The sequence below is a fragment of the Cheilinus undulatus genome, linkage group 22, assembly GCF_018320785.1.
Source record: "Cheilinus undulatus linkage group 22, ASM1832078v1, whole genome shotgun sequence".
Taxonomy (NCBI): domain Eukaryota; kingdom Metazoa; phylum Chordata; class Actinopteri; order Labriformes; family Labridae; genus Cheilinus; species Cheilinus undulatus.
Genome location: NC_054886.1, coordinates 17,964,297 through 18,965,239, shown reverse-complemented (window position 1 = coordinate 18,965,239; position 1,000,943 = coordinate 17,964,297). Strand labels below are relative to the sequence as shown.

General features: G+C 39.4%; 8 protein-coding genes and 1 long non-coding RNA gene across 49 annotated transcripts; 3 read left to right on the top strand and 6 right to left on the bottom strand.

The window, feature by feature from the left end:
• Positions 1 to 103,876: 103,876 nt before the first annotated feature.
• Positions 103,877 to 329,679, top strand: LOC121504518 (receptor-type tyrosine-protein phosphatase delta-like). Of its 33 annotated transcripts, none has more exons than XM_041779338.1 (38): positions 103,877 to 103,916; positions 191,551 to 191,736; positions 226,534 to 226,682; positions 230,255 to 230,396; positions 254,295 to 254,483; positions 255,562 to 255,570; positions 256,248 to 256,265; positions 259,553 to 259,663; positions 260,432 to 260,443; positions 264,452 to 264,721; positions 266,585 to 267,166; positions 267,407 to 267,552; positions 270,974 to 271,118; positions 272,675 to 272,980; positions 273,862 to 274,055; positions 275,764 to 275,790; positions 276,290 to 276,407; positions 277,801 to 278,388; positions 278,806 to 278,906; positions 279,021 to 279,277; positions 282,561 to 282,654; positions 285,324 to 285,533; positions 287,959 to 288,119; positions 289,708 to 289,719; positions 291,837 to 291,949; positions 294,969 to 295,010; positions 295,566 to 295,663; positions 300,897 to 301,020; positions 305,598 to 305,773; positions 311,005 to 311,124; positions 311,206 to 311,360; positions 319,058 to 319,343; positions 321,423 to 321,601; positions 321,844 to 321,970; positions 322,214 to 322,339; positions 324,127 to 324,281; positions 324,476 to 324,611; positions 326,625 to 329,679. In XM_041779338.1, the coding sequence occupies exons 2-38, from the start codon at positions 191,634 to 191,636 to the stop codon at positions 326,691 to 326,693; spliced, it is 5,850 nt and encodes a 1,949-aa protein (XP_041635272.1). In that variant the 5' UTR covers positions 103,877 to 103,916; positions 191,551 to 191,633; the 3' UTR covers positions 326,694 to 329,679. The 33 variants fall into 33 exon arrangements, with proteins under 33 accessions (XP_041635272.1, XP_041635274.1, XP_041635271.1 ...); XM_041779340.1 differs by lacking the exon at positions 103,877 to 103,916 and adding an exon at positions 139,252 to 139,744 and having other exon boundaries at positions 278,809 to 278,906; XM_041779337.1 differs by lacking the exon at positions 103,877 to 103,916 and adding an exon at positions 139,252 to 139,744.
• On the bottom strand, positions 311,282 to 539,769 carry LOC121504523. Its single transcript, XR_005991473.1, has 4 exons — positions 539,663 to 539,769; positions 495,248 to 495,362; positions 407,626 to 407,717; positions 311,282 to 311,354 (listed from the first exon to the last, which is right to left on the bottom strand). It is a non-coding gene; the product is annotated as an uncharacterized LOC121504523 (long non-coding RNA).
• Positions 539,770 to 545,002: 5,233 nt separating this feature from the next.
• On the bottom strand, positions 545,003 to 597,684 carry LOC121504468 (inactive ubiquitin carboxyl-terminal hydrolase 53-like). The gene is made up of 17 exons (XM_041779265.1): positions 597,239 to 597,684; positions 582,714 to 583,329; positions 579,435 to 579,527; positions 577,279 to 577,413; positions 576,146 to 576,256; positions 572,936 to 573,018; positions 572,585 to 572,672; positions 572,199 to 572,345; positions 570,121 to 570,270; positions 565,946 to 566,114; positions 564,100 to 564,243; positions 562,958 to 563,104; positions 558,966 to 559,749; positions 558,099 to 558,166; positions 550,026 to 550,092; positions 546,655 to 547,388; positions 545,003 to 546,150 (listed from the first exon to the last, which is right to left on the bottom strand). The coding sequence occupies exons 2-17, from the start codon at positions 582,855 to 582,857 to the stop codon at positions 546,074 to 546,076; spliced, it is 3,141 nt and encodes a 1,046-aa protein (XP_041635199.1). The 5' UTR covers positions 582,858 to 583,329; positions 597,239 to 597,684; the 3' UTR covers positions 545,003 to 546,073.
• A 13,106-nt stretch (positions 597,685 to 610,790) lies between these two features.
• LOC121504940 (myozenin-2-like) lies at positions 610,791 to 623,898 on the bottom strand. 2 transcript variants are annotated; one of them, XM_041780057.1, is made up of 6 exons: positions 622,386 to 623,898; positions 621,564 to 621,653; positions 620,676 to 620,842; positions 616,645 to 616,768; positions 613,647 to 613,830; positions 610,791 to 611,335 (listed from the first exon to the last, which is right to left on the bottom strand). In XM_041780057.1, the coding sequence occupies exons 2-6, from the start codon at positions 621,643 to 621,645 to the stop codon at positions 611,110 to 611,112; spliced, it is 783 nt and encodes a 260-aa protein (XP_041635991.1). In that variant the 5' UTR covers positions 621,646 to 621,653; positions 622,386 to 623,898; the 3' UTR covers positions 610,791 to 611,109. The 2 variants fall into 2 exon arrangements, with proteins under 2 accessions (XP_041635991.1, XP_041635992.1); XM_041780058.1 differs by lacking the exon at positions 622,386 to 623,898 and having other exon boundaries at positions 621,564 to 622,379.
• Positions 623,899 to 627,613: 3,715 nt separating this feature from the next.
• On the bottom strand, positions 627,614 to 656,092 carry LOC121504154 (synaptopodin-2). 2 transcript variants are annotated; one of them, XM_041778793.1, is made up of 5 exons: positions 655,888 to 656,092; positions 643,579 to 643,730; positions 640,537 to 641,318; positions 634,217 to 637,173; positions 627,614 to 629,248 (listed from the first exon to the last, which is right to left on the bottom strand). In XM_041778793.1, the coding sequence occupies exons 1-5, from the start codon at positions 655,993 to 655,995 to the stop codon at positions 628,652 to 628,654; spliced, it is 4,596 nt and encodes a 1,531-aa protein (XP_041634727.1). In that variant the 5' UTR covers positions 655,996 to 656,092; the 3' UTR covers positions 627,614 to 628,651. The 2 variants fall into 2 exon arrangements, with proteins under 2 accessions (XP_041634727.1, XP_041634726.1); XM_041778792.1 differs by lacking the exon at positions 627,614 to 629,248 and having other exon boundaries at positions 632,263 to 637,173; positions 655,888 to 656,088.
• A 1,550-nt stretch (positions 656,093 to 657,642) lies between these two features.
• sec24d (SEC24 homolog D, COPII coat complex component) lies at positions 657,643 to 678,959 on the top strand. 2 transcript variants are annotated; one of them, XM_041780047.1, is made up of 23 exons: positions 657,643 to 657,752; positions 658,745 to 658,950; positions 659,639 to 659,723; positions 659,928 to 660,055; positions 660,189 to 660,491; positions 660,995 to 661,116; positions 661,294 to 661,405; positions 661,668 to 661,795; positions 664,948 to 665,086; positions 665,224 to 665,339; positions 666,096 to 666,220; positions 668,671 to 668,862; positions 669,166 to 669,259; positions 669,965 to 670,081; positions 670,167 to 670,337; positions 672,058 to 672,154; positions 672,277 to 672,422; positions 672,504 to 672,642; positions 673,071 to 673,189; positions 673,296 to 673,475; positions 675,236 to 675,427; positions 675,794 to 675,883; positions 677,182 to 678,959. In XM_041780047.1, the coding sequence occupies exons 2-23, from the start codon at positions 658,800 to 658,802 to the stop codon at positions 677,320 to 677,322; spliced, it is 3,087 nt and encodes a 1,028-aa protein (XP_041635981.1). In that variant the 5' UTR covers positions 657,643 to 657,752; positions 658,745 to 658,799; the 3' UTR covers positions 677,323 to 678,959. The 2 variants fall into 2 exon arrangements, with proteins under 2 accessions (XP_041635981.1, XP_041635980.1); XM_041780046.1 differs by having other exon boundaries at positions 659,621 to 659,723.
• Positions 678,960 to 681,902: 2,943 nt separating this feature from the next.
• kcnip4a (potassium voltage-gated channel interacting protein 4a) lies at positions 681,903 to 899,051 on the bottom strand. Of its 5 annotated transcripts, XM_041778724.1 has the most exons (10): positions 898,894 to 898,998; positions 873,414 to 873,589; positions 872,462 to 872,613; positions 697,884 to 698,008; positions 687,079 to 687,148; positions 686,502 to 686,572; positions 685,920 to 686,027; positions 683,182 to 683,286; positions 683,030 to 683,092; positions 681,903 to 682,930 (listed from the first exon to the last, which is right to left on the bottom strand). In XM_041778724.1, the coding sequence occupies exons 3-10, from the start codon at positions 872,598 to 872,600 to the stop codon at positions 682,883 to 682,885; spliced, it is 729 nt and encodes a 242-aa protein (XP_041634658.1). In that variant the 5' UTR covers positions 872,601 to 872,613; positions 873,414 to 873,589; positions 898,894 to 898,998; the 3' UTR covers positions 681,903 to 682,882. The 5 variants fall into 5 exon arrangements, with proteins under 5 accessions (XP_041634658.1, XP_041634661.1, XP_041634660.1 ...); XM_041778727.1 differs by lacking the exons at positions 872,462 to 872,613; positions 873,414 to 873,589 and having other exon boundaries at positions 898,894 to 899,051; XM_041778726.1 differs by lacking the exons at positions 872,462 to 872,613; positions 873,414 to 873,589; positions 898,894 to 898,998 and adding an exon at positions 832,438 to 833,037.
• A 17,406-nt stretch (positions 899,052 to 916,457) lies between these two features.
• On the bottom strand, positions 916,458 to 961,470 carry adgra3 (adhesion G protein-coupled receptor A3). 2 transcript variants are annotated; one of them, XM_041779885.1, is made up of 19 exons: positions 960,498 to 961,470; positions 948,510 to 948,581; positions 937,389 to 937,460; positions 932,655 to 932,726; positions 931,172 to 931,243; positions 930,319 to 930,479; positions 927,461 to 927,674; positions 927,221 to 927,385; positions 926,610 to 926,811; positions 926,371 to 926,520; positions 925,707 to 925,865; positions 923,144 to 923,311; positions 922,748 to 922,955; positions 922,389 to 922,597; positions 922,030 to 922,154; positions 920,826 to 920,949; positions 920,122 to 920,267; positions 918,752 to 918,847; positions 916,458 to 918,182 (listed from the first exon to the last, which is right to left on the bottom strand). In XM_041779885.1, the coding sequence occupies exons 1-19, from the start codon at positions 960,692 to 960,694 to the stop codon at positions 916,742 to 916,744; spliced, it is 4,053 nt and encodes a 1,350-aa protein (XP_041635819.1). In that variant the 5' UTR covers positions 960,695 to 961,470; the 3' UTR covers positions 916,458 to 916,741. The 2 variants fall into 2 exon arrangements, with proteins under 2 accessions (XP_041635819.1, XP_041635820.1); XM_041779886.1 differs by lacking the exon at positions 960,498 to 961,470 and adding an exon at positions 957,978 to 958,062.
• Positions 961,471 to 963,162: 1,692 nt separating this feature from the next.
• gba3 (glucosidase, beta, acid 3) lies at positions 963,163 to 969,192 on the top strand. The gene is made up of 5 exons (XM_041779862.1): positions 963,163 to 963,339; positions 964,663 to 964,887; positions 966,710 to 967,512; positions 968,004 to 968,127; positions 968,884 to 969,192. The coding sequence occupies exons 1-5, from the start codon at positions 963,285 to 963,287 to the stop codon at positions 969,078 to 969,080; spliced, it is 1,404 nt and encodes a 467-aa protein (XP_041635796.1). The 5' UTR covers positions 963,163 to 963,284; the 3' UTR covers positions 969,081 to 969,192.
• The last annotated feature ends 31,751 nt before the right edge of the window (positions 969,193 to 1,000,943 follow it).

Here is a 1,000,943-nt window from a genome sequence, read left to right as displayed (position 1 = left end):
TCATTAAAAACACACCTTTTCATGCCCACACTAAGTCTCTTTTTGATTTTATAACCTAATGCAGTAAGAATGATGACATCAAAAGAACTGATTTCTTCCATGACCTATTTTCTCAGCAATGACATGAAATGGGGTTGGGGTGACTAACAAAGACATTATGCTCAGCCATGTTAGTTCACTTGACTGAGAGGACATAAAAATATGTAATCAAGATTTTAACTTTCCTCATTAGCAAAGTTGCTCATTTTCACATCTATTATAAAGAAGACTTACAAGAAAGACACTTCAACAATGATAATATGGTTGCATCATCAGACAATGTGGTTGTCCCATCAGACGTTCTGTTTGTGCTATTTGAAACTCTTGTTGTGACACCTGACTTTCTGATTGCCTCAACTGACATTCTGGTTGCACCACTCAACATTCTGGTTGCACCAACTGACATTTTGGTTGTGACACCTGACATTATAGTTGTGGCACTTGACATTCTGGTTTACTCTACTGGCATTCTCCTTGCCCCACCTGATATTCTTGCTGTGCCGCCTGACATTTTGATTACCCCACCTGACATTCCGGTTGCACCACCTGACATTCTGATTGACCCACTTGACATCCTGGTTGCACCACCTGATATTCTGATTGCCTCAACTGACATTTCAGTTGTGCCACCTGACATTCTGATTGCCCCACCTGACATTTTGGTTGTGCCACCTGACATTCTGATTTTCCCACCAGACATTCTAGTTGTGGCACCTGACATTCTGATTGTCCCATCTGACATTCTGGTTGTGCCACCTGATATCCTGGTTGCCCACCTGACATTCTGGTTGCATCACCTGACATTTTGGTTGCACCACCTGACATTCTGGTTGCACCACCTGACATTCTGGTTGTGCCACCTGACATGATAGTTGTGGCACTTGACATTCTGGTTGACCCAACTAGCATTATGATTGGCCCACCTGACATTCTGGTTGGGCCACCTGACATTCTGATTGCCCCACCTGACATTCTGGTTGCGCCAACTGGCATTCTGCCACATCTGAGATTCTGGTTGCATTACCTGACATTCTGTTTTTCCCACCAGACATTGTAGTTGTGCCACCTGACATTCTGATTCTCCCACCTGACAGTCTGGTTGTGCCACCTGACATTCTGATTGTCCCACCTGACATTCTGATTGCTCCACCTGACATTCTGATTGTGCCATTAAACATTTTGGTTGTGCCACCTGACATCCAAGTTGTGCCACCTGATTTTTGGTTGCACCATCTGAAAATCTGGTTGCGCCAGCTGACATCCTAGTTGTGCCTCCTAAAATTCTGCTCGAACAATCTTGACAATCATCTTGTGCTGTTAGTTATTCTGGCTGCACCACTTGACATTCTTGTTCCTCCACCTGATATCCTGGTTGCCAACCTGACATTCTGGTTGCGCCATCTTACATTCTGGTTGCACCACCTGCAACTAATTCCAAATAAAAAAGGCAAATACATGTTGTTACTTTTTTTTTTGTCTTTAAGTGGACACCTGTATTTTTAAGATTAAATCAAGAGTTTACGGTTAAATTATTTTTTTCCAGCCTTAAAATAGTTGTACCACTTGAAATGCAAGGTTTATCTACCCACCTGTGACTGAAAAGAAATGCTTTTACTAAAAAAAGGATCTACAAGCCATTTCACTTGGGTATGAGTGTTAGCTGGAATGAAATGGATGATAAATTATGCTACAACCATTTTTTACCTCTTTATTTCACAATACAAAAAAACCTATGATTACAGTTGTGCCACCCTGACATTTAAGAATTTGCATATTCCAGGACAAAAGTTTATTGATGATCTTTCTAAGTTAATTTAGATAAATTTTAATGGCATTTGTTTGTTTCACAGGTTTCAACCACAAAATTGTGGCAGAGCATTCTAATTTCAATTTCTAACAATTAAAATGCCGATTCTGTTCATTTATCCAGTCGGTCAATATTTTAGGCTGAGGTCAAAAGTGATGAGAGTTGTGAGCTGTGTCAGCTGAATGAACTTGGACTGAAACATCTGTTGCTTTCATATTTAAAGGAAGAAAACCATGAACCTTAGACTATGAAACCCATAGTTTCTGGCCCACAAATGATTTTGAAGCTGCACAGAGCCAACAGAAAGAACGTCAGCTACAATTACTGTTTTTATTCTTTATTCAGAGCTCAGATTGACAGAGATAAGATAAAAATTGGCCTAGAACCCAAATGATTCTTTTAATAATGAGCTTCAAAACAAAATCTGCCTCTTTTAACTTTAAAAAGTAAAGGATTTAATCCCTCAACTTTAATTTTGTGTTAGCAAGAGATGACTGTGAAATCATTATAGTCTGAAATTCAAAGAGAAAATATCACCAAAGAAGAAAATCATCCCATCTAAAAGAACTAATTACCCAAGTTAATAAGTGGCTCCATGTTTTATGAAGACTTTACATTATCTGTTCATTTATCGTGGCATTTTAAAATGGCACTTCATTTAATTGCTTACATCTTCATAAGAGTGCCATCATTAGCATGAGTGCATTACATCATAAATTGTTTCTTTCTCTTGTTTCTATTAAGACTCCTCCGCTTTAAAGAAGATGCTTATTTAAATTTTATTAAAAGGATGGAGGGAGATGCATTAGTTATGATGTAACACTAAGAATCTGATATTAGTTTAAACCCAGATGAATGCAGGATTGATGAAAATGTAGACAGGATCCGATTCAGTCCTTGAAATGTGCTGCAAACTGTAAAAGCAGCCACTGGTGCTGGAGAGGAACACATCATTTCTAGCAGGCAGAATGAGTTCAAGCAACAAATTTAAAGAATTGTTTCCCAGATTTTAACTCCTGTTTGAAACACTAAAAAACTCTTCTCAGGGGAGAAAATCCCTGCCCCGGGCCTTTGCGATGACTTAGCTGAGAAAATACATTCAGTAGGGTATAAATATTGCACAGCAAGTACATGGAGGGCTTTTTGGCCGATGAATTATTGCGAAGTCCGGTGGCTTTATGCCAGCCTCGGAGTATATCTCGCTCTGCTTCGCCCGACCATAAGCTGTGGCTGGGGAATTGCGGTTATAGGCACTACACAAATAACAACCGACGATACCAGGAATCCATCACACTCATCCCACGTGTTGTGTGCTTACACTTGAGTGCACTTGACAACAGCTGGTTTGCACTGCATGGGCATCAGTGTTGCCTGCAAGGCCTGAGTGAGGGCAAAAGAGCACACAAGCAGTGATGCCAAAATTTAGAGAGCACTGAAACACATGAGGTGTGGTGCATTTCCTGTATTTCAGGGCTAAAAAAAAGGACACTTTACCCACATGTTTTCTCCCATGATGCTTTAGATGGTTAAAGCCAAGCCAAATCCTATTCCAATCTGATTAAATGACAATGAGTCTGTAGCGTCAGTCGAACAAGGTTGTGAAATTAGTTCAATTTCTTTTTTTTCTGCTAAATCACTTTTCATTTGCACCAGATAATAATGCGACTCAGCGGAGCATGAAGTTAATGGTTAATTCATCTGATAGAAACAGCACAATGAGAAGAAAAGACGATCAAAATAAGTATCTAAATGGGAAAAGGACTTTTGCTTGACACCGCATTGTGGAAGCAGAGAAAATGTCAGGCAGGTTGTGTCTTTATGGTGATTAGTGAAAAAAAAGAGAGAGAAAACATAATCCCCAGACTGCTGACATATTTCTTTTGAAAGCGCACCCCTGTCTGAAAACGGCAGATATGAGCTGCAAAATGGATCAAATCTGCTTCATGTCAGATAGCAGCGAAGGGTTTTCCCTGGTTGAATATCTACAAAACTGCAAACACACAGGATTAGAGATTGAAGTAGTGGCCAAAGTCGACGAGGAAGACATAAAAGGAAAGTATTTAAAAGAAAAAACTGATGATAACCTCCTAATTACTCTTTTAAATACTCCTCTTACACAGTTTGCTCTGCAGGGTTGCTCAGGGATATGCATTTTTAGTGTACCAATCTAAAACCCTACTATAAAAGTGCTAATTCTCTATTGTGATTATGAGGAAACAAGCATAGAAAATTAATTTCATTTCCTCTCTTAAGGAGGAGAAATTCTGCAGCAGAGCCAAGCCAGAGTGTGTTTAATAAAATGCAGGATTTAACTCTAGGCACTTTGGATGAGGTATTTAACTATGGTGCATATTTTATGACTGCTCAGCATCAGCTAGTTACTTATTTGACAGGTAATGGTGCTTTTTAAAAAAGGTGTTACAAGATCCACTCTAATGCAAATTAAAGTGCATGTGCATGCAGCTTATAGGAAGAGAAGCATTAATGGAGCAAAAAGAGCCTTACACATGTGTGTGATTAATTGCATAATTTATCATTTATAAAAAAGCAATCATTATGATCCACTAACTGCATACTTAAACTGATTACAATCCCCTACAAGAGGAACTTAATGCACGTCCTCTTAAGTATCCGACGTTTATCAGTTAAATTTGAACACTTCTGGCTTATCTCAGTTGAATGGTGGTGTTGCCACTCTTTTACCAGTGTCTTACAACCACAAGATGGTGCTGTGCATCACCATTTGGCCTCAAAGCCAAGAGTCCAAGGCAGTGACTTATCCCTCTATTTATTTAAGCTTTAGGCATCAAAATGGGTCCTATACAGTGGTGGGTTTAGCAATTTTAGGGTCCTAGGGAACACATGCATGGGGCCTTCCACATCCATTGTTCTTCCCCCCTTTAAATTTCTTATTTATCAAAAAAAGTCCTATTCATAACCTGGTGTTCAACCAACCAAAGATAATCTTTAGCAATGTTTTTGACAGAAAATGTCCAGGAGGATTTAAAAATGTCTGATTAAACAGATATCAGGTAATCAAATGACATCAGAGCTGTGTACTACTAAATTTGCAGCGTTAGTTTTCACAAATTTATATAAATTGAATATAGAGTATATAATTAAATACAATATAAAATAAATTATATATTCATGAAAAAGTTTAATGTATTTGTTGTATTTCTACAAATGTAAAATACACTTTATTTTACATATTTATATTTATTTTTTTTCAAAGGAATAAACTTTTTTGTTCCGTCATCACACTGCATACGTATGTATAAAAATATAAAAAATTGAAATTATTAATACAAAATTACTCTTTTTTTTCAAAGGAATTAATATTTTTGTTCCGCCATTGTATTGTATATGTACGGTATGCATAAAAAAAATCAAGCATTAGTATGATTTATTTTTACAAAATTACAGAGAAAAAAATATTTTTGTCCCATTTTTTTTCTTCAAGCAAGATATATTTATTTGTTAATATATTGATATAATTTTGTATTATGAAATATTTATTAATATACAATTTATATAATGTATACATATACATATATTGTACAAATTTAAAATTAAGTTTCTTTTACAATTTTATAAAAATTGGGGGGCTTTTTTTGTTTTTGTTTTTGTTTTGTTTTTTTTTTCGGAAGAGAAAAAAACTAATTTTGTCCCATTTTGGATTGTTTTTCTTTTTTGGTCATGTTTTGGCCCAATATGTTTATTTATATGATGTTTATTATAAGATAATTGGTTAAAAAACAGTTACACCCAATAACTTTTTTATGTTTTTTAAATGAAAGAGTTAAAACAGAAATCATAGTTCACACAAATATTTTACATTTTATTTCCATTTTATGTTTGAAAGCTTTCATGCCACTATAACATGACCAAGTTGACCTCTTTTTTCCTTTATGAGTGTGTAAACCCCTTATACTTTTAAACTGTCAGAAGAGTGGATGGTGCAGGACAAAGGGTCAGGTTAAATATAAGTTCAGGGGGCCACTGCTAGTTGGGGCCCGGGGCAATTACCTACCTCTGCCTGATGGTAAAGTCCAACCTCAGGCCTTTAGCTTTATTTGTTATCAACATTTTAATTCAGCTTTAATTACATTCTGCTGCTGAACATGCTAAACACACACAGGCGAAACTTACATAAGCCCAGACAGGAAGCTATAGACCTGCTTCAAAGAAAAGATGTCAGAGTTTGTGGCTGCTGCCCACAAAGGAGCACCTTCTGAGCAGCTGGAGGTCTGCTGCTTTGCTTAAAGGGCACCTTGGCAGTGCTCAGGAAGTGAGCTCAGCTACCAGACCAGTTTCCAGACATAGTCTAATCAGGATTTTTTTTTTTTTTTTTTTTTTTTTTTTTGCCAAACAACAAGTCAAAAACCAAAGTCCTTAATGACAGAGCCACTGCTGCCTAAATAACTACCAAGTACTCTTTGTATCTTACATCAATTGACTATTGTCTTTTTATGTTGAAAAAAATGTTTTCTTCCTCTTCTTATTCTTATTCTTCTACATATTTCTTATTATCATAACTAGCAGAATTAATGTTATTATCATCATTATTTCTTTTTTTTCCAATTATTTGTTCTATTCTATTATTTTTTTAAATTATTCTATTATTATTATCATTATTATTAATATTATTATTATTTTTATTATTATAATAATATTAAGAATATCGTTATAATCACTGTTAATATTATTTTTAAAATTATTTTTCATGTTATTATCTTTAATTATTTTCTTTTTTTTTAACATTATTATATTTCTAATATTTTTAATCATCATTGATATATATGTATTTTAATCAATACAATTATATGAATTTCTTATCATTTACTATTATTACTATCATTATTATTATTATTATTGATTATTGTTATAATTATTAGTAATTACTATATAATATTATAATAATTTTCAGTCTTATGATTTTATTAATTTTTCATCATCATCGTTATAATTATTTATTATCTATTATCTATATTATTATTATTATTATTATTATTATTATTACTATCATTATAATAATAACTATAATTATTATTATAACTATCATCATTATTATAACTATCATTATAATAATATTGTATCTTGATAAGATAAAATTATAAGATTGATGTTGGTATATAAAGCATCTGTGAATGTGCAGGCCCATAGTGATAGGCTGAGGATCTCCGAAATGACAGTAATTGCGTGTTTGGTATTTGCTGGATCAATCATCTAAACTGATCAAACCCAAATCAACAACAATAAGGACATTTCGAAAAGTGAAAGTCTGTTTAGCAATTCAGGTTGTTAAATTAGCCACAACACTGTAATTAACAATAATAATAGGAATAGATGTTTGGCTGATAACTCATGGTAGTTGGATTTAAGTGGATCCACAGCAGCAGAACCCTCTTACTGAGAAAAACAAATATCTTTAGAATGAATAATGCTATTATTATTATTTGATAGTAAAACTAAAAAAAAAAGATGGGAATATCACAGTTATTCCTCCATAATTTCAATGCTGGACATGAATTAAATGGGAGTGGGGACATGACAAGGAAAAAGATGTCCACATGCATGTACTGCATGAAACTGGAGTCATGATAAATAGTTTGTATTGAAATTAAAGTAAAATCCAGTAGATGGCAGTCTGTCAATGCAGAATCTTTCCTCCCACATCCTCCTCACACACACTTTGTGTGAGTAGGTGTGCCTCTCGTCATCATGAGAGGTCTCTTACTTGTAATGTCGACCCTGCGCGGTATGACGGCTGAAGGGATAGTGTGGTATAAATTAACTCTTTCTCCTGCAGTAACGAAGCAGACGAGATGCTTGGATGGTGGAAACCAAATTAAAGGATGCTGGAGATTAATGTCTTCATCAGAGAGTCACTGCTCACCTCTGCGGCGTTTTTCCTTCCTTCCTTCCTTTCCCCCCCTTCCATCTCTCACACTTGTACAAAGCCGAATGGCGTCACCACCAACCACACACACCCTGCGTTACACACACACACCTCCTCGCCATCTGTCTGTGCAGCGGCCCGTGTCTCTGGCACTGGGAGCAGTTGGGAGCAAAGAGAGTGAAAGAGAAAGTGTCTCTTGGCATTGTGGTCCTGAATCCCGCTTCCTGTCTTCTCCTTCCTGCTGGGTTGTTGTCTATCAAAACGCTCTCACGACATCACCCCACCCGCCGACGGGCCCTCCCTGCTATCGTAACACCTATCCTTGATGCCACTGCGAGGCAAATCAAATCCTCCGGAAAGCGATGGAGGTTATTTCGTCTGTGTTTTTCCTCTGATTTCACTTCAGAGTTACGAGAGCTCATTTCAGCTTAGTTCATTAACTCCAGGCTGCACATTTCCCTTTAATGTTAAAGCCTGCAACACAACACCAGGAAAAATAAACATGCTTGATTAGCTTATGTATTAGCTGTTTCAAATTAATACCCCAGATGGCTGAATTACTCTCTCTATTTTTGAGAGGCAGAAATATAAAGTAAAAGAACCTTGGAGGGACAAATTCTATTTGTGTTCTTGCTTTGCTGCTATTATTAACCATCGTGAAGCCATATAAAGCTGCATGAATTCCTCTGTACTGATTCTATTTCCCAGCATGAGTTTATTGTACCTACAAAACGAAAGACATGTGAGCCGAAGAATCACAGAATCTGCACACAATAAAATGAGGAAAAAATCCAAAGAAATATCGAACTGATCCTCCGTCATCAAGTCTGTTTTCTGTGCAAGACTTCCTTCTCTTCTTGGTGAATTTTCATAACCTTGCAGCTTTGCAGAGAGCTTTGTAGGCAGCTTAAGTAATTTGAACAAAAATGTATCCCCCCTCTTTGCAGTCTCCTCCGTTTAGACGGCGAGCAAAAGTGCCTTCATACCAGCGCTATATCCAAGCCCAGTGATAAGAAATGGCAGCTATCAGCAGGCAGTTTGGAAGCTGCATATATCTGTTATTGTGTGTATGTATAAAAATTGATTTATGTGCCCTATCACTAAGCAGGCGCAATATGCGCATGAATATGGGCTAATATAATATTATGAGATGAGTAAGGGGTTATGGGTAGGGCCAGGTGCTGCCTCAAGGTGAAAAAACTGTGATCAAAGTCTAGAGACTAAGAACATCATTACTCGGTGATATAGACTGCATTTTAAATTTGAAGCCTGTTTAGTCACTGCAGTGGAGTCTCATTCAATCTCCTTTTTTTCTTGCATCTGAAATGTTTTTATGGATCCTTTTTGTCCTTTTTAATCAAAAACATCACATTTTAGCATAGAAAAATTATAAATCACAACATAGATTATCATGAAATATTAAGGGACTGTAATAAAATTCTCAGTTCTGGTAAAAGTGGAGATTTAAACATTTTCAGACGGCCCCTGATATCCAGTGGAGAAACAAGTGTGAATGTTAAAAGTTAAAAAAATATTAGAAGTTTTTAAAAATGTTAATGCTTTGGATAAGTGAACCTAGTATGTCATTGTAAACTTAAATGATGTTATTAATGGTTAACGCTAATTTGTGATAGCATATTTAGCATATTCCACCTTTGGTAAAGTTTCATTAAATATAGAGCTAGAAAAATATAACTACATTTTCAATTAGGGGCTGTCAAACAATTAGTTTTTTTTTAAGATTGTGATTAATCTCTACACTCTGATAGCAAGCTGAAACTGCCCCCTTTTTTGTTAAAACTGATTATGTCAAAGTTTTTAAGCAGTGGAAAGTTAAAGTGCACTTTGAAGACTTTCCTACATTAAAAAATAAAACTGTTAAAATTCAATTAAAAACAACATATTTGGTATTTTTCATAAAGCTACTCATTCTTCATCAGCCTGAATTTTTCCTTATTTCTCTCACATCATTTAATCTTAATATTAATGCCTCTCAAGGTAGTCCAGTTTAAGAGACAACAAGTGGTTAGGACTGAACACTGAACCAGGAAGTACTCCTCCATCATGTTCAGTTTACCATCCTCTGTATGTTACAGGTGGGACTTCCCTTAGTGAGTTGGTAACTTCACTCATGCTGCAGACGAGACTAATACCCAAAGGTGTCCTGTGAAGACTTTGCAGATAAATGGATGATTCTCAAAAAATTTAAGAACAATGACAAAACACTTGGAATGATTGGGTACTGTTTGTTATAACCAAAACTTTTCAGTCAACTCGGGAAAATAATACTGAATTAGCTTTGGGGATTTTAAGTTCCCACAACTCATTTTTGTCACTTTTTGAAATTTCACTATCTTGCATTTAAAACTGTTTTGTTATTTTTTTTTTCTAAGTGTAACTGACTTCATGTTTGGGGAGATCTGCTTTTATTTTGAAATGAAACAAGAAACTTTGGTTCAGTCATTAACTTACCAAGGAAAGACAGCAATAAAACAGTAAAGTGTTTTACGACAAAAGGTGTAATTGACTTTTAACATGTCCACTAAGCTGTCTTGAGGGGTTTTTTTTTCCCTCAATGAGACATTAAGGAGCAGAGGTGTACTGATTTTACACCACTTTTGTCACAAGGAGGCGTTAGCCAAAGTGTGCTACAACAAAGCTTGCTATTAATGCCATTTCAAAATGAATGCACTAATGATGGACCTTAATTGGACTGCAATTAAAGCATAAGTGCTGACAGTTCTTTTTCAAATAAGTTCCCAAAATAAGGGAAAAAGTTGACAAATCCTTTACAGTTGACCTTTCATATACAAATACAAATACAAAACCTGGTAATTCCTGCTATTAATAAGTGCCCCAAGATGTCATGTGGGAGGAAATGATACTATTCATTGCAAATGCTAATTTATAATAGGATATTTAACCCTCCAACTTCAGAGTTTACACGAGAAGATCAGAGAAGACCAAAAACAGAAATCTTTAATTTATGAATTAAAGTTTCAGCTTTCAACAGGATGGATAAGCCACAACTGGACAACACTTTTCAGATGACCCCTATAGTCACTGGAAATACACAAATATGATGGAATTAAAATCACATTTGCAGTAGCTGCTATGAAATAGTGTGCTGGACCCAACATGTCATGGGGAAATAGAATTATATTTTGTAGTTGTGACAGTCATTTATCAAAACATAGCCCTCAAACTTCTGGTTCAAGATGACTGCTGGCAAAGAACTTTTTTTACAACACATATATGTACACTTTTATTACAAAGGAAGGCTTTGAAAATGCTGCAAAGTAGGGAGTGTGTTAAAATGTGGGTTCTCAGCAGGGGCAGTGAACGGCAATCAAACAATAATTTTCAGATGGCTCTGGAAAACTGGAAACTCTATTGTACATTAAAAATTAAATGATATTTTAAAAAGCAGTGATCCCCACAGTGAGTATGTTGAACTGAAAAATGCCATAAAAAATACTGAGATGTATAGTTTATCGACCAGACTCATTTGGGTTAGCATATTTAGCCATTTTGCTAAGTCTATAATATCAGAGAGGGTTTTTTAAAAATCTATTTTTCGTCAAACATAAGTACACTAAAATTTTTCAGTTCAGTAAGGACCACTTTGTCAAGAAACACACCTGGTTTACAGCTGCTAATATTTCTTTATCAACGGTTGTTAATTAGCACTTACGCTGTTAGCAGCACATGTTCCTACTCTTCGTACAACAATACGGAAAGCCTAAGGCAGGGAGAGAAGCAGCATAAACCCCCAGAGCAGAGCAGAGCAGGGATCTGTGATAACAGAATGACAATGATTAAGTCAGAAGCATAATGAAGGAGGAGCTGGGGTGGAGGAGGGTTGAAAGCGCAGCTTGTAGAGAGTGCGATAGAGCGTAGCCAGGCAAGAGCAGTTTAGATAAGGCAGTGAGAGTGATTAGCCAAAAGCATATTTAGAGAAAATCAGCTGATGAGGGCGTACATGAGATCAGCTGGTCTCAATTATAGCAGCCTGCCTGATGACAATGCTTGATTTTTGGTTGGAGTGGTGAATTTGGTAGGATGGTCCACATCTACATGTTACAGTTAACTTGAACTATATTAGAGCTTTTTAAAAAACCTCTGGAAAAGTCCTCATTAAATACCTTAGATCCAAATAAACAGGTAAATTTGCATCCTGAATTATGGGATGTTTTGTGCAACTTAAAGCTTATTTTAAGACTTCTGAGTTCTTTCCTGTATTTTTTATTTGCAGTCATGTAAACAAATCAGAGATCTGAAAAGCTCCTCTGAATCTCAGCCTCTCCCCCTATTAGCTGCAGTCGGGTGAAATAGGCTTGGCGGTAGCAAACAGCCCCCATGTTTACCCGCAGAGCTGCTGCCATGTCCAGACTTGTAAATCAGGCCCATTGAGGTAGCATAATGCTGATGATTATGACAGCCAGTCGCATGGGAGTGATAGAGGGAGCGTTGAGTTATGGGCTCGGGGAAAGATGCCCAGAACTGAAGAGTCTCACAAATGGAGGAGCACTTTCACCGAAACACACAAGTCCCCAGATGGGGACTAATGCTGCAGTTGGCGGCTGTGCCACCCAAATGAGCGCACATTAGCTGCTCAGAACACACAGGATAGTGAAGTATGTTTGTTTTTTTCTCCATTTATTTCACTGTTCACTTGCTTCACTCTATTACCACTAGATTAGTTTCAAACAGACTGAGTAAAAAGAAGACAGTGGAAGTATTTGGAGAGTGTTTTGTATTGCAGCTGACATGCAATGCATCACTTAACTAGATGACTCCAGGATGGAGAACGCATTCCCATCCACTCTATTACTAAATAATGTACTGTTTGCATTCTGCCTTATTCAGTCTACTCCCCCGTGCCGTCCAGCGATCACTCATTGGCATTGATCGTCAGCCATGATAATATAATCAGGCGTAAAGCCCGACAAGGCTGGCCGCTCCGATAGATCAGAGCTGCTGACAGTGGAGCTATGCACAGGTCATAAACCCTCACCTTCCCTGTTTGACCCCACATCAATTTGGCTCTTTCCAATATGAATGCAAATAACAATGCATTTTTGGTGACATGTTTACGGTTATCTCTGTATCCCGCCCGCTCCGCCTGCTGCCCCTAAAATGTGCTGATGTTACCGCACTAATGGGATTGAAAAAGGTAACCTATTGCTCACAAGTGGTCAGCTCGCCCAATCCCCTCCCCTGCCGACGCCGAAAAAACATCAACACAAGCGTGCGCGCATGCCCTTCCTCTCTCACACAAACACCTACATGTCCTCCACCCCAGTCACTTGTGTATGCATTGAGCTGATAAGTACTGCGGTTCATTTTCCCCATGGCAAAGCACAGTAAAAAACTGGGGAGTAATAATTGCTTTGGGGGAGGGGGCGGGGGTGAGACGAGGATGGCTAAATATGCTTGATTGCCTCCTAAGCTTCGGTGCTGTGTAATGAAATATGGCTGCTGCAGACAGGGGCTCCTGCGCGATAGCTTTCTTGTCACTCCTTTTTTTTTTCTTTTTTCTAACTTTTTTTTCCCCCTCAACCCTTCGCTCTTCTGTTCTGGCGTTTTCCACCATTGCCTTTGTCACAGAAAGGAGTCCATCAAAGCGTTTATTGCCATTGAACACTTATCTGAGCTATAATGTAATAATTACGGGGGGCCAAATCCGGCCTAATTGAGTATTCCTCGCCACATCAAAACGGCTGGCACCCTAATATTCCTCTGTTCTACAATTTAATTTGTGGATTCATTAGCATGAACAGGGTGTATGGGGGAAACAAGATAGCACAGAAGCTTACAAAAACACACATTTGGGTTGTTTTGCTTCACTGTCATTTCCATGTTAGTGCCCTAAAACTCCAAATTACGTCCCTGCTAATGTACGTGAAGACTTTTTAATATGACTAAATATCTAGTCGGCTTGTTTCAGCTTTTGCATACAGACCAGCCACTACATTCACACAGAAAATTGCCTCCGAATTACCACAAATGAGAAGTATTGGGCCGAAAGACTACTGTAATCACGACATTCATAATCATCATTGCTAATCATCTCATTCAGCTGCCATAAAGCCCTACAATAACGTTTTTAAAAGATAATGAGTCAAATTAAAGCTCAGCCAGTGTAGCAAAAAAAATGTTTATCCCCAACTCATTTTTGTTGTAACCACCCAAAGCACATTTCTCCCTGTTGCTTAAATAAGTAGCTAATCATTTACAAGAATATGAGTCCACAGGCTTGTATGGGCACAGCAGCATCTGCTAATGCATTTAGCAAGAAAACAGCCCGAGAAAATCTTCCCTGCACATTAAATGCAGGAGCTTTTTTTTTCTTTTTCTTTTCCTTTCCCCCTCTTTTGCTTCCAGAATAACTCACAAGCCTAATTTGTTGTGCTACTTAAAGGGAAAATGTAATTACACTTGTTTTCATTATAATTCACAAAGCCAATCGATAACTGTGGTTAAGTCATTCTCTGCTGCACTTGCAATTTGCAGCTCCTCTGACTGAAATTTGGATGCTAAACAAGTATTCTGTGTATTTATATTAAACTCAATATTTTGAGTAATGACTAATCTGCTTTATGTTAAGCAACATTTCCTTGCTATTTCTGCAGAAATGACTGTTGACTTAAATGTGGATTGTGTAATTTTCTTACTTGTGGAAAACATCATAGTGATGCACTATGTACTGACTCAGTTGACTAGTTATGTTCAGAACTGAAGGGTTTTAAAGGGATATTTCGTAGGTGTAAAGTTGGGTTAAAAGGTTGGCAACAGTAGTGGCATTATCCTCTGGATAATCCAATGTGAGTTGTCCCTTTAAGCATGACGAGATGGGGGCGGGCCTGCCCACGGAATTGGCCCCTGAAAAACCAATGCTTATGTGTTTGATCAGTAGCATTGGTGCAAGCGACCTGGCTAGCAGTGCTGAAAAGTATGTCAAACAGTTATTGGTGTCTGACATAAAAATTGCATGCCATGCCACTTTTTAACTGCTTTTCATCACTGTTTCTGCCAATTTTGCCACATTTGACTAATTTTTGCCTCTTTTAACCATTTTTTGCCACTTGTAACCAGTTTTGCTACATTTCACCCATTTTACTGCTTTAGATGTGCATTTTGCCCACAAACCAGTGTTTCCATTTCTCCCTCATTTCATCGACTTTTTGCCCATTTTTAACCACTTTTCACCAATTTCTGCCCAGTTTTTACCCCTTTCTGCTCCCATTACTACTTTTTTCCATTTTTTGCCACTTGTAATTCATTTTTTTGCTACTTTTGAACCACTTTTCATTATTTTAGCCACTTACTTTTTGCCACTTGTAAACAATTTCTACATTTTAACTACTTTTCACTGCTTGAGCTGTCCATTTTTGCCACTTTTTGCCCCTGTGAAGCAGTGTTTTAACCAATATTTGCCACTTTTATTTTATGTGGTTTCTTTGAGCCCATTTTTGCCACTTTTTACTTATTTTCATCACTCCTTAACCACTTTTCACAACTCTTTTCGGCCATAATTTGCCACTTGTAGCCCATTTTTGCCAGCTTTCACTTCTGTGTTTGTCTTTATATTTTTCATTTGTCAGTTCATTTGTAAAGAACAATACATAGGCATTGATGCCTTTAATTACAGTGCAATATATGTAATGTATACTTTTAGCCATTGTTAATTTGCATTCTTTAAATATGTTTCCCTTAAAGTTGTTTATTTCCATCTATTTTATTCTCTGGCGTACTTTCCAAATTGTTTTCTAAATGTTCACATTACCAAACATTACCAAAAAAGAAAAGGGGTTTACATTTTGAAAAAGGCTATAGAGTTCCTTGCCAGAGATTAGTGCTGATGGCATATGGGCAGCTGCTCTACTCACCAAGCTAAACCAACACCCTCAGATGAAAACAAAGCTGTGCTCGTCATTGTCATTTCTTCCTCAATGACCAATCAGAATCAAACAATGGTCAAGACCCTCACAGCTTTTTCACTGTGCAGCCCATTCATATTACCACGATACCAAATATACACTTTCATTTAAGAATTCCTTGGTGGTTTTAACAACTGTAGAGAAATTTCTGGAGGGTTTCCATACACATACAGCTATTAATCCTTGCCCTGTTCCTCTCTGTCTTTCTCATTTATGCAGTTCTCTTTCCTGAGACATCAACCACAGGATGAGGCCTGCGGCAGGTAAGAGACTGAAAAGAATCACTGATGAGCTGAGGACAGGAAAGATCTGACCTCTGCGTGGCACGTCAGGGGGGCTCACATGCTGTGTTTTGCAAATTTTCTTAAATCCATTAGAAATGGGTTGAAGCTACTTATGTGTCCAAAATCCATCTTTGTTTTAAAGAGGGGCGCCCTATTTCAAGGGTAGAGAATATGTCAAGTGCTATCGAATCAAGAGCTAAGCCAGCTCAATCCCTCCCATCTCCTGACCTGCAGCAGGGCAGGCGGGGGTGCGGGAGGGAAACAGACTATATCTGGCAACCTAAACCTTTTTAAAGTGACTGAGAGAGTGGGGGAGACTGACTGGCACTGATGGGACCAGACTAGAAGTGTGTGATGCCGTGCTATAGAGCGCCCGGGCCTCACAAGCCTGATTGATAGAGTGTGATGAGACTGTCACTGAGCAAGGAGAGCGGCAGTGAGATAGGAGAGATGGAGGGAGGGGAAGTGGGCTGACCAGCCGAGAGAGATAGAGAGAAATAAATTTGAGAACATGTGAAGGATGAAGTGGGGGAATGGAGTGGCCGGATGGAATGTGTTTTCGGACACATGAAGGATGGGGAGGTGGGAGGGGCAGGGGGCGATGCTGGAGAGGTAAGCTGGCAGGCTGAACGCTCCACTTATATGCAAGTTAGATCAGGGAGAGGCACATATAGTGAGCAGGAAAACAGCATTCTGAGAGAGTAAGAGTGGGCTGTATCAAAGCTGTAAATCCAGAAACATATAGGTCATTATGATCAAGATTTCCTCAGTTAATCTGAATTGCAACAAGTAAAAACATTTCAGTTAGATCTGGTAAGGAGGCATGAAGATGTGTCTTTTAAATCTGCTTATGTTCAAAAATATTCATAAGAAATTCTGATGTTGGTGGTCACTGTAGATGCAGAGAGCCCTGTATGACACTCTTTTCTTAGTCCCACTCCTACTGGATTTCTGACCATTGCAGCCCACTCCTGCAGCGAGTGCCATCCACTCCCACTTTTACCCACAACAGGCGTGCTAAACCCCACCCACATCCCGCACAGATTCTGATAGTCCATGTTAAATATTCAGAATAACAGACTCTGATAACCTAAGAAAACAACCATATCCTTGTCATCAGAAACGATGCCACACACATGGATAAAAAAGCAGCCTCAAACTGATTTAACTCCTGTTATGGCTTTGTTAATCATTTATTTTAAAGTCATGCAGAGGTGGAACTGTTTCCTGATCTCTGGAATGTTTGTGCATCATAAAAACTGCACCTCACTTCCATCAGCTCCTGCAGACAGTAGGCTTATGCCGTGTTGTTACCATCCTCATTATTAGATTGCATGGAAAGCCCCCCTCTACCCAAATAACTGCATAATGGCTCAGCATCTTAGTGCATCAGTGCGTATGTCTGGTCACAGGCCAACAACACAAAAAGGGGAGTATTAAAGATGTGCTTTTTGACTTGTTTACAAGGTTTTAGTGCACACATTTTTTGTGGAGCTTTACACAGTATCACACAGCCTACGTGTCGTGTAATGCTGGCTGCGTGGAGACAGACCCATATTCAAGCATGGTTACACAACACCAGCAACTAGCTAATAAAATAGCAGTTAAACTGTGATTTCTTAGGGAATAATTCTAACAGCAACATGTGACACATCTCCTGAATTATCTTGTTTAGTACGAGCATGGAGAAGTGCTTTAAAGGGAGCTGACTTTAATTGGGGATCGTGAAGCATGTGTATCACCTTGTCCAAATTTGTTTCCTTGTGGGCGTGTTTTAACAAAGTCTAGTTGTTTTCATGCTCTGTCACTTACTCTTACAAGTTTGTAGCAATTAGAATGCATTCGACTTGGATGTAATGTCACTGTAAGCTCTGACATCCGACTTCTGAGGTAAATGGAACACAATAGAAGACCCCGAATGATAACTTGGCGCAACATTTAAAAGATTTGTACAAATTTGTTCTTCTTTTTTAATGGCACCTGTTTCAAACCAGTACACCCCAGAAGTCTTCTGAGAAGATTCAAGGACAATTGGAGTAATGGTGTGGCGTGCAAATCAACACAGACAGACAGACAGGCATGTCACCAATTACAGGAGTAAGATCTACTCATAGATTTCTTTCCTATTGGCTTTTTTTTTTTTGCCTTTATTTTATAGAGTAGGACAGTGGATAGAGTCAGAAATAGGGACAAGAGAGTAGGGGAGAGATGTGGAAAAGGAAACAAGGTTGGGCTTTTATAAATATACAGAGTTGTACATGTTAAAAATTATGTTTGCAGATCAATTCAGCCCAACCATGCATACAAAGTGACATGTTTACTGCATGTAGCCCATGTGAATCTCATAAATATATTACAGGCTAGTTTATCAGACGATCAGCCCTGGCTCTGGACTCAATATTAGATCTTGTGGACACATGGCATCCTGGCAGTGAATGGAATACAAGCTGAACTAAAGCCCTGTTCTGGGAATTCCACAGTTAGTGATTTCAGACTCAATAAAGGCACCATGTTTTACTTTTATCCTTGCCTGAGGAAAGAAGGCTGACTCACCAGAACGGCAAAGTTATTATTAGCGTCTCACATGTGTGGAGAAAAGGCTCTGTGCATGTGCATCTGAGTGTGTGAAAGACAGAGACAGACAGAGAAAGGGGATGGGAAGTGTGTGCCGGAGCAGCATGAGGAGCTCTTATCTGCCGCCTGCCAAGCCCTGACCAGGGCCCTGACTCCTCCACCTCACCCCCACCCCCACCCTCCCCTCCATCTCTAGCGGGGGCTTCCCACTAGTCTGCTTTAGGCAAGGCGGCCAGGTGAAATGAGCAATTCCCATTCAGGGACAGCAGCGGCGCGCAGACTGGCCCTGTGAAATGGCTGCTCACTTTGGCAGATCAATGCACTCTCTTTTCCTCGTGCGCTGCCACTGAGCGATAGCCAGGAAGAAAAAGACGGGGAAAAATGAGTATGGCCAGAGAGAAGGATGAGGCTGTTTTGTACGTGTGTTTGTTTGTGTATGTGTGTGGAGAGTGTGTGTAAGCAGGGCCATTTAATGATATTTGCCATGGCTGCTCTGAGTGAGTGCTGTCGGAGGAAAATGGGAAACGCTTTGCATAAACTCAAAAGACATGCAATATTGCAGCTGCCTCTTTGGAAAGTAAAAAAATGGCGTTCCAAGCTCCACAGGATATGAGAATATACAGCCACTGAACTGGAATTTTTTCCAATATGAGTGATATTAGTGACATCATGTCAGAATACTTAGCTGCACCAAAATGAATGATTTATCTCTATGGGGATGAATTTTGACTTTTTGGGGCGTAGATGTAGGTTAAACACAGATTTAGGGGTAAATCAGTGAAATAAATTTCAATTAAGTAAGCTAATTTTCTAAAAGATGATAATGATTTAAAGGTACACATTTAAAACACTTATTAAATATGTCTTAATATTTCAGTGAGAAATGACTTTCTGGGAAAACGAAGTCAAACTCCACTCAGGTTTGTTGTTCTCAGCTCTGTGTTCACACTGAGTGAGCAGTGCTTCCTTCAACTTTTTATTGTTTCACCTAGAGGCTCAGACATGTTTACTGGACAAATACTCAAAGGTCGCAATCCATTCCCTTCTCCTCTCTCTTTCTCCACCTTTCAGAAAATCTGTGCTGAAACAAGCCATTCTCAGATTTTTCCCTCATGATATCATGTAGGGAGTTAGCACCGCCCCCAGGTTCGGTTGGCCCTCCCTGGAAGAAATTTTGACCTCCTCTCCTGATCCTCCTCTCAGCTGCCAGCTGAAAGGAGGATCAAGAGAGCAACATCCATTAAGCCACATCTGTTTTCTGAGAGGAGCGGAGTCAGACAGCTCATTAACATTTAAAGCCACAGACACAGAAACAGCTCGTTCTGAGCAGGGCTGAAACAGTTTTTAGACATGCAAAAATTCTATACTGGAGTGTTTTTTCAGCAACAAACTTCTCAGGCATGTTTTGGGAACCTCTGAGACCAGTATTAACTTGTCTTAAAGGGGTAAAATATGTGACCTTTAACTTGGTCTAAAACAGTGGTTCGCAGGATCAAAACATGAGACATAGAACTGTTGTGGGGTCGTAACTGTGTGCCTCAAAAAAAAAAATGTGGTAAAAGTCTACATAGTACTACAGTTATATGTGAATGTTACCCATATACAATGCCTATCAAAAGTATTTAACCCGTTGGATGTTTTTAGAGTGTTCTTTTGCCTTCATGGTCTAATGGTAGCCAGGAATACTGATTAATCACTGCACTCTGGTGACCCCCGTTTCACTAATTGTGAGACTGCTAGCACCAATTGGCTGGACCTCTGTTGTATTAGGTCAGTCATTTTAAAAGGGTAAATATTTAAGCAGTCACTAGTTTTACAGTACATTTTTTTCTTATTGACATTACTTTTTTCCAAATTTTTTACAGTATGTCATTAAATTATTCCTGACATCCAAATGCCTTTTAATTAAATCAATCAGTGATCAATAAGTGATAAATCAATAACATACAAAATGTTTTATATTAGAAGTTTTGGGCCAGAAAAAAAATTATTTTATTTCATGTTTTTCCCCACTTTCCTAATCCTTTTGTATCTGATCACCCCAAACATCCCAGGGAGGTAAAGTATCCTATCTGAAAACTCTGCTCTAGGTACCTTTATGTTTACAGACAAAAGGTTGTTATAACTGAGGAGTGTGTGAAGGAAGGCTAACCCTAACGATGATGTCATCTTGTTAATGCTCCCTACTGTAAGAGACATTTTTGTATTATATCCATGTTGTATAATGGTTATTCTTTTTTCTGGCTTTTTAATATAATTGTGCTTTGGTGGAAGTTTTTCATCTCATTAAAATCCCTCACATAGAAAATATAAAGCATCTAACAGGAGTATACTTTTTCCACTGTGACCACATCCTGCACTGGCAGGGAGCCTGTATCCAGTTTGGCTACAGATGACTTCAACAATGCACTTTGTTGATTGGTTATTGGTTACGTCATTCATTTATGCTAGTACAAGTGCCGAGTGATTCATGTTGAAATCTATGATTTAAATGTCAAAACTCAACTATAAATCTGCCGTTTGCATGACTAACACACAGTATTCAGGTCATGTTAGTAAAGACACTGGAACTGGAAATGCTAAATATGCAACAGAGCTGCATCAAGTGTTTGGCTTTTAGATCGACTGACACTGCTCAGTCTCCATAGATCAGAATTGTTCTGCATATTTTCACCTCTAATACAGTGAAGATAATGCTCTAGTTTCAGAGAAAGCTATTCTGATTATAATATCTATTCCACCTTACAAATCCTTTTCAAAGTCTCAAACTTTGGTTAGTTGTCTATTAAGAAAGAAAAACATTGGAAATATCCAATTAAATGAGAATTGATTTCACTATGCAACATGTTTTTGTTAAAAAATATAAACTAGTGAAATCAATATCTTTTTGCAACTTTGAATTATAAAAATACTCTAAAACAAAATGACAAACCCCGTCCAGCTTCTTACGCAGGATCTTGGTATATCGCAATTCTGAGGCTCAACCAAGATTCTAAAGTTAAGAAAATTTATTTTTGCATTTATGTCAAAGATACTGGAGAAAATATTGATTAAGCAATAAACTTATGATCTGAAATGCATTTGTCAATGACATTTAAGATTTCATTCATTTCAATTTGCAGCTAAAAAAGCCACCTTCTTTTTGACTCTGTGCTGATGATGATGTTCTTTTGCAAGAATTCGGTCTCTTCTTTTAAACAAACTTTTACAAGAATTCCATACTAATCAATCCTATCCTCCTCACACTTACTTTCTCTCTGAAATATCTCAATCTAGGCTTTCACTGGTGAAGACAATTTCATTAAAATATGCCTACTTTACATTTGCTTGAGGTTCAGCTTGTTGAGTTTTGTAGTCTAAAGAGTTCCCCTAAGCATCGCAAACAGCTGTGTTGGTGGATTAAATTTTACAAGAAAATGAAATCACCTTCCTCGCTCTCGTAAATCATGAAGGAGTGATGGCCTTCAAGCAATCCAGACCACTTCAGATTCATTAAAGCGTGCTTGTCAAGTCCAAGTGGACTTCAATTGAAAGATTTTAAAGAAAATCACAGCTTTAATATATGAGCGATGAATTAAGGATCCAGTTTGAACAAGGAAGAAGAGAAGAACTTGACCTGAAGCTCAGTTTTATTCCATTGTTAATAAAAGAACAAGTCTTTTACAGGCATTTTATAATTGCTGCTGGATTCTTAATCATTTGGGAGTGCATGTACTCCAATGAACTTAATTTTTACAGTCTTAGGACTAAGTTTTACAAGCTCATGAAATATTTCTTTTCAAATGGAAAGCTAACTGAGTCATAGAGAGAGCAGAATCAAGTCTGAAGCCTCCGCTGCTTTTCAGAGGAAAATGAGAGTCTATGCTTTGCATACATCTGTACTTTGCACTCAGTGGCCACTTTGTTAGGTATGCCTGTCCATTGCTTGTTGTGTATTTAAGTTACAGATAAATCCATCTCTTTGTTGTACAGATAGTCCATCATTTCCAGACTCCTCGCTGCAGGTCTCTCAGCATCAATTGAGTCAGAGTTAAAAATATAGTCAGACCTGTGGAGACATAACAGCGATGAAGTGCACTTGATTACATGGTAGAAAGTATGGACAAAAGAATAAAAAACACAGGATAAGAAAGGTGCAACGAAGATGGACTCTTCTTTTATCCTCCAAGTTAGAAAGTCCAGTCTCTGTGCAGCCTTTGCAAAGGAAGGTGTAGGGAGTTTGAATATTGGTCATCAACTGTCAAGGCAGTAATGAACAGTGTTTACAAGTAATACCATACGCTGCCACATTTCAGTGTGTGAAATGTCAAAGTGTCCATTTTCCCCCCAAGCTAGTCAGAAGCAACACTGTCAAGACTCGGGCTGTAAACAATGGGAAAAAGAGAGGCAAGACGTCTACAAGGAGCTTTCTCCATTTCACCCATTACAGTCAGAGCAGGAGAATGTCAAAGCCGAGAAAAATAGAGATGCTTGCAAAGTGTAGAAAAAGTGGATTCCAAGTGGATTCCATTTGGCAGAGCTGTAATGATAGCTGTTAAACCAAAGTGAGGAAAGACAAGCTGGGGAGGCCAAGAGGCAGAAAGACAGGGAGAGGATATGGGGAAGACGGCAGAGAGACACCTGCTGTTGCATCACCTGCTGTAATAATAGTGTTGACATTCAAATAGAAAGCTCTGACAATAGGAGCAGGCTGAGGCAGCATCCAGTATGCAAATAAAAGGAACACATCAGGAAATATTAGCTGGCGTCAGGACTTTTCAGAGCACACATTGAAAACCACTTGACCCTTTGGCATCCCACAAGTGCTTATGTATAATACGCGCGCAAGCGGGCGCAGTTGACACATTAAATGAGCTGATTTACCACTCGGGTCTATTCATTTCATACTAACTGCACATCTAAAGCTATGAATAGAACTGTGCTCACGTTGTATGTTTGGCTCAGAGTGTGCTAAAGTTAATTATTTCTCAGCCTTCCAATGCAATTAGTTAAACCTGTGCTGGAGTGTATAGGGTTTGTTTATCTTGATTGGCATTCCAATTCCACTCACACCTCCACTCCTACATTCTCCCTGTCACGCTATCTCCGATGCCCAGGTTAAACATAATTCAAAAACGGAAAGGATCATTAGTCGGCAAATTCATTCTCGACTCCCTCTTTCATGCGCCCCACATGGCCCCAAAGGGCCTATCAATCAAATCCCGATTCAGCTGATATCACTTTCACTGTTGCACATATCTTATTCTCTTTTAAGCACTCAGCAGTCTTTTGTATCAATGGAAACCCACGGTGATAGGAGCAGAAACTTTTCATGTTTGAACTCAGTGGGGTTTGAAGGACTGCAGACCTCAGCAGAAACTCACCCATGCACAGGTCAATACCTATTATAGTAAAAGCAGTAGTCATTGTGGTGCTCCTGCATTACCAGATCGAGATGTGGTTGCTTTCAAAAGGCTTGACCCTTTTTTCAGTGACGGTTTAACCAGACGGTGATCGTTCGTCTCATTAGATTTGTTTTTGCTGTGTTACAGAGGGGAAAAAATAATTAAAGAAGGGAGCACTGCACCTCACTAAAATCAGAATAAACAGATTTTTTTCATCCAAAGCCTTTATTGTGGGTTTGCTATCACTGCTCTCTGAAAGACCAGTGCATAAAGGAGAGGTAGGTTAATTCAATTTCAATTCAATTCAGTTGGTTCTATTGGCATGGAAAACATAATCAGCTTCATTGGTAAAGCAATGTACAGATTCATTATAATAACAATAGCAGAAAAAAATATTATAATTGATATGAAAAAACTTAATTAAATTTTCATTATGGCTAAAGATGTAGAAATTATTATTTATTTTTTTTAGATATGCAGAAAATCAATTTCTCCTTTAAGAAGGACTCGCTGGTTGTACCGAACAAGAAGCAAAGCTATACAGCGTAAAAGATGGGTACAGTTTCTTAGCACGTTTGTAGCAAAAAAAGGGCCGCTAAACAATGCTGGCTCCAGCGTGTGAACTATTTCGAACTTTTGAAGTATGTTATTTTTTACCAAGAAAGCCTCTGGGTTTTTGTCACTTTTTGCAATGCAGGCTTTGGTTTGTGCTCTTGCATTTCAAAATAGTAACAATAAACAGGCTTTATGGGTAAAAAATGAAACGCTTAACAAGTTTCTGATATGTCTGATAGTGCATAGGTACAACTGAACAGTCACAGAGTAACTCTGATAACCAGGGATGTTCTAATACCATTTTTCCTTCCCCATACGATTCTGATACCAAGGTGCTGAATATCGGCCGATACCAAGGACTGATCTGGGACCAGTGTGAAACTTCTGGACTGACTGTGCAGACTAGCAAATTATTTTAGACCTAATTTGACTCAGAACATGGCTCAACAAATAGATTCATATTGTACAGCATCTCTGTGACCCTTAAGTTTTTTTTCTGCTAAATATTGAGTTTACTGATAAATATTAAAATAAAAATAATACAGGCTCTCTCCCTCTCTCTCCCCATTATGCTCTATTCGGGCAGCATGACCGATTATGTGACAGCCTGCAACTGGCTGACAGACCCTCACAAAGGGTTAACAACATGACAGTTAGCATTTGAATTAGCATTGGAGGTGATAAATGATCGTGATTCAATTAAAATTAATTAAAAGACATTCAATATCATGTTATCTGGTGTGGATTTAATCATTAAAGTCCCCAAAAGTCACACAAGTTCCAGGCTCACTAAAATTGCTGTTGCAAGGGATTCAAAGGCATCAGTAGCGCCAATAGGATGACACAATAGCATCAAGAGGAAAAACGAGTGAGAGGCAATGATTTGTGATTCAAAAGTTATTTAACTTTTGATAAACTGTGTCACTTCTTGTTGTGTATGACAGTGTGGGTCTGGAAGGCATTTTAACAACCACATTCAGAGAAAGCTGTCATGCAGCCACCATTCTTTTTTGGAGTGGGGGTCCTTTGGTTCTTCTTGGTGCTCAAAAAATTTTTGCCCGAGCATGCAGTGCTTTCAGGCAGCAAAGAAGAATTGATTCCCCGTTTGTAGCGCTAACATTTAACATGGCTAAATGAAGCAAAATATAAAGCTAAACCAAACTAAATAAACTGGTGTACTCACCGATATATCTGCATAATAAGCCATACTGGACATATTTCCGATACTGGTATCGGAATCGGAACAACCCTACTGGTGACCACTCAACAGTCACTCAAATGACCACTTTATTGTCAAAGGGTGTCAAAAATTGTAACTTCTATTAAACAAGAACCTTAGCCCTTCCTAATGTAATATCATGCACTGTCTCTTACTGCTTGACTGTATTAAAGTACTGTTAGCTCACTGTGGTAGTTTGTGCATTTTTGCACCAACTAATTTAGCTAGCCTACTATTTACTAATTTAATCTATTGACTGTACTCAAATACGGCAAGTAATTAATCTATTCAGTGTAACTCAAATACTATAAGAAGGCTCCCCTCATATGCACATATCACTACTCAACTGTCTTAATATTATCTTAGCTACCTCGTGTAAATCTGCCCACCTCCTTGCATGTTTATACTCTGATCATGTTATGACTTGGCCGATAAAGCTGATTCTAATTCAGAAAGTAACATTTTCGCTCACTCGACATTGTCAAATTGAATGACATCTGATGGCATTTCATGCACACTAAAGCAGTTAAAGCCAAGTCTTCCTGGTAAGGATTATATGAGGACAAAAACTGAACGCTATTTGTTAAACTCAGATTTTTTTGTAGAAAGGTGGTAAAAATGGTAATTTTTTTTTGGCTCCACCAACAATTTGTGTTATCTTTTATAACCATAATGACAATCTTTTGTGTGAGTTGCCTGTAACCATACTTATTCTGGGAATAATTAATGATTAAAAATTCAGTGCACGAGGCAGAAAACACTAGGCTGAGATGCCCAACACCAGAAGTCTGTCTGCCGATATGGTTGGTACATTAATTTTGTTATTACAAAGGAGTCGCAATTATAGCCATTGCGCTTGTCACTGGTTATATCTTTGTCACACATGGAGGGAAATTATTAAAAAGAACAAGACTGAAGAATTTGAATATCTGAATGTATTCAAGAAAGAGGAGACACGCTCTGATTTATACAAGGGAGCAAGAGGAGTGCAGACAAGCTTGAGCGACTTTAAAGTTTTCTATGGGAAATGAGATTTTGGAATATGACAGAGCTTCTAATATCCTCGCGCACAGCTTCCCAGCATGTATGCTAATGCCCTGTCCTGACTGCTAATACACAACAGGGAAAGTGGGCTAAGTAAAATGGAGGAGGAAGCTGTGAAATATAATTCTGAATGGCTATAACGACTACAGTATCGGGCGTCTTGGATCCCTACTTCTTCATTCGGATGTTCTCATTTGTATCCACACCTGTGTCATTCACAGCCTTACGTCTTAACCTAATTTCATGGTCTGCAGGTTTGGATGGATGGCTCTGCTGCAACTCGTACACTGAGGGGAGGAGAGAGAGAGAGCCGTGGCTGTGCGCGACTGTGTGTGCTCACACAATAACACAATTGTGGAAGAGCGGACGAGGGAGAGAAAAGAGAGAGGGAGAGGATGCAGCGCTACAATAGCATAGAGAATTGTAGTCAGTGCCAGATATTAACCTTTTAACCTTGTACTTTTCTGTTAGAAAAACTACATTAAGCTCCTCTGGATAGCTGACAGTGAATTGGGGTTTTACAGTCTTTCACTGAGCCTGGCTGAGTGATCAGAGGTGAACCCATTTTGCAGTAATGCGCTTCAATTACAGTAAAAGTCTGCTTAAAACGCACAAGTTTAAGCAGGATGACATACTGCGGAATTAGGTGAAGGCAAATGTTATTAGTAATCATGATCTGAATGAGTGGAAAACACTGCAGGAAAATATGTAATACCCAGTGCGCTTCAAATAGCAGACAACTGTTGATTAAATAAGGGACATTTGTCCCTTATAATCCCACTAAAAATCATTCTAAGAGCGTTGTACAGCTGACTGCCTTAAAACCTTTTGTTGTCAATGTGATTTCTCAGTGTTGTCTAAAGCAACATGTCAGCAATGCCCTTTCAGTTTGCCAGACTATCTTCTGGTGCAACGGCTTATTTAGCCAAACCAGACATGACACCAATTATACTGGAGGGAAATCGATTCAAGCACAGCACTCTGCAAGGACCCAGCAATAAAATGATCAAAGTGACTGGATGTTTTGTTTGTGCGACGGGCAGCGAAATTAGTTTGTGCTTTAAACTTGTGTTTTTAACCCAGTCAAAGTCTGCACTTCTTCAACCTTAACAGTGTTCTCCAGCAAGACAGAAATACATTCTTAAAAAATAAGCAAGAAAAGCACAAAGAGGAGTGGATGAGAGTATTTTGGTGTCAACAATTTATTTGCAACAAAAGAACTTTAAAGACTTCTTGCATCGTTTGAATTTTTCTTTCAGACTGAAGTCGTGAGATATTTGTTTTAAATAGAGCAAACAAGATAATTGCTTTTTCACTATTTTTTGATAACATCGGTGACATTTCATTTAAAGAAACTGTGCCTCAAAATGCCAATTCATGTTCTGCATCTCAGCTGTGTATTTCATTTGAAATGCTCTTTGAGAAAACATTGTAAAAGTTGTGACATTTTATCTGAATAAATGAGTGTTTAAACCTAATAGAAAAATCTAATAATACAAATCACTGCTATATTAAATACTTTTACAAATCAGACAAGTGTTTTATAAAGCCCCTTATATCACGGTGATTATCTATACCTATTATTAATTTTGTAAGTCGTCAATCATCGTCAATATAATTAGACTTTTTCAGCAATGGAAAATTACAAGACAAATCTTTAATGTCAAATTGAAAACAGATTTTCAAGTCCAGCTACAAATTCTGTATTGGATTGAGGTCTGGGCTTTGATACGGCCACTCCAAAAACATTCACCTTGTCTTTAAACCTTTTCTGTGTAGCTTTTGCTGTATGCTCAAAGTCACTGTCTTGCTAGGAAATAAATCTTCTCCCAAGCTGGATTTCTCTTGCAGACAGTATAAGATTGCCCTCCAGGATTTTCCAATATTCTGCCGCATTCATTTTACCCTCTACGTTTACAAGCCTTCCAGGGCCAGCTGCTGAGAAGCATCCCAAACAGCATGATGCTGCCACTGTGCTTCACAGTGGGGATGGTGTGTTTGTGTTGATGTGTCTGCCAAATATAATGTCTTGTCTGATGACCAGAAAGCACCATATTGGTCTCATCAGACTAAAGAACTTTCTTCCACTTGACCGTGGAGTCGCCTCCAAGCCTTTTAGCCAGTGTTAATTTTGGCAGCTATCCTTAATATAGTCTTAGTTTTGGTCTTTAGATGAAATGCATTTTAGTTTTTCATATTTTAGTCATTTATATCCTTTTTAGTTTTAGTCTAGTTTTAGTTGACGAAAACTCAAAAAATTTTAGGCTAGTTTTAGTCCATAAAAAGTCCTCACGTTTTAGTCTTTACTTTGGTCCAAACACTGATTTTCTTGCCTAAATCTGGTACCAAGTCATGGTAATGTGTTCTATGCACCCTGCCAAACCTGGGGTCACTGCTTTCTACAGCTGAGAAGCAGAATAGCTACAGCTACATTGTTTTTTGACAGATTTTCCCACAGTGGAGATATATCACAGATTTTGAGCATCTGACGAAAACTAATTTACATTTTAGTCTAGTTTTAGTCATCTTGACAAAAACTAAACTCAGTTTTTGTCAGTTATAGTCATCACAGATCCATTTTTGTTAGTCTTAGTCTAGTTTTTGCCATGGAAAAAAGGCTGTCGACCAACCTTTTTAGTCATAGTTTTAGTTGACGAAAATTAACACTGCTTTTAGCCAATTCCAGTTGAGATTAAATATGGGTTTTCTCTGAGTTGCTTGGAGTGTTCTTTTGTCTTCATGGTGTGATGGTAGTCAAGAATACTGATGAACCAGTGACTGGAAACGCTGAACTGAAAGTCACCACTTTACCGTGTCATAGGTTGAACCAAAACACTAATTTTATTTGCAGTATTTTTACAGGTTTAAACTCAAGTTCTACAACTAAATTGATTTGTTGCCAGCTATTTTGACAGGAATGTCGACATGGATGATGCATATACGTGTAAACATGGAGTATACCTGGCCTAAGATGAGCTGCACCTGTTCTCTATATTGAAAACATTATTTTCTTTTTGCATGTATGGTGAATGTGGTTGGGAACCAGCTTTGGGCATCCATACTTCCTGTCAATCAAACCTTTCTCTGGAATAGTATCAGAAAAACAATGGTTACTATGTTTTTATTGTCTGTTTCCTCCCCCTCACTGATACCATCCCTTTTTTCAGTCAAGGTTTTTATTGTTCATAAAGAAAATTGCTGCACAGTTTGCACTGAGCTTATTTAATTACTACAGTCTCTCACTTGTGCTCTGATGGTACAGTAGTCCCTGAAATACAGAGTATTGTCAAAGATATTAAAATCATAATGAATATGCTAATTATCCGTTTTATATTCATAATCCTACAATGGTCTTATATTGTAATGACATAGCACCATTTATGAAAGCTATAATAAGAGCATGTGATTATTGATATTATAATACTGAGTGTGTCATACAGTAGTCCTTTGTGCTGAGTGAGCTTTAGACCTGAGTATTATTCTAATTTGTAAACCATAGCTTTAACTCATCAGTGATCATATTTGAAGTGGTGGAGTTCAGTTCATGTTTTTCAGCTCTGTGTGCCACTTGTTGTCAACATTCATCCCTTTTCTAGACAGACGTTGGTTTAAGACAGACTGCTCACATGTCAGAACCACACAGATCATTTTGCTGAATCTATGCTGCGACTTTCAGGCTCTGCAGACCATAAAACCTGTATGATTGAGGCCTCAGAACTACCTCATTATAGCATGCCACTGACTCCTTCTTTGGCATGATCACACAAGGTGAGAACATTAACATGACATAAAAAACCATACAAAACCACAACAAGCCATACTAAACCAAACCATGCCATACTGAACCAAACCATGCCATACTAAATCAAACCATACCATACTAAACCAACCAAACCATACCATACCATACTAAACCAACCAAACCATACCATACCATACTAAACCAAACCATGCCATACTAAACCAAACAAACCATACCATACCATACTAAACCAAACCATAACATAACATAACATAACATAACATAACATAACATAACATAACAAGTTATAATATGAAACAAAATGATACAATACAGTATGATTAGATAAGATGTGATACTGTGCAAAACAGCACAGTGAAATATAGCCAATGCCATGCAATTCAATATAATGAGTTAAAATATGACCGATACTACAAGATACAATGGGGTAAGATGTCATAGCATAGAATAAGATTTGATAAAACAAGATAAGATGTGATGCTTTACAATATGATATGATGAGATTTGATACTATTTAGCACAATAAAATACTGCCTTAAATGATGTGATGCAATATGATACACAACAATACAATACAAAATGACACAATACTATACATGGCTGATAATAAATGAACCATACCATATCATGTCATGATAAAGCGATGTTTGAAAATTGATAACTATAAGATTATCAAATAATCCAAATGTGTGATAAACTGAAGGCATTAAATTTCAGTTTTCATTATCTTCATGAATGGGTGTGATTGTGAGTCACCTGAGGTCTGGGCTTTGACTCTGCCACTCCAGAACATCCACCTTGTTGTCTTTAAACCATTTTCTGTGTAGCTTTCATTGCATGCTGTGGGTCATTGCTGGAAAATAAATCTTCTTCCAAGCTGTAGTTCTTTTGCAGAATAAATAAGGATTTCCTAAAGGATTTTTCTATATTTTGCCGCATTTATTTTACCCTCTACCTTTGCAAGTCTCAGGGCCAGCTGTCAAGAATCACCCCCACAACATGATGCTGCCATCACAAAGCTTCACAGTGGAGATGATGTGTTTGTGGTATGTGATATGCAGTGTTTGGTGTTCATCAAAGAGTCACTTTTTTTTTTTTTTAATTGACATTACTTTGTAAATTATATCCATTCACATGCAGAGAGTGGATGATTTAGAGTGGATTGCTAATTGGCCTGCAGGAAATTCAGCAGGTTAAGATAATGACTTTACAATACAGGATAATGTGTTGTGGGAAGTTGTACACAACAGTATGGCACCCACTTGGCTAATCCGTGTGATTTTTTAGGAATTTAGCCTCTAATGTCTGCACTTTGTCTCCTTTCTTAACAAGAGGTGTCTGATACGAGAGTGGGGTAAGAGACCCAACTCTCTCCGGTACAATTACAGAAGTGCACAGCAGTCACTTAGTCTGCTAATACACAGTGTGATATTAATTACTGTTTGTAAACAATGCACTTTGCAGAGATTATTGCATGCACTCGGTGTCCTCCATTTGTGTTCGGTAATTCTCACAAGTGATTAAGTGGTGAAGCTAGGACAGCTGTTCAAGATGAGTTCATCGGCATGTTTAATTAATTGCACTTGAGATAATTATTCAATCATTACTTTGATTAATTTTTAGCGTCCCAGATAATGCATCAAACGTCTGCTTGATGTCAATACTTTTGAAAGCGCATGTAGAACAAGGCTTTGCAGTTTTAGGTGCTAGATTTGGTACGTAATACTGCTTTGTGGGGAAATTAATGCTAATTGCAGCTAACCATGGTAGGGTTTATTGTTATTGCCTAATGGTTGATTAGAGCAATGCTAAATCAAGGTTATTCCAACACCTGTAGGAATCACACTTTTGAATGCTTTCTAAAAACAAGAGCACTCTATCACTGCTCACTTCAACGTTTTGAGTCGATTCAGTCTGTATTATGTTTTAAACATGCTTATTCTTCAGCCCCTCAGATACGCAGAGTAGTGGCAACATCCGACTGAAGGAAAGCCAGGCAAATCGTTTGTGAGAGATCTTGTCAAACAGATTAATTCCCACCCTGGGCCTCGGGGTTCTGGACCGTTTTTCTGTCATGCTGCTTTGCCAGGCTCCCTCTTGATAATACCCCAAAGATAAAATTAATTGTGCAGGGAGATGTGGGATGGGGAGTATCTAAAAGGACCTTGAGCAACACATGAAGCTCTCTCTCTCTCTCTCCTTTTTGCTCTCTCCCTCTCTGCTCCTCTGCATGTGAAAACACAGAAACAATCAAACCGTCAGAAGCATGACACATTGCACAGACGATCACTAACTTGGTTAGGAAGTTGCTGGAAGTGAGAAGTTCTGAGAGATATGAAGGGACAGAATCAACCCTCATGAAACGTCCTTGTTTGAGGATGTCTTCAGTCAAATTACTGTCAAAAGGCGATCCCTCACTTCATCAGCAGTTTATAAAAGTGTCTTATTTGGGAGCATGCTTGCTTCTTTAACCCTGACAAACAGACTGTGAAGGTGTAATGATTGTATCAGCTTCCAAAAATAGCATCAAGCCTCTACAACAGTGGTATCAACTCTTTTAACTTTAACATATTGGTGCTAAATTGCCTGTTGTAATCATCAGCCTTGTTTAAATCACTCTGACAAATCAAGTTGTCATACTGGTAGTACATTTAAATTGGGGTTGCAACTTCTTATCATCTCAGCAACATTATATTCAATCAAATACTTTAATGACTCAAGGTTAATTGGAAAATATATCCACTCTCACTTGTCTCCCTGCATGGTCTCTCAGTTTGTGAGGACTGCCTGATCCATGTGCCATGTTCCTTTCATTTCTTGAAGATGAATTCTTCTTTTTTGTATCCATCCCCTGACCTACACTTTTCAATAACCTTTTCTCTGAGTTGCTTTGAGTGTTCTTTTGTCTTCATGGTGTAATGGTAGCAAGTAATACTGATTAACTTTATGCTAAAATCACTTGAGACACATTCACTGCACTCAGCTGATCCTCATTTCACTAATTTTGAGACTATTTGCACCAGTAAGGCTGGACGTCTGTTGAATTAGGTCAGTCACTTTTTTGCCTTGATAAAATCAAAATAGATGAGTTTTGAAAATTCCACCCTGTAATGTGTTTGCCAATAAAGATATGAGCAAAGAACAAATTTGAACCAGGCTGTAAAAGTCTATATTTCTGTCTTGAAAGTGTGCATTTTAATATGGGTGTTAATGGGACATCAGGGGTTTTTGCAGGCAGCCTCTAGTGGACACTTAAGGAACTGCAGTTTTGCTACTTTAGAATGTATTCAGAGTTTCATCACCTAAAGTTGCTGCCTGGTTAAGCATCTTTCTCAATAATTGACTGGTAGATCAGTGTTGCAGTTCAACATTATCACCCTGTTATTTCAACAAGCATTCCTGAATGCCACATGATTGTGTCCTTCTGCTGAAGACTTGCTGTCTTCTTTTTTGGAGGTTTTGCTTAATTTTACGAAAGACATAATAAGCATGGTTTATTGTTTTTAGCTGGACTTTGATTGTGAACTTTGAAGTCTTTTAACTGTGTCTCAGGCTGGCTACTATCATCTGTTATTTCTACATATTCTATTAATGTGGTTCAGTCACCTGTTCAGTCCCAAACCCAAACTTGTTAGGGGGTGCAACAGTAATTATCTTCCATAGTAAACAAAGACATATCGTTTGAATTGTGCTTTAAAGATAAAATCTGCAACAAAGATGTTTATGAACATAGTGAGAAGTATTATAATCTGAAACCTAAGTAGTGTACTTTGTCAAAGTGGTTCCCAACCGTTTTCCTTTGGGCGCAATCCATTTTAATAGCTTTTATTGACTAAATCTCAACATACTAGGCCTACATAGACTTCTTCTTGACATAAGATTCATTTATTAGCTACCGATTATTACAACAATGAATTAGGGCTGTGCTAGAAAAGAAATGATAAAGAGGGTCTGTTCATATCAAGGAAAAAAATTGAAATTCTCAAGTTTAAACAGTTATTATTTACAAGAATTTTTGTTTTTATTATTTCACTTAAAAGTCATAAATTTATGTGAACCAAAGCGTTGAATTTTTTTTATAATACAATGTTGAAATGTCAACAATTCAACCATTGCTTTTACTTTGATTTCTTGTAAATTTTGACTTTGCACTGTCGCAGAGTTTAAATTGAAAAAACATTTTTGAGTCTTTAGGGTCAAAATTTTTGACTTTTTAAACTAAAGAAAATATTTTTCCTCATAAGTTAACTTTTTAAACTCTTAAATTCTGAGTGTGTTTTCTTGTAACCGTATGACTTTATAATCTCAAAAGTTTGTTTTTTCCCTTCAATTTTTTTTTTTTTTTTTTTTTTTTTTTTTTGCTAAACAGTAATTGAATCCTCTTTGGGGTTTTTTCATTTTAGTGCCCCTTTTATGCTGTCATACATTATGTTTCCATCCATCCATTTTCTATACCGCATATCCCGTTGAGGGTCGCAGGGGGGCTGGAGCCTATTCCAGCTGTCACTTGGTGAGAAGTGGGGTACACCCTGGACTGGTCGCCAGTCAATCACAGGGCTACATAATGTTTCTAATCGATCACGTCAGGCCAAAACCTTGTAACACCATTTTTTTATTACATTTAATTTTTTTTATAAATCAGTGTCCTTTATGTATGTCAGTGAGTTTTAACCAGTTTTAAAGCAATACAAATTGTCAAAAAGATGCTTACAATGACCATTCAGTGTTTAATTAATTCCCTATCAAAATAGTGATTTTGGAGTTACAAGGTTTTTGCCTGATGTCAGCGGTATGTACATCTAAATTTGACAAGATCAGAGCAGACAGGGCCCCATGCCCCCACCGAGATCTTTGGCATCCCCTGTGTGGTCCCCAGACCCCAGATTGGGAACCACTGCTTTATCAGTATGTATTTAATATTTTTGTCAAACAACAGTCTGTGCTGGAGGTGTGGATGGCCTGGTGGTTTGAGGCGCACCCCATGTGCAAGGGCGGCCCAGGTTCGAGTCAGGTCTGTGGCACCATTTCCAGCATGTCTCTCCCCCGCTCTCTTGTCCCTCTTCCAATTCTGGCATAAAAAGCCCTGAAATATATCTTTAAAGGAAAAAAAGCCTGTGCTTCCAATAGCAGTGAGCATTTTCATCCTTGTTACCAGCATAGTTTGAAGCATACTGGAAATCCTGCCCTTTAGCTTCACTAAACATTGTAGCAATCACATGCAGTCACACTTTAAGCAAAGTAGACCTTTCCCACAACCTCCTGTCACCACATACAGCTCAGAACACACGCTAATCCCTGCTGTGACAGTGTGCTAGCACATAAAGTCTCTGTCTTTCATCACCTCTGGTCCTCAAAAGCCAACTAAAGATTAATTTAGCCAAGAAATATTCCATAGAGAGCTGAGCAGAAGCAGGTATGTGGCTGTGTTTTTCAGTAGCCTTTTGGCATCAGGGTCGCCCCTCTTTAGCAGAAGGTGTAAATAAGCCTGCTGCTAGACACTGTGACGCTGAAACAAAAGTGTTGTCATAGTCAAAACACATCAGCGACTGCGTCAGAGGTGGTTTGTACTACTACTAGAGCTTAAATCGGGGATTTGTCGTCTACTGTCTTTTTCTGCTGTGACAAATGGAGACTAGAGCGACTTGGCTGTTGTCGTTATTTTTACATTCTTTTTGTAGCACATACTGAGACGCCGGCGCTGTCAACATTCATAGTGCGGTATGAATAAGAGATGAGATCATTGGGATTGTTTGTCACTGCAGAATGCACATTTTTGTGTGAGGATTTTCAGTGTAGTCCAAGAATATGTCTGTGATTACGGCAAAAGAGGACTTTCTGTTTGCCAATTCCACTGCTAGAAGAATTTTATTTTCATGAGTCTCCCACATAAACTCCTTCCCTGCACATGCACACTTAAAGACTCAGAGGCATCCAACAGCTTTGAGCTCAAGTAGTCGCCGCTGTCACAGTGTGACATCATCAACTGTGCTGGCAGTGTCCCAGTGGTGTCCTCCTTTGAGCCAGAGATATCCTTCAAACGGAGCTCATCCTGTGACACCGTCGTGTCACTCAGGGGCCCAGACAGGCAGCGCAACAAGGATGACAGCCCGGGAATGAGAGCTCAAGTGCAGGTAGAAACTATTGACAGGACCCCAGGGAGCAATTATGAGTGGAGCCCAAGGGCTTGCTCAGAAGGAACCTACGGCTTGTTTAAGTCTATCAAAAACACAGCTAGGGATAACACGCCCTCCCCTTGTTAGTCACAAAAGTGCGTTTGAAGCTCAACTGGTGACAGATTAATCATATAAACTCCACGGGGTTGTCAAACTTAAGAGTTTAGCTTGAAAGTAAATTAAACTCTGGCTTTTCTGTCTGTAAAATCTTGTCATCTATGGTACAGCAAATGCGGTGTTGTGATTAACAAGCTGACCTTTTTGCGAGCTTTTCCCCCTCCTCAGCATTTGTATTCTCAAGCCTGTAAAAATCCAACAGGAATAAATTCAGCAGCTTGACACTCAGGACATCACTCTCCATAAAATACCTGCAAATGATCAAGGCAGACCGATAATGGCTTGGGAGAGGACTCGGCTTGCTGCCCTGTGACAGACATTTCCAATTAAAAAGGGTAAATAACTTGAGAATCATCTATTTCATCCTGTCCCGACATTTATCAGTGCATCGGGCTTTAAATCTGCTCACCCCTGAAATGGTAATATCACAGATTTGGATTTCCCAGGCAAAGAAAAATGTCATATAGTTCCAAAATCCTCACACTACTATTAAAATCTCCCTGCCCTGTCTGTATTAGAGCTTTCATGTGGCAACCCAAGCGTGGGAGGAAGCTGGTGATATCAGTACGCCAACAAGATATGAACAGAAGCTGGGACTGAGTTTGTAAGGCTGTTTGGATTTCACTTTGTACTTAAAGGGGTGCTGTGGGCTTTACACTCTCTGGTTGTATGAGGTGCTCATCTATAGCCAGTTGATTGTCCAAACGGGGTGCCATGTGGCAAGTCCAGGGAATCTACACAACCACCTAGTATTGTGACTGAAGATACTTTTAAAGGTGTTAAAAAGGCTACAGGCCTTGAGATTTCTTTGTTGTAACAATAAATCTTACATAATTAGAAAGCCTGTGTATTTCCCTTTTAAATGGTGCCACATCTGTAAGGAAGATGCATTTGTGGGATGAGCAGCAGAGCTGAGTATGTGGGTTGCGCCCATGAAAAATCTGCCAGATTTTCTCTGCCAATGCCAAACAGCTTATTCTGCTGTTGCTGCTGACCTTTGTTTTGAGCTTCTGTTACACCCAGGTGCTGATTATCAGCTTAAGCCTGGATCGATGGCATACCATTCCTCAACCAGCATTTGTCTCAAGTCAGCCAATGTGGTCAGTTGGTCACTCTGGCACGAACAGCACACCCAAGCTGATCCCACAAGTGTTCAGTGGGGTTGAGGTCAGGACTGCTGGCAGGCCATTCCATCCTCTGCACTCTCAAATTCTGGAGGCAGTCTCTGATAAATCCCGGTCTGTGGGGGCGAACGTTGTCATCTTGGAGGAAAGAGTTCAGTCCCAAACTGTGGAGATGTGAGATGGCCACTGGTTGCAGAATCTCATCTTGATATCTCTCTGCACTGAGATTGCCTGCAATGATGATGAGCCTTGTTTTTCCAGTGAGGGAGATGCCGCCCCGTATTATTACACTGCCCCCACCCAAAGAGATAGTTACTCTATTGGTGCAGCAATAAGCATAATTTTCTCTGCATCATCTTCACACTTTGACCTTATGATCCAGCTGCCATAGAAGGATTTTGGACTCATTGTTCCTCCAGACATTCAGGTTCCAGTGCATGTGTTGCCAACACCAGCACAAATAGGCCTGATGATGTAGGTCAGTCATGCCAGGCCTATGAGACCAGGGATTGGCTATGTGCAGTGTGTTTTGGGTTGTGTGGGCATATTGTCCTGCAAACTTTAACTGCAAATCTGTAGAATACAGCCTACGATTCCTAAGTGCTGACAGGGTGAGGAAATGGTCTTTCTGGGGCCAAAAAACAAGAGTTGATAGCAATGGCAGAATAAGCGGTTTGGCATTTGCAGAGAAGATTTTGCAAATTTTTCATTGGCACAACCCACGTACTCAGCTCTGTGATGGTTAAGTGTCTTACCGAAGGACACATCAACATGTGACAGAAGGAGCTGGGGGTTTAAGCCACAGTAGTAGAGAACTATGAACTCTAAAAACCACATTTGGACATTAGCTTACCCTTTTATTGTACATTTACTTATACTGTTGCTGTTTTTCATCTTTCGCAATAATTACCTGAAAGAATTTATGACACTTTCCAATTTTCAATAAAGTTATAATCAATTACAATTTGGAGGCAAATGCCTTGGCCAAATGGGAAGTAGGTATCTGCTGGCCCCCTTCAATATCCTTGGAACCCAAAGCAACTTTTTGCTATTTTTTGGTCTGCCTGTATGTTTTATGCTAAAATGCCTGTAGAATCTCAACCCTTTAAGCACAATCAAGTTATAGATGAATATATATTTTCAGAACAGCCTGGACTATCACAATCGATATGCTGCAAGTATGTCAGATGAATGTATCCTAAAGTTATATTACCACAAAGACCAAGTAAAAGAACAAAATGGAAATTGGATCTCATAGAATGTTAAGCAAATCACATCCAGTCCCAACAATGACCAAGCCTTTTCACATCTGCATTTAATTCCTACAGGTCTTGTTGATCAGGAGAACAATTTCATATCTTGTCTCTTGTTGATCTTGGCCCTGATTGGTCTTTTACTGCAAAAAAAACGATAGAAGAAGAATTGGAGGTCAGTGATTGGCGGAAGGCTAACAGGAGGTTGTCGTCCTTTGCTTCTGGTAAAGTCTTTCCTCATGAAAAACCTAAAAATAGTCACATTATCATGTATTTAGCATTGTGGATTTGTATTACAAAACTCAGAATACAAACTGTGCACTGCACCTGGATTAAAAATGTTATGGAAAGGATTTAAATGTGAAGATCGGCAAAAAGACAAGCTTCAGATCATGATTTTCTCCATAGAGATCTGTCTTATGTTTCTTGAGATGTTTTTTTAAAAAATGCATTTGCTTCCCCTTGGGATTGGCTGGAATCCACTTCGTTCATATGGTTGATAACCCAAGCTGTAATTTTAAGCATGTATATAATGTGGACAGTATTTTTATGGAATGTTTTGGGTTTAAGTGCTTTCTGAAAAAGCAGTGCTCTCTACATATATCTGAGTATGTAGTAGTTTTCCCATAAATTCTTGATTTTTTCACGTTTCTGATGTAAAAGTAAAAACCTAACTGTAACCACAATTTAAAAAAAAAACCCGTTTGGAGGATGTATTGAAGGCACTTCAGGCAACTTCCAGAGAAGCCAGAATTGGCTAGCTGAGACATGACCTAAATCTGGCATAGCTGATGGCACAAACAAATGCCATAGATGTGATTAATGGGCCGCCTTTGGCAAAAAGTGCTAATAACTTTTGCTGATTTTGAGCCAAAACAGCCTCCTGTCTTTATTCTCAAAACCCAGCCAAACTTGACTCTGGTTTCACAATATAGCTGAACTGCATACAGATGAGTTGGCTGGCTACCTAAGCTACTGTAAACTCATCCTTAAATTGCCCTTTTTGATTAACTTCAGCCAACATTAACAGAAAGCTGCATCATGATAGTGGGGATCATCCATTTGGACGAAAAAAGTCTTGCTTTTTTGTAAATAAAGTGACACTAGTCATTAATGTGATGAATGGCCATACAATTCCCCAGGACCTCAGCATCAAGCCACCCCTCCTCCAACCCCTTCAGGCCTCTTGTGGGCCATTCTGGGTGAAAGCCGAACATTTAAAACATGTGCCTGGAAGTGCTGAGGCAAGCAGGTCCGGCGGCCAAATGGTCGCTTTTTTTTTTCAGCTGTTGAAGCACCCAAGGACCCATCACACTGTTAACATCAAATCATTAAATTCAGCCCTTACTCAGTCACCCAGAGTGACAGAGAGAGGGATGGGAAGACAAAGAGAGGGTAAAAAAACCCCAGCCATGTTCAGATGTGAAGACTTAAGTCGGCCTTGTTACGAGGATGGGAAAAGTGAATGAAAACTGACTTGTCTGTCTGGTCTGAGTCTCTTCCTTAAGAGTAAAAATGCAAATCTTTGAGAGCAACTTTAGTTCATAAGGTAGGGGATCAATAAAATATGATTTGACCTATATGTCACTGTCAAAGCACAGGACTTGAGATTATTCTGCTGTATTAAAAATCAAATGCATCTTCAGTGGAGTCTGAAAGTCTATTATAGCATCAAGCCTGTATGAATACACTCTCCAAAGTAAGCTGGAAATGTAATGTCGAATATTGTAGAATATCTTCATCAAATTTGGTTGTTCTGCAAGGCAATAGTTTTCAAAAATGCCCCGAAATGAGACAAAAGGGGGAAAGGATTAAAAGAGTGCTACTTTACTGCTTAGGTAATTTAAAGTTTGAGCACCATATTTTAATTTAACATTGGAGACATTGAACTCCAATTAGTGCATCAAAGGAAGCATGCAACAGAGGACTTTTGTCTCTCTGTTTTGCTGCAAAGCCTGTATCAAACACCACCACACATCTTCAATCATGGCTAGATAACAAAGGAGATTTTTTTTTTTTTTTAACCCTCACAGTGTTGTTGTTTTAACACATTACATACTTTTAACTTTCTGTTTGTTGACATTTTGCAGTGTACTTTTCATTCATAATGAAGATTGCCACCTTGTTTTAAACACCTGAAGCAAAATCAGGTAAATTCTGGCAAGGATGGAGCAGAGAGACAAATGCAGGAATAGGAAACACCATGTGATGTTTTTCAGCTCACAGTAAACCACCCTTTCCCACAGGTGGAAAGTGGCTAACTCAGTGTGTAACTTCATTCATGGTGCAGGAGTGTCTAACATCAAAAACAGTAATCCGCCAGAACCATGGGCAATGGAATCCCAGTAGTGATCACTGTGTACTGTACAAAAGGCATCTAAGAACACGAACCGAGACCAGGAATCAGTCCCACAACCAATGTGCTGACGACAGCACAGGGGCACCTGCTCTACCAATTAGACCTGCCCACAGATTTGGCTGAGCCCCAGACAAACCCAGAGAACGTGCCCTCCCTATTTGTGATTTATTGATAGTATCAGTGCATGTGTGATTGATCAGTAGCATTGATGCTAACATCCTAGCTAACAGTTACCTCATTTCGGAAGTGAAATGTGTGTCAAACTACAATGGGTTCTGATAATGGAAAATTATATTTGTGCTACTTTTTAGCCCCTTTCAACCACTATTCATCAATGTGGAACAGTTGAACAGTTTCCCACCCATTTTGCCACTTTGGACCAATTTTGGCCTCTTTTTGAATCCTTTTTAAACCCTTTCCTACACACTTATCGCCTTTTTTTTTTAAACCGCTGTTGACTTAAGCCACTATAAACCTCTTTCAAAACTCTTTATTAAACTCACCATTTTTGCTTTTTTTTAAATTTCTTATTGCATTTTAGTATTAATCATGTTCATTTTTTGCCACTTTAAACCCTTTACTCTGCTGATTTTGCCCCATTTAACCCATTTTGCCACTATCTACCTATTTTTGGCTCTGTTAACATATCTTTTGCACTTAAAATCGATGTTGGGCATTTTTTTACTCATTTTTGCTGCTTTTTGATACCGTTTCACCACCTTTCTGCCCATTTCTGTCACTTTTAAACCCTTTTCACCACTTTTACTGCCTGTTTTTGCCAATGATGACCAATTCACACTACTCTTTACACCTTTTGATATCCCTTACAATTCTTGCCAATTTTAACTGCATTTCACTATTTGTCATGCCCATTTTTGTCACTTTATACCCCTTGGTTTTTGGCACATTTAACCCATTTGCCACTTTCTGTCTATTTTTGCCTCTTTTAGCCTGTTTTTGCCACTTTTCAATCACATCTGCCAACATTTCTGCCCATTTCTGTCATTTTTAACTCATTTTAATTGTTTTAGAAAAAGGGGTTACATACTACGGTATAAATAAGTTAAACATATTTTTTCTATGATAAGAGTTGTTATGATACATGTAAAAAATAAAATACAGTTACTACGGGAGGAATTTCAAAATAAAAGCAGAGCTGAAAGATGATGCATCGATCAATTTTGTGACTTTCTCTTGATTTTAGTGGCTTTTTGATTAACCGATTATTTGACCAATCACCATCAGTAATGCCCAGGCAGCCTGTACAGCTGCGAGTTTTCAGTGTTGACAAGGCTGACAGTAAAAGATGATCTGCTGTCATTCATTTCCACAGCACATTCCTGCATAAACTGCACAGATGCAGACTCGTTGTTCTAATGGAATAAGGTGGACATAATTAGAAGGCAATGAGTGCTGGTTAGGTTTTACTCCATGTTGTTTTTCCAAGTGGATGGAGGTTTAAAATGTTTCATGATGTTTTTCTTTTTTGGGGTGAGAGCAGCCTTCATGATGTTTTTCAGGGAAGGCTCACTCTCCCATAGTTTGAAAACCCGTGCTTTAAGACAGGATTTGAAAAGGAGAAATGTGTGTGTTTGTTTCAAAGAAGGCAAACTATGCAGAGCAGATGGCGTTCTTCTTTTAGATGTTTAGCTTCTCTGGGTAAAGGTAACCTTGATGAACATAAGTGTGTTATGAGTTCAGACATTGTGTTATTTCCTGTCATTTCAAGCAATTAAAGTCTTCAGCTGTTCTCTCAGTATCACATTTGGTGCTTGAGGAGGACTTGAGCACTGAGTATATGCCAGTCTTTTGTAAGAAAATGTTTAATGGTCTTTGATACATGTTAGTCAGTGTAGCAATTCCCAGATGGTCATTTGTTTCCATGACAGGAGAGGCATACTTTCAGTTCTTTTAAGCATGCCTTAAGTCTGTACTTTTCTATAGTGCAAAATGTTCCCATTCACTTGGCTCTGGATGTACAAATATGGGCTATCTCATTAAACACTGAGTGTTCTACCTTAGGCATTGCTATATAAGTACATATCAGGTGCATTTATTTCCTTCAGCAGCTTTTACAGTTAAATCTTTAACAACCTGGCAACTTTAAGGGCTCTTACTGAGATGGTCTACCATTGGTTGGCTGGACTTGGTTTCTGTGGAAACCAATGAAAGACAAAAAGTAGTGATGTGAGGATATTTCTGCACTGGTCGCAGGCTTAACAGCATGAAGCAACTGGTGGAAATGTTCAGCAAGCTCACTGATGAAAAATATAATTTTCATGTCAAGGCCAAGTGGAAGAGAAGCAGTGATAGGTGGAGGACATCATGTTTAAAGCAGCAATTGTTTGAGACTCAAAGAAACAGTTTCAGCCTTATAAAAATGTAAGAAATTACTTCATATCACTTCACCTCATCTGCATTCAGACCTTGCTTCCACTGGCAATTGATTTCTAAATCAATCCCCAAACACACAAAGAGCAATTTATTCTTTCAAAGATTATTTGCAGCACCTGTGTATTTGTGCGCCTTTCTATTTAGGTGAGCTCTTGAATGGTATAACCTACAAACACTGATTGACTGAAAGATTATGTGAAATTCACCTGCACTGCAAGCAGCGTCTGCTGCCTATAAATTAGCGACTCCAGTGAAACATAGAGTCAATTCCAAGCCTACATTCTGCTGTGAGTCATCCATTCAATTTCCTATTAAGATTCCTCTGCTAATCTTGAGCAGCAGGTGATGGTTTACAATGGAGAATGTGAATGGCCACCTCTTTCCCATTCATGCATGTGTGCAAAACATCAGATGGAAAAAAAAGTTGGTGCACCAGTCAAATGTTTACCTCTGAGGCCCAACTGTTGGCAAGCACCCGTGCACACGACATGAATAGAGGCGACAACAAATGTGTCTCTCCCTTATGGTGGGTCATACTACAAGGCAGGCCAGCGTTTTCAGGGAGTTTATAAAAGGGCTAAAATCATAAACTGAATTTCAACACAGTGGCATCTGAAGCTTTTGCCTCCAGGGCCTGATTTCCTGGTTCTCTGGTGTTTTAACAATGAGCCTGTACTTGACAGTCCAGCTGAGGAAGTCGTGTTTAAATGGACCTCGAATTCAGCTTGTTTTTGTGCAACAGAGTCTAAAGCACTGCAGAGGATTTGGTTCAAACTCATGGATGTGAGGCTAATGAAATCCTGATGGGCCAATCCTTTTGTATCAAAAATCAACCGAACTATAGACTGCACACTGAAGTCATGTCAGACTTTTTTGAATAGTTTTAAAGCTACGACTTGTTAAATTACTCATGGATTTGTGTTTAAATAACACCCTTTATCAAAATTAACAAAATATCATTAAGCAGGGTATTATTGCTGGAATTTGAGAAAGGCATCAGGTCCTAAAAACTAGAATTAAACAAGCATTAGGCTAAACTATTGATCTAAAGCACTGGTTCTTAACTGGGACACAGTGTTCTAAAAGTAGAGACATAAAAGTTTCAAAAGCTCACAGAGAAAAGGCAGCAGACATGGATTAAAAACCTCTGTCAGATTGCATTAATATATGGTCCGGTTGGTTCAGTATAGTTAGCCATGGTTTGTCATGGCAAACCCTGATGTTGCTCGTGTTTCCACTGCCAATGTCCATCCAGCCTCACACATTGAGATAAGAAATCTATCTCTTTGAAGACATCCACATCGTTGGGCTCAGCTCAGTGATAAAAGCCAGTATTTTGGCTTCCAAACAGCTATTCATTTGATATCAGTTTGGCTTTTAAAATGTGTATTCAATAAACACAAAAAAAGGAAGCCAGTAAACACATTCTCAAATGCGAGCCAGCTCCTGTGGTTCCCATGAATGTGCTTATTCATGTACAACAGGTTGATTTGGTAGATAGACCTTTACAATGAAAAGCAGATTTATCACAAAACGAGGGTGAAAAGATGTTAAAGTGGAGCAGCTAGACTCCTCAAGAATGTTGTCTCCCTTCATCTGCCTAGAGTGTGTGGTAGGATATCTGCTGGATAGCAATAGCCTCCACCTGGTAAATCAGTTGACCCTTTGGACAAATAAGATTATATATGAATAGAAACGTTGTATTGTATCATATTTTATCTTACTGTATCCTACTGTCCTACCGAATCGCATCTTATTGTATTGTAGTGTATTGTACCGTAGCTTATTGTATCATTCCATTCCATGTTGTATTGCATCATATTGTATTATAATTTTCTGTGCCGTATCATATAAAACCAAATTGTATTGTATTGTATTGTACCATTCTGTATCATATCTTGTCGTACCGTATCGCATCATATATACCATACTGTTTTGCATTGTTTTGTACCATACTGTACCATACCATATCAAACTGTATCGGATCATATCATACCATTCTGTGTTGTATCTTGTCATATTGCTCCGTATTGTAATGCCTTGCATGGCAGCGCGTTGCAGCATATCATACTGTATCGTCTCATATTGTATCATAACATTTTGTGTAGCATCATCTACTTTTGTGTCATCTTGTATAATAGTCTCAAGAGTTACCCTAGACTCCCACCCCAACACAAAGGAAGCTATTGTTTGCTTGTATTCCAATTTTTCCAGGAATTCGAAATCTGTGATATTAATAGTGATACATGCTTGTTATATGTTTTTCTAACTTGTCTCCGCACAAAATACCATCTAACAAGCTTTACATGATGATGAGACAGTGCACTGTGCTTGGATAAAAATCATGAGATAGTTCACTGTCTCATCATCACTCTTAGTGGTCAGAAACTCAATAAAACACCTTTAAGTGTAAAAAATTCTGTAGTATTGAAAGCATTTACTTCATATTATTTGTTTCTTTCAACCCAAAGAGTCCAAGACGGACCAAACTATCCTCAACTTTTGATAATCTTACCAGTTCTATTTTGATGTCAGCTGTATGAAATGAGACACACACCTGCATTTGAGCTGGTACCAAACCGCCACTGCAGACGGGATGATCCTCTTAGTGCCTCAGCAGTCTAGGACACTATTCCCTCAACTTACTTTTGCCAATTTGCTCCTGGGAGCCCCAGAGTCCTTGTCTTCATTAAGGGAGTTCCTCATTGATCAATCACTGTCAGAGGAGCTTCTCTGTAATTGCGCTGTGGCATAATCATGACTGACGTCTCCAACTCCTCTCCCCAACCCCCCCTCTGCTTTGTCACAGGTCTCAGGAGAGAGGATGTTCCATGACTTTCACACCTTCGACCTCAAGGTAGGCCTCACTAAGGACTCTCCTTTTCCCTTAGTGGTACTGTGTATCTGTAGAGCTGTGAGGTTTTCATGGATGTTTTAACTCAAATAAGAGTACTGGTAGAGACAAAGCGGACAGGTAAGTTTAGATGGGTGACATGAGAGGAATTTCTCAGAATTTAACCATTGCAAAATGGTTTTGTAAGCATTTCAAGTTCCAGTTTCAGGGTGGCAGTGCAGGGCTTGAGCTCTTAATATTCATCCATCACACACCATTTCCATTTTGCACTGATTGATGTTGCTGTAGGACTTGCACTCTGTTTGTCACATTCGGTGAAAAGGCCTTTACATCTGTCAAATGTACTGCAGTGAATGCTAGACAAAACATATGTCATAACTGCAACAAATGAACAACCCCTGATATCTTTACCAAGGCACTTACTATTCCATAAATGTACCACAGCTTCTATACTGAGCCGAGTCTTTCTAATATGAGCATTGCTTAAATTAATGGTTGAATTTCTGCTGTAGTTTTGTTGTTAAATTCTGACAGTAGATTTAAAAAAAGAATCTGAACACAATGAACTATGCACCACATACTCTGATCTCATTTGATGTGCTCTATAATTCAACACTTTTCCCTCTCATAAGAACATGCACGAATGAGGGTGTAATCCTCTGGATACAAATGTGCATTAAAGGCTTGTGGTGTACAGTACTTAAAAAATTTACATGCATGTGTTTTTGCCTTAACATGACATCCTTTTAGATGTTTGGAAATACATAATGAATATGCAACAAACACATGATATGTTAAATATTCTCATGCTCAACCTTACTATAAAACTTGGTATGGGAATTACTCTTGTCAAAGTCGTCATTAACAAGAAACTAACAACATAACTAAAGCTAGAATGGCTAAGACAGTGTTAAATGAAAAAAAAAAAAACAAGCAGAGCTGTACAACAAAATGATACCTAGGTAAAATTTCAAAGTGTGTTGAAAGTGTGTTTTCTTTTGTGGATGGCTGTGCCCGTTAAGTATTTGCATTGAAGACATGCTTTTGAAGGGCATGAAATGACACATGTCGAAAAGAGACAGCATGTTAATCCTTCAGGACTATCATTAACTCAAAAAATAACGAGCATGTTGCACTTTTGATATGCGGCAGTACTTGTTGTCAACACAAGGTGGCAGTATGATAAAGCAAGGTGCTAATATGTAGATGTGATCTTGGCAGGACTCATATAAAAGTCAAAAAAATTGGAGATTTTGAGTTAGAGGTGTTACTAGCTCTGAAGCAAATAATACGCTTATAGGAGTTATGGCAACTTCCTGTGAAACTGGCGAGATATCGAAATAACCACCATCGCCAGTGAGGTGCCCGTTAATGAAACATGTAAGTGTTGTGGACAGTTATTATGGACTTCAATTGAAAAATCTGAGCTTGATAGGTTCAGCACAGTATGAAGAATAAACAAATGACCCAAATGAGTCACTTCCTGTTGGCTGTAGGGGGCGCCATGATGAGATGTTTACATGTGGGTGTGTTCAGTGTGAAAGCTTTGCCAGAAACTGTAGAAGAACACAGAATGATGTATGCAAGCATTAGAACACTTTAAAGTCATTTGGCACCATCTAAAATCCCTTATTTTGAAATGAAGATGAAGCTGGTGGACTTCCTGTTAGGATTCGGGCATGGGTCCAAGAGGCTTTTTTGTAGGTCTGATGATGATCCATATGTGGACAAAAAATCATAAGTCAAGGATGACTGGTTTGTGGGGGGGCTGAATGTTTGGAGTTGTTTTATTGGAAAAATTAAGGAATTTTAGAGGATATTTACAGTTGGCAAAAGGGGGCGCTGTGACACAGCAATAATACTGATGCATGCATGTATTCAGGATAAATGTGTGATGATCCCTGTGAAGTTTTGTTATGACTGATGTAAGCACTGCAGAGTTAAATGATTTAAAATAGTTGTCACACTGGAAAAAATACAAAAATAGTTATCTCATGTTCTTTTATATATATATATCTAGATAGCAGGAGTGCACACGGACTGTCTGATAACTTAACTACTATTAAATCTGTTATTAAATATTGACTTGTTAAAAGAGGTTTCTTCCTCAGCTTCTTGAATAATTTCCCTAATTGTAAGGCTGAAAAGCAACAGATGGTCACTATGAACAAGCAATAACACCCAGTGGATTGAAAAAAAACAACCTGTTATTCATGGCCCATATTTTAGCCACAAAATGTTCAGTAGAGTAACATTAATATATTCCTCCTAACTTTCCACAATTGCATCACACAGTCAAAATGATGACAACTGAGTTTGCCATCAGCTCTATAATCTCTGCTGTCACACCAACACGCACACACATCTTTGGGAACAAATTGGAAAAGATGCAGAGTGATGTAAAAAGAAGATGGGGCTGATTTAACGGACTGAAATCGATATCTCTGCCATGATATTAGACCCACTGGGGTGCAAAAGTTTGGAAAGTTGATGTGATTTTGTCAAATGTTTTTTGGGGTATCTTATTTGTGCGACTTAAAAAGGTTTAATGTCGGTTTGATGGCAGAGATTAGTCTCAGTTTTCTCATGATCGTACATTAGGACAAGGTTATTCAAGCTTACAAAAAGTGAACTGACTTTCTGCTACGTGTTAAATCTGCTCTGAGCACTGTAATGTGTCCTAATATTTAATGATTTGGATTTTAAATTAAAGTCAGAAACTCATACAGGATTTCACGACTGTACTTACACAACCAGATCTGTCATCTCAAAGAGAGGGCATAGACACAATGCAAACCCCCCCCTCCTCCCTCCCTAATATGCTAATGCTTTATCCCGTGCCGTATTTCATGCAAATGCCTTTCATCGCATATTTTCAAATGTCATTTAGAAGACAGCTGTAGCACAAGCATCCATAATGTTTTGACTAGAGGGGAAAATTGCAACATGGATCTCAGTCATTGTGGATTTTGCAGAAGTCAGGATTGCTGAACTTTGTCTCCTACAAAACATGATTATTTTATGAAAGTTTAGGACCATGTTTCTGATTAATGCTGCAGAGGGAATACATAACAGACTTAAAATAAACTCAGAACTAACTAGAGCAGATTTTTGTTGATTTTAGACTCTAAATAAGTGCATTTCTTTACATTGAATGCAGCTAAAGATAAACTAAAGTGTAACATTCCAGTCTATGAAAATGAAGGCGCCTTGGCATTTGCTATTCCTGCTCTGTCATTGTCTATAATACTGTTCCCGACCATGAACTCGGAGGAAAGTTTTAAATTTAAAATGTAATCAGCACAATCACCACAAGCAATCAGTTCCTCTTCATTCCACCTGATCGAGCCCCCTGCTAAAACACGAGCTTGTTAAATAGAGCATCTTATCAGGCCTGGATTAAGTTTTGACTTTGATTAACATCTGTAGTCGTAGTTTAGAATGTCAAAGTTCAAGTTTGGGGAAAATCTGGTTTTAAAAAATATCCAAGAGCACCCAGTGTCAAGTAAGACTTGCGGATGAAATGAAATACAGCATCACTGTACGAGAGGCTTTTACTTTCTTTGTGTTTAACTTTTTGCATCTAACAACTGCTGTCATTCCAAACTGAAGAAAAATCCCTTTAAGCAGATGTTACCTTGATTGTCAAAGTTTGATGAATGAAATCAACAAAGCAGTTAAGCATTTTAAAAAATCTTTCACTTTTGTTTCCCAGGGTTAGAGGAGAAAATTGAAAAAACTGTCAAGCTGTGTAGTAAAAATGAAGCAGGAACCAACAAACAGTTTAATATGATTTCTCTTAGTAACAAAAATCAACTATTCAACTATTCAACGTAAACAATAGTCATTTCGCAGTGTTTGTCTTTTAAGGGATGTTAATGTACAATTAATCACAATTTAGTGGTGTATTTGTGCATATAAGGTGGGGCTATTTACCACAGCGAGCCTTCTTCTTTCTAAGCTGCATTTGAGTACAATAAGCAGTAAAAGACAGTGCAGAATATTTTACAATAAGTAGGGCTAATGCTTGTTAAATTAAATGTCTGTCTTCTGCCAACTAATCTATTAATTGTTCTTAAATACTGTGACAAAGCTCACTGTAATAAAATACCTTATATGCACATTTGCACTAATTAATCTCGTACTAAAATACTATAGAAAAGCTCAATGTTCACTGTGGTAAAATGCAACACCTCATATGCACATTTGCAATAATTAATCGATTTCCTGTAACTCAAACACTGTAGTAAAGGTCACTGTGGTAAAATGCAACACCTCATATGCACATTTGCACTTATGAATCTGTTGATTATCATTTAAATACTGGTAGAAAGCTCATTGCGGTAAAATCGCTCATCTCATATGCACATTTGCACTAATTAATTTATTTACTGTCACTCAAACACTGAAAAGCTCACTGAGGTAAAATGCCTCTCCTCATATAGACATTTGCACTAATTCATCTATTTACTGTTGCTAAAAATACTGATGGAAAGCTCACTGTGGTAAAATGCCTCTCCTCATATAGACATTTGCACTAATTCATGTATTTACTGTAGCTAAAAATACTGATAGAAAGCTCACTGCGGTAAAATACAACACCTCATATGCACATTTGCCCTAATTAATCAATTTACTGCCACTCAAATACTGATAGAAAGCTCACTGTGGTAAAATGCCTCATCTCGTATGCACATTTTCACCAATTAATTCATATTACACCATGGAGATCTGCCCAGATCCTTCATATTTCATACTTTCGATCATGTCTATTTAGCATTCTTGTACTCTTTGCATATCTTGAAACCATACTATCATTGTACATGGACTTCATTATACCTGTAAAAATAGCATGTACATATTTAAATCTTAATATCTTATATATTTATATATATTATTTATTTTTGTATTTATTGGTTAATTCCTGTACATTGAGAGCAAAGCTAAGTGTCAGTTTCTTGTGAATGAATAGTTGGCCTGTAAATGTAATTCTAATTCTGACATATTTGTTTCATACACACAGTGCTTTCTCTCTCTTTTGCTGGTGGTAAATTTTTGTTTAAAATAAAGAAGATCAGATGGAAAAAAAATGGATTTAGACTACTTTTAGTTACCACTGATCATCAAAATAATAAATGAAGTAACATTTAAAAATGTGGTATCAGTACCAGGATTTGAGCTTTCATGAAAAATGTGATTAAATGTGATTAAAATGGAATAGAAAACAGACCAAGAAAATAAATGTGCAACCTTGTGACGATGAATTTGTCTTGTATTGGAGACTTTTTAATACTTTTTAAGACCCCTTTGACACCCTATATAAACTCTTCATTTCTCTTTAATTCAATGTGACTAAAGAAGCATTGATCACATTATAGATCACATTGTATGCTTAACTGTGCTTATATCACATGTTTTTAAAAAGAGATAATGTTTTGTAAATGATGCATTAGGTATAAACTACTACTTAGCTAATTCTAAGACAATACTTTTACACATCGTTGCCAAACAAAGGTTATCCCATTATATTGTCATTTTGTGCACCCATAAGCATTCCAGCTGAGTAGGGGTTTTTGCAACATAAGAAGCAAATATGTCATGACATTATTCTATCCTTTCTTTGGACCTAAGATTGTAGGAAGTTTTTGGTACCACACCATAAACTTGTCTGCATTGTTTGTCCACACAGACATGAATTTAATAGTCTATTTTACATCTGCTGCAGGAGTTCAGCCACTCCCTGATAGCACTGTTTAATAAATGAATTGCAAAGTGCTAACAATTGTTTTTCCTATTTTTCCGGGTAATTGTTTTTAGATAAAAAGTGCTGATACAGCGTGGCAGGGCAATCAGCTTTAAGAAAAAAAAGCCTGCTGATTTGAATGATTTGCACAACTCAAAGCACTGTATTTGCAGTTATTCAGGGTTTATAATGAAACCCACAACGAGGAGTAACGCTGACCGACCAGCTTTGAACACTTTATGAATTTCAATGTCACTACAGCCGAGTTCATTTGGGGAAAGAAGGCAAAGCAAGCACACAGAGGCCACATCCAGACATAATAAAGTGTCTCTGTGTTCACGGAGGCGTGGAGAGGTGAGAACACCTCCCCAGTACATCCTCAGACACATCTGTGGCCATGCACCTCAAATGATGTTTCTTTTTGAGAGGAAATAGGTCAGCTGTGAATACCTGGCTCCTTCCATCTCAAAAACACTTTAACACAATTAATTACGAGTGTAAATATGTGGATTTTTTGGAACGTAGGGACTCTTTTTCTAAGCTTTTAAGAATTTATTTTTTGAGTGAGTCTAAAATTTTCAAGCAGATTTCATTAGGATCTGTAAAGGTGCAATAATGTCGACTTGGCCCTCATTTAGGCACCAAATCAATCAGGCTGCATTGCTGTGATCGCTTAATTAAATACTTGGCTGTGTAATGACTTTGCTTGAAAGAGAATTAAATGTCTAAATGCTGCAGAATCCGCGTCGGGCTGAACAGAAATCAATGGGACATAGTGCTGGAATCCAAGGTGTTTTCCGACTTGTTTAGGGTGAGCGTTTTCTATTGATGCCATCCCTCAGTCAGTAAGTCAAAAGCTCATTCCTCTCGGTCCAAAGCATCGATCGGAGGCATACAAATGGTCTGCTTACTTTGTGCTTTCAGGAGAGGTCCAAGAAGGTGTTTTACAGAGCTTTACAGGTCAGCAGAGTATGTAAAACTGGGTTTAAAGAAGTCAAACTACTCACAACATCTTAGCTCTAGAAGACTTTCAAAGCAATAATACAAAAAAGACCGCTGTGGCTGATTTGGAAAATTAACCTCACAGAAACACAAAAAACCACAGCATTTAACTCAAGTTTCAGTGAAGGCAGTGACATCATTTCAATTTGCTCAACTTAGTTGTACCAACTTTTTAAGACACAGGAAGTTTGGCAATTTTGGCCCACAGCATTGGCTCTCAAAAACAACATTAATCAAGAAACAGACTGCGCAAGCATACTAAGCTTTACATTTTAACATTTGTAAGGTCAAGCATTAATTAATGAACAGTCTAGCAGAGCTGCTAGCAAAGGCTGTGGACCCAGAACTGCATTGCCAATTGACCACACATCCTCTATCCTTTCTTGCATCTATTTTTCTTTTACATTTGAGGTTACAGAGTAAACTAAGGCTCTAAGCTGCACTTCAAGGCCCTCGTATCCTGGCGCATGTTGCCAAATCAGATGTCTCATAAGAGAGTTATGACAACTTCCTGTGAAATTGGCGAGATGTCAAAATGCACATCATCACCAGTAAGGCGTCCAACAATAAGACTTGTCAGTCTTGTGGACAATTATTGAGGACTTCAGCTGATATTCTAGGCTTGATAGGTTCAACATAGTAAGAGGAATAAACAAATGACCCTTTTGTGTTGCTTCCTGTTGCCAGTAGGCGGTGCTATAATGAGATGTTTGCATGTCAGCGTGTCCAGTGTGATACTGTTGTCTTGCCAGAGAATGCTGAAGCACATAGAATAAAGTATACAAAAGTTACAACAGGTTAAAGTCATTTAGAACCATCTAAAATGCCTTATTTTGAAACCGAGGTGACACTGGTTGACTTCCTGTTGGGATTTGGGCATGGGTCCAAGAGGCTTTTTTGTAGGTGTCATGATGACCTAGATGCAGACCAAAAATCATAAGCGTAGGTTGAATGGTGTGCGGGGGCTGAACGTTTAAAGGGAAAATCTAAAAAATCAGAAAAGGAAATGCTAATTTGGCAGAAGGGGGCACTGTGATAAAGTAATGATATTGATGCATGATGTATTCAGGACTAATGTGTGATTTTTCTTGAGAAATTTGGAGGTGGTGGACATAAGCACAGAAAAGTTATATGGCATATTTGTGAATTTTCACTGCAAAAAATGTGCAAAAAGTAGTCAAAGTTTAGGCCCACATTATTGCCCCACCCCATGGTGAAACGTAACAAATAGCGCAGCTTTAGATCTCCAGTTTGTCTAGAATGAGCAAAAGAAATTCTGGAGTCAACTGGAGAAAATCCCTTGGAGGAGTTTGAAAAGTGTGCAACCTGTCAGTTGTTTAGAATGCAAGAATTTGGCCTTTAACTGTCTGTAGGCCCTAATACCTTGTAGATTCATAACAGCTGCAAAGGATGGCTGAAATTTCTCTAAATAGCTTTCAGAGTCCAAAATCATCAGTCTTTAAGCATTTTAGAGCATTTCACCATGAAAGCCTAAAGGAAAACATTAAAATACAGCACACACAGATATAGTTCTTGAAAGGAGTGCAGCCAACTAATCTCACAAACATTTGATTGAACCGAAGGACCTTTAGAAAAAAAACTCCAGAGCTGGGAAGGGCGTACAACTCCTAAAATGACAACCGATTATCAAACTGCCTCTGGCTCGAGACACTGTAATCCCCCAGATGTTTGCAGACTATGAAATATGAGAGTCTGAATTAGATCTCTCAAACAATGTCAGCTTGTCTGCATCCCGTAAACCCCCAGCATTTAAGTCACAAAATTAAGTTGACCCCGTCGGAAAGCTTAAGGACATGTAACAAAGCCGGCGGCCGTCTTTTTACTTCATCTGCTTTCGTCTCATCTCCTCTGTGTAATAAGTTCCCCACTCCAGCAAGACCACTGGGGCTAATAAGGGTTTTATCTGCTTTTGATATAAGATATTAACACCTCATCAAAGTTAAGCCAGCGGTGGGCTCTCGTCCTCCCTCCAAATTTACATTAGCCAAACAATGTCTCCAAAGGAAATCTTATCAAATTCAAATTAAGGGCGAGTTGAATAGCCAGAAGGACACTGCTACCCATCACTCAAAGAACATGTAATTTGGTTCTGCTGCGCAGAAATCTTTGTAAATCACTGAGATCATAGTTTTTGTGCAGCAATGCTGGGAATACTTTATAATCCTGAGTGAAAACAGAGCACATTTGTAGCATGTAAATGATGAATGTTTGGCTGCTGGGTATGAAAAAGAGGTCTGAGTGACACAATCAGGATTTGCTGTTTTGGAAATGCTAAAAATAGCAGGTTTAGTCTGCCTGTCTGTGTGGTTTTTACCTGAGGGAAAGCACTTTTGTAGAAGGCGTTTTGTTTTTATCAGATGCTAAATGCAGGTTGAAACCCTGCTGTTAGATAAACTTAGATAAATGCACATCAAACATATTAAACAATAATATTTCAGAATTTTTTATTACAAGATGACAATTCATAGTGTTCCTGGCTCAAAAAAAGAACACGCTGATGTTGTTTTAAGTGTCTCGCTTATTTTAGAAGTCGTCTTCCTTTGAGAAAATTCTCAAGGTAAATCCTGTATCTGCAGCAAGAGTGCAAAGGTTTCAGACTTCTTATCATCCCTCGTGGCATCCTTTGTCAGGTTGCATGAAAAAAAAATGAAATATTAACTGGAAAATATAGCTCCGAGAGATAGAAAATAAATTACTTCAGTGTGGCAGGGAAAAGAAGATTGTGAGATTTATCAAGTCAAGATGGAAATGCCTGCTTAGTCTGCGCCCCTGCCTTGAAAAATTAAAGAGAAATCAAACGCCTCAGAGTACACAGCGATTGTGATGTAAAGGCGTATGTGTGGGTGTATGCGTGTGCTGGTTTTCTCAGTTATTTATTGTTGAAATGTTATTTCTTAATATCAGTTATTTCATCTCTGGTGACGTGTGTAAAAATGACCACTGAGACATAGCTTTGCATGTTTCAATTCTGCAAAAATACTCTCAACAATTAGCCAGAGCTTTACTCCCCACTCTTTTAACACTCAACACATTTTCCACGAAACAGCTTGACTGGCAAAATCTATAATTGTACAGATAAGTGAACATGTTAGCTAGATAAAGGTTAAACTATCTGGGATATGTTCTCCATCCATCTAAAGCCAATTTTACACATTCAGCTCCAGCAATAGTGGGCAGGGGAAGCCAGGAGAGGAGGAGGAGGGAAAAAAAAACTGGCAAGTCAATATTGATTGATCTAGAGCCTTAGCAATTACCTCCATGTGCAGAAGACCATGTTAAGGTCAGTATTATCTTAGCTCATTTTATGGGTCAGCGCTCTGGCTTTAGCAGAAATAAATTAATGGGGTAAACACTTTAAGCTCACCTTGATGAAATTTACAGCAAGTGTTCAAGCTTTGCATAGGTGGAAGGTGCAGAGCAGGAGAGTGACCCTTGGTATTTGGCTGAACCTTCATCAACTTAGGTGGTAAAATGCACTCGATAAATCACCCCTGGAATGAGCAGTGAGAGCACAGTTACATACTGTAAATGCAACATGCCTTAAACAATGATGCTGCTTTTAGACTCAAAAATGACCGCAATTATTAGGAAATTATCCCTTTGAAATGATAAAGTTGTGTGTTTTTGCTTCCAGCATCTGCCAAATGCAATAACTCTTTCTACAAATACTGCAATGCAGCAAAGCCTACTGGGTATTCCTACAACCATTAATAGATTTTGTATGTAACCATGCACTGTTTGCAGCACTGTGCCCAAAGCTGCTATCATCACTTGAAACTAGGCTAACAGCATTAAAGCCACTGGAAACTCAAATCCACAATAGCCTTCTAACTATAAAACACAATGTCTTATGTTCATATTAGTTAGCATCCAGAAAGCATTAGAAAAGGTTAAATCTATAAACTTAATGATATCATTAAGACTAATAAAAGGAAGATACTCTTACTATTACTTTGAAAACACAAATTCACCACATTGAGTACATTTATAGTGCCAAAATAAGTATTTACCCCCATGGATGTTTTACCATTTTATTAATTTTATCAATCATGGTCAAAATGATTTGGCTTTAAAAACAATACAAAACCTCTTTAATGTGTGTATATAGGTCTCAATCATGCTTACACATCTGGACACTCTCACTTTCACTTCTCACTCACATTTTTCTTTGCAAAACTGCTCAAGCTCTGTCAGGTTGCACAGGGTATCAGGCGTGAACAGCCTTTTTCAAGTCCAGCCACAAATTTTCTATTGGATTGAGGTCTGAGCTTTGACTCGGCCACTCCAGAACAGTCGCCTTGTTGTCTTTAAACCATTTCTTTGTAGCTTTTTGTCATATGCTTCGGGTCAGTGTCTTGCTTGTAAATAAACCTTTCAAGCTTTCTTTCGGATTGAAAAACATTGTCCTCCAGGATGTCCCTACATTTTGCCACAGTCATTTAACCCTCTACATTTGCAAGCCATCAAGGGCTGGCTGCTGAGAAGCATCCCTACAGAATGATGCTGCCACCACTGTGTTAAACAGTGGGGATGGTGTGTTTGTGGTGGCCAAAAAGGACAATTTTGGTCTCATCAGATCCAAGAACTTTCTTCCACTTGACCATGGAGTCTCCCACATGCTTTTCAGTATTTTAGTTGAGATTATATATGAGCTGAGGAGCAGATTAGCACCTGCCATATTCCTTCTCTTTCTTGATGATGGATTAAACCTAACTCCAGGGATGTTCAGTGCCTTTGGAATTGTTTTGTATCCATCCTCTGACTTATACTTTTCAATAACCTTTTCTCTGAGTTGATTGGAGTGTTCCTTTGTCTTCATGGTGTAATTGTAGCCAGGAACACTGATTAACCATTTTCACTTTGACATGAAAGATGTTTTTTGGTGGGTTTTTTTTGTTTGTTTTATCAAAAAAGCCAACATGGACTTCATAGCAACAGCCAATTTGAACTTGGATGTCTGATCGATCTGAAAGTTTCTGTTCTCTTAGACTGTTGTAAATGTCTTATTATTCTGTCAGCTACAGAACCAGGTACAAGTCCTCTTGATTTCAAGCAAAATTCTCAGAGGCTTTTAGAAAGGAACTGATAAGAATCCTCTACGTAAGCATTTGTATGTTTCTTCAGTGGCATAATGGTAATTGGACTTCAGTTTGGGGAGAGCTTTTTCTATCAGTCAACCACAACCTTCCCTCAGCTTTCATCGTATCGGCATGTATCTGTGGCCTTCAGGGCCAACTCACGAACAGCTCTGTTATGTTCTTAAACCCAAAATAAATTCAATTTCCAATGCAGTGATCTCCTTAATGAAAAGTCAATGCCCCTTTACTCACTGGCAAGCTCCCAGGGAGACAGTCAGACAGAAGATGAATTTATCAGCAGGCCGGACACAGCGCCCTGGGGGACGCCACCCCCTCTGATCAAACAGAATGCTACAGAGTGTGTCCAACCACAGCTTCATTCTTACCAAGCGTGTGCTCTTAATGTGAGCCGATGGAGGAGGGATGTCGGTATTGATCAAAAGAAGGTGCTATTTATACTCTCGAATATCCAGTCATCACAAAAGCACTTCACCTGTAGGAAACCTGTTTCTCATTCCTTGTAGAAGAACATCTATTACTTAAATGCATGCAAATGTGAATTATGTATGCAGCTTGTGTTTTTTAGTATAATTTTAGTACAAGTTGTGCATTGTTGGGCTGCATCCATGTGAACAGTTCAGAGGTTTTTGATTATTAATAACACCACATCTTGTCAGCAGCTAACCCTGTGATAAGGAAGACATGAGGTTGTTGTCACGGCACATGGTTAACTGTAGTAAAGATAAGCTTTAATCCCCAGTAGGCTCGATGTAATGCATAGCAAAAGTGATGGGGGGGCACAGAACATACATCAGCAACACGATGGAATTGCAGTGTGTTGGAATTACACACGGCAGAGACAAGAACATGCAATAGCTTGCTTATAACGCAGATATAATTCATGCTCATCGCATTCATTATTCCATAAGTGTGGCTCCTGTGTAGCTTTCTCTCACATGACCCACAACAGGAAATCATGTGTGATTTAACATGCATGAAGATTCATTCTACCCGTGGCTATGCGCTCATGAATAAAACACTGAAATATGGATAATTATTGACCTTATATGTTTAACCGTGCACCTTCACCTTGCAGAAAATCTGTGTGTGTGAGCATCCCACATGGCTATGCATTGTCAATGAGACTTTGAAATGTATGACAAATAGAATAAGGGAATTTGTTATTATCAAAGGGTTAGGCATCAAATGGTTACATTTCAGTATTTAAAAAGAAAAAAGGTGGCAATATAACATGGCAGCAGCTGCATATACTCTTAATTGGTACTCAGCATGTTTGTACTTTGCATATCTAATTAGCTGGGTGAGAGGCAAAATGTGATTCACACTATCCAATTATATTTGGAGCAAATCAATTTACATTAATTTGTGTGTTGATATGTTTATACTTAATTAGCGTGCATTGATACTATTTACAAAACTTCAGTTTCTTAAGTCTCCTTGGAGATGGAAAATGGAATAAAAAAAGAGAAATATTGAGCTCAGGTATGGAATATGCTTTGTTGTAGATGTAGTGCTACATTTGGGGATGATTTTAACTTTGGTTTTATTTTCTCAAGATTGTATTGCACTACAGTAAACATCATATGTGATTTATAAAATAATTTTATTATGCCACTGGACCTGGAAGGCCACTGGCTGCTCAAAAAGAAATTCCCCTTTTAAAGTGACTGACCTAATTCAACAGAAGTCTGGCCAATTGGTGCTAGACATCTCACAATTACTAAAACGAGGATCACCTGAGTGCAGTGAATGTGTCTCAGTTGATTTTAGTTTAAAGACACCTGTATCTGGAAGGTCCAGCCACTGGTTAATCAGTGTTCCTGGCTACCAATACACCATAAAGACAAAAGAACACTTGAAGTAACTCAGAGAAAAGGTTTTGAAAAGTATAAGTAAGGAATGGATACAACAAGAATTCCAAGGCACTGGACATCCATCAGAGTTCAGTTAAATCCATAAGTCTGCTTATCTACTAATATGAGTCATGACTAAAGGCATGCTGGAGACTCCATGGTCAAGTGGGAGAAAGTTCTTTGGTCTGGTGAGACCGAAATGGTTCTTTATGGCCATCAGAAAAGACACCAAACACTGCACGTCAACACAAACACATGGTGGTGGCAGCATCATGCTCAGGGGATGCTTCTCAACAACCATCCCTAGAAGGCTTAAAAAGGTAAAGGGTCAAATGAATGAGAAAAAATATAGGAAAATCCTTGAGTATAAGCAGACAGTAAAGAGTACACAGAAATGGTTTAAAGACAACAAGGTGAATGTTCTGGAGTGGCTGGGTCACAGCCCAGACCTCAATCCAGTAGAGAATTTGGGGCTGGGCTTGAAGAGAGCTGTTCACAGCTGGTCCCAGTGCAACCTGACGGAGCTTGAGCAGTTTTGCAAAACAGAATGGAGTAAATTTAATTGACATTACTTTTTTAAAATCAATCAAATGTAAAACATCTTAGGGGGTGAAGACTTCTAATAGACACTGTAAATAAATCATTACTTAAGAAAACATTACCACAACGCAACACTAAATCTTTTAGCCTGTGAAGGTAATTTTCACTTCCTGTTTGCATCAAGCTATACCAAGATAAACATCCTGGCCAGTATGAGAGATACTTGGATTTTCTTTGAGAAACAGCCAGTGACTTTCAATTTGTAGTTTTCTTTCATGTGCAGATCCCTAATATTAAATAGCACCTGTCCTTTCCATAGTTCACAACTTTGTAGTTTAATTATTAGCACTCTCTCTGTCTGTATGTAAACTTACTTCTAAGTGTATAATTATTTGACATTGTACCAAATAACTATGCAATTTAAGTTAACTTACAATACATAATGTTTGTGCAAATCTGTATTTTTTCATTCTATATAAAATGGATTATTTGGTTTTGGTTTTTTTCCATTGCAAATTTGTCATGATTACACACAAATAAGACTGGTTCACAGTTGCTGTGAATGTGCAAAATATCTGTTGAAAAGCTCAAGGCAACGATCAGATACAGTAGGAAAAGCTATCTTGAAGCTGTTCTATTAAGGACTAAATTATATGCATAGGTAAACTAATTAAAAGAGATCTTTAAGAGTCCTTCTGCGGGTGTTATATTCTTTTAACAATCTACAGATGTTTGCAACATGTGCAGCGTTCTGTATATATGGCTGCAACAAGTCTGCTGACTTCCGAATCCATAAACTACATGCAACTTCTTATATTTGACTTTCATATTATTATGTGGTGAAATTATCTTTACATCCCCATGAGAAAAATCCATACAACCCACCGAGAAAAGCGTCTAATTTATTGGATCCTTCACAGATAGAGGATCCATGTGCATCCCAGTCCCCACAGTGTGAGTCTCTCTCTAATGTGGCTGTACTGCCCATAAACAGACAGTGAGTGATTAGCGCTGCTCTGCCATTGACATCATTTGCATTTTAATAGACCATAATTACAACTCGGGGAAAATAAATTGCAGTTTGAAGAATGTTTGAATTACTCCGACTCTCCGGCTCCTCTGCTCGCAAGATAGCAGCCAGCATATGCAGGAGCTGCCTGGATGTTTAATATCAGGTTAGGAAATGTACAGAGAAGCGGGATTGCAAACAGGAAGCAGCCTGTGCTGTTTAAATGCCGTTCTAAGCAGTAATCAAAGTGTGTGATATTGCATGATTTCTGTAATTTTACTGATAGCTGCAGAAAAAGAAACAAAAAGAGGAGTGCTCTAAGAAAGATTTAACAGTACAAACTGATATTTTGGCATCAAATAGCCACAGAATGTCCCTCTAATCATTAGATCACCATGCTGCCCTGTTGCAGATGCTTGCTTTCTCATTAATACTTGTGATAATTGCAGTTTGGTTCATTTAATATCCCCCCAGTCAGTCTTATCACCGCACCTCACCTGCTGAGATGTGACACCTTCCCAGGATTTGCAGAGGGGACGTCTAACCCCGGTAGCTAAAGCCCATGTGACCCTGTAAGCAAGAGTGACAACACAATAATACTCCCTGCGCCTAATCTTTCATTGGTGGATTATCAGATTAGAGGCCCCAGTTGTTTATGGGCTCTGTGACTATCGAAAAAGTTGATCTGTCAAGTTTATCTTACACTTGTCGTATCAAGGCAGCGTCGGACCATACAGTTGGCTGCGGATGGAAGATAAGGGCGACATGGCTGAATGAAACCTCCGGAAAATGAGAAACAAGGCTTTTCTTTTTACGCCGACGATACACTTTATCTAGTTAAAGAAATAGAGCCCACCAAAAGCATTACAAGGCTTTTGGAGTCACTCGATGTCTTTGACCTGTTTGGCGGGACTGGGCTGCCCTTTTTTTATTTTCTGAGTAGATATCAGGAACCAGTCACCAGTTTAAGACTCATGTCAGTGGTGTGGAATCACAAGTCTCAAAGAGGATATAATCCATCCTTTGTGGCATTAGAAAGACTTGAACCCCAGTACAGGTTTCCTAAGAGTCTATTGTTTTGGTGGGGATTGAGGTTGTGGTTCACTAATTCAGGCTCACTGGGTCCTTTCCATTTTGAAGAATTGACTCTGAAGGTCATGGCCTTTTCAGACCTGACTGTCAGGAGATATCTGTGAGTTACAGTCTGTGATGAGATCACTATCTTGATACATCTGCTCTTATTGGATTTGCAAGCCAAGGTATGAGTGTTTTGACATCCCCTCTTGGTAGGATGGGTAGCTAAACTTTCGAGCGCCAAACAGACAGCCTTATTATTAGAACATTAATGATAGAATAATATTTAGATTGTTTCAAGACTGAAAAATGTCTGTAATTCACAATATTACAGCAAGTATATGTTCTGCTTTTTATTGCCCTTTCAGTCAAATATACTTTGAATCCAGTCCCCAAATTCTTGAAAGATGAACTGTGGATGCATAAACAATTCTAAAATCCAAAATACAGGAAATGTTTGGCACTTAATCTACCAATATATTCTGCCAATATATTTATAGTGAATGTGTCTCGAATGATTGTGGTATAAAGACCACTGGTGAATCAGTATTCCTGGCTACCATTACACCATGAGGACAAAGAACTCTCAACCGTTGCCCAGGTCCTTCACTAGTCAAAGCTTTATGAGAGAGCAGCAAAGAGAACAACACTGTTGAAGGAATCTCAGGTTAACTTTTGACTGGGGTTCACCAAAAGGCATGTGGGAGACTCCATGGTCACACAAATGAGACCAAAATGGTACTTTTTTGCCATCAGACAAGACGCTATGTATGCTGCACATCACCACAAACACACCATCCCCACTGTGAAGCATGGTGGTGGCAGCATTATGCTTTGGGGATGCTATTCAGCAGTTTTTCAGTCTGCAAGAAAACTTGGGAGAAGGTTTATTTTCCAGCAAGACAATGACCCAAAGCATACAGCAAAAGCCACATAGAAATGATTTCAGAACAACAAGGTGAATGTTCTGGAGTGGCCAATTCAAAGCCCAGATTTCAATCCAGAAGAGAATTTGTGGTTGGACTTGAAAGGGGGCTGTTCGTGCTTGATCTCTGTGCTACCTGGCAGATTTTGAGCAGTTTTGCAAAGAAGAATGGAGTAAATTGCAGTGTCCAGATGTGCAAGCCTGATTGAGACCTATCCACACAGACTCAGTGCTGTGATTGCAGCCAATACTGCTATTTTTTTGTCAACAAAGCCAAATTATATTGACCATGATTGATTTATAAAATCATAAAAGGGGGTAAGTACCTTTATAGGCACTGTAAATCTACCTGCATGCTACAATCAGAGGATGGCAGGCCCTTCAGCTCTGTGTCTCAGCTCATTAGAGACCTTGCAGGCTAAGTTTAAGTCAAAATCCACTATATATGAGCTACATGTAAACATTAAACAATTGCCTCACTAATGGTGAAAACTGTCAACTGCTGCAAAACCTGTTACACACTGCTTTAGTTCATAAAAGGATGACATTATAGTAGATTAGAGTGAACACTTGCTTTTTGTAACAAACAGTAAAATGATATTCTGCTTTAAAGTCCTGTTAAGGATGATGGGAAATGAAGGACACTCCCCAAAACACAACCAGCAAAGGGAGAGCCAGGGATCTTCCTGTTTATGCGATTAGTGCACTACATCAAGGCTAATTAATCCACATTTTGTGTCTCGACAAATCACTCACCGGGTTTCCGTATGATCATGCCCAGATTTCTTGGCAGTGAAAGCAATTACTTAACAAAAGACTTTTTGTCAGAATTGAGTGATTTTCGGGTGTTTTGGCACAAGTTGAACACATCGATAGTTGGACTGCTTGAACTCCTGAGGAGAAAAACATTATAGGCAGTGCTTCTTGATAAACCCTCTTTGAACGTCAAGCTCAATTCTTTTTTCTTTATCAGGCCAGTCACCAGCACAAGCAGAGAGCTAGGTGTCTTTCTCTTATCTTTAATTTGTGAAAAACAAACTGGGGTCAGCTATGCAACTGGATTGACTGAGTAATATCACCCTTAAGTCTATTGGGTGTTGATTAAAGACATAATTGAGGTGTCTGCAATAAAAAAGAAGAGGTGAGAGCACTTGCACACCCTTGCTAGTTGATGTGGTTTAAAGTGAAAATACTGACCCTGTCCTGTCGCCATTGTGCACACAGTCTGAGTCTGGTAACTTTCTTCTTTGGTTAATGTTGATGTCAGGTGTATCAAGGAGCCACATGTTGTGTTTAGGATGGCTCTGCATTTTCTGTTTGTCACTGCCTATTGATGGGGTCCTGAGTTTATGCTGTGCTTGCAATACCTGACAAGAAAGGGGCACATTTAAGGGTATTACATTCAATACTGCTGAGAGCCTTATCATATAGAACAAGGAATCCATGCACTGTTGAAGAAAACTCAACTAGAGTTCCCCAAAAGGCACAAGACTCCATGGTTAAGATGAAGAAAGTTACTTGTCCTGATGAAACCAAAGTGGTGTCATCATTCCCTCTGTGAAGCATGGTGGTGGCAGCATCATGCTGTGGGGATGCTTCCCAACAGCCTGCCCTGGAAAGCTTGTAAATGTAGAGGGTAAAATGAACGTGGTAAAATATAGGAAAACCCTGGATGACAATCTTATTCAGTCTGCAAGATAACTACAGCTTAAGAGATCTGAGAATGGCTAGAATGCTAGTTGAGCCAGTACTAAAATTAAGCACCAAGACTCTGTCAACCACTGAGTGGTCAGAGAATATCACCATTATAGGAGTCGCAAGTGAGACTGGGTCTTTAGGTCTTATTAAATGTACTTTGTGACCTCATGAACATTTTCTAAGTAATCGTAATGTCTCTGGAAACCAAGAATGTGCATTTTAATTCTTTGTTCATTAAATACAAATAGAAAGGAAAATATGTTGGCTTTCACGTTATGGTTGAAGTTTAGGTCTCCAAATTGGCTGCAGTGTACTGAAGTTTGGGAAAGGCTACTGTAATGGAAAATATAGCACCTGGCTGGGTCTCAAAGCGAGTACAGCTGAGCAAAGTCAAGCCGGTACCACATTTGAAAAGCACCATTACATTAGCCGACATCTCAAAGCATTGCTATGCCTTGTACAGCCTCATAGAGCCATTGGCATGGCTGTAGACTCTTAGGTCTCTGTATTTGTAAGTCAGGCTGTAAACCATTGATAACGTTGGCAGCAGAAGCATTGACACATTTTCTAGCTTTTAGAAAGAAAACAGTGGAATTTACAAGCAGAGCAGGCTTATAAGCTGAATCCTGTCACCTCACCCTGCCAACTATATTCCACATTCAGCATATTCAGAGGAGCACATTCATCAAGCAGTAGCTTAACTGTTTGGGGATGCATGCCATTACAGTTGTGATTCATCTAAAGCCCTTTTGAGTGTTGGGGCACTGGGTTGTGCCAAACAGCCTGAGTTTGAATGTGTAAGCTATAGCCTTATATTTTAGAATAGTAACAGCAGAACAGCATCCTAAAGGGATAATCATAATTTTCCCCATGCCCCATTCCCATCTTATTTATGGCACAGCACACTGGATTGTCACTTCCAGCCAGTGTGATTATTCACCTGGCGAGCATATTATTCTAGCAAATACCACAGCTATAAAAATTTTTCATATTTCATTCCAGGTGGTTTGATGAGAACGCGCTGAATCCCATTTTCCAAAATATTGGGTATTCTGTGCGACAAGAATATGGCTTTCCTGATTACATTATGCCTCTGAGCTGTGTTTAGCCAAATGTGCATGACTTGCAAGTGTAATGTACAATAGGCTGCTGCCAGTGTGTCACATTAAGAGGAAAAAGATGGAAAGAAGGGAGAAAGGAGAGGGACCATTTCATCAGACTATTTACATGTAGATGAAATCCTCGGTGTTGAATGTCCGTCAGTGGAAATTAAAACTCAGTTAAGGTCATATCCCTCTGGCTGTAAAGGAGTGACTGCAGACCCTTGAAATACTCAAATGTCTGAGATACTTGCAGCATCGATGTCTTACATGTTGAGTTACATTGTTGTTGCGCCTGTGCACTATATGTTTGTCAATGGTATTTGCTAATGTGTTAATGCATTGGTTGATTGATTGATTGATTTTTTTAAAGGGGTTAACAGTGTTTACCATAGAATGATGCTGTACATTGGCAGTAGAGATGGCCATCCAACCCCACTCAACAAATTTGAGAAAAAAAGGTCAGTTTTATACTTTGCCTTGCGGCATCTTCTCATATCATTCAGTATTAACCCACAGTGTATCTATTGTATTGTGGCATGCCACATTTTGATTGATTTCAAATGTAAAACGAAGTTACCCTTAATGATTTCAAGGACTCAGTGAAAAGACTTGAACCCAAATTTAAATGCAATTGCTTTAGCTGTAATATTGATCTTATTAGTTAATGTGTACTGTATGAGTTTGAGTGTCTTTGCTCTAAAAACTTTGTTGCTGCCATTCTTGGTCATTCTTGGAAAAGAGATATCTGATCTCAGTGGGACTAGACTGGCTAAATAAAGGTTAAATTAAAAGGAAAATATGTAGGATATGGTTTGTTGTGCATGTCCTGGTATGGTATAGTGGTGTGGTATGGTATGGTATGGTATAGTGGTATGGTATGGTAAGGTAGCATGGTATGGTATGATATGGCATGGTTTGGTATGGTATGGTATGATATGATGTGGTATGGTATGGTATGGTATAGTATGGTATAGTTGTATGGTATATTATGGTATAGTGATATGGTATAGTATGATATAATATGGTTTAGTATGGTGTAGTGGTATTGTATGGTATGGTATGGTATGGTATAGTTGTATGGTAAGGTTTAGTATGATATGGTATGGCATGGTATGGTATGGTATGGTATGGTATGGTATGGTATTGTATTGTGTAGTGGTATGGTATGGTATGGTTTAGTATGATATGGTATGGCATGGTATGGTATGTTATGTTATGGTATGGTATGGTATGGTATGGTATGGTATGGTATAGTGGTATGGTATGGTTTAGTAAAGTGGTATGGTACGGTATGGTAAGGTATGGTATGGTATGGTATGGTATGGTATAGTATGGTATGGTGGTATGGTATGGTATGGTATGGCGTAGTGGTATGGTGTGGTATGGTATAGTATAGTATAGTGGTATGGTATGGTTTAGTATGGTATGGTATGATATGGTATGGTATGGTTTAGTAAAGTGGTATGGTATGGTATGGTTTAGTATGGTATGATATGATATGGTATGGTATTGTATAGTGGTATGGTATGGTATGGTATGGTATGGTAGGGCATAGTTGTAGGGTATGGTATAGTATGGTATAGTGGTATGGTATGGTATGGTATGGTAGGGCGTAGTTGTAGGGTATGGTATAGTATGGTATAGTGGTATGGTATGGTATGGTATGGTATGGTATAGTGGTATGGTATGGTATGGTATGGTATGGTAGGGCGTAGTTGTAGGGTATGGTATAGTATGGTATAGTGGTATGGTATGGTATGGTATGGTATGGTATAGTGGTATGGTATGGTATGGTATGGTAGGGCGTAGTTGTAGGGTATGGTATAGTATGGTATAGTGGTATGGTATGGTATGGTATAGTGGTATGGTATGGTATGGTATGGTAGGGCGTAGTTGTATGGTATGGTATAGTATGGTATAGTGGTATGGTATGGTATGGTATGGTAGGGCGTAGTTGTATGGTATGGTATCGTATGGTATAGTGGTATGGTATGGTTTAGTTTAGTATGGTATGGTATGATATGGTATGGTATGGTATGGTATACTATGGTATACTATGGTATAGTGGTATGGTATGGTTTAGTATGGTATGGTATGGTAAGGTATGGTATGGTATGGCGTAGTTGTATGGTAAAAAAAAAAAAAAAAAAACATGCCTTGAATGCATCAAGAATTTTTTCTTCTGCATATTTCTGTATTTAATAATGTTCTGGGGGCCACATGGGAAGATGTGGGGGGCCTGATGTGGCCCTCGGGCCACCAGTTGATGATCACTGTACTATGGTATGGTATGAGATGGTATTGTCTTATATTGCACTTTATCATAACAGAACCCTTAGACAACAGTTTTAATTGCATTATTTTTCCTTACTACCTTTAGATCTTTCTGTTGAAAGGCCAAGACTATTAAGTATTCCAGAGCAAAATCATACCTTGAACTAAAAGAGAGCGACCTGAGCCACAGCTTGAGGCAGTCTGTAACACAGATGTCCACCTTATGGAGTGGACTCAACTCATTTGTTGCACTTTGCAGTTATTTATTTCTTTCCTAGGTCTGATATAGGGAAACATCTGTCACCTTTGCCTAAGCGAGTGCTTGCAGGATCCATGGACTATGTTTTGGGATAAAATGCCTCCATATTGTTTGGCTCTGCTGTACCGAGCTCAGGTGCAGAATCCTGTTAGGCATTTGGATCGCCCTACTGTCGCATTAGAGGCAGGCAGGACCCAAACACCTGGAGACCTCATGTGTGCCACCAGAATCAGCAACCACTGCCAAATTAACACTTGGTTGCCTTTCATTTTCAGTGTCAAACCTTTGATTGTGTATTTTTGGGGTAAATGTACATCAAAATGAATAGATTTAACAAATAACCCCTATGATTTTTTTTTATTTTTAGTAATAAGGAGCTTTAAAGTCTTAAGGGCTTGAGCTATACATTTTCAGATTATAAATGGTACCACATGCATAAAATATAATATGTTCAAATGTTTCTATATAAATTTAGAAAAGGACATGATTTTTTTTATTACCTCTCATTATTTTGCACTGAAATGGCAGTTTTATATAAGCTCTGTTGCTCATGTACCCCTTTTCCATAGTCTTTTTTCCTAATGGCAGTGTGCCCACCCCTAAAGCAAATTAATTAAATGGGCATCGTGCCACAACGTGTGGAACAAAATCTGAAGCTGGTGTCTGAAGTATTTGAAGTGTCACCCAAGATAAAGGATGTCGGAAGGGTTTTAATTCTCAGAGCCCGGCCCCAAATAGCAGCAGTAGCCATCTGTATTCTCGTTTTTGCAGCACTCACTAAATCAACAGACTCGACACAAGCCCGAGGATGCCTCGGCACAATCATGCATGACAACATCAAAGCTTTTCTTTATTGCCTCTCCTCTTAATTTTCCCCCTCCTCAGCCTCTCTTAGCTGCTATCTGGAGCTAAAAGCAGTGGTACCACTGCAAATATTATCTTTGGGATGGGTGCAAACACTGAAAATCCCCTCTGTGTCTAGTCAGTGGTTTGCCTCGAAGATGATAGCAGTCTTCAGGAATGATTTTTATCCACTCTCAGGTGGAAATGTAGTCTGATAGGTGGCCGTGGAAAAGTCTCACCATCATATAAAACAAATCCATTGTTCTGCATTTTCTTGTAATTTCCTGTTTGTTCCAACCTCAACATATTGACAACCATAAATCTTTAAAATGTCGAATGAGCCAGAACCCCATATTTCCATGAGGCGAATGTTTCAATGATAAGCTGGATCTGTCATTGGGGAGCCACTCAACACCCACAAACAGATTGAGCAGGCACCCAAGATGGATCTGTCGACACTTCATTTTGCATATCTCTATTTAATGATATTATATTTCATTTCCCGAGCAAAGAAAACACCATTACCCAAAGCAGTGAGTCGGAACGAGCCATTCTGCGACAGATTCCAGGCCTCCTTGGTGGTACAGTAATTGAATTACAATCGGCATACGACACAAAGTTTGGAAATGATTGTATTTGTTACCATTTGTTCCTCCTGTGTTACATACCAAGCCAAACTTTGCGGACATTGAGTCAAAGATGTTTAAGATGGCTAATAAAACTTTGCAACATGATTCCAACTATCAGCATCAGAAAAATACGGGTGGCCAGCTAGAATAGAGGTCAGTGGGAATAGTCCTCTGTCAGCATTTAAATTGATTTCTGACAATAACTTCACCTCGACTCGTATTGATAAGCACCGAAAATCCATTTCACTGGTAACTGTTGTTAAGTGCTTTAAAAGCCAATTGGGTTTTCAAAAGTGTGCCTCGATGTTTTGACCACAGATTGAAAAGCAGTTATCATTTCAATGGGAGTGATCTACTCATAGGGAAAAGGACAAAGAGGTCAGCAGAAGTAGAGTAAGTGCTCCCTCCGGCACAAACACAAGGCCATTCAAAAAGGCCCCACAGAGAGCCAAGGGGAAATTGATTTCGGCTTTATCCCTGGTCAAATGCACGACTGTGCTGGCGGGTGACCCAATGGTGGACCTGTCCACTCAAATTAGGAAAGTGTTTGGAAGATATAGCCACATGTGAATGGCCAATCACACTCTGTGAATATTGTGCCATAATAACATTATTTCACACATCAAAACATCTAGAGGTCATCTGGTGCTCTTGTTTGGTGAGGGATGATCTTTTTGTTGAGAGCAGCCTCCACATCTACTTTGCAGTAAGTGCACTGTATGGTTTCCACCGGCAAGGCTGGAGAGTAACACTGTAAAATCTTTTTGGGGCACTGTCATTGGCACAAATTACATAAAGACATAAAAGCTTTTGCTACTGGCTGGGTGTATTCTGACAAAAGAGGGATTGGCACATATTCTTCTCCATTGATAATGGAAAGAGAGTGCTTTCAGCCACACTGAGAGAAATTGAAAAGCCCCCCCCCGTACACAGAGCACCCATCATCCCCCAGGAAAAGAAATGAGGGGGTGAATGTAGGGGCGTTGAAGAACTGCATGCAAGCGGTCTGATAGTTTTAAAACAAGCTTGACTGAGTGGAAATGTATCACAAGTAGAGTATTTAGTAATTGCCAAAGAAGACTTGTCAAATTGAATGGCCTCTAAATGGTTTTGATCAAACTAGCAGCACATCTTTTACTTCCATCCCTGTAACAATATAAATTCAGCTTTTGAACACACAAAAAATGTCATTACATGTTTTAAATAAAAAAATGTGTTGAAACAGAATGAATTTAGGAGACTATTAAGCCACTTCAGTCGTTTGTTTGAAAGAGAAAAGATTTAGTTTGGTGGCTTGAAGGTACAATACGGATTACATAGTCTGAAATCATTTTTACAAACCTTGAAACAAATTAACAAACAAAAACATTGATACATGTCATCAGACAAACATTAATACATGCTTACAAATGCTAAAACCAATTTTCAAAAAGTCCAATATAAAAATTACAATCTAAAACACTTCTTAGAAACTTGAAACAGATTTACACAGTCTGATAAAAAACTAAAACACTTTTACAAAAGCTGAAAAATTTGCAAAGTCTGATCGGGAATTGCAAAGTCTGGTACACTTTTACCAAATCTGAAACAAATTTACAGAAATTTAGAAACAAAATGCTAATTCCCAAACACTTTTATCAAACTTGAAACAAATCTCAAAAGTCTGAAACAAAGTCCCAACGTCTGAAAAACATTTGCAAAACTTTAAAAACTTTTTTCAAAATCTGATCTAAAATTGCAATGTCTGAAACACTTTAAGAAACTGAAAAAAATTACAAATTTTGACACGAAATTGCAAGTCTAAAACACTTCAATCAAACTTGAAACAAATTTACAAAGTCTGATACAAAGTCACAGCAACTGAAACACACTAACAACACTTAAAACAATTGTTTTTGAAGTCTGATATAAAATTGCAATGTTTGAAACACTTTTGCGAAACCCAAAACTAATTTACAAATTTTGAAACAAAATTGCAAAGTCTGGAACCCTTTAACAAAACTTGAAACACTTTTTTCAAAGTCCGATATAAAATTGCAAAATCTGAAAAAAATTAAAAATTTTGTTTAAAAAAAAAAAAAGAAAAATATGAAAAACCTTTACAAAACCTGAAACTAATTTACAGTCTTATGCAAAAATTACAAAGTCTGAAAAACTTTCATAAAACTTGAAACTTGAAGAGTCTGAAACACATAAAAAAAACCCCGAAACTAATTTACAAAGCCTGATACAAATCGTGAAACGAATTCACAAAGTCCGATACAAACTTACAAAGTTTGGTACAAAATTGCAAAACCAAAAGCAAATTTACAGTCTTATACAAAAATGACAAAGTCTGAAACTCTTTACAAAACTTGAAACAAATTTACAAATTCCCATACAAAATTACAAAGTCCGTAACACTTTACAAGTGTTTTGGTTAAAAGTGTTTCAGACTATAATTTTGTATTGGACTTCAGAAATGTGTTTCAAGTTTTGTTAAAATGTTTCACACTTTGTAATATCTTTATTGTATTTTTTGTAATTTTTTGTGTAAAAACTACAATTGTTTCATTATTTGTAAAAGGGATTTTATTATGTTAATTAATTTTATGAAATGTAAATTGTTTTGGTTAATGTAAATTTGTTTCAAACTTTGCAAAAGTGTTTCAGCCATTGCGATTTAGTATTGCACTTCTAGGCCACGGTAATTTAGATCTTAACTGACAGGTGTGAGAATCAACATTGTTTTCATATAGACCAAATCTTCCCATCTAACAAGATAAAAAGGTGTATTATCAGGAGCTTAAAGTCCTAGCTTTACAAGTGTGACAGGAAATTAAAATCTCTTTCTCCTTCCTTGTTTCTCAAATGTTTCTCAAATTGGCCAGTCTAAATAAATGTATCAAATGGACGACCTTGTTTGGAGAATTAGTTTTGATTTTAATCTAAGTGAACTCAAGTGCTCCAGTGCACCAGATTACCACAACTGAATGAAAAAACAGAATTCTGTCTTCAACAGAAACTTTTTTTAATGGCACACAAGATTGCATCATGCAGTATTTTTGTAGCAAAAGTGCACAGACTACTACTTAAAAGGTTGTTCTTTTATTCATTGCTTGTTCAGTATGTCCTTGCTGAAAACAAACCTAATAACATAATGGAACATTAAATGGTTTAAACTCAGTTTTAGCCTAAGTGGTAATCAGTCTGATAGTTTGAAGGTTGGCGAACCCAATTTGCACATTTTTTAATTGTAGCACCGTAAAGCTATTTTTCCATCTAAAAAGTGGTCTGCATCCAATATATTGGTTCAACCAGTTTCCCAGAATCAAACATTGAGGCATGCATTATCATGACTGCAATAGCAGCAGCCTCCATCAGCCATTGAACAATGCATAGTTTGTTCTGTAGAAAAATAACGTTTTATATACAGTGCGTAAAGTGGAAGATAGCCCTCAGTTTGACTTTATTTTGCAAGCTTTGAGCATTACAAAGTTAGAGCACATCAACAAAAAGGTCTATTCTATAGAGTAAGGCTGCCTATAAGGTAAAGATAAAGAGGAGAGCCCAGACATACTGGGGGTCCATGAGGTCAGCAAAATGATGGCCCATTGTGAAGTTAAGATGTGATTATCATATTTTAATTTTTACCCAAATGCTAAACTCTTATCAAATCAACAAATATTTTTTTTATTCATTTATGCTGTAGTATATAGCCTTCTGCAAAATGTAAACCCCTTTTCTCTAAACAGAATCAAAAAGGGTTAAAAATGGGCAGAAAAGTTGGTGAAAATAGATTTAAAAAGTAGCAAAAATCAATCAAAAGAGGCAAAGATGGGTTAACAGAGGTTTAAAAAAGGCTGAAAGTGGAAAAAATGGCTTTTAAATGGCAAAAAAATGGGCAAAAATGTGGTGAAATAGTATTAAATAGTGGAAAAGGTGGGTCAAAAGAGGCAAACTAGGCAGAAATCTGCACAAATTGGATTAAAGTGGCAATAACAGGCAGGAAAAGTGGTCAAAGGAGTTACAAGTGGCAAAAATGGATTAAAAGTTGCAAAAAGGGCATAAAATGGCTAGTTACAGTTCAAATGGGCAAAAATGGGTATAAAAAGTGGTGGAAAAGGGTTAATAGTAACAAAAATGGGTTAACAGAAGCAATGATAGGGAGGTGGTGGCACCTGGGGTTTAAATGTACAAAAACTGGTGGGGAGAAGCGGTGAAAAGGGGTTAAAGAGATGGAAAGGAATTTAAAGTGGTAAAAATTGGAAGAGAAGGTTGTGAAGCGGCAAAAACGGGTTAATGGCACCAAAATGTATTTGTAGTGGCAAAAAGGGTTAACAGAGGCAAAAACAAATAGGTAGAATGTGGCAAAAATGGGTATGGAGGAGCAACAAAGAGAAGAAACCCCCATAGAATTGTTGAAAATTGGCACCAAGACTGGCACCAATGCTACTGACCCAACACACATGCACTGATATTATCAATAGATCACAGCAGGGGCGGGCCCATTCGCTGGGGTTGTCATGGGGCCCAGTAATATCTGTGGTCAGGCCTTCTGGGGGGGCTATTAATGCTGACTCTGGTAGTTTTGTGCTCATCTGTATTTTAAGTTGACTGCATTTGAGATTGGTTTGGATAAATTTGCAAACTAGGACTGCATGATATATATTTTTTTCTTTCCATTATGAGCCAAGTGGAAATCGAAAAGAGGTGACGTAGATAGTCTGGTAGTTGTTAAAAATGTCAGACTTCATTCAAAATGTTCAGGGTTCATGATGGGCCTCCTTGAGTGTATAGGGCCGAAGGCTGATGTATAATATATGCAACTGAAATGTTCACATCTGCCAAAACTAATATCAAACTTTTTTGCTAATAACACCATGCATCCCTGTTGTAAACTATTCATTTTCTATTCATCTGTTAAAAATGGTTTCCTGGTCAAACTAGCATAAATCAAGGCCAAGCCAGGATGTGAACCAGTTAACCTCTATACACTTGTGAATGAGTCAACCTCAGAGTAAAGCAATGCATACAGATATACTGCACACTGAGAATACACACTATGCATCCTAAAGTCACAGGTAGGAGCTCTAACTCAGTGGATAGCCTCACTCATGGTGCAAAAGTGTCTCACATCAAAAATAATACCAATCTACCTGAAACATGGGCAAAAGAACCCCAGCAAGGATCACTGTACAACAGACAACATCCAAACACAACTAAGCACTCTGCCCAAGGGCATGATGGGAAACTCTGCCACATGTATGTACTCAAAAAAGAAGTATATTAAAAAAAACTACCTATTTACAGTAATCTGAGTAAATGTCATTAGTTACTTTCCACCCCTGGTGATAACCACTGCTTTATGCCATGATACAGCCGGTCATTTAAAGCCATCTGATAATGGTAGACAGAATATTAAGTTATCACAATATTTACCTGAACGTGCTAAAACGATAATACATTTGAAATAAGCATTGCTAATTGTCTAATCGGTGTTTAAATCTCTATATTATCAGAGGCACAACAGTTACACTTCCAGTGTCATCCGTCATGTTATGTAAGAATGTCAGAGACTCACAGTCTTGAGTGAGCTAATATAATCTGTGTGATAGTTTCACCCTTTAAAAGGCCTTTTGTGAAACATTCATGCCCCATGGGAGCTCTGCACTCATGTCGGCATTCTGTATGCATACATGATTTATGTATGGTGTGTTTGCTTTGGCGCCTGATGTAAATCTGCTCCAGTACGGAGCTTATTTCAGCCAAAAAAAGAAAAGAAACAGGCAATGTCTTTTTTCACTAACAGCCACCATGTTTATTCACAATACTACAGTATATGAGGCAGGACAGGAGGCACTGGTACGGAAAAGAGGGCTGTACCAACCATGGCCATGTTGCTTCAACACCACGGACCTCTGGGCTTCTCTCGATGCCAAGCTGTAGTCACCCATGGAGCCGTGTGCTTATTTTCTCTGCCCTCTTCTTGACCATATGGAGCAGAAGGGTCATAGGGACACAGTGTATCACAGATTCGTCTCTGTGTGTGAGCGCGTGTGTGTACATGTGTGTTTAAATGTATTGCCTGTTTGCAAAATGAGCCAAATCTGCTCACTAGTGACTGTGGATTTGGCAGCAGGGTGCATTGATTCTGTCAGCATTTGCATTTCCCTGCCAGCCAAGAGTACTTTTATTAGCTCTACCAATATAGATGCAGCACACATCATAGTCTTTTCACATTTGGTTGTGTTGGACCTTACACAATGGCTGTGTTGTTTTCTCAGGATATGCAGGGATTCCTTTCCTACCACAAATGTAAAAACCACACCTTGCCAGGCTGTTTTGGTTCAAGCGAATGATGGCTTTTCCAGGCTACAAGTACAAGAAAAACCTCAGGTGATAAATGTAAACGCCAAAGGTCAAGCACTCTTTATAGGTGTGAGATGATGAAGTGTCTCCGACTCCATTGCCAGCTGATCCAGGGTCAGCTTGTCAGAGCTGACACGCTGACATAGTAGCAACCTCTCATTTAATCACCATATTAATTCAGCCATCACAAAGCCCTAATGACACAGCCGCTGGCCGATTAATCTCCGAATTTGATTTAGCGAGTGTCCATTCATCATAACTGACTGTTTCAGTATGCAATCAATATGGCCCCTTTTAGCACCTCGGACACCTAGACCTCAAGAGGTACACAGTCGTGGTGTGAAGAGCGTTGTGATAAAGTAAATGCTTGCCCAGGCCAAAGGGGAGAGGCATCAATCATGTAGCAGTGCATACATCAGCAGCACCTTTTCCCTCAGGTTCTCTTGAACCGCATTGGACAAAAGCAAAGGCAACGGATCGTAACCTCAACATCAACGTCAACAGTGAGCCAAGGGAGTCTACACTTTCTAAACTCTTTTTAGATACCAAATGTTTAAAACCAATACAGTTAATGACACATAGATGATATGATAATGATATATAGACAATTAAATGATAAAAAATAGTATGAAGGCTTGAAAAAAAATTACAAAAGAACCTCTAATGTCAAAATAAAAAAAGATTTCTACAAAGAAATGTCAAAAAATGAACAAACTGCCCTCCAGGATTTTCTTATATTTTACCCTCCACCTTTACAAGTCCTGCTGAGAAGCATCCCCACATCATGATGCTGCCACCATCATGCTTCACAGTGGACATGGTGTGATTGTGGTGATGTGCAGTGTTGAGTTTTCTTCAACAGCGGCTTTCTCTTTGCCATTCCCCCATAAATCTTTGACTTTCTCTGAACTGTTTAGAGTGTTCCTTTGTCTTCATGGTGTAATGGTGGCCAGGAATAGTGATTAGCCATTGACTGGACCTTCCAGACACAGGTGTCCTTGTACTACAGTCACTTGAGGCATATTCACTGTAGTCATGTAATCCAAATTTCATTAATTGTGAGACCACCAAGAGAGTGGGTGAATATTTATGCTGTCACGTATTACTACTTTGTAAATATCTGTTTTCACTTTGACGTTGAAAAGTTTTTTGTTTTTCTTTTTTGTTACAAAAATCCAAATTATATTGACCATGACTGATTTATAAAATCTGTGAAAGACTAAAATAAGGTAAGGGATTATCCCTGCACCTTACCAAAAAGTGATTTTTATCATGGGTGAACTGTGATAGAAACATTGCCCGATTTGCTCTCAATTAAATTATATTATTTGCCCTTTCTTTTTAGTTTGTCCAGCAAGGTTGCATTCACAGTAAACTGCATTGTAAGATAGCTTCCACCAGGACTGATTTATTTTTCTTTATTTAATTAATTTTTTTTTTTTTTTTGGACACTTGTTAATGTATCCTTGCAAACAATGAAAGTGCAGTACTTGCAGAGAAGACAGAGCTACACCACATGAGGCTTAATTTTGAAACTCTGTCTTTCATCCGTTTGGCAGACAGAGCAGGTCTGGCTGCAATTAATGTTATCAGAGCTTGTTTGAAAATCGGCACAGCTTCTTCAGCTGGCTAAACTTGTTTGAAGGTGCTATTTTGAGGTTATCTTCTCTCATTTATCGACATTTGTCCAAAGGTTTTTAGTGATAATTAAATGATAAGGTCTTTTTGCTTCCAAATCACAAACATCTGGTAGCTGAAACCAGGAAATTCAGTGTGACTTCAGTCAGGCTCAGACTCAAAACAATCACGTTTTTATTTCCAGTGCAAAAACAAAGAAGTCACTGACAAAATGCAATTTTGTTATTTTAAAATATTCTAACTTCTCTGTGTCTCTTAAAGTTGGTTAAAGTCTTTTTTAGATAAATTACCAACCAAACTGCATTCAGCAAAGGAATATTGCTGATGTTTAAGTTGCCTTCTTCTTATCCTGTAGACAGACATGATCAGAATCAGAATCAGCTTTATTGGTCTAGTTTGCTACGCAAGAAGGAATTTGACCCTCTTTACTTTTGCTCTTAGTGTACAATAATTACCTCCGCCAAATAGGTTATGTGATCAGGTGGGTTTGTTTGTTTGTTTGTTTGTTTGTTTGTTTGTTTGTGAGCAACATAACTCAAAAAGTCATGGATGGATTTTCATGAAATTTTCAGGAAATATCAGAAATGGCAAAGGTGATAAGGATCACTGTCTGGATCCAGGAATTTTCTAAAGGATTCTGTACCACTGGGAGATAGGGCTAATGGCGGTGGTCTGCGCTGTTACCACTTTACGCCAGGAGATGGCGGACATGAGTAACTTATTCAAAGTTTTGGAGTTCATAGAGTTGGAAAGAAGCACGCCCGCTCGAGGAGACGAGTCGGAGCATAACAGAGAGAAAGACAGCGAATTGTAGCGAGAATACTCAATGCTGGGAGGAACAGAGGAATATTCACCCTCTGCCATGACTTCCACACATAGTGAAGCCAATGCTTTGCCTCACTGTGTCTCCACCCCACCAAGGAGGGAGTAATCGGCGAATTAGATTTTGGGAGTGATCCGGATTACCGTCTGGATCCAGGAATGTTTTTAAAGGATTCTTCACTATTGGGAGATAAAGCTAATGGCGAAGGTCTGCGCTCTCTGAGTGCTTTTCTAGTTAAACATTAAATACAAATAATAAAAAAGTAAAAAGAATTAAGATTTAAATATGTACAAGCTCTTTTAGGTATTATCTTATTGGTATTATTAGTATGGTAAGTAGATGAATTAGTGCAAATATGCATATGAAGGGAGGCATTTTACCACAAAGAGCCTTCTTATAGCATTTGAGTTACAGTAAAAAGATTCATGGTTGGCAGCATTTGAGAAAAGTAAATGGATAACATTAGTAATTAGTACAGTAGGTGGATTAACTTGTGCAAATATGCATACTGTATGTTGTGAAGCATTTTACCGCAGTGATTTAAGTTAGAGTAAATGGATTAGTGAGTGCAAATATGCATGTGAGGTGTGGTTTTTTACCACAGAGAGCCTTCATACAGCATTTTAGATACAGTAATGCAGTAAGACAGTGCATGATATTTTACATTAATAAGGGCTTAGCTGCTTGTTAAATGAAAGTTCTATTTTCTGACTCTCTGTGACTGTAAGAGCACAAACTCAGACCCTGCTGGAGTTTTTTCAGCATCACGTGCTACTAGAGTGGCTTTGTGTTAAAAATCTGTATTGAACTTTCTTAAGCAGACACAAGTGAAAGAAACATGTTTACAAACCACTAATTTGTGCTTATTCCTAGTACCATTTCATAGTTGTAAAACAGAATTCCTACACCACGTTTACTCATGTATCATCGTGTATTATTGTTAATAGTCCTGTATTTGAATAAGCTGCGTTGCTTGTGCACCTTGTCAGTATCCCTGCATGCTCGCGCTTGGACAACCCCCCCATACATACACACGCCATCAAGCCGCAGGGCGAAAGCAGCTCTGCTCACTCAAGGGGAAAGTGAACAGCTGTGCCTGTGACAGCTGGAGCAGTCATGACATCCCTTCACCAAATATCAGGGATGGCTTAGGACGCAATGGCGTATCAGCCCGAGAGGGGTCCATTTACAACCTGGATGAGACACGCCGAGGTTTTAGTCTGCAACCAGGCTCGGGTTTTTCCTCCTCGCATTTGCAGTGATAATGTGAGAAGTAATGAGTTTCTCCTTGGTCCTCGGCGCATATAATAGTCCCCCATTTGCTTCAAAACAAGCCCAATGGAGCAAATTAGGAAATATTAGGCCTATGAAAAATGAGCTGAATGCTAATGTTTATTTTAGGAGGTCCAGTTTAAGCCATCAGATTGTCACCTGATTCCATTTTCACTGCATACATTTTCTAACCTATGGAGTCGTTCACTCAAGAAAAGTATAAACATCTGCCATTCAATACAAAGATACATTTAGACTTTTTAGCTAACAGCAGTGGCATGTCAATCATTTAGCCGTACCCTGAAGACACATCAAGAATGCAAATTGTTATTGCACATAAACACTTTTTATAATCATCCCTGAGTTTAGAGTTTTTGTTTGAAACATAAAAAAATGATGGATGTCTAAAAGTGAGTTAAAACCAGTCGTAACTGTGAAGGCAGCATTTGAAAAAAAAAATCAGTGTGCTATGCAAATGAGCATAATCACCTTCAGCCCCTTTAGCACCAGACCGATTTTAATTACACCTTAATTTCATGTATAAATACCCCCTATTCAGATGAGCTGCTGCAGTAAGCCCCTGCAGAATAGACTGAGTGGGAGGACTGTATAGGTGCGGATAATTACAACTCATGGTTATGGACTCCTGATTATACGAGGTGCCGGCCAACATACTGTCTCCAAATATCAGTGAATGAACTTCACCAGGGGTGATAGATTAAAGTCTATCACAGCTGTGACAGAGGTGGCCTGTAAAAGTGAGCAGTGCTTCATACATGGCCGGGACATTTTCTTTATCTGCACGGTGCAGCTTGGACATTCTGATGTTAAAGCCAGATAACAAAGTCAGCAGGTTTGACATGCTATAAAACCAAGAGTATATAAGTCTAGGTTATAGAAAGGTAGAGTTAGGTTGAATTTTACAGAGAAGAAAGATGACAGAGATGAATTTCCGCTGTAAGATGGTTCAAAAACTGTACAGCAATCTGAACACAGGGGTCTGGATTTGCAGCGTTTGTAGTCCAAGCTTTATGGACCAATTACATTTCAGCAGGATTTGGTGTATGCAAAAAAATAGTCCATCTGGTCAAGGCCACCAATAAGGGGATATAAAGGGGAGAGCTTTCTGGGGTCCAGCTGAATGGGGCCCATAGAGTTCAGGAAAATTACAGTCCACTTTAAAGTTAATCTGTGATAACTATATTTTATATTTAACCTGAATAATAACCACTCTTATCAAAGAAACAAAAAAATTGTTTTATGTATTTATGCTGTTATATTTTAAAAGGTTAACCCATTCACTTAAAATAGAAAACCTCTTTATAAGAGGGAGCTGAAACAACTTTATGGGAACATAGTTAAGTAATTACCAAATAAAGGTGAAAATTGGCCAAAATGGGTTAAAAGTTGAAAAAATCTGCAGAAATGAGTGGTGGGACATGGTTAACAAGTGGCAAAAATGGTTTAAACATTGCAAAACATGGAGCAAATTTGGGTTAAGAAGGAAAAATGGGCTGTAAAAGTGATGATAAGCAGTTAAAAAGTAGCAAAATTTTGCCAAAAGTGTCAAACATGGGTTTTTTGTGGAAAAGAGTGGCAAAATAGGTGGAAACAGTGATGATACATAAAAAAGTGCGAGAAAAGTGGTTAAAAAGTGGGAAAAATGGTTTAAAAGTTGCAAATATGGGTTAAGAAAGACAAAAGTTGAGCTAAATGGGCTGTGTAAATGGTGAAAAGCAGTTAAAAAGTGGAAAAAATTTGTCTGAAAGTGTCAAATGGGTTTAACATCAACAAAATTGTGGCAGGAATAAATGATTTGAACATCTTTCAAGAAATGTAGGTACTGTAGTTCTTTTTTTTTTTTTTTTTTTGCTGCAATCATAAATAAACCATATTTTTAAAGGTTGTTTGGCATCTTATGAACTTTTGCCTCACCCCTCTTGATCTCTCTTTGCGCAGTAATTGCACATGCCATTCACCCCATCAAACTCAGTGTCCAGACCCGGTTTGTGAGTAAGCACAGTGAGATTGATGGTATAGAAACACATGGAGACAAACACGGCAGCAGAAACAAAGTCAGACACAGAAAAGTAGACACAGTAATACAAGACGACAGTGAAAAAAGAACTTTTCTTTAAAAAGGGCTGAGTGTTATATGGTCATTGTCCACAAAAACAGTTTAAAACACTATACCTCTTATGTTTCAGTACCTTCAGGATCATTTATTCTGGATGTCAAGCATCAGTAGTCAAAGCATGCATCTGTAGAGAAATCATAACTCAAATCCAGCCTAAAGACAAAGAAAATAAGCAAAGGCCCACTTTGTCATGGTGGGGTACTGAGTGTACATTAATGAATTTTTTTATTTTTTTACTTTAGCATCAGGCTGCAACACAACAAAATATAAAAAGTGACATGGGTTTGAATACTTTCTTAATACACTGTATATGCAATCGGCTCCAAAAGTGAGGCCGATTCCTTTATTTTTGCTGTAGACTGAAAACATTTGACATCAAAAGATGAATATGAGACAAGAGATCATATATTTCAGCTTTAATTTCCAGGTATTTACAGCTGGATCTGATGCACAACTTAGAAGATAGTATTACTTGTAATGGAACACCATTTTCTTTAGTCTTGAGATTCACTCCTCTGTACAGTAGACGGTGAAACCTTCACTCCTGCCCTCTGGAAGTTGTCGCAATGTCAGTAACAGTTGTGTTAGGGTCTTTCTTCACAGCTCTCACAATGTTTCTGTCGGGAACTGCTGCTGTTTTCCTTGGTCTACCTGTTCCAGGTCTGTTACGGAGTACCCCAGTGGTTTCTTTCTTCTTCAGGACTTTCCAAATGGTTGTACTGGCTATGACCAATGTTTGTGCAATGGCTCTGATTGAATTTCCATCTTCTCTCAGCTTCACAATTGCTTGTTGTGTTACACCTTTAAGTATAAATGCAGTCTGCACAGGCAAACCCTAATCTAATCTCAAACTAAGGGTTAGGGTTAGACATTTAGCGCTATTTACTGTTTGAAAAATCAATGTAATAGGAAACGGCTGTCAATCACATGTTCCAATACTTTTGCTCACATGGAAAATGGGTGGGTTATAACAAAAGATCCGGCTGTAAATTCCTTGGGATAAGATTGGTTCTTGTTTACTGTAATGTGTCTACAGAAAGCTTCTAGACTTTAATTACGTTGGCAACAGCAACAGCTTTCCCCACACAACCACAAGTTTGCTTTTCCCTTTTGATGTAATCCATTGAAATATCAAAAAATGAATTTAAAGCTATGTTAAATTTGATGTACTTTACTCTGCAGCTCAAAGAACATATACAGATCTACCTGGGGAATTAAACCAGACTAACATATAGGAAAGCTGCAGCCAATCTTCAGCAACTATAAAAGTTGAGTGTCTATAAATAGAGCTTTTCTTTCCTCCTGCAGGGACTTAAGATTGAGCATTGTTGAAAACACCGGAGGAGCATATGCTGAGGCACAGCTTGCTGCAGCCTCAGATGTTTCTTAACAGTTGATTTCCTCAAGTTGCATTTTCTCTTTTTTTCCCACCGTGTTATTGTGCTAATTATTTTTCGGCACGTTCCACATGGGTGGGCCGCGGACCGCGACAAACTCAACCGAGCTGTGTGTTTTTTTTTGTTTTTTTTTCTTTTATAGCCCCAGAAGCACCCGACACGAGGAGGAGTGCTGAATACAGGCCCAGCTGTGTGGCACATTGGATCTACAACACTATTGACTGCTTTGAAATGCTTATAACAAGCTGATGGAGCATTTTCTTGGCTCTCTGCTTTTGCAGACAAATAAGATCTGAACGGAGCAAATTTCCAGTGGAGGTGGCATTCAGGTGGATTCATATATGTAAGAAAATCAAATCATTGTTTAGATTGGGGTGATTTGTATTCGAGTGTGTGCACCACCTCCTGCCATGCTGGAAGGCTCTGAAAATATGAACCTCCATTACTACTGTGATTCCCCCTCTTATTGGCGTAGACAACAGCATGCGCTGAAACAAGGCAGTGCAGTCGAAAAGAAGTGTGTCATTGCATTACTTCTCACACAGGATTTTCTGTCTATTTTCTTCACATCTCCGAGAAACCTCGCAAACATGTAGGGGAGCCTTTATTGTCTGCCATCGTGTGAAATTGGCTGAAACCGGAACTGTTTTCAAACTCCTGCGGTTTGACCTGACTGTGAAAATCTTCAGCGTACCAGATATGATCTGAAATGGCAGCATAGAAAGTCAGACTGAATCTGTCACTGTCTGTCATGTTTCTGATCAGTTTTTGCTCTGACAAGCAAGACGATAAAGAAAAAAAATCATCCCTATGGGTGTTTTTTTTTTATTATCTGGTAAGGCGAAAAAAAGAGCTAATGCATATTTCACGTTCTTTTAGGAGGAAAGGGAAAAAAAAAAGTGCTGGCTGTTCTATAATTTCAGGCTTGCCTACTGAGGTCAGGGGTTCCATGCTTGAATGCTCTCATTTGCATCTTTGACTCGCTCAGGCCCAGCGAGGAAGAATGAGCTGTTGCAACTCCTGTGATGTGCAAAAAAGTGAGAATGTACAACAGCATTCAGTGAACTACGTGCGCTTCACTGAACTCAGCGTGAAACTATTTCACCACAGCAGGGTCTGCCTTCTCTCATAGAAACTATACAAATATACAGAAAAATGGGGCCACGCTTTCACGGGACCACGAGTGATGGACAAAGTCATGCAAAATGTGCTGCCTAATTCTATTTACATTCACTTTGTCTGCACATGCTCCCTATTCCCTGCTTATTTTTGCTGCTTATTTAAATATCTTTGCATGGCAGGTTTCTGTTTCTGGTCTGCAGTTTTCCATCCTCCCAATTATCATGCAGGATCATAACAACACTTGTAACCAACGGCGTTTGCAGTGACCTGGCTATATGACCCTCTGTTTGTCATTTCCCAAGCTGCTCCGCTCCCGTTCCACGCCGGCAAGGTGAAATCTGCATCCATTCCTCATATTATTTACATATGAACTAATGATTCCCCTGTGGGCTCAATGTGGCCTTCCAAATACTCTGTGTGGTGCAACCGTGGGTGATGTATGTATGGCACTGGTGGGCAAAAGAAGCCGGTGACTAACCCAGTATGATACATGGTTTCACAGCCTAATTGCAGCTCCCAGCTGAATAGGCCATAAGCCAGCAGAGACCTACTGACCTTGGTGGAAGTAAAAAAGAGGCCCCATGCCTTTTCATGACCCATTTTGTCACTGAAAAATCTTTGCTAGACAAGAACCTGTACACACGAGGGCGTTACTTTTTGGCTTTTCTACAACTTACTAATGTTTCTTGCTACAAGAATTTTAGTAATGGTGAAGAGTGTTCTTTGCAGTTCAAGTAACTTGCTTGAAATGTCTGGAGAATTGGCTGTGAGATTTTCACAAATTTTCATTAGAAATGTTAGTTAATATGCTTGGATTGATATTGGGGATTTGTCCGGGAATAAGAAAGTATTTTTCTTGGAAAATAGGGATGTGTAAGGAGAGTTTCGTGACACATTTTCACAATATTTTTCTAAACTTATTTTAATTTTCATTCGAATTTGGGACATTTGTTGGGATGTTGGTTGGAATTTGTTTGGAAAGTTTAAGCACTTTCAAGGGTCCCTTACATTTTAAGAGAATTTTCATGGACTTTTCAAGGACTTTGTTTTTATGTTTAAGGAATTAATTTGCAATTTTTTAGGCAGTTTCATGTAAATTTAAGAAATTTAATTTTAATTTTGAGGGGAAATTACACTGATTTCTTTAGTATTTTCACAGAAATTGGGAAATTTGTCATTTTGTGAGGATCTGCTTTTAAAATTTTTCAAAATTTGCATGCAATTTTTACAAATAAATAAAAAAATAATTGGATTGAGTAGGCTTTACGGAAAAGTTTCACAGAAACATTTGGGAAATAATTGAAGGATTTTTGGTACGATTTATCAGAAGTATTATTATAAGAGAATTATTACATTTTGGGGGGAATTTTTTCTTTGGGAGGCTAAGTTTTTGAGAATTCTTATGGAAATTTCAGGTAATGTGTTTGGATGCTAATTTTTTATGACATTTTTCAGGAGTTTTCATGCAGTTTTTCCAAAAATGTTATTGGAATGAGTAGGCTTTATTGTTTTTTGTTTGTTTGTTTGTTTGTTTGTTTTTCTGTTGTTTGTTTGGGTGGTTGGTTGGTTGGTTGGTTGTTTTGTACATTGACATTTAGGGAATAATTGAAGAAATTTTGGGGTACTTTTATGGTATACTTAAAAAATCTGGTGACGTATTTTCACAGAAATTTAAGGTAATTTATTTGAAATGTTAGGGGAATTTATGTGGATTTGGGAATGCAAAATGTGCAAGATAAACAGAACTTTAAAGATTTTTAAGTGGAAATTTTGTTGCTTGGGCTTAACAAGTCCTTTTGGTCCATCTGTAAAGATGTGTGGCATCAGTATGGTTAAAACTACTTCCTGTTCAAAGCTTATCAGGTCCTACTGATCCCAAATAAGAGGGACAAACTAAAAATGCATTCCAAACACAGGCTGAGGTCTCAGGAGGTTAAAGAACTCTGAAAGGTGGGAAACGTTCTCGTCTAGGAGAGTGAAAGAGAAGTTAACGTCTGTTGCATGCCCTCGGGAGAGTACAGTGAAGTTTTACAGTAACTCGAGTTTTACTCACATCTTTATGTAGCAGTATTTTCCAACAAAAATGGGAACTGAGCAGCATCACAGCCCGCTCCTCCTGCAGCACAGACCTCTGCACCAACTGTTCCAGTAACTTTATAAATACAGGAACGGTGTGTCGTGTTCAACTTTATCAGACACACCTGGAGCTAATCTGCTCCAGTGGTGGGATGCCACACGAAGATATTGATGGAAAAAACTAACATGCCATCTTTCAAAGAGGCAGATGCTGCCCTCTTTGTTCCCCATCACCCGTCTTCCTACCCCGTCGAAGCTAACAGCTGTTCTTTTGCTGTGCTCTCAAACAGCCAAGTAAAGGCAGGAAACAGATAATTGAAAATGTCTATCTCATTAATTATCGCTGTGGAAGTTGAAGCAGCAGCTTTCACTGGAAAATAAATGGCTCATTTTGCACATTTCCGACCTGAGTGCGTACAAAGCAAAATCCTTATTCATGGGAAAGCTATTTCTTCTCTTTTAAACCAAAACTAAAAGAGTTTCCAATATGTATAAAACAGCAAGAGGTCAAATGACAATATCTTGGATGAAAAGTGACATAAAATAATTCATCCCTAAAATGTAAAACAGTAGATTTAATACGGTTAAGTGCATCCACTAAAAAAAACCCACCAATCTACATAATGGAAAAAAAACTCAAAGAGGGTAAGATTTTGAACATTTCTGAGATCAAATCCTGCATTTTATTTGGCCTTCCTGTGCAGATTTGAACCACTCGTCATGATCCATTTCAAGAGGTGCCAGCCAGTGTTGTACCTGTAACACATACTACAACTGCTAATTGATTTTTACAAGGCAGCTTAGGCTCTAATTGCTGATTTGCCTGGGGAGATTCTTGATCCCAGTGGCTTAGCAGCTTCTTTTTTGCGGTATGCTGTTGGAGGAGATTTTCATTCATGGGAGCGCAGACAGGACAGGGATTGAATGAATGCATCAGGAAACAGGTTGTGTACTGCATTTAGAGTAACGGCAGACATGAGCACTTTGACATGCTGCATTTTATCACACCTGCTTATATTCATATCCTGTTTGAAATGTATGTTTCTAGCAAATACTGGTCACATTTATGATGCTGATGATGACCTGCAACAGCAGGAGAGCAGGACATGATGCCAGTGTTGTGAGTAAATGCTACAGTGTTCAAGGATAAGTTTGTAGACAGACACTTTTGGGGTCATGGAAGGATGAAATTATTTACATGTTGAATGCGGTTTATCACAGTATTTTTATAAATATGACACCATGTTCCTAGTATGTGAACCATTGGGTATGTAAAGATTACATTATCAAAATGATCTTGGAGATAGAGCGCAACTTACTTTCCAGTCCCGCTCACAGAAATGGCTGACAAACCCAGAGAATGGGCCCTGTCCAGGTGTGATTTACTGATGATGTCACAGTTACTTTATTTTTGGGCTAGAAAGTGTCAAACTATTATTGGACTGATGTTGAAGTTATTTATTTGTGCCGCTTTTAACCTCTTTATACCATGTTTTTAGCCCATTTTTGCTGCTTTTATTTGCCACTTTTCACAAATTTTGCACACCTTGTACCCAAATTACCTCGTTTTACCAATTTTTGCCAAATGATAACCCTTTTTCATCACTTTTCCCCACCCATTTTTGCCACTTAAAACTCATTTTTGCCACTTTTTAACATCTTTTCACCACTTTCTCCGCCATTTCTGCCACTTTTGACCCATTTTTGCCTCTGTTAACCAAGTTTTGCCACGTATTTTTTGCCTACATTTACTGATTTTCCTTTTTTTAACCTAAGAACTGCCAATGAATTTTTTTTTTCTATTTTAAGCAATTTTTGCCCCTTTTCATCCCATTTCACCACATTTTCTGCCCATTTTGCTTCTGTTAACCCATTTTTTTGCCACTATAAACCATCTCTTTACCACTTCTTATGCAAATTTGGATCAAATTCACCCGTTTTTTCACTACATTGTGCCACTATTACCCCCTTTCTGTTGTTATCGCCACTTTTGACCTTTCTTTGCCACTGTTAACCCTTTTTCCACTTTGAACCAATCTTTGCCATTTTGTATCCAATTTCACCACATTTATGCCCATTTTGCCTAACTTCTGCCACTTTCTGCCTTCTGTTGCCTTTATTAACCCTTGAAACTATAAACCCCCTTTTCACCACCTTTTATGTGAATTTTGACCCAATTCACTCTATTTTACACTTATATTTGTCACTATTCATCCCTTTTCAGCACTTTTTGTGTTGTTTTTACCAATTTTAACCTTTGTTTTTGCCTCTTTAACCCATTTTCTGCCTGATTTTAGCATTTTACAGTGATTTTTGTGACTTTCCATCTATTTTTTTTATCTTTTTTTTTTTTACCTATTTTTATTCTGTTTTAAGAAAAGGGGTTTACATTTTGGAGAAGGCTATACGGCATACATAAACAGATTTTTTGTTGCCTTAAGTTAAGCCATAGCTTAACTTTACAATGGATTATGATTTTTGCGGACCTCCTTGGTCCCCCCCATTCGGCTGGGCTCTGGGAAGCTCTCCAATTTATCCCCTCTTATGGGCGGCCTTGATTCTTTCACTTTCAAAGTTATTTTCCAATGATGCAATATTCCACATATATCTACATTTTTTTCATGTACATATCAGATTTTGTATGAAGCTTAAATACCAAATGTCGACAAACGGCCCTAGTGGTTATAAGGAAACACAGCAACAGCGTCTATGAGTGATAAAAGCAACAAAAAGAGTCATTCACATTCCCATTATTCCAACAACCACCAAGCTCATATCATTTATATCAATAGTGATGAATTATTCACACTTCTGTAGAGGCAAAGGACATTAAAGCCATCTGTAGCTGCATAGACAATGAATAAAATCCTGATTTTGTCAACCGATACATTTGCCATTTTCCCTTTTCTGCTCCGATGGACTTTGGAGAAAGGTTCACGATTGTCAGCGTTACTGGAATGTAAAGCTTATTCCAGTTTGAAATGAGAACTGGTAATGGTGCTAAAGTCAATGTCCTGCTCAGTCTGTGGAGAAACTGCAGCCTTTACATGGTCCTTACATTCAGGAGGAAAATAAGATTCAAGTATTTGAAGTTTTAATCACACAGTTTGTGAATTCCTTGACCAGGGGGCTCTCTGTTGAAACAGTGACTAATGCAAACCAGGATTGGGTACTTCCTTGTTTTCAGTTACCAAATCTGGCAGATGAACTCCTGTATCCTGTGGAATTGCACAAATTTATTTGCAGCTTTTTATGAGCAAAAAACAGATGTGTATTTTTATAAAGCTTTCATACTTTTTGATTGTGTGGATCATTCCATTTGTGGAGATTGCATCATTTCAAAATGTGGTATCAGCATGTATGAAAGTATTATTTTTTTCTTTTATTTAGCTGGTATTGCCACACAGATGAAAAAAAACAAACTTACTCTATGATAGTGAAATTACATCTACAATGTTAGTTGTCATCTTCATGTGCATTTTATCTCAACTTCCATTCATGCTTTGATGCACAACATCAGTGGAGGCTCAAGATGAATAGAGACATCAAGGTAATTTCCCAGCAAATTAAATTATCAGTGTCATCTTTTTCAGTTGGCTATGGTGACTAAACTTAGAGGAAATTGTGTCTTCTTTCACAAGATGGTAAGACAACAAAGCCACATCTCTGTGACAGAATATAAATGCTGCTTTACAACCTATTTGACTCTCTGAGGACAATATTTAACTGGAGGGAATTATTTACCTATTTTCCTTGAAACTGATGGTTTGACTGGCAAAATAATGCATGTTTCAAAATACAAAAATATTAATGTAATATTTACAATATTATAAATATAATATAAGCATTAATACTTCTGTTCTTGAAAGTCATAAGCAAGGCTTTCTTATACAAAGACATGTATACAGTATTCTCATAAATTGCTTTAAAATATATTGATCTTAAACTGTAAAACTTAAAGATCCATATAAGTATATAACCAAATATGCTTTCTACATTTCACTGTCACTCTGTTGAATACACTCTGGCGACCACTCAACATTCACTGAGTCACTCTGATGACCACTCAACAGTCACAGAGTTGTTATGATTGCCACTCAACAGTCCCAGAGTCACTATGAAGACCACTCAACAGTCCCAGAGTCACTCTGATGACCACTCAATAGTCACAGAGTCACTCTGATGACCACTCAACAGTCACAGAGTCACTCTGATGACCACTCAATAGTCACAGAGTCACTCTGATGACAGCTCAACAGTCACAGAGTCACTCTGGCGACCACTCAACATTCACTGAGTCCCTCTGATGACCACTCAACAGTCACACAGTCACTCTTATGACCACTCAACATTCACAGAGTCCCTCTGATGACTACTCAACAGTCATAGAGTAACTCTGATGGCCACTCAGCAGTCACAGTGTCACTCTGATGGCCACTCAACAGTCAGAGTTACTCTGATGACCACTCAACAGTCACAGAGTTACTATGATGACCACTCAACAGTCACAGAGTCACTCTGATGACCACTCAACAGTCACAGAGTCACTCTGATGACCACTCAACAGTCACAGAGTCCCTCTGATGACCACTCAACAGTCACAGAGTCACTTTGATGACCACTCAACAGTCAGAGTTACTCTGATGACCACTCAACAGTCACAGAGTCACTATGATGACCACTCAACAGTCACAGAGTCACTCTGGTGACCACTCAACAGTCACAGAGTCATTATGATTGCCACTCAACAGTCACAGAGTCACTATGATGACCACTTAACAGTCACAGAGTTACTCTGATGACCACTCAATAGTCACAGAGTCACTATGATGACCACTCAACAGTTACAGAGTCACTATGATTGCCACTCAACAGTCACAGAGTCACTATGATGACCACTTAACAGTCACAGAGTTACTCTGATGACCACTTAATAGTCACAGAGTCAATATGATGACCACTCAACAGTTACAGAGTCGCTATGATTGCCACTCAACAGTCACAGAGTCCCTCTGATGACCACTCAACAGTCACAGAGTCACTATGATGACCACTTAACAGTCACAGAGTTACTCTGATGACCACTTTACAGTCACAGAGTCACTCTGATGACCACTCAACGGTCACAGAGTTGTTATAATTACCACTCAACAGTCACAGAGTCACTATGATTACCACTCAACAGTCACAGAGTCCCTCTGATGACCACTCAGCTGTCACAGAGTCACTCTGATTGCCACTGGTGACCATTAATACAAAATACATTAAAGGGCAACTGAAGGCAGAACCGTCATTGAAAGACATATTCAGACTTCCGTGATAAAAATACAATGCATCATATTTGTTCATTTTAAATGTTTAGTTGTGTATTGACTTGAGTTATAAATGAGTTCTTCATCCAGTTGGATTTGCCCTTTGGCAATCAGGATCTCCTGCCAGAGGCCAGGGCAAATTTTTAACTTTTTAAGCTTTTTAGGTTATTTACTGTTGGTATTTAATGTTCAATTCCTGTACACTGAGAGCAAAGCTAATCAGAGCCAAATTCCTTGTAGCGTAAGCATATTTTGCCAATAAGGCTGATTCTGATTCCAAATATGTTTCATACATTTTAGGATCAGAAACCATGAACTCACTTTTTAAACACAAAGTTATTATCATTAAATTTCTGTGTTGCAGCTTGTTTATGATTAGCTTACACATTCTCCGTTGCTTCAGTTTCAATTCAAAATCTGCTCCTCAAACTCTGTAGAACCAAACAGTATGGGAATATGGGCGCAGTAATCTGACAGAATATATGCAGTTTCATAAGGTTAGCCAGGCAGAAAATAGATTGGGGGAGTAGTTGTGATTTGGGGGAGTTAGGATGGGAGTGGTGGGGGGTTACAGAGAAATAATGTGTCACTCACAGACTGCTGCTGCCTCTGCAGCCACGACTGAGGCATGACCCACAGCTTCTTTCATGTGATAAACCCTGAACAGTTGCACCTTTCACCTGCTGAAAGAAAGCTACAAGAAAAGTAGACTATATGGTAAAGGAAGATCAATTTTTCTCATCATTCATTTTGTCTGTAGTGCCTTGGTGTGAGTGCAGTCTTTCTGTACATGTCTTGACAGAAGTGCAAGGTAATTATTGAAACATATGGATGGCTGTGCCCTCTCTAACCCTCTCACTAATGATGCTTGGCTATTACAGAAGGGCATCCGAAGGACACTCCTACTATTAACTGATATATCCCACAAGAGAGCCATGACTTATCCTACACTTGTTGGCTACAGAGAAACTGGAAGAGCTTTAGGGAGGAAAATCTGACACACATGACCTTATAAATGTTTTCAAAACTGAAACTATGACCTGTATGCTCAAACTACAAACATGTTTTTGTGAAATAAGGATGTCCGAATTTCAGGGTTGTCCAATAACTATGACTAGAGGTGTGAAAAATGCATTTAGAGTCTACCAGACATGTAGAGGGTGATCTTTCTTACAGGCTAGTTAGAGCTACGAGACAAAATAAGGTGGGCATGCACAGCTCTGGTAGTAACAAGAGCTTGGCAGGAAGTTGCTGTCGTAATTTATGACCAGTGGAGCTTGTTGGTGAATAAAACTCATAGCCAGTCAGGAAGAAGTGCAAAAACATCTTCACCAATGAAGGTTTTTCACTCTCTTTTGAACATAGAAACACTCTTTATTTCTCATTAAAATACTGCTAGTACACATCTGAGCTAATTGCTACACCAGCGGTAGCCATTGGACCCCATGGGATCACCGGCGATACCAAGCGGCAGCACAGGTGTTGTTTCCAATACCTCAGGAACCATTAGACGGATTTCTGTGGAATAAATTGTGGTCGGAAGTGGACAGATTTTGGAATTTATATCCCTTACAGAACATTTTTAATCCAGGCACAAGGCGCAGTGTTTATTTATAGCATTTATACTGCAAATCCCCATAACTAAATCCATGATAAAATGACTATTTACTACATATGATAAAGAAGTTTGCAGTCTTGTTAGCTGTCCCCAATTTTGACACTGGAAGTAAAAGCCAACAATTTCCTTTTAGCCTGTAAGCCAGTCATGATGCTCCACTTTCTTCTATGGTGACAGAGACAAATCCGGGAAAGACAAAGATAAATAAAGAGTCAAGATAGTAATCTGCCTGGTGGAAAGTAAAAAAAAATAGCCAAAATAATGAAAAGAGGACATTTGGGCCCTGTCCATAACAATCCCGAAGTCATGTTAAATCAGGTAGGTAGAACAGCTTCCTGTCATGGAAGCTTTCAGTGCTGTTCTTTGCTCTTCATTTGCTCTCGTTTTACAGCACCATCAACTAATCTAGCTACTGCCTCGTTCTCCTAAAATGGCACTGATTGGTTAGATCCGTTCTCAGACCTGGCACAATTGTTTCAGCCTTGTAAGATGGATTTGCTTGATAATAGACATGGAGTCAGGCCAATACATCTGCTTTGCAAGGTTATACAAAAGGGCCCAAAAAAAAAAAAAAAAAAATTCTTTTTATTTTTGTGTTTAAATTGTTCAATTATTTAACCACACCAAATATATATAGGCTAACCATTCAAATCATGGTGAAACTTTGGATGTATCTAAACTACAAGCTAGCTATTAGCTTGCTGGCAAGCTAGTTCAAAGTGTTGTTAAACTGCTATTAATCCCAGGTAGGCTAGTTCAGTATTCTAAGATACTGTGAAATACCAGTAAAAGTAATTCTCATTCAAGTAAGGAAATATGTGCATTGCAATTAGTGCAAAAGGGGGTAATAACATTAGCTAGTGCTAGCACTAAACTTTGATGAAACAAGGTTAGTTTTATCTGTGCTAAATATTTGCATGTTAGCATAGTCACCTTTAGAGTGTTAGCATGTTGATGTTAGCATTTAGCTCAGGGCACAGCTGAGTATTAGATATGTTAGCATAACTCTTTGCCTCGTTAAAATGTAGGAGAATTTATTGCAACAAATGGGGTTCCTAAGAGCCAAAACATTCAGACTTTAAAACAGGACTTGAACTAAAAGAAGTAAAAAAAAAAAAAAAAGAGAGAACATAAGTGGAAAATATAAAGAAATGCTGGTTTTGTCATCTTATGGAAGTTTTATGTCATAGAAGTGGGGTGAAAGGGCTCGAAAGTAAAGAAGTGTTGGCCAGTTTTGGTAAAACTGCCATTAAACTACAGCTACATCTGAGCTAATCGCTACACTGGTGGCAGCCATTGCACATAATGGCTACAAGTACAGCTAAAGCCTGCTTATAATTATCACAAACTCTCAGTGAGAGAAGTTTTCAGTTTGGTTCCTCGCCTTTGTTTTCATATACAATTGTGGGTCAATTCTGATAAAACTGACCCTACATTATAGCTGCATCCAAGGTAAATACTTTTTACTACCAGCTAAACTCTGCCCGTAGCTACTGCCTCACTGATTGGTTAGGTAAGTTTTCAGACATGGCACAGTAGTATCAGACTGGGGCTTTGCAAGATGGATTTGCCTGATGACACACGTTGAATCTGGCCAATTCATCAGCTTTGCAAGATTCAATGCAAGCCAAAGAAACTATCGACTGAAATGGTGTGGACTTTTTACAACACAAAAATATTAAAATATGGCCATCCATGTTTGTGTTAAATGGTACACAAAGTACATCAAATTTCTCTAATATGCTGACGACTAACTGTTATATTCACTGCCTATAGATGGCAGTAAAGTAAAGCAACCATTGATGGGCGAGGACATTTCTAAGAAAGGTTGCTCTCAGTGACTGATGGGACTGAGCTTGCACATAAAATTACAACAAATGCTTAATCTTTGCAACATCAAAGCCTTTCCAATGGCAGCAGATTCAATTTAACTCCAGACGACCCACTTCAACTCCATTAACTTTCTTTGCTGAATGGGATCAGGAGAAGATGCTTTCCCATAATGCCAGCTCGCTTAGGGGCAATTTTTTCAGCCTTGGAAGCTGCAGCCCTCTCTGATGTTAATGGACCCAACAGTTACCCTCCCTTCTCCATGCAAAAACATGCTTACATCCCCCAGGTACATTGCAGTGTGACCCAGCCAGCTGGAGCTTTTGTTCCTGTGGTCTTGTGGCTATGGGCAAAAAATTGATGCGAGTACACAATGGACTAAAAGCCTTGGCGGACAGCTAGAGTCCCCTAACACAATAGCTGTAGCCGGTCCAGAAGCAGCAGTTGGAAATAGCTTCACTCCTTTAGACATATGCAGCACTTACACAATTTAGCTGATATAGCTTTCTGCTAAAATTGCCTCAGTAACAGCAGCAGCCAAGTGGAAGACTGTTGAATATTTGCATAAGACCATTTTAACATTTAAAGTGGGTATGAAAAAGATAAATGGCAAGTTGAGAGGCTAAAACTTGAAGGAAGTTTATTGCCTTGACACAACCTGATGAGAAAATGTGCCGCTGATTTTTATCTTAAAGTATTGTAGATAAAGAGCACCAGAAGTCCGACTTGAAGGCCAGCACTTACATCTTTAGAGTCACTCTTGAGAAATTTTCATCCTCTACCACCCAGAGTTAGACCCAAACAAATTTAGCTCCAACTGTTTTGCCAGCTCTACTCCTTATGTCTTGATTTCATTTAATTATTTCCCACTTGATCTCTTCAGCGTAATCTTTGCTTTGACATCACACGATGGATCCACTTAAAGGGTTCAGTCAGGACCACTTTGACAAGAAACACATGATTTGCAGATATGAATATTTTTGTATTAGCAGTTATTAATCTGCCCTTATTGCTGTTATATATGTTTAGCATAAAGCAGGAATAGCACATGTTCCTGCTCTTCTTATGCCTACAAGTTAGGCAGAGAGAAGGAAGCAGCGAAACCCAGAGCAGATCAAGTATCAATGACAACAGAAAAGCATTGATTAAGGCAGCTTGTAGGGAGAGCAGCTGAGTGTAACCAGGCAAGAGCAGCTTAAATAGAGAGTGGTAAGCCAATAGCGTGCTTAGGGCAAACAGCTGGCCCTCACCTGATGAAGGCCCCCTTTAGATCAGCTGATCTCAGCTATGACAGTACTTGACTCTGTGGCCTGCCTGAACAAATGTTTGTAGTTGTTTTTTAGTGGTCTGTACCACTGCATCTTTCTTGCAGTAAAGATAGCATTTTGACAATTTTGGTGCTCTTTTATCCCTCACTGAAGTGACTGTTTCAGTGTTGTAGTGGTTCCCACCTTTTTTTCCTTAAGGCCCCCCTACTGGTATCTAAGGAAAACAAAATCAATACATCATTTTTAATTTTTTTTGTTGACAAAATCCCAACATTACAGGCCTAAATACACTTGTTCTTAAAAAAATATCCATTTATAAATGATCCAGTATTAAGACAGTGTATTAGGGCCATGGTAGAAAAACAAATTAAAAAGAATATGTTTATTTTCAAGAAAAAAATTGAAATTCTCAAGTTTAAAAAGTTGTTAATTAACAAGCAAAAAATAAGTTTTTTTCTTTAAAGTAGTAAATGTATGTGAGACAGTTTTTGGGATAATAAAGTTGAAAAGTAAAAAATCCAACCACTTTTTTTCAGGGCATTTTTGTCTTTGTTTTTGTAAATTTAGATTTTACACTGCTGTAGATTTAACATTTAGAAAAATTGAAATTTTTGTGACTCTAATGCCAAAATTTAAACTGATATATTTTAGTTTTTTCTTCATAAATTAAAAGCTAGTTAAACTATGAAATTTTGAGGTTAGTCTCTTGTAAATATACAACTTCATACTCTTACCCTAACCTATAAAATCCTATATATATATTTATATATTATATATATTTTTTATTTCTATTTTTATTTTTTCATTCATCAGTGCTTTTAGTCACCTTTTATATATTTCAGTGAGTTTTAACCAGTTCAAAGCAATACAGAGTGTCAAAAAGATGCTGACTACGACAATTCAGTGTTAAATTAATTAAAAAAAAAAAAAAAAAAAACCTTGTTGTCATTCCCTGAAAATGGGAGATTTTGGAGATGCAAGGTTCTGGCCCACAGTCAGTGATATGTTCATCTATGTTTGAAAACTTTAGAGCACACAGTACTCCGGGGCCCCCCTTAGATCTTCGATGCCCCACCTAGGGGACCCCAGACCCCAGGTTGGAAACCGCAGATCTATTGCACTGTTTTTCCCACATGCCTGGGAGTGATCTTGCGGCTCACTAGGTAGCCTGGTCCATCTGGCATCATCAGAATATCCAGATTGCCAGAGCGAGCCTTCTCTGGACCACCTCCGCACATTTTCCAACTGGCACATAGTGGGCAGCTTTGATTGGTCCATAACACCACAGCAGTTCTAACATGCATTTCTCCCTGTTGCTAATTGAGACAGGAGAAAGGCTTCAGCCATTCAATTCTCTCCCTAAACGACTATTGGACGCTGGAGACCAGATGGTCTGTCAGTGGATGTCACTGGTGGCCAGTTGTTACGTTTGACAATGTGGGCTGATCTGGCAAGTATCAGTACAATTTTTCTGCCTTCAAGAAGGAGCAACTGGGAAAACAGCACTTGGATTGATTTCATCCCTCATTCGGTGCACAGCAAATATTTTTGACAAAGACATATGGTGGAGAGAAGTGCACAGCAGCAGGCTGGCCAGCCTCGAGCCTGAGCTGTTTTCACTTGATTGTTTCAGGCAACATGCACATTTAGACAAGCAATGTATGCAATGTTCGCATGCAGGCACACACTGCCTCTGTTCAGACACAGAGGCGGGTGATAAATCTCTGCAGAGCCACAGCTATGCATCCCTCGAGTCTCCCTGTTTTTTTCAAAGCGTTATAGTGTTTACAATTATAAAACAACGCATTGCAACATGCGGGTGTCATTGAATCATGTTCAGCAGCCGACATAAGTCAAACTATTGTCTCCAAACCACAACTCTGCATGCCAGATGTTGGCTGCTACATGCCTCCTGAGTCCACCTCAGTCAGCCTGTCTTCTGCTGAGCCAATCTGTGAGAAATAGAGTCTTTCACCTTCAGTCTATTTGGAATTGGGGGAACCAACCTGACGTTCAAAGTTGCTTGCTGAAGCAGAGTCCCTGTCTGGGCTTTGGCAGCTGGACTGATAGCCAGCCCTGTGGAATGGCAGCTGTTGAAGGGCTTTTTAAATTGCACCCAGGTTGATGGGTGGCTGTCAGGAGGGCAATGGACGGAGAATTTCGAAAGGGGGAGAGAAAAAAAAAAATCTCAAGGAAGTGCAGTGGAGGGGATTTGGGGGTGGGGGGAGCAGGGAGGACAGTGACCCTGACGCCAAGGTGTACAGGAAAAGAAATATCCTGAGGAAATTTAAGTATATAAAGTGAGTCCGGAGGGGGGGCGGGCTTTGTGTAGACGTGGAATAAATCGAGGGCTCAGGGCTGTCAACACCAGGGTTGTTCAAGAAGGCAGCACATCATCACTGTTCATCAGGTTTGATATTCCTAGCCTATGTTTACATACAGCAGGATAATATCACTTTCTTTGCCGGCTTGATCGCCTGTCACAGATACAAATGGAAATGTCGACAGCACTTTCATTCTCTTTTTTGTTCCTGCCTTTGTGCCAATTCAGTCTCACCAGTCCACTAATCACAATGCTGAGACGAGTTTCTGCTGCTTTTTGAATAAAACCGTTGTGAATGGGAATGCACAATTGTATTTCAAATTAAACAAAATGGAGATACTGCGATTTGCCATTTGCAGAGCAGTGGAACACTGTGGGTGTCAAATAATGGGACCATTTCAGCCTCCTGGGCTAATCTCGCCTTGCTGTGGTTGTGCTGTGCAACAGATGGTGTTTTAAGAAGGTCATCATGTCTATTTCCCTCCTTGTTACACATTGCATTTCCATTATTTGGGGATGTTTGAGGTATAATCTCAAACCTGTCCAGGTGATGGCAAACTGTAGCTGAATGAATACAGTGCTTGTTAAAGAGATGTGTAAGAATGAGGAGAAAATTAATTTAATAAACTGTCAAATTAGTGGTATTTAATGTAAAACCTTTCAGGAGGATGACAATGTCTATATTCTAATATCTTTGAAACATCCTGGGGCGCTAATAAATATGGCTGTCTATCTATTTTAAAGAATTCGCTCCTTATTGTCTGGAGCTATTCGAAGTTTCATGATCATTTTGAGTTGGTTTAGTTCCATCTCTACTCTGTCTCACAGTCTGATAATCTATCAATCAAACCAGTCAGTCCTATCTCCTCCTTCTGTTTCTATCTCCATCCAGCTGGTTCTGCTAGAAGAAGACTGTCTGCATTCATGGCCCATTATAAACCATAAATGTATGGAAGGTGCTGCGACCTCCGACAGGTGGCTCTCTGACTGCCTGCAGATTGCTAGAGTGGACCTATTAATCATTTGCTGCATTCCTGACTGGGCAGGAAAGCTTTTTAATGGATCAGACAATGGTGCCACCAGTTTCCTAACTATGTTCAGTTTAATTTGCTTTAGCTTGAATTATTTTTGCATTTCACTGCAAGATATAGCTGATGTTTAGCAATGTCTGAGACAGAAAGATAATAACCAAGGAGTCCATTTTTATTCCAGAAGACTATGAAGTTCCCTTATTCTCAGTGTATCCCCCATTAATCCTCTCTTTATACCCCTCTTATTCCCACTTATCCTCAAATTCTTGCTTTATCCCCCTTTATACCACTCGTATTACCCCCCAATTCCACTCTTTTTCCCTCTTTGTTCCCCTTATCCCCTTCATATTTCCCCCTTATTCTCCTGCTTATTCCCCTCTTCTTCACCTCTTAATCCCTCTTTATTCCCCTTGGTTCCCTTCATATTCCTTCCCTTATTCCATTCATACTTTCGCCATTTTTCTGCTGTCATTCCTTTTCTGTCCCCTATTTTCTCCCCCTTATTCCACTCTTACTCCATCTTTACTCCCCTCTTTAACCCTTCCTATTTCATATTTATTCCCCCTTATTCCTTTCAAATTGTCTTAAGCTTATTCCGTCCTTTTTGTCCCTGGTATGCCTTTCTTATTCCCCTTTTATTCCTTCATACCCTTCATTTTCTCCCAATTACTACACTCTTATTCCCCCCTTATTCCAGTGTTATTCTCATTTTATTCCCCCTTATTTCTTTCACATTCTCCCCCTTTTTCGTTCTTATTTTTTTCTTATACCCCTCTTATTCTCCCTTTACTTCAATCTTATTCCTTATTCCCCTTTAATTCCAATTGATCCACTCTCATTCCACCTTTATCCTTTATTCTCCCCCACCCCCTTGTAATCCTACACAATCTACTCTATATTCTCTACATTCTACATATACAACCTACATTCCCCCCTTAATCCACTCTTATTTCTTTCGTCTTCCCCCTTATTCCCCTTTTAATCCACTCTATTCCTCCCTTATTCCACTCTTAACCCCCCCTTACTCTACTCTTATTCCTTTCTATTTCCCCCTTATTTCTCCTTAATCCATTCTCGTTCCCCCCTTATTCCACTCTTATTCCTTCTTCTCCCCCCTCATCCCCTTTTAATCCAATTTGATCCTCTCTTATCCCCCCTTATTTTACTCTTATTCCTCCCTTATTCCATTCTTAATCCCCCCTTTTTCAAATAAGAGTCCTTTAGTCCACTCTTATTCCTTTCTATTTCCACCTATCCTCCTTAATTCTACCTTAATCCACTCTCACCCTCCCATTCAACTCTCATTCCTCCCTTATTTTACTCTTAATCCCCCTTTTTCAACTCTTATTCCTCCCTTATTCAACTTTTGTTTCCCCCTTTTTCAGCTCTTAGCCCCTCCTTATTTCACTTTTATTCCTTTCTTCTTCCCACTTATCCCCCTTTAATTCCATTTAATCCACTCATATTCTCCCCCTTTTTCGCACTCTTATTCCTGTTTTTCCCCTTCACTCCCCTTTCACTTTCCCCTTTGTTTCATGTTTATTCCCTCCTTATACCTGTCTTATTCCCAAAATGTTCCACTCATTTTCCCTTTCCATCATATACCCCTTTTAGTCTCCTTTATTCCCAATTATTCCCTTCATATTCTCAACCTTATTCCCTCCTTATTCTGTCCCCTATTCTACTCTTATTCCCTCTTTTAATTCCACCTTTATTCACTGGATATCTCCTCCTAATTCCCCTCTTGTTCTCTCTATATCCCTACTTTTTCTCTCATTTTCCCCTTATTTACCTTTCGTTCTCTGCTTATTTACCCTTGATTTCCCTTTCCCCCCATTTCTTCCCAGATCACTGCCAAAAAAGAAAATAAAAATGGTCCAAAGACTGTTTCTTGATTATAAAGTTTAAAAGGGTTGTCATGTTCAAGCATGTGTATGCTTTTATCACCTTCAGTTAAGCAGACACAGTCACCATAAAGGCGTTCCCAGAACAGCTTTGGTGAAATGACAGCATACTGTACATCAAACTGAGGCCATTTAGTCCCAGTAACTCCAGAATATAGCTTGCATATAAACTAGGAATAAATTCCCCTTCAGCGTTTTGACAGCAGCTATTCAGATACTTAGCCCCTCATACTCTGCAGTCATATTCCTCTGCCAGAATCAATTGCGCTGGCAACCATTGCTGAGCACTGAATTTTATCTCCCAGCTGGAGCAAAAATAGGGGAAGGGAACACAGCATGGAGATATGCTGTTTATCAGTCACACCACTAATTCTCTCTCGGTTTCCCCCCCTTTGAAAGTGAACTTGGTTTTAATCAACAAGACCTTGAGCGCCTTATACACACAATCAGCAGTGATGTGCTCCCCTTTTCTCTCTTTTTTCTGGTCAATCTCTGACCTTTTGAGTGCCGCCCACATTTTAATTAGTACGACACCAAAAAGCTGCTCGCTGCCCCCCCACTAACTCGCATTTTCCCTTTGTTCTCTCGGCTCTTTTTTTTGCCCCCAAATGAAATCCATGGGAGATACACCACATTCAAGCAGTGATTTAATGTCAGTGGTGGAGGAGCAGTTTATTGTAACGGGATGGAAAATTACAAGGGCTTAAGTGTCAGACACATATGCCTGCCAAATGTAATCAGTGGATAATAAATGTTTGCCCTTTCCTCTAAAAAGGAAAGCAGTACTGAAAGTGTGCTCAGCTTACAACAGCAGGTTGCTAACAAAATCCCGTGCTGTCTTCAAGCATGCCTCTTTACTTTCTTATCATTACAGCTATTATGTTCTCTAACATGTTCATTTCTCTTTGTCCTGCAGCTCTTGAACTGTTGGGAAGGTTGCTTGAGTGCTGAAAGGTAAGCCAACCCTTTTTGAAATGGACGACAAAGTCCCATCACAGACCGTTGAAGCTGAGTTTCTATGTGTGCACAGTCTCTGCACAGTTGCAGTAAAAACACAGCCTCAGAGGACGGAGAGTGAAGGCCCTCTTGCTCCTTTTTCTCCCCACTGTTTAATTAGCACAGTCTCGGAGACCGGGGTGCCGCTTTAGCAATCACGAATCCTGCGCAGCCAATAAGAACTTGTGTTCAACCGCGTCTGACAGAGATAAATGGCATGCCGCAACATTTCAGCCTCGCCCATCATCTCTGTTAGCCATGCAATAGTGCATTGTGGGAAGATGAGAAGAGTCCCACAAATCTAAGTGGGCATGTGGGTCATTTGATAACAACAGAAATCCATGTGGGTGTTGTCAGAGTGACTGTGTGCTGCTAAGTTGCTAAATGAGCCAAGTTTGCTTCTTCTGTGTTTCTTCCATATGCATGGTTGTAAGTTTGGACATTATGCGCCATTCTTCAAGTGCTTTAAGCCAGATGCCACATCTGGTCCATGTACTAGCTAACAAGGTCCAGAACAATCATGTAATGTGTGCACAGAAATAGAATTTCATCCATTTCAGGAGCCTGAATCACACTGCAAGATTGCAGAACATCGCCTACACTCCAAAAATAAATAACTATTTTTAGACATTTCACTCATTTAATAGCCACTGGTCAAATTCCCAGTACAACACAACATGACTATGAATCACCTGCAAAATCAGTGCTTGGTTCAGAAAAACTGAAGTCATTGAGCTGAGAACCCTCTCTTTTTAAATATTTAAGTTTTATTAGAACTGCACCTGGATTAATGGAGGTTGCATTTAACCACATAGCAAAGCTCAAATCTCAGCAAGTATATCTGTTCAGTACTGGTTGAAAATGTCTTATCTTACCACATTCTCTCTAAGTACGTTCTACGTATGAAACCTTGAATAAGACGTGCTGAATTTGTTTGTACATTGATTTAATAAATCATTCATAGCCAAAATAATTGGGCTTTTTTGACAAGAGAGTTTACAAGAAACACTTTATCGTCAAACATATTTCTACAAATTAATGTCAATTTATTTAAAAATGTAATGTAAAAAAAATGATATATCAAAGTCACCCCCTTCAAGTTCCCACATTCATTTTACCTTCTACTTTTACAAGCCTTCCAGGGCTTCCAAAAAGCATCCCCACAGCATGATGCTGTCACCACAGTGGGGATGGTGTTTTTCTGGTGGTGCCCACCAAACATAGTGTCCTGTCTGATGGCCAAAAAGCACCATTCTGGTCTCATCAGACCAAAAAGCTTTCTTTCACTTGACCCTTGAGTTTCCTATGTGCCACTTTCTCTAGGTTAGTTGGATTTTCTTTTGCCTTCATGGTGTAATGGTAGCTATGAATACTGATTGACCAGTGACCGGAACTTCCAGGCACAGTTGTCTTTCTACTAAAATCACTTGAGTCAGATTCACTGCACTCATTTCACAAATTGGGAGACTTATAGCACCAATTGGTTGGATCTGTGTTGAATTTGGTCAGTCACTTTAAAGGGGGTGAATATTTATGCAGTCATTTATTTTTACCATGCTTTTTATTAGTTCCATGACATCACTCTGGGAAATTTTGACATTGCACAGGTTATTTTTTTTTTTTTTTTGTGTCAAAAAAGCCTAATTATGTTGACCATGATTAATTTATAAAATCGATAAACGGGTAAAACATTCAAGTATTTGACTTGATTATGGTCTATAGAATCACTCCTGTCAGGTGTGATGAAGAACTTTGTAAAAATTCTGATATTGTTTTGGAGCCTATTGATCTGATTTTTGACGGCAGTGAAGTCCAAAAAAACTAGACTTTTAACTGAGCACAATCTGCTGCCTTTAGGATGTCTGAAGACTTCTACCAAAGCAATTTCAGTGGATTGTATTTTATGAAAGCCTGACTTAAATGTGCATATCCAAAATGTTATTTTTATTTGTTAGTGAGTTAGCTACTTAGATTCTTTTTCCAGGATTTTGCTTTCCCGCAGTTCATGCTAATGTCTGCTGGTAATTTGCCCTTTAACTGAGGGGTCTGTTTCATCAAACCAGTGCTCTATAAGATAAATTTGCCTTGCTTACACCACAGTTTTCTTCACATGTAAAATTATGGCCTAATGAGGGAGAAAATCTGGTAAAAAGTGACGCCACCAGTCGGTTCTAAGCAAAAGTTAAGTGGGGGCAAATTTAAACCACATGAAGTTGCACAGATCTGGGGTACAGAAGTGTGGTTAAATGAAAAAGAACGAACAATTTACTTTTTTCTGAATCAAATTGACACATTTGTCATCAGTGTTTGGAAATCACCCATCAGACTGTGCAGTTATTCCCATTGTAGCAAAGAATATCATTATAAAACTCTTACATCCATTAAAAAAGAAGGGTGTCATCAGCGTAAAAAGATTTCTCCATTATAGTGTGACACCTTTTCATGACCAACATGAGCTTCGCTTATGAGGTGGTTTTAGCTGTAATTGCCGCGGCCTTTTCCCCTGTCTCCTATTTCAGCGGATCATAGTGGAGGAACAGTTTGTAGCAGTGGGGGCATAATTAGTGATAGGCCTTGGACATGTCATACTCTGTTAGTCAGCCTCGCTTTAATTCCTTTGTCTCCTCTCTGCTCGTAGCATTTATTCAGGCTGTGTGTATGAAATAGTGTGTCTCTTTTCTTCGACGATACTGTGTGTCTGTGTGCGCTAAACATGTCCAGTAAAATTACATGTGACTTCATAATATTATGGTTATATATGGGGGGCGGGGGTGGGATTAACATCAGGATGTACCTTTTTAGCTTATGCGAAATACCTTTGATTTCCTATCCTGGACAGAAAACAAATCATCACTTTTGTCTTCTTGTCTAGAAGGCCCTCAATATTCAGCTTGTGATGCTCATTTTGGCTGCAATTAGAGGAAACCCTTTCAGGCTTTCCATTTTCTTTTTTTAAGTAGCTCCCTGTAGCAACAAAATGCATAAAAAAGGTTTTGTATGATGCCAAAAGGTAGACTGGTGATTACTGTAAAAGGCTGCTTTTTGGCTTGATGAATGTGTGTCCATGTTTGTGTGTGTATGTGTATACAGAGGGGTGTCTCAACCCAGGCTGCTGATGTGAGGGTGGATGAAAGCGGCTTTGAGGCTACAGTACACGGTGAGGAAGAAAAAGCTCTTCCTCAACCGCCACCTTCCTTTTGCTTTTCTCCAATTTCCCCCTCTTCGGCTCCTTCATCTCGCTCTCTCTCTCTCTTGTTCTCCAGCCACTATCTCTCCTCTTCACCGCCTCTCCTCCACCCCTCTGTTGTTTCCCTATCCAATTTTCCCCATACATCCAGCCCACTCTTTCTCCGGAGCCCTTTTCCCCTGCCGGAGCTGTCTTCATGCCTGCACTCATCTGTGTCAGCCTCTCTCCGTCCTCCCTGTTTTACTTTTATCCCTTCACTCCTGACCCCTCTCTCTCTTTTTCCCCCATGTGAGGCTGAAAGGAGTGAAGGACAAACCCGGCAGCATGATGATTAGACGGAGAAACACTCCCAGAATTCAGGGATTACAGCCATGCATTAAAAAAAGTCTGCGTCCAGCATATTATTGGTGTTCCAATCAAATTTTCTGCCTGAAAAATTCACTTTAAGTTTGTGCCGCATTGTGGCTTCAAACCACGACTGATTTCAAGATGTTCATGTTAAAATGTAGAGCATGGGGTTCAGGTGCGTGCCCAGAGCCATTTTTAGGGAATATTCCTTCAGCCATAGCACATGGCACCTCTGCAGATAGCAACCCATGTGCGTCTGTTCTTTTATCACGCCATATTAGCTTTAAAGAGAAGCAAAGAAAAGAAAATCTGCTGTGTGTTTAGGAGGGAACCTTGAGATTGTTGTTAAATCAGATAACGCCATAATTTAAAAGTTCTCCTCGATTGGATTGCACCTTAGACGACCTCCTGAACCAACAAACTCTACTGAGTTATCCATGATGAAGAGGCTGGAGTCATTATTTTGGAAACAGCACGACGGGGACAAAACAATGGAGTACATTTTTGCATAAGTGTGCAGTTTTTATTATTATTCTTGAGGCCAAAGTTGGAATATTTGGAGCAAATTTCTCAGAGTATGTTTCTAACAACAGAAACTCAAAGATAAAAATTGGGTAGAACTTTATTTTATTTTGGTAAAATGAATAATTATATACTAATTTCTTAAAAAATAAGGTGGTAATTGCCTAGTAATAAGTTAGCTAGTAACAACATGGAAATATGGTAGTAGACATGAAGTACTCACCAAATGATAATGAATTCAGTCTCTAGTAAGTAGGTGGTATTTTACCCAAACCCTAAAATTGCTTTAAAATTATTCAGTTAAGACGCACTTTAATGAAGTGGGACAAAATAAAAAGATAACCTGGAAATTTTAAAGCAACTTGTTAAAGAAAACCATCTTATTTAACAGAAATTCCTTGGTAAAACACTACCTGATTACCAGGGATTTGCTACAACAATACAAGGGTTACGCCCGTTTCAGACTGGGAGTGTGTTTTGCTGCTTGCGTGTGTCGCGCGTGTCAGTGCCAGCTCCTGCCAGTGCGGCTTTCACACAGGGCGCGAGTTTGCTGCGTGTCAGCCGCATTTTCCTGCTCTCAAAACCCTGTCCTTCTTCACGAGTTTCACCTGAATAAACCCCTTCTACATGCTTATTGATTTAGCGTATTGAGGAAGTTTGTCTGGAACTATTCAAAATAAAAGCATTCTGTACAAGTGAACGGAGTTTCTCTACAGAAATACTAAACTGGGCTTTTACTTTGAAAAGCACAAACCAGAAAAGCACTCATATGGTGTTCATCTTTCCTGTGACATATTCTACCAGTGTGGAGACAGAAAGTTTCACTAATAGTAGATCTTTAGAGAACAACTTTATCAAACAGGCACATTTAAGCTTGTGGCCTTCGTCAGGATTATCGAGAAACACATTGTAAACATATTCTATGTGCATATTTGCCACAACGATGTAAATATGGCTCTCCATTTATCATTTTCCTGTCTAATATGGTCACCAGCCGCACGTGGTGCGCGGAAAAAATAGGCGAGACTTCGAATCTCTGAACTCTCTGCGCCTGAGCAATGCGTATCAGCCACACGAGCTGCGATGCTCATGCTGGCTCTTGCCACATGAGCGTGTGGTCAAGACCACATAAAAGTCACAATATTACAGGGGTAAGGGTTAGATGGTTAAGTTTAGGGTAAAAAAAAACACCTAATTACTAGACTAGAATGGCCGTCTGAGGCGGCAGACCCACGCCTAAGAAGCGCCACCGAGGAACTTTCGCTCCCATTGATTACTATGGTGTTCAAAATTTCGAAGTCCAAGAAAAACTGAACAGGTGCACGGATCATCACCAAAATCTAATCAATTCTTCCCTGTCACCATCCCAATATTCCCTGAAAGTTTGGTGAAGATCCGACTTTCTGTTCTTGAGTTATCTTGTACACATACAAACAAAGAAACAAACAAACGAACAAAGATATAGAACCCTTTACATAACCCCCTGCCGATTTCATTGGCATGGGTAATAATAGCCAAACTATAATGTTTGTTAGGGTTAGTGGGTTGGTGTCAGGGTGAAATACCAACTAATTACCAAATAATAGCCATAATATAAGGTGGGTTAGGGTTAGAGGGTTAGGGTTGGGTTAAAAACCAGCTTATTACCTAACAATTGCCACAATATTACATGGGTGAGGGTTAAAACCCACCTAATTATCAGAGAATAGCCACGGTAGGGTGAGGGGGTACTGTTAGGGTAAAATAACAACCCTATTTCCAGAATATAGCCATTATATTACATGGGCTAGGATCAGGGTAAAATCCCACCTATTTACCAGATTATAGCCACAATATTATGCAGGTTATAGTTAGGGGGTTATTGTTATGTAAGATAACCACCTAATTACCAAATTACAGCCACAAATGATATAGGTTAGGTTTAGGATGAGGGTTAGAGTGTTAGGGTTGGGGTAAAAAAAAAATCACATAATCACCTGATAATAACCACAATACATGGGTTTGTTATGGATGAGAGGGGTAGGTTAAAATACCACGTAATAACCAGATAATAGCCACTATATTAAGTGGTGTAGTGTTAGGATTAGAGGGTTAGGGTCAGGGTTAAAACAACTAATCAATAGATAATAGCAACAATATGAAGTGGGTTAGGGTTAGGAGGTTAGGGTACACAAAATAATATCACGGGGTTTAAGGTTTGGGGTTAGTGTAAACAAATACACCTAATAACCAGATAACAGCCGCAATTTTATGTGGGTTAAGGTGAAAGGGGTTAGGTTAAAAAAAGACATGTAATAATCAGATTAAAGCCACAACATTAGGGGGGTTAGTTTAAGGGTTAGAGGGTAAGGGTTAGGGTAAAAAAAACACTAAATTACCAGAGAATAGCCACAAAATTACAGGGGTTAGGCTTTTTGTTGGAGGGTTAGGGTAAGAAGGCTAGGTTAGGGTAAAAGCACAGCGCTGCTATCAGAGCACTGACAGGGTGTGCGATCTGGAGAGATTAGGGTAAAATACACCAAATTACCAGATATTAGCAACAATATTAAATGGGTTACAGTAAGGGGGTAGTGTTTGGTAAAATACTACCTAATTATCAGATAATAACCACGACTGAACATGAGTTAGGGTTAGAGGGTTTTGATTAGAGAAAAAAAAAACATTTACCAGATAATAGCCACCATATTACGTTGATGAGGGGTAAGGGGTTATGGACGGGATAAAAAAAATCTAGACAGTTACCACAACATTACTTGATGATTAATACATTGGTACTAAGTAAACACTTCCTTAATATTACCAACTTATTATGTCAACATGTTACTAGATAATTACCACTTATAGCTATAAAAGTACCAGATAGTTATGGCCTACTAAAAGTATTTTTTTAATTTTGACTGTGGACCTTTTTTGTCTGCATTACCCCCTTTTTAGCAAACTTTGACCCATTCATACTTGAAATGCACATTTAAGTCCATTTGTTTTACAGAGCTTTCTTGCAGTTGCACATCTTAAATGGGACTTATTTCCTGAGAATTGAGGCTTATTTAGGGCTGCTTCAAAGTCTCAAATATGGCCGGCAGAGATAAAGGTACAGCTAGTAAAAACATACTCTTGGAGGAAGAATTTCGAAGTTACAAGGACATGTTAAATCCAATATTAGAGGAGAAACAGCAGGCAAAGTGTGCTTTTTATGGGTTACTATGGTCTCCAATAAACTCTTTTCGGTCCTTTATGACAAATTTGTGAACAACTAAAAGGCCATGTTTTCTTCTTTTGAGACAGTTTGGGTTTGGGTGAGTGAAAAGGCTTTTAAAGCTGAGAAGGTGCAGTATCATTTTTTTTCTACAGAAGACCAATGCTAGGTTTTTTAGTGGTGCAGCAGTGGATCCATGAGCTGTAAGGATCCTCTCTTTAAGGTTTCGAACACATGTGATCCACAGATCACTGGAAAAGACAAACAAGTCTAATTTTCAATAATATTAGGTGGCACTGGTGCAAACTTTGACACAGATAAGGTTGGTAATTTGCTGATAGTTTAATATGTATGACTGACTTTAATAAACTGGTGCTTCTGCTTTATTCACTCTGACCTGGTCTGCATTTAGCATACAGGGATCAGCTGGTGGCTGTGTGTGACTCTGACCAGCATTAACCACAGTTTAAGGTAGCTGTAATCCCTATGTTACAGCTACACTTCAGTCAAAACATAGTTGAAAATTCATCTCAAGTACAGTATAATATACATCTACTTTCTGAACGTGCACTTTTAAAAATACCTGATTTGGATCTAGAAATCAATCAGTAATTATCCAATAATTCTTTCTTCTTCAGACCTGAATCTTATCCTGCACTGACCATTAGGCCTCCATCAATCCCATGTGCTTATGCTAGCTCATACCTTTGGCATTATGAGCCTGATTGTAATTCTCTTTCTACTATTTGAAGAGCCTGGGCCGCTTGTTTGCTATTGATTTTATTTACAAGGCATCTATATTTTACTCTGTGCAAATCAGAGCAATTGTTTCCAAGTGCATGCATGAATCAATGCTTTCCCTTGAGAACCGTGCCGGCGACTGCGAGCAGGTCAATACCTCCAATTTATGTTTTAATTACGATGATCTACTAAGTGTTGGGAGCTCGGCCCTGCTCTCGCAACCAGAATCAACAAGAGTGGCAGCATGCTTTGTATTGTATGAAGAACTTTGCTGTCTTCAAAAGGAGACCGTAAGCATGAGTCCTAGTTTGGCAGGGTTTTTTTTACAGCATATTTAGGGCCCCAGCACCAACCTTGGAGCAAGGACCCTATTGAAACTGTAGAAATTCTTCTTTTTTATTATTCCAGCAAATAAATTGCTAATTTGGCATGCTTCAAAACTCACCAAATTTCACAGATTCTTCTGAAAATGTATCTTTTCTAGTACTTTTCTGCATGCCTATTACAAATTGCCTCCAGATGCCCTTTTTCAGGGCACCTGCAATACAGTTTAAGGTACATGCATGAAAATTGGTACACGTATCATTTTGAGACAAACAAAAAAATAATATACTATTGTTTACAAATCTGTACGGGAAGTGAGATCATAAAGGGTCAAGGTCAAGTTTTGCCAATTTGTTAACATTTTACAGGTTGCATGTTTTAACAAGCAAGTTCAAGGGGTTTCATCTGAGGAATTTCAAATTTCTTTTGCTAATTCTGAACAAGTTTGAGCTCTAAAGCTATCAAACGCTAAAGTTTTCACCATAATCTGGCCCCAGTATTTGAAATATGATTTTTTTTTCCCTCCTGCATCACTTTAAAAAGTCAGCCCCTGTACACCATACAATCTTAGCACATGTTGTTTGGTCTGCATGTGGGTCATCATAAGACCTATAAAAAAGCCTTCTGGATCCATACCAAAATCCCAGGAGGTACACCAGCTTCACCTTAGTTTCAAAATAAGTTTTTTATGGTGCTAAATGACTTCAACCTATAAAAAACTTTTTCTGGCAAGACTAGGGTATGACACTGAACAAGCCTACATAGAAACATCTCATCAAAGTGCCCCCTACTGGCAACAGGAAGTGGAAAAAAATGGGCCAATTGTTTATTCATCTATCTGTGCTGAAGCTATCAAGCTCAGCTTTTGAACTTCACACCACTGCTGATGGTGAGCATTTCAGTATCTCGCCAATTTCACAGGAAGTTGGTGCAACTCTCATACGAAACGTTTGATTTGCTTCAAATCTCACATGTATGGTCAAGGTCTGCCCCTCTATATATTCAAACATTAATTTCATGCTTTTGCTGTAGAGCCATCTACTGTAAAAGCCAGTAATTCCTCTAACATAAAAGTCTTATCTTCTTTGAGGTTTATATGATCAAAAATAACAGTGTTGGCATGATCACTTCTACATGTTACCATCTTGCTTTGTCATACTGCCACCTACAGCCAGTGCTACCTCATATACAAAGTGCAATATGGTAATTATTTTTGATTTAATGACAGTCTTTGGAGGATTTACATCAGGGTTGCCAAACTCAAGGCCCAAGGGCCAAATCCGGCCCGTGGTACAGTTACATCCAGCCCACCAGATCATATCATATTTTTATTATTATATAACTGGCCCACTGGTTTGAGGTCTGCAGATTTCCTCCAGTTTAAAAATGTAAACTGATCTAAAATATCCGTATTAAGCCATAAAAATTAGATGAGTAAAAAGTTTGTGCTAGGAATGTGGTATCTGTTTTCATTTCATATTCTTAATTTTGTGCCTCACAGTTATGACGCAAAGTCATGGTTTTGACTTTTATTTTATATGTTGACCTTTTCAATTCACAGTGTAGACTTTTTTAAGTAATATTTTGAACTTTTAAACTCATGATTCTGAATTTTTTCTCACGTTTCATCTTTTTAGCTCCTTACGTTGACTTTTATCTTATAATTTTAATTTTTTTTTTTCCAAAGATTTATTTTTGGGCTTTTTCGTGCCCTCATTAGAAAGAGGACAGTGGATAGAGCTGGAAACAGGGAAGAGAGTGGGGAGAGACATGCAGGAAATAGTACCATGGGTCGGATTCTAACCCGGGTCGCCTGCGTACATGGTGTGCGCCTTAACCACTCAACTACTGGTGCGCCCCATAATAATTTTAAATTTTAAGTAATTTTTGACCTTTAGATTTTAAAAATGTAAATGTTTTTCTCATACGTTGACGTTTTAAACTGATGATTTTGAATTTATCTTATATTTTGACTCTTAAGAATCATGATTTCAACTTTCTGTCTCATATATTTGCCTTTTAAAAACATTATTTTGACTTTAACTGCCATGTTTTGAACCTTTTGAGCTAATAAGTTTGAATTTTTATCTCAGATTTTGAGCCTTTAAGCTTTTCTTCTTGACCTTTTTCAATTTCAAAATCATTCATCATCAGTGCCAAAGTTTTTTTTTCCCCCATAATCCATTGCTGGTGAAAATGAGGTTGACAATTTATGGTTAAATGTGGACCCTGCTTGGCCCTCACGTTGGACCCAAATTCAGAATTCAGCCCCTGCTGTGATTGAGTTTGACATCCCTGATCTACATGGTCTCTCTGCTGTTCTGCAGCATACTACTACATGTTGTAGCTTTTCTTCAGTTTTGTTTGCAGCCCTAGTTTGCAAATATTTTTGTCCTTACACTGAAAAGACGTGTAGTTTGGGTAATTTGTAGAAACATATTGAATGATTTGCTGCTATTTTCCCATAAAGATCATTCTGTTGACTTTCAAAAGCCACTAAAACAGCACCTTGCAGTTCATTTTGTGATTTGCAATCAATTGCAGTTCAGAGTATAAAAACAACTGCTTGTCTCTGACAGCTTTGTTTGGCAGTGTGGCTCCAGACTGGGTTTTATACCCCCTCCATGTTTGTTCTGTGCTGTTTTTGTTTGGCAGAGCCGTATATCATTTGATCGCTTGCCATTAGAGGTGATTGCTTAACTCAGTACGCCATATAAGTGGCTTCTGGCAGGCCTGAAAGCCATAAATTTTATTGACTCCTGTAATTAGAACAGATCAATAAAAGGCAGTTTCTTTCACTGCTTCCAAAGCACTGCACTGGTTGGTTCATTTTGAGGCCCTGCTTCCTCTTCTATCACTCAATATTGTATATATTGAAAGCTGGAAAGTGTGTTTTATGGTGTATTTTACAAACATACACATAGCAGCAAGCAACTTTAACAGTGTCAGTCTAAAACTGTGAAGAAAACGACGCTATTTTCTGCAAAAAGAGCCCAGAGGGGTTCCATTCTGCTTTCCAAGACATTCTCTTGTGATGATTTGTCGCTGTTGTCTTGTCTTACGCCATTTGCAGATGCTCCACCAGTAATACCTATTATAATACAGTAGAAAAACGGCCCCATAGTGTGTTGCTGTCAAGCCTCTTAAGTTGATAGCTGTGTCTTTGCACACTGCGGGAAGAATCCCTTTCTGTCAAACAACAGCTGGTGAAGACAAGATGATGCGGAGGGCCACGGAAGAGTGAGCCATCAAACCTCCGTCTCTGACAGGATTTTGGCAAGCCACGTTTTATAAGAGTCTGCCTCACTCTGCCCTGCTTTTATGGTGCATGAATTGATGATAATTGTTCAGTGTTGGAGCTGAAATGGTAGAGGTATCCCCTGTGCATTAACAGTTAAAAAAGGGGGGATTTGGAGGGAGGGGTGGATCAAGGAATAGCCAGAAATGAGCATGAATGGAATGAATCACAGTTCCCCTGGGATTATGATTCATTAGCTGGAAAATGTTCAGTGCAGAAGGCATTGGTAGCACCGTGCCAATACAGCAAATATAATTCATAATGGCTAGGAAAAGAAAGGTTACCCTGTGACGCATGTTTGTTGTTGACATGGGTACAAAGAAGAGCTGAAAAGTGATGAATCCTCATGCTGCTCTATTGAATCAGGTGCAAAGGGCAAATGAAAAATTCCTTTCTGGGACTCTTTTTTGTTTCTTGTTTCACTCAAGCTGTGTAAAATGTTGCTAATGCTGCTAAGATTTGATCATGCTTCTCAAAAGATTTCTGTGAAACCAAATCAAAGCCCAACAACCTTATCCTCAGCTACATCAGGGCCTAATTCTAAACCAAACCAAGCTCCCATTTTCTTTCCTCTTATCCCCTCTGAAAAGCTCAGTGATTAAAAGTAGACTTAAAGTCGACTGTAGCTGGCCCCCCACCTCATTGAACCCCTTTCCCAGATGGGAGCTGTTTGAATCCCCAAAGCTTCGGCCAGTTTATCAGCATCTGGGGATCAGAAAAGTCTCCCTGCCTCTCCACGTCAAACAGCGAGCCCAATGTGCTCCAGGGCCTTTCGGTGTAATCTCTTCGGCTGTCGACAGATCTAGCGAGGGGTCAGCTGTGATAACAGGATCACTCAGGTGGAGACGGGAGACCGCTAGAGAAAGGGACAGAAGCTAAAAAAGAAAGAAATGTTGGTGAGTGCAAGGTGAGCTGGTAGTTCAGATGAGAAGGAATCTGGAGAACATCTCAGCATGGAGCATGGAGTTATATGCCCACGCTTGAACACATCTGCATGCCAAAGTAAACTCACCTACTTTTTTATAGTAGCTGCAAGGGCTGTATTAGCAAGTAAATCACAAACAATTTTACTACAGATTACTTGTCCAAGGCAGGTATTGCAAACCACAGGAATCTCAACCTATTCTGGGGCACAACCAAACCTCTAAGCACTCTCAAAGATGAAATATTTCCTCATGAAAAATGATATCTAAAAACAGATCTCCAGGTAAATAATCTATTTACATTCATATTACAATCAACAAGTTGGAAATGATAAATACATAAAATATCTGGGTCTTTTCTTTTGCAGATGACACATTGTGGCTCGTGTATGGAGAATGAACATTGTTGACTGCCAGAAAATATGCTATATTTACTGCTATATAGTTCAAATTAATTTGTTTACATTGCCCCTTTTTCTTCCTGTCGCCCACACCAACATGGATGAGGAACAAGGGAAGAGGGAGATGATAAGGCACCAGGAGTTTCAGACAAAATTCCCCCTTGCTTTTGAATACTATTTCAGACAAATGAAATACAGTACATATAAAAACTATCACCCCCTTGAATGTTTAACCACTTTTTTGATCTTAAAACTCAATCATGGTCAATGTAATTTAGCTTTTTTGACCAACAAAATTACAAAAAAAAAAAAAAAAAAACCTTTAATTTCAAAGTGAAAATGGATTTCTTCAACTCCAACCACAAATTCTCCATTAGATTGGATCTGGGCTTGCCTTGGCCCCTCCAAAACATTCAACCTCTTTGTCTTTAAAGCATTTCTGTGTAGTTACGGTTTTATGCTACAGGTCATTGTCTTACTGGAAAAAAAATCTTCTCCCAAGCCATAGTTCTCTTGCAAACTGAATAAGATTGTCCTCCAGGGTTTTCTTATATTTTGCCACATTCAATTTACCCTCCACCTTTGCAAGCCTGCAGGGCCAGCTGCAGAGAAACATCCCCACAGTATGACGCTGCCACCAATGTGATGGTTTCTACCAAAGGAAGCCCCTTTGTGATGGCCAAAAAACATTATTTTGGGCTCATCAGACCAAAAAACTTTCTTCCACTTGGGCAGTAAGTCTCCCACATGCCTTGTGGTGAACTCTCGTCGAGAGCTTTGACTGGTAAAGAACCAAGGCAACAGTCATTGTATTCATTTTTCTTCCATCTCAGCTGCTGAAGCTTGTAACTCCTTCAGAGTAGTCATACATGTCTTGGTGGCTTTTTTGAGGATGGTCTGATCTAGGCAGATTTACACATGTGCCATATTCTTTCCATTTCTTGATGATGGATTGATCTGAACTCCAGGGGTTGTTCAGTGCCTTGGAAATTTCTGACTTATTCTTTTTAATAACTTTCTCTCTGAGTTGCTTGGAGTGTTCTTTTGTCTTACTGGTGTAATGGTAGCCATGAATACTGATTAACCAGTATAAAAACACAGGTATCTTTCTACTACAATCACACATTCACTGCACTGAAGTGATCCCCATTTCACTAAGTGTGAGACTACAAGCACCAATCAGCTGGAAATATGTTGAATTAGGTCAGTCACTTTTAAAGGGGCTAAGTATTTATTTATCTTACATATTTTTTATTTGACATTGCTTTATAGAACCTAAATGTACCAAAAAGTTCTGCTAAAAGAAATATAATTATTTTCCAACTATTACAGTGGAAATGATGGAAAAATTCAATACTGGGTTACAAACTGAGCCCTATTTGACATGGCTGGATGCCTGACGGAGCAGTGAGGCGCCCTGACAATGCTACTTTGGCCTGTCTCGCCTGCTCTGCCTCTTGCTGCATCCACTAGCACTCTGACCTGGCATCTTATTAAAACTGCCATCAGCCATAAGGAAGGGGAAAAACCGAGCAGCAGTGGACATAAATAGTGGAAATAAATGGAGAAAGTGAAAGGTCATAGAAAAGTGACAAGCTACAGTATCAATTTTCCGCTTGGGCATCCAGTTGACACACATAAGCCATTACTTACACCCTTTCAAACATGCTAGAATATAAGTTTTACAAACATATTTTGTATGCAAACAGACACGCCAACATTCATAGACTCTCTCTCTCCCCCTTTTTTCTGACTCTCTCTCTCTCTCTCTGACACACACACATGCTGAGAGGCAGCATGGTAGGCAGTGACACAAAGCTAATGCCTTGTCACACAGGCTGTCAGCAGATTAGCCAGTGGATTACACCCCAGCCATTAGATGTGCACAGAGCGAAAGGCCACAAACATGGCAGAGAGAGAGAGAGAGAGAGAGACAGAGGGAAAGAGGAGAGGAGAGAGCGGGGCTGGCAGTGATTGGGCATACTCTGCATAGGCGATGAGAAAAAAAGTTTAAAGAGATGAAAGGGAAAAGTAGATGGCTGGCTGGTTAAGTAGTGCAAAAGAAGAAGTCAAAGTGACACGGAGGAGATGTTGGAAGGGGGATCGGGTCAAGAAAATTTGCAGCCAGAGGAGAGGTAGCAAGATAATCAGACAGACAAGACAGAGAAGGTAATAACAACGGTAAAGGCAGTGACACGAAGAAAAACAGAAAATGTAAGGGAAAGAGAAAGAGAGGGGGAGAGGAGAAGTTCTACAGGGTGAAGGTGAAAAGACAAAGCAAATAGATAGGAGGAGTGTAGGTGATAAGAGACACACAATGGGGAGAAGAAGGGGAAAGTGGATGCTAGTGAAAACAAAAATAGAAGGAAAGAGCATTAGAGTGAAGGTTAGAGAATACTCTGCAGTATATGACGCACACACATAAGCAAAATGCATGGTGAGAAGTGGAGGATGTAGAGCGGTGAAGAGAAAACACAGAACATATTTGTAAGGCGTAAGTCATGATTGCCAGAATTAGAAATGTTCCTATTAGCTTTTTTTCTGAAATTTCTTCCTATGACAGCTGTAGAGCTTAACAGTTTATTTCTGAAAGTAAAAAAATAGAGTTTGTCTTCTACAAGGCAACCACATTTTAAGAAAAATGTGGTATATTCCACACAATAACTTTATTTATCTCCGCAGGGAAATTCAATTGTCTGTAGTCTCTCTCATCTAGTAGGGTAGGATCTAACGACAAAAAAACACAAGCCACACTGCTAGAGCATCACACCGATGTCTCTGGTCATAGTGGTCACATGCCACTGCAATTAGCCACAAAGAAGAAAATATTGCAGGGTTTCCGCTACATGTAATTGATCGTGGTGGACCGCCATGCCAAAATAAAAGCCGCCATGCCTTCAGAATTATGATCTCTTTTTTCAGATGTTAAAAATGTAAATTATATTTTATGAATGGATCCATATAAACATGTAGTCTATATCTGCACACATTTACAAACCATAATAAGAGTTTGAAAATGTAATCATGAAATGTGACACTGCTCTGTAACTTGATTTTGAAAAACGGAACACCGGCGTCTCAACTTCCTGTCTGCCGCCACACACAGACGGCTGATAGACTTTAAATTCGTTTAGTTTAGTATTTCCCTGATTATAATCCGATAATTAGCAGTAAACCTGTGTAGATATATTCATCATCAACCGTGTTTCATAATGGAGATGAGACGCTAGCCATCTAAAAATAGCTTGTTGTCACTTAGGATTAGGCAAAGCCCTCCCCCACATTTTTCAAAAAATCCAGGAGGAAACCCTGTATTGCATTATAAACATTAACAATAATATAATAAAGATCTTTCATTTTACTCTCTACCTTTACAAGCCTCCCTATGCCGGTTTCCAAGAAGCATCCCCACAGCATGATACTGCCTCCACCATGCTTCACAGTGGGGATGGCGTGTTTGTGATGGCGTCAACGAACATAGCCCCTTGTCTGATGGCCAAAAAGCACAATTTTGTCTCATCAGACCAAAGAACTTTCTTCCACTTGGTCATGGAGTCTCCCACATGCCTTTTAGCAAACTGTGGTTGAGATTTAATTGAGTTCTCTTCACCTGTGGCTTTCTTTTTGCTAAAGCTTTGATTAGTGAGGAACCGGTGCAACAGTTGTATGCAGAGGCGTGTGAAGATGCCCTGATCAAGGCAGATTTACACATGTGCCATATTCATTCTATTTCTTGATGATGGATTGATCTGGACTCCAGGTGATGTTCAGTGCCTTGGAATATTTTTTGCATCCGTCCCCTGAGTTATACTTTTCAATAACCTTTTCTCAGAGTTGCTTGGGTTGTTCTTTTGTCTTCATGGTGTAATGGTAGCAAGGAATACTGATTCACCAGTGATTAACCTGTCACTAATTGTGAGACTACATCACCAGTTGGCTGGATCTGTGTTGGATTATGTCTGCCCCTTTAAAAGGGGGTAAATATTCATGCAGTCGCTTATTTGACATCACGTATTTTAAATTCATATTACCTTCTAGAAATCTGTTTTCACTTTGACATTAAATAAAGCTCAGTGTTAGTTCATACAGGACACACCCAGCCATGATCAGCTGACGGCCAGCTGATCCCAGTTATGGCAACCCAGCTTCCACAGCCAATCACAGCCTTCTCTTAACACAGTAGTGTATTTTAATATGATGTACTTCTCACTCATCCCTGCTTGGGTTCATACTTTTGCACCGCACTGCTGCTTCTGCTGGCAAGGCTTAGCCCCCTCCACCCCAGCCTCCTCCTTTATAGCATAAAGCTTGTTGCCCCCTCGTACTCAGACTCATTCTACTATGGATTCATCCTTCTCCGCCGAGTAAAACTGTATGTCCATTTTGCAATAAAATGGAAAAATGTGTGACCAAAGTGTTTTTTTGTCAAAAAATTAAATCATATTGAACATGATTGATTTATAAAATCAATTAAAGTCTAAACATCCAGGGTGGTGAATACTTATTTGTTTCCAAAGTCTACCACAATTCCATACCAGCAATTTGCAAACTCCATTTACCTACCACTTGTTAAGTTTCTTTCATCCAATTTGACAGAATGCTCGAGATTAGCTCATTACAATTTCAGTTGCTAATAGTCCCTGGGCCTTACTGAGAGAAGTCACAAAAACAAACTGAACTTTTCAGAGATGCTGCTTTCCCTTTAACATTATTATCTACAGATGGCAGCGCTTTTGGCAGCCGTGTTGGAAAAACTTTCGTAACACTTGTCAGTTTAACTTTTACCACAGCACTGTTGTATCACCATCTGCTGGGAAGAAAGCAGGCAGTACTTGCATTGGGAGACAATAATTATGCGTTTCTCAATCAGTGTCTGGTTTCTATGAAGGAAATGTCAGGTCCTCTCAGTTGGCGTTTCATTTTATCATAATATCCTTCAGTGCCACTACCTTCGACACCTCCAGCCCCGGCTACAGAACCACTTTCCAGATGTAATGGCGCGTAATTGTCTGCTGGAAGGAGCTTCATTCAAGCTGGTATTTGTGCAAGAATGGAAGGGGGGAGATGTCAAGCTAACAGGGGCTAATGGGAAATTCTCATATCCTTTCAGAGTGGCAGTGGTGTTGAGAAAAGCCACAAGAAGTATGTTGGACTGTGTTCACACACAGCATGCATGCATTGTATACCTCGGAGAACACAGCAATATATTCACTGATTATTCTTGAGGTGGGAAGGGGCTTCGTGTGTACTGTACGCCAGCATTATTTGTGTTCATGCATGCATACATGAGCGTATATCTGTGCATGTGTTTGACAGCCAGGCTGATGTCATTCAGGACGCTTTAGCTGGTTGAGTGATTTGAATGTGCTGCAGAATGAGCTGAGTCTCAGAAGTGCAGGAGGGAGATTGTTAGGGAGGAGGAGGAGGAGGGGGCAACTAAATGTGTGAATCCCCACGGGAGATTTTAGACTGTTTATTATGATAAGCCCCCACACGTGCACGTCCACACATGTAAAGAAAAGGAGGGTATAGATGAAGATGTTGCGCCAGAAAAAAAGATTGAATTTGCACAGTGATAGGCTTGTAGTTCACAACCTATAAAAGCTGATTCCACACTAGCCTATCCATAGCCATCTCATGTGGGAGCCATTCCACCTTTTAAACCCCGTCTCACTTAGAGCGAGGCCCAGATGTAAGTCAAGGGGCTGCTTTGGATTAGCCAGAGAGGAAAACTCATTTCCTTTGCCTTTTTACGAGCATTTAATTTGAAACAATTAAGATATTACGGTGCCGCGGATTCACTACACGGAGTGACAGCTGGGAGCAATCCCATAAACCCCTGAGCCAGTGAATGAGGCACCTTGCTACTCTCTTTCCTCCTCCTCCTCCTCCTCCTCCTCCTCCTTCTCCGTCTCTTTCTCACTGTTTCCATTCAAGCTTTTAGCTTACGGCTCTGCTGAGGTGAGCGCGCTACCTTAGCCTCAGCTGAGCTCTCGCTGCGATCGCCAATTACTTTAGCAGCTCATAAATGCACCAGTTGGCTGATGATAGAATGGCCTAATTTCCCAAGACTAAAAGGGAGGAAGTGAGCGCAGAGAATGTTTACCTTCTGGATGGCTTTTATTGTGTTATTGGATTTACTGCACAAGTTGCATGACTCATCTGTGAGGGAGATGCAAACTAGAGGGCAGCAAATGCTTAGCAAGGATGTAAACACTTGCTCTGTGCATGCTTTTTGCAGAAACTTCTGGATTTGATGCCATGCAGGTGTGTTTACCCCTGGCGTAGCACATGTTGACGACCTGTTTGTCCTTTACTCTAAAAGCTTTGTCACTCTCCGGCTCCAAATTCAAGCGAGCTTTGTCAGCACTCGGCCATCAATTCCTCGCCCTCCTCCTCCTACCTTCAACGCTGGCATAGGAGGGCATCGGAGGTGTGAAATTGATGAGGGTGCGCTTGTGAAAATGTCAGCGGGACATCACTGGCCAGAAAAAGAGAAAGAGAAAGAGAGAGAGAGTGGGAGAGAGTATATTTTGGGGTGGAGGGGGTGTCAAATGCTCCTTTTCATGAACACTGAACTGTAAAATGGAGGACCTGGCCAAACAATGGCCATGATCAATCGGCTATGGTGAGAGGCTTCTCGAAAATGCCCGATGCCAGCTCGCATGAGCTGAAAGAGGGAGGAAAAAGATAAAGAGGAGAGAGAGAGAGGGAGTTACAGAAAGAGACATGGACAGGGATGAGTTGTGTGTCAGTATCAGTTTGGGGAAGGAGAGTCAGGGAGGTAGAGTGCAGGATGAGAATAGGGGTAGATGATAGATGATAGGAGAAAAATCAGGATAAGATGATGGTAGACGGCTTTTAGAGGAGGGCAGATTTAAATAAATGAAAGACAATCACACAATTACAGGAAGAACAGAGGAATGCAGGAGAACATTTGTAACTCTTCCAACATTGTGTTTCCTTCCATCTACTTTGTCCATGTCTAGGACTATAAAACCAATGAGCATGCAACAGTAGCATATTATCAAGGTACACTGCCATTAAACATGAAGTAAATTTAAGTTAAACGTAGAAAACATCATTTTTTTCTGTAATGGATTGAGGTCTGGGCTTTGACTTGGCCACTCCATAACATTCACCTTGTTGACATTTTACCCTCTACCTTTATAAGCCTTCCAGGGTTGGCTGCTGAGAAGCATCCCCACAGTATGATGCTGCCACCACTGTGCTCCACATTGGGGATGGTGTTGTGGTGGTGTCCCCCAAACATGGGACTTGTAAGATGGCCAAAAACACCCATTTTGGTCTCATCAGACCAAAGAACTTTCTTCCATTTGACCATGGAGTCTCCCGTATCCCTTTTGGTGAACTGTAGTCCAGATTTAATGAGTTTTCTTCAACAGTGGCTTTCTCTCTTTTGATGATGGATTGAACTGAACTCCAGGGGATGTCCAGTGCCTTGGACATTTTTTGTTTTCATCTTCTGACTAGCGTTATTCCTTAACTTTTTCCCTGATTTGCTTGTAGTGTTCCTTTGTCTTCAAGGTGTAATGGTAGCCAGGAATACTGACCATAATTGAATTATAAAATCACTAAATTGTTAGAACATCTAAGGGGCTGAATACTTTTTATAGCCTATTTCTAAACCTGTTTCAATGTACATTTGCAGCTCTGTGGATATGAGAAAAACAGTCCAAAGTGAAATTAGGATTAGATTCATTTCTAAGTAAAGGTGAAGATTAAAGGAACTTGTTTGTGTAATTTGGTATACAAAAATTAACAAATAAGTAAAACAGAAAGGAAGTTAACAGTGCTGCTTAAATGGAAAAATGGAGCCTGTATAACCATTTAGAATATTAAAAGTTTAATTAAAATATGTGCCATCCACCAGTCTACAACTCAACCTGCAGAATTATGTTATCCATGTATTTTTTGTGATGCATGGATGGATAACTAAAGGCATCTTATTGCAAGTAGTTGCTTAATAAATTACAAAAAAATAATGCCTTACTATGCTTATGATGCATCGTTTTATCTGTTGAATCACTATCAAAGTGCAAGTGTATAACATATTTTTCTCCCGTGAAGCAAATAAGGCACATGTTCTTGCTCCCTCAATGTTTTGCATTTGAATGGAAATTGCACATAATATAACTCCAAAGCAGGGTGACTAATGCATCTATCAGTATCCATGGTGATGGATGTTCCCCTTATACGTAGGAGAGTGGAGGGAGCGTCTTACAGTTTCTCTGCTCATGTGTACCCACCCTGGTAAATAGTGTAGCTCTCTACAGCTATCATTTCATGCAGATTGAAATTCAAGTGGTAGTAAGGTTAGGATCAGTGCCTGCCAGAGTTCTAAAATTGACTCCGCCTCCTATATGATCACAGTCTGATGCCTATTTGTAACATGCTTATTAGAAATAGTTTGCACATGCAGGTACAAATCCGTGCTATTCCGTAGGACAGATGTCCAGAGTGTGGTTCCACAGAGAGATCCAGTGAGGCAGGGGTTGACTCAATCTGTGTGAACCTGTTTTTCTACCCCCGTCTCTGTCTTTGTCTCTGAGCGCAGGCTGCTGCACATCACGGCTGCTCACACCATCCCAGCTGATCTCTTAATGGACCTAATTGCTTTTCAGCTCATTGCACCCCATGCCAACACTAAGCTAAATCAAACCGAGGTCTTGTCCACGAGCCTCATCACCAATCTGAATGGGCTTGACATCATAATAAGGTGATATTGACAACTCATGACTCAGCACTTTCAGAAGAGATGAGTAAGCGTGCGCCTCTTGTCAAGCTCGCCCCGTGACAGGCAGAGCTGCCGGGGTCACGGAGGAGTTCAAGTTGCCCTCCTTAGGAGTGCAGCCCCATTGTGTTCATATTGACAATATGCTTGTGACACTGACAGTGGTGGGCAATATATTATGCAATGTTGCACACAGAAATATGGATTTTAAACACAAAGAGAAATGCTGCAGGTGTTTGAGGACTACGTGCAGTCTGCAGTGAAGTTGTTGAGACATCACGTTGTAGGCAGCCACAGCAAATATAGTTAATGTCTACCTGTTGGTTGCTGCACCAATAAAAGCTAATGTATAACTACAGGAGTCACTGCAGGTTAAGCTGGTCTGGTCCAACACTGCAGTGTTATAATTCCTTTAAAGCATGAAAAACATTTTCAAAAACCAGCATCTAATGCTAAACAACATGGTCTATCAAAAAAAAATCAAATCAGGTTTGTTTAAGTGAGAATGTTGATTTCTGTATTTAAAGCAGTTTATATTGTGTATTCTTTATGTATGGTTGGAAAAATAAACTATATAAATGCGGATAGTTGCTTACTAAATGACTTACCAGAAAAAGACATAACTTAAATGCACAATAAGTAAATTCAGCCACCAGGGGGCTCTCACTCAAAACAATAACAAAAGATAGCAAATAGAGATGCATGGATCAGCCTTGCCCACCTCCACTGCTAATATCTAGTTTTTAATGAGGACTCTGTTAAACAAAACAGACCTCCCTTTAGGGTATTTTCTAAACAGTAAACCAACATTTTTTGTTTCAGTGATGAATCTCGAAAGATACTGGAGAAAAGCTGTTAAAAGTACGCTCGCTGCAAGCTGCTGGCAAAGCATCCTCACAGCATTGAAAAGGGCAGCCACTTTTTTGCAGTGGGCCTGGCCTCTACTCAACCTGGAAATGCCTACATTGCCTACAACCTGAATGGAGGGATCATCTTTATGTTCTGCTGCTATGTCACAGGTATTCCTTATACCTCAGTTTCCAAGCTATGTGAAGTTGTCTCTCTCTCATTTATGAGGCGCCTTTATTGTTAAGTTGTCACTAAAAACACTTTACCGATGCTTAGCACTGGAGGCTCCTATTGTGACAGACTTGATAGGAAAACACTGTGTCCATCAGCAGATACTTCACCGATCTTTAGTGTGACAGACAGGGGAGATTGAATTGTTGCTGCTTTGAGAGAGACAAAGCCACAGCTTGCTCCCTTTAATCATCCAGGACTAAAGACAAATGAGATATGGATTGAAAAAACACCTTCAGCAGGTAAGATGTTTGTTCCTGCTGTATCTGGTGCAAGTGAAAAATAGACTAGCACTGCAGCAATTAGCCTTCAAGGATTGCTCACTAGCATTAACCAGGACGTCTACTTTTTTTGCAGTGGGCATGGTCTCTACTCAACCTGCAAATGCCTAACATTGATGAGCTTGGACAATTGAACAGCAGGGAATTATTGTGGCCTCTCACAAGTAAGCAGCACAAAACACAACTGAGATACAGAAGCAGAATGGCAGCTTCACTAGCAGTGACCTCCTACATTATGTAGCAGTCTATGACTGAACATCCTACAGTTCAAGGCAAACCAAAAACAAGTCATGTCCATCACACAGTCTTTGTTTTTACAGTGCCAAAACAACATACAACATCCTGTTACAACTATAAGTAAGATTTATTTGGCTTTGAAAACTGTTGCAAAAAAATCTAAGAGCTCAACTACACATAAATTTAGCATAGGAGTAATCAAAATTATTTTGAAAGCTAATTTTTGGGTCTTTTTGCCTTTATTGTCTTTAACGTAACCCTTGTATCTCCTTTTCTGAGCTAAGTGGCGCTAACAGACATGAGGGATTGAACTGTTTATGCTTTGAGAGAGACAACGCCACAGCTTGCTTTTAATCATCCAGACCTAAAGACAAGTGAAATATGGATTTAAAAAAAACCATTGGCAGTTAGTATGTTTGCTGCTGCTGCATCTGGCTCAAGTGAAAAATAGACAAGCACTCCAGCATTTAGCCTGAACCCTGATCTTATGGTGAACTTGCTAGAATGCAGCTGCCTGGCTCTGTGCCAGAGCAGACAGACAGAAGCTAAGAATTTACTGTTTTCTGGCACAAATCTCTCTGTTATGATACTTTTAGTCCACTGTGGCCACCTCACAATGAATGAAAGCACAGCATGGCTGTCAACTTTCAATGAAGGCAGTGACATCAGCTAACAACAGACTATATTGAGATAACTGCTCCATGATTTTATGTTATTGTAGCATTAGGGGGGCCTTATATTTGCCCTGCCCTGATTAAATGAAGCAAGGAAAGAGGTGAACAACTTTCTAGCAGTCTGGTTCTGATTTTAGAAGTTATAATTCATGATTGTGATGTTGTATTATTATAAATAGTAAGACAACTAGCTTATTCTTAAAGCTAGAAAGTGTCTTGGAACATCCTGTTCAGTTTTAGTGCTGCAATGATATGAAAGTATTGTGTTATAATATTAAAAAAATACTTGATCTGATGTTATTGAGTTACATAAGGAAAATCAGTTCATGCGCTTCCAGTTGAGAGGCAGCAGTGCCGCGCATTAAAGCAGCCATACAGATGTCATCACTGATAGTCTGTTTGCTTTAAAGAACATAAAGAGGCATCAGTGTTAAATTTAGATGGTTTCATAACCCATGAAGAAGAAACATTGGAATCAAATCTGATTGAGGTACACAAACATGCCCCTGATGACGCAGATCACAGTAATAAACTTTGAATAAATGATAGCTTAAGCTGCTTCTCCTCATGTTTTAACTTATCTTGACATTACTATTTGATATTACAGCGAATCCAGCTTTACAACTCTATTTCCATCCCAAAATGAGATCTCAAACACCAGGTTTGCACTTGTTGTCATTACACAACCGTCCAGGTAGCTCTCTTGGGGCGTCATTTGGAAACATAAATGGGGTTAATTTAATAATCTGGCTGGGGGATGCGTCGAAGAGTGTTGTGCCTTTGGGGGGAACATGTCATACTGCTGTCATCGTTTCCAAGTTATGTAGGTCACTAAGTGAATTATGGATGTTATCTGTGATTGTGTAAGAGCGCTGTATACAGCTGTCTGGCACTGAAGCAATAATTTAACCACTTCAAGCCTATCATGCGCATAATTACGGTGATCATTCTTGCTCTCAGGCTTACAATAATACATTCATTTCCCCTCCATCATAAGATCTTGTGTTTACTTTGTGATGAACTTTGTAACTCTTAAATCCTCGGATTACCACTTTATGTTAATTGCTCATGAAAGCATGACTTAGCCATCCATCATGTGTGACAGAGTCTAAGGAGGAGAGAGGTATTAGATGTCTCAGCCAAGGACTACAGTTTGGTGTTGGTTTACATTTTTCGTGCCTCCAAGATGTGTGCAATATCACCTTGGCATTTGTCGCTCTCACCCCCACCGTTCTTTCCTTCTCTTGACTGCTTGGGCAGCGGCCATAAACAAGTCAATCTCAACACGTTGGATTAGATTTATCCGCTTAAGATAGATTGTTATCCCAAGGAGCGTGAGTCTCGCTTGATGGGGAAATTAATTTTACGATGGCTGGTTTACTTGATCAGGGTTGCGGGGGGAAGGTGGGGACTGTAAATGTATCAACTGTGGGGCGGGAGAGCAGGAAAACAACAATCCTTGTTTTTGATTCAGATAAGTTGTGTCTCCTCTCTGCAGTATTTGTCTTTGGGTCGCCGAAACTAGAGTAATGACTCGACTGACAGTCATTTGTAAAGCGACGGCAGCTTGTCAAGGGTGAAAAGGCCTGCAGCTCCAGCTAGAGCATGATTGACAGTGAGAGATATTGTGTTTTCACATTTGTTTGTCTGACATAAAATGAGAAACTGACAGATTTGTATGCAGAAATATAAATATTCTCTCTGAGTGGAAGTACAGTGCAACTTATCTGGATTTGAAAAGCTGTCTGTGGAGAAGAAAATCCTTTAAAATAGCTGTCAGTTGTCCGAAATCTAAAATGTTAAACTGATGCACTGTTATTGGATTGAATTACAATGGCACTGACCTCAGTCCATTGTGCAACTGAACCCAGTCTGAGCCTATCTCTTAGTGTAAATTCATCCGACAAGCATCACTTAAATGCTTCTCTAGCCACAAAAGCAACCTCTTTTTTGCAATTTAAAGAACAAGCTGATTGATTTTCAACCCTGTCTGTGAACCAGACGGTTTAAAGCTGATACACAACACAAAAGTAAGCAGTACTTTTATCCCCATCTGAGTCCAACACCTAATTCTACAAGGAGAAATTCTTCCAACCCTTTGAATGCTTTTTATTTATACAGTTACTTTAACAGTTCACAAGGTCATCTCTAAAGAAAAGTGTTCAGAAGTAGAAGGGATCCACCAACAACACAAAAAGAGGCTGTCAAAGAGTCAGCTAGTGATAAAATAAACATTTTACATTATTTTTATATATAAGGGGCAGATAGCCGAAACAGACGCCAAAGGAAAAGTGAAGTTGAACATGGACACAGCAGCACTTTGGCCTGAACACTTGCCAAAGAAAAGTAAAGTTGGTATGCATTTTTGATATCTCCCTCTTATTTTGGATCAGTAGGACCTGAAAGATAAATTAAGTCAATATTGTATCTCAACAACAAGTAGTTTGAAAACAAAACTGATGTCCCCATATGAGGACATTGGGTCAATTTTATGGTGTAGGTACCAGATCTATCTAGAGTCTGTTCCTTCTGATGCTGAGCACATTATGATTGGCTGTGATGACTTTATTAGAGACTGGAAGCTTATGAAGTGAACCCTGGGACTTGGGAGGTTAAAACCTGTCAACATGCTTATATTGTTTACAAGGTAAGTTAAGTATACCCAGGGCATAACAAACCCTGAAATAATAATTGGAGATATTCGGCACCACAAAGCTGGTCTTGATCTTAACTGATAACTCAGGCCTCCTGCATAAAAGTGGGCGTTTAGCACGTCATTTGATGCTCCCTCTGCTTAAAAATGACAACCACCAGCTGTCTGCTTCAGTCAGATTAAATAATGAGAGACAATGATGAATAGGCCTACGCAAAATTAATTGTGCAAAATCACCACTGCTGCTAAAGAGGACACAGGCACTGCAAGGAAATACTGTGTTAACTGTTTCTATGTATCAATAGTTAGTTTTACCATTTGATGAACAGTTAGCATTTCATGTTACTTTCTTACAACACACAGTACAACTGCTACTCTTTAAAAGTAGGTATTAGTTTGCAATCTGAATATCCACATAGGGTCATGAAGTGGGGGGCAGTCATTGAGAATGAATGGGGCTCTAAATGGATCTCAACACTGCAATCATCATCAGAAAATTTTTATATGCATTGAATACGATCCCTACACTTTATAAGATTTACCTGGCAAAGAGGCAATCAATATCAAAAAGGACTCAGCCCTGCAGACCTCCTAGAGTCTAGCCTCGTCTACCCAGAGTCTTGTACTGAGCTAAGAGGGTAGCTGAGCCCCTTTAATACCAAAAAAATCCTTGTTTTGTCATAAACATGCTTTAAATTTAAACGATGATACTATCAACTGAATAAACCTTGAGCTGTTCATGAACAGGCCTGTGCTATAAATCAGCTCTTTTATGTTAGCGGTGAAGCTAGCTCCTGTTAAGTGCCAAAGGTTTCCAGAGCCTTTAAATGGTCCCTCAGTCTGGACCAGTAATCTACACAGTCATGGGGAAGACTGCTGGCTTGACTGTTGTCCAGAAGACAGTCATTGACACCCTCCACAAGGAGGGTAAGCCACAGAAGGTCATTGCTAAAGAATCTGGCTGTTCAGTGCGCGTTATTCAAGCACATTAACAGAAAGTTGAATGGAAGGACAAAGTTGGTAGGAAAAGATGCACAGGTAACAGGGATAACTGCAGCCTTGAGAGGATTGTTAAGCAAACCCCATTTAAGAATTTGGGACAACTTCACAAGGAGTGGACTGAGTCAGTTCTTTAACAGCCACCACATTCAGACATATCAGGGAACTTGGTTACAACTGTCTTATTTCTCGTGTCAAGCCACTCCAGAACCAGAGACAATATCAGAAGTGAGGAAAAAGAACTGGAAAATTGCTCAGCGCTCCAAATTCCTGTTTTCAGATGAAAGTAAATTTGGCATTTAATTTGGAAATTAAGGTACCAGAGTCTGGAGGAGGATCAGAGAGGCACAGAGTCATTCAGTTGGGATGCCATGTCATCTGCTGGTGCTGATCCACTATGTTTTCTGAAATCTGAAGTCAATGCAGCTGTTTACAAGGACATTTTAAAGCACTTCCTGCTTCCTTCTGCTGACCAGCTTTATGGAGTTGCTGATTTCATTTTCCAGCAGGACTTGGCACCTGCCCACACAGCCAAAAGTACCAAAAGCTAGTCTTCTGACCATGATATATCTGTGCTTGATTGGCCAGCAAACTTGCCTGACCTGAACCCCATAGAGAAACTATGGGGTATTGTCAAGAGGAAGTTGAGAAACCCAAAAACGCAGACGAGCTGAAGGCTGCTATCAAAGCAACCTGGGCGTGATCACTCCTCAGCAGTGCCACAGACTGATCACCTCCATGCCACACCACATTCATGCAAAGGGAGCCTGGACCGAGTCTTGACTGCATATAAATTAACATACTTTTCAGAATGCCAATATGTCTGTATTAAAATATTTTTTATTGGTATTTTTAGATACAGAATTGCTGTTTTTTATTAACTGTAAGCCATAATCATCAACATTAAAAGAAATAAAAAACTTTAAATTTAACCTAACCATCAGAAATATTTGTGGTCAGTGGGCCTCCTCTACCCCAGCCTCCTCCTTTATAGCATAACATTTTTTGCACCATCATATTAAGATTCGTGCCACTATGTATTAATTGATTTTGAATTAATTTTATTGTATTCAGTATGCATTGTCATAAATGTATCGATCCATATGGAGATTTCTAGCTATGCACCCTCTGGAAAGTCGAAGCTTGACTAACCCAGGGAGCATCTTTTGACCGGACACTTCTCCACCAAGTGCAACTGTATATCCTTTTTGCAATAACATGGTTAACTGGATGATGAGTATTTATGACTGAAATAAGAATTTAAGCAGCCAAGCTGCTTTAAGCTGGACTGCTGGTTAAAACTCCTATTATGGATGATTTAAATAAAATCTCTGCATTCCTAAATGCATTGCAAAAAACACCATATTAAATGTTATTTGTTGGAGTCAACATCAGTCCCTATGGGCTTACTGTGTAGGCAGGTGCACATAGAAACACATACATCAAAAGATTTACTTACATTATTCATCCAGAGCAAATGCATGTAACCTTTAGCATCCTTAGCTGCATTTGCATTGCATTTACATAGTAAATGTCAATCACTGCTACACTTCGCATGACCCCACACACGTATGAATGTAAACATGCCCGAGGCGGTATATCAACTGTTGGATCACATAATGGTAATGTGTTGTCATTGTCCTAGAACAAAGGAAGCATTTACCATGTGAAACAGCCCTCCCACTGTCAGGAATATTAATAGAGATACTGAGTTTCTGGTTTACTCCATCTTGGATCCTTCCTGTTGAAGGACAGTTAGTTTATGGACTACGATGTCCCACTAGGACAAAGTTCAGCCATGATAGGACAGCATGGCAGACTCTTGATAAATCTTATCCTTGCCTGCATTTATCAACAAGTGCTTCTTTGCTGCTACTAATGCTGGTGCCAAGAATACGAAAGCACAAGGTTAGCTGCAGAGAAGGCTTTAATCTCACGAGTGTCATTCAATTATTTTTAAAAATCATAAAAACAGGCAAGGGATTTTTAGGAATCCCTGAGCTAATTAACCAAAATATTCATTATTTTGATTTTCTGGGAATGTCATATCTTTGTCACATGCAAAACAGCACTCCAACCTTCAGCCCATACTGATAAACAAGAAAAATGTTACACAAATAATCACTGAAAGTCAGATAATCAGACATCTGTGATTTACAGTACATTCTGCCTCTAGACACAACCAGCCATAACTCCCACAATGCTTTCTGTTGCCAGCAGTCAAGGGCAACAGTTCACTACACAGTAATTTCATCAAGTTTCTCTATTGTTCATTGTCACAAAAACCCACACTTTTTTTGGTCTATAAATCTCCATGCGGAGGCTGTATCAAATTCTGCCCTTAGAAAATGTATCAGGGTGTAATTTGCGGGCATAAATCAGCATCAGTGTTACTCAATCAGAAACATGACATGTCTGAGTGCAGGTAAGAAAACAGATCTGCTGACTGCAACAGTCTGTCTCTCTGTCTCTCAGATGTACTATTGTTGGATGCTAGATGTTTATGACTGCGGGGCAAGGTAGTTTATCAGAAAGAAGGTTTGGGTTGCTGCCACAAAAGCAACTTTTCTCAAAACACAATTGGTCATAGTCATGTGTCTCCGGAGGCCATTGCTGTTATTTTTCTGTAGCTCTACATCAGAGGAGTGTGCACTTGACGGTGTTATCACAAGCAATATTATCCCTTTGAGCATTGTTTCACCAACATCCCCATGCAGCACCATAGATGGGACTTTCTTGGAATCATTACCAGATATGTTTGATCATTAAACAAGGTTATGGATGTTATTGCTCAACTTGGAGCTCAAACAGGCTGACCTTGACACCATGCAAAGTAAGGACATTATTTTCCTTGTACACAAGGAAATTTGTTTGGTTAAACAAACACTATTGCAAAGTAGATATCATACTATAAGATATGGTCATTTACATTTCTATCCCACAGGATAAGAAACAATACAATATAATATAATACAATATGATACAACTCATTCTAATGTGACACGATTCCATTCATTATGCTTTGATACAATACGAATCAATACTATAGGATATGATAAGATACCATACGATACAATACAATAAAAATCAGTGCTATACAATACAATACAAAAAGATACAACACAAACAGTACTATACTATACTATATAATACAATAACATACCACACAATAAATATGAGACAATACAATACTTCATGGTATGATGTAACACTATATGATATGATACTATATAATAAGACACAATAATATATGATACGATACAAAACAATATGATCTAATAACATTGGATACAGGGCTACACAATACTAAAAATATGATAGTTTACTTTAAGATACTATCGAATATAATACTATACGGCAGTGGCGGCCCGTGGGCCATATCAGGCTCCCTACAGCTTCCCATCTGCCCCCCTGAAGATTATTAAATTCAGAAAATACTCAGAGGAAAATACATTTTGTGTATTTAAGTATCTTGTTTTTTCTTTAAACTCCTACAGCCATTAAAACAGTCACAAAAACAATTGTGTTTGAAACAGTTTTATTGGGAATGAATTAATATTTGATCCATTATTGTAGAAATCCACCTGCCAGCTGATAATAAGCAAATATCATGAATCACAATGCACTATATTAGTGTCAAACTAAGTTACGGATAACTAACCTGAAAACCTTCAATACTAAGCATTTTGGAAAGGGCAAAGGCTTTGAAAAAACTCAAAGTGTGACTGGATGGACGCTCTGTCTGTCACATCTTTACAGGGCAATCAGAGCAACAAAACATGTGACGTAGCCGCGAACATGGTGTGCATGCACAGATACCGAAGAATAGCGCAAACCATGGCGACTGTACACATCAGTACACGACTTTTGTCGTTTTTGAAAAGAAAACAACCCACTGCTGTTCTTTGTTCTTCTTTTAACAAAGAAATGTTCTGTTCTGATAAAACTGGCGCTTTAGCAGCATCCACGCTAAGCTCCTCCGCCATAATTGCACTGGCCTCTTGTTGCTGCTTGCTTACGTCACGACTCTGCCGCGCCCGAAAGTACTGCACCTCGTCGCTGATGGGTCCTGTCACTTTCTAACCGGGCCCAAACGGTTGAGATGGGAGCTTTGCAAGATGGATTTGCCAGTGAGAAACAAGGAAATGGAAACAACTGCTTTGCAAGGTTAATGGACAACTTGACCACCCTAGAAATATGTGACCAAAATATCTCATTTGCCCCCCTTGTACCTGGCTGCAGAATAGGTGATTAGGACTGATCTCACTGATAAGGCAAAAATGTATGTACAGTTAAAGAATATCAAACTCTCTAGACAAATGTGCTAATTGGAACAAAATCTTTATTTATCTTTGTAATTTTCAAAGTCCGGCCCCTAAAATGTCCATCAACAAAATTGCTGGCCATTGTATGAATGTAAATAATGACCTCTACTATACGACATGATACTATATGATGTGATACTATACTATCTGATACTATACAATACAATACAATACAATGCAAAATGGTTTGATAGGACACAATACAATATGTTACAATGCTATACGATACAATAAGATACAGTACTGTACGATATGATGTGGCACTATACAGTCAATGAAGAGGAAATATTAGGGATTTGACAAACATTATTGCACTTGATGGTACTTTTGATGTAGTTTTTGAGCTTTGCAGTATTATCGACAGAGGGCTTTGACCTGCTTCTAACGAAGAACATTTTAAGGCAACGTATACTTAAAAATCCAGAAATGTGAAATGTGGCTTTTAATAGTCATTTAATGAAAACAACTAAGATACATTAGATTGGTAGCATTAGCGCTAGCCCCCTGGCTAACTTTCACCTCCTGGTCCTGGTCTGATAGCTTTTGCTGCTGACTGAAAAAGTTTGATGGAGGTCCCGGCATAGAACCACATCCAGACATTAATGGCCTTACCATTAAGTTCAACACCCCCACTTACAACTTTATGAAACAAAACAAAAAAATGTCTGATATCATTCGAAGAAGAAGGGGTTTATATTTTGAAATGGGCAACAATAAAATATGTGCTTTTGTTCCGAAATAAAAAACTGAGTATTGAGCTTGAAAATAAAAATTCGTATAATTACCCAAACAGCCTTTTAAACACCGGTGGCAGAGGATGCCATGTAAAGTGGCCATCAGTATGAACTAATCCCACTCATACACATTCACACATTAATTTAATCAATTGTTTTCATTTTGTTTTGAATTAATAATTAACTTTTTCTTCCATTTGTTGTACATTTATACAATTTCACTTGTTAGATATCACTCGACATATTCAGTTGCAATAACGTGAACCAAAAAACGAGCTGGATAATGATCTACATAGTTGCTTCCATATTAAAATTGTCTATTTTTATACCACTTCTTATGCCTTTTAAAAATGAATCTTTTTAACCATACTAAATGATGATTTTATATTGAAAACTGTCATTTAGTGTGCTTTTACTGTCCTCCCATATAATGGAACTACTAGCTCAAAGCTCAGCCACACACACTTTAAATGTTTATTAAACTTGATTATTTTTGCCTGTATTATAAAAACTAATTTACTTGATTTTACTCAATTCCATATATTTTCAAACTTCATTCATAAAAAAAAACTAATTGAAATCAGTGTGATTTTAGAGAGAATTCAAATGAAACACATAAAACAAATGAGGCTGGGTTTCAGAAAGGTTTGGCCAGTAGGTGGCAGCAGAAACACCAAGCACACTCGGTGTATGTTGCAGTTATTGCAGCCATCAGTCTTTAAGAGAGCACATATCTTACATGTTTACTTATTATGACAGTGCTAGTGTGTAGTATTCACTTAGTTACCCAGCTTCCCCTGATGATAGAGCAAAACATGTTGATGACTGGACTCAGACTGAGCTGTTGTCTGCCACATATCACTCTGCTACACCAACAGGGGCATCTGTTATGCCTCACATGTGCATAACAACATATTTAAACTGGTGAAGACAGTGCTGCAAGAACACTGTCTGTTGCAGAAATTTTACTGGTGATGGTTTAGCAATACCGCTTAGACATGGCAACTGTGGATCAGTGGCTAGTTGGTTGTCACATAATGATGAGGTCGCAGGTTCAGTCCCCAGCTGGCACAGTTAAATATCCGTGTGTCCTTCAGTGGAACACTTCACCCCTGCATAAAATGATATGTTAACATGTACTGGTGGGATTAGCTAATACTGATGTCAAGTTCTCTATTTGGATTGATGGGTTTGTTGGGTTGCAGATGGCTTAATGGTTCAAGTCTGGCTTGTGGCTCCTTTCCTGCATGTTCCTCCCTTGCTCTTCAGAGTTGCACTTTACCATCATGCAATGGTAGGCAATTGCCTGGGGCCCTAAGATGACAACAGCCCCCATGAACTCATAATTAACCTTTTCCCCTGCTGTATTCTGGCCATTTAAAATTTGAAGGAATTCACTCATTAAAAGCTTGATATATTATCAATTATACTTTGTTGTGTTATATTGGCATAAAGGCCATCTGTAAATGATAAATTATAAATAAAATGGGAATACGTGTGGGATTTATGCTTAAAATTTAAAAAAAGATTATATGAACAACTCCAAAAACAAGTTATTTGGTGTAACTGTTATTTTACCAGATATTTAATCATTAAAATGATTAAATATGAATGTTAATAAATCGATTTGGTCACTTTGGTCATAACCAAAAAAGTATTCAAAATAGAAGAAAGGTTTTTCTTAAAGTAAATTGTCATTTTTAAAAATCGAAATAAACATAAAACTGTAGTATTTTATTATGTAATTTGATTACCAATTTTCCATTTAGAGTCTCTGAATGGAAATTTTGAAATCCACCCGGACATTTCTATTCAGAACAAAGGTTTTTAAACTGTCATTTTTTGTTGATTTTACATTAAGGTACAAGCACATTACTCTCTGATAAACAAAAATTTAAAAGGGGGGAAAACAAAAGATGTGAAGGGCCCCCTGCCAATATGCACCTCAGGCCCCAAAATTGCTAGCTCTGCCACTGCTGCTCTTACATCCCTGTTCCTGACTATATCCGCTGTCCTTCACTCTAAATAAAGGCATGAATAATAATTATAATAATAATAATAATATAAACTAGATTTGATTTAAAAAAATAAAAATAAATAGGTTTGATCTTTGATGCTTTTTACCTTGTTACATAAACCCAATTTAAGTGAATTCTATGAACTATATTTGGTTAAATTCTTATAGTCTAGCATGTATGTTTTCTTTTCTTGTTTGTTTTTTCAATTTCATTACATTTAAGGGATGTATTGGTTTAAGTTGAATGGAAATTTGCCATGTAATTGAAACACGTAAAATGGACAAAAGCTGCCAGATTACATGTTTTGAGTGCACGTGCACTCCTATTGTTAGGAAAAGTGGAAATAATTACAAAGTCAGACACAAACACTGACCCACGCACACCCACGCCCCCTCTCTGAAACACAAATATCCCCCTAAAATAGCCACATCCAAGTGCAAATTCCTGCAGAGGACTTGTGGGGGGAAAGTTGATCCAGGAGAGTTGGGAAAGTGGGACCTCACCGAGTGACGTCACCCCTCCTACACCTCTCTCTCTTTCTCTCTCTCTCTCTCTCTCTCTCTCTATCTCAGTCTCCAGTTTTTCTCAGCCTGAGGTTTCAGTCCGTGCTCGGGTCTCGGCTAAGAGAGAGAAAGAGACAGACAGACAGACAGACAGAGGACTGACAGACAGAGTGGGAGAAGGAAGAGAGAGAGAAAGAGAGATAGAGAGAGAGAAAGAGAGAGAGCGCGAGGGGGCTGTGTGTCCCAGCCACACGGCACTCTTCAAACACAACCACAGTCTCGCCACGTTCAATTCAATGAAGATCTAACGAACACAACACAGACTGCCTAAAACCAGTGAATACATCACACGCGCGGCACGTGCGTGTTTTATCGTCTTATAAACCCCGAGTATCGATAATGCGTTGGTGACGGACAACTCGAGGGAAGAAAACGAAAGGGGGGAAACCAGAAGAGGAACCTGGATTTCTTTCCTCCACGTTATTTTATTTGGACTTGGCTGTCACAAGTGGATGTAAAAAAAAAACTCCCTCAGACAGAATCGAAGGAGAAACCGAGTTTCAAACTGTCCGCAAAATGGTGATAAGGTAAGAAGAGTGTTTGACGAGTGCGTGAGTTTGGAGGTTGTGACACTGGGGACTGAAGTCGCTGCCGCAGTGATTTCAGGTGTGCGTAGAGCCTCGTGAAGTTGGTTGAAACACATTAGCTTGTGAGAAGTGACGGCTATTTGGACTGGTTAATGTGGATATGCTACGTGTAAGCTAGCTTGTTTGTGCGTATAACCGTGTTAATTGTTTGGCGCAGAGTTTATTATGGGCGCGCGCGGCCGTTGACACATACGGCAGCGCTTTCAGAGCCAAATCATCATCATATGAAAAAAACCGCTTTGAATACAAACCTGCGCATTTAATACACGATAAAAGCAGGTGAAATATTCTTTAAGACGGCCAGTTTGTGTGGAACGTGTTTAATTTTCAGGAAATGAGCGCAAAGCTCCACATTATGAAGGTAATATTTGCCTCAAGTTTGCGTTTTGCTTAAGCTATAGTGTCAGTAACGTGTTGTTTTCGCCCCTTTTCAAACTGTATCAGCCTTGTTGCCTGTTAGAGAGTTGTTGAAGTCTTTCCAGCGAGCAAATTGTGCAGATTTTTTTTCAAAGTGAATTCCTTATAACTCTCCAGAGATCCCTCATATCGTCTGTCTTATTTTTAGGACTCAGTTTATTTTGGCAGTGCCTTTTAAGAGCTCACATGTTTTAAAAAAAAAACAGCAGCACAAATATTGGTAAGGACAGGCAGTCACGCATACAGTTCTGTCAGTCAGGTGAAAGTGAACCTTTATTTCCAGTAGAGACACACCACCTGTGCTCAGTGTGCCAGTTGGGCCACTAGGGGACTCATTTCTCTCTCCAGTCACTTAGAAGAATGCAGCAGAGAGGGCTACAAGTCATGGAGAAGGGATTTTTAGGTACTCCACTTGCACTTTCATTGAAAAAAAAAACAAAACAACTCAAGTAAGAAGAGAAAACTGTTGTCCTAAGATGCAGAGGTGTCCAGACGTACTGGAAATATCAGAGAGCTTGTGCAAAATGAAAGAACTGATAACCATCAGTGTTTACATTCAAAGCCTTTAAAAGGCTGTATCACATTTGCACTGAAATATTTTGCACCCTGATTTGTAAATGTTTCTGATTTGTCGCCTGGCAGGTGTGATCCAAGGGCCTGCAAACTGGTGTGCATGCATGTTTGCTCAAGCAATTCCCAGTTTGCATCCAGTAAGCACTCCAGGAGAGCACACCCCAGCATCTCCTGTGTTTTACAGTTCCCCGGCTCTAACAATTAGCACTCGCCCAATTTTGACACGGCGCAATTAACGCTGTCACCACACGTTCGATTTCCAATTTTGCTGTTGCGACGGCAAAAGAGGAGACAAAATGCACTAAAGGTGGCGCTGGCTCTAAGTGCTGCCATCCAAAAGTCGCTGAAGGGAGGAAAGTGTCTCGGTCATGGAAAAGCGGCACTGACGCGGCCATTTTCTTCCCATCCTTCATTCCGTGGCTTTTTTTTTTTTGTTTAAATCCTTCAAAATAATAGAGGGCTTTTGTGAAGTATCAATGTAAATTTGGAAAAAGGTATTTCAGTATAAAGGAAATGAAAGCAGCCTTTCTGTGTATGTGCGTGTGTGAAGGATACAAACAGTCCATGGCATGCAAGCCATTAAACTGAAAAATGATATAAGCGGTTGGAAAGTGCCTATGAGGGAGTTGGGCCATTTTATGAGTGCTTGCCGATGTACCTTTTTCTCCTGCTTTCTGTGCCTGGAGCACATTCTGAAATCACATCCCACATTTTTGACAGTGTCTAGGAGGGACAGGAGAGTATTTTTAAGAGTGAATGTTCGGGAAAAGTCGGCTATGTCTTTCAGATGTCCTTTGTGTTTGTTTTATTTCTCCAGTGTGTACAGGGGGAGTCAGCAGCTACTACATATGGAGGTTAAATGTTAAGCTTGTATGTATAAGCTTATTGGCAGCAGTTTATTTGACAAAGGACTACGGTAGCGGAATGAAGTCCTTCATTTCTACTTGTTTTACAAATACCTCACACTCTCATTGTTTTAGCACAGTTCTATTACTGTGGTTTACTTTCAACAGTGGACAAAAAGAGAGAGAGAGAGAGAAGTTTTGTGTGTGCTGTTGTGTGAGCTCCACTTCAGGAATTTCAAGGCCAGGGCCCCTATTACAAGTGTGGAATGAGAAATCAACACTTACATTACAAAAATGGATACGTAAACATGGAGGGCCACAATTATCAGGCGCCGTCGAGTTGGAACTGGAGGAGATGGAGTGCCAATAGGTCTGTTAGCAATCACACACCCCCCCCTCACTGCCTGGCCTCTGTAATCCAGTGGGTGTATTCTAGTTTATTTTGTGCCAGGAACGGCCCTTAACGACTACCCGCTGACTGGCAGGGAGGCCGACTGGCTAGCTGGCAGGGTGGGTGTTCGGTGGAAGTCGACTGGCAGAGGTCAAATCGAGGAGAAAAAGGCAACAGGAGAGTGGAGTGCATGTATGTTGATGTATGTGCATTCATGAAGTGTAGTTTCCTCCACCGGAGCGTGCGCTTGTGCGTCAGGGGCCTCCAGCCGACTACAGACCCGCTTCACGCAGGCCCGCCTTGATGCATTGTGACAAATGAGAAAGCAGTTTGATTTCGCACAACACTGAGCCGCACTCCAGCATAATGAAGTGATCATGACTTTACCCTTGGTTCACTTTGGCCCCGGTCCCGCTGTGTTTTTCCCCTCTATTCAATCGCTTCACTCACTTATTTACTTGGCAAGCATTTCCTCCTGTAACCTCTAGTACTGCATAACTAGCGTCAAGGGTGGGTTGCTTGATAAAAACCACCGCTACGGGGCATTGGTTTTACACATAGGGGAACTCGAGCAGTTTTTATTGATATTCAAGTTGCCACTGGGTTGGAATAATAAGGAGCCTATTTTCACGCCCAGGCAAAATCACCTCTACTGTCCATCACCCTGTCAGGGTGGAAAGCTGAGGCGTAAATATTATTTGGCAGTGGAGGGAGCTGGAGCTGTTGCTGTCTCATATTCCTCCCTCTTTTCCTCTAATCAAAGCCTACCTCATTCTCCCGTTATTTCACTTTTTAAATACGTGTCCTCAAACACAAAAAAGCTCACTTTCAACATGTTTCATCTAAGCGTAGGGTACAACGTTGAACATTTTGCCCTGAGGCTCTGCCTTAAGGCGGTACATACAGGGGGAGTACCGATGTGTCAGAAACACGAAGGGTTTTTTTTTTTTTTCACTCGCAGCTGTCCTTTGCTTGCAGATTAGGTTTCAGCAGATATGATGGATGCCAAACGCCTGTAGCCAGTTGTGAAGACAGTGAAGGGGGGGTAGTGTGTTGGTATGGATTTGGATCGGGGTCAGTGGCACTGGCAGAAGATTGGAATTCTGCCCTTGACCTCCATTTTTGGATCATCCCCCATCAAGTATCTAACAGCCTGTCACTTTGAAAGAGTCAGGGAGAATATTTCTGCTCTCAGATATTGCAGGAATGAAAGAGATTGGATATTAAAAGGTAGCTCAGTGATATTTTTAAAGACTTCATTCTGACTTTGTTGCAACCCAAAACATTATTTCTCTTTATGCCCGTCCTTTTGTCTCATTTTCTCTTATCTTAATTTTTTTTTTTTCTTTTTGGAAAGGCTGAGAGCAGAATCCACTGAGGTTCATTTGAATAACCAGCGGAATGAGGAAATAAAAGCTGGAGGAAGAAATAGAGGTGGCGGTCGGCTCTTTGCATTCATGTCACACAGCTTTATCAAATTATGCCACAATGGCAGCCACACAAGTGATGGAATTTCAATTAAAGTATGACAGTTTTTAGAATTTGTTTCTGCTCAGTAAAGAGATCGTGGGAAGGAGGGAAGGGGGGGGCAGCAGAAGATGCATTTTCTAGTCTATATTCTCTTATACCCCGCACCCCTCCCATCCTCCATCAAAAGGGAATGACTTAGCTGAAACCACTTTTTGTTCAGAGGCACTCTGTGGTTTAAGCCTGGAGCCTGGCGACAAAAAAGGGGTGTTATGATAAAGGTCTTTGCGAAAGAGAAGTCAAAAATGGAGCCCTTAGTTTGATAGGCTCTTTCCAAGAACAATTACGCTTCCTGCTGTGCCAAATAGAAGGTTACAAGAGATAAGTGCAAGGGAGGGGCGCTCTGCTCAGACTGGTGGTGAGCTCGTAAACTGGAAAAGAGCAATGTATATATGACCCTCAGGGACTGTAAATTGTTTTGGGACCTGAATTTGTATCACATGCATTGTGCACAAACCAAATATAAGCAGACACGCACAGGAATGTGGAAAATCTGGACAAAAAACGTGTGCTGCAGCAGAAAATGAACCTAAAATAACTCCTACCGTTTATCTTAAATGAGGTTTAAGAACAAAAGGTGATTGAGATTTGTATTTCTGCATTTCCCAGACTCCCACAGGAATTGGCAAAGAGGAGAAAATTCCATTACAAAGTGCAGTGACATTGCCACATAGCAATTTCACGAATGAGGAATGCATTTAATAGTGGATGGATTTTTCATAATTTGGAAGTGTTTCCCCAATTTGTGCCGTAATTCTTCAAGTGACACATGTTGTAATGGGATCCAGCGCGTCCAATCCACTCACTGCGTCTGGCTCACACATGTCCACAAGGAGATTTTCGAACTTGTTCGGATATCTCTTAATCAAAGGAAGAATCCTACAGAAAAAAAGGCAATGAATTTGGACTGATTAACTTCAGTCTTTTGTAAATGTGTGGCTTTTTGCAGTCCAAATTTACATTCCTGCGTCACGGCAAGGTTAGGAGTCAACGTTTAAATTCCGTGTAACCCCGGTATTCTCCCTCTACTCAATCTGCAATTATAGCTAGCTGCTTTGAAGAAGCCAGGCGGAACTAAAATGACTTTTCATGTCCGGTATAATGACTGCCATTTGGAAGCGGGCATGGAGAGAGCGGGTGAGAGAGATACAGCAACAGACGAGAGGGTGAAAAAAGATAGAGGGAGGGGCAGGAGGAGGGGGAGAGAAGGGACAATCAGTGGATGAAAATGGCTTAGGTCACCTCTGGTTCTGACCAGACAGGTCAAACCAACCACCGTCTTTACAGATGAATCTACCATATTGTAGTCTTTTTCTTCCCTTCACTGAAAGTTTCACCCTTTTTCTCCCTCTCTATCCATCTTCCCTCACCATTGCTGTCCATTCATTTACCATCAACGGAAGCTTAGCAGCTTTAAGGCGGATTACAAGATGAATTGTACAGAGCAAGACACCGTATATTCTCTTTAGGGTGGGCTGCTGCTGCCAAAGGCCAGAGCTGACTGCCGTCACCTGGGCTAGCAGCTGGCTATCTTTTACACTTCACTCGCTAATGAGGCCAGACAGTTGGGGCTGAAGTTATAGCACAGGCTGGAAGCTGTGTTGGTAATCTATTATTTAGACTCTCATGGGGGGGCCGGTCTCAAGAATTTCATGCATGCATTTTGCAAAGCAAATGGTAGCCCAGGGGGAATACAGAGCTCTGTGTGGGAAAAAATGAGCAAGTATTTGACGTTAATGTGAGCACAGTCTTCTCTTGTCCTGCCTATTTCAAACCTGCCAAGACCTGAAAGTAAACTTTTGTATTTTGTCACTTTCTCCATCAGGAGGAATCTGCTAATACAGATGTGCTCAGCGACTCTAGCAGTGCTGACAACTCCATCCGACACACGAGTCCTCTTTGTCTTTTTCATTCACTGTTTCGTCTTTCCTCTCCCGTCCTTTCTTTATTTTGCTCCTCATTGGGATATTTTATGGATGCCAGATGAAGGTTGTGCTTGTGTCTTCAAACAGTCGACGCAGAAGAACGGGTTTATCTTTCCCTTCCCTTTTCATGTATATTTTAGGACCGATTTCAGAGGGGTTTCGAAGAGTTGCATCACTCTGTTATAGATAACACTGTGCAGACGGGACTTGTTTATATTTAGTCAGGCAGAAAACTATGGCGCGCATGACCCCACTGAGGCATTAATAGAAATATACCAGTATTAAAACTTCCTTAAATACCAGGGGTTAAATGGCAGTTGTTTCAACTCTAATTTCCCTAGAGTCCTAGCCAATAAAGATGGCCGTCCAAATATTAAAAAAGGCCTGAAAATGCATCAACTAAGTCCATGAGGCATCAGCTTCCACTTATATACACACACCCCTATGTTTCCATTTGGTAATTAACTATATTTGGACCTGTGTAAATGCAAATCTACTGGGAGATGAGATGGCAACAGTTAAACATAGAAAGGCAGTTATAGCCTGAGCAGTTAAGCAGACTTGGGTTACTCTTAAATGAAGTTCACGCAGAAAGGCTCAGGATACCACAAATAGCTCTGAGTTACACATGGCATAAATAAGCTGCACATACCCAACGCGATGAGGTCACTGAGTTACTAACGCTGACCACACCATGCAAGATCCATATCTTCTAAATTGAATGTTGGTATTTGGTAAAATTGTCCATGTTATGCAGAGGGTTGGAGACATAGGCGTTCACATTTCAAAGCCTCATTGGTAGGAAGAACCACTCTGAACTATAATAGCACACACCTTATGCATGGTGCAAACTTCAGACACTATCAGAAACCATCCATGAAATTCCCATGATCTACAGGATAAGGTAAACAAGGATTTCCATGACCTCTTAATGCAAAGAATTTGTACTGAGTTTCTCATGTCAGGTGTAAAACAGAGTAACTTGAGCTGCCATGCTTAATCCTCTACCTACCCCTGCCTTATTCTTGCAAGCGTTTGCCCGTCAATCCACCCTAAAGAAACATTCCAGGAGAGTTTTAGTGTCGCTGTAACTGGACACCATTAAGCATGCCTTGTGTTAGGGTTTGACAGTGAGAAAGGGAGAGTTTGTACGTGGGAATTGGAAAGCTTGGGTTGGGTCTTTTTTCCAATCAGATGTAGGGAAAACACACCTGAAAGAAGGGCTCTAACAAGCAAAAGCTCACGAGATGGTAATATATAATAATAATAATAATAATAATAATAATTATAACTTTATTTGAATAAAAAATTTTAAAAACAAGAGCTCTCAAAGTAGCCCTGTGATTGACAGGCGATCAGTCCTGATTGTATCAGCAGACCACGACCCCAGACGGGATAAGCAGTGTAGAAAATGAATGGATGGCTGGTTTACAAAGTACTTTGACAAGTGAAGAACTAAACTGAAGAACAAAGCAATAGAACCCCCCAAAAGACAAAGACAACAGGACAATGATATGAACAACATCAGCAGGGCCCAGGCAGTCAGAGAACCTAGTCAAAAACCTGATTAAGGTAGCCCAACAGTAACTGAAAATGCTCCTACACCTTTATTTTTAAATCTTGACTTTGGAGGAACCAGAAGGCCCCCACCCAAGGATCTGACTTACTCATAGGGGGTTGATAACTCTGTTATATAGCTTTAAGCTGAACCCATTTGTGCTTTAAAGGCAAATCAATTCTAAAACTAAAAGGAAGCCAGTGTAGGGAAACTAAAATTGGGGTGATGCCATGTCATCTGTTAAAACCAGTGAGAAGCCTAGCTACTGGATAAGCTGGAGGCGAGAGCGGGATTTATGGTTTGAACTGGAAAAGGAGGGAATTAACGTAGCCCAATCTGGAGAAGATGAAAGCGTTAATAAGTTTTTCGAGGTCCTGTGGGTCAGCATTGTTTATATTTTGAAGATTGTACATCATTGATGGAAACAAGATTTAACAATGGTTTTTATGTGCGGTTCAAATGAGAGATTATTGTCAAACAGGACACCTACATTTTTGGCAGAATACAAACAAAGGCAAATACAACAGAACAATAATATGATCAACATCAGCAGGAAGCAGAAAGTCAAAAAAACTGAGAGAAAAACCTGATCAAGATAGTAGCCCAACAGTGACTGTTTCTGCACTCCTTAGCTTCTCAGGTGTTCAAAAGTCAAGAGGCCCTGATGGCCCTCAGGTCCCCCACCTGAGGATCTAAGGTTTAGGGATGAATCATAGGTGGATGATAACGCTGAGCCAGTCCCTAATGTGTATTACAGTAGCCCAATCTGGAGAAGATGAAGGCATAAATGAATTTTTCAAGGTCCTGATGAGTCAGTATTGTTTTTTTTTAGATATTGTATAATTGATGGAAACAAGATTGTACAGCTGCTTTTATGTGTGGATCAAATGAGAGATTATTATCAAACAGGACGCCTAGATTTTTAGCAGAACCCAAACAAAAGACAATGGCAGCAGAACAATGACATCCACAACATCAGCAGGAGCCAGACAGTTAAGAACCTAGACAAAAATCTGATCAAGATAGCCCAAAAGCGACTGTTTCTGCATGCCTTATCTCCTCAGGTAGGTTGTTCCAAAGTCAAGGCACCCTGATGGACAATGCTCTGCCACCTTTGGTTTTAAGTCTCGATTTTGGAATGATAAGTAGCCCCCTGCCCAAGGATCTAAGGTTGCGGTCTGGCTCATAGGGGCTCGATACCCATATGTGCTTTAAAAGCAATGAGTAATATCTTAAAATCAGTTCTAAAACTATCAGGAAGTCAATGTAGGGAAGTTTAGAGAGGAATTTATGGTTTAAAACAGAGAGGAGTGATTTATAGTAGTTCAATCTGCAAAAGATGAAGGCATGAATGCGTTTTTCGAGGTTCTGTTGCGTCAGTATTGTTTATATTAGCTATACTTTATTGATGGAAATATGATTTTGCAACCATTTTTCAGACATCTACATTTCCATCAGTGGGTTTAATATTTGCTGAGGTGGCTATTAATTAAAGGGGAGTAGTGGGATTAAACAATATAATTTCTGATTTGATGGGCTGGTATTACTTGGACTTGTTTTTGAATATAACAGGCATGACTCAACAGTTTAATGTGGTGGATTTAGAGTTGAGATACATGAAATATGTGAAATGGCTCACTGACTCTAATAGTCATTCATATTTGGTGCCTTGCCTCAGGTCTTGGCTGAAAACAGGTGTCCATTTCAGCAATTAAAGCACCACTTATAAAATAGCTAATGTGCATTTAAAAAATAAATGTGGATGGATTGCAAATTGGCTGTTGATTCTGAACCCTCAAGCCTTTATTACTGAACATGTAATTTTCTCTTTCACAGCTGATTTTTGACAGTCTTTATGGTTCTGTGGTAGCCATGAAAACCAATTACAATGCAATCCCTTCCTTCTGCTCTCTCTCCTGTCTTCCCACCCTCTGCCGTTATTTGGAACCCTTCCCGAACTGTCTATTGTGATAAGCTCAACACAAAGCTGTGAGGAGGATGTCCTGCGCTAGCTGCTAGCCATATTGTTGTCTTGCCTCTCTGCCTGGACTGCCAGCCTGCATAACACTGCACCAGGGAATTAACCTCTGCTGCTGTTTCTTTCATATTGAATAAATTTTTAGCGACGGCCACTCCAGCAGAGCCGCGGGGGGAAAAGTACTGTAGATGTTGCCAAATTACTGACAGCTTCTCTCAAGCCCCAAACTGCATAAATACACAACCAAACAGCTCAGGCTCCCTTTGCTTGTTTCTGCTTCAACCTTTACCAACACAAAAGGGCATGACATTTTTTAAAGACAAGCTAGTTGACGTGAGAGTGGGATGTTAAATAAAGAAGTTCACTGAATGGGATATTACTACACTGTCACAGTTTGTGACCTTTCCCATTTGTTCAGACAAGCAAGAGTCGCTCCCTGTCAAAAATGGCCCGTGCCGTTTGTAAGCGATTCCTCCCTTCCTGTTCCTTTTTATTTTTTTTTTTATATCTGCCATCTGCGGTGACTGCATGACGCCACAGCTTCTGTGTCATCAGTGACAACGTTCTCACACACACACAGGGATGAGACAAGAGAGATCGGAGAAGGAAGAAAGGGGGAGACAGTGAGAAAAGAGAGCTCACTTCATCCTTTAATTGTGCCGCTGAATGTCCCGGTGGACTTCATTACCCAGGCATCCTAAGAAATCTCAGTTGTTTGCTCTTGGAAACATGTAAGAAAAATGTTTGTAGTTTTTTTTATGTCTCTAAAGCAGCATGAGGAGCTTCGGTTGGGCTAGTCATCATCCTCGAGAACAGATCGAGGCATGTTTGAAGGAGTCAGGGAAGGCAAGGATATCTGCTGTTAGAAACTTTTGATGATTATATGTTGAGCTAATGCATCTGATGCGTGCTCTCAGCAAATCCTTAATGCTCATATCTTTTACTGTCACAACATATTAAGTCTAAATGCTTAAAGGTATGCTTACATTCACAGTGGTGATTCTGTCTAACTAAAACTTTGAGCAAGTGAACAAAACTTATACCAACTAAATTTGACCCTATATTTTAGCATGCAATAGACACATAATAACAGAGTAGCAGGTTCACTTGTGCTGCTTTGGGACTGTAAGAATAAGCCAATTTTACTACAATGTGACACTAATTCAAAAAGATCCTTCATCCTTTTTTGCCCATAAAGAGTGTAATTTAATTCCAGATTTCCTGGAAAGCACCATTAGTCATGTCATAAACTGCCATGTTTTTGAAAATAACCCCCTTTCTACTACAATTTAAAGAAAATATTAGTGACACATTCAGCTTCTGTAGACCTTACCGGAGGATTGGAGGTAATTTTTGACTTCATTAAATCTGAGGCTAAAAATCTACAGCATCTCTGCATAAAAACACAGCAGGCGAGGTGATTATCTTTGGAAATTAGCTCACTCATTTAGAGCTGTGTGGATGCAGATGCCTCCGTTCAATGGAAGCCTATTATTCCAAACGACTCTCATTAAGCCGTAGTGAAATAAGGCAAGCTGTGGAAGCGGTGAAATAAAATCTTTAGACTGGCTGTGCAGAACTCGGCGGCGTTGCGCTACGCTGTCTTCATTAAGAGCTCTGACGTCAGGAGTGAAACGCACAAAATGACTCGTGTAAAAAGAAAAATTGTATGCAGCTGATTTCCACCTCTTATGCCCTATAGGAGGTTACTTGATGTTTGTGCTCGGAGCGGAGGGAGACGGCAGTACAGTCTGAGCTTAATGAGTGAGTTTATCTAACACCGAGGAACATGAGTCACAGCTGATCTTTAATTTCTTTACTTTAAATGAAGACTTTAAGATCAGCTGCGCAGTTTAATAACATTCACAGCAAGCATGTTTCCTGATGAGTCAAGCTGTATGTGCTTATGACACTAAAGAATCCCTTTAGCATTCACTCCCTTGGATGTTTTACACCTTTATTGATTTTATAAGTTAAAATCATCATGGTCAATATAATTTGGCTTTTTGACCAAATACAAAAAACTTTCTTAATTGTCAAACTGATAAAAGATTTTGCTAAAAAGTAATGTCAAAAAACAAAAATATGCAAGGTGAAATAAGTGATTGCATAAGTGTTCACCCTTTTAAAGTGACTGGCCTAATTCAACAGAGCACCAGCTAATTAGTGCTAGCAGTCTCACAATGAGTGAAATGAAGAACACCTGAGTGTAGTGAATGTGTCTCAAGTGATTGTAGTATGAAGACACCAGTGTCTGGAAGGTCGAGTTGGTAAAAGTGAGTATTCCTGGCTACCATTACACCATGAAGACAAAAGAACACTCCAAGAGAAAAGGTTACTAAAAAGTATAAGTCAGGGGACAGGATTCCAAGGCATTGATCACCCCTGGAGTTCAGTTAAGTCGGCACATGTGTAAATCTGCCTAGATTAGGCTGTCCTCACAGAGTGACCGTGCAACAAGGAGACTAGTAAGAGGCCACTGCAACACTTATGACTACTCTAAAGGAGTAACAAGCTTTAGCAACTTCACACTGCATACAACTGTTGCCCTGGTTCTTCACCAGTCAAAGCTTTATGGGAGAGTGCTAAAGAGAAAGCCACTGTTGAAGAAAACCCAGAAAACATCTGGACTAGGGTTTACCAAAAGGACTTTGGGAGACTGCATGGTCAAATGGAAGAAATTTATTTGGTATGATGAGACCAAAATGGTGCTTTTAGCCAGCACATCACCACAAACGCACCATCCCCACTTTGAAGCACAGTGGTGGCAGCATCATGCTGTTGGGATGAATCTCAGCAGCCGGCCCTGGAAGGCCTGTTAAGGTAAAGGGGATGATAAATGCAGCAAAATATAGGGACTTGCAAAGTTGCAAAGAGCTTGAGCAGTTTTGCAAAGAGAAATGACCTATCCACTCAGACTAAGTGCTGTGATTGCAGCCAAAGGTTTATTTATTATATCTGACTTGAAGGGGGTGAATATTTGACCATGACTGTTCGATAAAATCAATAAAAGGGCAAAACATTTAAGAGGGTGGATACTTTTTATGTACTCAGGCATTGTATATCCTTACAGTCTCCCACATTGCAATATTGCAGTATCTTCAAGCTTGTACCATTTGCAGTCTCCCTTCAGTAAACACTCACCACTACTCAAGCCTTTGTCAGGTAGGCAATGTCACAAATAGCAAACGCTCTGCAGTATCTTGGTTAAGTGCAACTGTAGTTACATAACAGCACAGATCACAGCAGAAGGAGCCATCAACCTTCTCTCCCTCCCGATAATCACATTTAAATAGTCTGTCAGTAACCATTTGAGTGCATGAATGGTGTTCTGGTCTTTAGCCTGAGAATTCAGACATTTTTATGAGTTTCCAAGCCTATATGAGAAAGCTACTGCATTGTTAAGATCACAGTTTGCTCTGATTACAATAATTTGTATGAGCTTTGAATCTGCAGTAGCTCATATATTTGCATGGACTAAGCCATATATAAACAAGCACAGAGAGCAATCCTGCCAGTTTGCTATTCTGATCATTCCAGGACAATACTGGCTTAATTACTGGCATTGATATTGGCTCCCACATGTCAACCTTGGTCTACTCCCCTTTGTCGGTGTTTCATTAAGTTAGTCCCGCGACACCTCCAGAGGCCTGAACAGTGGTCTCTACCTCCCCTATGACATGGCCCGCACAGTCCAAACAACACCTCCACCTTCAGCACACCCAGGCTCAGGACACGCAAGCTCCTGGTAGTGACATTGCTGATACATGACTCATGGACGGTACCACTAAAAGACAACTGTTCCATGAAAAGAACTGCAAAGACAAAAAGATAGGAAGACAAAGTGAAGTGTGAAAGAGAGCGTTGCACGACTGTAAAATGACTGTATTAACCAATGCTATGTGAAAAAAAGCACCATGGGGCCATAAAGCATCTGGACTTGTTTTTTTCCAAGTATCCATTTTGGCTATTTAACGCCAGGGGAGCTCAGTTAGAAGGGCGAAAAAGGAGGGGAGATTAGATGGACTCTTGTCAAACTACTGATGGGACTCCCGCTTCCCTGTGGTCTCAACAACACAGCGGGTGGCCCTCATTTGCATGTCCCATGAGCTGCCTCTCCTGATTTATTTATTACCATGGCTGCAGGTGGAAATCAGACGATTGTTGAAGAACCCTTAAGTTAAACAAGGGTCTACGACATGTGCCTGCACATAGACAAATGCATAAGCCGTCTGTTTTTAGAGCGCTACACAGTTTATTACTGCTCTATGATAACCTCAGTCCATAGATTCATGTACCACTTGGCCAGGGCCCTAAACATCAGCAGGCTGTACCAAGTGATGGAATGTACACATTAAAATTCGATCTCCTGCATCAGTACATCCAGTTCTGGTCAGGACAGCAACTATAAATTGCCGGCCATTATTTTCGATTAACCACACTGACACCGTGGCCCATGACATTTCTTCCCATTTTTAGCCCCTGTCACAGAGGCGCCATATTTTCCAGCGCTGTTTCATTTAGATTGTCCTGAAGCATGATAACGTAGGAGCAGGAAACCTCAGGACACAAGCCACCAGGCGGTCTTATTAATGGCAGAGCCGCGATAATGGCAGCCGTCCACACCCTCAGTTGGTATCTTGATCTTCAGGCACATACTTTCCTGGGCCTGAAGAGCAGAGGCTTCATAGCTGGTGCAAAGGGGCAAAGACTTGACAGTTTATCATTGATATGCTGGGAAAGTTTAATTCCCTGCATCCAGAGTACAGCAAGCATGATTTGACCACTGGGGATTCAAAGCTTGACATGTAAAGAAATAGCTTTCCTTGCCGAGGAATGCAATTTGAACTCCTTTGGAATCGATGTGAACACTCCTTACATGGAACTAACTGTGGTAAAGGTTTTACTTTGGGGAAGAAACTGAAAAAATAAGTCAAAAGAAAACAGCTAGTATGGAATCAGATATGTTCAGCTGTTATACAACATCAGGGAAAACAGATGCACAACACAAGAGGAGCTGCACTTTTATCAATTGCTAATTCGTTAAAAGAATGGCTGTTGTCCCAAGCCAAGAAGCCACAGCCAAAATTCCATTGCTATCAGTGTTATAATCACATCATTATTCTTATTTTGAGACTGTTGAGTTTGTCTTAATCCACAACATGTCCAACTTTTGATTCCAAAAATAATTTTAAAGGACAGCTGGTATTTTAAAAAATGTATGAGGCATTGGGCATTACCTCACTGGTTCCCAATCCTTTTTTCCTTAGGGCTCCCCTACTTGTTTCTAAGAAATACTGAGCCACCCCAAGACCCGATTTGAAAAATAGCATCAGTTGTAATTGTTTTCATTGGCAGAACAAAATGGCTTGCATGTGCTTGTTCTTGACAAAAGAGCTATTAAAAGAAAAGAGATATTCCAATAATATTTTTTTCCCCCAAATCCTATACGTGGGAATCGGCCAATACAGAGTACTGATCTGATACCTGTAAACTTTCTGGAAGGCACTATATGCTCCAAGTTGGATTAAAATGGTTAAAAAGATGTTTAATATCGGATTTACCAGTCATAGATAACATCAATGAGACAGCACAACGGCATTGGTGTGTAGTACAAAGACAGTATCATAAAGATGCTGACTATGACCATTCGGTGTTAAATTTATTGAAAGATAGACCTTTTTTCATTCCCTGATAAGAAGTGATTTTGGAGATAACAAGGTTTCAGCCCAACGCCAGCGATCTGTATATAAGGGCCCTGTAACCCCCCCGAGATCTTCAGTGCCCCACCTAGGGGTCCCCATACCCCAGGTTGGTAACCACTGCATTACCTCATTTGGAAAACACTGAGTCCAAGGAGAAAAAGAGTAAACTGAATCAGTGACTGCTAAGCTCTTGCTCTGACAGAAACAAATTGTTGTCTGTGCAGGAAAGTCCTTCTCTTAGTTCTTAATGAGTTTATTGGTAATCAATACTCCTTTCTCGTCCACTGGCATGTGACACTGAGGCCGTGACCCAAGAGGGACCCCATAGACGGTGCAGTTGAACGGGTGAGTGTGGCTAGGTGGATGCTTGATCATGCTTAGGCAGACAGGAATGTCCCAGTTTCACTATGGGTGAGAGGAAATTAAAGACTCTTAATCCTTGAACTTAGCTGGTTTCTGTAGCCTTCGCCTGGTGACTGGGATGCATAATGTTTGGCTTTAATAAGGCAAGTGGCTTTCTTATTTTGCTCCCTCTGCTAAATGATTTGGCTTGTGACCAATTCTCTTTGAAAGGAGACCCCCCCCTCCCAAAGAGCTGGGTTTGCTTCCCTGTCAAATACTGCACAAAATGCTACTTTGCCTGTCACTCAAAACTTCTAAGCTATTCTGTTAGCATCCTGCTGATTCCAGCACTTTTTCAGACATGTTTTTTTCAGGGAAGATGGGGCCTGGGCTCCCAGTGGGGGTCAGAAGAGTTGACCTTACCCTGGTGGGACTCTCAGTCTGCATGCAATGATTTTATTCAGGCCCACTCAGTAGAACAGCGGGGTGTGACCCGGTTTGATGTGGCGCTGCCAACACTGATTCCATTGAGAAACCGGGGGCCTTTTAGAGGCGCTGATCAAGGGTGCCGGATGTTTTTGGTTCACACTGCTGCGCCTCTATATCTGAAAGTCAGATCAGTGTGATGAAATTGGGTTTGTTTGTCTTTGCAGAGAACATGTGATTGAATGGAGCTGGCAGGGTGCAAAAGAGCTTTACCACCCCTTAAAAAGATCCCGCTTCATACCAAATAGTGTACATTATGCATATCATTCAGGATAGGCACCTTTTTGTTATCATTGGGACTGAAAAGAGCAGAACAAAGGAGGGGGAGTGAAGGATATCTGGCAAATGAAAAACAATTGGGCCAGGTGCCAGACTCAAGTCAAGCATGTGAGCTCAATAAAGCACACGGTATCGATTTGCCAGTTATTCATTATTTGTTTTGGATGTTGGAGAAAGTCTTTGGAAAAAGATTTTGGTGTGCAGTTCAGACTCTGAAATAAATGGTTTGACAGATTATCAATGACCACAGAATATCATAGTAAATGGCCTGGTATTGATTTATTTCCCATGCCCCCCTTTTCTTCTCGTCAGCTGTTGTCCTTAAAGCAAGACCAAGCACTCTCCTGAGTATTGGATTTTTCTCCCCACCCTGCTTTCAAATGTGTAAATGAGGATTTATTTTGTCCTGGTGCTTGAGTGACGCTGATAGGAGAGCATGGATCGGATGAGATAAATGGAGCTGGAGAAAGGATATACATCACATCGTGCTTAATATCTCCCATGACAACAAACAGCCTTGCTGGTGGTAATACGCAAGACCCTCAAAATGCAAAAACGGCAGCTTTGTTTACTGCATTCAAAATAAATGGCCGAGGCCCCGCTGTCACTCACAGATGGCACTTCCTTTGAGAAGAAAAAACTGCCGAGCCAGTGACTCGTAATAATGCGTTGGCATGGCGGCAGCCATTTTGCACAACCTCCGGAGGCGCTGATCGTCACAGAGAGGCGTTGGCATTGTGTTGGCAGTGGCCCGACCGCAGGCACGGTGTAGTAACTGATAGCCAAGCTGGAGCTTGTCAGGCCTGACTCTTATCACTTTTGACATCTGTCCACGCCATCTCTCTTCCCTCATCTGTAGCTGGCCCCAGAACACTGACCTTGGGATCTTTTTCTGTGTAACTCAACGGCCCAAAACCTCCCTCTCCCTCCTCCTATGTCCTCATTTGGCACCGCTTCAGTATGTGTGCTGTTTCGAGGCTATCATTTAGCCTTTTAGACCTTGCTTTGTGGTCAGACATGACTTGCAGACCGATGTTTAAGCAGTGACAAGCCCTCAGCCTCATTTGGATTCATGCCTCTACTCAGTAGAGTAGATGGAGTCCATGTGTAAAGAGTAATTCTATCATGCCTAGTCAGACATGGCACGTTTATTAAGGATTGCTTTTTAATATGTCTCACAAATCCTCAAAGACATGTTTTGCAAATACTAAAATGAGGAATGAAATCAGAAGAGAAATCTGTTTTTTTCTTTTGATTAGCATGTAAGATGGTGGTGCCAACCTGGGGTCTGGGGAGCCCTAGGTGGTCCACCGAAAATCTCAGGGTGGGCATGGGGCCCTGTCTGCTCTGGCATCATCAAACTTATATGTAAATATCACTGGTCAAAATCACCACTATTCAGGGAATGGGAAAAAGCTGTATTTTCAATTAATTTAATAGTGAATGGTCATCACATCATTGTGACACTTTTTTTGCTTTAAAATTGGTTAAAACTCATTGATATATGTAAAGGGTGACATAAAGCACTGAATTAAAAAAAAAAAAAAGGAAAAAAACAAGATAAATGGTGATACAAGGTTTTGGCCCAATGCCAGCAATATGTTCTTTTAACAAAATCATAATGTATGAAAGCCTTTAAGGGCCACTAAAAGATTTAAGAAATTAAGCATGATCTGTTAACTGACCAAAATGATCAACATTTTTGGGGATTATAAAGTGGTATATTTACAAGAAAACAAATCAGAATTTCAGGGTTTAAAAAGTCATTAACCCCTTAAAGCCTGTTGTGTCATATTTGAGGCATACTTTAATGATACCTCTATCTAATCATGATCATAAATTACTAAAAAAAAAATAATAAAAATGCCCTCAAGTGGATTATCAGTTACCAAAAACACTTAGAAATGAGATACAAAATATATATATATATGTTAAATTTCATGGAATTTTTTTTTTTTTTTTTTTTTGGGGGGGGGGGGTTCAGTAGAAAGGGAAATAAACACTTCAGTTCCAAAAAATTAGAATTTTCTGGCTGTAATTTGTGTTTTCAGGCTTTAATGGGTTAATATATGAGGAAAAAACTGGAAACTTCTTAGTTTGCAAAGTCTAAAATTTTGACATTTGAGACTGAGAAATTTAAATTTTTCAAAATGATGAATCTACAACACTGTCAAGTCAAATTTACAAGAAACCAGACTGAAAACATTGGTTGGATTTTTGATATTTCTGCCTTGTAATCTGAAATAATTTAAGTTTTGTTTCACATACATTTAGTTACACCTTTTGAAGTAAAAATTATAAATCTCAAATTAACAACTTTTAAAATTTGAGATTTTCCGCCACTATTTCTTTGAGTGGTGTAATGGTATCCAGGAATACCAATTAATTAGTGACTGGACCTTTCAGACACAGGTGTCTTTATGCTACATACTGATAGCATTGAGCCGTCCCAGTGATGTTATCTATGCCTAGTAAATTTTAAGTTTTTAACGTCTTTTTATCAATTTTAATCCATGTTTGATCATTTCTTGTTGCTAGCTTGAATGCTAACCTCTTTATTTTTTTTCCCTATGGGAGGGAGTGTCACCTAATGGCTGTTTTGTTATCATGTCATGCTGTCTGAATAGAGCATAATGGAGAGAAACAGAGACAGACTGTGGTGCAGCCCTTGCGTCGTTGTTATTTGAATATTTAGCAGTCAAACTCACAATTATTAGAGAGGCTGTACATTACCATTGTATTTCTATGTTCGGAGTTCACTGTAGGGATAGAATAATTTGCTTGTCCAGAAAGTTTACTCTGGTATTGGTCAGTAGGAATCAGCATCAGGAAGGAAAAATGGCACTAGAACATCTCTAGTTTATCAATTAAAACTGCTTTGTAATCTTTCCAAGAGGGTCCTGGTAGGGCTTAGTTTTTCTTTAGATACGAGTGGGGGGCCCTATGGAAAAAAAAGCTGAGAACCACTGATGTAAGCCGTGGTTTATCTTTAACCTGGTTTCAGCCTGCATATGGTACGAGTTGTTTTATGTTGCTGTTTACTGTGTTTGTGCCAACGAGACAAAAGTGAACCAGAGAAAATAAGACAATCTGCCACCCACAGCCCAGCGCTGACAGGCTGGCAGGAAATGCCTGACACGATGTGTTGTGAGGGAGCACTGCTGCTACTATGCTGCTGCCAGTGTGCTGTGTTGCTGTTCGACAGCTTAAAGAAAGGGTCAGTGCGGCAAACACATCCAGACACATACAGCATGTCCATATGGCTGCCTGTCACGCTTGACAAGAAAAATGTGTTGATCAGTTTTTATATGAAACACATAGACGATGTTTGAGTGAGTCAGGGAGGTCCTGGGATTCTGTTTTTACAAAGCAGTTGACATATTAGGAAAGCTACTTGACTCCCACACTGCTTGCAATCTTAGATCATGTTAAAACTTTTGAGGCACCACTTTAATCAAACTCCACAAATCAGTTGTGTTTACAGCAGGGCATTTCATTTTCCGGTGTTGCCTTGCACATCTTTTTTGCATTTTGCTACTGTGACTCATCTGCAGCCCTCACCCCTTGCCTCCCTTATGAGGTAATTAAGCCCCTGGTTGTTTGTTTAGCTGTCTGCATGTGTGTCCTGTATAAAACACAGGGGTGGGGGGGGGCATTTGTTCTTCCTACCATAAACCCATTGAAACAGCAGGACGTGAGTGGTGAGGAGGGGTCGACTGTGTCTGGGTGTGTGTTTGTGCTCTAATTAGGCAGGCAGGAGTGTATTAGCCTCACTGGGCAACAGCCAGCTGGGAGCATCTGGAGTCGTCTTTCATACTCACCAACTTCCCCGCTACACAAACACAAAATTAGAAAAGATATCTATGGAACAGAAGTGTGATAAGAGAGCGTAGGTCAGGCATGACGGGTCATATGCACGGCTATTTAAGTCTGCTGCATTTTAAGCCTCCCTCTCATCACAGCCCCTCCACCAGTGTCCCCGCCTGGAGTCCTGGTGCCCCTTACACGTCTCTCTCAAGGCTGGAATACCAATAGCAGAGAGGGGAGGACCTCAGCTATTCCCAAAAATTCTGCTCTCCAAGAGCGGCCTCAAAGGACCAAAAGAATTTAGTTTCAAAGCAGGGTCAATATCTAAAATAATCCTCAGGGCCTATTGCAATCACTCTGATCTCTCTGTTTGTTTGTATAAATCTGGGAAATGGATATTTTGGCTGCCTTTTTATGGTCAGTATTTGATTATTTGATTCTTTAAAACCACTTCTTCTATCTGCCAAAGTCTTAAAGCAATAAACTGTGGAGATTGATTTTGTAGATATCAGTGACATACGTCAGCTTCTCCAGCTTTTTCTTAAGTCCAACTAAAGGTCCTGCAGAGGTTTCACTCACAACTAGGACAGGGCGACATAGAAAGTTTTGATATCCATCCATTTTCTTACACTTGTTTGGAGCACCCCAGACATCCCTTCCCCCAGCAACATTTTCCAGCTCTTCCTAGGGGATTCCGATGTATATTCCTTCCATCTAGTCCCGGGTCTACCCCAAGGTCACCTTCCATTTGGATGCACCTGAAAGACCTCCACATGGAGGCAACCAGGAGGTATCCTGATCAGATGCCCAAACCACCTCTTTTGAGACAAAGGAGCATTGGCTCTTTCAAGATCCTCCAGCTAGTCCTGGGTCTACCCCGGGGTCTCCTTCCATTTGGACGCACCTGAAAGACCTCCACATGGAGGCAAACAGGAGGCATCCTGATCAGATGCCCAAACCACCTCAACTGGCTCCTTTTGAGACAAAGGAAAAGCAGCTGTTCTTAGAGATACCTCTGGATGTTTGAGCTCTATCTCTAAAGCTGAGCCCAGACACCCTCCTGACGAATCTCATGTCGGGTGCTTGAACCCGCAGTCTTATTCTTTCAGTCGTTACCCAGAGCTCATAACCATAGGTGAGGGTTAGAATGAAGATTGGCCAATAATTGAGAGTTTTGCCTTCTTGCTTAGCTTCCTCTTCACCATGATGGTACAGTACAACGTCTGCAATTCCACCGATATTGCATCAATCTGCCTGTTGATCTCGTTGTCCATTCTTCTTATACTTCTGAACAAGACCCTGAGATACTTGAACTCCTTCAAGTTTTGGTATATAATTATATGTTACAAATGAGAGACAGTTAGGGCTGCCACCTCTCAGTTGGTTGGTCCGTTGGTTGATTGATGAGCCCTTGTCCAACCAAGAGCTCACTGGTTAAACTATCGCAGAAAGAGAGAGACACTTACACCACAATTTTGCTTTAAAGAACTTAGAAACACATCAACACAAATGTGCAGGAAATGAGTCAAACACTCCTATCCAGGAATGACCAAATTAAACTGAATGCTGTCTTTGCAAACTGTCAGATTTACTGTAGCTGCTACTGGAATTGATGAAGTATGAAGCTTTAGCTAGTTCAGGTTCAAAGCTGGCCCACTGATCTTTATGTATATAATCTGTTTTTTGGACTAAAAAAATGTCTGGATTTAGATTGTCTGATTTCTAAATATGATCGGGAGAGCTTCTAACACTGAGCTTTGTCACTTCTGTTATTGTTTGTAGTCTGACAAATGCCCTCAGATTTTAATGCATTATGTTTGATTGCTGCTGAAGCACTTTGCCCTTCAGGGGTCAGCAGATCAATTCATTTGCCTCTCATTATAATGCACGTTAACCTCAGTGTCTGTACAGACAGAATCAAAGAGAGAGTGATGTCTTGTAGTCCCTAGAAGTTTCTCTTCTACGTCCCAAACCGTGGACTTACTTTTAGTTCACCTCAGTCAACAAACCTACAGGTTTTATGTTTGGAAACTACAAATCACAGGCTTGAGCAAGTGGGTCCTGTCAACTCTATTATTCCAAATAAGACAAAAATATGCTTGATAGTAATCATGCTGTGATCATCAGTTCATGTAGTTAATCTTTAGACTGCAGGGAGGTGCGTGTGGTTGGTTCCAAGTCAGTTGTTGTTTTAGCACAACATAATGCTGGTTTCTGGCCAAAACCTTGTATCTCCATTTTTCCGTTTTTTTCTATTTCATAAATCACTGCTATTGGTCTATACCACTTCTGCACCATGAATGAAGCTATCCAACGAGTTAGTGACTTTCTACCCGTGGCAAGGGATCTTTTAAGTACAGGTTGGAATGCTGATTTTGTTTCTTTGCTCCATGCTAGGAGACCCCTGATTTTGCTACAATTTGCTTGGGTAAGGCCAAAACCTCATTCTCCTTTTTTTTTTTTTCCATAATTAATTATTAAACACAATAAAATAAATCAGTGCTATTGGTCACCCTTTACATCTGTCAGTGGGTTTAACAGATTTTAAATCACTAAAAAGTGTTAAAATGATGCTGACTAACACTGTTCAGAGTTAAGTTAATTGAAAAATGCAACGTCTTTTCAATCTGTGGAATGTGGTGATTTTGGAGGTACAAGGTTTTGACCTAATGCCAGCAATAATGAGGCCAGAAATCATTGTGCTGCAGAAAGGTTACATTTAAATACATCTAGAGTCAAATATCTGGGGCCATTTGCAGATCGGTGGATGTAGTTTCAGTTGATCGTAATTTACCACATTAGCCACAGATATTGATAACCTATTTCCAATGTTTTGGCTAAAACTATCATATTCCTTATTCTGTTTTTATATGAGGAGCATGTACACGTTGACATTGGGCAGCTGGCTGTTACTAAAAGTTCCTGAATTTGATTTAAAAGTAAGTTTGCTTTGGTTATTACATCTCCTTGTACATTGTGTGTTGCAGCTCAGCCTAAAAAATATCCAGATACAGTTTTTGATCCATACCCAACCCGACTCTCAGCTATACGAGCTACATCACATCCTTTATATCAGCTGAATATATAACAAGAAATATGACTGTCACACAGTTTTTGCAGGGAAGAAAACAAACAAAAAAATAGCAGAACAAATGAGTTGGCACCCTCAGTATTTCTCCTGTACAGAAAGCTCAGTGAGCCAGCTGAAATACTGTTTCTCTGCACTATCGATTAGCTGGTTAGGCCATGAAAAGCCAGGGACAAGACAGCAACTGAGCTCCCTTCCTCTAGCTTACCGCTGCATGCTAGTAAATCTATTCTCTCACTTTTCTCTCTGTTATGCTCTCCCCTTTTATGCGCTTTTTCCCAATTTAGCCCAAATCCTCTCGGTGTACTCTATTTGTCGCCCTCTTTCCCGTGCTATTCTTGTGTGTGTGTTTTACTATTCCACTCATAGGAGGGAAAAAAAGCCCCAGCGATGCGGCTTGCAGAGTTAGATCACAGGAACCCAGCTGTTCACAGTCAAGGGCCGCTTCTTTTATTAGCCGTCACTAGGCCGACCTGTAAGAGCAGCGAGAGGGGAGAAAGAGTGGGTGGCAGGAGGAGGAGGCGGAGGAGGAGGAGGAGGAGTGCGAGGGCAGCAGGGGGCACAGATTTCCCAGCTGTTAGTCCACAAGCTCTGCCCCCCTGTCAGAGATTAGGTAGATCAGCGGGAATGTACACAGAGGCAAGACAAGACAGCTGACAGAAAGGAGATTGAGATGGAAGGGTGATCTCTGCTGCAGACAGACGGACGAAATCTTAAAGTTTTCTGTACGCTGTAAAGTTTCGCACACTTCCCCACAGGAATGTACCGTAGGATAAAGCACAAGCCATGCCTTAATACTCTTACAAATCCCCTTCTTTTATTTTTCCCTACCATCTCACAAACCCATGCCGCCTTGCAGTCTGTGGAGGACTGTTTTATTAGTTAGCCCCTTGTCTAGAGAGACACAAAGGACCTGAGTATAATATTATATCTCTGGCTATATAACCAGACCTCCATTGTGCCGCTTTTACGATATTATTTTCATTAAGACTGCAGGAACGGGTTTTCATCTTTGTTGTGCCTGCCTGTCTTTCTGCGGCAATTCGAGCCACAATGAAAATGAAAGCACTCAAAAGAAGTGGCAGCGATGAGAGAGGCACAGAGTGCTCCCATTTTGTATGATTAAATTCAGTGTGACAAGTAAGCATGCTGTGTTTTGGCAAAACATGTTGCTCAGGGATCCCAGAAACTTTCAGGAAAAATTGAGGTGATTAGAAGGCTTTAGATTTGAAAAAGGGTCTTCAGAATGTTTTTTTTTTCTTTCTGAAAATGCTCAAGATGTCTGTATTGTATTTGCATATTTATGAGAAATGGGTGTCACAGTGATTAAGTTAACTGGGAGCCAGTTCTGCAGAGTGTGGATAATGAAATCATATAAAAATGTGAAAGTCTGAGACATTTTCTTTGGAAATATTGCTCTCAACCTTGTGGTACAATTTAGCTCAGAGTTAGCTTTGGCTCTGCCGAAACATATTTGATGATTTGTGTCGTTTCAGAGCTGTTTGAAGACAGTAAATATGCCTGTGATGAAATAAATTAAGAAAGTCGTAGGCAATCGCTCCTACACAGCAAAAACTGGAGTGTTGAAATCTCAGTCTGAAATATTTCAGAGTTGATTTAATCCCAAAGTTTATTCAGTGCTTGTCCAACTTCTGAAAGAGTCAACTGATCTAAGCTCTGTCTAATCTGGGAGGTGTAGTTTTCCCATCATGCCCTTGTGCAGAGTGTTTGGATGAGTTTTAGACAGACTGTTTTGAGTTTAGGTCATTGGTCGTCAACCCTAGGCGGTGCGTCTAAAAGATCTCAGGGGGGTGCTCTGCCGTTGGCAAACTTCTACATATCACTGATGTTGGGCCAAAACCTTGTATCTCTGAAATCACCACTTTTCAGGGAATGAAAAAGGCTGTATGAATTTTTGACTGATTAGTCATTATTAGAGACTTTCTGACACTTTTTATTTCTTTAGAATTGGTTCAAACCCATCAACATATGCAAAAGATGACTAATAGCACAGCTTTATGAAAAAAATTAAATCATGAAAAATTGAGATACAAGATTTTGGCCCAAGGCAAGCAATGTATATTCATTCTACATCAGGATTAGAATTATAGTGTATGACCCTATTTAAGGGCCAAAAAAGATTAAAACAAATAAAGAGGATCTGTACATTTTTTAACAAAAATAATCACAATTCTTTCTGATTATAAAGTTGTATATATACAAGAAAATAAACTTGGAATTTAGAAGTTTTATCAGTTAAAAATTGTGAGAAAAAACTTGAAATTTGAAATAGTTTAAAAAGTCTGAAATGTTGACATCAAAGACTCAAAATTTTCAAGGATTCAGAATGGTAAATCTACAACAGTGTAAAGTCAAAGTTTACAAGAAACCGGACTGAAAACAACGGTTGGATTTTTGACTTTTGGTCTTTATAATCTCAAAAGTTTTGTTCACATACATCTGTGACTTTTATCTAGGAAACTAAGCAGTGCACAGCAGTGCTTCCTCTCTTACTGCCTTATAAAAGCGAAGAAACAAATATTAAAGATGTTGAAGAGTGTGATGGCTCCTACTTCTAAGATTTGGCTAGATGACTTGACTAACACGCTCCACTTGGAGAGGATAAGATACACTTTAAAGGATAAACTCCTACAATTCAATAAGATATGGAATCCTCTAGTATCATAACTTGCCCCTAAGCAGTAATAAATGTGAAAAATATAAAAAATTTTGACATTATGATATAACTGAGAGTAAAGGGTGGTCCAGGGTCAGGTTTTTTTTTTGGGGGGGGGGGTGTGTCCTGGTTCCATATACTGCACTATTGTATATGTAATGTAAGTGTACATATACTTTAAGAAAAACAAAATGACACATAAATGTGCAAAGCAACTGTATTTGATATGTGACTTTTAAAGTAAAAAATGTTTACGTTTTCTCATAAATTTAAAACATTTTAAACTTGGGAATTTCACACTTTTTCTTTTTTCTTGAAAAGAAAAAAACATTTCTTTGATACGAGCAGAGGGGGGGCTGAAGGAAAAAGGTTTCAAACCATGGGTTTAGGTCATGTGTTTGGATATTAACTTTACTACAGTGATCACTGATGGGATTCCTTTGCTCATGTTTTAAGTGGATTATTGTTGTTTTTGATGTTAGCCACTTCTGCAGCATGAGTGAAGACATCCACTGAGTTTGTCACTTTTGGGAAAAGATAGTTCATTGAAGGATGGAATGCTGATTTTCTTTATTTGCTCCGTGTCAAAAGACACCTGATTTGGCCACAGTGTGCTGGGGTTAGGCCAAAAAACCTCATATCTCAATTTTTTTTTCTAATAAAAATCAGTGCTATTGGTCACTCTTTCCATCTGTTCATGTTTTTTTTTTCTTTTTACAAATATAAACCAATATAAAAGGCCAAATATATGCTGCTTATAACCACTGAGTGTTAAATCAGTTGTAAAAAATAAAGTGACATTTATTCCCTTGAAAATTATTTTGTAAATCTGAGCCTTCATCACAACAGCAGCGATCTGCTGAATACAATTTTGAAAAAGTGTTAACTTCAACACAGTGGGAGTTAAATCAACACTGATGATTTTGCTGTGTTGTCTGTTTTATTCTAAAATATCAAATTTAAATTTGTCCCACAAAAAGCACGCAAAGAGAAAAGCCGATCCAATTCCGGCAAAGCTATTTTCCGTCCCAGACATGCATGTTTCCTTTAATAAACATGGTAACAATGTGGACTTCATTACCAAGTGCTTGAGACCAACGTAGCTCAGTAGCCCCAGACAGGTAATTAGAGTTCACACTGAGACCTGCCTCTAAAATACAGTCATTATCCCAGGCAAAAATACAACCTTTCCAGGTCACATCACTTTGTTTGCAGCAGTAAAACAAGTTTATTTCTGCATTGGGCCACCATTATAGTAGCCCCAATCCGCACGCAAGGATTTTATAGAGCACCGAGTGATTGGGGGCGTCTGAGAGATTCAATAAAAAAGCTGCAACACAATTGGCTCTAAAAGGAAAGTGTGAGCGTGACAATTTTGGGGTGGAATTTGTGTGCCATTATGGTTTAATTTTGTAGACCTGTGTATTCAATGCAAAGATTTCATCACCTAAATTTAACAACTGACTCCTGAGTGACGCTCCAAACGAAGGCACAGAAAGTTTACAACCCCCTTAAGAGCTAATCAGCCATCCAGCAATGAAACACTAGAGTTATATTGGCCCTTCAGTACACTGGTTGTTGGACTCTGAGGTCTTGGCAGGAATAAAACTCATCCTGTTGCTTTCTTAGTGATTACTTAAAGCAGACAGGAGAGTGGGAATGGAAGGCAATAATCTGAGAAGAGAGAAATTAGGTCCAAAGTATATTTGGCAACTGGAGGCTGAACTGTGGACACAGGTTTCTCACAACAATGAGGAAATGTCCCTTGAAAAAAAAAATTGCCCTTGGACTGTGAGATCAGCCGTGAATTTTCAATCAGCTCCACTTTTCCTCCTGCGAGACTTCTGAATCAGCAAAACATCTTGTGAATATGATGTCTAACCAGTTTTCAGGGACACGGATTGCGGAACTCCAAGGGGTTGGATCTTTTTTTCTGTTGAAAATGCACGATTAAGATAAATATGCTTGTTATGCCATTGTTTTGTTAGGCTTAATATAAGTGAATGTAATGCAGAGCAGTTTGGAGGAGAGTCAGAATGTTTGGAAGGAAGTTGGAGCGATGAAAGCCTAATGGATCAGGTTTCTAATAATGACACATTTGAGTAAACATATGTATTGTAAAATAAGTGACTGCATAAATATTCGTCCCCTCCAAGACAGTTTTTAGATGCACATTTGGCTGCAATCACAGCACTGAGTCTGTGTTGACAGGTCTCAATCAGGCTTACACATCTGCAGTTTTTCTCCATTCTTCTTTGCAAAACTGCTCAAGCTCTGCACACATATCAGGTATGAACAGCCCTTCTCAAGCCCAGCCTCAAATTCTTTAAACCATTTCTGTGTAGCTTTCGCTGTATGCTTCTGGTCATTGTCTTGCTGGAAAATGAATCTTCCCCCGAGCCATAGTTCTCTTGCAGACCGACTAAGATTGTCCTCCAGGTTTTTCCAATATTTTGCTACATTCATTTTACCGTCTATCTTTACAAGCTTTTCAGGGTCGGCTGTCGAGAAACATCCCAACAGCATGATGCTGCCACCACCATGCTTCACTGTGGTGATGGTGCATTTGTGGTGATGTGCAGTTTTTGGCATCCTCCTAACGTAGCGAAAAAGCACCATTTTGGTCTCATCAGACAAAAGAACTGGCTTCCACTTGACCAAGGAGTCTTCAGCATGCCTTTTGGTGAACTGTAGTCCAGGTTTAATCTGAGTTTACTTCAACAGTGTCTCTCTTTCCACTCTCCCCATACATTTTTTGACTTTAACTTTTCAATAACATTTTCTCTGAGTTGCTTGGAGTGTTTCTTTGTCTTCATGGTGTAATGGTAGCCAGGAATTAGATCCTCATTTCACAAATTGTGAGACTACCAGCACCAACTGGCTGGACCTCTGTTGATTTAGGTCAGTCACTTTACAGGGGGAGAATATTTATGCAATCTCTGACTTTGCCCTTTATATTTTTTTGGGCCAAAAAGCCAGATTATATCCACCATGACTGGTTTGTAAATTCAATAAAAGGGTAAAACACCCACTTTTTATAGGCGCTGTATATCCAGACAAAGAACATAGTGTTACTTTAGCACTGGGTGACTCTTTTCTGACTCATTTGAAGCATTTAAATTTCCAAGCTTTTCGGACCTTTTAGACCAAATCCAATGAAGTGCTCCCCCTCGTTTTTCCCAAGAGCCCCCACTTGAATAAGAATATGTGGGAGGATCCTGCTCAAACTCTGACTTTGAGCATGCGGAAACCCGGGCTGTACTTTCAAAGGCTATGCACTTCATCAAACACACCAGTGAGGGAGTAGGGGAAAGGGAGGATGACCCCACTCCCATATACACAACTCTACTGCCACCATCGCCCAATTTATCACACGTAATTTCCTCAGCTCTTGACTTCTGACCCCTCTCTTGGGCTGTGTTTGTATTGAGGGCAACGTGCCACTGTCTGAACTGTCTGTCTAAAAGCCTCCCTAGAGGGACGCGGCGGTGTTTGCAGGAGAAATATGCTGCTTAAGCTACTGATGGTTGAATCCACCCTTGTGCCCAGCATGTGTCTCCGTCTGTATGTGTATGTCTATCATTGTCTCCTCAGCCCTCTAGTGTTTTATGCATGCTGCTCATTAGCTAGACAATGGCCACTTAGGAAGAAATGCCATTCAGGGCAATATGTCAGCGATCCCATGGGATGAAAGAAGGGAGGGTGGTGGCAGATAGTGCCAGACAAAGGAGAAAAGAGGGCAAAATATACAGAGATTGACCTGGACAGTTTGAGAACAAAAAAGACAATGTGTTTAACAAAGAAGGAGAGATTTTATAATCTCGGTAGTGCAACAATCCCTGACTAAATAATCAGCAAGACCTAAATCTGACTGAACAACCTGCCTTATCTAAGAGTGACATTACAATCTAGCCCAATGAGTCAGAATGCCCTGACCTCTTGTGCTTGTGAGACCCAGTGCAACAAGGCAATGCATGCACCAGCCGCACCACTGCAGCCCTCGCTGAGGCACGAGCTCCATCCAGCGTACGCAGCCTCCCCTCCCCTTACATCACCGCGTCTGGAGGCGGAAGGTGGGGAGGGGTGCAAGATTAATGATGGTGCTAACCGCGTATTTATCATCCGGCTGGAGAGTAATGCGACACCTTTCTAATCTGAATATATTTCATTGGGCTGTTATGGCACTCAGCCCTGGGCCCCTTGCATTTATGTGTGTGGAGCTGCAACTCCGTGCGTGACTGGAAGTGTATTTGAATGATAATCATATCTGCATAAGTTTGTGCCTGAGCATGCGTGAGCTTGTAAAAGCAAGAGCGTGCCGTGATACCAACCAGCCGCTGCACTATCTAACCTGGCAAGATGGCCCCCTTGGTAATTAGATAAAGATGAAGTTCCACCTTTCAGCATGTTGGGGCCGTGCACTCAAGAGATCCTCTGCTCTGATTCTACTCTGAAGCAAAAACCCTTCTTCCATCCTCCTCTCCATCTCTTAGTCTCATTCTCTGGCTACTTCTTTTTGGCACTCAGCAGAAATCAAGATGGATGGCTCCCCCAACAGAGATTGGAAGATAGGGAATGCACATGGCCAAGATGGGGCCCTGATAGGGTCTGCAGTGGACCGCCTGTTAGATTGGTTCCACTGTCACTAGAGCTGCCAGTACTATTGAGGAACTTTGATGTAGAAACTATCTTGTTTGGACGAAATTGCACCCGTGGGTGTTTTTAGATGGGGAGCTAACAAGCTGATTTGGTTGTTCGTCCAAGCCTGGGCATGCACAAGACCACACAAGTGATGGATAATACGATCATTTTTATCGTTCTTAGATTACGTCATATTCACTGAATATGTTAAGCCATTAATGTGGTAGAATTCCTAAACATGGCAGCCCATGATAGTTTGAAATTACATTTCCTCAATCTATTCCTATGTATTGTCTGCTAAATCAGGGTCAAAACATGGTCATGCATATCTGTATGAGAAAAAGATAAACATAACTTGGTGTTTGGTGTGTTTGAAAAAGGATTTGTAAAATTCACTGGCACGAAACAGAAAAATCCAAGCCCCGTCAATAATTAAATGTCTAAGCCCGTAACTAATTACAATCAGTCACAAGGTAAAGCCTAATCCTTAAGACAGTCTTTGTACTTGTATGAATCTCCGTCTGAGTATCATGCAGATAGGCTTATATTCTAGTCAACAATCACAACAGTTGCGAGACCATCTAAATTTTATGCTGGAACGGGAGCAACACACGTGCTCACTTTTCTCACACAAAGAGGTTTTCTCTTGGAGATTATGCATCTTGCTTTCTTGTGTACCCTTTGCCAATCTGCTGTTTCTGTGAATGTATTCCAGACTCTGAAGATTATTGTGCGCCTCATCCTTCAAGTTCATTGTAAGGCGAGAAGAGAGAGAGAGGGAGTTAGATGATGATTCTTCAAGAGGTATATCTGCCCACTAACAAATTTATCCAACTACTCTGACTTTACTTCAAAACATAAACTTTATTTGTTCCCAGGGGGGTGATTGAAGGCCCTTAGAGCAGCTGCATTACAACAAGCAAAGAGAAGTCTGAAAAAAATCACAATTGCTAATATAAAAAATACATAAAGAAAAGAGATTTTTTTTGACAATATAAACAGTATGTAGGTGTATATACAGTATAGTTTTAGTGCAAAGAGAAAGATTTCAGCTGGAAGTTAATAGAAAACAGGGTAAAATGAAACGGAACAATACTGAGCAAACAAAGTGGTTGTAGTGCAATAAAATCAAATATAAAAAAATAAAAATCAATGAAACAATAGAGATGTATATGAAGAAGAAAAGGTGTATTAGTGCAAAAAAGGACAACATTTCAGCAGTGACTGTTGTGTGCAGGGATGGGTACCTTTCATATATGAGCTGGTACAGTACCGAATCCCAGTGTCTGTGAACCGGTACCAGTACACAACGGTACCCATTTTCGATACTTCAGTGTGTGAATAATATGCAAAAAAAAATGTTATATAACCTCAAAACTTCTGAATTTTAGATATTTATTTCTCAATATCAGAACACTATTAAATATATCAAAACATTTGTTTGATTTAACGTGAATCAGTAGTCGGGAGTTCTGACGGAATTCGGTCGGTGCCTATAAAAGTACCAAATTCGGTACCCATCCCTAATTGCGTGGTCTTTAGAGTGACTCTGTGACTGTTGATTGGTCTTTAGGGTGACCCTTTGATAATTGAGTGGCCATCATAGTAACTCAGTGACTGTTTGGTCATCAGGGTAACTCTGTGACTGTCGATTGGTCTTTAAAGTGACTCTGTGACTGTTGATTGGTCTTAAGAGTGACTCTGTGACTATTGAGTGGCCATCATAGTAACTCTGTGATTGTTGATTGGTGTTTAGAGTGACTCTGACTGTTGATTGGTCTTTAGCGTGACTCTGAGACTGTTGAGTGGCCATCATAGTAACTCTTTGATTGTTGATTGGTCATTAAAGTGACTCTGTGACTGCTGATTGGTCTTTAGTGTGACTCTATGACTGTTGAGTGGTCATCAGAGTAACTCTGTGATTGTTGATTGGTCATTAAAGTGACTCTATGACTGTTGAGTGGCCATCATCGTAACTCTGTGATTGTTTATTGGTATTTAGAGTGGCTCTGTGACTGCTCAGTGGCCATCAGAGTAACTCTGTGATTGTTGATTGGTCTTTAAAGTGACTCTGTGACTGTTGAGTGGCCATCAGAGTAACTCTGTGATTGTTTATTGGTATTTAGAGTGGCTCTGTGACTGCTCAGTAGCCATCAGAGTAACTCTGTGATTGTTGATTGGCCTTTAAAGTGACTCTGTGACTGCTGATTGGTTTTTAGAGTGACACTGTGACTGTTGATTGGTCTTTAGAGTGACTCTGTGACTGTTGAGTGGCCATCATAGTAACTCTGTGATTGTTGATTGGTCTTTAAAGTGACTCTGACTGTTGATTGGTCTATAAAGTGACTCTGTGACTGTTGATTGGTCTTTACAGTGACTCTGTGACTGTTGAGTGGCCAATATTGTAACCCAGTGACTGTTTTGTCATCAGGGTAACTCTGTGACAGTTGAGTGGCCTTTAGAGTAACTTAGTGACTGTTGATTGGTCATCAGAGTAACTCTGTGAATGTTGATTGGTCTTTAGAGTGACTGGGACTGTTGATTGGTCATCAGGGTAAAGCTGTGACAGTTGAGTCACTGTAAAACCACCCAGTGATTAAGTCAAGGATAAAGTCAAGGGTTGATGTGAAGATGTCATGGCAGTTGAATCTATATTTTTGATCAATTACTTTTTTTGGGGTTACATGGTTGCCCTCCACTTGGCCATGCCTTCAGCTCAGGCCATCAAAAGTTTCCTCTTTAACACAAGTCAGTTGTTGTCATCTTTTTTTTTTATGAAACATTACAAGTGACACCTAAAGGAAGAATTATTTCTCATTGTCTTTGTGGAAGTACAAAATTAAAAAAAACAGAACCCAACATTACTCTAACAATTTGTTATCATAGCCAGCGTAGGGTTAGATTTCTCACCTGTCATGAGATCCACACTCATTTCCTTGCTCATGCAGGAACCTTTTCACCCTCCATCATGTCAAAGAAGAATAATAGGTTTGGTGCAGCAGCACTGACTGACTCATGATGTTTCAGTGTCATTATAGCCCTGAGCATCCCTGGCCAGACTTCAGCACCACTCCCCACCATCGTGCCCATATGATTCCCCAGAGGGAGGGACAGTTTATCTGTAGCAGTTAGCAGCTGGTGTCTGCCCCAAAGTCTCCAATAGCCTGCAGCTAGTATTTGCCACTTTAGATGCTAGTCATTTAGCAAACAAGTCAATCATGCGCAAGGCAACTGCCAGCAACTTGCCAGCGTCCCCAGTGATCCCAGATATAGAGATGAGAGGGCAGAGAGGAGTCACAGGCTGCTGGGTCGTAGAAATCAGGTCAAATTGGTCATAAGCAAACTATTTGGGTCTAGCATTATGCTCTAATGACTGCCGCTGCCAGAATTGTTTGTAATGAGAAAACATTAGAGGGCGGTGGAGTCGTCCAAAGTCCATTTCTGCTCATTGATTTTAGCCCTAAATAGACCAGTGTAGTGGATTTCATAACTAAGTTTATAATTAGGACTTGAACTGAGAATCCTCTTCTGATGTCCAAGCACTGAATTATATCAATAAACAAGGCCAGAGTCAGTTATACAACCATGTTGTGGATTTGCAAAGATGTCTTTGGCAACCTAGACGTGTAAAATATTGAGAAGGCATTAAACGGCGTTTTCACTGCTCTCCACTGTTGGTACAGTTTTTCTCAGCGGCTTTGAAGATCTCAAAACTGCGCAAATAAGATCTCTTTTTGAAGTAAATTAAATTTCTTTGCCTTTTCAGACTATCTAAGCTCCACATCAGGAATTCAGTGTCAGTGGTAAGCATCAAAATGAATAACTGCATTATCATAGCTTCTGTAAGGCAGATAAGGAGATGCATATTCTCTTATATCTGGAAAAAACACCGCCTTAGATGTGGGGCTGACACTGCGGCATCAATGAAAGCAGTAGTGTGATGGCTGACAATGTTACGGTAGCAGTGTTAACTCACATTTTGTCTTTGGTCGTTGTGTTAGTGGAAACCAGACGGTAATGGGTGTATGCAAATTCCCCTACTACTGGATTCAATTAGCTTCACATAGATGGAAAGTGCTTTAGCTTTGTAGTGTTTCTCTTTTATCATGTGTAGCAGAGCCAAGTCCTCTAAAATGTTCCCCTGTAGTTTGTAAATTAACTTGTCTGGAAATGACAGTTTTGCCTAAAAATAGCTGTTCGAACAACTGAATTACATTAGAATATTAATGTAACATTTCTTCAACGAAGGTTTATGACAAGTCATTTAAAGATTAATTAAAGATATAGAGCTTCTATAAAAAGTAGTCACCCCCTTGGGTGTCTTACCCTTTCATTTATTTTAAAAAATCAATCATAGTCTTTATAATTTGTGTTTTTTTAATATGCAAGGTGAAATAACTGATTGCATAAATATTCCCCAACAGAGGTCCAGCCAATTGGTGCTAGTAGTCTCACAATTAGTGAAATTGGAATCACCTGAGTGCAGGGAATGTGTCCCTAGTAATTGTAGTATAAAGACACCTGTGCCTGGTATTCCTGGCCACCATTACACCGTGAAGACAAAACAACACTCCAGGCAACTCAGAGAAAATTTTATGGAAAAGTACAAGTCAGGGGATGGATATAAAAATATTTCCAAGGCACTGAAAATCCCCTGGAGTTCAATTTAAATCCATCGTCAAGAAATGGAAGGAATCTGGCAACTGCTGCCCAGGTTCTTCACCAGTCAAAGCTTTATGGGAAAGTGGCAAAAAGCCACTGTTGAAGAAACAAAAGGGTAAAACATCCAAGGAGGTAAATACTTCCTCTACGCACTGTAATTTGCATTCAAATATGAAACAGTTTTATCTTTTTTGTGTTTGTTTAAGGGCTAAGGAATGATAAAATCAAATCAAATTCAGCTGATAGAATAAGGACCAATATTTAGGACTACTATCTCATAAGATTATATAGGTTCAACATCTAATGGAACATGCTAATGTCATGGCTTCTTAGAAAAGTTAATCAATTTCATGATGTGAATTTCTATTAGCCATGTGCCAAACAGTCTGAAGTGCAATGTAAACCAAAAGGAGCATGCAACATGCATGCTAACAAGGTAACCCTTGAATTCAAGGTTACACATGCATACATGCATGCATGCACAGGCAAATATGTGTCTCTCCCTGTAGTGCCCTCCTTGGCAAAATCTCAGTGCCAGTCTCTTAATGAAATGCTCAATTAGGATCTTTAAATAGGTAATTATGCAGTGCCTAATCCCTTAGCTCCTGGGCCCTATCTCATTTAGATGACACTTGGGCAGGCGGGATGGGAGGGGCAGGCACCGGGGCCTTAGTTTCTGTCATCAAAGCCCCTCTGTGGTGGCGCAGGCGGCCCTGCTAATGATAAGGCACATCCAGGCAGTCAGTCAACAGCGACTCCCAGTGAGGGCCACTGACAGCATGGGAGATGGCAATGTCAGGCTTGACAGTGTCTTAATCATGTTTGTGAGTGTTCGGGGGTGGCTTGTGTTGGGTTTGTGGAAGGGTGGGGGGGCTTGTATGAAGGTTTTTGAGAGGCAGAGCGAGAGCAGCCGGGATGTGTGATGTGGATTTGTTTTTTTTTCCTGGCGATTTCCTACTTAATTTTATAAGATAGAAAGACAAAGAGGAAAAGAAAATCACTTCCAAATGTCAGACTGTGTATTTTGCTTGATGCCAGGCATAGACAGAGCGGTTTTGATTTCCTGTACTGACATTTGTTTGAAGGTGGCATTTGATTTGAATTTCAATCTCCAAACTGTGGCTGGAGAAAAGGACCTTTTCATTCATTTCCAGCAGCATAATAAAATGTCTTGTTCCAGCGCTACAATATACCATCACTGACGGAGGAAACTGCTCTTGTTTGGTTGCTAACGCGCCAATGGCAGGCATTTGTCTTAGTGAAACGACAAAGGGGGGAATTGTTGCTTTTGCCTTAGGGTGAACTATTGCTTTCCCTCGACAGAGTTGCACAAGCAGCCTGCACTGCCTTTCATGTGAACAATAGCTTAGCTTGGCTGAAACACCTTTCAAGGACGTCCAAGAACTAAAAAAAAGTTTAACTTTGCAAATCTATTAATCAGCAGTGCCCACATCAAAGCGCTCCGTAGACTCAAGTAAGAAGACTTGAAGCACTAAAATATTGAAACAGCTTTTTAAAGCACAGCTGGTATGTCCTTTGACAGTCTTATCAGAATAAAGATGTGAAAGCAGAAACAACACAATTTCACCTCGATCCCTGGATTCAGCAAAAACATCTCATATCTGTGATAATATTTTTTGTCCCATTGCCCTCCCTGATGTATTTTCATGCAAAAGCGATGATAAGCAGCGGGTCCTAATACAGCCTCTCTGTTCTTGCAGTTGTTGACTCAGGCTTTCTTATCAACCACAAGTCAAGACAAAAACACAAAGCCTAAGAAGAGACTGTAAAGCAGGAATCACTGTCAGGTTGATCCTGTACTCCATTTTGACTAAATCTGCAACTTTAGAGTCAGACAGGAGAGTCTGCAAAATCTTACCTGAACACTAAAGCCTCTAAATTTTGTTGAACATGACTTATTCCTAAGTCAGACACAGACAACAGTCAGACAAGCATGGGTCTTCAGTTAAAACTCATCAAGTCTGCTTCAACAGTTTCCCCTCAAGCAGAAATGTGAAACATCGTCATTGTGATAAGATGCAGCACCAGATATTTCTAAGGAGCTTGTAGTTAAAATCATGTCTGTTGGCAGGCAACAGCTGACTCTAAAAATGTAAGAAAGTTCAATTTAATGACACTGAGAAAGAGCTTGGAGGGTTTCCAATTATAAAACAACAATCACGTCAATAAAACTAAAATACTCAGACTGCAGATGTCTTTAAAAAGGCTTACAAAAATAAAGGCTCTTTTGCTTGTTAACTAATTTTCATAACAGTTTTATGATAGAGAAAATCACCTATTTTTAATTTTATCAGCTGTAATGTTCACTGTTTAGTGTCAGATATCATCTCTATCTCGCCCTTTAAGATTTTCTCCATGGTTGGTGCAGTGGTTCCCAACCTTTTTTTCCTTAGGCCCCCCTACTTGTATCTGAGAAGAAATAAGCTATACCAGAGACCCACTTGGAAAAGGTAGACATCAGTTTTAACTGTTTTGACAAAATCCCAAAACAATAGGCCTACATATACCTGTTCCTGACAAAGGATCTATTAATAGACTATCTATTATTACGATGTTGTAAAAAGCTGTTAATTTACAAGTATAAAAAGGATTTTTGAACTCATAAATGTATTTAAATTAAAATTTTGGATTTTTATATAAATTATGAAGTCAAAGAGTCAAAAATCCAACCACTTCCTTGTTTGTTCATTTATTAGGTATTGATATCATGTATGTGCACTTGATGTATTTATGTGTTCTATTTTGTCTATTTTCTTTATAAAACTATTATTTTTCTTTTCATTAAACTCCAAATACAAACCACAACACTCAAACTACACAGGTAGTCTGTATAGCTGTCTAAACTATGTGTACCTTTGATATATTTTAAGTTTTTTTTTTTGTTTTTATTCTTTTTTTTTTGTATTGTTACATTGTTTTTCATTATGATTGTTATATATACAGTGCTTAACAAATTTATTAGACCACCTGTCATATTTGTCTCAGAGACCATCCAGCATCATGAAGTGCTTTAATGCGAACTCTTTCATTTTCAGTGAGCTCTCCATGTTTTACCATTTTGAACAGGAATGAGGAATTTCAAACTGAATTCACATTTTTATACCCAAATTTAAGCCGGCTCACTGGGCTTCTCTGAGAAGTCAGAAATGAATCAAGCATGACATTCAACCACTAAAACTCATTTTTCTGTTCAGGAATGCAAGTAAATAACTATAATTTGACATTTTAATCAAGAAATATTAATGTGTTTTACTATTTTTTTCAGTTTTTTTGTAAATCGGTAAATTTGAAAATTCGTGGATAACAATAATAATTATATTTTAGCATTAAAAGTATCATTTCAGTTAAAGAGCTTCTACATATTGGTGTATTAACCATTGCAGAAACATAAAAAATGATTCTGGTAATTACCAATGGCGTTAATTTAGGGCAGCTGTGGCATAAACCTTACTTTGGGTGGTGGTCTAATAAATTTTTTAAGCACTGTATATATCTAACAATCAGAATAATTATGCAATCATGTTCTTTCTCTGCCAGAAAGGAAAGTAAAGAATAAAAAATTCCAACCGCTGTTTTTTTAATCTGTAATGTCAAGTTTAAGACTTTTTAATGAAGTAATTTCACGTTTTTTCCACATCAATTAACAGCTTTTTAAACTCTGAAATCCTGAGATATTTTTTTTTTCTTTATAATCTTAAACATTTGGGGGTTTTTTTTACCCCCCAAACTTTTGTGATTTTTTTTTTTTTGCTCAAAAATGAACAGATCCTCTTTATTTTTCCAAATCTTTTTAGTGGCGCTTATACACCATCATACATCATGTTTCTACTCATCATTTACAAAGAATATATACATCATATTTCATCAGTGCCATTAGTTTCCCTCTACATATGTCAGTGGGTTGTCGCTAGAGGTCCCCGGATACTGGTTTTTCAAGGCCGATAAATGGATAGCGGTTATTAGCACTGCATGTGGCCAATAAGCAGTATTTTGGAATAAACATTGGTAATGACAAAATGAACTTAAAGTAAAACTGCATAATAAAACAAGAAGGAAAATAAACAAATTCACACTAATCCTGTTAACATCAGAAACGGTGCAGAGCAACACTGTAGCAGCAGAAAACAGGAAGTGATGCCGTACACTCTCTGTGTCAGTGCCACCCAGGACTCATTGCTGATTGGCTGGTAGTTGTGTGACATCAGGCCAGTCTACAAAGCTGTGGGCGGGACATAGACAAAACCAGAGGGGAAGACACACCTGGCAGTGAAGCCAATGTAGCCCCCCTTTCAATGAATTGATTTTGGCTGATTATGGATAAATAAAAGCTGATACCGATAAACGACTAAAAGCCAAATATTAGCCTTAATAATTATCCAGGCCAAAAATTGTCTACCTCTAGTTTTAACCAATTTCAAAACAATGAAAACGTTCATCAAATGTTATATCAGCTGAAAGATACAGCTTTTTTTTTTTTTCATTACTGGAAATGTGGTGATTTTGGAGTTACGAGGGTTAGGGTTGGCTGACACAAACGATATACATCTAAGTTTGATATCATAGAAGACAGGACCCAGCTCCCCACTGAGATCTTAGGCAATCCCCTTAGGGGTCTTTGGACCCCAGATTGAGAACCACTGTGTTAGTGAATGACTGTCAGGATCATTGGATTAGCTCTTTGTTCATTTATTTTCCATGTCATCAGATCAGATCAGATTGAGATGACATGATGGCTCAAAGATGTATTTGTCTGGCATGGACACTTGACATTACCCCCTTAAAAGATCACAAGTGCGTATTATACAAGCCTGGACATTATTGACGAAAAAGTCAGCAAGCTCTGACAATAGTCAGACATGAAATTGAAACTAATTTTTATCTCAATTCAGACATGAGGGTGAGTTAAACCAGACACAGACTGAAAATTCTTGCTCTCAACAGTAAATTTTACACTAATATGTGACACAAATTCACACTGAACTCACATAGGGAAGTTTCACGCTTACATCAGTGGATGTATAAATAGACATGATCCTTATTTTTAATATTTTTACCACTAAATTGATCAGACTTAAAGATCAGCTGCCTGTGAAGCACATGGGCAAAACCTCTCTAGGAATTACTCACAGATTGATGCTGAGGCAGTATGATGAGTTCACTTATTAAAACATCCGCCATATCACCTCAGGTAAAAGACGGAGTACAGTTTGTTCAGCTAATTGAAGGGAAATTTAGCCGCCATAGCCTCAGTTCACCACCATAATGTGGCGTTACATCTTAGCTCAGGCTATATGGAGGAAAATTAGCATTTAGATAATGGGAGACACTTGGCATTTTAATTATTTTGCTGCCCTGTGAGTGCGGCATGTATGCCCCGAGCGCCTCCTTACATCCTTCATGTACGACTAAGTAGTGCATTTACATACCAAATGGCTTGGCTTGTGTACAAAAGGTGCTGAAATGTCACAGACGTACCTTCAATTGTTTCCAAAACATAAAGAGGCATGTTGTTGCTGACTTATGGTATATGTATTAGGGGAGCAACACAATTCCCTGTTCTGTGTTTGTGGGTTTTTCTCAATAGAGCTCTGTTCCGATGCTAACGAGCGGCGCTGGAATGCAGTTTTTGTCTCTTTCGAGGGCTTTCCATAAAAGCGACACGAGCACAGACCGGGAACAACCCTCTCTGCCTCTCGGAAGTGAGATTATTCCTCCTCCTCCCACAGACCAACGCTATGTTGGGGGGTAGATGTCAAAGTGCCAGGAGCATGTGGTGCAAAGGGTTATGAATGCCTGTGGATATTTATTTGTGCATATGAATGCCACTTGTGACTGCATGTGGAGGTGTTGTGTGTGTTTTTAGATGTGCACCTGACAGAGAGCTGGTACCTTGGAGTTTACATGTTTACATGATTGCCTCAAGGCTGGTCTCACATCTACTATCCTGCCTAATTTTTCTCTCTACCCTTCATACGCTGCCACTCTTAGGCGTACAAGCACAGACGGAGCGTGAGAAAAGCTGGCAGTGAGACACATTCCCTTGCTTCCCTCCCTCTCTCCACCCTACAGCGCTCTCTCCCTCCCTCCTTCCTCGCCTCCTTCCTTCCTCTCCCCTCCTCTCTGCCTCGTTGCTCCCCTTATCCATTATATTTCCACCCCTCTGCTCCGCCCTTCTCACACTCCCCCTTCTTCTTCTTCTTTTTTTTCCTGGTTCATAATATGTAACATGATTTGGCCCTCCCTTGTTCATGCGGCATAAATTTAATCCCAGCCATTCCAGGTTGGATGCTGCGTCTACCATTTTTCTCATTTTCACCCCTCTGCTCCTGAAACAATAGGCTCCTCAAGATCCAGCATGTTTGCATAATAATACAAAGGCTTTCACTCCACTAAATGCTGATGTGCAAGGTCAAGCACGACATGAGTGGTCATGGCTTAGCATGGGGGGACGGAACTGGTTACCTGGCTGACAGTGAGGGAAAGGGGTAAACGATCTGACATTTTTATCTCAAAGAGTAAAATGAAGAAAGCATGGACAGAGAGCAAGACGAGGATGATTAAGGAGAAGAAAGCAGGAACAGAGAGCAAGACGAGGATGATTAAGGAGAAGAAAGCAGGAACAGAGAGCAAGCCGAGGATGGTGGAAGAGAAGAAAGCAGGAACAGAGAGCAAGACAAGGATGATTAAGGAGAAGAAAGCAGGGACAGAGAGCAAGCCGAGGATGGTGGAGGAGAAGAAAGCAGGTACAATGAGCTAGATGAGGATAATGGAGGAGAAGAAACTAGGAACAGCGAGCAAGACAAGGATATAAAGGAGAAGAAAGCAGGGACAGAACGCAAGACGTGGATGATGGGGGAAAAGAAAGCAGGGACAGAGCAAGATGGGATGATGGAGGATAGAAAAGCAGGGACAGAGAGCAAGAAGATGGGGATGTTGGAGGATAGGAAAGCAGGGAAAAAGAAGGTTTTTCTCAGGGTTGTGAAGAGGAGGAGGGGACAGAAGACGGAGTTAAAAAAAAAAAAAAAAGTCATTGCAATGCAGATGAATTTCTTCCAGCTAACCCAGGATTATGGCCAAAGAAGCTCACCGATAAAGAGAGACAATTGTTGGCTGACTTGTCCATGAAGAACATCAGTGTAAGGTGCATACTTTAAATTGTGAAGAAATACATACATAGTAATGTAAGCATTTCCCTTATGAGGGGGTTAGAAAGCTAGAATGGTATATATTGTCTCATACATGGGGAATGGACTAATAAACACATACATTAATGTGATAGTATTGATACAAGTAAATTTAATTTAACCATAGTAAAAATACTGCTCATTAATATGGGTTAATTATCCTTGAAAATATTTTAAAATGCATATATACTCGAAAATGTCTTAACATTTTTTGCTTGGCTGGCAGGCTAAGGGGAGGCCTGTGTAATTTTCTTTCTGGGGCTCAAATCCCTCGCTACAGCCCTGTGAGTGGCACACGCCCACGCTGTGGAAGGAAGGCCTACCAAAACGCAGGCATTTATTTGAAAGTTTACCCAAAGGTTTTATCTGCCTTCCATTGAAAAGGCAGTAGTTACATCCATGAGTGTGTTTACAAGTGTCATCAAGGTTAAAGGAGGTGACCCAAACATGCTCACAAAGATGAAATATGTTGCTTTTTACTTTTTTTGCCCCTATAAACTCCTCAGTGTCCCCAAAGCTTACCCAGTGGCTCCGTAACCTTGTGTGTCTGTGTGTGCGCTGTGTTGGTATGCTTTCAGAGAGCAGCACAACAAGGCGCAGGGATAATCAGTCACTAGACTGCAGGTCAGGGTCTCGCACTGTAGGGACCATCCATCTGAACCTAGCAGCTGCTGGGAAAAACGTGGCAGGAGGAATGAGACGGGGAGAAAAGGATAGGTGAGGGGTGAAAACAGAGAGAGAGAGAGAGAGAGAGAGAGAGAGAGAGAGAGAAAGTGGCGAGGCAGACCATGCAGGTAGAGAGAAAAGTCAAGGAGAGGCTGTTGAGAACAAAAAGAGAGAGAATGAGTGGGAGGCAGGGGGAGTGTTTGTGAGCCAATGCTACGTGGTCATTTGAGTTCCTAAAGTGTATGCTCAAGGTCGCTTTGGGTGGGCTGAATTCTCATGAGGACACAACCTTGCTCTTTGCACTCAAACAAGGTAACAGTTTACAAATTCCAACAGGCTCGCCATCCTCGCCTTGACCTGTTTTTCCCATACAATGTTATTTTTTACTGACATTTCTCCCCTGTAAAGATGTTTGATCGCTGTTTCGTGCAACAAAGCATGGAACATGTTTGAAATATCCAGTAAAACTTTATTGACTGACATAACACTGTAATAATCATGACATTATCCCTGCCATTCACATAATGAAGGCTTTATGAACATTTGTGAACGTTCTCTAAGTGTTACTCAGTCAATTATGCCACCTTTTATGCAAAGCCTACATTGTTTGAGAAGTCTTTGTCATGACAACTTGACATAATCTACATGTTATTATTATCAGGTTCCTTATCTTATGTCATTTAAAATAAATACAAGCAATTAATCATTCTATATTATAACCTACATTCAGTCAGGAACACTCTCATCATACATTTATCCATTTTATTTGCAAATACAGTTTTACTTGGCAGCAAAGGTTCAGCTTAAAAGATGCTCCCTGGGTTAGTTTTTCTGAGAGTGCACAGCTAGAAACCCCCATACAGATTGATACATGTGTATTAAAAACAATGAAATTATTTTAGATATAATTAATACATCGTCGCATGAATATGAGGGTGCAACAAGCTTTGAGCTATAAAGGAGAAGGCTGGGGTGGAGGAGGTGAAGCTATGCCAGCAGCAGCAGCAGCATGGTGCATCAGCATTAATGTGATCAGGGATTAGTGAGAAGTACGTCATATTTAAATACACAACTGTGTTGAGAGAATCAGCTGTGATTGGCTGTGGGAGCTGGAAGGCGATAACTGGTATCAGCTGATTGCAGCTGGGTGTACGATCTGTGAACTATTGCCAAGCTTCATTAATATAAGATAGAATAAACTAAGGAAGGATTTAAAAAAAAATCAAATTGCAATTATTTTTAGCTTTTATTGCATATTTGATATCAAGTGCACTATTGAGAGGGATTATCATTTCTATGTTATTCTTGTTTTTTTTTTTAAAGAAAAACATGTAAAAAACGAAAATTACGATTTTTATAAAAAATTCAGTGTTTGCATAATGTGCATAAAATTTCTGCTGCTGCAGAAATGAATGTATGTTTCAAGTTAAAGAAATATTACTACTTCTGTGATTTGTCAATTGCAGCAGGCCATATTGCAATTTAATCTAATCTGAGATTACCTACCCAGCCCTAGTCATTATATTTATCTCACAAATCTTAATAACTAGTCCAAAGTGTCTCACTTTAATTGAGGTCAAGGAATTTGTTCATTACACTGATATAAAACCATTTGACTTAGTCATAACACTTAAAAACATCTTAATCAATAGCCCAAAGTGTCTCACTCAAGGTCAAGGAAATCATTCCGTTCTCTTTTATAATGGTACAATTAGAGCCAATCTCAAAACCAGTCACATATGTCAGGTTAATATAATGTTTACAGATAAAGCCAAATAGATGATCAGGTCTGCAATGACGTATTAACTAGGGGGTTGACCGATAATTAGTCTGGACAATTATCAGTGCCAATATTTGGCATTTTGCTCAGCATTGGTATCGGCGTTTTATCCACTGATCATGTTAATATTAAATAAAAACGTCTGCTACTTTGGCTCAGCTCTCCTTCACACTGTCTCACCTAATGTGTCGCCAACAACACTATCTGATTGGGCTAGACCACACATGAGTGTCAGCCAATCATCACAGCAGCCCAAGGTGTAATATGAGTAGTCTGGAGCGCTAAGCGATTATTTCTGAAGATAAAAATATGACAAACCTCAATACTGATGTTCTATAAACACCACAATCCCCCGCGCAGTTCCTGCAATGACAAATCCGTCCAGTTTCACAGTGAAACCACAGAAAATGCCAGAATAGCGAACTTTGTTTCAGTGCTACGTCAGCCTCCAGTGTAAGTCAGTGGGGTTTGAAACGATTTACTGAGCAACAGGTGATGTTGTTGGAAATTTTAAGAGGCTCCTGACTGTAAATCCAACATCTGTTTGAGATCACATTTTTCATGCTATTTAACATCAAATTAGCCAACAATAGCATTTAATGTTAAGTCTCTTATAATGTAATGTAAACCTCTTATGCTGGTTCATCATGTACCCAGATGACTAAACTATTATAGACTAGCTTTTTTCTCTTCATAAACATTAACGGTAAGAAAATGTCCTGAAGCTGTTTTTAAAGAGATGAGGGAAACTGCACCTAAATTGATTTAATTTTAGGTAGCTACTTGAACAGTTGACCTCTTATTTAATCATGAAGTTGTCATGACAGAGTTCTCAAACAATGTTAACTTTGCATTAAAGATGACATAATTGGCCAAATATCACTTAATTGCAGCATTCATAAAGTCTCATTATGGGTATGACAGGTGTCGTCATAATTATGACAGTCTTAAGCATACACCTTTAAATAGACCAAATATATCCCCTCATTAATGATGGTGTTCAAGAGCGAGGTGACTAAATGTTATGTTAGACGATCCATGCTGTGACATTTCAATGTTCAGATCAATCTGCAGACAAAAAAAATGTCTGGCTTTGAAATCGCCTGGCACTAATTTGCAATGGACGCACAACAGAGATGGATGTGTGATAGCTTCTTGTCCTACAGGCGCAGCAGGTGCTTTTAAAGCAATTATTAGACAGACAAATGTCATCAGAGCCAATTAGCTTCCTGCTGGGCTTTTCATGTTGGGCGATCCATTCATAAGAAAACAAGATGTATCCGTCAGTTAGAGCATCGGGAGCATTTGCTTGTCAAAAATTAGTCAGGCTTGCAGGCGGGAGCTGTAAAATCCCTGACTTTCTCAGCCAGAAAGTCGACCGTACCACCCGAAGGATGTTTTATGACCGTGGGAGGCTTGTTGGAGGGAGGTCAGGGGAGGCAAAAAGGAAGGAGGGGGGAAAAGGAAAATAAATAAGTATTGCAAATAAACTCCTCTGATGTGCGGTTGTCAGGGTCTTTCATGTGGAGGCTGCACTTGAGGGCATAGCTTAGCTTAGCTTGAAGGATGTTATTACACATGCCGGCTGATCGGGAGCGATGTGTGAGAAACGGCCTTGTCACTCGCTTTTAAATCACACCATCGCGGGCAGAAGAAAGTGGTAGTAGAAGGGGAAAAAAATTCAGAGAGAAGAGACAAAAAAGCAAAGGGAGGAGAAAAGAAAAGGACTTTACATGAGCGACTTTAAGCAGCAAAGAGAGACTGACAGACTTTACACCGCAGCATCAAAGAAAAAAGGAGTGAAAAAGATGAAAGATAGCTGCTGCTAGCATGTGAAACACATTGTGACTTCACCCAAACTTAACCCCTCTGAGGAGGAAGTAGGGATTGGAGAAGGAAGAGGTTGCGTGCTTTGCCTTTGATGAGCTTATTTTATAAATCTGGTCATATGATGTTTAAAACACCCCCAGGGGTGCAGTGAGTGGGTGCCTGTCACAGGCAGCCATGTTTGAAAGTTACCAAATCTGTTGAACAAAGGGGAAGTGGTGGCGCACAGCAAACCATGCAAGTTTTGAATTTTCTTTGACCTAAAGGACTGTGATTCAAACAACACTGAGTCCTTAAGAAATTAAACTGGACCCTCCTGAGAAAAAGGCCAAAACACAAAACAGATAAGAGAAGCAAGGGGAAAAACAGAAACTGCACATATTATTTATGTTCTCTCATGTTGTTGAACATTATCTTCAATTAATTTTTAATTCGTTACATGGATGCTTTTCATTATTTATAATGTACTATCATTCATAATAACCTACTTTTTAACAACCAATAATGTGCTATCTTTGTTTTTAAATATAAGCAAAAAAAAAATCTTTTTTTTTCTCCTAATACTTTATGATCCAGTAGCTAGTTGTGTATTTTCCCTGCAGCTATTAAAACAAAACAAATAAAAATGGTTCAGATCAATAATTAAAAGTAGGATATTACAAAGATATGTTAATGAGAATCAGCATCAGGTTTATTGCCCATTATGTTTAAATATGCAAGGAACTCATCTTGATCTTATGGGGGTTTGTGTTAAATATAAAAGCAAATATCTCCACTTTTAAGAGTAAAATAACAATATCAGAGATTAGTAAAGAATTTAAATTAAATTTGCTGTAGCTGTAGAGAATGTGAAAGTGTGCATGGAGTTAGAAGTGTGTTTCAGAAGTTGGACTGACTGCATTTGTAAAGCAGATCCTGACTCTTGGAACCACAGATTTCTACAAAGTAATGCCAATTAAATAAAAATATGTGATGTTAATTGAGTGGCAGCATTATTTGGTGCTAGTCGTCTCACAGTAAGTGAGATGGGGATCACCTGAGTGCAGTGAATGTGTCTCAAATGATTGTAGCATAAAGACACCTGTTCGGAAGGTCCAATCACTGGTTAATCTGTATTCCTGGGTTCCATAACACCAAAAAGACAAAAAGAACACTCCAAGTAATTTAGAGAAAAGGTTATTAAAAAAGTAAAAGTTGGGGGATGGATACAAAAACATTTCCAAGGCACTGAACATCCCCCAGATTTCAGTCTATAAGGTCCAGTCACTGGTTCATCATTATTCCTGGCTACTATTGCACCTTGAAGACAAAAGAACACCCAAAGCATCTCAAAGAAAAGGTTATTGAAAAGTAAAAGTCAGGGGATGAATACAAAAAATTCCAATGTACTGAACATCCCCCAGATTTCAGTTCAATCCATTATCAAGAAATGGAAAGAATACGGCATGTGTAAATCTGCCTAGATCAGGCCGTCCTCACAAACTGAGTGACCGTGTACGAAGGAGACTGAGAGAGGCCACCAAGACACCTATGACTCCTCTGGAGGAGTTCACCAAAAGGCATGTGGGAGACTCCAGGGTAAAGCGCAAGAAAGTTCTTTTGTCTGATGAGACCAAAATGGGGCATCAGACAAGACACTATGTTTGGTGCTCACCAAACACTGCACATCACCACAAACACACCATTGCCACTGTGAAGCACGGTGGTGGCAGCATCATGCTGTGGGGATGCTTCTCGGCAGGACAATCTTATTCAGTGTACATGAGAACGACGGCTTGGGAGAAGTTTTATTTTCCAGCAATACAATGACACAAAGCATACAACAAAAGCTACAACGAAATGGTTTAAAGACAACGAGGTGAATGTTCCGGAGTCAAAGCCCAACAGAGAATTTGTGACTGGCTCTACTAAATACTGACTTGAAGGGGAAGAATATTTATGCAGTCACTTATTTTATACTACATATTTGTTTAATTGACTTTACTTTGTTAAAATCTGGGAATTTTTCTTTTGGTCAAAAAACCTAAATAATCCTGACTATCATTATGATGCTTTGATTACTCTCAAGTCCACACAACAATGATGTATTACATTGTTTCCATGCAAAATGGGACTTCAAAAGTTCTCATCTCAAGAGCAAAAGGAGAAGATTTAATCTGCTGCAGTGTTTTATACAGGCCCCAAAGAGAGAGGGATCACAGTTCCCTCCTATGTCCCTGCATATCACTGTAGTTCGAAACTGTTTGTGCACAGAGTAATTACTGCTTACTTTTTAACTCTGTTAGTCTGGAGGGAAATAAAAAGTCCTGCCTCATAAAGCCAAACAAAGCCTTATTTGTTAAGACTGGCTGGGCATGATACTCAAACTTTTTTTTTGTAAACACAATGCAGTATGGATGACAACCTCAGTACTTTGGTGGTGCTTTTTTCTTGCATGTGTTGGGCTAATTACAGAGGCTTTGGTCTTAATAGATTTGGTGGCATTTTTGTGGCTGCTTTGGTGTGTTAGGATAACACACCATGACTGCATTAGTTCCTTAAAGTTCAATTGAGTTTGTGCATGAGGCATAAAAAACACGCCTTTTAGAGCATTGCAGTGCAAACCTGCACTGATTTGTGAAAAACGGCGCCATCAGTGGCAGCTAGCTTTCATTTCCAGCTGTTTTGGTGTTTGGTGTATATTTTATTAACGTGGAAATGTAGAACTGGTGCGAATCTGAGCCTTCTGCTTTGGGGTGTTCATAACTTTCTTTGGCTGCATCCTCTCTCCTAAGATGCTTATTGCAGCGTGGCTGAAATGTAAGATAAATGCGAGTGATTCTTTTGTTTTTTCCGCCTTTAATAATATTGCTCGTCTAAATAGAGCACGCATGGAGGCTCGGATGAGAAAAGAGACCAGCCATTATGGAGAATATAAACATCCCACCCTCCTTCTCTTTCACATTTCTGATAAGGATCATGAGGAAGGAGAGAGAGTAGACAGCTCAACAGCCCCCTTTCTTTTTTCTCGCCACACACTCCCCCCCACCCCACCCCTTTTCTAATTAACATTGTGCATGTTGTCAGGCTTTGTTTAATAATGCATGATTGCTATCAGCAGCAAAATCCTTTGAATGAAGCACCACTGAATGGAAACACAATAATACCACCAGGGGCTCAGGAAGAAAGACAAGATTGTTTTTTCTCTAGTTCTATTGTAACAAATGTTCAATGGGAGGCATCGGAGCCACCAAATGTGTGAGAGTGAAGGTGCAGGGTGCAACACAAAAACAGCCATGTTGGGGATAAAATGGGCACAGGTGGTGACGCCATTCATGAAGGATTATTTGAACTCACGCACGTGCTCACATTAGTAATTAAAAATCCAGGAGAAGCATTTTAAACTGCACATGCATTGTCTGCTTCCCTCTGTAAAGTCTTGCAGGTAACCTTTTAACACACGAGGAAAGAGTGCAGCGAGTTTACTTGTAAGAATGAACAAAGCTTTCATTTTCTGTTTAAATCAAGGTGTCTGTGGGCGTGCTTTCTTACTCACAGCCCTTTGGTTGTCTCACTGTTGGTTACACAACATACAGATGGTTTTGTTTGCTTCTATCAGCGTGCGTGTAAGGAAACGGCATGTAGAGCGTGAATGGCTGCTGAGTATCATTTTTGCGGCCCTCCTAATGTTGTGTCATTATGGAAATTCACACATTAATTAACTCAGAGGCTATCACTTTGATTTGCTGAGGGCATATGGGTAAAGCAATAACCTGATGAGACAAGCTGGTACTTGCATCATGTATGGATCAGCTTCATCCCATCATGCTCTGCTCAGTCCACTTGATTCGAATCTAATCAACAGCAAACACTACTCATGTGAGAATTCTGTCTAGTGTGCTCAAATGCATGGATATGCATACGCATTTGTGTTTGTGTGTCGGCAAGCGGGGGATGAGATTGCCTCAAATTGATTCCCTTCGCCACACGTCCCCCGCTCTTGCACTTGCTGCTAGCCCTGCGGCTCTCCGAGACAGGTAGTCGTGTCTATCTCCCCCCAACACAAATCGAGTGTGACAGGTGCGCTATCTTCCCGTCTTTTCTGCCATTTACAGCCCACAGAAATGAAAGAGGGGAGAGCTGGAAGCGAGAAAGAGGATGATTGGTAACAGGGAAATGAGGCACTTTGTCATCATCCAGAATGCTGATTGGGCTTAGGGTGTTTTTTTTCTTCCTCTGATAGTGGGTGGTGGTCAAAAACACAGATAAAACAATATTTCTAGCATCAGCATTTGTGTGCACAGTTGTACTCCCAAAAATCCTAATAAATCAAGTGGTGAGATGTTAAACAGCGCAGCCACCAGCTGCAACAACAGCATCCTGCTGCAGACGAGCTAGCATGCTAACCGGCAATGCAGCGTGTCATCAAAGCTCACACACTTGGATTAGCCGGGAGCTGTGTTGCAAGCTGAAGACTACCGCAGAGCATCCATCACTGAGGATCAAGCTCTGGCTTAAGCAAATGGATGACAAGGGGATAGAGCGGGTGTGCAGCTAATACAGGCTCACTGTATCACATTGATTTTCACAGCCATGTAGTGAGTGGCCCCTTCGATAAAGAGGCCTGAAACATGAATGGCAACACTCGGCCACTCTGTCTTATGGATTTTCGTTTGTTGTTTGAGCTAAGCTAAGCTACTCCATCACTTTGTGTAGGCACTTAGGGCTATTAAGGCATCTAATATGGATTAAATGTGGTGGAAGACACATGATTATGAGCTTCAGATGAAGGCGTAGATCATAATACAGCTAAAACACTGCATTATTGCTCTCATGAAAGTCTCACTGGTCAAATTTACTTAAACAGCCAAATGAGAAAATTATGAAAAGGCTTCCAGCATTTATGAATATTTCCTGTGTTTCCTTTTTGTGTTAGGCAACAGAGGAAGTTTAATGTGAAACAGATATCAACACTGATCTAAGCAGGACATAAAATGTACTCTTATTATGCAGCGTATTTAATTGGTGCTCGCCACCAAAGCTGTGAAGACAAAATCTTATTAGTCCGCCCTTTCATCTGTGTGGTTTCTCCCTCACTCTCTATCTCTCTCCCTCTCGTGCACGCGTGCACACGCATTGTGTGAAGTGACTATTCCATTTAGAGAACTGTCAGAACATACCCTGTGAGCACATCAGCCTCTTCCTATCCTCTGTCAGCTCCAGCCGAGGCTGTGTGGGGGTATGTCAGAAATGTGCAGGGATAGATAAAACCCGTGGAGCCAAACAGCTTTGTTTCATTCACTCCCTCTCTCTCTTTTCTCTCTCCTTTTTCCTCCCTCCTTACTCCCTCTCCCCTCTTCCTTTCCCCTTCTTTTTTGCCTTGCATAGGCTGTGAATACCCTGCATCTGAGAAATCAGACCAGACTGACTCACAGGGCTCTGTGAGCCAGCGCCACCGAGGCTGCCAAAGCATGCTGGTGCCAAGCTGTCCCACCATGCACAGAGCCAGACCCACGCTGCTGCTGCCGCTGCTGCTCGTCCTGGGTCTGTTCCTCCACCTCGCCGACGCTCAAAGTAAGTGGACCGCTGGCTTTAACGTGGGCCTCAAGCGTGCTGACCTGCTGGGTGGGGGGCGGGGTGACAGGGATGGGATGGTTTTGTTTGTTTCAATGATGTCACATACATGTCATACAAACACACTAAAAAGACATATGTCATGACATATATAAAAGTTCAGATAACACATTAACGTATGAACTTTGAAACCTCTGCTCATATACTGTGATGCCAATCACTGCCAGTCTGAGATAGTAGTCTATAATATAATATAATATAATATGATATAATACATTTTTAATTGAGGTTCATCTCAGGATTTCTGTAGTTAATCTCGAGTAATCCCACTATTTTGCATTTAAATTGCCCTTGTGTCATTTTTGATTTTTCTACTGTGATAGAAATAGAAAATAAGAGAACAGAAAAAAGGTAAAAGTTTGATAAAACAAGGTTAGGATGACTTTTAACTTGTCCACTGATCTGTCTTTAAGTTTTTAAAGTGAAATGAGACACTATGGAGCACTGGGGTGCTTACTTTAAATCACTATGGCTGCAGGGAGTTGCTTTGTGGCCTAACCAAAGTTTGCTGGAAGGAACAATAAAGCATGTGATTAAACATGATTAAAGAAATGAGGTCACTAATTGTAGATTGTAGTTAAATAATGTGATTAACTGTGAATGTCCCAAACTTCATGATATAATATAATATAATATAATATAATATAATATATTATATTATATTATATTATATTATATGACGCGTTAATGCGGATTAATTCATCATCATGATTAATCTGATTAAAAGTTGTAACGCAATTAACCCATCTACAGCGCAGAATGACTCAAAATCCCTGAAACATCTGTGGCAACGCATTTCGGGCAGTTTGTCCAATTAGGGTTACCACTGAGCATACCGGCGCGCATGCACAAATGTGCTGTTGATCCGGTAGTGAACAACCAACTCAATATGGAAGATGCTAAACAGCATGTTGGCCCTCTCGATGGGAAATCTGAGTACTTAAAAAAACAAGATGGAACAGTCGACCGACATAAAGTCTTATGCACATTCTGCAGGAAGGAGTTTTCTTTGCACCAAAGAACTTCAGCTTAAACTACCATGTTAACACGAAGCATACATTTGTCGGAGATTGAGTCTGTTTGCTTATGCAAAATAAATAAATTTTAATATAGATTAAAAATGAATGATATTTAATCATGATGAATCGAAATTAATGAACAGCAACCCTGTGATTAATCTGGTTGAAAATTGTAATTGTTTGACAGCACTAATGATATTACATTTTATTTAATTATATTAAGCCTGTTAAAATGAAGACATTAATGCTCATGATTAATATAGAAAGCTTAACACGTTAAAATGATAATAATAAGGTAATTTAATCATATGACTAAGTTTGACCACAACTTCCTCCCATAGTCATGTGCGCGGATGTTTACGTCCCTGGGGTGAAAAGGTTAAAGGAGGGTCAGACACAGCCAACAGTGATGAGTGGGGAGACAGACCCCTGCCTCACGGCAAATTTCGATTTAAAAAGCTGCCGAATGGAAGTCTGGATAAAGCAAAAGTTGTGTGTACATACTGCGATGATGAACTGTATTTACACTGAAGCACAAAGAATCTGAAGTACCACCTCCGGGCAAAACACATCTTTGCTAATGTTAGCAAAGACGCTAACAACAACACGGAATCAAGCTATGATAGCTAATTTTGCTAATGCTAGCAAAGACGCTAACAACAATACAGGATCAAGCCATAACACGAAGCTACACCGGCGCAGTCCAGCAGACCTGGGTTTGTCCCCAAAGTGACAACATCTAAGCTAACTAATGCGATCGCTAATGGGTCGCCAGAGACTGCAGACCATCGACATAGTTGACGACAAGGGGCTTCAAGACATCATCTGGGTCGCCTCGGATGACCTGTACCAAAGAGCACCTACAAGAACTACTGTCACAAGAATCCATGAACTGTATGACAGCTATAAAGGCAACTAAAGTGGAGCAGCTGGCCCGAGCTACATTTATTACACTGATGAGAGATCACTGGTCATCAGTCAGCAAACACAGCTACCTCGGGGTAACAGCACACCTGATCATTCACTTGTGTTTGTCATCTGGGCTCGTTTGCAGTTTATAACTAAAAAAGCACTCCGAGAGCGCAGACCTCCGCCATTAGCCCTATCTCCCAATAGTAAAGAATCATTCGTCCTGGATCCCAGACAGTGATTCAGATCAGTCCTAAAATCTAATCAGTTCTTCCTTATGCCATTTGTGACATTTCCTGAAAATTTCATCAAAATCCGTCCATTACTTTTTGAGTTATGTTGCTAACAAACAAACTAACAAACTAACTAACTAACAAACCCTGCCGATCACATTACCTCCTTGGCGAAGGTAAATATTATTGCTCAGTGAATTAAGACACTGTGATTTACAAACCACAAATAAGTTTAAAAATCTAGTTTGTTTAGTATTTCTTCATTTAATAACCACACTTGTACTATTTTATCTCAACCAAAAATGCAAGTAAATAGTAGCATTTTAAATGTGAATTTATAGATAATTGTAATAATGGTAATAATATTAATAATAATAAAAATTACATTTTATGTAAAAAACACTCTCAAAGTGCTGTACGTAAAGTTACAATAATGAAAATAAACACTTGATGTTAAGAACATTAACAATCTAAAAATTACTAAAACTAAAGAAATACTGTGATTAATCATGATTAATCAGAGCATAGTGATGTGAATAACTTGATTTTTTTTTTCAATTGACAGCACTAAATATAATATAATCTAATATAAAATAATATAATATAATAAAATATAACAAAGCATCATGATTCATAATATAAAGTATTGAATAATGTAATATGAAAATATATAACATAATATGATATAAAATAAATTCATATACTATAGTAGAATGTTTTAGAGTTTAGTTTAAATAAATGAATATTAAATATTAAATAAAATATTAAAATATTAAATAAAATATTGAAATATTTTATAAAATATTAAATAAAAATGGAATTTGCCCTTGTGGGACTAAGAAAGGAATATCTTACCTAAAATACAATATAATAATTATATATTTTATAGTAAAATATAATACAATATATTTTCTCAAAATCGAATATAAATTAGCATAATAAAATAAAATATTATAGAAGAGACAATAGTAAAATAAAATACAATATAACAAAAAAGTTCAATAAAATATAATTTAGTATAAAATGATATGGTAAAATATGATATGATATAGTATAAAATACTATGATAATATGATACAATTTAACATAATATATTAGAATGGGAAAAAAAAGGTAAGACAATTTGAATTAGATACAATTATTTCATTTGATGAAATATTGAACATAATGGCCACATTGCAAAAAAATAAAAAAATAAAATCAAATAACCAATGATTTATCACTGATGGTAAAAGAAAGTCTCGATACAAAGTCCATCTTAACTTTTAATCTGTTGTGTTCATAGGATGGTTGACCTTCCTGTTGCAGAATTTCTTATGTGCATAGAATTCTATACCAAAGAAAGTTTCACACTGCTCAGCAACAGGGCGGATGTTTTCTTCTGCCCACTTTAAATCTGATGTAAACGTGCTTTTGCTAAATCACGTACTGAAAGTACTGAAATCAGGTTTGGGCCAGCATTACCAGTATGAACCCCTCCAATCTCACATGTAAACCAAAAGAGAAAGCATATTTTTCTTTTTTTTTAAATGGTCCTGATTTTCAAATAAGATATATTCAGTTTATGAATAGATAATCATGATTAATCTTCCATTTGGTGTATTTTGAATTTCCACTGTTGTTTTTGACTTCCGGTTTGGATGAAAACTGCTTTAGTGTTGAAAGAATATCAGGAACCTTGGGCAGATCTATGATCTATGACTTGAGCTCTACCATGGAAAAAGGGACTTAATATGGATTGAACAGGAAATAATAAGTCAACAGTAAAAAAAATGCGTGTTGTGATTTTTTTCTTTTTAGATATCTTTTAAAATTATATTTAAATTGACTCAATGGCTTCTCACAAGCACCATAAGAACGATTTGTAACTTCTCCATTACTCATACACCCACATCTTATTTCGCCATACTATCAAAATATGTTCCAGTCCGTATTTTCCTTTTTTTCTCTGCTGCAAAAACTGTCATGTGAACCAGAAAGGCTCAGGCCTCAGCCAAGAATCTCATGATGAGAAGTCATTGGAATTGAGTTACTTGACATCAGACACCTGCTCACTGATGTGTGACAACAGTTTTCAAACCTCATTGAGCTCTGGTCCTGCACCGCAGCATCCCCTCTCTCTTTTTTTACACTAAGATCCATGAATCATTAGCTCCTGGAGTCACAGAGGGATGAATAAAAGTTTTATTGCACCCTTCGCACCGACTGAAATCCCCTCAGTTCGCCTGAATATCTCTGAATGAAGGGATCGCTCACCCAAGGTCATACACGACGGAGCCACGCAAAGTGAAATTGATGGCTGAGATTTTCAACTTTGTGCTTGAGAAATGTTCCCTGCAATCTGTTCAAATGTGTTTTATTTTTGTTCGCTGCCTCGTGCCACATATGTCTCACAGTGGGGGAGGAGGCAAATGGAGAAATGTATTCTCCGTTTACACGCAGTTTTATGTGCAGCTCAAGGATTTATTGACACAATTTAATTATGGGACCTTCCCAAAATGGCATTAATAGTTGTTAAATGTTAGCATCAAGGGGGCTTTTAGTAGTTATCTTTTCATCTTCTACAGTCTCGTGTGAATTTGCATTTGATTAGAAGAAAAACACAACTGCTGCAATCTTCCCTCGACATCCAAACTTCCACTTTCTCGCGTGTCCAGACATTCCTCAGCCGTATTTAAGCACAAATGTAGCCATCAGCGGCCCCCTGATCTTGACGCCTCTGAGTGCCCCACCCCACCCCCGGTTAATTTCCTCCCTTTAGCCGTCTGGCTGAGAGCAGCTGCTACCTCGCACACTACTCAGACAGCTGTGCTGGGTCATCATTTCAAAGCCAAAACAAACTTATCATGAGGTAGCCACAGTGGCTGGCTGTTAATGATTCAGGAGGGGGGCGTGGGAGTCTGAGAGGTCAGCAGAGAAAGTGGGGCCCCAGGATTTCACCATTCTGTTCCTGCACGTGTTTATCCTCACCAACCCTCCATTGTTCGTCTTTCTATTCTTCCTTTAGCCAATTTTTTTTGCCTGCATCTTTGTCATTACTCCACTTATTCCTTTTGCTGTTGGAAGAGCTGCAAAAGCTCTTTTCAACACCTGAGAAGCACCTAACTTTGCTCACGCTTTTTCACAGAAAACATCCACTTGATTTTCCCCAGACTAACCCCCAGGAGCTGCGTATTCGAAAAAGAAAGCTGCCCTCTGTTGGTGCTCTGATCCATTTGGGTGTGAGCTAGCCTCCGGCTGTGGATATGGGTGGAGGATATGAGACACGTGAGAGCAGAAAATGGCTGAGTCGGCCTGCTCAACAGATGGCGCGATCCTCTGAGCCAGTCCCGGCACACAGTGGACGCTAGAGCCCCCTCTCAAGAAAAATGCCAGTCAGACCCGCTATGAACACGCATCACAAGTTAAAGTGTTAAAAAGCAGTGTTGAAGAATTGTTCTCCCTGCAGCTGTTTCAGCTGAGTTTTCATCTTACATCATTGCGTAGCGATATTTCTCTATTTTGTTTGTCGGATTGTTATTGTGTTGTCTTTGGCCTCCTCCCTCCCTCCCTCTCATTTTCTCCTTCACCCCGTCCCCCTCGCTCTTCAAATGCGGCCCCAATTAATTTGTGTGGCAAATTGGGCTTGGCGATGGCTTGAAAGAAGGGCATAATTGTCCCCGGTGAGCCAAGGGGACAGAGAGTGAGAGAGGAAGAGAAAGGACGCAACAAACAATTCCTCTGTCAGAAATGCAAAAATGCAAAAGGGAACCATCAAAAGATGAGAGGAGAGCCGCAAGCTTTCACAGCTCCACCTGGGCAGTAAGGAAAACTATCATGTGGGCTTCTGCGCTAAATAACTTTGGTGTTCATTAACTTGATGGATGTTTCATGAGTCAGACGCTGATACGGGCCGAGTCTTAGAATTGAGATAGTTTCTCAAAGTGGGTAACTGAAAAGTCTACCCCAGGCTTCCTTTAAAGAGTAACTAAACCCTCAGACCATATTTTCCAGATAGAACATATGTACAGTGCCTGTAAAAGTACTGTTTTAATGATTTTATACTAGTAAATTCAAAAAATTATACAAAAAATTTCTAAAATGTCAAAGCAAAAACACATTTCTACAAAGTAGTGTCAATTAATTAAAAAGATGTAAGGTAAAAAAAGTGAAAAGATTTGAATTTATTCAAGGATAACCCCTTGAAATGCAGCATCTCATTTTTGAGGGGGTCCCAAAAACACAAATACAACATAAATAACATAAACAGAATTACAGAACTATCAAACAATACATATTACAAACAAAAACAAAACCATCAAAATAAATGGCTCACTTACCCAATCCCACCCACTTCCTTAACCTTCAGACATACCACATGATTAGAAACAACTGCATAAGTATTCACCCCCTTTAAAATGACCAAGAGGTCCAGCCAATCATTGCTAAAAGTCTCACAGTTAGTAAAATTTGGATCATCTGAGTTTAATTAATGCCTCTTAAATGATATTAGTATAAAGAAACCTGTGTCTGGAAGGTCCAATCACTGATTAATCAGTATTCCAGGCTATCATTACACCATGACATCAAAGGAACACTCCAAGCAACTCAAAGACAAGGTTATTGAAAAGTTAAAGTCAGTGGATAGATACAAAATATTTCCAAGGCACTGAGCATCTCCCAGAGTTCAGTTAAATCCTTTATCAAGAAATGGAAGAAATATGGCACAATCTGCTTAGATCAGGCCGTCCTCACAAACTGAGTGACCGTGCAAGAAGGAGACTAGTGAGAGAGGCCACCAAGACATCTATGACTACTCTGAAGGAGTTACATATCCACACAGACTCAGTGCAAAGGTGCATCTACTAAATACTGACTTGGAAGGCGATTAATATTGATGCACTTGCTTATTTTACATTAGATATTTGGATTTAATTGACATTACTTGGCAAAATGAGCTGTTTAGTTGTGGCAGGGAAGATTTGTCATATTTTACTCAACTCTGCTGCTCATCCCACAAATGCATGTTCCTCACAAATTTTGAAATTTGAAAGGGGAATAGACAGACTTTATTGCGAATAAGCATTGTTAAAACAACGAAATAATCCATCAGAAACAAATTTTCTTACTTTTTGTGCTGAATTTAGTTTGAATAACAAGCTGATAAAGAGTATGTTGAACTATATGTGTTTGAAAAATCAGCTAACAAATAGTCATGCACTTCCCAGCCAGCATCAACCCATGGTGAGTCGGACCATGTCAAACTCTAAGCCTTAATAGTGTTTTAATTGATTCCTCCCATTGATGCTGGATGGCGTGGTGAGTCCCACTGAGGCCCGCATGCTTCTCTTTAACACGTCAGATGAATATCGACAGCCTCCTCCCGCCTCCCTCAACATTAAGATGTTAACACCCAAACCTCATTTCTCTCCCTTATGTGTGTTTACACAGAAGCACGCTTGCACACTTGCACGCATACACTCGCGCACAACATCCACGGGCATCAAGTGCAATCCTTTCTGAGCCAGCAATCAAAAGGTGAACCACATGGGACGAAGAGAGCAAATCGTCTATTGATGCGGCACTTCTTTTGAGGCGCTGCAGTGGGGAAACAAGATGAGGTATTATGACAGCGGCTCACATTTAAGGCAACATAAAATGCCCTTGTTTTAGTGTTTGTTAGATAAACAGAGGAGAGAAGTTTTCTCTGTTTTATAGAGTTAAAATTGGACTTTTGTGCCAGTTTGCATGCAAGGAACCCGCTTCCCATATGCTCACAAAGATGCACATTTATGATCAGATAGCGCTCTATGTGGAGTAATTTGCCTAGCAGTGCTGCAGTTCCTATCTGCCATGGTTATGGCCAGATATAAAAATATATACAACAATGATTTGCGGTTATGTTTGTTAAAACATAAAGAAATCAGAAAGATGCATGTTTAGATGCTTTTCTGTTCTTGCTGCAGAAATACAAACATCATCTTAGGTGCATAAGGATGAATGGAGAAGCCTCTAATGCATGCATATGTGCACGTAAGCTTGCGCACAACCCCCCCAGACAGGATCACCTTGTAGCAAGTCCGAAAGCTAATGATACTTTATTCCCCAGATGACATGAGGCTGTAATATGTGTGTTTTATGCATGCCCAGCCTAATATGAATTATTGTAAAATAGTGTTGTATTTGCATATGAGCTTCCGGGCTGTGCTGAAATTAGCATTTTTACAACAGCTCAAATTAAATCCCTCTGCTTAATTTGCCTGCATGCTAATTTGATTTAAATTGAGTCTATTCCGTCCCCTTTTACGCACACGGTGCGAGCATAGAAGCCACACGCACACTAATTTAAGCACGTATGAATGCACAGTATGTACTCTTAAGAGCTGCAGCCATCATCCGGCACACAACGAGCTCGACAGATGCAGCTAGTGCACTAGGTAGAGCCTAATTTCAACAAGTCCAGGACCTTGTTCTTCTTCTGCCAGTCATCACTCAAGTGGCCACATGTCTTACAAGAACATCTTTACAAACAGCATCTACAATAGAAGAGAGGGAGCATCGTGTTCACACTTCAAATAAAATGTTGTGAAATCACCTTCTCAGAGAGTGGCAGCACTTAATTACTATCTCGTTGTTTGGATGAAGACCTCGTGACGAGACTGGGAATCTGAGATAAAACAATGTTATCAGCGCAATGCAAGATGCTTCTCGCTCGCAGGTTGAACTAAAGAGTAAGAAGTCATTATCATTTTCTTTGGCTGAGAATGCCTGTACCGACTCCTTGTCAACAATGTGCTTTGCAATTATGTTTAAAGGTTGTATCAGGCTCTGTTATTAACTCCATGAATGCCGATTTCTCCAGCCCAAGTGTATTATTTAAGGCCATTAGCCTCATCTATGGATTGCAGTTTTTGCCTTGCACTTAGTCGTCAGAATCACACAAAAGCCGAGCAATTTTCGCCACTCCTGACCCTCCCACTCTTAAGAAAAAACAGATTATAGCACACAATATGGAGATGTTGCACTGAGCCCAGATGCAGGTAATTAAAGCCTAGCCCCAAGGCACTAATGCTATATCTAAGTGCACTTATGTCGCCAAGACACATTGACTTGAAAATGGTGGTGCAATTTAAGTGTGCTGTACCATTCATGTCTCTGAGTGGGAATATTGACAGAACAAAAGCACCATAATCAGAGTGGTAAATTCATTGGAGTGGCAATCAACAAACTCCCAGAAAGGCTTTCTTCAAATCCAAATATTTGAAAACCTCTGCAGGAAATGATCATGGCTTTTCATGCCGTGTGGAACTGTATGGATTTCAGTCAACCCGGCACCTCCTTATCTGTCCTTTGAGCATTTAAGGTGCCAGGGAAAAACAATAGGAGAGCATGTTAACGCAGTGCACCAGACTATTCTCTGTTTGAAACACTCACACAAAGGGTACCTTGTAGCATGCTTTTGAAGCCGGGATCAGCTGGTGAGCTGAGCACAATGCCAGCTGTTTTGCATCTGCTCGGCTTACACTTGGCATGATCGCGGCCTTACTGGCATATGTACTAAATCTGATCACCCTTCATACGCCTTGCCAGTGAACTGTATAACAATGCAGGTGTTTCATGACATTGCCCCAGTGACAGTGCAATTAATAGATTGATGCTCTCTCTGCAGTAATGGGATTACTGGACCAGTCAAGTCTGAATTACATCAGCCTTCGCTGTGCAAAAGATGTTTTACCACAGTGGCAGAACAATGCAGGGCTGGAGATGTGCAGCAATCTAAGATGAGAAAGTCAGACTCAGAGATAGCAGATTTCTGTTGAGAGAAATTAAATTTGTGCACCAAACATGTTATGGAGCATGTCCAATACTTTAAAGATCAAACAGAGCAATAAGTGGTGGATGATATGACTGCTTTTTATAGATGGATGTAGGTGGCTGTTTTATCTACCTACTCTGGATTGAATCATTAAAATCTTTCTGCATTAACACACCCATATTGGGTGTGTTAATGCAGATGTTTTTTTTTTCCTTTAAACACCTGAAAGAAATGGTGTCATCTTGCTTAAGTGGACTAGATCAGTGAATCCAAACCTTTTCTCTGTAGGGCCCATATCTACTCTTATGATAGCGTATTAGTGCCTAAGAGGATCTGTTCATTTTGAGAAAAAACTTATAATTTCTTAAGTGTAAAAAGTCCTAAACCTACTCACTGGGACTGATGAAGAATGAACAAGTTTAGATTTTAGCCCAGAATCATCACATTATCAAAATCATTTGGAATTATAAGAGACCTTCTGTTAACTGTGGTTACTATCCAACCACAATTCTCAGTTTAGTTCCCTCTACATTTTTGACTGTACACTGTCATAAATTTATGACTTTACGTCCATGACATTTTTTAGCTTCTAATATATAGGAAAATATAGGATTTTTAGGCTAAAAAAAAATTTTTTTTTCTTCTCATTAATTTACAACTTGAATTGAGTTGAATTGACTTGAGTTCATAATGCAAAAATGTATGACTTTTTAAACTAAAAATCAGCATTTTTTTTCATAAAATTACGATTCTATAAACTTGATTTTTTTTAATTTGTAGAGTCAAAATGTATGACTTTTTAAACTAAAATAATTTTGATTTTTGCCTTATAAATTTACAACTTTTCAAGCTTAGAAACTTGAATTTCTTGTTAAAATAAACAACTTCACAATCTCAAAAGATTTAATTCATCTACTTTCATATCTCAAATATTAACAGCTCTTTATTTCATTTGTCTTTTTTGGCCTTAATAGGCTGTTTGGTATTTTCGTTTCTAATCAAGATTTTTTTTTTAAATATATGCACATTTAGTTTTGACATCAGAGCAGATAGCCCCCCACCCCTCCTAGATCTTTGGCACTCCCCATAGGGAACAAACATCAGACAAAATGCTATGTTTGACAGACACCTTACACTACAGTACACATCACCACAAACACACCATCCCCTCTGTGAAGCACAGTGGTGGCAGCATCATGCTGTGGGGATGCTTCTCGGCAGTCAACAGTGGATGGCTCGTAAAGGTGGAGAGCAAAATGCTGAGGCAAAATATGGACAAATCCTGGAGAACAATCTTATTTAGTCTGCAAGAGAACTACAGCTTGGTAGATTTATTTTCCAGCAAGACAATGAGCCACAAAAAACATACACAGAAATTACTCTGGAGTTGCTGAGTCAAAGCCCAGATGTGAGGATATGATGAGGATCAGACCAGGTGTGAATGGCAGCACTGAAAGCTGTGTGAGGGCCAGGTATGCTCACCCAGATAGGCTCATGAATACAGACACTATAATATAAGCTACACTTGCCGTCTTTTTGCCTCTACGACTACATTTACTGAGATTAACAAGGAGAGTAGCATCATGATGTTTTTCTTTACTAACAGTGTGATCATGTTCATAATATAACAGAATTAGTAGGTTAGTAGGTTACCGCTGCAGCCAGTGGTACCAGACATCAGTAATCCATGGTTGAGATTTTAAAGTATACCTCTAAGGCTTTTACACTGTAAGAATCCAAAAACCAATCTGCATTTGGTACCAATCTGCAAAGAGCAAACAGGATCACTTAAAACAATAGGGGGGCAGGAGATAGTTTAATAGTAGGAAGCACCTGCATGATGCCAGCATTAGTCATTCTGTTAAATATGCTCTTTAAAATAATGTTGCCAGTGAATGCATCACTATATTTGAGAGAGAGCAAAAACACGACCCTCCTGGGTAAGTGTGAAGAGCTACGTATTACACTGTTGTCTATTTTTATAACAGCCTCAATCAGCCTCAGAATTGGAGCGTTTTAGTACATGTGTGTGAGAGCATGTAAGCCCGTGTGGGTAACACCTGGCCCTAGGCTGCAGCTTTGGTCTCACTCCAGGGGTCCTGAGATTGCGACACATCGCACTGATCTCGGCGCAGCACATTTGTGTGCCTGTGGGGTATGTTGGGATTCTGCGGTGGGGTTAATGGTCTAAACCATTCATCTCCGCGGAGTGCCTCAGGGCAGTCTCTCAGTCCCTGGCAAGAGAGCTTACAACCCCACCTTCTTACCTACAGCGCTCTCCAACGCTTGACGCCGATTGGGAATCTTTACGCCCTAAGCTCCTCTTGTCAAAGTTGATTTACATTCAGCCGAGTGATGGAGTGAGTGCTCAAAGTCCGTCTTTGGAGAGCCTAATACTCTCTCTCGCACACTAGATCTGTCACTGTTTCCTGTCCCTCCGCCCTCTCGCTTTGTTTGTTTGCCTGCTCACTCATTAACTCGCTCTCTTGCGCACTTCTTCACACACGCTGACTTCTCTGCAACCACTAAGTGAGTCATGCCGTTTGAGAAGCTGAGATTTATAGTGACACACAGCTTTAGTGCGGTTTATTAGTTATGGCAAATGAGAGTGAAAGCTTCCATTGAGAGGCCGAAATGCTCTCACGCCACAAGGCTTTTTGAGTTGAAACAGAGCCAAGCCGTTGTTTCTAATGGTGCAGCACTCTAAGTGGAATATGTAGTCTCACACACAATTACCAAAGAGTCCCTGGACATTTACGAGGTGTTTATATGGCATCCATCATAACATCCATGAACAGCCTGTTTCCTCTTTGCTTTAATACTCCCTTGGTGCCGTTTTCATGTCATTCATCATCCTCTCATCATCTAATTAATTACCACAATCCCCTCCATCACTTGAGTCGTGGTGATAGATATGTTGAGTAAGGTAGGGTGACAAAGGAATCCAGAGGTCTCTATGATTTTTCAGTGCTGTCAAACATATTTCATCACAAACTTTCTGCCCTCTCCAGTTCAATCTCCCTCTATCCTTACACAGTCATCCTTTAATCCACTCATCTCCCCACTTTTATCTCTCCCTCAGACTGATAGTTAGCACAAGAGAGAGCATGAGGAGGGGATGTGATGGAAGCAGGGTGCAGACTCGATGATGTCAGGATTTATGCCTACATGGATTTCTTTAAGTACACCTTCCAAATAAGATTTTCCTAACCTCCTCCTCCTTCTTCAGAAGAAGGGGGAAAAAATAACGCATGATCAGAGAGTCTGGAAGAGATTCCCATTCCCTTAACCACATCTCTTTCCTGCCACTGCCTGGGTAAGACTTCACACCGTATGATCTGTTGCCTCTCATTACACGGTGCGATCTAATTGGCTGTGCCTTTCCCCTGTTGTGATCGTTCGAGGAGAGATGTCCACGGAAGGATAAGCCTTGTTTGTGACTTTTTAGCCCAATGTGGGAGGACACTGAGAAGAATTTAGCAGGTAGCGAGTTTGGTTTGGATACACGTTGGAAGTGTCTGACTGAAACTACAAACAAAAATGATTCTGCCGCCATTATTCCTGGGAAAGTGAATCATCTCAAACACTTAAAAATAACCACAATAATTACACAAGAGGTTTCTGCCTGCAGTTTTACTGCAAAACACAATATGTGCTTTGGTACAAGAACATCTATTTTAATGTCCAAACTCCCACACGATCGTTGACTTCTATGTTTCCATGCTGTAGGAAATCTAAATTCATTTATATGCTTAGAATAGCAGCTTTCCAACATACGCATAATCAAATCTGAGCAGTATACCTGTACAAATATAGTGTTGTGTTCTCATCCCTCTGACTGGATCCCTAATGGAACCAAGAGATGGAATATATGGTGTATCGGTAATAATATGCTTTCATTCTCCATTACTGCCAAAGAGCACCTCTGATCAGATGGTCGGGAAAATCTTTTTGGATGCACGCTAAAAATAACCATATGCTTGGATATCTGCCTCAGCAATGTAATGTACAGTGCCTATAAAGTAATTCACCCCCTTAGATGTTTCACCCTTTGATTTTATAAATCAATCAGGTGTTTTTGATGAAAAATGACCAAAAAACCCCCTCTTTCATGTCAAAGTGAAAACAGATCTCTATATAGTAATGCTAATTGAATAAACATATGGGATTTAAAATAAGTGACTGCTATTGTGTTGCTGGAAAATAAATCTTCTCCCAAGTTGTAAATCCCTTGAAGTTTGTCCTCCAGGATTTTCCTATATATTGCTGCAGTCATGTACCTTTAAGAGCCTTCAAGGGCCAGCTGCTGAGAATCACCCCCACAGCATGATGCTGCCACCACCATGCTTCACAGCTGGGATGGTGTCAGTGTGATGATATGCACTTGTCTGATGGGCAAAAAGCACCATTTTTGTCTCATCCGGCCAAAGAAGTTTCTTCTACTTGACCATGGAGTCTCCCACATGCCTTTTGGTGAACTCAAGTCAAGATTTAAGGAGTTTTCTTCAACAGTGGCTTTTCTTTGCCACTCTCCCATAAAGCTTTGACTGGTTGTTGTATGCAGAGTCTCTCCCATCTCAGCTGCTTATGCTTGTAACTCCTTCAGAGTAGTCACAGGTGTCATAGTGGTCTCTCTAACTAGTCTCCTTCTTGCATGGTCACTCAGTTTGTGAGGATGGCCTGATCTAGGCAGATTTACACATGTGCAAAATTCCTTCCATCTCTTGACGATCAAATAAACTGAACTCCAGGGGATGTTCTGTGCCTTGTTTTTTTTTTTTTTTTGTATTTATCTCTTGACTTATTCTTTTCAATAATCTTTTCTCTGAGTTGTTTGAAGTGTTCTTTTGTCTTCATGGTGCAATGGTAGCCATGAATACCAATTAACCAGTGACTGGACCTTCCAGACTCAGGTGACTCAGGTATATACTACAATAATTGCACTCTGGTGATCTCCGTTTCATTACTTTGTAGAAATCTGTTTTCACTTTGACATTCAAGAGTTTTGTAAAATTTATTTATAAAATCAATGAAAAGAGGGGAGAATATGTTATTTTTAGGCCCTCTATATAAATGTCAGGTTTGTTTCTGAAGGAAAGAGTCATGATTTCTTAAAAAACCTCAGGAATTCAAAGAAGTGAACACAAATAGGTAACAGGAGGGGTTAGATTCAGCAACTATCAGCGTGCAATCTCCCAAAAACGAGTAATCTCAAAGTACTGTGGGACACAGAGATTAGGAGAAGGTAGAAAAGAGAGCGAAACATGGAAGAGAAAGAGCTTAGATAGAGATTAACTCGAAGAATGGATGGACTGACTTTCAAAGGCTTTGGAGCCCAATGAGGTGATAAAGAGGAAGTTAAGGAAAAGCTCATTTAGGTCACGGAGGTTTCTTTTATGTTTCTTTAATGCTTAGTCACATCTCTTTTTTGCAAAGCTGCAATATAATTTAAAAAAAAGCCATCCTGGAGCTTACAACTTAAATCCTAAAGATAAGATTATGTGCTTGACACCTCATGAAATTATTTCCATCATTTTCTGTTTGAAGGATCTAAAATGTGTTACTGCAAGTCAACGGTAAACAGATTAAAGATGTTTCAAGTAAAAAAAACGACAGAAGTAGTCATTTTATGCCACTAGAAGCCTGTTTCTATCAAAGCAGGGCATCAAGAGTTGGAGTTTTTATTGGTGAGAACACAGTTTAGCTCTTTGGTTTCTATTATTATTATAGAAAATTGAGACTGAGACATCGTGTGGCGAAAATGAAAGAATAATGCAGGTTTATGATGCAGACTAAAATGCAATCTTATGTTAAAATCATAATCCATCGCGACAGACAGTGAAGCAATAAGCAGTGAAAATAACCCAACTTAGCAGTAATCAATTGGTTGCATAGGGACTAAAGCGATTCAGTGCTGGAGATGGCAGTCACAATAACAGCAAACAAAAAGCAAAACAGAGGCATGAGAGGGTATTCTTATCTGGAGATGACTGCTATCTGGTGGAAGACAGCCACTTTTGTTTAGCCATGCCTCATTGTGTGGCATCTTTGAAATCCACGAGGGCCTGTTACACAGCATTCATTTAGTTTCATCACTCGCACAAAGGCTTGACTGACGTTATTTGAGATAGTTTGTTTCAGGTACAATGAGAGTAATTATTTTGGCTGCATCAGGAACAGAGAGTGCACCGGCAGAAAGTAAGCAATATTATCAGCAATGATGGAATATTACGGCAAATTGTTAATAAAAGCGACACAAATAAGAGCCCTATTTTATCAGCTATCACTGCTGCATCATGCTGCTGCTTTTAGAGGTTGGAGAATACAAAATCAGGAGTATCAGATTGTAATGAACACATAGCTCCTCTTTAGGGTTGCTTGTGGCATCAGTATTAGAGCGAGATAAAAATATTTGGTTCATTTAAAGCAAAATGGTCAAACTTAGATGTACATATTGCACCCCCCTCAGTGACAAAATCCCAACATAATAGGCCTACATACACTTGTTCTCAAACAAAAGATACATTTATAAACTACTCACTATTATAGCAGTGTATAAGGGCTGCTCTAGAAGAGGAAATAACAAGGAGGACCTGTTAAATTTCAAGAAAAAAACCTTGGAATTCTTAATTCTAAGAAGTTGTTTATTACGGGAAAGTACTTTTTTTTTATTTTAAAAGTCATCAATGTTTGTGAACCAAAACTCAGAATTTCTGAGGCTATAAAGTCAAAAATCCCACCACTGTTTTCAGTTTGGCTTCTTGAAAATGTTAATCTTACATTGCTTTAGATTGATCATTTTGAAAACTGTTGAATCTCTAATGTCAAAATCTAAGACTTTTTGAACTAAGAAATGCCATTTTTTTTCTCATATATTAACAACTTTTCAAAGTGAAGTTCTGAAATTGTTTTCTTGTAAATATACAGCTTTACAACTGCAAGTATTTTAATTTTTTTCCTGGAAAAAAGGTTTATATTTTTTGCCTACAAATGATTAGATCTTATTTATGTTTTAAATCTTTTTCAGTGGCGCTTGTACACCATTATACATTATGTTTATAATCATGACTTAACAGAATATATTGCTGCCGTCAGGCTAAAGCCCTGTACCAACATTTTTCATGATTTTATTTTATTTTTTCATAAATCAGTGCTATTAGTCACCCTTCATATATGTCAGTGGGCTTTAATCAATTTAAAGCAATAAAACATGTCAAAATGATGCTGACTCAGTGTTACATTCTCTGAAAGATAGAAGAAGAAGCTTTTGTTTTGTTTTGTTTTTTTAAGAAGCCTTTTTTTATTCCTCTCAAAGTGGTGATTTTGGAGATATGAGGTTTTATATTATCCTGCCCAGAAACATTCCCTCAGCATGATGCTGCCACCAATGTACTTTACAGTTGGGATAGTCTGTTTGAAGTCACCAAACATAGCATCAGGCCAAAGAACCTTCTTCCACTTGACAATGGAGTCTCCCACACACTTTTTGGTGATCTCTAGCCAAGATTTAATGAGTTTTCTTCAACAGTGGCTTTCTCTTTGCCTCTCTGTAACTCCTTCAGAGTAGTTATAGGTGTCTTGTGGCTTCGGACACTCAGTGTGTGACGATGCCATATTCTTTCCACGTCTTGGTGATGGGTTTAACTAACCCTCTGGGGGATGATGTTCAGTGTCTTGGAAATTTTTTATTATCTATCCTTGACTTATCATTTTCAGTAACCTTTTCTCTGAGTTGCTTGGAGTGTTCTTTTGTCTTTGTGGTGCAATGGTAGCCATGAGTACTGATTAACCAGTGACTGAACCTTCCAGACACAGGTCTTTATCTACAACCATGGCCTGACACCAGCAATATGTGCATCTTAGTTTGACGACAGCAGAGCAGACAGGGCCTCACGTCCCCACGAGACCTTCGTCTCTCCCCCCAGTGTTCTGCGGACCCCAGGTTGGGAACCACTGTTAAAAAATTTTTTGTCATGTAGTCCAGCTGGCCACAAACATTGCTCAAACTTTTCAACCAGCAAGAGCACTCCTGTGTCCTCAGAGAGTCTTAGAACAACTGCAGTAGAGGGCAAGATTTTCAGCTCAGGGTGTTGAGGCTTTATTTTTCCTCCTTAGTGTATTCAGGTACAGTAGAGGCGGTATATCACTGAGAGAGGGAGCTGATAGCCGTTGGTTATGTGAGCGAAGAAGCAGGTTCCTGTTTACTGCAGTTCTGCTCTTGTTTCAAGCTGTATCCCTTTTATCCCTACACAGAGCTTTCTAGAAGTCTGACCCATGCACCCGGTCACTGCTCTACAGCTGTACAAGATCTGGAAATATTGATTGGGTGATAATTAAATTGTCCATCCCAGCCTGATATGGATTAATAATTGCCCACTAATGCCCTTCTGACATTTTGCAGTATCGACTCGATACTGTTTGCAGCAGAGCGCCGATAATTATGACGCTTGGCATTCTTCATTTTGTCCCTAATGAGACCAATCAGAGTTGGCTCGACTTTTGCCTAAGAATTACAAAGGAGTGAAAGGGAGTTAGAAGGCGGGATGGATTTTCTCTTCAGAGCTATTATTCAATGTTTTGGCCCCTTACCATGAAGATATATCCTTGTATAGGCGCATTTTTTCTCTGAATTCCTAATTTTTTGATGCATAAATAGCAGGCTGTTATAGTATGTTGGTCTAGATCAAGTAAAGAGGACATCTTTGGACAAAAAAACAGCACCATGACTATAAATACAGAGATGAGAAGGTGGTATGGGCATGGTGCCACATCACCGCTTCGACTTCCTCACTGCCATCTGTGAGTGTTCCTCCTCTGGCATTCTCACACAGGCCTTTTGTGCCTTTTCCCCCCTTTGTCCCTGTTTTCTAGGTTTAATTAGGTTATTTACTTGAGCCTCACCTCCCAGTGTTTCATTACAGTGGGCATTGCAGATAGGGCTTCACACAGGGCAGGGGCAGATAAAAAGTTAGGACAAAAGATGATAAATGTCGCAAGCAGGGACCGGAATGCAATCTGGCCGCCGCGATGCAGAGATGCTCTAATGGCTTCCCAGCGAGGAAAAAGTGGGGGGAGGGAGCTCAGTCAAGATGGCAATGTGATAAATGGTGCCGGGATTGGCTGTAAGGACTGTGGGCAAGACGAAGAAAAAGAAAAGAGTTGTGGATGGAGAGGGGAAAAAACAAAGATGACCAACAAATGAAATCTAATTAATCTAGAATTGGTTCTCCCATCATGACAAATTCAGCGCAGAAGAAGTAGAGGAAGGGAAATTGTTTTAGGGGGCATGTTTAGCCAGACCACCACTTTTCTCTCAGGTTGAAAAGGCAAAGGGACGTATGGGTTGTGACAATGCCCCTGCACCTGTGGAATGATTAATGATGGGGAACACACCATACACGCTGCAGGCTGAAAATATGCCCCAAAAACACCAAGGAGAGCTCTGCCATACACATAACTCATCTGCTGTTTACTGTACGCTACACAAATTTAGATTCAAAAGTTCCCTAAGAAGCTGTTCACATAAACTCCTAGAAAATTCCAAGCAGCCTGACATGGTTCAAAGATGTTTAACAATGCTAAATTGACATTTTAAGAGTATAAACTTGAGACAGCAAAACATACCAGAAAACATTAGCGTTATTTTGATTATAGAAGCAACAATATTTAAGTTTTTCACTGTAAAATAGCAATTAAAGTCAGTCTAACAGTGCACAAACGTCCAGGAAGAATGGTGTTCATCCCATTTCCAGAGTGCAAGAGTCACCTGCTTTAGGCACTATGTAACTCTGGCAGCAGGCCTTCAGAGTAGTCGTGGGTGTTGAGGTGGCCTCAGACACTCAGCCTGGCAGATTGGGCTATCTTCCTTCCATGTCTTGATGATGCGTTTAACTGAACCCCAGGGGATGTTCAGTGCTTTGGAATTTTTTGTATCCATACCCTGATTTACATTTTTCAAAAAAACTTTCCATTGAGTTTCTTGGAGTGTTCTTTTGTCTTCATGGTGTAATGGTAGCCACAAATACTGATTAAGCAGTTCCAGACACAGATGTCTTCATACTACAGTCATTCCAGAATCATTTACTGCACTCAGGTGATCCCCTTTTTAAAAAGCCTGAGACGTCTAGCATTAATTGGCTGTACTTTTGCTGAATTATCAGTCACTTTAAAGTGGGTGAAAATGCATGCAGTCACTTATTGTACCCTAACTATTTTTGTTTAACATTACCTTGTAGAAATCTGTTTTCAGTTTGTCATTAAAGAGGTTAGTTTGTGATTTTTTTTGTCAAAAAAGCCAAATTACATTGACTGTGATTGATTTATAAAATCAATAACAGGGTAAAACATTCTCTTGAAGCCATAAAAATGCAATATATCCCAGGATATAAATGCTTCTAAGTGACATAGAGTCAATGCTCAAGCTTACTCTTTAACCTTTAATCCATGTGAGAAAAAGGATGAGGTCATAATTTACTGACTGAAGTACCTTGTGGCAGTTTGTGACAATGTCATTGGTGTTTTTACTCTCTCTTCTTCACAGTTTTATGACTCAACATTAAACGCTAATAGCCTCAGCCATTACTCATAGCTGTTGCTTTTGAAATAACATAGATTACAGTGAAACAGCAGTTTATGTAGACAGGTTTTTATACTTAAAATGGAAGATTTCTGTCCCAGCAGCTCACTGATTTATCATCAGAATGATACCCTTCCTTCACAAATACCCAAGCTCACTGAATGCATGACATAGATCGTCAGTAAAGTATGTCTATTCAAATGCTAGTGTACAGAAACTTAACACACAAAACCAGCACACATTCACTCACTGAGTGGACTAGAGCCCATTATTGCTGGCAAACATTTGCACATGAGGCCAGCGCCTTTGTGTGCCCTCTCGCTCTGTAAACTGAGGCTGGCTTTGGCAAAGGGTGAAAGGACTAAGAAGAGAGGGCAGCAAACTCCATCAGACCAAAGGCCTCATCTCCGGTCCCCAACAGTCATGTACCCAAAGGAGTCTCCTCATCTTTAGAAATCTGCCCCTCTGAGGAAAATGCAGCATAATATTCTATTAAATCTAACACTGAAACACAGTTGGAAGAATGTCCCACACATTAAGTCAAAGAATTTTATTAACAACAGATGTTTTCATGAAGCTGTCAGCTGTCCTAATGTCTTATAAACTAAATAGACGTCATCTTTTTGACATGCCTTGACTCATTTCTAGCCTTCCAAACACCCCATTTTTATCACTTCTAATGTGGCACAAATATATTCAGAATTAAATGACTTAATTTTGCCAAACTCCCTTAAAAAAGCAGGATTTTTAACAGAAATTGGGTCAAATCTTTTCAGGTGTGGCATTGCTACTGTTTGTACCTTTTCCATGGTTAGTAATTTCACCTAAGTATGAAAAAAAACCTTTAAAAAGTGGCTGAAAAGAGTGTGTCTAGTAACACCTACACTCTGTAAACAGACTGCAACATGCGCACACAAAGTCGTCCTCTTTACACTTCTAATCATCTCTGGATGAATCATCCCCACATCCACGCACATCAAGAAAAAAAGCCTCTCTAAAGTGATCTGAAGCCCTTAATTTCACTGGATTATTTTAATTATGTCCCTCGAGGCTTGTTGTTTTTTTGCTCCTTGGGTGACATTGCACTGTTTGCTTGTGAGCGAAAACCCCCATCCGCTGGTCTGACCCTGATACCACCCGCCCTCATTTGTTTCCCATCTGTAGCTCTTCAAAGACACTCACACAAAAAGACACACCAAGCTGAACTGTTTTCTTCAGGGGTTCATAATTAACAATTCAAAGACCTTCACTTAGATTTACTGCATATGGTTTAGTTGGAGACGTATTAATAGCAGTAGCAGACAACAACAGCCCACAAAAACACCCATGTCATGTAAGCATAGGCAGTTTTTACCATCAGGCAATGATCTGGGGCCCCGAGATATAGTCATTGTAGGGCATTTGACAATCTATGTCTTAAATTACTGTCACTGATTACAGCGTGTGTTTTGATTGCAGTAAGAGGCCAGTATCAAGATGGATTTTGAATAATCAAAACAATGACTCCATATCAAGCAAAATATAGCGAGGAAGATCCATTGACATGATGTAACAGTGAATTGTCAGATTTAATTTGTGGTAAAATGGCACAGAGACATAAAAATTATGATTTGTGGCAGAAAACAGGTGAAATATTTTGACTGCTTCAAGCTAAACCTTGCCTACAGACATGTTAAAATACTCTGAAATTTGGGTGTCAGTGATAAATTTCAGTTGTTAATACTGTAAATAAAACTATAAATTAAGATAAGTAATTAAGGGGAACCACCCTAAAGACAGGGAACAACAAGCAAATAAATCCCTGGTGTTGGGCTTTAATGCTAGATTATGGCTATTATTAAAATATGAATCACTATTAGTATTATTGTTGTTAATATAAATTATGAAATTATTTATCCAGATTAATAATTAATAACCAAAAAATTCCCCCCTGATGTTGGGGCTTTTAGGCTAGATTAATGTGTTGTTGTTGTTTTTGTTATTATTATTATTATTATTTTTGAAAATATAAATGAATAAAACTTTTTCAAGGTTGGTCATTTATAGGTCACTCTGAGGTTGGGACTTCAACGCTAGATTTTGGTTATTATTAAAATATTGATTATTATTTGTATTGTTGTTGTAAATATAGATAAATAAATCAAATTATTTGCCTAGTTTAATAATTAATGGGCCATCACCCAGACGATAGGGAACAACAACCAAAAAGGAGCAAAAATTGTCCCAGAATTAAAATTCAAATAATAATGCTATTATAGTTAAATAGATATCAGTATTTAATGAATACTGAATGCACATTAAACACTTCCCACAGCTAGTTCTGCCCAGATCAAAGCCTCTAACATGTGATCACAGTGTTTGATTAGAGTCTGATGTATACTAATGTTCCTTCCACGGTTCCAGCAAGTTAAAAATCTTGTGATTCAGCTTTAGGATGAGAGCAGGGCTCGTATCATCCTTCAGGGGCGGGAGAAGAATTTTTGTCCTTTTCCTGCTCCTGTTAGAGGAGAGTGACATGCTGCAAAGCATACTGGGAAGATGAGTCTTTCAGTTTTTTAGGACTTTTTGTTTGAACAGTTTACTCCAAAACTTGAAAAACTAGGTTCAAGGCTGCCATGACTGAGTCCTTGTTTTGTTATATCCACCACATGGCTGATTCCCAACGCTGGTGTGGTCAGTTTGAGTTAGATGATGAGTTTTTTTCTACCAGAATTAAAGATTCTTCAGATATTCACTTGCTTTGATTGCTTTAAGTTAAATGAGGAAGGGCCTCATATTGTTTGCCACTATGTAACTAAAACAGGCCTGCATAAAAGACAAGCTAACTGATGGGTAATCTAATATTCTGATCAATTTCATATATTCTGTGGCATTTCTAAGACTAGAATCTAAGAGGTTAAAGATAGAAAACATCCACCATGCAAGAACCTCAGCTAAAGCACTACTTCAGTCATCAGAAACATACCATTCCTACATGAACAGCATTGAAAACCAGCAGCTTAAAGGTACAGCAACCAGTGCAATAATGTCCTCAGAGTTAATCTCTTCCTCCACTCCATGCCAGTTCACATAATGTTTTTATACTGCTGTAGTCTGACAGATAACACTCAATGAAGGCTACAAAGAGAAAAATGTGCTTTTTACCCCAAAGACGTTTCAATTACTTCCATTTTTCTTCCTCTGTTTTATTATATATTCTTCCCTATTATATATTCTTCCTGCTGCGTAAAATTAGTGGCCTGTGAAAGGTCACTTTGCTCCTTGAGCGACTATCTGTGGTACCTTCCCTGCATATTCTTTGCCCCAGAGATAGTCGAGCCTACAGCTAGTTGGGAAGAAGTAACATTTTTACCATTACAAACATGAGTAAAATCTACCCTGAACCTTAGACTTTAATAACTAGGAAAATCAACATGGGAAAATCCAAGGCATATTTCTTCTGCGGTTTAGGTATGACCTGTTTTGCTGAACTTTGGAACATTTGCAAGGATATCTGAGCCGCTGAAAGGAAGCCAGTTGTCATCTTTCAGCATTGCCGGAGCATGAGCTGAGAAAACAGTGCGGGGAATGTGTCACCTCTTGTGGCCTGCGAACTGGCATCCATCGGAAATGGCTTGGCACTATTTCTCCATAAAATTAGAGCGTGTTTGAAAGACACAATGTCGAATCCCTGGAATGATTTGCTACATAATCCATCTCTGCTTCGTATGGTGGCAAATTTGAGGCAAGCTTTTCCGCTCCGTGGTTGAGGGCAGAGACAATTATGTGAAGTTTATGCTATAAAGAAATAGGGCAGGCCTAAGCATAGTGTAATTCAGCCTTGAATGGAGACATGCAAATATGTTGCTTATTTGATTTTCTGTTCCTCTTTCACATCTTTATTCTTTGATTTATGCTACATGTATCAGAAGGCTGTAGCTTTGCAGATTTTCATCTTCGCATGCCGTCTTGGTGATATTCACTTATCAATCGCACAAAAAAATGTACATCACACATGGGGAAGTAGCCTGAAATCATACAGAATCATGTCCCCTTATTATCTCCACATGTTGTTACATTGGCAGTAAGCCGACATGGCCTGAGAGCGTTTATCACTTTTGCCATTTTTAACATCTTTTCAAGTCACTGCAGCCCCTCGCCTGATAACTATTGGTCCATTTTGCTGCTGCACTGCCATTTAATGAATCGTTCCATTGCCTGCTGGATAACAGAATGAACGAATGGCTTTCTGTGTTAGTGGCTGCCGCTGCCTATCCTATCAGATAATTAACTTTTTGCAAATAGACTGCGCTGACTACCAAACAGAGTAAGCCTGCACAATTAGAATTACTTATCTATGTTCTCTCTTTTTTTCCCAGACGTCGGAGGAAAAACAAACAAGACAAACAAATCCAAATTTCATACTTCTTGCTCCTAGTTGAATTGTCACACATGAGTCAGCTCAAGATTTCTCACATTAATGAACATGTAATGAATGAGGGGGAGAGAAAATGAGGTCTTATTGAAATTAAAGCCTCTATTATTTTAGCACAACCTCAGCCCAGATGTTCACAATTTCCATCAGGAGGGTCTTGTGTTTTCCACTTCACTCCCTCCTCCCTTTCCCTCCTCTCTCCAGCGGTCGGTCTCAAGTCAACAGTGTCGCAATTTAATATTTATATGTTTCCTTCTGTTTGGTATCCACCGCAAAGGGAGGTGGGCTTTCATGTGTCTGATTTGCCACGGCAGCGATTCAGTTCCAGCTTTTAAAGCGTCGGGGGCCATTTTGAACAAAGCCATCTGTTTGAGTGGGCCGTTTTATTAAGTGACAAACTGGATCCCTCTACCTCGCTAATGTGTCCCGTGGGAGATAGCTGTAGCTTGTGTTTGCATGAGAGACAAACACAGGAGAAGAGAGAGAGAGGAGTGCAAGATTCCCCTCTGCAAACACTGTAATACACCACCAGTGGAGACTACATCACTGATGTAGCTGTCACTGCAGAAAGGTTTTAGCCTTTATGAATCTACAATGATAATTGAAAAACGGGCCTTTCAGTTTCCATCTTATCCCATTAAACACTGACGAAGAAGCTTCCATAAATAACCCTTTATATTTATTTAATGGAACCAGCCAGAAAGTTCTATTGTCTCACACACACTACTCAGATTCATTAATGCCCCATTTGAAATGTTGCTTCTATTCTGCAGGAATACTCAAACACCCTAAGGAGCGCGTGTCTGTGCATCGGTGCACATGTGCATGATAGGTTTTGTCAGGGAATCCGTCATTGCATTGAATGTGGGACAGCAGCATTAGCCATTCCTTTTGAAGCTGCTGAGTGAGCCCCTAACTCCTGTAGAACCACAGCTCAGCCTTTTGCAGAGAAGTGCCACTGAGCCTGAGCTGGAATATGATTTTTGCAACCTAAGTCACTGGAATAAATATTTGAAAAGGATAATACAGTTCCTGTGGAAATTATTCACCCATTGGATGTTCTGCTCTTTTAATAATTGTATAAATCAGGGGTGTCCAAACTTTTTCCACAGACGGCCACATACAGAGATATATCAGGATGGTGGGGCCACTTTCATATTCCTCGCCATGAGGATTTTAAAGTTAGTAAGACTAATCCAATGTAAGTTAATACATGCTTAGTGATTGAGTATGCCTAAATGGCTAGTTAATGGCTGACAGGGCAAATAGACAGTCATTTCAGGGTTTTGGGGAACCAATCAGATTTGGCTCTGCCCCTGAAAATTTATAGATGCTGCTATTTGCTGTGATAATCCATCAGGATGTTATTAATCAAGATATCTTCTTGTCAAAATGTTTGTTTACAGATTTAACATGGTAGCACTTGTGCTGAAAACAAGAAGTACACTACAGTTAAGCCCACGCTTCATGTTTTAATGTGGGCCACGTTTCATTTTATCTCTTGAATTTGCTTCGGGCCAATCAAAAATCGGGCCGCATTTGGACCCCGCACCATAGTTTGGACACCCCTGGTATAAATCAATCATGGTGAATAAAGTTGAATACTGACATCTGTGTCTGGAAGCTCCAGTCACTGGTTTATCAGTATTCCTTGCTACCATTACACCATGAAGACAAAAGAACACTCTAAGCAACTCAGAGAAAAGTTTTTTTTTGTTGTTGTTGCCAAAAAAGCCAAATTATATTGACCACAATTGATTCATAAAATCAATAGAGTTAAACAGCTAAGTGGGTGAAGACTTTTTAAAGGCACTACACATTGGTGAGTAGTATGTTAAAGTGCATGCTGTAGTTTTCATGCCTTTGAAGCTGTGTTGTGTGTTCACTTATTCACGGGAGACTCTCAGAGACCCTGACCTGATCCCAAAATCAACCTCCAGCGATGGTATCCACATGCAGCTACAATATTAACGTGTCATTAAGCTGCATTCTCGTATATTCTATTGAATTAGTTTTACATAATGACTCTTATGAATTTTGCTTAGAGAGCACATTTGAGCTGTTGGGAAGGGGGCGGGGGCAGTGTAGGAGAAGCCTTGTATTATGAACTTCATTATGTGTGACAAGCAGCACAATATTGATGGAAGAGTGAGTCCCCATCATTGCACCGCATTAAAACCTCTGCAGTGAATTAATGTACTATTCCTGATCCAGTAATTAACAATCATTCGGAGGCCATATCCCTTTTCAAGTAATCACTAATTGCAATAAGAATTTCAGTTTCCATTTAAGGCCAGATTACCGATGAGCATGCAATGCAAATCAGGCAACAGTTCTAATTAAGCTCCGATGCCTTTTTCCTTTCTCGCTGCCTAGCCCCCTTTGTGAGCACACACAATGCGGAGTTTGTTTTCTCAGCATTACAAAAGACAAATTTTTTATCATAATGCTGCAGATAGAGAGCTGTGTAGTGCCCAAAGAAAATGGTTTATGCTTGTGTTTGTTCCATTGATTGTGGTTTATCTTCTCTTTTTTCCAACATATTTTCTTTTGCATTGTTTATCTCTGTGTTTATGCGTCTGCATTGCTGCATTCTGTTTTCTCTGGCATGAGGGGCTGAGGTTTTCTGAACACTGTATAGGCTATAAATTAATCCATAGAGAGGGTGTTGCTTTTTAAGTCATAGAAGTATTCACAATGACCAACAAATCCAACCTCTTTTCATCTTTCCTCATTTAAATAAAATTATAATGGATTACCAAGTGCTTAGAACATACATAGAGTCAAATGTCATCAGCATATATACTAAACGCTTCACTTTGACCCTCTTCAAACATTTGTGCGACTTATCAATATCTCAGAAGTGAAATGCCGTGGCTCAAAGATGTCGAATGAGGTTAATGGCATCTTTAAACGCTCCTTTCTTCCAACTCTTACGTCCAAATGGAGCAGGGTATTTGCAGACTGCCACCCAATGTGTTAGGATTAATTATCGCCCTCCACAACCCCGCCTCACCCTGCAAGTTAAAGATTCAGAGAGGAAATGGCCCCTTTCATGCAAATGAAATTGAATATGTCAGTCAGTATAATTGTGAAAACCGAGCCGTCTTGGACTGGTGTCTGTGCTGAAAGTGGGTTTATTAATGTTCGTCTCTCCACTCTTTGATTGGTGCTATTTAATGGCCTGGCAGATCAAACTTTACTTTATGCAGGAATCCTGATGATTTGAAATGTTTTAGCCTCTGTGAATGAAGCTCAGACTCTGATCCATTTAAATGCAATGTTTGGCTGAGTTAAGCCAATCGCAAACAAACTTGTAATGAATGCGATCTGCAAGATGCTCTGAACTCTAAGATCTGCTGAGTTCAACACAACCACAGAAAAAACACTAAACCATCTGCCACAGTTTTCAGTTACACAGTCCATTCAACTTATAGCCTGGTCTTTAACTTTTACTCAGTATATATACTCCCTGCAAGTGTGGATCATCCCCTATGAAACCCATACAGGCCCCATCTCTAGAGATCCAAGATACCACCTACTTAAAGTAAACGGGCGTTTGCAGGGATCTCGAGATGGGGCCTATATAAGTCTGATATGGGCTGATCCACACTTGCAGTTCACATGGGTTATCACAGGTGGGACCACCATGGACTCCATGGACAAACCCACATGGGACCCATATTGCAGCCTGCATATAACCCATATGGGGCCCACATGGACAAGCTGGCTGGGGACCAAAACAGGATATTTAAAGCATGCAAGGTCAATTGAGCAAAACTGAGATAAATATCTCATCCCTTGGTTTTGACAGACTTAAATTTGATGTTAGGATCTGTTAATTTTTTTTTTTTCATGTTAACACCTCATTATTCTGTTGTGCATCTAAGAAAATTAAAATCTAATGAAAAAGTTCATTTTTTCCTGTGATGTAATTCAGGAAGTGTAGACTTGTTTTGTTTTAATGTTGATAGTTACAGCTTACAACTCAGAAAATCAAGAATCCACTATCTTAAAGGGATATTTCAGTGTTTTTGAAGTTGAGGCTTTGTCTCCTGGTTACATATTCTTGCATTGCAAAACAGTGGCAAAAACACAGAGGCTTTCTGGGCAAAAAATAAAATGCTTCAAAAATTTATGCCAACATTGTTTTGTAGCCCATTTTTACCAAAAACTTGTTAAATTCTGTGAAGAAACTGTGCCCATCTGTAACGCTTTATAGCCTAGCTTCCTAGCTGGTACAACCGGTAAGTCCTACTTAAAGGAGCAATGCTCACTGAAATCACTGAGGCTAATGCCACTACTGCTGCTACCTCATACGATTCAACTTCAGAAACACTGAAATATCCCTTTAAGATAATAGAATACCACAAAAGACCAGTCCAAAAAATAATTCATAATGCTGAAATTATGCTTATTCATGCATTTTGCAATTGGTTAGAGCTCCTTTTGCACAAATTACTCCATCTTTTTGACGGGGCATGGAGGTGATCAGTCTGCGGCACTGCTGAAGGTTGCTCAGACAGCAGCCTCCAGCTCGTCTGTATCATGGAGTCTGGTGTCTCTTAGCCTCCTTTTTGACAATACTCCAGAGATTTTCAATTGGGTTCAGGTCAAGCAAGTTGGCTGGCCAATCAAACACAGTAATACCGTGGTCAGCAAACCAGGTAGTTGTGGCTACACTGTGGGCAGGTGCCAAGTCCTGCTAGAAAAGAAAATCTCTATAAAGCTTCTCAAGCGCTCTTGATCCCCTAGTAGATGGCTAAAGGCATTGACTCTGAGCTTGATAAAGCACAGTGGACCAACACCAGCAGATGACATGGCACCTCAAACCATTAATGACTCTGAAAACTGAAAACACTGGACTTCAAGCATCTTAGATTTTGTGGAGTCTTGAGTTCTCAAATCTCCTTTGTGTGACATCCCTGTTGCTTGTACCCCTTTTCTTACAACACTTTCTCCCTAGTTAACTTTCCTTGGAAATGCTTTGATACAGCATCTGAGAACAACCTGCCCTTTCAGCAGTGACCTTCTGTGGCTTACTCTCTTTGTGAAGGGTGACAGTGATTGTCTTCTGGGCAAACATAAAGCCAGCAGTCTTCTCCATGGTTGCAGCTGTGTGTGCTGAATCAGAATAAAGGAATGAAAGCCCAGTAAACCTTTGCAAATTGGATTTTTCCACATATTCGAATATTCAGAACTGTTAGCTGTAATAATCAAGTTTCACTTTTGTGCCCCACAAGTCTCACAGTGCGGTGATTTTAGTGCAAGATCAGACTGACAAACTCACAAAGGACTAAATATGAAGGACTATTGAAGATAAGAGGCATCATTTTATGCAGAAAAATGGTACCACCCACGTCTAACCATTTAATATAAATTTTAGAGTCATGAAAGAGTGTGCCCCCTCAGCCCTGTGGACATGAATGTTCCTAGAGCACTAAAGGCTTTCAGTCAGCCATCAAATTATTAGCATGTTGGTGATCCATGAAAAACAGAGCAAGGCAATGCTATGCACAGCATCTTCCCTTCCAGTGGCAGGGGTTACATAATGACCTGGAGGAAAAGCAGGCACCGGCCCATGTCTCGAACCTTTCAGCTCGTGGCAGGCTTTACACTTCTCATTTGTTTGCCGGCGACAGCTTAGCACTGGATTACCAGGTGCCTAGCCAAGGTATTAATTCATGTAGATCAGGGTTAACTCTTAAAGGAGGCACCAGCATGTAGCAGAGGGCATTAACTGGATATGATGAGGATGTTTTAAATAGCTTAGAGGCAAAGTAATGCCCAATGTCCATTCATTGAGGCAAGCAAATGGCCGCTACAGCTTTCCATTTTCTTGTGCTTTTCCACATCATTGAAAAATCCAGAAAAGCTTTCTCTTCAGTGCAATATTTGTTCATAGACCGTGCCTTTCTGGTTGCTGTCAAGTTGCTCGTCATGGCATTGTTCAGAGAAAACCGAGGTTTCAATCAGCCTTTGTCTGCCTGAACTCATATGAGGACTCGACCAAAATGGATGTTTGTCAGCGGCAGACCTAACATGGGGGTATGATGGCGATATCAGCGGCCATGTCTGTGAAAACACCATTACCTCCATGTCACGCCTCAATCACTCCCCATTGTGCGATGCCTTTCCCCCAGCCCTCCTTCCTCCCCTAACCTCCAGCGCTGATCTCCCCGTACATGTCCTCGCAGTCTATCACAGCCGGCGTGGGGAGACGCACCGAGCCATAATGGATGGCCCCGGGATGAAAACAGCCCAAATAGCATATCAATTACCCATCAGCACCCTCTTGGCTGGATGCCAGCGAGCGCCACGCCCCGGCCAAGCCAATGAGATAAGGTGCAAATGCAGATATGATGTTTCGTACAAATTGCACAGTGTCAACTCTGCTGTCTGATCTGTCAGACGCCGCATGAGAGAGCTGTTCTGCCAATGTGTGTGTGCACTTACGAGGTATATCAGGTAGTGTCCCAGGCTCATTTGCCCAGCGGAATCCCAGCTGCTTGCCTGTTTTGATTGCTGACCACACATCTTATGTCACCTCTCCACAAATCCTGCAGGTTAATTCCTCTCTCACACAGGCACACGAACAAGCCCGATCACACATTCTCACACACGCGCCGATGAGGTGATTCAGATGGTTGGTGTTACCGCAGCTGTGTGGCCTCTAATGGCCTGCTGAAGTGATTGATAAAAGGCAAACAGTTGCTCCGCAGGGGGACAGATGGAGCTACACCTCCCACTGAAGCTGGCACTCGAGCTTTAGAGGAAATCGCTGAGGGGGTCTGGCTTAGCGCTGTGACATCATTGCTATTGAAATTAGCCTTGATCATCATGATAAAGCTGGAATGGAAATCTAACAATCAGAACCTCATCAGGGAGAAACAGGTCCCTTTGATTATTTTTCACTTTTATGTGTTTTTTTCCTGGTTGTAACAGAAACGTGAGCAGGAACTGATTGTCATTACAGGAGAGTACAGGTGTAAGAATTTGCTGGATAAAATAGAGGAGTCAAAAATCCAACTACACTGCTTCTCTGATGTCAAAATCAGAGCCAGAGAAAAAGCCATTGTCCGGTGTTGCAAAACCACCACGCTAGCTGGGAACATCCATGCCATGCCATGTCCACACAAAGCAACCAATGTTCCACTCTGCTATTCTCTCACCTCAGCTCCCCTGCATTTTTAGCATTTTTTATCCTCAGTGCCTTTACACTTGACTTGTCATGCTGAATTGAGGGACCAATTAGCAGCAACAGAATGCTCACATCGCCAATCAGAGCATTGCAGGGACCTTATCAGGTGCGTGTCTCATTTGCGTGGGGCACAAACGCTGTTCCAATTGGTGGGTTTTTGGGGGAGATTGGTGTTGTCTGCTGTTGAACTGGTAGACGAGCCTCTGCTTCTCTGGTGTGCTTGGAAAAAACATTGAACAGCAAAGGGATTTGTGATTTAGAGAATGTGATGAAGGATGTAGCTGCTTGTTTGGATGGATTACTTCCAAGGTAGAACTCATTAACAATCACCCTGATCACAGAATACAGACACCTGTAAATCCAAGGATATTTAGCACCGTCAAAATGTACAATTACAGTACAGTTACTTAAAGATATAGATTGACGTGACTGTCAGTGATCCTTTTATTGTTGTATTGCTTTTTTAAGATATATGCAGACTTCACTTATTTGCCAGGGGTGTGAGTCTTTTAATATCTCATTATCCAGCTCGATTTTGACTCTTGAGGTCACAGTTTGATTTGGAATCGATTTTTAACTCAAACAGATTCCTGGTTCACAATGCATTTCATATTTGTTACAAAGGGGGGTTTTATTCAGAACCTGCTCAAGTTTGCTTTGCACTAAGAAGTTGCAGATTATTTTATATTCACATTTTTTTAAGTTAACATAGCTTTTAAAACTTTTTGCATTTTATGGCTGATTGCAGCCAGAAGTGGAACAAGTACACAACTGCTGTACTCAAGTAAAAGTTAAAAGTATTTTTCTTATAGTTTAATTTACGTACTGAGTAGAGCAGTTTTGCAGTGACAATCTGATGTTTCCTTATTGGCAAAAATAACCAGAGAATAGATCTCCAACCAGGTTGTTTAGGTAAAGTCACACCTCTGTAGCAATGTTACTCAACCCTACTCATCCAAAGAGCCAAATTGTTCAAAAATGCCTTTGCAAGAGCCACAGTCTAAATGGTGAAGGTGGCAAAAATGTGTTAAAGTGGCAATGTAAATAACTGAAAGGTGGCAAAAATGGTCAAAAAGTGGCAAAAAATGTGTGGGGGGGCTAACTAGGCATACAATGGAGAAAACTGGGAAAAAATGTGGTGCAAAGTCACAAAAAAAAAGAGTTGCAGGTGGTCAAAAAGTGGCAAAAAAGTTGTAAAAAGGTGGGGAAATTGGCATTTAATGGCAAAAGCCAGCTTATATGGGTGAAAAATTGCAAAGAAGCAGGATAAAAGTGGCTAAAACTGATTAAAAAATGGCAAAAATGGTCAAAAAGAGGCCACAAAAAGTGGTAAAAATGGGCTAAAAAAAGCAGAACTGGATTGAAAGTGGCAAAAAAATGTTGAAAGGGACAAAAAAATTGTAAATAAGGAAAGTGGAAATGTACAGAGAAAAATAAAGGTTGACAATTTAGTTTGACCATTAAAGCAGACTGTAAAACTGTGGGAAACAAACTGATTTATGTGGCTCGCTATGGTTAGTTTCCGAGGTCAAAGTTTTCCTTTTTAAGGTTTTCTGGGGAATAATATTTCAAATCAAGACATAAAAGACTCACAAATCATCACAAAAGAGCCATATGTGGCTCAAGAGCCACACATTGAGTATCACTGCTCTATAATGATAGAAATACCTTTCGAATTGACTGTTTACCCACATTTCATAAAGTTAAACTTCACTTTTAAAGTGTTCAATATTTTACAATATGACAAAGTTGCAGTAACACTAGAAAATCTGATATTGTGCTCTAACACCTTCTTTATAATTTGTCTCGTACATTTTGGTTTACATTTTGGATGAGCTTGTTCATTGCGGGGGTTCTTCTCTCAAACAATGTTGTTTAACTTTTTGAAGAACTTGGGGTACCTCGAACACTGATGTGGACTTATGCAGGAGTGGCACTAAGTTTGGGTGCACATATGAGCCAACAGCATATATTTATATGTTCTACAACATTGCTCTTGCAATCCTCCTCCACCCCAGCTCCTCCTTCATTCTGCTTCTGACTTAATCAATGTCACTCTGTTGTCACTGATGCCTAGTCTGCTCTGGGTTTTTGCTGCTTCTCCCCTGCTCTATGCTTTTCTTATCCGCTGATCAATAACTTTCAATAAAGAAACATTTATAACCACAAATCACATTTGTTTCTTGACAAAGTGGTCCTGACTAACTTACATATGGAATAATTCTGATAAAGCTTCCTCACACCAACTTGATAGTCCCACACAAAGTGCCCCTCTATTCAAAACTGCCCACCCTTACTTTAAAGTCTTGGTCATTCATCCTTCAGAGATTTCAGTTTTTCCATACAACCAGCTAAAATGCTTTGTCCAAACAAGACCTCTGTCCTCTAAGTGATCCCGACCTCTGATCATCTGTTTCCTCTTTCACAATAAAGTCATTACAATCTTTTGTCTTGGCCTCCATAGATAATCCTCTTACCAGCCACATGCTAAAATCTGCAGCATAGTTACTCTGTACTAGAGATTAATAGCACTGACTGCAATGCCTAGCATGCTAACTGTCTTTATTGTTCTTTTCTTCTCTCTTTGCAGCACCACCAAAGTTTTTAAGAACCCCCAATGACCAAACAGGCGTGCAAGGAGGGGTGGCATCCTTTATCTGCCAAGCTACCGGAGATCCACGGCCGAAGATTGTATGGAACAAGAAGGGGAAGAAAGTCAGCAACCAGAGATTTGAGGTATTAGGTCTATTGTTCTGATGTAAAATGCTCGACAAAATTGGAATGCTTCAGCACTGCTTCTGGCTCCGCTCGCACATAATCCATCGCGCCTAGCCCCGCTCGCCTGCTTTTTTGCCCTGACTTGCCACCACGCATTAGCAGGCTCTAATAATCATGCTGGCCAGGCTTTTGAACATGCTTGAGTTTTAATGAGCGAGTTTACAAAAGATCTGGGGACAGATTTGTAATTCGATAAAAGACAAGAAAAAAGCAATTGGATAGAAGAGAAAACAACTTGTGGTGTGACCCAGATACCTACATTAGCATCATGCCACATTTGCCAGCTTATGCAAAGTGAAAGAGGAAGCAGCGCTTTCACTTCAAAATATCCTTTTGCTTTGTGGCATCTTTATCTAAATGCATGTCCTCCCCTCCTTTTTTGGCTGCAGCTTTGATTTCTGGTCAGCTTTAATCTGCACTTGGGCTCAATACCCATGAGAAATAACACATCATTGCAGAACACTGATAAGATTTCTATTAATTTCTGTGTCAGTCCTCAGGACTATCATGGTGCCACTTTCCCCCCCTGCTCCTCAAGCCTGCTTCTGCTCAGCAGCAATGGCTTAACAGAGCTCGGAGACCTCTCCCCGCTTCTTCTTTGGGTCTCATAACAACAGAAATCTAATCTTATCAGAGTTCATCGCGTTTGCATTGCACGTCGTGCTGAATGCTAACACACTCATTCCCTCATTGCCTCACAGGGTTTGCCGGCTGCAGCCATTTCACGCCCATTCAATCATGTGCCGCTGCCTCATCTTCTAACAAACACCCATTTCCTTTTAGTAGTCTCACAACTTCCTTTCTAAATCGCTTCTTAAATTTGACTGAGAAAGGGGGATGTTTTTGCCATCACCTGCTGTCAGCTTGAATACCAACACTGCTCTATCGCTTGGCAAATAAAATGTCTATTGAAGTGAACTGATAACTAACACATGCACAGAAATATTGTGAATTTTAAAAATGTTTGTAGGCCTCTGTGTGTGTTTGTGCGTGTGTGAGCGATGTGCGAGAGTGTGAAAAAGAGGTCTCAGGCCTATCTTTATTGCAATCTACCTCAATGCTAAAAAGAGATTGAGTTATGACACAGGGCTTTCTAAAATCAGTGAGTATACGATTTGTAGCATGCCAAAAAAACAGCTGAATAAGCTACAACAAACACCTGTTTGTGAGCATTTTTATGTGTCGTCCGTCCAATACAGTCGGTCCTGTCTTTTGTACCACTATCTCACCTCATGGTACAACTGTCCGTAACCGTTTATCAAGCCACTTTTAACTGTTTGTGCTTGTTTCTGTCCCATTGACACAATCAAGTGTGATGCATTTCTTTAAGGAGAGAGAGTTAACTTTAAGAGTGGGACACATTCGGATTTAAAATCTACTAAAACAGGATACCTGAGCATAATATTCTAAAAAGTAAACTCCCCCATTCTTAAAGTTAGTCAGCCACATTATCTTATAAATCAAGGCACCTACATTAAAAGAAGAGAGCACGTCTGAGCACATACATAGATAAAGAATTCAGTACTAGGGCTGAACGATATATCATAATTCTATTGCGATGGCTAACAACAACAGAACAGATCTCCAGCCAAGTTCATTAGGTAAAGCCACACCTCTATAAAGTTAAATTAACTTTAGAAGTGTTAAGTATTTTACAGTTTGACAGAGCTGCAGTAACTCTTGATGGTCTCCTCTAGCAAGAACAAATCAGTCAGCCTCATAGTAAGGAATCCAAACTGCGCTAAGCATCCTTAAGAAGCATCCAAAGTCACAGGAGGCAGCTCTAACTCAGGTGACTTTACTCACGGTGCAAGTGAGTCTCACATCAAAAACAACAATAATTCACCAGAAATGGAGCAAAGAACCACCACAGGGATTACTGGACAACAGGCATCATCTAAACGCTTATAAATACCCAAGGGCATGATGGAAACTCCGCCCAAACATCTCCCCAAATTTGAAACCACAGTGGGAAGAGCTTAGATCAGCTGACTCTACAGAGTTGAACTAAAGCTGGTGGATCAAAGGACTCCAACACTCCCCACCAACACCAAGACTGTATTTTAGGGATATAAAATAGATTTAAAAGACTGAATCATAACTTTTTAACTCAAGCTTTACTCACTTTAGACCACCGCGTTGAAAATCTTTGTCAGGATTTTTTCTTTCCATCAAAAGTAATGATAGTGGTATTGATAAGGAGTATCAATAATTATTTAAAAAAAGTAACAATCTCCATCCCCTACAGAAGATTGACTGTGTAAGCATTCATTTAACTATCCGTTGCACTCATGGCAGCTAAACCTAACTTTGAATGTCTTTAGAAATGGTTGATGACATTTAGGAAACAGTGGTGAGTTTGAAGTCAGGTCATATCATGAAAACCTCTAAAAAGTATTCATCTTTTTTGACAAAAAAAAAAAAACTCTGTAGTGTCAAAGTGAAAACAGATTCTTCAAAGTAATTTCAATTAAATAATGATAAGTAATGCACAATAAGTAAATGTTTGAAAATAAATCTCCCACGCAGTAGTTCTCCTGCAGACTGAACAAGATTCAGCTGTCGAGAAGCATCCCAACAGTATGATGCTGCCACCACTGTGCTTTACCGTGGGGATGATGTTTTTGGTGATGTGCTGTGTTTGTGGCCCGCCAAACATAGTGTCTTGTCTGATGGCCAGAAAGCACCATTTTCACCACAGGCAGATTTAAACATGTGCTATATTCCTTCCATTTGTTGACAATAGATTTAAGGAACTGTTCAGTGCCTTTGAAATGTTTTCATACCATCCCCTGGCTTATACTTTTTAATAATCTTTTCTCTGAGTTGCTTGGGATGGTCCTTTTTCTTCATGGTGTAATGGTAGCCAGGAATACTAATCATTTGAGACACATTTGCTGCACTCAAGTGACCCCATTTCACAGAGACTGGACCTCTAGTGAATTAGGTCAGTCACTTTATTTTTTAATTTAATTGATATTACTTTATAGAAATCTGGTTTCACTTTGACATTGAGGAGTTTTTTTTTTCTAATTATACTGATCATGTAAAAGGCTAAAACATTCAGGGAGGTGAATGTTTAATAGGCACTGCAAAGATACAATAGGAAAATAATATAACTTTTTAAATGCAAGTTTGATAAATTAAATATCTGGTTTTTATTTTAAGTCGCAATGTATATAGCAGAGAGAAAAACTATCCCAGTGTCTTGTTTTTTCCTATATCGTTCAGCCCTATTCACACATTCCTTCAACCAAGAGGCTTAAAAATGTACACCTATAAATGCTCAATATAATCATATGCATTATAATATTGTAAAGATCCTGAATTAACTTCATGTATGAGCATAATGAGCACATTAGGGTTCAGTTTGAGGAAGGCACTAGCTTTTTGTCTCTGTCATAGGAAGCACATTTTGTCACCATCAGTGTTGTTAGCCAAATGTCTTCAAAGTCTTGTTGTCTGCTGAAGGTCCCTCACCCATTGTGAACAAAAAAATCTCCTTTAACATATCCTGTCTCTCGCACCTGCAGGTGATAGAGTTCGACGATGGTTCTGGTTCAGTGCTAAGAATTCAGCCTTTGCGCACGCCCCGAGATGAAGCCATATATGAGTGTGTCGCCTCCAACAGTGTTGGAGAGACAAGCGCTACCACCAGACTCACTGTTTTACGTGGTAGGTCCCAAGAAGACAATAAACACACACCACTAACATGCCCCTTTTTCTCCCAGCTAACTCAGGTAAGCATGCATTTCCTTGTTTAATGTCTGTCCTGTCCTCTTTTCTGTTTTCTCGCTGTCTCAAACCCAATTAGAGACCCTGGTTACACTCACGTTGTGTATTCTAACTTGATAAGATTTAGTCCATTAGCCATTTAGCCAAGTAAGTTTCTAAGTGACTTAAGTCATTTGCATACAGATTCCTGACACAATAATTAAGATGCCAGTTAAATTATGCAAATAGCCATCCACTCCTAGCCCGCGGTGGTTTAATGGAAAAGCTCAGCAATAATTTTCAAATCAGTCATTTTTCATTGCAGCTCTTCAGCTTTGATATTCGTTTGACCGTGCAGAAAATAAAGCAGTGCATTCCCATGGGATTAGCGAGCTTATTTTGTTTGTTGTGGCGTTCCTGATGCCAGTATCTTTCAGTGACCAGTGGCTGTTAAAAGGCGACGCTCCTCTACACAAACACCAGTGTAACAAACGAGGCGGGAAAGGTCAGCCGCTTTGTTTACTTCCACTGAGCTAAGAGAATAAAAGTCAAATATCAAGTTGGTCGACAGTGCCGCTTTTATAATAAGGACTGAGCAAAAATTTTATCTTGATTACACAAAACATTCCATTCAAAGGGAAATATGCGGTGTCCCCGTGCTCAAAAGGCTGCGTAATATCTCTCTAAAACATGACTTGTTTGGCTGTGAATGGAGAAAATGGCTTTAGAAAAGAGCCCTGGGCAAGCCTGAATGAGGTGTGCTCCATTATGTGCCACAATTACACAACATGGCAAATGAGTTCCTATTGAGCGGGGTGCTTCCATCCTATAGAAAAAAAAAAGCTGGCTGTGCGAGTCTCTGAAGCCCCCACCTTTCCTGCGTCTTATCTCACCAATGAGCCAACAAAAGGCCCTTTGCGCTGTCTCCAGGGGCCGATTCAAAGAGAAAGGTGGCACGTTCACATGCAGCTCTCCCCTGTTTACTCTGAAGCATGCGTGCGTGTGCTCTCACAAGTAATATTGTGCGCATTTCCTGTTCACTCCCGCTCTGCCTCTATCTTCCCTTTACACACACACCAACAGATAGCTGAGGGACGGGTATAGACGCAGCTCTTCCCAGCTCGGCGGCCTAGCATTAGCATGTTTATTACCATTTCCATTTTGCTCTTCTGCTCGCTCTCGTTTCCCATCAATGTACTGAAGGTGAGCAGAGGCCTATCGCGGATCAACTAAACAGGAAAGGGCTTTTTTCTTACTCAGCTTTGGTGCAAATAAAAAGGTATGCTCCTTGTCTCTGCTATCCCCAGATATACATAAACACAAATATTGGGATTGTGAAGGATTTGGATAATATTCTACATGCTTTATAAATCTAGAACAAAAAGTAAGGACATTTGTGTTTTGTAGATCATTTCTTTGTCGTAACAATGCTTCTTGGCAGTAAATCTTACATTATTGGAAAGCCTGTTTATTACCCTTTTTAATGGTGCCACACTTGCAAGGAACATGCAATTGAGGGATGAGCAGCAGGGCTGAATAGGTGGATTGCCAAACAGCTTATTCTGCAATTGACTCTTGTTTGGTGGATTCGATGATTGAAGTTTGAAGAAAAAAGACATATTGGCAATTTATCGTTGTATTACTTTAGCAAACAGGAGCCTCAGTAGAACCATTAACAGCCAGAACAGCCTGGCATCTCCTCCTCTTGCTGGTCACCAGCCTGGTCAAACCCTGCTGTGGGATGGCATCCCATTCTTTAACCAGTATTTGCACAAGTCAACCAATGTGGTTGTGTTGGTCACTCTGGCACGAACAGCGTGCCCAAGCTGATCCCACAAGTGTTCAATAGGGTTGAGTTCAGGACTGCTGGCAGGCCATTCCATCCTCTCCACTCCCAAATTCTGGAGGTAGTCTCTGATAAACCCTGCTCTGTGGGGGTGAACGTTGTCATCTTGGAGGCTAGAGTTTGGTCCCAGACTGTGGACATATGGGATTGCCACTGGTTTCAGAATCTCATGTAGATATCTCTCTGCACTGAGATGCCTTCAATCATGACAAGCCTCGGGTTTCCTGTGAGGGAGATGCCACCCCACACAATCCCACTGCCTCCAACAAAGACGTTACTCTATCGGTGCAGCAATCAGCATAGTGTTCTCTGCATCATCTCCACACTTTGACCTCACTATCCAACTACTGTAGGCAGAATCCGGACTCTTCATTGTTCAGGTTCCGGTGCACGTGTTGCTGACGCCGGCGCAAACAGGCCTGACTGTGAAGGGGAGTTTTGGGAGACCTCCTGGAAGCCCTATGAGACCTGAGACTGGATATATGCAGTCTATTCTGGATTGTCGAGGTAGAGAGCCATTGGCCATATGATCCTGCAAACCTTGACTGCAACTCTGTAGAAGACAGCAGGCAGTTCCTAAGTGTTGACAGAGAAAGGAAATGGTCTTCTTGGGGTGTCGTCTTCTTGGGAAGCCCACTTGGCAGCCTGTCTCTGACATCCCCCGTTATATGGAACTTGGCCTTCAGTTTGGAGATGGTACTAGGGCTCACTCCAAATAATGCAGCAACTTTGTTTTGTGGAACACCAGCTTGAGGTTATCCTATCAAACATGCCCTATCTACATCAGTCAAACCTGGCACGCTAGGTGCCAAACAGGTACCTGATTGTCAGCACCTGGGGGTACCAGAAGCTCAAACAAGAGTCAATAGCAAAAGCAGAATAACCTGTTTGGCGTTGGCAGAGAAGATTTGGAAAAGTTTTCATGGGCACAACCCACATACTCAGCTCTGCTGCTCATCCCACAAATGCATGTTCCTTATAAATGTGGCACCATTTAAAAGGGAAATAAACAGGCTCTCCATCGGTATATGATTTATTGCCAAGATGTTCCGACAAAGAAATACTCTACCAAACATAAATTTCCTTACTCTTATGTGGTAAGTTTAAATCAACAAATGATGAGCATTTTAAAACATTTTGATCCTCTAAATTTCACCTTGGGCAGATTTTAACTATGGGAAGTTTTGGTTTATCTCGCTGGCAGTGAAGCTTTTAAAAAAGAAAATCATAAATCAAAGCAGTTACAGCTGTCAAAACCTGACACACAAAGAAATGGAAGCAGGATAAAATACAAGCAATAGCTATCAAAAAAATCAAAGATTCCTACTCTAGTTTGCTGATTAATCAGAGTCTCATTAACAGTTTCAATTTGCAGTTGTAGAAGTGCAAAACAAACAACTATTCCTTCAGTGTACAAGAGCAAACATATGGCCTACTTTGCCTCACAGGAAGCTTGTAGTAAGCTTACTCTGCAGCATACTGTACGGGTAGTTTTAAGGTAAAACAAGGTGAGCTCAAGGATGTTTTATGTATTATTTAGGAGACCAAAAAGCTTCCTCCCACCACAACTACTTTGTACAGTACAATAAATACAGCACTGCAGGTTTTCATCATTCTGCATGACATCAACTGCAGTTTGAAAAATGCAGCTGCACATTTCTTACGTCCGGCCTGCCTCGGCGACCTGCAAAAAATGATTACTGCCCTCCTTTGGGTCCTTCAGTGGAGAAATACTTTCCTGGCGTGTTAAGCAGAATTGGTGAGATAAATAAATAAGCAAACAAAGATAAGTGATACCAAGCCAGGCCTAATACATATAAAGTGACTGTTCATTTAGTTCATTTGGGGTCCAATGGTGTGTGGAAACGACTGCAAAGCATCTGTTGTGGGAAGCTCGCCACAGGGGGTGATGGCTGATTTCATGAAGGAAAAACACATTGTTGTAATTGCCATGCTATAAGGACAGGGGGATTCGAGGTGACAAATTTAAACTACTGGAGGATATTAGTATTCAGATAGGCCTTTAACTTGATGGGAAGCGCCATTAGTAATGAACTTCCAGGCTTAGAGAAGCCATTTGCATGAAAGGCGAACCCTGAAACGTAATGATGTTCCCAGTCAAATCTGCTCGGCCATGGCGTGAGGTGCTGGATTTTCCTTTTTCCCTGCGCGCTCTGTTTTGATTAACTAGGAGATGACCCAGCTCATATGCGACTCGTGTCTTTGAATTAAGGTCGTCTTGATTTGCTTTGTAATTGAGAATGACAGGGAGGGATTGAAAATAAGGAAGCAGCAGATTTTGGGTGTCACGGCTGGATATAATTTCAGCCAAGTGGTTTTTGATCTCATTTATTAATCTTCTCTTGCAAAATATTATGTGAACTACTGCAGAGCCTGTACTAACGTGCACTTTTAACTATAAGTAAACAAAATAAATTGAGAAAAATGTACCTCACAGGGTCCAGACTCAGGGCTAGCAGCAGTTCCAGCAGAATGATGTGTGGATTTGAGTGCCGCAGTTCATGATTCAGGCATGATTAAGGATTTATATTGCATCCTCATACTCCCATTATGCTGTCAACAGCCATTTCCTGTAGCCCCGCACACAAGTGTGCAAACTTATGCAGCTGTGCACAACTTGACAGTGGGAGCGGAAAATGGGAAGCCGTTCTCCTGTGACGGAAAAACAGAATGCATCATTTCCATTTGTATGGAATGGTGCAATGGCACAGCCGAAAGCCGTATAGCTGAGACGGATCTTTCCACATACAATGAAAGGGCTGCTACATGATCAGTGACTATTCATAGACAATGCAGGCACTCAGCTGTCATTGTTAGGAGAAAAATGTTCTCTTGAGACAAACTGCTCTAATTAATGCTCTTAGCAAAGGTAACTGATGCCATTCAGAACAAACTGTGGTGCATTTGCAAAAACCTTCAAATTCCAGTAGTGGGCGATAAAAATTGCACCTTAATGCTCACTTATTACCATCATTTGTCCTCTGTCCACAATTTAGTCAATGCATAATGCCTTCATTCTTACAAAGTACACAGAAAGAGATGAACAAAAGCTGGTCAGCATGCTCAAATTGCTTAGCAAGATAAATGCTGTGTCAGCGGTCTCAGACTGTCGGAGCAAGGGAGGCAGCGGGGGATGAAGCAAGTGACCGTTGTAAAATTACTGTGCTTGTGATCAGTGGCTCGAAAAGAGAGGGAAAAGTAGGGGGGCAGAAGCTACTGTACAATTCTCTAGTTTACTGGCAGGGGGCTCTATAAGATGGCAGGAGCTGGGATGCCACACTGAACACACAATTTTGTTGGAAAAATACATTTTTAGTCTAGAAAATGTGCTGGGGAAACATGCTGACTCACTGTTACTGTATTCAAAGAGAAGCTAATCCTCACTGTTTGGAGAAATTTTCCTCTCCAGGTTTTTAGTCCTAAGTATTCATTCATCTATATTTGCTGCTTAATTTCCAGGTGTGTTTTATCATGCTGGAACAAGAGTGCAACCAACATCACATGGGTAAAGCGATTTTCCTGCCCATTAGATGTTTTATAGGCAGTTATTGCTTGGGATTCGGCCAAGATCAATTCAGTCAGGTAGACTCTTACAGGTTTAAACATTTATTGCCAAATGGATATACAATTTAGCTTGGATAGAGAAAGCTCTTCTAAAAAGATGCTCCCTGGGTTAGTCTAGGGAGCGCATGGCTTGAAACCTCCATATGGATAAATACATTAATGACAATGCATACTGAATACAATAAAATTAGATCAAAAGCATACATAATAGCATGAATATCAATACGAGGGTGCCACAAGCGTTATGCTATAAAGGAGGAGGCTGGGGTGGCTGTGGGAGCTGGGAGGCGATAATTTGGATCAGCTGGCCATCAGCTGACAATGGCTGGGCGTATGACTACCGTGTCCTGCATGAACTAATGCTGAGCTACATTTAGAGTACAACTCCCCCTTCAGTTTCAACCTCTACTCTTGCATATGCAAAAAAATAAAGTGAAGGGTGACAAGATATTCATGCTTGCAATTAAGAAGATGAAGTTGGCAATCCTCACAAATATTGATCTAGATTTAATCTCCTGAGACCTGAGCTTTCATCTGTTGTGCATTTTTGATATCTCCTACTTATTTGGGATTAGTAGGACCTTATAAGTATAATAACTAAACATTGTATCTGAGCAAGAAGTATTTTTTAAGTGATGTCCTCATATGAGGACAGTGGGTCTACTTTACTACATTACACAGTAAAGACACCATTGTGTAACACAGAATATGCAACTCAGCCAATTTGGTGTAATGGCTGTTGGAAATATCCTGGAAGGAAAAAAAAACATTCCCTAATTTTTTGCCTGCATATTGATGTACACTTTTTAAGGCACACAATTCTTCATTTTATTCCACTTAGAGTCCATGTAAAGTGATTTTTTAAAAATCTGTATTTTAGGGCTTTTTTTTAATATGTAACAGGCTACAATGTTATGAACCACCAGGCAAAATTTTAGTCATTTATGAAATTAAGCTTCACAATCTTGAAAAATTAAGCAGTAGTTCTGCTCTCAGATGGTGTGGTCATCACGATGCTGCTAACAGTTATGAGGGATTGAACTGTTGCTGTTTTGAGAGAGACAAAGCCACAGGCTGCTTATTTAAATTATCCAAGATTAAGGACAAGTGAAATATGGGTTACAACATACCCTCAGCAGGTAAGATGTTTGTTCCTGCTGCATATGGTTCAACTGAAAACGAAACAAGCACTACAGCAATTAGCCTGCCCCTGGCCTTATGGGATTTTGGCTAGAGGGTGGCTGGGGATTAAATTTACTGTTGTCTGTCAAGAAATCTCTCCATTTCGATACTTTTAATGACCCGTAGGCCACCAAACTGTAGGTTTGTTCCTTATTCTTACGACAGTGAAAAGTCCTAATGTCCTTACACGAGTACGTGCTGTTTCGCGGTGTTGTAGCCTATTACTGCTGATAAAACTTGTCAAGTTGTCACACCACATCAAACTGCATACTTTACCAAGCATAAACAAACAAGTTTCGATCATAACAGTGTGTTTTGTGTGCAGTGAGTTTTTGCACCTTGACCAGTTTTGTGTGGATAGTAGCTGTTTACCATTTTGGTCAGAATTGAGGTCATCTTGAATGGACATTGATAATTGTAATGTGCATTTATGACCTCATAATGGCAGACAAAGTGTCCATGTTTGAGGCTAAGTTGTCTAAATGCTGAAAAAAATAAGAGCAATGGTGCAGGAAACCCAAAATGTAATGTCCTCATATGAGGATGCTGCGACATAGGAGGATAAAAAAGAAACATGCCTACAAGCCTTAAATCTTTCTGTTTAGGTAATTATAGCACCCATTTGGTATCTAGGTACACAGGATGATTTAAGGGAAACCCGCTGCCAACAAGATGGATGTTTGACTTTATAGTCTACATAGTGTGTAAGAAAACATCTGCCTCAGCCACAAATGCGCTTGGATGGCACACTGAACATGATGAATAGCTCTGCACATGTTGCTCTGTGTTTTTTTTTAAATAAAAGTAAGCACAGCCTCCTGATATAATAAATATGGATTGCTGCAAATAGGAATTAGATGCTAACATTTCAAATATTCTCTAAAATCATTCATTGCACTCTTGAAATGCACATTTTTATAAGGGAATATTTCACTGGGTAAACATGACAGAGCACAAGGTCAGACAACCAGGAGTGTCTACCATGAGCCAGGTAGTCGAGGGGGTGCTAATGTTAGCCGCTTTGATCCTAGCTGCATTCAAGAGTCATTTTCTGCTAGATTAATTGGCCACTGCAGGGTCATCCTTAATGCATCTAATGATCTTGAGAAACTTTTTTTATTAGCTGTGCAGGGCTGTCACTAATTACAGCTGAACAACTTTGTAGTGGGGTAAAAGTGATGTTGAAAGGGTTGATTTGGGGGTTAGTCTGCACATGATTGCAGTCAGTACAGCAAAAAGGACAGTCAGTGTTTTATGACTTAAAATGCACATGATAGTGTTTTACGCCCTCAACTTTGCCTGGAAGGAAGTGGCTGCCTTGAAGGCACATCCTGCACTCCAACCACCCTCCAATCAGGTGAAATCATGAGCTTAACCTCTTATCCAATCAGGCGAGCGAGCTAGCTGCTACCTCAGACAACTATGCTCGCTAGCTTATATACTAGACATGAGTTTGTTAATATTAGCTAAAACAAACAAGCAAACAAAAGCACTTCAGTTGAGGCTCCTTAGCAAATTAAGAGAAGCTATTTAATTCGGCAGGAATCTAGATGCCTTTTTGGATGCTAAGTAAGTTATTATATAGAGCCTAGCTGACTTCAAGGCAGCTAAATACATGGTAGGGGCATGTTAATGTCTTCCTAGCTGCTTGTACAGGCTACCTGCCAGGCAGCCGTTTTGATTGTAGATACGTAACTTTAAGTCAACATATCATAGTTAGCGCTTTCCTTCTTTGCTGCTTATACTGGTTACCTGCTGGGCATTCTTGGCCCTTTCAGCGATCCACAACCAGCTGGCTGCCTGGCAGGTAGCTAGTACACATAGGCAGCCTAGGAGCAAGAGCTTACTATACCTAGCTGCCTGCTTTTACCCAGAGCCAATGGGTTGCCTGGCAGATAGCAGCTTGGAAGACATTATTGTGTCCTTACCATGTCTTTAGCTGCCTTGAAGTCAGCTAGGCTCTACTTAAGAAGTTACTAAGCATCCTAGAAGGCATCCAGATGCTTACCAAAATAATAAGCTTCTTCTTTAATCTATGAAATTATCCAGATTTGACTTTAGGTAGCTAATATTAAACCTTTGCCAAATATTAAAGCTAGCAAGCTAGCTAGCACAGTTGTCTGGGGAAGCAGCTAGCTCTCTCACCTGATACGATGGTAACGTGTGATTTGATTAGAGATTAAGCTTATGACTTCACCTGATTGGAAGTCGTCTGGAGGGTGGAATGTGTTTTCTATGCATCCGCTACCTTCCAGGCGAAGTTGAAGGCACAAAACACCATTGAGCACATTGCATGTTTCTTTAGCTTTAATCCCAGCTCTCAAACTGAAAACATTATATAATATATTTCATGATAAAATAATGCTACCCACTTACATCTGTCACAGCAATCGTCTTCCACATGGGAAGAATGCCTTTATGCCAACTTCAAATAGCCTGGTATAACCCCAGTTTTCCATTAGGGGTCCTCTCTGCAGGATGTTAGTAAGCATGAATAATCTCCAGACTCCCCTCTCCTGTAGCAAGCTTTTAGCTGTATCAATAATTTAAACGTTTTTTTCCTTTCTCAGGAGGAAGTGAACTTGTAGGCAGTTATACCTCAAGTCTCCCTGAGTACTCGTCTGGGTCTGATGATACCAGTTTGGTCTGTGACCCATAAACATGTCTGGCAGTGTCAAGCAGAAAACGCGAAAAAGGGATTAAAGTTCAGAGGATTTTGTGGGTGTGTTCTGACAACTGATGGGATGTTTGCTTGCGAGAAAAGTAAAACACACCAACCCTCACATGCATCAAAATTTAACATGCTTTTATCTTTTTGCCGCTTCACAGTCCAAGCTCATTTTCAAAGTTGATCAAACTGACCCACCTGCTTAGGAGTGTATTGTACATGAAGGTTAATGAAGCGGCGTCATGTCTCACAGTTTTGCCTTCTGTCCGTTCAGAAGGACTCACCTGGTTGCTGATTCTCTCCCGAGTCCCTGCTGGCTCCAGCTTCTGGTCTGTATAGGCCTTCCCTGAAAAGACAAAGTGGGCAGCTGAATAGTTCTGTTTTATTTTATGATAAATGTTGACTCACAGACATATTCTTTATTAAACTTTGAAAGATCAAGCAGCATATAGTCGTCCCAAGTGGGCGGTAAGAGGGTAAATATACAATGAAGAAGCCTGAAACATAAAAAGAGAACAGATGTCTAGCAGTATATGCTTCAAAGTGACAGGAGTGTCTGTGAGAATGGAGGCGTCTCTGAGGAGAAGGTACTGTGCGGTTGTTTATATATTCCCTGCCACTTCCTCTTTATTTATGAATGCTTAATGCACTCAAGAGGATCAAATAAGGGTTGATGGACTGTTAAGAAAAAATCTAAAATAAGAAGAGAAGCTTCCTCAGGTGCATTTCAGGGAGTTGATAGAGAATGAGCATCATCCATTTTTGCTTTGTGTTTGGCAAATAGCTCAAAGCTTTGTCAAATAGTTTTCTCCCTTCTCTTCTGAATATTACTTATAATATCTGAAAAGCACGCTGATGGCAGATAAGAAGACAAGAGCAAAAGTTTTTTTTTTTTCTTTCCAAACTCTAAATAAATGGGACGCTGTTTTGTGAAGAAAATGGAATCATTGCTCAAGGTAACAACCAGCAAATGGAATATGCAAAGTGAAATCCTGAAGAGGGCGGGAAGGGGACAGAAGGCAAGGAAGGCGGGAGACAGACAAAGACGGATTGAGCTACTTTTAAAGTCTGGCTGCACCGAGGCAGAAGAAGTCAGTGAGTAAGGTAAAAGTAAAAGACAATGAAAGACATGATTGTAGGTAGAGGAGGTCTTAAAATCCCGCTGTCTGTCTCTCCACCTTCCCCCTAGGTGATCTTTACTCAGAACAGTACATCTGGCTCAGCTGATGTGTGGTCTGTAAAGCAAGAAGAGCGGGGGGGGGGGCATCTGAGCGTAAATGGAGCTTTGTGCCTGGCTTCCTGCCTGCCTCGCTGCTTGCCCAGCCAGGCCTGTAGAGAAAGGCCCCCTCTCCGCCCTTCCTGCTTCATCTCTCCTTTTCATCTCCCTCTTTACCCATCCATTTTAGCACTACCCCTAAGGGGCATCCGACACTAACACTCACTCTCTGCTGCTTTCATTCTCTTTCCTCCCACTCCCTTTGCTTATGTTGTAAATGGAGGAATATCACAGCTAATCCGTCATGTTTATGAATGACACGGGGCCTAGGGAGAGTTGGGGCGCCTAGCCAGAAGTGGCGTACATCTCTGTTGCATGCCCTCTGCTTGGCTGATCCAATCTGCCCCAGCAGCGGTGGCCATAAAAAATGTCTATGGGGGATGGCAGGCTTGGGGGAACATGAGGCAGGGTCATTTCAAAAGCATAACTCCAGCCATTTTCTGGCCTGGATCCTGATGCCCCACCATTTTCTTTCAAATTCCACCTGAATTCCAACCAAAAGCAACAACTGCTTCAGGGCAGGAGCTTCCTACACTTCCAATGCAGGGGGCGGAAGATTGTCTTATTTATGCTAGAAAGAATAGCCATGAGGGAAGAATGGCTTTGGGTCACATTGATTCATAACTACAGAAATTTCTGGCTTGGATCTAGAACATTTTCTGCCACATCCCAACCATGGTAGCCATGCTTCTCAGCTGAGCCCCCTATTCTTCCAGTACACTTCCAGTGAGGTGGATTGACTCATTAATGGCCAGAAAGATTTTCTACATGTGATAGGAGACTTGGACGAATTGAGGTGAAGTCATTTTTTGGCTCATATTCTAATGTCCCACCATTACTTTAACAAAGCTGACCTCAATTCCTACCAAAACTAGAAAAAGCTTGTTTTTTTGAGCTCCCACACTACTGCCTGGAGCACACTGGCCTATTAATGCCCATAAATTTGTCTCAAGGGATGGCAGGCTTAGGGGGGACATTAGCTGGGGTCATTTTAAAGCATTACTCCAGGGATTTTTGGCTTTATTACCAATTGTAATATGAAATTCTAACCTATCTCCAGCTAAATCTAACTATGAAAGTCCCTACACTCTAAGAGGGGCATACTGGCACATTAATGTCTGTAAAAATAGCCTATAAAGGGTGGGAGACCTGGGGGATAATTGGGTGTGTGCAATCTTAGAGTCATTTCTTGCTTTATTCCCATGGCTCCATTTCTTAAAATCTGATTTCCAACAAACTTCCCACTAAGTTTAACAAGTGCTTCTCACGAAGCTCCCTACACTACCAAAACAAAGTTTATTTCGTTAGTGACCAGGAAGAATATCCATGAGGCTTGGGCCTGGGCTTCTTTAATTCGTATGTCTAGCCATTTATGGTTTTAATTCCCAAATGCTCTGCTTTTTTAAAATATTCTAGCACAGTTCCAATCAAAACCAACAAATGCTTGTACTGTATGTGGAGCTTCCTTAAAGGGGCAAATGACAGTTCAAACATTATTAATCATAGTGCCACAACATTTCAAGGTAGTGATGAGGTCGATATCCACTTCATTCGTGAAATAAAAATAGTTTATTTGCAATCCTGGGCAACAACACTACATTACCCACAATTCTTGAGTTTCCCAGTGATGACTCTGATTGGCTCTTTGTACCGTAATCAACAAAACTTGAGCACTCTGTCCTGTTTAGAATGTAAAGACAAGGCTGGGAGTGAGGCTGTCCCTTATCAGCCACAACACCATCAGTCCATGCCGTTTTTTTTAAATCTGATTACTAGCCATAGTGTCATAACATTTCAAGATAATTCAAGGTAGAGTTATGAGCTACCGCTGTGTTAGAGGTTGATATATGATCATGTAGACTGCATTCATTTTAAGGAAAACATAGTTGCAATCTTGGGCAACAACACCACATTACCCACAATCTTAGAGCTCCTCCTCCCCTCTGCCAGCTGTCGCTTATCAGCCACAACATCATTCAGTCCATGCTGCTCTTTAGATTTGAATATTAGCTAGAGTGTTACAATTAATTAAGATGATTCTTAGTTTATTTGCAATCTTGGGTAACAACACTACATCCTCGAGTGTAACAGTGATGTTTCTGATTGGCTGATTGCACCATTACCCACAAAACTTGTGTATTCTGTCCCATTTAGAATGTACAGAAAATGCTGGAATTATACATAGTGCCTTTTAGATCTGATAATTAGCCATAGTTTAATGTAGTTTATGTGCAATCTTGGGCAACATCACTACATTGCCTACAATCCTAGACTGTCACAGCAACAAATCTTGATTGGTGGAGCAGCAGATTTCTGCTGTTGGCTGAGACAAGTGAAGTAAATGGTAAATAGATAGTTTCAACACATACTTTGTGATAAAATGTCCAGATTTAGACCCTTACTGATCAACAGTACTAGTAAATCCCCTTTCATACAGGCCCTTGGCTGAATAAAGAGGCCTGAAGGTTTCGTTACTCTTTAAGAGAATGAAAAATGTTTGAAAAAGTTTCCATGATAGCATTATGTCTGTTAAGGTTTTTACAACTAGTTTCCCAATGTCATTTAGAATGAGTTACGGCTTGAATTGTTCATCTGTGAAGGTTTTCTTGAGGAAAAAAGGCCTGATGATTAATAGATTGACTGCACAATGGTTTCCTCATAATCTCAGGCATTAGGCGAGGGGCTTTTAATGACAAATAAGCAGCATTCAATTAATTATAGAATCTCAAAGGGGATTTATGGAAGAAACAATCAGTGCAGGGCAAAGGGGGGGCGGATGCTATTTTTCACCGAGACAGGGTGCCGTGAACCTCGGGTTAAGGAAGCTTTGTGCGCCTTCACCTTCCTCCTCCTATATTTTGTTCCAGCGTTCATCATCACAGGAGATTTAAGCCACACACCGGGTTATATTTCACAAGCTATTTCCTATTTCACTGCTTAAGGCAACATGGGTGAAATAAAATTTTAGTCGACACAAGACGGTCTCTTGGTGTCTGCCCTTGGGTTTTAGCAATTTTCTCAAAGAGACTGTATTTGTTCGGGAAATTACTGAACTACCTTTTAGCGGCACCAAGCTTGAGAAATGTAATGCCACTTTGTGTTGAAGTGGGGCTGCTCCTCTTAAAACTCTATTACAGAAAATTGGAATTAGCTTTTTGAGCCAACTGTGGCACATTCAAGTAATATTCATTAGTGTGCTCTGTACCTGTAGGATCAACTAATGAACTCAAGCAAAGCATATTTTAGTCAGACCAGCTGCGCTCTTACTGATGATTTCTTTAGCACAGAGGTAGACCATTTACAGTGCACTATATATAATATTACAGGGAACATTTGCAAAAATATGTCACCAGTGGTCTGGTTTTCTGAAAGCTTATGCGTGGGTAGATGTCATTTTAATTTAACAGGTAAATGACTGAAGATGACAACCATTTTTCTCGTTATTTTTCACCTTAAATAAACCACACGTATAGGTATAAAATGGTTTAGAAATTACCAATTTTCTTACACCCGAACTAAAGGGACCACAGACAGAATCCTAGAACCATCTCTGTTATTATGAAGATGAAAACATGCATTTGTAGCCTCAGTGGAGATAAATGGGTCACAGGCTTTTATAGAAAACATGAACTCTCCAGCACTCCACTACAGTATGTACAACAGGATTAGTTCTGACCTGTAAGTCCTGCACAGACGCATTTGTAAACCTAAACTGGAAAGCAGTCATGCCTTGCCACTTAACATTTTCTCATCACTTTGTTGAAGGCTTTGGAACATAAAGCTGTGGCCCTGGGGCATAAAATTGGAACGTGCTCTCACATTTGAGCTTTCTAGTCAGGGCAATCATTAGAAAAACCACATCAATCCAGATACATGCCATCTTCAAAACAGTTTAAAGGTTGACTCAGAGTTCAGCAGCTTGTGAACCTTCAAAAAAATCAGCTCAGGAAGGTGAATTTACAAACTGCCCCCTTAAACACACTTCTCTGTGCCTTATAAGAAGGAAGTGCTGAGCATTTATTTTCCCATTATTGGATTAGTTAAGCAATACCTACCTTGCGCAGGTGCCAGGAGGCTTATTTGAGAAATCTGTCTGGAAAGAAGCTCAAGGGGAAAACCTAATCTTATTTAGACTGGACAACATATGTGCCAAACAGCAGTGGGATGTATCAATGAGATAAATACAGGCTTTGGATTCTCTAAGGGCATTTGGGGAAAAATTAGACATCTTAACTCATTTTTCCTTCCTTTTTGCTCAGCAATGTTGCACATGGGCTTTTATGGCCTGCATACTCATCTGACTCATTGCTTTTTAAGTGAAAGCCTATGAAAAGAATTCATCTCCTTGGATGTTTTACTCTTTCATTGATTTCATAAATCAATCATGGTCAATATAATTTGACTTTCTGACCAAAAGAACATCAAGACACTGCAATTTACCAAATTCTTCTCTGGAAAACTGCTCAAGCTCTGTTAGGTTGTCGGTTATGAAGAGCCCTTCTCAAGTCCAGCCACATTTCTGTGCAGCTTTCTCTGTATACTTTGGGTCACCGTCCCCCCCACAGCGTAATGCTGCCATCACCGTAGGGATGGTGTCTTTGTGGTGTTGTGTTCGGTGTCCACCAAACATAGCGTCCAGTCTGATGGCCAAAAAACACCATTTTGGTCTCATCAGACCAAAGACATTTCTTGCACTTGACCATGTAGTCTCCCACATCCCTTTTGGCCACATCTAGTAGAGAGTTGAAGGTTTTCATCAACAGTAGCTTTCTCAAACTAAAGGAAAATCCGGCCCTGGATATTACTTTATTTTGCTGCATTCATTTTACCCTCTACCTTTACAAATCTTCCAGGGACTGCCACCAAGAAGCATCCCCACAGTATGATGCTGCCACCACTGTGCTTCACAGTGGGGATGGTGTGTTTGTGGGGATGTGTTCAGTGTTCACCAAACATGACATCTTGTCTGATGGCCAAAAAACCACCATTTTAGTCTCATCAGACCAAAGAACTTTCTTTCACTTGACCATGGAATCTCCCACATGAATTTTCGCGAACTCTAGTCAAGATGTAATGGGTGTTCTTCAACAATGGTTTCCTCTTCACCATTCTCCCATAAATCTTTGATTGGTGAAAGAAAAACTTGTTTTATGCAGAGTCTCTCCCTCTCAGCTGCTGAAGCTTGTAACTCCTTCAGAGTAGTCATGGGTGTCTTGGTGAACTCTCTTTAGTCTCCTTCTTGTATGGTCACTTAGTTTCTGAGGACGGCCTGATCTAGGAAGATTTACATGTGTGCCATATTCTTTCCATTTCTTGATGATGGAACTAACCAAAGTCTGAGGAATGTCCAGTAGCTTGGAAATGTTTTTGTATCCATCCCCTGACTTATACTTTTAATAACCATTTCACTGAGTTGCTTGGAGTGTTCTTTTGTCTTCCAGTGACTTGACCATTTCAATAATTGTGAGGCTACCAGCACCAAGTGGGTGAATATTTAGGCAATCTCTTATGTTACATTATTTTTATTTATTAATTGGCATTACTTTGTAGAAATCTGTTTTCACTTTGAAATGAAAGTTTTTTGGTAGATTTTTTTGTCTAAAAAGGCTAATTATATTCACCTGATTTATTTTTTAATCAATAGAAGGATAAAACTTCCAAGGGGGTGACTACTTTCTTTAGGCACTCTACATCTACTACTCATGAAGGATATTTAACACCCTATATATGAAGGGAAGTGGATTTACTTGCATCTTTGGTATTTCAGGTATTTTACCGTAGGCACTGCTGAAAACAATGTCCAGGCATGTGTAATACCAATGACTGAGAAGTTTATAGTAGGTTAAAAGTATGAAGAATCTTACTGACTTCACCATACAAGACACTAAAAATACTGAAATAGAGTACTGAGGCTTGGAAATGAGTGTTGAGTCAAGTTTTCCCTCAGTAAAGTTTATGGGCAGAATGATGGATGGAGTGTTGGGTAGAGCGACTTTTTCTGATTCCAGGTTTGCAGTAGTTGAACCAAGCTGCAGGTAGCTGATAAAGCATTGAGTGAGCTCAGATTTAGAACCTGCCAATCACGTAGCGTTAGATTGTTAGAGTACACCTTTTAACCGCGGCGTAAAGTGTACATTGTAAGTGGAGCAAAGGAAATCAACAACCATGTGGGTGAAAAGTGGCAAAACATCAGAGAGAGGGAACGAGGGAAAATAGAGCAGATGCCGTCATAGAATTGGCACAAAATGGAATTGCTGTCTGCCTTTGTTAATCAAGAGCTCTTACGTTTGGTTGAGTAATTTTGTTTGTGTGAAAACAAAAGCATAATTAACAGTTCCCTCTCCCATGCCAAAGGAAAGGAAAATATAATTGAATACGTCAGTTGAACATGAGCCCAACAGAACATTTTGTTGAAGAGGATTCAGGTCGTCCCAGAATGGACGTATTAACAAGGATTTTAATAATTTTTACAGATTTGAAAACATTATAATGGGCAATGTTTTGCTGTTAATGTGTTCTTAATCGCCAACTTTATTCAAGCCTCAACATCCCCATCTCTTCTTCAACAGACCCTCAATTATCACTATTTTTAAAGATTATTTATATGATGTTACCACACTTATTGAAGTCTTTTACATGAAATATTTTGGTGTGAAATTATTTGCCATTCACTAACCTTTCTCTAGCTTAAAAAGAGACTAATTTCATCTAGGTCAGCAAACTGTGAAACCTGCCAAATCCTAAGTGCTGTCCTTGTGAGTGCTGTATGATTAGCATGATTAGCACCCTAACCCTGTTCAAATCTGCTATCTTCGTTCTCTCTTCTCTCTGATTCTTGAGCGTGGAAAGAGCTTTAATCAGCATCCCTCAACTTTAAATTATATGCTTTAGTGTGGTGGTAAAAAATGGCTCCGGCTCAGGCTGCTGAGAAAAATAAGCACTGCTGTCACACTCCATGGGCAATGTTTTGTGGCTCATCTTTTGTGTTGGCTGAAATCTTATCAGGGAGGGGTAGTAAGGATCAGATTGATTCCCTTAAACTGGACAAAAATAATCTTTTAGACCAGGGGGAAAAGAAGTGTAAAATCCAAGAGTGTCATACTTGAGGACATCCGCCCTAAATTCCCACAGTTCCATAATCCTGCATCTTTCCGAGTCATGATTCCCAAACAACAATACGTCTCGACACACACTATTCTCTGCCATGCTGCCACAGCAAGTGACCTGTGACAGCCTCTTTGAGGAGATTGTATCCACTCAAATACGTTCAACAAATATATCTCATTATGGCCAGCAGGGATTTTCCCTGAAGAATAACCTCAACCACCGGGTGAAAAGTCTTGTTCCGCTTGAGGAGAAAAGGGTAGGACCGAATCCAATCCTAGTGCAGCAACCAAGGAACAAAAGCCATAGTGTGACTGGAAAGGTTTATGTTTTTATGTTTTAAGGCCAGCAACAAAGGCTTATTTTCTTCACTAATTCCTTTGTACTTACCGAGTGACTCTGGAGACAAGCGTGGTTTAAATGGTATAAAACATATCCACGTTGCACTGTAGGATTTAATAATCAGATTCACCATTAGTTTTTGGCACATTTTGTTTGGTTTGGGTTAATGGATAACCTTTTCTTTGAGTTGTTTGGATTGTTCTTTTGTCTTCATGGTGTAATGATTGCCAGGAATACCAATTAACCAGACTGGCCATTACAGACACAGTTGTAAAGCATCCAAGGGGGTGAATACCTTAAATAGGCAATGTACGTATTTGGCAAACACTTTTGACTTTTTTTAGCCTGTAAGTTTCTCACAGGAGCCTTAAATGATTCAGCTTTTGTAAACTCTGTTTCCCTCAGAGGAGAAAGGAACGTGGGTTTAATTTGGCGCATACTGGGACCAAAAGAGTCTCACAGCTGTGAACATTTGGCCTTGGTGTAACTGTCTGGATCTAATGAATTCCACTACATGGATGTAACTGCATTAGTCTTGTGTTAACCTTGTAAACACCGCCCCAGACTGCACATACACACACAAGTGTCTCGGTGACGAAAAAAACTGAGCAAACATGTAAACAGGGACAGAGCATGTTTGAATGGTACCTTTATCTGTTTAGAAGGCTCCATTAGGCTAATTAAATTAGAGCTAAATAGGGAGGATATTACAAAGTTTGTCACTCAAGTCATTACACCACAGCAGTTAGAAGTTTACAGTAAACAGAGGGAGTGAGTGTGTGTGGGGGAAGCTGGATTTATGCTGCACTCACGCTACATTTTAGAAACCGAATTGGCCGCTGTTGTCATACAAGGCAAATGTGATTTCACTCGCTTGTATTTTGTATGAGTGATCAATAGATATAATCTGCTAATGGCTTGAGTTTATGTCCAGTGGCCTTATGTCTTCAGCAAAAATCTGCACACTGAGGTACTTTTGGAGCCAATGTCCTCTTTATACTCCTCCCATACTTGGCAGCGCACGCTCATATGGCCTGATAGCCTGGCAGTGGCTAATGTGTGCAAATTGTCATTGGGAGTCTTTTTATATCAAGCACCAGTGCTCAGCACTTCTCTAGAAGGTGACTTCAGCATTTCTCTGCCTTCCATCTCATTTAGTGTGTAGATCCATTGTTGAATATACAGTATGGGTCTGTAAAGCAGAAAACGCCCTTGTCTTAGGCTGTCCTTGAGATTGCAGTTCTTGGAGAGGTAGATTAAGGAAGCAGGAAAATCTGCAAAACCTCTTTTTTGCATATAATTTCACCTTTCGGCTTTGACGTTCATTCTTGTGCAGGTTAGCTCGCTGCTGTACATTCAAGTCTTACAGCTGCGAGCCCAAAAATAAATGTTCTAAAAGTGCACAAACTTTTCCAATTTCCACTCCATCAGGATGCAGCTCAGAGTTACTGGAGTGGTAATGAAGCAGCCCCTTGCTAATAACTTATATTGAAAAAGCAACCTCTTGACTGTTAGAGGAACTGCACAAGGGGAAAAAGTCCCTGCTTGTTGATTAATTCTTTCATTCATTACTTTTAACAACTTGTCAGCAGCTCAACTTTTGCACAAAACATACAACAAACTTGTCAAGGTTCAAATTAAACAATGATTAATCACATTTTCTTATGTGTCTTGGCCTTGAAAGGAAAACAGCACAAGCTGTTAATCACAGCACAAAGTGTTCACCTTCTCCTCCTTTATTTGTTAGCACAATAGTAATTCTCCCTGTGAAGCAAATGAGCTGAGAGTTGCAAAGAACATCAAGGTGTTTCTGTGAATAAATCTGGTATTTCAATCTAAAGTTTAGTGGGAGAAACTTTTAAGATACCGTACAGTTGATGTCATGGCTTCGTGGCTATTTTTCTACGAGCACGAGTGCACAAAGCAGCTGTAAAATACATTTCTGGGCTAAGCAAGAATGCATTCAACAGGCCAGAAACCTTTGTAACAGATCATTAATTTTAAATGCACTGCCTGGAGTCATATCAGCTGCCTGCAATAGGGACAGCATCATGTAACACTCGCCTCCTATAGGAGACAGAAGATGGCTTTGAGAAAGTGCCCTTTTGACCCAGTCATCAAGTTGGCACAAAATCAGACATGAATATTTGTTTGGATGCTGACTCTGAAAGCTATCATTTTGACCATTTATCATTTAAAGTAAAAGTTGTTGCCCACCCTATTCTTTTCTCCTTAGAGCAGAGTAACTGGTGACATGCAGACTGCAGCATGAGAACGACTCTGACTCCTCCGACAGCTAAATTATGATCTCCTGAGCACTTTGTTTTAGAATACAATGCAATTTCACAGGAGTTGCTTTTTAGTTCGCATGGATTGTCACATCCAATTACAATATTCAACACGCATGCATGCTCCGAGGCTCGCTTCTGGCTATTGTGTTTGATCAGGTATACTTTTGGCTCACTGTAGAATCGACTAATTGTGTGTTCGACCTTGAAAAGGCTGAAGGGAACTTGGACAGTAGCTACCATGTGCAATTAAATTTTTGTTCCCCTCCTCCCCATCTTTCTCCATTTGAATGGGCACTTTCAGAAGTGTGGTTATTCAAACTAGACTATTTTTTTCTCTTGATTGTAGAACAAAAGATGTTTTATGAGCAAAGACAGTGATTTTACTTTTTGTTCTTGGTCTTCATTCAGATTCTCCCTCTTCAAATTTACTTTCTTTAAAGCTGTGTGGTCTTTAAAGGTACAGTGTGTAATACTTAGCCTCGTAGCATCAGCCGAATAAACTTGGTAGGCCGACCTAAACTTAACCGACATGGCAGATAGACTGTTTCATATCTCCATTGCATGAATATATTTTTCATTTATCTGGGAAAGCTCTCATAGAGAGTGTTTGGGAAAGGCATGACTGTTCAGAGAATTCTTGGAAGGTCATTGGAGGAGCATTCTTTCTGTCACATTCATGACGGGCCCCACTCGTGAAGATCGCAAACCCATGCCAAAGCAGGTCAACAGAGGAGCTGAAACATCTTTTCTATCATGAAAAGTTTTTAATCTTTATTTCATACAGAAACATGGTCCGGTTCTGATAAAACTGCTGCTATACTAGAGTTAATTCAAGAGAGGAAGGGTGTCATTGTTGCTGCATTGAGAGAGACAAAGCCACGGCCTGCTTTGTTTAATCATCCAGGACTAAAAACAATTTAAATAAAACACATCTTCATCAGGTAAAATGTTTGTTCCTGCTGCGCCTGGTTCAAGTGAAAAATGGACAAGCACTCTAGCAATTAGCCTGCCCCCTGACCTTATGGTGGACTATAACCAGTGTGGCTGCAGTGGGACAAAAGTTATATTACTTTTTTCTGGCACAAATATATCTGTTATGATTCTTTTAATGACCCATAGACCACCATTGCTGGTAGATTCTGCAAATTTGCCTCACACTGAACATAAACACAGCATTACAGGCTGTTATTTTTCAATGAAGGCAATGATATCAGCTAACAGTTGACTGTATTCAGATAAACTGCTCAATGATTTTATATTGTTGTAGCATTAGAGAGGCTGGATAATTCAGTCCAGTTTATGCCAGTCTCATTGAAACTGAAACTGGATACACTACACTTCACTCATTCAAAATGTAAAGCAGTGATAAACAGCCACAAAAGTATTTAGTCTACAAGTAATGTAAGTAAAAATCAGGGAATTAAAAACTATTTTACTAAGAAATTTTCAGCCTCACTGTGTCACTATGATGTAAACTACTATTAGGTGGGAAGCCAGTGAGTGCCTGAGGTCAATCAATGAAGTGGTCATTGGTTTAATGAGCACCACAATCTTGTGCAAACAACCAGCAAACACGGTTCCACATAGCCACAAACTTTTAACAAGGGCAAAGCTGGAGCATCTCTCATTACCTTAATGGATACTGAAAGCAGCACAGATAACATACGGTATATGTGGCACCATGTCAAGGACTTCTGTAACCCATATTAGGATGCATGGGCCAAGAGTTCCCGCATAACTGCCAAGAAAATGACCACAGTCCAATGTATGCTTTATATAGGATTGGAATTCATTAAACCCATTTAAGAAGCACTGCAGGGTGCCTGGCTGTTTAGAAGCCTGTACCTTTCCATCACTGTCTAAACACATGTCAGTTCAGGCAGGGACACGGAGTTTCAACGGGAAAGTTTTGCAGTTCAGTCTGAAGTCACTCATTTGTAATACAGCCTCTTTCTGAGAAGATTTATCCATCGAGGTGCTTTCTCATGCCAGATACCCAAAAGCATTGTTGGAAGGCAGCCATGATTGTCGTTTGGCTGGGCGCGGGCTATGGCATCTCAAAGCTGTTTCCAGACTGATGTCTCCTCATGAAAATTTAATGAAGAAAGTGTTTCCAAAAAGGTGCCGTTTACGAGAGCAACGCAAGACACTAATTAGCCATATCACAGCGGGGAAAGGAAAAACTTGAGGTGCACATAAACCTCATTGGCATTCAGAGAAAGCAGGTCTTGTTTTGCAGATTAACACTTAGCTAACATTGCGGAGAGGCAGACGTTTTTGCATGTGTGCTTGGAATATTCCACTCTGTACTCTCTTCAAGATCATCTTTAGCTGTGAGCCAAAAATACTTCCTGTTCAGAGCGGTGAGCTTCAGACAAAGCTGCTCAAGGCTTTGAGTTTCTTTGTTTTGCTAAAAAGATCGTGTTTGGAGTATGGAGCAAAGTGAGTTATCGTCTCCAACATCTCAGCATGATGTAGCCCGCCCTTGTTCTGTCGGTAAGTTGAGACAAGGCAGGGAAAAAGAAAGCTCATCTAATACAGCAAAGGCTCCTGCCATCATCAAAGAACTTCAAAGCTTCACCTCACCTGAATACAAGTGTAGCCAGTGGAGCTGTTGTTTCTTCTATCCTTTATTAGAGTTTAAATACAGGTACATCTCAAATATTTGACTATAGTGGAACAATTCTTCATTCCATGATTCAAGTGGAATGGGTAGAAAAAAAGGTGTATTAGTCGATAAAAGTGACACAAATGACCGTTGAGCAGTCGTCAGAGTAACTCTAAATCTAAAACCAGTATCTCACATAGTTAAAATTAAACGTTTTACTGATTAAAACGTTCTTTTTTATATACAGAAATGTCAAATTTCTTAAAAGTTTTTTTCTTTTATGCATGAAATACTTGGTTCAGGCTCTTTTTGCACAAATTTTTACATCAATGAGGAAGCTGTGAAGCAGGCAATCAGCCTATGGCACTGCTGAGGTAGTATTAATCTGCAAAGAGGAACTATGGCTGTGGAGATAGCTGCTAATTTTAGCCATGCGCTACGCAGCATATCGAGCTCACATCATACTTGCTGACACAATGACCCTGTGATGAATTTGACTGTTTTCTAAGCACTCTATCCCCTTTAAACAAGTCAGTTAAACACAGTTTAAATAGGCATTTAGCCTAGTAGGGAAGTAAACGCATGGGAACGTCCTCAGCAATGATGTTTATTTCTTAACTGCCCTTTTATTTACCTAGCAAAAATTAAAAGTGAAAAATTAGTGTCATCCCCATGTCCGTTCGTGTTCATATTTTGTCCTTGTCAACTCCAAATGTGTGTTGTGGGCTACTGAGAATAAATACAGCAGCAGAATACAACTACTTTGTTACTTTGTGCTCTTCTTGCTACACTACATTCATGACTCAGATCTCTCTAGCGTTAGCTTTGTCCTTCACCTCTTCCCTTGCTCTCTAGTCTTATGGCTTTAATTTCCACTGGCTCTACCTCTTCATTTGGAGGAGGATCAGTGACTTCCCGACTCTGACCTCTGCTACGATGTCTCTCATCTTCTTCCAGAGGACCAGCTGCCCCCTGGTTTCCCCACCATAGACATGGGCCCACAGTTAAAAGTGGTGGAGCGAACTCGCACCGCCACCATGCTCTGTGCCGCCAGTGGCAACCCCGACCCCGACATCTCGTGGTTCAAAGACTTCCTCCCCGTCAACACCACCAACAACAATGGGCGCATTAAACAGCTCAGATCAGGTAGGTTTCCTGTGCTGAAAACTTAATTACCAAACAGGGAGGCTTCTTTCTTGTTACCCTCTATCTGATCTGCTCCCCCCTGTTCTGTTCTTTCATCCTCTTCTTCCTCCCATAATTTAACTTCTCATTTGGCTTTTCATTTTGTAGGTAATGGCATTGTTTCTACTATTTCCTGTCCTCTACTCTCTGTACGCCCCAGTGTGTGCTGTCTGTATATGTGCCCCCCCCTCCTTTTTGTCTTCCAGTGTTGTCTTGGGCTGTTGGGATTGTTTCCCCTTCTGTTTGCTGGCTTCTGCCCTAACTTCTGCCTTCATTGCTCACTGCTGTGACTATTAACAACGGATTATTTTGCTGTTTTGAGTTGATTTCCTTTCCACTGCATTGGTGCAGTATTTTTTTATCCATTCTCCTCATTTCTTATGTATTTTTTTTAATTTAACAATTAATATTCAACATTTGGCTTCATTCAGAATCTGCTAAGTGCACATGATTTTAAACCAAGAAAACAAGAAGATAAATTAAACACCGCCCTTGTGCATTTATTGAAATTTCAAACTTCCTCTGACTAAAAATGTTGCTTTCATATGTGTGCAACAAGTCAATGATAAACTGTGTATAATGAGCCACAGTAGTGCGTAAATCTCCATAAGGCTTCTCCTTACCCTTAATTCTTTGAATTTACAGCCCCTGCTTTAATGTGTAAATGCCAGCTTTGTTTTGATTTGCACCCTAATATACCATTCACCTAGCTTTGATTTCAATAGAGATTATCCTGTAACTTAAAACAAAGGCTTGCCGCTTCTTTTGGGCTAACGGCAACACATTAGCATAACTTGTAAATTTTAAGTCTTCTATGTTTGACCATCTGTCTTCACAGATTTCACAGCTGTCCTTTCGTCTTGTTAACTGACATGTTTTCAACACAACTGTGTAGAACTAACCCTTATTTCTTAATGTGCGACTTTGATTCACGTAGAGTTATTAAAGCTTTAACGAAACCTTGTCAACTAAACTTCCATAAAGAATATAATCGTATTCTTATGCTGTCTTTCTTCTCTCTATATTTTTAAATCTACAGAATCCTTTGGTAAGTGCTTAGCTCTAAAGCACACATCACCCCCCACTAATTTTCCATGTTTCCAACAACTATTAAAATGCATGGCATGCATTTTACTAACAGATAGTCTAGTTTCAGGGCTACACACCTCAAGGCGTACAAGATTCAGTATCTTTAGATTATAATCACCAAACTTTAGCTTATTTTGTCATTTACTGACCTTAGCAATGACCTGTCCTCACATGCTACTCACTCACTGACCTGCCACTTACTCACTTATTTAATCTTTTAACACCAGCACATTAGGTATGGGACATTTCAAGGAATTCTAGGCTCAGATGAAGCAAAGGGATCTCAGATTTTTTTTTAAATATGTCTGCTCTTAATCTCACACACAAAGTCCTCCAAGTCTTACCACTCTCTTCAGAAGCCATTGCCACTTCAAAAAAATGGCACCTCCCCCTGTGGTACAAGTTCTTCTCTCTGACCTATGATTTTTCTATGATGAATCCTGTCTTTCTCTGCCACTAGACTACAGAAAAGTTCTTATTCTCTTTCTCTATATCTCCTTTCTCTTTCCTCTAGTACCTTTATTTACCTACCCTGTTAAATCTAATTTGATTCTTCTTCCAAAGCCCCCAGCCTCTATCTACTCGTACTAATGCTTCTTCTTTCTAATCTTATTTGCATTCATATTATCCACCCAGGTGGTACACCAATAAGAGGTAAGAGTGCTGAACTGACGTTCACAGAATGAAAATAATACAAATTCATTCTTGCTGTCAACCCATCCATTCAGTCGAATCACCCCCATCTTTGTCCTGTTTACCAAGACCAAATCCCATTTCGTTCATATGGACTTTCCTTCTTATTTGTCCTGTTTTGTTGACTAAATTTGTATTCCATCTTTTTTGTCTATGCTTTATTTACTCCTTTGTATTCTGGTTTCAAGAGCCTGTTTAGCTCAGTTGTGATATGCTTGCCCTGGCTCAAATAAGCATATCCAATGACAATTATTTTTTCAAACTCTATTTTTTCCGTTCATTTTTGTTTTCTTTTTTGACCATAGCGAATCATGTGTCCCTCTTTTTGTCCAACTAAAACAACCAAGCATTTTTTTCCCCTTAGCTGTTCTTGTTCAGCACTAAAAATACGCACAGATGCTCTGGAATCACGCAGGCATGCTGAAGACAACATTGCCTCTCCTCTGCTTTTTTCTCCCAAAGAATTCTTTCTATCTTTGCAAACTATTTTTTTTTCCATTTCCTCTATTTGCTTTCCTCTCCTGTACCTCTACAAAAAAGCCCAAACAACCACTTTTTTGATAAAGTTTCTACGGTGCTTTTTTTTCTCTTTCACCTATTTTTCTTACTTTTCTTGGGTTTGGAGACTATTTTACTTTTTGACTTTTTTTCTTCAGGGTTTGGGGAAGGCAAACTGTAGAGTCTGGCGAGGACCTGATTGGCTCATTTTTGCCGTGTGACGGGGAGCTGGAGAGTTGTTGATGCATAAAAGCCATTTTTCCCTTGGTCATGTGACACCACACTGCTGATCCCATTGGTGGATTTTTATGGGTGTCTTTTGTAGCTTTCACAAGCTAAAGCAGTGGTTGGTTACTTTCTTGTCGGCTTGAGCCGATATTTTGAATTTTGTCTTCTAATACAAATGCATTTTATTTTTCAGCTAAGGGTTGTCAGAAGGTTGTAAGTTGTGCCGACATACATTTCTTGCCAAGATTTGCATGTCAACATTTTGTTACAGAGGGTTATATGTTGCTTTTGCCTTACATAGGACTCTAATTAACATTTTTTCCGCATATACGAGCAGCATTTTTCAATTTTTTTGTACCAGCTGCATTTTTTGAAAGCGACTTCACCCAAAAGAAGTCCCAAATTATTCTATTAGATGAATGTTACACTTGATCTGTGATTGAATATGCTAAAATTCATACCTAAATTTCTTTCTTTCAATTGTCCTCCCTTGTTATGCTGCTTTCTTATACTGTAAACCTCTTTTGTTTGATCCATGTTTCCCTGAAGCAGTATCACTCATCCCCATATTGACCAGTCCAGTGACATGTTGTATATTGAAGGGCTTGCCCCGTTCTCTAAAGTGAAATATGACATTTTTACATTGGCACTAGGATGAGTGTCTTTTAGAGTCTATACATTTTAAAGTTATCAGCATTTTTCTCTAACAAATCCACCAACAAGGTAAATGTATAATAGACTGAAGATAACCTAGGGTTTTTTCTTTTCTTTTCTTTGGATTTAGTTGACAAATTGCCATTTTATTTTGCTTTGTGTTACTTAAGATCTGGTAAATGTGTTTTACATGAATACCATTTGCAGCTACCCCTCACCTTTACTAACAACAGTCTCAAATTAAAAACAGAGAGTGGATCAGACTGTGGTAAAAAAGGGGGGAATAACATTTAAAGATAATTTATCATTATGGATACAGTAATGTAGTGTCTGATTAATGCAGTTTGGAGAATATTGTCAAACTGTCCAACTGCTAAAACCTACACTGCCTATGAAATGTATCCACCCCCTTGGATGTTTACCCTTTTATTGATTTTATAAATCAGTCATGGTCAATATAATTTGGCCTTGTTGACAGAAAAAATTCGCCCCAAAAAACTATTCAATGCAGTGTTAATTTTGGCAGACATTTTTAATTTTAGTCTTAGTCTTTAGATGAAATGTCTTTCAGTTTTAATCCCATCTTATTCATTTCTACCCTTTTTAGTTATAGTCTAGTTTCAGTAGATGAAAACTCAAGACATTTTAGTCTAGTTTTAGTCCATAAAAAGTCCTCACATTTTAGTCTTTACTTTATGTCCAGGCATTTATTCTCTTGTCTAAATCTGGTACAAAGTCTGGTAGTGTGTTCTCTGCACTCTGTCAAACCTAGGGTCCCTGCTTTCTACTCCTGAGAGGCAGAATAGCTATAGATGCATTGTTTTTTTGACAGATTTACCACTAGTAGAGAAATATCATGGATCTAGAATGTTCGACGAAAACTACATCACATTTTAGTCTAGTTTTAGTCATTTTGACAAAGACTAAACTTACTTTTTGTCAGTTTTAGTCATCACAGATCCTTTTTTGTTAGTCTTAGTCTAGTTTTTGTCATGGAAAAAAGGCCGTTGACGAATAGTTTCAGTCATAGTTTTAGCTGACATTATTAACACTGCTTTAATGCCAAAGTGAAAATAGATTTCTACAAAGTAGCTTGGCATTTGTTTTACTCTGTGCCTTTATGAGCCTCCAGAGCCGGCTGCCAAGAAGCATCCCCACAACATGGTGCTGCCATCACCGTGCTTCACAGAGGGATGGTGTGTTTATGGTGGTGGCTGCCAAGCAAAGCATCTTGTCTCATGGCCAAAAAGCACAGTGCCTTTAAAATTTTTTATATCCATCCCCTGATATATAATTTCAATAACCTTTTCTCTGAGTAGCTTGGGGTGTTCTTTTACCTTCATGGTGTAATGGTAGCCATGAATACAGATTAACCAGTGACTGGACCTTCCAGACACAGGAGTCTTTTTTCATAACTTGAGACACATTCACTGCACTCAGGTGATCCCCATTTCACTAATTGTGAAACTATTAGCACCAGATAGCTGGACCTCTGTTGAATAAGGTCAATCACTTTAAAGAGGCTGAATATTTATGCAATCACTTAATTCACCTGAAATATTTTTATTTAATTGACATTACTTTGTGGAAATTTGTTTTCTGTTTAACATTAAAGAGGTTTGATGCTAAGAAAACAGATTGATTCTGATTGATTTATAACATCAGTAAAAGGGGTCAAACATCCAAGAGAGTGAATACTTTTTAAAGGCATTGTAAAGGAGAAAGGCAAACTAGAAGTAAAGGCTGTTCATTGACCCGCATTGAGGATGAAAAAGTTCTTTTGCTCATTTTTTTATGGCTTGTTAGCGCAGAAACAACCTCTTTTTAACCAAGCACATTCCACTGCCCCGTTTGCTATTCCCCACCAGGAGCCCTCCAGATAGAGCAGAGCGAAGAGTCCGACCAGGGGAAGTATGAGTGCGTGGCGACCAACAACGATGGAACCCGCTACTCTGCTCCAGCAAATCTTTATGTCAGAGGTAGGAAATGCATGTCTCTTACACCTGCTTGCTACAGCCAAACATAATATTAACTTTAATACTTAAAATTCATGAGAAATCTTTAAATCAGCCAGTACAGTCTGGGGCCAACAGCTGTTAGGCCATTGTAAGTATGGTTTGTTTTTGATTTGTTTTTGCACTTGACTTACCTGCACTGATTTGAACCTACAGTAGCTGCTCTTTTATGTGTCCTTCCTGATGATGATCCTAAGCCTAACACCTATGACTAGACTGCCTGCTGTTTTTAGTTACTAAGTGTCTTTGAAACCAGAGGGTGGACAAACCTTGCATAACAGTCCCAATTCTTTCCCCAGCACAGAACGGCACCTTTCTGACCTCCACAATAGTCAACACTGGAAGGACAACTTTGATCTCAACATATTTTTTAGAGCCAGATAAGACATGCCAAAGTAGTATAAAATGCATTGCAGACACATTCTATTACCATATGATTACCTTTATTTTCAAGCATTACATTGAAAAAAATAGATTTTTAAAAATATGGTAATAAGAGATTACAAGCTTACGTGGCAGAATTTAAGTTGAAAGTTCTTTCTTATTCACCATCTTTGAGATCAGACCGGGTATAATTTGGGTGTTGGGCAGGGCTTCCTGCATCTTTGAGACCGAAGGTCCTTCGACTGTTTAAACAGACCTAAAACATGGCTCTTTTACTCTCTGTGTTTTCCTTGTTTTTCTCCTTTCCTAATTTATTTTGTTCTGCACCAATTTCCCCACATCCCTCAGAGCTGCGAGAAGGTTGGTGGGATTTTTACTTTTTGAACACAACACAAAACAGAAGTTCATTCATATTCAAACCTTTTTTTTTCTCGCTTCTTTGAACGACTGATTTCATTTTGATATTTGTGGCGCATTAAATGTTCACGTTAAGAATGGCTGTGGTCCTTATCAGAGTGCTTGACTGTCCAACAGGTGGTGCATGTTTGCATCTTTGAGGTGGGGCGGTGGGAGGGAATATTTGCATTTGACTGGGGCTTTATTTGCATGGTGCTTGTCATTGCTTTCCACATGCTAATCTTGTCAGTGCTTGTTTGCTTGTTTCTCTGCATCGATATGATCAGAAACTTCATGATTCAGAATTTACATTAAAGCAGTGTGACGAACACCAGAAGAAAAAACTGCCCTTGCTTTCTATGGTCCCCAGACTAATTTGCTAAAGAAGCCGTTCTCTATGGACTCTATGCTTCTCCCTCTCTCCACACAGCCATTTAAGCATCACTTCACTCAAATTTTCCCAGTGGTCCTCCCTCCAATTGAAGTTTTTCAGAGATAGAAAATAAATGTTGAAGCAAAATCCATCCTTTGTTGTAATTGGCACTAAAGTCAAAGCACAAAGCTGTAAAAACAACCTCGCCCTCAGAGATTCTACACTTCCTCTGATGCGGATGTTTCAGCGCAGGAAGTTATAAAAGAATGATGCATTTAGAGCGTTATCCACGAGACTTGACAAATGTAATGATATTCAAATGAGCAGGATAATATTATTTCTTTGGGGAGCATGATCCAATTGGATATTAATTAAATATTGAGCGAGAGAAACGCTGTATTTAATAATGCAAGCAGTTCCCCTCATTTGGCTCTCTGGAGAGCTGCAGTCTGCCCGACTGAGCCAACGTTGTGAATTAGGAGCAGGAAGCACGTGCGTATGTTGCACACAAATGCAGCAAAAACCTGCACAAAGCTTAGAGTCACAGGAACACTGAAGTGGCAGATTAGCATGAAATAAAGTGACATAGTCCTGCATAGTCTTTAAGGTAACCAGAGGATAATACTGAGTCAATTTTTGATTTTCATGAGCAGCAACATTGACTAAACTTTACCCTTGGATGCCTGCTGCACTAAGTTATCCACCCTGAGTTAAACTTATATCTTATTGCACACAAATCTTCATCAATAACACCTAAAGTATATTGGCTGATCATATATTCTTTATGTTGCTTCCCCCTTATTTTTCCCAGAACCTGTACCTTATGCCAGCCCTTCCATTAACACTTCGTGATACCACAGCTTCTTTCCCAACTCTCTTGCTACTTATTTTTTTCATGCAGCTTCCTCCCACACACATGGTTGTCTCACAAAGCTATGTCTCTTTTTACATGCATGGTGGATTCCTGCAAAGCATTTAATGTTATAGACTGAAGGTCACTTGAAAGTGTAACTTTTTTTAGAAAACGTAACAGATATCGTTTGTTTTGTGAGGTTTTTAAGGGTATCTATGTACAGGGGTTGTCAAATGATATGAACTTTTTCACACAGATTCATTCCTATAATTGATCCCACCTGGCAGTTAAACTCCCCTGTGAAGTATATCAAAAGTACTGTGGTGTGTCTAAAAGAAGCGTGATTGGTAGAAATCTTATTTCTTTACTGGTGTAGGTGAGTGTTCTTTAAAAAACTTTGAATTTCACAGCTCTTTAAGTGTATGGGGGTCGAATTGACGCACAAAGCAACGTTTTTTTGACCCCTACATTTATATAGTTCACCCTTGAGTCCAATTGTAGTTTTGAGCCAAATTTGGCCAAAATCCCTCAATGCAGTTTTACAATCTCGTACTGAAAAGAGAGGTCACATTGCCCTTGTACCTGAAAATCAATTCCATTCATGCTAGTGTCAAAGTGGATTTTTGTTCCAATTTTAAAAGAAATTCCTTAAAAGCTTTCTTGCGATATTGCATTCACAAGCAAGAGATAAACATGAGGCCAAATCACCTTGACCCTACAATCAAAAATCTAATCAGTTTACCCTTGACTCAAAGTTGAAATTTTTGCTAAGTTTGAAGAAACTCCCTTACATGTAATTCCCACTTCTCACACACTGGAGGCACGTCTATAGCGCTGTGCAATCCAACCCAGTCCTGATCTGTTTGAGACGAGAGGGCAGAGTTCACTGGGTAACAGCAAGCTCACGCAGGAATTGTATTTCAGCTAGAAATGGGCAGGATTGGGTAATACCATATCATAGGGTATTCAGAATAGCCACATTATTGCTTTAATTACCATCATGATGACTGTGCTGAATAATGAGCGCACTTTTAGAATAAATGCCTTAAGAGTATGTGTCCATTTCCACCAGCAGCACCAGCGCCTTTGTGTTAAGATGTTATAAAAGCGATCACAGAACTCTGCTGATGATGTCAGGCTAATGTGGCAAACGACCGTGGCACAGCTGGCACAGGGCTGGCACCATGGTACAGTCTTCTCTAGTCTAACTGTTAAAGCCAAACTGTTAAAGGTGCACCAGTGGCTATAATGTAATCCAAGACAACATGAGTTTGAAACACTTAAATTCTTCTTTTTGGGTGTAGATCAGTGATAAGAAATCATTAAGAAAGATGAAAGTTGAAGAAAAGATGATGAAAGTTTATTAATAATCCAATGCGCTGCAGCAGCAACGCTTGACACAACTAAAACTAACAAAGTTTTTTTTTAATATGTTTTAACTTTTGTTTACCCCTCTTTAAGTGGAATGTTGATGAAGGTTATCGGTACTTAGTGTTTATTTTAGGAGCTGAAGTAGTCTGTCAGATTTTTAGAAGCTTCATGTGAAGTGAATGGCTGGATTGAGCTCCCCATTGAAGCACAACATGGAAATGAACAACAGTAAAGGCCTATCTTCACCTGCTTTAAAGCACATGGAACATTACTTAACATTCCCAGATCCTACATGATAATGGTTGATTATAATTTCTCAGATCAAATCAGAGAGGAGGAGAGGGAGGGGAGAGGACAGAGCACAAATATTTGCCATAGATGGAGAGGAAAAAGAGGGAAATGTTGTTTCTCTGTCTTGATGTAGCACACTTTACATATTAATCCTAAGAACATTAACTATAAATTACTTCCAACGCTACTGGAAACCTTGTCTTAAAAACATCATCTTTTTTAGACTCAAAGCATTTTAATAAAGGATTCAATGAAATGCCACAATCTGCTCACGGTGCTTGCATGTGCATGCCAGAAAGTGCCTGTAAAGTGAATTTTGAACACCTGGCGGTAATACAGTTTACCCCGGCAAAATTCAGGAAGGGTGTGATGATATTAAAAAATGAATAATGCCCGATCTGAATGTCAACTGCTTTCAGCTTTGAGTAATAAGTGATTATTATCGGTAAATGAACTGTAAAAGTATGTTTGACTTTACTTTTAGAGTAAAATTTGGCTTGCAAAGTTGAATTTTAAGACAAAAAGCAAACACAGCAGACCTTGAACTTCCATGACTTCACATCACAGAGTTAGCTTAGTGTTGCGGGAGCAGCTCTGTATCTGCCAGCAGGGTCAAGAAATGGGACAAGTAAATGTGTTTTATTGAGTGTGTGAACTCATGACATTTGACAGCCTCACTTTGACTTGGCCTTTAAAGCACAGAAAAACACAGTTGGCTTTAGTTGTGACTTCCCAGGGGAATCGTAGTTTCATTGTCTGTGTGATGTGAGAATGTGAAGCAGGACATGAGCTCACATCAGCTGGAAGTACGCAGCCTAAAGTTGTGTCTCTGAACACAACTGAGGAGGGCTGTCAGCTGTCCAGATGTGTAAACTGTATGTACCAAAGTATTTTGTGCATGTTCTCATGTTAATGTCAACCCATCCACCATTGAAATCACCATTTGATGGAAAAATGTTATCTTTCAGATTCCACTGCTTTCTTATTTAATGTTGAAAAATTAGTCAGCAGAATACTAGGACTTTTTTCCTTACATTGTTCCACTTCCTGCATGTTTTTCACTCCGTGTTTTGTGTCTTTTCAGTACGCCGGGTGCCACCGCGGTTCTCCATTCCACCTACAGACAATGAGATCATGCCAGGCGGCAGTGTCAATATCACATGCGTGGCAGTGGGCTCGCCCATGCCATATGTCAAGTGGATGCTGGGCGCTGAGGACCTCACGCCAGAGGACGACATGCCCATTGGACGGAACGTCTTGGAGCTCACAGACGTCCGGCAGTCAGCCAATTACACCTGTGTGGCCATGTCGACCCTGGGGGTGATTGAAGCTGTGGCGCAGATCACAGTGAAAGGTAAAGCAGATTTTTATTTTTGTTTAAAGTCCCTGTAAAGGGATTTTACAAAGCTGCATTTAGGTTTGTTGTATGACAGGCCACTGTGTTACGAACCACCAGGTCAAATTTCGGTCATGAAAATATTTGTTCATAAAATTAGCTTCAAAATCATAATTATGAATGAATTAAATCTAATTTTCTGAGTTATGTGAAGTAATATCGCTCTCCTGTTTACAAGATGTCTTTGTTGTTAAGTTGCTGCTGAAAACACTTAATTTCCTGATGTTGCTCTTAAGAATAAAAGTCTTCAATGATGATTGGCACAGGAGGTTTTTTATTGTGACAGACTTGGCAGGAATAAAACGTGTCAATCAGTGGATTCTTTACTAAACTTTGGCATCACAACACTAACAGACATAAAGGATTAAACTGTTACTGCTTTGAGAGAGACACAGCCACAGTCAGCTTCTTTTAATCATCCAGGACTGTTTGTTCCTGCTGCATCTGGTTCAAGTGACAAATAGACAAGCAGTCCAACAATTAGCCTGCCCCCTGACCTTGCCGGGAACTCTGGCTAGAGCACAGTTGGAGATTAAATTTGTTTTTCTGGCACAATTTTCTCTGTTATGGTACTTTTAATGACCTGTAGGCCACTGTGGCTGATAGATGTGAGAAATTTACCTCACAATGAACAAAAACACGGCATATAGCTCACTGTTAACTTTCAATGAAGGCAGTGACATCAGCTAACAACAGACTGTACAGAGATTCACTGTGATTTTATATTGTTGTAGCATGGGGTAACTCCTCATAGGGACCCTATATTTGCCCTGCCCAAATTAAACCAAGCCAGGAAGAAGGTGAGAATCATGCTGGTAGTAACTCATTTATGTCAAGTTCCCTCAAACATGCCCTGCATGTCGTCTATTTTAATGTATAATTTTGCTTCCAGATAACGGTAGTATGACTGCAGAGACAACTGGTAGAGTCTTAAAGAAAGTTATTTACTTAGATAAGTTATCTGTGGAGGATTCCTTAGTTCCAGCCGCTGTGCTTTAGATGCCAGATTGAGAATATAGTGAAGCGCTTATCTCTCAGCTGGAGAGCTACAAAGCCAGAAGCTCACCATTTCTGTTAGCACAAGGTAGAGAGCAGGAGGGGGTGTGAAACGTTGTGAGTATTGTTTGGTGTCCTCTGTAGGCATGGTACTTATCTGAGTGTAATCATATCTACGCTGCAGCGTACCAAAGAGATATCCCAGATTGGTGTCGCCGTGTTCACGTGCTCACAGGGGACGGGCTCACGTACACACTCACTCTGCTTTGTTTTTCCTAGACATAACAGAGATATTAGTCACAATATAGCAGTCTGGCAGCCAGCTCCCCCAGAAGCACACTTCAGATGGCATATAAAGACAATATATTGCCCTGAAATCTTTTGCCATGTGCCATGGTGCGGGGAATTAAAGCAATAAATTTACCTGTTAAATTATTAAAGTGATAAACACTGGGAGATCGGAGATTAACGACAACAGGGCGCTCAGCTGCTGAACAGGGGGTGTGTAAGCCTTTAATCTCACACATTAATTCATACAAAACTTTCTTGTTTTTATGATTGTAAACTGGAAAAGTGGATCATTAAGACGATCCACCCACCTCACAGAAAGCTCCCCTGCGACTTGCGATTTACTGTATATCATGAGTATCAAGCACAGTGAGCTGGTAAATTAATGTGATCAATATAATTCAACTATTTGCAAATTAAAATAAAATCCCTAAGGCTTGTAATATTAAATAAATGACTCTGCAGAGGTTAAACTTGTAGTGTTTGCTGTATTTTGCATTTCTGTTTAATATATTAATGTAATTTTTTTTATTACAGCATTGCCTAAAGCTCCTGGCATTCCTGTAGTGACAGAGCGAACAGCCACCAGCATAACACTCACTTGGGACTCGGGCAATCCTGAACCAGTGTCATACTACATCATCCAACACAAATCCAAGTACTCAGAGGACTTGTACAAGGAAATAGATGGCGTAGCCACCACTCGGTACAGCGTAGGAGGCCTCAGCCCATATTCGGACTACGAGTTTCGCGTAGTGGCGGTAAACAACATCGGCCGAGGGCCACCAAGTGAGAGCATTGAAGCTAAAACAGCTGAGCAGGCCCCCAGCACGGCACCAAGGCAGGTCAGAGGCCACATGATGAGCGCCACCACAGCGGTCATCCACTGGGACGAACCGGAGGAGGCTAATGGACAGATCATGGGCTACAGAGTCTACTACACCATGGACTCCACCCAGCACGTCAACCTGTGGGAGAAGCAGATTGTCCGGGGGTCCAACTTTGTCACCATCCAAGGACTGATCCCCAATAAGACCTACTACATCAAGGTCCTAGCCTACACCTCTGTAGGTGATGGACCGCTTTCTCCAGATCTCCAAATCATAGCAAAGACAGGAGGTAAGTCTGGTTTATTTTCACTTTCAGAGAACCATACATTTATTTGTGCTTCCCAATTCCATTTAAAATGTTACAAAGATTTTTGAAACCACGTTTGTCTTTCCAATCCTCATTAGTTGATTACCCTCTGAAGAACAATCATTTCTATCCTAATGTGGCATCTGTGCAAGTATGGCTGCTATAACTTTGAACAGTGCAAGATTTAAAAAGTAATACAATAACATTTTCTTCTAATTACAGTTCCCTCCCAACCAACTGACTTCAAAGGAGAAGCCAAATCAGAAACAAGTATTTTGCTCTCATGGATCGCCCCAGCACAGACCGGACAAGAAAATCAAATCACAGGATATGAACTTATGTACAGGAAGAGGGACGAAAAAGAGGAGGTATTTAGTTCATGACCTGAGTCATTCCTGCAACCTGTTATGTAGGATATATATACAGCTAAAAATAACAGTACAAGTTTTTTCATGATATAGCCTAGTATATTAGTGTTGTTTTTTGTTCACCACAAGCAACAAAGATTTGTAAAATTAAGTAGGTCTACTTGACTTTGTCACATATATCTCATATGGACAAAAGTTTTTCTCTACCTGACCGTTACACCAGCATGGACTGTAATGGCATTGTGTTCAAATGCAAGTACTTCAATATAGTGTTGCCCTCCATTCTGAACATATAAGAGCATCCATTCTTCTTGGAATGATTTCCACAAGATTTTTGAGTGTTTTTGTGAGAATTTGTGCCCATTCATTCTCTATAGAATTTATGAGGACAGGTGCTGATGTTGGATGAGAAGGCCTGGCTCACAATCTCCACTCCAGTTCATCCTAAATGTGCTCAATGGAGTTGAGGTCAGGGCTCTATGCGGCCCATTCGAGTTCTTCCACTCAGAACTCATCAAACCATGTCTTTATAGTCCTTGCTTTGTGTACTGGGGCACAGCCATGTTGGAATAGAAAAGGGCCCTCCCAAAACTGTTGCCCAGAATATGGAAGCATAGCATTGTGCAAAACGTCTTGCTATACTGAAGCATAAAGACTGCTGTTTATTGGAGATAAGGGGCCTAGTCCAAACACTGAAAACCAGCCCCCAGTCATTGTCCCTCCTCCACCAAACTTGCACAGTGCTACTCCACAGACTAGTGTCGGTGTGCTTCTCCCAGTACCATCCAGCGCTTGCGTGCATCTGCTCATCCATGGAAATCCATTCCATGAAGCTCCTGCCACACAGTTTTTGTGCTTACATTAATGCCAGAGGAAATTCAGAATACTATGGTATCAGCAGAGAGTTGGCGACTTCCACGCCATGTGCTTTAGCAGTTATTGACCCCGCTCTGCGAATTTACGTGGTCTTCCACTTCATGGCTGAGTTGCTGTTGTTCCTAAACGCTTCCACTTTCTAATAATAGCACAGGTTTGTGGTCTCCAGTTGTCTGACAGTCTGGCTCAGCCATTGCTCTATGAAAACGCAAAAAATGCATGCCGTGCTGCACCGAACTGAACCGGACCGCTCGTAGGAAGTAACCTATCAATGTTGAATAACTTCGATTTTTTTCATAACCAAAATTGCAAACAAACTTCTGCACACCGTCTTGATTGTGTAAAATCATTGGCTGCCAATGTATTTATGTGACATGGACCAGTTGTTCTCAGCTGATTGAGCCTCAGGACCACCCCTTTGAATTATGACAGTTCATGACCCAAATATATTAGCAGTTCCACCACTCAAATACATATAATGAAGATGATGTCATGTGGACCTGAGGTATTATTAAACATCACTTAATTTATTTTCGGTGGCTTCACAACTCTCTTTAGTCACATTGTCCCAAAAGAGAACCCATATTTTGTGTCATATTTATGTCACACTTTGCTAATCTGTCAGCATAAAATCACATTTTGCACATCTGCTTCTTTTATCTGTAATGGCAAATGGCAAATGGCAACAGGCATTTGTGATCCTACCTACACCATATTAATCCCAAAAATAACATCAGACAGTGACTTTTGGCCCCAGCTTTTCCTTTTCCCACACACATCCACAACCTGCTGAAGAAAGCTCTGCAACAACTTTAAGGTCCTGACCCACCAGTTGATAATTCAGGATGTGTTTCTGTCAAGAGCCAAGAGTGTCCTTCTCTTGGCTCTCTATTTTTGAGGGATGTAAAATTAACTTTTGTGTCTTTATGAGACGCCAGTGATCAGTACAGGTATGAAGACTGTATCGATACAACACAAGTGGTATTGAAATTTTTGAAGTATAAATTTGTGAAATTTTAATTTTAAAAAAGAAACTGAAATAATGATGATTGATAATGATGAATGAAGCTTATAAGTGTTTGTGCCCTCCCTGAATTGAAAAATGGGGTCCCTTTAGAGGATTCTTTTACCAAGCAAGGTCGCTCATAAGCCTTTTGGGGCCTAGCCACACTGGGGAACCCATGAAGGTTGGCAAAAAGTGGTCCATCCAAAATAATGATTAAAAATATTTCAGTGAAAAAACTTACAATTAGTTATTTAAGAAACAAAAATGCAAAGGAAAAAGAGCAGTCCTCAGAACGACCCACTTAGGTCTTGGGGACTTGGTTTAGTTCGGGGCTCAAATTGCAGCACTGTTGCTCTTTCCTGTGGTTTGGTTTGTGTTCACCTTGCACTTGGTCTAATGAACCAAACCATGGATAACATGGAGCAGTTTGTGGCACTGTCGTCCCAAACAGCAGTGAAGAAGAAAAGTAGAAGAGGATCCATCTCCTCCTGCTGGTCTTCTTGACCACATAAACAATAATACAACACTAAATTTATGCTGTCTTGGGATTTCTGCTTGTGCTTTGGGGCATTATGAGCAGACAGCAAGGCAGTGAGTTGTCCAGCATGTCATTCTTTGCACGAGACGAATGAATCGGAACTGAAGAAAAAGGCGAGCCATAAAGAGAGTGAAAGACTAATACATGTTGCCATGGTTACACAGACGCAGAGCAAGGCACCAACATGCATTTGAACATATTAAATGACACAATTATATCCATAAATCATCACGCTTGATACCGTTTATACCTACCTTTGTTGCTACACTAAGCTTTCACACCTGAAACGAACCACACTAGGGTTTGCTTGGAAGCGAAGCGCACCAGAGTTTGTGAGCTTTCTCACCACACCAAACAAACCAAAATATCTGGGTAAACAAACCAGAGTTTGTTTAAAGTGGACCAATGGAGACTGCATGGCTGAGTGCCTGATTCTATACTAAACACCTGAATTCAATAGTTAACAGGAGTGGCCAAATTCTTTTGTCCATATAGTGTATCTGCATAATAACTGCAGAAAAACAGGCATAAATGTTGCTAAAAATAGATACAAATGTACTTAAATTACTCAATTATGTGGTGCTATAAACAAAAGAAACTGAAATTATGGATTTTTTCATCCATTATGTTGGAACCATGAAACAAAAAATACCATCATATAGGAATTAATTGATTTTTTTAGACTAAGAATGCTTTTTGTTTGATTTTTCCCAGTATGACATGTTCTTAATGGAAGAAATTGAAGCCATTTTTGTTTCCTTTCATTTGAGTCTTTGGTCTGATAGATATTATGAGCAACAAGCCTAAAATAAATGGAGTGTACTGTGTAATTTGTCAATCACTTTAAATTATACTAAATTGAATGTCAGTCTTATTTCTGACTAACTTTCTAAAAGTCAACCATGATACTCTCAGATTTAATTTGATATCAGAAAGCGCAACATGATTGCTCAACTCTCTGTGTTTGTATATCAACTGACTGTTTGAAATTTTTCTCACAGAGACGTATCAGCTTTGAACCAACAACAACATACCTGCTGAAGGAGCTGAAGCCCTTCACCACTTATACTTTCCGCCTGGCTGCCCGTAGTAAACATGGAGTTGGGGCTTACACCAATGAGATCTCTGCAGAGACTCCTCAGACACGTAGGTCTTCTTCCTTATCTGATTGACTTTAAAATTTTTGGGAGGGAACACATTTTTCAAATGCATTTTAAAGTGTGCTGCAAAATCTAAAAAGTGACCGAACTGACAAGAAGGCCCTGCGCACAGATAAAGCCAATTCTTCCTTTTCATGCATTTGAAAAGATGTAAACATCTGAAGAGTAAATACGACGTCTACCTGTCCATGCAGTATTCTCTTTGAAAAGGTTGCATGGACAGCGTACACAGGCTTTCCTGTGAAGTCAGGAGACAAGGTTGCAAAGGCTTAACCTCTCCAGCTTTGTTGTGCAAAAACAGCCTGGGCAAAAATAAACCGGGAAATTTTGAATTATTTAGATCAGTGCCCTGTCTGTGATACTTTTTTTGTGAACAAAGGGCATTTTAGGAAGCCTTGTCTCTTGACGTTGCACGGCAGCCAAAAACAGGAGATTCTTGAGACTGAGCTTTCTATGTAGAGACACAAAAGCAAGAGTCTGACGTCAAAGGGGCTCTTTTATTATTTTCATAGAGGCTTGTTATTGGTTGAATTTATATCTCACTCAATAATGTTATGAAGTACCTGCGTCATAGAAAGCTCAAAGGAAGTGTTGTCTCTATTGTTAGGGACATTTAAACTGAACAGACCACAGATTTATGAAGTTGATTGGATTAGAAAAATCTGATTTGGGTTATTGCAAATTGTATTGAAATCAAGTGCTGCTGATTTGCTTGAAAATTCCCCAAAACAAAAAAAATAAAAAAAACACTATTGTGCTTGTTTATGTAAAATAAATCTGAGGTCTCTAAAGTCCAGGGCAGAGATCAGGTGGGTAAAGAAAATTGCTCTAAGGTAAATGATGATGAAGTGCATGCCATTGTTATCAGAATTTAATAAATCAGTCATGTCTCCTTGGGAAGTTCTCTGTTGTACAATCAGGCTTTTACCACAAACCAACAGGCTTCGGAAAGGTTGGTGACGAATACAACATTTCTTTTGTTTTAAACTAGCTGAAGCATCAACCTTTATGTTTTTGGATTGATGGTAACTGCTTGCCAAATGATCAAAGTTGTTCTGACATTTATTTTGGAATGAATTATTTCTGTAGAAATAATTTTAGGTTTTGTTGTAGAATTTAAGATTCTAAGAGACAATGTATTAGGAAATATGATTTTTGTTTCCCTTTGTTTTTATAATTTATTTTTTATGACAAAGGTAGGTTCCTTATGTTCAAGCTGTCCTTTTTCCCAGTCAACACCTTCCATTCATCATGATTGTGTACACTTTTGTGTTAGTCTTTGCCTTTTGATTTATCTTTATTTGTGATGTTTCATTGATTCATTATAGTTTTTGATTTATCCACATAAGTCCTTGTGCTTTATCCTCATTTTGTGTCATTTATTTCCCTTTTTTTCCTTTGTTTGGTCAATTCTACCATCATCAACCCGCTCAAAACCAAAACTGAATCTCCTTTGAAACAAAAATCCAACTCAATAAACGGCCTGACCAAACAAAAACTACCCTGCACCTACACCTGCACCAAATCCAACCCACCCACCAGAACCCTCGGGCCCGCCTCAGGAAGTCAAGTGCTATAGCCCCAGCTCCACCAACATCCTGGTAAGTTGGCGGCCACCCCCTCTGGAATTACAAAACGGGATCATAACACAATACAGCATCCAATACGCCGCCACGGAAGGGGAGGATACTACAGCTCGTCAAATCCCCGGCATTCCTCCAGAAAGCTCCCAGTACCTTTTGGAAAACTTGGAAAAATGGACAGAGTACCGTGTGACGGTCACTGCTCACACAGATGTCGGAGCAGGACCGGAAAGCCTTCCACAGCTCATCCGCACGGAGGAGGATGGTATGTGTTCGCTCAAACAAAGCCCCAGCTGCAAAATCAGTACACCTCTCTTAACCTGCCCCGTCAAATACTAACAAGCTCGCTTAGATCTACAACTTCTTCCACTTCTCTACCCCTCTGCCTGCCTCTAATACGACTGTCGCCACTTGCTACTTTTAACCCCATTTTTGGATTTTCTTGCCTGACTCACTTTGCAAAAGCACCCTTTTCTGGTTTTTACCCCTACGCTGCTCAATTTCAACAAATGGTATGGCATTTTTCATTTCCAGGCCTCCAACTTCCAGTCCCAACTGTCATTTTTGAAACATTTTTTGAGTATTTTTCAACAGCAGCATTACTAAACAACTCACTTTTTTTGGAACTTGACAAAGGACAAGTTCTGGACAGTGGGAACACCAAAACTTGGAAGATTTTTTTTTTTTTTTTTTTTTTGAAGGCCATTTTTACAATATATTTTTCACCCCCCTCATGTGATAGAATCATTTTTTACTCATTTTTCCTAACTCCATAGCCAAAATTCTTGTTGTGCTTCAAGCATTTGAAACCCTTGAAGCCCCTCCTTTGGCTCCACTTTTCAATTTTGACAAAACACATTTTTATTCCATGTTTTAAAAAAATCCACTACTCATTTTTAATGTTTCAAGATTAGGTCAGTTGTCAGACCTGTTTTTGCTGTTGTTTTTTCCCCTTACCATTGTTGAAATATTGATGTCATGCAGTGGTTGTTGCAGTTCGCTGCACTTTTGTGATTTTTTTTTATTTTTGTCACTGCAGCATTTTGCGCTACGGCTTTTGGGCAAGATTTAAGAAAAAAAAAAAAGAGGGTGAAGGGGTTCTCTATAATTTGACCTTTTGTCTTCTATCCCATGGTGTTCCTCCAGTTCCTAGCGGGCCACCTCGTAAAGTTGAGGTGGAGGCTGTCAACTCCTCATCAATTAAAGTGATCTGGCGTTCACCGATGCCAACCAAGCAGCACGGTCAGATCCGAGGGTACCAGGTGCACTATGTCAGGATGGTTAATGGGGAGCCCACAGGACAGCCAGTCATCAAGGACATACTGATTGATGATGCCCAGGTAACACTACCCAGCCAGACACCTCCTCTCTCAGACATTTAGCATTGCTTTCTCTGTGAAACTTATGCAAGCATTACAGGAAAAGCTTTTATTTGGAATGAGAAAAGCAAATTATTTCAGATCAGATAAATAGCTGGACAAATGTAGTACCTGCACAATGCTATTTTGGTAACACTTTATTTTGGTGGGCCAAATTACCTAGAATATTATAGTAATAAGGGGTAGTTAATGGAAAAATTCTTTAAGTAAAAGGTTGTATTTACCTTGTTAGGAGTTGTCCTTTTATAATAAGGAAGTATTTCCCAAGTAATAATGTATAAATTATTATGTAATTACTTAAAATACTGTGGGAACTCTGGAAACTAGGTGGTATTGATATTACAGTAACCCTCACCCAAACCCCTAACCCTACAATTTACTTAAAAATTATTTAGGAAAGACTCGCTTTAATTTAGTGAACCAAAATAAAGAAATTATTTAGGAATTATCAAACAACCTATAAAGAAAATCACTGTCTTATTTCTAAGCAATTACTTGGTAAATAGAACCTAATTACCAGAGAAATGCAGTAATATTACAAGTGTTAGGGTTGAGGTAAGGGTAAAGGAGGGTTAGGGTAGAATATGAATTTTGAATGAATTAATTAATGTTTTCATTTTGGTTACATACATGTTGATAAAAAAACAGGCATCAAATAAGATTATTTTCATATTAAATTATCAGGGCTAAGGTTGAGGTGAGGATTAGAGCAAGGGTTAGAGGGTTAGGGTAAAATGCCACCAAAATACTACAGAATTGCTGCAATATTATGAGGGTTAGGATTAAGATAAAATACCCCTGTTTACCAGAGAATTTTTTCAAAATTACAAAGGTTAGGTAATGGTTAGGGTAAAAGACCATATATTTACTGGAGAATTGCTGCATTATTACAAGAGTTAAGATAAGAGTTAGGATTACGATGAAATACCACCTACTGACCAGAGGACTGCCACAATTTATTAGAGTTAGGGTTAGGGTAAAATACCTGCTGATAACCAGAGTTGCTACAATTTACAGTGGTTAGGGATTAGGGTTATAGAGGGTAGGAATTAGGGTAAGATTTTGGGTAAAGGGCCACCTGAATACCAGAGAATTACCACAATGTTAAGAGCATTAGCGTTCAGGTCAAAGAAAAGTAAAATGCCACGTAATTACCGGAGAATTGCTGCAATATTACAAGAGTTAAGATAAGAGTTAGGGAGGTTATGATAAAATGTCACCAATTAACCAGAGGGTTGTCACAATGTACGAGGGTTACGGTAAAATACCTGCTAAATACCAGAGAATTGCCACAAAATTACAAGGATTAGGGTTAAAGGATAGGGGTGAGGATAAGGGTTTAGGGAGAATACCACCTGATTACCAGAGAATTGCTACAATTTTATAATTTAATATGTTATTTACTATTTAGGTTCTTCCTTAATAATACTAAGTACTTGGTAAAATGTCAGAATATTACTTAGTGATGACCACTTTATTTATTATTAAGTTACCAGGTAATTAAGGTCCACTTAAATAAAGTGCGTCCGCTATATCATTTCTATCACCAGAACATTAGCTCTTTGGTGACAGACAAACTGTGTGTGTAAATTTTCTCACCAGTGATTAGTGTCTGTACCTGCCTTCATTTGTTGTCTCTTTTCTCTCCATATTCTTATATCATAATCAGTGGGAATATGATGATTCTACTGAACATGTGAGTAGTTGAGCATGTCAAAATGCCAATCTTGCTTTCCCTCACTGTCATCCTTTGCATGAATGGCATGTGGCTTTTGTGGATTTAGGAGTTAAAAAACCTGGTGTGAACATAAGCTTCAGTGCAATTTTAACTTAAGATATTCCGCAGAAAACTGCAGATGGAATCCCTGACTAACATTTTGACTAAAAGAAAGTCAAAGTAAACTCTGATGACCTTTATTTCACCCTTGATTTTAGAAGTCTTCACTGACAAAGCTTTTTTTTCTTGAGCACAAAATAAACTGTTTTTGATGTTATTTATTTGCCAAGGCTTTTCAGCACATTCTTTTTATAACTGAAGCATGCATCAACTTCAAGTATATGCTGAGAGAATGTGTGTGTTGTGCCCTCTGTGATGACTACGCTGACATCACATCTCGCTTTTATCTCCTTTAAGTGCAAAAATCTGCAAATCACATAGTTGGGTGTCCTGTAACTAAAGTCTGGCTTTGTTACAGGAAATGATCATCACAGAGCTGCAGGCTGAGACCACATACTCAGTTACTGTGGCAGCCTACACAACAAAAGGTGACGGTGCACGCAGCAAGCCCAAACTGATCACCACCACTGGCGCAGGTAACAGTCACTAATAGCAGATTGGGTGAAATGGTTGCTAACAGTTTGCTAGTCTTGCAAATTTCCAACTTTTTAAACTCTGAAACTCTGAGTTTGATTTCTTGTAAATATACGACTTTATAATCTATAGCATTCTGACTTTTTGGCACCAACAACTGAACAAAATTTAATAGATTGACTTCATCTTTTAGGTTGACCCTCATACATTTTGTGTCTAATAATGGTTTTAAAAGATATAGGTACTTCTAACCTTGACAACATCAGAGCAGAAAGGTTCACCCTGAGATCCAGGATTTGTACAATACAATATGATCTTTCCTTACTGACAAGAACAAGAGAATAGATCTCCAACCAGGTTTTTCAGTAAAAATCACACCTCTTAATAAATTCAAATACACAGCTAACACCTTAAATGCGTCTATGTTGATCCACACTACATGAATTTAAACTACACATTTGTATGTGGCAAGGTGGGTCCCCTCTTGCAAGCGTCACCCGCATTGCAAGGCGATGTATACTGATGAATATGCACCATGCAACCTTAAGTCACTAACAGAGAGTCTAACTCAGTGGATAACTTCACTCATGGTTCAAATATGTCTCACATTACAAACAACAATTCACCAGAAACATGACCAAAAGAACCCCAGCAGTGATCTCTGTTCAACAGGCAACATCCAAATAAAACTAAACACATATAAAATACATCTAAACACTGCCCAAGGGCATGAGAGGAAAACTCCACTCGTTCTCTTGCTACATGCTACTGTGTAGTCAGCAGAGGTGGAAAAGTACGAGTATTGTACTCAAGTTAAAGTACAGTTATTGTGGTCAAACTTACTTAAGTAGAAGTAAAGGTACTGATTTCAAAATGTACAAAAAAAGTAAATCCCCCAAAAACTACTCAATTGCAATAATTTGAGTTCATGTAATTAGTTACTTTCCACCCCTGCTGCGATCTTAGGTGCCCAGATCCCAGCTTGGGAGCCACTACACTTTCTGTGTATGCAAATACACAGTGCAATGACGATTAAGTTAATCTTGGATCCTGACTTATAAAACTTAATTTGTACTCTGTAAAGCTTTGCAACTGTAGTCAATGAGGAAAGACTCACCAGGCAAGCATGTATGCCACTTAGTATTTGAAGTGTGAGCAGTTAATTGCTGTCTCATTTAGCGCAATGACTCTTACCCACCAGTATGACACAGCAATGCTAAAGGCACTTTGGAAGTAATGGAAAATGTCGACAGTGTGAAAGTGAGACTAAAAATGGGCACCGAGTTCAGCTTTCTCTTGCCTCTTTAGATAGGTGCTCTATTACAAACAAGATTTTAAAAAATGAACATGGATGTATCATAACTAACTGTCTCTTCTTCATCTGTGCTGCCACAGTTCCTGAGAAACCCCGGCTAATGGTCAGTACCACCAACATGGGCACAGCTCTCCTCCAGTGGCACCCCCCAGCACTAACCCATGGCCCTCTGCAAGGCTATCGGCTCCGTTTCGGCCGCAAGGATGTGGATCCACTGACTGTCATTGAGTTCCCTGAGCGAGAGAACCATTACACTACCAAAGAGATCCATAAGGGAGCCTCGTACACTTTCCGCCTTTCAGCACGCAACAAGGTGGGCTTTGGGGAAGAGACGGTAAAAGAAGTCACCACAAATGAGGACGTCCCAAGCGGATATCCTCAGTTCATCACAGCAGAGGGTGCCACAACCTCTACCATTCAAGTTAACTGGCAGCCTGTTTTGCTGGCAGAGCGAAATGGCCAAATAATAAAATACGCTCTGCAGTATAAGGACATCAACAGCCCACGCAGCCCCTCAGAACTCTTCATCACCGCCCCAGAATCAACAGTCATCCTGGACGGCCTTAAAGCTGATACCACTTATGATATTAAAATGTGTGCCTTCACCAGCAAGGGTGCTGGTCCCTATAGCCCAAGTGTCCAATTCAGGACACAGCCTTTGGATCAAGGTAGGACCAGTCCCTAAACCTTTTTAGCCCTTTCCCTTCTAAAATCAACCTTTCCCTGCGCAGCACTTCCCAACCACAGCAGCTTCCTCTGAAAGCCTCAAATGACAGAAGTTGACGAAGGACATTGGCATTAAAATATAGCCCTATCCCTAGTCCCCCCTAATCTTTTAATGATTTACACATGGTGTAAGTATTTTTGTTTCTTTGTGTCTTGTCAGTCAAGCAAAGGTCAGTCATTATTTTATGAGTTGGTGTTGATAAGAAGGTAAGAGGACAGCGATAAGGTCAGTGTAGCACTGATTTCAGCCTGGTTTTGAAGGAGAAGTTCTCAGGTAAGCACTGGTTTTGAACCACTGGGGTAGACAGGCAGAAAAGGAATGATGTTTGTCTAAATCATCTGCTCCCCCTTTCTTTTAGCAGTGTTTGCAAAAAATTTTCACGTGAGAGCTGCTATGAAGACATCAGTGTTGCTGACCTGGGAAATCCCAGACACCTACAATCCAGCTCAACCTTTCACTGTGAGCACTGTCTGGATAAAACTTCTAAATGCATCATAGTACACTGAATAAAGCTAATCAATTCAGCTGAAATCCACGACTGTGTTCTTAATGAAACAACTCATTTATACGCAGATCCTCTATGACAACGGGCAGAGCGTTGAGGTGGATGGGAAGCTAACACAGAAGCTCATCACAGGTCTCCAGCCAGAGACGCAGTACTCCTTTCTTCTGACAAATCGTGGCAACAGTGCCGGAGGTCTGCAGCATCGCGTTTCCACCATGACAGCACCAGACATCCTCCGAACCAAACCCGACCTGATTGGGAAGACCAACTCAGATGGCATGGTGACTGTGGAGCTTCCAACTGTGCAGACGTCTGAGAGAGTGAGGTGAGCAGACCCAAAATGATGTGTACAGGAAATAGCTACCTTAATGTTCAGGTCTGAACGTTTCAGCTTAGCCACGACATGTCGTGTGAATATCAGCATGGTGTTCATAAACTTTGACAATGTAAAACAGCCTTAATGTAGTCCCAGAGTCGATGCATTGACCCAGGCGTCATTTCTGAGTTGACTTATATTCCAGATTTACGCACTTCCCTAGCTTCTCTTGCTAATTTGCATCAAGCACAATAAGATTTGTCTTAAATAAGTCCTTTGTAAGCTGTGTGACTTCAGACATCAGTATGAAGCAGTGAAACTTTCTCTGTCCAGTGCTAATGTCTATATTACTTCCTTTTATTTCTTACTGATGTATTGTGAATGGGAATAAACAAGTTGACTTGATAGCTGACCTTGTCAGGGGTAATTCTTCCAAAATAGAGTCATTTATATTCATCACTACTTTTCAGTGTAATATCCACTTCACCTCAGTCATTACAAACTGAAGCAGCTCCACTCATTTAAGCGCACTCCTCTAAGCCCTATAAAATCTCTTACAGCTTTTCAACAAAGCCCGGGGTTGTCAGAGGGCCAAGGAGCACATCCCATTGTAGACTGAAGCTTCAGACCCATCTTGGGTTTTCTGATGTTGCTGGATGCACTTGGACCACTGTCTCCCTTGCCAGAGCTTTAGCTAATTAGGTGCACATTAGCCTGCCTTCCTGGCTAACGCCTGCTAGTGCAGCGGCCAACCAGGAAGCCGAGAGCACTCTGGCAGAGGCCGTTATCTCTCCAGCCACCCTGATATAGGGATGAAAATCACCATGATTCTATATCTCCTCTGTGCTCAGAGGTCTCCTAATTAGCCAAGGGGGCTTCAAGGGAGGTGAAATCATTATAACCTAACCTTCCTGAGCATGCTTGAATGCTAGAGAGAAAAAGAGGAAAATGGACCTAATCATTTGTTGTAGAACTTGCAGTGGATTACATACAGATGAAGATGGAATTTTTAGCCCCCCTATGAAAGTGTCATTTTTAAAAAAGTATTTCCCAAGTGCTGTTAAACAGACCAAGGAATTTTTTTAACACAGCTGTTTGAAACATCCTAGTTTTTTATTATTTAGCTATATTTTATCAGATGCAACAGTAAAGAAATCATGGATGCATCTATATAGCCTGACTTTAACCTTGTTAAAACTGAGTGTTATCTTCCAGTTTACACACAGTATCTTCATTAAAGGTTTGAGCTGTCACTTCAGAAGCATCACGACAAAAACAAAAGAAATCAGTTTAGACTTGAGAAAAAGAATTGTTGATGCTAACAAAGCAGGAGGAGGATGTACAAAGTTATCACAGCATTTCTAAATGTCAAGAACTGGAGTGAGAAGTATCATCAAGAAATTCAAAGAGAGCCACACAGTCCAGAACAAGCCTGGCAGAGGTAGGAAGAGAAAGATTTCAAAGACTGGAAAGAAAAATAGTAAGAGATGATTCTGAAGACCTAAGAACAACTGCCATGACACTAGTGAATGACTTAGCCAAGTCGGGGATTGTAGTACCAAAGAAGACAATCACTGTGAGGGTGCAGACCAAGAAAAACTCAACTTCTGAGAAGAGACATGATAGAAGTATGATAAGGATAACCTGGAGAAAGATAATGCATATTTGAAGCACAGCCAAACTAGACCTCAGTGGCTACAGAGATGTTGCTTATGTTTGGATGAAGAAGGAAGGGAGATGCACAAAGAACTACCACCCCACAGTAACAGTGGGTTGGAGGATTATGCTTAGGGTGGCTATTTCCACAGCACCAAAAAGAAGGACACTTTGCAGCACTTAGTGAAGCAAGAATAATCACAACAAATTGGACTCTAGTGTATTCCCTGCTACTATACAATTTTGTCCATGATAGCGATGGTATCATGATACAGTGATTCTGAGATACTCCATTCATTGAAGGACTGTTTGATCCAGGACCGCCCCTGGCCAAAGTCAGGCCCTAAGCAGACTTTGATATGAGCCCCCCCTAACATTTCCGCCTCTATCGCCCCAACATAGTCACTTAACAATACTCAAAAGTATCTTAGAACAACTAAAATAACTAAAGGATATATTACTACAACAATAATGAATACAAAGTCTTTGCAATTTAGCCCCAGTTAGTCACATATAAAAGACACAGTTCTTAGTGAAATTATCATTGATTTTTTTGATCATATTCCCTGTTGCCATAATAAGGATAGTTTTAATTTCCATCCGTCTAAAAACAAAGTGGTCACATGGCCTTTTTGAGTTTCTGATTCAGTGTTGTCATCTTTTGTTAAATCACCTTAAAATATACATTATTTTTATTTGTTTTTACCCACGATATGATTTTAAAACAGCTGATCTGTGCGAGGAAGTTTGACAATGTCAATTAATTCCTGATCAGAACCAGTTTTATAATAAATTTGCAAACTAAACAACAGTAGAAGTTGACGTTTGACAAGAGAGGTTGCAGAATAACGGGACGGACGTGATGAAAGTTTCTCTGCAGCTAGTATTAGGAGAGAGAGGGAGAGGGAAAGCGAACATACAAACACCGGACTGATGTGCAGAGAAAGAGAGCATTGGACAGTATGCTGCGTTATGTTCAGGTGCGACTCCAAAAGGAGGACAAATGAGCGTCCGGCTTGAGGCTGCACCAGACGCCCAACAAGATATTTAAATTCTGGACTGTCCGCACAAAAGCTCGACATATGGCGACCCTAATTATGCTGTTGGGGATGCTCAGTGTGTCTGGAACTGGGAATCTCAGAAAGGTTGAAGGATTCATGAAGAAAGAGGGTTATGTGGAGATTATGAAAGAAAACCTCAAGTAGTCAGCAGCAAAACTGGGTCTCGGTCGTCCAACACGACAACAACCTAAAACATAAGTTGCTCTTGATGAAGAACTACCTCCAGAAGACCAAAGTAATCACTACTTACTGGCCTGCACTAAGCCCTGACTTGTACCCCGTTGGAAATCTGTGGGGCTAACTGAGGACTAAGGTCCATGCCAGAAGACCATCAAAGCTTGAGAGATTCGCCAAACACGAATGGTGTAGGAATACTGAGGATACATGACTGAGACTTGTTGAAAACTACGTCGTACGACTGCAGGCTGTTATCCAACAAAAAGGAGTACCATTGACTATTAGCATGGGGGGGGGGGGGCATTTGTTCCATACAATTAGTAAACACAAGACTTTCTTTTTTAACAGTTACTTTGATTGTTGACCTTTATTCATAGTACTTTGTGTTGAATTTTCAGGGGATATTATATCGTGGTGGTGCCTCTGAAGAAACAGCGCACTGGCAAGTTCCTCAAGCCCTGGGACAATCCGGATGAAATGAATTTGGAGGAGGTAGGTTTAATGGATGAGCTTCTGTTTAATATTTTATCGTACTCTCTTCTTAACAAACAGAGGTAACTGTGCGCACAGATATTGACTTTTTCTTCTCTCAAAGCTGAAAAAATAAGTTGAGGTAGTTGAGAGTGCCGGAGGAACAGGAGATGAGTCTCACTGATTGACGCAAATAGCTGCAGAGAGCACTGTTCATATGGAAATGAGAACATGAAGTAGCCATCAAGTACACTGCAAACTCAACCCCCATCCCCACCTCCCCCTCCTCCTCTTTGTGTCTGTGGTAATTACCTGAAGAGCTGCATCAGGCCTTGATGTCTCCGCTCACTCCAGGCAAAGCTAGGCTCCTACGTATGCACGAAACACTTGACAACTTTTATATTTAGCTGGTTGAGATCATTCAGGAGCTTCTGTGCATTGCAGGTATGATTAAATGAGAATATGAAAGCCTTGTACCTGTGTCCTTAAAATTGATTAAATTTCAGGTATTTCTCTAGAAATAGTTCCATAGTCAGTGAAGTCTCTTTCCTTGAATATGAAGAAATGGAAACTTTGATAAGGAAAGAAAAAGTAAGATTCTGGCAGCAATGCTTCTTTTCAAAAAAGGCCAGAGAGGCTTATTTTGATATCTGAACTATTTATTCTCTCTGTATAAACATCCCCATACATCACGTGTCTAAGAGAAAACACACCATGTCTCATCTGGCATTGGCTTTACAGCTCATGCCTACAGGCCCATGTCTGCAGCCTTGACCGATTGCCCAAATGTCGCCCCTCTGTCAGAATTTATTTGTTTGTCAATACTGGCACTCACCTTTTCACAACTTTTCCCAAGGGCAGCTAGATTTAGCTGTGTTGACAGCGAAGATGATTGAAGACATTATCGGGCTGCACCAACAGCCCTGCAGCCAAAACAGAGCACACACGACAACGCACACGCTCTAATGTGAATGACAGGCACACGCATTACCACTCACTCGTCCGTGCGCATGATAGGATATCAGACGACCTAACTGCTGGCCAGGCTTGATTAGCATAATTGTACTCAGCACTTTGCAGTGGAAGTTTAGAGTAAGATGGTTCAGACTTGTATGAAGGTTGATTAGTATCGTTATCATTTTAGTTTCAGGGGTAAAAGAAGTACTTTTTTTTTACCCTGACTTTATTTAGCAGGGCAAGCTGAGAAAAGATCTGTTGGAATTCCCCTCAAAAACACAAAAAAACATGATGTACAAAAAACAAAGAGCTGAAAAAAGGTCACGACTGCACAATTTGAACATGACCTTAGAAGTTTGGATAAGATAACAGAATCAGACAATTCTTAACAATAGATCTTAGAAAACTAAAGCAAAAAAAACTCAATAAATATCAAGCGTGAACAGAAGACGGCACCATGGCTAAACAGTTAAATAAACCAATGATAAAAAGAGACCTGGCATTAAAAACAATATAATCCTATAAAGTTAATACTGATCATCTTTTGTACAAAAGTTCAAAAAATTAAACAGTCCTGGAGCAGTGTTGGATCCAGCAATTTTGGGGCCTAGGGTGAACACATGCATGGGGCCCTTCACATCCATTGTTCTCCCACCTTATAAATTATTATTTATCAAAGAAAGTCCTAATCATAATTTGATGTAAAACTAATCTAAATGACTGTTTAGAAATGAGTTTTGAATAGAACATGTTCAGGTGAATTTCAAAATTGGAGACTTTAAATGGGCATCACTTAACCAAATGACATCAGAGTCATGTGATACCTAATTTGCATCATTGTTTAAAAAATGTATACAAATGTTGATAAAAAAAATTCCATCTAAAAAAACAAAGTTACACATAAAATGATATTTCATTTCTGTCAGGAACACGCTCATCATACAAAGTTTTATGCAATAAAGGAGGAGGCTGAGGTGGAGGAGGTTAAGCTTTGCCTGCAACAACAGCCTGGTGCATCAGCATTAATGCAAGTAGGGATTAGTGGGAAGTACGCCATAGTAAATACACCACCACGCTGAGCTTCATTAAGTAAATATTGAAATGAGAAATATAAAGTTAAATTATACTAATTTGGTATTTCAAATTTGGTCCCATGTTGATGAAAGAATTAATGCAAAAAAGAGAGAAATAATTTAAATGCATTATGTTTTTATTGCCGTTTATGTATGGTTTTCATTTTTTTGGACACCATACAAAGAGGCTGAGTTAATTTTTTAGGGTATTTGAGGGTTAATAAAGCCTCACTTTACATATTTGCATCAAAATTTATGAACAAATGATTTCCAAATCATAATATAATCTCCCCAGACTCTATTTGCTTCCATCTGTCCATCCCAAGTAATAATGTTTGATTGCATCAACTCGAAAAAAAATTAGTGAGCTCAAATTGTAAATCAGTTTAGTCTTTTTTTACTGTTTGATTCTGTTGGATAATCCTCAACTGTTGTGTATGCTGTAAATGCACACACTCATTTAATTTTTACAAGCTTTTGTAACAAAATAAATAAATAAATGAAATAAGTCATTGATCTTTCTAAAATGTTCTTTTTGCAATCAGCATTTCAGCTCCACAGTCAAAAAAATGAACTGAGATGAGACAGATTTGTGTAAATGTGTACTCATGTGTGTCTCTATTTGTTATCAACTGTCTGCTTCTTTTCTCCACGCTGCAGCTGCTTAAGGAGATAAACCGAACGAGCAGAGGCCTTCGCTTCCTGAGGCAGGCGGAGCCCAAAGCCTATATCGCTGCTTACTTCAAAGACCTGCCCAAAGACTTCACCCTGGGAGACGGCAAGACCTACGGGGACTTTGAAAACAAGCAACTTCAGAATGGCCAAGAGTACATTTTCTTTGTGCTGGCGGTTCTGGAGATGTCTGAAAATGTAAGTCTGTTCTCTCATGTGTGTATTATCTAAGTTGTATCTGTATTTTAGACTTGAGTTTAGCTTTAGATGTGGATGCTCTTACCTGTAGGTTATCCAATGCCACAGATCTCATGTTCCTCCTGCTGTAAAGAGTGCATGTCAATAGACAGAGGTGGTAAATCAACTGCATCATGGAGGGTCGCAGTTTGGCTCTGGTTAGATGTTTCTCTGAGCCCTTGTGAGGCTTTGACTTGAAAACTTAAAGCTGCAGTTGGCCTAAGAAGCTGACCCTTGCTGCTTTAGGGAGAGAAACCCCTTAAGACCTTCGCTGATCGCAAGAAAACCTCGATAACGGGGGCTTCTCTTTAATTGCGTCCTACGTGCGGTCCACCTTATCTCCCCTGCTGCAGCTCGTGTGTATGTATGCATACGTCTGTCTGGACCGCAGTCCAGAAAGCAGCGTGATTAGGCGGCTGCAGGCCTGATGATGGATTTGATGAGCTGCAGGGTCTATAGTGCTGCTTCACACTCTGTCCGCTAACCCCAAGTTCAGGTGGAGCAAAAAAACGATAATGACGGTTGGAGGGAAATCTCTAATTTGCCCACTGAAGCATATATTTTCCTCCCACAGGACCTTCTTTTTATCTCTGTGAAATAGTTCAATCAAGGCTCCTGTATAAAAGAGATATGGAAGATCATTTTGATTGGCCAAGCTGCTGCTTTGCAGAAATTGCGCAGCAAAACTTTGAACTGGCTTTTAATTTGGATAGTTGGGGATGCTGTCTCTCTGGTGGTGTACATTAATTGAAGTCTTGCAGTAGTGTTGAGAACATTTTGTTCTACTGGAGTAAGTCAGGGCTTACAGTATCTACATGGTCAGTGTACTTTCAGGCAGTTCTATTTTCTGGGTAAAACAAGCCTCAGAAATCTGAAGAAACTCTTGTTATTCTGTTTTTTCATTTCTAAAAAAAAAAAAAAAAAAAAATAGAAAAGTGAAAAAACAAACCATATCTTGTTTTTCATTTCAGTCACAAAAATTTATAAATTAAAACCAAAATTAATGGGTTCATTTTTTTCCAATTCAGTTTTTTTTTTGTTTTGTTTTGTTTTCTTGTTTTATTGAAAGACTTGAAGAACAGGAAATAATGGGACAATGAGAAAGGTAAACATTTCAAAATAAAAGCCCTATGTCAAAATAAAAGCCTTCATAGCTATCCATTGTGTTTTACAGTATGATAATAGCCCTGTCTGACTTAGACAGAGAATTACAAATATGTTAATGGTAAATGGATAATAAATGGATGGACTATGTTATTATTTAAAAAAAAACAGACTGGTATAAATAAACCTAGACTGCAGGAGGTATTTATCAATGTACATGAGGCAAATTTTCAATTCATGATTATGTTGTTTGGTGGAAAGGCCACCAAATGTATGAAATTGTATGAAAACATGGATAAAGAACAACCAGAAAAAAACAGGAAGATAAGTGTATGGACCAATTCTATTATCTAATCAGATAGCCTGGGTGGTTTGAGTATAATAACTAGTTATAAGATAAAAAATAAATATCAAGACATTGATCTAATTTTTCATTTATTTATTTAAGTCTTTCTTTCTTCACACATACAATTATAGATAAACCTTTCCACCAAAGAATACAATCATGAATTGAAAATTCTCTCATGTAGATGTCCAACTAATTTATTCATATTAATTTATTTTTCAACAAATAATAATATAATCCATTAAACTACAAGTAGATTTAGCATATATGATACACAGTGTAAAGCAATGGGGCCTATTATTATACTGGATGGCTATGTAGGCTTTTATTTGGACATATAGCTTTTTATTTTGAAATATTTACATTACCCACTGGTTCACATGACGCCCTTTTCCTGAAGTCATCCACTGAAATAAGACAAAAAATAAACACAAAAAAGGACCCAATTTTTAAAAATTCTGTTTAGTGTTGTCTTATTTTTTCTTTATTATTCCTCTTTTTTTTCCAAAAATGAAAAAAACAAACAACAAGAGGTTCCCCAGATTTCTGAGGCTCGTTTCAATCAGGAAATGGAGCTGCCTGAAAATACACTGACCCCTTATGCCTTTAGTATCAGCCATAAACATCTGGCATCTTATCCCCTTAAAGCCTGATACCTCAAAGAGTAGCCACATAAATCTCTTTTTTGGAACTGAGATGTTTATTTAACCTTCTAGTACTGCCATAACACTTCATTTATTTTTTTCTGTCACATTTGATCCAATTGATAACCCACTGGAGGACATTTTTAGCATTTATCAGATTGTATTCAAAGTTTTTGAAGGAATTTATTGATCGTACTGATTAGACAGGGTTCTGACAAAAGTGTGTATCAACTATGAAACAACTGGCTTTAAAGAATTAAATGTTACATTGAATTTTCTTTCTCTGGCTCAGATTTTGTATGCTACAAGCCCCTACTCGGACCCTGTGGTGTCAGCTGACATCGACCCACAGCCAATCATCGATGAAGAGGAAGGCCTAATCTGGGTGGTGGGCCCTGTGCTAGCTGTCGTCTTCATCATATGCATCGTCATTGCTATTCTTCTATACAAAAGGTGGGAATATTCATTTACAGCATATACAATCATACATTAAAAAGAAAGACAGTTATATCTGGATGAGTTTAACTACCCTTGCTCTAAATGTACAGAAAACACTGGCAGACACTCAGCAGTGCACTCTCTCGAAATTTCAGACAAAGAGCAACCAAAAAACACACCATCGACTGCAGACGCCTGCAATCCTTCACAAAGACACATGCGTTTACCGATAGTTAATCAGATCCATCCATCTTCCAGCTGCATGTGCAAACACATTTGTGGTAGTGCACTCTCACACCAAATCAAAACAGTCTTTTTGTCTGAAATCCCCCAGTGGAAGCAAGACCTCGAGCTGTCAGTGCTCATCAGTCAAGCGTGGGGGGGGCGTTGACTATCTGCTACATGTCACTGCATGTATGCGCTGCTTTAGAGAGGCCCTGGGGCCTGGGTGAGAGTTCCTGCAACCCCAGCCCCTCCTGTTTTACTACTACCCATCCACAAGAGAGAGTAGCCCTTCCCTGACTCTGACCTTATGCTGCCCTTTTGCTTAGCCACGTCACAAGCATGAACATATCTTACATGTCTGCATCCACAAACTGACTTTTCTGTCTCTTAGTGTTCTGCATGATTTTACTTACAATTTTACTTTAGACCTGAGGTAGAAGCAAAGACATGTAAAACTGGAGACATAATTAGAAGTATTATCTCAAACACCTCATTGTCCTTGGATTCAAGTCATGTCATGTTATGGTTTGTATAACACAAAGGTGAATCAAAAGAGAACAAAGACTGTGTGTGCAGGGAGCATCACAGCATCTATTTGTGGCAGGCAGATTTACACATCGATTACCCAGCCGCTGTCACCGCCAAGTTAAGGAACATTCAGTGCATAACCAGGAGATATTTCTCTTGTCAAGTTCAATTTTTATGTGACAGAGTGCTCCTCTTGTGCAAAACAAAGGGCAACAACCATGTTATGTTGAGCTCTGGGAAAGGACATGAGGATAACAATGTGAGGCTTCATCAAAGAGGACATAAATCAGGGTAAATTGGACACCTACACAAAGACTAATTGAAAGTCAAGTCATGTCTGCTACAAGACCAGGAAATGTTGTTTTTTTTTAATACAAGGCTTAAAAGTAGCTGCAAAAGGTAACAGTATGTGCTTAATTAATGCATATTAATTCAAAATTAACATCCCACATGTTTGCATTTGTAATAGCCTCTGCATAAATCTTGAATATGCATAATTCTTGATTTTAATAAATGCACCAATGGTAGGCTTATTTGCAGGAAAAGACAGACACAGCAATTAGAAGTCAAATGATGATTTTTATGCTTGAACAAGAAGCAATCAGCTGAAACTGCTTGAAAAACCAAGATACAAAGTACAAATCCTGAATGCGCCTGTGAAACTGTAGTATTTGGAACAAAGAGCTCCGAGTCTGCATAGCTGAGTGAAGCATGGTTTCATTTGTCCTGTATACAGTCAGTCATTTATTTATCATAAAGAAAAGTTTCTGGATTTTCCATTTCATAAAGCCAAAGGTCTTGCCACCTAAAATTGTGTCGATTTTTCTTTTCTTGCTGACCAATGGAGCAGCAAACCAGACAGGTAAGAGTCAGAAAGAAGTGGAGAAAAACTAATCCTATTTAAACCTTTTTCCTGCCTGGACTGTTCATAGTTGAAGAAATTTGCAGCCCACCGGAACTGATGTGACTTGGGAAATTTGTAACTGTATGTTGTGTTAACTTTAACCAACTATAAAGTATGTAATACATCTCATTTATAAGAAAATTAGCAAGAAACTAATGCCCCCATTTATCAAACTGAATCTCAATCCCTACATTTTTGCACAATATTATGACCATGATATGGGTATTAGTAGATATAAGTTCCAAAAGTCAGATATTGGTAAGATATGAACATTTCTTTAGATATTTACAGGTATTTCAAAGTATGTGTTGAAAGTTTGTGCTGTTAGAAGCAGAACCAATAAACATACCTGTTGGTATCAGTGTTAATTTTAGCAGCTTTTCTAAATTTGGTGTCAGCCTTTGCCCTAAGATTAAAATGTATTTTAGTTTTAGTCACATTATAGTCATTTAAGTCCAGTTTCAGTCAATAAAAGTCCTTATATTCAATGCTGGGATAAAGCTGTTCTTAGTAAACATTCAGTTAGATCTTGAGTCAGGCTGCAGGTTAGTGTATTTTCAGGCAGTTCCATTTCCTGGTTGAGACGAATCTCAGAAACCTGGAGAAACTCTTTTTATAATGTTTTTCCAAACACAATGGAAGGCTTTTTTTTTTTTTTTTACATACAGGCTTTTATTTCAAAAAGTATACCTTTCCTATTGGGTCACATGATTTCCTGTTCAAGTTTGTCATTACAACAAAGAACGAAAAAAAAAAAAACGAGACTGACAGAAAAAGGTCAAATTTTAAAAACAACGTGTTTTTCTGTTTTTGTGACTGAAAAAAAATGGGAAAACTTCTATGATTAGTTTTTATAAACAAAAACATGGAAACTTCTCTCTATAAAAAGAAAATACAGAAAAAAATTAAGGAAAACTCCCCCTTTTTTTGTTTTTGTTTTGTTTTGTTTTGTTTTGTTTTGTTTTGTTTTGTTTTGTTTTGTTTTGTTTTGTTTTGGTTTGGTTTGGTTTTTACATATTTTGCCTAATACCCTAACCCTAACCCTTTCTTATAGGGTCAGACAGAACAGAAAGACAGACAGAAAGACAGAACTGAAAAAAATGGCCACATTTTCTTTACTGAAATTAAAAAATAAAAAAGGAAAATTTAGTTTTTTTTATTTTTCAAAAACAACACAAAAACACAAAACTGCTCTTTAAAGAAAAAATTTTATGAAATGAAAAAAAAAGGAAAACTACTGTTTTTGTATATATATATTTTTTACATATTTGGTTAAAAACAAACAAACAAACAAAAAATAAACAGGATAAGAGTTTCTCCAGATGTTTTGAGGCTTGTTATAACCAGGAAATGGGATTGCCTGAAAGTAAACTGACCACTGCAGCTATCAAATCTAGATTATCTGGTATAAATCCTACTGTTCACTATCAGTGTGATAGATACTTCCTTATGTAACTTGAGCTATGTTTTCTTTTTCTCTCGTAGACTATATACATTTTGGAATGGCTTTTTATATGACCTTGACATAAGTCCTAGGAATTAAGATAAAGATGGACCCCTTTATTGCTATATTTGGGATATTTTCTGGGAAAACTTCTTACTTCCCTTCTGGTGAAACGTTACATTCTGCTCCTCCTGGAAATCTCCCAAAAATGATATCAAATGGACAGAAAGAGTGGAATAGATAACAGAGAAGTCCCACAAAATAATACAATCCACACATCAGCCCTTTTATAAATTACAGCTTTGTATTTACATTGTTTTTGATGCAGTCACAGGACCAGGTTACAATGTAAAGCTACATAAAGCAAATGCCTAATCCAGTTGAGTTGACACTGTCACTGAAAAGAGAACATTAGGGCTCACTAAAGCTGGTATTTAAAAGCAAAGGCTATTGTACTGGATTGTTTTGTGCTGTGAAGTGATGATGTTTTTATGTCCACCCCTTGTAGCCTGTCACTTACTTAATTACATGTTTGCCTGCTGTATTTAATAGAGCACAAAGTAACCTTTGAGGTTTTATAGTAAGAGTTGAGTTGATAAATAATAATTACAATGTTCAATTTGTTCTGCAGAAAAAGAGCAGAAACTGAAGCTAGGAAAGGCAGTCTTCCCAACAACAAAGAAATGCCTCTGCATCATCCAACTGACCCTGTTGAACTCCGACGTCTCAACTTCCAAACGCCTGGTACGTATTACAAACGAAGCTGGTGACTTCCATCTCATCCACTGTGAATTTACAACTGACCGTGAGAAAGGACGCCGGTGCTTTTTTTAAGGTTTAATGCATATTCATAATAAGCTATCTATCATCCATTGTTTGTTCATTTGCTTCCATTGCTAATACCATAACGTCCTGAAAATTACACACCTTTTTTTGCAGTGAGATTAGCATAAAACAAGAGAGCCGTTTGCAGATAGACGGTGGACAGGTGCTTAGAGAAAGCATGGAGGGTCAAAACTGACAGTTTCCTCCCTGGAGACACTTCTCAGTGGAAAATGAAGAGGCAGAAATGCAAGCTTGACAGTTTCATGGCAGCTGTCATCTTCCTCCGCACCTGCGTTATCGAGGTCATCAAGACCTGTCATGCTTACTCAGAATAGTGCCGACCTGCCTGGATGCTATCCTGCTGCCAGGACTCACAGGATGGCGGCAGGTGAGGGGGAATAGAAAGTGTGACGCGGCTCCGTGCGGTAGGCGATGGATGGCGTCGTGCAAGTGGTGACAAGATGTAAACTAAAGGGTGTACTCGCCTTGACCTTTGGTGCATAGGTGAGCCGTGGTCAGTGGTCATGCTCTCACTTGGGCTTGTCTCTGTTTCTTGTCTATGGAGTGGGATTAAGCGTCCATTGGCAATTTTGCCCCGACAGAGAGGCACACTTAGCTTGCTATTTAAGTTCCTCTGGCACCAACTGCTTTGGGACAGGTGTTCACAGACTGCCAATAATGTTACAGTATCAAAGCCATATTTCTCAGGTCAGATCGTATGAAAGGAGGATGAATTATCCCTGCAGGCTCATTTTTTGAAAAAGATTATGCATATTTATGAAAAGCTCTTCAATGATGGTAGGACCATTACTGGCTGTTTCATCCTGGCAGAGGGGTATTTTTTCCTTTTGGCTCAGAGTGAGCTCAACCATCCTCCCACTATTTCACTCGCCTCTCAAGCCATCATATCTGCCCCCTCCCAACAGCCTCTTGAGAGCTGGTATCTTGGCTCTCTTGCTGCTCAAATAGGACCAAACATTTTTTTTCCTCACCACGTGACCACTCTCTCAAGCCCTGAAGCGTTTCCACATTAGACCACCTCTTTCCCCTTCTCTCTCAACCTGTTCTCTCACCTCTTTACCCCTCAATGGACATTTTCATCTTAAGGATGCTTGATGTTTGAGCGACAGCGTGTTGGAAATGGTACTTTCATTGTCCCCTAGTGATGGAAATGGATTTTGAGTAGCGGGCTGCAATAGAAACACCCCTTACAGTCTTTCAGAGAGACAGGAGAGTGGGTGGGAAAAACGAGGCACAGCTTCCATTAGCTAATGCCCACTTGTGCCAGCGACCAAAATGAAACATCACCTCAGTGGTGAAGGAGAGAGACTGTCACCCAACTGGTGACTCAAAATGGTTCCTGAATTCTTTGTTGCAGATATTTTGGTCAAAAGGCTCAACTTCCACAGCATGTTATAAAGATGTCTTGGTGACTAATAGTACTGTTAAGCCCTGCGCTTTAAGTTTCGCTTCATTTAAGAGTTTGCAGATGACACTTAGACCTCCATTATCACACATAGTAGCAAACGTCAGCCCTACTTTGTCTGGTCAAATGAACTGAAGCTTGAGACCTTATGCTATGAAACTAATGTATACAGTGGGTATCAAAGTATTCACACTCATGGATGTTTTACCCTTTTATTGATTTTATAAATCAATTATTGTCAGTGAAATTTGGCTTTTTTGACCAAAAACATACATAAAAACCTCTTTAATATCAAAGTGAAAACAGACTTGTACAAAGTAATGTCAATTAAATTAAAGTATTTAATATACTATATGTAAAAGAAGTGATTGCATAAATATTAACCCCCTTCAAATCAGTATTTGGTAGATGCACATCTGGCTGCAATCACAGCACAGAGTCTGTGTGGATAGGTCTCCATCAGGCTTGCACATCTGGACACTGCTATTTTACTCCATTCTTTTTTGCCAAACTGCTCCAGCTGCATCAGGTTGCACAGGGTATTGAGCGTGAACAGCCCTTTTCAAGTCCAGCCACAAAGCCTCTGTTTGATTGAGGTCTGGGCTTTGACTCGGCCACTCCGGAGCATTCACCTTGTTGTCTCTAAATCATTTCTGTGTAGCTTTCGCTGTATGCTTCAGGTCATTGTCTTGCTGGAAAATAAATCTTCTCCCAAGCTGGAGTTCTGAATAAGATTGTCCTCCAGGATTTTCCTATATTTTGCCACATTCATTTTACCCTCTACCTTAACAAGTCTTGCATGACCACCTGCTGAGAAGCATCCCCACAGCATGATGCTGCCACCACTGTTTTTGTCGATGTGCAGCATTTGGTGTTTACCAAATATAGTGTCTTGTCTGATGGCCAGAAGGAAGTTGCATGGCGTGTTCTTTTGTCTTCATGGTGTAATGGTAGCCATGAATAATGACTAACCAGTGACTGGATTTTCCAGACATTGTTTTTTATACTACAATCACTAAAGGAGGTGAATATTTATGCAGTCACTTATTCAAAATTACATAGTTTTACTTAATTGACATTACTTTGTAGAGATCTGTTTTCACTATGACATTAAAGAGGTTTTCTTCGTATTTTTTTGTCAAAACAGCCAAATTATATTGACCATGACTGATTAATAAATTCAATAGGTTAAACATCCAAGGGGGTGAATACCTTCTATAGACACTGTAACCATGTTAGCATCCTCAGCTTCACCTGAATGTCAAATAATGTTCAACCTTTGTGCTGCTTGGATTTTTATTCCCTGCACGCTTTCTTTTATTTGTAAGAGATAAGCATGCTGGCAGAGCCAAGCTTCTGGCATGATAAGTTGTATGTTACTAATAAAAACACAAAGTCCCTCAACAACCTTTGGTCACATTTCCATTCCTATCTTCTGTTTGTGTAGAGAATAGTCATCACATTGCTATAACATCTGCAATGTACTTAATTACACCGCCGTTTCCTCCACAGGTTCAGGTGCGTCCAGTCACCCCAGTAACCTCCATTTGTCAAGTTAGTTGGTCTCGATTATGCATTTGACATAATTTGTTTTTGGGGTTGTTTTTTTAAGCTTTGGTCCCTTCTTTTCTGCTTAGTCTTGTATTTCCATCTTTATCTAATCCATTGGGTGTTTACGCTATGTCATCACAGGAGGCGGAGTTTGAAATGCCAGCCTGAAAACATGTCATCACTCAAAGCGAACATCAACATCTGGCTTAACATTTTGAATGTTATTTTTGCTTTGTTTTCTGGGATGTTTGTTTGTGTCCATGTCTTACCGTCATGCTTACTATCCACGGCAGCTTTCAGTGCAAATAACATTCTTCTCTCTGAGTAGGGAGAGTCCCAATGTGCTGGATGACTTCTCATTGGCTTCTGTGTCCATAAACTCTCTATGAGCATGGCTGCTGCTTTGAGTGAACAAACTAGCCTATAACAAGATCCACTTTTCCATTCCCCCCCTGTTAAACACACATGCTGCTTCTCTAATGATTCACTGTTGGCTTGTGTTTGACTGATGCCCTCATACAAGACAGGTGACTGACCTTCAGTCTGTCTGATTGACAGGTATGGCCAGCCACCCTCCAATTCCAATTATGGACCTGGCAGATCATCTTGAGCGCCTGAAAGCCAATGACAACCTCAAGTTTTCACAGGAATATGAGGTAATTGTCAGTAAAGTGGTTGATTTTTTGCTATTGTCTGTTATTAAGAGTTTTTTTCCATCAGAATCAGCTTTTTGGCCTAGTATGCTTACAAAACAAGAAATTTGACTTTGGTTAGTTTTGCTCTGTGTACAGGACTTAAACGGTAAAAAAAAAATACTGAAAGCAGTATAAAAATTTGAGATGAACAAGCTCTTGTAGGCACTATTTCTAAATATACAAGTCTGTGTGCATTGATAGTATGGTTGCAGATGTGCAAAGAGATACAAGGATGCTAGGACTAGACATGATCACATGCAGGCATGTTGGCAGATTTGCATGAGGTAGATAATTCAAGATAGTTGATTAGTGTAATGCGCATATGAGGTGAGGCAGATTATTTCAAAGGGCTAACAATATTTGGTGGACTTTTCTTTAACAGAGCATGAAAAACATGGGTGCAACTGATCATTTTAGAATAGCATTCTATTTCATGCTCTCTGACCTTGCTTTTGTGCCTCCTGTCTCACAATCATGTTTTACTTGGGAGTTTGAAAGGTAAAAAGAGGCCACCAAAACTGTTATAAATACCTGTGCCTTTCCTCTGAATAATCTCAGTTGTGTTTAGCACCTTATTGACCAGACCAAGTCAAGTAGGGTTACCATAGCTATAACATACCAAAAAAACTACAATTAGAAGCATATCTTACACAATTCTTACATTTCAATCAGGACCCATTTCCGAAGAAACACAAGTAATTTGCAGCTATATGAAGGAGGAGCTAGGGTGGAGGAGAGAGTATCTTGCAAAGAGAGCAGCAGAGCGTAGCCTGGCAAGAACAGTTTAAATAAGACAGAATGAGAGCAATTAGCTTGGCTTGCATGAAATCAGCTGATCTCAATTATGGCAGCCTGCCTGGACTAACACTATATACTGGATTTGAAAGGTAAAAGGTGTTTCTCAGATAATGTCTTGGAGTTTTACTTATCTCAGCCTAACCTGCCAATGCAATTCTAATTAAGCACTTTAGAAAATTATATAGTTTTATTAATGGTGCTTTTCCCAGTGGAAGACATTTTGATGGTCTAAAACAATCTAAAATAAAGGGACTGTGCCTCTGCTTTAAGCACCTAGAGGCATGAGTGTACCTCACAATGCCAAAGTGTTGAAAAGAACAAACAATAACAACAAAAAAGGAACAACAGTAGAATAAAAACAGAAAGTGTTGTTTATCCTCTAGAAACCTCAGTGCCTTACAGGTGAGCTGATGGGAGTGACATAACACAGTTACATTCTGGATGTATTACAGGCATCAGTTTGCTGACAGTTCAACAAGTTAATGATATGTTTATTTTTTGGACGAAGTTTAAAATTATTGGCCTCCATCCAGGAACAATTGTGTCAGCTGAATTTAGGTTTGGGGTCACTAGACCTTCAAACATAAGTTCTCAATTGTTCAGATTCCCTGTGTAGGTTTTAATCTCACTCTGTGAATGTTCAAAGGATCTCATGTTTGTAGATCACTCGCTGAGCCTGATACACTGCGCTAGGAAAGGTCCACAGTGTGAGATAGGAAAGCTCGCCCGTTTCTCTCTGCGAGTCCTTCAGTGGCTCCAAAATCTATTAGGTCACCAAATGGGTGGCTGCCAAGCTGGCCAATCATTATTGCAGCTTAAGTACATTGAATTCCAATTTCATCGTGCTTATTCCAGAGCAGTGGAAAGCAATTTTGCAAGCACAATAGAATAAAGATTTTTATTATGAGCAATGTTGCAGTCCAGTGTTTCAACATATTTTGATAAAATATCAGGCTTTGGCAGGGGTTTGTCTGCAGCATATTGTGGCTGAATGCGATTCTACTGATAAAGAACTGAGTGCTGAGACCATTTCTGTATTGACACTGAGTTCATATGATCTTAAAATGATTAGATGTATGCCCTATACAGTTAAAGTATGCATACAGTTAATTCATCAACCACATTGTTCCTAAAATTACAATAACAGGGTCATAAAAGTTGATCATACATGGATTATAAGCAAGGTCAGTGTGGCTGTGACTTGCAGTGTGTCCTATTGCACTAAACTTTCTCCTCCATGCACCAGAGATTAAGTCATAAAAGTAGTCTGTACTCATTAAAAGCACAAGAACAGTATTTTCCTTGTAATGTGAAATGAAATGCTATTTTTCATGTCGTTGTATTTTCCCTTTGTGATATTATATTTTATAGTTCATTTATGGCTGATGAGGGATCATTATTAATCTCTGCTTTATAGATCTGAAAGAGGGCTTGGATAGCAGCTTGTGTCTCAAGTAGTCTCAAGTGTAGTGTTGTGGCGTATGCTGTAAAGTCCAAAAAATTAAATGAGGAAAGCCGATGGAACACTGGCATCTCCTTTGTGACCAATTCAGAGTTTGTCTCCCTCTAAATCTAATCATTTGTATGTAGAGGTTATCTGTACCAAAGACAGCATGTGGATCAGTCATGATATGAAGTGAACATGTCCAGATTACAGTCAAATTCACAGCCAAAAAGTTCTCTTTTTTACTTTTAAGATTTACAAACAAAATGTCATTTCCAATTTCCCCATTGTCCATAATAGTGCTTTCAATAGTGTGAGCCTCAGATGTACTCTAGGTGGGCCACGAGAGGTCATTTATACTGATGAAAAATCATTAAAAAAAAACAAAAATAATATATGTTATAATTTGCAATAACATTTATTACCAGAACTTAAATACTGTAAGAAGGCTCTCTGTGGTAAAATGCCTCATCTTACATGCACACCGCACTTATCAACTATCCTAAATGATTTTATCTACCTGATGCAGTTTGCCCCACATTCTTGCATGTTTTATAATCTGATCATGTCTAGTCAGCACTCTTTGCACATCTTGCGAATATGCTATAATTGCACACAGACTTGTGCGTTGTAGTACTAATAAGTACAAGAGCTTGTACATATTTAAACCTTGAATTTTTATAATTTGTCAGTTTATTAATATTTTGTATTTAATGTTTAATTCCTGTACACTGAGAGTAAAGCTAACAAGGCAAATTCCTTGTTTCCCAAGTATACTTGGCCAATAAAGCTGATTCTTTTTTAGTTCTCAGAAATAACAAATTACAAAAATTTGTAACTGACTTTTTCTCTAATCATTTTTTTTCTATGATGTTCACAACCACTTTTATGGTGTAATTGGTGTTGGATTAACTGGTGACACTCTGTTAACCATTCAATTATGCTACTGGCCTTCTAATTTTAAGAATTTACCAGTCTTTGAAGAGATTGATGCTACTTTGGAAGAGTTTTCTGGGACACAAATTACTTTTACAGAGTTGAGTAAACTTAGCATAATAAGGAAGAAAATTTGTGTTTGGTATATTATTTCTTTGTTGTAACAATGCTTCTTGGCAGTCTTATACCATTGGAAAGCCTGTTTATTTCCCTTTTAAATGGTGCCACATTTGTAAGGAACATGCATTTGTGGGATGAGCAGCAGAGCTGAGTATGTAGTTGTGCACATGAAAAATTTGCCAAATCTTTATTGCCAATGCCAAACAGCTTACTTTGCTGTTGACTCGTGTTTGGTGTTTGGTGGATTGGATGGTTGAAGTCTGAAGAAATAAGACATTTTGGCAATTTAACAATTTATTCATTTAACAAACAGGAGCCTTAGTAGCATTGGGAAAAACCATACACCATCACAGAGCCTGGTTACGCACTGCTCTGGATTGGCATCCCAATCCCCAACCAGCATTTGTTGTAAGCCAGCCAGAGTGGTTGTGTTGGTCACTCTGGCATACTCAAGCTGATCCCACAGGTGTTCAATGAGGTTGAGGTCAGAAATGGAATGGCAGACCATTCCATAATCTCCAGTCTGAGGGTAGTCTGAGGGGTGAGCATTGTCATATTAGAGGAGAGAGTTAAGTCCCAGACTGTGGAAATATAGGATTGCCACTGATTGCAGAATCTCTGATTGGGGGTACCAGAAGCTCAAAACAAGAGTCAATGGCAGAATAAGCTGTTTGGCATTGGCAGTGAAGATTTGGCAGATTTTTCTTGGTTATAACCCACATACTCAGCTCTGCTGCTCATTCCGCAAATGCATGCTCCTTACAAATGCGGCACCATTTAAATGGGAAACAAACAGGCTTTCCAAGAAGCATTGTTACAACAAAGAAATAATATGACAGACATAAATGTCCTTACTTTCTGTGATAAGAAAATGTATTTGACTTAGTAGGTGCCCAGTTGCAACAATATTAATGGCAGTGGCTCATTGATTGTACTTTTTGACCCCACAAAAACTTTCCAAGTTTTGTATCTGAAAACAGGTATTTGCATTAAAATTTCTTGTTTATGAAAAGTTCGGTAAATAAAATATTTGAGTCTCATGTTATAGTTCCGAGGGATTTAGCAGCCCCATGAAGATTTCCAGGTCTCTAATTGGGCCGCAGCATACTGAAGTTTGGAAAAGTCTGGTCTCTAACAAACTTCAGAATATATTCTGCTACAAGATGAGCATCAAGTCCAGGAAAAAATCTTTCTTTTAGACTTTATAGCATTGAGCCAGAAGATGGCATTATGGGGTGAATGGTATTTGATATTCCTGAGTGATTTTAAAGAGTCTGGCACTAATAAATGACATCAAGAACAGCAAAACATCATCAATCATCCATCAAGAGTTACTTGTAGTCTATATAAGAGAGGTATGCATTTAAAAGTGGCAAAACCAGTACTGTGTCTGCATGTTTTTCTTCCAAGTAAAGTGTGTCTTAAATATCATTTGACCTTGAGAGGAAATTATTCAGGCAAATAAAACTCTGCTTTGCTGAGGGGCTGAAGGTAGAGTGCTGTTTTTCAATATTTAAAGCCATTCTTGGTCAGTGTTGTGTACACTTGAAGAAGTCAAATGTAGAGGCATGCTGCTAACATATTAGGTGTGCACACTGGAGAACAAGACCATATTCTTTAGGGCTTTACTTATTTTCAACCACCGTTCTGATGGCCTTGGCCAACAGGGTCTCACAACATCTCAAGACATTGTCAAGCCTTTATATTCAAGCACATATTTAAAAAGGCGCAAAACAAATCAGGAGTAAAGCCACTAAAGATCAGGGTTTCATTTACAGTTTCTCAATGATGAAAGATGTCTCACACCTTATGAGTACTTTTCATTGATTATGGCTTAAATGAAGAATTATTAGAGAAAAAATGCTTTTTTTAAAAACAAGTTTCTTTACTTCACAGTCAATCGACCCTGGCCAGCAGTTCACATGGGAGCACTCCAACCTGGAGGTCAACAAACCAAAGAACAGATATGCCAACGTGATTGCCTACGACCATTCCCGAGTCCTGCTTTCTGCTATTGATGGTATGCCGCCCACCAGCATCTCCCAGCTGCTGCATCGATTCTATAGACAGAAAGTGCAACTGTGTACCTTTCAGACCTCAGGAGCTCCACCACACTCGACTTCAACAATTCGCTCCAGCACAAGCAAATCAGAATACTTACTTCCCTGCATGCCTCGGGATCTTGCAAAGAAACAGAAGTCATTAGAAAAGGGCAGGTTTCCATCCAAATGTTCATCAAACTAAAGTTAACCCCATGGTGAGAAAAAGCAACATAACTACAGAACACAATCAAGACGTTGCCAGTAAGATTTTAAGTCCAGGACTCCCTTGAATATGGATAATGTTTGACTTGAAACCAGTGTAGTTGAAGGCTTGGGTACATTAAAGTTGAGTTCACAGTACATTTAAGACACTAAAGAATAAAGTCCATTTTTTAAAGTGGCTAGTAAAGTGCTGGTGCCTTTACCAGTTAATTGGATTAAGCACAATTGCACACACACACAGCTATTAATTGACCATTTCCATCACGCTGCTCCCATGAAGGGAAATAAACAAAGTAGTAAATGGCTAATGTGACAAAACACATAGATAAAGACTTAGAGGGCTTTTTCAGTCCTTTAGAAACAGTGCACAGCTTGGTTATTGATGGAACTCCATTAGGCACATGTATAAAAACAACTGCAGAACCACTCTGGAGCTTTTATGTGAGTAGATCTCAGCCAGAGGGACATAAGGGACTTCCTCTTTTCCATCTAAAGCTTAAACAAAGCTTTTTGGCAAGCTATGCATCTATTGTTTACTCTGATTAAGTTCTCTGAATACAAAGGGATTTGGGGTTTGACATCAGAATTTGGAGACAGTGTCACTACTTCAGAAATTATTGATGTGAGGATCAGGAGTATCTTTGGGATACAGGCATGCAAATGCAGAGTAAACAAGTGCAAAACAAGATTAGGAAGTATCTAAACTTTTATCTTCCTATTTTTGGTAGAATCTGAGGGATAACTTTAAGGGGCATGGATCTTTCAGTGTGGATTCAATTACGATTCTGGGGATTAAGATTTGATTTAGAATCCATTTTAAGAATCAAATTAAAAGAGGTGCTTATTTTAGGATCTTCTCTAGCCCACTGAGCATGTAGCATCTGTATTATTTATTTGTTTTATTATCATTTGACATTAACAACTGTAATAGAATGTGCCTGGATAATGTAGCTTTTAGTCTGTATTTGTAGTGTTTTTATTAGATTAAATGCAGAAAGCCAGACAAAATGTATCTTTATTTAAAACAAGGCAGATGCAGAGAATAGACAGTTCAACAAGGAATGGATGGGGAAGTATGTGTTTAAGGCCTGTAGGCTTATTGCAAGGAATACAATTTGAGAAGATATTTTAAGTCAACTAATGCTAATTTTAGCTTTTTTGATGCAAGAAGATTTTAGTGGCCCGTGGCACCCTTTTCAGGTTAGAGCAAGATTTAGCTACATCAGCATCACTACTATTGGCATGAATTTAAGGCAAAAAAAGTTCAAGACATTTACAACTGTGAAGATCATCAATCACAGCAGTTGTAACAGATGAAAATCCAAAAGAATTTGATTTATTGTACTCTTGAAAATGATCATACATAATGTATGTAATGTAATATCTTTCAGGCCCTTCAGATGGGGTCCTTTTCCAGGACCTGGCCCTCATTCCAAAATAATTGAATACCTCAGGTATAGAGGAACATTCTCATATATTGTTAATAGGGATGTAATGGTATCAAAATCTCACGGTAAGATATACCTCGGTAACAACTCCACAGTTTGGTATTTTATCGAGGTAGAAAGAAAAAACAAAAACAAAACAACCAATGAAGATGTGAAAAATAGTGACGTCAGCATTTATAAAACAACTTCAAGAATTACATTTTTGAACCGGCCAGCTTGTTCAAACTGGAAAAAATTGGTTTGGAACCTGACAAGTTCAGCTGGAACCCAAAAATTGTTGGTTCTTCCTTACAAACCGTGACATCATCAGTGGGTGTTTCATATTCTAGGTTGTTAAGATGGGTGAACAATGGCAAAAAAGTGGTCTGCTGAGGGGACAAAATGTTTGATTACTATCTGGTAGGGGTGTAAAGGTACATGTATTCGCACCGTACTTCAAAAAAACCGAACTGAAATTTTTCTGTACCAGTACACCCCTACTATCTGGGCATAGACAAAATTCCAGGTGGCGCTGCAGAGTAGTGCAAGGAAAAGCATGTTACTTGCAGAACTTGTGGAGGAGATGACGAGGGCTGGGTTCACCTGAACGCCAGACTGAACAGATAATAAACTCAAGAAACCAAAGAAGCAATACCCGGACAGCAAAAAGACTTGGGCAAAAGTGGAGCTGGACGTGGTGATACATGTCATCACGTCCTCCCACTTTGGTTCTGCTGACTCTGGTGTGAACACAGGCTGGTTCGCCAAAAACCACCAAGGTTCTGAGACTTCAGAACCAAGCCAGAGCCAGAACCATGTCTGTCTTAAAGCAGTACAGTATAAGAGTCTCTTGGCCTGGTCGGATTCTACTCCTCCCTTCTGCATCTTTTCGGGGTGATGATTTGCCAAGTCACTCCTCATGTTACTCCTATTCTGCATCAAGAGTGTCACAGCAGTCTGGAAGTGTCTGCATGTTGTTTTAGTTTGTCAGTCACCTTTTCCCCTTTCTTCTCTCTCGACACCGGGAAATCAAAATGCTTCAACGCATCAGATTTAAAAGTCTATGGAGTCTCCAGAATCTCAGAAACCTCAGTTGCTCTGGTCTCCCCACAGGCTGATCCTCCCTCACCACTCATAGTATATCCACCATTTTCACACTGTTAGATCAAGCCAAATGGAGCGCAAAGGATAATGGGTACACAAGGGCTGATGGGAACTGTAGTTCCCACTTCTCTTCACTCCGCTTCACTGAAAAAAACACTTTTTCCCTGAAGACCTACCATTAAAAAACCTTCATATGTCCGGGGCGATATCAAGGCACCTCTGTTACTGTGATACCACAGTATTAATGATACTGTAACATCTCTAATTGTTAATGTACAAAATAAACAAAAATGGCCCCAACACTGAACCTTGTGAAACGCAATGCTATACCATTAGTAGTTCTGAATTCACCTGATCAATCTGAACATATTGATACCTATTGTTTAAAAATGATTGAGCCAAGTGAGTGATACCCCCCTTATTCCGGATCTCTGAGGTCTACTCAAAAGCTTCTATTAAATCTAGGAAAACTCCTACTGCATATTCTTTGTTTACATTCCTGGTGTTATTTCCTCTAGGGAGTCTGTGAGAGCCATTGCAGTTGTCTGGTTGTTTCTAAATCCATATTGTTGGTTAGAAATGGTATAATCAAACTCTGCAACTTTAGGCAAAGCATTGGATGCTTGTGATTTAGCATGAATATACTGCTACCACTTACATCCCTAATCTTTATCACTACAATGCTGCTGTAAAACATGTTCTGTAATTCTTTTGAGGTTCCTTATGAGCTGTGCTGAGTGCTGAACAACAGTGCATCAATGTTTATTCCTCAGTCAGCATATTGACAGAGAAAATGGAAAAATTTATACAAATCCTGACTGACAGAAAGCACAAATGCAAAATCCATTTGCCAATGTGCATTAAACAACTTGCTTCATTCTCATTAAAGCACAGCAATGTCTCTTTTTGCCTCTGCTTTTCAATTTGAACACGTAAAGGGCTTAATTGTATTTATCCCTTGTCCATCACGGAAAAAACAGCCACCGCTTGGCTGTGTGGACAACTTTAACAGCAAAAGAGAAGGCGGGGGATGTTTAGAAAAAATAATAAAGATGTGGGTGGGTTTTTTGAATGTGTTCATATTCCGTTTTCTTTCCTTTTTTTCTGTTGAATAAGTTACCTGGGAGTAAAAGGGAGTCTGGGGGTGAGAGGGGGAGAGGAAGCAGTTGGAGTGAAGGGATTCTCTGATACGTGGCGTCCATGCAGATGAGACTTATCTTGGTCGACCATGTGTGCACGAAGCCCCTAAACTGCCAGTCCTAGAGCATTGACTAGCTGTCAGCTCTGTCTCTTTCGCACGGATTGGAAAAGGCTGCTGTGCCTTTCATTTAATATAAGCAAAGAGAAGAGGAGGGGGTGGGGGGTGTGGGATTGTTTTGGTAGTTTTTTGTGGATTTGTTTTTCTCGGTGTGAGGTGATAGACTTTTACAGACCAAACTTAATCTGTAAGTCAGTTGCAGATATGGAAGAGGGGCATAAAAACTGGATTTAAATGTGTTCTTGATAGAAAATACAAATCCTGATGGACTGTAACACTGGTTGCAAATATGACTGTTTTTTATGCCATTTTCGATTTAGCACTTGCAGAAACACAGAAGATAGTCTCTTTATGTGAGGGAAAATCTGACATTATCTGAAATAACTGCAGGGAAATCAAAACTTCTACTAACACAGGAGGCAAAGCCACTGTTTTGTGACATTTGTCATCTTATTTGTTGGACAAATGTCTCCCAATTTTACTTGATAAATCCTCCTTTGTGTCTCCAAACTGCATTCAAGCTCTGCTCTCTTCTCTATTGTAGGTATCCCTGGTAGTGACTACATCAACGCCAACTATATTGACGGCTACAGGAAACAGAATGCCTACATTGCCACCCAAGGGTCCCTGCCAGAAACATTTGGTGAATTCTGGAGGATGATTTGGGAGCAGAGAAGTGCCATCATCGTCATGATGACCAAACTGGAGGAGAGGTCCAGGGTAAGATACGAAGATACAGCCATATCTGCTTCACAGTGCTCTTCATCTTTGGGTGTATTGAAACCACTTAAGAATGATTGAAAAAGATTTTGCACTAAAATTTCTGAGAGATGTTCCAACTTTCCACACTATCAGAGACACGATCAGTTTAAAGGCTTTTGTCCTTCTTATCTCCTTTTTCATGACCTTTTTAAATCCTTTGTTATTCATAAGCACTAATAATAATAATGATAATATATAAACCATTCGTGGGCAAAAATTGACCAATGTAAAAAAGTATCAATTAAAAACATTTTTGAATGGCTGTTAGGATGTAACATTTTAAATTGTACACGAAAAAAAGGAATTTAAAGGCTTAAAATCTGTAATATTGCAAATTTCAGCTATAACACCAACACTGATGTGTTTTATTGTAGTTCATTAAATTACCTCAGTGTACGGATTAAAAAAATGTTAAAGTGTTCACTACCTCTTTAATTGAAAGATTTAAGCCAAAAAAAGTGTCAAATGATAATCTGTGATATTTTAAAGCAGTTTTTGTAAGCGGACTTTTTTGTCCACAAATGGCTTTTAGGGAGTAAAGTTTGAAATCAGACACTACACAAAAAGAAATAATGCATCAAAATCAGTGTTTTAGCCAATGTTTGACACATCCAAGACTCTTATTTGAAAAAGTATCGCTAGCCCCCCAGCATGTATTATTTAGAAAATAACTCATTTTTGTGTGTGTGATTTTTATATAGAACAGTGACACTATGTTTTAAAAGCTGGTTTAAATGGTTAAAATCCAAAAAATAATAGATACTTTGCTAGTTCTGATCAGGACAGAAGTTGATTGAAAGATTCAAGCCAAAAAAAGTGGAAAATGATAATCTTTAATTTTTTTTTAGCAGGATTCGTAGGTGGCCAATGTTGTCCAAGAATAGCTTATTAGGGTAGAAAAACTGAAATAGGACACCACACAAAGATAACCTTGCAAAGCAGATGGATACGCCTGTTTCATTGTTTTTCACTCGCAAATCCATCTTGCAAAGCTCCCATCTGACCTTTTTGGGCCTGGTTAGAAGTGACAGGACCAATCAGCGACAAGGGGCAGTACTTTCAGGTGCAGCAGAGTCGTGACTTTAACAAGCAGCAGCAAGAGCTGGTGCAGTTATGGAGGAAGAGATTAGCGTGGATGCTGCTAAAGCGCCAGTTTTATCTGAACTTGACCACAATTCTTTGTTAAAAGAAGAACAAAGAACAGCAGTAAGTTGTTTTCTTTTCAAAAACGACAAAAGTCGAGTACTTACATGTCTATAGTTGCATTCTGCGACTACGCATTTCGTGTTATTTCTCAGTAGCTGCGCACGAGCAGCTCGACAGCGGCTACGTCACGTGTTTTGTTGCTCTGATTGGCCCGTAGAGATGTGACAGACAGAACGTTCACCCAGTCACCCTCCGAGTTTTTTACAAAGCCTCTGCCTTTTCTCAAACGTTTCCTATTGAAGCTTTCCCAGATGAATGTGTGAAACACATCCATCTGGCATGTCAGGTTAATGCAAAGACCAGTAATGCATCAAAATCAATTTTGTTGCTAATCTTTGACACGTCCAAGACTATGCTTGAGAAAAAAAAAACCCCGCTATCTACCATGTATTAATCAGAAAATTACTCATTTTCAATGATTTTTTTCATAAAAAACGACCATGACTTCTTGCAGTCAAACTGGCCTTTAAAGGGTTAAAATCCCAGTTTAGGACTGAAGTTGGTGAAAAGATTTACTAAAAAACATTTTGGGGAAAAATATTTTTATGATTTTTTTTAAATTAATGTTTTTTACATTGGACATTTTGTTAATGAATGGCTTTTAAGTGTAGTAAGTTTGTACAGAATAAACTATACGTCCTTTAAATAATGAATTTGAAATTTCAAAATTTATCAACAACCTTCCTACAAAAAAAAAACATGCCATTTGCACTGACACAGACAAAATCATTGCAAAATGAAATTGTAAAAATTCACCCTTTTGTACTGGAATCCTCCCTGCATGCCTTTGTATTTATCCTCCAGAAGAAGCAAGGTTGCATTCTGTTACCTCCTGATATCCCCCATCGTGTCTTTAAAAGTCTTTGTGCTGTTGTTTATCCTGACTGATTAGGAGCATTGCTCCCTTCATTAGGCCTGTGCTGCTGAAGGCACTGGATTATAATCAGTGATCAAAGACTACAGACTAGAGCTGCATGCACTTACGACTCTTTTAAGGCTGACACGGACGAAAGGCACATTTTCTTTCTCTTTGGCATATCCTGCAGTGTTTGACTGAGCGCATGAAAGCTTAAGAGACTCTAGAAGCTTATGACCTTCACACATTTGTGCCTTTTCAAAGAGCCCAGCGTAGTGTTAACAGGGGTGCTGACTCAATCCAGGGAGCAGTCTTCATTCAGTATCTGTGCAATCTGCAAAGCAAATAAACTCCTCTGGCTGCTTTCCATCGTTTCACGCACTTTAAAATGCATGATTCATCAATTTAATTTGGTTCACACGTTGTCAGGTGTCTGTTTGACATTCAAGATGCTTTTTTTGATCTAAGATTCTTGGCTCGGATGTTAAGGCTTCTTGTGAGACATCGCCCTCCCTGATCCTGCCATACTATTAAGTTGTTTGACATTTGTAGAACATAATGTGCTTTTGTTGCTGCCAACAGCTTCTGCTTTTCATATTAATCAGTCGTATCATTCTCTGGGAAGCTCTCAAGCTGTCTTTTTCTGTTTTGCATGTATACAGCATGAGTATTTGCAAGTAAATGCTATAATGAATCATCTCAAACCCCCTCGTGTCACAATCGCTCGATGCTCTTCGTGTCAGAGCTACAACAGCTGCTCTGGAAATGAAATCAGAGCAAATTTAGGTTGTAGGTATTTGATATTTTAACTGCATAACGGTCATGCTTTTCAACATTCAGAGAGCATAAAAGAGCACAATTTGTTCGACATGATGGCATTTCGATTTTGTGTTGACTGCATCCAGAGTAATGGACGATATGAAGAAAAACAATTGAGTAGGAACAGTTATTTCCTATCCAGGACCAATAATGCTTCCCTTCTCAGCTAAGCATTAATGCTATCATGGAGCGGTGCTTTATTGGCCGTTAACTGCGATACAAAGCTGTACACTCAAATGGCAATAAAGCTGAGGCGGTAATATGATTGGAAACTATGGTTACCTTTGTAATTATAGACAATGGCAGGACAATTAATAGCACTATGTGCTTGGCACAAATATTTCAGGCCATTTCATTGATTAGGAAATACAACCTAGTCAGCAGGAATAAGGGGATAAATTCTACCATTTGTGTTTCAGATTAATTTATGTTTAAAAAATGCATCGAGGCTGCTCTGCTCTCACTCTAGGGCAGAAAATGTTAATGTATTCGCATCTTGAGCTTATGCAAGGTCTTGTTATTGAGTGCTGAATGTCATAGGCTGCTGTTACCAATAAATTTAGAGAGGTGGAAAGTAACACATTACATTTACTCAAATTACTGCAGTTGACTAGCGCTTTTGAGTGCTTGTACTTTTCTGAGTACATTTTGAAACCAGTAATTTGACTCAAGTTTTAACCAGAGTAACTGTACTTTTTCTTTACTGCAATAATTTTGTCCTTTTTCCACCTCTGCTGACAACACAGTAATACATAGTGAGTAGGGATGCACAAAAATATTGGCCTGATATTGGTATTGTCAGGTTTTAGGCTCAAAGCTCCTGTACACTAGATATGATAAAATAAGGTTGTTGTAAACATGTGAAAACACTTAGATCTATATGTGACTGAATTTTTTTGATGTTGTATCTTGGTTTTCTTTGAGCGGGGCAAATAAAGGAGCCCATAACACCACCAGCCTCTTTGGGGAATTACCCTGGATCATTACAGGTTATTAAAAGGCTCACAATTGAGAGAATTGTGCCAGAAAACAGTAAATTTAATCCCCAACTTCTGTCTCGCTGCTCTGGAACAGAACCGGGCAGCTGTGTTCTGATCAGAAGCATTCTTTTTTTTTGTGTTTAATTTGAGAGGTTTGTATAGATTGATGCAGCATTTAAGCACTTCCAGTTCCCTTGTCTATGGGATTTTTAACTGAGTTTTTCAGTTAAACACCTGAAATAAAGTCTGAGGTGAACACAAGCTCAAGAGATTTAAACTTTTTTATGACCTGAAAGTGCCTGACTTTTGAATTCTGTATATTTTGGGGTCTTAATAAAGAGGACTGTCAAAGGACGGCAACTAGGACTACAGCGTTTGTTGGGAACATATACGTCATCACCCTGAGCACAGCAAATGAGCCTACCTCTCACCTGTATCCTCGGGGGTTACATTAAATTCAGTCGTGCAGGTTGTAGTTCAATACGATGCCTAAGTCTATGCTGCCTAAGCTGAAGTCTTTTTCTTTATTTGTCATCATTGATTACGCTTTAAAGTGTGTTTTAAAGACTGAAAATTGTCTTTTTTTTCTTCCTTAAACTTTAACCCCCTGAAGACGACATTGTTGTATACAACAAAAGAGGCACATGTTATTTAAAGTTAAACAACTTGCAAACCATAAATCACAGCCGTTTACTTTTCTTGTTCCCCGAAAGCCCTCCGTTGTACAGTTCTAATGACAATATCCATGCCTCTGTAGCTCGCACAGAAGCTTTTCTAGTGAGCCTGGAACTTGGGTGACTTTCCAGGGTTTAAAGATTAAATCCACACCATTAATTCTGAGATTAAACGTCTATTTATTCATTTTATAATCAATTTTTCAATCATTAGCTCTAACCATAGCCACCATAGCAATTTCCCACATTGCACTGTGATGGGCTGTGACAACCAGTCACAGGCTGTTCAATCCTCACGTCATACTTTTCCAAACAGTACTTGTATATACACTTCAAATAGTGAGCCTGAATGACTCCTAATGGAGAGAAAGAGACACAGAGAGGCCGTGCTGTGTCCCTCTGTGTCTCTGCAGACAGGACCTGCTTTTAATAATGGCTTAAAAGAAGGCAATTTCAGAAAGCACAAGGGCTTTTTTTGCAAATATATGAATATTTTTAAGAAATCTTTCACAAAGTAATTATTTTTTCACATTTTGGCCCCCAAGAGATGGGAGAACAAGTTTGCGCAAGAAAAAAGTCTTAGTCATTACCCTTTACTGTGTGGAATACATGAAAATCTTTGAGTTTTAATTTCATCGTTCATCTTTCATTCAGGTGAAATGTGACCAGTACTGGCCAACAAGAGGGACTGAGACCTATGGCCTCATCCAAGTGACACTGCTGGACACAGTAGAGCTGGCTACATACTGTGTCAGGACGTTTGCACTTTTTAAAGTAAGGAGATTTCCTCCTCTCCCTGACAGCGTTTTAAGTGTGTCGTCTTGGTCACTCACTTCTCTCCTCCTACATATTCAGAACGGCTCCAGTGAGAAAAGAGAGGTGCGGCAGTTCCAGTTCACGGCCTGGCCGGACCATGGGGTACCGGAGCACCCCACCCCGTTCCTGGCCTTCCTGAGACGGGTGAAAGCTTGCAATCCTCCAGATGCGGGGCCCATGGTGGTGCACTGCAGGTAAGAAAACAACATGGTTTCACAAAAACATCCTGGAGCATGAAATTGATTTTGTTCTCTCCATTTGCTGTAATGAATATATGAATACATATGACAAGATGCAATACATTTAAGGTTATTTAGATGGTTATTTCTGAGTAATTTCTGTGTGGATATGGTGTTTTCCCCCTGCTTTTTTAAAAACAGACATGAACCAGAAGGAAATATATTGTCTCAAGGAGAATAATTTACAGGGAATAAACCCAAACAAATCAGCCTGCTAGCTTTCATAGACGCCACTTTAAATGTGAAGGTGTTTTCGACATGATAGCACAAAGAGTACAAGTGTCATTGCCCTCAGCAAACTTAAACATCTCCTCCCACACGCTGACACACAGACACTTGCAGACCTGTCGTGTTCCCTGCTCCACAGCGAACATGTCGCACATCAGCAGCCCACAAGTCCTCGGCTTATCCCCCGGGTTATTGCATCTGAAACAAATAACTTTCACTTTCACGCCAACTTCGCTTCCCAGAGCTACATAAGCAGCCAGACTCCCCATAGAGAGGCACGAAGTTATGACACAGACTTCTGGCTCCTCTCAAGTCAGGGAGTCATCAGAGGCTCGGCTCACAGAGAGAGAGAGAGAGAGAGAAAGTGACTGAAGGGGGAAAAAAGTGTAGAAATGAAGCAGCGGCGATAGTGAGTGTAATAGATACAAAGTTGTGTCAGAAAGTGACAAAAAAGGGACGAGGGATTACTGAAGAATTACAATTACCACATGCTGAAGTTAATTAGAGCTAGTTGCCGAATGACTTCAAATTGAAAATCTGGACTTTTTTACAATGAAGCAGAATGCAGGCATTAATGTCACTGTGCAGATGGGACTTTTTTAATTCCTCTGGCTCCCTATCAGATGGAGCCATTTCCAAGCTGAAAATCCTCTGAGAAGCACCCCTTTTGCTTCATGTTTGACCACAATTTCTAAATAGAGACATCTTTACATTGGCATATTTGCATAATGACGTTAGGAGCGCTTTACTGCAAAGCAGAAATGTTCTGTAGATGAAATACAGTGCTGCGTTTCACTAAAACTGTTAATGAACACACAAGGCAGCACCAAATAAAGGTTTTGAGGAAAAAAGAACATAACTTGCTCATAATTAACAGCATGGGCCAGTATCTTGAGAATCTCACTGAAGATGCTTCTAAATCACATATACACTATAACAATGAAAAAATAATATAAAACACGTCTACATCTTAGAAAACATGCTGACAAAACCTATTTTAGAATTCCCTTAATTCATGTGTCTCACGTGTTGCTCCAGCTCTGCAGTAATTCATTTGATATTTGTGAGATGGCTTTTAGATCACACAGATGTTAGTAAAATTAGCGGTTAACCACATCCTCCTCAGACTTTAGCTTTAGGACATGATCATCTCACATTACTGAGTTTCTTCAGCCCTCATCATGTCAAATACATCTTATCCTGCCATCACAATCTAAAAAGGGGGTTTTGTAAGTCATTTGTAGTTTATGGTTGCGCTTATTTAAATAACCACAAATGGTGCTGTAAGATCCAGTTTTTTATTCTTTCTACATTTATTTGACTTGTCTCAGATTTTACTTGAAAGCCAGACAGTGTCTCACACAGTGATGGACAAAGAGTGAGCGTTTTTTGTAGAAGAAAGAGATATCAAACAAAGCAGATCAGAAATGTTTCATAAATGGTTAAAATTATTTTCAGTGTTTTCACCACGGTTGAGTTGGAATCACAGCACGTCTTATGAAATTTGCTTCCCACAGACGTCATAACCCGTTTCCTGCTCTCCTGGTTCCCCACTGTTTTCACTAACCCGTAGGTCAGGGACTGTTTTGCTCTTCGAGCTAAAAGACTACCCAGGCGTTGTGAGCTGATGGAAGAGGTCAAAAGTGCATGATTGAATGTCGTAGAGATCACTGGCCTCAACCAGTGACTCGGAAGGAAAACTTTTGATAGAGCAGCCCACAATTTTAAAGAGTTCTGACTGATAACATAGATATATTACAGCTCTAGAGTTTGCTTTCTGTTGTCAGAGTAGTCAGGGCACAACACAGGAAATGATGGCAGTTTGTAACACTGGTAAAATGAAACTGTATATGTACCCACATTTTACTTTTTTGACTACCTTAAATTGCCATTTACTGAGACTGAATAATAAAAGTATAGATAATTTATATGAAGTATTAGGGCTGTTGGTTGCATTGTGAAAAGAAAAAAAGTTGCTACTGGCAGGCCTTCCCATAGAATTAGCTGGGCCCCTCAAATACCCCAGAGCCCCCCCACACCCACCACACTCCATTTATGATTCAGTGATGACATCAGGGCATGTGTGTTGGATCAGTAGCATTGGTGTTAGCATCCTGGCTAACAGTTACCTCATTTTGAAGCTGAAAAGTGTGTCCAAGTATTACTAAGCTCTGAAGTTGGAATTATTTACTTGGCTTTTAACCCTTTTCTACACAATTTCTGCCAAATTTTGCCATTTCTTTTTGCAACTTATAACCTAGTTGATGGGTTTTTACCTGTTATGCCTCTTTTAATGCTTTTTGCCACTTTTTGCCCAGTTTTGGCTTTTCTTTTAACCCAATTTAGCCAGTTTTGTTGTTTCTTTGCCCTGGTATGCTAATTTTGTGGTGCTGTTTTACCACTTTTTGCTTTTATTTTTTGCTCATGTTTTGATACCATATACTCTTTTATGCCTCTTTTACCACTTTCAACCCATTTCTACTGCTTTTCGTCCATTTTTACAACTTTTAACCCATTGTTGCTGATCTCCCCCATTTTGCCATTTTTTTGGCCTTGTTTGCTACTTCTCTACACCACTTTTACAACTTTTAGCCCATTTTTGCTGCCTTTTGTTCATTTTAACCACTTTTAACCCATTGTTGCTGCTTTCACCCATTTTTGCCACTTGTTTTTGCCAGTTTTAACCACTTTAAAAACACGTGGCTGTTTGTTTGCACAGCAGTGCAACTTTAGTGCTGCTGTTTTGCCACTATTTGCCCATTTTGCCTCTCTTCTGCCAACTTACACTCTCTTTGTCACTTCTATATGCCAGTTTTGTCCCATTATTTGCCTATTTTTCCTGCTTTTTGTCCATTTTTACCACTTTTAACCCATTGTTCCTGCTTTCCCCCAGTTTTTCCACCTTTTGTTCATGCTTGCCACTTCTTTTTGCCAGTTTTGACCCACTTTTGCTACTTGTTTCTCATTTTTGCTGCTTACTGTCCACTTTAAACCCATTGCTGCTGCGTTTTGTCCATTTTTTGACTTTTAAGCCCTGATTGCCACTTCTTTTTGCCAGTTTGACCCATCTTTGCCACCTTTTTGCCAATTTTGACCCATTGTCCAACATTTTATGCCAGTTGCAACCTTCCCTTTTGTTTGCCTCTTTTCACAGTGATGTAGTTATTGTCCATTAAAGCTGTCTTTTTCCGCTTCATTTTCTGACATCCTAACATTTGTGCAGATCATGGCTCAGCTCTGAAGTCTGACATTACTTTGCTTATGGTTTAGTTTGATGTGCCCATCCAGATTGTTAACGTCACTAATAAAGAGGTACTTCTGTTTTAAGTAAAGGTTATTAATAATTTATGCGCCCTACTGCATAAATTGATAAAATTCATTTCTTGTTGCTTTGATAAGAGTGGATATAATTTAGGTTAAGATAAAACATGGTTACCACAGTTTAACTTTACAGTGGACCATGATTTTTTTCACCTCTATGGGCCCCCAATTTAGCTGTGCCCCAGTAAGCTTTCCCCTTTATCCCCCCTTACTGGCAGCTCTACTGGAAGCGCTCTGAGTTAAGGAGTAAAAATGAACTCTCCTTTTGGAAATGACATAGATATTTATCATCCTTTTTCCTTTAATGATGTACTGAGGACTGTTTGAGTCTGTGAAATTTAAAATAATCAGTAGAAAGGCTCACCACAATTTTTGAGAGCCCAAAATGGCATTGGTGCATTACATTTCTGTTTGCTTGGTTCAGTACAGTGCACATTTTTGCTTTTCCACTTTCAAAAGTTGGGAAATATATCAAAATAACTGAAATCTTACTTTTTTTTACCCCTTTCAGTCGGGGTACCAAGTGTACCTATCTGACCAAAAGAGTGAAGCTAGCCTCAGTGCAGTCCATTGATTGATCAAAGGATCTTCACTTCCTGTGTGGCAGCTGTAATAATGGACAACACAAAATGTGGTGTTTTTTACTGAGCTGATGGTTTTTTCCTCCTTATACTGTCGTAAACAAGCTTATAAAGGAAATGGTGATAACCTTTTTAGCAAATACTCTGTAGGATATCAATAAGATTGAAATGACAGCTCAGTTCAAGACAAGTAATGAGTTGGAGAGACATCTCCATAAATGAGCCAGTTCTCAGAGTTGGCTCCTTTATCTAAATCATTGGTTGCCAACCTGGGGTCCGGGACCACTGGGGGTGGTCCCTAAACTTGGTCTTCTCCAAAGTTTCCTAAATTATATTTGCACATCCAAAGTAAAATCATAATAAAAGATTTCATAAACAGCCAGTAAGCCAGAACTACTGATCTTAATAACGTAAGCTAGATCCCGATTGAGAGTCGGTTTCCTTTATTCCTTTTTTGTTCTGGTTTAATGAACAAGCCAAAATGGTACCGAATGAAGCCAAAAGACTGTCAGATGCAGCCAAATGATTTGGATCTCTAAATAACGCATAAATCACATCACTATAAGTGAGACTTGTTTGAAATGCAAGCAAGATCAGAGTTCACTGTACATACTGTACCAAACTGTGGCAAACTGGGCTGCTTGGTAAAACCACACCATTTTTGTTCAATGAACGGTCCAAAACACAAAAGCTAATTACCTGACATTCATGACAAAGAAAAGGGACCAGTTATCACATTTAAGAGGCCAGCAATCACAAGTATTTATTTCTTCTATGAAGGAGGAGCTGGGGTGGAAGAGGGTTGCAAGAACAGCTTGCAGAGAGTGCAGCAGAGCGTAGCCAGATAAGAGCAGTTCAAATCAGGTAGTCTGAGTGGGATTAGCCAATAGTGTGCTTAGAGCAAATCAGCTGGCTGTCAGCTAATGAGGGCTTGTGTGCGCTGATTTCAATAATGACAAGGCTTGACTTCATGGCTTGCCTGAGCTAATGCTATACACCTGATTTGTTGCCTAGTAACATATATTTCCAGCTTAAGGTGACTATATTCCTTGTTGCACACCCAATGTAGCCTAGATGAGATCCTGTACAAGACGGTGCTGCACCCAGTTTTGCTCTTGGGCGTGGTTGGGTCTTTTAAATATGGCTGCCTCATTTCCATCAAGCTGAACAGCAATGGTTCCTTTTGAAAAGGTCAAGAAACAGCCGTTAATCTCGTAAGGGAAAGGGATGACTCAGGAGTGCTGCCACAAAACTCCACTCCCCTGCCATCATGGCATGGTTGCATGCAAGGGAACATTCAAACTCTTACAGCAGGTCACAATGGACAAAAAATGGCAGCCAACTCTGCCTTGTGGTTTGTGAAAAAGTGCCTGAACTTACAAGGTCCAGTTTGCTTCAAATACGAGTTAAATACCTCAAAGTTGGGAAGAAATGACAGTTTTGATTTACTTTGCCAGTCTTAGCAAGTAATTCAAGCATCTTACAAAAGAGCTTAAATCATTATTGACTCCATTAACAGAAAAAGCAGTGATCCTGGTGAGTTTGAGTTCATGTGCGTGCTTTCAACAGTCAGTGTGAGGAAATGGTGACAGGTTAGCTGACAGCAAGAGATTTGGTAACAATACATATGTAATTGCTTTCACTGCTGCTCATGCTTTATCTTCTCTGGACTCATTGCAGCTGTATTTTTAACACAGCACTCTCTCTCTCCCCATCCCCTATTCCCTAAACTCCTGGAAAGCATATTAGTCTGACACTTAATGTGTGTCCAAGTCCAAAGCAGCTGGTCTTGACTGGCTGAAAAGGCAGTGTCAGGTCATTAGTGGAGTCAGTCTGCCAACTCCCCTTCAACTGCCAAATGTAGCGACGGCTTTCTGCACCACCTCATCCAACCAAACACACTGTGGCGTTTCTCGTTGGTAAATGTTGCCAATTTTCGAAGCCCTCCCTGGTTCTACAGTTAGAAGGAAATGCGTTGAATATATTTCCCCGCTGCGTTTAGAAACCTGAGAACAACACAACTTCTTTGCACCCTTCTCTGCATAACACAGCTCTCCTCATCCATCTCCCCTCATTCCTCATCCTCCTCTGTCTCCGTCTCTCTAGCTCAACGCTGTCACCCTGTCACTTACTTCCTTGCAGGTCATCACTCTCCCGCATCCAGGTCCGCACTGTAAAATGTTTTCAGATTGGAAACAGCTGGGGTAAAGGGAGAAATCACCGCTAGTTTCTGCATCCCTTGCCCAAGGGCTGAGGTGTTCTGAGCCCTGGATGTGATTCATTCTTCAAATATCCCTGAGCCAATTTTCTTTGCAGGCTGATTCTGCCTTTGACATCCATTGCAAATTCTGTTATCACCCTAAAGCTGCGACGAGTTTTGAGACAGAAAAAAAATAGTCGTCAGCCATTTTGAAAGTGATCATGAGATAATTTGTTAAAGTCAATGGCTCCCATATGTGTCTTTATTCCATTTGCAGCACAGTTCCAGAGCAGCATGGCACATTAACCAGACTTGGCCCCAAGGGGACTAACTTTACTCCCTCTTGAGTTTTCCCTTCTCAAACCCCTTTTCCCTTGCTCCTCAGAGCAAATGAAAAACAAATGCTCCATCAGAGGTAGAAGAGCATGAGAGGCTCACACCTCATAGGCATGTCAGCTTAATGGATTGAATAACCTATTTACTTTGGAGTGCCAAGTGCAAGGACTTGTCTCATCAATGCTGAGCTTTGCGGGTAAGGTCGGATTAGAGTTAACAATGAAGATTTAACGCCACACTGTCACCCAGTGGTAAATAACTTGTCATCAGTAAACATCTTCACTGCTGAGGCATGCATGAGTAAAACATTTAATGTGCAGGGCCCATAACTGCTGGTTTTCAGGAAATGTTCCCTCTTTGCCACTGTGCTTTTGCAATTTGCAAATGATTTGAGTTAATGTAAAAATGTGTCCATGCAAATCTCAATAAAGAGACCTGCCTCTTCCACAGCATGAACACCATTTAGGTGCACCGTGTTAATCTAATGGCATTAATTGAAGGCAGCTGCACTTCTCAGAAGTTCCCCAGCATATTAACAAAGCCCTCAAAAAACATACTCTCACTACTGAGTATGTGGAGCTGCATTTGCACGTTGTTACAGAGGCGCTTTTTGGCTCCATGAGATAAAGGTTAAATGTTGCTGCTGCATAAGTGATTAGTCCTGATGGGTTGGAGAGCACAGGTGGGGGTTCAGCAGAGGAGGGGACTCGATTGCAAAGCCAGCAGCAAGCCTCGCTGAAGGCTGTGACTGTCTAGCCCTCTTCTCTGCAAAGTGCCACTTCAGATTTAATTACACTCCGAGCCAAATAGTCCATCCTATATCGGCAAACTTGGCATGAAGAGTTTATCTCATCACATGGAGAAAGCAACTTCTTCAAGCCCCTAAAAAAGTTTTGGGCTGTCCATCATCACTTTATATTTTTAGGTAGTTTGTTCACTTTTCTTGCACCCTGTAACATTTTCTTTTTTTATCTTGTCAACTACAGTGCTGGAGTGGGACGCACAGGTTGCTTCATCGTGATTGATGCCATGCTGGAACGTATCAAACACGAGAAGACTGTGGATATCTATGGACACGTGACACTAATGCGTGCCCAGCGCAACTACATGGTGCAGACAGAGGACCAGTATGTCTTCATACATGACGCGCTCCAGGAGGCCGTCAACTGCGGCACCACCGAAGTGCCCGCCAGAAACCTATACGCCTACATCCAGAAACTGACGCAGATAGAGGGTGGAGAGAATGTCACCGGCATGGAACTTGAGTTCAAGGTATCAAAGATTTGTTTACAGAAAAGCAAAGTGAAAACAAAACTAGCACAAAAAGTAATGGCATTAGTGTTTGGTAGATTATTTCTTTGTTGTAACAATGCTTCTTGGCAATAAATCTTAACCCGCTGGAAATCCTGTTTATTTCCCTTTTTAATGGTGCCACATTTGTTAGGATCATGCATTTGTGGGATGAGCAGCAGAGCGGAGTATGAGGGTTGCGCCCATGAAAATTTGCCAGATCTTCTCTGCCAATGCCAAACAGTTTCATCTTGGAGGATAAAGTTCGGTCCAAGACTGTGAAGATATGGGATTCCCACTGGTTGCAGAATCTCATCTTGATATCTCTCTGCATTGAGATAGCCTCCAATGATGACAAGCCTCGGTTTTCCGGTGAGGGAGATACCGCCCCATGCTGCCTTCACCAAAACATGTTACTCTGTCACTGCAGCAATCAGCATAGCCTTCTCCATGTCTTCTCCACACTTTGACCCTACAATCCAACTGCCAAAGGCAGAATCTGGACTCATCACTGGACATAACATTCTTCCACATGTTGAAGTTGCAGTACACTTGTGCTGACACCAGCGCAGATGGGCCTGATGGTGAAGGGCGATCTCCTGGCAGCCCTGGGAAACCAGAGATTGGCTGTATGCAGTCTGTTCTGGACCCCCCCGTTATGTGAAACTTGGCCCTCAGTTTGGAGATGATACTAGGGCTCACTCCAAATAATGCCGTAACTTGGTCTAGCAGAATATAAGCTTGAAGTTGCCCTAACCAGATTAGTCAAAAGTGGCATGCTGATTCTGGGAGCAGACACCTACTGACCACTGTAGCAAGGCTCATGCTCACAGGTGCTGACAATCAGGTTCCAATCAGGCATCTTATTGTCAGCATTTTTGGGTACCAGAAGCTCAAAAAAAGAGTCAACAGCAACAAAAGAATAAGCTGTTTGGCCTTAGAAAAGAAGATTTGGTACATTTTTCGTGGGTGCAACCTACATGCTCAGCTCTGCTGCTCATCCCACAAATGCATGTTCCTTACAAATGTGGCACCATTTAGGAAATTAAACAGGCTTCCCAACTGTATAAGATCTATTGCCAAGAAGCATTGTTACAACAAAGAGATAATCTACCAAATACAAATTTCCTTCCTTTTTGCCAAGTTTAGATAAGATTCTTGCAGATTCATCCAATTACTTGTCAACCATACCCAACCTCAAACTTTTCCTGGTAGCTCATCATATGCAGAGTAAATTTACAGACATCCATACAGACGTTGGCACCCAAGGCCTTAGTGTAACTGATTGGCCTCCCTCTGTACAACTTCTTTTCCAGTTCTCATAAGGTCCACCAGACAGCAAGGGGCCTGTGGTTTCCTCTCTATTCCAGTTAGTTAACTCGCTTGTGAAACTCGACATAGGATAAATCCCCCCATTTTGGTTTCCCCTTCCTTGGGTTGCAGGGGTCTTGGTTTACATGAAAACGCCAAAGTCAGGTTTTCCCCGCCACTGAACATTTGCCAGAGGGACTTGTAGTCTGCATTCACAATGAGAGGCTCAGTGAACCTTACGTAACCCCCTCACAGTCTATGGTGTTGCTGTATGCATGGTATTGCTTTGCTTGGCACGCACCTTCTTTCTTACACTGTGATGGATGCTGATTTCACTGAGAGATGATAAACAGGTTAGATTACAGTGCACTTCTGTCCACTCCACGCTCACCTGGGTATCCATTTCCATGCCTTTTCATCATAATGTGCTGTTTTTTTCCCTGCAATGGCAAGCTGTGATGGTAATCACATTGATGCCATTTCCATACTTTAAGGTTACTTGAAATGGTATAAACCCACAGTGCAGTGCACTATGGGCTATTATAGATGAGATTTCATCACTGACTGCAGCTTTTGACTTTTTTCCCAAAGGCTGGACTGTATTGAAGAAACCAAAGGCATGCAACTGTTGCTAAGAAGAAACAGTTGCATGCCTTTAGTTTCTTTAGTGTCAAACACAGGTGATAAACACCAGAGTTTCAGTCCTCTTTACCTTGCTCAAAGAAACTCTTTCTTTTTGTCCCTATGCAGCGTTTAGCCAACACTAAAGCCCATACATCACGATTCATCAGTGCCAATCTCCCCTGCAACAAGTTCAAGAACCGCCTTGTTAACATAATGCCATATGAGTCCACACGAGTATGTCTTCAGCCCATTCGAGGAGTTGAAGGCTCTGACTACATCAATGCCAGTTTCATTGATGGGTACAGGTAAGTGCTTATGCAACTCCAACTGCCAATCAAACGATCTGGGAATTTAGACTTGGAAATAGCTTAGCAATTCATAGAAACAGTTACATTTCAAATAGGATTGCTAAATCAACTTGGGAACGAAGATATTTCAGCAGTCTTCAAAAATGTTTCTTTCTACTGTAGCTTTAGGCAATCATAGTGAAAGTTTGATGTTGATTGTATGAAGGCTAATCTATCATGTGTTTAATGCATTCCCACAGGCAACAGAAAGCTTACATTGCCACACAGGGACCACTGGCAGAGACCACAGAGGACTTCTGGAGAATGCTCTGGGAGCACAACTCCACAATTGTTGTTATGCTAACCAAGCTTAGAGAAATGGGCCGGGTATGCATTCTCTTCTTTTCCCATTTTTATTGGCATGTTAGCCTCATTGGTCTGGCTACAGAACACAAAAGTACATATAACACAGAAGTTTATATGGAATACCATACAAAAAAATTGAGGATCTATGCTTTGAAGAAGTCGACACAGAATTGAATTAAAATATTCCGGGAATGAACACAATGAACTCCAGTATGAAGAGAACTTTGTGGTTCATTGTGGTGTTCTATTTTTCACTCACTACAGGAAAAATGCCATCAGTACTGGCCAGCAGAGAGATCGGCCAGATACCAGTACTTTGTGGTGGACCCAATGGCCGAGTATAACATGCCCCAGTATATCCTGAGAGAGTTCAAAGTGACTGATGCCAGGGTAAGCAGACATTGTTTCATAGAACAAAGTCTCAAGATCAAATATTGACGTCTATTACTACTGTTGAACAGTTTAGTCTAAAGCAGTGGCTCCTAACCTTTATTCCATAGCAGCCCCCACTCGTATCTAAAAAAACTAAGCCCCTCCCCTAAAACTTCAGGACCATAGAACTAGAGTTACAACTTTGATAGGCAGAAATTTAAAGTCCACTTGAAGAACTGTTTTCACTAAAGAACCGTAAGCTAATGTTAGGCTAACAGTTTGCTTTGCATGATGCAAGTTAGTGTTAATATTTAGAGTAATAATAGCTTATTTCTAATGACATTAGTTCCCTTAATACCAACCTAATACCTAATCAGCAATGTTACACATTATTTCAATGCTAAACAGGTCAAACTTAAGTCATTAAGTACTTACGCTCTGGCTGTCGTTCATCATTGTCATGAATAGTAGCTGTAGCCAGCAATGTGTATTAAAAAAAAAGACAAAAGCTCATAAAGAACACGCAAGCATGTGTAAGCAGAGTCCTAGTTCTACAGCCCTTACACTCCATCAAACATTATATTTCTAATCATGATTTTAAAAGAACATATTACTAGCGCCAGGCCAAAACCTTGTATCAATACTTTTTCAGGATTTTTTTTTTTCATAATTCAGTGCCGTTAGTCGCCTTTTTCATATATCAGTGGGTTTTAACCAACTTTAAAGCAATAAAAAGTGTCAAAACGATCCTGACTATGACCATTCAGTAGTAAATTAATGGAAAGCCACAGCTTTTTTGTTTTCCATTCCCTGAAAAGTGGTGATTTTGGAGATTCGATCAGCGATCTGTACATCTGAGTTTGACAATGTCAGAACAGGGAAGGCCCTGCCCCCTTCTGAGATCCTTGGCACCCCCCTCCCAGGGTCTGGGACCCCAGGTTGGGAACGGCTAGTCTAATGAACTGTTTTTCAAAGTCTATATTAGGGCCTTACTGGTAAATGAGACAGTAAATGGGTCACCAGAGGTTCAGTAAAGGAATACAAACTTTAAACTTCTTTGTATGTTTTACAACTTCATGTGCATTTGCATAATTTTATTTACCAAGAAGAATGATTTGAATGACTATGAACCTGCTGGATGCTGAGTACTGACTGGATTCAACACAACAGTCATCTTCAGCTCAAATTTTGGCATTGTATCAAGTATTTGTTTATACCAAACTATGGCCTTAAGTGAAGCATAATCATAAGTATATTTGCAGGAATTATGACACATGTCAATGTGTAAAAAACAAATGTGGTGCCGGCAGCAGCAAGCTGCCAGAGTTTTAATTCCATCAAAGGCTTACGCAGATAAATGGTGCAGGCTCCCTCCTTTGTAGTGCATGTTACACTGTCTCATCAATGGGATTGCTCGTCTTATCAAGGGGATACAATATCACTTAAGTAATGCGCACCCTCAAAGTCGATTCTCCAAGCACCCTGTTGAGGGTAACACATCAAAAGAATCAGTATCTTTAGCGTTCATGTTTATTACATTCAGGTAAAATGGCAGGCATCTTGGATGACAAAACGTGTTCACTGATGCTTTAAACTTGGCGCCTGTGCTGGATTTTTCTGTCTGGCACAAAAAGGCATGGAGCAAAACGATGGAGATGGGTTCATAATTAGCTTCCTGTTTGTGAAATACTACAGATTAGCATTTTAGCTTTATTTCATTACTTTTTCCATATACCTGACTGATCTTCCTTAAAAAGAGCTGGATCTATAAATACTCTCTCTCTCGTTTGATTCCCTCTTCTAAGGACGGACAGTCGCGAACAGTAAGGCAGTTTCAGTTCACAGACTGGCCTGAACAAGGAGTTCCAAAATCAGGAGAGGGCTTCATTGATTTCATCGGCCAAGTACATAAAACAAAGGAGCAGTTTGGCCAAGATGGGCCGATCTCGGTCCACTGTAGGTAAGTAACAACCCAGCAGAACTGCCTTTACCACATCACCTGCATTTTGTGGAAAAAAAAATAAACAAAAGATCTCAGAGATTCAGTTTCTGTGCAGTGATTCTAGACATTTAATTTGCACAAGTGTGAATTGTTTTCGATTAGAGCAAACTTTTCTTTGGCTTCATGTTGACCTTTCTGCCCTCTCTGCACAGCGCGGGTGTTGGTAGAACTGGAGTTTTCATCACCCTCAGCATTGTCTTGGAACGAATGAGGTATGAGGGCGTAGTAGACATCTTTCAGACAGTGAAAATGTTACGAACACAGAGACCAGCCATGGTGCAGACAGAGGTGAGCTGTTTCTTCCCTTTTCTCTCAGTGTACTTGCAAAGAAACAACTAACAAACTCTTCTGTGGATTTGTGCAACGGTTTTGGCATTTTCTCTTTAACAAATATAAATGTATTCTTGCACTGCATAACAGAGATTCCAGCTCTCATCTCGATCCTAGAGTCACTAGAGACTCTTTTAAGGACTTTGTCAGGTCCTCTGCTTCAAATGTATCCAATCAGTTTTGTACAATTGACTTTATTTATTCTTTTAACAACTATTTGCAGTATGCACCCAATTTTAGATGCACTTTTGTATTTAAGTCCCAGCATCCTTGCATTATATTTTGGGTTCTCTGCACCACAACTATTAATTTTGCTGAGCTTAGACCTGTTAGCACTAATTGTGGACACTTTGTTTGACATTATAAGGTCACAAAAGCACGATACAATTATCACTGTCCAATAAGAATGGCCACCATTCCAACCAAAATGCTCTAAAGCCACTTTAAACAAAAAATGTGAAACATTCATTAGATATGATGTATTATTTACTATTTATTTTGTCGTACAGCCATCTTTAGATATTTCAATAAAGTTGTAGGTGTGTCATCCTACCATAAAGGTGCAATCTGTGGTCTTTAAGCAAAAAATATATGTTTAAGCTTGCATATTTAGTAATATTTATCAATTTTGTCATAAAATACAAAAAAAATACAGTATTTCAGATAATTTAAAGCTAAATTTGTTGTAAATATCCATCCATAGGGAACTTTGTTTTGTGAGGTAGGTATCCTGAACCTGAACCCCTAGATTTTATTTTATGAGGATTGCACTGTCACAATTTGTGCAAAATTTTCTGTATTTTTCAAAAGAGGAAAAAAATATATAGTTCAAAAAGAGTATGAAAATCACATCAATTTTCTACTTTTTATAACCATAACACTGCTGTCACCACCAAAGGAATGCTGTCACTACCATAACATGGTAATATTTCTCAAAAATTAAGAAAATTGAACCGTTTGTTGTGATTTTTTTGAATCTGAACTTTAAAACCAGTTTCAATAAATGAATGCCTTTTGCAGCCAGTGTTATTTTTGACAGCTATTTTTATTTTTAGTCTCAGTCTTAGTCTTTAGATTAAATAGCTTTCGATTTTAGTCACATTTTAGTCTAGTTTCAGTCGACAAAAGCTCAAAAACATTTCCAATATCGTGAGAAATATCGTGGATGTTAAATGTTTGATGAAGAGCAAATTACATTTTAGTCCAGCTCTAGTGATCTTGTAGAAAATGAAACTTACTTTTTGTCAGTTTTAGTCATAAAATATCTATTTTTAGATAGTCTAGTCTTTCTCATGGAAAAAAAGCTGATGACAAACATTTTTAGTCATAGATTTACTCGACAAAATCACCACTGTTGAAAACTACTTCTTGAGATATAATGTCAGTTATAACTAGGGCTGTCAAAATTAATCTCATTAATTGTGAATAATTATGATCCACAGTAAGTGTACGGCTGTTTCTTTAATCGCAATTAATCTCATGCTTTGTTTTCCCTTTCAACACACCTTGGTTAATCCCAGTCAGCATCTCCCTGCAGCCACAGTGATGTAAAATATGCCCACCACTGCTACAGTGTTTCATTTCACCTTTGAAAATTTCAGACAGCTCAGTGGACAAGTCAAAATCCACAACAAGTTCCTTTTTTCCTGGTTAAATTCATATCATAATCTTCAATCGTCAGTTGCAACAGACAGAAATCCTGAGATTAATCATGATTTATTTTCTCAAAATCTTTTGAAGGCCCTAGTTAATCAGGTCCTACTGATCACAGAAAAGTTAGAGAAATAAAAACTACATAAGATTTGAAAGCTCTGGTCTCAGGAGGTTAAAATAGTGTTTTATGCATCAATTTGAACCTTTAAAAGGCAAAATGGTCAGTTTGGAAGAAGTGGTAGCAGTGGAAATGACAAACTATGGTTAAAAGAGCTTTAAGAGGGAATTTGGTTCTAACTTTCTCTTCTTTGTCTCCAGGATCAATACCAGTTCTGCTACAGAGCTGGCTTGGAGTACCTGGGAAGCTTTGATCACTATGCAACGTAAAAGACCCAGTATTGGAAGAAAAAAGCAGAGGGCCCTTTGGAAAGAAAACCCAGTGAGCCTCTCTTCTGAGCCATAAATTCTTGCTTGAGAAAGTACTCCTTAACTCCTTGCTAACAACTCATTAAGTGTTGGATGTGCGACATGACTCGTCAAAAAATGAAAAAGATGATTCCTGAAGGACCAAGTATTTCCAAACCCCGATAAAAAACCTCGCTTTGACACGAAAGCGGGGGGAATCCTGACTGTTGGAGCATCGTACGGAATTACCTTTTCTTTTGCTTCAAGGATTCATTTTGGGGCTCATAAAACTGAATGAAACCAACACAACAAAAAAGTAAACGAACAATAATGACATCGTCAGAAATGCATCAGTGAATACGAACCATTACGAGAGGCATCGGAGGCACACAGAACCGCGGGGGTGGGAAAAACTTGATGCACATTGTAAAGAAAAAAAATCTATTTCACAATCAAGTACACACTGACAACCCATTGAAAAAGAAAACAATGCTTGGTCCACAACAGAAGGACAGACTTAAAGTAATAATGAATAAACACCCCTTTTCCTGTCACAATGTTCATCATCAAAATTCTGGGAGAGGGTTAAATGATCTATGAAATAAATGAAAATTATTGATTTAGTTTTTTAGTACTTTATTATACAGCTGATGTGCTTTTTTTGAACTGTGTGAATTTCCTTTTTTTACACAAATTTATCGCTTGGAACAAAGTGATAAAATGTATTAAATGTTCATTTTTTTTAAAAGCTGTAGAACTGTTCTGACGTATGTGCTATTTTGCAGAGAATCACTTCTTTTTTTTTGTTTGTTTTTTGTTTTTTTGTTTGTTTGTTTTTTACTTTTCCCCCCTCATTTTTGTTGCACTTAGTGCGCACAGTGGAATTCACACTACCAAAATGTTGATTTTGTTCCAGAGATATTTTTTGGTCTTGATTTGTATGTTTGTCCATGATCTCATACATGGTAACTTAATTACACCCATAAAGATAAACTGGGGCTTTGTGGAATCAACAGGGATGAGCAAAGTATGAAGTCGCTGCTACCGATTATCTTAGTTCTTCCATGTAAGAAAGGTGTTCAGAGAGGACCTAGTGAATTCGATATATTTAAATATTAAAATATATGGTACAGATTTTAAGATATATAAAAGCATAAATTATACATTCTACATATATTGATAAAGTAAATAATTTATGAGATAAAAGTGTCTATGAAAGCTTCCAAATTGAAAGTTGTGTGCTATGGGGGAAATGAAATGAGATTTTTCACTGGAATGCACATCAGTAGGACAAAAATGTATTCTGATTCAGTGCATCTTTTCTTGTGCAATAAATGTGTATTCTTAGATAGGGTTTTTAACGTGGATATGTCATTCACTCATGACATTGTCGTTCCCCAACTGAGAGAGACGTGGGAGTGGGAGTGTCGTACGCCAGTCAAAGAGACGGAGGGGTCACAGTCACAGCTCCACACAATAGGGCAAAGGTACAAAGACGTCACCTTCTCGTTGTTCTTTAAAGCATTATTTTTTCATTTTTGCATTTAGAGTGCCTTATATTTATGCCTGTTTTTATAATGTTTCATTTAACATATTAATGTATCCTTTGAGTAATCTAGGCATTTAGTGTAAATGTAAATGTATAGTTTATTTACCTGTAGTATTCATTTGTCACATGATGAGATTATATATGCAAATAAGAACATTTCAAAGCTCATATTTTTCATTTTCAGTGGCCTTATTGTGGCTGAGTGAAAAAGAATTTATATATATTACTAAACTATACAGTTGAAAATACATAAAATATAAAAGACATTTATCAAAACTCTTCAGACAAAGAGCCAGGGATGAGATAGCAGTGTCTCAAAAACAAACAGTATGAAATCCCAGCAAACGAGCTTTTACAATTTTAAAAAGGATCGGGTGGAAAAGAGCGCCTAATGTGCAGGTCATCACCGAAGGGTTTCTTCTTCATGCCTTAGGTTTGAATAACAGACTTCATGTGTCAGAGAGATCTAGAGCTTCTGTTATACCAGACAATCCTAAACGGTGTCCTTTTATTTTGAAATGACAGACTGAAAGAGAGGATTTAGTGTCAGTCTTCATGTTCGGGCAGCATTTTCTCCATCCCCTCTTTGATGGCTTTGTGGATGTGCATTCCAGGTGCTTTCTTTCCCTTAACTCAAGCAGCTATGTGTTTTATTTTTGTCTGCCAAACTGATTTTTTGTCATCATTTTTAAGATATAAAGTGCTATTATTTAACCTCATGGTGGCTAATTTTATGTTCTGTTATTTTCTCATCTCAGTTTTAACTCTTTGTTTCTTGGTTTTACATATGCATGGTGAAACGTTGCAGAATGGCCAGAGCTGGCCTGGTAGGAAGATTTGCACTTTCTCTATCTTTGTACTATGCACTGCCCTATTGATTCTAAACCCAATAATATATTACTTGAACCCATCTATGAAAAAAAAATCTCCTTAAACGTTCACTTTGTGTGTATGTAAATAACACAAAAAAGGTATCGACTCTTGAAAAAGACAAAAAAAAAAGTTTGTGGCGAAAAAGAGCATCCGTTCTGATGCCATGGTGACTCCAGCAGATGACTTCAGAAGAATTCTGTCCCCCGACCATCTGTTCTTGTGGCTTTGCCATTCAAGCTTGGAGTGTCATTAACAGAAATAAACGTTGTGTTCTCTGCTCTCTCTATCTATCTCTCGTCTGGATGCATAGACTGAAAATTAAATAATGAAATTGTAAAAAAAAAAATGGCTTGTTAAAAAGATCATACAATTACCTCTGATTAGTTGTAAGCGTAAACTGTTTCTTTTTTTCTGAATGAAAGGAGTGCTGTTTATTTTCTTACTTAGGTTACATTGGTGGCGAAAGAAGTCTGTATGAAAATCAGTTCTTTGCTGACACAAGTTCCATTTGTTATAAATGAATTCTATTAAAAAATGTCAGTGTTATGCATCAGCGTTTTGCTTGTTTCCCTCCACCTCACTTTGACGTAAAAAGACTGATAGAGCTATTTTACCCCCTGCTGGTCTAAGTCCAACATAATATCCACAGTTCTCCCATGAAAAGGGGAAACTGAGCCACACCACATTTGAAAAGATTTCCATCGCTCTGGTTTTGCTGTCACTGATGTCAGCGACAATGAATCATCAGGGGAACCTTTGACGGATGAAGTGTAATGTTTTCAGAGCAGCACAGACCCTTTTTTAGCCTCACCAATGTGGTACTAGTACTTGCATTACACACTCAATGATCCTGTACTACTTTCACATGGAGTTTTCAATGCTGCTTAGCATATATGACGAGTTTTTTACAGTAAACAGTAGAGATGTATCAGTATTGTTAATACTGCAGTACCAGAAGCGTCTCAGTGTTGTCGCGGGCATGTGATGGTTTCAAGGGAAAAGGGGCGCTCAGTGCCCTGTAACACCTTCCAGAAGAGAGGAGTTTAAACAGTTAATGTCCAGGATGTGTGGTGACTGCAGTGTTGTTACCAGCCTGTTTCCAGACCCTGGACCAGTATAGGTCATGGATTGGTGGAAGGTCGTTCCCAATAACTTGCTTTTCAGATTATCTGTTAGTCTGTTCTTGTCCTGTTTGTGATGGATGTGCAGAGAATAGACTGGATGATGGTGATGTTGAAAATGATAAAACTAGAAATTCATTGGTTTGAAAACAAAAGTGGATTAGATGGTGGGTAACACACATATTCAATTAGAAACAACGAGGCTATAAATACTAAATAAGAAATTAAATATTAATACTTGCAAAAATAATCATTAAAAAAGTCTTTAATTCATTTGAAAACAGATTTTTACAAAGTAATGTAAATCAATCAAAATTAGTGAGGTGAGGGCCAGCCAACTGGTGGCTGTGGTCTCATGTGAAATGTGGATCACCTGAGTGCAGTCAATGTGTTTCAAGTGATTGTAGTATAAAGACATCTGTGTCTGGAAGCTCCAGTTAGTGGTCAATCAGTATACCTGGCTACCATTCTACCATGAAGACAAAAGAACACTCCAACTCCAACTCAGAGAAAAGGTTATTGAAAAGTATCAGGTCAGTCAGGGGATGGATACAAAAAACATTTCCAAGGCACTGAAGATCCCCAAGACTCAGTTAAATCCATCATCAAGAAATGGAAGGAATATGGCACATGTGTAAATCTGTCTAGATCAGGTTGTCCTCACAAACTGAATGACTGTGCAAGAAGAGGACTAGTAAGAGAGGCCACCAAGGCACCTAAGACTGCTCTGAAGGAGTTAGAAGCTTTAGCAGCTGAGATGGGAGAGACTCTGCATGCAGCAACTGTTGACCGGGATCTTCATTAGTCAAAGCTTCTTTGCAGGTGTGCAAGAAAACTAATCAGATCTGGACTAGAGTTTGCCAAAAGGCATGTGGGAGACTCGATGGTCAAGTGGAAGAAAGTTCTTTCATCTGGTGCTCTTTAGCCACTGGACAAGTTGTATGTTTGGCTGACACCAAACACTGCACATCACTGAAAACACACCATCCCCACTATGATGTACGGTGGTGGCAGCATCATGCTGTGGGGATGCTTCTCAGCAGATGGCCCTTGAAGGCTTGTAAAAGTAGAGAGTAAAACAAATGCGGAAAAATACAGGAAAATCCTGGAGGACAATCTTATTCAGGCTGCAAGAGAACTACAGCTAAATACTGCTGTATTTAAAATTTGTTTTCCGACAGCGTGAGACAATAACAGCCAGTTAATGTTGTTCAAGAGGTATTAATATAATAGTGGCTGCAAGTTAGTAATTTTTAATCTGCTACCTGCAGTTTTCATCTCCTTAAAAGACCTTCTGTTTTTTAGTCTTTTACTTTGCACTCCAAAGTGTAAGCAATAAAAAAGTCAAGGCTCTGAGTGCAGCCAGGATAAACATAGACGGGGTACATTGAAATATTCATCCTACACTGTCTAAGAGGATAATTTTATTCTGTCTCAGAGGGGGGATGCAGACTGGCTCACTATGCCGAGCATTGTGTCAAACAATCTATTCATAACCCTAACCGTACATATTATATTTGAGATCACAACAAGCCTACACAAGTTCAATAAAGTGCAAATAACCTGAAGCATGAAAAGTGCAACAACAACAACAGAAAAAAAATCTTTCTGAAAAAAAAGTTTGACAGCATGGGGAACATTGTGAAGTCAATAACAGTTTGCCTGGAGAAGTTTTTCAGGATTCAGAAAAGTAACCATGCACCCAATCAGAAAATATCAAACGTCACACACAAGCTGATAACAAATGACAGCTGCCGTCAGGTACAGCAGACGCTGAGGAACATTGTTCCTGAGTCAACCATGGAAAGTTTGGATGTATAAAACACTTAGACACTTAAATCAGATCAAGGAAGTACAAACTTTGTCCATACACATCAAGTGCATTCAGATTATTGCTCCCAAATGTCTGTTTGCCAAATGAATGACCACCACAATCAGAGAGCAACAGGAAATAAGTCAGTGAATGAAAGCAGCAGCCGACAGCCTGCTCTGAAAGCTTGAGTATCACATTACTGAGCGTAAAGAATTTGAAATGACGTGAGGGAAAATGTTCACAGATTGCTGGATGGCAAGAGCAATTATTGCTTCATCTTGTTTCTGACAATTTGATGGAAATTGGCCAAAATGAATTTCTAAATTTCTTAAGCAATCATTCCGATGCAGATGTCTGCCTGAAACAAGACGAGAGTACGACCAAAAAAAAAAGGAACTCCTACTGTCATCAGCTTTGTTATTTTTCACCGGTTACTGCACTTCATATGTGTCGAGCAGATGTTCTGTCTCCATCTCTCTGCAGAATTATGAAACCAACCAGGCAGTCACAACACTGCACACAAGTCATTTCTCATTTATCCCCTCTTTTTCGCCCCTTAAAAGCGACAGCTTGCCTCGCTCCCCGGGTGCTTTATTTTCTACATCCTAAATTTGATGAAACATGTCCAAATGGAGGCTGGGGAGAAGTGTGGCATTGTTGTCAACAGGAGTGTGTGGGACTGAAGGAGATGTTTCTTTTCATTATCTCATTTTTAAAGGAACTGTCTGTACTCAGTTGAACTGCAGCAAAATAATTACATAACTATGTTTTCAAAGAATGTAATTATATTAGCACTTTACTTTGATCAAGTAGTCTGACACTCAGTATCCACCACCCACTGTGTTCCTAATGCTCCATTCCTGTGTTGATAAACAATCACCTGTTAGCACTTGAAACCATGTTTCAGCTTGTGACTCATTTTCAGTCTCACTAATAAGACTCTGCTGGCAGGGATGTTCTGCATGCCTCCATCTTAATATAATAACGCTGTAATTATATTTCCTTCTGCAGGTGCACTTTAGGAAAAATAACAAACAAACCTTTGAAGGAATACAAAGAGAAAACTGTCAATGATAGATTTACTGGATTATGTCAAAGTAAAAAATAGATTTCTACAAAGTAATCTCAATTAGATAGAAATATGTGATGTAAAGTAAGTGACTGCATAAATATTCACCCCATTCAAGTCAGTATTTACAGCCACAAATTCTCTATTCTATGCAGCTGAGAAGCATCCCCACAGCATGATGCTGCCACCGCCGTGCTTCAAAGTGGGGATGGGTGTCTCATTACACCAAAGAACTTTCTTCCACTTGACCACATGCTTTTTAGTGAATCCGAGTTTTCTTCAACAGTGGCTTTATCTCTGCCGCTCTCCCATAAAGCTTTGACTGGTGAAGAACAACAGTTGTTGTGTTCAGAGTCTCCCATCTCAGCTGCTGAAGCTTGTAACTCCTTCAGAGTAGTTATAGATGTCTTGGTGGCCTCTTTCACTTGTCTTCTTGCACTGTCATTCAGTTTGTGAAGACGGCCTGATCTAGGCAGATTTACACATGTGCCATATTCCATCCATTTCTTTATGATGCTTGGAGTGTTCTTTTGTCTTCATGGTGTAATGGTAGCCAGGAATACTGATTCACCAGTGACTGGACCTTTCAGACACAGGTGTCTTTATTCTACAATCCAGGGGCGTAACTAGGGATTTTGGGCCCCCAGAAAGGCCCTTAACCAGCTAATCAAGGTGGCTATTTCCAATTTTATGAGCAATATTTTGACTATGTTTGAAATGAATTTACTATTTTGCAGCACTGGACTTGACATTTGTACTATTTTAAGGGAGGAGCAGGACCCCCCCAATATTTTATTTTACTCTACTTGATACAAATCTCAGTTTATTGAATGATTTATTTAGTTGCCTTTGATTCAATAATGACAAAAAACACACTTTTCATCGCAGTTTTCTCAAGGGCCCCTCCCTACTGTGGGCCAGGATAATCAGTACCCTTATTCCTCCCTGTGATACGCCCCTGCTACAATCGCTTGAGACACATTCACTGCACTCAGGTGATGCCCATTTCACTAATTGTGAGACTACTCACAATTTGGCTGGACCGCTCTTGAATTAGGTCATTTAGTTAGTTATTTAGGCAATCACTTGTTTTCCCTTACATCTTTTTTATTTAATTTATCACTTGGTATAAATCTGATTTCACTTGGACTTTAATTTTTTTTTATTGTTTTTGTGTTTTTTTTTTTTGTCTTTTTTTTGGTCAAAAAAGCCATATTATAGTGACCATAGTTGATTTATAAAATCAATTAAAAGGTAAAGTATCTGAGGGGGGTGAATACTTTTTATAGGCCCTGTATCTCCTGGACCAGGGGTGCCAAAACTTTTTCCACTGAGTGCCACATGCAGAAATTTATAAGGATGTTGGGTCCACTTTAAAATCCACGAAGTGAGGTATATGAAAGCTTGTAAAACCAATATAATGTAGATTAGAAAAGATTAGTGACTGAGTATGCCAAAACAGCTAATACATACAGGAAGCAACAAAAACCCAGAGCAGAGCAGGCTTCAGTGACAACAGAATGACACTGATTGAGTCAGAAGCAGACTAAATGAAGAGCTGGGGGGAGGAGGGTTGCAAGAGCAGCTTGCAGAGAAAGCAGCAGAGTGTGGCCAGGCAAGAGCAGTTTAAATAAGGCAGGCCTGTTTGGCCCTAACTACCACTGGCTCCGCCCCTGGAATATTATTGGTGCTGCTGTTTGCTGCCGTAAACCACCATTCTGGTTGCAAATGTTTACCGTGTAGCATCAATAAATTCTTCTTGTCAAAATGTTTGTTTACAGAATTAGCATGGTAGCAGTGCCTAGTGCTGAAGTACAATACAGTCAAGCACTAGAATTTGCTATGGGCCAATCAAAACTGGGCCGTATTTGGCCCGCGGGCCGTAGTTTGGACATCCCTGTTGTAGACTGAAGCCATTCACAGCGCCCTCACAAGTTTTAATTTCAAACACAATCACACTTCCAACAAAATTTGTAGAAATGTGATCCTATTTAGAATCCTTTGATGCAACATCTTGTTGTGAGACAACAAGAGAGAGCCTTGTTTCATCTTCAAGCCCTTTCTACTGCTTTCTTTAAATAGCTTCTTCCACAGCCCAAAAATAACTACACAGGATGATGAAATGAATATAAAGCAACTCTGCCGTGACCTGAAATTTAGACTGAAATTCAAACAAATGCCTGTAAGTGATATTTCCAGGTAGAGTTGAGTTTTATAAACTAGATCCAGTTACGGTTTTACTGTGTGTGCAGTGAAGAGTTTACAATGTGAGCCTTTCGCACTGATTTCATAGACCTGTTAAGGGCAGAGCTCACACCCTTGTCACTGTTTCCCTGTCACAGCTGGCTGCCAGAAAAGCAAATATTAAACTGGAGCGCTAAGCAGCTGGGTAAACAGACACTGCACCTCCTGGATTCTTGACCGGACTCAAGGCACAATGCAGAACAAGTGGAGCGACCGTGTGCTGCAAATTAAATGGACAGCTATGGGTCTGTGAGCACTGAAACCCAGGGGGGGCTCTTTCTGGTAAAATGGTGAAAGGCTGCTGCAGCACAGAGACAGCAGGCGTGCCCTGCAGAAGCCTGATGATGATGATCCATATGGGGCTCCCAGTTCAACGATGACGAATTCAGATAAGAGCTGACACTGCTGCCAACGCTACATTGACTTTGTCTGTAACATCACATTAGGGTTACTTCAGAGGCAAAAGGAGGGTCTGACCTTTAAACACAACTGCAGCCGTGTAAGGAGGGAAACAAAGACAAACACAAAAGGCTGCTGAAAGAATGCACTTATCAGTTTGATTATGCATTTTGGTGTTTCGAGTGTCCTTTATAGCAGCTAAAATGGCTCAGAGAAAGGCTTTTTAACTGAGTGACCAAGACAAACAAAAGGGGAGAGAAAATAGGGATCTAGTGATTAATGAAAATAAAAAGGGACTTCAGTAAAAGGTTGACTGTTGACAGGAGAGATAGCGAGAGAGCTAGAGAGATTCAGCAGAGCCAACAGTTGCCGCAGTGTACAAAACCTCTGAAGGTTAATTTCTCCGGCTCAGCATCTTGCCAATATCCCCGCGATCAGAACCTCTGTAGGCCAGCCATCTGTTTCCCCTTCCCTCTCTGCCGCCGTGCTCCGCTTTCCGAGCTGGCTTCATTTGGGAGTGGACATGCATCAGGGCACTTTTAGGAACTAATCTCTGAATGTGGATGTGGGGCGGGGGACGCTTATTTGCATTTTCTTCTTGAACCAAAAATTTCTAGCTTCTGGACAGATAATGAAATAATACTTGTTGGTTCAAAGTCAAATAACATGTCCTCCTGAGACCTGAGCTTGCATTTGTTATGCTTTTTTTTTAATATCTCCTACTTATTTGGGAGCCGTAGCACCTAAGATTATGATAACTAAGTATTGAGGCTCAACAAGTAGTTAAAAAAAAAACTGATGTCCTCATAAGAGGATTGTAGGTCTGAAATAGTAAAGAGAATATTGTGTAACACAATGTGGGCAATTTAGAGTTGGAAACATCTTGAAAATGTAAAAACTGCATTTATTCTCTAAACTTTCAACACATATTAATGCATATTAATAGACACTCAAGGTCCTTATCTCTAAAATTTTCAACTTAATTCTTGCTTCGTATTTTCACAGCTTCCTATTTTTTTTCTTCAAAATGTGTCACTTATGAAAGAAAAGTCTTAGGAGAAAAGTGTTGTTAGATTTTGTTTAAATCTACAGAGAAGCCCAGTGAGCAGGCTCAAATTTGGCTATAAAAAGGTTACAAAAAAAAAAGTAAATTCAGTTGACCATGTTGTCGTTCAAAATAGCATGACATTAGCTTTCTACTTTCGTCAAATTAACGAACCAGATATGATGCTTTTATGATCAATTTATGAAGATTATCTTATGAACAAAATGTGTAAGTTTCATAGACTGCTATTAGACACAGCAATAATCCAAAAACCCATTGAAAAACTCCATAGGCTCAACGCCAAGGGAACCCATGCAATGCTAAATTCCGGGTTTGTACAAAATCACATCACGACTGCACCACTCTATAGCTGACAAGTAAAATAGTCATTTCAAGGATTTTTAGGAGGCCAGTCAGATTTCAGGCTAGCCCTGGTTGGCCGTGGCTATTACTGGCTTCACCCTAGTCAGAATGAGAATAAGGCCCAATCCCAGTTCTCCCCTCAATCTTAACCCTCAGTCTCAAAATGCGCGATCCCGCGAAGTGCCAGGGCTGTCCCAATACTCCAGAGAGTTGAGCTACAGGGGCGAGATTGAGGGCGTTAACTTGCTCAATTTTGAGCTGTTCCTGGACCTCACTTGGTGTTAAGGGTTATCACTCAAAGAAAGATGGTGGCGAATGCAGGGAAGAAATCAAGCTATAAATGTAAATTTCTGTGTTAATAGAGATCTAAAAATTACAAAAAAACCCTCCAATATCTTAGTTAAATAATATTTATGAATTATTTGCCTTTTTGTAGCGTAACATTTACTTTTATTTTCATAAGCCGGTAACTGTGCCGTCGTGGCGGCGCAGCCTCAGGCTGGGTGCTTATTTGTCCTCCTTTGGAGAATGTAACGCAGCATATTGTCCATTGCTCTCTTTCTCTGCACAACAGTCCAGTGTTTGTATGTTAAATATGATCCTGGTAATGTATATACAGTGTTGACCAAACATAAACTTTACCTGGTCGTCACACATTAGTTATATATTTTTGGAGATCGGTGCCATCCATGATCAATAAGTGTGTGCGTCTGCTCGATCACTCTCTCTCTCTCTCTCTCTTTCCTTATACTTGCTGCATAGAAACTTTCATCACGTCTGTCCAGTAAATTCACCCGTTATTCTGCGACCTTTCTTGTCAAATGTCAACTTCTATCATTATTTAGTTTGTGAATTTATGAAAAAAACTCTGTGAAGTTCCTGCGCTGGTTCTGATCAGGAATTAATGATGGTGTCAAACTTCCTTGCGCAAATCAGCTGTTTTAAAATCAGATTGTAGGTGAAAATAAATAAAGACAATGTATATTTAAAGGTGATTTAACAATAGATGATAATACTGAAGCAGAAACATAGGGAGGAAGGGAAAGAAGTAAAACAAATGAGCTGCTGTGTGAGGGAAGGGGAGATGTGCAGGGGTGTGTGTGAGGGGGTGTAAGGGGGGCCAGATCAGCTGCTTTGTATTATTTTTATTTTGAGGAGAAGACCCCAATAGAGAGCTAATAAAGTGGGATAAATGTTATGATTAAAATAATTAACCCATAGTGACCACTTTTTTAGACAGATGGAAATTATAAATATCCTTATTATTGCAACAAGGAATATGATCATTAAAATCAATGATAATTTTACTAACCAAGAACTGTGTCTTTTATATGCAACTAACTCGGGCTAAATTTCAAAGACTTTCCATGGGGGTCCTCATATCAGAGTCTGCTTAGGGCCTTTGGCCAGGGGCGGTCCTGAGTCAAACTGTCCTTCAATGAGTAGAGTATTTCAGAATCACTGTATCATGACACCATCAGTATCATGGACAAAATTGTATAGTAGCAGGGAATACACTGAGTCCTATTTGTTTTGATTATTCTTGCTTCACTGAGGGCTGCAAAGTGTCCTCCTTTTTGGTGCTGTGGACCTAGTTACAACTGGTGTTTGGTATTAGCTAATGGCCGTGTTATACGGTGACTTTCAGCTGAACATGTCCGTGGTTGTGGTGTTTATACATGTTATTTGGTTGAATATTAACATGTTCTCATTCTTCTTCTTCCTTTGAATCAACAGACTACACCGTTTTGGCACATTACTGCCCTCTACAGTCTGTAATCGTAACTGCTATTAAGGGGTGTCCCATTTCTAAGTCATGAGATGGCCCTTACACTTGGTTTTGAGGGGCGAGTTAAGACTGGTGGTTGAGCTTGAGGGTTAAGATTGAGGGTTAAGGAGAGAAATGGAATTGGGCCTCACACTCCATGCACCAGAGTATTCACAGTATTTTCGCAGTTTAAGTCATGAAAAAGCACATTAATAAACTGCCCTGTCAAAATGTTTGTTTACAGTATTAGCACAGTAGCACTGCCTTGAGCCTAAACTAAAACATACACTAATCCAAATAAATTCACGCCGTCTTCATAAACCTAAAATCTTATTTTATGTGTTTTCTTATTGCAGTTTTGTGTTATCTTACCGGATGAGCCCCCATTCTTAATTGGCCCACAGCAAATTCCTTAACAAATCTAAAATGCCCCACATTAGAACATGAAGCTGATGCTTGACTGTATATTTTGTCTGTGCTTTCTTACTGACAGAGAGAGTGAAGTTTTGTTAAAACTTGCCAGATGAGCCCCCAAGATAAAGTACTCCTCTGTCAATAAGAAAGCACTGATAAAATATGCAGTTTTTCATTCATGTTTTAGAATTTGCTGCGGGCCACTTAAGAAAAGGCCAAGGGCCAAGGTTGGACACCCCTATTGTATACCCTTTACGTTTAACTAATGTTCCCCTTCCATAAATAGAACTCTTACACCAGTTTCATGCTGTGCCCCTGACTTGAGTCCAGTTATATGGGTGAACCCACACTGAGGCATCCTTTCCTCAGAATTGCTTGATATTTTTTTCTTTTAAAAATAAAACCAAACGTAAATTTTCTAAATGGTGAGCTGGGACTGAAGTTATTTCCAAACCTGACCTGAAATATAACCCCCATAATCCCCTGTGACCTGTGAGACCCGCCAAACAAAAGAAATGTATACAACATAGAGGCTACTTGAAGTCAATTGGAAGTTCACAGCGTACATCAATTATCCTGTCAAGCCTGGGAAAAAAAACTAACAGGAAATATAATTTATGAGGTCCCCGACAGGCTTTGTTGCAACCTAAAGCAATAACACAGCTTCAGTTGGGTGCTCAGGTGCAATCTTTTCATACACTGCCACTTCACCAATAGGATAAGTACTGAGGGTATATTTTTTGTGACCTCAGAGGACACAGTGTCAATTATTCTGGATATGGCTCTGTGGAGGACTTCATTCCCTAATCAAAATAAATGGCCAGGGCAGCAAAAAGTGAATGGAGCTAAGCCCCCGATATCCCTACGAGACTGGAGGAGGGGGGGTCTGGGCCACAAACAAATCCATTACCACAAGGTAAATAGGACGCATCAGCACTCTTGGCCCATTTGAATGGTTCTAGCCCTGTGACCACCCTTGCACAGGATTCTTCCATTTTAGATGCAGAAGCTGATTTTTTTTCCCTTGCTTGCACACCAACCCTGCAGTCAATCTTACATAATACATTCTGATGATAAAATTCGTCCGTGTATGGCAGCTGCGCTAACTGAAAGTGGCTGTGACTAACTCACTGTAATGGGAAAATTCAGCTTCCTGCATATAATGGGTGAAACGTGGAGGAAGTTCAAACTTAACGCAATACTGTAGCCCAAATGTGATCTTAACCAATTCACAGAGAGGGGTTGGAGGTTGGGTTGGGGATGTAATTAAAACGAGCTGTCATGAAATTAAATATTTTTCCTCCCTTATTTTTGCCTCAGCAGCTGGTAGTCATTTCACTGTCAGACTGTGTATAATTTAGCTGATAGTGGAGGCAGGCAACTTTTTTTTTTTTACTGCAGTAAGAGCGCCTTTAGGGGCTCTTTTTATATCCTCTGTCATTTTTCTGATGTCTTGCTCACAATAGTTTAGAAATTAGATAAAACTGCATCGGGGTAGTATGAAGTTGACGTGTTGCGCAGGTGTTTAAAGAGTTGGGTAGTGATACACTCGAACGCAGAGGTTCAGAAAAAGACATCTATTGTGAAAGTGAAGGTTGCAGAAACCTTCATAATGAGGATCTGTCAGGTGTGCTCGGATTGGATCAAAACATACATTTAATTATATTTTCACACCCTGAAATGTGGAAGAAAATACACTCCATTTAGAGAGCTCCTTCGAAAGGACTTCTGAGTCATCTGCGGCAACTGCTATCGCGCTTGTAATGGTTCTTTTGCCCTGCACCGGGGAGGTTGTTAAAGCATATCCACTGTTGAAGGCCAGGGCTAAGAGTCGCCGGCCTTCAGCGCGGTCGGTGGCAGATTCCATTTTCTCTGCCAGGTGGGGATTCTCACCTGAAGCCACTGAAGCACAGAAATTGTTGTCATTTAAAAAACATTTAGCGGCGCTGCTATCTGCTTGCCCACGGTTCAGGAGTGGGGTGATCAATGTATTGTGACTCCAGAAGCGTTAACTTGTTAAGTGCATACTAATGAGTGAGGAGGCCTGCTGGATTTGGCTTTGGATTGAAATGCCCTTTGATAGAGGCTTGAAAAACAATCGTACAATCAAGTCTATAAAGAAATCTAACAGGATTACAACTGCTACCTTGAAATGAGTTTTTCTCTCCTTGTAATGCATTAAAATAGATTTGGGCAGATTCCACAGAGAGCACGTAAAGCAGGGATGGCTGACTGCTACAGCTCAGGGCCATACAACAGCATTTAACTAGCAGAGATTAACTACTGTATTCCCACCGGTGGCCTGGATGTCCTAGTGTACCGCCTCAGGGAGGAGAGATACTGAAGAGGGAGCAGAGGGAATGAAAGAAAATAGGAGGAGGGGGGTTCAGTGTCAGTGTAGCGCTGACAGCTTTGGTCACTTGAGAATATGGAGTGACAGGTGATAGAAAACAAAAACAGCCTCCATGACTTCATATTTCTGCGGAGAAGTTCTGTAAAGTTTTGATTCCTTTGTCGTTTGATTAACACCTGAAATAAAATCTGAATGATTTCAATCATGTAGTGTCTTTCTCTCATCTGTTCAGAGTGGCGTTCGAACTATAACTCTATTTTTATCTCAAACATTGGCAGCAGCTGTGTTCGCAAGTCAATCTATTCCCTCCTGAAACCTGTCTCTCATTCTCCATCCTGTCTATCACACCTCAACCTGGCAGCAGTCACTCTAACTCCAATGGACATATTTAAACACAACTTCCTCCAATTGCTCCTGATGCATCCGTGACACTTTCTCGGGCATTTGCTTGTTAGTGCTCATAACATCACAGACATACCTACTGGCATTCATGTTATACTCACTGAATGTTAGATATACTGGCCAAACAAGTCACAGGAAATTCTGGTGCAGGGACTACAGTGTTGTGAGATCAGTCATAGTTCAGTCCAGGGCCAGGACTCATTTTCAGCCCTGGTGTTTCAGGGCTCAGACCAGCCCACTTCAGCTCCCAACCTTTCACTGAAGATGAAGAATTGTGGATTAAGTATATTTATTATAATGGCGTCTAAGGCATCAAAGGTTATTTGTAGTATTCAGGTATAAACATTAATCCTGGGACCAATTTTAACTGTTGGACACCAGCTAGCCTGGGCCTTTTGTGTTACTGACAGCAGCAACCCAGATAGCAAAATATGACTGGGCCAGGTATGGGCCAGATGTGCACTGATTTTTGTTCTTTCTTTAGAATGGGCCTTATCTGATGTGGAGTCATATGACGGCTGTTTAACAGTTTGGGACCAGATCAAGTCCAGATAAATGGAAACCAAGTTAATTTTTGGTCCAAATCTGGTGCAAAGCTGGTCCAGCCTGAGCCGACATTGAGCCACATCTGGGCCAAATTGTACCAGCTTTGAGCTGGATCTGGGCCGAATTGTGCCAGCTTTGAGCCAGATCTTGGCCAGATGTCCTTGTTATATCTATAACAGCATAGACATTTTGCCCAAATCTGGCTCAAATCAACCACCTTCAGATACAGTGAGGGTCCCCGGTCTCTGGCACCTTTATTTTGGGGGTCACAGGCTGAAAAGGTTGAGAACCACTGGGTTAAGGTAACAGTTAGGATACCAAAAGTTGGCAGATTAAAAGGTTGTACGCCATGAAAACATTTTAACACAGCAAATGTATTTTACATAGCTCTGTTAGCAGAGTAAGCTACTTAAATGGCATAGCGACAAAGCTAAAGTTCACATTGCTAAAACTAGCTTAGCTACACTGGCTTAAGTAGTAAAGTTAGTTACTCAGCCAGCATAGCTTTGTTAGCTTTAGTTAAAGCTAACAAAGCTATAGCAAGCTACAGTTTGTGTAACTACTTCTGAAACAGGTCTATACATAATTCAATCCCGGATTAGAACTCTGAGCTTCTCCTCTGTTTCATTTATGAAGTGTTGCTGGGTCTGTAATGTTTGCAATGAGGTTATTTCATGAATGTAACTGCCAGACATCGCTTCTGAATAAAGTTTTTTTTGTTGTTGTTGTTTGTCTTTTTTTTAAATATTAAACTGGAAATACATTGTAACGGTAAATTGCAGCACTTTCTTTCTGAGATATACAGCTGATTTCATTATGGTTTCCCAGCTCTCCCAGCCAATCACAGCTCATTCTCCCAACACGGCACTCCATTTGAATGTGATGTCCTTCTCGAAGCTTCAACTCTACCACAGCAGGCTCTTCCTTTCTAGCCTAAGGCTTTTGTTTAGGCATGTATTGTCTTAAATGCATCTTTCTATTGCTTTATAGCAATATGCTTCCTGAAAGTTAAAGCATGTTGTTGACTAACCCAGAGAGCATCCTTTGAGCAAAGCCTTCACCACTAGGTTAAACTGTTCTGCAGTAAACTGTTAAATGTACGGGAAGAGTGTTCCTGACTGAAATGTAGTTTAAAGAACAAATCAGTGTATGACACCATCATTAAATTCTGAAGCTATCTAGAGCACAACATCAATGCGGTGTTGTTCCAATAGTCCATTTCTGAGTGCCTTCCTTCAACTGAAATGATGAAGCCCCCCAACCATGACCATGAGTGCCTCTGTAGGAACACTAGCGAGTTGTTTACTACATCAACAGCTTACGCTCTAAGCTTCCCACATGCCTTCTATGTGCATGTGAATGATAAGACGGCAGGAAATGCGCAGCAGGACCACTTTGTCTTTTTTTCCTCGTCCGTCCACCACGCTCCCTCCTTTCCTCGCCATCTCGTTCTCTCTGCTTCCCTGCGTCTTCTCCTCTGTGTTTCTGCCTGGAAGTGGAACCGATCGTTCTGGATTCTCTCCTCCATAGCCGAAAAAAAAAAAAAAAAATCTCGTCTACTTGTGATGCAGAGCGGAGCGGAAAAAAAGCAGCACAGGAATATGGCATGTCTCCAGCAACGTTGGTTCTGAGAGGAGGAGTGCGGCATTTTGTATGCAGGCAGGATTAGCCTAATTGAAGTGTCAGCCTGAGAAAATTGTGGATGCGTGCGGGTTAATGTCTGGGTATAGCAGAGGCTTCACTCATCTCAGTGATGATGAGGAATTTGGCCATTATTGCAGGCCTCATTTGATTGTGTATGCATGTGTGTGTATCTGTGAGTGTGACCCCACCCCATGGTGATGCTAATTGTAAAAGCTACCATCTAGTGTATTTATGATGCTGAGACAGCAAGGTGGAAGCTGCTGGCTATATAATTACTTTACACCATCGGGCCATTACATTAACAATTCACAATTAAAAACAGCAGTGGTCTTGATTAATTAAATTTATGTGCAAACTTGCGAACAAACTGATGAACGCACACGTTAGCCTTTTCTAACACTGCACATTAAAATGGTGTAAGTCAAAGTGTACAGCGGCCATATTTCACCCTCTTCTTGCCTCCTCCATCAGTGTAATTATCGATGTAATTGAGATGTGTCAGTGTGATGGCAGAAACCATGAATTAAGGCTGAACCTGAGAGAAAAGACAACACTGACACTTGCACATACTTTATCTGAAGGCCTGAAAAACTTGAATAGCCCCCATTTACCATGATTTTTTTTTACAACGGTATAAGAGGAAGGGGACAGATTTAAAACTATCCTGAACAGCACGACAGCACTTCCTCTTTCTAAAACAAATACCGATACCTAATTTCACACTACACTTGGCTTTCTGTTTCCTTGTTAAACAACTAAATTCAGTCTGAAACCCACAAGTGGCATCTTTTGTTTGTGGGAAGCTGATAAGCCTTTTCTGCTTTCTCATCACAGCATCCTCCAACAAAGGAGCCTCATTCCTATTAATTTACCTAGTCCCCCCTCCAGGAGGGAGTTTCAGCTTTAAATGTACAGTGTTTAAGGTGGATTTTGAACACTGTTTAAACAACTCTAACAACAATTTGCTGAGTCATGCTATTTTATGGCACACTGGAAATATTCGAACAGCAAGAGACTGTTTTAATTAGCCGCTGACTGCCATGTGAAAGCATTTAACAAGGTGAAAGTTTTAGTTGGTGATGGTGGATATCATGGGCTGGTTTATCTGCCTGTGGCAAATTTCGTCATCTGTAATTACTGGCTTTCAGTTGGCCAATTTTATTGTTGTCTGATTTTTGTGCCTTTAAGTGCCAGAGTGTTTATTTTTTACTGACAAAGAACCACCGCTCTCTATCTGAAAACAGCAACAAATCAACTCTCTTTTTGGGTTTAAAAATGCTGTTAAGTACATTTTGTTATGTTCTGTGAGGAATTTGGCATCGAGCAAGATAGCCGGATGTAGAAATAATAAGCAGAGTATTTGTCTACTTTTTCTTTAGTTCTTTTAAATCAGGGTTGTCCAAACCATGGCCTGGGGGCCAAATGCAGCCATTCTAAACATTAAATGAAAAATTGTCCACATTTGAACATGAAGCTTGGACTTGACTGCATTGTACTTCTTGGTTTCAGCACAAGGCAGGGCTACCATATTAATTCTTGAAACAAACGTTTTGAAAAGAAGAATTTATTGATTTGAGTTTTTCGTGACTGAATGAAGACAATCCTGTAAATGGAAAACATACTGGCAACCAAAATAATGACAATATTTTGATTTATAATGCCCTGATGGAATACAAAGGCAAATAGCAGTATCTGTGGTGTTTTAGGTGTTTAAGGCCAACCAGGGTCATTTAGCCATTTAATCATACCCAATCCCAAAGCATATCTTAACCATCATAAGATTATTTTTTACTAACAGGCATATGAAAGTAGCCCATCCTTATATATTTTTGTATGCAGCCCTCAGTAGAAAAAAAGTTTGGACACCCCTGTTTTAAATGGTCATATTTTTATAAAATAAGTAACCTGCAGCACCATAGTGGAGGCTGGAAAGCTGAATGAATTAGGCAATTCTTGTTATCTAAGTATGCAAAGGTGAAAAAAGTACAAGTATTTTCAATTTCTTTTGGTCTTGAATATTCAGAGATCCTCTACAACACAATTTTTTTTTCTAGATTGGCCCTAATACCATTGTAATAATGGATAGTAAATAAAAAGATCTTTTGTCAAGAACAGGTGTATGTAGGCCTACTATGTTGGGCTTTTGTTAACCAAAATAATTAAGACTGATTTGTAATTTTTCCAAGTGGTTTTTAGGGTGGCTTATTTTTTTCTTAGATATGAGTGGGGGGACCGTAATGAAATGAAGTAGGGAACCACTGAATTAAGACAGAGCTTCAACTGCATTAAAAAAAAATGAAAATCATGATTTTTTTTCCCACTGTGATTTCATTCAAAAAGTTAAATTGTCATATTTTCTGGATTGATTTAGTCTGATTGGACAATTGCTGCCCTGCAGTGTCAGAGGCAATGCACATGGTGGACTGAAGATTTTTTATGATAAACATCAGCAGTGAATCAACCAATCATAAACATGAGAGGAAGACCTCACATCATCACCATCAAATAATGACCAAAAACCAAAGAGCTGGTGCTAGATTAAGCACTGGCTCCAAAGCAGTCAATAAACAGTTACTGTTCAAGGAGAACCAATGGCCTCCCAAATTGAAGCTACAACTTTGTTTAGTCGTAATTACTTTAGTAAAGTTAGGAGGAATCAACGTTGATTGCATATCAGAATTGAGATGAGTCCTGAAAAACCATTTCATCTAGTTAGAGCACTGAGGAAGAGTGGGGACATTTTCTGTTCTTGTGTAATGGATCCAAGAACCACTGTGTTGGGATAATACTGTTGTGTGTCTTATATAGAAACATTAGTTACCCTGTGATTCCAAATCCTAGTATTCACTATATAACTGATATCTGAGAAGTCAGACACGAAGATTTTTTATGTGTAAAGTATCTCACACTGATTACTACAGGGCAAACAGCCAAAATCTTCTTGAGTTCATATAAGCTATAACACTACTATAGGTATGATGTCATCCAATATTAAATGGGTTTTTCTAATACAAAGTCAATTAACTTAATGTGTCTGAGATGAGAGTGGCCGCTTTGCTTGTGTCCGCTAAGGGGTTACCCTGCTGAATGACCACCTTGCAGTTTATTATTGCTGAGTCATGTGATCCTGGGATGAGGTCAGCTTTAAATGCTGCTGAGATAGTGATGCGGCACCTGTAGTGATTCCACTGAGAGGTGCATCTGTGAAGACCTTGTGAGTCCTTCGGTCCCTCAAGCCCCTCAAAGAAAATCAAAAACCAGCTTAGAAATACAACCCAGTGTTTTGATAAGTTATCCACAAAGACACAGAGCTATTGATCACTGACTTCAGTACATCCATTTTTCTAAAGTTGTATCCTGTTGTTTTCAGTCTTCATTATGGACAGGACAGCCTGCAGAGTCAGCTGGGCCCAACAAACCCAGAGAATGGGCCCTCCAAAGTTGTGATTTATTACAATATAATATCGATGCATTTGTGTTGGATCAGTAGTACTGGTTTTAGTGTCTTAGCTAACAATTCCATCATTTTGGAGCAGAAAAGTTCGTCTGATGTTGAACCATATAACCAATGAACCAATTAATGAACCAATTAAATGAACCAATTAAATGCAAACCATGTAATTGTGTTATTTTTTTTACTTCTTTTAACCACTGTTTCCCACACATTTGCCACTTATATTTGCAACTTTCCATATTCTTTTCTCCTGTCAATTTCTTGCCAAAACCCAATTTTTGTCATTTGACCACTTGTCTGCCCATTTTTTGCCACTTTTTAAATCCCTTTTTAAGACTTTTTCTGCTTGTTTAGCCATTTTCTGGGTTTTTTTTTGGCCTGTTTTAAACCAGTTATTCCAGTTTTGAATCCTAATTCACCGATTTTTCTGCCCATTTTTTGCCACTTTTAACCCATTATTATTATCACGTATTGTACTTCTGTCACACCATTTTTGCTACTATTACCTCTTTTCATCACTTTCTATGCCCATTTTTGCCAATTGTCATTACATTCTACTATTTCTTGCACCTATCTTTAAATACTTGTTACCCATCATCACTGCCTTTTGCCCATTTTTGCCAATTTAACCCAATTTTCTTCACTTGTTACCAATTATCACCACTTTTTTGCCCTTTTTGCCAATTTTAACCACATTATACTATTGGTTGCACCAATCTTCGCCAATTTTGTCACTTTTTGTTAACAATCACCACCTTTTTGCCTGTTCTTGCTTATCTCAGCCCATTCGCGTCATTTATCACCCATTATCACCCCTTTTTCCCATTTCTTTGCCAATTTAAATCCATTTTTGTCACTTAATTCTTGTTATCATCACTTTTTTTGCCTGTTCGTGCCAATCTTAACCAGTTTTTGTCACTTATCACCCAGTATAACCACATTTTTGGACTGTTCTATGCCCATTTTTGCCACCATTAATCCCTTTGCACCACTTTCTATGCCAATTTTTCTAATCAAGTTATAATATTTCTTGCACCAATTTTGGAAATTTAAACCCATTTTTGACACTTGTTAGCAATTTTTACCCTTTTCTGCCTGTTTTTGCCTATTTAACCCCATTTTCGTCACTTCTTACCCACCAACACCACTTTTTACCAATGTAAGACCACCTGTTACCTATTATCAGCACTTTTTGCCTGTTTTTGCCAATCAAAACCAATTTTTGTCACTTGTCACTCATCAGCAGCACTTTTTGCTCATCTTTGCCAATTTACACCCATTTCGTCACTTGTTACCATTTTTAACCCCTTTCTGCCTGTTTTTGCATATTTAACCCCATTTTCCCCACTTGTTACCCATTATCACCACTTTTTTGCTAATATAAACCCACTTTTGTCACTTGTTACCAACTTTCACCACTTTTTTGCCTGTTTTTGCCAATCTAAACCCATTTTTGTCACCTAATACCCATTATCATCACTTCTTTCGCCTGTTTTGTTTCCATTTTTGCCTATTTCTTGCTATTGTTGCACCTGTTAACTCATTTTTTAATTAACCCCTTTTCACCACTTGTCATAGCCATTTCTGCCAATTTTAACAGCATTATCCTCATAATCCACCTAGTTGTGCTACTTAAAACCCATTTTTGTTATTTTTTTCACCCATTTTCACCACCATTTGCCTCTTTTTGCCACTTTTCACTTTTTTTTTTGCCTCTTTTAACCCATTTTCACTGCCTTTACCCAAATCTTGCCATTTTTCATAACTACATTAAAAATATATATTTTGCTTTGTTTGGAGCTAATATGTAAAAAATAAAATATGGTTATCACAGCTTGACTTTAAAATGGACCATGATTTTACAGACTTCCATGGCCCCCCCATTTGGCTGGGCCCCAGAAAGCTCTCCCCTTTATCCCTCCTTATGGGTGGCCTTGATTATGGAAATGCATACATTTATGATTGCTCAAAAAATGAGGGCAAAAATAGGTTCTCCAGTACAGACAGAGGTTTCTAAATAAAATCTTCAGTGGTGACACATTGAAAAATCAAGCACATCTCACGGTCCTCCTATCTGAGAGTGTCAAGCCCACTTTGCAGGAGGTAAACACCTAAATTACAGTTAATTTACACTGATGAGAAAGAGTGGGAGGTACTCAGTGTGCTCAGTGGAAGAGTAGCCAGTGTCTTAGGAAGAGAGCCCAGCTCAGAGCTGGCAGAGGCACATGTGGGACGGATTAGTGTCTTCATGTTTATTGCACTTTAATAGGATTTGATTTTATAGATTGTGTTGGTAATTCCAACTCCTCCAAATGCAAGATCTGAGGGCTGAAAAGACACATAATATGGATTAAGGAATACTGTATTTGAGAAAAATCTGTCCTTTGCTATATTGTGCTTTTAAGTATTTATAAGTCAATGTACTTTACAGTCAAAGAGGATGTATTTTTGGGACAAAAGGGACGTCTTCGTGTTAACATGCTGTCACAGAAGAAAAATACAGAAAACTATCAGATGTTTCTGAGGAAGTACATTCTTGCTAACAATGAAAACTTGAAAGTGATGTCAGTTCTTCTCAGAACACCACTGCAAAGATTACAGTTACAGATAAAGATATTTTCAACCCTCAACAAATGAGCCAGTTAAGAGTTTCAAGAAGTATCTTAAAACAGGATCATGTCAGCTGCAGATTTTGAATTTTTTTTTATGAAATACAAGATGGCACGTGTTCCACTGAAGTACAGGCAAGTTTTTCTTATTAAAGATCAGTGATGGGAATAACGGTGTTAAAATAAACGGCGTTACTAATGGTGTTATTTTTTTCAGTAATGGGTAATCTAATTAATTACTATTTCCATCGTTACAACACCGTTACCGTTACCGAGAACTAAATGGGGCGCGTTTTAAACTAAAGCTACTCATTGAAGCTCTTGTCATCCGACTTGGCTCTCAGCCACAGGAGCTGCAAAACTGTTTATTTTTTTCTTTGATGAGGGAGGAGGGAGGGACGAGACAACTGCATAAGTGATGATGATTGGCTAAGGTAGAGTAAGCCTTCATTGCAAGCCAATCAGAGGCAGTGCTGAGTTTACACACAAACCACACACGCACACACCCAAACTATCAGAGGTAAGCTGCAGCAATGGCGAATCTAGAGGGAAAGTTGGCGTTTTCAAAGTGGAAATATAGACACTACTTTATCCTCCTTGGGGTAAAAGGCAAGAACATACATGTGAAGTGTACATTATGTCCCGGAGCGAAGTGTTTGTCCATGTCAGTTGTAAGCAGCTCTAATCTAATGAAGCATTTCTCAATGGTGCACGTTTCTACAAAACTAGTGGCCAAAAACACCGCTGTTGACACTGTTGATGATGATAGCAGTGTGGCTAACGTGAGCTTCGCTAATAAAGAAGGACATGGAGCAGCGCTGTCCAAGCAGCTAAAGCTGGATTTTTCACAAAAACTTGTGACCCAGACTGAACTGAATGGAAGAGTTCTGAGTAAGTACCTGTCTGTGCAATTCTACTCCACACCAGAGGTTCTCAACCTTTCCAGCCTGCGACCCCCAAAATAAAGGTGCCAGAGACCGGGGACCCCCACTGTACCTGAAGGTGGTTGAACACAGCCATGCACATTCAGAGAACAGCCATGTGGAGACAAGGCCGCCCATTAGGGGGGAAAATGGGAGAGATTTCTGGGGCCCAGCCAAACTGGGGGCCAGCAAAATCATGGTCCATTGTAAAGTTAAGCTGTGGTGTTTTATATTTAACCTGAATAATACCCACTCTAACCAAAGAAACAAATTTTAAATCATTTGTGTAGTAAGTAGTCCTCTTAAAAGTGTAAATCCTTTTGTTGAAAACAGAATTGAAATACAATAAAAATATCTCAAATTGGTTAATAATGGCAAGACATGGTGGGAAAGGTGTAGAATTGGATTTTAAAAGTAGCATAAATGCTTAGAAATGCCAAAACTTAGATAAACATGGCAAAATAACCTAAAAAGGCAAAAATGGGCTTATTTAGTGGTTAAGGTGAATTCAAAAGTAGCTGAAATTGCATTAAAGTGGAAAAAACAGGTGGGAATTTTGTGAAATGGGATGAAAACTGATATAAACTGGCAAAAAAGTGTTTCAGAGCTTCTAACTTTGTATCAAACTTTGTATCAGCCTTCAAGTTTTGTGAAAGTGTTTCAGACTCTTTGTTTAAGACTTTGTAAACGTGTTAATTTGTGTCACACTTTGTGATGTTTTTCTGGACTTTAGTTTCAAGTTTTGTAAAAGTGTTTCAGACTTTTTAACTACGAATCAAACTTTGTTAATTAGTTTCACGTCTTGTGAAAGTGTTTCAAACTGTTTGTTTCAGACTTTGTAAATATGTTCATTTGTTTTAGACACAGTAATTTTTATGGACTATCTAATTTGTTTCAAGTTTTCTAAAAGCTTTTCAGAATTTGCAACTTTTTATCAAACTTTGTAAATTTATTTCAAGTTTTGCTGTAGTGTTTCAGACTGTTTTAATTTGTTTTTTAATTTTGTACTGGACGATGTAATTTTTTTAACGGAGCTTTGTAAATGTTTTTTAAGAATTATAAGATTGTTTCAGACTTTATTACTTTTTATCAGACTTTGTAAATTTGTTTAAAGTTTTGTAATAGTGTTTCTGACTTTGTACTTTTGTATCAGACTTCGTACATTTTTTCCAGACTGTAATTTTGTATTGGACCGTATGTAAATTTTTATTATGATTCATTTGTAAAAGTGTTTTACTAATTTAAATTTGTTTTATTAAATATAAAAATGTTATTATTCATGTATATTTGTTTCAAGTTTTGTTAAAATGTTTCATACTTATAAATTTTATATCGCATTTCCAGGCCACCACGCACAACAGAGGCATCCATATTAAATATAGTTTGTTTCCTAGCCACTATAACCTTCATCATAGGGGCTTTAATTGAACTAGTTCTAAGGACTTAACTTGCATTGTGGTTAATTTATACAGGGCATTGTACATCTGGGAGCATAAAGCTTGAGGTTACAGATTCGACAATGTCATTTATCTGGAACAACCAGACAAGTTAGCAGGGATGTTTGGATTATGTGCTTAACAAAACACACCACAAACCTCCCTGAGGAGAACTGTTGACAGTCTGCTCTCGTTGCTGCGAGCTACATGTACAAATATTCAGCTAATTACTCCAGTGGATGATCAGGCAGTCCTTGGACGACTCCCACTTAGAAAATGAATGTAAATATTTCAGGACATTTTTCCTTAGGAGTGAGAGATAAAAGCTCCGTACTGTCGGGAGGCATGAATTTGAGCTGCAGTGTCATTTCAGCCAGCGTATTATACCTGGGTAATAATTTTTTGGGAATGAGACATTGGCTTTGCTATCTGAAGTAGAAAGGTTTCGCCCCTTAACTTGACAGTCATTTTATTGCAGCTATTAAACCCTGAAGAGCCTCAAGTTGTTAACATGATAGGAACAAGTGCATAAAGTCTCTCCAAGAAAAGCAGGAATAAGAAATATGTCATGGAAAAAAATGTCTCTAATGTGTTATATATGTAAATTTACAAAGAGCATTGAATGTCGATTAAGTTTTTAGCTTTGGGTGACGTCCAAACTCTGTTAGCCTCCAAATGCAACCCATTAGAGATAGATTTGCCCCCTTTAGCCTTACTCTTTAATATAACGAGGCAGTGAGAGAGCTCCCTTTCGACTACAGACTTTAAAATTGTGTGTCATATTTTTTACCTTATCTGTGCTAATTCCACTGACAGCCTGCAGATAAATTCAGAGCTGTCTCCGAGCTACAATGACAGCTCTGGGAAATCCTCTGTGGCAAAGATACTTGTCTTTTTCCCTCCCTCACTGCAGGGTAAAGCTGAGGAAACCTTATTCTGCTATATGCATGTAGATTCCTCAGCAGCAATATGAATCTACTCATAGATTTTTCATACAATACAATTAAACGTCGCCAGAAACCTCTACTTGCATGTATGATTTACTCATGAGCAGGGAATGGAGGTTAGTGGGGTAGAAAGAGAAATCCGGATTTGGAGAGAAAATAAATGGAGGCTTCTCAGTTGGTTTGCTACAGTGTCTTCCAGCTCCAGAGAAGGAAACCCATCCACTATGTAACATGTCAAATCTGTGCTCAGGAGTCATCGCAATCCTTGTCACAATATTCTTACCTCACTGTCTGAAAACTCTGGAAATATCCTCAAGAAATAAACCAATGTGAACTTTTTCTAAAGATAACTTCATCCTCATTCTTACATGTTGCTTTTATTCAATTATTTAAAAGTACTGACTAATAGGTCTCATGGAGTAAGTTGATTAAAAAACGACAGACAAATATAACAAAGGCTGGTTTTCTTCTAGTGTCAAAGCTATACAAATTCTAACCCACACTTGACGGCTCTTCCAAAGCACCAGTGGCCCTAATGGGCAGCCTTGTCACTCCTCCTGCTGCTCAAATCTTTCTCTGCCATCCCTCCCCTCTTTTCCCCACTGCATTGTCTTCTCTCTTCAACTGTCTTGGCAGCAATTTGTTTTGCTTAAATCCCCTAGAAAAAAAAAAAAGGAATGGGAGACATAAATGCTGCTCTCTCGACAATTTGGTGGCCAGCTTTTGATGGGTACAGTTTTGCAAGCCATGTCATCATAATGCTCAGCATAGAGGCTAGGAGCGTTGGATCGTCAATCATAAACCCAAGCGAAAAAGCAAAGAATTAAACTTCTGTTCAGGGTGAGGGTCCAGGTAGCAGGATCCCTTATTACAAAACATTTCATAAAGCTGAGTAAACAGTCAAATTTCATCCAATTTAGCCACATATTTCAAATTGCTAGACTCACTTGGAAGTTGTGGTGACATCCAGTTGGATCGTATGTCATTTGTTGGGCTATGTAGAGAGGGATACGACCCAATCACAGCCCCACCAGACAACTTTCACAGTGAGACGGGAAGAAAATGTTGCCCTGGTATTTTTGGCTCAAACTGGCTCCTCACAATAGCTTGATTTCAACCTCCTTAATATGTACAGCAACTATATTTCATCAAACCTTTACATAGCTCAGAGTTATGGGGCACTGACAAATCTAACAGTGTTTTCACTCTGTTTTGAATACCTTCTGGTCACTTCATCCCTACTCAAGTAGAAGTACTAAAAAAGTACTTATATCTCTGCAAAAATGTTGACCTTTAGAAGATGTAATTGGTACAGTAAACTACCATTATCAAGAAAACAACCAATGGGCTGCTGCCAGTTGGCTGGTGCTTGGTGGAAAAAAAAAAAAAAAAAAAAAAAAAAAAAACAGATAAACCATTCCGGCCCCAAAGTGCATCCACCCACCAGGAGAATATCCATTATGCCAGATTGCCAGTCTAGCCCTGGAGTGAGAGCAGAATCCTCAATTGTGGAGTATATTTTCCTGTGTAAACTGTCAGACAGCATCTTAAACCATCATGACAACAGCAGGAATGATTTTCTAATGCCCCCCAACCCCACTAAAATGAAGGAAATAAACAAGCAGGAAATATTCCTACCTGAGGACCTCCAGCTGACAAGGACGGCAATGCTGTTTGGGTGAGTGGGATAGAGAGAGTGAGAGGTCATGGATATGACTGGATACAACTTCAGCCTCAGTGTGTGAGACTTTTTCAATGGAAGCTCCACAGATTTTGTCACACTTGTACAGTATGAGTTATCAGGCCTTGCACAATCATTAGACCATACAACGTGAGCGCATAAATCATGTACAATAGTCGTAAGCTATGTTTAGCTATGTTTTCCAAAGATTATGTAGCCAGTGTAGCTATGTTAGCTTTAGCTAAAGCCAGCCACCATCCATGTAACCACTTCTTAAACAGATCTATATTAAGGTTATAAGAGTTTTCAAAGTTTCATTAGGTTTTGTTTTTAATAATTTTTACTTGTTTTCAATTTCAGATTAGTTTTTACTCAATTTTACAGCTGGTTTGTTGGTTTAGTTTAGTTTTTATTTTGAAAAAAAAAAAAAGCCTTGTTTCAGTTTAGTTTATTTTAGTTCTAGTGTAAGTTTTTTCAACATTATGGGATTCTTCTACTCTTCATTTTTCAACTTATTTATTCAAATTTGATATTTGAAATTGACTCAAGGCCTAAAATTACCATTGTTATTTAGTTTAAGCTTACATTAATAACTTTGGTATTTTCTAAAAATGTAGCAGCAAATTACGGTAGCTCCATTCTTGGATGAACAGCCTGCAGCCAAATTGTCTTGAAATGAAGAACGTCATAATGTACTTTACCATTTAAAGATAAATAAGGCCTACAACATATTTACAATGCTAACAGAGCCAAATTTGCAACTGTAAACAGGAACACTTAGAAAGAATTTTAACGGAATCCTCAGTTTTATAAATATTTTCTCATGTTGAGAGATACACTCGGCTCTTGGTTCCCAACTGGGTCTACCCCCGTATCGTCGGGCTCTGTCGGCTTTCAGGTTGTTAAAAATAGATTTGCACATATTAACAGAATCATGACATCACATCTATAAATAATTCATACAATGTTTTCTGGGATTTGTGTTTAGGGCCATTTCTGTTTGTATTTTTTAAAAAGTGAATTAAAATTGATGTTAATTTTGACCATAAAGTATCACTGTTTCTTTCATGCCGCTCCTGGGGCGGCCTCAAATTGCCTTAGGTACAAGTAGGGGGGTTCAAAGGAAAAGGTTGGGAACTACTGCCTAGGCTATGGGAATTTTTAAAAAAGCTCTCACAGTATTTTGACAAACACATAAAACTTCATGAACTTTCTTTCAATCGAGATCATCCTTTATTTTGATAAAAACAATCCCATTAATCCCATTGGTGCTCAGTTTGAGCCTCTGTATTTTTAAAGGCTAATAGCTAAAAGTTAATTAAATACTGTAAATTAACAAAAAAGTGCCGTTTAGATAAAATACCTCATTAAGAACAACAAAATATCAGTATGAGACCCAGAGTCTTCCCTTTCTGATTAGTCTGAAATGACTTGCTAATGAGTTTGGGCTGAATCCTCTGTTTCTGAACTGGGTTCATTCAGGCTCACTGTAGATTTACTGCTGAGAATAACATGATATACTGTGTTGCACTTTTAGCACCTGCTCTTTCTCACCACTTTAGAGATGATTAATGAAGTATCTGAAGAAAATAAATTCAAATCCTGTGACTTTTACTGCTTTGGTTGGACATGCATATGGTCACCATCAGTCTAAAAAGAAAATACAGGATATTCTGGGTTTCATTCAACAACCAGAGTGAGAACAGCTGCTGTCTGTGCACTGGGAACTAGTTTAGGCGCACTGAAAGGGAGGACAATTTCAGTGCGGAAACCAGGCATCTTGCCCTATGATGTCATAGCCTTGTCCAAATATAAGGCGAGAATGTGAGCTGGAAGCCAAGGGTCTGTCGTCTCTCACCGTTATTTGCGATGACACGTGCTTAAGAGCGCAGCATGACCCCACCGTCGAGGAATGGAGACTTGGGAAGAAAAGAGGGGAGCAAAAGTGGGGGCAAGTACAGTCCAGGGAGGCCAAGCTCTGTGCAAACAAACTCTTGGCAGTCCAACAGAGACCACTGCACGGGGCCTCGAATCACACAAACTGTCTGAATAGCAGTTCAGGATGTGAGCTCTGTATGCTTAGCCACATAACCGTGCATGACTGAAAGAAAAAACTTCAATCTAGCCAGTCAGGAGACACCCACAGCTGCCCCTACATGAGCCAAGTTTAATCACAGCACATTTCATACATCAAGCATAGACTCAATGTGTTTAGAGAATGAAGTAGACGACAAATATAAGGAAAAAACCTGTATAATACAACACACAAGATAAAACAGGAATTGACTCAATAAACAGGAAATAAATACTAAAAAGGGAAAAAAAAAATTCCCAAATAAAGAATAAGATGTTCTCTAATCATTGAAGATCTAGAAAAAAGTATCTGCAATAAGATATGTTTTCAGAGAAGACCTGGCACAGTAAGGGGATAGTCTGAGGTATTAGACGCTTACATACTACAAAGTTGAAGTTGGTATGTAAGTGTCTAATACCTCAGACTGTCCACTTACCGTGCCAGTAAGGGGATAGTAAGGGGACAGTCTGAGGTTTTAGACACTTACATACTACAAAGTTGAAGTTGGTATGAAACTATAGACAACTGTGCCATCTGGCCCAACAACTTCTAAATACATGATATGTGTGACATATTGACATTTTCCCCTCCCTTCCTAGTTTTGACAGCACTTGGACAAGGCCATAGACCTGGTAAGTGGAAAAGGTGCTGATATAAATACAGTAAGATTGAGAAAAGGGGCTTTAGCTTCAGCAGTAGTCCTAAAAAGTGGATATGCACACAAAATTATCAAAGCAAAACATTGTTTTAGTTGTGTGGGACTTCAATTTATCTAAATATAGGATTCATGCTTAATAGAAAAGACAGGCCTCAAAATATTCACTGTGCTTATGTTTAGAACAAGGATTTGTGGAGAGTTTCCAGCAAAATCCTACTATTTTCAACCTCATTAAGCGCTATATATGTGAGGGATTTTGTGTGATCGATACAGCTGAGAGATGTTTATCCTAAAGGCTGAACCTTGTGTTATGGTTAATACAGGCAGACATCCTTGGCTGCACCCCAGAGAATATTTCCTGCTATCTCTGGTGCTGATTCTTAAAAAGAAAAAATTGATACAAATGCTTAAAAAGAAGTATAGTGTATTGTTATTTCTAGCTGAGGGATGCTTGGTTGGTCACAGTGTTATAAAATGTATGATTCATTTTTACAATGTAGTTTTTATTCAGAGCAAGTGAATGCAAAGCATCCTTGAATTTTTAACAGGATATAACTTATCCATCCATCCATTATCTACGCAGGTTATTCTATTTAGGGTCATGAGAGGGCTTGCTGCCATTGGACATGTTAAAGGGACACCTTGGACTGGTGGCCATTCAATCACAGGGGCAGACAGATAGACAAACAAGCAGTCACACTCACATTTGCGAGCAATTAAGGATCACAAATCAGTTGGATGAGCATTTCTTTTGAAATGAAGGAAGTAGGAGTTCCTAAGGAAAACCTACACATGCACATAAACTTAGCACAAAAAATAAGGAAAATTGTGTTTGGTGGGTTATTTCTTTGCTGTAACAATGCCTCTTGGCAATAAATCTTATACTGTTGGAAAACCTGTTTGTTTCACTTTTTAAATGGTGCCACATATTGTAAGGATCATGCATTTGTAGGATGAGCAGCAGAGCTGAGTATGTGGGTTGCGCTCATGAAAAATTTGCCAAACCTTTCCTGCCAATGCCAAACAGCTTCATCTTGGAGGATAGAGTTCACAGACTGTGGAAAAACGGATTGCCACTGGTTGCAGAATCTCATCTGGATATCTCTCTGCCATGAGATTGCTTCCAATGATGACAAACTTGTTTTTTCCAGTGAGGGAGATGCCGCCCCACACCATCACACTGTCTCCACCAAAATATGTTACTCCATCACTGCAGCATAAAATCAGCATAGTGTTCTCCAGGTTTTCTCCACACTTTGACCTTACAATCTAAATACTGTAGGCAGAATCTGGACTCGACGCTGAATACGACGTCCCTCATATTCAGGTTACACTGCATTTGGGGCCGACACCAGCGCAAATGGGCCTGATGGGGAAGGCAGTCATGACAGGCCTCCGGGCAGCCCTATGAGACCAGAGATTGGCTGAGTGCCGTCAGCCGTATCATTCTGCAAAATCTGTAGAAGAAAGCTTACGGTTCCTGAGTGCTGGCAGGGTGAGGACACAGTCTTCTTGGGGTGTCATCTTCTTGGGACGCCCATTTTGTCGCCTGTCTTTTACATCCACCTTTATATGGAATATGGCCTTCAGTTTGGAGATAGTACTAGGGCTCACTCCAAATAATGCTGCAACTGGGTTTGCAGAACACCAGCTTGAAGTTGCCCAAAAGCATGGGGCCTGTCCAGATCAGTCAAACGTGCCAATCAGGCACTTGACTGTCAGCATCTGGGGCTACCAAATTAAGAAAGAAAGACCACAATTTGGACCTTCTTACTGTTAGGTAAATTATGAAGACTATTGCGCCACCTGTTATGACATGTTGCATGCTTAAATTCAACCGACATAATCCTTGTTTATCTATTTAGTGTTTTTTTTTTTGGGCCACAGAAATGAGTAGAAGTAACTTCAATAATAGCCTCTTCCTTTGCTTCATTTAAAATTTTGGGTAATTATGAATAAAAAATGTCATTTAGTTGTTCTGGCATATGAATCATGGTTTAAGCATTAAAATAAATAGACTGAAGTTTTCTTTAGCAGATTTGAGCATTATGCAAGAGATGTAGGAAACAACTAATGAAACACAAAGGCTAGGATTTGTCATCTTGAGAAAACCTGTGCTGCTCATGCTGTAAATATTAATTGCCCTGTGTATCAGTGATGCAAATTCATTGTCATTCACATGTCAGGGTGGGCTGGGCTGATCAATTTGCCACAAAGTTGTCCCCTGCAACAGGAAAAAGACAAAAGAAAAGATGTTGAAATGTAAGAATGAAGTGCTTTACAATGGACTGCACACCTTTGTTGTTCATTTTCCAGAGGATTGCTAACATCATGTTAACATAAAAGCAGACAGTACAAGAGTGGAAGCAAAAACGTCAGCGTGTGTCCCTTTTGCATACCGTCAGACAGCAAACATTAACCACTGTATGTACATAAGGGAGAGCTGGATTGTCTTGCAGGGATTGAAAAAAAGAATCACATTAAAAATCTCATTAAAATCGGGTAATCATGCTTTGCCTCAGGACTGGGGAGAAGGGGGGAAAGGGAGAGGAAATGCTCACAAGTTGAATCAGCCTGGGGAAGAATACATCTGCTTTTGCTGCATGCCTTAATGCTCCCGAGTATTATTAATGTTGAGAGGAAATAGATCCCATGTGGTACGGGGAAAAAAAGAGGGATGTTGCCTCTTCTCATCCTGCATTAGGTCATCAAGTGATTTACTACTGTGGCTGCTTGGTGGTGCAGTAGAAAGCGTGATCCAACATTGTATTCCCACGCTGGATAAGGCAGGTGGCTTGGGGAAATAAAGCTAGTGTGGGAGAGCGGTCACTGAAAGTATCATCATGACGTGTGTTCCAAATATCCTTCTGGTATTGCTTTTACTCCTCCGGGAGTAGTCATTGTGCTGTATGTGAATAAGAATACAATCCATACATCAAACCATAAAACTGGACACTTTAAAAAGGCTCTTTGGTTCGGCTCCGTCTTCTCATTGCGTTGCATATGGTTACATTTAAATGCCACCCATAAAGGATGAGATGAGCCATAAGGTTTTTACAGCAGTAATCCAGACTTAAGTCTTGTTATTTAACAAGGATTTCCTTTATGTGTACTAATCCTGTCTAGCTTGAAATATCTAAATATTATTGCCACAAAGTTAACAGCCCCTTGATTTTTGTTGGAAAGTGTACATCATAATATTTTCTTACTCCAAGCTCTAAATGAAATTTTAAAAAAATGGAGCATTTGATCAGAGCTAACGTAACATCATCCGTATAAGTTCACATCCCACAGCCGAGTTCTAAGACATTAAAAACTGACAGCCAATGAAAGCATGCTCCACATTAAACAGATTTCCTGTTGCTTGTTCTGTTATTACTGGCAGAGTACATTTTGAAGCCTTTCTATTTACCCTGGCCTTCTGTAAGTCACGGCTGTGAATACAAATAACAGGCACCATATGTTTCTCTTTTTGTATTTTCACCATTGAAGTGATTTAAACAAGCTATGATTGGTTTATGCTGTCCTTGTGTATAAGCTTACCTGCATAAATGTGACAAGTCCATGTGCAACTTGAGCCTCAGGCCACTATTTTCAAGATACCCTGTATCATTTTTATATATCATACAGGCTTCACAGCATTACAAGTTTCATTAGTCCAATTTTAAGGAATGGTACAGTGATCATATAACATTATAGCGTTTTGAAGGGCTTTGATAATGTGTTGACCTCTTATTATGTGCTTAAATATGATCAAATAAATAAAATACCATAACCTGACATGCCAGCTAGACTGTTTCATATATCCATCGTATAGGGCGGTGGTTTCCAAAGTGGGGGTTGGGACCCCTGGGGGGCCACGAGACACTGAGTGGGGAGTCACGAGACGTCTTCCAAGAAACAGAGAATATATTTAAATGCTTTTAAATTGTATGTTTTGTGCATTTTTGTTGAAAAAATTGGTTCAATTAAAACATGGTAATTTGTTGAGATTTATGCTGAAATCAAAGCAATGTTTAAAAAAGTCCTGCACATGACGACTCTTGACTGTGCATGGCTGTGTCCAACTATGCCACAACCAATCTTGGGGAGAGTGGGGGTCCCTGGTCCTCATCACTGTTATTTTAGGGGTCACGGGCTGAAAAGTTTGGGAACCCCTAGTATAGGGTATATTTCACCTCGATCTGGGGAACAGTCCATAGTCTGTGTTCATGTTTAATAAATCAATAATGGTCAGTATAATTTGGCTTTGTTGACAAAAAAGATTTACAAAAAACTTTTTTTCTACAAGCCTTCCAGGGCCGGCTGCCGAGAAGCATCCCCACAGCATGATGCTGCCATCGCCATGCTTCACAGTGGTGATGTTTTGTTTGTGCTGCCACTCATAACAGAAACCGGACAACAGTTGTATGCAGAGTCTCTCCCATCTCAACTGCTGAAGCTTGAAACCCATTTAGAGTAGTTAAAGGTGTCTTGGTGGCCTCTCTTAGTCTCCTTTTTTGCATGGTCACTCAGTTTGTGAGGACAGCCTGATGTAGGCTGACTTACACCTGCCATTTTCCCTCCATTTCTTGATGATGGATTTAATCTGGAAATTTTTTGTATCCATCCCCTGACTTGTACTTTTCAATAACCTTTACTCTGTTTTGCTCAGAATGTTCTTTTGTCTTCATGGTGCAATGGTAGCCATGAATACTGATTAACCAGTGACAGGATCTTCTAGATAAAGATGTCTTTATACTGCAATCACTTTAGACACATTCACTGCACTTAAGTGATTCATTCATTCATCCTATATAATAATAACAATTAGAACAACAATAATAACAATAGTAACAATGAGAATAAATACAAGAATTTTATATATAATTGAACTAGTGATATTTAGTATATGTGGTCAGTGAAAGCAATGGTTTCTGCATCTTTGTCCTTTAAGACTGACTTAAAGACTGATCTGACAGAGAGAGGTAAGAAGTTGAATTAACTAAGAAGTTAATATATGAACACATTTATAATTAATAATAGCAGTAACAATGGTAGTTAATGCTGGTTTGTGTGATAAATATAATAATTATATCAACCATGATAATATTATTATTAATAATTATAGTAATTACTACAGTATTTTTCCACCTTCACATTCATGTACCAACAAGAAAAGATGATACAAAAAAGAAACAGAATATGATCCTTGCTTATGAGGCTGAGTGTTTATCCATAACCCATGTTGACAATGATTTCCAATGACCATCTGCATCATTTGTGTGCACACAAAGGTCAGGTGATATCAATCAAAAGCCCCCTGATTCCAGAGGTCTTCTTGCTCACGCCAAGGGGAAAAATTATCCTCTGCCTGCCTTTTAACGCTTGACAACTGACATTAATTACAGTACTTTGCTTCCTTTTAATTACGCCCAATTATGTGGCGTATGTAATGATGGTCCACACACGCCAAGTGCCGAGTGTTGAAATGATAGGTGGATTGATAGCTGGATGGATCGGTTGAATCCTTCTGTGCCTGGCCCCAAAATTAACAGAGCAATTACTGCATTTTTATAGAGAAGAATAACTTGGAGATCTCTACCATTACCTCCATAGGGAAGGAAAAATCAGCCGTAAATCAAGTCGGCCATCCACAGTGGGGTATCACACACAAGGCCGCAGTAAACTCTGGAGACATTAAGAAGGATGTGGGGACCTAAAAGTGAGGAATTTATGAGTGTGAATTTATATTCTCATTGCTGCAGCGGGCCTACTTTGAAAGGATGATTGATTCCTCCTCCTCATTACAGAGCTATTCAAACTCTACTATAGATTTCTCTCCCTCATAATGATGCAAATGGGGAAAGATAAACAAAACAAAACAAAAACAGATCTGATAGAGCTGGAAATGCTTTGTTGCTCACATGAAATTGCAGGCATATTCATGTAAAGACAGGCACTAGCTTTTCTACTGCTGACAGAGGGACCTATAACCACAATCCAGATGTGTTTTCTTTGACTATTGACTTATGTTTGATCAAAGTTTAACAGCAATAAAAATGTTTCAGCATGGGTTTTCATGGCATTGAAATGTCTGCTTTCCTGGTTACTTTCAAGGTTGTTTCCCGGGCACAAACACAAAGGGTGCTTGGAAAAAAAAGCATTACACAAAATCAACAAGTGGCCATTTGGAAAGTAAACTCTTTCTGCTACATCAAGTTCAGGAGCTCAGCAACATGGAAAGCCGACTTCAAAGCGAGAGTCATATGTTTCTGTGACTTTTTCCATGATTCAGTCTTTCTGGAATAATGCTTGTAAAACCTTAAAACCCCAGCAGAGTGGAATAGCACTTATAGGCAACCATAAATTTGCAAAACACCCACAGTGATTTCTTAATGGTGCATAATCATCAAAATTCATAGTGGAAATTTTAAGTATAGGTTTCTTTAAATTCAAAGAGGAGTTATGAACTAACTGGAGGAATAATCTCACATAAAAATGGTTATTGCCCTTGAGATACTGTCTTTTGTGGGGAACAAGTAGGCATTCAAATATAGAGACAGCTGTGGCAACGATAACTTGTACAATAAACTCAGAGGTAGATTCAATCAATCAAACTTTGCACAACATTTAAGGACATATTCATTTGTTGGATTATTTCATTGTTGTAACAATGCTTCTTGGCGATAAATCTCGTCAGAAAGCCTGTTTATTTCCCTTTTAAATGGTGCCACATTTGAAAGGATCGTGCATTTGTGGGATGGGCAGCAGAGCTGAGTATGTGGGTTATGCCCTTAAAAAATTAGCCAAATCCTATCTGTCAATGCCAAACAGTTTACTCAGCTGTTACCTCAAAACTTCTGGTAGCTCTAGGTTACCTGTTAGCATGGGTCCTGCTACAGTGGTCAGTAGGTAACTGCTTCAAGAATCGGCATGCCACTTTTGAATGATCTGGATAGGGCCTGTGCCTTTGGGCAACTTCAAGCTGGGGTTCCATAAAACCAAGTTGTGGCATTATTTGGACTGAGCCCTAGGATCATCTCCAAACTAAAGGCCATGTTCCATATAATGGGGGATGTCAGAGACAGGTTGCTAAGTAGGCGTCCCAAGAAGGCGACACCCAGAGAAGACCATTTCCTTACCCTGGTTTGTCAAGGTTTGCAGAACAGACTGAACGCAGCTTGCCCCGCAATTGGGCCTCACTGTCAGGCCCAATTGTGCCGGTGTCGGCCGCACATGCACTGGAACCTGGACATGCAGAGGAACATTATGTTCAGCAGTGATTCCAGGGGGAAGACGCAGAGAATATTACCGACAGAGTAACACCTTTTGGTGAAGTCAGTGTTATGGGGCAGGACGGTATCTCTCTCACTGGGAAAACGAGGCTTGTCATCGTCGGAGGCAATCTCAATGTGGAGAGATATTGAGATGAGATCCTGCAACTAGTGGCAATCCCATATTTCCACAGTCTGGGACCAAACTCTACCTTCCAAGAAAACAACGCTCGCCCCCACAGACCGGTTTTTTAAGGGACTGCCTCCAGAATTTGGGAGTGGAGAGGACGGAAAGGCCTGCCAGTAGTCCTGACCTCAACCCCATTGAACCCTTGTGGAATCAGCTTGGGCATGCTGTTCCTGCCAGAGTGACCAACACAACCACATTGGCTGACTTGTGACAATCATCCAAGCCACCAAACAAGAGTCAATGGCAGAATAAGCTGTTTGTCACTGGCAGAGAAGATTTGGCAAATTTTTTAAGAGTGCAACCCATGTACTCAGCTCTGCTGCTCATCCCACAAATGCATGATCCTTACTAATGTGGCACCATTTGAAAAGGAAATAAACAGGTTTTCCAGCAGTATAAGATTTATTGCCAAGAATCATTGTTACAACAAAGAAATAATCTACCAAACACTTACCTTTTGTGCAAGGTTTAGGATATTGAAACAATCGCCCACTAATCCTGCACAGATATTATCTTCAATCAATAAAGGCTTATAATAGATACTTTTATCTTGTTTCAAATGAATATTCTTGAAAACCTCATACATTTTGAGATGTTTGAACCTATAAGAGTGGTTCAAATTAAGCAAACAAGGGGATTTAATTCTAGATCGACGCACCTGAAAACATTTTGAATAGCTTATAGCCTCATTATCTTTATGTGCTTTTATTCTACAGTCTGTTTCCCTTTCTCTCTCTTACTACCAGTCCCTCTCATCACACAGCCCTCAGTGTTTTGCTTTCTTCTTATTCATTTTTAATGAATTGTTTCAGGTGCCGGCACGAGAAGAGCAAATCAAGGGGACATTTAGCACTAGGAGAAAGGAGGTGACTATTGAGCCGATAAACCAAAGTAATGAAAACAGGAGCTCCAATCTCAATGCTCTCCGCAGGACGTTTGTCTTTTTCTCATAAGCGGCGCGCCAGCCCAGTGGCTCTGCCTCTCGTGAGCCATAAGAGTGTCAGGCTCAAGATTTTCGAGGGTGAAACTTGGGCCGTGGGCCTGTTGGGTGAATGAATTCCCACATATCTTTGTGTTCACTTCTGCTGCTACAACACATCAAGTCTGGTGAGCATTTTTGGTTTTGTGGGTGCCTGTGTGTACACTTTGTGGGTGGTCTAAAATTAGCCTATTTGTGAGAGATAGAGGCCATAGGAAATTCACCATGAGGTCATTAGTGATGATAGGCTAAGGGTGTCTGTGTGGGAAACCATTGAATTTGCAGCAGTAGGACACATTTGGCAGCATAAAGGATATAGCGTGCCATCTTTCATTTTCTCACATAGAGAGACTCATAAAAAGGGAAGAACTGACCTAACAGAACCAGCTCTCCAAATTGTGGTTGCTGTAAAAACAATGTGATTATGTTGACATCATAGCACTTTGCTTATATGACGGACTATTATCCCCTGACCACACTGTCATTGGTCTTGGCAAGTGGCAGGAAAACACTTACGTAATGGGAGAAGTTGTGTGGGATCAAACTTGAATCCAGTTTTGCTTTGGCAGAGAGGAAGAAATGAGTGTCTCTGTGCCAGGGTGGCACACTGAAACAAAGACCCTATTCCTCAGCTGACTGCGGATGTTATGGAAAAGATCAAGAACAAAATACTGCCCTTTTCATTCAGACCCATGACCAACTCAAAACGGTTTCCCTGATTGCTTTTATGCCAAAAGATAGACAAGAGCATCAAAACCACTCAACATTCTGTCAGATTAATACAATGTGACAGCCAGGGCTTCCCATATGGGGTGAGAAGGGGTTAAGGGGAGAATATTCTGGGGGTCCAAATGCCAAATGGGTGGCCCATGGAGGTCAGGGAAATCACTGGAAAGTAATATCAGACTTGATAGCTAAGCCACGATATGCACAAACCTCAAGATGCCAGAGAAAAAAGTAGGAGGAACTGAAACAATCAAAGGGAAAAATAAATTAGTTGTTAAATAAAGGCAGAAATTGGCAAAGTGGTTACAAATGGCAAAAGAGGCTAGAAAATGGTGAAAAGCAGTTAAAAAGTGTCGAAAATTGGTTAACATTCACAAAAATGGGTTGAAAGTCATGTCAGACTTCATAGCCATGATATGAACAAATGTAAGGATACCAGAGAATAAAGAAGGAATTAAACAAAATCAAGGGAAAAATAATTAATTAATCAGTTGTAAAATAAGGGCAAAATTTGGCAGAGTGGGTTGAAGGCAAAAGGGGGCAGAAAATAGTGAAAAGCAGATAAAAAGCATAAAAATTGGGTTAATTGTTGCAAAAAGGGGTCAAAAATAAAGTCAGACTTCATGATGTGCACAAACATCAGGATGCCAGAGAATAAAGAAAAAGGAACTGACTCAACATTAAGGGGAAAAAATAAATAAATTATTGTAAAACGAAGGCAAAAATTTTCAAAGTGGGTAACAAAAGGCAAAAAAGAGAAGAAAAATGGCTCAACAAATACAAGTACCTCGGGGTCTTGTTCAAGAGTGAGGGTAGAATAGACTGTGACATTGACAGGCGGATTGGTGCAGCATCAGCAGGTTTGCAGGTGCTGTATCATGCCATTGTTGTGAAGAGGGAGCTGAGCCAGAAGGCGAAGTTTAAGATTTACTAGATGATCTTTGTTCCAACCCTCACCTTTATTCATGAGCTCTGAGTAATGACTGAAAGAATGAGACAGTGGGTTCAAGCAGTCAAAATGGTATTACTAAGGACAATGGCTAGGCTCAGCCTTAGAGATAGGGTGAGGAGCTCAGACATTTCAAAGTTGAGCCTCTGCTTCTTCACATGGAAAGGAGCAGTTTGAGGTGGTCCAGGCATCTGATCAGGACGACTCCCTGTGGAAGTCTTCCAGGTACATCCAACTGGGAGGGGGCCCCGGGGCAGACCCAGAACTCAGATCTCGGATAAGTGGAAGAAGATGGATGGATGTCAAGTAGATACACCTTAAACAGTCTCTACTCATCATCTTTTGTTATTGTTTTGATTGAGAGCCTCCTTGTGGTGGAGTTTACAGATTGTCCATTTATCTGTCTCATTTCCCATCAAATACAAACAGTTCTGTCTGTTGATAGATGTTTTGGTTGCAGTGGCCTGCTATGACTTATCAGTATTCAGGACCCCTCATGCAGAGTGACACATAAGGACAACTGTAAAGTGAGTGGGAGGTGGGGTGAGCAGGACCACGATGACTTTTCCCCATAAAGTTTGATGAGTGTATCAATACCATGCGCTCTCTTGTCTATGTGCTAAATATTAAGTTAAAGACTTTTCAAATAAAAATGTAATAATGACATTTTTAAAAGCTTGTCAGATTACACACTTACCTGTGCAGTGTTGATTTTTTTTTTACATATGCAGTCTGGATATGCTGAATAATCTTATAAGTCATCGTCATTTTATATCTAATCGTTGTTCATGCAGAAATGTTGTCTGAGTGCACACTAGGGCTCAGTTTGTCCCTGTTGATACTCCATTAAATAAAGTGTGTTAGCTGTTTAGGTTATAAAGTTACCTTTTAAAGAGTAAAGATATACCCACAACATAACATAATGCATGAAAGCCTGCACTGATTATAATTATCATTATTCAACCTAATTGTCAACCTGGGTTGCATGAATTATGTTATTTTTGAAGCGAGTGTGGGCTGCATACCTACAGTCTGTCAAAGTGACAGGCGCCAACACACTTTTGCAGAACAGCTTTGTTGCTCTGCTTTGTCTCCTCTGATAAACTTCTTTACTCCGAGAAGACATCAGCGCACAAGCGATCCCACTTTGCATAAGTCACAGCAGAGGCGACATTACACTTTAAATGTTGATGACAATGTGAATCATAAAAAAAAGATTGCTAAAACCCTTTTGGGGAGAGAGTATCCGATTCTGTGGAAATGGGAAATCTCACCGCCTAAGAACAAACATGAATCACAAAATTGAGGTGTAACGACGTCAATTCCGAGAGTTTGTGGCAAATGGCAGCCCACCTGCTGTGAGGAGACAATCTGTTCAGCAGGGGGGCCACGATCCACATTGCACTCTGTTATGAGCTTGCTTAATAAAACACATTTTTATGATGGAAGTTCAATATAAAAATGGTAATGTATAATCAACACTTCATGAGACTGATGGCATTTGCCAATCAACTGCAGATGAGCTGAATCTATTAGTAGTAAGTATGTTCTCACCTCGTTGTCAAGCAGAAGATTTAATCTATTTAATGTCAGGCGGAGAAATAGTACATGTAGAATCAGTAATTACTGGTTTTGCCTCTTTGCCTTTTCAAAATTCATAAACTTGGAAAGACAATCAATTTGATAAAGTGCATTCTTTCATTCATAAAAAAAAATAATGTCTAACTATTTGTTTACATGCATTTCTATGACCAAACCTCATTATAATGTATGTTTTTATTCTGCTACAAACTCTATTTCATGTAAGATGCTACGCTATACAGACTTGAGAGATTACACAGTTAACTGTCAAATAAGTAATGTAAAAAAAGTGACTGTAAAATATTACCCCCTTTAGGGGATGCACCTTTGGCTGCAATCACAGACCTGAGTCTGTGTGGATAAGTCCCAATCAGGCTTGCACATCTGAACACTACTTTAACTCCATTCTTTGCAAAACTGCTCAAGATCTGCCAGGATGAATAGGGATCAGGCATGGACAGCCCTTTCAACTCCAGCCACAAATTCTCTACTGAATTGAGGTCTGGACCTTGATTCAGCCACTCCAGAACATTCATCTTGTCATCTTTAAACTGTTTCTGTGTAGCTTTAACTGTATGCTTTGGGTCATTGTCTCTGCTGGAGAATAAATCCTCTCCCAAGCCAGAGTTCCCTTGCAGACAGAATAGGATTGTCCTTGTTTGTTCATTTTACCCTCTACCTTTACCAGCCTTCCAGGGCCGGCGGCTGAGAAGCATCCCCACAGCATGATGTTGCCACCACCATGCTTCACAGAGGGGATGGTGTGTGGTGATGTGCAATATTTGGTGTCCACCATACTTAGTATTTGTCTGATCACCAAAAAGCACTTTCTCCCACTTGACCATGAAGACCCCCACATGACGAACTCTAGTCAAATCACCCTCTTTGCCACTCTCCCATAAAGCTTTGAGTGGTCAAGAACCCAGGCAACAGTTTTTGTATGAGGAGTCTCTCCCATCTCTGCTGCTGAGTAGTCACAGGTGTTACAGAGGACTCTCTCACTAGTCTCTTTCTTGCACGGTCACTCAGTTTGTGAGGATGGCCTGATCTAAGCAGATTTACATGTGCCATATTCCCTCCATTTCTTAGTGATGGATTTAACTGAACTCCAGGTGATGTTCAGTGGCTTGGAAATTTTTTTGTACCATCCCCTGACTTCTACTTTTCAATAACCTTTTCTCTGAGTTGCTTGGAGTGTTCTTTTGTCTTCATGGTGGAATGGCAGCCAGGAATACTGATAAAGCAGTGACTTTATATTGGAGCTGAAAGTTGTTTCAAGGTATTATTGGGTCTGATGTAGAGTTATTAATTTATTTAATTATTTGTTGCTTTGATAACAGTGGTTGTAACTCAATCAAACAATAAAATATGATAATCACAGCTTACATTTTCAATGGACCAGGATTTAGCTGACCTTCATGGGCCTCCCTTTTAACTCATTTTTTCCACTTCAACCCAGTCACTCTTTTAAAAACATTAATTTTGGGGCTTTTTATGCCTTTATTGACAGAGGACAGTGGTCAGAATTGGAAACTGGAATGAGAGCATGGGGAGAGACACAGGCCAGACTTGAACCCAGGCCGACCGCATACATGGGATATGCCTTAAACCACTTAGCCACCTGCGCCCCTAACCCAGCCGTATATTTGCTGCTATCCCATTTTTGCCACTCTGTAACCAATTATTCACCACTTTATTCAGCCAAATTTTGCTATGTCACACATTTGTACCACTTTTTAACTGCCTTTCACCTTCTTTTTGACAGTCTTAGTAAATTTTTACTGCTTCTTCCTTTTTTTGCCACGTTAAACCCATTTGTGCCACCCTAACCACTTTAACAACTTTTTCAGCCAATTTTTGACACTTATAACCCATTTTTTGCACATTTTCAGCCTTTTTTGCCTCTTTGCAATTAAGAAATTAATTGCCCCTGAAAGGTATTTCAGTTCCTTCCTCTTTTATTCTCTGGCAAATCATGGCTTAGCTGAAGTCAGACATTACTTTCCAAATGGTTTAGTTCCATGTGCCCATCCACATTTTTAACTTTACCAACAAAAAAAAAAAAAAAAAAAAAGGATCATGACTTCACTTACCTCCATGGACCCCCCATTTGCCTGGACCACAGACAGCTCTTTCCTTTGTCCACCCTTATGGACGGCCTTGGTGGCAAGTCTGACACATTTTTCAGAAGCTGTGATTGGTTATTCAAATATTGTGTCTGTTAATCAGCTATCAGACACACCTGTGGAGTGAACCACATTCACTGGGACTCACCATGCATGTCACATGTTGCTCTGAAATGTCTGTACTAACAATTTTTGTCAGTTCAGTCCAAGCATGATTCAGTCAGAATCAAAAACTTCAATAAGAAAGAGAAACTCTTATAGTCCTACTCATTTCTCCTAACAGTTTTTCAGCTTAGGAGTTCTTTAAAGGCTGTGAATATCTTCTGTCTTCAGCAGGGCATAATCTTAATGTGTATGGGAAATTCTTACTAAAAGTCATGGCTCAAAGAATTTGTTACTAGAAGCAACACTTTTTACTTAAGAGGCTTTGTTAATACAGCCCCTGACCTTTGAGCTTCAAATGTGGAATATGAACATGTTTTAGTGATTTCATGATGACTCCTCTATCTTGAACACCCACCAAGGACTAAAATTTGGCTGTGTTAGAGATGCTTCATTATCGACTGCAGAGGCAATGTGACATCCATGTTGTCAACATGTACTCGCTGAGAAAGCACTTAAATCAATTATTTGACAGCAATATTTGTTGAGCCGGGGAGCAAACAAACAGCTGCATCACTACAGAGTGACACCCACAGAGACTGAAACAGCACAGCATTCATTTGAAAGGCTCATATCTGTGTCAGATGGTGTTTGGTTCAGGCTGAATGTCATTTGTCACGTCAAGTCACTTCTTCACCAGGTTTTACAAACAAATCAGGTGCCAAACTAGACTATATTAGGCTTTTACAGGATTTGCAGAGAGCGATTTCTTTTCTATGATAAGGGGTTAAACATGACGGCGGTATTGCTTGTTGTTACAAATGCTTTCAGCCTTGTCTCTTCTGTCTGCAGAGTGCTTAATGCTACAAAACATACAGGGTCCAAACTAAAATGAGTTTTCAGAGATTGGTTTGCTCTCAATCATGACAGGCTGTAGCCTCTGCACACCAGCAGTGGCTTAATCACTGTTTTTGTATATGAAGTGTGTGACTTCACAGCTAATTTGCATTTCTGCCATCTACATGAGGTTTGGAGAATCTGCCTAAGGGGTGTGTTAATTATGTCTAATTTTACACTCCGTCTTTTTGAGAGGGACCCAATTTGGTGTCTGGCCCCCTTAGCTTCCTTAACCTGCCATTTAGCACTCATCACTACAAAGTAAACAGCCTGAACAATGGATAATCAGAGAGGGGAATGATGAGCAGAGTGTGGCAGATGCGGCTCTGCAATGCAGATATCTGCTGCCTCTGCTTTCAAATCAATCGGCAATTAGCGCCATTTCACCGCAGCTGTTATGGAGCGATTTATTTCACTGGAGTGATCCCCTTTTCTGATCAGCCCCCAAACGTAATTGCAGAACCCTCCAAGGCCTGGCTGAAAGGAAGACAGAGACAGCAAGGGTGAGATGGAGGGAGATGGATGGGGAGAGAAGTAGCGCATGAGAGGGAAAGGATGAGACTGATGGGGAGAGAGAGAGGGGAACGCGTTGACTGAATTATCTGGGTTCAACAGCACAGGAGACGGCGCCTCTGAATTGTGGTTGACGTTTCAACAGCTGAGCGCCTTTTCACAGCTCAGCCTTGAAAGTGTGCTTTGAAAGTGTGAAAAAAACCTGCAAATTCTGTACTTTTTCATCCGCTTTCAGACAGGGTGAGATAAACTGGAGAAGACAGGCCTTTCTGCTCAATGGAATATTGTTCTACTGACATGCCAGGCTAGTTAGTCTAATGAACACTTACTTAAAGTAAAACACACTGTGAAATTGACTGCACTCATATTAATAATAGAAAGTTTTGCAGGATGCACAAAATGACTTTTTGTCCGCTAACCCATGAATTCCACATACTCCACCCTTGTGTTCTGGGAACATAGATGTTTGCTCTGACCTCGCACAGGTCTGCCCTGGGCCCCTTAAAAACCCTGGCAAATGGACCCTCCCCAGTTGTGATTTGTTGATGGCAATGTATTTATGTTGGATCAGTAGCATTGGTGCTAGCATCCTGGCTAAAAGTTTCTTCACTTTGGAGCGGAAAAGTGTGTCAAGCTATCATTGAATTCTGATATTCAGCTTATTTATTTATGCTCCTTTGAGACCCCTTTTAACCACTTTTATGCCCAGTTTTGACATTTTTCACCCATGTCGGCACTTTTACCCACTTTTCATCATTTTTCTCCCACTAATATTTGCCCCTTTTTTTGCCTTTAAGGGCCAATTTTCACTAATTATGTCCCATTTTTGTCCGGTTTAAGTAATTTTTTGCCTCTTTTAACTTCTTTTCACCTTTTTTCCCCCATCCATTTTAGCCCCTTTTTTGCCTTGTTTAGCCATTTTTGCTGCAACCCATTTTTGCCACTTTGAGCCTATTCTTGCATCTTTCGACCTATTTCTTCCACCTTTTCACTGCTGAACTCTGACATTACTGTCCAAATGGTTTAGTTCTATGTGCCCATCCACAGTGTTAACATTGACTACTAGCACCAATTGGCTGGACCTCTGCTGAAGTAGGTCAGTCACTTTAAAGGGGGAGAAAAATTATGTACTGCTTAAACTGTGGGCAGTGTTTTTTTTTTTTTTTTTTTTTTTTTAAGTTTGTGGATAAACAGTGTGATTTGGATTGCCGAGTGTGGCTAACATTAGCATTGCTAGCACCTCTGGCCTTCAGTCCTCCCTGTGGGTTACCATCCACATGCCTGTGCTAATTGTGGTTAAGAACTGCTCCAGGGGATGTGCCAGTATAACCTGACACAGTCTACATTAGTGAGGAAGCAGTAAACCAATGTCACCTTTAACCACACTTAATAGTCACACTTAATTAATTTTCAAGGCTCTATAAAACGTTTCTGGCTTAAAAATACATGGGGTTGAGTGGCTCATTGTTTTAAGCACTCCCTGCATGAAAGGAAAATCCAGTCACACCTGCTGTATGAGAGCTTAATAGGAAATGTTTCTCAAGAAACACGGGGCTTCACCTTTTTATTTTTCTTCAAAAGACATCAGTGGACTACACTGACATTTATATTGAATGTGAACAAGTTTTGCATTACAAATGTTGTATAGTCAACGTATGCTTTGTAATTGTGATACCTGTGAAATCATAGTTATTTCTAAGACTATACTCCTAGCATAAAAATCTGTCATTGAAACCCATACCTTGATTTTCCAGATGAAATCACTGCCACACATGGGGCTCAGATGCGCTCTGTTAAGAGTGCTTTTTTTATATCTGGGTAGTAAAGCTGGGAGGACAGGCCCTGTAAGAGCTGATAATGTAACAATGACAAATAATGTAACAAGAAAACTTTTAACAACACTCGTAATTTAATAGCTTGATAATGTCACAAATTTTGCTGTTAAATTTTGCGTCTGCTGAAGCATAACTAAACAACCATCCAGTGCAGCAGCTGTTGCTGATTTGTCTATTTTCAAAGAGCTGAAGGTGTGGGCGGGCCTTAGACACTGCTTCCTGAAAGCACTGCCCACAAATCTTAGCTGGCCAGTCATAAGCAAGCTTGCCTGATTTCCCCCGGTAAAGTTAAAATTGTGTAAAAATGTATCAGAGAGAACAGTTAAGCCACAATCTCTAGTAGGTGCTATGTAGATCCATGGGATACCCTGAAAATCAGGTAAAGTTTTTAATAAGGACCATCAAAGAAAATGAGAAAAAATTGATAGATGCTAACAAACATGGACGTACTCTCCGGATTAGCTGGATATTGGCATGGTCTAGCTAATCCCCTAAGGTCCAGGTAGGGGGGGTGGTGGGAGCAGAATTTTGTAGCAGCAGAATTTTGTTGCATCATCTCCTGGCCTGTGGCTGGTGCAGTTTGAGAACATTTTATCAGCACTGAGTGTCAAACAATAAAAAACACTGTTAATTTGTTCAACCGACCAGTAATTCTGCTGTGGATGACAGAGGGTGATGATACTGAACCATTAAACACTACATTGGAGTGATTTTCTTTAACTCCACATCTTTATACCCATGAAACATGCAGCATCTTTTTTTCCAGCTCTTAAGAAAGCCCTGCCTTTACATCAGACACACAGAGGTACAATTTCATTTGAAAAATCACACACAGCCTGAGCAGTTAGCGACCATAACCTGCAATTATGGCTGGCCTGCAAGTCATGCAGTCCCACAAGTCTTTATGGAAAGAATTTGGTTTCAATGGAAATGCTTTTATATACAGTAATGGGAGAAATCCTCGTATTATGAGGTTGGAAACAGCACTGAATATGAAATGTAATACAAGATTTTCAACCATAACTTTTTTCCTGTGCTTTCACATCTGACATACATGATCCAATGAAAACAAACATAAATGTCACTTATTGATCCTCTCTGCTTGGGATAAAAGTTCAAAGTGTGATAAAGTATAACCTATCAAGAAAGAGTTTTGTGATGTCAAGACAGACATGTCCTAACATGCAAATAATGAAGCAAGAGTAACACACTGTGGGGTTGACATCAACACTGTGTAATCATCTCAATCACATTTTTCTGCGTGATAAGGAAAAGCCCTTAAAGCATGGCATGAACAACATACATGATACTGTAACAAAGTGGTGTTCGTTCCTTGCATACTGAGTGCATGTAAAGTGTGGCAGAGGGATTGATCATAGATAATAAAATATCTCTTTTCCTTCTCTCTCTTCATCATTAAGTCATCTTTGAAACTCAAACTCTTATCAGCAAGTCCATGAAAAAGTATGAAATGAAGTTCGCATGAGAACTGTTGATAACACATCAGCTGACTGGAAACAAGCTGCTGATTTTATCTGCTAGAGTGAGGAAATTACTAATTAAACAAATCATAACTTTGTCCTCTTTTCCCCTCTGTGTACACTATTACACACATCCAAGGCCGCCATAAGGGGGGATAAGCGGCGTGAGCACTCTGGAGCCCAGCCGTATGGGCTGTGATAACCATATTTTATATTTAATAACCACTCTTAACAAAGCAACAAACAATGTGTTTATTTATGCTGTAAAGCTGTAAAATTCAAACCCCTTTCTTAAAACGAAAATGCCTTTTTTGGTAATGTTAACAATGTGAATGAGCACATCAATAGGAAAGTGTCAGACTTTGTGGCTAAGATGGTGTGCACAAACGTCAGGATGCCAGAAAATAAAGTAAAATGAACTGAAATATTTTAAGGGAAAATTAATTCAATAATGGCAAAAAGAGGGAAAAATAAATAGATAAACTGAAAAATTGACAAAAGTGGTGGAAAAAGTTGTAAAAAGTAGAGTGGCAATAATAGGTTAAAAGTGTCAAAAAAAATGGGATAACAACAGCAAAAATGGGTGAGAAGCAGTTAAAAAGTGGTGACTATTGGTTACAGTGGAGATTGTGCAAAAAATGGCAAAAAGTAGCAAAAATGGGTGTCTGAAATAGTGAAAACTAGTTCTAAGTAACAAAAATAGGTTAAAGTTGGCAAGAATTGGTTGAAAGGGGCAAAACGGAGTTAAAAGTACTAAATAATTTCAAGAACTGGCAGAAACAACAATGAATAGGTGTCTAAAGGCCCTTACACACAAATATGTCTATTTCGTGTGAAAAATTCCCTTGAAATATTTATTTTTCAAACCCGTAGTAAGTCAACGTGAGCTTCAACACCAGCAACATAATCTCTCCTCTTTTTAAAGCTGTCTGTAGCTGCTTCACTGTTTTTGCCCTACGTAGCCTGGTAAGACAGGAAGACAGACAGCAGACAGCCCAACATGACCATGTGAACGTAAAAGCGCTTAAACACAGTTGGAGCTGTTTCCATACTAACGGAATATTAGTCAGTGAAACATTTAACAACACAGTCTCCTCTGACCTCAGGCACACATATATTAAATACTCTGGATCAATCATTTCACTGAAATTACTCCTCTGATCAGTACGTAACACAAATAGGTGAGCAATCAGTGCAAACCTCAATATTATTATTTATAATATTTCGTATGAAATGAATGAAAAGATGGTACCTCCTCTTAGCAACTTCGGCTGGTGCAGTGGATGAAAAAGTGAAACAAAAAGGCACTGACCTCCTTTCTGGCTGTTGTGTTTATGACTAAAGCCGCTTTCCTCCTTGCTAAAAGGTTAGCTAGGGGGCAGTGTCTTAAAAAAATAACTTCAGTAACATGTTTGCTGTTTCACGCATCTGTGTTTGTAAAAATTTCTAAGATGTACGCAGTCAGGGACGTAGGGATGCCCGTGCAGGGGCGTGTCTGACGGTTTTACATCACGTTTGATGCGCGGGCACTCTGCGGATGCACTGGGCACAAAATTGGCTTTAGCCAGAATGCTATCACCAAAGCTACTGATCCAACACACATACACGGATATCATCAGTAAGCCACAACTTGGGAGGGCCAATTTGCAGTTTTTTCAAGGAGCCTGCACACAACCAATCAGTTCTATTTTATCTTGGATATTCAAGTTATTTATCATAAAAGTAGGGATGCACAATACAACCATCCAGATATCTATATCAGCAGGTATCAAAATTCCTCATATTTACATCCAATATTTTTGCTGTGAATATCAATATGCAACGACTGTAAATTTCAGCCAAACCTGACGTACCGAGCATCTTTATCGCAGATGCCCGCTCCCTGCGGATTTCTAACCAACGCTTGGACGAGTGTGTTTGCTGCTACAGAGAAGACTGCCAAATGTAATTTCATTGTTTTTACAGTGCTATGTCAATAAACGACTATCTATCTATCTATCTATCTATCTATCTATCTATCTATCTATCTATCTAATATGTTAGTGCATTGGTTCCCAACCTGGGGTCTGGGGCCCCCCAGGGGGGGCACGAGGCTTGTCTGCTCTGAAGCTGACAAAATAGATTTGCAAATATTGACTAAAATTATGATAAAGCAGTTATTAGGTAGGTTTTTACAAAGGTCTTTTGATGAAATGCATGCATGGGCCTTTATAAGGGTTTGATAAGTGAAACAATTAAAATCTATGTTGATTTTTGATAACAGTGTGTCACTTTTTCTTCTCTATTGGGCCCTGGGTGGACTCCACTTTTGTTAGGTACATACAGGGTGGGCTCCAAGGAAACATGGTTAGAAAACACTGCATTAGTGGAGTTTAAGGCTGGACCAACTGGCCTGTGTTATTTGAGGTCATATTCCACATTCTTTTAACTTTTAAGAGTGTTTGAAGTACTGGACTTTGTTTGTTTGTTCACCCTTGAACCTTAGTGTGTTCAAAGAACTGGAGTTTTAGGTCTGAAAAACATATTTAAGTATGGGTATAAATGTGGGAATCACCTGAAATGAATCTGTAGATATCGGCAAATGGGATATTGGCAAAAATCCAATATTGTGCATCCCTACTAAAAAGTATAAAGAAATAAAAATGACAATTTCAATTGTGAAAACAAGTCTTAGTTAAAATTATCCTCTAAAACATCTTTTCATCTGTTTAGTGTTCAGTTCTATTGCATCTTATACTTCAGTTAAAAATACCAACATGGCATTAAGAGGCTTTTTCTACTTAGAACCTCACAACTGGCTTGTTTTTTCTACTTGAAAGTCCACTTAAGATGACAAAAGTAGCCGTCTGCAAAGATGTATGGCCTCAAATTATGTCTCGAGTTTTTCCTTTGCTTTTGCTGTCGGCACTTTGGGAGAAAAAGCGATAGCAAGATGTGAGAAAGCAAAGCGGCTGGGTCTTTATGACCTATTGCCATGTCTGCCATCTGCAGGGATCAATTAGTCTTCCTTGTGTAATAGCTGTGAGCCGAAAAAGCGCACAAATATATACTTTCTCCGTAATAATAACAGGGTTTCAACTAGTCAGACTTGTGGATCGTGATAGTGTCTACACAAATGTGAGAAAAACAAATGTGTCCCTTCACATGTTGGGAGAATAAGAAGTCCTTTTTGACTCAGCTTTGATTTATCTCTACCCCAGCTCTCTCTGTCCCTTGCTGTTGAGCTGCAGTGATTGACCTCACGAGAAATGGAGTGACCATCAAAGCAACACATTTAACGGATCACACCCAAGAGGTAAACATGTATCTTTCCATTCAGATAGTCATTTCCCACGCTATATGTTGACCGTGAACATCACAAAGTCCATCTTGTGAGTTAAATAATCAATGGCTTCCCCTTTTTTCAGCCTTACGGCAGTCTGGTAGGCACAGAGAGGGAAACATAACATGTTCACTATGAAAAAAGAGTGTTTTTGATCCTTGAGGCCATGTTCGGACAGAACCATTTTCTTCCTTTACCAACTTTTTTTTTCTCCCTCGGGTGACAACTTGTCTCTGGCTTCAGGAGGACAAATGTTAATTGAGAGTGACACCCTGAGATGATCTTTTGAAAAGGGTCATTGCACTGGGAAATAACTGCGCTTTATCAATCTTCACATGTTTTTCAATCTATGGACCCTGTATTTTTGTGGCAGTTGAAAGAAAAAGCAATAAGAGAGTCTGTTTACTATCAAACCCAGCTGGGAGCACATAAAAACAAATTTATCACACATTACTGTTTTGCAAAGGTTAGACTCCATTTTTAAATCATGAGTTGAGCGTACTCTTTTCAGATCATGGTCATTAAATAAACATGTCCCTAGTTTTGTGAGACGTAACAGATGGGATTTAGAATTAAGCACTACCAAATAATGAGTGGCAAATATGACATGGGCACTAGCAACAGGACAAAATATCCGTATGGCATCACATCCTCATCCAGACTCATGTGAGACAATTATTAAATTCCTAAAGCCAAATTCCAGGACTTTAATTTTAAAATAACTAGTGCTCTAATTGGATTTTCCTGCCAATTTTTCTCACACAACACTACTTCATGACTCTTCATGATGGCACTACTGACATAAATGAGGGGTAACGCCAAAGAAAGTTAACTGGTGAAAAAGTTGACAGAAGTAAAGACAGGGTAATGCAGGAAAAAAGTAAAAAGATGAAGCATGATAGGAGGACCTTTAAATATTCTTCACATAATCAGACTGACTAGTTGGCATTACTGCATCAGTGTCCCCCTGCTGGTTTGAATACAAGCTGCCCATAGGAAAAGAAACTTTCAACATGGCTTTCTGTGTAACTTGACAAATCTGAAAATGACATTTTGATGAACCTGAGGAGTCAAGTGCCCAATACACAAGCCTTTACCTCAAAAAAAAGGGCCCCATCTTATGAGAAGTTACTGAGGAGAAAGGGAGTCTCTGAGGAAACCATTGATATCATTTAGGCGAGTTACGGGGCAAGACTTGATGGCAAAAGAACTGGTCAGGAGACTGAGGTGTGAGGCTACAAGGGTAATACAGACAGATGCAGAGGCCAAGGTTTGGGGTCTGTGTGAGACAGGGGGTGATGGGTTTGCTGAGCAAGAAAGTGTGGCGCTCCCATTGACACTGACTGATGGCCGGCACCAGCTAGGCTCCTTTGTGACAACTTCTCTTTGGGGCATCTTTGGGTACCGTTGAAAAGTCTGTGACTCTGTCTTTCCCACCTGTTTGACTCTCAGGATGCAGTCTCTCAAGATCTTCAAAAAAGTTTGCAAACTGTGTGCATATTGTCCAGATAACTGGTCCTTGCACCCAAAGCGGTTTTATTTAAGCCCATCAGAATTCTTTAAAGGATGGAATCTTAAGTTTTAGTTTAATTTCTAAGCCATGACTCCCATCTCCACTGAAGCAGAAGGGCAGGGAGCGACCGAACATAGATATTCAACTAGAGTGCGATTCTCCTGATTTATCAGCTTTAGCAGATTTCTGCTACTTCCTTTTTCTTCACGATTGTCTTAAGATTGTCCTATCACACCCCCTAACCATAGCATAGTGTAACATAATGGGAATTACCCAGCCACTCCCAGTGGTCAATACTAATCCTGTCAAAATAAATGACTTGTTTATAACAATACTGTTAAGAATGCCATTTGCTTGTTGTTTACCTGCTCCATTTCTTCTTCTTCCATTTACCCATTACCCTCAACACTAGTATTGTCTTCAATTTTCTGGGATAATGCCACGTTTATGACCCCAGGACATTATACACTTCCTTTTTCTTAGACTAACTGGGTAATGTCTTGCCAGTGGGTGCCCTCAAATAAAAGTTTGTGACCTAACAGTTTCAGAGTTTTATCATTTAACAGAGACACTATAATGGGAAAATAGAAGTTTGTGTACCTACAGTGAAGCCACAGGTCTGCCCCAGGAATATGTTTCCCTCTGAGAAGAAAATGAGCTTAAATCCTTTCAGAGCAATCAAACATTAAAAAATCTTAAATCCACATATGTTGAGGATTATATTGTCTATTTTCTACAAATATTAACTATAATTGCATCATTTTCTGAGGATAACAACACATAGCCACTGGTTAAAAATCATATCCATTTCTGAGTTCAGAAAATGTTGGTAAGAGGTTGTATTGTGTTTGAGGCTGTCAAAATCAATCTGCATTCAGAATCACATTTTAAAGCAATTTTTAATGGGGGGGAGGATTTTATAACCATATTAACAGCTTCCTCCTGTGCCACCTGCTGACCACTGCAGCTAATTGCTTTGGCCTTGATGTCCACCTTTGTGGCATACCTCGACTAATTCTATCATTCAGATGAGATGATCCCTTTGTTGCTATCACTTACTCTTTCACACTGTGAAATACAATCTTTGAGCTGGCCGGTGTAGAGCCACTTTAGGGAGCCTTTCAGATTATTTAAGAGAATCAACCTGTAATGAAAGAAGCATCTGTAATTAAACCATAAATCACATCACGATCCCAGTAACCAAAATGTCACAGTTATCAGTACAATCACTGTCATGTTTTAAAGAAAATGTTTTGATACCTTTGATACCACATGCTTTAAACTATAGAAAATACCTGGTATTATTTTTGAGTTTAATGGTACTGAAGTTAAGAAGCAATAAGGCAGAAAGGTAGTCTGATTTTTAAGCCAAAGCTGCTGAGAAAGAGACAAAAAGAGCACACAGTGAAGGGCAATCCACATTTAGATTAAGTGTTAATACAGAAAAATAAGGTGTTCCTTTCTAATTGTTTCATACTATAACTCAAATACTAATAAAAACTCACTGTGGTAAAATGCATCCCTTCTATGAACATTTGCACTAGTTTATCTATTTAATGTAACTCAGATACTGAAGAAAGCTCGCTGCGGTAAAATACCTCATCTCATATTCATTTTTGCACTAATTTGTTAACTGTAACTCAAATACTAATCGAAAGGTCACTGTGGTAAAATGCCAACTATCTGTATGCACATTTGCTCTTTATATATGCACATTTTCTCTACTATAAAACTCATTTTAAAAAAAGCACATGTGTGCCTCCTTTTAATTCATATTCGCACCAAATAAATCTATTCAATGTAGCTCCTATAACTGATAGAAAGCTCATTGTGGCAAAATTCCTCATCTCTTTTCACAGTTCAACTTCTTAATCTACGTATTTACAGTAACTATAATACTGTAAGAAAGCTCACTGTGGTAAAATGACTCTCCCCATATGCACATTTGCACTGATTAATCTGTGAACTGTAACTCAAACACTGATAGAAAAGCTCACTGTGGTAAATTGCTCACCTCATACACACATTTGCACTGATTAATCTGTCAACTGTAACTTAAGTACAGATAGAAAGCTGATTTCGGTTAAAAAAAATTCTCAGCTCTTTGCACTACTTAATATATCTACAGTTACTCAAATAAAGTTAAAAAGCTCACTGTAGTAAAATTCCTCAACCCTTTACACAAATGAACACATTGATCTACTGACTGAAACTCAAACACTGAGAAAGCTCACTGATGTAAATTGCTCACCTCATACGCACATTTGCACTGATTAATCCATTAACTGTAACTTAAAAATGATAGAAAGCCCACTGTGGTAAAATTCCTCACCTCTTTACAACGTTGAACTTATAAATCTATTTACAGTGACTATAATACTGTAAGAAAGCTCACTGTGGCAAAATGCCTCTCCACATACACATTGGCACTAATTAATCTGTGAACTGTAACTCAAATACTGATCGAAAGCTCACTGTGGTAAATTGCTCACCTCATAACCACATTTGCACTAATTAATATAATAACTGTAACTCAAATACTGATAGAATCTCACTGTGGTTCTAATTAAACTATTTATTTAACACCAGTACTGATAGAAATCTCAATGCGGTAAAAAGCCTCCCCTCATATGCACATTTGCACTAATTAATCTCTGACTTTAACTTCAATACAGGACTAAATCTCACTGTGGTAAGATTTCTGACTTCATGTGCTCACTTGCACCAATTATCTTATCTCCCTCATGTAAACCTGCCTGCATCCCTGCATATTTCATACTTCTGATTATGTCTAGTCAGCATCCTTGTCCCCTTTGCACATCTTGCAACCATACTACAATGCACATGGACTAGTACATACCAGTAAAATACCTAACAAAAGCTTGTACATATTTAAACCTTTTTTTTCTGAATCCTTTCAGTTGTTTTAATTTTTGTATTTAATGTTTAATTTCTGTACATCAAGAGTAAAGCTATCCAGAGTCAGAGTTCTTGTTGCGTAAGTATACTTGGCCGATAAAGTTGATTCTGATTCTATAAAAAAGGCCTTTGTTGGAGAAACAGACCTAATCACTGACTCTGAAAGACAAAGTACAATTATATTATTAAAAAATACTATCAGTCTTTTTACTGCTGCAAAAAGGCAAGGAATAACGGTAGGTTGAAGAGAGGTAAAAGAAAGAAAAATTAGATGAATGAAAAATGGACAATAATACAGATACAAAAATAGGGTGGCAATGAAAACATAAATTGAAATGTAATGTCAAAATGCCTCAAACTTTGATGTCAGGGCCCTGCATCACCCTGTCAGGGTTCTATTCTGCTATAAAGTTTGCATAATTTATCAAGTGAACGACAATACATCTGCTGTTTGTTATCACAGCCAAAGCCTTCCTCAATCAGACAAATGGAAAAGTCATCATCTGAATGCCATTATTTTGACAACGGTTGTCAAGTAATCAGCGAAGACCATATTTCCAGTATGTTAATGACTTCTGAATGTTCAAATTTGTGCTGGAGCTAAAAACACCAGAAATTCATTTTTGTCAGCAAACTTGGAAAACAGTTTGAATTTTTAGTTTTACTAACAAATAAATGTTGTGTTGATGTTCAGCTAAATTCTCTATATTCATCCAATGACAGGTAGAAAGTGTGTGAGTGAATTACTAGAGAAACCATGATTCATTACTTAAATACATACAGTAAGTGTTTTTGACTGCATTATTACTTTAAATGAAGAATTTAGTTAAAGATGAGACATTAAAACTTACTTCAGAGACACAAATGCACATTATTTTCCGATAAATTTTAAGATGAGATAGCACATGTTGTAAAAAGTGTGAAGAGACAATAAAAAATAAATGGTTCAAGTGTCCTTTTTCCAAATAGTGTGCCCAATGAGGCCTTCCTAACCTCAGGCGAATGTTATTTGCTCACTATTATTCCCATCTTATTTATTTGGAATGGAACATCCATTTTTATTTCACATTTGCTCAGAAATCTCGACAAGGCAATCGCATCTCCACTGCTGGGCCCACATATTGTTAGAAATTACACTTTCAATCTACCACTGCACAGCTGCACTGTAGGCTGCCTCTTTGGTGATGAGCAGCAGCAGGTCAATTGAAAGTACAATGGATTCTGGAGGGTGGGCTGTGCTGATGGAATCATATATGAGTTTCTATGTTTCTACTATAGATGTTTAAAGTGATTATAAAAAGTATTCACCCCTTCAATGTTTTACCCTTCTGTTCATTTTATAAAATAATCATGGTTAATACAATTTGACTTTTTTATTGAAAAAAACACAACAACACAAAAAGCCTCATTAATGTCAAAGTTAAAACAGATTTCTACAAAATAATGTCAATTAGATAATAGTATGGAAATCCAAATAAAGTGCCTGCATAGATATGCAACTCCTTTAAAGTGACTGACCTAGTTCAACAGAAATCCAACCAATAGGTGCAAGGAATGTCACAATTAGTGAAATAGGGGTCACCTGACTGCAGTGAATGTGTCCCAAGTAATAGAGCATAAAGACACCTGTGTCCATTCACTGGGTATCCAGTATTCCTGGCTACCATTACACCATGAAGACAAAAGAACACAACTATTAAAAAGTGCTGTGTAAACATGTTTGAATATGGGTCTTTCTCTGAGTAGCCAGCATCACACGGCAGGTGGGCCATGTGATACTATGTATATCTCCACACAAAAATTGTGTGTGCTCAAACTTTGTAAATAAGTGAAAGGGCACAGCTCTAATACTCCCCTTTTTGTGTTGGTGGCCCATCAGCGCACATACGCACTGGCGCACAGAGACACTGAGCAATTATGCAGTTATTTGAGGAAAAACACCCCTTTACCTTATGCAATAAGGTCGGAAAATATTCCTTTGGCATTGTTATTACTTTGTGGCAGGCTGGAGTGGATGGCACGCACTGTGGGAGCAGGCAGCAATGGTCAGAAATCCATCTGGAGCCGGCGCAAGCATGATCAAGAGGAGAGTCCTGTGCAGGGCTCTAGTTTTGAATTATTCACACATTCAAGCATTCTCATTTATCAGATGTCATATTCCTTTATTAACTACAGGTGAATACCAGTTTAGAAACCATATACTGTACCTCTCTAGAAGATATCAATCTATTGCTCCAGTAAGTCAAATTCTGTTTCCTCTGCTTTCTTATATTCGGCATCCTGAGCTAGGTATTGACTCAGAAATACAGTTAAATTTTTTCCTTCAGCCTCCGAAGCTGAAAAGCAGCACCCAGTCTGGAAAGAAAAGCAGCACCCAGTCATTTCATGAAGTGCTGTGTGTCTCATGTATCTGAGGGAGAAATCCGCCAAGTCAACTTGCTAAGATTACAGAGAGCTCATGTATTTATTTTGCTGCCACAAGTAACAAAAAAGGGAACTGACAGTTCTTGCTTTGGTGTTTGTGTGGACTCGTGTTTTTCAGTGGATTCAAAGGAAATGTTTTTGTGAGTGTCGAGTGAAAATAGTGCAGAAGTGTATGACATTGAGACAGGCGGCACTTTGAAACAGTGGAAGCATCTAAAGCCTTTTTCGGAGGGGATTTATTCCTCTTGCGGGGGTTGGATGATTTTAATATTGCACGCAGTGATCACTAATTTTCATGACGTCTGAAACAAGCGCTGTTTTTTCTCTCTACCCTGAAATTAATAAAAAATCACCTCCGTCTTTTCAGCTCCTCGTTTCTGCTGTAATCTCAGCCTCGTCCAGACAGACACCTTGCGCTTTAAAGTCTGTCTGAAATTTCTGCTTGCTGCTCGGTTTTATCAGCTCAGCATGCAGCTTGACTTTTTCTCTGACAGTATAAGTAGTAAGAGTGCACAGTGAATGCAAACTCATCAACAACAACAAACAGGCCAATTTAGGATGCCATAAGCAAAAGTCTGCAATCTGTTGAGCTGCAGAGTAAGCACTTATGAATTGTGCTGTTGGATGAATGTACACATACAGTAAACAAACAAGCCTAAATATTGCCCTAAGCTGCAAAATGCCTCCCTATTTTAATAATCACAGAGCATTGGGCTCTGATATATTTGATTTAAACTTGGGGCCCCAATGTTTAAACATCAGCCAAAGGCAAATCCTCATCTGCATGAGGGAGGTGAATTATAATTGTGAGTGAGCGTTTATTCACTATCTCTTTGCAAAAAAAGAGTAAGCCTGCTGAGTTAATTCCATATGCCTGTTTGTTTGATTAAATGCTAAGTGCTGACTTAACTAATTTGGAAATTCTAACAATGCACATATATTTGCTTCTTTTTTTCTGGTAGGTATTAAAAAAGATTAAAGACCATGACATTAGCTGTGAATACTGGTGTCGCAGCCACAACGGTCCCCCTGCCAAAGAGGATTCAGCTGAGCAGGTTCCTCCCTCATGCAAAAAAAAAAAAAAAAAGAAGCTCTCTTGTTATGTGTTGTGCCCCAGAATGCAGAGCTTCACAGCTGACTGGCTTCCATCATCATTCCAGCTACCTAATGAGTGATTGTTTGTGGGCTGATAAAATTAAATTGCAAGCCTGGCTGATTTCAGCAACAGGTGTTTTTTCTCTGTCTCATAATAACACGAGAGACAAGGGTTTTTCACCACCTACTCGGAATGATAATATATTCTGCTTTACCGATTCTCTTGGTTTACCATCCTCCTCCCACAAGTAATGGGAAAGGTAAAAGATTGAACTAATTATGCTTCATGGAGGTCCATCACCAGAGCTTATATATTTCTCAAGCAAAGAGTTAACAGACACTACTCAAAAGAAAACACTTGCACATCTCAAAGATCGTTCTAAAGTTTGTTTTGCATAAAAAAAAAAAAAAAAAATCATATTTAAGGGTTTTGCATTGTTAAAGATGGCTTCCACCATTCTTTCACGTAATCTAAACCTCAAAACCCAGCTGGATCGCAGATGACCTGTTCTTTACAAAATCTCAGGAACCATAAGATGTATCTCTGTGGAGCCAATTTCATCAGAAGCCTTTTTTTCTGATCTACAGAATGCATGCAATACATGTGGATTGCTTGCATGCAATTCAGCGTAATTCTATCTGATCGATGACAGCCCAACTGTTTACTGTTTGCCCCTTTTACACCGTGACAGAACTGTATTCAGTCCATGCTAATGCAAACAAAATGTTTTGCTGCTGCTTCAAATTAAAAGCATCTTTCTGGCCAAACTCAGGGTGGGCTGTGTTGTGAGGAAGCCACAGAAAAAGCAATGTATTTGTCATGGCACAGCTAACTGAAAACATTCATCAAAATATGTCTACAACAATGCATCTGCTTGTATTTGTATGATGAGCAGATTTAAGGAGTAATGACAGGAAAAGGAAGAGCCATTATTAACTGTTAAATGAAGGACTACAGACAACATGCAACAACTCTTTGGCAATGAAACTCTTCTTATTGTGCCTTGACATCTACTTGCATGGTAAAACAAGCCAGACATTGATTTAATTCTTTCTTGAACATGTTTTGTAGTGCTATAAACAGATACACGGCAATTTTCCTTTTCTTGTATTTTTGCTGCTCAGTATTTGCTGCACCCAAACTTGTAGCATTAAACCACATTGTTTTTTTCCAATGTTTATCCCAATCATGGCCAATTCAAAATTAGGATTAGCATACAACTGTGTGTCTCTAAATACAGATTTGGTTCGGAGTCATCATCCAAAATTTGAACTAATTTTCCAGATATAATTTTGTGCATACAGGAGATTCTTCAAAACACAATGCCAAGACACAAAAACAATGTTAATACTGAACAGACTAGCTCTTTGATTTGTTTTGAAACAGCTGCAAATTTATGTAAAAGTTCAACAGCTGGTTTTGCTTCTAAAATCTAACATTTTTGTCATACAGTTAGTAGAGGGATTTGTGTTTATTTTACCCTTCAGTTCTACAGAATAATAAACAAAATACAAACGGATGAAGGTTAATAAAAAATATTTACCCCATCCAGATTTCTTATTTTTTGACATATTTGAAGTAGCTAAGTTGGCTATAGCAATGTGAGCTTGAGCAAATGTAGCTAGAGCTAACTTAGCTGTGCAAATAATGTAGATAGTAGTTTACGTAGCTGCTTTGTGAGCTTAGCATTAGCTACGTAACTAAAATAGCTTTGTTTCTATGTTATATATAGCTCAGTTAGTTAAAGCAATGTGAGCTTTAGAAAATGTAGCTAAAGCTAACTTAGATAACATAGATAGTAGTTTATGTAGCTGCTTTGTGAGCTTTAGCTCTATTAGCCATGTAGCTCTGTTTGCTACATAGCTATGTTATCTATTTAGCTTGCACAGCTACCTGAGCTACATTAACTACACTGGCTGCAGTGGAATGTTTTCAGCTTTCTTCCCGTAATCAGACTGTTTACTCTGCTGTATAAGATGTTTTGAAAGTAGGCTAAGCAGGTCAGGTTTTTGACTTTCAACTTTTGGTTGCATAATTGTAACCTTAAACATAAACTGGAGTTTGGTCCAATTTAATTTGAAAAGTTTAAGTGCCTATATTTGTTCTTAAATCACGAGACGGTCACGAGAATAGCCGTCAGAGATGAAGAGGCTGGAGCCAGACTGTCTTGATGGCGAGAGCTATTATCCACAAATGGAGAAAACTTTGAACAGTGGTGAATCTTCAAAGGAGTGGCCAGCCTACCAAAATTACTCCAAGAGCACATCCACCACTCATCCAGGAGGTCACAAAAGAACCAAGAACAACATCTGAAGACCTGGAGGCCTCACTGGACTCAGTTCAGGTCAGTGTTCATAATTCAACAATAAGAAAGAGACTGGGCAAAAATGGCATCCATCAGAGAGTTCCAAGGCCAAAATCGCTGCTGACCAAAAAGAACACAAATGTACTGTGGATGAGACAAAAGTTGAACTTTATGGAAGATAGGACAAAATTAACACAGAATTTCATAAAAGAATATAATATCAACAGTCAAACGTGGTGGTGGTAGTGTGATTTTCTGGGGCTGTTTTGCTGATTCAGGACCTGGAAGACTTGCCGTAATTGATCAAACCATGAATTCTGATCTCTACCAAAAAATGAAGAGGAAAATACCTGGCAATCACTTCTCTAGTTATCCCCTCTCTTCTCCATCTTAATTGTATTTCAAATACATTTGAACACGTATGGATTACTGTAGTTAAAGTTTCTGCACTGTTTTCGCCCATTGGTTCTCAACCTTTGGGAGGTTGCAAGTGTATAAAATCAGTAAATCCACTGCTATCCCGATTCCTTTCTTACTGGAAAGTTTGTACTAAGGTCTTTTGGCCTTGGGGGCACTGCTTTTTTTTTGGTATAAGACGGGGGGCCGCAAGGGAAAAGACTGGAAACCACTGTTTTAGCCCATCATACTTTCTGTAGCTGTATGAAAGAAGCTTTAGTAAATAAGCCATTTTTTATGATATTAAGATAATTCAATAAGGTGAAATTGGTGGCACATGATGATTCAGTGAAGAATTGTTTTGGCTTTACTGGAGTTAAATTCGATAAATGGATGTGCTTTGTCAAAGTTTTTGCAGACACGGAGATGCTTCATAACAAGACAGAGAGCCCTGTCCTGCTGTGATCACTTCAAGCAGCACCCACATATTTAATGGGTACACCTTTGAATTCCTTTTACCTTCAAACTTCATCTTGTTTTTTATCTTACCACCATTGTTATTTATCATTACCATTTTTCTTTACAATTTCTCTGAGAATCTTGCACAATATCAGTATGTGCAATGTATATGGGCTATATGGTTGGATGTTTTGATGTGTGCAACTCTGTGTTTATGTGGGTTATTGTTGCAATTGCTCTAATTTATCACTTACATGTTATCCGGTAGCTTAAAGTCCCCGTAAAGTGATTAAAAAAAAATATTTCAGGTTTATTGTATGACAGGCCACTGTGTTCTGAACCACAATGCCAAATTTCAGTGACGATAAACACCTATTAGTTTATAAAATTAAGTTTAAAAAGCATGAAAAATGAGGCAGTAAAATGATGGATGGAGCAGCATCAAATTAACCAAGTAGCTGCGGTTACATGAGCATTTTTTTCACGATCAGATTAAATTAATTCGTATCAGAGATTAAAACGTCTCTGTAAACATGGACGCTGGAGGATACAATCTGATTCAGATACGCATGCTCAGGCATCTCAATCTGATCTGAATACAAATGTTCTGACATGCGCCTTATCATCCTACTGGTTAAATCTACCGACAATTTGCCGTAGAAGAAGAAACTCTTCCTCTGCACCTGTAAACAGACTGCCTGACTTACACTAGCCTTCCCCAAAGGACAGCCAGTGGGCCAGGTCCCATGCCAGCAGGTGTCATCTGGCCCGTGAGACATTTGGGGAAAAAGATGGATATTTTTTTATATTAATTTTCAATATTTACATATTTGAGAAACAAATTTCCACTCACTTATCACGATCTAGCTACAATTATAGCAAGGAAAGGTCGTAAAATGATGCAATAAAGGAGTTAAAAATGGTACATTGAACCCTCTTTAAAGCAGGGAGGAACATCGTAAAAAGACGTACGGCAGAGCGCACAGCAGCGCATCCTCTCAGCTCTGCAAACATGCTGTTCAAAAATACGCTGATACAGACTGCATGATTTTTAAGACTGAAGGAGATCAATTTATTTTGTCTACTTTTGATGTGTTTTTTTGAAGATGAAGAATTTAACCACCATGCACAGCACTGAAGTGCACTGTTTGGTGTAAATATGAATGACAAATAAAGTCTGTCTCAGTCTCTAAGCTGCACTTTGCTCTCTCATAGAGTCCAGTCCTGTCTGCACCACTGACTAATTTTCTACATCTCAGGCCTTAACAAATATCAAAGCCAGAGGTTTTTGCCTTTTAAAACTAAACTTCTATCTCTGTGGGGGATTAAAACAGCTGCTCTTATAATAGCAAATACTTTTCCTGTGTAATTGTCCGTCAGCCACAAACGCAGACATCATATCTCACTTTGGTGAGCGATTCAGTTCAATGTCAGCCTGAATTAACCCCTTATTATTAAAACATGTAATGCCAAACTAATACCAACTACATTTATTAACATACGATTTCATTTTATGTCAACCAGAAGTGCAATTATGGTCTTGATCACATTAAACGGGACATCGTTTTTAAATCCTGTGGTGTATTTAACTTCAGATCTCATCAAATGGTAAAAATTTCTCTCATAACTATAAAAAAAAAAATTTTTATAACTTAAAATTTAATCTTTATACAGGCTGTCCTATGGCTTGGTGCAGCGCTGAGAGTCATCCAATTATGCACCGAGATGGGTAAGTTCATGACGCAGGGGTGTAAGGGGGGATTCTGATAGAACGGATATGCAGAAGAATGACTGTAGGGCTCATACGGGCCTTATGTCAAGTTTTCACTCAGTAGGTGAGAGTTTGTAGCTCTTTCAGTATAAAAACATTAAAAAATGTAAAAAAAATAAATAAATAAATAAAAAATGCTATGTGATACATAGCATATTTATGCCTGTCCTGTTTAGATTATATCTTCGAACATCTAAGACGTTTTAATGGTGTAATGGGTGGAAAAATTCCAATGTCTGGCCCTTGACTTTCTGACCTTGAAATACACTGCCCTGCCAAAAAAAAAGTCGCCACCTGGATTTAACTAAGCAAATAGGTACGAGCCTCCTATTGGATAATTACTGTATGGGCGATTATCTTTCAGCTGGCAACAAATTATTTAACCCCAGGTGAAGCAATGAGTAACTTCTCATTTCTTAAACAACCATGTTGAAAGACACATCCTGTGGTCGTGGAAAAGATGATGGTCTGTTTAAGAAGGGTCAAATCATTGGCATGCAAAAAAGGCTTCAGTTTGCTAGGGAGCATAAAGATTGGACTCTGGAGGAATGGAAGAAGGTCATGTGGTCTGATGAGTCCAGATTTACCCTGTTCCAGAGTGATGGGTGCATCAGGGTAAGAAGAGAGGCAGGTGAAGTGATGCACCCATCATGCCTAGTGCCTACTGTACAAGCCTGTGGGGGCAGTGCTATGATCTGGGATTGCTGCAGTTGGTCAGGTCTAGGTTCAGCAACATTATGTGCCCAAAGAATGAGGTCAGCTGACTACCTGAATATACTGAATGACCAGGTTATTCCATCAATGGATTTTTTCTTCCCTAAAGGCACGGGCATATTCTAACATGACAATGCCAGGATTCATCAGGCTCAAATTGTGAAAGAGTGGTTCAGGGAGCATGAGACATCATTTTCACACATGGACTGGCCACCACAGAGTCCAGACCTTAACCCCATTGAGAATCTTTGGAATGTGCTGGAGAAGGCTTTGTGCAGTGGTCAGACTCTCCCATCATCAATACAAGATCTTGGTGAAAAATTAATGCAACACTGGATGGAAATAAATCGTGTGACATTGCAGAAGCTTATCCAAACAATGCCACAGCAAATGCGTGCTGTAATCAAAACTAAAGCCGGTCAAATGAAATATTACAGTGTGTGACCTTTTTTTGGTGGCAACTTTTTTTTTTGGCCAGGCAGTGTATTTTGGGATAAAAGTTAGGAACCCTGCTTTACACCATCAGGTCGCCCACTCGTTTTTTCAACTCAGATTTCATTCCGAATAGAGTGTGTATATAAAGTATTTTCATTCCAATCAGGCATTTATTCCGATTACAAGTGTTCCATGTAAACATACCTAGTGAGAGACAACAACCTCTAGCGGATTGTTTTTTTTTTACGTTCACTCCAGCATAACTGACGTACGTCAGTATGAGGGCAATAAGTCTCATTTCAGTCTCCTTGCTGAAAACGAAACTAATTTTTCGTTAAGAGTTTATGCCATCAAAGATCCATTTTTAGCTAATCTAATCTAGTCTAATCTAGTCTCTCAATTTTAGTCATAAAGTTAAAATTAACACTGCTTTGATTTTATTGGACCCTTGCTAAACCAGCCCATATATGTATCCAGACTGATGGTTTTGTACACCCCTATATTTTTGTTCATTTCTTCCTTAAGGTGATTTGCATCAAACCTGCATTTCAGCTTCTTTATTCATTAGAATTTAGTTTGTTCTTTCATCCAAGACTCTTCTTAATGGAATCATATCTGCAAGTACTTAATATGATAATCTCAATTATGATCAATTGTTGGGGTGTGAATATGCCATGACTTCTGTAAACAAAAGTAGTTCTGCTCAGTGGCAGGATTCACTTCCAAGCCTTCAGAGAAATAAAATGTTTTAATAGCCTCTTTTCCTGTTAATGATATTCCGTTTGTTCTTAACACATCATTGCACAGATATTGAAACCATTCATTTCTGTAATAGGGAAAAGGGGCCCACAGAGAACTCAATCTGAATCCTGTATCCTTGACAGTTAGTTTTCTGTGATAACAATTAAGCATCCTGCACTGTTGTCTATTCAGTGGATTTACTGATTTTATACATTTTTTTTGCAGCTTCATCTTTTGGTTTGGTAAATTCCATATTTCATGGCAGCAAAGAAGTAAACACGTTTATTACCAACAGACCTCCAATAGAGCCCTGAAAGAATAGTGAAAATGTTATGTGCAGCTTTGGCGAGTCAAGGATCACAGCAGGTCCGTGAAATAGCTGTCTTCTTACACAGAGCACACTGTTGTGTATTACAGTATGAATAATACTGAATAAGAGGAAAGCCTTGTGCTCTTGCCATGACCTCAAGCAACTCAGCAATAACTCGCCTAAGGCAAGAAAAAATAATACAAATGCGTTTGTGAAAGCCTCACACGAGGATGGCTGCAAAGCATGCCAATATCCCTGCATCCTTTCTCAAATAAAATATTCTATTAAGCTGCTTTTGCTTTGGCGCAATTTGTACTCTTATTCCTGACTATTGTAAATGTCAAGGTCAGTCACTGGAATTACCTTGGGCTGACGAGGGAGACACTTCATGAAAGATTACAACTTCATGGTTGCTGTCTTTCATTAGCATTTGTATTAAACTCTAATCTGAGCTCATGGTCAGAAATCTATGAAGGACTCAAACATTCTCAAACGTGTGACTCACAACAAAACTGAAGAATCAGTTCCACATTCACATCCTTTAAAATGATGAATGATGAATAAAAAAGCAGCAATCCCTTGCCTTGATGCTGGTGGATTCATCATGTGTTGGAGTTAAAACGATGAGCCAACAGTGCAAACAGCACCCGAAGGGCTTTCCTGAACACAGTGTCTGCAGAGTTAAGTAAAAGGCTTTATTCAGATCGATAGACAACACATTAACCTTTAGCTCTCCAACACAAACGAGATCAATACGCTCACACAGTTAACTCACTGCACATGAATGCGGCTGTGCAGTTTGGATGTGAACAACCTGGTTGTCTTATACTTCATTTAACTAAATCTGAAAAAATATATGGGTTGCACAGGAATGGGGGTTTTAGCATGTCATTGCTGTCTGGCACTAAGGGTTTATTGCATTGATTGTGTAATGATGGGTGCCACTGAATATCTGTCAGTTATTATTGCGTTACAGCACAGGTTGATGCAGCTACTGCTGTGTAGGGTTACACAATGACGGCTGAAAGCTCATCACATAAAATAATCTAACATAAATATAAAATATATTTCATATTTATTTTATTATATTTTTTATTTATATTTATTTTATTTTATATTTTCTAAATATTTATAAAATAAAGTTCTTGTATTGTATTGTATCACATTTATGAAATAAAAGTCTTTCAATATCTCACAATTTGAATCTGATTACAGTTCACCTGATTCATGATCCCTGACCAGCGTTAGCTCTCTTTAAGCACTTCCCCATTCTCATATTAAACAAGATAACACAGGAGATGTAACACATGCTGCTGTTAGAATCATTCACTAAAACAGTGTGCACTCAAGCTTTGTAAATTAGTCTAAAGGCACAGCTTTATGCTCTCCTTTTTGTGTTGTAGACCTATCACCGCACATACACACCAGCGCAGAGAGGCTGAGCCATTATGCAGTTATTAGGGGAAAATCAACCTTTTCCATTCAAATTGGCCTTATTGCATAACGCATCTAAAAATGAGGACAGTAGTAGCAGCAGGTGATTTAGAATCAAAAAGACATCAGAAAGATTAATAAAACATGTTCAAGATAATGCATGTTAAGCTAATGACTGTTGTGATTTATCAGCTGACTACAATCATGTAAATACAACAAAGACATCACTATTTTTTGCTTAAACTGCAAAATAATCAAAAAATAAATAAAATGCGCAGACTCTGTAAATTAAAATTGCGTGATTATAAATCTATAGCCTTCACTGTTAATTAGGAGAGGTAAGAGAGTGTCCCAAATTGCATACTTCTGTGCAGAATATTAACCTGACACGCCAGATGGATTTGCTTCACACATCCATCTGGGAAAGCTTTGATAGGAAACGTTTGGGAAAAGGCAGACGCTTTGAAAAAAGCTCGGACTGTGATTGGATGAACATTCTGTCTGTCACATCTCTACAGGCCAATCGGAGCAACAAAACGTGACGTTGCTGCTATCGAGCTGCGCGTGTGCAGCTACCGAGGAATAACGCGAAACATGGCAACTATAGACATGAGAGTACTCGATTTTTGTCATTTTTGAAAAGAAAACAACTCACTGCTGTTCTTTGATCTTCTTCGAAGAAATGTCATCAGGTTCTGATAAAACTGGCGCTTTAGCAGCATCCACGATAAGCTCTTCCACCATAATTGCACCGGCCTCTTGCTGCTGCTTGTTTACATAACGACTCTTCCGCACCTGAAAGTACTGCACCTCGTCGCTGATTGGTCCTGTCACTTTCTAACCGGGCCCAAACGGTTGAGATGGGAGCTTTGCAAGATGATTTGCCAGTGACAAACAAGGAAACGGGCGTATCCATCTGCTTTGCAAGGTTAATGAAATGTGTCACATTCTGAGAGAATAAAGGCCTTTGCACACAAAGTCCGTTATTTTCAGATGCGTTTTTTTTTTTTTTTTTAGATACGTAGTCCGAAAAACATCACACACTCAACCTTGCACACTAAGTCCATTGCATTTTATCGGTATTCTCTGCAAAAATTCATAGAATGTGGCAAATTGTTTCGTACTGCCATGTAAATGAGCAGTGAGGATGAGCCTGTGGCTCCACCTCTCATATCACTCTGGATCCATCCTGACAGAGAGCTTCGTACGGCACCAGCTCATACGTCACAGCTGTGCTGCGTTTAAGACAAGGAGAGCAACTTTTTGATTCAGTTTCTTTTAGTTGGCTGTAAGAACAAACTGATTCCTTTATCTGTTATGTTCCCATGCTTGATATCCACATAACACACGGGCAAACCAGTGTTCAAAGTGAGGTTTCGATGCGAGAGAGGGAGCGAGGGGGAAGCAGCAGGCACTGATCGGAACAATCAATTCCCTATTAAAATGACTTAGACTGACATGAAAACTCCAATAAAATCACACACTTTCTGAAAAAAGTAATGACGTACGAAAGTTTCGTCATCAGTGTGCAAAACATGATTAGACCAACGTGAGATTACGTTTATTTTTTCCTGTGAAAAATTCAGACGCAAACAGACTCAGTGAGCATAAATCTTAAGCAAGTGAAGTGCATTCACACTGAGAAGAATACTCTGCAGTATACTACTGCCGCCCTCAACATGGTCCAGAATTTAGAACAGAAGCATGGACACTTTGCATCCTCAATGGACACCATATTGCTTCCCAGCAACACGATGACCTGAAGTGTACATTGAAAGCTACACAGAAATGGTTCAAAGACAACATGGTGAATGCTCTGGAGTGGCAAGACAAAATCTAGAGACCTCAAGAGGATTTGTGGCTGGCCTTGACAAAGGATGGTCACACACAAAAACCCTCCCGATGCTGAACTTTTGGTCTTCGACTTGTGGTCTTCTTCAGCGCTGAAAAAGGCCACAAGTCAAAACCATAGACTGTAGAAAGAATTGGACAAACCCTGTGTGACGTCAGCCGTTTGCTTACAATTGGCAGACTCAAACAGCTCTCAAAGCCAATCTGCGGAGGCTTCCATATTGAAATCAAGGTCTCAGCTGAAATTTGGATCAACCAAATGGCCCGCCCACTAAGCGCGATTTCCTGTCAGCTAACTAGCTAGAATTCTGGTTGACAGGAACGTAGCCTCTGCCTGTTGAGCTATCTGTCAATCAAATGAGGCGCCCCAATCATCGCGCAGTGAGGTTTATCCTAAATACAATCCAAACCATCGTGGTACAAAAAAAAATCACTCCCCGTACAGTGAGAGCACAATAAGACACTAGCTAATGAGACACATTTGTTTTTTCTTGAACCAGGCATTAAACCAGTTTATTTCTAGTGTAAAAACCGGCTGTTTAACAGGTGTCCAGACAGGACTTCCGGTGTTCCTGCAGCCAGCCTCAAGTGGACAATCGCAGTATTGCAATTTTTTTGTACTTCCACATCAGCTTCATTTTTCAGGACCGGAGGTTGTCACTTGGTCGAAAGGCGTCCGTTGTGCCTTAAGCCTTAATAAATTTCTCTGACCTATCCACGCAGACTCAGTGCTGTGATTGCAACCAAAAGTGCATCTACTAAAAACTGACTCTAAGGAGGTGAATATTTATGCAATCACTTATTTCACCTTACATGTTTTTACTTTGACATTCAAGACATTATTTCCGTCAAAATGACAAATTATATTGACCATGACTGATTTATAAAGTCATTAAAAGGGTAAAACATCCAAGGGGGTGAATACTTTTTATAGGAACTGTATAATGAAGTTGTGGTAAGGTAAGGTCAAAATTGTGATCGGAAAGCCCAAATACTAATTGAAATTGATATTTTATTAATTGCCTGGCACCACTTCAGTGTGTTCTATCCAAAAAGTCAAGAATTTTTACAGTAGATACAAACGAGAGGTGAAAGTAATGTAACACAGAGCCACAGAGATAAGGACAGAGAAAGAAAAACAGCAAGAAAATCAAAACAGAAGCAGTGCAGTGATGCAAGACCAAAGCAGTATTTGTGTGTTGTGTAGGCCTGAGACTAAAGAGGGTTCCAAACGTGTACAGGTATCCTGACCACGGTAGATCTCTACCTGAGGAAAAAAAGTATTCAAAATAAAAAAAATTCTGCATTAGATTTAGATACCCTCTACACTGGTGATAACTAAACACTTCCACAAAGGTTTGAGATAGTCAGAACATATTAATCTGCCCTTGAATCTCTGGGGAATGTCCCGGCACTTCCCCCCGTTCACATCCGCGGTTAGAGCGCACTTATCTCTTCGTATACAAATTGGTTTGAAACACGAAAGGACAACAGATTGTACTTATCTGTGGGTGCTGTTCCTGTGTTTGTGTTTGAGTGGCAGGCGCACACAGCCAGCATATTTCTGCTACTTTAAATTACACAGCGCTGCAGAATGCGAAAACTGATTTGTCATAAGAAAACATGCTGGGGGTTTTGTTATGTTTAATGCAGCACTCTCTTTCCCTCTCGAGTAATGCTGTTTCTACGGAGGTTTGCAAAGTGTTATGCTGTTACTGCAGTATTGGGTTGGAATGGATGGATAATATTGTCAGCCAAACAGCACCAAAATAAACAGCCAAAAGGTGGCCTCGGTGGAGTAAACAATGGAAAGTGTGTACAAAAAGACTGACTCCAACTCCCTGTATGACAATAGAAAAAGGGAACCAACTTCCAACTGGCATTTTTCATTATTGTGTAAAAGACAAATGAACTACCAGACATAGCAACACATTTTAAAAAGGCCAACACCTACACTTTAACTGTTTTCATTGTTTTACGCTTTAGACCGGTGCCACCATACATTCTCCTGTCTATAGAGACAGTGCAGGCCATTCTCTTCTCTCCTCATGTACAAGGAGCAATCTTGACATGTCATCGCATCAGTTAATTTCACACTCCACTTGATACTTTGTGATGTAATGAGGAGCCATATTGGCAGGGTCTTGCGCAGTCAGCCCAATCATATTCAGTGAGAATATGAAGATGGAGAGTATGTAAAAGAGGAGCTGGAATTACTGCACATTTTCATTGTGTTATAATTTTGACTGCAGTGGGGAGAGGGTGAGGCAGATAAGGTAAGGGCACTCTGTGAGTGTGAGTCTCTGAAGACAGTGGTTGGGGTGATCTGGAGAGAGGCCCAAACACCCAGAGAAATAGGGCTTTCCTTATCATAAAGTCACATGATTTTATGACTGAAGGGACAGCTCATCTCCTGGTGGCTCTGACTTTGAGGCAGGTCACAGCTATGCTGATTTTTTCCCAGCTCTATTCCACACCTGTACTGCCTTTTATACATTTATGTATAGGCAATTTTCAGCTTGGAAGGACAGAGGGAAAATGAACCTCACTGTGTGGATGCCATCCAAAAACTGCATGGACCTCAGGTTTCTGACTGTACTCTTTATTAACTACAAATACAGTCGCTTAAAACAGTCTTCACACCACTGATAAATTAACCAGATTTAGAGTTAAAAAAACTGAGGCTTATATCATATCATTATAACAGTCACAGATTCAGTCCAATGTTTATTTTCATTATTTTAACTTTATGTACATCACTTTAAAAGTGCTTTTTACTAAAAAATATATTTTTATTAATATAATTATTATGTATACATTAACATTTAAAATACTGCCATTTACTTGCATTTTTGTTTGAGATAATTTAGTACAAGTATGGTATACAAGTTTTTAAACTTATTTGTGGTATGTAAATCATAGTCTTAATTCACTGAGCAATAACATTTATAAACCGCAAACAAGCCCAGAAGACAAACACATCAGGCACAAAATAACTTCTGCTGTAAAGTGAATGATCAGGTGTGCTGTTACCCTGAGGTAGCTGACGTTGCTGACTGATGTCCAGTGGTCTCTCGTCTGTGTAATAAATGTAGCTTGGGCCAGCTGCTCCACTTTAATTGCCTTTATAGCTGTCAAACAGTTCACGGATTCTTGTGACAGAAGTTCTCGTAGGTGTTCTTTGGTATGGGTCATCCGAGGTGACCCAGATGATGTCTTGAAGCCCCTTGTCGTCACTGATGTCGATGGTCTGCAGTCTCTGGCGACCCATTAGCGATTGCATTAATGAGCTTAGATGTTGTTGTTTTGGGGACAAATGTGGGTCTGCTGGACTGTGCCGGTGTATCTTAGCGTTATGGCTTGGTCCTGTGTTGATGTTAGTGTCACTGCTAACATTAGCAATATTAGCTGTCATGGCTTGATTCCGTGTTGTTGTTAGTGTCTTTGCTAACATTAGCAAAGATGTGTTTTGCCCGGAGGTGGTACTTCAGATTCATTGTGCTTCAGTGTAAATACAGTTCATCATCGCAGTATGTACAGACAACTTTTGCTTTATCCAGACTTCCATTAGGCAGCTTTTTAAATCAAAATTTGCCGTGAAGCAGACCTGGGTCTGTCTCCTCACTCATCACTGCTAGCTGTGTCTGACCCGCCTTTAACTTTTTCACCCCAGGGATGTAAAGATCCACACAGGAGGACTACAGGAGGTAGTAGTGGTCAAACTTAGTCATATAATTAACTTGCGTTATTTTTTCAACGCGTTAAGCTTTCCAGAGCAATCACAAGCATTAACACATTCATATTAACAGGCCTAATTTAGATGTAATTTTGGTTAGAAAATTCTCTTTTCTTTAAATATCAATTCAATACAATGGTGATTTTTTTGTTAGACTTCTGCTCTTTGTTATGCTGCTGCTCTGAGTGCCGCCACTTAATCCTGCATATAAAGCAACATTTGGCTATTATTGCGCAAAACACAAAAATATTTTTAGATCATTTCAATCTTCATTTATATTAAGTGCTCATTCATAGGGTACTTTGTATTGTGAGGGAGTTTCCTGAAAATGAACCCTCTAATTTTCATTTCATGAGACTAATACTGTCACAATTTTTGTAGTTTTTCTGTTGCATTTTTTAAAAAAAAAGGGTCTGTATTTTCTTACCTGGAATCCTTCTCGTCAGTTTTGGCACCAAATCTTCAGGTATCTGCTAGAAATCTGAAGATAAAGGTGAATTCAATTGAGTTGTGTGGCAATGACCCAAAGACTATACACTGCCTTCCACATTATTAAGCAAATGACATTTTTCTCTTATTTTCCTAAATATTAATGCAAATGACAGTCAGAGTATTTTTCAAGTCATCAGCCATTAGAGCATAATTCAAATGTTTCTGAACAAACCTCATAATGATAACCATTATTTTTTTTTAAATAAAAACCTCAAAATGCACTTTTTTTTTACATATTCCACATTATTAAGCAGGCCACAGTTTTCAGCAATATGGGAAAGAAAAAAGATCTCTCTTCTGCAGAAAAGCGTCAAATCTTGTAATGCCTTGGACAAGGAATGAAAACATTAGATATTTCATGTCAAATTAATCGTGATCATTGTACTGTGAAGGAATTTGTGGCTGACTCAAAGCACAGACAGGTTCCTGTAGATAAAGACGTAATGAGGAAGGTTTCTGCCAGATAAATTCATCAGATTAAGAGAGCAGATGCTAAAATGCCATTACAAAGCAGCAAAGGTATTTGAAGCTGCTGGTGCCTCTGGAGTCCCACCAACCTCAAGGTGTAGGATCCTCCAGAGGCTTGCAGTCATGCATCAATCTACTATTCGGCCGCCCAATCCAATGCTCACAAGCAGAAACAGTTGCAGTGGGCCCAGAAATACATGAAGACTCATTTTCAAACAGTCTTGTTGACTGTTGAGTGCTGTGCAACCCTGGATGGTCCAGATGGAGGAGTACGGATGGTTGGTGGATGGCCACCATGTCGCAACAAGGCTGAGACGTCAGCAAGGAAGTGGCGGAGTCATGTTTTGGGCCGGATTCATGAGGAGAGAGCTGGTAGGCCCCTTTAGGGTCCCTGAAGGTGTGAAAATGACCTCAACAAAATATAAAGAGTTTCTGACTGACTACTTTCTTCCATAGCAAAAAAAGAAGAGCAGTTCCTTCTGTAGCAAAATTTTCTTCATGCATGACAATGCACCATCTCATACTGCAAAGAATAGCTCTGTGTCATTGGCTGCTATGGGCATAAAAGGAGAGAAACTCATGGTGTGGCCTCCATCCTCCCCTGACCTTAACCCTATTGAGAACCTTTGGAGCATCCTTAAACTAAAGATCTATGAGGGTGAGAGGCAGTTCACATCAAAACTGCAGCTCTGGGAAGGTATTCTGACATCCTGCAAAGAAATTCAAGCAGAAACTCTCCAAAAACTCACAAGTTCAATGGATGCAAAGATAGTGAAGGTGATATCAAAGAGGGGCTCCTATTTTAACATGGAACTTGGCCTGTTAAGATGTTTTTGATTAAAATAGCTTTTGATTTCAGTAAATATGACCTCCTAATGCTGCCAATTCAACAAATGACCATTTTCAGTTCTTTACAACCAATAAAATGATTAAAAACTCTGTTGTGCTTAATAATGTGGAACAGTGCATTTTGAGGTTTTTCTTTTTTTTTAAAAAATAACGGTTATCATTATTAAGTTTGTTCAAAAACATTTGAATTATGCTCTAACGGCTGATGACTTGAAAAATACTCTGTCATTTGCATTAATATTTGGGAAAATAAGAGAAAAATGTCATTTGCTTAATAATGTGGAAAGCAGTGTACAGCCTCCAGATTTTGTTCTGGCAAAGTGAGACAAAGTCCATACTCCTCAAGTTTAAAATGTTTCAATAGTTGAGAAAATTTCTGTTTATTTGTAGTTATAGTTCTTCAAATACACAGTCATAAACAAAGAAGAGATGGTCTGGATGAAGTTTGGGAGAAAGTTTGTCTCCGCTGTCTCAAACAGAGCTGCTGCTTGTTGTCACAGCAAACATCGGCGGTGGCACTCGTCCAGTGGCTGTTTGTGGCCAAAAGACACAGAATGAAAAACCACTTGAGTGATCAAAGGGAGCCAAAAGTTCACTTTGCTTTGTATTTAAATGCAGCTTTCTCATTATCGCAAACTGAGGGAGAACAGACTTTGAAAAAATCCCCACCAAAGCACTCTGCTCCTTCAGTGCACAGCCAACTTGAAACACTGCATTGCAATCAACATTATTCAGTGGCATCGTAGCAGTACTCGACTAGAAAGGATGACAGCACAACTAGCGTGCATTGAGAGCAAAAATACCTGTGTTTGAAGGATTATTAAAGATGCTTGGGATGCCCCTCACAACAGTCTCTTCACCCATCCTTTGTTGTCGAACATTGATATAATAATGCATTTTATTTATTGGCGCCTTTCAAAGCACTCAAGGTCACCTTACAAGAAAAGTTTAAAACATATGGCCTTGCAAATCAGTCAAGGTGTTCCAGGTCAAGACTTCCTTTTAATATGCAATTATTTGTCATATTGGAAGTGTGCCTCTTTGTAGATATCTGGGAAAGAAACCAAGAAAAAAGGTATATTCACTTCATGATACTCCATGAACTACAGATGACACATTACACCTCTTTTGCACTCTCCACAGATGGTATTCCTGCATATACCAATGGCTGAAGAAAGGTTAGTTAAACCAAACAGGTTTATTTATAGAGCACTGTTCACACACAGATGCCACAATAATAAGAGAAAAAAAAAGTTAGTGCTTGCAAAACTGATTCAATTAAAATAATACTGAATGAATTAAAAGAGTCAAGGAGCCAAGAGGAGACTGAAGTTATTGAAATCCAGCAGTAAATAAAAATGTTTTAATACCTGTTTTAAAGGTGCTAACAGATGTAGAAAGCCTCAGGTTCTTTGATAGTTTGTGCCACAGTTTAGAACCATAGAAACTAAAAGCTTTCTCACCCTTCTAGGTTCGGGTCCTGGGAACAGTGAGTAAACCATCCCAGGGGACCTGAGGGGTCTGGGTACCTTGTGCCAAGTGCTTTATGAATGAGGAGTGGAATTTAAAATCTGTCCTCAGGAAGCCAGTGCAGTCAACTCGAACTCGTTATTCTGACTAGACAAGAAGCAATTCATAAGTGCTATAGACTAAATATACTGCATACTGCACAATAAGATAAAGGTTGGTATGACGTTCTACTATTAAAGTCTTCTGACCCACATGACTTGTGCATATCAGACACATTAGTGACAAGCTAGCACCAGCTAAATCCATCATCAAGAAATGGAAGGAATATGGCACATGTGTAAATCTGCCTAGATCAGACGGTCCTCACAAACTGAGTGACGATGCAAGAAGGAGACTAGGAACAGAGGCCACCAAAACAACTATGACTACTCCAAAGGAGTCACAAGCTTCAGCAGCTGAGCTGGGAGAGACTCTACATACAAGAACTGTTCCCAGGGTTCTTCACCAGTCAAAGTTTTATGGGAGAGAGGCAAAGAGAAAGCCACTGCTGATGAAACTCAAACTGATCTGAACAAGAGTTTGCCAGAAGGCATATGTGAGACGCCATGGACAAGTGGAAGAAAATTCTTGGTCTGATGTGATCAAAATGATGTTTTTTGGAAGATACAACACTATGTTTGGTGATTACCAAACACTGCAAATCCCCACAAACACACCATCCCCACTGTAAAGCAAGGTGGTGGCAGCATCATGCTGTAGGGATGCTTCTTGGCAGCCAATCCTAGAAGGCTTGTAAAGGTAGAGGGTAAAATGAATGCAGCAAATTATAGGAAAATCCTGGAGGAAAATCTTATTCAGTCTGATAGAGAACTACAGCTTGGGTAAAGGTTTATTTTCCAGCAAGATAATGGCCCGAAGCATACAGTGAAAGCAACACAGAAATGGTTCAAAGACAAAGTGAATGTTCTGGACCTCAATCCAATAGAGAATTTGTGGCTGGACTTGAAAAGAGCTACTGCTTTGCAAAGAAGAATGGAGTAATGCTGCAGTGTCCAGATGTGCAGGCCTTGAAACTTAGACTGATGTTGAATAAGGTGTATTTCATGTGTTGGGTTTGCCATTAAACTAAAGCTGTATAAAGCCTAACACAAATATGGCAGCATGCAAAAAGCTCCAATGTGGGGAAGAACATTAGAAATGACTTCCATACTTATGGAGCATAAACATGAGAGCAAACTCAGATCAATGAGATCCCATTACCATCCTATCTCATTTCCCACAGCTGAATTGGAAATTGGTTAGAGATGGATCGTGTCATTACCAATTCCTGTGGATTCACGGGAGCCATAGATGAGTGTGTGAGTGCATGTGTGTGTACTTCAGAGTGTGTGTGGGTGCTATCTGCAGCCGCTGCCAATGAATAGGTTTTTAGTGACAAGCAGGAAGGTGAGCAGGAGTTCATGCACTATCACTACAATCATATTTGTTAATAGGCTTGGCTGGAGATGCAGAACTGCTGGAGGTTTTCAAACTCAACAATATCTGTCTACTTTTGTTTTGAGTGTGAACTACAGCCTATTTATAATCGCTTTTTGATGCCCAGGATATGTTTTGAAAGAAGAAGAAATAATCAAAACGCCTGCATGGGTGAATAGGCTGCAGATGCTCTGCCTTTTCTCTGTTTCAATAGGATTTTTTAATACAATGTGCTTCAATATAGTCACATACAGCTGCATAAACAATGGAAAAATCCCAATACCTAATTTGACCTCCACCAAACTAACAATGCATATATGTAAGCTCAGGAAAATAAACGCATTTGAGGAAGCTTTTTCCTTCCCCTTCTCTAATGTCTTTATCTTCCACACTCAAGCTTGCTGTACCTCCATAATCCTCCTTTGCCAAATATTTTACTTGACCGCCCACGGATGTTCCACTAAGTAGACATGTCATAAATAAAGAAGTCTTTAAAACACCAAGTTATAAGCCCATAAAATAGATTATGCCATCTTTCCTCGGGCCACAATCATTATTGAACATTATTGATTTAAAAAAAAATTATGTCTCAAATCAGACTCAAACTCAGCTCCTCTAAAAGTACCCTTTCAACCTCTGTTCTTCTACCTTAGCCATTATTTCTCATAAACAGGTGGTTCACTGTAGTAGAAGACTAGATACAAGTTACTCACAGACCCATGGCGACAGTGGTGATGTTAACTCAACGGAGCAGAAACAACAGCAGAGGGATGTGTGTCCTTTTTCCCAGCACAGCAGCTCTGTCCTATACAACAACATCAGTGCAAGGTATTAAACTCAAATAATGGAGGAAAAACTGAGCATGTGATCGTATGAAAAGTGAATAAATTGGATAAACAGTTAAAATGCAACAGTTACTCAAAATTTCATGATTTCCAAAATTTGCTGCAACACAACTATTTTTGTGAAGAAATAAATCAGTCTCGACACCAGAATAAAGCATTAATCAAAGTATTTTTAAGCTTTTGAGTGCATTTGTTATAATGTGTGGCCGATCTGTGATGGCAGCAGCACCGCCTTTAGCCTAAACGGCAATGCAGGAGACCCCAAGACTTTTACTTGTGTTAGGTAATGATCCAGCATCAGTGCTACCAACGAAATACTGAAATAAAATATATCATATATGCCTGATTGTCAGCACCTGTAAGCATGAGCGCTGCTACAGTGGCCAGTCTGCTCCAAGAATTGGTTGCCATGTTTGATGGATCTGGATAGGGCTCATGCAATAGGGCAAATTCAAGGCATTCCACAAAACAAAGGAGCAGCATTATTCGGAGAGCCCTAATATCATTTTCAAACTGAAGGTCAAGTTCCAAATATGTCAGATGTCAGAGACTGGCCATAAAGTTGGCGTTCCATGAAGATGACAACCCAAGACGACCATTTCCTCACCCTGTAAGCACTTAGGAACCATGGGCTGTCTTCAGATTTGTGGTCAAGGTTTGCAGAACAATATGGCCAATGGCTTTATACCCAGACAATCCAGAGTGTGTATGGTTCATCCACATGCTACTGAGGCTCCTGTTTGAAAAGCCTCTTACAAACATGAAAAACTCAGTCAAGAACTGCACTAACTTAAAGAATTCTACGAGCAGTTTTAGCTTACATTTTTATTCATTGATAAACGTATGAAAATGTATTTATTTGATCACCTGTGTTCCACTTTCACAATCAGGAATGGCCAAGCAGAGCAGACGCTACCATAGGCTTATGTAGGGGTGTGCTGGGTGGAAGGCGCCAAGTGTGGTAGAGGTGGAGGGGTGTTTTTTTACTTTCAAAGGAAATGCACCTTTAAAGTAATCTTACAAACTTAATTTCTTGCAATGTTTACTTTGATGCTAAATTATTAAGCAGAAGTTTATCATAGATAGTTGACTGATATATAGACATTGTCTTGGTACATTTCGATTAAAGAGGAGAATGTAGGCCTTATGAGTTGAGGTGGTGGTTGGAGTAGGAGCTATGCAGTTTCTCAAACATTTTCAGAAAAAATGCATATGTACAGAGGCGCAAAGGCACAGTGGGATTGTGTTGAACTCAGATTCTTTTTTCACATTTTGCAAGTTTTTTAATCCAGTCCTGCACTGTGCATATTGCTGAACTTTTTTCTTTTACTGTAAATAAAATCACTGAGACTGCATTTTTCCAGATTTTTGCCTCATTTTTGGGCTTAAAGGCCTTTCAGCACATTATAAAAGAAAAATGATCCAAACTCAGTGGATCACTTCACCCAGGGTGCAAAAATAATCCACCTAAAAACACGACCAAAAGAACCCTGGAAAGGATCACTGTACAACAGGAAACATCAAAACACATCTATACACTCTGCCCAAGGGCATGATGGGGAAACTCCACCCACATATCCCCTCTGATTTGAAATTACAATGGGCAGAGCTATGATCAACTGGTTTTTTACAGAGTTGCGTTGTCAAACAAGTCCCACAAGACTATTTTACTTTGAATGGAGTTAAAATCACACTTTGGGAGTTAAAATCAACTCTGAGATATCAACACTCTCGTTTTTGCTGTTTAGAGTTGTGATGTGGAATCATTCTCTGGTTATGTGTATGAATCATGACTTGAAAAAGTGTGCTGAGACTCCCTTCCAAAACTGTGCCTAATTTGTAAACCAAACTCTTTAACTGTCACATGCTTCATGCCATAGGGGACATTCCTTCATCATGTTTAGAGGTTGATCATGCAGTTTTTACATTTTTAATTTTAGCAGAAAATTCTCTTGTAAATTGTGCAGAAGCACATTTGCTGTTACAAGCCAGGACAAAAAATTCTAGAATTTTTTTTTTTTTTACCAAATGACATTTCGATGTCTAACCAACACACGTAGGATGAAAAAAAATTGGCATCACATTTGGGACACCAATTAAAAACTGAACACATTTCCTCTACAAGGAAAGTGTCTGTTCCACCAGTGCAAGATCGTGTGGTGCTGAATCTAATTCTAAGTGTTTCACAGAAAAGAGAAGAATGTCATCATGGACCCTTTCTTTACATCACTCTTCCTGGCTAACAAAGTAATTATCATTAAGACAAGACGGCCAACAACCACAAGTGAAATGAGACAAGAAGTGTTGCATTGTAATCCTCTAAACAACAGTAATGACATCTTGCAAGACTGCAATTACATGGTGTACATACAAGCAGAGGAAATGTGTCTGACGCTGTTTATTTGAATGTTAGCAACTCCATGGACTCAATGACTGATTTTTATATCAAGATGTGCATACCCACTGTGAGTCAGCCTTTCTAGCTGCCTGACCTGGCTATACAGTAAGAAATGCTTCAGAAAGTAGAAGCAAGAGTAGGACAAATCACAGCACCCTTCCTTTGTGCCCTAGAGGACAAACACAGTGGTAGATTGGTGAGAACCACAGGGTCATTCTGTGCACCAGAGTTGTTTCGATGATCAGGTAACAATTACGACAATTTGGGAAGTCTTTGTCTTGACAACTTGACTTTAACCAAGACAAGGTAACCTTTCAATGCCTTTATGTGTCAACTTAACATGTAAAGACACTATCATGGCAGACCTGACCATCAAACTTGAAGAAATTATTTAGCATTATCTATTAACATTTCAACAACACCTGAGCTTTTGATTGGAATGTTTTTATAGTTTCTCCCACTTATTTTGGATCAGTAGGTCTTGATGAATTTAAAGACTCAGCCTTTTCTTTGCATTGGAATTAGTTTCAACAAAAAAACTTTGCCCATAAATATCCCGAAGGTCCTGCTTCTGCAGAAAATACAGCTCTGGATAGGTTTTAGAGCACCTGTTTTGGCTGTGGGTTCGACCAGTTGATCAGTTTTTGGGGATCTTCAGTCAAAGTCATTTTTTCTCATTATTTTGGGGATTGACCACAAGGATTTGTTCAGGATAACCATGAGTAAAAGTTCCATTTGAAGTTCTGAAGTTCTTGGAAACTTTTCTTTCCAAAATCCGCATAAATTTCCTAAAATTTCAAAGAAATTAAATCACATTTTTTTAAACTATCAAACAGAAGGTATCCCAAAATGCTTCAGTGAAATTTTATCATAAAGCCTAAGAAATCCATTTAAAAAGCCATGAAAATTCCTGAAAAATTTCGAATACCCCAAATGCTCAAAGCTAATTCCACCCCCAAAACATATCAAATTCCCCAAAAATTCATAAATATATTTATTGAATTCAGAATCTCAAAATTTCAACATAAATTTCTCAAGTTTCTGTGAAAATACCCCAAAAATTCAAAGCAAATTCCCCAAGTATTTCTTATATTTTTCCCAAATATATATGAAAATTGCTGAAAATTTCCAAATTCCCCAACCAGTCAAATAAATTTCTCAAACTCTTGTGAAATTTTCAAACTGGTTATTCCCAAAATTTCCAATGAATATCTCTAAAAGCCAGTGAGACACCCCTAAATGAAACTTGGTTATGTTGTGAACAATTATTGAGGCCTTTCTTTCTGAATCAGAGCTAAATATGTTAAGCCCAGTAAGAGGAACGAGGATATGACCCATTTGTGTCACTTCCTGTCTCCTTAAGGAGGTGCTATATGAGATCTTTGTATGTAGGCATGTTTATTGTCATTCTGTTGTGTTGCAAGAGACTGTTGAAGAATATAGTGAATACAGTGAATTCAAGAGTTATGACAGATTAAAGTCATTTTGCTCCTTCAAAATGCCTTCTAAAATTGAGAAGAAGCTGGTGGACTTGGGAGTTGGGTATGGGTCTAAGAGTTTTTTTTTATAGGTCTGTTGTTATCCATATGCAGACTGATAATCATAAGCCTAGGTTGAATGATTTGGGGGGCTGAATGATTAACGTTGGTTTTGAGGTAAAATGAAAATTCAGAGGAGGAAATGTCCAACTGTCAGAAGGGGGCTCTGTGAAAGTAATGATATTAATGCATGGATGTATGTAGGGTCAATACGTGTGAAGTTGACATGAAACACAACAAAAAAGCAGACAGTCTTCAAACTTCGACCCCTGGTAATATCCCCATACCATAGTGGAAACTCAAGTTTTTGATAACTTTTGATCTCCAACTTGTCTAGAATGAGCCAAAAAATATGGAGTCAATCCAATGAAATTCCCTGGGAATGTGAAAAAAAGGTAAGCTTATGAATCGGCCAAAAACGCCAAATTTGACCAAAACATATTTATAGTGCATTTCTTGTACATTTTAGAGGATGGTCCCTAGAGACTTTATTTAGCTCACCATGACACATGTGTAAAATGATTTTCATGCATGTAGCTCTTATCCAGTCCCCTTCTCCTTTTTGGGGCCCCTTGTATGAAAGTAGTAAAATACATACATTTCCACTAGGGAACAATTTTGTGGGAGGTGTCAGGTCTGTTTAGGACTCAAAATTAGCTATTTATTTGCTGGAAGATTAAGTGAGATGATAACAATTCCCTCAGTTTTAATAGGGTCATCACTCCGAGGTTAGTGCTTGGGCCCTAATAACTATATACTGTAGAAATAATCAGTCTTGTCGCTAATCATCCTCATTAGCTTTGAAAAGTCATAAAGAGACATAAGTATTAATTTCACTTGGTAGAGACAGAGGGAATGAGGGGTTGCTTAATGAAACGACATAACTTTGTTGCTTAAAACTCCTCACAAACTTTTAGCCAAACATATATCAAGGTTGGTCAATATGCAGACTTCTTACTCTTCTACAAACTTAGTGTATAAAATATTTAAAGATCAACAGAATTAAATGACATTATTTGAGTTCCTCTGATTTTCCAAAATGTAATACAAAAAGTACTTCAAAGTTAATTGGAATTAACTTTTTATGTCTCCAAACTACCTGTCGTAAAATTGCATTCTGAATAAATATAAAGAATGTGTTTCTTGTCCCTTAAATAATGACCCTCGTAATAAGAAAAACAATATTATACAATGACTCAGACAGTATGAAAGTAAATGCGGTTGAATACGTTTGAAAAGTGCATGTGTCTTCATCATGCAGACAGTTCAGTATAACAGATGATTAAGTTTGATGCCTATGCCCTCCAGTGTGAAAACCAGCCATAAAGCTAAGAAAGGAAAGAAGTGATATGACATGAAGTACTGTAGTCACTTTAATGGTTTAACTGAGCAATAATGTATTCTACTTCAAGTCAATATTCAGTAGAGGCTGTTAATTTGGGCTCAGATGCATATGTCTGAATGACAGCAAGGGAACTTTTCACATTTAAGTAGGGTTTCAGCAAGGCAGTCCATAAGGGGGGATAAAGGAGACATGGGCCCATGGAGGTCAGCAAAATCATGGTCCACTATAAAGTTAATCTGTGATAACCATGTTTAATTTTTAACCTAAATAATAACCACTCTTATCAAGAAGGAAAAAATGAATTTCATTTGTTTATGCTGTAGTACAATATAGCAGTTTTGAAATGCAAACCCATTTTCTTGAAACAGAATTACCTTCTTTTGGTAATGTTACCAATGTGGATAGGCACATTAAACTAATATCAGACTTCATAGCTAAGCTATGATATGCAAAAACGTCAGGACACCAGAGAATTAATTAACCTGGCATGCCAGATGGATTCATTTCACACATCCATCTGATAAACCTGTCATACACAGCGTTTGAGAAAGGGCAGAGCCTTTGATAAAAACCTCGGAGGGTGATTGGATGAACGTTCTGTCTGTCACATCTTTACGGGCCAATCAGAGTAACAAAACACGTGGCACAGCCGTTATCGACCTGCGCCCCAACCGAAGGAGAAAACTCCATATAGAACTGCATAACGCGAACCATGGCGACTGTAGACACATAAGTACACAACTTTTGTCTTTTTAGAAAAGAAAACAACTCACTGCTGTTCTTTGTCCTTCTTTTAACTAAGAAATGCCACCCTCTGCCACTGATTGGTCCTGTTACTTTCTAACCGGGCCCAAACGATTTGCAAGATGGATTTGCTAGTGAGAAAAATGGAAACAAGCATATCTATCTGCCATGCAAGGTTAAGAATTAAGTAGAAGTAACTGTAATAACATAAGGGAAACCTCATTAAATTATTGCAGAATAAAGGCAAAAATTGGCAAAAATGGGTCAAAAGTTGCATAAATTGGCTTAAAATGGCAAAAAATGGCTGTAAGTGGTAAAAATGGATGCTATAAATTGTGAAAAGCTGTTAAAGAGTGAAAAAATGGGTTATAAGAGGCAAAAAATGTTAAAAAATAAGGTGTAATGAGTGGCAAAATTGGTTAAAAGAGGCAAAAGGGTGTGAAGCAGCAAATATTGGTTATGAAAAGGAAAATGGGCAGTAAAAATAATATAAAGCAGTTACAAAGTGGCAAAATGGGTTACAAGTGGCAAAATTGGAGGAAATAAAAAGTGAAATGTGGTTAAAGAGTGACAAAATTGGTTAAAAGATGCAAAAAAGGTATGAAGCAGCAAATAGGGATTAAGAGAGGAAAAAAGTAGCAACTAGAAAAGCACTCAGAGAGCACAGACCTCCGCCATTAGTCCTATCTCCCAATAGTACAGAATCCTTCAAAAAATTCCTGGATCCAGTAGGTGATTTGGATCACTCCCAAAATCTAATCAGTTTTTCCTTACGCCATTTCTGGCGTTTCCTGAAAATTTCATCAAAATCCGTCCATAAGTTTTTGAGTGATGTTGCTAACAAACTAACAAACTAACTAACAAACCCTGCCGATCACATAACCTTCTTGGCGGAGGTAAAAGTAGGCAGTAAAATGGATGAAAAGCAGTACAAATTTGGTCAAATTTGGTTAAAGCGGTGAAAAAGTGGCAAAAATGGTGAAAAAAGGTTAAAAGTGGCAAAAATGAGTGGCAGAAGTAGTGAAAAGGTTCAGAAGTAGCAACATTTTGCAAGTGACAATAATGTGGTCAATATGAAAAAAAGGAAGTAACTCTTAGCCAGGATGCTTGCACCATTGCTACTGATCCAATAAATATACATTGCTCTCAAAAAAATAACAATTGGGGGGGCACCCATTCAGGTGCCCAGACAATTCTGTGGGCAGGCCTGGGTTTCAGATACCATTAGTCATTAATTTGTAAAATAAGAGGCATCCTATTTGAGAGGCTGATTATATTAATTTCAAGCTAGATTGTTTTTGCACAGAAGCAATGGTTGTTTTAAAAAGCAATCACACAATGGCTGCAGGATGACAGCTGGAAACAAGCACAACTGTAACACTTCCTGATTGTGTCATCATTTCTTTATCATTTACAGTATGCAAAGGCGGCTGAAAGTTCAGAGAAAGTTGAGCAGCTCTTTGTCTTTTCTGCTTTAACTCTGCCTTTTCGCCTTTTCTCTCAGACAAGCTTTAAAACACTTTAAAGATATGAAAACACAAAACAAGCCTAATCTGACCTCCGACATTACAAGAAAGCCTAGAGGAAACATATCCTTGCTCCCTTAAAGCTTAGCTTTGAGCCTTTGAGAAACTATTAAACACTGTTTTCTCCCTTTGTCCAAATGCTGTTGTTTCCTATGTGTACTTTAATTAAATGAAAGCTGCCTGAATAATTTCTTAAGGTTGGTTAAATAAACTTAAAACAGCTTTGAATTAAGCAGCAATTTCAAGGGAGCCATCAGCAATGCTGGTTAGAACCTGTACTGGTTAAAACACAAAAATATACAGTGGAGGTGGGAGAGGAAACAAAAATGAGTGATGGAGGTTGGAAGAGGGGAAGACATGAAATCAGGTTGGTTTAACATAGGCAGAAGGGTGAGTTTGGAAAGCCCAGATTAGACTAACTACAGTCAGTGGTACTTTGATGAGCAGAGCTGCTCATATTTATGATTAAAAATCGTCTGCTTCACTCTGCCAATAAGCCCTTATCTCTGCTGCATGCATATAACTCTGATAGTGCCTCTAGCCATAGTGAAAGATACAAAAATAATTAGCTAACATTCAGCTCTGAGCACACAGAAATTTGATACTAAAGAGGAAAAAAATGATAGGAGAAGAAAGATAGGAAGAGAAGAACCAGTTTTTCTTACAGCTTCTTCTTACATTAAATGTTTCTGTTTATTTCTGTATATGTTTGTTCTGCATCTTCACCCTACCTTTCAAATGATGTAAGTCTTAAGTGATCTAAAAAGGGATCACTGTTTACCTGTTTTTTTCCTTCAGATTATATCTCAACATATGTGGCAGATTATATCTATACCAGAGTGATGCATTGGTAAATGTCAGCATCTTTTATTGAACTGTTTATGATGCCTTCATAAAAATGACATGTCACAGAGACTGGAATCAGTGATTTATATAAATGAAATACATGTGATATTCTCCTGGATTTATTTACTTCTTTGAAGCCTAGCCTGTAGTTAATGAATGGAATTTCAGTTGTGGTCCTCCTGAATTCTTACTGACGTTGAGCTAAAGTGGCACTACAATGACTATTTAATGGATAACTGTAACAGAATTACTTGATGTCAACGTTAAAGGTTAAAGTTGATACTTTGATAGCAACACTAACATCATGTAGCCTAACTAGCCTGTTTTATTGTATTTTAGGCTAAAATTAGTTAAGAGGCTAATATTAACCATGTATGCTTCATTCTCGTTTCCTTGATTCCTGTCCTTGTAAATGATAAGGAGAAAGAAGAGGATGTTGGAGAAGAAGGCAGAGATAAAGAGCAAGATCAGAACATATGCATTATTACAAGCAATGAAGGAAATAATACAAGTAAATTTAATTTAACCAGAGTAAAAACATTACTTGTTAATAAAGGCAAATAAATGCACACATTTGTTCAAAGACGCAACATATCTTGCTAATGGGGGCACTTTGTAATTTTCTCTCTGGGGCCCAAAATCCGTAGCTACGCCACTGTATACAACTATCCTGACTTTAAGGGGTTTCTTTTAACTTTCAAATACACAGACACTGATGGAAGATGAAACATAAAAAGACAGCACAAAATAATTCTAGTACAATGTATATCAATGCATTTCTAATTGTAAAGGAAATATAAGCCCAAATAGTTTACTTTCCATGTGCTGTGGTTATCAAATCTTTTTACATGTTCTGGACTAAAAGACTGGCATTCGGAAAAAGAATAAAAAGAAAGAGTTTAAAACTGCCAATAGCTAATTAGCCATTAATTCAATCCAGACAACTTCCAGTCTGTCCCCAAGATGATTAAAGTTCTGTACATCCAGGCACAAACCTCAGTAAAGTCTGCCTTCAAATGAAATATTCTGTCAGCTTTAAGATGAGTGCATCTTGAGTGCTATGCAGTCTTACATAAAAGTATGTGGTGCTATGGTATCTGGCTCATCCAAATATGAAAGCCATGGCATCAGTATGCACCATCATTCGCTCATTCCAATAAGACTTGGATAAAGATAACTTAGGCTGAAAATATACATTCTGCAGGATTCTTCTGTTTCCACCATCATGCATCAAAGAGATATTTATATTCACTCAATTGAAGAGATTGCATGGGACTAATTCTTAGAGGATTGTCAAATACTGTACAATGCTGTGGCAACAATGTAACAAAAATGCTAAAAATGTTTCTAGTTTTTAATCTATCTTATTTAACTATCTTGTTTGTTTGTAATCTATCTTGTTTAATGAAATTCCAAATCCATCAAAGCATAAATGAGTTAACCAATACTCTTATTACTGTTAACAGCTGTGCTTGACTGATTTTCAGTCCTTGTTCTGGACCAAGTTGTGTCTTGTTTATTAGAATACTACAACACTGACACGAAATTTTTGATCCCCTTGATTGGCATTTGTTTTCCTGTCATCTATACCTTAAAGTGAAATATGAACCTTTACTTAATTCCCTTGGGTACAGCCTCACCCCCAGAGATGACTGAACACTGATGCTTTCTTCTCTGAGCACTCTGTAAGCAGAGACACTGAAGATAAAATGCATCCATAAGGAGATTCTAAGAAGGACAGAACAGTGTCCTACTAAATTTATATTTTATCTTCATCACAAAGAGAGGGTAGCATATGGAATCCCACAAGGCCTTATTAATTTCCATCACAATTTAAGCATTTCAGCCAGATTGACTGTGCCACAAATGGAAGATGGGTAGTTGGAATCACAAAAAACCTTGATGCCCTGCAGAGAATCTGGGGATAAAAGTTTAAATTTCCTACTGTTGGAATGAGTGTGGCAGACTGGCCTGTTTTAATGCACAGGTTTACTGGGGCCAGAGCCCCAGGGCCCACCCACGGAAGGGATCCCAGTGAGGCCAGATGTATAAAAAAATGGGTTTGTGTATGCAATAGGCCCTTGGGTCCAAGAGGACAAATCAATAGGTTGAATAAATTCAAGTCATTGTAATTGGTTAAAGGACAATGGTCTACCTATTTTCCAAGGAACGAGTTGCTCTTCAACTGCATGCAATTTTTGGATGGCGGTAAGAAAAGAAAAGAAAAGAAAAGAAAAGAAAAGAAAAGTCAAAAAGCATGTGCAAAAAATTCTGGCTGCAGACCATTCATCTGAGATGGTGTGTATCTCATAACGGCAACACAGGCTAAAACTTCTGAAATTAAACTGGACTGAACTTCTATTTAGGATAAGCGTTAAGGTAAGTGTTAGGATACCAAAAGTTAAAAACCTGACCTGCAAAACTTGATTACAAATGTTTAATAAAGCTGAGTCTCTTTACAGGCAAAATTTTGTCCTACATGAAAACATTCCAATGCAGTCAGCGAGGCATATGTAGCTCCATTAGCTGCGTAAGCTACATAGATAACAGAGCTGTGTAGCCAACCAAGCTAAAGCTAAACTCACAAAGCAACTACTTAAGCTTCAAATCTATGTTATCTGCAAAGCTCATTAAGTTTGATAAAGCTCTCCTTTGTTAAAAGCTAACTTAGCTATAACTAACAGAGCTACATAGCTAACTTAGTGATTAAGCTAATGTTGCTACTCGGCTAACATAGCTAAAGCTAACTTCACAAAACAGCTATGTAGGTCCATAATCTAGTGGTTATATTAGCTTAAGCTATGTTTGCTAATACTGCTCACAATGCTAAAGCTAACTTAGCTATAAATAAAAGAGCTATATAGCTAACTTAGTGATGTAGCTAATTGAGCTATTCTGCTAACATAGCTAAAGCTAACCTCACACTAACCTCTATGTAGTTACGTTAGCTTTAGCTAAGCTTCCTAAAGCTCACATTGCTAAAGCTAATTTAGCTATAGATAGCATAGCTACATAGCCGGCGTAGCTAATGTAGCCACCCAGCCAACATAGCTAAAACTAAGCTCACAAAGCAGCTATGTAAGCTACCTAGGTATGCTATCTATGTAGCTAAGTTAGCTCTAGCTATGTTTGCTTAAGTTCACATCACTTGACAATCATAACTTCAACCTGGTACACATTGAACACATGCACAAATGTTACTAGAAAAGTATGGCTACTGGCTCATTTGAGAACCCTGGAAAAGAATAGTGTTTACTGGTGAAGCTGTGTTACCTATGTGGATCGTCAAATGCTTCTCACCAATACATGTACTGATACAGAATTTACAGAATCGATATGGCCATTAATGCTTTAACAACAGTTCTAAAATGCACATTCCCATGGTGTCGTCAACAAAAAAAGCCAACAATGGCAGCTAAACTCCATAATGCATTGTACGCTTTAGGTCCAAAACAATTTACTGGTAACATGGACTGAAAGTTTATTGGATGCTCGATTATTTTGTGTTTCTTTAAAGACCATAAAGTTTGGAGTTGGATACAAATCAAACATGCTGTTGCTGCACAGTAAACAAGGTAAAATACTGCAGCAACACCAATATTCAATAGCACATGGCAAAACACCAGGCTTCTGAGCAAAAGCGACAATGCAGGGCAATTTCAAGTTGATAAAGTTAAATAGTATCAAATTTGCATGTATGTATATTCTTGATTGTAGTGTTTTAAAGTGTAGGACCATTAAAACCATGAAACTGTCCCTTTGAAGTTATTGTCTACAATATATAACATCTGCTGCATTGAATTCTGCCAAAACATGTTTTTTAGGACATGCTTAATATCCCAAATCAACGTACGGCGATACATATCCTGTAATGGCTTCTGTATTGTGATGTGTAATGCATCATGGGGCACTAGGAAATACCCAGCTCTACTGGATAGCAAGCAGTAATATCCAGTTTATTGTTGTGAGGTCACTCTGAGATTGTTTCAACATGTAACCTAATGCAAACTGAAAAAAAAAATTCTTTAACTAGAATTTGCTCCTGCAGTATGTCAAAGGCATAAATGTTGAAAACTTTTGTCTCTGCACTCTCATGCCTCTTGCATGTCTATGTTGGAGAGTGCAGCCATCTCTCACATACCTGCCCAAAGCCATCTACGATAACTCCACAGAAAAGGTGAAAAGTAGAACCTTGCTATGAACCGCTCAGTCTGAAAACATCATATTGGAGTCTGAAAAAATGCAATTGAACTTTATTAGCTCAAGTAAACATCTACTAAAGGCTCTAGACAAGCAGCAAATTCTACAGTGTACCCCAAATTCATGTTATTAAGTTCATGTCTCTGTAAAGTATCATTAAAAACAGGATTCAGAAGATAAAGTGATAAGAGGAACTGAGACGTTACTTTGACAGCAGCATCTTAGTTTTGTTGTCTGCAATCAAACAGCAATACAATGCAGCGAAATTATTCCCTAGACCAAATGGTTTGGTCATTTAAATTGGAAATTCAGTCCTCACATTGATTCAGTAAATGCAGCCCTCACAAAGATGAAAAACAATGACTGATCTCAGATGAAGTTCTTTGAACATAATTGGATTAGAGGGCTGGCTGCCGCAGACAGAAAGGAAAACGGGGAAAGAGGTTTCTTCATTTATTGTCTTTTGTGTGGTTGGAGGTGATTATCAGCAGTCAATACTGGTAAGTTTCAAGGAAGTTCCAGTGAGCTGCCTGTGAAACTACTTTTGCCAAGGGTAACAGTCAAAAGGCAAGAATCCATGTATGATTAGTATTTGACTTTAAAAGACCCAGTAAAACATACAAACAGTGTCTAATGGAAGTATCCTGTTATGCAATCTAAGAGTTACAACATTGGTAGATCCTTGGGTTTTTAAATGCAAAAACAATACTGAAGCCAATGCTCACTTCCTACTATTTATATAACACCCTGAGTTACAAAACCCTCAACATGAAAATTAATCTTCATCCCTCTCTCTGGAGAGCCAGTGAACCTAATAACCCAGCCCATGATAGCACCTGAGGAGGTTCCCTTATTTTCTCTCTGTTACATGAAAATGGCCACCACTTCAGCTCTCAGTCGGCCCTACTTGAGGGAAAGAGGTTGGGGTGTGGGTTAGGTTAGGGTCCTTGATTTGAGAGTGCAATATGAGATGATGCAAATGAGATGAATGCAGTCCTTAGATCTACACAAAGAACAATACACAGTGTTGAGAGGTATTATAAATTGGCTACATGAACTTTTACCTAAAAAATACACTAAAACTAAGAAAAATTAAATTTTAGGGTAGTATCATGATAAAGAAAAGTTCTGAACCAGTTTGTTTTACTGTGACTTGAAAAGGTGGTTCCAATGCCCTGTAAATATAAAGGATAAAAATATAGTAATACTCGTAGAAAAACATTAGCCAAAATTACACTTTCCACTTGAGCTACACTGTTGTCTTTTTAATGTCCCAAAATTATAGCCTGAAATCAGTTGAAATGGTCACGGTCAATGTGTAGAACCATAGAAACTTAGAAAAAATAAAGGACATTTGAGTTTGTTAGATTATTTTGTTGAAACAATGCTTCATGGCAATAAATCATATAGCACTGGAAAGCCTGTTTATTTCCCTTTTAAATGTTGCCACATTTGTACAGATCATGCATTTGTGGGATGAGCAGCAGAGCTGAGTATGTGGGCTGCGCCCATGAAAAAAGTGCCAAATCTTTTCTGCCAATCCCAAACAGCTTATTCTGCCATTGACTCTGAAGAACCAAGACATATTGATAATTTAACAATTAATTTATTTAACAGAAGCCTCAGTAGAGAATGGAAGTCACATACACATCCACAACAGCCTGGCACCTCCTCCTTATGCAGGTCACCAGCCTGGTCACACACTGCTGTGGAATGGCATCCCATTCTTCAATCAGCATTTCTTGCAAGTCAACCAGTCTGTTTGTGTTGATCACTATGGCATACTCAAGCTGATCCCACAAGTGTTCAATGGGGTTGACGTCAGGCAGTTGGCAAGCCATTCCATCCTCTCCACTCCCAATTTCAGGAGGTGGATCCCAGACTGTGGAGATATGGGATTGCCACTGGTTGCAGAATCTCATATTGATATCTCTTTGTATTGAAACTGCCATTCAGGCACCTGGTTCTCAGCACCTGGGCAGTGTTAATTTTGACGGCTACTCTTAATTTTAGTCTTTAGACAAAATGTCTTTTAGTTTTAGTCATATCTACCCTATTTGGTTTTAGTCTAGTTTTAGTGGACTAAATTAACACTGCACCTGGGGATACCAAAAGCTCAAAACAGGAGTCAGTAGCGACATCAGAATAAGCAGAGAAGATTTGGCAAATGCATGATCCTTAAAATTGTGGCACCATTTAAAGGGAAACAAACAGGCTTTACAACGAAATAAGATTTATTGCCATGAAGCATTTTTACAAAAAAACTGTGCAAACTTTACATTTCTGTGCTTACTTTGGTTACCAACTGCATCCATTAAGAGGTCAAATGCAAATATAACCTGGCATAGCCTTCACATAACTTTTCCCTGGTCTTCTAGGTAAAAACAAACTTCCAAGCAGCATTTTTCCCATTGGCGGTTCTGTTTGATTAATTAACTTTTAACATTTGGGTTGTAGTGCATTATGAAAAGCATGGCAGCCAGGAAGTGCTGCAACAGTGGCTACAAGTGGCAGGAACTTTACAGTTTAGAAAACGCATTTTAACTGGGAATGCTGGTCTGAACTGATGGAAAATGTTTCGAATTACTGACAGGAGATTCTGGTGCTGACTATTTGGAGAACTGACTTCAACTGTTTAGGTGGCTAATCATGTGCATCCAAAGTATAATCAATTAAAAGTGTGCATCCCCACTGCTGTGACTTGACATAGTGATATTTCCCACAGTTATTTTGGAAATTCCCATTCAAAAATAATGCAGTACATCTGAGAATTGTGTTACCTTGTGCCATAATATACCAGGGAGTTTAAATAGAAGGGCTTGTGAACTCTTCAGTGAAGTTTAAAAGGAGACTGAGATACTTTCACCAAACAAACAACCCAAACGCTCTAATTTCAGTCAGCTTGAAGTGACATATTCTCTAAATCATTGAGGTTTGGGTAAAGTTGCAACACAAGGTGCAATCACAATGCATTTCCTGTTGATGTTTATTGAGCCAGAGAGCTTTTACGTCATTTAAGTGTCTAATTAATCATTGCAGTGTGTCAAACATTGCACCAAACAGACATTTTGCTGCAAGCAAGAGTCTGCAGAAACTCAAATATCAAACTAAATAACCTCGCTTTGTTTTGACTACTCCGTTCTTCTTTAGCCTGGTAAAGTCCCTAGTGCTCATTTCACGTCCCTGTCTGCTCTGACAGTGTGACTCATTACTCAAATCCAATTTGCCTGCGAGCCTTTATGTTGGCTGCTTTGCTCATGTGTCTTTCTGTTGACATATAAAAAAGCTATCTCTTTCTATCCCTGGCATGTGACCAGCATGCTTCTCCTTATTTTTCCAACATCAGTTGGTGAGAGGGGCAATGAGCGGACGAGATGCCACTTTAACCGAGGGCAAAAGAAAATGAAGCCATTCATCTCCCACTAGCTCATGAAAAGAGATGGGAAACTCGGAGGGGAAACACTGGTTCTGCTTTGTGTTATATTTCTGTAGATAGCCAGGCTGAGTGGATGTTTCCCATTAGAGCAGTCTGCCCCCTTTCAAGCCCCCACCCCTGTGGCAGACTGTGGTCTGTGCTGGCTGCTGCCACTATGCCCAGCTGTGAACAGATGGGTGGCACAGAGCAGACCAGGATGTCAGGCCTGATGGCGTACTGCAAGATATATGAAGATTTGCTCTGTGGCACTCTGTTCAGATTAAGTAAATGCAGTAAAAAGATCAGACGTGTGCCTACAAGCTGCAAAGTGAGTATCCAGACTCTGTGGCCCATTTAAACCACTTTGATAATGTGGTGTTCATCACACTCTTGTCAGGACTCAAAAATCATACTATTTTAGGCTGCAGCTGGTTTATAGTGCATTTGCTCTCTTACTTATTAAACTATAGATGTGTTCATGACATGTGCACGCTTTTATTTTTCCCTGTAACAACTTCACCAGGTCTCTTGACATGGTGTTATTTCATGTGTGGTAAATATGATATGACTAAAGCTACCACAAAGGTTTTTCCAAGAAGGAAGTAATACCTTAGCCATTCGAAGTCCAGAGAGACTGATGAATTATAGAGGAAAACTACTGTTCTTAAAAGTAAGCTGAGGAAAGTTATAAATTATCAGAAGTAGTTGAGGAGGGTGTATATGCCATTATGGTGGCAGACATGTTTTCTAAGGTTTCAGCTTTTACAGCACAAGACTATTCAAGATTTTTTTCAGTAATGTATCAGCTGGCAATGCAGCTTAAAATGCTGTAACAGAAAATGATGAATTCACTAATCAGCTCCCATCCTTTAAAATCAAACTCTTTCAGTGCATGGTGCTAGCTGTGAGATGTATGCTAGTTAAAGCTAGCAGACTGTCAACAGTCAGTATTTTCACCAGTAATGTAAGCACACTGGCACTGAAGTGCTTTGTTCAAGTTTAGGCATCAGAATTGGTATAAGAAGGACAAGAACTTTCAGGTCCTGTAAGATACTCTCAGTTTGTGTATCAGACAGGAAGTGCTGAAATTTTCTGGGACAGCATATTTCCAATTTTAGATTTTCTTTTTGTAATTTCAACCTTATTCATAAACAAAGTCTGGCAGTTACATTCATGAAATAACCATACTGCAGATATTACAGACTCAACAACCTTTGATGAATAGAACATAGAAAAAGTTCAGAGGTCTAATCCAGGATTAAATTATGTATAGACCCATTTTAGATGAAGTTACACAAATGGAGATTCGCTTTAGCTTCGTTAGCTTTAGCCAAAGCTAACATTGCAATGCTAGTTACATAATTAACATTACTACATAAAGCAATGTAGCTAAGTAAGCTTTAGTAATGTGAGCTTTAGCAAATGTAGCTAAATCTTATGTAGATAACATATCTGCGTATCTTATACAGCTGATTTGTGAGCGTAGCTGCATAGCTGCATAGCTACGTAAGCTACGCAGAGTGCTCAAGCTCTGTCAAGTTTCATGGGGATTGGGCGTGAACAGCCTTTTTCAAGTCCAGCCACAAATTCTCTATTGGACTGAGGTCTGGGCTTTGACTCGACCTCTCCAGAACATTCACCTTGTTGTCTTTAAACCATTTTTTTAAAGGTTTATTTTGGGCATTTTTGTGCCTTTTTTTTGATAGAGGAGGATAGTGGATAGAGTCAGAAACACGGAGAGCTTATTCTGAGCGAGGGAGAGAAATGCAGCAAAGGGCCTCAGGCCAGATTCAAGCCGGGGCTGTCCGCATACATGGGGCGCGCCTTAACCACTTTGCCACTTGCGCACCGTCTTTAAACCATTTCTGTGTAGCTTTTTGTCTTGCTGGAAAATAAATCTTCTCCCAAGCCTTAGTTGTTTTACAGACTGAATATGATCATCCTCCAGGATTTTCCTACATTTTGCTGCTTTCATTTTACCCTTTTTACCCATTTTACCCTTACTACCTTTACAAGCCTTCCAGGGCTGGCTGCTGAGAAGTATCCCCACAGCATGATGCTGCCACCATCATACCTCACAGTGGGGATGAGTCCATAAAGCATCGTATCTGATGTCCAAAAAGCAAAATTTTTGGTCTTCAACAGCAGCTTTCTCTTTGCCACGCTCCCATAAAGTTTTGACTGGTGAAGAACCGGGCAACAGTTGTATGCAGAGTCTCTCTCATTTGCTGCTGCTGAAGCTTGTAACTTCCTCAGAGTAGTAATAGGTGTTTTGTTGGCCTTTCTTGCTGGTCTCCTTCATGCACAGTCAATCAGTTTGTGAAGACAGCCTGATCTAGGCAGATTTACACACGTGCCTTATTGCTTGTATTCCTTGATGATGAATTTAACTGAACTCTGGGGGATGTTCAATGCCTTAGAAATGTTTTTGTATCTATTCCCTGACTTGTACTTTTCAATAACCTTTAGTCTGTGTTGCTTGGAGAGTTATTTTGTCTCCACAGCATAATTGTAGTCAGGAAAACTGATTATCCTGTGCCTGGACCTTTCAGAAATAGGTTTTTAATATCCACCTTTATTAATTTATAAAATCAACAGGATAGAACATCCAAGAGGGTGAATACTTTTTATTGGCGCTTTATGTTCGAGGTGTTGTCCCTCGCTTGGACCCAAATCTATCCCACCACTGACTGAAGGTAGGACTAATTGGTGGGATAGATTTGGAGGACGAGTAGGAAAGACCAGAGAGGAAGGTTAGTTCTCTGTTTATTTTATTTTGTATTTTTTACTATTTTCTTATGTGTCTAAGCTGAAAACTCCATGTTACAAAAAAAGGCAGCGGTGGTTGCAGTCTTGGCAATGATGGGTTTTTTTGCTTTAGATGCCATATTGAAGCATCAGTACCGATTTCATTATTTTAAAACCATTTGAAGACTAGTCACAGGAACTTTAAGCTAGCTCAATATGATAAACTGTCTTGTTTCCAAACAAGTTAGAATGATTTTTCTAAATTTTGGCATTCTACACTTTGGCAATGTTAAGTGGTACATGAACATCCCTAGTTTTGAATTTTGAAAAGTGCTTTAAAAGAAGCTGCATTTATTGAGTTCTTGAGTGTTTAGTCAACACAGCATTTGCGACAGACCCCTAATGTTTTGTCATTTCTGTTCACTCCATGACACCGCTTTTCCATGCGCTCTGGTGTTGAAGCAGCCAGGGCTGCACAGCTTGTCCTTTCCCCCCTCCAAAAAACAAGATGGACTCTACTGATAAATGATTAGCCTGATGAGGAATCATGATCTAGATCAAGAGCAGGCTAATGTCAGCAATCTGTGTTGTCCATCTGTCTCATTAACCAACCAACCACCTAACTCACTCGACACCTACTGAAAAGGCAGTCTGGTTCCTGCAGAAATACAGCTGGATGGATTTCTACTTCATTTTTTTGTTGTTTGTTACTATAAGAGGCCAGTAAGATATAAATGCATAATGTATAGTCTGTGTGGTTTTGGCCCTTGCTACCTGAATTACTAACCTTGAGATTTCCTTCTTGTTGACAAACCTTTCAAAGGTACAGAGAGGGTTTGATGTAGTTCGAAAATCACAAACCACTTTGATAAAGCAAATAATAATCAAATAATTTAAAGCAAAGCACAAGAACAAGAAAAGAGATGCTTGTTGACCTTGATATTTTCTGTCAGGATCTTCTGGCAGCATGAAACACCTATATATATATATATATATATATATGTGCAAAGAAATATAATGTAAAGGCAGATTCAATCCCTGGGACATTGGCTTATCTAATAGTATTTGCTGTTGTGGAAGTAGACGAGAAAAATGTCTAAATTAAAAAATCAGGTGCTAGTTTAGCTGATTACTGTTAGAATTAAAAGATACAGTATTGCGCAGAACTTTTAGGCCTGGTTTAGCCACAAACTGAGGCTGAAGTAAAGTATGTAATAGCAAGTGCACCTATCTGTACCAGTAGGTGGGAAGGAGGACTGACAAAACCCAGGTCATGCTCTGGACATCCTTGCATACTATCAGGAGCGTGGAAAAATAATCTGATGGGGAAAAAAGACAAGTCTACATCTTAATGGTGGAGTGATGGTCCGATGTGGCGAGTGAGCTGGCCTAGGGTACTGTCCATAGGTTGCCATGAGCCCCTGGTTGAAAGAGATGACAACAAGCTTGAATTTCTTTTTTATTTTATCAAATCACCCTCTGTGATTTTTTTTTTTTCTTTTCAAATGTTCAAAGGTTCCATAACAGACTACAGGCAATTCCCCAGCTGGATGTGTGACATATCCCTATGCAGTGGATAGTTCAATCAGGAGAGAGGCAATGCAAGTTTAATAAAAATTTATTTTACAAATTTTAATGAAAGAGAAATGTGCAAAGTCTGTGGTGATCAGACTCCATTGTGATGGCTTCATGTACTTGAAGTGGTAGTGAAGCAAATGGCCAGAATAGGATACCCCTTATGAAGTCTAGACACTAGTTGTGGAGTTAATGAGGGATGCAGCATCAGAAGAGGAGTAGACTACTGACAAGCTGGACCAGGAACCAATGAGGTGGCGTGGAGGAGGAAACTAAGGTTTGTAAAATGAAAGAAGACCTTTGAGAATCTGGACCAGATGCTGATGAACTGAATGGAGGTGGCTAGGGTGGAGGTGGGTTGCAGCGTCAGCACTGCATCCCATTGATGAGAGAAGGACTGTACTGAACTATTCACAGAGGACACTTTTGTCTTTATCTTTTTGTTGACTACTCCAAATAAACCATGATGGGTGGGCTTTAAGACTTGCTTTTAATTTGTAATGTAGGGTTTTAACATGGTTATAATAAACAGAGCACTGGTTAGTTATTTGTTTGGACGATTTGTTGGTGTTTTCAGAGGAAGTTGGTATTTGCCTATTGTCACCTGCTAAGTTATGCTAACGAGCTAACAGGCTAACTTAAAGCTAACAGAGCTAACGTGAAGCTAACTGCTGTTGTTGTTTATGTGTTTAGATGTAGATTGTGCAACAGACTGCACGTGTGTATGAAAGCACACAGCTTTTACTATGTTTGTTTAAAAAACACCCACAAAGACAAAAGAATGTCTTTCTGCAGTCATTTCCAAGGTCTGGTTCTGTGTAATATGTGTCTAGCAGGCTGTAATAACACAGTAAATTACTAGGGTTTACTGTCAGCTTGGTTTCTACTGACAGTCTTGGGTCAGGTTCAGACAGAAAAACGTTTCTTCAGTCCTGTTTTATGCATACTTGAAGCTGGCTTTCTGATTTATGTGTTTTAATGCTGTTAAATCCAGGTTTTTGGTAACACAATGCTATCTAAACTAAATGTCTGGTAGTTGCTCTGAATGGCTGAAATTCTTGAGGATGAATGTCTTTTGGCAGGAGACAAAAAAAGTCTAGAGGAACTCTGATTGAAACTACAGCAGAGCACAATTCAGGAGGTTTTCCCCCAAACAACATTCCTGATCAGGTTTATTTAAGTTATAAACACCTTTATTAACTAATATTGCTGTTTTCTTACAAATGGAATTACATCTAGTTTTGAATTCATGACATATCATCCATAAATACATGTAATTACAAATAAAATTACAAAAAAGATGAATGCACTCATTTCATAATGATACATGTGTTGTTCTTTGATAAGTAGGGGCAGACTAAAGCGAGGAATTCCATCCATAAGCCTGGCAATAAAAAAGATAATCATCAAAAATCTTCAGGAAAAACTATAGTCAAATATGTCAACAAAAATCTGAGATTGTTTGTTTACTATCATAGTAAAAAGGTTTCTATTATAGAATATCTGATTGAGTTTGTAGGGGAGAGAGTAGCAGATACAGCCTGTCACCACATTGAAAAGAAAATGTTCTTTGTTTTGTCGTCATGAGCACCTCACCTTTAATACCCGTATTTATGTCACAGCGAGACATCTGAAAGGTACTGTCACATGACTACACATGCAGGCGATGTAAAGAATAATGGTGAGTGATGTGGTGAAATGGCTCACAAAATGAAGTCCTGTTCACTTGAGCTCTGCCATGTCATGCACCATCCATTTGAATTATCTGCGGTCCGGTAAACACACCTTGTGTGGCATACAGTGTTCATGTGAAAGCTCTCAGAAACATTAGCGCATTATGTGAGCTGGCAAGTGTGAGATACACATACAGTGTCATTTTTCACCTGTTACATGACAAGAGGGTTCACACCGCCACATGTTCGGGTATCATTTGGAGGACGTCTTGGAAAATAAATGGCTGGCGGCGTTTGCACTTGAAGGATCTTGCAGATTCTGTATGTCAAGACGTGATAGTGAGTAGGAGTTCTCAACCTCTGCGTGTGCTAAAGCTGCATCCCTTACTGCTCACAAATACAAATACAGGGCAAAGATTAATGACAAACAGGTGGGATGGTAAGACTTCTCTCCTGCTTTTAACCAATTACTGCCTCTAACTTATGATTCCAAGCACTAAACAATGCCAGCGTGAGGCTGCTGTATGCATTATGTCATGTAGCAATGCATTAGACTGTCTTTGTAAAATGCAAATTTTAGCACTGAAGAAGCAATATTGGTCACACATCACTTGTTCCATGGGTGCCTGGCATCTCTGTGCAGACTGCCAATCCTGCCAGCCTCCATCCTGGCAGGGAGCTGACCCAGACTGCTGCTGGAGGCATTATCACCAGCGTCCCCGCCCTCCCTGGCATGTCAGGTCTGGCTAATCTCACAGTCACTTTGTATCTGGGCTTGGACGAGACCCATCATGAGGTCTTTTAGCTGGTGCAGGGACGACTTCTATGCCATCAGGGGGAGTGCAAAGAGAGTGTTAAGTCTGATCCTTCTGTCAGGTTTGTTCATTACAACTGAAATCACAGAGCTTAGGTTTCACCACTTTAAGACAGGCGCAGGGATTCCTTTCACAACATTTAAGACAGCCTGACCATTAAAAGAAAGGATGTGTCAAAAGTGATACAAAATCAGTTAGAGCTACTGCTCCCAAAAAACCAAGGTACTAACATGAGTGCCTTTAAAATATGTCACGCAATCAATATTACATACCTTAACACAATTAAAAGCATAAGACTCCAGAGAGTATAACTTGGATCAAACTAAGTCAGACAAACTTAGCAGTGAGTTTGTTTGCATAGATAGCAGGGGGGATATGCATACTGTAGTCAACATGACTATCAGTATTCAAGTAGCATTTCACTACCCATACACAATGCTGCCCTTAAGGGGAGATAAAGGGGAGATCTTTCCAGGGCCCAGTCAAATGTGGGGGGAGGGAGCATGGAGGTCAGCAAAGGTAGAAAAAATGATTGACAGGCAAAAAAAAAAAAATAGGTAGAAAGCCAGAAAAATGGGTTGACAAAGGCAACTATGGGAAAGAATTGTCAAAAATAGAAGAGAAAGTGGTGAAAATTGGTTAAAAAGTGGCAAAAATTAGCATAACAAAGAGTGAAATATGATTAAAATCAGCAAAAACGGACATTACAAAGGGTTAATATTGCCAAAAATGGATTAATAGAGGCAAAAGAAGGAGGAATATTAAAAAAAAAGAATTAACAGATGCAAAATAGGCAGCAAAAGTGGTGAAATAAAATTTAAAAGGGGTGAAAATGCATTGAAAGAGGCAAAAAAATAGGAATACAGTGGGAAAAAATGGTTAACAGAGGCAAAATGGGTAAAGAGAAGCAAAAATGGTAGAAATGTGGTTTGAAAAAGTTTTTAGAAATGGGTGAGAGAAAAACTGTGAAAAGGGGTTAAAATGTAGCAAAATTGGGTAAAAAGGCAAAATGGGTAAAAAATGTGCAATACTGACAAAAAGTGGTAAAAAATACTGATGAAAAGTGGTAAAAAATAGGCTGAAAAAGTGGTCAAAAGAGGTTAAAAAGTGGCACAAATAACTTTAACATCAGAACCCAGTAATAGTTGGACACACTTAACTACAAAATGAAGTTACTGTTAACCAGGACGCTAGCACCACTGCTACTGATCAAACATTTCATTGATATCATCAATAATTCACAGCTGGGGAGGGTCCATCCACTGGGTTTGTCAGAGTTCTAGCCAATTCTGCTTGCCCATGCACACCCTGCTTTAGACTTAAATATTTAAACTCATGAAGTGTTCCTTATGTAACCAAAGTTTCTGGGTTTGTCTAACTGACTAACATTGATAAGAAATAATAGGAAATCAGAAAAGGATAAATGTTACACAGAGATATAACTTATCTAGCCACAGCTTTGGCTTTATTTGCTCAGCGAGCTGGATTATAACAACAACAACTGCTTTATTACAGCTATGGCAATTTTCAAGGTACACATAACTCAAAAGGTTTACAGTTAGCACATGTCATTCGTGATGATACCGGAGCAGAGAAGATAGCCAGCTGGTAACGAAACTGAGAGAAGAACAGATGTGTGAGGAAAGAGCAGCAGTGTCCATAAAATTCAGTACTGACAGAGAGCATTCACCTCCTTAGAAGTTTTACCCTTTAACTGATTTTGTAAACCAGTCATGGTCAATATAATCTGGCTTTTTTGACCCAAAAAAAGACAGAAAACCTCTTAAATTTCAAAGTGAAATCCGATTTTGACAAAGTAAATTAAACAAAAATATGTAAGGTAAAATGAGTGATGGCATAAAAACCCTGCACATCACAACAAACACACCATCACCACTGTTAAGCATGGCGGTGGCAGCATCATGCTGTGGGGATGCTTTTCAGCAGCCAGCTCAGCCGAAGATTTATTCTCCAGCAAGACAATGACCTGATACAGCAATAGATACACAGAAATGGTTTAAGTTAACGTTTGCTGTGGCTGAGTCAAAGCCTAGACCTCAATCCAATAGATAATTTGGCTGGACATGAAGAGGGTTTTTGTTGCCTTATTTCTGTGCAACCTGACAGAGCTTAAGCAGTTTTGCAAAGAAGAATGTCATACGTTTGCAGTGACCAGATGTGCAAGCCTGACTGAGACTAGAGCACTGACACTACCGTAAATCCCATCCCTTGTTAGTAAAATTACAGTATATTAACTCAAAGTAAAACTTTTTCAAAGATATCTGTGAAAAAAACACATTTTTTATGGTCAAAAACTTACTGATAAGGTCTTAAGCAGTCATTTGGCCCTATGGGATGGTGCTACTGTTAAAAGGTGGAGACCCGTCATCCTGACAGACGGACAATGGCTGCATAAATGAAGAAATATTACCTTTGGGGAAGGATTCTGAACCTAAAACCCCAAGGCCATATATTACCCCGATAAGTCATGTCGACTCAAGCCAGCGGACCCATTGTCAGGCCCTGCCACCTAATGACGGGAAACTGATAAGCGGCCATACCATGTCACCGGCGATGTTAAACAAAAATAGATTCAATTAATCATTTGAATTGCCATTAAAGAAAAAGGGAGATGATGGGACCAGCTCCAGCCAGGTATGAGAGTCTAATGAAGAATAATCCGTCAGTGGATCAGTGGGATTTGAGTGGAAGAACATGAGATTTGACTGCCTGGATAAAGAATGGATAATGTCAGACTTTCTTAGAGAATGGGACCCAAAAGCGTGAGGAGTCATGAATAATCTGCCATGGATTTTTTTAAGAAAGGCCATCGATGTCAAGAGATATGCCTTCAAAATGTTTGTCAAAAGATGTAAGAGCAATAATGCATGAGGAAAAACTTTATCAATTTAGCTTTATACAAAAAAAAAAAATCTAATTTAAAGCACTAAGGAACATCAGATGCTGCACTGTCTTGCTATCTCAGAGCTTGTTAAAGTGCACTGCTTTGCTTGGAGACATTGTCGATGCCCTGTGAAATGTGAAATTAATATCTGTATCTTTGGGCAAGTAAGGGGAGACAAGTCTAATAGCCTGCACACTAAGTCATTTATTTATAGATCACATTTATGTCTAAAAGACTTTTTTCACTTTCATGCTGATAAACTTATAATAGTATATGCATTATATAATCTTTCATTTTACAGTGGCTAAAATAAGCTTCTTGAAGGGTCCTCTAGCTTAAGGTCGGAGAGAGAAGCTGTAAGGAACTTGTACAGAAGCACTGAACCCTCTACTACCTTGTTAATACCTTCACTACGGTTCAATCATATTACTATTGACAGCAGCTTTATTCAACTACATATACTGCCTTTATTACGAGGTAACATTCATTCAGAGACACAATCTGCTCAGCTACATGGCTAAAAACAAGGGTTAAGGTTATTAAGTGTTTTCTCCTGGAAGAATACAAAATCCTGTGAGAGTACAAACTAGATATATAAAATACTCCAAAGAGGAAACACAGTTGGCGGTGAAAATATCAAAATGACCTAACCTGATCTGACAGCAGAATGTAGTCAAAGGAGGGCAGGAAATTAGGAATGAATGGTAATCTTTCTTTTGATCAGGTTTGTCAGATATTTTAATAACAGAAATCCATTCAGAGAGATTGTAATGAGCGTATGCCTGTAACAAAGACGCCCTTGTCTTGAAGGTCCAGTCACTGGTTGATTAGTGTTCCTGGTTGCCATAACTGTTGCCCGGGTTCTTCACAGGTCATGGCTTTATGAGAGAGTACCAAGAAAATTCAGACTCCATGGTCAAGTGGAAGAAAGTTCTTTGGTCTGACGAGAACACCATCCCCACTGTGAAACACACTAGTGGCAGCATCATGCTGTGAGGACGCTTCTCAGCAGCCAGCCCTGAAAGGTTTGTAAAGGTAGAGGGTAAAATGAATGCAACAAAATATAGGAAAATCCTTGAGGACAATCTGAATCAGTCTGCAAGAGAACTACAGCTTGGGAGATTTATTTTCCAGAAAGACAATGACCCAAAGCATACAGCAAAAGCTCCGCAGAAATTATTTAAAGACAATCAGTTGAGGTTAACATTCTGGAGTGTCCAAGTCAAAGCTAAGACTTCGATCCAGTTGAGAATTTGTGGCTGGATTTGAAAAGGGCTGTTCACACCTGATCCCAGTGCAACCTGACAGAGCTTGAGCAGTTTTGCAAAGAAGAATCGCATAAAATTGCAGTGTCCAGATCTGCAGGCCTGATTAAGACCTATCCACACAGACGCAGCGCTGTAATCGCAGCCAAAGGTGTATTTACTAAATACTGACTTGAATGGGGTGAGTATGTATTTATAGTCCCTGTAACGTGAAATTCAAACTTTGTGTCATAACAGACAATTAACAAATGATATTATTGGTCTTGATGGGAAATTACACCACCTACCTAATGCTACAATGATGTAAAATCATTGAGCAGTTTATTTTTTTTTTTCACATGAGAGGATCATATTTCTCATGAGTAGGTGTGGCTTCAGCTCATTCAATGGACACACCTATACCATCCTAGAGCAGATTTTACTGCCTCATTTTTCATTGTTTTGAAGCCTGATTTTATAAACAGAGATGTTTTTTGACTGACATTTGGCCTGATGGTTCATAACACAGTGGCCTGTCATACAACAAAACTAAAATACTGATTTTTTAATCACTTTACAGGGACTTTAATATTCATGTAATGACTGTAAATTAAAAAGACATATTGGTATCTTTCTTTCTTCTTACTCCCATGAGCATATGAGACCAATGACAGCTCAAATGGAAGTTTTATGTCATCAGGCAAAAGAAAAGGCCTAATGTGGTTTTCTACTGCATTATAAATATGTAGGTTTCAATCATTGACAGCATGATGGCATGGCTCAGTTTTCACAAATGTTGGAAAAAAATGTTAGCACCTCTTCACACACAACCACTTCCTTTTAATGTCACTTTTGTGATACTGTGATTTATCCATTCTGACACTGAATAGAAAAAAAACAGAGTGATTACTCTGAACAATAATTTATGGGCTACCTAAATATTTATAGTAATATGGTTTGTATTCCTGGTATCATGCAAGGATGTGATTGATTTTATAAATAAAAAGTTACTTTAATTAGAAACATTTGAATAAGCTGAGCAGAGCTGAACAAGAGAATTTTGACTTTTTTGTACTAATGAGTGCCGTAGATTTTTAAGCAGCAGATAATGTATGCTTTTGGGCCTCGGTTTTACTTTTTTTTTTATCATTTTCCTCCTCTCCCACCTTGTTAACTTGACTTTGCTCCCCTGACTGATCCTTCTTTTATTCCTCAGCTACAGTTCATATGTTGCTCCTCAACCTCATTAAATTCACTCTTTTTCCTCCGTCTCACCCTTTTCCTACTGTCCCTTTTTACTCCATACTTCCACTATCTTGCTTCCACAGAGGGCACATAAGCACAGTGTTCTGGGTGCTTGCAAAGCATCTGGCTCCCGAGCGCATACACCCAGCCGGCCAATATATTTGCTCCAACAATGTCTGTACACAAAGTACACTTGTGACTGCTTGCTTGACTTGTCAAACACAAATTACTGGCCAGCGGGCGTTTTGAGCCTCACTGTGGTTCTAAAGACCTCATTTCTGTTGCTTTATTTGGTTCACGAGGAAGAATACAACCTGTTTAATAGTTGAAGTTGACAACACGTGCAAATACTCTGAAAAATAGCAAAAGATAAGTGATATTGTCTTAAATTGTTTGTTTAAGCTCTTCTCTGTAAGTGAGCTATAATATTAACTTTTTCTCCCTAGTTTTCACACCTGCTTTTATAGGAATGCACCACTAGTCAGTATCAGTATTGTCCTACAGCAGCCAACAACTAAGAACAGCTGCAGGCCCTCAAGCAAAACAGGGGAATGCAAATTGTCTTGCATGTTTGGAAGGATCAGCATGGTTCACTTAAAAAAGAAATAAAGTCAAAAAGGTTTCAGTGGATCCTTGAATATTTAAGTTTACTACAAGCTGTCCAGGGCTGGCTGCTGAGAAGCATCCCAACAGCATGATGCTGCCACCACTGTGCTTCACAGTGGGGATGGTGTTTGGGATGTGCAAAACATAGCATCTTGTCTGATGGCCAAGTTTTTAATTTTGCACAATAAAATCAATCTAAAGATATCATCTATGCTAAAAACAAACTTTGGCTGTAAAGTCTCTTTTGGGGTGAAAGTGATATTGGAAATTATTTCACGAACATTTACCCCCCAAAACATTGTTTGCAATCAGCCATACCATCTAAATCCATCAAAAAGCAGATAGATGTGTGAAAGGCACCTTTACTTTAATGCAGCCTCTAACTTGTTCATTTCACAGCCTGTTAATCATTACTGTGATTAGATAATTAAATACCTTTGCTTTTACTGTGCCTACAAGTCATTGTAGATTGAACAGTTGCCAGTCACAACCATGTATGTGCAAAGAAGGATGTGTGACATAATGACAGCACCAACGCCTACAGGGGTGGCACTGAGGACGGCTACGGGAGTGTCCTTCTGACAAGCCTGCAGTCGGATTCATGCAACAGAGATCTGCTGATGTCAACAAAGTTTCCACTCCATTTCATTGAGTACGCACACCATGAGGACGACACAGCACCCTGCCGTATATAACGAGTCCATCTGCAAGACGATTAGCAGCTTTATAGATGGATGGACATCATTTTCACAGCTCACAATTGGCTGGGTCAGGCAGTTATCATCTGAATAAATAAACATGTGATCAGGTCGTTAATAGCTGTTTGTGCTGGTTCTGCTGGTTTTACAAAGGGTCTGATCGAAGTACTTGTAGTCTACGCAGTGGAGTGTTCAGAGTTATGAGGATGTTAGGGATACAGCTTTTAAATAATTAAATTATTTTATGGTATTTTCAACTAAAACTTTGATTTGTCATGCTATTTAGAGGTAATCAAATACCACTTCTCCTTTTCTATTTAACTCTATAATACAGATTGTAAGACTTTAAAGATGTCTATGTGTTATTTCTACAAATCAATCATGCTCAACATAATTTGGCTTTTTTGACAGAAAAAATACAAAAAAACAATTTGATGTCAAAGTTAAAAGAGATTTCTAAAAAGTAATGTCAATTAAATAAAAAAATACATAAGGTTAAATAACTGACTGGCTAAGTAAACAGAGGTCCAGCCAATTGGTGCTAGTAGTCTCAAAATTAGTGAAGTGCAGTAGATGTCTCCAGTCTCCAGTGATTGCAGTAAAAAGGCACCTGTGTCTTGAGGTCCAGTCACTGATTAATCAGTATTCCTGGCTACCATTGCACCATGAAGACAAAAGAACACTCCAAGAACTCAGAGAAAATGTTAATGGACATGATGGCCATGAGACAAGATGCTTTGTTTGGCAGACACCAAACAATGAAGATCACTACAAACACACCATCCCCACTGTGAAGTATGGTGGTGGCAGCATCCTGTTGTGGGGATGTTTCTCGGCAGCCGGCCCTGGACAGCTTGAAAAGGTAGAGGGTAAAATGAATGCAGCAAAATATCAGAACATCCTGGAGGACAATCCATGGTCTTTCAGTGCTATAGTCCTTTTTGTTGTTGAAAAAATTGGACTCATTTTAGGAAATTGAGAACTGAATCCTCAGGAAGAAAAAAAAAGATTGACATTTTGGCAGGAATTGTGTAATAATGCTGCATGTTGTAATGAATTAAAAAAAACTCTTTCTTTGGCAACCTAAAATAAATATTTTTGGTTGTTTTTAGTGCAGCATTGACAAAATTATTTCCAATTGTACTGTTTTTTTTAATTTATTCAACAGCATTTGATTGGAACACTTTTCCAGCACTGAAGCAACATTTTTGAAAGTATCAGAGGCATTTGCCAACTCTCATACTGTGCTATGATGATTGTTCTTTTTAAAACATGTACTGTTAGGGGCCCTGAAGCCACAACAGAACTTGTAAAACTGTGAGCAGTAACTCTAGGCCAGTGTCCTCCCTGCGTCTTATTGAGCAGCTATTGGCAGCTGTTAGGCCCTTCAGGTGCGTGCACTCCAATCGTGCTCCATTTCTCTCCATTAATTCATCATCAATATGGATCTATCTTTTGTTGATGGTGGCATGCTTGAACCTCTCTTGCCCTGTTATGCTCTGGACAGCCCTGCTTGAATAAAAATTAAGCCAATTTCTTCCAGTCATTGTGCCATTTGTTGAGTAAAACACACAGGTCCATTATTGGAGTGTCATGACGCTGTGTGTTTGGAACGCGACAAATCACTGCAGCCTGTCACAGAGGCCGTTTTGCGGCATTACTCTCAGCAGAGGGGAACGCCGTTAATGCTGACAAACACTGGAGAACGACGGTCATTTACAACACATCCATTAAGCAGGTGCCAATACTCCAGCAGCAGCAGAGACATCTCTCACTCTCGCAGGGTCACATCTGCTCTCAGCTGCCCAACATCAAATCTTACACTTCGATTCTGTTGATAACACATTCACAAATATTAAAACTAATGTTTACTCTTATCATTTCTCTCTATTCATCCTTTGCTGTCATTTCTTCTGAGACACTGATGAAACCAATAGGCCACACGTCGGTTTGTTTTTGTCAAAATGCCCAGAGAAGCCTCTCAGGGTTGCCTGACGCTGTTTTCTACGGAGGATGCAAGAAAGATCACAGACTTCACAGAATCCCTTTCAAAGCTCTTGCTTAAGGCTCTAGTTCAAGCTCATTAAAAGTCTAATCAAAACACAGCAAAAGCATTACATGTTAAGTTAATTCCATTTTTTTCCTTGATGAGCAAGAGACCAAAACAATATGATCCCTCTTGGCCTCGATGAAATATTAAAGATTGAATCAACTACGACTTCCAAGTACCAGCTCACCTCATTTGAATTCTAAGGAAATTGTTATTTATGATTTTAGTCAAAACTCAATTTTTCTTTGTAATTGTTAATACTGCCTGCAGGCACTTGTCTTTGTTGGATTTCTAATTTTCACTTTGGTCTCCACCCTTAGGAAGTCAGGTGTGAAGACTCTTTATTTCCTTGGATAATACATGCCACACAATGGCCCTCATTTATCAAACCTGCGTAGATTTAGGTGTAGAAACCATCTAACAACAAAGTCTACATGGGCAAGGCCGCCCATAAGGGGGGATAGAAGGGAGAGTTTTCTGGGGCCCAGCCAGGGGGCCCATGGAGGTCAGCAAAATCATAGTCTACTGTAAAGCTACACTGTGATAACCAGATTTTGTTTTTAACCTGAATAATAACCACTCTCATTGAAGCAATACAATGAGAGTTTTTATGATTTATGCTGTACAACACAAATAAAAACCTCTTTTCTTTAAACAAAACAAACTGACTAGGTGGATGGACTAAACCAATTGGAAAGTAATGTTATACATAAAAGCTAGGCCATGATGTTCACAAACATCAGGATGCCAGAAAAACACAACAGAAACTAGAAAAGCACTAGTGAAGTGAAGAATCCTTTAAAAAATTCCTGGATCCGTCCCCATGTGCCCCCCACCACGGCATTTGCTGATTATTCCTTTCCTGGTGGGGTGGACATGCAGTAAGGCAAAGCATTGGTTTCGCTATGGGTGGACTGTCATGGCGGAAGCATTGCCTGCCGGTGCCAACAGATGCACTGACAGTCTCACCCATGGTCTCACTGGACGACTGGAAGTCATGGCAGATGGTGAATATTCCTCTACTCCTCCCAGCATTGTGAGTATTCTTTGCTACATTCGCTGTCTTTCTCTCTGTTACGCTCTGACTCGTCTCCTCGACCGGGCGTGTGTCTTTCAAACTCTATAAACTCCAAAACTTTGAATAGAAACACACCCAAAAATGCTGCTGGGATTGAAGTTACTCATGTCCACCATCTCCTGGTGTAAAGTGGTAACAGCCCATACCTCCACCATTAGCCCTATCTCCCAATTGTACAGAATCCTTCAAAAAATTCCTTGATCCAGGCAGTGATCGGATCACTCCAATATCTAATCAGTTCTTCCTTACACCATTTCTGACATTTCCTGAAAATTTCATCAAAATCTGTCCACAACTGTTTGAGTTATGTTGCAACAAATGAACAGACAAACAAATGGACAAACCCACCCGATCACATAACCTCCTTGGTGGAGGAGGAAAACTGAGACAACTTAAATGAAAAATAATTACATAATCATGAAAAGAAAAAAAAAGGACAGGAAGTGGCAAAAAATGGGTGAAAAACTGCAAGAATGGGTTAGAAATGGCAAAAAGCAGTAGCAAAAATGGATTATATGAAAATGCTTAAAATAAGTGGCGTAATATGGCGTTAAGTGGCAATGGATTGGCAAGTAAGGGTGAAAAACAGCAAAAATGGGTTAACAGTGGCAAAAACAGTGGCAAACATGGATTACAATGTTACAAAGTTACAATGCCATTTAGCAGACGCTTTTATCCCAAGTGACGTACATTGAAGAGCAAGAACACCACAAGCAAAGATCTGGACGAGCAGAAACAACATCAGTATGTGCTTCAAGTCCAATTGGACGCAGGTGCTGCCATGCAGTGTTAAAAGGCAAAGCACATCAAACAAGTCTTTTTTCAAATAAACATCAACAATAAAAAGTGGCAAAAAAAAGGATGAAAAACTCTCAATATTGGTTAGAAATGGCAAAAAGCAGTGGCAAAAATGGGATGTAAAAGGGCAAAACAGTGGAAAAATGGGCAAAAAGTGAAAAAAATGGGTGAAAAAGTGGCATCAGAGTAGCAAGAAAGGGCAAATGGGTTGCAAGTGGCGAAACAGAACAGTGCCAAAAACTTACATAAAGTGGCAAACATCTGTTAAAAGTGTCAAAAAAGGCTAAAAAAAAAAAAAAAAAAAAAAAAAAGTAAAAATGGGTTAGAAATGGCAAGAAGCTTTTGCAAGAATTGGTGAAAAAAATGTTGAAAAGGGATGAAAAGGTAGCCCGGATAAATAATTCCAACATCAGAACCCAGTCATATTTGACACACTTTTCAGGTCCAAAATGAGTCAACTGTTAGCCAGGACGCTACCGCCATTTCTACATACCTAACACACAATAAATCACTACTACGGAGGGTTCGTTGGGGGGGCCCAGCCAATTCTCTGGGCATCCCTCCACGAGGAATTTATGAAACGTGTGAATCTGGCCAATCACAGCTTACAAATGAGCAAGTGTTGATAAATACGTTGAAAACTGTCATCATTTATATAACACACCCCTAGATAGTCACGGTTTAGCTGGCCTCGCTTCCAGAGTTTACGACAGTGTGATACGGCAAAGATACCTTCTCCCTTTACTATGCTTCTCAAGGTCAGAGAAATGAAGGAAATTTAAATATTTGTTGTTTTTCAAGTGGCATTAAAGTGTACCAGAAACACCGTGTGTGGAAGGAAATCACTGCGGTGGTAAACCAAACTCAAGCTGATATAAGAATATTTAATTCATACATCCATGATATATGACTTGTATTATATTGTCATAGTTCTTTATGCTCACACTACAATATAATCAATATTCTTTACTTTTGGATTTAAAAAACGTAGACAACTCCAAAAGCTAAAAGTGTATCATGGCTCTTACAAGAAGCAGCGAGCAAACAGAAAGGGGCTAGCCGAAACCTGCTCTGGACAGAGGGTCTGTCCACACGGAGATGAGTTTAGGAGTATCTGCAAAGGGTTTTTTTTTTTCTTGTTGTTTTTTTTAATCACATCTATGTTTCATCTACACAGAACAGGCATTATTGTAGACTGAAAAACAGTACTTTTCAAAAATGGTTCCCAAAGTGAACAAATCTGCCTCTCCATGTATACAAGCAAGCACATCTTTTCTGAAGTGATGATTTCTGTGTAAATCACTCCTGTTAAATCCTAAACCCAGTCACAGCAGTCTAATATCCTGTTTAAGAAGCTTAAAATTTAATGTTTCCTCTCAAATTTGCTCTTTTTGTCCATCTTAAATAACTCCAGGTTAGTATAAATCAATAAAAAAAAAGCTCTTTCATCAAACATAACAAACAAGAAAATCAAGTGAAAGCTTGTGCTGATCATCATCATTTAAAAAGCAATACTGCTCACAGTACAGTCCTATTTCCTCCTGCAAAGTGAGTTGACACTGAGATGAAAACGGCGTACGTGAGCTCAGACCCGGTGTGGGATTTGAGCGTACGCTCAAGTCCAGACTGAGGAATGCTGATCTATGCAAGGAAATGAGCTTCAAATTTCTGGCGTACGCACGTTTGATAAACGAGGGCCATCTTTAGCAGAAGGAATTCTTAAAAAAAAAACTTTCTCCCTGACACTGGTATGATGGATGGCTGAGACATTTCTATTCTGACATGAAATATGAATCACTGGGATTGACATTTGCTGACCTGTTCCCATGTGAAGAGTATAAAAGGTCCTCTGTCTTTGAATAGACAGCTGGAGTCTCATAAATATGACATAGAAGCACCTATGACCAATTTTGGGGCTGGCGCCGAGTGCTGAGATAAAACTAACACTGCTAATCTGCACATTTCATGCATCATTAAAACATCGCTTCAGAGGAGTGGAGAGAAGGTCGTTTCAAAGTAGCATGCTGTTACAAATGGTGTTTCATCAACCAGTACATGATTTGTTTTGAGAATATTCAAACTTGGGTTAGACTGAAGATTTCAATTAGAAGGGCTGTTATATTTTGTGAGTCTGACTGTAAAGAGAGCGACTCAGCTTGCATCTCACAACCCTGACTCATGTTGAAAATATAACCACTGGTCACAAGATTGTTATGATTCATAGAAAATCTTCTATGAATCAACTCTTATAGACTGTTGTGGTTCCTGCGGCAGCAGTGATGCACCACGATAGCATGCTTCAAACTGTTCGTGACAGCCACTTAAATGACATATATAAACACTCAAGTTAAAACATTTTCTCCATAGAAACAGTAATTATAGGATACAGATAAAGATTGCTGGCGAGTGGAAGAGAGATGAATGAAAATTGTCTGTTTATGTCAGAGGGTAGGAATGGTTTTCTGGCTGCGTGAGCATCACAGATACAAAGCAGGAGTGGTAATATCATCCCAAAAGTGTTTAAAATGTCTGCGGTGAAAACCAAACCCTTACACGTTTGCCGTTAGACTGAAAGATTTCAGCACAAATGTGTGGTCAAAACAAACCAGGGGTTAAGAGTTCATTTTAAGCCACCCATGTTACAAACAGCCTCATATGGACGATATATCACATCCTTTTTACTTACAGCCGAATAGATCCACATGAAAATCAATTTATTATAGTGCTACTTTTTAGGTTTCTTGTAAAAAAAAAAAAAATCTCAAAAATTTAAGTAGTGGAGAAGAAAGTGCCAATGAGTGGGCAGAGGATTTGAGCAGGTTTTTGACAGCCTCTCTTCAACCTCAGCATGAATAAAAGACTGAAATTCAAATGCAGTTTTAACTGAAAAAAGCTGAATATTGTAGTAGAGGCATGGTGAACCTGCGAAACCAAGCTGAAATAAATGTGTTGGCTGCTATGTTTCTTAAGGGTTACACACTCATCTTCCATTCAGTGATTCTGTGAACCAAACAATGAAATCTGCTCCTAATTCATTCAGTCACATGTAGAGCTTATGTGTTTTCCTTGGCTGTGTACTGATAATAGGAAGGTAGGCGTTCATTGAAAAGCTTAGGCTGAGACAATGACAGTTAGGAGGTTGAATGGGGGAAACAAGGACAGCAACGGAGTAATGCAAGATCACTTTCAGACGGGCGATTATAGATAGCAGGATTTTACAGATGTGAACACAGGTCAGGGGACGTGGTTGTTAGTCAGCTCTTGTTATTGTAGGCAGGCAAAAACTATAGCATCCTACAGGAAAGTTTATTTTAGAGGTAAATTGTGATAAACTACTTCCTTAAAGCCAGGGCCTTACAGGAATGAAAGACCAAGAGTATTTAATGGTAATCCATAAGTTTTATGCATTAAGTTACTTTTTTTTCATTATTAGACTGCCAGTCTAATAATAAAAAAGTATGTAAAGTTAGTGTGACAGCATTCATACTAAAAAGTCTAAAGCGCAAGTATTGCTCAACCCTGCTATAACACAGAGCTAAACTGTTGAAAAATACCTTTGCAAGAGCCATAATCTAACTGGTGAAAAGTGGTAAAAATAGGTTAAAGTGGCAATAAAAAACAGTTAAAGGTTGAAAAAATTGTCAAAAAGTGGCAAAATCTCTGAAAAGGGGCAAAGTAGGCATAAAATGGCAAAAAAAATGGGTGAAAAGTGACAAAAATGAGGAGAAAAAGACTGGCTAAAATTGTTGAGAAGTGACAAAAAATGAGTAACAGTGAGCAAAACTGGACAAAGAGAGGCAAAACATGAGTGAAAATTGACTAAAATGGACAAAAAGGTGGGGAAAATGTGCAAAAATGGGGGGGGGGGTGGCTTTTAATGACAGAAGGCAACTTAAATTGGCAAAAAAAAAAGCAAAAAAGGAAGGAAAATAGCAAAAAGCAGGATATGAGGCAAAAGCTGGTGAAAAGTTGAAAAAACAGGCTAGAAGTGGCAAAAAGTGGCAAAAAGAAGTGGCAAAAGTGGGCTTAAGGCAGTAAAAATGGATAACAAGTGGCAAAACTGGAAAAAAGGGGCAAAAAATGGAAAAAGGGCAATTGAAATATATAAAGGTTGACAATTTCTACATGCTTCCCCTTGGACAGATTATTCACAAACACGGTCTCAGCTTCCACTCTTATGCAGATGACACCCAACTCTATCTCAGCACCAAACCATCCACTCAGCTCCCTCCCCACTCCCTGGTAAACTGCCTCCATGACATCAAAGCCTGGATGACCTCTAACCAACTCAAACTCAACAGCAATAAAACAGAGCTCATAGTGGTGGCCCCCAAAGCGCTGCTGCAGAAGGTTGGAGATCTCATGCTTGATGTGGACGGGACCTCCATCTGTCCGTCGTCCAAGGTCCGAAACCTGGGTGTCATCCTGGACTCCACCCTCTCCTTCCAGTCCCACATAAAGTCTGTCACTAAATCTGCCTTGTATCATCTCAAGAAGATCTCCAGACTCCGACCATCACTCCCTGATTCTGTGGCTGAAACACTCATTCATGCTTTCATAACCTCCCGCCTGGACTACTGTAATGGAGTCCTGTCTGGAGTTCCCAGCAAAACCCTGGACAGGCTTCAGTACGTCCAAAACTCTGCAGCTAGAGTTCTCACCTGCACTAGACCCTGGCAACACATCACTCCGACCCTCATCCACCTCCACTGGCTCCCTATCAAGTCCCGTATCAACTACAAAGTCCTCCTCCTCACATACAAATCTCTCCATGCTCTGGCTCCCCAGTACCTTTCTGATCTCCTCCATCCATACACACCATCCTGCAACCTTCGATCTTCAGACACCGGCCTACTTTCCATGCCCAAAACCAAACTCTGAACCTATGGAGACAGAGCCTTCAGTGCTGCAGCTCCCACCCTCTGGAACACTCTTCCTGCAGACATTCGTAGCGCTCCATCTCTGGACATTTTCAAAAAACGTCTCAAGCGCCACCTGTTCACCACAGCCTACAGTCTTCACTAAACCACCCCTTACACTCATCCTACCCCTCACATAGTTTGTCCATGTATATGTGTTCCTGTAAAGCGTCCTTGGGTTTCTTGAAAGGCGCTATATAAATTCAAGATAATATTATTATTATTATTAATTTAAGCTAACTGTATAAGCTTTGGAAACAAACTGATTAATGCGACTTACAGTGGATAATTTCTGAGGTCAAAGTTTCCTTTTTTTAAGGTTTTCTGGGGTCATAATATTTCAAATGAAGACAGACAAGAGACACACGTGGCTCAAGATCGATGTGGTGTGTATCACTGGTCCTAAGCTTTTACAATATACGGTTGAAACCAGAAGTTAACATACACTGAAAGGCCACTCAGTGAGGAAGAAGCCATTACTCCAAAAGCAACATAACAAAGCAAGATCACAGTTTGCAAATGCACACAGGGACAAAGATCGTAATTTTTGGAGCCATGTCCTGTGGTCTCATGAGACTAAAATTGAACTGTTTGACCATAATGACCACTGTGACATTAAGAGGAAAAAGGTAGAAGCCTGCAAGCCTGAGAACACCATCCCAACTGTGAAGTACGGGGGTGGCAGCATCATGTTGTGGGGGTGTTTTGCTGGAAGACGGACTGGTGCACTTCACAAAATAGATGGCATCAGGAAGTTAAAGCTTGGGTGCAAATGAGTCTTCCAAATGGACAATGACCTAAGCATACTGCCAAATTAGTTACAAAGTAGCTTAAGGACAACAAAGTCAATGTTTACAAGTGGCCATCACAAAGCCCTGATCTCAATCCTACGGAAAATTTGTGGGCAGAGCTGAAGAGGAGTTAATGAGCAAGGTGGCCTACAAACCTGTTTCAATTACATCAGTTCTGCCAGGAGGAATGGGCCATATTCCAGCAAACTCTTGTGAGAAGCTTGTGGAAGAATCATCAAAATGTTTCACCCAAGTCATACAGTTTAAAGGCAATTCTAATAAATACTGAGGAAATGTATGAATACTTCTGACTTTGAAGAAAGTAAAAACATCTTCTCTCTCATTATTCTGGCATTTAGCAAATAGAAATTATTTTGGTAATCCTAACTGACCTCAAACAACTGTAAGTGTATCAATATTTTAAATAGTAACAACAAAGTGACTGGGAAAGCAGCGGTTTTAGTGTGGAACATAAGAGGCAAATAACTGAGACAATAATAAAATAAAAATAATAACTTTATTTGTATAGCACCTTTGAAAGCAGAGGTTTACAAAGTGCTTTGACAATAAGCAGAACCTCAAACAAGACAAAGAATCACAACACAAGCATAAGAACAGAGCAAGAAAGACAAAACCCAAACAACAGAAGAAACAATAAAAAATTCAGCCAGCATTGTAGCCTAGACATCATAAGAACCAAGGGGACACATCATCAAAACCAGAAAGACAATAAAACCCCAGAAACATAAAAAATCCAGAATGAAAATAAAAACCCTTGACGAATCCAGGCAACACAGGAACCAAACCACATAAAAAGAGACCTAAGGACTAGAGATGTAAGAGCATTTTAAATGTTAAGAAAAGATGGAATAGAGTAGAAGTCAAACCATAAGAATCGATAATAACACATTTAAACGAGTGATCATTAGATTAGAGCACAGCAGTTTAAAAGGTAGAAACTGTAAGGTAATGATAATAGTTATAAAAATAATCATGAGAATCAGGTACAAACAGATATAGAAGACAAATCAGAGCTATCATTTTTGCATCTATACACTGAAGTGAACAGAAAGTGTGAACAGAAATCACATTTAAGAAAATTAGGAATAGTTTAATTCAAATAGAATTGGTCATGTTTATGGTGTTGAATTTTGGGCTTTTTATAGTTAGGTGGGGGAGGAACATCAGGTGGGCTCTCACTAACCCTACAATTAAAAACAGAGAGGAAAATTTGCATGGCATAAGTGTATCATTAACTCCAAGGGAAATAGGAACAATGTAGTCTGCAGGGTGTTTGTCCAAATATAGGTCTCAAATCCACCCTATGTAGGTGGTTGTCACAGCAGGCTCATCAAGCTAATAAGCCTGTATTTATCCCATTCTTTATATAGATTTCCAAGTTGACAATATTAGCAACTTGAATGGAAAATCTTCTGAATTATAAAACAGCATACTGTAAAATGTGCAAGCATTTGGATGAGTCTACATGAAGCATGTACAATCAGCTTATTCATTATAGTATAATGTATGAGTATGAATGTAAATCTACATGCTTTGTACTGATGTCACCTCATATTGTGGCTATTTACAATGGCATCAAATCAAGACAGTATATTGCAGTATTACAAAACAAAGGAATTAAAGGTTTAGATGTATTTTCAAGCAGTACAACCTCCTATCCCCCTAAAACAACCAAGGGAATACTCGACTCATTTCTCTCCATAAAAACATAAGAATGTTTTTATAAATCTCTGCATTCATACAGTTCTCAGTTTTGTGGCTTGAAATTGAGTGTTTTGCCTACCGTTCACTTGGGGTGGGGACGAAAAGGGAAAGTAATATCCTTGGGGGTATTCCATCAAAGTGGATAAATGGTTCAGCTTGGCTTACTTATTTAGATAAGAACTCTATTCCATCACTGTAGCTCATTTGAGTCTCAGCTGAGTAGCCATGGCCACTTAGACTTCATAACTAGCCATCTACGAGGGGCAGCTCCCTGAAGACAGTGGCTGCCTGGAGGGCGCGTCCTGCCCTCTTCCCACCTTCCAATCAGGTGAAGTCATGAGCTTAACCTCTAATCCAAACATCAGTCACCATCGTATCAAGCCCTCTTGCTGCTTGTCCCCCAGACAGTTCTGCAAGCTGCCAAGCTTTATAGCTGCTATATTTGACATAAGCTAGCTAGTTAGCTTTAGCTACCTTAAGTCAAACATGAAAAATATAATTGATTAAATAACATTTATGTCACAAAGATAGCCTAATAACTAATAAATAAACAAAGCAGCATTTTAATTCATACTTGTGCACAAGGCAGCTATGCTAGTTTTCTTGCTAGCCTCTATTTTAGGCATCAGTTTGTTAATATTAGCTACCTTAAGATAAATCTGAATAAAGTCATAGATCAAAAAACAAACAAACAAATTAAGCAAATTAAGAGATGATTATTTATTTGAAAGGCCTCTAGATGCCTTCTAGGATGCTAAGTAACTGATTATATGGACGTCAAGGCAGCGAAAGACATGCTACGGACATGCTAATATCTCCCAGGCTACTTATACTGGCTACCTGCCTGAAAGCCTGTGTGTTATGGATAACTGTAAGGCAGAAAGGCATAGTTTTTGCCTTCCAGGCTGCTTTTATACTCAATTATACTGCTATCACAAACAACGGCCTGCCTGGCAGGTAGCCAGTAAACATGTGCCGCATGGAAGGAAAGCACTTACTTTGCCTTGCAACTTTAAATAAAAGCAAAGTTGAATGTTAATTCAAGTCAGGCTAATTCAAGTTAGCTCAGCCTTCATTGGCTACTTTGATGAAATACCCCCCCATCCTTCTTGTAACCCCCTTCTCCCACCTACAATGGCCTGTACTGCTGCTAATCAAAGTAACCTGACCCTCAAACTCCACATACTCTGTGCAGCAATCTGCTTGTGAAGTGCACTCTGGAGCAAGTCGCTCCTTTTCTAGTTGATCTTGATAATTCCACGTGTGCTCCTGTCTAACTCCGGTGCGTGCCAAAATCACAAATCAGCTCAATATACAACAGGTGTACTTTCCCCAGAGTCTGTTGCGAAACACATCAATTCAGAAAGAGCAGACCGATCCAAGCTGCAGAAAGAAAGTGCAAAACATCCAGTCAACCTCATGGGGACCTTTCATTCAGCATTTTGTTTATGCACGTCTTCTGTTACTTTATTGTTTTATTTCTGCTTTGTTTTTTTTGTTTTTTTTCCAGAACAATGTAAACTGAGGCTGTTTACTGTGGTATTATGAAAGGATCACCGTCTTAATCTAAACCTATAGCTAAAAATTCATCCCCATTTACTACTGACTGTTTTATATAAGACTAAGTATGTCTCCTGATGAATGATATTCCTGAATCCTTCTTCCAAACCAAAAAGCCAGTAACAAATACGCTCAAGAATCATTTGCAGATTTAGCATAAAGCCACAGCTGAAAGGAACCAATGAAAAGCATCTTTAAGAATTTAAGAAAAATCCAATGTAAACATAACCTATTCATTATGGCATTTACAGCCATGTGGAACACCCTGTCCTGTGGCAAGTATGTTCAAATAATATCACACAAGCATAGAGTCTGAGAAAAAGGAGAAAGTGGGGAATGCTCACTTTATTTATGGACTACTCCAAAGGTCACAAATTGTCCGTTTGTCAGAGAAAGTAGCAAAAAAACCTCACTCAACTCTCTCACTGAAAACCAGAAACCACCTAAAGTTAGAGTGGAGTCCTGGGAACATGCCTGAGACTGTGGTATTGGCTATCAATCCTGCAGAAGAACTATATGTTTTCTGAAAGAGGATTCATTCCTTGGAGAACGTCTCTGGAGGAAAGAAAAGGCATACATCATGGCAACTGAGTGGGCTGTCACACTCAGTAAATGCTATCTATACTTCTGTGTACTGCTGGGTATTAGTGGGTGAAATCTAAGCTGTAATCAGCGCCATCAACTTCTGGTTGACAGATCTGACATAATGGCTGCTGTTCATGAATTGTGTGTAATTTGAATGATAATAACACTGTGTGTTTGATGATGAATTTAACTGAACTCTGGGGATGGTCAGTACCTTGGACATGTTTTTGTATCCATCCCCTGACTTACACTTTTCAATACCCTTTTCTCTGAGTTGATTGAGTTGAGTGTTCTTTTGTCTTCATGGTTTAATGGTAGCCAAGAATGCTCCCTGGACCTTCGAGAACACAGGTGTCTTTATACTGCAATCACAGAACTCAGGTGACCCCCACTTCACTAATTGTGAGACTACTAGCACCAACTGGCCGGACCTCTGATAAATAAGGTCAGTCTCTTTAAAGGAGGCGAACATTTATACAGTCACTTATTTTATCTTTTATATTTTTTTTTAATTGATATTACGATTTTTCATATGTGATTGATGAGAGTAAGAAGTGCCCAGCCTTTGCTCTGTGTTTATTTGTACACACATTTAAACAGAGCTGACAGTTTGATATACAGAGGGAAGAAGAGCATGGACTTATTTTTACTTTTAGGGGTTTCTTGGTGAGTGCATGACCTGACTCAGTCATCTGGCCTTTCTTGTACTCACCTCCTCTGAACTTTGTGGGAGGATGAATGAGTGACTCAGAGCTGCATTATAGTTTTGGATGGTGGTTAGCCTCACTGGGTGGTTCTGCTTGTCTTCATAATGGTTAAACATGCAGCCAAAAAGCAAAGGGGAACACTTCCCTTGTCTAAGAAATAAAAGATTCAAGTGAACATCACTCAGATAATGTTTATATCACTTAGACATTCGCTCTACCTCTGCCCTGTCACAGGCACAGTGTGGCTTACAATTGAAATAACCCAAGCCATGAACTCACTAACAAAGCATATAAAAAGCAAAGCAATATCTTGCAATCACACGCAATCTAGCTCTTTGTGGTCAGTCTCTGGATAGATGCTGTTAAGTCAAACACAGAGGGGGAAAGGTGATGTATTGTCAGACTGCCACAACTAGACTAAGTTCCCTTTGGCACTGCTTTCTTTGAAACCAAAACACTGCCAAATTTAACTTGAGGTAGCTTTCTTATGACAACAACCAGGAAGAGTTTGTGTGCTGCCTCTGTAATCTAAGCAATGGTGTATACAACTTCTTCTGCAAAGAACTGCAAAGTGTTTCTTCTACAAAAACCTCATTCATCTGGGGTACAGATGGTTGTGATGCTGTTGTAATTCAAAAATAGACTTCTTGCACATTTCCTTTGGATCGTTGGAGGTAACACAGTCTCACTTCAAAATCACAAGCTCAGAGAATGCCTTATTTCCAATGTGGGTTGCTAAAACACAGAGTTTGCATGCTGCATATGCTACATGATGAGTCACATATTTTTAACAACTTTAAATATGAGGCTGAAATTGGCCTTCTATCTCAGTAAGCTGTCACTTGAAAACTGTGTGCACACAATATCTACAGACTTACCTAATTATATGTGTTAAAAATCATGCTGTTAATGTTCAGATATGTGCTGTCAGTATTACTTGAATAAGTTTTAATGCAGGTGATTTTTTATCATAATGAGAAAGCAATATAACAACATTTATATGTGGTGCAATAAAGTTTGCCTTTGCATTATTCACGGTTAAGTGGTGATCAGAATAGATCTGTGACTGTCGACTGTCATTAGAGTGACACTGTGTCTGTTGAGTGGTCATCAGGGTAACTCTGTGACTGTTGAGTGGTTATCAGAGTAACTTTGTGACTGTTGAGTAACTTTGTGACTGTTGAGTGGTCATCAGAGTAACTCTGTGACTGTTGAGTGGTCATCAGGGTGACTCTGTGACTGATGAGTGTTCATCAGAGTAACTTTTACAGTTCAGTGTTCATCAGGGCAAGTCTGTGACTGTTAAGCTTTCTAACAATGACAGCCTGGGGAAAGAAACTGTTTCTGTGTTAAGTAAACATCCCACACATAAACCTCACAGTGCGTGGCTGTGGGTGGGCCCCAACTTTGAAAGAATATCCCAGTTATTTCTTGTTAAAGCTAAGCCATCTCTACCAAGCTAAAAAAAAACAATGCCATGTGCATGGAACAAAGAAGACATTGCCCTGCTGGGCCATATGAATATGTATTAAAAGAGAAGATTCTTAACAAGAGCTTTATCGAGATTAAACCTTTACAATTGAGGTCAACAAAATCCTAACTGCAGAGTCAAGGCAGATATTGAACAAGAGTAAAGTTTTAAAGAAGTGGGGCTGATGAGGTCTGTTTACGTGGGTGGCAGTGGTGGTAAAGCCACAACAAGCGAGAAGGTAAAAAAGAGAAAAACACAGTGGAAGCTGTTTGACATAGATAAATTCTGCTTATTCAGAGTAACCGGAGGGTGCAGAGCAAAAATAATAGGGCCATTTGCTGGATGGAAGGATGCCAGATCTCACTCTTTTGTTGAGGAGATGCAAAGCCAAAAAATGCATTTGGGAAAGCTAACGCACATATGCCAATAAGGCATTTACTCCATTTTTTATTCCTTTTTTAAATTCAGGCTGCAGCATTGACACAGAGCATCTTAGCAGGTCCTTTTTCTGTGCATTTAAAGAACAGTGCTGTTGCAAAGCAATCAATAAATCTATACATTCCTCTCTGTTCAGCCACCATTTATGATTGATTTCCCTGGTGATGTTATTGATTCATGTACACCTCTATAACTACGCCTTTTGCTACTTGCACGTGAAGCAAATCATGCGTAGATCATTGTTAAGTCAAGCTGGACCTTCATAGGTCACTGGCAGAGATATATATGAAATAATATCCTTGCAAAGGACCCTCATAAAAATCCATCACAGCAGAGGGACAAAGATGAACCAGAGTTAAATGCCTGAAATCACATCAGGTTGGAAGACATCATGCAGGCTGTTCTGGAAGGCTTGTTTTTAAGTCTTGCTTGTGGTAGAAGTCCTGATTGGAGGGACATAATCTGGTTTGAGCTTTTGGGCTTTTGGGTGACAGAGCCAAGATCCATTGTGACGGCTTACCCTGGCAGGTCTAAATGGATGATGCCTTAGTGTCACTGGCTCAGTTACGGCTTGTAATCCAACAAAGCAGGGCTAAACATTTATTTCTTTTAGGTTGTTAGTGTTAAAGAAGCTCATGGCAGACTAAACTAAGAGAGTAGTTTGGACGGCACACGTCCCAAAATAAAGAACGAGAAAGTTGCTCCAACCAAACTCTGATAATCTTTCACAGATTTTTTGCAGCACACAATGCAGTATTGCTTGAATATACATACACCAATGAAGCTAAGTTTTGAAGTGCTATGTAGAAACTCAACAGAAGGCAAATTAACAGTGAATCAATTTGAACGCCCCACATGGGATCAGACCTGCACAGTTTTCAAGGTCATCAACCCCAATGTTTGATCAGTTTGTCTTTACAAACTATCTTTGGTTATTTGAGTGTCAGAATACCAGAGCTGTATTTATACATCACAGATGGTTGGGGGAATATGAAATAAGCCATGTCTTGCTGTGTCTTCTATGCAATATGGTCACACAGCTGTGGATCCTGGTTCCATTGTTGGGTAAATCCAAATTTAGCTGTCCAGTTGGCTGCAAACAGCTAGCCTGCAGCATAATTCTTTCGCTGCAAAGCCAAAATGCAGAAGAATGTTCTACATAGATTATGCTAGAAGCCTGTTGAATTTTTAACAATGAAATTCAGTGTGATGTTGAGGAACAATGAGATACAGACTCTGGTTTCTCAGGCTGCTTCTGACGTCAACTCCTGCTGGTTTCTTGAACTCTGTAATCAGGATACAAAAAGAAACTTGCCTCTGGTTTGTCTTTGCTGCTCAAATCACTGTGTTTAGTCGTGTCATAAAAATGACATCCTTTTTTAATGCACTCTTTAAGCTCATTGCCACAGCGCATCTTTACAAATGAGGCTGAAATATAAAGCAACAGATTTTTTCCAGTCTATTGCCCAAAATTGCCTGTTCTCTTAAGTCTGCAAGTAACTGATCTTTTCAATTCATTGTTCAATTGTTCTCTGTGGAACAATGCCTCAACCCACAGTATTACATTCATTAATTCATCTACTTGCTGCACTCACAACTGATTTAATCCTTTTACCAAACTTAAATGTAAGTAATTGATCTCTTTACTTTCTATTTACTGACTCAAATGCTGTAAGAAGGTTCTCTGTGGTAAAATGCCCCACGTCATATTCATATTTACACTACTAAATCTAATGACATAATAATTACTTATTTATTCTATTTACCATACTCAAATGCTGTAAGTAATTATTATAGTCTAACTCAAATGCTGTAAGAAGGCTATCTGCGGTAAAATGCCTAATTTCATATGCATATGTGCACTAATTAATCTACTTACCCTACAAATTACTTAATTTACCTATTTACCGTGACTTTACCGTACTCCAGTGCTACAAGTAATTAATCTACTAACTGTGAATCAAATGCTGAAAGAAGACTCTCTGTGGTAAAATGTCTCACCTGATATGCATATTTACACTGAATAATCTACTAAGCCTACTAATTACTAATTTAATCTACCAACTGTACTCACATGCTGCAAGTAATTAATCTATTTCATGTAACTCAAATGATAGACAAAAGCTCACTGTGGTAAAATACTTCACTTGATGTGCACATTTTCATTAACTAATGTACTTACCATACTTATTAGCAAACTTATTATTAAATGCTGCAATTAATCTTTTTCATTGTAACTCATAAGTTACAGAAGGCTCTCTGTGGTAAAATGCTTTACCTCAAATGCATACTTGCACTAAATAATCTACTTACTGTACTTATTACTAATTGAATCTATTATCAGTACTCAAATGCTGCTAGTTATTAATCTATAAACTGTAAGAAGGCTCTCTGTGGTAAAATGTCTCACCTGATATTTGCACTAGTGAGTCTACTTAGTGTATTTATAATTAATCTAATCTATTTACCATACTCAAATGTTGAGAATAATTATACTATTCACTGCTGAAAAGCATACTGTGGTAAAATGCCTTCATATGCACATGAATGAATCAACTATATTAAATTATCTTATCTATGTCATTTAAATCTGCCTTCATCCTTACATGTTTTATACGTCTCTTTAGCACCATTGCACTCTTTGCTCATCTTGCAACCATACTATCAATACGCATGGACTTGTATATTACAAATAATACCTCTTAAGCTTGTACATATTTAAATATTTATGCTTAATATGTTTTCATTTCATTTCTTTATTTCATGTCCAATTCCTATACATTGATAGCAATGCTAACCGGAGTCAAATTCTTTGTTGTGTAAGCATATTTGGCCAATAAAGATGATTTGGATTCTAAAAATGTGATGGATAGATTTAAATGCCCCAGTCTTATCTTTGTAGTATTTTTTAGCAATGTCAGGTTGTTTAATGTACAGGGTCGGCGCAATATGCCAAAAGAAGTATGAGAACTCTGATGAAAATAATTCATACGACCAGAAAGTGAAATACAGAAAAATAAAGAGTGTGTGAAAGAGAGAGATTAAGACATACGGCAGAAGTGGATGAACTCTCCCAAATCCAAAATGAGGCACAGGCTGCAGAGGGAGGGGAAGATCTCTCTCTAAGGCTCATTACTCCCCCTGCAGCATGCCAAGTGCTGACCCAGCAACATTCCAGCCCCCTATCCTCCTCTTGCCCTTCAACCCCCCTCCTCCTGCAGGTGAGGGAGTCACATGCCGTCGGGCACACCCGCCATCAGGCCATTTGGTCTGTGAGTCCCATAAAGCAATGCAGGATGGTAGTGCTCCAAGAGCTTCTGAAGCAGCCAATGGCTACTTTAATGGATGGATACACTATTTAGCTTAATTCATGCTCTGTTAAAGCCTTACAGGGAGGATTTGACCTCTCTTAGGTTAAATAATGGTCCCAGCGTAGATGGGTTGGTCGGGGGGCAAGAAGGAGATAAATGCAGTGTGACATTCAGCTCACTGCAGCGTCCCCCGATGTGTGATTTGAGAGCAGTCTATTAGGCACTCGCTTTGCTTAAACATGGGAAGAGTTATTAGACGGGGCAGCAGTGACTGGGGGCTGCGCATGAGGCATCAGTTGAAGAGAGAAACGGGTGTGGGCAGAGCTCAACAGCCATTTATCAAGAAAAACTGGACAAAAATGTGAGAATCTGTTCTAGGAGTTAATATGAAAAATGTAAAAGCCCAGTCTGTATTATGTCCTTGGGTTTTTCACTGTTATCTCTCACTACCTGTTATGTGACCTTCTGCTTATGTAAATGTCTTTATACATCCTGCTGCTTTCTTCACTTTTCTTAAGACTGCTTTGGTGGCTCAACTATTGGAAAAAAATAATCTGGTCAGTAACTGACAACCATCGACCAATCTCCAACCTAATTTGACTTGGCCACTCCAGAACATTCACCTTGCTGTCTTTAAACCATTTCTGTGTAGCTTTTACTGTATGCTCTGGGTCGCTGTCTTACTGGAAAATAAATTCTCTCCCAAGCTGTAGTTCTCTTTCATGTGGAATAAGATTGTCCTCCAGGATTTTCCCATACTTTTCATTTTACCCTTCTCTACAAGCCTTCCAGGGCCAACTCTATCTAGTCTATCCTCTGTCCTATTTAAAAAAGGCATAAAGCCCAAAAATAAATACAAATTAAAATTTTTGGGGACAACAACAGTGTCTAATGGTATGATCTGTCTCTGACAACACATTATTTCTGGAAAGGAGTGATTAACATGGTGTTATTCTTATCTGTGTCTTGCATTAAACCCTTATCATTTTGCAAAGGAAGTTGCAGAGCCTGAAGAAACCTGTTTTCTCACATTTCCTAACTTTAATTTCATGTAGCCTCAGCAAAGACAAAAATTAACTTACCTTCTTGGAAAGCAATTACATTAAATCAGGTTGAAGAAAAATAACCCATGATGCACAAATTTGCCTGAGAAAAAAAAACACAAAAAGGATATACTGCAACAATTTCACTGATGATAAGACCAGCAATATTATCTGAAAGAGAAAACAATACAGGAAAACTTCTGTGCTCAAAGGTACTACCTCATTAAACTGGAGGATGTGTTTTTCCAGCGTGTCTTTTTATTACATTTTTATCTGTAATTTTCTAAAAATAAGCTCACACAAAGGCAAGGAATTAAACAGTTTAATGATAACTTCCTCAATTTTGCTTGTTAAAAGACAGCTGGTTGGATCAGTGATACCATTTTTAAAACACATACAAGAGTGAAAATTTGTCATTCAAAGGCAACAGTGGGTAATCCAAGTAAAGTCAGTTAGTATTTAAATAAGTCCACAAGGTTACAATCGCATAATGAAGGAAAAGGCTGTTTGATTAAATGTTAATAATGAAATTGTTTGTCACAATGCCATCAGTACTTTTAGGATAGGAAATGCTCTTGATTTAAAGGGGCTTTCATTATGATAAGCCTACTGCAAATTTTTAGGAAAATAAACTAAACTTAGCACACAAAAAAGAAGGCCAATATATAACTGGGGATAGGCCGCAAAGTGGGCGTCCCAAGAAGACCATTGCCTCTGTCTGTCAGCACTTTGTAGGCTTTTCTCTACAGATTTACAGTCAAGGTTTGCAGGACAATACAGCCAATGGCTCTTCACCCAGACAATCCAGAACAGACTGCCTGCAGCCAATCTCTGATCTCATATGGCTGTCAGGAGACCTGCCATGACTGCCCTTCACTGTCAGGCTGTTTGCACGGGTGTCGGCAACACGTGCACTGGAACCTGAACATGTAAAGGATTAGTATGTTCAGAGATGAGTCCAGATTCTGCCTACGGCAGTTGGGTAGGGTCAAAGTGTGGAGAAGACGTGAAGACAACTGTGCAGATATCTGCACTGATAGAGTGACATATTTTGGGGGAGGCAGTGTGATGGTGTGGGGTGGCATCTCCCGCACTGGAAAAATGAGGCTTGTCATCATTGGAGGCAATCTCAATGAGTGGAGAGGATGGAATGGCCTTCTAGCAGTCCTGACCTCTTTGCCACTTGTGAGAACACTTGTGAGATCCACTTGGGATGCTCTTAGTGCAAAGTGACTGACTCAACTACATTGGCTGAGTTGCGACTAATGCTGGTTGAAGAATGGGATGCCACTGACATTTGTGACCAGGCTGTTGTGACGATGAATGGTTCTTTCACATGCTACTGAGGCTAAACTGTATAACTGCCAAAATATCTTGTTTCTTCAGACTTCGATCATCAAATCCACCAAAAAAGATTTAATGGCTGAATAAGCTGTTTGCCATTGGCAGAGAAGATTTGGCAAATTTTCATGGGTGCAACCCACATACTCAGCTCTGCTGCTCATCCCACAAATGCATGCTCTTTACAAATGTGACACCATTTAAAAGGGAAATACAGGCTTTCCAGCGGTATGAGATTTATTGCCAAGAAGCACTGTTTCAGCAAAGAAAAAATCTACCAAACACAAATGTCCTTACTTTTTGTAATAAGATTAGAATTATTGGACAAAAAATGCCAATTAACAGTACATATTGGGTGATATTCTATGTGGAAAACTGTCAAGACTAAAGCACTAAAGTTAAAATTCAAGGGAAGACTATCATAAGTGCCAATGTGTAAGTTTACATTGGTCCATCCTTATTCATCTGCTCTGTGCATTCATCTTCACCCTGAGGGGGTCAAAGAAGACTCTGTTACTTTAGATGCAGGTCTAAAGGATGCTTCTGAAAGGGGTCATGTCAAGTTTGGCCATGCTGTCTCTCTCCATCTTTCTCTCTGTTCACACCCTCGCATCCGCCCCCATCTGCATATTCCCCGAGTGACAAAACTAGTTAGCCGAGTAATAAATCAAACCTCGGCTGCCCAATTTGGTTTCCTAATGCAATTAATAAGTGCTAAAAGCATTTAACTGGTCATAATTTGCGGATGCCACTTTGAAGTGACTATTTAAGGAAAACTTTGTGAGCGCGTGGAAGAAAATATTATGTTGGCTCTGAAATCTCTGCGAGAGGTTGTATGCAATAGCATGCAACACAAGTCACAACTGAATTCTTATCTATATAATTAACAGCTTACAGTGAAAGCTGAAAAATATGCATGACAACATCAAGATCCATCAACATTTCTAATCAGTTTTTGGGAATTACAGATCTATCTGATAGAGTTGGTAATCCAATAGAGTTCATGGTATTTAGTGTAGTACAAACACAAGCACATTTTACAAAATGGCAAGTATAAGTTGCACATATTTCCCATGATAGTTTAAAGATTTATCAATACAAAGATGCTGTATCTGGATGTGGAGATTTACTTTCCTCTGGTAATCCATAATTTGCCCCTGATTAGACTTTGAAAGTGACTTTCCTGATCCTGGCGTTTTTATTAATTGCTTTACTCTAAGATGTCTTGCATTAATCATTATCGACACATCCTAACACTGCACGAGGCCTATCAAAAAGATTGACTGTCTAAGAAAGGATCTATCAATTAAATCTCTATTACTTGTGACCCAGTCACTTCCAGACTTGCTTAATCCGCTTCTTCACTTTCTCTCTGCAGCAAACCACTGCAAGGAAAGTGCAGACAGAAGTGAGCAGAGGGAGGAAGTAGAGAGGGGTGATTGCCGAGGAGCAGAGCTTGTCATGAGTGGATTTATGGCTGGGGAGACAGCGGCGGGAGGCGGGCGAATTGATGGGTGACACATAATCAGCCTCCTTATCGCAGCCCCGCAAAACTGGATTGCATCCAGAGGCTTGTGATCCGTCCGGATTTGGCTAATGTCTCCCACTCCTCTCCTGAGCCCCGACAGCTCTCCGTTATCAGGGCCTGGCCCGGGCTTCCTTTCCTTCCCTCAGACCTCTATCCCTCCACCCCTCCATCCGCCGCCTCCTCCATGCTGTCTGCATCTTGACAGTGTGTCAGGTGAAGAGGCAACTGAGGGTTTGTTGACCATTTTTGTCCGTCCACCTCACTTCCTGCCACATTCTAGCTCTCAGGTACTGTTTTAGCCTCTCTACAGCTTCCTCTCCCTCGTTCAGCACAGCTTCCTAAAATGCCACACACCAATATCTACACAATAAATCTATGGATTTCATTTTCAAACCATTTACAAATGTTTACTGTATTACGATCCAAAACTGTAATGTGTCTCTGCTGTTGGAAACATCCAAATGAGACATTAAACTGTGCTTGTTTGCATTTTGTAACCCAACAAGCCAATTTTTGACAGAGATGTTTATTGTTTCGTGACTGGAGTTACAAAAGCTACAGCTAGAAGAAGGAAGGAGTGAATCACAGCTTCCAGAGTGGTTGGGTTCAAAGTTTCAATGAGTGGTTTTTGGGTGAAATTGAGCTTTTCTATGACATAATGATCTGGTTTACTCACATGAGCTCTGCACTGCTTCCAAACATCTCACACGAGATGGATGGTAAAACACTTATTTTTCTGTAGTATGTCACTGGATGGGCTGGCCAGGATGGTGGGAATGGAAATAAAGGGTAATATCAAGGCATGTCCATTTTACCGCCATGGCAAGAGATGCTATATGGGAACTTGTTCAACAAAGACCACCTCTTATACCCTCAAGTTTGAATACAACTGCTTCCAATGGTTTTCATGAGTCCAGACTTTAATCTGTTAGTCATAATCCAAAAAGTCTTACCACATAAACATGACAGAAGTTTTTAAAAGACTTCTAGTGCCCTACTCTTAACACGAATATTATTATCACTGATGCTGCTGTAATCTATAAATCTGCTTAGATATTAAGGAAAATGACACCAATTACATAAAAAAAAACACAAAATTAGTAGATGCACCTTTGGCTGCAATCACAGCACTGAGTCAATGTGCATGTGCTCTGTGGATCTGATGCAATCTTATTTTTGGAGCTTAAAACCATGCAAAAAGCCACTATTCTTTAGTCGCTCTCCCCCTATGTGTTTATGTTTTTCTAAATTGCAGCAGATTTCATCTGTTCTCAGTGTAGCTTTTGCAGTTGAGACTAATTGCTGAAGTAAAAGCAGATCTCCTTCCTAAAATTCTCAAGAGGGTGATCCATGCATCTCAACTTCATTATTGTTCTTCCTTTTATTGTAAAACCTTGAAAGTGGTCCAGCCAGTGATCCAGCCAGTGCCTGCAGCTGGTTCAAAATGCAGCCTGGCTGGAGGGAAGAAGAGGCACCACATTACCCCTGTGCTGCACACTCTTCACTGGTTTCCCGTCCATTACAGGATTGATTTTAAAATTTCATTGTTGACTTTTATAGCACTTAATGGGCTGATACTACTTTACTTAACTGAACTACTCCATGTTCACACACCAGCTGAAGCACTAAGGTGTACCAGCTGGATGGCAGACCAGCTTGCTTTAATGGAATACCCCCCTGAATGTGTCAAAACAAGACTTACAACCTGGGGCAAGCCTTTGCAGTATCGGCTTCTAAACTGTGGAGCAGTTCACCATTTCAAATAAGATACTCTCCCACTCTTGAATGTCTTCATTCATTGTTAAAAATGCATCTCTTCTCTTGGGCCTTCCTTTTGAGATGAGGCTGTTGTAATCGCAATGCAACTCACGATCACAGGTACATCTCAAAAGAATAAAGTATCACGAAAAAGTGTTTTTTCCTATGATTAACTTCAGCAAATGAAATTTCCATATACTCTAGATTATTCTCATACAGAGTGAAATATGATGAAGTCCTGAAATATTTCACTTCGTAATGATGAATCTCGAATATATGGAAGATTCACTTCCTAAATTTAATCACCAAAAAAGTTTTTTTTTTTATGTTATTCTAGTTATTCTATTTCTACCTATATATTAACTATTGGTTTCTTAAGTATTTTATCCAAATAGATTTCACTGTTGGTTTTTTGAAAATTATTTCATAATGTTTGATGTAGGAATGCTCAAAGGCAGTTAATCTAACATCCAATTACCACAAATTAGGCTATTATTGCATTCTAAAGACAAGTCTAAAGTCAAGTAAACACATTATATAAACCACCTTTATACTGTACCGGTAAATTAGATTCACACCATAAAATTATGAAGTTGTTTTTAGTATATGGTTAACATTAATTCTAGCACTGTGAGAGGTGCTATAGCAATTGTTTACATCAGACTAAAGAGCATTGTGATGGCAAAGCAGTAGTAATTCAACAGCTAGCGGTACTGTGGGTGCCTGTGTTACATTTTAGACAGAGTATCTGGCCAGGATTGTTTGCTTACACCGATAAAAAATATATAAAGAATAAGTTCAACAGATTCTAAATTCTGGCTGACTTCCAAGGCAACAGAATTAAACCATTTAACTGGCTAATCTTGTACTTATGTTCATATTTTACCTTTTTAAACCACTTTAGTCAACCTTAAAGGTGCCACAGAAATAAATCAGACATTGTATTCCTTGCAAACATTAAGAATGTAGACTTTTCTATAATATCACTTCACAGACCATTTGCACCTAAGAAGTGAATTATGCTAACATTAGCCATTCAAAACAGTAGCTTTTGGCAGGATCTCAAGGGGCAGCCAGGGGTAGGTAGCTTTCACTTGGTTGACCTCAGAATTCCATCTCTGCTTTTCGCAGATGATGTGGTTCTGTTGGCTTCTTCATATGGGGACCTCCAGCATGCACTGGGGCAGTTTGTGGCTGATTGCAAAGTGGTCAGGATGAGGGTCAGTACCTCCAACTCTGAGGCCATGGTTCTCTGCCGGAAGATGGTGGATTGCTGGGTGGGAAGGGTGTCTGTGGCCATAGTGAAGGAGTTCAGGTATCTCAGGGTCTTTTTCATGAGAGAGTAGAATGAACCAGGAGATCAACAGGTGGTTTGGTGAAGCAGCGGCAGTATTGCAGACATTGTACCGTACCATCATGGTGAACAAGGAACTGAGCCGGAAGGCAAAACTCTTAAATTACCAGTCGATCTTCGTTCCAACCCTCACCTATGGACAGAAAGAATGAGATCGCTGGTTCAAGCGGTCGAAATGAGGAGGGTGTCTGAGCTTCAGCCATAGAGCCTGAGAAGCTTGGACATCAAAAGGGATCTCGAAGTAGAGCCGCTGCTCCTTCATCTCAAAAGGCACCTGTCGAGATGGTTCAGGGATCTGATCAGAATGCCTCCTGGATGGTTCCCTGTGGTGGTATTCCTGGTGCGTCCAACTGGAAGGAGATCAGAAGGTAGACCCAGGACTCGCTGAAGGGATGATATGTCTCTTTGGGCCTGGGGACGCCTTGGATTCCCCCAGGAAGAGCTGGAAAATGTTGCTGGGGAGAGGAATGTCTGGGTGGACTTGCTTAGCCTGAATATTGATGGATAGATGGATGGACTGTAACAGTCACTTTGGAGAGTCAGCTCCAAATTTGGCCTCATATCCCACCAGACTTCTGCATGTCCTATCACTTGCTGATTCACTTGGAAGCAGAAATATAGCAAGAATACAAACTACCTATTGCAAACTGAAACAGTGCAGTATGAGAAAAAAAAAACACCAGCATTTGAAATCCTCACTCTGATTGAGACATCAGTGGAAAATCACTGCAGTTAGAATATGGTGAATAAGAGGCTGAAAATGCTGCTAGCCATGCTAAGAATTCTTATTTCTTTTATTTCTGGGTGGTTTACAGGACAGAACAAATATAGTCTGTTTTCTCTACAACCAAAAGGAAAAATGCATTCCTGAAGAGTAGAAAACAACTATATAAACTAAAAACCCTAAGCAGAACCAGACACAAGCCCACAGCTATTCAATAAATAGTGAAAATCTGAACCTGAGCATAATGTTTACAGGACCCCAATGAGCAGAGCTCTACCTATGAGCTTCAGTGGTATCTTAAAAGAAGCAAAGTCTTGAAATGGTCAGTTTATGGATGTATTTCGCTGACACTGCCAAACTGGGTTCTAACTTTGGAACAAAGTGAGAAAATGAGCTCATAAAATGACACAGCTTTGTGGCACTTTCTGTACTTTCTGTGTTGGCAAGCAGAATGCAGAGACAGTAATGAGCTTAATTGCTTTGCTTCAGAGCTAACATGAAGCTTTGTTGCCAGGCTGCAGAATTAAAAACATTGACAGCTTTGCCTGAGTGAACCCCCTCTTATGAAAGTCAACATACCAAGATCAGGCTAGTTAATACACTAAATGCTTATTTAAATACCACTAATACAGTTATACTGCATCACAGGGCTAATGCTGAAAACATATCAATCTTCACTTGAAGACTGAATGGATAATCAACACAATGATACTTTGATAAGCCCAAAAACAAACCTGTAAGCACCTGTCTGAACAATGCATCCCCCTATTCACAACGTTTACAACGAACACGAACACTATGATTACTTGGATCTATCCAACATTCATCAAACACCGCCTGATTCACAGTGAGTGCTGACGTGACACAGCAGGCCAGGGTAAAGTCCATCTATAACAGACAGGTCCTGAGGAGAGCTAATGCTATTCTGGACCGTCCTAATCATCCACTACAGAGCAAGTGTGAGGTTCTGCCCTAGGGCCGTCATTTTAGGGCTCCTATGAGGAAGACTAAAAGACTATAGGTCTCATTTATCCCCAGTGCAATTTGTTTACTTAACAATAATTAGCCTTCAGGTATTTCTTGTTCTTCTTGCACTATTATTGCTCATTTGCACGTCTTCCCATTGCACTTTTGCATCACTAGGTAGTAATTTTCCATTTTTGGTATGAGCTTTGGACTGATCTTTTAGTAGTGGTTTTGTGTATGTGTACTTATACTGTGTTATTTTCATTGTTTGACTTTGAGGCTTTTAACTGGTTCTTATTTGCTGATGTTGTCTTTGTATAGCTTGTATTTTGTGTGCTCTTGCTGCAAAACTAATTCCCCTTCAAGGGACAGTAAAGAGAACCTGAATCTGAATTTGCACATCATAGATTCAACATGACTTGCTGCAGAGGCAGGGATGCAAAGTATAAGAAGGTACAACTTTAACCAATCTCATTTCACTGATATAGGCTAAATGTCAGTTTATGGTGCAAAAATGATTGCATTTTTTGTCTCAAGCTCGTCTGTTGTTTGATGTTAAAGCTAATACAGAGACTCTATGCTATTTTTTTTACATTCTATCCAGTCTATCCAGTGCAATTTTCCCTTATTTCTATCACATCAACATTTATGTTACTCACGGTAGGCCAACCCAAGCGACAACAGAACAACCAGAAAAAACACTTCCATCATATTTTTTTTACCATCCAATATATATCATGGTTGGGCCCTGCAGATGGGCCTTCTCTAACTGAGTTAGTAACTTCACTTATGATACAAAAAGGTCTAATGCCCAAAGGCATTCTGGGAAAACTCTGCAGAATAAAGAACAATAGCAGAATAATTTGAGCGCAATTCTAAAAAGATATTGCACAATTAAGTACTGTAAATCTAAAAAAATGCATCCTATCAATTCAGAAAAATAGAAATAGCTGTTTTTGATTCTAATGTTACGACAACTCAATTTTTAAACTACATCAAACTGTTTAGTTTCATAGTGAAACACAGAAAGGTGCACTTTAGCCCAGAAAGAGCTCGTCCACAGAGCTCAGTTACTTCTCTTACTGAGTGGGTAACTTTACTCATGGTGCAGAAGTGTCTCATGCATGATGGCATTCTGGGAAAAGCAGATAAGGGAATGATGTTCAATTAATTTGATTACAATGACAAGAAAAACCTCAATTAATTGAGTACTAATAACTCAGAACTAAAACTGTGTTCAGTCAGCTCAGAAAAGTAGAGCTTAAATAGCTATTTTCTATTTTTAAGTTCACACAACTTAATTCTTTTAACAATCTTCACTAGTATGTTTGATTTCTAGAATAGCTGGAAGTTTTACTTATATGGAAGTTTTTTAGATGCACCTTTACTCTTTTTCATCATTTTTCATTCATCAACATATAGTAGATGTACTTTCAAATCAGTGCTTTTACCGGTGTGTGCCTATAAAAACTTCATGCCACCCATTGATTCATCATTGCTCAGTTCACCCCACCCACCACTAAAAGGGTTTTTTTTTTTTTTTTAAATAATCATTAAAGCATTGGTTTTTAACTCTAGTGATATGGAACATGCACATGTTGTATTGTCATGTGCAGTGAAAAAAAAATATCCTTAGTCTGAACTTGCAGTCATCAAGGTCAAACAGGCACAGCTGGTATTACAGACATTTATTTTGGCTATCCATGTTAATCCCTCCAGTGGGCCTATGCTTGTGCCTCATAAATACAGAATAATGATGAGGATGATTATATTCTGGGTTAGGTACACCTCACCCCTCCAGATATATCAATAACTTTAACAGATTCCAGTGCACAAACAGTGACAATTAAGAAGAGAGATGTGTGTGGAGACAGTTGCTGCCATTAAGAGTCCTGGTCTATTGGATTCTCTTTAATGACGCTGAAAAGTGGCCATTTACAAAAAGGTGGCGACGTGACTGAGCCTGCTATATATCAGTCAGTATTCTCCACATCCTCCTCCTCCTGTAGGGCTGCAATTTTCCCAAGATGCAACAGCCGGATGACAAATGGTTGCTTAAAAAGCAGTTTAAGAGGATTACTGTCTCTGTGTGCTGTGTGTGTGTGTGAATATATGAGAGCTTGAGTGAGAGAAAAGAGAGGCCAAGGAACATCAGCCCACCCGTACTGATTTATTGTTTGAGGCACTACATGAGGAAAACATTTACTTTGGTGAGTTAGCTTAAGGAAGAGGGAACATGATGATTTACTTCATCACCTAAAAGTGATGAAGCCCTCTGGAGGATTGCAGCAAATTTTCATGGCTGTGAAAGCACCAAAATATCATCTTATACTGAGTATGTTTCAGGGGTTGTAAATACACAGTTCCAATGGAAGCTTTAGCAGCTTTCAGACGTCTAACTTTTGACAGGCTGGCTTTCAGCTGACTGTGTTTTGATTTAAAAAAAAAAAAAAAAAAAAAAAAAAAACAAGTTTGGGTAGAGTGCGATGGTTTGCCTTGAAAAAATCTTTGAGAATGACCTTTTATCTGCTTCTTGAAAGGAGAATTTAGATTGCAAGCTCATCGTTTCAAACTTTTTTGTAATCCCTTTTGATGTTATTTCTCTTTAAACCAGTGCGGGTGTTTGCTCAGGGCAGAGAAATGATTGAATTCTGTTGTTTTGGACTTGGAGGATGGGCTTTCATTTTCTTGAATGAGTGCCCCATGACAGCCATTACTTATCACACAGCACCATCCCATATTGATCACCTGCAGTGGTCAGGCTATCTGATACCACCTTGTCTCAGCCATCAGCTATGGAGAGATTCACCATCTCCTGCAGCTCAACAGTAGAGAAAAAAAAACCTGTCCAAAGAGCACACATCATGGGTCAAGGCATTTCTTGTCAAAACACAGCGCTCAGTATTGACTACAATGATGGACACATGAGACCGCTGGAAGTAAAGCATTGTGACCAAATGAAAGTACCCCCCCACACACACAATGTTAATGTAATTATGAATGTTTGATGTGGATCGTGGGAACTGCTTGCATGTATGATAAAAAAAACAGGTCTGTCTAGTCATTACAGAGAAGTTGAGTTGTTCGTGTGGGTTGCTTGGCAAGCATGGCCTGAGGTTTGGAAGCTATCACGGTGCATGTGGTCAGCAGGTCAGATATATCTGGCAGCTCATTGTTCAACTGTTCCACTGCCTGCAGACTCAAAGTGCTTTCTTTAAACAAGAAAAATACTTCTACAAGTTGGCCTACAAATGAAGAGAAAGAAAGACTGAATCTTTACTGACGGGAGTTCTTATAGAAGGATCCTGAGAAACAAACGAAAACTTTCCAAACCTGTTTCTCGAAGAAAATGTTCTTTCCAGGGTCGTTTATATGATCATAATTATCAATCCTATGCTTTGCATACTTGTTTGCTTCTTTGTTTGCTCTTCCTTATTTCCTGCCTTCACTGAGCAGTGACATCATAAAGAAACAGAAGGTTACTGGTTCTTTGATTTTTACGTCAACTGCTGATTGGCTCACAGATAGAACCTTACAGAACCAAGTTTAACTGTGACTTTGCAGATAAAACTTATTTGTTTTTTAAATAAAATAAACACAAAATCATAACACTAAAAACACTTTGAATAATGCTTGTAGGTCCACATATAATAAGAAACTCAAGTTTGACAAAAATGTCAGACAGAGCCTTAAAAAGAACTTGACACACCAGATCGAATGTTTCGTGGATGTATTTCACATTTGTGGTTGTGGGAAAACTCCCATAGGAAACATTTGGAAAGTGCAGGACTTTTCAAAAATTTCTCAGAAGGTGACTGGAGGAATGTTCTGTCACATTCATGACGGACCAATCAGAGCGACAAGACAAAATGACGTTATGCGCATGCACCTCTCTTGAGTTGATAGGCTTCTGCATCTGTATATTTTTAATGGCAGAGCTTTCTGGTTGGGAAATGTACAAAAACATCTTCTCTGCCAAGAAAAGCTTTTAGCTCTTTGCTATTGTTTTAAACAGAAATGTGGTTTAGTTCTGATTAAACTGCTGCTCTCCTATGGCTAAATCCAAGCTAACAGCTACCACTGCAACAGCCCTTGGATACATTGGCAAACCCCACCGATAACAATCGCTAACTCATGCTGAAGCAGCTCGGCAGAAGAGCCAAAACACCTTTCCAATTATATAAAGCATTTAGAGTTATTTTTATTATTTTTATCATGAGGAACATGGTCCAGTTCAGATAAAGCTGACACTATACAAGAGCTATAGCCAAGCTCATCATCGCACTTTGAGCAGCCTTTGCAAACGGCTTTGAGAACAACTAAACCCCACCTGTAGCTACCGTCTGATTGGTCCAAACAGTGCTCAGTTTGGCGTGTTGTGGATTGGAGCTTTTAGAGATGGATGCTCCTGATGAGAGGGTTGGAGGCTGGTAAATCTGCTTTGCAAAATGATAAAATGTAAGGCTACATATAAAAAACTGTTTAAAAAATAAAGGTAAAAATGCACAAGACAGCAGCAAGACAATGTGCTAATGCTAGCAGCATTAACGAAATGCATAATTTACAAAGTGAGTGTATCATTTGCTATCCTCTTACTGTGTCTTCACTTTGACATGCACATTTAAAACACTTTCCTGATAGGAAAAGAAAGTGAAGTACACGTAAATTCATCAACAAGTAAATGGACATATCATTTTAGAAACTGAAAGCTGTAAAATGTCAACAGATTTGGAAACTAAAGGCCTTAATGTGAGTGAAAAAGAAACTGCCATGAGGTGACTGTAAGAGATGTCAGCTTTTATGTTAGACTGTATTTGCAGTCAGGCACTCTGTCAGAGAGAAATTAGCTTTGTATGTCATAAATACTGTGATTGAGTTTTAGCTAAAGTGCACAACCATTCAACAGTGATGAATATCGTTTTATACTGTTTTACATCAAATGAAGGAAAGGCAGATTGTTGGGGCAACAAACCAAACTGCAACATCTACAAATGTCTACAAAGCTCCACTGCTGCATTTCAGGACACTTGCTGATAGAAAAGCCTGTCCGACAATAATAAATTGAGGTGAAAAGAGGAGGGAGCATGGAAAACGTCCTTTGTGACACTGCCGCTCACTCTGGTGAACACGCATTGAAGTGCTCCCTCCCTCTCTGATCTATGGACTGTCAGAATGGATATTTGCTGAAATTCTTTATCCCATTTCTGCCGCGCCAATATGAACTGCCTCTGACACTAGCTTGAGGAAAAAGGGAGAGTTTAGAGAAACCACACAACACTTCTTTCTACTTTGTATAAATTAAAGAAACTAAGTTTAACTATAAAGTATGAAACAGATCAGTAGACATACAGCAGTCTGATTCCAAATATAAGTTTGTTGTTTCTTTAGTTTTGTACTGGAGAAGATGATTCACGCAGTAGATTCACTCAACAGCACTGTGGTTGAAACCTTGACATTTTGACTCCAATTTAGGCCTGGGATTATTCACCAGCAGGATCCTGTGAAGGCAGCGTGCCCTATGGAAAGGACACATGTGGCTAACCTCAGAGCACAATATTCCTCAACAACAAGTCTCTCACTTTGTTTGTCTTTTTGTTCCACTCAGCAAAACTACAGAGATAATTCAGTGGTTAGCGTCTCCCCGAGGAAGCAAACAAGGACCTCCACTTTCTACAAACTAAATCACATCACAGTGTGGCCCCTTGAGGGTCTCCTGACTTTCCCGAGTGAAGAAAATAAACGAAAGCAAATGCAAAATCAACTCTGCCAGAAAAAAAGACAACAGTGAAGCAGCTTCAGTGAGTCCCAGAGTCATTTTTGCCTTTGTGCTGATTTGTGGGCTTTTTGGCAGCTTGACACGGTCATTTAACAGAGGCCACTGTTTACCACACAACCCAACCATGGTGGCCAAAGTTAATACTTCCGGATGCTACGTGTTTATTTACAGCATTCATAAATATTGTGGAATCCAGCACTGTTTGCATGTCTGCCCAGACCACTTTAGATAAGGTTTATTACACGGTTAACAAAAAGTAAATGAAGGCTGCAGACGTCCATGCAAGCTTACCAAAGAGAGGAAAACAATGGCAGACCACCTATGATAACTTTTATAAAAGACTGTCTCAACTGCACCGTTGAAGCTGCTCAGGTCCATATCTGTGTGTAACTGAGTGTGAAATAGCATCACGGAGAAGAGGCTTCTGCACTTACGAGTGATACGATGGAACAGATGTAATCATACCTAACCCTACATAAGAAACACTACATATGCAAATCACAACTGAAATCACAAATAGTCTTTAAAGAGCGCAGGTCAAACAGGTGGTGATATCACTCCATTTGTGGCTTAATTAACTCTTTGTGTGATGAAATGTGAGTTTCAGTCTTCCTCCTATGCACTTTTGTGTAGCACATAACTAAACGTAAGAGGTCTTTGAGAATCCGCAACAGCTCCACAAACATTAACATTTTCATTCTCCTCTCATCGCTAACAGCCCCAGGGAGACCCAGCCATGCGTATTCTATTAACAAAAGGCACGCCCAGTGCTCCCAAGTCTCAGTCTCGATTCATACACATCCACAAATCCCTTGGCAAAAGCTGTTTGTGTTCACTAGAGCCTACAAGAGGGACGGAGAGGAAAAAAAAAACAGACAAAGGCAGAGAAAGATGTAAGAAAAGCTGAAAAACAAACATACAGAAAAATGGCACTTTTTGCAACAGTACACAGCCCATGGCTGAGCTTCTTTATGTTCTTCAGGGTAAAACCACCATTTCACTTCAGGGACTAAACCTTGGCTCCAGCAGAAGACTGTCAATCTGTGAAAATGTCACAGAAGTCACACAACTAGGCAACATCGAGGTACAGCGCTTATAGAAAGTATTCACCCTCTTGGATATTTTGCCCTTTAATTGATTTAATAAATCAATCATGGTCAATATAATTTGACTTTTTGCCAAAAACAAAAAAACTCTTAAATGTCAAAGTGAAAACAGATTAGGGCTGAATTATTTTGGAAAATCATCTAATTGCATTTTTTCCCCCCAATACTGCAATTGTGATTTGATATGCAGTTACTACTTAAGTTCCTCACCTTATGTATTTTCCAACAAACACAAACAATAAATCATTATACATTATAACCAACACAATATTAGACTCAACAAGGGCTGAAGAATTTTGAAACAGTATCTAATTTTAATGATTTTGACTCATATTGCAAATTGAATATGAATCATTGTATCGAAGGGAATGGTAATGTTTATGTCATCCTCATATTTAAGCAGAAAAATGTGCAAAATGAAGAAATGAGGATTTTTTTATAGACTATTCTAAAAAATGGGTCTTGAATGACTGCATGATATGCATAACATCCCTACTGCAAAACAAACAAAAAAAAACTATTATTTTGACTCAAATCTCAGGTTAAAGAAATACTGCAACTTGAATGAATGAACTTTTATTGTCATTATACACTAGTACAATGAAATTCTGCAAAATTCTGCGAAATTTTAACAGGCCATATTGCGATTTCATCTAATTTTTGTTTAATTGCTCAGCCCTAAAACAGATTTCTACAAAATAATTTCAATTACATAAAAATATGTAATGTAAAATAAGTGACTGCATATATATTCACCCCAAGAGTGAATGACCTAATTCAAAAGAGTGACAAAAGGATCACCTGAGTGCAGTGAATGTCTCAAGTGTTTATAGTAGACACCTCTGTCTGGAAGGTCCAGTCCCTGGTTAATCAGTTTTCCTGGCTACCATTACACCATGAAGGCCAAAGAACACTCCCAGCAACACATAGACAAGGTTACTGGAAGGTTTAAGAGTAGGGGATGGAAACAAAAAATATTCTACGGCACTGAATATCCCTTGAGTTCAGTTAAATCCATCATCAAGAAATGAAATCTACTGTTATGTATGAGAAGAGTCACATGTCTCTTGTTAAATATGAACCACTCTTGTCATCTGTTTTCTGCAGCTGTTGTGCACCTCATCAATTTCAGTTGTTGGGTAAAATATCTGCTGTGGGAAGACATCTTTAAGATCAGGGGACTTCAAAACAGGTATATGCACAAGATGAAATTTCAGACAAATTTTCATTGAGAGGATGCGATATTACAAACAATCAGAACTGTGCATGAACTGCTTTTGTAGTCGTTGACTCTGGCGCTCACGCTCATAAACCAGTGAATTAATATTCTTGACAGGAGTAAATCAAGTTTTTCTACACACCTTTGTAGGTTCCCTGCTCTTGAACCACTCGGACAGCGGGGATCATTCTCTTCTCTGATAGAAATTGAATGCGTAGTTAATTTCACAGTGGGTACAAGTGAAGCCAAGTGGAATTGCTGATGGTAGAAGTTGTTTGCCCAGCAGGTAAGCAACACATCACTGACATTTGCCTCTATTCATTTGTGCAAGGTCCTGAGCCTGCTGTGAGCTCGACCAGTCAGAATAGTAAAATGGTCTCCTCGGTGAAGAACCAATCACACTTAAGAGCTGCCTTCTCGCAGGCTGAATATAAATGTGAATGGTCATGGAGAGAACGCATTTAGAAATGGCTTGGGGTATATTTTGGGCCAATAATTGAGGGGCTTTTGTATACCCAGCTCAATTTGCTTAGTTTATTTATCATGAATTTCTTCTAAATCAAACCCCTGCAGAATATTTGGATTAAAGGACAAATTCACAAACTATTAGACAGACAGGTTAAACGTACAGTATGCAAATTCAGCCATCAGGGGGGCTCTCATCTAAGATGATGCACTGCTCAGCTTTAAAATACCCAGCCTGAACTGTCCAACTTCTCCGACCTACACCCCAGTAGCCTGCTGCACCAGCTATGCATTAGTTCTATCTTAAGTTATGGTGTTAAGATCACACCAATCTAGAGGTGTCTTCGACTAAGGATTTTCATAGTCGAATCTGATTCGTCAGATTTTGCCTTTAGTCAACTAATAGTCAAACAGCGTTTCTGCTAGACTTTTTTGTCCCTGGTCAAAATGACTGGCAGTCCTCAAGATTAACAGCAGCAAAACGCATAAATCTGTGGTACATTGATACATACAAGTCTGCGCTAAATGGGTCTGAGGACACATTTTTATTTCCAGACCTAACCCAAAACCAAGACAGTAGAAACCAAGCCAACAGTAAACCTGAGTAATTATTACCCTGTTATTACAGACTGGTAGACATGTACACATGATTAGACCCTAGAAATGACTGCACATAGACTTTCTCTTATTTTTCTTTGTGTAAGTGATTTAAAGTATCAAAATGAAAGCTGCACGCTTTTCCTTACACACGCTGTCAATTACACAATATACGCCTGGTTTACGGTGTTTACAACGCTCAGCTATACAGTTCCCTGTGTTGCAGCCTCTTCATTACTCGCAGCGATGACTAACTCAAAATCCCTCCCTACCACTGATGATATTAAGCCTTTGGTTAACCAGGAAAACCTCACTTAGATTAAAATTCTGCTTTACGAGAAAGCTCTGGTCAAACTTTCCCTGCATGGTCCCCAGCAGTACTGAGCATGCGCAGAGAGATAGATTTGCTTTGACATCATCATGTATACATAATTAGACATGTGCTTGCCATCTGAGGAGATAAACAACCCCAGCACTGCAGGACAGTAGATGTAGTAAGATTAGGCTACTTTTAGTTTACATTTAAGCATTCTCACAACATATCTTTTAGGTTACACCAAATATAATATGAAAGTATTCAGTATTTACTTATCTGTCATTTGCATGTTTTCTGCTAGACATTTTGACCAGTTATATTTTTATCTGCAGGACTTCCGCCCTTTTTACAAGCCAATGACCAGCAAATGCCGACTAACAGAAACTCAGGCTTAGCAACCGTGGGCACCCCCATGTAGTCAGAATGGTATGATCTTCGTTACATAACAACATTCGACTATAAGGTTCATAGTCGAATCAGACTCCTCTGAATCAAATCGTCGAATCGCCGACTATTCTGGGTCACCCCTACACCAATCCATTGTTTGGCTGTACCCCAGAGGTGTAAGGTTCATATTAACTAGTAGACCTTTTACATCTAAACTGATCAAAATATCGTCTTACATATGTAGGTTTTCACTTAATTTAACCAATCAGTGAAAAGCATTTCTTAACCAAGGGAGAAAGCACTTACTTACTCCTCTCCATCTCCTATGTTGCACCTTCCAGGTTTTCTTTTGCCTGGCGGTGTCCATTTTAAGGTGTCCTATCTTTTGCTTGGCCAAAAGATCTGGCATAGGCATCTGAGGCATCCATTGGGAAAAACTTCAGAAGGCACTGCCCACACCAAATAGCCAGTAAAATCCTCAGTTCTGTTGTAAGTAAGAAGTTACATTCGAACAAGACTACGTTTGAACTTGCAAACAGCTGGTGCAACCCAAAGCAGGCCATCAAAAACAGATGGGTGTCTGTGGAAACACAAGCAATGCAACACAATATTATCAGTATGATATCTGTATAAGCAGATATTAGCTTATAAAGTGAATTATTGGTATCAGCAGATATGACAATTCTGCCAATATTTACAACTGATATTCTGGCTCTAAAAATCTGCCAAAATCAACTGTAAATATCAACTGTCTGACAATAAGGGAGTGAAGTTTTGGGCTGGACCAACAGACCTAAGTCAGCTGAAGTATTTTGTTTTTTATTCATCATAATTTCTTAGACTTTTAAGTGTGTTTTAATGACTGAAAATAGTTTATTTGTTCATCCCAAAACTTAAAAAGGTGTTTAAAGGACAGAAGATTTACATCTAAACTACGTTTAAATATCGCATCAATACGGTTTTAGCTGAAATTAATGTGTAAAAATTGACATATCAGATACCAGCAATAATCCAATATCATGCATCTATAGTCCCAAGGGCTTTAGACGCTGCCGCCTCCTCCCAGTTGGATGCACCCGGAAGACCATCCTCGGGACGCAACCAGGAGGCACCCTGATCAGATGCCTGAATTACCTCAACTGGCTCTTTTCAAGGTGAAGGAGCAGCGGTTCTACTTTAAGATCTCTCCAGATGTCCAAGCTCCTCACCCTATATCTAAGGCTGAGTCCAGACATCCTCCTGGAAAATCTTATTTCGACAGCTTGAACCTGCAATCTACTTCTTTCAGTCATTCTGTCTTGCACTGGCTGAAATGCATCCATTGAACAAAAACGGTGGTTTACTCTTTAGCAAACACACAACATCAAGTGTAGTTTTTGTTGAAATATCCACAACTTTAAGCAAGAATTAAGTCGGGGATGTTGGCAGAGATGGGCAGAGCTTGGAAACATGGAACATGCAGCTGAAAACAGAGTATTTGTGGTCCATTACAAGTAAGCAGCACAAAACATGAAAGAGAAATTTGTCAACCTATTAAAAATATTTGACATAATGTAAGTAATAAACTAAAAATAATGCAGCATAAGAGGAGTTTTTTTTTAACTTTGTTTTTTGAATTATGAAGAAATTCCAGGGTAAAAATTTGACATATCATAACTTTTATAGAGCAGCATGTTTTACAATCAAATTGTTAAGTGCAGAACAATATCTCTGCCTTTAATTTTCACATCCAAATATCCTGCAAATCTCAGTTTGAGAATCAGTCCAACAAGTTTACTCTTGCCATTTCTGAAACCAACTTTCTTGGACTCTGTGTACTGCGCTGGGCTCTGATAGTGAAAGGTGTTTATCATGTATTGGTATCCACAGTGGAGCCACTGCAGGGTGCAGATAGCAAGCTGCTGTTTTCAGATCAGTTCTGTTCCAGCAGCCATAATGGTTGTGGCTATGATTAAAGATGAAGAGACAGTTCTTGGACCTTCTCTGCTCCCTCCAGGGCAAGTCAGGACTAAGGCAATTCATTGCTCAAACGCCACACACGCTCTGATGCAATTGTGTTTTCAGAATTTGTAGACAGTTCTGTGTAATTATGCCAATCCCTTATTCCCCAAACCGAAATTAGTTTTTCTTTGGATGCATAGAACTTAGTTTTGCAAGTTTTTAAATGTGTTTGTTGTGTCCCTGAACAAAACACAATGCTAACCTTGATTATAAAAAGCTAGTGTTAAATCTCTTATCTTAGCTTGTGTGCAATGCTTTTTAACTATATGATAGCAATAAGGAAATGGTACATATTTAACACAGTATTCATGCATTTTTAATTTAATTTGGGTAAGGTACCTTTCCTCCTAAATCCTAAAACACTGAGGGAAAACTTTCTCCAAAAGAGAGAGGAGGCAAAATGGGATACTAAGGGAAGGAAATGCAGCTACATCTTTCTGTTGCTGCAACAGTAATGTTTCCAGAGAGAAGGAAAGACAACACTGCCCCCTATGTGTAGAAAATGTAATAATATCCAGAAGAAGAGCTGGGGTAAGAGGGAGAAGATGCCATTGCAGCAGGCATATAGTCTCATACCTGCACAGGCCAATAAGAGGCTGATTCTGTTAGAAGGGTTGCACAAAGCATTTCATAAATGTTCTTGTAGTTTTAAACTTCCATTTTAAACATAGCAATCACTAACAAGAATCAAATAAAAATGACAGCCAGATAACAGTGAGGAAAAATAATGTTTCTCAAATAATCAGTAAATCATCAGTAAAGGCAAGTTTTATTGCACCACTGACTACAGATCAGAAGTGCTCTAAATTGGGCTGAGACGACGATCTCTATCAGAACAAGCTGTGAGCCCATCAACAGCTATTGAATCTCCTCTTTTCTTTCTCTTGCATGCAGCTCAACTCGTTGCGCCTGGCTGTAGCTAATCTGGCTCTAAGCAGCGTGGGCGGCGGCGGGCAAGGGCACAAAGGGGCTGCTGGGTAAAAACTGTGGGGAGACAGCGGTGATTGACGGCTATAATTAGCCTGCTCAAGTTGTGCCGACGGAACGAGGCTGAGGGGAGGAGCCGGGGGTTGTTGTGAGAGCACCTAGTACACATGGATACACACAAACTTGCATGTTTTTACGCAAACAAGTGGCACAATGTATGAAGCGGAAATGTATACCCCTGTGATGCATTTCAGGCACCAACACCAGGAGAGAATTGAGGAGTTACAACATTCAAGCTGAAAAGTAAAGAAAGGATCAAATTTGTGGGCCCTTTTTTCTCAAAATTGATTAAGAACACCAAAGACATCTGCAGTTATCTAGTCTAGTGGTTACTGAAAGGTTGCATGGTATACGGGGCAGTGCCTTTGGCCTGAAAAGTCGGAGCACAACAATTTTTTAAACTCAAAATGGGCACTTTTCACCTGAAAAGGCAGCAGGCACTTAAACACCGAATCCCAGTAACACCATTAGCAACACTCAGACTCAGTATAAACAGACAGCACGATAATGGGCAGCCATGACAAGGCCTTGAAGCAACACAACTTCTGATCATGTTAATGGAAGTTTTGCACCCCGTCTCGCTCCTCTCGGCTCCCTTTATGTGGAATATCATGTCACTGTCAGCGTGGCCATTAAGGCAGAACGGGGGAAAGAGGGGTGCAACGCGCTGCCAAATGGTCCAGAGAAATGAAGATTCCATCAGGCTGACAGACCCCTCGCCGGCTTTCTGAAAAGGTGTCATTTGCTTTAATTTGATTGTTTTTTGGTGGCCAATAATATGGCTTTTATTTAGCCCACCTGCGGATCTTCCTCTGCCTGTCCTTCGGCAAATAGGCTTACGCATACCTGCATGCATATCATTTCAGAGCATTTACTTTTCAGTATTTTCGGAAAAGAGCTGTATTTATATGCAACATTTTCAGACCTATGACAACCATGGGCATTAGCCTCCATACAGAATCTGAATTTGCAATTTCAGCACAGATTCTTTTCATTAAGTTTTCCTTTATTTTCTATTTAAATGAAAAGTGCCTCCATATCTACATATGAAATGCAATTCCTTTCCTAAGATTTTGAGCCCAAGGTTGTAGCCATGTCTGATTTTTCTGCTTATAGTTTTTACTTCTCTCCTAATTTAGACAATCTCTAAATTGTGTTGTGTGATCACATTGATGGAAATACAGTGCCTATATGAACTAAAAAAAGGTTTTACCCTTTTATTGTTTTTTTAAAATCCATTATCGCCAATATAATTTGGCCTTTCTGACAAATTAGAAAAAAACCCTCTTTAATGTCCAAGTGAATTCAGATTTCTACATAGAAAAATAAATTAGACAAAAAAGGTGAAACAAGTAAAGTGACTGACCTGATTCAACAGAGGTCCAGCCAACTGGTGTTAGTAGTCCACAATTAGTGAAATGAGGATTGCCTGAGTGCAGTGAATGTGTCTCACGTGACTGTAGTATCAATCAAGGAATGGAAAGAGTATGACACGTGTAAATCTGCCTAGATCAGGACGTCCTCACAAACTCAGTAACCTTGCAAGAAGGAGAATAGTGAGAGAAGCCACCAAGACACCTTTGACTACTCTTAAGGAGTTATAAGCTTTAGCAGCTGAGATGAGAGAGACTCTGCATACAACAACTGTTGCCCAAGTTCATCGCGAGTCAAAGCTTTAGTGGCAAAGAGAAAGCTACTGCTGAAGAAAACTCTGATTAAATCTCTACTAGAGTTCATTGAAAGACATGCAAGACTTCATGGTCAAATGGAAGAAAGTTCTTTGGACTGATGAGACCAAAATGGTCCTTTTTGGACATCAGACAAGATGCTATGTTTGGTAGATGCCAAACTCTGCACATTGCCACAAACAACATCCCCACTGTGAAGCACAGTGGTGGCAGCTTCATGTTGTGAGGATGCTTCTCTACAGCCGGCCACAGAAGGCTTGTAAATGTAGAGGTATAATGAATGCAGCAACATATAGGAAAATCCTTGAGGACAATGTTTTTCAGTCAATGGCCCAAAGTTTACAGCGAAAGCTACATAGAAATGGTTTAAAGACAACAAGGGGAATGTTCTGGAGTGGTTGAGTCAGAGCCAAGACCTCCATCCAATGGAAAACTTGTGGACACCAAACCCCTGAGCAACCTGACAGAGCTTGAGCAGTATTGCAATGAAGAATGGAGTAAAACTGCAGTGTCTGGATGTACAAGCCCGACTGAGTCCTATCCACACAGACTCAGTGCTGTGATTGACTGTGAAAAGGTTTATCTAAATACTGTCTTGAAGGGGGTGAATGTTTATGCAGAATCAAATCAAATTGAATCATGAGATGTTGAAAGATTTACTTCACTTATTTAAATTCAATTCAATCAAACTATATGTATATGTTTAAAAACACCATGCTTGTGACTCAGGGAGACAACCATTAGTTTCTATTTACTCTCCAACAGGACAGGCGGGTGACCTTCTTTACTTAGCGGTGAATGCCCACTGTAAGGAACTAATCTGGGAAAGGTTGCTCTGTCCACCTCCACTGGTCACTTATTGATTTGGTTTCAAGTTTTGTTTCATTTTTGGCATACTGAGGCACAAGCTCCAGTTGTGTCACTGACTTACTTTATATGTGGTAGCTGTGTCTTCACAATAAGTTGTTTTTAAATTTTCAATCCTGATTAATCTTAGAGTTTCTGTATTTAATCACTATTAACCTAACCTGACATGCCAAATGAATTAGTTTCACACATCCATCTGGAAAACCACTCATACACAGAGACTGGGAAAGGGCAGAGCCTTTGAAAAAAAACTTGGAGGGTGATTGGATGAATCTTCTGCCTCTCACATCTTTGCGGGCCAATCAGAGCAACAAAACATGTGACGTAGCTAGGGCTGCAGTATTAGATTCTTTTTGTAGTCGAGTACTCTAAAAAGAAATATCACATTTTTTTAAATCAGTCACTTTTGCTTTTTCAAGAGAAGTAATACTAGACAAATGAGAAAAGAAGTTTGGCCCGTTAAATGAACTACTTCTATATTAAAAATTGGCATTAACAGGTTCTCTACAGAAAATATATTTTACAAAGTGCAATGAAGTTCTGATCACAGTTTACATTTCTTAAAGTTACAGGGAAAGGAAGTTAAACAATTACATTAGATTATTCCATTTTTGGGGTTGTAGGGATCCACTCTCAGGAAATGTTAGGTGCTAACACTTCATTTCTTCTATTGTAGTTTGTATTTATTTTCCAATTTGCCATTAAAGTAAAAGGACACTAAAACAGGACTTGAATTGTTAAGCCTGACTGTCTTCTGTGAAACTGTCGGGTCAATCAGAGAAGTTTATGAAATGCCCTGACGTCTGCAGACACAAACTGAGCACTGTCTCACAGCAGCAAGTCATGCAGGCAGTGCGTAAACTCAGAGATCAGGGTAGGTTCACCGGTGCAGGCATAGTGCCATATTTGCCATGAAGCCATGGCCAGTGGATGTGTAAAAACGCAAGACACGTGCCAGTAAACATCAATGCATCAATTTCTCTTCCCTCGTCATTTTCAAGCCTCACATCATGCGTGTTATGTTATAGTAACAGAGAAAACAAGTGCATTGTGCCACACAAATAGCCGTCCGTGCGAAACACAGCAGTCCGTGCAGCTCACAGCTCAATGACCAAGATTACAGCAGGGACATATATGGATACAGGACTGATTTAGGCAAAGCCTCGAGGCTGATAATTTGTCTCAAGGAATTTTTTTTAATCAAATCACCCGGATAATTCGAGGAATCATTTCAGCCCTAACGCAGCTGCTACCAAGCTGCGCCCCTACCGAAGGAGTAAACACCGTAAAGAACTGCATAACGCGAACCATGGCGACTGTAGACTTGTTAGTACATGACTTTTGCCTTTTTTGAAAAGAGAACTAAATGCTGTTCTTGTTCTTCTTTTAACAAAAAAAGTCGTCAAGTTCTGATAAAACTGGCGCTTTAGCAGCATCCATGCTAATGTCTTCTGCCATAATTGCACCAGTCTCTTGTTGCTGCTCGCTTACGTCACAACTCCGTCACGCCCAAAAGTACTGCCCCTCGATGCTGATTGGTCCTGTCACTTTCTAACCGGGCCCAAACTGTTCAGACGGGAGCTTTGCAAGATGGATTTGCCAGTGAGAAACATAGAAACAGGTGTATCCATCTGCTTTGCAAGGTTACTACTAACCTTTACCCTTTTGAAATTCCAGAAGTTGACATTCAAAACATTTTGTTGCATTTTAGATTTTTATACTGTCTAAACTTAAGGGCCACCGACGTTCTGTTTGAACACAAACCCTGCTTCTTTAAAAAAGAAAATAAAGAATAATGATGTACCTGGATGATTCCACAATATATACAGCAGCCAACAACATAGACTAATCACCTGTATCATTACAAAGCCATCTGCAATGTGTATCAAACTGGGTGATCAATAACAATCTGTTCTTAAACACAGCCAAAACAAAGTGCATAACCTTTGGTTCTTATGCTTTATAAACACTAGCTGCCTCTCTCTCTGAATAATGAGGGTTGTGATTTGGAGCAGGTTCACAAAGTGAAAGCTCTTTGTGTCGACCTCGATGAACTGCTAAACTGGTCTCCTCATATTAGTAGAAGTTTAACTAGAATGGGAAAGCTGTGTCTATATACCATTAGGAGATGTGTTTTATGACAGATATAGTGCCCTTGGATGTTATACCTTGATTTAATAAATCAATCATGGTCAGTATAATTTTGCTTTTTTGTCAAAAGAAAAAAAAAGAGAAAAAAAAAACCTTGTTAATGTCAAAGTGAAAAAAGATTTCTAAAAAGAAATGTCAATTAAATTAAATAATGTAAGGTAAATTAAGTGATTGCATTGACTGATTCGGCCAACTGGTGCTCGTAATCTCATTATTCATGAAATGGGGATTGTAGTATAAAGACACCTGTGTCTAGAATGTCCAGTCACTGGTGAATCAGTATTCCTGGCTCCCATTAAACCATAAGGAGAAAAGAACACTCCAAGCAACTCAGAGAAAATGTTATTGAAAGTATAAGACAGGGGATGAATACATAAATATCCAAGGGACTGAACATCCCCTCGAGTTCAGTTAAATCCTTAATCAAAAAATGAAAGGAATATGGCACATGTGAATCTGCCGAGGTCAGGCTGCCTCATCTATGAGTAAAAAGGAGACTAGTGAGAAAACTCATAAAATATTGATTAATATTTGCCAAAAGGCTCATGGAATGCAAGTGGTCAAATGGAGCGCACCCCATCACAAACACACCAACCCCACTGTGAAGCACGGTAGTGGCAGCATCATGCTGCAGGGATGCTTTTTACCAGCTGAATGTGGAAAAGTATATGAAAAATCTTGGAGGATAATCTTTGAGGGTTTATTTTCCAGCAAGACAATGACCCAAAGCATACAGTGAAAGCTACACAGAAATGGTTTCAAGACCACAAGGTGAAAGTTCTGGGGTGGCCGAGTCAAAGCCCAGAATCTAAATGCAGGAAATTTTCTGCTGATAGTCATGCTTCTGTAACTGTTATAGTTTTATAACAGCAATAGCCATTCTCAAGACTTATGTTTGAATGGAAAAAAAGTGCTGCCTGTTGTATGTATCAAAATGTGTTTCACGTTTTCCACTCTTCTTTATATGGAATCTACTGTAGTCAGTGGTGTTTGGGGAAATACCACTGACACTGGGGTGGGTTGTGGGGTTTTGCTTGTTGTTGAGGAGGACTGTATGGGGACTCAAATGTCTTTTTTCTTTTGAATATCTTCTTGTGTAATGTTGATTGATAAGGGGCCCCAGGAAGACCAGTTGCTACCCTGGTGTAACCAATCTCTCAGCTGAGCATTATTTAAAAGCTAAATATATTATAAAGCCCAATGATGTGCATCAGAGGGAATTTAGAAGAGGGTACAGGCTATGCAGAATGTAAAATAAGTTGGTAAAAGTTGTACACTTGTGTATATCCTAGACTACACAACCGATCATTTTAATTAATCTTTTTCTGAATCAGTGTCAACCAAAAGCTTGCAGCACCATAGACAGTTCATGTAGGGCTCTCATCATCATCATCAAAATGTGCATCTATCTTATCACACAGAGCGGGCTCTTTTCAACTCAGTTTAACTACCCAGAGGCGAAGGTGACCAAAATGTTGATGTTTTTCCAAGAAGCAACATAAAAACCACTTGTCCTGCAATACTTACTCACCACATAACTTTATAGTGCAAGTTTGTTTCTGCCAATAACAAACATTAATCGCTTACCATTTCACTCTTCAGGGGATATCTTCTGGTGTGAATCATCAGGCAAGGCTAGGAGAAATGTAGGAATGAAGAGGTAATGGATTTTGAAAGAGGATACAGCCAGAAAAAAAATTGTTGCCATAGGTTCAACAAGCGAGTACAACTCTATATCTATTGTGCATGGCAGTACATTAAAGCATTACTGCTGGACGCTGTGAATCTCGATATTTTCCACCTGCAATGATTGACAAGTACTCACTCTCTGGAGACCTTGTTGGTACACTCAGGAAATTAGAAAATGAAAGCAGATTAGAAAAATGCCACAGGACTGCTTCTCTCCATGGCAGATAAAATAGCCTTGCTGTGTGTCACTACAGTCACATGTCAACCATATCAACTTCACGCACCTTTCTAAAGCTGCACTGCAATCTCAGAGGGGAAAAAAACACAAACTTTGCTTTCCTGCTGCTCTCCGACTATGATGGTTTAGCTCAGTCTGTCTAGCCTCAGGCTTTAACTGGCGTGTTATTTGTCTTCTTCTGAAAATTTTCACATACTAGCAAAGTTATTTGCTGTCAAGAAGGCAGGAGGCATGTCATATAGTAAGATTTGTTGAGCACCTTCAGTGGCTGCACAGCTTTGGAGACAGCATACATACCTTTAGGGGCTTTCACACTTGACAGTTCAGTACGGTCCACATGAAAATTTGATAGGAAGCGTTTTAAAACATGTTTGCAAACCAATGAACAGTGCCTGACCTGAGAACAAATGCAAATATCAAGTTGATGGAGGCAGAAGAAGAAGTTAACACATAATTCATGCCAAACTTGTGTACTTTAGATTCTTCTGTTTCCCTGATATTAGGGAAATCCAAACTCTGTTTGGGTTTTAATAAGTAGTCATTTACTTTTTGACGTCTGATAGAAGCTACAGGAGGAACAAACTTGAATTTCTTTGTACTTCTAGCAATTTACAGATAAGATTTTCTTTACTGTGTGCTTTTTATCTTAAACACTGTCATTTCTTTGTCCATGTGCATCTAAAAAAATAGTCAAGTAAAGTTCATTTTTCCTTGACTTATATTAGAGACTTAAATTCCCATATATTCTAGATTCATATCATGCAAAGTAAAATATTTCAAGATTTTCTTTGTTTTAATCTTGATGATTATGGCTTTCAGCTCACAAAAATAAAAAATACACTTCCTCAAAATATTAGAATATTCTGAAAAAAAGTCCAACTTGCAAAGGTTCCCTGATCCTTCATTCACTCACTATAGTTTAGTTCACACAACCCCAATCATAGGAAGGACTGCTGACCCGACTATTGTCTGGAGGATAAACATTGACGCCTACAAGGAGGGTAAGCCACAGAAGGTCACTGCTGAAAGGCCAGGCTGTTCTCAGAGACTGTATCAAGGGTACAAGAAACAGGGATGAGCTCAGCCTTCAGAGGATTGTCAAACAAAGCACATTCAAGAACTTAAAGGGAGCTTCATGAGGAGTGAACTTAGGCTGGAGTCAGTGGATAAAGAGCCACCACACACAGATGGGTCCAGGAAATGTACATGTGTTGGTGGCGAAACGTCATGAGCTTCTCACTTGGGCTAAGGAGAAATAGAACTGCACTGTTGCTCAGTGGTGCAAAGTCCTGTTTTTTAAATGAAACTAAATTTGGAACTTTATTTGGAAGTCGGGGTCCCAGGGTCTGGAGGAAGATGAGGAATAGAATCCAAGATGCTTGAAGTCCGATGTTTTCAGTTTCCACAGTCAGTGATGGTTTGGGGTGCCATGTGCCAAGCTTTATGGAGATTTCCTTTCCCAGCAGGATTTTGCATCTGCCCACAGTGAAGCCAAAACTACCAGAAACTGGTTTGCTGACTGTGGTATTACTGTGTTTCATTAGCCAGCCAACTGGCCTGACCTGAACCCCACAGAGAATCTCTGGGGTGATTTCAAGAGGGAGATGAGAGACACCAGGCTCAACAATACAGACCTGGGAGCAAACTGGGCTTCGTAACACTTCAGCAGTGCCACATTGCATAGATGCAGTAATTTGTGCAATTTTGTATTTTTGTCAGCTGTAAGCCATTATCATCAAGATTAAAACAAAGAAAGTCTTGAAATATTTCATTTTGCAATACTGAATCTAGAATATATGGGAGATTCACTTCCTAAGAATGTAGCTAAGTTTCAACAGCCATCCTTGTACTCACTTCAGCAGCATTAATGCAAAATAAAGAAAAAGATTTTAATGGGATTTTCTCATAATAAGGGGAAAGAAGACACAGATTTGCAAACATGCAAGAGTCGAGTTTTCAGGTCTCTAGTTGCATGGTTTTGAAGTTTTGTCCATTTCTAATGCATTTCAGGAAGTGACTGCTAATTGGCTTTCACCACATAATGTCAAGCAGATTTGCAATATTTAAATCCATTTTTTTTTGTAGGAATCTTCAAAATGGTTAGTTCTGTAATTTAAGTAATAAATCAATTATGAACCACTCATCAAGAAAACTCATGAAAGGTTTCCTCCATTAAAAACATTTATTTACTCAATATATTTGAAATTTTAGTGATAATTGGTCCTTAAAACCAGCTGCATCTAATGTCAGAAAGCCTTTTCCATCATGCACACAGTCTCCTGTCTCTCCCTTTCTGCCCTAAAAACAGACAATAAGACTAATATTGTGCAGCTCTAAAGCCACTGTTTACCAGCAGGTTTAATGCAGCGAGCCCTTAATTGCATTCATTATCTAAAGCCCCAGGTCTGGGCCAAGGTTGCCGAAAGAGATGGGGGATTTCAGTTATCTCTTGTTTATTCAAAAACATATATTATAATAACTGCCAGTGCTGAAGATAATAAGTAATGAGCACATATTGGGAAAATAAATAATGAAAAGGGAGAGGATTGCCTCTGCACTTTTATCATCCCCATTTTCCATAAAGAAGAGAAATAAGGAGGTGTAGGCCATCATAGCTAAAGACGTATTGAAAGTCTCAAGGAAAATGGAAGTTTCTTTGTGTGAGAGGACACATAATGGAGTCCTCCCCATCCCCTGAGGTGAAGTGGGAAATGGGGATATAATTGAAAAGCAGTGCATGAGCATAGAAAACGGCTATTTGAATTTACCTGTAAGGCATGCCGTGTCAGCAGACATTAAATAGAATCCAGGATGGGAGGATATTTGCACACGACACTTTACAATCAAAATGTAAATACGATGAACGTTTTAAAGTTTGTTAACAGGTATTATTAAGTTTTTTTACATTCAAGCTCTTACGCTTTAATGTCAGTGCTTTAGACTCCCAGTGTGAACCACTTTTACTTTATTGCAGCTATTACAAGAAACATTGCATTCAAAATACTAAATGATTTTAAAAGGCACCTTAGGTTCTGCCAAAGGATAAACAATACCTTTAAATAACATTGCAACATATTTTCTCTTTGTGATATACAGTGCCTATAAAAAATATTCACCCCTGGATGTTTCACCTTTTTGTATATGTAAGGTAAAATAAGTGGCTGCATAAATATTCAACCCCTTTAAAGTGACTGACCTGATTCAAAGAAGGTGTTAGTAGTCCACAATTAGTGAAATGGGGATCTCCTGAGTGCAGCGACTGTGCCTCAAGTGTTTATAGCAAAAAGACACCTGTAGGTCCAGTCACTCGTCAGTATTCCTGGCTACCATTACACCATAAAGACAAAGGAAGACTTCAAGCAACTCAGAGAAAAGAGTGACCGTGCAAAAAGCAGACTGGTGCGAAAGGCCACCAAGACGCCTGTGACTACTCTAAAAGAGTTACAAGCTTCAGCAGCTGAGAGGACAGAGACCCCGCTTACAGGAACTGTTGCTCTGGTTCTTTAACTGTCAAAGTTTTACAGGAGAGTGACAAAGGGAAAGCCACTGTTGAAGAAAACTTAGATTAAATCTGGACTAGAGTTCACCAAAAAGCATGTGTAAATGGGAACATTTTATCCATGTAGTTTAATGAGTTTTATGTAAAAATGGGCCAAGAAAATATGTTGGCTTGCATGTACGCTGTGTCAAGAACATACAAAGCACTTAAATTCTCCCCAAAAACCCCTCTGTGTCAGGCACTAATTTACGATGCAGCTTGTGGCTAGTGGCTAATGCCATTACTACCGCCAAGTACCTCATCCAACCCAACTTTAAAAATCCCAAATATCCCTTTAAAGCAGGGCTGTCAAGATCAAACCCAACAGTTACCATTTTACAGTTCTCTTATTTCATTTCAATCAATAACAAGTTCCTTTTTCTGTGGTTAAATTCAAGTTAGTCATAAACCTACCTCTAAAAGCAGGTCCATATCCAAAGTATAAGTCAATTAGTCTTAGTTAAAGACAGAAGAAAAATCCAAAAATGACCCAAAATCAATTTTAAATGCAAAACAGTGGAGTTTTAGAATGTGATTAAAAAGGGTTTGATTAACCATGACTGACTACAGAAATCCTGAGATTAATCACAATTAAAAAACAGAGCTTGAGCAGTTTGCAAAGAAGAATGGAGTAAAATTGCAGTGTTCAGATGCACAAGCCTGATTGAGACGGATCCACACAGACTCAGTGCAAGCCAAAAGGCAAACGAAGGCCCAATCCCATTTCTCCCCTTAACCCTCAATCTTACCCTCAAGCTCAACCCTCAGTCTTAATTTACCCCTCAAAACCAAGTGTAAGGGCCATCTCATGACTTAGAAATGGGACGACCCTTAATAGCAGTCACGATTACAAACTGTAGAGGGCAGTAATGTGCCAAAACAGTGTAGTCTGGTGATTCAAAGGAAGAAGAGGACGAAGAAAAAGAACATGTTAATATTCAACCAAATAACATATATAAACACCACAACCATGGGCATATTCAGCTGAAAGTCACAGTATAACATAGCCATTAGCTAACGCCAAACACCAGTTGTCACTAGGGTGGCCATTTCCACAGCACCAAAAAGGAGGACACTTTGCAGCACTTAGTGAAGCAAGAATAATCAAAACAAATAGGACTCTAGTGCATTCCCCACTACTATACAATTTTGTCCATGATACTGATGGTATCATGATACAATGATCCTGAGATACTCTACTCACTGAAGGACAATTTGACCCAGGACCGCCCCTGGCCAAAAGCCTAAGCAGACTCTGATATGAGGACCCCCACTATCACCCAAACACACTCACTGAACAATACTCTAAAGTATTTAAAATAACTTAAGGGTATATTACTACAATAATGAGAAATAGAAAGTCTTTTTAACCTGAGTTACTAGCATATAATAAACACAGTTCTTGGTTAGTAAAATTATCATTGATTTTAATGATTATATTCCTTGTTGCAATAATACAGATATTTTTAATTTCCATCTGTGTAACAAAAGTGGTCACTATGGGTGACCTATGGGTCTCCTCAAAATAAAAAATAATATAAACCAGCTGATCTGGCACCCCTTACACCCCCTCACACACCCCTGCACATCTCCCCTTCCCTCACACACAGCAGCTCATCCGTTTTACTTCTGCCCCTTCCTCTCTATGTTTCTGCTTCAGTGTTATCATCTATTGTTAAATCACCTTAAAATATAGGCTACATTGTCTTTATTTATTTTCACCTGCGATCTGATTTTTAAAACAGTTGATCTGCACGAGGAAGTTTGACACCGTCAATTAATTCCTGATCAGAACCAGCGCATTGACTTCACAGAGTTTTATCATAAATTTACAAACTAAACAATGATAGAAGTTGACGTTTGACAGAGAGGTCGCAGAATAACGGGTGAATTTACTGGACAGACGTAATGAAAGTTTCTATGCAGCGGAGAGAGAGCGAGAGAGAGGCATAGGGAGCTGACAGTGCACACACTTTATTGGTCATGGATGGCACCAATTTCCAAAAATATAACATGTGACGGCCAGGTAAAGTTTATGTTTGGTCAACACTGTATATACATTATCAGGATCATATTTAACATACAAACACTTAACTGATGTGCAGAGAAAGAAAGCAATGGACAATATGCTGCGTTACATTCTCCAAAGGAGGACAAATAAGCACCCAGCTTGCCCGGACAGGGAATTGAAATTCCGGACACCCTCGTAGGCTTGTCCACGACGGCACAGTTACCGGTTACCAACTTACGATTGTAAAAATAAAGTAAATGTTACGCTACAAAAAAGGCAACTAATCTATAAAACAACATTAAACTAAGATATTGGAGTGGTTTTCGTAATTTCTAGATCTCTATTAACACAGAAATTTACATTTATAGCTCGACTTCTTCCCCACATTCGATGCCATCTTTCTTTGAATGATAACCCTCAATCCCAAGGGAAGTCCAGGAACAGCTCAAAACTGAGGGAGATAACACCCTCAATCTCACCCCATAAGCTCAACTCTTGGGAGTATTGGGACAGCCCTCACACTTCACGGGATCACACATTTTGAGATTGAGGGTTAAGATTGAGGGTTAAGATTGAGGGTTAAGGGGAGTATTGGGATTGGACCTAAATACTGACTTGAAAGGGGTGAAAATTTATGCAGTCACTTATTTTACATCAAATATTTTATTTAACTGATATTACCCACTGAAGATTTGAATTAAAAACACATCTACTCTGTAAGAGAAAATGCTAAACGTGGTAAAGAGCAAGGGAAATCAGGCTTATAAAATCAAGTATCTTCTAAGCTTACAAAATTAATTTAAATTCCATCAGCTCAATTCAGTGAAATCTCAGATTAATTGTCACTCTTATAATAAAAAGCAGTCACATATTAGACCTTGAATGAGTGTATTACAACCAGCTGGCAGCCAAGCATGTGCTGATTCTGACTCGGTAAGGTGTGAGCTCCCATCCCAGTGAGTTACATAAGATGACATATGCAGGGGCAGATGGGATGGATAGTTCTTCCAGGTTTATTTATCAGGGATGTCGGCAGCATGTTGTACCAACTGATCGAGCCAGGTGCCAAATCAGATAACAACCTGATTGATGAAAACTGCTCCAACAAACACCCACTGGAATATGGAGAACACTGACAAGTGCAAGAAGGTCACCTCACCCAAAATACTGAATGTGATGTTAATAGATTAGAATCATTTAAGTTATGCAAAATTAATTAGCAGCTAGCAGCTTTAAGCATCAAAAAAATCCTTGGACCCTTATTACTCGTATGTAATGAGACATTAAATGCTGTAAGTGCAGACAGTATCAAACACAGCGTGCTGTCACATACATGATAACTGAAATCATAAGCACACACTTTTACTCCACTGCTCGCTTCATGTGGACGCCATGACCATATGCTCCTCTCTAATGCTATCAATATTCAGTCATTTTCCCACTTTCATATTCTCTTTCTCCCTCTCTATCAACCGTGCACCTGGCAGTCATCCCAGAGTACACAGCAGTGACAGAATCTCAGGAGTTTTCTCTTCCTAACTCCTACTCTGTTTCCCTTTCTACTTTCCGTCTCTTTCTTCCCCCTCCATCTCTCGGTCACGTGTTCGAACTGTCAGTGTACTGCCTACATATGTAAGCTGATCTCCAAATAGAAAAAATGTACACAGAAATACAGTGGGCCATTGAAATGTCACAGTAATAACACTGGGGAGTCAAGGCAGGTAAACTTCTGACCTTTTAAAACCAATTAGATGCAATGTTATAATGAGGATTAAGAATTCCCCTATCATCTCCATACCAGAGGCACTACTTTCAACATATAGAGAAACGACTCACTCCACAAGTATATCAGCCATGTTTTTAATATGCAAAATCTCGACTTGTGCATGTTATTTTTTTTTTTAAGGGTTTTTTAGAGGTAAGGCATAAAAAGGGCAGCAGGTCTAATAGCTTTGTAGCTCCTTGTAGCTCTTACTGCATGAAACTTTCCTTCTGTTTGTGTTTTGTTATGCCTGCTTCTTCCTCTTCTGCATTAGTTGTTTAACAGTGGTTAACAAACAGTTCGCCACCTAGACTGGCATCTGAATACCGCCATATGTGACCACCTTTTTTCTCTCTTAAGACATATCTGACTACATGCAGGGGGATGAAGAGGAAAGCTTTCTGGGGCCTAGCAAAATGGGGGGCCCATGTAGGTCAGCAAAATCATGGTGCCTTTATTCCCAGTCATGTTAACAAAGTGGATCAGCACACTGAACAGTCAGACTTCAGCTAAGACTGATGTGTACGCCAGGATGCCAGAGAATAAGGTAGAAGAAACTGGCATAACTTTCATGGAAAATGAATTTAATAATTGTGAATAGAGGCAAAAAAAAACTGAAAACTTGCAAAAATGGGTTGCAGGTGGCAAAAATAGGCTAAAAGTGGTGAAAGGTTGTTACAGAGTGGCATAAAATTGGATTGAAGTGGCAAAAAAATGGGATAGAAGCAGCAGAAATGGACAAAGAGTGGCAAGACGTGGTGGAAAAATGGTGAAAAGAAGTTATATAGTGGTAAAAATTGGACAAAAGTGGCAAAAAGGCTTAAGGTGGTCAAAATAGGTATAAAAGAGACAAAAAAGAGATAAAAGTGACAAAATGGGACAGCAGGAAAAATGGCTCAGCAAAAAAGAGCAAAAAGGGGTTAAAAGATACAATAATGGGTCTTGGTTAAAAAAAAAAAAAAAAAAGAAAGGTTAAAAATGCAAAAATGCCAAAAGGCTGAATAGTAGTGGGAAAATGGTGAAAAGTGGTTAAAAGTGCCACCTTTTTATGAGTAAAAAGAGATACAAATGAGCAAACAATGGCAAAAATGGGCTAAGAAAGGCAAGAAGAGGCAGTTATAAGGCACAAAGCATGGCGATAAGTAGTTTAAAGCACAAAAATATGTTGGCAACATTATCTTACAGAGACAAATACATGCAAAAAACTGCAAAACAGGTAAAATGTGGCAAAAATGGGCTAAAAGTTGCAAAATGGGTTAGAAGAGACGAAAAAATTGATAATAATGTAATAACAGAGGCAAAAATGGGTTGAAACTGTGATGAAAAGGGGTTTTAAAGTGGTATGTACAAGTAAATTGAATATCAGAATCCAGTGATAGTTCCAAAATAAAGTGAATGTTAGCCAGGATGCTAGTACCAGTGCTACTGATCCAACACACATGCATTGATAATATCAATAAATCACAACTGGGTAGGGCCTACTTGGTGGGTTTTTCAGGGGCCCACCCAACACTGTGAGCTGTCCTGACTCTTGACTACATGCACCAAAGCTTGACCCCTGAACTAACAAATACAAATACAACTACACCCCTAGTATCAACATCTTAGATTAACAGGTATTACATTATTACATGTAGGATCAAAAAAGAAGTACTGTGACAGTCCTATCTAATAACAATGTTCATTTAAATTGGGCATATTTACTTGTATATTTTCTATGAAAGAGAATAAGCTGCAGAAGCACTCGTGTAAATGTCCACCTGTTCTCCATAATTAATGCCATGCATGCTAAAAATAAAATGAGTCCTCTGCTAGATATGGATGCTTGTGCCATTGTGAGTGGGCTTTTTTATTTGGATGCAGCACAAGAAACCATGAAGCATAAAAACAGACACGGGCTGATTACGCTAGAGAAGAGTTAGATTCTGGTATTGTCATGCAAATGAATTCCTTCTTTTTTGGGGGTGTTATGCAGGCAGTTGTCTATTTTAGTCCACAGCAGCATTAAAAAAGAGACATTAAAGATATTTCAGTAATGGTTTCGCCACCTTGCAGAATTTATAACCCTTTTAATATGGCAGAAGATGGCAGAAAGGAAAGAGGAAAGGGGGGGTAGGCGATTTTTATCTCAAAGAGGAAGAATGACAGTTCCATTACCTGGGAGTCGCAGATGCTGCCAGCAATCCAACAAGTAGACTTTTTTCCCCCCCAAATGAGTGCTTATCAATACTGAAGGCGTGCCATTTTGAACCATCAGCAGTGAGGGCTCTCATCGATCACACCATGAAAAGTCAATCACGGTTTTCACTAATCAAACGCTGCAAAGATTTCTGAGCCATCTTTGGACTGCACTCACATGGAGCACCATGTGAATGTCATACTGCAGCTAATAAGTGAATCTGCTCCAAGGCTGCGACAATATTGACAATTTCTCACTGTAGTGATAGATCAGTGTAGGCCAGCAGTAAGGCCAACCCAACACACTCAGGAATATTGAACCAAAGTGTGAGATGCAAATGTTTGCTTTAGCGTGCACTGAAAGTTTATTGGCTGAATCCCAGACTCTACACTAACAGAAGCATGGACTTGGAGGGCGTTTCTAGGGAGTGCTTGGTTCTATCCACTGTCAAATCATTAAGATCTCTGGTGTGGACGACTAAATGACAAATTATGCACTTTCAGTAAGTTTCCATGACTGTACACATTCCGGTGGGACTTTCACAGAGTTCATTGCAAAACTAGTGACGTGATGAACATGATCTCCCCCAAATAAAAATGTAAACAAAAACAGTCTATAGAGGGGTAGTATTTAAACCATTTAAAAATACATAAATCAAAGCAAGACAAGCATGGACAGGGGGCAACATTGTTTAACTAAAGTGAAATTTGCTGGTTTAGGATGATTATTTTTTTGTTATATATTGCACGTTTGAAGATTTTTTGTTTTTTTTAGTCAACTGATCGTGTGTATTAATTGTGTATTTGTTTTTTGGGATGACATATAGAAGAATCACAGCCTCTTACTTGGTGTGATTACAGTCTGATCTCCAACAGATCCAGGAGTAAGCAGCGGTCAGCCCATTAATGTTCCTTTCACACTTCTGGCAAGTCAAAAGTCTTGTGGCATCAAAGTTCAGCTCTAGGAGGATGAAGGTAAAAATGTGTTTATGTTAGTAGGCTGTAAAACATACAGTTGGTAACATTACCAAATCTCATGTGGCTTCAAGTTTGGATAAAAAACTTCTAGTGTGTGGCAACCCCTCCCCTCTGTGTCAGTTTTTTTTCACTGGTGGGAAAGCTGTGAGTTATTCAGACCAGAGAGCTTTTAAACACTACTGAGGAGGGTTAGGCGTTGGTGCCAGTTTGAGGTTACAGGGAGAAAAGAACTTGTGATACTGAATGTAATGAGGTAAAGAGCACTATCATTATGCTGATCTTTGTGGTTGCTTTGTAACTCCTTGGGCCCTAAACTTTCCATAATAATGAAGACAGGTCAATGCAATTCAGTGTACACATAGTATGAATTGTACTAATTGTTAAATGTATAGTATATCAAAAAAAAGAGTCATGAATGAAAATTAAATACAAAATATCTGAAGACACTCCTTTATCAGTGGTGTAGTCTCCCTCTTAAAATACACTCAAGTATTTAATTATCTCGTAAAAAATAAAAAACATTTAAAAAAAAACAAAAAAAAGGGATGTTGCATTGCTAAAAAAGGGTTTTTAACTTTTTCATCTCTGAGTATCTATGGAAGAGGCATAGGGAAAAAGGTCTTGCATCTACTGTCTAATCTTCCCACAAAAATTGTTGGACTGCATCTAATCAACAATGGCCAATTATTACCATCAAGAAAAGCTAATCAAGCTCCCATTCTGTTAAATGTCAAAGAGGCTAATGCTTCTCTAATGCTGATTAAACTTTAAATAAAGATCGGTTAAGCCTGTGTAAGCAGTCATCATAGGGGAAGCAGGGGCCTGAATGTAAAATGGCAACTAAGCTTGAATAATCTATTTGTAAAAAGGAGACTAGTGAGAGAGGACAGAAAGACACCTACTCTGAAGGAGATACAAGCTTCAGCAGCTGAGATAAGAGGGACTCTGCATACAACAACTGTTGCCTGGGTTCTTCACTAGCCAAAGGCTTCTGGGAGAGTAGCAAAGAGTAAGCCACTGTTGAAAAAAACACTGCACATCACCACAAACACACCATCCCCACTGTGAAGCACAGCGGTGGCAGCATCATGCTGTGGGGATGCTTCTCAGCAGTTAGCCCTGGAAGGCTTGTAAAGGTGGAGGGTAAAATGAATGTAGCAATAAATATAGGAAAATCCCAGAGAACAATCTTAATCAGTCTGCAAGAGAACTACAGCTTGGGAGAAGATGGATTTTTCAGCAAGGCAATGACCCAAAGCACACAGAGAAAGCCATGCAGAAATGGTTTAAAGACAACAAGGTGAGAGCTCTGGAGAGGCCAAGTCTGAGCCGTACCTCAGTCCAATAGAGAATTTGTAGCTGGACTTGAAAAGGGCTCTTCAAAATGACAGGATCTTTTGTGCAAGCCTTACTGAGACCTATCCAAACAGACTCAGCACTGTGATTAGAGCCAAAGGCGCATCTCCTAAATACTGACTTGAAGGGAGTGAATATTTCTGCCCTTATTTCACCTTACTAACCTGGCACGCCAGATAGATGGAAGACACACATCCATCTGGAAAACCACTCATACACAGCATTTGGGAAAGGGCAGAGCCTTTGAGAAAAAAAACTTGGAGGGTGATTGGATGAACGTTCTGTCACATCTTTACAGGCCAATCAGAGCAACAAAACACGTGACGCAGCCGCTACCGAGCTGCACCTGCGCCCCTACCAAAAGAGTAAACTCCAAAAAAGCTGCATAACGGTAATCGTGGCGACTGTAGACATGTCAGTACTCGACTTTTGTTGTTTTTGAAAAGAAAACTACTCACTGCTGTTATCTGTTCTTCTTTTAACAAAGTAATGTTGTCAAGTTCTGATAAAACTGCCCCTTTAGCAGCAACCATGCTAATGTCTTCCAGCATAACTGCACCAGCCTCTTGTTGCTGCTATCTTACATCACGACTCTGCCGCACCTTAAAGTACTGCCCCCCGACGCTGATTGGTCTCGTCACTTTCTAACCGGGCCCAAACAGTTCAGATGGAAGCTTTGCAAAATGGATTTGCCAGTGAAAAACCCAGAAACAGGTGTATTCATCTGCTATGCAAGGTTATCACCTTACATAATTTTATTTAATTGATATTAATTTGTAGAAATCTGTTTTTACTTTGACATTAAAGAGGTTTCTGTTGTCATAATAGACAAATTTTAATTTACCATGATTGAGCCATGTAATAAATAAAAAGGTAAAAAGGTGTTCTGTCTTTTTAATAAAGGGACAAGAAAAGGTAACGTAGATTTCTCTGGTGGGGGAGGATTATTGGCTCTTTAATTGATTATCAAAATAAATGTAAACTCAAGCCCTAAAAATAACACATTTTCCCATAAATTAAATTTGATACATTTAAGACTATTCTTTCTTTTTAACAGATTTCCTTTAAAATACAACAGGCATACTAAACCAACCTTTCCTATTGCCACCCGTAATAATTATTTGAAAATACACGGCTTAAAAGAGCTATAAGCTAGCTATAATATCTCTAAACAGTTGAACTGAATTTATCTAATGTTGATGACCTTTATTTCAAACGCCTGCACACCCAAGAGTAAGTGGATTTAAACTTTAATATCTATGAATAATTAAAGCTTTGGGAAAAGACCATTTAGCTGCCCAATAAAGATGAAGGGAACTGCCATGTTAAATGCTGAAGGTTTGAACAAGCCTAGAATAGCCCTCATTTGGAGCATATTACATTACACTGATTCACTTCTTGGTCAGTAAGGTTAAAAGCCATCACATGCTAAATAATGGAAAAGAAGACCCCCCAGAGTATTTTAATACTGCATACAAAACATGCTATTCCCAGCTGTAAGCTACCTTCCCTAACTAATAATATTTATCCAAGTTATGAGCTTGTTAGGGTTTGTTTGAGCTTTATGGAGCCGCTGCAGTAACAACAGGATTACAGAGCTGAGGGATGAGACAGAGCCTCAAAGTCTATGCTTTGCTGAGCAAGCTTTCCCTACAACCACATACCCCGTCTGTCTGTCTGCGTCTGCGTGTCTGTTTGTGTGGACACCTCTGTCTGACTGGAGAAGTATCGTTGTGATAACGACAGCCTTGGCAGTGTAGAAACACATTTGAGAAGACTAAATGGCAAAAGATAAATTAAATCTCCTTGTCATCAAGCGTTGATGCAAAGTGCCATTACACACAGCGGGAGGAGAGAATAAAAGGTCTCAAAGAAAAAAGAAGCGTACACACTTTTAATGTGAGTACTCTAAGACATCATCTGTGCAAACATTAATGACATTTGCCATCATGACTGGGTGAAAACTTCATTAAACAAGCTTAGATGTTCATAAAGACTTGAACTAGGGCCGCTGGGTAAACAAAGCTGGCTCTTTTTCCCATAGAATCTATAATGAGTATTTTCAAAGCCATCTAGTTTCGCTTGATACATTAAAATACGAAAAATGTCATCAATGTTATTAAGATTAGAGGATGTTTGGCCAAAAATATACTGTTCGCTCACTGCTCAGAGTCCCTCAAATGATGTTCTCAAGCAGAGTCTAAATTCTGATAGAAATCAAATTCTCCCTGCTTGATGCTTGGGCTGGGCAATATGCCCTATAACTTGTAACACAGTAGGGGTTTTAGAGCGAAACATGAGGATGACTAGGCTCGGACTAAGCTCTTGTCTGTCACATATCACTCTTTCACTAACAGTGGCCTCTAATGCTTCGTGTGCAACAAAACACATGTAAACCTTGAATGACTAAAATCCACTGTGTGGCAAAAACTTTGAGAGCTGTGTGGCTGCAGAACGTACATTTGTGACGGCCACTCTCACAGACCATTCATCTGAGACACTGTATGTATCAGAAAGAAAATACCATAATTACCTGCACAACATATTCCCAGCTTAAGATTTTTTTAATTTTTTAAGTCTAGCAGTTACTTTTGTAAAATAACCACATTACAAACATGACAGTCTAAGATAGAGACCCGTTTTAGAAGTACTTACCTGAACAGTGGCTGTAGCCACAGTAGATAAGTTAGCTTTCACAACATAAGCTTTAGCAAACATGGCTAAAGCTAACTTGGCTACGCAGACAACATACCTACATAGCTTCCATAGCTACTTTTGAGCTTAGCTTTAGCTATAATAGCTACATAGCTCCATAATCTATAGCTAAGTTAAATTTAGCAAGATGAGATTTAGCAAACATATCTAAAGCTATCGTAGCTTTGTGAAAAACATACCTTTGTAGCTTATATGCCTGCTTATTGAGAATAGATTTAGCAACGTGAGCTACATAGCTCCATTATCCAAAGCTAAGTCAGTTTTAGCAAATTTAGCTAAAGCTAATTTAGCGAAGCAGGTAATGTAGCCATGTAGATTACATAGCTGCTTTTTGCGCTTAGCTTTTGCTCCATTTGTCTCCACAGCTAAGTAACTTTTAGCTATGTGCACTTTAATAAACGTAGATAAAGCTAACTTAGCTATGCAGATAACATGGATACATCTTACAAGGCTGCTTTGTGAGCTTAGCTTTAGCCTTGTTGGCTACATAGCTCCATTAGCTACGCAGCTAATAGAGCTATGTAAGCGCCATTCTGATTCAAAGTGGGCTAGGATGATAAAGTCCAAAAAGTAGCTGTAGACTCTTTAAGTATATAAATTGCTGGTACTGCTGCTTCAGTGAAGTTAAATCAATGCTAAATATAATACTGCCTACAATTCCTTCACAATTAAAGTCATATTTGTGAATTCGCAAAAAAAAAAAAAAAAAATGTTTAAGGAGGAAAAGAGGGTTGTAGACCCTGAATAAGCATTTAAATAAATGATCTCTTTTTAATTTTGTATTACTGTGATAAAATACCATTACTGCAAAGGGCAAAAAAATACCGTGATATATTATTGGAAATATTATTACAAAAACTATGGGGTAGAAGCTCTGTGAACAGCCACAGTAGAAATGGAGTTGTAATTTAATCTCATTTCAATAAAAATTGACTGATTAGCTGAACTGAAAGTAGTTGATCAGAACAAAGGCAGAGTGATATTTCTACTAATTTTCTGTCATGGCTAACACCTCTTGCTCTTGTCACTCTCTTGCTGTTGTCTCCAGCCATGCTCTGTCCTTCAGCCTGATGGAGAGGGCACACGGGCTCAACTTGGCCCGTCGTCCGACCCGTGATGGATGAGTTTGGGCATGTCGGGTGTTAGGCCGTAAGACGCCATGCTTCAGATAAATGCCTGTGCTTAAGGTTTAAAAGCATTCTCCTCTCCTAATAAAGATGTCTATCATCTGTGAATAAGTAACCTTGTCGACCCGCCAAGTCGGCACCAAGCATGGGGTGGAGGGCAAGCTCAGCAACCCACAAATCAATCACACATAAACAATGCGACAAGATGAACTTGCCTACGATAACATTTCCAAGAGAATATTGCAGCATAAAAATGGATAATGAAAGCCAAGAAGCCATGCCAGTAATAGCATCAAGCTAATAAAAGAGATAAGCAATCAAATGGGAAGCTGACTTGCGGTAAAGGGAACAATATCAGTTCTCATTCATTCTGATGGCACGGGGGAGGGGGGCTTTCAGCTGGAGGAACTCAGTTTAAAAGAAAGTCTTTTCTAAATACAGCCAAAGTTTAAACTAACAACTAATTAAAATTAATAACATTTAGACAAGGGGACAGTGGGCGACAGCATGGCAGCATGCAATGACAAAGGTTGTTACTATTTATTTATATGTCTGTGTGCACTTTAAAGCATCCTGTGTGATTGCAGAGTTTTTTTTCTCATGTTTTGGAAAGGTGCATGAATAATTCTACATTTTCTCTTGTAAGCAGTCGGACTTCAGTGCCTTGAGAATACAAATAATACATAATTTAAAACAAGCAGTAAAGAGGAGAAGCATTTTATGATAGGTTATACATGAACAAGTAATGTGCTTTGTGTCCATCTAAATACCAAATTCTTCTGAATGTGACATCTTATATTTCTGTTCAGTGTTTCATATTCCCAGTTCAGAGCCACTCCTCAGACATGTTTTACCGCATCACAGGGTTCATATAGGATGGGAGCAGTCCAAACACGGAGGGGTTACTGAAAGGATCAGAAAAAGGGGAGATGAGTGGAGGGAAGGAGATAGTATTGGCAGGAGGTACAGGACAGGAGCTATGTGACTGGAATCCATGTCATCCTCCTCACTCCATCAACTCCAATACACCCGCTCAGATGATGCATGAAAATCCATTTATGCTACAAGCCAGGAGGGAAGACAACGCAGAGGAGGAGAGGGAGAGAGATACAAAGGATGGATGGAAGGATAGATGTATCTCTGCTGGTTGTGTATGGTCTAAACCAATGGTACTACTGAGCAAGTCAAATTTCACAGCCAGTGTCAACAGTTCATTTCTCAACAGTAGATCAATCTGAGACCCTATGATGAGATCTTTCATTGCGCTGTTGGCGTCAAGAACCTGAAGAGAATGTACTGTATAACCCGCTGTTTAGAGAACTGAGATATTTTCAACATGTTTAATGGAATGCTTTGTGAAGAAACATCAACTTCCTGTAAGCTTAAAAAAAGATCTTCCAAAATCACTGAGGTCTCACACACTGAGACTGAAATCCCGTATATACCACCTTGCAAAATGTCAGAGTGCATTTTGCTTTTTTGTTATACTAACCGTGACCTTACAACCCCAGTTCCAAAAAAGTTGGGGCACTGTGTAAAATGTAAAAAAAAAAAAAAAAAAAAAAAAAAAAAAATGCAATGATTTAAAATCTCATTAACCTTTATTTTATTTACAACAGAACATACATAACAGATTTTGAAATTGAGAAATTTTACCATTTCATGAAAAACATCAGCTTATTTTGAATTTGATGGCTGCAGCACTTCTCAAAATAGTAGGTACAGAGCTATGTTTACCATTGTATAGCATCCCCTTGGTCTTCTTTGCTGAATTGTTGGTTTTCATGATGCGCTAATTGTTTTCTATTGCTCGAAGGTCTGGACTGTGGGCAGGCCAGTTCAGCGCCCAGACTCTTCTACTGCAAAGCTATGCTGTTGTGATGAATGTGGTATGTGGTTTAGCATTACCTTGCTGAAATATACAAGGCCTTCCCTGAGAGAGACGTTGTCTGGATGGGACTGTTCGTGCCTTTCCAGATGTGCAAGCTGCCCACATCACAGACACTAATGCAACTCCATACCGTCAGAGATAACAAGCTGGATGGTCTTGCTCCTTTAAGTCTGTACACAGCATCCTTGGTTTCCAAAAAGAATTTCAAATTCTGATTCATCTGACCACAGAACAGTTTTCCATTTTGCCTCAGTCCATTTTAAAGAGCTTTGGCCCAGAGAAGACAGCAGCATTTCTGGATAGTGTTGCAGCTTCTTCTTTGAATGATACAGTTTTAACTTGAATTTGAAGATGGCACGGTCAACTGTGTTAACAGGCAATGACTTCTGGGAGTTCTGATCCCATGGAATGATCTCCAGTCTAGCATCATGTCTGTTTTTAATGCAGTGCTGTCAGAGGGCCCGAAGATCACGAGCACTTCATACTGACCTTCAGTTTGTCCCTTGTGCAGAGAAGTTTCCCCAGAGTCCCTGAATATTTATGATAATTTCATGAACTGTAGATGGTGGGATATTCAAAGTCTTTCAATTTTATGTTGAGGAACATTTTTCTGACATTGTTCCACAATTTCAAGGTACAGTGTGTTGTGGATTATTGTTGGCCAAGTCTACTTCCAGGAGACTCTGCCTCTCTAAAATATTCACTAAACTGTACTGACCTGTTGCCACTTAACCTAATTAGATTAAAAATGCTCATCTAGCTGTTTTTCATTAGTACCACTTACTTTTCCAGCCTGTTGTTGCCCAATCCCTATTTTTGAGATGTGCTGTTATCTTCAAATTTAAAATGGGCTAATGGTTTACATGAAATGGAAAAATGTCCTAGTTTCAACATCAGATATGTTGTCTGTGTTCTGTTGTAACGAAAAATGGGTTTTTGAGATCTGCATATAATTACAATCTTTTGTATTTTTTTTTTTTACATTTTACACTAGGGTGTGACAAAATCTCGTGCCAAGAGGTCAATATCCCCCAAACACCAGGAGCAGCAGCTCTCCTGACAGAAAACAATACCAAACTGGAAGTTATGAAAGAGCACAAAGATGCCCGGAGACTTAAAAAAAATGATTGGTATGACAGCTAATGTACGGAGCTGATCCATGACCCATTCAGATCCCACTCCAACCCCACCCCCTCCTCTGCGTGCGCTACTCGGGGCCGTACATGATCCGCAAATGCATAATAAGTTTGTCATAAGGATGTGAAATGATTGAATGCTGCTGCTGGAAACCTGTGCAGTCTCTGCGAGTCCATGTATGCACACAGACTAGCTCACAGTGCCAGTATCTGTGACTTGGTAACTTGATTAAGTCGCTGCTTCTTCTGCTTACAATCGGCAGACTCAAACAGCTCTTGAGGCCAATCTGTAGAGGCTTCCATATTGAAATCGCAGTCTCAACCCAACTTTGGAGCAAACTAACAGCCCGCCCACTAAGGGCGTCTTCCTGTCAGCTAGCTAGCTAGCAGTCTGGCTGACAGAAACGTAGCCTCTGCCTGTCAAGCTATCTGTCAATCGAATGAGACGCGCCAATCAGCGTGAAGTGAGGTTTATCCTAAATATAATCCAAACGATTGTGGTACAAAAAAACTCAACCCCCCATGCAGTGAGAGCACAATAGGACACTAGCTAATGAGACATGTTTGGTATTTTGAACCAGGCTGTAACCAGTTTATTTCTTGCGTAATAACTGGCTGTTTAACATGTGTCCAGACGGGACTTCCGGTGTTCCTGCAGTCAGCCTCAAGTGGACACTTGCAGTATTGCAATTTTTTGCACTCCCACATTGCCTTCATTTTTCAGGACCGGAGGTTGCTGCTTGTGTTAAACGCGTTTGTTGTCCGATAGCAGACAGAGCAGACACACACTTGCTCACCAACACACGCACATTATCACACACTTATCTGTGCATCGTATGAGAAAGAATAGACCACAAAACAATAAAATAATCTATTTATCTAAATTACTTCAAAGGATTTATTGTGTTTTTAAAATGGATATACTCAAAGAGGATGAGAAATTCTTTGATTTTAGTGATGCAGCTCTTTATATTTTAGTCTGCTGTAAATAGTTTTTGACTTACTTTCAAAACAATCAAAATGCTTTTATTATTATTATAATTGTAGCAATGGGTGCATAGTGTAGTAAAATAAAGATGTGGTGGGATATTAAAATGAAAAGTTTGATTTGAAGAGCATTAAAATGCAGTTTGAGTCAGATTTAGACAAGAGAAACTGTGTGTAAGCATTGATAGCCTATTCAGTACAAGAGCACTTAGTTTAAACATTTCTTAATAGATCTGAATGCTTCGCAATTATGACTTTCAGCCGTTTAAAGGACATATTCTCAACTCATATATTTTTTTCCAAAGTTAAAAAAGTTTAAAATCTCGTCTCGTGGGCTCAAATCTTGTCTCGTCTCGTGAGATAAGCGTCTCGTCACACCCCTATTTTACACAACACCCCAACTTCTTTGATATTGGGTTTTAAATGCATTCCTGAAGTGTGTTGTAGTTTTCTTTCTTGCCAGGAACGCACTGACAAGCTGGATGCAGACAGTGAATCTGCTTCGGCAACGCTAGTTCTCAACTGTCTGTAGCTCATGGAGCTTGAATGCTAGTTCAGTGGTTTCAGATTGAGCTAGGCTCAGGTTGTCGCTCATGACATGTAAATCAAACTGCTTAATTTACTGTTCACCAGAAAAATGATTATTTAACGCATGCAGGCACAATGCCGAGGGCACTTGCGATGCTTATGGTCTGTTAACTATGCATTTCAAAATACGAGCTTTAATGCATTTGCCACAGTAATTGTTAAGCCTCTATGATCTTGTTTGAATAATCATGGGAAGCCAAAATCGTAATTGAAACTCAATTAATGCCCAGCAATAACGCCCAGCTTGTACGGATCCAGATAATATTTTTTTAAATCTTAAAATTAAGGAAATTCTAGCACCAGACTGTTTGAAGCAAAATTTTGTGCAACACCAGAAGCAGATGTTTAAAAATCACACTAGGGCATGACTCCACAGAACAAGTAATTCATGAACAAATACATACATAAACAAGAATGAAATACATAGTGCTTTTGTAGTACATCTAGCTAATCTATTCCATGTCATTAAATCACTGCTGTGAAATGCCTGCCCTCATATACAGTGCTTAACAAATTTATTAGACCACCCTAACCCTAACCAAAGTAAGGTTTATGCCACAGCTGCTCTAAATTAACAGCATTGGTAATCACCAAAATCATTTTTTATGTTTCTGCAATGGTTAATACACCAATATGTAGAAGCTCTTTAACCAAAATAATATTTTTAATGCTAAAATATAATTATTATTGTTATCCATGAATTTTCAAATTTACTGATTTACAAAAAAAAAGGAAAAAATAGTAAAGCACATTATTATTTCTTGATTAATATGTCAAATTATAGTTATTTACTTGTATTCCTGAACAGAAAATTGAGTTTTAGTGGTTGAATGTTATGCTTGATTCATTTCTGACTTCTCAGAGAAGCCCAGTGAGCTGGCTCAAATTTGGGTGAATTCAGTTTGAAATTCCTCATTCCTGTTCAAAATGGTAAAACATGGAGAGCCCACTGAAAATCAAAGAGTCCGCATTAAAGCACTTCATGATGCTGGATGGTCTTTGAGACAAATATGACAGGTGGTCTAATAAATTTGTTAAGCACTGTACATATTTACTTATCCCACTAATAACTTAATCTATTCACTGTAACTCAACTGCTGCAGGAAGACTCTTTGTGTTGAAATGCCTTTCTTTATATGCATATTTGCACTGAATAGTCTACTTACTATTCTAGTTACTAATTTTATCTATTTTGCTGTCACTAAAATGCTGAAAGATTGTTCTGTGGTGAAATGCCTCACCTCTAATGCACATTTGCACTAATTATCTTTAATTATTTTATCACATTCATGTAAATCTGCCTGCATCATGTCTAGTCAGCATTCTTGGAACCTTTACACATCTTACAACCATACTATCAATGCTCATGGACTTGCATATACTAGAAATAATACCTACAATAGTTTGTATATATAAATCTTTTTTTTTTTTCCCAGCGTTCTTTTATTTTTATTTTTTTTGTATCTAATATTAAATACTAACTGAAGTCAAATTCCTTGCTACATAAGCATGCTTGGCTTATAAAGGTGATTCTGATTCTGAAGTCCTTAAACTACATGTCACATTCATCCATTTACAAAGCATACAGCACACACGTTGATGACAAAGGCTGCTACATAAAGTGCCAATCTGCCTAGCAGTGCTGCCCTAATCCCATTCACATAAATTCACACACAGTTGACTGTGCCTTCAGAAGCAGTTTGAGGATCAGTGTCATGGCTCTTAAACATGTTGACTGGAGGAGCTGGGGGTTGAAGCACTAACATTAAAATGACATCCTATTGAGTGGGTTTTCAACAGCAAAACTGTTGAAACTAGAAAGCCATTCTTAGTATTGACTGATCAATGATTTACACTGGCAGAGGAACACTTTGCATTTCAGTCACACAACAAGCATGTAGCCTGAGGTGTAGATGTAGATTTTCATATGCAGTTGTCTATAGTATACCTACACTTTTTCAATGTAAAAATCCCATTTTCAAAGATGAAGTAGGCATTAATATAACTCCTGAACTCCTTACCTTATGTAAGCAATCTATATGACTACCCCCTCTCCATACATTTAATTCAATTAAAAGCTCATTGTGGACATAACCCCTCATTTACCACAGTAAATAGCTTTGTATTAACTCAATCACATTTATGGACATAGTGGGAATGATTATGAACTGTGTTGACTCCCCTGTTAAACTGATCAGTGTTCAGTACGTACAAGGAGCCGATGGGGGAGTGGGTGTAAGAGCTGCTTGACTTTAATGCAGGTAGTTGTTGCCATGCTATAAGCAAATGTATTAATCACAGCATTCTGCAAAACACACAGAACAAACAGTGATTTCAGGCGCTTTCTTTTATTCATTCTTTTGTGTAGCTAATAAGTTTGCCTTTTCCCTCTGCATCTCTGGCTGTTTAAATTAAGCTAAATTACATCTCTTTTTGAAAGATTATTTCTGGGCTTTGATGCCTTTATTTCAGAGACAGGACAGTGCAGAGACAAGAGTGGGGAATGAGATGCAGGACAGGATGTATGTAAACACAAGCCACCTACTTTCAGGACCATAGCCTTTATATGTGAGGTATGACCTGAACATAGCACTTGAATTACATCTCTAAAGTCACCTGTCAAACATTGCTCAGACCAAAGATTTGCTACAATATGATAAAAATTTAGAGCACTGCAGGGGACAGTTGCAGCGGTGTGAAGTGAGCTGTCACAGCTCAAATCAAGCTGGCTGATAGTGTTTCCTGAAAATGTATCTGTCAAATTTCCAACAACTGGTCTCCAGATGTTGCAAGCAGATAAATGAAAAATGGTTAGGTTTACACAACCCCAGTCATAGGAAAGACCTCTGACTTGACAAATGTCCAGAAGACAATCACTGACACCGTCCAGGAGGAGGGTAAGCCACAGAAGGTCATGGCTGAAAGGGCAGGCTGTTCTCAGAGTGGTGAATCAAGCATAGTTATGGAAAGCTGACTGAAGGTGCATAAGCAAGAGAGATGAGCTCAGCCTTCAGAGGACTGTCAGACACAGCAGATTCAAAAACTTAGGGGAGCTTCACAAATAGTCGACTAAGGCTGGAGTTGGGTCCAGGAAATAGGCTACAAGTGTCCTGTTCTTGGTGTCAAGCCAATCCTGAACCACAGACATTATCAGCGTCAAAAAGACTTGGACCATTGCACAGTGGTCCAAAGTCCTGTTTTCAGATTTAAGTAATTTTTGAATTTAATTTGGAGAGTAAAGTCCTGGAGTCTGGAGGAAGATTGGAGAGGCCCAGAATCCAAGGTGCTTGAAGTCAAGTGTGTTCAGTTTTCACAGTCATTGATGGTTTGGGGTGTCATGTCATCTTCTGGTGCAATCAACTGTGCTTTATCAAGTCCAGAGTCAACACTGCCTGAACAGTCACAGAGTTACTCTGATGACCACTTTACAGTCATTAAGTACCAGAAAAAAGAACTTTCATTTAACAAGCACCTTAGCCTTAATGCTTTATTTAAAATATCCTGCACTGCAGAATATTCTCTTATTGCTTTCCTGTATCTCACATACTGTAAGAAGGCTCACTGTGGTAAAAATGCCTCACTTTAGATCCACACTTGCACTAATCAACTATCTTAAATTATTTCATCTACCTCATGCAAATCTGCCTGTATCCTTGCATATTGCATTTGATATTTCTGATCATGTCCAGTCAGCATTCTTACACATCTTGCAAACACCCTATCAATGTCAGACTATCAACAGACCTGTTTTTACTCGAAATATTACCTACAAGAGCTTCTACAAATTCAAATCATTTTTTTCTCCATCAAACACTGCAGTACTTTGCTGTAACTTTTTGCACAGTTTTTGTTCTTGTCCAGGCTAAAACATATTTTTGCTTGAAACAATTTATCTGTTATTTTTTGTTCTTTTGCAAAGGCTTTTAATTTTTCTATTTCTTGTTGTCTAAAAAATTAACACAGGAAAAGGACTTAAATTGTGAAGTATTAGATTATCATTTATTATTTTTTTTGCACTTCGGGGGCTTTATCTACTTTTTGTCTACATTGCTCTTAAAAATCATTAATGCTGTTAGTAAAACAGACTAAAAAATGTTTTTCAGTGTAAAAAAAATTACATTTGTTATTCGTTCTTATTTTAGTCAGTTTACAACTTATGTTTGAGAGTATATCAAACTCAAAATGTAAGGGCATTGACTCAGCTTAATAGCTTATCTTTTTTTGTGTCCACTTAACATTTAAAGATAAACTCAGGTAACTTATCCTGTCCTAAGGTAACACTAATTCAGCATAGAGCTGCATTTTAAGCTAGTTAACAGTCTTCAGTTAAGTTTTTTGTTTGTTAGTTTGTTTATTGTTTTCCTGGTGGCAGATGGATGCCCTAAATCAGTCTGAAACTTGGACTTCTCCGGTTGTAACACTGCAGACATGAGTGATCAGTTAAGTTATGGATCTCTCAGTTAGCATTGGGTTGAGTGAAGTTCAGTCACCTACAGCTGCATGTATCAGTCCTTTGGTATTCTTTAGCAGTTCAACCTCAGACAAAGGTTAAGATAGTCTTAAATTGAGAAGGCATGACATTTAAATTATTTTTGTCTGTAAAATATTTTGAGGTATTAGTTTAATACTTGACTGAAGAATCTGACTATTTTTTGCTTTAATCTAATTTGTAGTATTTTTTAACTTTGTTTTTGAAAGCACAGTTTAATTAAGTTCTTTTGGTTTTATTCCAACAGCAATTTTCATTCAATTTTGGTTAGCCTGTACAAAGAATAAAATTATGTTATGCTAATCTTTCAGTCCCCTCTTCCCTAAGGTGCTTTTATGTTTTGCCTTCTTTTGGTTCAGGTGCCTATCTGTAGTCTGGTGGTGTATCTCAGAGGGAAGGAAGATCTCTTTATTAAAGAACATTTGGGGGCAGTAAATTCAAAGTAGACACCGTAGTTTAGAAACAGCATACTCATTATACTTTAGTTAAAATATTACGACTTAAGGAAAATAACATGACTTTAAATGATTCATTCTAGGATGAAGTGAGGATACTGATGACCTGGTGAAGATTGTTGTCTCTGGAAGTGCCGTAATGTCGACCACAGTTCGACCATAAATTTTCCCTGTGTTCTTTATTCTGACTTCAGTGAATTATGTTGCCAAAACTCACTGCAAAAAATACCTTACATTTTATTTAGTGGTATACACATAAAATAAAGAAGCTAGATAACTTAAATGAAATAAATTCTCACCTAATTAGAACTGAGTTGGTTCAACTCAACTTGTAGAAAGAAATCATGCTGCTTGTACTCCACTAATTGAGTCAGTCCAAAAATAATAGCTTTGCAGGAATTACTCAATAACTACTGCAGTAGTTACTATAAGTACTTAAAAGGTGCATGCAAATATATGCCTTATTTTTTAAAGTAGAGCCAGGATATATTTTTTAGAGTGCACAATGTCTCAGCTCATTGCAAACATGACTCCCACTTGACATGAATGGGAAAAATGACTCCTGGAGGTTTTCCCTCTAATAAATACCTCAAATAGAGTGTAAGAGCACTCTTGCAGGATATGTCAGATGAGATGTTCACAAGCTCCCATCTCACTTGTGGACCCAGGTGTGGGACATCCTTTCTAATAGCCCCCCATGGTTTGCCTGACTGAAGCCCACCTGGTCATGAAGAAAACACCAACAGTGGCACACAAGCCTGTTTGCACATGTCTCGTCATGAAGAACAGATTTGTTTCTTGACAACCCTCTAAATTCCCTCAACTTCATACGCCAATAAGCTTGTTAGCTGCTTTAGAAAACATTATTCCTAAAGGGAGAACAACTTTAAAGCATGGCTCTGCATTAAAGAAGTGTTTTGCTACTCAAGGTTTGACCTCGGATCCAGCATACAAATTAAGTTAATATACCTAACTGGTTGAGACTTGGGCCACGGGCCACATGACGGTCCACAGAGATGGGAAAGCACAAACAAGCATTTGTTTATCAAAGCTGGGCCAGTGTGTGATCTGACTGCTGGTCAAAAGTCCATTTATCTTGCTGAACAAGGTGGCAGAAGCCGGCTAGGATTAAAGAACTGGGTCTCTGGCCGACTCTCACCTTCAGCGCTCTCTCAACTCGGAATGAGAGTGCTCCATCATCCCACGCGCTCTGTGACATCGGCTGGGCACACAGGGGGAAAGAGCAATGGGGTGTCGTGCTCTCCACAAGCACCTTCCTCGTGGCGGGACCGGGGCCTGCTTCGGTTTCATCTCACGCTTCAACAGCACATGAACAAAAAGGAAGCACCTTGGTGGCTGCTCATGATCAAGGCCATTTCCAGTGTTGATAATAATAAACAAGTTAAGAAGGTGGTAAGTTACCACAAAATTAAATCAGTGTTTTGCTTTAACCTGATGGGCAGCCTGTGGTTCCAGCCTAGCATCATTAATGCACAGCTCAAGAAAAAACACACATCACCGTAACTCTTTCCTCATATAGCCTTGCAAAATGTGAGTGCCCTGTTTGACTTTCTCGCCTTTAACTTGTTTTCTAACAGGAAAAAGCTTCCTGTTGTTTGCCTCACATTCATTTTAATTAGAGAGTGTGGGCATAGCGAGACACACATGCATTTTAATTTAATCTAATTACCTGAAAGCAGGACTCTATCCATAACTGTCACTTTTTAATCATGAGCTTCCTTTACAAGAGCAACAAAATAAGTGAAACTGCGAGAGTTTCCCATCGCAGTATCACAACCCCTGAGGTATTATCCATGCTCTGGGCTTACTGCTAGGGAGAAAAATGCTTTTAACAGGTATGAAAATCTTTCCGGTCAGTACCAACCCTCAGTCTTTATAATCCCTATTATTAATTGCAATGTACTGCATGCATGCATCCACTTTTAAGATATAGAAAAATACATATCTGAAATGCAAGGGGAGTTCTCTCACATTTGCCCCCAAACAGTCATGCTGAAAATCTAAGGCAAATTTTCATTTTACGGCCCGTCAGCTCCCTGATACAGAGCAAATGAATGCAGTAGCAAACAAATCTATCAAATCCTACATCAAAACAACCGTGCTCTCCCTCTCTCTCTCTGACTTGAGGACACAGTCATCGCAGGGGAGAGAAGTGAGGCAGGAGAGGTGGTAGTAAAAGAAAAGGCAAGGACTGTGGACAGTATTGAACGTGTGACTCAAACAGCTAACTTCAGGAGGAAGTCCTTTGGCTCCACTCTTGGATAGCAGCAAACTCTGTGTAGCTTTCACTGTATGCTTTGGGTTACAAATAAATCTTCCCGAGCTGTAGTTCTCTTGCAGACTGAATAAGATTGTCCTCCAGGATTTCCCTATATTTTTCCACATTCATTTCACTCTCTACCTTTACAAGCCTTTTTATGGTTGACTGCAGAGAAGCATCCCCACAGCATGATGCTGCCACCACCTTGCTTCACAGTGAGGATGGTGTGTTTATATTGGTGTCTTGTCTGAGGCCAAAAGGCACCATTTTGGTTCTCATCAGAACAAAAACTTTCTTCCACTTGATTATGGAGTCTCCCACATGCCTTTTTGCAATCTTCAGTCAAGATTTAATGAGTTTTATTTAACAGTGGAGTTCTCTTTGCCACTCTCCCGTAAAGCTTTGAATGGACCCAGACAACAGCTGAGTCTCTCTCGTCTGAGTTGCTGAAGCTTGTAACTCCTTCAGAGTAGTCATAGATGTCCACATGTTACAAAAATGCTATTTATTATGTCAGCCAGTGAAAGATATGCTTGGTTAGTAGATTTTGCTCATCTTCTGTACCTGCCACCTTGGCCGTTGAGTCAAAAAGTAAATTTCATACCCAGGGCTGACTCTCTTGATGGGTCTCAGTCACTGAGTTGATACTACAGTGGATCAGACTTCAGTGAAAACTTCACAACATCACCAGAGTTTATCAGCAGAGAAAAGACAGACCTTAAAAAAGAAGCTAAATAGATTCGGAAAGTTTGGAAACCATCTAATGAGTCAGGATGTGATGAGCTTATAAAAAGGTCTTTAACATGAGTTTTAACAACCAAACAGAGCTAATAAGATTATTAGTAAAAACAAATGCAAGTCATAAAATTGATCATTTTATAGGTAGATGGTTCATATCTATCCTGGCACATGAGATGGATTGTTTCACACATCCATCTGGAAAACCACTCATATATAGCATTTGGGAAAGGGCAGAGCCTTTGAAAAAAAACTTGGAGTGTGATTAAATGAATGTTCTGTCTGTCACATCTTTATGGGCCAATCAGAGCAACAACACACGTGATGTAGCCGCTATCGAGCTGTGCCCCTACCAAGGACTAAACTCCATAGGGAACTGCATAACGTGAACCATGGCAACTGTAGACATGTCAGTACATGACTTCTGACATTTTTAAAAAGAAAACAACTCACTGCTGTTCTTTGCTCTCCCTTTAAATGTGCAGTGTATAGAAATTGGAATTTTAGCGACATCTAGAGTTCAGATTTTAGCATGAGCCCATCTGTTACCAAAACATCATATCACTAAGCGACGAGAGCCTGTGAAGACCGAAAAGGATCGTGAGCCGGACATCATTTACAGCAGTGACGAGGTGAGGGTTTATTCATTCATTTTTGTAACCATTATTTTTATAAATTAGAGGTCAGCCTTCTTCTCCGCCTGCCTTCCAGGTAGATTTCAGGACCGGTGGGCAGGTTCGTATTTAAAAATCGCGTTACGCTCTATCTGTCCCCAAAATGTTGCCGTAGACAACATGGGGGTTCGTTATGTCAGCCTCGGTGAGCGTGACCCACAGTAATGTAAATTTAAAACGCTTTTTTCTAATTTTGTAAAAAGAAAACAAAAGTTTTAAGGGGATGATTGAACATTTATTTTAACATACTTCACATAAATACATAAACATTATATCCCATTTACACCGTTTCTGTTCGGTGAAATGCTGCCAACCTCTACACACTGCACCTTTAATGAAGCAATGTCATCAATTTCTGATAAAACTGGCGCTTTAGCAGCATCCACGCTAATGTCTTCCACCATAATTGCACCTGCCTCTTGTTGCTGCTTGCGTCACGTCACGACTCCACCATGCCAGAAAGCACTGCCCCTCAACGCTGATTGGTCCTGTCACCCTCTAACCGGGCCCAAACAGTTCCGCTTTGCAAGATGGATTTGCTATTGAGAAACGTGGAAACGGGAGTACCCATCTGCTATGCAAGGTTAGGTCATATCAGAGAGCACATAAGAATCAGCCAGCAGGTTCTCTGTCATGTGCAGGTGTTTGTAATACACCTGTACAGACAGAGACAAAACATCGCTATTATGTGTATCTTCTCAGGATTGATACAGAGTGTATTTTTGCAGAAACAAACAGCTATAAAAGCTGATGCCATCACAACAAACAAACATGGCTTGAAGTGACATCGTGGGGGAAAGGCCCTCCAATATCTTATAACATATTTTATATTTCTCCTTGGCCACATTTCCTCATGTACTTCTCTGGTGGGACGGATGCATCTTAGCAAAACCAGGATGTGCCCTGTGCCCTTTCAACCCTCCTCCCCCCCAGCTTCTCCTTCATTCTGTATCTGACTAAATCAATGTCATTCTGTTTTCACTGATGCCTGCTCTGCTGTGGGTTTTTTGTTTTTTTCTCTCCCTGCCTTATGCTTTCCTTATCCGCATAGAAAGTGAAAGAACCTGTGCTGTTCCTGCTTAATGCTTTCAACAAAGAACAGCCACACCGCCAAACATACATGACAGCAATAACTGCCATTTAATAACTGCTAATAAAGAAATATTTATAGTCGCAAATCATGTGTGTTTCTCGACAAAGTAGTCCTGATTGAACTGAGCAAATGTTTACAACCAGACTACCAGTTGGCACCATCCATGGACTTGATGACGTGTCTTGCCCTTAAAGATTCTTCAACATGTTCAGAATGAGAAATGTGTATTTTCAGAGTGAAAAGAGAAAACAATGGATCTGTCAGAAGCTTTGAGGCGTGAAGACAGCGAATCAAAGTACAGGTTGGAATGACTACGAGCGCACTGACAAATCTGTTCAGTTCAATGCGTCTCGTACGGCATTATGGCGGGTTGAAAATGTCAATTTCATGCCATATAGACTTTGATTAAAGAGCCTAATGGATACCTGTCGGGAACATGACAGGTTAATCAGTGTCTTTTCATAAAGCTTTTTGTCCATCTCTGCTTGAGCGTTCCTTGCCTTCACCAGGAATGGAAAGAAAAGAAATGGAAGAGACGTGCACAAGATGAGACATTAGACCTTCAATTAGAGACACACTTTGAGCCACTGTGTCTACCTCAGTGCTTTCACTAAATGCATGCTGCATATTGATGTTCTTGAAAATACTCCGAAGCACTGAGATTGTTCTGAGTCGTCTGAGCATAATGACACAGCCCTGTCTTTAATATAAGATGACATTGGTTAAATCAATAACGACAAAAGAAGTTAGATGTAGACGTCACACGTGTAGTTACACAGAAATTGAAGCGAACACCTGCTCAAACTGTCCCAGCTTTTTCTAAATGTTTGATGGATTACTTAGGGACAGTTTTATTGCCAGTACTGATAAGAACTACTACAATTATGCCCTCTCTTCATCCAAGGTTTTATTTTCCCAGCAAGTCAGTGCACTTGAAATGATGACTTTGGAGAAATTAATGTGCTGCTGGGTTACTTTCAAAAGGCTCGGAGTACTGTGAGGGGGAGAAATGCAATCAGTCATCAATGGCCGTAAATTTCATTGCAGAGTGAAGAGAGACTGCAGCATTTGTGCTGACACTGTAAAATAGTTTGACAGAGCGCTGGCTGGTTTTACAGTTATTTTTTTGCAATGAGCTTTTCCATTAGGGAAATATCAACTCTGAGTCTACACCTCCACAGAGGTGCTGAATGTGTGTGTAAGTGTTACTGTATACATCACAGCAAGAGAGAAGGAGCAAGCGGATGTTGAGTGAGGTCATTCACAGTTAGAGAAGTGCCACTGAAACCATTCAATTTAATAAGACATTACTCACTTTGTTCCAAGGACGTATTACTTAGGGACCTAAGTGATGAATTACACTTTAGAAGTAAATGCTATCTGAAGTCTTCTTTTTAATGAGCATGTGCACTAAATCTCTTCACCTGCCAACTTACAGACAACACCAATGGTGATGTGTATACCTTATCCTTGTCAGACTCACATAGTGTTATGATCAATTAAGTACTCTACAAAAAGGCTGTAAACCTGGATCGTAGATCATAATAGGCCAGCATGACATGAATCATGTCTGCAGTCCAATGAGTCCAGTGAAGGGTTGAATGGCACAGTGTGTGTTCATGTGGCTTTGGCAGACTGTCGTGGTGTGTTCATTCTGCATACAGTGCCAATAAAAAGTATTAGCACCCCCTTGGATGTTTTACCTTTTAATTAATTTTATAAATCCATCATGCTCAATAAAATTTGGCTTCTTGATGAAAAAAATCAAAAAGACCTCTTTAATGACAAAGTGAAAAAAGATCTCTGTTCATCCCCTTTAAAGTGGCTGATCTGATTCAACAGAGGTCCAGCTGATTTTTGCTAGTAGTCTCACAATCAGTGAAATGGGGATCACCTGAGTGAAGTCCATGTGTCTCAAAGGATTGTAAACAATCACTCAAATCTGGAAGGTCTAGTCACTGGTTAGTCAGTAATCCTGGCTCCCATTACACCACAAAGACAAAAAAACACTCCAAGCGACTTTGAGAAAAGGTTACTGAACAGTAGAAATCGGGGATTGGATACAAAAACATTTCCAAGGCACTGAACATCCCCAGGTGTTCAGTTAAATCCATCATCAAGAAATAGAAGTAGTATGTTGCATGTGTAAATCTGCCTAGATCAGGCCGTCCACACAAGCTTAGTGATCATGCAAAAGGGTGACAAGTGAGAGAGGCCACCAAGACACGGATGACTACTCTGAAGGAGTATGGGAGATTGGAGAGCCTCTGCATACAACAGGTGTGCCACGGGTTCTCCACCAGTCAAAGCTTTATGGGAGGGTGGGAAAGAGAAAGCTGCTGCTGAAGAAAACTCATAAAATCTGGACTAGAGATTGCCTAAAAGCATGTGGGAGACTCCATGGTCAAGTGGAAGAAAGTTCTTTGGTCTGATGAGATCAAAATGGTGCTTTTTGGCCATCAGACAAGATGCCAGGTTTGGCAGACACCAAACATTGTACATCACTACAAACACACCATCCCCACTGTGAATGCATGGTGGTGGCAGCATCATGCTGTGGAGATGGTTCTCAGCAGTTAGCCCTGGAAGGCTTGTAAAGGTAGAGAGTAAAATGAAGCAAAATAAAGGCAAATCCTGCAGGACAATCTTATTCAGTCTGCAAGAGAACTACAGCTTTGGCGGATTTATTTTCCAGCAAGACATTAACCCAAAGCATACAGTGAAAGCTATACAGAAATGGTTTAAAGACCAAAAGGTGAATGTTCTGGAGTGGTTGAGTCAAAGTCCAGACCTCAAGGATTAAAACTGCAGTGTCCACATGTGCAAGCCTGATTAAGACCTATCCACATAGTCTGAGTGCTGTGATTGCAGCCAAAGATGCTTCTACTTAATACTTACTTGACAGCGTGAATATATACGTTATCATTTTAATTTACTTGACATAACTTAGAAGAAGTCTGTTTTCAGATTAGACAAGCTTTGTTCTTTTACATTTCTTCTTTTCTACACCAATAAAACCAACACCTCATACAATTTAAGCATGCCATTTCCATCTGCTTAGTCTAAATAGCACTGCTGCTTTCCAACCAGAAATATATATTGCCTTTTGAAAGCAAAATATACCAATTGTATGGATAGCAAAAAAGGCCCATTTACAAGTTCTATCACAGAATTGCTTCTGCTTCAAATGTTGCATGCTACCCAGTACCCTAACCCTTTTGCTAGTCTCTGCCACACTATCCCCTCCCCACCTCATGCAAACACACACTTTAATCATTTAGATTTCCATTATCACAGCTTCCCTTTCTCATTACTCAACCTAGTTCTCCTCACTGCTGAGCCATGAACTAAAATTAATTCATTACCTTGTCGTCACCACAAGATTGCTATCTTAGCTGGATCGGGGTCCTCATTTCAAACTCAAACATTTGACGTTTTCTATATTTTCTCACAAAATCTGGCTAGATTAATTAGAGTAAGTTAGCTGAGACAGAGAAGAGACGGGGAACAATATAACTGCTCAGGTGAATATGCAGAATAAGAACAAGACTGTCTCAATATCACTGAGGCAATTTCATGGAGACAGGAAAGTGTGACTGGGGGGTTTCCATCTAGTCTGCTTGTCATTCACAGAAACCTGTGTGTAGCGGCTCTCAACACTGTGTGCACCCATGCTCAGCTTGTTCTTTTACTCTCGTATACACTCCACCCCTCCCGTCGTCTATTTCCCTCCTGCTTCAGTGCATTTCACATCTAGGGAAAACAAACAAGCAATGTCATTCCACCATTATTTGCCAGGAAGCCCACTACTCAAGTCTTGACACTTGCATAATGAGAAGTAGATGTACATGCAGCCCCAGCTCAGATGAGAGCTCTATTAAATGATCTGCAGCAACAGCCCCAGGACTTTGATGAGTTTTTTGGATAAGGAAAAATACCAGAAGTAAAATGTATGTGCATTTGCACCAGTACAATGGCAAAAATGTCCTTTGTTTTCCTAAAACTTCTCACAATACCTGTCGACAATTGAGAATTTTATTTGTTCATCTGTTGAACATCTCCACGAAAGTCTTTGGTTAGCAGTTTTGTTCTGTGCCCAGATATTTGTGGGAAACAACTTTTTACTCCTGCCATGAGATAAGATCCACTTAAGGCCGCTGATCATAGGTGCTCTGTGGATAGAGGGGGAAAAAAGGAAAATTAATTGGGAAACTCTGGGCCTGAGTGTGATTGTGACTTTGATCAATGACTGGGGAAACTCATTACCAGCGTGGGCCAGTGCGTGAGGCGGACCCTAATTGCGTGCCAGTCTGTAATTCTGAGCTGTAATTGACAGCTGGATGAAGCAGGTGTGCCCGGTGACACAGTGGCGCAATGAGAGAGACAAAGGAGAAAGGGACAGAGGGATCACAAGATGGGATGAGGAGCTGAGAGTTCTAATGGATTAAAAAAGGCAGAAGGAGATTCTAGCCACTACTTGGCAGACATACTTAAAGCTCTGTGTGCACAAAACAATATGGCTACCTTTGTCATTTTTACGTATATCATTTACAAATTTCCATCCAATTAAGTTTAGTAACTTTAACGTAAACCAATAAATACCTATTATGTAATAAAACTGAATAAAACTGTATATTGAAATGTACTGTCAGCTATTCAGGGTGATTTTCCCTGTACTTAAAGGCTCTTATTGATGTAGTAAGTTCAACGGCCAGAAGATGGCAGATAGATGCAGATGTTAACATTTGTGTTTTCAGTAATAAAGTGCAGGATATATGACTTTGTTTTACTTAGACATGGTGTCGGTGTTCCATTATTTATCTATATGCTCTGACACCTTTCCTGTTTCCTGTTTCAGTTCAACCTGACTATGAGTCATAACATGCCTTATTTTGTTGGTCACGCTTATCTGTTTATGTTAGCAAGCTAAAGTTAGGATCACCTAGCTAAACATTAACTAGCTATAAACATAAGTTGAGTAAGTAATGACACTATGAACGTAATGAAGTAATATGTCACAGTACTATTATGCTCACTCAGGCAGAAACAAGAAACAAGACATATTGGCAATTTAACAGTTTATTCATTTAACAAACAGGAGCCTCAGTTGTGTATGGAAGAACCATACACAACCACAACAGCCTGGCACTTCCTCCTTATGCTGGTCACACACTGCTGTGGGATGGCATCACATTCTTCAACCAGCATTTGTCACAAGTCAGCCAACGTGGTTGTGTCGGTCACTCTGGCACGAACAGCACGCCCAAGTTGATCCTACAAGTGTTCAATGGGGTTGAGGTCAGGACTGCTGGCAGGCCATTCCATCCTCTCCACTCCCAAATTCTGGAGGTAGTCTCTGATAAACCCCGCTCTGTGGGGGCGAGCATTGTCATCTTTGAGGATAGAGTTCTGTTCCAGACTGTGGAGATATGGGATTGCCACTGGTTGCAGAATGTCATCTCAAAATCTCTCTGCATTGAGATTTCCTCCAACGATGACAAGCCTCGTTTTTCCAGTGCGGGAGATGCCGCCCCACACCATCACACTGTCTCCACTAAAAGATGTTACTTTATCAGTGCAGCAATCAGCATAGCACTGTCCATGTCTTCTCCACAGTGTGACCCTACGATACAACTGCTGTAGGCAGAATCTGGACTCAATGCTGAACATAACATTCCTCCACATGTTCAGGTTCCAGTGCACAAGTCGCCGACACCAGCGCAAATGGGCCTGATGTTGAAGGGCGGTCATGGCAGGCCTCCTGGCAGCCCTATGAGACCAGAGATTGACTGTGTGCAGTCTGTTCCGGATCATCTGGGTAGAGAGTCGTCGGCCACATCACCCTGCAAACCTTGACTGCAAGTCTGTAGAAGACAACCAACGGTACCTAAGGGCTGACAGGGTGAGGAAACTGTTCTTGGGGTGTTGTCTTCTTGGGACACCCACTTTGCAGCCTGTCTCTGACATCCCCCATTATATGGAATTTGGACTTCAGTTAGGAGATGGTACAAGGGCTCACTCTGAATAACGCCGCAACTTGGTTTTGCGGAACACCAGCTTGAAGTTGCCTTATCGCAAGGGCCCTATCCAGATCTGTCAAATGCGGCATGCTGATTCTTGGAGCAGACATCTACTGACCACTGTAGCAGGGCCCATGCTCACAGGTGCTGCCAATCAACTAGGGGTACCAGAAGCTCAAAACAAGAGTCAATAGCAACAGCAGAATAAGCTGTCTGGCATCTGCAGAGAAGATTTGGCAAATTTTTCATGGGCATAACCCACATACTCAGTTCTGCTGCTCATCCCACAAATGCATGTTCCTTGCAAATGTGGCATCATTTAAAGGGGAAACAGACTTTCCAGTGGAATAAGATTTATTGCTAAGAAGAATTGTTACAACATAGAAATAATCTACAAAAAAACACATTTCCTTACTTTTTATGCTAAGTATATATATTCAAGAGATCAGAAGCAGATAATAGTTTTATTAACTAATTTTAAAATTCTGTAATAAAAATAAACAAATCTTCCAATACCTTCCTGTCTTTATGCAATTTCTTTGCAAACTTAATATCTTTCCTTTTACCTTCTTTCATTTTCTAAAAGCCTAATTAGGAACAGGAGATGGAAACTAGCAAAAGCTATAATCTCTATATGTGAAACTAGGGGTGAGTAATGGCAAAAATCTGGTGATACGATACGTATCGCAATACAGGGGTGCGGCTATTGATATTGTGGGCTATATTGCAACACTATGAGGGATATATTGCAATATTTTTGTAATTTGACATAAATATATATATAAGTTTGTATGTTTATGTGGGTGTGTATACATATGTTCGTTTATAGAAATAAATAACTATTTAATCTTAAATTAATATGGAATATAACAGAACAGAATTTAGCTATTAATAAAAATGTATTAAAAATGATAATAATTATTATAAATATGTGGTATTGCATCATCTAGAGTTTTAACTCTTTTTGTGCAATTTGAAGATGAGATGAGGATTTTTCCTATTTGTTGTCACAAATTAAAATGCTTTCAGGATTTTGAGATGAAAAGTGGAAAAATAAATCAATACAGAGTAAATATACTTGAATCTTTTATATTTCATGGTTCATCAGCTAATATGTCTCAACGTAATGACAAGGTGCTTGTGGAGGAAGACTGATCCTCATGTCCAGCTTTAAGGATTGATGGACTGTGTTGTGAGGAGGGCATGACGTGACGGGCCAGTGTTTTTTTTAATCGTATTACAGAAGCCACCATTCTTAACGACACTATGATGGCACAGGCCCTTACAAAAAAAACAAAACAAAACAAAAAACAAACAAAGTATTGACTGGGTATTTATAGTGGCATGAGTAAAAATCAGCGGTAGCTTCAGCAGGCTTTTTTTATGTTAGCTGTTAGCCGCTAAGCTATCACTATGATGACGCTTCAGGTTCATCGTGTTGTCCAAGTATTTCACTCTGGCCTGGCACATCTTACAAATGACCTGACTCCTGTATAAGCCTGCACCATCTTTAATGTTTTGGAAGCCAAAATAAGTCCACATATCCACTATGAATGCAGCAGAAGCTGCACTGCTGGGTAGGCATGAGCAACCAGCTTGCTCAGACAGAAGTCTTGCGTGATCTCATTGTCTAAGCAGAGGAGAAGAGGGAAGAGTCAACTGCTTGCTGCCAGCTGGTGGTGCCTGTTGCCAACTAGTGGTCAGGGGGTGAAATTACACCATCAACTTACGCACCAACAAAGTAAATTATTACTTTAAAAAATATCGATACAGTATTGCGCCGCAAAAATATCACAATACATCAGTGTATTGATATGTTCTTACACCCCTATGTGAAACATCAGTTCCTTGTTTCTAACAGGCTTAAGTTGCACTATGTAATTTGGATTGTCCCTATCAAATAAATTAAAATAATTAATATATCAGTTATAATTTTTTATTCTCTAATATTGACATTGGCATCGGCCCTCAAAAATCCATATCAGTCGGGCCCTACCAACTAGTTATACAAGTCCTCATATACTAGTACAGTCAAGTTTAGAACGATCTTTTTTCACTTTTCTCTAGAATCAGTGAAATTATCTTGCAGTTCTTTCTTGCACACATTTGATGGAAATAAAGACAAAAAATAAAGGTTGACAATTAAGTAGACATTTAAAGCCTTCTGTATAAGTGTGGGAAACAAATTTATTGATGTTTCTTGCAATGGATCATATCAGAGGTCAAAATTTTCTTTTTCTAAGGGACTTAAAAGAGCCACAAGTCATCAGAAAAGAGCCACATATTGAGTATCACTGAGCTACTGAGTAGCCAGTCTTAATTAAATATACATGAAAGGCTTTTGGTCTGTTAAAATTGAGTTTTTGTTATTCTTTTTTTTAATCACTAAAAAATGTTATAAAAATTGTGCTAAAATGAACCAAAGAAAAATTTGGCTGACTGACATTACAATGTCCTCATTGCACCCTGGCTCGTAGTTTAAGTTAACTGAAACATAAACATAACAAGCCTTTTAGTATTATAAACTATTTTTAACCTCTATTAAAATGTGCTAAAATAACTAAGAGCTGCACCTGCCTGTTATTTCCAAAAAATATAGGCAAGATGAATTAGATTATATTAACTATAGATAAAAGCAATACAACTCTTTCAGTTATTATTTTTTCTTTTATTGTAACAATAATAGTAAACACTCTCTTGTTCCAGGCCATAAGGAGGGCGTGGGCCCTAATATTTAAAAAAATTACATGTTGTGGTGCTAAATATACAAAAAAAACATCACATATCTTTCCTAACTGGGGTTGGGTTTGCATATGAAGATGTTTAGAGCAAAGATGTAGCAGCTGCTGTATTGGATCAGCAGTAGGCTGAACGTAATGGTCAGACTGTGTAGATTCCTGTAGTTTTATAAGGTGCGATACATCTAGTCACAGTCCCACTTCAAACATGGCCTGTATGCTTGCCTGAAGTGATACACCAATACAGTGGGGGGGGGCTTTTTGCCATCTACTGGCTCGGTCTCATACACCAGGGGCAAAGAATGTTGAATTCAATCAAGCACACCATAATTCCTTGCAGTGTATGAGTGCGGCTGACTCACAGGCGTCTAATGGCTGCTCATAATCAAGCACCATGATTAAGCACTTGGGGAAGTGGGCACACACTGAAAACCCTTTGGAGATGTCCTTTCCCTTCGAGCTAAGTACACTCATTACCTTGCGACAGCGGGAACGTGGGTGCTTCATTAGCTTTTATGCAGTGTTGCCTGTATTTGCTCATAGTTTTTCTGATTTCCATAGAGTGAAAAGGCTCCCAAAGAGCCCTTTACTGTAACAGTTTAAAATCTGTATGCCGGCTCTCTGGCTCCAGGAAAGTCTCAAACCGTAGTAATTGCAACTTTCATGCGCTCACTCCATGCAGGAAATGGAAGATCGATCTTTTTTTTTAACCAAAACCATCCATTGCAGGCATAATACTTTACATAATGCACTTTGAAATTACAGAGAAAGGCTTGATATGTAACACACTTTGGGATAACTGACATGAGCATGACTACTTCTGTGAAACACTAACGAACAACCTGTAGCTGTGACAGGACAGCTTCAGAGCATTTACAAACTTTGAACACTTCAATCATGCCTGGAAATGCTGTTTCTTGACTTCTTGAGCAAAAAATCTACCCAAGTCAAAATCATACTTGGCTTTCTTTTGTGTTTAAATGATAACATAGGAAATAACAGTCTTCATAGGTCTATAATGGCACTTGAGAAAGGTCATGGTCAGCACAAAAGAAAGTGAACCTCTCAGGATGCCTTGATAGTAGACTAATTATAATGTTAACCCTGGAGAGAGAGACTTCACTGGGGCTAGAGGCCAGACGGTAGATGACATTCTCCACATGGCGAGCTACATTAAGACATCCAGACAGATGCTTCAGCCACACAGACTCATTAGCAAGGGCCACTGAGGTTTTGAACTCGAAACCACAATTCTGACCACAACCATCTGTATCCTAAGCAACACTGGGTCTGTGTTTAAATAGTGTTATTATGTCAGATGGACTCATTACTTGAAATTTCCTTACCTTCAACAAAAAATACATAGGCTAAAGCTTATTTGATCTGGGTTTTTAAGTTGTTTTTTTCAGCGTTATTGTTATTTCTTAAACCATGAATATTGAGCATCAAACAAGAAAAAGAAACAGATGAACAATAACAAACCAAGGAAGATAAGGTTTACACAACTTCTGATACTTCTATAACTTTCAATGCCACATTATTAAAAAAAAAAACTTCAATTTTAAATGATCAATAAGACTGAATACTAACAAAAGAATTAAAAACTGGCCTAAATCTATTTCATAATACAGGAATGTGAAATGTGAAAGCTAATCACCTGAGTGCAGTGAATGTGTCTCAAGTGATTGTAGAATAAAGACACCTGTGTCTGAAAGGTCCACCCCCTGGTTAATCAGTATTCTGGCTACCATTACACCTAAAAGACAAAAGAACACCACAAGAAACTCTGAGAAAAAGTTATTGAAAAGGGGTTAGATACAAAAAATATCAAGGCACTGAACATCTATAGGTGTTCAGTCAAAATCATCATCAAGAAATGGAAGGAATATGGCACGTGTAAATCTGCCTCGATCAGGTCATCCTCACAAGCTTAGTTGTCATGCAAGAGAGAGACTAGGGAGAGAGGCCTCTGACTACTCTGAAGGAGTATGGGAGATGGAAAGCCTCAGCATACAACCAAGCAATGAGACATTTCAAGACAACAAGATGAATGCTCTGGAGTGGCCGAGTCAAACCCAGACTTCAGGCTGGCTCCAACAGAAAATATGTGGCTGGACTTACAGAGTGTTCTTCAGGCCTGAGTCCTTGATCCTGATCCCCCAACCTGACAGAGCTTGAGCAGTTTTGCAAAGAAGAGTGGAGTAAAATTTCAGTGTCCAGATATGCAGGCTTGACTGAGACCTATCCACACAGACTCAGTGCTGTGATCACAGCCAAAGGTGAATTTACTAAATACTGACTTGAGGGGGGTGAATATTTATGCAGTCACTTATTTGACTTTACATGTTTTCATTTAACATTGAAGATGTTTAGTTGCAATTATTTTTTAAACTCAAAAGAGCCAAATTACATTGACTATAATTGATTTATAAAATCAATCAATCATAAAAGGGTAAAACATCAAAGTGGATAAACAGTTTTAATAGGCGCTGTACGTACAGCATGAACGAGAGGACTGATCCATTTAGCCTGAGTTTTGAGCTGTTTATTTTCCGTTACTGACTCAGAAAGCTACTCAAGTGCTTAAACCTATTGGCTTTTTCTGTGCACAACTTCAATAAACTACCTCTTAAAAACATAAAGTAGCAGGCATCATTAGTGCAAAGGCAGCCCCATACATGACCTGCTATCAGATTCAAGGTAAGATTGCTTGCACATTGAATTGTTTCATTTTTTTGTCTCTTTAGAATCTTTTTAAATGCAGTATTTTCCCTCATTTGTTCTCACCACACTTAAGGTTAAGCTTGAATAAATAAGAAAAAGCCATTATCAAAAAGTTCAGCTTTATAACACTAACAAAGATTGCTATTCTTGTAGGGAGAAAAGGAGTCTGAAATCCAGTGTTCTGCAGATCCCTACACTAATGATGGTAGTAAAAATGGGCGGATGAATTCAGACCTTTCAGATCTGCACACACACAAACACACATTATTGCTTTGAGGCATAAGAGAAGATGGATTGCCACTAAGCGTTTTCTGAATCATATTACAGTCCATAGATTATATCCATTATAGGTAAACCTCCTGGCAAAAAGATTAGTCTAATTAGTTCTCTCTTCAACTATGCTCATCTTTTGTTGGACACATTCATGATGCATTGCCTCTTTAAAATTTAGAGAAGCAAGTGGAATGCCACTTTAATCGAGTGTTTTAAATCTTCCAATCTGTTTACCCTTGTCATCATAATGAGACTTGAAATGCTTAAATGGCTCTCGAAACGATTTATTGATGACGATTTGCTAAATATTTGTTTGAAAAAGCCTCGCCACAAAAACAAGAAAATCAGAAGAAACACGTTGAGCTGCTGCCATGCCTCCTCCATATCAAAGACATCTTCCATCAACTTTGAGCCGTTTTTCCTCCTCAAAATACGGGTTTGATGATACTCATCTCTCACTCCTAAAATAAGCAGACAGATGCCTGACAAATGTCCTGATATCTATCAAACTACTATCTCCTTGTCTTGTTTTTTCCCTATCCATGCAGCTGCTGACAATACATCACTGCCTTTGATCCCAACTGTCTAAATGTCTGCTGAATGTCACACAAGTTTGCAGGCAGACAGCCTGTGTGTATTGTGCAGACAAACACACTGTAATGTTTAAGATACACGTTTGAAATGTGTAGGTTTTTGACTGTGCAAAATGCACACACATAAAAGGGAGCACAACTGTATGGGTTTGTGTGTGGGTTCATGTGTGCATCTGTGTACATGTCTTGGCACAAGCCTTATCCAGAGAGGGATACATCCAATCCATTACCTGGCGGGGCTCAGGGCAGCTCAATCGATGGCACTCTCAGTGGCTGCTGATGAACTTCCCTCTCTGACAAGGTGTATCATTCAGACCTGTCGCCGAGCAAGACTCCGTCTGGCATTTCAAAGCACCAAGAAAACTTAAGGCCAAAATTTTAACTGAGCAGACGACTGAAAGTGTAATCATATAAGATCTATTTTGTAAATTATTTAACCGAAGTGAGTAGAGTAGTCCTCTAAGCAATCACCACTACAGGTCTCTGATTAAATCCAAAATGAGATATTCCTCAAGGTGAGATTAGACCACAAGAATATGGCAAGATTGGCCTGATTGTCTCTTCACAGCCCATTGTCAAACTCCACCCACCTCCACTAGAGAAATGGTTGATAATACAACTGCCTCCTCCTACTTTTTCTAGACACACCTTAGAGAGCCTTCTCATATTAGACAACTTCATATGGACAACCCAACAGTCACAGAGGTACTTTAATAATCCCTCAACAGTCACAGAGTCACTCTGATGACCACTCAACAGTCACTGCTGTAACTTTGTACTGTTTTAGCAACACTACCCTTTTCATACCCACTTCATACACCTCTGTTTTATCTTTATTGATATCTTTTTTCTATTTCTATTTTATTTTATTGCACTATAACCACCTTTTTTATTCAGTACTGGTCCATTTCATATTACCCTGTTTATATATTTATTTCCAGTTGAAATCTTTGTCTCTTTGCACTACAGCCTTGGCTTTTAATTTATACTGTAATTGTACAGCTTGGTTCCTATAGTTAACAGTCGTTACTGTCAATATCTGAGACCTGTATTTAAAACTGTTAGTGTATAGTGTTCATTTGCGTATATAGATACTCTACTAGTATATGTTAAATTATTTACTTTTATATTTCTTATACCTGCAGTTGTGATTTTTTGTCAGACTTCTGCTCTTTGAATTGCCCCCCTGGGGAGAAATAAAGCCCTAATAAATTGACTGGTTTAAGGTATAGGCTACTCTTGTGTGAGATAACTAATAACAGTGTGGTACCAGCAGAGTTATGCTTGCCAAAGCAAGCACAATGTTTGCAATCAGTGTTTTTCCACCAATATCATGAATATATATTCCCCACTTGTTTCAGAATTGCACTAGGAATCCACCTCCACTCAAGTCTGGGTGTCTAAATGGGTATCAACAAAGGTGAAAAATGGTACACAAACATCTTCAAGTAAAGCTATGTTTGATTCATGTCACATTCAAAGACCAATCGCATCCCGCCGCTCTGCTGAATGTATGTATTACCAATTCGTGCATGGGTTGAACATAAACTGTAATTATATTCAATCACACCAAGTAAGAAAACACTGCATAACGTTCTTCTGGCGTGTCGAATCTGTACTCATCTACAAGCATGTTTTCTTATCGTCTGGCTGCCACTTCCCTTCAGCCTGAAAAAACAAGAGGGATGGAGAGACGGAGGAGCAGTCAGTGTGAAGGAGGAGGAGAAGATCAAATGGCAGGGCGGTTATGAGATGTGTGTCTGATGCCTTTTCAGACTGCGCTGTTTTGGCCGCCGCACCAGTCAATCACGATTACAATGGCGAGGAGAGATGGGAGCAGTGGTGCAGAAAGAGCAGGAGTGATAATTACAATGCAAGGGACAAGATAATGGGAACACGCTGCACTCTCCCAATCATTTCATGTATCAGCTGCTGACTGACCCCCCCTAACCCCCCTCCCCTACTGACAACCAGCAATCACAGGTCATATTTGTGAAATTCAAAATGAATTAATTTGATGACAGCAGCAGGGGGTTGTGATCCATCGCTGTGTGTGCACGTGTTTGAGTGCACAGTTTTGTCAAATGTCAAAGAATATTGACTTGTACTTTTCCCTATGAAATAAGCACATGAACATGACATTATCAGTGTAGGATGAGGGCGAGAGGACAAGGAGCAATGCACTGTAAGCAGAAAACACAAGAAGTGCCAATTCCATATCATACATGATTAAACAGCTGAGGACTGCTAGTTGCTAGTAGTAATTACTAGCAGTAACTTTAAGTCAACACTCGCAAAATCCTTTGCCAGGGTTTTTCTTGTCATGTCTTTTTGTAAAAAAAAAAAAAAAAAAAAAATGTTGAGTCATGACAGAACATGTGGCATGAGCTAAACACATAAAGAGCTGTCCTCTACTATCTTCACTTTACAGCTATCATGACCAGAAAACTTTGAATCCATGAAGTTCCATCACACATTTCTCTCCTGATGAGCTTATACTAACAACACATTTCCTGGTGAGGGTTTCACAATAAAGGCACTCAGGCAAAATAATAGCTACAGGCTTTTATAGTGAAGAACATGTATGGCAAAGCATGTTTATCATTGCTTCAACTGTAAACTGTACCTCTAAAATATCATGCACTGTCTCTTACTGCTTTACTGTTTATCCAGTACTGTTAAAAAGCTCACTGTGGTAAAAGCCTCACCTCATATCCACATTTGCACTAACTACTAGAGGTGTGACGGGATCTCGTGCCATGATTTAAATGATTTTCTGGAATAAAAACACTATAAACCCCTCTCTGTGTCCTCACTGGGCTCTGTATAGTTAACGCAGTCTACTGATCCCAGGTCAGGTGAAATAATCCCGATGCCAGATCAGCTGTCATATAAATCGGCTGCTACTTTGCAGCCTAAATGACAATATTTAGTGTTACGCTGTTAGGTAATATTAGGTAATATTCTGTGATGACGTGTCATTTCTGTACACCCTTGCTACTTTGCCCCATTATTTTCACAGGCACCCATTCAAGACCCACTTTTGGATCCTGACCCAACAGTTGAGAACCAATGATTTAAATAAAAGTATTTTCAAAACAATCACAACATAAAAAAAGACAGTGAAAAAAAGAACTCCTGTAATTTAAAAGGCAATGCTGTTATTTATCCCAACTAAATCTTAACCATTGCAAAAATATCAATCAAAACAACTGCTTAACAATTTCACCCGCACCATTACATGCCAGGCATTACCACCCATCCTGGCTCCTACTTTGTGTATCCCTCACTGTGCTGGAAACAGCACGTTATCCTGCAGCCCCTCTTAAGGATAGTCAGCTGAGAACATTAATCATAGGATCTTCTAAATTAAATTTACCATAAAGCGTAAAGAGGCTTAATGAAAATTAAGTTGTTTATGATGTGCATGATTACAAGGGTATCTTCTCTTTGCTGGAAGTACTTGAGATGAGCAATGGGATCTGGGCCATTTGAAAAGGGACAGCTCTGACTGCACAGTTGACGCCCAAAAGCACTGGAGCAAAATACAGAGGCACAATCAATCATGGCACTGTTAGTGGGGAAGTTGTGTTCTATCAAACTCATTTGTATTTCTGCGTCCTTCTTGTTGCTCTGTATACATTTGTTTTATTAAATACAGCATGTTTCATCACTGCATGTGGATGGAAGAATAATATCACGATCACTGTGGAAAATATCCTCACAATACATGGTATATTCTTTATGTCAGCAACTGCCAAAGTGCACACCCAGCACAGAGTAAATAATGCACAAGAGCATCAGCTTGATTATTTACCGCTTGTAAAGAAAGAAACTTCCTCTGAATACTGAAGGTCTTTGAGAGCATTAATAGTGCCTGTTTGCACAATGTCAATCAAGTCATGCTTGCAACAAAACTGTTCACACAAATACATGAGGAGTGGATGGTACAGATTACACATTACAAGCATCCATGGTCTGTTTAAACAATATTTGAAGATAAGGTTGCTTTTCCTCATTGGCATCAAACAACTGATCATGCTGCAAAGCTTCTTCTTAAAAATTGGTCATACTTTAATAACTGAAGGAGAGATTAGCTTGTTGGCTTCATATTCATGTTTGGACAAGACATTTTCTGTGCTGCTTTTAAAGATAAAACAATCTAAGGCATGTTACCCTTGAAAGAAAGATGATGTCTAATAAATCATGGTGGACATACAGTTTAAGACAATACAGGAAATTAAAGAGCGAAATTAATTAGATCACAGTTAAGAAAATGTCTTTGTTGTGCACACTTGCAGTTCTGCATACTGTATGTAAATACAGACAAAAGAAGGAAGGTTGAAGAGAAAGAGACCACACAGTTAAAGCTGCTTGCGGGAAAAAGCAGAGCTAATCCGCGGTTATCAACACTTTTAAGCCTGCAGACTTCAGAGCCATTTGCAAACACCCCCCCAATTCTACTTCGCCTTCCATTTTCCCTGGCACACGAAGATGCTTGTGTTTCCACCTGAATCCGTGACAGACCGCCTGCCAGTGGCAGCACAGTAATGGTTTCCAGGGAGACAGCAAAGGCAACGCTTCTAGATGTACAGGGATACAATACGTTACGCCCCATTTCTGCTCCCAGGCACAAGCCACTGAGTCCTCTATCCAGAGAGCTCCTACACAAACCTGTGGTTAGTCCATTATCTCGGACAGCGAGAACTGGGGAGAAGGTTTCCACCCACTAATGAGTGAGTTTATTTGTCAACTGCCAATAAACAACTAAAAAGGCTATTATTGTTATCTACATTAATATCAAATGGGCCCTTTTCATTTTAAATAACTTTTAAATCCTGCTGTAATTCAGGATGTTTTTCCACAAGTTTCAACACAGCCCAAAAGCTGCAGAAGTTAAAGTCTTTTATCAGGCAAGCAAAGCAGCAAACATCGATGCCCTGCATTCAGCCAGATTTAACCTCCTGGGACCTGAGCTTTCATTTGTTATGCATTTTCAAAATCTCCAACTTATTTGGGATTAGTAGGACCTGATATGTATAATAACTAAACATTGTATCTCAACAGGAAGTAGTTTAAAAAACTGATGTCCTCATATGAGGAGGGTGGGTCTATTTCACATAAGACACCATGACAGCTGTACCAATTAGGTGTAAAAACAGGGTTGGAAATATCCTGAAAGAAAATGACTGCATATTGATTAAGGCTGTCAAAAGTTGAAAGAATTCAATGTCAGAATTTCTGTTGCTAATTGCACTGTTTTTACTGCATCTTAAAATTTCAATATTTTGCATTTTAGCTGTTTTTCATGTGTCATTTTTTATTTTTCTACTGTCTGAAACTAGGGGTAACTGGACTTCCTGTTTACAGACCTGCTTTGATTGGTAGATTGAAGATTTTAACCATGGAAAAAGGAACTTATTATGGATTGAAAATGTAATAAGAGGGCATTAAAAAGGTTCACATGAATTCTAATTTGTCCGCTGAGCTGTCTGTAAGGTTTTTTTTTAAGTAAAATTAGATACTAAGGAGCAGTGGGGGACTTATTTCACATCACTGTGGATGCAGGTAGACGCTGACATACCTTAAATATAGTGGTTTAAAGGGACAATAAAGCATTCCATTAATCGCAACAAAAATAAGTGCACTAAATGTGGGCTTTAGTTAATCACAATTAACTCAAATATTCTTGACAGCTCTAATATTGATAAACACTCAAGGGTCACATCTCTACATTTATTTTTCAATTAAATCTGTCTTTGTACCTTCAGTTTCCTAATATTTTTGTCTTCCAAATTTGTCACTACAGAACCTCAAAGTTCATTTTATAGAAATAATCTTAATTCCTTTATTTTTAATCCGCACGCAGAGTATATTTTTCTAATAATTATAAAGGTAATTCCAAATTTTATTACATGTATTCAAAGTATTTTGGGGGGCATTTCTGTATTTGTAATTTTATTTCTCTTGTAAAAGACACATTTATTTGAACTGGTTTCAAAGTTAAGGATTCATTCTTTTTAATCAACATTTCGGTAAACAATATGTATCATAAATACTGGTTCAACCGTGACAGCAGTGTTGAAGTAAAAAAAAAAAAAAAAAAAAACGATATAAAATAAATTTGTTTGTAAAAAGTATTTCAGAAAAATGCAACAGAAAGGCTTGCATGAATTTTGATTGTATTTTCCTCTTGAAATGACATATTCTTGTTTTTGTGAGACAAGTGATGAATATTTCTAAATATGCAGGATTAAACCAATTTCACACTTTTTGTTGTTTTAGCACCACAGATTGCACTACCTTGGTAAAACAGCCCACATAGCTACAACTTCATTCAAATACACCAACAAGGCTGTGCCACAACATAAATAGTTAAAAAAAAAATATTTCATATCTCCTGATTGTCCAGTTTGTCTGCAGGAACATGTCTTGAACATGGCTGTGAAACATGAAACAGCCAAACATGAAGAATCTCCTGAATGAGATCCCTCAGAGTTTTCTCCTTCTGTTGCATTCATTCAACCTTCCTACTCTTGATTCTGCTCTGGAAATGTAACCCATACAAATAAAAATCAATGCAGACTCATTTGTACCACATATAAGCATGCATACTCACTCTTACTTGTAAACAGCTGATTTCTTTCCAAGTCTGCCCAAGCCTTCCTTATCTTTACACCAAAAAAGTCCCAGTGTCCTCATACCAGTGCTTCCTGTTTAGTGATGTTGTAGCTTGTTAGTGTTAAAAAAAAAACTTGTCAAATTTACAGATATATCAAACTACAAACCTTACCAAGCATAAATAAACAAGTTACAATCATAAACTTGAGAGGTCTTTGTACCTTGAACAGTTCTGAGTTGAGAGTGTCTGTAGAGCATTTTCATTAAAATTGCTTTTGACCACAAGATGGCAAAGTGTCCATGAATGAGAGGAACAGTGCTAAAGTGAGAGATGGTGCAGGGGACCCAAAGTGTAATGTCCTCATATGAGGATGCTGCAACGTTAGTCTTTTAAGAAAAGTTAGGCCTGCTGCTAACCGTATATCTCAAATACATCTCAACTTTTTGATGCAAACAATCAAATGTAAACAAAACATTAACATGGGCTGCACTGCGGCAGAGCAGCTAGCACTGTTGTCTCACAGCAACAAGGTTCCTGGTTCACATCCAGGTCAGGACGTTTTCATGCTGAGTTCACATGCATGTTCTCCCTGTACATGCATGGGTTCTCTCCAGGTTCTCCAGCTTCCTCCCACCACAAAGACATGCTTGTTAGGTTCATTGGTGACTTGAAATTGGCCTTAGGTGCGAGTGTGAGCGTGTTTGTTGGTTTGTCTCTACACGTCAGCCCTACAATTGACTGGCGATCAGTCCAGCTGGGAGACCCCACCACAAATGGGATAACTGTTTCAGAAAAATGAAAAAATGAACGGACGGATGGAAAACATCAACATGACTACATTTTTTCACTTTCATTGAAAGCAGATGTAGCTTTTGCACATACTATCCATTGACTTAAAAAAGATAAAATAACAAGAAAGGTGGACAAATCTGTGGTCAATGTCAGCGACACTGGAGGTGAGAGTTTAAATCAGTGGTTCCCAACAGCGGGGTCTGAACATCCCAGAGGGGGGTGCCAAAGATCTCATGGGGGGCATGGAGCCCTGTTTGCTCTGATGTTGTCAAAATTAAGATATTTTATTAGGCTTATTGGGGCCAGACTAAATAGTTGAAAGAATAAAGAGGATCAGTTGATTAAAAACAATTACATATTAACATTTTTTAGGAAAAACTCGACACTTGAAATTTCAAAGTTAAGTATTTACAAGAAACCAACCCAGGAATTTAACTTTAAAAGTCATAATTCTGAAATAAAAAATGTTTGGTTTTTAAAGCATAAAGTTACAACATTGTAAAGGAAAACTGCCTTTTCTGGTCAGATTTTCTTTCATGGAATCTGCTATTTTCGACTAAAATCTCAAGAAATCTAAGTTTTGGTTCATGTATGTTCATGTTTATGGCCTTTAAAGTAAAAAAAAATCCACTTTTTATCTTGTATGTATCTGACTTTTTAAAACTTGAAAATTTGGAAGTGTTTTTTTAAAATACATTCTTGTTTATTATTTATAGTGGCCCTCATATGCCGTCCTAATAATTGATAGCTTATATCTTTTAAGTAAATAGGCCTATTATGATGAGATTTGTCAATGAAAACAAGCAAAATTGATGTTTATTTTTTTCCAGCTGGGTCCAGCAGGGGCTAAGCTTTCTTAGGAACAAAAGGATAGGAACCACTGGTTTAAATAGTACATTGATTTCACTAGAAGAAGATATTTACAGACATCAAACCAAACCAATTTATATCAACCAACAATAACCTCAAAAGTCAGACAGGGCTTTTAGTGAGAACAACTAATCAAAGCTAAACATATCCCACCTGAAACCCTATGGACTTGAGCACAGACAAACATGAAACACTGCTTACCTAAGGCATAACAGTGCACTTCATTTTGGTGTGAATATTCACGATTTACTGTTCACTGTGTGCGTTCAGCCATCAAGAGAAAAGAAAGGATATGAACAGTTTTCCAATCAGTTTTTAAAAGACGCTCTGCTGGGGTCGAAGCACCAACATGCAATCAGCACAGCCTCAGTGAGAAGCAGGAAGATTAGGGAAGGAACAAAAAAACTGTTTTCTCAGCTAAAGGAAGGATTAGAATTTCTAAAATTGCAATTAGAAACACTCAAAAGTCAGAGGCAGAAAAAGTTAATAGCAAGCATTTATGGTGAAAGACATATTTCAGATTTGGTCTCCTGCTTCATATATTTGTCTGTTATTCTAACCCTGGCTCTCAGCATAGCCTACTTCTTGTTGATTTCCTGCAGTTTAGAAGCATATAGCAAGTGGAGAGAAAGAAACAACAATGCAGGAGAAGGCAAAAAAGCAGCATCATGTTGTCATAGAATGGCTGAATTAAACATGCGGGGAAAGGGCCAATATCAGAACAATGTAACACATGAGAAGTACAGGCAGGGAAGAGACAGATGGGAAGGAATCAGGCAAGCGAAGCATACAACAAAAATTTCCATATGATGCTGCAAAGCATGTGGCACCAAAGCCTTGACCTCCGTCAGTGCACCCTTTCAACCAGACATGAGACGGGCTTTATCTGGCCAGTCTCAACATGTGCCAAAAAAATTCTGCCTGTTTCTTTCCCACAAGACAGCCCTTCCCTCTCACTCTTGTGCAACCATTTCTTTGCACTGTGCAATCATCACAGTGATTTTGTTTCATGCAGGCGAGTGGAAGAAGCTCATAAATGGAAGTGGTGGAAACTGGCAAGAAGGCTTTGCCAAACAGCCTGAGGCTGGACAGAACCAAAAATACAATGCTTTAATGCCCCCTAGTGATCCACTGAGGTAATGCCATGTGAGGTGTTGACCAGTTTGCAGTAATTAGTTGGGGTGTTTTTGATAAAGAGAGGCATTCTGGGTGGGGATTTGCTTAAAAGAAACACAAGGACAATATATGAATGTTTCCATGAGCCTAAAAACTATGTTTCATGTTTAGCTCTCAAGTTTTGAATCAAAATATTTCCATGTAATAAAAACATTCTTCAGCAAGTACACAGTGTAGCGTTGCCTGTAAGAAAAACTTGCAAAGGGGATGCTGGGTACCAATTGTCACCTATGCCCCCTGCTGCTTCATCCCTCTGTCCTCTATTAAAGCACTCTCTCAAGTCTGAACATTTAGAAAATCCCTGGAACAGACTACACCCTCCCGCTGTACATCATCTTCAGCTGCTCATATATTTAGAATTCCTCCGACCTCACAGGATCCTATTTTTCAAATCTTCCAGAGCAATCAGATTTCACACTTCCTTCTGCCCCAAGTAAGAGGGGCCCTACCCATAATCCTGTTCCTACTGCTTGTCAGGATGACAACAAGAACAGAAACCCCTAGGCTGTCTGTGTCTGTGTGTGTCTATGTGTGAGTTTGGGTTGTCCAAAAAAGTACGCAACAGGGCGGGGGGGGGGGTCCTGAAGAAGAGATATAGACATGACAGGGAAACTAAAGAAAATCTGTCTGAAATGGAAAGGAATAAAACTGTTTCCTGGATTTAAACTGAGCTTAAACTACAAAAGATCAACAAGTAATAAAGAACTTTAAGTTCTATATGAACTTCCATAGAAAGCAACTCAAAACCAATCCTCTACAAACTTAAACAGCTGACATGAAAATTAATCTGTCAGAACTGTAGCCACTGTCAATCTGCTTGCTTTAATGTGACACAGTGAACCCCTTTCCTTCACAGCCACAGATGTGTCAGCAATAAAAATTATAAACTTGCAGCTTAAAGCTGAAAATTCTTTACTTTAAAAATGCTGTTCCCCCTACAGTAAAACTGTATACTATTCCAGCCTCTTACACTGACTTACCATTAAAACATGGAGCAACAAAAGAGCAAGGACTGATAACAGATAACAGAAGAATTTAGCAGTAGCTAATACCTTAGTGCAGTGGTTTTAAACTTTTTTCGCCCAAGGCACACCAAAGGTCAAGCCAAAATCTCAAGGCACACCATATCCATATCCATACAAAATAGACTAATACAACAGTCAGGTGGCACATAAGGGGGGATAAAGGGGAGAGGTTTCTGGGGCCCAGCCAACTGGGGGTGGCAGAAGTGGGCAAAAGGTGGCTGAAGGGTGGCAAAAATTGGTTAAAAGTGATTAAAAAAAACACATGGGCAAAAGTGGCCAAGTGACCAAGTCACAAATGGCTAACGGTTGGCATTAGGTGGGAAAAATGGGTTAAAAGTGGCAAAAATGGGTTGAAAGTGTCAAAAAGGTGGCAAAATAGGTTACAAGTGGCAGAAAAGTGGCATAAAGGGTTAAAGTTGCTAAAAGGTGGTAAAAAGGGATTAAAAGTGATTTTTAAAAATTGGCAAAAATGTCCAAATAATGGTAAAAGTAGGAAAAAGGGTAGCAAAAATGGGTTAAATGTTGTAAAAAGTTGCAAAAAAAGTTGCAAAAATTGGTCAAAAAGTATTTTAAAAAGTTGCAAAATTAAAATAAAGCAGCAAAAATAGTTTAAATTTTCAGCATTGTTGTGTGAATTTGGGAAATGTATTTGTAATTTTGGGGGGAATTTGTTAGGATGTTTGGGGGAATCTCCCATCATTTGAATGACAACTTGGGGAATATATTTGTACATTTCTGGGGATTTGCTTTGAGATTTTAGGGGGGGTTTTTTTTGTTTTTTTTTTTCTGAAATTTAAATGGAATTTTTATCTAAATTTAGGCTGTATGATAAAGTTCAAATATCTGAAGAAATTTTGCAGTACTTTTATGGTATACTTGGGACATTTGTGTTATATTATGGATATTATTTTTGGTTGAAATCAATGCCTATTCAAAGATGAGGCTGAGCTTTTAAACGTATCAGGTCCTAATAATCCCAAATCAGTGTTAGAAACTAAAAAGACATACCAAACAAAAGCTCAGGTCTCAGAAGGTTAACATAGATACTTCAGATACTGTCAGTATCATAACCTTTCTTGCCCACTTGGATGAATATGGTGAAAAGATGATTTGGTAATGTTGCCAGTGTTCACTTTTACTAGTGCCTTCAGAAAACTAAAAACTGTTGTAGACCTTTTCCAAAGCACTCATTGACTTGTCAACAGAAAAACCACAGGTGAAACAAATTAATGAGGTTCGGTTCAATTTAGTGTACCAGTGAGATGTGACCATAATGTTGTATGAATAACACAGAGGACAAGGAACTACCTCACCTAAACAGTCAACGTCCTAATTAACGTTATTTAAAACACCTGTGCTGCTTATTCCTGTCATGGCGCTACAAACAAGGATCGTTTGGAGTTGCATGATAGTAGATTAAAAACTCACGAATTAGGTTACACGACTTGCTCCTAAAAACCAAAACTCACCTGAAAACAAGGCTGAATTTTCATGTGCTCAGTCACACAAACGTCAGGGAAAACAGATACTTTCTATGAAATTCATGCAAGTTTTCAGTTCTATGGCGGCCGAACAACGAAGCACTTCCATCAACGTATTCTTGAAAGTTACTACAGTGACGTTTGATGTAACAAAAAAGACAATGAGTTTTACTAGTTGTGAATTTATTATCTACAATTTTTCTTTAATACTGTTGTCCTAAATACTGCCAAAACAGATTTGTCGCACTTAAGGTCTAGAGACGTTCAAAAACGGTTCTAACTGGCTGCATTTTAGCTAACCGTCAGCCGAGTTTTGCTAGTCATAGGTTAGCATACAAGTACCTAGCAAATTGTTCCGAGTTTTAATTCACAAATTATCGCATTTAGGGCACCAAACCAGGGCAGGCAACACAGAGCCTAAAACTCAAGATGGACTTACCAGCGGAGAAACTTGTAATGTTGACAACCCCAAAGACGTTGGTCGATGCTATGGGTCGATGTATCTTCAGGTAGCTCCCTTTCCTGGTTAAAACAAGTCACAAATCCGGAGACACTCTTGGTATTATGTTTATTTCCGTTAGAAGAAAAAAAAAGAGTTCAAGTTATCTTCAAGTTTTTTTTTTTATTTATTTATTTTTTTTTTTTACAGAAAAAAAGGGGAAACAATTGAAGAGCGAGCCATTTTTCCTATATTATTCTATCACGAAAAAACAGAAAAATGGGTCCAAATTTTTATTTTAATTTATTTTATGGTTGTTTCAGATGTTTTTGTTTTGTTTTCTATTCTTATTTTAATACAAGTCTTTGAAGAAAATGGCATCATGTGACCCAATGGGAAAGGTGAATATTTCAAAATTAAAGCCTACATAGCCATGCATTGTGCTCTATGGTTTAATGATATGCCTATTTGACTTATACAGTGTATTATAAATCATCTAAATGGCAAATCTACCAGTCAAATCTTCTTTACTATTACACGAAAAAATAATTGATTTTAAGAAATAAACCTGTACTGCTGCATGAATTTTTCAGTTCATGATTGTATTGTTTGGTGGAAAGGTTTATTTAGAATTGTATGTACAATCAAAAAAAAAAAAAAAAAATCAAATAATAATAAAATAGACCATTAATTTAACAGTGCATTCACATAACAAAGGCAAAAAGGGAAAAAAAAAACGTTTTTCTGGACTGAAAGAAAAACAAAATTTTGCAGATAAATCAAGAAACAAGATTTCAGCCCTTTTGTTTGATTATCTTCTTTTTTTTTAATCAAGAAAACAAATAAACCACTCCATGTTCTGATTAAGTGGTGCTAGAGTGTAATGTCTTCATAAAAATATTATAAGAAATACATTACACACTTTGACCTGTATTGTGTCATTTTTGGGGGGTTGTTTAGAGGGAGTTGGCTCATTTTTGTGTTTTTCAACAGTTGATTTATGATGTTGGGTCAGTCCTTAAATATCAGCATGTAGATGGTGCGATCAGTCTTCTGAGATGCATCACACTGTCGCAAGTGGCGTGGCTGACAATGAATGTAAACCTATGACCGAGGGAGGTCTGTCCACAACTGTCCAAATGCTCTTAACTCACTGAGATAGGAATCAAATTTGAAGCTGTTTTTTTTTTTGTCCCATGCAGACTGTGTATATTTTTTAAGCAGAAGAAATGTAGGATGAGGTGCTGAATGACCTTTCTTCTGTGAGAGCAAACATTTCTAGCAGAAAGAGTAAACAATCAAATTGTAACAGATACTGTTGAACAGAAACTGTTTCAAAGTTGCAAAGATGCAGTTTTCTGAAATGTCCACTAGGTGTCACTAAGTTCCTGGAGTGAAGAGAGTGGGAGTCAATCTGATGGGAAAAAAACAGCTGGTTTACTTATTTTATTGTTTAAGACAAATTATAAAGAAACTGACAACTCGGACGTGAAAATGTACCTCAGCCTTGGGATTCAATTTAAACAAAGAAAAGAAAATATGATCCGTCGAGTCTCACTATTAGCTTAACCTGTATAACACTGAGAATTGAAGAGAGACTTTACTGTATCTTATGAGAGTTTTTTTTTTCTACACTCCAGACAAAATACAGAGCAAAGCTGGACATTTAAAATGCTTATTTCTATTAGTCATCACACTCTGAAGTGTCTTGTATGCTACTTTTTTTTTCAGAAAATGTTAGATATAAGCTCTAAAAATGTAGGGATTTTTCAGCAAAGACCGTGACTTACACTGTGTTTAGTGCATGTTGATATGGAGCTCTGCAAAAGTTCAAACAGGGACACTGTTTCTACTCGTTCATTAGTCACCACTTGTCCATATCGCTCCTTTCTATTATTCCTTCTCTCTTCCTGCTCTGGTGATCAGCTGATTGTAGGCGTACTAAGTACTAAACTAATCAGATAAGCCAATCATGACGCATCTGTCATATTTGAAATCTGTCATTCTTTTTCCTGCAGTCGTTTCAGCGTGGGTGCTGCAACCCTCCTCCACCCCAGCCACCTCCATTCAGTTCGTCAGCATCTAGTCCAGATTCTATAGGGGAGTGTCCTACTTCTGCAGTTTTCCTCACACCCCTTCAAGTACATGAAGTCATCACGATGGAGTCTAATCCCCAAAGACATTGCATATTTCTCTTTTGAATTCAGTCTAATGCATAATTTGTGTATTTTTTCTTACTTCATAACCATGAAATACCAAACATTTCAAACTATTTTTGTTGTATATAATGGACAAGCCTTGCTTCAAAGTAATTAGCCATTTCTTAGGTATTAATGTATTGTCCTCATACGTTTATTCAAATGCATCCCATTAGGCTAATATAATTATCAGTACAGCTTGTGCTGTATTGCTTCCCCCTAATTACCGAAATATTTTCATTAAATTAAATAACATCCTGCATTAACAGCATTAGTGCATAAATAAACACCATGGTAACTCGCTGAAAGAAACGTGGACTGTGTGAGCAGCCTCTCATACACAAGAGCGATGCTGTAAGAAGAAGAAAAAATGAATAAAGATAGAAAGTCTGCAAATAAGGAGTAAGGGGAGAGGAGAAAGTGCAAGTGAGGGCAGGGGAAATTTGAGCAAAAAGGAAAAGGCTGAGGTGAGTTGACAGGGTGAGAAATCAAATGAGGATGAAGGATGTGAGTGAGCTTGAGGGACAGTTTGTGAGTGAGAGAGAGGGGTAGAAATAGAGAGAAAGAGAGTGCAAAGGGAGGAGAAATGAGAAAACAGAAGTCTGACTCTGACAGTGGAGCACTGAGCTCAGCTGATGGCCCCTAATGAAGTACGGCAGCTGCAGAGGAGGAGCGCACGCTGACAGGCCGAGTCCCACTCTGACGGATGGTGGAGCACACACAGACTACGCACACAGAAGAAGGCAGCCAAGTTTTAAGGATACCACAATGATAGGCATGCCATGCAATGTGGAGAGGTGTGCCGAATGGCAGAATATTGCTGGATTATTGAAAACATTGTAATGTATGCATTACCAAAATTATTCCTCACGTAGCAGAAGAGCAATTTAGCCTTTTTAACCAGTATAAATCTAATCAATTTCCCAATAATCATGTCATTTTAAGGATTTGTTTTTAGTATTCAAGTCATTCTCACCCATGGAAAATATGGGGGAAACATGCTAAATGAGATTATGTTAAAAATATCTCCTTTTGCCTATGTAACTTTGAGCACCTTTTTTACAGATGGTGTTAAATGAAGGATAAACAATTCATCAGCGACATCTCAAGAGAAAAGATTTGCTCTTATTTTTCTAACAACAGTAAAAGTTAGTAAAAGGAGTGATGAAAAATGGAGTTAATAATGTTAATAATCAATGTAATGACCTTAAGGTTAAACTGTTATGAATGCATATGAATTTATGTCTTTTATGATTTGAAGCAAAGTCCTCTACTTCCCTCTGGAGGATAAAAAAGGAATCATCATTTATTTAATGTTCTGAATCATCCAGATAACACATGGATTAGGAGACATTTAAGGGATCATTAACAAGGTGCTGAAAGTCGTGTGCATTGTGATAGAACTCCAATGATATAAAATTCATGACTTTAAAAGAGAAGAATTACTATGATTGGCTTTAAAAATGCAATTTGGAAGGAATTAATAAATGTGTCGCCATGGTCTCAACCTTTGGTAACTTCTTAATCCAGAAATTAATCTTTCTTCTGCATTTTTTCACTGCCCATGGTTGTATTAAGAGTATGTTTAATCCACTGAGTTTATTGTTTAAAATGAGTTAATTTGATGTCAAAGTGAAAACAGATTTCTACAGACAAATGATAGGTCAGTTTTTGCCTCTAGTTGACTGATAGTCAAATGTCTTTTCTTTCATTTATTTACATTCTCTTTGGCAGCTAATCCACATAATGAAACTACTTTTCTTCTAGACTAAGAATAACAATATTTGTCTATGATAGTACCTGATTCATCCATTTCCTCACTTTTTAAGTGCATTATGGTGCTGTTATTACCATTTTACACATGACCATGTCCAGTAAAGCAGGCTTGTTGTTTGAAGTTAAAGCGAAACCACATCAGCTTGTTACAAAAACCTTAATCCATTTATGTACACTGCACCCATGGATTTGTATTAAACAACTACAGTAAATGATTTTGTCTCTCTCTCATCTTCCTCTTGACATTTCCTCCTAGATTCTCTATGGGGTTCAGGTACAGTAATACCATCGTCAGCAAATCAGTTTCTGGTAGTTCTGGGTACACTGTGGGCTGGTACCAAGTCCTGCTGGAAAAGGAAATCAGTATCATGAAACGTCTCAGCAGATGGGGGCATGAAGTGCTCTGAAATCTCCTGGTAGATGACTGACAGTGTTGACACAGTGGACCCAACAGCAGTAGATGACATGGCTCTCCATGACTGTGGAAACTGAAAACACTGGGCTTCAAGCAACTTCCACTCTGATCTTCCTCCAGACTCTGGGACCTTGATTTCCAAATGAAATGCAAAATTTAGTCTCATCTGAAAACAGATCTTTGGACCACTGAGCAAAGGTCTAGTTCATTTTCTCCTTAGCCCAGGTGAGACACTGATAATGTTTGGGCTTCAGGATTGGCTTGAGCGTGTGACACTTGTAGACTACTTCCTGGACCCATCTGTGTGTGGTGGCTCTTGATCCACTGATTCCAGCCTCAGTCCACGAAAGGAACAACAAAAAATGCAATTAAATGCGCTCATTGTGGGCCTTAATTAGTCTGGATTAACATATTAATGCCAACAGCATTAATTAAAAGTATTATGCGTATTAAGTTGATCTTTATAGCAAGATAAGCAATGAGTCATCATTTATTTACAGAAAACAGACACTGAACACCCTCATACAGCTGGATTTGAATGGACCATGCTCCATAAGCGGGTGTTTTGTAGATTGTTGGTTCAATGAGGCTCTTCTGAATGGATGGTCAAATATTCAAGTATTTAAGATAATCCCTAGTGTTTCATAGTATCATTTACCTCAGAGGCTCAAATAATTTAGGACTTACAGAAAACAACCAAGAGGTGGCACACGACTACTCAAATAGCTTATCCAGTGCTTGGAACTTGAGCATGCCTTACTAATACAAGGCAGCAGATGGCAGCAGAGGACCATATTACAGTGATCTGTACCTTTGTTCAAGAGAAAATGTCTTATCTAGTGTTAGACTTTGTGCTTTTTAACAAAACACAGCTTCGTACACAGAGATGGTTAAATAAAATTGTTTATTTAACAATTGTTAATCAATAAAAATAAAATTAAATGTTACAAAAAATTCTTTAAAATCAAATAATTGTACAAATTGCTCCAATTTAATCTTGGGACATAGAAAAATACAAAAGGCACTGTGCATTAGAGTCTTCTGCTAATAGAAAACATTATGAACCATAAAATAGTCCACTACTTAAAGTCACATGTTAATATTATTAATAACCCCCAAGCCTTTTCTGACTCTAGATGACAAAAGTACAACTGATTTTTTTTGTTTGGTTTTAAGAAACAGGACAGAAAAGTTAGCATGATGGTTGTAAGGAGTGCTAAAGATTTATCAACCAGAAATACAGTGAAGGGACATTTAACACAGTAAATATTGAAGCATGATGGGATGTGAAGAGAGAGGGATGTGCCTGGAGTGATACTTTTCCACCAACAAAGTATTTAACATTCTATTTACCCATAACCTTTTAGCCCCTGGACACCCACAGTGAGGGTGAGACACTATTTGAAGTTTCACAAAAGGAGAACCAAATACAGCAGAGCTTGTAGGTCAACAGAAACCTATGTGGGCGTCCTGGAGTGTCAAATTCACAAAGATCCTTAGGATCCATTTTAAGATGTGTCCAAATAATGCTGAATCACTTTCAGAAATCTTACCCATAATGTGTTTCAGAAATTTTAAAAGGTAGGTATACTGTCAAAAACAGAGAAGTGGGGCAGAATCCTTGTAACGCTGAAATGAGAGTGGTTAAATAGAAGAAGAAAGAGAAGTATGTGTTGTATAATCTCTTTTGTGGTAAAGTGGCTTTTTGTGACACATTCTCGACAAACTTAACCCTTTGCTTTTAAGCTACAGCGAAATATTTAGGCATGTTTCTGTCTCAGTACCTTTATTTTTGGTGCTCTCTACTGTGCAAATTCACATATCATTCAAAGCTTTTACCAAAAACAGCATTATAGTTACAATAAGGACACCTGCCATTCTTTTTAACAATCTCTTTGGCATCCAGTTTTAGGCCCAAATTTACATCTGAGTTAGGATGGAGTCAAATTGTATAGCAGTCATAGTGCAGAACAATTCCTTTAAGCATCCAGTGGCTGGAGCATATCGATGCCTTACGTACAATCAGAGGAAACCATGCTCGTCTAGTCCCTTTGGAGTAACTGGGTTCCACTTTGCAGTAGTTTTAGTAGTAGAGTAGCCTGCAACCAAAAGAAAAACGATGCATTAATGCAATTAAAAAATGCCTTAAAAGTCATGTAAAAAGAGGGAATATCAGTGATGGGAGAGTAAAATCTTTGTCAAGCAACTGGACTAGACTGAGGTTCATGGAGAGGAGTTCTGTCTCTGAACTCTGGTTTTTCCACCACAAAGTTCTTGTGGAGCAAGGTTGTGAAGTGCTCCTTAAACAGATGTATTTCTAGGCTTTTTGGAGGCTCTGTTTGATAATTTGCCTGAAAACTTGCAGCTAGATAGCTGGCTGCTGACTCCCTCTCCCTGGATACCCTCTCAGGTGACCCAGCTGTGAATAACCACCCAGATCATCAGTATCTGGCTGGTCAACAGAGGCTATCATTTCTGGCCCTAGTCTCTTTTGGAGGAGACGTCTTCAAGAACCTCAATCAAGTCCAGCTGCCCCGTTGAAAAAGATTTGGATAAGCATGATCTTGATGAGTGAGCAACTACACAATGACGGCATAGGTTACCTGATTCTGATCTAGTTTTCAAAGGCTCTGGTGGCTGAACATCAGGGAAAGGAAGCCCCCTCCCTTCCACATCACTCTCCCCTGATGACGTATGGTCCTCTGCTTTCATATATAAAGCCGGCCTCTTGTGGTATTTGGCCCGATAAGTGTCCGTCATACAGTTATCCACAGAGAAATAAGTGGTTGGGAGAACCCTCTCTGTGAGACCAGGGGAGGCCGTACCATCATCACGTCCCGGATTGGGACTCGGTAACCTCTCGTCGCTTTCGCTAGCCGACAGGTCGTTCCTGTCCTGATCTGACGACCCGGACTTAGAGCTGGCGTCTGATGAAAGCCTTTGCTCTGCAGGTGTCTCGATCCACCGACGCAGGGTGGTGTGCGAGAGCGGGGACAGGCCGTTTCTGGGTTCATGGTGGGGGCTCAGCCGTGCTGGCACCTCGGGCGGTTGTGTGTGGATGCCAGATGGGTCGGCGTGACTGCTGCCAAAGGTCTTGGGAGGTAAAGGTGGGGGGTAGTTGTGCGAGTAAGGGTCATTCCAGGCAGCGTTGCTGGTCTCTTCTTGTTCAGAGAAAGGTCCGACGAGGTCATCTGAGCTGTTCCATTCTGAACTGCTGGTCTTTGCTAAATAGGGGGGCACGGGGCTTACTGGGCTGCCATCCACATTTTCTTCCCGCTCACTGTCCAGGCCGTTGTTTCTTTCAAGGATCCCAGGAGTGTATCGGAAGGCTCCCCTTCTGTTACAAAGAAAAAAAATTAACATTATACTCTGGTTCTCGCCCAATAAGCTGACATCTGAAACAGTAGGATTTTTTAGTCTTCAGCAGTCTTCATGATATCATACTTTTATAGACGCTTCATATATACATGCCCTCCTTAGCAATAACAAAACATTTTTGTTTACTTTCTTCCCCATAATTTTCAGCCAGGGAAAGGCATGTTCATTCATGTAATTCACAGAGCTTTACTATTACAAACAGAACATTAGAAAAATTTAGAGCATTTAAAGTTGAAATGTGGCAGAAATGTGACAAAATCCTGGTAAAATATAATAAATAGGTGTCATGAAGCATTACAGATACTGACCTTAGTACTGTTCGCACAGGATTAGTATTACCTTGGGACCTCTGGTCATTTGTGATAACTGCAGGTGTTTAATCTAGTGTGAATTGACCATAGCACTATTCGCATGGGTTTAGAATAACCTGTGGACCTCTGATAATTTGCTCCAATAATTTGACATCAGTGTTTGGTCTGGTACATTTGCACAGGATAAGGGAAGCCTGTAATGTACTCAAATTTGTAGACATTTCTGAAGGAAAGATGAGGGTGCTGCATGACTGCAGCAATGAAAATGCAGTGTCACGCACATTGTGTTCTGCAGGTGACGTTTTCGTCACGGATCCTATATGTACAGTTAACCAGAGTTTCTGATAGACAACATGTGCTTAAGTGTTTTTCCCTCTCTATGTATATATTTCAATTATTCTAGATCTGTAGCAAGCTGTCTATATCTCTTACCCTCACATTATAAATCAAGGTCAGTCACCTGTGCCTATCTGCAGCTGATCAGATAGAGGAAGAGAGAAAGTCGAACATTCCTCCTGTTAATGTATGAGAAAGTGTCTCCTGATACTTTTAACAGTTTTTTTCACCAGTTTATGCTGCTGTTGTTATTCTGCACTCTATACATTTGGGATCGTTACAAAAACTCTCCTTGTGTAGATCAGCTGTTGCATCCTACCACTGAATGCTGAGCGACACATTAAAAATCATACATTGTGTTATGCATGAAATGTATGGCTAAATAATACTGATAAAAAATAAGACACTTTCAAAGAGAAACTGTAGGAAGCAGAGCAAAAACTCATTTGGACAGCAGAGTTTGAATAAATAAGTCAAATACAGCTATTTTTACTCATAAACTGAAATCAAATTAAAGAGAAGCACCATTAATAACCCATTTGTCTAAACTTTGATAACATTGTCCCATGAAGCCTCTTAATTTTTTTGATATGAAAAAGGCGCAGGAAAAGCTGCACGGACCGTAAAAAACATTACTACCACCCTAAATTACAGAGATGCCGATTCGCATGGGATTAGAATTACCTGTGGAACTCTGTGTGCTGAAATATGGTAGATAACTTGCCCTTGATCCGCAAATTACAGACATGATCGATTCATACAGGATTAAAACCAGACATCCCGTGCGATAATTACAAATTATCAGAGGTCCACAGGCAATACTAATCCTGTGCAAATTGGGTAATTGTCTTTTTTTCAGCCAATATCAAAACAGATTGGTCAGATGGATCAAGGATCTTGATGTGATTTAGCTAAAATGTAGCCTTTCCTTTCGACAGAGGCTACAGTGTGCCTGCCTGTCTTTCAGATTTGCTCCTAATACTAAAAAAGACAAAGCTTTAATATAACCAAAAAAGATGTCGCACAGCTGTTACATATAAAGGAATGGCCCAAAGACAAACTTTTGTCATTGGAAAGACTTCATTTCAGTCGAAAAAAGCTGCTGTTCGTCTTTAACACAAAAACATAAACACACAACTCCGATCCTGGCATCCCTCCACTGCTTCCCGTTCATTTGAGATTCATCCTAAAATTTTTTTTGTTTTTTAAATCTTTAAATGGATCAGCATCCCAGTACATTTCTGACCTCTTAAATGTTTACACTCCCTCGTGGTCCTTGAGGTCTGCCGATCAGCTTCACCTCATCGTCCCAAAAACCCGATTAAAAACCCAAGGTGATCGAGCCTTCTCTGCAGTGGCTCCCAAAATGTGGAACGAATTGCCACTTAATATTAAAACATACCCCACCCTACCAACTTTAAAATAGAGTCTTAAAACTCATTTTTATTCTTTGGTTACTAATTCAGCATGAGAGTTGTGTGAGCTCTGTCCTTTTATGTTTTTATGTGTTTTTGACTGCTTTTTTTTGTTTTGTTTTGTTTTTTTTTTTATGTTTTTATGTGTTTTTATTTCATTTTAAAGGTTTTTATGGTGTTCTTGCCAGCTTTTATTTCTTTCCTCTTAATGTTTTTACTTCTTCAGTGTTAGTGATTTTTTTGGGATTTTACTGTGCAGCACTTTGGTAAACTTCAATGTTTTTAAAATGTGCTATATAAATAAAGTTTATTGGATTGGATTGGAAAAAAGGCACTTAAAAATGGGCACTTAAAATTTCTATGTATTTTTTTATGCGTCTATTTTTGCATTTAGCCTCAAGTGGACACTGGAGAAATTTCAGCCTCTCATGCTTGTGCACTCGTTTTATTTGCCAGCAGTCGAAGTTTCTGTTGGCTAACCTGACAATTTAAAAAAAGCACTGGTGAAGAAGAAACTGCACATTTTTATTTTACCTGTGAACAGGATGACCAGTGAGGATATGTGTATCTGGCAGATCTGGAGACGTTTGTCCTTGTTCACCTAAACACCAACAACAATGACAACAAAAAAAAGGCTCAGTCCACTATATTTGTCATCACTCGCAGATGGTCAAAAAATAGAGCTAGCTAACATCTGCCATGGATCTCTATTTAAACACAGCTACAATTTTTTTTGTCTCCCCAGCAAAGACAAGTTATCTAACCGGGGTCACTATGAGGCCCTTTGCCTGGTGCAGGGAGAGGAAGTATCAAAGCAGCTAGTCTGGCAGAGAGCCCTCGGGCCCCCCATGTACCAAGTTGACTGTCTGATCCTGCCAAAGAACATGGCCCCTCTGAGGGAATTTAGGTTCATATCCAGGCTCAGTAAGCACTGAACTAACAGCACGAATGAAACAAAGAGGAACCCTAGATGAAGTGCTGCAAATTCAGAAGTTAGAGAATGTGAAACGTCACTAAAGTAATGATATTTCAACATATTAATGCTGAAAGCCAATGAGATGATTAATGCTGCTATTATTTATTGATCAAAGCTGATTTCAGCCAAACAAACAGGTTTAGAAACCAATCCCTGGGTGGAGACGGTGTTGAGTTTAGCCAAGTTAGCATGGTGGGTGTGATTTACAAGGCCCAAGACAGACAACAGCTGACTAACAGGACAAGGAAGAGAGTGAGTGGTTGAGGACCATCTGTGATGTGTCAGCATACCCCCTTTTTTCCCCCGTGTGCTCTCTCAAAGCATTAGTGGCTAAATCCTTTGTGCTGGCATGCAATTACGCCAGGGTCAGACTCCAGACTCCAGATCCCCTCCCGCTACACTATTGCATTTTTAAGCCGCTAAGTCCATGCGGCAATTCACAATTTGATGACGCTGATCTGCAATGTTGGCAAGAAAATGTAACAATATCTGTATCAGAAAAAAAAAATGCAGTTTATGAAGCATTCCCAGCATAAATCTTGAAGTCTTCATGCTCAGGTGCAGTTTTTCTGAGAAAGACTTCAAGAAGAAAACAGCAAACCATAACTAAATCAAACATTTTTTTTTAGATTAATTGAATCAAAAACAAAATATACAGGTTTATTTTGAGGCAGATGTCCACATCTTTTTTTGGGTATCACTGCTGCAGCTCCAGACGCCAGCAAAAACAGATGTACTCAAGGTGTCCTGCTGTTTACACGGCCTACTGCACTTGCCTGGGAATCTGTCCATGTACTGTGATTGCTTGGATTAGACTGCGCTTCAACGTCGGATCTAAACTGCACAAAGTAGCGTGTAATGAAATTCCCCTTTCTACTGGAGAGAGTAAGGACAAGTTGATGCATGGGAAAAAGGAAATTAAAGTATGTGCACATGGGAATAATCAGTTGTTAATCGGTCACAGGCGTGTCTCTAATGCCATCAAAAGTTCAAAAAAGACACCTAGTGGTGTTCTGTTGTTTTCCACTAAAAACTAATTCAGGACGGTTAACTGAGAGAAGCAAACACATGATCTGACATAATATCAATTATTCTGACTGCCAGAGACTGAAGCTCCCGAAGGAAACAGAAAATATGCCTCCACACACACCATGAAAGTCAACCCTAACTAGGTTTGGAGAAACTGTTCATGCAAAAATTCCTGACAGCCCCCCTTTGAAGTTTTGTTGACGTGACAGAAAAACAAAAAAATAAAAAAAGAGAGAAAAGGAACTCAACACATTTCATTTCAGAAGCTGTCAAGTTGAGATGTGTAGTTCTCTGCTGTCTGGGGTACTTAAAATTCTTCAACATCAATCAGACTCACATGCATACTCGTTGTTCAGCTTTTCATTAAGACCTGAACTATGTGGGGAGGAAATCTGAACCCCGGAAGACAGTCAAGACTCTACTTTTTATGCATCAGAGGCCAGAACTCCAAAACTTATCGCAAACTTCTAGAGAATGGCTTTGTTTCTGTGCTCAAGCCATGGTATTAATGCTACTGTTAGCATATCAGTTGCCTGCTTGTGAAGTGGCAACAGTTAGAGGGTTACACTCGCTGGCATTACAGCTAACTCATAGGGAAGCATTTACTCATAATGTATATGTATTTAGTGTCATAACTTCTTCAATGAGGGTCATTTTAAAATGCCAGGAAGTAGTTTTTACCAAAAATGATCTCCCAAAGGTCCTGTTTTGCAAAAAATACACAATCAACCGGTTTTTACAGTAGACGTTGCGCTGTGTAGGGGGTTTCAGTCAGTAAGAAAAGGTGCCCGCCATTGAGAGCGCTATGGTTGGAAATTTCCACTTTAAGTTCAAAATTTCTTGGAAATTCTCCTTTGCAAAAGCCACCCAAATTCCTGAAATGTCAAAGAAACAGCCAAAAACTTCAGTGGAATTCTTCAACACCTTTTAACCCTTTAAAGCCTATTGTATCAAATTTGATACATACTTTTATGATACCTCTATCTAATCAATATGATCAATGAATTACTTAAAATCCTTTTGAGTACAATCTGATATATGATAAAAATGCCCTCAAGTGGATAATCAGTCTAAAAAAAAAACCTAATGTATCAAATGTGATACAGAAAAATATATATGTTCAAGTTTATGTAAGGTTTTCTTTTATTGTTATAGTTGAAGGTTAAATAAACATTTCGCTTACAAAAAATGAGAATTTTCTTGCTATTTTTTGTGGGGGGGGGTTTCAGCCTTTAAGGGGTTAAAGTAGTGCTTCTCAGCTGACATTTTAAAAGAGATACAGTGGATTTCCTCAAAAATTCCTCTAAAGGTCCAAACAAATTTCCTATGTAAATGGCCCCAAAACTCACCAAAAACAGACAAACATATCCCCTTAATTTCCGTGAAAATACATAAAATTTCCAAGCAAATTTCCTAAAATATCCAAACAAATTCACTAGATTTTCAGGAAAATGCAGGACAACTTTAAAGCAAATCCCCCCTCTAAATTTCATATCAAATTTCCAACAATTAGAAAAACATTTTTCAAAATTTCCATGAAAATGCAGAAAAATTCAGAAATAAATTCCCTTAAATGCCCAATGAAATTCTTCAAAATACTCAAACCTATGCCTAAAAATTCCATCAAATATTTGAAAATTCCCAAACTCCCAAAAATATACGAATTCCCTAAAATTTTAGGGAATTTGTTTACATAAATTCCCAATTTTCCCTAAACATCCAAACAAATTTCCCATGTAGATGGCCAAAACATTTAAAAGCAACTTTCCTTCCAAGACTTACAATTAAACTCTCCAAAAACCACACATACTGCAAAAATTCCATGAAAATTCCCAACCAAATTCCCCCAAATATCCAAACATATTCAGAAGATTTGTGAAAATGCCAGAAAAATTCAGATCAAATTCTCCCAACGTTTTGAAGAAATTTTCCCTACATTTTAAAGTAAATTTTCCCTTATTCCTTATTAAATGAAAAAAATACAAATACCAATTTTTTTCCAAATTTCCAAGAAAACGTCTGAAAAATTACAAATAAATTCCCCTAAATGTCCAATGAAACTCTCCAAAATATGCAAACCTATGCCCAAAAATGCCATCAAAATATTTGAAAATTCCCAACAAAATTCCTTAACATACCTAAAATACTCCCAACATTTAAAGTAAATTATTTAAAGTTCAATTAACCTCTATAGGGTCAACTTAATCATTTTAATAGCAGAAGTTATCACTATGTTTAGGGAAGACAAAATGTAATGCCCTCATAGGTACATGCTTGGTCTTTGGGGGTTAAAGTTAGTACTTTAAGTACAGCCAATCAAATGATGATGAGTAGTTATTGAATAAATTTTTAGGAAAAAACAGCCTGCATTCCATTAATGGCTAACATAGCAAATAGACAGGCGTCGTTAGGGTCCATCATGGGGCCTTGGTAACATTGCAAAAGACCACAATCCTTTTGTCTTTATCTATTAGTGCATTATGAATTGAAATATTGTTCTGTTTTTTTTTTTTTCTTTTGTTGACAATATGTTTACCATTGACAGCAGCATCATCTAGTGTCAAAAAGAAGAAAAACAGTCAAGCCCATTCTTCATATTCTAAAGCAGTTCATAATTCACTTCATTTTTAGAATTTGCTTTGGGCCAATTAAAAATAAACAATGGGCCGCAGTTACTGGATGCCCCTAGTGTATGCAAACAAATACAAATGAAGAGCGTATTATCTGAGAAACATAAAGAAACTCTTTCTCCCAAAGTACATTCAGTTCTTTTTTTAAGGGAAGAACTGCACCGCAGAGAAATTATACCAATTTTTCATAACCACTGTCTGAAAGTAAGTAAATAAATAAAGGCACCTAATGTTTCTTTTTTTCCCTGAACTTTGTGTAACAAGCATTTTTCCATGACAACACCATCTAAGAGCATTTTTTTCTACACATCTTTTTCAACTTTTGTAAGGTTCAGAAAATGTGTACACACACACAGGGCTTCTGTTTACATAATCATAACTTTGTAGATAATGTTGCCATGTGAAAACTGTGTTTGCATGGACTCTTTAAGGTCCGCGGGGGGGCAAAAGAGAGAACAAACTGAGAAAAGGCACGATTTACTGTCACGATCCCAGGTTGAAGTGCACCCATCTCCTGACAGCCCTGACCTTTCACGCGAGCACAGACGGGACATTCTGCCACTATTTCCACTTTGGTATTTTTAACAACAAGGACTAAAGGTCATAAAGGTGACCCAGAAAGGCCCTGATAAAGACTTCAGGTCACTTCTTTGATGCAGCGAACGGTAATGAGAATGAATGCCTGTGGTGGAGAATTGTCAGCTGAAGTCCTCACGCTGGCCCTCCCACATCTGTGTGCTTTTAGAAAGGATTTTGGACTTTAATGGACTGCTGGAATCTGCTCAGGCTTCTCTGAAACAGCAGCTCATGCCAGACTGCTGCCGCTGAACTCCAGCCAAATTGACTTTGGACACATTTACTGCAGCTTGTCAATACAATTTGCAGACAGTGGGGCATAAATATCACAGACTGCCTTGAAAACAGCTACTGAAGAAAAGACCTCAAGGGTCATTTAAGGGGACAATAAACTGTTTCACATTCAACAATAAACAGAGCTGCTTATCAGTCTCATGAATAATAAATAAGACATAACTGATGGCACTGGTGGATTTTAATTTTATTTTAATTTTTTCAATCAAAAGAGTTTGAATCATAGATTGTTATATGTTCTTTAAGGCATTTAAGCATGTTCACATTGAGTGCTTTTAAACAAAGTACCATATGCTTGCTTCCACCTGAGTACAAAATGCAGGTGTGCAATTAATCATCAACGTCTCAGGCAACGATTAGCCTTAGTAATAATTTATCTTCAAATAAATGTCACAGCTTTGTGTAAATTAGAAGGGATAATACAACAAAGTGAATAAGCAAGCCTGCTAAAGCAGTGTTTGTCTCTTTGCCAGGGCTTCTTTCACATGAATCACTCAGCTTGTGCAGATGCTCACAGGCCAACCACAAGACTTCCCCCCTCTGTTTCACCTTCTTATGGCGTCTTTCAGCAGGTAATAAAAGTATTCAGCTAAAATCATATTCTATATAGGTGTGGATATTCTACATATTAGTACCTTTAAAAAAGCTGTTTGTTCCAGTATTTTAAACTCTTTGGGATCTTGAAATAACTGCTGTGCAACAATAAGAAATGGCTCTTTAGTTGCCTCATGTTTGAATACCAGCTTCTGACAGGTCCAGTCGTGGCATTTTCTGCCCGGCTAGGCACAGCTGGGTGGCTGCAGACTCACTCATCTCCTCTTTTAACTCAGGATTAATTCTGTTTATTTCTGTTAAGAGAATTAGCGGGGTATTTTTCGAGACATTTGTTTATCTATAAAGATTTGTCTCCCCGTGCTGGTGATTCGTAGGTTATGAGAATGAAGCACAAAGAATTTGACGGGTGTCCATGGGACAAACTCCTCCCAGTGCTGTTCATGTAATCTAATCTCCCTCTATCCTGTCTGAGAGTTAAAAATAACCATTATTGCAACTTTGTTACATGACTCATATAAAAGGCTCATCATTTTACTTTTACAGAAATGTGGTAGCAGCTGAATCAGTTTGAACCCTTCTTTTTTTTTTTCCTCACTGACTCTATAGATTGAATTATTTCCTGATAGAAGACATTTTTTGCTGCAGTTAAAAGTTTAAGAGCTTCTTTTTTTTATTCACCTTTTAACCTCTATTTTAGGGATGAAAAGGACAAAATATAACAAAAACTGGTGGATTTTTATGTATTTTTTTCTGCAGAATGTTTCTCAAATCAATGATGGAAACAACCCAAACTTTAAATAGCTGCCTCTTTTGCAATATTACCTGCAGCCAATATGCATTTACAAGCATGTTGCATAAGCCCAACTTTACCCATGATCAAGGCCGCACATGAGGGAGGAGAAAGGGGAGAGCTTCACTCTCATCAAAGAAACACAACATGGATTTTATTGATTTATGCTGTAGCACAGTATAACCATTTTTTTTTTCAAATTTAAACCCAATTTTTTAAAACAGAATTACCTTTTTATTAGTGATGTCAAAATGTGGATGGACACATTGAACTAGATGGTTAAGAAAATCATGTCAGACTTCATAGCTAACCCATGATGTTCACAAATGTCAGGATGCCAGAAAATAAAGTAGAAGAAACTCAAACAACTTCAATGTAAAAAAAATTGAATAGCTGCGAAAATAGACAAAAGTAGCAAAAATGGCTTTAGAGTGGCAAAAGGAAATGCAGAGCAGCAGTTTCAAGTGGCAAAAAGAAGTTGCAAATAGGGCTGGAAGCAGCATAAGTGGGTAAAAAGTGAGAAAAAAAGGCAAGAATGGGCCAAAACCAGCAAAAGGTTTAAAAATGGCAAAAATTGAAAAAAGGAGCAATAAGAGGTAAAATTAACAAAAACTGTTCAAAATGACAAAGTGGAACAAAATAAGCAGAATGCAGCAAAAAAGGCAAGAAGTGTCAGAAATGGCCATTAAATGGCAAAAACAGTGGGAAAAAAAGGAAATATGGATTAAATGCTAAATAAATTAGTAACCATTAAACCAAAAATGTCAAACAGTGGCAAAAAACAGCAAAAAGTGGGAGTAAAGTTGTGGAAATACAGCAGAAATTGATTAAAAAAAATGGCCAAGTAAAGGCAAAAATGGACAGAAAGCAGCAAAGAAAGCTTTAAAAGTAGCAAAAAAAGCAAAAAATGGGTAAAAATCAGCAAAAATTTGTCGAAGTGGCACAAACGAGAAGAATACAGCAAAAAAAAGGGTTAAAGTGGCCAAAATGGGCAAAAAAAGTAAGAAGTAGCCAAAATGCCATTAAGTGGCAAAAAAACAGTGGAGAAATGTGTTAAAAAAGTGACAATAAGTAGAAACAATGTTCTAAAAATGGCAAAAAAACATCGTAGAGAAGTGTGAACGACAGCAAAAATGGTTTAACAGTGGAAAAACTGAAAAACACAGCAAAAATGAGCTAAAAGTAGGTAGAAATAGAAGTGGAAAATGGGTTGGAAGTGGTGTAGCAGTGGCAAAATTGGGTGGAAAACATGGTGAAAAGGAGTTAAAAGTAGCTGATAGTTCTAACGTCAGACCTTTTAATACCTTCAAACACTTTTCAGCTCCAAAATAAGGAGACTGTTAACCAAAGACACCATGCGACTGATTCACCACACATGCACCAATATCATCATAAATCACAGGTATGCAGGGCCCTTTCTCTGTTTTTTTTCAGGAGCCAAGCTAATTCTGTGGGCAGCCATGCCCAGGATAAAAAGGTCAAGGGCAGTTAGTGAGGAACCAGAGCACTCTTATTTTCATACAGTATCCCTTCATTCAAGCCGTGACCTTCACACTGCCGAGGGAACAATAAATCAGAGGAAATTACTCAAGAGATTTCTTAATATTTCACATCCTTACGAAACACAGGAGAAAAAAAAAATACTTAATGTCAGGGCCAAGCCCACAGAAAATGTGGTTTAGAGGCTGAATATTGAAACTATTATCTATCACTACAAATAAGGTTGTTTTGTGGAAAAGTTTTAAAGAGTTACTTACCAGTGGAAAATGAAGAGTGCAATATGTCAGCCTTCAGTTCGTCACTTCTTCTCTGAGGGTAGTGATCCCTGAAACACAAAATAAATTCAATTATTCATGCTAGGTGGATCGCCAGAAGAAATTCCACAGCTCGATCTTTTTGCTGAGCACTTAAAGAAGTAAGATGGATCCTTGCTGTGAGCATGAATAAAACTTCATGACCCTGGGCTAAATATAAATTTTATTATGAATGATTTACAGTGGTGTAATATGATATAAAGTCTTACATCATTTTTTTGACTCTGATGAAAGCAAATTAACAAACATCTCAGCGAAGTATCATATCTGCCGTTATATGCATAAAGATGTTTTCGCTTAATCTCATGAAACAAGTGAGGAAGAACAAAAGTCAAAGCAGAATTTCAAATTGTTTTTCTTTTCAAGCTACTTCAAACAGAAAGTCACAGAAAGATCTGAGCTTTAAGAAGATTTACTAATCAAAGGATGCCTTTTACCAAAATACCTTCAAGAAAACAGACTTAATAATGCAGAGGCGGTTTAGGAAGTCAGATATCTGCTGCCTCTCTTCTCTGAGTACAAGAGGTGTCAGCTAGTTGGGATCATTAACTCCAAACAAGACCTGCACAACAAAGCCAACAAACCACAGCCCTGGCATAATAAGGCTGCTGCATCTGCTTTGTGCGCGTTTATGTTAAATGGGTCTAGCTATTCTTAGAACAGCTTGTGTGTAATGTTTAATCATTCACAAATGGCAGCACTTTTGAGAGTTCGGTATGACAAAGCAGCATTCTTCCACTGGCAGGAATTGTGTTGCGTGGAACTTTGCAGTGACAAATTTTGTGGTTTCTATGTAGCAGGTTATTTTACCTCGTTAGATGCAGTTCAGGTATGGGTCGCAGGTCCTTCGAGGAAAGGTTCTCCACCACGGGAGAGTCGAGATTTGCCGAGCCATTGCTCAACCTGTCACTACTTTCATATCCGGATTCTGTTCTTTGGATCTTCCAGTTGTCGTTCCGCACTTTCAGAGTTGCTGATCCCTTTGACCTGTCTTTGTCGCTGTAGCCGCCCCGTCCATCTGAATCCAATGAACTCCTGCTGCCACCAGTTTCATGCCTCTGCTCATCCTCATAGATGGTCATCAGGCTCTTGGGTTTGCGTTCCTCCCGGCCACCCCATGTATAATCTCTGTCCCGCTCTCGGTCACGGGATGGAGACTGACTGCTTGGTCTTCTCCGTGGGCTGTGCTGCCTCCGCTCCTGACTTAAAGAACTCCCGCCACTGCTGCTTAGAACACTGTCCACATTTAGTGCCTCCCGCATGGGTTTCCATGGGCGGCTGGGCCTACTGCGGCTGTTTCCTCCACTTCCGGGACGCTCTCTGGAGTCCTGGCTGCTGTCCGTGTCATATCCATTACTGAGCGGTTCTAACCTCCTGCTGTTGTGGCCGCTGCTGATACTGGGCAACACTTGGACCCTCGAGTGAGAGTGAGAGCGAGTGGGCTCATGTGAGGACCGTCCACCCAGGTGGGGTGTCCGCTCAGTCCGAGTGGGACCTTTTCCTTGGCTGCTGTACAGTCGGGTTTCCAGATGTTGCCGGAAGCCGTTCTCAGGAGGGGAGACGGAGCGCGAGTAGGTCCTGTCCTGACCGGGTTCTTTAAGTGAAGAATAATTTTCATGATTAGTTAAAGCATGAGAAAAGCAAAATATATTCTAAATAAATGTAGGAATAGGTTATGAAAACATATACCTCTTCAAAGTCATCAATTAAAAAAATGAAAGCATTATAGTTTTACATTATTATGACTGAGTGCAATGAAATCTCAAGTGCCTATAAAAAGTATTCATCCCCCTAGATGTTTTACCTTTTTTATCAATTTTATAAATATTGACAATAATTATTGACAAGACAATACAAAAATACCCCTCTTCAATGTCAAAGTGAAAACAGATTTCTCAAAAGTAATGTCAATTTAACTAAACTATGTAATGCAAAATGAGTTGACTGCATAAATCTTCACCCCCTGTAAAGTGACAGACCTAATTCAACAGAGGTCCAGCCAACTGGTGCTAGTAGTCTCACAATTTGTGAAACGGGGATCACCTGAGTGCAGTGAATGTGTCTCATGTAACTGTAGTGTTAAAGGACCAGTGTCTGGAACATCCAGTCCCTGGTTAATCAGTATTCCTGGCAGCCATGCAGACAAAAGAACACTCCAAGCATCTTAGAGAAAAGGTTCTTGAAAAGTAGGTCAGGGGATGAATCAAAAAAATATAAGGTACCTAACATTTAGTTAAATCCATCATGAAAAAACTGAGTGAATATGACATGTGTGAAAATCTTCCTACAATAGGCCATCCTGCAAAAATGAGACTAGTGAGAGAGGTCACCAAGCTATAACAACATTGAAAGAGTTGCAATCTTCAGCAGCTGAGATGTGAGAGACTCTCTTCATAAAACAACTGTTGCCCAGGTTCTTCACCAGTCAAAGCTTGGCTAGGGAGAGTGGCAAAGAGAAAGCCACTGTTGAAGAAAACTCAGATTAAATCTCCACAAGAATTTGCCTAAAAGAGACTCCATGGTCATGGGAAGAAAGTTCTTTGGCTTGGTGAGACCAAAACGGTGCTTCTAGGCCATCAGATGAGACGCTATGTCTGACAGACACCAAACACTGCACATCACCAAAAACTTACCATCTTCACTGCAATGGCAATATCATGCTGTGGGGATGCTTCTCAGGAGCCAGCCCTTGGAGGCTGATAAAGGTAGAGGGTAGAATGAATCTGGCGAAATGCAGGAAAATCCTGGAGGACAATCTTATTCATGAGCAGTTTTCATAAGAAGAATGGAGTGAAATTGCAGTGTCTAGATGTGCAAGCCTGATTGAGACATGTCCACACAGACTCAGAGCTGTGATTGCAGCCAAAGGTGCATCTACTAAATACTGACTTGAAGGGAGTGAATATTTATGCTGCCACTTATTTTACTCTACCTTTTTTAATTTAATTGAAATTACTTGTTGAAATCTTTTATCACTTGGACATTTAAGAGAATTTTCTTTATTTTTCTGGTCAAAAAACCTAAAGTATGCTGACCATGATTGGATGTTCTACCCTTCTATTGATTTTGTAAGTCAAAGAGGTGGATCATTTTATAGGCACTGTATGTTATTTGAGTTTACTTCAAGTACTAAAAAAGGAAAGATCCTTAAACTTAGAGTTTCAATTTTCTGCTTCTCTAAATTCAAAAACAGTGCTAAGAAGCTGCCAAGACAAAAACAAACAAACAAAAAAACTGACTCTCACAACCTCTCCAACACAGAAACAAAAAGCCATGATACAGCACAATGCAGGCTCTGTGGAAAGTTAGAGAAGGGCACGACAACAACAGGGTTACTGACATTTATGTCCGCACAAGACAGGAAGGTGTAAATTACAGCCGACAGGAGTCGATTCTCGTGGTGTGTAGCACTGAAGGTAGCCATCTCATGCAGATACTAGGGATAAAAAATAGCATTTCTGTGTCGGGTGTATTTTCACGTGTGCAGGCACAGTGACGAGTGAAATGTCTGCATGTGATAGTGAGTAACGGATGTGTGTCTGCTACCCCAAGGACACTGGCAAGCATAATAGACACTTTTGAAATATATAGGCAGACATCCTTCCTGGAAACTAGTTCATTCCTGTCAAAGAATACATGCACCAACACACTCCTCTTCAGAAACTGGACCAGCACTGGTGATTTTTTTTTATAGTTTTCTAAACCTATTTAAATGTGAGAAGAAATGTTTCCTGCATGATCCAATGCAATTTTGTGGGGCTGATAATGCTCAAAGAGCTGGCACAAAGTCGTCCTGTAATGACCGGGAGAATCTGATCTGTAGTAGCATCATGTTTGAGAGTACAAAAAGTGAATTTAATGCCACATATAACTGTCAGTCCTTGGAAATTACCCACCTGAGATTGAGTCCCTATTGCTTTGGATTTTGCTGACCGTGTGGCTAAGTTAAATCACTTCAAATATGGCTCTCTACGTTTCAGCTCATATATATGGTAGCGCTGTGTTTTAAAGAGTTTCAGCTGCAGGCTCAATGTTGTCAGCAGTAAACAAGGCTGTGGATCATTTTGGAAGAACGGTTACACATCCACATCAACGCAGCTATACATCATTTACAAATACCTCAGGGCTGGCCCACAAGTTGCTTAAGCATTTCTTGACTTTTTAGCCAAGTGCTAGCCTGTGCACGAGTGATGTTGCTGCTGCGGTAAATTCTTACTACTTACATTAACTGTAGTGTCACCTCCAGCCCCAACATTCATCACAACAATGACACAAACCCCCTTTAGCCTAAAGCAGTCAATCATAATGGGACGTGAGCCCGCTGCTAACTAAGGCCACTGCTGTAGACGTGGTAGATTTAGGAGCGTGCCAGAATTGTTGGACTGTAATCCCTTCAGTGAATCTTAATTGAAATGTGTTGTTCTAAAAAGAGAAGTCAAGGAGTGGATGGATCAACCCTCTGATCTCTGTTTTTGATGGATTAAGAAGAGAAGTTATGGGAAAAAATGTGGTTTTAAGTTTAATTAATCCACTAATTAAATGATTATTATATATGTCTGTTGGCTTTTCCTGCTTTGTTAAAGTTTAAGCTTTAATGCAGTGAGGGGAACCAATAGCTCTGAGTATGAGAGAGTGGGATGAAGGCTGACTCCGTCTACAGACGTCAGCACTTAATCCCCTCTCTGACACATTGCTCCTGGTTACGTAAGGACTGGAAGGCTAGCCTTTTGTACCTAAAAGCCAGCCTGTTCTCATGTTTATGTATGACACATATAGATCCACATGCTGTCCAAAGAACCCACCTCTGTAGCGTGACTCCGGCCTCCGTTGACCGCCCCTATCAAGGTCTCTTCTGGATGGATGCATCCCACGCACCTCTCCTGCTTTCTGGGCAACTTCTCGAGAAATCTCCCTGAGGCGACTTTTGGGATCGCTGGAGCTCATTTTCCCTGCAAAAAATAAAAATGTCAGGTGCTACATCAGGATTTTTCACCAAATTAGGAAGAGAATATTTTCTTAGAAAAACCTCAGCTGCATTGGGGGGATTTCCATCACTGAGGTCAACCTTAACACTATTTTTTTTCTAAGTGTATGTATAGATATCTATCATCACCACATCCTTTTCCTCTCACTATTTTCAACTCTAAGTCCCCAGCACCCCCAAGGCACCGAGCAGTTTCCGAGCAAGTATACTGAGTCAAACTAGACACACTTTGCGGTGCATTTTCTGTGACATGAGGGAAAAGGAAGCAGGGTGGAAACATGGCAGCATAGACTTTTTTTGCCCCATCTCTGACAGATATTCACTTTGAAACGCAATGATTAGTCATGGCACTGAAAAACACGACGGTACTGTGGGGTCTGTTAGCTGTCTGAGATTTCAGCGGGAGTCACTGTGAAGACAAGATGACATCTCAAAATATAACAGATGTTTCTTGAGACCTCATATTTTTGGCGGGTCCAAACAAAGTATGAGAGAGCGAATGATACAAAACAAACATCTCAAAGACCTTGTAGCAGTGCAATGACAAACATAGGTGCAGTTATATTAAATCAGCTGTAATTTCACTAGATTCATTTACTACAACACCATATTCTCCATCCCCAAATCCTTTTTCTAATTTTACATCCACTTTTTCTGCAAAATTTGCATTTTTTTGTTACTTGGTCCTCAGTAAGGGTCTATAATCCCCTCATAGCTTGATTAAGTTTAAAAGCCATTTCATTGTTTCATCCTGTGATATGCCAGGGCTGTCCATGTCACCAATCACTGCGGTTATTATTGTTCATAAATTTTAAAAAAGCATAAAACTTCCCATTGAGGCTCATCTAATTTATACTTTTTAATGCTTAAATGCTGTTCACCTCACTGTAGAAATTAGTAAAAAAGACTGAAACTATCTAAAAGCATCTATTTTTATGTTCTTTAAATGTTCTGTCCTACCTGTTCCCCGTCCTCCACTGGTCTGAGCACTGCCCCTGCTGAAGGTCGAAGGAGTCTTCTTCACTGTACCTTGGCCCAGGAAAGCATTAAGGTTCTCCCTGGTGAGGTCCAGCTTTTTAGGGGCTAAAACTGGTGATTCAAAGCCTGCAAAGCAAAACACAAAACAATAAAATCTTTAAAGCAAAAGCCATAAATACAGGGTTGCCTTTTTTCCTAGTAAAATGCCATAAACCTTGTTACATAAGTTTTGCAGAGAGCATTCAGTTGATATAAATGATCGCCAAATTGCACCTGAAACTAAGGAACACGATTTAGACGGCAAAATCTGCACAAAATTCTCTTTGATTCTGAAGGATGATCCAGTTTGGTCCGGCGCCCTGTCAGCTCTGATGGGCAGTGAGCGGATGCTGCAGCTTGGACCTGGGGCAGGGCCAGCACACAGAGTTGGAGGAGGATCTTTTAAGGGGATAAAAACCTCCCCAACCAAACAAATCCAGGGATATATAATCCAAACAGCAGAACTGCTCATAAACAAATTTTCATTACTGCCCTTCAAAGGCAACTTATGATCCGGGATTTAACACGCCCTGTAAAGACTTGTTTTTATGTTTGCTGATGTTTCTCTGAACCTGATGTGTCAAATGAAATTAAATATATTTAAAATTAAGAAATGTGCCATTTTATTACATTTGTTTTTAAGCATATAGGCAACTCTAGCTCAAGATTCAGGGTGAGTAGTTTAAAAGAAGATGAATGCGAAACACTTAAACACATCAAACATTTTGGCTTTCAAAGTTTTAAAACAAGAAACTGACAAACTAGCATAATACTTTTTACACATTGGTTCCCAGCCTTTTTTCCTTGGGGACCCTTCTACTTGTACCTCTACTTGTACTTGTACTTCGTCTAGCCTTTCTCATGGAAATAAAGGTTGTAGACAAACATTTGTGGTCACAGTTTTAGTCAATGAAATTAACACTGGTTGGGAACTAAGTCGAATGATACTTCTTACTGGGACTGAGCAATAAGGAGATTATCATGAGTTCAGCGCAGGAAACAGGGCTTTTCCATCCGCTGTGCTCAGTTTGGTTTCTTGTCAATTTCAATTTTATAACCTCATACTTTAAAAACTAAAATTTTTTGTTAATAACATTATATACAGCTTTTTAAACGTGAAATTTCACATTTTTCCTTTAAAATTCACAACTTTTTAAACTCTAATTCAGGGTTTGGTTTCTTGTAAATACACAATTTTATAATCTCAAAAATATCAGTTTTCTATTACCAAAATTAAGTGATAACCTTTTTTATTTTTCAAATATGACTGATAAAATATATATACATGATATATATACATGTAATTTTAACACATCAGAGCAGACAGGGCTCCACACACCCCAGAATGTTGGACACACCCCCTAGGGATTCTAACACTTTCTTTACTTTTTTATTTTATTTATTCATTCCAACTATATTTCTTCCAGTCATTTTTAAGGACTATAACAGCTAAAACAAATGGTTCTTATACTTTTAAGGAGGTTAGGAGAACAGTTAGATCTTTTAATATTTCACTTGGCATGTGATGATGGTTAAAAAAAAGTCAATAAAAACTATAACAGCCGAAAGACCACTTTACAAGATGGGACTTATGAAAGGGGTCTTTATCAACCTCATAAATCCAAACAAGCAAGTTTGTTGTTAATCGAAGGTCCGCATTTGCACTGACATGGCTACACTGTTCTTCTTTCACTATCATCAGTCATGTGTTGTCCCTATTTCTACAATTTATCTAACAAACAAATACAGAATGAAATCAGATAAAACCCTCTGCTTGTGCTGATCATACCTTGTGCATCTCCATTCACAGCCGTCTTGTACTGAGACTGGTTGCTGTTTTGTCTGGAAGCATCATCTGCAGTGATCGCGCTCCCCTCAGGGTTGGAGTAAAAGAGGAGGAGAGGCTGGAAGTGACCTTTGATACATTTGCTGACCACATCTTTCCACCTGGAGCCGATCTAGAAAAGAGACAGAAAAGGTGGTCAAAGCAGGCACTGCAGGAGACAGTCAATCAATTTAAAGATATCAAAAATGTTTGATTTTCTGGATATGTAAGCGAGAAAATGACATAGATATTTAGAGGGATGGATCAGGTTATCAGATATATTGTTTTCTAGCCAAGGAAACTCTTTGAATTAAGAAAGGGGAAAAGATAGAAGCATTTCAATTTATGATGCACTAAAAGTTCTGACTGACACTCATTTTTAGTTGCATCAGAAATAAAAACTTAACAGAAAAGACAATTCCACCGCTTTCTTAAAATCCACTTGCAGCTGTTACATAAAACCTCACCTTTATTATGTTCATGAATGAATATAACACACTGAAGCCAAATCACACAATCACATTAGCTGACTAAGCTGAGTAAGGTGCGTGTCTCGCCACTGAGGCACAACAAAGGCTGGCTGCAGGCTAACAGATGCTTGTGTGCTTCTTAATTAAGCAAATGTGGGTAGAAGAGGAGGAAGGAGAGGAGAAGGGACAAGGTAAAGAAGGAATGATGCAAAGAAAAAACAGGAGAAAAGAAGGAATAATGCAGAAAAGGAAGACAAGAACTACCCCAACATATGCTAAACATTTTCTACATATAATTCACTATTTAATAATCTTAAAACTTTGTATCACCTTCATCAAATGAAGGATCTTTCTTGCAGTGAAAAAGCAAAAATGAAGCTACACCACAGCAGTCATTTAGCAGCTGGGACCTAGGGAGTCACAGAAATGCTGGCAAGTTCAGACCCAGGTACAGGCTTGGCAGGCGTTGCTGAGCACTGTAGCTCCTCCATCTCAGTTGGGGGGGGGGCTGCACACACAGCATAAGCTGCTGATGGATTGACACAGAGCCAGCCAGCCGCTGCACCACAGTCCCCGAGAAAATTGCGAGCATGTGAGACAAAAGACATGCTCATATTTGCAGCACACCATGACAGTAAATCCAATATTCAGAAAAATAGAAAGGGATGAGGATTCACACATTGTGTACTGTACACACACAAACAACAAAATACAAAAGCTTGCAAAAACTCACGAGTAAAGGCTTTCTCACACATGGACAAGATTAAACACCTGCACAGAGCAACTCAGCATTCTCTGCAACCCTTCAACTTTCACTAACGCTTGGATCAGTGAGATAATCTCCACTGGTTAGGGATCAGGTGACTACTGCAATACTTTGTGGTAGCAGAGTTGGGGTACTGCAGCAGAAATGGGGGTGGGGGCTGGGAGGTTAGCAGACTCTTCAGTGCTATAAAGGCTCATCAGCTCAGAGGCTCATGAAGGGCAATCGATGTGGTCCTTACTGGGCGATAAAGACACTCAGTGGTGCAGACTGGAGACTAAGAATTGCCACTCTCTGCTGCTGTGTGATACTCCAAACTGCATATTTCCATGGTTCAAGATTGAATAAAAGTTAGCATCATTATTATTGTTTTCCTCAAAAAAAAAGGAACAATGCAACCATCTGACATCACTACCCAGAGTGCAATGCACAGCAATGGCAGCCTACACCCATCCACCCATTTTCATCCACTTATCCGAGGTTGGGTTGTGGTGGTAGCATGTGAAGTCAACCCAGACGTCCCTCTCCCCAGCAGCATTTATCAGTTCCTCCTGAGGGATTCCAAGGCCCTCCCAGGCCAGATGATATATATAATCCCTCCAGCAAGTCCTGGGTCTACCCCAGGGTTGCCTCCCAGTTGGATGTGCAAAAAGACCTCCACAGGTAGGCAATCAAGAGACATCCTGATCAGATACCTCTAAGGCTGAGCCCAGACATGCTGCTGAGGAGTCTCATTTCAACTGCTTAAACCCACGATCTCATTCTTTCAGTCATTACCCAGAGCTCATGACCACAGGTGAGGGTTGGAACGAAGATCAACCAGTAAATTGAGAGCTTTGCCTTCTGGCTCAGCTCCCTCTTCACCACAACGGTATGGTACAGCTAAACTGCTGATGCGTCACTAATCTGCCTATCAATCTCAGCCCATTCTACCCTCACTTGTGAACAAGACCCAAAGATGCTTAAACTCCTTCAATTGGGGAAAAAACTCCAATCCACCGTATGCCGGCAGAGAACCATGGCCTCGGAGTCTGAGGTGCTTATTCTCATGCCAGCCACAAATCGTCCTAATGAAGAAAGGATTTGTCACTGATAGTGAGCATATATATTTTTTTCTATTTATTGCTGAAGTCAGGCTGAAACCCTGTATCTCCATTTTTCAAGATATTTTTTTTTTTCATTTATAAGTGCTGTTGGTCACCCTTAACATCCATCAGTGGGTTTTAACCAAAAGTGTCAAAAGATGCTTTTTTTTCATTCCCTGAAAAGTGGTGATATTAGAGATACAAAGTTTGGTCCAGCACCAGTGTTATGTTAGTTCCACCTGGCCTAAAGACTTATTACAATATTAGAATGTGCAGATTTTGAGCTATAAGATGCTTTTCAAAGAGCTGAAGAATTATGGTTGACTATTTGGGAACCTATATCTCACATTGAGGCATTAACTGTAGTTTGATGTCTTCATTAACTTAAAAGGGGTGCTTTCTATTTATTTTTACCATTCATTGTTAATGCTTTAAGCTAAAAGGGGGGAGGGCCTCATATTGGTCTTTGCCCTGGGCCTCCAAATGTCTAAAACCAGCCCTGCCTCGCACCTGCAGCTCTCTCAGACACATCGTTCCGCCCTGTCTCATTTTGTAGCTCAAAATAAAATGTCCAGGTTTGCACTAGCTATAATGTTATCTCATCATGTGATCCATATATAATATTCTAGAGCCTACTGCTTAACTCTTTTCCCAGTTTTTCTACTTTTTTTTTTAATCAGGAATGCCTCAATGTGTTTTTTTTTTCCACAGTCGATACAAACCCCCAATAAGTAAGATATACTGAAACAGATACTGGAGTCCATCAGATTTTTTGTTTTGATATAGCAGCCGGTTTAGCAGTTGGTCACATATACAGGTGACAGCATAGCCTTGAAAATGGAGCACTAAAGCCATCCTTTATCAGTCAATAACATGCTTTTAACTTACTTTGTTCAACAGAGCAGAAAAAATTTCCAATGAAAGAAATAAGTTACAGCAAGGACAATTGAACAATACAGTGATGATACACTAATAATGTGGAGATTTGTCTGATTATGCAACTGATTCAATTATTTTATACTGTTAAGAATACACACTTCACTCTAAAGAACCATATTTATTTAACCTTCTTGTCAAGCAGCCAAGTTTCAAAGCATCATAACTTGCCCTTGCCTAAATTTCATGTGACTGACCAGACCTTAACTGCATCAAAAAGGTCTGTTAAATCACTGGATTAATATTCTTTAACTGCAGGAATGCAAAACAAAGTTTGGTGAACGTTAGCACAGCTGCTTCAAATGATGATGGAGCAATAGCAACAGCAGAGAAGGAACTGACAGAGTTTCTTTTCAAGCTTACAGTCGATGGTGTTGCATTTCAGTTTAATTTAATTCAAAATGCTGATGTGCTTAATACTTACTGACTGGCAATTCAATCAGTCTATATAATTACACCACAGGGCTACACAGTGCTGCTCTAGGTTGCAGGCACAAGAGTATTAACCACAGGGTAGTGGATCGGTGATTACACACATTAATTTTGATCATGTGTATTTAATAAAATCAGCTGCTAATGATTGGTTGCCAAACAGTACTAGTGACCCAGTATTTCTGTAAAAGGTCAAAAACACCAAAAATATCCACTTTTATTTACCTAAGCCATAAGATGTCTTCATTTTGTTTGTGTGAGTCTAGTGGTAAAAATATATCAAATTTACATGATATAGCTTAAAATAAGTAGTAATAAATACTCAGTTTTAAAAAAAGCAATAGAGTGTCTCCATAATAAAAAAAAAGCTGGGACCATACTGTTAACATTTGTTGTTAATTAACTAGATGATCACTAAAAAAGTAAATCAATCACGTCAGTGCTCTCTCTCACCTCTTTCACTGTAGCATCATCGAAGAAGATCCACTTGGAAGACTTGGTGTGGAAGGCGAAGGCACAGTAGTGGCGGCTGGAGTAGCAGATCATCCCCACGAGCAGCAGCTCTCCCTTTTTGGCATGTTCATCTGTCACCCTGTAGAAGAGCTGTGTCCACATACACACGCATGTAAATATATACAGCAATTACTCATCCACATCAACACAACAGTAAGTGGGCTGGCAGGTGAGTGATAACGATGGCTGCTGGAATCTGTTATTTCATCTGTTATAGATTCAAGTCTAAGGGAATTAACCGCTATTGATTTGATGATCAACGCTGATAAACGCTGGTCTGACACAAGGACTTCAGGGTAGCTGTTGATATCTTGACTAAAAATAGTGTGGTCTTCACAATCAAGTTTCAATTTTGTCTTATTTATTACAGTTCTAGAGGCAAACAAAAACAATTAATAAAAAGTTAATTATTTGCATAAGAACACATGAAAATGTGGAAAAAATGAGTTTTTCCACATCAGGAGATGTGAGGCTGCTGCTGGCACTAGCTTAGCTTGATTCAGGCAGTGCTGAGGATCATACTACATCAATCAAGGTGCTTTAAAGGTGCATTTTTAAGCTTTTCAAGCACCTTGCCACAGTGGTACATGCTATATCTTTACATTACATTAAAACTTAAAAATATTATTTCAGTTCACTATCATATAAAGATAAGCTTTACTGTCCCAGAGGAACAGAAACTGCCTTCTTTTCTTACATTATTTTGATGATTATTTCATTATTATTCTACGTGGAAGACCCCCTGAATTACATTATTCCTGTATCTAATAAGAGAACTGCTCAGTCAGAAGGGCATTTTTATCTTGAGTAGCATACAGTTAAGATTTCAAGCGCACTTCATCCAATATCCAGGCACTTTTCAAACCTTGAAAACACAACATTATAACTCAGCATTCAAAATATTGTTTTCTAATCTAGTATCAGATAAATACTCTGTTAGCTAAGGTTTTAGTCATTATCAGTGGTCGACAGAAAAAATCGTTTCAAAACAACTCGAAGTGAAACAGGATCAGCACTTAGTAGATGTGTTTACCAGATAGCTCCTTGTTTCTCTCTTTCATGTTTTCAACACATCCAGTTCTCTATGCCCCTCTCAAACAATGGCTTCAAAGCAAGTGACAGGGGAGGTGGTCTCCCTCAAACACCCAGCAAAGTCACATGAAACGCTCCCTAATGAATTGGGGTCTTTGTGGCACACTTGTAGGCGAGGGTCTGATGAATTCTTCTGATGGTATGCTTTGGAAACGCACAAGAGGGAGCTGTCAAATAAGCGGTTTGAAACGTCAATAGTAGTGTTATGTAATGTAATGGTTGCACTGCTCTCAACTACACAGATTGATTTTTTTAAACTCACTGAGTGGATGGGCTACTGAGGAATACTTTCTAAATCAGGCCAAGCTGCGCATATATATCTAATTTATAAACATCAGACAACTTATATTAGTGTGTGATTTAACAGACAAAAAAGCTGGAACACATACACATGTTTGTGCATATCAACAGTCAAAATTGTGTGAACATACACAGAGCAACAAAAAGAGTCTTGAGCATGTTTTTTGCTGACATCTTTTCAGCCCACATGTTCCCTCACACACAATCAGGAAAACACAGAATAAGAAGGGAGGGGCTTTCTGACAGGCTGACCAAGGCCAGCACGGGCTTTTAGCTCTGTGGCATGAGCCAACTGGGCATTGGGCGTTAACTGCTTATGCAACAGGCCTGACTTACAGGGAAATAAATCCCTGCTTTATTTCCTACATATGTTTGATCATACCAAAGTAAACAGGGGAAGACAAAACACAGCCGAGGGGTTTAGCAAATTCCAAAAATGCATGCTAATTTATTACTTCCTTAGAAAAGTTCAGGCTTTTAACCAACCTTAATCTTTAATCACGCCAGAATCTGTGACATTTCTTTTTCTGAAATAATCTCAGCCCATTTTGAAGTGGAATTGCTGCTCAGTGCACATCAAAAAGTGGTGATGTTAAGAAAGAAACTGCTGGTGAAAGCAGACTTACTGCAGAAAGACTGAGATGAGGCCCCAGTGATTTGATAACATCTTCTGTGAGGTCTGACTGGTCAGAGTCCCAGACGAAGCCGATGGTGACGATCTCTGGGGAGTTCATGAGGACTCGTCTGATCCTTATCCTCTGGCCGCAGTTGCTCTGAAACAGAACACAAAAAATGAGTCAAGTTTCACCCAAAAGCAACTTGCCCAATTACTGAGGACATCCCAAAACAGACCAGTCAGTAAACATTTATATCAAAAACTGAATGTTTGAGACCTGCTGCGTTCTTAAAGAAACTTTTTTTGAACATAGCTTTACTGCTGACGAGTTTCTTCTGCAGAAATCTGGAGCTTTTTCCATATTGCTTACAAAACACTTTGCATACAAACACTTACTGGACAGTTACGAAGGTCACCTATTGTACTTGCAGCTTGTAACAATTCCCCAAAAGACTCTGACTCCCTGCGCTGAAGCATCTGTTGACTGGCAAAAAGAAAAGAGAGAGAGAGGCTTTGTCAGCAGGACACAACAAGGATGTAAGAGGAAAAGAGACAGACAGAGATAAATAAAGATTAAGGTGGAAAAAGAGAGAGAGAGAGAAACTGTAGCGTGTGAAAAGTCAGCTAAAAAGAGTTATGCCCTTGTGACAAATGAGCAGAGAAAGAAAGGGAAAGCGGAAACACAGCAGAGCAGGACAGATGACAATGGAGGAAAGCAAAGAAAGTTTCGCACTGCCTGTGTCTTACCAGAGTGCGGTGGTGGAGACATAATGCACCAGCTCTGTAAACGGCAGTGGGTCAGAGGATGCCCCACAGCTACGGCACACAGACTGCAAAGCAAAGAGCCAGAGAGTAAAAATATAAATGTGTGATTCCAGCAAGCATACGCACTGTCAAAGAGTAATTATCATGTCTGCATGTCACTGTCTGGATGACTGAGATCAGATAGAGTCAGAGTAAAAAAAGAAATCATTAACACTCAGGGACCCCAAGTTGAAAAGTGTAACTTCTATTTTAAACTGACGGACTGAAAAAAGACACTCTATATTCCTACAACCCAGACACAGGCGTGTATCTGTATTCATCTCATTTACTGTCAGAGAATGTTAATAATGTAAAACATACCAAAATTTTAATCTCAAACAACACAGCTGTCTACCACTGACAGCCAAGCTCCCTCTCTTTCTGACTTATTTATCAAACAAGTATCTGACTCATATTTTTTATGTTTAGTGCTTTTAAATGTGAATACAGAAAATGATGGAAAATACATAGGATGTGGAGGGAATAATACTATGTGTCAAATATGAAATGTCTTCTAATAATCTATTACCTTTTCATGTAAAATTAACTCATACAATAAAAATTATGATGTTGTTTGCAATGTTCAGTGAGTAAATATGAGGAAGCTTCAGAACTGATGGGATAAAAATGTTATTTTTTTAATATAAAATAACAGTGAAAACAGATTTATACAAAGTAATGGCAACAAATAAAAATTAGTGACTGCAGCAATATCAACGTCCTACAAGCTAGTATTTAGTAGATGCACCTTTAGCTGCAATCACAGCACTGAGTCTGTGTGAATACATCTCAATTAGTTTGCACATCTGGACACTGCAATTTTACTCCATTCTTCTTTGCAAAACTGCTCAAGCTCTGTCAGGTTGCACAGGGATCGGGCATTATATAGACCTGATTTTCAAGTCCAGCCACAAATTCTCTACTGGACCGAGGTCTGGGCTTTGACTCGGCCACTCCACAACATTCACCGTGTTTTCTTTAAATAACTTCTGTGCAGCTTTCGCGGTATGCTTCTGGTCCTCGTTTTGCTAGAAATAAATCTTCTCCCAAGCCGTAGTTCTCTTGAAGACTGTCGTCCAAGATTTTCCTCTTTGCCGAGAAGAATCCTCACAGCATGATGCTGCCGCCATCATGCGTCAAAGTAGGGATGGTGTGTTTGTGGGAATGTACAGTGTTCGGTGTCAGCCAAACATAGCATCTTGACGACTAAAAAGCGCCATTTTGGTCTCATCAGACCAAAGAACTCTGCCACTTGACATGGAGATTCTCACATGCCTTCTGACAAACTCTAGCCCAGATTAGTAAGAGTTTTCTTCAACAGTGGCTTTCTCTTTACCACTCTTGCAGAAAGCTTTAACTTTCTCTGAGTTGTATGGAGTGTTCTTTTGTCTTCATGGTGTAATGGTAGCCAGGAATACTGATTAACCAGTTACTGGACCTACTACAATCAGTTAAGACACATCCAATGCACTCAGGTGATTCACTAATTGTGAGACTACTAGCACCAATTGGCTGAACCTCTTTTGAATTATATCACTTTTAAGGAGGTGAATATTTATTTAGGAACCAAATTTACCCTGCATATTTGTCTTTAACTGGCTTTATTTTTTTCTTTTCCTGTTTTCCCTTTTTTTTTTCAAAGAAGCCTAATTGTATTCACCATGATTGATTTATAAAATCAATAAAAGGGTAAAACATGCAAGGGATTGAATACTTTTATAGACACTGTATCTGATACCTGGTATATTTCGGTATCACCTCTGGTGTGCTAGATAAAACACAGAAATCAAGCCCTCTCATCATCAGTTTCATACTGCTGTATAACTTTGCAAACTCCCCTCTACTTTTCAGTAGCATTTTGTCTAACTGTTTGCAACAATCTCTGGAACAGCACTCATCTCCTTGCAGTGACAAAAAGTTGAGGAACGTGAACTGGTCCCTGCTAAACAAAGTGCCTGGTGACAAAACTGATGGGAGTAGAGCCAGTACCACATGAGAAAAAGCAGTGAAGAAGAAACTCACCAACACATTCTAAGAAGAGAAGAAAACAATTCTGCATCAGAAGGGTTAATTTCTGGGTTTAAGGGGGTCACTTTGTTTGTTAGCTTGTTTTAAATGTTAGTAACACAGGCATGTCTTAACCTCTTGCTAAATTTAAAACAAAGACAATACTACAAACTCTCTTACAAACCAAAATATGAACTGAATTGATGTAGAATTATTCTTCTCTCTTTTTCTTTCATCCTCTTCCTTGTGATTGCTTATACACTGTAAACTGAGTGAGGCAATCCTCATTCAGGCCTCAATAATATTTGCTGGATTGGGCGCTCTGAAGTCGGGGTGGAATGAAATCCACTCTGTGCCCCTGAGGGATTTAGTACAAAGGCGTATTATCTGTTTGATACCGAGATAGAACTGGTTTGGGATGGTGTCAATGATGGGCATCGCAGCCTCACGGAAGGGTGTTGGTGTGTGCGTGTGCAGGAATTTATGTGTACACCATCTGTGATGTATCTGCCGCTGTTGCTGCTGCTGCTGCACCGTGGAATCGCACCAGAAACACCCTCCTTATTCCACAGGGGCGACCCTGTATCAAAACATGACGGATTGGATTTCTACGGTGTCAGACAGTGATTCATGTACCTGTCTGTGTACGTGTGCTGCTTTATCCCAACACTGGCTCGTGTGTTTATCCTGCACACATACTGTAGAGGTTGTGCAAACATGCACCGTGTGAACTGATACATCTATTGTCAAAAAAGAGACATTTGCAAGGCTAATAAACATCTGATATCTTTTGGAGAGATAATGGTAAATTACAGTTCAGCCTGTAATCACTTTTTCAAATAATTACGATTAAGAAAAATCTGTCTATTCTTGTCCTGTCAAAAACAGAAGGAATAAAGATGGAGGACTGACAGGGAAGGGTCTTAATTTCCAATTTTTAGAATTTTCTGGAGGAGGAATCATCAGAAACATACATAACAAGAGAAGATGTTTGGTGACAGATATTCTGTATATCAGATGGTAGATGGATTTGCAAACACATTTGGAGTATCTGACTAAATTAACACAATTTTGGACTCGATAATGTTATAAAAAATATTCTAAGTCGAACATTTCAATCGGCTGTTTTTCTAACCTCAGACTCACCTGCTCATAAAGTGACATGGCGAACTTCTGATGCGTGATGCATGACTTCGAAGTGCAGGCATCCGTCTCCTCCGGCACAATGTGCAGGTGGATCCTCTCCAGAATGTTCTCCTGTGACACAACAGGATACTCTATTAGGAATTTGACAAAATATTTACATTTCTGTGAGGTGTAAAGTGTTTACAAGCACCAAAGGCTATTATTTTCTCCCCAGATTGGGCATTCATACCTCAAGCTCATTTTTAGAGGTATTGCAAACCTTACAGCAGAATGGACACATTTAAACAGCCAGCTATTAACCGTTTTAGCTCCCACCTGTTTCTATGCAGCACTTGTGAGTTTATTAATTATTAAGAGTGCAAGGTAGGCCTGCAGAGGTTACAGGCACAACTTCACAGCCTGTTAATCTGACACTGGCTAGGTCCTCACAGAAATCCGACACCCTCACAGCCACAAGGGAAAAGATCTATGTTGGATAAAGAATTAAGATCGTCTAGAAAAGATAGCAACTTTGCCAAATAAGCTTGTCTTAAAGTTAAGGAATCAGAGTTGGCTTATCATGTAAGATAAAGAAAATACGAAGCTCTAAAGTTATTTTCTTTCTCATACTGTTATGAAGAAAAACTGGAGGAAATGGTGAAGAAACTGGATTTTAAAAAAGAACAAAAATGCTGCAGGATCCTTTTTATATTTGATGATGCAGTTCTGAAAGGGAAAAGGAATAAAAATCCTTGAAAATTAAACTGCAGTTAAAGGAAAAATGGTTTGTTGTTCCCAAAAGAGAGGAAAAAAGCAGGAACTGGTGTGAAAAATAAGGAAGGACGCATGAAATTGACTTCCAAAAAGCACTTTGACAAAGCAACAAAACACAGTGGCACAAAACAGAGAGGTTTAAACACAACTGTGGCCCTTATATAACCTGTCATGATGATATTTAGCGGCAACGTGGCAGGGGTTGATGGGAGGGTAAGGGAGGGACAGAAGCTCTTTCAGTGACCTCGCCAAACAGTTTGTTTGCTGTGCAATACCCAAACCATGAGACAGCAGAGTAACGACACAAAAATACACACATCCCTCCTCTGTGCTAGCCTCCCTCCTCCCCTTAGGACGGCAGAGTTGCCACGGGAACTTACAAAGCACTCTGCGGCATCATCCATGAAGCCCAGCTGGAAGCGCTGCTCGTCCTTAAAGGTCTCTGCCAAGGCATGACGCAGGTTGTCGGAAGGCAGGGCTCGTTCCCGACTGTGCTGGAACTGGGAGAAAATTCCCTGAAGAGAAGAACAAGGGCTTGATTGCACTTGGACAATGAGACACTTAGTTTATTAAAAGCATACATGTCACTTTCATTCTCTACACACAGTCTGGATATGTGAACACAACAGTTGCCACATTCATAATGCCAAAGAGGAACTTCAACTTGGCAAAGCTTTGATAAAGAGCAATCAGATAGCCAAACTGCAGACTACTTCTTAAAGGGCAAGTATTTTTAAAAGAGGGCCTTCTGTCTGAACTTTCTGGAGCCTGTCAGAGCAACAATAAGCCCTTTTAGTGAATGTACAATTGCCAAAAAGATGAAGTTACAGCAATTAAAGCCTTTTTGCCAGCTGATGGTAAGTGACAGGAGTGATTTTAAATTCTAAGAATTACTCTAATATTTAACCTTTTTAAAAGGTTTAAATATTTTCAGATTTTACCTCTGAGTCAATTTTAATCTCATTTAAAATGTCAAAAATTTAGAAATTTCAGCACGAGCAGATTTTGCAACACAATCATCAGCTTCCGTTCAAAACAATGAACACATGATGATACAGCAACATTCCCATCCGTCTGAATCAGTCCCGCCCTCACATGCTCCGTATGACTTATGCTGAAATGCTGCATCCTTTTAAGTAGAAGCACACATCTGCCTTCAGTGCTGGTGCAACCAGTGCAACTATTAGCTTCCATTTGTCAGACTCAAAAACTAAAAAGAAAAGTTACTCAAAAATTTAAAGACTGTCTATTAGCACTGTAAGCCAACAGAAAGCTGTGAATTTACTATTTATGTTAACCACAACATCATGTGCTTTACATATTTATAAAAATATCCATATGTAAATTATGCTTGGTTAAAAATCAGAAAAACACTCAATGCTGTTGATACATTCATTGTAATTGTCATATTATGTTTATTTTTTTTACTTTACATTTATTTTGATTTGGGGTTTTGGGATATGTTTTATTTGTCGCTGTTGCTGCTTGTTCTATGCTCTCAGCTTTACATGCTTTAGTATTAACATCCATGTGAAAGAAAGAAGATCCACACACCAGGATGCTCCCTTTAAAGGATAACAAGTGACATATCAAAACAGCCTTTTCCCCATAGTATGATGGTTTGAAACACCACTTGTTGCTAAATAAATCCTTTAGCTTCTTAGAGTACGTGTCATTTTGCTTCTTTATGCTTGTTCATTTCCAATCCAGCACCTCTTAAAGGATGCAGGGTTTATTCTCAGGGTTCCAACAAACTTTAGAAAATCCAATTTAAGACTTTTAAGATGTTTTTAAGGCCTGAACTGACAAAAAAAATAATACGGATACATGATATTATCGGCCTGATATCAGTATTAGCAGATATCAAAATTTCTGCAGATATTTTAGCCATGAATATCAGCATATATCGACTGTAAAATTTGGCCATATATACTAATAAATTAGTGAAGTTTTAGACTGGACAAACAGACCTATGTAAGTTTAGATCTTTTTCTTTATTCATCCTCATTCTTTAAACTTCAAAGTGTGTTTTAAGAAAAAAAGTTTGTTTCTTTTTTCATCCTCAAACCTTAAATTGTGTTCAAAGGACTGAATTTTTAGTTATGTAAAACATATCTAAATATTGGTATTGATATCAGCTAAAATGAATCTGTAAATATTGGCATATCGGATATCTGCAAAAATCCAATATCGTGCTTCAATAAAAATCAAACTTTACATTTGGTTTGATATCCCTTACCTAACAGTATCAAATGAGATTTAAAAAAATTTAATGATAGGATATAATTAACCTTAGTGACATTAGCCCTGATCAATTAGGAACACGCATGATTTTCAATACATATTTCTCTCCTACAACAACTGCCTACATGTAAACATGCAAGTAGGCAAAGTCATTTCAAGAGTCATGATATCAACATATATGATAGAATAGTTGTATCAAAATGTTCCAGTGCAGACAAATTTTGGCCTCCATGATGATTCCTTTTTCTCCAAAGCGACCCCTACCATTGAATATCCTTGTTTTAATATTTACCTTCAGTGCACAGAAGATGCAGGATTCTCCCAGACAAAAGTGTCCAGGTAGCTGCCTCAAGCTGCGTCTGAAGATGTCCAGCTGCCATAATACCTGCATGAGAGAAAGACGATGATTATGATTATTCAACTCTTTAAAAACACATAACAGCTGGATTTAAAGAGTTATGTTAACATAAGAGGTGCATGTTTTCTCAGTGGGAGACATCTAAGGAGAAAAAAACCTCCAGCATCCTTGGTACTTTTGTTACATAAGGTATTAAGGCATTAGGACAGAGTCTCCAAGGTCATGAGGATGAGAAGCGGACTAAGGGAATAACTCCCCTTGCAGAAACAAAGCCGAAGGTAATGATCATGTTCAACCAGCTCATCGGTTGGCTCACCCTCTGAGTCACAGTCTCCGAGAGTGACCTCACTGTGTGGCTGACTGCAATAAGGGACCAACTCGTCAGCCAGTTTCCAAAGAGTCAAACCCAACCATCAAGAGGATTACAAAATTGTTGGGAAGGTCTGACAAATACAGGCACTGACTGATCTTTAAATCTCTACATGAATAAATGATTATATTCGAGAGAAGCCAGGGGTTAAGATTCTGGAAGAAAACAGCAACAAGTAAGTAAAGTTTTACATGCAGATGCAGAAAAAAGAAAGGTTATTTAAGGTCAGAGCACCAAAAAGTAGAACATCATTCAATATAAATAATATGAAATAAACATATGATATCCTACAGAGGCACAATATCAACAAAGAAGAGAAGAAGAACACAACGCCAACTAACATAATCAAAGGGTTTTAATACAACTCTAGGCAACTGGCTTTTAAGATCACTGTAACAAAGGAACCACTAGTCCTGGAACATTACTTATAACTGGGGAAAAAAAGAAAATTTATAAAACTTTTTTACTTCATGGAGTTTGTCGAACCCCCTTGTTTTAGTGGTTAATTTCATTATTCAAATGTTGATTTATGCCAGGCTTTGACAGGTGAATACAGGGATGTTTTGGTGGCAATGCCTTTCAACTATGACAAACATGCACTAAGGCACACATGCAGTCGCTCAGATATGTTGATGCTAGCAGTTTTAGATGACCATCTCAAAATATTCACTGATAAAACACCAGCATCAAAGGAAAACAACAAGAAAAATTTGAATTATGTGCAACCCTCAAAACTCTGCTGGATCGCTGATGATCCCAAGAGTTAGTGCATGCTATCTTTGTAATATCTCAGAAACAGCAGCAGGAAAACAGGAAGTGATGAATTGCATCACCACGGCTTTAGCGCTGATTACTTATTCCTTGTGACTGTCAGATAGTTTTGTGGGCAGGGCATTAGGTGAGACTGTGGAAAGCAAAACAGAGCCTAAGGGGAAGACTCACATTGTAGTGGAGCCAAAGGAAAATGCGGCATATTGGTGCTTAAATGAAATATCTCCACTAAAGCTGGATTGGTTAATGTGATATCATATGATGCATTCATGCCCCCCCCCTTGACTGAAGTGAGATGAATATAGCGATGTCTAAACTTTAATACATAACCATCATTAGGTCATTCTGTTAATTGCACACCAGCATACACTGGTAAAGTAATGGCAACCCTCCTATCATTTACTGTACTCAATGTTAAGTTCCAATATTAAAACAATGTACCAACATACAAGTCCTGGGGTAGAGAATCTACCCCTTGAAGAGTCTCTGCTCAGCAGGTGTTGTGGAAAAAATCAATTAACAACAGAATCGCATACGCCAATTTCTACGATTCTGAATTAATTCATATGCTGCACTGTTAGCATTAGCAGCGCTAGCTCTCAGTGCAGGCAATGTTTACATTATTGTGTTTGACAGACATACTCCTCACACCCTTTGGGTTGCTCAACCTGTCACATTTTGACAAAAGAAAAGTTTTACAACTCACTGTAGATTCTACAATCCCGGGTAAGAGGCAGCCTGATCCCACGTTTTTGCTAATTGTGCTGAATTGATGTAACTTCTTCAGGCACAGTTCATGTCAGAGTCAAATCATAAAGACATGCTTTACCAGAGTAAAAATAATCAGAACAACAGCCAACAATTGCAAATTGACACAGGCAACGAAAATAACAGTTTTCACCATCTATTTCACATCAAAGACCAGTGTACCGGTTTAATGAGTGACCGTGTTAACTGGTGCCTACACATCTGGCTTAATAAAGGATATCAACCCTTGTTTAGTTTTTCATTAAATTCACATCTTCTAAACACATTTTCGACACAGGAAATGTTCAGTGTATAAACAATGTAACTACGACAAACAACAACAAAGCTGAAAAGTCACCAGTTAGCATGGTCACTTGCTAAAACATAACACCTGCTCTCCTGCAACATCATCAACAGTGAAGACTTCAGATTTATGGTCATGGTTCCACTGACGAGTTTTTTTAACAAATATGCCCCCTGCTTAAGCCCACACACTTTACTCATTCAATTATTTTGTAATTCAAGCATAAATTACTGTATTCTTTGGCATTCTTTCTTCTGTATCATAATTAGCTGCTAAAAATGCTGCAAATATGCAAATACAAGCATTATCTTGGGCACATTTTTTTAGCTTTAGAATGTCAAATGATAATTTACAGTCCCTTAATGCATGTCAGACTGGAGCAGATCCTGAAATTGTCACTTTTATAAGAAACAGAGGAATGTGTTGTGAATCGGTTGTCGAAGGTTTCTCTCTGGTCCCTGTCGGTTGTACAGCTAAAGCCTTGCACAGGACAGACAAAATATCTTTAACAGCCTTAACCAAGTCCAGCTCTCCTGGTTTGATAAAGCTTTGGATAATCTGGATGACTGAAAACCTACACAGACATTTGATAGGATTATAATGTCTAATAGGTCAGAGAGACTTTGACTGTCCTCCTACCTAGATCATGCATTACAATTAAAAATGCAATTTGAGATTAAAAAGGGTGTAAATCCCCAAAAATAGAATAAAAATTAACAGACATAACAGACCAATTACATCAGTCTGTTAGATATAAGATCCTCATCATTTAAATCTTCACTTCTAAAAGTTCAGGAACCTTTTAGTTTCCTGAAAAGAAGTTCCTAGGGCTACAAGTTCTGGGTACTTATGGTCAAGGAGGAGTGCAGGGATTTGATATTTTGAACGTGATCCCAGGCCAAAATTCAGGTCATCAGTAAAAACTTGCATTTCACACAGGAAAATTAAATGACTAGGTCAAAAATTTTTAAGAAAAGCTCAAAATCAATAAAACCATAAAGCACCAGACAGAAAATTTTACCTGTACAGCACTGTTGAGGAAGCAGCTGTTTTGGCCCGGCTCGTTCAGCAGTCCTTTGGTCGGGGCCAGAGACAGCATGCTCCCCGGCTGGTATGATTTCCCCAGATTGCCCCCCGGCTTCCTGAAGAACTTGACCCATGCCATTGGATAGTGGGCTCTGCTTTGGACAGATTGGTTTGGTCAGACGACAACAGTGAGGAGTGGTGTGGCAATCGGGGGCTAAGTTATTCCTCGAGCTGCAGCAGCTGCCCTGCTACACATGGGCTTCTAGTCCATCTCTGCAGCTCATATAGAAGGTCCTTTTATTCTGTCCGAAGCTCAAAAAATTTGTAAAAAAGTACATGTAAAAAAAAGTTACAATCCAAGTCTTTGTGTGGGGAAGCCTTTGATGATGAATGTTCTGACACTTGTGATCAATTTCGAAATGAAAATGGAGGAACACGCTTCTGTCATCCTTTAGTCTTGAAGGCTTCACAGCATCTTCAAAAGGGACTGCAGATCCCTGTGAGCAAAACTGTGCCACATGACGCTGATAGAAACAAAGATTTTCAGCTGCAGCCACTTTCCCCTCGCATTCTTTCATTCATTGTGAAGGCTGTACAGTCTGGACAGGGAGCTGGAGAAGAAGAGAAAAAGAACAAATTAATTTGAAGTAGGATTTCACTATACAGCACTTCTGTTTCATGGGACAAAAGTGATACTGATCATAACAAAGAAAGAAGCTAGTCTCTGCTCAGGCTAGTTCAGATGTCAGACTGGAAGCATGTAAACAAAGCTTATAGATTAACTTCTCCAAACACCCTTTGCACTGGGGGCGTGACAAAGCCAGGCAGGCCCGTGTTGGAGTTGTATATTAACATGCAGGCTGAATTATTTCAAGTTTTCCTTCCAACAGGCAGCAAACAATAATAAGGACAAAATACAGAGCAGACTTTGTACAAACAGGAATTTTAACATTTTGCAACTTAACAAAATGAACAGAAAAGCAAGAAAAAAACACTCGTGCAACAGTAAAATCCAAATAAGACTATTCTATTCCAGTCACATGCTCCGCTAAGACGGACTCAACATCTAACACTTTCTGCTGTAAGTACTATTGACATTACAGACAAGTCTTTCCCAACTCTCAGTATTGATAATCAAACTCTTTCAAGCCTGTTAATACTCACTTTGACTCGAAAGCACAATTAGGACACCTTCCATTACTGATCAGTTCATTATTTTCTATTTCTAGGTCAGTTATCTAAAATTGTAAAGTGATGAACTCCTGCTCAGAAAAATAAGTCTTTGGCCATTTATTTCTTACAATCAGAGAAAGGGAGTAAATCCTTAAGCTTGGTTTATACTCCTATGTCAAATACAGTGCCATCAGAAAGTATTCAGACCCCGTCACTTTTTTACACTTTGTCATTTGCAGACTCAAGATACAGTCGAAAAAATAATGATGATTCTCACTAGTCTACACTCAGTACCCCATCATGACAAAGTGAAAACCAAATTGTAGAACATTTGTTAATGTATTTAACAAAAAAAAAAAGAAATTTCACACTGACTTAAGTATTTAGACCCTTTTGCAATAACACTTGAAATTGCATGCACAATGCATATCACAGCAAACACAAGCCATGAGGTCAAAGGCACTGCCTGCAGAGCTCAGAGACAGGATTGTTGCAAGGCACAGATCTGGGGGAGGCTACAAAAAAATCTGTCACACTGAAGGTTCCCAAAAGCACAGTAGCCTCCATAGTTCTCAAATGGAAGAAGTTTGGCACAACCAGGACTCTTCCAAGAGCTTGTCATCTGACAAAACTGAGATAGTGGGGGAGAAGGGCCTTAGTAAGAGAGGTGACCAAGAACCTGAGGGTCACTCTGACTGAGCTCCAGAGATACTGTATTGATGCACAGATACTCCTAAGACTGTGGAGGTCACTGCTGCTTCATACAACACTGTAAAGACACAAATCTCACTGAGAACGTTGGCGCCTCTAGACAAGACCCAGTTCAGGACAGCTCTGATAGTTCAGTGGTCACTGAAGAAGAACAACAATGAAATTTTCACACCAAGGACATTGTTGCTGTCCCTGAGTGAGCTGGACTTGTTAAACAAATACATCCTGACAGAATATCACTTCTGCTGGCAGGTGTGCTCCTTAAGTGGGGTTTTGTATTTTCAATTGGAAGGAATTGCTTTTGAGATCTTAGAGCAAAAATCTGTAGTGTCTCTGTGTTGTTCTGAAATACAAAATGCTGGTTGGCAGTGCAATTTTGAAGCTTACTGTGTCACCAGTTTCCAGTCCTATCACATTCTCTGCTTGTGTATGGGAAACCAAGGCAACTGAAACCATGAACTATGTTCAAGACTGAGCTGATAAATATTGAACAGAAGTTGATTTTGCATAGAAGAAAAGAGAGAAAATGGAACATATGGCCGCTGATTCACTTGAGCCAGACGGCAGGAATTTTGTGCACTTGTTCAGCCACTGGGACATGGACGAGAAAAAGCACCTATGTTGGCACCTATATTTGACCGATGGTAGTCATCTGCAGCTATAAATCTCAGGCCACTATACACCAACTTAGCCTGTAGTCATTACTCAAAGACTGGAGGTCACACGCTGCAACCCAGCAGACCAATCACAGCGTTTGTGATCTGCATTGTTTTATGTTGTGGTTGCATTTGGCATAGTTTGGGGGCTACACAAACCTATGTTGAAGGCTACAGTATGGATTTGACACAAGCTATAATCATGTGTTACATTTGAGAAACTTCAATCAGAAACTTTTAAATTACAGTACCTAGAAATCTATTAATATTCTGCTGAACAACTAACTTAATATACAGCTGTTGGCCTGTTGTAAAGCATCAATTTCCGCATGCAAGAAAACCCTGTTTATATATGTTTTTAACAGCAAGGTCTGCAGTTGCAACTCTAAATAAAAGCACAGACCATTCTTGTTGGTCAGCAATTTGTTGCTTGAGATTTTACCATTTTTGCAAACATAAAAAACAGCCTCAAGTTTCTATTATGTTCCTCAGGCATTGTCATTCCTTTCTTAACAGCAGAAGAGTGCTGGCATGACCCATTTCTAACACGAGAGGAGCAGATGAGGACATCATAACAAAGGCATAAAGATGCACTTCAAATGGAACTCACAGCTTTAACAATATTGTGAGAAAGAGCAACAAAAATCTGCAGTGAATATGCAGCATGCACACATGAAAGCAGCACTGAACACAGTCTACTTGGAGAGGTTTGATGGATGAATATGTTTGTGCTGAGTGAGCCAGTGGAGGCTATGTCTGGGTTAATCTAATAGAATCAGCCCTGAGAGGTGCAAGCGCCAAGGCATGTGAGTTGTAACGTGTTTTTTGTGTTATTCTTTTATGTCATGCTTGTTTTTTTTATTAAAGTTTGTTCTCTGACTTAAAGAAAACTAAAGTTGTGCCAAAGCAGATCTTCTTCCCGCACTACAAAGAAGGCAGAAAGAACATAGAGTCTGTGTGATACGTGGTGATTCATCCTAACACCTTAAAGAAATAACCTCAAAGAATAAACCCCAAACCTTTTGTATTTCAGTGTGAGCACAAAAAATACTGCCCTACTTTGCACAAACAATGAAAGTTCCCTCTTGTGACAGTCTCCAGGATCTCAGTAAGTTTCAGCCAAAACAGGTCGGACAACATTTCCGTCCTGGTATTTCAGGAATTCTCAATTCATGGTGATGTTGAAACAATGAGACCTGAAAGCAGGTTAATGTTGCAACCTCAGGTTTAGTATTTACAGTCTTGAAGTAAACATGCTAACCTTCCTGCCTCTGAACTTTGCTATGGAATGCTCCTGCTGTAGAGTTGCAATCATTTAAGTTGCTTAAGAGTGGCTGTTTTCAGATTAGTTTCCAGGGTGGAGGGAGATTGGAAAACTACACACTCCTTAAACTATGCAGCCCACCTTTATGAAAGCCATCACACACCCTCACTGGTTCTACCATTGCATTTCACTGCAAACTCATCAAAACATGCAAGGACATCTACTCCTGCACAATTGCATAGCATCTGATGCAATGGATAAACAATAGTTCTAATAGCTTTTATTCCTAAATTTTGCCTACCAATATTGTAATTCCTTATTTTTCTTAGAAGGATTAGAATTCCTACAGTCACAACAGCTCTATTTTTAGACATCACACATCTAAATTGACCCTCCAGCATCTCCTCCATATCAACGTGCCAGCAAGCACAAAACAACACCACACATCCACACGTCCACATTATTCAATGTCAATTTGACGGCATCAAGAATGAAGCCAACGCATGTTTTCCATTGTGACTTTGCTGACAACAGTGAGAGTAAATATGGCTCTGCCTTTCTGGGACTGGAGATTTTTATTGCATTACAACGGTCCACTTGAAAAACTGCCAACCCCACTTACTTCCAGCTATATTTTAGCCAGAGCAAGAATTGGCACATGCTGACTACAGATCAATGATATCATTTCGAAAGATTAGGCCGTGTGGCTTAAAGGGGAAGAGAACTATTTTTCAGTGAATAATTCAAGCACTTGCACTTTTTTCAATCATTTTTGCATTTACTTAAATATAACAAATCTTACTTCAATGATTGTTTCATTTTTTATTATGAACTGAAAAACAATGCCCCTGCTTCATCCTACATCCAGGCCTTCCCAGAGATTTATTGATGATATCAATGCATGTGTGATGGAACAGTTTGTCTTTTGGCTAAAAGTTAACTTATTTTGGAGCTTAAAAGTTTGTCAAACTATTAAAAAGGTTCTGATGTTGGAATTTTTTTATTCATACAACTTTTTGAACCCCTTTTCACCATGTTTTATGGACATTTTTGGTACTCCTTTTTGCCATTTTTTCCACTGGACACCTATTTTTTGCCACTTTTATTTTGCATTTTTATCCTATTTTTAACATATTTTGCCCATTTTGCCAGATTTAAACCATTCTTGTGTTTTTTTTTTACCACTGATGTGCCACTTGACACCCAATCTGCCACATTTATTTGGCACTTTTATCCCATTTTTGCATTACTTTGCCCATTTTTTGCCACTTAACCAATTCTTTCTGCTTTTGCCATGTTTTTGACACTTGAAACATATTTGCCACATATAACAAATTTCTGCCACTGTTTTTTCACTGAATTCTCATTTTTTTACATTTTTTGCCAGATATTTCGACAAGCAACTGGCTGCAGACCTCTGGCTGCAGACCTCTATGGTGGGGCATTCAGCAGCAGACCTCTACACTGGGGCGATAACGTACATTACCCGATCCAGGGACCTCTAGACTGGGGCAATGATAGATGCTGCTCTCAAACATGACGGACGAACAAGAGGAGCACAGGAACACATAAAAACTTTTTAAAGCCTTTTTTGGGTTTCTTTTGTGTGTTTGTTGGTTTTAACCAAAGTATTAAATCTGTAAGAAAATTTTAAGGATTCAAAACAGAGTAACTTTTTCCCCTATGAGGATTACAAGACATGATACTATCACCTTTATGCAAAAATAAGTGATAATACAAACAAAATGTATACTATTTTACCACTAAAGACACAAAAAATTATCTATTACTATTTTTATTTTTGTGAAAATATGTTACGTTCAGTATCAGTTTTAAGTGAATTTCTAACGTTAATTTTGATCCTCAGCCGTTGTCACGGAAATCTATAAGCTTTTTTTTTTTTTTTTTTACTTTATTGCAATTATTGAAAAATACAAAATCTCAATGAGGAAATACAGACACCAGAAACAGTTCAACTGGATAACAAAAAATAGACAAGGCAACAAAAAATAACTAGGGGGGTTGAATAAATATCAAATCTACGAGCCATTTATAATAAACATTTTAATTGTGAGACGGCGATGACGTCATTTCACGCGGCCGGAGTAGCATCCAAAATCATTTTGTGTTTTGCAGTTTAGACCACTATACAGTCACTTATATGCTGCTCACTTTATAATGGATAGGGAGAATGAAATGGGTGTGTGGTTTTGGACACATCCATGGCTATTTTACACTACAGCACAGTTTTATGAACAAAAAAGATAGATATTCGACCAAGTCCTGCAATTTTGGCTCGGGTAAATACGTCATCACCCCAGTGCAGAGGTCTGCTGCTGAATGCCCTATCATAGAGGTCTGCTGCCAGATATTTCCCCTTTTAACCTTCTGTTGCCACTTTCTGCTCACATTTACCACTTTATGTCCATTTTTGCTGATTCTTTTAGCTACTTCTAACCCATTTTTGGCGCTTTTGCCTCTTTTTACAAATATTCAGTTCTTTTCAATTTAAGTTGCCTGGGTTTTCTGCTTTCTTTTCTGACGTTTTTGCACATTATGACCAAGCTATGAAGGCTGACATTACTTACCATTAACATAGCATTACCAATAAAAGGTAATTCTGTTTAAACAAAAGGGGGTTTTAATTTTCAAAAAAGGCTATATTTGTACTACTGCATGAATAGATACATTTTATATTTTGTTGCTTTCATAGGGTGGGTAACAATTTAGGTAAAAACAAAATAATGGGAAAGAAAGGCTCCCAGTTTGTCTTGGCCCCAGAAAACTCTCCCCCTTTTTCCCCCCTTATGGGCGGCTTTGCTTACATCCTTTCTCCCCACAGAGAAAAACAAATCAAGGCTTATCAGATTAGGTATGACACCTTTCAGCTGACATCATGTGACAGACACCATGTTGTGCTTGAACTGCAGGATAGGCACGCATTTTTAGACAAGGACTGGCAGAGTCACAATCGAGAGAGATTAGAATGTCATTTATGGCATTTAACCAGTGAGAAAGGAAAAGGATGTTCAATGTCTGTTCAGGTGGCCATACTAATATGAACGACGCTGTTGCTTTTAACACTTTTTCAACAAAGAGCTTATTTGCTGGTCATGAAAACAGATTTCATCCATGCTGAAAACCTGACTCCATCCTCTAAACATAAATGAGGAAAATGACTCAACTGGCTGGTCACGTTTCTGACCTGCAGCCAGGTTGACATCATTAACTAAAGCAAGCCAATACGCCTGTTGTTGTTCTTCCTCAGGCTGATTTGCTCAAGTTCTCTTTGTGTTATCTGGGTTTAATTCACCTAACAAAGCCAATCCTGATGACCTCAGGTTTATTATTCCAGCTCTGCAAATAGAAGAAAGTAGGCCACACTTACATGTAACACCAACAGATTAGAAGCATTTGATAAGGGATAAGAAGAAATTATTGATCCTGCAAAGGTACACTGGGTCATGACTGCAGAGAAAGTAAGTATCTGAATGAGGTAAGAGAGACAAAATCAAAGAGAAGCACTAAACATAATACACTAGACTTGTGTTATACAGTATAACATTTGTGTCAAGTTTTTAAGGTAAGGACCAGAGGCAGTCTTAGAAATTTTGGAGCCCAAGGCAAGCCCAGGTCCTTGCCCTTTTTAACCCTCGTATAGCTAAGGAAGTTCAAACAAAACATATAAAGAGTTAATGCTATAAAATCGTATAGGATCTCATCTGTATAAACAAAATAATCTGTGTTAAAAAAAATGCACTTTATAGTCCATTTATCAGTCATGTAGGGATGCTCTACAGCAGCCGTTCTCAACCTTGGGGTCCCGACCCCATTTAGGGTCAGGACTCAAAGAGGTTGAGAACCACTGCTCTACAGGACGATCTCAGATAATGAGGAAATAGAATGTATAGGCCATCTGCTAGAACAGATTCATCGTAGAATCACCTCTAGTACTTCAACATCTATGTGACTCACTCCCTCCACAGTGCAGAAAATGCTTGATTTTGTAACAGTATAGGCCAGAATGCAGGAACATAAATGTTTGGTGCTTAAATATCCTGGATATCCTGGAAGAACTCCAGACCCCTCTGAGGGTGCCAACTATGAAAATGGCTGTTTTTTTGTTTTTTTTTCCAGGGCTGAGACAGTTATTAGTTATTCATGACTTACAGGTACTCTGATGTCATTTTAGCATATATGGATTTTTATAATGGCAATATTAATCAATGACAAGGGAAATATATAAGCCTAGTAGGTATATTGGGGCCCCAGGCAGCTGCCTACCTTTTCCTAACAGTAAAATCCGCCTCTGGCAAGGACTATATCATTCACAGAGAAATCTCAAGGTGTGTTCTGTAAGCCTGTAGTCATGGAGGCAGGGATCAACAGGCTGCAAAGTTTAACATATTCTCATTACTGATATGTTGACTAAAGGGCTTGCTTCTCAACTGCAGCAAATAAATGTTATATTTCTGATGAATCATCATGAAAAGCTGAGTGTTTGTCCCAGTTTATAAGAGTACCTGACTTGCTCTTTAAATCTTATTTGTTTTGTTTTGTTATTTTATTTTGTAACGGAGCAAAGACAGAGCTCCCTGTAGGTTTACTGTCAGTCTTCAACTCTGCATGAACTCTCCTAAAGTTTCTTTACAGGCACACAAACTAACAACAACACAAACACCAGAAATACCCGATAACTTCCCGACAAATGGCTGATTAAACAGCCTCAAAACGCCAATTCAGTTGTCTTAGCAGATGTAAAAAGCCTTTGAACTATTTAGGTCAGAAATGTTTGAAGAATAACCAGGCATCAAATATATCTCCTGATTATCAATCACTCTGTCTGCATTTTAAAAAAGGCAGTATAGATCTGAGTAGAAGCTAAACAAAAGAAGTTTCACTTTTTGTCCCTGGAGCACGGTGCAGGAAGTCCTGTCTCCCTTTCTAAACAAAGGCTTTGTCAGACCTGAGCACAGTCCAGGATTGACTCTTTTCCCTCATTGTCATGTCGGAAATGCAAAGGCTAGCATCTTGGAGCAATCAGCTAAATAGTGTGTTGTGCATCAGCACCTTGGACAAGCCTGGAGTCAGTGAGATGCTGGTGTGAAGGCACAGGGAGTCGGATGCTTTAATTTATCAATTAGTGATCTGTTGATGGATAGCCTCATTAAGAATGATTCAATTGATGTCCTCTGCAGGGTGATGCCAAGAGGCTCTGATGAATCAATCTGTGGGAAATTGAGTTGTGCAAATTCAGTGTCTTGAAGATGTGAGAATAGAAGCAAAGCATGGGAACAGCTCAAAATGAGAGGAAGAATTCAATTCCTATAAAGAGGCCTTCATTGGGATTAGTTGGTTTACTGGTTTTCTCCTAAAACTCTAAATCAAAAGACTCCCTCTGCATCTTGATGCTTTTAAACACACACAACCTGCCTCACAGTATTGTGCATCATTACACCTTTCTACAAATCAAATCTAGACACAGTCCACCTTTTTCCCAACATCCAATTATCCTCCTTCATGACAAGAGTGAGTATTTCCCCTGTTACTCCACATCTCTGACTCACTGTTGATGAGCTAATTTCCATAATGAAGGATTAGGTTTAACCTGACTCATATATGAAGCAACGGAAGCTACACCTTTTTTTAAAGTTGGCGTTTTTTTTAGTAAGCTTATGTGGTAAAGTATCATGTCTTAAAAAATAAACAAGAAGCAGACAAATTATGTGGAAAACTGAGTCATGCTGATTCAGAGACTTAAGATGTTTGAAAACAAGCACAGCATGGGAATGGCACTGAAAGAGAGACAGAATTTGATGTAAATAAAGAGGGTTTTGTTGGTTTTATTTAGCCAACAGGTTCTTTTTCTTAAAACCCACAATGAAGAGGGACAACTCTCTCCCCATCACATCTCTTTGGTGCTAGAATGCATAATTGAAGGTATTATATGGCCCTGAAACCAAATTTTCCCTTGAAAACAACAATATGCCACAGCATGCAGTACAACTTTCAGCGACTTTATAAGTCAAACTGAGGCACTGTCTACTCTTTCCTTAATGTAGATCAATATATCATTTGTGAAGCTGGATTATCAACAATCTGCCTTGAAACTGAGTGTGTATTTCCTTTTTTCTCCTTAACTTTGTCTCACTTAAGACTGGCTATGCACTAGGTGACTTTCAGTCTGACTTTGAATCTGTTCATAATTAAAAATCAGTATAGATTCAGAGAAAAAATAACCACTGCACATGCCATAAATGGTGGAAGAAATCACAAATTTTCATGAAAATGTCGACTATTCCATTAGTTTGTATACTGACCTGCAGACAGCTTTCAATACCATCAATCACTGGCAATTATGAAGAAAAATGAAGATGTATGGGATACGAGGAATTACTTATTCTTGGCTGAAAGCTACATAGAAAACAGACAACAGTGTGTCCAAATTAATGACCATCTGTCAGGTTGTCCAGTGGAATACCACAGGGATCAGTGATTGGTCCAATACTGTTCATTCTCTATATCAATATCTACAATGTTGCTGATTCTTTTAAAAATACGTAATATTTGCGGAAGACACACGTTTATTTTGCTCTGGTAAGATTTTAAAAGAGCTTTTCTGGGGGGTTGAAATGGAGATGGAAAACCTCATAACTTGGTTTGATGTCAATAAATTGTCTTTAAATATTAAGTAAACTAAATTTATGTTTTTGGGGAATCTAAAAGACAGTGATGGTATTATTAAACCCAAAATTTGTGATGTTGACATTGAAAGAGTTTCTGAGACCAAATTTAAATCTAATGCTCTCCAACTGTTCCTTATATCAGAACTAAAATCAGCTTTCAAGTATTTGAGTCCAGTTAGCTTTTCTTTCAGTGAACAAAAACTAACAAATTAAATACAAAAAAAAAATGTTTTAATATGCACAAGCTCTTGTAGGTATTATGTCTAGTACATACAAGTCTGTGTGCATTGATGGTATGGTTGTAAGGGTGCAAGGATGCTGAAGAGACGTGACATGATTTATATGGAATAGACAGTAAGACAACTGATTAATACAATGTACATTTGAAGTGAGGCATTTTACCACAGAGAGACTTCTCACAGCATTTGAGTTACAGTTAGTAGATTAGTTACTGGCAGCATTTAAGTACGGTAAATAGATTAAATTAAATTAGTAGTTAGCATGGTAAATGCATTAATTAATGCAGCTATTCATAAGAAGTGAGCCTTCTTATATATCTTATTGTGTGGAATTGTGGGAAACCAGCTTTAAACAACCATAATTTCAATCATAACAACTGCAAAAATGTGACATACAAATCACTAATAAAGAGTACTATGCTCACAGGATCCACTTTTTTAAAATTCACATTTAATTATTATTTTTTTTACTTTTATTACAACAAAACAATGCAAGTAATTTTTGGTGCAAAGCCAAAGACACTGCCCTGACTCTGTACAAAAGTTATTTTCAATTCAACAGAGTCAATATAATTTGAGGGGTGTTTGTAAAGATACTGTACAAAAAGCTAAAAACGTTCTTGGAGTTAATTCTGGAATGTTGCAGATATTAATTTAAACTTTATTTGTAACAAAATAGTTTGTAAAGCTATTTTTGAGGCTTCCTGGGGTTTTTGACCTATCTGTTGTTTCTTTGCATTTCTGGAAGTTACTATCTTTGATAAAAAAGGAGGATAGGCTTTTGTAAACAACTTTTTTCTGCCTATGCCTTTTGAGTAATTTCTCAACACACAGCCACTGATTTTTTTTTGAAATGTCTAAACTGTATAAAATGTTTGGACACAGTGATGCAGGGGGGCATGGGCAGATTTGATGCTTGACAGATTTTATTTGTCCAAATAATAATAAAGTCTGCAGTGTCAACACAATTACTTTCTTGCTCTTGCTCAAGTTGGAGCCTTCCTGGTGCAATATTTACAACTCCAGGTTGAGCTGCCTCTGACAGAAAAACAAAAAAAGCCTTTATTTCCCTTATTCATTTCTCACTGAAAAACAGAACACACACCAGGACAGCCAGCTGAAGACAGCGATCAATAGTTTTTCTTCGTAAATCATGTTTGATCTGAGATCCTGTGCCTGTGGAATCTCCACCGTGAAGTCATCACTACAAACGGAGGGAGTGAGGTTTGTTTTCAAGCCAAATCTACCAGGTTGTTCAGAGGATTATGATGCTAAAAATTGCTTAAACTTTTGTTGTATCTGTGGCCTCCCACTTAAAACTCCTAAGATTAAAGAATTGCCTGCTGTGTGGCCAAAATAATCCTCTCTCTGATAAGTTTAACAGTAACTCAAACTTCCAAAGAACGCAATGGATGATTCATTATCACTTCTTTAACTAAACTTATTTATATTTCATGACTTAGGCTATTCCACCTTACTTGAGGAGGAAGCAGACAAGTTACATGTGTGACAGAGGTTGAGTGATAGAGTCATATCTTTAACTCATGACCCGTTTTAAGTAGAAAATAATCCACCTCCGATCTTTCACACCTACATGTACACAGCCCACACAGATATATATTTTTAAGTTAAGGAAACCGTTAACTTCAAATGCAAAGAAAACTAGCTTGATTTAAAGGTGGCTGCTGCTGCAGTAAATGAAGATGCAAACAAACTGTGTGAAACTTTTTCTTTAACAGATGATAATGCATGACCCACCTCTGAAGCTCTCCTGTTCTGCCAGTGTTTGTGGAAAGCAAACTCCAAAGAATGGAATAAAAACGCTGAGCAAGGTAACACATTTGCATTGTTTGTGCTACAAAATACTGCACTTTTTAAAGACTGCACAACTCCTCCTGCCTCAACTTTACTTTAGTGTGCCTTACTTTACTGAAATTCATTCATTATGACATGGCAAATCCTAACTCGTGGACTATTACTGACATTTCCTCAACACAGATAGCCTCGAGAAGGAAAAAAGCTCCAATTTTGGGGTTTTACTCATGCAAAGTTCTTAGAAGTGTGACTCATGGCAAGCCCAGGAATGAAGTCACATCTTTTAATCACAGCCGACATCTCTCTCCTAGACCTAAACTTCCACTTTATCTGCTTTTTATAAAGCTGTGACACACACTCTCAACATTTCCTCTCCACTGTGGACACTATGTTCTAATTTTCTGGGATTTAACACCCACAATTCTCCTGTCAGACTGTTTATTTTAATTAGGGGCTGGGACGGGTGAAGCACCAGGAAGAATACAGAAGCCTCAGCACAAGTAGCCCCAGCATGAACGAGAAGAAGCAGCAATAAAATGTGACCCTGCATGCTCGGACCCTAAAATAACAGTGAAACTGGACTGTTAAATTCTCTACGGACTGCAGACATGGTTAAAGCCTTCAGGCAACAATGCAGTGCTCGTTTCCTGCGTGGGCTTCCTGCTCAAAAGCTCGCCGCCTTTCCAGCGTACGGTCACCGCGTTCAAGCCTGTGAAACTGAACAGGTCACCCACACCGAGCTGAGTCACCCATTATTCCTTACTGCTTCCAAGGGAGGAAGAAAGGGAACAAAAGCACATGTTCCAGGTTTCCCATCCTGAATACAATCTGATTGAAATACAACATCCTCCTCTGTGTTCTTTTGATTGCTTCCTTAATGGCTTCACTTTTAAAAGCCAATAAATATCAAGTGTGACCAACACTTACGTCCCTTTTCTTTAGTATTATCAACATGTAAATCAACTCCCTTTAAAACTAAAAACTACATGGCAAAGTATCTAGGTCATGTTTTAATCACCTGCCACAATGTTGATCTAGTTCATTAAGAGTCCAAGTCACACTCTTTAACAAAGACGTGACACAAGGCTTGCAGCGGTCAAAACTGGTTCTCCTGCATGCCTCCATACTGACTTGGCCATCTCAGTCCTCCTGAAGGTGAAAACCTTCCACAGCCACCAACCTAAAAGATGAGTGTGCATCATGATGTTAATAGGGCTGATGATCTCACTGCTTCATCATCGGCACTGACTGTGCTTTAGGGTCTCATATCACAGGGAGGAATTCAAGTGGGAGAAGCCTTTCCACCCAGGGGTGCACAGAATGGGTGAGCACCTGAATGTTATGTCTAAATATTTCAAAAGGTGTGCAAAAAAGACACGATTTTTAAAGTCCACGGCAAAGCATGAGAGCAGACTTGGCAGTAAGCTCAGACTCTGCTTGTTTATCCTGAGACAGCACACTATAAAAAATAGTGAGAAGCTGTTCATTTTAACTTAAGAAACTGACTGAAACTTGCATTTATATACTTATATTTTCCTTGCCTATCATTCTGAAGAGTTACTGTGTAGAGTTAATAACTACATACGAGGGAATCTGTCATTTAAGCCTCCTTTTCTGCACTAGTGGCGTATTTTAAATATTTTATGACAGACAACTAGCTTGTTAGCTGTCAACAACAACAACACGACTATGGACGACTTAAAAGTACAGCAGCAAAAGCATGGTAACGACAGGCAAAAACACCTATTATTTTAAAGTCTGCACGTGTGTCAAACATTTAAAAATATAACCGAAAAAAGCCATAACAACAGCTATACGACCGACTAAAGCAGCTAAAGCTAGGCCTACCTGGTGTCCGACTTACCTGAGTTTCCAGGTGAGGCATTTCCGCCCCACGTTACGTTACTACGACAAGAACAGGCACTAGAAAAGTTTAAATAACTACTTATTTAAAACTTAATGAAAGAGTAGCTCACCTTAAAGAGGAGAATAAGTCAAAGTGCTGTAGTATGCTCCAGTGGGGGAAAGAGTTGAAGTATTTGTGTTGAGTTTCGAGGGGAGGTGCTGAGGAGCAGCAGGAGCCGCAGCTTAAACCTACTTGGAAATTACAACACCGACCAGGAACAAAAGTGTGCTCTTTACACCGATGAAACTTCACTCTCTCTAGCTTTTGTTGTTTTCTCTCGACAATCCCTCTTCGGACCCAGCAGCCGCCTCCGTCCACTCGTGTTATATTCCGTTTCTTTCTTTTTTTTTTTTAAAGAGGCGTGTGTTTCTGCTGCAGCTCGCTGATGCGCGGCGGTAGTGAGCAATGCTCGCTCTGTCGACTTCGGCACCTGAAATACTGGATTAGAGATGTTTTCAGAGCTGAGATGTCAAACCCCGCCTCTTCAACAGTGTATTTACTGCAGTCTGCCATGCTACTGTACACCGCTGCCACAGCACCAGCGCGAGCGCACACATATGCAGAGGTGCGCGCGGACACACTCTTCCAACATTTGCAGAGCGCCAACTCTGCTGGCAGGCTCTTTAATGTTGCTCCATGGTGCAGGGGGTTGCAGCCCACTTTACAAGTCTCCTATTGCAATAAAACATCTTCTGCGCACTTAAAATCCTGCAAAAGTCGCCTTTGTCTTTCAGATAAAAAGTAAATAAGTGATATTAAACTACATTTTCTGACTAATCCGCATGCATACAAAAGCAAACAAAGTGTGCATTGCAGCAGCAAACTTGGCAATGATCACAGATGCTTCTTTTAGGGGTGTTAAACATTCACCAGCATGGTTACACCCCCAAGAATGTAATGACAATTACACCAGTGGTGATCATGAACAAGTGAGAGCAGAGGAAAGTCATGTAAGGCTCTTGTTACCCAAACACCATCTGCCTGATCCTGTTATATAAAGAAAGCAATGGGGGAGTCATACAATTAAATCTTTTCTCCCCTTGTTCTGTAGCAGAGTGTGCAACAGCTCCACATCTTGTTTCGAGGCTCACAGCAGACTGAGACATTTTCAGTTTGAAAAATGATTTTAATTAGAATAAGTAGTTTGGATTGCCTCCACAAGAGGGCATATTATATGGGATATATAATTATAAGAGCACATAGGACCATAATTTAAATGTATTGATGTGTAAGAAATAACATCTACTCCTGCAGGAAAAAGAAACGTTCATAGTAGATATGGTGAAGCCTGTCATAGATTCAAAATGCTTTAACCCCACTATTTTGTTTCTCCTGATTATTTTTTTACCTTTTTTTCTAAAGCATGTTTTAACTCTTTGTAATTACAAAAAACTCTGATCTGTTGTTACTCCCGTTTGTCTTTGTGCCCCTTTTGAAGCACCTTGGGCTGTATAAATGCATGAAAAGATGCTCTAGAAATAAAATTTAGCTCAGAATTTGAGGATCCACACCACTTGTATCACCAACATGCCAGCAGGGATGTTCAATGATGGCTTTTCAGTAATGTTTTTTTGCTATAAAATAGAAATTGGGAAAAAAAATTTTAGTTAAGTATTTTCAAAAGAACCATTTATGTTAAGACATATTGTACTTTTTTAATCAAAGAGCTTTCTGGGCCCCAGTGAATTTGGGGGAAAATTAATTAATTAATTGGTAAAAGAGGCAAAAGAAAAGCTGAAAATTGACCCAAAAATGGGTTACAAGCAGTTAAAATCAGTTGAAAAATGTGATGAAAAGTGGTTAAAAAGTGTCAGAGGGTTAGAATGACCAAAAAGGGCAAACATGGGTGGGGAAAATTAGAAAAGCAGATATGAAGTGCCAAAAATTGGTTAAAAATGTCAAAAAAGTGGCAAAGATGACTTAAGAAACAAAAATGGGATATCAACAAAAATAAGCTAAGCAAGGCAAAGAGGGTCAAAATGACAGGGGAAAAAGTGGTGAAAAGCGGTTAAAAATGCCAAAAGTGGATTCAAAAGTGGCAAAAATTGGCAAAAAATTGGCAAAAAAAAAGTTAAATGAGACAAAAATGGCAGAACAGCAGAAAAAGACAGGCTAAGAATTGCCAAAAGGGCAAGCATGGGTGGATAAATGGTGAAAAGCTGATATGTAGGACCAAAAGTGGGTTAAAAGAGACTAAAATGGGATAGCGACAAAAATTTGCTCAGCAAGGCAAACAGGATGCAAAATAGGCAGGAAAAGATGGTGAAAAGTGGTTAAAAAGTGCCAGAACTGGGTTCAAAAGTGGCAAAAATTGGCAACAGTTAGTTAAAAGTGGCAAATATAGAAAAAATTGGCTAAAAAATAAAGTTAAGAAAGACAAAAAATGGCATAACAGCAGAAAAAATAGGCTAAGAATGGCCAAAAGGGCAAGCATGGGTGGAAAAAATGGTGAAAAGCAGATATAAAGTGCCAAAAATGGGTTTAAAGAGACTAACAAAAAGGCAAGGCAAATGGGTTGCAAAATAGGCAGAAAAAAGGGTGAAAATCAGTTAATATGTGCCAGAAATGGCTTTAAAGTGGCAAAAAAATTGGCAAAAAGTGTCAACAATGGGTTACAGAGGGAAAAATTTGCCATAAGCTGCAAAAATGCGTTAAATGTGGCAAAAAAGTGGCAGAAATGGGTAGAAACTGTGATGAAAAGGGGTCTTAAAGTGGCATGAATATGTAAATTGAATATCAGTGCCAAATAATAGTTTGACACACTTTTCAGCTCCAAAATGAAGTAACTGTTAGCCAGTATGCTAGTGCCAATGCTACTGGTCCAACACCCACACACTGATATATCAATAAATCTAACTGGTGAGGCCCCATTGCTGGATTTTTCAGAGGCCCAGCCAATTCTTTGGGCAGGCCTGCAACACATATCTAAAATGTACTAACGTTAGTCTAAGAAAGTCAACATGTCTTAAAGTTCAGGTTTCCTTTAAATGAAGCCGAATGTCCAATAAGCCTTAAAGGAAACATAATGTTCCTTTATTTCTAAAACCTCAGTTCATCACTCCTCAATGCTGAGGAAACTGTGGGCAGTGATCGAGTGTGCGGTGAGGGGTCACAATGTATCAGCGTGGTCCAGCCTTTCCCCAGGAAGTACTTGAAAGGGCCAATTAAAGAGACAATGCTTTTTCCCTCAGCACATTTCCTCAAGGGACATATAATGCTTCCTTCTAAAATATAAAAAAGTTCAAGAGTGCAGTAATAATCAGTTTGAGTGATGTGTGCTTTAATCATTGGAGTGTTATATCTTTAAATTACTGTGTGGACTCTTACTGTGCATTTATAATAAGGGAAATTCAATAACTATGCTGATCTTTGATACATCTGGAGGTAGCTTTTTAGACAGATTTTTAAAGACTTTTTTAGTTGGTTATCAGTGAGACAGATGCAGAGGGTTCCCCTTTATGATGGACATTCCCACCCTAGCTGCAGGCCTCCTGGCTTTGAAGTGTTGCCACTGCATATCTTAGACCCCTCTCTATAAATTATAGATCAGACAACTCAGACACATCAGGTCTTTAACAAGTTCCACAAATGTAAACTTTTCTTTCTGACCTTGGTGGACAGTTTGCGATCCAGCCGCTGAATATGTGCCCTGTCAGCACTGCTGCTGCTGCCTCACTCTGAGCCAAAAGTCTAAATCCGACTGTATCATTGCACTGACACTTTGTTGCCTGGCTGGCATGACTTCTGCAGGATAGCATCTCATTTCTTTTCTGATATATGCCTTATTCATTTTTGCCTCTTGCTATGTCTCCTCTTCTTAACTTGTCACTTCCTTGCGTGTGCTGTCAAACTCAAATCTAACAGCCAAGCAAATCACTCATCCCACACGAGATAGATCCCACTGTGAAGGGCATTTTTAATTTAAGATTAATTAGCGAGACTTTGCCAGCTCTGCAAGGAGACACTGCACACAGTAAGAGTCCCACTGAGAGCTGGTGCCACTGCCCTGACTTCTCACCTTGAGAAAGCCCCAATGAACAGCACAGGATCTGCTGAATACAGTGAATAAACAGAGCTCAGATGACACACCTGCATCCTGCCTTTGCCTGTACCAACAACACAAGAGCAAATCTATGGAAGCCCCAAACGGACATACATCCATGCATTTTTTATGTACTCCATTTTCCCAGAGCAACAAGTAATTTCAGATAATTGCAGAGCAGGTTTCAGGGGCAAAAGTATGCAAAAAGCTGCAAAAATGGGATAAAAGTGGCAAAAAATGGGTGAAAACAGTGATTAAAGGGGGTCTCAAAGTGGCATGAGTAAAGTTGAACAGATCAGATCAATCTTGAGTATTCAAGTTTATTTTTGATGTGCTGAGGCTTGTTTTGTGCAGCCACCAGACCACAAATGCTTTTTCATGTGATTGATAGAATCATTGATGATCCTGATTGGGTCAGTGGGCAGCTAAATTCCATTTGAATTGGGGGGTATTTTTAGCACGCTTGTCTAGCTTTCCAATCCATACTCACTGTACTCTATCGCCCCGAGATATAACAAGAAAAGGGGGCAGCAATTTTAAAAGCAAATATTTTAAAGCCTGTGCTTTAGGGTGAGTCTTTTTAGAGTCAGGCACATGTAAATGGTCCAAATCTATAAGACATTATTGTAGCAAATCACAAAGTGAGAATCAATTCTCTAGACAGCTTCTAAAAGAAGATTTGACATGAATAAAACATCGAATTAAAATTCTTCTACTTCTTTTTCTGCTCATCAGGTACTAAAAAGTTTAATTGCTTTGTTAAAATGCAGGTTTAATCTGCTCCCGTCTCAGTCTGAGTTATAATTAGCATCCTTGTTTGTGTGCATTGTGAGCATTCAAACCTGGATGTGGGTACTATCATGGGAAATCTCAATAACTCAAATGGAACAGCTTGCACCAATGAAAACAAATGTGAAGACACTGATATACGCAGAATCTGTCAAGAATTCCTTTGTGTGTATGCTCAGACTGAGAGATTGTCACTTAAGGTTGCTCAACTTCACTTTTTTTGTCACTTTTGGCACAAACTGCACAAAGCAGGATTGATTTAACAAAGGAAAGCCTGTCATGCTCTCTGTGAACATTATTTGTTGTGTTGCTATTGAATTACTACTAATGATGAGGCACACAGCGGTGAATGCCCCGTTGTTACATAAGAGATTAGACATGCTCCACTGCCACAATGGGGGCCACGGAGGGCAACGCCTTCAAAGCAACCCATGCTATATTTAACCTGGGATTAAAATCCGGTAATAATGAGTCGTTGTTGTTTTTTTTTTTTTTCCAAACAAAACCAATGGTCAGGTTTCTGCAGAACAATTAAGTCTTGATCAGAACCTAATGTTCAACACACTTTTCAGTATGTTCTTGCTTGAATTTTCAAAGTAAGGATCTGCAAAACAATAATAATAATAAAAAAACAGCTAAAATAATCAAAAATAAACTAGAGCACTAAGGGCCCTCGCACCCCGGTGCATGTTGGGGTGTCACAACCACATCTGTGTAGCAATAGTTAAGTGTTAGCAACCCATGCAGTGGACTGCAGCATAGCAGGGAGAGCATATAGATCCTCCTAGGACTGTCATTTAATCCAAAATAATGAGCAAATTGCACTTTGTATATGAGGCAGTACTGGCCATCCACAGTAGATGGCAGTATGACAAAGCAAGATGCTAATATGTAGATGTGATCAGACCAAGGCTGGGTTTTATCATGTAAAATTAAAAAAGAATAGCACGTTTTGTAACAGGGGTATTTCTGGCGCCACAGCAAATTAACATTAAGATGTTTAGGATAGACCCTGATAATACATGTGAAATTTGAAGTCAATCAAATGTTTCCTATGAGAGTTACGGTGACTTCCTGTCAAATGGCGAGAAATGGAAATTCTCACAGTTTGACCACTGAGGTGTCCTTCAGTGAATCATGTCAGTGTTATGCCAGTGCTGAGGCCTTTATTTCTAAATGTAAGCTTGATAGGTTTTTGATAGGTTCTGCACAATAGTAGGAATACACAAATGGCCAAGTTGTGTGACTTCCTGTTGCCAGTAGAGGGTGCTTTGATTAGATGTTTGCATGTGGACATGTTAAGTTCGATACTGTTGTGTTGCCAGGAAATTTTAAAGAATACAGAATAACCAATGCAAAAGTTATTACAGGTTAAAGTTATGTAAAACCATAAAAATAGCCTTATTTTGAAATTGAGGTGAAGCTGGTGAACTTCCTGTTGGGATTTTGACATGGGTCCAAGAGGCTTTTTTGTAGGTGAAGTCATGTTGCATATGCACATGAAATATCATATGCCTTGGCATAATGGGATCGAGGGGCTGAAATTTTTAACAGTGTTGGAGGAAGGCAAATCATAAATCATACAAAGAAAATATGTGTAGGCCACAGGAGGCGCTGTGATCAAAAGAAAGATTTTGATGCATGGATGTATTAAGGTTCAATGTGTGATCATGCCTGTGAATTTTGGTGAGGATTTACAAAAGCATGAAAAAGTTAAATGGAATTATTTTGCAGAAAGCTCTGCAGAAAAGCTGTGAAAAAAAAGGGGGGTAACATTGGGCCCCAGTTGCGACCCCGCCCTGATGTGAAAACTCAAGGTTTTGATGGCTTTTGATCTACATCTTGTCTAGAATGATCATAGTAAATCTAGAGTCAATCAGATAAAACTCGTCAGACTATTTTTTAAAAATGTGCAACCTGCCCATCGCTGAAAACACCAAAATTTGACCTTTAGTTGTTTGTAGTGTGCTCCCTGTATATTTTAGAGGATGGTCCCTTGAGACCTTTTTATTTGTCTTGCAATGATAAATATGTGTACCAATTTTTGTTCCTGTAGCCCTTACCCAGCCCCGGTCTCACATTTGGGACCACTGTTGGGCCCCTGTGTGTTAAATTTGCATGGTATTGAATAATAGTAGCGGCTAGAGTTAGGGACCTATATCTGAGGTCAGTGCTTGGGCCTTAATTAGAAAAAGTAAACTTACTACATCTCAAAAATAATTCACTGGGAAAGTATTAGTGTGCTATCATCATGACTTAGCATTACCACAAACACAGCATGATGTCCCAGCATGGGTGCATTTCATAATACAGCATGGAAGGAAGCAAGAAATCATGCCCATTCGTGAGGAAAGACCCTTCTATGTGCATTTATTTGACTCTCCATCCATTTGTTGTAATTTACCTTCCCTCTTTAACCTGCAGAGTAGCGCTGCATTCATTGTTTTACTGCAGAAAAGTGGATGACATAAGCATCATTTTTTGGCAGTTGACCATGTTACATTAATTCTGGAGTGCAGCCAAAGGGGTGACTGTGATATATTTCACTGCTGTGTGTGCCGTAACCGAGGGAGCTGCAGCAACAGAGAAAGCATGCTTCTGCCCCTCAGTGCTGCCTTAGAGGGAAAGTAATACCCTTTATTGACTAAGATAAGGCACATTAATTATTTTTTTACAGCCACATCATCCTAAACAAGCTATTCCCTCCCTTTCACCACTTTTAAAGCTACTTTCCCGCCATTTTCAGCAATTTTAGATCATATGTACTCATCATTTAAAGGCCTCAGAGTTCCATCCTTTGCTATGCTGTTAGTTAATAATTCTTTACAACCAAAGAGGGATGAACGTATATTGACCGATCAGGAGTATAGATGAGCCCCCTGAGGTTAAATTTAAAGGGTAGATTACTGTGAAAAACATGCTCTAATTGGTCTCAAGGGCTCTCCCAAGTAAACAGGAACTCAGACTTGAATGTTCATTTGTCCAAACAAGCTAATTACTAGCCTGACAGAGCGCAGCCTTGCAGAAAGCAGTTCCTGCTGTGTTGATTTTCTGTTTTAGACCTTTATTTCAAAAAGAACTGCACATGCACGCTCGAGCATTGTTTGTGAATGAACATAGGAATCTGCACTCGTACAACCTGCTGACACTTGATGGACTGAACATTTTCTCAGCGTGTAACATACCTAACCCCTACTGCGTCACTTTACCTCATTGCATGAGTGGTATGCATGCCCTGTCCCCTTTTACCCCATCTCATCGCAACCCAACACCACCCTATTGACCCTTGGGATGCCTTAATTGCACCCATATTTTTAGATATACCATTTGGCTTTGCACTTTGCGGCAGGAATGAACACCTGCTGCACACGTCCATCAATCATCCAATCATAGGAACACAAAATGATATCAAGTCAAAACCTTACAGAAGAGTTCCTATGTCCTAAAAAACCTCTCAGAGAACCATATGTCTCCCTCTAGGTAATGCAGTGTCCTTGTACTTTTTACCTTCACAACACATGCACATTTGCACAAATCCTCCTGGGTTATTGGCTGGTCATGTGGCTCAACCTTTTAGCGGTTGTCTGTGTCAGCAGCACGCTGCACACTCACTAACATTCGGTGCTGTGTGTGCAGATGGAAACCCGAGGGAGTTCAGCTTTGACTGGGAATGCAACAGCAGCAGAGTCCATTGTTAAGTGCTGATAAAGATGCTGAAGGCCAGATGTTCTGCTTTAGCCTGAGCTAGGTCAGGGTGAAAGCTTATCATGATGTAGAATTTGATGTTTCCTGCAGCAGTCGAACACCAAAACCAGCATGTTCCCATCTTATCGGGAGTGTTGTTACATAACAAGACGTCACTCCAGTCTTACATTCCTATCAGGGGCTTCTGTGCTCACTAAAAAGGTGTTTATTTGTTTCCCGCAGGCTTAAGCATGCTGTCAGGTACTTCAAGAATGCACTTATTCAGAGTGCTTTCGAAGGACGAAGCATGACAGGTTTAGGCTCCTGCACAAAAATGCTGAAAGAGTCCATTTCTACAAATAACTTTCAGAACAGGATACTTGTTCCAGCCAGTAGGCCACCATATTGTCCTGAGCAAACTGCAGACTGTGCAGTCTATCATCCAGTGCCGAGTGCCTGCTGTGCCATCTCATGCCAAAGCTAACATGCTCAGGGGGAAACTGGTTACATTTAGAGACTAATAATCGAACCGTCTGGCTCCCCTACCCCCCAGCCTGTAGTCTGCTGCCAATAATATTTCCGTTGCTGCATTTTGATAATGGCTACAATCAAAGTTCAAAGAGAGTTCATGCCTGTCCTTGATAAACACTACTCAATATTTACTGTGGTACTTGGCAGAGCGGCTGGTGCTGTCGGATGCCAGTTTCTGTGCTGCACATTTAGGTTTTCCTGTAGATTTTCTTCAGTAAGGTCCAAAAAAAGACTGGAACAACGCTCTGAACATACCTAAATGTCTAAGGCAGAGTAGAGGGCTGGAGTGAGACACATGGATGACAGAAATCTGGAAGGAATTTGGTGTTTTTGGAGACAGAGACAGCAATAACTTTAACAAAATTGAACAAACCAGACAAAGATGTGATTTATCAGATTCATATTATCCTCAAATGAATGCATGTTCAGTTTGGGAAGATCAGCTGTTGTATTAAAGTTTTACTGGTCACTGATTCTTGGGAATTTGGATAAAACATGTCCCACTAAGAAAAGTGCTAATTCTGTTGGAAATTAAAAACATGTTCATGAATAAAAAGAATCAAGGTTATAATCAGGGGATCCTTTGCACATATGTAAGGTTCTTTCGTAGGTTTATTTTCATTCTTTATTAATTTAATGATTTTATGCTGGCCCATTGCCTACAAAATCAGTTGTCCTCGGATAGGAGATAATCATTTCAACTTGATTAAAAGACAAAAAGTAATAATTGAATGAATAATATCTTTACCACATGAAAATGTAAATTATAATATGTATTAAAAACTAAAAACAGTGAATTTTTAACAATATTTACTATTATTTTGTGGTTGCTCAAAATGTGTCCCACATATTGGTCACCACCGTCAGATATTTATAAAAAGCAATAAAATCAGGCAACTACAAGGTCAACTACATTCCTGAAGACTCCATTTTCAAACCTTCAGCTCTATTGCATGCTTCAAGGTCACTCAAGCTTTCGTAAGTTTGATATTTTCTCTTAAACTTGTTCATATTTTTGGACACTGCTACTGTCACAACCATAACATGTCAACACTGTCTCTTCTGTATAAAAAATATTTGAATAGATTATGAGATAAATGTATACTTTTTAAGAAGAGGTCTGAAGTAGCTAGCAACAGAGGGAAAACAAGATGGCTAATGTGAACAACTCATGCATATCATGTGAAAGAGTAGGTTTTTTGTCACCCACCATCAGACGTCACCACCATCAGGTTTTCTGTCTGACGGTGGTGACAAAAACCTCCAAATGGTCCTAAATGGAGGCTAGAATATAATTGTTGATCACAATAAATACCAACATGATCTGTAATGTTTCATTATCCTCTTTTTATCTTTATTTATGCAATTCCTCCTATATTTCTTCCATATTGTCCACCCTAGGGGATGAGGTGTGCCTTCCCTCTCTCACTTCACTATTATGTTCATTTGGCTTACGTCATTTGGGATGCACAAAGTGCATCTACTACCCACCTACATAGCACATAGTATACAATATCCCCTTTAGGCTATGCAATAACAACATTTAACCAAATCTAACATTCACTGTAAGTTTACAGAAGAATATCATGTATTATTTTATGAGTAGGAGGCACTAGATGACAGTTTAAGATGATGTCAGTGATGCATTGTACATTATTCCTACTGGCAATGACTTTATTTTTTACTATGATGATTTGATATTTGAATATATGGGGATGGGGTACTTAATAATGATATTGCTTAATTGTACCTTATATTCCTTGAAAAATGTTTATCACAGTGCTCAGGATTGTTATTTTTTGGACCAAATAGTTAAATAAAGTTGTTCAGCAAGAAGCCATTGACTTGAGTGGTATACATTTCAGAATTGTATGTTGTAATGAAGCCACTGTCAGATTAGTGTCACCACCGCCAGTTCTAAAGTCACCACCGTCAAAGGGAGTTTTATTTGTTTTAAATGAATATGCTTACAATATGTTTCTTCAGTGGTGTTGAGTTATTAGATTAATAGTCCCTTTTAATACTAAAATATGTTTGTTAAATAAAAAAACATTACTTTTTCTATTTAGACTAAAAGTGAACGTTGTATGGTGTTAGATCTTTTAAAGCAGTACACGTGAAACAGTATAAAAAATGAACAAAAGTGAATATTCAACATTTAAAAGCATATGTATACTAAGAATCCCAGATAATGATTTGAAAACTCTAAATATATATTAGACCAAATAAATTTTTTAAAAATGTGCTTTTTATTGTGTCTGACGGTGTTGACAAAAACCAAGTAATAACCGGAAAAATGCCTATTTTAAAACAAAAGTACAAAATGATGAGGTTGCACCGATACATGGCTGAACAGCCAAGACTTTGGTCTAATATGATATACCTTCAGATTTTGAAATTTAAATTACTTTTTATTTTCAAGATTAAAACCTGTTTTATCCAAATTCCCAAGAATCATTGTGCTGTGTTAAGTCTCAAAATAGGAGGAACATAAAAAAGTGTTATAATTTCTACTCAAGGAGGCAAAATTAAGCAACCAACAGAGAACGACCGACACTGGAAGTGGTTTAAAGTGGCAAAAAAGTGGTGAGTATTAGTTCAGTGGCAAGAAAGTGGCAAATAATTGGTTAAAAGAAGTTTAAAAATCTGGGAAAATTGGTTTAAAGTAATAGTGGCAAAAAAGTTGGCTTAGAGTGGCCAAAACAGGCAAAAAAGGGCTAACTGTAGCAAACTGTGGTAAAAATGGTTTAAAAGTGGTGAAAATGAGTAAAATATTGACAAAAGAGTGGTGAAAATTAGTTAAAATTAGGGGGGAAAGTGGCCAGAAGGAGTAGTGAGAATTAGGTGGACATTGTTTTATAGTGCCATGAGGAGGTGAAGATGGTTCAAAACTGTTAAAAATGGGGCAAAAATGGGCTAAAGGTGTCAAAAACAATAAAAAAAAAATGGGTAAAAAGTTAAAAATGAAAAAGTGGCATAAATGGTTTACAAGTGGTAACAAGTGGTGAAAATCATTTTGGGGTGTCCAAAAGGTTGAAAATGGACCTAAAGTTTAAAAAAATTAGAAAAACAGGGTAAAGTGTTAAAAGACTGTTTCAAAATGACTCAGAAATGTTAATATAGTTTAAAAAAAAAAAGGTTTTAAAGTGGTAAAATGTGGTGAAAATGGTTTAAAAGTGGAGATGGTGAAAGAAAGAGGTTAAAACTGGCAAAAAATAGTGGTGATAAATTGCTTAACATGGCAAAAGAAGTAGCACGAAGAGGCAAGAAGTGGTGAAAACAGTTTTAAAGTGTCTAATAGTTGCAAAAATTGATTTACAGTGTCAATCCATTATAAAAACAGATGTTAGAAAAGCGACAAAAATTTGTCAAAAGTGTTAATAAAGTAAAAAAAAAAAATGGTTTCAAAGTGACAAGACGTAGTGAAAATGGTTTAAAGTGGTAATAGTGGTAGAAAGAGGTTAAAACTGGCAAAAAAGGCAAAATTAGTTAAAATTGGGTCAAAAGTGGCACAATTGAAAAATTCCAATATCATACCCAGTAAAAGCTTTACATAGTTATGGTGCTAGCACTAGAACCATAGAAAGTATACACAATATTTCAAAGCATTATGATTAGGTGATAACCAAACCCTATATTCCTATGCTTACAGCCAGAAGACTGATATCTGGGGGGGGGATTGTCTGTACAGCTTGAAGAAATTTAACAGCATTTTACTGTGTTGATGGCAGAAATAACCACTGCTCATTGAAAACAAAAGCATGAGTCATAAGAAAGTAATCCCACATTTATAAGGGATGTAATGTTTCACACTGTCAACACCAAATAGCCACTATCCTCTGCTTCTTCTCACCCTTAGAGTTAGCCCATCTTACAAAACTATCACCATCACAACTATATTTACAGAGGACCTAATGCCTATCAGAAGGTAAAAGCACAATTTTGATTTTAATTTTAATAAACTCATAATTTTGTCACTTTGTCAACTCAGAAACGTAAAATTAAGACAACGGCAAGTTGTGCAATGGACTTTGCTCCTTTATGAGTAAAAAAGACACAGTTAGCTTACTATGTTTCACTTTGCACCGCCTGTAATGTCGGCGGTAAAAAATCAGTCATGTCTGCTAGCTTCAGCCAGTTATCTTTGAGATAAATTCCTAAGTGCTGTCGTAATAAACACACAGACAGATAAGGAGTGGGCACAGCTCATCAAGCCGCCCTACCATCAATCCCATCCTGTCATCTGGGCATCGCCAAAAGGTGAGAGACCCATCCGTCAGGCTGCTCATGTCAGTGAGGCAGATATGATTTGTCAAGCAGTGTAACCTTGGGGCGTGTTACAGTGGCTCACATGTATCTTAGGCCTCTCACAAGATGCTATGCTTTGCATATGACTATAGCACGCAGACAAAGCATCATTCACTCGAGTGAGCCTTCCAACCAACTCACCGTGAAATCATGACTGTGGGCTCGTCATGGAGTATGTTACAGATTTGCATTCATGTCCTGAAACATAAGCATCTTTGATTTATCAACAATTACAGGAAAAAATACATACATTCAAGCATAGAAATTGCAAACATAACTTTGATTTTGTGCTTTTTACACTATTTTATTAGACACAAATATGTCTGCAAGATAAAATATCTTTATGCACATTAATATACAACAAATTCCATTTATTCCATTGCTTTGTTTGTTTACTGTACATAGCCATTGTTTATTTTATTAAGAGGTGCATTTGTTAACATCCCAGAAAACTCTGCCATCATCTGCAAACATGATCACTTGAACCTTCAAGGTTCAATAGGACACTTTTGCCTGTACTCAACATGTTGCCCCGCTTACTATAATCTCTGTTGTCTTAACTAACAAGACATGGCTTCATTAGGGTTTCAAAGGTCATCTGACTCAGGGATGAGCACAGGCTCAAGAGAAACAATTGGGAGGGACACTGAATTGCCTGCTGACATCCAGCCCAGCGCAGCTCTGTTGAAGGAAGGTCGATCGATGGTTGTGTTCGCCTGGAGCTCAGGGTAGTCGAGGAGAGGTTCCATGTTGGAAGACTTGATGGGTGGAGGTTTGGGTGCCTTGCCAAATCCACCAAATGGAGTTGCTACCCTGCATGCAACAGAGTCAAAAAAACAAAAACAAGCTTTGTAGCGGTGGCTGTCTTGGGCTTGTGAAGGAAATGCAGTAAGGTAGAGTAAGCAAAGGTTTTGCCTTGCAGGTGTATCAAAGAGATGTCACTGTGAGTTAGATAAAGGAAACAAATCCTTTCAGATTATTTCCACATATGTATAGTTACTGAGGTAAGTCAACTGGAAGTCTATTCTTTCCTATGGGAATCTCTGTGATGTCTAACCTGCCTGCAAAACTCCTCTTCACCATAACATTTTTATCCAGAATGTGTCACGAGTATGTTGAACTTTTGTGATACATTTTGGAGACCAGCTGCTAACAAACAGGCTACAACGAGTCATATTTATTAGCTTAACATTAGATGCAACTTTGATATGAAATATAGCATATAGCATGATTGATCAGTCGATATGAAGCTTCATAAGATCATTTCGGTAGTATAAGATGGATTTAAACATTTAAGTGAAGAGTTGGAAGGGATAGTTAGATTGGTTATTTGATACAAAAAAACATTTAAATGGCTGAACAAGTTAGCTTAGCTCAGCCCGTTCAATCGATCATATGTCCATGCTACTTTCCTGGTGGGCCAACTTCTACAATTATTTCTTGATATGCAATAATAGTCTTGTTTTGTCTCTGTAATTCCAGTAAACACATATTCCAAGCTGCTTGATGGCAAAAATATGGACAATATTATTTTTTCCCTTAATGGCTACAGGTAGTTCAGGTTTAAAACTGTCCGTAAAAAAGTGCAGTTCCTTGCGTTGGACCCTAGGGGGCATCGTCCGTATATCTACAGAAAAACGGACATCAGTCACATACGTTTGTGGAGATGAAGCGTGAGTAACTCAGGACTCCATAGACAATGCAAGCAGTGCGTAAGTGTGCCGGACACAGCATTTTAACTATAACTGACACTAAGAGCTAGCGCTGCTAATGCTAACAGCACATGCTAATGCCTCCCGCAGCGTCTGTTTCTGTAATGGCACATGGAGGAAAATACTTGTAGCAGGTCTGCAGTTGGAAACACACCAAGGACATAATAAAGTACGTTTAAAAATATTGATTCTTGTAACTTTTTAATCAATTCAGAATCATAGACATTAAATATATATGGTTCTGATGCAAATCCTTTTTACTTATTTCAGAACAAAATATTCAAATTTAAGTCAACATTTTTCCCAAAAAAATGTAATTTTGTACCCCTTTTATGTTCCTAGCTCAAAGCAGGACTTTAACACCTGTAATGAAGGCTGAAGTTGTTCCTCTACTGTGCCAGCATTGGAGGTAGTAACACAGGCATAATAGAGAATTAAGAGCATTGTTGTAAAATGTTGGAGTAAGCAGGGAGAAGTTGTGCTATAGCCCAGGAGTTCTTAACCTTTTTGACCTCGGGGCCCAACCTTTCCAGTACAGAGGGGCCGAGGGCCCATTCACATTTTAACACTGAATCGGAAATCATACTCTTGATTTGATTTGTATTCGATAACTATATCTAATGTACTTACAGGTGATCAGACGGAAGAGGAAGAGGAAAAGAGAAAAGAGCGCTGCTGTGCTCCTGTTAATGTACGAGTATTTAAGACAATAAAAGAGAATCATGACTGTCTCTACAGCCTTATGCCTCATATCAGTGAATATGTGAAATTATACCTTATCATTGGATTTAACAACAAAGAGATTCCTTCTTTGCCACATAAACACACAGTGTCTATGATCCGCTGTTAATAATAAGTTTCCACTTTTTTCTCGTCATTTCGACTTTAATCTCAAAATTGTGTGTCAACTTTATTCTCGAAATTTCAACTTTAAGCTCGACTTGCCCAAAATTATTTTATCCATCAAAAATGGCCCTAATCCGCTTTCGTACTTTCATCATCATTTTTTCGCTTAACAAACTTATTCATGACTTCTGCTCCAGACTTGCGGCTGTATTCTTCTGCTTGTTTAAGCTTGTTAGTCAACTGCCTGACGCATTACTGCCACCAAGAGGAGGGGAGGTGTATTACAACTGATCGTCTCACAGCCAATACTTCTTGCGGCCCTCATGGCCCAAGGGTAAAAATAAGGTTTTTTTTTTTTTTGGCAGCCCACTAGCAGGCGTTGGGCCGTGGCCCCATGGTTAAGAATCACTGCCTAGCCTATGTGTGCATGCCTGGGAGTATATGTTAGGCCTCTAACATGCCTTCTGCACTTTAACAATGCTTTTGTTGATTCAGTGTAAAAGTAGAAAAGCATAGAAGAAGAGGAGCTTTGTTACGGTGCCGTATTTGGGGTATAAAGCTGTTACCTGTTGAAACTTTTGTATCCTGGTCGGTCTGGTTGCGGCTCAGGTGCAGGCATACAGTTAACAATAGTGTCAGCCAACGCAGGGTCGTTGATGATGGCCTGCTCCCAGGGCGAGTGGTAGGACTTTGGTACAGCTGTGCTGTTGAACTTCTCTGGAGGAACGTCTTTCAAAGGACCTCCATATCCTAGGGGAAGTTTCAAAACAGACAGAAAACAAAGTTTGAGTCAAACTTTTTATTTTTACTAGTCTGGTTTCAGGTTTGGGTTTTCCCCTAAATTTTTGGTACTAAAATGAGACTTTAAAACCAATTTAGAACATTTTGCCAGAACACAGAGAGCAAACAGAAGGCCCAAAGAAAGCTGGCCCGGTTTTTTTGGATGCACCAGTCAGCTGCTCATGAGTAGGCGTAAGAAGTTTGGTCACATTGTACCATGCCATGCCTAGATCCTGAGGTTACAATTTTATTGCTTTCTGCCCTTTGGAGCTTTTTGGCAATGAGTATTACATGGAATCAAATAAATATGTTTTAATTGCGAGAAGAACAACATGGTCTGTTTTGCAAAATAAGAGGGGGAATTAAATTAGAAGGAAAAAGAAAAAAATAGCTGACATAAAATCATGTGATATAGCAATGAATGTACAATATGTAAGTTATTAATATCAACCTGAGTGGAAAAATCAACCAGACCTTCCTCTTGTTTTCCCTCATTAATGTTCACAGCTAAGTAAATTAAAATGGCAGCTTCCCTGTGTTTCTAAGAATGCGCATGGCTGCATGTATGTCTCCCTGTGTACTCCATGTGTGTTGATGGGACAGGCCTTTCCAAAGCACTATCCTTCAAACGCAGCGCTTCACTCAGGGGGGGCTTTGCTAGCTCAGGCGTTACATAACACAGGGCGTCATGTCACGTCCTAACCTCTCACAATGAACAATCCCCCTTCCTGAGTTTATGCTTTGCTCTGAAGAGGAAGCAGGAGAGACCAAACAGACCTGCAGCGGAAGTTTACAGGCTTTTTTTTTTTATTGATTTTTGGGAGAGAGGGAGGGAAGCTCTATTACAAAACATTGGGTAGAATTTTATCTGAGGCTGGTGGAATATTGTTTGTGTTGTTGGACATTTGGCTGAGTTGATATTCTTGTGGGAGAGGACTGTCACACTCCCAGCTCTGTCACGAGATGAAAGAGGGATCCCAAAAAGCGCTAAAAAGAGGCAGAAAGAGAGCCAGGAGACTGGCTTTTTGCACATAGGAGTTTTCTAAAGCATTAAAATGTGGCAACATTTAAAAACATGGGGTTTTTGATTTTTTAATGCTATGATCTTAAAATGGACAAACATTTTTAGCATACAATCAGCAAATTATCATCAACCTGTTTTAATGAATCTCATGTATATGACTTGATTGCCAAGATATTTCTCCCCCAGTGCAGGGATGTCAGACATGCACCCCTGGGTACATGACTGTGCTATTTTAAGACTTCTAACCATTTGATACCTAATGCACTTCGGCCTGATTCCTGCTGCAGCTGGAGTGACTTCATTCAGACTCTGACGGGTGGCGTCTGGGCCTGAGCTCCAGAAATAAAACCCCAACCCTGCACGGATGTACGCTCATCCCTAAATCAGTATCAGCTTGGTGTCCACCAAGCAGAATTGAGGGAGGATGTGAGTGCTAAGCTGATGGTATCAGTGGCACGAGAGGCAAACAGGAAATACTTCCCTGGGTAAAACTCAACAATTTTTGGGAAAGATGGTCAGAGCTGATTGTGAAGATGGAGGATTTAGAAAAACATGGGGGTAAAAGGAATGTGGAGGAGTAGACAAGAAACAAAGGAGTGGGGTGAAGATGGAAAGACAGAGAAAGATCCGAGACAGGCAGAGAGAAAGTTGAGTAAAAATGTGTAATCATTTTCTGCCTGAGGCCAGTAGATTCCAGGCAGGAGACAAATGTTTCTCTATGATCAAAGCCTGCACAAGTACAAACAACAAGGAGAGGTTGAACCCTTATCAAAACACAGCACATCCATGAGAAGCAGTGCTGCTTCTTTTGAACTGTATGGCACATCAAATCTGTGAATACATCTATGAAATAAAAAAGGAAGAAGTTCAACTTAGCAAGACATGAAAGCGAAAACCAAAGATAAACAACAACACTGCTCAGGGCTAGATTTGTCGGTGTTATAAAGAAATAGTACTGTGCAGAAACTGTGACAAAGGCTAAGTCCAAATTCTAACTTTACACCCCCATACCCATCATTTTTGCCCCTTTGCCTCTTAGAACAGAGTAACAAGGGGTAGCAGTGAAGTCTTACCCTGCAAAATGAAGTGACCCTTTAAGTGATAAGCCATCAGTAGTTGTCAAGAGCATAAACAGAAACCAACCCATTTTTGGTGATTTTTAATCATGTTTCAACATTTATTCATGACAATTTTGCCCCTTTTTTTTGCATTGCTAACCCATCTTTGTTGCTATCTCATTTTCCATCTCTTTTAATCTATTTTTGCCAATTTTGCAACTTCTCATACATTTTTAGCACTTTTTATCTGCTTTTCACCATTTTTTTCTGCCCCTGTTTGCCTTTCTAAGTCCATTGTTGCTGCTGTTATTCCATTTTTTTTCTCTCTTTTTGTCTGTTTTTGCCTTGTAACCCGTTTTTGGCACTTTTTATCTGCTTTTCATCCTGGTTCTTATACAATTTCCTCAAACTCAGCGGTATTAAATTTATATAAGTCACACTCTGGTCACTTCCCAGATTGATTACTGTTACTCCCTCCTTTTAAGTCTCCCTCATCTACCTACCTCTAGATGTGAACCTGAAAAACATAGGGGTAGGGCTAAGTTGTAGGGGCAGCAGGGTATATTGGGTCTGAGCCGCAGTAAGGTCACTAAGTTTAACAGAAGTTAATTGGTCATTATATCACCCCTACAATGGTGTTGTGTTCATTGAAAACACTGGTGTTCCAGTTCACTGGTACATTGTATCACCAGTGTTACCTACCGGGGGCGATACTGTCTGGATTTGGCACAACTTTCATAACTGGGGTTTGTTCTGCTTCCAAGTTGTTCTCAGGAGTCTGTTTGTCTGTGGCATTCCCGTTCTCAGTTTGAGAGACCACTATGTCCTGAAAGAAAGATCACAGAGCAGAGAGAATAAAGTAAAAGTTAAACAAAGTTTGGTATGTCCTGGGACTGAGAGGTAATTCTCAAGTAAGGGAGCTGTAGCTTTCAAACATTCTCTGCTTGTTTGAGTTTTCTTTTTTTTTTCAGATTCTATGAGCACTTTGATCCTTCATTGACTGATCGCAGTTAATCAAGATAATCAAGCCACAATCAAGGAGCATTAGCAAAAAAAGGCAATTGTGTTTTCTTTCAAAAAGTTTGCAATTGTGTTTTTCTTTTCAAAAGCTCAAAAGCTCAACTTGGAATATGTAGGCATCTTTAAAACAGATTTTCTCTCGTTATATGTGAAACTCCTCCATGAAAATGAAAATTTGGTTCTCTGCTACCTGCTACCTACACCTTATGAAGTTCAGTTTCTTATGAAAAAACACCTACATTCGAAAAAAGATTGTATGCAGCTTAAATGGTCCGCCTTGTGAGAGTGAGCTGTGATTGATTGTGAGAGCTGGGAGACAATAATCAGCTAAATGCAGCAAGGTTGCAAAAATGTTAAGCTTAATTTCTAGCAGCTTTAAGGATTTTTTTATGATAGTTCAGAATTATTTGCAAACTCCATATGCTGTAGAAAATTGTGTAGACTCCAGTTACAGCTATAAAGTGGACTATATAGTGAGGATGTTTGTCAGCAGTAAAGTATGCCATTAAATATTAAACTGTTTGTGACAGATGGTAAAAGGCTCTTTCATATAGTCTGGCATATTTACATAGATTGAATTTATATGGGAAATGTGATTTGGATGCACACTGAAATGTACCAGATTAGCTCTGCAGCCTGCCGTTTTTTCCCATCAACGCTGTTAACCTTGTTTGCCCTTTTACATGTTTTCCTGCAGCAACAACAAGCGGAAAAATAGTCCATGTGCACACTCATCTCAACATAAGACACATTGTTTTGTAAGGCTGGGAAGAAATGAAACTGCAGCCTGAGCAGCCGGCTTTCATCCCTCTGAAAGATATTTATGATGACTTACTCCAGGACTTCCTCAGGAAATGTTGACAACTTGAAACAAAATCCCTCCATTGCCTTGAGCAATAAACAAACCAGAGATGTGAGTCCCACTCACTTCAAAGATGGGGAGAAAAAACTTCTCTGAAGTGTAATAATTATTTTATCTGTGGTCTTAAAGGGTGCAATGAAAAACACATAAGGGTGCCACACAAATTCATAGAGTTAATCAGCCAATTAATGAGATAGAAGAAAGACAAACTTGGCTATTTTTTTCTTGATTTAGATTCACTGAGAGCTGTAGTTTTTGTTTGACCTGATCAAGTTTAGATAAGTACTGCTTAGAAAAGCAAATATTGACTTGGCAAACCTCCAACTCATACACAAAAGACACATTAATAAAGCTACTTATGACTTAAACAACTGTGCCACTCCATGTCTGCAACACGAGCCGAATAAACACTTCAAGTGCTTAATCTTTTCCACATATACGCTGTCAGGATGTAAGGTATTGTGTGAACGTTCTTTAACGTGATGGAGGGGAAATAAGTGCTGTGGGTGAAGAAAAACACCGACAGTGTGACAATGTTGCACTTACTCCTTAATCACAGTGTGTTTGCTGCTATATTAGCAAAAAGAACAAGAGCCTTTTTGCTTTTGTGATTTTATTGTACCCAGTACTCCATCCGATCATTACATGAAACTTTGCTAAGCCACAATAAGCTAAGCTAAGCTAGGAAGAGTAGGGGAGAGCAGGGCAAAACCTAAGACATTTTGGATTTGGCTCCACAAATATCAATCAAATTGCATCCAAAAATTCTGAACATCAGTAGGTGATACCCTGCTGGTGTTGTGGTTTGATGACCAGAAACAAAACCGACTAAAAAATGTTTAACACCGCAAAAGGTGCATGCTACAACTGAACCCTCATTAGCTTGTGCCCTGCTCACCCCTAGCTTGAGCTAACTTGAACTTTTTATTTACATCTTAAGCTGTATTGAAAAACATGGCTATTAATTCTCTTCCTACACATTAACAAATCCATGCTAGCTGTTTTTCCCTTTCTTTTACACTGCATGCAAAGCTAGGCTAACTGTTGCCTTATTGTGTTAGCTTGACTCTAGCTTAACAGAACAAAATGACTCATGAGTTTTTGTGTTGATTGCATTATCTTGCTTTAGACAGAGTTAAGCTAGTTGTTTGCTAGCTGTTCGAATAATTGATGGTGATTGTTCCCTATCAAAAGGTATTTTTGGGAAATACAATTGTTAACTTCATTTTTTAGCTGAGACCTAACAAAGCCAGGCTAACTGTGTCCCCTTAAATCTAGCTGTCAAGCTAAGCCAGGCTAACACCTCTTCCCTTCGTATCATACAAAATCCAGTCTGCTTTTTGTGTCTACAGCTATACAAGGAAATATAATACATTTTTTGTTTTGAACCATGGCCTTTAGGCTCTAGCTTTGTAGTAAACAATGACTAACAAAGTTATAATGTGTTTAACTTTAGCAGTAGGCTACATATTATTTACGCGCGCAGCGTCACTCTCGAGCTTCATGCTAAGCTAACTTTAGTCTTTAAGTTGTAGTTTAATGACTGATAATGATTTGTGAGGATCCTTAAACCAGATTTTTTTTTCTTCCTGCCAGCTGAGTTCCCAGTGATTCAATTTTTGTGCTTAGCTAAGCTAACGTTAGCCTCTTAGATGATAATGACGATGTGTAAAGCTTGGTTGTCCAAACTTTTAAGGACATATCAGGCTGACTGGGCCACTTTGATTTACAGTGCATTCAGAAAGTTTTCAGACATTTTAGACATTTCTGTAAATTTATGAAAAACAAAAGAAAATGAAATATCACACTGACAAAAGTATTCCAAAAACACTTGAAATTTCTTCCAGTCTTTGCTGAGATGTGTCTACTCCTTGACTGGAGTCCACCTGTGGTAAATTGACTGGACATGAGTTGGAAATGTAAACAAATTCTTGTATAAATATTGGTAATACTTTGTTTTAGTGGGACCCAACTAACTTCTGATAACCTAGTAATTTTTAGTGTAATTACATAGTAATTTCATTTTAATATATATAATTATTCTGTAATTTTCTCAAGAATACGCTGGTAATTACCTCATAATAAAATGGAATTTTATCAAGTTATCACTTGTAAATCTGGTAATTTAAAGGAGGTATTTACTTTTAAAAATGTATTAGTTATCAAGTAATTCCTCATAACACTAAGTACTGGTAACATTGTACCATTAATGTAACTTGTCACAAAGCCGTTTTTTAAAATTATCTAGAAATTACTTGGGAACTATGGAAAAAGTGCACACTTTAACTTTTTAGGCTGATGTGCAAAAACCAAACAAAAAAAATGTAACAATAACTTATGAATCATGAAGGAAGTTTTCAAGAAATTATTAATGAAGGCGTTCAGAAATTACCCAAAAGTTACTTGAAAATTATTCAGGAAGGACTCACTTTAATTTAGTTGGCCATAAAAAAGACATTACCTGGGAATTATAAAGTAACTTATATAGAAAAACTGTCATCTTATTTTTCAAGAGGATAGTGATCTCTAAAGTTATTACTAGGTAAATACCACCTTATTCTTGAGAAATGACTACATAATTATACTTATTACTATGAAATTAATAATCACCCTTAAATTACAGTAATTATGGCCCCCTAAAAGTAAGTGTTGCCAAAATGTTTGTTGGCAGAATTAACACAGAAGAAGCACGTTTCTGTAAATTTACAACTTATAAAGTAAAACAAAAGATTCAGTTCATTAAAGAATGGGAACCACTGCTCTAGACCTCCACCCTAGTATAGTTCCCCATGAATTTTTGCATGCACAACATCCCTGTTATCAGTGGGTATGCATCAGACTTTCTTCTTACATTGATCTGCTTGTTGTTTTGGTTCTGGATGCTCTCAAATGTGTATTTTTCAGAGCGTCTCTGGCGCATTTTGAAGAGTCGGGAACCCCGGTTTGAGGCCAAGGATAGCTCCTCCAGCATGATGTCCTTTGGTATGCTTACTTTCTTCCCAAGATCCATCTCTACATCTGTATACAAGAGAATAAGTTAAAGGCTTCCATTAGCAACTAAATGCTTGTGCACACGTTTTTTTCTGATTCCCTATGATCCCTCCAATCAAACCTCATTGAATAAAAATGTATTCACACAGAGAAAAAAACCCTGCTGCAGAGAGGCTCTCGGGGAGTGCTGACGTGGTATTCCTGCCAATATGATGAACGAGGAATTATCTCTCCTGGTAATCCACTCATGCCCGGTGCTTGTTTTGTGGTTAGCGCTGTGTGCTAGCTCCTGCATGCTGATCATGGAGATGTCACCGGCCTATATTCAAGTGTGAGACGCAATAATTTGCCAGAATATCTCTCAGCTGTCAGTAGCCTTCAGACCCTTCCTATCCCAGGCCACTCAGTTGTCCACACCCTGAAATAGCTTGTTCAAAGGAAAACGACAAAGGGATTAGTTACTTTGGCCCATAAAAGTATTCATTAGTGTATTTATAGTCAGCGCAGGGTTGGCAACTGCTGCTCTGGCATATGGTGGGCTCATATCTTCTTTAAAGTGAATCTGGCATGGTCCACGGCATGTTTGTGTCCAACAGGGTGAGCAGTAAAATGTCTGAGAAGTAAACATGTATGGTGTTTAATTAAAGGGATCAAGGATGCCAGAAGAAGGTGGGAGAGAAACAGAAGCAGAGACAGGACGCTCAAGAGAAAGAGAGAGTGAGCTCATAGGGATCAGTGAAGAGGCTACCTTCCAGGGCTTGGACCTCTCTGCAGATTGCTGCGGCCTGCATTTTCCTCTCTCTGGTCGTCATGGTGGAGAACTGTGACATGGCTGCCCCTGGGGAGTCACGGGCAAAGCAAGAAGTCACAGGAGACAGCTCACATCAGTACAGCCTGTTCAAACATACAGCAAGACAACACGGCAGCATGTTCTCCATCGATTGGCCGATGTCGACCACCACCTCACACAAAGACCCACGGAGCAGACAGAATTTATTGGGGCAGTGAAAAGGGCGAAGTTAGCACATCCCTTTAAATAACCTTGGGCTGTTAAACGCCAAGCACATGCTCTTCAGACATGGCAACCAGCTGTGTCAGGGCTCTGGGAATCAATATGTTTGAAATTACACAAGTGGGCTGAAAGGACACAGATAGAGAGCATGGCGCTGTCACAGTGCACACGTGAGATGGAGGATGAAATAGCACAGTGGAAAGTTTGCACACAAACATTTCATTCTAAGACATTTCACAGTGTCCTGATGGAGCAAAGGAGTGTTTCACATCAAGTCACGACCTTTATTCAGTATGCAAATCACTCCATCATATTAGAAACATCGCTTTTGATTCAAAAGGTGGACAGAAAGTTTTCAATTTAATTCTACATCAAGAAAATTACCTTCAGGATCTTTTAGGGCTAAGCAATAATACAAAAATGACAAACATTCTTGAAAAGCATGGTTATTGAAGGAGGAAGGAAAGGCTGTGTGATGTTAGAGAGAATCATGCTTTATTTCAAGTGCCCCATTAGACTTGCACAGCACACCTGTGGAGAGCCCAAGTGATGGCTTACCTGTCCTGAAGGTCCCTCAGGGGGGAAGTCTTGATCTCTGCTTCTCCCCACAGTATAGGAAGTCAGAAAAGTGAGGCAGTGTAACTCGTGTGGGTGCTGGCACTCCCCAGCTCTGGGGCTTGTGGGTGGGAAGAGGGGGGCTGCAGCCTGATCGGACTGACAGAGTGACTGCATGTTGTCTGTTGTCATTGGTATTTAGTGCGGAGGGGAGACTATATTTAGAACGCTGCCACTACTGCTTCCTTTGACCCAAGCCCTCTCTGTCCCTCTGCTACTGTTAATACAGTAGCTCTGAATGATCTATCAGTTCCTCTAGTTCCATCATGTTTGTAGCCTAGGGCTACTTTAGCCATAGCATGCAGAATCAAATTATAACACCAGAACATTTTGGAGATTAAAAAGTATTTTTAAGAGAGTAGAAATCAAATTTATGAGTAATGGTAAAAAACAAACAAACAAACAAAAAAAAAAACACCTTAAACAACTTCATTAATAACCCCAGTCACTAAAATAAAACTTTAACTGGGCAAAATGTAATGTTAATGCAAGGCATTGAGTACAAGCAAAAAGTGGAAGTACACAGCTTTATTTATATACAGCTGAAATAGCTAGCAAGAAGTTGATATTGTAGGGGCACATATAGTTTGCAGTTTACTATGTATTCTGCACTATACCAGGGGTCATCAATGACATTAGTACAAGGGTCAGCTTTTTATCTTAGCAGATGCTCTGGGGGCCCGATTTTCAAATAAATGTAAAAAAAAAAATCATTTCTATGCATTAGCTAAGCTTCAGCTGCTTAACATATTTCAGCTACATATTTCCACTTGCATCCTACTTACTGATTAGTGAGAAACATGCAAAAAACAGCAGGGCAATACATTCTAATGAATGTGTACTTTAGGAGCACCTAAAGCCACAGGTGGAAAGTCTAACTCGGTTGATAACTTCACTCATGGTGCAAATGTGTCTTTTGTCAAAATCAACAACAATCCACCAGACACATAAGCAAAAGAACCCCTGAAGGGATCACAGACTACAACCAACAAATAAACATATATAAAACCACATCTAAACACAAAGAACCTTTGAAGACAGCGGATGAGTAACTGTAGCAGCAATGGTCTGAGGGTCTTTTTTGCTGTGATGTTGCATCATCCCTTATAAACCTTAAATGAAAGACACAAAAGGAAATAAAACACTTCCTAGAGACTCCTGACAAAGCTATAACATCAAAATAAAATTGTGTCAGCAGTAATTTGGCCCTGCACACCAAATATATTCAGTAACATCTAGCTTGGGAATATGTTTCCCTCAGGGCCTGCATATTGATCAGACACTTTTTGTCTTGAATACCATTGTGTGATAAAGCCTAAAAGGCCCAGCCACTGCACAATTCATTAACTACCTTTTAGTATAACCTGCTTAATTTCTAACATTCAAAGAAATAAATACAGTGCCTATTAAAAGTATTCATCCCCTTTGGATGTTTTACCCTTTTATTGATTTTATAAATCAATCAGTTAATATAATTTGGCTTTTTTGACCAAATACACAAAAAACCCTCTTTAATATCAAAGGGAAAACAGATTTCTACAAAGTAATGCCAATTTAATAAAAACATGTTAGGTAAAATATGTGACCACATAAATATTCACCCACTTCAAAGTGGTTGACCTAATTCAACAGAGTTCTAGCCAACTGGTGTTAATAATCTCACAACTGGTGAAATTGGGATCACCTGAATGCAGGGAATGTGTCTCAAGTGATTGTAGTATAAAGACACCCGTGTGTGGTAGCTCCAGTCACTGTTTTAAAAGTATTCCTGGCTACCATTACACCATGAAGACAAAAGAACACTCCAAGCAACTCAGATAAATGGTTACCGAAAGTATAAATCAGGGGATGGATACAAAAAAGGTTCCATGGCACTAAAGAAGCCCCAGAGTTCAGTTAAATCCATCATCAAGAAATGAAAGAAATATGTGTAAATCTGCCTAGATCAGACCGTCCTCACAAACTGAGTGACTGTGCAACAGACAGATGCCACCAAGACACCTATGAATACTCTGAAGGAGTTACAAGCTTCAGCAGCTGAGATGGGAGAAGATCTGCACACTGTTGCCCAGGTTCTTCACCAGCCAAAGCTTTATGGGAGAGAAAGTCACTGTTGAAGAAAACTCATATCAGATCTGGACTAGAGTTCACCAAAAGGCATGTGGGAGACTCCGTAATCAAGTGGAAGAAAGTTCTTTGGTCTGATTAGGCTCTTTTGGCCATCAGACAAGATACTATAACACCAAACACTGCACATCACCACAAAAACAAACATTCTGTAGGGATGCTTTTAGGCAGCTGGCCCTGGAAGGCTTGTTAAGGTAGAGCGTAAAATGAATGTGGCAAAATATAGGAAAAAACCTGGAGGTCAATCTTATTCAGCCTGAAATAAACTACCACTTGGGAGAAGATTTATTTCCCAGTAAGACAATGACCTGAAGCATACAGTAAAAGCTAGACAGAAATGGTTTAAAGACAACAAGGTGAATGTTCTGGAGTGGAGAAAAACATCTAAGGGTGTGAGTACCTTGTATAGGCACAATGACCAGTGGGGCAAGGTTGACTGATAAGAAAGCAAGTTCATTGGCTTACTTAGAAATATATTCTCATTCAAGCTCCAAAATGTAACCAGCGTTTAAATCCTACACAGCATTCTCAATTTCTAAATTGGTATGAAAATAATATCAATCAATCATGTCGCTCTGTCCCCTTATCTCTCATTCTGTAATGGGTACAGTAGGCTCCCTCTGTTATTATGTAACTGCTGGTCACCATGAGAACAAGTCCTCCCCCTTTATTCTGGATACGGAGCAATGACTGGTCCAGACAACACATCATACAAAAAGCTTCATGGGATGGCACAGCGAGCGACAAATGGCTGAGAGCCAAGTGTTTCAGAGAGTAAAGAGCACAAACACACAGAGCAGTTAGTGACAGTGCTTTGGATGTATTTATTTTGTAAAACACTTTGTGAATCCATATTAGGAATAGCTCAGAAATCGATTACTGATATTTCATTATGATCATAAAAAGTGTTAACAGCGTAATCATCAAAAACACACTCCAGTATGCTCAGACTCGGTGAGTCAGTCCAGAAACAACATGGTGCGGTGCAATAAATCGTATTTATTTTCATGAGAGTGCTTGGTGAGAATCGCATTATGTACACTCTGTGGAAACATCAACCTAGGTAAAGTCCCTGGAGATGAGTACAAGTCTCTATCAAAACCAAAAGAAAATGCAACATACTTTAAGCAATGCTTGATTAAATCTCTTCCCAACATACTTCGATTTTTAACAGGTACAGTGGCGGCAATGTGACGATGTACACAGTAAGCTGAAGTTGAGAGAAACTATGCAACATTCTAAGCTCCCCTCTTCTCTCTCTATAGTTAGCAGCCACATGCTAATGCACCAATTAAATCTTTCCTGGCAAATAAGTGAATTAATCTCACTTATTAAAGCTTACATAACAACGTGTCCACCCACAACACTCTGACTTATAGCACTAACCTGTCCCAAAATTTCAAGCCTCACACATCTGATGCATTGCCAACTGTGTTCTGTCAGTAGAAAAAAAGAATTCCTGATCTGAACACTTCATCCTCAAGTTTTATGGATCAAAATTCACAAAGGAATATCATAGAAGAGAATACGATCACCGCAAGAACCAGCATGCTAGATACTTACATCCACAGCAGGAAATGAAACCAGTATAAAGGTAATTAAACTCTAGAGACAGCCTTTCTTTGCAAGCATAATATAATAAACATTAGGGGCATTCTCAAATGTTTTGAGTTACCCTGATAGAGCTTGTTCCTATTAAACCTTTCCACCTTTTTTCCCCATTCATACCCCTTAATTTTTTTTTAAGGAACCCTGCATGATCAGACAAATTCACACTATTGGATAGATATTTGTATTTCTTATAAGTATACTGAACAAAAAAACATCACAAGATATTTGCATTTTGACTAAATGTGACACCAAACACTGCACATCACCACACATACCCCACTGTGAAGCATGGTGGGGGCAGCATCATGATGTAGGGATGCTTCTCAGCAGCTGGCCTTGGAAGGCTTGTGAAAGGATAAAATATTGGCTGTGTCTCCCTGCTGTCTCAGCTCTGTAAGTCTTCATAAGTTTCACCTCAATAAACATCCCAACATGATTCAGTGTATAGTACCCATGTCAGGAGCTTTTTAAAATAAATGCATCTGTACAAGTGGAAATGAGTCTCTACAAAGAAATGCTTAAGTGGGCTTAATTGAAAAGCACAAACCGGCTGTGTTTATCTTTCCTGTGACAGATTGTACTGCTGTTGAAACAGAAAGTTTCACAAATAGTGGAAGTTTAGAGAACAGCTTCATTAGACAGATGCATTTTGCACTTGGGATTCATCAGTATGATAAATCTTGATCATACTGTATTGTCATGCAATTCTGGGGAAGCGGTGTGATGCAAGTCCCTGGGACATTTTCTAGTTAAAGAATAATGATGACAGGATCTCCATACTCATTTCCCAAGTAAGAAAGCAACAGAGAGGAACATGTGAGGCAAGCATAAAGAGCAACATTAAGGCTATGGCACAGTCAGTTTAAAGACAGATCCAAATTAGCCTGCATAAAATAGCATCAGATATCACAATTAATGTAAGTTTGGGGCTCTAAGTGCACCTGTGCACTGTCTTGGCTTTCCATGCATTTCCCTGTTCTTTTTATGTATCCTCATGGCTCTGCGTCTCATGTTTATTCCTTGTTATAAAACGGGCTGTATTTATGCTGTGGTCCATTTACCTCGGAAGTTGGATGGCAGATGTTCCATTTGCTACCAGCTTGTAACTGGCAGAAATGGGGGTTGCTCCGACTTAAGAGTCAGAGGCTACATTCACACCGCAGACCTTAATGCTCAATTCTGATCTTTTCTCAGATCTGATTTTTTTTGCTTGCCTTTTCACACCTCAGTCAAATTCCAAAAGATCAGATACGTATCTGATTTAGAACCACATACCAAAGTGGCCTGAATCTGATTCGAAACGGTCAGATTCAATGTGACTTTCGCTGTTCACACTGTCAGAAAAAAAATCAGAGATGAGGCACATGTGAGCAAAAAAATCAGATTCAGGTCACTTTCAACTGCAGTGTGAACACTCTAGAGATGTGACAGACAGAACGTCCACCCAATCACTTTTTTCAAAGCCTCTGCCTTTTCTCAAACGTTTCCTATTGAAGCTTTCCCAGATGGATGTGTTTCACACATCCATCTGGCGTGTCAGGTTATCCATGTCCAACATGGCTTCACCAAAACTTTGCTTAGACTGCACAAACAGCAGTCTAAGCAAAGTAAAGCGGGGTGCTCTATTTGGCTGCACCTATAACAAATGACCATGCCCTCAAATACCCGTGTCTGAAAGAATACCAATTTCTTGTCTATTCAGGGCAAAAATTGCTTGTGGAGCATGGAAAAAATTTGCGACACTTTACCGGTCTAAATTCTCCACACGTGAGATGCACTGCTTACCAAGCTGTCTGAAAACTGACTTGTTTACATGCACGTCTTGTGGTCAGTCGTGAAAAGAGCTAGTACAGGCAAAGAAGGGCTGTGGCCAGATGATGTCACACTACCAGTGCAGACCAAACATGGCGAGTTAATAAGTTCAAATTTGCTCAAAATGCAGATATTTAGAATGTTTTTTTTGTTGTTGTTGTATATAAATTTAATATCTATCCAATAACATGAACTTGGTTAATCATGCTGGGTTTCTTGTAACAACACTTTCTTTCCGATGGATACCCCCACCTAGAGAATTTTCTTTGTGAAATTCAGAAGCTTGTGAGATTAATCCCTTTCCTATGACTGTAATGTTTTAAATGTGGTATCAAAAAGTATTGAAAAAGTATCAACAACTTTTCTTAGAATCTTTGAGCAATCATCTTTTTCTCCAAATGCAAGATTAATCAATGCAACTTAATTCTAAAGATTTGACAGCAAAAATAGAAAGATTTTTTTAAAAAACTAATAAGCAGATCAAAATCTAGAGAAATCTAACAATAACTCAAAATATTGACTTCATTATACTTTTCTCATCACCTCCTCTCACTGTATTATTGCGTCGCTGATTATGTTAAAGAAGAATGTTTAAATGCACATGAATGTGGGGTGGAATAAAGGATTTTTAATTTTAATGTCACAGTTTTGGGTGAATCCTACCGCTTCCAACTCCAGGTGTTACTGCTGTACACAGACTTGTAAGTTTGGTTTCCCAGGGGCCTCTTATACTCAGAGTAGGACACTGACGGCCCAAGGTTCCCCTCTGTCATGGACCTCTGAGGCCGCCACTGTCTGGGCAGAGACCTGTAACCAGCACTACCTGCAGGGCTGGGCACGGCGCTCCTTGTTGGGGACACAAAAGATGGCAGTGGCGCCCAACTGCAGCTTTGGCTCTGGCTCCAAGTCTGACTGCCTGTTTTCTGCGGGGGCTTGTAAGAAACCCTGGCCTTCCATTCTGCCGGCGGCTCGGGCAAAATCTTGCGCTGGGCTGCCAGGTGGATGCTCGAAACCAGGCTTTGCTGGAGGCTCTGGTTGTCGGGGAAGGCTTCATCCACCAGGCCCAAGGGGTGCCGAGAGGCTGCCTCCCAGGGTGAAGGGGGCTTGTGGCCCTTCTCCAGCCAACGTGTCGGCCTTGCTGGAGAAGTAGAAGAGGCTCGAGGAGGCTTGGGGGAGGAAGAAGCTGAAGCTGACCTCTGGCCTGTGGTGGTTGGTGTTCTGGCTAATGGGGAGAGAGAGTAGCTCCTGCCAAGTGCCTGTAAAGAAAGATCCAGACATGCTTATTTTAGTGAGGGCTCATTTTTGTTTGGCAGACTGGCCCTCTGGCCAAGTCAGTCTAGTTTGGAAAATGTTAGACAAGAGAGTCTCTCTTTGTAACACACATTTCTTTAAAATGATGTAACACACTCACTCCCTTCCCTTGTGTTTAATGTCTAAAATTTGTTTTATCTTCAAGGAATGAACAAAGAATCCTTAGTAAACTTTTCAAGCTTCACCGAACAACAAGCCTCCCTAACCAATGTATTCATTTATCAAATAGAGTGAACAGCCTGCCTTTTACATTTAAAACCACTGTATAAAAAGACACATAACCTTTTTTTTCTCACTGTCTGAAATTAAATCAGACTAAACTTTTCCTGTTTTAGGTCAGTTAGGATAACCAAAATTATTTCTACTTGCTAAATGCCAAAATAATGACTAAGATTAATATGCCTGTAAACAATTTGGGAAAGTCCAGATGATGATTTCATGGCTTTGGGAGCTTCAGCTATGTTAATTGACAACATCTGAGTTAATTGGAGGAACCTCAAACACACTGCTTTCTAATATGAAATCATGGGAAAATCCAGAGAAATCACCCAAGATATCAGGAAAAGAATTGTGGACCTCTACAAGTCTGGTTCATCTTTGGGTACAATATCCAGGTCCCTGAAGGCACCGTGTTCATCTATTCTAAAAATTCCAAGCAAGTAAAAACACCATGGGATGTCCAGCCATCATACCGCTCAAGAAGGAGACGGGTTCTATGTCCCAGAGATGAACATGCTTTGGTGTGAAATGTGCATATCAACTCTAGAACAAAAGCCAAAGACCTTGTAAAGATGCTGGCTGAATCTGCAGTGAAACCAGTCCTGTATCAATATGGGCTGTAAGGCCACACAGCGATGAAGAAGCCATTACTTCAAAAGCAGCATAAAAAAGCCAGATTACAGTTTGTGAATGCACAGGGACAAAGACATTAATTTTTGGAGACATATCCTGTGGTGTGATGAAACTAAAATGTAACTTTTTGGCTGTAATGACTATTGTTACATTTGGAGGAAAAAGGGGGAAGCCTGCAAGCCTGAGAACACCATCCTAACCATGAAGTATGAGGTGGCAGCATCATTTTGAGGGGGTGTTTTACTGCAGGAGGGACTGGTGCACTTCACAAAATAGATGGTAATAAGAGGAAAGAACATTATGTAGAAATATTGAAGCAACATCTCAAGACATTAGGAAGTTATAACTTGGGTGACCCTAAGTATACTTCCAAAGTGGTTACTAAGTGGTTTAAGGACAACAAAGTCGATGTTTTTGAGTGGTCATCACAAAGCCCTGATCTCAATCTTCCAGAAGAGCTGAAGAGGCATGTGTCAGGCGTGTCCTGACCATTTTTGTCAGGATGAATGGGCCAAAACTCCAGCAAACTCTTGTGAGAAGCTTGTGGAAGAACACCCAACGTTTGACCCAAGTCAAACAGTTTAAAGGCAATGCTACTAAATACTAAGGAAATGTATGTAAACTTCTGACTTGAAGAAAGTCATTAAAAAATCTTTCTCTCATTGTTCTGGCATTTAGAAAATAGAAAAAAATGTGCTAATCCTAACTGACCTAAAACAGGAAAAATTTATTCTGATTTAATGTCATACAGTGAGAAAATAAGGTTATGTGCCTTTTTATAGTGTATTTAAACTTGTGGTTTCAACTGTATATGTACACAGTCTTCCTGAAAAAGCTGTTTTTATTTGGTTTTCCTTGCAAGAATGCAAGAAGTTCAGCAACCGAGGAGTGAATCTGCTAAATGCTCAACATAAAATTTTCCATTAGGATTCCTAGAAAGTTGAGGTTATGAAGGGTGAAGGAGGATTTCTTTGCAGTGCACTGTCCCGAGTAGAACTCTGTTTCATCAGGCGGAAACAGAGACAAAGGCAGTGCTGCCCCCATCTGGTGGAAGATGTGAAAGATCAGCAGATGGCAGTGGACAAAAAATAAACAAAGGAGAGTGCAGTCATTAAAAAAAAAGGAAAATGCAGCTGAATGAGTCAAGGGGGAATAAATTATCTGCTGACTCAGGTATTTGGTCTAAAGGGCCTGTGGCAGTGTTATCCCAGATTAGGAGAGACACACAAATCTATGAGGAGATTAGTGAACAACCTCAGGTCATATTTTCAATCTACGGAGAAGATTGCCAAGATTGTATTTTTCTTCCTCATATTGTCTGTTATGTAGCTACTTGTCTTCTGAATTTTACATATCTCAAAAATTGGGCATGAGCATGCCTAAAGAGTTGCTATGACATGACTTCACTTTGTAGCCTAATTCTTAATGGATAGTTTCTGAAACTTTGGGTCTATTTTTAGTCCCTGCTGTAGTTTTATTTCCCATTCAAACCCCTACTGGGCTCACATAACTGGTGAATAAAACTATGTGTACTCTGACATGAAAGTAAATGTGTCCCTACAAAGCTGAGTTAAAGACAGGAATAACTAATTAACTTTAGCATCAGATCTTGTCTCTATTTGAGTAGAATTCCTCCAAATATAGCTGCAGACATCATCCAACTTGAGACATAATTTGATACCAAAATTTCCACTTAACAAGTTGTTACCCTTTTTGAAAATGCATGACACAACATGTATCTACATTTCAACCATGATCCACTAACTTGACCTCTACTGGGGGTGCTTGCGGTCAGTGAAGTCACCGATCTAATAATACCCATCGTGAATGCATCATCAGGTGTTCATTCTGCAGGAATCTGCTTCTGCAGCATTCACCTCAATAGCTGTAAAAGTAGCATAATGAGATTTTTCAAGCCACAGATTCCACTTATATTCTCTTTGGATTTTGCAACACTGCCTTTGCAAGAATAAAGTTTGCATAAGTCTTGATTTTGATTAATTTGTGATGGATTTTGTGCAGGTAGAGAAGTGATGAAATGCAGCAAGAAAGTGCTAAAAGAAACCCAAAAGCATGCCCAAGAAATAAAAGAAAAGGAAAGCCAAACAAGGATAAAGACATTTTAATGGCACTGCAGTGAATCATACAGAAAAAGTGCACTATGAGGAGAAACACACAAAGGAAAAAGAAAAGAACACGAAGAACAAAAGCAGCCCTGTAGCAAAAATATATTTGTTTACATTATCAGGCTGATTATCCTTTCAGTAATTCTTCTTTTATAGATCATTTAACATCTATTTATATAAAACAAAAGCAGAAGAAGTTGAGTGAGTGGTTAATATAGATGACCTATTATCAGAAGGATCTGAGATTTAGTTGCTTTGAATGGCTTAAGCTGAAATTTAAGCCTACTATATCTGGGCCTCAGTGCTCCCTCCCATGAGGTGGTTTAAAAATAGTTCCTAACATGATGCAGCTTGTAAAAAAGGATAAAATTAAATTAACCCACATATGTGGGGCTATAGAAAAGACAAAGGGGAAGCTACTAAAGAATTTTCAGCATTTAAATATTAGTCATTCTGCTTTTTCTAAGGGGAATTGCTGTACTCTTTAGCATTAACTTTGACTCAGTGAGGTTGGTACATAATCTCTTCCCTTAGTGACCTCACTTGCTCTGCAAATTTAGCTTTCAGCTTGGTATCATTTCACCAAAAGACCCTATTTTTGTTATACACATGTTAATATTTAATATCAAATAAACAAATGCATGTTTTAGAATTACCTCTTTTCATAGATTGAACTTTCCCTTTACTCAGTCTAACACCATTCACCTTATTCTTTTTTCTGTCACTCCTTTCTTTCAGATCCTACTGAGCACCATGCTCCCCTACATTCTCATATTGCCATCACTTTATATTATTGATATATGATTGCATCACTTAGAGGTGATCGTCTGAAGTACCATGTGCATTATCTTTTATAAACATAAAAAAACGACATTTGGCTTACAAGTTCGTTTGCCTCTCCAATAAGATATACCTACATCTTGATGGTATTCTTACTTGTCCCATTTTTCCCCTCAACTTTAAACCATCAAGCTCTGTCGTATGATAACACTGAAAGCAGGAGAAGATGGTCTCTGCCAAAGCAAGTATATTTGCTCAAAATAGTCCAACTGGCAGTGGACTGCTGTAGCTTCAACCCTTTGACTCAAGCAAATCCTGATTCTACCAGAATTACTCTTTCTGCACTGCTGTAGGCTTCCACACCTGAGCTGAGCTCTTTTTAGCAGTAAACTTAGGCTTAGGAGCAGTCATGGGGTTACCACCTGAAGCAGATTCAGGCCTTGCTGCTATAGGAAAACTGGGAGCAACAAAAGTAGATGGAGGCTGTGGCTGGTAAGGTACTGAAGGAGCTGCTAAGTAGGGAGGGCTATTGGCTGGTTGGTAAGGGGCCTGTGGAGCCTGCTGGTAATGGGCACTATTTGGTTGTTGGTAAGGGGCCTGCTGGTATGGAGGGTTTGGAGACTGGGGAGACTGAGGTTGATAAGGGGGTGGGGGAGGTTGCTGATACTGTTGCTGATATGCTTGCTGGTAAGGAACACCTGGAGGTTGCTGATAGGGGTTGGGGGGAGGATAAACATTAGCTAGGTTTTGCTGGTAGTGGCCATCATGCATCATAGGCTGCATTGGCATCCCATAGGCTTGCTGTGGGTAAGGGGCATTATATGGTCCAGGTTGCTGGACAGGAGCCATTTGCTCATATTGAATTGGTTGGGTTTCGACTGGTGGGTTAGGAGGTGGACATTCAGCTTTAGCTGCAGCAGCAGCCTTGGCAGCCTCTGCTGCTGGGCCAAAGAGAAAGAGTGAAGAATCAAGTTGATAGGGTTGATGCTTCATAACGTCTACAACATTGAGGGGTTTGGGGGCAGGTGCTGGCTTGTCTTTCCCTTTTTTCTTGGCTTTGGTTGAGGGGCTGCCTGGAGGCGGCTGCTTTGTTGCTGCTGGGGGATAAGAAGGGGACTGAATAGGATTGTAAGCCCTTGGAGGAGGAGCACGTACATTGGGTGTATACTTCCACTCATTGGGTAAAGAAGCAACTGGCGATGTTGACCGGCTTGCCTTATTTGCTTCCACAGTCTCAGAGTCCACAACAAACTTCTCCATACGGGACTGCCTCTTTGCAAACATATCAGCTCCCTTCCCTCTAACCACTGGCATCTCATAAGCTGGACCTTGGGATGATGGAACTAAGACGGTGGCCATTGGGTTAATGGGCGATGAAACTCTTTGACCAATGGTAAAAGAGTGCATTCTTTGTGGTGGAGGTGGAGGGGTCCGGCTTCGGGGTGAACTTTGTGGTGGATTCCAAGGTTTTGGAGAAGGACGTGGGTTCAGTATTGACGTTGAAGCATTCACAGGTGCCTGCTGTGTCTGTGGTGCCCAGGCATTTATAGGTGTTTGAGGTTGTGTCTGAGCTGAAGGCCATGTATTCATTGGTGGCTGTGGAGGAGTCGCTGAAGGGGATGGTTGCCAGTTTGACTGTGGTGCCTGGCTTGGAACTGGTTGGGCCCAAGGTGGTTGTTGTTGGGCAGGGTTTTGATCTTGGGTCCAAGAATTCATTGGATGCTGCCCATGTTCAAGAGGGGGCTGGCTCCATGATGGTTGGGATTCAACCTGTGCGGGTACTGGTGCCCATGGATTTAAATTTGCTTGGGGTTGAGTAGGAGGTTGTGCCTGGGGTGCTTGGACCCAAGGTGGCTGAACTTGGGCTTGATTTTGTGTTGGAGACCATGTATTCATTTGAGGTTGTTGTTGCTGTTGAGGCTGAGCTGATACCCAGGATGGTTGAGGTTGGCCTGGTGCTTGAGCCTGAGGCCACGCTTGTTGAGGAGCCTGATGCTGTGGTTGCTGAACCCATGGGGGTTGTGGCTGGGAGTCTGGCTGAACCCAAGGAGGCTGTGGTTTTTGCTGCTGTGGTGTCACCCATGGTGGTTGAGGCTGAGACTCTGCTTGTGATGGCTGTGCCCATGGGGCCTGGGGCTGCTGCTGTATTGGTTCTTGAGGTTGACTCCAAGATGGTTGCATTTGCTGCATATTTGCCTGCTCATGAGCGTGTGCCCAGGGCTGCTGATAGTGGGGTTGAGAATGGGATGGCTCTTGAGGCTGGACCCAGGGTGGCTGCGCCTGTGTCGGGGCTTGTGCTTGCTCTTGAGGCTGAGTCCAAGAAGGCTGAATTTGAGCACTCCAAGTGTTTGTGGGTGGCTGAACCTGTGCTTGTGGCTGCGGAGGTTGACGTGTCACCCAAGGTGGCTGTGGTGGGGACTGACTTGGAGGTGGTTCCTGTGGCTGCACTTGAGTTGGATTCCATGAATTGGCAGGTGGCTGTTGTTGAGGTTGTGTTTGTGCTACAGCCCAGCTAGTCACAGGAGCTTGCTCAGGTTGCAAGGCAGAATTCATGTGACCATTTTCCTCATGAGATGGCACTTGCAAAGATGTTGGTTGGGATTCTGGCTGAGGAGTCCATGTCTGCTGCTCCTCGGGCATAGTTTTGGCGGGAGCTTCCTGCAGGGCAAGAGGGGGAGATGGCTCAGGGACAGGTGCAGGGGTTGGCTCTAGTTCTGGAGCAAGGGTAGTCTGTGCGGTGGGGGCTACAGCAGGTGTGGACACACTATTTTCAGCTTGTTGAGGCATGTCCTGGTTGGTCATTTCTATCTGTGGGGACCATGGAGGAGAATTCGGATTGATCACTGGCTTTGGAGCCACTGGTGGAGGAATCTTGGGTTTACCTCTTGAAGACTGGAGGAAATTGCAAGCCTCAGCTCCAAGGCTAAGGTAGTCTTCCTCAGGGCCTGACTCAAAGCCCAACTTTTTATCCCCCCTGTTCAGGAGGTTGAGCAAAGCTGGATTGGGTGATACTTTCGGTGCTTCCTTAAAAGTGAACATCGGCTTCCCTGCGATTCTTCTCCTTGCATCCATCAGAAAGCCAGTCTTAATTGCAGGGGTAGAAATGCGTTCATCCCGAGAAGCTATCTGCTCCCCCTGGCCCATAGAATCTTGATTGGTCCCACTCACTGCAGGAGAATAAGGGGTAGACGTCATGTTTTCAGCTGAAAAAGGCTTTGCTGTACGATTGCTGAAAGAGCTCTGCATTTCATTGGTGTGATGCTGGACCGTGCCATTGATGTTTGTTGAATATTGCTGCATCTGCTGTTGCTCTTGGTGATATTCTTGCTGCTGCTGATACATTTGCTGCTGTTGATACTGTTGTTCATACTGCTGCTGCTGCTGATATTGTTGCTGGTATTGCTGTTGTTGTTGCTGGTATTGCTGCTGTTGTTGTTGGTAGTTCTGTTGTTGCTCGTAGTACTGCTGCTCCTGATATTGCTGGTACTGCGGCTGCTGTTGGCTTTGTTGGTGTATATTTACATCCATATAAGCGTGGCTCTCCGTAGTAGACTGCATGTAGGATTGCTCAGCTTTCTTTTTTTCAGCCTCCAGCACTCCCTCCACTGGAATCCCATGGCGCCTGAGCTCCTCATGTTCTGCAGAAATCTCATCCATTCTCTGACGCCGCTGGGCAAACATCAGGGCACCCTTGCCTTTGGTTTCAGGCAAACACTCCATCTCTGCTTGGTTTTTCAGGTTCCTTTCTATCTCAAGGAGACCCTTATCCCAGTTGATCGTTAGTGCACCTTTTCCACCTTGGGCATTTGCCAGGAATTGCTTGTCTAGTTCAGAATTGTTTGGAGCCAAAAGGGTAAATTCAACAGTTTGGGTTCCTTGTTTGTCCTCTTCGTTTTCCTCGTCCTCTTCGTCGCTGTACTCGTGGTCGTCTTCTCCTGTGCCGTAGCTCACTAACGTGTATTTCTTGGCCCTCTGCCGATGTTTCTTGAACATCAACACCCCCTTGTTGTTGGGGTTGGGCGGAGCAGCCGTAAGAAGAAGGGCGATACGCTTACATTTGGACTTGGCCTCTTTCAGCTGCTTCTCTGACTGACTCTCGCTTCTCCTGAGCCCTGCAAGAAGGAAAAGAGAGGGCACAGTGTTGAGATATAAAGGTCCTGACAGGGAAAATAAGCCCCTGATGGGGTGGTTTCCTTGAAAGTAAAAGCATTAATGAGGAATCCTGGAGAATTCATCAATTATTAAATTTGTTTGGAAACTTAAAACAGTCCTTTAAACTACAACTGCAACTTCTATGAAACACACTGACTAAACTGCTCTAAATCACAAGGTTGACAAGTGCATTTAATAACTTTTATAGCCCAAACATCAGCCTCAAAATGAAATATTTGACCATGTACAACCTAGTTTGGTTGAGCACAGAGTAAAAATAGTGCTTAGACCATTAACATGGTGACAGATGAAAATCATGGCACAGAGAAATGTAGGTCAGTTTTAAAATACATGCGTGAAACCTTACTGTAATGATTAGCTGATCTGACTGATCATGAAAATGTTTAGGCTTGAGAAATATTGCATCCCATATAGTTTGACAAATATTCCAATGCTTTAACTTTTCCTCATTTGTTATTTTAAAACACCCAACTTTTTCACTGTGTTCAACTTTAACCAATCAACCATAAAACTGTTCTTGAAAATCTTTGACCCATTATACTCATTTTTTAACAGACAAACTACTTGAAATGTTAATCCCATAAAGAAGCCAGGAATAGGATCTGACAAGGATTAAAGATAGCATGCATGCAATAAATCCAACAGGACCGCAGCCTCTTTACCAATCCTTATGTCTTAAGTCCACAAGTTGTCCACCTAAAACCTTCTTCCTCTTCTCAAATCTGCCTAATTTGCAGACACATATGCCAATCCAACAATGGACTTCACATGACAAACAGTGCTAAAATGATCCAACAGTGTTAAAAAGTTATAAGTCAGTTAGTTTTTTAATATTCCTGCAAGACTAACCTGAAGGTGGAGGGGACAGCGGGAGTGAGCAATGGGCTCACTTTTTTAGCTCAGTTAAAGCACTCAGTTTGAAAGGATCAGGTATCGGGCGAGGGGAGCACATGCTGGTGTCTGTCAAAGGGCCACTTCTGCAGGCATCATCAGCGTGCTCGTGTTATATTTATGTCTTCAACACAGCTCTGAAGGAACGCCTGAGTATCCAAATTCATCATCAAGCCTCTTTAAATGGATACTTTGAGATATTTTACGAAACACTTCCCAGATATCATCTATTTAAGGCCACTTTCAAAACGTATCTTTCAAAAAGTGTTTTATCGTTTACATGTGGATTCTTGTTTGTTTCAATTGTTACTCTGTATAGATTCTACTGTGGAGGCAGCTGTATGTATGCAGCACCAGAGACCAGGACAAATTTCCCTAAGGGAGGATAAAACACTTTGTGCTGTATCATATCTGATCACATATGATAGTGGATCATATTCTATTAAATCCAATTCATTCCTATATTCATTCCTCATATTGAGTCATATTGTATCATGTTGTGTCTTATTGTGCCCTTTGGTATCACATTGTATTTTTCTGTATCACACATAAAAAATGTATCATATATATCAAATCAAATACATTTCTATCATATATCATGATAAGTGGAATTGTACTGTGTTCTATTTTATTACACATAATAATGTATCATATTCATTAAATTCAATTTATTGCTGGAGTATAACATGACGTTGAGTCAAATTGTATTGCATTGTCTCATATCATGTTGTATCGTATCACAATGCATCATTATGTGACACATATAAAAACGTCTATTTTATCAAACGGAATTAATTTCTATCATTTATCATAGTGAGTAAAAATTGTACTGTTTTGTATCCTTTTAAAAAATATCCTTTCTTGTCATATTGTACTGTATTGTCTCATATTCTATCATATCTTATTGTATCATTTAGTATTGTATAGTATCCTATCGTATGGTATCCCATTGTATCATTCTGTGTGACAGATATTATATCAAATTAAATTTATTCTTATCAAAAATCATAATGAGTTGAATTGTACTGAATCATACCCTTTTGTATCGCATTGTATCACATATCATTTCATATCGGACTGTATTTTATTGTATCATATTGTATTGTACCATGTCGTATCATATTTTATCATGTTTTATCGTATCATATCATATCAAATAGTATCATGTCGTATCATATCGTATCATATTTTAACATATCATATTGTATTTTATCATATCGTAGAGTATCATATTGTATCCCAATGTATCATACCTTACTGTATCATATCATTTTGTATCATATAACATATTACATCATATTGTATCATATAGTATTATATCTCGTTGTATTATATTGTATTATATTTTTTGTTATCATATTGTATTTTATCATATCATATATCGCATCACATCTTTTTGTGTCAAATTGTATTGCATTGTATTATTCTGTATCACATGTAAAAAAATTTATCTTATTATATCAAATCAAATTCTTTCCCATCATATTATACAATGAGTAGTATTTCATTGTACTGTATGCTTTTGCAAGGTACTGTATCGTATTGCATTGCATCATTCTGTATCATGTATAAAAATGTATCATATCAAATCAAATTCTTTCCTTTTTTATTGTATTGTACCGTATTGTGCGGTATTGTTTCGTATCGTGCTGTATCATTCTGTATCATATATAAAGGATTTACATTATATTGAATACAATTTATTCTTATCATATGTTGTTTCATATCACATGGTCTTGTATTGTTTTGTATCACACAGACTAGTGTAGCTTATTATGTCATATCTTTTTTTCACATTGTATTATATCATATTGTGTCATATCACACCCTAAATTATTCAATTTGTGTTTTGTACATCCTAAGGTTTTGCATTATATTACATCAACTCTTTCAGTTCATGCCATATGAAATGGTATTGTGTTGTATTGTATAGTATAATTTGTATCATGTCCTATCAGTTTTTTTCATGTTGTATGCTATTTACCATGGCAACAAGTATTGTTTTGTGTCACATGGGATCATATTCTTCTGCATCCTATCAATTCATATCATGTTGAATTAGATATTATGGGATGGTATTGTATTGTGTTGTTTGTATGGTATCCTACATTTAAAGTTGCTTTCATGACTATCAAACCCTACTACGACTTTGATTCTGTTGCATTTAGGTCCTAACATTTGAAGGACAGCACACCCTCCTCCAACTGCAGTGACAGAAACTATTTTGAGGAGTTCACACACAGGACATCAGGCTTTGGAATGCACACATGTTGTTGACAAATGCATTTTAGTGTCGACCTACAAGCTTGCAGATTCCCTCTAAAAGAATGGATTCCTACTTTCAACATAATCACACACACTGATGTGGTACAACAAGACAGATAATATAGAAGTGGTCCATAGGTACTTACTTGCATGTCTTGCCCGGTGTTTGTTGGGTTTGTCTTGGTCCCCCTCAGAATCAGAGTCCTGCTCCTCTGCTGGTGTCCCCTCCTCTGAGGGAACTTTGAATGAGACAGTCAATGATCCAGGGACTCCCTCACAGTGCCCTCCTCCTTCTTCTCCTTCGCTTTGGGATTCAACGCTTCCTCCAACCTTGGGGCCACCCACACTCAGGATGCCCCTCCCTGCTCCTGATGCTGCTGGCTGCTGCTGCAAAATGACCTCCACCTGCCCCAGCATGGAAGGGGAGCTGAGCACCACTCCCCGCTGGCCAAGTGGCTCTCTCACAGAGCTTGGCATGTAAGTCGTAGTAGTGGTTGGGACTGTTATGATAGCCTCTCTGTTTGAAAGATCTCCCTCAATCCCAAGAGCACTTCCAAGAGAGGTGCAGCCCGCCTCATCCAAGGTTTGCTCAGAGAGGGAAACCTGGAGCTCCACCATGTCTCCAGGGGACAAACACCGCCATGCAACTTCATTGTTGCCCTCCTGGCCTCTCTGATCACCAGATGAGGGAGCATGTAGCTCTGTGCAAATCAGCTGGGGTTTCTTGGGAAACTCTGTATCACTATCCAACTCTCCATAGGAGACCTCATCCTGGGACTCAGATATGAAGAGTTCTGTCGGGCTCTGGGAGCGGTGCTTTGAGGAGACGATGTGGAGGGTGGTGCTCTCTTGAACCTCACCAGTAGAGTCCTTCTCACCACAAGATGTCCCTTGTGATTCACTGTCCTCTGACGAGATGGCACTGTATCTTTAAAAGTAGAGGAGGGAACATAAATGAGTTATAACTGTCAATCATCCATAACATTTTTTTAAATAGAAAGCAGTGGTATAAAATCATTGGCTACATAGCTGAATATCTTTCAGCTGATTTTTCATTTTGCTTCTGAAGCTGTTGATAGAATTGCAGTTGTTGTTATCTTGCAGTGTCCAACCAAGTCACAGCTTTCACAGAGAAAGCTGACAGCCCACAGATATCAGGATGTAAATCATATTCTTGTGGACTTTATAGACACTTGGGCTGCCCACAGAATTGGCTGGGCCCCTGACAAACCCAGAGAATGGGCCCTCCCCAGTTTTGATTCACTGATGATATCAATGCATGTGTGTTGGATCGGCAGCATTGCTGCTAGTGTCCTGGCCATCAGTTACTTTATTTTGGAGCTGAAAAGTGTGTGAAGCTATTATTGGGTTCTAAAGTTGGGATTATTTACTCATACTACTTTTTAACCCCTTTTTTCGACCCTTTTATCCCTACTTTTTTGCAACCTTTAACCCATTTTGCCACTGTTTTGCAACTTATAAACCATTTTGCAACTTTTATTTGGCACTTCTATTCCATATTTGCTGTATTTTGCCCATTTTAAACTGTTTTTGCTGTTTTTCAACCCTTTATTTATCTTATTTGCCAATTTAACCTCTTTTTGCCACTTCTCACCCATTTTTTTCACTTTAACCAACTTTTGCCATTGTGTGCTACATAACAGCCATTTTTGACACTACTTGTGCTTTTTTGCCACTTTTAAATCATTTTATCTGTTTTTCATTTTTTCTTCAACTTAATTGCCACTTTTACTCTCATTTTTTTTTGCAACTTTTGAACAAAGTTTTGCTATTGTTATGCTACTCAATGGCCATTTTGGCCACTTGACAGCAAAAATGAAAACTCTCACCTGTATCCCCCTTATGGATGGCCTTGCCTCTAAGAGAAAGTTAATAAACTGATGTAGTAGAGGAGGGGACAAACTACTTCAAATCTTAAAAAAAAAGGCACAAATTTGAAAAATAATTTCAAATTCTCAAAGCTCAGAAGATGATGCTTAGATTCCTAAAGTTATAAGATTGTCTAGAGTTTTTCAGGTCGCCTTTGACATTTGATAAAGTTTGACATATAAGATAAATAATTGCATGTATGCATTGCTGTTTTCTACCTGTGAATGTTTTACAAAATGTCTCTGACATCAAATTTAGTATCCTGAAACCTTTCTCTCTCTTTATCCATGTACATAATCACAACTGTTTTTCTTGTTAGAATTAATTTTGAACAGTATTTGAGTACATTAGCCTCTAATTCTTTATGACAGTCTACCTTTTTTATTGCTTGTCTGCCCACTTGTTAAGAGCTACAATTCAATTTGTTTGAATTAATTAACTGATTGATTGAAAGCCATGAGGTGGTCGAGGATTAAAAAGTTGTCTTCTTTTGTGTAAGTTGTAAGACGATCCAGTCTTGATGTGGAAAATTAAAGGGCCATGTAATAAAGTCCAATTTCTAGTTTAAGGACAACAAAATATAATCACCTCTGACAGCATTTCCTGTATTTAGGTCAAGTAGACATCAGCGACCTGTCCTTGTCTTCGACTGAATTATAGTGACTTATCATATTGCATTTTGATAGCCAAAGCTGAGGTCATCTGCTCTCCAAGTTCTTAGAAGATTATGGAGTCATATTCAAGTCACTTTGTGTTTGTAGTCCTGCTGTAACCACAAAGAAGCACTTTGATTCAAAAGACAGCTAGATTTATCCTTAATATACCTTCAAAATAGCTCTGCTTTTTTCAATGTGGCATAGGCAGCAACATTTGAGGACATGTCAGTGTTATAAACACACGGGCAAAACCTCCTGGGAAACAGCTGAGCAGCTGCATGTTAATCAAACCCACAAATGGGTAACACACTGACACACTGCCTAACATTTAGAAGGTCAGCTCACAGGCGACTCACATAAACTCAGTAATACACTCAGAGACGTGAATGCACATATTTACGCAGACAGTGGTTCACTGAACTATGCAAAAGGGCACAGGTTATAAAACAACATGCTATCTAAATGCAAATACAAGTGGGGAGTTATTATTTAGCAATGCTGCGGTGAACACCAAGGACTCTGCAGTGCTGTGACTCAGCTGTCAAAAACACAGCTTTTCTTTTTTAAAGAATGGATACATTTTTTTTTTTTATTGCAATTTACAGATTTGCTGTGGTGCCACTTGAGCGGTATGTGGACTACCTTTTGACAAGCAGCTGCACACAGTCGATGGATGTGTGGATGAGCTCTAAGGCCTGCAACAGGGTGAGATCAGCACATGGCTCTCCGTTAAGTGACACCGCCTCATCATCATTACGCACTCCAGCCAGGAAGGCTCGGCCGTCTTCCTCTACCTGTGGATAAAAAAAGACTACTTAAACATTTTTAAAAAGATAAACAATCCCAACGTACACCAGGTCAGTGTGGTAAACTTTTCAAATACAGTAACAGAGAAGCCCTGAAATAAAAATGAACATCTTCTAGAAAGGATTTTGAGGAGCTGAAATGCCTTGAACCATCATATTTTGTCCAGGTAGAGCAGTCCTGCTTTTTCAAGTCATAGTGAATTATTATAAATTGGTTGAATTTGTTGCAATAACTTCAGGTGTCACAAATCTATTTGTAGAGTATCTTTATGTTACAAAAAAGATGTAAAGATGCATTTTAATTGTATAATACAGACAGGAATACTAACTGCACTGATTACCCAAGAAAGCAGTGACAAAGAGCAAGATGAGGATGGTAGGAGATGAGAAAGAAGGGACAGAGATCAAGATAAAGACTGTGAGGGAAAAAAAAGAAAAGGAAGAGAGCAAGATGAAGATGGTGTAGAAGTAGAAATTGGGACAGAGAGGAAGAAAGGGATGATGGAGGAAAAGAAAGCAGGGACAGAGATCGAGATGAAGATGGTAAAAGACTGGAAAGAAAGGACAGGGAGCAAGATGAGGATGGCAGAGGAGAAGATAGCAGGGACAGAGATCAAGATGAAAATGGTGGGGGAGAAGAAAAAAGGGACAGAGAGCAAGATGAAAATGGTGGGGGAGAAGAAAGAAGGGACAGAGAGCAAGATGAAAGTGGTGGGGGAGAAGAAAGAAGGGACAGAGAGCAAGAAGGTGATGCCGGAGGAGAAGAAAGCAGGGACAGAGATCAAGATGAAGATGGTAAAAGACCGGAAAGAAAGGACAGGGAGCAAGATGAGGATGGCAGAGGAGAAGATAGCAGGGACAGAGATCAAGATGAAAATGGTGGGGGAGAAGAAAAAAGGGACAGAGAGCAAGATGAAAATGGTGGGGGAGAAGGAAGAAGGGACAGAGAGCAAGATGAAAGTGGTGGGGGAGAAGAAAGAAGGGACAGAGAGCAAGATGAAAGTGGTGGGGGAGAAGAAAGAAGGGACAGAGAGCAAGAAGGTGATGCCAGAGGAGAAGAAAGCAGGGACAGAGAGCAAGATAAGTATGGTAGGGAAAAAGAAAGCAGGGACAGAAGGCAAGATGAGCATGGCAGAGGAGAAGAAAGTAGGGACAGAGAACAAGAAAATAAAGATGTTGAAAGAGAGGAAAGCAGGGAAATGGAGGTGTGTCTTAGGGTTGTGAAGAAGAGGAGTGGAGAGAAGATGAAGGTGAAGAAAGTAAGGGTATTGCAGATTCATTTTTGCCAATCAACCCTGGATTATGGTCAGAGAAGCTTACTGATAAAGAGAGGAAAAAGATCTAGAGCTCGATCTACTCTGTATCAACACTATGCAGCTTCATATTGTTCCTGTGTAGGCCAGCTCTTTATGGACTCATTTAAAGGGCACCTCTTTCTACAGTTTAACTAATGACTGATGGTCGCATTCCCTTGTAACTGGTTCCTGAGGCCTATAAAACGGTTCATTAACAAGTGGACTTAATAAGGAGAAATACCCCATTAATTCAGCAGAGAAGGCCACTTATACTGTGAGCGGGTGTGAATGATTACTTCAGTACTGAGCAATTAAGAGTACATACTCTCGATGAGACATGCTGCATATTGTATCAAAAACAGCTTGGGGAAGAAAAGGTGAATATTGTCTGCAGAATTCGTGTTCCTGTCAGTGCCAAGCACTTCAAAAACGATTCTTGTAGCAGGGGTGAGCGGGGCACAAACTAATGCAGGGCATTATGTAACATGGATGGTTTAGGGTGTGAAACATTGTTAAGTGGGATGTGTTTCTGGTCATCTAACCACAACACCAGCAGGGTGTCTTCTATGAATTTTCATCAGTTTTGGATGGGTTTTGGAAGAAATTTCTGGGAAAGTATAGTTTAAATTTCTTTCAGTCAGGAACACTCTCGTCATACATTTTACCATTTGATTGCAAAAATGATATCCAGTTTTACTTGGCGGAGAAGGCTCTGCTCAAAAGATGCTCCTTGGGTTAGTCAAGCAGCATGTTTTGACTCTTTGTGGAGCGTAGAGCTAGAAACCCCCCATATAGAAAGATACATTTATGACAATACATACTGAATACAATAGAAGTAGTTCAAAAGCAGCTATTACATAGGAGCATGAATCTGAATCTGAATCTTAATAACCATCTTTTTTTCTAAATTAAAACACTGATCTAAAATATGTAGCTGTCTCACAACCAGTGTTAGATAGACTAAATACAAACTTCTCACAGCGAGGATAGTTGTAATGGTGTGTTACAACTAAACCCATTAGTGTTGCACAAGAATAGGATAATGAAAAAAATATACAAATATAATGGCAGTTTACAATGTTACAATGTTATTTAACTCTTATTGTATGTCAATTTATGAAAAAACATTGATCTAATATAATTATCCTAAATAATATATAATATAAATTATGCTTAATATGCAAAAAGACCAAATAATCACATATACAAATACAATAATAATAATAATATGACAATGTGACATACATTTTGAGATAAATTTTGAAATATTATCTTAATTTCTGTTTTATCTCTATATTATATATATTTTTACATATTTATCAGATAAAAGGTAATATCCATATGTGTATAATTTCATCTGTGTTTAATCTTTTTATTCTAGATGAGCAGTATGGATAGACTTGTAAATCTCTATCTATAATAGGTCAGCAAACATTATCCACCTAAACTACATCTTTTATCAGAAATGTATTAAATTAATTCTGCTTAATCTAACTTTTCCAGCAAGGGTTAGAACCATACCTTCTGATGTCTATAGGGTCGGTTGTCACATTTCACTTCAGTCACTTTTAGCACAATTTTCCAAAAAGCAGTTGAAGGTGCAGTGTGTAAAACTAAATATCAACAACATCAAACAGTCAATTCTACATTGCAACGCTCACCTCTCTGGTGGAAACTGTGATAATCAGTGGAATTTAGAAAAAGAGGTGCAACTGTTAGTTGGCTTCTTCTATGATACCAGAGAAACATGCAAAAATCCAAGATGGCAGCTTCCATGGAGGGGACCCTTCCTATGCATAAATAAAAATATTCTGAGTTATTTTTTTTTTATGTTTTTTTTTTTTTTACTGTATCTAGGTGATTAAACACTAATTTAGATTGACCTTCTTATGAACATTATGTTTAATTTTTATTAAGTCTGTTCCACTAAATGCTACTAGGCTAAATATTCACACTGCACCTTTAAACATGACAACAAAATTCCAGTGTTCACTGTGGCAGCGATGTGTATGTTGGTATTATAACAATATGATCAATGTAAGTGAAATATCTTTAAAATTATCCAGCCAAATCTAAAAAGTGTGATGTGCCCTAAACTCCCCTACTTCTTGCATTAAATCCCTATTGTATGGTGGTTTAGTATTCTAACTTTTAAATAAAATGTAAAATAATGCACATTTGAATAGGAAATAAACTTGAAAAGATAATGTTAAAGCTGAAGTTCTTCTCTGTAACAAGGTCATGCTGCATGTTTTTTTCTTTGTCTCTCCCTGAAGAATGCATGTGCAAATTTACATTGTAATGACCAGATTCATCAGAATTAATGGAGTCAACCAATGATGGCACTAAATATGTCTAAATGGCTGATCTATAGTGTGACTAATCATATCTTCTCAAACCACCACAGGGCATGATCACTACACACAGTCAGTATTACTACATTTTTATATTTGAAGCTTTTATTTCTTATATTCCCAGCCTTTTCTGTTGTATTTATAACACTACAATGCTAAGAAAGTCTATGTTGCTTTCTCGTGCCTTGATGGATTTTTACTGCTCATTAAAACAGATAATAATTTAGATTTATGCAAATATGTGCACTATCTTCTTGAACATGCATCCAAATAGATCTAAAAACATGCAGTTTTACAACCCTGCCACTAGATGGCACTGGAAACACAGCCTCTACTGAGAAAGGAAGAAGAGGAGAATATCTGCACAATTATTGCAGAAACATGTAAAATGTTTTGGTCATGAAAGAGCAGCATAAAAGAGTGTGATTTTTTCATGTCACAATAAAATCATTTCTTTCTGGATACATTTCTTTCTTATTGTATTTTAAGGGCAGACAGATAGTGAAATTGTATTTTTTTACATTCATCAAAGGAAAGTACATAAAAGGTAAAACAACCTTACCTGCTGACATAGTACTAAACCTTAAATATTTACGCCTGCTGCTAACATAAGCAACAACCAGGGCAATGAAAGCACACAATGCTATACATAAATATATACAGTATATTTTATGAGTAACTTTATAGGGCTGGCACGTTTCTGATAAAAACCCCGTGAGATTTTAAGAGTTAACAGAGTGCAAACAGGCCCTATAAGGCAGTCCTGTGTGCTTGTCTTTAGGGACTCACTCTTCACTACAGGGAGGACGGTTTGTGTTGAACACCCCAGCAACGCACAAGTGCTCCAAAAAAGGAGGGGAAACATTTATCGTTGTCTCTCCTCACAACACAAAGATATACAGCGAGACAAAAGAGAGGAGAAGAGCAAGAAAAGGGCTCTCTGAAAAAACACAATTTCCCTGATTGTTTGCTACCAACATCGTGTGGGGTCACAATTAGACAGCATTTTATGCAAGTTTTAACCTGGGCTGCAATTTTCAGATTATCTGTTTAATAGGTTTAAACAGGAGAGAAAAATCACAGGACATAGTCATGAATAATGTGGTCATTTAGCTCCCAGGGTTTCCTGCTCTTAACAGCTTGAAGCAATTATGTTTTTACATTCAGGCAAATATTTTCCAGCTGTATTAAAGGTAGTAGTGACTCAATGTAGGGGGGATAGTTACAGCTATTGTCCGTCTTCACTCTTCTTTTTTCTCTTTTCCTCGAGTTGTAGACACATTTCTTCTTTAAGCTTTATTTGACCAGTGCCAAGTAAAAAATTAAAAAAAAAAATCACATTGAAGTTACTTTGGTTCCATCTGACTGAAGGAAAACCTGAAAATAAACCATTGGAGTCTACACAACTTGAAGAAGACTAATCCAATCATAGATCCAAGCATCCACATGGCAGCATCATGCTGAACACTATGCAAGAATAAGTCTCATACCAGTGGAGTCTCATTTTCATGCCAGTCCAAAACACTGCATTTAACATATCGTATTAGGACGTTTCTATCAGCATTTCAGATTGACTTAGTCATAATTTACTTGAGCTGCAGCAAACTATCAGATGCACGATACTGGTAAATCAAAGTTATGTCTATGACACACACTTTATTGGCCCCTTTGGGGAATTTCTCTCACACTTGAGCTGCTGCCACACTAACAAATGTAAAGATGACTGAAAGCTAATATCCTCCCTAGACCCAAATTTTTGTTTGTTATGCATTTTTAGTTTCTCCAACCTATTTGTATAAGTTGCACTTATTTGGATAAATAGACATTAAACCTAAGCCTTGTCTTTGGGCAGGAGATAATTTCCACATAAATCTGAGATGAAAAGTCAAACTTATTGGTTCAAACGGTCAAAACACAAAATTAAAATCAAAATTCTGTTTTAAAAAGGCAAATATATGGGACAGAAAGTCAAATCATGAGTTTAAAAGGTCAAAATAAGAGATAACATTTTTAAATTACGAGTCAAAAAGTTAAGAATATAGGATAAAAAGTAGAAGTTAGGAGGTCAGAACATGAGATACAATTCAAAAGCATTAGTTTAAAAGGTCAAAATATGACTTAAAAGTTTAAATTGTGCTTTTACAAGGTCAAAATATGAGATAAAAACAAAAAAAAAATGAATGAATTGAAGAGGACAAAATATGAGTTTGACACCCAAGAACTTGTTAAAGCATGAACTGAATTTCCACTAAAAGTTCTGATTGTCTGAGAAAATTTTCTTTAAAATTATTTAAGATCTTCTTAAGTTCCATGGAGATTTCTTTAATTTTTTTTAATCAGATGACCTCAAATTTCAAAGCAAATTTAATCCAAAATTTCCAATCAAATTCCCAAAAAAGTACAAATAAACTCCCCTAAGATTCTACACAAAATTGCAGAAAATTCCCCAATAAATTCCCCTGAACATCCAAACAATTTTTTAAAAGTTCCATAAAAAATCAGGAAATTTTAAAGCAGAGTGCTCTCCAAAATGTCCAATCAAATTCCAGAAAAGTTGCAAATAAATTCCCATGAAAGTACCTAAAAAACTGACCTAACTTCAAATTAAACTCTCCAAACTATACAAATATCTCATATCCCTGGAAATTTTCATGAACACTTTAATGCAAATTCCCCAGATATTTTATACTAATTACTTAAACTTCTATGAAAAGTCCAGATAAGTATCTCAGAGATTCTAATAGCAGAATCTATTAGTGTGTTGTAGGAAAGCCAGAATGTAATGTCCTCATATGCGCATTCCAGGTCTTCGGAGGATATATTTAAGGGGACTAAACTAAATGTGCTTGGAGGTACATTTTCAATCATTTACTAACACCAATGCACCAAAGAGGAAAGACTTTTACCAAATTCCTGATTTTTTTCCCCAGGAAATTTAATGATTATCAAATTGACAATGTTATGCAACAGTTACATATAAATACGCATGGGAAATATGGAATTCTAATCATGGCATAAGCAATTTAAAACACATTGTATAGTTGACGGCTTGTATGGTGGTGACCTGACATGCCTAACTACTGCTTCATAGATCCATGGCATGGGATTTTTTTTTGTAATCTATCTGGGCAACAGCCCATATATGGTATATAGAATAGACACACCCATTAAAAAAGAACAATTCAGTGATGACTGGACAGATGTTTTTTCTGTCAAATTCATCACAGGCCAATCAGAGCAACAAAACATATGGTACAGTGGGAATGAGCAGCTCTAAGGGGAAAACTATACAACACAAGCTCAACAGGCAGTCATTATCGCTGCAACTATTAGTGGAGCCAGTTAGTGAATCAAACTTGCCAAAGCTGGTTGGAAGTAGAGCAAAACATATTTTTCACCAATAAAAGCTTTCAGTGTTAAAAAAAATTGTCTTGCCTCCAACTGGTCCCGATTGCAGCAGCTAGGCTTTCATCTGGTTTTAACAGAGGACATTACATCTCTCCTATCCTTGCTTCTCTCCAGTGATTTAAAGAGTTTACTGATCACTTTAAAAGCACTTATAGGTTTAGCCCAGATGCTATATGAGCCATCACTCGGCCCTGGATGCTCTGGCTGGGGCTTCCTGGACTGGAGACTGGACTTTTGCCTCAGAACGATCTGCCCGAGGAGATAAGGCTCACTGAGTAAGTAGCGTCTTTTAAATCACTCCTTAAAACTCTTTAATAGACTTGTTTTTATGTGATGTGTCCTTTAACTATTTTTATCTGTTCTTAACCCTCTTATCTTCATTTGATTGCAAAGATTTGTTGCTTTTTAATGTGTTTTTATGTAATCATAAATCAAATTGTCGATTTCCTTCGCTAGTCACCATTTACAGGCTTGAAGTTGCTTCAATTAAACCACGCCCCTTTACTCTGTGTGACTGATTGGTGTGGTCGTTCTCTGATCAAGAACAAGTCTATCAGCTAGAAGCAAAATGGATCTGCCTGTCGGTACCTGATCCGTCCTGGAAACCCGATTTGTACTGCGCATGTGCAAACACGCGTCTACCCCTAAATCTAACCAGTGGAAATTAAAATGCTAAACCTAACCTAGCTTCGATAGGCTGCCGAGCGGATGTAGATGCGTGTTTGCACATGTGCTGTACAAATCGGGTTTCTGGGACGGATCAGGTACCGACACTGCTTGATAACAGACAAGGAATCTGGCCAGTCTACTGGCTTTGCAAGGTTAGCATGGTGGTGCAGTGGTAAGTATATCTGCTGTCAAAGCAAACAGGTCCTGTGCACACATTGGTTCCCTCTGGCTCCTCCCACAGTCCAATGGCATGCTTGTTAGGCTGAGTGGTGCCCTTAACATGATAAGATAATAGCAGGACAGTTGATCTTTTTCATTATACAACACATTCAGAAGACAAATACTACAGTGATCATTCAAAATATATTTCTTTTACATAAGCTGGTGAGTCACTGAGGTCAAGCTTGGCCACACTAGGAGTATCTCTGGAAAAGAGTGCTCATTACTAGGAAGACTGACATTTGTATCAGAGAAAACAAAACACAGAAAAACTTGGACCTCTGGCCTTAATTTGTTTCAATGATGTAAAACAGACAAGAGGGAAAAACTAGAACTGCCATCCGCTGAGGTCACTATTCCTCCTTGTTTTGCTAAATTGCACAATGCCAATACCCGAAGCACTGGAAGGAGCTGTGAAGGACTCTGTTTACTCTAAGAAAACTGCACTGAATGAATGCAGCGACTGCATTTATTGTGCTGATTGCTTGGCAGCTTAATAAGATTCCTACGGTACGCTGTTAGGAGGGAAGCATCTGCCACAAGAGCTCTTTTCTCTCTTTAAGGTCATGATCACCCAGGCAAGGAAGAATTTTTCATACAGATACAATGTAAGAGAATGTGGATGATATTTGGAGGAGTTCTCATTAGCATAAAGTGTCTGACTTGCATTGAAATATTTGCTTTGTCATGCAGAGCTCCAGAACTGATCTGATGCATGCTGACATTTCACATACCGACACGGCATACCTTAGTAATTAGCAGGGAAATGTCTCCTGTTCGGGTTGGAAGGATTTAAGCTATTGAGTGAGAAATCAGATAACATCTAAGTATTCATTTCACCTCACAAGCATAAAGCAGTTACTAGAGATCAGACGTAACTTTTTCCATGTTTTCTTAAAGTGTATTTGTAGGTCATGTCTTTAAAAAACTGTATCGAGCAGTTTCTGTTGCTTTAAAAAGAAGTGACCTCATCATCTTTGTACTTGGGCCAGGACTCCAAATGAGAAGAAAAATACTGCCTCCCTTATAAGGAAAGAACCTTTAAAGAGTGGATACCCCATGCCCGAACTCTGTCAGCACACCGAACAATCGCTTTCTCCCAAGAAACAAAACACAGTCTCCAAGACTTCCAACACAATCTCAAATAAAAAACACATTTGATCAGACACAGGAAAGCCTCTAGATTTAGACTTTTTGTCATCATGTCGGTATGTTTGCTTTTTTGCCTTATAGCTAACAGACCTGGCTTCCCGCAAGAAGATTGTGGAGGTATGTTTGGAGTAAGCCTTCCAGATGAGGTGGGCAAAAACCTCCAGATGTCCCACGCTGAAGCCTATGCATCAGAAGTAGCTACTTCATAGTCATAGGCCACTGGAGTCACAAGAACCTTACATAATGCTTCATTTTGATGGAAAAGATTTAAATGAAGAGTGAAACAGGAACAAAATTAAATGTAGGGGGCAGTCCCCCCCTAGAGAGAGGACAACCTGTTGCTGCCAAGTTTTGTTATAGCAATTTACAAGGGTTATAAGAAAATACATTTCTAAATTTGATAGATTATGACCTTCATAGTATCCCATGCTTGTGATTTATGTCTACATGCCACTTTTAGTATGTTAATCAATACTCTTCACTTAAACTTATTTTAAGAGAAAATTTTGTGGTCATTTTTGGGAAACATGTACCATTTCACTTGTTATTCCATTTCTAAACCATATGATAGTCATGTTTCTTGCATGATGTTTGAATTTAAGGCATATTTTAACTTGACACAAACTTTTTTAACTGTGCTGTTTGCCCGTTGTACCTAGGAAAGTCTTAAAATGTAGACTCAGCACAAAAAGTAAGGACCTTTATTTTTGGTGGACTATTTCTTTGTTGTAACTGCTTCTCGGCATAACTCTTACACTGATGGAAAGCCTGTTTATTCCCTTTGGTGGTGACACATTTGTAAGGATCATGCATTTGTGGGATGAGCAGCAGAGCTGAGTATGTGAAAAAAAATTGTGGATTGGATGATTGAAGTCCAAAGAAACAAGGCATATTTATTTAACAATAAAATGTTAAGACTGGTCACCAGCCTGGTCCCACACTGCTGTGAAATGGCATCCCATTCTTCACCCAGCATGTCTCAAGTCAGCCAATGTGGTTGTATTGGTCACTCTGGCATGAACAGCACACCCAAGCTGATCCCACAAGTGTCCCAGGGGGTTGAGGTCAGGACTGCTGGCAGGCCATTCCATCCTCTCCACTCCCAAATTCTGGAGGTAGTCTCTGCACTCATCCCTGAACATAATGTTCCTCCACATGTTCAGGTTCCAGTGCACTTCCAGAGCCACTGGCCATATTGTCCTGCAAACCTTGACTGTAAATCTGTAGAAGACAGCCTACAGTTCCTAAGTGCTGACAGGGTGAGGAATCGGTCTTCTTGGGACGCCCACTTTGTGGCCTGTCTCTGACATACCCCGATATGTGGAACTTGGCCTTCAGTTTCGTGATGATACCAGGGCTCAATCAAACTAATGCAGCAGCTTGAAGTTACCCTATCATACTGGCCCTATCCAGATCAGTCAAACTTGCATGAGGATTCTTGGAGCAGACACCTCCTGACCACTGTAGCAGGGTCCATGCTCACAGGTATAGGTACCAGAAGCTCAAAGCCAAAGTCATTAGCAATTTGCATTTTCATAGGCACAACCCACATACTCAGCTCTGCTGCTCATCCTACAAACGCATGCTCCTTACAAATGTGGCACCATTTAAAAGGGTAATAAACAGGCTTTCCATTGGTACAAGAATTAGTGCTAAGAAGAATTGTTACAACAAAGAAATTATCTACCAAACACTAATTTCCTTACTTTTTGTGCTGAGTTTTAGTAGTATTTAGTAGTAATTTTTCAATCCTGCCAAGTATATAAATGGTCAGAAATGTTTCAATTTCAGTCTGGAAATGCTCCCTTGAAATCAGATAAAGACATGCTTCAAGGATAATATAAAGTTTTTCAGGATGTCAAAGTAAAAGTCTCAAATAATCTGGAACATTGCAGTTTCGGTTTTGTAAAACAAGGTAAGCATCTATCTTTTCACTAACCCTTGAGTGCTTTAGAGCCCTTTCCTCTGGTGGAGCTTTGATGTGGCAGGAATGCAGCTGAAGAAAAACATTTACATTTGAACTACAAGTTGATGAGAGATCTGTGCAGCTCAAGTTCTTGTGACTGTGCATGACTATACCATATATAGAGACTGAGCACCTTTCTAAAATAAAAGCACCTGGCTTTATTTCTCTGTGTGAACTTCACCACAGTGATATAGTTCAAAGTTAAAGTGAATCTGCTGCCTGTATTTCTGCAGTGAAGGGACATTTTTACATCAGCATTGTGCATTTTCAAACTAGACCCTTAAAGACTAGGTTTATGAGAAGATAGCTGCAATAAAACCTCTGCATTTAACTTAATCTGTTTAGTTTTTTCAAATGGTCCTACTTAAACTTGTAGAAGCATGCTTGTATTGTGGACTTTGAGGCAAAGTATATTGGATCTGCATTATCTGATGATACTGTGCACAAAGTGGATGTAACAGTGTTAGCTACTGTAGTATTTGTTGCCGTAAAATAATACATCTTAAGAAGACATGGATTAAAATATGCACAATGTTAAGTGGCTACATCCTAAAACCCTCCCCTCTTATCATGTATATGGCCAAACTAAACAAATAATGTGATGTGGCCAAAATAGCCAGAATTTGCATAACCATTTATATTTGGTAGATTTGCATTGATGCACCTCTCTTTAGCTCCCAGGCTGTTTGAATAATGCTTGGCTTTCACGTTGAAGTCTGTGTGAGTGATAACAGACCGAGCTGCCCTCAGCTTCACACTCTCCCTCGGCCTTGACCATATAAGGGTCCTGAAGAATCTCGCACCAAAACACAGCCAACGCGCACAAAAATGCAGCCTTACGCACAGCTCCGAATAAACTCTCCCCTACCAGGCATAGTTCCACTTTTAACCACTTTGCCTCTCTGTCAATAACGTATAAAAACTACAAACATAGCAGTAGTTGTAATTCAAAATATGCTTTCAGTGTCTCCAATTAAACGTCCATCAAACTGCATTATATTCGCAGGGTGCGTCAAAGATGATCAGATACTTCCTGTTGATAATTTTTCAATCTGCAGACAGACAGACATGTAGATAGATACCTGTGTGACTATCAAGGGTCTATATGTGTCTCCCTCTCCCTCCCGCAGGGTGAATCCCCAGGGGGCACCACCACGCAGCGTCACGCAGATGTAATCCCCGGTGCCCATGCTGCGCACAGCTCCTCAGCCAAACCTCCACAGCGCGATCATGGAGCTGTCAGCCGAACTAGCAGCACTTTACAAAAACCACTTCCACCACACCGCTGTAATATCCCCATCATCTGAACTCTCCCTGAGTCCAGCCTGTTCAGGAGACGTCACCACGCACGGACACGCCTGCAGGCGTTGCATGCAACTGGTGGTTTTTTTTATGTTGAGCTCTTGGATTTGTATCTCACGCTCTGTCTGACATCCCCGAGCAACAGCATCCTAATAAAGACAGGAAGAGTATGTGGTGCTTTGAAAACTTAATTACATCCAAATATCCTGGATAAGCTTTAAAAGCCTTGGACAACAAGACTGCTAAGAACTCACAACAAAACTACAGTCTCTAACATCCTATTAGATTGCTTGGATGAATGTTCTCGTGTTTTCATGCACCGGTATTATACGGTGGCCCGAAAGTGTACGACAAATAAAAGTCTGAAACACTTTTACAGAACTTGAGACAAATTTACAAAGTCTGTTACAAAATTACAATGTCTGAAACACTTAAAGCATGAAACTAGGGTCACCTCTGGCATTTGGTACATCTGCTTTCTGTAAGATACCATTGTGTCTCAGTTCCTGCCTTATGTTTTGTAAGATGTAATTTTTGAAATTCTATTTTTTTTCTATTCCAATTCAAATGGTTTTGCTCAATTATTTGCAGTAATTTTGAATCAGACTGTGTTAATTTGTTTGGAGTTTTGTAAAAGTGTTTCTGACTTTGTAATTTTGTATTTCCCTTCTGTTAGCCCTCCAAACTTGTACTCACCCTTGTTTTATATTTCTATGGTCTGAGATGATTCATATCAATTCTTCTATTCCCCAAAATGTATTTCATTATTTCATGTTATATGAGCATTTAACTACGCATATATCTTCTGCAACTGTGTTCTAATTTTAAGTTGTTCATGAATTAAAAACCTTTATTGAATCCTATCAGAAGAAAATAAAGAGATGCCCGCAATGAATTGCTACGTGTGGATGCCCTGTTTCATACCCCACGTGTAAAGCCTATAGCCTAAAACATAAAGGTTTGGTGGTGAACGTCCCTGTACACTGAACATGAACAGTGTGGATTTTCTACCGGTGAGTAAGAGTTATCACTATTATCAACAAATTAAACGCGACCATCATTAAGACTGAATCTACAATATTACGAACGTCACATTGTTAAATGTAAGTCCAACGTGTTCACGTTCTACGTGAGAAAAAAAAAACACCTCAGTGTTTGGTGCTGTGTATGTGGTACAGGTCCACATCCCTTCATTGATTTGCTGACGTGTATGGGTTCCCTCTATTTCACGCATGCGTACAACGCCAGACACGATTCATAGCCCTGCTAAGCTATCTAAAAGCAACTCACCCAAAGCCAGAAGTTCAGCTCTTCAATTTTCAAGATAAAAGCATGATGTAATGTCTGAAAAACAAATACTAATGTCTATAGAGCACCGAAATTATTTGAATATATCATTAAATTAAATCTGGAAGAAAACAGGATGAAATTAAAGTTAACTATTGGGTGTAAGTGCGTTTAATTTCCTGAATAGATTTTATTTTGAAATGCGAAACCGGAAAAGGTCTAATCTCCTCAGCGTCTTGAAGCTGAAGCTTGTCGTCGCTTAACCAACACAGCGACCGGCGCTTCAGTGGAGTTTGACGTGGCACTCTGATTTCACTGAGGGCAACAGACAGTGAAGAGGACTCTGCCCAATATACAGGTAAATACTGCCAGGACATTATTTACACATTCAGCAAACACAGACGTGTAATACTCTCCGTGATAATTCTCTATTTGTCCGTCTTTCTGCTTTGAATGTGACATTTTTTTTGAAAACTTTGTTGTAATTTCCGCGTTGCTAGCAAGATGTTTTCTTTCTATTTGCATCAAGTGTGAATGGGGTGCTGTGCTGTAATGTTAATGCCCTGTTTAGATAAATAATGTAACCTTTTTCATGCTCAAATATAAAAGAAACAGACGTTTCGTTTCAGTTAGGTGTAAATTAAAGGAGGGCAGTGATGCTCAGACGTTTAGCCATCATAACGGTCTTTGACGTGGCAATTCTAGGAAATGGTAGACGCAATTAACCATTGAACGGGACAATTCATCAGTTTTATTTCCCCTTCCACGTGTTGTTTGTTTGGGAAAATGTGTTAGGTTGGTGAAGAAAGTAGTAATAAATGAGTTTCACTCAGTTGTAAGTGCGTAGCTGTTATTTTTGTTTAACCAGCTGTGCTGAAGTTTTACTCAATTCGTAGGGTTCAGCAGCACAAAGAAGACAACAGGCCTATTCAATTTATAGCTCATTATTAAGTGAAGATTACGACTGTAATTTAAACCCATATGCTCTAGTAAGATGACTTGAGCGGCATCAAAGCTTTATTAACTGTCATTTACCTTTGCTTCTGATTCTATAATAAATATCTCACGTTGCAGATAATACAAGGAAGGGTAGGCTTGTCTTATCTGTCAAGAAGCAATGTCAAAAGTCCACGTGACAAAGTGTTGATGACTGCATGAGGGCAAATATCAGCTGATTTGCTTTTGTAAACATGCAAGGTATAAAACAGGAAATAAATTATCATGAACGTGGCAGATTTCACCCCATTAGGTTTACATATTAAGATGGGCAATGAAAAGAAAAACAAAGTAGACATCCTGACACACTTCCTTACATGATGAAAACTTACAGTTTCTCTCTCAACTTGACAGGTTATCAACTTCATTCATCCTGGCATGAGAAAACAGTGACAGTCATCCCATCACAATGAGTCAACAAGGTTATGTTGCTGCACCCCCATACTCCCAGGCCCAGCCAGGGATGGGGGGCTACCAAGGTGGATTTGGCGCTGGTCCTGCACAGCCGCTCTATGGACACTATGGGGGGCAGCCTCAGGCATTTACAGCCCCACCCACAGGTAAAACACCTCTGCTACTGTAATATTGAGCTAAATGGCATGGTAGATGTTTTCATTTTAACATGTTCAATCTTGCCTCCCAACAAGATCAGACCATTCATTCATAAACTGTATGCATTGTAGCAACAAGTGCCTTCTCTGTATTGCTGCGATAAAAGTTAAACGTCTCAATTTCAGAGATTAAGTTTTCTGTTTTAAGATGGCAAATATTTAAGAATAATCGGCTTTAAGTATTGCTTTGTTATAACTTTTATCTTGCCAAACTGTATAGCTAGTATTTTATTTCTCATAATGTTTAAAACATCATAGAGGGACTTGAACTTTAAATAATTATGATATGCCACTGAAATGGTACCTACATTAAGTGATTGCAGTTTGAGCAAAGATTGATTAACTTACAGGCTTTGCTTTGAATGGCATAGCATGCACAAGCAAACTGCCATCACAGCACTGTTGAAGACACAAAGAGCAGCACTGGAATCAGGTCTATGCTTAAATCATACACATCATAGGGCAAACTATAGAAAAAACTGTAAAGAATTCCTTTTAAACTCATATGAAGTTGTTCTAAGAGCTTAATTTTGCATGGATGTACTGAAGGTTTTCCAATGAAAATGAAGCAATCATTGAATGTTTTGTCTGTAAAAATGGTGTCTGTTACTCACTTCAGGTATGATGAAATCCCCAGTTTCCTCGGCTGCTGGGATGCCTCCGCCTCCAGTGTCCACTCAGTACAGTCCAAATATCCAGCAGAATGGCGCACATCCTCAAAGGTAACATCCTCAGTGCTTGGTGGCTTACTTTTACTATGCCAAAGAGATCAAGAAGAAAGACGTTAATGCAAGATTGAGACATTGTTTTAGTCAATCAAGGTTAAAACCATATTTGTGAACTTCAAAACTGCGTTAAGAATTAAGCAAATCATGAGACCACACTTTCCCTGCTGTATATTCATTAAATTTCCAAATGATCCTCAGATATCCTGCTCCTCCTGCTACTGCTGCATATGGACAACAGCCCCCATTCAACAGCATGGCTTCTGCAGCCCCACCTCCAACACAGCAGCTTACCAATCAGATGAGTGCTATGAATTTAGGACACTATGGTAAGCCTGCTGTTTACTGATGTATGCTTATTATTACACTAAAAACAGGATAAGACAAATGGTAGAAAAGTTAGTACAAGATGGTACTTTAACAGATCATCTTTCTTTACCCTTTTTTTTTTAATTCTTGCAGCCCCGGGTCCCATGCAGAGCCCTCCTCCTCCAACAAGCTCTGTTGTCCAGCAGCCTTTCCAAACAGCTCCTCCTCCAGCGATGGGCCAGCCACAGATGTCTCCAGGTCTGCAGAGCCCCTCCATGCCCCCTCAAATGTCTCCTCCACAGTCACCGCCATCGACCATGGCAATGGGAAGCCCACCAATGGCAGGTCCACCGATGGCAGGTAGGCCCTTCCCTGGGCCACCTCCCCCTGGGCCTGGAGGTTTTCAGCAGCCTGGTCCTGGAGCTGCTGGTCCACTGGGATACCAGCAACAAGCAGGTAGATAGGGCTCTGCATACTTGGCTTGCACTAGAGAAAAACCTGATGACACAGTTCAGTATTGCATTGACATTATATGAGGAAAATGATCAAAACTTAAGGAGATGGTGCCTGTTTAGCTCAGTTAGTAGAGTAGGCACCCATGTACAGAGGCTATAGTCCTCAACGTGCTGGTGGCAGGATCAATTCCCAGTCTCGCTCCCCATATTCCTTGTCTCTCTTCAGCTGTCCTATCTGAATAAGGCCAAAAGGCCCCTGGAAAATAATCTTGAAAAACTGAATATTAGCTACAACCCATTTTTTTATGCTAAGCTGCTATAAAAAAACAGTTTTTATATGAGTAGGGGTCTGGCAGTTCCATCGCCACTTGACCTTTTAGCTTTAAAACTAGAGATCTTTTTAGATTTATTAAGTTCTTAAATTGGCACGATTAGAAATGAACTGACTGCACCTTAATACTCAATGCTTAACTTTAACACTTTCTATCCTGTTATGATATACAGGGCCATTTGGGGGACCAATGGCAGGGCCCCATCCGGGCATGCCAGGGGGCTTTCCCGGAGCACCGGGTGGACTGGCAGGACCACCACAGAAGAAACTCGACGCTGACTCTATCCCCAGCATAGTGAGTAGACTGCTAATCCTCCTGAGACCTTACATGTTCACATACCGACATGCCACATATGTCATCCCACGTTTTTCGTCTAGAATAAGCAGCTTATTTGTTTGATTATAAAAAAACAAACAGGACGAGTCCAGAGAAATCTAACTGTATTACCATTTTTAATCTTGTCTCTTTTAGACTCAAGTCATTGAGGAAGACCAGGGAAAACAAGGAGGGCAGGTATACAGCACAAACATCAGAGGGCAGGTTCCTCCTCTGGTTACCACAGACTTCTCTGTACAAGACCAAGGTAACTCACGACAACTCCTAAACCTCTCCTCAGCATAAAGTATCTACTAGTGTAAGGTGTTAGATGTTAATGTGGATTTGGGTATCTATCTATCTTAAACTGTAGTTTAGCAGGACATTAGTATGAAAATGCACTCAGTTTTACTCTGTTTACCAGTAGTTATTAGTAGAAGTGTTTTTTTTTTTTTGGCTATTTCAGAGCGTAACTATTATAAAGTATTTCATCTGTGTCACTGACCCCCTTTCTTTTTTGCATATTATAGGCAATGCCAGCCCCAGGTTTATGCGCTGCACCACCTACACCCTTCCCTGCACAACTGATCTGGCCAAACAGTGCCATGTGCCCCTGGCCACCATCATTAAACCCTTTGCCAGTATGCCAAAGAATGAGGTGAGTTATGCTTTATTTTATTGTACACTGCTTTCCACATTATAAAGCAAATGACATTTTTCTCTTATTTTCCTAAATATTAATGCAAATGACAGAGTATTTTTCAAGTCATCAGCCATTAGAGCACAATTCAAATGTTTTTGAACAAACTTCATAATGACAACCATTTAAAAAAAAAAAAAAAAAAAACCTCACGATGCACTTTTCCGCATGTTCCACATTATTAAGCAGGCCACGTTTCAGCAATATGGGAAAGAAAAAGGATCTCTCTGCTGCCGGAAAGTGTCAAATAGTGTAATGCCTTGGACAAGGAATGAAAACATTAGATATTTCATGAAAAATTCATTGTGATTATCATACTGTAAAGGAATTTGTGGCTGATTCAGAGCACAGACAGGTTCCTGTAGATAAAGACATAATGAGGAAGGTTTCTGACAGACAAATTCATCAGATTAAGAGAGCAGATGCTAAAATGCCTTTACAAAGCAGCAAAAGTATTTGAAGCTGCTGGTGCCTCTGGAGTCCCACCAACCTCAAGGTGTAGGATCCTCCAGAAGCTTGCAGTCGTGCATAAACCTACTATTCGGCCACCCGATCCAATGCTCACAAGCAGAAACGGTTGCAGTGGGCCCAGAAATACATGAAGACTCATTTTCAAACAGTCTTGTTAACTGGTGAGTGCCGTGCAACCCTGGATGGTCCAGATGGAGGAATAGTGGATGGTTAATGGATAGCCACCATGTCCCAACAAGGCTGTGACATCAGCAAGGAGGGGGTGGAGTCATGTTTTGGGCCGGATTCATGAGGAGAGAGCTGGTAGGCCCCTTTAGGGTCCCTGAAGGTGTGAAAATGACCTCAACAAAGCATAAAGAGTTTCTGACTGACCACTTTCTTCCATGGTAAAAAAAGAAGAGCAGTGCCTTCTGTAGCTAAATTTTCTTTATGCATGACAATGCTCCATCTCATGCTGCAAAGAATACCTCTATGTCATTGGCTGCTATGGGCATAAAAGGAAAGAAACTCATGGTGTGGCCCCCATCCTCTCCTGACCTCAACCCTATTGAGAACCTTTGGAGCATCCTTAAGGCAGTTCACATCAAAACAGCAGTTCTGGGAGGATATTCTGACATCCTGCAAAGATATTAAAGCAGAAACTCCAAAAACTCACAAGTTCAATGGCTGCAAGAATGGTGAAGGTGATATCAAAGAAGGGCTCCTATGTTAACATGGAACTTGGCCTGTTAAGATGTTTTTGATTGAAATAGCTTTTGATTTCAGTAGATATGACCTCCTAATGCTGCAAATTCACCAAATGACCATTTTCAGTTCTTTACAACCTGTAAAATGTTTAAAAACTCTGTCATGCTTAATAATGTGGAACAGTGCATTTTGAGGTTTTTATTTTTAAAACAATCATGGTTATCATTATGAAGTTTGTTCAAAAACATCTGAATTATTCACTAATGGCTGATGACTTGAAAAATACTCTGACTGTCATTTGCATTATTATTTAGGAAAATAAGAGAAAAATGTCAATTGCTTAATAATGTGGAAAGCGGTGTATATAGGAATGCATCCATAGTCTTCCTACTTATACTGAAAATTTGAATTGAACATAGGTATCTGAGACACATCAAATAAAGAGAAAAGAGGTCTTGTAGGAGATGATAGATGTTAATGTGCTCTTGTGTCCCAAACAGATTTAGGTTTAATCACTGGCTGCTATCTTTTGTTTGGCACATCAGTCACTTGAGTACTTGAAATTCTGCATTGTGACCAGAGTTTGGATTAACTTTGTCCCTCTTCTTTTTATGTGTACACTCAGTACCCATATTTTACATCTGCACTTTCCCCACTGTGTATGCAGAGTCTTGAAAGGAAAGCAAGTTATACAATGCAAATATCTCCTGTGTGGGCCGAAAGTTGACATGGGGAATCTTTGCATGCAAAGAACCTACACAAAAGCAAGTTTATACTCACTTGTCTTAAAATAAGCTCATGAAAAGCACAAAATCTTTTAGTATTTCAGCAGTAGTGGGGATTCAGTGCCACTGGTTTTGTTATACTCAGTAGCATCTGACATTTCTAAGAATTAAATCTAACTTATGTGTTTTGTAAACAGCTCAAGCTGCAAGACAATTTCTTTCAACCACAGGATCAAGATTTGTTCTACCTCTATTTTTCGAAAGATCACTAAAAGAAGAATATAAATCCACAAAATCTACAGCTGCACTGAGGAACTTTTGCAACTTTTATTCTGTTTCTGACACATTTGAGAATCCTGAGTTGGATATTTTCTCCCTACTCTCGCCTTGTCCCAGACACCAGTTTGCCTTTTTAGGTAATGTTAGCTTTCTCATGTGGCCTGAGGCTAATTAGCTAATGTGGAGATCTGTAGGGACCTCTGAAGAAGACAGAAGGTTTAAACAAAAGGAATCAAACTTGAGTGTTTAGATTTAATTCCGTCTTATGAAACATGAAGGATAATCACGATACTTATGCAGAAAAATTAGAACTCAATCCTTTGGATTTATTTGAAAGGGCATGCTCTTCTGCATGAATGTTTGGTGATCCAACAGTTTTTTCCTCCTCACTTGGTAACCTGCCTTAAAATAAACACTCTTACCCTGCATCTCAAAGTCTCCAGTCTAAAAATAAACCTTCTCCCTTGCTTGTCTGTTTGTGTTCAGAGGCAGATGAGTTGGTTTCAAACATTTTTTAGATAATGTTTCAGAGCTTGCAGAGAGTCTTTATTAATCATGCTAAGACAGTCCGCGTCATCCCCAGAGTCATGATGTGTGTATTTAACAGCTTTGCGATGAGAATTTGCAGTTCAGGACTGAAAGATGTTTTGTTTTAGAAAGTGTAGTGCGTATTGTTTGGGTGCCATGGAGTCACAGGTGCTGTGAGCAGAATTAACAAGGATAAACAGTAATGAATGTGCAAGGAATATTATGTTGCTAAAAACAGGGAGTGTAGACACTTTATCACTGAGGAAGATGTGATCATCTGTAGTTTTATTTTTCACATGCACTGAAGAATTTATTCAAGATTTTACAGCTGAAGCAAAATAAATCTTCTATTAAAGAAGAGTGTTTCAGACTTAAACATGTAAGGACCAGCTGGTTAAACTTTTGTGTATTCCTGTGCAGACTCCCCTCTATCTTGTGAACCATGGTGAGACAGGCCCGATACGCTGCAATCGATGCAAAGCCTACATGTGTCCCTACATGCAGTTTATTGATGGAGGCCGTCGATTCCAGTGTGGTTTCTGCAGCTGTGTCACTGAAGGTACAGTAACACTTGATCCTCAGCAATAAAAAATCTGCAACACAATATCATTTGAAAACAAAATTTTATTCTTAAAAAACATTTGAACCATCCATACATTGTGCATTATTGAGTTATTTTTCTTTATCCCACTCTAGTACCAGTCCAGTATTTCCAACATCTTGACCACATGGGTCGGAGGGTGGACTTCTATGAGAGGCCTGAGCTTTCTCTGGGGTCTTATGAGTTTGCAGCCACCCTGGAGTACTGCAAGGTAGCGTGCAATGTCTTGAAGTTCTGCAGCTTGTTGCACCAGCTATGTGCACATTCTGTCATTGTCCACACTGAGCCCTGCATTGAAACTAGTTAAGTTGTTACTTAAGTTATACCATTTCTTGGTTGCAAAAGCAACTATTACCAATACCAAGCAGTTATTGGGTCTCACAAGATGCTTTAGTTGTAAAAATCTTTACTGTACCTGAAATTAGAGTCCATGGATTGATGATTCAGCACAAAAACAGTCATCATATTGGAGCTCTGTTAATCATCACAAGCTGATTATGTGCAGAATAAAGACGTAGTCCAAACAATGAAAAGACAGCGATTCCTATCAACTGCACATCCCCATGGAGGCTGTGCTTTTCGGGAACAGCTTCAGAGTGTCAGAGAGAGCGGGCAAAGCTGACTCACTGCTTTGTCCTACTTTTTCTCTGTTTATTACAACTTATAAACAGCCTCCGCAGGCCAGATATTAAACAAAAGCCTGCAAGGTGAGTGTCTTGTCATGGAGTTGTAGCTGTGGAAACATAACAAAATCAGCCCCCTACAAACATGCTCTCAACCTATTGCCATTGCCCCCATGCAAGGATTTATAACTCATCCTGCCTGTGTCCTTGAAGCTACCAATTTTGAAGGCTTATTTATAAGCCAGGGTGCAATTTCATGTTAAAATCAAGTATTTTAAGGCAAACCTTGAAAGACTGTCAAGTAGTAACCAGCTCGTTTCACCCTCTGCATTTTTCCCACACAGAACAACAAGCCTCCAAACCCTCCCGCCTACATCTTTATGATCGACGTGTCCTACAACAACATTAAGAGCGGGCTGGTCAAACTGATATGTGAAGAGCTGAAGACCCTGCTTGAGAAACTGCCCAGGTACAAAAAATACAGCACTTCTACATCATCACTTTCCCGTGTAATTCAAAGTCTGTTTGACATGTTGAGTTAATTCTGTTTATACTGCTTAAATCAAACTAAAAAAGGCCTTTCCTAGCTGTTTGAAGCCAAGCTATTTGTTCTCATGAGCTCAGTGATGAAGGTTTACAGATGGTGGGAAACTTTTAATTATGAGGCCAAAAATGGAAATACTGTGTAAACTTTACTTTAAAATGCATTCAAACAAAAATCTCTGTGCTTGAGACAGCTCTTTCTAGGTGCTAAACATCAATCAATCCAGGAAGACAGTTTTTGATGTGTTGCACAGAAGGAGATGAAAAACTTCACCTGGTTCCTTCTAAAATTATGTTGAAACTTTCTCTTTCTTCACATCACCTCATTAGTGCCAGGACCACTCAAATCTGTGTGCTGCCATGACATCATCCTTAAAACATGCACTAAAGACCACGCCAGATAAGCCCCCACTTCAGCCGTGTTTAAATCTCTTTACTTTTGTACAAGCAGGCACTCAGATTAAAGCTTTTGGATTTATATGGTGGCTTCAGTGGTGTCTTGAGGCTTTTTTTTTCATTCAGTGAAGATAAAGACACAGCAGTGTTTTAGTGAACACAGATGTAGACGTGGATATCTACTTTTAATCACTGAATTGTGTGGAAGTCATTCGAAGTGAAGCTGTTATTTAAAAATACGTATGAATGATACTCAAAGAACACATGTTTGCAGGAAGTTTAAAGCTGTAGTACATCTTACTTGCATGTCTGCATGATTTAAGAAGAGGCGCCTACAGACTGCAGTTTGAAGTGTCAGTGAAGAATGCTTTTAAATTACAATGATGGTGAAAGGTTTTGATGTACGGTTTTGGTCCCAAGTCCACACCCCAGCTGAGAGTGCTCTGCTATATGTAAGAAAATTCAATGTGATTAGATTTTCTATATCAGTGGTTCTCAATTCTTGGAGCCTCAGGACCAGTGTTAATTTTGGCAGCTTGATTAATTAATTAATTAAAGCTTCATTTTTAGTCAAATACTTATTCTCTTTGCCTTAATCAGTTGCCAGATCATGCTTGTGAGTTCAGTGTACTCTGCCAGACCTGGAATTTCTGCTTTCTACAGCTGAGAGAAAAGAGAGCTACAGAAATGTTGGGTTTTAACAGATTCATTCACAGTAGAGGAATATCAAGCATTTTAAAAGTCCGACTAAAACTGTAACATTTAAATTGCTTGATGAAAACTAAACGTACTTTTTGTCAGTGTTTTTGCCATCAAAGATCTATTTTTAGCTAATCTTAGTCTTGTCTTTGTCATGGAAAAAGGTAGTCAACTTTCAGTTAATGAAATGAACACTGCTCATGACTCACCAACACCTTCCTAATAAGAAGTTGTTACCCAAAGTTGAGAAAACTTCAAACCAGATAGTTTTTTTCTGATTTCTGACCTCAGCAGTCAGCCAAATAAAGCTTTCAACTATTGATTGATATTAGAAATATATATTTTAACCATTTAACAATTCAACAGCCACATCCATTTCCTGACAGGGGCGTGGTCAGGGGCGGAGTCACACAGCTCAGTAACATTTAAAGCCACAGACACAGAAACAGCTCGTTCTGAGCAGGGCTGAAACAGAGGGCTTTTCAGACATGCAGTAATCCAGTATTTGAGTGTTTTTGCAGAAACAAACTTCACAGGCATGTTTTTGGGACCTCTGAGACCGATATAAACTTGTCTTAAAAGGGTAAAATATGTGGCCTTTAAACAGTTTAAATCTGGATGAAAATAAACTGACATGCTGAGAAAAAGATTTTTAAAATTACAATAGTAGGACAAGAAGCTGATTTTTTTAGCCTCTGAAAACCAACTCAAGATGTTATTTTTAGCATTATTAAACACATCTTTACATAATGACACTGGGTGAATGGTTGAAGTAGGCATTTAAATTTGCTGTGAAATGGTCCTTTTTTTCTCTGGTTAAACTGTGAATGCCACTTAGAAGATAACATCCTTCACCATGTGTTTACTTTTCCTCTAGAATAAGCAGGGTTCCTACACTTAAAAAATCAAACTGAAGACTTCTTAAGACCTTTTAAGACCTGATTTTAGAAAAATAAATACCACTTTATCACCACAAATGATCAAAAATGAAGGATATGCAAGATTTATTGGTTTACCAGATCAGGGCTGAAGTTGCTGTTCAGGAAATGATTTAGTACACAAAACCCAGACAAATGCCAATAAATGCCTGTATTTGGGAGTTTAACTGTTTACTGCTATAAATGCTGTTAGTTGTTAAATGGACGAGTATTATACACCGCAAAAGAATGATCAGAAGCGTATAATTTTGGCTTTCACCCTTTTAGAAAGCTTGATATTATGGTAGAAGTTAAAACATAAAAGAATAGTTTGTTATAAACTGTTTTTTTCCCCCCTCACCAGAGAGGAAGGTATGGAGACTTCTGCCATCAAGGTGGGCTTCGTCACCTACAACAAAGTCCTTCACTTCTACAACGTGAAGAGCGCTCTGGCCCAGCCTCAGATGATGGTGGTGTCTGACACGGCTGAGATGTTTGTCCCACTACTCGACGGTTTTCTAGTCAACTACCAGGAATCACGGGCTGTTATCTTCAAGTAAGATACAACTTTTTTATCAAGTTTGAGAAGAACTGTTTATCTTGGATGCACCATGTAGTCGGGGGAATTCTCAAGAGCTTAACTAAACAAAATGTTTGTTTTTATGTCACTGGGTGGGAGGTTAACATGGCTTCAGTCAGCTCTTTTTTCATGGGTTTATCTTTGGACTATTAGAGAGACAGAGCAGTGAAGCGAATGCAACAAAGGGTCTTTTACTTAGAGAATCAACAAGACATTATTAAGTGAATTAAAATACAAAATGCTGTTATAATCCCGTCCCTCTCTCCCTCTCCTCTGTAGCCTGCTGGAACAGATCCCTGACATGTTTGCTGACACCAGCGAGAGCGAAACGGTCTTTGCCCCTGTCATCCAGGCCGGCGTGGAGGCATTCAAGGTTAGCCACAGTGTGACATCTGTCAACACTAAACGGGAGAGTAGGCCTTGTGCAACCTCCCAGAGGCATTTGTAACTGCTGTAGACTGTATTAGCAAAATTGCAGACATAATTAGCAAGAGGAAGCTTCCTGATTGATGAGCAGCAGCGTTTCTCAATCAAGAATCCTTTTTATCACTGAACTCCAAATTCCTCAAGATTATATCGCAGCCAAAACACATAACACCATGTTTTTTCTTAAAGGAGAGACAAATTTAAACCTAAACAAGGATAGCTGTTTTACAAGATTGCTTCAGTTTGTGAAAATACTTTTGATGTGTGAAGTTTCTTTGGTCTCTTCTTGATATGTTTATGTTCACCTTTAAGTCTGACAAACTTTCCCAGTGATATGAGCTCAGTGTTTTGGCGTGTAGTGAAGGAAAACTTCACACAGCTTTTAATTGGAAGCAGTTGTAACATTACACAACAACCACCAGTCCGAGCCTTATTTATTTATTCAGTCCTGCTTGTGTTCATATTGTTTTTAGGGCTAATATCTTTATCTGTTTTTAGTGCAACACAGGAGGGAACTTGGCAAATAAAGCTTATTATTTATGGGAAAATGGCTCCTTGGCTAGATTTTTGTCCTTGTGATTACACTGTTAAGGTACAAGCAACATAGAAAAGAACATACCACACACCAATATGTTTTTTTCTCCTCCTTCAGGCTGCTGAATGTAGCGGAAAGCTCTTCATCTTCCAGTCCTCCATGCCCACTGCGGAGGCTCCAGGCAAACTGAAGAACAGGGATGACAAAAAGCTGGTCAACACGGAGAAAGAGAAGGTGACAAGCTTTTTTTGTGCTTGGTATACTTTATTATAGAATTAAACTGTTTACTCACCACATTTATCTCCTTGTTTCTTCTTAGACTTTGTTCCAGCCTCAGAAAGGAGTGTACGAGCAGCTGTCCAAAGAGTGTGTGGCACACGGATGCTGTGTGGACCTCTTCCTTTTCCCCAGCCAGTATGTGGACTTGGCTACTATGGGTGATGTGCCTTTACATACCGGAGGCTCTGTCTACAAGTACAACAACTTCCAGGTACAATATACCTTTTACACAACCTATATGACACTCAAAGTTGCAAGAAAATGTGTAAATATAGCACAAAGCAGTGAGATTTGGAGTTTGATGAAAAGGGTTTGTACCCACACTCGATTATGAAACTCTCCCAGAGGAATGATGGAAAAGCATGGGAAATTACTCTAGACAGTACAAACACGCTACATACCAAGGCAGCAGAATGCAGCTTAAAACACATGATCTAAACATGCAGACAGAGACTTCAATAAATAACCTCATTCTGCACCTAGATTTGTTGTTTTTCCCAAACATGCGTATTAGTAAATAATTTCTTTTGAAATAAGACCATAGTAGTGCGTTTCCACCAAGTGGTCTGATTTGGTTTGTCACAGTTAACCTTAATGTTGCTTGTTCTCAGCTGCCAGTGTCTATCCAGCCTCGCCCGTAGTGATGAATTTTGACCCTGGATCATTAAGCTAAGCTCTGTAACAGAAGCTGCTATTTTGGTACCATTTTGGTGTTTATATGCCTATTAAACAACAAAAAAATAGAGAAAAAGAAAAAAGGGAGCCACCTCCTGTTCACATAAAACACAACACATCACTAAAGCTCGTCACTTGTCTTGAATAGAGAGGTCATTTTATTCCTATCCTGGTTTCATCTTCTTTTACATCTCATTTTCTTCTTCATCACTCTTTGTTTGGGTTGACAGCGTCACAAACGTATAACTGCTTCACGTTATCCAGACTGTTTGGTTCATTTGACCAAGCGCAATGTGAAAGCGAACCAAACACCAGGAAAGTGCAACAATGTAGCAATTTGAGCCCAAACTGAACTGAGTCCCCCAGGCTGTAGGTGTGAAAATGACCTAAAAGTGTCTTTAGTGGCTCACACTTTTGAAAGTGTTAAAAACTCACATGAACTCTAACTTGGTGGGCAACTTCACTCATGGTGCAAATGTGCCTCAACATCCAAACACAACTATATTAACACTTTGCCCAAGGGCATGATGGATCAACACTGTCAAATAACTCCAACAATGAAGACCATTTCACTCAGAATGGAGTTGGATTGACACTTTGGGGGTTAAACTCAACCCTGAACTGTTGATAACCCTAAAATGTTAACACTCCAGTTTTTGCTGTGCACACGTTTTGGGATGTGATTTGGACTCATTCTCTTGCTATGTGCTACTGTGTAGTCAAAGAGGTGGGAAAAGTACAAGAATGTTGTACTCAAGTAAAAGTACAGTTACTCTGTGTCAAGTAGAAGTATAAGTACTTATTTCAAAATGTCCTCAAAAAGTACAAGTACCCTTTTACTACATATTATACGTCCATGTTTACTTTCTATCTATGCAAAACTTCAATAAATATATGTTAAAAAAAAGTACAAGTACCTGAAAATGCTACTAATTACAGTAATTTAAGTAAATGTAATCAGTTACTTTGCACCTCTAATTGTTACCAATGAGTCCAGCTCCCCTCTTTAAGTGTGCTTTCCACTCAAACAGAAGGGTGTAGATAGTAGGAAAGTACAGATCAGTTCTTTTGCTGCCTTTCCCAACTTTTCACAGTAAAATGCAAATAACTGCATACTGTACAAAACTTAACTGAACCAGGCCACTTGGAAGTCCCAGTCTGCTGGTCATCAGCATGGCACCAAATATGACAACACTACCACCTGCTGGTTAAACTTTGTACAAAAATACTTACTGTAATTCACTTGATGATGCCAGGTGGAGACAGACGGAGAGCATTTTCTGAGAGATCTGAGGAAAGATGTGCAGAAAAGCATCGGGTTTGATGCAGTCATGCGAGTCCGTACCAGCACAGGTAAAGAAAACAATTATTAAAATTATTATTATTATTAATTTTGTTATGTAATGAACTCTTAAGTTAATGCCCTACAGGGAGTAATCTCTTATTCATTTGCCTTGTTATGCATGTGTGCTCAGGCTTCAGAGCTACAGACTTCTTTGGTGCCATCCATATGAACAACACCACAGACGTAGAGATGGCAGCCCTGGATTGTGACAAGGCGGTGACTGTAGAGCTGAAGCATGACGACACTCTGAGTGAGGAGACTGGAGCTCTCATACAGGTAAAACGCCTTTTGTTTAAGTATTGGATTTAGGTATTGGATCATTTTTGTTATAGCTCACATTTGAGTACCTTTTCCCAGTGTGCCTTGCTGTACACCACCATCAGCGGGCAGCGGCGTCTCCGCGTCCACAACCTCAGTCTGAACTGCAGCACACAGTTGATGGAGCTGTACAAGAGCTGTGAGACAGACTCACTCATGAACTTCTTTGCCAAATCAGGTAACTTGAATGCATTATGCACACTAACAGTACTGATTGCTGCCCTCTAGCCACATTCAGAAAAGATGTATTCCCTTCTATAACAGGTTTATCTTCAAGTATAAAGTCACCTCTCTGCAGTATACGGCAGATTCATCCTGGACTTAACTGAATTTACCTCATGCATCACATGATAATCTTCTCACGCTTACACACTTATAAGAAAAAGATATACAACTGACGGAGATAAATACCACATGTTTCACATAAAATATAGATGAGCCTCTCTGTAAGAGGCCAGCATGCTGACCCTCTGTTACCTTCTTTCACTTGTCAGATCTTCATTCTCCTTCAGGATTCCTATTTCATCTTCCATCTTTTATGTTTTATTCCCTGTCTTATCCTCTGTTCTGCTCGTCTTTAAACTCTTTTTCTCCATGCCCACTCAGCTTACCGTGCCATATTGAACCAGCCTCTGAAGAATGTGAGAGAGATCCTGGTCAACCAGACGGCCCACATGCTGGCCTGTTACAGGAAGAACTGTGCCAGCCCGTCTGCTGCCAGTCAGGTCAGTGCAGAACAACACCTGAGAGGAAATCTGCTGAATACAACACAATACATGCATAATAAGATTCATCATAGAAAATAAGTTGTACACCTGCTTCCTCATGTAGCTGATCCTGCCCAGTGCCATGAAGGTGCTACCTGTCTACATGAACAGCCTGATGAAAAGTGCTCCTTTGGTTGGCAGCACCGAGCTCTCTACAGATGAGCGAGCCCATCAAAGACTGTCAGTGATGGCCATGGGGGTGGAAGACACACAGCTGCTGCTCTACCCACGCCTAACTCCACTGGTAGGGAAGAAAACTCTATCACAACTTTCCTTCTTTGTTTCCCTAAAATTGTTCAGATGAATTTGTACCTTCAAGTGGGGTCTTGGTTATTGTATTCATGAGGAGTCCATACGAATATCCCACTCTAACTATATCAAAGTCCTAACCTGAACTTTTTTGAAAGCTTTGAGCTCATGCATTGTGTCATGTTTGATGACATTTGTCTTGTCTTGTTCCTCCACTTGGTGTTTAAACACAAAGAACTAATGCATTGTCAGCATTTCCATAAAGAAGGCAGGAGGAGGAAAGCGATCATTTGGCATCCACGTAGCAACAGCAACATTTACTCAGTGAACACCGAGCTTTTGCTGTGTACAACTTAATAGCAAAAGTTTGCGACTCTCAAGAGTTCTATTTGAAGGCCGAATAAGTGTAACGAAGATTCAGGACCCTGTTCTCGAACTGCATGATTGTCTGCACCCTAGACTGCCCATAAGGGGGGTAAAGGGGAGAGCTTTTTGGGCCTCAGCCAAATTGGAGGCCCATGGAGGTCTGGAAAATCATGATCCAATGTGAAGTTAAGTTGTGATAACCATATTTATTTTCTCTGAGTAATAACTACTTTTATAAAAGCAACAAACACTTTTTTTATTTGTCTATGGCATAGTATATAGCCTTCAAAATCTAAAAACATTCTCTTAAAATAATGAAAATGGGTTAAAAGTGGCAAAATGGGTAATGAGGCAGAAATGGGCAGTAAAGGCCATGAAATAGGATTATAAAGTTCTAAAAATGGGTCGAATTTGACAGAAAAATTAAGCAGAAAGTTGCAAAATGGGATTAAATAGCACAAATGGAAAAAATGTGGTAATATGTGATTAAAAAGTGGCAATAGTGGGTCAAAAAAGACAAAAATTGGTAAGCAGAGGCAACAGCTGGTAAGTAGTGGCAAAAATGGGTCAAATTTGACGGACAAAAATTTGAAAAATGTTACAAATAACATAAATGGACATAAAGGGGCAAAATTTGAAAGAAAGTGTTTAAATATGGTAAATAAATGGCAAAAATAGGATTGTAAGCTTAAAATATGTCTTAAGTGGCAGAGATTGGCAGTGAAGGTGGTGAAATAAGATAAGGGTGTCAAAAATGGTCAAAAGAGGCAAAAATAGGCAGAAAGTGGCAAAATAGGATATTGTGGCAAAAATGGGACAAAAATGGTGGCCAAATTGGATTTAAAAGAGGCAAAAATGGGTCAAAAGAGACAATAATTTGTGAAAAAGGCAAAATTGGTGGACAATGGCAAAAATTAGTTGAAATTGACAGAAAAAGGGGCAAAATGTTTTTTCAAGTGGCAAAAATGGACAGAAAAGGTACTGAAATGTGTTTAATAAGTGGCAAGAGTGGGTAAATAGTGATTAGATGTGTTTTAAGTGGCAAAAATTGGCAGTAAAGGCAGTGAACACAATTAAAAAGGAGCAAAAATGGTCAAGGACAACAGTGTCTGTTCATGGGGTGCACCGTCAGGCTACCAGCAACCCCACATTAACCAGTAATTTTGATTAATACGTGCCTCTAGATTTTGTCTTTCTCTTAAATCTAATTCCACATGAGAAAACACCAGTGAATGTTAGAATCTTTGTTAGTCGGTAAATTTCTTCTGAAGTGGTGAATAAAGCCTGTTTACTGGAATTTAAATCTTTTCATTCTTAGTAAATCAGTCGTCTTGAAGGGAAAGCAAATAGGTGTAAACTTCCTTGACGTACTTTGTGTTTTAATTTCAGCACAACATAGACGTCAGCAGCGAGGCCCTCCCTGCTCCTGTGCGCTGCTCAGAGGAAGGTCTGACAGATTCTGGCATGTTCCTGCTGGAAAACGGCCACTCCATGTTTCTGTGGCTCGGCCAAGCAAGCCCGCCGGACCTCATCCAGAGCCTTTTTAATGTTCCCTCCCTCGGCCACCTGCAAGGACAAATGGTAGGAATAAATGCATGCATTCATCATTTTTATAAACCCAAGAAACTGAATCTGTCATTAGGGATGCTAAATGGGATATTTAATTACCTTTGTGGTGCCTGAAGTCATAGAGTGTAAGAAAATGTCTGCCAGTAGACACCCTGTAACTCAGCAAGATTTATTATGTGTAACCTGTGAAACAAGCTGATCAGTTATAACATCATCAGTGTAAAAGTCACACAAAATGCACAGATGGACATTTATGCTGAAAGTGATCAGTATTGTCATGAAAACGTTACTTTCCCCACAGTGTTTTGTGCTTTAATTATTAATTCATATGTGAAACTAGAGCTGAGGCTCTACTAACCTTCTACTTTTGTTTTTCAGCCAGCGCTGCCAGAACTGGACAACCCATTATCCAAGAAGGTTCGGTCCATCATCAGTAATCTGCTTGAAAAGAGGCCGAACTCTATGAAGGTAACATAACTAGAGAAGTAACACATTCCCATAACAGAGCTCAGCACTTTATTTGTAATCTAAAAGACAAATTATGTCAGGGGAAACATTTTCATGAGGGGTGTGACGAGATCTCATGCCACAAGATCACGAGATTTCTTGCTGAGGAGAAAAATGTCTGGTGAGATTAACAGGGAGCCAGTTGAAGTGGAAAGTGCCCTGCTGTTGCACGGCAACAATGTTCCTGGTTTGAATCCCAGCCAGAGCCTCTCTGTGCATGCCGTGTCTTTAGGGGTGTTTTTTACTCTTTTGGACTGTTTCTTGTGGATAGCTTTGGTTTGTGTTGATGCATATGCATACATTTAGCCACTGACTTCCATTTCAACACATTTTTTTAATAGAAAGTGAAGTAATGTGGATGTGACACACTATTAACATGCATGAATATTTGATAAAAGGGCTGCTAAATGAATGTTTGAGTCATGACTAGCAAAACAGTATTTATTTGCAGTGATATTCAGTTCAAGAGGTAAAAAATGTAAATTTTTCAAAACAGACCCACAATCTTTGCATTTTATCTTTCAATTGAAATAAAGAATTCGAGTTTTATATCATGCTATCAAAGTGAAAAAGTAGTCTAAAATCTCATCTGGTTCTTGGGAGCCCAAATCTTAGAAAACTTGGGTTAGAAGGTACTGAAGCTCGATTGTAAAACAGTGTAGCTTCAAATGATCTTTGTCTCCCTCTAGTGGAGGCAGTGAATAATTTCAACCACCACATTTAAAAGGTTTGAACATCCTTCAACCAGCAACTCTAAGTAAAATTTATTACATCGTAAATGCATAGGCTAAAATAATGAATAGTAGAAAACAAAATGGAAGTGTAAAGAAACAAACAGCAGTCTAATTGAAGTTTTGTGGATAATTTCATGGGTCTGATTCTTGCTGGTAACGTTTACATCTCTAAAACTAATACAATACTACTCTCAATACTAAATCTTGTAAAAATAGAACTAAAAGATGAAGGATATTCATGGATATGAAATATTCTAAATAAAACATCAATCTGCAGCAGCAGCTCAGCTGGAGAGTCTGGTGTCTTTCAGTAGGTCCATGGGAGGTTCAATCTGCAGCTTCTAGAGTTGCATACCAAAATATTGAAGACACTGGTCCTTAAATTGCTCCCACTGCTGCTTCAGTGGTGTATGGGATTACTGATGGACACGGTGAATGTGCTGTGAATAGTAATGAATATAAAAACTTCTGAAAGTTGCTTTTGTTGCAAACAGATCACATTTGCTAATTTCTCTTCTCTCACAGCTCCAGATTGTCAGGCAACGGGACAAACCGGAGATGTATTTCCGTCAGTTCCTTGTGGAGGACAAAGGGCTTCACGGCGGGGCTTCGTACATGGACTTCCTCACCTACGTTCACCGAGAGATCAGGCAGCTGCTCACTTAACCCCTTGACACCTGGCCTCATTGTCCCGTGAGAAACTAACGGACCATGCACAAATCTCACAGGGTCAGTCTCAGCTTTGAATCTTAAGGACAATTCACAGACAGTAACTTTTCAAGTGCTTTATAAAGACTGAAGAGGGAGAAACAAGAGACTGGAAGAGGCTTTCAGAGATTTAACCACAAGGGTCCAAAGCTGCCTTTCCACTATCATTTAGTGTACGCACAATATCGTCTCTTCAAATAACCACTTGTCACTGGAAGAGCCTCTCTGGAGGTAAGAAATGGACAACAAAACCAGCACTTCCCGCACACTCACTATATTGTGGACCGTGGGGCCGGGATGACATCAGTGCCTGTGGCTGGAGTGCATTTTGGCACGAAGCCTGTTGGCATAAGCAATATGACATACATCTCCACTGTGCAGTCAATATTCATTTCACTCTGTGGTTTTATAGAGTTATGACAAGGGGTTATTTGTAGGCTTTACTGTGGATGCTTGCTTGGACAGTGAATAAACTCTTTTGAAGATGAGATCCAAATGGAGTCTTAGCAACAGACATCATCATCTCTTGTTTGAAACTAAAGTAATCTATGAAATTTTACAGTATTTATATTACTCATGGCTTCTATTTTAGCAATCTGTGATCCTAGCAGAAAATGTATCAGAAGAAGCATTCATGTAGTGTATCTGAAGAATTAGAGGCTTTAATTTTGAGGAAACAATGCCAAAAATGAAAGGAAAATCCTCCTAAATACCATGGTCATGGTCCTCAGCATTCATTTGAGACATTTCCTCCACAAAAATCTCATTCTTTGAAGATTTAAAGTAGTTCTATCATCCTCATAATGTGCAGTGACACAGAAAATGTTTTGATTTGGCGTTCTGAGGATACAAGAAAATAAACGCAGATGCTACTCTACATAGAGAACCAAACATCAGCTGATGAAAAATGACAATTTTCTCCAAACTTGGGCCTGAAAAAGACAAGGATGCATAAGGGAAATTCATTAGAATTTATAATGAGAGGAAGAGAAAGGGGCTGCTAATGATGCTCGGAGGCATCAAAGGAAAGGGGTTTATTGACCAAATGTAAAACTTTTCCAAAACTGGCACACAACAATCCCACAAGGTTATGATGTTTTTGTGTAAGAGAAGCTCACTGTTTGACCTAGATTCAGTTTATCTGCAAAATTATCTGTAATGATGACATGCAACATTCCAGTTTTAACAGTTTAATTATACTATTTTGCTTTAAAGTGGTAAAAGCTTCATTGTAATTCATATATGCATTTAAGATTATTTTTGTGCTCATGTGACCTACAAAACGTCTTTTTGTACGTGAAATACATCATTTGTGTTTGCAAAATATTACCATTTGCCTTAAGTTGATATAATGGTTGGTAAAAAATGTCCCAGAGGTCCGTGGCTGATTTCAGTCATCTTGGTTTGTATGCAGACTTATCTCAGGTAATTTGAGAACCTTACTATTTAAAGTTGGAACAAGTGATTTCATTATAACTGGAAAGATGAATGATTGTTTTATGAGTGGACACATGGAGATTCAGGGGCATGCTGTGCCATGTACATTTCATTCCTAAATATTGAGATATTTTCTCTGCAATAAATTGTTCACATAACTATTGTGGTTTTTAATCTCCTCCTGAAATAACAAAAAAATAAGGACTGAAGCAAAAGGACACAGTCAGTTTGATTAGTTTATGATTTTTGAACCAACTCTGGAGGCATAAAGGATCTTAGTCTTTCTTTCTAATGTGAAGTCCCTTAAACCACCAAAAGGGGGCGAAATACCACTTATGTTCGCCTGGGACAAAAGTCAAACTGAAACTGCCTGGCTGACTGATGAACACTAACAAAAAGATATTATATCAAGATGTATGTTTGGCCTTTCATGCCTTTATTTATAGAGGAGATCAGTAAACAGAGTCAGAAACAGGGATGAGAGTGCAGGAAAGGGACCACACGTCAGACCTGGTCAGGACACTCTTCTAAAAGCTTTTGGAAGCTGACTGTTTTGTTGGGTTCCCCTACAGAAGAGTATTAGGGCCACTGAAAAAAAAATTTGAGACAAAGTTTTTTTTTTCACTTGTGAGAAAAAGTCAGAATTCTGGGATTAAAGTCAGAATTCTGACTTTAATCTCAGAATTCTGAAAAAAAAAATTGAGACTTTTTTTCATTTGAAGAATAAAATCAGAAATCTGACTTTAATCTCAGAATTCTGACTTTTTCTCACAAGTGAAAAAAAAATTTTTGTCTCAAAATTTTTTTTTTTTTTTTCAGTGGCCCTAATACTCTTCCGTAGGGTTCCTGTATATTTTTTTGGTGTGTGAAATTATATAAATCAAACTTGGGCCAACTGCATACAGGGGGCTTGATCTGTGCCTTGAAATAAGATATTTTTGAATCATTTTTCCTCTGTTTACATTTCTCCAGCTTTCAGATCTTAGATATTTTATATGAATACTGTAATCTATAAACAGTCCAGCACCATCATTATGTCTTATCTAGTCTCCGTAATGAAAACTAAACTTAATTAGTATTGTTATTATCAAAGATCCAATTTACTATAATCTTACTCTATTCCTTCTCACGGAAATAAAGGTTGTCAGTCACCTTTTTAGTCATCTTTTTTGTCAACAAAATTAACACTTCTATACTCTGTAAGTGTCTTTTGAGCCATATACAGTGTCTAAAAAGGTATTAAGTATTCACCCCCTTGGATGTTTTACCCTTACTTATTTCACAAGTCAATCAAGGTCAGTATAGTTTGCCTTTTTTGACAAAAAAAAATTACAACAAAGCTCTTTAATGTCAAAGTGAAAACAGATTTTTACAAAATAATGTATACTAAATAAAGATATGCAAGATAAAATTGACTGCATAAATATTCACCCCCTTCAAGTCAGTATTTAGTAAATTCACCTTTAGCTGCAATCACAGCACTGAGTCTGTGTGGATAGGTCTCAGTCAGGCTTGCACATCTAGACACTGGTACTGTACTCAACTCTTTGCAAAACTGCTCAACCTCTGTCAGGATTGGACTGAGGTCTTGTCTTTGACTTGGCCATTCAAACACTCACCTTGTTGTCCCAAACTGTAGATCTCTTGGAGAATGAATAAGATTGTTCACCAGGATTTTCCTATATTTTGCCGCCTTCATTTCCCCCACCTTTACAAGCTGTCCAGGGCCAGCTGCTGAGAAGCATCCCCACAGACACAGAAATGGCTCATTCTGAGAAGGGCTGAAACAGAGGGGGTTTTTAGACATGCAAAAATCCTATACTGGAGTGTTTTTTCAGCAACAAACTTCACAGGCATGTTTTGGGGACCTCTGAGAACAATATAAACTTGTCTTAAAAGGGTAAAATATGTCCCCTTGAGTCTCCTCCTTCAGCGTAGTCACAGGTGTCTTGGTGGCCTCTCTCACTCGTCTCCTTCTTGCACAGTCACTCTGTTTATGAGGATGACTTGATCTAGACAGATTTAAACACATGCCAAGTTCCTTCCATCTCCTGATGATGATGAATTTAACAGAACTCTGGGGGATGTTCACTGCCTTGGGAATGTTTTTGTATCCATCCCTTGACTTACACTTTTCAAGAACATTTTCTCTGAGTTGCTTGGAGTGTTCTTTTGTCTTCACGGTGTAATAGTAGCCAGGAATACTGATTAACTAGTGACTGGACTTTCCAGACACAGGTGTCTTTAAACCAGTCATGTGACACATTCACTGCATTCATATGAGCCCCATTTCACCAGTTGTGAGGCTACTAGCAACAATTAATTGGAGCTGTGTTGAATAAGGTCAGACACTTTAAAGGGGATGAATATTTATGCAGTCACCTCTTTTACATGACATATTTTTGTTTGATTGACATTAATTTCTATAAATCTGTTTTCAGTTTGACATTAAAGAGTTTTTTGTAATAATTTCTTTGTCAAAAAAGCCAAGTAATATTGAGGGTGACTGATTTGTAAAACCATTGAAAGGGTTAAACAGCCGAAGAGTGAGTACTTTCTATAGGGACTGTGCTAAAAGTTAAAAGTTAAATGTGTACCTTTAATTTTGTATGCTAGTCAGGTTGTTAACCCTCAGCCTTTGGTTACCAATTATAGATAAAAAGTAGAAATGCCTCATTATTTTTCAGGGAATCTATGAAAGCAATGGAAAGTTTGATGCTTTTTTGAGACACTTTGAAAAATACATTGTAAAAAAAAAAAAAAATATATATATATATATATATATATATATATATATTTAAAACTACTATATAAACAACATGCCTGGAAAAAACATCAGTTGCTTTAGAGATGTACATACAAAATATCCCAAAACTTCTCTCAGCAATCCGGTGGTTTCCAACAAGCATGAGGAGGTGACACAGTGACACCTCTACCCAGCATGCTTTGTGTTTTCTCAAAGCAAGGGACCAGGTTTAGGTTGGTGTCCTCAGGAACAGGAGGAAATGCTTCTTAACCAGAAAATGCCGAGTACAGTTCAAAGTTTGCACCTAAACCAAACCTCTGACATAAAAACAGGAAGGAGTTCAAATTCACCCAAGAGCAAACTTTCCTTTAATACTGTACAACTGACAGTCTTTTGTACAATGACTATAACAGCATATAAATAACCTCCAGCACTGCTCTCAGTGTAAACAGTGCTGCCAAAACAAAAATAAAACAATAATTATGATGTTTACAGGGAAAATACAGAAGGTTAAAGAAAGACACTGTAAGCAGCTTTTATTTTAAGACAAATATTTCATCTAATGTTCTAACTGGTGGTAAATGTAGCTACCTGTGTGCTTCTGTAGACAAACCATCGGTATCATGGTCCGATTTTGACATCAATACAATCCTTGTGTTGTCTCATTTCTAGTTGGCAAGTAAACATGGACAAAGTTGAAAACTCCTCACAGAGTTATTATCTAATGCTTTATCTATAGTATTTACAATTTAAAATGATACACCTGTTTATTTTTTCTCTAAATGCTCTTTCAAAGACCACGATGGTAAACTAAGTCGAGGCGAGAACACTCTGGAAATAAGGGCCAGTTTGGAATGTGAAAACTTGAGATGTTTGTTGTGTTTTTTCTCTTGATGCTGTAAAAAGTCACAGTGATTTCACTTGGCAGTAAATGAAACAAGTCAAGGCTGCAGCTGAAATCTCTGCTTGTGTGTTTTGTAAAGTCGAAGGCTAAAACAGCCCGCAGAACGCAGCGTTTGGTAAATTGAAAGACACTCCAGAGACAGGAGGTGGGAGTCAACCTTGAAGTGTTTTATTTTGAAAAATCAGCACTGCTTTTAAAACCCTCCCCCCTCTGTTTTCTCTGTCTTTTAATCTTAATTGGACTTATTTAATAAAATGTTCAAAAGGCATCTTTTTCCAGAGTGCTGGCACCATGCTGCCTACTCCTACCCCACAGTCATGAACGATGCTTTATCTATGGTCAAAGTCTGCATAGCACACTGTACACAGTATGAGTCCAAGTCAGAGCTAAAGATGAAGTACTCTCCCAGAGCTGTCTCCGTCAGCCAAAAGTTAAAGAACATTTTCAAAGAGGTGCATTGATCGCATGATGTTTTCATCCTGTGCACAAAAGGAAACAAGAACGTAATGAGAAAGTGAAAGTGTGCCAAAGAGAACCCAAAGAGAAGAGAAGACAAAAGAGGAAGATATCCAGCTTACGTTTTGGCAGCAGTCGATGAACTCGTCTATGGTAACCACGCCGTCTTTATTTTTATCCATCTTCTGTTGAGACAGAGACGAGAGCAAGAATAAATAATGACGGTTCTCTAAAGCCTCTTTACTGGGGCCGGCTGTGAGACAGAAACACTCGCCTGAAAGAAGACTTCTACATGCTGACGAGGCGTCTCTTCTTTCAGGACTGGGTATGTACATTTTCCCATCATGTCGTAGATGGCCTTCATGATGTCGAGCATCTCCTGAACACAAAAACAGAGTCAGTTCACCCAAAGTACAAGACAATCACTTTACAGTTATCCTTTAGGGCAGGGGTGTTGAACTTGAGGCTTGCAGGCCAAATCTGGCCCGTGGTACAGTTATAGCCAGCCCGTAAGATCATATCATATTTTCATTATTATTGACCACTGGTATGAGGTCTGCAAATTTACTCCAGTATAAAAATGAAAACTTAACCTAGATGATTCCAAATATTCTTGTTGAGTTATCAAAATATAAGAGTAAAGAGTAAAAATAATTCTATAAAAAGTCAGGATGTGGGAAAAGAAATCAATTTGTCTTCATTTCATACTATCAATTTTGCACCTCACAAATATGACTTTAACTTATAAGTCTGTATTTTAATGTCAGATTTTGACCTTTTCTATTCATGATTTTGACTTTTGATCACTGTAAACATCACAGTGAGTCTCCATTTCCCAAGAAACACAAGTGAAGAACTCTAAAACAACAATGAAAATGACAGATGTTTCTCTACAAGCGCAACTGTCGGCTTTTTGAACTTTCCAAGAAGTCCAAACTACACCTGTCCAACAGATTTTTATTGCACTGAACCTCTGATGTACCTAAAAATTTGGTGGTCTGTTACAAATAATACTATCTTTTAAGTTGTGTGTTAGATCCAGATGTAAATACCTGGAAATAAAAGCTGAAATGTAGATCTCTTGTTCCAATACTTTTGGAGGGAAATCTGTCTATCTGTACTGAGTAGCTACTGAGAAGCTGTATAGTAAAATATGATCTTTCCTTATTGGCAAGAACAACAAGACCAACCAGACTATTTGAGCTATTATAGTATTAAAATACAAAGAAACATTAAACATATAAAGACTTAAATGTAGCACCTTAAAAGTGTATATATTAGTTAACAATGCATGTAGTTCAACTTTTAAGTGTTTAATATTTTACAACATGACAGAGTTGCAGTAACTTTTGAAAATCTGTGGCAAGGTCTGACAAGGACAAAGCAGAGAATCAACCTCATAGCAAGGCAATGCATACTATATGTTCTTTCAAAAACAATAATAAGTCACCAGAAGCGTCACCAAGAGCCACAGCAGGGATCCCTGTAACAGGCAACATCAACTAAACACATAAAACATATCTAAACACTCTGCCCAAGGGCATGATGGGAACGCTGTCCAAACATCCCCCCAGATTTGAAATCACAGTGGGTGCAGCTTTGACCAGCTAACTCTGGGGTTGAACGCTGTCAAAGAGTATCAACCAGGCAATCGAACTGGTGACTCACAGCATTATTGTTGATTCTTCTGATAATATATTTTAAGGAAAACTGGCTGATCATGATTAACTCTAAATCAATAGGAGCACCTAAATGTTAACTGATCGACAAACAGCTCTGTAAAACTAACATATTCACAATGAGCAGCTCTGTAATACAGATTGTTCACAGATGTAAAGTCATACAGTTTTAAAATTTTCCCAGCATGCTGTGCTCAGAGTTTGTGTTAAGAGTTTCTGACAACAAAATCCTGCTACGGTGTACACATAGTAATTTACATTCAAATTTATTGAAACCAAAAGGGCAATTCATTCGTAAACATAAAACATGCTTAAATCAGCACACTGGCATGATTATTCTAAGCAATTAGGGACAGGGATGTGCCACGGTCAGCTTCCCAGAGCATCTAATAGTGGGGCAGACTTATCTTTTTTAAATGGCATTTTTTTTTTTTTTTAAGATTTATTTTTGTGCCTTTATTAGATAGAGGAGGACAGTGGATAGCGCCAGAAACAGGGTCAAGAGTGGGGGTGAGACATGCGGTAAAGGGCCTCAGACCGGATTCGAACCCGGGATGCCCTCATACATGGGGAGTGCCTTTAACCACTAGGCCACCTGCTCCCCTTAGATGGCTTTTTTGTTATTCCCAGGGGAATCAGAGTTTCAACACAAATACTCAGGAAAGAATGTAAATGCAAAGAAAGCGACCCAGAGTATCTCACAACAAAAAAATGGAACTGTCCCTTTAAGAAGAACCTCTATCTTGAAATATCCTTGCAAAGAATATATACAGTGCTTAACAAATTTATTAGACCACCACCCAAAGTAAGGTTTATGCCACAGCTGCCCTAAATTAACAGCATTGGTAATTACCAAAATCATTTTTTATGTTTCTGCAATGGTTAATACACCAATATGTAGAAGCTCTTTCACTGAAATGATATTTTTAATGCTAAAATATAATTATTATTGTTATCCATGAATTTTCAAATGTACTGATTTACAAAAAAACTGAAAAAATAGTGAAGTGCATTATTATTTCTTGATTAATATGTCAAATTATAGTTAGTTACTTGCATTCCTGAACAGAAAACTGAGTTTTAGTCGTTGAATGTTATGCTTGATTAATTTCTGACTTCTCAGAGAAGCCCAGTGAGCCAGCTCAAATGTGAGTATAAAAAGGTGAATTCAGTTTGAAATTCCTTATTCCTGTTCAAAATGGTAAAATGTTTTTAGTTTTTAGTTTTAAAGAAGTTTTTGAAAGATTTCTAAAATATTTATGTTTTCTCATTTTTATGACAGGGGGTCTGATAAATTTGTTAAGCACTGTAGTTGTTCCAGTGGATGTCATACCTCTTTAGTGATATATCCATCTTTATTGATATCATACAGGTTGAAAGCCCAGTTGAGTTTTTCCTGGATTGTGCCCCGCAGGAGAATAGAGAGGCCCATAACAAAATCCTGCAGAAAAGAACAAACATCATTAAATCAAGCTTTATGCAAAACAAAGTTACACAAATATTACACAGGCAGATTTTCACTCAGTGCTATAAATCAACTATTCTGCAAGGATATAATGTAAGATACTGATTAGACTTAAGTAATGAACAGGAAGGATATAGGAGTTGTAAATCAAATCCACCTTTTATTCAAATTACCTGCTGACTCATAACATGTTTCGGTCTTCTGGGAAATCCCAGTATTTTTGAGAGTGGACTTTATATTAGCCAGCGGAGCTCTGGATTGGCACAAAGGCAGCTTTTCTGTCCTAATAAGCAAATATCTGCCCTTCATAAATATTAATAAAGTGTTGATAGCCTTCCAACTAGGCTTGTTTGGACTAAATTAAAATTTACTGGGGTTGCAGTTTATGTAATGCTCCTGTGTAATGAGTCATGGCCTCAAACTGATGCAGTTTTTAAAGAGTTGTCTTACCTCGAAACTCACAGAGCCATTGTGGTCTGTGTCAAATGCATTGAAGAGAAAATGTGCGTATGTTGAAGCATCTGTGGAGAAATGGGAAAAAATGTCAGAATCTTTTTTTCAGTTTACAGCTCAATTAACAGCAACAAATTTTGTAAAAAGGGAAACAACAAAAAGAAACTTTTGTAGTTTTTGCAGAACTTCAAAAGAAAAATCACTCCTTGATTGTTTTTCTGTCCTGATAACTGAAAACAAAAAACTTGAAACAAAAGTTTTATCATTATTCCTCATGAGATGAGCCTTTCCTGTCTCCAAACAGATAAATCAAAGCCTCCTAATGTTTTCTCTCTTGTTTCTCGGGTACAATCTTTGCATATTAATGAGAGCCAACAACAGCATTTTCTTGCCGCATTAATACTGTGTCCCTTCTGCCTCTTTTTCTTGGAAAGAAGTTTAAGTTAAAGTGCCTTTTGTGCAGCTTTAGTAAACAAGAGTGAAAGACAATTTGTGTCCGTTCAGCTCACAGAGGAGATAAGAAGCAGCAGCCTCAAAAGACAAAGTAAGCTGTAAGAACAAAGATGGGACAGACCTCCTTGTGGGAAGAACTGTGCGTAGATGTCTTTGAAAGTCTCTTCATTCACGACACCGCTGGGGCATTCCTGAAAACAAAACAGGACGTTATTTGCAGTCTATAATAAACACACTTATCAAAAAGAAAGTCCAGGTTGACAGCTGAACTTTCAAAATAATGTTAATTAATTATTGATTCTTCATTTTTTTTAATGTCACGATAAGAAGCAGTTGCAGTTCTATGAAATTTTAAATCTTTTTTGGAATTAATACAAAAAGAAAATCTGTGTCAGACCAATTATTCCACCTGAAAATCATGCCAAGATGAGCTTTAACATTTAAAAGCGGGAATCAGAGCCAGCCTTTAAATCAGGTCAAACATCACTGTGCAAACATTTATTTTTTAAAAACTCGGTCAGATGGCAATAACTTTTGACTTGTCTTAATTTGAAGCATGAATGCATGCTCCGTTGTGTGTCGACCACATTCTGACATCACTTTAATGTGGTTCGGAGCAGCAGACCCAGAGATTTAGAGCAAAGTGGATAGCAAATCACTGCCTTTCAGTGATTTCTTGACTCATGTAAAAACAGCTCATTGTGGTTTAATATTTCTCAAGAGTGCCTGAGCAGAGCCAATCACATTTTGATGTCTGACATCTTTTGGCCTCACAAATAATCAGCAATCACAAGCAAATACTTATAAACATTGACAAAACTTAGTGAGTCCCCTATTGGTTTCTTAATTGGTGTTATGAAGCCCAGTGATAGAAATCAACATTAAAGCTTACATCAGAGTTCATCCAACTTCTTTCAGAGCCTGTCCTGTTTACTGTATTCAAGACTTAAACTTGACATTTTTTAAACAGCTGACTGTTATATTCAAGTTTGAAACTAAAATTCAGAGTTCTTTCATTGACAGAGATCTCTTCAGCTGAGAACGTAATGAGCATAACAAGGAAGCAGTGAGGATGAGGAGCTGACGCACAGAGGGTCCGTTCAAATAGTCCATTTTGCTTAGGAAGGTTCCTAACTGAGTGAAACGACCCGGAAGCATTTTAGTGTCGGCCATGATAAAGGCTGTTCGAATTCTCCAACTGAAAAGGAAAGGAGCTTCATAACTTCCTTTATTATCTCCTTTAGCCTAGGAAACACTGGACCATCCTTTACCAAAGGAGAGATGAAAAGACGACCCACAATGCTTTGCGTAAACTTCACTTAAAGTGATGCACCTGTTGACCGCTCATCAGAACAAGTGAATAACTTGACTGTGACTTTACTAGCCCTGATTTAAACAGCAAAATTCATTGTCAAACTTACAATCCATGTGATAAATGGAAGAGAGTAGGGATGAACAGTGAAATATTACAGACATGAAAACTATATAATTCAACTTATGATCACCATTTCATTTATTCTCATTTCTAATTTCTTCAAATAGTAAACAATCAGTCAGTATTTTAAACAGTATTTGTTTTGCTATTTTGAAATATTAAAGTAAATGTGATAAACGTTTGTAAATCACAACCAATTAAAGTGATAAAGTTGGCTGCTATATTGTGAATATTATAATTATGCAGGGAAGACACGGTTTATAGAGCTTTTCACATGACGAGCTGAGAGAAAGACAGAACTAGAGTAGACTAATAAAATTAACGGAGACGAGAAAATTAAGGGAATAAAGCAAAACAATTTGTTGTGAAATAAAAGGAATTGAACATTATTCATCTCGTTGTATTGACTTAGCAGAAAGTTCAGATTAAGAGAAAAGTTTCTGCTGTTCTGGATGTTTACAGTCACAGTTCCTCTTCCTGAAGAGACTTTGGCATATAAAAATCATAATGAGCTCAGATTGATCTCTGACGTTTTAGCGTTTCATTTGCAGCACATAACAACACAGAAAACGCACCGAGTGGTAGATGCGAATTTTGTAGTCCATCAACGTTAAATTGTAGTTTTTACACAAAAAACACACGTCACGTCCGTAACATCCGCCCAGGGAAAGTGCAGTCGGATTCCTTAATCACCACAGTTCTCCTTTCCTATCCTCTGACTCCCACCTTTCCTTGACCCTGTGATGTTTTTTGTCGGGGTTAAGGAAAAGTGAACAGGAAAGGACTTAGGAGCAAATATTTGGACTTTTTGAACGGACCCAGAGAGAGCGTTAGTCTGTGACAAGACAGACTAGAGCATTGCAGCTACAGCGTGCACTGCTCCTCACACACTCAACCAATCATAGTATCGTCTTTTTCCTTCATCTGTGCATAATTGCACACCGTCCTCCCACACTGCTTTATTCCACTTTCTCAACAGATCCTTCTGCAGAGCATGTTCAGGCAGGAGGCGTGGCTGGGTGAGGCACACCTGTCTTCTATCAGCTCATTTTCTCAGACATAAAAGCCTGGGGTTCATCCCAAAAGTCCAAAAATAAGTTCCCAAGTTCATTCCTATCCACTTTTCCTTTCCACCCTTTTTCACAGGGTGAAGGAAAGGTGGGTGTTAGAGGATAGGAAAGGAGAACTGCAGTGATAAAGGAATCTGACTGCACTTGTCCTGGTCCAATGTTACGGATATGACGTGGTTTAAAAACTGTTTAAAAACTACAATGTAACGTTGATGGACTACAAAATGCACATTTATTATTCACAAGGAGTGAAATGTGAAAAGCTCAGTAATAAACATGAGTTCATTCAAGTTTTTATAGCCTTATGTCTTTTGAGGACGAGGCACTGTGACTGTGAACATCTAGAACAGCTGCAAGGTTATCTTTCAAGTAAACTCTCTTCATAGTCTGTACAAATAGATGAATGATATTCATGTCCTTATATCTTGCAATGGTATTAATGAAATTATTTTGTTTTATTTTCATTTCTGTTCATTATTTAAGTCTACTCTGGCTCTTTCTTCCTTTCAGTTGGATGTTTAAGTGAAAAGCACTATGAACCGCAAATAAATAACCTCTAATAAATATTTTCTCTTTTGTAATCATTGTAAGAAACATAATGATGACATTATGGCAATATGCCAGCGTTAACCTCTCATCTATCACATGAATAATAAATACATTTATTGTTTAATTCAGTGCAAGTAAAGTTACAGTCATAGTGCTTGTTTTGATGAACAGTCAACAGGCACGTCACTTCAATGAGGTTGATGCAAAGCATTATGGGTTGTCTTTTCTTCTCTCCTTTAGTAAAGGAAGGTCCAGCTTGTCCTATGTCAAAAGAGACAATAAAAGAAGCAATGACGCCCCTTTTCTTATCATTTATCCTCATAGCCTTTATCTAGCCGACACTTAAATACTTGCAGATCATTTCGCTCAGACAGGAACCTAGAGCTAAAAGGTTTATTCATGCCGCAGGGGGGTGGCTGGCTTCTCCTGCTGCATCAGATGAGGCACACCTGACTTCCATTAGCTCGTCTCACAAGTTTATTGTATTCAAGCTTCAACAAACCACTCCACTGCCTGCCTTTTTCTTTCCTTTTTGAGGATTGAACCTTTTACTTTTGCAAATCAAGTCAGTCTTTGGGATCCTGCTTGACCAATAACTTATGAATATGTGTAAATATTGGTGTGACCATGCCCAATTCAAGCTCAACAATATGAAGATTAGAGACTAGAAAATTATTACTCTCTAGATGCTATTAACCCTCAAAAACATCATTAGAAGGCTAACGTGAATAAAAGTTTGAAGAGTCTTTAGATACATAAACGAGCTGAATGTTCATCTCTGAGAGCTTTTACTCTCTTTATTCTTTTCTTTTTTAAAGAGAGATGCTTTAAAAAAACATGATGATTTACTTGGTCAGGGTTTGTTGCTTCATTTTTGGAACTCCCACCCTCAACAGCCTGAAACAGCTCAACATTTTTCCTCAATGTTATGGTTCTCAAACTGCTAACCATCTTGTCCACAACCATTCAAAGCAACCCACCTGTAGCTGTCTGAAGTCATTCAGCTGAAAACACTGAATAGTCTTACATAAGGCCTGAGAGAAGGGTGCTTTTGTGTCTTTTCAAAGAAAAAGGCCGACGAAAGACGTGGTGGACGACCTTGCTCACAGCTGTGTGGTGATAAAGGGAGCTAGTTTTGCAGGTTCAATTTCGGCTTGCTGCGAGGCTGCACACTCAGGCAGGATATTGAATCTTGGAACAGAGGAAATGTTCTGCCTATGGAGACAATTTCAACTTTTTCAAACAAGAAAATAAACCAAGGCATGGCAGTGAAAATTTCAGATAAGAAACAGACTGCACCTTAGTGTTGGTGCAAGAAAATGAACACATAAATTACAACAAATGCATTCCTTAAGTCTATGTTTGTCTGAAATGTAATGTCTGAAAATAAATCTTTCAAATGTTTTTGCTTAAGAAAATTAAGTTGTGAAAGTTTGCGACAGCCAGTGTTTGCCCCATTTCTCTGACATGACAGAATGTGAAACAGTTTCCTAAGATCAAACAAGGTTCTCCTCCCTGTGACCATGTCTGAACAACCTCTTTGGGTAACTATGAAGCAGAAAAATTTAAGCTAAAACCTTGTTGTGTTGCTTCAAAGGGGTCTCCTCTTTGTGTTTCAAGCAAAGAGGATGCTGCAAGGTTGTCTGCATTGGTCCCCGGATACTTCATCTCCTGTTGTCTCGCAGACCTAGTTTTATATCTCACAGGGTAAGGTGAGGTCAAGAAATTTTAGGGAAGATATGGAGACAGAATGAGCACAAAAGTGTCTCCACGTTGAAATGTTGGCAGCGTGTGACCTGATTCAATGAAGTCTGAGAGGCTGAGGAGAGAGTGGTGCTTTTTGTAAAATAGCCTATAAATCCTAATGATGTTGGGGGTTAAAACAAATCTATCGGCGGGAAGACAAGGTACCACCTTATTTAATTTGATGTTTGTGGGACTGACTGAGAAAACTATTCAAATTGTCAGAAAATCTTAAATTTTCTCTTATAATGGAATATTACTGTTGGGAAAAAGAGAATTTTGAGCCATAGTTTGGCACTGTGGAAAACATTATCTTGCTAAAAATCCAATTAGATGATGGATGTGTCTCTTTATCTGGGCTTTAAATATAGAAAAAGATAACAGACTTTATAAAAAGAAAGATAGCTTCCTAAAATCGAAGCTCAAACTTTTGAAGCTCCACTTGCTGACAGGCCGCAGTATCAGTCATAAGCTCCATCTCCATGATGTAAATAGAAGGGACTTTGGCCAAACTACAAAATTAAAAAACATATCCAATTCATTTTCTAAAAACCCCACTTTCAGCACACATGATTCACAGCTATAAATATTTTTTTATGAACAATTGTAATAAGCACTTATGCTGTTGTCCATGTTTGGTGAGACTGATCAGACCAGGCAAAGTTTTTCATATCTTGTATCTTAGCTGACATGGGTGTGCTGTTTAGCTGCTGTAGCCCATGTGTGCTCTGCATTAGGAGATTCTTTTCTGCATGCTTCAGCTGTAATGAGACATTACTGGAGTTATTGCTGCCCTTTCTATCAGCTTTAGTCAGTCTGGTCAGTCTGTTCTGACCTCTGTCTTCACTCTGGCCCAGATAACTGCTGCTTACTGGAAATTTTCTCTTTCCATTCTCTGTAAAGTCATGATATAATTGTGCATGGAAATCCCAGTAGATAAGCCCATCTGGTACCAATAACTATGACATGTTCAAAGTCACTTAAATCACCTTTCTCTCCCATTCTGATGCTCAGTTTGAACTTAAAGCAGATGTTCTCGACCATTTCTGCATGTCTCAGTGGTTGTAACCATATAACTGACTGAGTAGATATTTGCATTAATGAGCAGTTAAACAGGTGTGCCTATTAAAGGGATCTGTGAGGTTATACACTTTTTGTATGCTAAGCTAGAGAAAATCAGTCTTTTCTAACTCTTGCAAAGTGAATTGAGTATTTCCTTCAATCTCCAACTGTTCCACTCACAGAGCTCCTCAGCTTACTCGCCAACTGCAGAACTATTTTCCAGCCAAGACTGCAGAAATGTTCAGCAGTGGGAGAAAACCTTGAACATAAAACAAACCCAGCCCAAAAGCAGGGCTGCTCTTCAGCATCTTTGTACGTGTGAAACACAGTTCTTCTGTGTTGTTTGGTGGAGCTCCTGTTAATTAGAGCTCTGTTTTTGTTCTACAACAGCAGTGAACGCTTGTCAACAGTCAACTTTTTGTTGAGGCAGTGCAGGAAAAAGTCATGTAATTAAACATTGTAAAACATCCAATTTCACCTCAGTAGTTAAGTCAGTGCGCGTTTGTATGCATGCACTTTTTTATTTAAACAGATGGGTAATCACAGCTGTCAATTACAGCACTGCAGACATAAAGCACCGCTATATGAAACCTGCAAATCCTCCCAAACCTAAAGGGAAACCAAAGGTTGGAAAACTTTGCAATTGTTGAACTGAGTTTCACACTGAAATAAAAATTCCACCGATTGGAGTGTATTGGATTTTTCCCCCACCTCTTGATGATATTGGCAAGGGAGGCAGTTTTTCAATCGGGACAGAAGCTGGTGTGTTATCAAGTTATCATCACGTACAACACTGTGCCCCTGCAATTCAATTTAAAGTTCAGTGAAATTCTTATACTCGGTTGATGCCTGCACTGCCTTAAGCTCCCGTCAGGATAAACTTTGATGTAGCTAAGCTAAAAGTCAGGACCTCATTCACTCACTGTTCTTTATAGAAGTCATTAATATTGAGCTCTTGGGAGAGCTGTTTTCTTCTAATGCATTTTTCTCTGCATGAGAAAGCACTGAAAGATGAATTCATTTTGCCATTAAAGTCATAAAATCATTCACATTTAGATATTTTGAAATATATAACGTTAAATTTTCTATTTTCTAAATCCATCCTCCCCTCTTTTTATTGGAAAAAAGTATCTGTATTCATTTGATGTGCTTGTAACTTATCCCAACCATGATACAAAAATCAAATACAATTCCCTTTCTGGACCGCTGAAGTGAAACAGCAATAAGCGGTGCATGGAATGTAATAATAAACCTGTGAACAGAGGCATTGTCTTTGATGGAATAGAAACTGTGCGATCTTTGTCTAATGCCTGAGGCAATGCCCTGCACAGCGGACTGAGAAAGCCCCAGCAGATTTGAGCAGACGTGAGGACAATATTGTGTTATTTCCTTTTGTCAGGGGTCAAAGGATTTATGAAACAATAGAATATGTTATTTCTTTAAGGTGGCCTTTGCTTGAATTCCACCTTGAGAGTAAATCCTGGAGTCATAGGCGTTGTTTTGGATGTGAGACAAAACTCAGATTTGAGCACCTGCACTACAAGCGAATGACAAGTTTGTTGTCAAGACAAATGACCTTCTTCTGCTGACCGTATTAAGAGGTATTTGATTTTCTCCAAAGCCCCGCACGACAAGGGCAAAGGGCCAAATTTCTCATCTTGGGAACCATGCCAGCTTCTATTAGTCTGGCTGGACTTAAAAGCCCGCCTGCATTCTACCAATGTCACCAGGTAGTCTATTCTGAAGTGCAAAATAGAGGTGAGATTTCAACTTGGAGTGTGTCTTTGTCTGTAAACAGAAGTATTTTAGCTAACTTTACTCCTATATATGAAATGCACTCAATGGACAAAAGTATTTGGCCACCTGTCGATTGCACTGAGAGGTACGGTAATGACATTGTATTTTAAATAAATGCACTCTAATATGAAGTTACCCTGCCTTTTTGCAGCTGTAACAGCCTCCACTCATCTTGGAAGGCTGATTTTGGAGTGTTTTTGTGTCCATTCACTCTTTAGAGACTTTATGATGTCAGACACCAATGTTGGACAAGACGGCCTGTTCCAGTTTATCCCAAAGGTGCTCGATAGAGTTGAAGTCAGGGCTCTTCCACACAGAACTCATCATGCCTTTATGTCCTTGCTTTGTGCTCTGGGGTACAGGCATGTTGGAATAAAAAAGGGCCCTCCCCTTGCTGTTGCTACAAAGTTGGAAGCATAGCATTGCCCAAAATATCTTGTACACAGAAGCATTAAGATTTCCCTTCACTGGCGATAAGGGGCCTTGGCTGAATCCTGAAAAGCAACCCCATTATACCTTCTCCACCAAAACTCATAGTTTACACAATGCACTCGTGGAGGTAATTTTCTCCTGGCATCTGCCAAACCCAGACTCACCCATCTGACTGCCAAACAGAGAAGCGTGATTCATCACTCCACAGAAGACATTCCCATCGCTCCATTGTCCAGTGTCGGTGTGCTTTACACAATTCCATTCAACACTTGGCACTGGGCTTGATGTGAGGCTAACATGCAGCTGCTTGGCCATGGGAACCCATCCCATGAAACTCCTGCTACACAGTTTTGTTCTTACATTAATGCCAGTGGAAGTAAACTCCTCAGCTCTGTGATTTTACGTGTTTTTCGCTTCGTGGCTGAGTTGCAATCCTGTTGTTCCTAAACGCTTCCACTTTCTAACAGTATCACTTACAGTTGACTGGAACATCCGGCAGGGATGAAATTACACGAACAAAGGTGGCATTCATCAGAGCCCATTGTTCAAAAAGTTTAATCAACAGAAAAATAATCTGGATTTGAAAGTATACATCCCTATTCCCACTTACACAAAACCTGGCTGCCTGGCAAACTGCAGGAAAGCTTCCTGCTGTGAGGGAGAAGTGCCCACAAGGAAGTAGGGAATTTTGTACATAGGTTTCCCTGAAAATTTATAGAAAATTTCAGGGATGCCTGTGTGAGAAGGGCTTACTTTTTTGCTTTCTGGGCTAAGCTAGTTGCCATACTTTTTCAAACTATTTAACTGTCCTTTCTGCCCATTTATCTGCATTATCTGCATTTAAGCCACTTATTCACTTTTTTAGCATGTACCTTCACTTTTTCTGCCCATTTTGCCTCCATTAACCCACTTTTGCCACTTTCTCTGCCTGTTTATACCTTTTATAGCCATTTTTGTGACTTCCTAGTTTTTGCTTCTGTTAACCCATTTTTGCCACTTTTAATCCATTTTTATTCAGTTTCAAGAAAAGGGGTTTACATTTTTAAGAAGGTGTTATACTACTATATAAATAAATACATGATTTGTTACTTTGATAAGCCCTTTTTGGATTGGCCCCAGAAAGCTCTCCCCTTTATCCCCTCGTACGGGTGACCTTTGGTGAATGCCTTCAGAAGTCAAAAAGGTTTATGTTTTCCAGAAAAGTTGTGTAGTTTTATATGATATTCATGTTACCTCTGCTGTGACCATTCAACTGTATGATGACCTTTGGCTTTTGCCACAGGAAATAAACGTTCATATAGTGATGAAATACAGTCAGGGAGTCCATGCATTTAATTGTATTTTGAAGTTGACTGGACACTTGGCATTTGATTGGTGTGTTTTTGCGGTGGCCTACAGCAAAAATAGCTCAATACTGACAGGAGCGCATGCATTGGAGCTGCAAAGATCGATTGAAGAGGGAGATTTGTTCCAGAGTGCGGTTTTTATGTAGAATGCTGCACTGACAAAGTATGTGGAATATGAGGGTAAGTAGCAAGCAGCACTGACGGAGCACTTCAGTATTCAATTTCAAAATATAAAACAACACCTGACTTGTCAGTATAATTATAAAAGTGTTTAACTTCACCTTTCTAAAAGTTTGATGGCCTTTTGTTTCTGTAATCCGGTTTGAATCCTGCCCTCTGCTCAAATCAGTATAATGCTGGATTTTTTTGGCCAAAGTAATCCTAATCCTGCTAAAATAGCATTATTTATCTGGATAAATAAAAAGACCTTATTGCCTGATATTTCAAGATTTCATCTGATCCAAACCAGTATCTTTAATCCAATCATGCTGCTTTTGATTGTTGACCTGGGAACTTGTTTGTTTTAAATCTTGTGCCAATATATCTTTATAATTTACAGGATAATACAAAACTTGCTGGTGATGCTAGATAAAGACTCAAGTGTGGACTACAGCTAATTAGATACATTATCTTGGGACTAATTTCATGTTAATCCGTCACTCAGTTATTAATACATTTTCAAGCTTCCAGTGCCAAACTGATTGACAATCCTCTCCCTTGAGCACAGCTTAAAATACAACACAAAATCTTTGATGGGGAAAAAAAAAACTATTGAAAGGGTGTCTCTAAACATATGCAATATTCTCTCCCTCTGAGGAAGTCAGGCAGAGTGTGCGGCACAAATTAAAAGCCTCATTAGTGCACCTCTTACCTCGCACTCTGTCTCAAGTGGAAGTGGACTAATGGGCAGGCTTTGCAGGGACTTTGCAGGAGCATAGTGCGGGCTCAACAGGAAACTGAAGCCTCATGGGATTTCCAACCATCACAGGAATCTCTCTATTCTGCTCTCTTTCACTGCCAGACAATTTGGGTTGAGTTGATTCTGGGTCATCTCATTATGCCTCACACCAGAGGTGACAATGAGGTTTCTATGAGCTGCTTTAGAGGACTTTGACCTGATTGCTCATCGGTTATCTTCCACAATGAGCTCTAGATATGACCTAATTATCTATGGCACAGTGAATAAGGAACACAATTTCGATTTTCTGTGGTAAGCACTATTGGATGTGATTTTTTTTGTGAAAGATGTAGATGATTCAGCAAAACATTAAGATTTTAATTTATAGCTAGAAAATCAGAATTAATGCAGTGAGGACCAGAGTGGAATGAGGCTACAGAAACAGTTGCACCACTGCTTCTATAGAAGATGATAAAAAAGAATAAATGAAAATGAATCAAAGGAAAAATGTCCAGGAAGGATGTCCAGCAGAGAACAAAGCCTAGCTGTATATTATGTATGGTGCTGAGGCTGCATGGTGGCCCCATCACTTACATTTTTGAAGCCACGGTAGAGGATCTGGAGCTCCTTGCGGGAGAAACGGGTCTGCGCCTCGAGCTGCTCCAGGCCCTCAGGGCGATGGCGGACTGCGGATAGTTCAAGCTCATCTTCCACACTGTCTGTAGAGGAGGAAGAGCAGATATAAATACCTGTGTAAGAGTCGAGATGTTAAAGCTCGAGAAGCTCCATCCTTCTAATGACAAAATCAGTAATTATTGACAATTATAAAATGACAGCAGTTCTGTGATACTTAATGAATTAAAAGACGCTGACTGAACGTTATATCTACTGTATGATAAATACCTCTTTAATGTCAAAGTGAAAACAGATTTCTACAAAGTAATGTCAATTAAACAAGAATATGTAAGATAAAATAAGTGGCTGCAGAAATATTCACCCCCTTTAGAGTGACTGACCAAATTCAACAGAGGTCCAGCCAACTGGTACTAGTAGTCTCACAGTTAGTGAAATGGGGATCACCTGAGTGTAATGAATGTGTCTCAAGGGATTGTAGTATAAAGACACCTGTGTCTGGTAGGTCCAGTCACTGGTTAATCAGTATTACTGGCTACCATTAAACCATAAAGTCAAAAGAATACTCCAAGCAACATAGACAAAAGGTTATTTAAACATATAAGTAAAAGGATAGATACAAAAACATTTCCAGGGCACTAAACATTGAAGGCTCAGATGAATCCATCATCAAGAAATGGAAGGAATACAACATGTGTAAATCTGCCTGGATCAGGCTGTCCTCAGAAGGAGACTGGCAAGAGAGGCCACCAAGACACCTATGACTACTATGAAGGAGTAACAACCTTCACTAGCTGAGAGGGGAGAGACTCTGCATACAACTGTGCCCCAGGTTCTTCAGTCAAAGCTGGAAGGGAGAGTGGCAAAGCCACTGCTGAAGAACATTTATATAAATCTCAACTAAAGTTCACAAAAAGGCATGTGGGAGACTCTAAGGTCAATTAGAAGACAGTTCTTTGGTCTGATGAGACCAAATTGGTGCTTTTTGGCCATTAGACAAGATGGCAAACACTACACATAACCACAAACACACCGTCCCCACTGTAAAGCACGGTGGTGGCAGCATCATGCTGTGGGGATGCTTCTAAGCAGGCGCCCTGGGAGGCTAGGAAAAGTAGAAGTTAAAATGAATGCAACAAAATATGGGAAAATCCTGGAGGGCAATCATAGTCAGTCTGCAAGAGAACTATGTCTTGGGAGAAGATTTATTCTCCAGCACGACAATAACCAGAAGGACACAGCAAAAACTGCTCAGAAATTGTTTAAAGACAACAAGGTGATTGCTCTGGAGTGGCCGAGTCACAGTCAAGACCTCAGACCAACAGAGAATTTGTGGCTGGACTTGGAAAGGGCTGATTCCGCTTTGCAACCTGACAGAGCGTGAGCAGTTTTGAAAAGAAGAATGGAGAAAAATTGCAGTGTCCAGATGTGCAAGCCTGATTGAGACCTATGCACACAGACTCAGTGATGTCATTGCAGCCAAAGGTGCATCTACTAAATACTGACTTGAAGAGGGCAAATATTTATGCAGTGACTTATTTTACCTTACATATCTTAATTCAATTGACATTACTTTGTGAAAATGTGTTTTTGCATGGCATTTAAGATTTTTTCTTTAAAAAAAAAAAGCCAAATTATATTGACCATGATTGATAAAATAATAATAATAATAATAATAATAATAATAATAATAATAATAACAATAACTGATAAAACCAACTATTCTTAGAGGAAAATGAGTCAGCAAAACACTGACACTAGAGAGGTGGCGGAGTCTGCTACATATGCACCAAGTATAAAAGTGCTTTTCTTCTGTTTTTATTTATTCATCATGAAACTGAAGACATTTTGCAGACACATGGAAGCCAACTAATTAAGATTTTTCTTGTTTGTTTAAAAATGTCTTCCCCAAAACTACATAGTGCCTCTTTGAAGTGCTATTTCACAGTTCCACCCTGTAACTGTAACAAGTAGCCCAGTGGTACTCAACCTTATTCTACCAAAGAGCCACATTGTTTAAAAAATACTTTAGTGAGAGCCACAATACAAACCAGAAATCTAAGGTAGATAATAGATCAGCTAATCTGTAGTTGAAATGAAATAAAACAGTGGATTGGTGGATAATTATGAGGTTAAATGGGATACAAATGTCTGTGTAGAGTCAGAAGAACCAATATCTAACTAATAATGACCATGTATTTATTTATCTTATTTATCACTGACATCAGGCTAAAACTTTGTATCTCAATTTTTCATGATTTTAATTTGTTTTTATAAATCATATTTATATCATTTTTATAAATTATAAACTTTACATTCCCCGAAAAGTGATCATTTTGGAGATACCAGCCTTTGGCCCAACACCAGCGTTATAAAAGTTCCACGTGGCCTAAAGATTTTTTAAGATATTTGATTCTGCTGAGTTTGAGCTCTGAGATGCTTTTCAAAGAAAATGATGAATGATGGTTGTATTTGGTTATTTATATCTCACATTGGGGCATTTACTGTAGTTCTGTGACTTTATTAACATAAAAGAGATGCTTTCTAATTTTTTTACACTCATTATTAATTCTTTAGTAAAAGGGGGAAGGGCCTCATATTCGTCTTTGCCCTGGGCTTCTAAATGACTAAAACCAGTCCTGCCTCACACCTGCAGCTCTCCAGACACATTGTTTCACCCTGCCTTATTTTGGAGCTTTGGTTTTATATGTCTGCTCTTTTGACAATATCTATGATCATTAGTGCATTAAAGATAAATTAAAGATAAAAAACACCCATGTTTGGACAAACTTCACTAGATATTACGATATTTCCATATGTGATCCGTGTGAGTTATGCTCATTGATGACGTGTATCGGCCTAGTTGTCAAAAGATATGGGTGTGAGAGATCATCGGCAGGAAGTGGCTGGAGAAAAGGTTAAAACGAGGAAATGGGAAGCTTTAGATTTAACACGACAGCAGACCTTAATGAATGAGCAAACTGAAGAGACGCAGCACCGGCGGACTTCCTCTGCTCTCTTCTCTTACACACGCTCCTCCATCGAGCGTATCCGATCGGGCAAGTCCTTACAAGTTTTGCTTGCCCGCTGGCTTTTTTAAGTTACCCCAGGCATTCGGGCAACCGTTAATGTTGGACCCTGTAGTGTATACCCTTTTGATCATGAGGTACATTCATTGGGAAACAGAATAGGTCAGATAATTTTTTTTTTCCAGATAGTTTTAGATATAGCACCCAATGGAGAGGGAGAGTTAGCTGGAGAGAACCAGCTGTGTCGACCTTACTGTAGTGTCACCAGATCAACTTATTTGAGCAGTTCATAGCTCCATATCGCTAACATCCAAAAATGATGGGACCTAGTGTCTGATGATGAGGGACTGAAGAGATTTCCAACTCACTGCAATCATCTTTTTAGCAGCCGTGTCCATCTAATCGAATTTGTGACTCAGTGACATTCAAGATATTATTGAGCTTTGACTGATCACCCAGTGCTGCTCTACAATACTACAATGTTTTACAAGCATGGAAGATTATAAAATCAGTTCAGAGATTATTTGACCAGTCAATACACAACATTTATCGAGCAGTTCAACTTCTGTGACTACTGATCTATCACTTATTTCTTTCGCATTATCTTATGTCATGCTTTTTATTCAGGACTTCATTGTAAAAGAGACATTTCCCTCACAACTAAAAGATTTCTGCTAAAATAAGATTCAGTGAATAAAGAAATTCCCCTTTGATGCCCTCTTTCTAACCCTTATACCAAGTTGTTTAATTTACTTCTCAAAACCAGAGATAAAAACGGACTCCCCTTCGTCTACACTAATAGGACAGCAGAGGTAATTAGACTTCTTGCAACTCAAGAACAAAGTCCTTGTGGCAGAGAGCCCCTTCATGAAGGAGGGCAACTGCACCCTGTGAAACTTTTTAATGGGCCTGTAGCTTTGGCAGATGCTGTCTGGGTCCTGTCAGCGACCGTTTCGTCCTCACAGCACAACATTTGGCTCATCTCATTGGCTCAGGGTCTCCCACATACCTGAAGTGTGACATGGTGTCTAAATGGCTCATTAGCTCTGAGGGTCTGATTGTGGCCCAAGCAGACAAAAAGTCTTCCAACAGGGCACAATTAGCCTGCTATGATAGAGCCAACGCTTTGTATTCAGATGTGATGCTCACTGCTGTTTGATCTCATTACCTAATTGGTAAGAAAGTGTTGCTATTCCATGTTAAACATCAGATATCTGACTTTTGTGTTCACCCTACATGCATCATGTAAAATAAGAAAACAAAAAAAAACACGGTTTTAGTTGTAAAAAACAACAACATAGGAAATCAAAATCAATACAAAAGCAAAAATGACATTAATCTGCTTCTGAAAGTCCAGAATCATAACTTTATCAGACAATTATTGTGCTTTTTCATCTGTAAAAACAAAATGTCAATAGCTATTGTCTTAGATGAGCTCCAGCTAAATCAATCATATATAAAGCCTATTAGTATGTTTTGTCCCATAGCAGAGGAAGCCACAGAAAAGAAGCATCTGCATCTACAACGAGACACACAGAGAGGAAGAGAGAAGCTCCCAAAGAGCCACTTGCTTTGATTACTGGAGGACGACTTTTTGGCTGTGGAGAATGGAAAGAGCCTCATGAGTCGAGCTTTCACGCCGCGCTTGTGGACAATCTGAGGGTAACCTGGGAAATACAGTGTTAGGTTTAATTGTTACCTGGGAAACTTACAACCTCGGTACAATCTAGGGAGGTGTACATGCAAGAGGTGAGGGTTTTTAAACTCATACAGACACAAGGCTACGAAACAGCTGGTTCTTCAGGACAACAACACTATATTGCTAACTGCATTTATGTTCCAAATGCAGCGCAAGATCACTTCTTTAATTTGTCAGACTCATTGAAATGTTGGTATTATTTTGGAGTAAAAGAATTTAAAAGCAGAAAATAAATAAGTAAATGAAGCATCACAGTCCACCCTACACAACTAGTTCACTGGGTTACATTACTTATTTACAAGCCTCGCAGCACTCAGTAGGTCATGAGGGTAAAAGACAAGCTGTAATCATGAAATGGAAGCTGTGACCTCACGTGAAGGTGTAATGTAATAGCTCATCAGGTATTCTCCACTAAAGTGTTTTTTCCTTCTGTCAGCGTAACAGAGTCAGCTTGTTACATGACTGGTAAACCAATCTATTTCAAAGGTCTGGCAAGCCTCACCCTAACACAGAAGGAAATAGTTACAGTGCCTATGAAAAGTGTTCACCTCCCTGAATGTTCTACTCTTATTCATTTTATAAATCAGGCATGGTCAATACAGTTATGCTTTTTTGACCTAAAAATAATTAAAAAAATCATCTTCAATGTTGAAGTGAAAACAGATTTCTATAAAGTGGCTGTATAAGTACCCCCGCCCCTTCAAGTCCATATTTAGCAGATGCACCTTTGGCTGCAATCACAGCACTGAGTCTGTATGATAGGTCTCAACCAGGCTTGCACATCTGGACACTGCAATTTTTCTCCATTCCTCTTTGCAAAAATCACTCAAGCTCTGTCAGGTTGCACAGAAATCAGGCATGAATAGCCCCGTTTAAGTCCAGCCACAATTTCTTTATTGTATTAAGGTCTTGTCTTTGACTTAGCCACATCGGAGCATTCACCTTGTTGTTTTTAAACCATTTCTGTGTAGCTTTCGCTGTGTGCTTCTGGACATTGTCTTGCTAGAAAAGAAATTTTCTCCCTTGTCATAGTCCTCTTGCAGACTGACTAAGATTCTCCTCCAGGATTTTGTTGCATTATTTAACCTTCTACTTTACCTAGCCTTCCAGGGCCGGCTGCAGAGAAGCATCCTCACAGCATGATGCTGCCACCACCGTGCTTCACAGTGGGGACTGTATGTTTGTGGTGATGTGCAGTGCTCAGCGTCTTGTCTGATGACCAAAAAGCTCAATTTTTAGTCTCATCTTTCACTTGACCATGGAGTCTCCCACATGCATTTTGGTGAACTCTAGTTGGGGTTTAATCAGAGTTTTCTTCAACAGTGGCTTTCTCTTTGCCACTCTCCCTCAAAGCTTTAACTGAGAAAGAACCCAGGCATCCATTGCTGTTTACAGAGTCTTCCCTCTCAGCTGCTAAAGATTGTAACTCCATCATAGTAGTCATAGGTGTCTTGGTAGCCTCTCTTACTAGTCTCCTTCTTGTCCTAAGTTTGAGGACGGCCTGATCCAGGCAGATTTACACATATGCCATATTCCCTCTTCCTTCCATTTCTTTATGATGGATTCAACAGAACTCTGGGGGATGTTCAGAGTGCCTTGCTGTTTCATGTCCACCCCCTGACTAATATTTTTCAATAACTTCTTCTCTAAGTTGCTTGGAGAGTTCTTTTGTCTTCATTGTGTAATGTTAGCCAGGAATACTGATTAACCACTGAGGGGACCTACCAGACACAGGTGTCTTTATACTACAATCACTTGAGAAGCATTCACTGCACTCAGGTGACCCTCATTTTACTTATTGTTAGACTACTAGCATCAACTGGCTGGACCTCTGTTGAATTAGGTCAGTCACTTTAAAGGGCATGATTACTTGTGCAATCTCGTATTTCACCTTACAGAGTTTTTCTGAAGTTGCAACAAAATCTGTTTTCACTTTGACATTAAGGAGGTATTTTTGTCAAATTTTTGTTTCAAAAAATTCAAAATATATTGACCATGATTGATTTACAAACATCCAAGGTGATTAATACTTTTTATAGAAATTGTAATTAAAAATTTCATATTGTGATCATTAAAGTTATTAAGTCAGTCATCAGCCTGGCCTAGAATTGCACAAGGCCATCTCCCCCTCTGCTCTGATTTATTCCAAAAATTAAGCTTTATGCTCGAGTGTTGCAAACCATCTTCAATCGCCCCAACACTCAATTAATTTCAAGGCAGCAATGGCAGGTAAAAATAATAGCTGAGTTGTAGCTCAAAGCATGTTTCCAACCAGACAACCCAGAGTCAGGATGGCCGATGGGAGTCATAAAAGGCCTCTCTAAAGCAGAGCAATAAAGGGCCACAGAGCTAAACGTTACATTATTGAATAAAGGCTGGGAAAAATTGGGTTATAAATCTGCAACACAGCCTGGAAATATTAGGACTGTACAGTGAAAACAGACTGTAGGAATATGAATGTCTCAGTATGAAACTGTACAGCGAGAAAAAAATGATGCCCAAAAGATATTTAAGCAAATGAAACAAGAATTAAGAAGAACTGTCCACAACAAGATGCAAATTCACAAACTGTCATTACTAAACTTAGCATAAAAAGAAAGGAAATTTGTGTCTGGTAGATTATTTCTCAGCTGTATCAATGCTTCTTGGCAAAAAATCTTATACTGCTGGAAAGCCTGTTTATTTCCCTCCTTCAGGACTGCTGGCAGGCCATTCCATCCTCTCCACTTCCAAACTCTGGGGGTCGTCTCTGATAAACCCTTCTTTGTTGGGTCAAGTGTTGTCATCTTGGAGGACAGAGTTCTGTCCCACACTGTGGAGATATGGGATTGCCATTGGTTGTGGAATCTCGTCCGATATCTTCTCCACACTTTGACCCTACGATCCAACTGCCATAGGCACAATCTGGACTCACTGCTGAACATAACATTCCTCCAAATGTTAAGGATCAAGTGCACATGTTGCTGACACCAGTGCAAACAGGCCTGCAGGTGAGGGGCAGATTTGGCAAAACTTCCATGGCTGCAACCCACATACTCAGCTCTGCTGCTCATCCCACAAATGCATGATCCTTACTAATGTGGCACCATTTAAAAGAGGGAAATAAACAGGCTTTCCAGCGGTATAAGATTTATTGCCAAGAAGAATTGTCACAACAAATAAATAATCTACAAAAAACACAATTCCTTACTTTTGTGCTTTGTTAAGTTTTGCAGGTTGAAATGTCTGGGGATGACCAATATCATGACTGATCCTGTTGGTAACTTTGCATGTCTCCACACTCTTAACACAAATAAAGCCAACATTAACTATAAATTTCAACCTAAAGGTGGTGGAATAGGATACTTTTTGCAATCACAGGTGTTTACAATCCACCCTAAACAGCTGTTCCAAATTTCATATCAATCAATCAAACATTACGCCAAAAGCTCACAATAGGCACAGATACTGAGGGAACCAAAATAAGACATTTTTCAAATTTGTTGCACAGACTGCAGAAAATAATTGGACAAGCCTGAGTGACAAAGACATTTGGTTACCTAAAGGGGCTTTTAAGGGCCAATCCATGTTGGTCACTATGTTGTAAACACTATCTCTAACTAACTTAGAACAACAAAAAAAAAAAAAAAAAAAAAAAAAAAAAAAGAAAGGAAGAGATGAGGCAAGCCTAATTATGCAGATTTGTTTCTTGATCCAGCCCGTAAACATTTATTTCTGCATGTTAACATGGATGTGCATGTGAATTTTAAAGTTTCTGCAGTGAGCCTCCTCACACGTAAGGAACTGCAGGTTTTTGCACTTCTCTTTTGGCTTCATGTTCTAACCATGGAGGCTACCACCCAGTTCTTACTGTTATTTGGAAGCACATGATTTATGAGACATATTTTATTTCCTCTGTTAACTGTTGTGAGAAAATGCTCAGTAAAAGTTGCTAGGCTTGAGGCAGAACTGAGCTAAAATAAGCTGCCCTAAAGCAAGATTCCTAGTTTTACAAACTCTTCCTCACCATGCTGGAAAGGCTGTGAGCCTGAACCCTCATGGCCTCATAATGTGCAAACTTAAACCTAGCACATCTAAAGAGCAGATGGTTAACACCGCTTGGCATACATCTGTAAATCTGCATAATAACCAACATTATGGGGCACAACTAAATTCCCAAACAGTGAAGGACGCTGTCAGCTCATTGCCAGTTTTAAGTGTCCTCTGAAACAACAGAATAACTTTGAGAAGACAATGTTTATCTCTCATCTGTTCTTGTTACTGGCCTGACATACACCTTCCTACCTGAGTGGAGAGGAGACGTCTGAGTGCCCTCACTGAGGATGACCTAGACAGATGTTGCTTCAGTTTAAAGGTGATCTTGGTCTTGACGGCAAGCTGGCATTAGTGTTAGACACAAATGCATTTCTTTTAGTCTGGTGCTCAAGGACAACGTGTTTGGCTGCAGTATTTCCTTGTGGATAAAGCTGAACAACTGAAAAAGTAAATCAGTCATACAACAAGGAAAGTGAGAGTCTGAATTTTAAAAGCCAAAGGAAATAAAAAACGATGTCTAAAGTGGAGTAGAGCAGAGTATGAGTGGCAGGGGGCTTAATCAGGCTGGAAAAGAGCATGCAGTCATGGCTGTCTGATTAATGTTTGCCCTTTAACTTTATTGACAAAATGGATCTGACGCTTGTGTATGTGTGAAATAATGTGCGCAGCTCGTGCTGTGCAGCTCTTGTGCCATTACCCACAAACTCCAACTGTTACCATTTCCCTGGTGTAAGAAACAAAACATTTATAGGTGGTGTTGTCCTGAAGAAGAATTTAGGAGTTGCATTCCCCGGTTCAAACATACGTGCACACAAATAAAGTCATGCCACATTTTTGCCTTCCTTGAAAGAATAGACAGATGCTCGCACATTGTTGAGCGACTGCTGCTGTAATGGCAGCTCGGAGCTAATTGCACAGCTCATCAGAAATGTAATTCATCAAATGCTCTGAATAACAAAGCTGCCTCAGCCATTTTACCCTGCAGCGATACAAGAAAATGAGATTGAATGGGTCTGTGTGGGTAATAAACAAGGAAAAATGCTTCAAAATATGATCCCTGTAAGGAAAGGTGGAGCCTGTTTCATAGACTACAGCCAAAATGGTCCACTCCAGCATCTTTAGCTTCAATGAGGCAAAACTGCAAGTAAAAATGTGAGAATATGCCCAAAGGCGTTTGGACTGATCAGTCAAAAGCTTCACTCCCTTGAGGATTGTGGTCAAAGAGTCATTTCTAAAAAGCCATGGGGTAAAATCTCATTCGTCCATATCAATTGCAGGCCAAAACAAATTGCTGATACATTTTTGTTTGATTTATGTTATGTACAAAGTAAAATGCGTTCAGCTGACCATGCATGGTTGCTTGATCTTAAAAAGGTTGGGTCACTTCTTGTGCTGAAAGCACAGTTTGATGAAACTGCTGCTGAGCTTGCTGCTTCTTTGTAATACTACAATAAGAGCTACAGAGGCAAATGATGCCCTGGGGGTCTGCATACAACTGATGACTTAATAAAATAGGAGCTGAGTCCCTTACTTGGCATAAGATTAAAATTCAAAGTGTTAAATGGTTTAATGATTGGAAAATTTAAGGTTTAATCTGTGTGAAAGTAGCTGAGAAAGTTCTGAATTTCAGGCTTTTTATTTTTTCTCTTACTTAGCTTTTACTTCTTCTCTCTCTTTGTGATGTATTTTCTTATTCTGAGCTTTTGTTTGTGTGTGTTTCTGTGTGTGTCTAAGATGAGGTCCTTACTTCTACTGTTAAGCTCCTGCTCCCTGACGTTAATTTAGCACCATGGCGCCAACAAAGGTGGGGCTCACTAAAGTAGGCCATGACTCCAAAGGGATCACAGCTTATCCTCTGACAGTTTACATGATAGTGTTACAGGCAGGGGCATGTATGTTTGCACAGCTTCAGTAATGGTCCAAAGATCTTTGACCACTCTGGGACTGAGGCACTAAGTTACACATGATGGCTGTCTTGGTGTAATTGAATGAGTCTCAGTGACCTCTCTTGGTTTCACTTAATGCTTTGAAAAGAAAAGCTGGTTTCCACTCAGGTCATATGGAAAGCCCTTTTAAATAATGAAAAAGCTCAAACAAACTTCCTCTGTGGTTTTGAGAAACACTGCTTTCATCAATCACTCCATTTTTAAATTGAATACCATACACTAACAGACACTCAAACTCACTTCTATTGGTAAAAGAAGGCTAACATCACACAGTTCGCAAGCTTCTCAGCAGAGAGAGGCCTCCGGGACACCAATGTCTACACTGAAGGAGTTACAAGCTTCAGCAGCTGAGATAAGAGAGACTCTGCATACAACAACTGTTGTCTGGGTTCTTCACTAGTCAAAGTTTTGGCAATGAGAAAGCCACTGTTGAAGAAAAGTCAGATTAAATCTTGACTAGAGTTCCCCAAAATGCATGTGGGAGACTCCATGATCAAGTGGAAGAAAGTTCTTTAGTCTGATGAGACCAAAATGGTACTTTTTGGCCATCAGACAGCACATAAGCACAAACACACCATCCTCACTGTGAAGCATGATGATGACAGCATCATGCTGTGGGGAAGCTTCTCTGCAGCCAGCCCCGGAAGGCTTGTAAAGTTAGAAGGAAATGAATGTTGGAAAATATAAGAAAATCCTGGAGGGACAATCTTATTCAGTCTGCAAGAGAACTATGGCTTGGGAGAGGATTTATTTTCCAGCAAAGCAATGTCCCTAAGCATAAGGTGAAAGCTACACAGAAATGGTTTAAAGACAAGGGTCAAAGCCCAGACCTTGAGCCAACAGAGAATTGTGACATTAAAGCTTAGGACAATAGTATCTACCATTGACTACTTCGAGCTGCAGCATTGATTATTCTAATTCTCCATCATTTAAAAAAGCATACATGTTGAAATCACCTGAAAACTGAGATATCATTTAAATTGTACATTTTTGTCACTTTGGACCCTTGCTCGGCACCCAGGGCACTACTGAAATCACTAAAACTAGAAAAAACTGAGCCAGAAATTTGCTTCGGTGGTGCATATGTGCCAGTAAATCTACAGTAGAGAAGAATCCTTACACTTATGCCGCCACCAGGATGAAAGACTACAAAAGTATGGGCAGTTTCATTTATATAAGATGTTTTTGAGTCAATAACACTGCTATTTGGGAAGTAGAGGGAAAGAAGTTCTTTATCATCCAAGCATAGGTGCGTGCTAATTAGTCCCTGAAAGAAAACAGGTTAAAGCATCCAGCCAAAGACCAAACCCTCTTGTGTTCAAAAATACAACGTGTAGATGGAAACCAACTTTCTCTATATCATACAGTGTAGGCCTTTTATTGCCTGCCAGGGGGCAGTTCCATGACCTTAAGTGTAAAGCTATGAATAGCAGAGCCAAAATAACAGCTAACATCATCAAAGGCTTGCTTTCCATCAATAAGCACCACTTGCTAATGATGTCTTGACATCCTGACAAGTTTAAACCTGATCCCAGCTCCAAAAGATCTTATCTGAACCCGAGCTAACTCCTAATATAGCCTGTATTCAGTCCTGGCATAAAACAAAGAGCAATCAAACACTGATCTTTAGGTATCAAGATCTACACGAAGCTGCACTGAGTCCACAGCTGTCCCTTTAAGGGCAAAGTATGTTAAAACACTTGCAAAATACATATGGATGGTTGTAATAGCAGAACAATGCAGCAAATGTAGGACAGTATCAAGAGTTATTTCTAGGCTTTGAGCTGACTGTAATATTTCATATCTAAGAGAAACTTAAGTCGGAACAGAAATTCAATGGTGTCAGTCAGATTTTATCGTTGGATTAGGCATGGTGTCAGCATTTCTGGGACATCTCAGTCCCCTTCTGTGAGCGATCTTATCCTGCAGTGGACATGAGGGCTGCTCTCCATCATTCTTCATCTTAATATGACTCTTTAGTTGTGCTTCAGACCGGTTCCTGGTTCAGAAGTGTGAAATTACAGAGATTTGGATCTCGGATGCTGGCTATTTCACCTAGTGATTATTCATGAGACTGGTTCAGCCTGCATCATAGTTCACTGCCAACATGAGATATCAAGCTACTTTCCAATCAAAAACATACTTCCCCAAGTAAATAGAACTGCAGAAGTGGTCCAGATAGGGCGGTTAGCAAGGGATGTGTATGGTGCATTACAGGAACTGCCTGGGGGCCGAGTCTAAAATGGGACCTCAAAAAAAAACCCCATCTGACACCATGTGAAGTTCACTACCAATAACACATAATGGCTTTTGTTATTCCAATGCATAAGTTCTTTTGATTAAGAATTAGAAGAGCAAACTTTGATGAGAGTTTGGCTATTTTTCACCAATTTACAAAATGATAAAGAGGACTTATTTTACATTGAGGCAAGCGACTTCGGAGCACTGTAATACTGTAAGGTGTGCAGAGAAGATTAAGGAAGCCCCAAAACACAAAACACAGACAAAATATTCCACAAAAATAGAAAAAGAAGCATTTAAGGTGCAGTTCATGAAGTTTTGAGGTTTAAAGACTGGGTTTATTTGTGACCCCACAGCACAAATCTGTGGATGGGGTGCAAATTTGTCCTTTATAAGACAATTGTCTATGATCTAATTCACCTTCCATTTATCAGAATATAGAACGACTTATTTCAATTTGGTTCAATTCATTTTGACTGAATGCAGAAGTTAAATTATTTGGCCAACTAGCAAACAGAGTCCAATTACATTGAACGGTACTTTATCACATATTTTTTGGTTGACAGCAGCTTTTTGTTTTCTTATTTCCAAAAATATACAAGTGCATCTGAAAAACTTAAAATATCATGAAGAATTTCATCATTTGCTTGTTATTTACTTTAAAAAGTTAAGCTTTATAATTCTAGATTCATTCCATATAAAGTGAAATATTCCATAGACTATCTCAAAATATTAGAATATTGTTAAAAAGTCCAGAGGACAATCACTGACATCCTCCACAGGGAGATTAAGCCACAGAAGGTCACTACTGCAACGGCTGTCTCAGAGTGCTGTATCAAAGTGTATGTATGGGAAAGTTGACAGGAAGAGAGAAAAGGTGCACAAGCATCAGGGATAAGCTCAGCCTTCAGAGAACTGTCACACAAAGCAGACTCAAGAATTTAGGGGAGCTTCATTAAGGAGTGGACTGGAGTCGGTGAATCAAGAGCCATCACACACAGACGGAACCAGGAAATGGGGCTACAAGTGTCGTGTTACTAGTGTCAAACCACGCCTTAACCACAGATTACAACATAAGCTTCTCATGTGGGCTAAGGAGAAAAGGAACTTGACTGCTGCTCAGTGGTCCAAGGTCTTTTTCAGATGAAAGTAAATTTTGATTTTCATTTGGAAATAAAGGTCCCAGAGTCTGGAGGGAGATCAGAGAGGCATAGAATCCAAGGCGCTTGAAGTTCAGCGTTATCAGTTTCCACAGTCAGTGACGGTTTGAGGTGTCATGTTATCTGCTGCTGTTAGTTTATCAACGCTGTCAGCCATCTAACAGGAGATTTAAGAGTGCTTCATGCTTACATCTGCTGAAAAGCTTTACGGAGATACTGATTTCCTTTTCCTGCAGAACTTGGCACGTGCCCACAGTGAAGCCAAAACTACCAGAAACTGGTCTGCTGACCATGGTATTACTGGAAATGGCTTTGTAACCTTTTCCAGACTCAGAGATTTAAATCGCTTTGTATTTTCATTTGTTCTTGAATTTCTTTGGATCGTGGCATCATGCGTTTCTTTTTGAGATCTTGTAGCCTACTTCACTTTGTCAGACAGCTTCTATTGAAGTGATTTCTTGATTCAACAAATCTGGTGGTAATCAGGCCTGGGTGTAGAAAGTGAAATTGAGCAGCATTTCAAAAACTGTGGTTAATACAGTTAACTCATGATTTAACAAGGGGGGCAATTACTTTTTCACACAGGGCCAGATAGGTTTGGATGTTTTTCCCCTCGTAAGAAATTAAATAATCATTCAAACACTGCATTTTCTCTTTACTTGGGTTGTCTTTGTGAAGTATAAAATTTAAGTGTGATAAATATGCAAAAAACTCAGGAATCAGAAAGGGGGCAAATACTTTTTCACGGCACTGTAAAAGATGCCAGACTCAACAATAAGGACAAGCTGAAGGATGCGATACAAGCAACCTGGGCTTTATTTTTTGCTTTATTTTTTGTGAGCTGGAGGCTGTAATCATCAAAATTTCAACAGAACAGACTTGAAATATTTCACTTTGTGTGAGATGAATCAAGAGTATATGGAAGTTACAAATTTAATACCCAGAAAAAGGAACTTTTTCCATGATATTCTCATTTTTCGAGATGCACCTGCAACTTAGACACAGATTAACAATGTCAAATATGTAAAACCTAACTAAAGTTATGATTGTCTGATTAAGGTAGCTTTATCAGTGATAGTTTGATGTTTCTAATCCACGTATCTCCATGTGTCTCAGTCAGGAGAAGATGGCAGGAATGGCGGCAACCTAAGATGGCACTGATGATAATCAAATTTCTGTCTTTTGCTTATGATCATATTTTTCTTTTATTTCAAATGTTAACTCTATAAGGCACTTTGAATTGCTTTATGAATAAAAAGTGCTCTATAAATAAACTTTCCTTTATAGTGGAAATTGTGGATGTTTTATGACTGCGTTCTACACTTTTTGGAGGAAAACGTCCGTACAGTAAAAGGCAAGTTTGTGGAAACTTTAAGAGAGCCGCAACTTAACTGTATTTTATATATATGTGGATATTACTGAAGGGCTTAAGGTCAGCAGTTCCCAGGTGTTAATCTCTTAATACCTTAATCTGTCTCCCTGTCGATCTCTAGACAGATGGTATCAAAGTCAAATTAAGGGAAACTGCTGAGTCTTTCCAAAGATCAAATATGACAGCAAAAGAAAAATAAATCCAAATCAATATAAGAATCTAAACCGATCATCCTGGGTCTAAATCTAAACCTGATAGTGGTAAACATATTGTTTAAGCGGATTATATTTTGGTCGAAGCTAATGATTGTCGACATGCTTTGCAGACCAGTCAATACCTCTGTCGATTTCAAATTTAAACTCTCCCATCTCTGTAAAGGTCAACTCAGTATGAGCAACAGTGTACACACAGAACATCTGCAGAAGGTCGCATCGTCATATGGTCAATTACACAAATGCAGAGGCAGAAGCCTTTTGGGTTAATTAAATCTGTGTCAATCAGCGAGAGCGAAGAGGATAGGATCTTTTATATTAAAGCCAAATATTTACAGGGTTAGTGTGAGGACAACAGGCTCACTTTAACACCTCATCACAGTGTTAGTGTCCTGAGGCTGCTTTGTTGTTTTTCAGTGAAAAGGGACAAATGTGACAGACACTTGGCAGCCAGCAATTAACTGAAATGAAACCCGGCAAGACAGAGGACAAGGACGGCAGACGATGGGGGGACAGGCAGGCTGGCCGGTAGTGGATTTTATTCATGTTGGCATGAGTCCCGAAAATAAAAAAGACTGTGTGATATCAGTGTGACCTGCTCCTCACGCTGCCACCAGAATGCTAAATTGGTTTAAGTGTTGTGTACCTGTTCTGATTGATTGCTTGGTCAACAACACATCTGCTTATGGATGATCTCTGCCTATTTTTAAAACTTAAGGGCAGTTAATTGGTGTAATGTAATCTTAAATGGGCATACTGAAGTAAAAGGACATTAATCACAATGGCTGATGTGAAATAAAGTGGTTTGGGAATACAATAATGAGCATTAGCTTCAGTGAAAAGGGAAATTTTGGATATACTTTGTCTGCAGATTTGTTTAAATGGCAATAAGCTACATTGCTCAGCTATTTTTCTGCAGGGTCTCAGCTTTGCTGATAAAAAAGAAAAAAAAACCTCTAAATTTTGGTATCATACCAGCAGAAAGTAATTGGAAGTGGTTGAGAACCTACAGTGAAACACATTGAGAAAGCTGGTGACACAAGAATACTCTTAGCTGGCTAAACTTTTCCCCTGAAAGAATAATCCCAGCAGAAACACATCAACTTTTATCAAAGGGTGAACTCTATAAAGGTGAAAAGGAGTGCAAAAATAAATGCATCTGCCCGAGGACAGAGGATTTTAAACGTCTAGCTTCTTTGCAAAGGCTGACTCTGCCTTTCCTGAGGTGTAATGAATATAAATATTTCCCAATGCTGCAAAACAAATCACAGCTGACACCCAGAATGACAGAGCTGCCAACACTGGACATCTGCCTATTACAATTCTTTCATTTTTGCAAGCGATAGATCTTCAGATCCAAGCCACGGAAAGAAAAGTAATCAAAAAATAGTCCCACCGGGTGTAGAAATATGCTTATTTTATATCAGGTAAATCTCATAGATGGACATTGAGAGAGGTGGATATAGATCTGCCATTTGTTTCCATTTGGAGGGTGCAAAAGCAAATAACTCAAAGATTGTATCCTGGGAGAGCGATATGTCAACATTATTATTTAATAAAAAAAAAAGCCTCCAGGTCCTTATGGCAGGCTGGAAAAATAGAAATCAACTTGGGAGGCATACAGAGAAGTGACCTGTCTTTATAATTGGATCCATTATTGACATCACGAAGACCACGAAGTGTCCTGAATACAAAAATATGGGTTTGAATACAAAACTTTTCAGCTGAGGAATAAAATTTCGTGCCTTGCTTCTAAAATCTGACTTTAAGAGGACTGGGAGAGAACTCTCAGGAAGACTCATTTTGTGTCAACTTTGGTGCCCCCATGGATAAATCAGTATGTCTTATTCCATTTCAGATTTTTTTATATGTGTAGTGTCAGAAAATAGAACTTTCATTTAACAAGCTTTTTCACCCTGCTTAATGTTAAATATCATGCACTGTTTCTTACTGCTTTACTGCATCTCACATACTGTAAGTAAGCTCACTGTGGTAAAAGGCTTAAGCCTTGCCTAATATGAGCATTTGCTCTAACTAATCTATTAACTGTAACTTAAATCACTGCAGTTTAATGCCTCAACTCATATGTATATTTGCACAAACTAATCTTCTTACCGTTCTAATTACTAATTCAATCTATCAGCTGTACTGAATGCTGCAAGTTCAGAATCTTTCCACTGCAACTCAATTGCTGAAAGAAGGCTCTCTGTAGTAAAATGTCTAACTCTATATGCATATTTGCAATAGTTAATCTACTTACCGTACTTATTACTAGTTTAATTTCATATAATATTATCATCGTACTCAAATGCTGCAAGCTATTAACTTATCAACTGCAACTCAAATGCTGTCAGACGACTCTCTGTGGTAAAACCTTATCTGAAATGCGCATTTCACTAATCAACTATCTTAAAGGTGACATATTTTACCCCTTCAAGACAAGGTTATATTGTTCTCAGAGATCCCCAAAACATGCCTGTGAAGTTTGTTTCTGTGTCTTTAAATGTTGCTGAGCTGTCTGACTCCACCCCTCTCAGGAAATGGATGTGGCTTAGTGGACGTAGCTCTCTTGTTCCTCCTAGGATCAGCTTGTTTGAGCACACATTTTCTGAAAGTTGGGGGGGGGGGTCCTGGTATATGGGGGGGATTGTGGACAGGGCATACTTTTGTCAGAAAAGCCTGGAAAAGTGATTTTTGCATAATATGTCCCCTTTAAATGATCTTATCTACCTTCAAGTAAATCTGCTGTCATCCTTGCATGTTTTATACTCTGATCATGTCTAGTCAGCATCCTTGAACCCTTTGCACATATTACTATATACTATCAATGCACACAGACCTGTATACACTAGAAATAATAACTACATATTTAAATCTGAACTTTTTATACTTTTTTCAGTGTATTTATTTTTTGTCTTTAATGTTTAATTACTGTATCTAGAGAGCAAAGCTAACCAGAGTCAAATTCCTTGTTCCTTAAACAAACTTGGCCAATAAAGCTGATTCTGATAAGCTATGTTTTCTAACAAAAAATCTCATAAATTATAGTTATAGTTTATAGTATTATAGTATTTAAAGTTTTGTAAATCACTTGTGTTTGACTTCGACCCTACATCAATGTTTACTGGCATCATAATGTCAGTATAGATACATTTTTATGCTGATGTTCTTGTTTGCTTCTCTAGGTTATAAAGAGACTTCAGTGTTAGTTTCAGTGTTTTTCAACTCCAAACTACTCACAGGAGCATTAAGGCGGTCATCAAATAAGATGTCGTCCTTTGCTGTTCTGAACTCAGAGTGACTGACTATAGCACTGAGGACCAGAGCCAAGGCTTTTTATGAGGGGACCGTGCACTCATGCTGGCTATAATGACACCCCATCAGAGGGCAGAGGCATTTATGGGAATCAAGGGGAAAGAGCAGTCTATGCTTTTAATTGCAATCATTTGTCAGCTGGAAGTGTTTCAATAATGGTCTCTCTGAAAGAAAACCTCGCACCAGCATTGGAAGGAGAGGTCTCCTGCCCTTTTACTCCTATCATTTGGAATATTATAAGGTGGGACAAAGGAGGACATTTTATCCACTTTAGCGTCAGAGTTTAAAAGACAAGCGTACTCCAAGAGGGGCACGTCTTCATGAATAACATCCATGTGAGTTATCTGTATTCCATTCGTGGACACGAAACCAGCCCTGATGCATTCACAAAGTGCATTAATGGATTTATGGATTTTATTCTAACAAGATATTCACTGTTTATATTTCATATAAACAGCTCCAGTTCCCAAAGCAACCTTTTTGGCAGCAATCTAGTTTTCTCAATGCACTGTGGCTCAGCCAAAAGACGAACACAACATCCACACTGGGGCAATACAGCATCTGTTTCCTTGTGAAACTGTGGACCAATTCTGCATGAAAATCACCAAAACTGGCACAAAATTGGCTTGGAGGGCTGATTAGCTTTTAACTAACTTAGTTGCTCTTTAGACAATGAGGAGCTTAATCACTATTTGAGATAAAAGGTGGAAGCCAGTTTTGTGGCAGGATGATTAATGGACTGCTACACAAGCTAATTTCACAAAAACAAAGTGATTCTTTTTTCTTTTGTATCTTTAATGCACTGATTTGTGAGACTTTCAAATACAATCTTCCATGTGAATATAAAAATAAAATTACTTTTTTGCCTGTGAAGGACTGACTGGCTTCACAGTAAATGATGTATGATATTTTCAAGGAGTCAGTCCTGTATTTAAACTGAGTTTCATGCAGTTTCAATATCCTATAGAAGTTCTATGTAATGAGATAAGTTCACTATAGATACAAGTCAGCACTTTTCATCCCAGTGTCCTGGTTCTCTTTACATTAAACTGATGAAGTTTGCAGAAAGATCCAGCTACTTCCATCACTTGACTTTCATCACATAGGCCAAGAAAGAAAGGAATAAAAAACTGTGGATTTGCATTAAGTCGGAGATCAATGACAACCAGGGAGACGGTATGCAGACTTCACAAAAGAAACATTTTTTTTTCATCTCTGGATATTAGGAGGGACTGTAAAGCCTGGAGTTTTCAATCCAGTTCTAGGCAAAGATCTGCTGCATTATGCATGAGAACCTATGTCCTTGCCTTAATTATGGAAAATATTGTTGCTGGATTCATGTGGCAGCATGATTATTCAGTTTGTCTGCTAATTAAAGTCATGATTATGCTGAATGAGCGATCGTATAACCTTGATTGAAAAATAAACCCCACATGTGCAGCTTCAAAGCTCTAGAGACTCTGTTTTTTTTATTATATTTCTAAAGTATGCAGCACTTTCCTTTAATAAGACCCCTGCAATCTGCATAGGAAAATTTTGCTGTATTCCTGTTTAATACCATCAGAGGATATCACAAGCTTGTGCTTCAGAGGCACTGTACATTATACAGCATCCCTACAGGTCATTTAATTAAATACGTCTTTAAGAATACAATCTGCCTCCTCCACCGGGAGGCCTTTAAGCACTGCAATCATCTCTATCAGAAACTCAGCTCGGACGTATCCATCATCCTTATTCTATCACAATTTGTTATCTGAGATGTTTTCATCTAAATTGATTGCTCAAGTGATACTTGTCCTTGCTTTGCAGACACAAATTGACGCTGAGAGTCCTCTTCCTTTCAATAATCTCCATCTTCTTTCCTCTAAAGACACCAAAGGGACCCATATGTTAGGACGATCAAGCAAAGGTTAAGTCAATCATGTGACTGCTCTAAAGAGGCATCATGGAAAATGACCAAAAGGGCAACTGGGCCCATTGATTGTTGTCCTTTAAATGGATTAGTAAGTGGATGAGCCTTAACAGCTTGTAGACGGAGCATCTGGGACATATTTCACACTTTACTACCTGAAACTGAGTCATTATTTTATTCTATTAGATCTGTAAATCTGGCGCCAGCTGATGTAACAATAAGATTTATTTCCCTAGTGGAGACGTTCAATTAAATTAACAGGACAGATCTTAAATGCCAGATTCTGAAATAATAAAAAAAGATGCTAAACAATTCTGCTGACTTAACTTTGATGATGGATGTGAGATTCAACAAAGAAACGCTCCTATAAATATGCAGTGAAGTTTATAACACATCCATTTATAAGAGCGTTGCTTACTGGAAATGTTCACTCTTCTGCACTCAACATAATGAAATAACCATTTAAAGATTTTACAATATTTTCGATTGCTGAGTGGTGGCCTGCGGTAAACATCCACAGGAGATGATGCTTTACTAATGCTGTACTGTTTGCACTAATAACATGCTGTGCTGTTCGTACTGTAGAGCCAGCTCTGTCTGAATCAACATGATGTGACTATCAATGACAGGAACGTCAAAGCTGTTATAACACGACTGAATGCCACCAAACAACAGCAGAAAGGTCATTCAGAATTTAGCATCTTAAAAATTCAACAGGCTTCAAGTATTAATGAAGTTGGCCACTCATGTCAAACCCTAAGCATGCTTCCTGCGAAGATTCTCTTGTTACATATTCTGCATCTGATACTGGGCAAAAAATGCAAAGCTGATCCTTAAAGTCCCTGTAAAGTGAAATCCTAAATTTGGGCCTAAACACACTAGATATGTTGGATTAGCTAAGTTTGCTGTAAACATGTGAAAACACTGAGATCTATATGTGACTGAATTTTGGATTTAGACTGTTAAAAAGCTGTTCGCCACTTTCAAAGCTAGGTTTAATTTGGGCAGGGTATAGTCTGCTGTTAGCCAATGTCACAGCCTTCACTAAAAGTTAACAGCTAGCTAAATGCTGTGTTTATGTTCACTGTGAGGTAAATTTCCAATATTTATCACCCACAGTGGCCTACGACTCATTTAAGGCATCTTAAAGAAATTTGAGACAGAAAACAGATTTCTGTGTCTGCTCTGGCACAGAGCCAGACAGCTATGCTCTGGCCACAGTTCACCATAAGGTCAGGGGGTAGTCTAATAGCTGGAGCACTTGTATTTTTTTCACAGCAGGAACAGACATCTTGCGTGCTAAAGGTGTGTTTTAATCCATATCTCACTTGTCATTAGTCCTGGATATTTAAAAGAATGGGACTGTGGCTTTGTCTCTCTCAAAGCAGCAACAGTTCAATGCCAGATTCTTCTGGTCAAGAATCTTATAGCAAACACTTTCTATTCATGCAAAGTTTGTCACAACAAAAGTTTCCAATGCTAATCACCACTGAAGACTTTTATTTTCAGAGCAACATCGTGCAATGGAGTGTTTTCTGCAGCAAATTTACAACAAAGATGTCTCATGAATGGGAGAGAGACATAACTTCAGATAACAGTCAAAGAGCTTTCAGGTCCCACAGAGAAGATAGATGATTCCTCTGTTCTGGCTGTAGCATTTTTTTCTTATTTCAAGAGAGGATTTCCCTTGAGAGGGTCTGGCTTTCAAGCATCATACCCACAGCATCCTGGAGCAGATATCACAGCCTAATTTTTCATGAGCTTTATTTTACATACTTAGAGATGGTTTTCATGACTGAAATTTTGCCTGGTGGTTCATCACACAGGGGCCTGACATATAAGAAACCCAAATCCAGATTTTTTTTCACTTTCCAGGGAGGAAAAGACTTTTTCACTTTAGCTAACTTTAAGAGGCAAGATGCAAGATTTTCCTATATTTTTCTGCCTTCATTTTATCCTCTACCTTTACAAGCTATCTGGGGCCAGCTGCTGAGAATCATCCCAACAGCATGATGCTGCGACCACTGTGCTTCATAGTGGGGATGGTTAGCTTGTGGTGATGTGCAGTGCCTTTTGGTGAACTCTAGATTTAATCTGAGTTTTCTTCAGGAGTGGGTTTCATTTTGCCACTCTCCTATAAAGCTTTGACTGGTGAAGAACTTGGGCAACAGTTGTAGTCATTGGTGTCTTGCTGTCCTCTCTCACTTGTCTCCTTCTTGTGATGTCTCTCAGTTTGTGATGATAGCCTGATCCAGACAGATCTACACATGTGCCATAATCCTACCATTTTTTCTTGATGGATCTTATTGAACATCAGGGACGTCCAGTGCCTTGGAAATATTTTAATTCAGTACCCTGACTTATACTTTCAAGAACATTTTACTTTGTAAAAATCTTTTTTCACTTTAATATTAAAGAGGTTTCCTTGTGATTCTTCTGCCCCCAACCCAAAACTGACACAAATTATATTGAACATGACTGATTTATAAAATTAATTGAAGGGTAAAACATGAAAGGGGATGAATACTTTTTACAGGCACTGTAAAACAATTTTGGCTATTGTCATTTACAATATATATTTTTTTGTTACTTATTTGTTATTCTTTCACACAACTATTAAATGTCTACTACACAATGACACTAGGAGATAGGGGTGGGCGATATGGAAAAAAAAACATATCATGTTATTTTTAATGGCCAGATGACGATCTCAATTTTATCCTGATTTTTTTTCAATAAATTTCTAAGACAAATTTGCAAGTTAGTGACCAGAAAAAACAACGTTTTCTCTGATTTTTCTCTATTTCTTCTGCACCATCCTGTTGGCCAACAGGATGTGTGTATGTGTACATATATATATATATATATATAGGCTATATGTATATGTAGTATACTTTACTGTTTATTAAGCGCATTTTGACACTTTGATTTGCGTTTTAAAGTATATGGTCTTTAAAAAGAATTCCTGCAGCTGAAGCTTTTAACAAGTAGCCTGTTCATACAGTATGCAAATTAACATCACATTTACTTCAGCCTTGTTTACAGACTGCCAAATAAAGAAAATATAAATATGACACACATTTGATGAATTTTTGAGACATGTGGTTATGCAGTTAAGTAGTGACTGTATGTTATTGTAACACAATTTTGATTTTTAAAAAAAAAAGGTCATGTATACGATGATTTACTGCTCTGAATAAGGCTGTGATGAGCGGTGACATAAACGTGCCACACTGGCACAGCCTGCTGCTTACAATGAAGGAGAGAAGAGGAGGAAAGGCAGGATTATGTGCTGCAGCAGTATGAATGTAGGCCAAAGAAATGCATGTAAATCAATGATTTTACTGTTTAAAACATTTTCTAATAATGATCCATGTCTGGACCTCGCGGACATCACCGCCTACCTCCGTAAAAAGACACTGATGTTATAATGTTTCACCCGTGACTGCATTATCTTGACGTTTACTTGCCAGAAGGAAAGGCTTGTAAATAACTCGGAAAATAATAATTAAAAGCAAAACAATGTTGGCTGTAAGAGTTACAACAGTAGGCTACCTGCTTCAGACACACTTTACCCTGCTGAACCGTGGTATGCAGACGGCAGACAGGAGGACGCTGTCTTTAGAGCTCATCAAAAAATGCTCTGTGCAGATTGTGCAAATAAATATTTCTTTGCACACTGATGGTTCAGAAAACTAAGATGAAGCTTCGTATAAGAGTTAGAAATCGTCATGAGAACTAAATCTTAAGTTTCACTTTCACTCGCAGCGTGAGTCTCCCCTGCATCAGGAAGCAGGAGGGGGGAGAGAGGGAGCAAAGAGCAAGAAGTAGTAGAGCCGATCCTACGATAAAACAGATTAAGCAGATCGTCAATACATTCTATTTCTTCACGATCTGAGATGGTCTTATCATGCACCCCTACTAGGAGAAAAGACTGATAAAAAAGTCATTGAAATGGTTCATTTTAGATAAACCACACTTACTAGATTCTTTCTATTAACACTCAGTGCTTTACACAACAAATGATTTTCAACCACTCCAAGTAAAATCCCACCAAAAACCTTATACAGTCATTAAATGGTCTTACTCTGGAAAAATACCAATGACATTAAGTCCCCACAATACCATATTATCACAATATTTGGGTCACGATTCGATATCATTGCAATTTTAAACATTTTGCGATACAGTGAGTGTTGCGATACCATATTAGAATATACAGACTACAATTTTTCAGCTGTTTAGCTGATTTAGCTTTAGACTTGCCCTCATGTTTGTTGTATTTCTGCAGTATTCCATTTTCTTGCAGCACCTCTTGCAAACCTCATGTGTCACGTCCATCTCATTTGTGCCCTGCTTGCATTCCTAATGCCCTTCCCCTGGTGCTGCCATGTTTGTTGCACTAACTTTCTCCTGCTCTATGACCGTCACCTCTGCCAACCTCACTGGACAAATAATTGTTCAAACAATTGATTTTATTTTTCCATTATCATAGACTTCAGTTCCTATTAGCAATTAATTTGAAAAAAATCGATACTTGGTGGATGAGATGATACGATGCATCACCAGACAAAATATCAGGATACAATGCTGTATCGATTTTTTCTCCCACCCCTACTAAATATACCTCAAAACACATTATTAGGTTGACTTTAACACCCATGTGCACACCCGCTGACCTCAAATAGCCAGGACCTGTTCATTACTGTAAGTGAAAACAGACAATTGTCCACAGGTCAGTGCTGACACCAACTCTCTCTGCTGCCTGGCCATAAATCCCCATCAAGGACATGGAGAACATGAGAACTTTGTGAGATGGATATCAGAGCAAAGACGCTCTCCAGTCTTCCATCTCTGCTGCAGGCATCGTGTACTGTGGTTGTTTGTGAGTTAAAGGGGGGATAAGGGGTTGGGATTTGGGGGTGTTGCTGCGCACGGCTGAAACAGAGAATTATTTATCATTGTGTGACACTCTGATTAGTCTGCACCCTATGAGGCTTTGCTCAGCACTTTAGGCTAATGCCTCTGCGTTGAGACTACTGAACATGCGTGTGCAAAGGAACAGGGCGTGTTTTGCTGCAGTGCATCCAAACAGCAGACAAAATGTGAAGATAAATTAGTGCAAAACTTCTACAAAAGCAGCAGAATTCTAACAAGAGAGCCTGGCAAAGTGAGGTTATAGTTAGCCAGCTGCAGTGAGATGCTTGTACAGCTTTGGGCTAGTGCACACATAAATCCAACTGAAATCATGATTTTTTGCTTTCCAATTCTTTCTACTTCGGTCATAGCTCTTGTGATTATGCATAGGCTACTACTGAAATGATCTTGTTTACATTCTCTGACATGGAAGCACGCCAGGAGCAGAAAAAAAGGCTGTAGATGAATGATGTTTTTTAGGTCTGCAGCAGATGTGATTGGAGTGTTGTGTAGTCCCTGCAGACAAGACATGACCCCCCTCCCTTAGCAATGTTTAGTCTGAGAGGACTTGATCCGAACAAAGCTTTCAGTTTTTATTAACTGCCAGCTGAGGCTTCAATAGAGATGGGGAAAGCGTACAATCCATCTAGAGCATGCTCTCAGCTCGTGCTCTCCTCTGTTACTGGAAAGTTGCCAGTTTAAATCTGCGGCTCAGCTGAGATACTCCCTCAGTATTTACTCTACGGTCCCACTTTCAAAGCGAGTCCTCTTTTTGTTGCCTCTGGAGCCTCAGTGGGGCTGCTCAGGTGGACGTAGAGGGATGTGACTGTACTGGGCAGCTCCCAGCTGTGATCATGTCTGACTGTATGAATGTTAAGCAGAGCGTGTTTGCTCGGTAAAACACCTCTAGAGAGGCTTTACAAAAACAAAAGGTGAACGCAAACATTTTGAGTGATTGCAGAAGGTGACAGCTGCATGAAGGGATTTTTGTCACAGGAATGTAAACAAAGGAAATTCTTCTGCCTGCAGGGTTTATGTAGAAAAGGAAAGGGTGCAGAAGCTCTGTATTTAGAGGTGTAACTTTAGCAGCGTTAGGTGCTGAATTAGGAATCAAGTTTTTAATTACTGGCTTGTTTACTGGCAATAAGATGGATGGGAAATTAATTCTTTGAGTCCTGTGTAGAAGCAATGAAATTCATATGCTTTTATGAGCCTTTAAAATACAGCAATTAACTGCTTTTATATTCGTAGAAATAAATGGTGTGGGTTTTGAATTCCTGGCTGAGCATAAGAGGCAACTTAGAGATGGCATCCTTCACTCTTTCAGCCACTGTTTTCTAACATTTATAAAGCTTTAAGATGAATGATAAATGAGAAAACACTTAATAGGCAGAATTCATGAGAAAAACATCAGAATCAGAATGAGCTTTGTTGGCTAAGTATGCTCACGCAACAAGGAATTTGACTCTGGTTAGCTTTGCTCTCAGTGTACAATGATTAAACATTAAAAACAAAAATAAATTAACTGAGAAAGTATAAAAAATAAGATTTAAATACAAGTTCTTGTTAGGTTTTGTATGTACTAGAAATAAATTGATAGTGTGGTTACAAGATGTGGGTGCAAGGATGCCAACTAAACATGATCAGAGCATAAAACATGCAAGGATGTGGGCAGATTAACATGACATAGATAAGATCATTTATGATAGTTGATTAGTGCAAATATGCACATGAGGTAAAACATTTTACCACAGAGAGCTGCCTTACAGCACTTGAGTTAAAGTGAAAGGATTAATTAATCGCAGCATTTCAGTATGGTAAGTAGATTAATTTGTGCAGGTATGCATAAGAAGTGAAGCATTTTACCGCAGTGATCCTACAAACAGCATTTGAGTTACAGTAAATAGAATTATTGCTTGTAACATTTAGTATGTTAAATAGATAAAATATGTCATTAGTGTAGTAAGGAGATAAATTAGTGCAAATAAATATATGAAGTGAGGCATTTTACCACAGTGAGCCTTCTAACAGCATTCGAGTTACAGTGAATAGATTCATTACCTGCAGCATTTGAGTATGGTAAACAGATTGAATCAGTAATTAGTATGGTAAGCAGATTAATTAGCGCAATATGCATATGAGCTGAGGCATTTTACCACAGAGAGCCTTCTTACAGCATTTGAGTAACAGTAAATAGATAAAATAAGTAATCAGTATGGTAAGTAGATGAATTACTGCAATATGGATATAAAGTGAGGCATTTTACCACAAAGAGCCTTCTTACAGCATTGAAGTTACAGTGAATAGATTCATTACTTGCAGCATTTGAGTAAGGTTAATAGATTTAAATAGTTATTAATTTAGTAATTACATTAATTAGTGTAAATACGCATACAAGGTTAGGCATTTTACCGCAGTGAGCCTATTAACGGCATCTGAGTAACAGTGAATAGATTAATTACTTGCACATACAGTTACTAGATTGAATCAGTAATAAGTACAGTAAGTAGATTAATTAGTGCAAATATGCAAATGATGTTAATCATTTAACCACAGAAACTTAAGTTACAGTTAAAGGATAGTGAGTGCACATGTGCATACGAGATGAGTCTTTAACCACAGTGAGCTTTCTTACAGTATTTGAGATACAGTAAAGCAGTAATAGACAGTTCATGATATTTTACATTATCATGTATATAGTGAACGATACTCAAGGGAGCATGCATTAAAGCTCAAACTATCAGTCAATTTTCTCTGTTTATCTATTATATGCCCCCCTTGTTCTCCTGATCATGACTTCAAACACATGCACATCATCAATACTTGTATTGACTGCTTGTCATAAACCACAGGCTGGCTCTGACAGCAGATATTCTCCAAGTAATCACGCTCTGACACTCCTGCGAGGAATACAGATCACAGCAACTGGCAAACAGCGCTCCACACGAGGGGTTTGACATCTGTATCATCACGCCGGGGAGAATAATCAATATGATGTCAGCTTCGACTGTTAATAAAAAGCGAGGAGAAAGCAAGTTTGGACCCGCCGCTGCTCGGTGAGGTGTGAAAACTGTAACAGAGAGCACCAGATGAATACACAGCTCCTGTGTGCCTTTGAAAACAACAAGAACAGAAAATCTACGGACGCCTGACACCTCAGAGATCTGTCTTAACAATGCTATCAGGTCAAGTCAGCTTTTCCAATCTGTTACACACTATAACATCATGTTGTATCTTGTTATAAAAACAAGTTATAGATTGTCCTAATGAGACAATGTTTACTGAACTGAAGTCTAAGGAGCTGAGCTCAAACTGCTTACTGTGCAACTTTTTAATGAGACAACAGCAGAAGGTCCAAACTAAACTGTTCATTCAACATGCAAAATAGAGAAACTTCCACTCTAAATTGAGAATAAATGAACCCACATGTGTGAAAATGACAGAAGCAGTCTCGACAATTCAATCAATGCTTGCTCTGGACTGACACATTTTCCTGCTTGATTTCTCCTCTCTCCATCAGAAACTCACACAAATTTCTGTTTTCATACTGCATAAGAAAAGACACTCCATTAGTTTTTCTGTCTGACTCATTGATTCTTCCCTGCTTTGGTATTGTGACCTCCATTAACTTCTTACGTTTTCTGACTGCTGCTGAACTTCAAGCCTGTTTGGAAAAAGTTCCAGCGACCAAAGAATGACCCTGATGTGCCAAGGCGACAGAAGCCAGAAATCGAGAGGAGATGAGTGAATAAAAACGCAATTTTCACAACTGCTTTGTGTATCACTCCTTTATCATCTTTCCTTCATTTCCATCTTACCCTCTGAGAAGCTGATGAGCCCGAGGAGGTGCAGCAGCTTGATGGAGGCAAACACCAGCACCACGATGCCCACCGTCTGCAGCCCCTCTGTCTCCCAAATGGCACTCAGCATTGCTCCACCCTCGGCCCAGTCCGCGCCTCCAACACCATACCCTGACCCGAACCCGGAGCCCGAGCCTGAGCCGGCCTCCTCACCCTCTGAACCGCCGCCAGGACCAGCGGTACCCCCACCCGGCCCTGCACTCCAATTCCCCTGCACCCACTCCAGTGCTACTCCGGCCCACACGCACGGGCCGGGCGCCGCCGCAATTACCCGCTTACTTCCTAAATCCAGTCTGGTTGAGGTCTAAACAAGAGGATTTTAAAGAGTTTCTGAGGAGCCAAAGGTCAAGTAAGATCCTCCTGATCTGCAGGGTCACCAAGATTTTTAAAAAGCTGCTTCAAAGAGGTCCAAACATGCTGATCTCAACACGTCCTTCTGTTTCTCCTTCCTCTTCTCCCAAATAAGTGAAAGCAGCAGGAGAAAACTCTGCTCTTCTGACAGTTTCTGGCTCTCTCTCGCTCTTTCAGGCACACTGACTGCTTCTCTGCAAAGTAAAGGGAGGGAAGATGAGAGGGAGTGGATCTGAGTGAGGAGGGAGGGGAGATGAGACAGAGGCAGGGGAGGAGGTGTGGTGCTACAGTGGAAGACGCACATCCACTCAACAGCTCTAAGATGAACTTAAGATTTTATATAGAAACAGACTGAGCCATGAGAAAGCAAAGTTCTTGAAAAGTATGCCAGTTATTATGTTTTTGTTTGCACTTTAAACAATCCTACTTTGTAGGCATATCATTTTGCAGAAAAAAATGTCCCTATTCTAGGCTACAGAGAGGATTTAAGAGAGAGATGATGAAAAGAAATGAGACACAATAAATCCACTAAGAAGGACGGACAGGAGAAACAGAAGCTGTCTTATAAGGCGCTCATTGTCATCTCTTTTAATGAAACCAACTAAATAAAGAAGCTTTTGGAAAGCTTTGCCAAAGTAGAATTCTTCAAATTCAAAGAGTTAAAGCGAACAACGCTACAGCACATTAAGAGTAAAAACACATCAAACAGCCAAGGATGGAAATATAATAAGAATATGTCATATTGGGACATCTTCTACAATCTTCACTCCAAAAATAAATGAAGTATAGCGTTAGTTCATGTAGGACATGGTAGTCACATGACCAGCCGTGATCAGCTGACGGCTAGCTGATACCAATTATTGCCTCCCAGCTCCTACAGCCAATCACAGCTCTTTCTCTCAACACAGCAGTGTCTAAATATGATGTACTTCTCACAAATCCCTGCTTTCATTCATGCTGATGCACCATGCTGCTGCTGCTACTGCTGGCAAAGCTTAACTACCTCCACCCCAGCCTCCTCCTTTATAGCATAATGCTTGTTGCACCCTCAAATTCAGATTTATGCTACTATGGATTGATTGCTTTTGAACAAATTTTATTATATTCAGTACACATCGTCTTAAATGTATTCATCCATATTGTATTTCATCTATGTCACATTTATTTAATTGTGTTGTATCCTACATGCCATGAGTGCATTTTTCATGAATATTTTTTACTGTACAACGCTCTATTTGTTTTTTTGTATCATTTTGTATTATGTATTATATTGTGTCATATAAAATATTTAGTGGATTGTATTACACATTTGTCATGAATTGTATCATATACTTTATTGTACTTTAGAATATCAAGAAAAAGTTGATTTTTGTTGTGATTTTATTCAAGAAGTCAAACTTCCACATAATCTAGACTCATGTCATACAACATGAAAAATTTCAAAACAGTTTTTTCTGTTTAAATGTTGATGACTACGGCTTAAAGCTCACAAAAATCCAAAATCCAAAAAAATTCTTTAGTATGACTAACTGCAGCAAAGCAACACAGCATGGAGCTAATCAGTCTGTGGCACTGCTTGGGTGTTATGAAGCCCAGGTTGCTCTCATAGCTGCCTTAGACTCGTCTGTATTGTGGAGTCCGGTGTCTCTCATCATTGCTAAGTTATTCTCCATTTTTTTCATGACATTATACATTTTTAAAATGCACCTATACAGTATATTTATATTGTATTACTTGTGTCATATCTCAAACTATTCCACATTTATTGTATTGTATCAAATTTATTTTACATTATTTTGTTTATCATGTATGGTATTATATTTAGTATGTATTTTATTATTCTCGATTGTTTCTCACTGATTTAGTGGTGGAGTAGATCAGGGGTTCAATCCCCAGCTCCAGCAGTCACGTCCTTTGGCAAGACACCAAACCATGTATGACTGGGATTAACTAATACTAAAGGATGCCTTACTAAGCATCTCAAGCATCAGTGTGTGAATCTAGTGTGAGTCTGTAAGTTTATGGTAAACGGTAATACCATTTTTCAGACCCAGTACAAGTATGACTACCTGGGAACTCACCGATACAGAAATGAGAGTACTCAAGATATTACAGTTCTGAAAAAAACAATTCTTAAAGTTTAGTTTATTTTCATCAGATGTTCTTCAACCCTCAGCTTCACTCTTGGTTCTCAGCTGGTGGGTTGGGACCCAAATGTACGTAGGTCATGAATTCATTTTTTAGCAAGCCTAGAAAAAATATGCAGCAAAAAGTATATGATATGCTTTTATTTTGAAGGATATGTCTTCGTCTCTTTGTTCCATTTTATGTTTTGTTCGATCTCAAGTCCAAACTGCTCCACACCTCCTTAAAAAATCTGGTTGACATTTTGTGAAATTTGGGTAACAACCCACCAGAACCTCCTTTTTGGTAGGTCCTGTTGCATTAGAAGCCACCATGAAGGAGGTTTTGGTGGGTCCTGACATAAGTCCAGTTTAGAACCACGGCTCTAGACAATGTAGGAGTGTATAGAATGCTCTACTTCTGTCATCCTACTTTATGGTAAAATAATACTAAACTGCAGACATGTCTTTAACTGCCAACTCAAAAATGAGAGGCTAACATCATGTTGTATTTGCGGCTGGTAGTGGCACCACTGATACCTGAAACTGTTAATGTTACACGTATCCCAGGTAAACGGGATGTAAAAGAGCTTTCAGTAATCAGATGACTTGAAAAGTGCCACTCAAACTCAAGTTCATTTACTAGGCCCGGCAGATTTATTCAGCCAATCATACCCTTTTAAAAATAACCATTTATTGACCAAAAGGCATCAATGTTAACACTTGTACTTTTACTTATAAAGTGCAGGGACTATGACTTGGTTTTACTTAGATATGATGTTTGTGTTCTATTATTTTTTCAGTAGAGGGTGCTCTGACTCCTTTCATGTTACACGCTCCATATTTACCCCCTACAGCAGAGTGAACCAGAGCCCAGAGCAGCTTGGCTAAGCATAAAATTTGCATTAGAGAACGTTTTGCCTCAATGGTAAGTTTATAACTAGTTTGTGAAATAAACAATGAGTTAAAGTTCGGATAACCTAGCTTAAAATTAGCTAGCTATAAACTTTATCTGAGTCAGTATCAACACAGTGAACGTAATGGTGCAATATCTCACAGTAATAATACACTCACTTAGGCAGCCGTATGCTGCCAGATAAGACTGGAGCAGATTAAGAGTAACATGATTTAAGACCAGCTAGGGTGGGGATGGGCAGGTGGGGGGGCTTTTCTGGTCTGGTGAGCCCCTAAAATTCCATAGTGGTCCGGCCCTACCATTTACCTTCTATTTGCTTTATTATATTATATTATATTTCACATATTGCATCATATCACGCTGTATTGCATGTATCCTATCCTATTGACGATCAGTCTGTTGAGTCATATTGCATCATGTCATGTTATATCCTACAGTTGAAATACAGAAGAATTTGATAGATGAGTGGGAAAAAGGAGTCAGTATGTCCCAGTGTTCTTTGCACAAACTGATGTAAGAGGAAAGAAAGTAAGGGGAAAATTAGTATTGATCTGAACAACTTCATTCAAAGGGAACACTTTCTTTAACAGGAGTTTGATTCCAGTGAGATGTAGTACACTGATGAAGACAGCACAATGGAATTATGTGTTAGAGAGAGAGGCCGAGGCTGATTCAGTCTGTCAGTGCGAGCAGCAGACGAGCGAAGACACCACCATCTACTGTCCCTGTGTAGTCATAGTCCTTACTAACACCTTTGGATTGGTTATTTCTTAACAATCTGAAATGATTGATTTCTTACAACAATATGATTAAGATAGAATGAAAAGTGCATTGAAAAGAGCAGAGAAAAATAAACTCATGATGTTTTTCACTCTGCTCCTAATAGAGTGAGAAATATCCTCCCTCTTGTTTTTTTCCATTTAAAATGGAGTAAGCCATACATTATTGAGGTAAAAGCCGTTTTAATTACAATCCCTGTGGTAGTGCATTATTCGAGCACAGTGTGAGGAACAATTTCCCATCACTTACTCAATTGTTCAGTGATAAATGTTCAACAAGAAGGTGCTTAGAAAAAAACTGACATGCATTCATTTATATTCAGTCTGTCAGCAACACCAAATGGGAAGGTGAGGGGCATAATTCTGCTTAAAAGAGAAAATATCTTTGTGAATAATTTAGTGGGAAGCTGTTTGAAAAGTAAAATTATATTCAGATGACACATTCTCTTTAATCTGAATGGTCCCTGAACATGTGAGAAGTCATTATTATTTCAGTCTCATCCACAACAAGTCAACATGAACACTGACAATAAGACTGCATGGTTGGGAAATATGAAGAGGAAGCTGAAGGGTAATATACAATAACCAAGGACAGTTTGATTGTGTGCATATTTGTCTCTAAACAGAATCAGAGGAAAACATGCATTTTCAGACAACAAGGTAGCTTATTTATCAGCTTGCTCCAGTAAATACTTATAGCTGTCGTCTTTTTCTCCCAGTCACCACAATGACCCTGGACACCATCCAGAAAGCATAACATCATTATTACATCTGCATGATATTGGAGAGTTGGCCAAACTGCAGGTAAAGGGATAGCAGAGACATTAAAGATTTAAGATGCTGATAGTTTAAACCTGACTGAGCATTTCTCTTCAACTCAAAGAACATTTTTGGCATCTTTCATCTTATAATTTTTGATTTCTTCTTGCAACTTTGCTGAGGTGAGAGAGTCCCGCTGATCTTATTTGATTTCCCAAACACTGCTGACAACTGTTTCTTGCAAAAACAAGCTCTAAAATGCTACTGAAATCAAAAAGGGCACCAGCATCCAGCAGAAAACAGAAAAAGCTCGCAAGCAACAAGCCAGTCTTTGTCGGCTGAATCTTTGGATTGGATTAAGATTGGAGGCAATCTCAATGCAGAGTGATACAGAGGTGAGATTCTGCTACCAGTAGCAATTCCATATATCCAGTGTGGGACTGAACTCTATCCTCCAAGATGACAACGCCCGCCCCAACAGAGCAGGGTCCACCAGACCAGAGACTACCTCCAGAATTCTGGAGGAAGAAAAGGAATGGCCTGCCAGCATTGAACACATGTGGGGTTAGCTTGGACGTGCTTTCGTGCCAGAGTGACCAACACAACCACAATAGTGGACCTGTGACAAATGCTGATGAAGATTGGGAAGCCATTCTGGAGCAGGTAATCAGCATGAGGAGGAGGTGCTGCAGTGTGTACACACTAAATTGTTAAATTGCCAATATGGCATTGGCAGAGAAGATCTGGCAAATTTTTCATGGTTGCAACCCACACACTCAGATAGGGATGGGTATCTTTAACATTTGAACCGGTACGGTGCCAATTCCCGGTACCTGTGAACCGATACAGGTACATAACGGTACCCATTTTCAGTACTTTGAGTGTGAATAATATGCAATAATAAATGTTATATAACCTCAAAACTTCTGAATTTTCAATATCAAAACACTATGAAAATATCAGTGTTTAAAAAAATTATTCCATGAAAACCTAAACTACTATAACTACCCAGTGTTTTTCTTTGTTGCACAAATTAAAACCCAGCCCACTACCTCCTATTCCTCTAATTTCCCCTCTTGGAAAAATGTGTGTTGGTGTCCATGGAGGGAGAATACATTTAAAACGAATGAACAATAGAGTATGGAGTCAAAATAACTCAATAAATCAATAAAAGGTATAAAATTTTACCAGCTAAAGTATTACAAATGAAAATAAATGAACAACTTCCTCTACCATGAACTACTGCACATCCTTTTTCCTCATGCAATTTTTTTTCCAAAAAACTAAGATGTCATCTTTCCCTGGTAAGAGTCATAAGTCTGCTCTTCACTCATCAATCAAACATGTGACTGTCCACGCAGAATCATAAACGTCACACACTGGATGCATTACGTTAGATTTGTATTTAGCCTACTGCAAAAAGTTAACAGAGAGTGGCACATTGTTTCATTCTGCAATGAAAATAAGCAGTGAGGACGAGCCTGTGGCTCAGTCACTCCTTCAAAATCACTCTGAATCCGTCCATCCTGACAGAGCGCTTCATATGGCGCCAGCTGTGCCAAGTTAGTGAGATAGAGAACAACTTTTAGGTGAGGTCACACTAGGCAGTCCGTACCGTGTCTTAATCCAGTGTCTGTGAGGTGGTTGAAGAACAAATGTGTCCCTTTATGTTCTATATTTCCATGGTTGATATCCACATGATAGACGGGCAAATCACTGTGTTTAAAGCGAGAATTCGGTAAGAGAGCAAGGGAAAGAGGAAGCAGAAAACAGCGGGAGCCGATCAGCCATGCTTGTTTTGTTGATTCAGTGAGCTGCTACCGACGTCATTACTCACGTGCGTGCAATGCTGCATTCGTGTCCGGCATGGAAAATGACTACTCTTCCACTCTATTGCAGTCACAAGGATGAGTTTAGGTACCGAAACATGGTACCGTTTCATTTTACATGAATCAGTACTCAGTAGTACCGACAGAATTCAGTCGGTGCCTATAAAAGTACTGAATTTGGTACCCATCCCTACACTCAGCTCTGCTGCTCATCCCACAAATGCATCTTCCTTACAAATGTGGCGCCATTAAAGAGGGAAATAAACAGGCTTTCCAATAGTATAAGACTTACTGCCAAGAGACATTGACACAACAAAGAAATAATCCACCACACTCCAATGTCCGTACTTTTTGTGAATGTAGGAGTACAGTCAAACTCCTATCTTGTTTACTCAGGTAGCTTGTCAGACTGTAAATAACGGCCTACACTGGCAGAGGGAAGTCATGTCTAGGGGTTCTTTATGAATAAACCATGGGTATACTGGGAGCCCTGAGTAACTGGCTGTAACTTTATGAGTTTAATATTCTACAACAACAGCTGCTGGGTTCACCGATTGCTCAGTAACAAATAATTTAATTTAACTATGGGGATCTTTTCAAATAAACACTTTGTTTGACACATCTTTGAATGTTAAGCAAAAAATGCAATGTGGGGAAAACATCAAAAATCATTGTAGCAGCACAGTATAGTGGATCAAAGTCCACGCAAACTCCCATGAGGAAGAATTGCAGCTTTGGTTCAAAGCATTACATTTCAAAGCTGCCATGTTCTCTGCAGTGTATTGAGAGTAAGCTGACCTAACTGGTGGATGCTTCAGTGACTTCTGGGCTGTCTGCGACATCCAGTCCACAGCAGCACTGCCAACATGTGGGAACTACATCAATGAAGTCACAGTCACATCACATAGCATTCATTTAAAGCCACACACAGAGCGGTCAGCAGAAGGCCTGAATGCGGCCAAGCTTCCCAATTCCAGAGGGGATTCATTGCCTCAGGCTGCCATGGCTTGGCCATCCATACCGTCCCTGGTACACCTATGGTTAATAAAACATGTTAGAATGATTGACCAATCATAACCTTTCTGCAGTATGTAGAGATAATATATCCATCCAATAAATCTTTAAAATGGAGAGGGTCGGGTTGAGAAGGTGACACATAAAGAAATAGAGAGGGAAAGCATCCTCCCAACAGCCACAAAAGCCATGATTATATCAACCCTACTGACAGGTATATTGATAGGTAAATATGGCATTTCACAGCTTCCTCCATTAATGTCAAACAAACTCTGAACAATCACCACTCTAACAAAATACAACAAGCAGATCTGACAGATAAAGACGTTTAGAATGACCTGTCGGGGCCAGTTTGGTTTTTTAAGATAAAAATTGCTAAATTGTTTTGTTTTTATGTGGGATAAACAAAAGAGGGGCCGCATATATTGCTATTATCTGAAACAATGATTGCAGCAGAAATGGGCTCTTTAATGGGGTTATATGGAAGGCTTTTAGAGCACTACTGACTCAATGATGTTTGTCAAAGAAAGCACTACTTTGTGGCATTAACTCCATGGCAAATATCTTAAAAAAAGTCATAAAAACACTTTAAGGTAGTAACATTACATGTAAATGACTTTTTTTTTTTACAGTATAGGCTAAAGGGGTGTAGCATTTGATTATCCTCTTGACTTCCTCTGATTCCTTGTACCATCCATACATCATCCCAGATGGGGATGCTCACAAAAATCTAAAATCCACTATCTAAAATCTGAGAATACTGAGTAAAGGTCCAATTTCTTATCAGTTATTTCAGTCCTGAAAAGAGCTCTAATGAACTAATTTACTCAAAACACCTGCAAAGCTTTCCTGAGCTTTCATTCCCACACTCTGGTTCAGTACACACAACCACAATCAAAGGAAAGACTTTTGACTTAACAGCTGTCCAGAAGACAATCATTAAAACCCTCCACATGGAGGGTGAGCCACAGAAGGTCATTGCTAAAAGAGCATGGGCTACAAGTGTCGTGTTCCTTGTGTCAAGCCACGTCTGGGCCACAAACATCATAAGCATTTCATGTGGGCAAAGGAGAAAAAGAACTGGACCATTACCATTCAGATGAAAGTAAATTTAAAATTAAAAGCTGCCACTAACTATTCACTGCCTGATCTGAGTGAGACATATTTTCCTCTGTATGTAGTATCAATTCTTATATTGTGTGATCAATTCAGACTTTTGCCAACTCTACTGCACTAACAGTGCTATTGTGCTTCATTATGCAGCCCTACATTCTGCTGTAGGTTTTCCCCAATAACTGGCTGATATTCGTTGCTAATAAATCATTGTTATAGTTGAGCATCAGTCCCAAACTCTGTAAGACCATGTCCATTCATCAGGTGTGATAACTTGAGCTAGATTTCTAATCAATATCTCTTTTCAATTTATTGATTTTGTTAGTGGATAGTTATAAGCAGGATAATGTACGGCAAGTGGGTCATTATTGAAGAACAAATCATGTAAAGGTGACACTGGAGGTCATGCAGTCCAACCTCAAGGGTTTTTCTGCTATAATGACCCACTCAATATACATTACCCTTTGCATAAAACATGAAAATGACCTGATCCTGTCTTTGGAGCAAATGTTAATGCAGCTGAATGTACAGTATGTAATGTCAGAGTCAAGAAAATTTCAGCCTGGCACAGTATTAACCTAAATATATTAAGTAGGTTGTAAGAATGTTTATAATGTAAAAAAATGTAATTTTGGGGCTTTTGATGGCAACAAAAAATCAATCACAAAACTGCAGCCTGCAGGAATTTAATCGTAGCACACCAGCGTAACTTTAGTGAAGTTTTTCACAAAGACGGCATCAACTCTGACAGACGCTATCTCGAAGGTATCCTGATATGTCAAACTGCACTGAGGTCTGCTCCGTTAACATCTTTAAGTTCCAAATTCTTTTTCTGTGTAATGAAGAGATAAGTGACAAAACTGGAACCTTTGTTCATCTTCCTCTGAAGACTGATAGTCATCGATTCAGGGACAGATTACGTTTTTTTTCTCACACATCACCGACACCTGTCTTGCCACTTCCCATCCTCAATGTTCCCGAGGGGGGGATCTTATCACTTCTTGTCTGGGCAGAGTGGAAAACACACGGGATCAATGAATCAAACTCAGAAGCAGCAGGAATGATAAGAGTGCATAACAGAAAACCAGAAAACTTTCTTATTATGTTAAAACAAGCCTTAAATGTGAAGTAAATGGTGAAGACAGTTTAATAATTTCCTCCCAAACCCCTGGGACTCTTAGCAAACACTGCTGCATAGTAAAGTGTGATAAAACTAAATTGAGCACCACAGGTGCCGGAGAATTATACAAACATTTCCCTGAGAACATAACAACCTCTGGACTTTCATTACTTTATCCACACAGCTACAAATGTCACTTACCAAACAAACCCTGAAACCAGCATTTCCATTATGTATTGGACAAGTGTTATATTCCCATTTGAGAGTACGGGAATAGGCTTCAGTGTAATCAATCAAAACAGCGCCAATCGGCGGGCTAGCGAGGAGACGAATATGAGATCATCCCGCTGTTCAAAGATCAGCTCAGGGTACAAGTGGGTGATATAATTAGGCGACACCTGCAGCGATTTGCTCAGGCATGCAAAGCAGCGTTAGTGTTTGGGTTGTGTTTTCCACAGCACATTAAAATGAGGCTGTCATATTTACTGAAGCGGCACCTGTGAAAGGGGGAAGGCAATTATAAGCTGTGAACCGGGACAACCCTCAGCGAAGCGGCATGTGCAATCAACCATGGAGTGCCATGGGGGGACGAAGATGAGGACTTACTTTATGGACTCACTCTAGGTGTGAGTGCATACATAATAAACACTTCAATTCTCAAAACTCAAAGAATCAAAAGAAAGAGAATGTTTTGGCAGGCATGACTTGAAAAAAATCAACCCATTAAATAATTTAAAAGATTGATGAGCATGCAGATACTGTGGTGGTGCATCTTCATTCAAGGTTGAATGGGTAATAAACACAAGAGCCTGCCATCTCTGTGCTGATCATTTTCCCACCAGAAACTGTTTATACGGTTGAGTTCCCTCATTTGCAAAGGATCAAATTTGAAAACAGAACATTAACCTTTAACCTCTACTACAAAAGGTTGAATATTGAGGCAGTTAACAAATAATAACTCTGAAACTATAACATTCAACTTGATTTGTGTGGTACAATACCCAAAGCTATTATATCGGATTTTTATTTTGTCTCTGTCACAATATAAAGTAAATCTTTTTTAAGATTTGGCAATGGGTGCCGGTTTAGGTCAGTGGGTAGCAAACACCCATTTCAGAGGCCACTGGTCGATTCCTGGTCTGGGTGCATGTCTTCCTTTCACTCTCTCTCCCCATATTTCCTGTCTTTCTTCAGCTATCCTATTGAAATAAAGGCAAAAAGCCTAAATAATAATCCTAAAAGAAAAAAAATATATTTGGCAAATGAATACTTAAGTTCATTCCCAAAAATTAGTGGTGTAACAATAAACCGATTTGGATCAGTTAACTGATCTTAAAGGGGACATATTATGCAAAAATCTTTTTTTCAGGCTTTTCCTTCAAAAATATGTGCCCCTAGCCTGTCCACAGTCCCCTCAAGTTCCAGAAAAATGTCTGCTGAAACAAGCCATTCTAGAGATTTTCCTCTCATGATGTCATGTGTGGAGTTAGCCCTGCCCCCAGGTTCAGTTTGCCCTCCCAGCTTGGGAGAAAGTTCCAACCTCCTCTCCTGATCCTCCTCTTAACTGCCAGCTGAGAGACTGCTGCTTGTTATCCAGCTCATTCTGCCATGCTCTAGCTCAGCGTTTTTAATCAAGTGTCAGCCATAGGATCTCATCTAGGCCAGGCACCTTGCTAAAGGGGAGCTTTGTTGGTACAATAAACCCTGTACGTTAATTTAAATCATGCTAGTTTATGTCATCAATTATGAGTATTTTAATCATTCAAATAAATGACAAATCTTCTTGCTGGACCTACTCAAGAAGGTCTTGTTCCCATGTCAGTCTTTAACAATCTGTATTCACCAATACACTTTGATACACATGTTATAAATCCTTGAGATAATTGTACCTCTCTCCTTCCTATTGTTTAACATTACATCAATTTTTGATGGCTTAGGTTCTGGGATTAGGTCCAGTTAAGGCTTTAGGAAACATTCAGATTTTCTTAGGTGACAGGAAATTGCATAATACACAATAATACCAAGCTGTTGCAGAATTTATTGACTAACTAATCATGTAAATAACTTGCAACTACAGAAGTTGGTTCATGTGAAAGCAATCTGCAACCTTCTACAAGATATCAGTTCAGTTTTGATCTCCAAAACATGAAAAATCAGTGTGCCTTGTCGGCTTATGAGTTTGGTTCAAACCCAGGTCCTTTGCTGCACACTTTGTTGTTCCCTCTTTCTTACTACAGCTTTCTTCAGCCTTCTGTTTAAAGGCAATTAACTCCAAAAACCTGTGCTTAAAAGTGCGTAACATAGCAAAAATTTGGCACAGTACAATTCTAATGCTGAATTACGTACTGAAACAATATATATACTATTAATGACTCTAGAGAAGAGAATCTATGGCCGGAAACTGTAGCCTGAGGTGCACTGGTTAATGAATGCAAAACAACCTTTAATGCCCGATGGATATCCTTCAAAAAAGTCCTTAATTACCTACCAGCAAGTCTAAGTGACAGGGGAATAAACCCATAATTCTCTGCCGTCAAAAGCCATATATCACTCTTCTGATCTCACATACATGTTGAGAACATGCTCTGCCATACTTAGCTCATCACAAGAACAGATTGATTGCCTGGCAGCTGCTGGTTCCACAGAAGTTAGAGGCAAAACTGATTACAGAATAGAAGCAAGGTTGCGTAAAGGTAGCAGGTTTAAGGAATTAATGTTCGACACTTATGGAAAGTGGTTTGGGCAAAATCTCTCTAAAATCTGCAAAAGATTGTGTTTAAAGTGCTTCATCTCACATAAATTACAGTAAAAGCACAGCTGTGTTCCATCAAAAATGCTCCTCATTTTCACAAGACATGTCAGCCTCATCTTTGCAGCCCCATTTTATCAACATCTTGATGCGTTCCAGATGATTAGTTCAGGTGTAAAAGGGAAAAGTCAATGTCATTGTCAGTAAATGGACACTGCTACACAGCTCAGAGCAGTGTGCAAGAGCTGATAACATTGACCTGTTTTCTCTCTACTTTAGCCATATAAGCTCCTGCACAGCTATCTGACAGCTCACTGCAGACATTATGTACAGGCAAGAACAGGGCATGAGTAACCTCTGCACAGCCAGCCTGCCATGTGATTTAAGGTGTGCTATCCCTCAGCAGCAAAGTGCCAATCAAACTCAGCTTGAGTGCAGAGGTCAGCGGGATATATGCATTAGCAGGGACAGTAAAATGAGAGAGAAGACACAGAGGGACATAAAAAGGCAGACAGGGTACAAGGAAGCTGGAGCCACTGTCCACAGGATGAAATATGACGAGGATCGTTCTTCAGAAACAGAAACAGAGGCTGAGAGGAAATCAATACGTGCTTTTTTTCTACTAATGAGTCATAAACTGGTTTAAAAACTGAACACATATATTTGGGTAGCAGAGAGTCTGAGATTATGAGAATCGTAGAAATGTGATGAATAGTTTGTCTACATAAATAATATCACTGGGTGAGCAGAGTCACTTGCAAAATTTTACTGCAAATTTGATGCTGATTTCAGCACTTGCCAGAGTTAATCTTGTTATTTTGAATCATTTTGTATTATTCAATTCTATAAAAAATACTTTATTTCTGTGACTGTTGGGTGGTCATCTTAAACTGCAAGAAAAACACAAGTTTTTTTTTTCACAGTAGTAACCCTGAAGTGAGTCAGAGTACATCTCATGCCAAACCATCATTTACTGTTCAACAGGGATTCGCAGAAGTACACGCTACAGGAAAAAAATGGTCTTGGCTGGAAGTCGTTAAATGCTAACCACTGGCTTCACTGGAAATAATGAGAAATTGGCATCCATTCCCAAAAGCATCTCTCATCAATCACACAATGATAGGGGATAATTTGTGTTGAGTTCGGAGATTGTAGCTACAGCAACCACAACCAGATCTACGTCTTGGTAGCTCTTTAACCCAGCAGGATATCGTTCCCAGGGCTTTCTCCACCTGCTGTGTTTAAAACTGCTTTGAGTTGTGTTCTATACACGGAGGTATCCTCAGTGAAAATGCTTCTTTTTGTTGTAGCAAAACTTTACAGCTTCCCATCAATTCACTGAAAGGAGTAGAAATTCATATGATTCTTCTTTCATATTTAGAAATTAAGTAAACAGTTTACTTTTATGCTCCAAGACAAGATAACTGCTAAACTAAGGAGCATCAGAGAAATCTACAACTAGAGGAAATGTCTGCTTAGTATTCTTGGCACAAGCTATTCCCCAGGCAGCCTTTGGTAGGTGTTAATAATCTAACACTGCTCAATATTCAGGTATTCAATACTGCTTCATTGTATAGTTAATTGTGTGGAGATGCCCTGAACAGCAGTAAATGAGAAAATTAATTATTAGAGCTTTTTTCATCTCAGCTCTACGAAGCAGAAGTAAAACAAAATACCATGATGTTTAATGAACTGAAGAGAATTACATGTATAATAAACATAAATGAATAAAAGACATAAACTGTGAGTAAATTGTCCTAAAACACCCTTGCCTGTCTGTTAGAACCTATTTTTTAAATTTTCAAGCCTAGAAGGTGTCTCAGTTCTCACAGAATGGACAAGTGGGTGTAGAAAATATATTATGTCATGCATGCCATATAAGTAAGGGTTAATGCCAGACGAAGTGTCCAATTATCAGAGATTAATGGATGACATGGAGGAGAAAATATGACTGTGTCAGGTTGCTATGGTTACTTCTATCATCTATCAGCTGCTGCACATTAATTTAGAACTGTGTAAAGATTTTTTGACCGCATGCGTGTGAAGTTCCATAGATGTCCATAAATCAGAAGTTAATGGACACCAATGGAATTTCCAGAACCAATCAGAATTGAGTTTTCACCAAGACCATGCTATAATCAAAATTAATTCACTATGACACTGCTACAGTATGTGTTATAAACACAATTTACTCATTACACATATCAAAATACTAACTAGACCTTATTGCATTTGACTGTTTATAAAGTCCATAATGCAGACACTTGTAGCTTTACATGAAACGCGGTATATTCCACTGTGGATAATACACATTAACTCTTCCTTTCTTCACTAGAAAGGTACACTATATTGCCAAAAGTATTCACGCACCCATCCAAATAATTGAAATCAGTTGTTCTAATCACTTCCATGGCCACGGGTCTATAAAATCAAGCACCTAGGCATGCAGACTGTTTCTACAAACATTTGTGAAAGAATGGGTCGCTTTCAGGAGCTCAATGAATGGTACTGTGATAGGATGCCACCTGTGCAACAAGTCCAGTCGTAAAATTTCCTCGCTCCTAAATATTCCACAGTCAACTGTCAGTGGCATTAGAACAAAGTGGAAGCGATTGGGAATGACAGCAACTCAGCCATGAAGTGGTAGGACACGTAAAATGACGGAGCGGGGTCAGCGGATGCTAAGGCACATAGCATCATGACTGTACACCAGTGAACAAAGCAAGGTCCATAAAGACATGGATGAGAGAGTTTGGTGTGGATGAACTTTACTGGCCTGCACAGAGTCCTGACCTCAACCTGATAGAACACCTTTGGGATGAATTAGAGTGGAGACTGAGAGCCAGACCTTCTTGTCCAACATCAGTGTGTGACCTCACAAATGCGCTTCTGGAAGAATGGTCAAAAATCCCAATAAACACACTCCTAAACCTTGTGGAAAGCCTTCCCAAAAGAGTTGAAGCTGTTATAGCTGCAAAGGGTGGACTGGTGAACCCTATGGATTAAGAATAGGATGTCACTTAAGTTCATATGTGAGTCAAAGCAGGTGAGCGAATACTTTTGGCAATATAGTGTATGTCAAATAGTTGTGGATTTCAAGGTTAGAAAACTTTCTTTTTGTTTTGTGATTTATTAGATGGTAGAGGGGGTAAAAAGCTCCAAATTCTTGCAGTCATTATAATACATTTTTCTACTGACAAATTACCAAACAGCTCTGGCAATTTGGAAAATTTGTGCTTTTTAATCTCATCCTGAAAAATGCAAGAGTGATTCCAGGAAAAGAGAGATCAGCAAAGCCTTAAAGCTTAACACAAACTCTATTAATGTTAAATATATAAACAGGTTAAGGACCATGTTGCGCAATTAATTAAACAGATGGTGAAAGTTTGCATAATTTTGGTTTAAAGTGCACAACATTTTTGTCAACACATATAGTTTGTAGATTCTATTCAGTGGCCTCGAAAAATAACCTTCACTCAATACAAAGCAGAATGGTTCAAACTATATTGCTACTCCAATCAACAATATGTCTGTAATTTATACACAGTACTTCAAAATAGAGTCTATTTAATCAACGAGGAACAAAATCTGCCCTTTTACAGCTCCTCCTGCAGAGAGAGCCTGAAACTAATTAGAGCAGCGTACATGAAGATTGTGAAAAACAGCCACCGGTAGCTTCCTCATCATCGCTGTGATTGATGATCGTGTAAAGCGTCTGCCTGTGGAAACAGCGTTAACAGTGTTTAATTCAGTGGAAAGAAATGAGGCACAGCAATATGCGTGTAAGACCTGTCTGAATCCTCGGGCTATTATCAAAAACTATAATAAATTGTGGAGTTTTTAATACTCCTCTCACTGAATTATATGGAAGTAATTTGTTTAGAATGTAAGAAGAAGGCAATAAGGAGCACATTAGCACTAGTGACATGAATAGGAATTATAGTCCGGATATTAGAAAACAAAATGAATGGGTTTAGTTTCTAACTCTGTGATGCATCAGGATGCTATGATTCATGTTTGTGCAGGTTATTTCTCCTGCTATAAAGCCCTCTGTAATCCCATTTCTTCACTGCATTTGATCATTTCTGTGATATTGGAACTTTTATGAAAGAAGCTGTCAATTGTTGTGCTATAAGCATGTTTTAATTGCTTTAACTGTCAAGAAGTATCTAAAAGCATGTTTAAACTTACAAATAAAAACATGAATTTTTTTAGAAGCATTAGGTTTGGTTTAAACAGTCTCGAGTCAGTTTGCCAATTTAACTACAACAGTCTTCATTGCCCCCTTTCACACATACTGTGGTGCAGTTTATTTGTAGAAAGTAGATGAACTGACCTCAGTCGGACCCATCTGCAGGAAAGATTGGGCTTCTTTAGAATATCCCAGCTGACGTAGTCAGTTAAATCAGTTAAAGCCGCAGTAAGCCCTGATGGAGCTTCAGAAACAACTGTGCAAGTGTTTTGTTCCCTCTTTCACTTATCTGCTGCTGTCTGTATGAGAAACATTATGAGCATGCAACTTTTCCCACACATGCACTTTAACTGGGCATCACTACCATGGAAAAAACTCTTCCAAAAGAGTTGGGACATTTTAATACTATAATTGGCAGCTTGTCTGTCTGTCTCAATTTGAATGCCACACCACTGCTCCAATTCTCCTTAATACCCCTCAAAAAAACTCTTGGGTGTTCTGGTTTGAAATTGGTATGATAAAAAATCTTAAATATTTACAGATTCTCAATAAAATGCAAATTATTGCACCTTTAGAGTGAGTTTGCCCCCCTTCCCTGTTCCCCAGTCTGTCACTTCCCCTGTATAACACATACACTCACTTTGCCACAGTGCCAAAAAGGAGACAACCTTTGTTTTTAAACAGGGGCGGACTTAACCATTAGGCAAAGGTAGGCATTCACCTGGCTGCGGTGAAAGCCTGGAAAAGCATCACAAAAGAAGAATGCATAAGTTCTGTAATGTCAATCGGTCAAAGATTTCATGCAGTCACTGCAGGCAAAGGATTTGCGACTAAATATCAAGTCTTATTCACTTTGATGTATTTTAAGTCCATCTGTCCCAATACTTTTGCTACCTAAAAATCTGTTGTTCCATTACTAATAATGTTATTTTCAGTTATGTATCAGATCCAGATATAAATGCCTGGAAATAAAAGCTGAAATGTTGATCTCTTGTCAACCCAAATGTTTTCAGTCTACAGCAAACATAAAGGAATTGGCTACACTGTTCTAATACTTTTGGAGGGCAGTGTAACTGCAGCTGTTTTACACAACATCAACTGGTAATTCTACCATGTTGTTTAAGATCATTTTGATATAACACAAAGTTTCCTCCTCATTTACTCCAGCTATTGTAAAATCAAAACACTGTTTCAAATATTCAGCATTTATGTGGCAATTAAAATACTTGTTTTACAGCTGCAACAAGGCTGAGTGATTATTAGGAAATTTTGTAAATGTGTTAATTTTGAATTAAAGTGAATTTCAAATACACTGGGGTCTGTAGTTATGTAGTTTCTGTAGAATGCTGTTTGCTCATTTAAGATTTATTTGTGACTCATGATTTATTTCACAAGTTTTTATCTCAACACAAAGTTACGGGGTAGCTTATCTCTTGTATTCATGAACTTCAAGAAATTCCGACCAATCAGAGAGCATTTTCATCGTCATTGCATATTTAGCTCTGCCTGTGAATGTCCCCAAATTGATGTAATTACAAAATGCAACAGGAAAGGAGCAGATAAACCAAAGGGGTGATGTCCTTGACTGTGAACTTGGCTTTATACTGCTCATAATGTTTCAAGGCTTCACACTAATGCAGGCATCTTTTACGAGGTAATATCAAAACAAAGTTTGCTGTGCACATTGTTTAAAACAAATGCTCTCATCACAATTTAGTAACTCATATTGTTAACCTTGTTCTGAGCTGAAAAAATGCATTGTTTATGAACAGACTTTCACACTGTTTCATTCTGGTTGTAAAGAGTCCATTAAATTTCATATAAACATTTATTAAAGCCCACCAAGGTGGCTCATCTAATTCTTTTTAACATTAAATTTGTTTGTTTGTTAAATTTCTTTTATGTTGCAGCTTTGCATGGTAGTGTTGGGGCATTAGAGCCCAAGAAACAGTCTTTCTTGTATCAGCTCATCTCTTCAGTGTTTTGTCCGGCTGTGCTTTAGTTCCCTCTGCTGGCACATTTGCGTAATCGAACACATCCTCACTGAGACAAAAAAAGAAAGTTGAAAGTCTCATCTTTAACCATTAATGTAGTTTAAAAGTTTCAAGCTTTACTGGACTCCATCTGGGATTGTTTGTGTAAAGAAAAAGTTCAGCATAGTATTTCATGTTCCTCCATGCTCCCTGTCTTTTACATGTGTCATTATCATCAAGTGTATTATAGAAACACGCCTTAAGTCTACACGGCATACCAAACATTAATACCCTTCTTAACTTACATCCTGTCTTGTAATGTATTAGGAAACGCATGAAGATAATTTTTATTCTTTTGTCCACTTGAGAAGTATGCAGTCCTTTATGAATCCAGTCCATATGCTCTTTGTGATAAGTAAAATGTCAAATAAAGCCATGCACAGCTCAGGCATCCACTTCCATGACTACATATGTATCTTTGAGGACTTATGGCTTCCTCTTATAGAAAACCATTATTCACTTTTAATCACACTTTTGTAGCACATGGTGCTCCATGAATAACACACTTAGTAAAAGAAATACAGGATGTACCAGCATGATACCTAATTAAAGCTCCAGAAGGTATTTTCAAGAGTATTACATGTAACAATGGGTGGCACATTAGTCACATACGACACCCTTGAGATTCATCATACAGCTAGAGCTCAGGTGGTTGTAGTAAGCAGAGTGGCGGGCAGCATGGAGGGTATGCTTTGTTTGACAGTGACTAACAGGATTGCTTTATTCAGTCAAAGGTTTGCTTAAAATAGATAAAAGTATGAAGCACACTTTCACTTCGAATTGCAGCCCAAGCATTGAAATCATTGGTGACAATCTGCTCTGCTCTGTTATTCGGTCCATTTTTGATTGGACTCATTTGTTGCATGGCTCCCTGGCTGATAAGAGCCACACCTTCAGCAGGGGAACAATTTGTAAAATCTGCCGTATCAAAGGCTGCTCTTGTCAGCTGTCACGTCCCTGAACGCTGGCAGCAAACCACCGTCACTCACTGTCAGAGTACACAGACTCTAAAGAGCTGTTTATGTCCAGCTGTGTTGGAGTCTATTTTTAACCAAAAGCTGTGAAGTGGAGGAATAAAGCAGAGCAGCTCAACAGTTTCTTTTGTAGGCTTAGTTTTAGAATAATCTATTCTAGTTTTTAACATGAATGTACTGTATATAATACAGAATATCAAGTTCATAAAAGATACCAACTGAACATGTGCTTTTACTACAACTGAGTTTAAGGGTCACCATGTAAATCTGCAACCTTAAAGTCTTAATATTATATTTATACAAAATTAAATTTATTTTTCAAACGGCATTCCTTGCAAAACCCCATGTGTCATGTCCATGTTGTTCATGCCCTGTTTGCATTCCTGATGTCTTTTCCATGGTGCTGCCATATTGGTTGTATTAACTTTCTCCTGCTGTATGACCATCACCTCTGCTGACCTCACTGGACAAAGGGCGCAACAGCATAATCAACTGGACAGAAAAGACACTGATGCTATTTATCAAGCATCATAGAGTTCAGTTCATATCAGCAATTAATTAAAAAAAAAATATCGAGACTTAGCAGAAGATCACGATACTATGCTGTATTGATTTTTTCCCTCACCCCTAGTTATTGATGATAACTATATAAGTAGATTTGTAATTGCAAATATGCTTATCAAATGGGGAATTTTACCACAGAGAGCTTTCTTGCAGCATTTGAGTTTCGGTGAAAAGCTACATTACTTGCAGCATTTGACTACTGTAAATAGATTGAATTAGTTATTACTAAGTAATATGGTAAGAAGATTTATTAGTGCAAATATGCATATAAAGGGATGCATTTTACCACAGAGAGCCTTCTTACAGCATTTGAGTTTCAATAAATAGTTTAAATTCTTGCTGCATTTGAGTATGGTAAATATACTAAATTAAAGTATGCTACAGTACACTTACTACTTTAATCTCATAAAATAATGCCCACCTTTTTATCGCTTTCAAAACATTCTATTATTCTTTGATTGATAAATCAGAGGGAATCAATGTGCTTACAAAACAATGCTGATTAATGGCACTCATGATGTTGTCATCTACAATAACCCTGGGCAATCGATGAGAATCCAAAAATTGCTGTTTATTCTTATTATTTTATACAATGAAAAGATCAACACAAGCTGGGCTTGATTAATAGGTGGGAAATCTGCTCTCAGTCTCTCCTCCTATGCTTACCAAGACACATATGGAATGATTTCAGTTTAATTCAAATGCTGCATTTACAATGGCTTATAAAGAGTCCCAATGTTGTTCATCCTTACATAAAAAGTTCAAGGTTCAATATGCAAAAAATCTTACCCCTTGTGTTGTTACATTTACTTCTGACTTTACAAAATAGGTCACAGTAAATGAGGCCTTTTCTTCTTCTTTTAACTTTCTAATAATTGTGCTTCACATAATAAGTCACTGAAATAAAAACATGACATATCTATTCATCAAACAGTGATTAGAATGGACTTCCTGCCAGAGAGCTGATTTAAAGATTGGTAGGAAAATTTCCACATGTTCGACATCAATCATAATAAATTTAATGTAAGGGCATAATTGAGGATATAACCAGGATATTCCTCTCAGGAGTCATTTGATTTTATTTTGGCATGGATTGAATTTTTTCAAAGCTGAAATTTAGTTAGAGCAGTTTATGCACTCCAGCTTTAAGTCTGACATGGTGCATTTTTCCAAAAGAGAGATGGGAGAGTGTGAAAAAGACAGAAAATAAACATTGAAAAGCTGCTGAAGCAAAAAGACAACCACCATCAATAGAGACAAACCGCATGTCTAGTAATATCCTCAGAGAGACCCAAAAAAAGTAGTGGTGAGATTTTCACAACTCCATGTGTGATTGTTATTGTTATTGCTTTAGTGTCTGAAGTGGGTGTTCACTCAACAGTATTTCCATTTTTACACCGAGAAGCACTACTACATCACTACAGTGATAACAACTTAAATGGGGCAGTGTAAAGGCACAAAAGTCATATCATCTTCTTTTCTTGCTTTGCCTGGTTGGGAAATGTTTGTTTGTCCCCTATGTGTGAAATCCAAGCCATAAGGCAAACAGCTTGGCAGTGAGCAGAGCATAAAAATAACAGGTGGTCTGCAGATTCAGACCTAGCTCTGTAAGATTTTTTACACTTTTAAACGGGAAAGAATCGAGGTGGCATCTTCACAAACATTTAACCATTGTTCTCTCCTAAACAACACAGAAAACCTGTAGCTGTAACAGTGTGCAAACTTTTCACCAACAAAACCTCTCCTTTAAAAAACAAACAAAAACACCCAGTAAGGAAATCCCTTCGCTGTCAAGATCAAAATCTGCATCAGTCCTCAGCTGTTTCATTTGGCTAAACAAGTTAACCCACACAACCTAGAGACGATACAAGCTTTCATGTCCAATCTAATTTCACTCATATCTAATAAAGAAACCCTCAGAGTGGAAACAAAGTGCCAAGATGATGCACAGACGATTGGCTGTAAACGAAGCTTGAAATGATATCAAGACTGAAAGATGAAAAACAAAGGATTAAAAGTAAAATGTCAGGTTATGATTTGACCAGCATGAGTCATCGTGGTGCTAAAACAAGCAGAAAAGTCAAGTGAATCCAGCTGTGATTCAAATGTTAAATGTTAATAGGATGAGGAATGAACACAGAGGCTGTCCCTAAACTTTGGTGTGTACAACTTTATGATGCCACATCTCAAAACAATATGAACTCTGTGATTTTTATAATGTGTAGCACCAAGGGCTACAGGTGATTTAGAAATCTCTAGATCTAAAGGCAGATTTTTATGCTAAAGAAAGCTCACTGTGGTAAAAGCCTCACCTCATATGCAGACATCTATTTACTGTAAATCTCTGTAGTAAAATGCCTCATGTCATATGCTTGTTTGCACTTATTACTGTACTAATTACTAGTCTACTCTATTTTCCATGCTGCAAGTTATTTACTCGAATTCTGTAAGAAGGCTCTCTGTGGTAAAATATCTCACCTTATTTACACATTGCTCTGAACAACTATCCTAAACTATCTTATCTACCTCATGTAAATCTGACCACATCCTTGCATGTTTTATACTCTGATCATGTCTAGTCAGCATCCTTTCACCCTTTACACAGCTTGCAACACTATCCATGCACATAGACATGTATATAGTAGAAAAAAAAAATCACAAGAACTAGCGCATATTAAAATCATATACTTTTTTTGGTTTATTTTAATTTGTACTCAGTATTTTGAGAGCAAAGCTACCTGAGACGAATTCCCTGTTGCATAAGCATTCATGGCCACTGAAGCTGGTTCTGATGCTTTTCTGATTAAAAAGCCTAAGGACGGAGCGAGAAGCCTCTAATTTGCACAAATATCTTTTCAGAGTTTCCGTACTGACATTTTGCCAATATATATGTTATTTTAACAATTTACAGGAATTAAAAAGCTTTTTTTTTTAAATTTGGATCATTAAAAACAAGAGTTCCAGGCTTCTATTTTGTTGTGTGGTAAAAACAAAAGGATTAATACTTGATTTACTTACATTTTATCTAGACTGCAAAATCTGGTATGATGGCAAGAGAACATAGAAAGTAAGTTGACCTCATTTGAATAACACACCACAAAAGGATAAAACAAGAACTCAAAATGTCTCCCAAACTGGAAAAAAACTCACCAGTCACTGCACCATTCAATCTCTCTTTGATCCTAAAGAATGATGCATCTTGTAAGATATTTGAAAGACCAGATTTGTTAGTTAGTTAACTTTAAATATCAGCACTTTTTCGAAAATAGATGTAACCTAAAAATCAACAGATAAAAGTACAGATCCTTTAGACAAACTCCCATTCAGAATAAGGTCTAAAAACATCTGTCTACAGTTAAAAACAACAGCTGCAACAAGTGGTTGATCATTCCCAAAGAAAACAAACAGCCCCCTCCAAACATTCAAAAGAGTTTGCCATTTCCTTACCGTCATATCCGTCTGCTAACAACCCAAACTGCTCCAGCACCTTCACAAACACAACCACAACCACCAGCACAGCAATCATCTCCAGCCCCTCCAAGTTCACAGTCATCATGTCTGCGCGCTCACAGCCTGCCCATGTCCGAGGAAGCAGAGCTCAGTGTGCTGCCACTGCTGTCTGCAGGCCGTTTAACTCCACTTAAGAGCGCCACATCTCGGGGTCTGATGAGAGACTGGCAAAAGTCTGAGAGGCAGGAAAAGAGGGAGGGAGGGGGGAGAAGAAGTGTGAGGATGGGGGGCGGGCGGAGTGGAAAGGATAAAGGCAAGGGGGCGTGAGGAGAGAGAATGGGAAAAAAAGGGAAGGGTAATAAGAGGGGGATGTATTTGATTGTGACAAAGGGAGAGAAATGATGGAGGGGATGCTAAAAAAAAAAAAGAAGAGGGAGGGATGGTTTTGAGCCACCAGTTGCTCTGGGACACGAGAATGCTGGCGTGGTTCAGGTGTGTGCAAAGGTCAAAAGCAGTAGAAGCCACAATTGTTTCACTCTTTTTGATCGCCTCTGCAGACGGACAGTAATTTTTCAACAGACTTTCAAGACTTAATCACATCTAGGCTGAAACATTACAACTATTTGCCAAGACTAGTTCATATGTTAGGAAAAAACAAAAGGCAAAAAAGGCTTTAAGTGCTGCTGCAGCACTTGATTTTTCCCTTTGGGGATCAAGGGGATTATCTTACCTTTATGAACACAAACCCGAATATTAACAAACCCACAAAAACACAATGGCTAGATTCAAGAGGAAAACAAGAGGCAACGATTTATGGTTCAAAAGTTATTTAACTTTTTTTTAAACTGTGTCACTTCATGTCTTGTACGACAGCGCCAGTCTGAAAGGCGTTTTTAAGATCACATTCAGAGAAAAACTGGCACGTAGCCTGCATTCTTTGCAGCTGCAGCAGGTCCCTAACAGTTAGCATGGCTAAACAAAGCAAACTATAAAGTTAAACCAAACAGTATCGGATCAGTGCATAAACTTGTGTACTCTCCGATGCCAACCCTGCATTTTAAGCAGTATTGGCAGATTTTCCAATACTGGTATCAGTATCGGAACAACCCCAGCTTTGATTGGCCCGTAAAGATGTGACAGACAGACCATCCATCCCATCACACTATGAGGTTTTTTCAAAGGCTCTGTCCTTTCCCAAACATTTAGTATTAAAGGTTTTCCAGATGGATGTGTCAAACATCTATCTGGTGTGTCAGGTTTGATAAAAGGTGCCAGATAACTAACCTTGGCAGACAAGATAAGGAAATTTGGCATTTGCTGAGAAGATTTGGCAAAAATTTCATGGGCGCCACCCACATACTCAGCCCTGCTCCTCATTCCACAAATGCATGTTCCTTACGATTAGAATTACAAAAGAAACAGGCTTTCCACCGGTGTGTAAATTATGACAGAGCATTGCTACAAAGAAATAATCCATCAAACACAAATTGAATCACTTTTTGTTCAGTTTACATTAAACAAACCGACACATGTTCACATTCTCTATATAAATAAAGACTGACTGATCAATTAAATTTACTGAGTCTGTGAGCAGCTCTATGATGGTAAGGCTCTAAGACCCCAAATTGTCTCCTATGCACTCTCCCAGTTAATATCTTATTCTTACAGATGTGCATTTTTATCCCTCTGTGTATCACAAGTCTATCCTGTGTTTTTTGTCTACCTGCACTTGGATTTTCCAGATATATTCTTGACAGTTTCTGCAGTGCTCTATTTGTTCTCTTCTTGTCTGAAAAGAAACAAATCATAACATGAGGCTTTACTCTTGATTAGGCCAAAGAGGTCACTTGTCCTCAAAAAATTACAGAAAAACAATGCCCAGAAATATACAAATTACAGGGTATGACATGTCTGAATTATATGTTTAAGATGTACTAATTATAACTAGGGCTGCATGCAGCATGGAAGGGTCCTTGCACCCTGGCGCATGTGGAAATAATTGGGTGTAAGCAACCCGGGCTGTGTGCTGCAGCAGAGCACAGAAAGCATGTTAATCGTTCTAGCGTGTTATTTATCATGTAAAATGAGAAAAAAAAACAGGGCATTATATGTTAGAGATGCATCTGCTTTCTCGCAGTAGGTGACGCAGTAGCAAACACATTTAAATATGTAGAGGGGCAGACAAATATTCATGTAAGATTTGATGCAAAGTTTCCTATAAGAGTTACAGTGACTTCCTGTAATAATAAGTTACTTGCCAATGAAGAAATGGCCCAATTGTGTCACTCCCTGTTGCCAGTAGGGGTGCTACATCAACATGATGAAAGTTACTTTTGAATATGTAGAGGGTCAGACCTCGATCCTACATGTGAAATTTGAAGGCAACCAGATGTTTGGTATGAGAGTTACACATACGTCCTGTCAATTTGGCGACATATTGTGATGCTTGTCATCACCAGTGAGACATCCTTCAATGAGATATATCTGTGTTGTGGCCAACTATTGAGACCTATCTTTCAAAATCAGAGCTCAGTAGGTTAGGCACCATAAGAGATATGAAGATATGACTCATTTGTGTCACTTTCTGTTGCAAGTGGGGGCGCTGTGATGGATGTTTGCATGTGGATGTGTTCAGAATGATACCGTTGCCTTGCAAGAAAGAGTAGAAGATCACAGAATACTTTATACTAAAGTTATAATAGGTTAAAGCCATTTGGCACCATCAAAAATGGTTCATTTTGAAACTTGAGATGAAGCTGGTGGACTTCCTGTTGGATTTGGGCATGGCATAAGAGACATTTTTGTAGGTCTTTTGATGACCCATAAGCAGCCCAAAAATCATAAGTGTGGGCTGGATGGTGTGCGGGGGCTGAAAATTTGAAGGGAAAGTGGACGAAAACCAGAGATGGAAATGTTCAATTGCATTTCATGTAATCATGATACATAGTTTACCGATTTTCGTGTAAGTAGCTCTTACACCATTTTCTATCTCATGTTTGGGGTTCCCGTGGTGCCCTTGCTTGATGGACTTCCATGATTCCACCGAAACATCAAAATTTCCACTGGGAGACAATTTTCTGTAAAGTTTGGTGAGCTTTGAGCATGTTAAAGGGATACTTCAACATTTTGGCAAATTCGCCCATTGCAATAACTCCTATAGTCTTAGTAATAGGTTTGTTACCTTTAGTTGTCGGTGCAAGCTGTTTCTAGATCTGGGGGGACCGATATACCAGCTGTACAGCTAACGCTATGTAAGCAGACGGTATTTTTTGCTTTCCCTCATCAAACTCATCAAATACACAATACAACAACTCTAAAACGCTCTCGTGGACAAATTGTGACCTGCACATTCACCACACTATGAAATAATAACGTATAATTATGTAACATTAGGACAGGATTAGGATTTCGGTCCCCCCAGATCTAGAAACAGCATGCACCGACAACTAAAGGAAACAAATCTATTACTAAGACTATAGGAATTATGGCAATGGGCAAATTTGCCAAAATGTTGAAGTATCCCTTTAAAACCCCTAAATTAGCTTTTCTTCTGACAGAAAAATAACGCTTACATATACAATAGGGTCCTCATCAAACAGTTTTATCTATTCCATGTTATTTTACACTAATCTGATGGCCCTTCTACTGTACACAATAGAAAGATAAAGGGCTTATGTAATTAAAAACTTCATTTCAGATATGACTTTTTGAATTGGAAGAACTTCACACTAAGCGAGTCAATCTTAAGCTCTCTTAACAGTATATCTGCAGAAAGATATGCCTTATATTCCCTCATGAAAAGGTGAGGAAGGAAAGAGTAAAGTCTTAACATGGACAAAAAAAAGTGAAAAAGCCTTGATTCTTGTCAGGATAACAGCACACAATCATAGCTAAATTGCAGAAAAATACAAGCAATTCCCTTCACAGCTCTGATGTGAGTAGAATACAATAATTTTTCAAACTTTTTCAGCATTTGCAGTGCTAAGAAACTTACAGCTGGGATAACTGAGCTGACAATGACACTATAAGCAGACTTATTGGGGAAAATGTGACCTCACCACAACCTGAACTTTAAATAAAGCAGGAAACCTAATGGAAGAGATGACGGGACAGAGGTCAGAGAGAAAGACAAGACGGTAGGGAAGGAAGGACTCGGAGGTGCCTGCGGTCAGTGGGAGACAAAGGAAAGGAATTCATCTTGTACTATTTCATATTCTTCACTGTGAGTTTTATATGTATGCAACAAAAAAATGATCACATCCTTCTGCCAACCTTTACTGATAGAAGTCTCACAGGTTTCCATCCTACAGACACTAAAACTGACACTTTCATGATCTGCAGCGTGACCTGGATGTGTCTTTAAAATAGGCCATAGAAACGTATGACACCTTGCTGCCAAAAGTAGATGAAAGGATCCTGTTGCTTCCATCAGATTCACAAAATGAGCCAACACTTTCCTTTGATGCAAGAGATATTCACCAAATCCCAGAGCAAAAAAACACAGAAACAATGACCTTTACACACACCCTTTGCTTTACAACCTCTAAAATGTGACAACTGAGCTTATAATTAAAAGCCGCCCTAAAAGGGGGGTCTCTTTCACTGCATCTCAGGGACAGAAGTGGTCCTAATTCCTGAAAGGGGGGATTGCTGATACCGTGATTCACCATAGAAACAACCTCTGTGCCGGGCATGCTATTGGGCAGCTCATTTGGCCCACTATCAGTTACTTTTCTTTATTTGTGGCAGCTGAGCAACAGCCAAATATAGCTCCTGAGCCTCCAAGGGTGTGTAAGTGTTTGTGTGGTGTCTTTGGACATGACATGACAGGAAAGTGTGTAGGAAGCGCTGGAAGAAAAGAAGGTGCGATAGAAGATTCAAAGCTAAAAAATGTGCCATGATATGACGTTGTTATTCCTTCACATGTGTTTTATTTCCAATTCTGACATCAGACCTAACCTCAAAGAAACTCTCTCCGCTTTCCAACATCTGCTGTTCTCCAATCACCACACAACTTTGCATAGGGTGTAATCAAGGCCCTCGGCTAATGGTGATGAAAATAATCAGGGTTTGTGCGAGTCATCAGCACACAGTATGCTGTATCAATCAGCGTGTGATTGGTGTTGAAGGTAATTGCCAATGCTGCAGAGCTTTGGGATGTGTTGGTTAAAGCTGGGAGCACACACTGTACTGTAGGAGGGGGAGAATTTCTGCACCACCTGCAAAGTCAAAAACTGCTGCATGAAAAATACAACACATGGGAGGTTTTCTTCTCCAAAGATAGAATAATAAGGTCACTATTTGAAGCCAAGTGGGAACTGTGATCACCGATCCTTTTTAAATCACTTGAGAGTTTAATACTGGCTGAAACAAACTAAAAGCAAGTTATCACACTCAGGTTGTCTAATGATTCATCAGTTGCTGTGTGCTCAGGCTGTGCAGTGTCATGTGTTTGATTTTTCTTCTATCATCCAAATTGGCTGTGTTGTCTGTCTTTGCATGTGCTTAACCACTTAGGGGAGGTTGTGTGCATTTTATACGCTTTTCATTCTTCATTTTTTGATCATTTTGCCTGTGTTCATGTAAATGGCATGAATTTTGGCAGAATTGTGTATTTATATTTGAGCTTGTTTTTTCCAGCTTAGCTCCTACAGTAGGTCTGAAATATGCCGTTAACAAGCAAGAGTTACACTTAAGCTGTTAGGCACAAAAAATGCACCATCGAAACAAACTCAAACTGCAATTTTTGATCTCACTTCTATTTAAGCCTAATACACGTGTTTTATTATCTGGGTGGCAATCTGGGCTTTTGCGCAGACTTGGTATATCATTAGCCTCACAGCATAATTGCCTAGTAGAGCTGGGCAATTAATAGCAAGTTAGATTAAATCGCAATATGGCTTACTGTAATGTACAAATCACACAAATTGAAATATTTCTTGTGTCAAAATACCAGTTTAATAATTCAAATTTTGCAGCGGCAGAGATTTTATGCAGATTACACAAACATTCAAGAGTCAAATTTTTTACAACTGTTTACAAAAATCTTCCTTTTTGTGTTTTCTGTTTTCCTTAATCAAGATGAGGGACATAGAAATGACAATGCCCTTTAGTAAAGCAAATGACATCAAATTTGCAAATGAGCAAAAATAATTGGTTTATTCTATCTAAAACGGATGAAGCTTAGTGTTAGTTCACAAAAGTCATACCCCAAGTTGTGTTTAGCAGATAGCCAGCTTTACCTCTTCCCCAGCCGTCTCCTTTGTAGCATAAAGCTTGTTGCACCCTCGTATTCAGATTAATGCTACTATGGGTTAATTGCTACTGAATAATTTCATCATTTTCAATACACATTGTCATAAATGTGTTTATCTTATGGGGATATCTAGCCAGTTACTCCCTGTAAAGTCAAAGCAGCTGCTTGACTAACCCAGGGAGCTTCTTTTGAACAGAGCCTTCTCTGCAAAGTAAAACTCTAGCAGATCCATTTTGCAATAAAATGGTTAAATGTGTGAGTGTCCTGGCTGAATGTAGACTATAATATGGAATGATTTGTTGCTTGAATTTGTTGAAAAATATATAACATTAGGAACCTAAGAATAATCGCATATTAAATCACAACTGCAATATTAGGGGGAAAAAAATCGCAATTAGATTATTTTTGCAAATCGTTCAGTCCTATTGCCTAGTCATTTTCTGGCCAAATTGTGATGCTGCCTAACTATTTTCTCCTAACTCTGCCAATTCATTGTGCCTTATTTTTCTGAAAACCTTGAAACATGACAGGTATGATGCTCTTAGCTAACCACACAGAGAAAAAAATTTCTACACATGCAAAAAATAATAATGCATGAATATCAATGTTGCTGTGAATCACTGACATAACCTTGCATAGCAGATTCTATGAACTGTAACTCTTTCTGAACTGTAACACAGCTGCTCTGCCACTGGTGGCCACTATGATTGTTGTTAATGACTTCTGCCTTGTTGCCATAACTTTTACTCTGATTAAGAAAACAAAAAAGAGCTAATAGCAACTCTACACTCTTTACCTGAAGCTCTGAGTGATGATATTCAGCTCAGGATTGTAGACGCTGACCTGCATAGATGATCAAGGTATTAGCATTGCTAGCATTAGCCACATTCTACAAACAAACTTTGCATCCATTATTTGCTTAGGAACATTCCCAATGTCAATACTGGCTGCTGGCCCTGACACATGGTAAACTGCAGTGGAGGTCTTTCTCCATTGTCTAATAGGGGCAAGATTACATCACCACAGTGCAGAGGGAACCCCAAATCTTTCTGTTCCCAACCGGCCATGCCATGGGTTAAGAGTTTGCATTCAGGTAGTTAGCTTTCTGTTGGGTGATGTTTATTTGATCTTATTTTCTCCTGTTTATTTTCTCCTGTGTCAGGGAGATAAACTAATAGTTCTTTGAGTTGTTTGGTTATTTTCCAGTTAAACTCTTTTGCTTTGTTATGTCAACCTGATTCACCCCAGATTATCATTTCTACACTCTGCTGTCACCATCAGAGAACTGAGCACTGTGCATGCATAGTCTGCGTGTCTCCTGCATTTGAACACACACAGGCTACAGTGGATGCTGCTGCTGTCACAGATACTACGGCATGCCTGAGGCAGACGCTTAACATGAGTCAGATCTTAGGCAAGTTTATTCCCACTACGTTCAAACTACAGAGCTCAATGTTGATGTTTTCTTTAATATTCCCCTGACTGGATTATTCCAACTCCCACTTCTCTGGCATCACTAAAAATTACCGCCTACAACTGGTCCAAAACGCAGCAGCTAGGCTTTGAACTGGTTTTAACAAATGCCATCACATCACTGTTATCCTCGCTTCCCTCCAAAAGCTCCCTCTCAATTTCACAATTGATTTGAATATTTTGCTGATCACTCTTAAAGCTCTTAAGGGTCTTTCCTCAAGTTGTATTTCTGAGATGCTGGCCCCATATGAGCCATCACAGAGCCTTAGATCCTAGGTTGGGGGCTTCCTGGTCTGTCCAAAGTCAAGATTCAAATCCAAAGGAGATGGGGTGTTTGCTCTTGGAGCCCCACAGATTCAGCTACATGTTTTAAATCACTCCCTTAAACTCACTCTTACAGATGTGCTTTTATGCCATTTTTCCTTTTATGTATTAATTTCTATCACTATTTTATTTGTGTTGCTGTTTTCACTCTATCTGTGCCTTTTTTTTAGGTTGCCATCTTAACATCCTCTGTTTTGATTCAATTACTAGTTCTATCTCCTTGTATCTGTTTTTAATCCTATTATGCTCGTTTTATCTCTTATGATGTTGGCTTCTTGTTTGTTTGTTTCCCTCATTATATATCGTCTTTTCCTAGATATTTTCATCATACACAACCTTAAATGCCTTTCAAGACTGTTTGTGTTATTTCTTTAAATTGTGTTTATTTAATAAAGCTCAGTGTTAAGTCCGTGCAGGACACGGTAGTCATACGCCCAGCCGTAATCAGCTGACCACCAGCTGATGCTAATTATTTCCTCGCAGCTCCCACAGCCAATCACAGCTCTTTCTCTCAACACAGCAGTGTATGTGTCCCTGCTTTCATTCATGCTGATGCACCACACTGCTGCTACTATTAGTGGTAAAGCTTAACCTCCTCCACCCCAGCCTCCTCCTTACAGCATAAAAGCTTGTTGCACCCTCATATTGAGATTCATTCTTCTATGGATTAATTGCTTTGAACTCATTTTATTGTATTTGGTATGCATTGTAATTGATGTATCTGTTCATATGGGGTTTTGCTCCCTGGAAAGTTGACGCATGCTGCTGGACTAACCACAATAATGGAGAAAACATAAATAATTAAGGCAGATGTATGAGACAAAACTGTCACACCTGATATATTTTGAATGAAAGCTGTAGCATAATGCTCCCTGAAAAGAAGAAAAAGGAAGTCTTATGGGATTTATCTTGAGGAAAATAAAACATCTGATTCAAGACTTCCTTTTAAAGTAGAGTAAAATAACCAATGCTGACCATCCCATATGCAAGAATTCAAATGTAATTTTGTGCTTGAGCTGAATTTCTTGGTAAGCCCTCCTTCTCCTCCTTGTTTAAATCAGAGTACTTACAACTGTGATTGCAGTGTCAGTTTCAAATCTTCTTATTCTAAATGAATAAAACACAACTGAAAATAACCTTTTTCCTTAAGTTTGTTAAAATCAAGTTACTATCGAATATCCATCTATAAACGGAGCAGATTGCTGCAGCATGGCATTAAAACAAATGAATGTCTTTCATTCGTTTAGAGAAATTACACAAGCAGGCTTCAATGGTCTGTAGCCCTCACATAACACGTTTAATTGCAAATAAATGTGATTCAGGTCTTGTTAAATCCTAGGTAATGGATTGCAGTACAACGAGTTCACAGTTCAGTTGTTGTGTAAGACATTTTCCTGGAAAGAGAACATAACCTAATATAAAGTACCCCTGCAAACAAATCAAACTTGCTCTTTGGTTCACTGGAAAACAAATTATTCTGGGTTCACTTATGAAACACAGGCACTAAGGGGAGAAAATGTGCAAAATTTCAAATAAAAAAGAGGATCTTAGCATAGGACTGCATGTCTATGGTGACAATCCAAACATAGGTGAAGTTAATAGATGCCACATTGAATATATTTCCTACTGGAGTAAATGATTAAACTTCACTTGATTCAGTGTAAAAGAGAATTGAGTTTGCAACAACTTGACTATGCAGCAAATTTAATCTACCATAATGTTTTACAAGCGTCTGCTCACCTGTGTGCAGATGCTCGTTAGAATGCAGGACTGCTTCGTTCGCCTCTTTCATGTTTGTTTGATTTTGCTGCCATCATGTGGAAAGAACAAGAATGAAAAAGACACAGCTCTAAACAGGACGTCAGAGGAAGCAGAGAGAAGGGTCATAACTGCATGAGACAGAAAGCGAATTCAGTACTGTAGATAAAAATAAACCTTGACCAATGCTGATCACATTTTAACTTTTTTAAATTACTATTTATTTTGTGTTTATTAAAAACATCTACCAAGAGTCAGTTACAGTAATTTTGTTGCTTTAAAGCAGCGCTTCCCAAAATGTGCGCCCGAGACCATTGGTGGCCCTGGTGGAAGTGCAGGTGGGCTGCAAGAGGCCTTAAACTACATTTAAAAACATAATTCTGAAATGTGAAATCATTTTTAATGCTATAATGCTTTTCCAAGAAATAACATAGCACAGGAGAAATAAAATAAAAGGCAAACACTGGTGACTTTGCAAAAGCACGTTTAAACCAAGTAAATGCTGGTGGCTTTTCATTGTACTTACTGACTATGCTAACTAGGCTACGAATTGCATTGAAATTCTCTGCTTAGGAAAAAAAAAATGGGTTAAAACACTGTCTCATGTTATGGTTGAATTCATTTTGCTGGGAACCAGGAGATTTTTAGGGCCAAAAAATTAGCCACAGTGCTCTAATGTTTGGCAAAGGCTGCTTTAAAGGATCTGGGGGAAAAAAAAAGGAAATTTCCTCTCTAAAGAGCGCCATTTATACACAGAACAACTCAATGTGCTTCAAACAAGTGGTTCTTAAACTGGGGTCCAGGGACAACTGGGGTCTGTGAGCCACAGCTTGGGGGTCTGGGAAATAATTAAAAATAAATTATTAAAGTAATGCCATGCCATTCAAAATCAAATAAATACATATAGGAACCACAGCACCATAAAACAACCATACTTAACCAATGACATCCTCATAAGTCAGCTTTGGACCAGTAAAAACTCAGATATGATTGTGAGATATCACATAAATCTATCACTCGTCACGCATTGGTCACTTTGCTCAGGATGTGCAGGTCCAGCCGTCAACAATGGATAAATATTTAAGCACGTTCACTTCATCAAGTGATGCTTCATCAAGACCAAACCAGCTAAACTGTGTACTGTGTATTCTGATTGGATGAAAGCTGTAGCTTTTGTTACTGACACTGAAACTAGAGTCCTGCGTGGAACTCTTTTCTCAATCCCACTCCCACAGGTTTTCTGGCCATTGCTGCCCACGCCTCAGTTATAAAGAAAAAACAGAGTCTTGACCTAGGTGTAGTTGCTGGATTGAATTGAAAACATCCTCTAAATCATCAAACTCCCATTAATAACGGTATTAAGCATTATGCATTCACACTGTCTACATCAGGGGTGACAAACTCAATCACAGCAGGGGCTGGAGTCTGACTTTGGGTCTAACCTGAGGGCCTAACAGGATTAATATTTAACCAAAAACTGTCAACCTTGGTTTCACCAGAAATGAATTTGATATTTAAAAAGCCAACATGATAAGTCTAAAGGCTCAAAATCTGAGATGGAAAAAGTCCAACTTATTGGTTCAAAAGGTAAAAACATGACATTTAAAGTCAAAATAATGTTTTTAAAAGGCAAATATGAGATAGAAAGTTGATATTATAAATTTTGATGGTTAAAATGTGAGATAAAAGTCAAAATCATGAGTTTAAAAGGTCAAATATGGGATAAAATTCAATATTGTGTGTTCTAAAGGTCAAAAATGAGATAAAATTGCAAATCACGAGTTTTCAAGGTCAAAACAATGAGATACAAGTCTTATTAAGTCAAAGTTAGGAGTTAAAAATATCAAAATGTAAGAAAAAACTAAAAATCATGAGTTTAAAAGGTCAAATATGGAGCTAAAACTTAAAATCACGAGTTTTGAAAGACAAAATATTGCTCAAAATTTGAAATTGGTTATCTGAAAGGCCAAAATACAAGAGAAAAAAGTCAAAATTATGAGATGAAAAGGTCAAAATATGAGACAAAATTCAAAATCATGAGTTTTAATGGTCAAAATGTGAAATAAAATAAAAAATTATGAGTTTTAAAGATCAAACTGCCACTCAAAATTTAAAACTGGGATTCTAAAAGGTCAAAACATAAGATAAAAAGTTAAAACCATAACTTTGAGTAATAATTGTGAGATACAACATTGAAAATATGAAATGAAAACAAATTTCTTTTCCATGTTCCTGAATTTTAATCAAATCATTTCTACTGTTTTACCATTTATCATTTTTATGACTGATTGGGACATTGTAACTCATTAAGGTTAAGTTCACATTTATGTCCTGGAGGAAATCTGCAGACCTCATACTGGTGGGCCAGTTATAATAAAAATATGATATGATCTGGTGGGCCGGGTATATCTGCACCATGGGCCAGATTTGGCCCCCGGGCCTTGAGTTTGACATCCCTGGTCTACATCATGGTGGTAAAAGAGGCAATAATGTAAACCAGTACTGCATCCTGGAGTCCCACCACGTGAATGAAAATGTCAGCATAAGTTTCCATGCTACACATCAGGGCCTGTACATGTTTCTGCCTCTGTGGAGCTTCTCAGAGCAGGAGGTTTCTCATTAATCCATTTCTAAGTGAGTCCTCTTAACACCGGTCACTGTGCCCTGTGGGATTTGTGTGATTAATTTCACAGGACAAACTTCTGCAGAGTGCCGCTCCATGACAGGAAACCCAAAACAAGCTTGCAGCCCAAAAGGCAACTGATGCGGCTTCGCTTTTCAATTTAAATGCTAATTTAGAGAACAGAAAAGGAATACAGTATAATGACAGAGGGACTTTGAAGAGGGCTGAGATTACATGATGTTGATAAGGAAGGGGGAAGAACAGAGAGCTGCATACTGTAGGTGACCCTTCCTTATTTCAACATGTAAAAGAAGCTTTTGTGTATTTGCATATCAGAGAATATGGTAGTTCTTTACACACTGCACTGCGTAATAAAATGTATTACATTTTCCAACAGTAGGAAGAAGAAATCTGTTTTAACTCAAGAGAATTTTACAGTGGGAGACTATGGATTCACCCATATGCTTCATTAAAATGCAAGGACAACGTTGCAACAGAAACATACTCTGCGGTATATAGCTCTTCAAATAAATTCAGCAACATCGTGTAGCCCATATTAATGACCACAGGGCTTTACTAAGGTCCTTAGAGGACTTCTCATTGGCTTGCAGCTAATGCTGTGATATGGTTCAATAGACGTCAGAAGAGATGAGTGCTAAAGAACCACACTAAATGTTCTGTCAAATCGCTCTCACGTTGTAATGTCCATCAGCGCTTCTGACAAAGATGAGTAGTTCTGTGTGAAATGCTGCATGTGACAGATGGGTTAAAGAACCTGCTGAGAACAAAATCAAAGTGTTTAGGGTTGTTTTTACAGTAATTATTTGCCATGAAGTGTCGTAGGTGTGGGTCACTTTTCAGACATGTTTGGCAAAGAGAGAGTATGGTTATTGGTGGCAGAGCTAACCCCAAAATATGACATCTGCTCTCCCTGTGGTCGGCCTGATTTAAGTGTCCATTTGGTTCTGTAAACACCAGAAGGCCTGCGAGGAGATGGGGCCAGCAACTACACCCATTCTGGACATCTCCATCACCCCATGTGTTAATGTCACGAAGCCTTGGCTTAAAAAAGGAGAGATATCAACTTAACAAAACCACACAGTTCAGCATACAGTCAGTAACTGATGGTGCGTTACTTCTTGAAATCCTCCAACTAGTTCAGGCTTTGTTGATCAGATTTCAATGCACTTTTGTTCTCTTTTCAATCACTGAAAGGAATCAAAAACAGCATCAACAGTATTTCAACATTTTGCAGACTGAGTCATATTTAATGTTTTTCTGTTTCCATTCGAGCAGCCTCACTCCTGAGTGCACCTGTCTAACTCCTACACAAACTCCTCTCATAAGAGCTCCTGACAACACAAACACGTAAAACATTAAAAATCAAACAAGGCCAAACACATCATCGAGTACAGTCATTATGATGCTAGTGCGTCTCTTATCCTTGGGACATTTGGAACTCAGTGGGAGCACTCCAAGCCTGGATTGGTGAGTTTGAAAACAGTTGGAGGGCAAGGTTCCTATGTGTGCGTATTGAGTTATCGTCTCTTGAGTGCAGCAATGGAAATTAATAGAAAGCATTAGGAGTGGGTAGTGGAGTGGCACTAAAGTCCATCAGACAGTGCAAGTTTTATTATTTTGTCCTCATTCAAAGAGCAGTAGATGTTTGAATCCGTGTTTTTGGTTATTTGACAGAATCTGTGGAAAAAGTTTCAAAACTAGAGTGTTTCAAGCTGAATTTAGAGAGTGAACCAATGTCAATATAGGGTAAACTTTATGAATGTTTGAAATTAAAGGAAAGAAAAAATAAAACTAAAAGCAAAAGAATAATAAAGGAAAGCACTGAAGTGATACAAGCATCAAAAGGGAAAAAGCAAAAAATAAAGGATATTAAAACACAAATAAGAGGAGTAAAAGGTATTAAAACACGCTAAAATTAAGAAGTGATAATAATGACAGTAACAATAATATTATTTATAAAAATAGAAAGGAGTTTAAAAAAAGGATAAGAGATGATTGAGGGAGCAAGAAGGAATACGGAGACAGAATCAGATAAAAGCAAGGCTATAAAAATGAGTTTTAAGAAGTGACTGTTTCTGCATGCCTAATCTTCTCAGGCAGGTCATTCCAAAGTCAAGGGGCTCTTGATGGAAAAAGCCCTATCACCTTTAGTTTTAAGTCTCCTCTTTGGAATAACCAGATGCCTCCCACCCCCAGTCGCTGATAAATAGCTTGACCCAGACCCTTTAGTGCTTTAAAAGTAATGAGTGAAAATCAATTGTAGAAATAACAGGAAGCCAATATAAAGAAGACAGAAATGGGGTGATGTGATTTCATCTTGTAAAACCAGTTCGAAGCCTCTGGACCAGTTGGAGGTGGGAAAGAGCTTTCTGACTATTGCACCATGAAGACAAAAGAACACTCCAAGCAACTCAAAGAAATGTTTAGAAAAGTATAAGTAAGGGGATGGATACAAAAACATTTCTTTGGTCGGATGAAACCAAAATGGGGCATTTTAGCTATCAGTCAAGATGCTGTTTGGTGGACACCAAACACTGAACATCACCACAAACACACCACCCCTACTGTGAAACACGGTGGTTGCAGCATCATGCTGTGGGGATGCTTCTCTGCAGCTGACCCTGGAAGGCTTGTAAGGGTACAGGGTAAAATTAATTGCACAGTTTGTATACAGGAAAATCCAGTAGGGAGGGACAATCTTATTCAAGAGAACTTCGGCTTGGGAGAAAATTTATACAGCGAGAGCAACACAGAAATGATTTAAAGACAACAAGGGGAGTGTTCTGGAGTGCCAGAGTCAAAGCCCAGACCTCAATCTAACTGAGAATTTTCGGCTGGACTTGAAAAGGGCTGTTCACATCCCATCTCAGGGCAACCTAAAAGAGCTAGAGCACTTTTGCAGAGAATGGAGTAAAATTGCAGTGTCCTGATGTTCAAGCCTGATTGAGATCTAGCCACATAGAATCAGTGCTGTGATTGAAGCCAAAGTACTAAATACTGACATGAAGGGGGTGAATATTTATGCAATCACTTATTTTACATTACATGTTTTAATTAGAATTACTTTGTAGAAATCATTTTCACTTTGACATTGAGAATTTTTTTGGGTCAAAAAATCTGTGAAAGTGTGAAACATCCAAGAGGGTCAATACTTTAATAGGCACTGTAATTCTGTAATAAGTACTTAATATCTGGAGTATGCAAAATGCATTCACATTGAAAATACAAGAATGCATTAGAATCATTCTTTAGATTAAAATATTCATTAGTTTTGGTCATAATTCAATCATTTTAAGGCTTCAATTTTTTTATTAGTCTGGTTTAAGTCAACCAAAACTTGAAAATATTTTAGTCAAAATGTTCTTAGATTTTAATATTTATTTCTAGTCAAACAATTTTCCAAACTAATGGAATACGCCATATTGTTAAATTAATATAAAGGTAAAAACTCAGACTAATGCACCATCAACACTTGTTTTACTTCAACATACACCAAAGAAACAGCGATAAGGCTTGAATGCTCTCTCATCTCATCTCATCTCTACTTATATTAGACAGGGGGAAAAATCATGAATGACAATAAAAGGTGCATGCACAAGAAATGAGTGCAGTCCTCAGAGGAGTGTCAAACAAAGCAGATTCAAGAACTTAGGGGAACTTCAGAAGGAGTGGACTGAGGCTGGAGTCTGAGTATCAAGAGCCCCCACACACAGATGGGTCCAGGAAATGGGCTTCAAGTGTCGTCTTCCTAGTGCTGAGCCACTCCTGATTCACAAGTCCTGTTTTCAGATTCTGCTTCTTTGAAATTCTCCCACACAGTACAATAAAAAAAAAAAAAAACCTTCATCTGATTGATATCAGCAGAAAAAACATACACAAAAGGTCTTTCACAGACTAATGATTAGAATATGGTAATCTGGTAAGTAGGCTACATGTGTATTATCTATGAATTTGTGTGCGTCTGTCTCCCATGTTCTTCTTTCTGGGTCTCAGGCTGAGAAATGTGCTTACAGAGCACACATCCTCCCGCTCTGTGATCTATTGCTTGAGAGAGTTACAAAGAGTCCCTCATTCATTTTCCTTTCAGGCTCTCCATATCTATACACCCCAGTGAAATATGACTTACTGTACTTTACGTGTCATCCATTCTGTCTCTCTCTCCCACTTCAACACTAAATATAACCTGTTACAAATATTGTCTGCTGGCCATCCATTAAATATTTCATTGTTCTCTAATAAAGACAGGACCTCCACGTCTTTTGTTACAGTGACAAGCTGTGACGCTGAGGCTGATCAGAGATGTAACATAAGATTGTGCAACCACGTTGGCAGAGAGACAATGTGTCAAGCTGCGTGTTTGTGCTGTCACTGTAAAATCAATATTGGGAATAGCAGCATTTAAAAAGTCTGGTAAGTTTGTATGTTTTAGATTGCAGTGTTTCCTAAAAAGGTGGTGTTCTTGAGTCAATTTCATGGACTGCTGGTGTGGCAACATAAATCCAGATGGGATTATGGAGAAATCTGCGTATTAATAGGGAACTTTCTTGGCATAGAAGTCGATGAGACACAAATCAATGCAAGATTCCACTTCATCTGTAAAAGTATATTAACAGGTTGATACAAATGAAGAGAATATGAAAGAAATTTAGCTAAAAGCTCATTTAAATGTATCAAATCATCCTCCTACCTGTAACCCTGCGTCTTGGTTTCGCCTGAAGAGAGAAGATGACCATTAAAGCCCCCATGATGCCTTCCACACTTTGTCGCTCAGTGATCTGAAAGTCCTGCTAGCTTTAACGCACACTTCCTCTCCCACTCTACAGTGCTCTGGTAGTAAAACAGGAGGGAAAAAAGGAGAGGTGCTGCCAGAAAGCCTTATATAAAAAAGATAAGCTGCTAGTCCAAAACTTCCCTTTATATTCAGCCCAGCTAGGTGGGCAGCACAAAGAGAAGCAGGAGTGGGAGTAAAACATGCGCTTGAGTTTTGAATTTGGACGCGCATGCCCAGCAGACCCCCTCCCTTCCCCTAAATTTCCCGCTCTGAGGTAAAAAGCTCACCAACTGATGTGTGCCTTGCAGAAAAGGCTTTGTACCAGTTGACCGGCTAGATTAATTGCGCGCTTGTAAAGTGAGCCAGTAGCATGCTGGGTAGAGTGGTACTGCTGCTCTTTTACAGCAGGTCTCTCCTCACACCGAGGAAGAGAGAGAGAGAAAGAGAGAGAGAGAGAGAGAGAGAGAGAGAGAGAGAGAGAGAGAGAGAAGAGGAAAGTGAGGGAGCTCATGCTGGAGATAAACATTAGTCCTTACTAGCTGCCTTTTAAATACACCTCCTGCTGGGGATGGGAGGGGTAAACCATGCTGTGCATGACTCTGAGAGCTCAGGTCGGCAGTTTCATCTGGTAAATATTTAAATTATGTATGAGCAATCACTTTGTATGCTTTTCAACTACCGTCTAATATCAAAAGGGGTATTTTGAAAGACATTAAAGAGACACGAGGGACCTTCCTGTGTTATCTGAAGTAAACATTCTTTCAAATCAACAGATGCTGAAAAAAGACTGAGTATGTGCACAGAAATCACTAGTGTATATCATTACCATGATTTTCCATTACCTTTTAATGCTTTAGAGCCATTTCACATCAAATGGGACAAACAGGGGCAATTCTGTGATAATGAAGATTACTCATAGGAGGAAAATGTTTTTATATCAACATATGACAGAGAAAATATTGTTTACAAGCATGCAATCACTGGTGGGCATCTTAAAAAAGCTCATTTGCCACCTTTTAATGCCTAATGGCACTTTAACTTCATGTTTTCAAATCAGTAAGTTAAGAAAAATTATCGATTATGTGCAACCACTGGTGTGCATTTTAGTGAGCTTTTCTACCTTCTAATGACTAAGAATTTTATGTCAAATAATACAGGGATCAAGAGGAGAAACTCATGTATTGATGTTAAGGAGAAAGATTTTTTCAAATCAACAAATTCAGGAAGAACAAACCCCCATTTCAAATAAGCTGGGTTACAGAAAACAGTGATTTGCAAATGATTTTCAACCAAATATGGGACAAAAGTAAGTTATTTAATATTACAGTCCCTGTAAAGTGAAATCCAAAATTTGTTTCTTAACACACTAGTTATGTTAGAATAAGATTTCTGTTTTCTGTAACATGTGAAAATTCTGAGATCTACATGTAGCTGAATTTTAGAGTTAGACTGTTATAAAGTTGTTCACCTTTCTTGGCTTGGTTTGATTAGGGCAAGGCAACTATGGGGACCCATGATGTCACCAGTCGTTATGGGGACTTACCCTGCCCCCCTAATGCTAAAACAATATAAAATCACAGAGCAGTTCATCTCAATACATTGTCTATTGTTAGCTGATGTCACTGCCTACATTGAAAGTTAACACTTAGCTACATGCTATGTTTTTGTCCATGATGAGATAAATTTCCCAAATCTATCAGCCATAGTGGTCTACAGGTCATTAAAAGTATCATAACAGAGGAATTTGTACCAGAAAACAGTAAAGTTAATCCACAACTTCTGTTTCTGCTCTGGCACAGAGCCAGGCAACAGCGCTCTGGCCAGAGTTCACCATAAGGTTGGGGGAAGGCTAAGTACTGGAGTGCTTGTCTATTTTCCTTTTAAAGGCTTTTAAGTGCTTTTATTGGACAGAAGAGGACAGTGCAGTGTTTCCCCTACCATGTCACCCCCAGCTCCCCTTGAACGTTGAGTCAGTCTTATCTAATTGTATTTTCTGTTTAGCGCCAGATCACAACAGAAGTCATTTAAGGTTACCTTTCCTGTAGAGCAGGTCTCTACCTGGTCCCTTTATTAAACAAACTAAATAGTCTTATGTTATTTATCTAGTTTACATGAATGTATTTAATTTCTGAAGTCTTGGTTTTCTGCTCGTTCCCTCTGACTCCATGACCAGCTGAGTAAACCCAAAAGCTCGCTGACCAGAGAGCCCCGCTCCCTCCTCCCTGTGTCAGAGCTGGGGTCTAATGTTTGCATGGATGCTTGGACTCAGTATCATGAGAGAGAGTTCTCCAGTGCAACTGATTTATCCTCTGAAGTTGTGTATGAACCAATGCCCTGCTTGTTTTACGTCTGAGATAGTTAAACGAGCGCTGGATTTCAGCTCGAGATTGCAGCAATTGCGCACAATTTATTTGGCTAAATTCTTGCAACAAGTCTGACACTTGTAGTGCAGGAAAATCCTGCAATCCCCGTATATCACGCTGCAAACTGACAAACCAGTGGGCTACTTGGGCTCATGTCTGCACCAACTCCCTCTTGGTCTTCTCACCACAGCAGGCAGAAATATGCACGGTCCTTCACAGGTGTGTGGGGGCAGGTGAGCCGAGAGTATAGGAGGGGATCAGTTCCTATACAGACTGTCTGAGAGGCCCATCCATGGGTCACCTGACAATCAATTTATCACTTTAAAACTCATTTATCTGGGATCAATAACCTGGTGGGCAACCCCTTTTGTCTTTTTATTCCTCACGTGCATGTTTCTCATCATGCCTGACACTATTGGCGGTATTTATGATCGTTATTTACGCTCTTAAATAAACCTCGTCCACATGCAGATCACGCCAGAAACTCTTCAACCTTTATTAATGTACCATCAAAAGATCATACAGGCATAGAGACAACAGGAGACGAAGCTATGCAATGTGTGTGGATAATTATAGTGAAGAGAGAGAAAAATAGTAGATAAAGTCAGTGGAGGACAATCAATCATCATAAACAACATTTACCAAGATACATTATCTCACCTATTATAAATATATGTTACAACAAACAGTCTTCAGATAGTTTTTTGGGTTATTTATTTGTTAAATCTTTCAAATGTCAGGAGGCCTTTTTGACAGCAGAGGTAAACTTGACACTTAATATTGATCTGATACAGTCCTAAAATTACTCCTGATGTATTAGTGCTTATGGCATGGGTAAGTTGCACCTCTATGAAGACACTACTAATCCTAAGAAGTATAGTTTTTGGAGCAGCATATGCTTCCATTCCTGCTTATTTCTACAAAGCAATGCTAGCCACATCCTGTAGTCTAAAAATGTCTCTTGTTGAAAATGTATGGAACTTTACAAAGCCCTGCAATGCTGAGCAACTTGAGATGTACATTAAGCAAGAAAAGGAAAAAAATCCACTTTGTACTTAAACAGTTAGTGTCTTCAGTCCACAGAAGCTAACAGAGTGCTGTTGGTGGAAAAGGTGACGTAACACAGTGGCAAATATGCTTCTGCCCCGATTTTTTTGGAACATGTTATAGGTAATAATTTTAGAATGTGTATATATATTTTTAAAAAAGTTAATCAATTTAAATAGCTTGTCTTTGTGTTGGATTCAATTAGCAAATGCTGTTCCTGTTTGATGCTTTCCACATAGGCTTATGGCTTTATTTCTATAAGTTCCTTGTAAATGCTCCAAAAAAGAAATGTTAATTACACTTCAAAACAATTTCATGTCTCTTTTTAATGTCATTTCAGTCAGATTTTTTAACCAAATTTAGTGTTTGATTCAGAGAAAGTCTCGCTTTGCAACACTTACTCCATAATCTTAAAAAAGAAAAATCTCTCTTCCATGTGAAACTTATTTCCCATCCAGTCACATCACCTTTCAGAAAAAAAAAATGATAGCCTCTTCAGAACTGATCCTGCTGCTGCTTATGTGGCAAACTCACAGACTTTAGGAAATATCCTGGGGATTATAGTGAAGGTCTGGAGGTCAGAATCATTTTCACTCTCACATCTTGTTCCCTTTCTGTTCTTTGTTCACAGCAGGTGAAAATACAGCACAGATTCTTGCCTGATGTAACACACCAAAAGAGGAAAATAGAAAAAAGAAGTCTTCTGTTCCCAGTGCCACCCACGCACAAATCATTTCGTAAACTGCGTGACGGCAGACCAATTCAGAAAGGCACGGCCAATCACTGCAATCAAGTACCAATTTGCTCCCACTCCATTAACCGGCTTCATGTCTGCTGTGTGGTCTTTGTAGCTCATAGATGTCAGAAAGGTAAGTTACATAACACTCAGAGGACACATACATAAGCTGTCACACAAAAAAACATAACAATTCTGGTCCTTTAAATCACTGATGTACACCTTATTTTGTTTGTAACTGAATACTTCTGCAGGTGTGTGAAGAGCAGGGGGTGTTATTAATTATCTTTCTGCCAAACTCAAGCTCTTATGCAAACACAGTTAATGGACAGCAGTTCTGTCTGGGTGTTTCATCATCTAAGTTTTGATTCATAACATATACTTGCACAAAAAATTGACTTTATGATTTTTTTTCTGCTTTGGACATGAGTCTTCACTAGAGGCAGCAATTTATCCTCCACTGTTGAGGCTGGATTATTGAGTCTAAAGAGATTTACAAAGTTAATGTGATTTTTAATACCTAAAATCAGTGCAGCACTCAGAAAACTCAGAAAGAAGAAAAAGAACAATTTTTATTATCATGTGTCATCTCATCAGATTGCAATAGCCTGCCTCTTAAAACCTTGATTTTGTTAAGTTAATGAGATCGGTGGTATCAATAAACAGTAATGTGGCTTGTCGAAGTCAAACCGAGCATATACTGTATCTTATGACAACTGTTCCTTATCTCTATTTAAAGATTCTGTATAAGAGAACAGATATGTAGGCAGATGACACGACGTTCTGGCATTGAGAGCGCTCTTGAGTCTGTTTGTAGTCCAAGCAGGATCATGCACAAGCAGAGCAGGCAGAACATCTACGGCTGTATACAGTTGAAAAAAAAAGTCCATGCAGAGGACAGAAAAGGCTGTAATGTAATCCTTAATCCCATCAGTGCTCGTATGATGACCTCTTGGGCTGAAATCTCGAGAATAAACAGATAGCTGAATTTAAGTGTAGCTTATAATTCCATCTTTTAAGTCAAGGCTCTATTCCTGCTCTGCAGGATGGCTGGGAAGTTAAAAAAAGCAATGCAAGAAGGATATTGTTGGTGTAAGTCATGTCTTCTAAACAGCTGGTTAAATCAGAAGTCCACATAACATGGCCACCGATGCAAGAGGCTGTGAGAGAGTCCAGGTGGGTAGCCAGACTGACGCAGTTCCTAATGTGAGGATGCTGACATGTTCACTTAGTCTGATTTAAACTGGTTCAAAATAGAGATGTCCTGATTGGTTGGGAACAGACGTTTATTGAAAACAGAATCAGTAATATCATCGATATAGAGCTTGCCAACTGGTGTCACTGAGCAGTGCATTATGGGATTTGTCTGGGTCGGAACAGCCAAATTGGAGGGCCATCAGTTATACTGGATTATTCAAATGACAGGCACTGTGAGCGAGCATTATTCTGGGCTTTCTAATAATGCTCAAAAGTTTAGCTGTAGTTTAAAAGAATGTGGTACATACAGAGACAAACTCCTACCTGATGCAAAGATATGAAAAGATAGGTATTATTGGAGACGTGCCAGAAGAAGACTCGACTTGCCTTACCTCCTCTTACATTTCCAGGTATTTCTAGCTTTCCTGTATGTGGTCTAACTTAGTGCTGCCCAGTTTTGAGCTTTTAAATCTCTGGAAGCCAATGTACAGTTTACCAGTGGCTGAGTACATGACCTGGAGGTTTATCAAAGTCAGGGAAGTATTTGCAGGTGAGCCCTGTTGTGTACCTCCACACAGATGTCGGCATTCAGGTAACATTTTGGTTTACAGTTTTTTAAAATAACTCGTCTTTGTTGGTAGAAATATCTTAAGATGTAAGGTCTTAGTAAAATAGCCTTATTTATCACAGTACAGTCCACTCTGATTCTAGACTACTGGGAAATTAAACACTACCAAAAGGTGATGGGCCACATTAAAATAGGGCTGTAAATCTGTTTTCACGCAAATTAGAGAGTGAAAAGAAGCAACAACCTGAAGTTTAAAATGAGGGACAGTTTGGATCATTTATGTAACAACTCTCTCTTATTAAATAGCCTATAACTTGAACACTATAAGCCTTGATTATTTTATTCTACCATATTAAATAACACTGCTTGTTAAAATAGAGTGCTGGTAAAAATGTTAGTGGCTGGTAGGTTTTAGATGATAACAAAGCTGACCAGCCTGGCTCCTAACTGAATCAACCAAAATTCTAAATAAATAACAATAGCTGTATTTAAAAATCACAAGGTCAAAGAAATTATTTCACACTACATAAAAAATATAAGATGGCATAATATTTCCACTCTGTCAGAGACAAAACAGGGAATGATCCTAACCAAATGAAGACTCAATCATCTCAAACTGATCATTGGAACTGGGAGATACTAACAAACATGGCTGCCCAGAGAATAAACTGCTCATCAAGGCAAAACAGTGAGCTCTCCTCACTCAGAGAACTGTACTCTAGAGAAACAGCTAGATTTCCCAAATCAGCAGGTTAAAAGAAGCTCTCATTCCTTCTAGGTGAGGGAACTGAAGCTCTGCTAGATGCAAAATATGTTTCTGCCTGCCACAGCCTAAGTGACTCACACTGTTAGAAACTAAATTCACAATATAAATTGATAAATGTACTGATTGCAACATAACTGCATTAAATAGGAATATAAATTTATCCATGCAAATATACAATATACTCGTTTAATTGCTATTACTGTGAAACTGTAATTATAAACATGACACCATTTTCACAATTCAGGCAACAACGTAATTATTTGATCATGCAAATAAAACATTTAAAAAAGAGAAGGAGATGTCTATCATTATTTTAACCATTGTGTCTGTCTTTTCTTAAAAAGTTTGCAAAACATCAACATTGTGGTGCACAGTCAAACTCAAAACGTCCTGTTTTTCAGGAAGACCTGAGCTTTAAGAATATGTTTGCTGTAATGCCACTTACAATTTTAAAAAGTTATGGAGCTGTAGAGACAGAAAAAAACCTCAAAATTCAAAGTTTTTTTTCTGTCACAAAGTAAACAATGACTAATGACTTGAACTTTTGTTGTATCAACTTGTTCTCTCATCTTTTGGGAACAAAAAATGAAAAATAAAAACAAAACAAAACAAAACAAAATACTGTGACTCAAAGTCTTCAAGAAATTCACATATTTACAAAAAAAAAAACCTTGCATTTTTTTTACATTGACTAATTCTGAGCCATTATTCAAAGCAGTTCCTGTCTGCAGTGACACAGAAGGCCACATCACAGGCTCCCTATAAGCCACTTTGGCCTAGTTCAGTCTGTCTCCTCCCGTTTCTAAGTGTATACACATGCGCTGAAGGCAAGGCATGATGTGACGCCTGAACAGCCTGCTGTTGCTTGTCACAGCCCAATTTGGGGTAACCCTATGGAAGCTAATGCTAAGCTACTGGGAGAGATAAGTAAAAATGAATTGAAAGTGGAAAAAAAGACATTCAATGTTGGAAATACTGGTGTTGATTTAATCTTTAAAGACCCAGGAAAGTCACCCAAGTTCTAGGCTCGCTAGAAAAGCTACTGTAAAAGCGACGAGGGTATGGATAGCGTCTTTGAAACGGTGAAACGGAGAGCAAAAAGTAAGTGTAAATAAGTAATTTAACTTTCTCTAACACATCTCTGCTCGTCGTATACAACATTGGTCTCAGAGGGTTAACATTTGTGTAATAGTTACTTTACTGAGCAGACACTGAAAATCTTCCAGTGTTACAGTTGGTTGGCTCCCAACTTTTATTCAGCTGACTTTAACTTTGAATTTTCTTCCGACTAAGGAAACTTGTTGCAAAGCTTATGAGTGCTTCTCACAGCTGATCTGAACAAATGAGAATAACTGTCCTGCATCAGCTAAAGCCAGTGTTATGAATGCATGCTACTCACAATGCAGCCTGAGTTGTTTTTTTTTCACTTTCAGGTTGATTTGATGTGGTTTTTTAATCAGTGATATAATAAAATTACGTTATGTCAAAAAACCCATAAGGTTTTATAGCAGGACAAATAAACTGGCATTGAAAAATGCATAACTGGGTCCTTACGGAACAGGGTTTTGGTCTCAGTTGCTAGGTAAGCTACTAGAAGAAGTAAAATGAGAAGATAAACTTTTGGCTGCACGAACTATGATAAGCTATTCACTCACAAATCAATGTTTTCCTCCATAAATGTGAATTTAAAATATATCAAAGGGAATCTAAGTCTTATTGTTCTAAACATAGGTGCTAATGGAAAGAGTTAAGCCACTTAGCAGGAATCTTAAAGCCGTAGCCCCATAAAAATCAGTCCAAATCAGCTGAGCATGACTTTTCAAAGTGTAGCCTCATTAAGTTGGAGCAGTAATGACTTTTCATTAAATAAGACACTCCAGAGAACTAGGAGGAATAATCAAATGCCTGGAGGGTAAATTGTCCCCACTCATACTGACACTCATTTCACAACACTTGTGGTAAAACAATCTGATTAAAAACACATTGCAACAGCAGCACAAGTCTTTAATTGAAATGCAGTTGAATTTACATGCATAGTCATGTAGAGGCCACCAGTAACAATTAAGCCTGTTAATTTCAAGGGCCAATGTCCAACATGTGACGAGAACATGCGCTTGAAAATGCAAATGCAGGTATATCTTAGCAGTGCATGATGTCTCCTGCCCACAGATCAGCTTAGATGGTTGTCCATTATCCTAAGTGGTTAGTTTTATACCTCTTATCTCTTACTTGATGGAAGCTCACTCTCTTTCTTCCCTGGTAATCAATGTGAAGCTATATAAAGCTATCATTAAAAGGCTGTTAGTCTGTAGGTGTTTCTGACTCAGACACAGACTGGCGAGCAAAAGGCGGGTTGTCGCCCCCGCTGTCTTTTGAACTTCGGTTGTGCAATGACAAATGGAAATGTGGTCCGGCTACTGCCCCAGAAAGCTTGTAAACAGCAGCTGATGTTTGATAAGAAAGATGACTCAGAAAGGTTTAGTAGTTCAGGGCAGGCCAGAATAAATCTTTTGTGTCTTAGAAGAACAACCTTTTGTTCACAGCAAGCAAACATTGTGACAAAAGAACATGTGGAAATGGCGCAGGAACAGAGCACAAAAGAAAGCTAACTAATCTGAGTGGTGTCTTTGAGAAAACGAAATTACGGCTTCAAACTCAGAAGTGAGCTATTTCATTGTGGTCATTTTACACAAGTGCATGCTGAAGGCTACAGTCATGAAGTACTTAGGAGTGATAATAGGACTGGTCAAAGACCAACAAGGCCATCTACAAAAAGAGCCTGTCACCTCTCCTGAGGAGGCTGCATGTTGATGCTGAAGATGTTCTATGAGTCTGTGGTGTCTAGTGCTGTCCTGTTTGCTGCTGTGTGCTGGGACAGCAGGCTGAGAGTAGCTGATACCAACAATCTCAACAAACTGATCATCAGGGCCAGTGATGCTGTGAGGATGGAGCTGGACCCTGCTAAAGCTGTTAGAAGGAAAGATGATGCTGAAGATTTGTGGCATCTTGGACAGCGTCTCCCAGGCAAAACATTCAGTAGGAGACTCATTCCCCCACGATGCACCCCAGGAGGTTGTTCCTGCCTGGGGCCTTCAGATGGCACGACTCCTCTGAGTGCCACACATTCTGTCTGGCCCTGGACTTACCCACACTAAACAACCATGCAATCCCAATGCATGCTCATTTCATCTGTGTAATCTTAATATGATGGAAACAAGTCAGTAAACTGTTCAATAAATCATATCTACACCGGAAACAAGGAGGGACAAGTTACAGCAGAGCTCTAGATCCTCAGAATGACTCAACAGACTCTAATTTCACTGGTTTCATGATAAAATAAATTTCTCCAACCATGTAAGTAAATGTTCAGTCTACAAAGTAGCTGTTCTGGGGTAACCATGACAAAAACAGAGTAACAGAATGCAAAAGTATCTTTGGGTTGCCAACTGTCTAGTTTCAGTTAAACTGTGCAAGCTTCATTCAGAAGTGGACATGTTGAGCTCTACTTTTAGAACTATTTTCTACTTGTGTAACTGTAATATAAAAGCTAGGGATGCACCATAATTATCGGCAGCCATAAATTATCAGCCGGTATTGCATATATTTCACACATTCACCGATAATAAAGTCGTTCATTCTCTTTCTCACAAGACTACACATTCCTAAAAAGTAGGTGGCGCACCAGAGTCGAAGAGGAAGCAGCCTCAGTGCTAAGAGGCTAATAGAGGTTAGGAATATAGCGGTACTGGCGGAGTTTTTCAGTATTTACGGGGAGAATAACATGACAGTGTTTGCAAAATTTGCCTCGCAAAGATCCCAAAGAGTGGAAAACAGTCCTAGTTTAAACAACGGATCTTATAAGTCACTTCAAAGTCTTCATCCTAATGATGTTGGAAAGAAGCAGCAGTAGTCGTTAGTGTTAGTTGCAGGCATTACGACCAAGCCAAAGGCTAATACCAGGCAGAGTGCTGAATCAGCAGGCATTGGAAACTGCAGAAAGTTTGCCAGAACCAAAAGGCAATGCTAATAATGAGAAAATCAGTCTGACGGTCTCCTGATCCATCGCTACTTTCATAGACGTATCCCTGCCTGCTCTGTCTGATGTTGTTTCATTCAGTCTGATCGACATTAGGAACAGAAGTTTACCCACAGACAATGGTGTACTTAACATTTTTAACCTATTTCTGATACGACTTCTGTCAGTGCATATTTTTAATCTTTGTGTAAAACTGCAGCTCTCTTTATTTCTGACCTATGCAGCAAAAAACAAACAAACAAACAAACAAAAAAAAAACAGAACCCCAAACACCTCATTTGTTAAGCATGACAGCCTGTTATTGTTTGGTTTTATGTCTGATTTGACATGATGAGTCAGCTGAGTTCTTGTTTAGTTGACTGAAATGTCCGATTTGACCACTTGTCAAGATACTTAAATTCATTTCAAGGGAAAAAGGGAAAAACTTCTGTCAGTTGTTTGTGTATGTTATACTTTGTTTGGTACACAAATGTAAAAAAAAAAAAAAAAAACAGCTGTAAAGTCAGAATTGTTCTTTGTTTTTTGATGTAAACACAGGTGATGTCATTTAGAATTAGTCATAAGCGTAATTGCTCACTTCATATTAACCCCTTCTTACCCCCAGATGTGCATAAACACATCGAATAAACTTCTTTTTTTAAATCAACAATTTAAAAAAATGATCGTTCTTATCGGTTATTGGCCATCAGGAGTAGGAAATGATCGGGATTGGTTCAAAAAAATACTTACAGTGCATAACTAATAAAAGCAATATTATGCTCAACATGAAGATTTTTTACTTGATATCGTCACCGCTGTGATTATCCTTGGCACTCATTAGCTATGACCAAGTCACAGCAGTGGCGTTATTCAGTACATCACTCCCTCTTATGTGATGGTGCTTAATTGTTTATTCAAATCATGAAAGTCGACAAAATAGCGTCAGGCAATGGAGTCAAACATTGCAATAATTGAGATCTGCTGATCTCACGCAAGCCCAGCATGGCCTCTGCAACCCTCCTCCACCTCAGCTCCTCCTTATTCTGCTTCTGACTTTATCAATGGCATTCTGTTAACATCGATGCCTGCTCTGCTCTGGGGTTTTGCAGCTCCTCCTTAGGCTTTCCTCATCGGCAAAGGAGGAGCAGAAAGGTGCGCTTTTCCTGCTTGATGCTGTCACCACAGGCCCAAGGGGAGAGGGTCAAAATGGCATGTTGTTATTATAGCAGCATTAAATACAGGACTTAAGTCAATGGAAAACCATGTGAACAAGGTAGATATTGCATGCTGAAGTGATCCAAATGATAACATTTCCTATAAAATATGGCTGGTTACTGTATTTTAAATGCAAACTGCTGGTTGCAGTTGCATTTACATCCGATACTTGGTATTTCTTTTAAAGAAAACGTGCATTGTATTGCTGACAGTATATTTTTTAGAAGATATAATATGGTTTAGGTTGTTTTTTCTTAACTCTACCATAAAGTCTATGAGCTTAAACATGCAAACCATGTTTTTGTGAATGCATGCATCATTAGAAGCTGTACTTCTATCTCAGATAAAATGATTTATGTGTTTAAACCATGAGTAGTATTTATTAGACATTGATTGTTACACACATTGATATGTTTGGTGTCTGCCTTAGCTCAGTAACTCAGCATGGATTATTCATTTCATCCCTTGAGGAGCATTTTTTCTTTTGCCCACTAAGTGGCAGCAAATCAGCTTTTTCTCTCCACCACATTTAAACCAGAGGTCTTCTTCAGGAGATAGTTTGACCAACAGAGGGCAAAAGCTGTTTTGCTGCTGCAACAGAGTGGACAAAATCAAACAAAAAAAAGATCCTTTATGGATGAAATTAATAAAGCACGCTGTGTTACTGAGCTATAGCAGAAACAAAGGCTTGCCAGTGTTTGCAAATATTCAATGTGCAAATAAATTCCTCCATTAGAAGTTTGACTTTCACCTGAAGAAGATCTCTGATTGAATTATTGTGTGATTTAACTTTTCGTTGCACTAAGTCAGTGTGTAAGCATATTTCTCTCACAACTGTATTTGAGATTAAAATTTTGAATTGTCTAGCCCTAAACGTGATGTTCCACCTTTCTCTAATGCATAATCATCACATCTCAGAATGACACACAAAAGCAAGACAGTTGACATCTGATCAATAAAACTAATGTAGGAGCCTGTTCTACACAGGCACGGCTCCTGTCAATTGATGAATTGGGCGTCAGGGACTGACACAGCGGTTTTGATTCATTGTGTCACATTTTCTCCTGCGGCAAGCAGACGCTGATGACCAGATTACAGCTGCCTACAAGCTCCTCCTGACACACTCTTAAAGCTGAAAGAATTATAGACTTGAGCTAATAATTGTTGACCAAGTGCAACACCTTGGGCAGGAACTGCAAGCTTGTTTTTAAAGATTTAGAGGAAGAAGCTGAACCATATTTAGGGTGATATGAAGCATAACGGGTCTTATAAATACTTTGTGTGTGTGTGGGTGTGTGTTATTAATACAGAGGCACTTTACACAAGACACATACACACTGGAACACTTCAGTTGCTTTTGCGAAAAATAAAACATTTACCTGCATCTTAAGTGATGACTACAGAAAAGGAGCACATAAATGTGGTAAATATCCCACAATGCAAGATTTAGTTGAAGTTGTAATATTAGCAGCATGGCATCCTTTATTTGTCTTAAATTTTGCACAATTTGGAACATTTGTTCTTGTAAAATTGTCAATTCAAAGTTTTCCTTTCCTTTATACCCAAAAACATAATCTGAGATCCTCCAGAGTACACCTGTTGTCCCTAAGTCAGGGCTGCTAAGAAAGGGCAACTGGGCGTTTGCCATCAGAGATCCAGATCCCAAATATTATGATTCAAATATTCAAATTCAAATCTTCCAAAATTACAATGAAAATGCCTGGAATTTTCAAATCAAATGAAGAAAATCCTAAAAAAAAAAAAAAAAAAAAAAATCCAATGGAAACAGGTGAAAACTTCCAAAAATAATCCCCAAAGACTCCAAAATAATTCCCTCTAATTTTCATGAAAATCCTTGAAACTTCAATAGAAAATTCTTTTTCAAGTAAATTACCTAAACTTAAATGGAAATCCTGGACAATTATGTAAAAATTAATTGCAGAAATTATTAATATGTTTTCAGAGAGCCTTAATGTAATGTCATCTTATGTATGTGCAGGTTATTAGGAGGTTAATGTGTAAGGAATAATGATGAATAAAAATAACTTCAGCTGAAGTAGTCCAACCAAACACTCAATGAACTTATTTGTTCATATGGCAATATTTACAGCTGAAATAGGCAGAATTAATTCACGTTTTTAAGCCAATATCTGCCGATACTGAGATGATATTGAAACTACTGTGCATCTCTACTGTATATTTATCCTGTGTGTTTTATGAAGCAGCTTGAGTCTGCCTAGGTTTGAATTTGGTTTAATTCTGTGCATTTGTAACCTTGTTAAGCAAAGCACTACATAAATTAATTTTGTCTTTTTCTTCTTATCATTATTATTACTAGTATTGGTTGCAGGAGTAGTGGTAGCAGCATATCTGTTTCCTGCACTTCCTTTTGACCTTGTTGTTTCTTTGCTTGTAATTGAATTATTTTCTACTTAATATGTTGTTTTGCACCATAACACTAAGATGAATACCTTGAAATCACACATGCAAAAAAATTAAGAAAAGAACTAAAATCCTCCTTAAATCAGGCTTGTATGTTTTAATTGATTCCCATAATTTATATGCATCTAAAATTACAGTGTCATTTTGTTGTCAGTAGAGGGTGCAATTGATTTGCCTGAAACATCAAATGTAACACAAGAGCAGTCTTCTTCATCTTCAAACACATCTTAGAGATGTATCAAGTTATATTTAAGTTGTTTACTTTCCAACCATCTCATGTTATCTAGCTGTAAGTTATGATTGTATCTCTCTTGTGTTAACTCTATTTAGACCCAGAGCACTCTGCCTTTGAACAGTTAAACAGCACATGCTCCAGAGATTTTACAACAGAGATTAGGGGCCCACAAGGAAAAGGACAATGTAAATAACAGAGAGCAGACAAGCTTTCTTCTTCTTCCATGACGTAGCCTGTCAAAAGCACCCTGCAAGGTGTCAGAACTCATTCTAAAACAAACCATAAATCTTTTATGTTCCAGCATGAATCTAAAAAAAAATGACAGCTGCCTGAGTTGAGGAGAACTCTGAAACAGTCAGTGCTCTCCTTCAACTTTCTATCACCAAGAAGTGCAAGCAAAGCAGCACTGTTTAAAGAGGAAATGGAATGGAAAAAAGTGGGCGGAAATGGTTCACATTAGGCTTGATCAAATGGTTAGTCATCAGCATGAGACCAAATGGAAAATTGTTAATGAAGAGCTTTTTTTATGCTGCAAATGAAGGAAGATGCTGAAAGAAGCAATACAGGAAATGGTGTTGTGGGCTACATTATATTGGAAAAACAGAAAAGTGGCTTTGTGGTTATCTGATATCATAATCCTGGCGCTTGATTTCTTCAAATGATGCAGAAAAGCAGCTAGTGATTTGAGTATAACCTCAGGAAAAAATGACATAAAACAGTTGGTAAGTCTCACTTTCCTGTCCAGTATTTAAGCAGCAGTTGGCAGGCGAAGGATCAACATCCAGATGCTCATTTTGAGAGTCTGCAGCCTGCTGTTTCTAATTAACGCTCAATTAAGAAAAGTCCTAAGAGGGCATAAGGCTCACAGTGGGTGCAGAGGTTATCAAGAGGCAGAAGCCCTGAAGCAGCAGAAGGCGATAAGTGAGAAGGGTGGAACTAAATAAACAAAGATACATTATTATGTGGTAGTACTGACTCTAGTGATACATTTCTCAAACTGTTAGGGCCAATTATCTACATACACATTGAAATCACATCATATTATGCCATATTGGTTTCTGTCGGTTCATGTGATATCGTGCTTTAGTGTAACGTATTATCACAGGGTTTTTCACTAGCATCACAGCCCAACAGTGTCAGCTGACAGTGATCTTGATGCAGTTGTTAACACAAACTACTAATGCAATTAACACTGACCTATGATTAGATGATAAGGAATTTTTTTGCCTTTCACTCCCCCAACAGCAGTAGTATAGCCTCAAACAATTATAACAGCAAAAAAATTGTCCAGAGTTTTTGTAGACTTCTATCCAGGTGACTGTGAAAGGGGAAGGATCTCCATCACTACGAGACCTGCACAGGATTGACTGGGCTCCTGAAAAAGAAAACAGAATGGGCCGTCCCACGTGTGATTAATTGATAGTATCAATATATGTGTGGTGGATCAGCAGCATTGGTGCTATCATCCTGACTAACAGTTACTTCGTTTTGGAGCTGAAAAGTGTGTCAAGCTATTAAAGGGACTTGATGTTCAAATTACTTACTCGGGCAGCTTTTTTAACCCCTTTTCAACACTATTTCGGCCAAATTTGTTCCCACATCAAATCCAGTTTTTGTTTGTTTTGCAGCTCTTTTTTACTTCTTTTCACTATTTAAGCTGCCCTTTTTTGCCCCTTTTAGCAACTTATAACCAATTTTTGCTACTTTTAAACCACTTTTCACCACTTTCGCAGCCAATTTTGCAACTTATTCCTTTCTTTACCCATATTTAACGCTCTATTCTGTTTGACCCTTTTAACTTATTCTTTCTGCTTTGAACCCATTTTTGCCACTCTTTAACCACATTTCACCACTTCTTTCTGCCAATTCTTGACACTCTTAACCAATTTTGGCCAGTTTTTACCATTATTTTTTCCCTTTAAGTTATTATAGTTCCTTCTACTTTCCAAATAGTTAAGTAACACATTATTAACATGACCAAAAACAGGTAATTCTGTTTTAAGAAAATAGGTTTACATTTTGAAAGTGCTATATTGTACTACAGCATTAAGAAATAAAATTCCCTTTTTGTTGCTTTGGTAGGAAAGGACTGGTTATTATTCAGTTCAAATATAAAATATGGTTATCACAGATTAACCTAAGAATGGACCATGATTTTCCTGGGCCCCCTAATTGGCTGGGCAACAGAGGCAATTGAGTCTTGGTGTGATGTTTTTATGAAATGAAGCTTAACGTAATTTCAAGCACCCTTCCATTCATTAGTAGCCACTCACTCACCTGTCCCCCCCTTTTCCCGCACCTGTTCCTGCTCTAGTAATCATCAATTGGCGTCTACTAGTGCTGAACGATTTGCAAAAATAATCGAATTGCGATTTTTTTCTCCCAAACATTGAAATTGCGATTTAATATGCAATTATTCTTGGATTAATCTTGCGCATTTTTTAACAAATTGAAGCAATAAATAATTCCATAAATAAGACCATGTGTATTGAAAACAATGAAATTATTTCTGAAGCAATTTATCCATAGTAGCATTAATCTGAATATGGGGGTGCAACAAGCTTTAAGCTATGAAGGAGGAGGCTGGGGTGGAGGAGGCAAGGCTGGCTACCAGCTGATCACAGCTGGGGTATGACTTTTGTGAAGTAATGCTAGGCTTCATCAGTTTTAGACAGAATGAGCCTGGCAACTATTTTGGCTCGTATTGCAAATTTGATGTCACTTGCTTTGTTTAAGGGCATTATCATTTTTATGTCACTCATTTTGATTAAGAAAAATACACATAAAACACAAAAAGGAGGTTTTTTGTAAACCATTATAAAAAAAAAAAATTGACACTTGAATGTTTGCACAATGTGCATAAAATCAATTTTTTATCTGGTATTTTGACACATATCAAGTTAATGAAATATTGCAACTTCTGCGATTTGAAAATTGCAGCAGGCAATATTGCGATTTTATCTAACTTGCGATTAATTGCCCAGCCCTAGTGTCTACTCCCTTAAGCTTTGAGCCAATCCCTTTCAGCCACAACCTCACTCAATCCAATCACCCTGCAGCTGTCGTATATTACAATCTGTTCCCTTTCCTTCACAGTCGTTTCAGTGAGATCACTGCAACCCTCCTCCTCCCCAGCCACCTCCATTACATCTTATCAGTGCCTGGGTCAAGCTCCTCCAAATTGTACTCCTCAGATCCTATCCTATCCTAATGTGGGCCTCACTACCCCTTCAATTTCATAAAGACATCACAATTGAGTCAATACACCAAAGACACTTCACAATTTCAAACATTGCCAAACATTTCCAAACTTGTAAAATAAATCATTGTTAAACTTGTTTAAGTCCCTCCTGATTGAAATACTGTCTTAGTGTGTCCCCTGATATAACGGTATGCACACCTTAAAAAAAGTTAAGCATTGGTTTTGGCCTTGGAACTCTCCCAAGTATGCCATTTTTCCCCAGACTATTTCTTATTGTTGAATCATGAAAACTGACCCTAATAGAGTCAAGTGAGGCCCGCAGGTCTTTAGATGTTGTTCTGGATTATTATGACCTCCTGGATTAGTCATCGATGTGCTCATGGAGCTCCTGGGAAGGTTCACCACTGTTAGAAGTTTTCTCCATTTGTGAAGAATGGCTCTCACTGTGATTCATGGAGCCCCAAAGCCTAACCTTTTCCCAACAGATAGATGTGAGAGACTTTGTTTCTTATCTGCCTGCTTCACTCTGTCAGACAGGTTCTATTGAAGAGATTTCTTGATCCATAGGTGGTAATCAGGCCTTGGTGTAGCTAGTGAAATTGAGCTCAGATTTCCCCAAAAAATGTGGTTAATCACAGTTAATTCATGATTTAATGAGGGGGGCAGGCAGGTTTGAATGTTTTTTCCCCTTAAAATGAAATCCTAATTTAAAAACTACATTTTGTATTAACTTTGGTTTTCTTTGTTTGATATTAATCCTATCCTAATTGTATTATGTTGCATCTCACTGGCTTGTGTTATGTCATGCTGCATTGTGTTGTGCTGCGATGTTTCATGTTATAGCATATTGAATAACATTGTGTTGTCCGTAATGTATTGTTTCTCGTCAAAATCTATCACGAGTATCCGTACAATTCCCAGCCTTAAAAGAGAGGCTGCTTATGCTTGTCTTTCCAAGAAAGATGGCTGCTGAGGCAGAAATCACAGCAATTCACACTCAGCACTTTTATCCCCCCTCTTCATTCACCAAAGGCATTTTTTTCCCATCATCTTGATTCTGATTCAACCTCAATATGTTGCTGCAGACAACGGGCTGAGCTACCTGCCCAGATGGTCTGAATCAGTGGGCGCTGGACCTCGTGCAGAGAGCTGCATCCAAGTGCCATCAATCACCAGACAAACAGTGAAAAGGTTATTCTGCTTCAAATGGTGGCACGAAAACAAAAGGCTAATGTCTGCAACAGCACTGAGCCTCCTTTATGTTTATCTGTCTGGCACGATGACACAGCTTATGAAATAGCTCCTCAGAATGTCTAAAGAGGGAGCACATTTGCTTGGGAACATCTAGAGAGAAAAATGAAAAAGCCTTGGAAAGTGTGGTGTTGCAGGCTTTGCTGCACACCATTACTTTAGGAAGCTTTTTGTGATGTGAACATAAATAAAAACACGGTTCAAACACCTTTTCCTTCTTTTCTGTTCCTCTTATTTTGTACGACTGCTGACAAAATGGACAAAAAGGCGTGATTCAGCATCTTTTTGGTGACGCAGAACTTTCCTGAGGCGATCATAAAAAGTGAGGAGCTGGCCGAGTCATAATTCAAATCAAGCTGCTTTAATGCTCCATTAAACACATGGAGGAGAAAAACAAAAACATTTTTACTGCAGCTTGACTGCAGATCCACATTTTAAGCTATCCCAAACTGTGCACCAGAGGTAAGAGGTTGTCAAACATGGACGCCAGCCAAGTATTTACAGTTGGACTCGAGTCCCAATGGCACCCAGTCGAGTCGATCTGTCATTAGCACAGCCCCACCTGCTGCCATTGTGCACCCTGTGGGCCTGACCTGAGTCACATTCTTTTATTACACTCTGACATGTAGCTGCTGTCTGCGTGACACTATGCCTGCTGTTCGAGATCAGCGCTCACTGAGCCGCAGAAGAAGTCAAAACGTGTCAAAAAGCTTCAACTAAGCATTACAGTAAAGCTGCAATGCTGGTGCTTTTCTACTCAGTCAGATGTGGGATGAATCAGGTTGAGCTAAAACATATCAGAATCTGCTTTAGAGGATCAAATTTCTTGTTTTATCCCTTCCTAAGGTAGTGGATATTGCATCTGAGCAGTGTAATGAGCAGCATTCGCTCTGCATCACAACTCCTCACACTTGATTCATCTCCAAATAAAAACTATGAAACAGACAAGCTGAGATGTGAAAATGAACTCAATAAAACCTTCAGTGGAAGAGCACATGCAGTCTTATGATTGCTGCTGTTATTTGGAGGCACAAATACTGCTAAATAAGCAACCCACACTCTAGATGAAAACTTAATTTAATGCTTCTTTGAACTTGAGAGCTCCAAAACCTCAGGAGCAATACACATTACCCCTTACACCACTTCATTCAGTAAAACTTCATATCATGCTGTGCACTGCTTTAGCCAACTGTGCTCTGCTTGAGATACCATAAGAGCAGCTCAGGAGAAAAGTCTTTTAAATGTGCAGTGTAATGAGCATGCTCAGTTTCAGTCACACATCTTGTTTAACTAAGAGAGTGGGGATTTAGGTAAAGTAAAAGAACGAGCAACGCAGCAGTTCCTGCACATAAAGAATATGTAATGAGGCTTTTATAATGCTTAAGCTCCAGTGGACAACAAAAAGCAAGCTAAAGCACTTATTCTATTTGTATTTATCTGTAAAAGAGACTGTTTTGTTCTTATCAAAAGCAAAGCAGTATCAAGGATAGAGAAGTGAGGATCTGAACCTAAAAGATCTAAAGAAAAAAAGGGCTCCTGTAGGTCATTTTCAAAAGAAAAGGCTTACAGTGAAGCACGACTGCTCAGAAGGAAGGTTCAAGGTTCAAACAAGCAAACAAATCCCGAGGGGAAAAGCAGGCAGGCAGGCGGCAGGTCAAAACAAGGGTAGCACATATCAGCCAGAAAATCAGGAACAGGTACAGATGGCTGGGCCACAAGTGCACCAACAGAATGGCGAACTGGTAAATGGCTGCTGGGCTGCAGAGGTGGGTCTAGAAACAAAAGTGCCTCAGGAAAGCATTAACCTAAGGGGTATGAGAAGGTGCTGGAGGAGGTAGAGGCAGAGAAATCCTATGAGAAAGGCACCAACTCACCCAGAAAGATCAGTTCATCTCTAATAGAGAGACACTTGTTTGGTCTAAATTTATATTCTAAATTTCTTGATTTATCCTGATATTAGTGCTGTGTAAATGAGATTAATGGATCCATCGACCACATAGTACAACAGACCTGCTTTTGATAACCAACAAACAGACATCAGCCATTAATTAAATGTGGCAAAACTGGGTGGAAACAGTTATGAAAAGGGGTCCTTAAGTGGCATGAATAAGTAAGTTGAATATCAGGATCGAATAATAGCTTGACATAACCTTGCAAAGCAGATGATACGCCCGTTTCTGTGTTTCTCACTGGTGAATCCATCTTGCAAAGCTCCCGTCTGAACCGTTTGGGCCCAGTTAGAAAGTGACAGGACCAATCAGCGAAGAGGGGCAGTACTTTCAGGCGCGGCGGAGTCATGATGTAACGACAAAAGTCATGTACTGATATGTCTATGGTTCGTGTAATGCAGTACTCTATGGATTTACTCCTTGGTAGTGGCTACGTATTTTGTTGCTCTGATTGGCCTGTAAAGATGTGACAGAACGTTCATCTAATCACCCTCCAAGGAATTTTTCAAAGCCTCTGCCCTTTCCCAAATGCTGTGTATGAGAGGTGTCAGGTTAAGCTTGACACACTTTTCAGGTCCAAAATGAAGCAACCTTTTGCCAGGATGCTAGCACCAATGCTACTGAACATGCATGCATTGATATCATCAATAAATCCCAACTGGGGAGGGGCATTCGCAGGATTTTCAGGGGCCCAGCCAACTCTGTGGACAAGCCTGTTTCAGTCACTGGAAGACTGGTTATGAGACGATTTTATCCCTACTTCAACAAAACCTTTTTAAAGATACATGTTTTAGCATTTATGCCTTTTTTAGAAAGAGGACAGCGAATAGAGTCAGAAACATCCTAACTGCTAACCGCTACGCCATCTGCCATGCATCTTTACAGTAACCTTTAAAGCACCAATTTTGCATACAGCTCATCTAAATGGCCAAAATTTCAGATTTAAACAAAATTGTCCCTGATGGAGGTTTTTTTTTGGCTCTTTGTCAACTTAAGCAGCAGCTACTCTTTCTTCCTAAAAACAAAGAGTGAAACTCCACAACACCAGGGAAGTACTCATCCTGTGGAAAAAAAAATTACACTTTATTGAAAGGTTTATTTTTGGGCTTCTCATGTATTGATAGGAGTAATCCATGCGGGGTCTTTGTTCTAATAAATCTGGCCCCAAGCCTTTCTGGGTGAAAACATACGATCAAAATGAATGGCAGTAAATGGGAAAGATGAGACCTTTACTGGTTTGGTTTTAAAGCACAAATGTAAAACACACAGATTAACAGGTTTAGGAGACTAAATCCAATGGTCAGTGAGTTAAACGGAGACTTTTTTTCAAATAAGGAATGTTACTGCAACATTAAGAAATGAACAGTTATAGGTGTATTTAGTGTCTGTTCAGCGTCTTTCCATTAAACTGGACTAACAGCTCCATTGTGACCAGAGATGTCATTAACTGACATTACATAACCTGTGTTTATTAACCCTGTTAAATGGGTTGGATGTAAACTTTTAAAATGATGTTAAAGTGGATGTGTGAAGAATCTATTATCAGGCAGGTGGACTACAGCTCCTGCTGTATCTATCTCTCTGTCTGCTACAGTAGCACAGGAGGAGAAATGGCAGCTATGTACTCTTGGATGGTCAAACCTTGAGCAGCCTATGGGCGTGCCAGGGTCACAAACAGCACCATGAATGACACATTCATCAACTGCCTCAGGCTGAAATCTCATCTAAAATCTATTAGGCTGGCTCTGATGACAGCTTATCACCCACGGTGACAAGTGAAACACTAACCGTGTCAACGATGCCAACGCCGCGCTGACACTCAAGCCCCGCCCGACACGCATCACATCTCTTACTATTAATAAACCAGAAAGTGTGGGTGGAGGGGAAACCCTTTTCCCCGGGTAAATGGTGAAACATGTTGCAAGCCGTCTTTTCTGCATGTAAACAAACACTATCTGTGGATGTGGCCGGGGTAACGCTGAAATCCCACCTCTGATCTCAAGGCCAGATAGGATGTCAGGGGTGGGTCCTAGAGCATTAGTTTTTAATCCCAGTTTTCAGTTCACTCTCAGGAGATGAGAATGAATGATGATCATTTTTTGGTGGAAACAGTCGATTTACTCCATTATCAGTCTTATCTGATGAACTGCAGAAGGTCAGAATGTGAAAAATAGGAGTGCAAAACAAGATTAGAGGGAGATTCCTTGAAAAGATGCGAGGAATCCAATCTAAAAGCTGAACTCCAGCCAACAGCTTTCATCATTAATCCTTGTAGAGTGAAGAGAGATACAAGAATGTGCTTTTGTTACATGCCTCCCTAAAGCACTAAAGTCTGCTCAAATTAAACACTTCAATTGTGCATTCCCAGCATCTCTGATCTGCAACTATTTATGTCGATCAATACATGCAATCTGCATGCAGTCTAAGGAATGCATACTGGAAGAATGTACTGATTAAGTATTCTCATATTGGTTTCTAATGTTGGTTGCTGCACAAAGGTACCAAATCTGCAGTGACAGAGACAAAGACAGAACAGCGCTGGCTGCTGATTGTCTTCCGAGTGGATGCTACAGTACATATCCTGTCAGGCAAACTCAGTTGCACACTTTGCAAAGACAGCGGGAAACAAATGCTGTGATTAATGCTGCCAGTGTGTCTTTACCTGCTGAGCCAAAGGGAAGGCAACCGACAAAATACAGTGAAGACATCTCAGCAGCGGCGGTGGTGGATGTGGATTGGGAAGGAAAAGTGGCATTTGTTTCAGGGGTTGGACCTGTCATTTATTGGATTCTATGTTTGGTTTGTGATGCTTTAAAACTAAACATTAAAATGACAATTAAAATGTTGTCATTTAAATATTTGAAATTGATTACTTTTTATATTTATTTATTTTTTGTTTCTGTGCCCCACAGAGCATGGAGAAATGTGCCAGAATCTGCAAGTATTCACACATTTAGCGAAATGGGGATCACCTGAGTCCAGTGAATGTGTCTTTGAGATTGTGGTATAAAGACACATGTGTCTGATAGGTCCAGTCACTGGTTGATCAGTATTCCTGGCTACCATTACACCATGAAGACAAAGGAACACTCCCACAGTCAGAAAAAAGTTTTTAAAAAGTAGAAGTCAGGGGATGGTTGCAAAAAACAATCCAAGGCACTGAACACCCCCTGGAGTTCAGTTAAATCCATCATCAAAAAATGGAAGGAATATGGCACATGTGTAAATCTCACTAGATCAGGCTGCCCTTACAAACTGAGTGACCATGCAAGAAGGAGACAAGTGACAGAGGCCACCAAGACACCTATGACTACTCTGGAGTTACAAGCCTTAGCAGCTGAGATGTGGGAGACTGCATACAACAACTGTGGCCCCTATTCTTCAGCAGTCAAAGCTCTATGTAAGAGTGGCAAAGACAAAGCCACAGTTGGAAAAAACTTATTAAATCTCAACTAGACTTCGTCAAGAGGCATGTAAAAGACTCCATAGCCAAGTGGAAGAAAATTCTTTGGTCGGATGAGACCAAAATGTTGCTCTGCATATCACCACGAACACACCATCCGCACAGTGAAGCAGGGTGGTGGCAGCATCATGCTGTCGGGATGCTGCTCGGCAGCAGGATCTGGAACAGCTACACAGAAATGGCTTATAGCAGCAAGGTGGATATCCTGGAGTGGCTGAGTAGAGCTTAGATCTCAATCCTATAGAGAATTTGTAGCTGGACTTTAAAAGGGCTGTTCAGGCCCTGTATACTCTTTTCTTTTTTTTTTAAAGTTCCTAAATGGCATACACAGATTTATCACTGTATAAACTGTTAAATACCCTCTTGCCAATCCATCTCATAAAAAAAATCCTAATTAAACATCTAGATGGAAGAATTATTCCACATGAAAGCACTGAATTGTATCTTCAACACTACCAGAGGCAAAAATATCCAATATTTCATAGACAAGGCATATATGAATTGTAAAACAGGTGGAGAAATAAGGAAAGAAATACTAATGTCACACTAAATCTTGCATCAAATTTATATTTCAGAGGAAATATTGTAAATCCCTTGAGGTTTCAAATTCCTGGCGGCAATAAATCTAGCTGTAAGACATACACTTTTTAAACAGTAGAAAATATTTTACATTCTGGACGAGAACCCAAATAAACCAACAATGTTTGACTGTGTTTTCGACTTTTCTATTAACATTGTGTTCTGTGGCTTCACTGAAGAACAGGATACTGTCAGACAAGGATAAGGTGGATAAGGATGGTTTTCTCACCCCAACAAATGAATGAGCTGGATGTGTGGATCCAATGGCAAATAAAGTAACAAGAAAACTTGAACAATTAAGTGTACACATTTTAGACAATTAGATAACTACAAAAGAGTGAAAATCCAATTACTTTTCATTATGCTTGATTAAGTTACAACCTTACATTCATCACTGTGGCGTGTAAGATGATCCAGTAGGTAAAGCGTGCAATACAATGCAAGCCATGCATAACTGAGCACACAAATCTATGAATTAATTACACAGCAATCATGTGCTGTGTGGATGCCACTGTGCACTGTTTCTTTCATCTGCAGCAGACCTTAGTCTGTTCTTTCAAGCTCAAAGTCAAGATAACCTTTAAATCCACCTCCACATGATACTGTAGTGACTGACCTTAGGCCCTACAGAGGCTATTTCCAGAAGCAGCTCATGTATGGCGAACCTCGCAGAACAAGGTTGAGTTTCTGCTCATAAAAATTACATGGGGTTAAATTGACAGGCAGAGATGTCACTCTGAATAATGCACTGCATGGTAAATACTGACTGTGTACCTCTCTGCACTGAGAGCTTTTCAGTTCGATGTAAGGTAAGCATAAAACACTGAATGCTCCCCTGAGGGACGGCGGTTAATGGTACGGAAAACATTTGATGGAGAGAGAAGTCAGGTGGACAGAAGCGCCGACACACTGATGCCAGCCGCTGGGACTGTTTAAGTCATGTTATGAGTCAGGTCTGTCTTTATTAAGTGGTCCAGTCATGGACCATTGATAATCCACATGTGGAAGTGAGGGAGGATGTGGTGAGAGGAAAGAATTAGAAAGTGGTTACACATTTATGATACAGTGCCGGGAATGAATTGGTAACTGGTGGTTTACAGTCATTGTGGATGGCTCCTCATACACAGTATGCACTGACCAAAAGCAGCATTGGAACCTTTGTTCACCAACAAAATACATAAGTGAGACATGGAGGAACAATAAAGAGACTAGGACTACCCACACAATAACATCTGAGGTGATGCAAAGCCACTGCAAAGGACTGCAGCAAAATGAAAACCCATACTGAGGACTAAAAAGAAAATCACAATTAAAGACAAAATGATGGCAAATGAGATGAATGAATGAAGAGATATTGAGGATACAAGATACAAACAAAAATGATGCACAGCTACTCCAGAAAAACAAACACAGTTAAAGCTATTCAAGACTTTAGTGCAAAGAGAAGGGAAATGACTTGAAGATGAAGGAAATGGCCATAGAAATGCACAAAACAAATACAGATAGATGCAAAACACCTACAAAAAGGTGTAAGACAACTGTAAAAGGATGCGTAATAGCCACAATGCCACACAACATATCAATAAAGAGAGGAATGATGACTGGATTTACTACAGAGGCATGTGAAACAACATTAAAGTGATGCAAATGCAGGGTTAACAAAAAAGACAACATCTTAGAGACACAGGTCCATAAAGAGATGCAAGAAAACAGCAAAGAGAAAATTGCACAAGTAAAAAGAAAACATTATCAAGTAGATGCAGATTGAAAAAAAACTCAAAACAGAGAGTCAAACAGTAGTGGTGCGGTTACCCTTCTCGTTTCAGAGCTTCAACCCTGATTGGTCGCCCGTAGTGGGAAGTCAGCATGCAGGTAAGCAATACTGTTGTAAAACTCATAACTAGCCCTCTAATCTGATCAAAAATGTGTGAACGAATTTACAACATAAAATACACAGTATAAATAGATGTGCAAAAGAAAACATTATAAAGAACATGAGAAGTTCTCAATTAAGTCCAAATGGTTTGACTGTGTCGAGGATGTATATCCAAAAAGCCTCCCTCCTCTTGCTGATTGCTACTTTGTGTTTGGCTATTTAAGTTTTGAGGGGATGTTTTGTCTCACCAACACACACCATTCCACAGGAACTTTGGAGCATGTAGATGGCATGTGATGTACGGCAGTTTATGAAAGAGTTTATACTAATGCTCTTTGAGGAGATTTTTCAAACCACACCACTACTGTTTGACTCTGATGAAGACGCAGTGCATGTCAAATAATTAGTCCTCTGCACCTGATTAAATAGCATAGAAGTCAATCATGAGCTCCAGTTTCTTTGGCCTTGTTTGTGAGAAAGTATCCATTGAACCAGCCTTTGTCTGACACATGATCCAAACGGCTGGAATGGCTGGAACGGCCGAACTCCGAACTCCCAGTGATCTGGGGGTTCGGAGTTCGGACCCACATATGGTTCACTGATCTGTCTCCTATAAAAACGTAAGGTCCATTCAGTCTTTAAATGATCAATTTTAGGGGGCACAGATGGTCTAGCACCCAAATCACAAAATCAGAAACTTCACCTTCATGCATACCTTATGATTTGTAATGTCCAACAAAGGATTTTAAAAAGAAGCAAGACAACTCCAATGCAAAAAGCAGCCACATTACAGCTGCAGCTTTTCCAGTATATGATCCATGCTCCAATAAAGGTAGGGTCTCTGCCCAGTAACCAGTTCACTAGTAATCCTTCTATGAAGCCTGCAGCTTTCTTCATAGCATGAAGAACCAGCCAAAAATTGTCAGGCTGGTGCAGTCTGTGTGCCATGTGGTGCCATTAAATGAATGGAAGAAACACACAGACTCACACGTGCACAAGACCTGCTGTCTTAAATGTATTCCCCTTCAGATACTCCTTCTCCATTTCCACCCACTGACTCTGACAAAGCAGAGCAGGTAAATACATTCCAGCATTTCTCCACTCCACCTGAGGGAGGGATTCATTTTCCAAGCCAGGCACCAGAGCATTGTGGGCCGTGGCAGCAGGAGCTAGACTTTTCATGGTTTCAGTTTTACAGCAGAATGTAATCTAGGAAAGGGTTTCTCTTCAACTATAAGACTTATTTAAATGATGCTGTTTGCAGGAGTGAATTATAGGAAGTAACCCTCTCTGCTGGTTTACAAGCATCAGTGAAGGTTTAATGAGAGACCACCTCAACATGTAGAGAGCACTGTTTTGCATGCATTTGTCACAGCTGTACAATCACAGGCTGCTCGAGTGTTAATACGTTTATTTTCAGGGAACAGGAAAATTAGGTTCAGCAAAATTTCCCAAGGCAGTGTGCTGTGAAAACACAAATGCACACACACTGGTGCAGGGTTGACGCTTGTGCATCCTTTGGGAAGAGAGAAATTGTTCAAATGAGGGATTATTAGTTCAGTTTGGTTGATGCCGCTCCATGGCTTCCATCTGTTGAGAAGGACTCAACAACTTCTACCTGCCTGAGCACAAGAAAATCATCACCTCTACTCTGGGAATGACTAGAGGAGCAGAAGCCAGCCAGGGTTAGGCACATGAAGAGAATATGGCAGCTGTGTCCCAATTCAGGGGTAGCTTCCAACAAAGGACCCAGCCATTGCTGACTGCTCTCTATCCATAATGAATCTGTTAAATGTCTAATTCACTGCTCCATAAATTTCAGTTCCCCTTTGTAAACAGTATGGCATTTAGCGCTTTTATTCTAAAGGTGGAGAAACAGAAGTGTGGTGCTTTGTATTAGCGGGCAACTGAGTCAAATAGTTTTACTTTTATGTTAACACAAGGCACAACCCCACATTTCAATAAAACACATGGATGTTATTAGTGCATCACTGTCTCCAATAAGCAACACAAGCTAACAAGCTCTATTGAGCCAGAAAAGCAAGAAAAAAGATAAAGAAAGGCCTTCTAATATACCCTTGGAAGGAAACAGCTCCTGAATTGAGACACAGCTTGTACCATTAATCATAAAAACCTAAACATATTAAAACTAAGAAAGGGCTGCAACTACAATTGTTTAACTTTCTCAGATCAATGTTTGTTCTTCTTAACCAATTAAACATCTTGATTTTATGACAGGAAGATTATTAAAACAAATCTGGATGTAGGAACCACAAATAGCTTTATAAAATTATACAATAAAGCTTTTTGTTGTCTTTTTTGGCACTTTTGGTGGGGACTTATTTTTTAAATCAATTCAGCACAAAGCCAAGTGTTTTGACTTATTCGTCTGGTAACATGCTGACAAATGGCAGAAGCTGAAAGTACTTTGCAAACATGAATTATGGCTTTTCATGATTACTGTACAAATAGTGACAATAAATAAGAGACTAAATGATATCAAATGCTTCTGTTTCAGCTACTATAGTCAAATTACCATTGATGGTTCATGCATTATTACATTCACTCAGATTACTGTAATTGAGCAGCTTTTTTGGGTACTTGTACTTTTTTGAGTACAATTTGAAATGAGTACTTTCACTTCTACTTCGGTAAGTTTTAATCAGAGTGACTACACCTTTACTTGAGTGCAATACTCTTTTATTTTTTCCTATTCTGTGTTGAGTGTTGATATCTCAGAGTTAATACATTTCAGAGCTGATTTACCTCCCAAAGTGTAGTACTAACTCCATTCTGAGTGAAAATGTCTTCAGTGTTGGAGTTATATGACAGTGTTGATCCACCAGTGTTGGTTTAACTCTGAAGAGTCAACTGATCTAAGCTCCACCCAGTGCAATTTCAAATCAGGGGGGATGTGTGGGTTGAACTCCCCATCATGCCCTTGGGCAGAGTGTTTAGCTGTGTTTGGATGTTTCCTGTTGTACAGTGATCCCTGCTGGGGTTCCTTTGCTCATGTGTCTGGTGGATTGTTGTTGTTTTTGATGTGAGACACATTCGCACCATGAGTAAAGTTATCCACTGAGTTAGAGTTCCCAACTGTGACTTTAAGTGTTCCTAAAGGATGTATAGATCATATTCTTTATCAGTATGCACTACATTGATATGAGACTCCCTGCTTTGTTGTTGCCAGAGAACAAGAACAAAGCAGATTTTCAAGAGTTGTTGCAGAGTTACTGTCATATTGTATTTTCAGAGGTGTAGTTTAATAGTGGACCGATAAAGACGTTTTTAAAGTGTGAAACTTAAATATATATGAGTTTTTTTTTTTAATTTATTTTGGGGCTTTTTGTCTTAATTGGAGATATAAGATAGTGGGAAGAGCCATAATCAGGAATGAGAGAATGGAGGAGTGACATGCGGGAAAGGAGCCACAAGCCGGATTTGAACCACAGCCGACTGTGTGCATGGGGCACAACTTAACCATTATGCCAACTGCGCCCCTATATATGAGTTTAATTAACACTATCAAGTTTTGTTGATTATTTTACTTTAATACAAAGGTTTTACTTTACCTGAGAGCATCACTCTTGTTGTTCTTGCCAATAAGGAAAGATGATATTTTACTGTAAAACTCAGTATCTACTCAGTACTTAAATTGAACTTTAAATTTAACACTTTTACTTTTACTTAAGTAAAGTTTAATCAGAGTAACTGTGTTTTAACTTAAATACAATTGTTGTGCACTAAATCCTCTTTTTGCAACTTATTTTACTTCTTCTTCTGCCCATTCCTTGTAATAACTTTAGATCACTCTTGCTAGATTTAGGAGGGACTGTGAGCATTTAGCTCCAAGGAAAAATGAATGTCTTTGTATTTCATACTTGAAACAATAATGTGCAAGTTCTCCAGTATAGTTTGATGTATAAGGAAGAAAGAAACAAAGGCAAGGTATTACAGTGAGCACACATGCTATTGCTTGCAGCGACTTTTGACAGCTGTTTGAAAGCATCTGAATTTTCATAGGTTCAATAATGATTGTCAAGTTTATTGCAGCTGTAAGCAGACAGCCCTTCAGGGGGGCTGCCTTTTATTGCGGGTGTCTGCATTTCTTGATTATCCTTGAGGGAAGCACTGAACCTCTCCCAGGCACACTGATGCTGTATTATAGCAGCCCTGACATCTATAAAGCATTACAGTGACTGTGATTTCGTCATGTCTGGCTGAAACTGTGCAGAAAGGGTTAAAGACTGCATCAAACAGAGTGGACTCGGGGAGCATCATAAAATCCCATTTCACGGCCAAACCGTGGCGTCACAGTGCTGTTCTGAATCTGCGCTTGGGGTCAATAGGCGATCAATGAATTTCATTTCCCATCTTGAGAGCTCGGCAACAGCAGCAGACAGAATTCACAAGAGAGCATGTGAGGAATGAACAGATGTGTTGTATGTGATTTCTATGTTGCAGGCAATTTATTGTGAGGCCTGGATTTAAAGCTTATGGGACAATGTGTACCAATTATGTGATATATTTCCATTTGAGAGCACATATGAGAATGCAGAGAGGATCTGTGGGTGTTTCATGGCTGGGTAACTACACATAAAAATGCATAGACTTTTGTGATGGCTTTTAACCAATGATAAACAGATTCAGTCCAGGAGATCTTATCCTCGAAAGCTAATTTACATGTTCTAAATAAATATTCATGTTAATTTACAGTTCTGTTGTGATATGCAAGATTTCACACCCAAGTTTGACACCAAAGTTTGATCATTCTGATGAAAAATCATATTTTAACAAAGCTGAGTTGAAACAGAGTCAGCCTATTACACAGTAAAGCGTGGATTTATACCAAAATCCCTCCAGGATCCGTCAGAGCCAGATCTCCTTTATCGCCTGCAGGATGGTAAACCTTTAAACTCAGTCAGGAAGAACACGCTCTCTTTTCATTCTTGCCCTCAGACAAGGCTTACACATCAATTATTCACATTCTTCCATTTGCCAGAAGTGGGAAATTGAATTTAAACCCAATAAAGTCTTGGCGTAACACAAATCACAATGATTCATCGCTGAAGAGTGTGAAAAGAAGGTGCAAAAAGGTAAGGGTCTTGGTGTTTGTTTGTTTGTTCAAAATGGCACAGACAAAAGATAAACAAAATATGAAATAATAATGAGAACACAACTGTGCTGATAGTGAACATGGGGCCTGTGTGTTTTGCATGTGTAGCTGGTGTGTTGGCCTCTGTACTAGACGAGTGGAGTCATGCTGAGGTCATGAATAAGAGATCAGCAGAGCCAGTTGCAATGATCTCATACATAAATTTAAGTTAATATGGGTCCAACTTCACTTCAGAATGAGCAAACTTTATCGTCTTTGATTTTTAAAGATGTGAACAAATGCAACAACCTGACTAACTGCATGCATCACATTTTCACCCGAAATGAAACATTAAATGAACCATTTGGAACAGATTGTATTGGGGGGGAAGACCCCTTTCTGTGACAACCCACTCATGCAGAAGTCCCTTTGATATGTACAAGTATTTTTGTCCTGTTCTGTCAAAGCACATGCACTTGCCACAGTGAATCTAACAATCCCACTGAAAAGCTCTCTATAGCCTAAGCAGGTACCACCTGCAGAAGAGAGCTGCATGATCATAAAAGAGCATCAGAAAATCCAACAGTCAACAAGCACGCACGTGCTTTAAGTTAGCACAAAGGAATCAATATAAATCAATGCTCAGCGCTCCTATCATCATTTATTTTGATAGCTCATTTTATCACAGTGCTGCTCTGATCAGACTTGCAAAGTAAGGGCAATCAGTATTAGCATAGGTTGTACTACAGCAAAGGTTATAAAACAAAGGTAGTCAATCAGAGCAGAAAACGTGAGATGAATGCTAAGAGGCTGCAGGAACATCATGATCTCCTGCCTGAGTAAGTCATTAAGGGACTGAAGGTACTTTTTTTGGGAAACTGCTGTAAAATTATAAGATGTAACACATTTGCAAGGTTTTTTTGGCACACTGAGATATGCAGCATAGCCATAAGCACAGCTTCGCCATCACCCACTGAGACTGAATCGTCTGGTATAAGAGGCAGTTACATTGTACAAAGTTTGCTCGGATACATAGCAACATGGTCAAAGGTGGGGACACTACTTTTCAACAGTTGTTCTCCATCATTATTTCATAATAGCATACGAAGGAAAAAGAAATATACCGATATGTACAGAAAATGTGCTTATACTTTTTGTTTCTTTTCTGCTCTAAATCTTGTGCATTTTCACAATAGCGGAATTGAACCTAGAGGTCTTTTCTTGACCCAGGTCTAACTATAGGTCAGGCTACACAATTTCAGCCGGATCCGACAGCCGTAGAGTTTCAGGAACTTGCCGGCCCTGAAAATCTGTTGTTTATTTTTGTGTTATAGTTCAGTTTGTCATAATGAACGAAAATCTAAAACCTATCTGAAACACCTCCTGACAGGAAGTCTACTATGTTTGCATTTCTGTTCTACCTTCTACGATTTGTTCTGTGACGTCAGAGAAGCTGACCAGTAAGACTCTGCACCACAGCAGTCAAAAGGGTAAAACTAAATACTGTAACATGCCTGCCTTTATGATGTGTTGTCGAGGGCTGACCACAACAAATGGAAAAAAAGACAAAGAAAAAGCAGCGGTCCTGTGTGTAACTATTGTTAGGATTAGCATAAAGCTAGCACATCAATCAGTATAACATTTGGATACACAAACATATACAATATAGTACTGTTAATGCAGTATGTCTGTTTATAATCTGCCTTCCAGCTGCTGTCTAGCCCCATCCTTTTTCCTTACAATGACATTACATCTGTTGCAGTGATTGATCAGGTATTAAACCCAGTAAAAACACTAAATGAGCAGTTCTGCTCAGAGCAAACTGGGCATGGGGCAACAGATTTGCTGAGCTGTATCTGAGTATGTGGACAAAGGTCAGAGTCTTTCAGTCCTCCCGGTTCTACTATACACTTGCGAGGCCTGGACGTTGACTGATGGCCAGAGCCACTGGCTGGACTCCTTTGTGACATCTTCTCTTCAGTGCATTTTTGGGTACTGGGTACTGTAGCAAGACTGATTTTAATGCTGATGTGCTCAGGAGAGCAGGGATGGAAAGGGTCAGCTGCTTGATACGGAAAAAGTAGCTGCACTTTTACAGGTGCCTGGCGCACTTTCATGGGCCTGATCCAGCTCACTGCATACTGGGTGCCCAGGACCCAGTAGGCTGGTCTGAATGCGGGGGTTGGCCATGGAGGGGCCAGCTGGGAAGAAACCTGGAGAGATGGGGAATGGGCCTGGCACAGGCCTGAACAGTGGCCATCAGGAGGCAAGAGCAGTACAGTACCAAGACTGACGCAGCGAGGTGCCAAACCAGAATGTGGTCCCATACCTGACCTGGCCTGACCTCTATTTATTTGACACTGCTAAACCTGGATCATATAGTCATGGGTAAATATTGTGTAATTGGTTTGCAGGGTGCTACTTAGATGAGCAGAGCTGGCACCACCTGAGTGGTCCAAAGAGTGGACTAAATTGACTAAATCTACATGATCTTTGTCAATTATAACTGACTATAAAATATGTTAAAAGGGGGAAACACCAGCTTTTCATGCATGTGTTCCAGAGGAAATTTCAATCTAAAGACTCCCTTCTCAAATCACACATTTACCTTCTGAGCCCCTCTACTTCTCATTATATGAGGGATTTATCCACCCGTCCACAGCGCTGGTCAGATCCACTGAGCTCATTGATCGCTGTGTTAAAGGACGAGTAATTGTGGGCGAGTGCTGCGCTCTGATTGCCTCTGGGCTTCTTCATGATCAATTTGTCTGCTTGTCACTTGATGGTTGGGGCTCAGAGCTCAGTGTGAGGCAGAAGAAGGGCCTGACTGGAAATGTGATCTCTCTGTGACGCATTGAGTGCTTCCTTCTCTGTCTTCTTTTGCGAGCTCACTCGTTGATGGGTGTGTATTTTCCTGTTTGTGTGTACTGCAACACCAACGATCGATAATGAGACTCCTTCTGTTTGAGTTGTTCTGTAAAGAATAGTATTTCAGATGTGTGGGAAAAAAATCCTTTTCCCCTTTCTGGTCAGTTCATTTGACAGCAGAGTGACTGTGAGCTTTCTGTTTTAAGTAAAGTTATGCACAGAAGCAAAAATCATTAGATCCTCTTCATGATCCAGAGAGAATTAACAGCTCCACTTGGCCCAAACAAACCTCATAATCAGCATAACCTCCTGAAAGCATCCTTCAATACGCTGATAAGATCCTTCTGGATAACACACCACTGAGATGAACAATCCATAACAAGCCCATCTGTGTCAACCTAAGTGGAATTTCACACATCCCATCGGCATCTGATATCCGATAAAAAACGACAGGATGTGAATGTGTTCCTCAGAGTGGCAGCACCTACAATCACATCTCATACAACCTCATCACAACATATCACACGAAAAATCATCACCTCTGTCTTCTCCTTTAGTGCATTTCTCCTGTAATTGCTGCAGGCTCTGGATTTAGTCTGCCGCAACGGAACAAGGCCCATTTTTCATGGGTAATGGGGTCCTCCATTAAACATGAACCTGGGAGGATCATCATTTAGCTTGGGCGCCTTGGCTTCGACAAAACAGCAGAAGATACAAGGAGAGATGAGACAGTGGAAAGGTAAAGATTTAGAGGGAAACGTAACAATGCTCTGACTTAAAGCAGTTCACATTAACCTTTGATATTGTGCACGATAGTGAATTCAACCTGAGGGGATGTGATCGCCCTCAAACATGGCTTTCTCAGGGTGAGAGTTTAGCACACATTTCTATTATACCCTGCAGCACTGGCCCTGGTTATCTCGATTCCTGCCTCCAGTCAGATCAGTGGACAGGTAAGGGTCAAATCATCTTTTATGTACACTACTGATGCAGGTTGGCTGCTTAAAAATCTTAACAACTGTACAGAACTGTACTGCTCTCTGCCACTTGTGTTACAAAGATTACTATGAGATTTGTAGAGCAGACCTTGGTTAACATGGGAGCAATCAATAAATTGGATATCACAGGGCAATGGTGGATAGAGAGAGGGAAAGAGATGCAGACATGAGGGAGTGAGTATGAACATAGGGCCGCCACCTTGCTGCTACTGCTTTTTCCGCTGTTTTCTTGAGCACCCCCTAATAATAAAGAGTCTTGTATAAGTGGTTGAGGACGTTTCTTCTTTTTAAAAAATTATTTCACTAATATCTCTGAGAGTGAAGGCTTCTCTCTGAAGCTACTCACAGTGAGAGGGCACAGCTGGCAAATGCCGTTAACCTGCACAAATTTCCATACTTTTTGTGCTAAGATTAGTTAATTAGAATTTTGCTAAGGTTTAAAATCAGGCAATAACAGAGATTTAAAAACAAGCTGCCTGTGATCGGTCGTTTTCACAACACTATCAAAACCCATGAGTGTCAGATTACACAGACAATACCAGCGTGAAACATGGCAGAGACATCAAGCCTCATACTGTAGCACAATGAAACCCCACACCACTCCCTCTGTATGACAGACAATATCCGCCTCTCAGAGAGCGCCGTGTCTTTGATGGCACTTTCCATCAGCACATTGTGGAGTACACTGCTTCAGTTGCAGCCACCGAGAGAACACTGGCACTCAATATTTGCCCTTTACGTTTGAAGTCCCAGCCCATCAGACAGCAGCAGTGAAGTGACGGACTCTCAATCAGAAAGTTAAAGTAGAGCTTAATGAAAATTCATAAAGGCCAATGAGAAAAGGAGATGTTAAAGAGGGAAAGCATCAGTATTTGACTGTGGTGTCATTCGACCATACACCACTAAAAATCTCACAATAAGGCATGGCTTTAATGCTCCTGATCATATATCAGTGAAGCTAGACTAATATTTACACAGAAGACACATGCATTAATGCATGCAATACTCTTCTATACACACTTGTTATAGAGTTCCCTCCAGCAGGATGTTTTATATTAAAAAAGAAAATTATCATACATTGCATAGTAAGTGAAATGTAATCTCAAAGATGGATAGCTCAAGCTCCATGCTGTGATGTGATTGTAAAAAGAAATACACTTGGTTTGAAAATAGTCCCTGTTTTGTTACTTGTTTGATGTCCTGCTGCTAAAACCTAATTTTAAAGTTCAGATTTTTCTTGAACAGCAGCATACAAACAACACAGATTGATCAAAGAGAGGACTATTTCACAAACGCCGATCGGATGCAGGCTGAAATGGGAATGTGTACGTTTGCAGGGGAGCAGCCTAATAATCAAATATTTAATCATAAAGTGTGGGTGCAGCACAATTATTTTTCATACCACAAAAACACAACATCAGTTCAATTATCTTCACTCAAAAGGCATTTTAATGGTTATAAAGTGAGATCTGTTTGATCAGTACTCCCACATACAAATCTTAATGTTATTAAGACTGACTAAAAAACAATTACATCAGGAAACTCATTTTGGACCAAAGAAAAAAGGAAGAAAGGAAAAGTAAAGAATAATAATTGTCTTTGTGAAGTGTAGACTCTACATATACCTAAAGGCAACACAATTGAAGCAAAACCATTCAGATCAGACAGCACCAGTATTACTTACTGGTTAAACTAATGAACGAACTAGGGCTGTAGGCATTAATAGCAGTTACATTATAGTCTTTTATTAGTTTTTTTTTTAATATCATTATTCACTCATGTCTCTAAGTGCTACAAACATGTTTCCTCTTGTCCTTAATGCATCGCAGTCGTGGGGGAAATAAACATCACCACTGTGCTTTTGAATAGAGTATTTCACTTTTAAAAACTCCTGCACGGCTGGGCTGACAAAAGTAGTGATGCATGATACTATTTTGCATATTTACAGCCAAACCTGTCAGCAGGATAAATCATATATCAATCATATTTCATATTGGTTAATACTAGGGCTGTCAAAATTGATGTGTTAATGCAGATTAATCCATCATCATGAATAATCCGATTAAAATTTTTAACGCAATTAACCCATCTACAGCACAGAATGCCTCAAAATCCCTGAAACGTCTCTGGCAACACATTTCGGTCAGTTTGTCCAAGTAGGGTTGCCGTCGGGCATGCCGCCGCACACGCACAAATGGACCATTGATCCGGTAGTGATCAACCAACTCAATATGGAAGATGCTAAACAGCACATTGGCCCTCTCGATGGGAAATTTGAGTACAAAAAAACCCCAAGACAGAACAGTCGACCGACATAAAGTATTATGCACATTCTGCAGGAAGGAGTTTTCTTTTCACCGAAGCACTTCCAGCTTAAAATACCACACTAACGTGAAGCATACGTTCGTCGGGGCTTCTGCTAGCACTTTGGCTAACGCATTGCCAAGCTTGTGACAACCCAACCTCACGGAACGCCAAATTTAAAAGGAAGACTATGAATAAAAGATAATTTTTTTCATCAAATTGATCTGTATTGTTTCGAAATTTGACATTACCAACTGCTTACTGGGTGCCAAACATGTCTGGCCTGGATACATTTCTTGATTCAAAAATTTGGCCCACTTGAATTTATAATTGAATAGCCATGGCATATATATTCCCTTCTTTCTTGAGTCTGCTTGCTTATGCAAAATGAAACGCAATTAATATAGATTAAAAATAAATGATTAATCATGATTAATCAAAATTAATCCACAGCAACCCTGTGATTAATCTGATCAAAAATTTTAATCGTTTGACAGCACTAGTTAATACACAAGTGTACTATGAGGTATGGACGATGACCTACAACCCTCCTCCACCCCAGCCACCTCCATTAAGTTCATCAACATCCAGTCCTGCTTCTCAGAAGCAGGACTGGACAAGTCTACTCCTCATCTGATCCTGCATCCCTCACCAACACCTCTACCAGTGACTAGACTCCATAGGGGGTATCCTATTCCTCCTGTTTGCCTCACTACTCCTTCAAGTACATGATGTCATCATGATGGAGTCTAATCCCCAAGGACTTTGCATATTTTTCTTTTATCCACATGTGTAAATTAAATTGTGGTTAAATGTGTTTTAAGTCTCTCCTGGTTGAAATATCCTCCCTTTGTCTAATGGAATTGAAAAATTACTCAAGTACTTCTGAGTCTGAGCTACCATCTTTGATCCAAGCATCCCATGACAGATGAACCCACTGATGTCAGTGGGCAACCACTTCGCAGCATAGAGGGCTTTTTTTTTTTGCAAAAACCTGGATGAAAATAAACCCAAGAAGTTGAACACAGGGTAACAACTGACAGCCACCTGGTGAACATTGTGGAGGACTCGGGACTAAAGGGCATCCTCAGGTTTGCTTATAGAGACCAGTTATATACCTTACTAGAGGTGCTGAGAAAATGACACACATTAGAATCTCATATATAAATATATACAGTTCACTATTTCCAAAAAATTATGTTTTTAAATTTACTTTATTGCATCCTATTCAAGCAGACAGTATGAGCTCAGCAAACCTGGTGCTGACATTTTCCTCCATGCACCGATCTCCACCTTCCCTGATGCACAGATACAGCTGGAGGATGTGTGGCTGGTAAGCTGTGCTGTCAGCATTGTTTACATTGCTGTGTCTGACATCCTGGCGAACCGCCTACACTGTTCATGGAGCCGGTGGTTACTCAGCTCACCCAGTTCTACCAAAATTAAAATGTTAAGATTGTGTCAAGGTCAAGGTCAACTTTATTTACAGAGCACTTTCAAAACAAATAGAGTTTGTACCAAAGTGCTGTACAGGACAAATTAAACAAAATATATTTAAAAACACCAGATAAAACATCATGACATTACTAGAGTGTTTAAGACAAAGATAAATTAATAGTGACATCCCAATAAGTGTGCAAGTACATATGGGCGTACCATGTACACACCAATTTACACTGCCATAGTTCAAAGGGACATCAGCTATCTCAGACAGAAAAACACACATACACTTGCACCCACACACAAAATTGGGCTATCATAAGATGATAGAGGAAACGAGGACACAAATCCAAGAGGAATTAACTACCAGAAAAGGCAAGAGAATAAAAGTGAGTCTTCAAGTATTTTTTGAAGCAGTCCACAGAATCAGCTGATCGTATGTGTGATGGTAGGGTGTTCCACAGTGTTGGAGCAGCTACTGAGAAAGCCCTGTCACAAAAAAGTTTACGATGTGATTGTGGGACAGTTAATAGTTCTTGATCTGATGACCGGAGGGGCCTAGCTGTGCTCTAAGGTGTTAACATTTCTTTGATGTAGCTTGGATCAAGGCCATGAAGGGCTTTAAACGAAAAGAGGAGAATTTTGTAAGGGATTCTGTACTGAACTGGTAACCAGTGTAAGGTTGCTATATGTGATCTCTTTTTTTACATCTTCAAAGGAGACATGCGGCAGTATTTTGGACAAGTTGTAAGCGGTGTACAGATGACTGATTGATGCCAATATAAAGTGAATTGCAGTAGTCAAGTCTGGAGGATATCAAGGCATGGATGACTGGGATTCTACAATCCCAGGTAAGGGGAAGCTGGACCCGACATGTTTGCTAAGTGTGCAAAGTGTGCAAAGTGCGTTCATATATCTTAGATCACATTATAAATGTATTCACTTGGATTTAAAATTAACAGAACAGCCAACAATTGCTGACTGACATAGGAAATAAAAATAACAGGATCAACTGACTGTTTCTCCTCAAAGACTGGTGTTAAGGTTTTACAAGTAATCACGTTAACTGGTGACTACAAGTCTAATGTGTTGCTGGTTGTCTCTGTATTCAACAAGAAAGCAACAGGTTAACACGGTCACTAGTGAAATCATGACACCTTGTAACTTAAGCACAAGTAAATTACTTTGTTTTAGGTTTAATTTCACGTATTTGCATTATTGTAAACAGCTGATAAACACTAACAAATGGGCAACAATGTATTATCTTGGCTACATTTTATTATTTCCAATAATCATTTAGAGTTCCTTAGTGCACAGCAGACTGAAGTAGATATTGAAATTATCACCTCAATAAAGAAATAGGGAGTGGGTTGTGAATTGAGGATTGGTTTGAATCAAAAATTCATTCCGGATCAAATAGTGACCCTCAGAATCAGGATCCAATCAAAGCATCTGTATAACCTACCATTGGTAAGAACAGCAGGTTTACAGATACAGGGCCTGTATGAAAACAGAAAGCAACTGAAAGCAAATCTGAACTCCTGAAAAGCGCTAATGTTGCATTAACCGGTGATCAGAGGATGTCAGTGAGTAATCAATATGGTCTTGGAGTCACACATATTGACACTGATTGGACGTTACACTCATTTGCATTGACAGTAAACAGCAAAAGAGAATTATAGGTTTACACTTTTCAGCAGGGAATCAAAGTAAGGCATGCACATCACTAAATGGGTGCTGCATCCAAGAAACGATCATGAACAATAAACACAAAGAGGTCTGCACACCAGGAGGCTCCCATTCAAGCATTTATTAACAAGGAAAACCATGTTGGCTCAAAACATCACATTGGATATTGTATTGAAATTTGGTGCACAGACATGGCAATGTAATGTGGCATAGCCAGTTTATTTTTAGAAGCATACAGGAGCTAAATATGTCTGTTGAAGCCCCAAAATGTCGAGGGGCTGGAAAATAACTTTTCTAACTTTGGCTGCTCTGAGGCTTCATATCTCCTACGATACAAACATTTCCAGTTTTTTGTCTTTGTGATAAACTGTCAGGAGATGCAGTCATAGGAGCTAAAAATTAATCAAAAGCTCTGTTTTCCATTACTTTCTTGTCTGTCAAAGCTGGCATTGGGGAGCAGTTGGCTGCTCTGGTGAAACTGCCACCTCAGAGAATAGTTTCTGTGGCTCACTCCCCGGCAGTAAGTGATACATTTCACAAAGGACAGGACAGGTAATACAGGAGGCAAATATTGCTTCGTCTGCATCTCTATTTACTTCTCCAGCCTTTCCTACCCCTGCTCTTACGACTCTAGTCTATTTACTCCTATGAGGCTCAGATTACAAATTTTCCTCCCCTGCAAACAGGAAGCTGTTTTATTGTCTGTAAAAGATTAGAAGTGTACACTTAAGGAGAGGAATCCCCAGGCTGAACAGAGGAGAGTCACGTACATTTTGTTTCTCCACGTTTAATGAAAAACTGCTGCTGTGATTACTTCGTGCGATAATTCATACTTCAGTTTGCTGTGTTTTGTCATCTGATTAGCCTTTAAACTCAGTCATCTTTAACTCAAAAAAGGGACTTTTCATGATTCTTTTCATTTTGCTCGGTTTGTGAAGCAACCTGCCCCCATAGAAATCGTTGTATTTTCTTAGTGCAGGGTTGTTTCTTTGTAGAATGGCATTTTAAACACGAGTAAGGCTTTCCTGAGGTATCACCCCATGCTCCATCTTAGAACCCACCAGACCTGCAGATTTGTACCTGTGGTAATAATGGCTAACTTTTCTGTAATTGTGGTTGACTAGAATTGAATTCTAGCCAAAGCTTCCTTTAAATATGCTGCATCTGTCCAACTAGCATTTCTGAGAAGTGACCATGTGCTCAGATTAGAATCTAGATATGCACGGTGAGTTGAACTTTAAATACTAAGCTACATAGACTGTTACTGGCTTCATCTAAACCTGAAAGTAAACAGGTTTTCTTGCACTTTGACCTAAATAGGTCTTCAGTTTGTCCGAATGACAACACAGTGATGCAGATTTGTAAAAAGTAAGTCAAGCTTTGTCAGTTCTGTATTGAAGAGGAGGAAAAACCCCTGTTGCTTGATGGATAGATCATCCTTTGTGCATTCAAGAAACTTACAGACTTAAATACTTTATGAGTCTTAGTGGGCACTGGGACATTGTCATGGGCTATAAATCATGTTCAAGAACTACAACCTCCTTCTTCCCTCAGACTTGAGGCATCCTCACCTCACTGCTGTAAGTAAAGTCACTGAAAGATACTGTTTAAGGTGTCTGTGTTCAACTCTCAGTATGTTTAAACGTTAGGTTTCATCTCTCTCCTCCTGAGCTGTGTTAGCTGCAACTAAAAAGCTAATTTCCTGATATTGCTGTTCCCAATAAAAGCATTCCTAAAACACAGCAAATAGGGACTATTAATGAGAAGAACTTGTGTGTCAATCACGGAAAAAGCTGAGCTGAAGCATAGATATGTTAGAAACAAGTGCACTTACAGTGTTTACAGCGCTTCTTTGACCACGAGTCAGAGCCACAGCCCAGTTCTTTCAATCAATCTGGACTTAAAACAGGTAGGAGAGATCTTTTAAAACCATTTTCAAAGCCACAGGCAGACCAACAGAAATGCTCTGCTGAGCAAGCACAAACATAGAATGTTACAGACATGAAACTTGAAGAGAAAATACCTGATTTCTGTGATTTCTGACAGTGAAACTACTCAAAATCAACAACTTACATGTAAAGTAACTTACTGACCTGGCAAGCCAGTCTCAACCCTTTTGCCACCTTCTAAACAAACACTGTAACCGCAAATGTCAGAAGCCCCATTCACACTAGCCTTTGCCCTTTTCCCTCAACTGAAAAACCTATGGCACTGTGCTAAAAGGAGGTTATTTCTGCTCCAAATGAAGGTAAAAGAAATCATTATTGTAATAGCCTATAGCCTTTTAAATCACTACTAATCCATCTATTACATTTATTCTGTCCAACCCATTATCATTTTGATAAATAGCCTTAAAAAGTCCACAATAATGTAATTCTCCTATTTGACAATGCCATTTAACTGCAGGTCTGGCCCCATAAGCTAAACTAAAATCAGTTTAAACAGAATTACAGAGCAGAGGAAAAGGCTGAGGTTTCCTTTGGGGGCACGGTTAAATCACAGAAGAGACGGAGAAAAAAACGACAGCAGGAGGAAAAATAGGATGAAAAACCTGAAAGGAGGGACAAGAGCAAAAGGGTGATCCATCCTTATTAGGTACAAATCCAATCTATCAAGCAGCCAGTCAGAGGCAACAGAATGGGCCGAGTGTGGTCTGTAGAGCAGCACCAATGAAGAGTAAGGCCTTAGCTCGGTGACTGCTGAGGTAGAGGAACTGTAAAATGGCAAACACAAATACCTTTTACTGTGTTGCTTTGCATTTAAATTGAATACTGGATGGCGTCGTTGGAGCATGGAAAATGTACGAGACTGAAGGGAAATCCTAAATGACAACTTCCTGTCACATCTGGGGCTCTGGTGCTCTGTGTCATATGTGACCGTCTTCACCCTTTGCTGCAGTGACACTCTGAGCTGTAACAATTTAATCTGTCTGACATATTCTGCAGTGTCATTCCTAGAGGAAACTGCATTCAACCATCATGCTTGCCCTGAGTTCTAAAGGGTACTACATTTTGAAAGGAGATGCACATTTGCAAAATTTAAAGTAAGAACACTGATGTAATCTGATTTTATAACACTTGGTGCTGCATTTAGAATAGAGGATATGCACAAACGTCACTTTTCCACTGGACCATGCACCCTCAGTTGGAGTGAGTGTTGTAGCACTCTGGGACATGCTGCCTGCAATAAAGGGAATTAACAGAAATGGGAGCAAAACTGACCGTGCGGGCCAGCAGATTGACAGAGTGGGCCGTGGACATTGACATGCAACCAGAAACCATGCTGCATGATGCATTGCATAAGTTGTTTCTCTGTATTTCAGTGATCCATTTACTTCTTTCTAATTTAGTGATCTGTTGTCTCAAAACAAACATCCATCCATCCATCCATCCATATCTGGGGTACAACTGTCGTGGCAGCAGGTGAAGCAACTCTCCCAAGCACCATTTCCAGGAACGTAGATCAGTTGTTAACCTCTGGCTCAGCTCCCTCTTCACCACAAAGGTTCGGTACAATGCCTGCATCACTGCTGATGCTGCACCAATCCATGGTTTGTCAGAGGACCACCATGGCCTCAGACTTGGGTAATTGGACCCTCATCCCAGCTGGTTCACACTCAGCTGCAAGCCACCCCAATGCCAATGGGGGTCCCTGGCTTGTTGTATTTGGTCAAACAGAAGTCGAGTTCATTTTCTGATTAGATTCCATCTGTGATGATTTTCTATAAACTAAACTGTTTTTATCTTTTACTTTAAAACCAGCTATGTAAATTGGACTACATAAAAACAATCTATTGTCCTTAAATTCCTCATCATCTTAGATATTGTCTTTCAATGTTATGACTGATTTGTTACATTTTCAGTTCTTAAATTGCCTTTAAGGTTTAAAAAGAGGAGGGACATGTAAGATCAGATGATGAACTATTCTATCCAAGGTAAGCATACAGAAGTCAAAAAATACAAAAGTAACACAAATCAATAAAAGATGGCTCCTGATTCCTGTCTCCAGTGTGTGCATTTTGCCACTTAGAGCAGCAGTGAGCCGCTCTGATTGCGACGTCACCTGCATACCTTCTATTTTAAGCTCGGATAAGCCTACTTGTATGAAAACATAGCTGTGAGTAATATGATTTAATTATTTAGCTATGTAATCCAGAAGGGCATGCTTGGGAGGGAAACCTGTTTACATTTTGACAATAAGAACCATGAATTATCTTGAGCAGTACGATCGTTCATAAAGACTTATGAATCTCTTAGATATTCTAGACATTTTCTTAGGCAGGAGTGCCTGGAGACTCTGTATGTCTGACCCTGATTATATCATTGGTGTGACCTTGAGTCAGACTTTGCATTTGAAATCTAAGGGGGGCAAAAATCTTAAAGAATCAAAGTCAGATCATCTTTGATCCTTCTTCAGTATTTTCCTCTGACTTTCTGAAAAGTAAATCACTGCTGTATACCAGAATGATTCATAGGTAACACCTGGAACATCCAGACAACTATTCCCTTGTAAGTCTGGTTCTGCTTAAATGGCTATTGTTTCATATTTGTTTTCAAGGTCAAGAACAAACAAGTTTATCTGAATGGACGCTTGAGCTTAAATATTTACACAGTGTAAACAACATCTTGCATGAACAGCTGGCACAAGCTGACACAGAGAAAATGCATGTTAATGGGTTGATTCTCATAATGCTGAAGATGTTGTTAACATGTGAATGTTGTGTCTGTGTCTGAAATTAAAGTGTGGATTCACTTTACTTTGATTCTGAGACCGTGCACTCAACTTACAATTACTAATGAATGGAAGCAAGGGTACACTTTCCAACAATTAGGCTCTTTCCAGCCAATTTATCAATAAATCTATGCTTTCAAGGCATTGAAGCTCTGCTCGCTATGCTTTAACAGTTACGTTGGACAGGTGAGATCACGTCTGTTTACATGTGCCAAGTGTTGACACAGAGCTAGCCAGGTAAGTAATGGGGCCAGGGGTGGATGTGTCTGCACAATGATGGAGAAGGAGCTCCATTTTCTGCATGGCGGTCCACGACGAGCCGAGCTGCGCAAGAGAGAGTGAGTAATTACACCGTTTTACAACAGAGGGGCAGGGAGCTGATGGGGGGAAATGTATCTGGGCTCAATCTCGGCCATCACCCCTGCAGACCGGGCTGTAATGTGGTGAGATAGGAGTGTCCTTGACAGAGCTTATATTGTCAAGATCATGGATTAAGTGCTGAAGAGAGATAGAAGCATTCTGGTCACACAATAGCAGTTTATCCTCTGCACCCAGCAAACCAGAGCTGCTGCTATTGTTTGTATAACAGTACAAAACAAACAATATGCAAACAATATGGAACAAGTTCATTTGAGTCTGCTTGACCTCAGAAGCACCAATCACCATCACACATTGCATGCAACCTGACATTATTGAAAACCAGCGAGTCAACTACAGTACTAGATTCTGGCTTGCAAGCTCCACATGGTGAAAACAGGTGGCACTAAAAGAGATGCACAGACTGTGACTGATATAGCGGTGCAACTTGCGCTCTGGATTTAATATTAATCTGCTTGATGATGTCACACAGCATATGTGAACTCCCCTTGGGGGGCAAGTGGTGATTTCTGCATTGGAAAAATGGCACTAAAAAGGACATATTATGAGCTGTTTACTGCTGTGCCAAGCATTCAAAGTGCCAAAATATAAACATTCTAAATTCTTGAGTTACTTTAGTGTCCTGAAAAGACCCTAAGTAGCTTAAGCAGAGCAGTTGTGAGCTACTTTTGTTAGAATGGACAAGCGATGTCATACAAGGCTCTTGTATGGTCCCTTTCCAGTTTGGTTCTCTGAAACTCTGATTTTACTTGTTTCTCCGGCTGACATAGATCTCACCAACCTCCAACCTCGCTCGTTGTGACAGCCAGGTATACACTGTGTAAGTTTGGGCTGTCCCAGATGAAAGATGATCAACTGTGGTGATATCTTTCGGTTGTGGCTCTGAAACAGTGGTCCTACGTTGCACTGTGAGACAGCTGGACAGACGCCCATTGTCATGGTCTTAAGACCAAAGATAACCTGGCATAAAATTCTGACAGTGTCAGAAATGTGCCTGCTGCTACGACCTATGTCAGATAACAAACCAATAGGAATAAATGACATAACGATAAACATAACACTGGCGCTAATAAACAAACAAACAAGCTAGCATTAGGTAGCATTAGAATGGAGACAATGCAAAAAAGCAGATGTTTGTAGGACTCCAACAAGGAAAATCTTGATCTCAGATGTTTCTCTAAGCACATAAATGCTACAGTTTTGTTGTTACTTTGCTTCATTATTTATCACGACACTGGCAGCACAGATGGATGACGCACACCAATGACATTTATTTCTTGCATACCAGTGTACAGCTTACCTGCGATTCAGTAGCATTTAGTAGGAGTTGTCATCGTTCAGTCTGCAGATGAGATTATTGCCGCACAATGTAGCATGCCAGAAACGTATAAGATTGTTAAAAACGCACAGTGTGTAGGAGGCATAAGAGACCCAGCTTATCTGACTCAGCTCAGTAGCGCCTGTTGTTTGGCTTCCAAATGGCTCTTCATTTGGTACCAATATGGCTTGTAAATGTAGACTGAATAACAAAAGGATGAAGGAAAGGAAACTGGCACTCAAATGGGAGCTAGCTAACATGGCTAAAATTTAAGAGCTGTTTCGTAGCACAGGCTCGTTACAAAGCTGCTTGCCCCACAAGGTATACTCAGTTGATAGTACATCACAGTTTTAATTAAAGGCATGTTTGTGACAAAATGAGGATCTTGTTAAATGCTTAAGGAGCTCAGCTAGCCTCTTAGCTCAGGACAAGACTCTTGTCTCCTAAGAGGTCTGCAGGACTGAATTATTTGTGATATTGATCGCCTCCACACCAGGTAAATTGGTTGAACTGGAAAAAAAAACAAAAAAAAAAAACAACAACACTATTTTGCAAAGTGTAGGAATCATACTCAATGCATGTAGAAATTTTCTGATGATAATTGCAGCGTACAGCCCCTAACAGCTGTCCCCTACGTCCTGACCCCAACGGACATCTGGATCACATGATTACAAACAGCCTATACTGTGTCGTGTTTTCCACACTATAACTTTAAAGACTAAGATTGCAAAGAAGAAAAAGAGGTGAAAACACTGACTTAAAAAATCAAAAGGCCAGAGAAAGCAGAACAGTGTCGACAATCACCCTCTTGGCTTGTATCATCCAGCTGTCACTTACGCAGAAAGATTTTGCATTCAATTATTAAATATAAATATTTGATAGTTTGTGGAGTACTCAACTAAGTGACAGCTGCAGCACTACTTTGAATGTGAACGTTGTGTAAGCAATTAATTCAAATATGTAAAAGGTATCAGTACAATGAGAAAATGCATGTAATTACCTCGTGCAATGACTGAAAACAAAAAAACGTCACACTGCAGCTATTTTACTGCAGTGACTTCAGTAACACAGTGGTACCAAACATCAATGACCGCAAGGGGCATGCCCTCCCTCTATGGGACTGTGTAAAAGGATGTGTTAAAGTGTGTTTTTCCCTCTTTGGTGTCCAGTTAGAAGTGAGCTGAATTTTACTCAACACCACAGTAAAGTGAGAAACAAACCTGCACCACAGTGACAGAAAGGTGTAATTCAGAAGGAAAACTGTGTTAGGGATCGCTTATTAAGGCAGACAGTGTGATTTTGTTTTTTTTTCTGAGATGGTGCACTTCATTAATTTGATCACTGAAATAAAAACGCCCAGGAAGTAAAACATGATGTAGAAGATGGCTGAATGCAACTGTCTTCAAAGTTGTATTTTTACAAAATAAAACATCCTATCAAGAAATTTGGTCTCTGAAAAACACAAAAGCTCACACCAAAAATGTCCAAATGTACAGCAAAAAGTCAGCTGTCTTTTACATCCCACCCCTTTTTTGCTATTTTATTGCCTCAGATTATTCAACCATTTGACATTTTGCGACAGTCTCAGTGAGTTAGATTGATCTGTTTGGAATTTCAATCTGCAGCCAATAAAAAAAGAGACAAGGAAACCATTGGAGAATTTTGCGAACAGCCACTTTCATCAGTGTATCCACATAGCGCCCCGAGGAAAATGAAATATGAAGGAAAAAAAACTACAAAAGCCCAGATTCCTGCGGGACTGCAGCAAGAAAAGACTCAATAAAACATAAAGCCTCAATACGACCCTCTCTTTCATGGACATTTCAAGCTACATTCTTGCATGGGGGTTCTTATGTTTACCTTAAGCCGCCACTTATACCTTCAAAGGTGTATTGAGTCTCCTTTTGTTGGCAGAGATCATGAGAAGGGCTGTCGTCTCAGTAATTGCAGCCTAACGGTGCATGAAGAGGACATTGTCTCTCATAGCACAGAACGTCTGGGGCAGAGGGTTCACTTTTTGTGAAAACACAGCCAGGGCAGCTGACACTTTGAGACAAAGAGCCTCGAAGGGACCCTTATATTAAGTGTTTAAGAGTTAGGAGAGGAGATAGAGCTAAGTAGGAGACAAAGGGAGAAAAGAGTTGGAAACTCTGAGCAGAAAAGGATGGGGATAGCTAAAAGGGGGGGACTTTTTTAATTTCAGTTAACAGTAATAATGATCACTAAAGGGAGAGTCAGATAGGGTAGCAAAAGTGTGGGTGTAATCCTCTAAGGTGATAACAATGAGCAAAGAAAACAAAGCAAACAAATTAAGACTCCACTTAATAGCCTGCAGTATTAAAGGGCACAGTCTTGTTTTGACAGTTCTTTTGTGCTGGTAAGCTTTGCTCCACCGAGGTTGTAATTTCCCCTTATTAAAACCCGACTTGATCATGAAAACAATAGAGTTATGATTCTGTTGTTAACTCACATACTCCAACCTATGGAGGTGTATTTCCTGCAGGACTCAAAGCACCAATATCCTCATTCACAGCAGCTTTTGTAAGCCACCTGTGCTAAAAATAGCCCGGCCATTCTTTCTACTCAGAAGGACTTGCGTTTACAAACATTAGGCCGAATGGGAAAACTGATTACACGGGAAGACAAGGGGGAAATTTAAATGGACAAGGGCATAGGATTACCGCAGACCAATGGAGAAGAAAAGAAGGAGTGGCGGATGCTGTTGTGACTAAGAGGCTATCGATGAAAACATATCACAACTTTTCAGGAAGCCAGTCAAGCTGTTCAAGCTGAAATAAAGGAAAAGAACATTACACAGCCTGCAAAAGAGTTTTACAGCATGCACAACAGAGCTTTATAGTCTTAGATAATAAACTAACTAATGATGTTGTTGAAATCTCTTAAGTCTACAAATCTCTTCAGTTTTCTTGGTTCACACGCTTTTATTGGATTTGAGGTCTTTGCTCAAAAACACAGGGACATGCCAATTAAACAGCTAAGAACAATAAATCAAGCCGATTCATGTAAATATCAGTGTTTACGTGACGCTGCAGAGGGGGGCGGGTTTACCGTGTAATTTAGTGCATATAAATAACTTAAAAAGTATAAAAAACTAAGATTTAAATGTGTACAAACTCTGTGAATGTTAAACATTCATCAGTGTAACAGCCTGGGGAAAGAAGCTGTTTCTTTGTCAGGTGCCCAGTAACTCCTACCAGAAGGAAGGAGGGAGCTAAAACAGTTTTTGTCCGGGGTATCTGGTGTCTGCAGTGATGTTACCTGCTCACTTCCTGGCAAAGTGTTGAGGATTAGCATTAATAGCTTGAATTAATACAACAGTTTCTATTGTATTTATGGTAAAGCTGGCAAATTATGAGAAAAATCATGATTTTTTTTTATTGATATAGAGATTGAGATTGCTTAATGTGATTACTCACTGATTTTGAAACTGTGCATAACTTTCAAATTTTTAGATCTAAGCTGATACTTATGTATTGATTTGTAACGATTTGAAACATAAAGAAAAAAAGAAAAGAAAAAAGAAAAGAAAAAAATGTCTTGTTTTAATACATCTCGTAAGGACGTAAGGATTTAAATTAAAAAGGTGAGCTTAACAAAGGAGCAAAATAAAAAAACAAAATTCTGGATGCAGAGGAGAGTAAGCGAAGGGGTAAGAGAGTGAGATCATAAATCAGTTAATATCCTCTGTTACCAAAGGAATTATCAAAATAGCGTGGACAAACAGCCTTCAGATTTATGATTTTTTTTCTTTTCTTTTTGAATAAATCTTAAAACTGAAACTGAAATTCCCAGTGCTATTTCATGATTTTCACATCTTGTCCTAACTGGACATACTATGGTAAGGGTCAGCAACAAAATCAGCTTAGTAACACTGATGCCTACTGTAGTGTCTTGACAGAACATGAGCAACCCCTCCCCCTTGCTCCTATTTTCCTCTCTGTCACGTTGAAATGGGCGGGGAACAAGTGTAAAGATAGATGACAAGGCATCAGGAGTGTCAGACAGGAATACTTCCTTAATTTTCTTTGACTTTCCTCTCTCAGCTGAGGTGCTGTGCAATGCGTCTGACGCTTGTACACAATCTAATGGTAGCTCATAGCTTATCAAACACATTTATCAAAACATGAAATGTGGTCTGATTTTTTAATTTTTTTTTAGTATTTATCATCTTTGTGTCACTTTTTAATTAGGAAGTGACGGAATGATAAGCATCCTATCCTTAGCGTGACATCAATGCTGAAGCCACAGGAATATGGTCTTTTGTAACGAGTCACAAAGTAGTGCTTAAGAGGCTTACTGATGGCAACTACTGTAAATGGGCTGAAAACATAGAAAGGCCCTGTGTTGGCAATCAAACACGTGCATATGAGAGAAATAATCTGTTTTGGTTGTGATAAGCCTCCAAACCGGGCTTCAAGATTTTTTCCCCATTCCTATCAGTGCAGACGCATGGCCCAAACAATTAACCCCCTGCACTATTTCTGTAGAAGTCCAGGCTGGCCTCATTTGTTTGATGCAAATCTTTCAGTTTTGGATCCCCTTAAATTCAATACAAATACACTGTTGAATCAAGATAATGTAATTCTATTGGTTTGCACTTCTATTTCAGCTGAAGTCCAGTGGAGTGATGATTCGATCACATATAGTCCACAAACACTCCAAGAAGAGTGTCCTGACATTCACAGCTTCACTCACTCTTTTCAAGCATGAGTGTGACATTTTTTCGACAAGCTCATATTGACTAATAAATTATTTATCTTCATAAGTTGAGAGGATATAGAGCGGCGAAGGGATTTCCCTACAACCACGACAAGGAAGGTTTTAATGACCGCAACCCAATCGAGAATATGGGGACTTATAAAGCAGAAGCATTGATCCAGAGCTTTTTTAACCTTCACAAGCCACCAATTCCCACTCCTGAGCTCAACACTAGAAAGGCCAAAGACTATTTCGGACAAGAGTTGTGGACTGAACTGGACGCTGACATTCATTTTCCAGCAGACTGAGCACACTCTCCCTCTCCTCTTTAACTTCAGATTGTGTACTTCACAAACCCACACTGGGCAATCTAAGTGGAGCAGCACAGAGTTCAGGTACTGTACAACAAAAACGATGAGCCGATGAATCAGTGCGGCGTACGGCAGCAGAAACCAGAAACCAGGAGAAGGTTTTGGATGCTGTGAAACAAAGAAAATTAATACTGGGCCTGCCAGGAAGCTGATACGGATATCAATGTCAAATGTCTCCTGTCTGCCTGGGCTGCACTGCACCCTTTAAAAGGGTTCACGGTGAAAGGTCAGGGTGCAAGGTTAAAAGAAAGCCATTAGTAGATGACACTGATACTTGTTTCACTCCTTTTCCATTATTTAAGAGGCTTGGCACACAGGCTTTGATGTCCAGGATCAAAACAAAATCTTAATCTTGCTCCAAGTCCAGCTTTAAGACTTTTAGTATAAGTCTTTGTATTAAGAGACAAAAAAAGCATGAATTCTCATTAGTTTCTTGTCTTGTAGTTTGAATAAAAATGCCTAAAATTTAGTAAAGGAAAGGTGCACAGGAGAAACCAAGAATATATCTAATGAATACCTCCCTTGGGTTGCTGTTGATGTAACTGCAGAGCTTTGTCTGCACTTGAAAGTCTGCTGAAATCTACCGTCCTGTAATGCTTTGTCTTTTTTGGTCTCTCTGATTCAAAGACTCCAAACAGTAATTCACAAAGCAGCAGGAGATAAAAGAAATAACAGGAGCACAATCCCATGGATGCTCCAGGATAAAATCTTCGTCCTAAGTGCTGAAACACATCAAGTCATTTATGGTTGGATCACAAACATGAAGTTTCAGACTGTGTTACACACAGATGCCTGTCAGGTGAATGAAGCAGATGCCATGTCAGCTCACTGAGTGTGAAAGGAAAAATTACGCAACACAGTTAGCCATCTGTTAGTGTTGTGCCCGTCCGAACGTCACAGGAGAAATGTTCCATTACAAGTGAAAATATTCTACTTTATTAAAAACCATAAAAGTAAGAGCTTTTGGATAGGGTTAAATGAGGGGAAAGCTCTAAAGTAGCTGCAGAACAGAACTTTAAATGAATATTTAATGGTCCTTTTTGTAATTTTGTAGCACCTTAACATTACAGCGAGATCTGCAGAGGTGGCAAAGGTCCATAAACCTCAGCAGAAGAAATAAATGTCTGCTTCTGCAATGCACCTCCCACTACAAGAGCCAACGATTCTTCTTCCCAGCATCAGAATGGGAACATTACGCAGATGTGATGCCAACCCGGCCTCTCTGTGGGTATCAAATATTCAGTGTTTGGTCAGGGATTATGGGCTTTGAACGTGCTGTCCTCATGGGGCAGGTGGAACATGACCTCCTATTAGCCGTCAGGAAACCAAAGAGATGGAAACAAAGACAGGCCCTAGCGTCACCAGTCCGGCACATATACATGTGCTGAGAAGTTAGAAAGTGCACCCGTCAGTGTATAAATAAAAGAATAAAGTCAGTGCCTCCTCTTCTGAAAGCAAAAAAAGCACATGACCAGACTTTCTCCTTGCTGGCACAATTTATGCACTTTAATTATGAGATCTCTGGTTCCAGATAAGACCCTCTTTTGACTTATAATTACTGAAGGACTACAAAAAGCTGGAATTTTTTCAAAACTTCCAACATGAATAATCCTCAAACTCTTCGAAGCACCAGATGAAAGGTTTGTTTTGAAATATTTCTTGGAGCAATACTGGACGTCCCTTTGGGGCCGCACTGTCTCTTAAGACCTTGAATTACAGACAGAAAAGAACTATTTAAGGCAACTAGGTGAGGTCGTCCCATTGGGGCTGAACCTGATAACACCCAAAGCCAGGATAACAGCATGTCCACTCGACATCTGAGTGCTTTATCTTAAAGAGTGTAAAATCCTGGCAAGAAAGAGAAGAAGGCATCTCTCTGCTTGACCTGCTGCTGTCCTGACTCAGACATCTTTTCCAACAAACTGCCATTCCAACTTTAGAGTAGACTTTTGAGAATAGTATACTCAAAAACCTAGAAACAGACCTTCATGGGAGATTTGGATCATCTGGATTGTTGAGAAACAAACTAATGCCCATCAGAGAGTCCTGAAAGAGAGTAAGTTTGTCTTCTTGTCACTGCAAAGTTGTTTTCTTTACCCCGGTTACCATCAAATTTTAAAATATGATCTAAAGCAGTGGCTCTCACCTGGTGGGTCAGAACCCAAAAGTGGGTCGCAAAGCCCTTCTCAGTGGGTCATGGATGTGTGCCTGGAAAAAAAATTGTACCAAATTGTTTGACAATATTCAAAACAGGCATGTTTTGTCCTGTTTCACTGTTTTGTTACACCTTTCGTACTGTCTTAGGCCCAAGCTCTACTATTTTTTATTAAATACATCTGATTGACCAAAAAGCATCTCCAAAATTTGGGTCACAATTCTCCTTGGGGAGTTGATGGTGGGCCCTTTTTCTCAACCAGTTGAGACCCACTGGTGTAGAGCATTTCTTTGTTTTTTTCAAGCTGTGCCAACACTTATTTTAGTTTACATGTGATCAATCAAAAGTCTTCAGTAATATTTTATAGTGGAAGAGAGATCTGACATTATATGCAGAAATCAGCGTGGGTCCTGAAATCACATAAAAACTACAGTGACTCTCGTGTGTAAGGATGAATGGGGGATTTCTTTCGGCACAGTAGGAGGAGCGTGCCCAGCAGTGTCAGTCTTATTTTTTTCTTTGTTCAGCTTTTCCCCTCAAGAAGATTTAGGGTCCATCTGAATACAAACATTAATTTGTACCCATGTCAATGAAATATATAGACACCAGGTAATGTAAGATGCAATATGCTGGCCCATCACTGCTATCAGATGGTGTTTATATACACATGGAAATTGTCAGATGGAATTGCTGCTGTTACGGGATGTAATGTTATGTGTTTGTATAATCTCTTTTGAGATTTATTGGTTTTGTAACTGCAGGATTGAGTCAAGACAATTTTCTTTATCAGGACTTTATAGGACAAACATGAACTGAAAAGATAAGATATGTAAGCCTCTGCTTTGAGACGTGTGGAAGAAGCAGGAGAAACAGCAGAGTCTCTGCCTAAAGCAAAGTGTTTCCTGTCTTTTGGGTTTCAGTTGTCTTGCATGTCCTCTCTAATGACTGTTGGTTTTACCTTTTAATAATGAGGAAGATAATCAACTCATGTGAAACATGCATTAATCAGTGTAATCAAAGTGAGCAGAGACAACGGGGGTAAACATAATGCAGTCAATTTCTCCCCCACTACCCACAATGGAAGATAGAAGGGTTAGGGGAGATCGTTCACTAGTTTAATGGTCATAGATAGCTTGCTACAGATTAAAAAATGTTAAATATATTTTTATATAGAGAGAGAATAAAACACTGTAGCTCATTGTAACTCTGGTTACAAGTCTGTATGGGACGCATGAAGACAAAATCACCTGCAGAAAGCAATATCCTCAAGACCACTTTTTTGTATGGAATTTAGAAATAAAAAAATACTGATGCCAGGGGCAAATTCACAAATGATCAGAGGTCCACAGGTATCATCAATCCCATGCAAATAGTACTTAAAGCTGTAGTAAGCGATTTATTTTGAGTATCGTAGCCCACATAAACAACACAACCCGTAAGGCCCTTGTTATTAAAGCCATCAAACAGAACAACACACTTCTGCAATGCCTCCTCGCACTGCACTCATATCCGAGGAAAACCAGGAAGAGATGATGCTCCAGTCAATGAGGAGGCTAGAACTCACAGCCAGTCACGGCTCAGGTCAGAGGGAACGTTCCTACTGGCCGCTGTAGTAGGTGTGCTTCTACCTCTCAGCTTAGTGAGAAGTTGATACAATGAGACGATGGGTTTCCTTACCTGTGATTTGGCCATTGAGTTCAGTGGAAAAGTGGAGCAAAATCACTCTACAAGAGCTTTGCCACCATTAGTATTCGATTCAGCGGACATGCACAACCACGAGGAGGTATGTGAGTAGAGGGGTGGAGCTACAGAGCTGAAACACGGAGAAGAACAGGAAGGGAGGGGGAATAGATTTGATTCTACAAGGCTCTCATCGAATGTTACATACTCAAGCTTTAAGTCTCGTCTTCCTCATGGAAAAGTGTATTTGACTAACATTTTCAGTCAGTTTTATGCTGGCCACACACCAGACAATTTTTTAATCTTAAACGATTTTAAAACTGTGGGATAATACAGACTTCAGGACAATTTCCAAAGATTTTTCATCTTTAATCCTCTTAACGTACACACTAGACAACTCAGCCAGACTGTCAGATCACTGGAGACCACACACCTGCTGACCTGCCTACAACCTTGCGTGATCATGTGACTTCAGAAAAAAAAACATGGATGTCTGTCAATACAGTCTTGGTGCCTCTCCACATCAGGCTGTCCTGGTATGCGTTACAGATGCATCAACAATCATAAAATAAGGGAAAGACTCAGGACGAAATCCTGGCGGGAATTAAGGTACCGTTGTGTTTATGGTTGTGAGCGGTGAAAGTATGTATGATTCATCTGGTGGTGCAACCCGGTGTGCTCACTCTCATTGGCTGTTGTGGGTACTCCGTCAGCGGCACAGAATCATAAATATCAAACATGTTTGATATTTACCATTCCGAGTTTGGGAGGCTACAACGCGATTTGGAGCAGTAAATTAATCATGTTTGCGACGAGGCTCCAGTCGGTATACGCCCCCACGATCGTCAGGGGAGGCAAATCTTGCCCACAATCGAGTTTAAAATCCTGTAGTGTGTCGCTGGCCTTAGTCAACATAATTATCACTGCACTACCAGATCATCATGCCAATTGTTGGCCTGGATTTAAACCATTTTTAAAATGTTTGAGACCAGACATAAGAACAATTTCTAACAATTTTTCCTCTTTAATCCCTGAACCACCACACTAAACAACCCAGCCGAACCTCGCGTGATCATGTCACTTCAGAAGAAAAACAAACATGGATGTTGATACCACCGGCTTGTCCCTCCACAATAAGCTGTCTTGGCATGCGTCACAGCTGCAGCAAAAACACAAATAAGAGAAAGAAGTGTGCTGAAAGAGACAGTGAGGTATGCAAATTCAAACAAAAAGATGTAAGCACTTAACATGGACCTAACATTACAATAAATGCATAAATCCTGACGGCCCTATTTCAAACTACTTCTTAGAGAAATGATGCTCGCAACTGTGGGACTGCACCGTCCCAAAAGATCTTGAAAAACAAACAGAAAAGGACCATTAAAGGCACCAGGCTGAGGTTATCCCATGGGGGGAGAACTAGATAACAGCCCTGAAGGATCTAGGACAAGACAGGACAACACCATGTCCAAGCAGATATCTGACTATTTATGTTCAACTAGTGTAGAAAGTTGGCAAGTGAAGGGTTGTGGGCGTCTTTCAGCTCGACCTGCTGCCACTGCAGTCCTGACCCAGACAAGCTGTCTCATGAAGCTGCCAAATTTAGGGTGGATTATTGGAATATATTGTGCACAAAAAAACTAAAAACAAACCCTCATGGTACATTTGGTGGAACACAGATCATTTAAATAAACAAGGACAAAAAAAAAAAAAAACATTGAGTTGATCAGGATATAAAGTGAGAACTCTTCAAAGGAGGGAGAAGAGCTTACTGAGCCTTTACTGCAAAGCTTCACACCTGATTTATAATCATTAAAAGCTCAAAGACACTGCAATCATTCACTTTGGCCCATTATAAAGAAATCAACCAGGGGAACATCCATCTCTTTTGCGAAGAAAAACAACTGCACCAAGTAGCTGAATCAAACTGCAGATGTTCAGAGGCTCATCAAAGCCTCTTTAGCTCATCCTGAGGAAACTTTTCCCATAAAAAGTGGGTGTAGAGGTTCAGAGGGCATGCACTCTGGTTTTGAAAGATATGCTTGGATTCAGTTATGAGCATGTGAGGCTGTCCTGATGAGGCAAAAAGAATGATGCATTACAAAAACTGAGGTGCCTGACAGCTGGGGGAGGGGAGAAGTGAACTGTGAAGATGTGGGGAAAGACTGCAAAAAGTATGTGTCAGATCCGGAGAGAAAGGAAGATTTTGTGTGCAATACAATGGAATAGAGCTGAACAGATGTGCTTAAAGCCGTCTCAATACACAACTAAGGGTAGTGAAAACCTCACAAAAGACAGTGAAAATCCATGTGTAATCTTGTGGACTGGTAGCTCTGCTCTCAGACACCATGCTGGAACACGGTTAAAAGATTTTCTCTTGTGAGTGAAACAAATACATTTCCTCTTTTCCAATATGCTGAATGCTGCTGACACTGCTGTTTGGATTTATAACCTGGAAGAATGTGCATCCGTGATTCAATCTTTTTCTCATAGGAATGGAAAATTCAAGGCCCACTAGGAAGCAGAATACTAATGCTGGAGTACCGTCTTTGTTGCAGCTGTGCCGTCTGTTCCTCAACAAGTTATTTCCTGCATTCACATTAAATTATGTTCCCGTACAGACTTCATTTATAACATTCTAGATGAAGACAATTAGACCTTTAACATTCATCTTGTTCAGAGATCTTTATGAAACAAGCCTTTGTGGACCTTTCATGACATTAAACATGTAATATACAGCCCAATCTGCCCACACTTGTTTCATTAAATCACACGTATTACCCTCGACCTTACACTACGTGTTTGCACTGGCCTGAGCAACCAAGTGATCAATGAAACAACGGCTGTGAGGCAGTTCTAGGACAATGAACATCTCAATTAAAATCCCATGGTTTGCTAACTGACTCCATCCATCATCCTCTTCCTCCGGTCAAACAAATAGGGGCAAGCCAGCTTTGCTCTGGCCAAACTCGATTTATATTCATCCGCAGCATGGGCAACGTGAGATAAGTTAATACGGTGTTTATAGAGAGGTGGAGTCACTCAAGTGGAAATCATCTAATAAATAAATGATAATGGAGACTTTAGGGGGGGAATGTATTACTCTACCTTTTGGTGACAGAAGTTGTAGACAAAAACAAATTTGATATGCAGACAAAATAATTAACACAGGAAAACAAATATGGCCACTTAGGATGAATTTTATGGCTTCCAAAAGATGATAAAAGCTTCTACTACAGGGAATTTCAATAAAGACAATGAAGTTAATTAAACAAGGGCACCATCTGTCACTGTATCAACTGTAGGGATGGGAATCACAGGCTAATTTACAATTACATGTGTAATTTCCTTGAGACCTCGGTGGCAGCTCTAAAGTTTAGCATGAACCATTAAAAATCCTTCAGTCGAGACTGGGCATAGAAATTCCTGGGTAACTAAGCATATGATACAGAATACATTAAGAAGAATATCAAATTCCCCTTAAAAGGTAAGAAACAGGACTTTTGTATTCATTTTCTGCATTTTGCCAACAGTTTCATCCCTTTGACTTCCTTTCTAGACTGTCCAATATTAACATTCCATCTTTTTTGTCATTCGCTCTGTGCAACTTTTTGTTTGGTCAATTAACTCCCATTCATACAGGAGTGGAAAGTAACTAATTACATTAACGAAAATTAATGTAACTCTTTGTGTACTTTTAAAAATCCATACCTTTACTTCTACTAAAGTATCTTTGCATGGAAGTACTGTATTCCATCACATTTCTAGAGAAAAGGGCTTAAAAAGTGGTGAAAAGAGGTTGAAGAGTGGCAGAAATGGGTTTTAAATGGAACCCTGCATGATCAGACATGTTCATTTTATTGGAGAGAAATTTGTATTTCTCATATGTCTAGTAAAATAAAAAGAGTCACTAGATATCCTAGACATCTGCATTTTGACTACATTTGAGCTCATAAACTCAGCAGGAGGCCGCCATGTTTTGGACTGCCCTGGCAGTGTGACGTCACAGTGCCGTATGCAATAACCATTTTTCAAATGGTTTTGCTGCTTGCAGCTGTTGCTGCCATAACAGCTTTCATACCAGGTATAAGATGGCTGTGTGTTGGCGTTGTCTTTATGCTGTCAAAGCTCTGTCATTCCTCCTAAGTTTTACCTCAAAAAAAACTCTGTACAAGTGAGCGGATTCAGTGTATAGTGGAAGTGTGTCGGGAGCTTTTGAAAATAAAAGCATTATGTACATATGAAGGGAGTTTCTCCAAAGAAATGCTAAAGAGGGTTTTTACTTTGAAAAGCGCAAACTAGAAGTGTTTTCGTACTGCATTTATCTTTACCTGCTACACTTTGCACCGTGTGGAAACAGAAAGCTTCATAAATAGTGGAAGTTTGGGGAAGAACTTTATTAAACAGATGTATTTTAGCTCGTGGCCTTCATCTGGTTCATCAGAAAACAGATATCAATCATTTTCTACTGGTGTGGACGTAAATATTTGCAACAAATATGTAGCATGTATGGCTCCATATTTATCATTTTCCCGTCTAGTTTTGACAGATAACCAGTGCAAGGAAAAAATAGAGCAGACCTTAAATGTTTCTCCATGCAGATGCAGCCCTAACACTGGCTGCCAGTCTGAAACAGCAGTTACTGCATAGGAACGTGAGGAGCGCTGCGGCACTGTGACATCACACTACCAGTGTGGACCAAAACATGGCAGCCTCCTGGTGAGTTTATAAACTCAAATTACTCAAAACGCAGATATCTCGGGAGTTTTTTAGTTCAATATATGTACATATGAGAGATACATATATCTATCCAAAGTGGAACTTGTCTGATCATGCAGGGTTCCTTTCAAGAGGCAAAAATTGAGAGAAAGTGAAAAAATTGGGAAGAAATAGTGGTATAAAGGGATTATAAAGTAGCAGCATGGGCTTAAATAGTGGTGAGAGGTTGAAGAGTGGCAAAATGGGTTTAAAGGGACAAACATGAAGAGTGGTGAAAAGGGCTTCGAAATTGGTGAACAGGTTAAAGGATGGTAGAAATGGGTTGAAAGAGGCAAAAATTGGGCAAAGCTGCAAAAATTAGTCCAAACAGTGGTGAAAAAAGGGGTTAAAAAGTAGTGGCATGAGGTTGAAAGTGGTGAATAGAAGTTCAAGAGCGGCAGATATAGGTTTATAGAGGCAAAACTTGGAGAACGGTGGAAAAAAAAATGTTAAAAAGGACAAAAACTTGTCCAAACAGTGGTGAAAATGGGGTCAAAAAGTGATGACATTGGGTGAAAAAGTGGTGAAAAAAGGTCCTGTGGTTCATGAAGATAGAAACGAAGCTAATATTTTCAGATGAACTGGTCAATAAAAATTCCCTGTACTCAGCACCAGCAAAGTGGCTGGACTTGTCCTCAGGGAAATATGTCCTGTCATGTATTTAACACAATCAATAATTAGCAAGTGCTGATTTTAAAATCAAAGGCCATGAGACCTGTAGCCTAGTAGACACGTTAACGAATGACTGTTTTTAATTTCTTCTAATAATGGAAAGCATTGAGAAGGCTAAAGGCAATTACTATTGAACGTAAGCTTATGATGTTGCGACCAAGAGGGAAATGCAGTTTAACCCAAATAACCTGCTGGTAGCTATGGAAACCAAGAGCAAAATCCTATAGTAGATGGATTTCTCCAAGAGTGGGATCCCCCATGAGGTTATATTTGTCTGTATGATTGGAAAGCTGAAGCTGTCTACACCTTTTATAGGGCAGCCTAGTGATGGAGGGGCTCTTCTCCCATCCTCCCCACTTGTTCCCTTTGTGTCTAAGGTCAAGGAGATAGAAGAAAGTAGGCCGTTGCTTTGTGGAAATGTACTCTAACATAAAGCTTTTCCTTGAGAAAAAATAAATTCGGTCTCACCTCTTCTGAGGCATGTTGGAATTCATTATCATGTTCCTATGGCACCTCTCTTGGGCTTAGCAGGATCTCACTCACACAGCGTGATAATCAACAACTTACTCAACAGCGGGACTCAGTTAAAGCAAGATGAGACAGGAACAAGGCGGAGGTGTTAAAATATGCTACTAGCGTTGCCACATCTGTATAGAAAAAACTGCACACAGCCTAAATGACACATGTAAATAGTCATTCACATCACTTTGATGCATCCAGAAATATGTGTCAGTGATACTCCTGCTAACCTTTATCCTGTAATAAACCTTACATGAAGTAATCTTCTGGTAATCCACTCTAATCCAAGATTTAATCTTGTTAATACCATCAATTCACTATCTGTCTTATTAGGAAAGCTCTGGCTGTGTTTGTGTGCTTGCAGGGGATCTGTTACGCTTTGCAGTATGATACAGGTGCAGAAATTGTGATGTATAATGTTGTTGTGTGCAGGGATGACTGCAGACGGATTCAGCATCAACAGACTGTGACACATTAATTTTACCACTTTCTTTCTGGCACATCAACACAAGTGAAACTTATGATCTCATAAAACTCTCATTAACTAATGTTTAAAAGAAAATTAGGCAGTATTTAACAACATCTGGTGGCTACGGTTCTGAAAATTAAGATGTAAGACAAAGCTGACAGAAGTTCTAAAAATAAGTCAAATTTTCCTTTAATGGCTAAAGACTCCACAATCATAATTAATAACACTTTAATAGTCTCCCCTTTGTCTTTTCTCCTTCTCCTTGCATCCATTTACACTAACACATTGTCGCATGTTCACACAAATTAAGATGAAGAGTAGGTGATAAATTTACGCTCACTCTGGAAACCCTCACAGGGAGCCTGGAGTCATTTATGTATACACAATCTACAACGATGACGACATACGAGTGCCCTAAAAGAGCCCCAAGTGATCAGTGTTAACTTTGAAATGAGCAGGTGGAGAGTGGTGAAGTTTGATGGAACTGACAAGAGGACAAAGGGAGAAACTGTGCAGATTTAGGAGAAATTCGCTTCCAAGTCCACTAGGTTTCTTACCAGTGTTGAGCGTCCCTGTGATGAGTCTGAACAGGTACTGAGCGAACTTGAAGATCTCCCGCTTGCACCTTTTCCTGCAGCTCATCTTTGCTCCTGGCAGAGAGGGGGGGGGCTGGACTTGGAAAAGGTCAGCACGACAGGAGGACTTTGGGTCCAGGGTATTTTAAAGTAATGAAAAATCCAAGGATGACTTTTATTTTGATAGAGTCCCAAGGCGAATCACGTGTCCTCTTCTTTCCTCCACTTTTTCGGTTGTGTCAGCGTGGCCCTTGTGCGTGTTTGGAGTGATGATCATAAGCCCGTCTCGCACTCGGGATGTTGTGAGCTTTTTTTGTCAGATCATTAATATTTTCTTACCGGTGGTTTCACTCCTCCTCTCTTGGGAAGGTGTCTCTCCTTCTCTTTTTTTCCTCCTCAATCACTTCCCCCTCCTCTTCAGACTTTTCCTCTGTGAGTCCACACTCCCACTCTTCCTCAGTGTTACTAGAAACTACTCCACGATGCAGCGCTGATCCAGTGAGCCTCCCGTCTCTCTCTCCTCTCAGACACATAAACAAACACGCACTCCCACACTTGATCTCGTAGTGCGCCTGCCGCTTCGCTCTACTCAGCACCATCTGTGGATGTTTTACACTCACTGACGGTTGCCATGGAGGCGTGGCCTGATTGGCTCAAGAGGAGGAGGAGAAGAAAAAAAAAAGGAGCGATAGAAAGCACATAAGGAGGAGCAGGAGGAGGAAGAGAGAAATAAAGGAGAATTAAGGGGAAAGTGTCCACTGGTGAATCAGCAGTGACAGTACATTATGGGCCTGCCGCATCATGTTTAATTGAAGGATAAAAGCATAAGTGACAGTAATGGATGGCGATAATGGACACAAATGAGGAAAAAGATAGAAAGATTGACCAAAAACAGCAAGCTTTTAAACATAAATAGACAGGAAAAACTGCCAGGTTGGTGTGATTTCCTGCAGCAAAATGTCAAGGTCAGTATTAATAGTGACTGACAGACTACGCCACACGTCCGTGATGACATTAAGAGCAGCCAAGTGCATCATCTTCTCCTCTAATTAGCCCATACTGTATCTCAATTGCACTCATCTATCACTGCCAAGCTTGCCCATCTGAAACGCCTGTCATTAGCTTAAACCCTTAACTGTTTCCAGTCACATTACTGCGGTGAATCTGCTAAAAAAAACACATTTTCTCATTTTTACACGGCCATCAAGCTGACAGGTGTGGAATAAGATCGGGCTTCAAGCTGACATGAATAAGAGTTGATGCTCCTCAGGTCTCTTGAAGGGAAAACGTCGGATTATTATGGTGAATCTTTGCAGAGTCTGACCTTGGAGTTGTTGTCTGAGTGTTATGTCAGCGCACACTTTCTGGACAGGGATGTGCAGAGAGGGGACTGCTCTATGGGCAGGTACATAAAAGAGTGTGCCAGGAGAACAGAAAATAAAGCTTCTAAGACTTGAAATATTGTTTGAAACTTTCTACAGGGTCAGAGCAGCGCAGAGAACTAGTACACAGTGTCAATTAGGTGAATTATTTAGAGGGTACTTGTGGGGCATAGAGGTGCTTTTGAGCCATCACACGCTTACGCAGACTTTGGCAGTAGACATGACAGCCTAATCTAAAAAGAAAATGACTTTTAAAATGGTAATGGAGTCCCTAGAAGACTTGCATTATTAACGAGGATTTGGTAAGCTCTGTCAAGGAGGAAGACAAAGAAAAAAGCAGGCCTTTCAATTTAAGATAAATTAGATTTGGCTTCATCGGGTGGTTTCAAACTCTGTATCACAGTGTTGTCAATTAAAACAACCTTGGTAATGTTTGTCATGTGGCTTTGTATATCATGCTTTTAGGCTGCTGGCAATCACGTGATCCAGAATGTCCGTCAGGGTCAGGTAGTGGAGGACAGCCATAAGGAATGAATGGAGACAGAAGAAAGTTAAAATTTCTGTATACATTGAATACGAATCCTACACTTGGACCAACAACCCTACGTCAGCTGAGGTCTTTTTCTTTATTCATCCATCATTCCTTACACTTAATATAGATTTAAATATCAGTATAGATAATGATATTGGCAAAAATCAATTTGTAAACCTCGGCATATCTGGCTCCATGGCAGTGCAGGGGTTATTGCTGTTGCCTCACAGCAATAAGGTTCCTGGTTCACTTCCCGTTCAGGGCCTTTCTGCGGTGAGTTAGCACGTTCTCCCCGCGCATGCACGGGTTCTCTCCAGTACCCCGGTTCCTCCCACCATGCTCATTAGGTTAATGTAAGGTAACTGGGGACTCTAAATTGGCTGTACGTGTGACTGTGAGCATCAGCCCTGCAACTGACCGTCCAAGGTGTACCCCGCCTCTCGTCCAATGACAGCTGGGATAGCCTCCAGCCCCCCTGCGACCCTGCAATGAGCGGTGTAGAAACCGGATGGATGGATGGAGACTGGCAAATTTGATATCTGCAAAAATGCAATATTGTGCATCCCTTCTTATAAGCACCCTACACAAATTCCTGCTGGAGAAATCAAAAGCTTGACAGCTTGCTTTCATTAAGCATTCTCTGTAAAGACACAGGTGTGTGAGTGACACAATTTTTTATTCTGGCAGTTAAAAACCTCTCAGATGCCAGTGAGTCATAAAAGTAAATTTCTGAACCTGTGTCAAGGTATGGTAGCTTCACTATGACTGGTCAATTACTCATAGAGGAGGTGCTCACAAATGGGCTAATGGCTGCTTTCTATGAAAGACTGTTCTATTTCTGTGAAGTTACTTCATGTGTTATAGTTAATATCTGTCTTCTAAAAATAAAGCTGCTACAGTTGTTGCTGCAGACAGATTTATGGCCCAACAAACAATTAGGGTACTCGTGCAATCCCCAAGTGTGTTTGTGTCTGGTTCTGCTCATGCATGCTTGCAGACATGCACTTAGACCGTACTTTGCACCACCTCCCTGAGAACGCTTAATTCCAACATATGTGCAGCTCAATCACCTGTCATCTCTATCACTGCTTTCCATTTCTATCCATGTTTCCGATAAACAAAACGCGCCTGAAGTGTCTGAAATTTCCATTCTGGGGTCTGGAAGGAGCAACACTGCAGGTCACACAATACACACACTTGAATAAAGGAGTTCACTGAAGTGTACCGCCTGACTATTTCTGAGGGGTCATATAAGCAATTGGGCAACAAATACTGAGCAAAACAATATTGTTTAGATCACAAGGCAACAAATCACTAAACCCTAGAGTCATATTTTTTCTTGAGGAGCCTAACAGAAAGCCCTCAAGGCCTCCTCATGGCCCTGCTGAGTGAGGAACAAATCAACACATTCCTAGTCCATATACAGTCAGGAAAATCTCTGGACTAGTCATGTTTACCTTAATGACTATAGTCAAGACAGAAAAAGTGATATGGAAGATCAGGTCAATACAAGCATGAATTAAAATGTAAATGATGACAAACATGTACAAGAGAATCTAGTGAAGAGGGTCTACCACTCAAGAGATTTTGTCTGTGAACGCACAAAAGAAAAAGTGAAAATACAGCAAAAGTTAGAGGTGATCCTCTGGGCTTATTAACAAAAATAAAGCAAACATATTGGATGTTATATTGCTTTATCTGCAGCACTCAGAATCATATTCCAAAACTGTCTAACTATAAATGTGCATGTATCTTCCTCCAGCAGAGACAGACAGACATTGTAACCTTGCTGCAGAATGATTTGTCGAGACACTCAGTTCTGAAGTACCCTTGAGCCTACCTGCAGAGTTTACCAGATGAAGTGTGGACTGATTTAACCTCCGTTCCCTTGGAGAAGAGGCTAAAATAAAAAAGGTGTACAGTGTATTTTTAACTACACATATTTTGTCTTAATCTTTAAAGTTTTGCAGTGTCCAGGGTAACAAATCAGAAAGTAAAGTACTTCTTCATTTCCTGAAAACTTTCCTTTCCATCCAGACTTTGATGGATCATAAGCCTTTTTTTGGTGCACCCTGCAGCAATGACAGGAGCAATATGAAAAATGCTCCACTCACAGAGGATTTGACAGATATATTGATCCATCTAGAAAACACTAACTGCAGGTGCTTGAGGTTGTGCACCACCCAGCCACGAGAGCTTTTCTTCTCCTGCTGTTAGAAAGCAGCTTTAAAAACTGCAGAGGGCAGCTTTCTCGACAAATACGGTGCGACGATTTACTACACTAGTCTTGCTTTGAGAGATGTATGCAGGCTAAACAGCAGAAAAATGCCATAAAACCTACAAGATGGTAATTCAAATATTTACAGGGACAATAGAACAGGAGACCCACCTTTGAATCTGAAAAATGAAAGTGAACAACACATCTCAATCAGAGCAGGTCAAAAACTGGGAGCTTTGCACTCTGTGGGCACGAAATTGAACATCAAGAGAGCTGAGCTACAATCTATAAAGCACCCATCTGTAGTAGAGGGTGCTTCACTGTGCTGGATAAGTGCTCCACCTACTCACCTTCCCCTACTCGACACTATCCAGAAAAAAAGGTTGTGAAAGTTGTCAGCAGGACTCTGTCTGCTGTCAACTGCCCATCCAAAGCTGACTATTCATCTGTATTGGTTAAAAGGCACATTTTATAATTTGCATGTATTTGATATCGAGTTTACAACTGTAGAATTTGTGGTGATTCAATCAGAAATCTATAGCTGTTTGCATCATGAGTGCAGCAGTCATGAAAAACACTGCAGAGGTTATACTCTGATTTTCAGAGACAGACGATGGAAAAACTCATTAACCACAGAGCTACAAACATAAAACCAGCAGCCATTGTATCTGCAGGCTGTCATTAGATGAACAGTCACTCCGATGACTTCCAGTACCTGAACATATCTCTGAGCACCAGCACACACATAGATTAGCAACATCTGCAGTTTTTAGCAGCAGCAGCCAGCTGAGCTGAGGTTTGGTAAGCAATGCAAATGCCAACATGCTATCAGCACAATACAGCAAAAACTGAGGGATAAGGTAAACAGTCAGTGGATACACCAATGGAGGTTTACTCTTACTCTCTATAGGTGTCAATCAAAGTAGCTACACTTTTTAAAGGCATTGACTGCACTGACTGGCACAAATGAAAAAATTGGTGGGGAGTAAGATGCAAACAAATTGGGAATAATTGGGGAACAAGGCGGGAACATGGGGAATAAAGCAAACGGCTAGTGAAAAAGGAGGGATAAGATTGGATTTATGGGGAAATAAGAGTTGGATAAGTGGTTAACAAGCAGAGAATAAAGGGCGAATGAGTGGACCATTACGAGGGAATAAGTAGGGATCAGTATCAAAACCCGGTATGACATGATAAATTTCCATCCATCCGTCCGTCCATCTTCTACAGTCCGTGGGTCTGGTTTAGGTGGCAGCAGGCAAGGTCGGTCAATCCAGACGTCCCTCTCCCCAGCAATGTTTTCAAGTTCCTCCTGAGGGAGTCTGAGGTGCTCCCAAGCCTAATGGGATATAGAATCCCTCCAATGAGCTCTGGCTCTGCCCTTCCATGTGGACACGCACCAGTGTTCATTTTCGTCAACTAAAACTATGACCAAAACTAACAAAAATAGATCTGTGATGACGAAAACTGACAAAAAGTATGTTTAGTTTTCGTCAAGATGACTAAAACTACACTAAAATGTAACATAGTTTTCGTCAGTCATTCAAAATCTGTGATATTTCTCCACTGCAGGTTAATCTGTCAAAAAACAATGAAGCTGTATCTATTCTGCCTCTCAGATGTAGAAAACAGGGACCTCAGGTTTGGCAGACTGCATAGAACACACTACCATGATTTGGTACCAGATTAAGGAAAGAAAATAAATGCTTGGACTAAAAGTAAAGACTAAAATTTGAGAACTTTTTATGGACTAAAACTAGACTAAAACTAAAAAGGGTAGAAATGACTAAAATACAACTAAAATTAAAAGGCATTTCATCGAAAGACAAAGACCAAGACTAAAATTAAAAACAGCTGCCAAAATAAACACTGAATCATGACAATTTGTACTATTTCCAACTAAATTTCTCTTTGAATCTCTTAAATGTAGAAGCAACATAGTTTTTTTTACTAAAATATCCCTACATTAATAGATATCTATTTATATAAATATAGATATATTTATATATCTATATTTATATGTAGCTGGTGTAGTTAAGCAGCCAGTTTGATACATTTTTCCTAGTCAGAAAGGTTGTGTTGAATGGTGCTATTTTTTATCGTGATTTATGTCGCTATCACAATAAATACATCAAAATATTGTGATAAATCTTTTAGTCCATATCGCCCATCCCTACTTTGCAGTGGCCCCCAATTTCCGCAGTACCCCCCACATCACTCACCAAGGGACATGATCGAAAGCCTTCTCCACAAAACACATGAAGACTGGATGAGCAAACTCCAACGCTCCCTCAAGGAGCCTTGCAAGAAGGAAGAACTGGTCCAGTGTCCCACAACCAGGATGGGAACCACACTGTTCCTCTTGAATCTGAGGTTCAACAATTGGCCACTGCCTCCTTTCCAGCAGGGCAGAGATATTGCATCCCATACCTACTTGAGCAAATTAAGACAGATATTGATGCTTTATTTTGACAAACCAAATAAAAGGCGAGAAACATGTTATGGATTTTATTTCAGCAGAGCATGAACATCTTTTAATTGTTTTGTTGTCTGGGGTAATATCTCTGCCCTGCTAGCGTACAAAACAGTCACATTGACAGGACACTTACTTTACTGTTTGTCTCTGACACAACAACCAAATTTTGCCTGACCCTAACATTAAGAATGCTTTACTGGCATCTTTTAAAGATATTTTCTGGACCATTTATGATATGAAGACAGCTCTTATTCTCCCGCTGCCTTTCAACACTTTTTTTTTTCCACTTAAAAGTATCAATTCAGGCACTGTTTAGGCACTGGCATTGGTTAAAAAGTATAGATTTAGCACGGGTCACCCCCATGATACACAAGGGGTGAAAACTTTGGTATAAGGGGGGAATACGGGGTAAACAAGTAGGGGATAAGTTGGGAAAAAGCAGTAAATAAGACGGATTTTGGGCAGGCAGTTGGGCTGACAGTTTTAGGTTTCTACACATCAATACAACAACAGCAGCAGTAACGGCTGATGTAACTTTATAAATGGAGTCTCAAATTGACCGCAAACCACAAAACTAACTGATGGAAATGGAGATGGGCGAAACAAACGGAGGACAGCAAGAAAACCAGATTGTTGTGTCATTATTGTCGTGTTACTACCTGCTCTGCTGCTATCTGAAACACCCTTGTGCACTGGGATTTTATAACCGAGTAAGAGCAGCACACACTTCTTTCTCACCTCCATGTGTGGAAATCTGATATTATGACAACAAAGATGACAGAGAGAGGCATTGAAATGTGAGTCACGGGAAAACATCAAGACTCCTGATTCTCATAAAGGTGTGATGCTGAACTGATGATATGATGCTGCAATGAGAGCTCTGCAGTGAATGATTACACGGGGCTGGAGTGGCTGATGATGGATGACAAAGTATTTCAGATTAATATTCCAAAGATAGACTCTTCAAGGAGGTGAATGTTACTCAACTTTATAACACCGGACTAAAAATAAGTTCAAGTACTAATCTTAAAATTTTTTGGGTGAAAATGAAGCTTGATCACATGGATGGTACAGTTTAAAGTAAGTTACATTTCCTGCAAAAAAAAAAAAAAAATGCAATAAAATAAAATCTCATCAACATGAGTCACCACACTTCAACACAGGACATTCTGCTGACTGCATAGAAAGCTTGGGGGGACTGTAACCGCGGTATCAATTCTGTCCGCGCTTATAGAACATAGGAATAAATCCTCAGAGAGTGCCTGCGTAAACACTTCCACTGCAGTTTATTTCAATAGTAAGAGGAGAAATAACTGGAAACAGTAGATATACTGAGACTAAGGGGAATGCATTCAGTCTCAAATAACAGTTAAGTCTGGGCTCTCGGCCCAGAGTTGCTTACTGAATACACAATTTCATGAGCCTCAAAGACAAGGTGGTAACATGATGCATTGCTGCCAAACATGCACAATGACAGAAAAATTGGACATTCTCAGAGCAGAGGCAGTCAGAAAGGAAAATAATAAAAGAAAGAAAGAAAAAGCTTGGAAAATGTACAAACTCTGGTTTAGCTATTATCTCTAAATCCATATCACTTCTACAGAGGCAGTAAAAACCTGGACCCGAAGCTGTAACATGAAATTAAACACATTTTTTCAGTACTTGGCCTCAAATGACCGCATGATTTATCAACATTATGTAAAGCTTTTTTTAGACTTCCTCTCATAAAAGACAAGAACAAGCGAGCTGTGGGGCTCCTCCTCTATGTCTGTCTATTTCTATCTGTTAGGGTAAACCCAATAAAGTCGGGGCATGGAAGTTTATAGTCACTGAAGGCACAAAACTGCTGCCAAAGAGCAACAAAACTGCTGAGTTGTGAAACAGTTCCAAAAGAACTGGAGAGTAGCTTTTATAGGCAGTGCTCTATAATGTAAAAGGTTGGTTTTCCAGAGTTAATATCTTTGGTCCAGAGTAGACCCCAGCCTCAAGAGATGCAGGCCACTTTAAAGCTATCAAGCAGAACGGCTGCTGTAGTAACCTTTACAGGAAGACAGAGCACGTACTGTAGACAGTCATCAGGGAAAAAGGTCGATTGATTTTGTTAAGCTGCCATTAGTTAAAAGGTTAGCCGATATGTTGGAGCATATCACGATTAAAGAAGCAAGAACGTCTGTTGGGTTTTTTGACAATAACGATGATTAAGAACAACCATGAAAAACAAGATCTATGCTGCACTTCCTTGTCAGATAAAGTTACGTCTTGAAATTAAGATGAAGGATGATCTACCAGTGAAGGGTAGTGAGGGTATAGTACCAACCACTCACTCAGCAGTGAAAGATAATCCTTTTTCCTAATCGCCCAAGACTAATGGAGCAGAGGGACAATATCCATGTTTATATGCAGGTGCATCCCAGCTATAGGGAAATATTTCAAGCCTTTTTTTTTGCTTTAAAATTGATGATTACAACTAACAACTCACACAAATAAAAAAATCAGACATCTAAAAGTATTAGAATATTGTGGAAAAGTCCCAATTGCAAAGGTTTCTTGAGCCTTCATTCTCTCAGTCTGGTTCAGCACGTATGACTACAATCATGGGAAAGACTGCTGCCTTGACTGTTGACTAGAAGCCAAAACTACAAGAATCTGGTTTGCTGATAATGGTATTACTGTGCCCGATTGGCCAGCCAATCTCTGGAGAAATGTCAAGAGGAAGCGTAATAAGCATAATTTTCCAGAAGATCAAGATTTCTGTTTTATAAATCTTTTGTTGGACTAATGTATTTTTATATTCTCATATTTTGAGATCGTGGATCTTTGAGTTTTGTGAGCTGTAAGCCATAATCATCAACGTTAAAATAAAAAAAAGTCTTGAAATATTTAACTTTGTATGAGATGAATCTAGAGTATGTGAAGTTAATTACAGGAGAAAATTAAACTCTTTAATGATATTGTATTATTTTTAGATGCACCTGTAGTTTAAAAATTTAATCAAGAACTGTCAGATGCAAACACAACAAGAAAACACTATTATAAACTAATTTCTAAACAAATCAAACTAGTATTTTATATTACTATATTTTCCTTCTACAAAAAGCCAAAAAGGGCCAAAAAAATCTGTTAATAATCATCCTAAAGCAAAGGTAACATTTTATGTTTCTCTAGAGTTATTCAAGAAATAAAAGAAAAACTAAAGCACCACATATAATTAACCAATTTGGTGGAAGATTCAGGCAAAATTTACTGTCAAGAGCCTTTAATTACTATTGTGTAGCATCTTGCATTTGTCTGTGTAGTTTATCAAACATGTGATGTTTTAGTGGTACTTGGACTCTTCCAAACTGCCAACATGACTAATCTAAAACCAAATAAAATGTGTGATTTACAAATTGATACAACTTGGCATATTTTCTTTTCTTTGTTCTGATGCCTGCTGTACAGTCATTGTTAGCCATGTGTTTACTTGGAAAAAGCATCGCTCAAAGTGTGTCACTTTCTGGTAGCAGAGCTATAAATTGTGCAGTGACTTCATTTAGCCTTGCCGCACTGCCCGGTCTTAACTTTAGGCCCCTGTAGGGGGCACAGGCGCTGTTTTGGAATCACTGTTTTAAATACATAGACCAAGATAAATAATCATAATCATATTTAATAATTTACTTTCATATTTTTTTTACATCAATGTATCTTAGAAGCTGGAATGAGCAAAAGCTTTTCATTTTTTGTTTACAAGGACTACAATTTAATAATAAACTCTACAAACTCAAACATTTTGCTGATGACACTGTATTGTGCATTAAGCCTTTGCGTTTGCCTGTTAACTGAGTGTTTGCAGCCTAAGTGAGCGTTTTCCTCCACTTGGACTCTTATTGTCCAGACTTGCCACTTTATAACCAGTATAACCCAATGAGATTGTCCCAGATTCAGTGATAACAGAGGCCAGCTATTTTGTTTGTAGAAGGAATCTTCTGTTAAGGACTGCTTACAGCTACAGCTAAAACGTCTGTGCTTTCCAGGAACACGAGGTCACTGGTAGCTGTGACAATGCAGGGCGTCACTGCAGATAAGAGCCAGGTCGATATCTGCAGACAGTAATGAATTGCTTATGACATCAGCGCACTAATGTTAGCACAATTGCTCCCTTAGGGTGCTGCTGAAAAGCATATGGGATGTCTCCTCACATTAAAATCCATTCTCTCTGCTTTGTATGGGCTTTGCAGAGCACTTAAATACAGCATGTGTATACCGTGTGTAACACCAGAATAATGGATCATCATACTGCACATATGGCAGATCTGAAATTGTACTCTCAATGCTTATCAATGCCCACTGCAGCAGGCCATCATTGGGATTCATATCCATACATTAGAATTAGGCGGAGCTTGTTTTAAAAAGGTCATTATTGAAAACTGAGATAATCCCCTTTATTATAAATCTGCTGATTGGGTATTTTTAAGTGCACAGTGAAGCCTGAAATGCAATCTCAGTTTTCTTCCCTGAGAGAATACAGCACTGTATATCTTTGTCATTGCTTCATGGATGAACAGGGTGATGTTTATCTTCCCTCTGTGATCTTGCAGTGGCTGTAACAGGAGATGAAAGCTCTCGAATGAGACAATGATAAGAGAAACTTTTCCATTCATATTTCATTTTCAACAGTTATATTTTTCTAGATACTTTAGCCTTAAGCATGATGGTCTTGGCACACTTCTGCTTTAAAAATAAATGCCCCATTTCTTTTTAAAGTTTCACTTAAAGCCCTTTATTAAGGTGCACGTGGTCTTGTATCAATGCCTGCTGACTCATTCATGGCATTCTGAGGCACTGTCAAGATCAGATCAATATTTTATCATTTCTGTGCAAGGTTAAAGCCCAGAATCAGCCATGAATGTGTCTTTTATTGAATTTTTTGGGATGTTTGCAATAATCCCTAAGGCTATTAAGTTTGAGGTGACATTGCAGCCACATTCACCTCTGATCCTGTTCAACCGTTTCTTTGGTGTGCTTTCAAACACAGATCGGTCATAAAACGAGTTTTGAATTTAGCTCGCAGCATTTCTATAAATCCTCATGAGGTCCTACACCTCATTACTGAACAATGTCCTTCATGCTCACAAGTCTTGTGTGCATGTTAGACTGCCACAAAGACAGGAAAGGTGCAGGAGGGAAAAAGGTGTATGAAGCCTAAGGTAACGTTCAAGACAATGACAGGAATATACATACGGAGTAAGATGTTCTGTCTACATTATCTAATTTAAAATCCAGTTTGTGATATTCAGAAGTAAAATGTTGTCTGATACTGACCATGTCAGCTGGACTGAACACAGGCGAAGTCAAACCGTCTACTGAGCAGTGACCCTCTGTGTATAAGGCGGCTTATCAAACAGCAAAGCCTGCTGTGTATCTTATAAACCAAGGGCAAGAAGTTAATTCACTGGGCTTCTTCAGCCTGATAATGCATGCAGGTGAGCCGACTGTTATGGAAGTTTCACCAGCTGTATCACAGCGTTTCCAATTGGTGAGCACTCTTAAAGATAAGGTTCCGTCTTAGCAAACATGTTAAAGCACTAAAAGTTCAGAGGGCTAATGAATGCAGCTGCATTCCTTCTGGAAGTAAGAGCTGGGAAATCATTTTAGGTTGTGTGATCTGTATGTAAAAGTGTAGCTGAGGTTGTCCATACTCAACTTAGCTCTGTTTAAGGTCACTGACAAGAAACAAGTGAAGAGGAGTGAAGTAGAGCTTGTGGTAGACAAAGAAACTGGGAGAGGAATGAAATGAGCCTCTATTTTGGTTAAGTTTGGGACAAAATATTGACAGGGCTATGTATTTTTTGGTTGTGACTAGTGGTGAAATATCAACATTGTTGTCAACAGTCAATGACAAAATTATTTGCCTGAACAGTCTGCATGCATAGTCCATAAATTTGGTTTTATCCCAAACTTCGATTTATTCTGGCTTCGCTCATCCTTCTTCAGAGCTGACAGAGTTCACCCAAACTTAGTTGGTAGCCGCATGCCAGCAGCAAACATGCAGCACGCTGTTCAATCTTCTCTGTGTGCGTGACTGTTTACACCTCACACCCCCTCACGTCATCCTTCACCTCCCACCACACCCCCGCAGACTCGCCAACTGCCCACAATCTCTCTTTGCCCCGCCCACCGACCCCAGCTCTCTTCCTCTTGCTCAGATGACACACCCCCCAGACATACCTGCTTCCCCATACTGACCATCATCTCCCACAGACACTCTGTCAGCTCACTGTCCTCCCCCTTCTCTGCTGACCATAACAACCTGATCCACATTCCCCTCCAGCCCTCAGTCCCTTCTGCCCCCCAGTGCACTCCAGTCAACTTTGGTCTTTTAAATCCCTAGTATCCCTTAGTAACAAATCATTTTTATGCCATGATTTTATTTCTCTTAATAACTTGGATTTTTAGTTTTAACAGAAACATGGCACACTCGGGGAGATTTTAGCACTCATCGAGGCGACCCCCCCAGATTTTAGTCATCTACATCAACCCAGATTATCAGGCAGGGGAGGGGGGGTTACCGTTATCTACAAAAAGATTTTAAATGCCTACCTATTTCCCATCATCCTTTACTTCTTTTGAACACCCTGGTTTTATTGTGCACTCCACAGCCTCGGTTCTAATTTTAATAATATACAGACCACCTAAGCAAAACAGTCATTTTATCCAGGAATTTTCTGACTTTTTATCACATTTTATGTCCAAGTACGATAAGGTTTTAATTTTAGGTGATTTTAATGTTCATGTCTGCTGTCCTCGGCCTTTAAGTTCTGATTTTACAGACACCCTGGAGTCTTTTAACCTCACACAGTCACTGGACTTGATTCTCAAAGTTATTTGAACACTTTGTGCTGATTACAGTTAGCCATCATCCAGGGAATGCATGTGCTTCACTCACACTAAAGAGGCTCACTTTCCATAACAAACACATGCCAGACTATGTCATAATCAAACATTACTGTAAAGGCAGTCTTCTTTGAAGGGGAAGGCTCAGCCAGTAATGCCTGCAATGAAATTAACAAACACAATGGACAAGGTGCAGATCGTAGATGGGATTTGAGCTTTTTTCAACTTGGCTAACTATGAGTGTGCTGTCCTGAAACATGGGATATCTCTTACTCTGGTTCCTAAGATCTGAGGCGTGTTCAACAAATACCATGCTCAGAGGCAATACAGAGGTTTTTAAATCTGTTTAGTAATTCTCAAACATTACTGTACATCCATTATTTACTTATATCCCTTAGTGTCAAGAGGGGGCTGGAGACAATCCCAGCTGTCATTTGGTGAGAGGCAGAGTAAACACCCTGGACTCGCTGCTGCTACTCTGATTAATTTTTTTTTGTAAGAACTTAAAACAGCACATCACAGCTGCAGTTCAAGTACTTTGCTACCAGTTACTTTTTCTGAAAAGAAATTAGTTACTGAAAATAATCCGCCCTGTTTCCCTTTCTGTTTGCCTTTTGTCACTTGTGTTAGTGCATGTATTTACTGGCCTTATTTATTTGTCATCTATCATCCTTTATTTTAGATCATACAGAGGTGAATTTCTTGATGATCTCTGGAAAGATCATGCGCCATAAAACCTGCAGCTCTCGCAGACGGTAGAGCAATATTTACTCTATTAACACTATGCTGTTACCAACCTCATCATTAGATGCTTGATGCAATAAGGCAAATTCGCATGAAAAAGGGTGTTTTTACCCCACATATCCGCATAATGACCCAGCATTTTGCTGCACCTGTGTGTATTTGTGGTGAGCTGTTAAGCTGTGCCTTTTGACTCATTTACAAAGTTTCAGTGCTTACTTTAATCAGAGATCGCGGAGCAGGTGTATCATCACATCCAGGAGTGCCAAATATATTTCCTTAGGGGCGTGTTTCAACAAAATCCAGTTGTATTCCAGCTCTGTCATTCTCAGTTATAAAGTAAAAAACAGGCTCATAGAGTAAGCCTATGTGTTATACAGGGGAAGTGACATAATAGAGGATGGGGATGGTAAGAGGGCAATTGAAGCAAAAGGCGCAACAATTTGGGATTTTATAGAAAATCTTTACATTTTTAGGATTTTTTATGGCACCAGTTTCAAACCGGTACACCTGTGAAGTCTTCTGAGAGGTATCAAGGACATCTGGAGCAACGGTGTGGCATGCAAATCAAGACAGACAGACCACCGATTATGGTAGTACAATTTCTGAGTGGAAGGGACAACAATCACATCATAGCAAAATGTAGGCTACTTTATTTGTCAACAGTTTGCTGTCAAAGTGTGATCACAGTATTCCTCTTATTAGGCTGCAGGACTACAGATTATGGGCTGGGGTTAGGATTGGACTGGACTGAAAAGACTTTATTGTCGCTGAGAGGCAATTTCTTTGCAGAAGTCTAGACAGGCTATGCACACCATACATATACACACATAAAAGAATTGCTTCTATGGTTTTCATCATAATAGACAAGCACTGAGATATGGAACAAAGTTCCAACGGTCCATTCAGTATGTGTAATGACAGCAGTGCCTACTGCTAATTTAAGAAAAACATCCAATGAAACAAATGACCTTAGTTATCTGTCTGATTTAGCCCTCCTGGCATCAGTAAACCTCCTCTGATGACAGGTGTCTAAACTCTGCATGCAAAGGGAGCTTAGGATTCTCCAAGGACAGCCTCTGCCTCCTGAAAAACATGGCCAAGATCATTTAAAGTCTATGCCAATGATCTTTCTGCAAAGTTTAACAATATTTCCCAGCCTATTTTGGTTTACAATGCTGAGGTTACAAAACCAAACCGACATATCACTGCAAAAGTTACAAGAGACTCAGTAAAAGATGAGTTTTTAAAAGTGATGAATCAACATTAAATCCTCCCAACTTTCTAAAGAAGAACAGTCTTTGGTTCGTCTAGGGTTAGGGGAGTAGAATGACGGCAGAAACAGTCTGCTTTGGCCATTTTTACAATTGACATCTGAATTGGACAGTTAAAGGGTTTGAATTTTTGTCATTTCTATTTCAGTATTGAAAGCAGTAATGTAATGAGTTACTTTTATCTGTATGTGATGCAGTAAAAAAACAAGACAAATAAAAAGTCTGCCAGTCAATCTCAGGGTTGACTCTGAGTGACAAAAAAACAGCAAACACAAACTAAACAACTACATATCCCATTCATCTAGATCTAACTACACTTTCATCTGAGTAAATGTTCATTTAATTATCTACTGTTTACTGACAATCATACCTGCATTATGATAAAGCTCAATCTTATTATAACGCCCAAGTTCTAATCAAAGAAATTTACTTTTTTTTCTAGAAAATTAATTGGAAAGTAATTGGTGTTTCTGCCAACCAGTGGATGAAACAAACAAGTTCTGTTTAAATAAAACACAACACGACTGTGTGATAGCGGTTCAGTTCCTTCTTATTTACTGTTCCCTTTGTTCAACAGGAAAGATGCAGATTTAACAGTGAAGCAGATGGAGAAGTGTTAGACAGGAGACAAAATCACAACTCCATGAGGCTTCCATCTGCTTGATTAAAGGACCGGAAAAAACTAACTACAAAACAAAAGTTAACTATAAAGTCTTACTTTATGCAGCCATGAACATAACCTGGACACTTTGCAGCTGTTATGAAAGTAATGTCTCCTTCTAATATCACATCATGATTTCTTTAAGTGTGTTTCTGTCACCAAGCATGATAAAAATTGAATTAAAAAAGGGAAAAGGAAGGAAATCACAATATGTGTGAGCAATGAATCCATCAGGCAAAAGTAATGAACATCCTCCTCTCCTCATGGCTCAATTTGATTGAGCGAGGGTCAGCATTCCTCTTCTCTGAAAGCACAAACAATAATGATCTGGAAGGCATCAGTCCCATATATTTACTGTTCCTCCGGCCAGCCGGGTCTTTAAATATGACGACCCAATAAAGGGCGCAGGCCTCATGAATCTAACACTATTTTCTGGAGGTGACTGAATGGGGAAAAGGGAGCAGAGTGTGGCACCAGGGAAATGTAGATGGCATTTAAATTATGAGTTTTTACTTCAGTGTGCAGCTTCTATTTGTAATGGAATTGGTGTGGTGTTGAGTGTGAAGGTCATATCTCAGAATGTCAGTTTTTCTGATTCACTCATTTCTCTTAGGAAGGCCATTTCTGGGACAAAAAGGTTGAAACTTAGGTTGCACTAGCTATGGGTGAGCTCAAACATAGCCTAGTTTGATCGTATATTCTCATCTCGAACAGAGTTGGTAACTTTTTACATGTTGCACCGGATGAGATAGTTCCAACAAGTCCAAGGGACTATTGCAGCACTAAGGATGAGTGAAAGAATGTGCCCAAAACAGAGTAACGTTACATTCCCATTACACTGGTGAATTAACTTCTTGCTGAAACTGTTCAGGAGGGTGAGCAAAAATATCTTTTCCACCAAAAAAAGCTTTCACTGTGTCTTATTTGTTCTTCTATTAACCCTCTGAGACCAGCGCTGTTGTATATGACAAGAAGAGACGTGATATTCAAAGTTAAATAGCTTAAACCATAAATGTCAGTCACTTGTTTTTCCTCTGAAAGCTCTCCATTGTGTCGCTCTAGTGACGCTATCCATACCTTCATGGGAGAATTCTCTTGAGGAACGTTTTTTCTAGCAAACCTGGAACTTGGATGACTTTCCGGGGTCTTTAAAGATTAAATCAACAACAGTAAGTCCGTTATTGATGTCTTTTTATCTATATTATAATCTATAATTCGATCAGTCCTTTTATCGAGGCAAAAAGTCCAGGCGAGACACAGTGGTTAAAAAAAATAGCTGAGGGCTTAGAGGGTTTATAAAGAAATGTCCAGTTCTGAAAAAAAAAACAACTATAGCTGCATTCACACTAATATATTTACCATTGTTTACAGGCTTGCAGTTCAACTCAGCCAGGCCCAGGGCTACTGCCTCATTCTCCTTAGAATGGCACCAATTGGTCCATTCATTTTCTGCTCTAGAACAATGGTTTCAGATTGAAGCTTTGCAAGATCAATCTACCTAAAGACAGACGTGAATTCTATATCTATATCTATATCTATATCTATTCTATATCATATTTGAACTATTGTAACTGCTTTCTATAGATTAATGGCAGTCAAAATGTATTTTCAGCAATAAGCCTCTTCACAGACATTAAGCACAGGACACACTGAAACGATACAGTTAGAGAAAACACTAGTCTCCAATTTAAAAGTCACGTCACAATGTTTTGGTTGGTTTGGATGTTGTATCCTTGAACATAGTTGATGCAACAGGCCACAGTGACATTCATAACCACTCTTTCTAGAGTTTGTTTATTGTGGGTTGATTGTGCTGATGTGAAGCACTGTTCTTGTGATAAAAAATTCCCATTAAATGGGCACTAATTGCAAAGTGTACTCATGTGCAGAAGCTAGTCTTCCAAGCAGGAAGCACATGTTTGAATCTGACCTGTGGCTCCTATCCTGCGTGTCAACCCACACTCTGTCTTTCTGATTTCCTAGGCTATTCACTGTTCTGTGCTCTCCAAATTAAGGCAAAATGCCAGAATGTAAACTTCAAGAAACAAAAAAAAAAAAAAAAAAAAAGAAACATAACACAAAGAGTTTATGAACTGACACATGGAGCACTTATTAGATACTGACATAAAATACTGCATTTGTTTTATTCAGTTCTGCCTAAGTGATGAATTGTGATTCAGCTTTATCTCCATATTTTCATTTCAGAGCTGAATATTCTCAAATGTTTTTGTCAGTGTTGAATTAGATGCAAATCTTGGGTTTGAATAAAACCACAGATTTTCTAGGACATTGATTTCAGTATGCTGGCCAGGCAGTGTGCATGCAGATCAGATGCATCAAACACCTCAGAGCCACACAACTCCTATCTCTGAAGATTTGAATATGCTTGTTTTAAATATTGCTACTTTGATTCATTTTCAAATAATTGCACAACTGATGTTGTGTATGGTAATCTTTTGGGAGTTAGTTATGTAAATCTCTGTGAGAAGGAGCCAATCTGTCTTTCTGTGGTCTCTCAGGACGCTGAATATGAGGCTAAACAGAGCCAATAAGATGGTAGAGTGTGTTTTACATGCTTATGAAACCTAGTTAAGACCAATGTACACACACAGGATTTATTTAATCTGATCCAAGATGACGTTTTCTTTGTTTTATTTAACCTTTTATCCTTTTCTTAAGCCTTTGAAAAACAGATTTTTTTTTCAACAAGCCTAAAATCCCTGATCCAAAGCATGAAAGGAGCATTTGGATGGACTGCGATCTTAAATCCTGACACACTAAATCATGATAACAGCTATGCTGTCCTGCACCAAGGCCACCTTCAGTTGTCTGACTGAATTATGTGGCAAAGGTAGCCCTGAGATTTGATGGAGGGGAGAAAACTACAAGGCAGAAGATTGGGTTTAATGTTGTGTAGCTGCTTTTTATTTCATAATTCAGTGCCAACCCACAGAGGCATACTGGCAGCCATTGTTATGGATTCTGCAGATGCTTTAGCAACGAGGGGAGCAGTTAAAAATGAGTGAAGACAGAATTACACGGCAGAACATTGATCTGAGTTTCAACTAGACTGAACCCTCTTTGACAAGGCAACAGCTACAGGACATGATGGTATCTTAGTTCAATATTTCAACTGCAGTCTTCACCTCAGGAAGTCTGCAATGCTGCAAACAGAGCTGTGCTTGGAGATGCGTGCTAAAAAAGTCAAGTTGAACTTGCTACAACTTAGGGCACAAGCCTATGTTTAAAGTACGACAGGGTAACTCAATTGCATACAATACGATATGATGCGCAGGATAAAAATAATACCACAATATCAACATTTAACATTTATATATTCCAAGACAATTAAATAACTATACAAAGGATGCAAAATGCTATTTAAAGAGTGCAGGATAAATATCATTTTCACAAAGTAGTTTGGTGTCAGTTTCCTTCACCTTTTTCCAGAAATGTCTCATATTGTCCCACTGACTTCCTCATTTTTCTGCTTTCAGTGTCTTCTTTGACCAGTTGGCCTCTATTCAAGCCGACCTTGGTCATGTTCCAAGCAAAACTGTGAGAAGTCATGAAGTAGTGCATGTTTGGTTTCCTATTGAAATATTGATATTTGGCACCAGCAATTCAATAACTGTATCAAAAAATTCATGACGACTGTTTACCATCATATGTCCCACCCCCTCTGACCATAAAGTTTTTTGCAGCTGATCACTGTTCACCTATCACCAACAAGCGAGATCAGACAATAACGATCATGTGTTTTCATTTATCAGCTGGTTTTGTGGTTAGTAAATTTGGCTTTGTAGTGTACTGAGACATCTGACAAGCGAAAGAGTAACCTGATAAAAGAGCACAAAATTCATTCTGTCATCCCCATTCAGTCAACAACATCCTTTTCCCTACTTAGTTCAGCAGAGCACAACAAAAGCCTCCCAAGTGATAATGCAACAAGTATGCTACAGTAAGGGCAACTGAAATACACAGTGTCATGATTCATTCATTACATGTGTTTATTTATAGGAATTAAGTAACACAATTATTAATAGACAGAAAAAGTTTTGAAACTATGCAGGCTAAAGAGTGCAAGAAGTCTCAATAACTCTCTATTGCTGGGAAAAAAAATTCCTCTCCTAACAACTGTGTTCTTAAAATGGACCTAAAATGCATTACAATCTATGACAGCTAACGTGCTGTCAGCTAACATAAATTTGCTGACAGGCTTTAATTTGCTGGTTTCAAAAAAGGATTTCTACACAGATTTCAACATTGGATTACTACTTGTTTTTTACGAAAGGGACTAAAAACAAAGTCTAGGAGATTTTAACACAGTCACTTCAAGTAGAGGACTGAGCAGCAGCAGACAGAACAGCATCAACAACAGCTGTATTACTGATACTTCCTATCATGTATTTCTAATAATTATCAACCCTCTGATTGACCTCCTACACCATTACCTGTGGTGTACCACAAGGTTTGGTTTTAGGTCCTACCCCTTAGCTGCCCCTTGACCAAATCATTCACAACCACAAAATCTCCTTTCATTGCTGCTCAGATGACATACAGATACACCTGCCCCCGAGACCGGAGGACCCCAGAAGCCTAGCTGCCGTCTAAGACCGTTTGGATGATATCAACTGTTGGATGGCATAAAACTCCTCCAATACAATCACAAACAGCTTTGGCCGGTCGTCATCAAATACTACGAGCACAACATTTAGGAGTATCTGGGTTCTTGGTCTCTTATGATGCTGTTAATTTGATATCTTGATGGTGTTCTTTTTGTCCAGGTTCTTGAACTGCTTGGGATCTGCTGATGTCGATGGGTGTCATTTGCTCTGTTGCCTTTTGTTTGGGTTCTGTTGCTTTGTTTTTCCGTTTGCCTCCTCAAATGTCAAAGCACTTTGTGAACACCTGTTTTTAAAAGTGCTCTACAAATAAAGTTATTTCTATTGTCATAATTTCTATCAAATGATCATGATCAGTTACGAATCAATCAGGGTAACCTCAAAATTAACATGCCATGTGGCCTGAGCTTATATTGCACCTTTCTAGTCTTCTAACCACTCAAGCTTTGCTGCTGCAAAATGCATCCTCCCCAAACATTCATACACTGGAAGCTGAGGCTGCCATACTGACAGCCTGCAGATCAGGGCCTCAATCAAATAAAATCCAGCACTGATGGTTAGGCCAAGGATCTTGTCCAAGGATACTTTGACATTTACACCACAGGAACTCAGGTTTCAACTGACAATTTACAGATTAGCAGATGACCTATTCTTCCTCTGAGCCCATCAAGGGAGCAATATATGCCACCAAAATAGATAGATATTTAATCCTAATGTCTGCATTTTGATATAAATATAAACACCAGACATTTAACCGATTATTTTTGTCTTCAGGCTGCTTGAGGGCAAGTCAGGGGATGGCTATAGCTGTCAGCTATAGTTAAATCTAGCCTCATATTAAAGAGGAAGTACACCACAGGGTCAAGTCTTTATGACAGTCTATTCAGTCTGTAGATGTTCACATATCCACTGGTTAACTGTTAACTTATTTATATTGTCCATTAAATATACATGTATTTTCTAAAAAGCCTTTGTACTTCAACAATTGCTTTGGATCAAAGGGAAACAGTAATTATTTCGCACACTCTTTACTTTTATCTCATGAGACATGTGTAATTGGAGATCCTTAGAACGGGCTAGAATTTGCCTTGAGGGGACGAGGAAGATTTTTTTTAATGATCATAAAACTTTTACAAGGTTGTCATTCTTAATGCAAGATTTTAATTAATCTTGATGATGCCAGTACCAACCTTACTTTCTCTTCGGCTGATGTAAATATTTAAACTTCTTTTCCAACTCACAGCCATGTTGAACCCAGGTCCCTGCAACATATTTGAATCAGCCTTTGGAAGTCTAATATGTTTCTAGCATGCTCTACATTATTACATGATGACAATAACATTATGTGCAGTGGGTCCACTATCTTGCTCATAATTCAAATCACTGTTGTCATAAACCACCGGTTAAGTCATTCAGAGCCCCCAAGGAATAATTCTTATACTGGCCTGCGTTATTAACCAGCCCTGAGCAAAAACACACCTCAGCTAATCTAAGCAACGACCTCCCACTACTAGAGAATCACCTTAAACTGCAACACAAGATGGGACTTCTCCTGAATATCCCTCATAAACAGCAGCTACGGTATCTTCTTTGAAAAATGAATGTGTAGAGAATATGGTCTGCATGAAAATAAGGTTATTTCAAGGCTAAAATGGCACTACATGGGGGGAAAATGCACACAGCAACATGCTTATCTAATGATTAATTCACTTATTCTGCAGCTATGCATAAAGGCTCCCTTCAACCTTTAACAACAAGGGAAACGCCGCTTATTCTTTCAGCAAAAACCTATTTGCACAATGACAGCTTTGCACATGAGAAAAATAAAACAGCCAAAGTTGCTGCCATGGGAGTGGGCAAATTACAACCACAACCATGCTGCACAAACGACCATTAGCAATATAATTACTGGGATCCCATCATGTTTGAAATTCATCAGCAGAGGTGGATTGCCAGTAAGCACTCTTAGAAGTAAAGGGAAATGCATCACGAGACTGTGGTGGTGAAAATGTTTGTTTTATTTACTGTAAATACTGTAAATTACTGTAAATGAGCCCAGTTTTTTTCTAAATAACTCATAAATTTTTTCAGAGCTGTTTGCATACAGGGCCTATAAAAAGTATTCAACCTCTTGGATGTTTTACCTTTTTATTGATTGTTTAAAATCAATCATAGTCAATATAATTTGGCTTTTTGACAAAAAAACCTCTTTAATGTCAAGGTGAAAGAAAGAATTTAATTTGTGAAATGGTGATCACCTCAGTGCAGTGAATTTGTCTCAAGTAATTGTAGTAGAAAGACACCTATGTCTGGAAGGTCCAATTACTGGTTGATCAGTATTCCTGGCTACCATTACACCATAAAGACAAAAGAACACTCAAAGCAGCTCACAGAATAGGTTATTGAAAAGTATAAATCAGGGCATGGATAAAAAAAAAACCCTCAAAGGCACTGAACAGCCACCCGAGTTCAGTTAAATCCATTGTCAAGAAATGGATGGAATATGGCACATGTGTAAATCTGCCTAGATCAAGTGGTCCTCACAAACAGAGTGACCATGCAAGAAGGATACGAGTGAGAGAGTCTACCAAGACACCAATAACTACTCTGAAGGAGTTACAAGCTTCAGCAGCTGAGATGAGAGGGACTCTGCATACAACAATTGTTGCCCAGGTTCTTCACCAGTCAAAACTCCACTGGAGAGGGGCATGTTGAAGAAAACTCATATCAAATATTGACTAGAGTTCGCCAAAAGGCATGTGGGAGAGTCCATGGTGAATTGGAACAAAGTTCTTTGGTTGGTTGAGACCAAAATGGTGCTTTTTGGCCATCAGACAAGACGCTATGTTTGGTGGACACCAAACACACCACCCCCACTGTGAAGCACGGTGGTGGCAGCATCATGCTGTGGGGATGTTTCTCAGCAGCTGGCCCCAGAAGGCTTGTAAAGGGTAAAATGAATGTGGCAAAATATAGGAAAATCCTGAAGGTCAATATTATTCAACATCCAAGAGAACTGAGGCTTGGGAGAAGCTTTATTTTCCAGCAAAACAATGACCTGAAGCATACAGTGAAAGCTATACAGAAATAGATAAAGACAACAGGGTGAATGTTCTGGAGTCGCCGAACTTTAATCAAATAGAGAATCTGTGGCTGGACATGAAAAGGGCTGTTCATATCCGATCCCTGTGAAACCTGATGAGCTTGATGTAAAAAAAAAGTCAAATTACATTTACCATGATTGATTTTATAAAAATCAATAAAAGGGTAAAACATCAAAGGGGGTGAATACTTTTCATAGGCACCGTACATGAGAGTGACACTGCTAATACCTCTACTAAATAATCTATTGATAACTTATACAAATATCATTGATAAGAAACTGAGGTTATTCCAAAAGTGTCCCTTTTAGTTAAGCAGGATCCCTACTATCAAACAAACAGCCACAACTCATGAACACAATTTATTCTGGCGAGTGACTCTGTTAGTGTTAAGGCACAGCTAGCTGTCATAACAGCACGTATATCATGCCATGCTAAAGAGCTCTGCTGGGCAGCTGAGAGCCTTCTCTTTTCCATGACCTCATTTTGTTTGGAGGCCTGGTGAGCTTTGTCGACCTCGTTTCTGCAGGGTGTGAGTCTGCCGATAGATTGATGTGCACATGCTTTAACAGTTACTTTAAGAGGATCGGCCCCCTCCTTTGGGAGAGCTGACACTCATGATTTTTTTTCTCCCAAGTGAGATGAAATGGGCCTGGTACCATTAGCTGCAAATATAGAGGTTGACCTTAATGTGTGGATGCATGGGTGAGAACTCGCCTGCTTCTCTCAGGAAGAAATACAAGAAGTACCATTTGAAAGAATGGTCTAGATTGGGTCAGTAGTACCATGGACAAATAAGACACCAATCTGCAGCTGTACAGTGAGCGAGAGACCTTAACTGCAGCATGAAAGAAACAAGGTGAGTCTCTTTGCAAGAAGGTCTTTTTAAAAACATAAAAATATCTAGTCTCCAAGGTCAATTTGGGCCCAAAGTACCATCTGAGGTTTCAATGGAGGCTCATTCAGTCTGTTTCTGCAGGAAAGTGAATAAAGTGAATTTTAAATATGCTCCTGAAACCACCTGTAATTTCCATACCAATACTCAAGAGTTTATTTTCCGTGAGCACCCTTCATGATGGATTTAAAATATACTTTGATTTGAGTGTTTGGGGCCACTTTATTACTTAAAAAGGCTGCTTCAGAAAGGCAGCAAACTATTAGGAGAGGCTGAAGGTGACACACAACAAGGGGCAGAGTCAGGGTTAAACCCAGGGATGCTACATTAAGAGGTGAGGCAACCACGCATGCAGGGCGTACTCCAACCACAGAGCTAAACTGAGTCATGTAATTATAAAACATGTGATTATCTAAATAACCATTTTTTACCAGCATATTAAAAACTGAGTCCATTCTACAAGTTAACGGTAAAGTTACATGAATTCTAATTCACTTTAGTTAAGCCACAGCAAAGTCTCCCCGCATCCACAGTGCTGTAAAAGAAGGACAGCACTGCTCCTTAATGTCTCAAATAACTTCAAACAACTCACTAGAGGTGCTGGAAAAAAAACTGATTCAGGTCAAAATTGCATATATTAATCCCTACAATTATGAATCAATTCAAAATTTCTAGTATCCTCATAGCTGTATTTCATGTTAGCTGCGCTGTTAGCATTAGCAGGGCTAGCTCTTAGTATCTGTAATGTTAACAGTGCTGTGCCGTGCCTGACTTCTGTACTGCCTGCACTGTCTATAGAACCCCGAGTTACTCAGCCTGTCCTATGTTAAGACTCACTGTAGATTCTACAATCCCAGGTTACTGTGATAGACTAAAGCCTACTTCAGGAATGGTTCATATGCCTGAATTTACAACATACATACATCAACACTTTATTAAAAAACAAAGCAGTTTCACGTTTTTTTGTGTCTGTGCTAACAGTTCTCACAGTGGGAGATAGTTCCACCTCCACACTTGTCAATGTCTTAACCATCCTGTCACAAACATTAAAATTCTTACCAAATTGTATACGAATCTTACAATAAGCCCTGAGCTATCAGTTAGTAAATTTGGCTACTCTTGTCATCACTTTTTCTTGTTATAGTTACTCTGTGGAAGGTAAACGTATGAGGTTTTGTTGTGTAACTGTCAAACAGTCCAGATGCTGCAAACTCCAGATTTCTGCTTGTGTCTCTGAGGAGCAGAGGGGTTTTCATTTTGTTGCAGACTGCCAGCTTCGAGCAGCAAAATGTAACTTTTCTCTGGCATTCTGGACACAGCATCAACCTCCAGCCATCTGTCTCTGCCTCTATTCCTGTACACACACTGTCCTTATCTGTTCCTTCCACCGTTTCTCCTGCTAATTACTCTCCCCTTTCTCTTTCCACTTCTCTATTGTCTCACAGGACTCTCTCCCTGTCTTCTATTCTTCACCCTCCGTCGTGTTTATGCTCACAGATGTCCCTCTTGGCTGCAGTGGTCCGGTCAGCATCGCTGGGCTTGAGGGGTTGCTTCCATTCTCAGAGTATCTTAGACTGCTCTCTGCTTACTCTCACAGGATAAACTGCAGGATACTGGCACATAGGGGAGCTCCATGCAGGCAGTATTTCCTGTATATGCACTGTTCTTTTCCATGTCAAAACCATTTAAACTCCCCCTCAGGACAGGACTTACTTTCTCCAAACAAACTCCTGACAGTTTCAAGACATCCAGGTCCCAATATTATTGTAACAAAGTCCATTTTAACACATGTACCCCGCATGTGGAGAGGTGTCTTTGGAAATTGTTGAGAATTTTCATACAATTCTAGACTCTGTTTGGATGTTTAGGGGGATTTTCTGTCATTTTCACAAAAATTTGGGGAATGTTTTTGGGGGCATTTGAAAAGACATTTGAGGGAGAATTTGCTTTGAAATTTTAAGGGATTTTCCATCAGATTTTCAGGAATTTACATGGAAATTCCAGGGGAAATATTTCTTGAAAAGTTAAAGCTTTAGTTTCAATCAAACATTTAGAGAAAATATTTGAATTTTGGGGTACATTTTATGGGATACTATAACATGTTAAAGAATTTTCACATGAGTTTTAGATAATTTCTCTCAAATTTAGGGAACTTGTGTGGATTTTGGAGAGGACCTACTTATCCCAAATAAGTGACCAAAAAAAAGAATAAAATTAAAATGCATCCTGAACAGATGCTGGGGTCTGAGGAGGTTAAGCCTCTTAGAATTTGCCTTTTAATGACACTGTAACTAAGCCCCGCCCCCCACCCCTTTCCCCAAATTGTCTTCTAATTTATGTTATAAAACTAAGTAGTTTTTCATTTGTACTGGTGTGTACATCAGAGTAAAGTACAGATCATGAAGATGTGCACACAGGCCATGGTGTCTTCTCTAATTCAGGTTTGGCGATCCTTGCAAAATTACCACTAATCAATTATTAATTCCAGGATGACTCGGGAGAGCAAAGCAAGTTTGTTCTTTAAAAGAAGGCACTCCAATTACAGCTTCAGGAGAGGTTAAAAGAGAGCACAACTGAGACATATAGTAAACAAACTTCTTTGTTTATCACTTGAAGTTATGCTCTTGTGTATTGATTGTATCCTGTTTTGAATTCAGAATCAATTTTACTGCCTCAAGGATGTTTACTTATTGATGGATAATGTTACTGCAGTTAGATTGGTGCTCTTTTAAATTATGAAATCAATTCCTGAAGCTGTAAATGTCAAACATTAATAAAAATTTTTCTAAAGTTGTCTGTTCTTTATCAAAGTTTAAATTATCCCACTGTAATTAAAAAAAAATATTATTTCTTTCCTGTTTTAGTTTGTTCACCTCAGTCCAAACCAAGGATGGAGACTTTGGACTTGAGACTTGTGCCCAATCACTTATTTTTTCCAAGCACATTATCAGTATGAGCTGAATGTCATTCCCTGGCATGATGGGTAACCCTCCACATCTGGGGCGAGCGGCCACACTCAAGGCCAGGTTACTGTCTGGTATAGCTATGTTCAATTAGAGCACTTCCTCAAACCCACTTTTGTATAAGCTCTGGGTTCCTGTTAAAATGCCATATTCCTGAAGCTATTTCCCTTTCTCCATTTCATTGATCCCTCTTTCCTGCTCATTACACATGGCCTGTCACAGATTACCGCAGAGGAAATAACAGGATGCTCGGAGAAAGGAGGAACTGCAAATTTTAAGGAAAAGGCGGGTAATAAATCAGCATCTGTAGTGCTTTATGCCTAATACGATACACATTTCTCTTATTCAGTATTGTAGGTTGTGCCATTTGATTAAAAAACAATTCATAACTTTAACAGTGGTCCCATGTGTGTGACTGCCCCCTGCTGGGCAAGAACTGCTTCCTACCAAGGACGACTTCTTATCCTGACATCAAATGATGTGTGATCAAAATATGACTTTTAACTGACATTACAGCACAAAAACACTGGCAGCTGACACTGATCCTAATGCAATCGTTAAGCAATAAAACAAGCAATAAAATAAAGCAATAAAGCAATAAAACTTGCTGATGTTAGCTAATCAGCACTCACCTATGCTTTGATGATGAGGAATGTCTTGCCTTTCACCTCCAAAATATTTTTGACCCGGACACACCAAAAATACAAAAAACTGTCCTTAAGTTTGAAGCTTATCATCTAAGAAGCAGAGTTGAACGATACTGAATTTTTGCTGATATCCAATACGCAGATACTTACACATTGATTTTAGCTGATACCAATATTGATACAGATAAATAAATTTAGTTTAAACCTAAGATTTCAATCTTGAGACTACATTTTAAAGCATAGGGATGAACAAAGTAGCAAACTTCACCAAGAAAAAACACTTTTTTAAGCATAAGGATGAACAAAGAAAAAAAAGTCTACTGACATAGGTTGTTTGGTTCAGCCTAAAACACCTCAAACACATACATACAGAAAATATTTATAGCCAGTACAGGCCGCTATTTATAGCTGATAAATTGGGTGCAAACAATGGCAGAAACATTTATATCTGCCAATACCACTAATTTGTTTTTCAAGGTCACATATTTTACCCTTTTAAGATAAGTTTATATTGGTCTCAGAGGTTCCCCAAACGTGTCTGTGAAGTTTGTTGCTGAAAAAACAAACCAGGGTTGGATTTTTTGCATGTCTACAAAAAAAACAAAAAACTCTGTTTCAGCCCTTCTCAGAACAAGCTGCTTCTGTGTCTGTGGCTTTAAATGTTACTGAGCTGTCTGACTCCACCCCTCTCAGGAAATGGATGTGGCTTAATGGATATGGATCTCCTGATCGTCCTACCAGCTGAGAAGAGGATCAGGAGAGTAGGGCATATCTTTCTTCCAAGTGGGGAGGGCCAACCAAATCAGGGGGCAGTACTAATGACATAATGAATGAATCACATGACATAAAGAAGGGAACATCTGAGAACGGCTTGTTTCAGCATACATTTTCTGAAAAGTAAAAACAGAGGGCAGGGAATGGATTTTTCTTATGGGTTGGGGGGGTTGTGGGCAGGCCAGGGGCACATATTTTTGCTAGAAAAGCCTAATAAAGTGTATTTTGCATAACATGTGACCTTTAAGCTTATCTGCCGATACCAATAACATTGCCGATAATATTATCCATTCCTAAGGAGAAGGATTCTTCTCTACTGCACTCCACATAGTGTTCAGTGGTAGCTGCCACTATTCTGTTTTTTTCTTTTCTGCCTTCGCTGTCCTGTGACTGAAAGCTTTGAATACCCTTAATATCACATACCCATCTTATATGATACAGACCAACAGTAAGGAATGTATGATGGGGGAGCGAGTAAGAGAGAAATGGGGAAGAGACAGTGAAAAATGATGAGAGATGGACACTATAGCACCACACTACATAAACTGTAATGTACAAGTCTGTTTAGTGAAGAAAAAAACACTACTACAAGCCATCTACTTTTACTAGCACTATGATTTCTTCAACTACCACAATGATAAATAAAGATCAAATAGCTTGCTACTTCTAATAAATCATTTTGGTAACAGGTTTATCATTGACCATGAAACTCTGATGGTACCTCATATTCATTTATGGTCTAAGTAAAATTATACACTACAGATGTATATACAAGATAGTATTGCATGTCTTATGCTTGCAACAGAGTAGCATGAGTTTATATCTATTTTAGTCATTTCGATTCCTATCTTTTTAAACCTTAAGATAGAGTCTGGACTTGTAACTGCTTTTGAAGACTTGAGACCTGACTTGGACTTGCAATAAGTGATTTGTGTCCATCTCTGGTCCATAATGTCTATTGAAACTGCTCTGTGTGCAACTTTATCACTCAAACTAGCATGTAGAGAGTGACTTTTTCTATTGTGTAATCCTGAGACAGTCTAAGCAGTCTGAATCACGGGAGACCAGTCTGCACGGCAGGCAGGGGCACTTTTGGATGGCAGCATCACTGTGGCGCTCCCAGCGGGACTTCAATCTCATTTTGTTTTCCTGCAGTGACAGGTTGATGCAGTCATCTGGGCCAGTGCCCACACCTTTGGCTGCAAATGTCAATAACATGTCGTATATTATTTTTGTCATGGCAAAATAATGCATGAGAGTCAGAGTGAAGCTTTCAACGTAGATTTAGACAGAAATTTCCTCAGCAGATCTTTATTATTTGCAGTTGGAAAGGTTTTTTAATGATTGATCAGCAACTAAAAGCCTGGATATGGGCTTTTCAGTCTATTTATAATTAATCCCCACTTTGCCATCTGTTTTTATGACAAACTTTGCTTAGATCTGCAGTTGAAACATTTCTGTAGTTTGGAATAAACGGAAAACCTTCAGTCATCATTACAGTGAGTTCCAATCAGCTGTTCTGATAAACAAAACAAAATGTTCTGCATGACTAAGCTGTTTTTCGGGAAGACTCTAAAAATGAACAAACTGATGAGAAAAAATATATCTTGAGCCTAAATGTCTGCAGTCTTGTTTATAAATATGAAAAATGTGCATTTAACAGTTACATTATGTCAGTCATTAAAATATCCACTAAAAGCTGATTTACAGTCGTCGAGAGTTGTCTTTTATGTTGTGCATTGAATACATCAACAAAGATTAGTTCACAAGGGGAATATGATGCTGTTTGAGAGCTGGAAATGAACCTGTTTTGTGTTTTGATGCTGCTTGACAAACACATGAGGGAGATAAATCAGGCCCACGACAGGGACAGGTGTGTTAAAGCCAAGTCTTACATACAAGAAAGTCATTTGTGCCCAGCGGCAGCTAAAGGCTTACGAGGTTTCACTGTCCCGGATATCAATCGGGGGGTCCTATTTATAGTGGACCCTGGCCGCCGCTCGAATACAAACACTTGACTGAAGTAGGTTAGCAGCAAACGGCTGTATCACCGGCAGACAGGAGGACAAAGGAGGATGTGCGGGGAACACAAGGTAGCCAATTTAAGGAGAAATTATGCAAAGGCAGAGTATGATTAATGACATTGACAACTGTACCACAACTTTTCCAAGTATGCTTTTGCACTTTCAATCAAGATCAGGACCGTTTACACTCAATGGTGTTCTTCCTCCTGCATTAGGAATGATTGTTTTAGGTGATAAATGGCCTTTTTTGGCTTTATCCATTCATATTTTAAATCAATAATCAGATGCATTAATAGAAGAAGCTCACCAAAAGCTAATTTGGCATATTCATTTTTCTTTGCTTGCTTCAACAGTCATCCAAAAAATAAACAATAAATGAATTAATAACAAACGAAATCTAATAGATTAGCAATGTAACAACAGGTTGCATCTATTTATTGTTCAGGTATTTTAACAGGTAACACATCGTTATCATCCCTACATCAGGTTTGCTTAACTACAATAGCTACAGCAATTTAACACCTTCCCCCCAAAGCACTGTTTGTGATTAATATTATAGATATGACTTAAAGCTCAGGACATCTTCTTAAAAGAAGTTTTGGTGCCAATGTTTGCTCAACCCTTTTTTCTTACATCTGCAAAGATAAAGGTTTAATAAAAATACAGTGATGCTATAAAGGTTATCTCGGCTTGGGCTTTAAGAATGTGTCTTGAATTTATCTTGCAGGGAAGGTCTCGGGAGAGATGTGTTTGGATTACAGGAAAAAGGGAATGGGAAGCTTTATCTGCACAAAAGACTAAAAGTCAGGAAATGTTGGCTTTTGATGCTTTCATTTCAGCTATCTTCTGGTGTCTGCCACTCACAAGTTTAACTTTTTTGTGGAAATCATACACTGTATAAAAATGGATGACATGACAGTTCCCAAAAAGTGAAGCAAAATATTTGGAGCTTCTCCAACAGACAAGTTACATTATCAGTCATATGACATGTATGAAAGTATGAAGCCAAAAACACCATCCATCCAATATTTATATTATTTATACTAGATGCAGGTCAATCGTACAGTTGACATATAGATACAAACAAGCAGTCACACACACCTCTACGGGCAATTTAGAGTCACCATTTAACCTAACAGTCATGTTTCGGTCACCAGAAGAGGATGAGAGCTCCACACAGAAACAGACTTCCTAACTTGTTGACTGATGTGCTGTTTTTGCCCAAGTATTGATTTTTTTTAGATTTTAAGTTTATTTTTAGTTAGTTATGTGTTGCTTTAAGAGAGGGTGTAATACTATGGCTGACAGCTCTGTTGACAGATAAGGATTCTGCTGCACCGACTAGCAGAGGAGAGGAGAAACATTGAAAGAAAAAAAATAATATATGTAGAATAACACAGGAGTTGTTGCAGTTCCCATAACCTAGAGTGAATGTGTCAAACCAGTACAGAAAACATGTTCTGAGCTAGACTTCCCTGAATAATGCCGTTTTAGTGAAAATTTTACTTTTTGGGGGGCCAGAAGGGGTGGTAAGTCAATACCAAAGTTAAAGCGGATGCATTTTAACTGTAAAGACACTCTGAAGATGTATAGTATGTCAGCATCTGTTGTGGGGAAGTATTATGGCTTCTTCTTGTGTGTAATGGGAAGTGACAGAGACGTTCTACTCTTAAGTTCTTGAATTACCGTACCATTGCCATTTTTTAGATTTACACATTTAGCTAGATTAAACGCTAGTATCGTTTTCCCAGAATGCTTTGTGAGGGGCTGTCTAACAACCGATGACTAAAAAGCGCATTATGGAGAGAAAGAGAGACAGAGAGCCTGTGATGTGGCCCTTATTGTCACTGTTACTTCAATATTTAGCAGTAAAACTTGGCAATAATAATAAAACAATAATTATCAGGAGAAACAACTTTAAGTGTCACAGAGAGGCTCTATTTGTTTACCCATGTTCTGAGCTTACTGTAGGGCTAAAACAATATGCCATTTTTCCAAAATTGGTCCAGAGCTATAGAAACTGGTATGGAGAAGGACAACAATGGTTTTGGAATATCTCTACATCAAATAAAGTTGAACTTCTAGTGTTGCCACCAAATGATACAGTCAGTAATGAAAGTTGGACACTAAACCATTGGAATACAAATCTCTTTTTGGATTTTTGGCATCACAAATAATTTGAATCTAATGGATACATGCACAAATGTTATTAAAGATATTCATCAAAAAATGCTCAAAAACGCCACCAGGTAAATGTTTCCTGTCCTAATGACTAAAGGCTTATTTCACCAGCCTTTCATTATAATTAGTTAATATTATTGAGGTGAAAATGTTAATTAGGAAAAGCAAGCAAAAGTATAAGTTCATTTAGCTTTAAATTATAAATCCATTATTAGAAGAAATTAATGCTGATAAATAAATGATGAAAACAATCATTAGTTGCAGCCTCCATTCAGGTCTAAGCAGGGCAAAGGCTCACATGTTGCAACCCCTTAGGAACAAAATGTTACCAAGTCAGTGGAAAAACACCTGCATGCGGTACCAGCTGCATATTTCATGATGTGTAGGATGAGTTCATGGTATAGCTGACACAAAAGCACCCGGCTTGGTTACAGCAACGATAGGCACACAGTCACGTGTTGTACCTACCGCCATCTCAGTTATCTGTATCCGATTGACAGGAGGGAATGTGAGTGGTTGTTGTCTGTCAACAGCCTACTTTAAGGTGTTTTACCAACAACATGGTCTGTCGGGGTCGCCTTTTCTCTGACTAATCCCTGCCTATTAGTGGCTAATCTCTGTTTATCAACAGAGCCGCGTGGGTCAAGGCCAAGTTCAAGAAAGAGAACTCTGTGCTAAGTGTAGTGTGACATAATGGAAAGTGCTTCTTAAGTCATGTGTGATATTTGAGCTGTTTATAGAATTGTTAAGGAAAGGCTTTACTGCTTTCAATATGACTAGCACAAAAGACAATCTGCTGTTCTTAACAAAGCAATCAAGTTTTGCTCTATTGGTTTTAAAACAGATAAAAACAACAGAAATGTGGAAGGCTATAACCCTTGAGGATATCGGAAAAAACACAATGAGTCCAGCTGAATAGAAGTAAAGCTCCAAGTGAAATATATGCAAGATTACATGCAGAGATGTGAGTCACGCTGCACTGCATTTCAACAAACTCACTAACGTCATCTCTTAGCTCATTCCTCGTAAACAACATGCAGTATTTTCTTGCCGGCTGTCGCCAGCATGAGCTAGCGCTGTGAATAAGATTAATGTGAGCGAGAGGTATCACTGTTGAATCCTTTGCCTTCTCATTCTGCAGTTTCCACAACATATGAATCAAATGAATGACAACAGTAGGACATGTCTACATCTCAGGCAGCCAGAAGTCCCCGGGCAATCGCTCTTCTTCCACCTCTCCTTTGAAACTGAGAGGCTGCACGCTGCCTCAACTTCCCCTCTAATCCATCATTGCCTTTTCCCATTTCCACCTAACATCTACTGAGGCCTGCACTCTTGACCAAGTGGGAAAACAGATTAAAATGGAAAGCAAGTTGCTCCGGACATGTGATCTAACACCGCTGGCCAATTTCTCTACGTCACTGGAGAGGCTAACACTCATGAAGGACACACACCGCAGGACTCTCTTAATGATATTTAACATTTCCTCCAGAAAAGAGCACCACCCTGACTTGTATTATTTCTCAAGGTTTAAGGGTCCTTTCAGCAGAGCTTCTCAACATGATGTCTGATTGCTGGATGTGATATCACACTGTGATCAAACTCTCAGCAATTAAATTCAAATCAGTATGAGGATGCAGTGATGTGAAAAACATCTTAATGTGTGAGCAGAATTTAAAAAGCCAGAGGTTTCGGTTCAACAATAAGAATAAATTGAGGATGCATGCAACAGTGAACTTCCACATGATGATTCATTACTGTGGTCATGGCCAAAACAGCAAGCAAATACGATATAAAGCCATGTGTGCTGTTTGAAGGACATGACCCTGAAATTCAGCATAAAGGTGAAGCTGTGGAGAATAAAGGACCCTGCAAGTGGATTTAAATAAGAAGAACATGGAAAAAACATAAAGACTGCACGTCTAGGGCTGTATTGATCCAGTAGCAATCTGTAGGAAGGATTGGCCAGGGAATAGAGAGATGAAAAGGATAAGAAATGGCAAATATCTTACTGAGAAATCTGTTCTGTTAAAATCAATGATCCAAGGATGAGGGTAACAAGTAAAACAGAAGAATGCCTATAGCAGAAAGATCTTAAAACAGAAAAGTTGCCTTGAATGTTTTCTTAAAAAAGCATGATGCTTCAATATACTGCCAAATCACAACCAGTAAAGTGGGGTCTTAGCAACATATTGGCTACAGTGAGTGCATCTAGGGCCACTGAAGTGCTGCTGCAGTGCAGGCATTCACTAAATTTATGGCACAGTATCACCACCTGAGGGTTAGAAAGCGTGATGCATTCAATGGTAGTGCTGTCTTTGTTGTTTTGGATTACGTAGAACTATGCTGGTGTTGATATTTTGTTCAAGCTTGTATAAGGGAAACAATAACGTCTGCATCATTATAGATCATCATTTGTCTTCTTTAAAATGGCCTGCAGTTCTTCTCCAGCTTTTCCAGCATTCTGCCAAAAACATTGCACATGTTTACTGATACATGCTGTGCCATTATGCCATGACCAAAAAAAAAGGGTTGAGTATAACTCCAGTTATGCTGCTAGGTTAATCAGAAAAATTAAACAGTGCATCATGTTAGGGAGATATTTGTTCTATAGCTTGCTGCCCTCTGCTGGCCATAAAGATGAGGTACAGCGATGGAGTGCGAAAGGTTATTACAGGCAAACACTCAGGCTTACATCATAATGCACTGCATGCCAAATGTATATCAAATTAATTGTCTGCTTTGTATGTTGGACAAATTAACACTTAAGTGTTTTTTTAAATAAAGCAATACAATATAATGAGTTTAATCAAGTAAAAAGACATTTCCTCAATGTGATCTCTGTTTAACAATAATTAAATAGTTGGCTATACATAGAAACCAAAAGCAGACTTAAAAACAATACACTGTATTTCATTTTGTTCTCAGTTGGTATAACTTAGCTTTGGTAGTGCGTCATAGAGACAGCAGGGATTTGTAAAACACTCTCACAGAGCAGACGCCTGCCTTTAGGACACAACATGGGGCTCATGTATTTCTAGGAACACCTGCTTTAGGGAGCGTGTTCATTTTCTGGAGACTGCTCCAACATCCGGAGGGTATAACAGCCACCTGGCAGCTATAAGGTGTGATCATCTTCATGCTGGGTGGTTATTCTGGGCAACACCAGAGGATAATAATGTTGGTTTAAGGCGCCATCTAATGGTGAAAACACTTAAAACAAAAATGTAAGCTTGAAGAGCAGCCTAAAAATCCAAATTGGCTGTAAAAAATTTGACAACTGTGTCATTTTTGCACTTTGATTCAGGATTTTCTTAATATATCAAACACAGACATTAGACAAAAACGCATCTGCAAGTTGTATTTCACACATAAACTAAGGAGAGAAAGTCCATGGCTGTATTGCTAACCTAGAAAAGAGATAAATAGCGAGTGCACACCCAGGCAAAATGTATACAGGTGCAGGACAAGAAAAGTATCAACTGCAGAAAGGAAAAAGTTCTGCAAACTGTTCAGCTCCCAATGGGAATTTTATTTAACAAGTGCTGACCTAAAAATATTTTCCTCCTGCACTATGTATCCATGATTTCTTGGGTTCAACTTTAGGTGGTATGAAAAATGCAGCCTGCCCTGGGATAGAGGCGGCATGTTTCCAATAACAAAGTAGTGCTGAAAGGAATGGAAGTCTGAGCAAATGCTGTTTCTAATTCAAATATGCCTGACAGAAACACCTGAGTCCTGGTGTGGCTCCATCTGAGGCAGCTGACACGCATGTTATTCCAGGTCTACATGAATCTAAATTAATTGTGTGATCTGTAAGCTGCACCTGCCTTATTCTCACCTGTATCATCAATAGAGAATGAGAAAAGTTTTGTTTTCCCACTAATTGTTATGCACAACCTATCTTCTCTTATTCACAACAACAGCAGCTGTTTTGGGCTCCTTGTATTGTTGTTTTTACCCCGCAGATAAATGTTGTACTGCAGATGTAACTCAGTCAGTCCCCACAGTGATGCTCATGACTGTTTAATAGCAGCTTAAATCATCCGAACAGAGCAAATTTAACTGACAAGGCATGTCAATGCGGAACAGCACCTGCCAATTATGAAAAATAGCTCCAGGTTTCATGGTAATGCTCGACATGTCACTCTTCTGAGCTCTAACACAATTATGGGAATTAAGGAAGTGTAACTAATAAACAAAAATGAAAACAGATGAGGATTGAGACTGAAATCTTCATCTGCCTTTATATAAATAAGAAATTACTCTAGAAAAAAAAGGGCTCAGGCATATTTTCACCATCTTTAGATCATTTTACTTTGTTATACTGCATTTCAGTTGTTTTCTTCTTTGAGAAAAAAAAACTCTGATTTAAATATTTTCTTTCTACAAGTGCAAATGCAGAAATATCCATAGGTATGCACAGTTGTTTTTGTGAATCAGGAATAGCCATAACCAACTTCAACTGCTTCATCTACCTCATGTTCATCACCCAGCTGCAAACTGCATATATGTTAAAGTCACAGTCTATCACCAAGCACCCTTTGCACCTTTTTTTCTCTTGTTTATAAATATAAGTTAATGTGTTCAATGTTCATAGTGTGTAATTATAATGTATAATTTTTGTGTACTAAGAGAGCAAAGTTTAACCAGAGTCAAATTCCTCGTATGTGCACACATACGTGGCCAATAAAGCCGATTCTGATTCTGAAATACAGGCTTTGCTTAAGAAATCTCCATGTTTCCCTTTATATTTTACTATCTGATTTATGTTTCCTTCTCTAGAGGCAAAGAAAGTAGCCATAAATCCTGTTTTATAAGGCTAAAAGGCCACTGTAAATATACAACCCGAGAAGTAATCAATACTGATCTAGGTTCAAAGTGAATTAATTTTCTTGAGCTGTCAACTGTGACTGGTGGTGTGGTGTAAAATCATAAATTGTGGTGTTCCTGTTAGGTGAAAGAATGACTGATCAATATAGCATTAACATGTTTTAAAAAGCTGCCTTCACAATCTTGGTCTGAGTTTATTCTGCAAGCCACTGTTGGTCCAGACTTGTCTTGGGTTAAGTGTGCAATGCTCATGTGTATAGAGTTACTGTTAAATTCAATTTCAAATATGTGTAATTCATTTATCCACATTACCTCCTTTAAGAGCACGCTGCAATGTCATAACCCACATATAGTTCAACACAAGTATCCGGAGCTTAAATTACTTTCCTTTCTTTTTCAAGTATGACCTGGACACTTACTGTTGAGTCTGTCTCAGTAACTTCCTGTTGTTGTTTAACTTTCAGGGCAAGCATTTCAACCTTGTTTAGTTTAAATATGTACACAAGAGATCAACTTAATGACTAAAGAACGTCACAATAGCTGGTTTGAACCAAAAATGCAGGTTAGTAAAATTATTTTTATAATATTCTGTCCAGCAATGCCAGTTTGATGCTTTGTTCATCTCCAATTTCAGACTCGGTGTGCAATTTCTGTATGGCAGCTGCAGCATGTCAGCTCTGGCTGATGCTGTTATGACTTTTACATAAGCACAGTCTGTCTTCATAACTTTTACTGCAATAAATCTCTCTATATATGTTTTGATTCATTGTATAACTGAGCAGAATAAAAGTGTTCGAGCCTTCTATTCTCAAGATTCTCAGCACATGAGACACTTGTGTAAGCCAGGTGAGATGCAATGCACAAGTAGGCAGTCGGAACACCCTGACATGTTAACATGCAACTGAAATCAAGATATGATTCAGCTGTTACATGGCCGCCATGCACCCAGTATGAAGCAGCCCTGATCTGTTACTCAGCCACCTACAACTACCCAGGGCTGTAGCTGTCTGTAAAACAGCATAGTGAACATATACCATCATGCTTAAGCAGAGCAGGTTAACTGGCATTATTTGCCCAATTAGAGAAATGGCACAACCACATTAGCCACGTACATGTGGCGAGTTGTGCTAGCACATTTAGCTTAGCAGCACTCTGCACAACCTTAGTGTACACTAAACACAAAAAGTGTCAAATTTCCAATTGCAAAATGTGATCAACCTTTTTAGACAACAGCAATCAAATGGGTTGCACACAATACATGTTTGGACACTGGTTAGCTGTTATAAATAAATAATGCTTAATTTGGCTGTTTTTACCTAGAGACTAGAATTTAACTTCCATTTAATTGAAAGGGAAATTAATTGCAAAGAAAATCCCTGCTTGTTTTTGCAATGAATTGTGTGATAAATAAGGCTCTAAAATGTGTTAGATTCAATCTGACTCTACACTCATTTAATTTCCCCTGTAATCCTCTTTGGACACAATGCTGCCAAAGTCAGCAGGCACCAAATACATCAGCACTAAGAACTAGAACAAATATTTATTTAGAAAATCAGCCTCTTTAAAATGTTACACTAGAGCAAGGTTTGAATTAGCTTTACTGTCTAAAGCTAAAAAAATAATGGTCAACAGAACTTAAAAAACTGCAATGTTTAACATTTTTCCCCACACTGACAAGACTGCCGGGTCATGGCTCTTTCACTCTTTAGAGATGACAGAACTAATCCCAAGCATAACCAGTTTATCTTCATCTCAGCTGGTTCTTCAACAAGGTAATCACGTTTTCAAAGCAGATCTAACTCTGACCTTTGGTCTTCGGGGAGGCCCAGGTGATAATGCGTCGTACCAGGCAGCAGTTGAGCAGCACTTTCTTGGAGAAGCCGTGTTCTTTACGGAAATGCTGCAGGTCCTCCCTCCACTGGTTCCTCTTGGTTGGTGAACACATGACTGGAACTTTTCTGATTTGAAATGCAGATCTGAATTAATTCCATGAACTTTTCCTTAATAAATTCTGCACAGATAGTCCTGAATATCTGGGTGTCTAAAAACTGAACAGTCTGCAGTTTCAAATGTGATATTTTAAACAACTGTGGGTATTATTAGCCTCATGATTTAATTGATGACCCTTTAACAGCCTCTGGTTAATGATGAAACACAAATAGCTACAGCTACTGCAGCATGCAAAACAAACTGTCACAAGTTCAGGGAATCCACCTGAGAACATATGCTAATTTGGGATGTTTTTGGCCTGGAGTTATGCACAGCCACAATGATATGCGAGACCTTTCAGCTTGCCCTTTTGCAACTGGAAAATGCTCTTCATACTTGTCCTGAGGTGTTGTTTAAGGAAGGCAAGTAACACTCCAAGCTATTCCAAGACTCATGATGGTGAAAGTAAATACAACAAGCTGATTGTCCTTAATCAAACTAGAATGAAATCATCCTATTGAGTGCCTTATGCTAATAGATTTCCAAATGAAACCAGCAAACATTCAAACTGTCACCAGATGATCATCAGAGTAAAACAAGCAAGATTTTATGACACTAAATAAAACATCCCCTTACGATACCCTACCCCATTCAGTACTAGAATTACAATCCCCACTGAGGTCCCGTTACAAGAGCAGAAGTTTCAGACATCAAAAGATCACAAATCACTCTGCAATTCTTACGGGACAGCTCTTGATTTTCTTTCAGAATCATTAAATGTGTTACCTTCAATTCACAGAAATTAAGGTCTCTCTAAGCATCGTCTTACCTTGCACGCTAAAACCCGTTCTGCACGCTCTCTTTCCTCTCCTCTCTTCCTCAGTCTGCAAGTGATCCTCAGGTTTCACGCTGGCACTTTCCCTTTGCTGAGCCGATCAACAGAGTGTGAATGGGGATGGGAGGAGGACGACGAGGAAGAGGAAGGGGAGTGTGAGAAGGACCGCTCTGTGAGGCAGAAGTGAGTGAGTAAGAGAGGGAGAGAGGGAGACTTGCTGGCTTTTGCTCCAAGTTAGACGACCACTCGTGTGTTTTTAGTTGAGTGTCAGAGGAAGAGGAGGGAGTCAGAGATGCTGGTGGCTCTGCATTCACTGCACTCCCTTTGATCATCCTCCTTGAAGCTCTTGAAAAGCATGAAAGCCTTCCACACAAACACACACATGACCACAACCACACAGCAGAGCAACATCACAATTAGGAGATTGGTTCTATTTGATCAGTTATTTCAAAAGGTCGCAAAAAAGCAGGGTTTTTGCACCAACTTAAATAGTGTCCAATCCTAATGGAAAACAACCCTAATAACAAAAAAGTGACTCCATGTCTGGTGAAATATTTCCAATATTCTTAGTTCTGCCACTAGATCAAACCTTTTTCCACGTAGCAAAAAGATAGGCAATAGGGGAATGAGTTGTCATTTAAACCAAAATAAGCCTGACAGGTTCTGGGAAGCTGTGCTAAATGAAAATGTAAAATAGCAAGCATTTCAGATGTATATCAAATTTGAATTAAACTCCTGTAGTGTTGTTCTGCATCAGACTCTGCTCTATGAGTGTCACCTTTTTTCAAAAAGTTCTTAGAGCTTCTGTTTGGCTTTTTTGTACTGGTTAAGACAGACTGAAATTAAAACATACCTCTTCAGACCAAAAAAAGCAGAAGAGAACATGAGCAACCAGCCTGACTACTTCAACATTATCCTTTTAAATATCTGTAATTTGCTGCATGCTAAGTGTCACTAACCTTGCAAAGTGGGTGGAGGGTCGAGTCTCATGTTTGTCAACCTGTCATGCAAAGCTTTAAGCTTTAAGCTTGTTCCTGACCAGAGTATGACCGGACCAATCAGTAACAGGAGAAAGGTGGTAGCTGCTGGTGTGGTTTCACTGAAGTGACAGCAAGCCTGTAAACAATGGTGGCCAGTAAAATGATTTGTGTGGATGCAGCTATAGCAGCAGTTTTATTAGAACTGGACATTTTTTTATTAAAAGACTGCACTTAAAAGGTTTTCTTAGTGGAATGAAATTATTCTGCTTCAAGAGAGTTTAATCTGCCGACTTACATAGCGAAGAATCGTATATTGATATGACAACTAGTGATACACCAATGGAAAAAATCCAACACACGCTGATAAACAGTTACCGATGTTTGTCAAACGTGGACAATAGACAAATGTGGTGCATGTGCTGCTGTGAGAGAAAATGCTAAAATATGACAAAAGCATTGATGAACAGTGGTCTGACAAGCTTTTACTGCATGCACCCTCCAGTGGACTGTCCAAATCGGCTGAGTTTGCAGCACGCGACCAACTGACAAACAAGAATCTTGGTTGGATGAGCGTATACCGACCAACAATCCAACCAATTGAATGAAAAGAAGATTTGAACTAAAAAAGTAAAGTAAAATAAAGCTAGAATTATACTGTTGTTCAACAATAGAAATTAAGTTTATTCCCTAGCCTAGATAAGGAAGTCAACAATAACAAAATCCAACAAATAACAACAGTTAATGGAAAATCACTGGTATCAGTATCGGCCAAAATTGTTATTTTAAACATTGTTATCGGCATATGCCCTAATTTTTCACTATCGATGTGTCAAATATGACAACAGCTAGCTGTCAATTAGAGCTGTGCATTAACTGCATTTTCATGGTTATCTTGATGTAAGCATTCATGCAATGAAAGTTGTCTACACCAGCAATGCTTCTTCTCCCAGCATGCTTACATTATATCCCTTTTTGGAAATTACAGTTTATTAATAAGTGTAAAAAAATAGTTCTAGTTACAGTAAAATCTGGTATATAATCTCCACTTTTGATACCTGTTTTTTCATCTAAAAAGTTGGATTTGGCTTACAATCCAAGGCAACTTTATATGACCAGTTCAAAGTGCTAAGTCATGCAGCAGGCTTACTGTAAGTGTGCAGCTGCCAGTGTCACGCATTGCACGAGACCAAACACGATGGAAAATTCATCCCCGTTCCTTGTGTATAGCAAGCTGCCACTTGGGTTTCACTGCTCAGAACGTGCTAGAATATATAATGACACAAACTACACCAGTGCAGGTTGGAGTTTCTTTTTAATTGGTTTCCTTCCTTGTAAGGTCATAACCTAAAGCAAGCAGCAAGTATACCTTTAAGTTAATAAACCATGTGGTTTGACTGAGAACAATGATCAGTAAGGACAACAGGTGACAGGAGATGGCGTGTTTTGCTATGTATCCCATGCCTTGGTTATCTGATACAGCGTATCCAGCGTGTAAGATTAAAGCATTACATGAGCATGCTGGAAAATAAAAACCCTTTTTACTATTTTTGATAAGTTACTGAAGCACTTGGCTGTTAGATGAAAGCCAGGTAAGAGTAAACCTCAGGAAACACTGCTTAAGCATGGATACAGAAAAGATGTGTCACTTTGTCCACAAGGAGCACCTACATTGGCATAAACCAAAAGTTCCTCACTGGAGCATTAATTAAAAAGACAGCCATTTAACTAAGCTATAGAAAAGCTCATTAAAGGTGAAAAATGATGTGGAAGATCAGTTTAACTGGGGGGAGTGTTTTGCACTCCTTTCATTACTCTGTGCTCAGGTATATGGTTTGAAGACGATGCATACTACAGCACAGTCACTACTGCACACACTGCTCGAAGCAATCCTTCCATTGATACAATGACTTCCACTAAGTGTGATAAATTTACATACATCATATGCAAATGATTTGTTCCTGGTCATCTAGTGAATGGGCTTCCATTTAAATGCACATAGCATTAACTAGCGTGCATTGATAGATGGTCGGGCTTTAGGGGAGACAGCAGAGCTAAATCTAATTGCGCCCCCTGAGATGATCAAGGCATATTCTGTACCTGAGAAGACAAAGGGGGGGGGGCAGGACACAAGCCAGGAATAGAACCATCGTTCCCAGTAGGACAAAGAGAAACGCCTGTTTGAAATGAGCCAACAGATTGGCTGCACCGTTATGATGGTATGGATTCTTTGGTAACACTTTTTTAGGTGAGCACAGCCTGATGTACTTGCACATCCTGAGGGAGAGGGCTTGAAAGTGTTGTCCCCAATACACTGAATTATTCATATTCAAGTAGCTAACACTGCTCATTGATATTCAAGACCACTATGTCCAGTACTTGTAAACTCCTAGCTGTAGAGTATCTTAATGCTCCTGTGATCAATGCATTGATTGTAACAGTGTGTAAAATGACTCTTTGAAACTGGTCCCTTGTGGTGAAAACTTACACCATCCAGTACTAAACAGGCCATGACAAATGTATCAACTGCACTGTAAAAGACTTTTGCATTTTAAAATTCACATTTCTCACTAGGACTAGGTAGAGGAAAGACTAAAGCTCTGTATATACAAAACAGCTCTAAATGAGTGCTTAGGTAACTAGGTGTGGTTACAAGTTTTTGTGCAACCACAAATGGCAAAAAGCAGTTGATGTAGATGTAAGACTAGGGGGAAAATGTGTTTAGAGTAGTGACGTACAATCCCATTCTCCGATTTTTCTTTTTTTTTAAAGGTTTATTTTGGGCATGTTTGTGCCTTTATTTGATAGAGGAGGATAGCGGATAGAGTCGGAAACAGGAACAAGAGCAGGGGAAAGACATGCCGTAAAGGGCCTCAGGCCAGATTCGAACCCGGGCACGCCTTAAACACTCAGCAACCTGCACCCCCATTTTCCATTTTTTAAAGCAATCTTCCCACCCCTTATAATCCTGGTGTAAAACTTGTAGCCCTGCTTGCGTTACAAGTTACAGAGGGGTCAGAGCTCTACCGTGGTACTTTCAAAGAAAAAGCTAGATCTTTTCAAGGCCCATGTAGAGCTACCTTTGTTTTTACATCGTGCTTTTTATTCTAAAGTTGTTTCTGGAATGGTTATTTAGTGATTTAAGTAACTTCCTTAATGATAAACAAAAATTGTAATTGCCTCAAATTTATAAGAACTGAAAACAGGAAGTCACATCAGCCTATTTACTTGAGATTTCCTTTTACTCCTTGCCACCCTCTCAGTCACGTTTCTGCTGTTGTTTTGTTACCTGTACCAGATTCTTAATGTAAATAAGGTTGTTTTCTACAAGTCAAATCCTGTATAGCAACTTAAATAATCTATGAACAGGTATGGCAAACAGCCTAAAAATTAAGACTAAGATGTCTATTTTATGCATGTGTATTATCAGGACCTTTCTTTGCAAAACATAAAATTCCCAGATGAAGTTTCACAGATGCCTTTGCACACATGATACAGTGATCAGAAACTCTTTCTCTCTACTTCTCATGCATACAGAGACATGAATAACCAGGGTTCTCTGTGTGCACGTAAACACAGTATCCCAAATATGATCGAAACTGGGATAAGACTCATAACCGGGATACTGAAGTCGATGTAAACACACTCTATATACACACACTCTATACACTCTCAGATGCATGTCGCTTTGGACAAAAGGTTCTGATAAGGAAAATTTCAACATAATAACACACTTTAGGTGACAGACCCCACTTTTTTCTCTCTCCTGAGTCATCCACTGAAATGCACAGAGCTGGTTAAAATGACCCCATGACTGAATTGTCTTCGAATGGACTGATCATGCTATCAGCCAGCCTCTTTAAATGTTAGGTAAAGCTATAAACTTAGAATTAGTTTTGGTTTGCACCAAGCAGCACATGCATGCAAACAGGAAACACACCTTAATGTTTTTGGAGGTTGGTGTTTATATCTTTCTAGTCAAACACTCTCTGTTGTAATTATCTGTTCTCCATGTTGGGTCATAAAAAATACTGAAATATAATCCACATACATTAGCTGTCAAGCCTAGACTTGAAGGTGCTGTGTGGTTTGGGTCTGAGATATATGACTGAGCTTGTTGGATCAATTACATTCTTTATTCCTCTTTGTTCCTCTACCACAGTAACTTAACGATTATGTCAGAAACAATTTTATGTTATGTGCTGTGAAATGAATCTAATAACCACTAATACTGAAATGAAGAACATCTGACTGGAACTGCAATTTTAAACAAAGATATGAACTTTGCATTTGTTGTTAACATTTTTCTCATTTAACACAACCTTATTAAAATATTAGTGTTTCTAAGCTTCTAGTTTTCTGCAGCTGCTTACTGCCGATGCTGTCCTGCACTCATACTTGACGATCACTGTTGTGCATGTGCACACTGTCATCCAACCTTCACAACAGGGATTGACCACTCAGTACTGGCATTCAAGATAAATTACGTCAAAGCTTGCTACATGCTCCACTGCTATGTGTGTCTCCTGCTGCTCTGTTTTAACTCTGAGGTCTCACCTAATTCCCTGCCAACAATACTAGCTGATTCGCTAGATGTGAATAAAAGCCAATCCACACCGACGCCTTGGTGTCATTGACAAAGTGCATCTCTTCTTGTACTGTGCTATTTCTAGTGGCAATAGACCTGAACTGTTTATTTTGTTGTACTTTTTGATCAGTTTTCAATCCCTGCTGTTGTCAGACTGCTGTACATCTACATGTATCAAAATTATCATGAAGCACTCTTGCCCTTTATGAAGGTTCTGCTAAATTTTGTTTTTAACTACAGCTAAGCTTACTTTGGCTTCGTAATCAGCTTCTCTCACCATGGCCTCTTTTTCTGCATGTCCCTCCCCTGCTCTCTCTGGCTTTGTGCGCCAAATGTTTAGTTTTTTCTCATCCATCTTTATTGAAAATGTTTTTTAGTCTGTTTCAAGCTTTGAATGTGAGGGTTTTTCAACTCGAGACACCATTGTGCACCACCTAAAAGGCTTTACAGCCGTAGTCAGTCAGCCCCCCTGTAGCCAATGTGGGCTTGCCACGCAAAGCTTCTCTCAAGGCTGCTCCAAAACTACCAATAACTGGTATCAGAATTGGCCCTGAAACACCAATATCAGTCAACTCCTACCAAACACTGTACTTAGTAAAGTGTTAAACTTAAGTATTGAAATCAACTCACAATTGCTGAGCTTAGATGCAGCTGCCATGCAACTGTTTAAGATAAATGCCTTCATAAAGTTCATTGCAGTTATGCCCAATAAAACCAAAGCACTCTGTGAGCAAAGTAGCACACACAGGTACTAGACTGCACCAAATGGCAATGCAGCACATCCCCTTAGAAATCCAGGGCACTGGCATAAAAGCACAAGCTACCATTGTTTTGATTTTATTCATAAAGACTTGTTGGCACATAAGCTAGCTTGAATAAGCACCATTAAATCATTATACACATGTACACAAAGATATAACTATAACCTTAAGCTCAGCATAAACAAAACCTCTTCTCCTGAATCACTGAGGTCATTATCATGTCATCACCATTTTAATCTTTTATACTGTCATCTCCTCTTCATTACAGGTCGTTAGTCCGGCCAGCCAAGGTCTCATCTTTTAAGCCTGCTCTCAAATTTACATCCCCGGTCGTGTGTTTGCATTAATGTACTGCTCTTTCAAAAGGAAATGCATATTAAATAGCTGACATCCCTAAAAGTTTTTCTACTGGATTCCTGCTTTTAGCAAACTTTCCCTTATCCACAAATCCCTGAGCTTCTGTTTCATCTTTGGAGCAGTCGGATTCAGAACCAACCAGTCAAGCACTGCAGAACCTCCCACATACTTGAAACATTTTTCCTCTTAAGGTGATTTATGTTCTTTTGGCAACAGTGTTGTGGGTAATTTTGGAGACTTTCAACAGTCTCAGTTTAAAATGATGGAAGACATGCACTCAAGACAACAGGCTCATTTGAACCAAGCCCTGCATTTCCATAAAACCTTACAAGGATAACGCAATAGCCCATTACAGAGGCCATTACCCGTAGCAAAGGATGAGCAACATAACATGAGTCAGTTTATTTTCACTCCTCCACATTAGTGAGTAAACTCACTAATTACCTTTACAAAACAAGTCTTATGTTGTTGCTGCCGCTTAATGGAGCCTCTTGTATGGTTAATCTGTTGTAATAAAATCTAATGGACATGAGATTTTCATTTCCTGGGTATGATACAAAGGTGCAAAAAAGGCAGATACAGCTATGTATGGACTTTAAAAGCCTAAAGACAAGAAGAGTATATTTAGTGTTGTAATAATAAAGTGCATCAGTTTAAAAAATGAACTTCTGCTTATATAATGTGCGATAATAAAAATGTTATTCTCGTGTAGATGTGTATGTGGTTCTCCAGTGTAAATTCAATCAAACTGATTTTCTCTACTGTCGGTCTCACATGTGGTGTAATTGTCTTGCTGCAAATGCATGCATAAAGTTTTCAGAAACAAACAAGGAAAACTTTGCTTTTGAGGATTTTCCAACTTTTCACTTTTATTGCCTCATTCAAGCTCACCTCCAGTGAAACATTCACCCACACATAACAGCTACAGCCCCTGCAGAATCCTGCAAAAGATGCTGTCACCAGTTACAGCCATAAATCACAGTGCTCATTATTCTCTGCTGCAATCGCTTGAAATAAGCTTCGATGCCATCTTCCCTTCCCAGCCCCAGTGTCACAGTGGTCAGAAACCCTCTGGTTCAGTGTTAGCAGGTCAGCTGGGAGTCACAGCAGTGCCAGACTGAGGATGGACTGAGCTATGTGCATCTAGGCTACCTCGTCTCCAACAGACACATACACAACCAGTTTCCCTGCCCAATTTCTCACACACCCACTGTGACCTTGTCCTCCAAAGTGGCAGCTAAAATTAGCAGAATGCATGAGGGGAAACGGCCCTGTGGGTTAAATAAACTGCAATGCAGTATTTAAAGATGGGAGATGCAGGCTGATCATGGTGAAGTCATGCTTTGCATTGGTGCATCCTTGATCTATTTTCTTCTTGTATTGAAAGATGAGAGATGCGTATTGGTGTCTTTGCGGAAACAGTGGTTGTTCACTTATTAGCTTAAAATGACTTGAAATCAATAAAATAACCTTTTGAACCGTGTCGAGTAATCTGATAGGAGAGGAAATGTCTGGCCGCTAACAGGCCAAGGTCAGTGTCTGATTTACAGAAGAAAAGGGTGTCTATCACTTTTTTTATCACTCTCCACACAGCTTCTTTAACAGAGATGCCTCACTCAGGAATGCATGATTCATATCAGATTTCCATGTGTTCCATGTGTTTCTGACAATATACTCCAAAAATCAGCAATGTTTTACCTTAAAGATGTGCATTTGTAACAGTTTTTTGTCCATCTAAAACTTAAATGAATCAGAAAATTCAAACTTTTATCTTGCTTCCTTGTTGGTCTAGTTCCCTTTTTAATTCATGTGGATGAGGGATTCAATCAGCATCTGAGCTAAAAATAGCCGCAGCTTGGCTGACATACCCTGAAGCTGAAGAGTGTCAAACAGTGTCAGCAAAACATTGCGATGCACAACTACATAACACAGTGTTAAAAGAGATTTGATTACATTGTTTTTATGTTTCAGGGAGGCACATTCATTATCAGGTTAATACTCCTATGGCAAAAACTTTGCTAAGGATGAAAACTGAAAGAATCACAACCTTAACAGAAGTTTTGCAACTACAAAAGAAAGCTAGCAGCTCACTTTGCTGCCTCTCCTGACTTTTTCTTTTTACTGCAAAAGAGGACATGGTATTTTTTTAAACATTTAGAGCAGGGGTTCTCAAAGTGTGGGAAGGCGAGCCTCCAGAAGAGAAAATCCTTTATTCAATGGACCCCCACCCTAATAAAAAATATGATTTAAACGATTATTTTTCCCAACATTTATGTCTGCTCTAGAGGAATTTTTAATCGAACATTTTTCTGTTTTTTATATTTTGGCCTGTATTTATCTTTAAACGTCCACCTTTCCCAGGCAAAAAAGTTATTTGGTTTTCTTAGTGAACTAATTGCCAATACTACCTGATTATTATGCTCTACACTTTAACTATGAGTTTAAAATCATGCAGTTGATGCAGGATTGCATAACTGCATGTATCATCCCCACCTTCAGTCATACCTCAGTGTTGGTGCCAAAAACCTGCTCTTGCACGGGCACTAATGCCTCAGTTACCTTCAGTGACTGGTCACTAGACTAAGTGCTTTTGTCTTAATATGACCCCTGGGTTTACACGTCTTCATGCTGTCATTAGCTTGCTAATTAAACACGTTGGCCATTGAACATCATTGCAGGAAAAATCCTAACTTTAAAAGTCGACTCTAGTATAGTCTATAATTAAAAATCTTTCCAATTTGCCCCATTCTCAGCAGAAGTTAGCAAAGCAAATCACCTTTTTTGGTTTATGGTTCTGCACCTCCCCTGAAGTCTTGTGGCTACCCCCAGGAGAGGCCCACCTCAGGCTGTGAAACCACTGATTTGGTGCATTCTAAGTGTTTCTACCAGTTTTATTCAGCAGGTCCAACTGTTAGGACAGACACAACTTTGTACCAATGGAGTAGGCAGTATTAGGCAAAGCAAGGCAACTACATTTATAAGCCCCATTCAAAGTGCTTTACAGATGTAAAAACAAAGCGACTCCGAATGCTGCAGTTTATCAAGTTTCCAGCAGACAGTCAACAGCAACAGTCCTAGATGACTTGGGGTTATGACTGTGGATTTGTATTGGGACTTAGCCTCTCTTCTTTCCCTGGCAGATTATATGTCGGGCCTCCAGCAGCACCAGCAGGCAACAGAATTGGTATGACCAGCTTCAGTGCCAAAGGCTAATAGAAAGGGTCACCCAAGATAATGTATCCCCCTAAACTTAACATTCTTGCTGATACAGCAAGATGTCAATCACTACATTTCTTCATTATTAAGGTTTAATTATGCACTGGTTTTAATTGCTGCATGAATAAGGGTTCAGCACTTTTTAAATGGTTCATTAACAAAGTGCTTGGGAAAAGTCATGTGGACACTTGACTGTCCTTTAGGTTGCCTTTGCTTTGTTTCTCACAGACTTCTTCCATCTTTAACTTGTTAAATCTAGCAGCCAAATTTTAATCAAAAAGTTTGACTTTGCGCATAGATCATAAACTGCAAGAGTAATGTGTGGACAGATGCCTGCACTGGTTTTAAATATGCACACCTTTAAACAAGCCAAAACTCAGAAACACACACATCTCAAGAGACGCCAGACAAACCTTTCACCACTCCTCTGCCCTCTGTGGGTGTGTGTCGTTCTCTGAGTCAATGTGTTGGAATGCCTCCATAAATTATTCAGCCGCAGCGCCTGCTATCTGAAGATAACAGTGGCTCTTTATCGGTCAGCGTGTTCAGAGACACTGCGCCGCTGACTATACAAGCACCTAGTGGGATTCGGGGCACCTTCTGTGTAAGGATGCGTGTCACTCTGGCAGTGAAGCATACAAAAGAATACAGCCTATCAGCTGGTTTATGTTGTAAGGTCACTTTCATTTTCTCAGGGGGATACTCTCGTTTTCAGCTCATCAAAAGAAGGGTGTTTATTCTGTCACTGCATAATGAACAGGGATCAGGAATTTGACCTGGCAGCCATGTATACTGAGTGTTTAATAATACAAAGACAGTTTCTAAGATATGTGTTGGCCAACTCAACATATTATTTACTGATTTGTATCCGTATTATTTTTATACATTCTCACTTATTTTACTCTTATTTTTTATGCTCTGCTTAAATTATTATTAGAGTTATCCATCTTGAGTACTGAGTTTGTTTAATGGCAAATAAGTTCCACTGCAATGTATGTTTCTTCTGCCTTAAGCAATGTTCCCTTCCTGGAATATAATGTAAATCTTATCTAACTTATTATGACATGTATTTACTTTGTAGTGTTTTAGCTTAAATCTATATATTTTATTAGTGTAAACAATTAAATGCTTTTGCTGGTTCTTACTGTCCCTCTGTCAATCATATTTGACTATCTGGTAGAATTGTCAAAATACCAAAATTTAGGTTAAATCTAGTTTAAATCAAATGATATTGATACCTGTTTCAATATTACAGCACGCCCAAATCTGCTTAATCTCATGTATTTTACACTTCCAACCTGCACATGAGAAAGGTTAACTAGAGAGTAGCCGTACATGAATTTAACATACTGTTTATGGTTATAGAAAGCAAAGTAAATAAGATTTTCCTAAAAAATTATGTGAAGGGTCCACCTAAAATCAAACATTTCCACTAAACTATAATTAGGCAGAATAAACTGTGACTACACAGTGATTCTGTCCTCTGAAATCTCCAATTTTATTATATTTAGGTCAGTTTATGCCCGTCAGTGTTTGTGCAGGGCTGTGAAGCTCTCATCAGCCTGCAGACATCCCTTTCTCTCCTCTGCACTACCTGCAACAGACACTTACATCAACAAGTCCATTCTTAGGAGACGCCAAAGAAACCCAATAAAACATATTTGCCAACTGGTGAATTAAACAGTTAAAAAGGATGGAGGCTGATTTTAAGCACTTGGTATTGAAAAATGTCAAAAATGTTGACAGCTTTTTTTACCTGGATTGCAATAATGATTGCTCTGTTCACAGAAACAAATGATTTTTTTTATTAGAGCTACAATAGTAAAAAGTTACATTTTAAAGCTGAATTTTAAATTTAACCAAAACGTTAAAACATCCATCAATCTAATGACATTTTAAATGTCTGTAAAATTATGTCATTTTAAGTAGTCTTTGAAACAAGAATGCAGAAACTACATCAGTTTTAAGCTTTTTTGACACCGAAATTACATAAAGCTTGGGATTGATGAAAATTCAGTGATATACATTATCCTGGATCTTCTTTTTGTATTGGACTTGTTCTATAAATGTTTGATCAAAGTTTTAAAGAGAACATGGTCAGCATATAAATTATCAACCTCTTAGGCTGCCTGGTTATACAAGTGTAATGGCATCTGACCTATCTTGATAATCAAAAGATATTAGGCTTTTATGATTGAAAGCACAAACTATGGTACTTTCTAATACGGTCAGTATTAAAAAAGGAAATTCAGTATCAGTATAACCACAAACATGCTACTTCAAGACAGGGTGGCAAGTGTGTTAAAAGTTACTTCTTCATAACTGAATCACTTTCTCAATACAACCACTCGGGGTCAGCATTGCACACTGCATGCATGCCACATATAACACACAGTAGTCACATTCTTTCCATGATATCAAATATCTACTGATAATTACTTAAGCCACCGTGGAAGGGCCTTTTAAAAGTCATGCTATGTGGAGTGTGTTTATATTTCAGGTCTATGTGCTGGACTGATGAGCACATGGCTCAAGTGTGTTTTTTAAATGTCATGATCCACGATTGGAATGACAGATATGTTCAGTGTTGTATGGTCCGTATTCAGGCTTAGCTGTACCCTGTAGGATACGGTCTTTTGGAAGGACTAAATCCCAGAATAGGCTTTCTGAGCCCCCCCTATTGGGACAAGAAGAAAGACAGACGGACCCTCCAGTTGGCTGCTCATGCCAGGCCGGCCTCCACATATGGCCTGTATGATGTTCAGCTCTGACACCATTTCATCAAGGACTCTCTGGAAAGGCTTGTACTACAACACATATGGCTGAATCTTTCATGGCAGAGCCATATTTCAGTTTTATTCAAGGTTTTTATTTTGAGAGGAACATTGTTAAACCGAGATGACAAGTTGGATCTGATCTCATAGGGAGGTGGTGCATCATTGTTTTGATTTATTCTTGAATGATAGTAATTCCAGCAGGCGCATTGATAAATTCTGATGATTATAAAGGCCTGATAAAGGAGAATTAAAGTCCTGGGGTATGCTATCTCAAAATAACAGAACATACAAAAAGATAAGCTAAATCAGAGCTCAAAAGCAGGAAAAGTTTAAAGCTGCCAACAGAGCAGAGCAGAGTGGAAATACAACAGACAGAAAGGTCCATCCATTTACCAGTAAGTTAATATGAATCATTTTATCAACTTAAAAAGACAGGTGGTTGGGACGCAGATGGCCTAGTGGTTCAAGGTGTACCCCGTGTATGTGGGCGGACCAGGTTCGAGTCCGGCCTGTGGCACATTTCCCTCATGTCTCTCTCCCACTCATGGTCAGGTCATCATCTCTTTCGGCAACACTTTCATTTATTCATTCATTTACTCAACGTTTATTTAATCTCAAAGAATCATTGAGGGAATGCCCTCATTTTCAACTATGTCAAGAGAACAAGAATTGATACATACAGTATGCATTCATCAGGACAATTAGAAAGTTTTCAACATGGTTAAAAAACAGTTACATTCAAAAGTAAAATAGTTCATTATCATAGTTTTAAACTGAACAATAGGAATAAGTGTTTGCGATTTTACTATTTGCTGTAAAGTGTAATGTGAATGCAGCAGAGAAGCTGAAAGTAGTTCTTCCAAACTGTTTCCCCATTCTTCAAGCATCAGCAAGTTACAAGATCATGTTAAGTATTGATTACTACATTACTGATGAGACTGATTTAGAAAGGACATTATATATGATGATATTTTGCCTATTAAAGGAGACATATTACACCCTTCTAAGACAAGCTTAAATTGGTCTCAGAGGTCCCCAAAACATGCCTGTGAAGTTTGTTGCTGAAAAACACTCCAGTATAGGATTCTTGTACGTTTAAAACCCCCTCTATTTCCGCCCTTCTCAGAACAAGCCGTTTCTGTGTCTGTGGCTTTAAATGGTAATTAGCTGTCTGACTCCGCCCCTGATCACACCCCTCTCAGGAAATGGATGCAGTACTCCTGGTACTACAGACACTTTTATCCAAAGTACAGAACTTGACTGGGATTTGAACCATCAACCCTCCCAAACTGTAGTCAGCAGGATAACCCATTGAGCTATCCAGCATCTCAGCTGGTAGTTTAGAGGATCAGTAGAGGAGGGCAGAACTTTCCTCCAAGAGGGGGAGGGCATACCACACTGGGGGCGGGTGCTTACGGTCCTGGTGAGGTCACCAGGAGCTAAATCTGAGAACAGCTTGTTTCAGCACACATTTTCTGAAAGGTGGAGAAAGAGGGGGGGGGATAGATTTTTCTGGTATTTGAGGGGACTGTGGACAGAACAGGGGCACATATTTGTGTTAGAAAAGCCTGAAAAAGTGATTTTCACATAATATGTCTCCTTTAAAGCTTCAGAGATTAAAAAACAGTGCCTTACAGTTAGAGGTGCCCAGCCAACCTTTTCATATAAAATTCAATGGTGAGTAGAGTAACCATCACCTGTAATGAATCTAAGGGCTGAGTGATAAAAGGGGTCCAGGGGTTTTAGAGTAGAAGCAGAGGCGTTTCTATAAACATCACCATAATCTAAAACAGATGTAAAGGCAGCCTCATTGAGGCGTTTCCTACTGAGTATTGGGTAGTTAGTTTTGTTTCTGTAGAGAAATCCAATTTTTGTCTAAATTTGCTGGCCAGGGAGTCTATGTGAAACTTGAAAGTGACTTTTTTTTTATCTAACCAATGTATTTATATTCAGAAACTCTTTCAATGTGTCCTGTCAAAGTGTAACATGTGTTTGGTCTTGTTGGGATCGAGAAACAGTCTTAAATTAAACGTAGCATGCTGTAATTGATTGAAAGCTTGCTGCAGGATTTGAATGACTGAATGAACAGTGTTGTCAAAGCAATATAAAACTGTACCATAAGTAGAAAGGTGGGGGTTACAATCTGTTATGGAGGAGGTGATTGAGGTGATAGAAAGAGTGAATAAGACAGGACCCAGTACTGAACCTTGTGGGACATCTTTTGACAGTGGTACACAGAAACAGTCACATAAAACCACATATTGGTTTCTCTGTGCAATCCTGAAACCATTTTTAAGACAAAGTGTCAAAACCAACTTCTGTCAACCTCAAAAGGAGCAAAGAATGAACAGTGTTAAATCCATTTGTTAAGTCTACAAATAGCGCAGACAAGAGTTTTATTCTGTCCATATGAGAAATGATATCATTTGTGACAGATGTGACAGCAGTGATAGTGCTGTAATTTGCTCTGAACCCTGATTGCTGTGGACATATGTGGTTATTGGATAGAAATGATTTGATTTGGTTACTGACCAATGATTTTAAGATTTTAGCCAGACAGTTTGGAACTGGGGCAGTAGTTACAGAGATCAGTTTTACCTCAAGCCTTGTGAAGTGGGACTACATGTGCAGAGGAGATAGATTAAAAAGGTGGGTATCTTGCTCGGTTACTTGTAGCGCACAGAGATTCAAACAGTATGGGTCAATTTTATCCTCAGCGGTTGTTTTTCTACAATCTATATTTTGTAAAGCCTCTCTGACAGCAGACGATGTAAAGGGCTGAAAGCTGAACAGAGAGGTAGGGTTTGAGGAGGGCACATAAGGCAGAGGCTGACTGTTAAAAACAGAACAAGAGTGATAAGTGTCAAACTGATTACCAGCAGTGGCAAAATGTGTGTTAAAGGCATGGCACATCTTTCCAGGTTTATCTATTATACAGTGATTGAATGTGATACAAGAGGGCATAGATGAGGGATTACTAACAACAATTACTGATTTCCTGAATTTTGAAGGGTCTGTAACAGAACTACCAACTATGCCTATATAATAATTTGCTTTTTGCTTTTCTTAATCAAAATAATCAGGGTTATGATTTTTGCCAGAACAGAGCTGCTTTAACTCACACACACAAGACATAAATGCATAAAGTTAACTTGCTTGCTACATGTGCAATGGAGCTTTGCAATATTATCTATGCCCAACATAAATATAAATAAATATCATTTGACAAGCAGTTCAGACCAAGCATTTGCAGATATACAAAGCACACTCAGCAAGCAGGGTGCACACTTCTAGACATTACATCTTCAACTCTATAAAATACTTCATTTGCAAACACTAGAAACAGTAAAGCCACTTGGCAACTGTTGCAGGGGCACTAGAACTGATTTATAGTCATTCCTACACTTCAGTGATAAACAGAATTACAAAAGGTTACTCTGCTGCAATGGTGCACATCTCCCACAAAATAACAAATGATGTGGATGAGGTGTATAAACACAAACACACCTCCCTGCACAAGAGTCAAATCAATGCAATCTAAGAAACTCTTGACTGAGTTTGACTTAAAAAAAACAAACAAAAAAAAAAAAAAAAAACATGCACACACGCACAAAAAAACAAAGTTAGACCAGATTCATGATTTATGAATTGTAGATTGAGGAAATTTGGAAGGAAGACTTCAATTTCTAGTCAGATAGGTGTAAAATGTTAGATCCTAGTTTCCTTTATCTATTTCCTTTGGCTACGATGGAATTCAGTTTACCCTGATTATGACCTTGGCACAAACAAAGAAAGACATGTTTGCAAGCTGAGGCCAAATGTTGCCACCCAGCTGGCATCTGCTGTTTGGCACTCTCTCCAAGGAAGTCAAATGGACTGAATCTGCAGCATAAACAACCCTGCGGGTGGAAAAATAAAAATAAAAGACAGTCCACTTCCTTTAGCTCTCAGTGATCAAACACAGGATGAATGTTCCAGCTAACACCAAAGTTTTTGGCTCTGACCCTCTTTCCAAGGAGTTTACCCTTAAATCACCTTTGTTTTATCCATCACTGTCCTCCTGCACCTCTCCCCCTCCATCTCTTGTATTCTCACCTCACTCCATTTTCTTCCCTCCATTTCTCCTTTCCTTATTCTTCTCTGGCCTGAGTCCCAAGGCAGATGGTCTATGCAGGCAGATGCTCCCCACCCAGTCCCTCCAAGGGAAAAACAAAGGCTGGATCCAAAGCAAACAAACTCTGCTGGAGGATGCCCAGGAGACAAGTTGGTTGTACAATTAAATGCAGGATTTGACCAAAGATCAGCTTTTATTGACAGGTAGAACAGAAGCACACAGGTGGTTGCAAAAAAATCTACCACTAACAAAGATTTCCTTTCAAGTCCTTACTTGAAATTGGTGTGCCAGTAAGACTCTTCAAAGTACCATGTCTTACTTTTGAATCAGTCTAACTTTCCAATTTAAAAAATCTATTTAGAGAAGGAAAAACTAGGCAAACAGAAGCCAAAATTCATAATTTCTTTTGGATGGTTTTATTGCAAAAGCTTAAAAAGATCTTTTATTAAGTCACACAATAGCTTCTGATCATTACCAGAATCTTAACTGGTCATCCATGAAGCGCACACTGGCTAAAAATATGAGTGCTTACTTCTTAGGTTGCCTTAAAATTATTTAATTAGACGTATTTATGCCTCTGACTCTAAATCAACAGGATATTTTATTAATGCTGATAACAAATCAAACAGCACATCTTCTGAAGCATCAGAGAGAGAATAACTCACAATGGTCATCCTGTGCTGCATGCTGTCAAAACGTTTGCTCCACCAGACGATTTTACTGTCTGACAGATTTGGAGCAGTTTCTACAGCCTGTACCTTTGTGTACCTCTCTGTGATCTCAGAACTACTAGCTGACAGATGCTGAGAAAACAAACACACTGCATGCGGTCAGCTCTATTCACACCACCAAAGCTCAAAGCTGCCGCAGCGCACTGGGGTTTATGCCTCGCCTCTACAAAACAAATACATGTTTTTTGTCTTCTCTGGAGAGCATCATCCTGGAAAAATTGAATTCACATAACTAATGTTAAATCAAGAAAGCCTCAAGTTATAGCAGAGTTGTCACAATATACCGCGTTCCACATTATTATGCAAATTGGCTTTTAGTGTCATAAACATTCCATTTCTTGCTTTTCAGTTAAACTCGTGGATGGTGTTGTGTCTCAGCACTCTTTGGATCACTGAAATCAATCTCAGACACCTGTGATAATTAGTTTGCCAGGTGAGTTCAATTAAAGGAAAACTACTTAGGAAGGATATTCCACATAATTAAGCAGGCCACAGGTTTCAGCAATATGGGAAAGAAAAAAGATCTCTCTGCTGCTGAAAAGCATCAAATAGTGCAATGCCTTGGACAAGGTATGAAAACAGGGTTTCCGCTACATGTAATTGATCGTGGCGCACCGCCACGCCAAAATAAAAGCCGCCATGCCTTCAGAATTATGATCTTTGTTTTCAGAGGTTAAAAATGTAAATTATATTTTATGAATGGATCCATATAATCTATATTTGCGCACATTTATGAACCACAATAAGAGTTGGAAATTGTAATCATGAAATGTGCCACTGCTCTGTAACTTAATTTTGAAACACGAACACTGGAGTCTAAATTTCCTGTCTGTCGTCACACACAGATGGCTGATAAACTTTAATTTCGTTTAGTTTAGTACTTCCCTGATTATAATCCGATGATTAGCGGTAAACCTGTAGATATATTCATCATCAACTGTGTCTCATAATGGAGATGAGATGCTAGCAATCTAAAAATAGCTTGTTGTTATAAAAACTCCAGTGGAACTTTGGTTTAGTTTCTGTTACGATACGAGACTGGATAAAAACAACAGGGACGGACTGTCAGGCTCCTGTCAGGAGCAGTTGGGCGTGTGTCTGTGCGTGTGTGACAGAATAGAGGAGAGACAGTTTGTGTGTCCATCCGTGAGTGCAGGTTGGTCTGACAACAAGCATGAATGTGTGTGTTTTGACATGTGGCATGTCCAAGTTATTGGACATGCCACATGTCCAATGGGGGGGTTAGGCAAAGCCCTCCCCCACAGTTTCAAAAAATCCTGGAGGAAACCCTGGAAAACATTAGATATTTCATGAAAACTTAAGTGTGACCATCCTACCATGAAGAAATTTGTGGCTGATTCAGAGCATAGATGGGTTCCTGCAGATAAAGGCATAATGAGGAAGGTTTCTGTCAGAAAAAATCATCAGATTAAGAGAGTAGCTGCTAAAATGCCATTACAAAGCAGCAAACAGGTATCTGAAACTGCTGGTGCCTCTGGAGTCCCACCAACCTCAAGGTGTAGGATCCTCCAGAGGCTTGCAGTCATGCATAAACCTACTATTCGGCCACCCCTAACTAATGCTCACAAGCAGAAATGGTTGCAGTGGGCCTTGGTTGCAGTCTTGTTTACTGATGAGTGCCGTGCAACCCTGGATGGTCCAGATGGAGGAGTAGTGGATGGTTGGTGGATGGCCACCATGTCCCAACAAGGCTGTGACGTCAGCAAGGATGTGGCAGAGTCATGTTTGGGCCAGAATCATAGGAAGACAGCTGTTAGGCCCCTGTAGGGTCCCTGAAGGTGTGAAAATGACCTCAGCAAAGTATATAGTGTTTCTGACTGACCACTTTCTTCCATGGTACAAAAAGAAGAACCATGCCTTCTGTAGCAAAACTATCTTCATGCATGACAATGCACCATCTCATGCTGCAAAGAATACCTCTGTGTCATTGGCTGCTATGGGCATAAAAGAAGAGAAAGTCTTGGTGTGGCCCCCATCCTCCCCTGACCTCAAGCTAAAGATCAATGAGGGTGGGAGGCAGTTCACATCAAAACAGCAGCTCTGGGAGGCTATTCTGACATCTTGCAAAGAAATTCAAACAGAAAATCTCCAAAAACTCACAAGTTCAATGGATGCATGAACTGTGGTGATATCAAAGAAAAGGTCATACATTACCATGTAACTATGCCTGTTAAGATGTTTTTGATTGAAATAGCTTTTGATTTCCATTAATATGACCTCTAATGCTGCAAATTCAACAAACGACCATTTTCGGTTCTTTTCAACCTATAAAATGTTTTTTGAAAAAAAAAAATCATTATCACTGGGAGGTTTGGGTGATCGAATTTGAATTATGTTCTAACAGTTGATGAAATTATACTGACTGTCATTTGCATTGACTATTTAGGAAAATAAGAGAAAAATGTAATTTGCATAATATTTTAGAACGCGATGTACAAGCATTTTAAAGGTGCAGTATGTAATATTTAGCCTGTTAGCATTTAGCAAAACAAGCTTGGTTAAAATGAAACATAACATTTATAAGTAGATTGATCTAAATTAGTGTTGACATCTGATAACACATTTTTTAAATTTATGTTTTAAATTAACTCAGAATAAGCCTTTTATTCATACATAGGGAGGGTCCCCTCCAAGGACGCTGCCATCTTGGATTTTTGCATTTTGCCTGTTTCTATGGCACCATAGAAGGAGCCAAATAACAGTTAAGCATGTATTGATTTTTAAACTTCACTGGTTCCCACAGTTATCACCAGAGAAATGAGCATCACACTCCAGAATTGACTGTTAGATGTTGATAGTCCCAATTTTACACACTGTACCACCTAGATATGATACTAGCAAATTTCTAGTAAACCTCTGCAAAAAAACTAGAAATCACAGGATTCAAATATTTGGTAATGTCCTGTTTTCAATATTAGGTGCCAGCAATTGCAAGCAACTTTTGCACTCTTCTGCAAACCCATGCATTTGCAACATTTCCGTACAGATATTATTTTTTACACCACGGTTTATAGTGTTAAGGTTTTCTTTTTTTCATAAACCTTTTTTCAAAAACACCACTGACTCCTGATGGAGTGCTTTCAAAGGGTATTTACACAAGCTTGTGTGTCACAGCAATGCAATGCACAGCAATTTGTGAATTTCATGGCTGTGAGTACAAATTTTGGCCATTATTTCTTACGTTCCATATCTGATATCCACATAATAGTGGGAGGGAGAGCGACTGAGAAAGAAGCTGCAGATGCTGTTCTAACTAATCAATAACCCATTCAAATGACTTTGATATACACAAAAATCAAATTTAAAAAATCAATCCTGTTCTGAAAAAATAATTAGTCTTTGTACACTCGATTAACACATTTTACCATCATATATTTTTTGTGGCATTTTTTGAAGAAAAAAATTGACTCAGTGTGCAAAAGCCTCTACTGAGAAACCACTTCATCCCCAGCTGTAAGCCATTTGCTGCACTTAAGACTCATTTGATACAACTGCCACTGCCGACATGCTCACACACATCTGATACACAGGGGTGGACGTTAAAGAATGAATCCACTAGAGGTCAATGTCTCACACAGAGCTCCACAGCTTCTTTGTTGCTGCTCTGTCTGTCCCCTACCCAGCTGTTATGTCCACCGTCATATGTATACTTATAGTTTCAAACAACTCACATAATATTTAGAAATATTCCTCACAAATTACAAGTAAGTTCTGCCGTTTTTTGAAAATTATTTGTCTGTGTAATGTTTTACTGCTCTGGCTTGAACAACTGGCTACATTGGTCAACACTGACCCAACAACTATCAGATGTATTACAATGTTTGGTCCATAACCTTAAGATTTCAGAGAATGTGAAGATGAGATGAATGCAGAGTATGCACAGAAACTCCGCCTGTATCCGTATTTCTTTCCAGAAGAGAATATACATGAGTCTTTTGTAGTGCTGGCCGATAATGGCAAAAATCAAAATCACGATAAACTGGGCTTTTTACCTCGATTGCTATTGATGAACTATTATTCCACCCCCAACCTCCGACTCTGCTTGGTCTATAAATATCTGTATAATGTTAAAACGAATTACTGACAGGAACATGCAATTAACAATTAATGGTTATTTACTGAGACAACTGATGTCAAAATACAAGGCTGAAATGAAACTACCTGGCTGCCTATCATGTGACTACACAGCTAGTAGTGCTTTTTAAGGGGGTGGTGCATTAGTAGAGAGAGATATTACAAGGGAAAAAAATGAAATAATTGACATGGCAGGTTTTCGTCGGTTATTGGCTCTAAATGTCGGATTCGATTATTTTTTCGATTAACTGCCCAGCTCTAGTCTTTTGTCACATCAAAGTCAAAACACATGGGCCACAAACTCAAACTTTAAAATCCCGATTCAGCTCAATGTCTGTAATACTGATAAGACTGGAGAGGACTGTAAGTTGTCGTTCTTGTTTCAAGCTAGTAAGAATGACTGTGACCTTCTTGACTTCCTGACTACTCACCTTACACTGGATTCTTCAAAGTCTAAGTTTAAGGTACTCTTTGCAATGGTCTAATAAATGCTGTCATATAGAAAACACAAGAAAAAGCTTTAGACACTCTTTAAACCTGTCACATCTTATCTTTAAGATGTTCTATACGTAAAACTGTTTCATATACTGTGGGTTGCCTGAGGACTAGAAGTGATCTGCAAAGTTTTTAACTAGCTCTGTTATAAAATATTAAACCCATGGCAGGCAAAACATAAATCTAGCCCAAGTAATTAAATGCAAATTAGAGTAAATGAAACATCGATTCAACAGGGTGCTACCGCATGCAGCAACACTTGTACTTTGTATCCTTACTCAGTGTTGTTTAGCCCTGTGCAAGACCCTAACTACACGATGTGAGGCATAATTTGAAATGATAATTCATACTGACACAAAGAAAAACAGGACATTCATCACAGAAATCCCACCATGTACACAGCCTGTTCTCCAACTACTTACACACAGAAGCTGGAGCTAGCCGTGGTGCTGAAAGCAGCTCATTCGGAACAACAAACCTTACGGGGACGCATTTCATATATCGCATGTCTGGAACTCACAGAGATGGTACTAAAGAAGAGAAATGTCTAGGGGAGCCTTTGGCAAGCACTGACAGAAGTTACAATGGTGATCTGTGAGAGCTCCAAGGCACTGATGCAGAGAATCACCACACCGAGGAAGCAGCTCCTGGGAGGATCAACTCATGGCTGGGTGGCTGTAGCATTTTTGTAGGCTATCGTTACTTTTTATGATTTCCCCTGAGGAGGGGGCACAATGTGGTCACCCATGAGGGACCAAGTGATGGGAGCTTGAAGGAGTGAGTAAAGGATAGAGCAATGAGGGGAAATACATAGATTTAGAAGCATAGTTTCCTCCATAAATTACTTCGCAGAGCTTGGTCAGGGGTGCCAGTTACAGCAAGAAAAACTATAACACAGTGTGTGTCTGTGTGAGTGACAAAGTTCTACAAGATAAAACTCAAGTCAACAGGCATCTCTGTGTCAACATAAGCCACATATAAGCCGAGAACAGCACCAAAAGCCTTAGGGAATCTTGTGCTACTGAACAATATGTCAGAAAGAAAGATTATATTCATTGTCAAAAGAAAAAGTGTGCCCCAAATTAAATCAATCTAGTCTGAAACTGAACATAATGTTCTTCTGTCCCCTATCCAAGATTTGGATTACTCAGCTCTTTTAGCAGCATTATTCCTGAAATCTGCATATGTGTTGGCACCAAGGTAAAGCAGTTATTTTAGTGTTTACATACCACATTGTTTTCCAGTTTTCACACTGATGGTAAGTGCTATTGATGGGAATAATTGCATAAAACATTTGCATAAGGAGCCATGAGAGATAAACCCACCGAAGGCTCAAATCTGTTTAAAGCTAGAAGGTATGACTCATATCCTTAACAAAGGTAATTAGAAGTCAATTAGGTGTGCAAACAAACATGAACCTGAACAAAGACTGATGAGCTGTTAATGGCTCTTCTGGCTCTGACAGAGGCAGTGAGGAGCCTAAAGGGATATGGACTATAACTGAGTGATCATTATTCTTAACGCTTTCTAAGTATGAAGAAAGAAGGATGCAGGGGGGGTTCAGGTGCTGTGTGGAAGGACTTAGGACCTGGACCGGCGGTGGATGATTTTGTCAAGTGGTGTGACATGTGAATGGATGTTGGAGGGAAGTTAAATCCAAACTGTGGAGCTCATCAAAAATTACAAGCATCTCAGTGTTTGCATTATCATTAAGTTGACATTCAATGAAAATACAGATTTAGTTTGTAAAATTAAAGGAAAAAAAGAAAAATCCCAGTGCCTGCATTTCCTCTAGAAGCTCAACTAGTCCAAACTAAGTGTGCAGCAAGTTAACGACAGTCCTTTTTAAATCTTTTTTTAAAGATTTATTTTTGGCCTTTTTTTTGATAGGACAGTGGACAGAGTCGGAAACAGGGGAGAGAGCGGGGAGAGACATGCAGGAAATAGTGCCACAGGCCGGATTCGAACCCGGGTCGCCCGCGTACATGGCATGCGCCCCAACCACTCGACTACTGCTGCGCCAACAGTCCTTTTTAAATCTGTCCTCACCTCAGCTATCATCACCTCCTTTGGTAGCCTTTCATTACAAGATTAAAAAAAAGAGGTTTAGGCTGCCATTTAAATAATGGCATTAAATTACCTGATCCGACTAAAACCTTTCACACGAGAATATTAACACCAAAACATAGTATCATGAGCATCCTCTCCGTGCTGGACTTGAGCAGAAAACCAAAGGCAAAATCCAACAGGATAAACAGCTCTTCATGACTCAAGTCATAACACAACATCTAAAAAAATGATCCCATTTGAAGCATTTCCTTTTTCACAACCCATGTCTGATTATGCTTTTAGACAGTTTTACATTCACTTGACCCTCACTGTATTCCTATATTTCAGCATTCCTTGTGGCTGAGTCTAAATGATTGTACTGTTTTACCTGGATGCAAAGCAAGTTCCCTTAGGGGACATAAAGTTGAAAGTAGGAGGATGAAGTTAAAGGATCCATACAATTTGATCTCCTATGCTCGTTGTGCCTTTAATTTATGACAGCATGATCACATTCAGCTATCACAATGGGGCTGAACAGTCTACTGTAGCCTACAGTAAACAAAGTGTAAACTACAGTGGACTATACTTGTTGCAAAATTGATTTCCAAACCTGGCCAACTCAATACAACAGTATTGCAAAGCAGCACGTGCAGCCTTTCAGCTTGCATGAAAAAAGCTGAAATGCAGATTAATTGAAAAAACTCGCCGAAACCAAAACCACAAATACATTTTTACTTTCAAGAGAAGGCAAAAGTCCAGACATGACTCTACAGTTTCCTCCGTGACACAAGCAAGCACTAAAATATGGTCTATAGAGGCATGCAAGCTAAACTTTCGCATGAGAAAACAGCCAGCTCCTATAAAAACGATTTAATGTTGCCTTTCCACATATACTAGCCATTAACTGTTTCGTACCTACTTTTAATTGTTTTGTAAACAGCTAAGTAGGGCACAACTGCTTTAACAGCCAGCTACTTTGATAGAAATTTTACATTTTCATTAAATTGCTAACTTCAGCTTCAGCTAGCAAACACGAAGCGTGAAATAAGCTAATTTGGTGTCAACCGTTAAAAAACGTTACCGTTTTATCAAAAATGTATCTTATTTAATTAATTAGTAACCAGAATAATAAAATATTCCTTAATTTAAAAAAGAAGTTAAACTGTCCATATTGTTTATTTTGACTTGTGAGCAAGGCGACATTTAACCGTAATTTTTAAGCTAGGAGTTTTAACTGACGTTTTCTCCTGCAAGAGCGACCAGCACAGTCCAAATAATCAATGCACGCGCCAAAACATGCAACCACTGTCCTACCAGGTGAAGACACAGCGGCATCCACGCGGGCAGAAATGGTTTCCACTCTCTTTGCTTCCATAGTTTTTCCGTAGTTGTACTTTTGTTTCCAAGACGAAGGAGTCACAGTGACAGGAGCGCGTTAGTGTTCAGTTGTAGACGGCTGGTACCAGTTGCTGCTGCTGCTCATCCAACTCCCAAGTTTTGCAGTGAAGGAGGGAGCGCGCGACGGTACGCTGCTCGTACACGAGTTCTGGCGGGAGCGCGCATGCGTGGGATAGCGATGGAGCGTCTGTTTTGTCTGGCTGTGTCTGCTTTAGAGAAATAAGGACAGTAAAAGTGGCCTCTAACGCTTTATGAGTGCCTGAAATGGAAGTCATGTCGATTATTGTGCGGCTGTAGACATGTGATAAAAACACTAACATAAATAATTAAGAATAATCAAGTGTTTGGATAAGAATAAATAACACTTTAACTGAAAAAAAGGTGTTGAATAGGGGCAAATGGCATACAAGGCTTCATTTATTTGTGGTTGCACCACCTGATATTTGCAACTAATTTCAAGTTAAACAGACAAATACACAAACGCATGTTATTTTCATTTATGTAAGACAGTGGAATCATATATTACTATGAATCACAACTTGCCCTGGGGTGTTTTAAATAGTAGGCTACTAATATTAAAAAGGCTAAGCTAACTTTTACATTAAGATAGTCTACTGTCTTTAACCAAATTATAGGTCCTCACTGTGCCATTATTCAGTACAAAAGCACTTACCCATATGATGTTGTGATTATGCTATATAGTGCTTTCTGTTTTATTGCAACAGCTTTAAGTAGCACCCTCAACATGACACATAAACAAGCTTAATTAGGAAAGTTTTTGGAAATGTTATAATGAAACTTGGCTTTCCTTGACAGAACTAAGTCATACAACACATTCGGGATGACTCAGAATGCTCACTCCAAGCCAAACTTCATCCCCAAATTGTGTATCTGGTAGCTTAATGACAGCAAATCCCTGGAGGAGATGTGCATTACTCACCAGATTATAACACTGTGGTGTTCACGTGTCATTTCCAACCAAATGGCCAAATAATTCTCCTTCAGCCTTTTAATACAGTCTATCTGAAATGCACATACGGTACACACACAAATCCAGCCAAATGACCTATGCTAAATTGATAGTGTCTCTTTGACAGCAGGGTTTGTTTGGCATCCTTCAGGCTAGATTAAACTTTTACACAGAAGTTCCCAAAGTGTGGAAAAGGAGTCTTTAAAACTCCAGTTTAGAAAGTTACATAAGTCTGCAGCAAGTCCAAACACTTCTGGATGCTGCCTGTTAAAATGGATGTCTGCAGACAAATATTTCCTGTACGTACAACATAAACAGTCCTGCTCACAAACAGTGTAAACAATATGTTGGCTTACGAAAAAGCAAGTCGGTAAGCAGGCCAGAAAATCAAGAGATTTTCCACACATACTGTATCTGCACAATAGAACAAGCTGACTACAGATAACAATAGATTCCACAAAGACAAAGATAAACCCAAAATAAATGAGATTTCAGCTTAGCGAGCGCAGACAAATGTCAGCTCTTTGGAAAATTAGGCCGTTTTTAACCATATCTGTTTCACGGCAGCAAAGGAGAGCTGTCCCCAAAGAATACAGCAAAGGGTATACTGAGTTCAGTAAAATGCAATAGACAGTTTGAGACAAATCATCAAAAAGGAGAGACATATACTCAGCTAGTGTAATGGAAAATTGCTGAGGTTTCTCAAAAACAGGAGCTTCTCCCTGAAACTATTTTGATCTCTGTTAGAGCAAGAAGTGACTTTGAACTTTGCTGTCATGAATATTTTTAGACAAGTTTATTTCTGGAATAAGCAGGATCAAAAGCAGCATAAATGAGTCTTACCCCGTGCTTACGTGGTCCTCATAGGTGATATGGATTTCAGAACATTATTGACATCAAAAGGACTTTTAATCACTTTAATTCGTTACGAGTCTTCTCCTGGTGACAAGTGCATATAAAACGCACTTTATATGTGAAGTGTTCCAAAAAAGGCGGACAACTCCTCTGAGATTCTTACCAGATATTTTTGTCAACGATACAAAAGGTTCAGCTCTAAAAGACAACGTATAAATGCAGTGATTTATTAATCTCATAAACCGTCGATCAAATGTTGAAACAGAGCCATTTAACCACTTCATTAAAATATTACCTCATTTAGAATTCGATGGCAGACAGGGTAAAAAAAGGCTTGAAAAGTAAACATTAGCAATGAAAAACAGCTGTAGGAGAACTTTTCAACTAATTAGGTTATTTGGCAACAGATCACTCACATGACCGGGTATAAAAGGAACGTTTTAGAGAAGCAGCGTCTCTTACGAGTAAAGATGGGCAGAGTTTCACTTGTCTGTGAGAAACTTTGCCTAAAAATTGTGGATCAATTTCAGGAAAATGTTTCTCAGCATAAAATTGTAAAGACTTTTAATACCCCACTATCTGCAGTACATAATATCAAAGGATTCAGAGAATTTGGAAGAAATCTATGTGCACAAGGGACAAGGTCAAAGGTCAACACTTGATGCTGGTGGCCTTCAGGCACCACTGCATTAAACAGGCATGATTCTGCACTGGAAATCACTGCATGGCTCAGGAACACAATCACTGTCAACACAGTTTGCTGTGCCATCCACAAATGTAACTGATGCAGCATCATGCAAAGAAGAAGTCACATGTGAAGCTGAAGACTCAGCTCTTTAGAGAACACTATGCTCTTAGCTAGACTATTCACTGTTGTCCCCAGTGGTAGAATGAGTCTGCCGCCCACAGCTGACTCACACTGTCCTGCTCTTCTTCTGGGGATCTTGTGCCCAGCTCTTTGTGAGTGATCCAGCACTTGGTACTTGGTCATTATTTGTGGTCTCACGTTAATTACTGGTTGTTTCATTGCTGATGTATATTATAAGAACAAGAAAAAACAAAACAAAACAACAAAAGAAGCACTTTGTGGCAGTTAGTGATGTTGCTTCCTCTTCTGTAGATCTTTGCTTGTGTTGTACTTACTCTCAGATGTACTGGACCAAAGCATCTGCTAAATGACATTGTAACATTGTAACATGTGAACAGGTTTAGTAAAACTTTGCCTTCTTCCATCTGCTGCTCATTTAAGATGGGAAAAAGCAAAATGGAAAACTGTTCTGTGGTGAATCAAAATTTTAAAGTATTTTTGAAAACCATGGACGCTGTATCCTCCAAACTTGTTATGAGCATCTCTGATAGTATGGGGTTGCATTAGTGCCTATGGTGTGGGCAGCTTACACATTTGGAAAGGCACTATCAACGCTGAAAACTATATAGAGGTTTTGGAACAACATTTGCTCCCATCCAGACACAGTGTCTCTTTCAGGGAAGGCCTTGGCAAAACAATGCTAAACCACATACCACATCCATCACAGCGTAAACATTGGTGCATCATAAACTGAAAAATCCAGCAAAGAAGACCCAGGGCTGTTGAGCAGCTAGAATCCTGAATTAGATAAGCATGGGACAACAACAGCTCCAGCAACTGGTCTCTTCACTTCCCAGATGTTAAACTGTTGCTAGAATGAGAGGGGATGCACTCTTCATTCACTTTTTTGAGATATGTTCCTGCCATCAAAATCCAAATGAGCTTATATTTTTCATGAATGTCTCAGTTTCAACATCTGATATGTTGTTTATGTTCTATTGTGAATAAATTCTGGGCTTATGAGATTTGTAGAGAAATGCAGGATTTGATTTTGTGGGCGAAAGTTAGCTTAAAAATATTGAACCCATATTTTAGTTCATCACAAATTTCCCTTTACTTCACCGTACTGTTCTTGCATCCGCCAAAGGTGCACACAGCCTCATCTTTAAGCTTGAAAACAAGAAAAATTTGTTCCATTCGACAACCCTCCATGTCCAGCATATGTGTGTATATGACTGTGTATGAGGGGAGAGCGCTACTGTCTGCAACTGTCAGTGTGAACAATGACTGATATTTTTTTTGTGACTATAAATAACAGAGCACCTGGACAGAGAGAAGAAGCCAAAATGTGCTCAGACACACTGGCACAGGTAGATGGATGGCAATGTGGAGGCATTAATGAGAGCACAGGTCCACTGACACATGGGGATGGGAGCTCTGCAGATGGTTTGATGTCATCATTATATGGATGTGTGAGTATGTGTGTTTATGTCAGGCTGGGACATAGCTGTACACCATGACTGAACCTCATTTTCCTTCTATTTATTGACAGAATTTGAAGAAAACATTGTGGCAATGTGGCTCCACTGAGAACTTTGATTTTACTCTTATTAGCAATAAAAAAAACATTGTAGCATGCAATGAAGGAATTTTCGCTTGAAAACTCTCACTGGAAAACTATTTGTACACACAGAGATTCAAATAAGATTCTGATCTAATGATATCAAACCAGAGGCACATTCCTCTCCTCCTTTCCCTCCTGAGATCAATGAACATCTATTTCTGTCCTCCCCTTAGATGCAGCCCAAAGTTTAATCATGAAGTATTTTGGTTTGCACAAGGTCTGCGCTGTTTTTAATGAGGGGACTGTGCTGGTACTAGAATTCAATCTACTGGATTCGCCTAAACACAAAGTTACAACATTTGCATGCTACCTGCAGTGTGTGGAAAGAACTGCAGACTAAGGCTGATTTTTTTCTGGTCCCCAGAAATAAGAAAAGAGTCAATTAAGAGGTGGAGATTCTAGAAGAGTGTACAGTTATATGTTAGGAAATTACACTTTTTAGAAAATGATAAGCTTTTCTAAAATTTGCTGCACCACAATAAGGAATCAATTGAACACTTAAGTATTAGGATTGAATGAAGAGAAAGGTAAAGCATTGATCCTGCTCAGACATAACACTGAATGTCACAAATGTGATCTAGGATCCATATACTAATATCTATTGAGGGGTCAAAGGGTATTTCTGTTTTGATCTCTAAGAAATTAAAGAAGAGTTATATGCAATCTAACATTTGGAGGTGATAATTGTGCCAACATAATCCAAAATATTTCACCAGTTTAACCCATTAAAACACCCGGTCCCTATCGTTCAAATCAGATAAAACTGATCTGGAGCTGGAAATTTACTGTTTCTCTTCCATGAATCATATTATCCAGCTCACTTTTGTTCAGTTTGTTTAAAGAAAAACTTGACTGAACCTCCTATGGATTATAAAATCTAGATTACCAGTGCTTTAAAGGGGACTTCACACTACATAATGTGTCTAGGCGGTACCAAAATCTATGCTGCTTTTTAAATTAACCTGACACACCAGATTGACTGTATCACATTATCCATTGCAGGGAATGTATTTCAAATCTATCCGGGCAACAGCCCATACATGGTGTTTGGGGAAGGCAGAAATTTCAGAGGGGTGACTGAATGAAACAGTTTTTTACTAAACAAATGTTGTCCAGTTCTGATTAAACTGCAGCCATAGCTGCATCTATGCTAATCTCTGCACCCGCAGCCGTTGTTTACAGGCTTGCAGTCGCTCTGACTAAACAACGCCCAAAGCCGGCAGCTCTTTTTTCTCAAATGAGTCTTATTGGCCCAGGCGTTCTGTGACCGAGAACAAACTTTCTGAAGATCTTGACTTACCTCCATCCTAAAATAAGAACACTGGTTTTCTTGCAAAAATTATGTTATTTCAGTCCTCTTCTTGTTATCATTGGACAGTTGGTGTTGTTATGATGACACAATGATGTAAAATACAACGTATGGAGGTATTTCTGCTTCCAGAATCCGTAGATACTGACACTACATAGTTAATCGTTTAATGAGGGAAAACCTGTTTAACAGCTCCTATGTATACCTTACTTCAGTGTTTCCCAACCATTTTTCCTTGGAGCCCCTCCTACATGTACCTAAGAAAAGCAGAGTCCCCCCACCCCAGGATTCAAGGGAGAAGAAAAAGTGACACACTGCCATCTTCAAGCAACTTGGATTCTGTGCCTCTCCACTCTTCCTCCAGACTCTGGGAACTTGAATCCAAGTTGCTTGAAGTCCAGTGTGAAGTTTCCACAGTCAGTAGTGATTTTGGCTGCCATGGCATCTGCTGGTGTTGGTCCACTGTGTTTTCTGAAGTCCACAGTCAGTGCAGCCATCTACCAGGACATTTTTAGAGCACTTCATGCTTCCTTCTGCTGACAAGCACCATGGAGATGCTGATTTCATTTTCCAGCAGGACTTGGCACCTGTCCATACTGCCAAAGGTACCAAAAGCTGCTTCAATGACCATGGTGTTACTGTGCTTGATTGGCCATCAAACTGGTCTGACCTGAACCCCATAGAGAATCTATGGGGTATTGTCAAGAAGAAGATGAGAGACACCAGACACAACAATGCAGATGACCTGAAGGCCGCTATCAAAGCAACTTGGGCTTCCATTACACCTGAGCAGTGCCACAGGCTGATCGCCTCCATGCCATGCCGCATTGATGCAGTAATTCATGCAAAAGGAGGCCCAACCAAGTATTGAAGGCATAGAAATGAACATACTTTTCAGAAGCCTGACATTTCTGTTTAAAATATCCGTTTTTGAAATTGATCTTATGTAATATTCTAATTGTTTTGAAACACTGAATTTTGGGTTTTCTTATCTGTAAGCCATAATTATCAACATTTCAAGAAATAAAGGCTTGAAATACTTCACTCTGTGTGTAATAAGTCTATATAATACATGGGTTTCACTTTCAGAAACAAGTGACAAAAAATATTGAACTTTTTCATGATATTCTAATTTTTTGAGATGCACTAGTAAATTCAAAAAAGTAAAAGCAGAAACACTAGCCTACAACCTCTTTAAGCGAATGTGCTAAAAAAATTACAATAAAAAAACGCTAAAATTTAAGATCTTGTAGTCTTGTATTTAAGACTCTGTAATACTTTAAAAAGCCTTCACTTTGGCTGAATTGATTAATCAACTTTAAAATACTTTAAAAACTTCTCCCTGGCCCTGTGTGGCTAATTTTCACCTCGCTGTGCAAATCTGCTCATTTTTTACTGATGCAGACATGACAGACAACAAAACATGCAACTGATGTGATTTTTGAAGACACTGCCCCCTAGCTTTTGGGAGAATATCTGTTTTGGCGAGGAGGAAGCCAAAACAGAGGTTTCCCTCATGATTCCTGTGGATTACTTTTGAAAAAACAAACCCATTGTACAGCTCACCTAACAGTGATCTGAATTAACCATATAATTTATTCATTCTCAAGCTCTCCACTTCTATTGTGCAGTATCAGCACCAAAACCAAGTTAAAGCTCATTTGCAGTAATGTTTTGGCAAAGATATCCATGCATTATCCGACCACTTATCAACAGTATTAACAACCAGACACATTCCAACTGACACCTACAAACATCAGAGTCACTATTTAGGCAAATGAGTGAATCACTGGACTGTGGGTGGAAGCCCGAACCCCTGGAGAGAACCTAAGCAGGCACAGGAGAACATAAAAACACACAAAAAGGCCCTGCAGGACAAGGATTCATACCAGAAACCTCCTTGCTGTGAGAGCTAACCACTGCACCACCATGCAGCCTGGCAAAGATATTGCATAAGCAAATACTGGAGAAATGATATGCAAAGATGATGCACTAAAACAATAAAACTTTCAAACATGCTTAATGATATCTTTGTATTTTCTAACTATGAAGGCCAGTTTCTGCTTGGCATCATGCATTAGTGGTTAAAAAAAAGTGTGTTATGTAACTGTGTGCACTAAATGTCAAAGTGTTCAAATGCAAATATTTGCGGAAGCCCTGACCTTCTCTAAAACACAACTTGCATACTGATGCAACTTTGCCTCATTTGTGAGAATTTTTTAAAAAAGCCCACAAAAACACCACAAACTCCACAAATTCCCCAATTATTGCAGCAAGTAGACACCTGCTAGTCAGTGACAGCGATCAGCACAAAGCTGCTAATGAATGTATTTGTCTATATGTCAGGCCTGGGAGGTTTGTGGGCGATTAGCACGCTGAAGGTACGTCCAGAGCCACCTAATTATGATCAGCGCAGTCAGATGGCTTCTCTCTCTAAACACTATCAATCTTCATTCCTGTGGCATGTTTCCACAGCAGAGGCAGATGCTTCCTTCAGGTGCTACAAGCTGATAGGAAAATGTAAACATTGCATCACTTGTCTGATTTTAGTCATCTATGAGCCTCTTTGTTAGGAAGAGCTGCAGCTGCAAATAGACTCTTTATCTGAGGCTTAAGGTGTTTAGGAAGGTGTTTAAACTGAGACAAAAAAAACATGAATATCTCATTTTATCTTAATTTATAATCGATTCCTGCCCAAGGCGTCCTTCTGATCTCTGTGCACAGATCCAATCTGGGTTTTTTTTTTTCGCCTTGCTGGACGTTTTTTTTGTCCACACACAGCACAAACATCCTCAGATTTTCATCCCAGACGACCTCGAATGAACTTTCCTGACAGATGGCACTGCTAAGAACCTTGGCAATTACTTGAAGATCACTCTTTTCATGCCTGGAAGGGATGAGCGAGGCTGCCACCAATCAAGGCGTAACTGCTCGCTACATAATTCAAAAGTCTTATTATAATTTGTCACATCCAAGATGGCCGGGCAATACATCTCTGCTGGAATGAAATATGCCTTTTATTAATGTGCTGTTAATGAGAAAGTGGAACTGCTGGAGCAGTGGTGTCTCTGACTGGGATAATCAGTGGGCGACCATTACTGATCGTTTCTTAAAATCACTGCATGACCTTCAGAATTTAAGATTGAGAATAAACGGGCATGACAATGGAATTAATTAACATTTTGTAAAGGTTTAGAACAATTTTGTGGAGTTGTGAAAATTATTTACAATTTTTGAAAGAGTGGGTTTCAGATTTGTATCTGACACAAATATTTTTTTAGCAGAATTTGTACTTTCAAAAGTCTGAATATTTCTTCCACCAGTGTTCAGCTGCCCCTAAGGTTTACAAATGCAGGGATGTGATGCTGTCAGATTAAACAAAATAAATGTTGATACAACCCCCCAGCCAGATATATTCAACCTGCAACTAGTCAAAATCAGTTTCTAGAGATGTCAGCGGCCAAACTTACTCCATACTTTGTGTGTGTTCTGAACTTACTCCCCAACAGAGATGTCAAGCTGTGAGCAGGACTCCAGTTCAGCTGTCAGCTGTGTGGGAGAGGGAAGAAGGAGGAAGAAGTTACACTCCTCTCATTATCTGTTATTCTGGTGGCAGCTTCACTTTGCCCTAAGAGTCGGCTGTCAATCACAGCCCTAGGTGCCCAGAATGTGTGCTGCACCCATCAAATCTGCCAACAGGTGGAGGAGAAAGCACCCAAAGCCACAGCCTGGTGCAATTAAAGTGCTGCTCTGCTGCAGAGAGAGGAACCCGAGGCCACCTGAAGGTCAGCAAAAAACCCAATTACCAGCTTGTCAGAAATCGTCAGCAAGAGTAATTCTTTGAAACAAAACAGCTCAGACTCACCTTTGCTCAGGCTGTGGGGACCCAGCAGGCAATACCACAGGAATAAAAAAAATTCAATCTGTAAAGTTTTGTTTATTACTGTCGGACTAGAAAACAAAACAAAAAAACTGCAGGGTCAGGGTTTGCATTCAAATCAGATCAAGCATTTTGTACAGATACATGGAATCAAAAGGTCTGGATTAAAAGTTATTTTAAAAAAAGACCATTAACAGAATAATCAACAGACTTAAACTGTATACTCCTAAAACACCATATTCTAATAAGTTTATTTTTCCCGTGATTTAATTCAAAAGGTGAAACTTCAATAAAAGAAGTTATAATACAGAAATGCTGACCTTCTGCAAAATCATGCCCATGATTGTGGTTGTGTATACTCAGGCTCAGGAAGGCATTGCAAGTTACACTTTTCCACTGTATTTTAGTATTTTGAGACAGGTGAAGGCAAAGTCAAACTAGAGGTCCTGGACTGTAGCCATGGCCCCAAACACCCACAGAGCAGCATACAGGCCCCTGCTGCACCAATCACCGGAGTGGCAAAGGTGTACTCATTCTCAAAAGGTGGACCAGGGTTGTGTTGAGAGCAGACACATTTGAGGAGGAGGTGTCACGAGGCTGGAGGTGGAGAGTGAGGGGGTCTGAGTCAGACTTGGGCTGCAGGATGCTGAGGAAGTACATGCAGTCCACCAATGGGGCTGTAAAAAGCTCTGCTCCAGCAACTCCCATCAGAACTTCTTTAAGAAAATATAAAAACTATTTGACACCATCATTACTCACTTCAAAGACTTAAAAAAAAACTCTTTAAGAAAACTTTGCTGTCTTATATTTACAGAAGCTATCTCATTATGTTTAAATAACAAAGGGCTGGATTTATCTCTCACGAAAAAATTAATTAAACTCCAAAGACTTTACTTGGATCCGGGTCCAGATTTCTCAATTAGCCTGCCACGTTGCACAATCTAAACAGCTGCCACTGTAGAGGAGGGGGAGCTCACTGTAAACTGGCAGCAGTTGCTTGTTGCTTGGATGCACACATCGTTAAGAAGCCTCTATAATCACAACTTCAGGGAATAAACTTCTCCTGCTCTCATAAAAAATATACATATTTACTAAAGTGCTGCAGTCAAGATGGTTGATAACTCCATCCAACTCGAGGGAATGGTTCTCTTATTGTTGACATGCACGTATAATGTGCATATACTTGGAAATAGGAACTCTATGCAGAAACTACTCACTATGGCGCATTAATCTGGCTGCTGTAGTTTCTGATGTTAGCTGCTACGGTAATCCTACACACAGTGATAAGTATCCTTCCTCCAATTAAGTAGAGCCTTTAGGAGAAAGAGAAGAGCTGTTGTTAAGTGTTTGGCAGAGGTCTTATTGAGTTTAAGGCCACTACAGTGACACCATGTGGCAGTTTAACCAACACACACAAGCTCTTACACCAACTCACAAACTCATCCATTCTCCTTTCAGTCATATAAATCAGGCAAAATGTAATAAAATGCACGGTTTCATCATGTATGCAAATAATCACATTCTGTTTTTATAAAATAAAAAAAAATCCTTTATGTCAAAGTGAAACAGATTCCTACAAAGTAATTTTTGTTAAATAAAAATAAGTGACTGCATAAATATTCACCCCGTTCAAGTCAGTATTTAATAGATGCATCTTTTGCTGCTATCACAGCACTGGAGATCACCTTGGAAGTTTTTTTGTGTCATCCCCTGTCTTATATTTCCAATAAAATTTTCTCTGAGTTGATTGTAGGGTTCTTTTCTCTTCATGATGTAATGGTAGCCAGGAATACTTATTAACCAGTGACTGGACCTTCCAGACATGTGTCTTTATGCTACAATCACTCCCTAGGCCTTTTACACATATCCTTTACAGTAGAAGACTTTCCCAAGGGAGGTCCCAGGAGGCAACACGTGATGTAAAAAGGATCCAGAGGTACTCAGAGTGTGATATTTAGTGTAATTAAGGTGGCTGATGAAGCAACAAAGCCTGACACTATAATGACAGGAGTGTATAGAGCAGGTATTAAGTGCAGAAAGGTCCAGATGGTGTTGTCAAGTTGTTGTGATATGAGCATCATCATCCCATCCACCTGGTAACATTACATTTTCTTGACTGTTGACATTTCTTAACTGGCTGTTAGGAAAGAGCCTGGATAAAATCAGGTGAGAAGTCAGATATTTGTGTTCATACATGCAACTTGGAAATTTCCAAGACTGTTCAGGCTTGTAGTGCATGTGTGAAAGGGGATTTCCAACAGAAGCAGGAAGCCAGACTTAAAGTTCCCAACACTAGAACAGATGATATCATTAGGAACAAGATATTTGCTCAGGCTAAAGAGATGCAATTAATTAACAGGTTTAGGATGATAAAAATGCACCTGAAGTTAAAATTCACTGCTAAAATAAAAATGATGAAGTGAGATAAGCTGGAGCCTCTTAAATGGCAAGATAATCCCTGAGCAATTTTATATTGAATATGTCATCATCAATCTGTGCTGAAAAATCACCCTGTCAGATAGAAAGTTATGCCAGAAGAGCTTTATATAAATAAACAAAAAGTTATCTGCCAAAATCTTTCATCCAGGTGCTTTGTGTGATGAAATAGTGATGTCTCAGTGCAACACACCATGAGAGGAGGAGCAGCGCTGCCTCCAGCCAAGGAAATGATCCTCTGTATCTGTCTGTGCATCCATTACTGTTTCAGAGAGAACTCAGCCAAAGGCAACTTTTCTGTGTTTTTACTGGAAACATCCAAGGCCTAGTTCATTTTTGTGTGCCGACAACGAGGTTTAAAAGAAAGTGATAATAGCATAAGTGCTGAGGTGTGCAGGTGGTGTGTATTCACTGCTTGGCAGATGCTCACATGTCATGTCTGATTTATGCCAACCACAAAGACGCCACAGGTGAGGGAGATGTGGAAGCAGAGGTTGACCTGCATGTGCCAAAATTTGCAGCTATTACAGACAGACCTGGAGGAGAACAGAATCACAAGGTAAAATGGAAAAGTCTGCCATGAAAGCTTACTTATGGTTGTTTATGTTGACACTGACATGGAGGGTTGCAGTGTTTTAATCTAGTAATCAAGAATAAAAAAGAAAGCCATGATCCCCTTTTCATATCTAATTGATTTAAACTTGTTCAACACTTTGTCAAAACATTAAAGTTAAGATTTGCCTCATTCACTTTGGTGTTATTTGGATAACTACATCAAATGTTGAAGTATACAAGGTAGTTCTCTGTTCTGCAGGCAGATGATGGGGAGACCATGCTGCTTTGAATGTTTATTTATTTATTTTTCTTTGCAACCAAAAAAAACATTACAAGAAAATAGTGACACCAGTAACAAATAGATGATGTTGATATTATTTATTTATTTATTTATTTTGGGGGGTGGGGGAGATATTGGATGAGCAGTGGGGACCAAATGAAAGAGAGAAAAATATGAGCAGCAAACTTAAATGATGATAATAATAAATAATGGAAAATGCAAATAATGTTGAATAATGATAATTATAACTTGTGGTAGTAATAATTACAAAAACAGATGATGAAAGGAACAAAAATGATAAATGATATACAGTTTAATATGTGGTATAAATAGTATATTGACATATCTGATCAATCAATGAAATGTGATTGCCTTGCAATCACAGATTTTTGACTTAACTTGGACACTTTTGCTCAGTCCCATTTAAAATATTTACCCCTAACCGTTTGATTTTGGGTGCCTCCAACCCAATGAAACAGAGTTACATGGAGTGGTTAAATCTTCCCTTACAAAAAGGGCCGACCCTTTATGTTTCTGATGCGTCACTGCAGTCGTTTAAGCAGTTATGTAAAAAGTCTAAATTTTCAAATCTTGTTGGTGATTTCTAAAACATCTTGGGACATTTCCTCCAGCATTTGTATTGTAGTGTGCTTCTGGAGAATCTCAACTTGAAAGGCCATGTTCCCCTAGCACTTCACCCTCTCAAAAATCAAGATGCCCTACTTGTAGCAAAACACCGGGGTACCTGCAAAATAAACAGCTGACGGAATTATATAGAGGACTGAAAGCTTGGCTTTTAGAAGAGAACAACTTTACTGGAATGATGTGTTTTGGCTTCTGGCCTTCAGCAGGGTCATCAGCTTGGATCACCCAGATGAAGGCTGACACAGACTTTTTCATCCCTCGCCACCTTGAGAGTTGGCGGTTTTAACTGAAACTCCCACTTTGGTTCTACTGTACTCTGCTATTCTGAGACATGCTGACCACATCAGCATTATCCAGTCTTTCACTGCAAGTAACGACAACATCCGAGAAGGACAACCTAGTATTTGTGAGCTGAATTTCTGACTCTGTTGTTGCTGAAGTTGAGAGAAGTTTTCCTCACCTCGTTATGATGATCATTGACTGAAACAACTGTGTAGGAACAGTTGTTTTTGCAACATAGTATAAAAGGAGGGGGATGAAGAAAAAGACTGATCACACTGGAAGAAATACCTTACATTATTGGTTAACAAAATCATGAAACCATAGAAACCCAACATGAAAACATATTTGCCAGGCATTCTGTCCAGTAATTCTACAGAGAAGTGAATAATCTAAAGTTAAAGTGAGAGATCTAAAATAACAATACTGCTTGGATGATGTAATTACAAAAATCAGCCATTGGTGACTCTTTATAGACCTTGGTCAAGAACACCTGTGATACAAGTTCCTCGGTCCAAGACCTCTCAAAGTATGAGTAAATCCAACATAAAGCCAAGCAAAAAGCTGATGAAGTAGGGAAAAATCTGAACTATCCTTTTAATGTATGCCCTCATCAACTGGCATAAATTTCAGCATGTGATAACAGTCTGAGTAAAGGCTTTTAGTGAATAAATGAATAAACAGAAGCTCAAGGAGCCATGAGCAGCACAGCTCTAAACTGCTCAAATCAGTTTAAACCTTGATGGTATGACTCATATCCTTAACAAAGTTAATTAGAAATCAATTAGGTGTGCAAACAAACATTTACCTGAACCAAGAGTGATGAGGTGTTAATGGCTCTTCTGGCTCTGACAGGGGCAGCGAGGGACCCTGTGGATCAAAACAAAGGGATCATGATTCTGGATTCTATCCATGTATTAAGGAGGATTTGTGCAATTAAATCCAGTTCTTTTTGCTGCTCTTGAATATGTAATGACCATTAATTTAGTTTTATCTGCATTTAGAATAAACTGCAGCTGACAAAGCTGATGTTGGACTAACTCAAAAGCATGCTTAAGATTTATAAAAGCTTGTGCAGGCATAGGTGCACAGAAATTGATAACTGTATCATCATCATTGGCATAGAAATGAAAAGAAATCTCTAAGACATTTGATATAGATTGTAAATAAGAGTGGTCCCAAGACCAAATCTTGAGGCACTCCCTTCATGGATTCTTAGTTCTGCTGCTCTAACACCATCCGCCAGTAAGATAGATTCCATGTCATCCATTGATCCCGGATAATTGGACACCTTGTCGGACATTAACCCTTACTTAAATCACAGGCCTGCCCAAAAAACTGGGCTGACAGTATCTTTATTTTGGAGCTGAAATGTCATCAAGCTATCATTGAGCTCTGATGTTGAAATTATTCATTCATTTCATATACAGATTTACTGCTTCTGCCCATTTTTCCCACTTTAAATCCATTTTTAATCAATTTTTGCCACTTTTGAACAACTTTTCACCATTTTTCTGACTTATTTTTTGCAGCTGGTAGCCAATTTTTGTCTCTTTAAACCCATTTTTCACACTTGTAACCCACTTTTACCCATTTTGATGTTTTATCAACGTCAGTGTGCTGGATCAGAAGCATTGGTGCTAGCATCCTGGCTAACAGGTACCCAATTTTTGAGATAAAAAGTGTTTCAAGATATTTCTGGATTCTGATGTTCAACTTACTTATTCATGCCACTTTTCTTCTTTTCTTCTTCTTTACCAATTTTAACCAGTTTTGCAGCTTCTGCAAATTTTTGCCTCTGTAACCCTTTGTTGCCACATTCGCCCCATCCCATATCTGGCATTTTTATCTGCTTTTCACCATGTTTTCCTCTCCATTTTTGCATCGCTAAAACCATTTTAATTGGTACCCATTTGTCTTTTAACCCAGTTTTGCTTCTTATTAACCAATCTTAGCACTTTTTATCTGCTTTTCACCATTTTTCCCCAATCACGTTTGCCTCTTTTGCCCCCCCCCCCATTTTCCCTTTTTTTTCAGGTTAAATATAAAACATTATCACTGATTTACTTTCCAGTGGACCATGATTTTCCTGAGTCTCAAGGGTCCCCCAGTAGGCTGGGCCCCACAAAGCTCTCCCGTTTATCCCCCCTTATGGGCAGCCTTGTTAAAAAAAAAAAAAAAAGTCTGACCTCAGCATGAGATCATTATAGATGGTTGGAAGTTTAACATTGACTAAACTTGGCTTGCGATTGGTATCATGAGAGAGAAAATCCCTGGAGAGGAACTATGAATAAATATCCCTCACCATAAGTATAATGATGTAGTATCTACTTAAAGTCACATGCCATCAAAAAACTGTCCTTCAGTTCTGTTGGAAGTGTCTCAGTTATGCATTTACACATTCAGGAAATCCAGTTCATTGGCATTAATCAGATGTCCCTGTTACAGTATAGTGTGTCTGGCATGCTGCAGGCAAGATCAAACTTTTAAATCACTGGTTCTCAACTGGTGGATGGGGACCCAAAAGTGGAACATGAAGCTATTCTCAGTGGGTCACAAATAAAGGCCTTGAAAGAAGAAATCCTGTACAAAAGCTTCAAGGTTCTAAATTGCCATGCATTTAATTTTAGTCTGATTTCTTCTGACTGTGGGTAAATTTTGGTTGAACCCTTATTCTACCATTTGCCTCAACAAGTTAACTGTGCAGACCAATAGGCAGCAAAGAGCCAGCACTTCACCATGGAAACCAAGTGGGAACCCTCCTGCACCAGTGTTGAGTTCAGTTACTCCAGCTACACCACCAGAGGGCTGAACATTGACCTCCAGCGTCCCAGTGCCACACCCCTCCATGCCGAGCTTAGCAACAGGGTGAGGTGCCCTGACTAGGGGTAGCATTCTCTCCCACTGGACTAGGCTGATGCGCTACCTTCCCCTCCTCCATCTAGAAAGTCTTCCCTCAGTCTGCATTGGGTGCAAACACTTCTGGATGCCATCTGTTGAAATTGATATCTACAGACAAACATTTCCGGCAAATATAAAAAAAAAACAGTATAAACTGTCTCGCTCATAAACAGTAGAAACAAATTAGGAAACAGCAAGTCTGTAAACAAGCCAGAAAACAAGATTTTCCACAAGCTGTATCTCCACAATAGAACAAACTGAGTACAGATAATAAATAATCCCACGATGAAAAAAAGATATCAGCTTAGCAGGCTCAGGCAAATGTCAAATCTTCTGAAAATTAGGATATTTTTAACATCTGTTTCACAGCAGCAAAGGAGAAAGAGTTGCTAACAGGATTATTTCCTTGTCTTTAAAGATACACAGGATAAACTAAGTTCAGTAATCTCACACAATTGAGAATTTGAGATAAATCATCTAACAGGAGGGTGATAGACTCAGCTGGTGAAATGGGCGATTGCTGACACTTCACAAAAACAGGAGCTTCTCCCTGCAATCATTTAACAGATTAATAAAAGGCACACCCAGTTGCTTAACTGTTTCACATCAGTGATGTTATTATCAGAATTTTATTTGCTGGGACAAAACTCTGCGGGTACCCAGAATGTGTGTAGCTCCCATGAAACCCACCAGCAGGCAGAGGAGAGAGCACCCATGGAACCCAAAGCCACAGCCTGGCACAATTAAAGTGCTGCTCTGCTGCAGAGAGAGAAACTCGAGGCCACCTGAAGGCCAGTGAAAAAGCCCAATTACCAGCTTGTCAGAAATCGTCAGCAAGAGTAATTCTTTAAAACAAAACAGCTCTGACTCACCTTTGCTCCGGCTGCAGTGACCCAGAGAGGCGATACCACAAGAATAGAAACATTCAATCTGTAAACTTTTGTTTTATTATTGTCAGGACAAACTAGAAAATGGAAAAAACACCCCACAGGGTTAGGGTTTGTATTCACAGGGCCACAGCTCAGTCCATGCAGTTTTTGTACAGATAAATGGAATAAAAAGGTTTGGATTAAAAGTTATAAAAATAGACCATTTACAGAGAAATCTACAAAGACAGTTCAGTGGCAGTAAGGGTTTTATGGTACTGAAATTGTACACTCAAAACAAAAAAATTTACTTCACAGTTTAAAAGCAGGTGCAGTCTTTGGGACGGAAACTGTCGCTACACAGTAGTTTCATGTTTCCACAGGCCGGTCTTTATGCTCGCTGTGTTCTCAGTGCTGATTAAAGGCACAGTCTGTCCGTTTTCTTTAAGCGTGCCACCATTCTGAGATACCAAATTGAGCCCGTAAGACTTGGGTTGACTTTCAAGTTCTGTGCTTCCAGGCTGCTTTACAGGAGCAGGCTCTTTACTCGAGCTGGATGCTGCAGCCGACACCTCTTGCTCTGTCTCTACTGTCACCACTGACCCATTCCCCAGGGTGCTGCCTCTGCTTCCGCCTCCTTTATCTGCGTATCGGGAGCGGCGCGGCAGGCTGGCGCTGTCGCTGCTGTCCTGCTGCATCTGGCTCTGATGCCGCTCCCTGTAGGCCATGTAGGCCGCTCGCCGGCTGTTCCTTGCGGCGATGTCGTAGTGATGATGCCGCCTTTGAGGGGCACTCTGCACGCTTCCCTCCACGCTTGTAGGAACGTCGTAGGCGTACTCTCGCAGCACTGTAAGGCGGCTCGCTCTGTGCGCTCGTGCTCTGTTTTTGTGATGCCTGCTTGTGTGTCCGTTTGTTGAGGCTGAAGGATTGGTGATGTTGCTCATCGGGCGGAACTGAACCTCAACCGGCGCTACGTGCATTTTGATTTCAGTGTCTACTGAATGTTCAGTCAGGCTGTTGTCTAGAATGGCGGAGCCATTCGCTGTAACAGGTGCTGAGGCAGGCTTACACTGTGCCGCCTCTGCGTGCAGATTAGTCAGTTTGCTGCCATGGGCGGAGTTGCGCATGCTTGGTGCACTCTTATTCGTGTAGGAAGAGTCCGCACTGCTGAGGCCGCACTTTGTCGACTCACCATCAGGCTTGTCTGCTGATCCTCCAGCAGATGTCACCACCACGCCAGGCTGTGGAAGAAGCACATCCTCCTGTGCCGAGTACGCCCGTCTGCCTGAACAACAAGCCTGGGACCAAAAACGTTTCATATCCTGCCTGTTCACACAGTGATGAGCCACCATGAACGCCCCCAAAGCCAGCGCCGCTACCCCAAACAGACAGGTGAAGGCTAAATCAAACGGGTGGTCCTGGGATACAGCCATGGCCCCGAACACCCACAGGGCGGCGTACAAGCCCAAAGCCCCTGCTGCACCAATCAGCTGAGCAGCAAAGGTGTGCTCATTCTCCAGGGCGGACAGAGGCACGGTGTGGGGAGCAGACACGATGGAGGAGGCGGCATCATGAGGCTGGAGGTGGAGAGTGAGGGGATGGGAGTCAGGTAAAGGTTCTGAGTGGGCTGAAGCGAGGTGCTGCTGCTCCTCTGTCGGCTCTTTCAGCTCATAGCGTCGTTCAGGGTGGCGACGAAGCTGGAGCAGGATGCTGAGGAAGTACATGCAGTCCACAAAGATGATGAATCCAACTGGGCCGTAAAAAGCTCCGATACTGGGCTCCCAGGCCATCCAGCAGCTAGAGGGGGACAGACATGAGCAATCAAATCCAGCAACTTCCATACAGAGGGGCACAATAAAAAGCTCTCAGTCATAATTTGACACCATCATTACTCACTTCAAAGACTAAAAAAACTCTTTAAGAAACTTTGCTGTCTAATATTTACAGAAGCTGTCCCATTATGTTTAAATAACAAAGGGCTGGATTTATCTTCTCTCACGAAAAAATTAATTAAACTCCAAAGACTTCAGACAGATAAGGGTCCAGATTTCTCAATTAGTCCGTCACGTTGCACAATCTAAACAGCTGCCACTGTAGAGGAGGGGGAACTCGCTGTAAACTGGCAGCAGTTGCTTGTTGCTTGGATGCACACATCGTTAATAAGCCTCTATAATAACAACTTCAGGGAATAAACTTCTCCTGCTCTCATAAAAATATACGTTATTTACTAAAGCGTCAGAGTGTGGATGGTCGATAACTCCATCCAATTCCTCCTGAGGAAGAAATCTCACGGGGATAGATTATTTACCCTTATATGATGGCACTGAATTACAATGAGAAGGGATCTTTACACAGAAACTACTCACTATGGTGCACTGGTCCTGCTGCCGTAGTTTTTGATGTTAGCTGCTGCAGTGATCCCGCACACAATGATAGGTATCCCTCCGCCGATTAAGTAGAACCTTTAGGAGAAAGCACAGAGAGGTAGTTCTTGCTCAGTCTTGGTGTTTTTTGCAGAGGTCCTGTAGTGTTTCTAGCCTCAACAGTGACACCATGTGGCAGGTTCAACAACACACAGGAGCTTTGAACTCAGAAAAAGTCATATTTAGTCAAATAAATCTAAAAATGTGTTTAAATACAGCCCTGCTTTTTGTCAAGTTAACATCATAAACTGATCATGTTTTCTTTGTGCTATTTTGATTAAATATGGGGTTTCAGTGTGCTTTAAAATCCTTGCAGTCTGTTTTTACCGGCATTTTCATCAGACAAGTTCAGTAATAAAAACCAGGGATGTTGCCTGCTTGCAATTGCAATGTGAAATGTCAAATATGTCATGAAGAACGATCATACATGATTAAATGCTCATAAAAACATCTCTTGAATTCATAGCAAACACGGCTAATTCATCTTTACCTCTAGATGCTTCGGTGAGGTGTAGTTATAGCCAAAATGAAAGGTAGCCTGCAAGGCCACAGCACAGGATTGGAAGAAGGCTCTCATTAACATCACTTGAGCTCATCTTATTTTTTGTGTTCATTAATGCCCTCAATAGCATTGACACATGCTAGATAAACATAAAAGTGCAGCTGACATATCAACAGATGCCTGAGAAGGTAAGTCTTTCTATGTGCACTCCAGGCCCCCAGACAAAAAAAAAAAAAAAAAAATCAGTTCAGCCTGCTTCTGACATTTTCCAGGGTTTGCATTTCAGTGGGAAATTTTCCCTGCACACAGGTGTGAGGGGAGTCCCAAGAGGCAGAGGCACGTCATAAAAAGGATGCTGCTATATTCACATGGTGTAACATTTAAACTGACTGTAGATTTCGCAGTTGAGTGCGATGCTATTACAATTAAAAAGAGTGTGGAGCAGTCTCACTACGTGTTAAATTCAACCAGATTTACCTCTGCCACATGAAAAAGCATCATCCTGGCCAAAGCAATCACAGTAGCTTAAGATTGCTATTTTCATACACCGGCTAACCCAAACTTTTGTGGAAATTTCAGGCATGCTTTAAAATCCTGGATCAAGTTGTAGTTAAAAATACTTTTGTTCATTAAAACAGCTCCCCCTGAAAATGTCAGTACACTCTCAGGAAAAGTGGCTATAGATTTTCAAACAGAAGCACTGAAGCAGCCACATGAAACTGACTATATGTCAATCCAATAATATACCTGTGTTGTATACTGATTCATATTTTTTTCAGCAAAAAAACCCAAACAAGTGTTGGTGTCATACCTCAGCATCGGCCTTGGTGGAGGCGGAGGTTCATCCAGCTCCTCATAGCACTTGGCTTTTCGTGTCACCTGTTTGTAAATGTTGCGTGCGGTCACGCCCACCCACAGGGCCGTAGCCAGAGTGGAATAGTGCAGCAGGATGCCCACCTAAAACAGATAACATCATTATGTGTGTGACATTTACTTTACCTAAAGAGATGCAATTAATCTTCAAGTTTAGGATGATAGAATACACCTCAAGTTAAATTTCACCAATAAAGTAAAAATGATGGAGTGTGAGGCGACATGATCCCTGAGCGATTTCATATTGAATATGTCATCATCAGTCTGAGCTGAAAAATCACCCTGTCAGATATAAATTTATGCCAGAAGGGCTTTATATAAATAAACAAAAAGTTATCTGCCAAAATCTTTCATCCAGGCACTTTGTGGGATGAAAAAGTGATGTGTCTCAGTGCAACACACCATGAGAAGGAGCAGCGCAGCCTCCAGCCAAGGAAACAATCTACTGTATCTTTCTATGAATCTTTTACTGTTCCACAAAAGCTCCACAAGCAGAGTGAATGCAGCCAAAGGCAACTTTTTTCTGTTTTTTATCCTCTTGACAACAACTGAGGCTCTTGTTAATTTCTGTGTGCTGTCTATTAGGTTAAAAAGAAAGCAATAATAGCAGGAGTGTTAAGGTGGTGGCTGGTGTGTACTCACTGCTTGGCAGACGCTTGCATGTCTTGTCTGATTTATGCCACCCACAAAGACACCACAGGTGAGGGAGATGTGGAAGCAGAGGTTGACCAACATGTGCCAAAATTTGCGGCTCACACGTACAGACCTGGAGTAATGGAAACAACACAAAGATAAAATAGAAGCAAAAGTAGTCATTTATGTTGACATTTATCTGGAGGATTGCATTTCGTTCTGTATCCCACCAAGGTTTAAACACAATGGTTTAGTTAGGAGTGACAAATGTTTTCAAACAAGATCATGGAGACATTTTATGAAACTGTCTTATGAGTACAAAGCAAAAATCACAAAAAGGATGCTTAAAGTACAGTTAAAAAAATCAAAACTACCACAGCAGACTGGACCTACAATATACATTCAAATGTATTAATATTCCACATTACCACAAGCTAAATCTAAAAATACAGCTTCACAAAGCGCTGGGGGGTTAGATAACAGCATCTTGATGTTTTAATCTTTTCTAGTTATTATGATGTGTTTTGTTTGGATCAAGTCCAAAGAACATGCCGTTTTAAGAAAAATTTATTGGTATGTGCTTCTCTATTTATATGTCTTTTGATGTTTTTCACAGTTTTGTACATAAAAATACCTCTATGGAGCAACTGAGTCCAAGATAAGTTTTTCAAAAGTGATGATAAAGCGCACCATATCATATTATTCTGTATTTTATCATACTGAATCGTATCATATCATACCATATTGTATGGAAGTATATCGTACTGTATTGTAGCATACTGTATCGTATCGAAGTGTACAGTAACATATTGTCCTGTATTGTATCATATCGCGATTTAACCCATAGGGGTTCCTATTGTTTTTATGGTACTTAGATACCAATGCCTTGCCTGCATCCTGATGCTGTCTATGATGTCTTAGCTGTGTAGTATTGATGATGTCTGCATCTGTCTTAGTTGTATGGTATCACATGACATCTGGGTTCTTGATGTATTTTGATGTTGTTGAATTCCTATCTTAATATTTTGGTTAGATCCCTTAAGTGGTTTGGATTCTGCTAATGCTGTTGGATGTCATTTGTTCTGTCTTCTCTGTCTTTTGTTGCTTTGTTCTTCCGTTTGCTTCTGCACATTTAAAAGCACTTTGCAAAGCCATGTTTTTATAAGCGCTATACAAATAAAGTTATTATTATCCTATGGTAATCTTATCCTACCTGTGATGGCAGATGTAACTGATAATCACAGTGAGCAGACACAGCAGTAGAATAATAGCCGTGGCATAGATGACTGGGTGAAGGGGCTGTATGCTTGGAGAAAAATACTCCACACTGCTGAGGTCCTGCATGACAGAACCAAAAAAATCAAGGTTTAATGTCATGTTGTTAGAATTTCAAACAACACAATTCAGAATGATTATACAGAACTACAAAGTGTCAATCTTAAAGCCTCCCACACTCTACTGCAGCACATTTTTAAGTTCTGTTTTGTCTTCAGAACCCTTTCTCAGTGTTGGCCACCAGATGGCAATCCAGCTTAATGCCAATCAAGTCTAAAATAAAGTAAAGGAACCAACCATAAGCAGGCCATAGTTGCCAAGAGAGTTGCAGGATATGGTGGTGAAGTTGTCATGGTGGTCCAAGATGCGGCAGCCATCACTCTGCCAGCCTCCGTGGCCGCCCACCAGGCTGAAGTTCCAGGAGGCAGATATGGCATCAGAGCCACGGGCAAAGCGCCGCAAGGTGATGTTAACAGGTGTCTTCAGGACACGAAGGGACATGCCCTCTGATTTAGAAAAAAAAAACAGGCAAGAGCATCAGAAAGTGCCTAAAGCTTTATACCAAGTTTTACTTTTACTGTGTGGTTCGTTGTCTTAGCTGTCAAAAAACTGTCTGATTTGCTGTCTGATTACAGAAAAACCCCTGTAAGAATTACCTATCTTGGCCATGATGACAGGAGTGGCCACACTCCTCCTCTTCCCTCCATCAGCCAGCTGGGAGGAGTTGCCAGTGGAGGGGAAAAACTTGCCATTACGGAAGCCCAGTAGATGGAGCTTGTAGACCGTGTCGTCTGCCTGCCCAGAGACTGCAGCCTGAGTAAAAAGAGACTGAGGAAGCTGCAGGGAAGCCTCTACTACCGTGCTCTAGAAAGAGAAAAAACACAATAAAGTCAAAATCCTACCATTTAGTAAGTTAGAGACAGAAGCATTATTTCTTTTTGAATATTTAAAAGATGATGCATTTAATTTCTGGTGCTTCAAGCTGAAATCAGCAGAGCAACCTGCAACAATTAATACATAAACTTTACATGATGTAATTAAGTATCACTGACTTTGTGCAGGATGCTGGAAAAGGAGCTGGTTGTGTTGCATTTGAAGGTGAGTTGGCGATCCTGTCCGGGCGTGCGCTCGGGGCTTGGCCTCTGGAACAACATGCAGGTCATGCCGTTCCAGTCATTGGCTCTGACAGCGTGAGCCTCAAGTGCAATGTTGGGGGAAGTCTGGAAGGACAACAGAAAGCAGTTATATCAGACAAGGTCAGAGGGACTTTGTTAACTCATTCATAAGAAAGACAAGGGAAAACAGTAGATGTCTGATAGTATAGCTGTTGGTTCATGAAGGTCCAGGGAAACAGAACAAAGCAATAAAAACAGAAAAACAGTTTTACTTAGCAGAGAAGGCTCTGCTCAAAACGTGTTCCCTGGGCTAGTCAAGCAGCATGCTCTGACTTTCCATGGAACACACAGCTAGAAACCCCAATATAGATGGATGCATAATTCTTTTTTCGGCAGCTGGCACAAGGGGGCGCTCTCACGCTCCCTGTGAGTAATTTTGGGGCCCCTGGTATACGGGAGTGACGGTAGATCAAAGCCACAGAGATCAGAGCGTTCGGAATAGAGGTAATCTAAGCTAAAGCTTATATAATATTCAATATCGGCACAAATGCCCCCCAAAAAACTGAGGGAGTCAGCGGACGCTGGAAGGAACTTTAAACTTCTGAGTGAGAAATCGGTTGCTCACTGAACCGACAACGAACTGAGCGACCGCAAATCCAGGGATCAGTGCGGTCATTCATCTGCCTCGGCCGGCCAAGAGGCTAAAGAATGCCGTAAGGTCTCCCCCGTGCGCTGGAGAAGAAAGGCATCCGCTAGCCAGCTTGATACATACAGCGACGACACTTCTGAGACAGACTTTTCCAAGCCAGACTCTGAGGAATGGCTGCCGAGTGAGCGGAGCCGATCTTGTTCTCTGTCCCAGGGCGATGGAGGAAAGTTAATGTTAGAAACCCAATTATTATTCAGCCAAATTTATCGAATGAAACCATCACTCATGCATTCCTGTGATTTCAGAAGCAGACTTGAGAGAAGAGCAAGCCCCATGCAGTTCTGCAACACCGTCTGTTGGCAGAAAAAGAGGCAAGAACAAAAATCATAGATTATATTACTTCTGTAATTTAGAGGCAGTGCCAGGGGACACGCAAGCAGGAGAGGACATGGGCGTATCGGGGGTCCCATGTATTTGTATTTTGCCTTTATTTTTATTTATTTATCTATTTGACAATAAAACACATTTTTAATACAATTTTCAGATGTCTTTTATGTCATTGAAGGCAAATTTATAACATTCAAATCACTGTTTTGCTTGACAGACTCTCGTTCTCGTTTCTAGAGAAAAAGTGGTCTTTTGGTGAAACTAGCTTCTATTCAACTTCAGATAAATCAAGAATGGAACAAGCTGCAAACAAATGTTTTTTTCCATGATGAAATAGAGAGTTTCTTCTTTCATTTGAGCTATTTGGTGTTTTCAGAGTCATAGTACAAAATATTCTGTGGGTCTTGAAAGATGACTCAAAATGGCCAAAAACACTGGCACAAGCCACTTTCCATTTTATAAAAGAGCTGGCACTCAATGAGTTAATGACAATGTACTGAATACAATAAAATCAGCTCAAAAGCAATTAGAAGCATGAATGTAAATATGAGGGTGCAACAAGCTTTATGCTATAAAGGAGAAGGTTCAGCTTTGTCAGCAGCAGCTTGGTGCTGACGTCGAAGTACGCTCTATTTAAATATGCCACTGTGTTGAGAGAAAGAGCTGTGATTGGCTGTAGAAGATGGGAGGCGAAAACTAACATCTGCTGGCCGTCAGCTGTTCATGGCTGGGAGTATGACTACTGTGTCCCGTATGTACTAACACTGAGCTTAATTTTACCAAGTAGAAAATGCAGAAAAGCGTGCTTTTGGAGAGGATAACTGGTATCATCACACTATGCATCCAGCAGAAACTCAGCACAAGCTTTGCTACCTCTAATGACTGCATTTCAAATCAATTTTAAAAATGATAATCTCAACAAATTGATGTCAATTTTTAATCTCTTATTTCTGCTCTCTTAAGCTAAGGACCTTCTGATTTGTGTTCATTTTGATGTCTTCCTACAGACAAAGAGGGACTTTTTCTAGCTTTGCATAAGATTTTTCTGTTAAAAATCACATCCTTCTTTTGCTTTAACAGCACAGTGTGTGACATATTGTGAACATGGGCTTTGGAAAATATTAATTGAAGGCTTTCACAGAAATAGTCAATACAATCACTGACGTGCCCGTTTACTTTTTTGGTCATATAAAGGTATCCACTTTCATTTCAGTCGGTCACAGAGCCAGTTAAAACTCTATAAAAGAGCTTTAAAATAAGTTGTTGTGTTGTATTAAGTGTGCATGGTTACTTCGTACACCTGGTTGCATTTGGATGGGATTCAATAGGATAAACACATTGCCTGGTCATGCATAGAAGCACTGAGTTCTTAAATCAGAGGCTGGTGATTTATCAATACATCAGTCCTGCTGTCTGCAGATGCTTGCAGGGGTTTAATGGCCTGAAGAAGAAAGTTTTACTAACCAAGAAGAAGGCCTGAGCGGTGGCCAGACGGTAGCCCGCTATCTTCTGAAGGCAGGTGACAATACGGGAGCAGGCCATGGCTTCACGCTGAGCCATCCAGAGCACGCGCTCATCAGCCAGCATCAAGTTACTGGCCATGCTCACCATCACTTCACCCAGCTGGAACACAAGAAATTACAGTTTTAGCTTCACTGACCCCAAAAACATTGCTTTTCTACATGCAGCAGAAGCTCAACAGCTTCTATTTTAAATAACACGAGAGGAAACATAAGGAGCGAATATGTTCAGCCTGCAACTTGTTTGCATCAACAGCATTAAACACACGCTCGAGGGAGATTCTCAACTCTCTGTGGCAGAGTGACTATTGGAAACACATTTCAAGCATGTTGTCGCCCAAATAAACTTTTAATACGCTGCCTGCCTGCAGCCGTTACAACATGTTAGGAGCTCTTTCACTTTGAAACTTTCTTTTTGTTGGCCTACAGCTGTGCTCAAAGTCGTGACGAGACATCCTTTCTCATTAAACAACATGACAACAAACAGCTGTGGAGCATTAATCTATTTGTCCTTCAAAGGGGTAATACACAACTTGCATGCATCTGCTACGAAATCAGTCTTGTTAAAAGTTTACACAGAAGTTATATAAATTCAAGTGCAGCCTTACATCTTTGAACTTCTCCACAAACTTCCCAATCTTCTCGATCATCTCAGCCACGAAGATGATGTCCATCTTGTCAGAGAAGTTGGCAGCGTCAATCGTGCAGACCAACAGACGTCGAGCCCGAGCAACCACATTGCTCTCGTTCAGAGGCATCTATTGGTGAGAAACAGAGAGAAAGTTAGAATGTCTATGACTTTAAATGGTCCAAAGATAGTAGATGAGGACAAAATGAAGCTACAGACCTGGTTAATGACGTATAAAAATCTTGTGACGTCTTTCTGGAACTGGCAGCGGGAGTAATCCTCCTCCGCCCACAGACCGTTGCGGTCACAGTAACGCCATGCCCGTTGCTCATCACCTGAGCTGCTCGAGTAGGAGCCTGCGCTGGATGTCAGCCTGTTGCAAGGGAGATAGGCTCTGATCCCTGCCAGGGTACGAGGCCACCTGAGAAAAGACAAACAAAATCACCTTCCTTAAAAGTCCTCATTCAGTGATGTGCAATGCCCTATTTTCAACAAATTTTGTCATGCAAGCCTCAACATGTTTGAGTTTCAACAAGAATCAGACAGGGATAAGACAAAGGCAGCTAGAGTTTCAACTTTTAACCACAAGAGGGAGCTGCTGTGCTTGGCAAGAGTGTATTCTTAATATAGGAACAGATGAACAACTACAAACAGACACTTTGATCATACTCAAGCCATTTTTAATCAAAATAAACTATAAGTCAAAGTGCTAACAGTTTGAATTATAAAGTATTTGCTTTCTGCTGTAATTCATAACTAAATTTATGAAAATTCTGAGAATGAGTGGTTTGAAAAGGTGTTTACATGTTTGGCTACATGTGCAGACTTACTTGAACTCTCCTTTGTTGTTAGAGACACGTTCAGGAGCACAATACTTAGCAGAACTCTCCAGCACCACAATATGGACAGTCCTGGTAGTGTTGCCTCTGCTTGTCCAGACTCTGCACTCCCAGTTCCCAGTGAAACCAGGCTGAATGTTTGAGATGGTCAACGCACTGATGGGAAACATGGAGAAGAAAATTCAGAAAACTGGCAGAGAAATAAGAGCTGAAAGCTGTTTGAAATCTTACCTTGCAATCAGAGAGCAGTTCTGCACCATTCGTTTCTCGATGAAGATGCCCTGTGCGGCGTCAGTCTTGACCATTCGACCATTCTGGTACCACAGCACCTGCATGTCCTCCGCTACAAAGGAAGCCTGACACTGGAAGGGCAGGCTGTCCCCCTGGAAGACCACCTGACGATGGGACGGAGTCAGCTGGAAGGAGGGCAGCTCCAGGGGAGCATCTGAGGAAACAAGACAGAAAAAGCAGAAAGTCAGTTGGAAAACTTTTGGTGTTTTTCTTTATTGTGACTATTTTTGATCCTCCTTTGAATCAGTTAAGCTACACTTAAAGTTTATGCAGTTCAACACAACCTTGAAATTGATCAAAGTATCGAAACAGTTTTAAAATTTTATCAGGTTAAAACTTTTTCTTAATGCCAGCATACCATGTCTTCTCCAAAGTCAAAAATATTGACTTTTACAATCTACAGCTATTCATAATTAATAGTTTCAGTTTTGAAAGGGTCATCTCAGGTTTCTGAACAGAAAAATATCTAACTTCAGTCCTAGATTATGGTGATATTCTCCTCAAAAATGCTAATCCACCCTCAAACCTCTTGGCTCAGTTTTATCGCTCTCCTCTTAGATCCATAATCAAGTATCCTTACAATGCTAATCATTGTATTCTTTATGACAAAGTTGGCTGGTCTCTATTACAAAGGAGTGATAAACCCCATCATCAGTTTATCAGATATTGCAGTGTTCCCCAACCTTTTTCTGTGGAGTCTTCCTACGTGTATGTAAAAAAACAACGCTGATCTTCCTAACCTGGACCAACATAAAAAATTAACACTTGCTGTCAAAATGTAACCATCAATTTTAAGTTTTTCGCAGACAAATTCTGAGCTCTATAATTTTGGGATTGTTACGCATCCATAACAACCCTCCTCGTTCAGATCAGCTGCTGCAGCCTGACCACTGAATGTTGAGAGACACATTTTAGAACGTAAATTGTGTTGTGTATGAAATGTACAGCTAAATAATAATCATAATACTTATATATTATCAGGCACTGGAAGAGAAGCACTATTTCTAACCTAAATGTGTCAAAACTTTTAACAGCACTGCTTCTGCTATTTTTTCTTTCAGAAAAGCTGCATGAAAAGCCGAATATATCATAAAAACCATCATCATCCTTAATTACAAAGATGATGATTCTATTGGGATTACCTGTGGACCCAAAAATTTTTACGCCGCAAATTTGCAGACATGGTTGATTCACACGGGATTAAAAACACAGACATCCTTTGTGATTGTTACAAATTACCAGAGGTCCCTTGGTAATACTAGTCCTGTGTGAATATGGCATAAAACCTTCGAATCTGATTTTGCAGACAAAGTCTTGTACCCCACCCTGAAGTCCCACCTCACAGGGGGGCCAGACCCCAGGTAGGAAACCAATGCTGGGCATTATGTCTACATAACATCTATGCTCAAGTGGAAAACCAGACCATACCAGTCTTGCTCTACTGACCTTTAAATGCTTACTATGAACCTGGAGGACCCACATTTAGCCTTCATGCTCTGAAATATGAAGTCATTTACAACAAAGTGTTAAGACTGACACATTTGATTCTTTTTAAAAATTAAGGCAATGGTCTAAAAACAACTTTAACACAGTGTTTTAACCATGAGTCAACTTTTTAAAATTTGAATAAATTGTGCTCTTTTGGACCTTAAAGTGATTGCAAATGTGGGACACCTCAGTGGTTTAAAGGCTTAAATAAAGGCTAGGTAAATCAAAATTCAAACTCTGACAAAATTTACAATATATTTTGCCAACTACTTGGAACAGTTATAAATTAAGAAACATAACTACAATATTTCTTAATGCTACATTAGTTTTTGAAAAATGTAGTTTTATTTTTTTCAACTTCTGGAAATATGTTTATTATTTGACTCTTTGAGTCAAATAATAAGCATATCTATTTATTTTTTGTGCCAAAAACAAATAAATGCCAGGTCTACAATAATATTTCTGTTTTCAAATGTTTCATAATCTGAAAATCTGTTTATCTGTTTCAAAGTAAGCTTTGATTGGTTTATTTTATTTTTCTATCAGATAACTATTGTGGTATTATTGTTTTATATTCAGTATTAAAAAAGATCATACAAACAGCTCCCCACAGCCTGCTCCTTCTTGTTACTTTACATAACAGATAATACGACATGAATGAAATTACACCTGTAAAAAAAGAAGCCTAGTCTTATTTTTCTTGCAAAAGCAACGGGAGGATCCTCTTCTTACAGTCTAACTTCACTTTGACTTACAAGACTCATTCAAAAATTATTTCTTTCTCAGCTTCTTCCTAGGTTTATACTCTGTTACTCTGAGCCTTTTACTTCCAGTTCTGGCACTTCTTGGACACAAAAAAAAAACAACATTAAAACTGTGCCTTGACTTCCTGATCCCTTAGCACAATTTATCATTCCAGCCTTAGTTCCTGTAGATCTGTACCATGCGCTTCATAATCCCTCACTGTGATGAGTGCCAAACTGATAAGACAAAAGCAAGTACAAACAAAGGCGGCGCTGGCCTGGGCAGCCCGTCTCTTATCTCCTGTGTCATTGCACAAGCCCCTGCTCCCCAAACAGCAGCAGCCTCACTGACACCAAAAACAGAGAAATTAAAGACACAGTGCACTGTTTTGACACTATTATCTGTATCACAACTCAACATGAGTTATTTTAACCTGACAAAATGTCTCCGACCGGACAAATTGCCCCTCAGATAGTGTCATTGAAATGATGAATGATTCAGAGTGTTCAGATAAATAATATTTTTGGGTTTTATGTTTTGTCAAATTTCGGTATGTGTGTCTCTACCGCAGGTGAGGAGCTCCGGTCTGAGGGAGGTAATGAACTGCCCCTGGAGAGACTGTGGGTAGGAGCACTTGGTGTTTTTCACAGTGATGTTCCTCTCTTTGATCCAACGCAGAAGCCACAGGAGGTTGCAGTCACACAGCAGGTAAGGCGTCTGAAACTCCCTTTTAGTGAGGAGAGACGAGCACAAACACAGAAACACAAAGAGAGGTTAAGGGTATAATGGAGACTATTCACAAGCATATTTGACCCCCAACAGCGTGTTTCTTTAATGATTGTGAGTGCCGTTATTATATTGCTTTATCTCTGTTTTTATGGACTTCTATGTCTGTTAGTAAAGTTGATGAATCATGATATACATTCTTGGCCTTAGCATGGACGGAAGAGGTGGGCTTGGACATGGTATGGTTGCTCCTGCACGAGCACCAGCATGGGTACGTAGCGTGGACATGAGGTACTAGAGGGCTGTATCTGACCAAAATAACTCAAAATTAGTCAGTAAAGTTGTAGTGATGCTCCTTCCATTGAGACCACGCTTCTTTTAAACACAATCATGCATGTCTTGTACTGCAACGTGATGAAAGACGTACAAGAGGGAGCCGTGCTCTGGCCCTAAGTCAGCAGGAGAATGGGGAGGGGAGGGAGATCATCACAGTATAGGGTACCTGGGCCAAGAGTGAATGCACCCTGAGTAACAGAGGCATAAAAATATTGAACCAAGAGACAAACAGTAACCTTCCTGATGAAACATCATGGCTACTAAGGGCCCTTCTTGACACAAGCAATTTTGCCTGCAGAGATTTTCTTTCTATTTTAATGCAAACATCGCTGTCACACATTGATTTGTCATACTTACAAAGACTTCAGTGACACCAAGCTGTCAAAGGTCCCCTGAGCCAGAGAAGAGAACATGTTTCCTGAAAGGTTTCTGTAAAAAAAAACAGACATTTAAAAAAAAATGATAATGAAATGGTTATATAGTTGACTTAATTAGAATAAAAAACATTTACAAAAATATTGGGTGGCACTTTATTTTAGTGGGTCCCAATTACCTGGTTATTTACAGTAATAAGTGGTAAATACCCAGTAATTTCTCATGAATAAGGTGGTAATTATAAGGGGTGTAAATCATCTGTGTCATCATGATACGATACAATATTGATAATTTGAACAAGGATACGATATTTTCCTATATTACAAAATATGACAGAAAACAAAACAATTTATATTTGATTTAGGAGCCTACAATCAGTATTAGATGATTTTATGCACAAATTTCACAAAGTTACAGATAAAATTTCCTCAAGACTGCATTTCTCTACAGTAACATTTTCAATATTGTAAATGTCTAATTACTTTGAGGGCCCTTGACTACCTTTAAATTAGGAACATAATATGGACATTTGAGTTAAAACATGATTATATAACAGGAAACATTTTAAGTACCAAACCTTTCCATTTTCTAATGTTCTCAGATCACTCTAGAGCACCAATATGTACTTTTTATGCAACCCTTTGAAATCCTTAGCCTAAACCTACCCTTACGCTTTAATACTGTGGCAATTCTCTGGAAATTAGGGGTATACTACCCTAGTGTTAACCCGCTTCCCTTACCCCCCTCGTACCCCTAACCCTCTAAATATTGTGGCAATTTCCTGGGAATAAGGTGATATTTTACACTAGTCCTAACCCCCTTTCCCTAATCCTTACCCTACCGTTTCCCTCTAACCCTCATGATATTGTGGCGATTCTCAGGTAATTAGGTGGTATTTTACCCTAACCCCTTTCCCTTATCCTTACCCTAAGCCTCTAACCCTAACCCTCGTGATATTGTGGTAATTCTCTCATAATCAGGTGGTATTTTTACCCTTACCGTAACTCCCTTATCCTAACCCTATCCCTACTCTGTCCTAACCCTTGACATATTGTAACAGTTCTCTGGTAATACGGTGGTATTTTACCTTGTAACTTCTTAGAAATAGGCTGATAATTTCCTAAATAAGTTGCTTGACAATTTCCAGGTAATTTTTTTCATTTTGGCCCACTAAATTAAAAAGAGTCCTTCCTGAATAATTTTTAAGTACATTTTAGGTTTAGGGTAAAATACCTTACTAGAGAATTGCCACAATATTACAATCAGTTACTTGATAATTCATACATCATTACTTGGTAAATACTTCCTTAATATTACCATTAATTCAAGTTACTACTTGGTAAAAATTCCAACTTATTACAAGGTAATTACCACCTTATCCTTGATAAATTATGAGATTATTACCACTTATTACTATAAAATGACTAGGTCCACTAAAAAAAAGGGTTACCAAATACTGACTTACAGTCTAGTCAGACTTGTGAGGCCCTTAAATATGTCGACATTAAGGCAGCCGATGCTGTTGTTGGACAAGTCTCTGTAAAAAAACAAAGAACAAAAAAAAAAGACTGAGTTTATTTCTGGTGTATTAAACAAATAATACAACAGTAGGATATTACAGACAAGACAAGAAATTGCTGGAAATGAATACCAAAAAATCAGCTCTAAAAATGTAACACTATCGTGAGAAAAATGTTATGAAAAACGATTTAAATCCTTGAAATAGACCATAAAAAGCAAAGTTCAACAGAGAGAAGTTTCAGCAAATAACCTAAAAATCTCTCTGACAGGTTTACAACTCACAAGGTGATCTTTTACAGATAATGTGTCTGTGTGGGCCTCTGAGGGGCACCTACACATCAAAGGCCCAGAAACGCTCTGGCAGATGATTAATCACACATGATTGATGTCGAAAACGTCAAAAAAAAAAAGTTTTTCCTCTGGATGGGACCTGACATGATGTTTCTGGTAAACTTCAGATAGAGGAGTCTGAGACTCCTTTCAGGAGGAACCAGAGACAAGTCCAGGACAGAGACATTACATAGAAAAGATCATAGAGAACAATTGTGGTTCATCACGAGGAAGCTGCATAAAACATGAATGAGATACAGCAACAGACCAGTGTCTAGTAGCTTCCTTTTGTAAAAAAAAAAAAAAAAAAAAAAAACATTTAGGACGTCAACGATCAACAGGTTGCGTCTGTCATGGCGGCTGCTGTGACAAGACAAGTCCTGCTGCAGCAATCGATATATGTGAGGTAATGTACTCAAAACATGCATGTAACACAGGACAAGTCATTTTTTAGTAAATGTAGACAGAAATTGTACATATCGTACTTTTAAACTTGTAGGCTACAAACCTCTTAATCAGCAGTTACTGCCCCTTCCTTGTTCAGAGTTGGTCTGATTCTAAATCCCTCAACTAGGACACCTTATATTTCCCGTTCTAAGCAACTGGGGTTAAAAGTGACATCACCTTCTCCACAAATGTAACACAGACTCTGCTCTCTCTGAATGATCTAATCCTTGAAATGTGCAAAGTAAAGAAACAAGAGCCTGTGAGAGAAAGACACATCATTACCTCAGCCCAGCAGCTGAACTACATCCTGGGGTGCTTGAGGAACGCGATACAGACACAAAGTGATACCTGGAAAATGACTGTCGGGTATATTCTAACATCCAAGCGTTTATGTAATTAGCAGTGTTGCTCCTTAAGGTACCGGCTGGGGAATTTACCGTGTGAGGTTGTTAGTTCCACTCGGAAGAGAAAGCTGCCTTTTGTGGGCTTGCCAATTTGTGTGAGCAGAGTGTGTTATGGGGAAGGATAAGAGAGTTGAGGTGAAGGAGTGGAGGGAGGATTTTTTTTTTATCCTTGTAGCTCTAGGCAAAGTTTATATCCCACTTTATCACCAGGACTCAAATACTAGAGTTACAGCTGCAGCAAGGGATTCAAGACAAGAATACGATCAGAACTTTCTTCTGGTTAATGGCGTGTAGCACATTAACACAAGTATGGCGTGTTTGAGCGCACTGCCTCAGTTGTTGCCAAAGATAAGACTCACAGATGCAAAAATAGTCTAATGTGATTAAGCTCTTCAGCAGCGACTGTTCAGCTGTTTGTGGAATGCAGAGTAAAGAGAGCCAGACGAAACCTACTGATTCAAGCCTTGTTTAGTGTTTTAGATGTTTTATTAAATGTAAAAAATGTTTTAAAATATTACACCCTTTTACTGAGTTAGTAGCACCAGTCAGTAGACCCAGACAAGCTGGACCAGATCATCTTTGATAGATCAGAAGTAAGCCAATGAAAAGGGTTCCTAACCAGTCAAAGCTTTATAGGAGAGTGGAAAAGAGAAAGCCACTGTCTCGACTTGTGTTCATTAAAAGGCAGGTAGGAGACCACAAGTACACCATCCCCACTGTGAAGCCTAACGCTGGCAGCATCATGCTGTGGGGGTGCTTCTCTGTAACTGGCCATGAAAGGCCTAAAAAAGGTAGAGGGTGGCAAAACATAGGAAAATCCTAGAGGACAATTAAGTGAATTATGGCTTAGGAGAAGATTTAATTTTTGTGGCCGAGTCAAAGCCCAGACCTTAATCCAATAGCAAATTTGTGGCGGGACTTGAAAGAGGCTTTTCATGCCCAATCCCCCATACAACCTGACAGAGCCTGAGCAGTTTTGGAAAGAAGAATGGAGTAAAATTGCAGAGTCCATATGTGCAAGCCCAACTGAGACCACAACTGAGACACAAGCTCAGAGCTGTGATTGCAGCCAAAGGTGCATCTGCTAAATACTGACTTGAAGGGAATTAATATTTATTCAGTCATTTATTTTAAATGACATTTTTTATGTTATTGAGATTACTTTGTAGAAACCTAACACATTTTTTTTGTAATTTTCTTTTCTCAAAAAAGCCAGATTATATTGACCATGATTGATTTCTAAAATCAATAAAAGGGTAAAACATCCGAGGGGGGTGAATACTTTTTATAGGCACCTAACGCAAATGCTTTATTCTTCTTGTTATGTAATCATGGGTAACAAACAGATTTCACGTGGGCTACTGCCACCATGTGGCCTAGGTACCTCATCACAACCAGGTGCAGATAAAAAAGAAAGAAAAATATTTGTTTCAGGAAACAATTTAACGTTTTCAAGTGTCATTTTCGGTAGGCCTTTGTCAAGTTTTGTAGCCTTTGCATGCAAACTAGAGTGATGCAAGTGTTGACCTTTGATGCAGTGAAGCCTTTGTTGGTGTATGTTTGGCCCACTTTATAGTATCACACAGTAGAGTGAACACTCACTACACTACAGTTTATATGGTGCTGAATTGTTTTTAAAAAACTGTCATTTCAAACCTCAAGTAAAATACCTGCATTATCTTTTGTTCCCACTGCATTGAAAATGACTGCAAGAGCATTGTCCTGCTCTAAAAAAGATGAAAAAACAAGGATTTATGCTGACAACACAAGTTTAATGTAATAACTAGACTTTGATTTTCTCTGCAGGGCTTGATCTCTCTTTGAAGCACTGCTGCAAAGCTATCTAGATAAACGTATCGTGCATGATCAGTCACTTTCATGCTTTAATTACATTCCCTGCAGTAACTGGGTGTACATTCTTTCTCTGACTCCGTGATACATGCAGCAGTGGTCCAACTTGTTTCTTTGCTTAATGTGAGGTCAGCATGAGGACACACTGGTTTATGCCTTTATATGCAAGCTTGCGCCAGATGAACCCAGTAAAGAATTTGCAGTGGGAACAGCTTTTCTGGAAAAATGTGACAGATAAAGCAAAAACTACAGACAGCAGAGTTGTTTACAGTCTCAAATATGTCTACTGGCATCATAAACTTTTAGGTGGAAGCCTCTAAGGAAATCCGACATGAAAACTTGTGTAGTTAGTTTTATTAAACTTCCTACAACTGATGCTTCATGACAAATTCTTGATATAAATCCAAAATTAAGGACAAAGTAAAGAGAAAATTTGTCATCTGCTGACTGAATTCACTTGTTTTCCAAAAACTGGGTGGAAAAATTTGGGTGGAAAAACAAAAGTGGATGCCAGCCTTTCATGTAGGGCTCCTGTGTTTACATTCCCAGGGTCCAGCTCTGCCTCATCGTCTCTCTTCTTTTTTCTGTGCTCCCTCTCTTTCACGGTCGAGCGAGTGACAACCACCCTTTGATATTAACCAAGGCGGGTGGTGGGGCTAATTAAACACTGATACCCTTAGGCTAACTGCAGCTCTGGAACTATTTATCCGTGCGAGGTTGTGGATCGCTCTTTCTGAATGGTTGTAGGTGATGTAATGATCTGAATATGCAGAGGCCATATAGACAGGCATACATCCATGTAAGAGTGGCATGAATATGCACTGACGGTGTGGGGGCGGGGTAAATGAGGCCAGGTCTCAGCCAAGGAGCTGACTGCCTTCCTGTCTCGCTCTCATTGCGCCGCAGCAGCAGCCAAGCTCAAGTTTGTGTTGGCAGCGTCTGGGTGCTGTCGGGTGATTCCAATTCCCGCCGTGTTCTTACACACAAAGAAACACACAACTCTACTCTAACTTACAAAGTTTCCAACTTCCCCTTGAGTGACTTAAGTATAATCTGTGTAATCTCTGCATATCAAAATTATCCTCACAGTTTTCAGCACAGGTATGTTTATATACCACCTCCCGTTTTTCCCAAGTGTATGTGAGAATATAAAGCCTCATACTGTCTGCACTGGTCTCTGGAAGCAAGCCAGACAAAACAAGTCCATAGAAATAGACTGCTGCATGACCATGCTCCCTTATGGACACTGGATACACTGCATAGCACCCTGCATATGCAGATACAAAGCAACAGCTGCTTTAAAAACAATATTTATAACTGAGGGTAATTGTGGAAGGTGGTGAAAACGTTTGGAACTCAACATTTTGAAAAACGCAAGAGATCTCCCAATTTAAATTCCTCAAGAAAATTGCTCTCACCACATTTCCAAGATAAATATTAGGCATGCTAAAAAAAGAGGCGTCGCTCTGCTGAAAATCCTTACAACCCACACTGAGAACACAACAACAACAAACTGCCTAAAATTCAAGCTAAAATTTTACAGTCTTATATGCATTAAAAAACTCCCAAAGTAGCCAGAAGTTTTGAATATGCACACACTTGCAGAAACAACATGAAAGGTAAGCAGAAGCTACATAACTACTCACAGTCTTTTGAGTGCTGGCAATCCGAGGAAAGCATCTGGTTCAATTCGACTGATCATGTTACTCCGCAGGTCCCTGAGGGGAGAAAAGGAGAAGATTTTGGGTCAGGAGCAAATTCAGCAGATACAAATTAGAGGAGCTGCAGCAACAGTGAACAGTGAACAGTGAACAGTGAATGAGAGTTATTTAACGGAAACCAAGGCTTATAAATGAAAGAATTTTTAAAGCAAATCCTGCTGCTGTGATCTTAATTTTTTACACTTCTGTTCAAATTAACTGGATGTAGAAATGTCTCTTGAGAAATACTGAGTGGATGCATTGCTGATGAAATAACAGATACAGTACTCCCTTATAGCATGATGATTGGCAGCTGATAATGATTGATGGATATTTACTCTGTGGTTTATGGCTCCTGCTGTTGTTGTCCTCTGCTAGAAACAGCTGGGTTAAAAGCCCCTATATTTTGAGTCCAATCCCTTCAGTTAAAGAAATCTAAATCAAATGCTGGATGCTGCTTTACAGTCCTTAATGAAACCAGCAACATGTGAGCCAACTTATATTAGCTTTAAGCACATAAGCTAACATATTAAACTAATGTGTTTAAGGTCCAAGTCAGTGAAACAACTATTGGGCAAAAGGAAAGTTACATGTGTTAAAATGTAGGTGTCAATGCAAAAACGTTCACCTTGGCTTTAACAAAACATGCCTCACACCAGCAACCTAAGGACATTTTTACATGCAATCAGGCCTATCAGTTGTGTTTAAGTTTGCTTTATTTATCAAAGGACAGTGTGCAATGAATTCATCATTTAAAATGAAAACCGACCATTATCATCTGCCACTCAGCAGACACAGAGTCACTCTTGTGATCACTCAGCAGCATAAAAAGTGACTCATAAACCCATGCAGGTTCCTTGCTCTGGAATAACAGCAAGTAGGAATGCTGAATGCATTCAGAACATTTTGAAAAACTGAACTCACACTGAGAGAGACTGTGGGACTTATGACATTTACATCCTGCAACCAGCATCTGTGCATGCCATAAAGTAGCTCCCTACTTTTTTTATGTTGACCAGTCTGAACTTTCCTGCTTGCTTTTGGATTCTACAAATATTTCTTATTAAACACAGCATTGAAATAAAGGCAGTAACTGTCATTATAGCGTCAGTCTCTGCCATTTCATGTGCATTTCCATAGCATCTTTTATAAATTCAACTAACAAAGAAACTTGTTCAACTACTGGACCTTTTGAGGCTACATTTATGCACTCAAGAATCTACATAACAAGAGTTCAAGTTGAAATCAAAGCCTTGTAGTACCATCCTTTAGGCACAATGATACCACCTCACACTCAAACTTACAATGTTACTGACTGCCCATCTTGTACATACATGCCGCCGCCGTCCCTGACATCCTGACCCTTGAAGATCCTCTCCAGCTCTCACAAACACTCACACTCTTCTCTCCTCAAGTTCAAAGGCTTGCGGTCACAAAATTCCTGTGGTGCTCACCTGCACTGGCACTGTGCAATCATTCATTACAGCAGAGGCTTTCTAGTCAGCACCTGAGCCCACACAAAGGGCCTCTGGGTAACTCTGCCCGTTTGATGTGGAGGACCTGTCATCTGAAGGTGGGCAGGTAGGTGGTCAGAGATAAGTCAGAGAGAAAAAAATCTATTGCTTGTTTGAGCTTTTGATGTGAGCTTGCAGACTGTGTGCACAAGTGTTGATAGAGTAATGAGAAGGCAAAGATATCAAAAACAACAGTGCAAGCCAGTGAGGAAGGGTTGTATGCTCAAAGTAACAGGCTGGTTTTACCAATTAGATTGTTGTTGAAACATATTTACATTCAAAGACATTTTACTTTGAGCTGTAGCTGTCTCACTTGTAGGTGAGGAGGACAAACAACATCAGCTGTTAGAACAGAGCAATGAAAAACTGTTTTATGACACGGAAACCAAGGCTGAAGGGACAAAAAGGGCAGTTAACTTGTATCAGTAGCATCTCTAGAATTATTTCTGCCAGAATTTTTTTCTTTTTTTGCAATACTGTCACCTCTCATTCCAACACACACAAATGTGAAACAGTAATGCTACCAATTGCTCATCCAACCAATGTACTTGCTTTGCGGAGTGTCTCAATGGTCCGTCTGGAGCTTTAAAACCGGCTTTGTGCTGGAATGGGTGGACTCACTGTGTCTTGATTTGCATCTTCATTACAACAGCTTGAACAACAAAGGTGAGTTTCAACAGATGATTCTATTATTTTAAGTCCAAGATAGCTGTTAGAGTGAAGTGGGCTGTTGCTCTAATCATGGTCAAAGAAGTGGCTGTAAAGACTGTCACCCTGTACAATTGGCATTAATTGTAGTTCCACTGATATTGGTATGTCTCTCAAATGGATATTAAACTAAAAAACTCACTAAATATGCCACATATCTGCATTTTGAGTTCATTTCAGCTCATAAACTCACCAGGATCCGCCATGTTTTGATCCCCGTTACATTAGTGTGACATCACCGTTCCGCAGTGCTCCTCTCCGTTGCTAAGCAGCAACCGTTTTTCAGTTTTTTTCAGTTTTGTTACTTGCAACTGTTGCTGCCATGAATTTGCTGCATGTTGGTTTTGTCTCCCTGCTGTCAAAGCTCTGTCATTCTTCTAAGTTTTACATCAGTAAAGTTCCCTACAAGTGTCTGAATTCAGTATATAGTGGAAGTGTGCCGGGAGCTTTTCAAAATGAAAGTATTATGTACATACGAATGGAGCTTCTCCAAAGAAATGCTAAAGTGGACTTTTACTTTGAAAGGCGCAATCCAGAAGTCCTTTCGTTCTGTGTTTATCTTTACGTGAACCGTGTGGAAACAGAAAGCTTCATAAAGAGTAGAAATTCGGGGAACAACTTTATCAAACAGACACATTTTAGCTCATGGCCCTCATCTGGCTCATCAACAAACATATTTCAAACATTTTCTACCCATGTGGATGTAAATATTCACTACAACACCACTTGTGGTGCAAATATAAAATAGAAGAGACCTCAAATTTTAGAATCCTCCATGTGTGAGACGTGCTGCATTTCTTAGATGCAGCCCTAACACTGGCAGCCAGTCTGAAACAGGTTACTGCATGGGAACAGTGAGATCACACCATGGAACTGTGACGTCACGGCGCCAGCACAGACCAAGACATGGCGCTCTCCTGGTTAATATATAAAAAATGACTCAAAATGCAGATATCTTGTGAGTTTTTTAGTTCAATAAGTATATGAGACACACAAATATCTATCCAACTAGATGAACTTGTCTGATCATGCAGGGTTCCTTTTAAAGAGATTTAGGGATTTAGAAAGAGAGGTTTTTAAGTGATCATGGTTGTAAAAGTTGAGGCAACACACTGAGAAAACTGTCTGAAGCGTCTACTACCAAACACTGGAGCTTTCCGACCCTTTAAAACCTGTTGATTAAATATTACAACCCCAACTAGAACGTTTTTTTTTTTTACCATGGCTCTGACATTACCTCCAAAGAGAGATTGGCAAATGGTTCTTAAAGGCATTCAACAAGCCTCCAGTTGGACTGAAAAATGATTGGTGACTCCTTGGGGATCCAGACAAAAATGACCTTCTCAGGTGCGTAACGTCAGTAATGCATGGTAAACTGTTTAACTCTGGAAGTACTTACTCACCCTTTCTTAGCCCTGAACATTCAGGAAGCTTTAACATTCATTATGAGTGACAGGAAAACGAAAAGTCAGCAGACACAACGTCCTTTAACATCCATCAATTTGGGCAGAGCAGTAATGGAAGCAATTTAAAAAACAGCCCTCATTAGCATCTTATTACAAGAACCTGGGCTAAATACAGCTGTGTTTCTGACAGGACCATCACTACATTTACAAACTTCAAAGTGTTAAATGAAAAGGGGCACATTCAATGTGTTGGAAGAAAAGCACAATTTTTTAACATCATGAACACCACTGGGAAAACAGATAAATTACTTTTCAATTTTAGATCTACACACTTGAAAAGGTTGTCAATAGGATGCATGATATTGGATTTTTGCCAATACCTGATATTTTTTATTTTTTTCATCTACAGGTTCATTTTAGCAAATACCAATATTACTACCGATATCAAAACATGCTTTTCAGACAAGAAATTTCAGTCCTTTTGGACACACTTGAGGGTTGAGGGTGAACAAGGAAACAAAACTTAGTCCTTAAAATACATTTTAAAGTTTAAAGAATGAGGGTAAATAAAGAAAAGGTCCTCAACTGACACAGGTCTGTTGGTTCAGCCTAAAAAACCACATATTTATTTGTATATATGGGGACAAAATTTCCAGTTGATATATGCTGAAATACACAGGCAAAATATCGGATGTAAATATCAGGAGAAATTCTGTTATCTGCCTATACGATATCAGACCGATAATAACATGCATCCCTAGTTGATGAGATTGAAAAAGACAAGTGGAGTACTACAGATACGTTGAAGTATGGAGTGTTTTTTTGCGCAAGTAAAGAAGCACTGGTCAGCTGGATTGTTACCCAATCTCAGTCACACATACATATTATCAAATATGTAAACAATAACTAACAGCTGTCAAAAAACATTTATTAAACAAAATCAGCAACCTCCCATTCTAAAAAAATAGGTCTATGAGGAAATTTCAGTTCCATAAATGTCCACTTAAATCATGTAAAGGCCAAAGAATCCCCATTTGTTTCCAATTCAAAATAGATATTTTAAAAGAGCATAAACATTTTCACAACCAGGTACAAATAAAGCTTTTTGGAATTGAATTGAATCAGTTTTGATTACATATAAGGCTAGGAGTGATGCAGAAATTGGGGTGTGGCTCCATTGATTGACTTGTGGGTTATGTGCCATGGTGCTAAATGCCCACATCAGCTTCCCCTTTTTGTTAATTTCTAGAGTGAGAGTGTAGTTAGCTGAAGATAGCATTTCAAATATGCCCACCACCGTCAATGGGCTTCAAAGTCCCTCTCTTCAGACACCTACGGGTGACACTACGTCCATGTTTCTACAGTCTCTGGTGTCTTAAATTGAGTGAAAAGTGCATGTTATTGCTTGTAACTAGTTTTTGGGGCTAAAAATAATAAATGTAAAACATCAGTGTTTCTGTGCTTTTAAAAGTGCAATTACTCCAGTTATATACAGTGCTTAACAAATTTATTAGACCACCACCCAAAGTAAGTTTTTTGCAACAGCTGCCTTAAATTAACAGCATTGGTAATTACCAAAATCATTTTTTATGTTTCTGCAATGGTTAATACACCAATGTGTAGAAGCTCTTTAACCCCAATGATATTTTTAATGCTAAAATATAATTATTTTGTTAGCCTTGAATTCTTAAATCTACTGATTTACAAAAAAACTGAAAAAATAGTAAAACACATTATTATTTCTTGATTAATATGTCAAATTATTGTTATTTACTTGCATTCCTGAACAGAAAAATAAGTTTTAGTGGTTGAATGTTATGCTTGATTAATTTCTGACTTCTCAGAGAAGCCCAGTGAGCTGGCTCAAATTTAGGTATAAAAAGGTGAATTCAGTTTGAAATTCCTCCTTCCTGTTCAAAATGGTAAAACACGGAGAGCTCCCTGAAAATGAAAGAGTCCGCGTTAAAGCATTTCATGATGCTGGATGGTCTCTGAGACAAATATGACAGGTGGTCTAATAAATTTGTTAAGTATTGTACATTTAAAACTTGCTTTATTTTTAGTCTCAATATACTTGCATGCTTACTTCCACAAGAAGTGTAACACTCATGAAAAAGACGACAATCATTCCTGAAAATCCACTGCACACTGTGTCTGTTATCCTGCCTCTGTTTTCAACAATAAGCATTCCTCCACAGCAGCGGATTTAGTCAGGAATTAGCATGTGACGCCCGCCTAGATTGGCTCCCATTTCTATGAGCAGAGTGATAATGGGGGATTCTGTGTGGCTTATTTCCAAGCAGGGGCACCTTTGGCCCTGACAAAACACAGCGGTCTCCACAGTTACTTTGCAATTTCATGCAGAGAGCCGGATAGGCGTAATCGATTCTCTCCCTCTTTCTCTCTCTCTGTGGCAGCTCACAGCCAGCTGCTGTCTCAGACTTCACCACTGCACACAGGCAGTCCAAATGAGGGAGAGTTTCTTTGTAGGAAAAAAAAATGAAGGAGGGAGGGAAGTAAGATGGAGACTGCATTCAAAGTACCTAAAGAGTTTGAGGAGAAAAGGGGAGTGTGATTGAAAGGAGGGAGGGAGGGGGAGGAGAGCGAGAGGCTTCAGCATGCAGTGAGCGTTTGGGAATCGTACTGCTGACACCTCTGGCCTTGGCTTGGCCTCATTACAATGACAAAAGCAAGCAAGCCGTGTAGCAATCTCGCTTCACTGGTTAAGGGTGGACAGAAGGTGGGTGGGGTCTGCGGGGCACAATGGGAGCTGCTTTTGGAGGTAAACTCGCCTGTGGATTGATGTGACGACAAGCAGAAGAGAGTTTACAACCACACTCACTGACCATTCACAGACAAAGCATATAAAGTGCCTTAAAGCAGGAGGAAGATCAAAGCTTCTGTCTTTTACACATTCAGCACACAGCCTCCTGTTTATCCAGCAGGCCTGAGCTTGAAAAATAATGTCTGACCCAATTCAAGAGCCAACAGAGACTGCTCATACAGATCTAAAAACAATCAGACGCAATGATGTTTTAAGGGAAGTAGACTTAAGATGAGACAAGGTGTGTCACACAGTTACACAACAAACTCTGACCACAGTATAAAAGAGACCCCAAAAGCTCCATAGGAAGATTTATCAAGATAAAACTTAGCAAGCATGGCCGCAAAAGGACTGACTGTTAAAGATGCATGCTGTATTTAGTAAGTCTTTTTCTGGCTGTGAGAGTTGGCAGAGTGTGAGTAAGTGTTTGCAAAAATAAGGATGTTTAAAGCAGATTCGGCTGAACTACAGGAAGTGTCATATCTAAATCATGGCTTGGTGCACGCTACAAGATTTTTAAAAACATTAACAAAGTTCACCAAGGGTATCCTTTGGAATTTTTAAGAATTATCATGGAAATTTCAGGGAATTTGTTTGGATGGATCAAACTGGACCACCTGATGGAAACGTGGCTATAGAGAGCAGAGGAGAGACACAGCAATGCCTCCTGGTCCATAAAAGTTCCCCTGTACACCCCTTCTCTTGACTTGCACAGTGATGACAGCCTTACAGCCCTGCACAGACACTGCTACCAATAAAATGACCTGAATTTGGAAAATTTAACAGAGCAGAATCATTGCAGCTCTCGGTTTATTAACCATCATTCAGAGAAAATATCTGGTATTTTGGTATGTGTCTATTGTTTAGTGAGCCTTCTTTATGTGCAGGTTGTTAATTTAAAAAAATCACCCTAAATGGGTGTCCAGGAAGTGAATTTGTTGCTGTACAGGTATCTGTATCATTAGATGTTGCCTAGTATATTGAAATTACAGATTCTGGTATGGTGACACTCTACCACATACAACAGGAAAATCTAGCACAGCTTACTTTTGTCTATATGATGAAATGAGACCCAAAATTAAACAGCATGGCTAAATGTGCCCAATTCCTCCATCTAAATCTTCAGTTTTTCCTGTCTTTTTAACCAGACTGGGATGAATGATACGGGCCACATGCCCCTAGAATTCCTCATCAGTTCAGTCATGTGTTATCATAGCCTTGGGTAAAAGCAGGGCCATTAATGGTCTGGTTATTTTATCTGCATGAAGCCATTCCCGAGCGATAAATCACCCAAGAGCCCATATGTGTGGGCCAAGAGCCATTTTGTTGAAATGTCTGTAGGAAGGAAACATGGATGATGACATTCCAGTAACCAGAGTCAGAGTCATATGGTATAAATGAACTCTTTATTATCCAGGAATCTCAAACAACATTCTCATCTATACCAATAAATGTCTTCCTCAACTTTTTGCTACATTTCACTTCTTTGCTAGTAGAAAAACCACTAAAGATAAAGACTTCAGAGCCCAAAGCAATACCTTTCCCCATATATTACCCCTCTAAAGTGGGCCCCATCCCCAGAATACCCAGACAGCTGTATGTTAGAGTATGTCAACAGGCAGGCAACAACAAACCCTCAGGGCTACACCTATAATTAGCTTTTTCTAGTACCATCTCCGGGGGCCCCTTCATACACTGATATTCTTGTCAGGGGGTTAAGTGCTGCGTGGATGCCTTTACATTTTTCTATGACCTGGATGTTCCACTGGCATGAAGCCAACGTGTTTTTTACAAAACTCTGACTACCAGCTTCACTTGTGGAGTGACTAGCAGATAGAGGGTAAATACTGCCAACCAAGGAAGTATTTGACTTTAGAGGAAACCATTATGAAGCAACAGCCCTCAAAAATATACTGAAACTGTATCTGCTTTGCAAGTTTCCTGTTATTTCATAACGCTGTAAACAGTTTTCCAAGAACAAACTCTGACTCCAAAAGGTTGGAGGGGATGTGACAACAGGGGTTCGAAATCCACTGTCAACCTATATTCAATTGAATAGTGCACAAAGATATTTCTGGGCATGACCTCATCTGAGATGGACTGATCCAAAGTGGAAAAGTATGCTTTGGTCTAATAAGTCCACATTTTATATTGTTTTTGGAAATAAGAGGAAAGGACAATCTCTATTATTATCAGCGCCAAGTTCAAAAGCCAGCATCTGAGATGATGTGGGGGTGTACTAGCACCCATGGTATGGGTAACATGTACATCTGTGAGGGTGTTAATTCTGAGGGGTACATACAGGTTTGGGAGCAACATATGCTTAAGGTCAAGTCAGGCATGTGAACATATGCCGCATTAACCTTTGTCTTATACTGCTCTGGCCTCCTGGTGACCATCCTCCGGGCCTACACCAGACTCATACACCATCTCTCTAGGCATACTTGTAGCTCTCCACTCCACAATGTTTGCCTCAGGCATCTGGACCAACCCACTGGGTCCTGGGCACCCAATATGTGGTGATCCTTGCTCTCCTGAGCATGTCAGCATTAGACACAAGGTCTAGGCCAACAATATCCAAAGATTGAAGAGACGTGGTCACAAAGAAGTCCTGCCAGTTCCTCAGTCAACGCCCAGGCTTGAAGAAAGCATATTAAGACCAGGAGGACCAAGGACTGAAAGACTCTAGCTACTTTCACACTGCCTCTCTTTTCCATGTCTGTTACACCTTCGTTCCACAACGCCATTCTGTATGAAAGCGACCATTCCACAATGGGGGGTCGATCTTGCCCCACCTCTGATCCGGATCGAGAGGTAGTATCAGAGCTGTAACAGACTTTTCCGCAACGAGTGTGAAAGGACGTCACGGCATTCTGCAACGGCGAGTGTGCACTGCAGTCTCCATAAATGGGAGCTTTAAAAACGAGCGTGGTTTAGTCAAGTGGCATTTCATCGGAGAAAACAAAGAATAATGTGGATTAACTGGAGACACTGCAACATTAGAGAGCTGATCACACTCCGTACAGGAGAGGAGAGAGCAGACACATGTCTGCTCACAGCAGTGTCTGAAAAGTTCCATGATGTGTTCAAGTAAGCTCGGTACTCTGAAGTTTCCGACCTCTGATATAAATATGTGCACTGTGACACTGCTTAAAGTCGGACCTCCAACTCAGAAACATGGAGGAAAAAAAGTCTATTGGATCTAATCGATCAAAATGAATGTTTAAGTTATTTTCCCTGTATTTCCTTTAGAAGAAACAAAGTTTTGAACCAAGAAATCCAAAGTTTTGAGTTTCATTGAAAGCAGCAGGTTGGGCAGCGGCTGCCATCTGATTACGAGACGCCGGGGTGTGAGTGTAAGCTCAGGCGTGCACGGCTCTGTTACACCTTTGTGTGAATTGCTCGTTGCGGACCAGAGACAGGCATTCCTTTTCACCTTTATTGTGGAATCTCTGTGTAAAAACGGCTTCTGACTTTCATCAACTGCTCTGCAACTCTCATGCTATCACTATTTACAGACACAGATTCAATGGCAGCATCCAAGGCATTCCCAAATGCCACGAGCATTCCCAACACTTTAGCCTCCTCACTCAGCAAATTAAGAGCCTCCACAAGGATCACAGCACCATCAGCAAAGTCCAGATCAGTGATCTGGACATTACCAAATGGCACTCCACATCTGCTGCCCCTATTATCTGCCCTGTTATCCAGTCCATACAGAACCAAGGGGCTAATACTGACCCCGCCTCACTCCAGAACCAACTGAGAAGAGGTCAGAGGTGGAACCATCACAATTCACTCTGTACCAGAATACAGTGCAGACAACAGCCGGACGAGTGCAAGTGGGATCCTGAGGAGCTCCAGATTCCCCCAGAGGGCATTTCTGCTCACCAAGCCGAATGCTTTTTGGAAGTCAACACAGGCTGCAAGCAACCCTTTATTAAATTTCTGAAAGCGCTAGGCGAGGACCCAAAGTGCCAATGTGTGGTCTACTGTAAACCTCTTAGGTGCAAAGCCTGACTGTTCAGGTGGCTGGTGTTGGAGTAGCAGATCACGAATCCTGCTCAGCAACACACATGCTTCCATCTCTGCTTATTTTAGCAAGACAATGCCAAGCCACATTCTTGATGAGGTCTGGCTTTGCAATGAAAGCATGCAGAGATAAGAATGACCTGCATGCAGTCTAGATACGTCTGCCATTGAGGATCTATGAGACAGATAAAACTTCTGCACTTAGTATCTTCAGTCCCAAGACACTTACAGAGTGATGATAGAAGAAAAGGTAACACAAACAAAGGTGCGCCTATCCAAACGTTTGTTGCTACAAACATCAAATTCAGAATGTGAGTATTTTTATTAACAAAAAAAAAAATATCATTTTGAACTACAAGTATCTTTACTTTGTGTTCTACTCAACTAAATATATGATTTGCAAATCCCTGTATTCTGTTTTGATTTTTCCATGATGTCCAAACTTTTTTTTAATTTGGGGTTGTACAAGTTAACTTCCACATAAAGTTTTAAATTTCATTGGAAAAAGAAAAATGGAAAAAGGCACAAATACAAACCTAAAGCATGATTTTCTGTGATGAAAAGAAACTGTAATCATACTTACAATTTTTCCAAAGCTGATAAGCCAAAGAAGGATCCATTTCTGAGTTCTTGAATCTTATTGTTGTTCAAAATCCTGCAGAGAAAAAAAGAAAAGTTCCTCAATGCATGGAAACAGACAATCAAAACAGGAAAATTTCTCACACAAGTCCCCAAATTATCGAATTATCGCTGCATTTTTTGTGCCCCTAACACCTGTGCACCACTTTCTTTTTCCACTATCTTGTATGTGATTGTAGCCTAACTGACTCCCATTTAAAAATGGCCTACAACGGGAGCAGTTGCAATGAAAGAAAACCAGCCATAGCACCCAGGGCATTAGCATGGAATGTGTGTTAATTAAACTGTGAAAGTGGTGCGTCTTTTCAACAAGTGGAACGGTGCCATGCTGATACTTGTTGACAGATAATGATATAATGCCCATTCTTTGTCCTCTCAACACTCTTCAGCTTCCAGCCACAGAATGTTTACCGCAGCCAGGAAGAGATCAGAAGAGAAACAGCTTGATATTGAGCAGAGTGTTTTCTTTCATGTTAAATTGGCAGCATCAGAGTGCTGGAGAGTGGTAGCAGCAGAGAGTTAAAGTGTGATCAGTTTGACTTTGAGAAGTAAACAAATCGTACTTAGACACAATCACGGATCATTAGTTGTCAAGGTTTTATCTACGTCTTTTTGAGTCTAGGAGCTTGGAAAAGTAAAAGACCATGATGTTTTGAGTATTGATATCACCAAAAAAGCTTCAAAAAATTCAATAATTTTACAAGACAGGTGCACAAAAGAGGAATGAGTTGACGTAGAGTTGACGACCTAAATAAATTGCATCCTAAATTGTCTTCTATTTTGCCAGTATGGGAAGTGCTCGGTTTTTTATTGATAGTCTATTTGTAGTCTGAGTTGTATTGACAAATGACACATCAGAGGGCTTTTGTAATCAGAGAGCGGTAATCTCTCTATCGTTATTTATCTCAGGATATCTGGACAAAAGTGAAGCTAACAGTCAATCACAGATCAAACATTTTATCTTGAGCGATGTCCTGTCTACCTCAAACCCATCAGAACTGATCAAACCTCTATTCAACAACAAAAACATTTTAAAAGTTCCCGTCTTGGACCTGGCCAAATTTATGTTTGAACTTTTTTTTTTTTAAGATCTGCATCCAGGGGTGTTGCTAGTGATTTTAGGCCCCCAGAGGGAAATTACACAGGGACCTCTTAGCCAGCAAGCCAAGCAAAACAGTTCATCATTTTAAAAATATCTAGGCTATATGTTTTAATGTATTTTGAACTATGCTTTCCTTATTAATGAGCAATACTTTTTGCTATGGTAAAATTTACTTGTATTATTCCCTTTACATAACTTTGTGTTATTAGCCTATTCCCAATTACGAGACAATAAATACCAATTTAGTTTTCTAACCCCCACTTTATGCACGGAATACTGTATTTCTTTTTTTTTTTTAAGATTTATTTTTTGGCCTTTTTGTGCCCTTATTAGAGAGAAGAGGACAGTGGATAGACTCAGAAACAGGGAAGAGAGTGGGGAGAGACATGCAGTAAAGGGCCAGAGGCCGGATTCGAACCCAGGCCGCCTGTGTACATGATGCGCACCTTAACTCACTTGGCCATCTGCGCGCCCCAATACTGTATTTCTTCACCACTTCTTGACACACCTTACACTGATGTTCTTTTAAAGGTTAGTCTGCTAACAACCATCTCTCTTTACCACTGAGATTCTCTGGTCATAATCTGAGGTCAACTGGCAAAATCTATCTGCACTGCCCTCACTTCCTTCACCTCCATCTTCTGTCCTCTCCTTCTCTTCACAGCCTTCAAAAAACCTTATTCCCTGCTCTCATTCTAACACCCTTATCTTGCTCTCTATTCCTGCTTTCATTTCCCCATAATCTTCATCTTCTCTCTGTCCCTACATCCTCCTCTGTAATCCTCATCTTGCTCTCTGTCCCTGCTTTCTCCTCCTCCTCCATCAACTGTATCTTGTATTCTAACCCTGCTTTCTTCTCCCCTATCCCCCTCGTCTTAATCGCTGTCCCTGCTTTTTCTCCTCCATCATCCTCATCTTGTTCTCTGTCCCTGCCTTTTCTCCTCCATCATCCTCATCTTGCTCTCCATCCCTGCCTTTTCTCCTCCTTAATCCCCATTTTGCTCTCTGTCCCTGCTTTCTTCACCTCCATCATCCTCATCTTGACAAAGAGAGACAAGTTTTAAGGCCAAAAAGCAACTGAAATATATTCATTACAACTGAAAACTCAGCTGAATGTATGGATTCATATCCTTTTAGGCTTCCATATTATTATTTTGACCCTTATCAGCAACAGCACTTAAAGAGGAAAAGCCACAAATAAAAACTAGACAGTTTTTATTGACAGCAATTCAACACACATTAAAAACTACTGTTTATATTCGGTCATTGTTTTCAACTTTATCAACACTAGACTAAAAATCAGCATGGGAAAAACCTCATTTCCAAGAGTGGGTTCTTGATTGCTTCCTCCCTGGGTTAAAAACCAGATTTTACAAACCAATTTATTCCCTTAACATTGCACAAGCTGATCTAGTTTGCACAAGCTGCAAATTAACGTTCCACTTTCTGCCGCCAACACTGTAAGAGTTCCCAAATTTCTCCCATACTCGTCCCTAAGGGTCTTGCAAATCAATAGGGCTGTTAACTCCCAAGCAGGGATTTGTGGTTAGCGTGTGTTTCTGGCCAGAGAGGAGGGGATGTGGTGGGTGACATACACGCTAGTGGCACCCACAACCCCGGGGCCAGATTGGAGTCATTATGGGGTGTTGAGGGTTTTTTTATTGCAGGGTTGAACGGTGGAGGCTCACTGGAGATTTGGAGCTTGGCTCTCTGCCTCTCACGAACAGTTCTTTTGTTTGCAGGCTTCTGAATGCTGATATAGCAGATGTTGGTCAAGTACAAGGCTGCAAGACATGATCTGCACACATGATCATGATCTGATGTCACAGGGAAGTTCAGGCTCCCAAGACTGTGGTCACAACGACCTAATTTAAATTGAGAGTGGTTAGGATACCAAAGGGATTCATTTACCATGAGGCTTGTGTGAATTTAAGTATGTGGAACACCCTCAACTAAGTACGTAAGTTGAACAAAAACACCTTACAGATCATGACAATATCCCACAATAACATTTTGATGGGGCTTATATTGTTCAGCGGACAGTCAGGGCGACTGATGCTCCAGGAATTAAGACGGGGATTCAACAGAAGTGGATTTTATTTTGTCATGCGCCAACAGAGACAAAGAAGTCATCTTCTTTATGCTGGCTGTTTCTAACTGGGCCCTGTCAATTCATCACTTAGATGGCACTGAAAGCCAATTTATCATAGGTCATAAAAACAAAATAACTGTACGGTATAGCAGACAGAAAATAAGCCAAAAATATGAAGTCCAGCAGTAATTAGACTGACATTGTGAGTAATTTGAAGCTTGAGATGACTTTTAAACTTCATGGAAACTTTTTAAATTATGTTTATGGAATCAATTCTTCTGAAACATTTATGTCTGGCTGGATAAATACAGATTTCTTGTGACTCCACGGGTTGTAAAAATAAATATATGACAGGAATTTCTTGAGAGTCATGAGACCTTTTCCTGCCCTCTCTCCATCGTTGTCCCTCCCTCTTCCTCATGACAAGAGCGTGACCTTGGTTTGTCGGCAAAAAAATTGAGTCAGCTCCCCTTCAATTACTAAAAGAAACACCAATATTGTCTTGAAGCGACAGACATGTATAAGAAACTCAAATCTGCATGAAGTCAGTCATTCACTTGTAGGATCTCCATTCCCCTCAGGACGTCTATCCACCCAGACGGTCAGCTTCCTCATCGTCTGTCTCTGCACGTCAGCCCGAGGTCTCTCAGCTAAAGAACCGTCCCAGGAGTTTCTTCAGGCAAGGCCTCAGACAACCAAGGAGGGGAGTCTGCCTTATCTTGATGCATAGATAAGAGCTGCTTTAGCTCAAGACAGGAACAAGCTTGGGGGGGGGGGGGGGGGGGGGTCATGCCTAGTCTCACATCCTGTCCCCTGATACCAACGCTATAAATCTCAGCAACTTTTAGGAAAAAGCAGTCTGAAAACAGAATTTCTGCCATGAGTCTGGGAGTAATATAAAATGCACTGGCCTAGATTTCAACTTGACTTTAAAGTGAGTAAATATGACACCATCCAGGATAGTTATATCTCACTTAAGAAAATACACCTTGGAAAGAAGACGCCCCTGGCTCTCAATATATCATCCAGAGAGGGACTTAAGATGGCCAGCCACTACACTTACCCCCTAATGTCAAAGCCAACTGATGCTCCTCAACACTTTAGAGAGCTGGAACTCGTCAGCAGGGTTTCAAGTAAGTTCCAGGCTGCAGCTGAGCTCGTAAAAACTCTTCTAGAGTGACTTCCTCTGATGGAAAATTGGGCTTCGGCTCAGGTGGAAAAAAGAACTGATCCAATGCCTGAGGTGCTGCGATTTGCCAAAGTACCTCTAGTGGCTATCCAGAACTTTCTCAGTCCAATTATGATCCAAGCACCAAGATTTATGTGCAGTGTCCTGTTTGGAAGGGTGGGAAATTGAGGCTTGTGTTCTCTGTAACCAGATTATCATGCAGACCCCAACCAATATATCTGTTGGCTGATATTTCTGAGCAAATATGGACTCATTTGATATATTGAATGTTTCATATTTACATATAGCAAGTGTAGGACTCATGACTGAGACAAACTCAGGGCTGGACATGGTGATGGTCCAGAACAAAAAAAACAGCTGAAGAGTAAGTGTAGTTAGCAAACAACTGAAGCTGAGTTGAGGTGCAAATTTAAGACTGGTCAGCAACGCAGCATTTTATCCATGAAAAATCAACAAGTAATGTTGGTATACCAGTGGATGAGCTGCACTTGACTCTAAACTGAGTAAAACTTTTAAAAAAAAGAAGTGGTGTCTAGATATACCAGAAAGAGGGGAGCTGGGGTCACTAGAAATCTCAACCTGTAGCCCCTTATAATTCCATATCAAGCCCATTAAATAGAACCACTTACATGTGGTCAGACTAAAAAAGGCCCTTGTCTGACAAGAACCTTTGTCAGTTTTTGACAGTCTCAAAAGTGACTGCACTATCATCCTTCAAAATCCGACGGCTAAGCCATCCTAGTGAAGTATTCAACTTACAGCTTTGAGATTTAACAGAAAAATGATCACCATGCAAACACCAGGATAAAGGCAAATGAGACGCAGAATTAACACAACGCATTGCACAGCCTTAGCTCATGTCTGCTTGCTAAACTGAAATGATCGTCTGGGATTAAATGAGACCTGCGGCAGCCTGGCAAAGCCAAAGCTCAACAGGTCTGCGAAAATGAAAGGCTGCAAACTGACTAAATTTGCAGCTGTCAGAGCCTCGCCTTTGGTATTTTGCTTTCTTCTGCAAATGCTGCAGAGCTACGATGAATAACACAGGAACGCTCCTTTAGATCATCGGCTCGTCTGAAAAGCAACAAGAACAAATCCTCTCAGGACATGCATGACAGCAGGCAACTGTGGTCTAGTTACTGAAAGCACTTCAAAGGCTCCCTGCATAGCACAGTAGCTTTGAATGTTGTGGAGAATAAATGGATGAGATGATTGACATTAAGGCTGGTGCATTCCAAACAAATGTGTCAGTATTTACAACAAGATTTTTACCCTTTGAAAACAGATCATCTGAGGCCAGATGAATACATCTTTCCAAATGGATCCATAATGAAAACAATTATAGCCGGAATATTCCTGGCTTTTTTTGTGCCTGAGAGCTAAGTCTTTCATCTTTTGTTTCATCCATTTGTACCTTTGCTGATTAACTCATTAAACGTTATAAGCTGTTAAATATACTGGGAAGCACTGCACCGGCTGACACAAAGGAAGGATTTTACAACAACTCACTGCAAGGTATTGTTACATCTATACTGAAAACCTTTTTTATTTTATTTACAAGAGCATAAGACATTCAAAGTAAGGATGCCACTATGACTATGGCAATGCAAGACTGCTAAATTTAACGTTGCTCTTTAGTATTCATAACTGATAAATTAATGTTGAGATTTTGTGTGAGTGGAAGAAATCCACAACAGGACAAGCTCCCATCTGTTCTCATGATCAAACTTGAATGAAAATGAAGAAATAGTGAGTCCTAAGCCTACTTCAAATTGGGGATGAATCTGGAGAATAGAAGGCTCGCCTATTTTTTCCGCAAGCCGTGCATACCTCTGATCCAAAATTAACAGGTAAATGATAAAGAGAGAGCCATATTTGCATCTTGTTTTAGCAGATATTTGTCCACATAGATATGTTTGCAATAGGGGTTGACTGATTGTTGGTCTGGCTGATTATGGATGCGGCTATCTGGCAATTAGACAATTACCAGTATCTGCATTTTATTTTATTGATTATAAGCCAAAATCATTTAATACAAATGTGTGCTACTTTGGCACGACTGCAAGATATGTCTTCCCCTTTGGTTTTGTTTTCATCCTCTACAGCAGTGACCATCAACTGGTGGCCTGGGCGCCACATCAGGCCCCCCACATCTCCTCATCTGGCCCCCAACACATTATTGCATTCAGAAAATGTGCAGAGGAGAAGATATGTTGTTTTATTTCACTTTCATAAACTCCCTAGAGTTATTAAAACAACTTTAAAAACTACTGAGCTTAAAACTGTTAAATCAGGAATTACTTCATGCTTTCACGTTTAAGAAATTCACCTTTTAGCTGATACTGGCAAACATGATGCATGTTAAATACATGCTCACTTCTTGAGTAAAGTTACTGATTTCTGTGTCAACTTTTGGCTACAGGTGTTCTGGGAGTGCAAGTTACCCGCTTGTCTTTTTTTTACTAATAACTTCACAGCATATTAGCATCAAATCCAGTGAAAAACAACATGACGGCCCCAGAAATATTCACCCAGAATCGCCCCCTGTGGCTGGCTGTGGTATAGCAACTGATCTCAGTGTTGGAGGCTGAAAATAATGTACATTTCAAAGAAAATATAAATCTACAAACAGAATATGTAAATAATAATGGCTACAGTTTCAATAGGGTCCTCACCGACCCTATGTCGGTGCTCGGGCCCTAATTAGATCATTTTTTAAATGAAATTTCTATTGGAGAGTTTGGCACCAAAGTCATAGAGTTACTCTGATGGCCACGCAACAGTCACTGCTGTAATTTTTACCTTAGTTGCCCTAACACACCCAGTGCACATCATATACGTCAGTTTATATTTTGTTGATAAATTTCTATTGCATTTTAACACTTTAATACTTCACATTTTAATTGCATCATAATTTATTTCCAGTTGAAATCTTTGTCTCTTTGCAGAAGACTCTAATCATACAGCTCACATATTTAAGCGCTGTTACTTTCAATATCTGAAAACTGTATTTAAAATAAACCATTTATGGTGTTCATACTTCTATATAGATATATACTATACACACTGTTAAAAAACTTTTCTTTTTATATTGTTTATATTTGCATTTTTTATTCTATTTTGTCAGACTTCATCTCTTTGCTTCTTGTAATGATGATGCTGTGAGTGCCTTGAATTGAAAGTATAGAGGTAGAGCTATTTTTATGTACACTCATAAGGTATTTTTGCATTTCTTTTGCAAATATAAGCAGCAGCAGATTTCAAATCCAGAACGAATCACTTCCACCAGCTTGGTCTTCAGGAAGTTAAACCTAAAGGAAACCAGACAGGAATGTAACCCTCGCCTCTTTTGCACCGCTGTGAAACACGACAGTTTACTGCACTCCAACGTGTCATCAAACTGTGCTAGCTTTTCCTGCAGCGCAGGAGGAAATCCCTGCTTTCTTCCTGACATTAATCCTGCTCTGCTCTACTCTGTGGGGGCCACAACCAGGTGCTCATGTTTGCTCTGTCCAACCCAGGTGTTCCTGTGAATGGATCCTGATTACACTAAACAAGACCTGGAGAGAAATACGAGCTGGGTGAGTACAAGAACGGTTAAATATAGGCTGTTCCTTTCTGCTAAGTATGTACACAGAGATAAATGTTCATGTACACGCCCATACGAACGACTCACACAACCTGATTTATCCTCCCATGCGAGGTTTAACGCGAGCCGTCGTGTTTTAGCTGAGGCCTACACCGACAGGGGAGAACAGGCCAGCTGTAAACACATTTGTGTCATTTCCTCTCGGATTACTTTGGCATGCAGCATCATTTGGAGAGCACAAACGCAGGGAATGCATCACCCTTTTTTCCTCAACTGAGAGGCATTTAGAGTAGAATGGTGCTGGAAATCTATGCAAATAAAAAGCAGATAATACTGAAGTGAGGCAAAATAATAAATTCTTTACTCAAGAGGCAAAGGGAAGCATGAGGTAACTTTAAGACCAATCAGTTGAGAGGATCTGGGGTTAATATTCTGGAGTAAGGAAAAACCAATTATCCAACTGGTTCATTAAGTTCAACATAGCCTTAAGAGAAGTAGAGGAGAAATAGTCCTGTGGTTCAACTTCATTTTATGTTCCCTGAGACGTCTGATTAAAAGTTTTATTCAATGGAATCCAAACCCCCTGAAGAGGAAAGCAGGAACCTTCAATAAAAGGGAAGGGGGGAAGAATAATGAAAGGAATGGGGCAGTAATCTCACCTAGCTCATACTGCTGTTTCTGGCTGAGCCTATTATTAATCCAGACAGATAGAATACAGGAATCATAGCATCTAACAAGGAAACTAAACAGTAATACCACCATTAATCCTATTTTCACACCCTTATGGCAGGAATTTCCATATGCTACGTAGCTAACTCAACAGTATAGAATCTGCTTTAGCTTAGCATAGAAACACCATCCAATTTTCAAGTGTGAGAAAATTTCCTGATAGCAACTCCTTAAGTTCACTGTAGGCAAGACCAGCTGTTTCCAGGCCCTGGTCAGCCCCACCACAGGGAATAGTGAGGGCTGTAAAAGGGGACCACCCTACTAAGGAGTGGGCTTGCAATTTTTACAGATCATAAATTAAGACCCCATAATTTCTATGCAGTCAACCAGAGCTGCAACTAACGTCCACAAAGTTTAATTTCTTCCTCAAAAAGGATGCTTATAAGGAAATCCCAGAGCTCTAAGCAATCTCTAAAATTGCATCTTTGGTCAAAACAACTAAAAACAGAAGAATTCCTGAAGATAACGAGAAAAATTGTGACATTTAAGAAGCAAATGTTCAACACTGCTGCCTTTGAAAGGCAAAAAAATGATTCATAACTATCAGCCCATTTGTTTTCCTTTCTAATCGATACAAATCAAACATTCAACTTCAAGATGTCTTCTGTTGTTTTCCCACGATGGATGACGACAAAAGTCTAAACACAAAAGAGGAGACAGGAAAGACATTCCTGAGAGTTGCACTGCCGTCTGTCTCTGCTCTCTAATTACCTCTCTCTTTTTCTCCACAGGCCATCCTCCATGTTACAGTGTCTCTGAAGCTGAATGCTAAACCCATGAGGAACCTGGCTCAACCTCCAATCCATCACTGTCAGAACAGGATGACAGAGCTCACTGAAGACACGCAAAGAGACGACATGGAAGTTTAACAGAACAACAACAAAATGAAACATTTTACCCCATTAACGGTACAAGTTTCCAACTTATGCTAGAACAATGTGTTAATGGTGTTAAATCAATTTTGACAAGAAATAAAGCCACAGGTATATTGTTCATTAAAAGATTAGTCAGATCCAGTAAGCCTCCATCAAACTGCTCATTAATTTTGTTTAAATGATTAAAACAAAACCCTGGGAGAGCAGATTTATAAATCTCAAAATCCCAAACTTTTGAAAGGCCTTCAGTGTGATTTGTGGTAAACAGGTTAAAACCTGCACAGCCACTTAACTTAGCAGACAATCTTCTCCCTTTCTTTCCCTCCCTGGAGTCTATTATTTGCTTTCTGCTCCTTCACCCTGCCCCAGTAATCTCAGATTTCCCCTCATCACTCACCACCACCAAAAGCACAAGTGCACTGGATGCATAGTGTTGGGTTCTGACTTTTTGCTGGTTTAGTTTTGTTTGTCAGCCTCTTTTTGATGTAACAATTTCCCAGTCACTTATTGAATTATAAATGCTGATATTTTTGGTGACACAGAGCAAAAGTCTACAACTGAACCTCCTGCTTCGATTGTAGATGTTATCTAGAGGCTATCACAGTGTTTGAAAAGCATAGTCTAACATCTGATATTGTAATTGGTGGCCTGTCTGTGCATCTGTGTTGATTTGCACATCACACCATTGCTCCAATTGTCCTTGATGCCTCTCAGAAGACTTCTTGGGTATACTGGTTTGAAACAGGTGCCGTGAAACATCATAACTATGTACAGGTTTTCTATAAAATTCCAAAATGTTGCGCCACATCATCTGCTGCATCCATTTACTTTGGAAGTTGATGTTGGAGTTGGGAATGATGTCACGCCAGCATAAATGTGACCCATTTGTTGTGAGCTCAAAAGAGTGACAGAGCCAGAAAACAAGTGGACTTTGTTGAAACACGCCCACAATGAAACATATTTAGATGAGATGATACACCTGCTCCATAATCCCCAATCGGCATAGCCAGGTGGGCCATGTTATGTTTTGTTAAAGCGCCACTAGTGCATGCACTTAAACTTAGTAAATAAGTCAAAGGCACAGCTTTAACGCTCCTTTTGTAGGCCTATCCCCACACATACACATCAGCGCCCAGAGATGCTGAGTCATTATGCAGTTATATAAGGGAAAAACCCTTCCCATGCAAATATTAAGATTAACCTACCGTCTGCAAGAACTGATGGATGTGCTCTGCAGTATTTATGACGCACAAATTTTCCAGAGATCAGGAAACAAGCTCCCCTCTGTATGACTTTAAAGCAAGTGATGATAAATGATGTGTAAACAAGGTTGTAAAATACTGCTTTGACATTTCTACTACCAAGCCAAAACAAGGAGTGAAATCAGTCTGAGACTCCCAGCTGCCTTTTTAAATCACTGTGTGGCACATGAATGAAAAGGATGCTGTTGTTTTCCTAGGGTTTCCTTCATTCAGAAAAGAAACTACTGCCATTGTTCTGAATAATTAAAATGAGCTGTCAGAATCCATGCGATATGTGGGCGGGGTTTGACACACCTGGGAGTGGATGGCATGTGCTGTGGGGGTGGACTAGGGCCTTTAAATCTGATACTTTTTTGATACCTTATACATGATTGGTGGATGATGATAAAAGTCATTAGGTGTAAAAAAAAAAACAACAACATCCAATATTCAGTCATATTTAAGCAAAAACTCTTGCATATTGTACAAACAGCAGAAATACATTAGTAACATATGAGTTTTTTTTTTTATTTATATGGTGTGCAGGAGTTTGTCTGCAGTTTTGGGGGTTAAAAATAAGAAACTGACCAATATCGGATGTTGTAGGCTTATATTTTTGTTGTCATAAAGAGGCATTAATCTCTTTGATTTTTTTAATAGAAGCATACTTTATTTTAGACTCCTACTGTGACAATCCTTGCAAGTGAGGGTGACCCAAGACTGTTTCAATAACACTATGGATGGCATTTGAGCAAATCTGTAACTATCAAAAGAGCCGTCAAAAGTTGTACTCATTTGATTCTACTGTTCTGCACTTTGTTATTTATAGATAGGCAATATGGAGGTCAAATCATATGTATATAGATTCTAGGCCTCTATTTTCAGACACTGGACAGCAGTTGTAGTTCAATGAGCATCACAGAAACATGTGAAAGTCCTTGAAGTGACATCAAGAGAACTATTCAGGAGCAGACATGTACTGTAAACATACAACCTCCAAACTGAATGTGTTCTTATGAAGAAATAAAACGTGCATAGTTAAAAGTTTTGTGGTACACAGATGAAGAATATGGGTTTCAGTGCATTTTAAACATATCCATGAGAGGTATACTCACAGTGTGACCGTCCTGTTAGGGATGGAGTCTGGGGGTAACACCTGATGGAGCTCCATGTTGCTGCACACCACCTTCCTGTCGGACTGCGGGCTTTTCCCACCGCTTTTCGAGCGTTCATTGCAATCAGATGATACCGCCGAGCCAGCGCCGCCACAGAGCAGCAAAACCACAAACAACTGCAACAGATCCACCCTCATTTTCACACACGACCACGGAACCGCTGCAGCATTGGCAGAGAAATTAATGTTTTGATACTAAACACGGGCTGCTAGCTTGGGAGCTCTACTCAGATAGATATCCTAAATCCAGACCCGGTTGGAGATATTTTCCAGCATCTTGTTTGGCTCAAGTGAGCCTTCCTCCTCCATTTCTCGCAAGGCTTTGCCCCAGCTCGGTCAGACAGAAATGGGACTCCTTTGTTTGGAAACCACTCGTTTATAATTCCCTTTCCATGCTGGTTTGGTGATTATTCCCTTCAGTTGCAACACTCCACTGTTTTAAACGCTGCGTATGCTCGCTGCTTGGTAAATAACTTGTCCAGTTGTTGAGCGGTTCCCTTTGTTGCTCATAGCGTGGGACCAATTCACTGTGTTGTCTTTTCCACGGGAGGTGGCTGCAGTAATCCCATTTTTATCCAAAATGACTTCAAAAGAAGCAGCCAGGCTTTCTTAAAAACACCCCACTTCAATTCCCCTGTACTTTGGACTGTGTTGAAGACCAAACGAGACAGAGGAAACTTTCCCCCTATCTTCTTTCCCAGGCACCGACAGGAAATTACTCAGAAAAGAAACACAAAAGCGTTACAACTACGTATTTTCGGCAAAAACTGCGCAACAAACGCGCGAAAAAAACGCCGCTAAAAGCTCTACGTCGCTTAAAAATAAACACTGTTTTATTTCAGCTCCACTTTGGCTTTAGAAAGTATTCAAAGTCAGCTCTCAATCCATTGGGAAGTCCTCTTCCCATGGTCCTGCCCCGGGAGCCACTGACGTCAAGTCCGATATCGTTAAAACCATATCCGGTTTGTGTTTCAAAATAAAACGTCCGAAAGGCTAGACGTTCTATTCCTAAATTTCGGCTTCCGTCCTGGGAATTAACTCATTTGCATCAGGTCATTTTGTTAAGTTGCGTGCAGGCTAACTTTCTTGACTTTATTTCCTCCTCATATGCCATTTAATCGATTTACACCACGTTAGGAGCCATGGGTCTACTTTCTGTGCTGTTCAGCCTGCATTTAGTAAATAATTCCCGACTGATAGGTTCGGTATGGTAGCCCATTTCCGCCAAATAAGAAAAAGAAAACGTGAAAGGTTGGCAAGTCTTGAAAAAAAAAAAATCCTAAATCCTAATTATGAGATAAAAAGTCGAAATTATGAGAAAAACACCAAGAGATTAAAAAGTCGAAAATACTAGATAAAAAGTCAATATTATGAGATAAAAAGTTGAAATTATGAGATAAAAAGTCATAATTATAAGATAAAAAGTCATAAATTTGAGATTAAAAGTAATAATTGTGAGATCAAAGTTATGGGATGAAAAGTCACAATTTCGACTATTTGTGTCATAATTTCGACTTTGTATCTCATAATTATGACTTTTAAAATACAGTCTTTAAAAAGAAAAAAGTCTAAAAAATCATAGTTGTGGCTTTGAAAATAGTTAATAGAATTTCACATCAACCTACTGTCAGTGTATCTTTCCATACGCTACAGTATATTAAACAAATATTACAGAAATAAGAAAATTAATATAGAAAAATATTACTGAAAGACTTATTTTACCACTGGTTCTTTCAATCATTTGATAGCCTCTACAGAAGTCTGGTCCTGTTTGCTGTGGGATCCTCTGAAACAACATTACATAAAATTATTACAAGGCAGTTGCTTTTTCATTGATAGGCCGACAGACTCGTTTACCCTTAGGCTATCAATCTATTTTCATTTTTATGATCCAGTCAAGTACTTTGCTTTATTCTTTAGAAATTTAAAAGCAAGGGTGAGGAATGAAATCATCACAGGTCAGGGAACATATGCCCTCTGGCTGTCATGCTTAGACCTCCACTGGTCTATTTGTCATGAACCTTTAACCCTTCTTTTTTGTTTGCACACACACAGGATGTCACGTTGTCATAGGCGGGGGTGAATGGCATAGAGTCACTTAAAGCTATAATAAATCAATCCCTTTAGAGCCTACTACTTTGATTCTTATACGTCTCAATACCAACCCTGAACTCGGTCATTTAACAGGCCCATCACATTTTAAGTTTGGTTTAATTTCAACTAAGAACATAGTTCACAGTCAAAAAAGGTTCATATATTGTCATTACTCTGTCTACGACGTCCAAAAATCATCTGAAACAGTAGAAGTTTACCATGCACTGTTCCAGCTTGACATTTGTTGAGGCTGCAGCGTTATGTGCTGCTTTCAGGAGCTCCTCGTTGTATTTGAACACACATCTCCTCAACATATGTTTAAAAGTAAATTCGAGACTGGACTCTGCGTAAAATAGTGTTGACTTGTCTTTTTTATCCCCGTTATTCGCGTAATTCTACCAATAATAAAACAAAAAAAAAAAAGTGCAATTCCACTTGTGAATATGTACTGTTCGTGATTAACGTGACGCTCACAAACGCCTCCTCCTGCTCAGTTTCCTGGTCCCGCAGTGTTAACGGCTGCGTTCTTCGACCACGCGCATAAATAAAGTGTAACTGGACGAATGCTATTAGGCGAAAACCCAAAGTAACACGACGTAATGCGCACATAAATTAGCTCTTGTCTGTGTTAAACATGTTCCCACGTGACTTTGCGTGGGGAGCGGGAACTGCTGCGTATCAAGTAGAAGGTATGTAATCAATGACAAGATTTCTTACTCTTGCTTGTTACAGTAAGCTACAGAAGCTTAACGAGATACACTGGCATTAATGCAACTAGTGTAGTGTTATGCCTTTAACGCCACTACAACAAAGATATCAGTTTCATTGTTTTGTTCATTATTTTCCCCTAAAATTCATACGCACAAACCTAGTTGTATGTGGGCCTGAAATGGCTTGGCCCCTGAAAAACCCAATGAATGGGCCCTGTTCAGTTGTGATTTATCTATGGTATCAATGCATGTGTGTTGGATCCGGTTGGACCAGTAGCGTTGGAGTCAACATCCTGGCTAACAGTTACTTCATTTTTGCGCTGAAGAGTGCGTCAAGCTATAGGTGATGTTCAAATTAGTTAATAATGCCACTTTAAGACCCCTTTTCATCACTGTTTCTGCCCAGTTTCGCCAAATTTATTTCACCAGTAAACCCACTTCTGCCTTTTTTCAAACCAGATTTTGTTATTTTTTGCCACTTTAAACCAATTTTGCTACTTTTAAACCCTTTTTACTACTTATGTCACTAATTTTGCCAATTTTAACCCATTTATGCCACTCTTTAACTGCTTTTCACCACTTCCACCAGTTTTTGTCACTTTTAAGTCTTTTTGATGGTTTTCATCTTCATTTTGCAATTCTTTAATGAATTTTCCCTTGAATATGTTTCAGTCCTTACACTTTGTTGTCTTGTATCCTGACATATGTGCACATCATGGCTTAGTTAAGATTTTTTTCCAAACAGTTTAGTCAATGTGACCATCCACATTCATTGTTGACATTACAAATAAAAAGGTGATTCTGTTTTTAGAAATAGGTTAAATATAACATATGGTAATCACAGATTAACTTTACATTGGACCAGTTGTCTTGACCTCCATGGGTCCCCCATTTGGCTTGGTCCCAGAAAGCTCTTCCCTTTATGCCCCCCATGTGGGCAGCCTCGGTTGTATGTCCATGGGTGATGCAAATGTTGTCACTAAACTTTTTATATATAAAAAGGTAGTCTATTTCTCATTACTTTGACCATCTGGACTTCACTAATTCTGTTAGGGTTATCATAATTACAAAGCATGTGTCTTAAATAAGATTAGCCAACAAAAGAAATGAATATAGTTAGGCTATAGTGGTTGTAACAAAATTAAAATCAAATCAAATAGACTACGATCGAACAAGTCAGACATGAAATAAGAAAAACATGCTCAGGGAATTCCACAGAGAAACATCACCATGATTCTTTTAATGCCAAGATCCTTCATAGTTTACTGAATTAAAACAACCTTTTTGTTTGTATGTGCTAAGGTGGCTGGCAGGCAGACGGCAAGGGACTAAGTATCTGGGACACATTTTGTCATGAGAAAGGCAGAGTGTTTGGGGACCAGAATGGAGATGTTGCCTGTAACAGCTACAAGCTGTGGGAGAAGGACCTGGAGTGTATCCAGCAGCTTGGACTGACACACTATCGCTTCTCGCTGTCCTGGTCCCGCCTCCTGCCTGATGGGACCACAGGACATGTCAATCAAAAAGGTACATCCACATACCCTTGCTGACCAGATTGGCAGCCATTTACCTCTGGTGTTATACCATATTTGGGAAGCCTGTACTGATGTGTTCAAAGTTGGTTGGAAATCTGACATGACATTCAGTGCAGCCAATGAACAGTGAAAGTAAAAGGAACCAGGGAGTCATATTTCAAGCAAAAATGTTTTATAATAAACCATCACTATTGTCAGACAATGGCTAATCATAGCATCGAGCATCTGACAAGGTAATATTAGAATAACTTTTAGGTGGTTGAATGTTTACAGAACTGTGTTTATGTTAACAAGAAACTAACAGATTTGCACTTCAAAAATCTTTTTGTTGTTACTCCTGTAGCTTTGATCATTTGCTGCAACTTCCTTGCTAGCATAAGGGTTGGCTAATTACACCTTTCCTATTTTATGTATTATGTTGTACAACACTATCAAAAAGTAAGTCACAATTCAGCCACTTTGTGCGCACTAACACAATGCAGGCAATACTGTGCCTTAACTCCCTAACTGCCCTAACCACTGTAGCCCTATCCCCAAAAGTCTGCCCTAACCCCTGTAACCCCATTCCCAAAAGTCTGTGCCCTAATTCCTGTGGCCTTAACTCCTGTAGTTATAACCCCAAAAGTCCTTTAGGCCAAACTCCAGTCACCATAACCCCCAAAGTCCTCTAGGCCAAACTCCTGTAGTCATAACCCCCAAAGTCATATAGCCCAAACTCCAGTTGCCATAACCCCTCAAGTCCTATGGTCCTAATAGCTATAACCCCCAAAGACCTATAGCCCTAACTCCTATAGCGCCAACCGCATCAGCCATAACACCCAAAGACTTATAGCCCTTATTCCTATAGCCCTAACTCCAGTAGCTATAAACCCCAGTTATAAAACCCATAATTCCCTTTCCCCTAACTCCAGTAGCTATACCCCCAAGGTCCTTTAGCCCTAACTCCTATACCCCTAAGTCCTATTGTCCTAACTCCTGTGGCCACAAACCCCAAAGTCATATAGTCCTATAGCCCTAAATCATAAGCCCCAACTCCAGTAGCCATTAACCCCAGGATGAGGTTAATGGCCTGTTTATCAGATGTTGAAAATGAGGCCTTTTCATGAAAATGTTGGCTCTTTTTGAATTTGGATGGCAGCAATACATCTCAAAAAAGTAGGGATTGGGCAAAAAAGGCTAGGAAAGTAAGTGGTACTGGTGAAAAAAGCTGAAGAATCATTTTGCAACCAATTAGATTAACTGTCAGCAGGTCACTAACTTTACTGGGTCTAACAAGAATCTTTCAGAAGTTAAGATGGGTAGGGTTTACCGATCTTTAACAAAAATACATCTAAAATTGTGGAAAATTTCATACAAACGTTCCTTGAAGTAAAACTGGGAAGACATTGAATATCCCGCCATCTACAGTGCATAAGATAATCAAAAGATTCAAAGAATCTGGAGAAATTTCTGTGTGCAAGGGACAAGGCTGGAGGTCAATCTTGGATGCCTGTTATCTTTGGGCCTTGGGCATTAAAAACAGGCATGATTCCGTACTGGAAATCCCTGCATGGGCTCAGGATCACTTCCAGAATTTATTTTCAGTCAACACAGTTCATCATGCCATCTACAAATGCAAGTTAAAGCTGTATAATGCAAAGACGAAGCCATGTGAACACAATCCAGAAATGCTGCCGTCTTCTCTGGACCAAAGCTCATTTAAAAGCGACTGAGGCAAAATGGTTGCACTTAAATTTGAACTAACTCCAAGGAACCTTTTCAGAGTTGTAGTACTATGCTATCAAATTTTTAAACACTGGATATGTTTCCAACAGGTGTGCAGTACTACAACAAGATGATTGATGATTTGCTGGCCTGTAATGTATCACCCATGGTCACACTGTACCACTTTGACCTGCCTCAAGCTCTCCAAGACCAAGGCGGCTGGAAGTCACCAAGTATAGTGAGGCTGTTTGACAGCTATGCCAAATTTTGCTTCCAGACATTTGGTGACCGTGTCAAACTCTGGATCACTATCAATGAGCCATATGTATGTGCCAAACTGGGCCATGAAGATGGCATCCATGCTCCAGGGTTTAAAGAACCTGGGATTTTGGCCTATTTAGTGGGCCATAACATGCTGCGTGCCCATGCCATGGCCTGGCACACTTACAACACTGTCTTCAGGTCCAAGCAGGGGGGTCGGATATCTCTGGCCATCAACAGCGACTGGTGTGAACCATTAGATGCAGATTGCAATGAGGATATCGCTGCTACTGAATGCTACCTCGCATTCACCCTTGGATGGTTTGCTTGGCCTTTGTTTGTAACTGGAGATTACCCAGAAACGATGAGATCTGCCATTGATGCTCAAAGTAAAAGGTTTGGACACAGTGGCAGTTCAAGACTTCCAAATTTCTCCAAGCATGAACCCTCAATTTTGGGCACAGCAGATTTCTTTGCGTTAAACTACTATACCTCTCGTAAAATCAGACCAGGAGAAGGCTGTGGAAGTGTAATGTGTATGAAGAGTGACAGAGACGCAGCAGAAGTTTTGGATCCGTCCTGGCCTATTTGTGGAGTGCCCTGGCTTGCCATAGTTCCCAATGGTTTAAGGAAACTTCTTAAGTACATTAAGGTAAGCCTGTAACTTCTGATTTATCTTGAACTTTCATTTTTTATTTCTTAAACACCCAAACAAAGCTTGAACACATCCTTCATTTGAATTCAATTGGATGAAATGTGATAAAATGTGAAGTCATTTTTCTTTTTTCTTGGCGTCAAACCAAATTGAGCAACAAGAAGACAAATCACCTCCAACCAAACAACACTCTGACATTTGTTTAGTGTCTTGCTATCGATTTTCTATGCAGTAATCTCCCTTTAACACCTCCAGAAACACACTGATGCTTCATTAGTGCTGTCACATTGAATGAAACTGTTACTTTGCTCAAAGTGTTTGCAATTGCAATTTCCTGCTGTTGTGCCTTGTCACAGGCCATTAGTCTGAGCTTGGCACAGCTGAAATGCAGCTAAACGGCACATTGTAGACCAATCTGTCTCCCTGTGGATTGTTTGACAGCTGAGATGCCTTGTTTGACGGCAATATTTTGCCCCATGACTTTGCAGGACACGTTCAACAATCCAGCAGTCTACATTACAGAGAACGGCTTCTCTCAGGTGGGGGCGCTGCTCATTGAGGATATTCAGCGAGCGCAGTTTTACAAGGACACCATTTTGGAAGTTGCTCAAGGTAAAAGCTGGTAAAGCTTCAGTAAATATATGTGATTTGGAAGACAAGAGGGGTCCAAAATAGTTCAGCATTTAAACTAAGTGGGAAGCAAATTTTAAGTTTCATCAGTTTTTAGACCCTTCTTTGTAATAATTTTGGACAGACCTGCCGTTTACAATGTAAAACGCCCCGATAAATCATTCTTTTTCAATTATTGCTAAAAGATGAACTTTTAAACCTCTTAAATGAGCATGCATTTTTTACAAAACAGTGTGCAACCATGTCTCTTTTTTTTGCACATCTCTGAAACACTTTGCACTACCAGTGGAGTTCTATCAAATTTGGAAACGTACCTTTTATTGACTCGATAGATAACAAGGTTTAATTCAGAGCTGATTTCCATAAAACTATAATTATGGGGGAAAAGCTTAGCAAAGGATTTCCCCTGTTGATGAAAACCAATAAAACATTCAACAAAGTTTATCTTCAAAACTCAATGTGAAGAAATTATTGGAGATGTAAAGCTGCGCTTTGGCACCACCATCTGGCCAATCTGTGTTTTTTTGTGCTTGTAACAAAGCACATCATCTACAAATTCAAGAGCTCCTCTCTATTCAGGTTTTTATGATGGAGTAAAAGTCATTCAGGGAAAGATTAGGGACAAAAATACAGCATTTCTTGCTGTTTTGTTCTGCTGTTCATTCTGCTTTCATGAATCAGTAAACTGTCAAAATGTCAACTCTTCTCTATGCTTGAACTCCCTGTGTTCACTGATAGCTACACAGGAGGATGGTGTCGATGTCCGTGGATATTTTGCATGGTCGCTGTTGGACAACTTTGAATGGGCTGATGGATTCAGTGTTCGTTTTGGATTGTTTCATGTGGACTTTGATGATGAAAAGCGAAGACGAACTATGTACCAGTCTGGACGGGAGTATGCCAAGATTATTTTGCATCACAAACTGGGTCAGTGAAGACGAGAAGAAAATTTTTAACTTTGCTGTACATTCTTCATAAACTAGCAGATTTTGCATTTTTCCCTGTTAGAATTACACAACATGAGTCAGATTCGGTCAACCAGTCAATTAGGCCTTAATTTCTTTTTCTTTTTTTCCAAATTAAAATTCCACTATTTAAACCCTGCTGTTGTCTTTGAATTTCTTTGTTTGGAAAATGGTCTGGGATTGGTCAAACAAATAGGCTTACTTTGTTGCCTTTAGAGAAAATCTGACTTCAGCAGGGGAAGTGAGGACATGAGCACCGAGTTATTCCAATGGAATGCAAATTGGTATTCTGTCCTGCCGAGCTCCCTGTCAGCCTGCATGAAGAGTTTTATGGAGAGGGAAGACTTCCTTGCAGCTGTAAGACCAAGCTGTTCAAGCCACCTCTTGGGACTGCACAAGGATCTGTATACATGCCTTGTGTTTGTACAGGATAAAGCGCAATATCAATGGTGGTATCAGCTTGAATAGCTGCATTGTTATGTGCCTGAGTATGTGCATGCACTCTACCTGTAGATGTGTAATGTGACACAGTTTGAGCGTCTATCAAAGATCTCTAGCAGCTTATCTTCTCCTTAAATCTTCCTGTGAGAGTCAGATGAATGTGTCTTTGATACACAGCAACCATGCTGAACTTACAGACACACACAGTATAATACCTGGCATTGTGCTCCTGAAGGTTCAGGCTGATTTAAAGGTTGAAGCAGGGACTAATGTGAGGGAAATGTTCATGCCTAAACAGTCTGTAGTGTTGTTCAATATGTGCAATAAAAAACCTGGGATGTACTTGGAATAAAGGTTCAAATCATGATATGGCCTCTTTGCAAATGTTAAGAATATACTGGTACTTGGAGGAAATAAATCACACTAATAGTAGCTGTAACAAGTATTCGACCCCTTGGATGTTTTATCCTTTTATTGGTTTTAAAAATCAGTCATGGTCAACATAATTTGACCAAAAACGACAAAAAAATGATTGCAAGTGATTGCAGTCTAAAGACACCAGTCTGGAAGGTCCAGTCACTGGATAATCATTATTCCTGGCTACCATTACACAATAAGGACAAAAGATCACTCCTAGCAACTCAGAGAAGAAGTTATTGGAAAGTACAAGTCAGGGGATGAACACAAAATATTTTCAAGGAACTGAACATTCCCCAGAGTTCAGTGAAATCTATCATCAAGAAATGAAAGGAATATGACACGTGTAAACCTGCCTTTAACAGGTCGTCCTCACGAACAGAGTGACTGTGCAAGAAGGAGACAAGTGAGAGAGGCCACGAAGACACCTATGACTACTCTGAAGGAGTTACAAGCTTCAGCAGGTGAGATGGGAGAGACTGCGTAAAACAACTGTTGCCCAGATTCTTCACCAGTCAAAGCTTTTCGGAAGAGTGGTGAAGAGAAAACCACCGTTGAAGAAAACTCAGATTAGAGTAGAGATATAGAGTTAACCAAAAACGTGTGGTGTACTCCATGGTCATTTGGAAGAAAATTCTTTGGTCTGATGACACCAAACTCTGCACAACACCACAAACACACCATCCCCACTGTGAAACATCATGGCAGCATCATGTTGCAGGGATGCTTATCAGCAGCCGGCCAATAGAGAATTAATTGCTGGACTTAAAAAGGGATGTTCATGCCAGACAGCCTGACAGAGCTTGAGCAGTTTTGCAAAGAAGAATGGAGTAAAAAAAATGAGTAAAATTGCAGTGACCAGATGTGCAAGAATGATTGAGACCTATCCACACAGACTCAGGGCTGTGATTGCAGCCAAAGGTGCAACTTCTAAATACTGACTTGAAGGGGGTGGATATTTATGCAGTCACTTATTTTACCTTACATAGTTTTATCTCTTTGACATTAATTTGTAGAAATATGTTTTCACTTGACATTAAAGAGGTTTTTATGCAAATTAATATTGGTAAAAAATATATTGACCATAACTGATTTCTAAAATGAATTAAAGGGTAAAACAAAATATATGGGGGTGAATACTTTATAGCTACTCTAACAACGTGTATTTCATCATTCTTTCCACATTCGATGCTAAAACCTGTGTCACCTTTCCTGTCAAATCCAAAAGGAACCACAAAATAGAAGTCAAATCAGTATTTATAATGCTGCCAGGCTGCATAAAGCACACTCCAGTAAGTTCAGAAGGGATGCCAGCTGAAAGCAACAGATGTCCTGCCACAGGAAGAGAGTTTTAATGCCATTTGTGTTCCCCGGACAGCTGTGCAAACTCTCTACTTAAAGGAAGAAAAGAGGGAACAAGGTGAAACGCCTTCTGTTGACTCTTTCTTCATAGTTTAGTTAAGGTAGGATTATTTTACTGAGCAGTACACTTTACAGCTACAAGGCTGAGAAAGCTGTCTGTAGCTTTAGGCTTTGAAAGTATTATGAGGTAGTATGCAGTGTTTTAGGTTCAAAATGCTTGCATTGAAATTCCTGTCGTGTTTGCTTCTAAATGTCAATAGAGAACCAGCCTTGGCAGCTTAAAAGAGCTGTTTCTAATCCTACACTGCCACCCTGTGGTATTAAAGAGAACTACAGTTTTGCATTCCTCAGTGCATGTATGCACTTCACAATATGGTGTCACAAGATGTGCTGCTGAGATTAATAAAATGCATCTTGTTGGTTTAACAGTAAACAACTAAAGCAGCTCCCTAACCACAATACATCACAGATTTAACACAATTAATATTTATGCTCAGATGTGAAGGAAAATGTCATTTATATTCAGTGTTAGGAGACTTTGTTTGCATTAATAAGCGCCTTGTATCGTGACATCCAGTTGGCTGTGCATACTGTTTTCAACAGATGTGAGTAATACCCTCGTGGCCCTCCTCCATCTATGTCAAGCCGAGTGAGATTCTCCTTTGTCTTATGATGAATAACAAGCTATTGTGGAAACATGAATAATGCCACTGCCGCTCGCCTTAGAACTCCTTTTGCTTTGAACGCAAACTTGGACCATATCTCACACTATTTGGACGCTAATGAAGTTTGTCTAATATCCGTGGCTTGTGTCAGAAGCGGCTTGTGAACATTTACATAACAGATGCAACTTGTCACGTGGAGACAAAATGATTTTAAAAAACGCACCTTTTGTTGAGACAGCTCAGAGAATCCCATGATTCCTCAGTGCAGGGATGGGAGTTGATTAGTAATTCGGTCGACTGTCTCCCAGTATTGATGGGTTCCATCTTCCTCTATCACTGACTAGATGGGTGAAAGAACCACCGCTGCTGCTGAATTGATTGAATGAAATATGAGCCATAAATTACTCCACACTTGGAGTATGTCGAAATGAGGAATAATATGGAATTATACGTCCCTATTGCAGGTTGGAAAGCTTAAAACATTAATTAGCATTTAAATAATTCACTACTCAAGTCTCTTTAATAGCCCAACTACCAATGTTCAACTCCAATTCATTACAGCAGGCAGAATTCATTCTGATTAGAGCTGTGATGTAGAAAGTCGCAGAAGAAACCATTTCCAAATGTGCTTTCCAATTAAGCACCAAATATATCATGTGTATAGATAAGTTGCTTTTGACAATGAATTAGCACGTTTAATTGTGACATTCAATCACATTCGCTGGCAGAGATTTACCCCAAGGAACATTCTGGCAAATTACCCAAAGAGGCCCATTTGTATTTGACCAAACTTTTACTCATTATATTTTGACAAGCACTGAAATATTCAATAACTCTGATATTCATTTATAAATTAGCTAAATAATTTAGATGCTGATCTTCATTGTGATTTGGGCAAAAGCACAATCTTGTGTATCGGCGCAGTGCTTCCAGGTGCAAAGGGTATGACTTGTGGCAAATAATTACCTTTTTCTATTTACTGATTACCCTCATATGCATATTCCCCGGAGAAATCGTATAATTAGATTGTTGCTTCAATATCAAGATGAAGAGACATCAGCCACTCCTTCCCTCTAGAGTGCCGATACAAATCTCTCTCTTCCCTTTCCTCTCCCTCTCTCTTTGTCTGGGTGCCTCCGTCAGCTGGCGAGGGACCCGAGAGAGGCCCAAACCACCCCTCCGCCTGTCTTTTTCTTTCTTTCACTCGCTCTTTTTTCACTCAGTAGCTCATCATCTTCCTCTCCTAATCGCATTGCTCATTTTCCATTGACAAGAGAGGAAAAGGAGAGAGAGGGAGAAAAAAAACAGCACAAACTTTCTAAATCCCATTGACCTACTTCGCCAGACATTTCACTGGGAATTCATATTAGTGCAAAAGAGTTAGAAGAAGAAATGTTTTCTCATTTCCCACCACCCCCTCCTTCTCTTTTTCTCTCTTTCAGCTGGAAGCCATTTTCTTCACATCCTGTATTTGATCCACTACAGTACATTTTACAAGTGGATAAATGCCTTACCGTGGCGTAACCAGCGGCTCTGTCACCACTTTTTGACAGTGGCGTAAGAAGCGTGACATCGGCGCTATAAAAAGCGCTTTGGAAGACCTCGTCTTTGATTGACGAATTTGGCGGCAGAGACAAGATTGAGAGGGTGGGAGATGAATATTTCGAAGGCCTTGAAGACAGGGAAGTGGAATTATGACGGAGCCATACAGAGAGCTAAAGCAGGGGAGATGAAAAGAGAATAAAAAGAGAGAAAAGGCAATTCAAATCTTTTTCTTTCAAGTCCCTCCCTCGGGGACTGCAGATGACCCCGCTAACGACTGTTGAAAATCGTACTCCCTTGAGTGTGATGGCGCCGCGTGATGGGAGGGGGTTCGCAGACCTGCCTGAAAAATTGAAAGCTCCTAGAATATTCAGCTAACCCTATGTGCTTGGTTGGCGGGGGGCATGCAGAGATTGGTATTCAGGGTGTGTGCGATTGTGGTGGGTAAGCCCAGCGGTGGTGGCGGGAGAGAGAGAACCCCCTGCTTGTGCATGTGTGGTGGCCAATGAGCCGAGCGCCGGGTCTCATGGGAACAGTAGAAGTAGTGCGAGTGAGTGAACATAAAGTGAGAGAAGAGAAAGAGACAATTTATGGAACCTTTAGATCCAGAGTGAGTTTAACTGTGATGGCGGTGTAGGTATCAGGCCTGGATCCAAGCAGAGAGACTAATGACGTGGATATAACCTCATGCTCCCAACATGCAAACAGGGTGCCATTGACAAAGAAAAAGAGGCAAATTAATCTGCTCTAAATCTTCTTTAAAGCTTTGGAGACCAAAAATTGTTATCTGTGGGTTTTACCTGTCTGAACTCAGAGAAGAAAATACAAAACGCCACTTCAATTTGTGGTTCCTTGAGAGGGACAAAATAGAAGTATCGTATCGTATCATACATTAAGGGTTAATTTTGATATCATTAAGGCTTGCAATTTTGTTATTTATCATAAGCACTCACAGTAGCAATACTCTCAATACACTCAAATGATAGCCCTTCCAGGTGCCCTAATGTTGAAATAAATCCTGCAAAAATTGAGCGTAACGCATTAGTTCAGGCAGGCCACAAAGTCAAGTGCTGCCATACTTGAGATCAGCTGATCTCACTCCAGCCTTCATCAGCTGACAGCCAGTGGATTTTCTCTAATCAAACTATTGGCAAATCACTCTCATGCCGCCTTGTTGGAACTCACTTGCCTAGCTATACCCTGCCACTCTTTTTGAAAACTGCTCTTGCAACCCTCCTCCACCCCAGCTCCTCCTTTATTCTGCTTCTGACTTGTCTCTGGGTTTTGCTGCTTCTCTCCCCATAACATAAATGACAGCAATAAGTGCAAATTAATAACTGCTAATGAAGAAATAGCTGCAAATCATGTGTGGTTCTTGACAAAGTGGTCCTAACTGAAATGCCCTTTTGGATGCCTTGTTGGTTGATCACCATGGTGAGGTGCCCTGGTGCATCATGTAAGTAGAGAACATTTGATATAGTTCCCTCAAAATGAAAAAAGTGCCCTCTTTGGTACCTTAAAATGAGCAAAATGGACAAATTTGACAAAGTGAGGGAACTTTTTCAAAGTACTCATTTGAGAGTAAGTGCTTATTGAGAAATTGTCCTTTTTGGTGCCTTTTAAAAAGGACACAGTTTGACAGTTTTTCCTGTCCTTTGAATGAACAAAATTTGGGCCCTGTTTGGCACATGCAATAGCAGAAAATATACAGTAAACTGCCATCAGCTCCATCAGATTATTTTCACTGTTATCCCCTTGTGTATCTTTATGTTAGTCCTTAGTTTTGCTCACATAATAAAAAACATTTAATCCTAACCTGAACCTTTGTGTTTTGGTGTGTCTGTGACACTATGAGCAGTGCGAGTTATATGCTAGGCAACTGCGAATCTCCTAAAAATGATTACAGGCATATTAGCCGGCTAAACAGCTAGATTTGGATGTCAAATTAGACAGGGTGAGATTAAAAGACAGGTGACCTTCTGAGACCAACGTTTTACACAACAATAAGAGGTGCAGGCTGTACAAAGTCGAATAACTTTTGAGCCCTCTGTTTAACCTGGAAAGTGGGTGACACTCTTGGGTCTATAAGATTAAATACACAACAGCAATGCCAATACTCAACTCTGTCTAACAAATTTTAGTCAATTTTTATCGTTTTTTTTTTTTTTTTTTCTGCTAGCTTAGCATTAGCCACCATATTGAATTCCCTAAGCAGATGTCACATTTGCTGTGACAGCTAACGGTAGGCTGTTCCATTGTCACAGCATGCTTTGCCAAACAAGGCATGAGCAAACACTTAGACTCTGGAGGAGAGAGCATTAGTGGCGCATAATGGAGAAAAAAAATAGTCTGGGAGCCCTCTGTGTCACTACAGACAGGAAATGCTTTGAATGATGGCTCATAATCAGACAATTTAAAAAGTGAAAGGAATTTTTTACACTATAAATGGGAATATTTTGAAGACTTTTTGTCTCAGAATGATTATTTTTACACTTCTTGGTCCCCAAAAGATGAGAGAACAACTATGTACAAAAAAGTCATAGTCTAATTATCTAACATAACTAATTATCTATCATTTTTACAAACACTGGCCCGAAATCCAGATTAAATGCTCTTTTAAAACAATACAAAAGCCTGCCACCATTAATATTGCTGTAGCCCAAGTCAATGCCCGCTGCCTTCTTGCTACAGCTTTGCCTGGCACTTTGCCTGACATAAACATGAGTAGCTCAGCATTTAGCGCATCTAGGAACAGTGCAGTATGGCCATATCTTGAACTAGAAAATGGAAATAAAGATGTAGGTAGGCTGTTTAGGTTTTTAGTAGTGTATAACTACTTAACCAGAGTGGTGAGGTTACCGGATGAGCCCCCAAATATTACCACCTGGCACAGGGAGGTAACAAAAAGGGAAACCATACGCAAGTTCAAGGTGTAAAAAAATATTGTTTATAAAACAAAAATGATCAAACATATTAAATAATCAATGTGCTATGTAAATATGAGATATCAGTTATGTCTGAAATACATAGATGAGTGTATGTGTGGTGTGATTGAGGTGAAATATGCATCAAATCAAACAATAGAAGGATCAGACTGGCTTATATGCCTATCAGAAGGCCCTGCTCAACTGAGCAGGAATCAGCTGACAACCCCTCACTGCTCCACCTAACTGCCAACTCTAAACACCTGGAAAAGGACACAGTTCTGAGACACAATGCATGGAGGAAATCTGGCAGAGTGGAAACTGAATAGTAGGGGTTGTCACAACATCAAGGACGATAATTATCTGCAAGGAGGAACGAAGGCTGGCCGAGCTAGCTGCTAGCTTTAGCCACACTCTACCAAGCATCCAGCTTTATATCATACCCACTGATATGACCCTGTGATTAATTTGACTGTTTTCTGAGCATTTACTTAGGTTCATTTCCTCATCCATGTCTCTTTCAGTGGCTGAACAAGTGCAAAAAATCTCCAATCGTCTGCCTCAGCTGATTCAGCAGCCATACATTTCATCTCCAAAAACTGCCCTATAATCATGAGCTGCACAGCAAGTTTAAACCAAATAACTTTTTAAACAGATTTTAAAAAGTTGTTTGGCTCTAGACCCATAAAGGGAGAAAAGCAGCTTGTGTTGTACATGCCACATCACTGACCCATTTACAGCTCTGGGTGCACTCTTTCCTGGAGTTTGAAATAAAGAGGTCTTTTTGGTATTTCCTCAAACAACAAGTGGATCCCCTTTGTAAAACTCTACAGCTCATCTTTGATTAACTGCAGGCGCCTTAGGTTCAGGCCATTTCAAGAGAGAGCGGACAGATAGGACGCAGAGCAACAGTGCGCGCGGACTAATTAACTCTAAGTGTTGTACGACATGCTCCCTTCTCACCCGTGTTGTCACTCAGGGTTTGAGTGGCGCTAATGAGAGAATTATCTAGCCTCGGACCCTGGTAATGCATTCAAATGAACAGCGGCTGACCTGACTTATGAGATGGCTTTTTAATCTCACCACTTAATACCAATCAAACCTGCTTTCTCGTGTGCCTACACTGGGAGAGACCTCTGCTCCAAATGCCACCATCAACCTTCTTTTTTTTCTCAATGTTGATCTAAGGGAGAGCGTTAATTGTCTCGGAAGACTCGAGGGCCTCTGCTGATATTATGAAGGGAAACCTCAGGTGTGCGGGATAAAACAGGTGGATACAGCTCCTAAAGTGTTTGCCTGGCATCAAAGTGAAAGTGTTTGGGTGCATGCGCATGCTTGTGTGTAAGCCCCTTATCATTAGAAGCCAGTTGAGGATTAAGAAGGTTAATAAGGTCACGAGTTTGCAACAAAAAAATCTGACACACAATGAAGCTTTGGCATTGTTGGATTAACATAATCATCATCCTTTAGTGCCCAAACCTGTGACTCATTGTTGTGCTCACAGTGTTTCCAGATGCAACACAAACCCTCTACAGGGGGTTTGTAGGGGCGTATTTAATAATTACCTGGAGGTATTACAAAATCATGTATTTATGCTTCAGCTGATAACCTGTGATCCAAATTGGATCAAGGTTTTTTGGTTTGTGTCTTGTAAACACAACTGTGATGGTTTGCTTCAGCCAGACAGATGCACAAACTAGCACACAACATGAGCAATAAGCCCTTTCAAGTGTTTGGGCTGTAGCCGTTTTTGTTTTGCCAAGTGCTCGAGGTAACAAATAGCAGATCAGGCAGAGTTCAAGGCAGCTTGCAAAACGGTTGCTGCGTTTCAATGCCTTTTGGGGAGACTTTTATTGTTATAAATCTTGTGCTGTACTAAGACTGTGTATGTTTGAGCGACTCTTTTTGTGTGCCGTGGAGTCCAATGAAAGCTTCAGGCATGATGTGAGCTTTTTTAAACCTGTGAACTGAGGTTTTAGAAAGCAAGTGCACCCTCTTGGCCTGCAACCATCCCACACTTTTAGCATGCACAGGGAAAAAGCTATTGATGAGTCTAATATGCAAGGTCTTTCCGCCTCCCTGAAGTCATTAAAATCTATATTTTTATATTGTTCACGAGCAGTCAGGATTTGCTTGAATGAGGCCCAATTAACAGGATTTAATAGGATTTGCTTGTTGCTGATTCAAGTAGGTGTTTAGGATACTTGGGTAGCAATTTCACTCAGCTTTTAAAGTTAGTATAAAGTGAGGAATAAGCCCCTTGGAGTGTTGTCATCTTGAAGAAAGTGGTGAAGGATGTGCTAAAGCTGCAAGATTAGAAACATTCTTGTGTGGTTTCTGTTTTGTTCCCAATCATATGGATCTCCAGTGGTATGATTTTAACTGGTTTGGATCAATGCAGACAGTATTGTGACTGCTCTGCGTGTGTGATCACACCTCATGTCAGAATATTGCTCTAATTGTGGTTTTTGAAAAGTTTTGTAGCAAACATATTCAATTACGTGTGTGTGTTTGTTCTTTTTGTGTGGTGCATCTTTTACATGTCTCCAGTTGGCAGCTAATTTTACAGAAAACAATGATCAGCTGGTGTGTTGTGTCATGCATGTGTGCGGCAGAGCAGCAGCTTTTGTCTCTATCTCAGCCCGCAGGCCCATTGTCATGCAGGCGCTCAGGTAACACGGCCAGTCGTCACTCATCTGCCTGACGGCCGCTGCTATCTGCCCTGACGCTGACTGATGATGGGAGTGTCAGTTTGTGTGTGTTAAAGCTAGAGAGTGTGTTGTACCCAAAAGGGGGTCTGAGCCAGGAAGGAAGACAAAAATGAAGGCCACCCGGACCAAGACCAAGAGTTAGTGGTTAGTCCTACATTCACTGATCCTGCCGAACAGCCAAGTCAGGAAACAGTGTTGCTGAGATTGACTGGTATGCCACACTGGCATGTTCTAATGAAACGGATAAAGTGTTGATGTATGACAGATTATCAGTTATTTTGAAAAATTAACTGAAAATAAATGGTGGTTATGAAACACTGAAATCTCATCAACATAGTTCAGGGGTTCCTAAACTTGTCAGCCCATAACCCCCAGAATAACAGTGCCATGCAGGGACTGAGGACCCGTACTTTCATTAACCTCCAAAGACCCTGCATGTACATGTGAGGACATTATGTTTCGGCTCTGGTTCAACATACTAATAGTTTCTGTTATCAGAATTCTTTTAGATAGTTGCCTGGAATGTACACTGAGGTTTAAATAGTTTGAGTTTGTGGTGAAATTCTCAGGAGCTTTCATAGAAATTAGAGGGAATTGGGAAACATATTTCTAATACTGGGAAATGGGGGTGGGGGGGCTTTTGGGAAATCTGATTTTTTTGGGAGGTAGGACAGTTTTAAAAACTGGTTAGTATCATGGATATTTGGGAAATGTATTTGTAATTTTGGGAAATTTGATTCTTTTTGGCTTTGAAAACTTTAGTTATGGAAATCTGGGAAATTTATCTGTAAATTTTGGAGGGTTTGATTAGGGAATTTGATCAGAAAAGTTTCAACAATTTAATGGAATTTTTTTTGATATTTTGGAAAATGTGTTTGTAACTATGGGAAATTGGAATTGAATTCCTTTTTTTGGGGGGGGCTTTGAAAATGTTACGTATTTTCATGGAAATCTGGGAAAAGTATTTCTAAATTTTGGGTAATTTGATTGGGATGGGGGGGGGGGGGGGGGGGGTGAAAAAATGGATAGTTTGTTTGTTTTGTTTGTCTTTCAATTTCCTTGAATTACCTTGAAAAAAAATTGTGGATTATATATATGAACTTTTTTAGATTTTTTTTTTTTTTTTTTGAATGTTAAGGCTTAATGATTGTATTCTGAGAATATGTTAAGAAAATGGGACACATTTTATGGAAAAACTTTAAAAATATGTTCATAAATTATTTCTTAAATATTTGAGGGAATTTGTGTGGATTTTTTAAAGGAAAATTAATTCAGAAGTTTTAGTTGAAACAACTGACCAACTGGCTGACAGCCAAAACATCTGCTCTAAATCACCAATCCAGTGCTGTATTTTCTGCAGAAACAGCACCTTTACATCATTTTTGGCAAAAAAAAAAAAAAAAAAAAAGTGTTCAAAACAAGGCTGAGATTTTAAACTTAACAGATCCTACTGATCCCAAATTAGTGAGAGAAACTGCACTGTGATCCAAAATATTATGTATTTACTGTTTTTTATACATTTTCTCCTAAATAGTGTATATATAACTGGCAGTCAATAGGATTTTTCATTACTCAACAATAATATCGTGATCTGGATTTTATTAAAAAAAAATTAGATGATGACTGTCATTTTTTTTTTTTTTTTTAGCAAAATGACTTAAAATGCAATGATCCAAATTAGTGGCCAAAACAGAGTTTTACAACACTAAACAGTTTCTAAAGGATTGAATGAAACCCACTACGTAAAAATCTTTCATTCAAAGTAAGTCAGTATTGTCTTTAGAATGATCTTTAAATTTAACCTTAAAAAGCAGATGGACTTGCTAGACTTCATCTCTGTCATCAAGCATATCCATCTTTAAAAGCTCCAATCAATAATACTGAACACTGTTTGGACCAATCAGCACCATTTTAGGAGAACGAGGCAGTAGCTATGGGCGAGTTTTAGTTGTACTGAAAGCAGTTTGCAATAGCTGCCTCCAGTATGGTGATTACCTCAAGCACCTCGGATGTGGCCTTAGCATAGCATCAGTTTTACTAGAGCTGGATCACGTAATGTGAAAGATGTTTTTGCTTGAGTTTGAGAGAGTTACGGTCATAAAGGGTTTTAGTGGTTGTTTACAATAGCTGCTGAGTGATTAGCTTGTACTTAGCCACAGCAGTAGTTTTGCCAGAACTTGACATTATTAAAACAGGGGCAGAGAGCTTTTCATGACTGAAAAGATGTATTTGCTCTTCTCCCTGTCTGCTTCAGCATGGGTTTGCTATTGTTTTGGGTGGGATTTGCCAGTGTATCCAATGGCTACTGACGTGGTAGCCATTAGCTTGGATGTAGCTGTAGGAAAGTAGCAATTTAATTGGAACTAGACCACATTTCTTTTTTAAAAAAGAGCAAAGAGCCAGACCGAAAGCTTGTCTTGGCAGATAAGATGTTCTTGCACATCTCCTGACCAGCCTTGGAATCAGTTTTACATACAGAGAGGTTTCGGCATTAATAATCTATGGCAGCGGTAGCCTGTCAAGCACGTGCGTACAACATTTTGTCTTGTTGCTCTGATTGGCCCATCATAAATGCAACAGACAGACTGTTCCTCCAATCACCTTCTAAGAATTTTTGAATAGTCCTGCCCTTCCCAAATGCTTTCTATGGAAACTTTCCCTGATGAATGTGAAATATATCCATGCAATGGAGATCCAAAACACTCCATCTGGCATGTCAGGTTACTTTGAATGTATAAAATGATAAGAATTTATCTAAAACCACGTAAAGACTTTAAGAACTGCCATTATTTAGAACAGTGGCTAAAATAGGGATAATGAGGGAACCCTCTGAGGGAATTTGTGTGACTGAAGATGGGGAATGCAAAGTGGATTTATTCGTTTTATGTTGAAATCATAACAGTGATTTCACAGGGATTGCAAGATTTTACAGTAAACAAATTGAAATCTTAAGTAGAATTGACAGAATTTTGATGGGTGAGACAAAAAAAATAATAAGTGATGCTCATTAAGAAGCAAACATGTCAGTCAAAGCTGAAGTTTAGGAAATGTGACAAAGTCTACAGAGCTCTGTGGGTAATTATAGTTGCACAGGAGCCTTCAGTCTTTTATGTAGAAAAACAAAGGATACAAGTTAGACTTTCATTTTATTATAACAAGGTTAAATACAGCCTTTGAATTTCCCAAACAGTGATAGTTTGATAAAAATAAAGTAGGCCAAAGTGAATGTTTTCAGCTCTTGAAGGAGGAAATAAAAAAAAAATAGCACATGTATGTATGATAGATGCACATTTAGTCTCAGGTGGAATTTGTGAATTAGTGTGGACGTGGTTATGAGTGTTTTCATGTGTCCAGAAATCAATGCTCCAGCATTGATGCTGTCTTGCCTTGCACATGTGAAGTGAATTGAGGGGGAGTTGGAGGAGGTGGTGAAGGGTGGGAGTGGAGTGGGATGAGAGGAGCGCTCACTAAATGGATGCGATGCAAATGGCACCAAAGGACATTGGAATCAATTTACCTTATTGAAACAAATGAGAGCAACTCGGCCTTGCCATAGCGCACGTTCTGTTTTTTTTGGCCGCCCCCATTGTTATTGTAATTAACCCACCCTACCCAAATCCCTGACCCTCCCTGTCACAAACACAGCCAACCCCCTCAACAACTCTGCCTAGGGTCCCTTTTACCCTAATGAAAAAGCCTCAGAGGTGCCCAGGTAAAAATGTAGGTGCTGTAATGGTGATTCATGGCCTGGGTGACATGCTAAAAGGCATGGGAGATCTGCCTAGGAAAGCATTAAGGATTAGGTATTTCATGAATGAGCTCCAACACACACACACACACACACACACACACACACCCCCCCCCCACACACACACACACACACACACACACACACACACAAAGAACCCCCACATGTAAAGGTTTACGGACATCCTCTATTCCCAGCATGCTCTCATGTCTATAAACTTCCAGCATTCATGGAATCCCAATAACCAAAATGGACTCTGCGTATCACTGGAATGACCTCAGAGGCAAGTGGCCTAGATTTTATATACTGATATGTGATGTCCTATTGAAAATTTGCCATTCCTTTGTTTAAGGGTAGGGCACATTGAACTCTAATTCCCATGTGTGGTGTGGGCATTGTGCAGGGGTCTTGGGGGATGGATCAATAGTTAGAGAGAGCGATGGGGTCATGCTAGAATCAATGCCCGGGACAAACGACCTCCCACCGCCGCCTGCACCTTCCAAGCCACTTGACACCTGAGGCGATCTTTGCTGAAATGTCCTCTGCTGAAATGCCACAGGGCCACGGGCTGCTGAGCAGTCACTCATGCACGGCTCCCGAATCAAGTGGTGTATGCAAACCGGGTCCGCTGTCATCCATGGTGAAAGGCCTTGGCTCAGCGTTACTACATAAACAAAACTCATGCACCTGAGAATGTCAATTACTCCCTGCCTGCCCCTTCGGACGGCCCTGTGCTTGATGGCCAAATTGGGATTAATTTAGGGAGGATGGGGGCCAGTGTAGAGGTGACACCATGTCGTTCCACCCTGAAGAGAGAGAGAACGGGAGCAGCAGGCTGGCTTGATTGTTCCCCTATTACCCCATGCGCCGTTTTGCATAAGCGGCAAAAGGCGCTGATGAAAACAAGTGGCGGTTTCAGGTCGGAAGCAGACACCCAGAAAATGAGCTTTTTTTCCCCCCTTTCCCTTCTTACCCTTCCGCTGGGCCGCATAATTCAGAAGAGCCATCTTGTGGAAATGTCATCGTGTGGCGGCGTTGGAGCAAGCAGTGTGACAGAATGCTGTAACGCCTCCTGGGCTGGGGCCCTCGCCACGCTTGCCACGCCCGAGTCGGCCTGACCTTGCAGGTGCTGATATATGCAGCCACGTTGGTGTCAAAAAATGGACAATGGGTGCCTCTTCGTTCTTGAAGGTTTCAGCGACTGTCAACACAACTTTCTCCTCCAATTTGGGTTCATTTGGAGGTGGAGCATACTTCAAAGTGAGGCTGTATTTGTTTATATTCTACAGGATATGGATTTCTTCCCTTTTTTTCCTTGCTTTTCTTTTTTGAATAGAGGTCAATTCCCCATCGTGCATTCCCTTTTATGCTTCAACTCCCTATTCTTCATTCATCTTACCTGCTGACACATCTGACAACATGCCGCTGTATTATCATCTCCCAACCCCCAACTCTCTACCTTTCACAACAACACAGCTGGCTCGACTCCTCTCGACACCTCTTCTCTCTCCTTTAGAAAACTGATTATAAATGGTCAATTTGAAAATAGACTGGAGAGTCCCCAAGGCTGCTTGCCTTGTCAAATTGAAAAGGGACAAGGACAAGTCAGTTGACTTGTCCCCCGTCTGCCGTCCTGATATTTCCGAGGCAGGCGTACGAGAGGGAACATAACAAATTCCCCCCATGCGACGAAGAGGCGATGGCAAAGGATGACGAGGGAGGGAAGGGCGGCGGCGAGCTGAGGATCTTCAACATCTCGCCCTCAGCATTTATATCACAAGTCTCCACAAAGAGTCTATGGATCACTCCAGTGGGCTGGTGTTGGCAGTATCAGGAAAAGCCATAGGCTGTCAGGGAGTATGTGCCTTTCATATTTCACTGTAGACAGCCTTCCCTTCTCCCGGCCTCACTCACAGCAGCCTTTGAGGATAATATCTTCAAATCCTTCCTTGCCATGCTGAGAGGCTATTTTTAAATAGATATTTATTTCATTCTCTCAATTTTTCTTCCCCTCTCTGCCCCCGCTGTCCTTCAGGTATAGCTTTACCCTTGTTGACCGGTGGAGGTATCTGCGAAAAGCGATGAAATGCTTGCGGCTAGACAGGAATTTTTGTCAGCAAATCTGTTTTTCATCTCCATTTTCCTCCACCATTTAGGTAATTGAAGGGAAAATCAGTTGTGTTCTGTTTAACAAAACAACCTCATCTTTCCAACTGTAATTTTCCTACGACAACTGAAAAGGGAGACAAAGATAAATTTACTTTAAATTTACTTTGGCATGTCACCCCATTATGCTGAAGTCTTGTCATCAACAGAATAAATACATGATTTTGAGGCGTCCAATGACCTGCATTGACTTTCTTTGTTAACAACACTCCCTTTCTGATTAATCACACCAGTGAGATGGAGAGAGCTCTTTAATAAAGTCCGTTGTGTCCGTGATTCATCAGGGAAGACCTTGCAATCAGACAGGATGTGTCTTCTCCCCAACACGTACCCCCTCTCTCCTCAGAATATATTAGAGTGAATGTGAGAGACGGAATCATCAGATACCAGGAGGTGAATTGAAGTGGTCATGAACCTAGTGTCAAACTCAAATAGCTGAATGGCGATAGATAAAACAAACAAGGAACGTGAACCGCTTACAGAGGAAGGCCAGGAGCAGTGTGCTGCTCTGCTGAGAACTTTTACAGATAAGGCCTGCTAGTCCTGAATCGCAATTGGGCTATTATCGGGTGTGACCCCTGCTGAAAGTGTAACATATGACCCTAAATTTATGTATTGCATGAACTTTCTCCCCACGTAGCATAGCATGAGTTATGTTTCATGTTGAATTGTGAGCTGTCCTGCTTTCCCCCTGGGGGTGTGGGCCTCTTGACCCACTGTACAAAAAAAATGGTGGATGGATATTTATGAGCTGCTACTTTCCCTTCGGGCTGAATGTTGCTATTAGTAATGTGACCACTTTTCTGGTTGAAAGCTGTGGGGATAAAATATACGGGAACAGAATATGATAAAATGTATTTTACTCTAAAGCTGTGTTTTTGCCAAAAATAACTTGAACTGGTGGTACTTCACAAGGGATTGTGGATCTGAGGACCTTTGATGTCAAATCTTAAAGAACACAGGTAGTGGACCAGTGGAAAATTGTTCACTGGACCGTTTCATCCACTGATCACTATGCTGAAACTGCACAGTACCTCCTGAAGATTTTTTTTTTTTGTTAATGTAACAGAAGGCCCATTTTGACCAAAAGAATCAGGAACTTTTAGCCAAGGGCTTCTCTTCAAGGCACATTATTGCTTCTTTCACCTATGTTTCCAATGCATCCTCAAGTACCAAAACATCATACAACAAAGGCCAATGATGTATTGAGGAGCAATAAAATTATTGCTCTACACTGCAAGTCATAAATTATTTGAGTGACAGAACAGTTAGCCTGTTACCAGGACCCCATGCCAAAGTTTCTGGACCATTGGAAAGTCCTCCCTCCCAAGTAGCCAAGTACTGAATTTTCCGATCTACAAACCTGAAATAAAATTAAGACCCTGGTTTCTACGATCAAGACGTACAAAGTCCTTAAAGGGCTACTTCCTGGGAAAAGTTCCAACTGTTAGAAAGCACCAAATGTCTTGGTGACTTTAGACCTGGATTCTTTAAGTTACTCAGAGATACCACTGAGCGGGGACTTTTCAAGGGGTAGATCAGTTACCCTGGAACTAATTTTAGACCATGGCTCCTGCAGTCATAATGTACACAATTCCTTAAAGGGTTCCTTGTTCCTGGGAAAGGCTCTTCAGATGAAAAACATTCAGAGCACTGCCGACCCAAAATAAAAGTTCCTGAACCTTTAGAGAAGTACACCTGAGCAGTGACTTTTCCCTAAGTCTTTGGGATTTGAGACCCAGGTTCCTGTGATGGAACATTCAAAGCACAGCGGACCCCAAAAGCAAGGTTCCTGAGTTTTTGGAAAGTTCTCCCTTCCCAGTAGGGAATTTTTATGGGGTAGATTAATAGACCTGGAATTAAATTTTGACCCTTGATTTTATAATAAAGATGTGCAAGTTTCCCAAAGGGTTTGTAGTTCCTGGGAAAAGTTCCTCCCATTCAAATCTTTGGGGCTTTCGACTCGGATTCTTGAGAGGAAAATATCTGCTCGAAAGGCCTCAACCCTAAAATTGGAGCTAAATTTAGGTCTTGTCTTCAATCGAAAAGTACAAAGTTCTTTGAGAGGTTACTAGTTCCTGGAGAAGGATTCTAATGTGAAAAATGTTTCTAATGTCTCTGGAGGATCAAGACTGCCGTGGGTAAAACATATTGAGTTCCTTAAGAAAAACCTTTGGCTCTGAGAAAGTTCCTGCAGTCACACAGCCATTTTAGCCTGTCACGGTTCGACTCAAAATTCTTTCTTTCTGATTTGATATGACTTCTTGTCAACCACTGCAGACAAAAGAATACTAGATAAACACAACACCCCGACTAATGCTTTATTATACCTTCCTTACGTATTCCCTGACGACTGTCTCTTGCGCAGTAAGCACAATTCGAGTTGTTGTCTGTTATTCTTTATCTCATTTTGTTCCTCTAACCATGGTTAATAACACTTTCTCCTATCTACCTCTATTTCTGGGCTAAGCCGAGTCTTAGAGCTGGCCCTCCGTTTCACAGAGAGGCAGAAAATGCTTGTGTAAGCAGAGGAAGGATTCCTCTGCTGCTACTTCAGGTAGTCCCCTCCCTCCCTTTAGCTGAGATTTCTATCCCAGGCCCTTATTATCACCAAACAAGCACTTTTTGATGATGATAAGTAATAGCCACATCCCTCTGTGTGTAGGACTCTCTTCTCAGGGGAGTAAGGCAAGCATGCTGGTCATTTTTCTTGCCTGTTTGGCGTCCAGCAATCCAGGGGAAAATAGAGGCTGCATGGGGATGGGGTGACTGTGTTTGTGCAGCACTATTCACAGCCAGACGAATGAGCAGTAGATTGTGTTAGAGTAATGCTTTTTGATGTTTTCTGATGCATTTAGCAGGTTATGGGAAAAGTAAAGAATGCCAGACTTATTTTGAAGACACAATATCTTCAACAGAAATGCAAGCTACCACTTCACATTACTGGTTGGATAAATCAGAAATGACCACAGCTTTACAGTATATATTTCAACATTATCAGAGTTTACAATGTGGCTGTCAAGCATAATAAATAATCCAAGAAACAAATCTGATTCTTCAAGGCAGCAACAACTGAGAGGAAAAGATGATTAAGGGGTCAGTGTTTTCAGAAATAAAAGATTCTGCAGCTTGTTATGATGTAGTTTGACAAAAAGGCTGATAATCTGCGTAGAAAAAGTGAAAACATCCTGTGAATGAGTGGACACTGATAGAAACTCTTGGCCCTTTAATCCCACAGACGTGCACGACAGCGGCCTGTCAAATTACACAGACCAATTTGAAAAGCACAGCAGGGGAACATCCCTCCTTTCAATTTAGTGGGCATCTTGTTTATTTCCTGCTATCTCACTGCCAAACACACCCCCTATAATTCAGTTGGATTAGTGCGACAGTTTGATATGATAGTCTCCTAAAGGAGGAAAATGAGGGAAGAGATGATAGAGAGCGAGCGAGGAAGAAAAAGGGGAAAAAATTGAAAGAGACAGAGGATGGAGGTGAAAATCAGGACAGGAACTGGTGTCTGAAGAGGGTTCAAATATAAGGCAGAATATATCAGATAAAAGATTAAAGCTAAATGTGCCAAACACAACTGGGGTTTTGTACTGAGAGTTGAAGGTTTTGCTCTCGCCGACAGGAGCTTCCTTTGTCAGTCTGCCAACAATAAAAGCTGCGGCCGCTGGTGTGGTCTGCCAAGTATGCCACTCAACAGAAGTGGAATTCAAAGCAGGTGTCCAGAGCAGTATGTCAACTACTCTGTCCTACAGCCAATGTAGCCTTAAGGTGGAGATGAGCACTGAGGAGAAAGGCACTGAAGCTGCACACTACACAATTTTAAGCCCCATTTTAGGCCAATTTACCCTGCAATGATCTGAGGGGTGTGACCCAATTTGAAGCTTTGTCACAACTGACTATTTGACCAAATAATCCTCAAGTGTGTAGTATCAACATGATAATTTACCTGCTACCAATTGAGTCAGAGTCACCCCAACCTGAAACGAGGCAGGAGATTGGGAATAACTGGGTGTAAGCAACCCATGCTGTGTGATGCAGCAGAGCACAGAAAGCATGCTGATGCTCCTGGGACTGAAAACAGGACATTACATGTTAGAGATGCTTCAGCTTTCTTGCAGTAGTTGGCGCATTAGCAAAAACATGTGATACACATTGAAATACACATTTAAATATGTAGAGGGGCGGATCCTAATCATGTGACATCTGACGCCAATTAGAAGTTTCATATAAGAGTTACAGTGACTTTCTGTGAAACGGCGTGATAACAAATTGCTCACCAATAGAGAAATGGCCCAACTGTGTCACTTCCTGTTGCCAGCAGGGATAATCAAAATGATTTAATTAACCTTTGAATATGTAGAGGGGCAGACCTCAATCCTACAGGTGAAATTTGAAGGCATTGAGATTTTTGGTATGAGAGTTGCACATACTTCCTGTCAAAAGTATGACACATACAGATACAATAGAGTCCTCACCGACCAAGGTTTGTGCTTGCGCCCTAAATATCAAAAAGTATGATATTTATGACTCCAGGTCAGGCTGCCTCCAAGGATATACATGCAACAACCAATGAAAGCGAGCTGACCTGGAAGCATCAACAATCAGATGCATGTACTGTTACAGCTCATCCATTGACAAAAATTACACCATCTTCTCAGCCAGGGTTTCACACATATTCTTTTTCTTGGTTTTGTTGCCAAAGAGAGCAAACGTCCACCATATCTGTTTTTTGTCTTGAGTCACGTTGATCACGAGTTTCTGTGAGATCTTGGAATCACTCAAGTCGTTGCAGCAAACAGCAGGTGTTTGGTCGTGTAGTCTAAATCATCTGGTTTGTGCATTCATAGGATTATCATGTTAAAAATGGACCGAAAATGTCTTTGGTCTCCACGCTTCTTAAAACCAGATAAGATTTAAGAATCATCTTGAGTGTAAAAGCCCGGGCTCTGTGCCAGGATAGAGTGACTGAGAGGGGTAACCCTTTAAATCATCTTTCCTCCCCTATTGTTGCATTATTTCTCCATCCTATGGTTGACAATTCACACTCCTAAAATGTAACAGTCTTATAATTCCCATTCACTGTATAAAATGGGATTTCGAACAAAAAAAATTTCAACCACAAACAGACTGGACTGAAATTATGTATTTTATCTGTCTCTTCAGGACCTTGGACCGTGACACATGGGCCTATAGACTGACCAACAGCTTGAAGGATTTTGTCACTGGTGCACCTTGGATAGTGAAGTTATTTTGGCTTCAGTTTTCTACCAATATTATGCTCCCTTGCCATTATACTATATTAGAGCTGTACTTGTTATCTGGCCACATACAAATCTACTTCTCATAATAAGATGCAGAAACAGTATCCAGGAAGTCTCAAATAGAACAGCAGTGATTTAAACAATGTTTGTAGTTTGAACGTACATTGACAGTGTCTGTGGTCACTTGAAGGTGGAGGCTCTCCCCTATCCCATTCGCTGTGACAGTGAATCCCAGAGCTGCCACTGAGCAGTCTGACCTTTGACTCAGCCTTTTAGCGCATTGATCCATTGGTCACTTTGAGCCAAGATGGCTTCCCTGGTCCCACTTGCTTTTCCCATTTAACCTGGGTGAACTCGGAAACTGGCCTCTGATGTGTGGCTGCGCTCATATACACGGCTCTGTACACGACCTTGTCAAAAGTATTGCTTTTTCAAATCATGATGGATTTAAATAGAACAGGAGGATGTCTCTTTATTCCGACCAGATGCGCAGGGTCATATGTTCTAATTTTAGGTGGTGTTAATTGCAGTCCTCTCAAGTGTCCTCACTGCCACCTTTGACAAAAGCACCATTCATAGCCAGGGCAGCCAGGAGGGCTGGCAGGGCGCCTGCTTCGCCAGTTGTTGCTGACACCTCCTTGGCAGCGCCAAGCCGACTCTGGCGGAGGTGTCTACTAATAGTGCCTTCACAATAAGCATGTCTCAGTGCTAGTAGTGCATGCTTTATAAGTAAAAATGTTGCATGTCCTCATCTCTTTGCTATGTGTCATGTCAATCACTTGCTGGAATTCAAGAACAAGTTATTTTGTGCTGCAGACAGATGATGGCAAACCCTTTAACATGCCAATTCAGCAACCTTTTTAGAAGAGCAATATTTGGAGAAGAGAAGTAGCACGGGTGGGACTTTTCACATTGTTTGAAAGAAAGGGGGCCTTGATACACTAAAATAACATTAAATTGTGATATTAGAATGGTAGTTTTCAGATCTTGCTGATGATTTGCAAGGTTCAGGGAAATTTCCCTTAACACTAAAATTTGAGTGTGCCTCCAGAAAATCTCCACTCGAAGGGTCATGTCACCCTAAAACTTCATGTTACCCCTCAGTTCCAACAAAATTTGGGATGTCCTTCCTGAAAAGTTCAATGATGTCTTTTAAAGACTTTTGAAGGACTTGCTGGAACACTTACTTTAAAGAAGTTCAATATTTCTGGGCACTGACCTCGGAGCAAAGAACCTACTGAAAGTGAAGGAATTCTTCTTTTTCTTTTATTATTGTAGCTAATAAATTGCTAATTTGGAGGCTTAAGCCTGATTTATGCTTCTGCATCGCGTCAACGGCGTAGCGACACCGTCGCTGACCGTTCGAAGTTCTGCGTCGAGGGAACGCGTCGCTCTGTAATTCACCGCCATGTCACTAGGGGGTGTGGCTGTGTGTGGTTTCACATCTGAACCCTTGTTTATCTTCAGGTCATGGCGACCGAGGTGGAGTGGGTTTGTTTGAAGTTGGAGCTCATCGATATCGACAAACAAATTCTTTTGTTGCAAATGTTAAAGCACAGGCGACAGGGAAGACGTTTGCGGAGGTGATCTGTACGACCACTAAACGAATCGAGGCTGAGAACGGGTGAATTTACCACACTGGTTCGCCCACTGAGGGACCTGGATGAAGAAATGATGTTTTGAGTGGACCAATCACAGCCCTTGTGGTCTGCGTTGCCTCGACGCGTAGTTAGGATTTTTTGGAGGTGCGCGTCAGGCTACAACGTAGGGGTCTGTGTCGACACAGGGGGCTACACGTAGCTATGCCGTCGACGTGATGCAGAAGCATAAATCAGGCTTTAACATGCCCCAAACTTCATCAAAGTTTACTGATATTTCAATCCCAGTGAAAGATTTCCTATTTTGGTGGTTTTGTGCATGTTCACCGAAAATGACCCCTAAGGTCCCCAAAAACAGTCGTTTTCTGGCCCCCCCTACTGGTATAAGCTACATGCATGAAACCAGAGACCATCCTCTAAAATATACAGGAAGTGCACTACAAATAATCTTTGGTCAAATGCGGGTGTTTTTGGGCTAATTCACAAGTTTCACATTTTTTGTACAAGTCTGAAGGATTTTATCAGATTGATTCCAATTTTTTATTTTGCTCATTCTGGACAAGTTGGACATTAGAAGATATCAAAAGCTTGACTTTTCACCAATTGGTGGGGCAGTGAGCAGGGCCAAAAGTTAAATAACCTCTTTTTTTCATATTTTCAAGTTTTCCAAAACCATTAACCCTCTAAAACTTTTCAGTGCTTATGTCAGTGATCACCAAACTTCTCATCAATGGTAACACATTGACCCTCTATCCATTCATGCACCAACTTCATTGCTTTATCACAGCACCCCCTTCTAACAAATGAAAATTTATTTTTCCCTCGTGAATCTTTTTAAACATTCAGCTCCCTCACACTGTTCAACTTAGGCAGATGATCTCTGGTCGGCATATGCATGATGGCCACATCTACAAAACAGCCTCTTGGACCCATGCCAAATTCAGGAAGTCCACCAGGGTCATTTTAATTTCAAAATAAGGCTTTGTTGATGGTGCCACGTGACTTAAACCTTTTGTAACTTCTGTTTACATTCTTCTGTGTTAATACAAATGTTCTAGAAAGTCAACAGCATGACCCAGATCTTGCCTACATGCAAACCTCTCATTAAAGCGCCCCCTTTAGGTAACAGGAAGTGACGCATTAAAGCTATTTGTTCTGTGGAACCTGCCAAGCTCAGATTTTTAGCCTTAGTGCTGTTTCAATTTTGTGCACGACACTGATTTTTTTCTTAACACAGCGCTTCAGTGGTAATGACAACCGAGATGATATCTTGCCACTTTACACAGGAAGTTGCCATAGCTCTCATACTGAACATCTGATTTGCTTCAAATTTCACATGTATGATCGGGGTCTGTCCCTCTATGTATCTACATCATAATTTCTTGGATTTCCTCTAGCACCACCTACTGGGAGAAGCCAGTTTCACCACTGACATATCTCCTATGTTCTCCAAATTTTCAATGATAAAAACCACTCCTGCTCTTATCTCATCAACATATGTGCATCTTGCTTTGTCATACTGCCACCAACTGTTGACAAGAAGTACTACCTCCTATACAAAGTGCAATGTGCTCATTATTTCTCATGCAGCTCTAGTCTAAAATTAAACTGTAAATAACACTGAATTTGCTAGAATGTAGAGAAAAAAAATGATACCTAAAGTTGAATCATCTTACTTTTGGTCTTATTTTGACTCCTAAATTTAATCTCCTGAAAGTGCTTGTGAAGTTAAACCTTATATTTTAAACAAAATTTGAATGTTTGTGCCTAATGATCAAAAGTCAGAAAAAGGGATTGTTAAAAGGCAAGATTCTACCCACTGACAGCCAGAGAATCAAGTCAGAATTTGACAAAGCATGCTCTGATTTCTAAAAAGGTTATATATGATCATATTGCAGCCCAATAATGGCCCGTCTTGATCTTAGTGAGGCCATGTTGTGCCTCTAAGGCCCAGGAACTCACATCTGAGTTAAGCCTCGTAAACAGGGTCCGTACAAAAGTGATAGAAACTCGTCACATGCAGCACAAAGCAATTCAGTATTGTAACGCCCTGTCACCGGGCTCACATTTCAACCATCCTTTATTCTCTGCCACAGTTCCAGCAGGGTGTAAATTGTGCCGGGCTGTAATTAATCCATGTCAGGTCAGAGAGGAAGAAGAAGAAGAAGAAGGGAAAAAAACGGAGGGAAACGAGCTGATGTACGAGGTTCTTTTGATTGGAGAAACCCTCACCCACCCCACTCTATTTGCACACGCCTGCGCGATAGTTTGGCATTCATGGAGAAAATCTTGGACCCCTAAGGAGCTGGGGCCCTCCTACAGTACTTTCATGTTTCTAAGCTTGCTAAAGCTCTATTTGTCCCATTATACTCTCTCTCCACCATAAGACAGAGGCAGCCTTCTTATGTGGGTGGAACAAATAATATATATCTTCAAAAGGCTCATATATGTGACCACAGAATAACCCCAATTTCAACTCGCACCATCGAATCAGGAGTGTAGAAATAACTGAAATTAAAATGTGCGATCCACATGAAATATCTAAGGTGATATGAAAAAAAAATCCACTCCCCTGCTACAAAAAGTTCTACTTAAGTTATGATGTTTGGAGAATAAAAGGCTCCTCAACCAATTTTCAGGTTTAATGGAGGTGAAAAGGTTCATTACGCTCCCACCCTTAGCGATATAATGATAGTTCACTTAATTCAATAGCGAGCTCTTTGAATTAGCCCGATCAGAACAGGAGTGCCGCTGTCAATCATGTTGACAAACACTTGCACTTGAGGACGGAAGAACACATTTTCTTTATTGGAGAGATAGCATTTACCGACATGATTGGCATTTATAAGTTAGACGCCCCAGCCTTAATTTATGGCTGTGAGAGAAAATGAAAAGAAAACCTGACTATGATGTTTGACTTAGTATTAAGTGTGTAGGGGGTTGAACTAAAATGTGAGGCCCTACAGCCTGATGCTGCAATCAGTTAAGTTCATTTTTAACCCATTTATTTACACTCAGTACCTTATGATGACAAACCAGAACCAGATGGTCACTCTGACTGAGCTCCAGAGATCCTGTGTGGTGATAGGACAAAGTTCCAGAAGGCGAAACACATGAAAAAAGCACTTGAGGGGCTCAGACAGAGAGAAACAAGATTCCCTGGTCCAGAGGTGTCAAAAGTACTCACATTCATTACTCAGGTAGAAGTATAGATACTAGGGTTTAAAAAGACTTCTGTAGAAGTTGAAGTATCAACTCAAGCTTTTTACTCAAGTAAAAGTGTAAAAGTACTGGTTTCAAAACTACTTAAAGTATAAAAGTAAAAGTAGTGTAAGGGGGAAAAAATGCCTTTAAGGACAAAAGCAGAGGCCACACCACAGGGCACTACCCCACCTCCCCCCCAAAAAAACATTTTCATAAAGGCCATAATGACTATAATGTTATATTAAAATGTTGATGTTGAAAAATTTGGGATGCACCTGTTTCAGCCACATTTATGCCCATTGAAAAATGAACTCATTTTAGTACAATGCAAATACATTCAAGAACCCTATATGTGCACTATTGAGCATTAACCTGTGTTTCATGGAGCGGAAGATAAGATGACTAGTTGCCTGTAGGTATTGGTCTTCCTGGCTACCAACCTCCTTGCTGGTGCTTGGTTGGGACATTTTGCTCGAGTTCTCTTGAGTCTCTGCCACTACTAGGCTACATATGTCTGCTATTTCCTTGCTGGAGTGTGACATGATTTGTGTCATGTGCGCAGGCGCGATGGATCACGTACAAACCAACAGGGTGTCGGAATGGTATTATGTTTATACTTCTCATCCAACCACAATCAAATTCACTCTATCCAGATTGCGCGATTTATCTGGATAGGTTTTTTTTGTTTGTTTTTTAATGTTTTTTTGAATGATGACAAGCTGGAATGAAAACAAGTTGAAATGAAAAAGAGTAACAAGGCTATTTTTAAAATGTAAGGAGTAGAAAGTACAGATAATTGCATGAAAATGTAAGGAGTAGAACTAAAAATTCGGTTAAAAAATAATTACTCCAGTAAAGTATAGATACCCATATTTTCTACTTAAGTAAGGTAACAAAGTATTTTTACTTCGTTACTCGACACCTCTGCCCTGGTCTGATGAATTTAAGATTGAACTGTTTGGCCTCAATTCTAAAGGTTATCTCTTGCTGCTCAACAGTTGCCCACTACCATCCTAACAGTGAAGCATGGTGGTGGCAGCATCATGCTGTGGGGGTGTTTTTCAGCATCAGGGACTGGGAGACTGGTTAGGGGAAAATGGAATGGAGCAATGTACAGAGATATCCTCTATGAAATCCTGTTATGCAGTACTCAGACTGGGCCAGAGGTTTACCTTCCAACATGACAATGACCCGAAGCACACAGCCAAGACAACACAGGATTAGGGACAACTTTGAGAATGTTCTAGAGTGGCCCAGCTAGAGCCCTGACTTGAACACTATTGAATGTCTCTGGAGACCTGAAAATGCCTGTCCACTTACAGTCCCCATCCAATCTGACTGAGCTTGAGAGGATTGTAAAAGAGGAAAGGCAGAGAATACCCAAATCAATGTCAACAAAGTTTGTCCTGCCATATTCAAAACGACTGAAGGCTGTGATTGCTACCGAAAGTACTTCAAGTATGTACTGAGTCAACAGTCTGAATTCTTATTTCAATGTGATATTTTTTCTTTTTTTTCATAAATGTGCAAAATTTTCTTAAATTATGTTTTCTCTTTGTCATGATGGGGTACCAAGTGTGGCTTAATGAGAGAAAAAAATAATTTAAATGACTGTAGCATCAGGCTGCAACAACACAAATTAAAAAAAGAAAGGGGGATCTGAATACTTTCTGGACACACTGTAGAAACAGACTTTTACAATTATTAAATAGATACTAATGTTTTAACAGGTATTAAAAACTGTGATATAAAGAAGATCAATCTTGTCCCTGATGGCCTCTTTTGCTTTGAGCTCATAAAGAGGAGTATTCAGTATTCTTTCAGGCAGTTTCATGACCAGTTAAAACATCCTCCTAGTTTAAAAGCACAGTTGTGGTTAAGTGTAGCCTGGTTGAGCTGTCAATCTTCATCATATTTTGTTGTAACTACCCTGTAGGCCATCTTTTGTTCAGAGAGGACTGATCTGTAGCCTTACAGGGTTTCATTCTGCTCCTCTTTAGTTGAGTGATTGTGTGAATTCAGCATAGTTAGTCAATACATCTTAATCAATAAAAGCTTCAGGTATGAAATGAATCTATATCATGCAACCCAAAAAAAGAAAATCTGACATGAAACCTGTGCAGCCAGAGATTGAATCGAGTTAAATAACCCTAAAGGATTTCTTCTCTTTTTTTCTTCTTGCAAAGCTTTCCAAGTTTGCTTCATTATTACTTCAGCTGAACATCTTTTTTAGTCTGGTGAACAGAGAGATGAGCAGGGGGGAATTTGAGTCCGTCGTGGGGAGAAACGAGCCGAGGAGCCGCGGCACTGAAACTTTTTTTCAGGCTCCATTTAAACTTTGAACAGATCCTGTAATGTGTTTCACTCCAGACTCTCAAAGGATGAGGGATTTTGGGTTTCACTTCCTGGCCTGGAGCTCATTTAGGCCTTATTAATCTAATTACTTGCCCAATTGTACATATTTAACATCGCCCCGGTCTACTCCCGACTCGACTATAAGTAGATGCCCTACGAACTTTTCTGGTATACCTTTTTGAGGGAAAATTGCTGAAGCTTGCAGATAGTAGGGAAAAAGCTAAATGGCTGCAATTCATCACACGATTACACCAATTATGTCGGTGAAATTTGGACGGGCTCACATCATGGACCCCTCCGTCTGGGATTCCTGGCAGCCAATCCTGTGTGCACACAAGTCGAAATACTGTGCCGCATTTATCTCCCACTGGGGAAGCCTGAGCCGTAATAATTCCCCGACGATGATTCCCCATCATCTGCCTCACCCGGTTGGTGACACTAGCGGTTTACACATAGGTTATTAATGGTCTATAAATATTCACTCGATGTTTAGTGGGACTTTGTGGCGGCCATTAGTGGAAGATGTTTGGCGGAGAGGCAGGAGGGAGTTTTTTATTTCTTGACGTGACAGCGCAATGGTGTGGCTAACCTTGGGGATCTGGGCCTGATGGGGAATTGGACCTTGGTTTTGAGGCACTACTTTTATTCTCCCTCTTTCGTGACTAGTGAAGCTCTGAATGATGAGCCGCATCCTTCACACCCTTTATTCTTATCTTCCCAAAAATACAAGGTTAGGAGAAGAGCCTCTCCTTTCTTTTTCCATGAATACAGGAGCAGCCATTTTTCAGCAAAACAAATCCATCAAATCTTAAATAAATATTTCTTTCTGAAAAGATCTGCACATATACGAAGAAATCAAAGAAGAGAAATAGAAGTACATTGTGAAAAATGACTCAGCTGTCTCTTTCGGTGTAATTTTTCGTCCCTCTACAAGTGAGCAGCAACCAGATCTGCACAAATCCAAATGCAATCAGACAGTTTCCTGGAACATGCACAGCATTATATACACCTTGCTCACCGTGGATTAAATTGCCATTGACAAAGTCTTGTTGTTGCTCTGGCTTTTTTTCTGGATATGATTTGAATTGGATTCATGTAGACGTTTCTGACACAGTGAAATGGAGAGAGGAAGGGAGGAAGGAAGCGGCGCAGGGGGAGAGGAAAGGTGAGAACAGAAAGACGCGGGTGCAATCAGAGACAGAGGAGGAGGAGAGATAAAAGGGAAACAAATCAGAAAAAAAGGGGGTCGAGTTAGGGAGAGACAGAGACGGAAGAAGAGGAAGGGGTGAAAAGAGAAAGAGAGCATGTCTGACTGTTTCACAGGTTCATTCTGATGCATGGAGACAGACAGGAGAATAGATTGGTAGCCTTGGGTGGATAAGGACAGAACCATTCCCCAGAGAGATGGATTAGACGAGGGAGTGGAAATAAATGATCGCAGATTTTAATGGCCTTTTGGCTTGCTGCCCCCCCCCTCGTCTTACTTTCCCATTTCAGAGTAGGGGGGAGTTTTACAGTGATGACATTTTCACATGCCAACTGTCTACTTTTTCAGTTTAACTCTCAAAAACAATCATCAGGGTGTTCGGCGGTTGCATAGGGGTCCAGGAAATGTGGCAGAAGCGTGTCCGTCTTTCACTTACAGATGCATGCACAGATAAGGGAAATAGACACCTGAGTTAGAGTTACGTGCAGGAGTGTAGGTGACCTATAGAAATCAGGATGTTTGTGCACAATCCAACATGCTCTTTCCATCCATGGACCACTAAATAGTGTGAAAGGAGGCTAAAACTTTCTTAACCTATACATATACAGGGGCACAGATACTAAAGACAATTTTAAAGTTCTGGCTTCTCATAAATATAATTCTGGGGTTAGTTTTGGGGGTTTTGCCACCATTTCCATTGGTTATGTTTCCTTGCTTAGCAGAAAGGAGCATGAAAGGGCAAAAAACACAAGATTTGATGGCTCAAGTTTCATTGATTGGAGCCGTGCTGAAGGAAATAATATGGAAACACTTTACCCTTAGGGTAGGACGTGATATGGTAAATAACAGTTAGATAATCATGAAGTATGTTGGGACTACTTACAGTATGGAAATTCCACTAGATGGGCCCTAGATGTGACCAGTAGACATTGGCTGCACTGCTAAGCCCCGTCCACCTCTGAAGCTTCCCTGCTGTTCTGAATTTTCTGCATTGCCTATGAAAATATTTACCCCCTTGGATTTTTTTTCCCCTTTTATTGATTTTATAAATCAATCATGGTCAATATTATTTGGCTTTTTTGACCCAAAAAAGTACAGAAACTTTTTTTAATGTCAAAGTGAAACTGATTTCTACAAAGTGATGTCAATTAAATAAAAATATGTAATGTAAAATAAGTGACTGCATAAATATCCACCCCCTTTCAGGTCATTATTTAGTAGATGCACATTTGGCTGCAATCACGTCACTGTGTCTGTGTGGATAGGTCTCATTTAGGCTTGCACATCGGGACACTGCAGTTTTACTCCATTCTTCTGTGTAAAACTGCTCAATCTCTGCACAGAAATTGGGTGTGAACAGCCTTTTTTAAGTCCAGTCACAAATTTTTTTTATTGGATTGAGGTCTGGGCTTTGCGTCAGCCACTCTAGAATATTCACCTTGTTGTCTTAAACTATTTTGATATAGCTTTTGCTGTATGCCTTGGGTCATTGTCGAGCTGGAAAATAAATCTTCTCTCAAGCTGTAGTTCTCTTGAAGACTGAATAAGATTGTCATCCAGGACTATATTTTGCCACATTCATTTTACCCGCTACCTTTACAAGCCTTCCTGAGCTGGCAGCTCAGAAGCATCCCCACAGCATGATGCTGCCACCACCGTGCTTAACAGTGAGGATGATGTGTTTGTGGTGATGTGCAATTTGTCTTTAGGCCAAAAAGCACCATTTTGGTCTCATCAGACCTAAGAACTTGCTTCCACTTGACTATGGAGTCTCCCACATGCCTTTTGGTGAACTCTACCTGAGATTAAATGAGTTTTCTTCACGCTCCACTCTCCCATAAAGCTTTGTCTGGTGAAAAACCTGATGAACAGTTGTTGTATGCAGTCTTTCCCATCTTAGCCGCTGAAGCTTGTTACTCCGTCAGAGTAGTCATAGGTGTCTTGGTGGCTTCTCTCACTAGTCTCCTTCTTGCATGGTCACTCACTTTGTGAGGATGGCCTGATCTAAGCCGATTTTACACCATATTCCCTCCACTTCTTGTTGATGGATTTAACTGCAGAATGTCAGTGCCTGTGTATCCATTCCCTGACTTAAACTTTTCAGTAACCTTTTCTCTAAGTTGCTTGGAGTGTTCTTTTGTCATCATGGTGTAATGATAGCCAGGAATTGTGTGGAACTGTAAGACTACTAGCACCAGTTAGCTGGCTGAATTAGGTCAG

Bases quoted from the DNA above. Each gene is read 5' to 3' on its own strand.
- LOC121504518 (XM_041779338.1), top strand. From the start codon at position 191,634: ATGCTGGTGCCAAGCTGTCCCACCATGCACAGAGCCAGACCCACGCTG. The intron at 226,683-230,254 runs TTAGGTCTATTG...TCGCACCTGCAG, and splicing joins GCAACCAGAGATTTGAGGTA to GTGATAGAGTTCGACGATGG. The intron at 278,907-279,020 runs GTGAGCACTGTC...ATTTATACGCAG, and splicing joins ATCCAGCTCAACCTTTCACT to ATCCTCTATGACAACGGGCA.
- LOC121504468 (XM_041779265.1), bottom strand. From the start codon at position 582,857: ATGGCATGGGTCAAGTTCTTCAGGAAGCCGGGGGGCAATCTGGGGAAA. The intron at 572,673-572,935 runs GTAAGACACAGG...TCTTTTTGCCAG, and splicing joins GTCTCCACCACCGCACTCTG to TCAACAGATGCTTCAGCGCA. The intron at 559,750-562,957 runs GTGGGTTCTTTG...CTTCACTTAAAG, and splicing joins GCCGGAGTCACGCTACAGAG to AACCCGGTCAGGACAGGACC.
- LOC121504940 (XM_041780057.1), bottom strand. From the start codon at position 621,645: ATGTCACAGTTCTCCACCATGACGACCAGAGAGAGGAAAATGCAGGCC. The intron at 620,843-621,563 runs GTAGCCTCTTCA...TCTTGTATACAG, and splicing joins AGAGGTCCAAGCCCTGGAAG to ATGTAGAGATGGATCTTGGG. The intron at 611,336-613,646 runs GTAACAGCTTTA...TGTTGCATGCAG, and splicing joins GGATACAAAAGTTTCAACAG to GGTAGCAACTCCATTTGGTG.
- LOC121504154 (XM_041778792.1), bottom strand. From the start codon at position 655,995: ATGGGCACCGGGGATTACATCTGCGTGACGCTGCGTGGTGGTGCCCCC. The intron at 643,731-655,887 runs GTATCTATCTAC...TTTTATCCACAG, and splicing joins GACCCTTGATAGTCACACAG to GTAGAGGAAGACGGCCGAGC. The intron at 637,174-640,536 runs GTAAGTACCTAT...TCCTTCTTGCAG, and splicing joins ACACCGGGCAAGACATGCAA to GGCTCAGGAGAAGCGAGAGT.
- sec24d (XM_041780046.1), top strand. From the start codon at position 658,800: ATGAGTCAACAAGGTTATGTTGCTGCACCCCCATACTCCCAGGCCCAG. The intron at 661,117-661,293 runs GTGAGTAGACTG...TGTCTCTTTTAG, and splicing joins CTGACTCTATCCCCAGCATA to ACTCAAGTCATTGAGGAAGA. The intron at 670,082-670,166 runs GTGACAAGCTTT...GTTTCTTCTTAG, and splicing joins TCAACACGGAGAAAGAGAAG to ACTTTGTTCCAGCCTCAGAA.
- kcnip4a (XM_041778724.1), bottom strand. From the start codon at position 872,600: ATGTGTTCACCAACCAAGAGGAACCAGTGGAGGGAGGACCTGCAGCAT. The intron at 687,149-697,883 runs GTAAGTGATGGG...TTTTGTTTTCAG, and splicing joins TCTACCGTGGCTTCAAAAAT to GAATGCCCCAGCGGTGTCGT. The intron at 686,573-687,078 runs GTCTGTCCCATC...ATTTCTCCACAG, and splicing joins ACAGTTCTTCCCACAAGGAG to ATGCTTCAACATACGCACAT.
- adgra3 (XM_041779885.1), bottom strand. From the start codon at position 960,694: ATGAGGGTGGATCTGTTGCAGTTGTTTGTGGTTTTGCTGCTCTGTGGC. The intron at 930,480-931,171 runs GTAAGTATGACA...CCTCACTAAAAG, and splicing joins TTGGTGTCACTGAAGTCTTT to GGAGTTTCAGACGCCTTACC. The intron at 920,268-920,825 runs GTGAGTACACAC...TATCTGTTTTAG, and splicing joins ATGCAAGCGTCTGCCAAGCA to GTGGGCATCCTGCTGCACTA.
- gba3 (XM_041779862.1), top strand. From the start codon at position 963,285: ATGTTCCCACGTGACTTTGCGTGGGGAGCGGGAACTGCTGCGTATCAA. The intron at 963,340-964,662 runs GTATGTAATCAA...GTATGTGCTAAG, and splicing joins TGCTGCGTATCAAGTAGAAG to GTGGCTGGCAGGCAGACGGC. The intron at 967,513-968,003 runs GTAAGCCTGTAA...ATGACTTTGCAG, and splicing joins AACTTCTTAAGTACATTAAG to GACACGTTCAACAATCCAGC.